The sequence below is a fragment of the Rissa tridactyla genome, chromosome 2, assembly GCF_028500815.1.
Source record: "Rissa tridactyla isolate bRisTri1 chromosome 2, bRisTri1.patW.cur.20221130, whole genome shotgun sequence".
Classification (NCBI taxonomy): domain Eukaryota; kingdom Metazoa; phylum Chordata; class Aves; order Charadriiformes; family Laridae; genus Rissa; species Rissa tridactyla.
Genome location: NC_071467.1, coordinates 2930512 through 3834026, shown reverse-complemented (window position 1 = coordinate 3834026; position 903515 = coordinate 2930512). Strand labels below are relative to the sequence as shown.

Genomic DNA, 903515 nt, shown 5'->3' with positions numbered 1-903515 from the left:
GAATGAATTTCACTGAGGAGTGAATTCATTATCAAGCATCAGCAGCAGAATATAGATGCTTTTATTATGTGAGAGACTTGATGTTCAAAACTCCAGTCTTGAATCATGATGTGGCCCTCCAAGTACTACCTGTCTCTACTTTTGCCTTCAGTTATAGGGAAGGAAAACTGGTACCTGAGGGCTTATATTTTGCAAAGATCTTCCCAGGATAGTACAGTACTCGGGATTCTGTTCCTTTTAGTAGTCATAATTTGTACAGCAAATAGAACGGCAAAATCCTAGGCTATGGCCAGAGATTTGAGGTGTTATAATGATGAAATAAAAAGAGCGAAGCCAGCTGTCAGACAATCTGTAAGCTAGGCTTGATAAGATACGAGTAGCAATGAGATTTAAAAGTGTACAGAACATAAAACCAGCCAGATCGGGTCAGACCAAATAATCTTCTAATGTGGATGCTTAGGGGATAGAAGATGTTTCTTCAAAAGCCTCTCCCAAACTCCAGCAATTTGCTTCTCACGGACTCCCTGAAACACAGGTCATATCTATGTGTTTATTAGTCCTTGGTGAATTATAATTATTAAAATAATTTGAGATATTATTATTGTTCAACATTATCATATTCTTATTAATAATTAATGTTCATTCTTCCTGACACAGCAAAAAAGGTTCTGTAAAACTATACAAATGGCTATGTATCATGAAAAATAACGTCCATATAATCATTTCCATCTTATTTCATTTCTCAGCAGGACTTGGATTAAGTCCATCGTTCTATAGAGAATGGTGTTCAGAAAAAGAGAGTGATATGCTCTGACAGATCTTTTTAGCGCTTTCGTGTAGCGCTCAGCACAATAACATCCAATTCAGATTTCGTGATACTATTGTGCTAATAAATCATGGCCCACATCCCTTTCACTCCATCAGGGATTCTTGCAAAAACCAATCACAAAAGTAGATCAGAAAGCCATCTTTATTTTTCCCCCCCCGTAATCATTTGACAAAAGAGAACATTTTGGATTGATTCAAAATTGTTCTTAGAAACTGTATTTTGTCTGAGGAGAACCTGATGCATTTTCACATAAAATGGATTCTCTCCCTAAGAAAAATGAAAAGCCAATCGTTGTTCATGCAAAAAGTGTTGACTATTTTCAACTGAGGCCATAAATGCCTCAGCTTGTCTGGGAAGGAAAAGGATTTTAACTTTTTCTCTTGTCATTGCACAGGGCCTAGAGAATCCTAGACCTTCGTGTCCTTCCCCAGAACATACTGCAAGATTGGAAAGGATGAAATATCCTCAAACACAAAATGTGTTACAGAGGTACAGAGTGAACAGTATGTGCAATGACCACAGCAAAGTAATTAATTTGATTTTAACAGAACTACCCACTATCAAATAGCTCTAAGAGCCCAAGTACAGTTTTACTGAACCCCACTAGCAACTGTGAACGTAGAAAATCCCACAGCTGATTTATCTCCGTCACACAATTCCAGATCATCCTGTCATATTTTCTTTCCTGGCTTAGGATTTTTGTGTTTCATATTCACTAGTTTATAGGAAAGAAGGACTGGGCTTTAGTCTGATGTTTTGCTCTGGTTCTGATCTCTGGATGTTTTCTGGTTTTAAAATGTTTCAGAGACACTGAGCTCCAGTATTTGATCCCAAAGGAACGTATTCCTGATGCAGTTTTGAAGAGGTGTAACACTTCACAGCCAGTCAGGCTGTGAGCAGGGCATTCGTGCTTTACTCTCTTGCAGAATATTGTTTCTTCTGCTTAATTTTTCCCCTTTCCCTCAGCTCATGGCAAAATGATTTGTTGTCATTTTCAACAGTGAGCAGACAAGCAAGAGTAAAAGAGGACTGGATGCAGAAAACTGAAGAAGAGCAGAAAGGGAAGGAATTAAATAGGACTTGGTGACAAGTAGTGACTGAGCATCAGACAGGAGTCAACCAAGAGCCTGTTTTGGCAGGGTGGTTGACCTAGATGATCTCTGAAGGTCCCTTCCAACCCCCACCATTGTGTGAAGAGGGAGTACTCATTTTTATAGAATCACAGAATCATAGAATGTGTTGGGTTGGAAGGGACCTTTAAAGGTTATCTCGTCCAACCACACTGCAGTAAACAGGGACATTTTTAACTAGATCAGATTGCTCAAAGCCTCATCAAGCCTGGCCTTGAATGTCTCCAGGGATGGGGCCTCCACCACTTCTCTGGGCAACCTGGGCCAGTGTCTCACCACCCCCATTGTAAAGAACTTCTTCCTAATGTCTAACCTAAACCTACCCTGCTCTAGTTTAAAACCATGGCTCCTTGTCCTATCGCTACATGCCCTTGCTAACAGCCCCTCCCCAGCTTTCTTGTAGACCCTGATTTTCTGAGATTGCATCTTGTCTGCTTAGACAAGGAGATGTCAATCCTCATTCATAGAAAGGGTTGAAGGTGCCCACCACACAAGATGCTTTTGAGCCTTAAAATCAGTATGGAAAAGAACAAGAAGATGGAAGGAGTGTGCATTTACTTCCAACATCCCACCAGCATAGCACAATTCATTTTCTTGGGAATGCCCTCCTTCCCATATGGTTCTTCTGGGACTGGGGTTGTTCAGCCTGGAGAAAAGGAGGCTCAGGGAAGACCTTATCGCTCTCTACACCTACCTGAAAGGAAGTTGTAGAGAGGTGGGGTTTGGTCTCTTCTCCCAAGTAACAGGTGATAGGACAAGAAGAAACAGCCTCAAGTTGTGCCAGGGAAGGTTAAGATTGGATATTAGGAAAAAATTCTTCACCAAAATGGTTATCAGGCATTGGAAAAGGCTGCCTAGGGAAGTGGTGGAATCACCATCTCTGGAGGTATTAAAAGATGTGTAGATGTAGTGCTGAGGGACGTGGTTTAGTGGTAACTAGGCAGTGCTAGGTTAATGGTTGGACTTGATGACCTTAAAGGTCTCTTCCAATCATAACAATTCTATGATTCTATGATTCTGCTTTACTCTGACATTGTTAGGCTGGGGAGGGAAGGAATTCTGTCTACCTAGACAGAGGTGCTTGATTTATGTCTTGAATTAGCTGCTTTTGGTACAGGCATTGCTCATCCTTTGCCCAGCTCACTGGTCAGAGCATTCCCCCAAGACCTGCTTAGCCAGACGAGACTGAAGGGTCATCAGCTTGTGGTCTGGGTGAGAGCTCACTGCCAAAGTGAAATCATGTGGTGGCTGGCTAAGAGCCTTTACAGAGTGTCCATGTCCCCTCTGTGGGGAGTGGCCGGGGCTGCCCCGTGCTGGACAAATCCTGTCCCAGATGTCTCCAACAGCCCCAGCGCGGGACACAGCTAAGCCCCTCAGCCAAGCTGGGGGCGCTGGGGAAAAAAGATGTTTCTGAAAGGGCAAAACCACTGCATGGTAGTATGAGGAGTGAGGAAGAACCCTGGGAACAGCAAGGCCAGAGGAGGAGGAGGAGCTGCTGGAACGCATCTCAGCCATGGCCAGCTGCCAGCTGCCCACCTGGTTGTTCACTCACTCCCCCTCCTCAACAGGTCAGGAGGGAAAGTAAGATGAGAAAGGGCTGAGACAAAGGCTGGGATGGGCTGTCCCCGGCACAGGGCAGCCCTGGCTTCTTCTCACAGAGGCCATCCTGGGCACACACAGCCAATGGAAGTCATCAAAACACAGAATCCACAGGTCTTGCAATGGAAGCAGCCACAGTGGTCTCTGAATGACATTTCACTGGGAGAACGCTGAGCCAGGAATGGCCAGAATCTGAATTTCACTTCCTATGCCTGAATTGTTTCTAGTGTCTACCCAGTATTAACTACATCAACTGCCAAAGCAATTTGAACTCAAAAGGAAAGCTTTGTTAAGCAGAATGTATTAACCACTCAGCTGCAGTCATCTATCCCCAGACTATTGAAAGCGAAACATATTCTAGCCTAGATATGCTTTATATTGATTTGTATTGCAGATTTAACTTTGTATTTCTAAAACTTGTTTCACCACATTGCTTCTGTGGGGATAAGCCGTGACTGACAGAGTTAAACCAGTGTAGCTTTTGTATGTGAGCAGACTTCAAGGTACCCATCCACCTTCCTACTGCTAAGCCAGCAAATGTGAACTGCCACACGCTGTCAAGTCAAAACCAGGAAATGTCAAGGAAAAGGATTTGAAGAAGCACTTGATTTCTGTACCACAACAAGTATGGAACTGGTAGCCAGTGAAAGAGGAATAACAACAGAGGCTGAACTCTGTCCTGTGGATCACCATTGTCTGTAACACATATCTTAAGAATTATGTTGGATTTCCATTGTCATAGATTTGTCCAGGTATTAAGAAGTGCATTCCCTGACCACCAGAGTTGTGTGGTGGCAGTAGCTTCCAAAAAAAATGCTTACCTGTATCGGTGTCATTGTGCAATTAAAAGACAAGGGTACATTTACCCCACTGGTTCAAAGCACAGTTGGTTTGCATAGCTGCATCCTGTTCTCAGAGCTTTTTGTCAGCCCATCACTCTCTTAAAATATTCCCTTAAGTGTTGACTTTGTCATACATATGGGCTTTTGAAGAAGGGAGAACTCACTCTTAGTTGGAGCTGCGATTTGGGCTGACCTCCTCTCCTCCCTCCACAAGCAATTCGTACACTCTCACTACCTGCACTTCATGAGAACACCCAGTTAATTATTCATGGAGAGATGAGGCCTTTAAACTCCATTGATTTCTTGTGTCTGGCTCTTGATTGCATCTGGTAAATTCATTTCTCTTTGATGGCGTTAAGTATTTTGAATAATTAATATGGTAATTTATCCCAGGCTGAGGAGTAAATGTTACCTTCTTCTGGGAGGAGTGTTGGAAGGGGAATACTCTTTAGGGCACTTTTCCAAATTCCTTTAATGTCAACATGGTACTTAACTTAAGTGCCTGTCTGACATCTATTTGCTTCCATGAGACTTTAGCGCAAGCACAACTAGGAGAAGAAGCACTACATGCACAAGCATTCATTCTTACAGTATGATTTTAATTGACTGAAAAACAAAATGTCTGTGACACCAAATCTGGGAGAAAAAAATAATCTCTGGTCAATCACAGACTTCTCAAATCAATGGAAATTTTTATTGTGAGTTCTTCAGAAGTAGAACTGAATCCCAGGATCCAAACTCTGCTGAGAACACTATTTTACAGTACACTTTTGGAAACTTAATCCATTTTGGATTTAATAGACCTAATAATGACTTCTGAACCTTCCTGTCCAACCCAGAGGAAAATAATCCCTTCCCTAATGGATATCAGTATTGGGACATATTTGTCTTTTCTCATTATTTCAATTATAATGCATTTAGTAATCAGAACCATTTGTTACTTATGGATTTACTTTCTTTCTGCCTTTTCTAGATTGGTATTTATATCCTTCAGGTACTCCTGGCATAATTCACAGACCCTGAAGTCATCAGTAAACTGAACTGTTACACAAACCAATCAAACACCTTAAACCAAAAAACCTCTTCCTTTGATTTGAAGACTCTTTTATGCCTTGTGAGATCATGCCAATGCTAAGCATTCAGACACTGGAATAAAAATTGTAAGGGCAAAAAGGAATCACTACATCACTTTTCACTAGAAAGATATGTTAAAGAATCAGGATTCCTCCTAAAAGCAGACTGAAATAACCAGTGTCGGTTATATACAAGACAAAGCTTAACTCTTCAAAATGTTTTCCATTGTTTCTTGACTTCCCTTTGTGGGTTTGGCTTCTGCTAGATTTTTCTCCTTGTCTAAGCTGATCTCACCTTCTCTTTGCTTATTTTTACTGGCACTTGAGTCTATTTCTGATCTGTTTTCTTCAGGACCGTGTATAGTATTTGAGGGCAGAAATAAGAACTGAAGAGACCATTTCTTCTTGCAAAACTATAGACATGCAGGTGACTTAACCTTCCCTACTTATTGGATATGTTCTTCCAGGTAGGGTTTGAGCCATATTATTTCTGAGGTTAGACAGCAATATTTCATGACCAACTATAAAACTTTGATGTCTGCCAGTGTCTACAGAGTACTTCCAGTCCCACGTCATGGCTTTAGTACTGCTAGGTCTGAAATATAAGCTTCAGCTAAATGGTCATCTTGGTGACCTGGAGTTAGCTACCTAGGGGTCAAAAACGGTGCAATTGTGGATTATGGGTAATAGTTCTATTTCGTGTTTCTTTTGTTCTTCCTGGTTTGTTAAAACCCTGTTATCTTCCAGTTTATGCAAACCTCCATTCTGCCACTACTCTTATCTCCAGGAGCAGAGGGGTTCAACCAGTGCTAAAAATACACAGCAGGTTTGAGCAGATATGAAGGCATCTGTGTCTCCATATATCTTTGAACTTTGTTTCTTTGCTATAGGATTCCCATTTCTTTCCTGGGATGGCTTCAGAGATGGATTCCACTGTATAAACAGCTGAGCTGTGAGGACATAGTCCCTTATTAGCTAAAATGTCCTGGGGCTCCTATTCGAAGATAAAAATTCTGAAAGACATTTATTTGGCTGTTTGCCCACAATTCAAAGCATTTAATATCTAGTGCTATCTTAAATAATTCATTAGTGCTCGACATGCCTAATACCTTTGTTGAGAATGCCAATAAATGAGGTTAAATGGGATTCCTGCTGATTCCTTGTACTTTTGTTGGTTTAAACTCTGATAAATATATGTTTTACCAGACAGGAAAATAGCATTAGGGAAATACTTTTTAGTCAATGAAATGAGAGAGGCGTTTTCCTTTCTCTGTAACTGTAAAGATAGTCTCCTTTTTAACCTTATGTGTTTCTTTGAATTACAGCTGATGAATTTGGATGAGGAACTGGTCCTTAAGGACCAAGCTGTGAGGATCAACTCAATGGCTTCAAAATTCAACTTAAAAGACAGCTTTCAGTGGGATATGACTCTGTGTGTGCTGCTAAGCAGTTAAATATAATAAATGTCTTAAATTATAAGAAAAAAATAGAAAAAATACATTTCAAACAAATATAAATAAATACCTGCCTGTCTTCAGTTTAAGAGCATCTGTCCCACTGGGTACTTAGGATACCTGTAAATGAATGTTCTAATATCGACCATGTATTTTGCAAATATTTCAGCCTGTAGTTTGTAGCTGTCCATAAGAAGCATAATAACTTTGCAGATAATGAGAGTGGGAAATGTCTCCTTCTCTTAACTTATGGCCCTCCTTACTGTCTTTAGAGCTTTCCTAATATGGAACATGATTCTCACACAGGAAATTTATTAGCCCAGCATCTTCTTTCTCATTTCCCACATGTTGCTTGTAATTAAATCTGACTCCAGAAGGAAATACAAGACATCCTTGGAAAGGTTCACTAGGAAGACTGAGAAGAACAGTGCATGGGATAATAAAGAATACTGGAAAGGACGTCTATAGGATTTCTGATCCAAACTCCTACTGAAATCAGGGCTAATTACACAGCCTGCCCACCTCCTCCTATACCTCCTTCACTTGGCAACTCAACTTTTAAGCTGGGGTACATCTCCCGTATGTGAAGCCACCACCACCTCCAACACCTGATCAAGGCACCAGGCACTTGCTCCATGCAGTGTGAGACTTGGGCCACTGCATCCTCCGTCCAGACCTCCAGCTGAAGCCAGGGAGGAGCTTCAGGAGGAGGCTGGAGCAGTTGTTCCATCTGTTGCCAGAGATCATGTCTGTGTAGACTCCTTCAATCTCACACTGTCTTAATAAGCAATTCAATGCACACCGCAACACTGACTGCCAAAATCCCCATTAACCAATCCTGAGAACTGTGCTTCTGCTTAGTAGTTGTATATGTGCATCCCAGTAGCACCTGGATAAGAGCCCTGATATTATCTAATGAGGAATTAGTTACAAAGGGTGGGCACTCCTTAATCAGAAAACAGCAAAACAGGAAACAGCTAGCATCACCTGTTTGCAAAATTCGAACCACTCTTTAAGTTGTAATTTACACAAAGCTGTGTGGTCAACACGCTGGAGGGAAGGGATGCCATCCACAGGGACCTAGAGAGGTTGGAGTGGTGGGCCCGTGCAAACTTCGTGAAGTTCAACCAGGCCAAGTGCAAGGTCCTGCACCTGGGTTATGGCTATCCCAAGCACAAATACAGGCTGGGCGGAGAATGCATTGAGAGCAACTGAGGAGAAGGACTTGGGAGTGTTGGTAGGTGAGAAGCTCAACATGCTCTGGCAACATGCTCTGGCAACATGCGCTGGCAACATGCACTCACAGTCTAGAAAGCCAGCTGCGTCCCGGTCTTTATCAAAAGCAGCATGGCCAGCAGGTCAAGGGAGGCGATTCTGTCCCTCCGCTCCACTCTTGTGAGACCCCACCTGGAGTACTGCCTCCAGCTCTGGAGTCCTCAGCACAAGAAGGACACGGACCTGTTGGAGTGAGTCTAGAGGAAGGCCACAAAGATGATCACAGGTCTATGACAGGCTGAGAGCGTTGGGCTTGTTCAGCCTGGAGAAGAGAAGGCTCCAGGGAGACCTTATAGCCCCTTCCGGTATTTAAAGAGGGCTTATAAGAAAGATGAGGGACTGGAGCGATAGAATGAGGGGTAATGTATTTAGACTGAAAGAGATTTAGACTAGATATTAGGAAGAAATTCTTTACGGTAAGGGTGGTGAGGCACTGGAACAGCTTGCCCAGGGAAGTTTTCAATGCCCCATCCCTGGAAGTGTTCAAGGCCAGGCTGGATGAAGCTTTGAGCAACCTGATCTAGTGGGAGGTGTCCCTGCCCATGGCAGGGGGGTTGGAACTAGATAATCTTTAAGGTCCGTTCCAAAATATTCTAAGTTTCTAATTTAACTTTATCTGCCAGAAGCAAACAATTGCTGTGTTGCCTTCTAAAGTTCTTCTTAGCTGGCCTTGCTCACCATACTCTGTCTTATAAGGTGCAGAACACAATCTAAAAAGCAGCTCCTGTGCCATAAGCTATTGAAAGACAGCCTTCAAGTTGAACTGTAAATGTCAAGGTAGGTATACCCTTGGTGTGTTTTACATTATGTATTTTGAGGTTGACTCTGTTCCTAACTATATGTACAACATCTAAATTAATCTCCTCCCAAATCAGTCCATATATAATTGCCCACATACAAGTACCTCACACTGTCTGAGATGGATGAAGGTATCAGAAACACCATAACAAGCCTGACATTCAATAAAACATAGACACCTGGACACCAAGAATGAGAATCCATGTAGAAAACCTAGAATTGGGTGTCTTGTTGTAGCACTGAATATCACTCCATTCAAAATTGCAGTATTGCACCTTATTGCTTTCCTTATTGGTAAGTCAAGTCCAGTAGAGAGACTATAAGCTACAGAAACTTGACTGTCAGGAGCTCTGTTATAGGTTGTTCTGGGAAAGAAAAGTTAATTTACATCGTGAAAACACTGCTTTTACAGACAAGCTGTCATAGTTCCACTACGTACTTCAATCATGCTTTAGTTCATAAATGAATTATAAATATTTAGGTATGTGTATTTGTGGCAATTTAAGGGATCTGTCTATAAATAATTAAAGGATTGTAATATATACAAGAAAGCTCTGTATCAGAGAAATATGGGTATCTCCATAACACATTTCTGAGTACTATATCCATTTTTTATATATATATGTATGGTATCTCTGTTTCCTGTTCATAGTCTGTGAGTTACAAGACAGAGTTGTTGAGTTTTGATAATTCCACAGTCAGACAAGAATATGCTATGCTGAGACAGCTGAAGCATAAAAAAAGCAGTTCAGGCAAGTTTCTTATGGGTATATTTAAAGTAGAACAATTGTTGAAAACATAACAAAAAAACTTGGATGTTAGCATGTTAGCGTCACTATGTGAAGAAAACATTTAATAAACATAAATACTTTTCTTCCTAATGTGATTATAGCCTAAACAGAGAAGTCAAAAAGTGAGACATTCTCTGGTTACACAACACCTCATAACATTCTTGAATTAACCATGCAGCATGTCATACCAGTTTTGTAGGAAAACGGGGGAGATTCCTACAGTCCTCTGAGGCCTAAATGAATTCTACATCCAATTATCAGTATAGGGAGAACAGACAAGCATTCACTTACTTCTGCATTTTAAAATTAAAAAAAAATATAAATTTATTCTTAATTTTGCCACAATCATGACATTTGCTTGGAACTTGTAATGTGAAAATCCAATGAGGTGATTCATTTTTTTGTCATAAAGAGGTTTTACCTATCCAAACAAAAGTCCCGTTTTGCTGGACCCTGATTGCAGTACTTCCAGCATAAGTTGCCAAGAGCAGGGGTTGGATAAAAGAAATAATTTCACTGTTATTTTACATATAATAAAACTAAGGATATGAGAAACTAAGTCATTTATACATAACATTGATAATCTAAGACGGGACTGAACTAGGAAGTCTTGAATTCCCATTCACCACTTCTGTGGTTAATAAATAAATAAATAATTCTCTTTCTGGAAGTAATTTTGTTGAAACTTGTTCAGCATTGAGACTAACACAATTATTTTATTTTTAAATGCTATTTGGAATATGATTGAAGTCTCAATAGTATTCATTTCAGTATTTTAAACATCACTTCCTAAGAATATATAAAAGATATAATTTCTTTGACCAGTATCTAAGCATGCAGCATTTTCAGGTCTTGTAAAAAATAATTTTACTCAAAAATATGTTTGCCAGTAGCATTTAAATTAGATGTAAAGCAGTATTTATGATCCCTTCTGAATAAAGTGAAATCTTCAGTTCTTTTGCTACTGTGCTGGAATAAACAGGCTAATTTATACCCCTTGAAAAAGCAATTTTTTAGCAAAATGCTGATCCTAACGCTGTATTTGCAGAAGCTCAACTGTTTATCTGCTTCGCCCACAGACACCATACGGGGCATATGTAGGACACATTGAGTGGCTGGAATTAGTAGAGCCGTTTGTGAACGGCATATAAATGTATCATTTGCACATAATTCTCTGTGATAACAGCCAAATTAGAGAAGGTGATAGCACCATCATTTTTTTCCCAATTGGTGCCCAACTGGTGTTTATGGAAATTATTACTTTATGCAGTTCTTGTACTTCTCAGAGCAGAAACAAAGTCAGAACCGAGCTGTCTTAAGACTTATTAGCAATAAATGGTTAAAAATCTAAACTTCGGTGTATATTAGTGTTGTGGGAAGTTTCTTTTTTTGAGAACGAGAGGGATATTTTGCTCATATCCACTCTAGTTTAAACGCCTGATTAAGCACTTTCTTATCTTATGGATGTCAGTGGATCTAAGCGCTTGCTGAACTGCTACCACATAAGCTCTTTCGTAACCTCAAATGCATTGGTGTGGCTTGGTGCATGCTAAAATGTGATCACATCTTTGCTTTCCAATACTGGAGTCTAAATGCGATGAGAGCCTGGCCCATGGAGACCAGACAGACTCAGTGCAGGGAAATGAGTAGGATAAAAGCTTGACATGCCAGCTCAAAGAACATCTGTTACTGCATTTAAGAGAATTGAGCAATTTTAAAGGCAGTGAAACCCATTGTCAGCTTCTTGCTTTGTCCATAATTGATCTGTAAAGGCTTTCCAAAGTGCCATCAGAGGAAACAGACAAATGGGTCCAGAATTTTTATGGTGCTCTGGGTCCTCTTGTTGAAATTCAGCTGAACCTTTTTTTAGAAATCGAAACAACAGCGCTCCAAGATTGGCATTTTTCATATAGGATGAAAATATGGCATTGCCTCTCCCATCCTCATCCCACATCTTAGGTCATGACCAAAGAGTTCAAAAGGAGTCTAAAGCTTCAGATATAACAGTCAACAGCTCCTCCGTTTCTCCAAGGACCAGATGTAAGAGAGGAACCAGTGTAGGCTGTGATTATTGTCTGCAGAATTTTATGCCGCTTTTACTTTCTGGCAGCAGCTCAGTTCCTTGTGGGAGTGAATGAGTGTCAATACTTGCAGAAATCAATTATAATTGCTTCTCTTCCTGAGTCTTGAAGAAACCAAGCTGCTGCTGAGAATAATACTGCGGAGACACAGAAGAACCAAAAGAGGTTTGTACTTCCAAAATTTTGAGAAGCAATGGTGAAGCGTTAATCACTGTCATTTGCTAGCAGAAACAATCAGCTGAGTCCAATCACTTCCTGATTGCTAGAGACATTTTCCTTTGACTAGAGTACTAAGGTTTCTTTTTTTTTTTTTCCAGCAGAAATGTCTGTTGCAGCTGCCACTGAGAACCAAAACTGACAGCAGAAGCAGGCAGATATTTGTGATATTTTGGTGTTCCTGTTTACAAACATAAGACCAGCAAGTCAGTAAAAATGTGTTTATCACAGAACACTGTCATATATACATGAATATTTCAAATATATATATGTATAGAGAGAGTCATATCTATGAATATTTCTCCTCTGCTTGGACCTATAGTACCATGAGAAGACTAGCTACCGCTCACAAAAGACCTGTCTTCATCTCACCCAAAGAATGCAACATTAGTTTCTAACTTTTCACCAGATGTCTGGAGCAGAGGTAGGGCTGCAAATGAGATAAATATCCTCTGAAATGAGACTTCCTCTTTCTGCTCTATTTCATTCAGTCGCGACTGTTAAAGCAATTCTGCACTGTGAGCAAGTAATGTCTTTATGGGATGTTTTATCATGAATCTTCACCAGGCAACTATTAATCTTAAATCATACTTTTATCAAATGTTTATGCATTTATTCCTCTCAAGCTTTGTGATACCAATATCATGCCTGTCACAAACAATGACAAAAGGCATCTTCTCCATTGCGGAAAGTGAAGATGCCTGAGAGGAAGTGACTTAGTTGGAATTCAAAGAGATAACACTTGATCTGGATGGAAGGGATGCCATCCAGACAGACTTGGACAGGCTTGAGAGGTGGGCCTGTGCAAACCTCATGAAGTTCAACCAGGCCAAGTGCAAGGTCCTGCACCCAGGTTACGGCAATCCTAAGCACAAATACATGTTGAGTGGAGAATGGATTAAGAGCAGCCCCGAAGAGAAGGACTTGGCGGTGTTGGTGGATGAGAAGCTCAACATGAGCTGACCATGTGTGCTTGCAGCCCAGAAAGCCAACCGCATCCTGGGACACATCAAAAGCAGCGTGCCCAGCAGGGCAATGGAGGTGATTCTGTCCCTCTAGTCTGCTCTGGTGAGACTCCACCTGGAGTACTGCGTCCAGCTATGGAGTCCTCAACACAAGAAGGACGTGGACCTGTTGGAACAGGTCCAGTAGAGGGCCACAAAGATGATCAGAGGGCTGGAGCCCCTCTGCTATGCAGACAGGCTGAGAGAGTTGGGGTTGTTCAGCCTGGAGAAGGCTCCGGGGAAACCTTATAGCAGTCTTCCAGTACCTAAAGGGGGCTTACAGGACAGATGGGGAAGGACGGTTTATGAGGGAGTGCAGTGATAGGACAAGGGGTAATGTTTTTAAACTGAAAGAGGGGAGATTTAGATTGGATATTAGGGAGAAATTCTTTATTGTGAGGGTGGTGAGACATTAGAACAGGTTTCCCAGAGAAGCTGTGGCTGCCCCATCCCTGGAGGTGTTCAAGGCCAGGCTGGATGGGGCTTTGAGCAGCCTGGTCTGGTGGGAGGTGTCCCTGCCCATGGCAGGGGTTGGAACTAGATGATCTTTAAGGTCCCTTCCAATCCAAATCCTTCTATGATTCTATGATTCTATGATAAAGGAATAAGAGTGAAAATGTCCAGCAAAAAGTCATTAGGTTGCCAAGCCTATGTAAATACGTCTGTGGCAAAGAAGAACACAGTAAATATGTTTCAAACATGGTCAAACAGTTGCATAATGCTGAACTATTTGTAAAATTACCACTCCGCAGCTGGGCAATGCCCAGCAGCTGCACATTATAACTCACCAAGTGTGTGCTTCAGCGCATGCCAACATGGTAAAATATGCTTGCTTTCCTGAACGCTCCAGTGGTCTGTTTTAGACTTTAAAGGACGAGAGCAATACCTATGAAATTATTACATCTCTGAGACACTTGCACCTCAGCTGGAGGAAGTCATCACCAGCACCTGAGAGTCGATAAATTGAGGGATTGATTGCTTCCAGCCCTTACCAGTATTTTCATCTCCATTATAAGGAATTAACTCCCTACAGAGACACTAAATACAAGAATATGGAGCTTAAGCTGGCTGTCAATGAGTCCCCTGCGTGACCTACAAAATTAAGTGTCCTCCCACCCCCCTTAATCTGAGATGCAAAGCTAATAGCTGGGGTAATAGATGGAATGAGTTTATTCCTCACGTGACATTTCTGTCATATTAGTCAAACAAGAGTGCAATTCATGAACGTTTATTTCCTTACCAGAATTGTAACCTAGTGTATATCCTGGACAGCATATTTATCAATAGATTATATTCATCTGTTATTCTATTGGGTAAAAATAAAACAACACCCCGTAATGCATAGACTCATCTATTGAATTAGAAAAGTGAAAGGGACCATAGCATAGAATCAGAGAATGAACATAACTGAATATCAATAAACAAATGGTGATGGATGGTAGTCTCTCTGGGAACTTGTAATCTCATACCAACAAATAAAGAAGGATTTGAAGCTGGATGGGGGATAATGAGACACAGTTACAAATGCTGTCAGTGTCGCTGGCATGAATAAAGGAGTTATGAACAGAGTATTAGAAATACCTTTACTTTTTTTTTTTTTTCCTCTTTCATCTATCTTTTGGAAAGAAGACTTGGAATTTCATAAGTATCTCCTTACATATCTCTCACAATAACTGTTTAATCATTAGTTAATTTCCAAAAAAACCAGCCCCATTGGGAGACATTCAGAATAACTTACATTTTGTCATTAAAAAGTTATAAAAGCCAGGTAGCTAAGAGAACTGAGAACTTAGAAGTGCCCCACAGAGGGAAAAATCCATGTGAGCACGTACTTTTGAAGACGTCAGAAAACTCATATAGGAATCTCTACAAGTGGTTATATTATTATTTTGAATATAAATATGTATTATTCTTATATAAATATAGATAAAGATAAGGACTGATTTAGAAACAATTGATGTTCATGTTTGCTAAAATCTTGTCCTAGAACCCAGTTTTTCTCCGAGACCAAAATAAGTAGGTCTTGACAGACAAACCCATGGGAAAGCAAGCTTCATGAGCTCCACTGTTTACAGGATAATCTGTGCACTCGATCTGTTCTTATTAAAAGACTGTAAAAGAGGCATCTCTTCCTGCCTCTTTCTTTCAAAGATCACCTCACCCTTCCTGGACCTCTCTCCTTTTCTGAGCTTTCTTGATTAATCAAAGACAACTTAACTTCCTAACACTTTCAATCTGCTCTTATTTTTCTCAGGGACGAGTCCTAATTCCTAGTCTCAAAGATTTTTTTCTGCACCTTCCCTTCCATTTCAATTCTAACTGAGGAAATTATTTCTGAAAAATGAATGAGAGCAAAAAGAAAAATAAATAAATAAATATTTCCACAGAAAGTTTTGCTTTAAATTCAGTATGCAACATATGGAAGAAGGATGGCATTCCCGATCACATCCATTATATTTGCATTATGACGACAACACATGAAGCTCTGACAGTTCTGGACTGAAGTTCAGACATTAATCAAATGCTGTCTTCATTGTTTCTCCGGAACTTTTTCATTAAAACAGTAGCAGTTGAGCTATGGTCCTATAGGTTATTCCTAAACTGACTCCTTTTCAAGTACAAATGCTGTCTAGCCCTGAAAATATCTGTATATTTCCAGGCATCTGTAGATTTCAAAGCACAGTAGGGAGGAGATAAAAGAAATTATATCTATGTTTTAAGAGAAAGACTGTGATAGAGGCTGATACCTAATGTGTCTGACAGTGACGGTGTGCTGCTTACCATAATTTCTCTAATGTATGTATCTCACATCCTTTTATAAATTCATCCTCTCAAAAGAATAGGTTTTACAGAAGAACCGGTGAACACTTTTACTAGAGGGGAACCAAGGCGCGGAAGAAAGAGCTTGCACAACAGAACAGGACAAGAAAGACATCTGGGATTGAATCTAACTCTTCTCAGGTATCAGTCAATTCCTTCGAAGAATGGGGAAACTTCTTCCCAAAGCACTGAAGAAACATTCTAAATCAAATAATATTATCATGTTAATTTACATTACTAAACAGTTCTCATTTTTTAAACCAATATTTATCAATTCCAAATTGCTACACCTAAACACATCTGCACTCGTTCAGGCCAGCACTCTACCTCTTAGACGAATCTGTCTTCAGGTTTGGAAACAGGTGGACAAGCAGGGCACAGCAAGGACAAGGCAAGCATATCACACAGTATTAGAATAGTTCAACTTGGAGGAGACCTGTGGAAGTCTCTGACCCAAAATCCTATGCAAAGGAGGCCCGACTTCCAAGCTCGATCAGTTTTTCCATCCAAGAATGGAGGTTGAAGAGCATCTCTGGGAAACCTCCTCCAGGGCTTTACACCAACTCCTCTATCCTTATACCTGATAGGAATATTTCTTGCTGTGCAATATGTGTGTTGCCTTTTGTCTTTTCCTTCTGACAAGAATTTGGTTCTGTCACTGGGTGGGGGGCTGAGCGAGTGGCTGTGCAGTGCTTAGCTGCTGATGGGGGTTAAACCACAACAGCATTAACCTTTTATTATGACACAAAGACTAAGCTTCCTCTTAGATCCCACAGACCATTATCAGTAAAAATACCGATCAGCATGTTTCCTCAGGGTTTTTTTGAAAATGGAAAATAAATTTCAGTAGACTTCTCAGATGCCTCCCTTAAAACTTTCTAATAAAATTTTTTAGGACCTGCCAGTGTTTACAGTAACTACTGAGCATCCATTCCAGCCCCTGCTGGAGTAGAATGGGGAGTCCTTTGTCATCCTTAACTGCTATCCACATTATTTACTTATTTTCCAAATATTCCCATGTTTCTTTTTTTTACAGTCAATTCTATAATTTTCATTCATAAAGGATCCATCCACACTGCTTAAATGTATTTTCGTTTCTAGTATATGTAAGAAGAATTGCTCCTACATAAACTGTAGTTCTTCTAATCAAATGTTTCCCCACGTATTTTGTTTCCCTTACCATCTTTCCATTTTCTAGCTTCTGAATTGTATTAATTGCTATAACTCTTTCTTCCTTCCATTTGTTTATAGATATGTATTTCTATGCCTTTCTGTAGATTTTAATTCTTGTATAGCTTTTTTCATTTTCCTGACTGATAATCAGTGTGGCCTTTCTTGAACCATAATTTCCTGAGCATCTAGTAAAATGCACTTATAGTTTTTAATTTTTAATTTTATCTGCATATTGCTTTTTATACTTCTAAAGCAGATTGAAGCAAAGTAGGCAGTGACTGCCTCCTTCTGTCCAAGAGATCATATCGTAGATCTAGAATAAATGCAGACACATTGACCTCCAATAACACATTTTTCCTTCTATATATTGAAATAGTTTTGTGACAACCAGCAGTCTCTCTTTGTCTTTGGTTGAGATATTTCTGAAATATTCCAGCTCACATCTATACATGGAGCTGTTCCCAGGACACAAAATAAAATTGGATGCGGCTTTACCTTCCAAGAGAGTAAATAGTGAACTCAATATCCTAGCGACTTCGTAGGCAGACTTCTCTTTATAGCTCCCAATATTAGCTATTGCAGGTGTTCGGTAGAACAAGTTACATTTTCAGTTCAGTTTTGTCAACAGCATTACTTGTGCCTGTGATGCAAGAGCTGATAAAGGCAGGAGACAGACAAAACTTCCTCTTTCTTTCCGGTCTGGACTTGTTTCTACCCCTCGATATATTATATGAAAAAGGAAAAAAAAAGTAAGGTTGTTTATTTTATTTATTGTTTCACAAGGAGATACACCACTACCACCACCACCACTTCCCAAGAGAGCTCACTTTGCTTTTAAGATAACAAAACTATGAAAGAAATTTTGTTAGACTTGCCATTTAATACAGCATTATAATCATTGCCCATCACAAGAAGTGGCGCTATTTCCACTTGGTGACACATGAATTAAAGGAATTGCAGAAAATGCTTCTCAGACCCTTTGGGAGCACCACAAAAGCATTATCTAGTCCATATGTCTATTACTGCAGTTTTATTAGGAGAAATAATGACAATATTTTTTGGCAATTATTTAAGGCCCAATCCTGTTGCTCCCAAATTTTGTTACAGGCACTTGTTTTACTCTTGAGAGCTCTTCAGCTTTTGTTGAAGGCCCCATGTGATGGGAATGGGACACAGGGCTCATGAGTCGGTGCAAAGTTACCTATTGAATGCACAGAGAGACTAAGCCATTAAAGCCCAAACATATTTGTGTGTTTTCTTGTTGAGTGAAATGCTCTTAACCACTAAGAAGAAAATTTAACACATCAAAATTGTAATAATGGAATAATTCTGTATGTGCATAACATTCCTCCAAATTCCCAGGAGTAAATCACAGCTTTCCAGAATTTGTATCAGCAGGATCATAATATTTTGAGTATTTCAGTCTCTGTCTCCCATGATGCTGCAAACACCAGCTGTTGTGCATGCCTTAGTTTCTAATTCACTGGGATATATTTTTTGGCCCGTGCTGTGGATGAAATCAAGCTTCCGACAACAGTCCGCCCTCTTAAAATCTAGCAGTGTTGCCCTATAGGGTCCTGAATGGACTAAAATGTTTAGGATGAACTCAAAAATGGATGGAGAGATACAGGCAGAGATCCCAAGCACAAACCTCTGCTTTGGACCCCTTTCTATCAGGAAAACTATGGGCTGGCTGCCTCCTGAATGTTTTTGAAGCAGCCAGTTTGCAGCATCCTACTCCCCTCCTTAGTGTCTCTTGGGGCAGCTGCTGAGACCAACCCCTGTATCTGAAATGCTTCAGCATTTAAAGAAATACCCAGTCAAATTTCCCATAAGTAGGCAGATATTATAAAGAATTGCAGGCAAATATGCTAGTTCTTCCCTCCCACAGGTCTAGACTTAGCACAACACCACTTCAGTTCAATCTCTGAGACATAAGAGACTCCTCGGAAATGATTTTGCAACTCTCCTCTCCTCCTTGCTTGGTCCATCAGGACATTTTCCACTTTGTCCTGGAAAACTTCTTCAGTCTTTCTGTATCCATTTTCTACAGCCCTGGGAGCTCCCTGCCTTATTTTTTCCCAGTTAACAGAGAACCACGAATGCCTAACAATGTTCCATATACGAGAAGCTGGTTTCCTTAAACCTTTCCACAACTTAGTGACTTCACCCCCCAGGCAGGGAAACTGAGCCAAGTGTATCTGCAAGGAAATATTTTTCCATCTTCTTTCTAACTATATATTTGCAGCTATGTTGCCTGTCAGTCCATGCTAATGATGTTTTACTCTGTTCTGTAATTTCAACTAAATTCAGCAGAAAGGTACAGCTCATGAAGGTAACAAATATAAAAATGTTAATGAAAATGGATTATTGAACTCAGTGAGGGACCCAAATTAAGGTCCTCAATATACTGTGAGATCAATGATCTCAATAGACACTGGAGAATCCATGTGACAGAGCTAGAAGCAATCAGACCTCATAGTTCCACCAAACACATAAACATATTTTAAATTTCATTACAGTGTGTCTCTTTAAGATGAAAGACTATTTTGTTTAGGCTACCATTTTACTTACTTGGGTCTTATTAAAGTGCTTTATTCCCTGATGTGTTAAAGTGGTTCTTCACTGTGCAGACAGACTTAACAACAATTTTTATTCTGATACTGATTGTATTGATTGGGAAGTTATTTGCACTGATAACTCTTTTTATCTTCTCAGTCACTGCCATGCTGCTGGGATGTTGTTCTCAGACAGAAATGAATTGCACCTAATATTCACGTTTGGGATGGTGAGTGCTTAAGGATGAAATTTCTCCCATGCTTTCCTCAACACTTCTGCACAGGATGTATCGTTAATCCCATGACAACCTTGGCTATCTTGACAAAATATTTACAAAATATTTATCTTTATATTTGCTTATCTTTATCTTATCTATACACAAGGATAAGTAGAGGGTCCTGCACCTAGGGAGGAATAACTCCATGCACCATTACAGGTTAGGAGTTGATGTGCTGCAAAGCAGCTCTGCAGAGAGGGACCTAGGAGTCCTGGTAGACGACAAGTTGTCTATGAGGCAGCCTTGCGGCTAAGAGGGTCAGAACCAGCAGCTCTTCAACATTTTTTGGTTTTTTTTAATTTTTATTTGGGGAGTAGTATTATCATACATATTAAATTTACAGTGTGACAGTACAATTCTGTGAAAAGAAAGAAGAGATTGCATTTAATTTTCCCAATAATAAAATCAGTGATTTAAAGGCTGCTGTATCTTCTTTTAAACATTGAATTCCTCATCTCAGTTGCTCCAGAGACCATGGAGAAATGCATTTGTGAAGGAAAACAGATATATTGGAGAAGTAATAGTATCCCATGAACAACCAATAAACAAAAAAGTAATTATTGATCAAAATATTTTTCTTCACAGCATTAATTTGAGAGGATCTGTGAGTTTGATTTTGACATATACATTATATAGGAAAAAAACGTTGTTCAGAAACACAACAAATGAGGTACTGAAGCAGAACACCCCCTCCTTTACCCCCCTAAACTGGCTTGTAGTTCATACCTAGAGGGCTAAAAAAAAATCCCCATTACAATATTGATTGCACTTTGTTATTCTGCTTTGGTGATTAAATACATCAGCCACACCATCAAAGCATTAAGTCCTGATTAATCATTCTCAGAACCCCAGGAGTAATATACAGAGCATTTATTTAAAGCGTAGGTAGAAAGATCAGTTCAGGATTTATTCTTAAGTCAACTGGAAGTTGTCCTTTGACTTTCCTTGGGCTTCTATTTCTTTTGCCTCAATTTCTCCCAATTCCTTACAGTTCTTATAACTGACGGCAAATAAACTCCCTTGGGGCCAGAATCTGCAACTGGGGAATTGTGAATTTATTTAAGATTGAGGTGCTGTGCTGGTGTGGCGGGTTAACATAGGCCAGCTGCCCACCCAGCTGCTCACCCACTTCCACTCCTCAGTGGGTCAGGGAAGAAAATAAGGTGAGAAAGCTCGGTGGGAAAAGACCGGGAGCTCAATTACCAATTATCATCACCAGTAAAACAGACTATACTTTTATTTATTGCCGGTTTGAATCATTTTGGGTAGTGAGAAATGAAGGCAAACACTAAAACAAGTCTTTTGACCGTCCCCCCATCCTTTTTATCCCATTCCCCCCTTCCCCCCTCACTCCCGACCCCTCTCCCCACCCCGAGGGGCGCAGGGCTGGGGATGGGGGTGTGGGTCCGTCCGTGCCAGCCCCTCGGGGCCGCTCCTGCCTCCTCAGCCCTCTCCCTGCTCCAGCGCGGGCCCTGCCCCGGGCTGCAGTCCTTCAGGGACAACCTGCTCCCGCCTGGGCTCTCCACGGCCGCAGCTCCTGCAGGAAATATCCCCCCGCTGCGGCCTGGGGCCCTCCCCGGCCTGCAGGGGGGGTCTCTGCTCCAGCGGGGTCTCTGCAGGGCTGCAGGGGATCCCTGCTCCGGGCCTGCAGCACCTCCTGCCCTCCTCCTCCTCCGCCCTGGGGCTCCCTCTGCTGCTGCTCCCTCCTTGCCTTCCTCCTCCTCCTCTGCCTCTACCTCTCCCATGTTTTGCCCTTCTTGCATTTTCCCACAAACTCAGGTACTCTGTTCAGATGGAGAAAACCTTATGGAAATCAGTGGGCTGTAGCAAACCCCTCCACGTCGGGATGTAATTTGAAGTTGGCATGACTGCTCTAGTCTCTATGGAGTTTTAAGTCTTTGGGAAGAGCTCATCTCAGCTAATCTCTCCCCAGATTTTCTCCCTTCCTGGGCATCAGTCACAGAGGTTTGCTGGAACAAACTCTGGGCTCCTTTTGGCACTTCAGGGCGTGCTCTAGTGACAGAGATTGTAGGGTTTTTTTTGGTGTGTGTATGGTTGGACTTGATCTCAAAGGTCCTTTCCAACCATGAAGATTCTATGATTCTATGATTCCACAGCAGCTTGCTTCTTCTTTCTTCCCCTGACTGTTAACCTGTCAGTCCCAGCTCCTGTATGTCTATTTACTCCCAAATCATGCAGATTTTTATCAAAGGAGTAACCTCCCACTCCCTAAGGAAACCTATTTTGATTGAGAGTTGGGCAACACTAAAAATCTACTAATGATATTATTTATCTTGCAGCTTTTGTTTGAAAAAATAGAAATGTGATTCTGTGATTCTATGATTAAATATTTTGGACTGGAAACAAAAAATCAGAAGAGACCATTCGGTTGTCATCTAAAATGACAATGTTGAAAAATGTCATTCAAATAGAAAAGTAGAGGATGCAAGAAAAATTCATACAGACATTTGCAAAATGGTCTGAGCTCGCTTTTTCTGTCCTTAACGCTCCAAACTGTTAAAAAAGATTATCATCAAAAATGATCATCATAATCAAAATGGTAAACCCAGACTCACAATAGGGTTTATAACCTCCAGCCCATTGTTTCATTAATGCAAATACAGCTTCAGTGTCTGATTGGGGTCCAATCAGCTACGATGAGAGGAAGCTTGAAGTTCTGGCTCCTCTGAAAGAAATCTTGTAAAGATCCTGTAACACAGACAAGAAAAAAGTCATACTGATTTACCTAGATATTGTACGGAAAATTAATGTCGCATTGGGAATATTTTGCGGGTCTCACTGTCTTTAAACCTCACATCTTAACGCCCGCTTGCAAAGGAATTAAAGAATAAAATAGAAATCAGAAATGCTGTTCCTTGTCAGTGTAGAATTAAACTACAATAAGGAAGAAGAAATGTTTGTCTCTATATATCTAGGACAGTTACAGAAGAACAAACAACCACAGTTTACATTCCTGCCTCTGAGCAAAGTCCTTGCCTGGGGGGATAGTCTTTGTTTTGGATGAAATGAGCACAACCCAAGCTGTAAAAGACAAAGTAAGCCAGGAGGAAATTTCAAGCAGATTCTCCAGATGAGTGAGATTGTAACAAATCCAGAGCCACTAAGGACCTCTTGGTTGTCGTTATTCCACACAGTCTGGCATCTTCACAGTGATGCATGCAATACTCTGTCTGCCAGAGTCCAGATTTTCTTCTCCCTTGCTGTTTTTCTATGTGTTGTTTTAAACAGAAATAAATAACCTGTGAGTAATTCTAGGCTTGCTATTTAAGAGGTGATAATTGTACGTGACTAAATTTGAATGTTTATGTTCAAGATTTCCAAGACATTCTTTGTACGACGCAAGGAAGTCTTCCATATCACAAAACAGCTGTCCCTCTCCAGTTTATTCAGAAGAAAGAACTGGTGTGCACACACAAAGACATATCTGTGTGGGCAGATGGATGTGTTGAACTGTTCTAATACCTGCACTCAGTTGGCTATACACTCTGCATCAAACAAGAATCTGTTCCAGTGAAAAGTGAATAAAAAATGACAACATTAGATGTAGAAATGAGATCCTGGATTTCGTGTCTTCCTCCTCATAGTACAAGCTAGTTTCTTGTGTTGTATGCTCTCTGGCATTAATACTCACCTTGAATTTGTATTGCTTCGATGCTGAGCCAGGTCTCATGTTGCATGGGCAGCCCAAATAACTCCTGTGGTTAGAAATGCTCCATGACACATTTTATTCTGAAAACCTTTGGTATCCTCACCATAGAAATCTCTGCATAGTTATCTTATTTACCTGGTAGAAGAAAATGATCTGTCATATTCTTGAAAATATGTACAAGTGCTATACGAGACCGAGTTATCCGATTCCTATAGTTCTGACACGTATTTTTAAAGGTGTAGCTTATATAGCTTCCAGTTTTATATGCTGCCTTCTTCTGTTATGATTTTAGGAGTCTAAATACACCTCTGTGGCATGGGGGAGCCTCAGTAGCCAGTCTGAAACAATGAACATCTCCAGGCAGGAAAGTGTGGAGAGATTTCTGCTGCAATTCCAAATTCCTGTTGCAGCGGTACCTGTATTATCTGCATATTAGGTGGGAGAAAAGGAAATAATTAATTTCCTTGTCTTTTAGCCCTTAAAGCAATCAAATCCAGAGTCTGAAACAGGTAGAGATTATCAGACCCTGAACAGGTTTCATTTCAAATAAATTAAGATTAAATAAATCATTTTAGCATCTGATAACAAAGTATTTGATAATTCTACGCTTAAATGGAATCATAATAGAAATATAAATAATGTCCCTGTGAATAGCAGATGGTTTTGCCATGATGGATGTCATTAAAATAAATGATAGGAACACTTCTGCAAACAAATAGACATTAATTAAATCTTTATTACAATGTGGGTCTGTAGAAAAAACATATTACATGTCTGATATGTTAAAAAGTGTTTTTCCTCTCAATTAGTACTGTATTAAATACTATTTTTTTTATTTTTTTTTTTTTAGAGTGTAGCTAACTTAGAAAAATAATCTCCTGAATGTAGATCATTTCTTCATTAACCTCTGGAGAAAATTATTCTCTCTCTGGGGATGAGTAATCGATATTCTTTCTGTTAGTCTGTAACTAGATTGTGTTTGCAAATACAATTGCATTAATAAGACTCCCACTTTCCCAGAGTCTTAGATAAGTTTAAATATAGCATTTTGGTGGTGCTCTTATGATGAATGTATCTATTGCTACAGGCACTCCAAGTCCAATTTTTCAGAGCTATCTACATATAGTTATTCAGGGAAAATGTGTTCACTATGTCCTGGGAGAGTTTAATGCATAATGACTGCCATTCTCTTTTCAAATTAGGTAAATATCTGTGCAAAGCAAGTTAGAACTGCAGCTAGCCATTTCTGTAAGCAAAGTTTTCTTTTGCTTACAAAATAATAATTGCATGTAACTTAGAGGTGTTTTACACTTATGTTGCATGTGCAACCACATGAGTCCTCATAATAATATATGGAATAAAACCCTACTGTCCTGGAGTATTTTGATCCATCAGGCTGAGCATGGATCACTGCATGGCTGCTTCTTTCACTTGTAGATCATGCACCTTGGAGGCTTTCGTCCCAAAAGATCATGTGCTATATCAAACGATTGACAACAGCAGGAAAATATCCTGGGAAATTTAAGTTAATCTATAAAAAGAGTTTCTTGTGGTAGCAATGGTCTACCAGGGAATGTTTGGTGTGAGAAGAGCTACCAGAAAGAACAAAATTCTAAAAGTGGGAAAAGAAAGGCTTCTAGTCATGGGGGTTTGTTGTGAGATCATAGCATTTGTATTAAGATGTTCGATTTTCTTTTTCCTTTGTAGGGTGGAAAGGAGCTCCAGTGTGACCAAAGCAGAGCAAGGGGAAACAGAATATATAAAATTGTGTGTGACCAATTTAGGGAGCAATTCCAATAGAGCCGATTTGCATCTTTTTCAATATGACATTTGTCAAAAGAAAGAAAAGGAAGTCAAGACAGACTGAGACTTTTGTTGGCTCATTTCTCCTACAGTAACTGCCTTTGTACCAGTTCACAGGCTAAGCTCATAAGCAAAGATGAGTAACTTCTGTGCATTTCATGACAAAGCACTGCATCCTAAATCTGGGAAGGCTCTTGATTTACCCAGATTCTTCTTTAGCGTTGACTGAAAGGGGCATATTTATAGGTTCAGTGTACAAAACGGCAACGTCATTCAAGAACTTGCTCTCGTTGAGATCTCAATGCACTGCACTGTTAAGCATCTTCAGCACAAAACTTTGATCTTCCCTTTCTCCCTCATATTTTTAGCAAAATACGTCTAACTGACTAGGTAGGGAGCCAGGAACACACCCCTTCATTCTCAGAATCCTAATGAAGTTTTAAAAATGGGGAATATGCACTTTCTTTGTAACTACTACAAAATGGGTGTGCAGCTGGCTATAACGATCTTGAGGAATTTAGTGGGAAAATCAAGTAGCAACTGTTGCTGCATTTTATATATTCAGTATTTTCACTAGGAATGGAGAAGATGGTAGAGGAAAAGCACTTCAGGCATTAGAAAGAAAGAGGTAATTAAAAGATTTAAAAGGATGGGATTAAAATTCAAAATTATATTGAGACATTAACACGTGGGGCTGAGACTGAAAGAGTGAGTCTCTTAAAGCGAAATGAACAGCCATTCTTCTATAGAAAATGCGATCCAACACAGAACTTTGGCATTGAAGAAAACTGGAAAAGCTGGGCAACAGGAGGGAAAGAGCTGGCATGTGATGGAGTATGAGGTATTAGTGTCCCTTATATTTGTGAGACAATATAGAAAATGTTGGTTGCATTAATGAAATGTCACATGAGGAACACAACAAAGAAATAACTGGCAGTGTGAAGCTGAATAGGAGATGTGGCCTCATTACCAGAAAGGGATTGTGAAGGTGCAGATTTTGCCAATTTGTCCAATGTATTTCCACCAGTGTCAGAAGGATGAAGGAGTCCATGGCATCTGGGACATCGAACTGTTTTTTTTCCTTCTTAAAATCCAGTCTTCAGCCTATGCAAAATCTCTTTCCGGTTGTTTTTTCCTTTTTTACCCATTTTTCCCCATGACTTGATGAACAGAAAGCTGAAAGTATCTGCCTCAGAAAATGTGCATATTCTACTATATGTTTCATTCTTCACCACTGTCATGGCTCCAAGGCTTCTGGATGATTTATTATGCTCTCTCTAATCTATAGCATCTGAGAGCTTTCATGCAGAATTTAGGCAATGTAAGTAGAGATCAGGTGTAGAATGTGAGTATACCCATTTTATTGATCACAGGATCAAGTAGCTACAACAATGCATGTGTCAACCCAGTAGCAGTAGAAGAAGAGCTGGTTTGTGGCCTCTAGCAAAGGGCTCAATCCACATAAATCTATGGATCTGGACAGCTTACACTCCAGGGTAGTGACTGCAGTGGCTGACATCATGGTTGCAAGGTCAGTCTATAATCATTGAAAAGCCATGGAGATCAGGGGATATCCCTCATGACTGGAAAAGGGGGGAAGTCATACGCATCTACAAGAAGGACCCAAAAGAGGACCCAGGAAACTACAGAACCATTAGATTTACTTCAGGCCCTGAGAAAGTAATGGTACGAGTCCCCCTAGAAACTATTACAAATGAAATTAAGACGGTGATTGTGAATAACCAACATGGATTTACCGAGGGCAAATCATGCCGTACTAACTTGATCACCTTCTACGACAAAAGAACATTATCTGTGACATGGGAAGGGAAGTGGAGTTGTTTACCTGGGTTTCAGCAAAGCATTTCCCACAACTTTCTCCTGAACAAAGTGACAAAATACAGACTGGATAGGTGGTCTGTGAGATGGGTAGAAAACTGGCTAACAGGCCGTACTCAGAGGGTGGTGATCAGTGTTTTTTACTGAGGCTGGCACTATTGGGATCTCCCGGGGATCAGTCCTGGGCACCGTGCTGTTTAACGACTGCATACTGATCTAGATGATGGGATCGAAAGCACCCTTATCAAGTCTGCTGATGATGCTAAACTGAGTGGTGAAGTGGTCATGTCAGAAGGGAGAGCCGTCTTATAGAGGGACTTGGACAGGCTGGAAGAGTGGGCTAGCAAAAACTGTATGAAGTTTAACAAAGACAAGTACAAAGTCCTCCTCCTGGGACAACATAACCAAAGAGCCCAGTACAGGCCAGGATCTCTGTATGGCTGGGGGGCAGCCTTGCTGAAACAGACCTGGGGGTCCTAGTGGACAACCAGCCGAACAGGAGTCAGCAGTGCACCTCTGCAGCAACAAAGGCAAATTGGATCCTGGGCTATATCCTCAGGGATGTTGCTAGCAGAGACAGAGAAGTGGTCATCTCACTCTACTCAGCTCTTGTCAGGCCACACCTGGAGTATTATATCTGGTTCTGGTGCCCACAATTCAAAAAATACGTGGACAGACTGGAAAGGTCCAAAGGAGGGCCACAAAGATGATTAAGGGGCTGAAGAACCTGCCCTATGAGGAGAGACTAAAGGAGTTGGGTATCTTCCTACTGGAGAAGTTTCAGAGACCTCATCACAATATTCCAATACTTAAAAAAAATGGTGGCTACAAAGAGAACAGAGGCTTTCTCTTCCCAAGAAGTCATAAGGAGAAGACAAGGGGCAATGGGTACAAGTTGCACCAAGAGAAGTTTCACCTTGATATCAGGGAGAAATTTTTTATATTTAGAACAATTAATCAATGAAACAACCTCCACAGGGATGTGTCAGTGTCACCATCACTGGAGGTTTTCAAGATGTGACTGGACAGGGTGCTAGATGATCTCATCTAGACCCCCTTTCCCATGAAATATTGAACCAGATGGTCTTTCAAGATGCCTTCCAACCTAAGCTGTTCTATGAGTATATGCATTAATATCAGTCCTACACTATTCTTTCACCCACTCCATATTGAGAGTGAGATCTGGGAGCAGGGTGGCCCATATGCTTTTGTGAGATTTTTTTTTTTTCCTCAATGTGCCTGTTTCTATATATTTCTGTTAGAGAAGACAGATTGTGTGTGTATGTGTCACATATAAATTAAATTTTCTGTGACCCTTTATACATCAAGCTATCTGTCTCACAACTAAGTTCCCATCCTGCTGTTGTCAGTTTTTCTCCCAAGATCCATAGCAACAGTATTGTCTTGTCAATCAAATATTTCACAAGTTTTGAGGCCTGAAAGGATTATTAAAACCTGTTCTCTGACTTTGTGAAGAATACAAGCCCTAGACATTTGTCCTGTTTCTCCTGTGATGAATGTAAAATGTATATTTGTGAAACACACCTTCCAGAAAAAAAATACCTGCATGTGGCCCGTAAAGCTTAGGAGTATGGAGCGTTCAGCAAGACCATGGGTAGTTTTAGTCTATGTTAATTGTTTTCATATATTTAAGAATTCGTGTCTTGTTTCTAATTTGAATTTATATGTTTTTTGCTTCTGGGCTCTGTTTCTTGCTATGTCTTTCTCCACTAAATTAAAGATCCCTTTACTACCTGGTATTTCTCCCTGTGGAGATATTTAGACTGTAATAGAGTCACCTCTTGATTGTCCTTTTTTAAGATAAACAGCTTGAGTTCTTTATGCCTGATTAAATAAGACTTTCAGCACACAAAAAAACCTAACAACTGAAAAGCAAAAAAAAAAATCTTACTCTGCTTTCCTCAAGCATCTGAAAAAAATTACATAGCTACTCAAAAGGGAGTACTTGTAAGAAAATATAATAATCTATACAACAGTAACTAGTTAGACTCCAAATACAGACGATTTCCCATTATGGTTGATTCTTTAGAAGATAGCTGAGAAGAGAGGTATGAAACAAAGATGAAAAAGTTGGATATAGATTTCTGGTAATTAAAAAGAGGTTGAACAGTCTCTGTTCAGAGGAAAGGATGTAGTTATTGCTTAAAGAGTTGGTATAGAAAGGCCCAAGTATTGCTTATAATCAAGTAGTCACCATAAACAGAACAAAGCACGCTGTGCAAAACTAGGGAGACTTCACCAATGAGGGCTTGAATGTAACATTAAAAGGAATATCATAACTAAACAGTCATTCTGGGATTAGAAGCAATTGTCAAAGAAGGTTATGGAATTGTCATCATAGGACTTATTCCAGCCCTATTGTGAGCTTTCAAGATAATACAGTGTGTTACAAAACTACAGGGAATGATCGGAAAACATGTAAGTTCCCTTTTGAAGCCAGAAATCCATGCTTAGCTATTTTAGACCACATCAGGCAAGTTTTCTTCATTTGGATATAAATAGAGTGAAGATGTTGTAACATCTAATGAGCGTCAGGAAGCCACAATAAAAGTCAGTGCTCCCAATAATCTGAGAGAATTTTTTTTTTTTAATTAAAACTGAGCAAATAAGCATCAAACTTGGACAATTATATTTGGGGGAAACTGCAGTCCCATGTTCTCATTGTAGACTGGGTATATTGAGTTGAATCAGAAAACATATCTGATAGTGTCACAGTGGTGACACATTGCCACTGGGCAATGCAACAACTGTTAGTAGTAAATCAGGGGAAATCAATCAACTAGTGGAGATCACCTGGGGAATTTCAGAGGGCTGGATGTCCTCTGCTATGAGGGCAGGCTGAGAGAGTTATGGCTGTTCAGACTGGAGAAGAGAAGGCTCCAGGGAGACCTTATAGCAGGTTCCCAGTACCTGAAGGGGGCCTACAGGAAAGATGGGGAGGGATTCTTTATCAGGGAGTGGAGCAATACAACGTGGGATAATGGTTTTAAATTGAAAGAGGGGAGATTTAGATTAGATATTAGGAAGAAATTCTTTATTCTGAGGGTGGTGAGGCACTGGAACAGCTTGCCCAGAGAAGCTGTGGCTGCCCCATCCCTGGAGGTGTTCAAGGCCAGGCTGGATGGGGCTTTGAGCAGCCTGGTCTGGTGGGAGGTGTCCCTGCCCATGGCAGGGGGGTTGGAATGAGATCATCTTTAAGGTCCCTTCCAACCTAAACTATTCTATGATTCACGGAATCACGGAATCATGGAATCTTCAGAGTTGGAAGGGACCTCTGGAGATCATCTAGTCCAACTCCCCTGCTAGAGCAGGATTGCCTAAGCCACATCCCTCAGGGCTACATCCAGGCGGGTCTTGAAAATCTCCAGAGAAGGGGACTCCACAACCTCCCTGGGCAGCCTGTTCCAGTGCTCTGTCACCCTCACTGTAAAGAAGTTTTTCCGTGTATTTGAACGGAACTTCCTATGTTCTAGCTTGTGCCCATTAATTCTATGAGTCTATGATTCAAGATCTGCAGTGCTATAAAACAAGGGGCTGGCCATGAATGATAGGGAAGGGGATATTGCTGATTGGAAATCCTGCTTCATTGTGAACAGAGAAAATGCCCCTCTTGCTCTGAGGGTAAGATTCCCAAGGCTGACACCTGATTTGCAATTCTTATCAACTAGATAACTAACTCAAAGACTTTGTTTCTCTCCAACTTGGACATGTAGTTGGCCAATCTGATCTGTGATCCTGCAGGAATCCAGTGCAGGGTTCCCCCACCAGGGGAAAAGAGGGACAGTCAAGACAGAAATATAATGGGGCATCTGTGCATATTAGGACTAGAAACGCATTGACAGCTGAGATTAAGTTGAGCAGGATGTGAAATTCCAGATTGCCAGAGACTCTGCATTTCTGTGTGCAGTGTTTAACAACATTTCTTTCTTTTTCTATCCTTTATAAATACAATAAAGGATGAAATGGTAATTGTCTTTCCTTTGAATCAGGGCTTTGTTCAGTCTCCTACCATCTATGTTTACAATACTGGTAACTTGGATGGATCACAACCAATAAAAAAAAATGGTAAAAATACAAAACCAGTGACAAGTCTCGTCACTTACAATCAGACAGGGCTTCCTGAATGTCTGATTAAGGTTTTACAAAGCTGAAGCCACCTGTGGTCATCGCTCAGCAAGGATATGCAGTGAGCAATAAGTACAGGTGAGATCCATCAGGAAGGTAATTATAGGATGTAGGAAATGAAGGTTGGATATTCTTGCAGCATGGGTAAAAATGTGTCTTCCAAAATCATGCTACTTTAATTCATTTCAGATTTTAATCTAGTCGAGATTGGCTTCAGAAAATGGGAAATTCACGTGCCCATCCAATCTGTGGACATTTCTGAAAGGAATTTAAAAATAAAATATAATGTGTATTTATAGTGGTGTCTATCCCTTTCAGCAGGGAATCACAACATAATGGTCTCCCACAGAGCAGGTGTGAGGACTGTGTTAGATAATGGATGTGATAGGTCGCCTATCACATTCTTGGGTAAGACAAGGCACTGCAGGCACTGTTTTCCTTTAAGTGGAGAAATATATATTTGAACAACTTAGAGTCAAATATTTATCTGGCTATGAATGTCTTAGTTACCAAGAAATGAGCAATTTCTGTTGTTGTTACAGCCAGAGGACCCTGCAACAAAAAGGCGAATATTTTCTTTCATATATATGAACGAAAACCAAAAACCAAAACCAAAACCAACCATGTTTCCATACTGTCCACCAACAAGAAGTCCTGAGTGTGATGATTTTTTTTTCCCTGACAAGAGGAAGACAGAGAGGACTCATCAAGGAGTAATCATTTCACTGCTGAATGCAATTCACAGCTTTGTATGTGAATTTAAAACCAGGGTAAGATGCTGCAAAGTGAATTGGAGAAGCTTTGGTGGGGGCTATGTTTGATCTTATAGATTTTGGCACAGCATTTTGGCACTCTGAAGGAGATAACCAGCTTGGATGGATGTTGTTTTAAAGACTACCTTAGCATTTCTGCTTTCTTTATCCTTGCGACTGAAAAACATTCACTAGTTCTTCACCTCCTGCTGCTTACTTTTCAAATCTTTCATCTAAATCAAATTTATAACAGAAGAGGAAAAGGAAAATATTATTATTAATATTTTTTGCTTTTGTTATTGCAAAATCATATTGTTTAGGAAGCATTTTCAGAAGAGCCTAATCAAAAGTCAACATCACTTCTAATCTCACCAGTGCTTTTATTTGAGGTGAAATAACTTGCCTGAAAACAGGAGGAATATAACAGTTTAAAATCCCAGAATATGGATGGTTTCTGGCTCTCCATACAGAAAGCGGGTTCCTCTCTGACTTGTACACCTCAGAAATTAAACCCAAAATAAGTGACCCTGTGTGTGGCCTGTCATCTCTTTATGCTTCACAGGACTCCTTCCATGTTCTACATTCCAGAAATTTGTCATATTTGGTGAAAACCTTGTTTTCCTACTTAGGAAACATCAAGAAAAAATATTGTGGGTGCACGTATGTTGGGGTTGTGAAGCAGGGGGAATTTGACAGAATCTAATCTCCCTGAAACAAATTAGAACATTTTTTTTGGTTGTTATTTTTTAGGCAATTAACGGGTCTCAGTTGTCTGCAGCAGTAGTTATAGCAATTAGTTCAGCTTAGCACAAGTCTCTAATTTCATACATCAATAAATGTTAGATCGGGGCACGATCACTATCAAGCATAGTCATTGTTTACAGCATATTCATCTTCATAAGCGCTTGACTATAAACAGAATATCTTTCCATTGAGGTTTGCTTAAAAATATCCATCAGTATGCCTTAGAAATGCTGGGAAATACTGAGGGGAGAAAAAGCAATAGATCTTCTACAAAATTGAAAAACAAAATGTCAGTGTAAGACATTCATCTTCCTCTACTACTTAAGTACCTACGTGAAATAGAAACTCTGCGGTGCTAGGTCTTGTACAAACAGAGTGAGAAATGTTTTTGTCCCAGAGAAGCTGCTATTTGGAGAGGCAAGGGTGCAAAGTGGGGTGAAACGTGGGAGATGTGTGAAGACTGGGGAGGGTCTAGGAGAAACAAGAATTTCACAGGAATTTAGTGGTGAAGACAGGAACGAAAATCAGGTGTTCACCTACAGACCATTAAAGGACAGGACAATTCGGTCTCCAACCTTACAGGAGAGCTGTGAGGGAGGAAGAAACCTGAGGGAGCTGACACTTTGACTTCTGACAGAGGACTTTGTGCTGCCTATGTCTTCTACTGTGCCAAGATACTGACTCTACCAGTCTTCCCTATGAAAGGGTAGCAAGGATAAATCCGCTTCAGCATGGGAGAAACTCATATTGAAAGTAATGAAACACCATGCAAACACATTAATTTCTGTAATGAGATTTGATCTTGGCTCCTCGATAGTCCTAGCACTAACTGAGCATACCCAAGGTAGAACGTTGTACTATGAGCATATATCGTTCAGTGGGAATACTGCCACAGACGACACTGGTAGGATTTATTCATTTTTACATTATCTGCATTAAAAATAAATGTAAAAGTGTGTAGGGAGGATTCAGACATTTGTTTTTATGGGACAGGAAGAAAATCCAGTGTTTACGGAGGTAGCTGTTAACAATAAATAAGGCTTAGAGTACATTTCTCACAAAATGGTTCTGACTCCCACGGCTTTGCTGTTTCGCGTTGAAGATAGCAGTTCATCTTTGTTTTGCAATTTTTCAATGCACCTAACAAATGCCCTAACAAATGCGTGAGATACATTTGAAGGCAATAAGACACCTATCTCCCCTTGAGTTCATTAGGTTTAGGCAACCAAACACATTGGATGGTTTGATAGGTTCCTACTCCAAAGAGCTGTATTAGGAAAGTTACTAATTACCAGAAGAGGCACTAGAAAAGAGGAAACAGACAACACTTATGAACACACGATTTCCTCTTTCTCCTCCCCAAATGAGGAAAAAACTGTTAAGCTGACATTTGTGATAATGCGTTATGGCAGGTGAATTAAGCAAAGAGTTAATTAAAATCTGAGAGTTAATTAATGAGATCCACTGCACATTAAAGATCATTACTCCATCCGAAAAGAGTAATTAGAGAGCAGAAACTGGTGTGTTTTATTCTCCTGGGTGTTTTGCTGACATGCCACATGAGTCATTCAGTGTTAAGCAAATAATCCGCTGATCTCTGTATTTACTGTGATTGTTACGTAATTGTGGCAAGTTAAGCTGTAGCAGGGAGATTCCTCTTTCTAACAGATTTCTTCCAAACCACCCATTCATCTGTCTCTTTATCTGGCTCCTTATGTCCCTTAATTAAGTCATTTGTGCTAATAATAATTTCCAAGCACCATTTTAACCAGTTGCTTACACCTAGCATACTAGTTGTTTCGGGTTTTTTTCCAAATCACCTCAGATAATAGAGCATGAGGCTCAAGAATTCTGCCTTCTTGCGCTGCTGGCACTATTGTGTTGGGTGACCATGGGCAAAGTTGGCTCACATCAATTCCCAACCAGTTGTCAATTGAGACTATAAACTTTTGTGACAAGACCTCTCTGATGGTTGGGTTGTCAGTCAGGATCCACAATAACCACTTATATAGGGATAACCCTGAACAAATATTTAGTACTCAGTGAATAATGCCTCTTGCCATCTTCTCAGGAGCAGGTCCGTGGAAATTTCCAGGCTTGAATTAGCATTGATTGCAACTGTTACTGATGACAAATGAACGGTGGATTGACATTTCTCTCTCCGGTTGCACTAGTTCATGCTGGATTTTGCCAGGGAAGCCTTTGAGAAAGCAGTTTGTGTTTGCCTTCACACACTGGCATGGCAAATGCACAAGTGGGGACCTGCAGCTCACTTTCAGATTCATTAGGTTTTCCCTGATTGTTATTTGTGCTGCCTTTATTCATAAACACACTGGAAGAACATTGTTTGCTTCACTTTAAGCTTGACATTTCATGTCTTGCCATCACCATCTGAGAGCACTGTTCCTCTTTCCATTTATAGGACCCCTTAATGAACCTGCATTTCACAAACACATTTTTCTATATCTCTCCTCTACCTCCTTACCCTATCCAGACTTGACACCTTCCCTCTTCTCAACCTTGCTCTCTGCTTCACCTCCAGCCTTTTCAAGCTGTTACCTTTCTAAATCTGTACTGCACTCCCAAATTTGCCAGATGTTTTCCATCCAGAAGTACTCCAGGTTGGGGGCTGTTCGCTGCAGGACTCTGAAGTTGCTCCTTTCACATTTAGCTTCAGTAACTAGTCTCAGGGCTTCTGCTATGAATGAGGTAGGTGCTTCCTGAAAGTCTTTTTTCTTAATCTAAAGGTCTTTTCAGAAATCAAATTAATAATCATCAGACAACAGACCTGTATGATATCTTGAACTGATGCTTGAAGTAAAGAAAAGATAATCCCCAGAGGTCCCTTCCAACTCCTGCTATTTTGTGATTCAGTGAAAAGTTGGAGGAAAAAAATTAAGAAGAGTGTTTTAGCCCTCTTTGCTTACGTAGCAAACTCCAGGACAGTCTCTGCTCTCTTTTAGTTTCAGAAAATGTTTTTTATTGTCTCTCAATAAAGGAGATAGTAGTTCAAAGCAATTGCTGTCTTCACTGTGGGCCAATGATTTCCCAATTTTTCAAAAACAGCTCATCAGCTATAAATATTGCACTGGCAATACAGTGCTCTGAAAAGCAAATGTAACCCTGTTGTCAGCTGGTGGGCTTCTTTTGTGGCTTTTCAAGGATTTTTAGACATAGTCCACAAGATGTTTCCCCATGTAGCCCTCATGCTACCCAGAAATCCACTGCCCATATTTTCAAAACTTTTCCTTTGTGCTGCACATACTGACAGCAGGGGTTTTTCCACATATAGTAAAGAATTGAATAATCAATGTGAATATGATTCACCTCTCGTTCAAAAAAATCATGATTTAGCTCATGGAAACATAATGGAACCAATTCTCAGATATGACAAACTTTGATTTTGTTTGTCTCACAATTTCTGCTCTGGCCCATTTCTTAGAATTGGGTTTCCATTTTTCCAAAGGGAGTTGTCATTCTGCCTACTATTTTTGTTCTGTTTCAGAAAGTTGAGAGCTTCATTTATTTCAGGGAAGAGAAGATCTAATAAAACATACCAGAAGGGTAGAAGCAGTAATATTTATTGACTATTAAACATGTTCAGGTCTTACTGTAGTTGATGGCTTCACTGAACTAGAGTCCTCCTTTCATCCCTCATTCTCTGCCTAACTCCGCCCTGGATACACCTGATGGTAATTCTGTATTAAAATCTCAGGCCATGCTGGGAATAGAAATATTTAATAGTGCACAAACTATATCCAGACAGCAGGACGACTGCTTTTCACAAATGCATTAAGCAGAGACACCATGGGAGAGAAAAATGGTTGATAGAATCATAGAAGCAGATAATGGTTTGGGTTGGAAGGGACCTTAAAGATGATCTAGTTCAACTCCCTTTCCCTGCTGACAGGTCAGTAGTTCTCAGGGTCTTCCTTTTTACCCTTTTTAAAAATGGATATGATGTTTCCTTTTTTCCAGTCACAGGGAACTTCGCCCTGCTGCCATGACTTTTCAATTATGATGCAGAGTGTCTTAGCAACTATATCTGCCCATTCCCTCAGGATCCTGGGATCCATCTCATTGGGTTCCATGGACTTGTGTATGTTCAAGTTCCTCAGATGGTCTCAAAACTATGATGATCTTCTCCAATGATGGGTAGGCCTCCATTCCTCCAGTCCCTATTTTGAGATTCAGGCACTCTGAAGACATGTGGGAAGGGCAATTGCCAGTGAAGACTGAAGCAATAAAGTTGTTGAGTATCTCAGCTTTCTTCATGTCAGTTGTCACTAGATTCCCCATCTTATCAGAGTGATACACTCTCTTTAATCTTCCTTTTCTGACTAATGTACCTATAGAAGTCATTCTTATTATTCTTCGGATATCTCACCAAATTTAGCTCCAGCTGTGCCTTTGTTTTCCTGATCCCATCCTTATACTCCCAGGCAGTATCCCTATACTATTCTCAAGATGTGTGTCCCTGCCTGTGCACTTTCATCACGATTTTCAGTATGATCAGGAGGTCCTTGCTCAGGCATGCTGGTCTTCTGCCTTCTGTGCCCAAATTCTTGCAAGTTGGAATTAAAAGTTCTTGTGCTCTAAGAAAAATGTCTATGAATAGCTGCCAGTTCTCTTCTTCTCCTTTACCCCTGCGGGCAGTTTTGCAGTTCAAACCCACATCTTGTCCCAAGATAGTTAAAAGGCAACCAGGACTGTTTTTTCAGTCCCAGAAGGGTAGATTTTCCAGCTCTCACAGTGAAGAGACAGATTCCTTAAACACAAAAGCTTTGTTGTTCAAGGGATTTAGCACTTCAGGTTGTTCAAAGGATTTATTATTTCATGAAGGCTGATTTCAGCCTGAACTATCAGCCAGATCCCAAAACTATGAAACAACAGGTATGTTTTTCTATCGGATCATTAAAAAGAAGAAAAGATAAATATTTAAGTCAGTTTTAACATCATTTAAGTCAGTTTTAACATTGGGGCAGGAGTTAGCAAGGCTCATTGACAGGGTTTTAAACTAGATATGAGGGGGGAAGGGGAGATAACTGGGCCTGTCAGGAATAAATCCAAGGGAGGTATGCCAGGGCTTGAAGGATGGTAGGCTAGCGAGGACTCTCACTCTGCCATTTGATTTGAGAGAAGGGACAGACATTTAGAAATCATGGAAGCACCTGAGAGGGATCTGGTGGGAAATGGGGCCCACACTCACAAAAAGGTGCTGGAGTCATTAGCTCATCTGAAGTGCATCTATACCAATGCACGGAGTATGAGCAACAAACAGGGGGAGATTGAAGCCATGATGCACCAGGGAAACTACGACATGGTGGCTATCACAGAAACGTGGTGGGATGCCTCACATGACTGGAGTGCCACAATCGATGGCTACAAGCTCTTCAGGAGGGATAGGCAGGAAAGGAGAGGCGGAGGAGTGGCCGTGTATGTTAGAGAATGCTATGAGAGCTCAGAAATCAAGTATAGTGATGATGGGGTGGAGAGTGTTTGGATTAGGTTAAGGGCTGATAAAGCTGATATCGCTGTGGGAGTCTGCTATAGACCTCCCAACCAAAGCAGTGAGGCGGATGAAGCTTTCTATAAGCAGCTGGGGGAAATCTCGCAGTCACTTGCTCTTGTTCTTGTGGGGGACTTTAACCTCCCGGATATCTGCTGGGAATACAACACAGCAGAGAGGGAACAATCCAGGAGGTTCCTGGAATGTGTGGAAAATAACTTCCTCGCACAGCTGATAAGTGAGGTGATGAGGGAAGGTGCCCTCCTGGACTTGCTTCTTGTGAACAGGGAAGAACTTGTGGGGGAAGTAAAGGTTGGTGGCCGTCTAGGGCACAGTGGTCACGAGATGATCAAATTTCTGATTCTTGGGGAAAGAAGGAGAGGAGTTAGTAAAACTGCCACCTTAGACTTCCAGAGGGCAAATTTTGACCTGTTCAGAAACCTGCTGGACAAAGTCCCTTGGGAGGCTGCGCTGAAGGATGTAGGAGCCCAGGAAGGCTGGACAAACTTCAAGAGAGAAGTCTTAAAGGCACAGGAGGAGGCTGTCCCCGTGTGCCGAAAAACAAGTAGGCGGGGAAGGAGAGCAGCCTGGCTAAACAGGGACCTTTGGCTGAACCTCAAGAACAAAAGGAGAGTCTATGACCTCTGGAAGAGGGGGCAGGTCTCTCATGAAGACTATAAAGATGTAGTGAAGCTATGCAGGGAGAAAATTAGGAGAGCCAAAGCGCAGCTAGAGCTCAACCTAGCTACAGCTGTTAAGGATAACAAAAAAATGTTTCTATAAATTGATTAACAACAAAAGGCGGATTAGGGAAAATCTCCCTCCCTTACTGGATGCAGAGGGAAACATAGTCACAAAGGATGAGGAAAAGGCTGAGGTGCTCAATGCCTACTTTGCCTCAGTCTTTAGCAGTGGAACTAACTGTTCCCTGAGCACCCAGCCTCGTCAGCTAGGAGACAGGGAGGGGAAGCTGAACGAGGTCATCACAATGAAAGAGGAAGTGATCAGTGACCTGCTACGCCGCTTGGATGCGCACAAGTCTATGGGACCGGATGGGTTACATCCAAGAGTGCTGAAAGAGTTGGCAGACGTGCTCTCCAAGCCACTTTCCATTATTTACCTGAAGTCATGGCTAACTGGGGAGGTCCCAATGGACTGGAGGGTAGCAAATGTAGCGTCCATCTACAAAAAAAGGCAGAAAGGAGGATCCGGGAAACTATAGGCCTGTCAGTCTGACCTCGGTAGCAGGGAAGGTCATGGAGCAGATCATCTTGAGTGCCAGTACAAGTCATATAATGTACAACCAGGGGATCAGGCCTAGTCAGCATGGGTTTATGAAAGGCATGTCCTGCCTAACGAACCTGATCTCCTTCTATGACAAGATGACCCGATTATTGGATAAGGGAAAGACTGTGGACATTGTCTACCTAGACTTTTGAAAAGCATTTGACACTGTCCCCCATAGAATTCTCATGGAAAAACTGGCGTCTCATGGCCTGGATGAGCATACGATCTGCTGGATCAGGCACTGGCTGGATGGGCGGTCCCAAAGAGTGGTGGTCAATGGAGTTAAATCCAGCTGGCGGCCGGTCACAAGTGGTATCCCTCAGGGCTCGGTGTTGGGACCATTTCTGTTTAACATCTTTATTGACGACCTTCATAAGGACATAGAGTGTATCATCAGTAAGTTTGCAGATGACATGAAGCTAAGCAGGAGTGTTGATCTACATGAGGATAGGGAGGCTCTACAGAGAGACTTGGATAGATTGGACTGATGGGCCAATGCTAAAGGTATGAGCTTCAACAAGGCCAAGTGCCAGGTCCTGCACTTGGGCCACAACAACCCCATGCATCGCTACAGGCTTGGGGAAGTGTGGCTGGAGAGCTGCCTGGCAGAAAAGGACCTGGGGGTTCTAATTGACAAGCAGCTGAACATGAGCCAGCAGTGTGCCCAGGTGGCCAAGGGGCCAATGGCATCCTGGCTTGTATTGGAAACAATGTGACCAGCAGAAGCTGGGAGGTGATTGTCCCCCTGTACTCAGCACTGGTGAGGCCACACCTTGAGTCTTGTGTCCAGTTCTGGGCACCTCAATATGAGAGAGATATCGAGGTGCTGGAGTGAGTGCAGAGGAGGGCAACGAAGCTGGTGAAGGGCCTGGAGAATAAATCTGATGAGGAGCGATTGAAGGAGCTGGGACTGTTTAGTTTGAAGAAGAGGAGGCTGAGGGGAGACCTCATCATTCTCTACAACTACTTGAAAGGCCATTGTAGAGAGGTTGGTGCTGGTCACTTCTCACAGGTAATTAGCGATAGAACAAGAGGGAATGGGTTCAAGCTGCAGCAGGGTAGGTTTATGCTGGACATTAGGAAAAAATTCTTCACAGAAAGAGTGGTTAGACACTGGAATAGGCTGCCCAGGGAGGTGGTGGAGTCGCCATCCCTGGATGTGTTTGAGTCGTTTAGATGTGGTGTTAGGGGATATGGTGTAAGGGAGAACGTTGTAGAGTGGAGTTGATGGTTGGACTCGATGATCCCAAGGGTCTTTTCCAACCCAAACGATTCTATGATTCTATGATTCTATGATTTTATCACTATTTCCATCAGTTATACTTCTGATAATATAGCAAGATACTATTAAAGAGGACGTAAAATCATGTTTCCATTGCATTGCACAAAGCTGCTGAAGGGTATTAGAAGCAGTCATGACACCTCTAGATTTGAAAGTTCCTTCATCCCAAGTCACCACAGGCTGAAATACTATTCTAGAGGAGTATGACCCAATTCTTGCTCTGTCCTTGTAATTGTTCCTGGGAAAGCACTGTTGGCCACTCTCAGACATAGGAAATGGATTAGGTAGATCTTTGGTCTGACCTAGTACAGTTGTTCTTATACTATATTCTTCTTTACTAGCTACCTGTGTGGGGCTCTGGCTGCAGTAGCCAAAGCCAGTAGCTGTAGAAGGTGGGACACTGGAAGGTGACAGAAGGATGCTCAGAAGCTGGAGTGGCAGGTCACCTCTGCATATGAATGTAAGGCAAGCACTGAGATTTCAGTACTTGTACTTTTACCCATCAGTTTTAATCCAGTTTAATTGGGCTGAGAAGGCTGACATATAGTCCTTGAACTACTCAATTCCCTGGTGATATTGCAGTGCTAAATCATGTTGCATGAGCTACATGACTCCCCGTGGTAGGACAGCATCATAGGGCCACCAGCAGGGATATCATGGCCTAGATCTTGCCTTCTTTTAGCTTTTCAGGCTTTAGTGATGTATTTTGTTGCTCTTGGCCACACAAAGATTTTTGGCATGTAGCTTGTAGAACCATTGTTGCAGAATGCATCATCGCTTCTTCCACATTTAAGAAGAAATAAACTAGAGACTATTATGATTTTGCTTGGATGCAGACAGAATGCATCCAAGTACTGCTGGACAACATCCTAAAACAGCTCTGTGCTGTCCTAGTTTCTAAGTCCTGCATATAGCCCTGTCTCAGTCTCTAAGCCACAGCCACACATTGTATCTCTGTTAGTCCTCTAGTAGCTCTTTGTGCTAGGGAAGGCTGAGAAAAGTGGCGGCTCTGCAGGCAATGAGAGTCCAAAAAGGCCTTACTACTGGAATATTTTATTACCACTGCAAATGGGAGACCTAAGTGAAGTCACCGAACCTCTGAAAAATTCCCTGTTGTCACCCAGCTGACAATATGGAAGGGGCAGTTAATTTGCTCTGAGGATGTGCCAGACAGGTAGGATATAAAGAAAACATCATAACCCTCCCTCCTCCCGAATATTTTCATATGTCTGACTCTAAGTATCTCTGTATCTCTGGTGCAATGGTTAAGTGGTAGCAATTGCACACTCAGCCAAATCTGTCTTTTCTATCTAAGGACCATTCAGCCATGCTAATTCTCGAAGAATCTCCCTGTCTTTGGGACTTCACTCGAAGCAAACTGTTCTATTCTTTCTGCGATCCCTGCCCAGATCTTCTCTCTCCTTTCATTTCATGAACATGCAGAAGGTACACGAAGATATAAGCAGAGGCATGATCAGTCTGAATGAAGCTTGATGGTAGCCAAAAGAAAATGCTTCAGTAGAAATCATGGAAGAGGGAAAGCACAGAATGGTGCTGTCCCCACAGCATCCTCCTCCCAGGATCCAGCCATGTGACTTAAGGACTGTCTGATCTATAGTGCATCTATGTTAAGTTAAAAAAAGAGATGTGTTAAAAATAGCAAATGCTTTCTGGGTGAAGGATCCAGTTTTCATTCAGCCCATGTGGGCCAAGTTCTGATTTGTCACAGAAATTATTGTTCATAATTAAAAATGGGCCTCTGCTTCCTGCACACACTTCTTTTTTTCTTTTATTTTTAACCTTTCCACCCCTTAGCAAGGCAATTTTTGATTGAGCCAAAGCACCTTGTAAATCATCAGGTGTTCACAACCCATTTTTCTTATAAATACTCCCGATGTTTCATTTGCAATGTAATCTATTTGCCTTCCAAATGTACCTGCATCTCTTTTACTTTCTTCTCTTTTCCTGTCTGAGGTCTCTTCTCTTTTTTTAACTCATAGATGGCTCGGAGCATGAATTACTTATAATCTTCTCATGTCTCACATCTTTACTTATCAAATGGAGGCACAGCTCTCCCCGAGTGCAATGGTTTGTAAACAGTGCCAATTAGACTTCTGTTCTGCTCCAAGCCTGGGACAGAGCAGAGAGAGAGATGTGCTGCATTACAAATGGGACTTACTAAATTATGCACGCCAAGACTCTATAAAAGCCTTATCAAACAAAGTCAGCAAGGGGAAAGAAAGAGAGCTAATTATCAGGCAGCACCAGAAAATCAAAAGGAGCAACCAAATGTATTTTTAAGTCAGATAATTAAGCCGTGGTCTAGTAACGGGGATTCCTGCCTGCATGTTTAAGACTTTTTTAACCTGACTTTAAAGGCAAAAAGCACTGTAAGTTATGTTTATTATTTTGTCCTCTGGTGAAGAAAAAAAAAAAAACACAGAAAAATTGCTTGAGTGCTTTATAAGAAAAAGACAAACAGACCACAAAGGGCAACCTGCCGTCTTGATTGTCTGACAATTTTTAATTTCTGGCGAACATGTTGGGAGAATTAGACAAACTGTTTTCTTCTGTGCAATTCTTTCATCTGAGACAACGTTACTGATGCAGGAGACTTTAAAAATAACCCAGTTTGCATATCGGTCAATGTATCAAGGTAAATCTGTTCCTAAATCACTTAAACATTTGAAAATATTCCAAACCAAACATCACTGTCTGTAAAAAGCTGTGTGTGAAGGTACGTGTTTTCACTCCACCCTTTCACTCTGGATCATAAATTCTGCTCATGGGGGTCAGAGAATTAAGGAGAAGAGAGAGGCCAGGAAAAAGGAAGAAAAGTCCAGAGAGAGAGACTGTAGGGAGTAATCCTTCTCTTTAATTTCCCAAAACTACCAATTTCTGTAGTCTGGAAGTGAAAGAGTACAACTGACCTATGTGTGCACCACACAGGCCATCTGAACATACCCAGTAAAGCTGTTGTGTTCATGATAATAGCACATATACAGCAATTGTGCCCTAAGACCTATGTGTCTCGGCAGCACTGGTCACTTTACTCATACAATTCTGCTCTCTTGTCTAGGAGAGTGCATTACTGTCATATAAGTCTAGGAAAGACTTATTCACTGAAAATCCTGTAGATTCGCAGCCTACAGTGTCATAACAAATTCTTAGATAGAAACATGTATCTCCACCCTTTTATTTCAAATAGTTTTTTGGGTTTTTTTTCCAGTCTTTTCTTTCCCCTCTCCCTGAGTTTCTGTACTTTCTGAGACCCCAAGCTCTACCTCTCCATATCTGACTTAACTCGGGATAAAAAATGTTAAGTGCGAGTACTGATGAAACTCCTGAAAGCTGTGCATCACAACACAAGCCCCTTGAAAACGCAGGTTTAAAAGCAGCACTCAGAGCCTGTGTGTGTACTGCTTTCAACGTTGGTTTTCAAAATTGTCAAAGAACACTTATCAAGCAGCTTTTCTACATTAAAAAAAAAATATATTGGCAGGAGGCATACAAATGACTGTATATTGGTTAGAGAATCTCTAGAGCTGTGTTGAGATAGCAGTTTAGCATCAAATTATGTTTATTTTTCCTTTCTAGAGGGTATACTCATGCGTAGCTGAGAATATTTAGAAATGTGTTCACATTGTCATAAGCAGAATAAAACAAGCCAGAACTCCATTATAGTTGTGACACCGAGAGTCATATTAATGAATTCCAAAAGTGTACAGAAGGTGGAAGATAACCTGTGATATGAATAAGAATATAAATACTATTTTGTTTTCACAGTAATCACACCAGAACTCTAGACATGCTGCAAATGAGAAGCAGTCATAAAGGTGATTTTAACATCTGCTTTTTATGAAATGGAGTTTTAATGATATACCTTGTAACCTCAAGAAAACAGCGTAAAATGAAGGTGGCTGGGGATGTTCTATGACTGGGGTGGGGTATTGCGTATGGTAGGAGAAGTCTTCATCCTTCATTACACATGAATAACTGGCTATAATAACAATAATTTTAGATTTTTATCGCTGATAACTAAATTTAATCCTCAGCCATGCTAGCTTCAGGACGTCACTTCATAAATGAAGCCAAAAGAAATACATTAAAACCCCTTGAATAACAAAAAATCTTCAATTCTAGCTGTGGTCTCATTAGAAAGTAAAATTCTCAGCAAGGACAGCTTTCTCCAGCTAAATATCTCTCGTACTGTGTTAAGGAGTTATGTGGAGAATTAAGTGTAGAATTCTAATTCTGTCCATTCTCTGTCACTGATTTATTGCCAGCTCTATGGCAAGGCACTTGAATGTACAAAAGGCAAGGGGGGAGATTACCCAGGTGTGGTTGCAGTCTGCAAAACCTCTCTGTCATTTCAAGCAGACCTTAGACATGAGTGTGCAGAAGCAGCTCCTAGCACAACAGACCTGCCCAGCCTCCAAAGCGGTGTCTTCTACATGTGGCATTAGAATTTTTTGTTGCTTTGAGATCAAAGAGTGAATCTTGTCAATAATGAAAAATGCCAAAATGGATAATCCATGTCTAGTGTTCAACCACTATCACAATAACTTTTTTAATGTTTAAATGAAGTTTTCTGTACTTCAGCTTGTGCCCGTTGTCCTAGGACAAGAGGAAATGTCCTCAGGTTGTGCCAGGGGAGGTTTAGATTGGATATTAGGAAATGTTTTTTCACCAAAAGGTTTGTCAGGCATTGGAACAGGCTGCCCAAGGAAGTGGTTGAGCCACCACCCCTGGAGGTATTTAAAAGGTGTGTAGATGTAGTGCTGAGGGACATAGTTTAGTGGTAACTTGGCAGTTTTAGGTTTACAGTTGGACTTGATGATCTTAAGGGTCTCTTCCAACCAAAATGATTCTATGATTCTATAATTCTTGTTCTGTCACTTCAAATAAAAATTGAAGAATGAATTCCCAAAATTACTCCCAGTTGCATGTAAAATATGAGCAATATTCTATATTGAAGATTGCAATGAATTTCTAGCAATCTGGACTACCGCTTTGATGAAGATCCTTTTATTGGACTTTGTCTTTCCTTCTACTTTCTGAGGTTTTTACTTTTTCTTTTTTTTTGTTTTTTTTTTTTTTTTTAATGTGCAAATAATAAAGGAAAAGGACAGGCTTGGCTCTGATCCCTGTCTTCCTTTCCTCAAAGTAAAAGCCCAAATATTTCCTGAGTTTAGAGGAACTAAATACTCTTAAATACAAAGGATCTTATTTCTGCCAAGACAATTTTGACTACAGATAAAAGTTCTTTAACTGAAAAGACAAGTGTTGTAGACATAGACAGGGAGAGCTCAATGTAAAGAGGAGGTTGTAGTAGGCAAAGGGACTTGCTGAAGTGCTGTATGAAACAGGTTACAGGAGTTGGTTCCAGAGAATTTTCATTTTTATCTGAATTCACTTTAATTGGCACTCCTGAATTTGGCTTTGCCTTCCAACCCACAAGCAAGGCTGTAGTTGTGTCTCTACCTCTGTGAGATTTGTACTCCATGTCCAAGATCAAAACCGCAAGCTTTGTATTCATATTTTGCATAATGAAACCCTTTTCATGGCAGAAGAGGTATTAATTCTGGTATTAATAATCTCTAACTTCATCCTCTGTTCTCCGCCTCCCTCCCCACTTCTATCCCCGCATTAAGCTGTTGAGGGCTCTACATGACACTCTTCTAAAGGTGTTGCTGATGAACTATACACCAATAACATACACATTTTCAAGGAGGAAAAGAGAAGGGGGTGGGAGAAGACAAAAAGAAACCCCCCAGTTTAGCTGCTAAACATGGGTTCAAATGCTGTGAAATTACTATTTTAATTATGTTTATTCATTATCTTTACTATAAGGATAGCTATGGGGAGGAAAGGAGGGAAGAACAAGGGAAATTTATAAGCATTTTTACTACCTAGGTTTTATTTCAAGAAAGGGAGGTAGAGGGCAGATGTTTAACTCATTGTAAGGGAAATATAACATTGCCCATTGACCAAATGACTTCTCTAAAACTCCCCAAAAGAAGATAGACAGTAGAAATGTTACTTTTCAGCACTGTTCTACTAAGCTTTCATGACACAGTGCTATATACAAGTGGTTTCATTCATTGATCATTAGGAAAAATACCCACAAAGAAGCGAAAGAAATAAAACAGTTTGCAAACCCTTACAACACAGCAAAGGTTACTTATTTGATTATTTTTCATATACGTACAGCCAGAAAAGGAGGAACTCCTGCTTAAAACTTAAATCTTGGCTGTTTTTAGCACTGCTTCAAGTGTCATATCTCTGGTTTTAACTGCTGCCCCAACAGTTAACTGGGTGGTTAACTGGAGGGTGAGATCTCACCTGTTGAGCTCAGGTTTTAAGTAGTCTGGAGACCCAAGTGTTAAGCACTTTTTGAAGTTCAAGAATGGGTTGAAGTAGTCGTAATCCGAGAGAAAATCCTTATGCTGGGAATGATCTCTATCACTGCTCCAGCTAAAGCACAAAGGTTTTGTAACAGAGTGCAGCCAGTTTCTGTTATCAGCTTTGATGGGAACTCAGCTCCTGCTCTTTGCGCACACTCAGCATCTTCCCAGAGGGATTCACAGTTCAAAAAATTCACCACTGAGACGGACTATTTTGCACTACGTGATAACACAATATCTACAACATGGAGCCACCAGCTAGATGAGGGCATCCGATCCTCCATTTCAAAGTGTAAATAACAATTCAGAGCTGCAAGAAACAAAAGAGCTACATGGGGGAAAACAATATTCAAAGTGCTAACATAAAAATAATGAATGTAGGGAAAATGAAATTAGAAGCTAAAGGAAAACCAGAGGGAAATATAGCAAGGAACTATAAAAGGGATGGGAGATCACAGTTAAAATAAAATAGACAGCAATTTAAATATAGTTTAAAGCTCCTAGAAAGTTGTGGGAGAAAAACATGATGTTGGCAGAAAAAAAAAAAAAAGTGATAACACAAAGTAGGAGCTGTGGGCATAAAATTAATGTATTAAAAGTAATTATATGCTTACACTCTACATAGAAAGAAGGCCCGTTTCACAAGTGATAACACATACTTAGAGAATTTTCCTCATGCTATCTGTGCTGAGGTCACGGACAGAAAACTGCATTCTGCATGTAATTGCAAGTGGGATAATGAAGTTGCAAGGCATGGTTTAAAACTCCTCCTTCGACCTCCTATGAAGTTGTCCTAGACCACATTGCCTATCCCACTGCATGGTGCCTAGCAGAATTTTCAGTGTTCAGTAATGATTGATTGGGCTTGGTAGAAATAACAGCCAAGAGCAAGTTTGAGTAACCTAGTGGATGCAGCACTCATCTGTGATGAGGGATTCCTAGCATCAAGTTTGAAACAACCAGTTTTACGTTTACGTATAAAGGGTCTTTGGGAGAATTATCATGCGCTTTAACTCCACCAGTATTGTCATTATTTCTTCATCTGGTCAAATTTTAAAAGTCAAAACAGCCTATGCTCCAGTTTTGACAGAGGCATTGCCGGTGCTATAACAGTTCTGCTGGTAGCACTAAGTAACACACGTGAACAGCAGAGAGGTGAAGAACTGAAAACACTCATCTGTGTTTTGCTTTTCCTCTTTTCTATCTTCCTTGCTCCAGATGTTCCTTTTTGTGGCCCATGATTGCAAGTAACTACATGGCTGTTTATCCAGGAGAGCTCAGATGTCTCCCACTGGATTTGCTCTTTGCGGACCTGAGAAACACTCCTTCCAGATGGATGGAAACTACTTTGGCAAGATGCTTTTTCTCAAGAGAGAAATCTGGAAACTTTTTCTGTCCACTTAGTACTTGTTAAGACTAAGTACTAAATACTAAGAACTACTTAGTCCTTATAAATGTAAGACTCCTGACTGAAGCACTGGTCCAATATCTCTGGAATGCAGGAATTCAAGGTCTGAATTCAAATTTCAAGAGAGCCAGAGACTCTCCTGTGTATTGTCAAGGTACTTTCATGCACCTCTGTGAGTTCAGGAGTAGGTAAAACATATGTGGTAACTGCCATAGCAGATGCCTTTACATTTGTTGCACTTTTGGAAAGCTCCATTTGAAGTGAGATGATAAAATGACATAAATTGATTTTGTAAGATATTTGACATGCAATAACAGGGCTGTTGCTGTAAACAGTATGGAAGAAATCTGTGAGGATGGCTATGTCGATTGAGCAGTTTTCCACCAAGAATGCTGCAGGATCAAAGAATGCTAGGGACTGGAGAATATATAATTTATGTCATGGATTAGTGATGGCCTTCCTTGTCATAAACAATAACCTAAATGAACTTCATCATCACAGTCTTCCAAGCTCATAATCTTATTAGACACCATTGACAGTCAACAACCAAAAAGAAAATGACTGAGAATTGGCTAGAGAAGTGGACCACGTGGAAAATCTAATCTGCTAAAAAGGGACAGGTGAGACTGGTAAGAAACAGTCCAAAACCTGTCAAACGTACTAAAGCCAAACTCAACATATTCAAATTAATTTTTACCCATGATCACTGCATGATAGCTTCTATGACCATGACTCACTGACTCAGGAGTCATGTTGCTTTAAATGCTGTCTATGTCTTCCTTGCGTTTGTCAATTTGACAACGATTTAGATTAGATTAAGCATGAGTTAATATACAAGAAGTCCAGGAAATCATTAGGTACGAAGTGTTTCTGGTGTACAGGATTAATTTAAAGAGCAGCAGTGTATGTGCCAATATAATTAACAAAGTAATGCCATAATGCCAGTTAGTACTTTCCTCGAGTGAGAATTTTATGCTGCTGCATTTCAGCGTGGAAAAACTAATTTACTGCGTGTCTGAAACAAGCAACAATAAAGCTCATGTTTGTTTACAAATAAATCTTCCAAGGAAATTAAATGCTTGGGAAATTGCAGGTAATGCTCTTCCATTGTTGAGTGCACATTGAGGACTGTGATTTAGAGATTGCCATGGCCTTGCAAAAATAGCACTCGAGTGGAGCAAGAGTTAATCAGCCACAACAATAATTGAGACATCATCTTTGCAGCAGGGCTTGAGGTAGTATGAGGTTGTTAGAAAATACTGAATGGTCATTGCTCCCTAGTGGTCATAGGCCATGGTCCATGACAGGGTTCAGGAAGTAATGCTGGCAATATAGAGCAAAACATGATTGCATAAACTTCTGGGATTATGTGTATTTCTCATGTAGGCAAGTACCTTGGCAAAAATCCTCCCTAAAATAAGAGGAGAGCAAATCCTTTCAAATATTGACCAGCAGAGAGAACCTACGTTCTCCAAAGCTTTAAGGACCTTCTCTTCTCAATATAAGAGCCAAACTCCCCCCCACGATACATGACAAAGTTCTCCAAACGCACTCCTGCTGAGCAGGGAGATGTCAAGAGACAGTCAGAAATGAGGACTCTGGAAAAAGTAGCTGACTTAGGAGTGAGGGTTGGCATTTGTGGGTCTTGATAATATTAAATCCTGTATGGAATCATAGAATTGTTATGGTTGGAAAAAACCCTTAAGATCATGAAGTCCAACCATTAACCTAACACTGCCAAGTTACCACTAAACCGTGTCCCTCGGCACCACATCTACCCATCTTTTAAATACCTCCAGGGATGGTGACTCAACCACTTCCTTGGACAGCCTGTTTCAATGCTTGATAACCCTTTCAGTGAAGAAGTTTTTCCTAAAATCCAATCTGAACCTCCCCCGGAGCATTTCTTCTTATCCTATTTCTTGTTACTTGGGAGAAGAGACCGATCCCCACCTCTCTACGACCTCCTTTCAGGTAGTTGTAGAGAGTGACAAGGTCTCCCCTCAGCCTCTTTTTCTCCAGGCTGAACAACCCCAGTCTCCTAAGCCACTCCTCATAAAACTTGTCCTCTAGACCCTTCACCAGCTTTCTTGTCCTTTTCTGAAAAGCACACACTCTCTATTCTTTTGAAAAACAGAGATCCGTTTTAAGGAGAGCAGGTTGTGATGCTATTTCTTGCCCTTTGCTAGGGACAGTTTCTTGATATTACATTCAGCAGTTACTGAAAAATAAAAAGGGAAGAATCCTTGTACAGGGCCTAGGATGTAGCATTCCCTTCTAGAAGAGATGTGACCATTTACAGAGCAAAGTCACACTTTTTTTTTTTTGTTGTTTTTTTCTCCCTGTCTTTCTCATACAAACAAATCTTTGTTACTTTCCTGCACAGTGAAGATTTTTTTTTTTCACGTGGGGATTAGCAAACTCTCTTGGATCACACTCTTATCTCTCCCTGAGTGCTCCAACTTTTAGACCACCTTATAAGAAACAGTTTTTCTCCCTGTATGGATTAAATGGATGAGAACCACAAACGTACTTTACTAAATGTCTCATCTTGTTGTTACCTGTTAAACCTGTTTCGAGAATGCACAACTGAAAAATTTAAGTGGAAAAAAACCCTTCTTCCTGGAATGCAATTTTGCCCGGGCATTTAAATTGGGGTACGTATATCTAAGAAAATCCTAGGAAGTCCTAGGAAATTCATTCTGCGATATTATTACAAGCAACATCCTAAAAAATGCAACCAAAAAAATCCCAAGTCCACACCCTTGTTACATTGTCTTATCTTGACAGAATCCTTCATCTAAAAAAAAAATAAACAGTGTAACCTTTTTGTCCTTTTGTCTTTCCTCTGTGATTGACTTCACAAACTTCCATCCTCAAGAGTTTGCAGGAGTTGTTGCCTTCTTTTACTTTTTGCATTTCATGCAGCCAGCTACTTCCCAGTTTAATATCCCATCTCATGGATTTTGTTGCCGAGATGCGTTACTTACTCTTTTATCCTGATGGTAATACCAATACTACAATACTCTGGTGGATGTATGGAATTCCTTTGGTAATTAGTGGGCCAAGCTCTTTTGCGTGCTCTCCATTCCTCTAAGTCTGTGCTATTAATCCACAGGATGGCTTGAGCTACCATAAGCTTAAAAAGACATGCAGTTGTTTTAGGATATTATAATATTTTTGGTCCTACAGTTTTCTCATTATTTTCAATTTATTATATTTTTTTAATTTTAATTTATTTTTTAATTAAAATCTGAAAGGAAACATCTGCTTCCAGTTGGTGCAGGCCCACTGAATTGTAATTAAAGTGAATAGTGAATTTTTACTAGAACTTGGGTTAGCTTGACCAAGAGATCATAGAATCATAGAATCATAGAATGTGTTGGGTTGGAAGAGACCTTTAAGGCCATCTAGTCCAACCCCCTTGCAGTCAGCAGGGACATCTTCAACTACATCAGATTGCTCAGAGCCTCATCAAGCCTGGCCTTGAATGTCTCCAGGGATGGGGCCTCCACCACCTCTCTGGGCAACCTGTGCCAGTGTCTCACCACCCCCACTGTAAAGAACTTCTTCCTAATGTCTCATCTAAACCTGCCCTGCTCTAGTTTAAAACCATGGCTCCTTGTCCTATCGCTACATGCCCTTGCAAACAGCCCCTCCCCAGCTTTCCTGTAGGCCCCCTTCAGGTACTGGAAGGGGCTCTAAGGTCTCCCCGGAGCCTTCTCTTCTCCAGGCTGAACAAGCCCAACTCTCTCAGCCTGTCTTCGTAGGAGAGGTGCTCCAGGCCTTTGGTTGTCTTTTTGGCCCTCCTCTGGCCCCGCTCCAACAGGTCCATGTCTTTCTCGTGCTGAGGGCTCCAGAGCTGGACACAGTACTCCAGGTGGGGTCTCACGAGAGCAGAGTAGAGGGGCAGAATCACCTCTCTGGATCTGCTGGCCATGCTTCTTTTGAGGCAGCTCAGGGTGAGGTTGGCCTTCTGTGCTGCAAGCGTGCATTGTTTGCTCATGTCCAGCTTTTCATCTACCAGTACCCCCTAGTCCTTGTCTGCAGGGCTGCTCTCTATCACGTCATCCCCCATCCCGTATTGATAACAAGGATTGTATATCGTTATATATATTGTATATCTCAGGACATCATCATAGCTTCTCATCACTCCAAAATGTTTAATGTCTTCATTCTCACAGGAGCCATCTGAAGTAGAACAGCATTTTTATCCCTATTTGGTACTTAAAATTACACTTTCATGCATAGAAAGGCAACACAGAAACCATAATGAGAATGAAACCTGCATAACGTAACATGGACACACATTAGGAGCCATTAGGTTGGTGATGCTCCAGAGTGAAATCAAACCTTTGTTTTAAAAGCATATACAAAGCATAGGAAAAGATAAGTGCCCCAAACGAGATTCTCAGAATTGACCTTCTGAGCCTGGAGCTGCCTGTAGGAAAGACTGAAAACAGGGAGAAGTGCACTTTAAATTCTGCTCTTCTCTGGACCACTTTGCTCCAAAATTTATAAGCCATAGCCCGTATCTCTCTCTTAAAAGGCAGTACTACCCTTTCATTAAATAAATAAATACATACATACACTTCTGCCTCTAAAAATCCTATGGTGACATATGATTTGTTCACCTGACGGATATGATTCACATGCTTGATATGATTTCATACTTTTATATATTTTTTTATATATTTCATACTTTCATATATTTTCTCATACTTCAAGCAGGTGCTCTTAGAAGCACAGGAGAAGGCCATCCCCATGTCCCGAAAGACGAGCCGACGGGGAAGAAGGCCAGCCTGGCTAAATAGAGAGCTTTGGCTGGACCTCAGGAAAAAAAGGAAGGCTTACATTCTCTGGAAAAGGGGCTTAGCAACTTATGAGGATTATCAAGATATAACAAAGCTATGCAGGGGGAAGATTAGAAGGGCCAAAGCTCAATCAGAACTCAGCTTGGCCACTGCAGTTAAAGATAAGAAGAAGAGATTTTTCCAGTATATCAACAGAAAAAGGAAAACTAGGGAAAATATAGGTCCACTGATGAATGAGACGGGTGACCTAGTGGTGGAAGACACAGAGAAGGCAGACCTACTGAATGCCTTCTTTTCTTCGGTCTTCACTGATAAAGCCATCCCTCACACATCCCATACCCTGGAGGCAAGGGGGAAGGTCTGGAGAGAGGACGATTTTCCCTCAGTTGAGGAGGACCGGGTCAGAGACCACTTGGCCAAGCCGGACATTCATAAATCCATGGGCCCTGACGGGATGCACCCGCGAGTGCTGAGAGAGCTGGCAGATGTTATCGCTAGACCACTCTCCATCGTCTTTGAAAAGTCATGGGGAACAGGAGAGGTGCCTGAGGACTGGAGGAAGGCTAACATCACTCCAATCTTCAAAAAAGGCAAGAAGGAGGACCCAGGGAACTACAGGCCGGTTAGTCTCACCTCTGTCCCTGGGAAGGTAATGGAGCGACTCATTCTGGATGTCGTCTCCAAACACATAGAGGAACAGGAAGTTATTGGAAGTGGTCAGCATGGATTTACCAAGGGCAAATCATGCCTGACCAATCTGATAGCTTTCTATGATGTTATAACGGGTTGGCTGGATGAGGGGAGAGCCGTAGATGTCATCTACCTTGACCTTAGCAAGGCTTTTGACACTGTCTCCCATAACATCCTCATTAGGAAGCTGAGGAAGTATGGGCTAGACGAGGTGACAGTGAGGTGGATCGAGAGCTGGCTGAGTGACAGAACTCAGAGGGTTGTGATCAGCGGCACAGAGTCCAGTTGGAGGCCTGTAACGAGTGGTGTCCCTCAGGGGTCAATACTTGGACCAATTTTGTTCAATATATTCATTAATGACCTAGATGAGGGGACAGAGTGTATCCTCAGCAAGTTTGCTGATGATACCAAGCTGGGAGGGGTGGCCGACACTCCAGAGGGCCGTGCTGCCATCCAGCGTGACCTGGACAGGCTGGAGAGCTGGGCAGAGAAGAACCTAATGAGGTTCAACAAAAGCAAGCGTAGGGTCCTGCACCTGGGAAGGAAGAATGCCAAACACCAGTATATGTTAGGGGCGGACATGCTGGGAAGCAGCTCTGAGGAGAAGGACCTGGGGGTCCTGGTAGACAGCAAATTACCCATGAGCCAGCAGTGTGCCCTTGTCGCCAAGAAGGCCAATGGCATCCTGGGCTGCATAGGGAAGACTGTGGCCAGTAGGTCGAGGGAGGTCATTTTCCCCCTCTACTCTGCACTGCTGAGGCCACAACTGGAGTACTGTGTCCAGTTTTGGGCTCCCCAGTTCAAGAGGGACAGGGAACTACTGGAGCGAGTCCAGCATAGGGCAACCAAGGTGATTATGGGACTGGAGCACCTCCCTTATGAGGAAAGGCTGAGAGAGCTGGGACTCTTTAGCCTGGAGAAGAGAAGGTTGAGGGGGGACCTGATTAATGTTTACAAGTACCTAAAGGGTGGGTTTAAGGAGGACGGAGCCAGGCTCTTTTCAATGGTTCCCAGCGACAGGACAAGGGGCAATGGGCACAAGCTAGAACATAGGAAGTTCCGTTCAAATACACAGAAAAACTTCTTTACAGTGAGGGTGACAGAGCACTGGAACAAGCTGCCCAGGGAGGTTGTGGAGTCCCCTTCTCTGGAGATTTTCAAGACCCGCCTGGATGCAGTCCTGAGGGATGTGCTTTAGGCAATCCTGCTCTAGCAGGGGAGTTGGACTAGATGATCTTTAGAGGTCCCTTCCAACTCTGAAGATTCCATGATTCCATGATTCCGTGATTTGAATACATAAACTCACATTGGAAAATACAATTCTGTTACTGGGCAAGTTCACACCTCTCACCTCCAAATTCCCTTTTGGCAATCTGAAGTAGGAGTGCTTCCAGCCTTTTTAGAAAAAAGAAAAAAAATAAATTACCTTCCCAAGAAAAAAAAGGAAAAGTTCATCAGGTCATATGGACAAAGAAGAAGAGGAATAAAACAGGAGAAGAACTGTTTGGATGAAGACTTTCACCTGAGCTAGGCTGGACCAGATGGGGAGAAATGGCTTAATCATCCATAAAAGAGATTTAAATTCCAAAAAGTCCTTAATTCATCAATTTGAAAAGATAAGCTTCTTTCCCACAAAGATGGAAAGCCATCTTTCTTCCAGTGAAAATTCCATTATTTCCTATACATGTTCAACTGGAAAGATGGAGAATTTCTCACTCTTATCCCTCAGAATACCTCCCACCTGATTTTTGGAGCAGATAATCCAAACCTTAAGACATTTGACTAACCTTGTTAAAGGAAATTAAAGGTTCTGGTTCTCTCACATCTTGCGTGAATGTCCTCTTCCCACACAAAAGGCCCAGCTTCTTCACACACACTAGAAGAAAAAAATATATGGTGGACATCACCATACTTGGGGAGAACTCAGTCTGATTGAGATTGTCCCTGAACTGAGCTCCTGACTTGATCAGTGGAGGGTTGTCCAGTCTTGAGTCTTAGACAACAGGCATGGGATAAGCAAATGGATCCTCTGCTGTACAGCTGGGCATTCAGAGAAGAAGGGAAGTATCTGGGAAGCTTAGTACTCTAATCCTCATTTCTGCAGAATGAATTTGTCAAGAGAAATTTCTGGGCTTAGGAACTTTGGTGGAATAAAAGCATCTAAAATAAGCTTAGGCACCCAAACCCCTCTTTGGCTCTTGTCCCAAGTCCCACTGCAACCAGGAGTGAAGACAGGTTGGCAAATTTTCTCCTGAATGACTTGCCAAAGGACACAGAAGTTTGTGGTGGAGGAAAATCCCATTTTCTGAAGCACATACATGTCACTAACCACTGAGCCAGCCTTCCTACAACCTTTAGAAGGAAATTGAATTAGCACATGGAATGGTTCCTTAAAATAACTGCTCTTCTGCAAGGAGACTCTGAATTCCCTCTTGCAGCAAGTCAGCATCCACTGAATGTCACCTCCCTCCTGCACTCCTGTAGTTTAAATCATTGTGTTATTCCTGGAAGAGGTGTCTTACCACGAAAGCACAGGTTCATTTCCTAGACTGTTGAAGACTTTTGTGGAGAAACTCTCTTAATTATTAATTACATCTGTTCTAAGCATTTAAGAGAAAGCTATAGATATTTGTAGTATGTAGAAGGTACATACTGATTATTTGGTGGTTTCTATTGTGGCTTTGTGAAGCTGCTTTAGCTGTATATTGCAGATGCAGAAATCACCACTGTAGAAGCTTCATGGTTACAATGCCAACATCGATGGAGTTTTCTCAAGGAAGCATAAAAAAATTCATTTCATGCTCTTTTTAAAACAGACAGTCCTATCTAATAAGCCCAGAGACAGCAGAGCTCTGCCTGTGATTAATGCACTTGCTGTTTTTCCCTGTCCTTTTTCCAAAAATCATTGGCAAATCTAGAGAGGAAAAGTCTCATAATGCTTCTATCTATTACCAAGGAGAAAGGAGAATCCCATTTATTATGGAAATATATCTCCTTTAATACACCTGGCATTTCTTGCCAATGTACGTCTGTCTTCATTTGGATGATTTTACAGATCGGAAGAGCAAAACCAAATGTTCCACAAAACTACAGTTTCTGATTGAATAATTTTCTTCATCTTTATGATAACATGGAGACAAATGTAGGGTGTAATTATGGTAGGGGAAGCTGCTCACAAGCTCCCAGAAAATTAAAATTGCAGGAGAATTAATTGTTTTGAACTTTCTTACTCTTGGACAGGAGTTCTGTCAAGCAGTTATTGACTACATCGACGACACTAAGGTACGAGCTCCCAGGAGAATTCCCGGGTGATTAGGCTAACTGGCCTAGAATGAAACATATCCATGATATTAGACCCTTTCATCTTCCAAAACAAGGAGGCCACATCTAAACCACCAGTAATATCTGCCTCATGATATATCTCAAATCATGTTTGGGAAAGTCCTACCTGTTCTAATCCAAAAATATTCCAGGAACTGTTCTAATAATACCACAATACAGACATAGAGATCCAGTGCTTGAGAACATGACATAGTGTTGTTTAATGTAACCCTGCAGACACAGCCATTTTTGCTCCAGACAAGTAGAGTGCCTATTTAACAACCTTTCCTCTTCATGCCCTGTTTGGAAACAAACTTTTTCCTGACACAGATGAGTAAAATACAATTGCAGAGCTCAGTCAAAGTTAGACTGAACTTTTTAGATTATTAAAGTATCTAAAGCAACACTTTTAGACTAGTAGATCTATATTTTGTTATCCATTTTTGCCACAAATATGATATATTTTTTGCCCAGTGTATATATATATCTCTTCAAGGTCATCCTGTACAGTGGTCATTTGCTTGCTTGATGGTTACAGGCATAGGATTTTTGAGGATGAGAACAGTATTTTAATCAGAATAATGTTCCCGCCCATCATGATTCTGGTCTTACACAGACATAATTGTCTTGGGTAGCTGAATTTCTCAAATGAGTAGCACCTGTTGTCAGATAAGTGAATGTTCTTGCAGTTATATAAATTATTAACAATTATTAATTACTCTTATTACAACCATTCTTTCTTGTTATAGCACCACAGATATACACAGAACACACAAAAATTAGATTTTAAGCCATTTCTAAGATGTTGATGATGTAAAGCAATATGCAGTCTTCTGAGATTCTAGTCAGGTTTATTCTTTATTTCCTCACTATATTGCTGCAAAACCTGGCACTGCTTCTCTCCTTAGGAAAGTTGCCATGAAGCAAGAAAATTAAGGAGTCCCTGGAAATTAAGAATAGACTTTAGCATGCGCATGGAATCAATAGCGCTCCAAAAATTCATCCAAGGAAATGATTTGATGCTCTGCGTTTATTACTGTTGCAGGAATTGTGCACTGAGTGTTGCTTAAGCCCACCTACAATGTTCAAATGATAAAATTCACAAGTCATGCTGAATTCTGGGCATGCTGAATGTGTATGAGGAGTAATGATGTGTGAATCAAGTGTTCACATAGGGCACACCTCAAGTGGACAAGCTCGTGGCGCTGTATCTGCTTGAAATGGATAAAATCTGCCTTTGAGGTCTGAGGTCTCACAGGAGGCTTCTGGGGGAACATAAGAGTTCCTGCAAAGGAGCTCATGAAACATCTCTGCTCCTAACTGCTGCTTTGCAGATAGTTTATCCCATGACATGAACCCCTTGGAGGCACCTTACTGCTTGCAAACTCCACTTCTTAATTTATCTTCAATACTTCCTAAATCGATAGTAATGAGCTTAAGAAGTTGTCAGTGAAAGATACAAGCAAACTGTGTTTCTGTATCACTGCCAAGATAAAATGGTGATGTGGATGTTAAGAGAAAAAAAAAATCTAGGTAGATAAATAGAGGGAATTAAATACGTAATTTAAGAGAAAACATTCTTGGAGAAAAAAAACAAACACTGAGACAGAGTGCTCATGATTTCTAGTTCATTAAAAAGTAATTGTTACGTTTTACTCTTCTTATAGCTGAAGATTTTAAAGCACTTTACAAGCATTAGCAAATTAACTTTCCCAGCATCCCAGGCAGAAAGTTAAGGCTTATTGTCTGCAGTATATACATGGAGAAAGAGACCCTAGACTCTTTCTTGACACTCTGATTTGTACAAAAAGCCCCATATAGATCCATGGAAATCATTATATATATAATCATAGAATCTTTTAGGTTGGAAAAGACCCTTAAGATAATCAAGTCCAACCATTAACCTAGCACTGCCAAGTTACCACTAAACCACGTCCCTCAGCGCCACATCTACAGGTCTTTTAAATACCTCCAGGGATGGAGACTCAACCACTTCCCTGGGCAGCCTGTTCCAATGCCTGATAACCCTGTCGGTGAAGAAGTTTTTCTTAATATCCAATCTGAACCTCCCCTGGAGCAACTTGAGGATGTTTCCTTTTCTCCTATCACTTGTTATTTGGGAGAAGAGGTTGACCCCCACCTCTCTACACCCTCCTCTCAGCTAGTTGTAGAGAAAGATAAGGTCTCCCCTGAACCTCCTTTTCTCCAGACCAAACAACCCCAGCTCCCTTAGTTGCTCCTCATAAGTTTTGTTCTCCAGACCCCTCACCAGCTTTGTTGCCCTTCTCTGGACACGCTCCAGCTCCTCAATGTCTTTCTTGTAGTGATGAGCCTAAAACTGGACACAGTATTCCAGGTGCAGCCTCGCCAGTGCCAAGTACAGGGGGACTATCACTGCCCTAGTTGAAATATAGTTATCTTTATTACTAATCAAGATGCTGTGAGGCTTTTTTTGCAATCTCCCACTAATGGGAAGATAGTTTTGGCAATACTTTTTAAAGTAAAGAGAACTGAAGCAGATAAGGCTTTTTAAACCTTTGTTTCCATTTGTCTGAAGATTCAGCTATCCATCACTCATATTTGAAGATCATTCTTCAAGATGTGAGAACTAGAAATGTCTTTTAGTTCTCATTGTACTTCCTTAGAAGTAGAATTTAGATGTGGGATAATTTTTTATTTATTTTCTAGAAAATTTTGACCTTGACTAACTTTATATGTCTGTGTAAAATAATCTAGAGCTATCAGCCACTGTTTCCGGAAATTGCAGAATAATTAAATATTTTTTTCCTTTAAAATTTTTAGGTTTTTCCAACAAGTTACTGAAAAGTTGCAAAAAACAAATTGACATACGGCAGTGAAAACTTGTGTTTTATTGAAATTCCAATTTTCTGTCAAGGTTCGGACATAAAATACTTAAGTAGCTTTCTTGAGGACATTGGCCACTCTTGGCACACATATGTGTTGTGCACGATATCACTGAACAGCAATGAGACCTTGTGTAGTAGGTAACACTGCAGAAGCCAGAGACGACTTCTTCACACTTGTAATACTGTACTCTTAAATGCAGAATCGAACTTTCACATGTTGAAGCAAAGATAATCTAAAAAAAAAATTAATTCCTACCTCTATCCTCCAGCTCAGAGCAGCAGGGGAGAATTTTGCTCATCTTCAGCATCCCTTTAGGTATTAAAAGTAAATAAGAAATAAATAAGATGCCTTCTGAGGCTAACCTGAACAAAGATTTTTTTTTACGATACTTATTATTAACCAAACAAGTCTGCTATTGGGGAAGATACTATCTCTGAATAATGAAAAGTCTCCTTTTGTATTCAATTTCTAGATGCCTTGTGATTAAATGGAAGTTGTTCATGAAATAATAATAAAAAAAACGCTGACACTGTAAATCAACCAGAACCAATCTTCTGCTTTCCCAGGCATTACTGTAGGAAAATTAATTTTCTGCACCCAGGAACAAGCCCTCTATCTCAAAGTAAATTGATAAACTGTGTTTCAGCTCCTGTGTAATTAGGAATAATGGTTCCCATTCTTTTGCGTGAGTGGCAGAAGTAGGACTGATGAGTTACCATTGTCTGTTGGCGAGATATGTGCCTTGTATTATCACCAACTTGTACTTCTTTGCCATATGAACTCTGATAAAGTAAAGGAGCGTCTTTTTGGCTGGCCTTTTTTGGGAGCACTTGACCTTCATCAGCCTCTGCAGTTCCCTTGGCTGTGACATGAGCAAGAGTGCTGTGCTGGCGACATCACAGAAGAGGCCTTCTGTCTTGGACGCCAAGATGTGGTTAGAAGGCATGACCCCAGAGGAACAGCAAGGTGTTGCTATCTCCTTTCCACTGTATGCTATGCACCCCTCATGCAAAGCTGTGTTGGACAGGCAAATTAAAGCATCTGCTGATCTGTAACCTTGTCCCTGCATTCATGGGGCAGAAGAAGGAATACGGCACTATGCTGCCAATGCATAAATCCTAGCTGACCCGAGATGGAAAAGTGAGTCCTGTGTTCAGTGTTGGTGTTCTCAGAAATTGATGCTGATTTCTGGCACTTATATGCATGAATATTGAGGCAGATGCTGAGGGATCAAGTTTCACTGTATCTCCTCTTCAGCATTATCCTCACCACAATGTTTGCAGCCCACACGAAGTGGGACACTGATCAAAGGAACTTGGCTGATTCTTCAGGTGAAGCTTCACGAGCCCCTGTGGCATGTGCTCACTTCATCCTTTTCATCTGAAAATTTAGATAAAGCAATCAAATTTTGCCCAACATAATTCTTTCTTTACAAACCCAGGCAGCTTTCCCTCTCTATACATCTGTTCTTCAGAAGGCTATTTGAACAATCAAAAACAGAGGACTTTCATTATTCTAGAAATGGAAGCTTAGCATCTGAGGAACATATGGTAACAAAATCTATGGGAAACCCATGAATTATAAATAAGATTGAGATTGTAAATCTTCACTAAACCACTCACTTAGCTAGTAAATTCCAGCATGAGCACAGGGAGTTTGGACTGGGTCTTTATGTTTTAGTTTCTTTGTAATATGGTAAAGTACATTTATGGGACTTCTTAAATCCACAAAGGCCTTGTATGTAGTAAAGGAATTGCTGTAAAATTTCAAGGCATATTTCTTACTACCTTTTGCCACTGTTTTTCAACCCATTTTGGTTTGCCATTTCCTGAATGTTTTCCACTAGAGTTTGTATCCCTTTAAGGATGTCTTGCATATAGATGTCACATGGCAAGATACAAAGTCATACTCTGCACTTTTTAAATGTTATCCCCAGTAGTCATCTTTAGACGTGAATTCTTAGAAGCCATCACCCAAAGACTGCAAAAAAATGTCTGCAAACCACTGCTGATTAACTGAGAATTATTTCCTTGAAAGCAACTGGATACTGATGTTTTTATTTTTGTTTTTATATGTGAATGAAAAAAAATCATATTATTATAAACCTACTAAAGAAAGATTATCATTAAAGACGGATGATTATTAACACAAAAAAATTTCTTAAAAAATAACATTTCAAACCTTTTAAGATCAAAGATCAGCTTGGATGGGGCTTTGAGCAACCTGGTCTAGTGGGAGTTGTCCCTGCCCATGGTGGTGGGGTTGGAACTGGATGATATTTAAAGTCCCTTCCAAGCCAAACCATTTTATGTTTCTATGAAACTGATTTGTATGAGGGCTGAGATAATACAAGATCACTGTAGTTTATGAGACTCACCAGGCTACAGACTATGCTGCAGAAGTGATTGTCCCACATCAGTGGGACACTGATGTCCCACATCATTGGTGTAATTTTGGGCTCTACAATATAAGGATAGGCACCAAAGATGGCGAAAAGACTAGACAGCGTGACTTACAAGGACTGGCTGACGGTACTAGGCTTGTTCACCTTAGAGAAGAGAAGACTGAGGGGTAAAGTCATTGCTTTCTACAGTTTTCTCATGCAGAGCAGCTGAGAGGGAGGTGCTGATCTTTTCAGTGACAGGACATGAGGCTTAAGGGTGCATCAGGGGAAGTTCAGATTGGATATTAGGAAAAAAGTCTTCAGTGAGAGCTTGGTCAAGCACTAGAACAAGTTCCACAGGAAAGTGGTCATGACCTTAAGCCCATCAGTGTTTGAAATGTTTGGATGACGCTCTTAGATGTATGGTTTAACTTTTAGGTTGCCCTGTGTGACGTCAGGAGTTGAACTTGATCATAGAATCATAGAATCATAGAATTGCCTAGGTTGGAAGGGACCTTTCAGATCATCTAGTCCAACCATCAACCTAACTCTGATAAAAACCATCACTAAACCATATCTCTGAGCACTATGTCTACTCGTCTTTTAAATACCTCCAAGGATGGTGACTCAACCACTTCCCTGGGCAGCCTGTTCCAATGCTTAATAACCCTTTCAGTGTAAAAATGTTTCCTAATATCCAATCTAAACCTCCTCTGGCGCAACTTGAGGCTGTTTCCTCTTGTCCTATCACCTGTTACTTGGGAGAAGAGATTGACGTCCAGCTCTCTACACCCTCCTTTCAGGTAGTTGTAGAGAGCGAGAAGGTCTCCCTTCAGCCTCTTTTTCTCTAGGCTAAACAACCCCAGTGCTTAGAGATATAGTTAGTGGTGGTTTTTGTCAGTCAGGTTGATGGTTGGACTAGATGATCTGAAAGGTCCCTTCCAACCTGGGCAACTCTATGACTCTATGATTCTATGATCCTCATGGGTCCCCTCCAATTCAGGGTATTCCATGAAAAATTGTATGAGATCTTCATCCTAAGTGGCTACATATGTTTCTGTTGTGAAACTGCAATTCTAGCATGTTCTTTGAAACCTTTGACATTTTGTTGCGCAAGTTATCAGCCGGATTGAGCTCTCCTGCAAATCAGGACATTAGTAGGCCTCCACAACAATTCCGTACCAAAACATTCTATTCACTCATGAAAATACTGTAAGATCGCAGCAGTAATTCTGCCCAATGCCGGCGTCAAACTAAGTAAAGCCAGCAGCAGATCAGAGCTGAGAGACAACTGAGAACAGCTTTTTAAATACGTCTGTGCTGTAATTTGTCTAACTTTCCATTTGAAGTCAAATCAGCCCTGTCTCTGACCTTAGCATCTCCATCTGGGGATTTAGATCATAGACAGATGACGTGGTTGCATAGAGCTAGGGCTCTACCAGCTTGAACAGGAAATGTGATGGGAATTAGACCTGGGTTTTACACACAACATACCTCAAAAAGCAGCAGCTGAGGCCAATAATCTAAAAAGACTTTCAGGCCTTTGGGAGCCAAACAGTTCCAAGAAAAGGTCACTAAGATTTGGCGGGGGGTGTGTGTGTGATTTTCACTTATAGTCCAAGCAGCAAAGATATTCAGTACTGGGATGAAACAAAATTCCTGAGTTTTACTGTTTCGAGTTGAAGAAGTTTTTCATGGAGATTTCTTAGGCTGTGATAAATAAAAGACTATTAGGTTTCTCCTGGTGTCTCGGAGCTAGATTGACTGATGTTGTACAGCATAATAGAATGCTGGCTAATCAATACTGCACTATTTTTCAATTTAACTATATTAATTGTGGACACTGTTTTCATTTGTGTCTGAAAGAGAAATAAACAGGTGTGAACATCGATTCCTGCTAAATAACAACATTATGAAAGAACATTATTTAGGCATGTCTCAGTTCCTTGCTATTGTTCTAGAAAGTCAGCATTATGTAGAGGCCTCTTCTGCTCGTTACCCATGAAAATGAAGACTTGCTAGCTGTGACAACCATCATGCTCTGATAACATGGCAGTATTTCCATGTATCCATGATGACTGAGTAGCAGGGTAGAAAATTAGGCCATATCTCAATAGCCATCAGTTCTTGGCTGTAGTCAGAGAAACAACTCACCCCTTCCGACCCATGGAAAATCATCACAGCAGCTTAAAAATGATGGTCTCCCTGTGTCCAGAAGGCAGCATGATATAGCGGTTAGAGCAGCACCTGCTGATAGACTCCTTCCAGCCGCTTCTTAGTGCTTGTTGAGAAGTGTGCAGCAAGCTATTATTTGCAAGCACCTCCCTCCTCCTCCCCCCTTCTCTCCCTATCCATTATATATAAATTAGAGACAAAAGAAGATGCCACAACTCATACTCACACCTCAAGTTATGGTCAGAGAAAACTCACGAATACAAGCTTTTGACCAGTGAGATTTGAGAGATTTGTGCACCTGAACCCCACATCAACCACTGATATAACACGAGCTTTTGCATCACTATAGCCTCTCTGACAGTTGCTCAGCAAGACAGCTCCAGCTTACTACCACCTCTCCATGCACCAGACAGGTGCCAGTCATTATCCCCTGTGCTGCACTGCCTCACTATCAGTCAAAAATACACAACAGATTCATTATATTATGGCTTTTAGGATGTGCAGTAATGAGATATCTTGAAAATGTCATCTAAGCTTCTTCATATTCCCATTTTGCCATCTTGGGGGTATAATGTGAGTCTCCAAAGCCATTTATGCAAGGAGGGTTCATAATGTCTGAGGAGATAAGCCTGATAAGAAATAATAGTGATAATAATGAATTACAAACTAAGAACCAATAGCAATAAAAATAAAGAATGCCTTATAAGGTATACATTTATCTAATGTGCATTGCCATTATTCTGTTGACTTCAGTGGAGATGCACCACTTTACACTGCTAGGAATTTGGCCCACAGATTTTATAAAAGGTGGTAGAAGTGCAAGGCAACATTATAATAAGATAATCGCAAAGGCAAAGATGCAAGAAATTTTTTACAAGGAGGGTGGTAAAACACTAGCCCGGGTTGCCCAGAGAGGTGCTAGATGCCCCATCCCTTTAAACATTCCAGGTTGAATGGGGCTCTGAGCAACCTGATCTCGTTGAAGATGTCCCTGCTCATTGCAGGGTGTTTGGACTAGATGACCTTTAAAACCCAACCCAAAACCATTCTATGATTTTATGTGTCTATGATTCACATATATTCTGCCAGCTTTCCCTTCTCTGACTTTAACACGAAGAGTCACACCATATGCACCTCTCCACCTTTGATAAAGTTATAATTTATGCAACACATTGCTGTAGGACCAAACATTGCTGTAGAAGCCCAGGATGTTTTGGGTGGGTTGGGGATGTTTAGTATAGTGCTATCCCTGCCAGGGACTCTAAATCCTATTATTTTAAGTCTTTTGTGACTGACAATATTCAGACTGACGGAAGAGCTAATTAGTCTGAGGTAGCTTGGGAGCCTTTATGCTGAATTCAGAAGGCTTTGGAATCAATCAGCTGGGCTTTGTGCTGCTGGGAAGAGGAGACGCTTGCCCTGGGCTGGTGTGATGGACTATTTCAGTGTTGTGTCTGAGTCATAGCATTCAATTTCCTCTCCTGTTGAATGACATACAGCTTCATTTGACAGTCATTTCTCATTGTTATTCTACATCAAATGCTTTGGCAGGGTCTTATGAGGAGACAGGTGTCCAAAATACATATTTTAAAACCAAGTTCCATGAAATCCTCAAATATTTATAGTTCTCTCCCACCTGAAAAATTAAGTTCTCATTTCCTGGGGCTTCTCAAGCTATATAGCCAAGACCACCACTCCCCCACTCCTTCTCAGATGGCAGTTTCAAGCCACATTAATTAATTAATTTCCTGGGTATCCCAGGAGAGAAACAGGTCATAGATTATTATTATCCCTAAATTAAAAATACGTAAACTGAGGCATAGCGACATCAAGTGAACTGCTTAGCAACGTCAAGATTAAATAACTAACTGCTATGCCTCTATCTCTTCAAAGGAAAGAAATAAAAATAATGATTGCATGAAAATCTGATCAAATAGCTGAACACTTCAGACCCTATGCAGGATGAGATGAGAGCCCATGTCACCTATATCATAGTTAACACGTGTGAGAAGAGAATATGATAAATAGTTTGGAAAAGCCTTTTGATAGTTTGCTCTTAGAGAATATGAGGAGTCAGTTTTTCAAGGCTCTGTACAAAATCAATCTCTCGAGGAACTGTGATCAAAACTGAAAAGGGGAGATCATACTAACCTGAGAAGAAAATGTGAAAAGCCCGGAGCAGATCCCAGGAATCTTTAATCTTCCCCCGAGTACAAAGGAGTGCCTGGAGCACACAACCTTTCATTTTGAAATTAAGATAATAGTAATCTATAGCAGTAATTAAATTGTTATTTCTGCACTGGTGTCATCTTCAAGAGCAGCACTATCTTGGGAGTGCCAGAGTCAAGGATAAGAGTAATTGTCTGAAAGTGATATTTCAGCCTTTATCACAATGACTGAATCTAAATGCTGTGACCTGTGATTTTATATTACAGAATGTTCAGAGAGCCTTTTCTCCTGATCATCTATGTCAAGACATAGGCCAGCTCATCTCTTATCCAGGTATGGGGGTTTCTAGACCACCTGAACAAAGGTTTAGGTGACATGGGGCTGGGGTGCCTGTTTCTAAACAAAACAGAATTGATCTACAGCCAAAACACAGACACAGGAGCTTGGAAGCACTACTAACCCAGTTCTGATGTTTAGTAGGGATCTGTGCGTTGCCTTTGAGCAGTTACATTTAAAGGCTGAGGTACTCTTAGATACTCAGCCAGTTTCTTGCTAGTCAGCTTTTTCTTCCCCCTTTCCTTTTTACTTTTTCTGAAAGATGTAGGCAAGTGAGAGGAATTCTTTTTAAAGGACAGCCATCAATGAGCAAAAGACCAACAGAGCATGAACGTGTAGAAAGCAAGATATCAAAATATGTTAAAATCAAAAAATAGAAAGGTGTCAGGCGTGTAACCTTTATTGTGAGTGTTAATCCAGCAAACCTGCCTTTTCCAACATTGTTATTGTCTGCTTGAGATGTGTAGCCTTAGGGTGAGTTGAGTTTCTGTATTTGCTAGTTTTGTCACAAAGTCCATTTTAATGGTTAACTGAGAAAAAGGGAAGAGGTTTTCCCAGCTTTTGGTCTCCAGACACATTCAGACAGTCCACTGTGAACTGCTTCCAGAGGTGTTGGTGCAGCTCCTTTTAATCTCATGCCATTGTCTCCATTGCTGAGGTGCCTGATTCCTCATTGTCAGGTTTGTTTTATCTTTATAAGTCATATGACATAATATAATTTACATTTTATAGAAAAGGAGCAATTGCCCAGAGCCAGCAATGTGCTCTTGTGGCCAAGAAGGCCAATGGCATCCTGGAGTGCCTGGAGTGTGGCCAGCAGGTCAAGGGAGGTCATCCTTCCCCTCTACTCTGCCTTAGTGAGGCCGCATCCGGAGTACTGTGTCCACTTCTGGGCTCCCCGGTTCAAAAAGGACAGGGAACTGCTGGAGAGGGTGCAGCAAAGGGCTACCAAGATGACTAGGGGACTGGAACACCTCTCTTATGATGAAAGGCTGAAGGATTTGGGTCTCTTCAGTCTGGAAAAAAGACGGCTGAGGGGGGACCTTATCAACGCTTATAAATACTTGGAGGGTGGGTGTCAGGAGGATGGGGCCAGGCTCTTTTCAGTGGTGCCCAGCAACAGGACAAGAGGTAACGGGCACAAACTTGAGCATAGGAAGTTCCACCTAAACATGAGGAGGAACTTCTTTCCTTTGAGGGTGGCAGAGCCCTGGCACAGGCTGCCCAGAGAGGTGGTGGAGTCTCCATCTCTGGAGACATTCCAAACCTGCCTGGACGCGTTCCTGTACAGCCTGCTCTGGGTTTAGATGCCTTAGTGATGGATCAGCTTAACACATTCCAAACAGAAGAAAAGGTGTTTGCCCTCCAGAGCATCCAGTCTTCAAAATTAAACAAGATATAAAGCATGGGTGTGTAGCACTGGGCTTATCCAGAATCTGGACTGCAGGAAAAAAGGAAGATGGGAAAACTCTACAGCTGTAGAACTCCATCAGATGTGCTAAGACATGTCCTTTTGCAGCTCTTCTGTTCAGCTGTCATCAGAGAAGTTTGCCTCTGGGTGGTTGTTAAAATTCAAAGGAACCGATAGATGGTGTTTTGCATGAAGGAGGCAGGTTTTAAGCCATCAAATGACTAACTCTCACTTAACTTTTCTGATAAGATCATAGCAAATGAGAATTTGTGGTAATTTTGGAAGGGAAGAGTGTGATATCTTTCTGGCTATTAAGCAGAAAATCTTCCAAACTGTGAAAATTAGAATAGAGAAAAAGTACAAACAGTCTGTTTTCAAAAGTTAGGCATCAGAGATAGGATGTGCCATTACCATCGTAACTCAGAAATGAGTATAACAATGAACAATAATTACACTGTAATTAAGCACTATATGAGGAGATAGGTAGGTACAGTCCTCCTAAAATATCTGTTTTCTGAATGAAACTGTTGCCTCCCTGCTATATCCGTCAACCTCTAGGTCAAATCCAACCGTGGGTTAAGAATATCGACTATGTCCTGGTCAATGCCTGAAGGCCAGGCCAGTAGATAAAAGTTAATGAGGACTCCTGAGAAGTTGGCTTTGGTCGTTATCAGTCCAAGAAGGACTGATATGGACACGCTTGCGTAGAGTAAATCTAAGTGCTACCTAATGATCATTCACCATCTTTGAGATGAACATTAGCTGTTTTAAAGCTAGACATCTGCTCCAGTACCAAGTACTAAGTCATTCTCTAGATTCCATCCTCTGCAATCAAAAAGAATAAGCATCTGCAAAGAACTTTACCGCATGATACTTATCTCGGACCACTGTTTTAGGATTGATGAATCACCTTTTCTCCTTTGACGTACAGGCTGTGGTGCTTAGTTTCAAACTTGACTCTTGGCTTTTGGATGACTAACATTAAGTTAATTAAATCAATTATAGCTATGGGTGGGTTGGGGTTCAAGTCTGGCCTTTGTTGCACATTTTAATCATTCCCCAATAAACCTGCTTATTCTTTCAGTCTGTCTGCTTTAGGACAGGGTTATTTTGCCTTGTCTATTTAGCTTCCAAGCTCTCCGAAGCAATGTCTGTTTCCTTTTTGGTCATTCAAAAAGAACTTTTCTTGATCTGTAGCAACTGTAGAATCAGCATGGTTCCACTTGGAAATCCTGGGTCTTATCATGGGCAATAGGTAGGTGCGTTAACCTTCAAAGATTAGTAAATGTCCTTAAAACACTGTAACCAGATGGAAGCCATTTTCCTCTCCAGCCTCCCATTTCTGAGCATTGCCTTAAAGACAGTCTTGGCATCTTTTCCTTTCATCATTTCCAGGACCATGGGAAAATCTGAAGGGGAGGAAAAATACAGCATTTGTAGGCTAAAATAAATTAACGCAGAAAGCGTTTACTTCAGGTTTCTTAATGTTCATTCCCCCGATGTAAAGATTTATGATTTAAATAAAATAATAATAATAAAAAAAGCTAAAACCCTGAAGTTGCACTTTTGTAGATTTGCATATTGGTTTTTTTTTTTTTGGAGGAGGAAGATTCACATCAGGCAACAAAGACCGAATAAATCATTAGGTACAGACAGAGGAATGTTTTAAAAGAAATGATTTGCAACTGATATACTGTAAAACATCACCCAAGGCAAATGTTGGATCAGCATTATATATAGAGCTGCCACTTATGAATTTTATGGGCTTCTTGGGAGGTTGCTTACGAATAGTAGTATGGTCTCTCCAGCACAGGGCTTCGAATCAGGAGATCTGAATTCTATTTTCAGCTAAGTCAATGCCCTTACAATGTCAGCTAAATAAATTACTTGATTTCTCTGTTTGCCCTTGCAAAAAGAAAGGTGAGCTATTTATTCACATGAATTTTGAATCTTATTTAGGAATATACTTTGAGATCTTCACGTGGAAGTTGCTACACAAATGCAAAATACAGTTTGTACTAAGGATTTTGAATTTGTAAACATTTTAGGATTGCGTATACTGTATGGCAAGATTCAGTCCAATTTTACCGGACACAAAATGAAAATTATTTGTGGTGGAACAGTCTATCAGAGTGTATAAAAACCCATGGATTAGTTTGTAGGCAGATTATACGGGTAACATATATTGCTTCGGTTAATCTTTTCTCTTCAACTCTAAGGAAACCTGCAGCAAGAAACTTACTCCAGGACAAAATTTTTCTTTCCTTTTCTACTTGTTTTTATTTTGAACAAGAGCTTTAGGGGGAAAAAAAATAATAATAAATAATCTGAGGGCATTTCAGGCCTCGACTGCCCATAATTTCTAATCCACCTAGACTGGAGTGATGGAGGAACCTGTAACATCCATATACTGAAGCTCTGAGGGAGTTCCCTCAGGAATTCTAAGTAAATTGGACATCGGTTTTATGATGTTGGTTTTATTTTGGTAACAGACACCTCTGAGAGGTCTGTAGCAGCACTAAAAGAGATTGGAATCTCTTTTCACCTTGAGAGCACACTATTATTTGAAAACTTGCACCATTTAAGTATGTGAGTTAGGTCAGATATTCCCCTTAGCTTGATAATTGAGTTTAGCTCAAAAATCTGCTTCCTTCTCTGGCCAGGAACCATTATTAGATGATTTTCTTAATGAGAGGATTTTTAAACAGGTAATTTTATTTTGTGAATGTGAGGCTGTTTTGCTCTTTAATTAACCTTTAACTTTATTGTCCACAGCTCCTAATCAAAGATTATAGAGTGAAAGAATGTCCTGGCCAACATTTAAGTGCTTTGTACATTTAAGTGTTTATACATTTTACATGTTATGTTTTCCAAACTCCGGTGAATCATGGGTGTAAGATAGAAACCTAAATGCATGTATCAGCAACATTTTCTCCCAGAAGAGTTTATTAGCTCTATCTCACTACCCTGTAAACAGAGACCTGCATTGAGAGATGGTTCACATTAGCAGTGCAGAGAGCAGGCAGAGCAAGCCTGGTTGGGTTGCAAAATACCACGGAGACTTACCTTTCAGTGCTGAAGGCTGCCATGTCTGTTTGTCTTGACAAGGGTAGATCACACACTTCAGGGACAATTGCTGACTGCCTCCATCAGTTATCTGAGGCTGTGTGGCTACAGTGCCAAAGAAATGGATAGAAATGGGTGGTCCAAATGCGCCATCTCACAATTTGAGGAAACCAAAGTCAGCCCTCACATTCATTGTAAGCAATCTGACAATCAGGTGGATGCTAAATCCCCCATTGCTGTCAAATGATTTAGAGATCAAAGATGAGCCCAGTGTTTCTAGGCTTTTCTTCATACAAAATGCCTTAGTGTTTCTTTAGACTAAAATGCCTATCTATTAAGATAGGAAAGGCTTCTGCAGGAAGGGAAGTTTGAGTATCTCCTTATTGTCAACTGTATATCTGAGTGCTGTCATCACGACGAACAAGTTGCCCTTTACTCCATATGTCCAAGTACTAAAGCATGGCCTTGCCCTTATGTTCTTATGTAGGTCAAATCTTTGCCTTGCCGTCATTGACAACATCTCTTTAAATCAAAGATGAATGGTCTCTTTGTGATCAGTGTTATTGCAATGAATTTCAGGAGAAATTATAATAATGGAGCACTTAAAAGTAAAGAGCTAGCACTTGAGCTAGCTAGCTATTAATTATAAATGCCAATCTCTATCAGGAATTCTTTTTTATGTAAAACCGATCTGTTCTGAGTACTATTTTAGTGTTAATTAGAGAAAAGTGAAGATGAAGTGTTATCCAATGATGAGCATTCATTACAAGGTCTGCTGACCCCTTGTGCTTATTCCTGGAGATGCACTGGTAGAGCCGCTGGTATTAGCAAATGCATTTAAGATATGTATGTTTTGGGTTTGTCACAAATAACTGCAAGAATGACACTTGCAGAAGCTTCTCGTTCCGATAGGATTGCCTATAAGTGTTCAGTGGCAGCACAGAAAAAATATATTTCTGAAATAACAAGATCCGTATTTTAAGACAATGTAGAAAAAAACAGGCATTTCTTGGAAAGCCTGAGGAAGGAAATAACTGAAGACACTGACAAAGGTTTTAATATGTTTTGATAGTCCGCCCATGAGCCAGGATGCAGGCAGATTCTTTGAACACATTCAAATGAACCCTCCTTGAACAATCTTTATTGCCAGAGAAGCTGAAAGTGGCGTTGAAGGTCATGGATGTCAACAGCCATTCTACTTCCCAGTCTCCAGTCTGTGGAGTCTCTGACTGCCCATTCTCCATATGCTTATCAAGATAACCCAACCACTGCTACAGAGACTACGGGCCAAGCTACAGCAGAAATTCACAATTCTTCCCAGAACACTCCTGGGAAGATGTTTTTTCTGTCCTGCAGGCCTGAAGGATGGGCGATGTGCTACAAAGCTTCTTACTGAGACCTTTACAACCTGGTGGAGGATTGCACCCTTTTGGTCCACTCCTGTACTCCTTCCAAAGTTAGGTGAGATTGAATCAGATGGAATAAGAAGGCTGAATTTTAAAACCAACTTCATCTTTTGAATAGAAATAAAACAGACAGTAACCTTTATTTTGCTGTAAATAAACATTAATAAAAATCATCAGAGTGAATCAGAGTCATCATTCATTTGGTGCAGGACCTTTTTTTGAACCATGGTTAGTTTCACATAGTTCACATGAAGGTGTAAAAAGCCAGCTAAAAGTGGCCTAATCATGCCTTTTTAAGTTCTTACAACTTGAAAATACAACCATTTCCAGACGTTTTCTTCTCTTCTTTACAAATGTAATCAGATACTCTTATTAACTACAGGAAACTGAACATTTACTTTAAAAATGTTGTCTACATCCAGAGTCTTGAAGATTGGGATATAACCTTTCCTAGTTCCTGAATTTTCCTAAGTATCCCTGTAATTTTCTCATGCATGAGAATAAGCCTCATTTCTTTGCTGACTGCTGCCCTTATGCCTCCTTTTCTGCCATTAGTGAACTAAATGTTTGGAGAATGTAATTGTAAAAATCATTCTTTAATGTGAAAGGCTCTAGAGACAAATGTCAGATTTTATTTCTGCTACAGACGATAATGGTACTTGATAGAACCATTTATAATTTCTTAAGAGGGAGAAATAATTCTCTTTAACTGATTTATTCATATAAAGCCATTTACACTCTCCCTGTATGCAGTGGATCAAACTGAGTTATGTTTCCTAATTGGCTATTGATAGGTGGGGGGCTATTCTAACGATGCCCACCAACATCCTCTTTTACAACCAGTCATCATCAGAATGGGCCTGAGACCTTGGATAAACCAGCTGGAGACCTGCTGATATCTACTCTCGTTCCCCAACCTCTTAAAATAAAGTCATTCTGTACAAAAGAGCTATAAAACATACAGGGGAGTTGAAGGCGGTCCTCCTTCGTATCCTACTGGGATATGTTCCGCTTTGGAGGACTGAGGGTTTTTAAAACCCACTGGGTGCTGACCTCTTGATTGCTGGTTCACCCTTACTAACGAAACCACCGTCTTGAGTGTCCTGACTGAGAAGAAATTTGTCAGGCAAAACAACCCAATGGATATATGTCTGAAAGGAGTGAAGAGGTACACTTTGACATCTTCGCTTTATAAATAGGGACAAAGCATGGCAGGGAGGTTTTAAAAATAGCTTTTCTCTAAGGGCAGGGAAGATGAATGCTGAAGAAGAAATTTTGACCCTGCTGAAGTCAATGGAAATTTTCTGACTGATTTCAGCTGGGCCAAGGCTTCATCCAAAGCACTGATCCATTTTGATGGGCTTACAATAGTTGCACAAAGATGGAGAGGGCCTTTGAAATTGTATTCAACACTCCAGGATAGCCGGGAAATCACTAGGTCTAGAAATCAGGGAAAATGTCACAACACTGTCAATTATTTCAGTGGTTGCGGAATTGTTAAGGGAAGCACCCAAACGATATATGCTAATTCCTGCTTTGGCTTGTCACCCTAAACAATAATAAACACTTTGTGTAGCCTTGTATATATGTTTAGATCCCTATCAATTTATGCTGCTCTTGGGTTTTGGGTGCAGTCAGAGTTTTTCTGCTGTGTTATACCAAGGAGTCAATTGATAAAGCTAGTAGAGATTTTTCTTCATCCCAAACTGGTTATAAAGCATGCCACCACCCACGATTTTTTTTAATATTGTGGATTTCTTGGAACAGTCGTAAGACAGCGTCATCGCCTCTTGAAAAGGATGACCAGACTAAATGTGAAAACTAACTATTTTGTTAAGGTAAGGCAGATACTCCTGCCGACAGTTAACAATTTAACTTGAATGGGCGTACACTGATTTATACTAGCTGATGATATTACTATTGTAATATATCCTTGTTTTTATAAATGCTAATATGCTTTTATTGCTTGCTTTAGTGTTTCACTTCATGAGTATAACTGCCACAAATGTAATACACAATTTTTCTCACCTGAGAAGCTATTCCCATACATCCCTGTACTTCATACATACTCATTTCTTCAAATGGCTTTTTTCCCTGTGTTTTGTGGGAAAATATTGCCCTTCTCTGACTTTCTGTATAGCCCACTGATTCTTTCTCCTTAAACTAAGTGATCCTCAGACAGGGTTTGCACCAGTACAATATTAAACTTTAATGGAAATTCAGCAACAAATTCCCAGCAGAATGTTTGAAAATTCATTCTTTGGCATTATAATTGCTTTCTACTGTTCATTCTCCTCCTAGTTCTTTTGTTTAAAGTTCTTCCCAGAGTCCATCACTGAACAGTCTCTCTGTGTGCTCCTCACTTGCACTTTGTTTTGCCAGGTATTATTCCTAGCTTTCCTCCAAAAGGTTATAAATTTGGAAAGGAAAAATACTTTTTCTGTTGGTCATCATCATTTTTTGATGCTTTGAAATAAGATGGAATTTTTTTGAAAAAGCGAGAATCAAGTGAGAGGAGGGGAAAAAGGAAATTGAATTGGCAGAGAGAATTCAATTAAAAATTAAAGTTTTATTAATATAGGAATATCCCTGTGCGCACAAATCTATATTCTTATCTTCTCTGCCAGACCCTCTTGATTTACTAACCCACTGTTCACACGACAACTCACATGTGCTCTGCCTACTTTCCTGAGGAAGAGATTGTGCATCTTATTAACGATGCTGTGTCAGACAAGGCTGGATACTTGCACATTTTACATGCCTGGCTTCCACTTGTAAGATTGCAATTGTTTTTAGCAACTGATTACATACCCTGTACCCATGACAGTGGAAGATTACAGGTGTAGTTTCCACATTATCACTGAATCTTTTGTAAGCAAATTTCAGCCTAGTTATTAACACACTTGTGAGCAAGTTTGAACCAGCTGTGGTTTGGCTGGAGAGGTTCTTCCACCTGAGATCCAGCTAGCACCAAAATACATGACGGTCATCACAAAATTACATTGTTATTTCTTCCTTTGCAGTATCCTAACTACAGTGATTTGAACCTGTAGAAACAATAAAAATGGTAGTTGAGGAAATGGTATAGCAGACACGTTCTCTCAGGAATACTTGAGATCAAGTTCATCCCTGGCAACATACTTCCTGTGTGACTTTGGCCAATTCACTTCATCTATTTTGTGCCTTGCTTATGTTTTATAGATAAGGTATTCACGTTTCCCTGGCACAGAGTACTGTTAGGATGTTTGGGTTTTTTTTAGCATGAATAAGAAGACAGATACTACAGCCATAAGCATGGAATATTTGCCAGTGAAATGATGAGAAATGATGTGAAATGATGATCGGGGACTGGAGCACCTCTCCTGTGAAGAGGGGGTGAGAGAGTTGGGGTTGTTCAGCCTGGAGAAGAGAAGACTCTGGGGAGACCTTAGAGCCCCTTCAGTACCTAAAGGGGGCCTACAGGAACGGTGGGGAGGGACTCTTTGTCAGGGAGTGGAGCAATAGGACAAGAGGTAATGGTTTTAAACTGGAAGAGGGGAGATTTAGATTAGATATTAGGAAGAAATTCTATACTCTGAGGATGGTGAGACGCCGTCTCAGGTTACCTAGAGAAGCTGTGACTGCCCCATCCCTGGAGGTGTTCAAGGCCGGGCTGGATGGGTCTTTGAGCAACCTGGTCTGGTGGGACATGTCCTTGCCCATGGCAGGAGGATCTTTCAGGTCCCTTCCAACCCAAACTGTTCTATGATTCTGTGATCTGTGATCTACATTGTCTCAGCACTCAAGAGTTTCAATGTTTCAGATTTTATTTTCACACTGGTGATCTGGGAACTACTAGGAATTCTGTAAGGGTTAAAGTATACAGGAAAAGATCCAGACCCACGCTGCCTTTCCAGTTTCCAGTTACCTAGAAAACATGACTAGACTGAATCTAGCCTTGTAGGGTTGCACTTGGGAACTGCTTGCCAATTATCTGTTGACTGTAAACATGGAGAGTAGAAGTAGGACAATGCAGAGTAGGATAATATGAGTTCAATCTAATTGTAAATATAAGGTGAATATTAGTAAAGGATGTATATGTAACACACTGTAGTCTCTAAATGTTCTTCTAAGCCATGATGGTGGAAGATCTATAATTTACCTTGAGAAGCAAAGAACTATAAATATGATTTTTTAATAACCCCACAAAAATTACCTATCAAGTGTTGCTTTTCAAGACTATTTGCTATTATATTACTATTTGTTTATAAAAAAGATGAAATGATAAATAATAGGCCTATAGACATTGAAAGACTTAAGCTACTTCTGATAATTTCCCCAGATAAATAAATCTATTATGCAAGGGATTAGAGAGTACAAAAAAGAGGATTACTTTGTACGCAATTTCTGGAGAAGGGGGAAATGTTAAAGAAATACTTAAGACTTTCATGTAGTATGCATCTGCTAAAGCCTGCACGGCCAACCATTTCTTAAATTAACTCAGCAGTAACTTTTATGAGTTCCTAGTAAGAACATAAAGATCAGCAAAGAAATAAGCACAATACTCTGAAATTCATGAATAGGCTATATCTTGTCGTTGTGAAATACAAGGTCAAGTCAAGTTTGGAAAAGGGCATTTTTTGAGTTCTGAAGGTAAACAGAATTGAAAAGAAATTATACCGTGCCTTTTGTTTGAAGAAAGAAAAAAAAACAAACTACCATAGATATCTTTGCAAATGAAATTTGAGAGCAAGCAATGGAAAAAACCCAGAAGTTATCATAGTTAGAAAACATAGTTTTCAAGTTTTTTGGGTCTCATGAATTTCATGACAGAGTACTTAGGCTGAAAGCTGAAGTAACTGCAGATTTCTTAGCAGATATCTTTGAGAACTTATGAAATGCAAATGAGTTCCTAGATAACTGGCAGAAGAAAATACAAAAATTTCTCTTTAAAAGTCAGAGAGAAGAGAAGAGAAATCCCAAGGAACTCTAGACTCAGTTTAACTTCACTTCCTGGAACAATACAGGAACAAATAATCCATCAAACTATCTGTAAGCACTTAGAAGATAACAAAAGGGTGAGTTGCAGCCAAAATACATTTGTCAAGACAAAGTTGTGCCAAGCCCTCTAAAATCATACTATGACAGTGTAAAAGCCTTGCAGATGTGGAAAAGCAATAGACGTCACCTGTATTAGATTTAGGAAGGCATTTGACACTATTTCTCATGGTAACCTTTTTTGGGAATATGATCTAAACAGAACTCTTGTGATGTAGGTACATAACTGGTTGCAATACCGTGTTCATAGTGTGATTATCAATAAATCACTGTCACAGGAATCCCCCACTGAACTGTGAGACCTAACAGTCTTCAGAGTTTAGTGAGTTAGAATATAGAGTATAAGATATGCTTATCTGATTTGTAGATGTCACTATGCTGGGTGGGGGCTACCGGGAGGACATTGTGGAAGACATGATTAGCATGAACTTGACAAAATTATCCTGAGAAACCGGAGTGACAGTCTCAAAAAATTTACATTGCAATTCCGTAAGGCCAAATGCATATTTTTATCCTCAAGTGTGAATAACCATTTTTTTTAGGTACAGATGAGAAATGGTAGACCAGACAGTCATTCTGTAGAAGAGGATCTAGACTATTATTGGTTCACAAGCTGAATATGAGTTTAGAGTCACACAGTTAAAAGAAAAGACAAACACTATGCAGAAACATGTCTAGAAGCATGTTATGCTTTGTTAGACATATGAAACTGTCCTTCAGTTTTGGCCACAACTGGCAGAAAGTATGTTTTTTGTAGGGGAGACTTTTTCTGATATTAAGTCATTTAGATGCTATGTATGGATGTCTTCATGTTCACTTAATTTCTATTTCTATTCTATTCAAAAGACAGCTAGACCACACAGTTAAGGAAGCTTGGAGAGCATGTCACATCAGCCTAAAGTAGGTCCTTACTCTCTGATCAGCTGAAGGATGGTCTAGACTCCTTCAGCCATCTGGTGAGATCTCTAATGACTGTAATGGAAGCCATGGGTATTGTTCGTCTGGAGTAATGCTTCTAGTCTTCAGTATGGAAAAAAGTTGCATCCATATCAGCCGTGGATAGGACAAGGCGACTCAAACAGCGGCAAGAGAGTTTTAGGTCAGACATTAGAGTTACAGTGTCACTTGTAAGGCATTTGGCACCCCTCAAACCATTTGAGATTTCCTGTGGTGTTTTGCCTGCCCTCCACCCCCTTCAGGTGGTGTGAGTTTTCTGTGGCTTCTGTGCCATATCGGTCACCCCATGTGGTTATCTTGGGCACCTCAGGGTATCTCAAACAGTGCTAAATGCCTCTACTGCAGTAACTGAGTTGGACATCCCCAGCCAGTGAAATTTTAGCAAGCCCTAAGGAAAAACTAAAGTCTTGTGACAAAAGTGAAGGTGCTCACAAGATTTCACAGAGATGATATATGGATTTCATAGCTAGATGTTCCTAAAGAAGTGGTTAGGCAGACACAAAAAGATGCAGCAGGGCTTATGCTGCCTTGTGGCAGAAAGAAGGGCTAGTTGACACTGGAGGATTCTTACAGCTTTGCTCTCTGTGCTGCTGTGTATAGTACTGAAGATGTATGTTGCTTCCTCTGTTGTTTTGGAAATGAGCTGCAGAACGCTTGATTGCTCACTTACCAGCTCCAATGTAGCGTAAGCTGACTGCTTGAGAAATCTGTGCGTTGCCATTCATACTTGTTCTTTTTTATTTTTCTCCTCAGTAGTGTCTCATTGTGCTAGTCTGTATTTGGGTTGTCTGAGTATGTGTGAACTCTTTTTTAAAAAAAAGGCAATGGATTGTTAAAAGAATGTACGTACACTTTGCCTGTCATCTGGGTAATTCCCTGCATATCTGCCTATTGCTTGCCAGCTCTGTGGCTCTTATTCTCTGTCTACATGCCTATATGTAGCTCTCTCATCTTCTTGGTTCGCCTAACTTAATCTATTTATCATTTCCTACAGAGATCATTCTTCATTCTTCCCATCTATCAAAATGGTTTATAAAATCTTCACCATTGTGGCATCCCCTTTCACTGAAAATAAATTCTCAATACCCAAGCTAAGACATGGATACCTGTTCTCTTTCCCTATTACAGATATCTTTTTCACCCCTCTACTGCTTTATACACTCATTTGACAGACTTTGAATATGAGGGATGGTATGAAAACCCAACCTATCTTCTATATTTGTCTATAGTCTTATCTTTCACAGTGGCTGACATGATCTAGAATTGACTCCAGTCACATGGAAACGTGATAGTTACTCCTATAAACAATGACAAAACTTTTGTTTATACAATAGCTGCAACTTACAGATGTCTAATGAGGCAGTTTCTTTAATATGATTGAAGATTTCTGGAGATTTCTGTGTTCAAAAAAATGTTATAACAACTTTTTGCTGGAGCTCTAATTATAAAGCAGGTTGAAAGCATGCCAAAAAAGAAATCTTTTAAAACTCTCTTTTTCATTTAAATTCATATCTGACATTTTTAAGACACTGCTACTGCATTTGAAAAGGAAACATAAACAAATTAAAAAATCCAAACAAACTAAAAATATGAGATAATTTGCAGAATATGTATCACTGCTTCAACTTGATCAGTGAAATGACTATTGAGTCATCAAACCTTTTTCTGACACCCATGTCGAAGAAATATATGTAGATACTAGAAAGCATTGGTTTTATTTTCTCTTATTTTCATAGAATCATAGAATGGTTTAGGTTGGAAGGGACCTTGAAGATCATCTAGTTCCAACTACCTGCCATTGGCAGGGACAGCTCCCACTAGACCAGGTTTCTCAAAGACCCATCCAGCCGGGTCTTGAACACCTCCAGGGATGGGGCAGTCACAGCTTCTCTGAGCAACCTGGGATGGTGTCTCACCACCCTCAGAGTATAGAATTTCTTCCTAATATCTAATCTAAATCTGCCGTCATTTAGTTTAAAACCATTACCTCTTGTCCTATTGCTCCACTCCCTGACAAAGAGTCTCTCCCCACCATTCTTGTAGGCCCCCTTTAGGTACTGGAAAGCTGCTATAAGGTCTCCCTGGAGCTTTCTCTTCTCCAGGCTGAACAACCCCAACTCACTCAGCCTGTCCTCATCGCAGAGGTCTTCCACCCCTCTGATAATCTTCATGGCCTCCTCTGGATCCACTCCAAGTCCGTGTCCTTATGTTGGGCGCTCCAGAGCTGGATACAACACTCCAGCTGGGGTCTCAGAGCAGGGTAGAGGGGCAGAATCACCTTCCTTGACCTGCTGGCCACGCTTCTTTTGATGCAGCCCAGAACACAGGTGGCTTTCTGGTCTGCAAGTGCATGTTGCCAGGTTATGTTGAGCTTCTATTCAACCAACGCCCCCAAGTCCTCCTCCTCAGGGCTGCTCTCAATCCATTCTCCACCCAGCCTGTATTTGTGTCTGGGATTGCCACAACCCAGGTGCAGGACCTTGCACTTGGCCTTGTTGAACTTCATGAGGGTTGCACAGGTCCATCTCTCAAGCCTGTCCAGGTCCCTCTGGATGGCATCCCTTCCCTAAATGTGTTGACCACTCCACACAGCTTGGTGTCATCAGCAAACTTGCTGAGGGTGCACTCAATCCCATGTCATTGACAAAGATGTTAAACAGCACCAGTCCCAGTACCAACCCCTGAGGAACACTAATCATCACTGGTTTCCACTTAGACGTCTATCCATTGACTACAGTACTTCGAGTGCGACCATCCAACCAATTTCTTATCCACTGAGCATTCCATCCATCAAATCTATGTCTCTCCAATTTAGAGACAAGAATGTCATGCGGGACAATGTCAAAATGCTTTGCACAAGTCCAGGTAGACGAAGTTGCCCTTCCCTTATCCACCAACACTGTAAACCTGTTGTAGAAAGCCACCAATTTGTCAGACACAATTTGCCTTTACTGAAGCCATGTTGGTTGTCACTGATTGCCTCCTCATTTTCCATGTGCCTTAGCATAGTTTCCAGGAGGATCTTCTCCATGATCTAACAGGCTTCCCAGGAAAGTGGTTGAAGCACCATCCCTGGAGGTATTTAAAAGACGAGTAGACATAGTGCTTAGAGATATGGTTTAGTGATAGTTTTTGTCAAAATTAGGTTGATGGTTGGACTAGATGATCTGAAAGGTCCCTTCCAACCTAGGCAATTTTATGATTCTATGATTCTATCTTGCTGGGCATAGAGGTTGTATTTTACTTTATTTTATTTTACTATTTTATTTTATTTTACTATTTTATTTTATTTTATTTTATTTTATTTTATTTTATCTTATTTATTTCATTGTACTGTTACACATATTTTTTAGCCTTGAATAATTTTGCAACTACATAGAGTTTCTGTCATTTAATTTTTAAAGTGAATTTTCGACATGCTGAAAAATTTTAAATTATTCATTTTCTGAATCAAATCTTTCACCAAAGTGAAATGACTTGGTTGGAAAACCCCCTTTTCATATACCAAAGTAAAGGAAACAATAACTTCCATTTACTGGATTTTTTTTTTTTTAAAGTTAATTTAAAACTAAAAATGGTATTTCCTCAAATTGTGAAATTTACTAGAAAATAAATTTTAGAAACTATTGTATACAGTTCAAAGCCATGTGATAGTAATTTTCTCATTATCACTGCATATAGGAAGCAAATACAGAAGTAATATCTTCCTATTTTTGCTGAAAGAACAAATCAAACATGACTTCACCTTGCAATATTTCCTGTGATCATAGAGTCATAGAATCATAGAATTGTTAGGGTTGGAAGGGACCTTAAAGGTCATCTAGTTCCAACCCCCCTGCCGCGGGCAGGGACACCTCCCACTAGATCAGGTTGCTCAAAGCCCTATCCAGCCTGGCCTTAAAAACTTCCAGGGATGGGGCTTCCACCACCTCTCTGGGCAACCTGTTCCAGTGTCTCACCACCCTCATGGTGAAGAACTTCTTCCTAACATCCAGTCTGAATCATCCCATCTCTAGTTTTAATCCATTCCCTCTAGTCCTACCATTACCTGACATCCTAAAAAGTCCTTCACCAGCTTTCTTGTAGGCCCCCTTAAGATACTGGTAGGCCACTAGAAGGTCTCCTTGGAGCCTTCTTTTTTCCAGACTGAACAACCCCAACTCGCTCAGCCTGTCCTCACAGGACAGGTGCTCCTCATCCTGTGGAGCTGCTCATCATCCTCGTGGCCCTTCTCTGGACACGTTCCAGCATGTCCATATCTCTCTTGTAGTAGGGGCTCCAGAACTGAACGCAGTGCTCCAGGTGGGGTCTCACGAGAGTGGAGTAGAGGGGGAGATTCACCTCCCTCGACCTGCTGGCCACGATTCTCCTGATGCAGCCCAGGATATGATTGGCTTTCTGGGCCGCTAGTGCACACTGACGGCTCATGTTGAGCCTCTCATCCACCAGCACCCCCAAGTCCTTTTCTTCAGGGCTGCTCTCAAGCCAGTGACTGCCCAGCCTATATTGGTGCTTGGGATTGCCCCGACCCAGATGGAGGAACTTGCACTTGGTCTTGTTGAACTTCATGTGGTTGGCATGGGCCCACCTCTCTAGCCTGTCAAGGTCCCTCTGGATGGCATCCCCTCCCTCCAGTGTGTCAGCCGCCCCACACAGCTTGGTGTTGTTGGCAAACTTGCTGAGGGCGCACTCTATGCCACTGTCCATGTCGCTGACGAAGGTGTTAAACAAGACTGGTCCCAGTACTGATCCTTGAGGGACTCCACTTGTCACTGGTCTCCACTTGGACATGGACCCATTGACAGACGCTCTTTGAGTGCGGCCATCAAGCCAGTTCTTTATCCACTGAATTGTCAGTCCATCAATCCCATATTTTATCAGCTTGGAGACCAGGATGTCATGCGGGACAGTGTCAAAGGTTTTGCTCAGGTCCAGATCACAGTATCTTCTCCTTTTTTGTATCTATACCACTGAGTACTGAAGAACTAAAACCATAATCCCTCTAGACTAAGACCTTATAAAGACCACAACCTACTATCATGGATAATCTTATTTTAACATTCAGTTCAATATGCAATGTGGAGAAAAAAAAAGTCAATTCTAATGCTTTCTTTGATGCTATTTTGGGTTTGTTTTTTTTTTTTTTTTCTGTGTTGTGTTTCCCCAATGAACTGTTACCCTGCCTCTTTTTCTTTTTTTGCCTAAGCTTTGTAGCAGTGATAGCCATCAGCTACATTATTCTTGTCTCACTAGGCTAATGTGACAGCTGGATGCTAGATCTGCAACTGCTGTACGTCTATCTGTGTTTCAATGCAGTGACCGTTGATGCTGGTTTACACCAGCAATGCTCAAGCTACAATCACGCAATATCTGCTCTTCCAGTTGTTGTTTTTATTGACTTTCCATCTTACACTGAGCTCCTAGACATAAGCAGCTGGACTGAGCTACAGTTCTTTTTTCGTCAGTATGATGTGGAATATGAACAGGGAAGCCATACACACAACTGCAGGAGAAGAGATGGGGACAGAAGGGTTTGTCTATTAGATCTTTCCTGAGAGATGCAGCAGATTACTTTGCTTTCAGGCCAAACTACCAACTATCTTCATCAGATGTCCTGAATACTAGCCCATATATTAAAATTCCTCCTGATATGACCACTCTGAGCTCAGCAGCTGCATCTACAAACACTAGACCTTCTCCTAAGGTTTTGATGATCAATTTGCTTGACATTTCTGCACCCAAGCAACGTTCATTCCATTCCCCTAAGGTGTGCCATATAAGCTCGTTCATATATTTAATCATATTTGTACATATACAAAAAAGTTCAGGGCAGATCTTTGAGCACAACTTGCCTTAGTGGGTGAGCAGTGACAAACAGGTATAGGAGCTAAATTTGGAAGACAAAGATCCTGGGAGTTACAGATGAACCATTGTTTTTTTTCTTCTGCTGTCATTTGTCTCCCAACTGTACCCCAGTTTAGAAGAAATTGCGTATATGAAACCTTGGCTGAATCTTCCAGTAACTGCACCAGAGAAGGTGAGGGTTGTTTGAGGCAGGTTTTGATAAACTTACTGGATTCCTGATTGCACAGGTCAAAACATCAGTGTTTTAGAAAGTTGTGGCTGCTTTTCTACCTTATGGGCTAAGACAGTGCTGTTGGTGCATTAGTCAATAGCATGTCAGATTTAAAAGTTCTTTTCTCAACAATTATTCATTTCTTAATCCTCTGAATATAAAAAATAAGTTTAAAAAAAAAAAATATGTGCTATGAGTTGGGAGGGGCATCTCTCTCTCTAGTTGAGGTGCTGTGCAAAGTCTAATTGCCCTGTTACACCATCATATTTCCTGAGTAATGTAGAACAGGCAATTTTAGTTCAAAAAGTCCCCTCTGCTCCCTTTGCTTCCCTCGCATTAAATGCATTAGTCATGAAAAATTCATGCATCTTGAAATCTGAGCAGTTTCTTTTTTTCTCAGGAAATAGAGAGGTGGTAGCAGAGTAAGTGTTGTTCCTCCTTCCCCCCGGGGTGCTCCGGTCTGCCAACCCCACACACTTTCTTCACTAAGGAGAGAAGTCATGACTACGGTGATAAGAAGAACTCTACTAGAAAACAAGCCAAGATCCACAGTATGCAAATAGTAATAACTACACAAAGCAGGAGGGGATCAAACTTGCCCCTTTAAAGATCCAATAGATTTGGTACTGATGTCCTCTGTCCCCTTAATGTGGCAATCCAGATAATTTGGAAGCAGATCAGGTCCCATTGAAACTGTAAGTCTGACAAGTGCCTGAATGAACTGGGAAAAAAAGACAGAGACCCACAAAATATTCATCAACTGTGAGACAAATTCTGCATTGCCTGTGCCTTCCTCAGCACTTGGCTCAAGAAACTCAACTGCTGGAATCATAGAATTAATTATTACTCAGGAATTTCAGTGTAATACTTCAGTCTTAATGTTTGAACAAAAAGACTAGTGTTTTGAACGCATATTTAAAACAGCAAAGCATAAATTTTTAAAGTAATATCCACAGTGGATGACAAATGTGTCTTGTTGTTTTAATAACTTCAGATCTCTAAATTAAGGATTGTGGTTTGAAGTAATAATAGTATTTCACATATAGAGGGGCCTTTCATCTACAAGGATATAAAATCCTCTTTCATGGCACAGGCATATACACACAGGTGTAATTGCAACCACAGAGTTTGATTCAGCGGTCATTCAAGTAAATTGAGGTTATTGGTGCTTCCTCAATACTGACAATTTAGAGTCCCCAGCCAGCAAGCTGTACTAGGAGCTGCAGGAATGAATGAAGGAACACAAGAAATAATCTGAAGCAAGCTACAGAAGGAAAGGGATAGAAGAAAACTGTCCCCCTCTAACATACAGATAGCAGAGGGATCGAGGTATTTGATGATAACCTGGAATCACAGAGGTAAATAAGGAATCTTTCCTGGCATTTCATGTCTACTTACTGATAGGACTTGGAAAAATTTAAATGAATTTTCAAGCCAGAAAATATGAGAGGTATGTCCCAAACAATTCTTTCTTGTTTTCATGCTGGAATGCCTGGCAGAGTAAATATTATCAAAGTCCTGCCTGATGCTTTCTTTCCTGTGCAGTCAACATCAGACTAAGCCATGTTTTGGGTATCAGTTTTTGCTGTCTTGTTCAGCAATTCTACACAGGGTGATCTGCAGCTTGGAGTAGTAAAAGAATTCACTTTCCCACACTGCCATTGTCCTTTACCATACATGGGCATTTTTCCATGTCCATAATTGCCCATTAGTTTACCATTCCAAAGAGAAGTTGATAAAAAAAAACTTTATCTTTCCATATCTTACTTTATAGTGTCTTTAAGAAAAATATGACATTAAATGTCAAGCAGACTCTATAGGATATTCTTCTTTAATAAAACTTATACTTAACTTTTAGTTATCTGTAAACTCACTTACTTTCCCCATTCTTCTGCAGTATCAAGCCAGCATTGATGAAGAGATATTAATTCTCATCTAAAAAAGTACTATGAACTGTAGAACGTTTATTGAATGCGCACGATCCAAGATCTCCAACATACTAAAGGTATATAAAGCTGTTATTTGTATTCCATTGATTTACCAATGCGTAATTTAGATGTTTTTAAAAGGAACATTTGTATGGTGGATTTTCACCAGGGACACTTCCACACATGGTATGACAAGCTAAGCAGTGATTAAGTCGTAAAGCAATTTTGCTGCATTTTCAGGGAGACATTATTGCTGAAGGTCTGGCTGTAATAGACCAGAGGTATAGAATTTGAATGTAGAGCACACAAATGCCTAAGCAGATCCTACACTCTGACGGAGAGTGAGAAAAGGAGGCACGGTTTCTGAAGAAATCATGTTAAAGACATGCCAAAGGCACAACAAAAATGAATAAAGAAATTTTGCCCTCTTAGCTACATATAGGCCACATTAGAGCTTGAGGTGAAGAAAGGCACAGAAGTCTACAAAGAGAAGTAGCATGCCCTGGATGGGCTAAATACAAAAGAAGTAAAAGCTGAAATGCTACAGCTGAATACACACATGCCACATGTTGAACTGCACTTTCTTTTCTGTAATAAAAGGTAGTTATTTTTCTTAAGCCTCTTCAGTGACCTATGCACCCCAAAATTTGAGCCAAACATGCACACAGCAGTAGTGTCAGGTTTGTATCCTCAAATGAAAGACTTACAACAATGAATTCACCTCACCTAACTCCAGATATCTACAATGGAGCGTCTGCATCAGAGCTTGTTCTCCAGGCTCTTATTGTAGTCAATGAAGAGCTGGCCAACAGAATTTATATTGAACCAAATGTAGGTGCCTGTTTAAGGAGATGGATCACATCCTGAAGTCATTGATTACATAAACAAGCTCTCCATTATCTATGACAGGAACCCAGGGTGATTTTCTGAGATGTGTTTGTAGATACTAACTCCTGAAAAACTGAATTTAGTGTATTTTACAGTCATACTGATTTCTCATTAAAGCTTTTTCTTCCACTCTAAGTAGTTACAAGACCCATCCTGGTTTCAGATACTAGCTCGCAGCTATTCCACGCCCAAGACAGTATGTTCACTTGGCCCATTTTTGTCCAGTGGTCTTCTGACAAATACATTGCACCTGCCTATTGGCTTTTCTTTGAACTAAAGAAGTAGATACATTATTTTTCTCTGACAGAAATTGATAAGTACATATGACTTTACTCACTCTAGGAAAATGAACATGAGGATTAAATGGGTATACGAATTGTGTTGCGCAATGAGGTATAAGTGAATACGATACCTTCATTACACAGCAGGGACATTAAGTCCTGTAAAAAAACAGTGCTGTAGTTGAAAAGAAGAAAAAAAAAGGAAGACAAAAAAATATTAATCATTGAAAAAACATTAAGTGGCATCTAAGCTAGAAACAATACTTGGCTCACATCCCAGAATGTCTACGAATGTCTTTGCATGAGTTTTCAAGTCTACGATAGGCTTTGGTTGTTACAATCCATGAAAAACTGGTAAAAATTGAAAACAATACCAAGTGAGTAAACTCCTGCATGAAGCAACAGATGAGGGAAGAAAAGTGATGGGTTGTTGTGGATAGTGAGAAAACAGTTGAAATTCTGACAAAAGCATGAAACAGAAAAGATTCAAGCCTCACCGGTGGGCATAGAATAGGTAAAAAATGTCTACATAACAGAACAACATAACACGAGGATGTAAGAAAAGCCAGAGTTGGTCAGAACAAGGATCCACCTTGGTCAATGTCCTGTCTTAAACAGCACCAGCTTCGTAAACAAAGAGGGTAAAGCAAGGTATTCACCAAATGAACTTTCTGTGTACCATTTCACAGAAGTGTTTGGAGCAGTTCAGCTGACCCAGGGCAAGATTCAGTTCAAGATTTAAATTAAGATTTTAGGATCATAGAATCATAGAATCATAGAATTGCTGAGGTTGGAAGGGACCTTTAAGATCATCAAGTTCAACCTTTAACCTACCCTGACAAAAGCCACTTCTAAACCATGTCCCTAAGTGCCCCATCTACCCTTTTTTCAAACACCTCCAGGGATGGTGAATCCACCACCTCCCTGGGCAGCCTATTCCAATGTTTAATAACCCTTTCAGTGAAAAAATGTTTCCTAATATCCAATCTAAACCTCCCCTGACATAACTTGAACCTGTTTCCTCTCGCCTATCACTTGTCACCAGGGAGAAGAGGTCAGCCCCCATCTCTCTACAACCTCCTTTCAGGTAGTTGTAGAGGGTGATAAGGTCTCCCCTCAGCCTCCTCTTCTCCAAGCTAAACATGCCCAGCTCCCTCAGTCGTTCTTCATAAGGTTTGTCCTCCAGACCCCTCACCAGCTTTGTAGCCCTTCTCTGGACACGCTCCAACACCTCAATGTCCCTCTTGTAGCGAGGGGCCCAAAGCTGAACGCAGTACTCGAGGTGGGGCCTCACCAGTGCCGAGTACAGGGGGATGATCACTTCCCTAGTCTGGCTCACCACACTGTTCCTGATACAGGCTAGGATGCTGTTGGCCTTCTTGGCCACCTGGCCACACTGCTGGCTCATATTCAGCCGGCTGTCAACCAACACCCCCAGGAAGTGGGGGTGTAGTATTTAGAAGTGTGTTTAGGGTGTGTGTATTTAGAAGTGTAAGTACCCATATGTGAGCAGGTTCTCCATGATAATCCAGAAAGATATACTTGCTATGATAAACAAAGACTAGAAAGAATTTAGCTGGAACAGCCAGTTGCTATTTGTTTCAGGACAAGCTGTTTCGCTTTCTAGGCTCCTGTGAGTACACGGACCAGCTCTCTTCTGAGTATCACAGGAGCTTTGACACAGCTCATGCACTTGTCAACACCTATAAGAAAAGGCCTAAATTTAGGTGTCTTCACCTGCAGCTCACACCCACCATTGGTAGTTAATGCTTGTGGAACTTGTCTAGCTGTATGGTCATTAATGAGGAATGAGGTTCTTCTGATAAGAAAGGTTAACTTTGGTGATGCTCGTGCCTCCCTGAATCACCACTGCCTCCTCGAGTTCAGGGGTCTAGGTTCATCCTTGGAACAACAGCTGTAATAAATAACCTTTTGTACACGTTTTTGGTTAGCAGGTAGTAAGTAGGAAGCAACTGTTTAATACTTTTTAATAAGGACCCAGTACTGGAAGGAACCTTCCATAGGGTTGGGCATCTGCTTAGGGGTGTTAGACCACAATTTGTTATCAAGTGTCACTCTTTTTGCATGCTTCTCCCAGAAAACTTCCAGACCCCCTGTCCAGGAGGGCAGGTTACTGGTTAAAACAAGACAGCTTTCAGTCTGTGGTGCACAAATCATGCCACCGCATCTGGGCCATGTGAATATTTGCTGTCTAGTCTACACTAATCATTGAGTTCCCTCACTACACAACGGAAAAGGAGAAGTGCCTACAGCGGGAGATTCATCTCTGCGTTAGAGATCTATTTTAGGATGGGATATAGGAAACAGGAGCTCACACATACTTTGGTTTTAACAACTCAGCCTGTCTGTTTATCCTAGGACTATCATTATGGTCTCTACTTTATTACATTAACTCAGCAAAAGCATACACATGTGTCAAGTGCTTCAGTGAATAGACTTAAGCACATGATTAACTTTAAGAGTGTGCTTAAGTACTTTGCTAAATCAGGGCTTCTATGTTTTCCCCTCTCAGTACATCTGGTCGATTTGCATATATTTTCCATATAAAGAAGTTCATATTCCGAGCAAAATGGAACTATTTCCATGCTTGCACATTCAGTGGTACTGCTGCTGAAGCTAACTTAAACAATTCCCTTTCAGTTCCTCTCCCTTGTCCCACAAGTTTTCAGCTGGTCGTTCCAAAAACTACAGGCATTGTGTTGGAACGGCTCATTGGGCAGCCACTTGGACAACTGGATCAAGGCAATATTTAAGCTGAAGAATAAGTATAGTTTTGGTGAGTTGTTTTATTTTGGATCGGTTTATGACATGCTATGCAACCTGGCTGCACAAATTGTTGTTAAAACAGACATAGGTACATGTGATCAGATTTGGGAGGTGCATCAGACAAAGAAATGAACATGAAACTCTTTGTTGCTTTACAATGTTTTTTTGCTATGACAGATTCAGAAGACCTTGCACTACATGGTTCTTCCAGAACAGGTTTTTTTTTGTATATAAAAAAATCATATTTAGGTGTTTCAAAGAAAATGGCAAAATCCAGTAGGTTCATTTTCAGCCAAGTCTCTAAACTAAAGATACTATTCTGCAAACAAAGCATCATGCAGAACATCTTGTTAATTATTTTAATTGTCTGACTTTGGGATGAAGCATGAGAAAAGTCCTGTTTAAAGCCAAATTAACTCTAATTCTAAAGAGGTATTTTTATTTTTCCTGGGTTAGGTGAACCAGTTTTCCCATAATGACAATTATGTTGTGTCATCAAAGACTGAAGAGCAAAAAATGCGCATTCGTAAAGGTTAATTTCTTTCTCAGGTCATATGTAACATAGCTGAGAAAAATAATCTTGCAGAAAAAAAAGGAACATTTGGTAGCAGTACAGCTCTTCCTCTACAGTAACCAAGGTCAGATGGATCAACAAAATTTTATTGGATTGGAACAGTTCATAGGAGCTTGGTAGGTCTAAAGACCTGGCAGTTTCTGCTGTCTCTGTGGGAGTAAAAGAACAATATAGAGCTCTGACTAGCCTCAGTTCTTTGAACTGTAGTGTTGCCCACCCATAGACCGCCTTTAAAAGAGAATTTAGCAGGCAAATATCCTCTGCTTTTTATAAAAATGTCTATCTTTGTGGAATATCTTTCCTGTCAAAAAGAGAATCAATATGATTTGATAAGATTAGACATGAAGCTGGTGAGAAAAATATTGTTCAGTTCTAGTAATTAGTTTATGGTTTAATAGGCTATTACTGCTAAATGTTTTACTTTCCTACCAATTAAAAACTAAGAACTTCTTCACCAGTGACACATGAACCTACTTCGCAACCTCGCATAGGTGAGACCTGGAACTCAAAATATCTGTATAGAGCTGTTATACTGGTAAGAATTTAATTCTGGAAAATATTTGTAAGAACCCTATTACAGCTAATCCCCTCAGGAATCTGGGCTATTGACTAGGAACTGTGTTTCTTCATTTACCATCTATTATCATATACTATGTATTTAGCTGACTTCCTGACTGACTTTCTGACACTTGAAAAGACATTTTGTCCAAAAAAGTCAAACCTGAGAATTTATTTTTTTTAACCTGATTTTCAGTTTCAACCATCTAAAGGGAGCATACTGTGTCTCAGAAGTTCTGAGTGACTCTATCTCCCCCACAGAAATGACATAACTTTTAGTAAATGGCAAGGATAACAGGGCTTTGCACATGATTAATGGATTATAGCAAGTAAAATTTAGGAATATTACCACCTACTTACAATTGCTCTCAGCTGAAAGGGATGCAGATATTTTTAGCTGTTATTTCTAATCAATGTTTTTATCGATTAGTTATGTGTATTATAATACAGTCCAAATAGTCTGGTCTACAATTTTAGTCATTTTGTACCAAACGCTGTAGAAAGACTAACACAAAATTCCTACACTTATAGCTCAGAGTCTACAGAGAAATGATGCCTGAAAGAGGAGGCAGATTGATTAAACAATATATTCTTTCTGTGTGGTTTCCTAGTAAGATGATAAGAAGATAATGGACCAAGTAGTTTAAGCCTTAATTACCGTCTACAAACCCATTTTAGACAGAGCCTACCAAAGAAAATCTTGAAAGGTTTTCCTGCTCGTTACTTTGCACAGCACTTATAGCTCATGATGCAGAAAAAGAGGAATTGATTTGAACAGAAATAGTCTGGCTTCTTTATTTGATAATGTGGTCCAGTGGGTTAGTTGTTGTCACAATATTAACATTAATGAACCATTACCTACAATGGGACAAGGTAACCTAGTTTTTTTCTGCTTTTTAGGTATAAACAATTGCGTTGGTTTATCAGTTACTGTAGTTTTGGTACTTATGGGCAACCATTGTCCACACTTGAAAACTCAGGGATAATAAATGACAAACAAAACTAGATAATATTCCTATTATTGTATCTTATGATATGATTAAGCTCATAGTACTGTTGACTAAATCACCTTGGATTTTTCATTTTTGTTTGCACAGCATGCAGCATTTATCCCCTTTGCTGATTTAATTACCTCTTGTATTTACACTGACATTAAAATGAGATGATAGAAGAATGAAGAGTAGTGTCAACTACTTTCAAAGACAATGGAGTTAATCTACGTGGATAATGGAAAAGGTGATTGAAAGATGTATTGTTCAGGAAAACAATTAGCACAGGCACCTTAGTCCCTAACTGGGTTATCTTTTGTAAATCCTTGAGTCATAGCAAACAAACCAAGCTAACACATCATTATTTAGCTCAGCTCAATTAGAGTCCAAAGTAATTGCTAAGAATATGCGTTACATGAAACAACATGCATTGCAAGCTGATAGTAACTTCCAACGCTGCGTCTCACCATGAGCAGTGAAGGAATAAGAAGGGCATTAATATACAGTGGAAATGGAGGCAAGACTCATAGTGCTGAGTCTGTGCGAATCAGTTGAGTGAAAATTGATAAGATTTGATTCCTCTTATAAAGCCGTATTCCTTTGAGTTTCTCTGAAAGTCATGCAAAACTCTACTATGTGCAGCAATGGTGCTTTTTCTGTGGTAGTGACACCTAATTGTAGATTTGCTCATATTTGAGATTCCTTCCTGAAACAGCATTCCTTTCAGTCCTGCTGCTCTTCACAAGCAATCTAGAAGGCCAGTATTCATGAACACCTCTCCACTGAGTCAGAGCAGATGAGGTTCTGCAGGATGACCCTGAGCCTCCAGGAGAAGTTACAATGATGGTACCCTTCTTAGTATGTCATCTGCACTAAGTAAGTAGCATCTTTGGATCTTTTCAAAGACGACCTCTGATTTGCTTTGGGTTGCCCAGAGTCAGATTTGTTCATTTGAATGATTGGATCCATTCTTTGTCTCAGGAAGGACCCCAAACATAAGGGACTTAAAATCAAAGGGAAGTGAGAAAAAAGTTTGCCTGCAGTCTTACAGAAGGAGAATTCTGCAGAAAAAGATGGAAAGGGCAGAATATACATCCCTCTGCAGCCATTTTCACTGTCATTATTATTGTTTGTTCTGTACTTCACCACAACTTTAGAAAGAAAAAGTCACCAAAATGAAACCTTGACCTAAAAAGTAGTTAAACTATTTAAAAAATCCAACTGTTTTGTTTTTTTTGTTTTTGTTTTTGTTTTTGATTTTAACAGGTTAACCTTGATGGAGCAGTAAATGACAGAAAACCTGCCAGTTTCCTCTTAGCCTTATTTATTAGATGTTTAGTCTTTGAGGACTTTATTTAATGAGTGCATGGCTGGTCATGAGATTTTTACCTAACTTTAACAGTATAAAACTCAGGTGGCTATTTTGTGTTAATTATTTTGTCTTCCTGTCTTGTTAATGGTGAGAGAGAAATGCACCTCTGGAGGACACCATCTCCAGACCCAAAACAAGAGTCTAAGTTAGGGAATGCATCACTTCCTAGAGAAGTCCAGTTCTCCCTATCAACTATAAGGGCAGTTTCGAGATATATATCTTCTTGTCAGCTCAATTAGACAACAGGAGTCCCAGCTGTCCTTAACATTGTTACTTTAGCAAGCACATCACCTTTATTTTTTAATTCTTATTAAATGTTTGTTCTGTGGGGCACCATGGTTGCCAGGATTAAGAAGTGAAAGAAAAGGGATAGGACTAGGAAACCGGACAAATGTTTTGAGATTACTTCACTCACTGCAGTTCTCTTTTTTCATTCAGATACAGAAAATTCAGTCCAGTGAGACCTCATGGACAGCAGATCCTCGGAAAACAGCTCCAGAAAGATGTGCGTTGAGATTATAGCCATTTTCAACACATGGTTCCTCAGCTGTGCTTTCACAAGACATCAGCCCATCAGAGTGGCCACCTCCATAATAATAATAATCTTCATTCCTACGAGATATAAGAGATGTTGGAGAGAAGTTCAATGAAAGTCCCTGCTGCAGAGCTAAATTGAAAAGATGCCTCTCCACCCAGTATCAAAGTAAATCTCAAATTAAAACACGCAACTCACCTCACTCTGGCAAATGGTGATGGAGATATAAAACAGCTTTTTACTCCCAGAAATATCCACTCCTTCACAAACACTGCTAGGAATCACTTGAGGAAAATACACTGATACTGTCTTATCTTTTGTAGCATGTGAGTCATAAGGTATGATGCTGCTTTTAACTTATGACATTTCTCATTTCCTAGCCTGGAACATTTATAAATATATTACAAGGATACAGCAACCCTTTCACACTAACACTCAATGAACACAACATGTTAAAATTTTCCAATGTCTTACATCTACCAGATTCATTCATATTTAGGGTATGAAGTCTAGTTTTCCCTTTTAAAGAACATGTTTTCACAGAGAATGCAGGCAATTGAGTTGTGCAAGTAAGCAGGAATGCAGAAATTACTTATGATAAAAATACAGAGCAAAAAAAAAACAACCAGAAGTGCATAAGTTTGCCTTTGGGAGTACATTACAAAAATTATCAATTTTTAATTCTTTCAGCCTTTTTGGAAATGCAGTTGTTATTTAACTTCTGGGAAAAGAATTTCATAAATTAGGAAATTTATATTTAGCAATGTAAAACGAATTATCCACCTCCACCCAGAAAGGCATTCAACATCCTATAGCTCACAGCGTGGCTCACTGCAGATAGGAGTCTATGATGGGACAGGTACTTTCAGAGTGGAAAAATGTCAAATAGTGCTATAATAAACTCTGAAAAACACGAGTGAAAAGAGAAGAGTTGTCAGCTGGAAGATCTCATGCTGTAAGTGCACCTTGACCAGATGCAAAGCAGGCAGATTAGAGAGGCAAGAGAGGTGCAAGGAGAAGACATAGTGACAAGATTTATCTTATCAGTACTACCTTTTCCTCCTGCCTTGTGGCTTTTCCTATTATTTTCATACCTGGTCCTGGTGGCCTAGCAGGAAAATCTTTGGGAATATATTATTACTCATATTAAAATGCATAGTACCTTGTCTAGTACTTGGCTAGGGCTGGTCACTTCTCCCAAGTAACAAGCGATAGGACAAGAGGGAATGGCTTCAAGTTGTGCCATGGGAGGTTTAGATTGGTTATTAGGAAACATTTCTACACTGAAAGGGTTGTCAAGCATTGGAACATGCTGCCCAGGGAAGAGGTTGAGTCACCATCCCTGTAGGTATTTGAAAGACCTGTAGATGTGGTGCTGAGGGACATGGTTTAGTGGAAACTTGGCAGTGCTTGGTTACTGGTTGGACTTGATGATCTTAAAGGTCTTTTCCAACCAAAATGATTCTATGATTCTAGTAGTCTCAGAAAAAATAATAGTATTAAGAACAATTCATTTCACCATGTTTATGTAGGTGAATATTCCCACCCTAAAGACTACTTGGCTTTTAATTTGCTGCAAAACATCAGGCTGTCCATCTTCCTCCTGCTTGTCTGTGAAAATATTGTTAGTCTGAATAAATCTTATTTCAGAAATATTAGACTGCTAAACATACCTAAGCCTGCTGGTGAAGTTACACACCACTGATATGGGTTGCTATTTAATTATAACTATTGCTTTCCTTTGTACAGATGACTCAGGAGAGATACACGCAACCTCAGGGTCTGGCATCAGCTTGTCGTGCAGCCACAAGAATCCTGTGTTGACGGGTTTGTCTTTCTCAGGGGTTGTATACTCCAGGTTCATAACAAGTGTGGATAAAAGTTTAAAAGAGTGACATTACTGAAGACAGGAGACACGAATTACCACTCTGGGCTCACAAAATTCAAAGCTTCTTTCATCTTTAGAGATCTGGTATGCACAGTGTCTGGTGGTAGATCTACACAGCAGGGGAAACCAATACAAAGAGCACCTCAAACTGTGGTACACAGAATCATAGAATCATAGAATGGTGTACGTTGGAAGGGACCTTTAAGATCATCTAATTCTAACCCCCCTGCCATGGCCAAGGACACGTCCCACTAGATCAGGTTGCTCAAAGCCCCATCCAGCCTGATCTTGAACACTTCCAGGGATGGGGCATCCACAACTTTCTAGATGACCTGGGTAGTGGGACTCCAAGAGCCCCAGAGGAGGAACAGTCATGTAATCATGTCTAATCATAAGTGTTCAAACTTGCAGTTTTTGACTAGTTTTGGAAACTAACACCTTTAGAAGGAACTATTCAGTGCAGTATGGACATACTATTTTACCCAAACATCTTTACACCCTATCCCATAATTACCTTGTAACTTTTTGGAGACCTGCCCATTATTTGTGGAAGCCTTCATGTCTTGAGACCTCGATTCAGTATTTCCTAAACAGAGGAAAAATTATACTCCATTACCTTACACTACAACTGTTTCCCAACTGTTACGTGAAAAAAAAAGAGTTGTAAAGTGCTCATCACCACATATTTAGAAACTCACAAATATGTCTGGTTAGCACAAGAAATATCTCCTAGCACAACTGTTGCTTCCACTCATGTTCTTCCACAGAACCTTGTCTAAAAGATGAGATGCCGAAGGAGGTATCAGGTAGGTAAATACTGATGCCAAGATTTGAGTCCCACAGAATATATTAGAGGTTGTAAATCTCCAGCTCAACTACATCCCACAAGGAAAGTAGATTCATAATTACCACTTGTACACTACTGTATCTGTGTTGTTGGTTAACCGAACACCTGATCCTCAGAAGCTAAATCTGAAAGGAGGTGCTTTGATGAACACACCTAACCTCCAGGATACCACAAAGCACAGAATTTCACACAGCCAAGAATAGCCAAAACCCAAGAACAGGAGAAATTATTCCCTGAAACTTAAGTAAACACAGATCAGTGCAAAACCTCAATGCCAAATTAGAAGTGGAAATACTGACAGAACTTCTGCTGCAGCGAGGTAAACATCTCTATAGACTAATACAAATTCAATCTTTATCCATTCTGCATTTTAGCCACAAAATGAAACCAGGACTTAGTTACATTAAAAGAGATTGCTATATATTTTATGCGATGCATTAAGAATATTTTACACTGGAGATTTTAAACAGCATATTAAAAAGTACTGAAATCACTCATATCAATTGGCTATGGTATAATTGAGCTCTATAAAGATTATTGAAATACTTTTGAAACTATAAGAAGTAGTATAAATAATAAGGGGAAATAAATCTTCTTTCCACTTCCCACTTTAGAAGAAACAAACTTTTTAGCATTTGCCTCTGCATTGTTGCCAGCCAAAAAACATCAGCGCAAGGAGACAAATTGTTGTCTTAATCTATCTGCAGAACATAAGAGATATTTTTGTAAAAGGAAAGTAACAACATTTTTCCCACATTTGCATCTTCAAAATTCCCCACTTCCTACTCATTCCTTATTAGAATTTTTTTTTTTTTTTGCATTTTCTGTTCAGAGGGATGTCCATGTATGAGTAGTACTACACTCAGTGACTACATAAGAAAGTTTTTTTGGTTTTTTGGGGGGTGTTTTTTATGTTTGTTTTTTGGTTGGTTGGCTTTGTTTGTTTGCTTGCCTTTTTTTTTTTTTTTGTGGTTGTGGCTTTGATGCTATCTGAAAAGAACATGATCCAGATTTAGACCTGAAGGGAACTTGATATGTCAACCTGTACACCAGCATTTTCCTTGTGATGTTGACAAGGCTGTGCTAGATGAGACCATAGGCTTGGGAGGAGACTCTTCACTCTCTGAGAGACAGACTCATCCTTTCAATTCAAAGATGGCAAGGGCACTCAGTGACCTGACATATTGTGGTGCCAATATATTTCCATAAATGACCCAGGTATCACCCCTGTAAAGCAATTATACCAGCCACACACACACAATAACAGAGATTCTTTACACCCACAAATAAAATGTCATAGTGGCCCTGAGAATTCAATACACCACCTAATACGCTCCTGCAATCCAATATATTTCATTTACAAGCCAATATATTACCCAATTTATAACCAATCTGTCATGCACGTGAATCAATACAAATCATGAAAACACACATACATAACACACTTCACATAATTGAATTTTCTGCTCCCTACCCTCCCATTACCCTGCCACAAACTGCTTGAAATAAATACCTCTTATTACTTTCAAGGTACAAACACCGTCAGGGACACCAGGCCAGTGCAACACAACTTTCAAGCACATATATAATCCAGGATCAACTTTCAGAAAGACTATGAAACCTGGAAAACCTATCTACAATTTGCAAGCTGTATCAGGGATTTCTCCATGTATCCTGGCATATCATTCATTTTCCATGGAGTAAAATGAACAAACATAGATCGTTTAGACTGAAACAGTCTCCAGTCCTTAAGATCTAAGAACAGTGGGACTTGATGATTGCATCTGAGGTCACCGTGAGCCACTCCTGACTGTGTCACATCCATGAGAATATGGTCAGTAGATCAATATAATTACTGCCATCGCGTTATTTGTGTAGATTTTGGTTGGGAAGGAAGTAGATGTTCCTAAAATGAACTGTCTCTGTCAGAGGTTAGGGGTACATCTGTTGAAGAAGTCTGGCAGTTTGGCCAGGTGGAAAGAGTTCAGAGGAACTCCCATGTATGAAGTTTGATGTTTCTGCAATTGTTAACTGAGGCTATCTGTCAGAGTGGGATTTTAGGCATGCATATGAATTTATTGGGAGTAGAAAGTATTCAGTTCTCATTAACAGTAATTTCCATTTGAATGAACTTGCTTGATTATGATTGGCCTTTGATTGGAATTGTAACACAAAAAAATAAAAAAGCAGTCACAATGTAACAACTCCTCTTTTTGTTTCAACAATTAGAAGCTTTAGCCCACTGAAGATAACCACAAAATTGTCAAAACCAGGGTTCACAAGGCATGAGGCTGAGTCAGCAGCCCAAAGGCGAGATGAGCTTCCATGAGTCTTTTCTGACAACTGTTGCTGCAACCGAGTTCAGTACCATCAATTCAACATGCTCCCTGGGTTAAGTACGCCAGTTCTTCACCCTCCAAAATCTGATACCTCTTCTGCTGCAAGTTAAAGATGGGGATAGATTTTACTGTACACTGTTTTCTTTCATACACACAGGACAGGCTTGGGATAACTGAAAGAAACTCCTGTCCTCTTTGAGGATCTATTGTCACTCAGCTAAGGAGGACATCTCATCTCAGAAGTGTAATGTATGCGCTAGTAATTGAGAATTAATCTGTTGTTATCTTATGCTGTATTTCTGTAAGAACCTAGCTACTATATACAAGACAGACATTTCCCGGCATCTTTTATATTCTTTTTTTTTCCTCAAGTTTTATTGATTTTTTTTCTCTTAATTACAGTTTTTTGCAGTCAGTTCTGTTGTATTTATTTATTGCATTAAAAAATGCAAAGTGTGCTTAAAAATCAGAGATATCAAAACTCCTTCTGACAGGTTCACATGTAACATCTTTCAAAAAACGATTACACTGCATTTATGTGTATGTGGTTAGAAGCTGGTGAACAACACTGGATTGACAAGTGCGGAAATTGAATTTCTCTATCTTAAAAGTAGGTACACAGCAAGCAGCAACAGTGTAAGCTTCTTTCACAATCCTCAGCCTACATGCTACCCATATGATGGTGGCTGGGGCTGTAACATGACATTTTTGAACTCAGCACACATTTTGTTCCCAATCCTCACACTTCTTCAAGGTCATCTTTGGGTACATCCCATCTCTTCCGTTTTGCAGCTTCTCCTACTCCATAGCAGGAGATAGCACAAAAAGATCAGACCTATTCACCCCTGTTTAATTTACTCCCTTTACTTTTTCCTTGCAAGTGCTCTGTTGGTGGGCTAGAGGAATAAAACCTTGCCTTATTCCAGTGAATGTCATTGCCCCAGACTGTCATTTTGACTATCATTTGTCATGCCTATTCTGGCTTCCGGTTCTCTGTATTCTCTACGGGTAAGAGGCAGCAGCTTCTTATCTGCTACTTTCAAAAGCTTCCAGAGGCTATTCCCAACATTTTTGCTCTCCTAGGATGCAATCTCAGCCTCTCTTAGCAGGAGGGATCCATGAAAAGCTGCTTCTTTATTTACCTTCAGATCTAATTTCTGTTTAATCTGCCATGATGACCATTCAGAAAGAAAACAAAATTTATGTTGTTGGTGTGCCCCAGATCGGTATCATCTCATAATTTGCTGGTGTCATCAGTACATTCCTTGTATTCTGTCTATGACAAGTGGTTGTCCTTGGTGTTATCACTTAAGCAAAAGTAGGGACCAACTCTATCATTGTCTAGCCTTATCCCTAACTGCGTTTCCCTAATGGTCCAGTAATACTAATAGCAATAACCCAGTAAAGTGAAGAGATGAGAACTCTATTTGCTGTAGAGGTCTCCCATCCAGCCTCCTGCATGTCACAGTAATGTGACCAAGAGTAGATCAGATAAGCTGTTAATTTGCCTCACCAAATCCTAAAATCCTCCATGGGTAAGATGCCTCTGTCTCTCTGGATGATCTGTTCCAGTACTGCACAATCCTCCTAGTGAAGGGCTTTGTCTTTTTTCCCAATTTACAATCTGAATATGATGAGCCTGAATTTGTGGCCATTGCCTCTTATTTTAGCTGTCTGACTCTGCTGAGAAAGATTTGGTGCCTTTGTCTTTATAACTCACTTAAGATGAAGAAGACTGCAACCAAATCCCATCTGAGCATCCTCCTCACCAGACTAAAATACCCCTTGATGTATCCATATTCAGTGTTCCTGATTACCTTATCTTTTGCATGTTTGGAAATGGCTTGCAGGAGGATTTCTCCATGATTCTTCCAGTTCCTGAATTGTTGGAGATGTCTTCAGTTCCCTGGGTCCTCCACCATCACTGTCATCAAGATGGGCATAATATTAATCTTTTTCCAAACATGAGCGGCCTTTCTCAATCACAACAAATGTTAATAGATAACTGTGAGTGACCTTGCAATCATATCAGCAAGCTTGTCCAGCTCTTCTGAGAACATCCCATTCAGTGCCATGGATGATGTACTAAAGGATTTAAATATTTTATAAACTAAATCTCAACTCATTTCCTACTTTCATTTCCTACTTTTTAAATATTTCTTTCTTTGTAAACCACATGCATGAGCTGTTAGTTTATTATTATTATTGTCTGTTTATTATTAATCACTCCACTTCTTCATATTATACATATGTTGAACACATATGCTTTGATGCTGTAAAGCTCTGCAGCAAGTTTAAAGCATAAACCCTCATATTTATGGTTTCTATGGATTCTATGGACAATATAAAATGAAATAACTTTTTACCACCAATCTAAAAAAAAGTTACTGTCATAATCTAAGTCACTGTTCTGTTGGATGAAAACACAAAAGTCTGGGACAAGTTCTTAGCTGTGCTGGAGACTTCCCGCATGATTTTAAGCAAGTCGATTAATCTCTGCATCTCAATTACTAAGCTATAAAATGAATGTAGTACCTCAGTAGGAGAGTGTTAAACTGAGTCCATTAATACTTGTAAGTTACTGACGTGTTATGGGGTTGACAAATATAGAAGACAATACAAAGTCCTTTACTGAGAATATTATTCAATATTACTTTTAGTTAAAGGTTGATAAGAGCAGGCCTACTTATGAATGTGTCAGAATATTAATTTAAGACTGATGCAATAATAATAAATTTAAAAGTCAACAAAAAAATTCTGGCCAACAATTTTATTTTCCTCAATTAAAAATTACAGTATTGTTATCCAAAATTTAGGCTCACTTTTCTATTTTCTATTTCTATATTTGTATGCTTGGTAAAGCATAGCAATTCTCCTATGAAGAAAGACTGAGAGAGTTGGGGTTGTTCAGCCTGGAGAAAGGGGGCTTATAAGAAAGATGGGGACAGACTTTTTAGCAGGGCCTGTTGTGATAGGGTAAAGGCTAATGGCTTTAAACTGAAAGAGGTGACATTTAGAATGTCCCATTTAGAAGTAAGGAAGAAATTTTTTACAATGAGGGTGGTGAGACACTGGCCAAGGTTGTCCAGAGAAGATGTGGATGCCCCATCCCTGGAAAAATTCCAGGTCAGGTTGGACGGGGCTTTGAGCAGCCTGACAACCTGGTCTAGTTGAAGATATTCTTGCTCATTGCAGGGGGCTTGGACTAGATGGCTTTTAAAGGTCTATGATTCTATGACAGCAACAGTAACGTAAATATACCATTATGCTCAGTAAAAGTTTAATCAACATTTTGCTTGTGAAATGAATCAAAAAAGTGTTAGTATTTTCAAGTTTTTGCTTTTGAAAAGAATTCCATTTTATCAGGATAATTAACTTACTCCCAATGAAGCAGATTCCATCCCTGTACTTTGTGATGAAAACTTCAGAAGGAAAGAAAGAGATATGGAGACAACTGAAAGAATGATATTCATTTTTGAAATTATTAGTTTTTCATGGAATTTATTAGGTCAAAAAAACCTATGGGTTTCTCTTGTAGTCTCTAAAAGGAACTTTCAAATTATTTATTTTCTGAGAATGATTATCAAATGAAAATTATGACATACTGCTCTGCAAATACATTCAAAACATTCCAGCTTCAGACAAGGGAGAAGAGCAGTTCCTTTCAGTGTTTCCTCCACACTAACAACTAATGAGGGTTGTCATGGTTAGAGTCTGCTGCTAGATTGTTTTTTTCACTAGGGCTTTCAAAAGTGCATGATTTCTGATTTTTTCGGACATGGATCACAGGATCACAGAATCACAGAATGGTAGGGGTTGGAAGGGACCTACAGAGATCATCTAGTCCAACCCCCCTGCCAGAGCAGGGTCACCTGCAGCAGGTTGCACAGGAACATGTCCAGCTGGGTTTTGAATGTCTTCAAAGAAGGAGACTCCACCACTTCTCTGGGCAGCCTGTGCCAGGGCTCTGCCAGCCTCAAAGTAAAGAAGTTCCTTCTCATGTCTAGATGGAACTTCCTGTGTTCAAGTTTGTGCCCGTTACCTCTTGTCCTGTTGCCGGGCACCACTGAAAAGAGCCTGGCCCCATCCTCCTGACACCCATCCTTTAAGAATTTATAAGCACATACCAAAAGGTGTTTGTGCCAAAAGATGCTTCCTGCTTCAGGGCCTGTTACCATAAACTTTTCTGGACAAAACTCATTTTCATGAACTAGAACATGAAAAGATGCTCTGAACAGTTTCTGAATCTGATTCTTGCATGGTCCTGGCCCTACATATTTTAAATAAATTAATCTTTAAGAAATTTCAATTTTCAGTGAGATGTGTGACCTCACGTAATTCAGAGAATGACCTGTCATTGAGATATCAATCAAAGGGCATCAAAGCTTTAAGTAAAGCATTGAGTAAAGCTCTTTAAGTAACCCACCAAGATATTTATTTTTGAGAACAACACCCAGTTGATAAGAAACACTGTGAGTGTCATTGCCATGGCAGGTATGTGATACTGAGATTCTGCTTTCGATTCAGACAGATAAAGGTACATACCTCTATGGAGGTGTCCACATGTAGCCTCTGGGTCTAAGCTATTACAGCCAACAGAGCTCTAGAGTAGAGCCAGCCTGGCCTTGAACGCTTCCAGGGATGGGCCAGCCATAACTTCTCTGGGCAACATGTGCCAGTGTCTCACCGCCCTCACAATAAAGAATTTCTTCCAAATATCTAATCTAAATCTACCCTCCTTCAGCTTGAAACCGTTACCCCTCATCCTATCACTGCACTCGTTGATAAAGAGTCCCTCTCCATCTTTCCTGTAGGCCCCCCTTTAGGTACTGGAAAGCTGCTAGAAAGTGTCCCCGGAGCCTTCTCTTCTCCAGGCTGAACAACCTCAACTCTCTCAGTCTTTCTTCATAGGAGAGGTTCTCCAGCGCTCTCATCATCTTCATGGCCTCCTCTGGACCCATTCCAACAGTTTCCTTCCAGTCCTTTTACCAAGCCTTAACTTTCACGTTAATAATACTTCTCTTTACTGCCATACTCACTGCATAAGGCAGATTTAAAAAGATTCCTGAGTCTGGACAGGCAAATTTTGTCCCTCTCAGTATTGCCGACTTTTGCTGTTATTATTGGAGGTAGAGCAACACCAAGAGACTTAGTGAAACTAAGTGGGCTTAATTCTGATAGTTGGATTTGTAAGCAGAAAAGGAAGCCAGTAAAGAAAAAGATCACTTAGGTCACCAGCCTTTAAATACGGAAGTCAGGAATATATGAAAATTTCTAGCCCTCCCTATTAAAATAGAAAATATAATTTAAAAATATAAAAAAAATATAAAATAAAAAATAAAATAAATATTTTGTGTGCATTTTAGATTAAAATCCCCCAAATAGAATCAAAGGGAGGGGAAGTATTTTAAAGCAAGCTCCCAATAATTTCAATAAACAGACAGAAGACCTCCAAAAAGACTTAGTCTTTTTAAAGCTTTTACTTTGCCGGTGAGAGTAAAGGGACTTACTGACGACTTCAGTTCGCTTAGGATTGAGCCCACGTTGAACTCCTTGTTAAATCAGAACCTGCTGGTGCAAGACTGTCTCTCTTCAGAAGTAAATGGCAATGCATACCTTTACCATAATAACCCAGCACTGTATGTTGCATACTCGTTCACGAAGTGGGAGGCATGAATTTTAGGACCTCCTTGGCTTCAGGTGTTTAAAACCAACTCTCTAACACCCTAAGAGGAGGGCTTGCCCTCCAGGCTAAAGAATATTATTGTCTAAAGCATTTCCCAGTGATATAGACAGGTTATGTGAGCTAGTTACGTGAGGTCAGAAACAGGCAAGTAAAAAAGTAAACTGTGAATGTGACTACTGACAAAAAAAGATAGAAAACATACCTAGAAATGTGCCAAAGAGTGTCCTGGTGCCAAAATCTTAGACCGTTTCTGTTTTTTATAGAGTAGCCAACCATGTTAAAATGGAAATTCTTGCGTTTTTTTTTCTTTTTACTGTGTCCACAAGGAGTCAAGGTGACTAACAGTAGCCATAGCCAGAATGAAAAGTCTAATCTCTGTTGCAATTTACAGCCTAAAAACTGACGAGAAAGGTGCTGCAGCCTTTCTAAAACTGATTGTGTATCTGGGAGAGAAAGTAGCCCCTCGTTTGTCCTTGTTCATTTCAATAAGCTCAGAATTAGTCACAAAATTTAGCCTCAAATTTCAATGTGTTCACTCATCAGGGTTATGGCAGCAGTGGTTTTAGGGTATATTGGAACATATCTGATCACATTACTTTGAAGTTCCCATTACAACCCTGTGAAAAAACTACATATTCATTTCGCTTAGCTTCTTAACCCCTTTGCTCACTGTAGCAAGCAGAGGAGAGCAGAGGGAGTTTTAATGCAGTAACATTGACTAAGTGAATCAGAATAAAGTGTTTCTTAGGATTCAGGAGGGGTTTTTTTTCATACGTTTTTGACCTTGGCAGACCTAGGAGGGCTTGCAGTGGGGCTTTCTTTGAATAAGAAACTTCTTAGGGAGGTCTAGAGGTAAGTGGCAGTTTTACAGATGAGGAAGTTAATCAAGTCAGGCATTTGACTAAGAGCAACATAGAATTGCACCACTAAGATTTTTCTGGTCAGGAGACACTAATGAGACATTAAGATTTTTAATTTTTTTTTTTTTTCCCCATGCAAAGAAAGATTTCCTGCAGTCTTTGCAAATATAGCATCACTGAATCTGGTCTCCTAGCCAAACACAGGTATTTGCAGTTTACGCTGCTTAAATTCTCTTGGAAATGTCAAATGGATATTATATTCTTCAGCCTTGGGCTATTGAGAAATATCGCAGTACACCAACCAAGAGCCAGGAGAATCCACACGCTAAGGTCACAGGTGAAAACTCTCATATCTGGGATGTGGATCTGGAGCTGGAATCTTTGAGCTGCCCATCTTTAATATAGTAGATGCACGATTAGCTGTTACCTGGGCAGTGGGCAGAATTCCCTCCACAGCCCACAGAAAATCTCTGAGTTGCAGAAAAAAACCAAGCCAGCCTCAAAGTGGAAAATAACTGCTTAGTTTAAAATAGCCATAGCTGGGATACCTACAGAAGGAAAATTTTGTGTCCTGATACTTGTACTAAATACTCTACTTTCGTAAAAGAGTTTTGTTTCATTTAAAGCATATAATTGGTTATTAAAATTACTTCATTCATATATGTCTTAAACATTTTTATATGTTTTATGATACCTTCTTTTGTGAACTTTTATTACTCAACAATGTGGAATGATACAGTGTTTAAATAAAGAGATTAGAAGAGCCACCACCATAATGTGGTCAATATTTTTCTCTTATGCCGTGTATTGGTATGTCTTCCCATATTTTTCCAAACTATTGTCTTTACTTTGCTGATATATGTCATGAAGATATGAGTGTCAGCCAACCCTGAACTTGCTATGGAGAATGGAGTATAGTGCATGATTTTGATGCCAAAAATAGTCAGTTTAAGAAGCAGAGAGTAGCATCAAATTGAAATGAAAACCCAAACGCAAAGCTTTTCAGAAAATCTTTCACCAGATTCATATAGCTCAGCTTGAAAAAAAAACAAACCAAAAACTGTGGATGAGGTCAGGAACCTGACATCCTGCATTCTCCATGTTTTATGTTTCCTGTACAAAACAAGGCAAGAAATTTCTGATGTCTGCTGACTGAAATTTCAGCCCAGCTCCTGGTGATGAAGGTTCTTCAAACTACCATGTGAACAAATCACCAGACAAACATCACTGTGTCCAGCAATGTGGGAATTAGATATGTTAACCTTTTTTTGTCAGAGACCCTTGGTAAAACACTTAGCTTCTCTCCCCTTCAGTCTTCCCATCTCCAAAAAAAGGCTAATTTTACTTCCAAGGTTTGTAGGAAATATAATGAATAACTGCAAATTGCTTTAAAAAATCTCATATCAAAACTCAGCAAATTATTCTTATTCTTAATATTACTAATAAACCTGAGGATATAAGCTCATCTTTCACCTTGTCTGGAACCATAAAAGGCAAAATAGGACAGAACATTTTCAGGAGTAGTATTTAGCTGGATGAGGTTGAGAGCAGCACAAAATATTTTATTCAGCAGTAATTTAAACAAAGTCAGAGTGCACTAAAAGAGGAAATAAGTGTGATAACAAGGTGACCATCTGTGAGACCCACTGTACTGTATTGAGACTGATATGTGGTGTGGGCAAGGTAATGGGGAATATGAATAAAAATCTGACCTACTGTGCCAAAGTTTCAATGTATTTTAGTTTTCAGCCCCATAAAGGTTTATCAGCCTGAACTGTGGGTCCTCTTAGAGAAAAAAGAAACATTGGTTCTACAATATTATTCCTGAAAACATCATGTAACTTAATTTTCTTTTCTCTGTCACTTTTCTCTTGGTCAATGATAAAAAACACTGGCTAACCAAAGTGAGTTTGGTGGCTGTTTTCTGATTTCTAGTAACTTAAATACCCTTATCACAGATTCCAAAACAAGAAATTAGAAATTATTTCTAATTTGAGCTTCCCGTGCTCTAAGCAGTGTCTGCCTGCAAATTCCAACAGTGATGCACTCCTGTTTTTAATGGTAAAAAAGAATCCCAAGATTTTTTGGGATTGTGCTTTTCTGGGTCTTCAGAACTCTGAACCCATAAGGCCAGTGCAATGCTTATGAGAGCAAAGAATTTGACTATGAAAATAAGACATAAAACCTAGTAGTCCCAATATTAAAATTATTAACAAACACCACTCCTATTTAATTAGAAAAGAAAAACAAAAAGTAATCTTTTGAACATGTTCTTTTCTTTTAGGGAGTTCAGGATGACTACGTTTTGGTTATTTTTTTTTTCTTTTGAGCTTTAGTGGAGCGAGAGGGGTATCTCTGGAGGATAATCCCAATTTTAGAGTGAACAGACCCATCCTGTTCCTGTGCCTTCCTCTTTCCAAAACCTAGAAAAGGAGGATAAGATGATTAGGTTCCCGTTTGAGGTTCCTCTATTATGTGTCTAAAGATAGATTGACCTTTATAAACAAACAAACTTAAATTTACCACACTAATACAACAGAAGACATCTGGTCTTTGAAGCACATGTCATTTCAGAAATAGCATCGTTTCTAGGTGTATGCAGACTTAAGAAACAGCTATTAATAACCATTTTTTTTTCCCCTGGACTACTTCAAATGTCATCAGTACTGAGAAATGTTTCTCTCCAGTCATGTCAAAATGTGGAACTGAGCCTGATCATATAATGATGAATTTCTGGTATAAACCATTTCCAGTCTCCTTCATCATGTGCCCTTCATGGGACTCAGCATTAATTAGGAGCATAAGGCTGGAGAAATTGCCAGTGTCATCAAATCCAGACCCAATTATTGCAGACAACTACCTTGTATGACCCTGTTGACAACTCTTCACATTCTGTCTCAAGGTAGTCAGATCTTTTTCTGCTGTGCCTCTGATTAGAGGCTGTCCTAGAACTACACTGTGGACCCCTCCACTGTGAATCAGATGGGGTAGTCAGCTGAAGATCAGAACAGCTGGAGTTGAATTAATATGGATTGTGTTACACTAAATGTCACACGAGCTGAGCACAGCAAGGTCCCTCCTGACATACAATTCTGACATGAATCTTTGCTTCCAGATTTACTATTCCCTTACATGTTTTTCTTTGCAGAAGCAGATCCCTGATCCTTTGAAGATCCTGGGGAGTATGTGACCAGATGTTTCTAACCTCCTTTCCAACAGGAATTTTCAAGCACTCCACAAACAGCGGTGAACGCCAGGTTCAGTGTGTCAGCCTCTGGGATGCGCTGAATAGTGCAACAGACAACTTTAAAGAAAACATGGTCCAGACTTTCATAAAGACAACAACTTTTGGTGACTGTTCCATATAGTGAGAGAGGGGAAGTTAAAAGAAAAACATCTTCTTTCTAGTCAATCTGTGTCCTCTACAGGAGTATCTGCTGCCCTCTCCTACCTGCCTCCGGGGCTGCAGGTAGTGACAGAGAAGAGTAGGGATACATGAAGCCAAGCAGCTAAGAGAATAAAAAAAACAAATACAGAAGGAAAAGAATGTGTTTGTACTTTCCACAGGCATGGCAAGGGGCTTCCTTTGTCTCCTTTCCTTTCATTGGTATTTAAATGGTTAAAGATGTATCACATGCCTTAATTAAGAGAGCTTCCTTGGTTCAGGTAACAGGAACTTGAGCTACAGCGATAGTCCATTGTTTAATACGCTTTCCTTGTCCTCTTGTATGAGGTGGTTTATCACAACAAGGCGTTATCAGGGGATGTGTGGGATGGATCTGAATACCAGGAGCTGTAGAAAATATAAAAAAACCAAAATGTCATATTAAAGTGACTGAATTTTGAATTTGGAATATTTTCACTCTTGCTTGGTTCAGTGCTCATGCAGTGGTTGAGAATATAATTGCCAAGACACAATTTTCTCAAGTTAAGGAAAAATTACACCGGAATAGAAGGTTTTAGTAATAGGTATGTTGAGGGATTTGTTTAAGTTCTATCTGTTTTATTGTAGGAGGAGAAAATTTAAATATTTTTAGGGCTACAGTGTCAAGCACACAGAGGAACATTTCTCAAGCATCATGATATCACATTTTATTATGTGAAAAATTCCCAGCTTGCTCTGGAGATGTAGCAGGGTCATGTAAGGAGGCGGCTGTGTCTCTGGGATTCAGTGCAGCCTTTGAGGGAGGTAAAATTTATCCAGAAAGGAATCATGAGAAATCAGAAAATGTCTTCCTCTCTAGACAAATTATGTTTGATTGCTTTTTTCTAGACAGGTTCTTTTCCACCTGTGGTCATGGCAAGTTGATTCTTCTGTGATACCTATTGCTTTTTCGTTCTTCATTTATTCCTTATGAGTTCTTCACTTGAGGAGTGCTGATCTTTGAGACCCTGAGTTGTGCATGAAACTCATTGCAGAATGATACAACAAAGCTCAGAGTCTCATTGAGTTCTGCTCTAACTCTGATCTCTTTTCTCTTCTGAAGGCTGTATGGTCAGGTGAACCTCAAACAAATTAACAAATTATTTCATAGGTGCCAAACTGAAAATCTGACGAATACAGAGCTCCTTACCAAATTTCAAACTAAGTGGGTACTGGTGGATCAAAACCACTATGATGAAAACTTTGTTTATCTGCTTCAGATTACAGTTTTTACTCTCAACCTCACCAGAAGCAGAATGGAATTAGCACATATTTCTCTCATGTATGTTGACGAGAAACTTTATCTGGAGGAAGGGGGGAAAAATGACATCATTATAAAAACTTTCGGCTTGGAGAAACTGTACTTGAAAAAACGAATAGTCAGATAATTTTGGAAAAGCTCTGCATATGACATTTTTGTAAATAGATTACAAAAGTACTACAGAGGATTTGACATTATTGACACTAAAAATATTAAGAGAATCTAATCCTGCAAGATGCTGAGTCTATGGGAACATACAGCATTTGGCAGCTCTCAGGAAGCTCTCAATAACTCTTAGATTCAGACTTAAAGTGCTGTGATCCTGAGTTGCCCATTAAAGATGCACTAAATGTTTCCACTAAGGGAAGTCCCAATTATGCGGTTTTATATAGAAAAAGGGAAAGTTAATGAATGGAAATGTAACAGCTCTGACGCTGCTGAAGCACTGAGCTGTCATCCTCATAACTTTCCCAGGGAGATAAATATGCTCTTTCCAGCTTCTCAGAAGTTATTATTGCATCTGATTTACAGGCAGTATAGAGGTAGAGAGGGGGGAAATCAGTGGCAACTTTCTGAGGTTTTTCATAATGAAAATTTTAAAAGCTTTTTTTAAATGAACAGTAGGGAAATACCATATTTTTATTAAAGAAGAAAGCATGGATTATAAACTGCTTTGTATCTAATAAAATAGTCACGTTTCTTAACATGCCAGTTTATCATGTTATAAAATTCCTGAATTCAAAAGCAGTCTTAATTTCAACTGAAACTTTTGAGGTTCACAGATGTCCTGTACAACACTCTAAAACCACACAGTGTTTAACCCTTCCATTTGGAAAAGGGACATAGATGCCCTGGAGGGGGATAAGAATACAGGCTGAATTTAGGTAAGTTGGTACTGGAGCATGTGCAATCCATACCCTGTTTTAGTTACCTGTATTACAGGAAAAGATTTACCTTCTCAAGGCGCCAGACTGTTTCAGTTGTCTACTGAAGAACTCGTTCACGTTAGAAACCCAACTTTTATACTTCTGGAGTGTATTAGATTAATGCTACTTATCCTGTCTGTTGTTTCCACCATCTGTCTCTCTGCTTGTTTCCTTCTATTTTTATATTGCTGGTAGCAGACCCATAAGAGCTCCTCCGTTTCCCTCTACAGCTTTTTGCTATTACGACGATAGCAGCTGGCACTCTCCACTGCTATTAGAGCCCTGTTGTGCTACGGGATGCAGTTGCGCTTTCTAAAAGGCAACTTCAGCCCTAAGGACTGTGCTGTGCAAATACAGCAAGGAAGGATGGACGCAAAAGTGACCATATGGGAGGGCTGGTGAATTTGACATAATCCTCAGCCCATCTGCATTAAGAATCAAACCCAAGTTTCTTGCTGTCGAATCCTGCATGCAACCCAAAAAACATCTCTGTGCGTTTCCTGGTTTTAGTGTCATTTTAAAAGAGTGTCAGTAGTGATGCAGATGAATGCAAAGACATAGTAAGAGACAAGACGCAGTTCATTAGGCCTTCAGGCAGTTAAAATCTGTAGCCATCAAAGCAGGTAGATCCTCAGTGTTGTGTTCAAATGTAGGTGTCTGCAGTGTAGGTTTGTTCCACCCCAAGTGTGCATGTCAACCTATACTCCCTGACCCGCATGGAGAGGGAGTCCACATAGACAGTGGGTGAAATTAATCTCATCTTTAAAGAAGATGCTCACGTTTGCTGGGATGAGTCACATCCTCATTTCCATTGACTCTACTGACTATAGAGTCTATTGTGTATTAACTCTAAAGAGAACCTAAAAGCTCAGGTCATGTGGATATGGCTGAATTGTGCACCTCCAAAATAGAGCAGAAGAAAACATTTTTGGTTCGTTTATGTGAGACCAAGCTATACTCTACAGAAGACCTTAGCATTTTCATCCGTACGAGCTTCAATGACTTCATTGTATGTGTTTAGCTGTTTTGTCTGATTTTATGGAGAAACTCGGTGATTTCACCTTCCTCATTTAGAAATTTCCCTCCCACCCCAAGTCCTCAGGTCACTTGACAGCTGACAGTTTTATGCCCTTTTACTTTCTCTATGGGAGTCGCAGGTGGGGAATGGGGAGAAGAAGGAGAGAAGATATGTAAGAAAAGGAGGTTGTTTTGTCCCATATTTTGCAGAGATCCCAAATCAGAAAATGAAAGTGTTCAGGTTTTTTTACCATCTATAACTCCTGGAATATTACAACTGCCTTCTGCAGAACAACCTGTTTCCAATACTTTGTTTCTGCAGATCCAGCAGCAGAGACGGAGCAAAAGGTTGGGAAAGGAAACTGCACAGCTACTCACTGACTTCATGTTTCCAGTTATCACACTTTGGGCATCCAGTTTTAGCACATAAAAGGAGAAACAATTGCCAATGTCTAAAGAAGTCAAGTGTTCAGCATCCTAGCGTTTGGTGAGTGGCAAAGCTAGCATGCTTGGCAGGGAAATGTTTATGCATTGGATTGTGGTCTTGAAATGCATAATGTACCTCTCACACCATCATTGTTTGAAGTCTCTGTCTTTGTCAAAGAGATCAGAAAGGAAATCTCGATGAAAGAGGATAAAGCAGAGTGGCTTTCAGTAGGAAAAAACCATGTTTGCTTGTTGCTGTACATGGTAAAGCCTTTTCAGATAAAACAGCACAGATAAAAGGGGAGGAAACCCGCCTAAATTATAACTAATCTACACCACCAGGTAATCTACTTTAGAATTCCCCTGGTTTTGTCCTCTATTCATACCCTCTGTCAAAAGGTACCTGGTGATGATGTCGATATGCAACGTACCTTGAATCCTAACAGGCAGAGTAGGTTAACTGAATGTAATTTCAGGCTTGTATTTTTCCTTCCAAGCTTAAAACTTCCTACCTGTTCTCAGTTGCCTTGCCTTGCCTCTACCTCTGGAAAGTATCAGCAATTACATAAAATCCAGCAACCATCTAAGCAATGGTAGATATATTAAAAGACTTGCTGTTTACACCAAGGCTTTTTACAACAAACTTTAATGCAAACAGAAAGTGGCTATTCAGTGGAGAAATTGATAGTTTTTATAACAGACGGGATAATGCATTGACCTTGGACATAGAGGTGAAATGAGCATATAGCAGTTTGCTTTTGTTGGGGAAAGGCTACATGAATACTATAAATGGACTAACAAAAGCAGGTAACCTTGTACCACATTCCTGTGTTCCTTTGGTTTTGTTTTTTTTTTCTTTTTTGTGTAAGACCATGAAGATGTTTTCACATCAAGTATCTTTTAAATGTGAAAAATCAAGGTATGCACTCAGGTATATTCAAACAATTTTTTTATGATGTCCACAAATCAAAAATATTACTGCTTAAAGTTATATGAAGTACCAAGCAAAAAGGCACAGTTTAAAAAAAGTTATGTAGTTAAAAGTTTTATACATAAAACCATGGTTAAAAATAGATTTCTAGATAAAATAGAGAAAAAAGTTGTTTTCCCTGGAAAAAAAATTCTGACATCTGTCCTTGGTCTTGTTTCTCCTTTGCTTGAGAGAGGTAGAGGTAAGAACAGCTGATGTCTTCCTTAAGGAACTCAAATACTGCTTATTAATTTAATAAACTACCATTTCTCTTGTTTTAGTGTGTGAAAATGAAATATTTCCTAAACCAGCTTTTAATATTCCATGTGACTCTTTAAAAAGATTAAATTACTTCAAAAGTAATTATTTACCTGGCTTACCTTTATCTCTACCAAATATTTAACACTTCACAATAATCATTTGTTTCCCGTTATTTGGCTACTTAATGACCTTGCCACCATCAATACATTCATTCTCTACAGTCTGCAGTGAGGTAAAGGAATGGCCTTAGTCTTAAAGAAAGGCGAATTAAAGCAAAGCAAATGTGTCTTTCATGACATTAAGGAATTTCTCACTCTCTGTTTAAACTGCAAATCTAACCTTCAGGTTGGAGCTGGATTTGACTGTTTAGCTGTACCTCTTCATCTACAGTTAATGTACTTTTAATGGGCACAAATCTAATGCGTATATTTAAGAAACCATAGAATAGATTATCACCACATTCAGCACATCTAAAATTCAGTAAATATCATAAGAAAACTGACTATTTCAGTTTTTATAATATGAGTATTTCTTTACATTTCATGGGGAGTTCTTCTTAGACATACTTCATCCAAACAGTGTGGCTTTAGCATATTACTGAATATACAATAAACATAGAACAATGTTTTATTTTTCTTTCAAGCGAAATAAATGAATAAATAAAATTGTTTGCTCTGTGAATAAAATGATCCATCCTCAGGGATACAGTGTGGTTTTCACATAATTACGGCATTAGCCTGAAGGCATAATGCTCAAATGTGGAAGATTTTGCCTCACATGAGTTGTTTTACAGCATAAACACAGTTTCAGAAAGGTCCAGCCAACCATGTGGTCTGAGACTTAATTACTGAAACAGCTAGGCGGTCCCAGCTACTCAATTAAGGAGTTATTTTCCCTGGCCCAAAGAGGGTTCCATCAAAAACCGAAGGACTCTGCACAAGCACTTCTTGAACAGAAGTGGATGCGTATACCTTCCAGGAAAGAGAAGGCACCATGGGAATACAGCGCAATAAGTAATAGCTCTTAGCGGGGTGGAACTAAGACATTAACTGTTAACTCCAATGGTGTGTTACACCGCGGAGACCCAGATGCTAAATCATATGGGAAGACATATGTTTTTTCTGATGAATTAGGTCTGCTCCCTAAAAGAAGTAAACTCTGTTTCCTAACATTATATTAAAGATGCTAATGCATCTTGCACAGCGAAGAGAAGTGATCTGCTTTGGGAAGAATCTCACTGAATACTTGTTCCCTGATGTTGCTATTCCGTTCTTTATTATTGTGATGATTTATTGTTTGTTACTAAAGCCCTTTCCATTAAAAACCTCCAGCCTCCACAGCGGGTGCTTTCTAACTGATTGATTTGGGGATTTCCTCAAATTAAAGTAAAAATAGAAAATACATCAAAGCCAAAATTAACATTTCCATACTTGACTGTCTAATGGTTGACATGTGGAGCTGCAATTCTTCATATGGGCCTCCAAGAGGGGAACTTTATTGAAATAGGTCCATATAGACAAGATATATTATTGAATAAAATATTTCCAGGCAGAATTTCCCAGCAAATGTGGAGCTGGCTATCAAGGGAAATGACTAGGATTAGAAAATTTCTCTTCACAGCCCATTTCGGGATTCACCCATTATTAGTTCTGACAAACCCTTTTTCTCCCCAGCTCCAGGGAAATTCAAAATTTGAGGCTGCTGCTTTGTTTGGTGCATTCAGGGAATTGTACCCTTCAGATCCATGTTAAGCGCTCATACATAATGTTGAGCCAAAAAATGAGAAAGCAAATGAACTCGTCCTTGAGAGAGTGGTGCCGATCCTATTTTATTCATTCATTGGCCGTAGTCATAGACAGCCACACAGTCTGTGACAGTGGATACCTAACAGGGCTGTACCACCTCACAAGTACTTCCAGGTACAGATCCTATTTAGGCTGTACAACTGTAAGTTCCTTAACCCATTGGAAATTTTATCAACTTTGCATTTGATCACATGGGAATGGAACTAGCAATCCAGTCTGATTCAAATAACCATCTGTTAAAATTTCCAGACTGTCTGTCTAAGGGTGTGTTTGCAGCGTGAGGCTGTTGCTTGGGGTCTTACCATCGCCACACTTCATGTCTGTGCCAGGGTGGTTTCTGAGTAGGCCGCAATCTCTACCTTGCTCTGATTTTCATGCAAAGAAAGCCCCAAAAAATGTAGACCATAGAAAGCCACAGCATACAGTAAAATATTTAGCAATCGGCAAAATCCTAGGGCCAGGATTGTGGCCCAGCCTAGCAAGAGCATTGGCTGCTACAACAGTTGGGTAGCAGTGGGAGGAGGAATTCAAGAAACGTGGAATAAAAGGTCAGCTTTGCCAAAGGTTTCCGTGTGAGCTTGGGGAATTCTCTGAATCTTGTGACCCAGAGCAAATAGAATGTACTCAGATCACATCTTTCCCTGTCCTTGCCTGGCAAATCTTTCAGGCTAGCAATTGTATTTTTGCTCTGGCCCAGTACTGGGGGCTGGAAGACATGGGGGTACGCAGTACCTGGCATGGCTCTGAAGTCAGTTCTGCTATTGCGTATCTCCCCTTCACAAGTTTGATGAACTTTTGTTGTGGGAAACTAGATACTTTTTTTAAAAGACTTATCTCACCTGCCTCAAGTGATGTACAAATGAGTCTGAGCAATTTATCAAAGTTTCCTGTCCATGTGATGGAGAGAGAGAGAACTACAGAAGTTTCTTCAGAAGAAGGGGGAAAGAAGGCAGGTTAATAGAATTGAATTGATAATGGTAAGGGTGTTTTGGGAAAGAAGGGGAGTATTTGTGGTGAAAAAGTCTTGTTCCCTCTTTTTCCCTGAGCTGTGCATGGAGTTCTTGACCCGTGCTCACATAAAACAGTTGGATGTACACACATGTTTATTTAGCCAGGGACTAGATCAAGTAGTTTCTTCTTAGAGGGAGAAGGGAAACATGTAGTGGATAAGTGGACCTTTTAATATTTAAACTTTTTATCCTAATAATCATCTTATGTTTTGAATAATTTGGGGATCCAGGGACACGACTAAGCATATAAAGAGTAAGAATTGGGAACTGTCGCTTTCCTTCACCCTTCGATTTCAGAAGACTGTTGAGGTGCAACCATATAGACATCCTCTCAAAAGCTTCCAGCAATCAAATCTGGAGGTGCGGAGAGAGATGAGGGAGTGGACAGTGTCATGGAGGTGTCTCAAACTGTTACACCAAAAATTAATTATTTTCACTTGCTGGGTGGGGAGACAGGAGTTCCAGTGCTTATGTGGTCTTGGGCACAGATATCTTCAGTGAACTCCCTCAACTAACACCACCAATTTTAAATTCAGGTTGAATTAAAGTGGGATTGTGTTAAAGTAAGAAAGCCTTCACACCTGTGTCTCTTGGACAATGCCATTGGCTTGCTGAAATCTCCCTCAGGCCCTCAGGAAGAAAACATCACTCAGGACCATTGCAGAAATTGTGAAGTTTCCCTCATATGACATTAAACTGCTGAAAGCATAAACTGCTGAAAGCATCACTGGAAATCCATGTACGTAGGTGTTTCCATTACACACAGTTTTCACTACCGTTTTCTGCTTCTCCATCTCTTGATTAAAATCTTTCTGACAAATCCGCCAGTCTCAGTTTTGTCAGAGGAATCAGTCCTGGAGCCATATTTAGTGCAACAGCAGGAGGACGGGGAAGGAAATGCCTTTTCTCACTTGCTGTAGGATATTGTGAAACCCAAGGAGATGTGGTTGTTTTTGATAGGTGTCAGAGGACTGTGGAGCCATAGAACAAAGCTTTGCAGAGATCCAGAGGGTCATTCAGTTAGTCCCTTGCAGGGTCTTTCTGACAGATGTTTATCAATGCTTGTTACTCTTGAAATCACCCAAGGATAGGGGCTGCCTTTCTACTCCTGAGGACAAACCATGTCTTCCAAAGCCTCGCTGTCCTTCCTATCATAAATGATGAACTCCTATGATTCTATGATAAAGTTTATCTAATGTAAAATGAGGTATAAAAGTTCCTTCCTGGAAAGTGTGTGCGCTCGTTCTTACCTATGGAGCAAACAGAACAGTTTATTCTCTTTCTCTCCATGGTATCTTTTACAAATTTGAAGACTGATTAATTATTTTTTACTAATTGCACAGCCCAGATTATTACTGAATTTTTTCTTCTAAAAAGACCTTTGATTTTTCCCCTTCTAAGCACATACAGAGCTAGTCTGTGATACTGTATAATCCCATTGTAGGCACATTCATCCTTCCAGACACAGCCTCTTCTGCTTTCTTACAACCATTTGTCACACCTTAATTTGCCATGACAGAAAACAGCAGGGGGTCTGTGAGTGCTTTTCAAATTACATGATAATATTTGTCTTGTCCCTTTTAAGATTTGCTTTAATATTTGAGCTTCAAACACACACCTGCCCACCAGTGCTTCTGTACTGAGCAGAAATTGTGGATTCTCTTGCACAGTCCTTCACATCACACACAGGTGAGAACCCCGACTTCCCCCAGCTGAGATGGGAGCTAAAAGACAGTGTCTGGGTCTGCCCGGTGAGAGACACAGGAAGGAAGTAAAGATTTAATCTAAAGATTTAATGTAAAGATTTTTCACTGTTGTATCACATAGGTTTAAAATATAGAGAAAACCTCAATCTTGGTGCAGTCTATGCCATCAAGAAGATATTTTCAACCCCTCTACTCTGAGGGTTGTCGAAGCCACTGTCTCCTTGTCGAAAGAAAGTGGAGAGGATGGGAGGAGATGGGTGCCTGGATACATTCTGCTTGTTAGTTTTGGTCCACAGGCCTGAGTGGCTTTTGTTGTTTATTTTTGTTTTGTTTTGGTTTGGGTTTTTTTTAATAATCTTTGATGGAGGCATCTTTCTACTTTGTCCCTTTGAAGCTCAAATTTTATCCTTGGGATACTTGAAAATATCAGTCTGACCAAGCTTGAATTCTAAATTTTTCTAAGAAAAACACATTTCTTTTTTCTTTTTAATGTTTTCCAAAAGAGAGTCTGTGCAGCAAAAGATAAATATTATCTCTTCATTTTCTCTCTTTAGAGATAATACTGGGACCTAGGGATACCAGTGCACTTAGTGATCCGCTTTTATACGCTAATGTGTATCAGACTATTCAGATCTTTTCCTATGAGAAAACTACATACTCACAATTTTCTTGGTAGAAATAAACATAATAAATTATATAATTGAAGATTTTCAAATCTGTTAAGGAGACGTGTTTTGTGTGGGGTTTTTATGTTTGTTTTTTGTTTGGTTGCTTGGTTGGTTTGGTGTGTGTTTTTTTGTTGGTTTTTTTTTGGACTGGACTGAATTGCTATTCAGAATTAAACTCAACTGGAGGTTAAGAAAAGGACACCTGGGTGTCCTTTTTGATGAATAAAGTTACAAAAGGTAATAAATAAAACATGCCATCACTAACCACTGGCGACAGCTGGGGCTTTTATCTGCACTGTAATGAAATACTTAACCAGTGAACATATGTGATACTTAAAAAAGTGACCTTTGCGAAGCAACAGGATTTTTGTCCTCCCTCTCTAGAAAAAATGAAAAAGTGCTGTACGTACTCTTTTAATGTTTTTGGTTTCATTAAACCTTCTTTGGTTGTTTCTTACAATCTATTGCAATAGTGATGAAATACAGAAGAGTGACAGCCTCAGAGATTGATGGCACTGTTTACCTATGCAGCTGGCAAAGCACCTCCATTGCACTGGACAAACCAACATGCTTTAGCAGTGTCCTGAAGGGCTCTTCTCTAGTGAAGAGAAACTAGCTCAATCCACATTGTTTGTAGTTTTCTGTCTCTCTGAAAAAAACACCAGCCCTAGAGCCAGCAGGGTATTTTGATGAATGACCACTCATATTTAGATTAAACCCACCAAATGCATTTTATTTAGTGAAGCCAACAGATGAGTAATGAATTTTGGATACTACTAACCCAAGACAGATGAGAATAGATGACTTAGACCTCTAAAATTATATAGAATATCAATCGTCCCTTGGTACCATCTACTGCCATCATCTACCAGTTGCCCTCACTACAAATTTGCTTTAGCAGAATAAGAACATTGCTGTATGATGAAGAATGGGGGCAATAAAGAGTGGTAGCAGAATACTAGAAAGCAGTAACAATTTACAGAAATACCTTCAAACTGCCAGCAGGTGCTAAGAGTTATGGCTTATCAATGGTTCAGACTGTGGTCCATATACTGTTGGTGGTGATCCAGGAAGCCAGTGAAGTTAGCCATTACTGGTGCAGAGATCTACACAGAATTAAAAAAAATAATCTTAATGTTTATTAAAGATGGGATGTGGTGGTTCAGGATGAGTTTTGAAGATTGACATTCATCCCTTTACCCAAAAGGCATATTTTAAAATTCCAATGAATGCTGTAACCAAAACCACTAGACCATTTAACTCCACACCCATTCAGGTTAACTTGGTGTATTTATCTGCTGTGCCTGGTGAAGTGAAATATTGGACTGCGTCATTGAGGAATCATGCTAGGATACCTTATTTTAGGTCTTTCTCTGTTGCTTTTACATCTGTTATCACATTCTACAACGCTGTTGGTGACAGTTTCCGCATTATGCTCTCCTTTTGTCCCAGGCATTTGTGCTCCATGAAAAGTTGTTTGAGGACACACAGCTTCATTTCCCTTCTTTCTTTTCTTATCAGCAGTGAAATAGTTCAAAATGGCAACAATGCATCAAGGCATGATGTAAATACATCAAGAGTCAGTCAACATCTCCTTGAAGTGAATGGGAAAGTTTACGTTCTTCTAAAGCAGTTTTCCATGACTCTGCAGACTCAGGTGTTCTCTCCTTGTTTTGGGGATCTTGGCCTAGATGATGAAGATGACCAGTCCAGAGTGACAAGCTACCTTATGATACCTTTTCTGGTTCAAACAATAATTCAGCACATTAGAAGTCTCCAGGTTTTAAAAACAATATGGGTTGTCTTCTTTTTTCTCCCTAAAAGGTGCCTTTTCTTCCTCATAAACCTCTAGTTCTCTTAAGGGAGGCATGATACTGACCTCAGGCAGCAATGATTACCTAAATATATATGCCTCTAACCAGCAATAGAAATATGACAAATGAGTACCAGTTGAAACCATAACCCCCAGTCTCCCCTGGGATATACCAAGTTTCTTAATGAGAGAAACAATCACCATTCCAGTCCTGAGAGAGTTGAAGATAAATGACTGTCTGCTGTTGATATTTTGATCTATAGGACAAATATGGTGTTTCTATTGAGAGTGTTTATATAAAGCCAGCTGAAACCCATAGGCTGTGTTCTTTGTAGGTAAATCCACTTGATTTCACTAGTAGAAAAAAGCAGAAATATGTTTTTAACTCACTACTTTTCCCAGGCTCAAAAAGGACCTTTTTATTTTTCTTCTTTCTTGCCTTTTTTTTTTCTATCTATTTTCTTTTAAAAAAGGAACACCTAATGAGTGGAACAATACTTGGAAAGTCGGGTTAAAAAACTCACAGCTTTCTCTTACAGTGTCCTTTTGACAGCCATATACAAAATATCTGAAGACCAAAGATGTTCTTTAAGGTCAATAAAATATTTTAGCAGAAGAAAAAAGACACTTGTAAAAAGGCAGATTCTAATGGATCTTAGAGATAGAATTACAGTAATATTTCCCAGTATTTCCAGTAATATTGCCATTTTTTCCTTTAGCTTTTAAAGTGTATTGTCATTCTCTGTGATGTAATATCATTATGTCATGTAAAGACCGTACATCATATTTACTTTAATTAACCCGGACAACTCATTTCTGTCTGATGACAAGTTTCTTGGTGGTTAGGATAGTTTAAAAAAAAAAAAAAGAGGATTATTCTCCTGAACCAGGCATCATGACATTACTAATACACTTCTGTTGTGGTTTAATCCAGTAGGCAACCAAGTACCAAGCAGCTGCTCGCTCAGTCCCCCCTGGTGGGATGTGGGAGAGAATCAGAAGGGTAAAAGTGAGAAAACTTGTGGGTTGAGATAAAGACAGTTTAATAGGTAAAGAAAAAGCTGTGCACACAAGCAAAGCAATATAAGGAATTAATTCACCGTCAGGCTGGTGTTCAGCCATCTCCAGGAAAGCAGGGCTCCACCACAACTAATGGTTACTTGGGAAGACAAACACCATCACTACGAATGTCCCTCCTTTTCTTCTTCTTTCCCCAGCTTTTTGTTGCTGAGTATGACATCATATGATATGTAATATCCCATTGGTCAGTTGGGGTCAGCTGTCCCAGCTGTGTCACCTCCCAACTTTTTTGTGTACCCCCAGCCTACTCGCTGGTGGGGTGGTGTGAAAACAGAAAAGGTCTTGACTCTGTGTAAGAGCTGCTCAGCAATAATCAAAATATCCCTGTGTTATCAGCACTGTTTTCAACCCAAAGCCAAAATATATTCCCATAAAATGGAAAAAATTAACCCAGTCAAAACCAGCACAACTTCAAAATCTAGCTAACTTTTAAGTTTAGTCACTCCAAAAAGGTATGCCAAATCACACCTGTTCGCAACATGCAGACTGGCACCATCTAAACGTATGCAGCCAAGGACAACCAGGAAAATTGCAAGGATGGCTTTGGCAAAGAGGCCAAAATTGGGCAAAATTTATGAAAGAAAAATCCATCCAACCCTACACAAAAACAGACCCTCTGGACCAGGAAGGCAATGGAGGCTGAGATAACTCTGGGGAGTTATCATATCTGCTGGCCCCCCTCTTATAATCCTCCATGGACATACACTGCTGGGTACTGTTGGACACTCGATATAAGGTGGAGATTGCTGTGCCCCAACTTCACTGTTCTTATATTCTTGTCTTCATGTTCATATGGGACTTCCTCTATGTCATAGAATCATAGAGTCATAGAATGGTTCAGGTTGGAAGGGACCTTAAAGATCATCTAGTTCCAACCCCCCTGCCATGGGCAGGGACACCTCCCACTAGACCAGGCTGCTCCAAGCCCCATCCAGCCTGGCCTTGAACACTTCCAGGCATGGGGCATCCACAACCTCTCTGGGCAACCATCCCAAAGACAAGCAGACTCTAAGAAAAGTTTCTCAGTACCAGAAATACCAAATTGTTTAAGCAAAAATTTAATTGAGAACTTAGTTCAACTGCAGCACCTTAGTTCATCCTACATACCTAATGTGATTGATGGAAAAAGAGAACATATCTTCTACAGAGGACAGGTCCTCCTCTTCTGTCTGCTCTTTGGAGCTGCTGACTTTGACTGAAAGGGTTTCCCGTGACAACTAAACCACTAAGCCAGGTACCCCACACAGATGTGGCAGGTACTCAGTTGGGAGCTGTAGAAATAAATTGAGGTGCAGTATTAGGCAATGTCAAGACTGTGGAAACAGTGCGTCTTGCCTCCTGAAAATCGATAGGTAGTTTCTGTCACAAAAAATGGGGAAAGCATCATGACGTTCCTTGTGTAAACATCACATTGCTTTGCAAACACAGTTGATAGGTCTTGCCATCAAAAAAATACCAAAAATATGTGGATACTGGGAACAACCAAAACACTGCAGTGCATTGCAGAGTCTGGATTACAACATAGGAGTTTTCTAACACCTCCTCACCACCCCGCATCGTTTTGGCCTTTCTGGTTATCATTCATACCCTTGATATAGCTTTTTGTCCTAGGAAATATGTCAAAGGGCTTCAGTGCTGAAAAGTGGCACTTATGAAGAGGAATGAAAAAGATTGTCTTCATCCACCTTATGGAAACATCAACCACTTCTCTGCCATCTTTGGGGAACAGAAGCATGACACCAGAGAACAGATTTAAAGGGTCAAAGCAAAGGAGAAGACAGATCATATTTTCACAGTGGCACATCACATTTTCCTTGACAACTGTATTTTTAGTGCCCTCCTATCTCATTCCACTTCTCACTCACATCTCTCCGTCCCTACATTTCACATCCTTGATCACTTGGGGTCAATTTATCCTGCAGAGTTCTGCCTCCAACATCTGAACTTTATAACATCTTTCTTTCCAGATTTTCATTCTATGAAGCTCAGATGTCAAGGTTTGTTAAGCAGCAAAATTGACAGGGACTTTAACAGTTGTGCTTAGTTTTGTGGTAGGTCTCATCTCAGGGATTTTATAAATGTCCGTTAAAACCAAAGGGAAAAAAAATACTAAGAGAAAGAGAAGTTTTCTTTACAAAACTTTATTTTATAAAACCACTGTAGCACAGCATTTGTTACATACAATGCAAAAACAGTGAGGTTAAGCCAGTAATGGAGTGTATAGGGCAAATTAGGTCTTTATTATACACACGCAATAGCTGTGTGGTCAAGGAAGAAACACTAAAGGACTTTCACCAACACTGCTGAGATTTTTGTGGCTTACTAACTAAATTACCTCTCTTTTTTCTGATCTCACAACCCACTCCAGGGTTTTACCTCACCTGCAATCATCCTTTCAGACCTGCTGACATGGCCCAGCCAGTTCCCCTGGTTTATATGTTTTTATGTTATGCTTATGGGCTGTGATAGAGACCAATAAGAGACCATTCTTTCACTCCCAACCTCCTGCCTCCATGTAACTTATAATTGGGTTGTGGTTGGGGAACATTAACTCTCCAAAGGTGTATGGAAATGTTTTCTCTGACTGGTGATCTGGGAGATTTTATTGTCATGATTACCATCTTGCTTTTCTATTCTTAGCTCCAGTTCTTGATTTTAGTGCCTGCCATATCTCAAGAGGTTTTGCAGAGACAGAAGTAATTTTCTGGAGAATGCGAAAGTTTCCATGTGATACAAAGTATGAAAAGGGAGCGTGGTCAAGTGAATAACAAATCAGGGTATGAATCAAAGACTGATAAAACCAAGAGGAACATTATTATTAACTGCAGGGGGATTGGGTCCTGGGAGGCAGACTATATCTTATAAAGTCACTGCTCAGTGTAGGGGGCAAAAATGTAAAAATATCACAGTTGTTTGTGGAGAACTGTGTTTAATAATACGTGGGAGGGACTGCTGAGAGCAGGAGAGCAGCATATTACTCAGTTCTTCTCTAACTTGTTTTGGCGCTCTAGATATACAGGGGTTTATTGGGAGACTGAATGCAATCCTTAATTCCTTTGGTATCAATATGGTCTGAGTCCAAACTAAACAATCCATAAATCAGCAGTAAGCCTTTACTCCTGGTCAAGTCAGGGATTAATGAAATTGAAGCAAGTGCCAGGATTGCGACACTTGGCTGCATGTAAGGAGAAAGCTCTGCTCCCAAAATGTGCATCTGTGTTTTTGATTGGACAGATCAGACCACTAATTATACTACGATGACCTTGGGGAAAATCCATGGGAGAGTGTGGACAGAATGGTGGAAGGGAAAAAAAGTGACTGTTGAATAATACCCTTTTCCAGAGAGATGACTTTTCAAACCTTTCCAAACCTCGTCCCCACTCCAACCCTCACTGGATCATCTTCCAAATCCTTATCCCCTCTTGCCATCCCCTCTCTGCAGTTTTACCTGTATTTCTTGGAGGCCTGGCACCATTTCCATGTCCTTTCCCTGGTATTCCACCAGCTGATACACATATGTACAGTGCCCTTAAGGGCTGGAAATGAGAATGAGGATCCCAGAAGGTGTGAGGCAGGTATTCTGCCTTTTGGGGACACCTCACAGTGATCTTTTTGCCACAACTGAGAGAATAATGCACCTTCTAATTCAATTACAAACTTTTGATCCCCCACATCAGCAAATCTGAGGAAAAAGAAAAAATTCCCACACTTTACTCATCAGTGAAGCAGACAAAATCAAACTATTTTATAGACAATGATTCACCAGTTGTGGAAAATAATAGTATACTATGGTGATATGAGGTTCAGAGTGGCTTTTTGGTGCTTCAGTGCTGTCCTTCAGTCTTTCGAAACTGCCCTTGCCCTTTAGAAGAAGGTAAAATACAAGCCTTGATGAATGGTGTAGTTAAGATAAAGGCAGAAATGTTTACCTCAAATAGAAAGCCGAAAAATGTGAAGTGAAATCCTTCCTCTCATCATGATGGTTCTTCAGCTTCTAATACAAGAGAAATCTTGAAGATTTTTAGCCCGGGAACACCATATAGATGTTGAAGAGTAGTTATTGACTAGCAGGAAAGTATGATAAGCCCCTGTCATGTTTTAAAGCACAGATTGGTTGGTGATATTTGCTGTCATTTCTTAGTAAGATCAAGGATCAGGAACTGACTTCTGTTCATGTGGGGACAGACTTGGCCCTGTTTACACCTGGGATCTAACTGGCTTGTAAGAACCAGACACATTAACAGAAGAACTAACAGCAGTTTCCACCCCAAACTCCTTTTTATCCGTCCCCAAACATGGAAAAATATAAAGCTGTTTGTCTTTACTAGGTGTTCATGACATGTCAATTCTTTTCAGCCACTGCTCGGTTTTCTCCACATAGATGTATCTGCCATCTAAAAGTTGTCTTAGTAAGTCTTTTCATACCATCCGGTACTAGAGTTTTGTGACCATACCCTATCGATATCACTTCTCTGACTTCATCTACTGCAAAGCTCTTTATAGACGGACAGTCTGGAGAGTTGGGTGGAGAGAAACCTTATGAAATTCAACAAGGGCAAGTGTAGGGTGCTGCACCTGGGGAGCAATAACCCCATGCACCAGGACAGGTTGGTGGCTGACCTGCTGGAGAAAAGCTCTGTGGAAGGAGACCTGGGAGTCCTGGGGGACAACAGGATGCCCATGAGCCAGCAATGTGCCCTTGTGGCCAAGAAGGCCAATGGCATCCTGGGGTGCATCAAGAAGAGTGTGGCCAGCAGGTCGAGGGAGGTCATCCTTCCCCTCTACTCTGTCCTGGGGAGGCCGCATCCGGAGTACTGTGTCTAGTTCTGGGCTCCACAGTTCAAGAGGAACAGGGAACTGCTGGAGAGGGTGCAGAAAAGGGCTACGAAGATGATGAGGGGACTGGAACACCTCTCTTATGAAGAAAGACTGAGGGATTTGGGTCTCTTCAGTCTGGAAAAAAGACGGCTGAGGGGGGACCTTATCAACACTTATAAATACTTGAAGGATGGGTGTCAGGAGGATGGGGCCAGGCTCTTTTCAGTGGTGCCAGGCAACACAACAAGAGGTAACGGGCACAAACTTGAGCATAGGAAGTTCCACCTAAACATGAGGAGGAACTTCTTTCCTTTGAGGGTGGCAGAGCACTGGAACAGGCTGCCCAAATATGTGGTGGAGTCTCTGTCTCTGGTGATATTCAAAACTCACCTGGGCACATTCCTGTGCAACCTGCTCTAGGTGACCTTTCTCTGGCAGGGGGTTGGAGTAGATGATCTCCAGAGGTCCCTTCCAACCGCTATGATTTGAATTAACGTAAAATTTAAGTAAAATAAAAATAACAAAGTTTTCTGTTTTTTTCATTAATATATAAAACTATTTATGAATCCTCTAATTGCCTTAAGGAGTGGAGAGTGACTGTTCTTCACTTTTTACATTGTTTTTGTATTTTCTTCTTTGAAGGCCATAAATATTGCAGGAACCTGGAAGCATCTAGAAAGGTTGCCTTTTGCCTTGCTTGGCTACGTCTGTGGAGTATTTTATTCGGTTTTATGTCAAATGAAGATGCAGGCTCAGAAGGTTAGTAACACTTAAAAGCATAGGAAAGATCAATATGGGATTTGGAAAAGTGGGAAGAAACAGCCCTGATGAAACTTTATAGCCCACTGGAGAGCGGTTTTGTATCAGAGCAGTGTGAAGGGAAACTCAGCCTAGACTCACCCCACCTAACAGAGGCTCTAAATTCTGAACACAGCAACCCTTGGGAAACATAAGCGTCTCTGAAGAGTAGTACAGCCCATCCCAAGATCTCTTTCCACTGACTGTAAAAGGAGCTGAAAGTGGCTGTGCTCCTTTTTTAGATACTTAAAGTAAGGTGAGGCAAATCTCGGCTCAGCAGTGAATCCAACTTACATGTAAAGAAAACGAGCTCTAAAACCACCTTGTAGGTTGAAGAACTGCTGAGTCTGTGATCTGAACGTGCAGGACTAGAGGATCCTGGCCCAGGCTTTCCAGTACTTAGCAATGCCGCTGAGCGTGTCAGAAGCCCCAGTGGAAACATAAAGCAAGCAAAGGAAAGGGAAAGGATGATGCAATTACAGACTTCTCTGGTGTTTTCCTACCTGCTGCAGTCAAAAGTGTCGGTCACCACTGCATGCTTCTGCGTTCTGCTAACTGCCTGTTTGCCATGCATTACAAAAGCTGTTCCAGTATGTCAACATACTCCTTTGGGTTCTTTTTTTTGTTGTTTCTTTATCTAGTGTGACAGCAAGCTGGCTACTAGGAAGTTAGTACCGCAGCTAGGCAGATGATTGCCGTAATCACTCCTGGGGTCCTTCTCTCAGCAAACACCTTTCATGATCTCACATCCATGCGTTATCTTCAGCCAGTGTCAGCCGGACTAGACAGCATGGAAGCGGCCTATGCAGCTACACAACCACATTCACACTCTGTAGAGTCTGTAAGCCGCACTCTCAAAAACACCTCCCATCTATTCCCTGAGACACACAGTGCCTGAACAGTTGCTCTGGGCTAACATGCGCTGAGCTTAGGTATACGCTGTCCCAAAGGTTTCCCTCAGGTCTCCTTCTTAAGCAAATTTTTCTTTGCACTCCCATGCCTGCATCTTTCTTTTCAAAGAAACTTCTCATGGCTTCTCCACACATTAATGTGCCCATTTTGTTTTGCTCAATACACTTCTTTTCTTCCTCTGGTAGTAGTGTCTCCTATAATGCTCAAGTTTATCCAGTGGATGTCTGCTACAGAGTCTTTCATGTCTACAAGCTCTGAGAAGAAAGGAGTGAAAAAGAGGCTCTGCCTTCTCCTGACATGAACTTTCTGGCTTTTTTCCCTGGGAAAAAAAAAAAAAAAAGATCCAGCACAGGAATGAATCACTATAGCCTACTGTACTGGTGTTATTCCTGGGTGGGGAGAGATTACGTAGGTTGTTCAGTAAAGCAACCAGGCAGAAGTTGCAATAAGAAAATGGAAAATTCAAGCAAAACATTCTGAAAAGTTATTTCAACTGCAGCACTGAGGAATTTCCTTGGGGAGTTGGTGAGGTTCCCTTGCTGGATGTGCTTGGAAAGAAAATTCTTTTTAATATGCATACAAGTTAGGTGAAAGGGACTCCACCCATTTAGTTGGCATTCCTGAGCTCCATCAAGCTATTTTGATCCTATAAAAACCTTTAGGAGAAAAAGTTGTTTTCCCCTCTAGGATTGCAAGGCCTTCAAATGCAGGTTTTAATGATCCTATTGACTTAGCCAAAAACCTGGAAATGCATGTTCTCAAGGTTTAGAGCCTGCCATTCAGAATAGCCAATTGACGAGTTTCAGCTGATTTCAAGTAACAGAGCAGCTTAAAAGGAAAGGATGACTCAGGGTGATGTGTTAATTCTATATTGTTGTCCAACTTGGTGACAGGTCTTTATTTCATTTATACGTGTGCTTATAGTTGCTTGCTACAGTAGCTAGGGACTTTGGCATCGTTCATAACTGTTTCACAAGGTTACAAAGCAGCAATGACTTATCTTCTTTCCTAAATGGCATCTGATACTCTTAAAACTGACATTTGAGTCACTGACGGCATCCAAGGATCACGAATCCCTGACTTTTATTGTGAAACTCATTGATTTCTGCTATTACTGTGTATAATCATCAACTGAATTACCACTCATCATCACATGTTTTATTTATCTGCTTTCCATGGCAAGGTGAGCTGGACTTGGTCCACTGTTCAAAGCAAATGATAAATTCTAGAATCTGTAATATAAAGAAGAAGCCAATTAAACTACCTTATTACATTTTACTAAGCTGCTCCAGACCAATTATAACCATATTTCTTTGTGGTCTAATTAGGTTCAACTCAGTTCCACAGTGTGGAAGCCCATAATGAGTGAACACATGAGAAACACAGTTCAGACTCCATGTGAGGGATCATTAATATGCTCTGGGCTGCTGCTTTGGAAGAGGCTGCACCTAATTATGTGGGTTAATGCACTTAAACTAAATGGATGAATTGCAGCCATTTCCAGTGTTTCAAGGCCCCTTAGACTGACAGAACTGTAGATTAATAAGTTGTTAGAGTGATCTGTTGACCTGCCCCATTGTTCTTCACTTTCACTCCATATGCTCTTAGAGGCATGAAATTCTAAAGTGGAGAAATGTGCCAATCACTGCCATTTCCATTTTGTTGCTCTCTCTGACACTTGCCTAAGACATTATCAGAATTGGTGAGCAGCAAAATACAACGCCTGATATGTCCAATAACTTCCGTTGACTTTGGATCAACATACACCAGGCACAGGAGATAACTGATGCCTTGTTAGCACAAAACATCTTAGATAACAGACCGAACTCCTTTCAGCTAGCTGCGGCTGTCTAAAAGTGAGGCATACAGTCTAAAGCTACTGTTTAGGATATCCATTTAGCCAACTGAAAGTATAAGTCATGCAGACTAGGCAAGTTATCCAAGTCTAAAATAAAAGGCCAAGTCAGTTGGGCCTATTCACACCATCAAAGAGACAATTTAGGGAGTGTATAACAGAGGCTGCAAAATCGTGATAGGATGGAAAGGGTGTATTGAAAAAGATTGTTAACCACCTTTTTTATGGAATAAAAAAAAGATATCAAATTACAGCAGTAGGAGACAGGTTTACCTTTCTGACAAAATAAAAAGGGTTGTGTTTTGTTTTTTTTGCTCATTTGGTAGTAGACCTTTGAAACTCCTTTGCAAGCCACACAATGATCAGGAAATCCCCTTAATGGAAAAAAATAAGAATAGAGACTGAGAGATTATTAGGAAGGAAGAATCACAGGCACTTTTTCTGTCCCCTAGGTGACTGTTTATGGCCAATGTTGGCGACAGAATATCAGGTGATAGGGACCGTTGAGATTAGTCAGCAGAACCGTTTTTATGTCCTGTCTTGGAGGGATTACGACATTGAATGCTTCTCAGGACTTCCTTCTGGTTAGATTAAACAGTCATCTTCCCACCACGGTAGATTTATTTACCCCAAAAAAGTTTTCACATATATCATAAAAGGGGCCCAAAAGTCAAAAAGATTGTTGAGCAGTAGTTAGTACGTACAACAGTATCAATTTTGACACCTATATCCTTTTATAGACCTAGCTTTGGGGAACAGTCCAAAGATCTCGGATCCGAGACATTTCACGGGCTTCTGAATGGCTTGTCTAAGTGACAGCAAGAAACATGCCAAATAGGTTTGTTTCTCATTTTCACACTTGTCCTTAAGGCACTAGAGACAAAAACTGCTTCCTATTCCACTCCTGAGTAAAAGGACCTGACAACTTAATAATTGAATTGGGTACTTAGCTCACTATGTTTCTGATGTGCCTCTCTCTAATTTATTTTGTCAAGACCTTTTTAACTTTTCTTCCACTGTTGCCAGCATGCTCTAGTTCCTCATAATATCCATAAAAAAAGGTTTTATTAGAATTTTCCCCTTTCATATCCTGTTCTCATATTAACCTTCTACCCCACGATGCATTGAAGAATCTGCCCAAATTAAACTGTGCATTGTAAAGCTTTGAGCTTTTTGTCTCTGCCTGTGATATTGTAAAGAAGAAAAAAATATGCCAGTAAAGGGAAAAACTATGGCCAAGTGCAAGGTTCTGCACTTGGCTTGGGACAACCACCTGTATCAATACAGGCTGGGTGGAGAATTAACTGAGGAGCCTTGAGGAGAAGGACTTGGTGATGTTGGTTGATGAGAAGCTCAACATGAGCAGGCAATGTGCGCTTGCAGCCCAGAAAGCCAACCACATCCTGGGCTGCATCAAAAGAAGCATGGCCAGCAGGGTGAGAGAGGGGATTCTGCCCCTCTGCTCCACTCTGGTGAGACCTCACCTGCGGTTCTGTGTCCAGCTCTGGGGACTCCAACATAAGAAAGACATGGACCTGTTGGAGCAAGTCCAGAGGAGGCCATGAAGATGATCAGAGGGCTGGAGCACCTCTGCGATGAGGACAGGCTGAGAGAGTCGGGGTTGTTCAGGTGGGAGAAGACTCCAGGCAGACCTCATTGCAACCTTTCAATATGCAAAGAGAGCTTGTAAGAAAGACAGAGAAAGACTTTTTACGAGGGCTTGTAGCGACAGAACAACAGGCAGTGTTTTTAAACTGAAAGAGGGTAAATTTAGTTTGGACATATGGAAGAAATTTTTTACGTTGAGGATGGTGAAAAACTGGCCCAGGTTGCCTAGAGAACTTGTGGATGTCCCATCATTGGCAGTGCTAAAGGCCAGGTTGGATGGGGCTTTGAGCAACCTGATCTAGTGGGAGGTGTCCCTGCCCAGGGCAGGGAAGTTGGACTAGATGATCCTTGAAGGTCCCTTCCAACCCAAACCATTCTCTGATTCTATGATTTAGTATGAGTACACTGTTTTATGGAAACCTTAGTGAATAGTGTCTTTTTGAAACAGCGTTTGCCATTATAACCAAGTCTATAATACAAAACAGGAGGGAGTATGTCTGTGTTTCCACGTGGAGGTTTCATGCTTGGTCTAAGCCAGGCAGCCTCTGTAGTTTCAGCAGAGAAATACTTCACCTGGATCATTGGTGCCAAATCCATCTGTTGTGTAAGCTGGCTCATTGAAAGCTCCATCAGTTTGTCTCTGCACTGCATCATACTAATGAGGTAATCACTGAGCTTCTAATGAATGGGATTAACAAATAGGCAAGGATTTTGTTCTGGATCCCTTGTTCAAATACAACTCGAGGCTCTCAAAATATTTGCTTGCAATCAGCTACGAGCTGGGTTCTTTTCAGCTCTCACTAACTAGATGAAAATCATTTTCATCACTATAGGATTTGCCAAATTTGCTGATAGAGGCAGCCTACAGTTTGTAATGACTATAAGTAGGGAGCTCTACTGCAGAAGTAAACTCTCCCTGTAGTAAGGTAAAGCAGTAGGTATCATAATTTGTAATTTCATGGCAGTACTAAGCTTGGTTGGGAAAAAAAGAATAGCTTCTATTAATTACCTTTTCTTAAAAGCAACTTTTGAATATTTAACGTTACATAAAATTCTAGTTATATAGGTTTTGTAGGTAAGATCTAGACAAAAAACACAAGAAAGTCAGACTTTTGTTTCCTCACCCAGCCTAACCGCATTGATTTAAGTTTTACAGTTTTGACCCTGAATGAGCTTAAGCACCTGCAGAATTTCTCTGAGCATTTTCTGTGCCCAGCCTTTACTGATGAAAGACTGTGTCAGCTTTTTGGAAAGGAAGCATGTAATTGAAATCAGTGCAGGTGAGAGTTTAGTTTAGTATTTGTTATTCTTTTCTAAACCTTCACAGTAACCACAAATCCATAACGTACAGACGTAGCTGATTTTTTTTTTTCTTTTCTGGAGAGAAACATTTTTGTCAAAAGTTGTAACTTTTCATGAAGAATAAAAAACATTATTTTGTGAAATTCCCTTCAATAATACCTATGATATTTTAATTAAAACCATTTTTGAAATGCTTTATTTACTGGAGGAAAACTGCATTTATGGTACACGACACATTTAAAGAAGAATTTAAGTGGCATTTTCAATCATGTTTTCAGCAGAAAATATTGTGGGTGAAAATGAAACAAAATCCCAAATGCTGGTTGCATTGAAACTTATGAATGAAATTTAATGCAAAATTGACATTTTTCATGAGATGCCTTCCTTGATTTTTTTTTTAACAGATTAAAGGTCTTTTCCTTTTAAAAAAAAAAGGTAACAATATGTTTTAATGTTTATTTCTCCTGCTTTTTCACTAGTGTTTATCATAAATCCATGTGGTGTTCTATGCATACAATGGGATCAAATAAGCATCTAATTGACGTGTTTGTAAATAGCATATATAATTGTGAAATTACTTCGCTCAGATCTGGCAGAGCAAACTGCAAAGTAGCAGTGCACAGTATGAGAATCTGAGCTAGATTATTTTTAAAATGTACAAAAACAACAACAAAAACAACAAAAAGAATCAAACAAAACATGTTGACTTTCATGGGCTTAAATGAGCAGAACTGGAGATAAAGGAGCACATTAAAAACACAAACAATAAAGATGAGTTAACAGCTACGTATCTTACAGCACTCTGTATACTAAATCTGGAGGCAAAGAAATAGCATTCCCCAGATATACAGGGGACATAATTAAAATCTGTAACATAAGGGAAAACATGTCTGCAATGAAGGGGGGGAAAAAAAATAAAATTATTCACAATTATACTAACACACAGTATAAAACTTAGCTTTTCTGTCATACAATTAGTGTTTGTTGGCTATAGCAGTTTTAACATGACGTGATCAGTAAAGCAGACGTTGACGCAGGGCCTGAATGTGAAATGCTTTGAGAATCCATTCCACTCCACAGGGTGATCACAGGCTCTGCAAAAGCAAGAATAACCGGTAATTATTCACAGGATTCCCGGACACTTGCTGGTGCCAAGTTGTTACTGACGGAAGGGTGGCTACTCAAAGTGGTCCCAAATTGCACAGTCAAAACCTGGAGGATGGTGCACATTGTTTTAAAAATACATTTTCTTGCAAAGCGGACTAAGTATAGAAGCCAGAGTGTGACACGGATGCACTTCGCAGGAGAGAATATATCTAAGAAATCAGTCTGTTTTCCACCTTTCCATGCAATGAAACCATTAGACACTTCCTCTTGATAGGAAGGACTCACTATACCATGCGTAGATCTCTAAAACATGAAACGTTTACACTATTTATGTAGACAGTTAATGGAAATAAAGAGGAAATTTTTTATGAAAGTGCACGTTTCTCTCCAATTACTGTAGAAGCAGCCTCTTAGGAAAGACATCAGTAGCAAGATAGCACCTCCAAGACAGACATCAGCACTATAGACTTCTGAGGTCAATCAAATTGTATTTTTCCACTTACCACGCCACGAAGCAGGCCTGTGTGTTTGTAGTAAGCATCACTATGAAAAATATAAACAAGCTTTTCTAATGTTTGTGTTTATTCTACCTCTACTTCCTTAGTGAATATTGTTTGTCTATATATGCTGTGCAAGAAAATCTGGTTAAACTTGGTATCAAGGGAAAAGAAAGGGATGGAAAAATAGTCTGTTGTTATTATTGCACCCAAAACTGAGAAAATTTTGATATATTTTTTTTTAATTACAGGTGAAAGCCTTAGAAGCACTCTTTGTTTTAATTATTCTTTACTGTAAACCAAAAAGGTATGAAAATAGACCAGAGATCAGACAACCCCCTCCCTCAAAGCAACCAAATACATACCCACACACATATTGTTATTTATGCCAACTATTAAAATTGTTCAGAGTAAGATATCATTTAGATAATCTTTTGAAATCGGATGTCCATTGTGTGCCGTAGGGCATATACAAAGCATAGAAGGCAGTTCCTGCCTTGCATTGACATAAACACCATAAAAAGCTATTAGAAATACTCTTCTTTAATGAGAGAGGGTATCCTTCTGAAGACGACATTAATCTCAGCGAATTTAAGGTGTAAGTATCGCCACCTGAGTATAATGGCTCCTAGGCTCCAGACTCCTACCAGAGTAATTACACATCTAATCAATACAGCCAACGGATTTTTGGGGTGGGTGTCATTGGAACAAAGACATCAACTTCAGAATGACTTAAATTTCACTGTCTGATATTGACTAATGTTAACTACAAAGGTATCTTCAGGATGACTTGATCAGATGCAGAAACGTAGACTGCGGACATCTAAATTTAGCTGCACACATTCAGTAGTAGAAGTCCTTTTAATATCACAACAGGATTTGCTAGAGTTACTCAGACAAGTGGAAAGGCACTGGAAAGGGGATGGACACTACTAACCATATAACCTTTCCATTTGCTTTGGAACTATTCTCACTTTCCTGTCCACTTAATATTTCACCATCTTTTTTCAAAGAGGAAAGGCTGTAAGTAGAAAACTACCTGAAGGAAGGAACATTTCTACAGGTGTCAATCACCAATATGTTCACTGCCAGTGTAAACTATAGAATCACAGAATGGATGGGGTGGGAGGAGACCTCTGGAGAACATCTAGTGCAACCACCAGCTCAGAACAGGGTTAACTGAAGCAGGGTGATCAGGGCTGTGTCCAGTTGGATTTTGAATAGCTCCAAGGCTGGAGTCTCCACAACTTCTCTGGGCAACCTGTTTCCCTGTTTGATGACTCTTACAGTAAAAAACAGTGTTTTCTTATGTTTTAAAAAAAAATTCATGTATTTCAGGTTGTGCCCATTTCCTCTTGTCCTGTCAGTGGAAACCACTGCGGAGAGCTTGGTTCCATATTCTTTATACCTCCCCATCAGGTATTTATACACCTTATAGATGGATAAAGATCCTTCTCAGCCTTCCCTACCCCAGTCTACAGTCCCATCTCTCCCAGCCTCTCCTCATAAGTCATAGAATCATAGAATGGTTTTGCTTGGAAGGGACCTTAAATACCACCTAGTTCCAACACCCTCCCATGGGCAGAGACACCTCCTACTAGACCAGGCTTCTCAAAGCCCCATCCAACCTGACCTTGAATGCCTCCAGGGATGGGGCAGCCACAGCTTCTCTGTGTAACCTGGGCCAGTGTCTCACCACCCTCACAGGAAAGAATTTCTTCCTGCTATCTAATATAAATCTATCCTCCTCCATTTTGATGCCATTACCCCTCATCTTATCACTACGTGCCCTTGCAAAAAGTCCCTCTTTGGCTTTCTTGTAGGCCCCCTTCAGATACTGGAAGGCTGCTATAAGGTCTCCCCGGAGCTTTCTCTTCTCCAGGCTGAACAACTCCAACTCTCTCAGCCTGTCCTCATAGCAGATGTGCTCCAGCCCTTGGATTATCTTCACGGCTCTCCTGTGGACCCACTCCAACAGGTCCATGTCCTTCTTATGTTAGGGGCTCCAGAGGTGGATGCAGTACTCCATGTGGGGTCTTAGAACAGAGTAGAGGGGCAGAATCACCTGCATTAACCTGCTGGCCATGTGTCTTTTGATGCAGTCCAGGATGCAGTTGGCTTTCTGGGCTGCAAGCACACATTGCCGGCCCTTGTTGAGCTCCTCATCAACCAACACCCCCGTCCCTTAATCATCTTCGTGGTCCTTTGCTGGACTCATTCCAGTATGTCTATGTCTCTCTTTTGTCCTGGTGAGCCCAGCACTGGGCACAGCACTCCAGATGTTTCTCACCAGTGCTGAGTAGAGGGGAAGGATCACCTCCCTTGACCCGCTGGAAATACCCTGCCTAAGCCATGTGTGTTAGCATCACAGAACTGCCAACTGGTTGTCTGGATTTCATAGCATTGTCCTCAGTGCGGTCTCATTCATGCCAAGCAATCAACGACAGTATGACACAAATGCGATCAAACAGTAAATGACAAATTCAAGTCAATCACTAACAGACACCTGCCTTAAATAAGCTGGCCATGCTGCTTTATGATTAGTGTGTGGGTGTGTGCATGTAAGCATGTGTATACACATATATGTGTGAGTGTGAGCCCACGCATGCCTGTGTACAGGGGGAAGGAATGCAGTCTAATCAGATCCTGTGGACCTTGGACAGGCTTTTTCTCCTAGGACTAGGATGAAGGGCACCATATGTTTGACATGAAAACAAATGCTACTACCAGCACAAGCCATTACTCTTGGCAGGCTCTGCAGCTACTGGGGATTATGAATCTTGATTTGCAGGCAGGAAAAATATTCAACGTTGCAAAAGCCATTTAAATTAGAAATAGATAATCTACAGACTTGGCTCTTGAGTGTAACAAGCGAGATTCTCCAGACTCAATCAAACTACAAGATATATTGGGCCAACACACCAACAGACTTAACACATGTTTCTAGTTTAGTTGAGGATAAAAATGAGTTATTTTTCATTACTGAAAAAGAGTTTGAGTTCTGTCATACTTTTAGGTTTTGATTAAAGAGGGGGTTTACTATTTGCTGTAGTAATAGTTATGCTGAGTCTAGTTCTAGTTATGGACTATACAGTCTTGCGTTAGCTACTATACAAATAAAGAACTAAATTGCAATCCCTAGAAAAAAATAAATGAAAAAATTGTCGTGGGGTAGATCTTTGGTGTGTTTTTCTTTTTATATCTGGGGAACTTTACCAGTAGAAACCTGGTCATTTCTGTTACCTTTATAGTCAATGAAAGGAAACAGGCATACTTATCTTGATTTTTTTTTCCCATGCATAAAGAAAGGAAGGGGCAAATGAAAAAAAAAAAAAATGTCTGCTGGTACCAGGCTGATAAGATTATTTTCCTGTGCAGGCTAACAGACCTATTTACTGGGAACAGCAAAAGCAGACTGTAAAGAGCTTCTCCAGGTTTGCGGTAGCTCTAAGTTGCAATAGGGAGCTGAGCTACGGATCCATCCTACAGCCCTCCTTGGCTTCAGAGAAGCATCTCTTACTTCTTTGGCGATTACAGTGTAGACTCTACTCATTTATTTAGTCTAGCCTCTTCTGCCTGTGAATTAAAGAGGTAGTCTCATGGGAAGATAAATTCTCCAGAATAACAAAACAATTTGATCCTACCTACTGTTGTTTTGAATCAAGTGAGACCTCTGTCTTTCGTCTAAATAAATGTGATGACACACGTCACACTGTGTAAGTAAGTTCTGATGATACAAGTTCTGACTTTTGCAAATTTATACAGATTTAAGGCTTTTTGATAGACATTAACCTTGATGAACTTTTCTGTTGGAGAAGGCTCATCCTTATAATTTGTAGTCTATTATTAACAGTAGTTATATATGCAGATTATATATGCAGAGATTTTTGGCTAATTGAATGATTCCTTGAAAGTGTGAAACAACGGTGTCCATTACAAGCTGACTGATATAACTTAAAGGAGGAGCATGAAATTACCAAGTGGAAGTCTGCATCACTGAAAGAGGAGAGTTGATCCAAAGGATGAAGGAAAGAATGAACAATGGATTTTGGTAGAGTACTGAAAATATGGACATGGAAACAGCTGTCTTGCAGCAGTTTTTTCCCTTCTTAAACATGTTACCACAGAATACTACCACCGTTGCTGATGGGCTCAGCCTTGGCCAGTGGTGGGTCCGTCTTGGACCCAGCTGGCATTAGCTCTGTCAGGAACAGGGGAAGCTTCTGTCATCTTCTCACAGAAGGCACTCCTGTAGCCCCCTTGCTATCAAAACCTTGCCACGCAAACCCAATACAATGTGGTAGATACTTTTCTTATATGTTCAGGATTCAATAGATCACCAGCTTTGAGCATCAAGATCAAATTTACCCCTACATCAGATAACCTTCCTCTACAGTTGGGGTGCAATTCATGACTTAATTCATTTGAATTGAACTCCTTCCACCTCTGATGGTGGGGAACGGTCTTGGAGGACCCATGTCTTCCATTTCTGATCACCTTGCTGATGGTTTCAACCTGAGCCTGATACAGTTACTCTGTGATATACATAAATTCTTAACGATGCATTTTCAGGATAGGAAAAAAAAAAAAACAAACACCAAACACGGAAAAGAAGACAAAAGTCACAATACTAAGAAAATCTGTGGTCTTTCCTGCCTCTTTGAAGCTGAAACTAATCAGATACCAGATTAGTCTGAGAATTGCATTACTGACATTGTGAACCTTCCAGACCTAAGCCTTTATCTGGGCCTTTGTTCAAAGGTACTGTATAATGATGTGATTTTGCCTTCAGCAAAGCCTGTTTTTATATCAGTTAAAGTTATTCCTTCTTAAATAGTCCATCCCACTAATTTTCAAGGGAAGTAAATGATACCCACTTTTCATTATAGATATTTCAGACATTTCTGTAGTGCACAACTGCCCACAGCAGAAAAGCTCCTGTTCTTACTCTGTCACACTGGCCATTTCTGCTTATACTAGAATTTTAACAGAAGCTTCTTAAAATAGGACAGACCTAATAATCCAAGAGTCTTCTGTCAGAAAAAATGAGATAGCAGCGTGATGATATGCCCATGCAATATTACTTCATATTCACTTAGTAATTTATTTCTCCTGTGCATTCTCCTAACTGCATCAATGGGGCCCAGAAACCACCTTTGATTCAACTTCACTGAAATAATTTCTTTATCAGTTTAGAAATATGCCCCAGTAGAAATCCTGATCCTTTGGAAGTTTAGAGGACTTCTGGCCCTGACATCAATGGCTTCTACTTTGGCAGATGCAGATCATTGGTAACATAGGAGTTTCATAAGCAAATATTAATGCAAGTACATGGGCATCTTTCAGGAACCATCACAAGTACATAGGCATATTTTATGGATAATCTGAGTTGATTCTAAAGCAAAACTAAATCAAGAAATGAGATGATACTGGGAACAAAACAAAACCAAACCCAAACAAAAACCCCAACAACAACAACAAATCCCAAGCCCACACTACAGGCACTGTTTGATGGTCCGAGAATGATGTTATCTCTGTAAGCAAGCTCCTTGGGATTCACTACACTAAAAGACATCCCAACTATTTTCCATCTTCATGCTAGAATATTGGCATGTGCCTAGTAGGATTTTACCCCCATGCATTTCTATGTCTGAGCTGTAAAGATTTGTCTTGGCAACGCGTTCCCTGTCAGTGTCACAGTACTTGGCAAAGTTTTTAAGAAACAAGCAATTGATAAGGTCATGTAGACCTATAAGAAAGGTCTATAGCAGTGTCAGAATCTGCACCTAGGAGCCAAAACTGCAGAGTATGACATAATTATGGCAAGAAATATAATAGGTTATATTGCATTTCAGAACTGAATATTGGTAGCTGAACTTTGGGGATCATGAGAAAATCCATTTCACAAATGTGGAATGTCCAGGGCTTGGGAGGTAATACAAAATGAATGAGATGGGAAGAGGGAAGGGGTAGCAGTAATTTCACCCAACTTCTTAAAAACAAAGGCTGTTATAGAAGTAGCAAGACTACCTGTAGAAGGATTTTTAAATTATCTGATGTTGAATATATGCAACATCAGATAATGACATCGTGAGCTCTACTCTGATTTGATGGCAAGTGAACAGCAAATCTCAGCAGCATTGTCTTATCACAATAAAACAAGGGGAAAATCTCCTATTTATGAATGAATTGACCTCATTTCTTCTCCCCTTATGGCCCACCGTGCATGGCAAGAGTTGTGTATGATTGAAAAGTCATTAAATAGTTCTTTAACATGAAAATGTTTAATCCAAGACACAGTTCTTTTTCAACCTCCAATAACTTACTATTATTAGTGTCATACAGTTGACATAAACTATGAATGCATTATTTCGAAGTTGGGTGAAGTGTAAAAATTGAGTTCTGACAAGTTTTTCCAGCAACTTCTTTCAGAAATCCCCAGAACAAACCTGAAGCACAAGCTTACAGGCTAATGTAATTTTGCCCAACATAAAAACAAGAGCTGCTGTAGAAGTAGCAAGGCTACCTGTATAAGGATTTTTAGATTATCTGATATTGAATATGTGCACCAAAAACTTCAGGACATTTTGCTAGCTTTCTCTCTGGCCAGTTGTTTTGGTCCATAGAGCCTCAACACCTCCACCCGTTTTTCTCTGTCACCTGCTCTTGACCATCAACTGTTAATGCTGATATCACTGCAGATTCTTCACCACCTTATGTATGGGTTATCCCCATGTGTGTTGCTCCAGCCTAGGGTTCACCAAGACGCCCACACAGTGTGATGGCTTTTCAGACCACTTGCAAAAGGTAGGGAAAATAAAGATATGTCCAAAGCTGGCATATAGAAATATGTAAACAAGCAATCCCATTCTGCCAACAAGGTAAGCTTAAAGGCAGAACTCCCTCATGCCTATGCTAAAGCAAGCCAGGAGAGAGAAGCAACCCAAACCACATAAAAATAAGGCCTTGCTTCTTCACAACTCACAGAAGATGCTTCCTCCAAAAAATGAGTACTCATTTTCTCTTCATATTATCTTGTAGAAGCATTGTCGTCCTACTTCTTAAAAAAACCCACGTTCCTTCATAACATTCCAATAACAAACTAAAGAAACTCTTCTGGAACCATCCTCTTCAGAAGAATGAAATGTGGAAGAGTAAGGCTCAAGGTGCAGAAGGGTTATGACTTCATTTTCTTGCCTTGAAAAAAGGTTAAAATTGCCAGCAATGCGTGATCTAAATCTAAGTAACATTAAACAGATGGCACTGAATGACCAAGAAAATAACATTGCTCTTTCTCCATCCATAAGTTCACTTTGCACTTAAGGCTGCATTAACTTTCCTCAGCTACAAGATGCAGCCTTTTTCTCGCATCCCTCTATTTTTAAAACGCAATTTGAAGAGCTTTGGGAGTGGAGACATTGTTAGGTTAGTAGTGAGAAATCCTGTTTCTCGTGAGGAGGATGAAAAGGAGGACAGATCACAGAGATGCTAGATTTGCTGGCGTTTCAGGACAGGATGTTTCTTCCTGTTGCCACTTGGAACAAAAAGGTGAATGATTTTGTTCACCCTTTTGCAAGTGGTATGGTCATCAGGCAAAGCCTGCTAGCAAAGAACAGCAGGGACAGTGCTCCCGCTGCACCTATTTAATCAGACTTCTACAGTAATAGAGGCAATTTGAAGATGTTATCTTAAAAGATAGAGGCACCATCACTTACACAGCCTATTTTCCTCCCTCTTACCTCACCTTCAGAGTGCTCCAAGGCAATCTGAACATTTTTTTTTTTTTTAAATAAGCCTTAACCCCTGTGTCTTCAGGTGCAAGTTAACATTTGAGACAGACAATACCCATGTCCATTCCCCAAACTTCACGGACAAGTGACTAGAGCCACACTTGCCTTGAAATAGGCCACAACTCTTTCAGCCTGTGCGCGTGTGTATGGTTGGACTCGATGATCTCAAAGGTCCTTTCCAACCATGAAGATTCTATGATTCTATGATCTTTCCCTAGAAAGAAAGACAGAGCTCCCAGACTCACATTTGGCAACTTCTGCTGTGTGGAGGGAGGAAGGAAAGAGAAAATCAACTTTATGAATATGCTGAATTATTCTGGGAAGCACTCGGGATAACACCGAAATGAGAGACAGAAAACACTGGCCAGATAAGATATCATGTGCCGAGACTAACAGAGATTCGATAGCAGACCTGACGACTCATCAGTTTGCATGAACACAGCAAATCTTATGTCCTTTCTGGAACGTGCAGAATTACTGGCATTTGACTTTCATCTTGGATTAACTATCAGGAAGAAAAATGCTGACTCAGATTACAATATGCCTGGTTGCAGGAAAAGACAATTTCAAGGAGATGGATGCTTAAGCACTAGAATACGTAGCCAAGGCTGCCTAGCGCGCAAATCACTCAGTACCCATGCAGCATATCATTATTATTTCACCATCCCTGAGAAACTGCCAAGAGACATGGGGAAATACCATGCTCTTACCTTGCAGCAGCATTTAACTACAGAGCAAGCAAATCAGGGCTGTAAAAGGAGACAGAAATCCTTAAGTTCTCATTCATGTGTTAATGGAAATGGAGCTGATAAACCCTAAAAAAGCCCACAGAAGACAGACAACATGGTTAGCATTAAACTCCAGCTATTTCAGCTAAGGGAGCAGGAACTGTATGCTGCATGTTTTCCTTAAAGGTAACTGGTGGAAGAATAAAACAGTTTGTGCGGAAACAGAGAAAATGAGAGTTGAAAACTCATCTGTGAGGAAAGAAAAACACAGTGGGACGCCACATAGTAGTGATGCTGTCTTACACACTAATGGATATTCCAGTGCATCAGCCCCGCATATTTAAATGCAATGAACTGCATTTAATCTACCTCACATTTATGTATTTATTTCTTTAGTTTTAAAAGACTCTTTAACTATGAAGGGAGCAGGAATTATTTTAGCCAATGAGGACAGAGATGGAATGGATAAAACTCCTAGTGCTAGAATTACAGCTGCAACTTATTGTGTTTTCATTAAAAATCTCACTGGAAATAAACTGTTGCACAGAGAACTAATTAAAAAACAGAACTAATAAATTCCAGAGATGCTAATATAATGCATTTTTTGCATCCATCTGAACACTAGCTGTTATTAACTCTGTGTGATGCTGTTTTTACATACACATGTTGATGTTATACAGATGGTGCCTGGGCTGAAGCACTGAATGGAAGTATGCTTCGTATGGTTGCTTCACTTACACTAGCAATAAGTACTAGATTAATGCAAAACCTAATCCCATCAGAAAGGAGATATTATAGAAAACACCAAAGACACTAGAGCAGTTGCTGCATCAGAGCAAAGGCTTGTGGCAGGAGAACGCAGAGATGCCAGGGAATTCACTCTGGTATTTATAGATAACCCTGATAAGCCTTTTGGACACCCCCTTGCCTGGTCCTCGGTTGGACTTAAATATAAAGAAACAAATAAATTACAGTAAGAATAACTGAGTTGACTTTCCCTTTGACCTTTCCTACCATCTTTCCAATGTAAGCTGGTGAAATATCCTGTCTGTTGCAGGTTTGTGCCTTCCTACTACCCCAGACAAGAAAATATGGAGCACTATGGATGAGATTCTTTTCATCAGCATACAAATGCTGCAGATCACCACAAGTCACCCCCTTTTCAATTTAGAGCATATGGAGAGATGCAAGCACTTCTGGAGGACGGTCCAGCTTGCTTTTAACTAATCTATTCAACTGCTCAGAAGAATTGTCATTTAATGTGTCAGTATCTATACATTAGACTGAAAGGGAGCATCAGGTCACTAATTCAGATTATTTGTCTAAACTTCAGTGAAATTAATACCACCTTGCTTGTTTTATATATTACTTCTGAAATAAGTATTTTTTTTTTATTATCTTATTCTGTCCACAACTTTTAATGGTTTGCCTTGTATAATTTTCAATAAGTAAATCTTCATTGACCAGACAGACCAGTGTTGCAACCACTAATATAAGGAAAAAAGCCTGTCTTCATAAAAATGTGCCCTGGAAGTTATAACATCTGCTTTCCCCCCCCCCCCCCCTTTTTTTTTTTTAATGTACACACAAATTGTTCCCATTTTCATATGGAGACTAGATTATCCTAATTTCCTTGCGCAGTATTATTGGATATATGCATAAGTATTAACTCTCATGCTAGATCCTACTGAGAGACACCCAACAAAAGCCTCATAAATTCTTTAGTTACTGCATAGATACAACTTCATCTTGTTTTCCCCGTAATGTTCTTCATACAGAGAAAAGCAACCTTCTCCCCTAATATGTATGTTCTCCTGCAATCTTAACCAAAAATGAAACGGTTTTAAGTTACATCAGGGGAGGTTTAGATTAGATATTAGGAAACATTTTTTCACTGAAAGGGTTATTAAACATTGGAATAGGCTGCCCAGGGAGGTGGTGGATTCACCATCCCTGGAGGTGTTTAAAAAAAGGGTAGATAGGGCACTTAGTGACATGGTTTAGAAGTGGCTCTTGTCAGGGTAGGCTAAAGGTTGGACTCGATGATCTTAAAGGTCCCTTCCAACCTCAACAATTCTATGATTCTATGATTCTATGAAAAACAAAATAAAATCCGCATATTGAACGGAAGAATGGAAAAATATTTCAAAGAAAGATCTCTGAGTTACTAAGCAAACAATGGTGTCAGAAGTCCCTGATCAGGAAATAATCAGGCTTGGACAATGCCTAGGGGAATATTTTAAGTACATCATTTGTTAATAGTCTTCCCTGGTGCCTGCTCGCTGGAGGCAGTAAATGGGTGAAACATTCCTTTTGTACCAGCAAGAGTGGGTGTCCTTACATCCTCAAAATCAGCTCTGTCAGATTTATCAGGGTGCTGCATCTATTCGACTGCTCTCTGTTTATTATCACTATCGTTATAATCACTAAAGGGATTATGTATGTTTCCAGAAGTGTCTTCATCTTCTTTTGAAAAGAAACAGAAGGTTGTTGGGGAGTGAAGATAATCATGAGTAGTCACTGAAGAGCCACTTATCCATTATATATTCTGCGTTGTGCCTCTGGTTCCATTTTTGTGAGCAGAAATGATTAAGATTTTACTTACTCTTTAGCATGTAGTGCTATAAGGGATTAACTGACAAAAGAATGGAGATGAAGTATTTAAGGGCTCTAGGAGACACAGAGGGAACTTTTAGGTATCAAAGAAGCCTTTTTACAGGTAAAGTCTGTTAAACAAAAGGCCAAGGAAGAAAAAAGGGATATCCGTTTAGGTATTTTTAACAGATCTTGGGTGCCACAATGGCTGAGGTCTTTGACACACTTAACATAAAAGTGAAAAAAAATAGTCTAGACAAAATACAAGAGAGCAAACTTCAGGGAATTACTATGAATCCATGGAATGGAAAGAGATTTTTGAGTTTTCTTTAACTCTATGTCTCTAAAGTTATTTGAAAAGCAGAATGACCGTAGAAGTTACTGCACAGTCTTCTCCATCCGGCACAACCGATATCCCCTAGACAATGACAATTAGAAATGAATTTTTGCACTGCCCACTGCCTTTTTCAGAGTGATGTTACTGGACGTCATATTTAGTGTGATCAGCAGAAGTCTGCACATCCTCACACACACAGGAGGAGATCTCCTCTCTTCAGATACCAAAATTCACCCTTGACAAGGATGACAGCAGCACTGAAAAAGCAAGAAAACAAGCAACGAAATACCAAATCTGTAATATCTATTGTCAGTTCTCTGCTCTGTTGTTGACTTGCAGTTGAGAGGATCAGAATAATCTCAAATTACACTCTGCCAAGTGGTCTTTTGCCTTCATTGCACTGGATTCCTTGTTTGGAATTGCTTGTTTGGAAGTGGTAGATTTCTACAGCATGATGCCCCAGTCTGTTGCTTTAAGTGACATCTCAAAGGACACAATTCCTGTAGCTCTTCCCCTCACTATAGTGCAGCTGTATCTTGAAGTAAACAACTCCTCCTTTCTCTGTAACAGATGGTGCTGTGTAGCCCAGGGTACACGGGCAGATTCGTAGCAGCAGAAATTAAGTAGGAAAGCGGGGCAGACCAGGGTGGGAGGGATCATGAACCCTCAGGAGAGCACTTTACCTATTATTCCCAACAGTGAAGATGAAGGAGATGTGAATCATTATGAGAAGGATGGGAACGCTCATTGATACATGTCAGGCTGTATTTTAGACCAGCTTCCTCTTCTTTTTTTTTCCTTTTTTTTTTTTTTTGAGGAATAGTAAATAGTTAAGGGGAAACTGTGATGCTACTTAAAAAGCACTTACCTAATTAAACCTCAAATGTAGAAATCGCTATTCACTAAGAGATGCACTCTGATGCTCACCACCTAAGGCTATACCTCAGCCATATGGCACTTTAATAGATAGTAGCAGAGGGAGACCTTTTTATATTTTAACAGATGGGTGCATGCTAGATACTGGGGTTGGAGCAGAGGGGAGAATGAAAGAAAACATAGAGAAAGAGAATCAAGAAAAAAAGACAAAGTTCAAAGGGTTAATTCTTATTGAACTCATCTGCTCAGAACAGCTGGACATCTTGTTTCTTCCCTAGAAAGAACTTGTTTTTTCCAGACCCTTGGACTCAGACTTACTAAGCACAAACCTTTTCACAGCAGAGTTACTATGTCAGGGGTTGTTCTTATAGCAGAAATCCCACTACTGATTTCAGAGTTTGCCAGACCAACTAATAATTGCATGAGTTTCGGAGTAGGATTCAAGTTCTTATAGTGTTTCTTCTGCTGTACCTTCCCTCTCCAGGGTCATGCTCGCAGTGTATATTACAATCTCAACAAGTTTAGGCTATATAAAAAAATGACTAGAAGACCTCAGAAGAGGAAGTTAGTGCCAGAGCAAATTGCAGAGGACACAAGGTAAATATAGACTCAAAATACAGTCAGAAAAGAAAGACTTATTTGAAAATAAGCCATTTATTGGAATATCTAACTTTCAGATAGGTCCTGATCTGGCAAGACTGCAGTTTTGATGACAGGTATTGCATTCCCAAAATAAGGCCGACAGCCAGAGGCACCACAGGGCTAAAGTAATATTGTTCCATTTACACTATGGTTGCTACATGGTTTAATGTTTTCCAAAGTTGTTTGGGTGGCTGCCATTTCCTCTTGTGGAAGAAGTGTGAAGGATCTAAGATGATCATGGCTTTGGTGCCTGAGCCAAAATGGTACATGATACCTGTCACTCCTTCCCGTCTTTGCCTTACATAAATAGCATTCCTTTCACCATACACATTTGTTTCCCACTTCTCAGGGGAAAGTTTAATTGTCTGAAAAAGCCTGTGGGTATATGGTGGCAATCTTTTCTCCTCTAGGGACTGCCTCTTTCTAGGACAATGTGAAAGCACAGCACGTAGAGCCACTGGGGTTTTTGCTGAACGGAGGTCATTTGGGACTAGCAGCAGTGTGGCCGTACCATCCAGTGTGGTATTCCAGATAATATGCTCTGCTAACATTACTGTACTGATTCTGGGATGTATCACCCAGGGTTATGTATCTACAGCAGCTCAGATAGATATCCTTGCTGCAAGGATACGTGTAAAGTATGCTATATGCACTCTTGATAAAATGCAGTGTGTATTATATTGTTCTATAGAAACTGTGAATACACAAAATGCATTAAATATTTACCGAATCAGTGATTTTCTTCTATTTTTTCCAACTTCTGTTGTCCATCTGTGTACCATAAAAAACAATGTCCTGTGTGAATGTATTCTCAGAACATTAATTCCTTTATTGAGAAATTCTCTTGTTATTTTAATCCTTCATCTGAATTTCTTAGGCAGAACAGTATAATTAATTCAGTTGTTTTTTTTTTTTTAATTATTATTCATTACTCTCTGCAATAGTTCAATATCTTAAAAAGGCAAAGCTGGATGTTTCCAACAAAGCACAACTTTCATATTGGATTCTACTGAATTTTAACTCCAAGAAATAATAAACGTAAATGTATTAAGATGTCTCTGTTTATTTCAGATTTTATTTCCAAAAATATCTGTAGACCTATGTCAGATTTGCAAGTTTGTGTGGGCAAATTAGGTCTATTCTCGGCTGTCACCTTGCAAGAGGGAGTTAAGTCTCTTCTCCCAAGTAACAGGTGATAGGACAAGAGAAAATGGCCTCAAGTTGTGCCAGGGGAGGTTTAGATTGGATATTAGGAAACATTTATTCATGAAAAGGGTTATCAAACATTGGAACAGGCTGGGCGGGGAAGTGGTTTAGTCACCATTCCTGGTGGTATTTAAAAGACAGATAGACATGGTGCTGAGGGACATGGATCAGTGGTAACTTGGTAGGGTTAGGTTACCAGTTGGACTTCATGATCTTAAAGGTCCCTTCCAACCTAAATGATTCTATGATTTTATGATTCTAAGTCCTTTAATGGGCCCAGTAGGTCAAGCTAGAGAAGTTATCAAATGATATCCATAGATCACTATGAATTCTTATATTAAAATTGCTTTTACCTAACACTTTGAAGTTTTTTGACTGGAGCTACCTGTTTTATTTGTTTTGTTTTGTTTTATTGTATTTGTGTTGGTGACTAATCTAGAGTTTCTCTCCCAAACATTCATGATTTTCTGGCAAACTTACAATGCCAGCTTCTGAAAGGCATAGCACTGATATATAATAGCACATCTGACTACTATTTTCTGCCTTCCTTCACCCCACCCTGGATCTATTACTTCGCCTGAGATCTGACTGTGCTAATAGCTGGAGAAATCATTGCATTCTCCAGATAGAAGGAAATACTGAAATATAACATGTTGTACACTGCTTCCAGAATTTCCTAAAAAATTGATGATATAAAGGCAGAGATTATGTTGTGAATTTTCCCAATGACATAAGATGCACTCTTCTTTCAGTCATTTCCATGAGTGGGATTTACGTTCCCTGTCCCCACATGGAAAGCAACAGCAGAGAGGTGTGTCCCTGAATGGCCTATTTGGCCAGTCCTGTTTTGATTAGGTTGCACTCAATAATTGAGGAGAAATTCTCATGGATCAACTGTACACAGGGGTAGGACATCCCTAAGTCCAACGTGGGGCTGATGGAGCCAATAACTCAGTTCCAGAAATGCATTTGCTTTTTTTTTTATTTTCCAGGATTCTTTTCATGGATCTTATCTAGCTTGTCCAACACCATACAGTCTGAAAGGAAGAAGCATTTCCAACCTGAGACACAGAAAGGAGCTGTGATTAAACCTCTCTTAGAATCAGGAAAGTGAGTATTATTAGTTCAAGGGGGCCTACAGGAAAAATGAGGACAGACTTTTTAGCAGGGCTTGTTGTGACAGGACAAGGAGTAACCGTTTTAAATTAAGAGAGGGGAGATTTAGACTAGATACAAGGAAGATGTTTTTTACAAGGAGGGTGGTCAAACACTGTCCCAGGTTGCCCACAGAGGTGATAGATGCCCCATCCCTGGAAACATTCCAGGTCAGGCTGGACGGGGCTCTGCGCAACCTGGTCTAGTTGAAGACGTCTCTGCCCGTGGCAGGGGGGTTGGACTAGATGGCCTTTAAAGGTACCTTCCAACCCAAACTATTCTGTGATTCTACGATGATTCTACAGTTGCGGGAAGTGTTGTACCATCTGTGTGAGGTTGACTGTAAGAGTGCTGTAAACACAGAAGGTTTGGTTCTCACACTAGAAACATTTTACGCTTAATGTAATTCAGTTTATGGCCCCAATGCACTGCAAGAGTGGTGTAAAATGGTATTAAAGTTAATGAGAATCAGGTCTAGGGATTCCAATATTTGGTTTCTACTGTGCTTGAAATTACTTCAGTTGTTTTATAGCAATGTTTAAAAGTCAGTACAGAGGCATCATAAATAAAAAATCCTGGGTCATATCCTCCCATCCATCCATCTATCCATCCATCCATCCATCCAAGAGAAATGCAATGCAGCAGTTGTTACAGAGTCTAAGCCTTGACTGAATTACAAGTAGGATTAATTTGGCCTTTTAAATTTAGATGTTGATAAAGTACTTTCTCTAAATGCATGTCTTTCAACCATTTCAAATCAACAACACTTTATTCAAAGGCAAAAGTTTTCATGTGCCTCATTTTACATTTCTTCTGTGACTAAAATATGAATCGAGGGTAACAATAATAAACTTAAATAATGTATCATGAATATGTTTCAAAATGCTGACACAAAGTATTTGTTCTTGGAGGAAGAAATGCTTGAGGAAAACAGAAACAGAGATTTCCTTTACCTTCAAATGTAATAACCTTTTTAATGACTTGTAAGCCGTCTGATTGTTTGTGATGAAAACTCTCTCTTTCTGCTTATGTAAGGATTTTATTTATTATTATGGTAGTATTTCTCTTTATGTCTCCAAAATTGGTTGGAGGCCAAAGGAAAGTATTAAAACAGAAATCCCAAATTTCTGATATTTCATAATTTCAACAGTTACATTATAACAAATATCCAGATCTCTTCAGGTGCTCTCAGAGCTGTATTTTGCAGAAGTATTATACTTCTATACAGCTGGAGAGAAATATAACAGAAATTCAATACTACAAATGCATTGAGACCATCCTACTGTATGCCTACAAGAAAGTCTGTATGCCTACAAGAGTAGCTGGAATGCACGCAGATATTCTTTGCGTGTATCATTGCATTTGCTTACTAAATATGAACATTTTTACATAGAAAACACCAAAACAAAACAAAACAGAAAATATTTCAAGTGTAGTTACTACCACTCATGTTTTGAAGGCAAAGTGCAGCTAATAAACCTTCAAATAATCAGGATGTTTGGAATATTGCTCGAAAAATGTGTTCAATGTGTGGTGTTACCCTCTCGAAAAACATATAAGATGGCAGAGTAACATTCGAATGACACACTAATCCTTACATATACCTTTATATTCTTACTTTTTATAAATTTCATAGATATTAAATGTTGGTGACCATATGGCATAAAAATCCTGTTGAAGCAAAATTCTGCAACATGGAATACTAATTTGGGATTACAATGTTAAAGTATATGTCACACACATTCTGACTGAATATATGACGGTGCTCTGCACAGTTTAGTGACAAAATTATATACTCCAGGATTGAGTCATCTTCAATATAGTGGAAAAAGAACACATAGCAAACCTAACGAGAAAGAAAAGGCCACACCGAAAATATAGGCAGACCTCCAAAGTACAGTCCAGAAAACCTACAAAGGCTATAATATAAGCCCTTACATAAAACTGGAATAGATCTTTTGGAAACCCAAGCAACTCTGATTCACTATTTGTACAGTTTAAAAAATGCAGCTAAATATAATTATCTAGCTTGGGTTATTTTTATTTTTTTTTTTCAATAGGCATTACAAAGGATGCTTTAAGGAAGCACATGAAGAAGAAAGGGGAAATAGACTTCCCTTTCTTTCCCCATCTGCGGATCAAGGCAGCAGAAATTCTTCCCTGATGCTAATGAGCACACCATGCCCAGAAACCCAAAGGTTGACAATTACAATTCCTATTTGGTAATTTTCTTCCCTCCAATATATACTAATCAGCTCTGGAAATGCATAACAAGTTTGTGTAACTTGATGGCTTCTCATTTTTCAAACTTCACAATCAGGAGGACAGAAATTCCTAATAGTGCCATACTTTTGCCTGATGCTTTTCTCTTTTTTTTAAAGCACTGACAGTGGAAGAACTAAGTTTCCTTTGTAAAACCTGTCTCTAAACTGAATAGAACGATTTCCAAAACCTGTAAAACCCCACTTCTTTGAAAAAAAAAAAGAAAAAAAAAAAGAAAAGGACAGTTTGCTGAAGCAAATTATCCCTTCAAGAATTCATAACTACATGGGCTACCCTCACCAACATCACCAGAACATCACACTTTGACATACTCATGAAACATTATACAACAAAAAAGCTAAATATTCCTTCACCAGCACATCCCTCTCCTTCTGCCATATGCCATTTCCCTCCTCATATTTGCATTTGAAAGCCTTCTACTGTATTGCCTTCATATCACATTTGAGTAAGAGACCTCAGAAGAGACAGCCTGAAAGAGAAACATCTGTCATGGGCTCTGGTGTAACATGCTAGAAGTGGCTTTGTGGAGTTGACAGTTCATTTGACAGGTATTTTTTTACTACTTTCACTCGCTTTCCTGCACTGCTTATGCTGCGTCATGAAGCCTTGATACCCCATGTATTTCTTAGCCCATGAATGCTAAGTATATATTAAGTTCTACCATTTATATGAGCCATGTCTGAACATAAATGAAAGCTCACTGGTCTTAATTGGTAAGAGGGAAGTCTGAATATTGCCTTATCTCTGAGAAATATAACTTCCCATCTACTACTCTTGTTTTAGGGATAGGCTGGGCTACAAAATGCATTGTCTAGGTCCAGAAGGACCCCATGGAAGCTGGAGTGACAAACTTGAAACTGGAGAGTCCAGGTCTCACTTAAACATTTTACAATAGGGAACACTTACAGTCATAGAAGGGTTTTAGTGATGTTCTGCCAAGAGTTACTGCCCCCAAAACTGATTTAGGGGAAGCAGTGCATGCCATTGCAGTCATTTCCAGTTAATAATTTAAGCTAAGCACGAGAAGATACTGAGCTGAGGACAGTAATGCAAAATCCATATGGGGGCAGAAATTTCCAGATGAAATGTGAGGATGAAGAGCTGATGTAATTACTTCATAAGCCTTTTGAAATAGATCCTCAAGACCACATTTCTCAGGACGTAAGGGACTGAAAACCTCTCTTATCTTACTAGAAAATATCAAAAATCCTGCTGGATAAGGATAGCGTGTTACTCCCAGGGTCTTCTTGAGAATGTTTATGGTTTTAAAATAAGTGCAAATTGTGGGGTGCTTTCCTCTTCACAAAACAATTGGAAGAAGAAGCGAATAGTGTATCTGTTATACTTTCTTTTTTACCAGTGTTTTGTTAGATATAAAGTCATTCAGAATGATTAAGTAATAACGTTGAACATTTTAATAATGTAATTAGACACCTGAGAAACTATAAGAAATGTAAAATCTGTATAATTTGAGTCCAAATTCACCAGTTCTGTTGCTGCTACTGCTTTGTGTAGCTTCATCACAGCAGACTGCATGATCTGTGTGACCTCTACTTTGGCACAGAGCGGCCAAGACTTGCTTTAAATTCCACTGCATTTGTGAATATAAATGAAAACTCATTGGATTTTAATACTAAATCCCACTGATTTGGTTTGTGTTTCATTCAGAGAAGGAAGATGTGTTTTTTTCAAAATAATAAGTAAGAAAAAGGAAAAAAACTACCAAAATATTAACTGCAGCTTGAAATGAAACTGTTTGGGATAAGTCATTCAAATTTGCTTTTGTCTACTGGGTCAGTGAACTTGAAAAAATGTGGAAAATGTTGTGTTAAAAAAATAGTATCTTTTTAATTCCTATTCTGGCAGCTGCAGGTACAGTGATCAGCCTTAGTGGAGTACAGGACAGGGATCTGTGGTTTGTTTTAGGTGTTTTGAAAGAAGCACAGAAGTTTGGCTTTTGATTTTAGCTCTGAAAAAAAAAGAACTTGGGTTTAATGTGTCTGCAGCATTGCTCAGTCCTTCTGGTGCCAAATACCAAGTAGCTGCAAAGTTCATTAAAAAACAATATCCTATCGTGATTGGTTACATCAGCTCCCAAGGTGAAACTAGTCAGCAATGGCACTACTTTTTTTTGACAGCAAAACCAAAAACAGACAGGAATTCAGTCAGATGAATATTTCGTCTCCTGGTTTACTCCTCCACTTTGAACACAAAATGTTGCTTAAGCAGGACTAGAAAGCAGACAGCCACCTACAGAACTTCCCCAGGCAGAAATCATATGTATTTTTTGAAGTTAAAGAGAAATAACACAGTGACATTTTTTTCCATTTTGTTCCCTTAATTGCCAGACAAAGTGCAATTTTCTGTACTGTTCTATCAACCAGATGCCCTTGTCATCCAACATCTTACTACAGTAATGGAACTTGACGTCCTTTTTGTTGTTTCTCACTGCATTTGTATGACTTCACTGTGCAAAATAAAAATGTACTAAGAATAGGAGCGGTTGTTTTAATGGCAAAGCTATGAAATTCCCTTCATCTAATTGCTTTCCTGTTTGTTTTTTTTTCAGCGCTAAGGCTCTTGAAGTTGTCTTGATATGCAATGAGCTTTCAGCCATGAAGCTATGTACGAGTGAACTCATCGATTTCAGAAATCCTGCTAAAGTAAAGTTTTGAAAGGTACTTCAGCAAAGTATGCATACTTCCCAGAGATATGAAGGCTGCAGAATTGCTTTTGAATACTTTATTTTACATGGTTGAAAAGCTGTCCAGAAATGACAAATGGCCACAAATTACTCCAGAGCATTACAAATCAGCTGAAGCTGTGGTCCTAACCACTTGAGGCATTGGAGCATTACAAAAGGTTAAGAGCAAAGGAAGTAACTGTGCCATTGGTTACTGTTGTTGAAACTAAATTGCACAGATAAGTATGAGTAGGAGAAATGCCTTTCATTTGTTTATAATTAAGAAAGAAAATCAGCCATTTAATGACTGCTTTGCAACTCTGCATCAGTGAAAACCTCAAAACAAGATTTATTTGTGAGGATAGACCAATACTGAGAGTAATTTTACTTAGTAAGATATGACATAACAGAAAGAAAATGAACGGAATAGAATAGAATAGAATAGAATAGAATAGAATAGAATAGAATAGAATAGAATAGAATAGAATAGAATAGAATAGAATAGAATAGATCAGATCGGTAGGAAGGGACCTATGATGATCTTCTAGCCCAAATGACAGATTTCATCTTTAAATCTTCAGATCACTCTTCCTCTTTACACCAAAGTAGGTGGACAAATGTCAAAACAAGGACAACAAATGTAATGTCTTTAATTTTCCCAAGTGATTTGGGAATATGGTAAGAATTTGCAACATCTGGCAAAAGGAAAATTAGGGGTGGCAGGTTGATCGTTTAGGGTGCAAAACAGAGTGAGGTCAAGAGACGTGGTGATGGAATGACTGCTAAGAGGAAAATACTCTCCCAAACAAGAGAAAAAGAGGGGGAGGTTTATTATGCAAATTCAAGGACACAGTAATGTAGTTAAAAGCATGTAAAATAATCACATTTTACTGAAGTTAACTTATGACTCAGAATTAATTTGGAATTGTGTAGAAATACAGAGTAAGGACAAATTTTATTGTATTGAAAAGCTGTATTTGAAATGAGTGACAAATTCCACACCATATACCTACATCTGGACTGTGAAAACAACTGTCCTGTAATGCCATCAGGTCAGGTCTGGCCAGAGGTATAGACAATAATGTTATCCACCTTAATGCAAAAACATTCAAAAGAAATTTAAAAGGACATCGCACCTTCAGTGTTACTAGTTTTAAAACCCAGCTTTGGGAATTACAGATTAGTATGAAATCATAATGCGGTCAGTGCAGGGAAGGAAGTATTTTCATTTTCTATTTAGAGTAGCCTGCATTTTATTCCGATTATCTGCATCATAGCTCAGTGATGCCCTTCCATGTTTCCAGTCTAACTCGAGCCAAGAAAGTTATAGGCTGAAGAGTAAGAATAAAAACTGACATGTAAATCGATAATGTTTTAGAAGAGGGAAGAGGTGAAAATCCTGCAGCCAGATGCATTTATAACAAAATTACATACTTCGTAATAGCACCTCAGTCAGACAGGAGCCTCTCTCCGCAGCATCATGTGGAATGACTGTACTGTGGCATCATGATGGCCTTATAGATCATTTTCCACTTTCACATCTTGTGAAGTTTGTATACTTTCTTATTTAAAAGGATTTTTTTTCCTACCATTTACCCTTATATGTTGCTCTGTCAAGATTTTATGCAGGCCTGAGCGAGTCAGATATTACACAACCTTTTCTACTCTGAAATACTGCTCAACCCAGAATAAAGAAAAACCCAGCATAAGGAAAAGCTACAAATTCAGTTATTTTCACAGTCAAAGGAGTTTGCAAAGAAGAGGCAAATTTCTTAAACCCAGAAATGATAGCCTCTGTTTCAACAGAGGGCAGAAGGTCTTCTCCACGCACCTGCTCCCACAATCAATTATTCCAGGGACAATGAGGTGTTATTAAAAACTTTGTTTGAGCCAAGGAGTGACATACTCAGGCTTTCATCCCAGAGGAATTTTGCTATGTTTTGGGTTTCAGGTGGCTAATGTAAGAGATAGTTTAAGAGCCCTCATAGGCATTTTGAAGACAGTGAATTAAGCCATGAGAAGTTCAAATGGCTCCTGAAGAGCTGCACAACAAGCAGATGATAGAATTAGGGTTCTATCACAGAAGTGGATAATATAAAGCTCAAAATTCTGTTACAACAGCTGTTGGAGACTGTGACCTCTGTATTTCAGTACCATTTGTTTTGCATGCATTTATTCTATAATTAGACAGTACAATGTTCCCACCTTTTAGGCTGAAGTTGCCTACATTTATTTTAAGCTTGAGCTTCTGCTCCCCAAGGATTTATCTTCATTGTCACTCAGTTTATCGTAGATGTTTGATCACTGGTTATCTCTGAACAGCAGGAGGAATGAACTGGCTTCATCAAAATCTTGGCATTTTTTCCTTTCTTTTTCTCTCTGTTTTGCTGACATTAGGATTTTATCTTCTTCTTCTCTCAAGTTTGTAATGTGCTAGTCTATCCGTTGTTCTAAATAACCTTAGCTTTAATAGCCTCATTGATGATGCCATAAGGGCGCACATAACCATTTGAATGAGCTTACCCAGAATTACTAGCTGCCAGAAATGCTTGAAACATCATGTGTATCTTTACCTCCCTTTCAACGAGGGTCATTCTTTGCTTGTTGATTACCATAGATCACCTTATTGAGATGCAAGGTCAGTAAATTGACGAAATTCCGCCCCCTCCCAATATTAAAATATTATTTAATTGCTTTGCTGAGAAACTCTAACCGTTTTTCAAATAGAGAACTGATGCTGTCAATGACATCAAGAATATGGCTTTTGACATTCATCTAAAAGCCACATTTGGCCAAGATGCAAGGGTATGATTGTCTATGCTCACTGTAAGTTTAAGGATGTACACTTCTAAATTATTCAGGAATTTAAAATTCTTTAGATATCTCAACTGCATGAAGCATGATCCATCCAGTTGCTCCTGTCTTCATCCCACAAGCTCACAGGAAACGTAGGCAGAGGGAATGCCTCTTCCATGCTTCCCTTGCCTCCCACTCACAGAGCAAGCAATCATCCAAAACTTTGGGTTTCTCGACAGCTTCTGGGCATGCACATCTGTTACTAAAAGCTGTTCCGAACACACAGACTATCACCTAGATCAGCTCTCTGAAAAAAACCCAAACAGGCCATAAGCATGCATAATTTGGCAACCCAATGCCAGCAACCAGTTTTGACAATAACACCTCTGCACTTCAGGTCCTTATTCATAAAATCCAAGCAAAATATCTTCCCTCATAAAAGTTGGGGAGATAAATTCAGATATGCTATGGTTAAGTGAGACATGGAAGCTCACAATGGCGTAGTTAACTTTACATTCAGAGCAGGATTTGACTGGTGTGCAGTAAATAAGACCAGAGACCACACGCTGGTGAAGATGCGAAGGACAAATAGTTGTTCACTGAACAGTCACCACCCTGTGCATTGTGTCCTGTGGATCAGATCACTGAAATTTTTATCGTCCCAAAATATATACAGAAAAAAACTGAAATAAGTTACATAAGCAATATGAATTTTGATGTTTGCCAAGCAGTAACTAGTTTGATTTTTTAACCTTATATTTTTTAACCTTATATTTTTTAACCTTTTTTTTTTTTAAAGTTCTATGTCTTCACATGTATAGATTACACCCACTTCACATAAAACACACCCCTGCATTGTTACTGAATCACATGAATATTTTTTTCTTAACAGACAAAATTTAAGTTACATATATGTGGAAAAGTGGTAACTTTCACATGTCAAGTATTGTTTCATTTTAAAATACTGCCAGACCACACTGAAAGTCAAACTGTGAATGCAAAATGCTTCATCCAGACATAACAGCTCTTTTTGCCTCTTGTATTAGGTGCTTTACACCATGCCACGCATTTTTGGGAACAGCCTATTCAAATCCAAATGCCAAAGCGCTCCTCTCTGGTTAGATTCCAATTTGGGAAAGAATTAGACCTGACTACACAGCTGGCGGTTCTTCCTCTATGAGGCTCATCTTGTTTTGCAGCCTACTGCAGCTCATTGCTTCTCCCAGTGTGTTATATCTAACACGATGGGATGTGCCTTTAGGGGGTTATTATGCTTCACGTTGGTGGAAACAGTTGCCATTGGAGGTTAGAGATTACAATATATTAGTTTTGTCAAGGCTGCTTTAAAAATAAACCGATCCGTCTATTTCCGTGGAGCAGCTGAGATACCTTTCGCATTAATGGTAACTTTTTTTTGACTTATGCAGAAGGTTTCCTGTGGTTTCAATATCACCATTCATATTTCATTTAATCTAATGGGGAGTTGGACTAGATGATCTCTAGAGGTCCCTTCAAACTCTGAAGTTTCTGTGTGATTTCTGTGATTCTGTAATTACTTAATGTAGGATTCATTGGCCTGGTGCTTCCCTGTCACCACTCTGACCTCTTCCTCCCTGGTGCTGCTGAGCAGGGACAAAAGGAGTGTTGCGAGGAGCAGCTGCTCGTAGTGTCAGTGATGGAGATCTAGATGGGATTTTTCCATCTATGTTTGTACTGGCAAGGCTGGTCTTAACAAACACCCTTTTTCATTGTACACTGCAGAGTATCTACAGAGAGGACAGGTCCCTAAGTGCAGAGAGAGAACCTGCGGCAGAGATGGAGTCATGCAGGAGATGGTTATGGAGTTTGACAAGTTTTGCAATTTCCATAGTACATGAGAAAGAGGAAGGAAGAACAAGGAAAAAAAAAAAAAAAAGTGGTGCAGCATCCACACAGAAAACAGAAGGACCTACACCACAGAAATTAGGGCAGAAGGTTGGTTGTGAGTATGACATGGCTTTCATGTTCTCTTGGGCTGAGTCTTTCTGGTCTAAGCTTTCCAATCAGCCATAATAACTCTCCTCAGACAAGACTTTGAACCCGCACTGAAATGACACAGATGATTCTCAGCCACACTTAAAAGAGGGCTCAGTTGCACTCATCACTGACTCAGGCTACTTGACTGTGCAAGGTTCAGGACTGTTACGAACAGGCAGCGTGAAGGAAGCCACTTTGTTTTGGGAAAAGAAAATGAATTCAGCTGCAGGGACACAAGCCATGCTATGCCACTTGCCTTGAAGATCCAAGGATATTTCCTGGCCAGGTATATTTCTTCCTATAACAATAGCCTAAGAACAAACCCCAGAAAATAATTTATAAGGTTTAAGGGATCTATAATGCGTATTTTCTATGCCATTTCGTTCTCTGTCTCAGAACACATTTTCTCTTCACTGTATAAGGCAATAACAGACCCCACAGAAGTACCACAGCTGCTGGTGATACCACAACTGTTGCACAGGGCCAGCACCGAGGGAATGCCTCCACAACACAGGCTCTAACCCCAAGACTTAAATTAAGGCCAGTCCCATGTGAGATGTACCAGCTGCATGTCTTGGCTGGCATCACGGAAAAAAAAAAACAACAAACCAAAACAAAAAAACCAAACAGTATTTTGTGACAGTCTGAAAAACTATCTTTGTGATGCCAAAGACCAGTAACTACACAATGCCACGTAATAAAGTCACTTCCCAGGTTACACTCAACCAGTACCTAAGAGATTGCACCATTCCAACAAATATTACAAAGGTACCTTTTCCTTTTTCTTTTTTTTTTTTTTCATAATATGCGTGCAAACCCTTTTTGAATAAAATAACAGAAGAGATTGACATGGCCGTATGGCGCGCTCATCCTTCAGGATATGGACCTACCAGCATAAGTGGGAAGCCAACAGGGACAGGACCACACGTGCCCTATTCTCAGACTACCTCATCCTTTATAGCTCGAGCAAAAAGAACAACCCACGCCAGGATGAACTGCGTGAGAATACAAGTGAAATACAAGTGAAAGTTAATCCATTATAATGGAGTTTAGGAGCACAGCAGCTAAGATACTGCCACAGAGAGGAGGGCCCACTGGCTAACAATAGCCTTCAAATGTGTCTTCGTACAAAGAGAAGGTTCTTTTAGCTGCCTCCTGCCAGGTAGGCAAGCGAGTGGAAATTTAGCAGCACTTCTTCTAAAGATGCACAGCAAAAGCCTCGCTGCAGATATTTAGATGAAAGCAATACCACCTTCTCAACTGTGGAAAGTCCAATTTGGTGGCAGTCACTTTGCAGCCTCTCTGGAGCAAGTCAATGGTCTCATCGCCATTCCTGGGAGACCTTGATGGTTAAAGCCACCAATGGCACTGGCCGTGCTGCTGATATTGTCTGGAGGGATGTCAAGTGCTAAACCCTCTCTGTGTCTCAAAGGTTTTAGTACCAGACTTTGAGAGGCAACATGGAGTCTTGTATGACCTCTGGTGAGACAATCACCTCATGAGTTTCTTGAGCTTTGTTAATACTTTCTTCCTCACAGAAGAAATACATGCACTTATATATGTATATATATATACACATATAGGCATTTTTATCTGCCTTATATAAATTAGCAGTTCAAATTCAGGGTGATCAATGGGGGGGATGTGAGTGAGGATGTGAAATGAGTCCTCTTGAAAGACACACCGTTCATACATTGAACTGTGATCTGGGGCAATATTTTCCTCCCTGTTTCTCGCTTTGTCCTCCTCTTCGCGTAGCATTTCTCCCAACCCTTTTCAAAAAAGGCACTGAGGTTTGGCCAAAAAGAAAAAAAATAAAATGAAAGAAGGAGGAGGATACATATCTATGTGTATTGGGTCTGGCTGAGATAGAGTTAATTTTCCCCATAGCAGCCATCATAGTGCTGTGTTTTGTACTGGTAGCTAGAAAGCTGTTGGTAACACCCCAGTGGTTTGGCTGCTGCTGAGCAGTGCTCACACAGCATCAAGGCTGTCTCTCCAACATTTCCTCACCTCACTTCCAAAGGCCAGTAGGTGACACAGCCAGGACAGCTGACGCAAACTGACCAAAGGGATATTCCATACCATATGATTTCTGCTCAGCAATAAAAGCCAAGAGAAAAGAGGAAGAGGGGGCGCATTCTTTATTACGACATTTGTATTCCGGAGCAACTCCTACGTGTCCTGAAGCCCCACTTCCTGGGAAGTGGCTGGACATTGCCTGCTGATGGGAAGTAGAAAATAAATCTTTTGTATTCCTTTGCTTTTGCATGCAGCCTTCACTTCTGTTTATTAAACTGCCTTTATCTTGACCTACAATTTTTTTTCCATCTTATTTTCTCCCCCACACCACCCTGCTGAGGGGGCAATTACAGAGCGGCTTGGTGGGCACCTGGTGTCCAGCCAAGGTCAATTCACCACACTGTGCTTTGATGTTTCAAAAGTAAATTGTTAAGTTAACCAACTTTATGTCCATTTAAAATTTCAAAGTTAAGAAATGAAAATTAAACTGAAGAATTTTGCTTGAAATTCTTTAGTTTTCAATTTCAATCCTTACATTTATTTTGTAGTCTTCTAATAGCTTTTTTTACAAAACCTTTGGTTTGGCTTGATCTTTTTTTTTTTTTTTTCTGTTTCTTTGTCTGTTTAGATCTATCTGACACTAAAAATGCTCAGGATTTGCATAAATGTTGGAATAACAATAGAGAAAAATAAAACTAAACAATGGGATCAATAGGATCCCATACCAGCAAAAAAACTTTTCTTGTGAGCTTGACTAAACTAAGGAATTAAATAATGAAAAAATGTTTTTCTTCTTAGCTTTTATCACCACAACGTTTCTGGAGGACAGATTCCTACAGATACTAAACCCCCCCGTAATTTCAACCATTTAAAACCAGATCACATACAAACACAATTACCCTTTATATGCCGAAGTTCAAAAACATGATACAATTCTACTGATAGTCATAGGAATTTTCGTGGAATCAGTCCTTCAAATTCACCTGTGAATGATCCCCAGTTTTAAATTCACTGTACCACAAAATTTTTTAGCTATAATCTCTATTACTTATTTCTGCAGCCACTGGCATTGCTGCAGATAGATGTATTTTTTCCCTGTGTATGAGTGTCATACTGCAGTTTGATGTGTCATCTCCAATATTATCGGGAATCATTTAAGTATTTGCTACAGAACTCCTCTTGACACCTCCCAAGTTACTCCAGATGTCCTACAAACTATCTTCACTATATAATTAAAAAAGCTCACACCTTTTCTCTACAGCATCCTGCTTTAGACATTAGCGTACTATTTTCATAACTCAGTCTTCCCTTCCGCAGTGAAATCACTGTGAGTTTTGCCATTTATTTCCACGGTCACAGGACCTGTCCTGGAGGCCTGACCTTGTGGGTGACATCTGACCTACCTGTGCACACTGCAAAAAGCTATGGTGCCCTAAAATTAAGGGACTTCTGGGAAGTCCCCACTAATATCTTTTCCGAAGTGTCCCTCCTCTAAGCCTTAGGTCCTTAAAGACAGCATCTGTCACGGCTGGCTCCTCTAAATGCACAGCAGAAACAGTTCCAGGTCAAGGTCTGGGGCTGGAGACCAAGATGATTCCTAAGTGCTTTAGAGCTTCACCATGCCTGGGACATTTCACAGCAGGTTATAAACTACATACTGTCCTTTCTAAGATAAAACCAAAATGTTAGACATTTTGTTTTTAATTTCCAGATAATGGTGCTTTTTGGTTTGGTTTTCTCTTCTTTACATATGAGATCATCTAGCATTGGTAAGAACAATGAAATAATATTTTAATTGCTTCATGGGTAGCCCTCAGCTCAGACAAGAATGACATCAGATAGAGGTGAGAGGCTCATCTGGCCCCCATAGATGGTCCAAACTCTAGATTGTTCCAAGAGGCTAGGAAATGCTGATCAGCTGATGGCAACTCTGATGGTGGCATAAGGTGTTTGGGGGAATTTTTTCACGGAATCACGGAATCACGGAATCTTCAGAGTTGGAAGGGACCTCTAGAGATCATCTAGTCCAACTCCCCTGCTAGAGCAGGGTTGCCTAAAGCACATCCCTCAGGGCTGCATCCAGGCGGGTCTTGAAAATCTCCAGAGAAGGGGACTCCACAACCTCCCTGGGCAGCCTGTTCCAGTGCTCTGTCACCCTCACTGTAAAGAAGTTTTTCCGTGTATTTGAACGGAACTTCCTATGTTCTAGCTTGTGCCCATTGCCCCTTGTCCTGTCGCTGGGAACCATTGAAAAGAGCCTGGCTCCGTCCTCCTTAAACCCCTTTTCTTCCCTTCTTCTGAAAATCAATGGGATATAGCACTTTATACCTGCTTTGGACCTTTAAAAGGCTCTTCTTTTTCTATTAAAACAACTGTCTTCCTGATAACTCACTCTGTGCAGATGTCTTACTCAAATAAGCCCTAAAGCTCAGCAGAAATCCACATGGGTAGACATGTTCATGTTTATGCATCTGCCAAAATAACTGGGACTCCAGGTGTTACCTTGAGACCACCAGCGTACGTCAAACAGCATCTAGGCAAATGCATCAATTAAAGACTGAGAAGGAAAAAGACTGTGTGATCCTTCCTGAACCCCAAAGCCTTTTGGGCTGCCATACCCTTCCACATTTCCAATCCCTCTTTTCCCACCTGAGATATTTCTGAATTTAAGATAGCTTTGCAGGTATCACAGCAGTAATAACCAATGATGGAGAGCTACAAAGTTATGTGAAGAGAGCACTTGCAAAAACTGTAATCCTGGAGAAATAAGAGTTCCCCTACACCACTTAGCAAACTCCAGGAATTGATGGGTTTTGGTGTATTTTTTTTCTTCCAATGCATAAAGAAGATGCACAGCGTGCTATCCTGTATTGAGCGTTCATTGGTTTGTACTCTTCCTCCAATTCCTAAAGAGTGTGCTTAACATGAGAAAGATATTGCATGAGTGGAGTGCTGGCATTTTTCCCAGCAAGGATCCGAGTACTGGCAGTTTTCCTGAACTAAGAGGGACATTTCTATTTCGTCCCTTTCTGCTTCACTTGAAGAAGGATAAAAAATGAGCAGCAATAAAAGGAATCAAGAAACCAAATAATCCTGCAGTTAATTCTACTTCGGAGTCCTGCCGTTTCACTCAAACACATGCTGCAGTGTTCAAGCCACTCTCATTTTCCCGGCTGTCTCTGTATAACACACGTATATGTTGTAGACCAGGTGGTGAGCATGGAGAGCAGCTGTGCCCAGGCCTGAATCTCAGTAAGCAGCTTCATTATCAAAAGGTTTTGCATGGGAATCGTTCCGTATCTGTGATCAACATTGCTTGCCTTTTTGTACATTTTATTTCATGTTGCTGTAACCTTCAGAGGCAGAGCAATTAGACTGGCATGTAGCTTTCTGTATCAACGCATACTGTGAATTTACAGGCCAGCTTAATGATGTTTGCTGATTTGTTCTTAAGTCATTTTCTAATAATTCCTATCATTATATTCGCCCTTTTGGCTGCCACTGAGCACTGAGCTGGAATTTTCAGGTGATGACTCTACAATCCCTTTCCTAAGCAGGAACAGCTAATTCGAATTCTGACAATGAGTACACATGGTTTCCATAGTCTTTTCCTATGCACCTGGATTTATTTTTGTCAACAGAGAATATTATTCTTATGTGCAGTCCTAGAGAACCTTTGAAGACTCTTTAGTTCTAAATAATCTTACTAGTTCTCTGCCAGCAATAACATTGGAACAGGCTGTCCAGGGAAGCGGTGGAATCACCATCCCTGGAGGTATTTAAAAGACGGGTAGACGTGGTGCTGAGGGACATGGATTAATGGCCGACTTGGCAGTGCTGGGTTTAAAGTTGGGCTTGATGATCTTAAAGGTTCCTTCCAACCTAGGAATTCTATGATTCTGTGATTTACCAGATCATTACCTCACCCCCTGCAAGAGCACCAAGCACAGCACAGCAAAGGCTCCTGCTCGTAACTTCCTCCATAGAGAAAATTAATCACCTTGTTTCTGATCTCTTCTGTTTCTGACCTTTTTCTCATTGTTATCAATCTTCTCTCTTACACTGTGACACCTTCTTTAACATGGGTGTGAATGTGCAGAGCACTATGGGAATCAAAATACCCTGTGCTGATCACTAGTTCTTGCCTGTGTATTTTGGGTCCTGATCCATAGAATCATGGAATCATAGAAAGGTTAGAGTTAGAAGGGACCTTAAAGATCATCTTGTTGCCATCCCCTGCCATGGGCAGGGACACCTTCCAGTAGACCAGGTTTCTCAAAGCCCCATCCAGCCTCGCCTTTAACACCTCCAGGGATGGGGCATCCACAGTTTCCATGGGCAGCCTGTGCCAGTGTCTCTGGATCTGACGTTTTGCTTAGTTTCTTAAAAGCCCCTTTTCTCTGCAGTTCACTTCTCCAGCACTGCTGAGGATCCCTTTGAGACATCATCCTGCTGGATTGTCATTTAAAGTTTGTAAGACTGAAATTCTGCCAGCCAGGCTGAGAAAGACTCACTAAAGGAGAAGAGACAGAGACAGAATAAGAGCAATGCAGAGGATATGACAAAACCCCAGATAATGAATAGCATATGGAATTGCAGACTTCTGTTGAAATAAAACTAAATAAATAGGCAAGGATGCATTTTCAATAAAGCTCCAAGGATATGATCTCCAGTTCTGTAGGCCATTCTGCTTACGCTTCCATCCAGTCACAGCTATCTAAAAAATACATTGTTTTGCTCATCCAAATCTTGCCTTAAAATATCTGACGGTTTTTATTACATCAAGCTGAGTTTATTTGTTTGCTAGGCAGGAGCATCTTCTGGAATCTAACAAACTGAGTTATGGGGACTGACTGGGTTGGTGAGATATTCCCATTGCCTCAGTGCTATAAATGATAAAATAACAAGAATTTCATTAGGGAAGCATGGTAATCAGTGTAGGACTTGTCCTTTAAAAGGGAAGTCACTGAGAATTAAGAACTGCACTGCTCCATTCCTAACAACTTATACTTTTACTTCCAAATCATTTCAATTTGAATTTTCATGAGTACAGGACTACTATTTACTGCTGAAGGCATAGTGCTGTAAATAAAGGGTGCAAAAATATATATTGTTATCCCTCTGTTTATTCAAAAACTGGGTGTCTGTTTTGTGCACCTAACTAAACAGACATTAACGTGTCTTGATGTTTCCTAGTGTATGAAATTTTGTCCAACTGAAAATAAAGGTAATTATAATTTTCAGAGGCAACCATCAACTTCAGAGGGATTGAGTTCAGGCTTTCTGAAGAGTCTTTTTCTTCTTGCTCTAGCATGAACAAGTCTATTTGTGTAAGGCATGTACAAGAATAACCACAAATTTGAATAGGACTTCTGAATTCTATTTGACAACAAACACATGATAATCACCTGCACCTACAGCTCTTTGCTTTTTAATATTTTACTGGACTGTTGTGGAAATGGAAAAGTACATGATCAATTTTCCAAATCTGTCGTGTTTGCAATTGTGTTCAGTTATTCTTTGAAAACATGAAAATCATATGATTTTTCCCTTGGGATCAACAATACTCAGACAAAGCTGGTATGAAAGTAGTTGTATATGAAATTATTTGGAAGTCTGAAGCTGAGTAAGTATGCTTCGAAATGACTATTTTTGGTACAGGTCTAAATCAAGAATGAGAAATCACCTTCCATGTGTCATTAGAATCACCATAGAACAGCCCAGGCTGGAAGGAACCTTGAAAGATCATCTGGTCCAGCCTTTTCTGGGAAAGGGAGCCTAGATGATATCATCTAGCAGGGTGCCCAATGGCAGTTTGAAAATCTCCAGTGATGGGGACTCTACCACATCCCTCGGGAAACTTGTTCCAGTAATTGATTGTTCTCACTGTAAAACAATTCTTTCTGATATCAAGATGAAACCTCGCCTGCTGCAACTTGTACCCATTGCCCTTTGTCTTCTCCATGTGTGTCCTTGTGAAGAGAGAGGCTCCATCCTCTTTGTAGCTGCCCTTTAAGTACTGGAATACTGTGATGAGATCCCCCCCTGAGCCTTCTCTTCTTCAGGAAGAGAAGACCTAACACCTTCAGTGTTTCCTTGTTATTTTCCTTATTATTATTTTTCCCACTTTTATTAGGGTACTACTAAAGACCATATTGGATATTTTGCTGCTCCTATTGGCACCTCCGCAAATCTACCATCACCGTTGTAGAGTTATAAATGCAGTCTGTCATGCTCTATTTTAGACAAAGTGCCAACCTCATCCTGAAAAGCTGCTGTTAATTCACTTCCACAATTTCACACACCATGTGTTCCTCACCTTACAGAGCTAGCTCACAATGAAATTCTCCTTCCAAACATCTCCAGCCCCACATACTAAGTGAGATGTGAAATTAAGAACATTTGGGGAGGGTTTGTTCAGCTTGTACTCTGTAACGCCATATTTTTGCATGGGATGTTAAATTTAGGCTAATTAAAGCTGAAAAATTGCTTCTCCTAAAAATTGAATGTTTGCAGGATACTTTTTCTACTGTTTCCTTTTTTTTTGAGTCAGAAAGTAGTAAGTTTTACTAAATGGAGAGGTGGAAATTTGCTGAAAGGGCCCCATCATGGGTATTATGGCTGTTTCTCGAATTCCTTAGTGAACCAACCTAGCTGAATGCCATTACATCATTGTACTCCTACCCCACCAAATTGGAATCAATATTACTTAGGACAACATTTCATTAGAATTTTATACTCCTAATTATAATATATACTGCAGCTATTGGACTGGCTGTTCTTTGCTTGTCGATTCTAGTGCCCTTGCCAAGGTAACCTGTAAACTGCATTATATAGAATTTATTACATCATTTCCTTTGTGAATATAAGGTGATTATCACCTTCATTACTAGTCATAGATGTATGCGCTATTGTATTTTAAGTGTATTACTGCCTTCCACGTGGCACATGATAATTTACAATTACAATCACTTCCCCCTAATCGCTATACTATGGTCTATTAGCAAATTGCATTTCCTAAAGCCTAGAAACATTTTTGGTTTTTTTGGAAATCACCCTTGAAATACAAGGGTTTTGGCTTCTTAATGGTTGATTGCTGTTTCACTTCTACAACAACCCCTAAATAGTTTTTCCTAGACTGCTATCACCCTTGAAACCAGTATGCTGAAGGCACTAACCCAGCAATGCCCACATTCTTACGCTGGAAAACACAAAAATACCAGGACTTAGGATGACACTGAAAAATACCAAAATTAAATCAAACTGCCCCTTACCTTACTCTTTCAAATGGAATTATTTGACTCTGTGCAGACAGCATCTCAGCTGCAAAGCATCCACAAAGCAACTTTAAAACCAGATCTAGATGTGAGAGAGGCTGGTACTTCATGCCCTCAAGTATTTTTCCGATGCTATCAATTAATCATCACTGTCATCCAAGTGACGCACTCAGTACAGAATGTCACTATGCTCATTGCTAAAACGCAAGCCCTTTTCCAGTGGAATAGAGAACACATTTAGAGGAATAAAGCAGAACATTTTACTATCTGTGTGGTAACATATTTGTTCTCCTTTAACTTCAGCTTCAGTCTTCTTCCCATATAAGAAGTTGTCTCAGATATTTTTTATACTTTTCTATGCACATGCACTGCCTCTCTACTGAATTTATCAGGCCAGATTTGAATTGTCTGTTGATTTTCTGTTACTCAGGGACTTGGATCATATCACAGAAGTTAAAAGAAAAAATTAAAAAGCTCTGAATTAAAAAAAAAAAGTAGAACATAATTATCTGTCCTCAAATTTGATCACTGTGAGAATGCACTGAGATCTCCTAATGACTAGCAGTTTGACAACTCAGTCTGCAACATCCATGTTTCCCAAGAACATTCAGTTGATATTGCTTCAGAAGGAAGACGACCATATTTTGAATCAAAAACAATACTCTTCCGACCATTCTGCTCAAGGCTTTCTGGCCAACAAAAGCAAGGAACAAAAAAATAAGCTCTAACCTGAGGTAGCATTGAGTAACTCCACAGCTGCATTCTTGAACCTAAGAAACCATCCTTTGCAACCTTCTACGAGACAGTGAATAGAGCTTCACTCTTGAGAAGGGTTTGGGAAGGGATGGAAGAGCTGAACAAACTCTGAGTTTTGTATTCAGACCTATGTTTCTCCATCAGAAAGGTTCTGTATGACTGAATTTGAACAAATGAGCCCTGAACAGATATGCTGGTTCACTTATCTCCCGGCTGCAGTCTCCACTTAGCTCAACAGCAGATTTTCTAATCTGTGTTTCACCAGCATTAACGTCGAGGAATGAAGGGATGCACAATCAAGATTGTAAGGCAGACTCTTCCTTTCTCTCCCTTTGACATTTATAGATTTAATCCCTTGCAATCTCTGTGTGTCTCTCTGTCCACTACAAGCTGGTTTAACCCTTTACTGTTCTTATTCAGCTTTTTTGAGACAGGACTGAAAAGCAGAAAAAAAAAGAAAAAGACAATTACAGAGTCTTGTCTGGGATCTCAGAAAACAGATCCCAATTCACGGACTGTCTAATGGTCTGTAACAAGCACATGAAGGGGAAGGGACGAGAACTTATATACAAAGAAGAACTTGCATTTGGGCCAATGTATTAATTTATCCACAGCTGTAGGAACTGAATCTGCAAATCCTGGTCAGCTGGAACCTCCCTTGGGAAGAAATCCATCTTTTTGCTGTATTTACAGAAAGTAGTTGTATCCACTCTCAGACTCCCTTTTGCAAAATGAAAAAAACACAAGCGCTTTTTGGATTTTGTCACATTTCTTTGCACACAGGAACATGGAAGTGCTGAAAGATGGGACACAGCCATTTGGGAAAACCATTGTAAGAGTGATCTACATTATCTCTAAGTCAGATCAAGTGCCCCTGTCCAGGAATGAAATGTATCACTGTTCATGGTCAAACTGAGCTAACTCAGGTTCCTCTAGAGCTCCAGCTGCATGGTAGAAGAACCTCATCACTCTCCTTTTGTAAGACAAGGTCTCCACTATTTTAGCCCCCTTAGTAATTTGTTTCAACCCCTGCTCCACCTTCTCAGCTTATTTGTCTTAACCATAAGTACATGCCTTATTCCAGAGGGAAATCCTGCCATCACCTGTGCAATGTCACTATTGTTTGTGTATCTTAACTGGAAATGGATTAGTTGATAAACCACTCATGAGCACACCACATGAGTGCCTCACAGCTACCAGCTGAGTCACTGGATAATGGAAGGAGTCATGTGATTTCTCTGAGTAGCTTTGCATTTTACTGGTAAAAATAAGCTTCATTTCTCTTAAATATCACTGTAAAGAAAATAAGATGGATTCTACTCTGCCTCCTATATAATGTACTATATATTTTGTCTGAGTACCTATGACAGGATGTACTATTAGTAATGGTGTATGATTCAGAAAGAATAGGTGGATTGTCATACACCAGGCATGATCTGGTCTGTATCGAATAACAAAATTTTCAACTGACAGGCAGAAATGTCAGTTCATTTTGTAGGAGTGATTTTCTTTTCCAGTGGAGATTTGCTATCTTTGGATTTCACTGCAACGTGACGTTAAACTCGTAGTACTGAAGAAGCAGCCGCTCTTGTGAGTAGGAATGGCAACTGAAAATGCTAAATGACCATTCATCTTGACGTTCTGATTGAATTTGAATTAAGAGGAATATTTTTATTTTCTCTATTCTAAATAATCTCCTTTAACACCTAAACAGTAAAATGGCATTGGGAGAGAGTAAAAACCTGTTGTCTCTCTGTTCCAGCAGCATCCTCTGACTTTTTGTGTAGAGGGAGAGATTGATAAGTGTTTTGTAAAGGCAGGGGAGATAAAAGGCACTATAAAAAGTATACGTTGCACAATCTTAACTCTTTTAGAATACGCAGATGACCACGATGCAAACAAATGGTTGTTTGAGATCCCCAAAAGTAAGAGAGAAGGTATTAACAAAGTGCAAATCCATTCTCTTACGTTCCAAGAAACAGCAGTAAGGTTTCACTGAATCAGAAGCAAGTCAGAAACTGGTGTCATTTTTCACAATAATACTAGAGATATTTAAAAAGCTCTTAATAAAAAAGTACTACTGAATTTTCCTGGCATAAAAGAAACATAAAGACAAAAAACATAAAGAAAACAAGAAACATAAAGAAAAAAAAAATCCTGGTGCAAATGTAATCAAAATTGATCTTTAATATTCTGAGACCAAAAATCTATAGCTTCTTCCACAGGAGGAGGTAGTCCTCTGCTGATCCTTCTCTTTGACAGAATGGCAAGGACCAAAAGAAAAGGCCAGATAATATATCTGGACAAATGCTAAATGTTTAGCGATGTAGGACCAAGGAATTGCCTTTTAACAGAAACAGTGCAGCCCTCTTTGCTCTGTTCCTATAAAACCAGATAAAATAGATGGTAAAAACAACCTTATATTTTAGAGCATAATGGAATGGATGTTCTTTTTTCACCTCGGATGCCTTTTCAAAACAGGGTTGTGTAAAGATAGATTCTAAGTAATGGAACATCTAGTACAGTACAAATATCTTATATGGAAATGCATTCTTAAGAAGAACAACACAGTATATAGTAGGATTATAAAAGTATTTAAATTTACAGTTATCTCTGTTTCTCAGGATAAAAAAAAGTGTGATATTTTGGAAATACAGAAAAGACACTGTCCTCATCCCTTACCAAACCAAATTTTTATCCCTTTAGAGTTTTATTTTCGACCCCTAAATTCCTATTTCTTTGATAACCCTGTTTAAGAGATTCATTTCTCGGAGTACTAAAAATTAATGACTGAATTTAAAAGCATCCCTGACTTCAACAGACATATAATTGAGGAGTGTATCCTCCCAATACTTGTGCCAGTGTGACTCCCTCACTCCCAAATTACTGATTACTCCTTCAAGCTCCACAAAATATCCCAAATCCAAAAGTTCATAAAAAGAAAGAAAATTTGAGATAATTAGAATTGTTGGAAGTTGTAGAGTTATCTGAAGGGGATGGCTGACTTCTAAGGAGTTACTGGAGAGGAAAAGGCGATTACAGCAAATCCGAGCTCTTTGAGCCAACACATGTTGCTGGGCAAGAGGAACGAGGTAGAATCATTTTTGTGCATTCATTAATTTATTTAGATTATGCAGGCTGAAGGGCACTGAAAATGCTGTCCTGGTTTCCTGTTGGCAGGCAGAACCATCCCAACACAATTAACTCCCAAATCCATTTAATAAAATCACAAATCACTTTTAAAAGCAGCAGTAGGTCTCCCAGATACCCATGGAGCCAAATACAAAGCACAAAAGCCAAACACAACTAAGGGAATTTGGTAAAGGAAGTTCATGTCGCTCACTACCTACTTGCTAATGAAATTTGTGAGAAGCTGCAAACTTGATCACACTGCTGTTTGAGGATGTTTGGCTTTTCTAGGCAACCATGTGTCCAGTTTGCTCTCTCTGATTATTGGTATTTGTAATCACAGAATCATGGAATGGTTGAGATTGAAAGAGACCTCTGGAGGTCAGGTTGGACAGGGCTTTGAGCAACCCGGTCTAGTGGAAGGTGTCCCTGCCCATGGTGGGAGGGTTGGACTAGATGACCCTTCCAACCTGAACCATTCTATGACTCTATGAGGTCATCTGGTCCAAACCCCCTGCTCAAGCGAGGCCACCTACAGCTGGCTTCCCAGGACCATGGCCAGATGGTGGTGTAATATCTCCAAGGATGGAGACTCCATCCCTGGGCAACCTGTGCTCAGTCATCTTCACAGTAAAAAAAATGTTTCCTGACATTCAGACAGAGCCTCTTGTGTTCCAGTTTGTGCCCATTGCCTCTGGTCCTGTCACTGGGCACCACTAAAAAGAGCCTGGCTCCGTCTTTGCTCCCTCCCTTCAGGTATTTATATTCATTAAGTTCCCCCCTCAGCCTTCTCTTCTCCAGGCTGAAAAGTTGCAGCTCTCTCAGCCTTTCCTCATAGGAGAGATGCTCCAGACCCTTCATCATCTTTGTGGCCATTTGCTGGAGTCTCTCCAGTATGGCCATATGTCTTTTATACTAAGGATCCCAGAACTGGACACAGCACTCCAGGTGTGGCCTCTCCAGTGCTGAGTAGAGGGGAAGGATCACTTCTCTGACCTGCTGGTAATGCTTTGTGCAATGCAGCTGAGGATATCATCTGCTGCCTTTGAACATGCTGCTGGGCTCATGTTCAACTTGGTGTCCACCAGGACGCCCAAGCCCTTTTCCACCAAGCTTCTTTCCAGACAGCTTTTTAGTTTCATAAGTAAAAGGACTGGGTTTTCCCGAAAGGGACAACATTTCCTGTAAGGATGTCCAAAGCTTGGTTAAAAAGTAGGAAAGATGCAATAATTGAGTTCCAGATTGGAAAATGACAGTAAGATAGCCAAAGCATACAACCGCGTGAGGATGTCAAGCTGCATCTGGTGATTCTTAAACCAAGGTGGAAGACAACTATGTGACAGTCAACAGTATGGTTGGTTTATGGACATGGATCATTACCAGCCCATAAAATGAACATGTGTTCGTGACTTCTGAATCTCCAGCAGTGTATGTACAGTTTTGATTTACCAGTTTAGGAAAATGCATTTGACTAATAATGCCACATTTTCTTGCACTCATAGTGAAAAATAGCATTTTATTTGAGATTATTCATGCAGGGACCCCATTAATATTATATAAACTTCGATAAGTTTTAAACTATCCCTTTGTGGCCACAAGCTTCAGGGGTTCATTAGTGTGCATGAGCTGTCCCCACAAACCACATTAAACTGATAAAAATTTGTTTTTAACTCAAGTAGTGTGGTCTATACTCAAAATTACATTGCTCCTGGTTTGAAGTACTGGCTGCATTAGCACACAGGAGACAGCAAGTCTAGCTGCTGGATAAGGTATTCAGTCATTTGATGAAGATTATTAAACTATTTAGCCATTACTGATAATATGATTTACCATGCTATTATGCTCATAATTATCAGTATTTATGTTGCTCCTAGAAGTTCGAATCATGGACAATGCGTCCACTAAGCTAGACTCTACCTGAAAACACAATCTTTTCCTCCAATATGTTCCCCAAGCCCCGCGGGGCCACAGATACTGCAGTGGAACACATTAGGCTTCCTCAACCCCTACAACTATTGCTAGCACAATTTTGGCCTGGGCAAGCTAGTACTGCCTAGAAGAACTCATAATTATGGCCAGATGATTGCAAGAAGCAACAGCAATGGACAATTCCCCTTGCGGACATAGAAACTCCATGCTAGTTGAGCCTTGATGTTGTTTGCTAGAATGGATGCCATAGAAGAGCTTCGCTTTTCCCAATCTAGGACACAAAAAGAGAAGAATATGTGCAAGGCAAAATGGAGATTATTTATATTATTGACTTCACTGCCACACGACAGATTCTGCTGATGGCAGATATGGGTCTATGATCTGTCTCAGGAGAAGCAACCCGGCTTAATAAAAATATCCATCCTAATAGTAGCATTAATGCTAAACAAAGAAAGAAATGCATATGTTTGCATTGAAAGCAATATACCTGTTATCCTTTATTTTACCTTTTCCTTCCACTACCATAAATCCAGATGCCTTTTGCAAGCTGAGACTGCTGAGCAGGACTCAGCTGAATTCACCTGAGCTGGTGCAGGGCACTCATTTCGCAAGCTAACTGATCATAGTGAACCCATTGCGGATGGCCCCTCAAGAGCTCCAGGGATACTTCAAAGGAAACACATTGAGATGGAGGAGGAGGATGGGAAGGAATTTGCATTTTAAATGTGACACTTCCATGAATGAATAATAAGGGATTTGTAAGGCTGGCCACCAAGAATTAGAAGAAAAAACCCCTCTTTGTTGGTGCTACAACTAATTCTTCAGGCCTGTTTTCCAGTGATATTAACACACAATTTCTTCCTGCAGAGGTTTTGTGCAACCAAAACGATTAAAGAGGTACATCAGTTAAATAACACACTACTGTAGGGTAGGTGGGGCCAAGAACTTAATCTTATGACAATTGAAAGCTGCCAGAGTGGGTGGCTGGACTTCCACGTGAGGTCTTCAGGCTTTCTTAGGAAAGGACTGTACTGGCTAATATTATGAAAATCGGGCTATCTCAATGAACTCGATGCAGTTTTCACAATATCACTTTAAAACTGAAGTGCTGGTGATTTTTGGTTTGCTTTCACAGAGTTTCAAAATTGTAGGGGTTGGAAGGGAACTCTGGAGATCAGTCGCTGCCAAAGCAGGTTCACCTAAAGCAGGCTGCACAGGAACGCATACAGGTGGGTTTTGAAGATCTCCAGAGAAAGAGACTCCACCACGTCTCTGGGCAGCCTGTTCCAGCGCTCTGCCACCCTCAAAGTAAAAAAGTTTTTCCTCACATTGAGATTGAATTTCCTGTGTTCTAGTTTGTGCCCGTTGCCCTTTGTCCTGTCACCGTGCACCACTGAGAAGAGTTTGACCCCATCCTCTTGACACCCGCCCTTTAGATATTGATAAGCATTGATGAGATCCCCTCAGTCTTTTCTTCTCCAGGCTAAACAGATCCAGGCCTCTCAGCCTTTCCTCGTCAGAGAGGTGCTCCAGTCCCTTGATCATCTTTGTAGCCCTCCACTGAACTCTCTCCAGCAGTTCCCTGTCCTTCTTGAACTGAAGAGCCCAGAACTCCAGATGCGGCCTCATCAGGGCAGAGTAGATGGGCAGGATGACCTCCCTTAACCTGCTAGCCACAGTCTTTTTAATACACCCCAGGAGACCAATGACCTTCTCGGACACAAAGGCACATTCCTGCCTCATGGTCAACTTGCTGTCCACCAGGACTCCAGGTCTCTTTCCACCGAGCTGCTCTCCAGCAGGTCAGCCCCCAACCTGTATTGGTGCATGGGGTCATTCCTCCCTGGGTGCAGCACCCTACACTTGCCCTTGTTGAATTTCATTATGTTCCTCTCTGCCCAACTCTCCAGCCTGTCCAGGTCTCACTGAATGGCGGCACAGCCTTACGGTGTGTCAGCCACTCCTCCCAGTTTTGTATCATCAGCGAACTTGCTGAGGGTGCACTCGGTCCCCTCATCCAGATCGTTGATGAATATAATGAACAAGACCAGACCCACTACTGACTCCTGGACAACACCGCTAGCTACAGGCCTCCAACTGGACTCCGTACCACTGATCACAACCTTTGAGCTCTGCCCTTCAGCCAGTTCTCAATCCATCTCACTGTTTGGTTTTTTTCCTCTAAAGTTTCAGTACTCTGTTGCAGCAGGTTAGGATACTCATCAGGAGTAACTCAGCAGCATCTCCTCTGTGCTTGCGCCCTACAGTCCTGTGAGAGAAATGAGAGAATAGAGAGGCAGTTGTGGAGTTGTGTGTCCTTCAATAGTACTGGCCTCATTATTATAAGCATTTTAATGCCCTATAGGAGACAGAACCCCTTGCCATATATAATTTCCAGCCCCTAAAATACTTGCTGGCCTTCCAGCAAGCAACTCTCCTATGACACTGCCCGTGCTGAGATACTGCATTGAGGAGCAGAGCACAGGAACCCCATCATAAATAAAAAACCCCACACTTCTTATTCAGTTGAGTCTTATCCCTGGGTCTCAGTCTGCTCTTCCCCTCAGTGGCCAAACTGCATCCTAAAACTATGTTCATTTTGAAGAAGACTCATTCTCTCCTGCTACCATGCTAAAAATAAAACATGGATTCATCATTAAATCACATCTAACGAAGTGCAACTGGGTGTAGGAAATTCAGCAAACACAGGATGGAACCGGTGGAGAGATTACAGAAGAGCTAAGCACCTGTGAATAAAACAGGAGGAGATGTGGCCCTGTGCTTAACTTTAGGGTGGCGTTTCACTGTGATACTGGGAAAACTGCTTAACTATGTGCTATAGTTTCTTCAGTCACTAAAGCACAGTTAATATCAGGTATTTTCAAAAGCATTTGGAGATCTCCAAAAATTGTGCTATAGAGGTAGACAGAATGCTACTCCTGTTTATTACTATTATAGGAAAAAAAAGGATAGAACTAGGGTTGTTTGCTTCTCTGCAGATTCCAGTATCACCTACGAAGGAAAATAGAAATCTACTTCTGGAATCACGCGAGGCATAAAGTAAATAGCATAACTAGCATCTCACATGAACATCAGAATTATTTTGAAAATTATATGATGAAAAAAGAACTATCATAAAACACAATACTCTGCTTCCAGTAGCTGAAAAAGTTATATATAGTGTAATTTGAGCTGCATTTTCAAGCTAAAGTTCAAAGAAAGAGGTCTGAAGCATAAAAAAGAATTTATTTTTAGACACCTTATTCTAATATTTGCCTTATTTTTACATTTCTAATATAACAGAAAAAATAAAAACATTTTTCTGCAGAAGTACCATTTGCTTCTTGGGAGGCTGGACTCCTGTTCACCATATTGAGCAGATTGTTTGTAGCTGTGAATCACCTTATAGTGAAAAAGGCAGCAGTCCTAGCTTCAAGTACAGACCCTCTGAATATGAAGCTGGATTCTGTAAAATATGTAAGCATTTAGTGAAGGTATCTTGAAGCTAATTTAGGTACTAGAATATTGTTCCTATGCTCTGGTGTTTCAGCACAGACAAAAAGAAATGAACACAAAGAACTGGAACAGTTGTAATAAAACATACCACAAATCTGAACTTCACACTGGCATGTTGCATGTTTTTAAGGGTTATTTTAAAGTATTAATTTTGGTTTACCTGCTATCCTGACTATAAAACTAGGGCTAAGGAAAATGACCAGTAGTTTGCAAATATCTCAATAAACTAGGTAACCCTTTTTGTTATTCAATATCTAAGTGTCCTGCAGCCTACACCCATGACCAATTTGTCCTGCTCTCTATTTTGTCCTCAGTTTTAGCAGTTGGGTCTTCCCAAAAGCCTAGGAGCAGCTGTGATAGCTTTATGCCCTTTTATGCACTGTCTAGTTAGGTCAGTTAGTGGCAGTAAACACAAAAAGTTGAGTTAAGCCCCATGGTCCAGGTGGATCTGTTTTTAGACCTTACAATGCTCTAATTTGCTTCTCTAAACACTTCATGTTTGTTATTCTCATCCATTTTCTTCAACATCCCTAAATAACTCCCAAAAATCGGGGTAGTGGGTGAATTTTTGCCTCTCCTCTCCTCTCCTGAAGGACAGTTATCCAGGCTTGTATACTGCCAGTAGAAAGGAGCAGGCAGCTCCCAAAGGTGTTTCATCCTCTAAGACAATATTAAAAGAGAGGCAGGACAACTCAGCCTCTGGTGACACGTACAATTTTTGACTGCCTAGAGCGGAGTTCAGAGAGCTCACTTACACTAAAAATCTAACTTTCAGATGGATGAGTTAAAGAAGATGAACCTGCCTTTCTTCATTTGACTTCAATCTGCCTCTTCTTTGGGAATCCTTACAGCTGGCTCACACAGGGATTTTTTTCATTAAATGAACTATAATTTATATTTTATATATTTATATATATTTTATATATATATATAAAATATATATATTTTATATATATATAATTTATATATATATATAAATTATATATATAATTTATATAATTTTTTTCATTAAATGAGCTATAAGAAAGAAAATGTGTTCATGTTAAATATCAGCACCTTCCTCACTCAGGGGTGAGTCACAATCAATATTTGACCCAGACACAGCAGTGAAAATATTAGCGGACATTGTTGGTGAGGGGATGTGTTTTCCCCTGAAATACCTTAGACAGTGAAAAGTGTAATGGAGTGGAAAATAAAGAAATGCTACTAAACCCAAAAGAAATTATCCACATGAAGCCAGGTGACCTACTGTAATCCAATACAATCAATTACACAGCAGCCCCAATAGACGGGATCGGTGTGCTTTAAATACATACAGATGAGTTCCTGGTATCTACCAAGAAATTAGCAGATCAAATTAGTCCCCAAAGCACTTCTACTGAAATCCTCAGATATATGCTACAGACATTTTTGATTCATTTATCCAAACACATACTTTGAATAGAGCGAGGTGCAAATAAAATATCTTTGAGCTTGGAAGGTGAGAGCTTGGGAGCAACCGACACAGTTGTGCTCCTCTAGTAGCCTCCAGCAAGTTACTTAACCTCTTTATATCTCAGTTTTGCTGCCTTTAAAACAAGAGCATTGATAGCTCTGCACAACAGAGGGGTGCTTGGAGTGGTGAGTTAAGACCTGCTGGATGAAAGGCATGCAGGGCTTTTATTAACATCTGTATTATAACATCTTCAGTTTGGCACACTGTCTTACAGTCCATTATGAAAAGAACGTGAGGCATATAACAGTGTTTAGCATTAAATGCTTCAATCTCTCTTCATTCTAATGAGAACAGTACCTGGGTTCATGTTGGGCTCTAGAACTGACAAGCTGGGTTCACTTAATACCACCCTCCATAATATCCTTTTATAAATCCATTTTTAATTATTTTTTTTTTACACTTGGCTACATGCAATTCTACTGTCTATAGCTTGAGAATCAAGCCCTTCATCTAAGCCTTTGTAAAACCTGATAGCATATTTCTCATTATGTCCATAGTAATTTCAATTATTTTCCTTTGTCTAAGACTTCTGTTACGCTTTGATGCCTGTGGACATTTTAAGTAACGGCCTTTTTTATTAGCTGACTCAACACATGACAGAAGATTATTCTGTCCAGTTCTCCTCCTAAGATCCTTTTATAAGCCAAAGTCCTTATATGCCCTCTCTTAATGCTACCATAATATCTGCGGGAGTGGAAGCACTTAGTGAATTTGCCCTCAAAACACATCTTTGGGTTAGAGAAGATTTCCATCTATTTTTAGCAGAAAAATTGATCCAAATAATGCACAACTGAAACAGACAATTAGTTCAAACACCATTATCCAAATGTGGGGAAGGGGAACTAACACAAAAACGGACTGGAAGTTTTCCCCTGGGAAAAGACAAATGTCGAAATCAAGAACTCAGCTGGCATTGTCACTTCTCCATCCAGTTCCTTATCAGCCATCAAATCAGTCCTTCAGTACAAAGACTGAAAATAAGAATAAGTTTTGTGCATTCCAGAACGTAAGACCTGAATCCTTTCCTGGGCTTTTCCTTCTATAGAAAGATTGAAGTACCTCAGCTGGGGCCATTCTACTCTGAGAAGTATTCTCATTTTTGTCGATGTCTGTGTCTCAGGCTGGAATAGCCAGTAGCAATGCTAGCCATCCTTGGTAATGTCAGAGTAGTCAGATATTTAACATCTGTGTTACCTGAAGGTTTCTCTGACTGACATTGTCAGGCAGAACCTGCCACTTTCCTTCCATCCCTTTGCTGAACACCACCACCACCACCACCAGCATGTCTTTGAGGAGCGTTGCCACAAATCCACATCTCCTTTCTGTGTCTCTGAGGATGACTCAAACATAGGATGTTTAGTCACAGTCTACCAGAGCTTTTAGCACAAAAGGCTTAGTGAACAAAGTTAAAAAGCTCTACATCTTTTGTAGTTAGTTGTATGACACATCTTAGCTCAAGCTCCAGTTTTCCCTAGCAGAGTGTAATAGCGTGGGTACTTCCAGAGCTAAAAACACAGCCAAAAATGTAGAATAATGTCTTAGGACCACAAGGGAACAACACAGGACCCAGAGAAGACTCAGAGTCAAGTGATGTGAGAGGCTACTCTGCACTACAGGACTGTAGGGTATGCTTAAGCAACATGGACTTGTAACTTGGCCTGGAGGCTAGAGATAATCTCTTGCTACTTTTAAAATAAGCAATATACCTGAAGCACCCGCAGGTCTTGCTTGAGATAGAGCCAGGGCTGTGGATGGAAAGCACATGGGTGCTTAGATTTAAGCATGCTTCAGTCTGCTTTTCGCTTGCATGGTAGAAAATTTTCCTTTCGGGTCACTATTACATTGTGTTTTCACTTATTTTTTCCCCAAGAAAAGGAACAGCAAAAAAAGTTTGTGTCTGAAGGAAAATCCTTGTGACCATTTTGAAAGAAGTAGGGTGTAATGTGACATTTCCAGGAGATCTTTCTTCCTCTGGAATTAGTTTCTCCAGGAAATGAATTTCTCAAGTCAAAACATACAGAAAGAATCATAAACTCTAACGAGTGTCTCTTCCTTCAGAAGAAAAAAGAAAAAAAACCAAAACACTTAAAAAAAAAAACCCCAAACCATCAAACAATCCCCTTCAAAATCAAAGCCTTCAATTCCACCTGAAAAATAGGCTCAAGAACAGGAACGTTTTTGCTTTCCCAGGTTCTGGGTATGATGAGTTAAAAAAAAATAAATGCTGAAACTAATATTAAGTTCAGAACAAGGCTTAGTAATCTTACTAAATGCTAATAGAGTTTTAATGCTGTTTTCATTAACTTTGTGCCCTTTCATATAAAGCTGGAGGGCTACTCAATGATAAGAAAATGCCACTGATATAGTCGTATGAATGGATGCTAAATGCAAATTCTGGAAGCACTGGGCAATGCTCACAGCAGGGCTTTGACAGGATAAAGATTTTATGGAGTGTCATATCAGGACTTGTTGAGTCGGCTGAATGTCAAGAGTAAAAGCAACAGCAGGGAAAAATGAAAGCAAGATGATCTCTGAAGTGATGCTGGTTTTTGTTGGAATCTGCAATTAAAAAAATTAACTTTCCTCTATAAGTAGCTAAAAACCCAACAGGAAACTCATCAAAAGGAGATTAAAAAAAAAAATTTAAAAAATCTGACAGAGAGCAAAACCCTGCCTTTCAACTGGAAAGACAGAGACAGGCTGACAAAATATTTCTGGCAGGCCTAAACTCTTACAACACATTTGAGCAGAAGATTTGGTTAACCGAGTTGCAGCATCAAGCCTAATACTTTGGCTGGGTTTGTTGTTTTTTTTTGTTTTGGAGGGCAGTGGGTTGTGAAGTATTTATCATAGAATCATAGAATTACCCAGGTTGGAAGGGACCTTTTAGATCATCTAGTCCAACCATCAACCTAACTCTGACAAAAAACATCACTAAACCATATCTCTAAGCTCTACATCTACCCATCTTTTAAATACCTCCAGGGATGGTGCCTCAACCACTTCCCTGGGCAGCCTGTTCCAATGCTTAATAACCCTTTCAGTGTAAAAATTTTTCCTAACATCCAGTCTAAACCTCTCCTGGCACAACTTGAGGCTGGTTTCTCTTGTCCTATTGCCGTTACTTGGGAGAAGAGACCGACCCCCACCTCTCTACACCCTCCTTTCAGATAGTTGTAGGGAGCAATAAGGTCTCCCCTCAGCCTCCTTTTCTCCAGGCTAAACAACCCCAGCTCCCTCAGCTGCTCCTCATAAGACTTGTTCTCCAGACCCCTCACCAGCTTCATTGCCCTTCTCTGGACCTGTTCCAACATCTCAATGTCTTTTTTGTGGTGAGGGGCCCAAAACTGGACATGGTACTGGAGGTGGGGCCTCACCAGTGCCGAGTACAGGGGCCGGTCACTTCCCTAGTGCTACTCACCACACTGTTCCTGATAAAGGCCAGAATGCTGTTCGCCTTCTTGGCCACCTGGGCACACTGCTGGCTCATATTCATGCGGCTGTTGACCAACAACCCCAGGTCCTTTTCTGTCAGTAGGCTGGAGGGAGGAAGAACTCTCATGAACAGGATAGCTTGACAAAAAACAAGTATGTCCCTACATGAAGGTGCAGATATAAGAGGGCAAGAACATGGGTTTTATTCCCAGTTTACTCATGGACTCACTCTGTGTTTCTGATTCCCCAAAGTCCCTGCAATGAAACATGCACCTGAAACTCAGGAGTAGCTTCACCAGCTCGTACAAGACAGGATGGTTCCACCTGCTAAGCATCAAGCATGTGCTCAAGGATCTGCTTGAGTTCTTCCTCTCCTAAATGTTGGGTTTTTTTTTTCCCCTGTCTGTGAATATGGGTGGGTCATTATACCCATTTCTGTATGTATTGCCCAACAATACCAGGCTGTTTTCAACAGAGGTACTGATGCGCATATGAACAGAAAAACACATACACCATATATACACACAAACACACGCACATAATGCTTAAGACTGTCAGTACTTTGTCCTGCAGCTCAGAGAAAATGGAAGAGAAAGCTTGCTACCGATTCCCCTCATGCTTTTTCTTTCCTCTTCATAACTGAAACGATCACTACTTTTATCCCTGACTGCAATCATTCTTGTCAGTTTGTTCCACCCACCCAAGTTCAGTTTGGGGTTTTTTTCTGTTGCTAAATACCCCAGGTTTTGGGCCCGTGTGTGTGTAAATACATGTGTATGTATGCTTTAGCAAAGGATGAACGTCTTGACTTTACCAAAATGAAATTCTCACAATAGAAAATTGTATTGAAATCACCACTTGAACACAGCATGAAAAATCAAGGATGTTAGCAGATTATAAAATTCCGTATACCCAGAAATAAAAAAAAAAAAAAAAATAAAAAGAGCATCCTAAGATGACTACCTTTCCTTGCCTACATTTGTCAACAACTGAATGTGCAAGTGAATGACAGAAATGACTGTGCCTTTGAGAACTCCTGAATATGTCACATTGGTTCCCTAATCCCACAAGAAGGGAGGAAAACAATTTAGTACTCCTCATAGTAATTCTTCTGGCTTTAGTCTTATATGCTTAGATGGGAATTCAAACCCACATCTTACCCTAAACCCAGAATAAGGATTTAAACCATGGATTTCTACTATAAATCAGGAGGGTACAAGACATGCAGAAGGGGCCACCATTTAATCTGTTTTGTAATTGTTTCAAATGTATAAATAAATGACTGCTGAGATAGACATTAAATAGGCTCAATTCCATTGCTTGATAGCAAAGACACAGGAACAAGAGGCAGTATGCTCTAACTCTGGTCTTTTCCTCAGTAAATACTTAAGTATTCACTGAAAGTGGAAAACACTTAAGAAAAAAGAAATAGACAGATTCCTCCCTCCCCACTATGTCTGAGCTGACGTGGGTGTTCCCTTTACCAAGTTGTGTATCAATCTCTGTCTGAGATAATTTGATTAGATTTAAGGTAAAGTAGCTCTTTAGTTTCTCTTCACATCAAAAATGACAATGCATTAGAGATGGAGAACATTCCCTTGTGATCTGTTGGAAAACTTGAGCCATGAAAAATCTGATTATCTGTGGCAATGCAGTACCTATAAGAGCCCGTATCTGCCATGGATAAGCCAGGTACCCGCTGTCTCAGTGAGATCCTGAGCAAAGGGCAGAAGAAAACTCAGTATTACAACAGCTTACAAACAGCAACAAAACAATATGTAGCTCAAATCCAGCCTGGAAAATTGTCTCTCCAGACTGGTGAGTTTAAATGTATCTTAAACTACTGTGATATGCTTTGATTATATTAAACAATACACATTAACAGTTCTAGAATTTATTTTAAATAATTTTACTAATATGATTATACTATCAATAAAAATAAAATAAAAACACAAACCCAAAACATAAAACTAACCACGTACTTTTTTACTCCCGTGGTACAATTTTTTACGTGTAAATCAAACCTATTTTGGGCTTCAAGGCACTCACTCAATCAAGTTACTGACATTTTTGGTCAGATGTATACAGTGGGAGAAATATCTGTCCTTAAAGCAGGGTGAATTTCCAGTGTGCTGGATCAAGAGATCAGAGATCACACTAACTGGCCCTTTCAAACCAGCAGAAGCATATAGAATCGTAGAATCATCTACATTGGAAGGGACCTTTCAGATCATCGAGCCCGACCATCAACCTAGCACTGACAAGTTACCACTAAACCATGTCCCTCAGCACCACATCTACATTTTAAATACCTCCAAGGATGGTGACTCAATGTAACTGAATGTGTGTCTGACTGAAGATTAGCATCTGCTATTGCCCAGCAAAACTATTTATTATTAAAAGCCATCTCTAAGTAGTTGACAATAAACACAATGGCGAATTATTTAAGACCAAAGAAGAAAATCAGAAACTATTGCTAACAATAGATGGCAGAGAAATATAAAAAAAGAGGCAAAAATGGCCATTAAAATATATTTTATACTTATAAAATTAGCCTTAATGAACTACAAAATAAATAAGCCTTAATGAACTATAGCAACCACTTACAATTGTTTCTGTACTAATAAGCTTGGAGAATATGTTTTCCATATAGTGGTCATTGACAAGATATTCTTTGGAATATATAATTTAATAAAGTTGCTACAAATTAAAGGGATTCTCCTGGAATAAGAAACTTCCTGAGTTTGTGTGTCTGTTACCCCACGGCAACATTTGAGTGTCAAAAGGGAAAATTTCCTAGGTCAATAAATACACAAATTTGTTCATACAAGCTGAAATTCATTTTTTATAGCTTGCCTCTTGCATTAAAATTCTCTTCTATAGTCTTTTTAATGCCGTGTTCTGGAGAAAAAGTAAATAAATATTGGTCATTGGGATTTGCCTTGTACGGAACATTTAATAGGAATCCTTAATTGCATAGTGTAAACATAATACAAATGACAGTTGTAAAATTAAGAACAATTCTGTTACAGAATAATCAACAAGAATGCCTCTTCATATAGCACACTTTTACAAGGCACAGTATTAGACATCAAATATATAATCCTTGCAGAAATTGAAATAGAGGAAATTCCACTTTTGTATAAGAAAGAAATTCTTTTTTCACTGTGAGGGTGGTCAAACACTGGAATGGGTTTCTCAGAGAGTTTGTGGCATCTCCATCCTCAGAGGTCCTCAAGATCTGATGAGATACTGCCCTGAGCATTTGCTCTAGGTGACTCTGCTTGCACCAGATGACCTCTGGAGGTCCCTGCCAACCTCAACTACTTTGTGATTCTGCAAGGCATTTGTCTGCATTTTTAGAAGTCTGGCTTTTATTTAGGTAAGGAGATGAACAACCAAGAAGCAAAGTGCAATGTGGACAGTTACTATCAGAGCCTAAAATTGGGTGGCCTTGCTTCTACCCCCATTTCAAAAATCTCTCCAATCCAAAGCTGTGCAGAGGGTGCTCAAGACATTGACATTGTGTGCCTCTTCTTCTGCAAGCACTCTAGAACTCTCAAACTTTAAGAAGCAAAAGCAGATGCCTTGAAAACATTCCACAGACGATACAGCTTTCTTTTAATCGAAAGACTAGGCAAACAATAAAAAGGGATCAAATTACTGCTGGTTAATGAGTTACTGCTTGTCAGCTGAGAGGCAGCAATGGATGGGGTGATATTCTTAGAGTGTTTTGATGACATGACATCAAAACTAATGCATTTTCCCCTGCACTCTCAGCAGGTTGTACATGGATGACTCTAGCAGTTCAGCTAACAAGAGGTAATTCAATCAAGCCCAGTAATGTGAAAATTGAAATGATCTACCTCCACTCCACCTTGTGCATCGTTTCAGAGACAAGAAACTTTGCTCGCCTTCGGAGATGATAAGATTCATTTGATTTGAGATGCACAGTGGTAAATACGGTGTCTCTTTGTACAAGCCCTCAACACAGTAATTCCTAATGACCTACTTGTGAGAGGAATTAAATGGTTTCTGCACTATATAGCAAAGTCATTCAACACTGTAATGTAAAAAGCCCATTTCAGTGTTAAAATACGGCTATTAATTGGGGAATTAATAATCTGTCAAAGCTCAAGCAACTTCCTTACCAAATTCAGAAGTAAAAAAGCTATCTCTCCAGCAGTTTTTAAGAAATAAAATTATTTCTTTAATGACTACTAAACTCAAAAGGCTTCTTTTCCAGACACTTTTTAAAAGCCTATTTTGAGAGCTGAAACACATTCTGTAAATGAAAGGTTGTTGTGCAGCAGATTCCAACTCCTATTAAAGACTAATGAAACTACAAGGGATATTTCAGAAAATTCACAGACTACGGTGGAATTATAATTCTCTTTTTAAAGATGGCTTGAGAATCTCACATCAGAGAGATAAAGGCAATTAGGAGTTTATTATTTATATATTGAACAGACTATATATTACCAAAATGTGAATATTTCTAAGATCTACAGAAAGAGCTGGATAGCTAATAAAGACATGGCAACCACCACGTTATAACTGAGTCAGGTCTGAAGTTTTGTGGGACTTTGAGACTTTTTTTTTTTTTTTTCATGTTAATGAAGGCCTAGGAGGAAAAGGAGGCCACAGAAACAGCCGTGAATAATCCCTCTACCTTTTGTCTGATTTCACTCTCGGGTTTAAAGAATATCTCCCAGATCATTACAATTGCTTGGAGAGAGTAACCTGGTTGCAAAGAAGAACACTACAAGCTACAGGACATCGTGGGATGAGGACATCTTACAACTAGTTTGACCACCACCAGGGCTTCAGTGGCAGATGTTGGGATAAACCACAGCACTTCAGTAAGTGTATTTTATTACTTATGATGATTTTCCTGTGATAGTGAAATGCTAACTAACCTGTTGAACATCAAGTTTTTTAAGGTGCAATTCCCCAAGACAGAATTTATTGGCACTGAAGAGACAGAGCAATTTTCCCACCTACATCACCGCACGTTACCCATCTGAGAGGTACTATGAACACATAGACATCAAACACACTGTCCTTTTTAAACATATCTTTCTTCGTTAAGTGATAGTCACTGATGTACTGCTCTTCTAAGAGTCCTTCCTTCTGGGACGCTGGTTTCTCTAGTAAACTGCCAAAATACTTCTCCTTTAACAAGCTGTTACCTAACAAAACCTCCTGTGCTGGTTTTTAGGTTTTATTCCAGAGAACACTGATCAAAAATTACTTTGCTTTGACACCACCACCAAGGATAATAGTCATATAAAACTTTTAAGCAGCTTGTATACCAATGAGAATCATAACCTGCCATTTAGTGAACGGCACTAATTAATTATGTGCTGCCCCATTCCCAAGAAAACCTATGAGACTCCTTTTGTCTTAGACAATTTTTTCACACTTATATCTCAAGAACACAGGTAGGTAGAGTTCCTAAGCGTATCAAACCCGATGTCCTCAGAGCTTCTATGCAATACTGCTGCTTGCCTATCCACAGAAGGGGAAAACCAGCAAACAGATTCTGGCTTTGCTCTTGATTTTGGAGATACAACATTGCCATAATTCCAGTGCCTGTGTTGTTTCAATAGAAAACCAAGTTTGTTACGATTGGATTTCTAAGTTACGTAGGGAGAAAAGACAAAGAACAGTAACAGCACATTAATATAAAGAGTAGGGAAAGTGAAGACCTGTTCATTATTTGCCAGCATCAGAGACCTCTTTTTCAAACTTCCTCTTTCACATGCAAAAGCTTTGAAATATCACAGAACCAGTTGAGACTGAGAAGGTGATGAAACATAAAGAATTTGTGGCTTTTGTTGGATCAATAGGTGCTAGCACAGAACACGCCACTCGGGGTCTCATGGTGCCTCACAGACCAAGCTCTGCGCTCAGTGACAGCAACCCCGTCCTTCTTCCCATCATCCCCAGGTCAAGAGGAATTGTTCACCAGAGAAGAATAAGGTGTTTTTTACCTTGTCAAAAAAACCCACACACCTTCCCAAACTGAATTCACTGAAGCAAAGCCAAGGGGCACCAGCATGAATGATGCACTCCCCTGGACTCTACTCTTCTCTGCTCTTGTCCCTCTCACAACGCCAAGATCCCACTGATTTTTGGGGCTCACCGAGACAGATAACTCAAGCACTGCCAACTGAAAATGTCAGCTAATAGCGGAGCAACATGAGAGCAGTTTATAAATCTGTGTCACTCTTACAAAGAGCCTAATCCTCCCTTTTCCTGGGGGCTACTGATTTATGCCTCAGAGAACCCTCCTGAGCCATTAATCTACTGCAATCACCAACTGCTCCCTCCACCAGACATCACTGCTCCTGAGGAAATGAGGCTGTCCACAGAGAAGAGGACACTTGCCACTGACTTATTCAAACATTTTAGACATACACTTATCACAGTCATTTCCAAGTTGGAACCTGAATTTTAGGCATCTAAAGCCATATTTAGGCAGTTAAAGGAATGACTGGACCTGACCACAATTCTACCTGATATTTCTTCTTTTCACATGATCTTTCCATAAGTACCTGTGAACGACACAGCACATGAGAGATCATCGGTCTGAAGCACTGTGGCCACTTTTGTGTTGTTTCTAGCAGTTCAGATTGAATGCGCTAAAGAATAGCCTCTTCTCTCATGTCCTTAGAGTTGTGTCAACACATCTAGAGTTTAAAGGCATTGCAAAGCATAAATAATTAATGTTTGCAGATTGCTTTGGGAAGCTCAGATCAAGGACTTCCCATCCATCTGAAGGGTCAGTGCTGTGTAGAGCTACTCCATTTTCCTACCCGTTGCAAAGAAACAGTGTGGAAACCTGTGACGGGATGAAGAAAGCTGCTGATGGCTCAAAAGTCCTACTGACTTTGGATTCAAATCAATGAATTGAAGTTACTACTCATTAACTGAGCTACAGGAACTGTCTACATATAGACCCTCAAGCTAAAGCAAATGCAACATAATACATCCTCCCTTAACTCTCTTTCACAGTCGAATGAATGACCTGGTATTATGTGATACTTTGGTAAAGACCAAATAGCATGCAGATGGACTACAATCAAGGTCAACTTGAAGTGCATTAAACCACAGCAACCTGAGCATGTGATGTCCCATCAAAACACCCATCTGTTTGAAGGTTTGGAAGATGTGTGTATAATTGGTGAAAACTCAGAGAACTTCTTAGAAATATATCTACCTTTTTACTGGCACTTCTGCCTTTCTTGCTCAGCTACTTTGAAGAATTTTTTGCACAGAGTAGACTCTTGTCTCTTAAAATTTCATTTTCTACTCATAATCATTTCTCTCTTCTACCTGTCTGTATGTCAGATTGTAACTGGCTATCAGGGAAATAACTGAGCTAGGAAAAGTGCAGACATGGCCACTGGAATCAGGAAAGTCTTCAGGAATGTAAATGCTAGCTTAATTTAAGAAATTGGGTGAAATCTTAAAATCAGAACCAGTATATATTAATCATTGAAAATTCAGGTCTCACTTTTGACTCGTTTAAACTTCAAGCGCAACAGTTACTGCAGAATTAGGACATACCTCAGTCTTCCTGCCAGAGCAAAAACTACACAAGGATGTGTAGCAACTAATTATAGAATAAAAGACAAGAATCAAATTGACAAGAATTGTCACCTGACTTTAAATGTAGGAACCTTTTCAAAAGAATAAGAAATAAGAGAAAAAAGAAAAAAACCCGATATTGCAGGGTTATTGGTTCCAGATTGTGCTGCAGAGCAAACACGGCAGCAATGCCACAGCCAGGGCAGAGGGGTGAATTATTTTAGAATTTGAATGACAGCTGTCAAAAATATTATGACCCTTTTGGGCTTGAGAGATTGAAACAAGCTTGAAAACTGAGCCACTCACATAGTTATTATGTTATTAAGATGTGTGGTAAAAACAGACTCTAAGTAAAGCCAGCCCCGTGATATCAATTCAAAAGGCAAGAGCAATACCATGAAACAAACCTGTCTGAGTTTTGCCCTCATTTACAACGTTCATTAGGTTGAATTATTGCTCTGTTCAACACTGAGTAGGAACTGTTGTGCTCTTACAACCTGACATTGCCATGCAAGAGACGCACCGGGCACACGTCAAAATTTCTATTGCATATGTCAGAAGAAGGTGCTCAGACTCGTCTCCTGCTGGGAAGGAACACCAGATCTGTAAATGCCAAGTACCACAAAGCCACTTGTCAATCTTTCACTCTCTGCCACCTACAGCCCCTTCTGACCCCAACAGATATGGGCTCTGATTGCATTTGTTGGTGGGTTATTGATGTGCCCTGCCTTGGAAAAACTTCCTCTTGGCTCCACGTGGTACGTTATGTCCTATCTGGATGTCCACTGCTATGAGGGAATGGTGCAGTGTTAATGACATCAGAATGGGCCGAGGCTGATCTAGCAAAACCCCATTTTGCAGAAAGCTATTCGGCAGTCCTGGTTTCAAACTCTGAGATTTAAAACTCTGAGATGAAGATGCTCTTTACTTTCCTAGGCCAGACTGCATGAAGGGGCATTCCTCTGCTCCTCCAAATACATGCAGTGACGACAAGTGCGGGTTTTATGATTCCTACTGCACTGCAAGGAACCAGAGGTATGGCACACAGGGCACGCTGTAGTGCATGAGGTACTAAAAAAAAAAAAAAAACCACAAAAAAACACACAATCCAAAAGACTTAAGGTCTGAAAGTAAGGAAAAAACAAAAACCAAAGACTGACTGTATAAAATTATCTGTCTGAACCTCATCCTCATCAGTCAGGTTACAGAAAACATTTAACTGCATAATAAGCCCATAAATGAATTAGGCAAGGAAACCTGTGATTGCAGAGGAGGGAAAAAAGAAATCCAAATTAAAACAACATTTTCTAGTTTTCTATAATAATTAATATAATTTAAATTCAAACCAAGACAGTTGCATATTCAGGAAACAGATACCTGGAGTCTGATTATTGCTTTTCCATATGGACTACAGCCCTGCTCCGGAGAGGCTGGCCAAGATGGATTTTTAGCTGTACATTAAAGATTACACGTTGATTGTAATTAGAGTGGAACTCCTTGCTCAGGATATTTCACATTTTAAAAGTTTACGATGGTTCAAAATGCAACTGGTCAAATTAACAAGAAAGGAATGCATCAACGGATGCTAAAGATTAAATAACTACTTCCAGGAAGCCTTTGAGCTTCTAGTCGCTCAAGGCTAGGAGAATATTCTTCTGAATGATCACTTGTACACTTCCCTGTTATTCTGCTCTTCCATGGCTGAGAATCACTGTCAACCAGTGCATCAGCTACTGAGAAGGGAAACGCTGTTTTACTGCTCCAGGCTCTCGCCTCTTTATTCGTGACAGATGCTAATGCTGGAAAGAACAGTAAGTCCACAGGGTATAAGGACCTATACAACAAAGTCCATGTACTCAGTCCAGTAACCTTTGTCTGACAGAAACACGTCTTGTAAATGATGAAGGCACCTTCTGCTGCAACGACTTTTTCCAAGAAAAGGGCACAGAGTAGTCAAATCATCTTTCATTTTCTTTGGCTAAACAGATCAAGATGATTAAGATCTTGTTGAAAAGCATATTTTCCAACTGCCAAATACACGTAGCATCTTTCTCAAAGTTTGTCACCTCTTTTTTCCTACAAAGAATGCTTAGGACTTTGTATTCCAATAGTCTTAATTGTCACATCGTGTAATTGTGCACTCATCCAAATGAGTCAAAAGAAGGAGGACACAGGAGGCCTATCTAGGCTAAGAAATCCTAACACTAAACAAAAACATTGTTAAAGGAGACACTTCTTTCAGACTGCTACTGCCATACTGTCCTTTTAAGATGTTTACTGATGTGGTACCATAACAGCAAAAAGAGCAGCTGCAGTGTTGCTACAATATGAGCAACATGACCCAAAAGTTCCTGGGCTATTTTCCTGAGGTGTCAGCAAACAAACGTACAGACATAAGTCCCCAGGAGGTTCTCTGCATCTTCCGTAGGTGCTCTTCGCTCTCTCTGCCAGACAAAACTGCCCCAAGGGAGCAGTGACATACTTATGGCAGGGGCCTCAATAGGCAGAAGTCGGGGCTCAGAGCTCTCCTCAACAGCTGGTCTCTCTGCACGCACTGAGCCAGCAGCCGGCGGTGACACTGCTGCTTGAGAAACTCAGGGGAAAAAGCGCTTTTTACTTTTCAAGATTCATAAAGTGATCTTTCCTATGGCAGGAATGGGCTTGCCTGCCAAAGTCATGTCTTCTGCTGGGGAAATAAAAAAGTGCTTTTTTTGAACTGTTTATTCAATATCATTACTGCAAAAGTAGAAACAGGAACAAAAGAGAAAAAAAAAAAGGAAGAAGACCTTATATGTTAGTGGTCATAATGATCATTAGTGATCATAGATACTAATGGCATCATTTATTTAATTCACTGAGTAGTAACCTTCAGATTTCTCATTGTGGCTGTGAAGCCTACCTTGAATAGCACGCAAATGGGACTTAAATCACTTGAAGGGGGTGGCTGCTGGTGTTTCTTTTGGCTCCTTACTGCTCCAGCACACAGCAAACTCTTTGATGACATGTTAAATGGAAGTCCTGGTCAGCCGTTACTAAAGCTGGGATTTTATTCAGGTATGTGTTCTGTGCTAATCAGAATATTTTGTAACTAGTTCCCAAGCTTGCTTTCTTCCCTTTATTTTCTCTGAAGAGTCATGTGGAGTTGTAATACCTCAAAATCCAGCTGTTCTCTATCCCTCTAAAGTACGTAAGACAGTTTTATTTGAAAAGTTTGTTGAAATAGTTGAAACTTTAAATCCACCGATATTCTAAAAACCATTTGCATTGCAATCCAGAATAGAAAAAAATATTCACTATGGACATGGAAATTCTGAAAATGTTGTATTTTGGAAATCTTCAAAATATAAATGTGAAATTTACTGCACATCATTTGGGGTCAATCTAGGTTAAGAACAGTTCATAATGATCAGAAAGCATACTTTTTCCAATATAACTCAATGCAGGTTTTGCCTACATTTGTACTGCTGGAGAATAACTCATGTTTTAGAAGCTTAATAATTAGTTTCACAACTGATGATGAAAAGTAGAGCATTATATCTTTCCTGGGGCTTTCATTAGTATCCCTAGGTTCACTTCCCTCCAGACATGGATCTCTTAACAGAAGGTTAACTCTACTTTTCCAATGGAGTTTTATTGTAAGAATATTTTGGTTCTCTGACTTTCTCCACTTAAGGGATTTAGATTAAAATGTGCCTATATTTAGTTAACTGTTGATAAGATTTGTGATTTCTAGTAGATAGGAATATTTAACTGTATATAAAATAAATTTCATTATATTATAGATTACCATGATGGATCACATTTTCAAACCAGACTAATTTAGACTAAAACCAGATTAATGCAACTACAATTATTGTAGTTGCTCTAGATTTAAATCAGCAGGGCAGATTACTGTCTGCACCCACAAGCACTGTCTCTTATGTGAAAGAGTAATAAAAATATATGTAGAATTATATATATATTATATATTTATAAGAACATCCATATTTGAGCAATCTAAAGGTCCATCTCACTGATATCATCCTCACTTCAGTGCTAGCCAAACACCTAAGTAAGCACACAAGTGTAGAAAAATGTTTACAGCTATTTCTTCTAGCAGTCAGTAATGTAGGGATCATGATCATACTCGTCTCAAACCAGTGAGATGGCACTTTATGGCCTTCAATATATATTTTTTTTTTATTTCATGGATTTGTTCAATTTCTTCTTGTTCAACCCAAATTTTGGCATTCACAATGCCATGCCAGAAGGAGTTCCAAGGCTTAAGTACACCTTGTGTGACTAATCATCTTTCTGCGATTGTTTTGAACCAACCCCTGCTAGTTTCAGTTGAGAACCTGATGTAGAAAGAAGGCACTTCAGGGGGTAATGACTTTATCTTCAGGTGGCAGGCTAGCACTGTGAAGTAACACTGAACTCTTGTAAAACAAAACAATAAACAAAATCTATCAGTCCTTTGTGTTTTCTTTCTGGTAGTTCCAGAGTTCAGGCTAAGAAATCTCTGTTTAAGTTGTTGTAAAGGGTCCCAGTGAGCCTCAATATAATGCAGTTTATACTAAGTACAGGAGCACTAGCACACATACTTTATGCAAGTCTCTGTGGGACGTGAGAGATCCCTAGACCAAAAGCTATCCCCCCCCTCCATTGGTTTCTGCCTCAGGCTTCCTACAGGCTGTCTGGGGAAGAGTCCCGCTGATGCTCTTGGTTTCTGGCTTTACCAGTCGGAAACCCTGCCATGGCAGCAAGCACACAGACCTGGAACGCCAAAGTCCTTGGGATGTTAGAAATCCTGTAAATCTAATGTCTCCTTGAATAATGGCCTAGCAACCTTCTAAAGAAGCAGACACTCAGAAATGCTTTGTATCAGACAGAGATTATCAGAAACAATTTACAAGTAATTCTCTTAGGGTAATGACACAAAAAAAAAAAAAAAAGAAAGAAAACTTTTTCTGTGTCTTATGCTTTACTTTTAAAGCACATTCCTTAAAAAGGAAACACAGTATAGCTTAAACTTCTCTAGTGGGACGAAGTTGCTTGGATGTCTCTCACCTACCTTCGTAAGGTTACAGCCCAATCTTCCTACTACAGACCAATACTCCTTTTAGGGGTGGATACAGAGAAAAGATTGTCAGAAACCCATTTTTATTTTTGTCCATGCTACATCTGCAGTTGTTTGTCTTCCTGCTCCTCAGAAAGGCTTGTCTCCAAGGTCTCTTTGGAACGTCTCAGCAGGTAGGTACATTTTGGAACATCCCAGACTATCTGTGGGATGTTGGATTGCCCCCAGCTGTGCTTCAGTCTGGGGACTTTAACACCATTTTTGCATCTCTAATTCATATGGATTTAGGATTCATTAATTAGCATTGCTATGAGATCCATATAAAATCAAACACAACACAAACAGCAGAGAAAAAAGTAGTAAGATATTTTGTTTGAATGCCACCTTAGCTTCTATTTAAGGATCCTCTAAGGATGCTATTTCTCAGTTATTTTCATAGGCCACACCTGAATGTGCAAGACAAGATAAATATTTCTTACTATTATCAGCTTCCTAAATTGTCTCCCAACCATCTCACAGAGTATGATAAAAGACTCAGTTAAAGGCCTTTACCTGTGGAAACCGCAGCCAAATCAGCGCTTGACAGAGACTGCGATGATGATGACAACGAACAGCAGAACAGCCAACGCAACAGAGAGAAGGCAGCACTTCATCTTCCTGGCTCGTAGCTAAAAGAGGAGAAAGACAAAGAAATAAATGTATGGATGTTAAAGGGGAAGATGGAGGGTAAATTCCTGAAGAAATGTTGCTATCGACTAACAAGTCGACACAACACGGAAAATTTGTCTCTCTGTTTCACATTGACTGATCCTTCTGGACAATCCATATTCTTCCTTTCCAGTGAAAATCCCCCTTAAATACAGTCACCTTCTCTACACTGCTTTCTTCCTACTTAAATCATTGTTTGTGTCACACTAAATTTCCAGGCTCTGCTTGGAGGACTGAACTTGGGTAAGGCTATTCAATTTGGTTTTGGTCTGGGGGTGTCAAATCTGCTTTCTGGCTGCCAGGAGAAGACTGTCTCCTGTAAGATAAAGAGGTCTCTCTCTACAGCCTGCTGTGCAATGAAATCTAGCCAAGCAATAAGGCAGGCTGTTTACAGGATAGGCAAATGTACCTCCAGCATTAAACACCCTGATTTCATTCAAATTAACATATGGTAAAAGAGATTCTACAGGGTTTTAATTTTGATGTCTGTTTCTACTTAAACCCATCAGCCTTCCCAGTGACCTTCATGGACATAATGTTACTTGTTCCCATTTAAAATCTTTTTCAGATAGTTCCATTCCTCTTCCTCCCTTTTGGATGGATTAGAGAAGGGTGTTTCCATGATCCCCGCAGTTTCAGTAATAATCTTACCCAACACATAAGAAAAGTAACTTTAATGAGACACGGAGTCAATATAGACATTTTCCTTGAGACCAGATCAACCAGTCCTCCAGCCACCAGACTTGATAGCACCCTTTTGACTTGATAAACCGATTGCTTTTGTCTAGCGTTCTTTACCTTTCTTACAACCGAAACAGCACTCTCACAGGAGACATTATGTTAATATTACTGCTGTTATCCACCTTTCCTTCCTTCCTTCTTTCCGCTAACGGGTGCCGTCAGCCCTCCCAGTCCACTAACTGGTTTACATCACTCCGCACCACATTGCATTTTCCATAGACTGATAGTTCCCCAGCTATTTTGTTCTACAGATGTTGTGGCCTCTTACGGTGCACGTGACAGGAGACTCATCTCTTCCATTGGTGCTCCCAAACGCAGTGCTTCATTCCTTGCAACCCCCCCAGGCACCATCCATTTTGCTGTGCAGAGCTGGAGAAGAGCTTCCAGCAGGGACCTGTGATGCGTGACCTGTCCTCTCCTCCAGAATCAATAACCAACCAAACCAGTCATTTTTTTCATGAAAGTGTAGGTTTCCAGATTATTATTTTTTAAGGAATTCAAATGCTGTGTTGTCCTACCTCCATAGCAGAGAGTCAGTGATTCATCTAGGCTCTTCATTTGCTTTTCAATTACTCACACAGAAATGTTTTCTTTGGGTTTAGAAAAAATAGTAGGTGATTTAAAGAAATAATTCCATGTGCATGTGTTAAGAAGGATCTTTTTGTCAGGTGTGCTAGGAAGGAGTGTATGTGTGGGATACTATTTTCCCCCTCCCCCAAAACTCTACTAGGGCACACCTGTCTGCTCACACTTTTCAATCAGTTTACTGTGACACTTGGGAGAGAATTCAAATGGACTAGGGCTATGTCTCTAATTAATTTTTTCACCCATGAAGTGATGTTTCTTCACAGTGGATCTGCACTTGCAGCCTTGATTTCTGGAGGGATAACAGATATATTCTAAAAGCTTAGTGCATGAGACAACAGGCCTGCTACAGCATCATCTTTTCTTTTCACCTTGATTAATTCCAAGTCACAACGGGAAGCCTTTGCTTCAAACTGAAGCTATCTCAATGCACTTAGAGGTCCTTGTCCACTTCTAAAACTTCAGAGCCTTTTTTTGGTCAGCAGAGGATGCTAATGGGTCATTTAACTTCAAGCAGCATTCTCAAATATTCCTAATAAAGAGTTTCAAAGGCCTTACAGTTACCACTGCAGATGGCTTTTCCATCAGTCCCTTTGCAGAAAGATTCCCTTATTTTACTCTTTCTAGCATTGCAAAGTTCTATTCATTCTTATTTTGCACTTTAAGTAGTCTCTTCCCCCTGCCCCCCTTTTTTCTTGTTTTTAACCAACATAAAGCAAACAAAAAACTCAACCATAAACAGACTAACAGACTAATGAGAGGGTAGGTGAGATGCAGCCAAGCCTGTATTCTGGTATTTGGTTCACATTTTATGCCCTTGCCCTGGCTGGTAAGTCAGGATAATGATTCCTGCTCTGTTTACAACATGTTTTTGTGGATTTAGTATTACTGTCCTTCACAGCCATATAATCTGTCGCAGGATTCTCCTGTTAATTCCTGGTTCTTTCTTTACCTTATATTTCAATAAGGAAAATGTTCAGTTCTACAAGTCCCTTTAGTCTCTAGTCATAAATTTGTACATGCTGGAGGAGCAGAGGAAACACAGCTTCTGAGCGCTGCCTGATCACACAAGCTTTTCTACAGACACTGAGGAAGAGTGGCCATATCCCTCAGCTTCTTTTTCATAGAATGGTTTGGGTTGGAAGGGAGCTCAAAGATCACCTAGTTCTACCTGCCCTGCCATGGGCAGGAACACCTTCCATCAGGCCAGGTTTCTCAAAGCCCCACTTAGATGGAAAAATACTGATTTATGAGCAAAAGGCAGCAGTTCCCCTCAAAGTACAGATGATTCTGACCCTCTACTTTGCTCTGGTGAGACCCCCCCCACCCCCGGTCTACAGCATACAGCTTTGGAGCCCTCACCACAAGAAGGACATGGACCTGTTGGAGTGGGTCCAGAGGAGGCCACAAAGATGATCAGAGGGCTGGAGCAACTCTCTTACGAGGACAGGCTGAGACAGTTGGGTTTGTTCAGCCTGGAGAAGAGAAGGCTCTGGGGAGACTTTATTGTGGCCTTCCAGTATCTGAAGGGGGCCTACAAGAAAGCTGGAGATGGACTTTTTACAAGGCCATGTAGTGATAGGACGAGAGGTAGTGGATTCAAACTAGAAAAGGGTAGATTTAAATTAGATATCAGAAAGAATTCTTTCATTATGAGGGTGGTGAAACGCTGTCACAGGCTTCCCAGAGAAGCTGTGGATGCCCCATCCCTGGAGGTGTTCAAAGCCAGGCTGGATGGGGCTTTGAGCAACCTGGTCTAGCGTGAGGTTTGCAGAGGGGTTGGAACTAGATGATCTGTAAGGTCCCTTCCAATTCTAACCATTCTATGACTCTGTGATCCTTTCACATATGATTTGACATCCCATGGAGTTCAGCAAACCTGCCCTGTGAAGAGGACAAGCCTATGTTTTGGTCAGCTCTTGCGACCTATTCCCTGCCCTTTCCCTCTTCCTTCCCATCAGAGGAGAAAGATGTCAGCACAGAGCAGGCTGGACAGACTGTTCTGTTCACCAGATAGGATTGCAAACCAAGGTACGAGCACCCTTACCTGAAAATTAAATAAATATACACTAATAAACAGCTTACGTAATAATATTACAATATAATAAACTCCGGTTATTATCCCTAGTTTAAGTTAACAGAATCTGATTATCAAACTGAGATTATAAATGGTGTCTTAATGCCACTGTTGTTGTTCTTGAGGGAAGCTGTGTGACAAAAAGAAACACATCCCTGTAACTTTAATAACCCCAAGGTACTAACGCACACTGCAAGCACATCAACATCAGGAATGTAAACACGTAACAGCTAGGAAATGTTAGAGTTTAGGTTTCCCATATATGCATATACAGGTAGTATTTTTTTTCTCTCCCTCTCAAGCAGGATCTCTGCCTCATTCAGTAAATGGGTAATTATTATGCCATCTACATCATATATGTTTATAAATTTTACTTATCTACTCAAGTTTTCTTGGGATGTCCATCCAAAGCCATGTTCACAGGAGACCACGCAAGCTTTTCACTTAACATCAAGATCCTAATTTTCCCATGGGAGTTTCATGACAGAAGAATCATATAATTAAATCCTTCCATCACAAACATCAAGGCAGTGATGGGTTTATGCCCATTTTTATCCAAGGAAGTGAAGGGACGTGCCATGGGTAGAAGTATAGCCGATCTCAAGAGAATTCCAATTCTCCAAAGTTTAAAAAAAACACAACAGTGATTCACGATGCCATCCATTGAATCAAGGTTAATCCACACTTACATGGGAATGGTAAACTATTTCCAAACCTGTAAGAGGATCGTTTCTCCCAAGGGCAACTTCCTCACTGCCCTGAGACAGATACTACTAGGTTTCTGCCTCAAAATTGGTAGTCTCAGAACAGCAGAGCCACAGCCATAGAAAGTTTAAGGAGAAAAAAAATAACAACACCACCACCAAAAACCCAAACCACCTGTAAAATGAATCATTTATTTTATGACATAATTCTTCAGGGAGCTTTGCATTTTTATAACATTTTCCACACATCTGACTAATCCGCACTTGATTTCACTCATCTTTTTCCAGCTCTTTCTCCCCTCAACTGCTGAAGATCATTCTTTCACACTGCATTAATGCTATTCCCTATTCTCTTTGACTTTCCTGGAGTCCAGCACAGGAAGCTCTGAGGGCATGGGCAATGTGACCTCTTCTCAGTTCCTGCAACCTGCACCCACAATTGCTTGCGGGAGCAATTGAAAGATAATTTTGCCCAGCATCTTCCACTTGCAATCGAACCATACTTAGCTGCTTACCAAAGAAAAGACATACCTAGGACCACTGGCACAGCAGAGGCATCAAAAGTTAAAGTATACTCTTTGTACACACTGAATCTTGAAGATGTTCCCACAACTTCAAAGAAGTATGAAAAGAAACTGAGGGAATAGTTTGGGTTTTTTTCCAGAGACTTGAGGGTTTTGCCAAATGCTTCTACACATGACAAAAGAGTACGGCTGCTTTCTCCATTATTTTTTTTCCTGCTAAATTGCAAAGGTCTGTCCACATATAGGAAGCATTAGAATTTAACAAAACCCCCTGAAAAACGTGTTCCTCCCTGGGAAACACGTTTCCCAAATTCTATTTTGGAAAACTCTGACTTGATTTAACTATCATATAAAAAGTGTACCTAAATAGAGAGATAGAAATCACTGCAACAATAAAATTTCAGGCAGAATTTGGGAAAAGTTTAAAGCTACCAGGAAGTATTATTTTCTGCTAGAAAATGTATGAGAAATAATTATAAGCAGTACTATCTGATTTCATTTTAATATTATTAGCTTATTCTGAACCCTGAATGGTATGCTGCAGCTCTGCTCTGGTTTTATAACTCTGTCCCAAACTGTTGTAAACCCATTTCCCATAACACCTAGAATTTGTTGATTAAATTGGAGCTAATCTATTTTTATTGTACACTTTTTCCCAAGATGAAAAGAATGAGGCATGGGACAAAAACCACCCTAATCCCGTAATAAGACGTAATGGCTTTTTACAGTTATTTTTGCTAGGCTCTCAGGGTTTTTTAGTAAAACAGTATAGGTAAAGATATATTTTAATCCTGACAGAGGCTTTTTAAACACATATGTGAAATAGGAGCAAAAAACAGGGAAGGAATGAGCAAGGCTATTTAGGGACATAGCTGAGAAGCACTTTATATTGACAAGTGAACTGGATGTGACTGAGCCTGGAAGAAGCCTTTCCTTTGTTGTTTCATAAAAATAAGCTGCGAGACATATTTTACAGCCTAGAAGATATTTCTTTCTTGGGGGTGAAATGTGAAATGTTGAAAGACATTTTAATTATGTCACAACAGATAGTTAAGTAATTAAAAACTATTAAAGCCCATTACGGCCCCAGGCCCAGAAAAGCAAGTTTCATCTTGGAAATTCCTAAGCAAACGCAGTTGCAAGAAGGAAAGAAATGTTTTCTTGCTAAGGACTCAAAAGCTATTTGGGACAAAGCATAAATAATAGAGGAGGTCAGAGGAAATTCTTTTTCCTGTATTTATACAGAACAGAAAAAAAAAAAAGTGTCGAACCAGTAAGCGTGTGATTCACATATGGAAAAACAGCATTGTGCTTCTCTATCTGCTGTGGTTTGGTTACACCATTCACTAAAAGGCAGGAAGGTCAAGATTTCACAACTGGCTCTACTGAAGAGGCAAAAAGCCCTAGAAACAGGCATTTTAGTTCAGGCAGGGAACAGCTGCTCTATTCTGGGAACTTCAGAGCGTATGACAATGCTTCAGGATAGAGACATATCCTACGACTCCATGTTTGAGGCATTTTCTAGGTCTCCTGCAGAACATAAGCATTGAGCAGGTTGCTATCATTAGTTAATCTCAACAATATCCCACTTTCTTATTCCATCTCTCCATCTTCTTAGCCCCTTGAACTAGGATAAGGATGATGATAGCCAGGTTAGAAGGGACTTTGAGCAACCTGGTCTAGTGGGAGGTGTCCCTGCCCATGGCAGTGGGGTTGGAACTAGATGATCTTTAAGGTTCCCTCCAACCTAAACCATTCTATGATTCTACAGGGGAGAAAGAGCATCTCCCAGGATGGTTAACCCAAGACCATGTGTCTCTCTCCTTCCCTCCTGCAATGTCAAATAATATAAGCATTTGACATACCCTAGGATTTTCGGGTAGGTAGTATGGACAAGACCCTGCCTCCTAGGGGAGAACATCCATTTTTCAGTCATTGTTTCTTAGACAAGTTATTATCGTAAGGAAACAAAAAGCTACCCTGTACTCAGTAACGAAAGACTTAGTAAGACTACCCATTTTTTCACCTACATAAATGCTTATGCATGTTTTAAACACAATTTTAAATCAATTTTAAAATAATGAACAAATAATGAAGCATTTTCCAACAGATCCAGGATTACAAGAACTTCTGAAAGTACAATTCCACTACTTGAGCAAAGAAACCTTTGAAGATTTATCTGCTATGGAGATCTATTTCCTCCAAACCCATCCAGCAAATAAAACCCAAAAATGATTGAATTTAGAAACCACACAATACCAGCCTCCAGATATCAGGTCAGGTCCTTTTAAGGGCCTCTGTTGGGCAATGAAAACCCACCTTGATTAATTTTCAAGTACTGTTTCCTTCATTGTAAGATTAACAAATCTGTTTGACATAAAATGGTACACTTTATATGCAAATCTCTGCAGAGTGAGTTTTGTGACATTAAAGATGTTCATACAATTTTGTTCACCCTGCCCCCAGAGGTCATTTGGAATTGCTCAAAAGCATTTGTCTATGCCCTTAATATGCATTTTGAAAGCTAATTTAAGGTCTGCTGGATTGAGAGCCCCAGTCCTTAATTACATTTGGATGTGTTTGTACAGAGATGATATTATGAATCTGAAACTACAGTCATTCCAATATACACCATCAGAAACTGCTGAAAGCTGTGGAGTTCTCATGGGGAAAAAAAGGAAATATTGGAGTAACACAGCAGAAAATCAGACCTTGTAGATGTGTGTTTACCTCCAAGCACTATGTAAACACACAGAGGGAAAAAATCCCCTTATACTTGCACCAGTGTTTTAATAATTTATTTATTTATTTTTTAATAATCCATTTACATCGATAACGTCCCTTAGCTAAAGTCGTACACAATCATCTCTGATAAGAGAGTAAACACACTGTGTTATTGCAATGGAAGTGAGGAACATGACCTTTAACGTGTGTACAAATTAAAATGCACTGACCAAATTTGGTGACCTTTATGGTAAAGCTTCCTTATAGAGTAACAATGAATTTGCTATTAAATATCACTGCTCTGCAGACGGGCTAGAAAAGGCCAGTAATATTATTAAGCACTTTTGGTGTTTTTAAATGAGAACGAAGCAGACAAGATGCATATGAGTAAAACCCACAAGATATGAGAGCAACAGGAAAAGGCCAGCCCACACCAGCGAAGAAACATCACTTTGCTTTGACACATTGTTTTTGTGCCTTTACTTCCACACCATTTGGCCCGATTTCAAGCTTTCCCTTATGATGCTGCACCTACGTATTTGCTACTTGCCACTCGTTCTGTGCAGTCTTCCCATTCCCCACAAGGCTCTTTGTGGTTCCCTTCTTACTCATTTTTCTTCTTTTTGTACACCCCAGGTGAAGCCAACTGCCATCTATAGGTATGGTTCCTTAGCATATCCTATTTTAAGGCCATTTTCTGCCGCATAGCTATTTAGCCAGTGATAACCATTCAGGATTACATTTTCCAGGCCTGCAATCTACCTCAAGCTATTTCATTTAAATGAAAATGTTGCAGCCAAATCAAAGATGAAAACTATTGAAAAACGTCCAAGTGTCCCACCCTGAAAAAGATAACACAAACCTTTTCTCTAGTGCCTCCACGCTTTGTAGAAAGATGGGGAATGTGAGGAGGAATAGGGAGAAAGGAGTTTGTCCCATCAATGAGGGTGCACTTCTTAGTGGTTCTAGGAAATTTGGCTCAGCTTGGGAAAGGTATGACTTCTCTAAAACTGTAGTTCATATACACTCATGACTAGTTCAAAATCTGAGTTAATTTTCACCATTTGCAATAGTCTTCTATCAGGATGAGAACAGGAGCACAATGTTTTCTGTGTTGGTTTGCCTAAAAGCAGACAGGGGCTGATGTTAAGCCTCTACACACAGATTTTATTGCTGCATTTTCTAACTTCTGAATGCTTGAATTAGCAATCTTAATATTCCCTTAATATGCTTATTTTTTTAATGGCTGAGACATCATTTGTAATAACACATGATAATAGCTTACATTTCTACCATGTCTTTCAAGGCAGCAGGCCTCCAGTGTGATTTACAAATTCACTATAAAGAGGATTAATTTTTTTTTCCCCAGCACTGGAATGAAGCCACCTACCTCTGTCAGCTGTTTAAATTCTACGTAGCAAATCTAGCCAGCAGTTTAGAGCAGGTGATGACTATTGCGTGTAGTTGAAATGCCAGAGCGCCTGCATTTTCCCAAAACAGAATTTGCCCAAGGTAGCAAAGCCAACACCCTTATACTTTCGCAGAATCCACCTTGAGATGCTTAACAGCCACACACAGGTAGATTCACAGAGACCTTACTTCCCCCAACATTTCTAACCCAAAAACACAGTTTCAAGGGAGCAGAGAGTGATTCAACCACGTTAAAGCAGGGCGGTGGTCAGAGAAAGCCTTCTTGCTGAGCCATCTTTATTAGTTAGATTATATTATCATACAAATAGGACTACTGGGCTGGATTGGAAATGGAAGTCTTCATGTCACTGTGCTGCTGATCTCGACCCTTTGAGCCCAGAAGCTCAGCCAGATTTCAACCTACCTCACTTATCTAGTCTGTACATCATCATTTTTTCTATGAGGGAGCTACAGGAGCCAGTGTGGAATGTCTTAATTGCAGAGCCAACTGAGGAAATATTTGGCTCATTCTCTGTCCTGAAAAATGCTTGGGCTCCCCAAGTTGGCTCCCAATGTCAATAACAACCAGATCAAACTTTGCACAAGCTTATGAGGACCAGAGCTAAAGAAAGTTTATGGTGTGGCTCACCTACACATTAAGTAGTGTTAATGGAACTACGCCAGTTTACCCTTATGGGATTCTGGTCTGAACAAGTTAATAATTTCTCCTTAGTACCACATGTATAGCTATATGCAACATTTTTATTTAAAAATTCTAAGATAAATAAAATGCTTGGTAAAGGGTGGAGCATCAGCCATGAAGGATCTTCAGACCATCCTCAAATAAATGTGAGTGTCATATGAAGAAAAAAAAGGCACTTCAGGGGGTAAAGGAAAAAAATTCACCTAACTGTTTTTCACACTGGAACTGAAAGAAAGGATTGTCTTCAAAGCACAGTGTTCTTGAACTAAGACCCGCCTTCAAATCTCAGCAGTAACTAAGACAAATTACCCTCAGGCTAAGTCTTCAGGCACCAAAGAACAAACTGAAGGTTTTAGCTGGTCTGACTCTGTCACCAGCAGACAGCTGTACATATAAACATCAGTCAGTATATTACAGTAAATGATCCACAAAAAAGCTCCTCCCAATCCTATGACTCATAAATAAAAACAAATTTTGGAAGGGGTTCCAGGAAATATTGTGCCATCAGCAACTCAGAACATTGGTGTTGGGAGCTGATAATTCTCAAGAGTAAAAATATCTCAGAACCATAACAGGCAGTACTCTGCGTTTGTATTTTCATTCGACCAATTGACATGATTGAAAAACAACCCCCAAAGCAGGAAGGACTTGTGCTACTTGTTTCAAAGTCTGTTTGTTTCTTTACTGTGTGCATTGATTTAATATAGGACATTACTTCTTAAAAACTTTTCTCACCACTATCTCTAGACCACCATTAACATCATTCCTATTCTAGTAGTATCTCTACTGCTAAAACACTACCATCATTAGTACGTCAATCAGTGGTTGACAGGCACAAATTGTCATGCATTACTTCATAGTGTTGCAGAACAGAGGTGACTTCTGCTGCACTAAACTTTAAATAGATCTTTAAACGTGGTAAATAGGGCTTGGTTTGGGGGTTTTTTGTTTGTTTTTTTTTTTTGTTTTGTTTACTGAAGTCCAAAGAGCGTAAAGAAAAAAAATGTTTCAATAGCAAGATTAAGAGCATGTTCCTTAAAAAAGAAACCCCAAGAGAAACACTAGGTTTTGCAACCAAGAATATTATTGAAGCTTAAGACTGATTTTTCCTCCCAGGCTTGCTCTTTTTCACCAGTTTACAAGCATTCACCACGTTGCTGCGGCTCCTTTGCAGGATGCAGACTACTTGGGAGCAAAGTGCTAAGTAACAGTGAGTAAATTACATTGAGACCAGGCATGAAAATCCTACTTGGGAAAAGCAACAAATTGTGTGCCAGGAACTCAAGGAACGCACACCTCCACACTTTGCCTAACACACCACAGATCTACAGGCAGACTGAAAGCTATTTTACAGCTTCTTAACCCTACAAATAGCTATATGCGGGTCTTCACCTGTTCAAAGTAGACCCCACAGAGACTTAAATAATTGCCAAATGAGCATCATTAAAGGACAAAAGGATATTTCCTTGCTACTACCTACTAATATCTGTCACAAGAAGTGGATAAAGTCACATTTAAAGTCACACACAACATCTAAAGTCACATCACGAGATGAAGAAATAGCAGTGCCTCCATATCTTTTTATTGGGTGGGACAGAATTAAATTTGAGGCAGCATGATTTTCTGTAGAAACCATGGAGAATTGGTTAGGCTATCAAAATTCCTCATCTGGGCTTTTGTTTAAACCCAAACAAGCTCTTCAAGGTTTGAATAGTATTTTTATCTCCGTTATTTTTTCATTTTCACACTGGCCTATGAGCTTTCAGTTTTCTGATGGATTAAATGCACAAATGCCAGGAGGTAGCCTGAGTTGATACCGCACTTCAGCCTCTATGAGAAAGAATAAAGTATTGGAAAATTTTGTGTGAGATGATAGTATTCTCCTGAGGTTTTCTGCTCAGTTTTGCAGATGGAGATCCAGGGCAAGTCAAACAAAGAGCAGAGTTCAGGACTTGTAAGAACAGCATTCAAATAGAAAGGCCAAAAAGATATCTGAAAATAGTGGGCAATGCAGAGAACTGTACAGGCAGATATAGCACCTGTGCCTACTTTTCTCATTAAAATGTTATGTGATCTTTCATAAGCCATTTAACTTCTTCCTTTCTTAGTTTCCCCTTTTATAAGATTAGGAATAAGATTAGAACCTCGTTAAATAAATAGAGCATAAGTGAGGACATCTGTAACGATGAATATCATTGTCTGTTGCTAAGATCAACACACAAACACTAGTTTTTTTATCATCTAGTTTGTATGCGGATGGATTTTTCTTTGTTTTTGTTTTAGGTAATTGAGTTCAGTTATTTCTGAGGTTAGTAGCTTTAACATCTTTCTAGATGATAGCAGTTCTCATTCATTATGTAGTCACACAATAGAATTATTTGTATGGGACTGGATCCCATATTGCAGAAGAATAAAATGTAGTCCCTTCCTTCAGCTCTCAAACGACCATTTGGAGCTCTCTGCAGCATTATCCTTAAATACATGTCCTAAACTGTATTTTACTCTGAACTAAGCTAAGGTGAACAATGGCTGATACGAAAGTTGAAAACGATCACAGGTCTGAACGTTTTACTCTTCATCAGTTTCTGGCAATCAGACAGTATTCAGACGCACACTGTATTATTCCCTGACATCAAAGCTGTGCGTTGCCTGCATCTATGTAAAAAATCCTTATGTATTTAAAAATTGTAATGGATTCTGAATAAAAGAGATCAGTTTGTTACAAACAATGTTATATCAGCACTGCTTCGTAACTGGCCTTGGAGCCTGACCCTGTTGGTGAAAATCATAATCCCAAGTCTAGGCACAGCCCAGTCAGCGCTGCCAACAGGAAGGACTTTTTATGTGAAGTGCGTAGTAGTAATTTGACTTTGACAGACAACATAATAGAGCTCTGTGAATGTCACAAAGCATAGTGCCAACAGTGTCTCCTACAGAGCATATCCATTACTAGCAGCAACGAGAGGACGATCTGCACAAGAAAGAATGAAATGAAATTATGAGTCTTTAAGGGCAAAGGTGGAAATAGCTTTCATGTTTGAGTTTTATCTTTTTGCAAGGATGGAAGGGGGCAGAAGGCAATGATGTGTATTAAATCCACCATGTCTTTGTACTCATGTATATGATTTCTGTCGTGGTGCCAATTTGTAGCCAGTTTGCAAGATTCATGTTAGAAAGCATGTCTACTCCATCCATTTATTCTGTATAAGGAAAAAAAATAATCTATAAACATTTCCTCCAATGAACAAGACAGCAGAGAGGTGTGATTCTCCCGCATGATAGAAACAGGGAAATTTAGCCACAAGGCAATATGTCACTCAACTAAAACTAACTTTTAGCCAAGAAAAAGAAATTTCAGTTACATACAGTCTAAACAAATCTTTGTAGAGATGCACAGCCAATAAATTAATAAACTGTCAACTAGGCTGACTTTAAAATGTTTTTATGCAGCTCAGTTTGTTGTGATATGGTTTTGTTAAAACTATGCTGGGTGGTTCTCCTAGGCTGCTGAGAAGATGAGGATATTAATCCCTTTTCAGGATAAGTTTGGGAGGATTTGCAGATAAGCCTTATCTATAAATCCTCTCAGACTCCTAAAAACTGAACTGAATGACTGGTTTGAAGGTCTGAGAAAGTTTTGAAAGTAGTTCTGAGTACTTCCACCTAAACCCAAACCTCCATGGGAGATTATACAGTGGTGCTTTTTGGAGAACAATTCAAAGGCAGACATCTCCAGAGAAGTCCCGCTTGTTGGAATTTTTTGAGGTTGGCATTCGAGAAACCAGATATTTTTGAAGACTCTGGAGAAGTGAAGGGAACCTCTGAACTTGCTCAGTGTCCCAGTTTTCTTTTACATGCAGCTGATCAAAGCTTTTAACTCTCCATTCCTTTTCTCCCGGCATCTATGACAAGAGCTTAAATAGTTGAGCTCCACATGGGGAAAAAAGCCATATAGATATCTGTATGGCTGTGTGCATTTTTTCCCCTTTCTGCTTGTCAAACCCTCTGTATTTAACATATTAATTTACTGAGTTTAACTTTTTAATGCTAGCTCCTTTAAGTCATTAGAGCTCCCTTTTTCATTATAATCCTCTTATTTGGTAATCAGTCTGAGTCTGCCTGTATTTTTAAGACTATTTTGAAGTTTCTGGTGGAGATGAAGGAAAGTTTTCTCTTGATCTACTTCACAAACTCCAGCTTATTACTAGTCAGTGGTTTGGTTTGACACAGGCCTACAGTTATTTTGTTGCACTTCTCCATTTCTTGTACTGCCCTTTATGAATGGAGGTGTTACTTTTCTTTTTTTAATGCTTTGTGGCTGTTGAAAGTTGAACAGCAGAGAGCTAGAGGAATTAAAATGGATATGGCAAAGATCATAATAGCTACTGTAATGTGCTTCAACTGGAAGAACCAACAACAGACCCTTTTCCTTACTGAGTCACTCCTAAAATTGGTCATAACATATTTCTTAATAATTTGACATGCAAGACTGTCTTTGCACGGGGCATCTGAGAACACGACCTAATCTCAAGACACCAGGCAGATACTACATCATGAGCAACAAACTTCCAGGCACCCCTGACTCAAGTTTCTATTTTTAAAGATAAATAAATCCAACCCTCGCCATTACCAGGCTTCCTGCTGTTCACTATATATACTTTAAAAGGCAGAGAAATCATTAACGCATAGCAACACCATATTTCTGTTTGAACGCATCAAAGAAGTCCTCATAATCTCTTTACATCTCAGCTATGGGGCACAGTAAAACTCATTGAAGCAACGGACAACAACAGACTCTTAGCAGAAGTTTAACAGCTGTACTATTCCCTCTGTGATCTTTCAAACCCTATTTAAAGATAGAATTTCATTTATCCACTTAAGCGAAAAACTGTAGACAGCAAGCTGCTTACCCTTCTTTCTCAAATCTAATGTTCTGTGGGGGAGGTGAAGAAAAAAAAAAAAAGAAGAAAAGAAGTCGGCATAAGGGCAGTCCCACATCAACTAATCTCTGCAGCAAATTAATTAAACAATTATGTTAGCCAAGCCTTCACTTCTGACATGGCACAGCTGACATTAATTGGGCCACAATCAAGATAGTAATTCAGGTTAATTGGATTTCCACTGTCAGCAGCTATCAGCTTGTTTCAATATGCTGCTGTCATTTAAGAATAATTAATCATGGATGACTTTATTGGATGGCACCAGTTGACAGCTGATGGTGTGGTGTCGCTTGAAAAAGTTGGTGATTGCTGTAGGCCTAATAAATAGAAAAGCTGGTTTCCTTTGTAGAGATTATTCTGCCACCACAGCGTGTTGAGACCCAAAATTTGCTACATGAAGTGTTGAGACAGTGATATTTGCTGACTCTTGCACACATGCAGAGTTAAAAAGAGTGGGCTGGAGAAAGAAACACCCATTCCCATTGAAATCACGCTGCAAAAGGTCAGAGGGATGTGCATGTTCCACCACAGCCTTCAGGCACACAGTTATTGTTTGGCTATTGCTACAGCAACAAAGGATTCAATAATACAACAGTTCACATGCTGTAAGAGCTGAAATGCCAAGCTCGATCTAGTGTTATTTGCTTTTCTCCATTCATAATAGGCCATTACTTTGGTTAACATCTGATAATATAATTTATTCAATCTGTTGCCAGCACGTCTGCAAAAATGTCAAGGAACTTATGAAGCCAAGTCTTTATTTATTAATAATTTGAAAAAAAGGTGATGGAACTGTTGTGGGGAAGTGGGGAAAAAAAGCTAAAAATTAAAGTATATGATGAAAATAATTTAGAGTGTTCCATAAGGAGTAGTAGGAATACATTAAGTTTCCAAAAAAAAAAAAGCAATTTAAACTTCAGGAAAGAAAAAACCTTAACACCAAGTTGTATTAGACTATGTAATTATTCCCCAAGGGGGAAAATATACATATATATTTAAAATTAAAGTACAATTTTAGATTATTCATGACAGAGTGCTAAAAAAATCATATCAGAAGTGGCAACACTACTTTGATAGCTGGACAGAGAAAAATTTCTATCAAGCACATGACTAATTAATTGTGTAACTACCAGAAACAAGTTCTAGATGGATGGAGCACACAGAATCAAATTTCTAAAGGAAAATCAGACACCATGGCTGAGGGATGTCGCCCCCTTTTTTTGGCAAAATACCGGACAGAAGACTGGCATGTGCACTGCTCAAACAACAGAGCGCAAATTCCCACTTTGAAGATATTTTCTTGCTGTCAGTCAGAGATGCCTGAGGAGGCAGAAGCATCTGAAAGATGAAAGATGAAAGAAAGTGGGAGAGAGGAAGCCATTTATTGTGACATCTCTTCAGTGTAGGTCTGTTACATCCCAGTCTGACTACGTTTGGTCTGGGAGGGGTTAGTACTGATTCCGAGCATGAGATTAAGACACAAATGAGGTCAGATGCCGCTCACTGCAGATTTATTGTTATTCCCCAGCATTAGTCACTGAGAAGAGCGATAGAGTAAAGGAGGAAGTAGAGAAAAGGCAGAAAAGAGAGAAGCGGTATTACGGAGCACAGCAAGAGTATAGTCACCACCAGAGGTCCTCTGGCGTCTTGACGGTCCTTGGAGTTCAACGGCATCCTGTTGATCCATAGTTCTTAAGTGACGGTGGCGAGGGTCCCAGTTGTGGTCTGGCATGGCACCAGTTTATAGTCCCTGTCGGCTCACAGTTTGATCAATCAGCATGCAGGTTGTCTTGGCTCAGCCAGTTATCATTTGACGTGGTTGCTGGGTGAGATTTTCCTGCCCCTGTGTCTTGGGCAGCACTTGATTTAGCACAGTCATCATGCCACAGTAAATTTGGGGTACCCTTGGTTTGCACGTACGCCATGCAGGCAGCAGCAGGCGAACTTCCAGACATCCTGTTGGTCTGCCAAAAGTCTGCACCAGCTTCCCTTCGGCCCATAGGCAGCAAACACGACAGGAAACCTTACAAACCTCCCAACGGCTTGCAGAAAATTAAGCAAGCTTTGAGACAATTATTTTTAGGTTCCAGTCTCTGACAAGGTCTGACAGTGCTGTAGATGCAGGTGAGCAACACATATGAAGTTCTTGCCCTGAGGGAGTTTCAGTGCAGTGAAATTCTCCAAGTAGAGACCAGTGAGGAGTTGTGTTCCTGAGGGGTTGGTACTGGGACCAGCACTGTTTAACATCTTTGTCGGCAACATGGACAGTGGGATTGAGTGCACCCTCAGCAAATTTGCCAACGACACCAAGCTGTGTGATGCAGTCGACACTCTGGAGGGAAGGGATGCCATCCAGAGGGACCTGGACAGGCTTGAGAGGTGGACCCGTGCAAACCTCGTGAAGTTCAACAAGGTCAAGTGCAAGGGCCTGCATGTGGGTTGGTGCAATCCCAAGGACAAATAGAGGCTGCTGAGAAGGATTTGGGGGTGTTGGTGGATGAAAAGCTCAACATGAGCTGCCAACACATGCTTGCAGCCAACCGCATCCTAGACTGCATCAAAAGCAGCATGGCTAGTAGGTCAAGGGTGGTGATTCTACCCCTCTGCTCCACTCTGGTGAGACCCCACCTGGAGTGCTGCGTCCAGATCTGGGATTCTCAAAATAAGAAGGACGTGGACCTGTTGTAGTGAGTCCAGAGGAGGGCCACAAAAACGATCAGAGGGCTGGACCACCTCTGCTATGAGGACAGGCTGAGTGAGTTGGGGTTGTTCAGCCTGGAGAAGAGAAGGCTCTGGGGAGACCTTAGAGTCCCTTCCAGTACCTAAAGGGGGCCTGCAGGAAAGATGGGGAGGGAATCTTGATCAGGGAGTGTAGCAATAGGATGAGGGGTAATAGTTTTAAACTGAAAGACCAGAAATTTAGAAAGGAAGAAATTCTTTACTCTGAGGGTAGTGAGACACTGGCCCAGGTTGCCCAGAGAAGCTGTGGCTGCCCCATCCCTGGAGGTGTTCAAGGCCGGGCTGGATGGGGCTTTGCGCAACCTGGTCTAGTGGGAGGTGTCCCTGCCCATGGCAGGAGGGGTGGAACTCGATGATCTTTAAGGTCCCTTTCAATTTTAACCATTCTATGATTCCATGATTCTGTGATTCTCCAGCTTTTTACCTTCAATTATAGCCAAGACTTGGTTGCCTCTTTTGCCTTATTTTCTTGGGAAATTCTGTTTTGAGAACGTGCTTTTCTGTTAAGATGCAAATAAAGCACAGCCTATTTGAAATTAGAAGAACCTTTGCTGAAATTCAACATAATCTGAGCGATAGGCAAAAACATCTGAATGCATGGTTTTATTGTGTTTAAGGTCTCTGATCCAGACTGAGTCCTACCATGCAGTAGGTTGGTACTATTTAAGAGAGAATTGATAGAGAATGTCAGTGAATTGTTTTGTTTTGTTTGCTGGTTTTTTTTAATCCACAATCCTGCTAAATCTTATCATATGCTTTATTAAATTGTGGGCGCAAATTAGTTCTATAACCAGGGAGTCCCCAAATAAATAGCCAAAATGCTGCTCTACAAATGTACATTACAAACAGTTTATGCTTATCAGATTATCTGTGATCATTGCTGACAGATAAAAATTGAATCTGAAACTACATTTTTGTAAAATCTTTTTTTTCCTTCTAAACATATCCTTTTAAAGTAGGAATGATGTGCCCTGTCATTAGCCCTGTAATTTGCAAGAAAGCGGGCATTCTGTTTGTCAGTCCCTTTCCTTGCTCCCAAGAGCTCCAAGCTTCTTTGCCAAATTCAATCACATCTGAGAGAGGAACAGAAGCCTCTAAAGTACTTATGTTCTCACGATACTTGGTGCTTTGTAGAGAAGACACCTGCTTCTTTGACTTGGCAGCAGTTAACAGGACAAACATCAAATAGTGCAGTCTCTGGAAACACCATGTTTTTTTTCAATTTATGTATAGTGGGGTTTGAGCAAAGGGGTAGAAGAGATGTGAGAAAAAATGAAATTTAGAGTGATGATGGCCACACTTGACAGAAAATTAGACATTATTAATTCTGCTGCTCACAGAAAAACTTGGTTTTCAGTCCAAGAATTTCAGAAAGTGTTTCTGTGATGCAGTGAAATGTAACTGCCTATTACCCATGAAAACTACTGCCTGGCCAAAAAGGCTCGGTAGGTTGCAATGGCAATATTTGAGGAAGAGCCTGTATCAGGCAGAGATATGACAGAATGATAATTCATTTTTCACTCTCCTATTCTCTTTATAATGCAAAAGTCCCTTTTGGATCTGGTCTCAGGCAACTTCTCTAACAAGGGAATATGTGACAAAGTAGAAAACAGAAGCCATGACTGTTAATGACGCAGACAAAACCTCTACAGAAGGCATTGGTTCCACAGATTGTGAATTACTTTCAGTAACACTGGTTCTGTCCTGTTGGTTTCTGTTTGAAACACCAAAGATACATACACAAATGGTGACAGACAATTTAAGTGCTGGAAACCTTATTTAAAAGATCTGGTCAGAAAACAAGGCAAAAGTTGTATCCCAGCACAAGTCAGATGTTCATACGGCAAAGCTGCTACCACTAGTTTAGCAGTAAGGACGCCAGAACTAAAACTGGCCATGAGTATTAAGCTATCCTCCCACCTCCAGACATAATTAAAAAAATTAAAGACAATGGAAGCAAAGATTGGTTTCACAGGCCACTATTTCTGCACTGCAGGAGAACAGAGAATTTGCTTTTCCGTGGTCCCGGTCCAGCATGCTTCAGAAGCTCTCAAGTTAGTAAATGCATTTGAAAAATAGGAAGAAAAAACTAAGGAAACTGGAGAGTGAAATCACACCTATTATGTGAACCACAGGAGTTTGTTCCAGCAATGTCAGAGCAAAGCTAATGGTGAGTGGACATAAAGCATGCTCAGTGGGATTATAAAGTTTTGGACTGGTGTTGCCATTGAACTGTTCACTGACATCAGATCTCTCATGCTTCAAGGAACTTCTAGGCCATGCCAATGTTACAAAGGGCCACCATCTTTAAGCCCTTGGACCTTTTGTTGGCACTGGTGCCAAGAGGTGGAAAAAAAGGAATACCCAGCGAAGTTGGAGCTGTAACTCCAACACAGTTCTGGGCGTTAATCCATACATGTTGTTCCTTGCCAAATTGTGTTTTATTTTTTCTCACTGTTTTCATGCAAAGATCTTTGAGCTGTTTTCATTTTTTGTTTAAATAAGGCTCAGAAGACGATCCAGATGGCAGGCAGGTGAATGTAGCATCGTTATTTTTTCATCTTGGAAAGATACACACTTGATATTTCTAAGAAGGAAGAAATACCCATATCTTTTGCTCCACCTGTTCAATGGAACAGGAATTATATTAACAGATTGGAGGAAAAAATTTCATTATTTGTTTGTTTCACACTCACCATGAGAGTGGAATATTTTTTTTTTATTTATTTAATTTTTATAATTGTCTGCACTTGTACCTTAATCCCTCAGAGCATATTACTGTTAATAATAGATCACAAAGTCCTCAGAGATTTGAGGTAGACCATAGAACAAAAAACCAAGGTGCTTCCCCTTGGATGTAGAAATACTACCTGATGTAGTTTATTCTTTTAAAAAAAAGTAAATGTACCTCTCGAATTTACAGGTACTTGTATACTGAAAAGATAGAATCAGGCTCATCCTTCTAACCTGGTGTTGGAATAGCAGTTTACAAGGGGGAGAGATGGGTAGGGATCTAGTACCTTGCATTTTCTGAGGTAAGCAGGGATGCCTGGAGCTTCACTCAAATTCCCAGCCTGCACTCTTAATGTGTAAAATCCCTGCAACTGGAACGTTTTTGGATACATCAGGCTATGATGTGCAAACCAATGGAACTGAGATAATAACTGTCTTTCTGTAATTATTTCTGTTGATTGCACTAGCTTGGCTTAGGTGTGTTCTGTTTATTGTCATCTTGTAACTGTTGTGAATCAATAAAGGAGTGTGTGGGTGTGGTGGTAAAAGAGAAGCAAGAAATTACGTCTTTTTTAAAGGAAGTTTTCCTTTTTCTTAGAGTTATTTTTTTTCTTTACTTTTCTTTGCAGTGGATGATTCAAGTCTTCAAACCTTTTTTCCAAGAGTATAGAAGTTTTGGGTAAGCAGGCTCCGAAAGTCCAAGTCTTCCAGAAGAAAAAACCCACAATATAGGCAACAGCATTTCCACTTATACATCATCTCATACTTCAGCTCAAGGTGGTGACGATAGAAGATTAAAAAATACCTCACTGCAAGAGAATTACACATCAGGGAGCCTGTGGCCTATTCGATGATTAATCTTCACCAAGACAGTCAATGAAGACGTTGATACTGTTCTTAACCAGATTTTTCCTATTCTGACCTGCTGGCAGGGAAATTACTTGACCTCTTGTTTGTGTTTAGCTTTTCCTCAGCAGCTCAGCTAAGATGATTTAAGACGTATACAGGATGGCTATAAGGCGGTATCGAATTTTGAAGTGCGTCTCAATGGGTGACACAGAGTGATGTCAGTAAAAGGCCTGAGACATGTCAGGGGTCAAAGATCGGAATAAGTAGATACTGTTGTGTGGGTTTTTTTCCTGCACATATAGAAATTTCTGCTATAGAGATTTACAGTACCGCAAATTGGCAGGTGGTAGGCCTTTTCTTTGGAAGGTGAGCAGCTAGCCTGTGAGGAGAGGAGGGCAATGGATTTAATCTCCATCTGGCAACTGGTGAGCTGGAACCACATTTTGTGTTTTTTGAGACTTTCCCAGAAAGTCAGTATTTGGCCTTGCAGACCTCCCTTCATTTCATTGCAGCTTTGTGTTTTTATTTGTAAAGTTTACCGGACAAATGCAGAGGAGAAATAATCTTTTCTAGTTGAATGATGTCTGACTGACCATGCTCGAAATGCAAGGAGAGGATGTGTAAAAGGCAGATGTGCTGCAAAATTTCACTCTGCCGTGATACATGACAAAGAATATATATATGAGATACTTTCAGCTTGCATCTATGCTTCTGCTGGAAGTCTGGAAAATAGCAAAAGAACCTGGAAAGTCTTACAGATGAAAACATGTACTTAACTAAATGATGACATTCTTTTTTGAAGACCAGAAACAAGCCACTTTCTTATTTAACAAGGCTCAAGAAGGTGAGAGGGGTGAGGAGGGGGGAACTCTTGGTCAGAGACACTGTTACTTCTTAAGCAATTATTAATAATTCAGAACTGCAGAATTATTTCTGAGCCATTATTACAAAATAGTTCATAATTTTGAATATACTGTGCTAATAAGTAAAGCCCATGAGCAGACATAGTGTTGGGGATTTGTTTTAGCTATCAAAAGAAAACAGAGAAAATGAAGTTACTCTTTAAGCATCTATCTGTTGATGAGAGAAGATTAAAAAATTAAAAACAGAGTCTACTTTTTTAAAGGAAATTTCGGTTTGTGAGGAATATGATTAAGGTTGCAAGGAGCCACTAATAATGCATAAAAATTGCAGCTGCTACTTTTTATGTCAGGCTAGTGTAGCCAAGATGAAATGACTTGGTTGCACCTGATTATGATGGATATAGACGAATTACTTACTGGATTGGAAATCTGTAGTTTCCAAGGGATGAGTGATCATGATTTGATTACATTCAATATGAAAAACAGAATCAGTTCTCAATCAGTAACATCTTATGTATATAATTGGTGTCTCAAAAGGGCACATCTCCCCAAACTGAGAAAGTTCTGAGAAAAATTCCCAGCAGAAAGCAAGTAAATAGAAAAATGAGAAAGAAAATTGAAAGAACTGAAAAGAACAGCCTATTAACCAACCAGCATGCCTTGATCTTGCAATTAAAAAAAATGGAGAGTTGTAGTTAAAACTTCATCCTGATTCCCATGATACAGCATAGGCAGCAATTAGAAATTGAAGGAGTTGTATTGTGAATGGGGGATGAATGCCCTCTGCGTTCCCCTAGTTTTATATCCAGCCGACTTTTTATGTCCCTGCATTGGTACCCACAGCTCTTACAATGATATCACCAATGCCTTATCCTTAGGCCTGAATCCCCACGAGGAACACTCAAAACCCACCTTAATCTGCAATATCCCCAAGCCTCAGTGATGATAGATGCTGTCAGACAGATTGATTAAATATGTCTCATTTACTTAAGAGATGAAGCTTAAAAAGTGAATGTAATATAAATAGACAGAATATAATGTCAGCTACACATTGCAAAGAGAAGCTAAAGGCACCAGTAGAAATAATTCATGGCCAGGCTAAAGAAACAAGATTTTGGGATTTTTTTATTTTTTTTTGAGAAATAAATAAAAGAAATCCTACCAATGTCATGGGCCAATTAGGATGGAGAGAGAACACTGGTATTAAGGACACAACAATACAAAATCATTCAATAAACACTTATTTTGCATATTTGGGTAATTAATGTTATGGTTATATCCCTTGATGGGTTAGATTAGGAAAATAGAAGGATTTTAAACAAATTCTGCAGTCTTTCATCAGCAAGCCTGGACAGCCTGTTCCCAAGGGCTCCTAAAGAGACAGCCAAGTAGACCCATCGCACTGGTGTGTCAAATGCTAATAAATCCTAGGATACAGAGTAAATTCCAAAATGATGAATGAATGTTGATGTTACACCTCTATTCAAATAAATGCAAGAGGGAAAGAGAGGTAATTTGTTTAGCTTGACCTCAAAATAATACAACACAGGACTGAACTGAGAATGAATTAAAGTATGAGGCTGGACCCAGTACCAGCCTATTAATTTATTTATTTTTAACATGAAGTATTTGAAAGAATTGTATTGCATTCTGAGAAGTTAGAGAAATGATTGCTGAAGATGACTGTGAAGATCCAATAGTCAAGTATAAGGTGGCTTTCATAGCCCATAACACTCTGATGGAAAATACAGCAAGGATAAATTTCCATAAAATCTATTTCAGATTAAGAAGTTTATGAGTTTCCAGTATAGACAGCACTAAGGAGTCAACTTCAGGAAAGGCAAGGGAAGTCCAAGTCCATTAATAATCCCTCATGATCCATTTCCTGGGACATTGTCTTATTCACAAAGCTTTCCAATTTCTCATGCTGTTGCTGAGAAACACATTGAATGGAAAAAAGTTCTAACCTGGTTCTCAGGAGCAGCCGCTAGATCTGAAATTTCTGATCTTTACACCAGTGATCGTAAGTGTGCCAATGAACATAAGGCAATAGACATGGCAAAAGAGATCCATCCAAACAAATGAATGCATTTCAATGTAGATAACTGTAAATCCTAACATCTGAGAATGGCAAATATATACACTGGAAGTGGGAAAGTGTATTTTAATAAGTAAAGAATGCAGAGGGCGCAAGAGTCAAAGTAGATAAACAGCTCAAGATGAGCTGTTGGTGCATTCAGATGTCCACAGGTCTGAGGTACATCTTGGACATGCGACTGGGGCAATGAGGAATGGGAGGAGATTTCATGACTGTGTATGACATTGATCAGATTGATATCAAAATGCTGAATAAATTTCCAGTACTCATGATTTAAAATAAATGCTAAGTAACCCAACATTGATCAGAAAAGAAACACCAAAATGATTTAAGGGTTGGAAAAATGTCTTTCAGTGAAAGACAGAAAATTATAATCTGTAAATATTTCCAGTAGCAGGGAAAAAAGCCACCTATTAAAAAGGCTCTTTAACCTGATGGAAACGACTTCAAAAGAGTGTGTGATTGGAAGCAGACATCAGTTACATTCTAATTAGAAACAAGGTACTTTGCTTGTGAGGTTGGTTAACCACTGGAACAAATGGTATAATTTCTGGGTCTGGTCCGCTAGTTAAGCCTGGACACTTTAGTGTAATAGATGCTTTTAAAAAACACAGTTATGAGACTCAATGGACAAGTAATTGAGCTGATATATAAGCAATCAGACAGATCATCTAATTACTTATGAAAATTGACACGTTATCAATGTCATATACAAAATTCTGTGAAACTTCAGAAGTGTAGATTTCATCACTTTTAACTCAAAGAAGGGAAAAAGAGAGCATTTCACAGAATCATAGAATCACAGAATGGTTTGGGTTGAAAGGACCTTAAAGATCATTGAGTTCCAACCCTCCTGCCATGGGCAGGGACACCTCCCACTAGACCAGGCTGCTCAAAGCCCCATCCAGCCTGGCCTTGAACACTTCCAGGGATGGGGCATTGACAATTTCCCTGGGCAACTTGTTCCAGTGCCTCGCCACCCTCACAGTAAAAAAATTCTTCCTGATATCCAATCTAAATCTACCCTCTTTCAGTTTGAAGCTATTACCCCGTGTCCTACCATAACACTCTCTGATAAAAAGTACCTCCCCATCCTTCCTGTAGGCCCCCTTTAGGGACTGGAAGACTGCTATAAGGTCTCCTCGGAGCCTTCTCTTCTCCAGGCTGAACAACCCCAACTCTCTCAGCCTGACCTCATAGCAGAGTTGCTCCAGCCCTCTGATCATCTTCATGGCCCTCCGCTGGACCCGTTCCAACAGGTCCATGTCCTTCTTGTGTTGAGGACTCCAGAGCTGGATGCAGTACTCCAGGTGGGGTCTCACCAGAGCAGACTAGAGGGGCAGAATCACGTCCCTCGACCTGCTGACTACACTTCTTTTGATGCAGCTCAGGATGCGGTCGGCTTTCTGGGCTGCAAGTGCACATTTGAGGCAGGGTTATGTGCCTGTGCAAAGTGGAAGGAATCTGTATTGCCTAGATGTTGCACTTTCCCTGAACATAAGCTGCATTATTTCCAAATGGACTTAACAAGACTGTGTAAATGAATTCTATGTAAATAAATTAATAAAATATGTCATTTGAGATAAAACTATTTACATTTATTTAGACTGCATTTCAGATAAAGTACTCTAAAAACATGCAATTTAGTTAGAGCCATGTGAAGTGTATTTATTTCTTAAGTGGTGCTGTCTACAATGCTACGTTTTCTAAGTGGATTATAAATGCTATCATTAAAAAAAAAAAAAAGGATGTATTGCATTGGGGAGAGATGACAAAACCATGTAGATGTGTAAACAACAGAACTCATTTACTGATAAATTAGAATTACAGAAGGTATTAGTTCTCCAGTAAAGGTAGCTAAAGCCACACTTCTTTCTTGGCAGGTGGAGTACTGATCTCATGAACAACTGTGCATACGCAGGGTGTTTCATTCACCCAAAGCCCCACTGAATTCTGTAAGGACCCAGATCTGTACTCACTTGTAACATATGGAGCACCTCTGCTATGAAGACAGGCTGAGAGCATTGGGGTTGTTCAGCCGGGAGAAGAGAAAGCTCCCGGGAGACCTTCTTGTGACCTTTCGGTACTTAAAAGGAGCTTATAAGAAAGATGGGGACAAATTTCTTAGCAGGGCCTGTTGTGATAGGACAAGGGGTAATAGCTTTAAACTAAAAGAGGGAAGATTTACACTAGATGTAAGCAAGAATTTTTTTACATCAAAGGTGGTGAAACAGTGACCCAGGTGGTAGATGCCCCATCCCTGGAAACATTCAAGGTCATGTTGGATGGATCTAATTGAACCTGATCTAGTTGAAGATGTCCCCCTTTGTTGCAGGGGAGGTTGGTCTACATGGTTTTTGAAGTTCCCTTCCAACCCAAACTATTCTATAATTCTATGATTCTATGATGTCTAGGAGGTAAGGCTTTGCGTTACCTTCAGTGGTGCCAGGTCTGTTCATGAGGCTTAAATGTACTTTATGGTATATGTTGTTATGAAGAACTCTGTTGCTATTTCTAAATTATGTCTATTAAATCCCAAAGCACTTCCAAGTTCCTGGGAAAGGGGAGTACTCCATTCTATCTCAGCAGCACAACAGAGCAGAACTGTTTGTGTATTCACTGTTCTGTATGTTTCCAACAAGATGCGGGTCCACATGGAAGCTATAGGTTGTTTCAGAAAATGCTTGGTCTGGTGGTTGAGGGACTAGGACCTCAAGTATGGTGCATGCTGTGTGCACAGGCAGTTCCTAGAAAGCAAAGGCCCCAGCTTCAGCCTGGGTTCATTTAACTTCAGCTATCTAGAAGTACCAAGTGTAATTTGGACATTTATATCCCTCCACAGTAAATAAAGACAATGGATTGCCAGTAGACACTGGAAGTGTTGGAGGATATGTCATCCCACAGTGTACTGGGTGTCAGTGCCCAAGTTCTCACTGCCTGCACGGGGCCTGTGTGTGGACCAGCCAGGGCTGCCCCATGCCGGACACAGCCAGTCCCAGCCGGTCCCAGCCGGCTCCAAGGGCCCCAGCGCAGGACACAGCTGAGCCCCTCAGCCAAGCTGGGGGTGCCGGGGGGAAAAGAGGTCTGTGAAAGGGCCAAAGGCGGCCCAGGCAGAGGAGGAGGAAGCCAAGAATGCACATCTAGCAGCTGACCAAGGTCAACTCACTGCAGTCCTCCACCATTCACCGTTAAAAAAGCATCTGAAGATGGTGGAAACTGAGTACACCGTACTTACAAATATTCAAAATTTCTCTGACAGTGAAGCGTAGATACAACATTTAGGGCAGTAAGATCTTCCATCCCCATAAAGATGACGGAAAGCAATGTTCATACAAGATGGAGAAGAGAATGAATATACAGCATCAGTAAGTAAAGATCTACAAAAATGAGAACTAGCTACAAAAAGGACAGACATGCTCTCTGAATTAGGAAGCTTTCTGATATGGTTTGCCACGGACTGACAATAAGCAAGCAGAATTCAGTTCATTTCAATGAGGGTACATAGCTGTGCAACACAAGCCACAAAACATCCCACAAAGACTCTGCTACCACTGTTACTACAGAAAATATCAGTAGATACTCTTCTGATTTTACCACACTGTGAGAGAGGAAAAAAAAGATGGATGGGGAAATCAGCAACAACAACTTGCAAACAACTTGATGAACAAACAAGCAATCTGAATTTCTCTTCCTGTGAAGGCATGTGAGGAGATGAACAGTCATTGCTTGCCCTCCAAAAAGCTGTCGTAATGTCAGCCCATGGGCATGTTTTTCAATTGCTGTTCCATTCCCTGCTCTGAGAAAGAATAGCATTATTTCTTTTCATTCATTTTAGTGTCACCAACAGCAACTCAAGTGGGACGCAAGGAGAAAAACAGGCCCCTTTTTCCCTTCCCCTTCCTCCCCTACGCCGTTGTTCAGTAATCACTTGGAGCCAAGAAGGTATCTATGTGCTCCAGAGCTGGCTGCAAACTCACAACAGCAATGTGCATTCCAGATTGCTCCCAACACCACCATTGGGAATCCTTATTGCCCTGGAAGGCAGCTGGAATCTGCCTGCATCTGTATCACCACCATATCTCATCTGCTCACGTAGACAGCTTCATATGATGGCAAGACTGCCTGTTGTGAAAGCACGGCTTTTTGCAAGCACTGTCTCCTATCTTAAATAACTGAGGAGGGGGCCCATGCAAACCTTATGAAGTTCAACAAGGCCAAGGATAGAGGTTCTGCCTCTGGGTCCAACCGATCCCCGATATCAATACAGACTGGCAGAGAATGAATTGAGAGCAGCCCTGGTGAGAAGGACTTGGGGTGTTCGTTGAGGAGAAGCTCAACATGGTCCTGCAATGTGCGGTCACAGCCCAGAAAGCCAAAAGCATCCTGGACTACATCAAAAGAAGTGTTGCCAGCGGGGCAAGGGAGGGGATTCTGCCCCTCTACTTCGCTCTGGTGAGACCTCACCTGCAGTGCTGCCTCCAGCTCTCGGACCCCAGGGCAGGAAAGACATGGAAAGAGGAGGCCACAAAGATGATCAGAGGGCTGGAGCACCTCTGCTGTGAACACAGAATGAGAGAGTTGGGGTTGTTCAGCCCAGAGGAGAGAAGGCTCTGGAGAGACCTTATTGCGGCTTTTCAATACTTAAAGGGGGCTTATAAGAAAGATGGAGAAAGACACAACAGGGGCAATGGCTTTAAACTGAAAGAGGGTAAATTTAGATTGGAAGTTAGGAAGAATTTTTTTTGGAATGAGGATGGTAAGACACTGGAACAGGTTGCCTAGGGAAGTTGGGGATGATCCATTATTGGAAGTGTTCAAGGTCAGGATGGACGGGACTTTGAATAACCTGTTCTAGTGAAGGATGTCCCTGCCCATGGCAAGGGAGTTGGACTAGATGATCTTCAGTGGTCCCTTCCAACCCAAACCATTCTATGATTCTATGATAGTCACAGAATCACTTTAATAATGCAATGACTGTTCCAGGTAGTTTTATGTTACGTCTGGTTCCTCTCTAGTGACATTTATTTTTCAGTACTAAGCAAGTGCCAAGAAGTCTGACCGCGGTGTCGCTGGTAATATTGTGACCGTAATTCAACAGCCAGTTTCAATCGGCTCTGGAGAGAAGGGCTGAACACTTCTGAAGAGAGGGAGCATGCAGTTGTGCTCCATCAGCCATTTCAAGTTCTTGCCTTCTCAAGAAAAAATCCAAGGCAATAATGCTGTTCACATGGAGGTAATAGACACATTTCATAACTGAGTTCATAACTGATATATTTAATTTTTCCATCTTGCAACACAGGAAAAACTGTTGAAAGAAAGAAAAAATACTAAAGTCTCTACTAATTTGGGCAGGGCAGAAATGCTGGCAAGTTCCACATTTTGTTTGAAAACAACTGAAGTGCATAATGGGGCAACTAAAACGGAGAAATCCTCTGGTGTCTGAAAAATCACAGTCTACCCACGTGCCTTTGTGCCTCCAGAATCATTAAACAGGAGAAGGAAGACATACTGACTGTCCGTTTTTAAGTGGCATGCTCCTTTCCAAAAAGGGTTACCTCCCTCTGCTTAAATTGATCCTGTGCCAGGGGGGTGTTACTACATCATTTTCCACTCTGTTATTCTGAAACAGCAAGAGTAATCAATCATTTACTTATCACAGGAGCAAAACAGACTTTTCTTGAAGGGAGTATAAAAAGTGCTACAATAAAGTAATTTTGCCAATTTGAGTGTTCCACTTGACAACTATTTGCATAATAAGGTTTTGCCAAGATAAGAAGATTGGTAATTTTCAGCAGCATTGAGGGGATTGAGGTTTTTAAGCTTTTTTTGCCCACTATCTACACACTCACAGACCTTCGGTCTTGATGTATGGTTCTTTTTAAAGTCCTCCATCTGTCTCCGTTGTGTAATGAATTCTGTCACTCTCAATTGTGCTCCTGAGTGGTGAGCAGTGGAGGGGAGTTTGCATTTTGATTATAAAAAGGTACCGTCAGCTCTTATTACAATGGAAAAACCCGTCTCCATGAGAAATTTTAAGGCACTTATAAGCTTAGTCTCCGTCTCAGAAACCGCCTCTAGATCACGCTGTCACCATTTGACAGGGTGGGCAGGAGAGCAGAGGGCTGGGCTGTACTGCCAGAAGAGAAGTTCAGAGAAATGGAAGTAAATCCAGTTTCCTCCATAAGAAGCTCATGGGAGGGATACAGCAGCACAAATGCCGTCATGTAAAAGTTTTTCCATGTGCAGCTTGTGCTGGAGCTCCGAAGGGCTGTCTGGAGGAAAAGGATGTCAGGAGGAGATCAAGGCTGTCATCTTAAGTCTCTTTCCTTCTCCTCACCCTCCTGAGCCAGTTTATCTCATCCTGAGACTTGTCAGCAATTTTCTATTTGGGACAGTGGGAGGGCAGAAGGAAGATAAGCAGAGCTTTTACAGGTTAAGTATTAACATACTTTTAGGAACTTTGATAGCAAAGTGCTCTAGAAGGCTTAGGATGTTAGAGAAAATGTAGAACACGTCTACCCCTTGCTGTGGAAAGCGCTGCAGAGATCCTGGGCTGGCAAGGAGAAACTTGCTCAATGTGGTGCTGTGTCAGCTCACTCTGGGAGTTACACTGTCACTTCTGCACAGTTAAAGGGTCCAGCAAAGAGAACCGCAATAAATGACCTTTGCCCAAACATCCTGGAAGCAGGTTTTCAGATTCAAAGTGTCCAGTGTCCAGCCAGTTTGATGGCAACTTTTAGCACAATTTTAGCTCCAGGTGTGGTGCAGCTGGACTTAGCTGGGTGAAGCAGACAGGTGATAGCCAATAGCAGTCCTGGCTGTAGTGAGCATTAACTAGTGTAGTTCAAGATCCTGAGGGGATAAAGAGGAAGAGGAGCCCAGTGCAGACCCCGGAATTTAAGAGTGCAGATTTTGACTTGCTAAGGGAACTGGTCAATGCAAGGCTGGATCCCATGCAAGGCTGGTCTGAAGAGCAATGGAGTTCAGAAAAGCTAGCAGAATTTCAAGGACAGCATCCTCCAAACACGAGAGTGGTGGGAATCGTGCATCCCAATACTCATCAAAACAACTAGACATATCAGGAGACAAGCTTGGCTATGCAGAAAACCCATGACAGGGCTCCAATGCAAAAAGGCAGTACTCAGGAGGTGGAAGCAGCAGGCTGTGAGCAGGAGGTTGAACTACAGACATCCATTCAAGTCTGAATTATCATATGATCTTATGTCATTCCCCTGGTAACCAATCATCACTCTGCATTTTACCTACCAAACCCAAATTAAGAGCTAAGTCTTGAAAATGAAGACACCCTTTTATTTACAGTTCAAGGTTTATGTGTCTCTGGTCTATAGTTCTGCATCTGGGGAGGAATAACCCCAAACACTGGTATGGGCTGGGGACCCACTGACTGCAAAGCAGCTTTACAGAGAAGGACTTGTGGGTCGTGGTGGACACCTAGTTGCACATGATCCAGCAACGTTCATCTGCAGTGAAGAAGAGCAACAACCTCCTGAGCTACCTTAAGCACATAAGCATTGGCAGCAAGTCAAGGGAAGTGGTCCTTTCCCTATACTCAGCCTTGGTGAGACACATCTGAAGTGCTGTGTCCAGTGCTGGGCTCCCCAGTACATGGGGGACATGGACTTACTGGAGCAGGTCCAGCATAAGATCATTATGGGAGTGGACTATCTCATACAAGGAGAGGCTGAGAGAGCTGGGATTGTTCTACCTGGAGAACGGAAGGCTCAGGGGTATCTTATCTATGTGTATAAATACCTGAATGGAGGAGCTATAGAAGATGGAGCCAGACTTTTCTCGGTGATTTCCAGTCACAGAAGAAGAGGTAATGGGCACAAATTGAAATACAGGAAATTCCATTTAAACGCAAGAAATAATGTTGTTGCTGTTGCTGTTGTGGTGGTTGTTTTTTTGAAGGTGGTCAAACAGGGGGACAGGTTGCCCAGAGAGGTTGTGGACTCTCCATCCTTGGAGATATTCAAACCCCATCTGAACATAACGCTGAGGAACCTGCTCTAGCTGACCCTACTTTCAGCAGAAGGTTGGACTATGCAGTGTCCAGAGATGCCACAACCACAATTACTTAGTGATTTGGTCAGTAAAACCTCATGATGTGCATCCCTACCCAGCTCCTAGACGTATATGGACTTCATAGTCTAGACCAAACAACATGTTTATCTCTGTCATCTCTCTGTCCTCTTAATACAGTGGCCCAAAGAGAACCCTTAACTGGTTGCAAAGGAGCAGTATGTAAAGCACTGCACAGTTAAAGAGTAGCTGTACCCAACCAGCAGGCAGCGCAAGGTCACAGAGCACAAGTGCCAAAACACCAACTGGAGGCTACAAATGCTGCTGTTCACCGTTCTCCAGTCTGGACTACCAGCTGCCACATTATGGTGGGAACTGGCATGCTTACAGTGTTAAAACTCCCTGTTAAAACTCTGTCTGTGCCTCCTAACCATTCCTCCACTCCCTCCCTTTTAAATCCCTTTGTAAAACCCACTTTATGGATGACAGCCTCTTATACGCTTAGCAATAAAGAGGTTTAAAAGAAAAAATCACAATAACTAACTAATAAACATTCTTCATTATTTTGAACATGATAATAATCCCTAGCACTTGCATTGCACTTTACATATTCAAGCACTTTATAATCATTAACTAATTAGTCCTTGCAAAGCTCATCTAAATATTATTATCCTGTTAATATGGAAAGCGAAGCTGTAAGAGAGAAGGTAGAGAATTTACCTAAAGGCATACATCAAGCCATTTGCAGAGACAAGATTGGAACTCAGCTCTTCAGCATCCTAATCCTTGGCTCATATCCCTCTCGCTGTCTCTGATAATATGGGCTAAATTATATGATAGTAGGATCATTTTCTTTAATATTCATCCCCGAATGCATGACATTGAATATTACATTTCATGTCTTTGTTGTTAGGATCACTTATTTTTTTCTCCCTCTGCTTCTGCACTGACAATACCTGCTGCCTTTATATCACCAGTGAACATTAGTAGTACCTAGGGTCTAGCTCCCATTTTTGCAACAGCACTGGGATAATCGGCTGGACCATGTTATCCACCAACTACACAGTGCAAAATCCAGACACGCGCCTTTGAGCAGGGGTAGAAAACTCTGTGTCTTAAGGGAACATTCTTATCAATGGTTGGCAGACATAAACACCATCGTTCTTCTTCTTCTTCTGGTGCCACAGCTTTACAAAGAGGAGTGGAGGCTGATTTACCCCAATACCGTATATACCTTCAAATTAGTGTGTGGATCAGCCACCCTCCATGACCTTTTTAGATAAACTGGGGGAAAGGTGGTGTTGCTTGAGGGTTTTTTTTGGTGTTTTTTTAGTGTTTACTTCCTTAGCCAGTTCATTGATATGAGAACGAACAACCATCACACAGAAGTATCACACAGTATGTACAAAGTAAGGATTTTTTTTCTATCACATGAATCTAGACTTTGAAAATCATTACCATAGAAGAGAGTGGATGCTAAATGTCTACAACCATGCAAAATGTGAGTAGAAAAATCATAGGAAAAAAAAGAGTATTAATAATATTAATAATAATACATCAAAGAGTATTAAGCACATGGATAACATCTTTTGTTAGGAAAGTCTCTGAGATAGGGATCACTGAGTGCTGGGAAAGCGGTGTTAGGGGTGTACCATTACATGCCTGTCCCTGTTGTTGTGCTCCAGCAGCATTAAAATTATATAAAAAGAGTCAAGTCTTCAAACCCTTACATAGTAAACCCCTATGCAGAAACCCTAAACAAATCAACAAAATTTGAGATAGTTCCTGATCTACTACTGCACTCTCTCTGTATATTCTCACCCTTGTTTTATTTCCTGCAGCTGTCATCCTAACTCCCTAAAGTCATTTTGATTAATTGAAAAGGAATGAGTGCCTTTGAAGGCACTTTTCCTAGTGAGGTAAATAATGTTTTTCACTTTATTTTAATGTGCTGTTGTATTTTGTTAAAAGCATTTAGTTCATTTTAATTATTCACCTTTTTAAATTGAAAAAAAAAGTAATAATTTAAATCATAATCTTCCACATCTGTAGGGAAAATTCTCCCAAAGAAATTTAGGATAGGAGGCCTAGTAACATGCCATCAGCATGTGAGTGTTTAATATCATGAAGCTGGTTTGTGCCTGAGACTTCTCTTCCTTTCACCCAGACCTACAGTAACACGCTTTTTAGCCTTTCCAGTACAGCCCCCTTTTGCCATTGATGAGGAAGGAAAGCTCAGACTATGATCCTGCAGTCCTCAAGACTAGATCTGAACTACCGGATCACAAGCCAACGATCAAGTTCGAATGTGCCATCACATTTCTGTCGAATTACTCAATGAGAGAGAGTTCATGCTATCTTCATGGGGTATGTGCGGCACAGCTTCTGGCTGGCATACAGTTCATTGTGGCAAAGTCACTCCAGCCAATTTTTGAAGAGATTTAAAGCAGGTGAATGTCTTTAGAGAACCAGTACACTGCATTGCATCAACACAGCTTTTAAAATTTTATATTTTTAGTTCAGACTACAAATTTCAGAACCCCAACCTGAACTTTTCTGTAAGTTACCGTATACCTTTCTTTGAAGTTCAAGTGTATATTCATTTTACTTCCAGTGACTCACTGCAAATAATGACAGCAGTGGCTAATTCCCCAGTTTAGTTACAGTATTTATATGGTGTGTATTTACATCCAAAGAATGTCCAACAGAGCTAGCCTGGTATTCTCCCTCAACTCTCTGTGAACTAGTGCCTTCAGATGGTTCAGGTACCCTGTGAACATCCATTAAGGAACAGCTATATTTGTGGTTAGATATCTTCTTTTCACAAAAATCAGGGAGTTTATTGTTCCTTGGGTCCTACTTAGTGCCTTCTCAGCTAAGATGTCAGTTGTCCCTGTTACTCTTCATTCTGGAACGAACTGGGAACACTAATGTGTCCATTTATAGTATCTTGTCTGAAAAGTGTTAATTGGAAGCTGAGGTGTGGTAGCTTTTTTCAGTTGCTCTAACCTGACTTCAAGACTATATTAAACTAGTATTCCCACCAGCAATGGAGAACCCTTGAACAACGCATTGGGTAGGACTCAAAATTCCTGTGACGGTTCCTAAAACTCAAGGTCATACCAGTCAGCTCCAAGCAGATTATGGAAAGTGAATCTGTGGTGAGGAACGGTAGACAAATTAGCAAAATAATATTATTTTGATTTTGGTGCACAAGCTTCCCATAATACTGGCCTTGTAATATTTAAGTATCTTAGCTAAAATCCATACTCCTTTCGAGAAACTTTTCATCCCAGTTCTCTACCATACACCTTTCATTGGCAGTTGTGCTCCATGGTGATGTTCATACCACTACGGAAGCTGTACAAAACCAACAGCTTTGGAGAGGTTTCTTCTTTTTCAGTGGGATGAGAGAGGGGAAAAGCTGAGGGAAGCATCGGCCCAAAGAAAGGTGCAGTAGCCACTGCTGAAGTTACTAGTATATGTAAGCCAGAGGGGCTTCTGATTGCAGATGGAATAAATTTCTTTGCTAAGTTTCTAAAGCATTCAGTCACTTAACCTTTTTGGTTATGTAGATCCTTCTTTCTTTGCCTCATCAAGCAGCTCTGAGGAGAAGGACCTGGGGGTCCTGGTAGACAGCAAATTACCCATGAGCCAGCAGTGTGCCCTTGTCGCCAAGAAGGCCAATGGCATCCTGGGCTGCATAGGGAAGGCTGTGGCCAGTAGGTCGAGGGAGGTCATTCTCCCCCTCTACTCTGCACTGCTGAGGCCACAACTGGAGTACTGTGTCCAGTTTTGGGCTCCCCAGTTCAAGAGGGACAGGGAACTACTGGAGCGAGTCCAGCGTAGGGCAACCAAGATGATTATGGGACTGGAGCACCTCCCTTATGAGGAAAGGCTGAGAGAGCTGGGACTCTTTAGCCTGGAGAAGAGAAGGTTGAGGGGGGACCTGATTAATGTTTACAAGTATCTAAAGGGTGGGTTTAAGGAGGACAGAGCCAGGCTCTTTTCAATGGTTCCCAGCGACAGGACAAGGGGCAATGGGCACAAGCTAGAACATAGGAAGTTCCGTTCAAATACACGGAAAAACTTCTTTACAGTGAGGGTGACAGAGCACTGGAACAGGCTGCCCAGGGAGGTTGTGGAGTCCCCTTCTCTGGAGATTTTCAAGACCCGCCTGGATGCAGTCCTGAGGGATGTGCTTTAGGCAATCCTGCTCTAGCAGGGGAGTTGGACTAGATGATCTCTAGAGGTCCCTTCCAACTCTGAAGATTCCGTGATTCCGTGATTCCATGATCAAATGTCTTAGAATCATAGAATCATAGAATAGTCTTAGTCTTAGGGTAGTGTGGTTGCCCTGTGTGGTATATCACACAGTCTGCAACAATAACCAGGCTCAAACATCACAAGATGGGATGAATCCCTAATTGGAAGAGTCTTTCTCTCCCCGCTAGGTTAGCTACAGCAAATTCTACCTCTTTTATAGATAATTCATAAGCTTTTTCTTAAACTGGAATGACTCTCCACATACTTCTAGCCTGCATGAAGACTGTGTGAGTGTGCCTTTGTATACAACATGGTGTGACCAAATCTGCCTTCCTTAAAGATGTTCACCCTTCAGGTGGCCACAATGACCACAAGACATTTCCCATACAGATCTCGGAGGGACAGATTTTATGCCCCATTTCTTTTGGTCTGTTTTCTAAGAGCAGGCTGCTAGGATTTAAAGACGAGTATTTTTCCAAGTGGCCTCGTTACAGATCAGCTCTTTAATTACTACGACTAAAGAAGTAATGCGTAGTGATATCCTGAATTTGTCCCTAATTAAAAATACTGTACTTAAAGCTTGCCTGATTCCCTTCTGCTGAAATCTTTAATCAGGAGATGAATAAGGCTCTGGAGCCTTGATTAATAATAGGACCAAGTGCTCTGCAGCTGAAAATGCCAGGGTATTAAATTTCTGTAAGTCACCTGGTGTCCCCATCTAATAGAGATCCTGGCAATGTTACTTATGCAATAGTACAGAATAATTGAGGCATAAAGTTACAGGTTCTGAATGAAACAAATGATACTAATTCTCCCAAAGACAAGTCTGACGTGGATGTGGGCACTAATGTAATAAACAAGATACCTTTGTAATTGCATCATTAAATAAAATAAATGGCCTTCTTCTAAGTACTGCCCATGAAATCTAATGCATAGGTAAGACGCATTGAAATCCCAACAAATCAAAGCACATGGGAGGTTGGAAAAACACATAGAGATAAACAACAACAAAAAACCCACCCAGATATGACAGTCTTGAAAGTAAGATGAATTTTAAAAGTAACAAATTATACAAAGAAGAAAAGGGTGTCAGATTCTTTTACTAAAAGTACTGGGTTTGTATCACACAAAGAAACAAACCAAACATAATCCAAAGCTCATTGTATTATTAGACATGTTTTCTTTAGGCTAGTTTGAGAACTGCTGGTGGCAGAACAGATTCACCATTCTTAGTAGCTGTGAGCATTTCAAACCACCTTATTAGGAAGAATCACAGAATCATAGAATGGTTTCTGTTGGAAAGGATTTTGAAGATTATCTTGTTCCAACTCCCCTGCCATGGGCAGGGACACCTCCCACTAAACCAAGTTGCTCAAAGCCCCGTCCAATGTAGCCTTGAACACCTCCAGGGATGGGGCATCCACAGCTTCTCTGGGCAACCTGGGACAGTGTCTCACCACCCTCATAATGAAAAAATTTCTTCCTAATATCTAATTTAAATCTCCCCTCCTTCAGTTTAAAACAATTACCCCTTGTTCTGTCACTACACTCCCTCCTAATTTTTTTTTTTTTTGGTAGAATTGCCTCTTTTTGAAAGGAACCGTGTCGCGTAATGATACTTGTTGGCTATTTTACTATACTTAAATCAGACATTGTTACTTCAAATGCATAAAGGAAAGAAAGTGATAAAAAATAACTCCATAACAGGTCCAGGTATCACTAAAACTATGTGAGGATCCCTGTCACAAGAGCAACCTAGAGTCCCGCAGAATTAAGAACTAGAGATACTTTCCTTGAAGAGTGTTTGTTACTATGATTTATTTAGGAGCACATGCTATACGGGACATCTGCATTGGTGCCCTGTCCCCTGCTATTGCCAGCAACCACATCTTAATACCTGCTTGCCAGCTGATCAAGCTCCACCTGAACCCTAGTCAGATGTCTCCCCTGGACAGTCCTAATCCCAAGTTTAGCATGAATTTATTCATGAGCATGTTATAACTGTTTGTTCTTACAATATGATGGATCTCAGGGATCCTCTCAGCCTTTATTTTCCTCTGCTACCATGCCATATAGAGACAAACATAGCTATTAGTGACTCTGATGAAGTGCCATGCACAGGGGCTCCCTTTTTGGCATTTTACTCTGGAAAGGAGAGAGGTGAATTTCCATGCTGGAATTTTGTCCATGCACTGCCAGTATTTCCATTATCGGAGCTAGCCCATAAGAAGCCAGATAGCACATTTCAGTGTTAAACTACAGATTGCGGCAGTAGTAAATGCCTGCCTTCAGGTAACATCTACCCTCTCCCCATTGTGTCAGTAGCTCTGTTAAGCTCTGCTCTTACCTGAACTCACTTTTGCTGTGCAGAATGACATACAATACTCTGAAGTCCCCACCGTATCCGCTATAAGGGCAGTAGTCCCTTCTTAGCAGCAGAAATATCTTGCCTACCGCACCCTATGGCCACATGCATCTTCTCATGACCCTGCATGTTAATAATTTATACTCACGCTGGTATGCACAAGCTTTTTTCTTTCTCACTTTCAGCCGCTGAGATATCATTTTACAGTGGAAATTATTAGTCCCCAAGTGCATAACCTGGTATTTTCTGTTAGGAAATGTATTTGTTGCTTCACTAATGTCTTCCTCAGTGATATCCTTTTCTTCCTTTGAACTCCCAATACTGTGCACCAAGGTAAAATAACATATTATGAAAATATTAAATAAGATTAGTCCCAGTTTGTACTGCCAATTCAAATCCAGCAGCTACTGATCATATCTCAGCATCTCCCCTTAAATCAGTGCCTTACCCACTTTTAAGTGTCTTCTGTAATCTCTTGCTTTTACAAATTAAGTATTCACTTTCCATGTGATAATATATCAAAGAGCTCACTGATTTTTACATGCATCCCATCAGCTTAATTCCCTTATCTAAAAACTCTTGAATGTTATCATAAAAATATTTTTGTAGCTGACTTAGAAATTGGATGTTGGTCTCTAAAAATAAATTACATAGAAAAAGACAGATAACATAGCACCACGTGAGTTTGACCTATAGTTTCCAGTGGGTAATTCCAATATGAAATGGTATGTGAATTAAAAGCGTCTGGTTTCCACCCCGCAAGTGACTGCATACCACTGGAAATGGGTGCAATCCTTGCACGTACAATCCAAATATGATCCCTGAGAAGAGAGATGAGTGGAAAATTATAGTCAAAACAGTTGCAGCCAAATAAAAAGATCCCTTGTGACTCCATCTGCAGAAAATAAAGTGTTATTGAAAAATAAAATGCTTTTTTGTTGTTGTTGGTGGTGTTGCAGTGTAATAATTCTCATGTTGTTTTGGCTTAGGTGGAATTTTAGTTGAAATGCATGTTTTAAAGACCATGGATTTGTAGAAGCCTCATAAAATGCATAATATAATGTGCACTTATAATAAATATTGTTAATCATGCTTATGGTAGTACTTACAGGCCAGGAAGAAGGGGTCTGGAATAGCAGGCACTGTACAAATTCTGTCAGTCCTTTACTAAGATGTAGTTGCTGAACTGCTTACTTCATAGTGCATGGGTGGAATTCGAAGAGTGGCAAAGGTCAACTTGGTGAATGGGACAGTTAAGTGGACCATCTTTTCCTTCCCCAGTACTGGTGGAAGTCATAACGCCATGTCGGAGAACAAGCCAAGCACTGGAGATCCCTTTGCCACACTCTTCTTCATGGTGCCAGGCAGGTCTCAGACCTGAGGTGGGACATGTGGACCTACCTCTCATAACATGCCCACCTGTTTTCTGCCATCTCTCCCTGCCAGGCTACTAAGGCTCCAGCGGTCACTTCCAAGATGTCCTGCCTACTCAGGCAAGAAATAAACAAAGAAGAGGAGTTGCATAAATGTTTCTCCCGGATCTTGCTTACCACTTTTAATAAGAAGTCAGTTTCATTTAAGCAAATTCATTGGTGTTTCTTCACTTATATTGTTATTGTGAGGCTTAAATCAATGTTGGATTAAAGGCTGAAAATATTCCATTCAATAGTTATTAGATTTATTCTTTCTCTTTTTTTATGCAGTCATCTTAAATACCTAAATCAGTGAGGAATCTGGCCAGTTTTTAAGACATTAAAGTGCATGGAAAGTGGAATAATTCTGCAAATGGATGTAATGGAAAATTAACATCAGAAGCTCTCTTGTAAAAAACAAACAAACAAAAAAACCCCACAACTAAAACTCAAAATAGACTAGGTCAATCTATGAGGAAAGGAATTTCTAGCAAAACAACCTCTGATCTTTATCTCAGAAAGGGACAAACGTCCTTGGGAAATATTATGCTGCAAAATCTTCTTCTCCTTAATTATAACAGCCTCGGCTAAATTCTTCACTTTAAGCCAGGAAAAAAGTGTTGATGACTTCGGGGAGAGCACTGCTCAAGCAGGAACTAAATCAGGCTATGAAGATATGAATCTACACCAGAATGGGCCATGGACAAGTGAGAAATGGACAGAACCAGAGGGAGGTTTTCCTCACTACCTCCAGTATTTAGGTTAAGATTGGTTGTGGTACCTTATGGATGCTCCTCTGTCTCTGATTTTCTTCTTTGACTCAAGCAAACCTTACTGACTGAACCCCATTGACCGCAAATGATGTTTGTTTTCCTAAATCACTGAAGTATTTCTTCAGAGAAAGGCGGTGCGATGCAGGGATACAAAGGTGAGTGAGCTCTCCTGCACCAGCGAGTCACAGAACCATAGAATGGTTTAGGTTGGAAGGGACCTTAAAGACCATCTAGTTCCAACCCCCTGCCATGGGCAGGGACACCTCCCACTAGACCAGGTTGCTCAAAGCCCCATCCAGCCTGGCCTTGAACACCTCCAGGCATGGGACATCCACAGCTTCTCTGGGTAACCTGGGCCAGTGTCTCACCACCCTCAGAGTGAAAAATTTCTTCCTGATATTGTTACCCAAATTTTCTGAAGTACCTCTGCATAGCAGCATGTTGTAGGATGCACATGTTTCCTTAGAAGGATTGCTAAAGTTACTTAAGGCTTCCCATATTATAAACTGTAGCTACCAAATCCCAGACAAACTCAGGAAAATGTATGCCCATAAAGACAAAGTTCTGGCATCACCTAGACAGAATTTTGCATTTTTCTTATTTTCAATTTATAATACTGCCTTCAGCTTTTGCTTCCCCAGACTATGCCAGGTCTCAAGACACCAAGGGAGGAGGCATTTCCTGACTAAGGCAAACCCTGACATTTAGGTGACACTGTGACAACTTGGGGAGTTAAACTCACAGAGTTTTCTTGGAAATCTTAGCCACAGATTTCAAGCGTGAGGCAATCAGTGGACCATCGTTCCTCAAAGGAGCTAGGCTGAAGTTTGATTGGTTAAAAATTCTCCCGGTGCAGGACTGCATTTTGTCTCACTTAGATCAGATCATAGTTTACCATAAGATTATTGAGGCTTGATTAGAATAAAACAAAAATCAATTTAAATTCCATTACTAAATTCCATCAATAATGTTATTCTGCTTGAAAAAAAAAAAAAGGGGGGGAGGAAACCATTCAAATTTTGTTTGATTTTAGCTTTATATGTTAACTAAGTCTAACCTGAATTCACTGTTTTTTTCTGAATAATGTGTCATCTTGTCACACCTCCCACAAAGCCCCAAAGAGACTAGAGTATAATTAAAGAACAAACATGATGAACCAGACAAAGTTGTATCTTCAGTTTGCACAGGGGGTATTCATACAAACAGAGGTAAAGAACTTTTCCCAAGATGCATTGGACATATGTGCCATCTTTCAGCTACTGAAAATTAATTTCTAGTGTCCAAATTATAGTCCAAATATCCAAGTGTGCCTCCAAACAAATATTACATGTTTGCCCAGAAGAATAGAAAGTTTCCCTTTTCCTCCAGGAAGAACAGAATTTAAACATCCCAAGATTTGACACTGTAGTTGGCAGAGATGAGATAAAACAAGATATTTGTAATGAGAAGTCTGTCTGTTCTAATATAGTCTTATATTAATCACTAAACAAATTAATAATCTTACCATAATTGAACTCTCCATAAAGAATATGCAAGTGTTGGAGAAACTAACCGATTTAATTCTAGTTTTAAAATCCCCAATGCGTTCATTCCCTCTGATTTATTTTTTTTTCTCTCTGTTCTGTAATATTGAATGCAGTCCTGTCAGGAATCTTTTATCTCTTCGCTTGTTTGCTTCCCTGACTTTTGGATGTGAATTTCACAAATCTCCTCACTTATGAACTCGCTGCCTTCCCTGAAGATACAGTGCAGATAATGTCAACAAAAGGCTCTCCATGTGATCAGTGAACTAGAAAGCAAGATTTCATACCTTAAAAATACTCTCGTTGGAGCATAAACTCCTGGATCACTACAGAAGGTTAAGTAAATTGAGAGAGACTGTCAGTTGTAGAGGGGCTTTTCTTTCAATACCTGTGAGTTTTACTGAAAACACAGGGTTGAGATTAGCAGACCACAACGACGCATTTAAGGTCAGATGTTTTCCTTTGAAATTAGCCTCTTTGAAAGAGTAGAAAGCAGTTGGAAGCCACACAAACGAGGAGCTGCTGTGCTCTGCATTTTGGCATAGAATCCTATGTCTGGGATAAAAAATGACAACAGCTAAAGCTACGCTGCATGATGCCCTTTCTTTCTTTTCTTCTAAGAGACCTGAGTGTACTTTACACTCAATGTGAGGTAGTGAACAGTGGAATTTAGGTCATGAACCTTCTCACCCTACCACAGATGCCTGTATTTGATTAGATGACCTTCATTTTAAGTGTCACTGGCTTTAATAAGAACTTAAACACTTATGGGTACCAAGTAGAGACACTGACATTGTAAACACCTAAAGTTAGGTGAGATGTGTCCTAGTCACAATGATTTTTCTCTAGACTTCTGTAGCATATGGTAGGTGGGAGCTGCCCTGACAATAGCCATTTTTGTGGCCCTTCTACACCATGAGCACCTTTATGTGGAAATCATCTGTGTTACCCCACCTTGTATTCATTCAACTCCTATCTAGCCTAATTCCTAAAATATGGTGTGGAAGAGCCCCAAGTAACCGTGCCTGTAGCATACTCCAGAGACCACAAAGGCAGCATCCTTCTATGCAAAACAGAGGAAGATTCTGCCGAATGCCTGATATCAAATGGTTATTGAGTACTGGAAAGAAGTTATGAATATATGACAAAGAGTGCTTGCTCTCCTCACAGATTAATCTGAAATGTGCAACTTTGCTTGCAGAATGTTGTATTTTCCATCCCCTCTTGCCAATTACTGAGTTAAGTGGTGCATGGAGCCTTTTAAAGACTAGAATTATTTTCTAAAGAGTAAGAGAATGTGAATCAAAACTGCTCATTACATATTCTCCTAACTTGGATGGTGTCCTCCACAGTAGGCTGCAGCTCCTGGTTATTACAATTTTTTCTGTTAGCAACAAGAATAAAAGGCTCTGAGCCAAAAACCTGAAATATCCAACAAGCAATTATAAAACCCCATTAGGAAATGGCTGCTGGTTGATTCTGCTTATAATAGCAACTCCTAATAACAACAATGTACTTCTAAAGTCAATTTGGGCACCTTGCACTGAATGACGATATTTAAAAACACATTTTGGAATTTTCCAGGATGCCTTTCATTCTTGGATGTGGCCACAGAATATCCTCCTGAATTAACATCCCTTTGTTCACTTTTATATCTATTATAGATGTACAGAGAGACTTAATTCTACCAAAATAGAAACTACCTATCTATCTATTCTAAATATATATCAAGAAAAAAAAGAAGAAAAAAAAAAAGTTTTCCTGTATTAGACAGATAGTCTTTTGGGAGAAATGTACTTTCACTTTACACTGAGCAGTGGAGTTGGTGATCTATTATTGATCATGACATGGAGAGCAGAAGTATAACACAGTAGTTACGCTAGAGGCTACTCAGTGACTTACTTGCTTAAAGCCGCACTATTAAAAAAGCCTGTTAATATACAGTCCTAAAAAGAATTAAATAATCTGATACAAATTCTGAGCTGGAGGAAACAGGCATACCTCCCACAGACTTCAAAGGCTGCTTTGCCTTCCTGCACTAGACGTACCTTTTTTATCTCTCTGATATGTATTTAATCCTGTCTCATCTCCTCTGTAGCTTCAGCCAAGATCCAACACAGCAAATCAGCGTATTGAATACATGTCAGTTATCTTCAGTATCCCTCAGATATGTTTGGGGTAGACCAGTAGACCTTCCTCCTTGAAGATGAGAAATTGAGAAGGCTACCAAAGTATTTCTCTGTCCATCAGCCTCTTCTTCTCCCTTGTTCTTACTAATAACCCGTCATGTATGAAGTTATTTTGTTGAGCTATTTCTAGTCTTTAAGGCAAAAGAATCTGTGACAGAAGATACACACATGTGTAGGTGGGTATAAATGTTTGAAAGGGTTTTGAGATTTCCCTATAGGGAGTAGAAGGAAGAAATGGCATTGCACAGATCAGCTTGCAGAAATGGGCCTGAAGAGCAGAAGAGGAGCTGCTAAAACAAACACGGATGCCGTCTTCTGTTTTGTTTGGGATTTTTCTGTTTGATTTTTTTGGTGGTTGGTTTGATTTCTTCCTCCCTCCCAACAACTCTAACCAGGAGTGCTCTAAGGAGACACAGGACTTGCAGTCTCCAGATGTACTCTTATCTAAAGCACCTGATGCATGTGCAACTAAAAGTACCTGGGTAGTCCACAGCTAAAAATAGCCCCTCTCCCCAGAAGTAGAACCTTAATATTTGTCTTGCCCTGTGACTTCCCTTGAAAAGGGTGTTCCTTGAAGACTTTACTTTCCTGTGGGTTGAAAGTAGCAGTTGAAAGTTCCTCCTTTGAAGGAACAAACAAGACTAAGTTGAGTAATGCCTGGGGTAAAAATATGAGAGCTCAGGTCATGATCTAAATTCATGCAAAGCTCCTAGTAAAATCCTGATGAGCTTTGTCTGTTCACATTCAGTTCTTAAAGCTGTGGACCTAAGCAAGACTCTTCATCCCCAAATTTATAGGCTGGTAAATTTTAATTTGATCCCACAGCTCATTAGCTTCAAGCTAATGAGCATAATTGAACGTTTTGGAAAACTTATTTACACTGCATTATTTGTAATTGCTGATAAATCCCTTGAAAAGGGACATCTGTTCCATATGCCCAGTGGGAATCAGAAAGTAACATACTTTATATGTAGGTAATAGATCTCAAGAAAGATCTGGCTGTTGAGGAATGGAGTGGAGGGCTGGTGAGATACAATGAAAGCTTAACCAAGAAAACTTAGAAAGCATCACTAATTGCTGCTTCAGGGGCTCAGTGCTGCACAAAGATCATTTGCTCCTGCACCCCTTAAGGACGTCACATGTGTTTTAGCTGGGCAGCTCCGAAATGAGGAAACACTGACTCTAGCCCCCGGCAATTGCCTTGTAACCAAAGCGGTGCCAGCGAAGTGCTGGTCTTGCAGAACATTTGAGTTGAGGTTGGGGTTTTGCCTGGGAAGGAGGGCAAGGAAGGAAGGTGCTGCTTGCATTTTCTGCATTTTCTTTTTCCTCTGACATAAACTGGTATATGCAGATCAGTCTGATTGTCCAGCTCTGGAGCCCCCAACACAAGGAGGACATGGACCTGTTGGAGCGGGTCCAGAGGAGGGCCACGAAGATATGAAGACAGGCTGAGAGAGTTGGGGTTGTTCAGCCTGGAGAAGAGAAGGCTCTGGGGAAAACTTATAGCCTTTTCCAGTACCTAAAGGGGCCCTATAGAAGAGATGGGGAGGGACTCTTTATCAAAGAGTGGAGCCATAGGACAAGGGCTAATGGTTTTAAACTGAAAGAGGGGAGATTTAGATTAGATATTAGGAATAAATTTTTTGGTCTGAGGGTGGTGAGACATTGGCCCAGGTTGCCCAGAGAAGCTGTGGATGCCCCATCCCTGGAAGTGTTCAAGGCCAGGCTGGATGGGGCTTTGAGCAACCTGGTCTAGTGGGAGGTGTCCCTGCCCGTGGCAGGGGGGTTGGAACTCGATGATCTTTAAGGTCCCTTCCAACCTAAACCGTTATATGATTCTTTGATCTTACCTACAGGTTTCCCAGATACTCCATATAGCAAAAGCATATAGCTTTTGAAAGGAACAGAGAAGATGGTATAAATCCATACAGGCATGACCAAATTAGCTGCTGTCCCCCACAGGCCCAGAGCTTTCCCCTTTCCAACATAAAAAGTCTTGTGGCACCATCTGACACCTGGGGACTAGGAATGTCCCACAGCCCATGATGCTGTAAGGACCAGTGAGTGCTTCACAGTTAATGTTCCACCTTCAGGCTGTGGAAACTATTCTTGCTTCCAATTCTAACATTTTAAAATTCCCACTGGTCCAGGAGCCCTTGAATTTGGCCACATGAGCCACCAACACCACTTCTCAATGTGATCCCTTGTCCGCCTTCATGGTAAATATTCCCTTTTTCGCACAGGAATGGAGAAGGTTTCCTCTGTTAAACTTTGACAAACAGCTTGTTGAAACACTCCCATTCAAGATTTAGTGCTTAGTGTAGCAATTGCAATTCTGGCTCCTGTTTTTTATTATGTTGTTTTGATTGGATTTTTAATTTTCTTTAATATGTACTTCCAGGCCCTTTAATCTCTAAACTGCCTATAAGGGCGTCCGCCACCCATAATGATATGAGTAGATGATCAGTACGTCAATGTCTTTCTGGAGTCATTTACCATCGGGAGGGAAACATCCTCCAGTATGAGAAAAACCAACAACCAGCTTTTAGTGTCTTGCTCTGTGGCAATCAATCCTTTTACATTCTGAAATATATATATATATATAAATATATATGAAGGTTGAATATTCTCCATCTGTTAAAACTCCAGAGCTACAGCAGAAGGCTCCTATACTTCATACTGAAACGTTAACAAACCATCTTTTTGTAAGTAAGCTGTAAAAAAATGCCCCAACAAAAAAAAAAAAAAAAAAAAAGAAAAAGAAAAAAACCACAACCCTGCACCTAAAAAAACCCACATCACCCAAAGGGGATGCTGTGACTAAGTGTGTGTTATACTCATGAAAGCCAAAGGCAAAGGACTATTAGTGTACACTTGAGATCACTTAGAGAAGCCCATGGGGAAATGCTCTACTATTATTGCCAAAGTAACACACTAAGGAACTATGTCTCCGAATACCCTGAAGGGATGAAAAAAAAAGTTTAATAAATGAGTTCTTTCCAGAGGTCAAATATTAACAATTTGCGTGTGTGTTTTCTGTTGAAATTTCATTTTCTCTATTCCAGCCTGGACAGGGAAAAATATCAGGAGGTGAAACTTTGATTAAAATAAATGAATCAACACAGAGCTTTGTGCCCAGGTAAAGCTAGCGCATGAGATGATTATAGAGTGTGACAGCTGCAATATTAATAAGGTGAAGAGGAGAAAAAAAGTGATAGAAACCTCACAGACTGATCTTATTTGGCTTGATCATTTCCACATTATCTCTAGCAAAGAAGCCAGGAGAACTGGACAAGAGATGATCTGTATTGTTCTGGATATTCCTCTTTTCCTTTTCTTTGGTATGATTCAGCAGGGAGAGAGGAGAAAAAAAAAATCAAAGAGCTAATCCTGGAGAGAGGAGAATGTGAGAACAGACGGTAAAAGTGAGGTCAGGGAGAAAGAGAAGACGACTGGAGGCTGGAGAGATTCAGGATGACAGGCAGAAAGCAGAGGAGGAGAGGGGGATGCTGCGTCTGAGAGGACTGACTTCACAGAATCGAGGAATCCTTCCTCTTCGTGGTGCAAGCTATGTCCACGCTAAGTTATGGCTGTGAGATTTGTGGCTGTAGAGGGCTGACTGGCAAGGTCTCCCTGTACACTTGGCGCTGCTTGGCAATTTGTAATAATGAGATTCATTAGTGCTATAGGCTCTGCTGGAAATACTTCCAACGGTTTAATCGGAGCCGCACAAATGACTGTTTACTTAGGTAGCACTTCATTAGCTGCTCCTGCCCTGCTGTGCAATGTGGTATAAATTACTAGCTGGTGTTGCCAGCATCACAGCCAAACTGGCGGTCTTGTTCATTGTCGTGGTTTAACCCCAGTCGTCAACTAAGCACCACGCAGCCACTCACTCACCTCCCTCCCCCCCACCACTGTGGAATGTGGAGGAGAATGGGAAAAAAGTAAAACTCGTGAGTTGAGATAAAGACAGTTTAATAGGACAGCAAAAGAAGAGGGAATTATAATAAATGCAACAACAACAATCATAATAATATATATATACAAGTGATGCACAATACAATTGCTCACCACCCACTGACTGATGCCCAGCCCATCCCCAAGCAGCAATCGCTGCCCCCCAGCCAGCTTCTCCCCAGTTTTTATACTGAGCACGATGTCATATGGTATGGAATATCCCTTTGGCCAGTTTGGGTCAGCCCTCCTGGCTGTGCTCCCTCCCAACTTCTTGTGCTCCTCCTCGCTGGCAGAGCACGGGAAGCTGAAAAGTCCTGGACTTAGTATAAGCACTACTTAGCAGCAGCTAAAACATCAGTGTGTTATCAACATCACTGTCATACTAAATCCAAAACACGTCGCTAGACCAGCTACTGGGGAGAAAATTAACTCCATCCCAGCTGAAACCAGGACATTAATTGTATCACACCGCTGGCAATCAATTTAAGGGGATGCTATTTTAAAGCTAAAAAAGATACCGCACCTGACACTAAACATCCTAAAAGTGTGCAACATTTCAATTTCAAGGCACAAATTTTCTGGCCTCTATAAAAGAGGGTGGTATATACCGGAGAGCAAACTAAACTTGCTATCCATGGCATGAAATTTCTCAAAAGCCTTATGAATCAGCAGAGCTCACACAACACAACTGCCCTTTGCTGTCCCCCTTTACCCCTACTGTTTTTTTCCATTTTTCTTCATGGAGATTCCTCTCAACAGCACCAAGATCTCAGCTGCTGAGAACAGGGAGAATCAGCACGTCAGGCAAGATGCTCTTTAGTTTGCAAGAGTCTGAGACCCAGAGCTTGAACTTGTGCTTCTAGGGGGACCTGCGACCCAGATCTGTTTGATGATGGCGAGCAGAAGCAGGTGACATCTCATCATTTCTCTACACTCCTTTAGTCTCAGCTGCTTCAAAAGATGCCAGTCTCAGCCTTTGCAGCCGTAATCGCACTGCAATCATGCTACAATACACAACGAGCTGTTTTATAGCAACGGGTTAAAACTGAATGTCAAACCATATAGGTTTTACTTCTCTGTTGAAATGCAACTGTCGCTGGGGGAGAGTGTGTGTGTGTGTGCGTGAAGCTAACATTGCATGGCATCAGTATGAGAAGCACGGCACAGCTCTTGTCATTTAAACTGCGAGGCAAAGGGTGGGAAGGAAGGGTCTCTTCATGAAGGTTTGGGCCAAGACAAGTAGAAACTCCAAATCTTGCAAATTGCTTTCTGTGGGATTCATAACGCCTCCTAACACACAGTCTTCTGAAACCACTGAAATATGAAGACACAATCACAGCCCTTATTATGAATTAAACCTATGAAATACAGGCGAAAATTTTCAGGTAACAGTGATGCAGACAGCACTCTTCCCTCCCTTGAATCCATAGGGAGATCCAGCCCTCAGTGTCACGGGTCTGGTGGACAAAGACAGGCACTGCAGTCCTCATGGGCTGCCTCATCAGCAGGGTCCATGGGTAAGGTCTATTTGCTTCAGCAATTCATGGATCCATTAACCTTTAGACAAGGGCAGGATCAGAGAGGGCTGTGAAACTCTGATGTGTGTATTGAGTGATTTTCCCCATAGCACCAGCTAATCACCCCAGCTTTAGACATAACTACTCAAGCATAGGACTCAAACATTTCCTGAGGCTCTTCCATCCCAATAGCAATTTTGCTTTACACTCGTTAGCTGGATGAGAGGAGACCACAGGACAGCCACAACCTGTCACATAAGTCTTTAGGCTGCTTTGCTCAGCTTTCAAGACCTGTCTTTCTGTACTATTTACACTGCACCTTTTATACTGCTTCTAAATGCAGCACAGTCTCTGACAACCTTCATTTTACAGGGGAGAGAAATGAGTCACGGAAATGTGCGTTGTGGGCAAGAAGGCCAATGGTGTCCTGGGGTACATTAAAAAGAGTGTGTCCAGCAGGTCGAGGGAGATCATCCTGCCCCTCTACTCTGACCTGGGGAGGCCGTATCTGGAGTACCATGTCCACTCTGGGCCCCCCAGTAAAAGAAGGACAGGGAACTACAGGAACTGGCACAGGCTGCCCAGAGACGTTGTGGAGTCTCCTTCTCCAGAGATATTCAAAGCCCATCTGGATGTGTTCCTGTGCAGCCTGCTCTAGGTGAACTTGCTTTGGCAGGGGGTTGGACTAGATGATCTCCGAAGGTTCCTTCCAACCCCTACCATTCTGTAATTCAGTGATTCTGTGAAACCTAAACCTTATTTCAGGGAACTGAGAAGATCTGGAGTGGTATATTCAAAGCCCCACAGCAGGGAAGTGGCCAAGCACCACACCAAGCCATAAAGGTATGCCACCAGCCTAGATTGTCCCCTTGCACAATAAATCAGCATGCTTCCAATGCAGGCTACTGACTTCAGCAATACTGAATCCCATGAGAGAAATCTGGGATGCAGATACAGATGACAAATGATGCAAACTAAATATCCACAACCAACCACTGGGATTTCTTGCAAGCTTTGGCCAGACCAGTACAATCCTGGACTTGGCTTGGAAAAGCACTGATTACCACTTTCAACCCAGAAAATCCCTGAAGTTGCCACACATCACCTAGCACCTCTCGAGGGATTCGCAGGGATCTTTATAGCTCATGTCTGCCTCAAAACTACAAAATATCAAAGGATTTAGCAATATAAAGAAGAACATCCCACCTCTTGAAAGCCTTCCTACGTTTAGTAAGCCATCTTCTCCCCCACTCTCTTTCTCATCTTACAAACATATTTTCCAACATTCCTTGTTCAGTCAAAGCACTGCTACATGCACAGTCTTTTATGCAAATTATTTTGTTTATTTTTATGATGTATGCAAATGAAGTCTTTATTCCGAACATTCTTTATGATGCTATAAATGTAAGAATAGATCTTGAATTAGCCCTTTTCATTGTCAGAGTGGCACTAAAACCAGCTGAGGGATTCAGAGGTTTAAATGTGTAAGCAGTTGGGTATAAAACAAGTTTTATATCTTGTAAAAATTAAGGGTCTGGCTGAGGTATTTGAGTATTAAAGGAAGATCTCTAAGAAGTTAGAAAAATTGCATGTTTTTCAGAGATGAATGAAGATTAAGACAAGAAATCAGTGGGTGAAGCAACCTGTGGTTTAACAAGCTCTTTCTTTCTAGTATTCCATTTCCTATATTAATCAGGAACTTCCAATGGAAGATAAAGATGGCAATTACCTATTTCAGCAGGAACTGGATAAACTGGATGATGTTGTATCATTTTTGTTCTGCCTTATACACTTCATTTGATGCATTTTCACATGCTTAACTTGTACCCGATAGCCCACACTACTCTAAAAATAGTGTTGCTTGACAAATAAATCATCAGATAACCTCTACTTTTATATAATGGGGACAAAAGGAGGTGCAAAGGTAGGGAGGAATCAGAAATAGGGAAGATACTGGAATAATAGGTGCAGATGAGGGAGGATCAGAGGCCAAGGGCTGCTGGAGAAAGGGGAGCTCTGGGGTAAACACGTGCTTGACTTTGTCTCTAATTGTGTGTAACTCAGGCTGCTGCCGAAATGTAGTTTTTCCCCTGCTTAATCTGACTGTCCGGTTCACGGAAAGATGGCAATTAAACCCCAGCCTTATCCTGTAGAGAAGGATATAAATTTCTGCAACTGGGATAGTGGAGTACAAAGAGAGAGGCACTCAGGAGAAAACTTCCAGGTCAAAGTATTAGATGAATAAGCCACATATTCTTTCCCGGTGGATATTATAGACTTAACAAGCACTTCTCTGGTGAATGAAGTAAAAAGGTGTAGGGGATGCTAGCAGTTGCACAGGGGCATTTTCTATGGTTAAAAAAAAAAAAAAACAAAACTCTACATTTATAGATATAGATAACTATTTTCTCTTACTCTACTGATTTACACTGGAATGTGGAAATGTAAAGGTCATTCCATTCAAAACTTCCCCTTCATTTGTGGAGCCATAAGACCACTGTTGCTGGATATTTTAATGATATCAGCACTCTTAATACCACTAGTACAAGAAAACAAGAAATTCACAGCTCTAACTGTCTTGAGGATGCACAATTCTACTGTATTTTTGCGTGACTCATGTTTTTCATAAACACCATATAAAAAATCAGCTTAACATATGTAGCAAGGACTACGAGGGGTGAAGAGAATCTTTTTATATAAACTTTGTTCTCAAACTGTTTGAAGTAGCCAGGAAAGCTTTGTGAAGACAGAATTGATTGGCTGTGCTTAGGCTTTAATTGCACACACCAGCCGGGATAAAACTGATGCTAGAACTGGAAAACTGCTAGCTGTGGGAACAGGTTTAACACACGGTGAGAGGGAAGGTATAGAGCAGGCTTGACAATGAAATTAGTTTAAGAGCTGTATGACAATGTCCATTTGAGATGGTGCCACAGTGTCTCTCTAGGTCACTTTCAAGGAGTAAATATAAACCACAGATACTCTGAGGAGACTTGATCTCCCTGCCAGATGTAGAGTTGGAAGAAATTTGCCTTTATATATTGATAAGGTCAACCTGGATACAGTGCTGTGGGTTCTAATTTCTAAAGAAAAAGGAAACAAAATAGCAAGGCTTTGCATACAGTAATTCTAGGCCTTTTTGTCCTAGTATGTTCAGATTTTCATCTCTGCTTCCACTGGACTACGGCATTACAATTTCCTGGAAACCTCAGTTTTCTTTGAAGCAGCCCAAGCCATGCTGCCTTCTGCCTTGCTCAACAGAACTCAACATGCTCCTGCTGATCTCCGCAAATAACATCCTTTACCCACTGACAGTCATTAGAAATTCATTAAGATTAATTTAGACTTGACTGTATAACCAGTTCCTGCCTCTTACTTCCGTAACCCAGAAGAAGAGATTAACGTAACTTTGCTCAGAGTGTAGTTGCTTCTGAGGCCAGCCCTAGAGAAGGTCCCCTTGGTAATGTCCTGTCCACGTTCACACTGCTGCCCCCAAGCTGCCTCCACTGTGTTCGTGTCACATCTACACTATGCATACCACAGCATCCTACCACACAGGACAGATATCCAATGGAACTGAAGAGTGAAGTGAAGAAGTAAAAGATCTTAAAGAAGGACTACAGGAAAGCTTGCCCAGAGAAGTTGTGGATGCCCCATCCTTGGAGGTGTTCAAGGCCAGGTTGGATGGGGCTTGGAGCAACCTGGTCTAGTGAGAGGTGTCCCTGCCCAGGGCAGGGGGGTTGGAACTAGATGATCTTTAAGGTCCCTTCCAGCCCTCCCCATTCTATGGGGAGAATCTCATGGGATAAGACCCTAGAGGGAAGAGGGGTTCAAGAAAGCTGGTTAATATTCAAGAAAAATCTCCTGTAAGCTCAAGAGAACTTCCATCCCAGTCAGTAAGAAGTTAGGTTAGGAAATGTTGTTTTGTTGATGGAGCATAGTGCAGCAAAGCATCTTATTCAATATCTTTCTGTGCCAGGAACTGACTTGAACTCAGATACAGATTAATTTTGTAGTGATGAAGAATCTTTCTTCCCTAGACCTTCAACCCCCCTACTACGAAAAACAAAACAAAACTATTCAGTCTGACTCCTGTACAGCTAGACAGCCATTCTACCAATGTTACCATGGAAAATAAGCATGAAGAGTTTGCCTGCTGGACTACATCTCTAAGTTTTTAGTACGGCTGCCTGCAGTAACCTCTTTGATACTCTCAAATTTTTCCCTTCAGAGTCCAAATGTGGACATTTCCATGAATATATCAACCACATCCACAATGGCAGTGGCAAAAGAAAAGAAAATCATATTGTTCAGAAACCATGGAACTGAGAATAATGATGAAAGTAGCACAGTGCCATTATATCATTTAACGAGATGCCCTCACCTCGAGTATTGTGTTCAAGTTTGCCTGTATTGCCTCAAAAATGAAATGAAATGAAATGAAGTGCAGTGGAATAAAATAAAGTAGGTGGAAGGGGAGGAGGAGGCAGGAATAGGCAAAGAAAATGATCAGAAGCCTAGGAGGACTTGCGAGCAAAGCAAGAGAGAAGAGAAGAACAAGCTATTTCATTTTGAGAAAAAGCACGACAGAATTGTGATTGGGATGGGAAAAGTCAGGCAAGTAACAGAGAGAGGGGAACGACAGGGGGAAGGGAAGCTGGGAGAGCTAAAACAGCGCAGCACAGCACTGTGAGAAGAGGACAAGCAACAGAAAAAGAGAAATGAGCATTTCTTGTCATAGACTACTGAGTAGTTTTCCTAAATTACAGCTTATGCTTTTGTTTTGTGAAGATTTGAAAACCTCTCATCTCTCTGCATCTTAAATAAGCAGGTGAGACGGATGGAAGATGTTTTACAAGTGTGAATTCTTCTCGCAAGAAAAGTCAAATGAAATTAATGAAATGAAATTCATAGTAAGGAAGAGAAGCATCTATAAAATGTACATGGCTACATTGTTCACATACATCAGTGGCTGAAATAAAGTTTTATTGCCAATAATAATATAGCATCATGAGATACACAATTAACCTGAAGACTTCTAGCCACAACATCTCCCAGTTTTCCTACTGGGCTTTTGTAAGTAACAGAAAAAAAAGCTGTCTTCCTAGGCCATCCAACTAAGTTTTATCTTTTGCTGGTGCAGCTTGTTACAGTATTTGAGGAGTTTAAAGAAAGACCTCACACAGTACAGATCACCACATCACAGAACACCCCCTAACGCCCTTAATGTCTTCAGCCAAGATCTACAACAAGCTGCTGGGTATAGAGGGCTAAGAAAAGCCAATGCATCACAGAAGAGTTTGGGGGGACGTAAGTGATTCTGAGGCTTCACAGAAGACCTTCTGATCAGCAGTGAATGCCTCACCCTTAATGCACACAGAATAATAAAGCCTTGGGGCTGGGAGGATATATTTGATGTGGAAAAGCATAACCAAGCCTTTGTGACAGACTGCTTTTTAATCCGTTGTTTTCATGTTCCCACTGCTCCTGTCACCTCTGCTAATGAACCTGCTCTGATTGTTTGGGCCATGCTGAGGACATGCTGATTCTTCAGCCAAAGGATTCAGGCTTGTTTCTGTTGTGTGACCTCTGGGGTTCACCTGCACAACTGTTGTCTGATGACTTACGAACCTGAACCTGTGCTAATGTCATAATCAAATATGCAATTTTTCAGCCCCGAAAGTAATTGATTATGCACAAGTTAGAGTATTTCAAATGTCTGAAGATGTGCTTTGACTTATTTGACTGTTGCTGTACATTATATTGTCAGATGTCATCAGTGTGGCTGGCTTTCTACTACAGTACTAACCCTCGTGGGTGGCAGTTTGGGTTTTTCATTTTGTGATCACCCCTTGGGAAGACATTACACTTGCATAGAATCATAGGATGTGTTGGGTTGGAAGGGACCTTTAAAGTTCATCTAGTACAATCCCCTGCAGCAAGCAGGGACATCTTCAACTAGATCAACTAGATCATCTTCCCTTCATCCCCCTTTCCCCAAGCTGGGCTCAGTGGCAAGAAAGCTGCATCTCAGAGGAGGACACTGGGGCTTTGCTAAACTTTTCTGCTGGAGAACTATATTATGGTTATATTTACACTGGTAAAAAATGACTGCTCTGGGATTTTGACTACATGGTACAGAGTAGCTGTATTTGCCCAGTCCTGGACTGGCTCCTCTGAAATGGATCAGCAGGGTCCATGGGTTATAGCGTGTGGCTCTGGACTTACCACGGTGCCTCAGTAGCTCTAAGATATAATTATCAAGGGTCTTTATGTTTGTTTTTGTTTTGTGGTTGTTGTTTTTGTTTTTTTTTTTCACATCAAAGCTACCTGAAACACGTTGAAAACTTTGCTGCTGCCCACCAGAGTGGGGTATTATGGCATGATTGTGTGAGGACGGATTATATTCTTTGACATTGAAGGCTGACAGTACAAGTCTAGTGAGTGTTGGAAGGCTCTGGATGGCACAAGGAGATAAACCTGGTGTGTTTCCATTTGGACAGAGGTGATTCATCCCACAAACATCCAGGTTCCATTTTGGAGTGGACTAGTTAGTTCACTGTAAAAAGAGTGGATTAGTTAGTTCACTTGAAAAAAGAGAAAAAGAAAAGGCAGATAATTAATATTTATGCAATGTGGATGATCAGGGGACCAAGATGTGGGAGTTATTTGACAACGTAGATATATCTTTTGTGGTTGACTGTTTATTTCTCCATCCTTTATCTCATACAGCTATTTAGAATGCAAGCTTTCTGAAGCAGGAACACATTCTCCCTATGGATTTGGGTAATGCCTAGTATGAGGGGTCTGTGATCTTAGCTAAAAGTTACTGTCATATCAATATCAACACTTCATCTTATATATGGAAGAATCTCACAGAACATTATAGTTTTAAGTGATTTACATAGACGGGGATTGTTCTGTCTACTCCTGAAATGCCGCAGTCTCTGGAGGAGAAGGTACTGGCCTATAAAGAGTGTACAGACACTGCATGAGGGAATTGGGATTGAGTAGTGATCTCTCTCTCTCTCGCTCGCTCTCAGAAACTTGTTCCTCAACTGCCTGCACTTAAAGGAATTTAAAATGCAGACCATAAAATAGATGCTAAGTAAGAAAACCAGCAGTCTGCAGAATAGGTTGCACACACTCTACAAAAAGCTATTGAGGGAGAAATATTGTCATAAATTGTGTTAAGTACAGCGTGTTGAGTCAGAAGCACAGTTTTGATGAAAATTACTATAGCAGTTTGAAGGCAAGACATTTTGTGTCTTGTACAATGCCAAGCAGTTCATACAAGGTTTGCTTGATGGACTTAGCAACAGCAATTACTGGTGTTTTACTCTCCCAAAACCATTCCCCAGGAGAATGTCCCAGTCTTGCTGGGACAAATTTGGCCCAGTTTGAATAAAGATTACACTAATTACAATGAATCTTTGGGTCACTTTTTGCCCTCGTTCCTCCCAACTTGCTCAGGTTTGGATCTAAAACCTCTTGCTCCTGACCCTGCCTCTCTGTGCTCACTTCATGGCAGCCTTCTTCACTCCTGCCTGTTTTTAGGTTACCAGCAACAGAGCATCTGGCAGGAGTTCCAGTATCCATCCCTCCCTGTGAACACAGAAGGGGACAGAAACGCTCACCAGTTGGTTGGGTTTGGACCTTTCAGGGCTGGACTGTTCTTCACAGCATCAAAGCAGGACTTCCATGGCTTTCAAGTGAGGCAAGGTTTTGCATATATAGGTAAAAATAAATGAATAAACCAGATGGCTTAAACTGGCCTGAAAATATACCAGCTCAGCCTCAAACTGGATTTGCTTCCCAGTGCTGTATTGATGATAAGGGAAAAATATTTAAAGCAATTTGCAGTTAAAAGGTAGGGAGCTTAGCAAGCTCAGAGCTTCTTGAATATGGAGAGAATTGATTTTTCCCAAAAATAGCTGATGGGGAATTTCTCTGCCATTTATACAGCACTCATGCCAGATGACTGCTTCTAGCTTGACGTAGGAAATCTGCTAAGGAAAGGACGAATAGAGGTGTGACAAAATACGGCTCTGTTGTGTTGTTTCAGCAGTGTCAGCATCTCACTGTAAGTGCAGCAACCATCCCTTTAGGGTTCATCCCCATGTTACGTTCTTCCCATTGTCCCTACTCCTGGGTTCACTCCCAGAACAGAAGCAACTAGTTCCTTCCTTCAGAGACTTCAAGGTGACCATTTGAACCGGTCTGCCCTGTACAAAGAGTAGGGATGTGGATCACACTGGGGGATCCTTCCCAAAGCAGATCAGAAAAAGGGACATAAAAAAGGTTTTTTTGGAGGCTCTGATACCAAAGAAAGGTCATGTTGACTCAGGAGTTCCTAACAGATTCCTGGATGTCACCTTCCTTCAATACTGAGAACATTATGGATTCAGCATGCTATTTTTGGAGGCCAAAAGCAAACAATGAACTTAAACAAAATGAAACTGGATTTTTCTTTTGATTCTGATTCAAGAATAAGTGACATCTAAATAAAATCTAATTTTGGACTACAGACCCCTTTTAGTCATCAATATTCTTTCCATCAAATCAGTGACTGATTTTTCTTCCTGAGGACAAAGCTGGGGCTGCTAGTAAGTTTTCTGGTCCTCTGGTGGGAAGAAGCCTTTATCCCGAGGTACTCCCCAAACATGTTTTGCATTAGACCATAACCCTCATTCAGGCCTTTTTTATTTTTTTTTCTGTAAACTGATGGATAAATACAGAGAATTTAGAAGCTGGTAAAAAAAAAAAAAAATCTGCAAGCAGGTTTCTGAGTCATAATGCGTAAGACGTGTTTTCCCCTTGAGCCGCAGACAATGAGCATATAATTGGCAGAACTTTTTCTTCCTCATGCACTCTAATGTTGCCAAAAGCAAGCTTACAGAGAAGCTGAGGGAACAGCTTCTACCTTGACTACCTTATCTACCTTGACTTTAGCAAGGCTTTTGACACTGTCTCCCATAACATCCTCATTAGGAAGCTGAGGAAGTATGGGCTAGATGAGGTGACAGTGAGGTGGATCGAGAGCTGGCTGTGTGACAGAACTCAGAGGGTTGTGATCAGTGGCATAGATTCTAGTTGGAGGCCTGTAACGAGTGGTGTCCCCCAGGGGTCAATACTCGGTCCAATTTTGTTCAGTATATTCATTAATGACTTGGATGATGGGACAGAGTGTATCCTCAGCAAGTTCACTGATGATACCAAACTGGGAGGGGTGGCTGACACTCCGGAGGGCCGTGCTGCCATCCAGCGTGACCTGGACAGGCTGGAGAGCTGGGCAGAGGAGGACCTCAGGAGGTTCAACAAAAGCAAGTGCAAGGTCCTCCACCTGGGGAGGAAGAATGCTAAGCACCAGTATAGGTTAGGAGTGGACCTGCTGGGAAGTAGTTCTGAGGAGAAGGATCTGGGGGTCCTAGTAGACAGTAAATTATCCATGAGCCAACAATGTGCCCTTGTTGCCAAAAAGGCCAATGGCATCCTGGGCTGCATAGGGAAGGCTGTGGCCAGTAGGTCGAGGAAGGTCATTCTCCCCCTCTACTCTGCACTGGTGAGGCCACAACTGGAATACTGCATCCAGTTTTGGGCTCCACAGTTCAAGAGGGACAGGGAACTGCTGGAGCAAGTCCAGCGTAGGGCAACTAAGATGATTAAGGGACTGGAGCATCTCCCTTATGAGGAAAGGCTGAGAGAGCTGGGACTTTTTAGCCTGGAGAAGAGAAGGCTGAGGGGAGACCTTATTATGGCATACAAGTATCTAAAGGGTGGGTCGAAGGAGGATGGTGCCAGACTCTTTTCATTGGTTCCCAGTGACAGGACGAGGGGCAACGGGCACAAGCTAGAACATAGGAAGTTCTGTTCAAATACACGGAAAAACTTCTTTACGGTGAGGGTGACAGAGCACTGGAACAGGCTGCCCAGGGAGGTTGTGGAGTCCCCTTCTCTGGAGATTTTCAAGACTCGCCTGGATGCAGTCCTGAGTAATGTGCTCTAGGCAATCCTGCTCTAGCAGGGGAGTTGGACTAGGTGAACTCTAGAGGTCCCTTCCAACTCTGAAGTTTCTGTGATTCTGTGATTAACAGTAAAAACTTCTCAGGTTTCAGGGAAAATGGTGACCTGTAGCTTAGCCCTCACTTATTGTTAGTATGTAAGTGTGATGTTAGTGTAATGTAAGTGTAATGTTAGCCAGGCTGGTCCAGACTATCACCTTCCTTGGGGCTGCTGCAAAGAATGAAATGTGAATACCATCTTGTCTTTGAACCACGGGTGCACAAATCTGAGACCCATGGGAAAATGGGCAACAGCCCTCCTCTGGAAAGGGTGACTTCACCTGCTAATGAGCAATCCTTAGCAAGAAGGCACATGAAATGAGAATGTCATGAAGGGCCGATATGCCCTAGCCCCAGCCTAGACAATTTAGGGATTAGTCATGTAGCTTTCCTAATGCATTCCCCAACACAGGAACCAATGCTGTGACAATGGAGGACAAGACAATGGAGGAGGATGACAATGAATAAACATTTGCATAATCCCATTCTTTTATTGCCTGTGGGAAGTCCTAAATTCTCCTGATATACCCCATAACCAAGGAGGAAATAGCCAGATCCTGCATGACGCCCTGCTCTAGGGTTTAACCTTGTGAAACCAACCCTGTAGCTTCCTTATTTCTCTGCAGATTAATGATATTTTCCACAGAGGAATTGGACCGGTTTGTACTGGTGTCAGGTGAGAATATTCTGATTAACTCTTTTAAAGTTGCTACTTCTTCTGAAGGCCTGAAAGGAACAGTATCACTGTCACAATGCAGAATTGTGAAGTCTTAAAGCTCATCTGTGACTTGGAAAATTTTGGCTGGTGTTTGTTCTACCAAAAATTCTGCACCTTGAATACTGTGTTCAGTTTTGGGCCCCTCACCACAAGAAAGACATTGAGGTGCTGGAGCATGTCCAGAGAAGGGCAACGAAGCTGGTGAGGGGTCTAGAGCACAGGTCTCATGAGGAGCGTCTGAGGGAGCTGGGATTGTTTAGCCTGGAGAAAAGGAGGCTGAGGGGAGACCTCATCACTCTTTACAGCTCCCTGAAAGAAGGTTGTAGTGAGGTGGGGTCGGTCTCTTCTCCCAAGTAACAGGAGATAGGATAAGAATAAACAGCCTCAAGTTGCGTCAGGGAAGGTGTAGGCTAGATATTAGGAAAAAAACCTTCATTGAAAGGCTTGTCAAGCGTTGGAACAGGCTGCCTAGGGAAGTGGTTGAGTCACCATCCCTGGACATGTCGATGTGGTGCTGAGAGACATGGTTTAGCGTTGGACTTCGTAGTGTTAGGTTAACGGCTGGGCTTGGTGATCTTAAAGGTCTTTTCCAACCAAAACAATTCTATGATTCTATGAAAAACAAGTTCAAATCCCATAAGAGACATTTTGAAGATGGCATGTTTCATTTTGTGCATATGTGTATGCTAATGGTGTTTGGTTTAGACTACCAGAATGAAGGCTGAGAAAGGCTGTGCCCAATCTCTATAAATAAAGCAGGGGAGTAAGCAGCAGGGAGGGAGACAAGCTAACTGAAAAAGTTGTCACAAGGACAAATGCTTGTAAACTGGTCATTAAGACGTACAGACTGGAAATGAAAAAAAGGCTGTCAAAATAAGAGTTGTGAAGGTCTGGAAGAGCCACAGTGGGAAGTGGTGTGGGAAGGAACAAACTGATGTGAAGATATAAACTGATGCGTTTGTGTTCCTAAATAATGAATAAATAACGTTGGCTGTATGGACTAAGTATCAACCAGCTCTCCTCTCCCTGCTAGCACACAAACTTTCGGGACACAAGCATGGTTTCATTTTTCAAACTGCTTATTTTCAACAGTTATTCTCCTCAGAGAATCAATAAATAAATGCTTCCATAAATAATAAATCTGAGGTGGAGAAAACAAAATAAAAATGAAAGCATCTAGAAAAATTAGAGAATGAACCGTCTTCAAACCCCAGAAGAACTAGGAACTCAATTGCAAAGAAAGTCCACCATGCACAAGGACTACATGCCCCTGAAGCCCTGACTGTGAATGATTCATTCTGTCTTTACAACTAGAAACTAAATAAATTTAACAAACTATATAGTGTACACAGATCAAAACCAGACATGTGATGGACACATTAGAAATATTTCGTTCAGCTGGGAAAACAATAAGAAATCAAGAGTTCTTTTCTGTTTGTTTTTTTTTTTTTTTTTTTTTTTAACTCAGAAGGAAGTGCTTAAAAAAAATCCAGGCAAGTTCCACAAAAAGGAGTGTTCTTAGAAGAAGACTGACCCACTTAGGTTTATTTTTAATAGAACTGGAAGACCTGGAGAATTTCAGGGACTAGAAAAGTAAAAGCAAATAACACAACCTCGTTTTACTCTGTAAATGGTGCAATGCGATGAATACTGGAGTACTGCTGTCTTTTAGGGGAAAAAGAAAAAAAAGGAAAAGAAAAACTAGGTAATGGGTGGGAAAGAAATATTATTTTAAAGCTGAAAGGAATGCTTTAAGAAGACAGACTCAAAGAGCTAAATTGATTTCTTACGAATAGCTTTCTGTTTCAGAAAAAAGCAGAACAGATTAAGGTATGTCCCTGGGAATGTGACAGAAAACTGTGCCACACTAGGGATTAGCGCCTCTGGATCTGTATTCAGGCCCTACTTTCTCATCTCTTTTCACTTACAACACTCAGTTTGATGAGTACTGTGATGTACTCCTTTGCTCGAAATAGCAATGACCTGATCCTGCCTGCAGCAGCATCTCCAGACTGGCTGTATCATGAACGGTTTCTGTGTCCTTTATAAAGACATTGATGTCAACAATTTACTACCATATTAACACGTCAGAGCAGAAAAAAAGCAAGAGTATTGAGTTGTCCAAAATATGGAGAATTGCTCATAGTTATGATGGCCCAAACTGGCTTTTCCTCTGGTAATGGGAGTGGAGACCCTTTTAACTGGTTCTTCCAGTGGATGCTATTACACTTTCTTCATATTTTCTTCCTTTGGTAGCAAGCACAGTCCCAGTTTCAAGGAAAACTTGCCAGTGTTTCCTTCAGCAGCAAGTGCAGCAGTGTAACCATTGATGTCTAGAAATAGTGGAGAATGTGGAGATGTCCAGAAATAGGGAAGAAAAGGACCATAAAATGCCATCTCAAAGCTGGGGGAGTACAAGTCAGGGATTCCAGATCACATTGAATCATAGAATCATAGAATGTGTTGGGTTGGAAGGGACCTCTGAAGGTCATCTAGTCCAACCCCCCTGCAGTGAGCAGGGGCATCTTCAACTAGATCAGGTTGCTCAGAGCCTCATCAAGCCTGGCCTTGAATGTCTCCAGGGATGGGGCCTCCTCCACCTCTCTGGGCAACCTGTTCCATTGCTGGCTCCCTGCTGATTCCTCCTGTGACTGAGACAACACCCGGGGCAAAACTTGTGTCTAAATACAAAGAGATCTTCCTTCAAACTCAGTACCAGAGGGGAAGGTGAACACGCTTCAGTTTTCACTTTTTACATCTTTGTTTTAGTGCTAAAATTGCTGCTGCTTTTGTAGAGGAAGTCCCTTTATTTCAGTGTTGTTACACATTGGACACAGGACAAGAGTGAAAATAGATAAAAAAATCTGAAAAAGCAAGCAGAGGCCATAAGTGAAACTCTGCCACATTTATTGTCATTTCATGGGATGCTAACCAAAGGAGAGACTTCACAAAGCTATTAATTTGCTCAATTATGGCTGATAGATGTGAGCTGTTTCGTTCTTAAGAATCCATCTCTTGTCTCAAAGCTTGTCAACGAGTCCCTGAGTGACACTACAACCTTCACTAGCGACAGATCTCAGGGCTTCATTACGGAAGGTTTTTATATTGTTCAGTGATTTGTGTGTGTCGGTAGGTGCAATACTCTCACAAATGCATAGACAAGAAAAAGAAAGATGACGAGACAGTTTGGTTTCTTAGCATTTTCTCCAGCAGAGTAAACAAACGTGTTATTTAATCTCCATAAAATGAGAGGTTTGGTAACAGTCTATTTTCAGTGACTCAGACCAACCAGCTCGAAAATGCTGGTTAGCTGTTGCGCTATGTGACAAATTGTCTACCTGCTACAATACTTTACTTTATGCAGAACCTTTCATACCAATTGCACCCATGAAATGGTCTAGAGTTAAATAATATGGCTGTAGCTAAATAATAACAGAGGGAAGGAGAAATTAACAGGCAGAAGCAAGGGAGAGATGAGCTGGTTTCAGCTGATGTTTGAAGTGAGTCAGAACAAATGGGGCACAAGGATAAAGTCAGAGTTGTCGGGAATAGTCACTGACAGCAGAAATACTCCAGGAAATGCCTGCTAATAATGAACGAGAGAGAGGAAAATTGTGGCAGCGGCTGGTCTCCCTTTATGGTGGGTTTTATAACACAGAAGGGTGATTTTAAACCGGATGGTGTAATGAATGAGGGAGTTAAGAGGAAATGTCGAAGGCTGAGGAAAGGTGGACTTTGTCTTTTAAATATGTAAAAAGCAGCAATAGCATCTGCGCTTATGCCTGATGAACTGGAAAAGCAAAAGATGGTGATAGCACTAATGAAGACTGGAGGAGAACTAATTAAATTCAATTTATTATTATTACTCTCAATTTTGCCGTGTTCCACATTGTTTCTTACATATCTATTTTATAACGATGCTCTTCCCGCCGTGCTGCTCCCTGCTTGGCTAAGCTGCATTGACATGGATTTTTGCCTGCATTTGGAGTTTTCAGGATGAGCCAGGTAAAGTCACTTTGTTTCGGGTAAATATTCAGATTGTAAATTGCTAATTTCCACAAACAGATTTTTGAGAGTTAGCCCACAGGGAACTGACCAGTTCCTAAATTATCATAGAAATCAGAAGCAACCAAGGTTTAAGACCTCTAGGTGGGGCACACAACTGAGGGTAAAGGTGAGTTTGTATTGCAAAGGAGGTGAAGGATATTTGACATATGATCCTGCAATGCTAGGGATTGCACTCTGCCTGCAGTCCCACAGAGATCCCAGCGGTTCTCCACCAATCCTTACAAACAGAAGTCAATGATGGGCTGGAGCATTACACAGCACACAGCAAGGGTCAGGAGCAGGAACTGCCTACCATTGGGGAACGTCTCCGAATCTAGACAGTAATAGTGAAGTTGGAAGGAAAATATGATGAACCATAAATCCAAATGGAAAGATAACACCTAGAATACACCTTGACCATTCACAGGCATACTTAGCTTTTTTTTCTCTTTATTCTTTATTTTTCTTTTTTTTCTTTTTTTTTCTTTCTTTTTCCTTTTTTTTTTTCTTTTTTCTTTTACCTTTTTTTTTTTTTTATATTAAGGAAAATTCTTATATGAAGGAGAGAGACTCCACTGGAATCAATAAAACTGCTCCAATTTATCCAACCTAAGGTTTGGCCTGACTTTCTGGTATGATCTTTCCGCTTCAGTACCCTTTATTACTCAATTCATTCTCTGTAGGCACCAACACAGAAACAGTTCTTAAAGAAGGAGTTGAATGTGATTAATGCAGTGAGTTGATGGATTAGTTCACGGGAGAGGTAGGATTAATTTCACCTCACTTTAAGGATCCGATATAGGCATCCCACCTGTGTTTCTTGTCTAGTCTCCCATTGAAGACCCTGGAGGTATAGTAAATATAATCAATGGATTTCAGAGCGTGAGTCATCTGACCAAATGTGGATGCCTATTTTAGGATGTGAAATCATGCCCTGAGCTCCATTGACTCTGCTGACTCACTCTCCATTGACTATGAACAGACTCTAGAGCAACTTGCCCAGATGCAGACACCCACGTTGCAAATACCCACAGTTAATCAGCTGAACCCCACCAAATGTACTCCAGGTGAAGAGCGTGACCTGTAAGTCATTAAGTGAAGGGGATACAAGAGTGGTGGGATCAAGGGACAAAGGTTGTACTTCTACAGGAAGCAGGATGTGGGATAGGGAAAGCTTTCTGTTGGCTTGAGGATGAAAAGGAGGGGACAGGAAAGATTTAGCTGTTAAATATTTTCACAACATGCTGATCATTATGAGTCTGGTTTTCGGAAATGCTGAGCAGCCACAATGCCCACTGAAGACAATGGGAGCTCACCACTTCTGAAAATCAGACACTTGCTTCTTAGCATTGAATGCAATGTTTATAGGAATAAAACAGACGGGAAACAGGTGTGCAGACAAGTGAATGAGCTTCCTCTTCAGATGGTTTGCATAGCCCTTTCTATCATTAATTTTACTACTTCCACACAAGTACAAGGGAAAACTACAGCTGGAGCATTACATGGAAATGGAGATTGCAGGTTAGGCAAACTCTGTCTGCTGTATTCCCCAGGGCTGATCTAAAGCCTGGTAAAGTCTAAAAGAAGACGCCCACTGGAGTGACAGCTGTAAGACAGGTTTTATCTGTCTGCAAAGCCATTGTAAGAAGCTTCCAGTGGTCCACCTCTGCTGGCGCACTGTCATTCACTGTCTCCTCAGGGTGAAGCTGCATACTTTGGTTGAGATGATGTAAAAACACATCCCTCAAGAGAGAGGTGTCTTGCTCCTTAGCCCCGGTCAGTCCCTCCTTACCCACCCAATGTGGTGCTCTTATGTGCCAGTTCTAATTATGGATTGACTCTTCCTGGAGTTACTTCCAGGAGAATTCACTAGTGCTGAAGAATTGCAACTCCTTTCTTGCTTTTTGAGTTATTTGTCTGCTAGGATAGTAAGCTGAACTGGCTTACTATGGTGCTTGGGAAATACCAGAGACGCTGCAAAGCGAGATGAAGTTTGAGATTTGGGGAAATGGGTAGTGTGTCCTATCCCTTGTAGAGATGGTAACATGGTCATGTTGCCTTGAGGCACTTCATCACAGACAGCTTCACCCTGCTGTGCCTACTCTTGTTCTGAAAGAATCTATGAAATTATCCAAGGGCAGTGGGGGAAACAATGTTGTTTTCTGTTTGTTTTTTTTTTTCTTTCTTTGTTTAAAACCATCTGAATTATTTCACTGGCATGGTTTGCAGTGTGATCAAAGAGCAATTCCAGCAGCACAATAACAGGAATGAGGCCACTTTGTCACTTCATTGCTTATCGCAATGAATTATGCAGCAAACACTACACAGGAGCCCCAGTGAAGCCCACTGTATTCAAAAAAAGAGTGGAAAAGCAGTGACTCCTGTGCTCAAGCTTTACCATCTGAAGGAAAACAATGGTTTTATAAATCAGAAATAAAATTCTGAGGAAGGACATATAATAAAGACAGATGCAGAGGGGGCTGAAGTATCCCAGGAATGTTTTGGTTGTCTTGGCAAGGGAGGTAACCTGTGACTAGATGTTGACGGAGTTAACCGTAACATAGGAGATTGGATTGGGGTTGCATCACAGGAAGAATGGGTTTAAAGTATTCTGTGATGGCAGAGATGTTTGAGTCAGTTGGGTCTTGAAGATTTTGCAGGAAACTATCTGAGGCAAACTGAGTCATTAGTGATTATCTTCAAGAGTGTGTGGAGGATTCAGAAGTACCAGAGGACTGAAGAGGGACAAGTATAGAACCCGCCTATGAAAAACAGAATTGATGTCTGGGAAGTTATAGACTGGTAAGCCTAACTTCAACCTGTGGGCAGATACTACAAGAAAATCTTAAGTAACCGTTTGCCAATACCCAGAAGATAATCCCCTTATTTAAGAGAAATAAATAAAATGTAAATGTAATATATGAAATAATTCCAAATAATGTCAGATGAGAAAGAAGGTAAAAGAAGAAGCTATAAAGATGCTAGAAAAAGTTTTTTTAACAGTAAGTTTAGGAAAGTCTAATTGTAGTAAGATAAGACTGATTGTTATATCACTTTGGAAGGGCAATTGTCCGACACTTCTTAGCATCAGCCTAGAAGGGGACCTTAGATGAGATATCTTGGTGGTGTTCCTTAGGCCTGGTTCTATTCAGAATACAAGCACTTGTTTTAGTAAAAAGTAAAACTAAATGCTTGTGAATGACAGCAGGATTGAGTAAATGTGCAAGGACTTTGGAGAACAAAGATGGAATGTAAAATGATATTAAAAAAATAATCAGACTTGTGAAATTAAATATATATGTTATATATATATAAATATAATATTGCATATTTATATATATAATATTATATATAAAAATATATAGAAAAATATTTAGAAATGTAATATACAGTCATGCAGTATACTATGCCAGGGATGAAGAAGTTAAATGCACAAATATAAAAATGCTTGTCTGGTCTGCAGGACAGTAGACAAAATTATGGTGCTGAACGGGGACCTCAAACTCTGTACGTACCAATGATGTAATGTTGTACAAGAAAAATAAATATTATTTTCGAATGTCTTGATGGGAGTAGTATCAGTATTATCGGATGGCAGTATTGTCAGTAAGGCAGAGCAGAATTTTCAAGTGAACTCAGTGCCAGCAAGGGAAAGTGCTATAGCCAATTTTGGACACTGTGCTTTATGAATTGTAGATATAAACTGGTAATAGTCCTGGTAGGGCAATAAGAATAACAAAATGGTTCGAACACTTGATATATCAGGAGAGGCTGGATAAATAATCTTCTTCCATCTTGAGTACTGCAACCACTTCTCTGCCTCTCAGACAATTCTCTGATTCCCAGAAGCAAAGCAATGCTGAGATCCCACCCTTGATGATTTGACCATCCTGACTTCTTCCTTAAAGACCTTCATCAGAAAAACTGGGGAAAAGTCCTTCTTGTTGTTTTCTAAGGAGGTCTGCATTTTGCATCCACTCTGCTTTGCTCTTTATAGGATGCGGGTCCCTCTGCCAGCTGCTAACCTCATCTCCTCTGGGCACTCTTCCATGCTTCTTATTAAGTTTGACTGGAGTGAATCGCGAATCGCACCTCTTAACTTCAGGAATCAAACTCAAACATCTCAGATCTATGTTTACCAAGACTCCCTCTGTCAAACAAAAGAGAATAATTACTCCAATAGATGATTTAAAACTGAAAAGGTCTGAGGCCTAATTTGGGTACCTCAACTAAATGTCTAAAGTCAAGTGCTGTAAGTTTACCCCAAAGTGTCCTTCCTTAAGTCATCCACAGTGGCCTTCCTCCTTCAGCAAAACCTTCAGAAAAGTTCATTGTTTTTCCAAGGAGGCTTGCAAGAAATCTAGAGCCTCATCACACAAATCATCATGTTCCCAAGTCCTTTATCAAAAATGATTAATATATAATACTTTCCTGCCCTAGCATCCATGTAACAGCCTTTTCATTTAAATAATAAGAGCTCCCCAAGATAGGGAGCTTTCAAAAACTGGCACCTCAGAAGTATTACAGAAACATATAATAAGCAATAAATTTCAGAAAATCCAGTTTCTCCCTTATCCTCAGCGTTCTTGTCCACATTATATATAAACTGTCTTCTATTTCCATTATTCTTCCCTATAAAATCTGATTTCTTTTTACAAACCCAGAATATAGGTGATTCGACATATATTTCTAACAATTTCAGAATAATCACTCAGAGTTACTGTAAACTCAAAGTATTACCCAACCCTTTAAGATAATTCCTTGCTCACTGATCATGAGCTTCTCACATTCAGAAATGACTCTCCAAAAGCATCCCACACTTACATTTAAAAAAATATATTTCCTTCCCAAAATTTTTGCTGAGTGCAAAAGAAAGACATTAACTATGTGTAAACACCTCTTCATCTGCAGTCTTTTCATCCTCAGCAAGAAATGTAGCCTTCTGGACACGGAGAAGTCACGTTTCCACCCCAAATCTGCAAACAATTTACTGTCCAGTCACTTGAGTAATTCAGTTACAGTCTCTCCTTATTTCCTGCTGTGTAAATCAGAAGGGATAGGAACTTAAAAATTTAGGCGGGGGTGTAAAGTTCTCCACAGTAAAGGAATTATTTCCACACTGGCACTATCCCCACGCAGTTTTGTGTTTAAACTATTATCGTCTGGATCTAAATTAGATGCCAGTCCAAAGGACACTGGAATTAATGATAACTCTTTCCTGAGCTTTAAATCAGTAAATTCAGCACTGGAATGTAAAAATCTGATTCTGAAATAAAATTCTGGCAATACGAGAAACAGAAAAGTTCTGAAAAGAAAACAGACACCTAAGCACGTAACCTAGATTTTCCTAAACTTTATTCTTGAATGTAGAAACATAAATTGCAACTAAATTACATTTTTATACCAAATTGTTATTTGGACCCCTTTGCTTTAAAAGGACTGTTTTTCCATGCCTGTCTTTTCTGTAGAGTTTGATCAGAAAAACTTCCCAGGTATTTTGAAAACAGAAAAAAAAAAAAAAAAAAAGTGATATAAAGCAGAGGGTAGGAACCAAAGAAAACTCATCACGTCAGCTATGGGGCACATAGCAAAAACCTGTGGCTGTCAATAGTAGGGACAATAAAGAAATATTTTCCGTGTATGAGAAAAGAAAAATTCATCCTAAATTACAATCTATTATTGCAGGTAAAATGAAAGAATATCAATAATAAACACGGTGAAAAAAATAAAGGTGAATGCATTCAATGAAATTTTTCTCCACTATTTGGGAAGAAGCCAGATGATGTAGTCAGATCATAAAAGGGGGGACCCAGGTAATTGCAGGGCTCACAATCTAGTGCTCATCTTTTAGTCAAAATAATGGAACAAGTGATATAGGACTCTAGTAATAAAGAATTAAAGAAAATGAATATAAATCAGTATCAATCATTACTGGCTTCTGGACAACAGATCTCATGAACTGAATGTTATGTCCCTTTTGATGAGGACACAGCACTAGTTCGTGTGATGAGGCTAATTATTAAAATTAGTGTCTGGACTGGAACAACATATCCCCGTGACACATATAATATGAATCAAAGGATGGCCAAGCACTCTGGTGTCTGGGTGTTCCAGTAACTAGGGAGATACCCCGTGAGAGTGTATTTATATGTTTTTCCTACAGACAAACTGCCCCACTGAGTATTTCTATTAGTGCCACGACAAATAGATCAAGTTGAAGTGGAATCCTTGTGGCATCCTTGTTAGAGAAGGATCTTGAGTCCTCCATAAGATGAAAGCTGTCAATGGGACCAAATGTAAATCCAGACACAGATGAACAAAGAATTCAGGCCATACTGATAGGATGAATCGTGATAGGGATTCTTGCCTGGGTGACTCTAAAAAGGCTTGGGGAGTAGCGCGGAGGATCGGGTCAACAGGAAGGAATGTGGGACTCCCAAGTAGGAATGAGAAAAGTTGGTTTTCAGCACTCATTACCAAAGTGCTGAGATCGATGGCTGGACTCCACATGCCAGGAAAGATTTTAACGAATAGGAAAAAAGCCCAGAAAAATTCAGTAACTGAACGACTGAGGTAAAAAAAAAAAACAACAAACAAACCAAACAAAAAAACCTCAAAGCCACACATAGTCTCTTTGGGGAAGAGATTGGGACTCTGGAAATTGTATCATCCATCCTTATCAAGGAGAAATTGAGGTCTCTCATGGTCCGAGGACATAGTTTCTTGGGGAATACGACTTTGTTAATGGGTCCTTTGATCTAGCCTGTAATGGGAAGATAATATCTCGTGGTTGGACCCGTAAGGTGGACAAACTCACTTTGTAAATCCAGTGTGGATTTTGAGCACTAAAGGGTATTACCATTGGAGAAGCAGGATGCAGGTTATGGTTGGCCCTCTCACCATTCAAAATTTAGAACTGTAATTCCTCCCTCTACCTCTTGTTTTCTCTCTGAGGTAAACTAGTTCAAGCAAAACCTGATTTGGGGGAAATTCACTGGCTAATGGTCAGTTTATGTGATCACAGCAGTTCTTTCTGCTTTCATCATTTATGATACTATGAATCTAGTCAATGATAAAAGCATCCCCAGTACTTCGATATGTTTTCTCCCCTTGCAATGTGCTTGCGTAGTATGACATCTCTTGGCTGGGTGTACAACACAGTATTTTTGCTATTAAAAAGTAAAATTAAGGGAGGGAGTAAAGCAGACCTTCGCAGGCCGTGTTTGACTCACACTGATGTGCGTTTTTCATCCCATAAATTTGTTATGGCTCCAGCTCCCAAGCTTGAGCGAACATTCATCTTTCTTCCTTTACATATATACCCAAACAAAGCTGAGCTGTGGGCTGGCAGTAAAGAAATGACTCTCACATTATTGGGTTTGCATTAGGTTTGTTTATAAAAGACAAGGCATATTAATCATAGATATCTACACTGGGAGAAGCATGCAGCAATGCAGGAAATGTATTCATTACAAAAAGCAGGATGTCAAGCAGACCAGGAGGTGCTATGGATTGATGCACTGGCTTCTCTCTCATAAAGCAAGCTAAACGAGATTTTGCTCTAGCCCAGCAAGACAGCACAAATTAACCCTATCCATTTCTGGGTCCCCAAGGAGCATTATAAAGCAGTTTTGTTTTTTTTTTCCTAGGCATTGCCAATTAGTTGAGGCTTTGCACTGGTGTGACAGGTGGTAGGTGATGTCTAAACAAGGGGTGGCTCCAACACATGGTACCTGTTACACTCCCAGAGGACATGCCTTCCCCACGTGCAGGAGGTAATCGACAACCAAAGGGACAGGTTGGAGAGTCCACTTGCTTCAAGCCTGATTGCTTCAAATTTAAGAGCTAATTCTGCCTTGACTTTTTAATTCCACGCAAAGAGTCAGTCATACTCCACAGGGAAATAACTGCAGAATGGCAGGAAGTCTGTCCTTAAGGCAGAATTTTTTCTTAAAACCAGAAGTAAGGAAACATTCTTCTATTTCACAGGCAAATGCTCAGGCAAAATTACTGGGGAAAAATATTTTGATACAGGTCCACAATTATGAATTCACTGCTATTAAAAGACAGCAAAGTTTGCACAACTACAAATTAGAGAAACGAAAGGGACTCTGCCCCAAGGAACTTTGTTTTTTAAAAACATCAGCCGCTGAGAGCAAGTTCAGTTTGTAAGAGCTTCAGAAGAGCTATGTAGGAAACCTGGATATATAGTCCCAAAGAAGAGAAATTTGATCAAGGGCAATTTATGATGACTTGTTGCTAAATTGCTTCTTCTCAAGTTTCTGCCTAGAAATGTGACCAAAAGCTTTTAGAGGCTATCACCTAGTTGCACAGACATCTTTTAGCGAATGCATAAACTATCAAGGATTGGTTAGAAGACATGGCATAGAGTCACAGTTGCGATGCTAAAATAGCACATCTTTTCAAAAGGCTGTGGTTGTGTGGCTTGGTGATATACCACAAACCCTGGTTATCTGTCTAGCATTGCATGACTGAGAAAAGCAGGATTGACAAAATCCTGAGGGAAAATTGAGCTCATTTTGGTTTTATGTGTTCAGGTACATTCAGTGACCCTGGAGTTGTTAAGAAACAGATGTTGACAGAGAAAATACTTAACACAAAGAATGGCTGTGTGACTGTCTTGCATAGAGGTGATCTTGAAAAGTCAGCTACAGGGTATTTTTGCAATCTTAAGGAGAGTGCCACAGGCTGACAAAGCGATGTCCAGAAGCAGGGGATTCAGAAAAGATCAAGACACCTAGGATATTTCAACTGGAGGAGACAAAATAGCACTTTCAGAATAGGAATGAACCACCCTACACAGAAGAAAGTAGCAGTGACCACTGTATTTGTCTCTCTGCCTAATAATAGTTAAACAGCCAAGAAGCTGATTGCCAGCTGACTGTGGCCTTCCAAAGTTGGCAGATGCCAAGAAGAAGTGGTTTGGGTGGAAAAATGACTTTCTCCAGACAAAACTCTTGCACAGTCTAAATGGGGATCCAGTGATTGGGAGCATGTGAATATCAATTTTTATTTATTTATTTCAGATCAGTCAGGATCTTGATCTTGTCATGCCTCCAGTTCTCTGGAGGATTTCTCTCTTCCTTTACAAAACCAGCTATACTCACAGAAGATGGAGGCTTCGACTGGTCATGTAGCCTTGAATGTCATAGACTATTCCCTTGGGTATGACATGGAATGAAAAAGGGGTTGAAAAAGCAAATTAACTTAAACTTCAAAGATAAAACATGTTGTCCTGTAGAAAACCACAAGATGCCCTCTGTTTTGCTTATATTAACCATTCTTGGGAGAGCAGTGTATGACAAATTTGACCTAGCAGCCCCAGCGTTTCTGATGTAACATGATTTCTTTCCACGGCATCTGTTCTGTAACATAAGCAAAGCATAAGAGACAGTCCCTAAGACAAGAAAGAAAATAGTAAGATCCTCCCCATTGACAGACACATCCCACAAAATCACAGAATGGTTGAGGTTGGAAGGGACCACTGGGGGTCATCTGGTCCAACCCCCCCAACCAAACAGGGCCACCTAGAGCCAGTTGCACAGGTCCATGTCCAGACATCACAGACGGAGACTGGAGGATGGAGACTCCACCACCTCCCTGGGCAACCTGTGCCAGTGCTCAATCATCCTCACAACAAAAAACTGTTTCCTGATGTTCAGAGGGAACCTCCTGTGTTTCAGTTTGTGCCCGTTGTCTCTTGTCCGGTCACTGGGAACCACTGAAAAGACCCTGGCTCTGTCCTCTTTGCACCCTCCCCTCAGGTATTTATATACATTAATAAGATTCCCGCTGAGCCTTCTCTTCTCCAGGCTGAAAAGCTCCAGCTCTCTCAGCCTTTCCTCATTTGTGGGATGTTCCAGACCATTAATCATCTTCATGGCTCTTTGTTGGACTCTCTCCAGTATATCCATGTCTCTTTTGTACTGAGGAGCCCAGAGCTGGAAACAGTACTCCAAGCGTGGTAGACCAGGTGTTGAGTAGAGGAAGGATCACCTCCCTTGACCTGCTGGTAATGCTTTGTCTAATGCAGCCAAGGACACTACTTGCCACCTTTGCCTAAGGGCACATTGCTGGCTCATGTTCAACTTGGCATCCACCAGGATCTCAGGTCTTTTTCTGCCAAGCTGCTTTCCAACTGGGTGGCCCACAATGTGTATTGGTGCATGGGGTTGTTCCTCCACAGGTGAAGGATTTGGCACTTCTCCTTGTTGAACTTCATGAGGTTGCTGTCAGTCCATCTCAACCATCTTTAGGTAGATTAGGAAATAAGATAGATAATGAGTTATTTCCTCCCTGTTCATTACCTGTTCAGGGCACACGTCAGTTTAACTTCTCATATACTTCCTCTCTACTCCGCTCTGGTGAGACCCCACCTGGAGTACTGCCTCCAGCTCTGGAGTCCTAACCACAAGAAGGACATGGACCTGTTGCAGCGGGTCCAGCATAGGCCCATGAAGATGCTCAGAGGGATGGAGCACCTCTTCTATGAGGACAGGCTGAGAGAGTTGGCGTTGTTCAGCCTGGAGAAGAGAAGGCTCCAGGGAGACTTTATAGCCCCTTCCTGCATCTAAAGGGGGCCTACTCTTGATCAGGGAGTATAATGATAGGATGAGGGGTAATGGTTTTAAACTGAAGGAGGGTAGATTTAGATTGGATATTAGGAAGAAATTTTTTACTGTGAGGGTGGTGAGGCACTGGAAAAGTTTGCCCAGAGAAATTTTGGATGCCCCATCCCTGGAAGTGTTCAAGGCCAGGCTGGATGAGGCTTTGAGCAGCCTGGTCTAGTGGGAGGTGTCCCTGCCCAGGGCAGGGGGGTTGGAACTCAATGATCTTTAAGGTCCCTTGCAACCCGAACCATTCTATGATTCTATGATACAGCAGCGATGCCATAGGTGCCTCCTTAGATGCCTTAACATGTGACTTCTATCTATATCAGCGACCTGTTCCTGCCCAAGCTGAGGTGGGAGTATGCTTCGCTTCAATCACCACCTGGTTTCAGCTTCCAGCAGTCTAGGATTTTCTTGATCCAGAGATGCAACTGAAAAGACATCACAGCACTCATGGCCTGACAGCCACCTCAGCAGGCCCAACCAAAGAGGAGGATGGTGGAACAACCAGAAGAATTAGTCACTCCCCTTCTCCTTGACACCCCATATAGTCAGCAGCAGCTGCGGCCCAATTCAGCTCCTCAACAGTTTACAGGTGTCTTCAGGAACAACTGTCATAAAAAGCTCCCAAAATATGCACTTTTTTTTTCTTGTTTTCTTTTTTATTTTTTTTTACTGCTCTTTAAGTTTTGTACAGCAACAGTTACCCAATGAAAGCAGGAATTAACGGAAACGAAAGGAAATGAGAGACACTGAAGGAAAAACAAACATAATCAGCTCCAGCTGCAGCTCAATTAAACAACCGTTCAGAGAAAACTACTCATTCACAATTTACTCATGGAAATCCACTTTCTTACATTTTCTTTAGGATTTCGGAGCCGCAGAAGCACATTGCACTTTAAGGCTCCTTACAAAGTAATTTAAGGCCCCTCAAATTCCAAAGGCAAATGTCAGCTGCTTCATTGGCCATTCTCAAAGAAACTGGTGAGAGGTGAGGCCAAGAGGTGATGTCCCACTTGTGTCTGAAGGGACGGGTTCATACCCTGCACTCACATGAGCAGAAAGAAAAAAATCTGAGTTCTTCTATTCACAGGTCTCCAAGTCTGCCTCAGTCCTCCTCTTTGTGGTTTTTTTTCAAGTGTGCATCACTATTTTCCTTTATCCACTTGTCCGTCTCTCATGTCCTCTTCATCTGAGAGGGTCCTCATGTTTTCAATTTGCACCAGAAATGTCATATAATCATAGAATCATAGAATTGCCTAGGTTGGAAGGGACCTTTCAGATCATCTGCCTAACTCTGACATCTAACCATCAACCTAACTCTGATAAAAACCATCACTAAACCATATGTCTAAGCACTATGTCTACCCATCTTTTAAATACCTCCAGGGATGGTGCCTCAACAACTTCCCTGGGCAGCCTGTTCCAATGCTTAATAACTCTTTCAGTGTAAAAATTTTTCTAATATCCAGTCTAAACCTCCCCTTGCGCAACTTGAGGCTGGTTCCCCTTATCCTATCTCCTGCTACTTGGGAGAAGAGACTGACTCCCACCTCTCTATACCCTCCTTTCAGGTAGTTGTAGAGAGCAACAAGGTCTCCCCTCAGCCTCCTTTTCTCCAGGCTAAACAATCCCAGTTCCTTCAGCAACGCCTCATAAGACTTATTCTCCAGACCCCTCACCAGCTTCATCTCACTATGCTCAGCTGATGTCACATGTCCCAGGAATATGATTGAAGGTTTAAATACTTTTCCTTCAGACTCTTACATTCAAGCATTCGCCCCTCCATTGCTCTTCCCAAGAGATATGGATCTGCTGTTCGTATATTTGCCTCATCTGAGGAGAAAACAGCTTTTATTCCAGCATTAGCACAAGTGAGCTGTGCAAGCAACAGTCATGAGAACTCTCAAACTGGAGAAGGGTTCGAGTACAATATTTGTCCTTCTCACTTTAAACCCAGCTGCAACTGTGACTAAATAGTGTCCTGCAAATGCTCCTCGTATTGCCCTCTGTGGGAGAGTAACTGATCCAGTGTCACTGAAGAAGACTGTTGGATTCTTTCCTTGCAGCTTTCAGGGTTATTTTGTAATGTACCACGGTTTGTAAAAGCGTAAATTCAGAACAACATGGATGCAAACAAAGTTCCTCCAAATACTTCTCAAACATAAGCAGGGTTTACCACATCTTTGGATTAAAAAAAAAAAAAAAAGAAAAAAATATTCTTTTAAAGAAGTTATAAAGGATAGATAAATAATACACACAGGGAAAGACAGAAATTGTCTAAAATCTCCCTGTGACTGAAATATCCATCAAGGCTCACAATACGATTTGTGTGTCTGGGGAAGGCGAATGTCACTAGACCACTGACAAGCTCATAAAACGCAGACTGGGAAGACCAAGACTGACTGGCATTTCCAAGGTGGTACCTGTCTGTCATGCCTTCATTTACAATGTCTGGACACTGGACACTACTGTACATTCTTTCAGCATACAATAGTGTGATATCCCCAGTCAAGCACAACTGCACTGACATTGCTTTCCTCCTGCTGCTCATAGATAGTAACTAATGAGATTCTATTCCTGTATTTTTATCAGAAAAAAGCAAAACCTCTAGTCCACTTACAATGGCAAGGGAATAAAGGATTTATAAAAGATGAAAACAAGACATCCACTACATAATCAGTGTAGTTATCACTATATGGAACCTCAGTTATAAAAACATATTTGTGCTATTTTCAATGTCTGAAAACCAATGAAGCCTGAACAATGCTCTTTCTCCAAACTCACTCCCTTATTGGAATTGCCTACCTGCTGAATCACATACTTCTTTCATGACTGACTACAATTACCTCAATTACAGAGCAGGGTGTGTGAGCAAATATTGTGAAATATTGTGTGCAATTTCCTTATTCATTAAGTTCAATTTCACTAGGGAATGGTGTTGAGGAGCACAGTCACACATTGACTTTACACATGGGCCAGTGAAAAGGACCTTCCTCAGGGTGACCTACCAAAATATACCAACATGCTCTAGACATTTTCCTTCACAAATACAGCTTCTGTCTCTTCTCCTCATCCTCATTCAAGTGCATAATCATCACCAGATTCAATATCTTCTTGAAGTATCTGTAACAATTCAATCTCTGGTGAGTTGCTCCGCAGTTCAAGCATGTAGCTGATGTCCTGCAACATAGAATCATAGAATCATAGAATTGCCTAGGTTGGAAGGGACCTTTCAGGTCATCTACTCCAACCATCAACCTAACTGACAAAAACCATCACTAAACTATACCTCTAAGCACTATGTCTACCCATCCTTTAATTACCTCCAGGGATGGCGATTCCACCACTTCCCTGTCCAGCCTGTTCCAACCCTTGATAACTCTTTCAGTGAAGAAATTTTTCCTACTACCCCGTCTAAACCTCCCCTGGCGCAACTCGAGGCCATTTCCTCTTATCCTATCGCCTGTTACTTGGGGGAAGAGACCAACCCCCACCTCTCTACACCCTCCTTTCAGATAGTTGTAGAGAGCGAGAAGGTCTCCCCTCAGCCTCCTTTTCTCCAGGCTGCACACCCCCAGCTCCCTCAGCCGCTCCTCATAAGACTTGTTCTCCAGACCCCTCACCAGCCTTGTTGCCCTTCTCTGGACACGCCCCAGCAGCTCAATGTCTTTTTTGCGGTGAGGGGCCCAAAACTGGACACGGTACTGGAGGTCGGGCCTCGCCAGTGCTGCATACAATATGCTGCCACTAAATGGTCCATGAGAATATACCTGTCCTCAGTCCAGATCCAAGCCTTGAACTGATGGCTCACCATGAATTTCTCACCAGCAGACTTGCAGCTCTTCTGGGAGAACTGTTTTGTGTTCCTCTTTGACACTTTGCAGCAGTGTAGCACTCAGGCTATGGAAGATGTTGTCCATCACCAATGAATATGTAATTCTTTATCAAAACCTCTCCCTGGTATAGGAGAAGTAATGACTAGACCCTGGATCACCTGCAAACACCTATGAGTGTCCCTGGCATGAGCCTCATGAATATTTTGGGGTTGAGAAACGTCTTTTGGAAAACAGGTATATTCATTACAGGAAAACAAAAAACAAAACAAGAAATATTTTAGGTTTACTCCAGAGCAAACTGGGGATAATAAATTAAATTTTGAAAGTTTCTGAGGGAAAAAGAAAAGAAAAGAAAACAAAACAAAACATATTGCCCAGCTCTAATTCAGAGCTCTCTCTCCTCTAAATAACTCTACATCACTTCATTTATTTTTTTATTTCTAAATGAAACCTCCTTTGCTCAGGGTCTGAGATCTAGTATTGTCTTCCTACAAATTCAGGCACACTTTCCGTTTTAAAAGCCCCCAAAGGCTAATCAGGACATCCTGGGCAGAAAGCTCCATGGGATTGTTTGAGGACATTTCTCTGACTCCAGTGTCTCTTTGACCTGTACCTATTCACGACTGCAGTCCTTGGGAAAGCGGTTGTGTTTCTGGCACGCTGACCAGCAGGAAACTGCTGTGCACACCTTTTGGAGGTCTGTAAATGACAGATAAATATTAATAATAATGCAACTTAACAGATGTTTTTTATCTTTAACTACCCTGCTTCCATGCAGTAAATTGCAAGACCATAAAAATGATTGGAGTGAAGAGAAATTTTAAAGAGGCATTATCGATTAATATTTTGACACGAAGAGCTGAGTAATTCTTGGCAAAATATCTTACTGAATATATTCATTTTAGATTGCATTCAGTGCTAGCAAAAGGTGACCAGCTGACAGCACTGGAGACAAAACTTCTGAGAGGCCTATCTTTGCCAGAAAAATGCTGTGTGCCTAATGTGGCTTAGCAACACAAAGCGAAAGGGAAGGCATGAAAGTTTACAGGTTTTAGACTATCTAGAAGGCCGTAATAAACCCAAGATTACTCTGTAATCTCTAGCCCAAACTCATAGCTGACCATTGTGATAAGGCTTTTTTCTGGTTGAGTGAAGAATTTGCTCCTTTTAATAACAGGCACAGAACCAGCAGAGTGGGCAGGAGCAGTACAATCTCCCGCAAACACACTTTTCCGTAACATACCTACAGTGTCACAGAGACGGATGATGTCCAAGGATAAAATGACAGCTTGATCTTTGTCATTGCCAAGGAAAACCATTAAGAGTGATGTTTTTTTATCAACATGGACCTGTGCTTTCAGACATATGGTTTTCTCCCCCAGTTTCTGAAAGATATTGGAACTGGTGAGAAACTAAGCTCTAGCTAGCTCAGCATGGCTCAGTAAGGCATACAAAGTGCCCCAATCTATAGTTTACATTAATGTGGGGTGTACTCCTTACCATCTCCAGATTAACCACAGGTATGCCTCAGTCTTTTTCAGCAAGCTGCACCATGTAACATAGCTTCAGTCCACGCCTTTCTAACTCTCCATGGACTATCATTTGCTTCCCAAACATCCCATCCCATGGAGGCATCACACTGTGCACCATACCTGAGAGCGGGATTAGATCCAAGAATATGCCTGAGGGACATCCTTAGATCTGAAAATCTCGTGCCAGTAATACCAGCTGTACATATTGCCCCACTCATTGCTAAAAGACATGCAAGACCCATCGAGCAACTTTGTGTTGTCTCTGGGTGAGAAGACATCTACAGATGCTAGTATCCTGGACCCTGCACAGAAGCTGAAGCAGCAGTTGATGCAAAAGCTGCTCTTCTCTTTACAGAGCAGGTATTGTAGTAGCCACAAGTGCTTGACAATTTCCAGGGACTCACCAATAAGCTGTTCCTTGTCTAAGGACCACACAGTTCAGGGCACAATGTTTCTGTCTTGCAATGGAAGACTGTGTACCTTTTCCTTCACCTTGTGGCATGGAACACAACACATTGCACATTATGGGACAAGTGGAAGGGAGCACCCACTCCCTTAGCCCTTTCCTTGCTAAACTCACTTGCCAATTTACAAGAAACAAAGTTTGGCATAATGATATGCTATTCCATACATGTTCAACCAAATTACCACTGCAAAATAGAGCAAACATAGTTTCTAAGCAGGGGCTAAATGTAGAAAAACAGTGGTGTTTGGATGAGCGCATGAAGAGTGTCGCATGCAAGTGGCAAAAGTCAGTGCATGGTGTAAATTCCATGAAGAGATGCCAAGCCACCCAGCTCTCACAAAAGCTGCAGAAGGTGCATAGCCTGAGCTAATAAACCTTTCCATATAAGCATGGTGTTCCCCTGCAAGTTCAGGTGCCAATTAAGTTCTTGTGTTTTCTGTATAATGCTGTATGGTACCATGGATGCATTTTCCTTATGACGTGCTGGTAAATTGGGAAGACCATTAGATCATGAATCTTATAAAGAAGCCCTTTAAATGCAGTTAGAGTTTCTGAAAATGCTCCAAAACCACCTTTGTAAATATTTTATCCAGAGGTATGAGATGAGAAAAGGCAGACACTACTGCCTGTCCCAACTCATCCAAGTAACAGTTCAGCTGAGCAAATGTTGCACTTGGAAAAGAAAAACACAATTTGGGAACATGAATGAATGAGAATGGAAATTACAGGGCTGCCTTGCAAAGTGGAAAACAATGGAGTGAAAAATAAGCAGAGAAAGAGAGAGAGAAAGCACAGAGCTAATGATAAGGTGAACTTTTCCAGATGTGAAAATCAATTTTATTCTAAAACTTCCCAGCCTTTTCATTTAGAAAGCAATAAAATTCTATTTGTCCCCTGTTCATTTTCTACATAAAATGCCACTAAGCTACTAGCTCTCGGCAACCACACAAAACGTAATAGGTTAGGACTGCAGCCTTAAAATATGTTAGGGTTTTTTAATGAAACCAATTTATATCAGTTTGTGCCAGTGAAAGGGCTGAAGCAACTTAATTTAGTTTCATTTTCCACACATTTGTGGCCAAAGCTAGGATTCACTTATTTCTAATTCAGCCCCGCTTCCACATGCCTGCCTAAGCCATTTCTAACTGATTTAGCTGGTGACCCCTATTAAATAGCCAGGTGTTTGGATCTATTAAATGGATAATCTCTTGGTACCTACACATCACTGCTACAGCCACCTCCTCATTTGTACAGTTTTTATTTGCATGTGTGCTCAATCAGAGAGCTGAGGACTTTTTGCAAGTGAGGGGAAAAAAATTATAGCGATAAAACTGTTGATCCTTGTAGCTAAAACCTGTCTGTCTCTCTGTCAATGCTGTGTGCAACATCATCATAATCTAAGATTTAAATATTAAAAAAGCAGATTTTCAGGGCCTGATTCTGAAATAACTAAATAACTTTTTCTTTTTCTTCTTTTTTTCTTTTTCCCTGTCTGGGCACTGTTTCTTCACTTCATCTTTCTCCTAATTTAGATCAGTGTGATGTCAGTCAAACAAGCTTTGCAGGAAGAGCATGTACGTTTTATCAGAGAGATGGAAATAGCTGAGGGAAGAGCAGAAAGCTTTCAGGCACATGAGCCATTCTTCAGGTCACTCCAAGGGTCTGTGCTCCTCAAAGAGTCTCCGGGTTTTTTTCCAGATATATGGGTAAGCCCTATAAAAGATATGACCTTCATTACAAAGCCTTTCTGTCTTTTATCTCAGAGCACCACAACAATACATCTACTGCAGAATCAGGTGTTCATAGTCAATCTATTTGTTTCATGCTCTCCACTGTAGTAATGGTGGCTCATTTTGAAGCTTACTTCAAAATTTAGTAACTCAGAGAGCACCTACACCATCAAAGCTGTTTTTCACAAGCCTTCTGTTGTGTGGGTTATTTCACATCTAACAAGGAATGAACTTCCCCTGTAGCCATTCCCTTGGTGAGGTATTAATAGTATTTCTCCTCTACCTGGGTATAGGTTTTTGCAAAACTTCGTAGGAATGTGAAACAAAAGATTTCCATTTTGGCCATTTTGATAGAAAACAGCCAAATGGTTGTAAATTTATACAGGGCAGACAGGACACACAGATGGGCAGACCTGCAAATGGCACAGGCATAAAAGCAACATGTTTGTAGATAAGGTGGAAAGGAGAAGAAGGGAGTTTTAAATGAAAAAGAACCACCCTGGTTTCTAAAAATTCAAATTCAAAAGGCAAACTGTTTGGAAAAGTTAGTGGGAGAGGGGTTTCCCATCTGTCCTCACCTGAAACTCTGAACTTGCCCACAGGGATTAAGGGATCTCTTTCCTATAGCTTCTGGGACCTGTGGGGGGAGTTTCATTTCATATTCAGTGGGAAACAGGCAAACAAACTCTTTTGGTCATTTCTCTAAGAAGCGATGAAAAACTGAAGTTCCTTTCACCTCTCCGAGGATGTTTACCTTGCCCATATTCCTTAGAGAATTGGCTTGGGACAACATGGTTGACTGTTACACAGGTATAACATCCTGCCTGTGGTGTCCCATAAATGAAAAGTTTTGGAAAAAGCTTGATTTTCCAAACACTTTGGGGCATTAGATGCGTGAATGAACAATGTTTTCCTTGCAGTTTATTCTTTTTTTTTTTCCTCATCATTCCAAAGTTGACATTCTCTAATCTGGGACTATGCATTTGACATTGAACTTGATGTTAGAATAGAGGATTCTTTCATACCTTATTTTTTTTCCACTGAGTCAAAAAGTGTGATGATTTTTCTCTTTTGCCTTCTACAAAATGGGAATGCTCAAGTGGACTACTTAAGGTTACTGCTACATAGACTGAACTGTGGTCATGTCAAAGCGTAAAGAGATTAATTCCATACCTGATGGACTGAAGTGCCTGTTTAGTGTGTTTGGAAAGATGATACATAGCGTATTTGTCTCTGGTTAGACTGATTTCCTATGCAAATTGCTGTTGCAATCAGAAAACTGTCCATGAATATAATCGGTTTACTTTCCACATTTCTTTCTTCATCTAGGCCAAATTTTATCGCTGTATATAGCAAAAGTTTGTGGTTTTTTTTCTAAGAGACAGTGTTAAAAACTTCACCAGGGATTTGATTATCTATATGTCCGTCCTTTCTCCTTCGTGCATCCTCATCAGTCACAGAGATTATAAAGAAGTATTAAAAGATAGTGTTTTTGTTGATGCACAAGGCAGAATGCTACGACATCCCCCTTGCTGTAGCGGAGCTCCATCACAGTCTGGTGAGTGAAAAGGAGTGAGAAGAAAACTAATGCATTTCAGTAAAATCAATCTGAGTCAACGTCACAGAGGACAAGACCGTCAAGAGGTGGAAGTTGATGTAGTGCCATAGGCTGAGTCTTTGCCAATTTTTGCAGCTGAAAACGCAGTCCAAAGGGAAGAAGCTACAGATACAGCATTAAATATTGCTTTATCTTATAGACTCTAGTGACACTTCATTAAGTCTGAAGGGACAGTGGCAAGGACGTCAAATCTGACATGCTCCTTCATTTGCTTAAATCTATTGCAAAAGTTGAAAACCTTAGACTAACTTTTCTTTGAAAATTAAAACTCAGTTTTAAAACTCTCCCAGTGTCTCTAGCTTTGCTGGTAAAATACAGATCTCAGCTCCAGGAACTCTGGTTTGGTTTCTCTTCCTGTTCATTTGATCTTGCTTGTTAGCCTTTCTCCTCACAGTACAACAACTCCCTTCAATTAAAGCTTCATTAGAACAACATTGCCATAATCACCATATGTTACTTATATATTTTTAAAGCATAACTGTTACCAACTGATCAAAATACAAGTGGGCATTTTATACGTCTATATTATGTAGTGTACATATACTATTTATGGTATATTTAGATTTTTCACTTCTCTCAGCATGGACCAGAAGGAATCGCTACAGTCATTTCTACATCCTGTTCATGGTTATTTCCATTTGTGGTTTCTCAGCTTTGCAGTATCAGTGTTGCAACTGCTGTAGCTTCAATATTCAGAAGGGCTCAGGTATACAGCAGTTGGGAGAGGGAAAGGATGACAAGGACAAAACCCCCCCAACTTTCTAAGCGAAAGAAAATAATTCCTTTGATCTCAATAATATCAAGAGGCAGAAGATTGCTGGCAAACAGCACTAGCTCCTGTTGATCTGGGTCTCTTTCAGAAAGTCAACTGTATAGGTTTATTATGTTGCATCATTAGTTTTCAAAAGCACCATGTGCGAGGGATAATGGAATCCAGAATTCATGACCCCGACCGCTCTGATACTTTTCAGGTCTTCAGTTCTCTCTCTTGTTTTTCTGTCTTTGATATTATGCAATTCAGAGGGCAAGACAGGCAGAGGAACTTGTAAGGGGGTAGGGTCTGCAGGACAGGCAGGGCTTTCAGCGGGAAGAAGGAGCTCCAGCAGTTGCAACAAGCCCACCACAGCTCTGCCGTCCACCCTTACTGGCAAGCACAAGCGGGATATCGTGGCATCAGGCCAACAGCTGTTTTGATGACCATACAAAATCATTCTCACAGCACTGAAGTCCAAATGAAGAGGAGTTGGTGGAAATGACTGGGATTTTCTTGGCACAGCTCTCCAAACAGCCTGTGGTTATGTGCAGATGGACCAGCTGATGGAATCATACATTTCATATGATGTAAAAGACAATAATGACATACAGTAGAGATATTTTCCATCCACTATGTTTATATCTGCATTTATTTTTTTATTTTCCTGGAGCCTGACTGAGTTTGAATCAAGAATATGACTCTGGTGAACTATACAACAGGGAACTCTTCCAGATTCAAAGCTCCACAAAGTGTAATGGTCCCATGGATCCTTGCTCAGACCCTTGTTTGATGACGTATCACTCCTAAAGCTGAAAGGCACTCAGGGATAGATTGGGTACTCAATTAGGACACAAAAGAATACTTATTCCATTTTCCTTTTCCCCCAAAAAATAATGGAAGTGTTACATTGCTATGAAAATGCTGACAGTATTCACCATTTAGAAACCATCTGTTAAAGTTCAAATGCACTGACAGTCTGGGTTCAGAAACAGTTAATACCAAAGAAATATGCTTTTTTTTTTTTTCCTTTACTGATGAAGGTCATATGATACAGTCCCAACTGCGTCCTGCTGGTCTTCCCAAGATTCAGTAAATGACACATATGAATTATTCTACTGCTAAGAAGAGTAGATAAGGATTGTTTTTTTATAACCTGATAACTTGCTCTTGCTCCTCCTGAAAACTCATATTACGTGCTGTATCTGGATTCCTTGCTGGTATGTGGAAAGATGTATTTTATTCAAAGCGGAAATTTCCAAAGATTTCTGGGGTAGCCAAAGAAACCATATATATGTAAGGACACAGACAAAGAAAAAGCAAAAGCAAAAAATAACAAGTATATAAAATCTAGGAAAACTAGGTTTTGATTTATTGGCTGTAATTGCATTTAGGCACACATTATTAGTACTTACTCTTTGTGTTCCAAAGAAAACACTAATAGATAAATTAACACTTTGTGTATCTTCCAAAAATGTATTAAACAGATGAACAAAGTACTTACTAAGGCAACAAAGCTAATCAAAATTGTTTTCCAGATTATCTTTACAAACCCTAATGGTGTCATTTTTCTTTTGCATGGTGCTTCATACTTGTATCACTGCAGAGCACCCTGCAAAGCTTCATTCATGTAGGAGCTGTCCATAGGATCACAGAATAATTCAGGCTGGAAGAAATCTGAGGACATGTCTAGTTTGTAGTACAACCTTCTGCTTAAAGTACTGTCATCTAAGAGGCCAGATGAGGTTTCTCAGGGCCTTATCCATTTGGGTCTTGAAACCCTCCAAGAATGGACACTGTACAGCCTCTCTGGGCAGCCTCTTCCAACATTTGACTGTCCTTAGGGGGAAAAGGTTTTCCTTAGCTGCAGTCTGAAGAGGTCTTGTTTCAGTCAATATCTGTTGTCTCCCATACTCCCATCATGCACCACTGTGAAGAACCTGGCTTGGTCTTCTTGATGATCTTCCCATAGATACAGAGAGTTGTTATTAGGTCCAAAAGCCATCCCTTCTCCAGGCTGACCAAGCCCCATTCCACACCAGGCACCAGACAAGTGCTCCAGCCGTGATCATCTCGATGGTCTCTCCTGAACTTCATCGATTTGGTCAATGTCTTGTACTGAGTGTCCCAAACCTGGATGTACTATCTGCATATAGTCTAACAAGTGTTGCGTAGAGGGAGATAATCACTTCCCTCAATCTCCTGGCTGTGCTCCTGCTCACACAATCCAAGACACCTTCTTTGCTGCTAGGACATTTGGGTCATTTATGCTCAGCTCACTTTCCATCACTACCCCAGGGCCTTTTCCCTAGAGCTGCTCCTTGGCCAGTGAGTCACAACAGGTTCTGTTCTGAAGGATTAATCCTGTTCCCAGATGCAGGACTTTGCATTTGTTCTTGTTGAATTTTGGCAGATTCTGTCCAGCCCATTCCTCCAGCTGATCCAAGTCCTTCTGGATGGCAGCCACGTTCCTGAGTGTACCAACTGGTCCTCCCCCTGCGTGGAGCCATTGGGAGCACACTCCATCACCTCTTCGATGTTATTTACAAAGTTGTTTAACAGGACAGGTCTCAGGACAGCCCCCTGTGGCACTCTGCTTGTTACAGGTCTCCAGGTATACTTTGACCTGTTAACCACTACCCTCTGAGTCCAACCATCCAGCCAGTTTCTACCCATCAAGTTGTCCACCTATCCAGACTATAGCATCCTAACTTGGATACAGAAAAATTGTACCCAAGAAAGCTTTGCTAGACTTGAGGGAAATGGCATCCACTGCTCTTCTCTCACCTCCAAATCCAGTTATATTATTTAACCAGCAATCAAGTTGGTTGGGCATGATTTACCTTTGGTGAATCCATGCTAACTGTTACCAATCACCTGCAAAGTACCCACCACTGAACTGGAATATAAATGTGTTTACCACCTGACTTCCTCTTTAAATGAAACACGGCAGTTTTACAACACATACAGCAGCAAATGCTTCTTTGTGGCAGCACTAATATATCTAGAATATGAGATCTGCAGATCTTTGCCTTTGCCTACACAACTACCCAAATCGTGTTGAATAAGGCACGTGTATTTTTTGCTCATCTCTCTCATCCCACAGCCTCTAAATGCAAAACAGTTTGTTGTCAGTTGTTAATATGGTTCTTGTTTAGAAACAGACTGTAGTTTAATATAAGGTGGGAGGTTTTTTTCTTTGTTTGCACGGGAGAAAGATCAGATGCCTGTCGCATTCAACTGTTTAATCCACAGTTATAGTCACTGTGATAGGAATAAAAGCCCTTCAAAACCAAGGCACAACCTGAGTTCACAGTTCGAAAGGGGTCATAGAAAGACAACAAAGGGAATAATCAATATAAATCTGACCCTGCACTTGAAGACTGGCTTTCATCAGAAGGCTATGAGAAGCCAGATGGAAAACAGTTAAAAGGACAGTTTCACAAAAATCAATGCAGAGCAACTGAGGAACAGCTCTGAAAACCGGATTAATCTCACTTCTCTTTCTCCCATTGAGAAACTTTCATACTGACTTGGTTTAACCCCAGCTGGCAACTAGGACCACACAGCTGTTCACTCATATTCCTCCCTGGCCCTGGAGGGTAGAGAGAAGAGGGAGAAAAAAAGAGGAAAAAAACCTCGTGGGTTTAGATGAAGACAGTTTAATAGAACAGTAACAGAAGAAAAAAATACTAATGATGATGATAATAATAATAATAGTAAGAGAATATACAACATAAAGTGATATAACGCAAGTCACTCTCACTACACAATGATCAGTTGCCCAGCCTGTCCTGAGCAGCAATAGCAGATTTGATAGGACGAGGGGCAGTGGTTTAAACTAGAGCAGGGCAGGTTTAGATAAGCCATTAGGAAGAAGTTCATTACAATGAGGGTGGTGAGACACTGGCACAGGTTTCCCAGAGAGATGGTGGAGGCCCCATCCCTGGAGACATTCAAGGCCAGCCTTGATGAGGCTCTGAACAATCTGATCTAGTTGAAGATGTCCCTGCTGACTGCAGGGGGGTTGGACTAGATGACATTTAAATGTCCCTTCTAACCCAACACATTCTATGATTCTATGATTCCTGTCCCCTGGCCAAACCCCATACATATACTGAGCATGACATTTATGCTATGGAATATTCCCTTTGGCCAGTTTGTCCTGTCTATACTCCTTCTCAGCTGCTACGGGAAGCTGAAAAAGTCCTTGACTTAATATAAGCATCACTTAGCAACAGCTAAAACAATATGTGTAATCAACATTATTCTTATACTAAATCCAAAACACAGCAGCTTTTAGGAAGAAAATTAACTCTATCCCAGCTTAAACCAGGATAGATACCAATTTAAACCAACTTCAAAAGGTATTTGGGTGCCAAGGGAAGAAAATTAAGCATTGAAAAATGTATTGTGAGTACAGGGAACACAATCCAAAACCTCAGGAAAGTAGTACACGAAAAAGTAACTATATGCCATTGAAAACTCTGACACCGTAGCATCAGGATAAGGTATCCATAGTGTTTTCTTAGCAAGGTATTGGTTAATAAGTGGTGGGGAACGTCATGCACCTGGGTAGTCAGCCCCTCAGGAAGGAACAAGAGGAATGAATTTTGAATTTTGGGGCTCAGTTTAGATGTCTAGGAGTCTAGTGACATTTGAAAGACTTTAGGGCATCCCATCTGGCCTCCAACTGTGAAGCCAGAAGGGCAAAATTCTGCCCTAGGTCCTGTATCTCATCTGACACGGATATAATTCTGGATATCTTGAAACCACGGAAATGTCTCAAATGGCACTAAAACTTTTGTTTAGGAACTGAATGGATCTTCAGTGATCTATGTCCTGAACTGCTCTAATACTGATGAGACATAGGGATTAGCATTAGATACCAGTACCTCTCTTAATATCCCCAGTTTTCCAAATAAACTAGGAAAATAAAAAAACACCCACACCCAGAACAAACAAACAAACAAAAAGCCTGACAAAAGTACAGGAAAGAAAGACAAAGGCTGAGCCTTCCAGTGGAAGCCCAGGATAATGATCCAGTGGTCACATCAGTACCAATAAAACTACACAGTGCTCCAGCACTGCTCTGCAATTGTTCCGAGAATTAAATTGTTAGAGTAGTCCCAGCAGAGTTTTAGATTGGGTGAAATAATGCTTTCCCAGACGTCTCCTGAGCAAAGTTAAATGTTAGTATAGGTCAGTGACTACTGCAAATGGACATACATGTTGCAGCCACTCTGTTTGCTCGCAGCCACCCTAAAAGAGCACACGGTCACCTACAGATTGCTTTAGACCTAGAGAACACACCTTTATTTACCAGTAAAGGTGTAACCAATAAGTCTGGTGTCTTATCCTGATGTGTTACAGATTCCTTATGCAACCTTTGACATACCATTAGCTGTCCGTAAACCAGAGCTGCAGATACTCCTTCCTTCTCCTTTAAGTGTCTAGTCTATTTAAACTGTGAGTTGTCTCAGGAGAAGATTTTCTTTTGTAATATGTCTACAATGATGGAGGTCTCGCTGTGTAGGAAAGGGAGAGAAAACAGGCATTTCTTGTGTTCTGTATGATGTGAACAGCATACAAACCTTGTTGTTTCTCCAGCTCCTCTAAGGGACATATTTCCTATGAATCATAGAATCACAGAATGGTTTGGGTTGGAACGGACCTTTAAAGACCATCTAGTCCAACCCCCTTGCAATGAGCAGGGCCATCTTCAACTAGATCAGGTTGTCCAGAGCCCCATCCAACCTGACCTGGAATGTTTCCAGGGATGGGGCATCTACCACCTCTCTGGGCAACCTGGACAGTGTTTCACCACCCTTACTGTAAAAAATTTCTTCCTTATATTTAGTCAAAATCTACCCTCTTTTAGGTTAAAACCATTACCCCTTGTCCTACTACAACACGCGCTGCTAAAAAGTTTGTCCCCATCTTTCTTATAAGCCCCCTTTAAGTACTGGAAGGACGCAATAAGGTCTCCCCAGAGCCTTTTCTTCTCCAGGCTGAACAACCCCAACTTTCTCAGCCTGTCCCCATAGCAGAGGTGGTCCAGCCCTCTGATCATCTTCATGGCCCTCCTCTGGACCCACTACAACAGGTCCATGTCCTTCTTATGTTGGAGACCCCAGAGCTGGACACAGTACTCCAGGTGGGGTCTCACCACAGTGGAGTAGAGGGGTAGAATCCCCTCCCTCACCCTGCTGGCCACGCTGCTTTTGATGCAGCCCAGGATGCAGTTGGCTGCAAGTGTGTGTTGCCAGCTCATATTGAGCTTCTCATCCACCAACACCCATAAGTCCTTCTCGGCAGCCACAATTTGTGCTTGGGATTGCCCCAACCCACATGCAGGACCTTGCACTTGGCCTTGTTAACCTTCATGAGGTTTGCATGGGCCCACCTCTCAAGCCTGTCCAGGTCCCTCTGGATGGCATCCCTTCCCTCCAGTGTGTAGACCACGCCACAAAGCTTGGTGTCATTGTCAAACTTGCTGAGAGTACGCTCAGTCAAACATATCACCAACAAAGATGTTAAACAGTGCCGGTCCCAGTATCGACCCCTGAGGAACACCACTCATCACTGCTCTCTACTTGGAGAATGTCACTGCACTGGCCATATTTCTTTTGATGCAGTTCAGGATATGATTGACCTTCTGGTCTGTGAGTGCATATGCTGGCTTATGTCCAGCTTTTCATCCTCCAGTACGCCCAAATCCTTCTTGGCAGGGCTGCTCTCAATCCCTTCATCCTCCAGCCTGTATGGATACCAGGCGTTTCTACAACCCACGTGCAGAATCCTGCACTTTCCCTTGTTGAACTTCATGAGGTTCACACAGGCCCACTTCTTGAGCCTGTCCAGGTCCCTCTGGATGGCATCCTGTCCCTGAGGTGTGTCAACTGCACAACTCAGCTTGGTGTTGTCTGCAAACTTGCTGAGAGTACACTGAATCCCACTGTCTATGCCACTGATGAAGATATTAAACAGTACTGGCCCCAGTAGAGACCCCTACGGAACACCACTTGTCACCAGTATCCATCTGGATATTGAGATATTGATGAATCAGAAAAACTTAATTCTGCATCAAATCATAGGAATTTTTCCATGGATTGTCACCCCAGCAAGCCTCAGAACTCCATTATCTATGAAAATTCATCTTGCAATCCCCCAAAATCTGAGAAACCAGCTAGACAAAACAATCTCATTTTCACTGTAGTGCTGCTCCGTTCTGCTCCAACAAAAATCGATATATCTTTGCTTCTTGTCCCTCAGATACTAAAAGTCTCTTGGAAATCCTATAAAGGCCTCGAGGACCTTGCTGTATCACTTACATACAATGTCCCTTCAGAGAGGGGTAAACTGAGGCATTTAAGTAACATGTAAGGACATGAAAGCTACGACAGAGCACGCATACTCTAGACTCACTGTCCTATCTATTAGCCCTTTTTTAAAATTTTTTTGGGAACACTCCCTTTGTCTCTGTGGAAAGAGTTGGTGTTTTCATGTGATCTCTAAATTGTCATGTACCAGCCCAATCTATACAACGAAATGCTTCTAGCAGCAGCCAGAGGTCTAATCTCGGCTTCAACTCAACTGGCCAAAACCCAGCCCTCAAGCTTTTGGCTATGGCAGGATGTATTTATTTTGCATTTTAAGGAATAAAGCTAATTAATTTTTAGACCTTGCTGAATATGAGAATCTTCCCCTTATTGCTGGCAGTATTGACATTTTTTTTTTTTTTTTAATGCTTTTCTCCACTGACAAAAAATAAAATAAAATTAAAAAAAAAATCACAGTTTCAGCTGAATAAGGCATTTCCTAATGGTGGTACAGGACCTGGAAGCATTACAGCTAATTGAGCTTGCTGTTCATAGAGTAGACACTCAAAGGTCAGGTTGTCTCTAACAGCTTGTATGCTGTCAAGCTATATTTGTTCTTGAATACATACATCAGCCCTTTCCACCCCAAGCAGTAATGACTGAAGTGTTCCAAGCTCCAAAACCCCTACTTAAGAGCCAATTCTTTCTTATTCTTTCTCTAGTAAAACAGATAAATAAAGGCAGGCAGCAAATACCAAGTACACCTCAACCGCCATGTAAGATCTGTGCTTGCAGAAAGAAAATTAGGCATGCTGGCTTGTGTTACTTTTCTAAAAAGAAAAGGTGTGGGGGGGTTTGCCATGAATTCCCACAGATTTGAGGATGAGAAGGGACAACTAGGTCATCTTAATCAATCTAGGCTGTCTGCCTTTACAACACATTTCCTATGCATCAGGTATAAATCACTTCCTTGGAGAAAGCTATTATTAAGGCAACCACCTTGGAATACATCAGAAAATGAAAAACCTACTACTCCTTTAGTAATTTCCACCTGTTCTTCATTACCCTTACTGTGAGAATTAATGAAGTAAATGTCTCCCCTCCACCCAGAAAGCGTCTGGCACCAGCTTCTAGGCATTCATTCTTGTTATGTTTTTTTCTCTGCTACACCTAAGAACCCTGAATGGTCAGTATTTTCCTGCAAGGATAGTACAAGTAAAGTGTAATAAATTTTCCACTAGCTCTTCATCTGAGTTGATTTTGATAATCTGTATACACATCTAGTTTCTTCATATATGGTATTGTTTCCCACTTGGATTTTTTCCATATCCATTTTAAAATGTAGCAGCAAGAGGTGTCTATTCTTGACCATCCCAATGCATAATTAAAAACTCCCGCATCCTAAAGAGGATGCTTGAAATCCCCTAGATTGCTACTGGGTGGAAGCCTTCTTCAGAACTGATCAACCTAGGCCCATTTATCGGTCCGTGGGAAGAGACATGCACTAGTAGGATAGGATTGTTGTGGCCCCTCTCAGCCAAGGATAAATGTTGAAAACAGATGAAAGAAACTGTGTCCTAAAAGTGCTTGTTTCTGTGCATTAACAAAAGCATTGACAAGAAGTGTGAAAGAAGGCATTTACAAAGGCGGCATCTAAAGTCAGTGAAATAAATCACACCCACTTGACAGTAGTCAAGCGATTATATCCAAAGATACAGGTCGTGAGTTATAGTAACATAATAACACATAAACAATGACAGGAAAACACCACAGTCATGACATTAATAACAAAGTTAGGCACTCTGGGGAAAAGTGCTTCTTCCCTTTTACTGTAGCACAAATGTGGAGAGACTCGTACTCTGAACGAGCTCAATAAACGAGATGCTTTAGCCGAGAGGTATTTAATCCTTATAGATTTAACATTCAGGATCAGGACATATCACTGGAAATCAACAGCATTTATTCCACTCATGTTTAAGCCATGGTTTCTTTGGGGCTCCCTTCTAAGGACTGAAGTCCATTCTAAACCCTTAAACCAGACTGATCTGGTACCTCAGTCTCTGCACTTGCAATTGCTAAATTGATTATCTTCTCTCTCAGGGCTGAAAAGGCATTATTTAGCTTTCTTCAAACTTTTACTCCCTCAAATTGCATGAGAAGCTGCCCCTTTCTGGAGCTATTTCTGCTTCAGCCTGACAGGAACAGTAACTAAAGTGCAAGTCTATTGATTAAATATCCTTATTTTTTCCCCCTGTAACAGCCTAAGGCATTTAATCAATATGGCAATGCCCCATATCGTAGACCAAAGGCACAATATCCAGTGATCATAAACTGCCTCGAAGAAGTGGTGTAAAGTGATTTTATGACCTGGCACCTGCTGAAATGCCCATTCATAGTAGAATAGATACATGCATTTCCTTCTGCAAGCCAGTTACATAAAAAGAATTAAACATCGCAGGGAGCAGCTGTGTAGTTTCAGCTTGACAGAAAAGACCCCGATGATATTATGATTTCACATACTTCAAAAGGACACAGATTTTGCAAAAGCACATCTATACAACATGCCGTATATTTCCTGAAGGTGATGCACAAACACATCCCAAGAGGAGAAGAACACGGCAGTCTATCTAACATACTTATATGGATCCTGCTCCTATAACACCTGAACTGCTCACAAGCATTTTTTGAATGCAGTTCTCCTCACAAGCTTTTTTTGAGGCTGGGTGGTATATTTGTCATTAGGAAGGTAGACCTGATTCGTGTTGAAGTAACTTTTCAGTAAAATAATGCCACTTTTGGTCATTATTCTTGGGGCTATGTAGATACCAGCGAATGCCTTACTGCAGATACACCTGTATTAAAACAAACAAACAAACAAACAAAATAAACAATAGCCCTAATTACTTCACTTGGGAAACCACAAGGTGCAGAAATATATATGTTCTGTGGCTATGATATATGTTTCATCGAAGAAATGTTATGAGTATAACCACCTATACCTTCACACATTTATTTGCCTACCTTCAAAGAAATATAAACACACACCATAAACTTTATTGACAGATCTTTCCCAAGGAAGATCTGCCTCATGTCACTAAGGTCAAAGAGCTTGTAGCACAGAAATTATTTGAATGAAATCCCCAAAACTTGCCATGGAATTATTTATCTGTTTTCCCTTATTTACCTCTTTGGTCTCTGTAGATGATATTATAAAGGGAGGCAAATAATGGAAATAGAATAGTTGCAACTAAGATACCTACAAGTGTAGGTAACTATGAACAAAAGAACACTTTCACTTTTTTTCACTCGGGATATGGTAAAAAAAAAAGACATTTGTAGTGCCAGGATTTAAGACTATGGTCCATGTCACAAGAATTTTAAGTAGTCAGAGGATGTAGTCTTTTGTCAATGTCTTAATTGCCTGGTGGGAGTTTGGCAACTGAGACTGCTAATTAGAAAAACTCTGTGGTCATCAGCAAAACTCAATATTCATCAGCTCAAAGCTCTTGAAAATTAAAGGTCCAATCAATTTCCATAGAAACCTTAGGACAAAAGCCAGAGTATTCATCTGATATAAGACCCATGAAAGACTGTGACCCAAAAGGTACTTTAGTCACCACTAATAAAATCTGCATTTTTCTGAAGTTTGTCAGTCATTTTACCAGCAAAGCCATGAAAAATAAATGCAGTAATTCTCAGTTTTGACCATAATCATGACCCTGTTCTGAAAGAGGAGAATTTTAAAAACTTTTGCACCTAGTCCTTTTTGGCTATAAGGAAAGGTGTATATTTAAAACACTCCTTCACTTCTCTCCTATTTCAGACCTTTGGGACAAAAATCTCCAGTATTAAGCCTGATTTGTTTGGTCATAGCATGGACTGTCTATCAAGGTTATATCTGTCCAGTAAAAGAGAAGAACAATTCTCTTCACTAAGATTTTTCCTTGGAAGAGCAAGAGGTAATTGACAGCTTGCAGGTCTCTTGCGAGATCCTTGGGTAGTCATCCTGGGAAATCCAAGGCAGCAGTCATCAGAGCTAGAATGTCCCAGTATTTCAGCACTATGCAGAGATGCCAGTTAGATTCAGGAGGCAGAACAGTTATGTCAGAGGCATAACAAGGAATGAAGTTTTAGAAAAGCCTAGTGACTTCGGCACAATGGGTTGCACTGGTCTTGCTACCCCGCCTCTAGTACAGCAATGAGAGTGGGCATCTGCACATTGACTTGTGTTGTGGAGTGCAATTTGAGGTGTGGCAAGCCAAAAGGTTCATTGTGTAAGATTCAACTCACTTGACTTAGAAGTCTAAAAACCAGGTGATTTACCAAATTAATTGTCCTCAAGGGAGCAAGTCATTGCATCCTGAAGTAGATCTTTAAAATGGGGGAGGATGACTCACCCTCTGAAGGCACTGATGTTTCTCAACTCATTATGAAGCAAACCTTGACAATCAGTTTACCATAGGTTTGGAGTGAGATACATGTAGCCTACCTAGACATCCTCAGCTCTCTTTAGTCAAGAAGAGGAAATAGGTTTTCCAAGACAGCCATTCACCTGATGAATTTTAGGGGTCTGCTGTAGGATGAGATGGATTTGTAGAGCGTTGTAACAGAGAGGTTAGGAGTGGTTTGAAAGATGTATGAATGGAAATTTCTGTGTGCAAACGTACCAGAGCAAACATTAGAGGAAGGATTACAGAAACGGCACACATTGATAACCAAGGACACAATGGAAAACAGTCAAAGTGATAAAGAACAGCGAATGTATCTTTATGCCAAAATAGACTGACTGAATGTTGTTTTGTAGTGGAACACGAGACATAGCAAGGACTTGAGGTAGTGATGTTTATCCTGTCCCACGCAAGTCATCCTGGCCAGACTACTTGACGGAAACATCTCGGTGATTATAGTATTATGGTTATACAGATTATGATATGTGGGTGTGCGAGTGTGAGCAAAGTCTATGAGACAGTGAGTATGAGTGAGAGTGCATCACTAAATATCATGTCCATATTTTGTTGCACTGATTTCCTACAAATTGTGCTGTGAACGTGCCCATTTATATCCCCTGATTAAAAAACAGTAATAGGCAACCATTTCAGATGGAGACACCTACCTGAGTATGCCTGCTTTTAGCCAGGTTAATCCCATTCTTCCTCTGCAAAAACATAGGCTTAGGTGAACCCTACCTTTGTATGCCAGTTTTCTGACCCTGTGATGGGAGAAATAGTGTTTTCTTTTCTCTTCAGAATGAAAGCCACCAATATGTTGATGTGCTCTGCTACTTTGTTATAAGTCCCACCACAGTGCCTGGAATAAAGAGTAAAACTCTCTCCTTACAGCTGTTCACGGCCTTAGAAAACATCACCCATTTTTGATAAAGAGGGGCTATTGATACCCAAGTACAGGGTGAATGAGAAAGAAAATTTACAAAGAGGTAGTGACTTTCCTCAGATTATTTCATACTTATGCAGTTATAAGGAGTGTTTAAGGAAATATATCTACGCCTATATATGTAATTGTCAGGCTGGTGTGATATAAAGTTGAAAAATGACGTACAATGCATTTATATTTTACTTGGAATTACCTCTTTTTCCTTTAAATGTTTTGCAATACCTCAAACACTCCTTTTCCACCCTATCTTTATAATTATTCTGAAAGAACATACTGGTTTAAATTTTTGTTCAAGGTCATTTTCCTATTTTGCATTAATGGTAGCGCATAATAGAAACATCCAACTACTGTATGTGAGACTGGGGGGGAACAAAGGTACACAGATTTAAAGACACTTGACAGAAAACCAGCACTCTTCTTTTAAAGGGGGGGAGGGGAAAATCAACAATTGAATTTACAGTTTTCAGAAGCACAGCAGGGATGGTACATAATGCCACAAAAGTACAAATTTATAAAAATCCGATCAACTGAATGACATTTGCAAGAATGCTGCCTTCAGGGGAGTTGTTAAGGTCCGTTGTAGCCTTTAATAAAGTACAGCTCCTTATAAATTAATCTGATACACCTGCAAACTAAAAGTGTAAGCACTTTTGGGGGGTGGTTGTTGCTAACCACAATCGGTGAGGTTCTGATTTCACTGCCCTGAAGATACAGTTGGAGTAAGTACTGGTTTCAGCACTTAGTCCAGCTTTACAGTGGAACAATAACTTAAGCCTCCTCTTTTTTTTTTTTTTTTTCAGTCACCCTTTCCTCCATAAATCCACTATCCACAGCAAAAAAAAAAAAAAAGAGAGCAAAATAAAGCAAATGTACAGATTACCCTTGTTAGTTGGATTTATTCCAGATTGAAACTGGGAAACCTGAGATCAAAATTTATCTTTTTCTTTTAGCTCTAAATATGACTATAGAAACTGTGAGCAGTTTGGCTTGGTCGCTACATCTGGACACACAACAGCAAACGCCTCTTGAAATAAAGAGAAGGGAATCTTTTTGAGGCTTGCCTTTTCTGGACCGTTCTTTGTTGGGAGGTGAGCTCAGCTGGAAACAGTCAGACTTTGGTATTTAGGCATGATTTTAAATGCAAATAAGGAATGCAAATGGAATTTGTGTGATGGAAGAAAGGAGATGCAGGATAAAAGAGAAAGAGCAATTGTTTTAATCCTATTAAGAGCCTGATTAATGCAATTAAAGAAACTTATATTTCAATTAGGCTATGTTTCAAGCTGCTTTACTCAAAGGCACTTCTCCCTGCAGTACCACTCTTTAGCATACTAGATATGACATTGAGTTTTGCACTGGTAGTACAATCTTTCTGTCCCACTTAATCCAGCAAGAATTAAGTTCTTTCATAATTTTAATAATTCGGGCCTAAAGGATTCAGAAATGCAGAATAGGGGTATAGGCAGGATATGTCACAAGGTCAGATTTCTTCATTTAGGGGGAAAAAACCCAAACCATCATTGTTGCTGTGTTTGGAGGCTGCAAAGCAAGCAAGGGAATAATTTTCAAGGAATGCCAAAACGGGCTTGTATTTGGTCTGCCAAAAAGCACTGTGAAATTTTTATATTTTCCTGTTTGTGAAGAGAAGGGTTGTGTGATCCTCTCCACAGAAAGAGGAAGAAAGACTTGCTGAGGCTCAAAAAACAGCCTTGAGAAGCCAGACTCATGGCGGTGAATCATGGCTGTGACAAGGATTGATGTTGGTGGGCTGAAGGGGCAGCAGGCACCTGGCTTAAAGAAGAGGAGGCAGCTGCCTGTTTTGCCCAGTGAAACACCTAGGAAGGTGTCTGTGGAAAACGTCGATTATTTTGTTGCATTATCTGCTAAGCTCATTGCCAAATTTTGGACTACGAAAAAAAAAATGAGGCAACCTTGCGAGGAGAGGGAATAATTCAACCTGGATTAATCCTTTGTTCTCTAAGACCCAGAAAATGCCTCACATCCACAGAAAGCACCTCTTCTGTTTCTAATTCAATATAGCACGCTGGATTTTGCATGGTAAAGAATGTCCTTAATTTCTCATGACTCTATGGAGGACTGGAAGCTCCTGAATTGCACTTTCCTGTGAAATTAAAAATGGGATTTCAAAGGTGAAGCATGTTGATTTTCACATTACCACCCTGAACTCTCCTTGAATACGGGGTAAACATCTGAAGAACTTCACTGAAGAAAGAACAGGAAATGGTGATTGTGAATGTGAGAAAAAAAGCTTAAGTGATGAAATGAAACCAAGGAACTTCTTCCTAAGTGCTTCAAAAAGACACATTTTGCCATGGATTCATCATGTTCATTCCTCAGTTTGAGGTAGATTTGAGAGTAAAGCACAAGGGGAAAGCAGCTTTTCACCCTGAAAAGCAGATTTCTGTTTGGCTGGGAAAAAGGAAAAAAAAAAAAGAAAAAAAAATAGAGAAAGAAAAGAGTGAGAAATAAATCTATGTACAAGTTCAGCCCAAGAGACCTCACAGACCTTGGAATGAAACATTTTAAATGAACCACTGATGCGCTTTGATGGAGAATGCTATGGAGGGGAAAAAAAATAAAAATAAAAAGAAAACAAACAAAAAGGAGCAAGCTTCAATGGAAGGTTGGATTGTTGTCAAGAGCAGCATCTGCTGCTGCGCAAGCAGAACAAGAATTACAAGGTCTACTTCATACTCAGTCCTTCTGGATACCGGATACTCACCAGCTGAGGTCATGAAGACATCTTCCCCACAGGGCATGCTCTGGTCATGGACGTGTACATGTGAATCTCACCGAATTTTTCATGCATTTGTCCATAAAAGAGAAATCCATAAAGGAATTGAATATATTTGTTCACTTTAGGCAACCTAAAAGCGTTGACAGCTAAGCAGAGGCAAAATTCTGCTCAAATAAAGGAAGGACTAGTAGTGTTAGTCATCCCCTCCTCTCCAGTCCTGAAGATGACAGCAATAGCTAAACCTTCTATGAAACAGCTCTTGACTTACTTACAACAATAATGGAAACAAAAGAAATACAACATAATTCATTATTCGTGTGCTGCAGTGATTTCAGATTTGGGGGAAATTATCTATCACACTGCTTTAATCTGCTCATGTCTGTGCATCAACACCCAATCCTGCTTCACATGGGGTATGTGGTGGAACAGAGTCTCATGCCAAGATGCTGTTCTTTCTGCATCTGCTGTCTTCATGTAAAACTGGCATGATGGACTTGCTTCTTTCTTCTGCTTTCATTTTGAGCATCAAAGGGTCACAGATTGAATTCATACAAGTATAGCACCATAGAATGGTTACAGTTGGAAGGGACCTTAAAATCATCTAGTTCTAAACCCCCAGCCATGGGCAGGGACACCTCCCACTAGACCAGGCTGCTCACAGCCCCATCAAGCCTGGCCTTAAACACCTCCAGGGATGGGGCATCCAAAACTTCCCTGGGCAGCCTGGGCCAGGGGGTCACCAGCTTCACAGTAAAGAATTTCTTCTTATTATCTAATCTAAATCTATCCTCTTTCAGACTTGCTTTGTATGTAGACAAATGAACTTGGAGAGGAGCACCCACACTAATAGAAATGTTTAGTAAACGAGATCTACTACAGATAGAAGGCTTAGGAAAATGCTGGAAGAAAATATGGCCTAGGGAGACAGGTTAATTGCCTATAAATACCAAAAAAATGTCTGTAAAAAAAGAGACTTCTTTTTTATAGTTAGTGAAGTCAAACCAAGTAGTATTAGACTACCATCATGGCAGGGAATATTTAATGCTTCACAAAAAAACACTCTCAAAAAGCCATTCAAGCAATTGATCAGGCTGCCAGGGAGGAATGAAGAATAATTTTCACAGGGAGTATATAAAATTCTCATCTTTTTCTCTCAAATCAAATCAAACTAGCTAAAATGAAAAAAGAATAATGCCAAATAATATACTTGGCTACTGCTCAACCATTCCCAGCTCGAGGTGACCTAGGGCTTTCCCAGATGTTGGTGGGATGGGTGATGGGCTTTGCAACACAGTCCTCCTCAATTGGCTGCAGAACAAACAGAGCATAGATGTGTATTTATGAGATGTGACTAATGCCTTTACCTTTCTCGAATCTGAATTCTCTAAAGTGGCCCAATGTTTCTTCTGAGCTTTAATCCTAAGTCACAGATATGTTAAGAAAACTATATATTGTCTGGATGCCTTTTGAATGCATCTAGACAACAAATCAAATTCAAAAATGACGGATTAAGCCTTATATTTTTATTTTTTTTTTTCTATTCACAAACACTCGCAGGAAGTTTGAAATTAAATGTTTTCAGAAACTGAGAAAAATGCAATTAAAGTAAATTTTGGGGTTGGTTGAAAGTGCTGTGTCTTGACTGCCAGTCACGTCTAGCATGGACAATCCATGGCAACCCAGAAGCAGTATGAATTTCCCACCACCTGCCACCTTTGGGGCGTAGATATCCATTAATCCATTTCCTCCCACAGACTCTGCTCTACCAGCAGTCGCTTCCAGTGGGGACACCTACACTGGGAACAGTGATGTATTATGCTGCCACAGCTAGATTCAGTGGAGCTTAATTGATCTGTAGCTTTTACTGGGTTGACATCTGACAGTGCTTTCAAGTACTACTACACTGGTACATTTTGTTAGCAAGATGTCAAGCTCAACTGCAGCAGGGGGCAACTTAACTACAAGCAAATTTACTTATTGTGTTAGCAGACTTAATGAACCTGCAGTGAGCACTGTGCTACAGAGGTGAGGGTGCTTTAGGTACCTGTGCTGAAGCACTTCTACATCGTGTTGTTGTCTGTTGTGTAGTCATAGTCAAAGTTACCCAGATTTTGCAGGCTGTACAGCTACTTAGGTCATTTCCTGATGCTGCTCTACCCCTGACATATCCCTCCCAGTCTTTCACCTTGCTCCTAATAGGTTCAACCATATAAGACGTTGGTGACGGCAAGGAATCCGTGGCTATCTTGCCTCTCAGTAGGATGAATCCAGGCTCAGTCAGAACTGATGCTTCAAGTATTTTGTTGCTCCTTCTCTCTTTCTTTGTTGACATAAGAAAGGAAGTGATGTGACTGCAGTATATCTTTGAAAATCCCTATCTACAATGTCCAGCTGGCAATCAGTCCATTATGTAGAGATAAGCAACCCAAAGGGAATGAAGACTGGCTACATTATTAAAACAGTAGGTGGGGAAACAGATGATCAGAGAGCATAGAGTCAAAAATACGTCTTCCTTTCCACCTTCTGGAGATGGGTGCTCTCCCATGGTAGATCTGAAATTATCCTTTTTTTGCCTTCTGGAAGTATTATGAGGAAACTCTGCTGAGTCCTTACCAGGTCTTTAAGCATCAGAATGTTATTTAGAAGGTGGACCAGAAAAAAAACAGTCATGAGGCAAAGTTTTGCCCTACTAGTTTATGCTTGTTTCTCATTGAAAAGCCACCTATGGATGGCTACGTGGTGGTCAACATTTGATCCATTTCTGCAAACAAAGCAGGTACACCAGGATTTTATGATCTTTTCAAGAACAGTCATTCAACAACCTCTTTCCATTGTTCAATCCTAATTAGCTTTGGATGGTAAAATCCAGGGGACCCCAGAACAAAGCAATAGAACAATACCGATGATGAAAGCAATGCTGCTGAAGAAGACTGGGGATACGTGTTGCAGAAGTAATCTAATTCCTGGTAGCCACTGGATGTATATGGTAATAGTTACTGATGAAGCAGGCTGTTGTGCAACACAGCATGCCATAGCCAGCAGACACTGCAGGCATTTCACTGCAGCTTTGTTCAGCAAGTCAAGAGCTTGGGGCATGAGAAAGAAGAAAGGATCTCTCGCCTGGTCCAGAAGCAGCATTGCCAGAGGGTGGGACACATTCTGCTCTCCTTATAGTAGATTATTTCTGGCCTAATTCCACGATGATCCTCCAGATTCATGACAACAACACCAAGAGCAGAATCTGACTTTGTGGCTCTTTCGCTACATGCTGGAAAGCACTCCACGTAATTAAAGAGAAATGTCAATTAAAAAAAAAAATGTAGGCTATGATCTGTTAGACTTTGCCTCTCACCTGCTTCTGCTGCTTTGTATTGCTCTGTGGTCTCATTTCCTACTGCACAGATCAATCCGCTGCCTGGTCCATGGCATGCTGCTCTCGTTTCCAAATCCTTGGACTTTCAGGTCTTACTTTATTGCGTGCTGCTGACCCTCTGCTATGTTTAAACACTGTCTAAGTGCTATACTCAGAATTTAATGTCCTCCCTGACAACGCAATTTGGCTTTTTGCAAGCAGTACCTATATTCAGCATTCTTTTTCTCTCTGAAAAGAATTTCCAGGTAGATAAAGAATTATATCATCCTTCCCCTCCTCTGTCCTCCAGCACATATATTTCTAAAAACTGTGAATTCTAGTTGCCATTTCTAGGGTTTGATAGCCAGTTAATGACCATCACTTTTATGATCATGGTGGAAAAGATTTGTTTCCATGTGTTATTTGGGATTAGTCTCTATCAGACCCTAAGGGTCCAAGTAGTGCCACAGTCACCTCTTCATGCTGACTCTATTATCTCTTTTAACACTGAAAAAAAGCCCTTGTCTTATCAAATCAAGAATTCCTTTAAGGCCACGAAAAAGTAGCATCAGTAGTAAAACAACTGTGCAATATCCTTGCTGACCACACTGCAACTATTTCAAAATCTATGGGTCAAGAAATGTTCCTTCTGTTTATGAATACATCACAAAAAGCAAACCAGAAAAAAAAATAATGCACCAAATCAAACAAGACCCCAAGGGGCACACAAAGTTTATTTATGACTGGACCATCAAGAATAAAATTTAGGTATCTTGTGACTCACAGCACAACTGCCAGTGCTGGTGAACTAGACTGATATATGTGCATCCCTGTGAACACTGGGCTCAGCTTTCTTAAAAATCATTCCAAGTGGTAATGAATATTATACATTCCTAGGAGAATTTTTATTTTATTAGAGACCCTTAAGTTGTCAGGGAGCTGCAAGATCAAGGTGCTCTCCTGGGGAGGGCAAGCCAGGAGAGAAGGCGACAGCAAGCTGAGCTGGGACAGCATCCTCACCAGCAAAGGCTCAGTCCCACAGCACCTGAGCAAGAGCAGAGCAGGTCTGGAGAAATAATCAGGGTCAGAAAAATGTGCAGGGACCTCCAGACAGGTCTGTAGAAATGAGGCAGGTTCAAGGCCATGCCAGAAACTCAAACCAGTGGGTTGGGTGAGGTTCAGCATGGTACATGGCCAGGCAGGGCAGACCTACAGCATAGCTCAGGCAGGGACCTCGAGCAAGGGACTGAGCCTCATTGCATCTCCCAAGCAAAGGGGTGCTGCTCCCATGGAGGCACCTCACAGCTCTTCCTCACAGCAGTGTGATTCAAAGATACAGAGCGGTGTGTATCAGAGCTGGCCTTGAACATGGTCAGCCAAACCCCTGGGGCCAAGGGGATATTGACAGATAATGTCGGTGCGCTCAGGACCCTGCACAAACTTTGGCACAAAGCAGCTACCTCTATACTCACAACTCAAAGTGGGATAAGGCATGGGCACAAAAGCTGGCTCTCCATCACCCATGCATGCTTTTTGATGCCACTTTGTCCTATTGTCCCAAAGAATGACCCAGGTCCAGCATAGCACATGCCAGCAACCATTCCTAATGGATGCTGTCACCTTTCTGCGTGGGAGATAATTTAACCTTGGCTAGGCCTTGGATCCACAGGACAGCTGTTGACCTTATTTTATTCAGCAGTATAGATACATTCCCTCCTGAATTCTACCACCACATTAATTTTGCCTCTTCCTACAAATCCTCCTTATTTCCAGCCTTTACGCTAATCAAACATAACCAGGGCTCAGAAATCCAACATCTTGTCCAAGTGAAATGCGGTGATTATCTGTTACTCTTGAAGGAGAGTGCAATGCCAACCCAGCTCCCACATACCTCACCTCCAGTGCCTGAGTGGCTCAACTGGTCATCCAAAGCACTACTGAGGACACACACTATAATTTTATTGACTCCTCTTTTGTGGAAATAATTTGGAGAACAAATAGTGATGGCAAATCAAGTCCAGGACACCTGAAAACCAGGTAGAAACTATTTGGATAAAGCAAAGTGATTTATGGGATTTATATCCACAACTGCTCTAACCAAAGCTGACAGAAAACACTGAGTATCATCGCCTCTGTCAAATTCAATCAGTGATTTTGGTCCCTAAAGCAGGTGCATAAGAGGAATACACTCTTTTTGAGGGGAGGCAGCAGGGAAGTAGGAGAGGATGAGAATGAAAATCAAAGAATGATTCATGGCTGCAACATTTTCTGATTAAGTAATGATGGTTTGTGATACAATATGAACATGTCCTGTTTACATTGCACCTTGCAGCGTGATCTGACAGGCAACAGTAAAAGCAATTATACAAACACCATCCCTGAAATATGTTTCACTAGATACTGTTACAGATATCCAGTGCTGGAGACTCTAAAATCTCCCCAGAAAGTGTTTCAAGCTCCTTATCATTAGACAGCTTTTCTTAATATCTACCCTGATTCTTTCTCACTGCAATTTAAGTCCATTACTTCTTGTTATTCCCATCTGTAATAAACAAAAAACCTATGATTATTCTTTTCCTCTTTGCAGCAGACTTTTATGTACCAAGAGACTCTTACCTTCACCTCTATCTTCTCTTTTTTAGCTTAACAAACTCTTTTTGTAATCTCCCCTTTGCAGTCAGGCTCGCCATCTCTCAAATCACTCCTGCTTTCCCATAAACTCTCAATAACGGACCCATGTCTCAAAATGAGTGTCGAATGCCAGACAGCATAGTGCAAAACAGATGATTAAACTCTCCTAGTCTAATGTGATGAAGACTCACACTAAAGCCACGTTAAAGAATGATTTTTAAGGAATCTAAAGCACATGGTGTCAGCCCAGGCGCCACCTATCACTGAAGTAAGAAGTCAGACTCATACAATAATGTGGCATAATAAACTGCCCTGCAATGGGATCACTCCAACTCAGTGTGGCTCATAATCCAGCTACCTAAACACAAGCATCTGGATATGAGATGCCCTGTGGTATCTGACACATCCACATGGACCTGGGTGATATGACACAGGCCATGTTTGAGATAATAACAGACCTCACAGTCAGTGGGAGCCTACAGCATCACTGGTCCCATCTTTGAGTAGACACATACATGAATCACAACACTTCTTAGATCTCTAGTGAGTATGTAGGGTACCTAGAAGACACACTCAGTGATGGATTCCTACTTTGGATACATCCAGAATTAGTTGAGATGACTGCAATCAGCTGAGCTATAATGAATTCTATCCTGATGTTCTTTGCTTGTGGCAAAGATACATAGTACTTGGATTTTGTTTTGCTTAAAATGCAAGGAAACATGTTTAAGATGCGCGATCCTGCATTGCTGAGTACATGCTTGGTGATGCTGCTTGGAGCTGACACACAGTTATCTGACAAGCAGCAATAGACCAGTTTGGACCTTCCACTTCACAGAAATATAACATGGGTAATTGACCCATGCTAATAGTCACCAAAAATTAAGTTCAATTGTTTCTTCATTATTTTCAGGTGTATTTAAATCTTGCATGGCCAGGGAGAAACTTTGCTAGTGGGAGGTGTCCCCGCCCATAGCAGGGGAGTTGGAACTAGATGATCTTTAAGGTCCCTTCTAACCCAAACCATCCTATGATTCTATGATTCTATGATCAGCAGGACCTCAATCCCTCAGATTAGATTGTCCAGATAACACAATAAAATAAAATAAAATAAAATAAAATAAAATAAAATAAAATAAAATAAAATAAAATAAAATGAAATTAAAATAAACTAGTGAAAAAAAAGCTTTAAAACAAAATAAAAGGGTATTCTGAAGCAGAAAGTTAATTTATTAAGAGGAAAAAAAAAACCACAAAATACTTGTTATGCATCATGTTATTGGACAGGATACCGTTGAGTTGATTTGGAACAAGAAACAAGCAAACTGAAATCATGATCACAGTTTTGTTTTATGTCTGTGGCTACATGGTTGCGTGTCCATCAATATCGCTATCAATGAAGAAGAGATGGAAGAAAAGAGAAACCTGAGTCATTGAACTTGAAATGAAAGCAACTAGAAGGAACTTCATGGTACTACACTTCTGTCTACTTGAAGGTTTCTTACTTCTTTCTCTGAAGCATTTGTGTTCAGACTAATCCTGCTGACCTTCAGATGTCTAATTCAGGAGCTCAGAAAAGGAAGCCAGCTGTCCTACACTCCCTCCAAAAGCAACAAAGAGAAACAGGCATCTCCAGACAATGGTTCATCCCACATAACATCAGGATGACAGAATGCCTTGGAAACATGTGACTTAAAGGCAGGAGGGTTCCATTTAGTCTGTGGTTTCTGAGTCTTAGGTGCATGCTTTCCCAGTAATAAGGAATACAGCAAGGTATATTCAGTTATATGAGTACATGGCGTTCATATTCCTTTTAGGTCAAAGAAACTGGAACTTGAAGGAAAATGTGATAATGATATTTTTTATTATATTGGTGATAGCTGAAATCAGTAGTTCCTACATCCTTATACTCTTAAATATTCAATAATATACCCTTTACCTTTTAAAGACACAACTGGGAAGATGATCAGGGAAAGCTTGGAGACTATGAGTAGAATTTAAGACTTCTCTGCTTAGAAAAAAATAAACTTACCTGCATGTTCATGAATTCTCCCCAGTACTATTAAATGAGCAAATATGACCTGTATAGTGGATAGAGCTCTATTCTGCTTCCACTAATAGCAATGAGAAGCGTGCCTTTGACATCAGTGAAAGCCTGAAGTTACAGATGATTTTCTTTTCTTTAAACTCTTTAAAAAAAAGAAGTGTTTCAGGAAAAGAGTAATATCCACAGGGACAGACTCTAAAGAGTAAAGGTAAATGCAGAGCTTATTTTATTTTTTTATATCTTTCAGATCTATGTAAGAAAAATATCATCTACAGTAAAAGGAACTGATGCAAGAATTGCTTCTCATAAATGGACAGCACTATTGGCTAATAAAAAAAGAATGATACATTGTTACTCACTAAGCAAAAAAAGCAAGTTATGGAGAATACACACAAGATGGACTCACTAAAAATGGAGCTACTGCAGTATTTATTGTGACATAAAAAAAAACCATAATAATTTTTTGACCCACTGTATAAATTGTTTTTTCTGAAGAGTCATCTTAAAAAATGTAATAATGAAGTTGTGGTTTTTGAAGAGGGCAGGGTTCCTTTAGATGTTTCCTAGTCTTCTAAAATCATTCCACAGAAGACCTTAATCCCAGTCTGCTCTGCAGTCTGCTCCGTATCTATCCAGGAAGGCATCTAGACAGCAGTAGTGCAGTCTTGCACTGAAACTGTCTCCTTGCATGACGGCCAGGAACTCAGCAGCTTCAACAACGTCTACTCAAGGGACTCCACATTATTTGTGACCTTTTCTGTTCCACTGAGTCATCCAGGATGACTCTGAGTCATCCAAGGAGAGCTCTGATGTTAGTACCAGAATGGTACGAGAGCGCTCAACTGGAGGTGGGCATCTAGCACTTGCTTCTCAAGCTTGGCAACGTCATGCTTGGGGTGCTTGGTATTTTGGCATGACCACCTCACAGAGATTGAGTTTGTAAGGAGGAAGAGAGGAGGAAGACAAAAGTAGTCTGTGGCACCCTTAGCTCCTAACACTTCTAGCTCAGCTGGCACAGACATCAGAGTTGTCTTCAAAGGCATTTGTGCGTAACAAGGCACTTTATTCTCCTTCCTTGTTGGGGGGGACCACAGTATCAGAACACAAATTCTCTGTGTTTTAGCAATATAACAAGAAGCCCCTGACAGCACAGCACTCAAGGACCAGTGCTTTCTTTCCCACTGTACTTGTGAACTTAAGAAAAGTTTTTGGTAGCGTTGTTTCTCCATGGGCTTTTTGTCGATACAGATGTCTCATCATGTTTTATACTATGCACTAAAGGCCTTGCTTTGCCTTTGGAGCACCTACTTCAAAAGAGTTTGATGATGGATTTTCACCAGAACCTAAAAATAATGTAATGAAATACATGTGGCTTCCTGATGTTGACAAAAGTTTACTTGGATACAGTACACAGGAACACAGAAAAAGATAAGCTGATGTTAATTACTGCTGGCCTCCATAGGCCATGAATAAGAAGACAAGCCGTGAGAACTGATACTACTACATTGTAACTGTAGCAGAAAAAGGTATAAAAAGGCATCAAAATCTTAATTCCAGACAACTGCACACTTTTACATTGAGGATCAACTTTAGAGCTTAAAACCAGCACCGGGTCAGATTTTCTACTTGCATTGAAGCAATTCAAAAAGAAATCAAAAGACTCATGTTGCTGGAAGTCTGAGCAGAACCAGGGAAGGTATAGTTTCCAGATTCAGCTTTTTGTATGCTCCTAAGGAAACCAAAACCTACTGGCAGATGATTTTCATTTGGATGAATGTCTGAAAGAAGTTTCTCTCCATTTACTAAGAGTGATAATAGGACATTTCCAGTGCAAACTCAATCTCCTACATTTTTAGATTAGTTTGATTCACTGAGATCACAGATGTAATTTTTCATTACATCAGTGTTAATTATAATGTAGGAACTAAGCCTGCAGAACTTGTTCACTAGTGATTTGTCTATCAAGAAATAAAAACAAGAGTAATGATAAAGAAAGTACTGGAGCGCCTTCTAAGACAGAACTGATATGGAATCATAGAATCATAGAATAGTTTGGGTGGGAAGAGACCTTTAAAGGCCATCTAGTCCAGCCCCCTGGCAATGAGCAGGGACATCTTCAACTAGATTAGGTTGCTCAAAGCCCCGTCCAACCTGGCCTGGAATGTTTCCAGGGATGGGGCATCTCCGACCTCTCTGGCAAACCCATTCCAGTGTTTCACCACCCTCATTGTAAAAAATTTCTTCCTGATATCTACTCTAAATCTTCACTCTCTAAGTTTAAAAACATTACCCCTTGTCCTATTGCAACAGGCCTTCCTAAAACTTTGTCCCCATCTTTCCTGTGGGCCCCCCTTTAGATACTGGAAGGTAACTATAAGGTCTCGCCAGAGCCTTCTCTTCTCCAGGCTGAACAACCCCAACTCTCTCAGCCTGTCCTCATAGCAGAGCTGCTCCAGCCTCTGATCATTTTTGTGGCCCTCCTCTGGACCTGCTCCAACAGGTTCATGTCCTTCTTGTGCTGAGGACTCCAGAGATGGACACATTACTCCAGGTGGAGTCTCACCAGAGTGGAGCAGAGGGGCAGAACCACCTCCCTCAACTTGCTCGTCATGCTTCTTTGGTGCGTCCCAGCATACAGTTAGCTTCTGGGTTGCAAGCGTACATTGTTGGCTCATGTCCAGCTTTTCAACCACCAACACACCCAAGTCCTTTTCGGCAGGGCTGGTCTCAATCCCTTCATCCCCAGCTTGCGCTCATACCAGGGATTGCCCCAACCCAGATGCAGGACCCTGCACTTGGCCTTGTTGAACCCCATGAAGTTCACACAGGCCCACTTCTCAAGCCTGTCTTGGTCCTTCTGGATGGCATCCCATCCCTCAAGACTGTCAACTGCACCACTCAGCTTGATGTCATCTGCAAACTTGCTGAGGGTACACTCAATCCCACTGTCTACATCTGGCTTACATGGCAGGACTGCCTGGATTTAGGGCTGCCTAAGAGTATTTGAGTGATATATTGGAAAGAGCTGCTTCCAAAAAAAAACCAAACCCTAAATGTATTTTGTCCATGAAATAATTTTATCCTCTAGCAAACAGGTGCGACTCTCACAAAAGCACTAGGACCTAATGAATACATAGGACCTATGTCTTATCTGGCCATGTACATGGATGTCTGGTTTTTCATAGTTTTCATAACCTGAATCATTGGACTCAACATACATTCCTCTCTTAGCCTGAATATAGTGCAAAAAAGGAAGAAACTGCACCAAAACAAATCATATATTAATTTCCTACAAAACTACAAGTGCAAGGCCCAGTTGAATGTTTTCCAACTTGTGCTGTTTTAACAGCCTACAAAGATTTGCATCTCTCTGTGTAGTTGCCAGTCTCTTTTGTTGACCAGGGGGTCCATAGGGAGTCTACAACCCAAAATTTGCTCCATTGCTAGATGAGAAAAATCCAGAGCAAGCTCTGTTTGTGTCAAATTATCTGTGTCCAAAATATCCGTTTTATGTTAGAGAAGATTATAAATACATCCAAGTCATGGATTTTTAGCTTGTTACGCCCCATCTTTTATGTAGAAAAAAAAAGTCAGTTACAAGATTTTCACTTTATCTCACTACTAAGTCATGTTTTTTGGATTAAAGAGGTAAAATCAGTGCTCCTGATGCTTTTTAACTACCAAGCAGAATGAAAAAAATTGGCTTGATTGATATTAGAATCCAATAAAAATATGATGAATAATATTTAGCACTAATCTTTCTTTTTTCTTTTCCCCCCTCCCCCCAAACTTCTGTATAACTATTGGCATATAACTACATATTGGGTGTCCATGTCCAGGTGTTGGCAGAAGTGGCCTCTGTGCGAAGACACTATGCGTTATCCTGGGCCAGACACAGCCAGTTCCATCCCTTTAAGCCTGTCAGTTCAGCCAATTTTCCATCCAAGTTTTTTTCCCACTTATCAAGTCCCTATCTCATCATTTGGTTATATGTATCCATACCTGATACATCCACACACATACTTTGATGTCTAAGATTTTATTATAGTCATGGTAGAATCACTCAACTCCCCCCATAGACTGTCAAGTGAATCAAATTGCTCCAAAGTACACATTTACTGGTAAGTCAGCTGAATCTTTTTCCAGTCTCTATTGACTGTACTAAGCTGGTGATTCATTTGCCCCTACACAAGCATCCCAGTATCGTCTGATGCTTCCAGTGTCATCTGAGGTGACCTTCAGCTGCCAGCCCATGAGGCTGTGGGTTTCCTGTAGTTCCTGTCTCATGTCTTTTCGGCACAATTACTTTTTCAAAGTAAAATGAAATCCCATTTTGTCTCACTCTCCACTAAACTCCACGCTTTTACTTCTTAATTTCAAAATATCTTCAAGAACTTTGCGTGCTACTGAAGTCAGATTTAGTGATACTATGATTCACTCTCTTTTTTCCTCTTGAACATAAGTTGTACTTAACAACTCCTGTTCTCCAATTCTGATAGTGCCAGGGCATGACCTGATAGCTGTGCTACAAATGCATCTAACCAGGCCTGTGATTACTTTCAGGAATATGGAAAAGACTTTGATTAAAGTGCTTCCAGGTTTTTTTCAAAATGGAAATAAAAGCAATTTCATTTTCTGTAACTTCTCTCTCCTTACATGCAATTTTCCCTTCATGATCAATATAGTTATTAAAACACAACAGGGGAATACGCATTTACTTTCTCAGCTACTTCTGACCATTTGAGATGCCCCAGGTTCTCTGTAACATTTAAACATAGCTGGCAAAGGTGACTTTGATTTTGGGGGGAACAACAGGCTTCCACAGTGGAAGCCAGAAACACAGCAGGATTCTCTACTCTGCACAAAAGAATACTAAATATTTTTTTTTAGGCAAAGAAATTAAATCCTAGCTGCCTAGTAGTTAAGTGCTTTTGTGAAGGTACTTATCTATCAGCATGAAAGCAAGATGTTCACCTCTAGGGCACTATTCATCATAGACTAAGGTACAATATCCAAGAGAAGCAGGATGAACTGTCTTCCAGAAGAATGTTGTGCTGGCTTTGGCTGGAATAGAGTTAATTTCCTTCATAGTAGCTAGTATGGGGCTATGTTTTGCATTTGTGCTGAAAACAGTGTTGATAATATAGAGATGTTTTGGTTAGTGCTGAGCAGTGCTTAGGCAGGTTCAAGACCTTTTCTACTCCTCACACCGCCCCTCCAGCGAGTAGGCTGGGGGTGCACAAGAAATTGGGAGGGGACACAGCTGGGACAGCTGACCCTAACTGACCAAAGAGATATTCCATACCATATGTTGTCATGCTTAGCATATAAATCTGGGGAAGAAGAATGAAGAGGGGAACTTTCAGAGTGATGGTGTCTGTCTTCCCAAGTAACCATTATGTGTGGTGGAGCCCTGCTTTCCTGGAGATGGCTGAACACCTGCCTGACAATGGGAAACAGTGAATTCATTCCTTGCTTTGTTTTGCTTGTGTGTGCGGCTTTTGGTTTACCTATTAAACTGGCTTTATCTCAGCATGTGAGTTTTCTCATTTTTACCCTTCCAATTCTCTTCTCCATCCCACCTGGGGGTAGTGAGTGAGCAGCTGAGTGGGGCTCAGTTGCCGTCTGGGGTCAAACCAGGAAAGCTTAGCAAAGAAGCTTAGCTTGTCTTGTACTAGCTGCCTAAATTTTAAGTACCAAGCTAGATGAGATGACAATATATTGACTATAGCTTCCTACACTGTCCCTATGAGCTGACAAACCGATTTTTATGAGAACCAAGTAAAACATCAAGGCACAGAAATCAGAATATAAATCCCCATACAGGAATTCAACTATTAATTTCACTCTGGCTTTGAAAACCAATGTGGCATCTTTACTAACACTAATTTTCAAAACTTGATGAAATACCTCAGGAATGGTGGCACTGTTTGGACGGTGTCCCTGTGCCAGAAAGTAGTAACTCGGAAAGGGAACAGAAAAACACTGCTGCCTGCATGTGAAGATATTCAGAGGAGGTTTCCAGTATGAACACTGACCAAGCTCGACCATTTTGCTGTTTGATGAGATCTGACAAGCTCACAGCCCAGTGTAATACCACTTCAGGCTATACAGCTGGGACTCCAATCAGCATCCTTATTTTCTGCTCCTGGTTTTCATCAGATCCAGGTTAGGTATACTTTTCCAGTGTTAATATTCCTAACTTCCTGGTATTCCTAGCCCATTAAGAGGCAAGTTTTATACCATTTCTCAAAGCTTTGACCTTTGGGCAATGCAATTGATTATGTGTGCTGCCACTGGGCACAAGGATGAGTCTAAGTAAGTGTGGTTTTCCACTCAGTAACCAAGGATTTCCATTCCCTCCTCTGTTAAATGAGGCCATTAAGAGAACTGTAACTCACTAGTTTATGCCACTGTCAGCAAGGGAAAATTGCTTTTTAATCTCTGACCCCCTCAAAATGAAATTGTACCCTGGAAAGAGATTTTGTTAAACAAATGAAATAGAAAAAACAAAAGACAGTATGCGATTTCTTTCTGCCATCTCCGAATTGTCACAAATCAGACTTGTTCAGCTTTGACATGTAAAATCCTTGCCTTTGAAATGCTGAATCCAGACCGCTGTGTATAATGTAACGGATATTCCTAAAGCTTGACTTGATGCAGTCCCGGTGCTGGATAACACAAAGGTGAATGATCACTACACACCACAGCTACCCACTCATTTTCTCACCAGCCAAAGCAGCTTCATCAGCCATGGCTCACCACTAAATTTGCCCCCAACACTTCTGTCATATCCTTCCCTTCTCCTCCACTCTTGCCCTTTCTATTTCCTCCTTGAGAGAGGAGCAATTTGCACTTAAATAAAAATGTGAGATCAAAATAGACAATTTTTTTTTTCTCTTCCAAAAATCCTACTGTCCGTGGTTTACAATAAAAGAAAGAAAGATTAAACTACCACCTGGCTGAGTCAACTCTCTCTTTTCGATGGTACAAATGAAGAGAAGTCCATCTGTAATTACAAATAGCCTGAAAGATTTTACGTTCACATGCAACAGCACCCAATTGCATGACATCAAAAAGCTCTAAACAAACCTTTTCCCAATAAATATTTGATCACAGAGATCCATTATTTACAGAAAAAAAAAAAAAGAAGATAGGTTTAAATAAATGTTATGGCTCGGACCTCAGTGAGGTTAAGTTGCTGCATTCACACAGCTCATTTATCACTTGGACTGCCGCTGCTGTGAACACCATTTCCTATGGTAAGCAGCTGTTTTTTAAATGGGTTGCATTAAAATACAGTAAAAAAACACACACAAACAAAAGTTGCTTCAAAATAAAACGCTCTTAAATCTGAAAACTCAGCCTGTCTTTTCACGGGGATCTGATGGAGCAAGGAAAAAGGGAAGCACGAGTTTTATCCCAACCACCTGCGGCTGCTGCCGTTTTGTCGAGGGAAGGTAATGGGTGAACAATTTAATTGTTCAAAGCATTGCCCCAGCCAGCCTTGCTCGCTGTCCACAGCACATTGCCAAGAGAAAAGAAGCCTTAAAGTAAGGGCAGGTATGCAGCAAGGAGTTGCTTCAAGGCTCCGTAGTGGTACAGAACATGTAGGGGCACATTTGATAGGCGATACAGGCGAACATCCCTACGTGGTAGGTTTTGAGCAATCTGGGGCAAGGAAATTAGTGGGATCGTTATAAGGGAAGGGACTGTTTGAAGCAGTAGTGTTGCTGACAGCCCTGCATCAACAGGGAAGGACTGAGAGATCGGAATTGAGAGCGAAAATGAAAAGATATGGCTTAATGGAAGAGGGAAGGGGTGGGAGGAAAACAAGTGCTATGGAGGAGAAATTGCTTTGAAGTTGAAGAAATCAGTTCTGAGGGGGAAGCCCAGGCAGAGGTTTCTGAACTGAGCCAGTGTGAGTGTGTTGCAGTGGCCTGAGAAACAGAAAGTAGAAAGGGACTGCAAATTGGTTGTTTTTTTAGAGATTGAGGCAATTTAGAGAGGACTTCTTTTACTAACTGAAGATTGCGGCACAGAATCATGAGGACTCTGGTTGATGGCAAACTTTCCTTCTGCTGCTGAAGAGGGGGATTAAGGCTCAGTCATGTAATTACACAGTCCCTTCAGTAATGGCTTTTGCTCGGAGTCCTCACAGAGCTCTGAGTTCCTCTTGCAGTTTTAATTCAGCTCCCATCACTTTCACAGGCAGAAACCGCCAGAAGAAAGAGTAGCTTCATAATCCCCCGAAAAAAAACTTCCAAGTGCTAATTACCCAGAGAAGAAGCAAAACTCAGCCACGCTCACGCTGGTGACAGACACAGCTAAGCAACAGCTACATGAGGTTGATTGTATACACTGCATCGTATAGTTAGCAGTAGGTTGTGAGTACATCTCGGTCCCAAATCTTACAAGCATCTAGTTTCTTCTTGTCTTAAGACATTAAGTGGTTTCGAAGCTGCATTTGCATCAAGATATTCCAGCCACGCCAGTCTACTGGGGCTTTGTAATCCCATCGTATTGTGGTGCCAACCAACTGTACATCGTAGTTGTAAAGCTATTCGCTTTAAGGCGATTTAACGACAGTGTAAGTCAAGCCCTTAGGGCATACCCATAGGGAAGAGGAGAAGACAATCTTCATTATCACAGTATTTATAAGTAGCAAGTGCTTCAAGAGGCTAGCAGTCCAGGAAATTTCAAAGACTCTGAAAAAGTGATTTTGGAAACTCAAATTTTCTTTCTTTTTTAAATTACCAGTAAGTTATTTGTGCAAAAGTTGAAGCCAGCCCTTTATTGGTGGTGCCCAGGCAATAAGACCTCTGCAAATGTCACAGATTTATGAGGCTTTTTTCCCTTAAAGCTCCAGTGTTCAAAGTGCCTCTCTGTGTATCCCTGAAAGCCAGACCCAGGAATTGCTTCTTTACAGGAAAAAACCTCATTGTTCTTAGACTATACAAGTGGGTCACTGAACTGTTGCTTGCCTTTGCAATGCCAGTGAATCCAAATTAGCTTGACTTCCAGAGAGGGTATAGGGAAGGAAAGCAACCCGCATTAATCAGAGCAACACAAGCAGCTCTTCCAAAACAAATTAGCTTCAGCAGTCAGCACACAGAGTCCTTCAGTCAGTGCCGCCAAACTGAACTTAGGCCAAACTTTGCATCAAAAAGAGTAACTGGTTTAATATGTATCTGTGGAGTCTGCATTTGTTTCTTTTTCTTCCCCTCAATCCATCTGCAGGAAGCTATGAACAAACTGAGCAAAGTAAAACTGCTCATCTCGTTGCAGTCAGCCCTTCTGTGTGATGTTAATCCCATCTAAGCTTGTCTCAAAGGCAGGTGCTGAGACCACTGGGCATCTTGGTCCCCCCTTTTTGCCAATAAAGGGACAGGTTTTATGCAAGGGATTCATTTTCCCTTGAAATGTTTTCATGTAATTGCTATCATCTGGACTTAATAGACAAGGCATCTCCAGAGAGGCAATCATCTGACCTACGTTAGACATACAACATCATAGAATAATGGGATGGTTAGAGTTGGAAGGGACCTTAAAGATCATCCAATTCCAACACCCCTGCCATGGGCAGGGACACCTCCCGCTAGACCAGGCTGCTCAAAGCCTCATCCAGCCTGGCCTTGAACACCTTGTGTAGTGAAAAGTAGGACAACAAAGTAAAATTGTCAAGTTTTGTGACAGAGGGGTTTCGTATGGCAATAGGTCTCTGTTCCTCTGCTCCTGGTATCAATATCCAACATTAATGTTTTCATCTGCATTTTGACCAGTGGCCGGTTACACCTACCTCATTTTGCAGCCTGCATGTACCTGTCCAGTTGAAAGGGGGAAGATGTGTCAGCCCATGGGGTAGGAGATGGCAGGGAACAGAGAGGAGAAAAGCAGAAACATTTGCACAGCTGTCTACTGCTCCCCTCCCTGGGCAGAGAGCAGGGGCTGGCTGTGGGCTGCACTAAGCCACCGAGCAGCATTGATCAGCCTGAAATTTGGCCACCACTACCTTACTTACCATATATTTCCCTCATATGTTCTCTATTACTGTTTTACATTTTATTGTTTTGTTTTCTGCGGTTTTTGGAGGGGTTTTTTTGTGGGTGGGTCATGAGTTTAGATGGGGGCCGTGAGAATTCACACAAAGTAATAAACCACTACTGCTAGCACACACATCTCAAGATGAAGGAGCACCTTTCAAAATTTAAAATGCAGACAAAGGGGCTCAGCAGGAAGATATTTACATTTGTTCAAACATTTCTATCATTGCAGAAAAACTAAATGCCTAATTTTGTACTAGTTAAAGAAAAGCTATTTACCGGCGCTTTTTTATGTTAATGTACAGGTTGGAACTGGTGCTCCAAGTTGTATTGTTGAAGTGAGTGCACAGCATTATATGCAAACATTATGCTAAATAAACAGCCACTTAATCTTTATTCCTGACAGAAATCCATTCATTACGGTCTACATTAAGTCTTAAACTGGAATGTTTCAGCGATGTTGACATTTCTGATTTCTCAATTTATGTATGTATACATTTGTTGATATACTCATAAGAATACTACACACACACACATACTCATACACATATATACATATAAACAGGGATAAGTAACAAATGTAAGCCAGCCTGCATTTACAAGACAATCACACTGTACTAGAGGTCATAGGTAACAGCCAAATACATTAATGAATTGGCGGTTTAACAAAAAAATGAAAATTACTCAGTAAAATTCAAAAAATAGTCTGCTTTTAATGTCTGAGCGGCACAGAAGAGCGCAGAGAGAATTTAAAGTGCATAAAGCCATGGCAGCTCTCTTGAAAGCAGCTCACCCACAAAGCCGCCTGGCTGATCAATTTGATCTGATTTGATTTGATTTGATCCCAGATCCATCCTAGATACTTCTAAAGCAGTCCCAAATCACACACACAACCTGGAAGTGTGACCTATATCCCACTGCATTCTCCATACCTATGCAACTGGTACCAACATAACTTCCTACAAAAGCCCTTGAGGGCTGTGTGCCCAGGACCCTTCCTGTCGCATGATGGGGACAATGTCCTTCTGGATGTCAGATGAGCAGATATCACGGCACATAACAGAGAAGGCATCATATGCCATTTGACAAACCCCAGGCAGCAGGCCAACGACTGAAGTCACAAAAACTTCACTCCATTTTCTGTCCATATCTCACGGAACATCATGAAAGAGGTGACAGAGGGCAAGCTGGGGTTGCACACATATGTCTAGTGATCCTCATCCAGTAGTGTACAGGAGACCTACCTGTCCTCTACAGGAGATCTGCATTGCACATTTCCTTTGTCAACTAAATTTTTCTAAGCAATATTTGTCTATACCGGCTTGTTTCAAGGGCAAGGGATACTCTGAAGTGTTTTCCCATAAAAAACAGTCAGTACACATTTATGCCCTTAGCAGTGGTTGACTCGCTAAAACTGTCTATATCTTCATCTTGATCAACATATTTGAGGAATAAAGGACCTCCTAACTGAGCAGGCTATTTCAACAGCTCCTGCTGGCTGAAGAAAGCAGATCCTTTCCACTGTGCTGCATTCATTTTCTGCCTGACTACTCTTTGACCTTCTTAGCCAAAATTGTCATTAACTCATTTGCAGCTTTGCGGTCAGCTCTACTGTCAAGTATTAAATTTATTCTTGTCTCCTTTTAGACTTCATGCAGTAAAAACGCAACAGGCTATTTTCAAGGCAAATGCAGGCTTTAATGCAGGGTGACATGCATTATCTTGAATATATATGACTTTAAAATCAAAATGTAGTAAAGACCACACAGTTTCTGCAATATCAAAGTTCCACAAAAGTTGTTCTTATTACGCACAATTGGTAAAGTATGTTTCACCAGAAAATGAGCTGCAGCTAATTTTTAGAGCACATTATTCATTTTCAGTGGAGTAAAATGCCTGTAGCTCTAAATCCTTTAGTCTGGAGGTTTGCCCCAGACCTTCAGAATTCATTATGTTCAGGGGCCAACAAGAGGGCACTATGCACTTCCATGGACTACAGCTACATTTTTGTCATAACAGGACTCCAGCTACATGAAACTCACTTTGGACTTCAACAAACCGACTTATCATTGAGGAATAAAGGAAACTAACAGCTTTTGTTCTGTCAATCCAATGCAAAGAACAAGTTTTCTTTTGTTCGTTTTCCCTCCCCGCTCTCCTTCATCCTTAGAAAGTACTAACTGTAACCATTGAACAGTTCTTTCTGGTCAAGCTACTTTGAAAAAGATTAATATTTGTGTGTGTGTGTTTTATTCTTGCTCCAATGAAGAAAAAAAAAAACAAAAAACCAATAAACAAACAAAAACTCTACCCTCAAATTGCCTTTAAAAAGTGCTGAACACCACTCTCATAACCATTATTCACCAACCACATCATGCCTTTTGACAACTCAGTTGTTTTTGAAAAGCACTGCTGCCTGATTATAGGGAAACACTCCAGCAAGAAGGACATATACACTTAAATGATGCTCTTTTTATGATGTCTTTCGAAGAACATCAGTAGCTAATTGTTGAGTTTCCTACTGGTAAATGTATCTTTAATATGCAGATCTCTTAATGACTACTCTGAGGCAAATTGTCAACACTACAGTAATTTAATCATATATATAAGAAAAAAGTTTAGGTCTTACTTAGAGCATGCTTTATCATCTTTCCAGGTAGCACAAATCCAACATAGGCCATGTGCCATGTGGTTCACAGCTGCCAAGTGCTCTCTTTATTTTAAATACTATTACTGAATGTATCCATAGGGGTTTTTAGTCCCACTTACTTGGTGCTGACTGGCTTTTGCCAACTGCTCATTGGCTGACTCTACATTAGAAGATGCAGTCTCAATGTTGGCTTCAATACTATCTGCAAATTAAGACAACAGAAGATAATTACAGGGTACAAACCTAAACCAAATACTTTATACCAACAGCAATTCAGGAATTCACTCGTGGGCATAAAGAGATGAGCAGCCTCTTGTTTGCAAACTGTAATACCGCAGGGAAATAGGAATGCCACCCATTTTGATGAACACTTAACCCATCAGTCAGTGACTGACATCTCTCCATGTTTTCCTAGACAGGAGGGAGGTTAGCAGATCATCCTTCTCCCACTGAAACCAATGGGAAGACTGATAGGGAATTCAAAGAAAATCAACTCAAGGCCAGTAAATTTACCAGATTAGAGTCAAATTACAGAAGGGACATGGCAGATTGTATTTGACATTATCTCAATATTAGAGCTCAGGGATAAGACTAATTTCAGTACATGTGGATTATTGACCATCCCCAGGTGTCTGCACTTGAGTAAGTCACCTTGGACACTATCACAGTCAACAGAGAGCAAGTCCGCACTGCAGAATTCATCCCACTCTACAGCAGGTGCCTGCCATTGGTCAGACAAATCACAACCTAAACTCCTGGATCACATTTTGAAGCTGCAAGACGGGGGTTCTGTACAGATGGCAACAGATTGAGACACATTGCTAGTACCTAAAATTAAGGGAGAAGAATCTCACCCTAGATTGCTAGGTCTGACATTGGGGCAAGCTGGAGGAACCACGGGGAGTCAAAATGAGACTAGAAAAGAAAGATTATCAGCTACAGGTTGCAGCTGGCAGCTCCCCATTTCCATCAAGGACAAGTATTAACATTGACCCCAGAGCTGTGCTTAGAAAGCCAGACACCCATGCCATAAAAGCTGCAAATAAGGGTTTGTGTTTCCATCAGAAATCTTAGAAGTCTTGACCAGCTTGTCCCCCAAGAGTCATGCAGGCAATAACTTCTGGCCACAATGGAAAAAAAAGTATGTCCATTTGGTCTGCTTCTCTGTGTTTTAGAGGAGATGTTACACCATGGAGTATATGAAAATGGTCAAGAGGAATTCAATCACAGGCAGACATTTGAGAATAAAGTTCCAGGGATTTATCTAATCCTTAATAAAATTAATGGAAATTCTTCAACTGATGGTATTAGGAGGTGGATTAAGACATGCCACAGAAGATTTAAGTAATTTCTTCTTTTATTTTTGAAGGAAAGACCATTAATCACACTGGCCACTTTTGTAATGGGTAAAGAAATGAAGGTTTGCAGACTAACTGCGGAAAGTGTATTCAGGATTTCCCATTTTTAAGCGAAACAGTGTTGCAAGTCTGTTAATGTAATTCTGCATTTCTGATAACTCAACTTGAAAAAAAAAACCCACCCAAACAAACAAACAAAAAAACCCACAAAACCAAAGCAAAACAAAAGAGCAAAGAGACCAGAAACCAACAGAACCATGGAAAAAACAAACTTCATCTTAACACTTGGAAACCTCTTAAAAGTCTTGTATTACACCTGGGAGAGATGTTTTTCCATTCCTTTTATTTTATATTATGCATGCTGTAATGCGCAAGAAAAAAACTACACAGCCAGCACTTTTATAGATTGATATACCATAATTTTATTGGCCATATCCAATGCTTCTCAAACCATTCTTATTAAGACTTTAACACCGTGGACCTTGGTTGGCATCACTGACCTCTGCCCAAATGCTTTTCTTGCATTCAGGACTCAGCAGGAAGAGATCAAAAGGCTTCTAAGGAACTCAACCTCTGTCTGTGAAGAAATCAAATTTTCTTCTGCAGAGCCTTAGAAGACCTGCATCCACACACATGCACACATCAGTGTGGCAGCCTTGAAGAGTTTACTTCCAGTATTGCATTGATCTGAAGGCATTTCTTGAAAAGTGTCAGATTTTTCTTTGCAATATCAGTAAAAAAAAAAAAAAAAAAAGGTGCTGAATTACCAAAAGTGATGAACAGGAACATGAATGGCACAACAGCACACTGCAGTGAGCGGCATTTTTACCATGTGGATCTACCCAGGGTTTACCTCACATAGGTGTGCCTGAGAAGCAAGATGTTTCTTGTGAGTGAAACATGGTAGACAGATTTCAGTCTGTCACCTGACAACAATGAGATCTGAGGTGAGTTTACAAGAAAAACCACATCTCCACAAGGGCTATCATGGTCAATTGGTATCACACTTCTTTTTAAAAAGAATAGAATTCCCAGCTCCAGGGCTGGTCCTGATGTCTTTCCAGACAGACATTGAGGTTGACCCACAAATCGGTAATTGGGCATTCTACATATTTTATAGGAGTAACAGTAGAGTGACATTTGATGTTTTCTGGTTAGAATTGAGAAATAGCTGAAAAGTGGTAGATCTATGGGCTAGACTGGCCCCATGGGACAGGGGAGTGCTTTCTTTCTCTGTTTGCATGTTAAGACAGTGCAGCATAATTAGCAACTACAAGTCCTAATCTAATTTCCAGCACTGTGTATATGAGCCTCTCTGCATATGGAAACAACAGGGCACAAGGCAGAGGAACCAAACAGGTTAATAGGTCATTAACACAGGATGCATCAGCCAGAATAACTCACCACTCACCCAAGTGACAAATTCTTAGCTGCCTACTTGTTGATAAGTGTTTACTTCTCTGGTTAAGCATGACTACGTGATGCATAGTTAACCAGATGTTTATACATTCTGTGGAAGTCCGTAAGAACTAGGCACTGGGACAACACCAGTTTGCATGAACTGAAATTCAGGCCCTGATCACTCAAAGCTCCAACGTGCCATAGCTCTCCTACAGCCAAGCTGTGACAGATGTTAGGATGGGGAGATAAGAAGAAAAAAGCTGGGTAAAAAATTGAGTCAAACCTAAGAATATATCCTTCTGGGACACCTGTTAATTTTAGAAGCACAAATCCTGACCAAGTTTTCGGGTTACAAAATACAAAATTATGTAGGAAAGCATCTACCATGTATTAAACTACTTTGTGATGGGATTTGGAAGGGATGAGGGGACTTGGGAAATTTGGAAGGGGTAAAATGAGTGTGCTGAATACCTTGACAATCACGTAATCAAAGTAACAGAACTTGCTCACGTGTCTGATGTTTCTCAAGATCTTAGTGCAGACACCCTTCACTACTCAATGCCTCTTTAAAGGCTGATAGTCCTTAGAAGATTAACCATTTAGGTGTAGAATCATAGAATCATAAAATCGTCTAGGATGGAAAGGACCTTTCAGATCATCAAGTCCAACCATTAACCTAACACTGACAAAGACACCACTAAACTATGTCCCTCAGCACCACATCTACATGTCTTAAAAATACCTCCAGGGATGGTGATTCCACCACTTCCCCGGGCAACCTGTTCCAGTGCTTGATAACCCTTTCAGTGTAAAAAATTTTCCTAATATCCAGTCTAAACCTCCTCTGGCACAACTTGAGGCCATTTCCTCTTGTGCTATCACCTGTTCCTTGGGAGAAGAAACCAACGCCCAGCTCTCTACAACTTTCTTTCAGGTAGTTGTAGAGATCGAGAAGGTCTCCCCTCAGCCTCCTTTTCTCCAAGCTAAACAATTCCAGCTCCCTCAGACGCTCCTCATAAGACTTTTGCTCTAGAGCCTTCATCAGCTTCGTTGCCCTTCTCTGGACTCACATCCAGCACCTCAATGTCTTTCTTGTGGTGAGGGGCCCAAAACTGAACACAGTATTCGAGGTGCAGGGACTATCAATGTCCCAGTCCTGCTTGCCACACTGTTCCTGATACAGGCCAGGATGGGCCTTCTTGGCCACCTGGGCACACTGCTGGCTCATATTCAGCTGGCAGTCAACCAACCCCCACAGGTCCTTTTCCACAGGGCAGCATTCCACCCACTCTGCCCCAAGGCTGTAGCGCTGCATGGGGTTGTTGTGACCCAAGCGCAGGACCTGGCACTTGACCTTGTTGAACCTCATACCATTGGCCTCAGCCCACTGATCCAGCCTTTCCATATACCTTTGTAGAGCCTTCCTACCCTCAAGCAGATGAACACTCCTGCCCATATTGGTGTCTGCAAACTTACTGAGGGTGCACTCGATCCCCTTGTCCACATCATTGATAAAGGTACTAAACAGAACCAACCTCAATACTGAGCCCTGGGGAATACCACTCGTGACTGGCCACCAACTGGATTTAACTCCATTCACCATCAGTCTTTAGTCCTGGCTATCAGCCAACTTTTTACCCAGCGAAGTGTAGGCCCCTTCAAGCCATAGAAGAGCTACAGAGGAGAAATTTATGAAAGATATCCCACTAAAACAAGAGTAATCTCTCTGTGCTTCTCTTGGGGCAGGGGGAAATTACAGCAGGAGCTTAATTTAGCTTCCTTAAATGGCCCTTGAGAGGAATCTAGTGCTTTCCGCTGCCTGCGGGGGGTCCTAAGGAGATTTGCCTACCTTAGATAAAATTAAACATTGTGAATGTCCCCTTAGCACTGCATGGAATGGGCTAATCATATGTTATGCAATGTGTTTTGCAAACAACTACATTTGGCTTGTATCAGGTGCCTCTGATCGTGCCCCTGTACTCAGCACTGGTGAGGCCTCACCTCGAGTACTGTGTTCAGTTCTGGGCCCCTCTGTACAAGAGGGACATTGAAGTGCTGGCGCGTGTCCAGAGGAGAGCTACCAGGCTGGTGAGGGGTCTGGAGACCAGGTCATATGAGGAGAGGCTGAGGGAGCTGGACATGTTTAGCTTGGAGAAGAGGAGGCTGAGGGGAGACCTCATTGCCCTCTACAACTCCCTGAAAGGAGGCTAGAGAGAGGTGGGGGTTGGCCTCTTCTCCCAGGTGAATAATGACAGGACCAGAGGAAATGGTCTGAAGTTGTGGCAGGGGAGGTTTAGATTAGATATTAGGAAGAATTACTTTACTGAAAGAGTGGTCAGGCACTGGAACAGCCTGCCCAGGGAGGTGGTTGAGTCACCATCCCTAGAGGTATTTAAGAAACGTCTAGATGTGGCACTTCAGGGCATGCTCTAGTGGCAGAGATTGTAGGTTGTTTGTGGTTTTTTGTTTGTTTGTTGTTTTTTTTTGTGTGTGTGTGTGTATGGTTGGACTCCATGAACTCAAAGGTCCTTTCTAACCATGAAGATTCTATGATTCTATGATTTTTCCCAACACAGGCTTTCACAAGTAGGATGGATGCATGCTGCATGACCGATATGAGTTGCTGTGACGTTACAGGAGGAGGATGGACCCTGGTGCCACTGTTTCAGCTCACTTGTTCTCCTAACGGGGGAATACCAGCATTAGAATAAGCAAACCTCCCATTTAAAAAAAAAATAATAATTTGAAGCAACTTGTAATCTTGAGGCACGGGGAAAAATCTAAAACAAACAAAAAGACACCGAAAAAGTTCTTAAACTCTATAAAAATGAGACACAAATATGTAACGCAATTTAACTAGATGTTTCTACTGATTAACACAGGAAAGCAAGGGAAGGAAAGAGAATTTGGGTCAAATCAGAAGGAAGTAAGTAATAAGTTAATGATGTTAATAAGTCAATGATGGTAATAAGTCAATGATGAATCTGTCATTCCTAGCTATTTCAGTGCATCTTTCTGGTGGTTCTCAGCCTCACTTTGCTCACTTTCAGGCTCCGTACCAAGGTACCTTGCTTGGGGATGGAAAGACAAGTATTTTCAGAGGAGCAGTAGGATACTCGATAGCCTGAAAAACACCTGCTGGAGGGGTCTGCCTTTTGCGTTCTCCATTGTCTTTGGTATGAATGGACAGTGACTCTGTTCCCAAATAAGTGAGACAAGCCACTCCTGGGGCTGGGATTTTCTGAAGAGCCTGAATCCCACAACAATTTTCTGTCCTCAGTCTGTAATGACAAATTTATGGTACAGTTTGAAAACAAACAAAAAACCTTAAGGCTGTGTTATCGCCATTTTATTAAACTGAGGGACAGGGCTGCACCAAAGCAGATGGTTGTTGCAAACAAATGCACCAAGGAATTAGGAAAAGATTTCTAATTTTCCGGCTAAAGCACATCCTTTCAATATGAGTAGTGAAGCTGGCAGAGCTAACCACCTTTTAGATGTCATTTGATATGATTTTATGACACACTTGTCACACAGAGACTAAAGTCATGATGACCCCAAGGGGTGTCTTTCAACCTTATCTATTTACCTTAGGAGATCAAGCCCCACTAATGACCAACAGGAGTCTTATATGTGGAATTACTGCAGTGACCGTGGCTGGAGTGGGGTTTTTGTCCTAACGTATCAAGGAACCAACTGTATGACCAGCGTCTTTATAGCAGCAACAATGGACTGTTTTCACAAGGCAACATTTTCAGTAAAACCACTTGAAAGACAGGGAAGTGCCTTGAGAATGAGAATTTTGAAATGCTCCCATTTGGCAGTAACCAAAATGGGCCCCTTTAGGTTTCACAGTACACTTTTATTTTTAGCACTTTAATAAGCTTAACCTTCTTTCATCACTCTTACTTCTGGCTAAAAATAATCAATACAACATATTGAGAAGCCAAAAAAAAAAAAAAAAGAGTATTTTGGTCATGTATAAAGGTTTATTTCCTAATTAAAAGCCAAATTTTGCAAATTTTGGGTGAAATTGCTTCCAGCATAAAACCAAATTTGGCTGTTCTAATTGCCATGTACTTGTAGAGTTTTAAGTGAGCCTCATTCCACAAACAAAAGACCCTCAGGGTCTCTATAGGCACAACTATGGATGTTAAGGGGATAGAAAACTATGGCACTTCTTCTGGAATGAAGATTAAAATGGCTTAGTGTTGGTCATTTGCAAACTTCAATGTAAACGTTGAGTTATAAATTCCACACACGAGAGGATTTATAAAATAATCTTTCTCATGCACTAAACTAAGGCTAAATGGGTCACATTGGCTTAGATTAGTGTAAAGAAATATAAATTTGCAGCTCCATGAGTCATCGGGAGCCATGGATATTGCTTCTAACAAAAGGCAGACAGCACCTAGCTTTCTATTTGCTTTTAGCAGAGCTCTAATTCTTTCACATGGTAACACACCATGACCCTCAGTGGTAAGGATTTAGGCACTGAACAACCACTCACCCTAATTGTCCAGGCAGGCCTGGAAAGGGAATTTAAACTACCCTAAAATGTCATAACCAGCCCTTCCTGCTGTTTTTATTCGGCCAACAGCCCAGAGCCCCAGTTTGTACAAATAAAAGTGTCTACAAGGTGATGCCAAACATCAGCATAATTTTACAACACTTCAGCTCCTGAGTGATTTACACCGTCCTTGAAATGCATCTTGGAAATATCAAGTATCTGCTACATATGTATGCGCTGAAAAGTGGTATCACCCTGCCAGAGGTTTACCACGCCTGCCAGGATACATCTTCCAGGGATTTAAAATTCAAACGCTGTCCTACGTACATCTATTGGAAAATAGGACATCCTACCAGAGAATAAGGTGCCTCACATCATCTGCTCTGTGGTAAATGGCAGAGTGCAGAAATATTAGCACTTCAGCAGATGTAAAGCAATTTCCCATTCTTTCTTATAGAGAAAAGTGGTCTCAAATTACTGATATTTACCACAGGAGAAGAGTTAGCATATGAAGAGTTCCCTGAGGGTCCATGGTATGGCCTCTGTCCTCATTGCCTGGTGTGCACTTTCAGCTATCTATTGGAGGGGTCCACAGTTCCCATACGATGCTCTCATACGACTCTGGATAATCCAAGGCTCTAGCTTTAATCCCACAAAATTTGCACATGGGAGAATATTATATCAGAACAATAGACCTGATTCTTTTTTTTTTTTCCCATTTCCTTCTTTTTATGATGAAAAAAGAAAAGGTATTTCAACAGGACATTTTGTGTGCAGAAATTTATGGGTATGTCAGATTTTATTTAATTTCCAAAATAATCTCTGAAAGTAATTTGAAGAACAAAACAGCACTCAACCTAGCTTTGATTGGGAAATTCCAGCTACTCGGCTGTAGCACTCTATTTCTTTTTCCTTATGATGTAAACTCAACACTTTTTTTTTAATTCTGTAAGACATCGAAGTTGAAGAAAATATTATTTCAAACTGCAATAAGATATGTTTCTTTAAAATGACAAAAAAAGAAAGAAGACATCAAAATAATTATATTTGGTTTTCCAAATCCAGAATTGACATAGTTTGGATAAATACCTTAATTTCAGTTGCATGCAGTATTTTTCAGAAGTCCACTTTTGTCTACAATGAACACAGCGCTCACCTCCCATCACACAGCTGATGGCATAAGCTATCGAGTCCTATAGCTCAGTCAAAGGATAAAAGAAGTGTCAATCTGAGTTTGTCACAGGAATAAATGAGGATGATGGGGGTGTTGATTCCTAGAAATAAATATACTTTATTTATGCTTGCTATCTTGGAAAGATCATATATTTTACCTAAGAAGTAGAGACAATGATATTTACAACCTGCTTGACCCTTTTTACTTTACATGGCTCGTTTGATTTACTTAACGTACTCAAGCCATGGCCTCCCAAATACAGCCTGTCTGTGGCAGAGTATAACACCTCCCAGGAGAAATAAAGCAACAGCCTGAGCAGCTTCTGCCCTTATGACAGTTACTGCTCAATTGCAGCATCAGTCGAAACTGAGGGCACAGCAGTTCCAACTTCCCCAAAAACAACTTTAGATAAATTGGTGTGAGAAGAATCCTACTGGTGGCAATAAACCTCATAAAAGGAAGAGCCTTGTTTCTTGTACAAAATTAGCTGGCTCATTAAGTGCAAGTATACCAGCCCAATCACAGTATGAGGGTCAAACACAGAACAGCAGACAAATCTTTAGGCGCTAGTAAATTTGCAAGTGTGGAGTGACCCATTATTCTTTTTCTTATAAACCACCATGTGCTGTCTTACCAGCACTGTCAGTACTATAGCTAAATGGAAAAGTCCACATACAACAAGGAAAGACACAAAAAGTCACACAGGGAGCAGAAACTGGAAAGAAGCACACAAGCTAATTCATTTTTTGTGCTGCCTATTACCTTGAGTAAAATGAGTTGGCCAGAGATCATGGTAGCCCACACCTGACTCCAACAATTCAGTTGGAGAAACGATCATCAACTGGTGCCTAACATGAAGCTGAGGACCTTATGCTCTTCAGAGCTGTCCAAAGAGAAGGACTTGTGAAAAGTGATAGTGGAGGCCACCACTGCTGCAGTCCAGAGAAACAGGGAGAGCAAGGCCAGTGGTCTACAAAACACTATGACCTTAAAATTGTTGCCTACAAGGCAATTAAGGGTAGTAATACTATGCAATTTCAGCATCTGGGGTGGTTTACAATAAAGCTTCATTAGACTCAGAGCAACAAACTGATGACAGGGTATATAGCTAGGATAAACAAAGAAATCGGAGGCTTCTTTGGAAGTGAATGGGAAGAGGAACGGATTATCACTGATTCAAAAATACCCCAGTGTACCCTTCCTGCATGGGCTGTGCTCTGTACTGACATGTAACTCCCTGTCTCAACAAGTGGCTGAAAAGCAAGAGAGCCAAGAGAAGATTTCCCAATTCATCAGGAACCAATAAGAACATAAATGTACCCATTCACATAATAGCCTCCTCTGAGATCACTTAGGAAACTTAACCAAATGAGAGACTTTGCAGACCACATTCAACTGAAGGTAGATATTAAATCTGTTACATTTAGGTATTCAGGGACCACTCTCAAGATGTGTTCATTTTCTGTAGATGTCCCAGCCGAGACACATAACTCAGGAGGGTTTAGTTAAGGATCTAGTTGAATGACTTCCCAGCTCGGTTTGCATTAGCGTATCTGACAACAGACTCTTGGCTGTGCCATTCAGGCAGTCAGAATGGAGGAGGACATGTGTGGAAGGGTGCTAATGGACCCTCTTGACTCCTGACAGTGTCTACGTGTTAAACTAGCCTTGAGGTCAGAAAGGAAACAGTGACAAAACAGGCAACAGAACTGAGCTAATTTCACAGCCAAAAAAACCCAACAAAAAAAACCCCAAACCTAAAAATATCTCCCCATATTCAGAAGCTTCTAAAATAAGAAATACATTTACTTTCATGCAAGTATAGTTTACTGTGAAGGAGGTTTATTATTATTATCATTAGGCAATAAGTGACAATGTGGTATGACATTGAACCCCAGCATTACTTGAGAGCAGAATATATTGACACCATCAGTTATGGTTCCCCACAGCCTCCTCCTAGAGAAACAGATGTGTTATGGTCCAGACAAGTGGTCTGTGCGGTGGGTGGGGAACTGGCCAGCAGGCTGCACCGAGAGACTGGTGGTCAATTGTTCCTTTTCAAACTAGCGACCTGTCACAAGTGGGGTCCTCCAGGGATCAATACTGGGCCCGATGGTGTTTAACATCTTCATAAGTGATCTGGAAGATGGGATCAAGTGTACCCTGACGTAGTTTGTTGATGACACCAAACTGAGTGGGGAAGTGGACACTTCAGAAGGGAGAGTCACTCTACAGGAAGACCTATATAGGCTGGAAGAGTGGGCTAACAAGAACCTTATGAAGCTCAACAAGGACAAGTGCAAGGTCTTGTAGCTGGGAAAACATAATCCAGGAGTGCAGCACAGGCTGGGGAGCAGCTCTGTGGAAAGAGACCTGGGGGTCCTGGTGGGCAACAAACTCAACTCAAGTGAACAGTGTGCTGCTGGGGCAAAGATAGCCACCAGGATACTGGCTTGCATCAACAAAGGCATCACCAGCAGAGATAAAGAAGTCATTAACTCACTCAGTTCTAGTCAGGCCACACCTGGAATCCTGTGTTCGGTTTTGGTCCTTGCTATACAAAAAACATGTGGACAGGTTGGAGAGAGTCCAGAGAAGGGGACCAAGTTGATCAAAGGACTGGGAAGCCTGCCATATGAAGAAAGGCTTAGAGAACTGGGTTTGTTCATCCTTGAGAAAAGAAGGCTTAGGGGAGACCTTATCACCATCTTCCAGTATTCAAAGGGTTGCTACAAAGAAGATGAAGACTCCCTTTTTACAAGGAGTCACATGGAAAAGACAAGGGTAATGGGTACAAGTTACTCCAGGGGAGATTCTGATTAGACACAAGAGGAAAATTTTTCACAATGAGAACAGTCTCAAATAAGAACAATGAGAATAATCTCCCCAGCGAAGTAGTAGATTCCCCAAAATTGGACGCTTTTAGGATTTAGCTGGACAGGGTGCTGGGCCATCTTGTCTAGACTGTCCTTTTGCCAAGAAAGATTGGACCAGATGATCCTTGTGGTCACTTCCAACCTGCTATTCTATGAGTCTTGATTCTATGATCAGGAATTTTTTCTGCAGCCTGAAGGAAAGCACCAGCGGCCATGTGTATATTTATCTTGGCAGGTACCATGTAGTGATGTTTGTAAAGTGAGGAAGCATCCACTTTAGATCATGTTATGAAGTTTCTTCATTTTCAAATTTCTATTATATTCAAATATAAACTGCCCAGACTTCAAGAGTGAAGTGAAAGGTTAGTAGCACTGAGATCTAAGCCTGGATAAGTAATGGAAGAAAAAGAAAGCCTGAGTAAGTCTTTTGCTTGATGCAAGTGGGATTTGCTGTACAAGCATAGATTTGTATGCATTTGGTCTGGGTAACAAGGTAGAGGACTTGTAAATTAGTTGCTGTGTCTTTGCTGGTGTAATCTTAAAATAGGTGGCCAGTATGTGATCCTGGAATTTTTTCCCATTTTAGAGAGCTGGGGAGGTTCCAGATACACTGGTAGAAGGTTGGTTCTAAGACTGTCCAACAGAGGAAGAAACATGACACTTTTAAAAGTGTAAAATGTTTTTGGAAAAATATGGGTCTTTCCTTGTGGCTTTGAGGAATGTGATATAAATGGTGAAAGTTGAATTAGAGAAGTTTAGATAAGGGATGTAGATCTTGCATGTTATTTTGGCATAACTAGCAAAGTTACATACACAGGCAGGATGGAAACACAGCCCTTCTAAAAGAAAAACAGAACAGCATTTTCTTTTGCCATGGGAAAAAAAAAAAAAAAAGCAGTAACTGTATTTTTCAGGTCATTTTTATTCTTTGTTACAAGACAAACAGAAGCTTACAGAGGTGGACAAATATGCACTTGCCTTCATCAGGTACTAATACAAATACTGGCAGCTGTGTTGTTGACACTTTCTTCAGAGGAACTGGTGATTTGAGGGTTCTCTTCTCCCTATCACCGGTTATAAAATTGATTTCATGGAACTATGTCTATTTATCCCAGTATGGCCAATGAAAGAACAAGCTTGCACATGTGAAATAGCAATATTCAGTATGAACCACTGGGAATGCTTCAAGCTGTTGAGCCACTTGTAGTTCAGTTGAGTGGCCATTTATAAGCACGGAAGGGAGTGACTGTTTATCTAGCAATCAATCACCCCAACATAAGTTACTTCTCACGGTACTAAGTCCTTAATCCTTGCCTTGGATGCTCTGGTTGAAGAACCCTTCTGCTACCATGAGAACCAAGTTTAGCAGTAGAGACGGCTGCCTTCTAGCCATCTTGAGATCTTGACATTTTTACATCAGATCCCCAGAGTTATCATCAGTGTACTCCAGAACCTCCTGGATTATATATGCCTTTCTCTGTTGTCCCTCTAACAGATATTGGGGTGGTTGAAGTCCCCCATGAGGACTCGAGCCAGCAAATATGAGGCTGTTCCTATCTGTCTGTGGAGGGCCTCATCCACTTTGCCTATCCTCTTTTTTATCCTAACCCATAAACTCTTCATCAGCTCCTCATCCATCCCTAGGCAGAGCCCCATGCACTCCAGCTGCACTCTTACGTAAAGGGCAACTCTGCTTCTTTGTCTTCCTATCCTGTCCTTCCTGAAGGGCCTGTATCCCTCCACTGCAACACTCTAGTCATGGGAGCCAACCCACTACTTCTCCATGTTCCTATCAAAAAGCTTAGCCCTGCAACTGCGACACAGATCTCTAACTGTTCACGTTTATTCCCCATACTGTGTGCATTAGTGTACAGGCACTTTAGAGATGCACCCCAGCATGTTGAGTTCCTGGAGAGGGTTTGGGGTATTTGTCCACTATGGCGCCTTGTAGGCACCTTCCTGCCTACATGCAAGTGCTAGAGGTGACCATGCCCAGGCTCCATTTTTGTGAACCCTTCCTGCCACACCACCACGTGCCTTTTATTCAGCAGTCCTGTCCATTGCTCCCTCACAGGACTGCTAGTCGCCCTGACCCTCCCTCATCATTCCTAGTTTAAATCCATCCTTATGAGGTCAACCATCCTATTGGCAAAAATAGTTTTGCCCTGCTTGTGAGGTGGATCCCATCTCTCCCAAGCAGATGCTGATCTGCAAACAGGGTCCAATTGTTACAGAACCCCAAATCATGCTTCCAACACCAATTCCACAGACAGTTATTTATTTGTCCTATTAGTGTCTTCCTCCTCACACCCTTTCCCCTCACCAGCACTCTATGTGATGAAACTACACAGGGATGCTTTAGCCAAGAAAAAGCTTGAAAAAAACTCTTTTTGTTGATTAAAAGGTATTCTAGTCCACTGGCTTGTTTTGGCTTTGAGGGCTTGGACTCACTGATACTGTAATGCTTAGCTAAATATTCATATCAAAGAGTCGCCATGACTAGGAACAGAGGCATGGGGCTTATTTGCAGAAGTCAAAAAATAAGAGATATGCTGCTCTGAGTCTACATTTCCCCTCATCTGTTTCCTCGTTGCATGGCAGAAATTGCTCTCTACCACAGAGAATGTTAATGGATGTGTTCATTAAGGAACTGGCCCACAGGTTAGCAAAACTGTTTGGGTTTTTGTAAGAACTATGGGTTGCTCTGCCTGATCCATGCATAGACCAGACCAGCTCTTCCCATTAATTCTTCACAGCTCAGGTGAACCAGAGATCATTTTGCTCTACAAACCTGTGAGAACTTTGCTGATCGGTGCACCTCACATTCCCTGGATATGTATTTTCACCATGTTTTCTAAATAAGCACATACAGAGCTTTCATTTCATGCATGGAGGAGGAACGCATTAAAAAAAAAAAAAAAAAACAAAACAAGTGCCAAGAGAATTGGCTACTATCATCATTTCTTTTGAATTTTCACTGTGGGGGTTTCAACTCCTGTTGCCTCCTGGTTCTTAATCTCACTTACTTCTGTGTAATGTGAATGTCAAAAGATAAACAGTGGGACCTTTGAGCAATTGGTTGGGAAGACACCTTGACTCGTTGCCAGGCTGAAAAGATACTCCTAAAGAAACTATTAAAAATCTGCTGCAGTGAAACAGAAAGAAGCAAGACCGTGTCAGATATAAAAGCAACAAAAACCTTATGCTGGCTTAAAGACAAAACATCCTACTTAGTCTAACTGTTTCTCACAGGCAAGTTAATACTGGGGTCACTCGTATGCATGGGCAACATCTTAAAATAATAAATATTGCCTTAGGAAAAGGAGTTGCAAGGATCTTGAAGCTAGCTGATGTATGTTGTCATGTCCCTCAAGGCATTAACATCTGATGTGCTTTTAGGAGATGAATCAGGCTCCATGTGTACAAAAATGAGCTTCCAAACAAGCATAAATAATAATAATAATCATAAAAAAATAATAATAAAAAAGAAGTAATAAACAGTTTGGTTTAGCTATCACCTTGATTTTTTTCTGCACCCGTGAACCTGAGTGGTGTTCCTCAGTGGGATGCAGCTATCTTATTTCAGTGTGAAAGGACATATCTTATTCTAATGGAAACTTGCAAAGGTATGAGCTTGGCAAAGAAATCCAGAGTGATTAATAAACAGCAGAGAAGAGCTCCTTCCTTTATGATCTACATATGGCTGTCTTAGGACTTGATCCAACTCCCAGGAGCTCCAGTGAGAACTCCAGCTGAACACTGCAGGCTAGAAATATCTCCATATATCTTGCTTCTCTGGCGTTTAGGTCCATCAACATGGCTTTAAGATGGTTGGCTCTCAAATTTGGAAACAGAGAGTGCTTCTGAAACACTGCCCAGTATTATTATACATACACAAAATGAGAGATACAGGGGAAAAAAGTCTGATTGTCCTTAGCTGTGTCAGAAGACAGCAATGACAAAGACAAGGGTCAGAGGAAATTTAAAAGGAGCAGATCTACTGTGTCTTATCCCTCTATTTACAAAAAGTGGTGGCTGTCAGTGATGGGCTGCTCTTAAAGATAATACTAGGGGTTACTCTTATCTCTTTTCCTAATTTTTCTCCTGGACACTGGTAGTTGGAGAGCAAGAGGAGGTCAACTAACGGGTAGAAACTTCAGACTACACATATGAGCATATCATGATGCTAAGCTACTGTAAATTTCATCAGACACACCCTGCAACATGGAAAGAAAATTCCATTTAGAAGAAACAAGCTGCTTAATTTTCTCCACCACCATCAATAATCATAACAATAATTGCTACTACTATTTTTTTCTAATTACAGTTTCAGGTAGAAAGGAAGAATTAGATCTCTTTCCAGTTAATGTGATATATTCTTCAGCTTCCTTTTTACAGTCAAAAGGGAATGGATTAATCTCACTGAGAATTCTGTTTTGTGCCAAATAGATCAGCTAGCTATCCTTAATATAAGAACCCTATTGCACAGGGCAGCTTGTTAGATCAAAACATCAATGGATGTACAAAATGCCCAGAAAGCAGGAAAAATAATCCCGGCATCAACAAACAGCTGCTCATAAGGGGGAACACACAACATCATATTTCAATGGGGCAGGAGGGTAATAAAGCCCATACGTTGACAGTGGTACCTACCTATTGCATCTCCTTGCTCGTACACCATGGAGGCCAGGTCTTTAATGATCTGGTTCACATCCAACATGTCACTCTGAAAAGACAGAGAGTCTAACATTAATGAGGAATGGGTAATATCCAAGCATAAAAGGCATCTTCAAGCTTTGAAATGAGAAGAAAAAACAACAAAAAACAAAACAAACAAAGAAACAACAAAGCAAAACAAAACCCCAAAAAACTAAACCACAACCAGAAAACCTCGCTTGTGTAGAATTAAAAGAACAAGTTATAATGCTGCCATAGTAAATTGAAAATCCCCTTAAACAAAGTCATATTTGTCTGGATCTAAGTCAGCCAGTTGAGTCAAGCTTTCTATAAGAAACAAGTGAAATGGTCAGATGATACAGTTGCTTTTCAGAATTGTGGATGACTAAGAGAGAAAAAACAACAACAATAAAACCAGCAGCAACCCCTTTTGTTTCAAAAAAGTTATTTTTAATGTAGACCGGTCATCCCAGAGTGCGTATTCTTGCATAGAAAAAGCACATTTTTCAGAGTAGCAACTAGCTGATAAAATACTATGCATAAACTGATAGAGGCATGATCAAAAACTCACTGAATTTGAAATCCTATTGGTAAGGCAATAAGGAAAGACCTGTCTGATGAATGGATTCATTTATATATTTTCAAGTGTAAAAAAAAAAATTAAAAAAATGTAGATTCTGCACTGAAATTTTCTTAGTTAAACCACAGCAAATTGCCAGTGAGCTTGTTTCCTTCATTTCCGAACACTTACCATATACAAGAGCAAATATGAGCATATGTTGACTTCATAGGACACTGTGTCCTATAAAAAGAATGAATCTAGCAATAATACACATGATAATACAGATACTGCTAAATACACTACCAGTGAGGCAACATTAGCAGAGAAGAAAAAAAAGACACTCAAACAGGATGCATTTTGCTAAGCTGTAGAAATCACAGAACCACAGAAACACTGAGGTTGGAAGGAACCTCTGGAAATCAGTTAGTCCAACAACCCTGCTCAGAGCAGTCAATGAAAGCAGATTGGTCAGGGCCATGTCCACTTGGTTTTGTATATCTCCACAGACGGAGGCTGTACAGATTGTCTGGCCAACAGTATGTTCATGTATCTTTGTCCTGGGGAACCCAACACCAGATATCTTCTGAAGCATTGAAAACATTTCACAGAATCACAGAATCACACGGAATGGTAGGGGATGGAGGGGACCTCTGGAGATCATCTAGTCCAACCCCCCTGCCAAAGCAGGGTCACCTAGAGCAGGTTGCACAGGAACGCGTCCAGGTGGGTTTGGAATGTCTCCAGAGATGGAGACTCCTCTACCTCTCTGGGCAGCCTGTTCCAGTGCTCTGGCACCCTCACAGCAAAGATGTTCCTCCTCATGTTGAGATGGAACTTGCTATGTACAAGTTTTTGCCTGTTACCTCTTGTCCTGTCACTGGGCACCACTGAGAAGAGTCTGGCCCCACCCTCCTGACACCCACCCTTTAGATATTGATCAGCATTGATTAGATTCCCTCTCAGTCTTCTCTTCTCCAGGCTAAACAGACCCAGGTCTCTCAGCCTTTCTTCATAAGAAAGCTGCTCCATTCCCTTGATCATCTTCTTAGCCCTTTGCTGTACCCTCTCCAGTAGTTGCCTGTCCTTGAACTGGGGAGCCCAGAACTGGACACAGTACTCCAGATGTGGCCTCATCAGGGCAGAGTGGAGGGGGAGGATGACCTCTCTCAACCTGTTAGCCACACTCTTTTCAATGCACCTCAGGAGACCATTGGCCTTCTTGGCCACAAGGGCACATTGCTGCCTCATGGTCAACTTGTTGTCCACCAGGACTCCCAGGTCTCTCTCTGCAGAGCTGCCTTCCAGCAGGTCAGCCCCTAACCTGTACGAGCGTATGGGGTTATTCCTCCCAAGGTGCTGGACCCAACACTTGCCCTTGTTGAACTTCATTAGGTTCCTCTCCACCAAACTCTCCAGGCTGTCCAGGTGTTGCTGAATGGTGACATATCAGATTCCTAAGAATCTGCTTCTCCTGAGGCTAATTGCACAGTAATTAATTCATCTACTTGGGTCCTGTTGCAACGCTAGTCCATCATAGCAATAGTTCTGTTTCCTTCCACCCCACTTTTAAAGACCTCAGCTTCGTTAACGGCAAATTTTGAAAATGGTGTAAAATGAATCCATGCCCTTCTACTGAAGTTTGTTCTGAGAATATAAATGGCATAACATTTAATCACATAATGCAATAGAATAGCATTAATTTGCAGTGAAACCTGTGAGTCCCATTGTGAATTCTAGAACATACCAAATTGTTGAATAACTGAAGAAGTGGGAGAAAGAAAAGGTTTAAAAGTTATGAGAAATCATAATAAAACAAAAACCCAAAAACCCCAACCAAAGACTGGGTAATGCATCACAAAATGCACTTCATTCATTCACTTGTCAAGTATAATGAAGCTTTAATTATTTATGGTATTATTCATAACTTGTAAATACTGCAGTATATTTTGTAAAAGCAATGAAGTTTAAGTAACTTGAGATTGCTCTTGAGCACTGTGGTAGTAAATCATTGCCAGGAAATGAGAAGAAATTAGTTGTGATTTTTTTGGGTGGGGGAGTTGTTTGGTTTGGGTTTTTTGTAAAATCTTTAAAAGGAGAAAGCTAAAGTTTAGCAAAATGTTAAGAACTGAGAATTAACTTTAATGTGTTGTTCTGCTCTCATTTAACTGCTTAGTATAAAATGATTAAGGAAATATTAAACAAATAATAATACTAAAAAAACCCAGAATGCTCATTTGTCTCTCTTTGATAAATTGCTGCTGACATCAGTCTTTGGTTTCCGTTATTTGCAACATAAACAAAATTCTTTCTACCCTTCAGTTGGTCTGTTTTGGTTTATTCTCCTTCTTTTACAGTACTTTAAGTGAATGCAGCTTAACACCCGTGAAGTTGTTTTTGCATGTACATTTGGTTAGATAGAGGTTGTTGCAATATATTGAATTACACATGCCCCTTCCAAGTATTTCCATTGGAATAAAACAAGTGGGCAAATTGGTCTAAGAAAGATCGGATGATATATTGACTCCTCCTAGGGTCCTCCTCAGCTAAGTTACCTGCCAAGGAGTTGGGCTCTCTGCCTGCTGATCCCTGGATATTATGATGAGAAGGGAAGAATGAGAAAGGAAATTTAGTGCTGTATATGAACAGAATATCTGTTTCAGATTTGCCATTTATATCCCGGTACTCAGGACGAAAGAGCCATCTGCTGCTGCAGAGTCGAGATCCTTTTCACAACATTGTAACAACACTTAAAATTACTGTTCAGCAAATACACATTATTTAAAACCAGTCTCACTTATTTGTTTGGAAGGAAAAAATGGGACTGCTGTATTTAAGGAAAAACAAACAGGGGTGAGTTGTAAAGCACAGAACACAAAGCAATCTGACCTGAAGCAAGGAATCTGTTGAATAATTTAACCTGGCAATGTGAAGTTTCAAAGTCCCCGATATATGTAAGCAAAACAAAAGAAAAAATAGAAGAAAGAAAAATAGCCAGAAATAAAGACCTTCCATAATGGAATATACCTAGAAGCTATGTTCCTGTTCCTTCTTGCCAGGTTATCTCTACCATGAAGTACCTCTGAAATCACCAGGCATCACAGTTTGTTAGCAAAATCCAATTGCCTTTGGTTTCCCATGTTTGCACACACTATGCAGAATCCACAGTGAAATACAGCTCCTCATAAATCCCTTTGACTCCACAGAAACCAGGAGTACAACAGCTAGCTACCGTTCCAAAAGTGCTGTCTCCCTGTCAGCTGGGGTTTCTTGGGTTTTAATCAACACCAGCCTTTCTTATCTGGCAACAATTCACTCCCTACATTCGTCAGCAAGTGGGAAAAATTTAAATTTTTACATGTAAATCCTCTTTTTTTTTTTTTTCTTCTTTTTTTCCTCAAAGAAATCTATAATATAGATTAATATACAGGATTTAATGTCCATGCTGGAACAAGAAGAGTTGAAACTAGTCATCAGTAAAATCAGAGATGGCAAAAAGTAATGGCAACAGCTAAAGATGACTAAAAAAGCAGAGAAGCGCCAATAAACAAGTCGTGCAGATGAGAAAACCACAGAAATGAAAGAATTTGGGATCCTAAAGATCTGGAGGATTCACTCTCACTAGCGAAAGTTAGTTTGTACAGAAAGTATTAGGTTAAAATGGCAGGACACTTTGAGTCATCTAACCTGACTCAGTAAGTGAATAACGTCACTATAAAGTACTGAGATTTTGGAAAAAAATCTGAACTTCCAACCTTGGCACATAAATGGTTGGAAATATGAGTTTGCAGATAAACTGGAAATTTACATTTCCCATTTTTTTACTTTAACAAGAACACAATTTCAACATTTTCTAAATTAATATGGGAGCCAGTTGGCTTGTAAAACCTAGACATTTTCACCAAGATAGGAACAACCTAATCATAAATCCCAGCAGCCCACTTCCTCATGGGATGAATGTTACTGCGGTATTTGCCCGGACAGCAAATAAGTAAATTTCCTCTCTCTTCCACTGTCATGCTTAGTGGGAGTGAAGATTTATCCACACTGAAAACTTCTACCATAGCCCTGACCTTAATGATATTCTAAGGCCACTTCTGTATTCCATCCACGAGAACGGTGTTAAATAAAGCAGAGAGGGGAAACATGCTCTCTTCAGAAGGACACCGAACAAGCATGTGCTGTCAATAATTTCTCTCTCACATTTAGCCCGACACCAGCATCCTTTGTCAACGTCAGCTCAGGTCCTCAAGGGAAGAGTCACACTTATTTCTAAGAACGTTTGCCTGAGGTTTTTGTAAAAAATGGGATCAGAAATATCAGTGGTCTGTCCTATTCAGCACATGTGCTTTTGTGTGTATTCACACACCATCCTTTTTTTTTTTTTTGAAAGATTACAAATTAACTTCTAAATTAATTGCTGCCTCGGTGTTCAGGAGATGCTGAATTCTACAAGTGAGGCCACATTTTGCCCCACCATCCACTCTGCAATAAGCAGCCAGGAGAGAGATGAGAAAACCCTTGAAGGTGATTCTGAAAGATGTAGTATAATGTCCACGCATGTATCTCTGTATATGGAAGCAATCCAAAACAAAATAAAGCAAAACAAAACCCTAGTGCTTGTTATCTTTGGGAAAAACAAAAACAAAAACAAAACTAAAAGGGAGAAAAGAACCCCTTTGTAGTGTCTGGCGTGTTTTACCAAAGAGATGCTGAGATGCTCCTCATGTATTGTCCCATCTGCAACACCCTTGGCACATCTCCTACCCTGTGGTCCAGCATGTGTGAACCACAGATCCAGAGCACACACAAAGACAATCAAAGCATGGTGTTTGTCTATCTCCATTCTCTTCTCCAAGAGAGGGGAAGGAAGGGAAAGGGAAAAAATGGTTTAAAAAGTGAGCAAGATTCTCTGATGCTAGATGGGCAAAAACTAAATCTTGCTGCAACAGCCTTTCAACAAATATTTTTCTCTTGTCTATGGCTGGGCAGAAAAAAATGACATTCTATAAATCAAACTGATTCAGCCTAAACAACAACAGACCAGCAGAAAATTGTTTTGAGGGCAGAAGCTATCCAGAACAGCAATTACAGACTGAGTTAGATCTCCTCTGGGACTGCACAACAGCCAGTGTGGGGAGTTTCTCTCTCCCTCTTGCTCACTTGTGTGTGCTTCCTCTCTATTTTGCTGTCTTAGTGGCCGGTGTCATCTCAGGAAGTGCAGCACCGTGCTACATAATTAAAATAGTTCTGCCAAGCCTCAGCATGCTAATCCAGCATCCACCTGGGGACAGTGGGCTCAAAAAACACAATACAAGCAAAGTTCCTGTCCACCAAAAGCCAAATGGAGAGGCAGGGGAAACTGAGATGCTCATCAAACAGAGGTGAGGCCATTGCAGAGGACACCTCAACAGGGAAGAACAGAGAGAGATCCTGGAACCAGGCAGCTAATAATATTATTCATTGTGCCCTAAGTGAGAAATAACCCAATGACATTTTCAACCTGCCATGCCATCTTAGGTGCAAATATTTAAGCAAATTTCTGTGCCATGAAGGGGGCAAGGCTGGTGGGTGGGAAGATCGAATTGTTCTGCATATTTGAAGAAGGGGCAGAAACAACTTCTACTGCAGGACTGGCAAGTGTGGAAAAGGTGGCAATGTATTTTTCACAGTTCACTTGTCATAGGATCGTAGAATGGTTAACCTTGGAAGGAACCTTGAAGACCACCTTATTCCAGCCCCCCTGCACCTCCCACTACACCAGTTTGCTCAAAGCCTCATCCAGCCTGGTCTTGAACACCTTCAGGGAAGGGGCATCCACAGCTTCTCTGAGCAGCCTGGGCCAGTGTCTCACCACCCTCACAGTAAAGAATTTCTTCCTAATATCTAATCTAAATCTACCCTCTTTCAGTTTAAAACTTACCCCTCATCCTATCGCTTCACTCCCTGATAAAGAGTCCCTCCCCATCTTTCCTGTAGGCCCCCTTTAGGTACTGAAAGGGGCTATGAGGTCTCCCCAGAATTGCCCTTGTCCGCTCTCATGGACTTCTCAGAGATCAGATACACATGTGGCTATTATTTATTTTAATAAATTACTTGGATGAATTGGAGATAAGACCTCCAACTCGCCTTCTCTACCACCCCCAGTGTGCCTTCCCCACCAGCAGCAATATGAGCATAAGCGGGTTTGACGGGCAGTTCCCTTGGAAAACTCCTCTCCTCTTAGCCATTGAACCACCTTTGAAGACATGCCAGTTTATTTAATGATAGGGGTCATTATCACTGATACAACCTAAAATGTGTGAGGGGCATGTCTGGGGGGCAACAGCACACTACTGTGAGATGTGTTAGTATCTTTTAGCCATCTTTTGCACTACGTCCTTTCTCTGAAGCTTCCTGACCTTACACCTGGATCAGAGATTGCCTGCAAACGTGCATTGCTGTCACTGTCTCCCACACACTCTATATCCCTTGATGTTTGCCTTTATAGAGATCGAAGACTGCTTAAGGCAGATATTGTCTTTCACGGGAATTTTATCAGTTCCAAGTCTGTGCTGAAGGTCAGAACTGGACTGTAGTCTTAGGGAAATATAATAATACAAATGATAGGAAGAGATTCTTTGCCCTTTTAAACCCCTTTAGATCTGGAAATCAGAGACGTGTTAATGGAGGAGAATGTCATCAATAGCTCTGTTTTTAAGTAGGTATCCTCGCTTTATATTTGGGAAAATGTGTCGTAAAATAAAGTATCGAAGATCATGTAAAAAGTTCTTGTTACTAACCATGCTTTTGAACTTCAAGTTAATTTACATCCAAAATTTCATTTAAATTCAGCAGTTTGTAAAGGTGGGTGACTTCACATATGCATGTACATGTGAGTATTCGTACAGGCACATATACACATGTATTCTTGAGTACCACAAATACACCCACCTGTATAAATAGTAACATATTAGAGTTATGTTATATATAGTAATATATAGATACACTAATAATTTTAAGATCTAACTTGCCCCTAGCATACACCAGGTGCTAAATGAGCATTTTAGGCTTAGCAGATTGCAGAGATACAAACACAGCCTATTTCTGTCGACAGCAGCACAAAACAGACCTTAAATCTCAGGCTTTTTTTTCCTGGCTAAACACTCTGGTGCAAGATAAGCATGAACACTGATATGTTCTGATAACGGGCAAGCAAACAAAAAAAAATAAAATAAAAATTGCTTTGCCTTGCTCAGTTTTGAGAACTAAAAGCTGCATTGCTTCCATTTTGCCCCCAAGTTAATGGCATGATGGTTTGATATCAGGCAGAGCAAGGGCAAGAATGGCTCTCCTCGGAAAACCGAGAGGCAACACTTATAAACAAAGGAATTATGCAACAAAGTCAAGGAGTAGAGCAAATGGAGAAATGTTTTAAAAATCACCTGTGATGGAGGAGAGCATGTGCATTTCCATATTCTTCAGTGCACAGCCCTTCCTTCCTCCCTACCGCTCTCCTCTTCCCCTGGACACACATAAAGCCCCTGATAGAGAGTGGCCCACAAAGAGGGAAAGTTGGAGATCCACATAGAAAGTAAATGAAGAGGGAAGTGATTTCATTCCTCTCCCAGGTGTGAGGGAGAACATCAGGTCTGCTCTCCAAAACGGGGCACGTCAGAATTTTATTTCCCCTTACTCGGTGTCTGATGTTACTGCAATTTGTTAATACAGCTGGTGCCAGTCTCTGGGAAATTGTAATGCATATTTGGAAGCAATAACACAAAAAATGCATTAGACTGGTCATGCCTAATACTTATTCTTTACACTTCTTAGGTTATATATTTATTTCGGCCATGTTACAGAAGAAAGTATCTGCACCCACATTACAAATCCAACCTTTTGTTCTCCCACAACCAAGTTTCTCTCTATTCTGCCACTAAAGAAAGATCAATATCCTTGTGTATCCAACATCCCCGTGGGTTGTAGATGAAAGCGACTCACATGCTAGAAATATTGCTTCTGTTTTCTGCTCTGCTAGAATGGCTTTTGTGGGATTTTTGGCCAACTCACCTGTCCCAGGTTCCTGGAGTTGAATTAAGGAGTCCATTCCAAGGTAAATCCACTTATGTTTATGGGGTTATCGGATGGGATAAAAATAAATGCATGAAAGACTCCAAAAGAATAAATATAAATAGAGATAATGAAATGCCTGACATTGTAGCCTTCATATTCTAGAAATAAAAATGCTCAATGAAGAAGAAAGCTTATCTCAATAAAGAATATCCATTTGAAATTAGATACAGGTTGCAGCTTAGGATTTGTGAAATTTGCTGGCGTGAGAGTAAAAATGAAATATAACAAAAAATTTAAAAGCAAAAGCCACACCAACCAGAGAAGAAATGTTCACCCATAATTATCCATAGCCTTGACTGAGAAAAGGCTTCTATGAGCAACAGGTTCTTTCTGTAAGAGGTGGACAATAAATACTCCAATCAGATGCAATTGCCATGGACTGTTTCATGGTGTGGATACCTGTCCACCAGGAACTATTAGTCTATATCACACATTTGTTTTGTATCAGCTTCCAAACCACTCCAATGAGCCATGGGGTCTCTTCAGCAACAAACTGCAAGAAGTGAGATATATGGGTTCTTACAGCAACCCATAAAAAAATTTTATATATATATATACACATATATATACACACACACACACACAATAGGAATGCTTGTTGGGGACACTTAGTCTTTTTCTTTTTTTTTTTTTTTTTTTAAAGGAAAATAAAGTGCATTTAATATTTACAGCTACACCTTTTGTAGCTCTTCAAAAGAAGGTCTCCTGAGTATTAAATCAGCAAAAAGATATGGAAATCCATAAGCAAACTCCAAACTCAGTATCTTACATGCTGACTTTTCCTTTAGCATCTCCTGCTTTCTGCCCCAGGCTGCAATGTATAAACTAACACGAGTAGTGAGGGAAGTAGCTGTAATCTATCACGCTGACTGATACCAGCCCCAGGAAAGGTAGTTTATTGCAGGTGGTATGTTATCTTCAAAAATAGAAACTGTGCAAAGATTATGACAAAAACTTCAACACTTTCTACACTTTGTTTGCAGCACTATTAATTCTTCACTCTGCATTTATTTCCATAAGGGTCATTTAACCAGAAAAATACAATGGAGAAATTCATTTTCTTTTTAGGAGTGTTCTGGGAAACCAAGCAATTAGAGCCATCTTAAGCTGTCATGTATTATCAATTGCCACTCAATTATTTTACTTAAATAAAATACTGATTGCAGAGACTGATCTGCAGCTACCAACTGATTAATTTAGCTGCACTATTTATTCTTGAGAAATTAAAAAAAGAAATATCTAACTCTACCTGAAAAGAGAAAGACAAAGGGCCAAGGGAGAGGAGAAAACTGGCAATATGTAGCATCTGTTCACGATTCTCTGCTATGTTGCCAATTTTCAGTTTAGAAATAGCTGAAACTACTGCAGTCTGTACAGAGTCAGGAGATAATCAGTCCTCATTAGAAGCAGAGTCCATGGTTTTGGTGCAGAGAGGAAGTTGTAATCTCTTAAAGAGGTCACTGAAAGTCAGAAGCTCTTGTCCCCAGTCTTCAGGAGACTGAAGGGGCAAAGTCAAAAGATGGATTATGGCTGTCCGGGTCTCTGAGGTCTGCAGGTAGCACCAGCTCCATGAGTCACCACCTATCCTAGGTCTATGCAAGGCTTACATGGTCCTCAATGGTACGAACTGGGCAAAGAAATGATATATTCTCCAGATATGTTAAAAAAAAAAAAAAAAGCCTCTGCCCTATATCCCCTTACATGTTTCAAAAACAAACGGCATGTTCTTTGTAGGCTATTCCAGATTTTGGCTCTGTGGATTGCAGACTATGCTGTTGACACTTATCTCGTATATTTTCAGTCAATAATGCAGCGTACCTAAAAGGCACAAGTGCTGAGTAAAGGTATCTGTGGGACAATTCATTACACCTACAGCTAAAAGGCTTATAAAAAAAAGGCTTGATGGCTCTTACCTGCTCTAAAAATCAGACTTGCTGGAGCTGACTCTCCAAAACAACCCTCATGTGGTTTTAGTCTCTATTCTCTGCATGAGAGAGCTTTTTTTTTAAAAGTATTCATTATAACCAAAATGATTAATCTCATTGTTCAAGGATTTTTTCTTCATGTTTAATTTATACATATCTGTCCTTAGTTACTACTTGGTAATTTGTTACTACCTTCAACCTTAATATTTTAAATTATTCTACGCTTTTTTCAATGCTATTACACGTCAAGTATTTCTATGTAGTCATCATGGCTCAACTAATCACTGCTGCACTTTCTGAGCCTGCAGTTGGTAAATTCCTGTAATCTCTCTTCATAAATTATACTTAATACTTCTTCCTCATTTCTTTCCTTCTGGATCACCTCCAAATTTCTAATAGAAAAAGCAGGCCAAAAAGCTCTCATTTCTTACACACCTTCCTATCAGATAAAAAGTGACAATGTCTAAGGCAGATACTAAAGACTGTATGACAGTTTGCTTTACTTTCCAACAGTCTGTCTGTGCTTTCCAGTTGAAAATTTCCAATTTCTGGTTAAAATTATAGCATTGTTTCACACTGAGTCTTGGTCTTCCTATATCTTAGAGGGAGAAGCAATTCTTTGGTGGTCTGAATGATCTAGAAAAGCTGTTCTAGGTCAACTGTTTTGAAATTTGCATGGCAAGACTTTGGGGTCTGTCACTATAAGATTAGAGAGATGCAAATCCTTAGGTCTCACAATCTCAGAGTCACCCAGAAGAAAGTTTCTCTAGACTTTCTCAATAAGCACAAGAGAGAGGCAGGCACCTTCAGAAAGTAGTTCACATCTTTGGTATTTCAATAGAAGTGGGATGAGTCTGAGACATTGTAGGTAGCATTGCAAATGGAGAAAGAGTCCTCTGAGTCTTTTTTCCCATAGTCAAAAATGTGGTTCAGAAAGTGCAGTTTGGTCACCCAGCCCTACAGACAACATAGCTGTATTTGCACACATGAGCATAACTGTACTGGGCTGGATGACATGAGTTGGATTATGATCCTGTGCCATTCTAAAATGACATGCAATTGATTCCACAGTTTCTGATTAAGGTGTGCTTTGGTAGTTATTATGCCCTGTGAGATCCCAGATGCCATTTACTTTCTGTATCTCAACCAATTCCTGAACATCTTTATTGATCTTCCTTAAATAAGCTTTTCAGAGGGAACTGAAGAGTCTGGAGAAATGGGCAGACAGGAATCTCATGAAGTTCAACAAAGACAAATAGCAAGCCCTGCACAATGGGAGGAATCACCCTATGGACAGATTGGGGACTGACTGGCTAGAAAGGAGTTTAGCAGAGAAGGACCTTGGGCCCTGGTGGCCAACCAGTTGCACATGAGCCAGCAGTGTGGTAAAGGCAGCTAACAATGTCCTGGGATGTACTAGAGTGTAGTCAACAGGTCCAGTGAGGTGATCCCTCCCCTCTCTTTGGCATTTGTGAGACCACATCTGGCGTGCTGTACAGTTTGGGCCTCCCCAGTACAACAAAGACAGTGACTTTACTGGATTGAGTCAGCCAGAACATCATCATCATCATACGCAGGGATCTGGAGCACATGACATATTTCAAGAGGATGAGAAAAGCTGAGAAAAGCTGGGTTTCTTCAGCCTGGAGAAAAGTAAGCTGACAGGGAGTATGACACCTAACAGGAGGGCACAGATGGATCCAGTCTCTTCTCTGTGTATGATGGAAGGATGAGCAGCTGTGGACACAAGTTGGAACACAAGTTGGAAAAAAAAATTCCCATGAGGGTGTCCAAACACAGGAATAGGGGCCCAATGCATTTGCTCTCCAAAAGAGCTTGAGTTATTATTTAATATTAACTTGGGTCTTTTTGCTTGAAGTTCTCATGACATTACTCCTTCTCAAAGTGGAGAGGAGACTATCCTCTCCAATCACATCATTATCCATCTATATTTTAATCAATTATCTCTTGTAACCTAGGTCACAACCAAGATCTCAAGAACTTCATCTTAATAACCTGTCCTGTTTGCAGAACTGTCACCTGCAGACTATCAACGGGTGCAGGTAAAAAGAAGTATCTCACCTACAAAGAAACTAAAGGCAAAGAGAGCCTTCAAAGATTAGACATCTGCTGGTGATCCATGCAGAGTGGCACTGCTAGCCTTGGAGAAAGAAAACATTTGATCTCAATTGTGTGCAAAGTCTGCATTATGAGTCTTAAGCTGGGCACAGCCAGGAGATGTATGAAGCTCCACAGACCAGACTGTAGTCCTTCACAGTAGGGCCACTGCCTAGAAAATGAATCACTCCTCAACATTCCCAGAAAAAAAAAAAAAATTAACTTTTTTTTTTTTTCTTTTTAAGTACTAATAGATCCCAAAGGTACCACCATAAATTCAGGGAAAATAAAAATGCTTTGTATTTTCTAAACAAGCAAAGGGAATGACGTTTGCAGACACTTGAGTGATACTTCTCATTTGTAATGTAAAAGTACCTTTTATACAGGCATTGCTTTAGACACTGGGAATCCTGATGTCCTATAGATAAAGTCTTGGGCGATGACAGAGGTAAGTCAGACAATAATAAGTTGTCCACATTCTAGAAGTTCCCAGAAGGTAGCAAGGAGGGCTTGTGTCTGGTACTCTGAAGTCCCACAGAGACCATTTCTGTTGAATTATTCAAGGTTTATATGTCATCATTTGGATCTAGGTTATGACTATGGGAACTATAAGGACAGTTTACTTTTCATTTTCTAATGCAAGATATTGTAATATTTCTGATACCCCAGTGCCTTGATGAAGAGAAGGCATGTTTGAAAGCAGGTGGCTTTAGCTCCTTTGAAGGTCTTATAGGGGTAAAACTCATTAGGCTGCTGAAGATCTGGGGAAAAATACAAGAAATTATAAGGATATTGGCAACGTGGGCATTTCTAGTAGCAATGTTATGGTCTTGCTAGACAAATCTCCTAGTGCATAATAAAATCTATGGCTGAAGTTCTTCCTTCTGTCCTGGGTTGGCCAGGAAAACCGCCTTTAGAGAAAAGAGCAAGCACACACTGTTTATTATTTATACTGGGAGGCAGAAAAATCAAACAGAGCAGCAAGTATATTTTTTTCTTCATTTTCTCTTTATGCTTTACTATGATACCTGGGATTTATCAGGTTTTATTTTTCAGTGAAGAAATTTTTCCTGATATCACAGAATCACAGAATCACAGAATGGTTCGGGTTGGAAGGGACCTTAAAGATCACCTAGTTCCAACCCCCCTGCCGTGGGCAGAAACACCTCCACTAGACCAGGCTACTCAAAGCCCCATCCAGCCTGGCCTTGAACACCTCCGAGGATGGGGCATTGACAACTTCCCTGAGCAACCTGTTCCAGTGCCTCACTACCTTCACAGTAAAGAATTTTTTCCTGATATCCAATCTAAATTCACCCTCTCTCAACTTGAGGCTGTTACCCCGTGTCCTGTCATAACACTCCCTCTCCATCCTTCCTATAGGCCCCCTTTTAGTTACTGGAAGGCTGCTATAAGGTCTCCTCGGAACCTTCTCTCCTCCAGGCTGAACAACCCCAACCCTCTCAGCCTGTCCTCATAGCAGAAGTGCTCCAGCCCTCTGATCATCTTCATGGCCCTCCTCTGGACCCACTCCAACAGGTCCATGTCCTTCTCGTGGTGAGGACTCCAGAGCTGGATGCAGTATTCCAGGTGGGGTCTCACCAGAGCAGACTAGAGGGTCAGAATCACCTCCCTTGATCTGCTGGCCACGCTTCTTTTAATGCAGCTCAGGATGTGGTTGACCCCCCAGAAGGGCTGCAAGCATGCATTGCCAGCTCATGTCCAATCTAAACCTCCCCTGGCACAACTTCAGACTCTTTTCTCTCATCCTCTCACTTGTTACTTTGGAGACCAACCCCTACCTCTCTACAAGTTCCTTTCAGGTAGTTGTAGAGAGCGAGAAGGTCTCCCCTCAGCCTCCTTTTCTCCAGGCTAAATAACCCCAGCTCCCTCAGCCGCTCCTCATAAGACTTGTGCTCTAGACCCTTCACCAGCTTCATTGCACTTCTTTGGACAAGCTCCAGCACCTCAATGTCTTTCTTGTAGTGAGGGGCCCAAAACTGGACACAGTACTCAAGGTGGGGTCTCACCAGTGCCTGAAAGGCAGGACCTGCCTTTCAAGAGAGACAATCACTGCCCTAGTCCTGCTGGCCACACTATTCCTGACACAGTCCAGGATGCAGTTGGCCTTCTTGGCCACCTGGGCACACTGCTGGCCATATTCAGCCGACTGTCAGCCAACACCCCCAGGTCTAATTTTGCCAGGCAGCTCTCCAGCCACTGTGCCCCAAGGCTGTAGCGCTGCATGGGGTTATGCAGGACCCAGCACTTGACCTTGTCAAACCTCCTACCATTGGCCTTGCCCCAGCAATCCAGCCTGTCCAGATCCCTCTGTAGACCCTTCCTACCCACAAGCAGATCAACACTCCCGCCCAACTTAGCGGGATTTGATGCAACTGAGGGTGCACTCGATCCCCTCATCCAGATCATTGATAACGATATTGAACAGAATTGGCCCTAGTACCAAGCCCTGGGGAACACCACTCATGACTGGCCACCAACTGGATTTAACTCCATTCACCACAACCCTTTTGGCTCAGCCACCCAGCCAGTTCTTTACCCAGTGCAGAGTATGCCCATCCAGTCCTTGAGCAGACAGTTTCTCCAGGAGAATACTGCAGGAAACAATGTCAAAGACCTTACTAAAGCCCAGGTAGAAACATCCAGGGCCTTTCCCTCATCCATTAAGCGTGTCACCTTGTCACAGGAGGAGATCAGGTTAGTCAAGCAGGACCTGCCTTTCAAGAACCCATGCTGACTGGGCCTTGATCACTTGGTTGTCCTGTACATGCTATGTGATAGCACTCAAGATGATCTGCTCCGTAACCTTCCCTGGCACTGAGTTCAGGCTGGCAGGCCTGTAGTTCCCTGGATCCTCCTTCCTGTCCTTCTTGTAGATCGGTGACACATTTCATAACTTCTAGACAACTGGGCCCTCCCTGGTTACACAGGACTGATGATAAATGATGGAAAGCGGCTTCGTAAGCATCTGTTGTTCATTTTAGTGCCCATCCCAAACCATGACACCATCCATTGCAGCACTGCACTTATGTGATTCATCCCACTAGGTTTCCATGATTGCAACCATATCATAGTTTTGCAGCTGCACAATGGTTTCCAGTTCCTCCAGTTTGTTGCCCGAGCTGTGTGCATTGGAGCTCTTTCTTATGCATGCAGATTACCAGTAAAATATTAGATGGTGTCTTACATCCCAAATCCAGAAATCTTATGTTCATCTTGGATCAGCACTGTGAATTACTGTCCAGTAATTAAAATGACAGTTACGAATAACAAGCAGCTCACTCTCTGACCAAAGCAGCTATCATTCAACAATGGCATTTTACTTTGCCAGTTTTGCTTATGTGTCATTGGCAGATGAGGGAGATGCTCTCACTGAAAAAAAGTCTAGGTCATTTAAGTCTCTAAAGGAAAGAGCTAATATTTATAGAGCAGAGTTGGTGGATTACATGTTAATGTCTGCTACATCTACATTTACAGCTCAGCAAATTGCACTGGACTCCCTTCAGAGTCAATGGAGGGCCAACAGTGGACTTGAGGAGTTTAGATTAAGGGTTACATATTTTCAAACTGTCTGGGACTCCAAAATACTAACGAGAAAATTTTAGAGAAATAGGTGAAACAACCTTAGACCTATTAACTGAAAATTCATGTGGAATAAGGTGACTATTCAGAAGACCAGAAAAGCGAGTGTACAGTCTGAACAGAGCAAATCCTGGGAATTAGAGGCCAGCCAGCTTAATGTCAGCCCCATGCAATCCTCAGTGGTACTGATGATGGGACAAATAATCAAATGTATGATTTGCAGTTGCACAAAACTCAGCAAGAGAATGAGCAACAACAAGTATGTAATTGTCAAAACCACCTAATATCTTTCTAGGGCAGGGCAACACACCTGAGGAAGGGGAGAAGCAGCAGATGGCAGATACACAGGTAGAGCAATCACAGCCTAGATGAAAGAATTGTAAAATTGGCTGGGATAACATATTTAAAAACTAATTCTCCATTAGTAATTCTCTTAGGTCCTAGACTGGGAGGATGCACTGAGAGGACTTCAACCTCATGGAGTTCGACCTCATGAAGTTCAACCTCATGAAGTTCAACAAGGCCAAATGCAAGGTCCCACACTTGGGTTGGAGCAATCCCCAGCATGAGTAAAGACTGGGGGATGGATTGAGAGCAGCCCCGAGGAGAAGGACGTGGGGATACTGGTGGATGAATAACTGGACATGAGCTAGGAATGTGTGCTTGCAGCCTGAAAAGCCAATCATGTCCTGGTCTACATAAAAAGCAGCGTGCCCAGCAGTTCGAGGAAGGTGATACTCTTCCTCTACTCTGCTCTCACAAGACCCCACCTGGAGTACTGTGTTCAGCTTTGGGGCCCCCAACATAAGAAGGACATGGACCTGTTAAAGCAGGTTCAGAGGAGGACCATGAAAATCATCATAGGACTGGAACACCTCTCCTGCAAAGAAAGGCTGAGAGAGTTGGGGTTATTCAGCCTGGAGAAAAGAAGGTTCCGGGGAGAACTTATAGCAGCCTTTCAATCTATAAAGGGAGCTTCTAGGAAAGATTGAGAGAGACTTTTTCCCAAGGCCTGTAGTGATGGGACAAGGGGCAACGGTTTTCAAATAAAAGAGGATAGATTTAGATTGGACATAAAGAAGAAATTTTTTACAATGAGGGTGGTGGTGAGACACTGGACCAGGTTCCCCAGAGAAGTCATGAATACCCCATCATTGGAAGTGTTTAAAGTCAGGTTAGACAGGGCTTGGAGCAACCTGATCTAGTGAAAGATGTTCCTGCCCATGGTGGTGGGGTTGGACTAGATGACCTTTGAAGGTCCCTTATGACCCAAACTATTCTATGATTCCATGAGTTCTTCATAGGTTTGTCCCGGATCCAAGACTAATCAATATTTTTCAGTAATGGTTTGAATGATGGAGTAGAAGCTCAGAAATATTTTGAGCCTGTCAGATGATAAAATTATATTTCAAAGTGATCTTGTTAAATTGGGGAAACACTACAAGAAAAATGAATGTCCTCAAATAATGAAAACACAAATAGACACAAAGAATAGGAAACAATTTTCCTGACAGAAGTCCTCAAAAAAAAAAAATGTGGTGAGGGCTGCTCGGAGGAAAGCTGGCATTTGTGACATGAAGTACTGTGTCTAATTTTGAGCAATAAATCTCAGGTGGACCACCTGCAGAAAGTTCATAGAAAAGCCATGAGAATGATCAAAGGTTTCAGAAACACACCCTGAACCACAGTAGTGTGTTTTCCCATGTAGAAAAAGGTGGTGGTAAGGACACACACATGAGAATGCTTTTTAAATAAGTGAAACTGTTGCAAATAGGAAAAGAATAAGCTGTGGTCCATATCCATCATCCATAGGACAGAAATTCATGGGCTTAAACTGCAACAGAAGATATTCATACAAGAAGTTAATGGTTTGTGTAGTTGATCCTGTCTGATAGCTGAGTTGGATTTGATGATGTTTAAAGATTGCTCTTAACTACGCTTGTCTAATATTCGATGCAATCAATACAAACCATCGAAGTCAGAGATAGACTATTTCAGACACCAACCACAAACCCCCTATCAACTCCAGCCACTAAACTGATTAAAGTACACACCTCTCCCTCAGCTTGTACACGTTAAGACAAATTCAGCAAATCTCTGCTCTGCTAAACATCCCTGTCCACGAAAATAAAAGGCAAAACTCAATAAGCTTTAACCAACTTATCAATAGCAACAAAGACATTTTCTGTCATTAAATAGCAACTGATAGCAATCAGACAGCAGCCTCTTTAGCAGGGAACAATAGCATCTGCAGGCAGGGAATCCTTACAACAGTGTGCCATCTATCAGCTGTGTGTAAAAACAAACCACAACCAACCCCTGTCCCAAAGGCTGTGTTTAGAAACCATCAAGCATGTCTGCAGTGACAGAGCAGATACTCCTGTGCTTACAAAACCACTAGTCACTCAGCAAAGAAGTAAGTTATCCTGCCTTCATTTCCACCTGCATTGGGTCCCCAGGGAAATGCTAATTTAGAAGAATTTGGATTAATCTCTCCAGTTTATTAGAAAGTTTTAAGCATTTATGTTCAATCATGCTCAGCTTGTGCTCCCTGAATACAGATCAGCTTTCAATGGACTGGTTTAGTTTTATTTTAATTTGCAAATGAGGAAGGTGAGGGTCTAGAATTGAATGGGGGATGGCTCAGATTGTTCCCAGCAGCACACAGGTGCCTCTGGCTCAAAGAGTGAAGCTCTGGGAGAGCTGGCTGGCTCTAGGGGTGTGGGATGAGAAGTGGAGGGACTGTGGGGGCTGTTTTCAGACTGAAGGTACCTTGGAAAGGCTACTTTTAAGATTGTAGATAATTTTTATTTTTTTTTCCTTTCAAGGTAGACTGGCAAATAGAATAATTTTCCAACACAGAGGACTTTAGGCACTATACCTATCATACCACATATTATGATATGTCACAGAGCATGATGTAGATACATATATATTTGACTTTTTATTAATACTAAGTAATATCAACATACTTATATCAGGCCTTGGGGCACAACACTGAAGAGCCACTGAAGCAGTTCAAACACTTCTGAAGGAGAGAGGAAACAGTCATTTGATTGTTTTTTGGCTGGTGACAGCCCATTAGTTCTCACTGCTTGATGATGATTTGGCATAAACCGATGGATTGAGCTCTCTGTCTGGTCCTTACCAACCACTGGTCATCTGTCAGCAGGACGGGTGGGGTATACTAACAGTCAAACACAACTGCAGTGTTTCCTTAGTTGCTAACAGGAGGAGGCAATTCATAACAAAAACAGAACAAAGCTTTAGTTTCCTTAAGAAAAACCAAAACCCATAAATTGCATTTGTTTGTTGTTGCCTGGATAGTTATAGATACTGACAGCAGACTCATTTATCTGATGAAATCTTTTACAGACACCCTTGTCCTGTAAGACCCAACCTATGCCTTCCTTAAGGCACTCTGTCTCATCACTGCTTTCCACCAGGAGGCTCGATAAGTCCTTGGCTCGTACTGAACATCAATGTGCTGTCCCACACACTAAAGATGTGCTTCTCCACGTTCCCACACCTGAGATGACCTCTAAAAACACCAGCGATGTTCTCTGCTTCACTGCTTTTGTCCTCCAGCCCTGACCCATTCCCCACCTGAATCTGTCTGAGCTTTGTTCACTTGCATCCATACCATGTCTCTCCCATGACACGGTGATGAGAAGGTGATGGAGACACTTCACCCATTGCAGCTTCCCAAGTGCCAGAGGCTGTGAAAGCTCTAAGAAAGCTTTGATTAGTAGGTGCGCATCCCCAAGGGCACATAGAGTCCTTCAGCTCCTCACCAGAGCTTAAAGGGTCCTTTAAATTTGGGCTTCCTCCATGAACAGCTACTGTCCAGCCAGCCTCAGCTCAGCAGAAAATTGAACATATACCCCTTTGCACATTTTGCCTCTGAAAGACCCCAAATCATGCCTGTAGAGTGGCCCCTGCCTTTGCAAAGTGTGCACCATCAGGAACAAGCTCCCCTTTCTCAGCATCATTACACTCTGCCACATTTCGATTTATTGGACTCTCAAAATGGTTTAGCACAGGAGACTGTTTCTGCCCTGATTCCTGCCCTTACATGTGCACTGAACCCTCACCTCTGTCTGAAGCCTTTTTGGGTTTAGTTTTGTATTTTTTCAGTGTCGTTTTTTTGTTTTGTTTTTGTTTGTTTGGGGTTTTTTTAACAGAAAATAGATTGCCATAAATTTTGCCCTCTCAAGTGTTTAGTGACAGAATGGAGTTGCCCTCAGTCACATCTGTTTATCCTGGTAAGCACATTTATAAAGTGATTTCCCATCCTCGTTATTCTGTCAATGACATTTCACACTGTAGCTACTTTATGTAGCATTTTATCACTTGTCCTGAGGGCTGCTGACAGCTGCCAATTTCAAGGCTTCATTCCAATCTTAATTTTCTTCTTTTCCTTTTATTTTTTTTTGCCCCCGCCTCCTTTATTTCCAAGGTCTGTGGGAAGAAAGGGGAGTTAGAGGAGTGCAACAAACAATGACCATTTCCTCTCCCTTTTAACACAGAGAAATTATAATCCCATAATGTGAAGTTGCATTACCGAGGAAAAGTTAAACTTCAGGAAAGTGTAACCACATTTCAGTTGGCTATTGGACTTTTCACTTTCTCCTGATAAATTCTCTATTAATGCTACTGGCTTTACATTTCCCTGCTCCCTTGCTGTGCAGAAATTGGATTGTTCATCTCCCAGGGAAGGCACTCTGCATTCTTGCTTGTTGTGATCCTCCCGCCATCCAGAATTACCTAAATCAAACCAGAATGGGCTACAATCTGGCTCAAGCCCTAGGAGAACAGGAATTTTACCCGAGGTATTATACATGCATATTAGCCTGTCTTGAGACAGTTCTCTTCTTGCCACAACACTTACATTTCCATCCAAGAAAAACACCACCAACACGAGGGAAGAAGAACTGAATACTTTGTTTTCACTAAAAGAATGGGAACACAAACCTGGTCCAATTGAAGCTGACGGCTACATTTCTATCAATTTCAGAAAGCTTCTTCCCACACTACTTCTCTCCCCCAAAACAGAAATGCCCATACACGAGCTTGTTTTCCAGTGGCCACAAAGAGATTATTCACTGTTAGAACAGTAATGTCTTTTGGTCTTCCAAGCAGCCAGCAAAAGCTAGAGCACGAAAGAAGCCACAGGGTTAAACCCTTCACATGGGCAAAATATTTTTTGTTGTTGTCTCAGACTGAGCTTTGCTCATGACTTGAGGGTAAGTCCTGGTTTGCTCAGAGAGACTTGTAAGTAGCAAGATGGCATCGCCACCAGGAGCCTTTGTAAGACTTAGAAGATTATAAAAACTCATTCCTTTGGAGAGGTGGGACCAGATCATGCATCCTGGGTTGATGTAAATGTGCTCCACGCCACGATGCTGAGCGGCTGAACTTTGAACGATGTAGTAGATATTATTCATACAGACTGCCTTGCAGATATCGTCCCACAATGGTTCTGCCAAAGCCAGATCTGAGGGCAGGACTGAGGGTGTCATTTTTGTATACGTTTCCCTCCTTGACACTCCACTTGGAAATGATAAACAGGTCTCTCCTATATTTGTCCCAGACTTTGTATGTACATACATTCTTCAGATGTGCATGTGGACAGACTGATCTTTTATTTGCAGAAGTGAACTCTGCAAATCCTTTAGGTTGCAAGTCTTTTAGATACCACAGCCACACTAGGAAAATATGTTTTTTCAGCTCTAGGAATCTTAGCCTGATACGAGATACTGTTGCTAGTTTGCAAGGTCATGTCAAAGTATGTGTTACATCATTCTCCAACAAAGAACAAGATATGAATTTCATCCTGAAGTGAGCCAGCCATTCTGTTACTCACATTTTCACTTAGCTCTCCTAAATTGTAAAAATAAATTTCTTCTTCTGATCTGCAATCAACATTATATTCAATTATTGTTTTTTTTTTTCAATAGAATTGATTTTTTTTCCCATTTTACTTGTGGAACATACTGTCACATTGGTGAAAGGGCAACTTGCCAGAATATTACTTAGACAATCCTGGCATGCCTAAATGGAAAGCTTTTCATTTGTTCAATTAAAAGTAAGCATCAAAATCAGGTCATTGTTTTTCTTTAATTTCGTTATCACAGACTGACAGCTTGTAAATGCCTTTACTCATGGGGTCATCAATATATGATTATCAAGACTATACTATGCCTCTTCTCTCCAACTACAAAAGACTCATCATGACCAAACTGATGGGGTAAATCAAACAATGCTGTTATTTGGCAGGGCGGCTGGACCAGATGATCTCCAAAGGTCCCTTCCAACTCCTACCATTCTGTGATTCTGAGATTAAAATACTATGCCACACTCTCAAGAGTAAGCAGAAAATGAATTGGTCTCTGAAAAACAAATACCTAAAGATGCAACATTAAATTACAAAAGCTTCAGGTGACAAAAGCTTCTTAACTTACACCCAAAGTGAGAAGGTGATCTAAGTAATGGGGATGACAGAAGCAGGCATGCAGCACTGCCATTCAAAGAAAAAGAAAAAAAAACAACACAAAAATAGTGTTTTCTCAAAACAGTCTGGTCAAGAAGAAAGCCATAGGTATCAGTGATTACAGATGTATGTCTGAACTTGTGAGATAAACAGCACTTCTAGTAAATAAAGAGAAACAGGATGATCACAAGTCAGCTCATGGTAGAACAGATGTCTAAAATCACATTGGATGAATGATGCCCTAAAAATCATTGAATCACAGAATGGTTCGGGTTGGAAAGAACCTTAAAGATTATCTGGTTCCAACCCCCCGGCCATGGGCAGGGACACCTCCTGTTAGACCAGGCTGCTCAAAGCCTCATCCAGCCTGGTCTTGAACACTTCCAGGGATGGGGCTTCCACCACCTCTCTGGGCAACATGTCTTCTCATTGATTATTTTGAGACCTTAAAATGAGGTGAGGACATCCACATCCTGGAAACCTACAGATAAGGAAGAGTTGCTCCAGATGACAAGACATCCTAATGACCTGTAGTATCCAACAGCTGACTTGCTAACAGGAACATCTACTCTGTATTTAAGAACGTCTGTTGCAGATTGCCAATTACAAATAACTGAGCTTTAAAAAAGACTTGGCTGTTAGAATGATGAATAGAGTAATAGAACCTTTACACATCATGGTAAAATGGCTAAAACAGAACAAAACAACAGAACAAAACAACAGAACACATGCAAGGCTGTGATAGCCTGGTCCTTGTAAGGAAAATCACAGCTCAGTTATCCTTTGCAATTCTTTAAATGAGTCAATAGCTCAGTGAAAATGAAAAAGAAACTATAAAACAGTTGTTTAATTCTTTTTTAGATTGTAAATGTCTGAGATGTTGTCACTCCTGAGGTGACTGCAGAAGGTAACTACCATGGATTGAGGTACAAAACAATGTGAAGTGCAAAAGCAGGTCAGGAGAAATAAGAAGGAAAAGGAAAAAAAAACAAACCCAAACCAAAAAGTAGGTCAGTTTTCATCATGACAAAAGGTTAACAGTCAGATGCCTCTAGGCATTTAGCTGGATGCCATGTTGTTAAATATCTTTATGAGTGCTCCAGGAAGGGGAATTATTGGTGAAGGGAGAAAAAAGAATACTAAAAAACAAGGACAAAAAATCTCAATCTGTTATCATGATGATCCTGTAAATTCTGCATTAACGTAAAAGCTCTATTCAGGTGCAGAAGGCTGTAACCCTTGGTCAGCACCCTTGGGGCAGAAATTAGATATAGAACTATCAACAAACCCAGGACCACTTCAACAGCCTCATCTGGAGGGTACGTAGGTGGAGAGGGCATAGGTATCCAAGCACACATGGCACTACATGGGTTACAGGTCGAGCCACTGACTACCCAGAGACCTTTGCCAAAACCTTCAGGCAAGCCTTGAGACTGGAGGATAGAAAAACCTGCCAAGAAAATAAAACATGGAGCTGAGTAAGTAACTGGCTGTCTAGTGAGAAGCAGGGTGTCTCCAGACCCTGGGGAGGACCTGGCTAATCATAACCAGGTCTTGAAATACCCTAAGAGCTCACCAGCTCCAACAAGACTGAATTTGCGCAGCTCAGCATGGATCTTGTGGGACAGGCCAGCTGGATGGTAAAGCCAGATTGCACCCAGCATGCAATGCCCAGTGTGTAGGACAGCGAGCGGAGAGTTGTCTAGAAAAGGTGGAATAATGAATAACATAGACCTGGTAAACAAAAGATGTAGATGTCAACCGCTGGGGACAATGTGTGGGGCAGAAAAAGATTGTACTTCTGCAGTCAGGCTTGCCAAGACTGGAAAGGGCTTTTACAAACATCAGAGAGACCTAAGCACTTTCAATAATATGACAGTGAGCGATGTTCAACACTGATGAATGTAAGTGTAAGAAGGGAAAATTAAAATGGCTCGTACAGCTCACATGACTCTACATTTGGCATGCAAGTTCAGCAGACAGACTCAAGCAGCCCGAGAAAAAACGCTGCTTAATGCATTGATGCCTTCCAAAATAGCAAACAAGATATTAGGAAACACAATGAACAGGGCAATAAATAACACAAGGTTGCCAGTCTGGCACCACTTACCAGCTCCAGCCTCACTTAGAAGGAAAGGACTAATTTATCTCTGTGCTAATGCAATACGGTCAGTGAGTGCCAGCGCCTTTGTTGTAGACGGGAACAATGTGGCAGAGGCAGATGGCACTTCAGTGGCACTCCTGCCCCTGGATCTCAGAGGACAGGGTCCTGCCTCACCTGGTTTGAAGGTCACCAACCATCAAAGAGCCAGCAGTACAAAGCCATCTGCTCAGCCACCCCCTCGGCTCAACCTGCCGCAACGTGGTGCTGTCCTGACGCCCACGGAGAAAACCCACCTGTGGAACAAAGTGCTGGCTTCTCACAGCTCTTCTATTGTGGCAGTCTTTTTGATGGCACACAACAATAGATGCTCTAACACCACAGGCATCATGAGAAAAACATTTGCAAGAGGTATTAATGTAACAGTGTTTAACCTAACCCTCACCACGCCTACACAGAGTGCTGCAAAATTAATTAATACCGCTGTTTCAGGGGGAATGGAGGGATGGAGAAGAGAAAAGAAAGCTCAGATAGAGCTAGATCTGAAACCAAGACTGTTCACCATGGTATAATAACCACATTCATCTCACGGGGATGCACCAGTGCTTTGGGGACACCATAACTGTAAAAATGCGTGATATGGCACTGTCCCTAATTAGGAGGTGACGATGCTACCATGATAATGGAGATACACATCTTGTCCCTCAGCCTGGCCCAGACCTCCTCTGTGTTGCACAGCTTCCAGCCCCCAAATACTTCTTGGTCTGCCCTCTGCCCGCAGCAACAGCTGTGGTCCCATGAGATCTTCCCAGGCCCAGCAGCACACAGCAGGATGGAGCCAGAAAGATGCTCCATCTGTTGGCTTTTCTCCCTCCAGCAAAGGGCCAGGTTAAAGTACCAGTGTCCCAGGCATGGGACTGGGACAACAGGGAAGGACCGCTGCACCCTGATACAGGGGGATAACATTGTACCTTGCGGGAGGGATAAGGAGAGAAACATGTTGAAAGATGCTCTAGCATGGCAGGATCTGTTTGAGTGTGCTTGTAAAATACCTTGTGCTTCTGCAAAAACACCCAGGGGAGAGGAAAGCTGTGGACGAAAGAAATGCTGTTTACGCTTGTCTTTGGAGGTGTTTGAAAGTCATTCCAAAAAAGACACCAGTATTTACAGCTCGTAGAAATCAGCATTGTAGTCAGTTGTCCTACACCAATTTCCAATAGCTGGGCAACTAGCCGATAACCAAAGTCACTCACTCACCAAATTCCTAAAGGGTGTTTGAGGGGAAATGACCTATATTTAAAACCCACTGATTTATTTCCTTGTGTCTCTCTCCTATGAGGTGACACCTGAGAAGAAGTAATAATCTTTCTACTGTGGTCCAAATAAAAGGAAGGAAGTTCCTCTAAATCTTAATAGGTGAGTTGTAAAAAGTTGTGACATTCAGCAGCACCCGAAAGACTCAAGACTAAAAGACACAGAGTCCTTAATCCTTAGACAGGAAGACGGGTGACTGGTAGAGAAATGCACGGCCAGTTCCCTGTTTGCATTTAAAGCTCTTTATTCCCTGGCTCAGCAATTCTGCAGTGGCATTTATTTTTAATGCTTTATTTTTGCAATTTGACTTTCTAATGGCAACACCTGAAGTCACCTTCCTTAACCCTTCACAGTGATATAAATTAGAAAGAACAACAGAGGAAACAACTGAAGGAACGTGGCTTATCCCTGTCAGACCTCAGTAGGAGACAACTCCCTCTTAAGCAATCAGCACCGATGTGCAAAGGTGCAGGATTTCCTTTTATTTCCTCCAGATATGCTCAGGGTGGGAGTACCTAATCCCCAATGTCCCTGCATCACAACCCTGAGATATATATTTATAAGCATGAGCTGAAATCACAGAGGCAGAGAAGTCATGGGGGTTGCTTTTAATTTTTTTTTCTTCCCTTTTTATTTTTCACCTGCAGTTAGCAAGGGACAAAGAAGAAGGAGAGAAATGCATCCTGCAACAACTGAAATGCTCCAGAGAGTTCATCTTTAGGGTTATTTTAAAGGATAAATATAGAGACAATTCTAACAGAGCAACTTTTGGGTCCTAGCTGCTGGTAGCACCTGCTAATCAAATCAAATCATAGGGACTGTCGAAATGAGACTAAATGTGGCATTCTCCTGAATCATTGCAGATCTAGACATCCTTCCCTTTGCCTCCTTGCTGGCCTCCCACCCTCCCTTCAATATCACTCCCCACTGTCCCCATCCCATGCAAAAAATACCAAGAATAGAGAGGCACTTCTGCTCTCATCTGAGTTTTGTCAAAAAAGGCCCAAATCCCCCCCCCATCCACAGGGATGGAGACTCTCCAGGAGCAGTTGTTGTGCATGTTTTGGGCCATGGGGAGAGCACATGGGTTACTTTGTGCAACCCCCTCCTGCTGCAATGAGCGGGTACAGCCAATTGCTTGTCACCAAATTAATTTCATGCCTGAAAAAACTGAAGCTTTCCGAGGGCATTTTGTTTCACCAGAAACCTGGTCAGCGTTGAGGATGGAGAAGCTGAAAAGATTCATAATTCCTCAAAACCTCGAATTTCAGGCCAGTCCCTAAAACCAGCCAGGCAAAGAGGCAGTAACTGCTTTCCTCAAAAACTTATCCCACACATTGAGTTTTTTCTTACACGAGAAAATAGCAGTCGTCTTCCTAAAGAGAGTGCAAGAGCTCCCAGAGCTGCATGAGATTTAAAGTTGTTCCTCCTTATCATTGCCAGATATCTGGGATCCCATCATTCCCAGGGTAGAAAAGTGGCATTTGAGAAGCTTGACAGGAGCAAAATGCCCCTGTATGTACATGGGCTTTGAACACAGACCCCTTTTGTGAATGCAGCCAGCAGCAAACCATCGTTCATAAAATCAGCATATGCTAACTGAGGTCTCCAGCACTCAGCTCTGAGCACTGTACCTGCGTTCCCCATGGACATCTGTCTGTCAGTCCCACCACACGCAGGAGATTACTCATCTTTTAAAAGCTTCACAGCACATGGTCTGACAAAGCCGACGCTCCCGTAAGATTTCCCCCAGGTGTCTTTTATGTGTACTAGCATAGGAGCAGCTCTTTTCCTCCCTGCCCTCCCTCCTATAGCCTCATCTTCCTATCTCAATATTTTTCAGAGGGCAAGAAGTTATCTTTCTCCTTGGCAGTGCAATCTGCTACGCACCTTCAGAGAGACGGGCTGCTATTTAGCTTCTCTTGATAAAGTCATGATATCATGGGCGAAACTTCAGAGCAAAGCAAGCTCCACCTGTAGGGCAGATCTGCCTTCGGTTACAAATGATGATTAGCATTTTCCTTGAGCTTCATCCAAGCCAGATAGATGACAGTGTGTTTTGTGAACAGGAGCACGTTCCATCTGCCTAGTAATTTAAATAAGGGGAGAAAAATTAAAAGCTAAATACTCCAGATCTTGTATTTGGATCTCTCATCACAGCGTGCTCTGAAGGGAATTCAGTGTGGAAGTACAGAACAAGAAGCGTTTTAATCCTGGCACTGATACTGACTTTTTCACGGGTCTTAGACAAGGCATTTACATTTCTATGGAGCTCCACTGGCAGGGAAACAATTCATAATGTCTCAGTTTCCCCAGATGTGAAATGGGGATAGGAGCGCGGTAGGAAATCCGCAGCAGCTTTGATTCCTCGTGCGCTGCCTGGGCAGGAACTGACAAGGAAAGATAGGGATTCGGGAAGTTTTGCTCCAAAAATCACCAGCACCAAAGGCAGAGTTAAAGGTAAACAGATGTTCGTTGGTGTAGCAGCACTGCCTGCTACGGGTACATGGAAAGGAGGAAGTCTTAGACATTCACGAGAGTCTTTATAGTGATGCAGAAAAGTCCTTTTAGTCCCTGACAGCTCAGTAGAAGATGTTGAGAATTACACTAAAAAAACCATCTGGATATGTTTTGATCTTCGACTCAAAGGCCTTCCACCTCCTCTCCTTCACCGGTGATCCTTCACCCTTAAATTAAAAAATAATTCAATTCTTTCTCTCAGCAAGAAACCATATTTTCAAAAAAAACCTGTTTTTTTTTGATGCCTGCATGAGCAAATGGATGTTTTTAAGCATTAGTTTCCAGTTCCCTCCCTAAATAAAGCAAGTAAACTTTCACTGCGTGCTTCAATCCACCCACATCTACGTTCCATTTGCTGCTGGAGAAGACAGGCCTGAACTCTGCTGAAACATGACCCTGGTTGTAAGTGCTTAAACTCTCTGTATCAAAATAGTCCCCTCCTTCGCTCATAATGAACTTACAATATGCATGGGAAATAAAGAAGGCAGAACACTGCATCAGCCCAGGTGCTTGTATGGTTACTACATTTCCAGGAAGGGAAGGAATACTTAAAAGCTCTTGTGTTTTGCTGTTTGAGGTTTAATATTTCAGGCTAAACCACTTGCTTCTACAAGTTTTATGAGACTAACAACACCCTACTGAGCACTAGAAATATTTTTGTGGGGTCTTGACTCATACAGGCTTCTCAGTCAACTTTTATGCTATCCATTCTTTGCTTCTTTTTCCTACTTGACTAATGAATTAATAAATACAGTAGGAAAGCAATGATTCCAACATACTCTGTTGGGACGTATTCCTCAAAAAGGAATACCGCTCAGGAAAAGCCTGGAGAAGAGAAGGTTCTGGGGAGACCTTATAGACCCTTCCAGTACCTGAAGGGGGCCTACAAGAACGCTGGGGAGGGGCTGTTTGCAAGGGCATGTAGTGATAAGATGAGGGACAATGGTTTTAAACTAGAGCAGGGCAGGTTTAGATTGGACATTAGGAAGAAATTCTTTACAATGAGGGTGGTGAGACACTGGAACAGGTTGCCCACAGAATTGGTGGAGGCCCCATCCCTGGAGACATTTCAGGCCACACTTGATGAGTCTCTGAGCAATCTGAGCTAGTTAAAGACGTCCCTTCTTACTGCAGGGAGGTTGGACTAGATGACCTTTAAACGTCCCTTCCAAACCAACACATTCTATGATTCTATGATTCTAAAAAAGTGTTCAAATAAGTGCTCAAAAATGATGCATCTATTTGGCCTAATCCAGCAAGTTCAATAGTGGTAGCCCCATATTAACACTCTGTTGAATCTTGATTAATGTATTTCTTGCCTTAATAAGGTTTTGTGCTGCTAATTGTGACTTATGGTGAGGTTGGTGTATGGCAGTGTGATTTTGCATCAGTACAGATAGAGCAAATTCATGCTGGTCTATGAAGGACTCACAAGAGATGCTTGCAGGACGGAAGGGGAGAAGGTTGCACAAGTGGCACCGAGTCCATTAAAACTAAGAGATGGCCAAAGGGGCAAAAATGTAAAGAATATACATAATTCTTTGGGAAAGAAGGACAATGTGGCAGAGTGTTTCAGTGTTCTTTGAAAGTACACAGGGATCTACAATGCACAAACATCAGCTCAGAAAGAAAAATAACTTCTGGTCTTGCATTCAGGACATTGACATCTAACCCTATTCACCCCTAATCCCTATTTCCCTCCTTTGACTATAAAGAGACGCTAAGCAACACTTTAAGCAGAAATGTCTGCACTTAAGATATCTGCATCTGGTCAGGTGAATTCCACTACAGGGCACCCACCATTTTCTCTCCACAGCCACACTTTCAGATATTTCTTTAATGATCTATAGACCAGCCAGCTCCATCTGCATGACCAGCAAAGGGCAGCTCCAACAGCTACTCATAAGGTCAACATTGTTATCCACACTCATAGCAAACACATCAGTGAGGACTCAGGACCAGCCAGAGCATATGGACACATTGTCCATGGGATGTCCACAGAGTAACCGCACTGATGGGACACAGACACACTGGGCATAGGGCCACCTCAGAGGACTACCCTTCCAGGGAGGTGCAGACACCGGCATGGATGCTGTCCCACACACCTGACTGCTACCCATCCACCTGACGGAGAAAAGGATGTTGACATCCTAATATCCTAATTATTCTCCCAAATAAATGAAAATGTGTTGTGAAAGAGGAAGAAAAGCATGAACCCCCACCTGTGGTGGCAATAAGTGGAAGAGGAGGGAGAATGAGAATGACTTGGGACTTCACACAGGCAGGGAAATAGAGATGTCTTGGCTTTAGATTGAAGCAAGATTAGCACATGAACTTTTGGTAGCCCTCAGTGGTGCAGTCAGAGGAGATGGAGAGATAATGGGATCACAGGATCACAGGATAATTAAGGTTTTAAGGGGACACAGGAGAGCCCTAGTTCAGATTCTCACTCACAGCAGGACCAACTATGAGGTCAGACCAGGTTGCTCAGAGGTCTAGATAAAAAAAAGAAAATTACGCTAAAATATTTACATTAAAATTTACATTTCTTTATAACGCCTAGGTGAGTCTTAATAGTCTTTCTGCCTCAAATGTGCTGCCTGGTGGCCTCAATACAAAGGGGAACAGGAGACTTCAATGCAGGGAAGGAAATGACAACCAGAGGAGATACACTGGATGGATAGATAGATAGATAGATGGTGAACAGGGTGGTGAGAAAATACAGTTCTATAACATCCTCTTTTATAAAGGACTAATTAAAAGTATTAAAGAATACCTGAAGATGATAAGCCTGAATAGTGTAGAGAGCATAAGCTAATACTGTCTTTGGCATCAGCCTCTAAAATTTGACATCTACTACTAACACTGTTAACATTGTGATTTTCAGTCTAATTTCTGTGAGGATATGTGAGAATATTACTGTCAAGGCTAATTTATAAAGAATCAGGCACCTTTTGGTGAATAGGAGGGCACATGAACCAGTCTTGCTGTGAAATGTGGATTTCAATCACCTTCTTAGTGATCTCTTCCCTTATTATCTCTATAGAGTCTTTTCTTTACACTTGGTTCACCCTCCTGTCTCCTGAGCTGTTCAGGGAGGGCTGACTCCACCTCCAACCAGTGAGGTCTCCATGGGATGCTCCCAGGCTTTGCCATATGAGCTTTTATGTATTCATGACATAAGCCTAACCTGGTTTTATTCTTTCTCTCTGGATTGGGGAAAATTTTGATTTCCCTACCAAAAAGAGACGAAAAAGAAAGCATGTCACTCAGACCAGGAAGGCAAGAAGTCAAACCTGCATTAATAGCTCTTCAGAACACTGTTAAGGGATCTTGGCTAGTTGATGGGCTATTGATCTACGTCATTATTAATTAGCACCAGAGAACCAGAGAGTGAACTGCTCTAACCTAAGTAATAGGTGAGAGTGGTAATTCACCTCTGGGCCAGAAAATTGCATCCACAAAAATAGCTGTATCGATGAGGCATATGATGTTTGTACTCTCTGTACTAACAGAAATACGAGCAAGATATTACCTTTATCGAGACAGTGATCATTTGGCAACAAAAAAATAGGCAAAAGCACAGTAAATGGAGGAGGAAAGTAACGCATCCTTTTAACAAAGAAAATACTAACACTTAAGCAAGAAAACTTGCAGAAGCTAAACAATATTTCATCACAAGCACTAGAGATCTCTCTCCAGCTCTGTACCTTACCAATGTACCTTGACAGTCAATATACAAGTCTTTAACTCAGCTCAGTTTCTGTAGAGATATATATATGCAGATGTATCTGCCTAAAATTCTGATTATTAGCAAATAAAGTGTGTCAGCACTATTTTCCCCTTCTGCAGAGGAAATACTTCACTTTTAGTAGGTGCTAAAGTCCATCCCTATTCAGCAAAGCTCTTAAGACGTACGTAAGTGATATGCTGAATCAAGGCTTTCATTACTAGCTCCTCCATGCAAATTCACTGAAAGGAAGAGTGCATGAAAAGGGTTTAGGGCAAGAGTCTCTGACACTAACAGTCTTTGGATAAGGCACTGGGAATCTAAGTAAGAAAAGGAAAATTATCTCTAGCACTCAGTGGAAACCTCTCCAATTTAGTTAAAAGCACTTTGCTACACACAGTATTGTCATAAGGTTACACCTGAGACATAAGAAATGTCTAGGGCTAAAAATAAATGTTATATATTCCTGAATCCTCTCTGCCTTGCAAAGCGAGATCCTAGGTTGAACACACATCCTCAATGAAATACCAATTCCAAAAATAGACAAGCTCTAATAATTTCTGTGAGGGGAGGAAGAAATACAGTTTTAGCCATCCAATACGAAAAAGTTTGGACTTTTGCAGGTGATCGTAGCAAAAATGATATGCCAGCAGAAAGGATATGAGGAGAGAATTTTCACAATGTATTACTTGGTGGTATTTCACTCTTGCCTCTGTGTCTGGATGTACTGGGTTTATGGGCCAGATGGATGTATAGCAATATACTTAGAACAGTAGCATTTAGTAAACAGTGGACATGGAAAGAGAAGGAAATACAGCAAGAGCTTTCTGTGGGTGCATGTGATTTTTGTATGTTTGCTGGTTTAGCTTGCAATTGCCATCTATACCATTCTTTAGGTTGCTACTGAGTTGTGTATACTCCATGGAATGCACCAGGGAAAGGATCCTGACTCCTCAGCCATTTGGTATGGACTGGTTGAAGCCATACTGTGGGAGACTAGCTGTTGACTAACTATGTTCACACTGCAGGGCACTTCATTTGGATATTAGGAAAACTTTCTTCACCAAAATGGTTGTCAAACATTGGAATAGTCTGCCCAGGGAAGTGGTTGAGTGACCATCCCTGGAGGTATATAAAAGATGTGTAGGTGTAGTGCTGAGGGACATGGTTTAGAGGTAACTTGGTAGTGTTGGGTTAACGGTTGGACTCGATGATCTTAAAGGTCTCTTCCAACCAAAATGATTCTATGATTCTGCGATATCCTCTGGGTCTCAAAGCCCTGTTAGGCCTGAAATGTAATCTTATTTTCTGTGTGTTTTCTCAGGTTATCATGAAAGACCTCGGTCACAGCTTGATGGAACAATTTTCTTCTAGCATGATGGCCAAGGTCCTCTAGCATGATGATGTTCTGGGCTCTAGGACATGATGAAAAAAGTATATGGCATTTCAAGCAGCATTGGGAATTGTTCCGGATGAAAAAGACAAACTTAAGGTAATATGTAATCGCAGTTTCTTGCTGGAGAAGACCAAGAAGCAGAGTGTTTTGCTCTGGAAAGAATTAAGTCTGTACCTGCCTTGGCAAGTATTGCAGAGCAGCAGGAGCAGATGTACACAGGAAAAAAAAGGATGTTGCTGGGGACCCAATATCCAAAATATCCATGAAGTTGTACCTCCAGCCTGTTCCTGTGGACTGAATGTCTTTTATCAGGCAGAGTCTAGGAGGTGGACACTTGCAATATATCATTTAATGGAGTTAGATCACACATTAATTTAATTTCTGAGCTCTGAGAATGCTCCGAGAAGTGAACTAAAACAAAATATGTGAGCACAACTGTGCAATTGTCACCAAAATGTGAGCCAGCAGTGTGCCCAGGTAGCCAAGAAACCCAACAGCATGGTGGCTTGTGTCAGGAATAGTGTGGCCAGCAGTACTAGGGAAGGGATTGTGCCCCTGTACTTGGCACTGGTGAGGCTCCACCTTGAATACTGTGTTCAGTCTTGGGCCCCTCACCACAAAAAAGATATTGAGATGCTGGAACAGGTCCAGAGAAGGGCAATGAAGCTGGTGAGGGGTCTGGAGAACAAGTCTCATGAGGAGCAGCTGAGGGAGCTGGGGTTGTTTAGCCTGGAGAAAAGGAGGCTGAGGGGAGACCTTCTCGCTCTCTACAACTACCTGAAAGGAGGGTGTAGTGAGGAGGGGGTCAGTCTCTTCCCCCAAGTAACAGGCGACAGGACAAAAGGAAGCGGCCTCAAGTTGCACCAGGGGACGTTTAGATTGGATATTAGGAGAAAATTCTTCACTGAAAAGGTTATCAAGCATTGGAACAGGCTGCCCAGGGAAGTGGTTGAGTCACCATCCCTGGAGGTATTTAAAAGATGCCTAGGGACATGGTTTAGTGTTGGACTTGGCAGTGTTAGGTTAATGGTTGGACTCAATGATCTTCAGGGTCTTTTACAACCTAAGGAATCTAGGATTTTATTCTATCATTCTAAAACTGCCTTTCTCATAGAAGTCAAAACATTTGAATAGACACAACTTAAAGCAGGCTTGCTCCACAAAGAAGCCTGGAAGTTAACTAGCACTTGTTCAATGAGGATGCTTGAGAGACCATCATCTGGATTGAAACAGGGAGTGTATCAAAACGACAATGAAAACACGGAAACAGCACATTCTGGGCAGAGCCTCTGAAACTCCAATTAATAAAACTTTTCAGTGCTGACTGACACGACACTGGCAGTTTGAAGGCAATGTGCTAAGGTTGTGGACATTGCCTATGAAGTGTATTGATGTGAAGGCAAGTAACTGCAGTTTTAAGCAATGCTTAAGTTGTGGAGGCCACAAGGGGACAGAGAGGGGAGACGTGGGCAAATCAATATGCAACGAAAACGGTCACTGCATGAGTCTGCTGGAATAGACTGCTTTTTGTTCTCAGTACTTGCTAAGGATTCTCCACATTTTCAAAGTTATTTTCAGCTATTATTTTCACATATCTCTTATTTTGCCCTCAGGCTTGCAGTTTCTCACAAAATTTACCCTTAATTCACCTTACTACTCCTCTTCCCTAAATGTCAGTCAAGACTAAAGGAAATTTTTGTGATCAAATCATCAAATCAATAGGGCTGCAGCTGTGCAAGGACATGGAAGGTACCTGTTCTCGGGCACTGAAACCACAGCTATACACTTCGTTACACCCATATCATTAAGTCCCCTTACCCTCTGAACAGGGTGGCTGCATCGAAACTGCTTATGGAGAACATATTAATTCTCAAACTGTATCAATATGTGGGCAAGCACTGGCTAATCTGGGTCAAAAGTGGGCCAGGGTACGCCCTAACAATTTACAAGTGGAATGAGCCAGTTCTAGCGTCCTTGGTACAGTTTAATTTAGTAGTGTAGAAATTGTCTAGAAATCTTTCTATCAGCACTTGTAACCTCTGAATCAGATACATGGAGCTTTTTACGCATTCCTTCTGTTCCGCTTTGGTACAGCACCGAGATCCTATGTACAGTCTGCTGCTGTAGGAGAAAGGAACTGACAAATGGGAAATAATTGAGAATAGAGCACTGAAGTGATTGAAAAGCAAGGGAGACTGACTTGTGAAGAGGAGGATAACTGTTAGCATTTGAGGAGTTTAAAAGCCAAAGGGGAAGAAGAATTATTTGCAGGGTCCAGTAGAGTTTCACTAGGTGCGAAGAGCTGAGAATGAGAAAGGGATCTTTAGCAAGAACAGAGGGAAGCATTTCATCAACACCGAAGCCTGCTGGACCGTGAAATAGTCTCCCGAAATAAATGGTGTCAGTCCTACAGCTCAGGTCATTTTAAATTAGACTGGCCAAAATACTTGTGCGGGTTCTTTAGGGAACAACTCAATACCAAGTCCCAGGGATGGCCATGTCAACCTCGCAGGCAGCTCTGCCGCTCATGATAATTAGGCTCCACCGCGCTGCCACGAAAAGAGTGCTGTTTGACACACACAGCACCAGATCTTTCACGTACGGTGCTTGTCATGGTATCGTGTTATTTATACATTACTCTGAGTCGAGAAGTCTCTGCGAAGAGGCAGGCAGAGGCCTCATAAGTCAAACCCCTGGACTATTGAAGCTGATGAAAGATATAAAACAGCTTGCATTAAACCTTCTAAACTGCTAGCATCAGTGAGGGATTTTACTGAAAATACCCCTCAGCAAGAAATGATACATCGTAATGAGTGAACAAGGAACAAGTTTGAACTAAAAAACACACTGTGAAAGACTCCATGGGGCTTTTTTTTTGTTTTATTTTTATTGTATTTCGTTTTCTGTCTGCTTACAAATGCTTGACTGACAGGCGTGGAGGTTGGCATCTATCACTTCTTTTCAAAACAGATAGGTAAGGTACATCAACATTTCTCAACACCGACCCAGAGGGAACAACCTTTCCTAAAAATAAAAGCATTTCCTTCATACCTGTTGCCACAGCGTATCCAACTCTCCTTCTCTTTTGCCAAGAGAAGCGTCAACTTAATTGAAGTTCTGTTGTTTTTTTTTTTTTTGCTTCCTTCAGGATATCCTCAACTGATGATGAGAAACTGAACAGAGGTATTCTTGCCATATATTCACTTGCCACAGGTTAGTAAAGCATCACCAAACAGCATCAGCTCTCATGCTCTGATGGCCATATATTACTGGAGAAAACTGTCCACCTTCTCACATCAGCCAAGTTAATAACTGAGTTCTGCATTAAATACAAAAAGAAATCAAAACCTGTGGAAATACCCCAGGGAGCAAGGGAGGATCCTTCTTGTTATTTACTGTGTCTTCTGACTGAAATGAGGAAGGAACTTGTTAAAAAACTTATTCTCCCAATTCCCTCTGAGGTGCAGGACGATGCTTTCGGACTCATTGTACAGGTAAGTGATTCAAGATCAGTATGATCAGTGCCCAGGGCACAGAAGGAGTCGATGGCAGAATTAACACTTGAACTAATTTCTTCAAATGCTTTCCTAGCACCCTTCCACTGGGGGACTCTCCATGGCTGCACAGGCATCTACAAGTGATGGTCTCCAGTTTGCAACGTCCATCCAGTCAGTAGTGGTTAATCATTAAGCTGTTTTTCAGCTAGACTTACCTTGTATTCATTTGGTCTGAATGACTGGCTTCCTGACTGCGAAGTAATTTGGCACCTGCAATTATCTGTTTAAACTGACAGGCATCTGATGGTTTTCAGGGCTGAGAGTTGATGTCGTTCGTCCTGGTAATGTCAGGTTTGGAAGCCTACAAAATGGACAGCTGCCCACCTCCACGGACTGAGCTCTTACTGCTGCTGCCCTTCCTTTGGAGGTGGGGAGAAAAAGGGGTGTAGGGAGGTCAGGATAGATGAAGCGAACCTTGCTATTTCAGGGACAACCGTTCCCAATTCCAGGAGCAAGCCCTGTTCTCCACATCTACCCTTTCCCTGGTATACTTCTGCTATACTTCTGTCTCAGCTATTTTCCACTCTTCATGGTAGAAGAATGCTCACTGATGTGTTAGCAGCCTGGGAAGCACAGGAGTGGGATGGGAGACTGTGATAAGAAAGGATTGAGGGTTGCGGAGGAGGTGGGATGACCTGGTGGTGACTCCCAAGGAAATGGTGGTGGGGTCTGGGAGGGTTTCATCTCGTCTTCCTTTCTCATGACCTCTGGAGAAGCTGTCTGCATTGGGAGCATCACTGGAGACTTTCTGAATCAATATGGCATTTAGCATCTTTTTTATAGGTCTTTCCAGTCACCAGCTGAAATTCTGAAGTTCCCCATTCAAGGGTTACCCATTTGTTCCCAAAGTTTTATCTCCTTCTGTTTTTCACTTGACCACAGGTGCCAATGAAAGGCATGGGATGCTAAATTATATATATTTGCTATGACAGAGCTTGTGCCAGCACTGAGCACTGACAATGCACATTACAGTCCAGCTCATGTATTTCTGATGGCACATTTTACAGTGCTATATATAAAGTTGTTATGGCATCTATTATTCACTGCCAATACAGTTCAAGTTAAAATAGGTTTTATATAACAGTTCAAAGCAATATTTTAAGAAATAACACTTGTGTTAAGGCTGCTGTGTCCTACCAGATTTTGACATTTCCAAGCAATAAAGATCTTTATCCAAAATGTAAGGTTTTGGCGAGACATCTCCCTTGCAGACTTCTCTATTTTTAATCTGCAAGCAATAGCAAAAGAAGCCCATTTAAATAAAATGAACAGCCAGCTGAACTTTTGACACAGCTGTTATCTTTCTAGGTGGAAACTGTGAATGCTGAAAAGTGCCTCAAGGGATGTTCATGACAGAGAACAACGTCCCATTAACCTGAACCTCTGAAGAGATTCTGGAGATGTGGAAAACACACAAGTGGGAAAGAGTCATTGGAACATTAAGAAGATGTCTATTATGGGCACAATTTTATATCTGTTTTTCAGGACACAAGAGGGGAAGAGAATTTATTTCCTCATTTCTTTAGCAATGAAAAAGGTTTTATATCTGTTCTTTCAAAAAGGCCAAATTCAAGGTGTCTTAAAAAAAGGCCATTACTGGTACCAGCACCATAAGCATTTCTAAACTTGTGTGCTAATCAGTGTGGCCCAGAAGATATGATGTTCTAGCAATGCTCTGTGACCTCTTCTGTACTGCTTAAGGTCTATATGTTACTGGTACTAGTTATGAAAAAAGTAAAAATCCCAGAAACACCAATCTACTTGCATAAGAGGTGTTTTGCACAGCTTTGTTCTTCATTCTGGTCCCCAAAGAGCAAAAGAGAACAAATGCAATACATCAATTTGGCAATAAATTTAGTTTATTAGCTGTGTTTGACAGTTAGGAATAATGTTTCCTTTTAACCTTCTTACTGGTTTTGAAAACATATTGGAAAAAAGCTGTAAGGCTGGCTAGGAGCTCAGTGAGTCCCTTCTCTTTACACTCACAACTTCTAATGAAATCAGGGAAGTTTTAATGTGCAAGATGAGTCCTTTCACAAGAAATAAGTTCACGTGGGCCAACAAACAGAAAAACAAAACTTGGTGAAAATGATTTAAAAGCACCATCTGCTTATTCAAACACAGCTGAGGAGAGGTACGACACAGTCCAAAACTCCATTTCATTTTCATTATATTTCTTTCAAAAGAGATGCTAAATAAAATACTATTCATCCTAAATGTTTTCCTCCTGAGGAGAAGTGTTTAAGCTATATTGAAAATTATGCTTGTGGAATGCAGTCTTCCTTATAGGATCAACGTGGATCTGAGATAGCAAAGCAAAATTGACATAGCTATAATGGTGGTCAGCAGCTCAAGGGAGGTGATTCTGTCCCTGTACTCCGCTCTGGTGAGATCCCACCTGCGGTGCTGCATCCAGCTCTGGGTCCCTCGGTACAGGAAAGACATGGACCTGTTGGAGTGAGTCCATAAGCGGACCACAAAAATGATCAGAGGGCTGGAGCATCTCTGCTATGAAGAAAGGCTGAAAGAGTTGGAATTGTACAGCCTGGAAAGGAGAAGGCTCCAGGAAGACTTTATAGCAGCCTTACTTAAAGGGGGCTTATAAGAAAGATGGGGAGGGACTCATTATCAGGGAGTGTAGAGATAGGCTGAGGGATAAGGGTTTTAAACTGAAAGAGGTTGATTTAGACTAGATATCAGGAAGAAATTTTTTACACTGAGGGTGGTGAGACCAGGTTGGGCCCAGGTTGCCCAGAGAGGTGGTAGATGCTCCATCCCTGCAAAAATTCCAGGTCAGGTTGTATGGGGCTCTGAGCAACCTGATCTAGTGGAAGATGTCCCTGCCCATGGCAGGGGCATTGAACAGATGACCTTGAGAGGTCCCTTCCAACCCAAACTATTCTATGATTCTATGATGGAGATGGGAAAAAAAAAAAACCAAACAGGTAAAAAGAAAGTGCACACATTCTTAGGAAGCAGAAGGCTGAACAGCATTAACTGCATAAGCTGAACAAGTTATTCAGAGGTGAAGTCCTATTAGGCTGAGAGGTATACAGGACCTACCAAATCAATAGATATGCAACCTGCACAACACATGAGTGTTGCATTTATTTGGAAGCTACCTAGGGCTAGGACTGGATTCCCTTAACTCACCCTGAGAACCCCATGTGGCCCATTGTGGCCCCATACAGAGATGTCCATTTGTGGCACAGAAAAGCAATTTAACCAGCAAAATAAGGATCTCTCTAAGCAGACGCAATATACCTCTTGATTTTTCAAAGGCAGTGCACTTGAGGCTGGCTTGAGGTTTGTTATTCTCCACTGCCTAATGAGCAAACACTCCAAGTTTAGTTTTTTTCTGGTGAAGACGGGGGGCAATGTAAAGACGGAAAGAAAAAGGCAGTGACTATATTTCAAACAAAAGGTTCACAACAATATTCTTTATGTCCAGAACACCATTTCAGAAATACCTTTGCATCCACCTTTCTTACACGTCAAAGTGCAGGAACATCCCAAAACATGCAACACATTTTCATACAATAAAGTTCACTCGAGTTTGACCTGGTAGATGCAAAGAGATTTCTCAATTATGAAAGGATAATTCATGCCCAAGGATAGTGTGAGAATATTATTTAACAATTTCATCCCTCGTAATGCACACAAGCCCACAAAGCTCAATCATCTCTATTCAGCAAACCATAACAGAAATTAGACATACACTAACCTTGACCCACTCCTATAAAACTATCAAAATTTCTTACTTACAGTGTTGAATCATCTGTAACTCTCACTGTTTGCAAACAGAGGTCAACGCTTCAAAGCACCAGCCTACAGCAGGAACATTTGTCCCCTTTTTGCACTGTTAACTCAATCACAATTCCTGCCATACCGCGACCAAAATCTATTCTGATAAAATTAGCTCAACCCAATTAAGGGACAAAGTATAGTCCTTAATTAAATGTTCTGATTATTCTGAAGCCCTCTTTTTTTTTTTTTTTTGGTTCATCTTGAGTTTATGCCTGTAAAAGCATACAAATTAGAAAGATTTAAAATGTTCTGGGTTTCCTCATTTATTGCTTAAATTTGAGTAACAAGAGTTTCCCAAAAGCACAAAAAGAGAAGTATAAAAAGAAAAAAATGTGGGATGTTTAACTTATTCAGACTTCTTTTTGTTCCTTTTTCATATTTTATTTATAGCACTTCTAAAAAATGGAGAATAAAAATAGTATGTCATGTCTTCATTTAAGTACACTAAGAACATCCAAATACTTTGATAAAGCAAAAATATTGAATTATTTGAAAATGTTAACAAGTTATTTCCTTTTGTCTACCTATTATTCTCTCTAATGGTAAAGTTGAATATTTTGTGCCTGTGACAAATTCCAGTTTCAAGTTCGCATGCAAAAAGAAAGTTGTTTTGCTGCAGAATCAAGCCCAATTAAACTACCTCACTATAAACTCGATTATGGAAGACCCACGGAAAAAAGAACAACCAAAAACATTAGCCCTCGAACATTAATTAATTCTTGTCATTTTCATTACAGGTGATATGGATTCCTAATCCTTCCTCCTGCCTCCATTTTTAGAAACATCTGATACACATAAGTCTATCTCACGTTTAGCGATGCTGTACAGTCGGCCATGTAAATCAGCATTTCCTTCATCATGTTGAACAATGCACAACACAAGGGATCTGTACTTCTAGCTTGCAAGTCCGTGACAGGAGAAGGTTACTGACCTCTATCTGCTGAATGGCCTCTTCCCGCTGACGGATGGCCTCCAGATCCTCTTCTGTGATTTCCGAGAGCAAGGCTTGATCCTGGCTCTGGTTCTGCCACATGCCATCTCCTCCGTTAAAGATCTTCTCATCATCAGGTAGGTCAGAGAAGGGGGTCCTAGGGCTCTGCTGAGATGGGAGAATGGAAAGAAAGCAAAGGAATTGTAAATATTGTCCAGTTTTACATAGCCTTCTTACGGGAAAACGGTAATATAATAGATTGCATAAACAGTGATGAAAAGGTGAAGAGGAGTACATCACATGAGAGGAAATACATCAAGTCTTGAAGGAAGTGTTAGGACCTGAAGCCAGATCTCCTGAGCTACATTTGATCCCCAGCAACCAGCTTCAATTTTCCAACAGCTCTGGAGGAACAAAACATTTATGTGCATCTGAAAAGTGATACCTTTACTTTGTTGCTTTTCTTGCACATTCTTTGGGAATTAGATACTTTCTTAGGCAGACATAAAGCCTATGCATTTGCCTTGAAGACTTCATGATTCAACTTGCAACATTCAACGCAGCAAAGGTTGCTATCTTGTCTATTTATGAGATAATACAGCTGAAAAGGGGAAAATCATTATGTGATTACATAGTCACCAGTTTGAGCCTCTTACAGTTTCACGGTGTTCAGTCAATAGAGTTGACTTCATTTTGCTGAGACATCAGATACCATTTCTAGGTAGACAGATGTTCACACCGCCTTTGGGAGCTGTGCGTCTCTTCAGATCCAGATTGAAAGAATCTGGTCATGATCCAGCTGCATCTACACTGCAGGTAAGGGCAGAGGTTTAACAAGGTCTTCTCTTCCCAGCCTTTAGCTTCTGTGCCTATAGAGACGTTAGGTTCAGTCTAGGCTGGACTCAGGGAATGAACTAGCACAAGGTTGGTATGGAGAATCGGGACACTGAGCTCAAGTCCTAAACTTATAGACACTGATGAAGACTCCAATCCTACAACTGCATGGGTCTTTCACTTCAAACAATGCACATGGTCCTTTAAACTGGCCTTGATCTGAGATTTGACTCCTAATCAAAAGTTACAATAAAAAAGCAATCCAACTGCTTCCAGCCCTCTGAAGTTGAAAGAAGAATTGGCAGTCACTACAGCAAGTTCTTGACCTGAAGGTACCCAAAGTCCCTGACAGCAACAGGAGAAAACAAGCACAAAAATTCAGGAGGATGTTCAGTTCTCTGAATCCGGGCTTATCTGAAGCACAAACACCAGGGATTTTCAACAGGTTGTGCCTGAGAAATAAAGACCTTGCTGTAGCTAAGTTTTCAAAGATGTTAAGTGCTCTGAATTCCCACAGACTGAATAGGAAGCAAGACCATCAGGCAGCTTGCGGGAAGGGCACAGTAGGACTGGAGAGCGGGAAGAACTGGGAGGACTGGAGTGGAACTTGCAGACCTAACAATGCCAAATCACCTCAGCAAGACCAAGAAGCTTAACCGAGCATGCAGGAGGGAGGCAGTGGAATGAGAAAAAAAAAAAAGTCACTTATAATGTGTTTTATTTCTTGCTTGTTTGCTTAGAGATGTGCCTTGGAGGAACTGTGAAGGAGACATAGAGAAAATTGGTAATATTTAACTCTTACAGTCATGTTTAGACACTCTAGCTGGCTAGATTTTGAAGAATATCAGGCATCTGGAAACTCTTATTTAACTCATTAACTCTTCTTTAATTCTTTAAGTTTACAATTTTTGCATTTAGAAACTAAAGAATTTTTGCAGTTGCCTAAATCTACACATTGCCTTACGGAATTAATTTATTATTATCGCCATCATCTAGCAGCAAAGAAAATTATGCAATGTGATGAAGGAAGTGGGGCGATGGAAAAAGTAGAGGAATACAGAACAATAGGCAGAAAACAGCCAAATACCTTTCAAAAATATGAATAGAAGATTAAAAACTCTGACATTAATGTCTGTCTTTGTTTCACCTTCTGCTTCCCTGGGATCTGTTATCTACAGAGAAAGGGTGTGTTACAGGAAGGAAATAATCATTTAAAATTAGGTTAAAAATTCATTTACAGTTTAAAAGACACATTTTAATAGGATTAGGATGCTCTGGGGGTGTTTTACTCACTAATTATTACGTGCCTTGGACACTAACTTATCTGGTAGAGTGTTTCACTGCCAAAAGCATGTATTAATGGACTCAAGGAAAAAAAAAAACAAAAAAAACCCAACAAACCCTTGGGGTATTCTAATGTTTCATTTATAGTGACAGAGGTGTCCTCTCATCTTCACCTGTGGGCTAACTAGGACATGCAGAGGCGTATACTGCACAGCGACAAGTAGGCTGGAAGAACCCAAGTGTCTGCCCTCTAAAGACGCAGGAAACCAGTGATTTAACGAAATTCTTGTACTATGGTCACAGCAAGGAGTCTGTGCTATGAACCTAAATGGACGCTTAAAGACATGCTTTCCTATGTGGACATGCATTTCAGCGGAAGAGAACAGATTGACACGTTATCAAAAGTTCCCTGTTCTGTTCTCATGTGGGAGCACAGGATTAACGGGAGAGCCAGCAATACGGCAATCAACTCTTCAAATTATATTAGTCCATGTAATAGCACAGTGGTATCACAAATATGCTTGATCTTGGCCTGTGTCAACTTTATTAGTCGTCCCCACTTGTCGGTCCTGGTATCTGTAAATAACACGCCTCACCCTCACGCAAATAATCCAGACAGTGCAATTCAAGTGATGCTGCTCAGTCGTCTCTTACAAAAGCCGGCTATTCATGTGTTTAAATAGATAATGGTCTAGACACAGATGTTTTCCTCTAAACAAAGTAGTGGCTTAAGTTAATTTCAGAGCTGCTGAAGGCAATTATGTGAGTTTGTGTCCTTAACATCTTTTGAGAAAATCCAACCATGGCTGCTGAATGAGAGAGTAAATCAGGAAACAACAGGACGCAGGGGGGGCTGAGATTTCCTTTCAGACATAAAAACAGCTCCATCGTAAATTTAAATATAGTCACCATGACCTGCTGTCGGGGTATATATAATGGCTGGCTGCGCTAACAAACGAAAAGTGATTTTGTGTTTGTCGATGGTACAATGCCCCTCATTTCTGTGATAAAGTGAACAAATACTGCGTTTGAAAGTGTGAAGAAATCTAATGACTTTTAATACTTCTGATTGAGAACTGCATACAGCTTGGGTGATCAGTGAGTTTTGTTCCCTTTTGTGTTGTGCTCATTGCCTTGTCTGACAAAAATATTTTACTTGTAGCAAGAAAAGATACGATGGAGGGCACTCACTGAGGCTCCAGAGATAAAGTTCCTTTTGACAATACACTGCAAGGGGTCATAACTCCCTGTACAGGCATTTCCACATTAAATTTGATTTAGTGCCAAATTTTATACCCTGTGAATCTCTGTGTAATTTTCTGTTGGATTTCTTTTCATAAATTGTTAATTGAATGTGTTTGAAGTTGTTCTTTTGTTGAAATTTGCCTGTGGCAGCTTTTTGTCAAGATGTATCTGTAAACCAAACTCTGTCTGAGAAAAAATGATAGGAGAGAAAAAGTTGAGTATATCTGATATCCTCAGTAGTTCTTTTAAAACTAAATTCTTAGGACTGAGGGCCACACTATGCTGTTATTCATCATATCTGAAAAATTATGCCCAGGCACAGCATTTTTCCTGTTGGATAAAATCTTCTCAGTAGGATAAAATCATTGCTGCTTACAACTACATTTTTTTATCAGATTTATTCTACCAATGGGGAGACGCTGATAGAGAAAAAAAAATAAAAAAAGATTTTATCTGGATGGTGACAACTTCTGCCAGTGTCTGTACTTTACCAGCAGCAAAATCTTTGCATCAGAAGCTGCATGTCTGAGACACCCAAAAAGATGTCCCCCTCCTAGCCCCGTGCCTGTCTGACTCCTCATTTGGATATTAGAAGAGAGAGAAGAGGAATGTTAACACACGCAATTTCTTCTTCTTGTACACAGCAATACCACAAGTTTTACAACCCATGTCACATAAAATCACCAAGCAAGGGACTGAAATGACCTCTCTTCTAGTTCCCATATGGTCTTTATTCCACCCAAAAGCAGAAATTTAACAGGAACCCCACCTAATATAACATCAGCCAGCCTTCACAGTTCATCTTCAGAGAGTTAGGGAATCTCTCATAGCAGTAAGATGTGTTGCTGCTACCATCTCAGTCCTGTAGCTCCCTTTTAAATCTCTAACTTTAACGATGCCATTTCTGATTGCTCATTACAAGATTGTTCCCTGATCAGAAATTAAGGACACAAATTGTTGACTGGAGATGGGTGAGAAATGGCTCTTACTGCCAGTGGTACATTTAGTGATTTCAAAGGAAAATTTCTTTTCCACACCCCATAAAAACCCAAAGATAAAGAGAAAAGATATACAACAGAGAGAAAGAGGGAGACACACACATACATTCCCTCCAGCTCAGGTTAGCTACAAGTCAGATGATTAAGGTGCCCAATGCCAGGTGCAATAAGATTGGCCTCACAGTCCTCCAAAAAGAACTTTAAAAGTTGATTTAAATAATTAAGATTTACTGGAGCTGGATTTACAGACTGTGTCCACCAAATGAATGACACACTACAGGGACAGGAGGATGAAGGGCTGAGGAAGACATTCAGACACTTCTACCTTCAATTTCTTTGTGGAGGCAGTTGAAAAGGAGACTTAATTGAGCTCAGTGACTGAAATTAGACAACGTGAACCCATTTCTATGCCTTCTCTAACCACTCCAACTTCAGCCAGGAGTGGTGTCCTGAAGAGGAGGGTTTCATTTCTGACTGTGAAAACATGGGAAGAGGATGCTAATGGAGTATCTTAGGATGATGTGACAGAGCTGTTGGTACCATCAAAGTGGGGAAGGTGGGTCTCCTAACTGCACTGAAAACCTAATTCTGGAGAATAAGAAGGAACACAAGTTCCTTCTTTTCTGGCTACTTCCCCACTGATATGCACATTTCAAGAAGTTCGAGCTGTACTCATCACCACTGGGCTGTAAGACACCTGAGGCTGCCTTTGACATGCGCCCCACAATTCACAAATTCATTATTACCTCCAAGTTTATATAAGCACAGGTAAAAGAAATCTTGCTCATGTAAGCTAAATTTGTACTACGTGCTGCAGGTTGTTCCAAGGAAACCTGCTGCAATCATGAAAATAGTGTATTTCAGAGGTCTCACATGACTTGGGTAGTAAACCAAGGAAGGTTGCTCTGTCTTCTCCAATCTCCAGAAGCCTTCTGCACCTCTAGCAGGGATATGGCCAGCTCAAGCAGTGATCAACACATCTCCCACACCTCCTGCAAACTATCACATCTCCTCGGGTATCATTTTGGCTCTGGCTTTCACACAAAATGCAAATGCAGAGATGTTTATCTCTTGCTTTATAGTATGTATAGGCATATAAACAGCCAGGCTACACTTTATGAGGATATCCTATTCTCACTAGCATCCAGGCTCAGAGATTCACGTTTTATTGCATGTAGAATAATGAGGCCGGAGTGCCTGCATTAAAGATCAATAAAATACTTTACATGGAGGGCCACTGTGCAGAATACTGCTGTAGTTACGCTGCCTGCCTGTGTCTGACACATTTTTAATAGTACATTGGCACTGCAAGAAGTCCGGGACGAAAATGGCACAGAGCAGACGGTTTGGCCTGCTGAACCTAGAGCGTACAGCTAGGTTAAGACAGATAAATCGGATTAGATGATCTTTCTCAAACCATCCTTCCACAACAACTAACTTTGCAGACTCAATGAGATTTAGAGCTGTATCACGCTGAGCAAAAGCCCAAAGCAATTACAGGTAGAAAGGCCTCAGGCAGGCACAGAACAAGCAGCCTGGGACTTCTAAATCTTTTAAAGGAGTGAAATAGTGATATTACAACTTTGCATTATCTTTCGCACAGAAGATCGAAGCAGTGATTGGTAATCTGAGCTCTGTTATTTTACCAGAGGAGCTTCCCACAACAACGGGGGAAGAAATGCAATCACAAATTAACCATTGCTTTATCTTCCTTTTCGCTCAAACATGGGCACATTTAAAACTACTGTAACAAGGACAACTTTTATGTGGGATATTTTCAGTCCTCCCTGCATGCATCACTAACATGGACAAATACAGAAATGCGTTCAGCATTTTCTTCAAGTTATGTAAATTCGATTACTCTGCACCAATGTAGCATGAGAAAAAAACAGCATGGGGAAATTAGCATAAAGGGAAGGGTTGAAGTGCATTTTTATTTAAATTAACTAGAACCTCTCATGTGTTCCTGTCTTTACTCTTCATCAAGTTGTTTACTTTTGAATAATGTGAACCTGAAACTGAGTAAGAAAATCACCATTTCTACCAGCTTCCTGCTACGGAATCTGCAAGAAATTACTAGTTATAGGGAAAATGTAATAGCAGAAACTATTTTGCCAGGTCGTTTTTCAGCATTTATAAATTTAATCATTCAAGTCTCTGCAGTCATGAAGAATAAGAAAATCCATTTAGTTTCCTGGAACTAGAAGAGACTTAGTAACAGAGTACCTAGTTCATACTTCCTACTGTTTTCTTCTTCTTTATTTTTTCTTCAAGACTTTATTACTTCGCCAAATTCATTCCGAGAAATCCTGACCTCATCACCTAGGGCTGCTCCAGTTCAGACTCGATCTTACTGTACTCAGGGTGAGAGAATTAAATGACATGTCTGTGGTAGATGAAGAAAAAGAAAGTAAGCCAGGAGCCTGAGGTTTAGCTCTCTGATAACCAACGTGCTTTTAAGAAGCACAGCATATTTTCACCCCAAGGTGAAGACCAAATTTAAGAGGAATGTCCTTCCTGCCAGGCTTAGATGGTGTGGCTGACACTGATATTTTGCCCATGGAGAACATCAGCTTTTAGGGCAAACTTCAGTTGATTGGGAGGGCTATGTTTTGTCATGTATTTTCACCCAGCATAATTCTTACAGATGCCCCATAAGGGAAAGAAGGGGCAACGTTTCCTGTTCCTATTTCCAGACCTTCTCTTTTCTTTCTCTTGATTCGGCAACTTTAGCTACCATGCAAATAGATGGTCCCCTGGCAATATGAGTGCAGCGAAACAGCCCCAGCAATGAGAGGTATAAATAATTTCCCCTCTGTGTAATCTAACATCCTTTTCTTTTCAAACCCATTTCATTGAATGACTTAAGTCTGATCACGCATGTCTAAACCCATCCTTCTCAAAGGCAACTGCCTGTGCTATCACTAGCTTCAGGTGGCATCTCTACACATGCAGAGCAAGTGGATAAACGCTCCTTTAAGACTGTCACAAAGGAGAGCGTTTGATGGTATTTTTACATCGTGGCATCACTTTCCTAAAGTTGCTTCCTGCCCTTTCCTAGCTGTCTGAATTACATTCTCATAAATCTTTGTCTCCGTGCAACCCTGCTGCTGGCACCATGTTTTGGCTGGCACTGCTGGCTGAGACCTGTACTGTACAGCATCTCTGGATCCTGATGCTAGGCAGAAACCTCCCCTGCTCGCAGTTCCCTCGCTGAATGTCTGAAGCACCCAGCATCTGTGTGAATGGACCAGTCTTGAAAGAGCTCACAGACACATCGAGACTGTCTAGAAAGGCCCCGTGTTGTCTCTGCCGCACAGCTGGTGAGCAGGTTCCTGCTGTAAAGGCAAACAAGAAGGAGAATGTGCCATTGGCTTACTCTTTAACACCTGTCTACTGAAAAAGAAAAAAAAAAAAAAGTAGTGAGAAGTCTTTTTCGTGGGTTCACATGGAGGCAAGAGATGAATTCAGTTTGATTCCCTGCAGCAGAGACAACCCTGAGCATGGGCATAGTGCCACTATGTAGCATGGAGCAGTGGAAAAGTAGGGAGACACTGGAAATAAAAAGTATGTATTTTTTTCTTTCAAGACATTAACTGGTTTTGTACTACATGGAAAGTATGAAAATGTGCAGATTTACTGAATCCTAGTAGCTGCTATTCAGAATGGAGAATTTGGATTTACATGGTAGTGGCAAACCCAAAGTATGTTTTTATGCCACACGCTTTGGAGGAGAGTCACTCCTATTAATTCTCGTCTCCTTCTCAAGTTTTTTGGAATGCTCAGCCACTTTTTTTCAGAAATATGGTTGACTTCCACAAAACCTCTTTGGCACCAGTCTTTTAATCTCTTTTCATTACTGGCCTTTGGCAGGGCTTCAGTGAACTGCTCAGTGTCCAAACATATGTTCCCAGCCTGGTACTGAAGCACACTCTCTTTTAGTGACAGCTCTACAAAACATCTACCCATTTCACAGCCCCTGCACTGTCTGTGTTCACACCACTTCAGCTCATGCCAAAAAGCCTGACCCCAAATTTGGACAAAAATCAGAGGCAGCTTTTCACCAACCACCTGGAGGAGCATCGCTGAGCCTTGTGAGGGTAGGTGGGCAGTTGATGAGGACGGGGATGGAGAGACAAGACAAAGGTCCTGCCCCTTTGTGAGAGTGTGCCGTGGTTTGGGCTGGGCTGGCCACTAAAATGAAGGACAGTTGCTCTCTTTTACTTCTTTCCCCATCAGAGAAGGGAGAACATCTTCCTTCAGGGAGAGAAGGATGAGAAAGAAAAGAGATTTATGAGTTAAAAAAGAAACTAAACTACTTCAATGAAAATATTAATAAAATAATAAAAACAAAATAATGAAATATATACAATACATGCAAAACTGTATCAAGCTCCCAGGATGACGACCACATCACTGGGAGGCCCTGGGAAAGTTCCAGACTGGACTCAGCGACAGACGGGAACTGGATTCTGGATCTGGATTCAGGAATACACAGATTGGGATCAAAGGCAGAAGAACAGACAGAGTCCTCCTTGGACACCAGCCATTGGAGGAAGAGGGCTGACCCTTTGATCCCTCAGCTTTTATACTGAGCGTGATGCAGATGGGATGGAATACCCTGTTGGTCAGTTTTGTGTCACCTGTCCTGTCCATTCCGCCCTGCAGGTGGGACCCCTTTAATGCTTTTCCGCTTCTGACCCTCCAATGGGGCAAATAACAAAGTGAGCTGACCTTGGTTATAGCCGTAAGCATAAGCAAGAACAACCCTCTGCATTCCTTGGTATAAATTATAAACAATCAGGTCTCATCACTCTGGAAGTGGACACTTTCTTAAAAATATGTCATTAATTTCAGAGAGTTAAATTAGTTAGAAGAAGCTCAGCTCCAAAGTAAAATTCATAGAATCATAGAATCATTTAGGTTGGAAAAGACCCTTGGGATCATCGAGTCCAACCATCAACTCCACTCTACAAAGTTCTCCGTTACACCATATCCCTTAACACCACGTCTAAACGAGTCTTAAACACATTCAGGGATGGTGACTCCACCACCTCCCTGGGCAGCCTATTCCAGTGTCTGACCACTCTTTCTGTGAAGATTTTTTTCCTAATGTCCAGCATAAACCTACCCTGTTGCAGCTTGAAGCCATTCCCTCTTGTTCTGTCACTAGTTATTTGTGAGAAGAGACCAGCACCAACCTCTCTACAAAGTAGTTGTAGAGAGTGATGAGGTCTCCCCTCAGCCTCCTCTTCCTCAAACTAAACAGTCCCAGCTCCTTCAATCGCTCCTCATAAGATTTATTCTCCAGGCCCTTCACCAGCTTCGTTGTCCTCCTCTGCACTTGCTCCAGCACCTCGAAATCTCTCTCGTATTGAGGTGCCCAGAACTGGACACAAGACTCAAGGTGTGGCCTCACCAGTGCTGAGTACAGGGGGACGATCACCTCCCTCCTTCTGCTGGTCACACCGTTTCCAATACAAGCCAGGATGCCATTGGCCCTCTTGGCCACCTGGGCACACTGATGGCTCATCTTCAGCCGCTTGTCAATTAGAACCCCCAGGTCCTTTTCCTCCAGGCAGCTCTCCAGCCACACTTCCCCAAGCCTGTAGCGATGCATGGGGTTGTTGTGGCCCAAGTGCAGGACCTGGCACTTGGCCTTGTTGAAGCTCATACCGTTAATTACTGAACAGAAAATTGGTTCTGTTGTACCTCAGACCAGGACAGAGGGGGTTCCACCTTTGTGGGAGAAGATGAGAAAAAGGAGGATGAGCGCGGAGTGGCAGGATGGGACAATTCCTGTTCACCCCACCACAGCTTCTAGCACCACCCATGGAAAAGCCCCAGCTCGAATTAACACCAACATTGTACTGAGAAAAGAGCAAGATGCTGCAGCACTGAAATGACGAGCTCTGTACTGGGACAACAGCACTGCCTCTGCAGGCAAACATAACCTATTTTCACTTACAGACTTTTCTCAGCAGCCTTCTAGGACAAGAAGAAAGTGCCTCACGTTGTACCAAGGGAAATTTACGACAGATATTAGGAAAAAAAATATTAACAGAAAGGGTTATCAAACATTGGAACAGGCTGTCCAGGGAAGTGGTTGAGTCACCGTCCCTGGAGGTATTTAAAAGATGTGTAGACGTGGTGCTGAGGGACATGGTTTAGTGGTGGACTTGGCAGTGCTAGGTTGATGGCTGGACTTAACGATCTTAAAGGTCCCTTCCAAACTAGACAATTCAATGATTCTATGATTGATTCTATGATTCTGTTGTCCCTCGGATTTCACCAAAAGCAATCAAGACATAAATGATCAGTCTTCTGTCGCAACAGATGCTTAGTCCTTTGGTTCAGTTCACAGCAAAGTTTTCTCAGCACTAACTCAGAATAAAACAGGAGGGTTATCACAGGCTGGTAAGATGAAAAGTCAAAGTGATTTACACAAAATGATCAAACAAAAGTCAGCGCCCGGCAGAGTCCATCTGAACAATTAATCTGTGACTCCCAAGTGGCATCTCCACTTGAGAAAGGAACCTCTCAATAGAGGGAAAATCAAGTCAGTGGAATCTAGGGCAGGATTTGTCCCATCTGAAATAATCAATCCAAGCAAGCGTGAAGTCAGCAGCACACACCACATGGCATGGCATGAGTAGGGAAATCAAACAGATCAACACCAGAATGTGGGAAGTTCAACAAGTGTTTTTGGAAGACCCTTCATATGTGCACAGCAGTGATGGGAGAAGGGGGAAAAAAAGTTCATGCTTCCTCAATGCCGTGTAAACCTCTTTTTTTTTTTTTTTTTTTTTTAATTTACCTGTGAATTTGCTACAATAAAGCCTATTGATCCAAGTCTGATTGCAGGCAGCTGCTTGTTAGGTATTACACTAATACTATCCACAAACCCTTAATTGTTTTTCTTCGGGACATTTTTGGTTTTAATTAAAATACAAGCAAAGATAATAAAAATGTTAAAAAGATACAAAAAGACAGACACCTGCAGAGAAACAAGAGACACAAACTGAATTGAAATGAAAATTCTGAAAATCTAATTTGTGACTATCTTTCAGTGCTGCTATACAACAGGCTATCAGGGATCAGTGATGTGATCTGTGGTCAACCTCTGGTGAACCCATTCACAGCAACCAGACAGCATGGAAAGGGCTTGCCCTAGCTTCTCTTTTCAACAGGTTGAGTGAAAACTTTCTGTCTTTAGGAACATCTAATTATACTGAGGTCTTTTGACCAAAACTAGCCAGAGCTGAACTTGTCATAAGCATCTCAAATAAAACAAGATTTAGGAAAGGAAAGACACCACAAAGAGGATGGAGGAAGTAATCTTTAAGAAAGACTAGATAATTACTTTGAGCTGCTCTCTGACAGAGGTAGTGTTGACGATTTTCCTGCCTTTTTTCTAGGGTCCCTTTTTAGATTATCTAACAAAGGATAAATCCTGGCAAGTGATCCTGGTGTGTCCTTTTTTGTGAAAGCCCCTTGTTCCACATCAGTTATACATGCAGGTGACCGTAAAAAAGGGTGGATGGATATTTCTCCACTGGTTTCGCTAGAGATGGACTTGGAAGCAATCACAAACCCCAGCCTGTTAGCAGAGCTGTGAAGACAATCCCAACACAGCTTGAGTGTGTTGTGTTTTCAGCCAGCTCAGCTGTATCTGGAAGAGCACATCTGTCTATGCTTACTATAGAGGTTCTGCTGTTCCTCTTGGGTCAAGAAAATAACTTGGTCGGGTAAGCACAGTCTTTATGGGCTTTTCCTTAAACTTAGAAAAAGAATAGGGCTTCAGCAAAACCAAGCAGTTTTGTTTTTTTGTTTTTTTGTTTTTTTTTTTTTTCCAATGTTACTTGCTGTTTCTGTGTGCTATAATCAAGAATTGCTTAGGGGGCAAATTCCCTGGTCTCTTTTAAGTGACATATCTGCTCAAGCTAACAAGGTGTGTGCTGAAAGCATAGAGCCTAACAAATAGAAATTCCTTTTATTGTCTCCCTATGCTTCCTACCACACTTTTTTTTGTTGTTTTGCTTTTCCTCCAAACGTGATATGTTCCAGCTCATGGGACACAATCATCCAATGGCAATGCTGGGAGGAAAGGAAGATACTTGGAAATTAGCATTTGTTTCTAGTAGCTGTATTCTTAAGTGTATAATTATGTCACACAAGAACCTATTTAGACAGGGACTTTGGCAATCCAAAGGTCTGAGGCATTTGTTCCTAAAGAAATACATTCAGTGAAATAAAGATCACATTTTCAACTAAATTGGTGAAATGGTTGCCATCTAAGAGTGCCTACTCTAAAGTCCAGAAACTTCAATGGGGACTTTTCCCCATTGCTCCTACCTGTCCTAGACACATCCATGCAGAAAGGAATGAGTCTGGTTCTTTCTCCTGACCAGTGATAGTCCCTGTTTAACATAGTCTAATCTCCCAATCTGTAAATAACCTTAAAAAAAAAAAAATAATAAAGTTCAACTGAAGAGAGTAAAATGCTTGCTCTGGTTTTTCTGTTCTGTACAATCAAGGAGCAACATGGATCTGAAGACACTGGTTTACTGGAAATATTTAACAACCAATCAACTCAAGAGAAAAGAAGAGTGACAACTTGAATTTCAAGTCAAATGAAGTCAGGATATTTACCGGTTTAAAGAAAAACACAAGAACAGCAGCAAGAAAATTACAGTTTTCCTCGAGAATAGCAATCTAGTTATTACAGATCTAGATAAGGTCTCATGAAAGAGAAACTAAAGATATCAGGTAAATTTAGTCACAGGTGCATACTTGTGGCCAAAATGCCTGCAAAGTGGAATAATGAAAATGGGAAGTGTAAACATTGCTGAAGGAAACAAAATCTTGTTTCTGAATTAGTTTGTCCAGGGAGAATTAAATAGGAAGAATTCGACAGTTTGCTAATTTGTCCTGTGTGAGTTCTTCATAGGGGAAAATGAAGTAAATTTAACCTTCCAAAGACTGACAAGAAATAGGAAGTGCCAGCAAAGGAAAGCAATGCAGACCAGCTTTATTATCCTCATGTGCTCCGTGCTGTCTCTGTGATATACACTTACAGAGATGCTAACCTTTCTTTAGCTCAAGCGTTCAGTCCTGTACCGCACGATTAGCATAAAGGTTTGATGAAGGTTTTCATGAGGATTGAAATGCTACCTAAAATGTTTGCAAAATAAAACATTCAGGGAAAGCATTAAGACAAAAAATGCTGAAAGGTTTTCAGCTCAACATGTCCGGAAAGTGACATGTAACAAAATTGTCCAAAATCTGTGCATTTTTCTGGTGAACATCAGGAAAATGTCTTAACTGTGTCAGAAGCAGGAGAGGACACAGATAAATATTCAGATAATTTCTACCACATGTTTTTATCAGACTGTAATTATTATTTATTTTACTTATGTTTTAACTGTGCTATTGACTTTCCAAACTGATGGGGCATTAACCATCCACACAACTGATCTTTATTCGCTTTAGCACTTAACCTACATGTTTCTTTCCTAACATCAGGCCATTCTGACTTCTATCATTTAATTCAGTGAATAATTCACCTGATCGTCATTTATGTTTTCACCTTGAAAGTATTCATAGACTGTAATCATGTCTCTATTGATACTTTCTTCTAGACTACTTAATTTAGCTCCCTCATTTTCTCATCTGATGTTTATAGACTATACCTTGTTATTTTACTTGCCCTGTTTGTATTCTTTTTTATTCTCTCTGTATGTACATACCAATACCCTTCCCAAGCCATTAACTCCAAGACTTCATTGCTTGTGCCGTAAAATTACATTTCTGTTGGAAACTTTCACCCAAACACAGGAGAAATTTTGTCACATGTTAAAGTCTACTCTGAAAACTGCTGTATGGGGCTTTGGTGGGTTGGTTAATTTGTTGCTTCTTGGTAATTTTCCTAACTATTTGACCTAGTCTCAAAGGGCTCAAATCTGGATACTTTCCCATTGCTACAGTAATAAAGGAGAAATTAACAGATTCTGGAAGGCTAGGACATACTCGCTTAATTAAAACCATTTTTCGCTCACCAAAATAGACCTCTAGCTCCAAAACCACACTGGAATAGGATCCACTCAGTAGAAAGACAACAGCTTTCTGCTGTTTCTTTGAAGACGACATTACACCTCAAGCTTCATAATGAATTATGAAATAACTACGTATTACTCAAAATGCTTTCTTTAGCTTACCTTTTTGCAAATCTGGACCTACGGTCTCAGCAATAAGCTGCTCCAGGTCCTACAGCCCACACAGTGATGCACAGTATTTTCTAATATATCATAGATATATGCTGCCAAAAGTCTCATCCAGCCTGGCCTTGAACACTTCCAGGGATGGGGCATCCACAACCTCCCTGGGCAACCTGTTCTAGTGCCTCACCACCCTCACAGTAAAGAATTTCTTCCTAATATCCAATCTAAATATACTCTCCTTCATTTTGAAACCGTTACCCCTAGTCCTATCATTACACTCCCTGATAAAGAGTCCCTCCCTATCCTTCTTGTAAGCCCCCTTTAGAATCATAGAATAGAATCTTCATGGTTGGAAAGGACCTTTGAGATCATCAAGTCCAACCACACAACCTACAATCTCTGCCACTAGAGCATGCAAGGCAGGTACTGGAAGGCTGCTATAAGGTCTCCCTGGAGCCTTCTCTTCTCCAGGCTGAACAACCCCAACCCTCTCAGCCTGTAATGTGTTGTTCCTCAGTTCTCTTTTCGTGTGTGGTGATGAGCTTTTTATCACATAACCTAAGACTTCACGCTTCACAAGAAGTTCCTAACTAACACACAGGGGTGGGCGCATAGGTGCAGGCACTCACCCAGTGGCACTGTCCCCTTTCTCTGTCCAAGGAGCCCAAGGAGCCCAGTGTCTCCCCCACAATGGATGGGGGAGAAATGCCCCACAGCGATCCATGGGAAGGGTGTTTTCAGGGAATATATTTTCTTATGCTGCTTCTCTGCTCAAAACAGTGAAGAGGGCTTCAACAGAGGGCAATACAACCCCAAAAAGTTATACCCTTCCTTCTTTTTTTTTAGCCTTTTCTCCATGGACTTTCTAAGGAGCTGCATAAACTGCTAATAGAGACAAAGAGCTATTTGCTGTTGAGTTCCCTAAAGTTAGATGGCAGTTTGTCCCATTGTTGTCCTAGTTGTCCCATTCAAGTGTCATGTGATATCAAGTGTCCCATTCAGTGTCATGTAAAAAGAGGGATAAATTAGGCAGATGCTATGCAGGACTGGAGGTATAGGCATGTAGCTGGGATACCCTCTTAACACTAATTTGAGATGTTTGCTCAGTAGATATCTGTGTTCGAATTCATCAGCCAAATTGAACTGCCAGAAATCCACCTCACCAAGCTTCACATAGCCATGCTGGAAGTACTGACCTCCAAGCTCCTTATTAAGGCTCCTATTATATTCAGTGGAGACATGGTCAATAAAGTCAATGGAGATAAGAGCTCTATTCTCCAGATTAAAAAGATTGACAGCTACTTAACATGAGATCGTGTTGTAGACTATAAAGTGAGCCTTGACTGTCAGGCTCAGAAGCAGAGACCTACACTTCACATGCCTGGATGTGGCCAAGGGAGACTATGGAAAAAAATAACAAACAAAACAAAGCAAGATAAAAAACAGCACCAAAAACCCCATAGACAATATATAATATTTATTTCATTTTTCTCTAGAGAACAATTCTTCCTACTTAGTTCAGATGGGTACACTAAGAAGTGCCTATTTCTCTCCACTGATTGTAAAAGAGTCTTCTTGTTTTCAGAGGTAGTAATCTACGCTGTGGAAATGTTAAAAGAGATTCTTTCGACGAGGATGGTTTGAGATCCTACTAGATTTATCGGGTACTGGATGAGGACAGTGAGGCAAGACAGATCTGGGATGGTGCTCTAGAACCTGCCTGGATTCCCACTTCATGGAGAAATCCTGTCTTCCCCCACATGGCACATTTAAGAGTAGAAAACATGTTTGGAATTATCTGGTCAGTGTAACCAAGAAGTGACAAAACAGTTTACTGATATAGGGTTTATTTATTCATGTTTCACACAGGACCTTCTATCTCACCACACAGAAGGCTGAACCATATGAAATGTTGATTTTCTTTTGACAAGTTTCCTCCAGCTGCTGACATCTGGAGGCAACCAGCATCTCCCTCACAGACCAGGTCCTTAATAGACTTAATAATACCATGAGGATACAAAGTGGTCTATATATTCACACTGTGTGAGATCACACTGCATCAAAACTTTGATAGATGCCTCTGCTATTTGCTCATCCTTAAGGAGCAATGACCCGAACATTAGCATGTCTAGTAAATTGTTCTAATGTGTGGTGAAAGGGGACTAATGGATACAGTAATTGATTGTTTGATGGATAGCTGGGGAGCCCTTTGATTATGAGTTTTTGCTACGGTCCAAGACATTTTCATTCTCCAGTTAACCCAGAGCTGATTGCTCGCATGAATTATCTCCTTCTCTGCCTGCAAATATCATTCTCTTAATAAATATTTCATTAGAAACAAACCAGTGGTGGGGATAGAGGAGAAAACAGATGCTCAATGTTGTGTCTTTTGAAGATGTTATAGAGTCTACAGAACAGACACATAGATTATCCATGAAATGTGTCAGACAAGAGTTCTCCAGGATTTAGCGTTCATAACAATGCAAGAGGCAGGAATAAGTCTGAAGGTCAATTTAAATCCACCAAGGGAGGCTCAACATGGCCCAAGAAGGATGTTCTGCAGTGAGGAAGCTGCTGTGTTAAAATTGGCTTCCTCACAAATTCCACCTTTCTCTCTCCCAAGCTCCAGGCTGAGCTTTCATGTTACAACAAGGAGGGGCCCTGACCAAGAAAAAGAATAACACCAAGAAAACAGAGATATAATTCCTGGGATTTAGTTGCTGAGAGTTGAATTTTGATCCTAGTGAAGCTTATAGCAAAATTCGCATGGATATCGATGAGGACTATTTTGATCCTTTATCTTCCCATGATGACTGCTCAAAAGTCATTTACCACCTCTATTTTGCTTTATGCATATTTAAATATTTGTTCAGAAAGCCTGTGCTGAAGCTGTTTTTTTCATTTCAGCTCGTGACTTTTTAGCATGACATAACAATTGTACCTTTGAGTAACGAAGGTTGCTACTCTTCTCTCCAAATAGGCTACCCTGTTCTCCTAAAGAACACTGTAGAAACCAGACAGAAGTAGAATAAATGAAAAGAAGATTCTGTTTTGCCATTCATACTCCTAATCCCAGATCAAGCCTGTTTCATATTGCTTCAAATTTTCAAATATGAAGAGAGTGATATTTGCAGAGAACACTTTGGACCTCCACAGGCTCCATTGAGGAGAGGAACTTCATAAACTAAGCTTGAGTCAGTAGTTTGCTAAAAGATAGAAAGGAGTCACTGCACAAGCTTATCCCAATTCATTTCAGCCCCACACACTTAATATGCTGAAAAATGCTGCAGTTTTTAAATCCTCTTTTATTGAAAAATTGTTGATGAGCAAAATACATAGTCTTCCCTATTACTCTCCACCCTGTGTATGTCCCCTGGGCATTGAGACATTCTTATCTTGTTTTCCTAGCTGTTCCTTGAGTATATTTATATTGTTAGTCTCACAATAGGTATCATTACGTCAATAAGCACAATTTAAACATTAATATGGTTATGGGCAGAAATGCGACTGATCACTTCACATGCTATAAAAGGGGTACACATGTCAAGGAAATGGCTTCAATGCTCTTTGCTCTCACTTCTTTGCCAAAACTTCTACAGAGGGGAATGGCATGAACAAAAGATGGGGAAAAAGGAGAGAGAGTGACAGAGGAAGAGGGACAGCTAACCAAAAAAGAGAGCAGGGACTAGCAAGAGTGAATGAAGAACACAGAAGATGCTTGTAAAGGGGGAGAGTGGGACAAAAAGGAAAGAAAACATCTGCCCAAAGGCAGATCCAGGGATGCTTCCAAAATGCACAGATTGCCCCCTCAGGTAAGGCAGGATCTGAGATAGGACCATCTGCAGATCTTCCTCACAGGGAATGAAAACCTCAGTAGTGATAACATATTTCAGAAGCAAGGATGGGAGAAGGAAGGCAGGAAATCTTTCCAAAACCAATGTAGCCATTAGGGAAGCCTACATATTACTGCTGTTACTCCTTCATTACCATATGCAAACCAGCTGTTGGAGACTAAAGTCCACAGTGGTTGAGGAGCAAATCCCATTTATAGACAGAAATTTCTCTTAGGGAAGTGTTTACCACTAATTTCTGAAGACAAACCAACATCCTGCCCACCTTCTGGAAAGGAAACCTTCTTGCCCCAGGGGACTTTCAGTAATAGAGATTTAAAAAAAAAAATGGTAAAAGAAAAACACTGAACTGAGATTAGACTGAGTGAGGAAATTGTTGGCACAGTTAATGTTGGACATATATTTTCCACACCAAATTGTGGAACCTGACTGAGTCCTGCATATTTTATCATAATCGTTAGGCTGCACACTGATTTTCTCCAAGGGAAGCGCTCTACGAACCACTGACACTGCCTGCTGAGGGAGGTGACACTTTCCATCAGTAAAGGAGCATCGATCTGGCTCAGCGTTTTAAAGTCCCTGATGGGTTTACATCACCTTTGTGCTGGAGTCTTTCTATTTGCTTCCTTCGCCCATCCTTTTACCCCTGCTGCTGCTTAGCTCAAACACAGCTGTGCTAATATGCCAAAGCCACATTTCTAATCCATTTTAGCATTTTCATCTATTTTCAGGTCTCATTTGGTAAATGGAAATGGCTGAGACTGGTCTGATCATAACTAAGAGACAAGCCCTTGAGGGGGGATGTTGACATGTGCTTTAATTTTGTAGAAAACCACTTGTGGCAGAGTTTTACAAAAGCCTCTGAGCATTGGGTACCACCCAAAGTCCCAGGAATTTTTCCAAGAGGAGTCATGTTACTTCTGTTATCCTGGATAAGTGTCATTATTGATAACTCCATCCTGCTAACTAAAATACGTCCATTGGATTGTGGTGACGATGGTGGTATTCTCCTCCAGTCTCACCCTGTCATGCAGTGGCCCAGGAACTCCTCAGAAAATGCTTCCTTTCTCAGAAAGAAATTTGAGCCCTTCCACCTCAACTTATTCTAAATGTGCCTGGTAGGTCTCATGAGTAATGTACCTACACAAAGAGATCTCAGAAAATCTACAGATTGTGCAGGAACATAAATTTTGACTGAACAAGTGATGAATAAAATGCAGAGCAACATCCTCAGATTTTGGGCAAAGAATATATAATCATTCAGTGGTGTTTGCGAAACATGTCAGGCTCTGTCAGGAAGAAGGGTTATAAATAAATGTGAGGTAGATACTTTAATAATGCTATTTCATATACATGCAATAATGAACTTTAATTATTTCTTTGGGTTTCTTTATTCTTTTACCATAGCAGATGAGTCAAGCCCAGATGTGTAATGAAACTGATACTGACATCACAGCATTTTCTTTAGAGGTGGCTGAAAGAGCTCTACAGATCAGCTGCCAAATCATTTCTTCTCCTGGGGGTTTTCCTTCATGCATCTCACCCAGATTCTAATTCCCCCACATACGGTGTGAGCGAATCACAGTGCAAGGAATTTTCCTGATGGAAAAAATTTTGCAAACAAGTGGTCTTCTCACATCGCTTGTCCTGCACTGGAGCCAAAGACATTTTGTCATACTCAGTGGAGCAACCTGCAAGAGGACCAGTTGCCATGCTGCATAAGGAAGTTCAGTTCTTCGTGAAAGTCATGTACTGATTGTAGACATTGAGAGGAAGGCATTTTGCAAAAGGAGTGGTGTGCTGCGTTGCTCTGTTTGTTTCCCTGAGTTTCTACTGAAGATCCAAGGAGGGAGTGAGGTATTTCATATCTATCCAACATCATTACGTTTAACATCTCTGAGCTTTCGTTTTGATATCCTCTGTTAATTCCCAACGTCACAGCAGGAGACAAATAAATCTCCTTGGTCCCTGGCACAAATATTTAGTGATAATGTTACTGATAAGCTCTAAATTAGCTTTCATAGTTTCCAAATGCAAAGGACCCTAAAAATCATCTAGTTCCAACCCCCTGCCATGGGCAGGGAGACCTCCCACTAGACCAGGTTGCTCAAAGCCCCATCCAGCCTGGCCTTGAACAACTCCAGGGATGGAGCTTCTCTGGGCAACCTGGGCCAGTGTGTCACCACCCACACAGTGAAGAATTTCTTCCTAATGTCTAATCTAAATTTCCCCTCTGTCTGTTTAAAACTGTTACGCCTTGTCTTATCACTACACTCCCTGACAAAGAGTCCTACATCTCCTTATAGGCCCCCTATAGGTACTGGAAGGGGCTCTAAGGTCTCCTCGAGACTTCTCTTCTCCAGACTGAACAACCTCAACTCTCTCAGCCTGTCTTCATAACAGAGGTGTTCCAGCCCCCTCTGGTCATCTCTGTGACTGCCTCTGGACTTGCTCCAACAGGTCCATGTCCTTCTTATGCTGGGTGCTCCAGAGAGAATATGTAGCAGGTGGTAACTTATTATAATTTCCCACCACCTAGTAAGCAGGAACTCTGCTTTCAACAGAAGCATAAAACATCCTATTCCACTCCAATTTGAGATTTTATCCTCATCTCAATGATATTAATTGACAACAAGCATCGACGGTTCATCAAACTTTCTCCACCACCTTTCTCATCTCAGTGCTGTAAAACAAGGCTCCTGTATCCAACAGAGTCCGATGCCAGCAGATGGCACTCCGAAGTGTGCAGCATCCACAGCTTCCTTCATGCTATCCCCAGCAACTGCTGGAAAAGGCTTTTTTTGGTGCCTGGCTCTTCAGTAGTGCTTTAAATCATGCTTGAATACAGGGGTCAACAAAGTAGCTCACACAATAGGGCCATCAAACGTCCCAGTCCTTAGCCTCCAGAAGAGGTCAGTATGTCCTGCTGCACACAAAAGCCACATTCCCGCTCCCTTTCCTTAAATCACCTAACCAATTAACAACTGCTGGGCACAGAAAGGGAGAAAACACCTTCCTCACTCACCAGAAATCAGTTGCGTTTGCAAGCAGATGCTTCGATTACTTATTTTTGCTTGCTGGGTTTTTTTTTTTTAAAGCAATCATCTGTGTTTCTCAGCATGCCACGACTAAGGTCTTAATGCAAATGTAATCCCATACAGAAAAAATAGGGAAAGTAAGGGGAAAGGGAAGTGGAAATAGATCTTAAAGCAAGGAACTCCGCAGATCAAGAGATTCTGTTGTATCAAGTGTAATATTGAGTTAAGGTTCTAGGAACCATCTCAATCATTTTATTTCACTCAGGAGCTTACAGGCTAAGCGAAGGTAGAAAATAAAAAATTGAAGCTTTTCATTTTATCCAAGTGGGGTATGCAAACCACAACTTGCAACAGATCCAGATTCCACAAATTGGAAGCAGGATCTTCAGCTTTGCCCTATAGAAATCTTGGTACATGGAAATAAGCCTTTTTTTGACCTATTTCCAGCCAGTTTCTCCGTGCAGAAGTATAACCTGTATAGGCTTTCCCATGCTTTGATCTCCATGCCAAGGAGAACCTTGGGAACCTTCTTGTCTGTGGTGTGAGATTTGCTTTGGGAAGTTGCACAAACAGGGGAAGAATGTTGGCTTTCCTTCACTCAGTCCCCCTTGGCAGTGCTGCCCTGACCGCAGTGCAACTGGCTGTTTTCACAAGGTCCTGATTCATCACATGAAAATAAATAAATAAATAAATAAATAGCATAGGAACTTGTTTTTCTTTTATCATGGGAAATACTGCATTTGTGTAAAATATATGAATGATCCATGTATCCATGTGGGAAAATGACCCATGAGGGAAAAACGTTCCTTGCTCTACCATTCCCAGCTCCTTTGCAGCATCTGGAGAAGGTAAGTACTCAAGTTGAGCACAGAGAGTCAAGGGATGAGATTGAGGCATTATCTGATGCAGGGAGACAGGTAAAAGTCCTTTTGCACCAAACCCATTTGACTCCAGGCTCACTGGAGTGGCCAACTGCCTAAAGCTCATCCCAGTGTACTGCATGGTAACCCAGCTTTAATTAAAGCAGGATTAATGAAGGGAACACTGCAAAGCGCTACTGTGCTTTACTGCAGGGGAAACAGTAAGATGCGCTCTTGTCATCTTGCTGCTGAAATTACAAATTGCCCATTTGAATGCCAGCAAGAGGAGAACACCCATGATAGCTTGGGAACATCACTCCCCTCAGGATTTCTCCACAGTTTACAGGCATGAAAAGGCACACGGGCAATGCTAAGCAGGTACCAGCCATGCAATGTTGATTTGCTCCTGACAGTAGCAGTGATGAGCAACACTCATGGCTCAGTCTTTTCATTCATAGAAATCATAGAATATCTCAAGTTGGAGGGTCCCATAAGGATCATCGCATCCAACTCCCATTTCACTCCATCTATGGGAACATGTCCTGGGAATTTTAGGCTTATGTTGTGATCCATCACCTTATTTCAGATTTGAGTCAATCAGACATAGCTGAAGAAGTCTCTTAAACTTAAGGGAATTATTTGCTACACAGGTGCCTTCTCAAATTGAGAAGTTTGAGAGAGTTATAAGGGAGAACTACCGTCCATATTTAGGCGAACACACATTTATTTTATTTATCACCCAGACTATTGCTATCAGCTAAAAAATAACTATTTGAAACATCATCTGCAGCACATGCCTTATCTTACAGATCCCAGTGTACTACATATAAATTACCTTTCTGATATATGTCCAGCTTTATGGTTTAACTCCAAAGGTGTATGAGCATCCTGGGTTATCATTAAAAGTGAAGATGAAACTCCATAAGAAACCAAAACGTGAGTGGAAGTTTAATTTGGCAAAATAACAGAAATTTGGATTACAGTTTTCAGCTGGGCACTAGAACCAAGTAAGAGAACAAACAATAAAAAATGATAAGCCCGGTCTTATGCTTCCTTGTGTTTGCAGCAAATCAGGAATATTTAGGATCAATTGAAAGAGTCTGAGACAGCAAGTCTGCCTTACTATGCCATGTCAATCTGGGGGATGGTATGTGCAATAGCTGGAGCATTCCATGGCATTTCACGGATGATATACAGTATCGGGGGGGCAACTGCACTGACATCTTCATAGGAGTGAAAGGGGTTAAATATCTTTGAAATATATGGTGACTATAACATTGGTTATTGAGACCCTGAAAACAAATCAGATGGAGCCCTAGAAAGCTCAATAATTATTACTTTTGTCTTCACCCTGGTGAAGCAAGGGTTAACCTATTTCCACATACATTTTTTTCATGGGAAAATACCATTGCCGTTCACATTTAATCATGTGATAAATACAGCCATCAGAGTGGGTTTAGAAGAATACAATTTCCTTCCTTTCAATAATCCATCTCCACAGGGGGGCTTAAATGTATTAAATAACACTGCATTGACTTTGGAGCAAGGTGACACACTCGGTAAGGTTTCACATTTGTTTCTTCAGTTACTGCGTGATCTTTGCCAGGGCAAGAGTCAATTTAGACTCTTGCAATGCAATTTCTGCCAGGTGGGACTGAGAATGGGAGGTGGATGAGGTCGTACGATCATCCCCATCCCGCCAGCAGGAACCACTTCTACTCGCAGTGGGCAAAACCACCCACTTACTACATCATCGGGGTCCTGCACAGGAAAAAATAAAAGGAATATAAAGGGGACAAAAGCCACTGATGTAGACTGAACAAAATTCAAGCTTGCAGACTGATGCAGAGGTTTGTTTTTTTATAATTATACTACTGCCATTGTGGCCACACACATGTCCTACAGACCCAGCCAAAGTTTCATCAGCTCTGGGATCTTCATCTGCATTTGCTCTCCTCTTACGTTGCTGTCAGCACAGATCTGACAGGGCTGCCAAAGGTGACCCTCACTGCCCAGCAAAGCTGTGTGCAAGGACGAAGCTCTCCCACCAAGGTGAGTATCCATCCAACCAGCCATACCTGTCACTTTTCTACTTCTACTCTTCTACTTCTACTCTTCTACTTCTACTTCTTTTTAGATTTAGATTTACATAGATGTAGACGTAAATGTAGATGTAGAGGTGTATACTTATAGCTACGGATACATAGATCGCCGTCAGCAGTGTTGACCGGCACCATGCAGCAATGCGCTGCCCACACTCACTGTGCAAAAACTATTTGAAACATCATCTGCAGTACATGCCTGATCTTACAGATCCTGGTGCACTTTATAAAGAACGATATATAAAGTACCTCTCCGATTCATGTGAGAAAACAGGATCCAGCACTCCTTGAGGCCATGGCCAGATCTAATGCAACAGGTGAGGAAGACTTTCACCATCTTTACAGGCTCAGCGATCGCCTCCATGAATGACTCTGATTTGGCATAAAGACACGAATATTTGCAATATCCTTTAAATTTAGCAGCTAGGAGGAGAAAGGAGCACTGCAACTACACAGGAAGCTATCACAAGCAATGGGGGGAAATATTTGCAGAGCTGTCACTGGCTATGGAAGAATAATAACATGGGTACCAGTTGAGTTGTTATCTATGCGAGCCTCTGGGCATAATATGGATTTGCTCTCCGCCAAAGCCCTCTCTCCTATTAACAAGGCACATTCATGCCAGTGTTTCCTCCCATGACCTCAGACCGCCTCCATGCAACCCCAACATCACCATTTCCCACGCCCAGCTCTCCCAGCGGGAGGGTTTTTGCCAGTGTGGGGTGAGGGAAACTGGCCCCAGGATTTGGGAACATAAAAGCAAGTGCTCACAGAGCTGGGCGGTGAGGCTGGCTCATTCCCGACAAAACAGCCCTTCGGTTTGCAAGACGGCTCCAGCGATGACTCAGAGCTGGGGTAGAGGAGAGCGGCATCCGCACGGTGTGTGAAGCCAGTGAGCTGCTGTGGAGGAGGCTTCGTACAAAAGAAACCCTTCCCCCGCCTTCATCCTCTGCCCACATAAAAACCGCTGTCCTTTCTCACTCGAACAAAAGGCAAAAAGGAAAAAAAAAAAGAAAAAAAACACAAAGAAAGAAACAAACAAACAGATGAAAAAAAAAACCAACCAACCAGAAAACTTAGGTTATGAATACAAAATCCTTTGCTCGGGTGATATAGGCAAGCTGTAGTTTTGAGCTACATCAGCAGACATGGGCAAACAAAGCAGGCTTAGCACATGATGGATGTTTGATAGGGGATTGCTAAGGAAAATCCATGCTGCTGAAGTTGTTTGGGCAATTTAGGAAACGTCCTGTTCCCCCCAAACCTGGTTATACAAATAGGTCTTTATATAGATTTGGTCTTTTCTTGTTTTTCTCCTTTTGTAGAATCAGGGGCTATATGTTACTGGAAGCTCACATCTTTAGTATCTGCAAATTACCTTCTTTACAGATATAGTAGGATTTGGAGGGTTTCCTTACATGTTCTTCTACGCAATACTGATGTCCTGAGCACTCCCGTTGCCCTACAAAACCTGTGCACAGCCACAAGCAGCACGAGGAATACTGGCATTTTAAATATAGAATAAATATGGAATAAGGGGCTGCAGTGCAGGGTTTATTGCTCTTAAGGGTGCAGGATTCTTCATTTCAACTCTTATAGTTGCAAAGTACCGCATCCCTGAAATATCAGAGATGGATCTTAATGGTTAGTTAGTGAAGTACGGCATCTATAAAACCCACTGGCATTTTATTTTGCAATCATAGGCACGTTGAGTAGAAAAGCAGACCCATTGGAAGCAGTGGAAGGGCAGTACTTTGGGCCATTCAGAACAGCTTGCATCTCCCTTGGGAATATAGGGAGCAAACAAAGAAAATCAGGTATGAATCTGTTTCCATCCACTCATTAAATCCCTGTATCAGAATCGATTTCCCTGCCCCAAAACAGGCAGGGGAAAAAAAGAAAAAAAAATCTTAAGAAAATTACTTTAATGACTGCCTTAAATAAAACCCACAAAACAAAAAAACCCTGACACTTAAATAAATGCTCCATATTGACAGTTCTAGGAACAGAGGAGTGGGTTGATTAGAATATGGCTTTTAATGGATGCATGGCCATTTAAAACAAAGTTGCTGTTACTGAAATAACACTTCTTACAGAAGTAGCTGCATACCAAATGACCTTGAAAAGACACAGCAATTACTACCACACATGCAAGATATATTATCGCCAAAGCTAAGGCTTGATTTCCTGAGATATACCAGCCAGACTGGAACATTAGGAACTGGGATGAGTTCGAAGATAAGATGTTAGAGTCAATAAGATAAATACGTAAATAAAAAGCTCCATTTGTCGGGGCAAAAGCCGTTATTTTGATTGTGATAAATTAAGTTTTGCATTTAAGAAAAATACACACCACAACCTCTCCCAAATGTTGAAGCCAGTTTCAAATTGAGCTTTGGAATTCCAGCACAAAGAACACCTATTGCGTTAAAAACCCATCGTTAATTATTGTTCAAAACAGCCTGCTGGCAATTGCTTCGTCTGTGAGATCCTCAGGGTGGCACAATCTAATAGCTGTGCTTATACAGCATCTACCATGATAACGACCCTGTAAAAAATAGAAGCCTAAATAACTAGAGTCATTAGACACACACACATATATGCAGTTTATGCAGATATTATTGCCATGAAATTATTCTCCCATAAACACAAGGATTGGATCTTGCTGCCCCAAAATGAGAATTTCACTCTAATCACATAAAAAGAACAACTTCATAAACACAGGAAGAAAGAGCGAAATGATGCTTCCTGTGAGAAGGAAGTCCATTTGAAGCACGAGTAAATTGATGCGGTCAGGAGAAAGAAGCTTGTATATGCAAATAGATGTTTATTACCCATTTTTGTGCTCCTAAGGAGCATAATTTACCGACCTTTGAGAGAAGGGTCAAGTAGGCTTACAGAATAAGAAACAAAGGCATCTCTTTTGCCAATTGCCATGTTCCAGAGCTGTAATTATCCTTCCCCCTCCCCATGAGCAGCAGGAAATGAAAAAGGGTGCCATTACACTATATCAATTACTGTAATTTTAATTTCTAAAAAATGCCAGGGAAGTTTCCTCTAAAAAAAAAAAAAAAACTGTTCAGATTTTTGGTGTGGTTTCAGTTTAAAACTCATTCCTCAGCTAAAACAGAGCTGTGCTTCCCCTTCTCCCAACCCTTTTGGGGAATGACCCACAAAGTCTACATGATGAGGAAGCCCACTTTCCACTTCATTAGTTGAGAGCATTGACAGCTAAGCATGGTCAATGAGGATCCAGGAAAGATGGAGGTGGCCTGAAGACATGTCACAGTTGTGATAAGGATGCAGAATCTGGGATGTCCCTGCTAGGCACTGCCAGGGATGGATCCTTTGAAGTCCTCAACTTTTCAGCCTAGTCTACTATTGGGTTTAATATGACTCACACTTATTCAATCACAGGCACAATAATATATTGTTTTTTCTATGGGAAGTAGATGCACAATAATTAAAAAGAATTAAAAAGAAGGATTCTTTTCATCTCCTGTGCTCAGAGGGATTATGGGCTATTTTGTGGGTTTTCTGCAGGCTATCATTTTTTATTTCAATATTATGGATAATCTATTCTGTGATATTAGAACACATTTTATTATACCCAGCTGTTGCACCGTGGGATGGACTTAGCCCAAGAGGACAGGTCTACTCAGTTGTCCAGCCTCTCCTACCACTGACCACACTGTCCCAGGCTCTCCATCACTGCTATGGGGAACACGTGAAATATTCCCTCTCCTACAGCAGACTCTCTGCCTGGAAGGAGGAACAGTTGCTTTGCACCAAGGTGTGTCTGTGCAGGGTGAGAAGGTGAGATTTAAGGGATGTCTGCCCTATACGTAAGCAGGAACCAGAAGTGACCATATCACCAAATACATTCCCGTCTTCACTGTGTGCTGCAACAGCATTTCTCATAAGTGAAAAGCTGCTTTCCAGGATTCCCCTGAGCACTCCCTTAATGAGACTTCCGAGGTCTGATTTTGGCCACTGGATGAATATTTAAAATTGCTTTCACAGATCCAGAGGAAAGGGTTTATTTTAAATAGTTGCCTCAACTCACTTTCAACAGTGACCATTTAGCGTAATAAAAATTTGTGTCTTTCAATATATGCGGTAACACACCGATAGAACTACATCGATTTGTCTACACACAAATACCTTCCTACAAACACATATTTGATTAAGAATTTATATAACTTCAGGCTTCAAGGAATTTTGGATCAATGCCTTTGGTTTGCTTTTATAAATAAACTCAATTAAACAGTACTTACAGCAAACCACGATAGGCAGGAGAATAATTTTCCCAAAGCTTCACTTTCCAATTTTTACCTGTTACGTGGGTCCAGGGAATCAATTACTCCCTAAAGGGAACTTATTAGGGTTTGTGTTACCAAATATCTTACCTTTCCTACCCATCAATGGAAGAGAAGAACTACAGGGACACACCTATAGAAAAACTAGCATTCTTCAAACCTCTTAAAATTTTCTGTAATAAATTAAAGCATAAATAAACTAAAACAAAGCCCTGTAGGCAAGCAGCAGCTGAATCAAGACTGGATCTGCACCAAGTCGAGACGTTCACCACGCAGTCTCACAAGACCCATAAATCAGGTCCCCTGAACATATGTAGTATTTTGCATTACTGTATAGAGTGTTAAATTTAATACCTTAATATATGCACATAGTGGTCAGGTTATGGTTGTTTGCATGTCCTGACGAATCTGCAGCTGGAAAAATAAGTAAAACACAATTGCACCACTGCAGGTTTTATACATTTAATTTCTCCCTTTTTATAGTTGAAGGAGGAAGAAAAAAAGACACATGTGACGCTGCAAATATATAGGAAAGCTGAAACAGATGTGAATTAACTTTCTTCCTTTTCAGGCAGTTTGGAAACCTCATGTGTCACCAGCCCAAGCAAGTCTCACTGCATGAAAAGTATGTGCTCTTGGGTGTGATCAAGCCTATTTCTGAGTCAGAAGCATCTCACCAAGGACATTCTAGAACCCCCATCTTTCTCATAATGCACCAAAGCCAACCTCCAGTATTCACTTGCAAGTGACAGCTACAAGGAGAAACAATCTGCAGCACATCCAGTTTAACACAATTTCTACTGATGCTGTCTGACTCACACCAAATTATTACTGCTACAGCCTCCTAATGGTTGGATTCTTACCCGTTTAAAGGCAAAGGGGTTTGTCTCTGTCCCGTTCTTCATCCAGTTTCCCTTTACCTCCAACACTTCCCTTCAAGATTTGAGTACTTTTATCTGATATCTTGGTTTTTTCCCCCTATTAAAACTCAGCTCCTTTCCAAAAAGGTTGTTTTTGGAGTCAACAACCATTTTCATTATACCAAAACCATTGATTGCATACAGGCTTCCTCCAGGTGCAGGGATGCACAACAACTGTGCAACAATTATCCCTCTTCATCCTACTAACGCTGGTTAATGGACAGCGGTGTCCCACATCATATGGAACAGCCATGGCCATGCAACCATGTAGTAGTCCACCCAAGACCAGAGCTGTTCCCACCTCTGCAACCTACTCCACCAACAGTAATCTAACAAAGTTGGCTAAATGCACAAGAAATGGTGTAATATAGGCGGCATGAAAACAAATCACAGCTAATTTGCAGAAAAGAAACACCCTTATCTCTGAGCTCAATCATCAATACGCTCTTGATCATGTTACATGAGTGCACAAGTACACATACATTTAATTATACTTTATATACACACACACATGCATGTACATATAGAACTAAATATAAGCACAAAACTATAATCTATATACTCTGATTACATACAGTATTTATTCTTTTACAGGGTTCCTAATATGGGTAAAAAGAGGGGAAAAAAGGCTCTATTTGCATAGGCATATAAAATTTAACCACAGTTAGAAGGCAGAATACATGATTCCTCTTAAAAATGAGGACAGAGATTTGATAAAAAGCCCTCTTACTTCCTTCTACGGAATTGCACTTGGAGTGTGATTTCACTGAGCCTAAAAGCCCAGCTGCCAGAGAAGGGGGTATAGGATCATTCTTTGATATATCTCAGAGTCGCCAAAACTCCCATCAAGAAAGGAAAAACAGCCCTGTGAGAATGGGAAAGCAGAGAATAATTGAACAGGCCTTTCATACGTCTTTTTTCTTGGGTCCTGTATCTTCCCTTTCCTAAGATGTCACACATGTCTGTTTGAAAACCACCTCGCTGGCTTCAACATAGGTAGTGATGGAGTGCCACGCTCTTCAGCATCATTGATGGAGGTAGAAAACAGCCCTTTTTTACCAATGTACTTACTATTAAACACAGAGACATGTGAACTTACCTGTTTGGTATTTCTCTGCCCATTAGGAAGCAAAGCTTTGGATTTCTCTGCTATTTTCTGCAAAAAAAAGGGGAAAAAATGTAAAATGGCCAAGAAAACAGAATCCAAATATTTAAGGAAGGAATCATATGAAGCTATTTATCTGCTTTTTAAAGAAAAGGACATAGAAAAAAGAAAAAAGTCTTATTATTTAGAAAAAAAAGGAGTAGAACTGCATTGAAAAGTTTGGTCTTTCAGGAATTAAAAGTCTTCAAAGCTTCCAGAATGACAAGGTTATCAAAACTGAAACATGCATTTAAGAAATGACAGCTAGGACGTGGATAAGTAGCAATTTACCACTCAGATTGGTTTCCTGACGCAACCGGGCATTCACAAACGGCAGTGGCTAATTTTGGCACTTGTGAATTGATGACAGGTTTTTAAAAAACTAAAAATCTACATGTACAGTTCAGATGGATTGTATTCATGAACATTGCAAAAAAAAAAAAAAAAAGGCATAAAAAAGGTGTGTGCACATGGGGGTGGAGGTCTTTACCTGAATCTTTCCAATTTCTCATTTAATGGGATGAAGTCATTTTATTTAAGAACCCCACACTTAGCTTTTTGAATAGGGCAGAGAAGGAATTAAAAATGCGAGATAGCGCTAGAGACAATGCAATGCTATTACATAATATACATGCTGTTGAAGTGCAATTTTATGTACTCTTATTTATTTATTTATTTATTTATAAACCATAGTCGGCAAGTGCTGTGAAATCAATCCATACAGGGCTTTTCAAATAGAGATACATTCTTAAGTGCATGTTGACAGCCAAATTTCATTACACTTGTATAATTAGCAATATATTCTTCCCATATGTTGCAGATATGGGTCAAACTCACTAAAGTAGTATAAGAAAGCAACCAGAGTTCATCCAGGTTGCATTTGCATAGGATTCAATTAATCCAGATATATATTCAAACATGTTACTTCAGGGGAGAGAAGCAGTTTCAGCATGGTAAATTTAAATCATTACTACAGTGTTTAAAAGCAAAGCAAATCTGCTCATCAGTAGAGCCTCCCCAGGGTAAAGTGGGAAAGCAGGAAGCAAATTAAAGAGCTGGAGTTCAGGTTTTGTTTGTTTTATTAAACAGTTTGATCTTGGTGACAGCTCCAAACCACAAGATGTTTTCGGAAAGCCATCTAGCGCAGCAGAGCCATAAGGTGGGTTAACATTTAAATTAGCAATGTTGCTCGCATATTTTCTGTAAGTAGAGAAGGTGAAAGGGGCATTGTGCAATCACTTCTCCTTCTCCCTTGAAAGTGGAGACACACCAAAATAATGTCATGGCTAAGCCAGGGGTAGCACTGAAGGTCCACCAGATACACAACTTGCAAAACCACATTTTTTCCTTTTCCTTTTTTGCTGAATTGTTCTGCAGTCGCATGCTTGTGCATATTCCAATGTAATGATACCCTGATTGACTGATAAAGATAAGAGGGAGGAAACTACATGTGAGCAGCTCTATGGAGAAGCTCCACACTCCTGGGAGCCATACTCGCTCCCACGTAACACGTTCCCAAACTCACAGTGGAAGCAAGAGAGACCCTCACCTTCTGCACAGCTCCATATCTCTGGATGGCATCTGACAGCTGGTTCTTCAGCCTGTCCAGCTGAAGTCGCTCTTGCTGTTTTAGAAAAACAGAAGCCTAGTTAGCAGGTCTGTAGAGATAAATCAAGTAGTAGACTCTGTCTGTGACCACGGGAAACAGTCCTAGTGGGAGACACCAAGTAAACAAAGTAGGCACAAATAGTATTCTAAAAATTCAATGCTTGGATGCTACCAGGTTTTATTTTAGGAAGGGTGCACAAGATGCTTTGATCTTTCAGGCCAAAGCAATTAAAAAAATGTCACCTTGGATATTCAAGATAGCAATCAATTCATGACTATTGTGTAGTCCTCTATGTGAGCCAGACACCTTAGTGGCAAGGATATATAGCGGGACATTTTGCTGTCCTGCTTACTGCATGAGGGGGGTCTTACTCCAATACTAGTTCTTAAAGACTGTCAAATGCAAGAAAATATTATTGTCATCAAAAGAACAGAGTGGTTGTAGCATGGCATCCTGCTTCTACTTACAAAAATCCAGCCTCAGATTACCTGCTGGACATGACAACCCAAGAGATCCTTGTATAAAAAAGTCCTTTATTTCGATGATAACCCATGATGGAGTTCATCACCTTACTTGATGGCAATGGGTGATTGACCAGACACGAAAGGTAGATTTAGATTAGATATTAGGAAGAATTTTTTCACTCTGAGGGTGCTGAGGTACTGGAACAGGCTGCCCAGAGAAGCTGTGGCTGCCCCATCCCTGGAGGTGTTCAAGGCCAGGCTGGATGGGGCTTGGAGCAGCCTGGTCTGGTGGGAGGTGTCCCCGCCCATGGCAGGGGGGGTGGAACTAGATAATCTTTAAGGTCCTTTCCAACCTAAACCATCCTATGATTCTATGATACTATGATCAGCCACAATAACATTCCTTTTGCCTGGCCTAGGGCCTTACTGTCAGAAATCAACTTATCTGCATGTTTTCCAAAACACATACCCAAATGTCACCACCTTTCTGTTTGGAGCTTGCCCCAGCAAGATACCGATCTATGTGTTAAAGAAAAGCGTCCTCAGAAGGAAGACCCCTGTCTAGCCTAGATATAACTATCCAACATGCTGCAAAATCACTGCTCTCAGATGCAGTGACCAAACCCCAATAGCAAACTGTGTCAGGTTAATCCCTAGGAAATGGAAATTCTGGAACTATTCTACCCCCTGGATCTCAAACTTCAGGTGTGCAGGCGTTCATGTGTCCAGGCTTTACAGAGGGGAATGATCTGCGAAGAAGTGAGGCATCACCTTAAAACCCAAGGAAATAAACAAAACCCAATCTACACTAAAGCTACTAAGCAGAAATGTTCACTTTACAGCAATTTCAGCTGTTTCAGACAACTGCTTAAGAATACAAAAGTAAATTTTATAAAGGATGGGATAAACATCTTTAATTTTTAATGGTTATATTTTCATACAAAGATTTAAAAGCATTTTTCAAACAGGGCAAGTATCATTATTCCCATTCTGCAGATAAAGCTCTATAAACCTTATGTTTGTTACACACGCGAAACAAGATAGGATTGCCACCCTGGAGAGCTGATCTCATGGTCCAGCACTCATCCTACAAAAACCTGGAATTCCAGATAGGCCTCTCTATTTAAATCCTTTGAGGTTATTTTGGAAGGAAGCCCTAAAATAGCCATGTGCTATTTTACATCAGTCTCCTGCCTTGTATCACACTGATCCACTTACATCAGTATCTTTGCTCCCGAATTACTATCAATTTGCTCAGTGGGGCATCCTGACTCCAATAGCTCCAGCAGCACCTGGAGATTCAAGGGAAGTCAGAGAAACTCGCCCAGTGCACCTTGTCGGTGCTGCATTACTGCTGGAAAATGAGGAAGAAAGAAAAAAAATATATTTTCTTTTGTCCGCATGTGCATGCAGAGCAATATACAGAATAATGGATCGGAAAGGACTGACTATAAAGCTCTAAATTAATGGAAGGCTTTTCATGCTGTGAGAAATTTTATGGGAGGAAGGTTTGCAATGCTACCCAGATCCCCAAGAGGGACTTACCGACCAGCAGCCAATACCCACCAGAACTATTTATTCTATATACAGGAGGAGGGCTACAGGCTTTATATCAAAATTTGTGGGTTTAATTATTTAAACTGCACACTGTTAGAAAAGAAGAGTTAAAAAAATAAAATCTGTTAAATTAATTGACCAGGGAGCAGAGAAAGTTATTAAGTGATGCCAATAGAGAGCAGCAAGTTTATTCTTTATATTACCATAATTGTTTGTGTGTCTATTTCCTTCAGCCCTTAAATATTCTCCTTTTAACTTAGCAATTTTTCTCCCCATGACAGTAAAAACTATTCTGTTGAGAGGCCCCAGTGGACACTACATGGGCTCCAAGGGCAAATAATGACGTTCTTCTGTGGCACTATAATTGGGTTTAACATGACCTTGCCTGATTTCCCTTTGGACCCAATTTATGTCACAAAAGGGAGATGGGAGATCAGCACAAAACATCCCAGATCCCCATATCTCCAAGAAAATATCTTCTGTTTCATCAAGCATTGAAGCAATTAAACTCAGAGTACGGATGAAAAAGAGAAAAAAAAAAGGAGTCCTCGTAGTCCACCACTGATCAAAGCAACATGTTAACAAAGATCAAAGTACTAAGGTCGCTGTCTACACATGGAGAAGAGTCATTCCAGGCTGCCCTCCCCATCCTCTGGAGAAGATCATCACCCATTCATTTTTTTTTAGGTGGGCTCAATTGCACATGGTCCTTGACTGGTCACAAAGGTCATCTGAGGTGAATCAGCTTTTAAATCCTTATCTCAGATGCCCATTCACTAGTGACATAAATCCAGGCTGTAAAAAACACTTGGACAGACATGAGCTGTGTATTTAGAGCAGTGTTCATTTTAGGTGGAAGGATGGTGTGAACAGAGTTGAAGTAATACAGGACTTTGCAGAATGAGTGAGGGTAAAACACCAATTCAGGTAAGTTCCTGACCCAGAAACTATATGGATGCTGGAAGCAAAAACGTAACAGAAAACTGCTAGGCAGAGTCAAGTAGAAAAGAATTGTTCTTATTCTCATTTCAGTTGATGAATCACCTGTTATGTGGGTGAAACTTCTCCTCCACTCTTGCACCAGCTGGAGTTTGCCCCTCACAGTATGTTTCTGTTCTTACCCAAGATAAACACCACAAGTCAAAGTCAGCAGGAACATAAGGTCTTTGTGGAAAGGTCAGAAACCTTCTGTTTGTCCAGTCCTTGCATTGGGGACCAGGGGATGGGGATCATCCCCCTGTGACAATGATGTTTGTATGAGTTGAACTTACCAATGACAGAAGACCAGACTGTTCGTACAACAGATCTGGTCGTTGTGGTGTAAATCATAATTCAAAGTCCCACTCTGATCTAGCCACAGCCTGTAATTATTTATCCCCACTGCTGCCTTCGCATTAGCACACAGCCCTGAATGAATGTCATATGCAGACATGTTCCACTGCTTTGCCCTTTCCAGACATTTCAACGCTCTTCCAAACTCACCTGCCCCCAGTGCACACCCACTGCACAAATGAGTCTTTAACCAATGCCAAACTCACGTGGAGCCAGGTGGTTATTGTAGCACTTTCACCTAAACTGAGTGAGACCCCAAAACAGGTGTGAGCTATAGTCAAGTTGCCAAGTTCTTGATTTCCAGTTCTATGTGATCCAGTTTTGGGAGAAGAACTGGTTTCTGCATCTGTTTTCCCATTGGTAATTTATAAATACAAGCTACGCTTATTGTGTAACAGGAAAGGAATTTATAAAAAGACATGGAGCTCAACAGCTTTAAAGCACCCACTATCACTTCTTCCTCCCTCTGTAAGCCCCAGCATTCTCCCCTAACAACATCTTGAATGACACGTACCCTGGATGAGCCTCTGACAACCTCAGACAGCTGCTTGATGGCTTTGGTGCTAGTTGTGATGGTTTTATTAGTCTCCTGCTGAGTTGCGTGCCTGCAGAAGAGAAGAGACGATGGGAATTGCAATTGAAATTAATTGCATAATGAGACACTTACAGAACTTCTTCAAGCTGCAGAGCAATTGAGAAAACACAACACACAGGGCATGGAGACACAGTAGTACTACGTAAGTCCAGGGCCTTGACCAGCAATGGCAGCGAGGAGGCTGTAGGAAATACTAGCAAGGAGCTGCCCAAAATGTTCCTCCTGTCATAAGCACAAAGACAACGCTGTGGACCTGCAAAGACACTGGGGGGAGATAAGGTGAGAATAGCGGGTGGGCAGGTAACTGGGCCATCACAGATGGTTGGTATTGCAACTAAAATAGTCAAAAGAAGGTTTGTAGAGCAAAAAGAGATGAGACCAGGGAGTTACCTGACGGCTTGTCCAGGAAAATTATCATATTCAGAAGGGAAATTTGAAAAGAAAGAAATTGAGCGGGGCGAATTTACTTACCATGATCATCTACCTGCTAATGACATAGTATCTCCGGGAAAGCACTGTGAATGTGAAGGTGCAGTGCTGCTTTATGAGCACTGAAACAGGCATGCAGGGAGCCAAACCAGTCTCCTCTCCAGGCATGATTTTCACTCTTCCTTATAACCCAAACTCTAGTACCATTATTTCTTGTAAGCACTGGTTGCTGGCCTCGCTCTTTGGGACCACACTAAGTAGGGAGAAGAGACATAAACACCGCCCAAAGGTATTTCTTAGCTCAATCCAGTAGTTCTCAAGCTTTATAAGGTCAACAGGGGATTTTCAGCCTCTAAGATTCCCCAGGGAGCACTTCACATCATTTTAGTCAGAAAGGGTGTTCTTCCGTAACGCTTCAGTCAAGAACTCTAGAAAGACTCAAAAAAGACCTGAAAAAAAATGATCTTTTTTCTACCTTAGAGGACACATTTGAGCCATAGATGTATTGAAAAGGCTCATTTTTCAGTGCTCTTTTTATCAGGGTGGGCGGAATGTGGACTGAATGGAAGTCCTTTGATTAAAAAATGTTCAGATGACAATTAATGGCTTGTCTGTCCTGAAGACCTATGGCCCGTCCTGGCGCTTCAGCTCCTTCCTGCTCTCTGTCAGCATCAATGAAGGCAAACTTTTTCAAGATTTATGTCAACTCTTTCTTTATGCTCCTCCTTTAATGAACAAGGCCACCCCCCAAACTATCTTTACCAAATGCAACCTTAACTATAAATAAATTGAGACAAGCACTCCACTGACTGTCATTCCCATCTGGTCAGGGTAAATGGACATAGGCACCAGGAATTTGCAATATTCACCCCCATAACAAAGTTTTGCAGTCCTTATCCACTTAAGCAAGATCTGTGTGCAGACAGTTCGGGTGGGAAAGCTGTCTAGGATAAAAGTAGATTTAAATTTATGCATTGCACCTACCAGCTGTACCAGTGAAAGCTCAGCGTACCATGAAGATAACATCTCTTAGCTGAAGAACAGTAATTCAGGTGTAGGTTAAGGGTTGAACAAGCACACACAAGGTATGGACTCCTTTGGCACCATACAGGAAAGAGAAATAATCTCACATGAAGACAAGACTGGATCTGATAACCAGTTATTCTGACTTAGATTAAAATACCATTTCTATATCCATTCATCAAAGTGCACTTCATTTATTTATGATCCCAGGACCCACTGCACCAGCTGACTAATTACATCACTTGTAATTTAAGATGGAAGAGGTCATATCTACCACAGACAGGTATTCCACACTCATCGCAAGAGAGGGAGCTGGGAATTGAATTCTGTCACATCACCTACCTTGAGGAGTACACAGTTAGCCCAATCCCCAATCTTTTAATCAAGCAAATCTTGCCCCCAAGGACATGAATTTCATAAGCAGCAGTTTCAAGACTGAGACTTCCACAACTAATTCCTCTTAATGCAATGCGAGACGCTGGAGTTGACGTCCAGCCGTTTTGCAGACCTCATTAAATTATCTGCCCACAGAACGAGTCAGGGATTTACATACCAGCAATTCCCCATCCCCAAAGTAAAATGGCTTGTGAGGCTCATGCATCTGATCCTTCCCAATCTCTAAGTCTCCTTCATTTGCATACTAATGTAAATTTTATGTTAGATACCTTATGTAATAAATCCACGCCGCGCACAAACTTTGCACTGAACTGCAGCAAAATAAATGGGAGCGGGAGTACAAAAAATAAAAGTTCTGCCTTAATTTGAAATACACTTTAACCAACATGCTGGTGCTTGATTTTGGTACTTCCCACTATGTTGTCAGCACAATTAAATTCTTATTCTTCAGCCTCAAAGATACGCTCAGGAATCAGACAGTGATTATATTTAATTTACATTAAATGCTATTAAGATCTTCATTAAAAAAGAGTCCTTGAAACTCCACTCCCTGCAGCATTTTATATTAATATGTAATGGTAACAAGATATGTCACTATTATTATTATTATTATTATTATTATTATTATTATTAGCTTCCTTTATATTCCTTTCCCCATGGAAGTGTGGAAGTTAATTAAAGGGGTGTCTCTGATGAATAAAATTTGCTTCTGAAAAAAGCCCTCCACGAAACAGTCAAATACTCAGTCTATGGTGATACCGAGTACCTAAAATACAAATGTTGTAAAAGACTTAGCTGTCTACAGCGCTACTCTGGAAATAAGCACTCTAAGAGTAAAAACAAAAAGGCCATCTCTTAGGGAGAATAACATCCCTCGCTGCGCATTTCTGTATGCACGAAGATTGCGAAGACAATGCACTAAATAATACAAGAGATGCCACGCTGCTGCCTAAGAGTTTCCTACGGCTGCTGTTTTCTCTACCAGGGAAGTACGGTCCACCAACTCCACAATCCCCAGCGCGCAGCTGCTTACAGTTTGTTCTTTGAACGATCATATCTCTAATTTATTTATCCAGTTTTAAAATGAGCATAGCAAAGACACAGATGCGATGACGGCTGCTTCCCTTCTCCACAGGGACAGAATGAAGGAGCTTAACTACTGTTTGCGCCGTTTCTTTGAGACTCTTGATGAATGACCGAGTCAACAAAAAGTAATCAGACCCCAAATGCAACAGCAAAGACTGACAGGGGAAAGACTTCTCTCTGCCTCACCGTGCCTGCTGCCACTCAATAATCCCAAAGAGCTTTGTTTTCTGGTTCCAGCAGGAAAAAGGCATTTCCATTTATAATACAGGATATGGCTTCTTTTACTTTAATCTGATCCCGAGTATATAAGCGCAATAATAAGTTTTTTCAGGTACAGATCAAGGATACCTTTACTGTACTGACTTAAATTTCATAAGATTTTGTATCTCCTTTGGCACGGTGCAACTGCATAGCAATGGCATAGCTTTATGCATTTAAGAGCTGGGTGGTCAAGTAGGTTTGGCTACAATTAAGCCAGGTAGTACAGAACAACTTAAACCGTATACTTGGCTTCTGCATAGCAGCTGTAATGCTTACCCCTCAATGCAGCTTTCTGGTACAAAAAGAAGGAAAAATTACGGTACGCGGAGCAGAGCACTGAGCTCCACAATCTGCCGCTTAAGCAGAAATAGGTTGAGTGTCTGCATTTACATATATTCCATTGTTGTTGGAGACATAAATATGTAAGGATGCATTAAGCACGCATAAGGGAATTGTTCACACCATAAGACTTTAGCCAGTCTCTTCCCTGTTTTAGAGCTGGATTTTGTGAAGGACTGATGGCTGTGGGAGCTGATGATAGGCCTCATCAAACTATAAATACATGTGTATAGAACTTTATGAATTGGCCATAGGCAGAGCCATGGAGTAGCAAGGGGGAATTAGTCCCCGTGGCTCCTATTCCCCTTTCTCCACCTAATCAAGGTGCATAACTTCAGAGCAAAGCCGACGGAGGTCCTTCATGGCCTGTGGAGAGGGACATCTCCAAAGACACTGCAGAGAAGTTCACATTTCAGTGGTAACCCACCACTTTTGGATGTCTCCTACACAGCCAGGATGATCCTACAAGCAGAGCTAAGGATATTTCCAGAAACAGGTGATCCAGGCTGATGCATTCAAAAGTTGTGTTAGTGAACACTTATCTATAGGATGAAAACTTGTGCTGCATTAGACCACTACACCTTACTGCCCATAGACAGCCCTGTGCCTCGTCCTCAAGGGCTGCTGGCTCTGCTTCCACACACAGGGAAGGAAGAACGCAGTGGGCATCTCTCATCTATAAGTATTTCTCACAGATGTAAACAAAGCAGCAAGATGCGATAGGAGGAAAGGTCGTTTCACCAAGCCCTAAACTACCTTCACTGCATCGTTAGAGTCACCAAGGGAAGAAAGACTAAATCCACTTGCTCTGGCTCCAAACTAACACTCACAGCTCTTTTTTTTCCTTCCCCTTTCTCCTTCAGGAACTGATTGTGGATGTTGAGAAATCATTTACAACAGAGCGAAATAAGAGCTCTAATTCTGGTCTGTCAGCAAACCCCCTTGCATAGGTGTAAATCATCCAGCAGAGTAAAAGTCAGGAGAAAAACGGACTGCTACTTCCATGAATTGTAGTCAGATAGCAGCCCTCACAAATTTCATCACAAAAATGCAACTGGGGCAATATACAACAATGCAAACCCTAGCAAATTTTTCCACATTTTTTATTATTTTTTTTGGTTATTACTAAAATAAGGAAAGTATTTGCTCCCCTACAGAATTTGACCAGTCTTTGAAAGCAGCTAGTTACTCATTGACCTGCTACCAGAAATTCAGGTTTATGTTTTTTCAACTAAATTATCTGCAGGATAGTATATAAAGCCTCTTCTTAACCCTGCATCACCTACAGATTAGCTTAGCATTGCCTCAGACTCCATCTGTCAGTCATTACTGACAGCTCAGAGAGCACTCAAGCCAGGACCCCATGGGAAGCAGCTTAACAATGTCATGGCCATTAGTCACCTCTCATGTTATTTTTCCTTCTCCCACCCATACTATTCCCAAGTAAGTTTTAATTTTACAAGTTTCGCTTTATTTCCTAATAAAAGAGACCCTTGGATCCTTTGTAAATGCCTTGCTAGCACTGAGCTGTATTACACCCCCCTCTCCCTCATTACCCAGTAAGCCTCTTAGCTTATCAGAGACAGAAATTAATTTAATTCGCCATAATTTCATTTTGATGAACCCTGGTGACTACTGATCATGATAGTAATTTTTTTTCCCTCCAGGTGCTGATAAACTGCTTGCTTCTTTTTAACTGTTCTTGCAACTTAGGTTGTGCAGAAGTAACTCATCCTCCTGAACCACATTCCTGCAAAAAGCAGGCAGGTCCCTCCCTTTCCAGCCCGAGGACCTCAGCTGCCCTCCATGAGCTCGTAACATTCACCAGTGTTTCCAGCGCTGCCCCGATAATCCTTTTAGTGCCCTAAGATAAATGGCATCAAACTGTGACTATTCTGATTGCTTTGCCTGTGCTTTTTAATTCTGTTGTGCCTTTCACATTTCTGCATTAATGAGTGGACCACAGCTTAACATCTGTCACGGAAAGGTTAATGGGACGTATCCCTGCAGCAATTCTCAGCAGCATAGCCAAAGGTGCCTGTAACAACACCAGAATGCAACTAGGCGACACACAATCATAGAATCATAGAATCATAGAAGGGTTTGGGTTGGAAGGGAACTTGAAAATCATCTAGTTCCAATCCCCCTGCCATGGGCAGGGACACCTCCCACCAGACCAGGTTGCTCAAAGCCTCATCCAGCCTGGCCTTGAACACCTCCAATCACATCCTGGGCTGCATCAGAAGAACTGTGGCCAGCAGATCAAGGGAGTTGATTCTCCCCCTCTATTCCGCTCTGGTGAGACCCCACCTGGAGTACTGCCTCCAGCTCTGGAGTCCTTACCACAAGAAGGATGTGTACCTGTTGGAGTGGGTCCAGAGGAGGGCCACGAGGATGATCAGAGGGCTGGAGTACCTCTGCTATGAGGACAGGCTGAGAGAGTTGGGGTTGTTCAGCCTGGAGAAGAGCAGGCTCCATGGAGAGCTTATAGTCCGTTCCAGTACCTAAAGGGGCCTAGAGGAAAGATGGGGAGGGACTCTTCATCAGGGAATGTAGCGATAGGAGAAAGGTAATGGTTTTAAACTAGAGCAGGGTAGGTTTAGATGAGACATTAGGAAGAAGTTCTTTACACTGAGGGTGGTGAGACACTGGCACAGGTTGCCCAGAGAGGTGGTGGAGGCCCCATCGCTGAAGACATTCAAGGCCAGGCTGGATGAGGGTCTGAGCAACTTGATCTAGTTAAAGTTGTCCCTTCTTACTGCAGGGGGGTTGGGCTAGATGATCTTTAAATGTCCCTTCGAACCCAACACATTCTATGATTCTATAATTTTGGACTCTTGTAGCAGGGAGAGACAGGGAGAACTACACACTTTCTGAATCCTGCATGAAGTCTAGAAACACGGAAAACATTTTATATGCCATTAAAGAGTTTTAGAAACTGCCCCCCTTCCCTGAAATTTGCAGAGGCATGGATGTTGTCTTATGTTTTTAACCTCTAAATCTTTTTGGAAACACTATGTATGTGGATTCCAATATTTGCAAACTTCCTCTTATAACTTGCCTGTTGCAGAACACAGTCTGGAAGCTACAGACACAAAATGCAATAACAAATATATTGAAGCCCAAGGACTTCATGCAGATAAAATAGAGGACTGAGATATCTGCTTAAATGCATTTTCTCACAATTTATTCTCCTGTAGAAATTAGCCCCTGCATTTCAGAGAAGAATCAGAAACAAAAGAAGCCCATGTCTCCCAGTTTAGGAACTTCCCAGCCGTAACACCCTCTATGGCAAGTGCTTACTGAGTGTGGGGCTGAGCCAGGGACACGCACAGGCTCTGCGTGTCACGGCAGGAGATGGCAGTCCCATCTATTGTATTGTAACACTAATCCCAGTGGCTACATCGCCGTGTCTAGCTAGTAGTCCTTTTAGGGTCACAGGTGGTGTTAAGAGCACCGCTTCACACTATGTCAAGTTTTCCATCATTGCTGGATGTTTTTTTAAATAATGCGACGTGCTGCCATGTTATCAACAATATGGCAATCCACCCACCTCACTGTATGCACCAGCCCTAACCGATGAAGCCATTTGGATAGACTGGGTGAGTGAGCGTGGGTGCATGAGTGTGCAAGAACGTGTCCTACACGCACACGTGTATGTAGGAAAGACAGGGACAAATGGACAGGAGATAAATTGAACTGCAGATTAATTTAGCCTATTACCCTTCCCACACTTGCTCTCTTGGTTTTAGCATTTAACCTGGGTTAATACTTGGTATGGCACTGTGAAAAGTAAAGATGAAGGGCACTTCAGTGATGTGAATGAGTGATCGATTGCTTCAGCTCTCCTTGAGAAATGATGCTGAAACCATCATTAATAAAAGAGCCAGCGCTTTTTACCTTGGGGTATGAAAAGTTTTGGTGAGATGTTGAGCTTTTGAGGCTTTAGTCTGATTTTAAAAGTTGCTTTTGCTGTTTCATGTATTTTCTTGCCCCCAAATTTTTTGGTGGCAAGAACATCCAGAGCAAACATATGCAAAAAGGGAATAAATCACACAAATTTCTGAGATGTAAGCATTTTCACCCCAGATTAAAAAAGAAAAAAGCCAACTTTGCTTAAAACCAGGCAATTTTAATTGAAAAATGAATCCATTTCACTCAAACGACTGCAAGGTGTTTCGTTATTTTGCGAAGTGAGCCAGAAATCAAAGGCAAACAAAGAGCTTAAGACACCTTTCAGCTTGCTGTTATTATTTGTGCATTTCTAGTTAGGGGTATTAAAGCACAAGCACTCCTATGTGTATACTTAAATTAAGCGATGTGCCTAAATCCAGTTCCTCAATCAGGATTTAAGTGAGAAAGAAAAGGCATTAGAAGTGATTGTACCACTGAAATTGTCACTGTGCAGCAAACAGGCTATCTTATAAACCTATGAAAAATGTCCGTCCTTTGTCTAGCAAGAAATATAACAAGAAAGGCAGTGACCAAGCAATTCTTCTGTCATCTAAAGTGCAAAAACAGGTGGTTTATCATCTCCATCAAGCTCAGCTTTAAGAATCAACAGACAAACATCCAGGAAGGATTGCAGTGGTGCACAAACATGAAGGCTTCATGTTCAACCATGGCTGGAATCAAGTGCTGAGGGTTTCAGAAGGAAGGTGGTCAGCAAAGGAAACGCATGTGATGAAGTTACATATATCCCCCTTCTCCGTCCCAGATGACAAATGGAGGAAATGTAACCATAAATGTGAGCCAGCAGTGTGTCCAGGTGGCCAAGAAGGCCTACAGCATCCTGTCTTGTATCAGAAATAGTGTGGCCAGGAGGACTAGGGCAGTAATTGTCCCCTTGTACTCAGCACTGGTGAGGCTGCACCTCCAATACTGTGTTCAGTTTTGGGGCCCTCACCACAAAAAAAGACACTGAGGTGCTGAAGTGGGTCCAGAGAAGGGCAACAAAGCTGGTGAGGGGTCTGGAGAACAAGTCTCATGAGGAGCAGCTGAGGGAGCTGGGCTTGTTTAGTCTGGAGAAGAAGAGGCTGAGGGGAGACCTTATCGCTCTCTACAACCACCTGAAAGGAGGGTGTAGAGTGGTCTCTTCTCCCAAGTCACAAGTGGTAGGACAAGAGGAAATGGCCTCAAGTTGTGCCAGGCGACATTTAATTGGCTATTGTATCGCCATCCCTGGAGGTATTTAAAAGACGTGTAGATGTGGTGCTGAGGGTCGTGGTTTAGTGGTGGTTTTGACAGTGTTAGGGTTGGACTCGATGATCTTAAAGGTCTTTTCTAACCTAAATGATTCTGTTCTATGATTCATACAGCTCAGAGACCAGCGTGGAGGAAAGATTAATGCACGCTGATTTCCTTAGCAAGTAATGTGAAGGTACTACTTCACAAGAACAGTGCCAAAAGCCAGTGGGACATCAGGTTTGTTAGAAATCCACCTCTTAGGCACTGATGAAAGCTTTCATAAACCTTGATACTGAAGTTAATAAATGTTGCACTGTATATATCAATTAGTTAAGCTGTCTGGACAATTAATGCAAATGCTCTGGTATTTACAACAGCTGTTGAAAACAGATGCAAAATCCACTAACAGGGAAGTATCACGCAAAGGAGCGTTTAGCAAACTCTTGATGTATTTAATTTTCTTCAGTACCATCACTGGCAGAGGCAGTGGCAGAGCTTTTGGCTTCCAAGACAGATGTGTACAGATCCCACAACCTGCGTTTCTCTTGACATCTCTTTATTTTCCATCTGGAAACTCCATTTAGACGGGACATGATGGTTTTGGATTTAGCCATCTGAAATTTAAATAAGCCAGAAATTTAATTTTTCCAGACAGGTTTAATTCAAACATGGCTGGCCTCTAGAGTCCATGTGCAGTGAGACCATATCCTTCTAAATAGATAAGCTTCTTCTGGAGCTCTCATGTATCACACAGTACACAGACACCTTTCTGTCTACAAAAAACATTATCTTAACATGGTTCTTTTGTGTGCTTAAGCATACTCATGTTCCCAAAACAGACATTGTAACACTTGCCCCACTCTCCCACATCTCACCTGCGTGCTCTCAGCTCTCACTCCTACGTGTCCTACAGAAAAGGAAGTACATTTTCTGTCCCTACCATTTCCATACCCACTTCACCAAAACCAAACACCATCCCCGTGTTCTCTAATCCTAAAACAAAAAACAACTTCACACCAAGAGTTTATTACTATACTTCTACTCTATGTCTATATCCATTTCCATAAAATCCTGAGCCTCACTGCAAACACATGTATTCCCAGACCATGACCCCAGCCACATCCCCTGAGCTAGGACATGATCTTGTTCTCCATTACATCTCCATGCACTTACATGTATGCATCTCCCTGGCCGCTCACACCTTTCCCCTGCATGACTCCAGCACATGAGACCAAGATATCAGCTCTTCTCACTCTGGTCCTCTGATGACATCTCCCCTGACATGGGATGCCCAAACCACGACACATCCTGAGACAGAACCGTAGTGCTCAGACTCCCTGTACAATGATACTGGGGGACCAGAACGGGGAGCTGCAAACCACTGCTACTACAAAACGTTACCTTCACAGCTCCTTTGCGAGGCAATTACTGCTCCTGAGGATGACATCTGGCTGCTTCAGATATCATGGGTTGGGAACCTCTGCTCTAACTAATGGCATTTCTGCAGATACCGGGTATGTTTTACCTTTGTGCCCAGCTTGATTAACTCCCTGGAAAGAGCAAACCTGTAAGTGCTGCACAACTTGGTCTTGTTTTCTCTCTCTCCTCCTCCTCTTCCTCTCCTAGAAGAGATTTTGGAGTACAGCGGTACACAGATAGGAAAGCCAGCTGGAGGAAAGAGCCATTTAAAAGTACAAAGTGAAGCATAAAAGTTGAAGTTGGTAACAGTGATGGCGCTTTCTGAACATACTCCCTTGAGGCACTTGTGCCAAGATCTACTTTTTTTTTTGTCAGATTTTTTTGAGCAAGACAGAGGAGAAAAGAAAGAAGTGGAAATAATATATCTCAGAAAACATCTTTAAAATATATTTGCTCGAGAGCAGGATTCTTTGTTGTGGCTTTATTTGTTTTCATATTGCACTTTGTTCTCAAAAGGCACGGAGATGACTAAAAGGAATTGTGCAGGGAAGAGAAATGGATCTCAGCAGCCTACTTACCACCTATTGCTCTATCCCATATAGTTCATATGCCTCTTTAAATCTGACATCTCTGCAACTTTCTGAACATAAGGGCAAGCTGTGAAGTGCAAGGGAAATTAATATATTTATCCCGCACAGAGTGTAATACACTCAAAATATAGAGTTCTTGATCTCTGAATACCTTTCTTCCTATCTCCTTCATTGTCCTTTCCATTCAACTTATGTTTCACTCTGGCTTACATCGTCTTTCTAACAACACCTTAATTTAGCAGGCAGAAAGATGCCGCTGTCTTTTTTTTCGGAATTAGTAAGTTTTTAAAAAGAGACAAAATCTTAAAAGAAATGCTACTGGTGAGGCTTCCCTGTTCATCAGCCCCACATTTAATCAATTTAAAGATTCTTCAGACTCTCAGGTGACAATAATGCATAATTCCTAATGTACCACAAGTCGCTTTTCCCTACCCCGCTCCAGCTGACATCAGATCATAAAGCAGCCCAGCAGTTAGATTACAAAAACACAAGGCGCTTTATTGGCCCATAAAACACCCGCAAGAGTGGCCATGTGAATGAAGACCCCATTTTGTGGGGCAATAAATTTTGCACTAGCACCCAAAAGACATTGCTATTACAGGAATTGTGCAAATCACCATCCATGGTCCATGACAAAACATCTCAGGCTGTGGCCAGAAGGACAAGTACAACTAAAATGCACGGCCGGTGGTCCAAAAAATTAAACCTCAAGGAGATACTTCCTTAATAAGAATGGGGCACAAATATAGAATAGAAGGATAAACAAACGGAATAAAAGATCTGAGGAAGTTCATAATAAATCAACAGGCTCTGAGGTGCGTTTCAGGTAAGGCAAGACTATCTTTTTCTGCTGGCAGAAGGCAATGGACCAAGCACATAATGAACTCCAACATAACAACTCTCTGTTTACAGGGAGGGACAGTGGAAATATCCAATTGTTCCAATCCATTCCAATGTGGAAACTGTAAGTTCCCTTATCAGAAACCTCTGCTGCTGATAGCAAATTTGTTCTCTAGGGGGAAAATGGATTCAGCTTAAGAACCGCTGTTAAGAGCCCAGTGAAGGTACTTGAAAGAAGAAAATTACCTGATGAAAGATCAATAATATTTCTCCTCTCCCTGAATTGAGGCTTCTGTGCAGAATAATATATTGCAGGGACTGTTTCTCTCTCACCTTTCTTCAACACAAGCTATTGTAAATGTAACTAAGCTAGGAAATCATATATTTACGATCGTGTTGTGAAAATCACATTGCATTTGTGCAGGTAGGAACACAAAAAGAAAAGGAAACAGAGAAAGTCACACTGAGTGCACCGTAAAAGCAGACAAATCAGCCAAAACATGTTTCCTTGCAGTCTTGGTACTTAAAAACAGACTTTCATTCAAGTTGGTAAGTATGCTATGTTTATGGAATAGCTGCCCAGAGGTTGTGCACATGGATCCAGCTGACAATGTAATTACAGAATCATAGAATCATAGAATGGTTTGGGTTGGAAGGGACCTTAAAGACCATCTAGTTCCAACCCCCCTGCCATGGGCAGGGACACCTCCCACCAGACCAGGCTGCTCAAAGCCCTGTCCAGCCTGGCCTTGAACCCCTCCAGGGATGGGGCAGCCGCAGACTCCTTGGGCAAAGTTAAAGGAACACAGCAGCAATACCCATTAAAGGCCCAATGCAGCAGATGAGTGGTGTTACTGAAGCATGTGACTAACCTTTCCTTTTAAAATAAAAGGATCTCACATCAAAACAGGGTCAGACTGAAATGCAAGAAGCTAAAGGGAGAGATCCTAAATATAATTTTTTCCCTTTCCCAAATGGACAGAAACATTTGTTCAGCTGAAAACTGAGTTGTGGAGTACAATGAAAAACTGGAGAACTTCAGGGACATGAGATCTTGGGTAAATGATGACAGCTTGGCTTATAAGGTGCAGAAACAGATTTTTTTCCCTCCTACTTGTTTGCCAGATAACTCAAATCTGTCAGGTGGTGTGCGCTGTGGTAGCACTGGGAGGCACATGCCAACTCCAAACTCCTGGACTGCTTTTGAGGGATCTGAATTAATAATCCCATAGTTATATAAATAAAACCATTAAAATTAAAAGATGAGGATTATCCACTAGACTAGGAAGGAAACTCTCTCATGCTGAAAAGAAACATGTCTCCTGTCCTTGTGCCTTTAAGGCACTGGCTATAAGACGGTATTGCCACATTCATTAAGTCCCTTAGCTTTTTGGGGACTAGCACCTCTGATATACCGGATTCTATGTAATTTTGATATTATCCCAAATGGGACTCATTACCATCCAGTGTTGATTCTTTCACTGACATCAAATCAGCCAGATCTATTAGGTCTACTTTCAGGACTCTGTCCAGTTGTCCAATACACAAATGCTAGACGAGATCCAGATCCATAACTGCTAAAGTATGTGACCTCCAAGCCAGTCATCTAACCACCTGTCATCCAGGACTACGTCAGCCTGTAGGTACCAAAATACAGATTGTGGATCTCTATTTACCTAAAGGCCTGTAGGAACTTACTGTCTGTTCCTTCCACAGGTTTAGAAATACCTGCTCAATGGAGACAGGCAGATCTCCTGCTCTTAAAGCTCTTGCTATCCAGGTGATGGGTTCCTGCCCAGAGAACCCCTAAAACCAGTTCTGCTGCTGCCATATCTTCTGGCTGTGGCATTTGCCTGGATCTCATCCCCCTATCCCAATGTTATTGAGAAGATGTAAAGATAAGCCTACTGAAGGCATGAAGTTGTAAGTTTTAAGACATTAATGAACCCCACCTTTTTCCTTAGCTGAGGTGTATGTCACACAAGGCCCCCAGAAACCTGCTCAGAGTTGGCCTTGCTCCTGAGCAGGAACTTGGACCAGATGACATCCAGAAGACCATTCCAATGAACACTATCTTGGGGCATGATTAGCTCTGCTCTGTTCGGTGGATTGATGCTTTTCCCAGAAGTTATCACCCTTTTCCCAAACACTTCAGTCCAACAGGAACTTCTAGCCTCTGAGGGCTATCTCTGGTCACTCAACACAGTTTATCAAGATGTTTAGGAAGTCCTGAAGCAATCATGAAATTTAAAAATAAAAATAAAATAACTGCTTCCTGATTATCTACTTTCCCGTATTAATGACAAAAAAGAAAAGTAAATTAAGCCATTGCTAAGTGGAACAGCTAAGGAACTGATGATATTTTTAGCTGCACTTGCCAAACAGAAATATTCTGCCCATACACTTCATCCCATTAGCCCAACATTAGCTGGATATTTTGTGGTTGTAGGCTCCTCTAAGCAACTGCATCCAAGCATGGGCTTGTGCTTTGTTAGATCAGATGCACTGCCAGACCCAAGGCTTTATGCCCACCTTATATTCCTGCTGTAAATATAGCCCATGGTGGCCCTGAACACAGCTGTCCATTCACAACCCAGCATGTTACTGTGACTTTGCTGTCACAGGCAATCTCAATCTCAGTTCATCAAGATTTTGGCTAATTATACACCCTTGGTGAGATATAATTTTCTGCTGTAGAGGTGCCTCATAATCTGTGCTCCTACTTATCACCCAGATGGGTCCTTATCACCTGCTTCCCTTCCATCTGCAGACATGGTGCAGCATGATGCTGTATCTCCTCTTCCTCTTCTCTCCACCAATGAGGACACTTTTTCTTTGGTGGCTGTTGAAAAGAGCACTTTGCCAACAGCTCGCAGGAGCCTCATACAACCGGTGTCTTCTCACTCACAGTATGATGGTTGGATGTGCTTCTCTGACACGTTTCCTCTGTCGCAATGGCAGGATCTCATTTTTAGTCCTAAAACCCATTCCCTACTAAAGAGACTTAAAGAAAGGGACCCTTTTGTGCAATGATACAAAGTCAGCTTGTCTGGTTGTGTAGCAGGGAATCTGACGGGGAAGGAGATTTCAATCTCAACTTCTCAGCCACTCCTTAAGTCATTCTTTTTTCTTAATGGAGAAAAAATATATTGCAGAAATATTCCTTTTCCTTTCTGTTTCCCCTCCCTGGATAGCTGCCTTTTTAACACTCCCAGTGTTGGCACTGTAGCTCTCCAAATGCAAAGTGATTGAAAAACAGCAAGTGAAATTACTTGAAAGGAAAAAGATCAATTAATCTACCTACTCTCTCTCTCACAAACCAAAATAAAATCAATCTTTAAAACAGACAATCCAATAATTTATCAACTCCCCTTTTAATATCAAAAAGCAGCATGTCTTCAACTCCCCTTGGCTCACGATTCCAGCTCCATTACCTGGCACGGCAAAGCCAGATTTGCCCAAATTTTCATCTGTTCAGCTACACCTACTATTCCTCACCATTAGGCTTCAGGCCAAGCTGTAAGATCTGCTACCTCTATGTTGTTGGGAATTAGTCATCAAGAAACAGTCACACAGTGCTAAGGGAAGTCCATAATTTTATTATTAAATCAGACTGAAATATCACACTATGTTTCCTGTGTCCCGTTGAGAGTCCTGATAGCCTTTTAAGTCAAAACAACTCTTTTACAACTCCTGTACTGTTCCCCAAGCAGCCTGGTACTGTCCAGGATAGCAAATTAGAGCTTATAAAAAGTTTACTAGAGTTTAGGCAACACTCTCTGTTAATAAGAGACCAACAACTCAATAACAGCTGTCGTGGACTCTTGAGAAAATCTCCTTGCAGATGGGATGGTTAGGGGAAAATTCAAGGTATTTCAGTTCGTTCTTAAAAACCCAGAGCATCTTAGTGTCCCTCTGAAACCACACAGATGTTAAGTAATAATAATAAAAAAGTACTAAAACTGTGGGTTCAGGAGAAAGCACTGACCATAACAAAACCTCTTTCATAGATGATGTTTTTTTCCATGCTCCCTATTCAGGAGATCAATTTCTCGTGTTAAATAAAATAACTATTCCTTACCTGCAGGTCAAGATGAAATTTAACACTGTGATTGTACTAGCTGATAAAAGTATTCCTTCAGATGCCAATTGGAAGAACAAAAAAATTTTTTAAAAGCATGAGGAAATAACCTTAAAAAGCAGATGTTTTTGTACCCTGCATTTCCTGTTGGTCTCCTCTTTATACAAAGATCAAAAAATTCAGGTCACCAAAACCTGCTGCCTTCCAGCCACACATCCAACTGTTTTGCATCAAATCCCCTTTCTACACTCTTTTTTTTGTTTTCTATTTCATAACTGACTCCAAGGACAAACTTTCCTCCACACTAATATCACTGGCCAGGTGCACTCTGCTCCCACAGAGAGAGCAATTTGTTTCCCCTTTTAAAATATGATTTTTAAAAATGCATTAATGAGCCTGGTTGCCTCTGTATTATCATTTTGGATTCTTCTCTGCCTCAGTTCCCCATTCTGTTATACACACAACTAATTTCGGCTTCTTTTCTCTTGTGTACCTTGTCTATTGGGACTGGAGGTTCTTGGGAGCATCCAGTACAGCAAAATGATACTCTCATTTGGGCTCTCACTGCAATACAAATACTAGCAAACAATATCGAAATCTCATTTCAGGACCAAGATGTAATTGGGTCTGAACTTACCTCCGGTCTTACACTGACGTAATTCCATTAGCTTTAATGGAATTACTCTCGATTTGCACTGGTGTCTTGAATTGAGCTTTTGCTTTTCAGGATTTATATATTTTGTTTGCCTACCATTAAAACAAGAAGCCAGCCAAAGTCATTTCCAAGTCATTTTTTTCCCCAATAAATTCAAGCATTATTTTAGTTTATCTGTGTGACCTCCACTTGCTCTTGCACATCAGCCATCTAATTATTCATGGTTCCTGCAGGATGCTGCATTCCATTATCTTCTATTTATAATCCAAGATGTCTGAGAACAAAAGGGGACAGGGTTCTCCAGTATATGCCTTTCTGGCCTTGTTACAATTTTTCTTACTCGTTTCCAGGTGCTCTCTTCATATAGCCTCTCCTTTAACCTCCTGAAATTTGTGCTCTCTCTTTTAATTATAGCTTCCCATGACCCACCTTGTGGCTATTAAAAGAAAGATTCAAAGAGGTACCGCGGAAAATTTGTGGCTTAGCAGAAACATAAAAAGCCATTTTACATCATCCAGTTTAGTTTAGTCTGGGTGGGAAACTGTAACCGGTAATCTGGTGGGTCATCAGAAAGCAAAAAAGATGAGCTTCCAGTTCAGTCCACTAGTGCAAGCCATTATCTAAGCCACACTGTGATCAATAACAGATTATTTACTTCCTGGCATACAGTGGTGGATTAATTTTGTAAAATAAAAAGAAAGGGGAAGGATAAAATAAAAAGAAAGGGGAAGGATAAAATAAAGGGCTGGACATGCCTGGATACAGTCACCAAATAGGAATCCTATCAAATACAGGCAACTATATGTCATGGAAATGTCTATTTCTCTTGGTTGACTAAAGAGTGTTTATGTGTGACCAGCTCAGTGAAAACACCTCTGCTGAAACGTGTGAATCCCTCCTGGTGGGAGGGGAGACCTGCTCACCGCCAGCATCTGCCCATCTTTGCAAGGTTGGAGTGTTCCCTTCTGTTCTGTGAACATCTCCTTGGGAAAAGCAGTTCAAAAGCCTTTCAGATACCTGCTCGACAACTCCTTAATTTCACAAGTGGAATCAAGTGTAGCATACCAAAGCCTTGATGGGTAGTTTCCCTACTTAAGCACACTATTTTTTAATTGCATTTTTTTCTTTTAATTTTTCTGGTGTTGACTTCTTATCATCTCTTCTTAATGCCCTTAGATTTAAGAGGTCTTTAGATGCCACTACTTTTCCCCCTTGAAGGTGCTTGTAGTCTGTAATGAAGTCACTTCTCAGTCTCATTTCTGATAAACTAAACAGACTGTGCTACAAGGCTCACTGAGAAACACCTTTTTTCTCTTTTTTTTCTTTTTCCCCTAGATCTCAATTATTTCTTGTGTTTTCTTTGGATCCTTTTTTTTAGTTTTGCCACAATCCTTTAGAATTACGAACAGTGAAAATATTCCACTGTGTCCCAGTGCACAATTCCTTAGTTATACAGAGAGACCAAAAAAAAAAAAAATCATCCTCCTGCTCCAAACTCACTATTTAAATGTTCATACACTTGTGAATGCCATCTCCGGGAATTCCAGCCGAGTTCCTTGACCCAATTTAGGTCACTGCTTTGCAACACATATCCCTGTTTTATAAGCAAGGTTCATATTGCTTTCTCTGAGCAATATCTTTGCGTTTGGCTACATAGAAATATGCTGCTAGAAAGGGCTCAGCCTAACACCGCGTACAGCTCCTCCAGCCTCTTCAGTAGCTTCACTGATCTTCGTGTCAGCTCTGAATTTTAGTCAAAATATTTGTACAGGCACTTAGTGCTGACCAGTGAAATCACTTATTAGGATCAGGCCTGATAGCAAACACAGAGAAAACCCATTAGAAATGCTCAGTTTTGATTCCTGCCAACTTTGCAGAGAGCTCTCACAGTCCTTCTTCTGCCTTTCAAACTCAGTAGACCGTGGAGGAAAACTCTTGGGTGTATGTGTACTGGGGGAGAAGAGGCAGAGAGATTTGGGAAATACAGATGATGTTTTTAGGTGACAAGGGAGCATTTAGTTCTTCGTCAGAGTGATACCTGGGCATTTATCATTCTCCCTGCAGTCCCCTCTTCCATGGAAAGGGAAGTAGGCTGTATAAGCCAGAGGAGACACAGTATATGCCAGCCAGATCCCAACCTGGACAACTAGGCAATGTATGGTGGCAATGCCTCCCATGTGGTCTGTATAAAACCAGATGGACCCTTCATAAGGCCCTCACCCAGTCTCACGGTGCTCTCCATTAATGAGGTTAATCTGGGCTTCCCAGTGGGACTTAAGGAGGGAAAGATGTGATGTTCGGAGAGGAAGAGAAATGCAGAGGAAGCCCCTTTGCTGGCAGGCTTCAGCACACACAGGCAGTCACATACCTACCAGTACTGCAAGAAATAGTCAGTGCAAACCTTTCCTAGCTGCGCTCTGAAAAAGGAAACTCCCAATTCACTTGGTCTAAAACAAACAAACAAACAAAAAATTACAACAACAAAAAACCCAACAACTTTGCTAAATTTCAGCCCTGAACAATATTACTTAAAAGTTACTTATACTTACGAACAAGTACTATGATATTCAGTTAATATATAATTCTCCCTGAATGCAAGAGGATTCAGAGAAGGGCAAGGAAGCTGGTGAGGGGTCTGGAGAACAAGTCCTGTGAGGAGCAGCTGAGGGAGATGGGGGTTGTCTAGCCTGCAGAAAAGGAGGCTGAGGGGATGCTTTATTGCTCTCCACAACTACCTGAAAGAAGGTTGTAGCAAGGTGGGGGTCGGTCTCTTCTCCCAAGCAGTAAGTGATAGGATGAGAGCAAATGGCCTCCAGTTGTACCAAGGGAGGTTTAGACTGGATATTAGGAAGAATCTCTTCACCAAAAGAGCATTGGAACAGGCTGCCAAAGGAAGTGGTTGAGTGACCAACCCTGGAGGTACTGAAAAGACACGTAGATGTGGTGCTGACGGACAAGGTTTAGTGGTAACTTGGCAGTGCTGGTTAATGGTTGGACTTCATGATCTTAAAGGTCTCTTCCAACCCAAATGATTCTACGATTCTAGGAATACACCAGGACACCACGCTTGTTGTACAAGCCATATGAGAACGCTAGAGCTTGTACCACAAGGGCCAAATGCCCTGACAGCCCCTAAATGACTCTTCCCAGGTGTGTGAGTGGCTGAACATCCTCCACGAGTCTTCAGCTTCACAGAAATAATCTTCTGCTTCCAACAGTGGCAGGGATCTGACACCTTGGGAGCACGTCTTTACCTGCAGCAGGCACTTTGCCCCCTCCACACACAAGTGTCATTCCTGGTACTAATGAGACAAGTGGAAGTGTCTGTTATTGGCAACAACAGGACATGAGAAAACAACACAACTCATTGTGTACAACACACTGTTAAAAAGTGCTATTGCTATGGACCGCCAGCCCAGCTCACAGATACAGCTTAATTAGAGGAATTTAAGAGTCTTAATTAATGTCACTCAAAATCTTAGGTATTAAAATCCATTTGCAGAACAACAAGGGGTGAAAATTCTTTATTTATTTTGTCTTTCTTGCTAAATGTTTCTGAGCTCAGATTCCTATTAGTTAAGAGCATCGATCCTTGCCAATTTTGCTATGCTTCTTCACCAACCTCAGCCTAAATTGGAGTGACCTAACAAAAAAACCCACCCTTCAATGTATGTGATTCCCTGGATTTTGGAGGGACAGGGAGAGGTTTTCCTCCTTCTGCCTACCGAAAAGAAATTGTTTTAAGAGCTGGTATGCTGCTGATGCAATCCTGTTTCTTTAGAAAGGATGTGCACAAAGACCTGTTCCTCAAGTGTAATAAAATGAGAAGAAAAAAAACAACCACCCAAACACTAAATCAGCCATCAGTTTCTTTTCAAGCTGCCTCTCTGGCAAGCTCTGTGGCCAAAAGCTTCCTGTTCGTCTAAGTGCTTCCACGGCCACCCCTCCAGTCGCTTTTCTTTTCCATTCTGCAGGGTGAGAGCTTTTATCATCTGCATAATGGAGCTTAACCGTTCCTTCTGGTTAGCCTGAAGAAAAGGCAGCCTGTGTACCCGTCAGCTTTGGGAAAGGGACGTTATCGCTAGTGGGAGCCAGCCAGCAGATTTCTAAATACTTTGGAAAATAAAGAGTATTACCCCCAAAACCTTTGTTTTCTCTTTGTTGCTGCAATTACTGACTGCAGAAACAAAGGTGCTGCTAATGCTGGGGTAAAGTGTGATTCCACTGCTTATTGACTTCACATTTCTGCGTTGTCTTTTTTCTTTTTTTTTTTTTTTTATGTTCTCCCTTATGCAAGACCTTGAGTATTTATTTTGACAGCTTACATTATTCAGCAAGCAATTAAACTTTCAAATGTATTGTGTTCTCATAGCTTAAAATAGCTTTGGCAACATCAGTAGGGTTTCTCAATCCCCCACGGAATGAAGATAAAGAACATCTCTGTTGGATTTCTTTTGCAGGTTGCTTTTTTTCAAGCCAATACAGTATTTTAGAGAGTCTTCATGTTTCGACGTCTTACACAAATCAAGCAAATACTACCCGTGGAATTTCCAAAAAAGGTAAACAGAATATGAAATAGGATAATGGAAGGGAACAAGAAGAGCCTGATGAACAGATGAGACTGACTCCACAAGTTCATCTTGTTTCTGGCCCTACCTGTCCCCTGCACACTCCTGTGGAAGGTCACTGGTGGTGGGAGAGAGAAAAGTATCTCCGGGATTCAGTTAAAAGACAGAATTAAACTACTTGTGTTCATGCTAAAAAGACATGTGATGATACCACCACAGCTGGTTGGAATTAAATGCAGAAAAGAGTCCTGAATCTCTTCTGAATTGTCCCCAATCAACTCCAAAAAACTTTGTTTGCAGAAGTCTTTTCAAGAGCACAAGGAAATATGAGCTACCAAACCCAAAAGCCTGCAGTTCCTCCACATTTCCAAATACAACTCCAATGCTGTTTTCCTTCTTTTACCGCCTCCCTCAACTTTCAAGCTTTGCTAGCTGCAAAACGAGCTCTTGTGTCATCTACTCTTCCTTTCATGCTGGCAATCACCACCCACATAAGTGCCACCTCTGCTCACGGCTGGGGCTGGGTGTGCAGATGCACATTAGTGCTAATGTTACTGACCTGCTAATCCGCAGCGAGAGCCTTTAGCCAGCAATTTGCTGTTCAATTCAAGGACAATGTTAAGGTTACTAATTTGCTTCTCCCATCAGATGGTGCCTAAGGAGAGCTAGGACAGCTTTTAGACATTCCTGCTAGCTTTTAAATGAGATGGAAGGCATCAGGACAAGTCCTATACCAGAAGCTCTGGGTTTGTTTTTGGAACAAACCTTTTGGAAGGGGAAGGGGAAGGGGAAGGGGAAGGGGAGGAGAGGAGCAGTGGAAAGTGCTGCATGAGATACACGTAATGACGTCCTATGGTTATTATTATTTCTTCTGCTGTATAATATCCCAATGACGTTAGACTGAGGGACTCATACCTGGGAGTGTGCTGTAACTGGTTATTATACTTGTCGCCACTGCCTGTAAACACACCTTAGCTGTCTCTGCTCAATAGAGCAAGGATTAAGTGTTATTTTTTCCCTCTGCCATTTAACATGAGACAATCTCCTTTCCTCCCTCAGGTAATCTATGCTCCCCAGTAATTTTTTTCCCACTCCTCCTCTTGGCTTCGACAACCCAGTCACAGAGAAGAGACACATGAAATACTTCAGTTGACAGCCTTAAAAACTAAATCTTGCCTTAGATTTTCCATCCTATACATTACATTTCATATGAAGGATGTATTTGTAGAGCACTTTGCAAGCAGAGGTTTCCAAAAAGGATCTTCTGCATCCCCAGCGGCACTGCAATACACTCCCACCCAGGAAATTCGACAGCTCCAACCACTTGCAGAAAAAGGACATCTTTTCTCCTAGAATACCCTGGACGATATACATCCTTTCCCAAGGTAACAAGTAGTAATTTGCTGTAGTTGTGATGGTCTGAGAGCATGTGTAAGACAACATTTTTTGCCAGAGGTAATATCTTTTATCAAAATGAGTGGTAGAGCTGGAAGAAGCTTTAGGCCTGCAAGACAGGTCTTGTACATCTGAAGAAAGCTCCTCTATTTTTCCAACTCTAACACTTGGTCTAATAAAATATGCTAACTCTTCCTACAAGCCCAATATAAGCAACACAAGCTCTTTAACACCCAATCTGAGCTAGACCAGTTCCTGCTGAACAGCACAGTACCTGCCTTTACAAGGCAAAGTCTAAGCTTGGTCTGCTACCAATGTCCTCCTCCTCCTTATTTTATACCCCAACATGCTCAGCACATGGTACTCCCTTTCTGACACGCTTTGCAAATCCAGCATTAAGGCTTGCTAATGCACACAACAACTATTACTCTTTTCCTTTCCGTTAGTGCAAGAAAATGAACATAAAAAGAAAAGCCATCTCTAATTTGAGGCTCTGCAGAGGAAGCTTATTTGCAAAACTGTCAGGTCCCCCTCGCTGCCTTCTCCCTTCTTCAATTTGCACAAGAGGTGGCAAGACAAGAAGTATGGACATCAACACAACTCAGCCGTTCATGAGGGGGAGAGAAGGGGCACGGAGTGCTGAGGACCTCAAATTTGGTCTCTGAAAGGCAGCTGAGGTCGTAAAACCTTGGCTTTTCAGATTATTCACAAAATTTATGACTTCCTGTCCGCCCATGACATCTCACAACCTTCGAGGAAGTTGAAGATGGTGAGGGATGGTGAGTGAGGGAGCATGGAACTGTCTAGTCGCTCAGGCAGGCATAGTTGGTTGCTTTATCTCTCTTAATTTTTCTTTGCTGTGTTAACCACTCAGAACACATTAAATCCTCAGAGGCTGGATCTTCATCACCCCCTCTCAAGTCAAACAAGCTTTACTCCATGAAGAGCTGCAGTCAGCCTACAGGGTTTGTTTCAGGTGCAACTCAACATTCATATGGCTGGAGCTGGCTTTTATCAATCTGTGATTTCAGTAAGAGAAATTTCTTCATAGAAACAGCCACAGTGACTAATTGGGTTGCAGATGTCCCTCTTCCCTCCTCTTCAGAGATCAGCACCACCCTATTTGTCTTTTGTGAATACACACCAAGGCTCTCAGTCCAGCATCACATCAGCTCACACTTTGCTTTCAAGTAGCCCCTGGAGAGGAAGAGTCTTCTCCTCCCATCCCTCAAAAATTGGATTATGGAGGTCAGTCATCACAAACTCACTTGCATCCCAAAGTGATTGATTGCCACACGGACTGTCCTCAGGCAAGTAATGAGCTGCAACCATTAGTCTAATGTTCATGAAAGAGAAAGTCTAATTAACAAATTATATTTTTATATGAAATTTAAGATTCAGTGTGTGCAGATGATTATGCAGAGTTTGAATACCACCCTGCCAGGCAGAGAAAGACAAAATGTTTTAACTCCCATTAGTTTAATAACTTCCTAATAGTTTAGTTCATTGCCAGGGCAATCAAAAGTGCCAGGGGAGGACACTGAAAGATCCTTTGGAGTAAATCAAGGAACACAGGAGGAATTGGAAGAAGCATCAAAAAATGAAGGGAACTCCAGAAGACTCCCAGAAGGAAAAAAACCAAACTTAAACCCTCTCCAAACAAGCATTAGCAGATACCACACCATGCGTTGAATCAGCCACCCCAATGCTCCGTCTCCCCAGCAACCTGCACCCTCAGAGAGCATTTACCAGTTGTAGGACTCAATACTCCACAAACCAGGGTGTGAGTATTCTTGGGAAACACTGTCTATCATGATCCCATGCACAATGGTGGAAAGGCCACTTTTAGCAGAAAAAAGGTGTGACATTTTTTTGCCAGCAGCCTAAGGGGATGGCAAAGTCAGCCTCCAGGCTACGAGCTGGTGGTGACAGCAGAGAGACCAAGGACAGACTCTTCCTTTTCTTCTGGGGCAGGGGAAAGATGTTTGGGAGAAACAAAAGAGTCAGACACTGAATTAAAATAGGGATGAATGAGAAGCTGTGTGTGTGTGAGAGAGAGAAACAGTCTATTGCTGAAACCCCAAACATCCCTAAACATCTCCATCATCTTAAGTCCACTTACCATTTCTGAAAGCAAAGGCAAAACCCAGTGGAGAAAGGTGGGACAAAACACACAAAAGCAGAAAGGCGAATCCACAACAGAAGGGTGTGAATAACCCAGATTAATTCTGCATTACTGTGAGTTGTACATGACAACCTTTCCAAGTATGCTTTAATTATCCCGCCTCTTAAACACTTTGCACCCAAGGCTCACCACATGCATCACTAAAACTTTCCAAAATTTCTCTGAATGTTGTCCCCATCTATGCATAAGAAAAAATGGCCAAACCATTTTAAAACCTCTCCTATCCACATAATCCAGGTAAATCTGGAGGAAAATGTGTCGTCAAAACAATGCAGCCTATGTACCTCATCACAGTGCTTCAACAACCTTCACAATCATCATTAACACCTTGTGAGAATTTTAACAAGGGTTAAACAGCACAGTGATAAGGTATATAAACTTAATATAAACTTATACAAGAGGAATGGATAGATCAGATAGATGATAGATAGATAGAAAGGATAGATAGATGCAAAGACTAAAGCTAAAAGTTCCAAAGAATCTCAAATCACCCACAAAATTCTGTCTGCAACTTCACTTGCATGCCTCAGACACGACTGATCAATATAACTCTAAGGCCAAGAAAATATTTTATTAAGGTCATCAAATTCCATGTGACAGAGCTTCTCTGCAACACAGTTGTCCATGTGCATGGGCAACAGAGATGAGACCTCATAAAAAAATATCAGTATTTGATACTTTCTCTTAGAATCATGGGATAATTTATGTTGGATGGGACCACTGGTGGTCATTTGGTCAAGCCCTCAGCTTGACGTAAGGCCAGTTTCAAAGACACACAAGGCTCTTGAGGGCTTTGCAATCATCTTGTGCATTATGCACAAGAGCAGATGGGGCTGGCTGCTGAACTCCAAGCAGCTATCGGATATCCTGGTGCAACTCATTTGTGAAGACCTGGCTCTCATGCAGAAAAATCATCATGCAGCATCCATCTCCTGCCCTCTCTTCTCCTTCTCCACTTCCTTCCCCCCTCTGCCTTCACACCACCTTCTAGTCACACAGTTTAAGTGACCTAAATATAAACAAAACACAGATAAGTCAAGTTTGAGCTAGGCTTTGCAACCACAAGCATACACCAAGGTTTATAACTCTTCTTTCCTTCATCACTAGACCAGACTGAGGCCATATCTACTTCCAGCTGATACAGAGAAAAGAGGAGAACAGGCAAGATGAGGGGAATCCTAGTATGGAAAAGGTAAAGAGCTGAAATTTACTATTTCTGTTTGATATATTTATTTGCAGTCAAAATCATTTGAAATGTAACAGGAATGAAAAAATGGTGATCATTGCCTTCATCACAAAAAAACCCCAAACATTTTCATCCTTAATTAAACAACTCCAGCCCTTTAGTGCACACCCTTCTTTTTTTTTTTAGTGATACATACATGTGCCAATATTATTTACACCAACTTGAGGAAGAATTTTTGACAATAAAGGAAGCTACAGAAGACTTTTTGGTTGCTTGTGCCACATATTGAATAGCAAGTGCCATTTATTTCTTGCCCTCAGATTTGATGAATAACCCTGGAAAAAAGGGCTGCACTCCAGATGTGTCAACAGGATTTCACTTTCAAAGAACTATAATGACTGGTTCTCGCAAGACATTTCTAATTAGGGACACATTGGTCATTCAGAGTCCTTCATTCCCTATTTGAAAAACAGTTCCCAAATCTGAAAGGACTGGGCATAACACCATGTCATTTATTATACTGACCTTAACTCTTAATGTATCTCAAAATTAGCCTCAATCCTGTTTTCTGGGATACTCTTGGTTATTATAATTTGTCTACCAGCTATGAAAAAACAGGTCACATTTTTACTAGTCACACCAAAATTTATTGTTTCTGCTTGCCGGTTTGACTAGAAAGGTAGTGAGTAAATATGATTTTGCCATTATTTAGTGAAAAGCAACAGGCTTTGGCCTGACCTGACAGTGCAGGGTCTCAAGGGCTTGTCTGAGCTTCTCTTGACCTGAGATCATCTAGGCTTATTTTACCTGCAATAACAATTGTCTGGACAATTGCAACCATACAAATTTGTGCTAGTTTAGCATCAGTTTATAGTAATAACAAGTAGCTATTCTGTCTATGACTCTAGAGTAAAAGGAGGTATGGAAGAACGCAAACGAGATGGTACCAGATGTCCTAGTCTGTAAACAGAACTCATCATGGTCCATCAACGGTCATGACAGCAGTGCTATCTTGTGAACCAGGTAAAACCAACTTTAGAGAGACAACAGAGAAGAGAAAACCTAGGGAACCAACAAGAGAAAAGGACTGGTAATAACAATTATAACTGTATTATTAATGAACCTTTCTGTAGCAATTAAGTAACTTGGACAATCAGACTGTTAAAACAATAACAGGACTAACAATAAAACCATGGGTCCATATAGATGGTATGCTATTTTTTGCCCCCACAAGGTTTGAGGGAGTAACAAAATACATGATGTTGTGGCACTGTGAGGTGTGCGTGGGGGGGTGTCACTGGAAGATGCTGGGGACACATTTCCATGCAAACTGATGGGCTTGATGTATTCTGTTACATCCTTCAGTCCCCAGACTGCTGCTATAAGTGCTGACCTGAGAGACGCAGCTCTGTTTTGAAAGTGAAATACTAATTTTGACAGTGACTAAAATACCTCCCAGCAATCTTTCTCATTCTTATTACTATTACAACTGCTTCTAGGACTGCTGCTGTCCCAATGAGGTAAACATTGTAGGAGTTTATACATACCTTATTTTGATATTCAAAGGACTGCTGACTAAAACCGTAATAAATACCAGGAGTTTGGACATCACCGCAATAAAGGCAGGATAGAGATAAATTTAGGTATGTGCCAACACCAAGTGCTCAGGCCGTGATGAATTATTTTAGGCTTGGAACTTCAATATTTCACCTAGAAACACTGGCTTTAGCCAAGGACTCAAGTCGAAGACCAAATATAAGCCCAGATACTTTACCAGGCTGAAGGGTAGACCCAATCCATATTTACAGAACATTTACTGCCATGTTATTATATAATTTATCTCAATTTAAATGTTCTTTGGTTTAGTTGTTTGTTTTTTGTTTTTGTTTGTTTGTTTGTTTGTTTTTTCTTTTTAATATACATTTACACAACAAAATATTTGTCAATAACAGAGTTTTTTAACTGAGGAATAGTAGAGACCCAAGATGGGGCAGGGACATCCTGGAGTGACTGCAGCCATACACAGGTTTTTTTTGCTGTGCACATTTTCAAACTAGTCAGGTTATTTATCAAAGCAAACAAATGAATAATGTCCCCAAATAAGCAAGAAAATAAATGCCAGCAGGCCTTTTGTAGTGTGTTTAAATCAGGCATCCCCTAATTACTACATTAAGGAGTGCTGCACACCCACCATGCACATTGCTGCTGGAGTGTATAGCAACATGCACCGAACTCCCTCCTGCAGCACCTCTGCCCATGCAAAGTCTGGCGGAAGAGAGCAAAAAAGAGGTTCTTCTTAGTTAACTTATATTAATACTATGCTTTCTGGTCAGAAGGCAAAGAGCTCAAATCTAGACATTGGGAATGAGCAGAGGGAGGGACAATGGGTTGCAAATAGAATGGAATATAATGGAATACAATACAGTATTTCAGATGGAAGGTACCTCCAATGATCATCTAGTCTAACTGCCTGACCAATTCAGGGCTGACCAACAGTTAAAGCACGTTGTTAAGGGTATTGTCCAAATGCCTCTTAAACACCAACAGGCTTGGGGCATTGGCCACCTCTCTAGGAAGCTTGTTCCAGTGTCTGACCACCCTCTCTGTAAAAAAATGCTTCCTAATGTTGAGGCTGAATCTCCTCTGATGCAGCTTTGAACCATTCCCACACATCCTATGACTGGATCTCAGGGAGAAGAGCTCAGCACCTCCCTCTCCACATCCCTCCTCAGAAAGCTGTAGAGAGCCATGAGGTTGTCCCTCAGCCTCCTTCTCTCTAAACTAGATAAACCCAAAGTCCTTAGCTGCTCCTCACAGGACATTCCTTCCAGCTCTTTCACCTGGTTTGTTGCCCTCCTCTGGATGCATTCAAGGAATACAAATCCTTCTTAAATGGTGGGCCCCAGAACTGCACACAGTGCTCAAGGTGAGGCTGCACCAATGTTGAATACAGTGGGATAATCCCCTCTTTTGACTGGGTAGTTATACTGTGTTTGATGCCCCCCAGGACACAGTTTGCCCTCTCGGCTGCCAGGGCACACTGCTGGCTTCTATGGAACCTGCTGTCAACATGCCCTCCTTTACCTACGCATTCCTGTTTTCCCCTTATAAAAGTGCTTGGACAGTGAATAGCTAAAATAACATGGACTATTGTACCTACATCCTGTACCTATATCTTTAAAAAGGGAGGTTTCAACACCATCTAAAAGCTTAAAGCCTGAATCACGTGTTGGTGTCATGTGCTTCAGTAGGGGCATGGGGGTGATCAAGGCTCCTCTGTTCCCCTGAAAACTCAGGAGCAGGGAGGAAGGTGGTGACACACCGAATTAGTCATTTTGCGCTGCAGCATTTTTAAGACATTGTTACAAATTGCTTAAAACAAAATAATTTGTGGATATACACAAAGACGCACTAAAGCATCAGGTTAAAGAGATTTCTGAGAGGAATTGCTTTACTATCTTCAAGTACCACAGAGAAAAAACAGGGCTTTTGTTTTTTCCTTAACACCTCTGCCCTGAATAATATGGGGATTGGGATGGCCTTGAGGCCAGTCTGCAGGCTTCAAGGGTAAACAGAAAGAATTGTGTATTTTTGCTTGTTAGAATCATAGAAATGCCTAGGTTGGAAGGGACCTTTCAGATCACCGAGTCCAACCATCAACCTAACTCTGACAAAAACCATCACTAAACCATATCTCTAAGCACTATGTCTACCCGTTTTCTAAATACCTCCAGGGATGGTGCCTCAACCACTTCCCTGGGCAGCCTGTTCCAATGCTTAATAACCCTTTCAGTGTAAAAAATTTTCCTAATATCCAGTCTAAACCTCCCCTGGCGCAACTTGAGGACGGTTCCTCTTGTCCTATCTCCTGTTACTCGGGAGAAGAGACCAACCCCCACCTCTCCACACTCTCCTTTCAGGTAGTTGTAGTTGTTTGTTCTTATTCTCACCAATCTAGGTTGCAAAAGTCAGAGTTAAATGTTCTACGATACACACAGCTCAGACTCTGCAGCCGTGGGTTAACAGTACAAAACTAAAGAAGGAAAAAATGATTAAAAAAGGATTAAGAATAATCTGCTCGTTGTTGTTTCTTATATTGAGTAATCACAGCTGTGACAAGTAAATTGGATTAAAAATTACTCCAGTCCTAAAAAAAACCCCAGCAAACAAACCCATAAAAAGCCCTAACCCACAACTGAAGAAAAATACAACTCATTACAAATAGCGTAAATCTTTCCCAAGCCCTCTGACATTTATATACTGGGCAGCATCCCTTTAAATACAGAATCACCTTACTAATCTATACAAACAGCCAAATACAAACCCCAGGTGAGCAGACATCTACCTATATGCATATGCTTCAATCGGAACTTAAAGCTTTAGTTTTAAGTTTACCATTTATAAAACTAGTCATCAGCGGCGACAGGGAACTAACGTACCTACGAAATCGGCATTTAATTAAGAAAGCTGTAAGACGTGACTATATTAAGTCTTCAGGTCAGAAAACCATCAAAAAGGGTACACAAGAAAATAAAGCAAATTCAAAACTATAATAAATAATGATGCACAAGATGCAAATAATGAGGCAGGTAGGTCAGAGCGCAGATGTGCTACTGCTTCCACCATGGTGGAAGATATAGGTCTATAAAAGCTATGGAGTCATATTTGCATAAGGCAAGAAAGTTCACGAAGAAAGGGAGCAATTTTTGTTAAGCCAATTGATGAGGGAGGGAAGAAAGGCATGAAAAAAGCAAACATGAATGCTTACGGGTACATATGAAAGGATGGAGTCAGCTTTCCTTATTTTATTCAACTTTATTATGTACGGCACTTTTTTTGAAGTCAGTCCTGTTCTTCGTTTCACCCAGGAATTATTCAGAGTTTGTGTTTTCTAGGCATCTTTGCAATTTTACAATCATCTTACAGTGTGCCAAGGGTAGTTTAAAATGTAATATGAGGTTCTTTACTTATGTTATTTATTTTTCCTGGTTTCTCTGAACGTTGTTTTGTTCTTGCTTAGGTAAACTTTCATTTCAGCTAGAAACTCTATTCCTCCATGAAAACAGGCAGCGATGGGTAAAACAGTGAGCCGTTCACATGCTCATCATAAATCTCTCCTCTCTCACAATAAACAGTCCATCATGTTCCAGCTCCCCCTCATGCTGATGATTTTCCCACTCTACAAATGCCAGATTTAATGCCTCCTTCAGCTCCTACTCCCTTCTTTCTGCTTCCATTCGAACCATCATTTATGAATAAAATGCTGCCTGTATCATCATTTATTAAGCTACCACGTTTTCTTGATAGGCCCAACAGCTCATACTAATGTTAATAAGACACTGTACAGAGAAACCTCAGAGAGGAACGTCACATGAGAAGCTGTGGAGTCTCTCATAGGAGACTCAAGTCTCCTTTCTGGGGCGATATTCACATATAAAGCACCACAAAGCTGGCAAGCTCGCCTGCTTACACTCCTTCTCTTCGCATTTTCTTTTTGCAGTGGGTGGGGAGGGCAAGTTGCTATACCCTAATGTTATACCCTAATGTATACTCTGGCTCCCGTTGAGCTCCATCTGACTGCATAAGTACTCATACTCAGGTGTTAATCAACATGCAAAAGCAGCAGATTTGGCCACGACCCAGACAGAACCACTTTTGGTGAACAATTCAGAGCATGCTGCATAATACAGCAGAGGAACCAGCTCTTTGGGCCACGTCTTTATTCTCATTGCTTGTTTCTTTAACCCTAATCAGCACTGAATAATTTCTTAATGCTTCAGAAAAAAAGTTAGGGCTGAGACAACAAAGACTTATGTCTTGAACTTGACCATTCCCCCCAAAATCTAAGGAAAAAGTCAATTTGAACACAGCCCAAGACAAAATTCCCCGCAAGCAGCAAACCTCTAAACAATAGAAGTACACTCACTACTCCACGCAATTACGCAGCAATAAATTACTTTGCTCAGGGGTACTTGTCATTCACCTCGAGTCCTGCAAAATACCGAGGGAAGAGACTAGAGAGGCAGACCACCAAGGCGCACTTTTCAGTAACGCTACCCATCTGCGCAGGAATAATATCCTTTTGCTGAGCAGGCACAGCAGCTCATGCATAAACCAGATCTTCCCAGCACTCTCTATCTTGCAGCCCCCGCTGAATGCAGTGAGCAAAGCAGGTGCATATATACGGGTTTACGTATATTATTTGGATGGGTAGATTGGCAAAATTGCTTGGACGAGTCTAGAGAAAATGCACTTTCTCTGAAAAGAAAATCTGGACAACTGCAATAAGAGATGCTCTGGCTTTCTGAGAGCTGCACAATCACTCTGATCTAGCAGCTGGATTAAGGAGTATCTTCGCAAGGAAATATATGTGTTTCGCTTTTAGCAGGATATAAGCATCACTGACAAGCACGAGCATCTCTTCTCTCTATCCATCATCTTGCCAGTTGACAAGCGTGAGAAAACTGCTGTACATACTCATTTCATGTCTAAACAACAAATTAAAAAATAGGGTCAGCAAATAAAAGAAGAGTCATAAATAAAAGAAGATCCCAATACTAAAATATTCAATATTTAATGAATTTTACACATTTGAAAGGGAAGAGGAGGTGCATAACCCTGTGACTGTATATCCTGGCTATCTGCATACATAAAGTGATCTCTGCTCTTATTCTTATATATATTACCTGTATGGTGCAGGATAAAGCAGGAGGAAACCTTCTCTGTGGCAGCAGAAACTACCATAGCAAGATCAGTCACTGCACTCCATTGGCTGCAAACTGTGTTCCTTAAACCACAACTCCTTAATGGGATTTTAGATTAAGGGAAGTCACAAATCCTAATTTTTTTTATATTTCATTTCCTCCCATGCTTCAATTCATATGTCTGTCTGGCACGTCACACATGACACATGACCCTGACACACAAGACATTTGAAAACACAACACAACATGATTATTATATATAGCTAGTAAAGTGTTTTACCAATTTATCTAAGGGTGTCTATATAGTGTACATAGACACATATATGTATTTTCATACACAATTTATCTACAGTGATATACTTGGAAAAAAAATACTTAAATACTAAAATGATACTTGTTGGTTATCCTGCTTGAGCATAAAGAAATCGAGCCCCAGTGGCTTCATAAAAATTAGGATAAAATAGAGATGACATTTCCTTGGCTGTGACTAATAAGCACTAAACAAGCATATATGATGCATACTTGGAGCACTTCTCTCTAAGGTGACGGACACAGATATATGGGTGTGACTGGGATTACTGGGTGGCAACATTATACCCTGTTTCCCAAATTCTCCTGGCTCAGTGTACAAGTGAGCTTAGATTGGAAAAGAGATGTGATACAAAAGCCCATAGCTGTCTATACAGAAGAAACCACAGTGGGAAGAGCTGTGTTATAGGAAATAGGTGAGTTTGGCCATGGGTTTTGCTTTGAGTCAGTTGCCAAAGCCAAGATCGGATCCTGGAATCAAGCTGTCTCGCATGCCATCTCCCCAACAAATAAGCTTGGATACATGAAAACACATGGAAAATATTTTTTTTGCTACATTGCCCTACATCCCTTGGCTTCTCTCTTCTCCCACAGCAATGTGCCATGTGACATTTCCTACAAGGCAGGATATGGAAAAGCCACAGTCCTGAAGTCCATCACCTCCACCCAACAGCATCTATTCATTGTCTTGACGGAGGCAGAATGGGCAGAAACATCCTGACTCTTCTCAGAGGCTGTGCGCCTGATGCAGGAATTGTGTTGGATGACACATGCCCAGTCTGAGGCCCAAAAGCATTTCCAGTGCCACAACCCAACTGCTCATCCCGAGAGCATGAGCAGCAGAGACCAGCTTCCCATCAGTCCTGCTGTCAGTCCATTTGTCAAACATTTTGCTGTTTAAACAAAGCCAGGCAGCTCAGGACGCACACACACAGCCGACAGCTTTTAGAAGAGCATCTTCCAAGTTTTCTTCTTTTTTGTTTTACTTCTTTATTTCCTTATGAACCCATTTTCCCTCCCTCATCTTCCTCCTCCTACGTAGAAAACCACTGTGGCAAGTAGAATGCCAGAGGCAGCAGTGCTCTTGCTGTAAAAACAGATGCTTTTTTAATTGTCCATCTCTCAGGCATAATTGAATGAAGACACACATAAAATAGACTGCAGCACATGTGTCAGGGGAGGGAGCTTTCTTCGGCTGATGTGTGAGGAAAAAAAATCTCTGTCTACCAGCCTGATGAAATGCAATAATTTAGCTGGATCCACTCAAATTCACTTTTCAGTGCCATAATTAGCATGGTCTGGTCCCATAATGTAGTAACCTTTATCCTGTGACCCAGCTTTCTGGTTTTATGGCTTGTTAGCAACGTGGTCACTCAGGCATAGCCAAGAAAAAGAAGAGACATATACGGAACTACGTGACAGCTGTGTTCCATGCTAAGGGAGCACCTGGGTAAAATGCGCAGGCATCTACTCACCTACTTAAAACTAACATTTCTGGTCCTATTCCAATCATATCTGCACAGGAGAAAAAGGTTATTCCTTTTTCTGGTCATTTCCTCATTGCCGGAAACCTTTTCTCTTGTCACCCCAGTCAGCTCTAGATTTAACCAGGATTCAAAGACCCTGCGCTCCCAGCTCTGTGTGAAAACATATTCAATAAAGAAGATTAACAACAAGAATGCTGGTAAAAAAGGATAAGAAAAAAAAGAAAAAAGAAAAAAAAAAAGTGGCTTCTTTTTAATTAAACTTGGTTTGCTATTTGACTGAACCTTTCATACAAGATTGCTTCCCAACTTTGCGATTAATTCACTGTAAAACCTTATAAATTCACAAGGCTTATTTTGTCCATCTGCAAAATGGAGAAATAAAACTAGGACCTAGATTTTCAGCATTTCTACTGACGTTTTTAAAATGCCTGTTGCTATAGTACTGTGAAATCTTTTTACAAATGAGTCTGAAATATTATCAGCAATCCAAGAGGTAATTACAAAAGAAAAAAAAAATAATGAAATCACTGTTTTTTCCTATGTCCTTTACAACCTTTAAACCTAGATTTGTAATTGAAGTGCAAACTGACCTTTATAAACTGTTCAGCACCTCTAAAATACATTATTCTACAGGGCTCGGGGGAATTTGCCATGCTCAGCAATTCAATAATCTTACTGTCTTTCATTTATGTTCTTCAGACAATGTGACAGCTGGATTTTCCCTGTACTCCAGACGCAAATCAGGCAGGAAAGGCTGAGGAGCTTTATCAACACTATAATCTAAATCTCCTGTCAACTTGCTGCTGTAACCTGCTTTTTGGCAAATAACTCGGCTGTTTTGCCTATCTTCTCAAACACTTCAGCAGCTAATACTAACCCATATTAAATCCCATTTGCAATCGGCTAGCTCAGATGGTTAAATGGTCCATGTACAGAAATGATACATCACCACCAGTTGGACCATCTGAGATGGTTTTAACTCCAACCTTGCCATATAATTATAGAGTCATAGAATCATTTAGGTTGGAAAAGACCTTTAAGGTCATCAAGTCCAACCATTAACCTAACACTGCCAAGTTGCCACTAAACTGTGTCCCTCAGCACCACATCTACCTGTCTTCCAAATACCCCCAGGAATGGTCACTCCACCACTTCCCTGGGCAGCCTGTTCCAATGCTTGATAACCCTTTCAGTGAAGATTTTCTTAATATCCATCTTAAATCTCACCTGGTGCAACTTAAGGCCATTTCCTCTTGTCCTATTGCTTGTTACTCGGGAGAAGAGACCGATCCCCACCTCGCTACAACCTCTTTTCAGGGAGTTGTAGAGAGCAAGAAGGTCTCCCCTCATCCTCCTTTTCTCCAGGCTGAACAACCCCAGCTCTCTCAGCTGCTCCTCACAAGATTTGTTCTTCAGACCCCTCACCAGCTTCACTGCCCTTCTCTGGACGCTCTACAGTGTCTTTCTTGTAGTGAGGGCCCCAAAACTGAATACAGTATTGGAGGTGCAGAATCTGCATCTGCACTTACATCTGCAATGCAAGGCTGTCTCTCAGCTTTCATCTCCTTCCTTCCACCAGGGACGGATGACGGATTCACCTGAATGAGTGATGCTAATTTACCTCTTCCCCATCCTGCAGGCAGCACTGTGTTGATTAAACTTAACGGCAACCTGCATTGCCCCTTTCCTTTTATATCTTTGCTTAATCATCTCAATGAGCTTCTTCTGAAGTCCTGCATAAAGCCTTTTTGAAGGCATCTAGAAGTAGCTTTTTGGCTTAAGGGTAGTTTGTCTCAAGCTTATTAGACAGCACAGATCAGCTTCATACTATTTTTGGCCATATCCAGGATTTTTCAGTTTGCACTTCTTGGGAGCCAGCACCAGAAAGAAAAGCTACTGATCCTTCTTCTCCTGCTATGTTTGCATTTCTCCTCCACCTCAGGTTTTGCCTCCAAGAAACAAGACTGGACTCCAGCCACAATCACCTCCTCTCAAGGCAACAGATTGTTCCATTTTTCACCCAAAAGGGAGGATATTATAATTTCAACACCATCTAAAAGGGTGTCAGACAAGACTTTTGGCACACAGGGTTACTGTTTCCTGCAGCTTAAGAGAAAGGAAAGGAGAAATACAGTTGAAACAAAACACTCATTCAATGCTATGCCTTTTGAATGCTTTAACAAGTTTGCTTGCTTTGTCTGCACCTTTCATAACGTGGTTGTTGCCATGGGACTAAGTGCACAGCTCTCATGGTACTCAAACACTCAAACTTTATTGAACTGTTTACTGTTGCAAAGTGCAGGGGTCACGTGTATGGTCTTAACCTTCTAGAATTATTTACTGTATTAATATTAATAAAATAACTTTTAAAGGAGGATGAAAATTCCTCCTCGACTAGTTTAACCCCTAAGGATGTGTATTGGGAAACCGAGATATTTTTTTTCCTCATTATCTTAAATCTGGAAAGAAAATTCCCATTCTGTGACATTGCAATCTAGGAAAGAGGCATGACATTACTTGGTCATTATTCTGCAAGACTGAATGTATGAAGAGCACAGGATGTGAACCAGCAAGCTCTCTGTGTACAAATTGCATCTGTGTTTTGTGAACCCTGGGAGAGAGAATATAAGGAGACAGTAATATAAAATGTCCTGGTGAACACGTATAATCCCCCTGAGGTTTGACTTTCTTCAAAATAAAACACACGTGTTTGTTGAATGCTTGACCTTCAGCTTGGTTATTCAAGAAGACCCATGGCTGATCACAAGCATTTTCTGGAATAAATTTGCTAAGCCACACACTAAATTCCAAAAGCTGAGACATTACTAACAACCAGTAAATCCTTTATTAAAATTACCATTCCCTTAAAGCAGCCATGGCTTCTCTTTTCTTTCTTTGTAGTTTTCATCTGGCATTATTCACTTCTCTTCATCCAAGACATTCTTCCAAAGAGCATCCTCATGTGGCTTATTTAGTTACACTTCAAACAAGGTAGAGAAAGGGGTTTAAACCCAATCCCCTGTGAGATTTCAAAGAAGGACAACAAAGCTGGCGAGGGGTCTGGAGCACAAGTCTCATGAGGAGCAGCTGAGGGAGCTGGGGTTGTTCTGCCTGGAGACAAGGAGGTTGAGGGGAGACCTTCTCGCTCTCTACAGCTACCTGAAAGGAGGTTGTAGAGAGGTGGGGGTCGGCCTCATCTCCCAAGTAACAATTGATAGGATGAGAGGAAATGGCCTCACGTTGTACCAAGGGAGGTTTAGGAAGGATATTAGGAAAATTTTCTTCAAATAAAGGGTTATCAAGCATTGGAACAGGCTGCCCAGGGAAGCGGTTGAGTGACCATCCCTGGAGGGATGACATGTAGATGTGGTGCTGAGGGACATGGCTTAATGGTAACTTTGCAGTGTTGGGTTAACAGTTGGACTTGATGATCTTAACGGTTTCTTCCAACCAAAACGATTTATGATTTCCTTCTGATCTTCCATTACTGCTCCGTGGAAATGTCATTTGCCAAAAAACATCTCCTCACTCAGTTAAAACATCTGATGTCCACACAAATTGCCTAAAGATCTGATTAACCCTTGGCTTTGCCTCCTGCATTGGGAAGATGAGTTTATTATAGTTAGATTTAGTATGGCCCTCATTGAACACCGTGCAAAAGGACTCATCCATTAGAGCACTGTAGTGAAAAAATGCGGCAACATTAGCAAGCCAGAGTGACTTCTCTAGCAAGCAACGGCCCAGTAGATCCTCATACTCTTCTCTGAGATTGGACTCTACGTGTTTTTCTTTCATTTTTTCCCCCTCAAACCCCGCAAACCTTCCAGAGGATGCTAATTGCTTCCACAGATAGCCTGCAGAAACGCAACTGAATAGATCAGCCAAAACCACAGATCACAACAAATGCTGTTCTCATTGACAGGACCGCTGCTCCTGGCTTTATGGCCAGCATAAGACTCAGGGAATAAAAGAGACCTTACAGAAAGCCAACAGAAGTATTCCAATAAACATTAGCATGTTTGGATTAGCATGTCAGACCCCTGAAGGACTCCACGGCAGAATGGATGCTCAGCCTTGACAACAGCGCGCTCCATGCCCGCATACATGAATTATTAAACAAACTTCATCCCACAGGTCCCTCCAGTCAATCAATATGAACTGCATCACTGAATGCGTAACTACGGGCACAAAAACTTACCATAAACATGCAGACGTCCCGCTTCCTCCCTCCAGGAATTGTTTTTTTGGTCTCAGAAAGTTTACAAAACTTGTGCGTATCAATCCAGAGGCAAGTCACTCCAATCAGGATCTCAAGTCATAAGATAATCTTCCTGCCCATGGATATTTCAACCCAAATAAAAAATTATTTGCCCTCTGCGGGTTATGCTAACAGAATGTGAACTTGTCTTTCACTATCTCTAACTCTGCAGGAGGAAAGAGGCTAAATAATTGAAGTTGGTTTAGGTTTTGGAGGGAGGGAGGATGAATTTTACTTCTGTTGACCCAAAATGCCAATCTTTAACCTATTCAAATACCACATTTCATTTCCAATACATGAGAATGGCAACATATCAGTGTGAGTTCAGCATTTCCTAGGTAAACATCCTAGAATATCTTTATTAAAAGACCAAGCATGACAGTATTTTTACAGATGGCAATATCCAGCTACCCTTCTGCTAGTGTGAAATTTTCTTGCTACAAATGGAGTGCTTGCTGGAGGATGCAGTTGCCTTCCAAAATGGGAGCGTATGCTTTTCACCTGAGGCACCAAAATTAAAAGGGGTGCACGGAGTGGGGAGAAGGCTTATTTTTACAATGTCTAGTCACCGGCAGATGGCAACAGTCATATCTCTGTTTACCCAGATCTGTGCTCTGAATGGCATAAAGACCATAGGATGTTTCTACAAACCCTGCTTCCTTGGAGCAAGCACGGAAGGATCTGTGTTCACACTGTGGTAACCAACTTCTACTCTTCCTCACCTCCCCTGAAGATGTTACAGCCATGATATTTAACAAGCTGGACATAAAGCTGATGGGTAAGTCTGGAAACGAGAGATGGGAACAAGGATATGCATGAAGGCTGGGGCTCCCATGCAACCCAGTTTTCACCTGCAGAGACACCAGCAGTGAGTGGGCTCCCATGGTCTTGTTTCCTTGACTCACCGTGACACCAAGGAGAGATCAGAAATCACAAGTTCAGACATACGAGCATGATAAAATGACATAAGAAGCAGTATCAGTAAGAGGCCTTCAAGAGGAGATAGTTGATTATCCTCCAGTTGCCGTCTTTCCTTGTCCCCATGCTTGCATCTCCTGGAGTATCCTTCAATTGTCACAAATAAGTAATCATTGATCCATCACTTCATGGCCTAAACTCACAACCCATTTCCGAAGGCTGATATCTTGATGTGGAAAGACGCTATTGCTTTGGCCAAGGTTTCTGGCCATCTTAGACCTTTGGCAAGGGCAATCTGGGAGGAAAACACTGAAAAGAAAAACTTCTCTGACAGATTGATTTGTAGTGACCATTAGAAACTGTTCAGGCATGTGAAGGGATACTCCAAGGACCTCGCTAAGCAGGAGAGGCGGTCAAAAGCAGATGAATTTATCATTATTGGAGAGTTCTGCAGTTCATCACCAGCTTTTGTAATTTATCAGAGAGATGTCACATATCTGGAGCTCTAGGATTCTTAAGGGTGATATCTGTCACATAAACACAGTTATTAATGTGGCAAGTGTATTATACAGTTAAATGCAAATGTTGCAATCTGGCAACCCATTTTTACTGCCAAACCTGGAAGGTTTTTCATGTCAGAAATAGATGCCAGGAGCGATAAATGGAGGATAGATAAAGTTAATCCGACTGCTTTGAGTTGAACAGGGAAGGTATTACTTTGAAGGGTTTAACATATTAATGGAATCAAAACGACATTTCAAAATATTTATGGAAATCTCTTTTTTTTTTAAGCTTATACAAGCAGTATAACAAAACCATATAAAATAATATTAAATCCTACCCTTAATTAAACATGCTGACACTTACAAGCTTCTGTCTGGTTTACTTTTAAAAATCTTCTTTCAGTAAATTACAACTTTAAAATATCTTTCTGCTCTAAATGAATCTGCATTCTAGAGGAATTTAAACCTTTTTAACAGAAGCTTTTTAAAAAAAATATTTTTTTTTTTTTAAACTATACCTCCAACTTATCAAACGTAAGATAGGAAAACAAAAGGAAACAATATGCATAAATGACAAAACGAACTGAGAAAAAAGCCTTTATTGTTTTATGTCAATTCAGAAAAGCTGAGGGGTGCGGATTCATCCACCTCTCCAGCAGGTTGGTGGGGCTCCTAGCCATAAGGACAACCATCAGCATCCCTGGAGCACACCCAGGGGAAGCTGGGCATGTCTAAAGGTCATTTCATGTACAAATGACCCCACGACTCACAAAAAATCCAAGGGGTTACTTATGCTTCATACCGCGATACCAATTAGGTGGGAAGAAACTGAGCTGCCTTAATCATTCAGCCTGAAGGTAAACTACCAGTGACAATTCTACCATTTGATTCAGGGGGACACTTAGTGTCACTTGAGATGTCCTAGGGTGCTACCAGGCCTACAGCTGTTGTTTCAGAAATTACTTAACAGCAAGTCCTGCGCCAAAAATGCCAGCCCCACATGTTTGCCTCAGACACTGGGGCATCTCAATAGCTGCAAGAGTCATCTGTCTTATCAGGATGAGCTGAAGCTTGACAGACACCACAGACTCATGTAGACACCTACCTTTAGGTGTCTTATCCATAGCAAATCATAGAATCACAGAACCATAGGGTTAGAAGGGACCTCTGGAGATCATCTAGTCCAACCCCCTGCCAGAGCAGGGTCACCTAGAGCAGGTTGCACAGGAACGCATCCAGGCGGGTTTTGAATGTCTCCAGAGATGGAGACTCCACCACCTCTCTGGGCAGCTGCTTCCAGTGCTCTGACACCCTCAAAGGAAAGAAGTTCCTTGTCGTGTTTAGGTGGAACTTCCTATGCTCAAGTTTGTGCCCATTACCTCTTGTCCTGTTGCCAGGCACCACTGAAAAGAGCCTGGCCCCATCCTCCTGACACCCACCCTGTAAGCATTTATAAGTATTGATAAGGTCCCCCCTCAGCCGTCTTTTTTGCAGACTGAAGAGATCCAAATCCCTCAGTCTTTCTTCATAAGAGAGGTGTTCGAGCCCCCTAATCATCTTGGTAGCCCTTTGCTGCACCGTCTCCAGCAGTTCCCTGTCCCTCTTGAACCAGGGAGCCCAGAACTGGACACAGTACTCCAGTACGAAGATGATATGAACAATCTGTGTCAAGTATTGCTGGGTCCAATCCTTTGTAGACTTAGTGACTATGTCCTGAAGACCAACACATTTCAAAAGTGCTTCTACAAATCCAGCAAATCGCCTCAAAATGACCCTGAGTGGACTGAAGTGCTCATTGCCATTCTTCAGTTGACTTTCAGTGTTCAGAGAGGCTTCAAGCTTGGACAGGGATGCTACTCTTCCCAAGAGCACCCCAAATAGGGCACCCTGCATATGTCACGTTCGCATGCTTCACCATAGGTATGATTTGATTTCAGGGTTGTGTGATGGCAAAATAAACTGAGGAAGTAATTTTACACACCCCCAAGAAATTCTCTGGTGATGTGGCACATTGCATGGAGAAGGGTGAGGAAGATGAACTTGGTTTGCCATATTCTTGGCACAATTTGCATGTCCGAGGAAAATGGGTGCCCTGTGAGGTTACTGTTTGGCCAACAGCCATGTAGGAGCGGAAATCCAAAAGCTGCACTTTTGGCCTCTTCCAGGACTGTTGCCTTTGTCTCACCCCGAAGAAGCTCAGATCTCAAACCGAGCTTTCCATTTGGAAAATACTTTGAAACTCCTTTGCAGTCCTGCAATGTCATCAGTTCTGCTGCATAGTCCCAATAAAATCATTAAAGTATTAAACATCAAAAAGCAAGCACTTCATCACTGTTATGCAGACAGTGATCGCTTCATATATATATATATATCTCTATCTATCTCACATATATATTCACTAATACTGCTCAGATGTGACACTCAGGATGTGGCCACAGGAATTCTCTGCAGTGAACTATCTTAAATAGGATTCAAAGACAGGAGGATCTGTATCCTTCTGGGTTCTCTGGTAGTGATCTTGTAGAATACGGATGTCTGATTTTTCCAAGGAAATGGAAAGGTGTTATGCCAGAGAGCACTGACTATTGCCATATGACTTCTATCAGAAAAGGAGATATATTTTCATACACTGTACAGATGTAGAGCTGAGCCCCCTCTCAGCTGCAGAAGAAGAAACCCCTACGTATTTCTATAACGTGCACATTTTTGTAAAAAATAATGTCAATGGGAGAAGGGAGGTGGAAGCCCAAATTCGGGCTTTTCCTCAAATCAGGAGAAATCAAAACATTTTGCAGTATGGGCACACTCAAATATCTCATGAGTGCTAAAAGCCCCCAAAATATCCTTCTTATAACTCCTCCCTAAACAGGCAAAATCTCCTCCTGGTGACTGGTAAAGGATCAAAAAATGCCACAGAATGAAGATTTATGGGGTACATCCCAGTCACACTGTAAAAAGGGCAGTAAGCCGTGACTGTAACTCAATGCAATATTGTTCTTGACCTTGCACCTGCAATGAGCTAAGGCCAACTGTCCAGGGAGGAAATATACTGCACACTGAGGTGAGCAATGCAGGAACCCTGGTTTGGAGATCATCGATTGCTGCTATGGTCAACCAGTCTCCAAAGACAGGGCATCAAGGACCCTTCGTGCCTCTAAGCGCTCAGTCTCATGACTTCGAGGTAGCCATCAAATGCTACTTGAAAACTGCACAACTACCTTTCTTTTCCTGACGTCACAATAAGACTGGGTCAGGTTGTGAACAAAAATGCAAGACTATTTTTTTTTTCCCCTAAAACCAAGAAAATGCTAGCTTTACCTTTTTTCTTATTGAATATTGTTCTCAGGGAAAAAAAAAAATAATTGGTGGTACACAAGGAACTTTTATTCTTACAGTAACATGAAAAGGGAATGCCTCTGGAGCTAAGACTGTGTTCAGGTGGGCAAAGGCATCCTTCACCCGTAATGTGTTGGGTCAGTAATGAACAAACACATGGGCAAGACTGATACAGGAGAGCACATCATACTTCTCAGAGAGAATTGCCCAGGATACAGGATTGCTTTAATTTCCAGCCTTTTTTTGAGGGTGTTGGGAGACAAACTAGACAATACACACTCACAAGAATAGAGACTGGTTTTCACTGTCACTTAGAGAGAGTGATTTATCTGGGCATTTAAGTTCTTTTGCCTAAATTAAAGCTAATTACCTTCAGTGACTAAAGTTGGAGAAATCCCTCATCCCAAATGTTCTGGCTAAGGAGGCAGTTAAATTCCTTAGGAGTTTGGATTATTAAACCAAAGGTCAGAAAAAAAAAAAAAATCGGTTGATTTTTCTTGCAACATATCAGTTAACAAGCTGTTTGTAGCCAAGCATCACTGGAGAAAGCTGTCAATGCTGTCTGCTGGCCCTAGCTCCTCACCCCAGCTCCATCCACCTTTTTTCCTTTTGCTCCCGTTCCCTTCCCAATTAATCCAGGGTCAGTTGCATTCAGCTGACTCCATCTAGAGCTTCTTATGGGCATTTATATTTCACTTGTCAGGGCTTCCAGCTCCAAGCACATAACACAGTATCTGTGCTGGCTCTGGGAAGAGCTTTGACCAAGATTATATACTGTTGGGTCTCATACATACCCTACTCACACATCCACAGCCAAGCCTGTCTCACTGACTAGAGCTGGCACTCCATTCGGGATGAACTCTCCCAAATTCATTTGCCACCAATACAGTCCTTATTCTGAACGACTCAGCTATCAAAGGGAGAGAAACCATTTCAAAAAACGGAACAGCCGAATGTGACAGTAAGAAGCCTGCCCTCATCTGATGCCCTTGTAAGTCCTGTGTATAAAGAGGCAGAAAGTCTGCATGAATTTAAAAGAGAGTCAGGAAACTTGGTTTGGTTTTTTTCTGTTTTAGCAGGACCCTGAAGCTAGGAAAGCAAATACTTTTGCAGAATACATAGTCTTGTAGCTAAATGTCCTATGTGGCAGGGCCACTATTCACCATGAACCCCTATTCTCAAATATTCTTCTTCCCCTCACCTGCTGAACAGTCTCATTTTAGGCAGAGTGATAGCCACCTTGTTAGTATGAAAGTAGGAAGTGCGGCAATTTTACTATTTACATACCCCACAAATAGTATCATTCTTATAATAGCCCAGGCTATAAACCTACCAAATATTCACTCATTGCTCCCCAATCGCCTTCCAAGTTAGAGGATGTTCAAGGAGAAACATGCATAAGCCTTTGAAGGAAAGGGGTCAAGTGGCAAAGGAGAAAGATGAAGCCACGATTTGCAGCCGGGGAAGCAGCAAACACTGCCCCAGAGGTCTCACCTGAAGAGCTGACCCTCTGCTTCTTCCTGAATGCAGAGATATATGCAGTACTGCTAGCTCTCGTGATTCATGGCATCAGCTTTTTGCTGGTGCAGCTCTCATGAGAGATAGGCAGAGATGCTTGTAGAGCACTCAAGGCTGTCTACATGCATCTGGCGATGAAATTGGGAGCAATGCAAAGGACACACCGGTGTTAGGACAGGATGAAAGAATGAGAGGGTTGAGGGGAAGACAGCCGTTGGTCTTCCTCTGCTCGGCATCCTGCAATTGTTCAGTCTGGAGATGTAAGAAGGGAAATGGGAGAAATCAGGAGAGACCTTCTGCTAGAACACAGGGAGAGGGGATGAACCAGGAGGGTGGAAGGAGACAGCTGAAGGAATTCTGGGGCTGATGACAGGGGCAGGGAAGCACGGTTAAAATAAAAATAAGCTGCATTTAGCTATCTGGACAATTAATGATAATTCTGAGATCAAAAATAATTATTGCAATTAGTGCATTATGCATCTATTTATGTAACTGCTCAGGGAAGAAGAAAATTATCTAGCCATGTTTTTGAAGTGCTCTGAAGGGTAAAGGAATTGATTCTTAAATTAAAAAAAAAAAAAAAAGAATAGTTTAGGAGTGCACGCACAATAGCTGCTTTGCATGATAGAAAGGCTTTCCTGGGTTAAGGATCTCCAGCAGTAACTGGGGTGGTTTATGCTACAAATAATTTTGTACATGTAAACATCTTTCCTGATTACATTGATCTCCACAGGCTGACTTTTTACTCTTACATCCTCTCCAATCTCCTAAATTTGGTTCCAAATCTTCTCACTATTATTACTATTACTATTTTTAATCCTCAAGTTTGCAAAACAGAGTATATGTGAATTAGGGCAGATCTGATGCACTGATGAAAGCAAGGGATTGGAGAGAGGAGGAGAGAGACTGCAAACCAGTCTGAGACTTCATATCACATTGAGAAGGTCAGTCAAGTCCATCAGGCAAATTACAGTGTATGAAGCCAATATAAAGAAATAGAAACCAAATTCTCCCCTTTGTTCGCAGGCGAATCTCAGCAGGAACTGCAGTCATATACACAAAATCACAGCCACATCCTAAGTACTTCATTTTTGCATGCAAGCTGCATTAAGGGAAGTAGCTTTAATAAATTGTGCTACATTTGGAAAAGCCATTTTAATTCTCTAATTAGCATGCATACAATGAAAACTAACTGTGCGTGTTTGTGTATACACATATCTAGGAGAGAGAGTTTAATGAACTGTAGCTGTTGCAAGTGCAACTGGAGTTTCATTTTCTCGGTGTTGTGCCATGTGATGCAGATTTCAATACCACAACACACTTTTCCACCTATAAAATATCTTTTTGTTCCTTCTCTTTTTTTCTCTTGGATTCATGGTCTTTGACTAAGGGGGACGGATGGAGGAAAGGATGGGGGGAAGGAAAAAGCTACAGAAGCACCCTACTCCAGCTTCACATTACAAATATAAAAAAAAAAAAAACAACAACAAAAAAAACCACAAAAAAACCCCAACCCACAAAAAAATAACAACAAATACACAACCATAGAAACCCTCTTTCACTGTGGCCCATCATTTTCTGTTATCTACCTACCATTCTTTGCCACCTGAAATCAGCACCAGCAAAGCTTTATACGATCAATACACGTCCTACCATCATTAATCACCAACAGAAAGGAACAAAACGAAGTGAGCCTAACAAAAAAGTGTCCCGCTATAAAAAAAAGGACAGAAGAAAGGGTGAGGCTAGATCAGGGGAAAAAAAAATGAAAAGGCTGGGACAAAGAGAGATCTGCAGCAATTCAGAACAAACTCACAGTCCATCCTGCAGCTCTTGAGTATCATTCGAGGTCCCCAGAGATCGAAGGCTTCTTTCCAGAGAGGTCACTGTCAACAGCAGAATAAGAAACGATAAAGCAGCAGTACACTTTTCCAGAGAAAGAAAAATATTGGATTTCATTCATTTGCTTGTCTTTAAATTTTATTTTATTTTTTAAACAATACAATGAAGTAGCATTTGGACAAGTAACTCATGAGACAAAGGGGACAACACCTAGCAATAGCCATCACCCCAAAAAGGATAAATTGATCCCTTTGGATGCATAAATGCTGAACCCATGTATCATGTGCCATGACGTGATGGGTTATGACTCTTAATAACAGCAAGAAAACCTCCATCCCATGGGCTTTGCACAGATCTCTGACGTACCAAACTTTCTAAGTCTTCATGTTACAGCAACCATATGAAATTCCCAGGGCTGGAGGCAGTTGTGCTTTCTGCAAGGAGATTGATGCAGCACTCTTGGGAGTGGGAAACCACTGCTTATCCTCCTCAGGAGGTCCATGCCTTGTGGCCCCACAGAACTGTGCATGGAGCATCTTCAGCTGGAAACGTGCCCTCAATGGAGAGGCAAGAAATTGCATAATGACTATTAATTGCTTTGACTCAGCAATTAAGAGGCAGAACACTGTTGTCCATTCTGATAGCTTCCATCTCATTGGTCAAGATTTTAATACTCAAAATCTTTTCTATGTTTTGGCTCAGATGAAAAGGGGTGCTTCGCTATGATCTGAGCTAGAGAGCTTCTTGGGCTTTTCCATTAGGAGAGGAGAATACTCTACCCTAAGAGCAGCTGGAAGTGGGAAATATGGCTTGTTTTGCAATACACAGTGACTTCAGATTTAAGAAACGCATATGCGTGTCTGTATGTGTATGTAAAAAAGTGGTAGAAATCTAGGAGTACTATCACATTTTTGCATCCTTGAACGTTCACTGTCTCAAATTCACTCTCAAATTAACAGCAGGTCACTGCTTTTGGACTCACCATATCAAGTATGCAAAGTACTTCAAGATCTTCCACAATGGAAGATGCCAAATGAGTGACATTCTTAATATTTACATGTGGGATTTTCTCAGGATGTTTCCAGTAAAAACTCGTAACTCATTATCAGTCACACTTCAGTATTTAAGGAAGGAAAAAAGAATAGATTAAAAATGTCTCAATTATTTCCATAGAAATTTCAGAAATCCTCTGTTTCTGTGACTCTGCAGATTTGGACTTGGCCTGTAACTTTGAATAAGTCACTAATATTTTTCCACTGACAGACAAAATCCCCTTTTCTCTTTTGGGCTTCTCTTGGTTGACACCAAAAGTCACCAAAAGTATAAAAAGCAACTAATGTGCTTGGACAGCATGAGTATTCAAAACAGGCTTGAATACCACCATATATTTTCACACCGCTTGTTAGATCTCAATAACAGATTTTAGTGTAGATTTTGGCAATTCAGTGAGTAAAGCCTCAAGGAATTGTCCATAACTGAGCTAATAATTATTATTCTTTGCTGGACGCACAATGTTTTAAAGAATATATTGAGAGTTTTCACTTATAACCATTTGCTTCTCTGGGAGAACAGCATTGATCCTGCAGAGAATCCCACTGATATTATAATTCCCTCTCTTCCCCCCTCCACAATCCTAACAAATGGCTCTCCTGTGCAATCGATACACTGTCTGTTTCAAAGACAAAATTTTGCATCATCTAAAAATACTTCTGGACCCATCAACCCTTCAGGACAAAGCGGAGCGTGGTCCTTGGAGAACAGACAGCAAGTCCAGGTAGAGAAAGCCCTCGTGTGAGCATTGAATTAATCTACGAATGTGTTAATGTCATGTGTGCAACTCCAGAAGGGAAAACAGCAGCTACAGCATCCAGGCATCTTTCTAACCTGGGCTGCAAAATCAGAGCAATTCAAAGTGAAAGCTACTCTGCCGGCATCTTTCTACAAATGAAGAGGAGCTTGATGGAAGACAGATCTGATACGCAGGCGGTTCCCTGCAAAAACAGCTCAGATCTTTGCTATTGCCTGCTCTGGAGAAGAACAGAGTAGGAAGCAGTTTTCCTACTGCACAAAACTGTTCAAGACTTCACACACACGCCATTTCATACCGAGGCGAATCCAAGAGCTTTCACATTTGTTAAATATTTTGGAAAACACACATAGATGCAAAAGAATCTGAGACAGGAATGCAAAGCGCTTGTCAGTCAGGTGAGAAAATGACTCAGTTTTGAGTCCTTATCTTAAAATTTTAACTAATCATTTAACTCGAGCATAATATTTACACACTTACATAAAGGTCAGTTATCCCAAAAGGACAAGATACGCACTCTGGAACAGCCAAAGGTTGGCATTTGATACGGTTGTTACTTGGGAAATAGCAAAACTGAGACTCAAACTTAGGCCTCCTGGATCTCAGGGGGACTGAGATGTTTTGGGATGGATCTAGCTTGATTTGGCCTAGAATCACTCTATCAAACTCTGTGCAGCTCCTGTGCTGGATATTGAAAATCCCTCTCAATTTACCAGTTCTGACCACGTGAGCATAAACTCTACCAAAGGAGCAACATGTCAAGCTGTGCTGAAGAGAGACTGTGAAGCCAGTGTTAAAACAGATATCTTACTTTAAAAGCCTTGTACACTTAATTTTTAAGAGGCATACTGTAGTCCTCCAGGATGAGGCATATTCAGAAGAGATCACTGCTGTTGTAGCTGCACTAATTTACATAAACTGAGAGTTTGGCACCAGTTGTCTATGCCATTGCAATACTTAGAATCAACGGGGGATAAGAAACCATCCTGAGATGGCAATGGAGACCTTATCACACCTGGGGGATGCTGAAAATCCTTCGCTCAGCCTCTCAGATCAAGGTAATCGGACTGTGCATGGCACCAACCTGTCACAGGGAGTCATTAATGAGCAAGTAACAGGAATTAGAGAGGGAAGAGACCCATTAGAGCATTCAGGTTCTCCATCTGGCCAGAACAGGTCTGATTCCTCCAGTATATCCTCCACTGATCAGCCCTCTAGACGTGATGCACCAAACCAACCCCTTTTATAAGTGTTATTTATTTCACTTATTTATAAGGCATTTACTCAGAGGCGGCTAAAAGCCGTACTTTGAAAGAAATGCAAAACCTTCATAAAAATAAGTAGAAAAAAAAAAACATCAATAAGACAAATTCAGCCACTACTTGAGCTTATTTTTGTGGTGGGTTTGTTTTGTTGTTTTTTTTTTTCCCCTGAAAGGAAAAAAACAACTGAACAAAACCCCCATAAAACTCATGCGAGTCAAATCACTATCAGATAAACTTCCCTATGCTCAACAGGGACAGCGCCCAAAGAATTAGGGAGAAAGAAAGCAGATGTAAAGAACACGAAAAAGCTCCTTCTAGCCCTGGAAACTTCTGTAAGAGATGGGATTAAAAAAACCCAAAAAACAAAAACCAAAACAGTCTTTAAGCTCATGACCTGGCAGGAGAGTGATCCAGTAGCACATAAACAGAACCAACTGTTCTGGCTAAGACTTTTAGTTAACACACGAGGAAGATGTCAATTTTCAGAGCAGAAAAAGGGAACAGGAAGCATTTATACGTGAGTTCAGGCAAGATCAGCTCAGAGCTGCAAAGATCCCCCTTAGTCAGAAGGCAAGCCCTGAACTGACCAAGAAGAATTTAAATCACTCCAAAGGCCCGGATTTCTGCAAAAAGAGTAAGGGGAGAAAAGAGGGACAAAGGATGCAACATTTATTACTTTTTTAGTGTTACTCAATAGAAATCAACAATGCTTTAAAATCCCAGTACCAAGTTGACTTCTTGTTTCATTAAAAATAGTCATTCCCCAAAGACAGAAAAAAATATAGGCAAAACTGCCGACAAGCTATCATTTTGGGAATTCAATCAGCAGAGGCATAGCTTGAGGAGCTGATGACACCTTTAGCACCCCGAGGGAGAGAAGAGCATTTCAAGTGCATGGTTTGGCCTCCAAATGCGTTGGGAAACCTGGAAAGCCCCAAAGAGGCCAGCGTAAGGCAGGAAAAGAAGGAAAAGAGGAGCTGTGATTTGATTTATGCAATCCTGAAGGACATTCAACACGCCATGCTTAGCGCAACAGGAATACAAACCATCATCTGGTGAGCATCTGCAATACCGCTTGCATGGTGGTACAAAAACAACAGCACTGGCTTTTGCTATGTGCTCTGAGATGGAGCTTGCTGGGTTTCCTGAGGAGACCATATGGTACAGCTGTACAGGGCAGAAGGGATCATGGACATCCTTTCCCATTTTATAACCCTACAAAGTTCTTTACCTACTGTGGATGAGCTCTGCAAAACCTTAGCAGTACACTCAGCATCCCTCACCTGAAAAGCTGTACCCACTTTTGGGGAAAAAGCTATGAAGAAGCCACACACAAACTGAATGAAAATTACTCTAGCAGACAAAAAAGTAATATGGGTGGTGAACAGAGCAACAACAGTAGAGTATCTCATGGGCATTTCTTCAACCTAAAAGCACTTTAAAAAGCATTATAAATTCATAGATTCATAGATTTTAAAGGCCAGAGAGAGCAATTCTGATTATCTAATCTGATTTCCTACCATAAAATTTTGCCCCATCACTCCTATATCAAGACCGTAGACTGTAGCTGGACTAAAGTATATCTTGTAAAAAGACATTTGAATCTTGATTTACAGCTTGGAAGCCATGCCAAATCCATCACGTCCCCTCAATAAGCAGTTCTAATGGCTAGTTATCCTCGTACAGAAAGATTGAATTTGTCTAGCTTTCACTCCTATCTCCTGATCTCGTTATGTGTGAGAATGTTAGATTAATGAGCCCTATGCCATCTATTTGATGTCTTTCTTCCCAGAGAGGTACTTACACACCATGATCAAGTCGTCTTAGATGTCTCAAACAGAAGTTCGGATAGCATGTATTTTAAAGTCTGATTTGCAGATTTCAAACAGTTGTCATAGCTCTTCTCTGTACACTCTCCAATTTTGCAAAATAGTTTTAAGTACAGACACTGTCATTACCTGCTTCACAGACCACTCAATACAGGCAACTCTTAACAGAAAGCACATCATCACGTGCTCCGTAACACCTCAAGAGGAGAAACAAAGACCATCGGAAATTGCTCAAAACCTAACTGAATAGACTAATGCAATTCTAACAAAGAATAAAAATAGACATTGGATTGTGGCATTTCAAAAAAGATGCACCACTCATCATAAGGGTTTCTCAGGATAGACTCCACTACAGCAGGAGTTGTGATTACAGCACAGAGACATATGAAGTCAGCCCTAGCCTGGCGAGTTTGGGTATTAATAGCACACCCAAACTTGTGAGCAGGTTGCAAAATGTGAGCAGGTTGCAAAACTTCACACAGAGCCCTTGGTTTGGTAGCAGAAGTGCTACTACCATTCATCATTACCACTGTCAAGGTAAAACAGTGCTGGAGCAGCTGAAATTCATGCTAATACAGGTATTGCTGTGTGTTATAATATGATTATACATCCACCTGTAAGCAAAGTACCGGTGATCACAACTGGGAAGTTCAAGTAGTCACAAGCCCAGGTGAAGTTTTCTCAAGGAAAAGCTCAGGAAAAAGGGCATGGGGGTCCTGGTGGGCACCAGCTTGAACATGAGCCAGTAACATGCCCTTGCCACAAAGAAAGTGAAAGGTATCCTGGGCTCCATTATGCAAAGCATTGCCAGTAGGTCAAGGGAGGTAATCCTCTCCATCTATTCAACACTGGTGAGGCCACACCTGGAGTGTTGTGTCCAGTTCTGGGCTCCTCAGTACAAGAGAGACAGGGACATACTGGACAGAGTCCAGCAAAGGGCCACAAAGATGATTAAGGTTCTGGAGCATCTCTCCTATGAGGAAAGGCTGAGAGAGCTGGGACTATTCAGCCTGGAGAAGACAAGACTCAGTGGGGTTCTTATTAACGTATATAAATACCTGAAGAGAGGGAGCAAAGAAGATGGAGCCAGGCTCTTTTTAGTGGTGCCCAGTGACAGGATCAGAGGCAATGGGCACAAACTGGAACACAAGAACCTCCCTCTGAACATCAGGAAACTGAGGGTGACTGAGCACTGGCACAGGTTGCCCAGGGAGGTTGTGGAGTTTCCATCCTTGGAGACATTCAAACACCATCTGGACATGGTCCTGGTCAATCAACTCTAAGTGGCCCTCCATGCGCAAAGGGGTTGGACAAGATGACGTCCAAATCCATCCATTCTCTGATTCTATTAATTTCTCCACCTTATGCAGTGCATGGTTGTCCTTCACCCCAAACACCATCAATCCCACCACTGCTCTCCAGTATCCCAGTGGACAAATATCACTGTCAACCCAAAGGTGACTTTCAATGGCTGAATTTCTCACTTCTTCATCTTCCGTGTGAAGAAAGCTCTTGAGCTTGTAGTATCCAAGCAGTTTACCAAAAAAAAAACTATGAATAACAAGTGTTTTAAACAACTGTTTGTATAATGCATGTATTAGTCACTCCTATGAAAAATAACAAAAAATAAATAAACATGAAGTGTGCATTTCCCATTTTGCTTTTAACCCATTCAGAATCATTTTTTTTGTGCAGGAATTGAGATTTTGACAAACTACTGAAGAATCATAGACTCATACAGGTTAGAGGGCATCTCTGGAGGTCTTTAGTCCAACCTTCTGCTCAGAGAAGGTCCACTTAAGAGCAAGTTGTTCAGAGTCTTATCCAGCCCTTAAGATCTTGAAGGATGGAGATCTCACAGACTCTCTGGTCTCTTGTTGCACTGGTTGACAACCCTGGTGGTCAGAACATTTTCCTCATATTGAGTTGGAAGGTTCTGTGTTTCAGATGCCCTTTGCCTCTTGTCTTTTCACCATGCACATCTGAGAGGTTATGGCTCCACCTACTCTACAGTCACCCTTCAAGTATTTACAAAAAGGAATATGATTTCTGTTAATTCATGTTCAACTTGCGGTTGACCAGTACCCCCAGGTCTTTTCTTCAAAATAGCTTTATAGCCAGCCAGCACCAATCCTGTCCTGTTGCATAAGGTTATTCCACCCAAAGGCACAAAGAAAAGTGTGAATAATTATTTTCCTTCCAATTTTACAGGAAGCTGGGCACTGGAATAACTTCATGGAGCCTACCCAGAGCCTACTTTGTTTTCAGGTCTTCACCTTCTGGGATAGCAGAGAGCAGCAATGAGGCTCACAGTGCTTGGGGCAAGGTACATCCGTGTTGCAGCAAGTCCTGATGAAGGTGATGATTGTCGAAAGTAAACTCAAACCTACCAATTCCTTGTAGTCAGAGAAAAAATGGTGCTTGAATTTTCCTGGCAGATGGAGTATACACAATTCCTCTAAAGAAGACATGACTACAGGCCCAGTCAGCCTGACTTCGGTACCAGGAAAGATCATGGAGAGGATCATCTTGAGTGAGCTCTCACGGCAAGTGCAGGGCAGCCAAGGGATCAGGGCCAGCCAACATGGGTTTAGGAAAGGGAGGTCCTGCTTAACCAACCTGATCTCTTTCTATGACCATGTGACCCGCCTTCTGGATGTGGGGAAGGCTGTGGACGTTGTCTATCTCGACTTTGGGAAGGCCTTTGACACCATCCCCCATAGCATTCTCCTCGAGAAGCTGGCGAATCATGGCATAGACAAGTGTACTCTTCGCTGGGTTAAAAACTGGCTGGATGGCCGTGCCCAGAGAGTTGTGATTAATGGGGTGAAATCCTCTTGGCGGCCGGACACCAGTGGTGTCCCTCAGGGCTCAGTTTTGGGGCTGGTTTTCTTTAATATCTTTATCGATGATGTGGATGAGGGGATTGAGTGCACCCTCAGTAAGTATGCAGACGACACCAAACTAGGTGGGAGTGTTGATCTGCTTGAGGGTAGGAAGGCTCTACAGAGGGAGGGACCTGGACAGGCTGAATGGATGGGCCAAGGCCAACTGCATGAGGTTTAATAAGGCCAAGGGACGGGTCCTGCATTTTGGTCACAACAACCCCAAGCAGTGCTACAGGCTTGGGGAAGAGTGGCTGGAAAGCTGCCCGGCAGAAAAGGACCTGGGGGTGTTGGTGGATGGCCAGCTTAACGTGAGCCAGCAGTGTGCCCAGGTGGCCAAGAGGGACAACAGCATTCTGGTTTGTATCAGGAATAGTGTGGCCAGCAGGAGCAGGGAAGTGATCGTGCCTCCGTACTCGGCACTGGTGAGGCCTCACCTCGAGTGCTGTGTTCAGTTCTGGGCCCCTCTGTACAAGAGGGACATTGAAGTGCTGGAGCGTGTCCAGAGGAGAGCTACCAGGCTGGTGAGGGGTCTGGAGACCAGGGCATATGAGGAGAGGCTGAGGGAGCTGGGCATGTTTAGCTTGGAGAAGAGGAGGCTGAGGGGAGACCTCATTGCCCTCTACAACTCCCTGAAAGGAGGTTGGAGAGAGGTGGGGGTTGGCCTCTTCTCCCAAGTGAATAATGACAGGACCAGAGGAAATGGTCTGAAGCTGCAGCAGGGGAGGTTTAGATTAGATATTAGGAGGAATTTCTTTACTGAAAGAGTGGTCAGGCGCTGGAACAGCCTGCCCAGGGAGGTGGTTGAGTCACCATCCCTGGAGGTATTTAAGAAACGTCTAGATGTGGCACTTCAGGGCATGCTCTAGTGGCAGAGACTGTAGGTTGTTTGTTTGTGGTGGTTTGTGGTCTTTGTGTGTGTGTTTTTTTTTTTCTTTTTTTTTTTTTTTTGGTGTGTGTATGGTTGGACTTGATGATCTCAAGGGTCCTTTCCAATCATGAAGATTCTATGATTCTATGACTATGTTTTAGAAGTTTTACTTCACATCCTTCTTCTAGCAAGGATTACTTGCTACAAGGACTGGGGCTTTATCCCTGGGACATGTGGGGGAATAATTACAGGAATAAGGAAGCACTAAGATCCTTTCACTGAACCTAGACCATCCCTCTCTGTCATCCAGTTCACAAAGACACAGACCAGACCAGACGAGACAGAGAAGCTGTCCAGGTGATTCAGAAGCAATTTTAAGGTCTACTGTAAAATCAACACCCTGCAATTTTTTATTCTTGTCTGACACTAGTGTGTTTTAGAACTGAGATACCATGACATTAACCACCATTCAGCAATGTTACTTTACATCTATCTGCAAAATACATCTCTGCAGCCCAACCTAACAAAACTCATGAGCCAGAGCGTGCCTCCAAAGAAGGGAAGCACTCGGCATCTCTAGGGTGTGGGGAGACAGGAGCAGGAATAGCATCCTCACTCAGTCTACAGAGTGAAGAATAACAGAAGAGTTATGGTGTTGGTGTTTTCATAAGGGAGATTGATGTTTTGCAAGGTCATATGAACGCAGTAGTGCTGCAACACATCAGAAAATGAGTCTGGCTTGTTCCACCTTTCTGTGCTCTAACTCTCTATTGTAACAGATGACACAATTAAAAATAGAAAAGGATGTGGTCTCAGCAAGGATTGGAATATATCTGTGCCTGTTTAATGGAACATATGGTGGAATATTTTTACATCTTATAAAGAACTGTGTATTGGACATGTGATGGTGCTCATGAGATGCAGCAGCAGAAAAACTCCATTAATATCTGCTCCCTGACAACAGGAGCTGCCATGCACTGCGTACACGCACACAAGTCATCAGCAGGACAGCACACAATTGACTAGGAAACCTTTCATTATACGCACCATTGGAGTTAATTCGGAAGACATTGGCTGAAGTCTCCTGAAAAAGTTCCTGTAGTTCGCTGGGATCAATCTGGGTGGCTGTGAAGACAAAAAGGAAGAAGATATGTTAATACTGGAGACCACCAATTGCTTTGAAAGGGGGTCCCAGCTGATCCTTTGAAGGGGGATGCAGGTTCCTCCTCCCTGTAGAAATTTATCCCAAGTAGGTGGGTCTGATGTAGCCTTACACAGTGTTTGATGATGCAATGTGTACTGTTTTTTGCCTATACCTACTCCAGCATCATCAGGACAGTAAAGACGCTGCTGCATTGATGATGAGGCAGCATTTGTAGGAATTATTAGCAATTGGAATATAAATGAATTCTGCTCATTTATCAAGTGGGAGTATCAGAGCCGCAAATGAATGAGAAACCGCAAGCACAACACCACTGTTAACCATCACTTTCCAGAGCAGGAGGGCATGCGAGCAGATAGATACTGCCTTCAGAAAAGGGGAGGAAGCAGCGAGCAAAGTGCAACTGCTCCATGGGCTCAAAACCTTTGGGGCAGGAGGGAGATGGGAGCCCAGATGGATCCTCCACACGTTCATCTTCCAGCCCCTAAGAGACTCTCCTCTTCTTCCTATTTCTTCCTGATAGTCCAAATGCAAAGGTCAATGAGTCAACTCCAGGAATAGCTATTGCTGCTGCCAAGATGACTTCACTCAGCTTCATTCCCAAGGACCCACTTTGGTCAAATCTGCCCTAAAAGGAGAATCCTGAAGTGAGGGTTTGATTGTTTGGAGTTTGGGGGTTTGATGGTAGTTGGATTTTTTATTTTTTTTTTGGTTAGCTTCATTTCCCAACTCTAAACCCTGTGAAACTATCACGAACTCCTCCACAGCTTCATCATCCCCTGAGAATATAGGCAGAGAAGGTTGGACTTGGATATATTACGGAGAACGGATAGATCACTTAAATAAGCTTTAAACAGGCATTTGGGTTTTGATTGGTAATAGTCACCAGAGAAACACTCATTTATACCTATATCTTTGGCAACAGTTTTATGGCAGCTGATTTACAGCAGATTTTCCCATGGTTTAGCCTTATTCCACCTCCCACCTGGTTCAGTTTTTGCAGGTTTCCCAGAAGCTGCTCTACCTGAAACTTCCAAGTCCAAAAGCTCACCCACCCGGCACACTACAGCACATTCAAACAGCCACTGCTATTAGCAAGCTGCTCCTCTGAGCTGAAGCATTATAGAAACTCAAACAGGAGCTACGATTAATATTTTCAAGCCAACAGACTGCAACTATGACATATTCCGCATCCCCTAACCAGATTTTCCTAAGCTGTTAAAACGCCACACTCCCAACCTGCATTTGGAAAAGCAGAAAGTCATCAACAGAGCACGGGGAAAACCAGGAATATTGAATCAAAGGAGAAGCCCGCTTGATGCACTGCTCAGGTTGGTCCTGAGGATGCATCCCCCGGTGCTTGAGGACAAGCTCCACATCCAAACAGTGCAATCAGGGGATTTTCCACCGCTTCTCACACATCTCACCTGCAGCAGCACTTGCATGAGACAATTCAGTCCTGTGCCTGCCGTAAATAAAGTCCTCGATCAGTCTATCAGGTTGACACAAATCCAGGGCATTAAATGGTCTTTAATCCAAATGCACAGGGGCTCACTCCTAGAGATTTTCCCACTCTTCTCATCCTGCAGTTCCTCCTAAATCAGCTGTCCCAGACACTCCTTTGCTTTATATATGAGGCTATATAACACAAGAACTTAGCTTGGGTTTACCTGTCCCCCAGGAATTTCAGTTTTTAGTAACAAGATCCAGCTTTCATTTAATCTTTGACAAAACAACAGCATAGGTTAAGAGCTTTTAGATATTTACTGACTGCACTGACCTCAGTTGCGGGAGATTTTTTCGTGCTAACTTGATCTGGGTTAATAATATGGGACAATAGGTAGTCAGGACATGGCTTCAGCTTGGCTAAATTTCTAATTACCTATGCTGAGAGGACTGTACCACACATTTTGTGAAAAACTGAATTTGCCTCAACAGATTTTTAGCCTGGCCCAGCGATACTGAGTTCTTACACACTTACGTACTTTGCTGAATGAAGCCTCAGATGGACCATGATGCAATCAAACCGGGGCTGGAAATTCCTTTAAGTCCTCAATTATAAGCACCCAGCAAGGAACAGTATTTCATTAATCCCCCCAAATAATATGTACTGCAGACTTCAATGTGTTCCCACCTGGAGACGCTCCTGCAGATTGACAGCATCCAGTAGGTACCTCTGAGGAGTCATTTAAAATGCCAAAACAACACCAAAAGCAAAGACGAAATATGCCAAATGTTGTAAAAGGTGGGAGAAGCACCAATTTCATTGCAGGGACTGTGCACACTGCATTTCTGAGTCCCTGCAACACCATGAGAAACACTGTGCGTCCTGAGTTGGTCCATAGAGTTAAAAACTACACAGAAATTCAGGTGCTAATGTGGGTGGGTGAGATTTTCCCAGCCTCCCCTGGGTGGCCATGGGGAGACTAATTTGCTCACCCTGTACCGTTTTTCCGTAATAGAAAAGAGAAAAAACACAGCAGGAAAACATGTGAGGCTCATACTCAGAAGACATGGAAATACCTAACTTTTTAAGCCTCACCACATTTACTTTAGCCAAATGCAAGATGACTGTGAGATGATGAACTCCCCCTTGAAGGCCTGAAATTTCAATCCATAAATATCTACCAGAGAGCACCATATCAGCCCCAAACCTCAAACAAGTGCAAATTAAATGGGGAAAAAAAAAAAAAAAAAAAAAAAAAGCGAAGGCAGATGCAACATTTGACCAGAATTTCCAAAAAAATTACTTTGAAAATGCAATGCTTGGAGAAGTCTTATCTGAGAAAATTACACTGACTCTGACTTGCAGTTTCCTGCCCCTGGACTTTAATTTAATGTTACAGCATGCTGCCAGTTCTGGTTTTGGTTTGGTTTTGGTTTTAGAAAAGAAAAGAAAATAGTAACAAGGGGGTTGTTTTAACTGCTCCAGTTTCAAGCTTCCACACATCAAGCAGAGATGTAACTATTCATGGAGGATTCAGCAGTTCAAGTGGACAAGCAAACAATTTGAAAACAGCAGCAGAAAGCAAAGCAAAAATGCATCTGTACTGCCAAGCTACGTGAAGACATACTGACTGTGAAAGAAAGTGAATGTGCAGTACATCTGTGTCTAATAAAAAATTAAACTTCTTTGACTACATAAAGCGAGTGCTAAAAATTCCCCAAGAAGGAGTACGAGGTTGCTGATATCCAGTAAATACCTTGCACGCCCCAACGCTAATAGAGTCCAAGGCCACAACTGGCAAAAGATGACTTTGACTTACACTGTGGGTTCTGAAAGCAGTGAAGGGTTTGTGGTGGATATGTTACAGAATCCTGCATGCAAATCGTTTCTCCTCCGCTTCCTTAACTTGATATTTCCAAAAACATATTTACAGTTTCCAGTTATTTTCCCATTTGCTTTCCAGCAGAATTCCCTTGGCAGGAGACAGGGCAACCCGACTTCCTCTGCTATCAGCTCAACCTTCACCTAGCAAATGGTGATGACCTGTTATATTTATCTCAATTGCTAAAACATTAGCATCTAACACTGGCAATTCTGATATTTTCCTACTGTTTCTTAATTCTTCTGTCTGAAAAGCTATAGGTGGGTGGACCAAATGGAAAGAGCGAGCTTTTAAGTACATGCTCTACCAAAGCAAACTGTTTCTATATGTGTTCTGGACAACTGCAATGTGAGACCTCGGCTGCCAACGTGATATTAAGGATTTGCAGCTTGAGATGGAGCCACTGTCTCGTAACCCACCTTGTTGCACTCCTGGAAATGCACGGAAAGAGCCAAAAGAAATTGGCTTTTCTTTTTGTTGTTCTTGTGCTTAGTTTTGCACCAAAAATCCCTTCCCTTCACAAGAAAAATAGTTGTATCCCATCACGTGATAACTGCATGTGCGCACTGTGAGATATTCCTTGTGCAATGATGCTGACAGTGCACTGAGGAGGGACAGAGAGGGAGGAGGAGGAGGGGACATCACTGAAGCCAAACAGTCCCCTCCATCAGACTTTGCTGCCTTCTCCCTGCCGTTAACCATTCCCATCTAGTCATCCCAGCAAACTGCCTCATAATAAACCTTGAAGGGAATATGTCCACTAGTAAATAAAACAGAGCGAGGGCACAAACCATATTTTATTGTTAGCTAGCTGCCCAGCTCTGTATTGCCAAGACAAACTCAGGAGTTGTTTCGGGGATGGTTTATCCCAGAAATCGCTTCCTCTAGGCAAAAATCAGTGAGACCACGCCAGGTTTAAATCCAGACATGCAACACCATCACACACCTATCTGCTATGTGGAGGTGGTATCCTGGGCTCTCTGCTACCCCTAGCTCTTTGGGCCAACACCAAGACAAAAAAAAAAAAAAAAAGGAAACTGAATTATAGAATCATAGAATCATTTGGGTTGGAAAAGACCTTTAAGATCATCGAGTCCAACCATTAATCTAACATTGCCAAGTAACCAATAAGCCATGTCCCTCAGCACCACATCTACCCATCTTCCAAATACGTCCAGAGATGGTCACTCCACCACTCCCCTGAGCAGCCTGTTCCAACACTTAACAATCCTTTCAGTGAAGAAATTTTTCCTAATATCCATCCTAAACCTCCCCTGGCACAACTCGAGGACATTTGCTCTCATCCTATCTTGTTACTTGGGAGCAGAGACCAACACTTACCCTGTTACAATCTCCTTTCAGGTAGCTGTAGAGAGAGGCTGAGCACCTTAAAAATCCATACAAGCCTCACATGTGATTTTTGCAACCATTATTCCAGTAGAGACTCAGAGTGCTTTCCTTCCCATGTTTCAGTGCAGTTATAATCCCTAATTTATCATGCCTCTGACTACAGGAGACAGTTGGGATGAGGACTGGGCAGTGGAGGGATGAGGTGTCAGTGCCTGGAGCAAAATATAACCTTGGGGCTCATGGTCTGCTTCCCCTCATCCTGCTCAGGAGGGAGAAAATGCTGCCGATGCACATGGGCATTGCTGGGGCTCTCAGGTGCCATGACAATCAGTCATTAGCTCAAACCATCACCCACAGCAGTTGTGGCAGGAGAAGGAGAAATCTGAGTGAGATGGCAAGTGGAAATGTCTTTCGGTTCCTCTTCAAGACAAGCCAATCGCAACACCTAAGCAGGCTTATAGGGTCTTGTCTCTAGTGATCTGGATATAATTAATGTCCAAAGGGAAAAGCTGGAGGTCCAGGACAACATGCATGGTAAAGGTATCGACAGGAACATCCTTTCACCTAATGTTAATGAAAATTGCCTGTGTTCCCCACGTTAATCTTCTTTACCTATTAATTATTTCACACTAATTTGAAGCTCCTAATGGCTTTTTCTGCAGCCAGGTGAAGTCAATTGCCTCCCTGAACTCAATTTTGTAGCAAACCCAAAATAACTCAAAAGTTGCAGAAAAGAAGAGGCAATAATTACAGTAACTGCAATAAAAAGGGAAAAGAGGAAAAACAGGACGAGCATTCAATCTTTCTACTTATAATACTTAACATAGCTGTAGTAAAGCAGCTCAGAACCTCAGAATTGCAATGCATTTATCCCCCATACACCACCAAGAGCTATGTCTGTGCTGTTAAGAGAGACATAGATTTCTTGCACCTGTGTCTTTGCTCATTTGAAAATCTTAACTAAAGTTATAAAATCATCTTCTGCTGAAAAAAAACCCAACAATTCTCATCAGAAAGTTACTTGGTATCCAAACTCCTCCTTTGCACTCTGAAAGTCTTGAAAGAAGTAAATTGGAGGTAGGGAGCAACCTGCTCACTATGATCCACCCTAAATCCTCAGTTTATCAATAAGGATTAAGCACAATGGGCACTACTTGTATTCAAGTCCTGTGACTTAATCCCTTCGCAACCCACCTGGACAGACAAGTCTCACCCATCAAGCACCTTCTTCTTTTTCCGGGAACAGGGGACCCATTAGAAGGTTCTACTTCCCCCCCTTGAAGACCTTTCACAGTGTTCACCTAAATTATCCAAGAGAGTAACTCTTTATTGAAGACTATGATCCACAATGAGAGCCATCCACCGCTGGCACTGGGAAATAGAGCTCAAGGGAGAGAAACGGATTGATTTCTGGCTGCTGGCCCAAGAGTAAGAGATCTACTCTGGAGAAAAATGCTGAATTCAGGTCTCTGTTTTAGGGTTTTGACAACAATTGATACAAAAATGAAGAGGTGGAAGAAGATGAAGGGGGTAAAGGAGGAAAAAGAAAGAATAAAGACGAAGCAGCAGCTTGTCATGGGAAAAATAAAATGCTACAGAAAATAGACAAACAAGAACTTGGTGGATGCGCAGACACCTACACACACACCAGGTAAGTCCTCTAGCCACCAGAACTCAACAGCTTTCCAGGGTGCTTCTCCCTGTGGACTCACTGGTTTCTGAGACTACACTTTATACCAGCCCTCAGTCTCTTCCACAGTGAGAACACTGTTTTCGTCTTCAGCTGCATTTCCATTTCATATAAACCATGGGAACCCCATTTATCTTTATGACTTCTGCTCTTCTGTTGAAATTAGTCAAAAAAGATTCAACAAATTCCAGCATAGAAAGGACTGGCTAAGAGCACGTTTGGACAAGGCTCCTTTCCTCAAGGAAAAGAGCTTAAAATAGAAAGGGAAATAGGAAGGGAATGAAAGAAGCAGCATTGTGTCTAATGTTGCAAAGTTGCCCCTGGCATGCAAGTTTAGGAGGTTTTTATTTCCTCCTGTTGAAGTTTGAATGAAATAAGTGATATAGGGAAATGTAAGCAAAAATCACACTCATCAGGCAATATGCTTTTCATCAGCATTGGAAAACGTGACGCTGTTTCATGTGGCAATGCTCAGAAGCTCTTTGTTGTGGATTTATGCAGTGACTTGTACAAAAGACCTGGGTCTCCTCAGCATGGCCACGCAATGAGGAGCCACTGAGGGGATTACACTTTTAACAAATGGGATGAAGCCAGTGTTTGCATCAATCTTCTTCCAACCCCCATTCTCACACAGTGGGGTCAATGTATTAAAAAATTCAATTACCTATGGGTTAACTCAGGGTCTCTGTTTGCATGAACACTTATAAACTCCTGCTCGGTTTTTTGAAAACGCCTTCCTGGTTTAGCCAAGTTCTCCTGAACATACAAAATAAAATTTTCCTAGTTTTAGAAAAGAGCTTTACCTGAAGGCATCCCACCATGTGAAAGGGAGATGCATTTAGGTAGTGAAGTACCTGCCTCCTCCTCATCTCCACAGGGAAAAACCAAGACACCAGGAGGTCTGTCACCTTGCAGCCTTGTCATAAAGAAGTACCTTACTCCCGCCTTATTTACCCACCAGATGCACTAGCAGAAAAAACATAGAAAAAATGAGAGAAAAAAAACATATCTACTTTAACAGAACAGATTTTTTTCCTTTGAAAGACCTACCATAGCTATGGCAAGTTGACCATGGGAGACAGAGATTTTATAATTTCTAATCCAAGTTAAGTGCAAGGCCCAAATTCAATGAGTGGACAAGACCAAGCAGGTAAAGCAGGCAGGGAGAATCATTTCAGGTTGGTAAGGATCCCACCTAGGCATGCATTTTTTTTTTAGGCTTTCTGAAGCAGACTTTCAATTCATTAACCTTTTTAAAGCCCTGAGATTTGGGCTTTAGTTAACATGTCCCCAGAGAAGTAACTGCAGCACACGGTGTCCCCAGCAGAAGTGTTCCTGGTAGAGCTAGTAAGTTTTAACTGGAGCTCAGCACAGCTCTTTTCTGGAAGATCCTAGGAAAAAAAAATAAGCTATAAATATATATACAATACATCTCTCTGAAAGGAATAATAAATACAGAGCCTGTCCCAAGGAAAGCCAAAGAAGCCAAGGAAAAAGGCCATTCAGACAAAAGCTTCCCATGTAGAATCATAGATTTATAGGGTAGTTTAGGTTGGAAGGGACTTGATCACCTAGTTCCACCCCCCTGCCATGGGCAGGGACACCTCCCACCAGACCACGTTGCTCAAAGCCCCATCCAGCCTGGCCTTGAACACCTCCAGGGGTGCCCAGCCTCCCTGCCTTCCCTCGAGGGAAACCTCCCCCTGCAACTCCAAACACAGCACCAAGTCCTCAGCCACAAAAAATGCAAATCTGTGTATACACAGGAATCAGTTCATAGAGAAAAAAAGAAACATTAGTTATCTTTTTACAGTGCAATCAAGATTCAATCAGATTTACTTTGCATTATTTCTAGTTAAGATGTTTTTATTCTCTTTTGTTTTCTTCTTTATCATATATGCTAATAAGAAACTTCTGAAGAAGAAAGCGACAAGACATTCTAGGTGCACAGCTAGTGCTGATGTCTTCTCAGCCCTGCAGCTCACCCTGCGTGTCCAGGAGAGCATGACTGCAGTCAGTACCAGCATATCAGCTCATGTATAGGGAGCCTGGCCAAGGAGATTTGCAGCTGTGTTGACAATAGATTGTTCAGCTTTGCCAAACCACTTTGGATCCATGTCCCAGAGGGTACATCTCCACCATTCTCAAAGCACCAGTGAACAAAATCAGCCTCCCAAACCCACCCACACAGTATTAAGGCAAGCAAGAGATATATCCAAGTAGTCCACCAAAAGAAGTTATCTCTGGAGCCAACCCTGAGATGCAAACATTCATTCCATCCCAGAAAGCCACCCACATCCTGGACTGCATCAAAAGAAGTATGGCTAGCAGGTTGAGGGAGGTGATTCTACCCCTCTACTCTGCTCTCATGAGATCTCACCTGAAGCACTGCATGCAGCTCTGGAGTCCTCAACACAAGAAGGACATGGACCTGTTGGAACAGATCCAGCGGAGGGCCACAAAGATGATCAGAGGGCTAGAGTACCTCTCCTTTGAAGACAAACTGATAGAGTTGGGGTTGTTCAGTCTGGAGAAGAGAAGGCTCTGGGGAGACCTTATAGCAGCCTTCCAGTACCTAAAGGGGGCCTACAGGAAAGATGGGGAGGGACTCTTTGTCAGGGAGTGCAGCAATAGGATGAGGGGTAATGGTTTTAAAGTGAAAGAGATTTAGATTTAGATTAGATATTAGGAATATTTTTTTTTTTTTTACTGTGAGGGTGGTGAGGCACTGGAACAGATTTCCCAGAGAAGTTGTGGATGCCCCATCCCTGGAGGTGTTCAAGGCCAGTCTGGATGAGGCTTTCTAGTGGGAGGTGTCCCTGCCCATGGCAGTGGGGTTGCAACTAGATGATCTTTACGTCCCTTCTAATCCGAACCATTCTGTGATTCTATGATGCTGACCCCACCAGGTACTGACTCTTGGCCAAGTAAGGAGGTGTCCTCCTTGGTGACCACCACACCATTCCATGTGGCCAGATCTGGGCAACCGCAGCCCTGCCCAAATTTGCTCCAGCTCTGAAGGTAGACTTCACGACTGAACAGCAAAGCTATGATGGAAAGCCTGGAGAGACTGCACATGCAATCTTGACAAGAAGCAGAGAAATCCCAGACAGTACCAGAAACAGCATTAGAGAAAGTTGCCCAGAAGATGGGACAGCACACAGTAAAAGGGGTGAGATGAAGCAGAAATGCTGGGCAGAAGCTGCTTCCAGCTCATGATGGGGACGGAAATACCCAACAAAACCCAGCAAAAAAGTCCCAACCAACTGACAAACTTTATTAGATCACTACTCTAACAGTTTCTTTTAATTTATTATTAACAAGTTCCCTGCTTTTGCAAGGGAAATACTAGAAATATATCAGATTTTTTCCAGCAGGAAGTTACAGTTTCTGGTTTTCAATCTTCTCAAGCTTATTAAAGACGCTAGTGAACGGTGGTTTGAAAGAAACCTGATATTCTCTACATCTGCATTAAACCATATTGCTAGTAAATCTGTTCTCATCCTATGCTCCTTTTTAGGCAGCAGTGAAAAAAATAAAAATAGAGAACAACCAACTAAGCAAAAAAAAAAACAAACCCTCACACTGCCTTCTGATTTCTACAACAAGAAAAACAGCAGCTTGTGTTGAATTAGTAGAAGGAAACGTCAAAGACTACAAGACTATTACTAGAATAAAAAGCCCATCACTTCATGGCCGCATCACGATGGCTAAGAGGGATTTGAAGGTCAGGTGAGCTTGGCAGCCCATGGGAAACAAGTTGGTAGGAGTCTCAGCCCTGTTTCACCCCCTGAAATCTCTATAAAATTAACAAAGTAATTCAGAGGGTGATGGAGACATCCCATTTGCAGAGGTGCTCTTGTCCAGACAGGAGAATTAGGGAGAATGTTGATTTTCCATGAGGGTTAACTGCAAAACAGACTTAAAATTTTAAGCAAAATTTTATGAAGAATAAGTGCAGAGTGGAACCGTGCAAAGGATTAAGAAGCTGCTAATTCTGGCAAACTGTGGAATTTTGGCTTTGGTTGGACAGTTTTACAATTAAGAGTTTTTCTCCATTTTTACGCAAAGGGGAGGCAAACTTTAAAAGGTTTTGCATAATTTTGACGTATTACTAAGGCACAGTTAAGTAGCTTTTAAATAAAACAAAGCACTTTTTGATTCATTTTTCTTTGCTGGTAGTGGATTAGGAGAGAGTTAAAAAGACAATTCATTTTTGATTGAAATAAATCAATGTACTGGAAAATAGCAATTCATTTGTGAAATTTCCCTATCAAATCCCATTGCTTCCTGCTTTCCAAGATGGAAAGTCTAATCACGTTCCCTTCTTCATGCTCCAAAGCAGTAGCAGAAGCAAGCGTTAAGGCAGTGCCTGTCTGTATTTTTAACATAGACAACACAAAAGATGAAGAATCCAAATATTTTTGAAATGTTATTATTTAAAGGTTTATTGGCGATACAAATTACAAAATACTGTTTTTATTTTTAAACTAGCTCTTAATCAGTCTCTCTTCTGGTCTTATTAATGCACTCAGCACTAATTGCCTTAGAAAATATCTTTTAAAAGAAACAGGCTATTAATGAGAAAATGGAGATGATTTTTTTTTTTCTGATTAAGTTCATGGGATGCAAGGAAGTGGTATCAGAAAAATCAGCAATTCAAATGGAAGACAGAAACCTTTAAAAATATTACCTTACTGCAGTTTTTCAGTTGAAAACACCCAAGTAAATAAATTTTGGGGTTTTTTACACTTCTTGTAAATTATGGATTCTGTAAACAAAATCCTGAAATGTAAATTCAGTTACCAAAAAGACCACCAAAGCATATTAGATAAAAGATTGGTAATAAAAATGTGTGATCCCAGAAAATAATATGTAAAATTCATGAGATTATCATTACTACCACTGTACCAGAGAGGCTCCAGGGCTGGGATGAGTCACTAATCTAACAGGAACAACGACAAAGATGATACTCAGTGCTTCAATAGTGGGGACATTATTTTACCCCTGTACTCGGCACTGGTGAGGCCTCACCTAAACTACTGTGTCCAGTTTTGGGTCCCTCACTACAAAAAAGACATTGAGGTGCTAGAACACGTCCAGAAAAGGGCAACGAAGCTGGTGAGGGGTCTGGAGAACAAGTCTCATGAGGAGCGGCTGAGGGAGCTGGGGGTGTTCAGCCTGGAGAAAAGGAGGCTGAGGGGAGACCTTCTCACTCTCTACAACTACCTGAAAGGAGGGTGTAGAGAGATGGGAGTTGGTCTCTTCTCCCAAGTTGGAGGTGATAGGACAGGAGGAAACGGCCACAAGTTGCACCAGGGGAGGTTTAGATTGGATATTAGGAATAATTTTTACACTGAAAGGGTTATTAAGCATTGGAACAGGCTGCCCAGGGAAGTGGCTGAGTTGCCATCCCTGGAGGTATTTAAAAGACAGGTATACGTAGCTATTAATGATATGGTTTAGTGATGTTTTTTCTCAGTGATAGGTTGATGGTTGGACTCCATGATCTAAAAGGTCCCTTCCAACCTAGAGAATTCTATGATTCCATGACACTTAGATGGAGATGAACAGTGGTGTGGGAGAAAGGAGTGCTCTCCTCGGTGCTCTGGCCACTGACACCCAATGATGTCAATAAGTCTCTCCCCAGCCTCTTGGCATTTGCAAGTCCATACAGGAGAAGAGTTCTAGGAGAACAAGAGAGCACGTGCATTAGAGCTCTGGAGGAAAACGATGTGATGCTGGATGCCCAAGCTTGCTTCAGGGTCAACTACGCTTGTTCTAGCACAAGTTTGAAGAAGCTTGGGAACAGAAAACACCTTTTTTCCCCTAACTCCTTACCCTTCATCACATCGCTTGTTGGTCAGGACTAAAATTTCAGACCATCTCAAGGGTATAGAAGACAAATTGCACCTGCAGTAAGTAAATACAACATTCTTGGAGAACCCCTGCAGTGTCATGGAGATCTGCACAAAGAGTTTTTACAAACCGGAAGCCCCAGAGAAATTAAATGAGATCTGGGATGACAGGATAGCAGAAATTACCAAAACAGAGACAAAGTGGATGCAATGGGAAACAGCGACCCAGCAATGCAACAGCTGGTATCTGTCTGCAGGACAAAAAAAGAGTGTTTTGCGGATGAACAGTAGTGCAAGTGCTGAAGAAGATTTCCAAGTTCAGAACAGAAGTAACCAACCCTCCTCTTCTGGAGAACTTCAATTCTCCAGCAAAAAAGGAGCAAGGTAACATACTGTACATCCCAAAGAGAAAGGACAAAGTGCAGTACACCCTTTGCCATTTATTGGTAGTCTTTAGCTATATGTTTAAATAAGAAAACTGCACTGACAATTTATGCGCTTTCCCAACATTTGCTGAATGGAGGAAGGAAAATTACTTTTGTTTGCCTAAGATTAACGATAATAGAAACCATCTGGCCCAAGGAACTAGCTCTTTTGGAAGAAATTTTAAAACCCATACAGGGTTTTATAATCTATAGGTACAAAACCCCACACACCATGCAGGGAAGAAGATGAAATACCATCTGCTACCATCTGTTTCTGTGGGACACTGTGTGCAGATCTGGTTTTCCATATTTTATGGGATTTTCAAGTGGTCAGCAGAGGTTGTAGCAATGGCCATAGAACGTCCTGTTTCTTGTTACACAGCTCCTGCTACAGTTATTCACTAGAAATGACAGACTAGTACAAATGACATAGGCTCAGCTCTCTCCCCCTGGGATTCATATGGACCAGATTTTGAGTTCTCTGACCTTCTGCAAGTTACTGGCAAACCCTCGTGTTGTTCATCGCTAGTTAGATGGTCAACGTGGGCAAACATTACAGAATTAGTATTTTATTTTGCACACAGTCATCAACAGTTCTTTCTCATCTACTGAGACAGAAGTAACATTATCTTCCCACTATTCGTTGATTAGAAAAAGAAAACAAACAACTTTGCTTTTTCAAAAACAATTTCAGGCATAATCTCAGGGACCTGTTAATGTACAAGGCAACCTCCAACCCACGCAGAACAACACAGCCTATGACAGTGCTAAAAAATACAACATAAATAAAAGAGAAGTTCATTAGAAGTTTATGTAAAGCTATAGAAGATGTGTAGTTACTCCAAGTGTAAGGTGATTTGTACAATGAACTTTACACCTATGCTTGCACACAAAAAAAAATGCATGGGTGTTAATGTTTATTAGAGATTATTATATCGCTCTTTGCACCTTCGTAAAAGCAAGAATATCCCTTCCTTATGGGTAAAACAGTGGCATGTGTGATGCAGTGGGGTTCAGTCCTAACGTGCAGAAGGACTGATCCATCCTCGAGCTCATACGTGCATTTGGTTGAGAGACAAAACCTGGCCTTTTGCTGTTTAATTCAGCAGAACTTTGCTCTCTTTCTCATTCTCAGCATGACTCATTAAATATCTGCAGACCAGATTTTGCTCTTCATCTTAATCGAAAAGACTCTATTATGTACTTGAACGCAGACTTTCTCCACTTCTTCCAAAATAAAACCGAGACATGGGTTGAAGTGTTTGCCTAAAAAAAAAAAAAATAAATAAAAAAATCCACGGCACTGCCATACTGATGAGCATGAGAAAGTGGAAGTGACAGGAAACTGATGAAGAAAAGACTGAATTAAATTTTTTAGACAACTGGTTTATTAGCTAAAGCATTCTACTTTAGGTCAACCGATACAAATGCCAAACTCAGTAAGTTGGTTTCAGCTGAAAATTTTCTTCTTCCTCCCCTTACTGCAGCCCATTGCAAGCTTTCAGAGGGAAATGTTTTGACATTGTGAACCAAAATACTGTGTATTCTCAAAATTTGCCCACATTTAAACCCCACAAAGACGAAGAAAACTGGAAAAAAGACGTTTTTTTCCCAAATGTTTCAGTCAGTGTAACTCTTCTTTCTTTTTTTTTTTATATTTTTGTATAAATTCTAAACATATTTATCAGCCATAAGGTGGAATAACGTTAAAAGTAAATAAAAATCAATTATTTATATTACCCTGCTGAGTACCACTACCACTGCTCATGCAGAGAGAAATGCACATACAAGACATAGCGAAGTGGTGAAAAACAAAATACATCTGCAACGTTTTGGTTTCAAGGGCAAAACTGCTGGAGATGCACAACCTCCAGAGGAGCGAATCCTTTAGTCCTTTGGAAATCTCAAGGAATCCCAAAGCAGACATTCATTTTAGGGCTGTAGTAGTCATTCTGTTAATAAACCCAAGAAATACCATTTTGAACTCTTCCATGTCCCTCTTCTTCTTGCAGCCTCTCTTCAAATATCCTTGCAAAGTGCTGCGATCATTTTCTGATACTCTTTCCATGATATGTTGCTGCAGCTGAGGTCAAAGAAACCTTTCCCCATGCACACTCCCTATAAAACACTATAAAAAGGTTAACATCCTGATTTTCTGCGCGTATAAAACCATTGCCTTTTGTGTACGCTGTTAGTAATGGGAAACCTGAACACATTAGCACTGTGTTGCCAGCGATGGCTCTCTGGATTTTCATCGACATCAGGACAACAATAATAAAATATAATGTTCTAGCAGAAGAAACAGGACTGCTGCCAAATCCCTGCTCTCCCACCTTCCCTTGTGCTGCTGTTGCACCAACCAGCATTAAATGGTTGGGCACAAGCAGCTAGAGAGTGTGTCTAGTGTGGCTGGGGCAGGGGCTTTATCTGTCCATGAGCCAACAGCAGCCACTCAATGAGGACCGATCTTGGGTGCCTGTCTGGGAACGCTGAACTGGCTTCTCTTTCCTTTCATCTCCTTTTGCCTCCTCCTCCTTTCCTTCACTCCCTTGGCCTCTTAACGAACACTTTTTCCACCCCCAGCTTGTAAAGTCAGCAGTAGACACTGACACGCAGATCTAACAAAGCAGCCTGGGGACACTGAGAGATGTGCCACATGCCTCCGTGGACAAAGTCCGCTCCTCACCGCTCCTTTGGAAGAGTAGGTTGAAACTGAAAGGCCCCCAAAACTCCCTCCATCTCTGTTGCCAGGATAGTACATCCCAGTGCCCATGTTCAGCTGTAGCGAGCTTCAGCCCATCCTTGAACATGCTATTTTGACATGGTCTTGAGCAACCTGGCCCTGCTGGAGCAGGAAGATTGGATCAGATGACCTCCAGAGGTTCCTTCTAACCTCAACCATTCTATGGCTCCTCAACAAGTCATTCATCTTCTTCCTCGAAAGAAACAGTGACAAAGACCCATGGATCAGGATTGCTATATTCTTTTATCATCATATCCTGACTCCCTTCCTCCCACCTCACTGGATGATGCAGAGGGGACAGGTATTTTGCAGAAGCAGCTCTTCAGGAATTGGTCTGTGTTGCTGCTCAAACAGGTAAAATGGTGCTGCTCAGGGGGCAACCAGCAATCTTTAAGCAGTGAAAAGTTGCCTCACACAGACTTTTCATCATCTTGCAGCTCCTAGATGTTACCCTTGCACCAGCCCCACAACACAGATCATATAGACTAGGTGGGGCACATGTATCCACCACTGCTGGTCAGCATTGGAAGAATGAAGTCCAGGAGAGCATGGAGAAAATCACACTGAGCATACAAAAGTCCCAGTAGCCAATTCACCCTGAAAACAGAAAATAACTCCTGTTGGATACAAAGGAAAGAACTCCTGAAGGTCACAAAGGCTTGTCTAGAAGGTAGGGATCAGCCCCTAAGCACCCATTCAGTTCCAATGAGTTCATGGTCTGGTTGGAAAGTTTATCATCTGGTAACTTCCCCCAAAACAGAGTTTGGCAGTCTTATTCACTCACACTCCTGTCCCACTCTCTGCACTGTGCTAATTCCACACTTGAGATGGTTTAACATCCCCTAGAGAACTGAGGAGGAGGTCAGTCAGCACTTCTCTTCCAGTTCATTGTAACGAGCAGCCCAAGCAGTCAACACCAGTTAGTTTTAGTGAATTGATTTTATCTGAAATTCCTGCTGCCGTCTTCATGCATGCACACACATCGTTGCAGCTTCTATAATTAGAGCACACTGAGAGAGAAGCAATTTGTATGGAGAAAGACATCTCTAAAACACATCTTTCTCAGAAAGGTGTTGTGTGCATGTCTCGGGGGAAAAGCTTGCATAGTCAGGAGGAAAGCCTCTGTAATGATGCCACTAGGCATTAACGTGAAACCTAATTGGTTTTGTCTTACAGTGTCAAGTCATAAAAAGAAAAGAAAAAACACTTGCGCGCACACAGGTGCAAACATGCGCATACAACTTGCCCACCTGCGCTTCAGCAAAGACAAGATACGTACAAAATAACCAAAATATTAGCCAATACACTAAACATAGTCTCTTTAGACACTGTGGATCTGTTTACGGTGCAAAGGCATGAGTCCTCTGGGAACAGGCCTGGGGTAAATTTATATAGGTTAAGATTTGATAACAGCATAGCAAGTAGTGCTCTGGTCCATGCTAGTAATGATGTTGCTGCAGAGCAAGTGCATTTTGATCTACTAAATCCCAAGCGTCTTCCATTCCCAAACATTTAAACAAGGCAGGATGTGCTTCCTGCGAATTTGCATCCACCAAAATGCTCCTATTCACACCCAACCCAAAGCTGCTTGATTGCTGGATTTGGTTCAACTAAAACGCATGTGCAGGGCCCTTGACTGGGATCTCACTTGAGTCGCGAGGGCTTCTTTTGTATCCCCTTTCCACCCTGCAGACCCATTCCAGGCACCCGTGGTAACATGAAGCAGAGCAGCTCCAGTTTCTGGGCCACCACACCTGGGATTTGGAGTTATTTTGCAAGCAGAAGGAGCACGAGACCTCCACAGACTATGGGCCACGCTCTGCGCAAGCTGTAGGCAAGAGCAGGCTGATGGTCCCAGTCCTGGTCCTAGTCCTTGTTCTGGCCCTGCATGGACAACCTGCAACATCTGAAGCTCCCTCTCTGCTCCAGTGAATCCCATCTGCTATTTCTATGGAGTTTGGAGGGGGAAAATACCTCTGATGCTGCCCACATGAGTATGTGTGTGGGGTAACAGCTTTAGGTCCTAGTTTTAGCTTTACTGCGTACAGCTTTGGAGTCCTCAGCACAAGAAGGACATAGGCCTATTGGAGCGAGTCCAGAGGAGGACCAGGACGATGATCAGAGGGCTGGAGCACCTCTGCTATGACAGGCTGAGAGAGTTGGGGTTGTTCAGCCTGGAGAAGAGAAGGCTTCGTGAAGACCTTATTGTGTCCTTCCAGTACCTGAAGGGGGCCTACAAGAAAGCTGGAGAGGGACTTTTTACAAAGGCCTGTACTGATAGGACAAGGGGTAATGGCTTCAAACTGGAAAAGAGTCGATTTAGATTAGATATCAGGAATTCTTAAGTCTGAGGGTGGTGAGACACTGGAAGAGGCTGCCCAGAGAAGCTGTGGCCGCCCAATCCCTGGAGGTGTTCAAGGCCAGGCTGGATGGGGCTTTGAGCAACCTGTTGTAGTGGGAGGTGTCCCTGCCCATGGCAGGAGGGTTGGAATGAGATGATCCCTTCCAACCTAAACTATTCTATGATTCTATGATTCTCCTGATTGAAAATGTGATGGAGTATCTCCCACCCATCCTGCAGGTAAATCCCAACGACCTCCTGATGCAAGGAGCTGAATATACATCAAATAATACTGCAGTAAATTCTTAGCATACAGGTGATCCAAAAAGACTGACAAAATAATCTCATGATCCCCTCTAGCTTTAAAATCCATGATTGCGAGAGCTAAAAGACATGCCAGAAAAAAATATAATGCCACTTACCACTAATGCCAAGACTAGACATTTTTTCACCCAAGATCATGGCTAAATAACAGAATTTCAAAACTTCCAGTAAACTTTTGTGCCTAAAAACTGGCTGAGTATGTGGGAAACAACACTTTAAAAAGAAGTACCTTCCAGCAGGAATGCGTCATTAAAAGTATGCTCTTTTATATGAGCTGGGATTATGTCTGGGGACTTCTGTGTCATTGTCTTAGAACATATTCCAAAAATAATTAAAAGTGGAGCTTCACAGACAAAGAATGTTAAAATTCTTGTGCCTCCATTGAAAAGTTGGAGGCTTACATTTCTCAAATTGTTTTTGGTTGGTTTTAAAAGCAAAATCTATCCATGCACTGGCATCTGAATATCTTGCCCTCTTACATTTTTTTAAGCTAGTTAATTTAATCAGAGCTCTATTACAGTCACTCTGTCCTCACACAGGAATTGGCTGCTTAATGCCCAAGCCCAATGGCCATAAGCAAGATTCATCTGTCTGCTACAAAGTAGTATTTTGCACACAATAATTAAAGCACGGATATTTAGTGTTGCACTATAAGCCACAGCATGGGGAAAGGCACAATCTTATTTCTTTTTGAATGCTGAGTTTCTGTCATGCCATTACTAATGATTCTTTGCACAACGATGATGAAATTCTCCCAAAGTTTTGTGTACTCCCTCACTACACACCACCATAAGGACTGACCAAAAATCCCTCTTTCCACAGCAACGACGTTCACAGACCCAGTGTACACTAGTAGCCCACAGCATCACACTAGCAGGGGACCAGATTACCCTGCTTCTCTTCAAATCAAGCCCTTAGGATGTGGCATCCGTATTGAAGATGCTCCAGAAGACCCCAAGGGATTCTCCTGTGCTGGCTCTGATTATGAGCCACAGCATCGATTTTTACAGCTATGACAAAACCCCTTTTTTCTTGCAGTGATGCTAAAGCCCAAGGCCATGGACAGGGGTGGTGGGATGTGGAGAGCAGACTATTGCCGAAACAGCAAGCGCCTCTATTCTAAACTCACAACAGTGGCTATGGCAAACATCACTCACAGTCGAAATGATCATATGCTGGTGAGGTACTGCCTGGAAAACAGCTTATTAAAAAAAAAAGCAATACCAATGAAGAAATACATGTGCAGCATACATGAAGGAGCCACAGTCCTACCTTCCTTGGGTGCATTTTGGTATTGCGAGAAAGCAGCTCTTGGCAGCTGGTGAGCTCCAAGATACAGAATGAGACAGAAGAGCTCTCTAACCCCTGGCTGGTGTCTGTACCTAGGTCAGATGTTACCTATGTCAAGGCTGGGCAACCTGACGTACAGTGATGAGGTACAGCCCAGGCTCCAGCACACAAACATCTGTATCAAATGCTGGTCTTTTTAGAGAAAACCCATAATGATAAAAAAAAAAAACAACACTTGCAAAAGTTTTCTGTCTCTTGCTTAGCTACCACCCCATTGCACCTCCTCTTCACTCATATAATGTAGGGCAATTTTTTTGAAGAAACCAGCACACCTCAGATAGGGGATGGAAGACACAACTGAGCTGCAGAGAGCAGCACCACACACCAGCAAAGCAAATGCCCCCGAACTGGGATGTCCACACCATGGAGATGGGTCTGGAAGTTCTCCAAGTGAATGTGCCTTCAGCTTGGCATGGACAGCCTTCTCCCTACTGCTGGGGGTCAAGAGCTGCTCCTATCCCAGCCAGAGCTGGCAGCACCGCACTGAGCGGCATTCAATTAGGAACGCAGTCTGCAAGCTGAAAGAGAGCTGAAACACAGAAGGAGGAAGAAGCCAGCTCAAATAAATGGATAATTGCCATTTAATTCCCGCGTATTAGATTTGGCAATACTTGCATTACGGTTAAGTCAATAAAGCAACTTTGACTCGAGCTTGATTTGACTACGGGACAGACCAATCAATCTGTCTGAGTCGCAGGCTCCCAGCCCTGACAGGGAGACCTCGGCGTGGGGGCAGAAGAAAGGCCACTGCCCATCTGCCACGTGTTGAGGGAAATAGTCCTTTATATGCCAAAATGAGTATTAAGTAAAGATCTCATTCATGCTTTTCCTAGATTAGGCAGCCTCGTTCATGGACATACGCAGCCCCTTATTCCTACAACTCAATTATGTTCTACGGAAACAACCAGCCACCTCGCTGGAAAGATGATGCTGTGCCAAGCACGTCTGCCCATCATGTCCATAAGAACACCACTGAGGAGGCAAGCCCATGTAGGAGATTTGCTTTCAGGCAATCAGCTCAAGATAGTGAGCTAATTAAACCTGCAGCGCAGAGCTGTAAACTTCCCTGTGCCGACTGTCTCACAGCTTGTCACTCCAACTCGGCCGCACATCAGCAGGCAGAGCTGTGTTGGAATGGATGTCTGTGCAACCTGCCACTGACAGCGGGCAACAGCAAAGAGCAATGAAAGAACAATCATTGCAGATGTTTGTAGTCCAAATCAATACTAATAAACATGTTTCCTGGTACCAAACATCGACAGCTATAAAACAATTTATCTGGTTTACAGGTGCAACTTCCTTTCCTTGAGACATGTGAAGCCCTCGCTTTTTTATCATAGAATCATAGAATTGTTTAGGTTGGAAGGGACGTTAAAGATCATCCAGTTCCAACCCCCCTGCCATGGGCAGGGACACCTCCCACAAGACCAGGTTGCTCAAAGCCCCATCCAAACTGACCTTGAACATTTCCAAGTATGGGTCATCCACAGCTTCTCTGGGCAGCCTCTTCCAGTGTCTCATCATCCTCATAGTGAAATATTTCTTCCTAATATCTAACCTAAATCTCTTTCAGTTTAAAACTGTTACCCTTTGACTTATCACTACACTCCCCGATCAAGAGTCTCTCCCCATCCTTCCTGTAGGCCCCCTTTACGTACTGGAAAGCTGCTACAAGGTCTCCCCAGAGCCTTCTCCAGGTCCTCACAGCAGAGGTGCTCCAGCCCTCGGATTATCTCTGTGGCCTCTTCTGGACTTGCTCCAACAGGTCCATGTTCTTCTTATGTTGGGGGCTTCATAGCAGGACAAAGTACTCCAGGTGGGGTCTCACCAGAGCAGAGGGGCAGAATCACCTCTGTCGACCTGTGAGCGATGCTTCCTTGGATGCAGCCCGTGATACATTTTTTGGCAAGATACACTCTCCTTTGGGATGGGCAAATTCTCCCTCTACTGCAACACAGGGCAGCTCATAAAAGTAGGTGGAAACCAGGTGAAACCAGAGGAGTTTGAGTTCAGCAGGATACATACCAAGACAGCAATGCAACCAAGATAGAGGTGTGCATTATTTTGTATTACACTGCATTGTATACAATAGAATTATGCATCATATACAGTTGTTCTAGTGCAGACTTGCAAACATCTGCCCTATCCAATCGCAGCAAGAAACTATGAAAAGCAGAACAGAAAACCATGAAAAATTATTTTCGATGAGAATACAACCAGGCATTGTACAGTCTCTCAGGCCCTATATTCTGACAAACCTGTATGGTTGGACTCGATGATCTCAAAGGTCCTTTCCAACCATGAAGATTCTATGATTCTATGATTTTGATGAAGGTAGAACATAATTTCCATAATGTCTTACACGTTTCACGCACTTCTAGGTATTATACCATCTTCTTGATATCCCAGGAAAACAGATTATTAGCACAAGTAGGAAGGAAAACAGAATCATGGAGCCCTGTATGGTTACAGATAATTTGATTCAAGGTAAGAATCACTGCGTAAAACTTCCCAAGCACTTGCTCAGTTCTCCAGCCCCTGGATTAATACTTTCCAATCCTTGCAATAATTTAATTAAAGTGATCAGCAGATGAGAAGTAATACTGCACCACTGAATCTAATTAAACTTCAAGTTTATCCCCTGGAAATCATGAAAAATATATATTTCTTCAAGAAAAGACATTTATTTTATTCTGACAGAGGAAGGGATAAAAGAAAAAAAATACAATCAGTTTTGTTGATAACATCTCTCTCTCCTCTCTCTCCCCCTGCCTTCCAAATGACAATGCTTGCCCGGCTAAATAATAAAATAATAAGCATTCTGCAAAGCTAATCTTCCTGTTCTGAGCTGTCTGAGCCACTTTGTCCCCTCACACCCATGCCATTGTACAGCAAAACAATAGTGCCTTTGTATAAATGACAACAAAAACCAAAAGGAGGGGAGGTCTCTACCATGTTGGAACCTGCCATGAAAAGAAATATAAATTTAGACCTTCTTACCTCTACTTGACAATTGTACATCTTATAAAAAGACTCCTCCACCCCTGTTCCCATGCAAGTATCAACTTTCTAAGCTTGATTGGAGCTTTGTGCAAAATGAAAGCAGAGATGCTGGGAGGACTAGTCTACACTGAGCAGGCAACAACAAAATGATGTGTGGACAGTATTCCTACTTTCTGCTGCCCAAATCTCTGCTGCTGTACCTAAAACCATGGCACAAATCTAGGTGTTGTCCAGCACCTCCTCACCCTAAAGGCATGCACACTAGCATGGCAACAAGCTGTGCTTGTAGACAAGACCATCATCTCTCCGCTTGGCTTTCTTGAAAAATCATGCTAAGAAGTTTCCTTACAGTCAGCACAGCACGGAACACTATTAACTAGCACAAAAATGCAAAGTACTAAACATTTAACTAAATATGTACGATTTCTGAACTAGGCTTGCTTAATTAACATTTTACTGCCGTGACCTCCAGGACGATATTGTCTTGCTAATTAAGTATTTGCTCTCCCTCTCCTTAGTGAGAACAGGATGGTTTTACTCTTCCTTTTCTCGTGGTCAAAGAGCAAGTGGATTGGGAGTAAAAGAGAAACAGCTGTATAAAAAGGTTAATTTGTCTGACTCAGACCTTCCCTAGCAGCACCTGTTTCTCCCGATGCTACATCCCCTTGTAGACAGTGGTGTGCCCGAGCTACTGCACCAAGTGGGCATGGGTTGTGCATCCGCGCCAGTAAAGACCTCAACACAACTGTTGCCTCTGAGGATGGGTGGCCAGAAACTGACTCAATGGACCTACAAAATAATAACAGGTACATTGGAGAAGTTCAAAAGTCTACAGCAGTGGTGAAGAGCAGACGCCTCGAAAATGTAAGAAGGTAGAAATCACACATGATGCTGCACAAGTACCTTCCCAGCTACCGACCACTTGTATCCCAGGGACTTCTTAAGCAAAAAGTGCTTTTGGTGGCTTACACCACCATGACTTGTTAAGCCTCCCCTCAAAATCACATACACTTTCCCCTTTCAGCACTTGTTGAAAAACACAACAAGGGGTTCAATGACATAATTGGAGTTGATTGAGGCTCCCCCCCCCTATTTATTCTGAATGTGATACCTTCTAGCTTTACATGATATGTGGAGACCAAACATGGCCACAAGGTAGGCTCAATATCAGAATAAAGATGAAGTTGCTACCCCAAAACTGTGCAGAGAACCACTTTGTTAGTGAAATATCATTGCCACAAACTCCGTAGCTCAAGAGCCTTCTTAGCAACGCTTCAGGAGAGAAAAAAGTGAATGAAGGAAATAATGAAAGAAAAAGGTTTTCAACGTGAAAAGCTCTTTGCAGTTTTTTGTGAGATTTCTACTACTTCTACCATACTCCTGCCACTCTGCACACACTTGTCGGGTGAGCCACACAATGACCTGAAGGAAGATGATTCAACTTCTTTGTGAGCCAACAGGTCAACAGTGCAAATCCCAACCGAGCAACCTACTCAATGAAGCATAAAATGGAAAGAAAGAGGCTCTACGGGTCAGCTATCCCCTTCCCAAGGAGGGAGGCAGCACAGAAATGCCCCACCACATACCTACTCTAATTGCCAACTCTCATTTTAATGCTATTCAAGCTTGTTCTTCATTTCTTCAAAGACTATTTCAGTGTAACTCATCCCAGCAGTGATTTATTTTCACTGCAGAATGAAGAATGACACTGATCTCTCCATAGAAGTCTGATTTTGCTTGAGGGCCTCTCTTACTAATCGGCCTTATCATTTTTATTGTGATGATACCCAAAAAAACCCATAGATTGTGCCTCATGCTAAATGCTACAGTTGACTTTAACTCTTTACAAACCATTGCTTGCAGGTCTGCCATAGCCCTCTTGGTAGATCAGATGCATCCACTCTGAAAGATTTCACAGGCACCTCCTTCTTTCCCAGTCAAGACCTGAAAACAGACATCTCCTTATCTACAAACTGGTAAATCCTCTTCTGGATATCTTACAAAGAAAGAAGGAAAATGTATTAGTCTATAGGCCTACAAGCCAAAATCTCCCATATTTTATTCCTGTCTGATAGCACCACAGGAAAATTGATTCACTTCTCTGCGAGTTGGTTACTGCATCCATAAAACAGCGATGATAAATACTGGACTATTGCTCTGAGGTGGCATGAAGGTTAAATTCATTAATGCTTGTAGAGTGGCTGAGACGTTTGGATGAAAGGCGCTAACCATGGGAAAATTATTATTATTTATTCTCACGGGGACAGACCACAGCTTCATTAACCCTACTTGAAGACATACGCTCTACAGAAAGTGTAGGCAAACCTAACTCCTGCCATGCCCAGATCCTGTACTTGCTTGGCACAGAGTCTGAAACACTTACTAAAACAGAAACCAGGCAGAAAATACATGCTGCCCTCAGTGAGGATCAGCCTGCTGTCCCAACAGAAGAAGCATGGTCTAGCGCAGAATCACAAACAGGCGGAGCTGATCACTCCCACATCCGGTCCTGCTCAACCACTGATTTATTGCATAGCATTGGGAAATTTGCCTTCGTACTCCTTTTCAGTTTGCTTTATTGAGGTTCCATGGACAAAAGAAGACCTCCACAGAGTGCAAGGGGGAGCAGCTAAAAAACTGTCAACAAAAACGTAATTCTCAGCCTGGCTACTAGTCACCAGCAACACATCTCTCCATAGGGCATACAGTCAGGTTTTTGTGTGTTCTATCAAGATGCCATAAGAACAATGTCAAAAGAGCAGAATCACAGATACAATTGTTGAGGTTAAAAGGGACTTCTGTAGGTCATCTCTTCCAACCCTCATGCTCAAGCAGGGCCACCTAGACCCAATTGCCCTGGACCATATTCAGACGGCTTTAGAATAGCTCCAGGGATGGAGACTCCACAACCTCTTTGGGCAACCAGTGCCAGTGCTCAGTCACTCTCACAGTAAAAAAGGCTTTCCAGATTGGATGGAGCCCTGGCCTTTTCAAGATGGTAGGCGTTTCCCTCCTCATGCAGTGTTTCCACCATTACCTGCTCCTTGAGCCCACTGCATAGCCCATCTTCACCTCCTCTGCTGCACAGAGGGTTGGAATGTACCTCGCCTTGGTCAAAATATCAGCCTGCGTAGCAGGGCTCCAAACTCTGAAGTACTGTGCCCAGTTTTGGGCTCCCCGGTTCTAGAAGGACAGGGAACTGCTACAGAGAGTCCAGCGGAGGGCTACCAAGATGATTAGGGGGCTCGAACACCTCTCTTACGAAGAAAGGCTGAGGGACTTGGCTCTTTTCAGTCTGGAAAAGAGAAGACTGAGGGGGGATCTTATTAATGCTTATAAATACTTAAAGGGTGGGTGTCAGGAGGATGGGGCCAGGCTCTTTTCAGTGGTGCCCGGCAACAGGACAAGAGGTAAAGAGCACAAACTTGAACATAGGAAGTTCCATCTCAACATGAGGAGGAACTTCTTTCCTTTGAGGGTGGCAGAGCACTGGAACAGGCTGCCTAGAGAGGTGGTGGAGTCTCTGTCTCTGGAGACATTCAAAACCCACCTGGACGCGTTCCTGTGCAACCTGCCTTGGGTGAATCTGCTCTGGCAAGGGTTGGACTAGATGATCTCCAGAGGTCCCTTCCAAAAGCTATGATTCTGTGATTTTGTGAAACTGTGCTGCTATCTCTTTATTAAAACCAACACATGAAAATTAGAGGTAGCAAATGAGAAGTTCTTTAAGGAAGGATGAGCCCACTCAGGTCTCTGATGAGAACTTAACTTCCAGATTCAATGAACCGGAGCTGCTTTTCATTATGACATAGTGAAGGATAAACACCATTGCATTAATCAGCTCCTGGCAGTCAGCCTTTGAAGGACATTGAGTGGGTGGCAGAGAAAACCTGAAAGCAAAGGGAAAAATCAGACTCTGCAGCATGGCAATATTTGGAGCTGGTCTTCTGGCATGCAGTGCCATTCCTGATGTTGTCTGGAGGCCTCTTTCTGGTAAATCATATCATCGTGACACGCTGCCAGTCCCCAGGCTCCCCAAACGCAGATCAGCAATGCCCATCTTTACTTCTCTCTGTTGATCATCTCCCAGATCTTTACATGTATTTTATTACATGTATTTTATTACAAGTAAGTCACATAAAATAAAACAGGACCATTGATGCAGTTTGCAGAGGTTAACATGGGATATATCCCCTCCTCCACTAAAAGAGACAACAGAGCTTTGCAATAGCCGACACTACTTCTTAAACTTTTTCAGGGACTGTTGTTTTTTTTCTGCAGGACAGAACTGAGCATCCATAGAATCACAGAATCATAGAATGGTTAGAGTTGGAAGGGACCTTAAAGATCATCTAGTTCCAACTCCCCTGCCATGGGCAGGGACACCTCCCAATAGACTAGGTTGCTTAAAGTCCCATCCAGACACCCCATGCAGTTTGTCAGAAGTGCTGAAAAAAAAAATCGGAGCACGGTTTCCTGGTAGAACAACCAAGCTCTGTGGAGATGAGCCTGATTCTGGTTCATGCAGACCATGGCTGGTAAATCATTACCACTGTCCCCAGGTAGACAGAGATCTTCCCAGTTAAGATCTGGTAGTGCAGGAGAAATACTGATCCCAATCAAGTCGAATAACTGGCAAAGTAGAGGCAGAGAAAAGCAGAGTTTCAGGAGTGCAATTCCCCTCCCACGCTCATGATGAGCAGCGATAATTATATGTCCATTTGTTCATACAGTAGAGCACAAACCTCTCCAATACCATCTTTGCCTGGAAGCCATCTCCCAGTGGGGCCTGCAGCTTGATGGGGGAAAACCAATGAGTGAATCATGATTGATGCATTTGTTGTTGGTATCCACTCCAGTACCTTTACGGATTGTGCTTAATGCAATGGAAAGTGCTGTGGAACGTTAAATTTCCATCTCAAGGCCGGACAGCCCTGCAGGAGAGAAGCTGCTGCCTGCTGAGAGGGATGTGCCGGAGCCAGCTTATCCTTGCTGAATTCCTCAGACACGTGGGCTATCTTCTGCCTAACTAGGTCCCTCAGAAAGGCCTGCACCTGACACATGAATGTGAGCTTTGCTACCAATACACTGGATCCAAAGAAATACTGAAATCAATACTTCAATACTTAAATATCTGAAAAAAATACACAAGTTGAGGATTCTGCTGCCACCAGAGAAGCAACCCAGTAACATAAAGGAAAGGTTTATTTTTCTCTATCAATATGAAAGCATTTAAAATCTATTCATTAAATGCGTTCAATCACCAAGGCAGACAGCATCACCGCATCAGCTTTATCAGTGTGTGTATGTGATTAGCCACAAACCCCACCCAAGGATGAACAAGTTCAGCACATTTGCTGAAGCTCTACACTTTGACCGATAGCCTGACCAGTAGCAATAGTTTTCCATCTCCCACTTCTCTTTTGGGGCACATTCATCTCCAAGAAACAATGCTTGCAACACTCATTTCATTACTATTTTACCAAAGAGAAACACCTAATGGAGTTTTAACTATTTAAAAGGAATGCCTTCTGCTTTGTCTTTAGCAGCCATAAGCTCCACCTAAAGTGCACAAAAAAGTCTTCAGCCCCAGCTTCCAGCCTGTGCTACCACCATCCAAGGGGAGTGCAGCCTTCCCCTGTCAGATCCTGTCCAAAGCCGTCCCAGAAATTACTCCCTTAAAAAAATATATCCTTCCACAGATAAAACAGACCACAAGATGAGCAAGCGCCAGAGATTGCCAGCATAGCTACCAGGTAGTGCAACACTTTGCAACAGTAATTGCAGGAATGATGAGAAAAAATAAGGGGAAGTTCTAATCTTATAACATCTGAGTCTGAAAACCAAAATAGATTCGCCAAACTCACTTTCCAATATACCTCACAATTGTGAGGAAGGCAGCAATTATCCCTACATTACTGAGGGAGCTGTAGCAAAGAGAATTAAAGGCTCTGACTCATGCACACTAAAGCAAACAGTGCCAGAAGCATACATCATTCTACCCCAGCAAGTGTGTCACCCCACTGATGTGACTTACCCCCTGGGCAGACCGGTGGTGCCAGTGACAGCCCAAAACATTCAAAGAAACTCTCTCTGCTGCTGTTTTAAGATAACCCTTGGCTGCAAACCACATACTGGACTGCTCACTTTGTAGAGAGCAACCTCCAGAGTTCAGCTGGACATCTGCACCCAACCATGTATAACAACACAGTAAAATTTGTCAGGGGTGATTCTTGAGCTCAAAATCATAGAATCATAGAATCAAAGAATGGTTTGGGTTGGAAGGGACCTTAAAGATCATCTAGTTCCAACCCTCATGTCCCTGGGCAGGGACACCTCCCACTAGACCAGGTTGCCCAAAGCCCCATCCAGACTAGTCTTGAACACCTCCAGGGATGGGGAAGCCACAGCTTCTCTGGGCAACCTGTTCCAGTGTCTCACCACCCTCACAGTAACAAATTTATTCTTAATATCTGATCTACGTCTCCCGTCTTTCAGTTTAAAACCCTTACCCTTCATCCTATCATTACACTCCCTGATAAAAAGTCCCTCCCCAGCTTTCCTGTAGGCCCCCTTTAGGTACTGGAAGGCTGGTATAAGGTCTCCCCAGAGCCTTTTCTTCTCCAGGCTGAACAAACCCAACTCTCTCAGCCTGTCCTCATAGCAGAGGTGCTCCAGGCCTCTGATCATCTTTATGGCCCTCCGCTGGACCCGTTCCAACATGTCCATGTCCTTCTTGTGTTGGGGGTCCCAGAACTGGACACAGTACTCCAGGTGGAGTCTCACCAGAAAGGAGTAGAAGGGCAGAATCCCCTCCCTCACCCTGCTGGCCACGTTGCTTTTGATGCAGCCCAGGATGTGGTTGGCTTTCTGGGCTGTGAGCGCACATTGACGACTCATGTTGAGCTTCTTATCCACCAACATCCCCAAGTCCTTCTCCTTAGGGCTGCTCTCAATCCATTCTCCACCCAGACTGTATTTGTGATTGGGATTGCCCTGATGCATGTGCAAGATCTTGCACTTGGCCTGGTTGAACTTCATGATGTGTATGAAGTCATGCAATTAAATATGGCACGCAGTAATCGCAGTGATGAGCACACCAGGTCCAGGCTCCTCCAAGGTGTTGCAGGTCTGTCCAAAATGTGCTTCAAGACTATTAAAGCGCTCACCTTGAATTCTCCAACTGGCAGAACAAAAGCAAACTTGCAATTCTCCATGGTTGCAAAAGCAAAGATGTTTGAAACACCCAAGTCCCCAGATTTGTCTTGAAATACCTAAAGGTTCTCAACTACCACAAAAACTGGCCTGACAGAACAAGGAGAGGAAGAAGGATGAGGGCAAGGAGATAAAAATGTTTCAGAGTTTCTTTTGTGCCTTCCTGATGGAACCCAGGTGATTACCTACGAATTAACTATTGATCTACAACATATGTATAAATACATATTTTAAAATTTGTTTTACAGGATTTCACATCACTTCAGACTTCAGAAAAAAACATCTTTTTGGTAGGTTTTCTCATCTCCTAAGACTTGAAAAAAAAGTCTTTTTTTTCCTGTTTCCCCACCACCACCTCTTTTTCCCTTTCCGCTGCAGAGTTCTTCCATTGCTTTTATCTCGCTGAAGCTGCTTGTACAAATGGGCTGACTTCCGCAATGCTGGTCATAAGCACAGGCTGGGAGGATGACTCAGCTCGCGCACCAGCCAAATGATCAGTCAGAAATCCTGCCAGGGTTCACAGGACTAGAAACAGGAGCTTTAATACAGTGTTCCAGGTAATTGCACCCTAAACAAATTGACAAAAAAAAAATCGTATGACACATGAAGAAAAAACCCAAATATATATACATATTATACAATTATCTACAGACAGAAACGCTCTGTAATGTCAATTTTGGCAACCGATTCTCAACACCTTACATATATTACAGGAGACAGCGACCAAAGACAGCTGTGTGTTCATGGCTGAAGAACTGTAAGGTCTGTTGTGATAGGACAAGGGGTAACAGTTTTCAACTAAAAGAAGGGACATTCAGACCAGATATAAGGAACAGATTTTTTGCGCTGAGGGTGGTGAAACACTGGCCCATGTTGCTCAGAGAAGTGGTAGATGCCCCAGCCGTGGAAACATTCAAGGTGAGGTTGGATGGGGCTCTGAGCAACCTGGTCTAGTTGAAGGTGTCCCTGCCCATGGCAGGGGTGTTGGACTAGACGACCTTCACAGGTCCCTTCCAACCCAAACCATTCTATGATGCTATGACTCTACAGAGAAAGCAAAACCATTATTCAAGGAGTACCAAAACCACTCTTAATGCCTATGTAAAAATCTTCCACTTTTCTAGATAGCTTTCAAAAAATTCAGGCAGTCTTTGTCCTTAATTAGTAAAAGAAGCTATTGTCTGTTCTTAATAATACACTTATCTTCCCTAGTCTAGCAAGGTATTTCTTAAACATTGACAAAGTTCCTCACTTCATATTAATATTTTTATACTTAAGCTGTGCCCCAAAATAGTAACCAATTATTTCTTCAAACACCCTTATGATACCGGTGTATAAAGTGCTTGTTTATCCAATAATGCCACAAGGATGTTACTAAATTCAGCCTTGTGTTCAGAAGAGATTTCCAAATATTTTGCATCTCAAAAGTAGTTTACATCAAAGTAAAGTTCTGAAGGCTGATATCATCGCCTGGCTTTTGCAGAGGGATGTGACCCAGACACCATCCATATCTTGCATGAGGCTATGTCCTGCTGTAAAGACACATATGAAATTTAATAATCACTCTTACAAAATTAGATTCAGTGGGCGTATTTGCAGAATAGCCTGTAGAGTTTTAAACTGAGTTCTTCGTGAGAAACGAGCAGAATCGCTGTCAGTATTTAGAACTGTAACTTCAACACACAACCAAGTTACGTCATTGAGCTGATGCAACCAGTGGCATGTGTGCTCTTAGCCAACAGCAAACCAAGATAAATTGGACTTGCTTACACCCATGTGAAAGCTTTAGGCTAGTGTGTTTTATCTCGCTTTTGCATCAGGTTCAGCGGACAAACCACAGCCCCGTTAATAAATGGCAACTTGTTAAACTGATGTGGCTTCCCTGCGCTTCAAAGCCTTCGGAGTGCAAGGGGAAAAAAAAGGGGAAAAAAAACCCCACACTCTTTGATCTCAGCAAAGAGCATATCCATTCGTTTTATTCACCCAGGCTTTTCTTCTAGATCAGAAGTCCATTTTCTTGAGGCAGAGATCACATGCATATGAGGATTCACATTGCTGAGAAGAGTTAACCAACCAGTGAACACTTTACCCCTCCAACCAAAGTCCTGAATCCTACTTTTATTCACCATGTTTGAAACTCATCGGCAATAAAAAGGCATCTATGAGACATACTGTGAGCAACACAAAGCTCTTTTATTCACCTTTCAAAATATATTAAAAAAGTGATATCTATTGTTTCAATTTTGCTACAATACTCAAGGTGCGTCACACAGCACACAGACATTGTGCATGTGTTGCTTTCTGGTCTGATTTTTTTTTAATAGCAAGGTACAAGTTTTCTTCTGAAACATTTGGCATATTCCTGGTTGACTGAGGTAGGGGTTTCCCCAAGTATTTCTTAAACTAACTTGACATTTCATATAATTAAATCAGCGACTAGAGAGTAAGCATTTGAGCTATCATATTATCTGAGCTTCACATATATGAAAATAATTGTACTATCTCCCGAATCAGGGAAAGACACAACCAGACTGGTTAAAACCTAGCATTAGGAGTATAAATGGTTATAATTTCATTAATCACCATTTTTGCACTGGTGCTGGGAATAAATTGCTCCCTGACGTTCCATCACACTGAGCGCTGCACAAAACACGCATGATTACACGCTTCCTCCCCAGAAGAGCTTAGACTGGATGTTTCTTTGTTCAAGCAAGTACATGAACTTGCCATGCGTATAATTAAATCTGCTCTTTTGGGGGGGCCCGATCCCGCAGACATATGTCTATTAACAGTTCCTCCAAGAATAACAAGCTTACTCGCGTATGAAGCAAGACTGGAGCCCCAACACAAAGAGATGGCATTAAAGGCAGGCATTCAATAATATGGCATTTATTCCTTTTAGGTATCCAGGCCTATTTTTCTCTATCTAGTCTATGAAATACATTTTCTCAAAATGGAAATTATACTCACACCATACTGGTGTCCTTAAGAGGCAGACGTAGACAACCTTCTCCTGGAAAGTACAGTTTTGAAGAAATGGACGACCTTCTCGATTCTGAGCACATTTAAGTCCTACCAGTCCTTCCATGCAAAGAACAAAGGCTAATAGCTAATATACCCAAATATGAGCATTACACCTATTTCTTTGCATGCCTCTCAACTATGCACAATTGCAAGTAACGCCAATTTTTCTTCCCCCAATGCTGTAAACAAATTAAGCCCCAAAAACTTAGCTGTTCTTTTGACCTGTAGTATTTTTTTGCAGGTCCCTGGGATTAGTGTTTAGCCATTTATTGCATTGCTAAAGCACAAGGAAGAAGACTGGCTAACTTCAGCGACCCCTCCAGAGGCTCCAAGGGGCATGGAATTAATTTTGTTGGCAGACTGTGAGGATGCACTTGTACTGAGCTGGTGCCACTTTTCTTACCTTCCCCCTTTCTTTCCTTACAAGACGTGATAAATGGCTCCAATCCATCATCTTTTCACTATTTTCAGACCCGGCTGTGTGTCTCCCTGCTCTAAATGGACCGATTATCATAACTATGCTGGCAGGCAGACGGGACCCGAAGGTGGTATCTTCTCCAATGAAGAGACACAAACCTGCCAGATGCAGATCGAAGGCTTGTAGCCACATTAGGAGAGTACATCCAAGCTAAACAACTCTGCCTGTATTAGCTTAGGAGCAGCACTAAACTAAAGGCAACCATCCTAAACAGGCAGCTGAGCTGGTGGTTCACAGGGTCTCGTGCCTCGTTAAGGAGAACATACCAAATTAGCCTCTCCAATGGCTAAAGACAGGTGAAAATGAGAGCTGAGAGCTTTACACTCTGCAGTTTCTTAGAGCAACCCTCCAGCAAAGCGCACCAAGTGACTTGATATTGCTTCTTGTAAAGCCATTTACATCTCTGCTTTCTTCTCTCCGGGGGAGAGATGCATTTGCGACATAGTGCCTTGCTTTAGTGTAGTGCTTAACACTCATGGTTTTCTTAAGAGTTAAAAAATGTTGCTGGGTATATTTATAACCAACATAAAGAGTGTTTATAAAATAAAAATATCCCTTTTCCCTCTCCTCTTGCTCTGGAGCAGCACTGCAGGTGATGGAAGGGGAAATTCATCCCAAAGCTCCTTTGCAGCTGTCCTTGAAAAGAAGGAAGACTTATCTTCCGCACATGGGTATGAGCTATACTGGTGGGGGGCGGGGGCGGGGGGGGGGAAGTAATTCCTTCCAAAGGAATTCAGCTAAATCCACTTTGCGGTCCAGGAAATACCTGATGGAACCAATCACACATATGATGTTCCCAGACATTGCTTTAACAAACCTCAATATCACAGCAGCACACCTTAAGCATCAGTGAGATCCCCTCCGTGTTTGCTTTTCCAAAAGACAGCGCTACCCATCCTACTCTGTTTTCACTGCCTGTCCCTCTGTGGTGGCAAAACACAACTTGTAAGTGTAAGTCTTTGCTGAGAATATAAAGCACTGAATATATGCACCAGAAGCTCAGCAGAAAAAGAGATGACAGAGGCAGCTATAATCTCTATCTTCCAGTGAATGAATACTGATCACCCCCCGTTAGCTTTGGTCACTGGTGTTCACATAAATATTAACAGTTTTCATTTTCTTATTTTCCACTTTATGGCAGTTGGCCCTTTGAGGAAACTACTTTTCCCCTTTCCAAACTACACCCAAATTTCCCAGCTGGAGCTGTAAAGCAAAAGCAAGAAGGTTCCCAGGAAGTAAATAGCTCTGGTTGGGGTTTTTATTTGTTTGTTTTCTTGCTTTAACCCTATAAAATATGGGCACACAAGGTTTCATGCCTGAGAAATTATGTTTTTTGCCATTGCTCTCACTTTATATGAGACAAAAAACGATATGATGCACTGCGATAGTACCTCTCACAATTTTAGAAGTCCAACAGCAAGAGGTCTTGAGCTCTTTGTCTCTTCATCAAAAAATTGGAAGATTTCTCTGTTTCCCATTAAGACCCCCAGGCACAGCCACCTCTGGGTCATGCCACACAACTGTCACAGTTATTCATCTTGCCATGGGATGTTCACTCTCACTTTTTGCAGCGCGCAGTGCTAATTCAGGCTAATGTCGTTAGACACAAAAGGTGAGTCCTGAGACCTTTCTGCAGCCACGCTTTGGCAGGCCAACATTATGGAGGAGAAGTAACCTGGTGAGGATCAGAGCAAGAAACAGTAAATATGAAGGAACAAAACTTAAAGGATGGTTTGGGTTATATTTCCAGAGCATTTCTCAATGTTGAGGTCTGAATTAATCTCCCTGGAAAAGTAATTGAAGGCTAATGATGAGGAACATGTAGAAGTGTGATGGACAACTTCAGTGGGGATGGACTGCAGGGCTAATTCTGTCCATGAAGATGCCAGATTGAAGAACATCCCATCACCTGTTGACACATTCATGTCATCAGCCCTCATTTCAGGTCTCACTGAAGTCTAGAAGAATATGGGAAGGCAAAAAGCTTGGTTTTCCTGCCAACATCTGGTGTCCTTTTGGCAACTGCACGCAAGGCTCAGTACCTTGCCAGGACCCCACAGGCTGCGTCATGTTTTATGAACTACTCATTCTTTAATTACCTTTAAAGTGTGGAACGCCTCAATTCCACCACCGTCAGATTTAATGACTAATAAAAATGGCATATGTTCGCTTGAATATTAAAACCAACAACCGCAACCCCCGCGTGACTCCAGGGCAGCTTTGGGAGCCACCTAACCTCTTGGCAGGTCTGTGGCTCTCAAAGACCCTGGGGTAGAGCTGGAGATAAACACACTGGCTGCTTCCACCAAAAAAACCAAGCAGATTAGCTGTAAAAACTTGGTAACACTGCCAGGAACTAGCTCATGTACTTATCTTGTTCAGAGAGGTGTGGTGTGCTCCCCAGACTGAGGGGCAACTTGTTGTCCCACTCTATGGCTGGGATAAAGGCCAAAGGATGCTTGGAGAAAGACCAGGGGAATAAATAGGGAAACAAAACAGAACAAATCAAAAAGTGGGAATTGAGTTTTAGAACTACTGAATTATTTATTTATAAAGAGAAACCAAGGAAAAGACAAATGATGCAATGTTTGCAAGGAACGCTTGTCAAGCAGTCTGAGAAAGATGCTTCCTACACCTGAATAGATAGATACAAGTGGACAAAGACCTTCTCAACACACACGCAATCAAGTGTTCAATAAATTGAGATTCAAAGAAGGTAAATTGGCAATTGCTACAGACTGGCAGGAAGCTCAGGACCCACATGTGAATGCTCCACCATCCACATTTAATAAAAAACCCAAAACAAAAAAAAAAAAAAAAAAAACAAAAAACTAAACAAAACAAACCAAAAAAAACCCAAAACAACGAAAATCACAATAAATGCATTTCCAGCCCTGGAGCCCAGCTCTTCTCTATTGCATGAGTAAAGTGGCGGATGGTCAATCATGCTCTCCGTGAAACACTTCTGGAGAAACAGAAGGTGCAGAAGTCCTTGTTACTCTAAATTCAGCTCAGACATTAAAAAGAGATTAGAAATGGATAATGAAATTAAGAAGGGGAAAGCTAATAGGAACCACTGCGTGGAGGGAGCCCTGCTGGTGCTCAGCAATGCGGCCAGCTGAGCACTGACAAAGAACAAATTGAGTGTTAGGAGGAGGGAAATAAAGCAAGCACCATAGCTCTGCTTGGCAGGACAAGTGTAATAGATTCCGTCTCAGAGATGTATCAGCATCTGTGGCTTTTAAATCATGGAGGAAGGCAGAGGGGAGCAAAGCTTTTAGCACTCAAGGCAAAATCTGCAACGAGACCTTTATGATGATGAAATGCACTCAGGAGCGAGGGAATTAAAAAGAGGCAAAATGTCCGGCAGGAGACTGGACACCCCAGTTCTTCCCCCATCCTCTACCAGCCTTGAGATCCCAAAGAAGGTGGCGGTACATTTTTTTCTCCCTCCCTGTTGCCCAGTCTGACAGCTTGGAAATATGTAAATATTGCTTTGAGATTTTCATAATCACAGCAAGATCCTCAATATGCTTCAAAATTGCAAATGAAGGAGCGATGAGTAACTTGAGTTACCAACACCATTCATGAAAGAAGCGCTGCTTCAGTTTTTGCCCAGAAATGGTGAGCAAGGTAGTGTCAGAACTGAGGCAAGACCTTGGGATATCCAACTCTTCAGTCTTGTCCTGAACTAGGACAAATCAAGTTTCTACATTTCCCAAATCACGTTGCTACATTTCCCACTCTCTCCTATCTCTCCTTATGGAGGAAAAGATAGACACCTTCTTATTGAAAAATGGCGAGACTTCTTCCAGGTCCTAAATATTTTCAGACAAGCTGCAGACTTAAACTTAACACTTTGGAGATACCTAAAAACATCTGATTAGGGAATCACCTATTCAAATCTGTTTATCTTCAGTGACACTTCACTGTGTGCCTAAACTGAATTTAATGTCCACGTCAGACGGCAGCTTAACCATCTCATCCTCCCCTTTATCTACACAAACAGCAAATCAATCAGAGCCATTTCGCATCTTTTTTTTTTTGCACCAGCATTTCCCAAAGAAAATCAAAGCTTGCACTCTGACTTGCACGTAACAAGGCTGGTTATGCCAGAGAACAGCAATACTCTGGTAAAAAAGAAGTGTGCAGCTATATTACCCACCTTTACAGTGGTGGGGGGAATAAATCTTTTACCCTTTAAAATACCCTTGCAACAGTTAGAGATTGGGGTTTGGTCTCGTATATCTACACTATACACACTGGTGAAGTGCAGCCACCCCTAGCACAAAGCGAGGGAGCTGCTTAAGCACAGAGCTAAAAGCCCATGTGGAGCTCTCTGTCAAAGGCTGATCAGGACCTTGAGAGCGAAATAATTAATACAGACCAAACAGCACATATTTCTGCTTCTACAAGGCCAGAAAAGGTGAATCAGCATCATTTTCCAGCCTCACGCAAGGTAGCTCGCGAGTAGGGAAAGGTGTTAAGAGCCTACAATATTAATTAAGTTAATAGTTTGGGATTTAAGACAGGACATCAAACATGCCTGCTATATTACAATCTACTTGTGTGTGCCTGCTCCAAAATCCCGGAGCAAAATTATGTCACTGCAGATGCAAGGACATGGATTTTGCTTTGGAGATTTCAATCAAGCAAAATTTACCATTCAGATGGGTCCTTTCTGGACACGAGAAGAAGTTGACCTTGAAGAATTACTATGAAAGCTTCAGAAGATGGTCAGCATTTGATCCTGAATAAAATGTAATCATAGAATCATAGAATTGTTTAGGTTGGAAGGGACGTTAAAGATAATCCTGTTCCAACCCCCCTGCTGTGGGCAGGGACACCTCCCACAAGACCAGGTTGCTCAAAGCCCCATCCAGCCTGGCCTTGAACACCTCCAAGGATGGGGAATCCACAACTTCCCTGGGTGGGATCACCAGGAATATCATGAGATCATGTCTAAAGGAGCACTCTGCTCTGTCCCACAGTGGTCTAGTTTTTCTGCCAGCAAAACAAGTGATTTATTCTTGCTCTATCCTCAGAGGTGGGAAACTCACTGCGTGCAAAGTCTTCTCCTCTGATCTTCCAAGTAGTTGCCCTAACACTGGGCAATGGTCCGGGAAAGTTACATTTACCCAAACGGGGCTGCAAATTTACCATGGCCTGTCCTTACTTACTGCAAAGAAATTAAAATATGAAGACAAGCCAACCTGTTCTCCACGTCTTCTGCCTTGAGGCTGACAGTCCCATTTCCCGACAAGTTTTCTGGCTGCTCTGCACTATGGGGTTGCCATATCCATTCTCTCCATCTTTCTTCCTCCATCCTCATTTCTTTCCTTTCGCACACGCAGCAATAACATGAAATCCTTTAGAAACCTCCTCATGAGTGCACCAGTGAGTTTCATAAACTACCGTAAGAAAAATCTCTGATGAAGGAGCAGAGGAGGTCCTCTGCAGCCTGCTTCATTATTCATTGATAAGCTCCCAACCAGATACTGTAACCACTTCTGCAAAAGATTATTTTTTTTCCTTGTCCCTAACCTCCTTAAATTTATACAATGCTGTTCTGCAGACATCCACGGATTCCTTATCCTCTTTATCCTCCTTGCCCCTTCCCAAAGCACCTTCCAGTGGAGAATTTAGAAAACTTTTACCCAAACAAAACTTTTCCCAAGGTGAACACTGGTATTATACAAGATCTTAGCCAAGAGACCAGATCAGAAATTCACGTGTTTCAATACCTGCCTCCAGGACCTATGGAGAAGCTATAGAAATGGAGAAATAACCTACATGGGAATGGTCCTTCAAAGCCTTCAGGTTTTAGGAGGTGGGGTTTTTTTATATATCTTGAAGCAGAAGGGTCTAATCTCTTTATCCTTTAATATTTACCATTACAGTTGTAAATATTCTTTGGGGCCACAGAAATAGCTCGTGCCTCTTTGTGCTCAGATGAACCTTTGGCCATGGTGATGTCTTCCCATAGCCAGTTTCACACGTTGATGCGTAGCTTTAGTCTTCCGTGAACAACTCGGGACCAACCAACCAACCAAAACAACTCCCTAACATAACTCCCAAAACATAACATTTAAGCAATCAACATGGTTTTATATAAGACTATGTGAATATAGAGCCTTGTGTTTTCAGGAGCCTCACGTGTGCAAATCAGAGTGAAAAACAAGGTGCCTACAAACACGCTCAAGCACTTCCATCTATTTCTCCAGTCTCCTTGCTCCAGCTCAGATGTCTGTCTTTTTCAATGCCTGAAGCAGCAAGTTTTACAAGTTATCTGTGAGCAGAGAAATCACAAGTTTGATATCTATTTTAGCAGGGAACAGCAGCTGTGGAGGAAAAAGAGGCACAACCAGCTAGTGAATAATCCCTGTCTTCTCCCACTGGGCACAGCAAAAGGTGAAGCAGCGCAAGAAGCTCTTCCCCTTCAGCAGGTAAACACCATCTCTCATTGTGGGATTGTGAAATAAATGGAAAATAAGGTAAGATGATATGTTTGCTCCCAGACCCGCCTTTGCAAGGAGCTTTGCGGCAAGGCAGAAAGCAGGGTGTCCCAGGAGAGCTTTCTTGTGGTCTCCATCCCCATACCACCACCTTCCCAATCACAGCCACCCTCGAGAGACCCAAGGTGGTTTGTTGGCCATGCATGGCGTGGTTTCACAGTGAAAAGTCACCAAAACCCCCACTACCAAAACCCCCTCCTGCCAGCTGTGTCGACCCTCTCCTCAAGCTGATGAAAATTGCAATTTCACAGAAAATGAGCTAAATATTGCAAATTCATGGTGGCTGCAGGTATCGGTAGGCATTTTACAAAACCCAAAACCCAAACCCAAAGCATTTAGCCTGACACAACATCCAAATGCAGAATTAGTTTCAGGCTTCCTCTGAAGCACTGAAGTTTGAAGACTAGTTGTCATGTATATTAAAAAAAGGAAACTAAGAAGAAAAAAAAAAAAAGAAAAGCTGCAGAACAGCTGCTGCATTAGAGCACACCAACCTTCATTTCTTTATTTTTAAATGATTGCATCTCCAAACCCGGTGACGCTCCTCCCAGAAGATACAGCCAATATCCTGATCTATTTTTTGATCTTCTAAATCCAGGCACAGGCAGAGAAAGCCGAGCTCGAGCTGACGGGGAAGCTTTTGCATGCCGCAGCCTGGTAACCAGCACTGCAACAAGGAAACTCCGGTTGGGTCCCAAGCTGGCATTAATCGCCACGTTATTTCTTAGTGCTTGGCTCCTAAATAGTGAAGGTCTGTAGGTGACTTTTGCTGCAACGCCTTTCATCTGTGGCTACACATTTCTGCGAAGCTGCGGATGAGATAAAACTGATCTCGGCCACTGGGGGTCATTAAAAGGCCTGGTAGAGCCTCCTCCCCGGGACTGAGATATTTCTCAGGCTAGAATCTGACATCTTTGCTCCTTTAAGTACTTGTCAGGACCTCTGTGTTATAACCTGTTAGGACCAGTTGCCACTAAATCACCTTCATTTTCCAGTTCTGTGTAGAGGTTTCTCCTCTCTTTCTGCTTAACTTAGGAGATCTGATCCAGTCACCACTTAAAGGCAGATCAGTACCCCAAAACCACCCCAGGCAAATAAATATGCCTTTAAAAAGAGTGGCAGAAGAAATATAACAGCATAGAAAGTCTCCTAACACTTCTCCTTCCCTTCTCCACAGTCTGGGCAGGGAGGGAAACCTCTCTGGGAAGTGGTGATAACCATCTCCTCCTCCTCTTCCATGTTGAGGAAGCAAGACACACACTTGATGTTTGAATTATTGAAGGTAATCCAGTGAACCATGGTCATAGACTTGAAAACACAAGTCAAGGAACTTTCTGGTAAACATGTTTAGGGTTTCTATTGCTTCATGAGAAATAATCATGACAATCTTGGCCAAGAGGACTCTGGAGGACAGCAGTACCCATATCCTTCAGCAGGTAGGCAAAGGAGAAAAGAAAATATATTTACTGTGTCAAAAATGCAGCTTGCTCACAAGAATACCAGTAACACACATCTCCTTTTGGCAAGGGCTTCAAGAGATGACAACAACATATTCCTGCATACAGCATAATGTGGGACAATCCATCTAAGCCTACAAGTAATGGTCTCCATCCCAGATGAGAAGATGGAATGGACGTCCTAAAACCAATGATCGTGAGTGCCCGGTTCAGCGCAGGGAAGGGTTTGCGTTGGTGGTTGAGGACTGCATCGCCCACCCTTCCCTGTGGAGATGTGGCTCAGAGCTGGAGGCTGCTCCAGGCGATCTCAGATTAATGGTTGGGTTTGAGCACAAAGCCGTTCTGCAGTCTGCACTGATGGGGACGTGGACATAAATATGCTGGTGTCAAATGAGGAAAAGTATTTATATGGCACTGTAAAACAATGTCACTACCGTCGCTTTGGGAAACCTGGCCAAGAAAAGCAGCATGGGCAAGTGAGGAGAAAGGGACTGAGAGAAGGGGGAAAAAAACAACTGAGAAAAAAAAAAAAAGAAAACAGATTTTTTTAAGGGAAAAAAAAAAGTTCCCTGAGTCCCTGCTGTGCCTAAGCCAATAGATATGCAGAGGGTGGGATTTTTAGAAATAGTTAGGAAAGAAAGAGATGGCAAATCAAGCATAATACTCAGCATTTCTCCCTGAAAGCAGACCTCCTTTTGTTTTCAGCCAAGAAGAGGAATTCACAACGTGCTACGGCAGCAAAAGCCCCCCCGCCGCCGGCAGGGAATCCCTTCTGCCTGACTCACAGCCACCCTGATGCAAATGCCAAGGAGGAGAGATGCCACAAGGAGCGCTTGTAAGGCTTTCTATTGCAGAGAGGCACTGACACCGTCTAGTGTGATGCTGAAATGCTGGCCCGCTCCTTGTCCCCTCTTGGCTCAGCTTTGAAGAGGTCTTAGGCATGCCTGGAAGAAGTAAAACATAGCAATAAAAAAGAGTTGGACCAAAGAGCATAGGTTCATCAACCAGAAACAGAAGGGTTAGAGAGCCGTACCAAAACAGGCAGCCCTCCTCCCACCAACTAGACATCATCAAAGTAAAATAAATAAAATAAAAATAAAAAGGAAAATAAAAATTAAAAGAAAAAGAAAAATAAAGAGAAAGAAAAAAGAAAAAGAAAAAGAAAAAGAAAAAGAAAAAGAAAAAGAAAAAGAAAAAGAAAAAGAAAAAGAAAAAGAAAAAGAAAAAGAAAAAGAAAAAGAAAAAGAAAAAGAAAAAAAGAAAATAAAAGCTGGATTCTCACCATTTCGCATCTGGGTGTGTGGAGGGAAAAAGAAGCATTGAAATGAGACACATTAACTACTCATTTAACATTCCTCATCTAGTTGTGGGGGGATGCCAGGCATCCCCCAAATCCAAAGCAGTCCAACTCTCCGATCTTTGGGAAATATAGTCTCCCAAAAGGACATTTTTGTTTGCAACAGTGTCTGTTTTCTTATTCATCTTGTACATAAGCATGCATAAGTACTCAGCAGTGGTGAGGCCACACCTTGAGTCTTGTGTCCAGTTCTGGGCACCTCAATATGAGAGAGATCTCGAGATGCTGGAGCGAGTGCAGAGGAGGGCAACGAAGCTGGTGAAGGGCCTGGAGAATAAATCCGATGAGGAGCGATTGAAGGAGCTGGGACTGTTTAGTTTGAGGAAGAGGAGGCTGAGGGGAGACCTCATCGCTCTCTACAATTACTTGACATTGTAGAGAGGTTGGTGCTGGTCTCTTCTCACAGGTAATTAGCGATAGAACAAGAGGGAATGGCTTCGAGCTGCAGCGGGGCAGGTTTAGGCTGGACATTAGGAAAAAATCTTCACAGAAAGAGCGGTTAGACACTGGAATAGGCTGCCCAGGGAGGTGGTGGAGTCACCATCCCTGAATGTGTTTAAGACTCGTTTAGATGTGGTGTTAGGGGATATGGTGTAACGGAGAACTTTGTAGAGTGGGGTTGATGGTTGGACTCGATGATCCCAAGGGTCTTTTCCAACCTAAATGATTCTACGATTCTATGATTTTTTTTCTCCCCATCAGGATGTCAACGAGGCCTGATGTCTTCTTCTCCAACACTGATGAGCAATTAAGTGTGAAAAATCTCATGAAGAAGAAAAAAACAATCCAAACCTCTGTGAAAATATTGAAATTCTGTTAACAAAACCAAAATTAAAAAAATACGAATAGAGAACACTTCACAATAAGACTATAAAAGGAGAGGTATGAAGTTATAATATGACTCAATACTCCAAATTACATTTTAAAAACATACTTACACATGCATATACATATACTACACAGGCATACACCCTAGGTAGGTGTATAAAGACATTCTATATAGTTTTAGCTCGTTTATTGTTATTAGATTCTGGCTTGGTATTATCTCTGTATTGTTCAAAAGCACAGCCATCTGGCTACTGTCTGGCTGGTAAAGTACTTCAGGAAAAGCAGCAGACAACTCCCCTTTCCCAACCTGCTTAACTCTTGCAGGACCCGGAATAGATTTAAAATACTGACTACTGCATGATTGCAATAAAGATGCTTTTGCTGCATTTTGTCATAAACAATGGGAGATCTGACCTTAAAAGCGTTTTTGAAAATGGGATACAGGCTATAAAAAAAGCCCACTGTGAATATTTCAACCCTGGTGCTGTAACTCCCAAGAATTATTGCCTGCCTACCACCTCAGTGGGCTGCAGGCTTATTTTCCATTAAAAATAATGGGTGTAGCAGGAATTGATGCATCTTTAATGGATTTAGGATGTGTTCATAAAGGAATTAAAAAAATGTATCATCATCCCACTGTGGTCCTCAGCAGCCACCAAAAGATAAGAAACACAGACATCCCATTAATATGTTTCTACTTAGTTCATCTACAGATGTTGCATGAAACCAACCTGGATAAGAGGACATCCCAAAGTCAACCTCCTGCTCACCCAATGCGTGTTAAAGACGGGGACCTTCTCAGCGAGGCCCACCTGCTTATAAAGGAGTTGTGGGCATTATTTCCATGACAGTCAACCAAGTTTCTGCTGGATTAAAGCCAGCACATTGGTTTGGTCAGTCCCAAGGTGTGTTTTAAGTTCAAAGCGGATGGTGACTGTCACCTGGGAATGTGTGCTGCCAAGCAGAGGAGATGTGACACAGACATCTGGTGAGATGGCACCATGCCCAGCTGCTAGACGTGTGGGTCTTTGCCAGGAACAAAAGGATCAAATTTTTTCAGATAGACTAAGCCCAATTAAAACTAAAAATAGAATGTTATCCCAAAGAAACAGCTCTGCAATTTAGAAGAATTGGGCACATTCCCCACTGTTACTAGACTGGAGCCATTCTGTCCATCCCCCATGACTCTGTGGACTGGGACGTGGATGACAATGGCAAATAGTATTGAAACAACAAGAAGTGGCAGTCTCTGCCCCTGACCTTCTCTAAAAAAATAAGTTATCTGGGGCAAGAAAGCATGCACATTGCACAAAGGCATGGAAAGCAGAGAATAAAATGCATGTACTGCTTGGGATATCACAAATAAAGGTTGTGAGAGATACACCTTGCTCGTCATAGCTTGAAGAGTCATTGCCAACAGCATGATCTATTGTTCTTCAAGAGTGTCTTCAAACCTTCAAGACTGGTTTCTCCAGCCCTGACACCATATATGCAGAAGCAGTATCCCAAAGGGCAAAACCCGCCATACTTCACTCTCTGGCTGCTTCATTTCCATCTCAGCCAAGGTAAGAAGCTACAGGCAAGGCAAAGTGTCCGTGATGACAACCTGTACCAAGCTCCCAGAGCTACAGGACAGAATAAATTACACCTTCTTCAGGTGTTTCTCCAGACTAAGAAACCACCCAGGGAGAAGAGTTTTAAAATTTTAAAGTTTAAAAGCAAGTTTACACCTTGTTGGGTTTCCTCCGTGCAGATGTTCAATAATCCCAGTAGCAAAGCTCACACGTGGTTCTGCTGAAAGATGAGCCCAGGATAGAAACAGCTGGACTCAAAGGACAGCTAGCACTAGATGAGAGCAAATCGCATGAATTGCAAGCCAAGAAAATGCGGTGGCTATAGAGGTCCCTGATTTAAGGGAATAATCAAGATTTAACAGCAAGGGACTCTGGCTATGGAAAACCCCGCAGCTCAGGAATGGGGAAGAGAAAGCCTTTTCCATGGAAATCATGCCAGATTCAAACTTTAGGATCTAATCCTCAAGGGACACCGAGCAGGCAATGGGTTTGGTTTGTGAGTAGGACTCCTTCCACAGAGTGGAAATCCCTCATCCATCGAACGAAGATAAAACTAGTTTAATGCAGTAGATGAAACACCGCTGTGATGGCACAGGGCAGAGCCGTCCTCCAGCCACCACAGAGGCAAGAGACCGTGAGCTTTCCGCTCGCCTTTCCCACCACCATGCTGTGGTTCAGCAGTGCAAGAGGTGAGCAGGAGGAGAGCCGTCAAGTGCAATCAACTTTGCGTTATTTTCCTGGCTAAGCTCATTCCATTTGACCCCTGGTGTACAAATCTGCAGGGCTTTGATTTATTCCTCCGTCTTCACCCTGTCTTTTCCAGCTTGGGATCAGGAAGCAATGGGAAATTGGTTTTAGAAACACCTATAGGATCATTTGCACAGCCCAAAACGTATGCAAGCCGCTTCTTCCACCCCACTACAACCATCTGTAGGACTGCCATTACCAGCCGCTAAAGTTGCTCATGAATCCCAACCATTAACATCCAAGTCTAACAGAGAAATTCAGGGAAAATCACAGAATTGTAGGGGTCGGAAGGGACATTCGGAGATCATCGAGTCCAACCCCCCTGCCAAAGCAGGGTCACCTAGAGCAGGTTGGACAGGAACACATCCAGGTGAGTTTGGAAGATCTCCAGACAAGGAGACTCCACAACTCTCTGGGCAGCCTGTTCCAGTGCTCTGGTATCCTCCAAGTAAAGAAGTTTTTCCTCATGTTGAGAAGGAATTTCCTGTGTTCCAGTTTGTGTCCACTGTCCCTTGTCCTGTTGCTGGGCACCACTGAGAAGAGGTTGACCCCATCCTCTTGACACCCACCCTTTAGATGTTGATCAGTGTTGATGAGATCCCCTCTCAGCCTTCTCTTCTCCAGGCTAAACAGACTCAGGTCTCTCAGCCTTCCCTCATAGGAGAGATGCTCCATTCCCTTGATCATCTTTGTAGTTTGCAACACGTATGTCCTGACATCAAATTTAAAATCCCTCCTTGCTCCTAAATGCTTTCCATCCACACTAATTCACCCTAATCCCCAATCTACCTGCTTACATCTGTCGAGTCATTCCTCACCGTTGGTCTTTAATCCCTGCCCACTTCTATCTGTCAGTGTCTGTCTCCAAGCAAACGTCAACCTGGAAGAAGACCGAGTTAGCAATGATATTTCTGGATTGACACCATGGATTTCTTTATTCTTTTTTTTTTTTTGCTTTATTGTTTTTTTTTGCTTTATTCTTTTTTTTTTTGACTCAACTCAAATTCTGTTTGTGTCACACGTATTTGGGTCAGCTGTTTACCCCTCCATAATGTACAGAAGTGAGTTTGTATATATTCTGCAAATAAATACATCTTTACATTTAGGCTGCAGAACACAAATCCACAACTACAGTATTTCAATATCTCTATAAATCTCCATTCCCTTTTTGCTGTCAGAAACAAATATTATAAAACTCCCCTTGCATCTTCAAAGAGAAAAAGGAAAAAGCGACACATACACAAATGACGCTAAATTGCATTTTTCTAATTGATTAAGAAAGACATATCCCACATCCTTATGAATTTAACTAATTAGACACTACTAGGCAGCAAGAGGGCAAGTAAATAAGAAAACAGGGAATTTAAGAGATTTGCATGAGGCTACACTACAGAGCAGCGGCAGAAGCGACCAAGACTTGGAAGTTCATCAGTTTTAAGTCCAGAACCTTAAAGTTTCAAAGGATTTTCCTCCCGTGTCAAAAAAAGTGTTCCTCATTTGGTACCGAAAACGAGTGGTCTGCAACTTCCAAACTCAGTATTTTGGGCATACTTTCAGGAAAAAAATAGCAATGTACTTGTCAAACAGGAATTAATCCCAGCATGAGAAATTTCACAATAAATTGGCTGTTAGGTACCACCTAGCTTTAAAACAAATTTGTGTTTATCCATTATAAAATGCACACCTTAGCTCTGTCTTACAGACAGGTAAAGAAGCATGTAACTTTTTTTTTTCAGGGGCGCAGCTGACTCAGCCAGATGTTCCCAGTTGATGCTCTGGGCTTCTCCAGGGCTATGCGAGAAAACAAGGAGAAGAATCCCCCTCCTTGGATGCTCAGAGATTTTCAGGCAGGAGCAGGAGTGATGGAGCAGGGCCAGGATGCATATGTGCTCTCCAAAAAGTCAATGACTTGCCGGGCTACGGGCTGCACTCATGCACAGAGGTTTTGCTAGTTTATACATATTTCTTTTTTTTTTTTCCCGTTACACTGGACGTAAATACACCCCAACCTGGCAAACACACCAAGCTCCATCTCACCCAGTGTGCCCTGCAGCACCCGCTTTCTATATTATGAGAGCACAGTCAGCAGAGGTTATATTTTCCCTTCCTAAACTTTCTCCCAGGTTTCAGATCCTTTGGATTTGTTCACTCTTACAGCCAAAGCCCCAAGCAGAAATTCTGCAACAAGAAAAATAATCCCCGAAGCAATATGGTTAATATAAAATCTGCTTTGCAGCCAAAGATCACAGAATGGTAGGGGTTGGAAGGGATGTTCAGAGATCATCTAGTCCAACCCCCCTGCCAAAGCAGGGTCACCTAGAGCAGGTTGGACAGGAACACATCCAGGTGAGTTTGGAAGATCTCCAGACAAGGAGAATCCACAAATCTCTGGGCAGCCTGTTCCAGTGCTCTGGTATCCTCCAAGTAAAGAAGTTTTTCCTCATGTTGAGAAGGAATTTCCTGTGTTCCAGTTTGTGTCCACTGTCCCTTGTCCTGTTGCTGGGCACCACTGAGAAGAGGTTGACCCCATCCTCTTGACACCCACCCTTTAGATGTTGATCAGTGTTGATGAGATCCCCTCTCAGCCTTCTCTTCTCCAGGCTAAACAGACTCAGGTCTCTCAGCCTTCCCTCATAGGAGAGATGCTCCATTCCCTTGATCATCTTCGTAGCCCTCTGATGGACTCTCTCCAGTAGTTCCCTGTCTTTCTTGAACTGGGGAGCCCAGTTGATCAGGGTGTTGCAGCACAGTCTCACCCATGCTAACAACTTGAGCTGTGCCAACTTCTGATTCATACCTGAGGAATGCTTGGGACAAAGCAAAACCACAGCAGATATTATTCTAGTTCTCCTTCTGATGCCCAGTAATGTCCACTCTCAAATTTACTGGGGTTACTACAGCAATAGCAGAGGAGACTGAGCATGGACTTGATCACTCACTGCACATTAACATCTTTGCATCCTACCTTGGATTGTCCAAGCTGAATTTAATTTCAACCTCACTTGGTTTCTTGATGTGCACATACAAAAAACAAAACTAACCAGTATTAAAGAAATCTCAGGAGCATTGCTGTCTTGTACATTTCTGAATAGCTTAAACAAGAACTGATACAAACTTTCCGTGAAGCGATAGCCAAGTTTAAATTTTTTTAATAAAACTTACTTAACTTTCATTTGTTCTGCCATCTGAGACAAGGAAAAGCCTTTTGGTTACGGGCTCCACCAGAGACCAGCCAGAAGCAAAGAGCATTGAGATGTATTAATTTCAAGAGCTGAAACTAAAGCATGGGACAGTGTCTTCTCCTTCGGGGAAATACATCCACCTGGGAAGTCATTCCAGGAGGGCAACCTCAGGTCTGGGGTTCCCAGGCACCCATTGGGAAACTAAAGGAACCACCAGTACGTCCGTCCTGCTCTGCCTTCCCTGTCAAGGTACCTCTACTCATACAACGAGCACATCGCAGGGACAGGATCTTCTTAAACTACTTCTAATTTGACCGTAATCAAGTGGAAAATGGAACAAGCTATTCTGCGACGATGAGATGTTTAAATGCATTTCCATCTGAACGCTGCCTAAGGAGAGACCGTCGTCTTTGCTTTCTGTTTTTCTGTTCAAGACTGGGACCACTGAGATGATTTTTACATGTTTACAGTAAAATAGCTTTGGATGACCAAGACTAGCAAATAAAATTGATAGAGAAAAAAGAGTTTATCTTTACCCAAGAGGTGTTTGGTTTAGGTGTTTTTTGTTTCTTTTTTAAAGTGCTATGAAGTTGTCAACTCACCCTCACGTACTTCATTAAAACAATTATTTATTCCAATGGCGTGTTCTGGTTTTGCTAGTTATATAAATAAATGCATAACCACTTAACTTTCCTGAAATACTGAGATTATAGCAAAACATTTGTTATAATGTGAAAATTGCCAGAAGGGATAGGGCAGAGGTTCTCAAAACAAACAGCTTCAAAGTTAATTCGTGTATGAAAGTTAATTCTCCTGGCAATTCCATTTGCTATAAAACATGTTGTTCATTATTCTTTAATATGTTTTCTTATGTTTAGGTTTATTAATTCATTAAATCACTGCTAAGATCTCTAAGAACTAGATGTAAAACAGAGAATGTCCTCTAAATTTAGTGAAACTGGACTAAGGAAATAAATTTATAATGTTTGGAAGTCTTGCAAAATAGCAAAGAAACTATACTAAATAATACCTCTGTATGTGCTACAAAAAGCCTTTTGGGGTTGTCTAGTAGGAGAGATCATCTTATTATGATTTTTTATATTATTTGCATCTAGGCTTTGACTTTATTTCAGGCCAATTAACAATTTAGTTAATTGTTAATTTAGTTTTAAATCCTCTACTTCTGTGTCCCCACAAATTCAAGAAAATATGACAGGATCCAAGACTTAGAAGGGAGAGTCAATCATTAACATTCTCAGAAACTTTTTACACAATGTTTGACAAGTCTTTTTTTTTTTTTTTTACTGCTGTATAAAATTGAGGCAAGACCACTTTCTTTACAATAATATTTGTGAACTGATCCACGTGTGGCACATAAAAGATACTACAGACAGTCGCACTATGAGTCCTTCCTTCCATTCTGCACTTGATGGGACTCCACCCCAAACACACACTTTGGTTATTTTACTGAATGTGATGAAGACACAGTCCAATCCTTGAGTTTTAAAGGCTTTAACTTTTGAAAAAGAGCCCCCTAATATTGCATAGTAGCTTTGAATTTCCCTAAAAGATTCAAAGATTTTGTTCTTGCTGACTTTTACTGCTTTTAACTCTTTCTAACTAAGGACATTTAAGGACATGGTTGGGTCCCTCATTGCTCCAGTGAGGAACAGTTGCCACAACCACACCTAGACCAGCTCCCAGACCCTTTGGACAATGCTGCAATGACCAACGGTTTCCCTTTAACAAAGCATTGCAAGTGTTGGAAGTAATTTAAGAAGTTAATGCAAAACCAAAGCTGGATGCAGGTCCCAATATAGCAAAAGGATTAACCACTTGCTTAATGTTAATTAACCTCAGGAGGACTCCTTGTGTACTTAAGAGTTTGTTATGTGCTTCAGCACTTTGCAGCATCAAGATGTGAAGCTGGCAGTGGATTCCTTTCCATGGCTTGCCATCAGACCCGGAGCTGCAATGAGATCACGTGGTGGTCAGGCCACAACACTGGTTTGTACACAAACTTTTGAGTGAGTTTTGTCTGCAGAACATCTACCCCAGCTTTAGCCACTGGACCTGGGTCTCCATCAGACTCCTGCCATCCTCATCCCACCAAAGGGGTCATAACCAGTGTGAATATCTCCCTATGATGCAGTACATGAGCTCCGCGACTTTGTCAACCTGGAGGCAGCAATGAACCCTGTGATGTGTTTTTTTTTAAGGACAAATAACTTTCCAAAACTTCTAGGAAAAGAGCAAAATAGGATTGCAGAGGACAGAAGGATGGTCTAACTGCTAAGACAGCACAGAGATAGCACTGACAGCACTTTACACGTGAGTTTCCACCCAAGAGTTGGTTGGTGCACCACAGAAACAGGTAGGTGGTAGAGAGGGGAGGGCAAAGAAAATTATGGACCTGATTCCTGGAAAAATGTTAGAACAAATCATTTAACAATTGCTAAGTATTAAAATGATAATTAGCTGATACATACCCAGCAAACACTGCCAAGAACAACTTGCACGGACCAATCTAATTTTGTTCTGTCACAAGGTAACCAACCTGGCAGACAAGGAGAAAGACACATGTGGGATATATCATGAGTACAACTCTGGCCAGTGTCCTGCACGATACCTTCACAAGTCACTGATGGAAAAACAGCCTAGATGAAGTCACAGGAAAATTAAGCACTGACCCAACGGTCTCTTGAGCACACCTAGAAACATTGCACCTCCGGAATATGAAATTACCCTCACCATTTCAAATCTGGCATTTAATGTCCAGGGCACAGTAAGGTTAATAAAAGCAGCGTTAAAAATTTCCTGGCTTGTGGCATTTTAATTCAAGCTATTTGAATTCCCTGACCTCTATGGCTCCCTGTGTAAGGCAGGTTTTGTTCATTTTCCCCACAAAAATATGGCTTTGGGAAGACAGGTTGAACATGGTAGGGAGTGAACTTTGCACACATCAAAATTGTAAGAATTCAGGGTTTACTGCTGTACAGTGCTTAGTCTTTGTTTATTTTAGACATGTCATATTACTTAAAAAAAATCTTTTGAAGTCACTTCAATCTTTTTCACACCTCAGGTTAAAAAATAAAAACAAAAATAAAAAAACCCAACAACCTTCTACTACCTACTTTTCAACTTCTCCATGTTACACCAACTCACAGCTGAAGCACAGAGAAACGCCTACAAGGAAACAGGGGAAGACTTGGTTTTACACAGATTTTTGGGAGCAGAATGGTTGGATGCTGCTGGAGGAGGTCATAGCTCACAACTGCAAAGCAGGGACATGGCTAACACCTCCACTTGCCACTCCTCACTGTTCTTCAGTGGCTGTGGGACAACACTGTCAACCCCCAGAACTTCTATACTCCAAGTAATCCTGGTGGTCTTCCTTGTGATACACCTTAGGGTGCTCCCCGGTTAAGGCTAAAGAATAGTTGAGTTTTTCTAAGAGTGACCTCTTACTTCTCCCAACAACTTCCGATACAGGAAAAAAAAAAAAAAAGTATACTTCCTTTTTTTTTCTCAAGAAATCCCAGATATCCATCAACACCATCAAAAGCAGAGTTTGAACCAGAGTCGTCTAACACCCAGGAGTCCCAGGCAAACCAAATTCCCCCAAAAAACTGCCCCTGGGATTCCTCCCCAAAGTGCTGCAAATGGAGCCTTTGGATCTCTCTAATTAGGCTGGTCAGCAAGGACCCCATGATGGGCTGTAAGTCCATCCATCATCACATTAGCTCAGGGCCAAGGGAAGCACCTTAAAGTAATTAATCTTTCCCAGTTTAGGGAGTGCATTCAGATTGAGCGGGGAGGAAAAGCAGCCAAGATGAACAGAACGGTATTAGGACAGAGGACACCCTCTTGGTAGTATCCCCCTTTATTAAAAAAAAAAAGACAAAACCAACAAAACTTGAGCCCCCTTTTCTTTGCTCTCTTTTGTGAAATTAAAGATTTCAAAAACTAAGTCCCCAGCACTTCTTTTTTTTCCCATCCCACTGTATGACACGTGCATGGAAGATAACTTCCTGACACAACTGGTAGGTGAGCCTACCGGGGAGGTGCCTTGCTAGACCTGCTGCTCACAAACAGAGAAGGACTAGTGGGAGATGTGGTGGTCGGAGGTCATTTTGGGATTAGCGATCATGAAATGGTCAAGTTTTCAATTCGTAGCGATGTAAGGAGGGGGGTTAGCAAAACCTCCACCTTGGACTTCCGGAGGGCGGACTTTGGCTCGTTCAGGACACTGGTTGAGAGAGTCCCTTGGGAGACAGTCCTGAAGGGCAAAGGGGTCCAGGAAGGCTGGATGATCTTCAAGAAGGAAATCTTAAAGGCCCAGGAGCAGGATGTCCCCACGTGTCGCAAGTCCAAAGGGTGGGGAAAATGGCCAGTCTGGATGAATAAAGAACTTCTGATGAGATTTAGGAATAAAAGGAGGGTTTACCACCTTCGGAAGAAGGGACAAGCAACTCAGGAGGAGTACAGAGATCTCATTAGGTTATACAGAGAGAAAATTAGGAAGGCAAAGCCCAGCTGGAGCTCAACTTGGCCACTAACATTAAGGACAACAAAAAAAGCTTTTATAAATATATCAACAAAAAGAGAGCCAGGGAGAACCTCCATCCCTTACTGGATGCAGGGGGGGAAAGTTGCAACCAAGGACGAGGAGAAGGCTGAGATAATTAATGCCTTCTTTGCCTCAATCTTCAATAGTCAGACCAGCTATCCCCAGGGTGCTCAGCCTCCTGAGCTGGAAGATAAGGATGGAGAGCAGAACAGCCCACCCATAATCCAGGAAGAAGTAGTCGATGATCTGTTTCTGCACCTAGATGCACATAAGTCTATGGGGCCGGACAGGATTCACCCGAGAGTACTCAGGGAGCTGGTGGGAGAGCTCACCAAGCCTCTCTCCATCATTTATCAACAATCCTGGTCAACAGGGCAGGTGCCAGATGACTGGAGGGTGGCTAATTCATCTACAAGAAGGGTCGGAATGAGGATCCGAGGAACTACAGGCCTGTCAGCCTGCCCTCGGTAGCGGGAAAGATCATGGGGAGGATCATCTTGAGTGAACTCTCACGGCAAGTGCAGGGCAGCCAAGGGATCAGGGCCAGCCAACATGGGTTTAGGAAGGGGAGGTCCTGCTTAACCAACCTGATCTCTTTCTATGACCACGTGACCCGCCTTCTGGATGTGGGGAAGGCTGTGGATGTTGTCTATCTGGACTTTGGGAAGGCCTTTGACACCGTCCCCCATAGCATTCTCCTGGAGAAGCTGGCGAATCATGGCATAGACAAGTGTACTCTTCGCTGGGTTAAAAACTGGCTGGATGGCCGTGCCCAGAGAGTTGTGATTAATGGGGTGAAACCCTCTTGGCAGCCAGTCACCAGTGGTGTCCCTCAGGGCTCAGTTTTGGGGCTGGTTTTCTTTAATATCTTTATCGATGATGTGGGTGAGGGGATTGAGTGCACCCTCAGTAAGTTTGCAGACGACACCAAACTAGGAGGGAGTGTTGATCCAATTGAGGGTAGGAAGGCTCTCCAGAGGGACCTGGACAGGCTGGATTGATGGGCCAAGGCCAACTGCATAAGGTTTAATAAGGCCAAGTGCCGGGTCCTGCATTTTGGTCACAACAACCCCAAGCAGCACTACAGGCTTGGGGCTGAGTGTCTGGAAAGCTGCCCGGCAGAAAAGGACCTGGGGGTGCTGGTGGACGGCCAGCTTAACACGAGCCAACAGTGTGCCCAGGTGGCCAAGAAGGCCAACAGCATTCTGGCTTGTATCAGGAATAGCGTGGCCAGCAGGAGCAGGGAAGTGATCGTGCCTCTGTACTCGGCACTGGTGAGGCCTCACCTCCAGTACTGTGTTCAGTTCTGGGCCCCTCTGTACAAGAGGGACATTGAAGTGCTGGAGCGTGTCCAGAGGAGAGCTACCAGGCTGGTGAGGGGTCTGGAGACCAGGGCATATGAGGAGAGGCTGGGGGAGCTGGGCATGTTTAGCTTGGAGAAGAGGAGGCTGAGGGGAGACCTCATTGCCCTCTACAACTCCCTGAAAGGAGGTTGGAGAGAGGTGGGGGTTGGCCTCTTCTCCCAGGTGAATAACGACAGGACCAGAGGAAATGGTCTGAAGTTGTGGCAGGGGAGGTTTAGATTAGATATTAGGAAGAATGACTTTACTGAAAGAGTGGTCAGGCACTGGAACAGCCTGCCCAGGGAGGTGGTTGAGTCACCATCCCTAGAGGTATTTAAGAAACATCTAGATGTGGCACTTCAGGGCATGCTCTAGTGGCAGAGATTGTAGGTTGTTTGGGTGGACTCGATGATCTCAAAGGTCCTTTCCAACCATGAAGATTCTATGATTCTATGATTCTATTCTATGATCACTTGCTGTGACAAGCTTCCAGCTCCTTGGGTGAGCTGGGGCTGTCGAAATCTGCTTGTTCTTTGTATTTGACTTCCATGCCAACTTGTTACAGAAAGGCTATTAAGCAGTGCCATCCCCATCACCTTTATTGTTGCATAATCTCAGGGGGTTCTTTTGGATGCCTGAATATTACCACTGGACCACATGCTACTGTCGGACATTAGCTATCTGCAGGGATGCTGGTACCTGTTTTTATTCATTTATTCAATATAAAAACAAAAAGGGTTTTGGAGCACATGCAGAACATGCCTGCCTTCCCCTGCAAGCAGACATATGTACGCTGGCAGGAAGTCCATGCTCTTTTGTTACAGGCATACCATGATCTAATACTGTGGGTATTTTTCTTCCATACATACATGTGGGTATTTTTCATCCATCTTTCAGAAGCAGGAGGCAGACAATTAGTGTTGCATTACCCTCTCCTGACAATTAATAACAATATCTGGGGATACTACAGCAAAAGACATTGGCATGTGTTATTCTCCCATGGCGAAGGGCCACGAGGAGCTATGCAGGTTCAGATGTCGCATCTCTGATTGAGACACAAAAAAAAGAAGAAAAGTTTCCCCAAGTTGTCCTTGGCCAATGCAATCTTGCGATCCTTTCCACAGGGGCACCTAGCCAAGGAACCAACTCGGTATTTAGCATATCCACAACCAATTTTGGCTTGCGGGAAAAAACAACCCTGGAGGACCTTGGAGATGTCAATGCCATGTGAGATGATGTGTGCATGCATGGAGGGGAAGCCAACACTCAACTCCAAGACATAAGCCAACATGTTAACAGGCTCCGGCCGGGCAGCTGACCGACCATGGCTGTCTTGAGAAAGCTGATGTTTCTACATCAGCTGCTTTTTGCAATCCACTGAGAGTGGCTTCAGCGTCACATCAGAAACCACCAAATGATGGGCAAGCTGGATACAATGAGGTATCTCCTCAAATATTTAGAGATTGCAAGTGTCTTAAATTATTCTGTGTATTTGCATTAAAAATAGTAATAGTGGTCCTTTCATACAGCACAATAAGTATTCATGTTTTTCTAACCTAAACTACAATGCACTGAGTTTCATCATTTTTCTAACCCACATTTCAATTCTCTTTCTCTATGGTTCTTTCGTTGTGCCCAAGTATCCCATTCTTCCTTGCTTTTATGCCTTTAATTTTGCCTTGTAGAATAGCCTAAAAATCACTACTACAACTGAACAGACAACTCGCACTCACTTCAGTACCTTTTCCCTGTTCAAAGAAAAAAAAAATCATAATTACATCCAAACTCATAAGAAAACAGAAAACCAAGAGAAACCTCTATGCTTCTTTTATATTTCCTTCCAGGGGGAACAGCTATTTGCAAAACAAAGTAATGTTTCCCAAAGAACAGCCCTCAGACCTTGAAAACTCAAGTTAGGCTGCCTTAATGAACAGCCCTGCCAAAATCAAAGGCAATTGAAGAGAGGGGTGATGTTCTTCGCCAGTGCAAAGTGATAATGCAGCCCTTTGCCATGTTGCAAGATCCCTCAAGACTTCTGCAGAGGTCAGAACCCCCCAGAACCGTATCTACACGGTAGTCATTGCAGCCTCACCCTGTAGTGCAAGCCAGATCCAGGACCAAAATTAAATGCAAGATTATGCTCCATCTAGCAAGGCTTGCTGAAAGCCAGAGTAGATTAACCCACATCAGGCCCTACACTAACCACCCATCTGGACTGAGATCTGGTGCACATCTGGGCAGTGGGAGATGTGGTCTTATCTGCCCGCGCCCATGTGGGCTGGCCTCTCGAACAGCAGCTTACCAGTGGTCAGGATGAGACCTACTTTATACCTCCAGCATGAGCCAGCCCTGTGTCAATAGGTCCAACCGTTGCGTTACCCACCATTCTTCTGGCAAAGGATGCCTCCTACAACTTGCTGGTGTCAAGAAGGGGACACCATGGAGTCAACACCTTCAACACACAAAAGCAGGAGGTTATAATCATTAGCCATGCTCCGCATTATGACAGATACATTATGAACTAGCTTGTATGAAGCGCAGCTTTGACTTGCAAATTTGGGACCATTTCAGACACAGAGGTTGACATCAGGATGGTTTTCTCTTTCTATGTTAGGGTTTCTAGAGTCCTTTGGGGAAAGGGGGAAAACACGTAAGGAAAGCACATCTGGTCTTTGTTTAAAAACATGCCACAAAAATAGAATCCACAGCCATTTGCAAGACTCTGTTTATGGTTTGAGCGTTTCCTGAGCAAGTTTTTGACCCTGTTGTCACACCCAAGCACATTTCCCAGATTCAAGCAGCCTCCACAGAAGGCAGTTACGTTACCCTCTGTGGAAGCACAGCCTGCAGCCTTTTGTCCATCTTCCCATCTACTCCCATCATCAGTGCACCTACAGACCACCACAGGACACCTATTCAGACAAACTTCTTGTAAAGATGCTGGAGAGATGAGGAAAGACATAAGCAGGTCTAGAGAATATTCTGCATTTCTTCTCCTGGTCACCCAAAATACCTCCAAACTCCTCATCAGCGCTTCTCTTCCACGTCGCAGCCTCAAGACCTGAGCACAGTAAGATGTGGTGCCTCATCATACAAACCGAATTCCACAAAAATTTGGGTTTCACCTTTAAAAATCCCTATCAGAAATTACCTCTGGAGAGAGTGTGATACTTATATATCAGCCACACCGAACATGAGCAAGTAAAACTTCAGTCCCCAGGGACTCAGGTAGAATAAATGACAGCAAGGGATCAATACCTTACCGAGAGGTTGATAGCCTTGTCTCGAAGGGCCTCCAAATGGATTCCTACTCCCAAAGCCACTACCATCAATGGATCCATAAGACATTTTCTAGATAGCAATGGATGCGGGATTAGACTTCAAACCTAAGAAAACCGAGAAAAAGACCGATACAACACTGTTAAAAGTTAGTTAAACCCCAGCATTCTAAAAAAAAAAAAAAAAAAGGAAAAGAAAAAGGCAAATGAAAAAATACAGGACTATCTCCAAACTTCAGGGTGCCCACCTGTGAAAAATAAAAGCACTAAAATCCAGGTCTCCTGGACTACAGCTGATTTTGGGGGCAAACAAGTCATTTGTCCTCCCTGTGCCTTATTTTCTCCGGTGATAAAGGGCAACCATTTATCTGTTTCAGCCACGGCAAGACTTTTAATTCCTTGCTGTTCACAAAGTGCTTTGAGATCCTGAGCTGGTAGGCAAAGAGTAGGCACTCGATCAAAAAAAGGTAATGCTGTCTTCTGGAACATTACCACTCCGCAGCTGGCTAGCAGTCTATCCATCATACTGCAGTCTTGATGAGCTCTCAAAAGAGACAGTTTACTGCTATATTATAAGCTCCTGGGCCTCTAGTATAAATATTGGAGCCAGGGTTATTTTTCCTTGCTGGTTTTCAAAAAAAAAAAAAAAAAGCTGCAAGGCCTAAGGTAGTAGAAGCAGAATGAAATCAATGCAGCACTGTCAGAGAAAGACTACTTCTTCCCCCTTCCACCTCCCCATCCAAAGGCGCTGTCTCACAATGGGGCCCAGATACCCTCCAGAACATTGGCAGGGTCCCAGGACTTTGATATTAAACATAGTTCAATTCTAAGTCATGGAGATGATGACGGCACAGGAAGAGAAGAAATAAAGGTGATACATCAGTTGGGACATGATACAGGACCAAACCCTGCTTCTGGTTCCTTACACCAAGACTATGAAAAAATGCCCCAAAGAGAGAAAATCTGGAGACGGAGGATAGAGACTTATTCCCCGAAAAAGATAGAAGACAATGTTGCCTGCTGGTTAGCCCTTCATCAAGCAGTGAGGCAGCAGTATAGCAGCATGGGAGAGTCCAGTGGAGTGGACACGTTGATGTGATTTCATAGAATCACAGAATCATAGAATGTGTTGGGTTGGAAGGGACCTTGAAAGGTCATCTAGTCCAACCCCACTGCAGTAAGAAGGGGCAACTTTAACTAGCTCAGGTTGCTCAGACCCTCATCAAGCCTGGCTTTGAATATCTCCACGGATGGAGCCTCCACTATCTCTCTGGGCAACCTGTGCCAGTGTCTCACCACCCTCATTGTAAAGAACTTCTTCCTAATGTCTAATTTAAACCTACCCTGTTCTAGTTTAAAACCACTGCCCTCGTCCTATTGCTACATAGCCTTTCAAACAGCCCCTCCCCAGTGTTCTTGTAGGCCCCCTTCAGGTACTGGAAGGCCACTATAAGGTCTCCCCGGAGCCTTCTCTTCTCCAGGCTGAACAACCCCAACTCTCTCAGCCTGTCCTCATAGCAGAGGTGCTCCAGCCCTCTGGTCATCTTTCTAGCATTCCTCTGGACGCACTCACAACAGGTCCATGTCCTTCTGTGCCGAGGGTTCCAGAGCTGGAGGCAGTACTCCAGGTGGGGTCTCACAAGAGCAGCGTAGAGGGAGATGACTGGGAATACCACCAGCCCTCCATATAGGGAGTTGCTCTGTCTTATAAATGTCACTAGTTAAATGACAGACAACCGAAAAAACTGGGATAACAAACCAACCTGTCCAACGAGCATGTGCAATCCCTTCAGTGCAATGGCAGGATCATAGAATGGTTTGGCTTGTAAGGGACCTCTAAAGGTCATCTAGTCCAACATCCCTGCAATGAGCAGAGACATCTTCAACTAGATAAGGTTACTCAGAGCCCCGTCCAACCTGACCTGGAATGTTTCCAGGAATGGGGCATCAACCACCTCTCTGGGCAACCTGGGCCAGTGTTTCACCATCCTCACTGTAAAAAATTTCTTCCTTATATCTAAGTCTGAATCTCCCCTCTTTTAGTTTAAAATCATTACCCCTTGTCCTATCACAACAGGTCCTGATAAAATGTTTGTCCCAATCTGTCTCATAAGACTCCTTTAAGTACTGAAAGGCCACAATAAGATATCCCCAGAACCTTCTCTTCTCCAGGCTGAACAACCCCAAGTCCCTCAGCCTGTCCTCAGAGCAGAGGTGCTCCAGCCCTCTGATCATTTTTCTGGCCTCCCCTGGACCCATTCCAACAGGTCTACCTCTTTCTTATACTAAGAAAGATATTGATGTGTAAGGCTGGATTACATGAGATGCAACGCTCCATCCAGGGATTGCATATTCAAGCTGCACATGGCCTGGACTGCCCACTTTCCCTCTGATGTGCAAAAAGCTAGGAATGGCCTCCAGTTTGTAAGAGCTTCTTGATACATGGCCACATGCCACATGATGTCCTAATGTATACATTGATAGATGCCTCAGCAGAAAGCTGAAGTCGCTTTTGAGGTTCACTGACATTCTGGTCTACTTAGAATCATAGAATCACAGAATGGTTAGGGTTGGAAGGGACCTTAAAGATCACCTAGTTCCAACCCCCCTGCCATGGGCACGGACACCTCCCACTAGACCAGGTTGCTCAAAGCCCCATCCAGCCTGGCCTTAAAAACTTCCAGGGATGGGGCTTCCACCACCTCTCTGGGCAACCTGTTCCAGTGTCTCACCACCCTCATGGTGAAGAACTTCTTCCTAACATCCAGTCTGAATCGTCCCATCTCTAGTTTTAATCCATTCCCTCTAGTCCTACCATTACGTGACATCCTAAAAAGTCCTTCACCAGCTTTCTTGTAGGCCCCCTTAAGATACTGGTAGGCCACTATAAGGTCTCCTCGGAGCCTTCTTTTCTCCAGACTGAACAACCCCAACTTTCTCAGTCTGTCCTACTTGCAACTATTCCTTTGGTTTGTCTTCTGTGGAGAACAAAGCACCAGAAATTCCCAGTTCTGGACTGTACTGGGAACAGTCTAATGGTCTCAAGTACCTCTTGTACTTCATTCTCCTTTTTTTCTTTCAAAGTTTCAAAACCAAGGAAAAGATTACTGCTGAGATTCGCCACACAGAAACTCTAAAGGAAATCACTCACCTTCCTCCCTTAATTGGGCCAGACACGTAAAAGAGGATGAAAGTGCAACTGCCTTGAGAGGGGATGTGAGATAAAGGGATGTGAGATAAAGCCGTTAAAAATTGAGAAAATCCAGAGTACAGCTTCCCCACCCAGCCTCAGTGTACCACATACACACATAATTGGCGTCTGAGGCTGCAGGTGCCCCTAGGCCATAAATCCTTCATTTTTGGAAAACAGGCTTCAGTCCAAACCTATGGCAGCCAACCTGCAATAACCCAAGCAGCCAGAGAGAGGATGAGTGCCTGGATTTGTGTGTGCATCAAGGACACAGAAAATGAAGTGAACAAGTTGGAAAGTTAAAAGAAGCCATCTGCAAACCAAGGATTTCCAAGACACTCAACAACACAACAACTGATCATGTCAAGCATGAAAAAGTATGAGCACCACAAATATATACAATCTATGATGTCTCGATGGAAGTGCTTCTTCACAATCACTAAACACCACAAGGAACAGATGAAGATTCACCTGGGGAGTCTGAAATGGACTTGGGAACAAATCTTGCCTCTCCCAGGTCTCAGGTTAGCCCATAACTACCACAGTAACACAACCTCCACTGCAAAATGCAACCCAAGATCTAGGAAGACCCTTACCTGGGAAAATAAGAGGACATAAAGGACAGTTGCAGGAAAATCTCTGGGTAGGGATAACGAGTTATCTTATTTTCTTTATCTCCCAGTGTGGATACAGATTAAGATTGCAGGAAGCAGGGAAGTAGGGGAATGAAAAAGCTTGAAAACTGCCTCTGTAGAGAGGTCAATCCTCACCCATCCTTTCTTTTTAGAGATAAGCAAGTGGAAGCATTTTCTGCCACAACTTCCCAAGGCCACAGAAAACAAATATGGAGTGAAAGTCTACACCGTGTTGTAAAATTACTTGATTACAACTGGGCAAGTGTTTCTTTGGCAAATAGTGAATGCATCTATTTTTTCCCCAACAGAGTGGTGTGAAACAGGAAAGGGAGGGAAGGCTTTTAAAGCCCTCCAAATGTTTCATGTTGATTTATCAATTTCAAAGCATGCTTCCATTTTAAAATTTTTTCTCCCTGTAAGGGAGAAAAAAAAATAAAAGAACAAACTGAAAATGAAATATTTTGGTTGTTTAACTAACCATTTTAGAAACAACCACCTCCCACCCCATCCTACGAAGCCATTGAAATATCCCTTATTCACACACCTCCAGGACCACGCCCCTACCCCACAGTAATATATTTACAGGAAAATTTAAGAGTAGGCCTAAATACCTCTAATTTGATTGGCAAAGCACTTCCCTCCCCATCCCCATGGTACCTCCCAAGTCTTTTGTCTACTGGTCCTCAGGGACACTTGTCCTATTTACTGTGAAGGCAGTTTGTACAAATTGCAACGAGCATTGCCTAACATACTAGATACAGGAAGGGAAAAAAAAAGGAAGGAAGAAAAAAGAAAAAAGACAAATATTTCAGCACAGCTTTATCCTCATCACCTAAAATACAAAGAACAACCATACCCAAGCCAAACTAAAAGGACCGTTCATGCCAGAGGCATGAATTTGTATTTTAATGACATGCAACTACTTCTTGTTTTGCATATCCTGTAGGATTAATCATGCAGTGAATGTAATAGTAGAATCTCAAGGAAGGGGCTAGTCCGTGTATCTTGGACCGGGAAAGATACTGGCAGGCAAAACCAAGCAGGCAAAATTATTCAAAGAGTTCCCCTATAGACATCAGTCTCCATTTAGAGGGACATTCAGATGGCCAGCACAATTATTAAGAAGAACGAAAGGTAAGATTTCAGCGTGGAAGGAATAGGTTAGAGAGAACTTTAGGCAAGTTAGACATTTTGAAAGTTGAGTTTGACTGAGAAAGACATCAAACTCCTGGAAAGAAATGGAAAAGGAGGACAGATGTGGACATACTAGAGATAATCCAGAGAAGGGCCATGAAGGCGATTAAGGGGGGAGCGTCAGATATATGAGGAGAGGATGAGGTAGCTGTGACTGCTCAGCCTAGAGAAGAGAAGGCTTGGGGGGGGGGGTTATTAATGTGTATAAATATCTGACAGGAGGACGTAAACACAATAGAGCCAGATGCTTCTCAGTGGTGCCCAGTGGAGGACAAGTGGCAACGGGGATGAATTGAAATACAGGAAATTCCACATTGAAAGGAAAAATTTGGGTGGTGCTTCTTTTTTTTTTTTTATGGTGAGGGTGGTCAAACACCGGCACGGGTTTTGCAGGGAGGTTGTGGAGTCCCCATCCTTGGAGATATTCAAGATCTGACTGAACATGGGCCTGAACCACCAACTCTGGGTGACTCTTCTCTGAGGAGGGGGGTTGGACAAGATGACTTCCAGGGGTTCCTTCCCACCTCAGTGGTTCTGGGATTCTGTGATTTTCTTCCTGTGACGGCTGAAGCAGCTTGATAGCAATTAATGGCCCCTTCAGCAGACTGGAGGACTCTTACTGTACTTATTTACTAGACGGGTAGAGAAAGGAAGAATAAGAAAATTACAAAGCCATCAGCTTCATTTCCACCTCCTGCAAAAACACTGGAATAAATTCACTGAAAGTATCTGATGGTAAAAGGCAGAGTAACAGCCAGTATGCATCTGGCAACAAGTCATATCAAACCAATGTTAACTTCTTTATGCAACAAGTTAGCAGAGGCTGGAGTTAGCAGAAAACCAGCAGATATTACAGCTTTACGCTATTAGAGGTTTCCTTGCATGGCAGAAGAAATGGATTGGAGAAGCAGGTGATTTTTTTTTTTTTTAATTAGAAAAATGTTCCCAGTGGAACTGTTGTCATAAGGAAAGAAGAAACTGCGTGGTGTCAAGGCACAAGGACAAGAGGAAATAGCCTCAGGGGAGGTTTAGGATGGATATTAAGAAAAATTTCTTCCCCAAAAGGGTTGTCAAACATTGGAACAGGCTGCCCAGGGAAGTGGTTGAATCACCATCCCTGGAGGTATTTAAAAGACAGCTAGACGTGTCGCTGAGGAACATGGTTTAGTGGTGGTTTTGGCAGCATTAGGTTGGACTCAATGATCCAAAAGGTCCCTTCCAACCTAGACGATTCTATGATTCTACAAGCTCTGCTCTGTCCATTTGTATTTTGAGCCATGAGCTGGGTGATGGAACAGGGATGAGCCTCATTAAATGCACAGATGACACCAATCAGGGAGGTTAGGTGAGAGCTTCAGCATTCAGAACAATCCTAACAAACCAGAAGTGAGGTTTGACAAAGAAAATAAGATGCTGCATAATTCAGGACAACTGCAGGCACCTGAATTTAGAAGCAGCAAACAAGTGCACAGAGGAAGGGGAACAACTGGCCAGTGCACTGCGGAAAAGGATGGAGGGATGCCATAGGCTGCAAGCTGAACATGAATGCACAATGACATTTCCTACAAAAGTGGCAGACATCATCGTGGGATGTATAAATAGGATTACAATCTTCCAGACAGGTGAAGTAAACCTTTTGCTTGACCTCACACTGCGGAGTCCTCAGCTGTAGGCAATAAGCTCCAGCAAAGATTTTGCCAGAGACTGAAGAGAGTCTAGAGGGAACTTGGAGAATGACAACAGGTCAAGAAAACATGACCTGCTAGGAAAGACTGATTAAATGGGGTTGCTTTGCCTATAGAAGGGAAGACTGATGGGAAAACTTGAGGCTTCAAATCCATGAAAAGCTGCTGCAAAAAGAGAGGGAGGAAAACATTCTCTTCATTTTTATTGGCCAAGACAAGGGAATAGCTCTAAACCAAAGCAGGAAAGATGAAGTGAGAGATTGGGAGAGCCTATGGGGAAGGATAGAGCACCTCTGGGAATAGGAAACATGGGTACGGTCTTCCTACATCTGGGCATGATAAGACTGGCCAACGCTGGTCAGGGGCAAATACTGGGTCCAGTACTGTTTAACACCTTCATTGATGACCTGGATGATGTGTATCCTTAGCAAGTTTGCTGATGACACCAAGCTCAGAGGAGTGGCTGATACACCAGACGGTCATGCTGCCACCCAGAGGGACCTAGACAAGCTGGAGAAATGCACCAACATCACAGAATGGTTGAGGAGACCATCTAGGCCAACCTCCCCTGCTCAAAGCAGGATCAGCTAGAGCAGGCTGCCCAGGATTTTGTGCAGCTGGCTTTTAAATATCTCTGAGGATGGAGACTACACAACCTCTCTGGGAAACCTCTGGCATTTGACATCCACGGACTGGAGTCCCTCCTTGGTATCTAACCAGCCACATCATCAAAGCGCAGGTGGTGGCTGTTTACGGGATGGAAGGAAGGGGTCAAACGGGCAATGTGACCTATTGCAAAAGAGGTTGCAGACATAAGACTTCCAGACTCACAAATAATTGAGAGTCTTGCATTTGCATGCATCCCAGGCTGAGTATTCACTCTTTTCAGGACAGGTCCATCACATCATAGGGAGGACCTCCAGAATCCTCATTAAAATGAGTTTCTCATTAGGAACTTGGCTGCAGATTTAGTGGGACCTTCTGGCAGGCTAACAGACAGCTGAAGCCAAGACCAGGCATCCAGGTGAATTCCTTGTCCTGAATTTCACAGTGAGGTGTCAGTGCTGCTAGGCTCCTCACCAGGATTTTTCCTGCCTGGTGAATGGCAGCTGTTTACTGTTCAGCTCCAGAAAAATAGAATCAGAGAGTGTTTGGATAATAATTACCCGCCACTAATGAATGCAGGGGGTGGCGAGAGCAACAGCACTCCTGTACTCTGTTCCCAGCCCTACCACCACCTTGCTGAGGGAGAAGTGCCTTCACTGGAGGTTTCAGAAGTGATTAGCGATGACGACACCTCCATTTCTTTATGACCAACTAGAGATGCATTTTTCCAAGGTTTTTAACCCAGAAAAAAATCCTTGTACCAACCAGCCTGACCTTCTTCATAAAGAGAAGCAGATCATTTCACACAAATCATCTTTACGCGTCAACCCCTTCAGCCTCTGGTCAGACCAGGTCACCTCTTTCCATAAGAGCCTCTCCAAGGCTCCAGTTAATGAAGGATCAGCCCCAACCACTGTTAGGAGAGCTGCATCTTCTCACCTCCTGAACTTTGCTGTTTGATCTCTATTGCCTCTTAACCTTCCTTCAGATGAACTAAACAGATTGACCCCCTTTCATTTCTAACTAGGAGACTTGTTTACCAGCACACAAATCACAAGAAGAAGCGAGAATACTCAATATTTATTTGTTTTCCATACATCTACCTTGATTTCCTTGCCTGTAAAATGGATAGACAGATACAGAGCCCTCCTTTCTGCAGGATTAACTTGATTAATATGGAAGTTTTTTGAAGCCGTGAGATGAAAGGGCATATTTGCAAAGTGTGCTGCTTTTCCAAATCCCCTCTAACAGTTTTTTCCCCAGACTTGACTCTGTCACTTGTGTCACAGACGTGCTGGTTTTTAAGTTCTCTTCTCAGGGATTTTCTCAATTATTAAAAACAAAACTCAATAAATCTTTATGCTGTTCACCTGCAAAAATGCCCCTTTCCTCTTTCTCAGAGACTCTGAATTTATGAACAAGCTCTGCTGTGGAAGCACATTTTTATTTTATTGTTTTTAATCAATGGTTTTAACATTGAGTTGGTGTAATTGCACAAATCCCCGAGTGCTCTCTGAGATCTGTAACGCGACTGTCAGAGGTCAATCAGAATAGCTGTAGGGGATGGCTTTCTTCTTTTTCAGACTATGCCTTTGAGGTAATTTATGCTCCTCTGGATCTTCTGTGATGTTTGTAATATTAACGTTGTGTTCTCAGGTGGCTTTGAGCAGGCAAGGTGAGGAAGCAATGCTCAGGAGCTGAAAAAGTGAGTGGCAGGAGACCGGTCCAGGAGCGATGCTCTGCATGCAGCGGGGCCAGGGATGCAGCAATACACACGCTTCCTCCCACTTTGCTTTCCAATTAAGTTTTAATGATGATTGAAGGTCCTTGGAGGGTGAAGTCATCTCTGTCCCCATGGCCTGAGGACCACGCTGCCTAGCCTAGGTTGACATGGCACAAAATATGGCGACAACAACAACGACAACAAAAAATCCCCTAGGACATTATATCTATAATCAGAATTTGTACAAACTGAATTGGCTTCCAGAAACTTCTAGAGACACATATGTAATACTTGACAGGCACAACGTCACTCATGACTGTAAACAACCTGATTCAACATACTGTAGCACGTTCTTGTCTACCCTCCTCCAGCTTAAGTGTACTACAGAGAGAAGCCAACGCCTACAGCCTTAAGGCACCGTGGAGTAGGTGCAAAGTAAAACCAGCACAGATTATCTCAGAAACAAGCTGCTTCTGCTATTCTGGAGATTTGCTAAGAAAGAATGAGGAAAATTCTCTTTTTGCATTCTTCCTTTTCGATGCCTTATTTCAGCAAACATCTGATCACTTTCTAACAGATTTAGTTCTTCTTCCCTGCGGTATAGCTGCCATCGTAGATATCTCTGAGACCAGAGCAGTTTGTCTTCAGAACAGATACTATCAGGATAGGTTGCGAAGTCAGAGATAGCGAGACAAGATATCCATGACATTTTATGGAGATATATACTGAGCCACAAATAGAGAGTTGGTTTGCTGTGCTTCTAGTTGGAATGACACTAAGAGCCCTGGCTGGCCTCAATGCACTTGATCACAACCTTCACTTAAACTTGTTTTTCCACCAGCTCAGCAACACCATGCAACCCAACACAAAGAGTTTTTGCCTAACCCCTTCTTTCATCAGTCAGTCATTCCCAAGATTTGCAGCTAACATCACCCATCAGGTACACCAGACCCTTTCTTGTTCACCACAAGGCACCTCCATCCCCACCAAGTTCATGAAGGCTCCATCTAAGACCTCCTATTGACACAAGAGGACTTAAGGTCTGATGGACTGTCACAGGAGAAGGAAATCATAAGAAACAGAGATGGAAAGGAATTAATGCCTGCAAATCATCTGCACACATTTCACGTTATATAAATGTCTGCATATCAGAAACGAAGAACAGAGGTAAGACAAGCAATCTGGAAGCCTGTTGTGCTCCTTTCATGTCAGTCCCAGTTGCCACTTCAATACACAGACTTTTCTTCCACATCGACCTGACTGCATGTCTTCTCACAAAAGAACTGAAGACAGCCTTCAAATCCTGCGAAGTGGCACCAGAGACAGGTTGGCCTTAGGCAAATGCCAAGAATAAGGACTAGATATATTTTGTTTAGCTTGGGAATCTCAGATTCTCTAGACTCCCTGTTTAAGCTGTATAAACTTCTTGAGAGCAAAAGCAGCTATTTAGGGCTGCTAGAAAAAGTCTTCTATCAAAAGGATCACAGGTGCCCTGGAAAGATGGATGCCTTCCATCTTCAAAGCACAAGGCAGCACACACTGAAAGCGTTTGGTTCCCAAAAGTAGCAGCCAGGTGTGATAAATGACAAAGTGATTGCACTAGCAAGGTCAGCCCTCAGGACCAAAATATCTTTTCACTTGCAGAAGCTATCAGGGTTCCTTGATACTGAGGTATTTAGATCAAGAGAAAAGAAGGAAAACTGCCTTTGGGAGACCAAAGACGTTTTGGAGTCTACTGCCACTGAGTTGTATGTAATATTTTCTACTGTTCAACTCCAGGCTACATGGATGGCAGTGCCTAGATGACTTAGTGCCGGGCCACTGTTAGCTCAGTTTGATCAAAATGTGATGTCACCCTTCCTATTTTTAAACGGAGGCTAAAATAATGGTTAAGCAACACTTCTTCCAGCTCCTGCAGGAGAACGTGATCTAGACAGCTTCCAACCCTGAATTTCCCTAGTAAAAATGCTCGGAAACAGTGCCTGTTCTAATACACCAAGTGGTTTATTTCTTTTTTTTTCCTGCATCGGCTTCTTCTATTTGCTATTTTGTGCCATGTTGTCTACTTTTTGTAAACCTTGCATGTAGAACCATCTTAATCTATCCATATGCTAGACAAACACAGAAGTATTACATATTTCAGTGAACAACAAAATTAAATTTCCAGTCAGTTCAGAACCCAGGTTTCATCTGCCTTTTCACTGGTAATGAAAGATGAATATTAATGTCTACTTGCTGTAAAAAAAACCCAAACAAACAAAAAAAAAAACCAAACAGGGAGGAGGAACACAGAGAAGAGGGAACTGTTGTCTAGTTTGCTACTGTGAAGTTGAGTAGACTTATTAATTATAAAAGATGTACATGCACGAATGGACAAAGGGCAACTGCAACACACTAGGTCAGCTCAACAAAATTAGAAATAGCATTTATAAATCTATATCGGATTTCAACAGAATAAGGAAAAATACATCTGATGACGGAAATCAGTTTTGAGTCCACAGGAACATTTTCATTGACAGACGTGCAATAGGGGAAGGAGATGCAGGGTAAAATGAGACGTGTGAATTAATCTAGTAATACATTCCTTAAAACCCATGATCCTGCTCCCCCATAACCCAATATCGCTCGTTTCCTATGTACCAATTCCTAAAGTAGAAACACTGCTATTCAACGCACATGATCAGAATATACATCAGCCTAAATTCTCATCTGCACCAATGTTCACTGGTCGTATTATAAATAAATCCTGCAGAAGGCTAAATGAGAAACAGCATGGTCTAGTGCAAAGACATAGTACACAGTGGGAAATTCCAGAATCTGCTTCTACCTTTGGGAGTGATTTGTCAAGAAACAGAAAACAACTTGGTATCTTCGTTTCAGGTATCCTATCAAGACCATGGGAGCCAACAGAAGTTTGTTAAGCACGGTGTAAATCAAGTCAACAGATGGCTGTAGAGAGGAGAGAATTAAAAAAACTATCACATTGGCCACATGATGGACAGCAGCCTCCAAAGCCTAATGTCTCAGGGAGAAGACTGGGGGGACTGTTCTGCTTGGGTTTTTTGGTATTGGGGTTTTTTTAAGTGGGAACTAGAAGAAAACCAATGAGATGCCATGTAGCAGTTTCCAAGTTTCTTTCCAGTGAGAGGTCAACACTCAGGAAGGCAAAATGGAACATGTTCAAAAAACAGTGAACATGGGCAGCCCAGGTCAACCACTAGCTGAAGATGATGAGTCTTGGAAGGGTGGCTTGGGGCATCCCCAGAATGTCCTGGAAGCAAAGACCACCTTTGAAAAGATAGAAAGAGGAAGCCACAAACCCACACAACAAAGGTGAGAAATACAGGTTTCTGCAAATATTTCAGGGATATAAAGAGAAGAAAATAGTTCAGCACAGTCCCAAGCAGTGACTAGCTGGAATGTGGGCATGGAGCCAACTGCTACATAACCATCACCTAACTACGGAATCATTAGTCCTTTTCTTTCCTGAAGAATAACCTCAAAGAAAGGTCAAACCCCCACAGTAGCCACATTTACTTATGCATTCATGCAAAACAACTTAGGAATACTGCATCCAAACAAGTGCTCATTGCCTTCCCCTCTTTACACAAACCATCTAGCTCATGAAGAGGCAAGGAGGGACAGCTTGTACACATCACCAGCCTCTGCTGACAGGAGTCCTTTTGACATTTCTATTCCTTGTTCTCCCTATTGTGCTTCTATGGTTACCCCAACTACGTATCTTCACACAAGACTACAAAAGGCTTCCAAACAATGGCCATGCTGTGAGATAAAGTAAAACCAAGTAGCAAAGATACAATGAGAAAATGCAGAAAGATACTCAGGATTGCACTGGGTCCTGTGGCCACCCATCGTGAATCACAGCCTGGAGTCAGCAACGGCTGTGTGCCAATTTTCCTTCCAAATTAAAGTCACTTTGCTGAAAAACCTCCATTGAACATGCATTGGGACACTAAACACATTGGCAAAGGAAAAAAAAAAAAAAAAGCGTGTTAAATTTTCCAATTCATTCACCTTTGCCAAGACCCATCGCTGATGGAGAACACAGTTCATCCCTTAATTATTTCAAGTGGTCCTTAACATCACAACAATCTGCCGTTAACAGTAGGACTTTCTGTCTGTACTTTTAAAACCAACAACAAACAAACCTCCCTAAGTCAGGAGGTAGGGTGAGCACCTTAACAAACTTTATTTCAACTTTGCCCCTCCCCAAATAAAAGTCATCCAAAAATAAGAAGTTTTTAAAGCAAGGGATGCTCCTCAGTAGGCACAAAGATACAGGCAGGCAAGGAATCACTGGAATTGCATGTAACAAGGCAACAGGATGAAAAGTAACATGGACTGGAGAGGAACAAGCAATAGAGATGTTTTTGACCACAGACATTCAGCAGAGGGATGCAGCAGAAAAACACAGAAACAGATTTGCCTAAATCCTAAGAAAAGACGCTAACAACCACCCCTCATCAGCTGGGGAAGGGGAGGCTCTCCATGATGGAGTAGAGCCTCCTGTCTACAGTAAAGCACAGTAGGAAAGCGACAGAACAGCAGAAGAAAAAGAGATTTCACTGCATTTGAAGGCTTACAGGCGAGGATGACAAGAAAATGCACGCAAAGTTGGATGTGTAAATACATGCTGTCAAAAGAGCTTGTCTTCTCCAGGCCAGCTCCGCTCAGAAAGTGTTTGCCAAGGAGAGGGAAGAGACAGTTAACAGCACAAGGCAGCCTGCAGAGAGCTAAACTCATCACCTTCCCAACTTTCTTTCACCCTACTGACATATGTATTTTGGGGTACAACAACCGCCATGCTGAGAAAACTGTATCGGTCAGGTTTGTTCTGACACAGCCTCGAATCATCTATGAACCAGAGACCGTAAAAAGCCCTGTTTCAGCTCATTTCCCACTATCAGTATCATTCTCCACACAGTTTTGGACTCCTCCTTCCTGCTGATAAGCTCATGTAGCACATGATGGCACCAAAGGGAACCAAGTGCAAATATCAAGGAAAAAAAGCAGCTTTGCTTCAGCGCGTGACTCATGCAAGAAGAACGCCAAGCCCTGAACAAGCCAAAGCAAAACAGCTGACTATCAAACCCTCCACGTTAAGTGCAAAGTTGCCCTTAAAAATACAGACTGAAATTTTTTCCACCAAAATAAAGCACTTCATATTTTTTAATGAAATAAGCCACGTGTAAGAGCCTGCTGAGGACAGAACACACAATGTGGGATACAACATAGGTGCCAAGTAGCACCTGAGATGCCCTGTGAGGCATGTGTGGGGCTGGTAGACCTGACTGGTGATGCACGGCCTTCTGGGCTGGCAGAAGAGTGGAAACCAGCTCCAAATTATCTTTGGAGTTTTCAGCACAAGAAGGACATGGACCTGTTGGAGCAGGTCCAGAAGAGGACTACAAAGATGATCTGAGGGGTGGAACACCTCTGCTGTGAGGACAGGCCAAGAGAGGTGGGGCTGTTCAGCCTGGAGAAGAGAAGGCTCCGGGGAGACCTTACAGTGGCCTTCCAGTATCTGAATGGGTCCTACAGGAAAGCTGGAGAGGGACTTTTTACAAGGGTATATAGTGATAGGACAAGGGGTAACGGCTTCAAACTAAAAGAGGGTAGATTTAGATTAGATATCAGGAAGAAATGTTTCACTGTGAGGGTGGTGAGACACTGGAACAGGTTGTCCAGAGAAGCTGTGGATGCCCCTTCCCTGGAGGTGTTCAAGGCCAGGCTGGATGGGGCTTTGAGCAACCTGGTCTAGTGGGAGGTGTCCCTGCCCAGGGACATGGGGGTTGGAACTAGATGATCTTTAAAGTCCCTTCCAACCTAAACCATTTTAAAATTCTATGAAATTAAGGCACTTAAATCTCACTGTGTTCAAAAGGTGCCTGAGCGCCCATGGCTGCTGGTGGAGATTTGAGTCAGCACAGTCAGTGAAGCCTGGAGAGCAAGTCAAAATATGCAGGAGGTGCCTACTTTTCAGTAAGGAGAGGGAATGGAGGAAGATGGCAGCTTCTAGGAAAGATAAACATACAACAGATTTTTAAAAAAATAATATTACCTTTCAGTTGCTTTTTTGCACCTCCCTTCTCTGTGCTTTATCTAATTTTACCACTTTCCTCTTAAAACAGTAAAAGAACTAAACCGGTGAGGTCTCTTCAGGCTGGGAAAAGAATGATGAGGTGGGGGAAAAGTCCATAAAATAACACCCCATGAAGTTCTGAGTCACCCAGAGAAGGCAAAGTACCCCTTTTTCTTCCAGTGCAAGAACTTGGGAGTAATGAAGCAAATCCAGGAGGAGACAGGAATGAAAGAAAGGAGATACTCCTCCATGCAAAGTCAAGGTAAGCAAGAATTCCACATCACAGGCTGCCGTGTATGCTAAAATCTTATGCAGGTTTAAAAATGCAACAAGACTACAAGAAGAAGATGAGAAGAAGTAGTTGAAGAAAAAAAAAAAAAAATCCATTATGTGATATTAAATGTACCACCAAGGGAACATGGGAAAACACTGGGAGAAGCCTTGCTCTGTTTGCCCTGTTCTCGTGCTCTTCACAAAGCAACCACAACTCATCACATAACTTGACTGGATTTGCATAGATGCATCTCTATCCTGACCCAGTTTGTCTCTTCAGATGACAATACCAGAAGGAAATCCCTCAGGTAAGCACAAAACCAGACAGTTTGAGAGCTGCCATTGAAATTTGCCTCTTTTGGTCAACTGCTCTGTCTTGCCTCTTTCCATGACCATGGTGAGTATGCCCTCCACTCAACCCCAGTATCTTGGCCTTATAAATTAGGTTAGACCAAACCCTAAGAGCTATGTTTCAAGATAAGAATCAAGAAACACCAGATCTCTATCACCCAAGAGTAAAGATAAATAGTTAGTAGAAAGGACAGAGCAAGTACATCGCTAGGGACCCATCAGCCACCAAGGGCTGGTGGCTGAGCATCATTCTGTGTTCAGGCAGGCTTGAATCTCAGTCCATCTGTGCATTTATGAAGGTAAAAACTCTTTGGAGATTAAAGTTGGGAACAGGCATGAGGAATTAACAGAAGTCGAGTTCACATCTGATGAAAAGTGTGCAAAAGATGCATCTGCGTTGTGCTTCATTCTTACTGCTCTTAACAGAAATACTGAAATTACGGTGTATAATTGCACACCTGTAAGGATGCATGTGAATCAAGGTGGTTATAAGGTATAAAAATACTGAGGTCCCAAATAAGGTGAGGCGAGAGACAGACCCTGTTCTGCTCTATCTGCTCTCAGCCTGTGACGGTAGTGCCCACAGCACTTTCATCACGCAAGCATTCCCTTTACAACGTCGTTACACAGAACTGCAATATTGAGTAGAAATACATACTCCCACACATGACTGTATTTATTCTCTATCCAAGCTCGTCTAATCTCACTGGCCCCACTTTTTATTGTTTTGTTGTTGTTGTTGTTTTTTTTTTTTCCAGTGGCTTGATTCTACATAAAGGATAGGATCCACATTTGAGGAGAATTGTTTCCTCTTGCTCTTTGTATGCATGCAGTCAGTTTTTAACTTATATTTTTTGTCTCACAAACTCTTTCAGCCTGAAGAAAGCATCGTTCTGAAAATGATATAAATAAAACATAAAATGAAGGAGACTTTGTAATGGAGTTGGGACACGGACCAAAAGAACTTGTATTTCAAATGTTCTATTGCACCCTTTGCTTGTGTTACATTCAAAGCTTTGGGAAGTCATTCAAACCTATACAGACACAAAAAAAAATCCACAGAAATTACAGCTGCAAGGTGCCAGTGCCAGAGAAAAGTGTTTTGATTGGAAAATGAAACTGAAAACTCAAGGATGAGGTGGAAAGCACAGAATAGCTTGTGCAGGAAGAGAAATGACCAAAAAAGAAACAGTGAACAGAGGAGATTTGACACCACCCCCATAAAAATAAAGTGACAAAGGGAATGAAAGAAGCCCTGTGCAAAGAAGAATGGGGCAAATGTTGGAGGAGTTTCCATCCTATCCACAGGGTTTTGGTTTTGTTTCCCCTCTTATCTCACTGGAAGATCTAGGAGATCCCTCATGGGTTTGGCCACTTTCCTCCCTCTGTGAAACAACCAGAGGAAAGTCCAAACTCCTGAAAGCAAAGGAAAGCAGAGAAAAATTGAGACTGTATGGGCCTTATGTGGCTTCAGGCCAGACTAAAATCCTTGGCTGAAGCATTCACAGCTGTAGGGCATAGCCACCCAACATGGGTCTTCACACGGAATACAAGGTCCATGTCTCCTCCCACCTCCTCTGAAGAGCTGCATCACTTTGGAGAGCTCTTCAGAGCGCCCAGGAGGAAGGACCACGGTGGCTGGTGAGTCCCAAAGCACATAAAGCTCTTCTGAAGACCCATCGCAGAAAGTCCAAGGACACGTCTTAGTTTCCAGAAGCACTCGCAAACTTATGGCTCCTCTTGTCCAGCATTTATATTCCCCTTGGTAAATAACTTGATTAAATCACATTTAACTTGAAAAAAAAGGTAAAACTTAAGAGACAGTCAGCTACACAAAGATGAAAACTCTCTTTACATTTAAAGAAGAGAGAAAAGCTTATCTGCTGTACCTTTCAAATCAAACCTCAATCTCACTATGCTATACAGAAGGAAATGAAAACAGTGCAACTGGAGCATAACTGAAAGAGTTTAAGGTCAAATAAAAAAACAAACAATTCAGGCAATTAAGTTCATGGAAGCACAGGGAGGGTGCACAGAGTTGTGTCTAATGGCTTCGTTCCACAAAGAGACCAGAAATATTTATTCGAATTAAACAGTGCCTCCCTCTTTGTGCCGCCTTAATCCAAGGATTAAATTTGTTATCCACGAAAGGTATGAGAATCTGGCCCCAATGATTACATGCTCATAAAAATCAGAAGATATTGTTGCTATTTCAACTAAGTATCATAAGCAACCGCATCAATTAAATTTTGCCAGGCACTGTACATATTGCAGATGCTTCAAAATAAATTGTTTCATTGCAAAACAGAGTATGCGCAAGGTCCAGCAGGGACAGGTAGTCCCACTTTAAATTGCTCTAAGGAAATACATGCCTCTACCAGGACACTATTTTGCAGGGAATCGTTTTGAAATCCATTTTCAAATACTCAGTTCTAAAAGTCGAGATAGAAGCTCTCTGCAGATAAAATTAAGGGAAACTATAAAAGAATGAAAGGCTAAAAAAAGAAATCTGGTCCAGATGGATTCCCGGCTGAATTCTATAAAATATTTACAGATCTTCTGTCACCAAAACTTACGTTTCTTTTTCATGAGGTGGAAACCAAAGGCTCTCCACCTGTCTTTTCTTTTTTTTTAACCCTCACAGAAGACGTAATAAGATTATTTTTCTTTAAAAAAAAAAAAAAAAAAACAACTTAAAACCCACAACAGACTTTAATCTCAGCTGTAATTACTGCAAGTGACTCCAATTAATAAATGTGGATTCTAAAATTCTGTGAAAAAAGATATTGCCCCTTTGCTTAATTTATCCCAAAGTTGTTCCCTAGATTGCAAATTCAAGAGTTTGTTCATTAAAATAGACTTAGCTCGGATAAGCACAGGCTGATACCGCCATCACTCACGTGATAAATTAACAGCCTAGCCCCATGACAGTGCTGTCTCTAGATACCAAAAGATACTTCATCATGTGTCATAAGGGTAAAGTATCCACTTTTTCATTTAAGATCAGCCAAAAAGTTCTCAATTTTCTGCTCCTAAAAATGCAGGTTCCATTTGCAAACATGCAGACTGCTGGACCACAGCCTCGCAAGAAGGAGGGAGCAGTTTATAGAATCATAGAATCATAGAATGGTTTGGGTTGGAAGGGACGTTAAAAATCATCTAGTTCCAACCCCCCTGCCATGGGCAGGGACACCTCCCAGCAGACCAGACTACTCAAAGCCTCATCCAGCCTGGCCTTGGACACCTCCAGGGGTGGGGCATCCGTAACTTCCCTGGGCAACCTGTTCCAGTGCCTCATCATCCTCACAGCAAAGAATTTCTTCCTAATATCTAATCTAAATCTCCCCTCTTTCAGTTTCAAACCATTGCCCCTCGTCCTATCATTACACTCCCTGATAAAGAGCCCCTCCCCATCTTTCCTGTAGCCCCCTTCAGGTACTGGAAGGCTGCTATAAGGTCTCCCCAGAGCCTTCTGTTCACCAGGCTGAACAACCCCACCTCTCTCAGCCCTCTGATCATATATATATATGCTGATGAACATGGAGAAGCCCTTTAAACTGCAAATAATCCCATCAGTTTTGGTAGGACTTTTAGAGAAGGATGTGACTGAGCATCAGCAACTATATCAGTAACTCAACTCTTTTGTTTCAGGGCATGCATCCAGTCAGTGCTTGGTACCCGTGGATTTGATGTAAAAGGTAACAAGGTGAAGGCAGCGAGATGAAACCAGGGGATGAAGGTCCAGGTCACAGCTCTCAGATTTCTTTCTCACGGCTATGCATATTTGTTCTTCTCCCTGTCCCCAGAAAGGGAGCCAAAGATCTTAAAACATTAATTCCTTCCATAACAATGCATGTGTTAAAACAGAATTTTGATCTCTGTTGGGTGTTCTCAGCTCCATGCAGCACACAGAACTATCTCCTCTCATATATTTGCAGATTAAAAGGGGAAAACAAGCAAAGAAACAAAAATAAAACCCCACACTGTGGTCTGCATCCAAACCCATTTCACATATTACTGAATGAGATCAGAATTTACAACATATTAGATGTTAGGGGTGTATCCCAATTTTTTTTAAGTTGACCTTGGATTCATTGTTCAATGCAGCATTATGCTTTTTACAGCAAAAGAAGAGACTACATAATGAATTGGTCTCCACTGGATGTTGACTTGATAAGCACTACAATTAATTCAAATTAGCATGCTGCCCTTCCTTTCCCTTCACACTTTCAGAAATGTCTCTCTAAACCAATCTATGATTACCAGTCATACAGAAAAGCTTCAGAAAAATACTCCTCCACAAGCATATGGCAGAGCAAATTTGTCCAGCCTTGCAGGCTTTTCATGGCATTTAGCTTAAAGAAGGTATTACACAGCGATATAGATGCCTCTATGTGTTGGCTATGCTCAGAAAGGCACAGAGCTATTCCTTATCCCATTGCGGTGTGCAACATCTCCTTAGGAGAGCATCCTGCTCCCCATAGATGCTTCAGACAGATGAGGACTGTAATCATCTATCCAGGATCTCAGCTGTAACATCCACCCTTAAAGTCAAGGTTGTGCTTTCTAAGAGCTGTACTAGACCTCCGTCACCTGCCACAGCAACCAAATTGAAGTGCACTTCTTCAAAACCATCACTCACTTAAAAAAAAAAAAATAATTAAAAAAAAAAAAAGTTTAGCTAAGCCCTTTCTGAATGATGTAGCCCCTATATACAATGGCCAATATTAAAATCATGGCAATAATCCACATTTCCACCACAGTCACACTATTCATGATGTCCCCCTGCCTAAGAGTAGGAAGAGTACTGTGTTCGGTTTTCGTCCTCTCACTGCAAGAATGACATTGGGGTGCTGGAGTGTGTCCAGAGAAAGGCAAAAAAGCTGGTGAGGGCTCTGGAGAACAAGTCTTATGAGGAGCAGCTGAGGGAGCTGGGGGTGTTGAGCCTGGAGAAAAGGAGGCTGAGGGGAGACCTTCTCGCTCTCTACAACTACCTGAAAGGAGGGTGTAGCGAGGTGGGGCTCGGTCTCTTCTCCCAAGTAACAAGCGATAGGACAAGAGGAAATGGCCTCAAGTTGTGCCAGGGGAGGTTTAGATTGGATATTAGGAAAAAACTTCTTCACTGAAAGGATTGTCAAGCATTGGAACAGGCTGCCCAGGGAAAAGGTTGAGGACAAGAGGAAATGGCCTCAAGTTGTGCCAGGGCAGGTTTAGGATGGACATTATGAAAAATTTCTTCCCCAAAAGGGTTATCAAACATTGGAACAGGCTGCCCACAGAATTGGTTGAATCACAATCCCTGGAGGTATTTAAAAGATGGATAGACGTGGCACTGAGGGACATGGTTTACTGGTGGACTTGGCAGTGCTGGGTTAATGGTTGAACTTGATGATCTTACAGGTCTTTTCCAAACAAAACGATTCTATGGTTCTATGATAAGAGCAGAGTGAATGGCATGTTAGCTGTCAAAAGAGAACAGCAGCCGCTGGTATGAGTTAACCTTAACCGTCAAGGTATCCCTCCTATATCAAGATATTGTCTCAGAGCACACCGAACCAATTCAGCCTCCCTGATCTAACAGCGTGACGCTGGTGCTCAGGCACGGCAAGATGGAATAGCTCTTAAAATAACAACCTCAAATGATGTAATTTCATTAAGGCAGGCTGACCCTTGCTGCTTCTGCTTATGTTTCTCCGTGGTATCATTTTTCACTGATTCAGTTCACTCTCTTGCAAACCTCGTTTTTCTTTCCCTCTTCCTAGTTTTGTATTTATTTATAAATATAGAAGAACAAAGAGAACACAGATAAACCCTCAAGGCATTTTTCTCCATACTGGTCCAAACGAGAACACAAGAAGAACAAGAAATTCGAAGTGTTACACTCAGCAGTTGGCAAGAGTGTACCAGCCTTCCTTCAATGGTTATTTAATTCAAAAAAACCCACATATAAGAGCTGACAGTGCCTGATGTATACATAGAAAAGTCTTCAAGCTCTGAGAATTCTAGGTTCAAAAGTTGTTAAAATTCACAAAACCAGCAAAAACTCCGAAAAAAAATCTAGCTTTTCTGTTTGCAGGGTTAAAAATTCTTCCCTATACAGACATCCTGCACTGTCCTGTGGTCCAGGCAGACAACAGACTCCCAGAGAGCATGCTGGTTTTGCTTCCCCCCTGCATCTACTCACTATTTTAAGAAGCCTCACACGCTATCTCAACACGTTGTAGCATCCAGATGCTGCTCTGAAGGGGCATTAGTTAAAAGAAAATGCTCACATACGCCTAGTCTCTCTGTCACTGAGGCCAACACAGATAAATTAAACTTGAAGGACTCTCAGGACCTGGAAAGTCAAGACTGACTTTACATTGTGAAACCTGAATGGTCCGAAAGATGCATTTTCTGAAAGGAGAAGAGCCGTTTAGCTTTCAGGCATTTCATTCTCTAGCTCTTCTCCAGCAGTTCTCCACATGCAAGTTTCTCCTTCATTGAAAAACATTTGGGTTTTGCATATATGTGAATCTATGTACAAATACATATTTGCATGTATGTGAATCTATGTACAAATTACAAATTTATATTAATTTCAATTCAAAGCTAATTAATTTTTGAAATAACCTGAAAATGCTACACTTTTCAGCATCTCTTTAAAATATTTGGATTTCTCACATGAATCTCAATACATTATTCTAACCGCAGTATGGATTTGTTCTTCTCTAAAACAAGCCTATAATGAATGGAACAGAGGCACAAGAACCTCAAATAAAGCTAAGCCCCAAACGCCATGATCCAGAGTCCTCTGGAGAGGGTAAACATCAGCCTGTGATTTTCTGCCTGAAATCTCCACTCTCGTAGTCCAGCCCAACCTCTCACCCTATTTTACCCACAGGGGAAACCAGAAACCACAGCCACCGTCCTTTGAAGAAATCTGTCAAACTTTTTCACCTAATTAAGTAAAATTCTAAAGCATTTGAATATTTTTTCGATGCATGACATGACTAAGTCAACCTAGACCTTTTCAGCCAGCATTGGTAGACAGAGATCCAAGCTTCATTACCACTCAGTATAACCATCGGAAAAGAAAAGAGTTTCATGAAAAGGGTTGATTCGGTAGATCAGTGTCAACCTTTCAGACAGAACTGAGTTGTTTCACCCATCAGCTCTTCAAAAGAGCAATCAGATGGTCACAATTTCTGCTCACAGTCTTCAAAGAGTGAAGGTCATCTCTCCCATTAGGGAAGCTTTGATGGCCTCATATGGATGGATACCATCAAAACATGGAAAGCCCTTTGCATACTCAGGACATGACTTTTCCAGGCTATAACCTCTTCAAGAGGGACCAACAAAGCAAGAGCATTCAAACCCACATGTGACAGTATTTCCGCACCACTGACAAAATAAGTAGCAAGAATAAGACAACACAACAAAGAACACCAACACTTGCCTATGAAGTGTAAGGAAAAATGTTATCTTAAGGGTCTTCAATCTGACTGGCATATGCTTGAAGTCTCCTGCTGCCAGGACTAAAACATCCCCAGAATTATTTAATATTACAGCTGACAAGTTTCCTACCTCAGAAAGCATTGTGTGCTGCTCAAGGGAATTTTTGTGTTAGACCTCATCTTGATACAGAGGAATTGATCAAAGAAGTGAAAATTAGTGGCTGCTTGGGTAATTGTGACTCTTTCACTTAAAAAAAAAAAAAAAGTATTAAAAAAAATATCTAAAACAGTAAAATAAACCCTTGCTGGTTTTAAAGGCCTTTTATACAAAGGCATGTAAATAGAAAAAGAGAAGGCTAACTGGATGTGAACAAGGCGATAAAAATATCAAGAACACATAGGAATTTCACAGGTGTCCCTTCCTGGATGTCCACAATTCTCATTTAGGGAAGATGGCAATGCTTCTTACATGGGGTGAAGAACCATCCAAAACACTCCAAAACATAATGTTCGTATATGAACTTGGGGAAAAAAGAAGGAAAACCAACCAACCAACCAAAAAACCACGAAAAAACACATACACTACAAACAAACAAAAAAAAACAACAAAAAAACCCCCAAGAAATCTACAGCTAAAAATTCCCATATAAGTTAAAAAAAAAAAAAAAGCTAATTTTCACTATGGAGCTGGTGCAGGATACGACAAGACAGGCTGAACTCAGAAGTAATTCAGAAAAATCAGAAACGTTTGTAACTTTTATCTACCTTTGGTAAATATCTGGAAAACATTCAAATAGAAAATTTCACTGAAAGCCATTGGAAATTATTGTCCACCCCATCAGTTGCTCAGGGAAGTTCAAAAATAGCAGCTTATATGTGATTAAATCCAGCAAGCCTCGGTAACATAAGCAGCGACACTGTGAAAGAGCAGGGCAAACAGCGATTTGGCTCATTAGTGCTGATTTGTGACACCATTTGGAAAAAATCAAGGAAATTCCAGACGAAAAGCCAACGTTGAATCAAAGTTAAAGGGTAAAACGGATAATACAGTCTTCATTAATGGCCTGCCAGCCTAACAAGAAATCCAGGAAAAGAAAAGAAAGAGGAAAAAAAAAAAAAGAAGAAAAAAGAAAAAGAAGAAGAAATATTTTAATTTCCTCATGCAATGCACAATTTAACTCTTGCTTTCTCTCCAGCAAGGGATAGCTCAATGAATTGGTTCTACAACTACTGGTAACCTATTCCTCAGTCATGAGAAATAGTTATTAAATATTCAAATCCGTATGGACTTATGGAAACTATGGCTTATTGAACTCAGCGACATGTTTTCATCCACAAGATCACAAGTCACACTGATATGGGTGACAACTCTGAAGCCTGTTAGGCAGAGCACCATCTTCAGTGACCAAAGAAAACTAGCGCACGCCAGAATAAACCAACTCATCAACCACAAGTAATCAGGCCATAATTACAGGCATGGAATTACCAGAGATTGGACATTTTTCCAGAACAGTCCAATGGGGATGGACTCTTGTCTGGCTCTGGGTCGTTTCTTATCAATAACTTTGTAGAAACAGTTTAAGGTCACACAAGGATCAGTGGAATTGGTTAAAAATGTTGTGCCAACAGGTCACTGACATGGGGATGTCACTTCCATGCTCCTCAGTGCTGCACCCAGGCACGGCCACATGGCCAACTCTACCCCCAAATTCTGTGAAGCATTGACCAACCATCAAAAGAGAATCCAGAGAAATATTCAAATATCGGAAATGAAGAGTTTTTCCATGACTGTGATACGATCAGCTTAACCAAAGGTACAATTTGTTGCAACTTTATCTAAATGTTTATGTATCCATCATCACTGTATGGAAATAATCTTTAACGGACTCTTTGATTAGCCGAATAAGCCAACTCACCATAGGTTGAATAGAAACCAGGTGAAAATTTCCATCAGCAGGGATCATTACCATTGGAAAAATCTACTGTGGAGATTTTTTTTTTTTAAAAAAAAAAGCAATAAAAGACAATCTAAGTTTAGATTTCCTTCCCCCAGTTAAAAGATATGCTTTAGTTCAGAGGGAAAATAACTGAAGGAAAAAAGACTTAAGGTATTTGCTATATAAAAGGTCAGACAAGATAATGAGAGTGATTCCTTCTGGCTTTATAATCTGTTCCTCAGCTGCCACTGAAATCACTGGAGCTACACTCAGTGGCAAAGCTTAGCACATAAATGGATGCAAGGACCATAACTGCCTTGGATTATTTTGGAAAAGAGAGAGACAGAACCTGGGGTGGCTTCAAGCAGTGACACCCAGACTTTCCATGGCTTCGAAGTGTGTACCATCATCTTCATTAGCATCCGAAGTGCTATTTCAACAACATTTTCTCTAGGGTGATGGTTCTGCCACTGACATTCCTGATCAGAACTGAGATAACTTAATTATTCTTTGGAAGCCCAACATTATTTTCAGTGAAACAAATGGATTTGGGGCACAAATGAGTTTTCTTTGGGATCAAGTTTCTCCAGCCTTTCCTTAATTCTCTGTGCAGCACGGTAGGCTGATTGCAATTGTGACAAGTAGCTTTCCCCATCTCTGTCCTGCCCACTCATTTCACTTCTCTGCCTTTGCTTCACCTCATCCTGCCTTTCCTTTCTTATAGATGCTAAATTAACTGCTTAATTCAGGTGTCTCATTTGAGGCACCTTGCGGGGACAAAGCACACCAGCCCTGAGCTTGCATTGACAGACCTTCTTTTGGTGCACAGAAACTACACAGAAATGCACCTGAAGTATTTTAGCAAGTAATAAAAATAGAAAAATATTAACAAAAAATATCCCTGAAGCAACCACCTGTCTTGGGAAGCAACCACCATCCTCATCTTCTGATAAATGACTTCCCGTCAACTCCAGCAACTTGAAACTTGCCCAATTCTCATTTTCAACTAACTTATTAATGTCTATGAAAATGAACGCAAAAGCCTTTGAGAGGATGCCGCTTCTTCCCCTACTCTTCTCTTCCCCCCTTCTCTTCAATAGCATTATCTTCAAATTCCATTTTGTGATGCTCTTTAAATCCAGTGTCAGAGTTCAGTCATCAACGTCAGGAAGGGCAGAAGCCTTGGGTCCTGAGCATATCCCAGCATGGAAAGGCTGCCAAATAAATATCTTTTCCAAACAAGTTATTCTGGAGGCAATTGCCAGAACTTTTCTCTTGCAAAATCATTGCTTCCCCTGGGCACAGGTGGGATAGAGCCGCTCCATAACAAACGTATTTCCATTCCTCCCACCAATGAAAAGTAGGAACCACAGGATGGACACTAAAAGAACTGAAAAGCTCTGTAAAATCACAGAATCACAGAATGACAGGGGTTGAAAGGGACCTCTGGAGATCACCTAGTCCAACCCCCTGCCAGAGCAGGGTCACCCAGAGCAGGCTACAGAGGAACGCATCCAGGCGGGTTCTCCAGGGACAGAGACTCCACCACCTCTCTGGGCAGCCTGTGCCAGTGCTCTGCCACAATCACAGGAAAGAAGTTCCTCCTCATGTTGAGATGGAACTTCCTATGCTCAAGTTTGTGCCCGTTACCTCTTGTCCTGTCACTGGGCACCACTGAAAAGACCCTGGCCCCATCCTCCTGACACCCACCCTTTAAGTATTTATAAGCGTTGATAAGATCCCCCCTCAGTCGTCTTTTTTCCAGACTGAAAAGACCCAAGTCCCTCAGCCTTTCTTCATGAGAGGTGTTCCAGTCCCCTAATCATCTTCGTAGCCCTCCAGTTGACAAGAAGGGATAAGAGGTTAATTTAGGTTACTGTGACCAATTTGTGAACTTGCTCCCTCAGCATGCAAAAACTGAAGCTCCTAAAAGAAAGAAGCATCACTGTCCTCCGGATCCTCCCCCCAAAAAAACCCCAAATCACACAGCATGCACGCTGTCTCCTAGCACAGTCTTCCTGCTTCACCTCCATCCAGAACGTTGTTCATTGGTTCTCACAGCAGCAAAGACAATTTAAGGAGAAAACTGAACATCGAATAGAATCATAGAATCACAGAATGTGTTGGGTTGGAAGGGTCACTTAAAGGTCATCTAGTCCAACCCCACTGCAGTAAGCGGGGACATATTTAACTAGATCAGATTTTTCACAGCCTCATCAAGCCTGGCCTTGAATGTCTCCAGGGATGGGGCCTCCACCACCTCTCTGGGCAACCTGGGCCAGTGTCTCACCACCCTCATTGTAAAGAAATTCTTTATGTTCAGCAGAAAATGATGAGCTTACATCACACGAATCCAGGAAAAAAAAAGAAAAAAAAAGTCTCCTTTGCCACTGAGCTTGTCAAGGTTTCCAAGCCATGCTCTCTGGATCAGCAATCTCTCCTCTGGAGGCTTGCCTTGAACCGGTGGTTGGAGTCACCAGCAGTGCCCACCAACGCAGCAGCTTTTCTGTCTGAAGTCCATAAAAAAGAAATCATCCTCTTCCCCAGGAGCTATTTGCATTCTACCCTTGCTTCTGTCGTTGTGGAAATGTTTAAATTATACAAGTAAATCACATCCTTACTCTGCTCCATTAAATATTAAAAGGGGTTTTTTTTTTGTTTGGTTGGGTTTTTTGATGTTTGATCCTTTCCTTTTTTTTTTTTTTTTTTTTTTATTTAGAAACAGAAGGCAAAGAAACAACCGTGTTCAACTTTGCATTAGTGCTGCTCTACCTAAATTATTGTGTTACAAACATACATCTTTCTCATCTTCACGCACAATTTGTTTGATAATGGGAGTTTACAATAGTCTTGGTATCTCACCTCTTCTGGTGTTTCTTCCAGGAAAGCTCAACTACAAACAAAAAGCTCTTATCCAAGGATATGTAAGACCCTTAACATTATCTAGTGTAGTAAATATAGCACTAGGAGGGGAAAAAAAGAAAATTTAAAAAAAAAAGAAAAGGAAAAAAATGATGCATTAGAATGAGGGATTTACACATACAGAAAATTTGAAAAGACAGATCCTATTTTAGGTCATGGATTGAAACGACTGCTGGTTTTCTGCATTACAGCAGCTCTGGGACCTAGAACGGAGCCTGAGACGTTGTTACACAGGGTTTGAATTTACGGTGGAGTTAAAAAGGGAAAAGAAAGTACAAGTTTGTCACTCTTTCTACGTCTATGTGCAAAGGTGCACAAAGGATCCCAACATCTGTCAAACCCATCTTTGAGTTCACTCCTTTTTACAGAATCATAGAATACAATCATAGAACCATTTAGGTTGGAGAAGACCTTTATGATCATTGAGTCCAACTGTTAAGCTAACTGCCAAGTCCACCACTACACCATGTCCCTCAGCACCACGTCTACCTATCTCTTAAAATACCTCACCACGGTGATTCAACCACTTCCCTGGGCAGCCTGTTCCAATGCTTGAGAACACTTTAGGTGAAGAAATTTTTCCTAATATCCATCCTAAACCTCCCTTGAGGCCGTTTCCTCTTGTCCTATTGCTTGTTACTTAGAAGAAGAGACCAACCTCCACCTCTCTTCAACCTCCTTTCAGGTTGTTGTAGAGAATGATAAGGTCTCCCCTCAGCCTCTTCTTCTCCAGACTAAACGAGCCCAGCTCCCTCAGCCGCTCCATATAAGACTTGTTCTCCAGACCCCTCACCATCTCCGTTGCCCTTCTCTGGACCCACTCCAGCACCTCAATGTCTTTCTTGTAGTGAGGGGCCCAAAACTGAACACAGTACTTGAGGTGCAGCCTCACTAGTGCCAAGTACAGGGGGACGATCACTGCCCTAAAGTCATACAGTCTGGCTTCACACCCAACATGTGCTTTCACTGGCCTCCTCACCAAGCTTCTCATATGCTAGCAGGCAGGTCCTGCCATACCTGAACAAAAACAATGATCGGAAGACAGTATTTCCAAAAAAAAGAGATGGGGCACGAAGCTTAAAGGTTCTTCACATGGTATAGAGTGAATAGGATAGGAAGGCTATTAATTATTTAATTAATTAATTTTCCTGAAGTCAAGTCTGTTTTGCCCATGATGGTAATTAGTAAGTGATCTCCCTGTCTTTATCTTGACCCATGAGTTTTCTCATCCTATTTTCTCCCCCCATGCAGCTTGGGATGGGAGGTGAGCGGCTGGGTAGGTGCTTGTCTGTTTGCAGAGGCTAATCCACCACAGGCAGCAACAGGTATAAAACACCACAGCTGGAAGGTGAGATTAGAATGTTCAAGTTCAACAATGTCCAAATGCTTAACCCTGTTCCCGTGACTCTTCTCCTGACCTAGCTCTTGCCTCACACATTCATTAACTCTCTTGTTGTGAACTGCTCCTCAAACTTCCCAGTTCTGTCCTCTCTTCCTCCCCTCTTTCTTCCATTCACAAAGACACAACTCATGCATGCACCTTCCAGACCCACTTAGGTGTCTACAGCTATCTTTTTTTCAGTCGTGACAAGCATCTCAAATGTTACCCAAGATCAGAGGAAGTTTCTTCTCTTGAGTGCTCCTCAAGGGCCTGCTTCCAGTTCTGGCAGGACCCTGGTCACCTGCTGCAGCACCCATTTGGGTTTGTGGCATGGGGAAGGAGGGCTGCTCCCACAGTCTCATCTTCCAGCTACTGCAGCCCCTGTTTCTCCAGCTTTAACGTATGCATTTTACACTGCTTTAAGCAATTCAGAATGTTCATGCAAAAATCATTTTTCCCTTCTCCTGAGATTTTACCCTGCGATTTTTCCCCTTGCTCCCTATTCCCTTGTAAGACAGTATTTCCCACTTGCAAAGCCCTTTGCAACCTATCCCTTACTATTTTGCGACATCAAGATATTCAACAAATGAGCACCCCTTAAAACATTCCTCCACCATCTGAAATGAACACTTTCACATGTAAGCTTCTTTTTTTCTTCTGTCTTTATAAAGCACCTGGGATGCCCAAATTGCCTTTTCTAAAAAAAATGGCAAAATGGAGCTACAAAGAATTGCGCACACACACACACACACAAACAAAATGAATAAATACTGAAAGACCATAATAGCAGAAAACAGCAGAGACACAATAAAAAGAAAAATGAAAAATAAAAATAAATCCACAAATCTGCATTCACTCCAGCTTTGATTTCAGTTATTAATGTGCAAATGATGGCTACTCAGGACCTGTTCTACTGCAAATTGCTCAAGTTCAGATTCATTCACCTTAAAAGCAAGTTAATAAGAAAAAATGTCTTATTCATTTATGCTATGTTTACCGGTAAGTGATGACATGGGCCATAATAAAAATGCACATAAAATCATCACTTTTGATTCTTAAAACATGGATATTTAACGGGTTATTTAAGTGCCATTCTAGCTGCATGCAGCACAACTTCCCTTGGTCCAATGAAATTAATCCAGGCAGTTTCTCTCCAAGATTTTATAAACTTAAATTTAAAATAGACGGTTTAGTTTGCTCTCTTCTACAACATTAAAAGCTTGTCCAATTCCCATTTATTGACCTTTAACTCATTTGTGTGAACACAAGGTATCTCCCAAAGAAAAAAGTCTGGCCTCATGCAAGAGGATCAAAAAATCACCGAGTCCACTGATTCCTTCTGCAGTTTGTCCCTGCGGTTGTGATGCTCATTGCTGGACGTGCACATACACCTTCTCTCTCGGTGAATTTACTGTCTTCCTGTTCCAACATGCCAACGTCGCCTTCTTTCCCTGAATGCACATTTCTAGACAATTTTATGCTAGATTATGCATCTAGCATGAGGAGGCGCAAAATTACCTTGTGTGGGCTGTAACATATTTCCCTTATTAAACGTGGTAGTTTACGGGCTGCAGAAACCAGTGAGAATTATTCTTGACTACAAGAAGATATGGGGGTTTGTTTGGTTGGTTTTTTTATGTTTTTTTTCTTTTTTTTTTTTTTCTTGCAGATTACAAAAACTCACGTAACCTGCTTTGATCTCTCTGTCCTCAGCAATTTCCAGATGGGAAAGAGCACTAGGGGAAGGCTGAAAAACCCAACCCATAACAATCAAGGTCTTGCGATTTTCAGCTCAAACTCCACTGAAAGTTCTGACTTCTCTGACACAGGGGTACCTTCCACACTTATTATCAGCTCACTCTTTGCTAAGTTAGTGCCAGTGGTTTTAACATCCCTATCGGGTGATCCATCCATTAACACCAGTCCTACCAAATTCCTTCTCAAAAGCAGAATTCCCCACTTCCTCTTCCTCACTGCATTTAGCTCCCACGCACCACTGAAATGTGGAAAACAGATCTTTAAATTTTAAGCAGTAATTCATTTTTATCATCAGTGAAGATGACTGGAGGTAAGGGATTGGGGAAGAAGGGAACCAAAAATAATATAAAAATGCAGAGAGCTGCTCATGGAGCAGCGAGGATGAAGCTCCAGATGTTCACATACTGTTGCTGGCCAGAGAGATACCCCATACAAGATTGTGTTTTCCAGTCTGAAAGAGGACAGCAAAGCTAGTGAAGCATCACCGTGGGCTGCATCGTTAGCTCCCTGCTGTGCCAATATGCCGAAGAGCAAGACAGTGCAGACCTGGGGCCAAAAGTGCAATGCATGGCTCCATCCCACCTCCCTTAGACCAACACCCTCTACATGCACATCCCTCTTCATCTACATTTGGCTTCCCGTGGAGGAAAAGAAGAAGGGAAGAGAAAGGGAAAAAGAAAATAGAATCAGGATAAAATTTCCCTGAGGGCATTTATCCACTTTCCGCCTTTGCCCTGCAGACATTGTCCACATCTCCACCATGCCCAGCCTCGTCCATGCAACAGCACTGCCCACCTGAGAGCGGATAACCACATTAGGGAGCAGAAGAAGGAAAACGGGATTTAATGTAAACACGTTTCATGACGATGCCGCCAACCAACACCCTGTGTGCAATGGCATTTCATGCAAAACTCAATTCATTTGCAGAAGTTCAAATAATTAAGCATTACCGTCCTTTAATGCTCAACAAACCCCAAGAGACCATGGTGGAAGGTAAGTGCGCAGCTAAAGTGAGCATTTTAAATCTGTAGCAAGGCACTGACTCAAATCACAATGCTCCAGACAAGCAGTAGCTAACTCGTCAGAGTCTCAGGTTGCTGTTATATTTAATGCGTGCTGAGCAGCGGCACTCCCGCATTGCTGCTCACTAAAGTTGCTCAGAGATGCCAGTAATTTCCCAAGCAGCAAACTGAACCCAAACTACATCCTCGAGGAAGCAGAGACAAGGATGGGTGAAAATGAAATGGGAGAAAGAAACAAAACAAAAAAAAGGAAAAAAACCAACAATATAACCTTCCAGCCTCCACAGGTTGTCACTGTACTGTCCTTCTTTCCTCTCTGCCCCTGTGAAAATCACAATTTTTAGCCATACTCAACAAATTCCTCATTTATACGTATTATTGCATAGTTGCTCAGAAAAAAAAGGTATATTTTTCTGGGAAGATGGAGTAATGGGTGTACAGAGTCATTGGAAAAACCCAAATCTCCCTATTTCACATCCATAAGAACCTCTCCAGAACTTCAGAATGGAAGAACACCTCTCATACTACCTTTTATTAGCGAATAGCTCCATTTTACAGCCTCTCTGGAGGATTTACGCCTTGGATTCCCACACAGTCATCCAGAAGCTCCAAAATACCATATCTGTTATTAAAAATAACATCCAAACGCATTTTTCTTAGTTCGTTCATGGCAAGAGGTGCTTCTTTCTGGGTGAACTTTCAGCCTGCTTCAGCGCACTGAGCTGGCTCGATTCTCCCACAAACCACCACATTCCTTTTACATAATTCATATCCCGAAATTGCCATTTCTCTGCATTAGCAAACAAGAACGAGATGTCCAGGGTTTCATTTTTATGTCTTTCAGAGAGGTGAAAATGCTGTTGATGGATTTCCTCCACAAGCAAAAAGTTTGCTGGACCAACAGTCTGCTGTAATTAAGGTTAGAAACCTCAATTAAAAAGAAAATCCAGCTTTTGGTATGCTGTTTCTTCCCAAAAGAATTGCTGTTTCTGTATGTGATGGGTGAATTACAGAACACTGCCAGATAAAAAGTGTCGTGTAAATATAAAATGACAGGGATTATTAAAGATTATTCAGAGTTAAAAATCAACACACTGCAGCAGGCGTTTCTTAAAGGTGCTGGACCAACAGGGAAAGAAATGAAGATGGAAAAGAAGTAATTAGAGAGGCAGCTCCTGTCCTTGGCCTGGCTGCCATCCCAATCTTCAGGGCATTTTTCATGGCCTGAAGCTTTCACTAGTTCTATACTGACAGATGGGGAGTGGGGGGGGGGGGAGGGGGGGGAAAGAAGAAAGAAAAAAAAGAAGAAAAAAACTTTATCTAGGACCTTTTCCACATTAATTAAAAACCTGCTGATGAGACAGAAGCAACAAAGCGAATGGCGCTGTTGCCTATGGAGCATTCTCAAGTGATGGCAGGTGCTGGCAAATGCCGATATTTCTTGCTTCTGGGAAACTTCTTGGGATTTGTTCACGTTCAGAGGAGCCGCGCTTCTCTGCCCTTATTTTGCTCTGCATATAAGAAAAAAAACCAAAACAAACAAAATATACAAAGAAGAACGAATGTCAACAAACAAGCCACCAAATATAAGGCAAGGTTGTATTTCTCAACCAGTCAGGCTGCACTGAGCAATCATCTGTGATTGCTTTTGGCACTAATTACCCTCCCATCGCAACGTGCATCACCTCACACAGAGATGCCCAGAAGAGCACGCTGCAGAGAAGGACCAAGAGTCACCAACGTGCAAGTAGATTTAAATTGACAGGGAAGGGAATAAAAATGAGTAAGTAAATAAATGTGTGCAAATATAATATATATATAAAATATATATAGAAGAACAATAAGCCGAGAGAAGTTGTGTATGCCCCATCCCTGGAGGCCAGGCTGGATGGGGCTTTGAGCAACCTGGTCTAGTGGGAGGTTGGAACTAGATGATTTTTAAGGTCCCTTCCAACCCAAACCATTCTATGATTCTACGATGAAATATATATCCTATATATAAAATTCAATAAATAAAATGTGTGCAAATACACAAACATATTTGGGGAACTTCATACCAAGCAGACCCTCTGCTCCCCACTCACCCTTATCCTTGCTCACCTGGGATGCTCAAGCAGAGCAAGGGAACATCCCAGCTCTTTTCCTATCCCATTCATTGGCTGCATTTACAAACTCCTATTTCACAGCTAACGACATGTTAACCGCAAGGAGATTTTCCATTGTTTCCCCAAAAAAGGGTAGGAATGATGCAAAGAGCAATGGGATTCCCCTCCTGTCTCCATCACTTTAGGGATTTTTTTTTTTTTAATTCTTTGCAGCACAATTTGCATATATTAAACATTGAGGAAGGGTGGAAGGAGCAGGGAAGGAAACAGAAGGGGGAGGGAGGCGTCATGCAATTAACACCTAAGAGCTGCAAGGGATAAGCCAGAAAGATCAGGTACTCAGCAGCACACGCCTGCCTTGAATAAATCCTGCTAGTCCTGCGTGCTTCACCAGCACAGCGCCAGCCTCCAGCACCTCAGGGAACTCATCAGGGGCAGGAGCTGCCTGTCCCATGCATCATGGCTTACACCAAGTGGACAATGGAGAGAAGCTACTTTAGTCCCCCTGGCCAAGCACAATGCAGATAAAACACAGCAGAGCTTTCAGTAGAAAGAAAAGCTGGTGAGGGCTCTGGAGAACAAGCCTTATGAGGAGCGGCTGAGGGAGCTGGGGGTGTTTAGCCTTGAGAAAAGAAGGCTGAGGGGAGACCTTCTCGCTCTCTACAACTATCTGAAAGGAGGGTGTAGAGAGGTGGGGGTCAGTCTCTTCTCCCAAGTAACAGGTGACAGGACAAGAGGAAACAGCCTCAAGTTGTGCCAGGGGAGGTTTAGATTGTCTCTGAGGAAAAACTTCTTCACCAAAAGGGTTGTCAAGCATTGGAACAGGTTGCCCAGGGAAGTGGTTGAATCACCATCCCTGGAGGTATTTAAAAGATGGGTAAACATCGTGCTGAGGGACATGGTTTAGTGGTAACTTGGCAGTGCTGGTTAACAGTTGTACTCAATGATCTTAAAGGCCTCTTCCAACCACAACGATTCTATGATTCTAATTGGTGAGCACAGCAAGGTGTGCTTTTTTTCTGCAAAGGTGAGTTATGCAGGACATACATAGGGTTGTTCGGCTGCTGGTGCTACATCTGCCTCCACTGCTGGCCACCTGCGGACACCGCTGCAGGTGGGTTCCTGCAACAAAAGCCAGTCTGTGTAAAACGCCATTTACCAAATGCATCCACTTCCTCTGAGTCACAGACATTAACTTTTTTCTTTTTTCTACAAAAAACAGCACTTGCTCCTGTTGGCGGAGCAAAAGTGAGTGCCACAATGGAGACAGGAGCCTGCTTTGCCGTGAACTTCGTCAGAATTGCCAAGATCTCAGGGTGGATGTGGAGCACTGACATTTTAGAAAGGGAGGAGAAATGGAAATTGAATTCATATTTTTCTTGCACGAACAAGGCACTGTGGGAGAATGAAGAGGGATAAAATCCTCAACCGCCTGCCACTGTGTCACTTCTAGAGAGTCACTTTTCTGACTACCCCTGCACTTCAGATGGCAGTTTTAAAGGTTATGGCTGAAGGGGCTCTCCAGCAAAGCCTTCAATGAATTTTGAGCAAAATAAAAATACACCCACAAACAAACCAATGACAAGAGCAAGGCAAGGACAAAACTTCTGAGCAATCACTGCAAATACCCCTGGGGCTGTTGCCTTGCCCAGGAAGCCCTTCTGCCACCCCGCCTTCTGCCACACTCTCCCAAACTCATTTACTGGCAGGATCATTCATAACAGCATCCAGGTTCAGTAAACAGTGAGGCACATCATACCACAAGGTCAAGAGCAATCTAGAACTGTAATTCATATCTGTCCAGCCAGGCAACACAAGTGTACAGCATCACTTGAATTTTCAGGCAAAATGTTTCCATTTTCAGATATCTGCTACTGGCAGCAAACCGCTCGCGAATAATCTATCATGATACGAGCTCGGAGAAATTTTTAGAGGAAGCAATTGAGGATAACCAAGTTCATATAGGGTTTAAAGAAAAATCCTGCTAATTCACACTTGGGAAAAGAGCAAACAAGCCATAAATTATGAATTAATCAACTCCACCCAGCCAACCACCCTTACTACCTCTCTCTATTTTGACTTGAGCAATAAAATCTTATGGGTTTACACAGTTCTCCAGCAATCACCATCATCTTGCTGGTGTCTAAATTATAGTTTTAAGTAGGTCCTGCAAGGTGGGCTCAGGCAGCTCTGTGCTAACTGCCTTGCAGACATCAAGATGATGTGTCACCTCCCAACATGTTCAGAAGTTGGCACAGAAAGATGAGACACATGGTGCCTCTGGGGAAACAATATTGCACATGGGAACCACCAGACACAGGCATTGCAAAGACAGCTCAACAAGAGTACAAGGCACATTTTTCCAGATGGATCTTCTTACCTTGAAACTTCATCTCAAAACACTTTTCCCTGGGTGTGATTTACCCCAAGAACCGTTCCACAGCTCCACCAGGTGAGACCATCAGTGGTACCATCACAACCTGATGGTTATAAAATTGTCCACAGGTAGAGGAAATCAAGCGGTGAGCTCCCCCAGAGAAAAGCTGAGTCCAGAAGCACCACCTGGCTAAAAAGCCATGGCACACATGGGAGGCATGGTCAGTCTCAGTGACGTTTGGGCCAGCATTGTTATGGAAAAGGTGTGCCTGGGAGATGAAGTAAATGACTTCCCAAAGTCCAATGCTGGACCCTATCCAGCTGGCTAAGGACAATGACCTGGCTGCAAAGCTTCTCATCTGGTGCTCTTTCAGCCGAAGAGCAGTTTGCACAATCCAGATCAGCTGTAGCATATGGCAGTGGGGAAGACTGGTGAGGAAAAAACCCAAACCTCCAAAAAGCAGGAGATATTCCATAATAAACAGGGACCCATAGAGGGATGAAAAAGATCTAACAAACCTTTGATGCAGTAGGATTTGAGAAGCTTTCATGTGGGTATTTGGCTTTTAAAAGGCCATCCTGCAGCCAGAGGAAGCACATTGCATCCCTTAAACCCAGGAGCAATCTAGCATTTTGTCAAACTGGGATAATGAAGAAACTTTCCACCAACACGGGCCTGGTGGGACACAGAGGCAACGCTCCAGCACAGCAACCTGGGAGCCCTCCTGGTAGGAGGGTAGTTGCGGAGCACCGTATACACAACCCACCATACTCACACTGCAAACATCTCCCCAAACAGTGGTTGGGGATGCAGAGACGCGAAGCATCAGTGGTGAAACCACAAAATAACTAAACCTTTTGTCATGCCCTTTTTTTTCAATTCTCATGAAAAAGCCCATTTATAACCACGTTTATTTACATGCATCACAAGGAATTCTACAGTCCCTGGCATCAATATGCATCAGAAAGGTTTTGACTTGCAATAGGTGCTCTGGAGTTATGACAACCTCCCCACCAAGACATCAGTTCCACCACTTAAATATACAAACTGAAAACTGTATTTCCTCCTTTTTTTTTTCTTCTTTTCTTAAGTTGAATCCCACTTGGATTTCACCTCTCAGGTAACAATGATGCTGATGCAATAGAAACTTCCGAAATCAGAACAGAAAATTCTTTATCCTGTAAAGAATGGATAAACCCTGCTTTGACAAAAATAAGTGTTTTTGTTGTTTGGCTGGGGCTCTGCACACCACCACACCATGTGTGTCCTGGTGGGGGTGGGACAACCATAAAGACATCCCACATGGAAACAGTATTAGCACGTTCCCTTCATATAGATTTTTGTTCTTCTAACAAGGAACTATTCCACAGAATAACCCCTCTCGCTCATCACACAACACAAAATATATACATACATTAGCCTATGACTAAGACAGTGGAAGGTGAATAACACCAGGTAGTTTAAATCTTGGCTTTCTTGCTCTGTTCTATTGTTTGCAATCTTTGATGGAGTCAAACACCGTATTTTGGGTATCTGCTTTGGGATAAAATGAATTGTTTTCCAGACCAGAGAGGGACTAAAAGCCAGATGCACTTTAATCCTGCATGCTGTGGGTAACAGCTGGCAATTTCCCAGCAAACTGTTTTACTTGTTTCCAAGATTTTTTTTCTACTTATCTACTTTTAGATATAAAATAAGCAGAAAAAAGACTAGGTCAAAGGGATGGTGGGGTAGGAGGTGAAAGGTTCGAGAGCTGCATCTCCAAGATGAACCAGTGGCAAGGAAACCGATCCATTACTGGTTTGGTAATGGAAGTTTGACTTCCTCAGCAGAAATCATCTCTTTTTCAAGAAGCAAATAAATTCTCCCCCATAACCATGTGAACGCACGCGGACCCACAACTGCATTTTCAGTACAAACGAAGCTTAAGCGTTCAACGTGAACTCACATCTGCAGCTTCCCACAGCAGCAATACTTCCCAGCAAACACAAGAGGATACGAGGAAGAGTGCTCAAAAAGCCCAAAACCAAACTAAAACAATAAAAAAAAACCATACCAACTATTCAAGCGAACACAGAAACTGGCCTCCACCTTGGTGTGCCCAGCAAAGCATTGTTTACCTTTCACTGCTCCAACACTTCAACATCCAAGCCTCAATCTCCAGCTTGTTTGGGACCAACCATCTGAATCCGTATTATCACGGGTTTCCATGCAATCACTGGATCTTCTCTCTGCGTTCTCTATATAAGTATTCCTCCCCCAATCACCTCATCCAGGAATAACCCATTCCCAATATAAAGTTTGCAATTACAGACAGGCTACTCCTAATTGATCAATGACAGCATCATCCTATTCCTTTTCCAAATCCCCTAGCAAGGCGCAAGCATGTACCACACCTGTCCAGGTTTGCTTCTTAAGGCAACAACTAGCAAGACAAACCAACAATGGCCTCTCTATAGGCATGCAAGTAAGATTTTACAAGCCACACAGATGTTCAAAGTGCTGTGCAATTAGGAGGAGGGATGTGAATACTCATATCTAACGTCCAAGTGGCCACATGTGACGAGTGGCGTTCCTCAGGGTTCGGTACTGGGATCGGTGCTGTTTAACATCCTTTATGGTGACATGGACTGTGGGACTAAGTGCACCCTCGGAGAGTTTGCTGACAACACCAAGCTGTGTGGAATGGTCAACACACTGGAGGGGCGGGATGCCATCCAGAGGGGCCTGGACAGGCTGGAGAGGTGGGTCTGTGCAAACCTCATGAAGTTCAACCAGGCCAAGTGCAAGGTCCTGCACATGCAGCAGGGCAATCCCAAGCACAAATACAGGCTGGATTGAAAGCAGCCCTGAGGAGAAGGATTTGGGGGTGTTGGTGGATGAGAAGCTCAACACGAGCCGGCAACGTGCACTTGCAGCCCAGAAAGCCACCCACATCCTGGGCTGCATCAAAAGCCACGTGGCCAGCAGGGCGAGGGAGGGGATTCTACCCTTTCACTCTGCTCTAGTGAGACCCCACCTGGAGCACTGTGTGCAGCTCTGGTGCCCCCAGCATAAGAAGGACATGGACCTGTTGGAGCAGGTCCAGAGGACGGACACAAAGCCGCTCACAGGGCTGGAGCACCTCTGCTACGAGGACAGGTTGAGAGAGTTGGGGTTTTTTCAGCCTGGAGAAGAGAAGGCTCCAGAGATACCTTATAGCCCCTTTCAATACCTAAAGGGGGCCTACAGGAAAGATGGAGAGGTACTTTTGATCAGGAAGTGGAGTGATAGGATGAGGGGTAATGGCTTCAAACTGGAAGAGGGGAGATTTAGATTAGATATTAGAAAGAAATTCTTTACTGTGAGGGTGGTGAGACACTGGCCCAGGTTGCCCAGGGAAGCTGTGGCTGCCCCATCCCTGGAAGTGTTCAAGGCCAGGCTGGATGAGGCTTTGAGCAGCCTGGTCTGGTGGGAGGTGTCCCTGCCCGTGGCTGGGGGGTTGGAACCAGATGATCTTTAAGGTCCTTTCTAACTCTAACGATTCTATGATTCTATATGGGAAAATACCAGGGTCAAGGAAAAGCTGGGGTTTATGTTTCATGGGTAGAGGGAGAAAAACCCGTGAATGACTTGCAGGATGAGAACATTTTGAGGAGCTGAGAGCAGTATCTGCTTGCAGAAAACCTTCACTACCTGCCCTTGAGCTTATCTGCATGCTGTCACATGAAGGCAGCTGTGCTGCCAAAAAGCTTTGTGTTTAACAGGAGGAACAAGCCTTTTGCAATACGAATTAAAAAAACAAAGATATTATAACAAAAGCATTATATACTCAGCCACCAAAAACACTTCCGTCTTGACAGACATCTCTGGGCTGAGCATTCATGCTCTGAAAAACCCCACATATCTGAGGAAACTCAAATGGGAATCTCTCAACCTCCCTCTTTCCCCAAGCATAAAGAAGACGCTATTTAAATTGAGTGACAATCTACAGCGCACAAAGGACAGAAGAACTGAAGTTTGGGCAGCGATGACGTAATATGCTGAAAAATAATAATCAAAGGCTGAATTTGGCTATTTCCAACAGGCAGCTCAGCATCCATCCACCTCCTTCAGCGGCTCCGTCCTTAGCTGTGCTCTCTCAGAAGAACATCCTGTCGAAAACTTGCATTGAGTTTTTACAGCCTATATATAGCAGTGACATTTTTATTCCACTAATTGATTTAAAAAAAAATAAAAAAGGCCAAAAAAAAATTAAAATCAACTTTTGAATTACCTAAGAGCAATAGCTGTTCGGCATGGAATTACGCTATTTATAAGGAGTGCAGAGTCTTTAGAACAGCCATGGACAGAACTCTCTGCAGGCACCTTCTCTCGCCTGCGAGGATGATAATTATTTTCAAAGAAATAAATCTGACTTGTAGTTTGCAACCTAGCTTGCAGCCCTTTGAAACAGCATGATCTGTATTCTTTCCAGTGCAGCACTGCTGACCTTCCCACATATGATATTATGTTCATTAAACACCCTTATTAGACTTGTTGCCGAGATCTACCACTTTGGACAACTATTCATGTCCAAGACAGTAACTCCACACAAATGAGGGACAGAACCAGGGGTAGTAAATATCTCAAAAGAGCCTAATGCTTCTACTTTTTATTTTCATGCATTATCGGTCCAAACAGTTTCGATGTAAGTAGCAAACTTATTAATTTACACTACTGTTATGTCCCACTCCAAAAGCAACTACAACTCTGTGGCAGAGAAAAGCAAATTTCTCAGGATTTAGTTATGTACCATTCAATTTATGAACGGAGTTGTAGTTGTTTACAACTTCGTAATTCCCTGAAGCTTTTTGATCTTAGGGGAAAAGGGGAGAAGACCCATTTGAATACGCACATCCAAACAAAGCACATTTTAATGCTTAACAGGGACATTTTGATGCACCGGTAGATGTCACGCCTTTGCAATCGGCAGTAAGTGCATGTTCCGGGAATCAACACATCATCACTGCTTCTAGAAGCAGCAGAAATGGACCAAAAATGGAATAGACGTTGATATCTTTTGGCCAGAAAATAAAGCAGATTGCTGCTCAGGAACGCGTTTGGAGCCCAACTTTCCAACCTAGCTGCAAGCAGTGGTATACAGTTATTTACAGGCAACAGGGGCCTATACCAAAATTTACTGAGAGCAGTAGATGCTTTCCACTTCATTTCAAATTACTTCAGCTCAGTGTTTTTCAGCCTGAACCCTATAGACTACTTTCTCTTTTTCTGAGGACACTATGACACCAAGTCTTTCTGCCCTGCAATCTAAAAGATGAATTTTTAAAGGCATCTAGAAGTCCAAAGGGCTTCCATGTAGCCCCTGTAGAACACATATAAAGTCCAACCAGAGAATCATAAAATCATTTATGTTGGAAGAGAGCCCTGAGATCACTGAGTCCAACCATTAACCTAGCAGTGCCAAGTCCAACACTAAACCATGTCCCTCAACACCACGTCTACACATCTTTTAAATACATCCAGGGACGGTGACTCAACCACTTCCCTGGGCAGCCTGTTCCAGTGCTTGACAAACCCTTTATTGAAAAAATTCTCCCTAATATCCAATGTAAACCTGCCCTGGCACAACTTTTTTCTGTTGTCTGTTTTCTCTTGTCCTATCACTTGTCACTTGGGAGAAGAGACTGACCCCCACCTCGCTACAACCTCCTTTCAGGTAGCTGTAGAGAGCGATAAGGTCTCCCCTCAGCCTCCTTTTCTCCAGGATGAACAAGTCCAGTTCCCTCAGCTGTTCCTCTCAAGACTTGAGCTCTAGACCCTTCACTAGCTTTGGTGTCCTTCTGTGAAATCTCACAGGGGACTGGGTTTAAACTTCTTTCTCTACTTTGTTTGAAGTGGAACTAGAAAAGCCAGATGAGGGTGACAGTAATACACCAGTGCCAAGTACAGGGGGATAATCACCTCCCTAGTCCTGGGAGACCAGTCTTATTCAATCTTGTAAATCCTCTCTGGTTGCTAAATTCAGAGTCAGGCATTTCAGAGACAGCATGAAATGGGTCTGCTGTTTGCATGATCCACATCCTAAATTCATCTGGGCATTTTCATCTAACAAATCTCTTACCATACAGACATGGGACCCTTAGAAACACTCTTCCCCTTCCTTTGGAGGGTAACTGGCTGGTTAGTAGCATACAGCAGGTGGAAAAAGGGTGGATGAAGAGTAGAGCTGCAGGAATAGATGCTCTTGTGGATGGCTCTTGTAGACACCCAACATGTTCTACAAAAGTAAAACGGAATACGATGACCCCCATCAACTCTACCATGTCTAAACTGCTATAAATTTCATAGAAGTCTTTCTTACCGTATCTGCTGGTTGAAGGACCATTAAAAATTACTCCTCAAAATGCCACGTGCTTTGCCTAACCAGGGGCTAAATGTTGTTTTCCAGTTCTTCTTCCAAGAGATCGGTGCAGAGTGCACCACAGACCCCACCTTTCAATAAACTGAAGCCTCTTTATACACGTCCATTATCATTCTAAAACACCCAACAGTCTGTAAGGGGTCGAGTATCTGCACAGATTCAAGAGAAATTCAAGAATACTGATCCTTCTAGATGATGTAGATGATATCTACCATAAACAGTTTGTTTTCCAATATTTTACCAGTGATCTCCAGGGAAAGACAACTTCTGCTGAACACCTTTGCAATACGCAAGGGAAAGAGGAGGGCTGATAGGCAGGGAATGTGTGGAGAGGTGGGAGGTCATCTGAATTTAATGGCAAAACACTCAAAAAGGATAAGGGCACTTTAAGATGTGAACTCAATGGAAGCAGACAGCTTCTGGGTAAACCATGCAAAATGATTTTTTGGAGCATTTTGGTAAAGGCACTGAATTCGACAAGAGCATGAGTTATAATGGGGATGGATACAGGGCCTCCTGCAAGGCTGCTCCTTTGCCTCCAACTGATGGATCGGCTTCCCCTGGGAAACTCTAAGAACTTAAAAAATAACTATAAAATGTGAAGAAAACCAAACACAAGGAAAGGTCAAGTTTAATTGCTGCATTTGAGATAATTTTTCACATTCTACTTCCCACGCTGCGCAGTGCCGAGCATTCCTGGAGACACAGATGAAGGGATTTTGTAGAGAACAACAACAACAACAACAACAACAACAACAACAAAAACCCCAACGTGGAAGTTAGGTGCCAGCTGATATGACAGCAGGCCTCTCCTCAAACATCTCAGAAGTGGTTTGCAATTGCACAGGGGGAAGGAGGGGGAGGTTCCTAACTACAAAATGAAGCTGAGAAATCAGCAACTTGTCCGCAGCCAGAGCCACTTGCAAACAACAAAAAAAATTGGTTACAGAGAAACCTAAAGACTCAGCTTCTATATTATAAACGAGAACAACACTGACCTACTTTCCGGCGCACTTGCAAAGCTGCTGGAGATGCTACAATGAAAGGCACTACAGAAACCTAAAGCAATACTGCTTCAGATATATAGGAATAAGGTTATCACTGAAATGCAGAAATGCACTTTCTGCAGTGAAGGTAACAGATAAGAGATCAAATAATACAGAGAGCTAGACAGCTCTTTTCGGAAGATACGGTTTTAAAAAGCATTCGGAACATACTCTTGCAAATGGTGCCCCAGATCTTTAATAATCACAAAAAGCAAAATTAACCTTTTTACGTGGTAAGGATTGTCTCTGGAAGAACCCCATGCGATAACCTGCATGCAGCTCAATTTATTAGCTTAAAATATGGTGATGAGTTAATCCATCCAGGATTCACATCTATATGGGAATAAAGGATTAATCAGGTCTTGTGTGATTCAAAGGAAGCCCTCTGCAGTAAAGTGGAGCAATGTATAAAGAAGTGAAAATTCTCTGGCGTAGAGAAAGTGAGGTCTCAGACACTGTACAATATATTTAGTTTTGCTGGGGAAAAGCAAAGCTGGGCTGTTGAGTTCTTCAGAAATGACACAGCTTCTTCCTTGTATTCCTACAACCACACAAATGAAGCTCAAGCCTCCACCAAGATGTACATTAATTTTTATATTTTTTTTTTAAAAATGCCGAATTTGCCCTTACCATTTATAGAGACAAGCTTTCAAATCTGCTGCTGCAGCATTTATTCCCCACATTCCTATCATCTATGAAAAGACATTCTTTCCTTGAAATGGAAAAAGTAAATCTTTGCAGGAAGAGGGCTTTGGTAAGCAGAACCTGAGTGTGCCCACACAGATGGCACAAAAACAGAGTTAAAGGTAGTGTGTCCATCAGGAAAGTCTTGAAAGTGTGAAAAATAACCATCAACTATGGCTTCCAACAACTATATTGCACCAATTAGTGTTTGGTCCATCCATTTTGGCCTGAGCCAGTACTCATAAGACCACCCTTAAATTGTTGTAGAAGTCCTATTCAAACACACACAAATGAGAAAATAAGTACCCAGAAATATCCTCAGGGGCTCAGCTTACCTCAAAGTGAACTGTCCTTCAGCATAAAGAAAACTATATTTAGAAATAGTTGAGTGATTAGCAGACTTGTAGCAACAGGTTATCAGAGCACTCATTGATGCTCATCCAGGCTGTGCTATCAGGAAAGAGAATAAATGTTGGCCAACTCGCCTGCCCACCAACTCATTTGTCTGGCAGGGGTGAGGATGTGCTACCCATGCCAGACTTTAGGCCAACTCTGTCTCAGAAATGACTGGAGAAACGGGTTAAAACCACACCGAAGCACTAGGGAATAATATGGTAAATCATACAATCATAGAATGGTTTGGGTTGGAAGGGACCTCTCAAGGTCATCTGTCCAACCCCCCTGCCATGGGCAGGGATATCTTCAACTAGATCAGGTGTCTCAGAGCCCCCGTCCAACCTAACTTGGAATGTTTCCAGGGATGGGGCATCCACCGTTTCTCTGGCCAACCTGGGCCAGTGTCTCACCACCCTCAGAGTAAAAAAATTCCTCCTTCTATCTTGTCTGAATCATCCCTCTTTTAGGTTAAAACGATTATTGCAACAGGTCCTTCTCAAAACTCTGTCCCCATCTTTCTTATAAGCCCCCTTTAAGAACTGAAAAGCTGCAATAAGGTCTCCCTGGAGAAAGTACAATTAAATCCTTTAAACAAGCAAGGAAATATCAGTAATTAACTATTTAGAACCCATCAATAAATGGGAATGCATCCCCTTTATGCATGCACATAGAGGCTTAAGCTGTTTTATAGGAAAGACATCTCAAAGCTGTTTTCAATCCAACAGACACGTTGGCAACAGCCAATTCTCCTCCCAGCAGGACCTATCCATCCTGCGACCACCCGCATCTGGAGAAGATGACCCCCCGCACAAGCTAATTCATCCCAGCCAGGTTGTCCAGACATCAGTGCCCTCAGGGGGGTACTTTTGCCATCCTCTGGACTGTTTGTTTTGCAATAACTCAGGCTGTGGCTCTTCCATTGCCTCTCCTCAGAGACTATTTCACACCTTCCTAGATCTCACTCTGAAGGCATTTTTCCTCCCAGTCTAATCTTTGGAAAAATTTGACAGCTACAAAAATGTAATAAACCAACCAGTCGGATTATATATATATTACAGTTTGAAAAAGATGAAAGGCTATATTGTTAAGAGATATAATTCCAGCGGCTTCCACAATGTAGCCTGTGCATACACAGAGGAAGAAAGGGAACTGAAGCAGCTTATATTTTGTCTTATGAGTCCCCTAAAATAACCCAACTTCTGATCCTCAGCTCGCATCTGGAGAATGACACTGAAAAAGCTAATAAAGACCTGCCAAATATCTCATCAGGACAAAATACCTGTGTGTTCATTCCAGCTCTTGCCAATGCATCAAGTGAAGCGATATGAAGAAAGGAAAGGAGGACTGTCTGCTTAAAAAAAAAAAATTAAAAAAAAAAAAATCACATATTCAAGAGCAGAAGGAAGTATACACAAATTTATCATGTTTTGGGTCATTTTGAATAGAAACCACTGCAATCAGATTGCAATGAACAGCAACTGTATGGCTACAGTACCACCACAAATACTCTAAATTTCATTTCTATTGGTAGATATAAAAAAAAAAAATACTATTATATCTCAAGGAAAGAAAAAATAAATTTGGCTATGAGGCTTGGTTGCAGGAAGATGAATTGTAGCTTTTATAACAACAGCAATAATTTATTCTACCATGGCATCGGATGGAAAATGACTAAAGATGAGCAAAGGTCTCCACATGTTTGGATTTACATCAGGTCACTCAATTCATTTGGTTACAGCAGCGATAACTAATCATTGCTGGAGAAGGGAGAAACCTTAAGAAAATCTTGTGGTTTCCAACTTCAGAAGTGAGTTGTAACACTTTTAGGACAGCAGTTAATCTCCACAAGAGCCGAGATGTCTTGAATAGCTGATAACTCATAAGATTTTGGCTTGCCATTTTACAGAAACTGGTATTGTCCTTCATGTTAAGACAAAGCAAAACAAAACACCACGAGAAGCTTTTCAGACCTACAAATTCAAATGCAACAAGCACTTGCCAAAAAAGATCAATGGGACACATCTGAAGACAGTGCTAAATATAATTTGATTACAAAAGTCTTGGAGCAAGAGGATGACCACTACTGCACATCATCAGTTCCCAGATCACTCTATAGAAGACAACTCTTTTGTCTTGATAACCCATTTTCTGACTGCTGTCTCATCACCCCAACAGCCACATTTCTACCCAGCCTGCAATCCTACTTAGAGACTGAAATTCCCAGTCTGCAAAAAGCTGATCAAGAAATAAATCTCTTCAATAGCTTAAGGGGAGAGCTGAAAGAAGGATAATTTCACAGTTACCATCAGAGGAGTTCTGGAGAACAGCAGTTTCCTACTGAACACTGGATAAATCTCTGCAGATTCTCTCCATGGGGTAGGAACACACTGGCATTCCCACCTAAAATAAGATAGAGTCACAGAATAATTTAGGTTGGAAGCAACTTCTGGAAGTCTCTATGTCTATTCTCCTCCTCAAAGCAGCTTTAGTTACAGTTGCTCAGGTCTTATCCAGTTGACTTTTGAGTATCTCCAAGATGGAGATCTCACGACCTCTCCAGGTCCCTGTTCCAGTCTTCAAAAATAGTCATGGTGAGCTGCAGACAAAAATAATGTCTCCCCTCTGCCATCTCCCCTCCAGAGAAACCTTGTTCTTACCAACCTTTCTCATATTTCCTGGGCTCCAACTCCCAGACAACTTGGTGGCCTCCTCTGTAGGTGCTTCAGCATACCAATGTCTTTGGTTTACTGGGAAGCCCAAAACTGGACACTATGTCCAAACACAGTCTCACAAGTGTCAAACAGAGGGGAAGGAACATTTCCTTGGACCTGCTGGCTACATTTTTATTAACATGGGATGTGGTTGACCTTCTCTGGCACAACAACAACTCTACTGATCCACATTCAGATTCCTATCTAGGTCCTTCAATGACTTTGGGCTTAAAATTCACTGTTTTGGATTTTTATGAGAAGAATGACCTTCCAGGAAACCAAGCAGGGGTTAAATCACCGGCCTCTGTGTCTTCTTGCTGGTGGGGCTCACTTTGGCTCCGAGTCCTCTTCATCACCCTTTGCCATCAGTCAATTTTCCAATATACTCTCAACAAAAATCACATTTCCCAGTCTTTAGAGATCAATAACTCAAACCATGTAGTTAACATTTACTGCTTATTATGTGGGGGAATATGAGAAGGTTATGCAAAGTCTTGACTACAAAATATATTCAAAGAGACTAGAATATCAGTGATACCCACACTTCTTTTTTCTATTTTTTTTTTTTCCCTGAATCAGAAACTCTACAAATACAAAGGCTCTCAAAAAGTCTATAAAAATTTAAAATGATAGTATGGAAGAACTTGTATTGAATTAAAGCATGCAGGAAAAAATGAACTACAGCAGTGGAACAATAGTTTTAAGAATTCATGTTTCAGTTCACTTCACTTATGACCATGCATCTGCTTTCACAGTCCATCACAAAGACGACAGAGAATCTGCAAAGGCAAAAGAAGAGCGGCGGGATGGGAAAGAAAAGTTAACAGAATTGGAGCACAAACTAAAGGATATTTGGAAGCAGCTTTCACAAATTTATAGCTTGAAAAAAGAGCATAGAAGTCACCTCCCATTCTGCAATATAATATCCTTGTTCGTCATTCTTGACTGTCACCTCAACTCCTTCCCCTGGTGTCCCTGTCTAAAAAAATGCAGTACGACATGACCACAAAAGGTTAGAAAAAGGCCATATGAATTCATGTCTGCACTTCAAATGGAAGGAGGATCTCCTCCTTCGCAAGTATTGTTACTTGATGATGTATTTGAAAACACATTAAAGAATAAAATGCAACCAAACAAAAAATAATGATCATTGAGCAAAAGCTGCCGCAAGCAGAATGGCAAAGCTAACCGGGAGATTGATTTTGTGTCATCTTTTACATAGAGAAGAATATTACAAAGAGGAAGTTTGACGGACAAAATAAATTTGCTTTGGTTTGACTCTTCCATACCAAATCAAATACTTGTGATCTATGGAGTGAATGCCAGATAGTGAGAGAAGGAAAAGAAAAAAAACCAACACAGCGCTATCCCCCAAAAGGAAACGCGGTCCTAATAAAGATCTGAATAACAAAGGCTCCTTATAAAAATAAAAAAATAAAACATGTCTTTATAGTAGATAGAGAGATAGCAAAGCAATGAAAAAAATTCCATCTTACGTCAACCAGGAAATTTCATCCTCACGGACTCAGAGGGGACCACAGATGGGAAGAAAAGTGAAAGCCCTTTGGGAGCCAGTTCCCTTGTCTATGAACTGGGAACATCAGTACTTGACAGTCCTACGGGACTTCCGAGAGTGAAAAAAAAACCCAAAATGCTGATTTTGGCTGCATCATAGAATCACAGAATCATAGAATTATTTAGGTTAGAAAAGAGCCTTGAGATTATCAAGTCCAACCATTAACCTAACACTGACAAAACCACCACTAAACCATGTCCCTCAACACCACGTCTACACATCGTTTAAATACCTCCAGGGATGGTGACTCAACCACTTCCCTGGGCAGCCTGTTCCAATGCTTAATAACTCTTTTGGTGAAGAAATTTTTCCTCAGAGACAATCTAAACCTCCCCTGGCGTGACTTGAGGCCATTTCCCCTTGTCCTATCACCTGTTACTTGGGAGAAGAGATCAACCCCCACCCCTCTACACCCTCCTTTCAGGTAGTTGTAGAAAGCGACAAGGTCTCCCCTCAGCCTCCTTTTCTCCAGGCTAAACAACCCCAGCTCCCTCTCCTCATAAGACTTGTTCTCTAGACCCTTCACCCTTCTCTGGACTCTCTCCATCACCTCAATGTCTTTCTTGTAGTGAGGGGCCCAAAACTGAGCACAGTATTCCAGGTGCAACACACCAGAAGATGTTCTAGAAGCCCAGGTGGAGAACCTCTCCCTCCTGAAAATGATGTTTTTCAGTACACTTAAATACTAGCTGCAAAAGATAAGGAACTAGAAGATGCTCCTAGAGCTTCAAAATGTGATCTTCCGTCATCCTCTCTCCAAAACTACCAAGTGCTAAAAAAAAGCCACACCAAGAGGGTGCGAAGATGCGGGGTGGGCTACATAATCAATAAGCACTTCCCAGTACTACCTAGGTTGGCAGAGAAAGGATAAGCCCATGGGCCAGAGAAAAGCTCTGTGTCATGGAAGGAAAGGGGTGCCTGATGTAAAGGTTACAGACATTTTGCCCACAAACTCGAAACCTATGGGTTACACAGGCATGTACTTCAGGCTTCACCTGAAGGCCTTTATGATGTCAGATGATTTTGGTTTTCCCTTCTGTCTTCATGGAATCCGCATTAGGTCTTGTGTTTTGGGGCTGAAAGCTTCAGTGCAGAATTTATTTCACAGCTATTACAAGGTACATTACACTAATTACAATGCACATTATAGCCTGCTATGTAGTGCAGTGTGATAAATCATATAGCACTATGGTCTATTGTAAACACCGCCATACATCTATGGACACTATTGCATGTTTGACCACTCTCATAAATATGAGCATTTCTGTAGTACAAGTATGATTGGCCCCAGAGACTAATTTATTACTGTTTTCTTTCAGCACATTAACAGTGCAGTAAATTGTGCAGCTTCTGGGGGGAAAAAAAAAGCAACAGTGGGATTTCCTTCAGTAATATAGCATCAATAGTATTTTCCCTTCAGTAACATACCATTTGTTCTTCATTTTCCAAAAATATATTCGCTGTGTCATGTCTCCTGTGCAGGCAGGGAGAGGTTTCTAGCTTTCAAGCTTGTCACACCTGAGAAACTGGGGTGAAAGGAGGACAGCAGGTTCATCATTTTAAAAACTTTGGTGGTATTATGAGTTTTCCTTCCAACTATCCCGACACAGGTTTGTTCATACACAAAAGCTCCATTTCAGAGGTAAAACTTATCGATCAAATGCTTCTGAAGTTCGCACATTGTTCATTGAATACAAAGGAGGAAAAAAAAAAAATCCTGACAAAATATTTCTGCAGAAGAGCAGCAGAGGTCAGATGCTCAATGGCGCATGTACACATCAAATGTGCCACCATGAACCTGACACGCTTTCCCTGGGTGGGAGAGCAATATTCAGACACGCTCAGGCTCCATCCAGAGCAAGTGGGACAGTTTCATAGGCTGTGTCTTTCTCTGTGATAGAAGGAACCGAGTCAGAGCATCACTCAACTGAAGAGACACGTGTGGGTCTTAGGACTGGAAGAATTTAATTCCACAATTAGATAGCCAAATGTAGCGAACTATTCCAAGTTCGCTGCTGACTTGGGAGCACGCAGTATCCATTGACCCATTTGTCCTTCAGCCCATCCATAATGCAATAATTAAAAAATACAAAACACCATGTGGGACAGAAAATGTTCCACTCCAGGTGTTAGCCCTCAAAGAAGAGGGCATGGACCTGTTGGAACAGGTCCAGCAGAGGGCCACGAAGATAATCAAAGGGCTGGAGCACCTATGCTATGAGGACAGGCTGAGAGAGTTGGGACTGTTCAGCCTGGAGAAGAGAAGGCTCCGGGGAGACCTTATAGCAGCCTTCCAGTACCTGAAGGGGGCCTACAGGAAGGATGGGGAGGGACTCTTCATCAGTGTAATGACAGGACAAGGAGTAACTGTTTCAAACTGAAGGAGGGTAGATTTAGATTGGATATTAGGAAGAAATTCTTTACTGTGAGGGTGGTGAGGCACTGGAACAGGTTGCCCAGAGAAGTTGTGGCTGCCCCATCCCTGGAGGTGTTCAAGGCCGGGCATGATGGGGCTTTGAGCAACCTGGTCTGGTGGGAGGTGTCCCTGGACAGGGCAGGAGGGTTGGAACCAGATGATCTTTAAGGTCCCTTCCAACCCGAACCATTCTGTGATTCTATGATTGTATTATTTTAAGTCAGGCCTCTGTTTCCCTTCCTATGTCAGATGTCACCAAGATGGACAATCACTTAAATAACCAAAAATATTTCATTCAGCCCCACCAGATGCACTAATAGAAAAACTACTCTAGAGAACTCCAAGACATTGGTTGGGGTTTTGTCCCTTCTCGACGCTCTACATTCACCACTGGTACAGGAATCTCTGCCATCCATGTCTCCTTATTGAGACTTTTCTCCTTGCCCTACAGACCACATAGCGATTCCCAAACTGCTTTTAACAGGGAAAAGATGCCAGCACAGGTCTAGGTAGATGTTGCTGAGTCTGCATGGGCAATCCTGCAGGCAGGACAGCTCGCCATAGAGCATGGAGCCAGCAAAATGTCACCATTTACAAATGTGTCCTAGATACAAAGGACAAAATTCAGACAGTGACAGCAACTTTGCCTCCAGCTCTGCCTTACCCAGAGTGAGTTGGACTTGAAAGAAGAATAAAGGACAGTCCAAGGTCTCAGGAAAGCCACCAAAAAAGAAACAGCATTAAGGTCATATAAATGGAAGGTAAGGGAGAAGGAGAGGAGAAGGTGTTTTGAAAGGAGACCAGAAAATCTTGAAGCACCGCAGAGCCCCAATTCAGCAGGGAACACCCTTAGAGGCAGACGTGAAAGCACACACAGTAGGTCAAGAAGACTGAGACAGGTGCTTAAAACTTCAAGGAATTGTGATTATAGCTTAGATCCTATACAGTTACGGCCTGGAAATAAAGGACAATTGTCGTGGTTTAACCCCAGTCAGCAACGAAGACCATGCAGCCGCTTGCTCACTCCCCCCCAAGTAGGGTAGGGAGAAGAGGAAGAAAAGGAGTGGGAGGAAAACCCCAAAAATTCATGGGTTGAGATAAAGACAGTTTAATAGAATAGCAATGGAAGACAATAATAATAATAATAAAATAATAATAATAATAATGGTAAAGGAATATACAAAATAAAATGATATTACACAAGTTGCTCTCACCACCTGATGATCAGTTGCCCAGCCCATCCTGAGCAGCGATCACGGATTCCTCCCCGGCCAAGCCCCATTTATATACTGAGCATGACGTCTATGGTATGGAATATTCCCTTTGGCCAGCTTGTCCTGTCTACGGTCCCTCTCAGCTTCTACAGGAAGCTGAAAAAGTCCTTGACTTAATATAAGCATCACTTAGCAGCAACTAAAACAATATGTGTTATCAACATTATTCTCATACTAAATCCAAAACACAACAGCTACTAGAAAGAAAATTTACTCTATCCCAGCTGACACCAGGACAACAATAAAGGACATCTCCATGTTCCAAACTGTTGAGGGATATCTCAGAGAGGGCTATAGCTTTTGGCAAGTCCAAACGAGGGGATGCTGATTAGCTTAAACTGGAAATGTAGTAGGAAATCAGGCTGTTCTTCCCACACACCACATATGGCCACTAAAAAACCCTCGATCCCAATGGGAGCTCAGTTCCATGAACCAAGAAAGAGAAGTATCCTCTGAAGTTGTCTCCTCCATCTACAGAAGCTGCACAAGACAACACGAACCAGCTTCTATAGCCTGGTGGGGTGGGACTTCATAGCATATCACAAGCAAACATGAACAGCATCATGTACAGATTTGTTCTTCAAACCTAAGCAGATTCATAAGACAGCTTCTATATGTGTTTTTACTGGAAGATCATTCTTTGCATTGTGACCATAGTCAGCATTAACATTTCGACTACCTTGAATTTGACAGTCAAGAAAGATGAATGTCAGCAGTCCAAGCAAGCACACCAGTCAACATAGAAAAGACAGATAGTTCAATAAGAATAAAAGGCAAAAATTTTTAGCTATATTATCACTCTATTTCCACTCTTTAGGTTCTCCATAGCATTTCAGAGCTCGTCCATGCCTTTATTTGCTATTAAATGTGAATATTTCAAGAGATGACCTATCAACAGCTGTTCTCTACAGCTAAGAGTACAGCTGCATGGCACAGCTATAGCAGCAAGCCCTTAGCTTGCCAAAGACCCAAAGTCCTTCAGAAAGGTCTCAAATAAGTCTCCAGTAGGAGAAAACACCAAAGCTGTGGGCTGCCACCTCACACAGCACTCTGCATCTCATCCTACTAACAGCCAGAGCAATGCCCAACCATGAACAATCATCCAATATCCCAAAACAGCCCTGCTATGGGGGCTCCCACATGTAATGGGTCAGCAAACCACCATACTCCAACTCAACAGGAAGAGCAAAATGCAGATTAAACCTATGTGAGATGATGGACATTAAAGATGGGCACCCCCACAAGCACGCACGGATGATGAGGTTGGACCACACAGGCAACAGCCACAGCAGTACTACAGATGCACCAGAGCATGCTCGCATGTAATCACACCAGTCCCAAAACAACAGCATTTCTCCAGCTTTTGGGCACTGAAACTTAAGATTACAGTTTCCAACTTCTTCCCAGACACCCTAGAGGCCCATGAATTACTTTGGGGAAAGAGCCAAGAAAAACAAGGCTATTGCCCAGACATCTCTACTGAGCACACAAGGAAGAGAGGACAATGGTTAGAGGCCTGCAAACCAGAAATTTCTTCAGAAAGAGAAAAATCCGCAGCTTTAGACCTCCCACAGGAGTTGGGTTCTTTCCTCCTCTACATAAATTTGTGTTGTGTCCAACCACGAGGCAGCAGTAGCCAAGTTGTGTTATGCAGGTGGAAAGTTAGAGAGACAACAACTGTCTCTTTCTTAAAGAAAGCATAAGGGATGGACACTCCTTCCTGGCTCATGCAGGCAATGAGCAGATGCCTGGGTGTCCAACTGTGGGTGGTGGCTTCAGCTGCATGTCCATTTTGGAGCATCTCCCTCAGCACCTCCAACCACTTCACTCAGCCCGTTCTTCCTCAGCTGGAGAAGATAAAATACGTCCAACATGGAGCGACACCAGGTTCAACACGTCGCGGAGGCTGAGCAAAATTAAAACTCACAGAGCATGCACTGCCACTAGCCAAAACCAAAGGAGTTCATAAAATAGCACTTTGCCCTAGACCTCCAGGCAGAACAGCTGCCCAAATCCACCACTGCCAAGAGCTGTGTCCCTCATACTGAGTGCAGGGCTGGCAAGGAGTTAGAGTACTTAAAAAGGGATTAAAGTTCTGTGTAGTTTTTAGTATGCCTCATCAGACTATGCATGGTGAATGGCAAATGTCAGGGCTGGATTTCTAGGTCGGGAAAGGAGCTTCTTTGCAGGCTGAGAACCAGCAAGGTTCCCTGCAGCTAACAAGCAATGGACCCATGTCCATCACAAACATGGAAGAGGTCAAGCAGGCCAGGACATCTTTTCAACAACAGATTTTTTTCAATGCTGCAACAGTGATGCTTTCAGGTTGGCTGTAGTGAGGATGTATTTGGATTGAGAGCAGCCCTAAAGAGAAGGACTTGGGGGTGTTGGTGGATAAGCAGCTCAACATGAGCCGTCAATGTGTGCTCGCAGCCCAGAAAGCCAACCACATCCTGGGCTGCATCAAAAGCAGCATGGCCAGCAAGGGTCAGGGAGGTGATTCTGCCCTTCCACTCCATTCTGGTGAGACTCAACCTGGAGTACTGCGTCCAGCTCTGGGACCCCCAACACAAGAAGGACATGGACATGTTGGAATGGGTCCAGAGGAGGGCCATAAAGATGATCAGAGGCCTGGAGCACCTCTCCTATGAGGCCAGGATGAGAGAGTTGGGGTTCTTCAGCCTGGAGAAGAAAAGGCTGAAAGAATGTAGATTTAGATTAGATATTAGGAAGAAATTCTTTATTGTGAGGGTGGTGAGGGACTGGAACAGGTTGCTCAGAGAAGTTGTGGATGCCCCATCCCTGGAGGTGTTCAAGACCAGGTTGGATGGGGCTTTGAGCAACCCCGTCTAGTGGAAGGTGTCCCTGCCCATGGCAGGGGGATGAAACTAGATGATCTTTAAGGTCCTTTCCAACTCTAACCATTCTGTGATTCTACGATTCAAGCACCAGTGGATGAACACACACCTGGTGAATCAACACGCTGTTAACAGCCAAGTTATATCCCATGAACTGGGATAATCCAACAAAAAGAGCACTAAGATGCTAAACATTTCCTAAGGTTTCCAGTATGGGTTTAGGAAAGGGAGGTCCTGCTTAACCAACCTGATCTCTTTCTATGACCACGTGACCCGCCTTCTGGATGTGGGGAAGGCTGTAGACGTTGTCTATCTGGACTTTGGAAAGGCCTTTGACACTGTCCCCCACAGCATTCTCCTGGAGAAGCTGGCGAAACCTGGCATAGACAAGTGTACTCTTCGCTGGGTTAAAAACTGGCTGGATGGCCGTGCCCAGAGAGTTGTGATTAATGGGGTGAAATCCTCTTGGCAGCCAGTCACCAGTGGTGTCCCTCAGGGCTCAGTTTTGGGGCTGGTTTTGTTTAACATCTTGATTGATGATCTGGATGAGGGGATTGAGTGCACCCTCAGTAAGTTTGCAGACGACACCAAACTAGGTGGGAGTGTTGATCTGCTTGAGGGTAGGAAGGCTCTACAGAGGAATCTGGACACGCTGGATTGATGGGCCAAGGCCAACTGCATGAGGTTTAATAAGGCCAAGGGACGGGTCCTGCACTTTGGTTACAACAACCCGAAGCAACGCTACAGGCTTGGGGAAGAGTGGATGGAAAGCTGCCCGGCAGAAAAGGACCTGGGGGTGCTGGTGGACGGCCAGCTTAACACGAGCCAGCAGTGTGCCCAGGTGGCCAAGAAGGCCAACAGCATTCTGGCTTGTATCAGTAATAGTGTGGCCAGCAGGAGTAGGGAAGTGATCATGCCTCTGTACTCGGCACTGGTGAGGCCTCACCTCCAGTACTGTGTTCAGTTCTGGGCCCCTCTGTACAAGAGGGACATTGAAGTGCTGGAGCGTGTCCAGAGGAGAGCTACCAGGCTGGTGAGGGCTCTGGAGACCAGGGCATATGAGGAGAGGCTGAGGGAGCTGGGCATGCTTAGCTTGGAGAAGAGGAGGCTGAGGGGAGACCTCATTGCCCTCTACAACTCCCTGAAAGGAGGTTGGAGAGAGGTGGGGGCTGGCCTCTTCTCCCAGGTGAATAATGACAGGACCAGAGGAAATGGTCTGAAGCTGCGACAAGGGAGATTTAGATTAGATATTAGGAAGAATGACTTTACTGAAAGAGTGGTCAGGCACTGGAAGAGCCTGCCCAGGGAGGTGGTTGAGTCACCATCCCTAGAGGTATTTAAGAAACGTCTAGATGTGGCACTTCAGGGCATGCTCTAGTGGCAGAGATTGTCAGTTGTTCGGTTGGACTCGATGATTATCTTAAGGATCCTTTCCAACCATGAAGATTCTATGATTTTATGATCCTAATATTTGGACATGTAGATACAACCACAAAGGTATAACCTGAAATAGCTCTGCCTTGATCATAACGCCAATTACAAGATATCCAAGATACTGGCTCAGGACATGCAGGAAGAAAATGAGGCTTCACCAACAATTTTAAAAATTCACTAACACTAGAAGATCCACAATAGTGCCAAACCCTTGCCAACTGAAAAATACGAGAGAGGCTACTCTCCTCTAAACCTCCTGAGACTCTTTTCCTAACTCTCTCACATGCTTACTGGTGTTTTCCCATAGGGGATAAACCCTCTCAGATTTCCATATGAGCAGTGGGATTAAAAAGCTCATACAATTGCATGCAACTTAGAAACAAAGCAGCCCTATAGCTTACACCTCTGCTCAGGAATGAGATTAAGTGCCACCAGTAAAGCTATCAAGTTATCTAAAGTTCTGCTGTACATTTATATATTTAATATATTAAAATCAAGGTGTAATTACTTTAAGTTAACAGATCTAGAGTTTTTAGACAAACACAGGCTTGTATTTTATACCAAAGCTCAGTGTTTCCTCAGAATATCTGCAGCAAGAAACAGGACAACAAAGCCACAGAAGAACTTAATCATAAAAGACAGAAAAGTCAAGGTTAGTTTTATCCAGGTCATGACTTTTCAGAAGTTGGGATTTTCTTAGGTTTATGCTCATTAGAGGGAGATGCTATTGCAGAAAACATGGGAAAATTTTAGGTGGGTTCATAGCACCGGTCTCTGCCAGCACCTTTCTCCTTGGCTAACATTAGATACTTATAAACCCTATCACAGCATTGCCAAACGTGATTTAACTGGGTATGACAGAGTCAGAAAGCTCTTTGCCGTCAAGATTAGTTATGACATAACAGAGAGTCTATTAGCTTTCAGTCCTGTAAATATTAACATTCAAAAGCAATTTCAGAACACACTCTTCTTTTTTTGAGGGAGAAAATTGTTTATCCTTTCAATACCATGAGTCAGCTCCTCTGATTACTACCCAACTTTTTTCCTCCCCTTGTTCTCTTGTAATTAGATTACAAGATAAAATTATTAGAGTATACTGCAAATAAACCATCAGCCTATAGATTCTCCTCCCCTCACTCCCATTCCTCTTTCGCTGTATTACCTGCTAATTTAGACAGTAAACTCCCATGGTTTGCTTTTAATTATGGCTATCCTATAGAAGCAGCAATTACATAGCTTATTGTAAATACAGTTCTTAGAAGAGAATTTGAGCTCTTTATCAGATATGTCATGCATGAGAGTGGTTGGGAGAGAAAAGAGAAATTATGTCAACGAGACCACTTAGCTCAGCCAAGGCCACCAGCCTCTACAGAGCAGGTCTGGGCAAACTGCAGATGAGCCAAAGAACAGCGTTTCCACCATCTTCTTCTAAAAATTCCCCACTGCCTTGACTCCCACATCCAGCACAGCCCATTATGGGAGCATGGCTCAACAGCATGTGCTGGGCGTTCAGCAGAAGCATTTGATTGCTGTGCAAGAATGGGTTTTCATATCTTGTAGAGCTTTCCAATGTTGAGCTTCTTTGTTCAACCTGCTTTCAAGTAGACACTGGGAAGTCTCCCTGTCGTAAGAAGAAAGCACGTGTCCAAAGAAGAAGTAAGGGAAAGGTAGAGGAGTCCTGGTAGAAGAGAACAGCATTTCAGAATAATTTCCTCAAATTTTATTAACTAGAAGAGCAGCTCTGGCCAAAAGACCAAATTACCAGAAAGCGTTTGCAGGTTGGGAGCCAACAAACCAACTAACGGCTGCACCGACAGGGCAAGCAATGCTGTCCATGACAGCCTTGTTTTATATAGCACCTTGCACACCAGCTGTGACAGCATCCTCCAAGTTTATTTCTTCCTTCAGGTATTATTTAGGGAAGTAAAGAGAGAAGACCAAAAAAAAAAAAGGCTTTGTAACGATAGCTGAAAACAAGAAATCAAGCCATTGGCATACGGAAAATACCCATTGACCGTAACAGCCAGTAGGGATGTCAATGCTTATAATGAAGCATCTGTTACCTTCAGCCAACTTTTCTCAACAGAGGAGGTTCAAGGAGCACAGGTCCAAGGACTCCCATGGAGCTGAATTCCAGAGTCCTCTCCAGATTGAAGCCAGCAGTCAGTGGGGACAACCCCCCTGAGCCCAGTCCTGCAGGCTGCTTTATTCAGGACAACCCCATGTCTAATGAAGTCCAACTCCACCAACAAGATCTAGCTGACAAAGAAACCATTCACTCCACTGAGGCTCCATTGAATAATGTGTCATTTGGAAAAACACCAGCAAGCAAAGACCAAGAGGGCTATGAAAAAATGTGATGCCAAAGTTGCACCAAATACCTACTGAAAGCAGCACCTCCAGATCCCATTCTAGAGGGGACTGAGCATTTCCAAGCTCCTCATGCAGGTTCTTATAATACAGCTTATACCACTCGCATTATACATATGTGCAACACACAGCAAATGCTTTTGCAGCTATAACCTTGTTTTTCCTATGATGGGCAAAGTAGGCATTTTTCAGACCCAAGAAAGCATTAACACATCTGTATCCCCTCAGTCATCTGTATCCCTCATTCAACATATTCATCAATGACCTGGATGAGGGGACAAAGTGTACGCTCAGCAAGTTCACTGATGACACAAAACTGGGAGGAGTGGCTGACACACCAGAAGGCTGTGCTGCCATTCAGAGACACCTGGACAGGCTGGAGAGTTGGGCCCAGGGGAACCTAATGAAGTTCAACAAGGGCAAGTGTAGGGTCCTGCACCTGAGGATGAATAACCTCCCGCAACAGTAGGGTTAGGGGATTGTTAGGTTAGGGGATGATCTGCTGGAAAACAGTTATGCAGAGAGGGATCTGGGAGTCCTCATGGACAAGTTGCCCATGAGGCTGCAATGTGCCCTTGTGGTCAAGAAGGCCAATGGTCTCCTGAGGTGCATTAAAAAGAGCATGGCTAGCACGTTGAGGGAGGTCATCCTCCCCCTCTACTCTACCCTGGTGAGGCCACATCTGGAGTACTGTGTCCAGTTCTGGGCCCCCTAGTTCAAGAGAGACAGGGAACTGCTGGCGAGTCGTGGGGAGGGCTACAAAGATGATCAAACGAATGGAGCACCTCTCTGATGAGGAAAGGCTGAGACCTGGATCTGTTCAGCTTGAAGACAACTGAGAGAGGATCTCAATGCTGATCAATATCTAAAGGTGTCAAGAGGATGGGGTCAAACTCTTTTCAGTGGTGCCTGGTGACAGTACAAGGGGTAACACGAACAAACTGGAACACAGGAAATTCCACCTCGACATGATAAAAAACTTCTTTCCTTTGAGGGTGGCAGAGCACTGGCACAGGCTGCCCAGAGAGGTGGAGTCTCCAACTCTGGAGACATTCAAAACCCGCCCAGACACGTTCCTGTCCAATCTGCTCTGGGTGACACTGCTTTGGCAGGGGGGTTGGACTAGATGATCTCCAAAGGTCCCTTCCAATTCCCTGCCATTCTGTGATTCTGTGTGAATTCTGTGAACTCCACAAGCTGCATTTTTTTTTTTTTTTGGGGGGGGGTGGTGGTATGTGGGTTTTTTTGTTGTTTTGTTTTTTTGGGGGGGTTTGTTATCATTGTTCTGTATTGCAATAGAGAGAAAGAGAGAAAGAGAGAAAGAGAGAAAGAGAGAAAGAGAGAAAGAGAGAAAGAGAGAAAGAGAGAAAGAGAGAAAGAGAGAAAGAGAGAAAGAGAGAAAGATTTAACACATGGTTTTCCTGGTCCAATTTAAGGGGCAGGGAAAGAATGGAAATAACACCCTTTCCCTAACTGGCACTGTGAGGGTATGGAGTTATTTAAAAATAGACTGATACGCCAAATTTACTAATCCCTAGAGAAATCAACATCCCCAGCCACAGGTGGTTGTTTGCCAAGGGAGGTCTTCCACTTTCTTTAGTTAACTGAGCTTTGGTCGATACGTGATGTTATTTTTTCATCATAAAAATGGCTACAGGGTGACAATTGGCTTTTTATAAGCGCAAGGGAAAAAACAGACTGTTTAATGCCACTGGCAAAAGCTTAATGGTAAAGCACAGATATTTTAAATTACTTTTTAATCACTTCTAGATATTTTCCCCCCAAAATTGTAACCACTTATGGAACAACTGCACCTTTTTGAGAAGCAGCAACGCTGGCAGGCACAGACAGTATTTTGCATTTGGCAAAGATGCTTGATCTCAATGAGGGCTTCAGAATAATATTCACACGCAATGGTACTGAAGTTGAGCCTTTTTAACTCTGTGTGCAGGTTTTCTGTATTTCTTTACGTATTTATTCTTTTTTTATTCCTTTCCCAATAAAAATGAAGGATTTCTTTACTCTCCTTCCCAACCGCTTTCTCAAAACAGATAGAGTAAATTTCTTTCTAACTCAAAATATACTTCTAACTTCTACTTGTAACGCAAACGTTTCCAAGATGAGATCCTTCCCAGCTGGCCAGCTTGAGCCACAGGAGATCATCTCAGGCAATTATATTGCTGAGCAATCATATATATGTATAATAATCATATATAATAATACAACTGCAGCACCACCTTGAAACCGCAAACACTGATTCAAACCGTCTTCAAATGCTGAAATGCCCTCCCTCAATGACAGGCACGTGTCACTGTCTCTCCTCTTTGTTACCTTTGTGCTGCTTGATTTTACGATCGCACCTTCCTCGCTATAGACTTTACATGGCTGGAAGACAAAGATGGGAAGAGGAGTGGAGTTCAGAAGTCGCCAAGAAGTTCAAAGTTTCGTCAGAATTTCAATTTTATAGAAAACTTTTCATTTCAGAAAAGACTGATGTTGTTTCCCTTGGCATTAGTATAACATCAGATTTGGATAGTACCACAGAACTACTTTGTCTTACTGTTTGATGCTGCGTTGGTATTTTTTGGGTTCTGGAGACCATCCCTGTGCAATGACCACCAGATTCCCTTCCCTCTGCTCTGTTGCTGCCAACAAAATCCTCTTCCAAACCTACAGTTAGTGCATCATCCTTGAGATCCACATCCCTCAAAGCACCCACTCTCACACCACCCCACAACATGGCACCTCCATCCTTGTGAGAGGAGAGAAAAAAGAGGAAAGATCACCACCACGGCTCCATAAAATAACCTTGAATTTGCAGGCAAGCAGGCTGGAGAGCTGCCACCCCACTCAGCTAAAAGATAAATATATTCGGCCTTTTGGATCTCTAAATGCAGAAGTAACTCACATCAGCTTCTTCCTCGCCGCTTAGAAAAAAAAAGGGGACATCTGGATTTGCCTCTTTTGCAGAAACCTCGCACGACGCTCAACACACCAGCTGTAGAAACGCTGGCTGCCGTCCCAAACCAGCACAGAAACCTCACAGAAACCTCACAGATACTTCACAGTGTGTGAAGGAGGTGTTTTTAAAACACACAAAAAAATACAAAGCTGGCAACACGGAGCAAAAAGAAAAGTTGTAAGGCCCAGGGACGCAGATAATTCAAAATACGACGATGTGTCCTGAAAAATGGAGGCTGCAGCCAAAAAGCCTGACCCAACACAGGACAGATTCATTGGCAGGTCGCTGCAGAAATTAAGGTGGTCGCACAGATGTCTTTGCTTTTAAGTCAAGGAGGCACCTGCTCCTGATTGTGGAGCCTGACGTTCTGTAAATTCCAGGTGAAAAGAGACAAATTAATCCCTCCACTTCATTAAAAAATGGATACATATATAAATGAAGCTAAATTGTCAACCCTGCCATAGCGTCCCAACCTGAAGCTTGTAGCCATTTGATAGAGGGAGGACAGTCCCATCTTGCCCCCAAGCTACAGAAGAGGATATTGGTAGGCTGGAAAATAGGTGACGGTGCAGCCACTAGCAGATTCATGATGCTGCAGCAGGGTGAGAAGAGGATTTTCCAACCACATTGGATTTTCATAGTTCACGCGTTTTCAGGTGCTGGTGTTTGGTCAAAACACTTGCACATTATGGGAAAGCTCTCATCAATGCCTGAATATGCGGTGGAGATTAAGCTCATGTTTTAAGTTGACAAACATCCAGGAGCTGTCCTTAGCAATACCTACTGCAATAACTATAATTTCACTTCGCTGTATTCCCCTGCATCTCAAAAAAAAAAAAAAAAGGATAAATCCTTCTTTAACACCCAGCTTTCCCCATCTGAGGAGCACTCCCAAAACACAAGAAACCCTCTTCCCATGTGGTGCATGGCAGACACCTCCCATGGCCAGCCAGCAACGTTCGCGTCCAAGCATGGAAAGCTTTCCCTCTAGTTGTATGCTCTGCTCTGCCAAACCCAAACCACATTGCTGAAGTGGGAGAACACCTTCCTACTTCTCTGGGGAAGACCGGGGAATTTGTGCGGATTCCAGGTTATTCAGAGGTGGCGTTTCTCAAGAAAGACAACTGAGGAAGCTCGAAGCGGCAACTCTTCTGATGCTAAGGAGATTAGGACGAAGGCCCAGCGAACCAGCAATCCCAATGCACCACATCAACATGCTTTTGCCTTTGGTTGTCACTTCGAGGAGAGTTTGCTACAAAAACAATGTAACAGTTATCTTGTTTGCTTCCAGGAATGCAAGAGTTGAGATGAAGGGAAAAAGCAGCAAGACGGGAGCCACAGGCTTTGTGGAGGCGAAGCCAGTCCTGCTCACTGAGCAGGGACCACCGCATGGGTGAAATCTGGCCAGAAACCACCCCAGTGCTGAAACGTTGGCCAAGAAACTGGTTTGAGAAAACACAAAATATGCTAACAGCCTGGCAACACTGCCCGTTGCTCTAAGGTGGGTGGCGTGCTGAATGCTAAACACCAGGACATCCAGACGAAGACAGGCGTGTGTAGGTACCAGATTAATCCACCACCCAGGGAGAAGCTTTTTTGGGTCACCACACCATTCACATCACATGCTGACAGCTGGGACAGCCACACAAGGGTGTTTTCACAATGGCTCTTTTTCCCTTCCAAACACACTCAACAACATCCCGCAGAGGAACACCACGGATGGGAACCACATATGGGATGAGGAGATGGAGCAGGAGGCTGAGAGAGGAGCAACAGCAACCAAAGTCCACCAGCAAGCCCACATCACTAGGGCCACAACGATGACCAGAGGGCTGGAGCACCTCTCCTATGAAGACAGACTGAGAGAGTCGGGTTTGTTCAGCCTGGAGAACAGAAGGTTCCAGGGAAACCTTATAGCAGCCTTTCAGTACCTAAAGGGGGCCTATAGGAGAGATGGTAGGGACTCTTTATCAGGGAGTGTAGTGATAGGATGAGGGGTAACAGTCTTAAACTGAAAGAAGGGAGATTTAGATTAATTTCTTTACTGTGAGGGTGGTGAGACACTGGAACAGGTTGCCCAGAGAAGCTGTGGCTGCCCCATCCCTGGAAGTGTTCAAGGCCAGGCTGGATGGGGTTTTGAGCAACCTGGTCTAGTGGGAGATGTCCCCGCCCATGGCAGGGGGGTTGGAACGAGATGATCTTTAAGGTCCCTTCCATCCCAAACCATTCTATGATTCTATCACTAGCTTTGAGCCCTTTTATGTGTCCTTGGACAAACAACATCCCCAATTCCTTAGCACCCCAAAAGACAAAAACCAGTAACAACATGGAAAACAGCATTTGTGAGGTTCCACAGCAACACTTGCAAAGATCAGAAGGACAGGGATAAGGAGAAAATGCAACAAGATCTAGAAAGGACCTAGGCACAATAAGGGCATCAACACATAGATGTTACATCTCCATTTGCTTTAGCAAATAAAGGAACCTTTTATATATAGTTGTGTGCATGCATATACATTTTCATGCACTGATACAAGCGCAGTTTTTCCAATCACCATGCCTCTACCCGAAAGCACAAATGTCTAGTCAGAGACAAGAAGAAAGAAAACCACTTGGGTCACACAAGAAAATTTTGAGCACTGAGGCTGATGCTCACTACTCCCACCCGGACACGAATCCAGGCACAGGCTTAGCCCCAGTCAACCTCTTATTTGCGTCACCTGAATGGCGGAAACATGGGTCAGGTCAGTTGAACAACATCCCCAGGGAGGACCTGCTGGTCTACTTAGCATGAAGTGGCCTTTCTGGACTTCAGCAGCCTCTGGCAAACACTTGGCCACGTGGATGAAGTGGACTGGGGCCAGGGAGCGCGCTGTGCTCGCACCCTGTACACCCCTTCCAGCAAAAGTGCCTTCACCAGCGCTTGCACAGTGCGGATCCCAGGCGGGGAAAATTAAGGAGCTAAAAACAACTCTGCTGCCTGGACTTGAAGGGTATCACGGGGTGAAAACCAGCAAACCTGAACAGGAAGAGATATGGCATCGCTGCTGCAAGAGATGTCCTTCTGTGTAGCTTTGCTCCCAAAGGGCCAACATGTGGCTACCAAACAGCAAGGCTTTCAACAGCATCCCATGCCCAACCTGCAGCTGGGGTGACCCTCCCCAAACAGTTCCCACCCACTTTCCTCATCCTCATCATGCAGCATGTACACAGACAAAGTACCAGACCCACAGTACACACAGAGTGGGGCGACGGCCATCAGCAAGTGTCTAAGAGCACAAAGACACCACAGAAACAATTACGAATCTGGACAGATCAACAAATTAACAGCGGCAAACACGCTGTCAACACAGCCAGGGACCATCATGGCAGCTGATGGGAGATAAATATCTTGACCCCAGCTTGGCTGACACCATCGACACATCTCTCAAAGTGCGAAGGGACTGTCACATTCATCACGTTTGGCATTCTTCATAATTCACACCACCGAAAACCACCCGGTACCAGGCTTGTGACTCCAGGTCCAGCAAAAGCAAGACAGGTCAGAGATACAGAGATGCCACAACAGTTATTTTCCCCCTCATCACTAAAACAATCTGCCCCACCACCTGGTCGACTCCAGGTTTCTAACCCATCGGTCTAGGCAGCTCCCAGAGGCCATATTCCCACACAGCCGGTCCTTTCTGCCACACAGAAGAAAGTGCACGTCAAAGCAAGAGATGGAGAGGGAAAGCTATAACGCTGAGAAAAGACGCCTTCAGCAAAATTTAAGGCATGACTAGTTCGTACTGAAAGCTAAATCCTCTAGTTTTCAGTTTTAAATCCTCTAGTTTTTCAGGACGACAATTTATGTTATCTCTCTCCAGCCAAACGTGGTGCTGGGGGACTATTCAGGACAGCAGTAACACCATTAATGCTCTTTACTTGGCACTGCTGCAAGGAGATCCAGGGGCAATGAGCATTGATATTTAGGGAAACATCACCCATATCGAAAGGGGCATCCGTCCCACTGATCCAGCAGCAGTGCTGCCGCAGGTAACACAAAATTTACACAAAGCTCTCCTTTCTCCCCATACATGAGTCTTGCGGGTGATGAATCAGAGTTGCTGTCTACAGGGACATCATGGAGAAGTCATCTAAATCCACAGCAGCTCCTTACACCTCCAAGTAACGGTAAACCAGCTGGGAGGGAAAACAAAAGAATAGTCCTAGGAAAAGCCAATGGAGCTTGGCTTCGGCTGTCCGGCCCAAAAAATGAACCGCCGCTTGTGAATCTGCTGCTGGAGCAGACAGCAAGTGCCCTGGGAGTGGACCAGTGAGCATCCAAGGGATGCATGTACATCCCACCAGTGTGTCATGGGACCAGCACTTCCCTGCTTGCCTTTCAGGAGACCAACAGAAGACCAACGAGGGTCTACTCACCCTGTCAAGAGTTTCCAAGATGAGGAACATGAAGTTAAAACCAAAGACCTAAAGGACAATATGGTTCTCAGCGATTTCAGGGAATTTGGGGACATATTTTAGTAGGGCCTATTGCAATAGGACAAGAGGTGATGACTTTAAACTAAACGAGAGGGAAGAATAGGGAAGAAATTTTTTACAGTGAGGGTGGTGAAACACTAGCCCAGGTTGCCTAGAGAGGTGGTGGATGCCCCATTCCTGGAAACTTTCAAGGCCACATTGGATGGGGCTCTCTGCCCTGATCTAGTTGAAGATGCCCCTGCTCATTGCCGGGGGGGGTTGACTGGATGGCCTTTAAAGGTCCCCTCCAACTCAGACCATTCTATGATTCTAATTCGGCATGGCCTCTTTAAGTACGCATGTTTCAAAACACTGCCATTCTCTGCATTTCATTTTTTTCTGTACATAGCTAGCTCTAGAGATCAAAGATAAGAAACCGCCAAAAGCCCAGCAAAATGCAACACGGGGAGAACACGAAAATATGGCCAAAGCTCTGAGACAGTTCTTGAATGAGGTTCCTCTCCATATGAGTGAAGCTAAGGCATGACGCACCGGGACTCCCTCCCTAGCCCTCCCCACCATATCAGCACGCAGCAAAACAACACGTCACAAAATCCTGCTCGCTACCTTTCTGTAGGGCTTTTGTGTACAGCCTGGTTTGGCACAAAAATCAAGGATGTGGGAGTGAAAAAAAAAAAAAACGACAACTAGCCACACCACTAGCTATGCCTGAGTAGGTAAACAGGTGGCTTTTTAATTGAGTTAAATAAGTGGTAAATAAGTGGTATTGCTAATCACATTAGCGCAGGCACTTAACAATACTACTGGTGGGGCTGTAGCTTGAGGACAGCTTTGAAGGAAGGCCTCTTTTTGGAGAAGAAGGAGCTCAAAACTTTCATCAACCAGCTCTCCCTTTTCACAACTCTACAAATGAAAGCCAGGAAAAAAAAAAAAAACTACAAAAACCAAAAAAAAAAAACAAACCAAAAACATTTCTCAAGGGCAAAGTTTTATTTGCATCTGCCTGAGCCCCATCCTTCCAAGTGCAGGTGACCCTCTCCTTCAGAGATCCTCTTACCAACTGCTTCTTAAGTCCTGTTCCCCAGGTCACACAAGACTTTCTTCCAACCTGGAAGGAAAAGTGAGACAACTGGTTAGTACTGAGAAGAAAACTATTTTGCCATGATGGCTAAGGACACGGACATCAGCGCCATAAGCTCTGGCGTCCAGCAGCAACCTGCAGGTAAAAAAGCAAGTCCTCAAAACATCATTGCTGAGTATGGGAACAGCATCTCCTTTTATAAAGAAGGGGGATACAAAGCTCTAAAGCTGCTAAAGAGTTTTAAGACTTCCAAATTAGCAGAGGTGAAAAAGTAGAGGATTATAATTGGTTGCGAGATACCTGCAAAAAATAACAAATTAAAACCTGCAGTGGAAAAGGGGAATCATCTATTTAACTGTCCTTCCTGTCTTCTTTAGGACCCTGAGCCTGCCGTGGGAGGAAGCTCTGGCCACAATCCAGTTCAGCATTTCAGCTTATGTCAAATTTGAGAGAACGTGGAGAGTCCCACTCAATCAAAAACTTCACGTTTCTCACCAGCAATGTTGTTCATCTTTTGCGCTTGCGTACACCCATACCCACATTCCTACCTCGCCAGAACTTCCATTTTTAGCTTTTATTCCAAGGACTATCCTTCCAGAAATGCAACCCCTCCTGGTTGTAAAAGCACCTAATTCTCCTGGGAGGGAAAAATACTGGTGCAACCCCTAAAGGCTGGTCCTGCATCCACCGAGCAGCTGTCGAGACGCAACCCAGAGCTGCACCCAGAAGCCATATGGTTTTACCCGCAGACACTCGGATGATGCAAGATAAGCATTAGCCAGATAAATTGGAGATTCCTTAACATATCCATCTACCTTGCAGCAGCTATTAAGTATGCAGTATTTCCTGATTTACTCCATTACAAAGAAACTGCAGTGTCCATTCATCAGTCTGTTATCACTAAAGGCCTTTTAATTAATGCACCTACTTGCTTCGTTTGATTAATGCCAACAAGGAAACCCTTCTTCACTCACTGGGTTAAGCTCCTGTGCTGCTTTGGTCACTATACACAGAATAAAAGAGTATTTTTAAGGTATTAATAAACACTCCCTATATAAATGCTATATACTTCCTATATGCATGCACTATATACAAAACTCACTAAAAAAAAAAAAAAAAAAAAATTAAAAAAATGGATGCAATTTCCCCAGACAGAAAAATTCAGGGATAAAATTGCAGCAATTACTTGTATCTGCCCAGAGAAGCAATCCCAGCCTTTGGTGACCTCTGTGCAAATATACCAAGCCAATTACACACTGTGACAGCAGACTTTCCCCTCCTGTATCAGCAGCTTCTTGTTGCTGGCTGCGAGAAACATCAAAAGGTAACACAAAAAAAATATATGTGTTACCAAGCGCCTCAGGCTAGGGACAACCAGCCCAGAGGTTTAATCAAGATTTGGATCAAATTGTGCAAGGGGTTTTGTAAACATTGATCTTATTGAGTTGTTACCGCTAGAGGATGTAATTCCCAACTACCTGCCCATTTAACCTATGAAAATCACCATCAGGCTACTCATCTCAGCTCAATTCTTCTGATCCCCATCTTTTCTTGTTGACCACAGACTTCATTAGCAGATGAGTGGAAATCTGGGTACCTCACGTCATCCTTCAGCATCCTACACGTGGGACATCCCCAGCAGCACTCTTGTGTCCTCTTGGTAAGGTAAAACTAGCCCATGGGGCAAAGGGAAACTTTTTAAAAGCCTCCAACCATAGCTAGCAGCTGATAGAAGAAATGTTATCAGCTTCGTAGAGATTAACGAGCAGGACAAGGTGACGCGCAGCCTGCCAGTTTGCTTTGTATTGCCTAGGACATCCTCGGTCCAGCTTCCCAGTACCCCAGTATCCCACCTGGAGTACTGCGTCCAGCTCTGGAGCCCTCAGCACAAGAAGGACATGGACATGTTGGAGCGGATCCAGTGGAGGGCCACAAAGATGCTCTGAGGGCTGGAGCACTTCTCCTATGAAGACAGGCTGAGAGAGTTGGGCTTGTTCAGCCTGGAGAAGAGAAGGCTCCGGGGAGACCTTAGAGCCCCTTCCAGTACCTGAAGGGGGCCTACAGGAAAGCTGGGGAGGGGCTGTTTGCAAGGGCATGTAGCGATAGGACGAGGGGCAATGGTTATGAACTAGAGCAGGGTAGGTTTAGATTGGACATTAGGAAGTTCTTTACAATGAGGGTGGTGAGACACTGGCACAGATTGTCCAGAGAGATGGTGGAGGCCCCATCCCTGGAGACATTCAAGGCCAGGCTTGGTGAGGCTCTGAACAATGTGATCTAGCTAAAGGTGTCCCTGCTGACTGCAGGGGGGTCGGACTAGATGACCTTTCAAGGTCCCTTCCAACCCAACACATTCTATGATTCTCTGATTCTTGTTGAGCAACTCCAGCACTGCTCTGGTTATAAGGACACTTCTGCTGTGTATCTCAAAGGACTTTTCCTTCACCTCCTTTCTTCAGGACGAAAAACAAGCAGCAGGGGCTGAGACCTGGGAAATTTTGACTTCAGCTGTCAGCCTCTTCTGCTCCAGGAAAATAAATTTAGGAAGAGTGTGATGAAGAGCATGTAAGAGACACCTGGGCTTCTAAATCTTAACATCAGTGAGAGATGCACTTAGGTCTGGATTTCAATCATTACATGCCCACCACCTCTGCTTACTGAAGGGCATTTCTAAGAGCAGCTAATCCAGGTGATTCTCCATCAGGTGAAAGAAATACCGGGGCACACACTTAAGAGAGCCTAAAGCCTCACATGGGCTCTCCCAGGCAACAAGATCCAAAAATCAGCTCATCCTACCAGTGCCCACGAGGGCACAGTAACTCCAGATCCTATCTTCTACCCAAAAAGGTAAGCTATCCCCTCCTCCCAAGATGTTTACAGGAGGAAACCACCTCAACCACCCAGCTCACCAGCCACCCAGGTGCTCTGAGTCTTCCTCAATCTGCTCTGCCTACGCTCGCGCGTGGAAAACAAACCCCAGGGCAGCCGTGTTTTCCCCAGCAGAGGAAAAACAGCCGACTCGGAGAGGGGAGATCCATCTGGAAAGCAAATGTTGTGAAAAGCATCCCGTCGTTCAGGCAGGATGAGCGTGCCCAAGGGAAACGTCAGCCACTCGTGGTGATGGCCAAGGATTGGGAGCAGGAAACCTGCTGTGGGAGATGATAGATGGAAACATGTGAAGATTCAATGAGAAAGGGAGCGAGGTTGGAAGAACCGCACACCGAAGCTTCAGATGGCAGGAGGAAGAGCAGCTCTAATGAGGCCAACAAAATCACGACAGGTTTCAAGCCCTATATACGCTGGTACACGTTACAATGACAATGTCAATTCATCCTTCAGCTTCCAGGGGATGCACTCCATCACCTGCTTGGAATTGGGATGGAGACATCCTTTTCTAAAACCCAGAACAAATGCACTGACTTAAGTATTATACTTTGGGCTTTTTATATTTTTTTTTCCTTTTTTCCTTCTTTGTCTGAAGCATTCAGCCATGAAACACAATGATTTCTGTCTGCACTGATAGAGGAAACACTACTGACTGTTTAGGTGAGATTAATTTCAGGATTGTGGCCAGACTGAGGAAATTGGTGGAAGAAATCCTTCATAGTTGGATAATGAGGTTGCAGTTTTATGAGTAATTCTCCTGAGTTATGTGCCAGCACCCTGGGTGTGGGTGACACGTTCATTCCTTCCCTCCCTTTTTGAATGGAAAATGCCATCCAAGCACACAAACACAATATTTATTAAAAAAAAAAAAAAATCACAAAAATCATGAGGTAAAGGCACAGATTGCATCTAACTTGTACAATGTCCAATACAGCTGCTATCTAGAGGAGTTTGTCTGGTGGGTTCTCCAGGAATGTCCCCAAGCTGAAACACAACCAAGATGCACACCATATCCCCAAAATCTAAAGAGACCCTGGGGTAGAAACCAGGACAGTACCAAGACAAATCTAACAGTCAAAGACACTGGCCTGTACACCTCTATTGCTAACACTTTTGATGTGGAGAGACCAACCCAGGCTTCTTCACTTCAATGTTCACATCCTCGCTGCTGGGCCACCTCACGTCTTCGTGCATAGTCCTACACGCACTGCAGGGACCAGCTGTCTGAAGTGATGCCACGCTCCTCCCAGCTTGAAATGGCATAAGTGGATTGCAGACAGCTCCCCCTTTTGACAAGTAAAGGCTTCTACAAAGACGTTACCTGAAGTTTTAATGCTGTCAAAGCTCAGTTGCATGGAAACCAGAAAGGAGGAAGAAGGGCCCTTTTCTGAAGATCTCTCCACTCCATCTGGAGCCATCACCTTCCATTACTCAACCGCCTTTCTGGGAATTCTCCACGCCTTCCCCTATGCCATGCCCAAGCACTAGACATGAAAATAGCTTACGACAGTTCCTGCTGGCATGACATCGACTCTGTTTCTCCTGGAGGATGAATGAGCAGATGGGACCAGTGGAAGATGGCTGAGCTAGAGAGCTGGACAACTGGAGTCTTTCCAATCCAGTAACTACAGTCCAAAAGACTGAGGATGCAAAGATTCTTCAGGGTCAGAACCTCTTTCCTAGGGGTAGGAACAGGGTCAAGGAAGATATGCAGGTGCTTACTGACAGGCAGTGCAGGCTAACTTATGTCTGCATGGTTGGTTTTACTGTTCCCCAAATTCCTGCTTTGCTTGCTTGTTTCGCCAGTCAATTCACTGTATTATTCCAGAAAAATAATCACAATACCGAAGAGCTTTTGAAATTAATATGATGGGCTCACAAGCATCTTCCATTATACAGAACTAAAATTAAAATGTACACCCGGCCTCGCCTCACTCCCTGAAATTCATCATGTGGAAACTTCCCTGTGTCACTTCAAGAGACTCCCGACAGCTGAAAGAGCTAACGGGAAGCCGCAATTGCAGCTGCAAGAGCATTGCTCTGCTGCTACCAGACTTCAAAGCAGGGTTCCAGCACCACCACCACGCCTGTTCCAGCAGACCAGCTGCTCTTTGAGGCACAAGGCTGCCTTTAGAGCACCGTGTCCTCCATGCACATGGACAATCATCATCCTCCAATACAGATGGACATTGGAAGACCAGGAGAAGACAGGTTTCCTGATATTTTGGAGAAGCAAAAGGCAACCATGAGTGTTTTCTCAGACACCATTGCTGAAGATCTCATGCATGTTCTGGCTTTGCCACCACACTGACACAAGAAAAGTAAAACTAGAAGCCAGAAGAAAATAGAAACGACCTTCGTAAAAAAAAAAAAAACAAGGAGCAGGTGGCAGCCAATACAGAGTTCGGGGCTACAACACTGTGATGTGCCACAAGGTTGGGCATCCCTAAGTAGAAAGAGCTTCTGGGAACCACCTGTGAATGCACCTTCACCAACCAGGCACATCAACTGCTTACACTACAGAGAGGTTGTGAGCAAAGATGTAACTACCGGACCAAAGCAAAACTCTGATATCCATGCTATATCAGGCCTTAGGACTCTGCAGCTCCAGCTGAGATGAGCAGCTCTGTAAGGGGGAGCATCAAGACACACGCTGACCCACAGCCCTCAAGACAGTCAGTGCCCTATTGTGAAAACTCTGTTCATCAACCAGTCACTGATACAGCAAGCCAAGTAATTTCCAAGGTCCTGCTGCAAAGCCCAACTGATTTTTTTTCCACTTTACCTCCCTCGTCCCAGTTGGCTGACAATCCCTTCATGGCTCCTCATGCTATCAGGACCACAGTTAGAAAACTTATACCATCTCAGACAACTTTCTGGCTCAGCAAACACAGCTGCCTGCACTTGATGCGTATTTTGGGGTTGAAATTGAGATGCAAACTGCTGCTAAAATAACCGCCACGGAGGAGGGGTTGCTTTTTCTCCTGAAATACGGAAACACTTTCCATTTCTTCCCTCCCTATCCCTCGACTGATTTTACCAGCCTATAGAAGGAAATAGGAATTGCATGACTCAGGGGGAGAATCATCTTCTACCCATCACAGAAATGCACATGTGCACCCAAGTAGCTGGGTGAGACAGTGTCTTCTGCCCCTGGCCACCAGTATCACACTAAATCCACCAGCACAGCTCTATGGGGAGGGATTCTTTATCAGGGAGTGTAATGATAGGACATGAGGTAACGGCCTCAAACTGAAAGAGGGTAGATTTAGATTGGATACCAGGAAGAAATTCTTTACTGTAAGGGTGGTGAGACACTGGAACAGGTTGCCCAGGGAAGTTGTCAATGCCCCATCCCTGGAGGTGTTCAAGGCCAGGCTGGATGGGGCTTTGAGCAGCCTGGTCTGGTGGGAGGTGTCCCTGCCCAGGGCAGGAGGGTTGGAACCAGATGATCTTTAAGGTCCCTTCCAACCTGAACCATTCTGTGATTCTGTGAAAGATGCCCATGAGAACACGCAGAGAAGACAAGAAGAAGCAACAGTACCAACAACTGGAAGCTAAAATTGAAGGACTGTCCCAGCTGTGATGAACTGAAGGAGGTTTCCTCCTCTCCACTGCAGCATCCGAAGAGCCACCAAACCAAACAGGAGGGTCCTCATCACATGCTCCAAGCACATCACAGGAGGAGAATTTTGCAATTTGCTGCATGGAAGAGGCTGCATGGGATCAGGTCAGAATGATCAACGTGGACAAGGGATAAAAACTATGCCTAGGAACGAAGTGATGGCAACATCTCTTAGTGATGCCTGCAATATCTCATATACCATGCTGGTTTGCCTGCTTCATGAGCTTTAAAATTCTGTAATACATCTCCAGAAAAAGTTATAATTTACCAGCATGTATTTTTCATTGCCTCCATTTTCACTGCATTTTTATTGTGGTACCCAAATACCCAAGCATTGACAAAGCAGACTGGGGATCGGTAAGGCACATGCACAGAGGCACCAAGAGATGTTTCCTCTGCTGCAGAAAGACAGATCTGAAAACAGCTTCTTGCTCTGTAACAGAAGTCCTACCACAGCAGCAACGCCAGGGGTCCGAATGTGACCCCCTGCAAAACTGCAAAATTCACTTTGATGGTGTACAGATATTGCAGCCCCCATGACACATCTCCAGCGTCACAGTTTTCTCAGTTATGATTCCTCCTTACCCTAATACAGCTGACAGCAACACGTGTAGGATCCGGAGATTCAGTGCAGAGGAAGGCAACTCTCAAAGACATGGAGACATCAGTGCACTTCAGCAAGGCCTTTAGAGTCAGTTATCTGATGCTTTAGACTCCACTGATGGCATTTATGAATTTAAAAATGCATATAAGGCTTCAACATCCTCTCCCAGTCACTCTCTTTAGGATGCAAATGTAATTTAACACAATTGGGCAGGACAGAAAGCCCAGACCTTTTTACAGGATTAACTGCATTCCAGTTGTTGGGCAAGATAAAGAGACGCCAGCTCAAGAGGCCGGCTGGACAAAAGCACGTTACCACCTCCGTGTAGTTTTCAGATCGGCATGGGACTTTGCAAGGAGGAATGGCACTTTTCCAAAAGGCATCAAGCCCTGCAACAGCTCTACGCAGGGGGAAAAAACCCACCCACCAAGTAATCCTAGATTTTTTAGCAACAAAATTTGTTAGCAGGGAGAAATTCTTTACTCTGAAGGTGGTGAGACCCTGGCCCAAGTTGCCCAGAGAACCTGTGGATGCCCCATCCCTGGAGGGGTTCAAGGCCAGGCTGGATGGGGCTTTGAGCAACCTGGTCTAGTGGGAGGTGTCCCTGCCCGTGGCAGGGGGTTTGAACCAGATGATCTTTAAGGTCCCTTCCATCCCAAACCATTCTATGATAAGAAAAGGTTTAATTTAGAAAAAAAAAAAATAATAATCTCATCTTTAAGACTGGAAAACCCCAAAACTCCAAGAAAGACACAGCAAGGCACATTGCCTTGCAAGACACATCCAGGGCACATCTCTCCATTTGCAGATGTGTTATCTGAAATCCTCAACATTAGGGCAGGAGAGAGGAGGGAGCTCTCCGCATGAGGCTTCAGGACATCAAAGGCATTTATTTCCATTGCTTAAGTTTCAGATTTGAACTGAGAAACTGACAAAGTCTCTGTAGGTACCTTGAAACACTTCCCGTCACGACTGCTCTTTGCAAAGGAGAAACAGTTTAAAACCAGCATTTAAACAAGTACATATTTCTGTATAATCTGCCATTTTCCACAGAAAAATCAGTCATCCCTAATTCTGTGTATTTTTTCGTATTAAAACACACCTCAAAAAAATTACTATCACAGACTACAATTTAAAAAATAAAATACATTAAAAAAAGGAACAGATTTATTAATCAAATCCTCTGGATCTTCCCTGTAACTCCCCCGTGACTTCAGAGGACCTTTAGGTGGTAACAATGATCTAGACAACATGTTTCCAGGAGAAATTCAAGAAAGTTCAAGAAAAATCAAGAAATTCAAGAGTTCTTAACTCGTGCTACTCTATTTTTAAGACGACATGGATCAGGAGGATCTCAGAAGTAATCAGTTTGTCAGCTCGAGCCCTGCAAGAGACGGAGAACAACCTAAGCAGAGGTAGAAGGTGCCAAATGCTGTGGTTGCACACCTAACATGCTGAAGATGCTCGGGTCTGCCCTGCATCCCCATGCCTTCATCTCCCATCCTAAATCTGGCACAAAGCACTTGGTAAAGTGCTTTGAGATCTCTGGGTCTGCCACACAAGTCCAGGTGCTACTACCTTGAGTCCAGGTAATCCAAAACAAATCACTGCAGAGAGCTAATGGCGCGGTCTGTCTGAAAATAGACAGAAATCCCCACCAAAAACATCTAAGTCGTCATGATAGAAAAATAAATCCCGGCAGATTGTTGCTAGCATTATATGAATCATCATGTTGTTATAGCAACTTCATATCTGCATTGAATCTGAAAGCCAAGCACAGCTGAAATAATATAACAGCATTAAGTAAAAATGATATATAACAAGATAAAAATGGATCGGCTCGATCTCAGAGGGGCACCCACACTTCTTTCTCACCCTCTTCCCTCCCTTCGAAAACATTACTTTCCTGTATTTAAACAAAGAGAAGAGACTTGGAGTTTATGGAGAAGCAGCAGAGCACTAAAGAGCTTTTCAAACCAAGGAGAACCTTCAAAACAAAGAACAACCTTTAAACAAAATCAAATCAAGTGCAATTCCCAGTTATTACCACCAGCCCCGTCGGACTGACCCTATTGTTCCTACGTATGGAAAAATTAATGTGTTGCATGAATTATATAAATATATATGTACCCTGTCATCCTGCACTGTTCAGGAGTCCCGAGCAGAAAGATCCCAACCAGAACAGAAGATGCAGAAGCAAGAAAGGGGATGCAGAAGGTCTATATACTACAGGTATATGTCGTTATTTTATAGCTAAAGTGAAAACTATCACCAAAGTTCTTTCCATCAGAGCAGCAAAGGAAGAAAGTTAAATAAACATATTTCTTTCAGGGACTTGGCAGAAAAGCAGAGCTCCTCTGAAAGGCAAGAGGCTCCCATCAACCTCCAAGACACCGCAGGTGCCTCAAAAGACACGACTTTGCCCTGATTAGTGCCAAGGAAGCCCAGAAAGCACTGCAGGGCACTGAACGGCCCCTCCTCCCCATGGGATGCTGCCAGCATCAAGGAGGTTTGAAGCGGGAAGAAGGGAAATAGCTGGGAGATTTGCAAGTTTTGCTCTTGATGTTTCAAGCAAATTAGAGCCAACCAAAACCAAACCCCCAGCTCCAGCGCCAACAAAGTTCTATAAATCTTACCAACAGCACTAAAGTAACTCAATTAATTGAAAGTTAATAAAAAGAAGCAGCCTAACTTATTCTTTCAGAGTTCAAGACAGCAAAAGCACCATTCTGCCCCAGACAGAACTGCTGTTTTGTTTTTTTTTTCTTCTTTTCCTTAAATGCATTTATTCATTAAAGTTTCCTCATAGGCTGTGTAACGAGTCACTTCTTGCTTCTCTATGAAGTGCCAAGGGATGAAGAGGAAGGGAATTTAAAGAGAGGATGGAGACACTCACAAAGCCTGTTAGAAAAGCTTGAAAAGCTTTTGACGGAGTGACAGATAAAGCCAGGAAGCTCCTCACATGGACTCCAAAACCTTTTCTTTATCACCATAGCTCTCCCGAGGTCTGAGTCCGGCTGTCTCCTTGCTTACAGCCAGCACAAAAAGCCGCCCCCTCTCTTCCTCCCAAAAATAACTCGCCAAGCTTTCCTCCTCCCCAGAGGAGCTTGGGAAGAGAAATCCAGAGCTCCAGTAGCAAGCAGGAGGGATGCTGCTCCTCCCATGGACTTGGTGGCTCACATCTCGCAGCCAGAGAAGCCCCAGCAGCCACCAGCTCAGAGTGAGACACACGTGTCCACATGGGCGGGTGAAGACTGCAAGCAGGTATTTTGCAATTGGTTTTCTGGTGGGGAGGGAGAATCCCTCAGATCAGTAATGCCAAGCTCAACAAAAAGCCCAGGAGACAAACTCTCCTATCACCAGCCTTCTCATCTGCTATGTCCTGGTTTGGTTCCACAACTGTCCTCGAGAGCCGCTCCCAGCTCTCCAGGACCTTCATCCAGCCCTTAAGGTGCCCCTTCATCAACAGAAGCTTTGAGGAAGCAAGCCAAGAACCAGCGCGAAGGTGTGACACAAGTCTGCAGAGAGACTGGACAATGGGAACGGCCTGCATGTCAGCGTGGTCTTGATTTGAGTGCTGATGGATCAGGGCCAGAATAACCTCCAGCACGAAAGCAAAGGGAGATGCTTCTCTAGCAAAACTCGGAAGCATACTCCAGACCCACCTGGGGCCAAGGTCATTAGCCCCATGAAGCTCAGACTGATGAAATTATAACTTCTGAACACAAGAACCACTCAGGTTTGCCAACTCAAGTCTCCTTAGGGATGGTGAGAGCAGAAGAGCTACTGCACAACCCCACCAATGACTGATTTAGATAGACTTTGACCTACGGAGCCAGACCCCTTGACCAATGACCTCCACAGCACCTGCTATCCAAGGATGGCAGGCAAAAACCTAAGATACCACACAGAGCATGTCACACCATCCATCTTCAGGTCTTCAAAAGCTACCTGCTGACCTCCAGACAGACGCTGTGCTGATGGCAAATGCGTTCCTCTTAAGCTCTTGCCACCCATTTGCTCGGTTCTCGGTTGAGAAGGACCCTAACCCTTTGGAGCTACCCAGCACTACTGCAATAAACACAAATCCCAAAAAAGCACACCCTGAGCCCAATTCCAGTACTGCCATGGCTTTCCAGCAAGGACTTCATCTTGTCTGTGTGTAGTAGTGGGGGACTTGAAATTGCTGCGGCGATGGTCATGATTGCATGTCATACCTCATGGCAGAGATCTGCTACCTTACCTGGAATGTTGTTTCACACTTTTCTAACATTTATTCTAGCTGAAAAAGAAAATTAAAAAAAAAAAAAAAAATCAAAACTCAAAGTGAAAAAACTCACCACAAAATACAAAAATAAAACCAAACACACAAACTAAAGACAGAATCTAGGGGAACTTTTTTGCTGCCACCTAGGCTGCTTTCAAAGGGTTCACATGCCAATCTAATAATAAAGCTGTCATATGGGGTGATGTGATTTTAGCTTTCAAGCTGAAGGTTGCTATGGGAGGCTGTTCCCAGCAGCAGCGCTGCACAGTGTTTGTAGAAGGCCTTCCCAACACCAGACACTGCTCTGATTTTTGAGTAGGAAGAAATTCACTACTTTATTTAAAAAAAAAAAAAAAACAAAAGTCCCAGAAAAAGCATCAGTCCTGGAAAGAGATGGGTAGGAAAACAAAAGTATAATAAATGGTGCTGTAATTCAGAAGGTTGGAGAAGTGTGGATGCACTTTTCTCCCAAAGCTAAAGCACCAGGTAAAACTCAATCTTGCAAATCAGTGCACATCAGCTGAGCCGGGGTCGCCGTATTCTCCAACGCCGGGTTTGCTCGGATGTGGGGGAAGTTAAAAAGATGACCGGATGGTCTCGCGCGCCGGAGGAGCAGAAATGGGCACCATTACTGCAATGCCTCTGCAGCAGTGCATTCAATTGCAGGGTACCTTGACTGTACATTTAAATCCTGACCCTCCGATAAAACTGAGGCATCACTTCACAACAGGATGAGGATGTTTACCTAGCACGGGACAAGCTTTTTAGAATTTAAAAAGAAAAATAAACATATATATATATAGGGAGCTGTGCAAAGAATAAAAAAAAAGATATACATACACAGAGAGCTTGGCAAAGCTGGTCAATACAAACGACTCTTAAAAATAACAAACAAGTGAACACAGAAGATATTTTCTATACCAAATTACAAGATTTAGAGCCCGTTACAACCTGCAGAATTTACAGAGGAAACATAATAAGGAGGAGGTTTACCGAGGACTTAACACAAGGACATAGCTATGAAGCAGCAGGAGGGGGAAACGCAGTAGCTATTTACCTTTACACGGTGTGCTGAAGATTACTGAATACTGATTTATAAACGGCTTTTAATTCATGTTGCCAAAGCTTCCAGCTCTTAGGTACTTTAATTCTTTGCGAGTTAAGGAAAGCAGAGTTGGTGGATGAGATATATATGGACAGGGATGAATACTTACAGAGCAAACACACTGCAGTTCCCCGGACACGTGCCTACACGAGGTTAACATCAAGACAGATGCACAACTGTCTTATTTAAAGGACAAACTGAGAATGCAATAATATTAACAATGACAAAAATAAAGGGTGGTAAATGACACATTTTGAGCCCCTGCTCAGATGTGAGGAGTCAGACGAAAGCTGGCGTACCCCGTACTCCAGTTCAGAACTGGCCTGTCTTTTCCTTTGCAAACTGACAACAGGAGGGAGATGCTATTTTTACAAAAATACAGCCAGTTACAGCAGAACCAATAAACGAGAAAGTCAAATCCTTTGTGGCTTTCTGTTTGTAAGGTTTTCAGGGTATGTTTGCCTCTGGCTCCAAAGCCTCTCACCTAAGTGAGCTGCAATAATTTACTCCTGCGCAGAACTTTCTCCTCGGGGGTCCGGCGCTCAGGTGGTCAGTTCAGAGGAAAGGCTGGAACTGAGGGGCTTAAACGGGACTTGCAATAGGTCAGAAACGGCAAAAATCAATTTAATGTAGTGCAGCTCTATTTTTGGGCAATTCTCCTTTGTTGCTGCTTTAACTTGTCAATGCAAAAGACCCAATGCTATATATTGTTTCCATATTTTTATATATATATATAAAATATATATTCATAGACACATATATTTTTATATATACACACCATAAAAGTGATATATATATACGTTTTCATATTCTACACTGGTGTAGCTTTGAAAAACTAAACCTTTTCACTTGCAACGTCCCATAGACACAGACCTAAATCTTAGCTACAAGGTCTCATCAGATCAGGGAGATGATTTTCAGAGGGCTGTCAGATCCCCAATGGCATCCGCACCAATGCCAGCCAGGAAAAAAAAGTCAGGACCTTATGTCTATCACGGAAAGACTCTTTTCCACCCCTCTAACTATGATGATAAATCTTGTTTTCAAATGGTCATTACGGATGTGCTGTCTATGTGGCTGAAGGAAATCTGGCCAATGACGCAGGAGCCTTCAGTTCAGTGGATCAGTGGAGCATCTGCTTTACAGGGAAAACAGGATAACCAAGATGGGATGAAAACAGAACCCGGTCTGGAGTCAAAAGAAATGGAAGAGTGTACAACCATGCAAAGGAGATGCGCACCTGTAGGAATAGGAGGCAGCACCCTCTACTGAGCACAGATATCCCTGGTGAGATGGTCCTTCTTCTACACCGAGAGACAGCAGGCAAGATCTCCTCCAGGCAGGTCCACAATCATGAACTGGCTGGACCGGGCTTTGAGCAACCTGGTCTTGTGGAAGGTCTCCCTGCCCATGGGAGGGGGTTGGAACTAGATGATCTTTAAGGTCCCTTCCAATCCAAACCATTCTATGATTCTATGAACTTCTGTGATATCTAAGCTTTCAGACCCGATTTAAACTATGATGGAAGTTATACATAGCTCCAATCTTATGACAGAAGAAGGAAAACTGATCTGAGTCCAGTGTTCAGGTACACAACTTAGATGCTGGAGAAGAGAGATTTCCAAAGCATGGATTCAGCATGGGTCCTGCACATCACAGAGGAGCATTTCACAATGTCTGGGTTTGATACAAAATCCTGCCATAGACAGGAGAATTCTTTGACAATGGAAATTTTGCCAGAACATACAAATAACCCAAACAGAACTCTCTATTAATAAATCAGTATTTATTTAATTGCTCTAACTCCATTTTTTTTTCCTGAAAATACTTCACCAGCAACAATCCTGAGCCCACTGTACCATGCAAAAAAACAGACATTGAGATGCACCAGCTACAGCGGCAGTACCAGGAACATGACATCCAAGAAATATTATTATATTAATTGAACTATTTTGCTACAAGCAAACCAAATTATTGCAGAAGATCTCACTATTAGGCCAAGGCTTCAAAGCCCAGCCAGCCCACCACCATCTACCTATCCTTCGCATCTCGCTCCGCTCCAAACGCTCCTCCTTCCCCAGCACTCTGTTAATAAGCTCAGGGATGTCCTTGCCAGCGGTCTCAACGCCTTGTCAGCAGAAATTCAAATCAATCCAGCCCTGGAAGCAGCTGCGGCAAATAACTCAATCACGTTCATCATTTTAACTTATCCTATTTATGAATCAGGTCAAGCTTGAAATCTCCATTTACATTATCAGCCTCCCTGATATTAAGATAATCATGCAGAGGACTGATCAAAGGTTCCTCATAACTTTGGAGCGTAAGAATTACCATATAGAAACACTTTATCTATCCAGTGTCCCTTTTTGACTACGAAGAGTACTTTCTTCCCAGAAATTAGGATGAGGAACACCACGCTGAACAAGAAAGGGCTGTCAATGCTAAATCGGAGCTCCTCCATTCAGCAACAGGGCAGCAGGTACTGTACGTACATCTCCAAATAACCACAAAGATCATCAGGTTTTAGAACAGAACGTCTCCTGAAAACCTCTGAGAAAAGAGATGCTCAAGCTGCTTTGAATTACCTTTATTTCACCTAGGCTGGATGGAAGGGCATTCTGATTCTTCCAGAATTGAAAATCATCAAAAAGGGTCCTCTTAACGGCATTCATTTCTCTCAGCCCTCCTTTGATGGGGAAAATGAACTCTGTAACCTCCCAAAATGCAGAAACACTCTGCTCGTGCTCTTACAGCCCCTTTTCTATCGTCCCTCCACCAGCCCAGTAAGAGCCACAGCACCTGCACAGCACCACCGGGTCACAGCCACGTCTGGTACTGATCCGACAATAACAACCACCACAAAAAAAAAGAAAACAAGAAAAAGCAATTCCTATCTTCTCAAAGAACTTCCACTCTGCTCTTCACCTCCAACTTGCTATTTTTCTTCCTACAACACGTAAAATGTAACATCATTCTGCTATTTTTGGAAATAGATGTTTTATCCAGAGTGTGGGCAGAGTGAAACAGTATTTTAGGATTATTTAAAAAGGGGGAAATAATGAAGGACATAAGTTAATAAAATAGTCTTATTTGGGAGAAAAAAATTAATATAGAAACATTTTAATTGAAGTGCTTCACTTCTGATACCAGCTATTCAGCTATTAAGAACGCAGATATAATTGTTTATTTATCTCATATGCAGCACGAAAACTTTGCAAAAAAAAAAAATCACATGGGATGTAATCCAACAACAATCTTCCCCATTAACTCGAGAACGATGTTCTATTGAATATTTCAAGCGTGATTACACCGTAACAAAATGGCATCATGCCACGAAGTTATTCTCTCTCTCAATACCTCCCCTCCTCGCAAAGACGCCAGGAGGTTGGATAAGCAAAGTGCTCCCAGATCAAAGGGCGAAAGGCACCGAAGAAACACGGAGGATCCTTCAAACGACCACGTTTGTCCCAACGTGGAAAAATGACCTTAACGGTTGGTGTAGCCACCTCTAGCTGGGATCTGGCTTGGGAATTACTGCGTCAACAAGATGTCTTCTGCAAAGGAATTAAACACATAGGGTTTAAAATAATGGTAACCCACTCCAAGTCATAACTTAGAGTGTAATTAATGCTGCTGGCTCGATTTTAGAGCTGCCAATGGCAGAAAACTTTCCACTGAGACAAATGACCAGAAGTAGCAGAGATGAAATCAGACAGGGACAACACATCAAGAACCTCACAGCAGCTCATGGACCCCAAATGACAATTCACTGCCTCCTTAAAGATAGAATGGTTTGTCTTGGAAGGGACCTTAAAGACCACCTTGTTCCAACTCCCCTGCCATGGGCAGGGACACCTCCCACTAGACCAGGTTGCTCAAAGCCCCATCCAGCCTGGTCTTGAACACCTCCAGAGATGGGGCATCCACAGCTTCTCTGGGCAACCTGCTCCAGTGCCTGACCACTCTCATGGCAAAAAATTTCTTCCTGATATCTGTATCTAATCTAAATCTACACAGAAGTTTATTTTTCTTCTTATGTAAAGCATTTACAAAATGTACTTTGGTACACCAGGGTCAATAAATGCAAAGTGATGACAGAGAGGAAGCATTACAACATGCATGCTTCTAACACAAACTGAAGCCAACAAAAAGGAACTGGATGCCACCACTGGCACCTCAAAAAGTAAGTTTTCCCAAGGCTACTACTTTCAGGTACACAATAGGATGCATAGGAAACATGATAGAATAATATAGAGATTATCAGAATGTAAAATATAATAATTATAGATTGTTATAATGTAGAATTATAAAGGTAAAATTTTTCCTGGAGCGTCATTTGGATCTTGTTCTTTTCAGTAGAGAAGGAACTCACAAAAGTAAAGGGGAGATATGAGAAGCAAAAATTCTGAGATATGAAAAATTCTGAGAAATAAGCAGCAAAAATGCTCCTTAGCACAAACAAACACAGCACAAACAAACTCAGTAAGGAACAGTTGAGAGGAGACATCTGGAACCTCCGTGCTTCCTACCACATACCAGAAAAAAACAGGGAATCTCCCACAAAAAATGAAAAGTCAGGAAATTCTCAAGCGATAAGTGGTATTTTTTTTTGAGAAACTGAACTGTATCACAGGTTGTGGAAGACAAGAACTCAAGCCTCCAAAGGCACAGGGAAGTGCGTAACAAGACCAGCCAAAGTTGTCATAACTAAGTTGTAACAGAAATGCTTAAGCCAGCCTTAATGATTAACCATCAGAAGAAACCCAGGGAGAAATTATCACCACATTTGCATATCAAGGCATTACTTTCTCTTCTTTTGAGCATGCTATTACTGGTCACCATCCAAAAGAGAGATTCTTGAGCTAAATGAACCCTGTGTCTCACTAGGCAATTCCTAGACTACTTATAATTAAAGGCACCATTAAGCCTTCAGAGAACCAGATGCAAATCCATGTCAAAAGTTACGCCGCTGAATGTGGTCCAATTACACTGCATTCAAGAGATACACCACATCCCAAATAGATATCATTTTATAGGAAGCTTTTGTCATATCTTACAATCTTAAGATCATTTGAGATGCTCCTCTCTGTGTTATCTCTTGTTTAGAAAACAGAAGACCATCCCCAGCTAGCTGCCAGCAAGCTTAGGACAGGATAAGTGACAAGTAGAAGAAAAAGCCCATCTAATCACTGATTCTGTGGGGAAGTCAATTAAAAAAAACGTAATTAAAAAAACATTTACACGGAGAAACAATCTCTTCCTTCCCATTTCACTTTTTTTTGGGAGTAGGGTGATATTTTGGGCTCCCTTTTTGCATGCATATTCAGAGTCTGTACAGCCAAGTGACTGTACGTTCTTGTGTATTGGTAAATGCCACAAACCCAGTTCATCCAGTTTTGAAAAAAAGTCTTTTACAAACAATGTAAAATGGTAATTAAGCACCATGAAAAGGGCTCCTGCACAGCCTGGTCTGGGTAACAGAACATGCTGAAATATCTTTCGGATTAAGATGTTGATCAAGCTTTTCCCTCTGCATTTAAATGGGAAAAGAAAGTCCAAACTATAAATCGACTGAGAAACAGCCATCATATAAGATACTAAAAATATTATCATCTAAACACAGGAAGGTCAAAAAATAAATTCTTAACTGCTTTCTCAACATAACGCAGAAAGCAAGTCTATTCTTAAGCATACACCAAGGCCAGTGAATTTGGGAAAAAGACAGATGGGAGAATATGTAGGAGAATATGTTCCCTGAATACTTCCACAAATAGGCTACCAAAAGTCAAGAGAGATGCTGTGTCACAAGAGATGCATTTCTTGACATTCCCCACCAGGAGATCTTCTGGAAGAGACAAAGAAGTCTTTACTACTCGTTAACACGGCACTGCCTCCAGGCACTCCTCCTATAATTTTCCATATTTGCAAACAAAATGGCCAGCCTCCATGGTTATGGAGTGACAGATGCCACTTTCTCAGCCTTTCCCAGCAACGTGGTGATGATCACCACAAAGAATTACAGCCATACAAGAACCAGCAACGGTCTGTGCTGACTTTCCCATTTACTAGTCCCATTCTCCTGCACTTCCAGCTGCTCCCGTAACTTGAAGATGTTGGCCAGCTTCAATTAAATTGGAGAAAAAAGAAGGAAAAAAAAAAAAAAAAAAACCAACAAACCCAATCTTTAAGCTGCTTATCAGCCCAAAAACTGAGTGAAATAGTAAGGGCTGTGGCAAGGTAAGAAAAATAAGTGAACATCAGTGAGGAGAAGCAGACCAAAACACAACACTTGCAACCCAGCATGTGGATTATCTATCAGTAAACACCTGGGCAAACAGCCAGAGCTATGATTTCTCCTGCGGTGGGGGTAGCAACTAGAGATGGCCAGTGGCAGAAGATGTGTCAGGAGGTTTAAGTCACATCTGTAGGAAACCAGACCCCTTCTACTTGCTCTTCAGCAGATGGAGTGTGGAGAGCAGATAGAGATCCTCCTTATGAGGTTTGTATTTTAGACATTTCTTTTGTGACCTCCTGATTGGTGTCCCCACCAACAGCAAGACCAATCTTGGTGGTGTAGCCAACAGCAGTGTAGCCAGCCACTGAAGCTCCAGCCCTAAAGTCACTTCATCCACTTGGATTTCCTCACATATACGTAAGTCTGACAAGCACCAGAGTATCAGCATGTTGCTGCCCAAAACCTTTCCATGAGGAGGAGATGTCCCACAACCAGAGACCTGAAGACTATGTTCTTGCTCCCCAAATATACAGTGCCCAAGCAGTAAATTACACTGTGTTTCCAACATAAAACTCTCTCTGACAAATGCATCCACCCACATTACTCTCCCATTTAACTATAGTCCCAGTTTCTTGATCAAGTACAGCAAGGGACCAACAGAAAGGTGTACTTCAGTTAAACCAATGACCTGATTTTTGTCACTTTACTCCAAAAACTAGATCTACATCATTCACTGCATTAATTTGTTTTTCTATTTTAAAGATTTTTGCCATCTAACACAGTCTTGTTTGCAGTCAAGTCAGAGCAAAATTGATGAATGCCAACACAGCTGGATCTCAACAGCTCTCCCATTAAACTGCAGTGTAAAAATTAAGGGAGTACCAGAGATTACTAAGAAAAATACAGCAATGCACCTGTAGGTTTCCAATCAAAAGTCAGCTCACAGAGATGGAAACAATTCCAGGTGCAGAGGAAGCATGCAAAGGCAAGAACACATGACAGAGTTTGCATTAGTCCAGCTTCTAACCAAGTCAAAGGTGCCTTTATTGCAATGACCCTAATTGGCATTTCCAGTTGTGAGATGGGAAAACCAGCTGACATGAGCATCTTTGCCTACAATCCCAGAAAACGTAGGTTGAAGACGACACAGAGGTCCATTCAATGCACACTTGAAAAAAGAAAAAACAAACCCAAACACAACATAAAATCCATTCTCTCTTTTCCACACGTGGAGCTAGCTAAAGCAGTCCACATTCTCCAGTTTCCACCACTAGCTTTTATTTATCACCATCTTCAATTCTGAAAGCAAACTCCAAGTGATAATGCACAATTCTCCCGCAAAACTAAACTGAGATGGATGGAGGGTGAGAGGTATAATTTAGGACAGTTTATATTGCTCACAGTACTAAGAACACTGCATTCAGGCTGCCAGAAAGGTCACTGGTAAATTGAAGCCAGCCGAAGGTAACAGAAAAGTTTACAAACAACATATCAACAGAAAAAAAAGGATCTAATTTGGACATTCAGAGAAAAGAGCAACCAGAGAGCAAGTCTGGGTATGTAAGAGCCTTTCTCACCCCAGTGACATGAGCATACTCATCTTCAGAGGCCCAGAACATCCTACAATGAAGCACAGGAAGTTTGCATTAGTGCCATCAATAGTAGCACCCAGTGTGACAGGAACCTCCTCCTTGGCAAAGCCATGCATACCAACACAGAAGAAGAGTTTAGAGTTATCTCCCAGCTCCCAGATGGCTCATTCCTTTTAGTGCAGAAGTCTCGGCAGCCAGGATCTCCCTCCAGCAAACTGCCAAGGATCGAGGCCCTGAGCTGGCTACACTGAAGCTTTCAGCCTTTTCGCAAATGCTACAGGACATAAGAAAATGTAAGAGTTCGCTTCTTCCCTTCTGAACACTATCATCTGATGACAACACAATTTCTCCTTTCCTTTCTGACTTTGGACCATTCACATAGACACACTTGCCACAGAACAACTCAGGATCTCTAACACAAAGATAGGCCAGACTTGATGAGGCTCTGAGCAACGTGATCTAGTTCAAGATGTCCCTGCTTACTGCAGGGGGGTTGGACTAGATGACCTTTAAAGGCCTCTTCCAACCCAACACATTCTATGATTCTACGATACTCACCCTGACCTCACAGAGGTGCTACTTTGCATAATCAGGTTCCTTGTCATTGCTATTTCTTCGGTTCCACTTCCAGGGGAAGAAAGGGCATACACCAAGGATCTTAAACGTCAGGCAACTCAGCTATTTTGGATCAGGAAGACTAAAGGAAATGCCCTAAATATCCAACTTCCAGAATAGTATCTTGAAGAAAGTCACACTTCCCTTCAACTGAAGAGTCTCCAAGGCTGCTTTGTTTGCTCAACACATGCCTTGGGAGCGATAAAACCACATGTTTCTACACTGCATAGAACAGAGTACTGTAGAGCAACATATTCTGAAAGCCAACAGTGGTTGAGCATCCCTGCTCATGTCCCCTGCAAAATGCTTCCTGCCACAGAATCACAGAATCTTCATGGTTGGAAATGACCCTTAGGATCATCATTGAGTCCAACGAAACAACCTACAATCTCTGCCACTAGAGCATGCCCTGAAGTGCCACATCTAGATGTTTCTTAAATACCTCTAGGGATGGTAACTCAACCACCTCCCTGGGCAGGCTGTTCCAGTGCCTGACCACTCTTTCAGTAAAGTCATTCTTCCTAATATCTAATCTAAACCTCCCCTGCCACAACTTCAGAACATTTCCTCTGGTCCTGTCATTATTCACCTGGGAGAAGAGGCCAACACCCACCTCTCTCCAACCTCCTTTCAGGGAGTTGTAGAGGGCAATGAGGTCTCCCCTCAGCCTCCTCTTCTCCAAGCTAAACATGCCCAGCTCCCTCAGCCTCTCCTCATATGACCTGGTCTCCAGACCCCTCACCAGCCTGGTAGCTCTCCTCTGGACACGCTCCAGCACTTCAATGTCCCTCTTGTACAGAGGGGCCCAGAACTGAACACAGTACTCGAGGTGAGGCCTCACCAGTGCCGAGTACAGAGGCACAAGCACTTCCCTGCTCCTGCTGGCCGCACTATTCCTGATACAAGCCAGAATGCTGTTGGCCTTCTTGGCCACCTGGGCACACTGTTGGCTCATGTTAAGCTGGCCGTCCACCAGCACCCCCAGGTCCTTTTCTGCTAGGCAACTTTCCAGCCACTCTTCCCCAAGACTGTAGCGCTGCTTGGGGTTGTTGTGACCAAAATGCAGGACCCAGCACTTGGCCTTATTAAACCTCATACAGTTGGCCTTGGCCCATCCATTCAGCCTGTCCAGGTCCCTCTGGAGAGCCTTCCTTCCCCCAAGCAGATCAACACTCCCACCTAGTTTGGTGTCGTCTGCAAACTTACTGAGGGTGCACTCAATCCCCTCACCCACATCATCGATAAAGATATTAAAGAAAACTGGCCCCAAAACTGAGCCCTGAGGGACACCACTGGTGGCCAGTCATCAAGAGGATTTCACCCCATTAATCACAACTCTCTGGGCACGGCCATCCAGCCAGTTTTTAACCCAGCGAAGAGTACACTTGTCTATGCCATGATTCGCCAGCTTCTCCAGGAGAATGCTGTGGGGGACAGTGTCAAAGGCCTTCCCAAAGTCCAGACAGACAACATCCACAGCCTTCCCCACATCCAGAAGGCGGGTCACATGGTCATAGAAAGAGATCAGGTTGGTTAAGCAGGACCTCCCCTTCCTAAACCCATGCTGGCTGGCCCTGATCCCTTGGCTGCCCTGTACATGCCATGAGAGCTCACTCAAGATGATCCTCTCCATGATCTCTCCTGGTACCGATGTGAGGCTGACAGGCCTGTAGTTCCCCGGATCCTCTTTCCGACCCTTCTTGTAGATGGGCGTCACATTAGCCACCCTCCAGTCATCTGGCACCTGCCCTGTTGACCAGGATTGTTGATAAATGATGGAGAGAGGCTTGGTGAGCTCTCCCACCAGCTCCCTGAGTACTCTTGGGTGAATCCCATACGGCCCCATAGACTTATGTGCATCTAGGTGCAGAAACAGATCATCGACTACTTCTTCCTGGATTATGGGTGGGCTGTTCTGCTCTCCATCCTTATCTTCCAGCTCAGGAGGCTGAGCACCCTGGGGATAGCTGGTCTGACTATTGAAGACGGAGGCAAAGAAGGCATTAAGTATCTCAGCCTCCTCCTCGTCCTTGGTTGCAACTTTCCCCCCCTGCATCCAGTAAGGGATGGAGGTTCTCCCTGGCTCTCTTTTTGTTGATATATTTATAAAAGCTTTTTTTGTTGTCCTTAATGTTAGTGGCCAAGTTGAGCTCCAGATGGGCTTTTGCCTTCCTAATTTTCTCTCTGTATAACCTAACGAGATCTCTGTACTCCTCCTGAGTTTCTTGTCCCTTCTTCCGAAGGTGGTAAACCCTCCTTTTATTCCTAAGTCCCATGCGAAGTTCCTTATTCATCCAGACTGGCCATTTTCCCTGCCTTTTAGACTTGTGACACGTGGGGACATCCTGCTCCTGGGCCTTTAAGATTTCCTTCTTGAAGAGCATCCAGCCTTCCTGGACCCCTTTGCCCTTCAGGACTGTCTCCCAAGGGACTCTCTCAACCAGTGTCCTGAACGAGCCAAAGTCCGCCCTCCGGAAGTCCAAGGTGGAGGTTTTGCTAACCCCCCTCCTTACATTTCTATTGAAAACTTGACCATTTCATGATCGCTAATCCCAAGATGACCTCCGACCACCACATCTCCCACTAGTCCTTCTCTGTTTGTGAGCAGTTGGTCTAGCAAGGCACCTCCCCGGTAGGCTCACCTACCAGTTGTGTCAGGAAGTTATCTTCCATGCACTCGAGGAACCTCCTAGCCTGCCTGCTCTCTGCTGTGTTGTATTTCCAGCAGACACCCGGCAGGTTGAAGTCCCCAACCAGAACAAGGGCTGGTGATTGCGAGATGTCAGCCAGCCGCTTATAGAATACTTCATCTGTCTCCTCCTCCTGGCCAGGTGGCCTGTAGCATACTCCCAGCACAAAATCTCCCTTATTTGTCTTCCCCTTCATCCTTACCCATAAGCACTCGACTTTATCATCACTGGAATCTAGCTCTATACAATCAAAACACCCCCTAATGTACAGAGCCACACCTCCACCTCTCCTTCCTTGCCTATCTCTTCTGAAGAGCTTATAAGCATTCATCACAGCATTCCAGTCATGACAGTCATCCCACCACGCTTCTGTGATGGCAACTACATCATAGCTGTCCTGATGCACAATGGCTTCCAGCTCATCCTGTTTGTTGCCCATGCTATGTGCATTCGTGTAGATGCACTTGAGCTGGGCTACCGATTTCACCCCCATGCTTGGCCCTTTATCCCTAGGCTCATTACTAGTGGGCCTGGTTTTATCCCCTTCCCCCTTCGTTTCTAGTTTAAAGCCCTGTCCATGAGCCTTGCTAACTCTTGGCCTAATACCCATTTCCCCTTTTGGGATAGGGTTTTCCCATTCTTAGCGAGCAGGCCCGGTGTCCTGTAGATCAAACTATAACCACTGAACCCAAAGCCCTGCTGGTAGCACCAGTTTTGGAGCCAGGTATTGATCTGTCCGATTTTCTTGTTTACCCATTTGTCAGTCCCCAAAGCTGGAAGGGCAGAGGAGAACAGAATTTGTGCTCCCGAACCCTTGACAAGCCGTCCCAAGGCCCTGAAATCTTTCTTCATTGCCCTCAGACTTCTACTCTCCAGCTCCTCACTGCCTGTAAGATCAAAAGAGGGTCATAATCTGAGGGCCGTATCAGGCCAGGAAGCTTCCTGGCTATATCCTTAACACGGGCCCCAGGGAGGCAGCAGAGCTCCCTGTGGGAGGGGTCCGGCCTGCATATGGGACCCTCAGTTCCCCTCAGAATGGAACCCCCTATGACTATTGCCCTCCTCCTGCTCTTCACAGAAGCAGTCTTAATGCGTGGAGCTGGCTGCTTTGGCAACTCCCTGGATGGGGCTTTATCAGTATCCTTAGTTCCCTCCTCATCTACCTCCAGAGGCCCATATCTGTTCTGTACGGGCACCTGGGGGGGGGATGGTGGGTCTGGAGGGGGCTCTCCTGCCACGATAACCCCTGCTCCCCTACTCTGTATCCCCATGACAGTTGTGTCACAATCTCTCCACATCCTCCACACATCCATGGATGCTTCCCCTTTGCAGCTTCAAGCCCCATCCAAGTCTCAATTTGTTCTCCAAAGCATCCTCACGAGTACCAGAGAGGCAATAAGCAGCACACATGGGTAATCTAGACCTGGACACATACTAACTGGTTGACTGGACAATACCAAAAAAATAGATAATCGCTGAATATTCCTGTGTTTCCCTTGAGGACATTAAGTCCTTATGTGCTTCATGAATACGTTCATTGATGGTTGGGCAGAAGAGAAAAGCCCAAATCAGCGAACTGTACTCTCTTCTCTGATGTCATTACCTCAGCCAACCTACTAAAGTGGAATAGTCAGAAAGACAGTGACAGGAGAAAGCCTTAAAGGAAGTGAGCAACTTCAGACTATCAAAAAAAAAAAATTCCACTTCTGAAAACAACTTAATAGTGCTCATCTGTTCTCACTTTCATACCCGTGCCCCAAACACTGTATTCGTATTTAATTTTCTGGTTCACCAAGTAGACAAATAACCCATTCCTCAGGCTTCCAGCTTTATTTACGCACTTGGTTAGGACTGAGCTGAATACTCAAACCTGTCATTGAAGGTTTCAGGTGCTCCTAGCTCTGGTTTGCACTCACCGGGTAGCAAAGCATCAGTAATGTAGGATTTGCACTCCACATCACAGACAATGGCATTGCCCAGCAAAAACCACCTTCCACCCTACCATACCAACCAAGGTCCCAGCATGTCCCGACAGCTGGCACTCAGCCTCTTCAGCTGGGGATGCAAGCAACACTAATTCATAGAACATAGAATTGTCTAGGTTGGGAGGGACCTTTAAGGATCATCAAGTCCAACCATTAACCTAACACTGACAAAGACACCACTAAACCATGTCCCTCAACACCACATCTACCTGTCTTTTAAGTACCTCCAGGGATGGTGACTCAACCACTTCCCTGGGCAGCCTGTTCCAATGCTTGACAAACCTTTTGGTGAAGAAATTTTTCCTAATATCCATCCTAAACCTCCCCTGGTGTAACTTGAGGCCATTTCCTCTTGTCCTATCACTTGAGAAGAGATTGACTTCCACCTCGCTACGACCTCCTTTCCAGTTGTAGAAAGCGTTATGGTCTCCTCAATTCAACTCAAATGAGAGCAGCAAGCTGCCTTTTAGAGCTAAGACTACATCTCATCTACCCAAAGTCTAAGTCACTTTTTTATTTTTGGTAGGGTTTCATTTTGAATGAATCCGGCTTTTGAACTGGCTCACCACGCAGACACCAGCACACCAACATCAAAATGTTTGATAGGGCTGAAGTCCATGGATCCACTTAAAAGAGAGTGGAGCCCTGACTTTTATTGGCTTAAAATGATGCAAAAAGGCCTCTTTGGGCTGCAGCTCCAGGATGCATTAGCTCTGACAAGGGAGATAACTCAAGATCTCCCCACACTGCTCCTTTCCCGCCCCACACCACGGCTGGCTCTCCACTCTCTTGCTAATACAGCAGCCAGCAGCTCATGCTGTAAATCAGATCAATGAAACATTCAGTTAAAAATAACAGCCAAAAACTCCTCCATTGCAGGAGAGCCTTTAGTATTACAAATGATGAAAGCACGTTTCTAAAAAAAGCAAGCTGAGTTGAGGGCGATTTCTGAGAAGGTGGCAAAAACCAGCACCAAGCCCAACCAGCAGAACAAGGGCTGGGCTGCTCCAAGCATTGCTGGGTCACCAGAATAACCCCGATAATGCGAAAGTGGGTCTCAATACCCACAGCTAGTGGTTATCTAGATCAAAGATGCTGCCTGGTTCCCATCCTGGACCTGGGTGGTCATGCTGTAGAAGCAAGATATTCGGAGGACACCACCATCCTCTGCTCGAGAGCTAGTCCTTGGGCACCTCCTTGCCCAGCGGGCTGTGTTATTCCTGCCTCGTGGCTGGGAGCCAGGGGGAAGATGTTGGGATGCGGCTTCTGGAGTCAAGAAACAGCATTCTTGAGGTGGGCACAAGCATTTGGCCTGCGGTGCTTACTGAAATTGTGAGAGAAAAGAGAAGAGACATCCGTGAGGGTTTATACAACTATTTTTATGATTGATGCTGGGAAATAGGAGGGATTTGGGGGTTGGTGGGTTATTTCCCCTTTTCAACTGATCTAAGCACCTTTCATCTAAGCACACATTAAGCAGATAACCAGCTGTCTTCATCCTGCAATCCAGCTGGATGTCCCCACGCTTGCACCAGACCCACAGCAGCCAGGTCCATCACCAGGAGGATGCACCGCAGCATCTCGCTTCCCTTTTCCAGCACTAGGATGCAATCCCGCTACAGTAATTGTGGTTTTTAATGCCTTTTACAAACAGCTAATTCACTCCGCATTAATGCCTCAGAGCTGCTACTCCTTCATTTTACCCCTGGAGACACCAAGCTAAAATATTCATGGGGTTAAACACAAAAATCTAGAGCTTTAGGCAGTTGTTCAGGACAGAGGAGTGGCTGTTACACTGTTCTCTGATATAGTACAGCAGTATAACACCATCCTTGCAATAAAAGTACAGAATGAGCTTCTAAAGATGCCTTTCTAAACTAGATGTTTCTAAGTGAATTTAGGTTTCATGACAAGCTCTTTTTGCTCTACTTTTCACTTTTTCTCTCCTTTTTTTTTTTTTTTTTTTTTGGGGGGGGGGGGTGAGGTGGGGTGCCCAGACAGGGGCGGTTCTTTCTCGAGCTCAACATTAAATAAGAGGGACCCAAGCATGGGTGAACTCTTAAGGCATAGCGCATGGCATATTTCAAACAAATGCAGCCGAAAAATCTCCAAAATATCAAAAGCTGTTTCAGTAAAGGGTTTCGCTCACTTTAGACATTCAGGCAACTTCCTAAAAAGTTGAATCTCTTCCAAGTATTTTAACTCAATTGCATGGACCAAGTCACCAGCACGGGAAGGTGCCAACAACCCTGCAGCCGCATCTCCACAGTATTCCCAAGCTCCAGAGGACTTCCCAAAGCCATCTGCATGGGACATCACACTTCCTCAGAAGCTACTGCCCTGAAACACCCTTGATGTGAGCTGGGCTTTGCTTCCAGCTCCCAACCGGCATCATCTCCTTGCTTCCTTTTGCTCTCCAATAAATTTGAAGTTATTCAAGCCAGGAACCAACCTTCTTGTCTCGCACTTAACACAGCTTCCAGCTCACAATACCTATATCCTATAACAATGCTCAACCTCAATGATTACCAGGTGGACCTTCAACAGTAGGACACCTATTTGCGCGGCTCTACTCTGTCTACATGCAGGGAAGAGGTTTCTGATGGGGCATTCGAGCCCAGCCCCTTCTCCATCATTCCCATGGCATCCTGCCATACACATCCATCAAGCTCCAGCTTCAGCCCACCATGACGGAATACAGATCATTATTTTAGGGAAAGCTTTAAGGCACAGTCTCTCAACTGACTCTTCCACACCATGTCCAGAAGTCCCCAGAAATCTTTAGAGCAAACCATGGAGGTGTGTGTTAACACATGCACATTGTCCACATCTCAGCGACAACAGATCACAAACACTGAACAGGACCCAATATGCACTATTTTATTTGACCTTTGAATACGATGGAGCCAAGGTGATTCCAGACCATAAATATTCCTGAGTCAGCCAGCACGTGCAGATTAAAGAAGCTCAGACCTCAAACCTTGAAGGTAAGTCTACAACAGCATCGAATTCCCCCAGTTGTTTCACCTTAAACAGGCAGGAGGGAGGTGTTGACACTGAAGTGATGCTTTGCAGTTCAGGCAATCTGTGTTCAACTGTGAAGCTTGCATAAACTCCATGATGCAGTATTGTGTATCTAGGAGAACTAAAGACAAGGCACAGTCATCTCACCTGCCTCCGACGCATCCTAGTGCTGCAAAATGCATAGGGAAGACTGGATTTGACGGGGTGTTATTCTGCTTCGGTACAGCACAGCAAGAAATAGACTTCCATCATTTTAATTTTTAACCTTCAAGTAGATTAAATTAAAAAAAAATAAAAAAAACCACCAATGTAAAAAGATACAACAATTATAATCCAGGTGGCGAGAAACTGGCACTGTGTTTATCATTGGAACAGTTTGGGAGTTATCCTGAACCACTTCATACCATTGATCAAGGCATTTCTTTGTATCAGCCTGCTGCAGAAGGCAGATAAAGCATCGCTGCATCGTGTGCATAAACTGTGTTTAGATACATAAATCTTAGCAAAGTGGCTTCTTATTTTGAGGCAAAACCAGAAGGAATTATATGTTGCATTAAATATTTTCTTCTCTGTCCTCTTCTCAACTGTCTGAAAGATCAATTAAAGTGTTTTTGCATATAACAGAGAGAGAAGCGCTCTGCATAAATAAATAAATAAATAATGAAGCCACTCTTTGCTTTTAATGTGATCTCTAAAGAAAACAAGCATAATGACTTAAAGATTCCCCCAGTGAAAAAGAAGAAAATGCAGAAGGTTTAGTCATCCACTTGTGAGGTAACAAAGCAGATTTCTCAAGTCTTAGGTCTCTTGCAAAATTTTAAGTGCTGACACACAAATATTAGTAACTTGCTGCAGCAAGCTGAATAGTTTCCCCTGCCCTCGCACAGGAATATGTGCAAGTCTCTCCCTTGCACTCACGTACACACATTCGCTGTTTCCATCCCTTTTCTATTCGCAAAGAGATCAAAATGAAAGGATAAGCAATCCTGCTGTTGGTTTTAACACCTTCCTCCCCTTATGAAGGTCCTGCTGTCCTACATATCAGCAATCTCTCAGCCCAACTACACTGCAACATCTGGGAGCACCAGCGCAAGCTCTCGGCACGCTAACCAGTAATGTGACTCATGGCCAAGAACCTCCGCACTGAGAGTGCATCACTCAGTTCAACTGGTCTCCCAGTTACCGACCATAACGGGAACTGGGGGAATGCGGACAGACATCATCCCACCGAACAAACTCAAGACCTACTTTCTTCTCCCTCAGACTGCCCCATACCATGTCTTCGCAAGGCAAGGGAGGAACTGTTCCCATCAAAACCCCATCTTCTTAGTTTCTAAGAAAGAAATGTTTTATAATGGAGGTAGTGAAACACTGGCCCAGATTGTCCAGAGAGGTGTTAGATGTCCCATCCCTGGAAACAATCAAAGTCAGGTTGGATGGGGCTCTGAGCAACCTGATCTAGTTGCAGATGTCCCTGCTCATTGCAGAGGGAATTGGACTAGATGACCTTGAAGGTCCCGTCCAACCCAAACCATTCTATGAATCTATGATTCCATGATTCTTAGTTCTCAAGAGAACAGCAAACCATTAAACAATCATGTCAAAATGAACCCAGAGGACCTTTCCAAAGCTGTGTTGTTGAATAATAACTTGGTGGAATAATATCTCCTCCCTCCCACAGCATCAGTGAAACGCTCAAGCGCTCTTCTACTTTGCCCAGCCAATGCCAAGATGTTGGGCTGGCTTCCAGCAATGCAGCCTGGAAAGGAAACCTCAGCTCCAGGCAAAAAGTTGTGATAGGGGACAACTTTGTGGGTGTGAGTCACCCTACACCCAAATGCAAAAGAACTGATAGCAGAGAGAGAAAGAAACCACTGCCCTACTCCACTGAAACAGGAGGAAAATAACTTTCAATATTGAAAAAAAACAACAACAAAAAAAATCCACCAAACCCTCTCAAAAATAAAAACAAAAGCTAAGAGGCAAATAATTCCTTTAGGCAATATGCAGTGCCCATACTCTACCTGATTTGTTTGTTGAAGGTCCATGGCTTAATCAGAATCACGGTTAAAAAAAAAAAGCTAGGGTCAGAAGTACAAGATTTATCTTGAGTAAACGAAATAGGTTTCTCGATAAAGCATTTTCATTTAAAATGGCAAAAAACATGTTGCAGTTTCTCAGCTGACCAGTAAGGGGAGTCGGTGTCTAGAGCTTTGAGTCAACCACGCATATGCAGTTTTGGGTGGAGAAAACTCAAATAACCAATTCTGACATAGTGACATTGAGAAAACATCAAGGACTGCCAGAAGATGGTAGAGAAAGGCGGACAGAGCGCATCATGCACAGAAAACCCACTATATCCTGGAGAATGGAGAGGGACCAAGAGATACTACAGTATAAGAGAGAGTCATGTTTTTGCTTGGAAATGGGTCTTTCTCTCCCTGCAAGATTTACTGGAGAGCATGTGATGGAGAGCACTTGGAAGGAGAAAGGCAAAGGACAAATGAAATCAAGTCAAGATGAAGCTTGGGATAAGAAAATAAGGGTTAAATCTCAATGTACTACTGAGTGCGATGTTCTGATGGTAGCATGTTTCCCAAAAAAGACTTGGGCCAGTTCCTCTGGGGACCTTGAGGAGACATCTCCCAGGGTACCAGATGCCTGGGAGAAGACTTCAGAAGTCAAGGGCTAATCAGATGCCTTATCACTGAGCCCCAGCACTAGAAACAAGTAGGGAAAAAATATAAATAAAGATTTATTAAAAACAAAACAAAATGAAAACAAAACCCAAACCTACTAAAAATCTGAGTGGGATTTAATAATATTATACAGTATCTAAAGAAAAGTGCCAGCAGTAGGAACTCATTAAGCATTGTATGGGAAACAGCAGCAAATCACTACTGCATCCATAGCTGTGCCGGGCTCCTCAACAGAACCAGGGCTGCCACCATCTACAGGGCCATGGGGAGGAGCACTCAAACGCTTACGTTCCTCGACCCTCTTAATCTCATTAACCTCCTATTTACTCGGTTGTTGGTGATTACTCAGGATGTTAACAGGCATACTATTTAGTGAACGTTACAAATCTGTTTAGCTCTGTGTACGAAACAGAACTGGAACATGCCAATTCTCATGCTATGGAAAACAGAGGTAGGGAAACAGAAACCTTTTTAAGGACTTGTGTCAAAGATTGTGATTTTTTTGAATAAGAATTAAGTGCAAGATAACCAATTGAATCAGAAAAATATATAAAACCACTCATTTTTTTCTAATTTTAGAATACTTTCTAAAGTATTCTATGAAAGAGGAACAGACGCACAAACCAAAAATACCCAAGAAAAGACTTATTTCCTACTATTAAGCTGGAGTACGTGAAACAACTGTTCTAGCCACGATACAAATTATCGTAATGGTATTCCAGGTGGGAAAAACAGATGTACTTTAAGAAAACTATTTCTGCTGATAAAAAACTCTAAAGGTTTTACAAATACAGTCTGTTACGCATTGAAAAATGAAACCTTCACTGCCCATCTGTTCCTAGCAGAGGGTGCCCATTAACACTCACTTTGACCAGAAAGCCCAACTCAAAGTCAACGCATCACAAGTATGGACCAGCCCAGAACTTAATGAATCAGCCAAATCAGGCAAGATCAGCTGTCAGGGGAAGAATTTGGATGTAGATTGCCCAATATTAACTGGTTAAAACAAGGAAACCACTGCAAGAGCAGAAGATGCCATCCAGAGGTGAACATCTGCAAGCATTGAGCCACAACCCAGTCCAGAGGCTGGGTCCACAAAACGTAGCATCACCTCCAACAAGTTGAAGGGATATAGAGAAAAACAACTAAAACAAAAGAAAGAACCTGAAACAGGAAGGATTATCGAGGAAAGAAAACTGCAATAAATATCTCGCCCACAATTTTATTTCCCTGTGTTGTGGAGCCACTTGTTCAACACTGGGCAGCAATAGCCCAACAGACCCAAGGCCCGTCTCAGCAGTATCATCTCTGTTCAGGGAAAAGGAAAAAAATGAAAATCAGAAGTGAAAAGTTCATACAGGCTTTTATCTGCTCTGTTTGGTCTACACAATATCTCTTGACAATGTAACGCACACGTGAAAAATAATAAAAAAAAAAAAAAACACCCAAAAACCCGACTCCTTCCTTTTAATTTCCGGGTGCAAAAATTAGGGGATGCCCCGTGAGATACAGCAAGTATTTTTCGTTTTCTGCAATTTGTGATTTCACACAACTGTCATTTCCCCCTGCTTAGTGATCTCATATTTTACAGTCAGTCTTAGACAATTAAGCAGCATCTGTCAGCAATTTTCCTACAAAAAGAAAGCCCGTGCAACTAAAGGGATTGCTGAGCTAGATGCGCGCAACTGGGACAACCCAGTGGACCCAGCACTGGAAGAGGTCTCAGCACAGAAGAGCAAAACCTTCACCAGGATGGTGTAACACAAAGCTGCACAGAACACTCTATAACAGCAGCCAATCTGTTACAAAGCAAAGTTGGCAGAAGACTGAAAAATCATTATGGTATCTTTATAATTGATTTTTAACTAAAAATACATAGAAGGAGGAAAAAATAAATTATTACTTTGGGGAAGATTATTCATACGAGAGTGTGTGTGCACACTGAATCACAGAATCATAGAATTGTCTAGGTTGGAAGGGACCTTTAAGATCATCAAGTGCAACCACCAACCTGACAAAACCCACCACTAAACCATGTCCATCAGCACCACGTCTACCCGTCTTTTAAATGCCCCCAGGGATGGCGATTCCAACACTTCCCTGGGCAGCCCTGTTCCAATGTTTGATAACCCTTTCAGGGAAGAAATTTTTCCTAATATCCATCCTAAACCTCACCTGGTGCGACTTGAGGCCATTTCCTCTTGTCCTGTCACTTGTTCCTTGGAAGAAGAGACCGACCCCCACCTCTCTACACCCTCCTTCCAGGTAGTTGTAGAGAGCGAGAAGGTCTCCCCTCAGCCTCCTTTTCTCCAGGCTGAAGAACCCCAGCTCCCTCAGCCGGTCCTCATAAGACTTGTGCTGCAGACCCCTCACCTGCTTCGTTCACCTTCTCTGGACTCGCTCCAGCACCTCAGTGTCTTTCCTGTAGCAAGGGGCCCAAAACTGGACACAGTGTTCGAGATGCAGCCTCACCAGTGCTAAGTGGTTGTGTATAGAGCAATAGGCAGAGATAACATATAGGTATAGACAGATACGCGACTGCTTATTTTCGAACAGCATCCGTGAAGATCTGATAGCTCAGATAACTCTGGAGATCTACTTAATGATGTAATAAACCCATTTCATAGAATCACAAAATAGCTTGGGTTGGAAGGGACCTTTAAAGGTCACCTAGTCCAACCCCCCAGCATCTTCTGCTAGACCAGGTTGCTCAGAGCCCCGTCCAACCTGACCTGGAATGCTTCCAGGGATGGGGCATCTACCACCTCACTCTGGGCAACCTGGGACAGTGTTTCACCACCCTCATCGTAAAGAATTTCTTCCTTCTATCTAGTCTAAATGTCCCCTCTTATAGTTTAAAGCCATTACCCTTTGTCTTATCGCAATAAACCCTGCCAAAAGGTTTGTCCCCAACTGTCTTATAAGGCCCCTTCAGGGACTGGAAGGGGCTCTAAGGTCTCCCCGGAGCCTTCTCTTCTCCAGGCCGAACAAACCCGACTCTCTCAGCCTGTCCCCATAGCAGAGTGGATCATCTTTGTGACCTCCTCTGGACTCACTCCAACAGGTCCATGTCTTTCCTGTGCTGAGGGCTCCAAAGCTGGACACAGTATCACTTTCCATGTGCTACGAAGTTTCCATAATTCATAAAAAGTGCAAAAGTGAGCTGAGTTATAGAGAACAATGCTGACAGCTGCAGTTAACTATTTTCATCTGATTACTCCTTCCATTTGTAAAAAAAAAAAAAAAAACAACAACAACAACAACAACAAAATCCCCACCCTAATATTCATGTGATGTAGTGCAACTTCAGGTGGGGAAAAAAGTCAGAAATCTTGTCTCAAGCAATCTCACATGTAACAATACTGCTCCAAATGAAAACAGCGCTATTTGTCCAGCACAGAGTCCAGCACTGAAATTGTGGGATGCTCATGGATCCTAAGGTAAGAGTTTCTATTACCTTCACATAGCCTTGGGTCAAATGGTTTTAAACTGCTTCCGCAAAGGAAAAACAGTGAATATTTTAATTTTTCAGAAAAAGCTAAGCCACAACACATCCCATCCTGCCAAGTGGGGATTCAGATCCTCAACCGTAGAAACGTGGTAGCCCAGTTTTACAGAAGTCTCAATACTATGCCCATCTCTCAGAGCACCCAACCGTGCACAAAGCCCTAGAAGGATGAAAAACAATATTGAAATTATCAACACGCACTACGTCGCTCATGCGACTTCTTGCTGACCCATCTTCTCCTTATCTCATCCTCCCACCCTTCCCATCCCACGTATCTATCTGTTTTCTTCTCTATCTTGTCAGGTGGTTCCTCCACACCAGGGTGTCTCCTCCTGCACCCTGTACAGGAATGCAAGAGGGACATGATTTTTGGCTAGCATCCGTAGGAACAACTCCATTATAGGGAGGAATTAATGACAACTCTGCCTACCTGCAAGTTTTTTTGAGTTTTTTTTTAAGCTATCGTGTATATAACTCACATGATGTCAGTACAGGAATATCACGCTAAAGATCTGGAAAGTAAGGGGCGGGTTTTCCTCGTTTCTATGGTTATGAGCAATTTTAATGACCAACCTAAATAAAAAAGCTGCAAGAGAGAGAAAGTAGGAAGGAGTGAGGTAGGCGTTTAATTTTGATTGACAAGACATAGCATAACTAGTTAAGATCTGTCAAATGCCTGCTGAGGATCACAAATCCTCAGCACATTGTATGGCAGACAGAATTAGTCTAAATGCACAGCTTTAGAAAAATGTTTCTTACCCGGTGAGATCAGAGTTCACCATTTCAGCTTCCCCACACAAAGCAGCTGATATCACAACTACCAAAGGAGCCAAGGCAGGGACAGAAAAAAATATATAGCTTTTATTATTTCTGAGATTTTCAAATGTTAACATGCTACAATGTCTTAACTTTTGTCCTGGTCCAACATATATTTATATATCTACATACACACAACACATACATATATACATACACAGACACACACATACAGACACACACACACACACGTATACATATATAAAGGGCAGCATTCCCAAGATTGCTAACTACAACAACAAACTATTTGAAAGGTATTATCAACAGCAGCACTTTGGAATCACGTCTGCATCACACTGAGTGGTGTATAAACACAGAGTAAGGAGATGATTCCTGCGTTAAAGACCTTAAAATAGGAGATTGAATGCAGAAAGAGAACACAGATTGGATGGGAAACATGAGGGAATGCAGAGACAATCTGGAGAGAAAGAAACACCGACATGACAGTCGTCGCTAAGGTTCCCTGAAGGTATCCCATCAAAAAAACAAGATCTGGGGAAAATTAAGAACATCCCTACAAATGTTCATAGGTGATGTCATCAAGAGGGACTAAGTACAGAGCAACAGTGACTTGGAGCATGACAAAGTCACTATTTTTTCACTATAACGGTGGCGAGGCACTGGAACAGGCTGCCCAGGGAAGTTTTTGAGGCCTCATCTCTGGAAGAGTTCAAGGCCAGGCCAGATGGGGCTTTGAGCAACCTGGTCTAATGGAAGGTGTCCCTGCCCATGGCAGGGGAGTTGGAACTGGATGATCTGTAAGGTCCCTTCCAACCTAAACCATTTCATGATTCTATGAAAGCCAGGAACCGAGATTCATGACCTTGTAGGGAAGAGTCAACAACTGAACGAGGCATAGGGCAGCAGAAGAAGGACTCTGCAAGACGTAACCGGCACCTTGTGTTTAACACCACAGAGATGCAGGATTCCGCAAAGGACAGACACAAAGAAGATTCAAGACAAGCCTGAACCAAGCTAGGAAGATGTTTTTCTTTTACTCACTTGGCACTGTTGAGATGCAAGCAGGACATGGTGATCTTCACAGGACTCCACGCTCATGAGAGCACCGCACCGAGTTTCTGTGTACTTTCTTCGCATGTTTTAAAAAGCTCTGCTATTTTATCAAATGCTGTTTGACTTTTAAGGAGGCAAGAGAGGACGGGGTTGCAAAAGAAGGAAGCTCCTTAGATGCCTGCCAACAGGATCTGCACTTAAACCATGCAGTTTTGGCAGAGAACACTCTCAAAAATTGATATTTAAAAGTCTTATGGTGTTGGAACGTATAATTAAAGTAAAAGGACATGAACTAAGAGCTGATCAACAGAAACTTATATCAAAGTCAGGAGAACGAGTTCCCACAAAGCCTCAGCCACCTGGTTCTTCCATGCCACATTGAAAGAAAGCAAAATTCGCCACCAGCTACTTCTATTTTCACCGCAGATCATCCTTCTCCAGCCTCTAAACGGTACGGATTTGTACCAATCTCAGAGAACTAATAATAATAAAAAAAAACCTCACACCACAAACAACAACACAAAAATAAAACTACAAGAATTTGCCTCATTTAATACCATTTCCAAACCTAGAGCAACGTATTTATTGTTATACAAACTTTTCTTTCTCCCAGTAATGCCCGGCCTTCACAATATAAGAATAACGAAAACAGCCACAAATTAGCAAGAACCACTGTACTTGCTCCTCAAGAATTGGAATAAATGCAAGGACTCAAATCCACTTCTCAGTCACTTCACTGGGGCAAGTCCACAGAACTCTGTCTCTTAACTCTCAATTTGCAAGTAATTCTACCAAATTTGCATATTCAGCTGTTATACCCTAAACAAGCACAGCAGCACTCACACATCAAGTTATCTCTTACTATCAGTAGTACCTAAAAATCCATTATACAAAACTTGGCAGTATTGGGCACAGATTCCTCAATTTCAACTGAAAATTTCAACTGAACTCTGAAGTCGTCAACCAAGACTTCTAAAAAGCTAATGTTAGTGTGATGTACAACAAAGAAAACCAAGCTCCAGGGCATGTTCTCCCAGTGTTCTGTCGGGCATGTTGGCTTCACTCAAGTCCAAGCATGGCCCGTGATGATTTGATGGGGTGTACAAGCCCAACGCACACCTCAGCACAGGGTATTTAAGTCCCTGAGAAACCACACACAAGGGATAAAAGCATTGCAGATGCAGTCTTCCAGCCTTCCCATCCAATGGCTGAGGATGCTGTAGTGGTCCACAGGCAAAAAGCATTTGGTCAACTCTGTCCAGGAAACATCTACCAAATTAAGCCCATCACCAGCACATAGGAAACGTTTAATAACTTTGTCTATAATCTAATTATGGAGGATGTGTGTGAGAGGAGGGAAGAACCTGAGCTCTTGATAGTGTTCAAGTCATCAAGCACATCTTAAATACATCATTTAATAATAAGACAAAGAGACACCACAAGCCAAATAAGTTCAAAAGAAGGATCAAGGATAAAACAGGAATATTAGGCAAGAGTGGGTAAGAATAGAAGATATGCCAGCGCAGAAGGCATTGTCAAGAGGTTAGAATTGCCATCTACTTTCAGTGCTCAAATATTAAACAGAACAACCTTTGGCCAGCGGTCCCACGGCATGTAATAGCTCCTCTTGATCTCCCGCGACGCTCCCTGTCTTTACTGAAGTAGGATAACTGCTTTACCTACCACAAAACCCACACAGCTGCCCAGCTGTAGCTGATAAATACAACTGAGCTTGGGGGCAGAAAGAAGGAGAAACGGTACCTCTGCCTTGTACTGATGGACACAGGACCAGCCTGAACAGCTGCAAAGCAAGAACCGTGAAACCCCTGCTTTGGTTCTCCTCGTTTATTGCCATTTCCTTCCCAGCAGCGCCACTATCAGCAGAGTAACCAAAAAACTAAAACAAACAAAAAAGTGATCATATTTTATCCAATTCCTTCTTGAAAAGTTTCAAACAGCCAAGGTGCCTATCATCAACTTGAAGGTAAAAGTTAAAGCAGCACAGATCAGCTGCCACAAGCTCATTTATTACCAGATAATGCCTCCAAATCTCCCAAACCAGCTCTGCAGCCATCAGAGCCATCTCTTCCCTGGACAATGCCCAGGAATCACTTGCAAATTAAACGCAATCGAATTTATTGCTTCTGCAAACCTGGAAATTCAAGTTACAGAGGTGATGTTACACTTTGTTTTGCCAGTGCTAATCTGATACCTTTTTAAAGGTGCATACATTTCACCCTGTTGGCTTCCAACACTGAATTACCAGCTCTGCTAAGCTTCAGAATAAATAAGACGAGCGTGCCCTCCAGGCAAAATCCCTTGCTGTAATCTTTATTCAAAACACACTGCTCCAGAGCCTTGCCTGCATTGCCAAAAAAATCGCCTTGAGGTTTGCTCTTAAGACGGCAATTTGCATATCAACATTTTGCTGCGGAGCTTACCCAATGTCCCTGCTATTATTTTCATACTCAACTGTGGGTGGCCCCCTGAGCGGCGCACAGAAGTGCACGCTAAAAATATTCTTGCCTTCCCCGCCGGCTCCACACATGACCACACCTAACGCCGGCTCCGATGTAAAACCGGGAGCGCCAGCATCCATCCGCCTCTCGAGGAGGATGCATGGGCTCCAAAGTGCTCGAAAAAACAGGCTGAAAAGCAGAAAAGTACCTCTGCATGGATGAAGAAAGGACGCACACAGCAGCTGGAGGAGGAAGACTGCAGAAAGAGCCAAAGAAAGCAGGAGAGGTTTATCCGAGCGCGAGATATACTTGGGAAAACACATTAAGAGGTAATAAAACAGGCAAGGGAGGCATCGCCCGGGACATGAATTTAAGATGATGCTGAGCAGAGGATGGGAAAGAAACCTCATGCACAGAACAGAAGTGATCCCGGGCGAACATGAGCGCAGCCTGATTCATGCCCCAGAAGGGAGATCCTAGTCCCACTGGCAGCACCATGTTGATGAAAGCGCAAGAAAAAACATAGATTGCAGGTTTTGCTGTGCCCTCCTCCTCCTCACCCAGCAAATCCCGGTCTCGGAGGTTGTAATTATTTTTGGCAAGGCGTAAACAGGTCCTGGAAATGAACGCAGAAAACGAGAGTTATTTATGAGAGGCAACACAGGGAGCCAGCATCAGAGCCCGGCTACTGAATCAGCAGGTGCAAGGTCACCCTCGTCTGCTTAGAAGAACAACTTTGCGAAGTGATGTGCAGATGGTCAGGCAAAATAACCAGCCTCAATCTGCCCAGGAAGGCAAGTAATGGAAATGGAGCATGATGAACCACCAGAAAACATTTCCTCACCCAACTACAAGAGCTTTATCACAAGGCTGGTAGGCTTTGAGTTGACGTCCATCAAGATGACCTCCACTCAGATGACGTCCACTCAGCCCTTAACTGACCATGACAACTACCTGCCTCTTTGGGCTACAGGAGAGGAGCAAGAAGGACATCAGGTCCATAAGTCTTCCTCCAGCAAAGCTGCTGTGGAAGGAGGCAGCCAAGGAGCTCCATCTGCATGTAAAAGAGTGGTGAAGACCACTCATTGCCCTACCCTCAAGGCCACTGCCTGCTTCCAAGGACATACATTATTGCCCCAAACCAGGAAGAACCACACATTTTGAAAATCAATTTGCTTACAAAAAGCAAAGCTTTATATTTTTGATCTCCTTTCCTCCAGCAAAGAAAAGCAGCAAAAGCTGAACCCTCCCTGCAAGAGGATATAGCATCTGAGGCAGGCTATAGGGGGCTGAAGAAGCAGCATCTCAAGCCCATGAAGAAACCACTGAGAAAAATGCAAAAGCTCCTTCCGGTTTTGCCAGAGGCCAAAGGAAAAGGGATGTTCAAAGCCAGGAGGTGCAGGGAGGCAGGAGGTGAGTGTCCTGAGGACAGGAGGACCTCCAGGCTGCTGTCTGCCCGCTCTTTGTATTCTGCGTTCAAATGCCTCACAAACCCACAAGACCCACAGCCTTCTTTCCAAGTATGGGATTATAACAAACTCTAATCAATTTAAAAAAGGATGTCAAACACAACGCATTAGGAAAGGAACTGGACAAAGAGAGAAGAGCAAGCCTGTAGACCTCAGAGCCCATGACACATCTCTATATACAAAGCGGAACAAAGATATGCCCAAATAACGTGCAAAGAGAGAAAAAAAAAAAAAAGGCACATCTTGGTTTCCACGCACAAAGAGGAGGATCTTTAAACTGCTGGTATTTCCACGAGGGGAGAAAAAAAATAAAACAAATAGAATTGAAATCTCTTCCATTGCCCCATGTTTGGGGAAAAGGAGAAGAAACCCTTCTGCTTGAAGCTCTCAAGATGATAACCAGGAAAATATCTGTAGTGAGACCATCAATCTGTTTTTTCAAATTCAAAGACAAGGCAGTCGCAGCATCCCATTTTATTCTAATACTGCAACTGGTTACTGGTTACACCATTTGCTAAGATGCAGCTCCAAGGGAGCAGTCTGGCTCTGCAAACCATTACATTTTTAGAAAAACAACCCATACCTATGAAACTTGGATGATCAACACTTAAAGAGAGCTTTGGAAAGCACGCGGTCGTTCTCTAAACCAGAAGCATCAAAAAGCTTAGGGCAGCATTTCTGGGGCTGCGACACCCACGTTTTGCCACCTATTTCTATCTTCAGCCACTTGCAGTTAATGGAAGCAGAAGGTCCTTGACACTGAGAAATTGAGCCACCAACATGCAGTGGCCTCAATACAACTTTAAGCACCACCATTTTAATATTATTTTTTTTTGCTATATTTATCATTAGTAAAACTGTCCTAGTAAAATGACTTGATTTTTTACCGTCACTACAAATCTGGATACCTTTACAATCTGTACGAAACGGTATGGAAGAGGATGGTGAGCATCAGGTTAGGGGCTGACCTCCTGGAGAGCAGCTCTGTGGAAAGAGACCTGGGAGTCCTGGTGGACAACAGAACGACCATGAGCCAGCAATGTGCCCTCGTGGCCAAGAAGGCCAATGGTCTCCTGGGATGCATCAAGAAGAGTGTGGCCAGCAGGTTGAGGGAGGTCATCCTCCCCCTCTACTCTGCCTTGGTGAGGCCGCATCTGGAGTGCGGTGTCCAGTTCTGGGCTCCCTGGTTCAAGAAGGACAGGGAACTGCTGGAGAGGGTAGAGCAAAGGGCTACCAAGATGATTAGGGGACTGGAACACCTCTCTTATGATGAAAGGCTGAGGGATTTGGCAGTTTTCAGTCTGAGTATCCATTCCTGGTCACTACCTGCACGAGAATATTTGTTGGGACTGAAATTAGGGTCTCTCCAGCAGCGGCAGGCACTTAGGTCAGAGAGCGGCTGGGGATACACCAGGCAGAAGACAGATGACATCAAAACATTTGGGAAAGACAAATCACATCTCAAGCTACTTAGCACTGTTTAAAGTTGTATAATTTAGGTATTTTACAACTTAGGAGGTTCTTGTAAGAGTCTAGAAAGCTAATAGTGTGACAAGGGATCATAAATCAATTGTTTTGTTGGGGAAAAGAAGAAAGTCAAAGGCTGTATAAGGTTTATCTCTTGCTTCGCTTTGCAAGAAGGAAAAGCTCAAGATCTGCAGCTCCCAACAGAAGGATGGAGCTACATGGAAGATGGTAAAAAACAACATAGATCAATCTATGCCTTAAATCACAGCACCTACTCTCATACAGCCACATGATTTTTAATTATTTTTTTCATTAGCTGGGAATAGAAAATGCAGTTCATTGGAAGTAACTTCCAAGTCGTTGCAGCAATTACCATTAAAAAAAAAAAAGTTCGATTTCTCATTAATAAAGATTCCACCGCGAACAGAAGGGACAAAGAGGGACTTTCAATCACCGGCGGGACGTTGAACGGTCCCTGTGCGCAACCAGCATTGTAAGCAAATAATTTGCATCATACCCCTTCAAAAAATCAAGCCCACATGTTGGAAAAGGGATGCTTCAACAGAAGCAACGGCAAAATTACACAAACTCAAGTGATCGCTGTCTGCGGCTCCTATTTCCAGTCAGATGAAATGACAAAAAATAGCAAACAAAGAAAATATGTCATGTACGGCGTTATATTAAACAAGGTGGTACCCTGCAAGTCAGCACAGTTCCTGCAGCATCATCCACCTTCACCATCGCCAAACAGATGCGTGGCAGCGGTTTTTTTCTCCCCTCTCCAAAATTAGAAGAGCTCGGAGCGTAACAAGCATCTCCAGGCTGTGACACGGGATGCTGCAAAGCATTTGCTAATATTTCCTCTCCAACATAATTGCAATTATCTACAGTTAGTCGCAACCACTGCTCCCTCTGATAAAAAGCCCTTCTTTTAGCCGCTAGTATGTTTTCCAAACTAGTCGCATTAAAAATTTCAATTTTTAAGGACTGAAAATAAGCAAGGACAAAATTCAAGGGGGAAATTTTGACCAGAAGCTGCATTTTTTACATGAAAAACTCTGTCTTTGCAGAGCACAGCCTGGATTTTCCCTGCAGTTAGTTTTACCTTAACCCGAAGTCACCACTGCAGAGCTCAAAAATCTGGTGAGACATCGTCCCAGTCTTCCCCAAACCTCCCAGGAGGACTTTTTTTCCCCCCCTAAGACAACCCAAAATTGGAGCAAAACAGCTGCACAGTGAACGCTACTGCATGCAGACTGTGGTCACAGTCATAAGACACCACATGCTGGTAAATAAATAAGGGAATTTCAGGGCAAAAAATAAATAATTAAGAGCGTTCTTGGCTGTGCATGTCTCCGCCACAGAGCTCCTGAGCTATCTGCTCGTATGAGATTTTTCTACAAAGCAGCCAGTAATAGCAAGTTTGGGAGTTCCCTCGTACCATATTCGAGTGTCTGGCATCTCACACAGAAAAGAAATGGGTTAATCCAAAAATTTGGGTCACAACACCTCCAAATCTGCCTGGTTTTCACATGCAGAAAAAAAATGAAGGAGGCACCTCCCTTCTCCACACAGAAGCATCACAAGAAGATTTATTATAAACTAAAAAAAAAAGCAACGAGCTTCAGCAACGAGTATGATCAAAGCCCCTCATGGAAGGAAAAATATGTTTTATTTTACAGAAATAAGGACTGTGGCAACCTACAGGGTTGGAATAAAACCCTATAGCATGGGTGTCTCCTGCATTCCTTTACTCCATGCACCAGATGATGGAGGAGTCCTACAGGAAATAAAAAAATACATGGCCAAGTTATTCAAGACAACAGTCATAATAAATGTATGTAGCAGGGGAAGGAAGACAAATAAAGTCCCCGATAACCTCAAAAAAAAAATCATGTTTTTGCAACGCGTGGTTTTTGCAGCAGGGGCGACAGCAGAAGAAGAACAAAACATGTGCCACACAATGAAGAGTATAAACCATTTTGCAGATATTTTCTGCTTTTATTTGGGGAGGAGATTACAGAGACAGCAAAGAAAACGCAGCTTAACCCAACATGAGCACTTACTATAAAAAAAAAAAAAAGTAAATTTACTAAAAGAATGGAAGTATAGGTATTGCAGCTGAGTTTGACTTCATTCAAGGAGAAGATGGAAAATGTTTTGCAGATTTCGCTTGCAGCATCCCAGCAGATGAGTAACCAACGCACCTAAACTGCCCTTGGGAGAGTTTTTCCCCACAGCTCTGCATCCCAGAAAAAAAAAAAAAAAAAAACCACAAGTCTCATACACCATTTCTTCTTTTTTTGTACCCATCTTCAGAATATACTTAAAAAAGAAACTGATCACCGCTGCAATCTTTGCTTTCTAATGGCGCTGCAAGCAAAATGGACATGAAAAAAAAAAAAATTCCACCCTGCCCCCTTTTTTTTTTTTTTTGAGTTAAATGCTATTTTTTCCATCATCAGAAACACTGAAAAGCAGAGACATGCCCAAGCACTGCAACAAAGAGATGGCACCTGCCTACTGAATTTCCTGACTAGTGACACTACGAAGAAAAAGAAGTTTTAAATAGAAACCTCCCCGCAAGTGTTAAATCAGATTAATTTAACTCTTTTGCATTATTTTAATCTTACATACCATCATTTGCAAGGCAAGCAGAAAAAAAAAAAGAGAGAGTAGGATTCTTATCTTTACCATATTCCTTTGGAAACACAGTGTGTTATTAAAAACCACAAATAACCTTTCTGACAGCAAAAGGACACACACTTCCAGCTCCTTCGCAATAGGGCGATAGCACAGATTTTACACATAGCTTTCTGGGCGCTCTAAACCAAGTGATGGGTACCAGCTTCCCTCCATCCTTGCAACGCTTAACGCCACTGCTGGCAACGCCAACACAAGTTTGTGGCCAGATTTTATTTGCGCGTGTCAAAAAGTATGCTCAAAATAAATAAAAAAATGCAATTTGAAGGGCTGGTGATGCTGCTGAAGGACAAGTTCTGCAAGAACTTGGAAGTCCAGCCAAGACCAGGCTGGATGGGGCTTTGAGCAACCTGGTCTAGTGGGAGGTGTCCCTGCCCAGGGCAGCAGGGTTGGAACTAGATGATCTTTAAGGTCCCTTCCAACTCTAACCATTCTATGATTCTATTATTTCCCCAAAAAAATGCCTGCTTGCAGGCACTTGATGCTTAATTTTCGGAGTTAAGCTCATGCTTAAATATCTGTGCGAAATTTAGACCAAATGGATCATGCCATCCGCAAATGCATCCGCTCTTACGGTCAGGGAGACATCAACAACAACGATCTGGGTGGAAGGACCCAGTCCATCCATTCATCCATCCATCAATCCGTCAGCTCTCCTGGGGATCAGACCTGGATGCTCAAGTCTTTTTCAGTGGAAGCAGCCTTTGCCCTGATGATGATGACTCCAACCCTACATCAAACATGGGGAGATGCTCCTCCTGCCCACACAAAACCCTCCGGTGTCACGGATTTCCATGATCCCCTGCAGTTCCAGCAACCCCCAGACAGTCCACAAAAAGCCAAGCGAGAGCCACTACCAACCCCACCGCCCAAACTAGCTGAAGTGTAGGAAAGAGGATAACAAAGACAGGAAAAGTAAATTGGATTTTTTCTTAAAAGTTCTTTCCATTTTCATCTAGCAGAATGTGTTTATGGCACAGTCAGTGAATTGAAAGTATTATTTTTATCTTGATATTATTTACCCTTTCACACTTGCTATTTAAATATCCCTGAATTCCCAGAAGAACCAGTAATTCAAAATACCATTTGATATATATTTATAAGCAAGGGGAAGCACAGACTCATTCATTTTCAGCTTGCCTACTTCTTTTTCCTTTTTTTTTTTTTTTAAATTAGATTTTAAGTGCTGTAATATCGATGTGCAAATTTATCAAGACAGAGAAGTTTGATTTCTCCTGCATGCTCAGCAGAGGATCTCCAGCCCCAGAACAGCCGTCTTGCTGGCAAGGAGACCCGGTCACACCAGAGAGTTGCGTGGTGAGGAGCAAAATATGAGAGGTTTAAAATGAAAAAAAAATTAAAAAAAAAAAACAAGCAAGTTGTGAGAAAAGGAATAAGGTTTCTTGCACAAGAGAGGATGAGAGTAAAAGGCTTTAATATCAAAATCTTTTTTCTACCAGTCTTGGTAGCCAACCTCGGCTAAATAATTTGCAGTGGTTGCACAACAGGCACCAGCCAAACTGCAGCGGCACAGCGTTCCAGCCAAACTGCAGCGGCACAGCGTTATACTGCAGAAATTCCTTTGAACCAAGCAACTGCCAATGCCCATCTAGGAGGGAGGCAGAATTCTATGACTCTACATCAATAGAATCTACATTCTACAGCAAGTTTGCCAATGACACCAAGCTGCATGGCACGGTCAACGTGCTGGAGGGAAGGGATGCCATCCAGAGGGACATGGACAGGCTTGAGAGGTGGATCCGTCCAAACCTCATAGAGTTCAACCAGGTCAAGTGCAAGGTCCTGCACCTGGGTCACGGCAATCCCAAGCACAAATACAGGCTGGGCAGAGAATGGATTGAGAGCAGCCCTGAGGAGAAGGACTTGGGGGTGTGGGTGGATGAGAAGCTCACCATGAGCCAGCAACATGCACGTGCAGCCGGGAGAGCCAACCTCATCCTGGGCTGCATCAAGAGAAGTGTGGCCAGCAGGGCGAGGGAGGTGATTCTGCCCTTCTGCTCCGCTCTGGTAAGACCGCACCTGCAATACTGCGCCCAGCTTTGGACCCCACAGCACAAAAAAGACATGACCTGTTGGAGGGGTTTAGAGGAGGCCATGAAGACAACCATAGGGCTGGAGAACCTCTCCTACGAAAACAGGCTGAGAGAGTTGGAGTTGTTCAGTCTGAAGAAGAGAAGGCTCTGGGGAGACCTTACAGTCCTTTCCAGTACTTAAAGGGGCTACAGGAGAGATGGGGAAGGACTCTTGATCAAGGAGTGGAGCAATAAATTGAGGGATAATGGTTTTAAACTGAAAGAGGGGAGATTTAGACTAGATACTATGAAAAAAAAATTCACTATGAGGGTGGTGAGACACTGGAACAGGTTGCCCAGGGAAGCTGTGGATGCCCCATCCCTGGAGGTGTTCAAGGCCAGGCTGGTCGGGGCTTTGAGAAACCTGGTCTAATGGGAGGTGTGTCTGCCCAGGGACATAGGGTTTGGAATTAGATGGTCTTTAAGGCCCCTTCCAACCCAAACCATTCTATGATCCAAAAGCTCAGTCTTGTTTTAGACACTATGGCAGGAGGTAACAAGAGACGGAGATCTGACTGAGGAGCCAGGATTGCAGTAGGACATGTAGTTGCGCTGTTCAGCCTCTCTGATGTCCATCAAAGCCACATCAGTGGTGGCTGTGCAAATTTTTAATTGCATTAATATACACAAGCAAACCAGCAAGGCAGGAGGCTTTGGAGAAAGCAATAGGGGTTATTTGTTGCTGGGCTGATGGCTGGAGATAGGAAATCAGCGCGTCATTAGCACCCTGGAAAAAGGCCAGAGACCAACCTGGAGATGAGATTAGATGAGATGGAAAAGGGCATTGCAAATGGAGAAGACAGTGGAGCAGGAAGGGACTGAGCGGCCAGACAGCAGCTGGCCTGAGTCATCGTTGATTTAAAGACCTGAACCATCTGCATCGACTCCTGGACCAGAGCAATAAAGAGATCAACAAGGAAGGATGAGGCATCGCGTATTCACAGACCCATTGCAAAGGGAAACACCAACCTGGAAAAAAGGGTAAATGCTGGATAAAATGTAAATCTTATTACTACGGGATGAAGAAAAAAAGGGAAAAAAAACCCTTGTAGTTTAGTCCTGCCTTCCCAGTCCACGCACCACGCAGCTAGTAAAAATTTAGGATTTAGCAGAAGGAAGCACAAAGAGCAAAACTGCAGGCCACCACCCCACGCACGTGTTTCCAAACAGACGACTGCTTGTTTACGGGGCGCTCCCAGACACGAGGACGCATCCCGAGCTGCAAATGTCACGGCATATTTCCAATGCCAACAAGCAGAGGTTTCGTAGCGCGTATGCGGTGTGAGGGTGGAAGAAGGAACACACGCTTTTAGGTTTCCAAACCCTCTGGTTTTTGATATGCGCACAAAGACACCAAGCAATTCAGTGAAAAAACACGATTTCCCCAGAAAAGTCCACTCCAGCACCAGATGCTGCAGGTTAATTGTACCGTGAACGACAGGGAGCTTTTATTAAAAGCTTTGAACCACAAACACCTTGAAGCAACAAAAAAAACCCTTTCTGCAGTCAGTGAAGGATATTGTAAAAAGTGGCACTTTACACATTTAAAAGTAGTTTTCTTTCCTCTCCTTGCACTTGCAAGTCCATCTCACTGACTCATTTCTGGCTAAAGCTTCCTGAATTAGCCTGGAAGGAAAAAAAATAATAAATAAATAGCATTATACCCTCCGTGAGGTTAAAACTGACACAAAACCTGTTATTTAACTACAACACGGCTCACGGAGCAGTTCCCAACGTTGCCTTCGCACCGGAGGTTGACACATCAATGTTGCATTGCACTAAGCAACCATGGGACAGTGTCATGGTGACTGCTGGCGACAGAGCAGGGACCTCCTCTCTTTGCCTTGTCACGAGCCACATGGGACACAAGTGTGGTCTTTGGGAGAGCACGGCACCTCAGCACGCGTGTCCCTCCTTGCTCACACCCCTGTGCCAGGCCAGCCCTGTCCCCGTGTCAGACAAACCAGGTGCCAGGCCAGCCCTATCCCCATGTCACACACACACACCCTGTGCGAGGCCAGCCCTGTCCCCATGTCACACACACACACACCCTGTGCCAGGCCAGCCCTGTCCCTGTGCCCCACACACACCCCCTGTGCCAGGCCAGCCCTGTCCCTGTGCCACACACACACCCTGTGCCAGGCCAGCCCTGTCCCCGTGTCAGACAAACCAGGTGCCAAGCCAGCTGTGTCCCCATGTCACACACACACACACCCTGTGCCAGGCCAGCCCTGTCCCTGTGCCACACACACACACGCTGTGCCAGGCCAGCCCTGTCCCCATGTCACACACACACACACCCTGTGCCAGGCCAGCCCTGTCCCCAAGTCACACACACACACCCCCTGTGCCAGGCCAGCCATATCCCTGTGTCACACGCACCCCCCCACCCTGTGCCAGGCCAGCTCTGTCCCCGTGACACACACACACACACCCCCTGTGCCAGGCCAGCCCTGTCCCCGTGTCACACACACCCCCTGTGCCAGGCCAGCCCTGTCCCCGTGTCACACACACCCCCTGTGCTAGGCCAGCCCTGTCCCCGTGTCACACACACCCTGTCCCTGTCCCCACCCCCTGTCACACACACGGGGGAGGGGGGGTAAAGGGGGAGGGGGCGGGGAAGGCCCAGCACACACCACCGCCCCTGCGCGCGCCCCTCACCTGTCGCCGCGCGCCCCTCGCCGCGAGGCTGCGCCCTGCCGCCGGCACCCAAACATCACGTGACCGGCGGCGGACCCGCCCTTGACCACGTGTTCGCCTCCCCCCGCCCCGCCCCGCCCACCCCGGAGTCCCCTGCCCGCAGGTGCCGCCGCCCGCCCGCCCCAAGCGGACTACAGCTCCCGGCGGGCACCGCGCGGCGCCGCCCCGCCCACTCTCTCTGGCGACCAATCACCAGAGGGAGCGAGCCGTGCGCGTCGGGGGTCCCGCCCACCGTCCCTCAGTACCTTCCCCGCCTCCCTCAGAACTACGGGAGCTCTTCGCTGTATCTCCCGTCTCTGTTGTCCGTTCCCCACCCTCCTCCTCCCTTCTCATCCCTGCGCGGGGATTCGATAGACCTCCCCCCCCAAGGCTCAGCGGGTCCCGCCTTCACAGAATCACAAAATCGCAGAATGGTTTGGGTTGGAAGGGACCTTGAAGATAATCCAGTTCCAATCCCCTTGCCATCGGCAGGGACACCTCCCACTACACCAGCTTGCTCAAAGCCTCATCCAGCCTGGCCTTGAACACCTCCAGGGAAAGGGCTTCCACAATTTCTCTGGCAACCTGTTCCAGTGCATCACCACCCTCATAGTAAAGAATTTCTTCCTAATATCTAATCTAAATCTCCTCTCTTTCAGTTTAAAACCATTCCCCCTCGTCCTATCGCTATGCTCCCTGATCAAGAGTCCCTCTGCAGCTTTCCTGGAGCCCCTTCAGGGACTGGAAGGGGTTCTAAGGCCTCCCCGGAGACGCCTTTTCTCCAGGCTGAACGCCCCCAACTCTCTCAGCCTGTTCTCACAGCAGAGGGGTTCCAGCCCTCTAATAATCTTCATGGCCGTCCTGCAGCCACGCTCCCCAAGCCAGGTTTCCCCTCCCTGAGGGCCGCCCGCCACCCCCTCAGCCCCCCAGTCCCTTCATGGGCTCCCTGCTGTTCTTCCAGTCCTGGGGATCCCCCCCATCCCATTTCCTCAGGCCTGTAAGATGGAGAGGTACTTCCCTCTCCCCTCAGTCCTGCCAGACCCCACGGGCCCTGCTGCTCCCCTCCTGTATATCGTAGAAAATGGTGGGCTGAACATCTCAACTACCTTCCCTCAGGCATCCAACCACAGGGGTCTACTTTGTGAGGAGCCCCAGGCTGGGACCATGACTGATGTGGTTAGCCTTTGGTGGGAGTGGGACTGTGAGTGATGTGGTTAGCCTTTGATTTCCTCAGCTGAGGAGCCAGTTCTCCTTTAATCGTTAACAGATACTCTTCGTTACTCCTGGGAGCAGCATAAGCTCTTTGTGGGCAGGTTTGCGCCCTCCTTTATAATCACGCAGTGCCTACCACTAAAGAACAGAAATAAGTAAATAAAAATCACCAACCTGCTCCTACTAAAGCTACTTGTGCTGTTCAAAACACCACAAATTGCTGACCGGGACTGGAGGTTCATCGACAAAGTGCTTCGATAGAGCAGCCTGGCGCACGGGGCCGTTCAGTCCAACTCACGCTGTACCTGGGAGGGGTTTTTGCTTTTTATTTGCAAAGTGACAGCAGCTTTTCTTGGTGGTTGGCTTTGCAAAAGGAGTTATAAAGCAAGGATTATTCTTGATAGGGCCTTTAAACAACAATTCATTTTAACAAGGGGTTGGCAAGCCAGCTGCCTTCTCAGACATGTAGTTCTGCACCAGTAGCCCTGCCAAAAAAAGTTTTAAAAGGGCTGAGGGGCCACCTGAGCCTCCATAAACTTCAGGTTTTTACAGCACCAAACAGCTATCAGAGCAGTTTCCTCCATCTTTTGCTGCATTGGTAAATAATTTATTTCTGTGGACTCTAAAGAAAACCCCTTAGGAGAAGGGCCATAAAAAGGCATTGATATCAAAATACAGCTGTCCTGCTTGTCGTCTGCAAAATCCTCTGACTACAGTTACACGTGCAACACACTGTGTGTTGCTGGGTGGTTTTTTGGGGCACTTAAGGGGAAAGAAAGGGCAGGTTAATCCTGCAAGAAGGATAGATTACAGTTCAAAAGCACTGTGCAAAATTTTCAGTAATTCTCAGTACAAATCATATTTACTTTTGGTGTGAGCCTCATGAAAGTAAGTAAGAAAAGAAATATATAAACGTATCAATATAAGACACAGACAAAGGGACAGCAATCATAAAAATTACAGTGAGATAAAACTCATATGATTGCTTTGCTTTGCAGGCTGCATCTTGCTGGTTTTGCATTTTGTAGTTGAAGAAATACTGCTTAATCAATAAGCGTGTTATTCATACAATAATAGTACCGTGCATTCTCTTGGGACTTTTTTTCTCCTCAGGGATTTGGGCTTTTGCAAACCTCCGTATCGTGTGCATCAGGACTGGTCCTTGTTATCTGTTACAGCGTTCAAAAAGAGGCAAGGGTAGGTTTTTGGCATGGTGTGGAAATCAGGCCTTCTTCAGGCAAGGTGTATTGCATCATCTGAGATGATGTTTTCTCTGAATTGAGGAAAAAACCCCAATAATTAACATCTTTGTTCCATCCCTTAGCAATAGCATCTATAAATCTGAAAAATATACAGTCAGATGTATGGGGACCAAAAAGCCCTAAGGACCAAAGCTTGATTTCACAGAATCCCAGGATGGTAGGGGTTAGAAGGGACCTCTGGAGATCATCCAGTCCAACCAAGCCAAAGCAGGGTCACCTAGAACAGGTTGGACAGGAACGCATCCAGGTGGGTTTTGAATATCTCCAGAGAAGGAGACTCCACCACTCTGGGCAGCCTGTGCCAGGGCTCTGCCTCCCTCAAAGGAAAGAAGTTTTTCGTCATGTTGAGATGGAATTTCCTGTGTTCCAGCTTGTGTCCGTCGCCCCTTGTCCTGTCACTGGGCACCGCTGAAAGGAGTCTGGCCCCATCCCCCTGACACCCACCCTTTAGATATTGATAAGTGTTGATGAGATCCCCTCTCAGTCTTCTCTTCTCCAGGCTAAACAGACCCAGGTCTCTCAACCTTTCCACATGAGAGAGGTGTTCCATTCCATTGATCATCTCTGTAGCCCTCTGCTGGACTCTCTCCCGTAGTTCCCCATCCTTGAACTGGGGGGCCCAGAACTGGACACAGTACTCCAGATGCGGCCTCACCAGGGCAGAGTAGAGGGGGAGGATTTAAACCATTCAATCTTTATGTATGTCGTCCTTTAGTGAGAGGAGGTTGACCATTTGCCAGCTGCTGCTTGGCATTTCCCAAGGTGGAAGCAGTGATTTCATTCAGGGTGAGCCAAACTCACGGAGGTCAGACCAGCCTACCTGGAGGAGTTTGGCGAAGGTGACTCAGGGGTGAAGTTGTTGGCATGTTTCTACTTTGGAAAACTGCCCCGGTTCCTCTACAACGATGAAGTGGGAGGCATCAGAGGAACTCTACCTGAATTTAAATAAACTCAGCAATGATGCATTCACCTCTTTCCTGCAGAGATGATTATCCAGTTAGGTTGACTATGTCTTTAGGGGATTTCTTCCAGTGTTTGGAAGGAGTTTCCTTTTGGCCCACTGGTTTTGTTTTGCGAATCATCTTAAATCATAACCTTTTAATAGCAGTGCTATTAAAGTATAGAAAGGTATCCTGTTGTTCTCTTGGTTACTTTTTCCTAAGCTGTGTTGATTTGGTTTTGCTATAATGATACCTCCTGGCTTTTCATCAGCCTCTATTGCCACATTCTTTATGTCGCCCACATGATAAAGCATGAAAATTATATCAAAGATTTTATAGAAAATGATAAACTGTGATTGTCAAATATCTTAGACAATATTAAAAACACAATCTCTCTCCTACTGAATTGGAATTTAAGAAAAAAAAAGAAAAACACAACAAACATAACAGTTGGACTCAATGATCTTAAAGATCTTTTCCAGCCTAAATGATTCTATGATTCTATAAATTTCTGTTACATCCTATTACATGCTTAGATATAGAATCTTAGAATCATAGGGTTGGAAGGGACCTCTGGAGACCATCTAGTCCAACCCCCCTGCCAAAGCAGGGTCACCCAGAGCAGGTTGCACAGGAACACGTCCAGGCGGGTTTTGAATGTCTCCAGAGACGGAGACTCCACCACCTCTCTGGGCAGCCTGTGCCAGGGCTCTGCCACCCTCAAAGGAAAGGAGTTCCTCCTCATGTTTAGATGGATCTTCCTATGTTCAAGTTTGTGCCCGTTATCTCTTGTCTTGTCACTGGGCCACCACTGAAGAAAGAGTGGCCCCATCCTCCTGACACCCACCCTTTAAGTATTTATAAGCATTGATAAGATCCCCCCTCAGCCATCTTTTTTCCAGACTAAAAAGACCCAAATCCCTCAGTCTTTCTTCATAAGAGAGGTGTTCGAGTCCCCTAATCATCTTGGTAGCTCTCTGTTGCACCCTATATATATAACCCCGTGGGGTTTCATTTTTATTAAATACTGCAGGACTTTTCCACAAAGCAGGAGAAAACAAATAACTTGCATGAAGAATAAAGGATCATCATGTGGATTTCTCAGGTTACAATTTGTTTTGCGATCTTAACATCACTTCTTATAAAATCGAAATTATTATTAATTTCTCTCCTGTTTTGGATTGACTGGAAGTGTTGACAGGTTCAGGAAAAGAGAGGTAATTAAATAGCATATCACAAGAAAGCGTCAATGACTGCTTAATTTATCTCATTAACACACAGTTGCTATGTCACTCCCAAAAGCCATGTGCACGTGGCAGCAAAGCTTTTCTAATATAGCAGTAAGGGAAGAATAAAGAGCAATTTATCATTGCAATAGCACGAAGAAGAAAGCCTGAATACTTGTTCTGGAGTATGTATGAATAAATTTATCCGGATTTTAAAATAGTCTAGGAACTATTTATTTAGATTAGTTTTTTCCCCTTCTCCTGTGCTTAAGGTGTCTCCACTTTTGCAAAAAAAAAAAAACCAACACATTTCTTTTCAGAATTCTCTTTCTGCATTTGCTCCAATTTCTTTTCAGATCTCAATAAGAAATTATTCCCCCCTCTGATTACTACAACCTTTTTCTATCTTTTTCCTGTTATTTTCAGTACGTGGGCTGGGGGTATAGCTTTTCTGAAGACTTCCAGAGAAAATATAGCTGGTTTTTTAGCAGTACTTAACTTTTCAATCCCAAATTAATTGGACAATTGCACAGTTGGAAGAGTGCTTTTCTTCTTTGATAAAAATGCCTTATATACCAAACCAGTCAACTGCGAGGAGTGCAGGAACAAATGGAAGTTGGTCTCAATGCTTCTCAAAAACAAGGCTGATTCTTATTTCTTATTTCCAGAGATCCATGACGGTGACCTAAGATTCCCTGAAAACAGTACAGCTCGGAGAGCTTATCGCAGCATATCTGTATGTTGTTACCTGTGAGCAATTTAATAAAAAAGATATTATAGCAACAATAAAAGGAGGCTGGAGAATGCCAGTTAATCCCTGAACAACCTTATTTCAGTCTATTTAAAGTCCAAGAGAAACGCGAATTCCGGGACCTAGCAGATTCTGACATAAAAAAGATGTTTTCATCATTTCCCAAGCTGGTGACTATCTGGCAGGTCTGGTACGTCACAAGGAGAAATCACGAGCTCTAAAGAGCTGATTTTCAATAATTCGCACTGCATTCCTGCATCAGTTCCACCCGGGTATATGTGCAATAGCTGCAGATTTTAGTGGCATTATGCCTGGATTTATCTTAGCGTCTCTTGATTTGACCCATCCTTTTTTAGAAACGTATTGTTGTGTCTGAATTGGGAAAATAAAAGCACCGAGCCAATATAAAAAAAAAAAAAATGCATCCAAGGCAGTGATAAGTCAATCACCTCATCAATAAAGCGTGTCCGATACTCTCAGTAATCCTAGTGATCAGCTTTGTTTATGAAAGCTGGAGGTATTAAATTGAGCTCCTCAGCGCTCCGAGCAGGGATGACAAGTGGCAATTGAAACTAATGTTGACAGAGCTAAAGGAGCACACGCTGAGTGCAACAGACGTAACACAACGGAGAGGGAACAAGGCTAAACCAAGCTGGCGGGGAGGAAAACCTGGAGGTAACTAATGGACATTGGAACAAATCCCTCGTCCCACTTAACTCAGCGACAAAACACCACTGATAATTTGCTCGGTTCAGTAATGCAGTTGCTGCTGCACCTGGATAATAGGGAGGAAAAATTGGCCGATGCAGAGGAGCTGTGGGATGGGAGTTACAAGTACGAAGGATGCAAGGAGAGCATCACAGAGAGCGAACTGAGGGAGATTTCAGCTCTCAGAGTCTGAGTACCTTCTACCCTATGGCATCTTGGAACAGGCTGCCCAGGGAAGTAGTTGAGGCACCACCCCTGGAGGTATTTGAAAGACAGGTAGACATAGTGCTTACTTTAGTGCATAGTTTAGTGATGTTTTTTTTGTCAGAGTTAGGTTGATTGTTGGACTCAATGATCTGAAAGGTCCCTTCCAACCTAGGCAATTCTGTGATTCTATGATTCTGTCTAAAGGTATCGAAGTATCCAGAGCATAGCTGAAAACTTCCTTTTTACGATGCCCTTGTGAAACAAGTAAGCACGTCATGCAAAGCAAGGAACCCTGAAATACAAGTAGGTACGTAGGTACCTAGAAAAGAAGAAAATGGTCTGTGTTTAAAATGGGTATTTCTGGTGTCATTCTACAAACGTAAATGCTTTTTTCATTGCCTGCTTTTAAGGCTAAATTCCCACTACCAGAATCAAGTCTCTGTTGGGTTACTGTTATTAGAGTTGCAGTTACTACCGCTGATTAGTCAAGAATTGTCCTTTTCACCTGTGGTCTCATCCAGCTAATAGGTTTTATCACGAATTACACATTTTAGAAGGAAAAAGATTATTGTCCTCTACACATTTGTACTACATCTCTCACAACAGATTCCTACGCTGTTCAGTCTGCAAGTGCCACTGCACAATCATTTTTAAATAATAATGCTGTGCTGAGAAATATAAAATCTTCCATTTCAGAAAGAATATTTTAAAAATTGCCAAAGACGAACACCAAGTTCTGGGGTGACAAAAGCAAATGTACTTTTTCCAGCTGGACTTCTGTCAAGGTTTCTGTCCACGCTGTAAGACAGCGAGAGAAAGTCCACAAAATAACAGGAAGAAAGATCCAAAATCTAGGTAACGTAATTACAAAAGTTGAAAGAGATGAGCTTGTTGAATCTAGAAAATCGGTTATTTGGGGAAATGGGAATAACTGCTCAGATATGTGAAGGCTTGCTACAAAAAGAAACAGAAAAAAAAACTATTCTCCATGCCCACCAAGGGTAGGTCAAGAAACCATTGGCTTAGACTGGCTTGGATTACTAGGAGAAGATTTAATTTAGATATGAAAAAGTACTATCCGGAATTAAGCATAGTAAAGCACTTGTACAGACTACCAGGGAAGTCCTGGGCTTTCTACTGCTGGAAGTTGTCAAAACCAGATTGAATCACACATCACCTGTGGAAGCATTTTACACAATGATTCGGATGATTTGGGGGATGAACTAAATGATGTCCTGAAACCTCTTCCAGCCCTATATATTCTGTGATTTGGCCAATGTTGGGGAAGGGGCCCATAATTATTAAGCCTATAAGAAAGTCAAAAGCATTGTGTTGTAACTTAAGAATTAAAAACCTCAGTGTTGTTTCAGACCCAAGCGCATTTAGCCCATCTCCTTCTACGAGCATCCATAAGTGGATGCCAAAAAAGTGAGTACAGGGAAGACGTTTATGACTACTCTACCAGGACCCAACTATTCTCATCTCAGGGACCTCCTGATCCCATTGTGGTCCTTGCTGATTCCTTCCTCCAGTTATCCATGCAGATGTAAGGCCATAAAATCGTACATTCATATTTTTCATGGCTGCTACTTGCTGCATGAAGGACCAACTTTTTCATTTTATTTTTAATCCCATTGGCTTCATTTGAAGACATTAGTCCTGGGGGTAGAAGAAACTGAATTGTTACTCCTACCCTCTGCTTTCTGTCTTTGAAAAGTTATTTATATTGGTCAAGACCAGATAAGAGGATAATCTGATCCCATGGCTGCTTATTTCCTTTAAACACCTTTTGTTAACACTTCTTCGGAATATTTTATTTACTGGGTTATTGATACCCACAAGCCTGTTAACCCATTAAAAAAAAAAAAAAATCAAGCTATCTGTAAGGTGCAGTTAACCAGAAATGAAATCTTTTTACCTTCCTTCATCAAAGATTCAGCAATTTGTCTGGCTCAGATGTCAGGTTTATACGCTTGTAGTTCCCTGGATCTCTCCTGGATCCTCTCCAGTCTTCATATACCAGGTTAGTTTCAAGGGAAACATTGCACATTGGTGTTAATAATTCAGATATTTAATTTTTGTCTTTTCTGTAAAACTCTTGGATAAATATATTTCACCCTGCTATCTTGTCTGTGTTTATTCTCTCTTCATAATCTGTACCTTTAGTTCAATTTCAGATGGGCTCTTTGCTGAATCCTCCCCTCAAAGAGGGACTGGGATGTTTATCACCCTTGTTTCTTCTGTAGTAAGCACCAGTGCAAAGAATTCACTTGGGTGCTCTGCAGTGACCTTTTTCTCTGCGAGTGATTCTTGTACATTGCTATCAATTGGCCTTACAGCCAGGCTTTTCACTCCTGATGTGTTCAAAGAAAAATTTAATATTAGTGTTGTTTCCCTTCATTGGTTGCTCTTCAGTCTCCTTTGGCCTGCTTCCTTACATTTTTACTTTTAATCTGCCAGAGTTCCCAATTCTGTTTGCTTTTTTTGGATACAGCTTTAGCTTTTTGAAGAATGCCTTCTTATTTCTAACAGCAGCCTTTACCCTTGTGTTCAACCATGCTGGCTTACTTTTTTCTCCAGGTTTTTCTGAGAGCAAAACAGCAGTGCACCAGTGGCATGTTTCCTACTCAACACCCTTCAGTACTGTCAACACCTGTAAGGTTTTAATTCCTCTAACTTCCCCTTTTAACTTTTTTTTTTTTTTTTTAAAGAGCTTATTTTTACACGGTCCCCCTGCTGAATTTGGACAAAGCTTTGGTGGACTGCTCAGCCCCTGTTGCTCCCACAGGGATATTGACGCAAGGTAGGTCATGGAACCTGCTGCAGGATGTTTACTTCATGATGAGATTTTGAATGGGATTTTTATATCAACCCAGGGGTTACATACCTTTTTCTGGGATCAGTAACCAGCTGCTGCTTCAGACTCAGATGTGACCTTTGCTCATTTTCCATGGAAGTAACTAAAGTCACCCAATACACTTGTATTTCCTGCCTTTCCTACCTCTTTTTTTTTTTTTTTTCTCTTATCATCAGTTAGTGCTGCTGAGCTGGTGAGCAGTAAGGTCTATTGACCCAAGACTGTATTGTTTCTTTTTGGCCTAGAGTTACAATTCATAGAGCTTCTTGGTGACATGTTTTGCTCTCTCTTTCCAGCATATGGCTCATCTGATCTAGTGTCCCTTTGATTATTTTCCTTCCACCGAGTTTTCGATACATGTATATCCATCTCTTCACTCATTCTCAAAAAGGCCAGTTCCACCGTCTTTGTTTATGAGGTTTCCAGCATTTGCATAGTAACACAGGTACTGCCACTGTAGTTCCTGCCTTGACAACCTTTTCAAATGTCAATCTATTTGTTTTCCATTTTCTGTTTGATTGTTTACTTCCTGTGACCTATTATTCATTGAGGGGTCCCTATGTTTGTGTCTTCGTCTTTATAAATGTCATCCCAAACCATATGCTCTTATGCACTGGTTGGCTTTCCTCACAACTCACCTTAAAAGCTCACTCTCTCTCCTTGATCTTAAGTGACAATGCCTCAGATGAGCCCTGTCTCTCCTGTACTGTCTTTCGATGATCTACATGTGTCAGATGAGCCTGAAACCATCTAATATTCAAACTGTGCCTCTCCACCACTCTCCCTGGACCTGCAAGAGATAAAGGGCATTTCAGAGAATATTACTGTAGAGGTTCTTCTCTTCAATTTCTTTTCCAGAAGCCTAAATTTTGCCTCCACAGCCTAAATTTTGCCTCCCTTGTCTATGTCATTAACATCCATTTGGGCCATGACCACAGACTCCCCATCACTTACTTCCAATCTTCCAACTACCTTTAAATGTTGTAACAATGAATAGTATTGTCTTATATTGTTTAATACCTTTAATAGGTGATAACTTCTTTCCGAATTGATCCTTCAGGCATCTTAATTTTGCTGTCCTCTTGAAAATGGTCTTATATACCTTATTGATGAGGGTTTCTGTATGATTTTTCTGGAGGAAGTGGACAGGGAGTAAAAACCAAGTTTTAGAAAAAAATATTATATGATAATGAAACAAGAACGTTTCAATGTGATTTAAACTTTCTGATGACCTGGAAAGGAGACAAAGCAAGGGAGATTTAAGGATATTCAACTGCAAAGCCCAAGAGCATATGCTTTAATTAAATTTAGCATCTTGAATCAGCTCCTCCCCTCCCATCTGAATGGCTGGCAGACACTCTGTGATCATGGAAATATGCTTTCCTTTGCCCTTATTTATGTTACTAAATCTCTCCTAAAATTTCTCAGTGTCATGACCACATATAGCATTAGTGGGAGCAAGAAATAAGATATGATATCACATAGACCCACACAAAGCACTTTGGTTAGCAAGGTGCTCGTATTACAGGTTGCCAATACTGATTTGATCTCTTGTCGCTTCCAGCACTGGAGATGAGATCCTCATTAAGACATTTTAGCAATTAGGTTCTGTTTTATGAGGAAGATCAGGATGGTTACTCTACAAAACTATCTGCAAAAGATTTCTTAGAGGTTTTTTTGGGCACCTTTGTCCATAAATGCCAATGCTTTTGGTATTAAATATTAGATATCTACAGTTTTCTCCTGTGGGTGTCCAGAGGTGCTGCTGTCTCAGCAGAGCTGAGCAGTTCCTTCCCAGAGCTTTGTGAGATTCACAGAATCACAGAATCGTAGGGATTGGAAGGGACCTCTGGAGATCATCTAGTCCAACGTCCCCGCCAGAGGGGGGTTACCTAGAACAGGTTGCACAGGAACGCGTCAAGGTGGGTTTTGAATGTCTCCAGAGTTGGAGACTCCACCACCTCTCTGGGCAGCCTCTTCCAGTGCTCTGCCACCCTCAAAGGAATGAAGTTCCTCCTCATGTTTAGGTGGAACTTCCTATGTTCAAGTTTGTGCCTGTTACCTCTTGTCCTGTTGCTGGGTACCACTGAAAAGAGCCTGGTCCCATCCTCCTGACACCCACCCTTTAAGTATTTATAAGCATTGATAAGATCCCCCCTCAGTCTTCTTTTTTCCAGACTGAAAAGACCCAAATCCCTCAGTCTTTCTTCATAAGAGAGGTGTTCCAGTCCCGTAATCTTCTTTGTAGCCCTTTGCTGTACCGTCTCCAGCAGTTCCCTGTCCTTCTCGAACCGGAGAGCCCAGAACTGGACACAGTACTCCAGGTGTGGCCTCACCAGGGCAGAGTAGCCTTCTACTCTCGATCCGCTTGCCACACTCTTCTTACCCTTTTTGTAATATAACATGGATTAGCTTGCTTGCTTAGGAGGTGGGTGGCTTGGGCTCAAGTCTCTCAGGCTGGGAGGTTTCCAATCTGCCATTCTCATGTCCTAGAAAAATGTGCTAATCATGCAGCTGGGTTAAAGCTGCTTTCTGTCCTGCTAGGCAAAGCTGTGCCTTTGTGCAGAATAAAGGGCCTTCAAGCTTCATAAAGCCAATGAAGGAACAGCCAAAAAGAAACATGACATTGTAGCTCATTAAAGAGGGGATCCTAGGCAACCTCTTGGAAGAGATGGTGGAAAGGGTGTAAGGATGTACTGCAGAGGACCTTTAAAGTTAAAACAAAACACTCATGTTTGATGTGATAAAGAAGAGGGAGGCAATGTGTGGAATTTGCTTGTATTTCCCCAGTCCTCATTCGGAAAACCTTTTTTTCCTAGAGGGTGTGTCCCAACAAATAATAGAGGTTACCTCCCTCGCTGGATGCCCTTTGTAATGTTGCTGCACCTCATCCTTGCTCTTGAATAGATTGCCTAGGGATTGTAAAATCACTTTGTCTTTCCTCTTAAAAATGAGTTTGTACTAATTACTGTAGTGAGCTACAGCTGCGTGTTTTATAGGAGAGGTTTTATCACTGATTCTTTTCAGACTGAACACCCTTTTAAATAAATGAAATAAATGCTAAATGCAAATAGACCCTGCCTCCCATTATGACAGCTTTGTACTTTTTCTTATGTGAGTGGGAGAGATGAGTACAGATGTATTCAGTGTGTCTAACTGGAGAGGACACACGGTAACACTGAGACTTGGCCTCAGCAACCTTAGGACATTAGACCTGGATTTGTGCCACAGTGACTGGGCATCTTTCATACGTCATACCCGTCTTTACTAAATTGACTCCCTTAAAATGTACAAGTTCTTCAGCCATTTCAAAACTATCGAGGAAGAGGCTGGATGCTGCAATAAGTAAATCACAAGGTTTACTTTCCTCTGCTTCAGAACTGAACACGTGCTCCAGTTTGTGTCCAGGAGGATACTACATTTTGGAAAATCCCTCCATCCTGAATTAGTTAAAAATCCTTATTGCTTGCAGTGAAGAAGGACAGACGAGGATGGTTAAGAAGGGGCATGTTAGTCTTAGGCTTAGGCCAAGTAACAAGCTGAAGGGTTCTATTCTGCCTGCTTAAATTTCGTCAAGAATGCAAATCAATGATGTAGCTCGTTAAGATAGCGTGTCCCAAAGTTTTACATGAGGATTGGTGTTGAATAGCCCCTCCATCATTGAGCAGAAGTGGCTGTACTTCAGCGGTGGGTCAGCTGCATTTCAGGCCTGGTCCAAATATAACGTGAAGTCAATGGAAGGACTTGTGCCGAGTCAATAAGCTTTAGATCAATTTCCTATGTCAGTTCACAAAGTGCTTTTGAATAATTTATGCTGAAGTTTTTATATAAATCGAAATCAGTGTTTTCATTTACTTGCATATCATGTGAATATTTTTTTTTTTAAGTTGTTTTACTTAGTTATTTATCTGTTTGGAGATTGGAGCTGAAGTCTATTGATCAGCCTGATTAAAGAATGTGAAATTAGAGTGAGGTTGGCTCCCTCGTTTTAACGAGTTACTGTATCCAATTTATTTTTTTCAGAAAAATTTGATAAAATGAGATACAAATCTACACACCTGCAGGCCATTGAGATAATACAGTACTTGGGCTAGGTATGGCAAGAGAAATGGTTGTAAGGATATGTGCATTCATCAGGATGATATATAGAAAAAGGGGGTATGATTAACTGCAAAATGTTTTTCATAGTCCACTAGCTTAAGATGTTAATGAACCGCTGCTTGAATGAGCCAGATCTCTTGACCTTAAAATGATATCATTTCCAAACCAACAGAAGCAAACATAGGCCAACGGATCCATTTATTTAAAGTATTTTAAATGCCCCTGATTAAGTGTGCAGATCTGCGCTGTAATCTGATTTCAGTGTGGGCTGCCACCAGAAGATGTTCTCCTGATCTTTCCACTTTGCCTTCTGCTGCCTTCCCATGCATTTGAGCGAGCAGTCATGTAAGTGGCGGCAGCAGAAAGAACTGGGGTCACCTCTTTAGCAGTGAGCTAAAGCGAGTTAGCACTGTATCCTAACATTGGTGATTTGCCCTGAATGTCACTGTAGCCCCATGTGATTATGGACACTTCTATATTTAGAAGATCATAGAATCATAGAATGGTTTAGGTTGTAAGGGATCTTAAAGATCATCTAGTTCCCACCCCTCCGCCATGGGCAGGGACATCTCCCCTTAGACCAGGTTGCTCAAAGCCCCATCCAGCCCGTCAAGCCTGCACCATCTTATATGGTGTGGGGGTCATTTATTTCGAAAGCTGTAAAAAAGTGATATCTTCATAATTATGAACAGTGCTTCCTTTCTTTTTGTCTTCAAGCTGATACCTGCTACTGAAATAATCAATTTATTTTCAGCATTTTTATTAGACTTTAGTGAAATATAGGAGGTAGCATAACAAGAGAGGATGGAAGATACGTGTCTTATTTTAGGCCAACAATTATAAATGCCAGTAAATCTTTATCTCCTGGCAGGTGAAAAAAAACAACCATAAGTGACCAAGCTGTGTTTTGCAAAGATGAAGTTCCTTAGGCTCCTCAGAAGGGGGACTGCTCCAGCTGAACTCACCCTAACAGAAAAGTGGAAGTAAGCAGAGAACTTACAAAGAGCAAAAAGATCAGAAGAGGAAACTGCATTTTAGAGCTTAAAAAATGCAGAAGTAGCACCGGCATTGCTAAAAGTAAATTCAAATTAATCCTGGGAAAGACAATTAAAATAGGGAGGAAGGGTTTCTTCAGTACTTAAACAAGAAAACAGAAAGAAAACAGGGAATAAGAAATATAGGACAGAGATTAAAGATAATGGAAATATGAGCCTACAGTTAAAGGTCTGCTTCACCTCGGTTTTCTGTGAGAACTCTGCTGTAGAACCTGCTAAGGAAAGACAAGATGATTAATGGGAAGAGGACTGTGGACATGGAAATTTCTATTACCAAAGTGGAAACAAAACTCTCTAAACTAGTTACATTTAGCTAGGGAGAAGGGAGGAGATATGGAGCCAGGTAATCAGCATGCTTGATATTTGAAAGAACTGGCTCAGGAAATCAGTGCTCCATCTCAAAGCTCTTCAATAAATGTATGAAGTTGGGGGTGGTTCCATCTGTATGTCAAATAATAAATATAGCGTCCGTATTTGAGTGCAGAAAAGCAACCACCCAACCCTACAAATGTGCAAGCTTTAGAATAAATCTTCAAGAAAACAAAAATGAATGAACAATTAAAGAAAAGAAACAACCACAAGGAGGTGAAAATAAATCAAGATGGGAGGCAATACAGATTTATCAAAGGCTGTTTGTGTCTGATAACTTTCCTTAAAAAGGATAACCAGTTCTTATGGATGGGAAAAATGCTTTAGACATAATCCACTTAGACTTCAATGAAGCAATATCAATATTGTGCCACATGGGATATTATTAACTGGAGAAAATGTGGATCATTTCCAAAATACTAATATGGTCAGTAACTACTAAAGAGAAATGACCTGAGGTTCTGTAGAGAAGAGAGCTTGTAGTTTGCGGGGCAGTTTCTGGTGAAGTTTCACAACGCTCTCTCTTCAGACAAATCTTATTTAGCATTTCTGTTGGTGACCCTGGCTTAAAAAATAGAGATTTACCAATGAAGTTGTGTAGACAGCACAAAGCTCAGAGGCATAGGCGATTCAGAAGAGGATTGGTGTATTAGTGAGGTGAATTGGGTGGATAACTGAAAAATATAATAGTAAGAAGAGTAAGGTAGCGCATGTGGGGATTAATAACAAGAGAATCGGCTATAAGGCTGGAGCTCGTCAGTGGAAAATGAAGGAGTGAAAAAGGCACGTTGTGTTTGTTGATCACAGAATCATAAAGCTGTTAAAAAGCAAGCATCCTAGGGATGCCCCAGCTGAGATGTTCTCAGGAGAAGTCCTTGATGAGACTGAAGTGAGGCCTCTTACAGACCATTGGACAAAATCCTTGGCTCCCACAAACAAGAAATAGGACTTCAAGCTGGTGCCGTGACGTTCATCCAGGACCATCAGTGGCATGGAGAGGTTACCAGAGAGGAAAAGCCTAGAAGTGTTTGTGTTTTATATAGCACAGGAAAATGAAAGCTAAGAGGGAATATGATTATTCTTTAAATAAAAGCCAACACATGGAACAGAGAAGGACTCTTTAAGCAGAGGGAGAACACTTATGCACAAATAAATTGGTATACATTGGACATGGATTAATTTAGTCTGGAAAGTCTTAAGAATTAAGGTGGAAGGGTCTGGAACAGTGTCATAATCCAAATAATGAGAACAAAAGACCTTCCTTTCAGTTAGATACCTTAAGAAACTGAAAGATATCACTGGATATAACACCAGCCATAGTACAGAATGGGTTTTGATCACCCAGAAAGATTCTGGATACACTGAGCTCAGCTGTCTCACCTACAGGGCTGAGCTGGGATGTTTGCATGATGCTGCGTTTACTGGTCTCTGTCTCTGATAATTTGGCACCTCTGCTTTGTTCTCTGTTGCATGGTACAAACCTATCTTTGCTGAGTCACGAGTGAGACTTTGAGGTCTACTGTTGGTTCTACTGATCTTTAGGTGGAGGAGATGTCTGTGAGGTTAAATGAGCCATGCTCTGAAGGCAACTCTTTTTCTACATGGAGACTCCCAGGGCAATTCCAATTTTAGTTGAAACTCTGCCATCAGGTCAAAGATAAACAATGATGAATCTAAGGAAAGCCATTAATTCCCAGGCTAGGTCTACATAAGTGAGGAGAAAAATCTTTTGTTTGTATTTTGTATTTCTACCTGCTGGATGAGACGAAGCATTACAGGCAACCACAGTCGCAATCAAAGGAGATTTGTCAATCAAGAGGGGAGGACATCATGTCCTTGTTGAGCTGTCCTTTCCTTTTCCAGTTTCTCTGACTAAACATTTCAGCAGAACAAGAAGCTTTTCAGTACAAGGGTAACCTGCTGTACTTGCACAAAACGTTTTACATGCTCACTCACACGATGTATCCAAAGGAAATGTTCAGAACCAGTCAGGAGACCTTACTCAGCAGTGACATTGCACTCTTGTTCTTGCAATGGGTAATTTCTCAACCCTTTTCTCAGTTTACTGAGTGACTGAAATACAACATAAGTTTAAATATCTCACCTAGAACCATATATAACCTTTGTATTGCCCTCCTGAAATTACCAAAAAACCCTACATTAATTATGGGAAAATAAGCCTCTTAAAGGCACTGAGAGTTTACTCACCGGTCAAATAATGAACAATAATAGGCAAGTTTAAAAGGGAAACATATTTATTTTCTCCGCACAATCTAAATTTATGAGGAAAGGCTGAGGGACCTGGGTCCATTTAGCCATGAGTAGAGAAGACTGAGCAGGGACCTCATCAATGTTGATCAATATCTAAAGGTCAGGTGTCAAGAGGATGGGGCCAGACTCTTCTCCGTGGTGCCCAGCGACAGGACAAGAGGCAACGGACAGAAGCTGGAACACAGGAAATTCCATCTCAACATGAGGAAAAACCTCTTTCCTTTGAGGGAGGCAGAGCACTGGCACAGGCTGCCCGGAGAGGGTGTGGAGTCTCCTTCTCTGGAGACATTCCAAACCTGCTGGATGCGTTCCTGTGCAACCTGCTGTAGGTGACCCTGCTTTGGCAGGGGGTTGGACTGGATGATCTCCAAAGGTCCCTTCCAACCCCGACCATTCTGGGATTCTGTGATTAGATGTCCTTACACTGCAGTGTCTTATCCACATCAAAGATATGTTCCACAGGTTAGCTAAGGTGTTTGTCCTTGCTCTTGACAGTTCATCCCACACAAGGAGTACTCCTCATTTAACACCAACTGTGAAAAAGGAAGGAGAAAGGCTTTCCTCTGTGAGACAGATCAAAATATCCTTTCTGGAACCATTTTGACAAATTCTCTGTGATGTTTCCAGAGGCATCTTGAGGGAAATTCTCTCTCTTGTCGTTGCTGCAAGCTGGGTGCGACTAGGTCATTGTGACCCAACAGTCACAGTCAATGGGAGAGTCAAGTGGGGGAGTGACAATACAGTCATCCTGGGAACATTTCAGAGGGGTTCACAGAGCACTCAAAAAAGCTGGATACACTTTTAAAGTTGATTGCAAAAAGGAAAATACTAAAAGCAAAACTCATAAGTGGAACTTAATATTTACATATGATTAATGTTATTCACAAACCCACATTCAAGTGACAGTCGGTGATATTAAATTCTACCAGTACTCGGTCCATGTCATACGAAAAGAAATGATCCACTGAACAGTCAGACTGAAAAAATTGCAGAACATCAGTCCTTGTTCGGAGAAAAACGTGTGGGGAGGAGAAAACAGTCATAACTCCCTTGTATTCCCATAGTGACGAGAGAGGACAGTCCTTGTGGTATCCATGGTGTGTGTAAGCAAGGAATATTCTTGATTTGCAAAAGGCTGAGAGCTGCTATCAATCAGAGAGGTTTAGTAGTTTAAAGGGAAAGGCAGCAACTTAAAAAGAATTCAAAAACTGTACACACATCTATATTTATTCACATTTTGGTGAGTCAAGCAGAAGGATGCTCTTTGGTGGGAGGACTTGAAGAGCACAACTGTGTCCTCCCCTGAATCAGCTCCAAGGTGGCACCTGGTTACAAGCCAAGAATTCCATGCAGAAGAGAAGAAATAAGAGCCAAGGGGGAGGGGGATGCCAAAGACCAACAGAGGACTGAGATTTAATGAAGGAGACAAAGAGATGTTACAAAGAAGGAAGAGATTTTGCCATCCGTTGAATCGGATGTAGTTCAAACATGATGCCGCAGTGCAATTGAGACTAATACAAAACGTGCCTTTGACCTTGTGAAGTCTGAGCTGATCTTTGAAAGGCAGTGACGGATTCTTTAATTTAAATCATTAAAATAAAGCCAAATCAAAACAGCATCTGAGCATACATTCAGAGAAAGCTCTCTTATTGTGCCAAGAGTAGCCTGCATGCCAGAGCCCTAAATAAACAGTCTAAATATACAGGTTCATAAATCTTGTGTGTGAAATTAAAACAAGGGAAAGGACATTGATTTATTATATGTTTGTTGGAAAGCTTAAGACTTAGTCTTTAGTTATAATAACGGTGTCCTCCATGCTCCGTAAGGGGGCAGAAGTGCTTGACTTCAATTGCGCTTTTCTTGTTTTGGGTAATTATAAGGTCAGTAGGAAGTGTTCCCAGAACAGCAATCTTTTTGACTCCACTCTTAGGTTGTTTCTAGATTCCCATTAAAATTTCACCACTCTGTCTAAGTTCTCCAAAAAGAAATTGACCTCCTGAACTTGAAATATAGCTCTTGTTCAGGGAAGGGATTTTGTGGGAAATGCCATAAAAATCAGGAGAAGCATTTGAGAGTTCTGCAGTCAGATTGTGACCAATGTACATCACATAAGCTTTAACTCCATTAGGAGTTAATGAAGCAACAGTAATTTTACACCACATGCAGATATGCTCTGGTTTATTAGAAAGACATCTTTTTGATTACTCCTAAAAGTGTGCGGTGGTTTTTTGTTGTTGTTGTTGTTGTTGTTGTTATTTTTGGTTTTTTTTTTTACCTCCATAACCTCTAGACTGGGTAGCTCCACTGCCTCTTGTGTGTACTGTGTGGAGACAAGGGGATGTATGGGCAGGAAGGCTTTTCCTTTTAGTACTACTCAAAGTCCTAGCATGCTGGATTGAAGATACCAGTGAGAGTAAGAAAAAAAGGAAATTAGGAAAGCAAGGGATGTAATGACATAAGGGGAGGAACAGAGATGCAGGTAGTGTGTGTTGTTGGTGGATCAAGCTTCCCTGCTGGTAAGTTCTGATGAGCTCTGTGCTGTAACACATAAGTAAATCTTGTCTAACACATGGTAACTTTTCAACATAGTGGCTGCATGTGCTGTGGAGGGGTGGCTTCATCTGTAGTCCTTCATTTGGAGACCCTGGGGCTACTAAGATTCTCTTTGAGATGTACAGAGTCCCAAGAAGTCAAGAAGGGCAGAAGTTGGCAAAGTTTGGCTCCATCTTTGCTCCCTACAATCAAGGACAAAAGAAAGATGTGGCAGGTGGATGCACAGAAAAAAAAAGTTTAAGAATGGGACAGGTGTAAAATAAAGATCCCCTGTCTTCTGGCAGTCTGTGACTTAGGGTCATTCTGAGCCACGTCTTTATGATGAGTAGCCCTCAGTAGACCTTTTTTCCTTCCCTAAATGCATCTGATTGATTGGTTGCATTTGAATCTACTTTCATTGATGCAACAGTTTGAGGTGATGATTTTCACAGTTCAGTCATGTAGTGGATGAAAAAAATATTCCCCTTAACTAGCTGGCTGTTAAAGAAGGGCAGCAGAGGAGGAACTTCTATGTGTGCATATGGGAGCACTGTTTATGGGAGCTGTGCAAGGTGTATCCCTATTCTCTTCCATGGCTGCCCATCCTCTGGGTCCTTTGACCTCCAACCGATTGGGTAAAGTTCCACCCGCTCCTGTAGGTTATGTGTTTCTCAAAGTAATGGAAGCTCATACCAGCATGTGAAGTCATTTCACAGATAGCTTAGCTAGAAGAGTGCCGGGCTCCTCTGCCAGCTCTCAGGGTGCATCTCCTCCCCAAAAGTGCAAGGACATGTTACAGAAAGAGACGTTTATACAATCAGTCTATATGAGCCAAATGGCTGATTCCAGAGCTTCCCAGAAGCCTTTGTTTCCTCAGGCAGTGCTGGAACTCCCATGTCACAATGGCCTCAGCAATGACACCACACAAGCTCCTGGCCGTGTTCTTCACTCCTTGGGTGACAGAGGAGGTAGGAGATGGCAAGACAACTGGCTCTTCCATTGCACCCTATGAACTGGAGGAGCACTTTCACACCTTTCCTATTTCATGTAGCTCAGGTGGCTCAGAATCACTGGCTTTGGGTCCTCTCCATGGCCGTTCTGCTAGAGGAGACACACAGTGCTCTCCAGGGGAAACCCTGAACTCACCTCCCCTGCCCTTCTTGCTGCGCAGGAATGGCCTTACCCCATGCCAAACTGTGTATGGAAAGAAGCTCCTGCCTCTCACAAGCCCCTGGGGGCTGCTCCAAGTCCTCTGCCTCTCCCTAGACCTTCCTGAAGGTGATCATCTGCCTTGAAAGCATCTGCTCCCTTCAGCTGTCCCAGCATGGTAGGACCCCAAGATGACACGGTCTGACCTCAACTTCCCACTGATCCTTTGCCATCCTCCAGCAAGGCTGCAAAGAATAACCGATGAAGGAGGTCCTAACCAGGAAGCAGGAGAAGGAGAGGGCTGTGAGAGCTCCTCTATGCATAAGGCCATGGGTGATGGGTCTTCCTGTAAAGAAGGTGGCAGCTCCTGCTGTCCTTTTCTGGGCATCCATTACCGAGATGCAGAAGACCTGTTAAATGATACAGCTGTATTTCTTCTGTGGAGAGTGCAAGATCTGCTGGTTTAGACATGTGTCTTGGCTTAATTTCTTAACTGTGTCTTAGTGGGTGATTAAATGAAATTTCCCGTTGCATCCATGCTTTCCTTCCTGCCATCCTGCAGTAACTCACTCAACGGGGGTGCCAGGGAGCAGTGAGGGTCAGATGTTCACTAAGGCATGGGGAGCTGGCAGCTGAGCTCTGTAACATGGCTGGCTAGGCAGGGGCTTCACCAGCCCCAGCCCTGAGCAAAGTGAGCAGGACAGATCGTGTCCAAGTTCAATGAAGAGTCCAGCTCACCATGCAAGGTTATGGGGATGAGGTAGGTCCCAGGAGCTGGGAAGTCAGTCCCCGGGAAAAGGTTGGGATCAGGTCTCATGACCCCTGGTAGACTTTTTTTTTTTTTATATTCATGTAATCTTTTCTCTCCACCTTGTCCTGGGGTCTCTGCAAGCCTTGCTTTTGGTTTTGCTTTGTTACCATTGTGACCTACTCCCCTTCTATGACGTCCCTCCGCCAGAAAGTGTGCCTCATTTCTCACAGTCCCTGCTTTGTGTACCAGTCCTTAAGCACAATCATGATGATTAGATTTTATAGTTATATAGCCCAAAAGGATATCCTACTGTCTAACCTTTTGAAAAGTAGGGGAAAAAACTGGTTTATTCACACTTCTGCCTTAATCATATCCTCTAAAGGGTTACATCAGCTCCCTACATCTTCATGAATCACAGCCTTGCTATCCTCTGCAGTGAACTAGGAGTTGTTGTTCGGAATGTAGGCTTATCTTCCAGCTCTGTCACTTTTCATGATCTTTATCTCCCTAAAACTTTCATGATCCAGATGTTCCTTATTGGCTTAGATAGCTGTGCTGGTAACCATCCCCACTTAGTACTTCCTAATGCCTTTGACACAGGTCTGTGTACAGTAATCAGATAAAGTAAACAGTATCTGCAAAGCATACTCAAATTTAATTAAAAGAATAATAATATTTCAGACTTTGGCACACTATATCACCATTGTCGTTTGCAGCCTGTATAGACAGCTTCACAGAACAGACATTCTTACTCTACGTACCTGGCTTTACCTGGCTTATGATAGGCAATTCTGAGGGACTTAATAATAAGAAATATTCTGTCAGGTTGAAGAAAATCAGAGGAAAAATTATCTGGGGAAGGAATTTCCTTAGTGTCCCTCAGTGTCAGCATCTAAGCACCTGCAAAAAGTTTTAGCAGAGCATCTTCATTGCTTTAAATAGCGTCATACTAGATTGATACCTTAAAACACCTGGGATACCTGATTTATTTTATTTTTTTTAGATAGCTGAAGAAAAGCTTCGTGCCATTCATGGTCAGATTTTTCTGTCAAGTTATTAATTCCTTTTTTTTTTTTTTTTTCCTGAGGGTAGGGACCACATTTGGGGAGGAACTCTTTATGAGGGAGTGGAGTGATAGGATGAGGGGCAACAGTTTCAAACTGAAAGAAGGGGGATTTAGGTTAGATATTAGGAAGAAATTCTTTACTGTAAGGGTGGTGAGGCACTGGAACAGGTTACCCAGAGAAGCTGTGAATGCCCCATCCCTGGAAGTGTTCAAGACCAGGTTGGACGAGGTTTTGAGCAGCCTGGTCTAGTGGGAGGTGTCCCTGTCCATGGCAGGGGGGTTGGAACTAGATGATCTTTAAGGTCGCTTCCAACCCGAACCATTCTATGATTCTATGATTTGAAAAATCTCTCAAACTAGAATCCTCTTACATAAGGCATTATAACTCACAAAAGACAGTGAGAACAAGGGGTGGGCTTGAGCCAGCAACATGCAAAAGGTCTTCGGGGCTTTGACCATCTGCTGGATGGTCATATCCTCCTCTGTTATACCTCAAAGGCAGCACTGAACAGGATGATTGTAAAAGATACCTGTCTTGAAAAAACTTGTCTTCTGTTTTGTCTGCGACATTTTCTTCTGTTCCCCTAAGTATTTCTTCTCAACTTGGATTGCTAAGAAAAACCTTTATTTCCCTGCGATACAGCTTGCCTGAACCAACTGTGAGACAACGCTTCTGTTAGTGCAAGTGGCAACAAATACAGATAAGGGTTTTGGCAATGGCAGGACGTTGCATTTGGCTTTTGCCCTTTAAAGCACTTCAAATGGGCAAGGCAACTACTTTTTCTCCCGTGGGTTGTAGGCTGTCGCATCAGTCTAGAAGCAGAAATGGATCTAGGCTGGAGTGCCAAGTAACTCTGCCTTCCACCCAAAGTTTGCTGCTGCCAAGTAGGGAACCAGGTGACTGCTCCATTTCTCCTCTGGGCAGCCTCAAACCCCAGGTCATCAACTTCTAAATCCAGCAGCTCCCTTAGCAAAGGTGACCTTTCTCTGGGCCAAAAAGTCTCCACACAGAGGCCTTAAAGGACATAAGCATGAGGAGAGTCAGCACTGCCATGCCACTCACTGAGCACAGAGGGCACTGGGAGAGCAAGACCATCATGGTGGGCATGGGATACTGCCTGTCCCTGGGGTGCGGAAGTTTGTCCACCTCCCAGCTTTGCTCAGGTTCCTCATTGGAGAGGCACAAAGAATTTCCCCAATTTCCCCTATTGACCTAAAGGGATGGGACAAGTTGATTTCTAGTGAGTTTGGCATTCATTTCCCATGTCTCAGTCTGATGTCCTTACCATGAAGCCCACCTTTGATCATTTTTCAGGCTTTTCAGCAATCTGAGCAAACAGATAACGGAGCAGTTAGGCCAGTGAGATGAAATTATCTTCTCTTTCCTTAGAGGTGTTTTCTAGGAGTTAAGTTCCAGAACTGTCTGGAGGTCAGTACCCATTTTTTCCTACTTTCACTGGGTAACTGAGAGCCACAGACTTCAGAAATCTGATGAATTTCAGCAGTGGCAGCTCCCAGAGAAAAGGCGCAGCAGAAATATAAAGTCCACACATACTGAAAAAACCCTGGAGAATAAGAGTGAAAATGAGAAGAGGATGTGAAAACAGCATGTGAAGAAAAAGTGAAGCAGTTGGGTTTGTTTAGCCTAGAAAAGGGAAACCTAAAGGAAGCCAGGCACATATTCTTCCAACAAAGCAGAGGGAGAGTGTGGCAATCAATAGTTCTGTGCCCTTGGTGACTAGAACAACAAGAAATGTGTTCAACTTCCAGCAAAGAAGAGAAATTAAATGCCATAAAAGAAAATGAAGAGTCAATGTTGACTAGAGAAGCTGTGAAAAATCCTTGGATGTTTATTAGAAGACCTGAGGCCAACATGCTCTGGAGTGCTGTAGGTATCCTTGATTTTTCCTTGGCTCAGAGGAAGAGACTAGGGCAGAAGCTCACAAACTGGAGGACGAAGAATACACCTGAGAAGGTGAGAAGCCCCAGAAAATTACTTTCAGCCTTGTTGTTTCCCTCAGCCCTTGTTCTTTGCTGATTCCATCCTCAAAAGCTATCTCTTTGAAGCTGCAGGAGAAAAACAAACACCCCCCCCCCTCCACACACACTCTTTTCTTTGAACTGATGCGGACAGCAAGGTGAGAACGAAATAATTTTCAAGGGAATTTGGGAGGAAGAGTGAAGCAGAGGGGTTACTCATATATTCTAGAAAAGAAAGATAGCTCAATATTAAAAAAGTCCAAAAGCTTTGGGAGCTGATGACCTTTAGGCCCATTGCATCACTTGGAAATCCACTTCTAAATAAATATTCATTGCTGACGCATGCTCTAATAAAAATGGCATATTGCAGTCATTTGCTGGTTGGTGCATAGAGTCTTGTCAGCTCATTCATAGCACATTTACTGCCAAATCATTCCTTTAATCATAGAACGAGAAATGTTACACACGCCGAACAAATCTCCCTCATTAACTTGAGCGGGTTACTACTGCAGTCTGTTATACTTCAGCTTCTATTTTCGGAGAAGGTCTTGTAACCTATTGTGTGTGTGAGTCACAGCTGTCACTACCAGGCCCTGCCAGGATGAAAACTACAGGCTAGGACTCGAGTTGTGCTCAATGCCTTCTTCTGAAGAAGTCTTCTCTATCTCTGCCCTGGGACAGAAATACCTGCTCTTCATTTTTACTGCGTATGGCAAACCATTGAATATCACTTTTTATCCCTAGCAGCCTCATTGAAATAATTAAAGTCCCACTGAACCTCGGTCTAGTGTCAAGATTTGACCCTTTATAATTGTCGTACACCGGAGAAAGTAAAATAGAGGTATGGGTGCAAGGGCCCCTTGCGCCCATCATCCTCACCCTGCCTTCTGAAACCTCAGATTTTTGCTGTTAGGTTTTGTAGGGCGAGAAATAATTCAAGTTGCCATTAATATATGAAAGAAAGTTAGATAAGGCCTAAAGGCTTCTATCTGTATGGGCTACGGGCTATGATTTAGCAACACACATAAACACATGCTTTTCTGAATTAAGACCCCTTGCAGACTTTTATCATAGAATCATAGAATCACAGAATGGTTCAAGTTAGAAGCGACCTTAAAGATCATCTAGTTCCAACCCCCCTGCCACGGTCAGGGACACCTCCCACTAGACCAGTCTGCTCAAAGCCCCATCCAGCCTGGCCTTGAACACCTCCAGGGATGGGGCCTCCACAACTTCTCTGGGCAACCTGTTCCAGCGCCTCACCACCCTCACAGTAAAGAATTTCTTCCTAATATCTAATCTAAATCTCCCCTCTTTCAGTTTGAAACCGTTGCCCCTCGTCCTATCATTACACTCCCTGATCCAGAGTCCCTCCCCAACTTTCCTGTAGGCCTCCTTCAGGTACTGGAAGGTGCTATAAGGTCTCCCTGGAGCCTTCTCTTCTCCAGACTGAACAACTTCAACTCTCAGCCTGTCCTCACAGCAGAGATGTTCCAGCCCTCTGATTTTCTCATAGAATCACAGAACCGTTTTGGTCGGAAGAGACCTTTAAGATCATCAAGTCCAACTGTTAACCTAACACTGCCAAGTTACCACCAAACCGTGTCCCACAGCATCACATCTGTATGTCTTTTAAATAGCTCCAGGCATGGCGACTCAACCGCTTTCCTTTGCAACCAGCAAAGCGAGAGCAGAAGTTCCCATCAGTCTGCAGAGATACAAGCTGCAGATGCAGTATGTTTTTTTTTTTCCTGGGAGACACTGTCTGAGCTCAAAAATTAAATGTACTTGGAAAATTTTCTGGGCAATGAGGGCAACTGGCGCATCACCAGCTACCTCTGTGCTGGGAACCTGTTTAGATGCAGGGTGGCTGTACGCGACGTGCCAAGTGGGCGTGATCTCTGGAACAAACTTAGCCTGAGCTGTGCCTGGGAGGTGTTTGGAGAGCATCATTGGCATGTACCAAAGGCACGCCAAGGACCTCTCCAACCTTTTGCTAATATAGATGGCTGACGTTCTGGTGCCTGAGGACATTCCCAATGTAGTGGTACGCAGGCATCTAAAAATGCTATCCCAGTGCATGTTCCTTTACAATTCCAGCAAAGAGTAAAGGATTTCATTCCAGCACATGCCATTTCCTGGCAATTAAATCACCATCCTCCTCGTTTCGGAGGGCTTTTTTTAGCAGTCTCTTTGTCATCTGAGGGCACCAAAGAAAAGGCCAGTCACTTATATCATATATAAACTGCTCAGGCAAACTCACATAAAAAAAAAATAAAATATGAAAGTTACATTGGTCAAGCTTAATAAAAAGCAAAGGTCTCTTTAGTATATGGTTACCCCATTGTGCTACTTGCCTTGGCTCGTGTTAATAAGTGTTATCACACCATTCAGTCACTTCTGACCCTCCTGTCCAGGTTGTCATTTTCCACATGAGCTAACTAGTTGGCTGGAAATCCAAAGGATAATGAACTTATGTTCTAAATTCCCTTTTCCCATACTTTTTTTAGAAAAAGGTTAATTTCTTAGAAAATTCTAATTTCTTTAGAAAATTTTTGTTCTAGAGAACGCAGGTAGGTGGTGATATATATCTTGATGACATATTCAATGGCAAGATGATGTCAGTTAGACAAAAAACAACTTTGTGGGACACATATTTTCATTTTATCCCTAACAGTGTCACTATGCTTGTACAGTATTTGGTGATCTTAAATTTTATAATCAGATTGATTCTGTCCAGTACAAGTCTAGCTTATTCGGCCCTTGGTAATCTTTTTATTTTTCCTCATAATTACTTGTTACATGGATATCAACTTTATCTGGGGTGTGATTACATGTTTATACCAGACTCGATGTCTTATATGTTAAACCTTACATTGCCTGGCTTATACTCCCTCACAGTCACTTCACTTAGCTGTGGAGGTCTTGACCCAGAAAAGATGTGTCCAAATCCAGGTGGATACCAGAACATCATCAGTCTGCTAGATTTTTGTGAGGAATTTCCATCCTAATTTGAGATCCAGAAAGACATGGAATGGGACATTCAATCCCGAGCCACAAGAACTCAGACCTTCCTCTTTCGCACTATAAGTAAGAGATCAGCGGCCAACATATCCTGTTTTACATACTTCTTTTTTAATGCTCATTGCTACCTGAATAGAATTGTAGAATCATAGAATTGTCAGAGTTGGAAGGGACCTTAAAGATCATCTGGTTCCAACCCCTCTGCCATGGGCAGGGACATCTCCCACTAGATCAGGTTGCTCAGAGCCCCATCCAGCCTGGCCTTAAAAACTTCCAGGGAAGGGGCTTCCACCACCTCTCTGGGCAACCTGTTCCACTGTCTCACCACCCTCATGGTGAAGAACTTCTTCCTAAAGTCCAATCTGAATCGACCCATCTCTAGTTTTGATCCATTCCCTTTAGTCCTACCATTACCCGACATTCTAAAGAGTCCCTCACCAGCTTTGTTGTAGGCCCCCCTAAGATACTGGTAGACCACTATAAGGTCTCCTCAGAGCCTTCTTTTCTCCAGACTGAACAACCCCACCTCTTTCAGTCTGTCCTCACAGAAGAGGTGCTCCAGCCCTCTGATCATCCTCGTGGCCCTTCTCTGGACACGCTCCAGCACATCCATATTGCTGGAGGGAAGGGATGCCATCCAGAGGGACCTGGACAGGCTGGAGAGGTGGGCCCATGCCAACCTCATGAAGTTCAAGGAGGCCAAGTGCAGGGTCCTCCATCTGAGTCGGGGCAATCCCAAGCACCGATATAGGCTGGGCAGTGACTGGCTTGAGAGCAGCCCTGAAGAAAAGGACTTGGGGGTACCAATGGATGAGAGGCTCAACAAGAGCCGTCAGTGTGCGCTTGCAGACCAGAAAGCCAATTGTATCCTGGTCTGCATCAAGAGAAGCGTGGCCAGAAGGTCGAGGGAGGTGATTCTCCCCCTCTACTCCACTGAGACCCTACCTGGAGTACTGCGTTCAGTTCTGGAGCCCTAATACATTATCTATGGTTTTGAACACCTGCAGCTATATTTTTAAGGAGAACTGTAGATGTTCTGTGCCTCCAACAGATAAGTTAAAATATAAATGCATGCATCCATATGGGGTTTTTTTGATACACAGTTAGTTAAGTGACCCTATATACATGAGAGACAGATGAAAGGCTCTATTATACATGTTCAGAACAAGAATAGTGTATGATAACAGTGTGTTTGCTTCTATTTTAGTTTATTAAAGGGGATCATAGTTGGTATATGAGCTGGTTTGTTGACAGAGGGAGGAAAAAAACCATGAAATCAAGCCAAACCATTCCACCTACAGTATTCATTAACTCCAATATGAAGAAGCCATTCAGGTTTTATCCTTTTTTTAAAAAATATATTTAAACACTGATTAGAAAAACAAGGACCAAACCACTGTTTCTTAGCTCATTTGAGCCAGTTATAGCATTAATGTATTAAAAGCCTAGATGTTCACAGTCACCATCCTACTTGTGGATCTCATCCAGAACACTTCAAAGATTCCTATTGAGTATAGTGTCATGATAAAAACCTACCTTTTGTGAGATTTGAAAACAAATTATTACATACAAGTCTCAGCTTCTATTGAATAAACTAAGAACAAAGACTATAATTTTCATTTTGGGGGAAAGAGGCTTGAAAGTGGGACCTGAAGTCATCTAAATTCCTCTAAAAGCTAAAAAGAAGTTGAAGAAGAATGTTTAAACCTGGTTTTAAACAGGTTTTAAACCTGTTGGATGAAAGTCACAAATGCTTCAGGTCATTCTAGTCTTCCTCCCCACCTTCCTCTAAAGGTAAATCATAGGAGGAACTTGGCAATGTCTGTAGGTGGTCTGTAAGGACCTACGACATGTGACAATGTAGATCCGGATGGACCCACTCTACCGCCAGTGGTGCCAGGGGCTCCCAAACATAACGGGCTGCTGAGATAGACACAACGAGGACTGCATATGTGAATTAGCTTCTTACTGAGAGGTGGGCCTGTGTGAACCTCATGAAATACAACAAGGCCAAGTGCAAGGTCCTACACGTGGGTTGAGACAATCCCGAGCGGAAATACAGGCTGGTCAGAAAATGGATTAAGAGCAGCCCTGAGGAGAAGGACTTGAGGGTGTTGGTGGGTGAGCTGTCAGTGTGTGCTTCCAGACCAGAAAGCCAGCTGCAACCTGGGCTGTATCAAAAGAAGCGAGGCCAGCAGATCCACGGAAGTGATTCTGCCCCTCTACTCTGCTCTGTTGAGACATCACCTGTGGTACTGCATCCAGCTGCAGTGTCCCCAACATAAAAAAAAACATGGACATGTTGGTGTGAGTCTGGAGGAGGCCATGAAGATGATCAGAGAGCTGGAACATCTATGCTGTGAGGGCAGGCTGAGAGAGTTGGGGTTGTTCAGCCTGGAGAAGAGAAGGCTCCGGGGAGACCTTATAGCAGCCTTCCAGTACCTAAAGGGGGCCTACAGGAAGGATGGGGAGGGACTCTTTATGAGGGAGTGTAATGATAGGATGAGGGGCAACGGTTTCAAACTGAAAGAGGGGAGATTTAGATTAGATATTAGAAAGAAATTCTTTACTGTGAGGGTGGTGAAGTACTGGAACAGGTTGCCCAGAGAAGTTGTGGCTGCCCCATCCCTGGAAGTGTTCAAGGCCAGGCTGGATGGGGCTTTGAGCAGCCTGGTTTATTGGAAGATGTCCGTGCCCAGGGCAGGGGGGTTGGAACGAGATGATATTTAAGGTCCCTTCCAACTCTAACCATTCCATGATTCTGTGATTCTATGCTTCCTTGACTTTACTTTCCTGCTACTGCAAGGAATATGTAGGGAGCTATTGCTGAATAGGAATGTTTAAGGAGGTCTTCCAGAGGACAGCATCTTCAGTGCCCTCCCCAGGGAGCAGTGAACTGGGATATTAACAAATAGAGATTGTGCCCGGTGTGGTGGGTCTCTGATGAAGAACAGGGAGGTACAAAGCATCACACAGGCTGGTGACTTTCTGCAAGTCCTCCAAGACAGGTTATATTTCAAAATAAAAGACATGATTTTAGGCTTAGGGATTCTTTAGTTAGGGAATGATGAAGAAAGATGTTAATTTGACTAACCATCCCCTTTTTTAAAGAGTTATCCGTTATTTCTTGAAGACCTCCCTAAAGATGGCAAGCTCTCCCTTTCTTTAAATAATAGCTTGCTTTATTAAGTTAATTTATTCTAGGTAAGTAAAAAATCAGCTTAATCATCAACCAAACTTTTGCAGAACAAAACTAAGCAGAGTGGCTGTTTATGGCACTTTTCTGTGTAAAATCTGCCTTGAGAAGCCTTTTAACAAAAGTAAGCCCAATCCTCTACAAATAATTTTAAGAAAAGCCCATTCATGTTGTCCTCAGCAGTACTGAATTACACTCATGAAATAAAAATAATGGACTTTGCCTGTCCAAATGTGATATTACCCCATAAATTTGCTTTTGCACTTCTTACTCACGTAAAGAAATTGCATGCAAGGAAGCAGATCTGTGAAAGGCCCATTAACAGCTCGGTAGGCAGCAGATGCTCACCAGAGATGCAGACCAGAATGTCTCATCGCAAAGAGGTTATTTGTCAGTTAAAGCCTCAAGAGGTGGTGACAAGTGAGGTCTTTCTGATGGGTCCTCAACAGTTGTGGGTAGGAGCCTTATCACAAGTCTCTGGAAAGATTCTTCCAAGCCCAATAGGTGCTGGGTCTTCACCCTAGTGTATAGTGTGAATGCAACACAGATTGTGTCTGAATACAGTGTGGATCAGCAGGAACATGTCTGAACTACAAATAAAAGTGGTCTTGATTCAAATCTAGGAGAAGGTCTGGATAGGAGCTCCAAGATGGACAATTTGAGAAAAACAAGACTGAGAAGTCTCCTTACTCAGACGGCACAGTGGAGCAGAACTTAGACTGCACATTACAGTAAGAGAAGATTGCAGAGCTGTGACCTGCCTTTACATGCTGACCATAACCTTCTACAGGATGTGAAGGTCAGTATGAGGATAGAGGGGTGTCTTGGCGGTTAAGATCGTGCACAGCTTGAGGGCCAAGCTCCACCATGTTTGGCTCAGGACTCAAGAGTGTCAGAGTTGTCAGGGTAGCAGCAAGACTAGGGCTGCTCCACAAGGAAAGGCAAATTGGAGGCTGGGGTAACAGCATGACAGGCAGAGATCTCTTCAATAGGGGGGTCAGGCCCACAGGACCCAAGACAAACAGAGCTACCAGTGACCAGGTTTAGCTGAGAGCCCAGAACACCCGGTAGGACCATAATTATGAGGCAAGTCCAGGGACATTCAGGACCAGCGAGGTGCCCAGCTGAACACAGATCTACTCACAATAGATCTCAGAGAAGTCAGAATTTCAATGCAGCTCTTGGGGCACCAGCAAGATGTGTGGGTGGAGGCCCTGGGCAAAGCTGGTCAGGGGCATTGAGATCTATTGGTGTATGCAGAGCCTCAACAGCAGTTGGTCCAAGGCTGGCAGTGTGATCCTTGTCAACAGCTATGTTTAATTATTACTGATGTATGGATTTCGATGAATTACACAGACCATGACTCAACATGCTTTAGATGGCAATGCTCCTCCAACAAAATGAGATTTAGCATCTATAAAGAAGAGACTTTACACTCACTGGAGGTACAAATTTGCTTGGATCATCAGCAGTAGCGGTTATTACTATGACTACTGTAGCTGATGCAGAAGACTTTTTGTAATTGTTCTTACTTAACCATCAGATGTAAAACAATTTTTGCCCAGGGTGTAGGCACTTGAAATGTTTTCCCTGATGAAGAAGTGAAGAAAATTACACATTCTGGCTTTGACAGAAGCAACTTATATGCCACAGTAGTATCTACAATCATTCACACGGGTCATTAGATTGAAAGAACAAATTAAATAGAGTTGTTCTGCAAAATTCACCCATTGTTAAATAATATATCTTGCTAGAATAAAAGCTTTACATATTTCTGGTAATATGCTAGCTCCATTTTCAATCAAAAGAATCATTAAAGGCTTGGTTGAAAAGGGTGTATTTTTCTCTGTGGCCACTGGTGCTTTAAACCATGGAAATGTTAAAATGTTTCTGGCAGATGTTCATTCCTATACAGTTGAAAGAGAAGTGATCTATTGTCTGCTTAATTATTTTCAATAGAAGAGTAAAAATTCATTAGCAATGCTTGGAAATCCAAGAAGTGTATTGAAGTCAATTGACTTCACAACGTGTTGTGATTCGCAGATGACAAAGCTAATACCGACTTTCATGGTACGAGTAATGTTGTTGGTCTGTGGTCATCTGAAAATATGACGTAAGCAAAGTTTGTAGTGAGAGATAACATCTTTTTCTTAGACAATCTGATATAACTGAGGAAAAAAAAAAGAAACAAAAAGCCCATGAGCTTTTAGGCACACAAGGTCTTCCTCAAATACATAGTAGAATCAGCAGCCTTCCAAGCTAAACAGAAGTGGGGAATCATTATTCAAAGTTAAATTCACTTATGTTAACAAATTGAAGAATATGAAAGAACATCTAGCAAGAGTTGGTGGAGCCAGAGTGATGTGGGAAGCAAGAGAGGTGTAAAGGGGTTAGCATCTCCTGGACAGAGAGAGAGGTTATTAGTTATTCATTCAAAATACTGAAGGCTGAGATCTGGAAAATTCCTAACGAGTGAATCTTTTAAAGCTATGGACAACAAATAGTATGATATGACTACTGAATATTCAACATCATTATCTACTACATATATAAAGTTTATCTCAGATTAGTCTTTTGAGAGAGTTTTGGTTTTCAAGGCTCTTCCCTGCATTTCAGACTTGGATTGCAAGAGAATGTTCCTTGGAAAACACTCGTGGAAGGCATCTAGTGCAGCTTCCTGTCTGAGGCAGGACTGTTGCCAACACTAGGTCAAGACAACAATGGCTTCTCCTAGTCAGCTCTTGAGACTTCTATGGGATTGTACTATTCTGTGAACTATTCTGAAGTTGTACTACTTTGCTAGTGAGGGGGTTGGGTTTGGGTTTGTTTTTTTCAGATGTCCAACATGAACCCTCCAAGCTGCAGTTTGTGGACGTTGTCTTCCATTGTATCATCTAGCACTACCAAGAAGAGTCTGGCCTCATTGTCCCTATGACTGTTGTTATGGACAGGTACTCGGTCACCCTTTAGCCACCTCTTCATCAGGCTGAAAAAAAAATGCTCTCAATACCTTTTCATCTGTGCTGTAGGCCCCCATGACTATCATAGGAGCTGTCTGCTGGACCCGCTTGAGTTTCTCCACATGCTTTTGAATGGAGAACCCAAAACTTGGTGCAGTATTCCGGGTGCAGCCTTACCAATGCCAGATAGAGAGGGATAAGAACTCCCCTTCATCCTGCCGGTCAGATTCCTTTCGATTTAATGCAGGACATGGTTTGATCACTTGCAATCAGAGTGGGCTGTTAGCTGATGTTCCACCTGATGTCCATCTTAAGTACCCAGTCCTTTTCAGCGGGGCTGTACCCCGCCAGTCAGGTCCCTGTCCGTACTGAGGTGTGGGATGATTTTGTCCTAGATGCAGAACTTTATACTCTTCCTTGCTGATCCTCATGATGTTTGTCCAGTCTGCAAGTTTATTGCATTCCCTTTGGGTCAAGACTCTGCCATGTCTCAGCACATTAATCCCTCCTCTTAGTTTAGTGTTGTCCTTAAATTTGGTGAGGGTGCACCGTGTCATCATCCAGGTTACTGCTGAAGATGGAGGACAATGTCAGCCCCAACTGTTCTTGTTATGAGCAGACAGACAGACACGCAGCCATTGATTGCTGTCCTTTGAGCAAGATGGTCCAGCCAACTTTCAACTTACTTGACGGCCTGTTCAGCCACTGCTTCATCTTTCAAATGAGAATGCAGTGGAAAGTGATGTCTAAAGTCATATGAAGTATCAGACATATGATATCTACCAATCTTCTCTCATGCATCCAGCCATCCATTTTCTCATAGAAGGCAATTAGGGCCCTCAGTCACTGTTTGCTGTTGGACTCCATGATTTTTCCAGAGATGGGGGTGGCAAGGAGAGACTTCTGCTTTCTAATGTTCTCCTCATTACTGTTTTGGTTTTTTTTTTTTGGTTGGGTTTTAGTTGGTTTTTTTTGTTTGGTTGGTTTTTTTTTAAGATGTGCTTATTTTTTTTAAGATCAGCCTTTCTCCAGTCATCAGGGATGATAAGCAGAGGCCTCACAATTACATCAACCAGGCCTTGAATGTTGTACAATAATTTTAATGACCTTTCTTAACCCTCCAAAAGGAGTTTAATATTTACAGGGTATATTTTGTCATGTGGTTCTTGAAACCAGGAAAATAGTTAGACACATCCACAAAAGGTGGTTCTCTTTATGCCCTGCATTGTGATACATTTTAATGTGTTTTCCTGCCATAAACATTTTCTTTGGTATGTTAGGGGACAATTGCTTAAATTAAATTTCTAAGTTCTTTGGAGAAGACAAAACTGAGGAGGACAGAGTCGCTTGCAATTGCTAAGTGTTAATGTGTCTTTTGAAATGTGCTAGAAATCTAGCTGGTTTTTATGATTTAACATTAAAAGTTAGAATAACCTAATCTTGCACTGAAGCTTAGGCGTAACATAGTAACTAAAAGGGAAATTATAATAAATTATGAAAAACTGGTCATAAATTTATCTCTTACTTAGAAAGGATGTGATAAATAACAGGAAAAAGAAGTTTTATTCTGCAACATAAACTACTTCTGAAATACTTGACATTTCTTTTCATGGAATGCGGTGTTCTTAATCTAATTTATCTATTTTTCTTTTAAAAAGCCCACACTTTTTTAGGATGTCAGAAGCATTATGAAATAAGTGGGATCAGCAAGAAGATAAGATGTGGCAAAAGATTAAGTAGAGTGTGTTTACATGCCTCAAGAATCATGCATTCAGAAATGATCAGAATTTTTTTTCTTCAAATCCCATTTTTTAAAATCTTGTGGAATTTGTTATACCCATTTTTATTTTCAAGGCAGCTATGAAAACAATCTTTTCTCTGTGTAAACAAAAAGTCCCAGAAGCTGATAAATACTGATTCTATTAAGGTTAAATCCTTTATATCTGTAAAAAAAAAAGAGTTTCAATAGATTTTAAAAGGAATGTTTTATGAACTGTCTTAGGCAGAGACCTTTTGTTACTTAGAAAAGTGAAGGTTGTGGTATTCAGTGGTATATTTGAGGGCAATATAAGGTTCACTTTAGAGAAAAAGACTTGATATATTAACAGAAATGGTATTTCCCTAAAATACCTCTTGTAATAAAGTATTGTCCTTTCTTCTGCATGCTTTCCCTGAAGCATTGATTAGTACGTGTAATTACAGAAAAGCTTTGCTGAAATCATTAATTAAAACAAGCTCTGTAGAAGCTGTGACCAGTAGATGGGCTGTCTACACACAAATGTGCTAATGAGGAAGGGAGGATGGTGCGTGATGAGCAGTCCTGTGAAATCTTGCAGGTGGCTGCTGTTGTGTCTGTGTCTTGCTATGCATTTTAGCACCTTGTCTGCTAAATCATGAGCTATTGGGGCCGTTCCGTACAGAGAGTAAACTTGGAGGAGCCTCTGCTGCTGAACCAAGCAGCTTCTCTATTCATTGAAGGTCATTATTTACCAAAGTCTGTGGACATCGGATTTGCCAACCCCATGGCAAGGGATTCACAGGACGAACACATGAGAAGAAGCAATTTCATAGAACTGTAGAATGGTTTGAGTTGGAAGGGTCCTTAAAGATCATCTAGTTTCAGCCCCCCTGCCATGGGCAGGGACACCTCCCACCAGACCAGGCTGCTCAAAGCCCCATCCAGCCTGGCCTTGAACACCTCCAGGGATGGGGCATCCACAGCTTCTCTAGGCAACCTGGGCCAGGGTCTCACCACCCTCACAGGAAAAAAATTCTTCCTAATTCCTATATCTCCCCTCTTTCAGTTTAAAACCTTCACCCCTTGTCCTATCATTACACTCCCTGATAAAGAGTGCCTCCCCAGCTTTCCTGTAGCCCCTTTAGGTACTGGAAGGGGCTGTAGGGTCTCCCTGGGGCCTTCTCTTCTCCAGGCTGAACAACCCCAACTCTCTCAGCCTGTCCTCATAGCAGAGGTACTCCAGCCCTCTGATCATCTTCGTGGCCTCCTCTGGACCCGTTCCAACAGGTCCACGTCCTTCCTGTGTTGGGGTCCCAAGAGCTGGAGGCAGTATTGCAGGTGGGGTCTCACCAGAGTGGAGCAGAGGTGCAGAATCACCTCTCTAAGGTGATAAGAAACCATTTCTAACCAAGAAAGCTGCCCAAATGAGAAATTAAAATATTTTTGTTATAGATCAGCTTCTTGAGTCTGCTGAGTTCTAGGGAGCATTATGAAATGTACAACCATGCTTCCAATTTCTTTTGTCTATAGCTGATGTCTTGTCTTGAGCAAACTCCCTGATATCTCTTCTGCCTGTAACTTTGACTTATACTGGGTTGTCTGAATGATTTTCAGCCATTTAAGAAATTTTTTTGGAACATCTGCTTTTTTAGGTGACTGATGTGAAGCATCCTAAATTAATGCAGTCGTAAGAAAGTGGGACCTCAGAAGGGCTTTAGCTACTTTGCAATACACTTCCAATTCTGTTCATTAGCTCAATCTTTTCCAGTCTTGGCTAATCTTAGTAGATACAAATATACGCCTTTTGCAGCATTTGTTTGCTCAATTGTTTTTCTGGATGCTGAGGCGTCTGTAACAGCTTGTGGAAAGTAACAGCCCCTGAACATCTTTTTTTTTTTCTTTTTTTTTTCACTGCTTAATATTTTCCAGACATTTTTATAGAAACCATCTGTATAAGGGATCCTATAAGCAAGCATTGGCATGCCTAGAAAACAGAAGGGTGATCCTGGTCTTCAGGAGTTTCTCACTCAGATGCAGGAGAAGAAGTTGTAGAGAGCTAGGTCAAACAATCCAGGAGAACAAGGTCATGGTGACTTGGCAATGATTAAAGTAGTTAAATGTTGCTAAAGTTAAGCAATCTTAATAAAAGATGTATTTTCCAAGCCATTGGCAGTAAATATCGTTGTCTCCCTCTTTTCCTTCTCCAAGACTTGTTATTGTCCCCTGAAGTCAATGTCATCTTCTGCTTCCTTCTTCCACCCACCTTCCCCTTCCCAAATGCTGACACGTTATTTCTGTCAGTGTTTTCTGGTTTGTTTTGTTTGTTTTCATAACAATGAAATAAAAGCCTCTGAAATCCCATTTTTTTCTACAGTTGTCGTAACTGCCTTCATTAATGATGCTTCTCTTTGTTAGAAGAAGCTGATTTATTTTATTCTATTTGCCAGAAATGTATCTGGAAGAAAAATAAACTGTGAGAAATAGGCCTTATTATGCCATGCACGCCTGACTTTCAAACTGATTTTACTGGAAGCTACATTATGGGGACAAAGCTGATGCACCGGCATTTTTCTGAACCTCAAAGACAGAGGGAATCTTGACAATCCTCCAGGAGAAACTCTTGAGCTAGCTGTGTGTCCATTGAAATTCAAGTAAATGCCTTCCCTTTCTTTTCTGGCTTCAAGCTTTGGAGTTCACAGAAATGTTAGGCAAGTCTTTTGCTTTGAAATGATCTTAACCTCATGAAGGTGGAAGTCACCTTGGGTACTTAGATTCAGGCATTCAGCTTTGTTGTATAGCTACAGGACATTTGCGTTCCGGCAGAGAGCTGAGCAAGACTAAATATATGAATGATGGTCTCATCAGCCGTCCATTTCTACTCATCAGGAACTGCAAATCCCACTGGAAAATATCTCTCTTAGCTTTAACTTAAAATAAAATAAAAGAAAAAACAGTGGCTGATTAATGATGCAAGGCAGCTTAGAAAAATCCCAGGGAAAGCTGACCCAAAATAAGACATAAGCACTCAAAGCTTTCCATCCAAGGGTGAGTCTCACCTGGGTTCAACAGGATTATCTCTGGAATCAGAGCACAGTTCAAACATCCCAACTCACCTCTGCTCAATGGACAATGCTGGTGATTTTGCTGCTGGGTCTTGTGTCACCAATAAATTTCCATTTCTGTGCATATTAACCTCATGAAATTGCTGTTTTGGAGCCACCAAATACAAGGGTGTTGCTAAGTCTTTCCAAAACCACATTCTAGGGTCTTTGATTCCCCACTCCTCTGCCTCCAGTCCCCTCTTTGCACACACATCCACCCCTTCGTAGCCATCTACTGGGATAAGCCTTTTCTTCTAGAAAACAGTTTCTGCACTTCTATGGGCAAAGGGAGGGAGGATGGATATGGATCCCTCCTTTGGAGGGAGATATGATTTGGATTTTGTTTTCAGCATCACGTTGCTTTTAATTCTCACAGGGTTTTCTGCGTGAGAAAACCGCATGGAAGTCTTGGCCAGAGTCCTGGAGAAGACATTGCCCACTTAGGAACCGATCTAGAGCCACATTTAATTTTGAATATTAACTTAGGAATGTTTGGTTATGGTATTGCAAATGGGGTTTCAATGTCAAGTTTAAATCCAATGTTCAAAATCCCCCTAAAGGAGAAAGGGGGTTGGATTTGAAGTTGTGATTTGAACCTTTTTAAGGATAACTTTCTATAATTCAATTCTGGGTTCTACATTATTTCCCACCAGCTTCCTAGTATTGAAATCAACATTAATTAACACTGCTTTTACCATGTCCTTAGCATTATCCTGAATTTCAACCATGACTTTTATCACTGTCTTTATTAACTCTGACATATTTCAGTTATCATTCTAAACCATTATATACTAAAATTACTCAGTAAGAAGCTGTACCAGAGCCAGGCACAACTGATTCACCTCAAATACAAATAACTTGAAATTTTTTCATGGATAAATAATCTCCAATAACACTGCTATATGGGAGGATGATTCTTGACTAGTCTTAGTTGCCACGGTGTCTCAGTGATGAAGCAATGACTAGATTCGGGTAATATTTAAAACGAGTTGCAGCTTATAGATTCAATATTGCTCTATTTTCTTTCTAACTGACCACTATGTAGTCATCATATGGGCTCTTTGTTTCTTGCTGGACCATGCCTACAACTAGCACAAGAGCTAAAGAAGGTCTGCATTTGTACTGTTGAGTTAAATGTCCCCATGACCAGACACTGAGGACCTTCCCCTACCAGTGAGCTGCTGAGCAGAAGACTGACAGTTCCACTATCTTTTAATTTACTTATTTTTTCACTTGAAATTAACTTGGAACATTGACCAAGATTCATAAAGTGTCATCAAAAGTGCAATAGATAATGTGTAGGAGGGGATAAAGAATACGTAAAAAATCAATCACTGAGTAAAAAACTAAAAATAAATAAATTAAAAGAAAAATTGGCTAGCCCCACTTACAGTGTCTGCAGTGTCCTGCACACCAACACCTCTGTCTAAGTTTGAATCTCCAGAGATATTAATATTGTGCTAATAATAACCAGCTCTGTATCTGTACCGCTCTATGTATTCTACAGATGCGTAAGATATTCATTGCTAATTTGTCTACAGGAAGGTCTGAAATCCTCTCTGAAGATTTAAATGTCTTACAAGTTTTATTTTTACATCGAAGTTGCCGAAGGTGAGCCCAGTTTCACCACCCACGCCTGCACTGAAAAAAAAAAAGCTTCTAATTTGCTAGGAGAAGGTCCTCAAATCCCCACCCACAGTAGGATGGTATTTTAAATTTTCCCAGAAGAGTTGATTATGGCGAGACCCTTAAATTACCACCTACATCCATACACCCACACACATGTGCACTTGGGTTTCTCTAACATGGAGCCTTGGAAAATTGACTTTTTGAGAGATCTGGATGTAGGTTTCTACGTGTTTGTTGACAGAGCAGAGGTGAGAAAAAGAAGTCTGTTTGCAAGCTCTGCACTGCAGCTATAGTTACAGGGGAGTTTTCACCCTTAGAAATCTATGTCTCTTAACAGGCTGGAGCTCGTCTTCAAACCTGCACACCTGTAACTGTTTCTTTCTTTGGATTCAGCCTCGAAGTTAAGCTAGTTTTCTGTGCTGCTTCTGCATTACATCACGATGATGTATCAGGCTGTGTAGATATTATGCTTATCCTTTTTAAAAAAAAAGGCAGACAAAGGAAAAAAAATAAAGAATCACATGGTCCTTACTCCCCATATCAGCTGGAACAGGGTAGCTGCAAATAGGCACACCACAGATTTCAAGGTAGCAGATCCAGCATGACGTGAGAAGTGTTGGCACTCAGAATAATGTTGAGCCTGTTGATAGACCATTTCATCGGGGGGAATGTGAGCAAGTGAAGGTCCCTGCGAAACTGGCGCCGTCCCTCTTTGCCAGGCAGGGGAGCAGAGGCACAGGAGGAATAAATGCCCTGACTGATTAATGTTCCCTAGCTCTTGCCATGACAGATTTAGGAAGAGAGCTAAATCTCCCGATAAGCAGTTTCCTGTCTCAAGTACTCAACGGTACTTCTGCATAATTTATCCCCTCCTGTCTCTCTGGGACACTCCTGCCACCCTCTCTCTACTGAGCTCTGATCTGCTTCCAGAGTATAATCCTGCAATGTCTGTCCGCTCTTTCCCAGCCAGGGAGGTCTATAGGTTAGAATCATAGAATCACAGAATCGTTTTGATTGCAAGGGGCCTTTGAGATCATCAAGTCCAATCCTCAACCTGATGATACCAAGTCCAGCACTAAACCATGTCCCTCAGCACCACATCTACACATCTTTTAAACACCTCCAGGGATGGTGACTCAACCACTTCCCTGGGCAGCCTGTTCCAATGCTTGACAACCCTTTAGTTGGAGAAATTTTCCCTAATATACAATCAAAACTTCCCCTGGCGCAACTTGAGGCCTTCTCCTCTTGTCCTATCACTTGTTACTTGGGAGACCGACTTCCCCTCCAATACACCCTCCTTTCATACAGTTGTAGAGAGCAATAAGGTCTCCCCTGAGCCTCCCTTTATCCAGGCTAAGCAAACCCACTTCCCTCAGCTGCTCCTCATAAGACTTGTGCTCTAGACCCTGGTTTTGTTTTGGCCCAGGGCACCTGTTAGGCTTCTCGCTGGAGCCATAGGACTTTCTGTTCCTAAGCAATACAGCTATTTCCCTAGACCTCCTCCCTGTGTCTCTGCATAGTAGCAGGGATCCTGGCTAGAAAGGCACACTTTCTAAAAGCAAATGAGGTCATTCATGTCCCATCTGAGATTCTCAATCTGTAAAAAGCCAGAGCATGGAAAGATGCTGAGCATCCTCTTAGCTGCAGTGCATTGTGTGTTGGCATTTCAAAACTCATGCCTGGACATCATGCTCATAAGTGGGCATAGCATGCTCAAAAACTGTGGATGCAGTTGAACGAGAGAGATCTTGGCTCTATCAGGACTCATTTTTCTTTTCTATATGAACACATATGTGAGGGCCCTTTTTTTCCCCATCTGTTTCCAGTTAGAAGCCAAAAGCTGATTGCAAAAGTATAGAAAGGGCCATAAAAAAGCAAAGACATTATGGCCCCATGTGCTAGGTCGGAGATTTGTCCTTACAGTGGGATTCTCAACAGCTAATCAAAGGGTATTGGAAATGTCAGACACTCTCCTGTGTGTTTTCCCAATGTTGGGTATGCAAAAGTGCCCAGAAGTACAGAGAACAGCCCTGGATGGAGTTCAGCTCCTCTTCTCCACTCCAAGGAGGTCCAGAATAGCAATCAGAGATGGATGGAGAGAGGAACTCCTGCCATTGCTGGCAGAAGCTATGTTGGGAAAGTAATAATGCAGGCTGAACTGGCTTTAAGACAATAAGATGCAGCAGCATGAGGCTGTAAAACTAGAACTTGGTTGAGACGTACCATTCAGCAGTCACCTCACCTGAATGCATCCAGAACAGACTTGGGGTTTATGGTTCCATGGGTAGGTTGAGGTCCTGTGTGTCCATCTCAGTGTAGCCCTTGCCTGCTCCTTGGTAATGCTTAACAGCGTGGCCTGGACATGTTGGTGAGAGGTGGACTGTGTCTCAACACTAGTGACAAGGTGCCTGTGAGAACAAACATCCCCATGAGTGGGACTAATTGGGCTTCTTCCTATGAGGTTCATTAATGAACTTTCAGGGATGTGCAGCCCTTGTGCTCCAGGACTTACGCTTGTGAGCTTGGAAGAAACTCTCAGTGAAGTTTCCAAGGCTGGTCCCCTTTGAATGCTAAGCAAAGAAGTATCCATCTGGTTTCAAATTCCTTGTGGGACAGGGAAAATTTCGAGGAAAAAGAGCAGTTACGGAATTGCCTAGGACTTAGTGATTCTAGTCATCAGACTGAGGCTGAGCAGCTGCTGGGTAAATGTGAACTCTCCTTTGCTCCCCTTTCCTCCTAACTTTTCAGAGGTGACATAATATTACCTAACAGACAGTTTCTCACCTCTGCAGGCTATGACTGACACTGTAGTGAACTGAGGGAATACATCTTGGGTTTTTTTCCTCTTTTGATTTGAAGCAGGAACAGCAGATCTCCAGCATACTCATGATTCACGGAGTCATGGAAATCTTTGCTGTGCTTTTTCCTTCCACATTCCCCAGTCGTATGCAATGGCCTTTGGTCTAGAAGACGTAGTAGATTGTGGGATTTCTCTCATCTCTTTCATAACACAGAAGGTGGCAATAGAAGCTCCACATCTCAGTGAAATTAGCCCAATTGATCAGATTTTAACCAGGCTTGAAGTGGCATAAGCTGTGGAAAGATTCATCTTCTCTCATCTCTGGGTTTTAGCTTTAAGTAATGGCAGAAAAAAGGGCGCACACAAATACCCAAGCATATGTCTACCATTTCAACTGAGTGAAAGTCTGAGCCCAAATAGTAAACTAGGAAGCTGTAGCTGGGCATGAGATCTTTTTGGGTGAGGACCCAGGATGTTTGGTGACTCAGAACATCACGTATGAATGCTCTGAGCCTGAGCTAACACCAAATAACAGCCAGGGAAGTGAAAAGCTGAAAACTGCATCCACAATGATCCACGCTAAATTAGCACTGACCCCTCAGGAAAGAGACCTTGGAGTCATTGCAGATAGTGCTTTCATATGCCATGCAAGTGCTCAATACAAGCAAAAAATGTGAGCCAAATCCTAGAACTTAATAGGAAATAGAGAGAAAACAGAGTTTCACTTTAAAACTGAGTCTATAAATCCCTAGTGAACCTAAATCTGAGACACTTCCATTTATGTGTGTACTTCCATTCATGCCATATAAAAAAGGATGTGGTGTAGTAGACTTCGAAAAGGTAAAAAGAAGGATGATCAGAGACGTGGAATAGTTTTAATATGAGGAACGGCTAAGTAGGATTTCTCATTGCAGCAGAGAGCCATTCTGTGTACCAGTAGACACCTACAAGGTGATGACGAGGATGGCAAGGGTGAGTAAGCAATGGTTATTCATTATTTCTCATACCATGAGAACCCAGGGGCGCTAATGAAATGATCAGCAGGTTTAAAACAAACATAAAGAAGTTCCTTTACACAAATCATGGAACTTGTCAGGGGAGTTAAAAATATAACTTTTTTTCAGAAAGAGTTTAGAAAAATCATTAGAGAAGAGGCTCAGGGCTAGAAACTAAATACCTAATCCAGAATAATCTAGCAAAACCATTGAGTGCTGGAGCGTAGGAGAGCAAAACAGATGAGATTCACTTTATATTCTCTTTTTTAAACTTTCCCCTAAAGCCCCTATTATCAGTCAATCTGAGACTGGGTAAGGTAGATTCAGGTCCTGACCATGTTGGAAAACTTATAGCAAGGAATTAAATGTTCCTACACTCACCCTATAGCCTGGGTTCCTTCCAACATGCCCTTAGACAGAGTACCTTAAAGAAGTTTAACATCAGTGATTTCCTAATTAATTTCACTAATGCAGATCCAGGGCTGGGAATTACCAATCAGACATCAGTTCTCAGAAAAAAAAACCCCAAACAGATCTGGAGGTGTAATGAATCACAACCTGCCTCCAAATCAACACATCAAGCTATTGTGAAAAAGAGGAAGGCTATACTACGCTGTGTAACCTGCCAGCAATGCTCTGCTCACCCCTGGGAAAACCTCGGTTGGAGGAGAGTATATAAAGTGGGGCACTCCATTTCCAGAAAGACTTATCCTGCTTCAGGAATATCTATCAGGAACCACAAGAGTAGCCAAGAGGGGAAAACTACCAGTGGGAAATAATGAAATGGTTATCTCCTTCAGAGGGAAGAGGACTGAGCAGAATATTGTAGCACCATTCAAATCCATGAAGGAATGTTTTCTCGGAGATGAAATCTCTTTCTTGCGTTCCCAGTGTATAAGAAAAGACAGAATGGGTTTAAACTTCTATGAGGGAGACGGTTGCTAGATATTCATAGAATCATAGAATCACAGAATGGTTTGAGTTGGAAGAGGTCTTAAAGATCACCTAGTTCCAACCGCTCCGCCATGGGCAGGGACACCTCCCACTAGACCAGTCTGCTCAAAGCCCCATCCAGCCTGGCCTTGAACACTTCCAGGGATGGGGCAGCCACAGCTTCCCTGGGCAACCTGTTCCAGTGTCTCACCACCCTCACAGTGAAAAATTTCTTCCTGATATCTAATTTAAATCTACTCTTTTCCAGATTGAAGCCATTACCCCTTGTCCTATCACTACATGCCCTTGTAAAAGGTCTCTCTCCATCTTTCTTGTAGGCCCCCTTAAGACACTGGAAGGGGCTATAAGGTCTCACTGGAGCCTTCTCTTCTCAGAGATGAACAACCCCAACTCTCTCAGCCTGTCCTTACAGCAGAGAGACACCAGCCCTCTGATCATCTTTGTGGCCTCCTCTGTACCTGCTCCAACAGCTCCACGTACTTCTTATTTTGGGGGCCCAAGAGCTGGACACAGTACTGCAGGTGGGGTCTCACCAGAGCGGAGCAGAGGGGCAGAATCACCTCCCTCCCTGGTGGCCACGCTGCTTTTGATGCAGCCCAGGACATGGTTGGCTTTCTGGGCTGGCAGCGCACATTGACGGCTCATGTTGAGCTTCTCATCCACCAACACCCCCAAGTCCTTCTCCTCAGAGCTGCTCTCAATCCATTCTCTGCCTAGCATCTATTTGTGTTATTGGGAGAGATATTGTGAGAGATTTTCCAATGATCAGGACTGAAAAACACTGGAATGAATTGCCTGCAACATCTCCATCATGAGAGGCCTTGAAAAAACAGTTTTAACAAAGATCCATCAACAGTAACCCGGAAATACTCTGTCTTGCTTTGTGACAGGAAAATAAATGTTGCAACCGCTTGAGATCTCTCCTAGACCTATGAATTTGTAATGCAGTCTTAAACCTCTCCTGTAGGCTTGATAACTTGGGTGAAAACACTTTGGGTGTCTTGAATTAATTACACAGCCTTTTACTAGATTGTGAATTGTGACTGGCAATGTCATTTCAGCGAGGTCTGTGAAACACACAGCAATTTTATCTGTCTATAGGTATACAGAGATCTTAATTTCTCTTCCTTGCAGCAGGGTTCAAGAAGTATTCAGGCTTTGCTGGGATTTTCAGGATAGAATTGGGGGAGCGACGTGAATCATTTAATCCTTATTTCTTTAATCACAGCTGGCAGGAGCATGGTGTATGGTTTCCTGATCCTGGCTTCTGGTTTTTCAGTGTGAGTTAGCTGAGCTGATCTTGGACGGGCAAAGGTTTTGTTGTCACCCACGAGCAGCCGTTGTGGGTGCTTAGAGAGGAGAAGGCTCTGCCACAGAGGTGATGGCAGAGGTTGCTCAGGGCAGCACAGCATGGGAAGCAGCACGAATGGATGCATGGGTCAATTCAGCCACTGAAGAGCAGGACCAGCAAAGCCAAAAGGCAAAAGCTGCTTTTACTTAGCTCTGCACCCTTGCAAATGTCGTTGGATTCCCCTTTGCTGTGCGTGACATGGGGCCAAAACAAATTGTGGCGCAGGGCTCAGGTGAGCTGCTCTCTGTCATGCAGTTATGACCACTGCAAATCCAATGCAGATGCTACCACTGAGCAATACCTCGGCCAGCTTTTGGCTCACACTGTTGTCTATTCAGCTTGCCGCTGCTGGGTGAAGAAGGCATGAGCAAGACCTTCACATCTCTGTCTGACTATGGAGATGAACATCTGCCAGATATCTGCTCTGGCTATACGAGAAGTAAATGTCAGCCCTGTTCATGACTGAGGTCAGCAAGAAATGACTGGGAGACTGCTGGCATCAGCTTGGAAATCGTGTACTTTATGTAACTAATATTGCAGGGCCAGTTCCTTATACACTAAACCGAAGTGAAAAAAATTGGAAATTAGATGTCATCTTGTTTATTTATCAGATTATCTCTCAGTCCAGCAGAGCAGTCAGCAAATATTTACTACAGCTTGTAAGGAGCAGTCAGTGAAAGTTTCTACAGTCTCTGGAAATTCATTCTTTCTCAGGCAGAAACCTTTGGTTGGAGAAAGTTCTTTTCCCTGCTGCTTACATTTTTTTTTTTTGGCGGGGGGGGGTTGGTTGGGATGTTCTCTGAGAATTGTTCACCAGATGAGCAGATTGTTTGCTCTCCTCACTTCCTTTGGATTGTCCTTTTAGCCAGGGCTGCTGCAGTTCCCTTTCCATGATGTGTCTCTGCTGACTCTTCTGCCTTGCATTGGCTTTCTGGCATGACTACAAGGCAACGGGGGATATACGGGGAAAGAGTTGCCTGAGCAGACCTGCCTGGAATGAAGTTCAGGATTCACTTGGGCTTCCTCTTTCTGAGCATCACCAAAACACGTTTATGAGCTGCTTGGCTTTGTCATAGAATCATAGAATCGTTATGGTTGGAAGAGATCGTTAAGATCATCAAGTCCAACCATTAACCTAGCACTGCCAAGGTACTACTGAACCATGTCCCTCAAGTTGACCTCCATTTGAGAGGTGGCATAAATGTCTACAGCAGTTCCTCTCTGTTACTACCCATCCGTTGCCTCCAGACTGAGCGAAAACACACCAAAAATGGAACAAGGACTACCTGTGCTTGCAATGCTTGATGCCGTGACATCTGATCTGTCCCAAGACTTCTTGATGCTGCAGCACCAGATGCAGCAACTTGTATTTGGATGCACATTTCCATCTCACAGGAATGGGGAAGGAGATCGTTTAGGCACAACCATTGTTGGCTCTGGGTCCCTAACAGCCTGGGATGGGTTCACATCCAAACCGTACCCCATACTGTATTTTAATTAATCTGAACAAACAAACCAATCATGAAGCCATCCATCAGTGCTAACTTTACATTGTGGCTGAGCTGGGCCCTGCACCACTATGAGGAGTGAAGTTGGATATTCGCACAGCTTCTTCTTTCTGAATATGTGCAGCCAAAGACTCACATAAACTTTTTTATAGTAAAAAGTTGGTGAAAAAAAATACAAAAAAACTAACCACAAAGAAAATGGCTTCAGGACTGTTCCCCTCTTGCCCATATTTATTCAAGCTGTCTTCCTCTCTCTGCAAATTTGGCAAACAGAGTCTGGCATCCCTGCTCAGGGGACACCTGTTAAATAAATAGGCTCAGTCTCTAACTGCTGCATTCATGGCAGAGTTTCCTGGTTCCCTCAGGCAGATAATTTTTGTTGATTATCATACAGTAGAGAGGGATTGTTTGTGTTTCTGCATCCCATCCAGGCACTGCCGCTCGTAACAGGCACGTCCACATGAGTCAAGCCTGCTGCCTGTGTGGAACAAAGAATGATTTTTTTATTCCAACGTTTAATATGGATCATGAGGCAGGGAGAAGCAGCCAGGTGGGGTTCTTGCGGAGGTGAACTGAGCCCCAGTTGATTTGCTTGGTTTTCCTGTAACACCTCTTCGAAGAAACTTACTCACAGAATCACAGAATCACAGAATCTTCATGGTTGGAAATGACCCTTAAGATCATCATTGAGTCCAACCAAACAACCGACAATCTCTGCCACTAGAGCATGCCCTGAAGTGCCACATCTAGATGTTTCTTAAACACCTCTAGGGATGGTGACTCAACCACCTCCCTGGGCAGGCTGTTCCAGTGCCTGACCACTCTTTCAGTAAAGTCATTCTTCCTAATATCTAATCTAAACCTCCCCTGCTGCAGCTTCAGACCATTTCCTCTGGTCCTGTCATTATTCACCTGGCAGAAGAGGCCAACCCCCACCTCTCTCCAACCTCCTTTCAGGGAGTTGTAGAGGGCAATGAGGTCTCCCCTCAGCCTCCTCTTCTCCAAGCTAAACATGCCCAGCTCCCCCAGCCTCTCCTCATATGCCCTGGTCTCCAGACCCCTCACCAGCCTGGTAGCTCTCCTCTGGACACCCTCCAGCGCTTTTAAGAGTGAAGCTATGTAGGGAAAAAATCAGGAGGGCCAAAGCCCAGCTAGAACTAAACCTGGCTTCTGTTGTCAAGGACAACAAAAAAAGTTTCTACAAATATATTAGCAATAAGAAGAGGACTAAGGATTATCTCTGTCCTCTAGTAGATGGGGCCGGCAACAAAGTGACCAAGGATGAGGAAAAGGCTGAGGTACTTAATGCAGTCTTTGCCTCAGTCTTCAGCAGTAGGACCAGTTGTTCCCTGAGTACCCAGCCCCCTGAGCTAGAAGACAGGGATGGGGAGCAGAATGAAGCCCCTGTAATCCAAAGGGAAACGGTGAGGGACCTGCTTCAGCACCTGGAGGTGCACAAATCTATGGGGCCGGATGGGATCCACCCAAGGGTATTGAAAGAGCTGGCGGAAGTGCTCGCCAGGCCACTTTGCATCATTTACGAGCAGTCCTGGGGAGATCCCAGCTGACTGGAGGTTAGCAAATGTGACACCCATCCACAAGAAGGGCCGTAAGGAGGATCCGGGGAACTACAGGCCAGTCAGTCTGACCTCGGTGCCTGGGAAGGTCATGGAACAGATCCTCCTCAGTGCCATTACACGGCACATGCAGGAGAACAGGATGATCAGGCCCAGTCAGCATGGGTTTGTGAAGGGCAGGTCATGCCTATCAAACCTAATATCTTTCTATGATAAGGTGACCCACTTAGTGGATGAGGGAAAAGCTGTGGATGTTATCTACTTGGAGTTTTGCAAAGCACTTGACACTGTTTCCCACAGCATTCTCCTGGAGAAACTGGCTGCTCATGGCCTGGACAGGTGTACTTTTTGCTGGGTAAAAAACTGTCTGGATGGCCGTGCCCAGAGAGTGGTGGTAAATGGAGTTCAATCCAGTTGGTGTCCGGTCACATGTGGTGTCCCCCAGGGCTCGGTGCTGGGACCGGTTCTCTTTAATATCTTTATCAATGATCTGGATGAAGGGATCGAATGCACCCTCAGTAAGTTCGCAGATGACACTAAACTGGGCAGGCGTGTTGATCTGCTTGAGGGTAGGTTGGCTCTGCAGAGGGATCTGGACAGGCTGAACCGATGGGCTGAGACCAACGGTATGAGGTTCAACAAGGCCAAGCGCCGGGTCCTGCACTTGGGTCACAACAACCCCAGGCAACGCTACAGGGTTGGGGCAGAGTGGCTCGAAAGCAGCCCGGCAGAAAAGGACCTGGGAGTGTTGGTTGACAGACGGCTGAATATGAGCCAGCAGTGTGGCCAGGTGGCCAAGAAGGCCAACAGCATCCTAGCCTGTATCAGGAATAGTGTGGTGAGCCGGACTAGGGAAGTGATTATCCCCCTGTACTCGGCACTGGTGAGGCCCCACCTCGAGTACTGCATTCAGTTTTGGGCCCCTCGCTACAAGAGGGACATTGAGGTGTTGGAGGGTGTCCAGAGAAGGGCTACAAAGCTGGTGAGGGGTCTGGAGGACAAACCTTATGAAGAACAACTGAGGGAGCTGGGGTTGTTTAGCTTGGAGAAGAGGAGGCTGAGGGGAGACCTCATCACCCTCTACAACTACTTGAAAGGAGGTTGTAGAGAGATGGGGGCTGACCTCTTCTCCCTGGTGACAAGTGATAGGACGAGAGGAAATGGGTTCAAGTTATGTCAGGGGAGGTTTAGATTGGATATTAGGAAATATTTTTTCACTGAAAGGGTTATTAAACTTTGGAATAGGCTGCCCAGGGAGGCTGTGGATTCACCATCCCTGGAGGTGTTTAAAAAAAGGGTAGATGGGGCACTTAGGGACATGGTTTAGAAGTGGCTTTTGTCAGGGTAGATTAAAGGTTGGACTTGATGATCTTAAAGGTCCCTTCCAACCTCAGCAATTCTATGATTCTATGATTCTATGATTCTATAACCAAGGCTTAACTAAAAGCAGAAGTTGCTGTTGCCTGAGGCAGAGATGCAAACGAGCTTGCTAAGAGGCAACGAATGGGCTGGGAGGCCCCTCAGAGAAGGACTAAGCAACAGAGAGCATCAGGGAGCTGGGTTTTAGTGTTGGGGACTCCAGGAAACAGAGGAATTTAACTGTCCCAGGACATGCTTACACCCAGAAGCAGACCTGCATAGCCTCACACAGAATGCAAACCAACAAGGAGAAGGCATGGAGCCACGTCAGCATGGTGCTTTCACAGAGTCACAGAATCACAGAACGACAGGGGTTGGAAGGGGCCTCTGGAGATCATCTAGTCCAACCCACTTGCCAGAGCAGGGGCACCCAGAGCAGGTTGCACAGGAACGCATCCAGGCGGGTTTGGAATGTCTCCAGAGTTGGAGACTCCACCACCTCTCTGGGCAGTCTGTTCCAGTGCTCTGCCACCCTCAGAGGAATGAAGTTCCTCCTCATGTTTAGGTGGAACTTCCTATGTTCAAGTTTGTGCCTGTTACCTCTTGTCCTGTTGCTGGGTACCACTGAAAAGAGCCTGGTCCCATCCTCCTGACACCCACCCTTTAAGTATTTATAAGCATTGATAAGATCCCCCCTCAGTCTTCTCTTTTCCAGACTGAAAAGACCCAAATCCCTCAGTCTTTCTTCATAAGAGAGGTGTTCCAGTCCCGTAATCTTCTTTGTAGCCCTTTGCTGTACCGTCTCCAGCAGTTCCCTGTCCTTCTTGAACTGGGGAGCCCAGAACTGGACACAGTACTCCAGGTGCGGCCTCACCAGGGCAGGGCAGAGGGGGAGGATGACCTCCCTCGATCTGCCCTTGAGTCCATTTCCCCTAAGCCAGACCTCAACGCTCACTCACAGTGCTGGGCTAGGCCCTTTGCAGAGGTGCACTTATCCCTCATCACCTTCAAATACAGGCAGAGAGAGCTGCTGTGTTCCCTCGACTGTGTAGTTTGTCTGTCTGGAAAGCCAGCTCCAACCATCTACAGATTTCTCTATGTAGAGGCATTAGAGATTTGAAGCAAACATAACAGTTCATTAGTGCATTGGTGGTGCTTTGTAATTGAAAAGGCTTAAGAGCATAAGAACATATATATGGTTCCTTTCACTAGGCTTCTGCCTTAAGGGCTTCTCTTCACTGCCGTTTCTTGGCTGGACTTGGACTGAAGCCTAAAACCATTGGCTCCAGAATAAAGAAGACTTCCATTTGCAATGCCCATCGCCACACCTGGGATTTCAGGCTTTAGTGCCCACCAGTTCTCCTTCAGGTCTGAAGTGGATGCAGCAAATTTCAAAACTAAATCACCACTGGAGGGTGTGATGGTTTTTGCCTAAGTTTAGGAAGTAGATGGCACTGTTCAGTTTGGCTTCTTTCTTCTCTGTATCTTTTAGTCCCCATTTAAAATTCATTATTTTCCATACTCGAGTGATAGTACTTCTAGGGTAACCGAGTAGTACTAGGGTACCCTTATCCATGTTGTAGGCAAGATATAAGTTGTAAGTGGATGCAATATCTTTTACTAAACCAAGAAATGTATTGAAAACAGTACAAAAGTATGTGCATGTATCCACCTTTATTTCAGCCTAGGCTGTTCTGCCCTCCCAAGGAGGCCGCAATTTAGAAAGGGTCAGTTCACTGTAAATACTGTTGAATTAAGGGTGGGATCCCTGCCAAGGATGAGAGGAGCAGCCCATCTATTTCTGTGTGTTTTGGACTCCTGTATGAAGTTGTTGTCTTGAGGGATCCTCCGTACTAGCTAGAAAGATTCACAGTTTATTTCTGAGCACGGAATAAACTACGTCTATCTATAGATTTGGCTCAAAACTGGAACTCCCTGGGAATTCCACGGAAAAATCCCCTCCGTTTTCTTTTTAGAGATACTGCTCTGAAATGGGATGAAACTCCAGTCTTCTGTGGAATGGGAACTCTCACACTCAGTTTAGATAGAGGTGTGAAGGGATTCCCTTTAAATCTTTTTGAAGCATATCTGAAGCTCAGTGAGGAGCCTGAAACCCAGTCTGCCAGCTTTGGAAAAGATGGGAACCTAAACAGTCCTGAAAATCCTGAATGAAAGCCACATATGGTGTTGCAGCAGAATATAGAACATTTTGGGCAATTTTTTTTTTTTTTTCCGATAGGAAAATAATTGAAATTCCAGAAACTCAATTTTGTCTGAGAAAATAATCGCAGTGAAAATCTCCCTGTTAGAGAACTTTTATTATTATTATTATTTCTGAACCAGTGCACATTAAAGGGAAATGATGTTGTTATCCCGTATATGAAAGGCTGTGAAATCCTGCTCTTTCTCATAACGTGATAGAGTCTGGCTTTCCAAAAAAAACTATAAAAAATTCACAGCCCTGACATCCATGACTGCACCAAACACACAGAGAAAGGGGAAGAATACTCACTTTTTATGTCTGTGCACATGTTGAATGGGAGACACTCACCTGACTCCTACCATGCCTCTACCAAACCATCCTCAAAATGGAGATGCACATCTACACTTAGGTCTAACCTGCAAGTGTGGCAAGGTAAGAAAAAATATTTGACAGTGAGCTGCCAAAAGAGAAGAGCTTCTTATCTCATCCAAAAGAGGAGTGCAGGGTGCTTTGCTTGAAACACATGGACATGGATTATCCAGTTCCCCTTTTCCTTAAAGTTCCTTGATCCCTCCAGCTTTTCGGGTCCTGCCTTGCTCTTCTCAGTCTACTCTGAACCCATTCCAGTGCATCAGCCCTCTTTACAGTGGGGGACAGCAGGATCAGGCACAGTATTTCAGAGCTGGCTGCAGTAATAACTCTATCCCCACTCATGGTTTCCCTGTTAGACATCCAAGACTGTATTTCATAGAATCATAGAATTGCCTAGGTTGGAAGGGACGTTTCAGATCGTCTAGTCCAACCATCAACCTAACTCTGACAATATCACTAAACTATATCTCTAAGCACTACATCTACCCATCTTTGCTGCTATTCAACAGGACTCTGCGTGCCTGGCTGAATGTGTTTTGCAGGTAGCAATCGCTTTCCCTGTCTGTAATTTCCATTCTTTGTTAAAACCCGACCTTGCATTCAGACGAATTGAAACACATTGTACCAGGATAAACCCAGCTCACCTGGTTATTCACCAGCTTTACAGTCTCAGCTGCTCGGAGCCGAAGCAATCTCGTATTTTCCTTGCGTTCATAACTGCTCAAGAAAGATAACTGCTCAGCACGAGCTGTAAGATAGTCTTAAAATGCCGTTACACCCTGGGTGTCTTGTTTGTTTTGCTTGAGGTCTGTCAGTGGATCAGTTAAGGTGTAGCTGAGTAGCAGCTAAATTCCCTGTCGTGCAAATATTTGCTGTGCAGCCTCAACAGAAACTCAGGTACTAGAAATTCTTTGCCCCTTCCTCAAAGAGCTGTCCGATTCTCCGTCACTGGGATTTTGCCTCTTGAATCATTCATTTTAATGGGATTTTTTTTTTTTTTTTACCTTTCACATAGATTTTAATATGCCTATCAACAACTTTAATGTACTTTTGATTCAACACCTAAAAAAATAATATATCCTAACCTGCTTATTTTATTGGTGTCATTTATCTTAATTCTAACAGAGACAATATCGCTTGCAGGCATTTTGAAATATAATATACTAATCTTATTTACTGTACACCTGGCAAATCTGAACTGTAACAACACTTTTTTTTTTATCTTATTAGAAGAATGACACATCTGGATAACTGTAACTTATTAAGTCATCTCTGCATTTTAATAGCTGCTACTCATGTTGTATGGTATATGCGGAATAATTTAAATAGCAGTAATTACCTAGCAAACATCTTTGTGTTGGAATAGTTTGCGGCATAGTTTGGCTGCCTCTCCTGAATGAAGAATGATGAATTTGGGTGGGGGAAAGTAGCTACCTAGGAAGAGAAACTTCAGATGATTTCTAGCCATGTCTGTTATTCAGTAGCGTTGTGTCTTGCTTTGCTTCATCTTCTGTGAAACAAGTTTCACCCACTAAAAACTGACATAATTTCTTTGCCAGAGTGATGCTGAGATCTGAAATCAGACTGTGTGGTTTATGAACACCAGTGACAGAAGGCAAAGAAAGAGGCGAGACATGAAACATAACTGAGGAATATTGACTAAGCTCTGGTTCACATCCAGATTTGGGGTCTAGTCCTAACACATCACCAGACTTCACAAATGAGGATGTTTTTGGAAACCACTAATTTAAAAGCATATTTATTTAAAGCATTTGGCAATCTCATTGACTTTTTCTGGACCTATTCAGGTGACAAAAGTTACTCAAGAGTTCGCTGACTCAGGCTTTGGTGTTGCTGCCAGGTTTTTTTGAGCTCTGTTGAGCAGGAATGGCCTTCTCCAAAGCCCGCAGATGTTTTGGGAGTCTGCTCATCAGACCTTTCTTCCGCATCACTGCAGGGGTGGATGAAGCACTCCAAGTATGTGCTGTACGTCTTCTTGATGCTTTTTGAAGCTGGATCGTGAAAGACGCTCCATGCATGTGAGCTATTGTTAGCACTTGTGTCTTTCCACTGCAGTGTATGTATCACTCTGTGTTGCCCAGTGGCTGCTTGCTTCCACGTTGGTGACTCAAGAAGCTGTAAAATAACTAGATAACTAGCCTGAGATTCTCTCCCTTCTACACTTTCAGACTACAGCCTAATTTTAGCTGCTGCTGCCATGCCAAAAGATGTATATTTTAGATGCATTGGCTGCTCTGTATCATTTAAATGTTCCCCACAAGTAGTGGGGATCTGGGGAAACACTTCTGAATAGATGGGAGACATCTCAGGTGTCGTGGGAGCAGGTAGTCTGTTCTGAGCATGGAAAAGCCAATGCTGAGGGGAGGAGAAGGCATGATGGAAAAATAAATTGGTTTTGAGACTGCACGGAGTGAGACATTGAGGAGTGGGATATTACATCTAAACCATTCTTGTTACTGGTCTGACCATAATGAGCATGACTGGAAAGCAAAGCGAAAAGAAAAAGTCTTTCCTCCACCTGTTCTAGTTTCTCCCATCAGTAAAATGCGTGAACAGGGAGGCTGCTGGGCATGGGAGACAGGCTAAAGTCTACCTGGTTTTTGATGCTCTTCAAGCTCTTCCTTTCTTCCAGGTACCCTTCTCCTTGTGATATACATTGTCTACAGATTATTGCAGTCTTTCCTTGACCTGTGCCCCTTCAGCCATCATTTGTAAAAGAGCTGACAATTTTGATTGCCCAGATTTGAACAGTCTTTCCAAAGATGAGGTGGTGAGGAGGATGGTACAGCAATTCAAAACCCCCTAATGCTTCTCTTGAAAACATGCATCGGATTTATTGCAAGGTAGATGAATTTCCTGGAGTCAAGAAATGGGCGCCCAACTCATTCCTGGAGGGCTGTGGATACCTTCGTAAAGAGGCATCCAAAATATGATGCAGATCTTATTATAAATTCTGTCCCCTTCCTCAGCCCTTTAAAGGGCCTTTTAAGTCCAGCCTGTGCCTAAACTCTAAAGCAGCAGCCCTGGACTGTATGGCACTCAGTCCTGGTCATCTTACTGCCCACACTGAAGGAGGGAGTTGGAGTGACCTGTCCTTCTTCCACACCTAGGTTGGCCTCCAAAAGCAGACAAAGGTTGGGAAGGTGGTTTGGTCCCATGGAGTCACACCAGAGATCCATGCTCTCAGCTCAGTGTTTAGATCTTATTGAGAAAACTCCGCAATTGCTCATTTCTGGTCTTTTTAAGTTTTTCTGTTAACCAACACTGTCAGACACCTTATGGGGGTGAAGTCTGACACCTGAAATCCCTTGTGTAATGATCTGGCCTCGGGCAGCAGAGGTGGACAAGACAAGCTCCCTTCAGCCACTCTTTCCTATGATCATCCCAAGTAGTATCTCTTGTCAGGAGTGTTTCCATGGTTTCAGTGTCTTGAACAGACTGTGTGTGGTTCCATCCCATGCATTACTCATGACAGACATTGATGTTGGGGTGATTCAGGTGGGCTTTGGGAACTGGGAGTGATTATCTGAAATGAATTTTTTTGACTGATCCAATATACATTTTAAAATGGAGCGTCACTGGAAGCAGATAAAGCATGAAGAAAACAAAAGTGTCATTCTCAAGAGTTGGACAAAAATGATGGGAAAACTACTTGGGGGGCTTGCTTTTACAGTGATTCCCGAGGGACTCTGCAATATGACTGCTCACCTCACAGCTATAAGAAGGCTGCAGGTTGAGGTGAAATAGTTGCAACCTGAAGGTTTTCCATACCCAGGTGGAAAACTCTGGCTGAAAAAAATGTCCAAGCTACAGCCACGTATCCAGGAAGCACTCCTCACCCTTTGCGTTTTGCTTCAGGTTGTAGTATCTACCTATTTTGGGCAGTGTCTTTGTAGCCTGTGTAGGTGTGAGGCAGAGCATAAAAAGCATGCTGGTCTTTAGGCATGTATTAAAAAACTGAATCAAAAGACAGAAACTCTCAACATACCTCCCTGCCTTGGAAATTTAGCATGCCCCTCCTCTGATGACAGAAAAATGAGTAGAAGGACTGTGTAGATGGAAATGGAGGACATCAATTATTTTTTAAGGTCTGCTGGAAATTAAAAAATGATTTTTCCCAATAAGATGCTCAAAAATGTCCCCTGAATATGCATTACTTCCCCTAAATAGGTAATTTTATAAGTCACCTTCTGTCCTGCTTGATATTTCCTATTTTGCAGGGGGTTTTTTTTGTGGTTGTTGTTGTTTAGGGTTTTTTTTCTGAGGTGGGCTTGTTACTGGTTCCCCCACCACCACCCCAACAGTAAGAACGTTGTCAGTGAAAGGATTTTACAGGACCTTATCTGTGGGTCCCAGACCACAAACTTCTCCCTTCTTCAGACATCAGCCAAAAAAGAGATCTTTGAAGAAGATTTGTCTAAAAGACAAAATTTTAGTATTTGCAGTGACTTTTTCCCAGAAAAAAAAAAAAAAAAACCAAACACCAGCCAAACAAAAATGCTTAGCTCAAATCCCTCCCCACCTGCCTAAGAGTTTTTCAGCAAAGGACCATCATTTTCTGATCAGTTCAATTTTCAGCTGTCATAAAAGCATCAAATGGTTTCTAGTTGGCATGGAAAATTACCCAATTTCACTAGACCCGGATACTCTAACTTAAAAAGGTCCCTAAAATGTCTTTATCAGGGACAGCAAGGGATCATTAGCAACTTTAGTTCAGGGAGGTTCCAGGGGCAATAAGGGAGCAAGTTCTGGTGTGCTCTGGGTTCCCATCTTGGTTAGGTCAAGCATCCTATGGATGTAAACCAAGGGGGAGTAATAGGTGTTCAAAGACTAAGCCTTTGTATTGTTCTGGGCTTAAAAATAAGCTTCCCAAAGCAAAAATATTCAGAATTCACATTCCTTGTCTGAGTTAATCCCTTCTTGTGACGACACGTTAGTTGACACCTCTAAGGCTCACTGCAAGCTCAGATGAAAATATCTGCATAAGAGATGTCTAATTTGCATTTTGAGGCTTCTCCCTCACACCTGTTGGTATTAAAAATGGATGTGGCTTCTTGTTGTTGGGAATGGAAGATGGCAGGTTGAGAGACAGCTGCAGGTTGCATACCAAGAACAGAGAACAAACTCTATTTGGTTCTCAGCAATCTCGTATTTCTTTCATGTGGCCTGAAAACACTTTCTTTCTCCTTCTGGCTAGCAGTGGTAAATAGTCTTCTCTGATTGAGGCTGGAGCTTTATGTACTGATTTTGGTACCATACACAAAGCAATGGTGTTGTCTTGTGTTTCCTTCCAGGCTGCACACTTCTGAACCCATAACTGCCTTCAAGAAGCATAACCAAGAGGAAAAGAGAGCCTGTTTTCTGCTGCCTTTCCTGATCTGCATGCAACCACATGATCCTTAATGACCATCTGTTGATTATTTTTCTCTTGAAGATTGATGGATGTGATTCACGGCCCTTTCAAAACAGAGCTGCCTGCTCCCTGACAAAAATGTGAAAGCCTTTGTGAGCATGACAAAAGGAGGTGACTTCCAAAGTAAAGAAGGAAAGAGTGGCAGATAGATACATATCTTCCGTATTTTTTTCATAGAGAGACTCTGGGCAGTCTTGCCAAGATGCCTTGACTCTTACTGGGGTCTTTTAGGAGATTTTCCTGTATTCTCTTGAGCTATTCATCTGACAAATACTTGCATTCAGATTTTGAAGCTGAGGTTGGCAGTGTATTGCAGGACTTCTCCAAGAAGCTAGGAGAAGTGAAGGAAAAGCCAGATTTCCCATCACAATGCCAGAAGCTTCCTATGCCTGGGATCTCAGTAAGGTGTTGGAAAAATCCCCTCTTGCTGTAATCTAGTCTGAGCCCATCATTTGACTGATGCTGAATGCTCTGAGCTGGGACTCTAGAGAAGCAGCTTCTCCTCTGAGCCCTCTCAGGGACTTCCCCTGGGACTTTATGCAAGAGATTTCAACTACCCTTTGCCACCATTCCCCCTATTTCTAGAATAGAAGTAATACCTTCATAAATCATTGAGAAGTAACAAAGAAGTTACAAATTGCAAAAGAAAATTGAAAACTGAAAAGGTAAAACTGAAAGGTAAAGTTGAAAGATTGGCTTTTCTGAAAAAGAGAGAAAAAAACCCACAAGTTAATTGCTGATGAAAGTAACTTTTTTGCAGCTCAGGCACATGATATCTCCATTTGCTCCCAGAATGGGTGGAGGATAAGCAACAGCCGGATAATCTGGAAATTAAAGAAAGAAAAATCAACAAGTTGAAATGATGTATTGTAGTCATTAGTAACAGCATTGTAATAACCCAGCTTTCAGCACATTTCCAAATGCCCATCTCTGTGTGCACTTTTTTATAACAAGAATAATTTTCCTACCTCTCCTACCAAATCCCTTTAAATGGTGCTGGGGCAATGTTCTTCTACGTCCCCTGGGGTGAATCTTGCATTATTACTAAAGGGGGAACAATATGAAGATAATATCATCTTTTATAGAAGCAGATCTCACAGGCACGTTCTCCCCATAGAGGATGCTTTGGCCATTTCTTTTTCCATGTGCATGCCTCATGCTCTGTTCACCAAAGCTTTTTGCCGTCCTGCTGTGTGGAGAACTATTCTGTAATCCCTCCACAAAAGAGGAGCTGGGCCCTGTTAACACCTCTACCTAGTAAAGCAATCAACATATAGACCGGAAGAGTGGACTGATGTGTATCTCTAGTAATTTGCCTTCACATTGGGCAAGCATAGTAAATACTACAAGGGCATGTAGTGAGGGGTAATGGTTTCAAGCTGGAAAAATTTAGATTTGGATTGGATATCAGGAAGAAATTTTTCACTCTGAGGGTGGTGAGGCACTGGAACAGGTTGCCCAGGGAAACTGTTGAAGCCCCATCCCTGGCGTTGTTCAAGGCCAGGCTGGATGGAGCTTTGAGCAACCTGGTCTAGTGGGAGGTGTCCCTGCCCATGGCAGAGCGGTTGAAACCAGGTGATCTTTAAGGTCCCTTCCAACTCTAACTATCTTATGATTCTATACAACACCCTTTGGCTACCTCTTCCCGTTTACGCATTCACACTCTGAAGTTTTGACATCAATTAAGAACATCTAAGAAGAAGCATTTGTCAGGTTGAGAGAACCAAAGGTTCTTCGGTTCAGCTCATGCTTCCTTGTCAGCATCTGCTGGCTGTCATCTGGGGAGAAACTCCCATTCATTAAAATTGGTGACAGCACCCAGATGGGAGTGAGTTGTCTGCCCCATGTCGCATCGCCTGTGTGGCTTCTCAGTGCATCACTGGAATAGCTGTGCCCACACCGATGTGCAAACTGACCCCCCAGTTGCGGCACTTAGCCAACCACACAGATCTCTGTGGATGAGCTCCTGGGGAACTGGGTGTTGCTGTCCTAGCTGTTAACCACAAGGGAAAGCTTGCCTGTACCTTGATTTTGGCATCCATGTTTATCTCACCTACCAGCTTTGCAGCCTGGTCTACCATCACGTCAGGCCTTTATCTGAACCTCTGGGGACAAGATGCACAGTTCCTCCTTCAAGGATTCCTGGGGTCCAACCTGAAAAAGCCCTGATATAACTTTATTTAAGGGACTAGATTTGTAGGAAACTCTTAATTTGGCTTCATGAGAGGATTTTATAGTTGCCTGGGGCAATGAGTTGGAAGCATTTAGATTTTCTCTGTGACACTTTCTGACATAGAGAATAAACACAGCTACTAAGATATTTTAGTAGAAACACAGGAGGTGATCTGGTACATCAGACACTTCCCATTTAAATGAACTGCAAAATGACAATACTGCATTATCGCTGTCAGCTGGCCAGGCTGTAAACTGCTCAATTAGACTGCATGGTTCAAACATCCATCTTTAAATAAGGCTGCACTATCAAAAAAAAAGGAGGAGTGGTGTGTTTCGACCAGAAAGGATCAGACTCCAGCGCTCCCCCTAAGGTAGCAATGAACGGGCACTGAATTTTACCCAGAAAATCTCATATATAGAGAAATAATGACACCTTGTTGGTGAGGTCTCTCCCCACCTTGCTGTCGCCCTTGGGTTTCTGCTCACCTTCCCTTGTGGATCATCCCCACACTTGTGGCTTCCTGACACCATCTGTGAAGAGTTTTGGCCTTATCTTACTGTACTGGATGGCTGGGCAATAAAACATCAGGTAAAATTCAGTGGCATTAAATACGAGCATTGCACACAAGGAAAACAACAGTTCTAACTCTGCATGCACAGTGATGGGCTCTGAGCTGATTATTGCTACTGAGGAATGACATTTGGGGCTTATAATGGACAGTTGAATGAAATTACGAGCTCATTGCTCTATAGTAATCAAAAAAGGAAATTGAATGTTAAGGATTATTAAGGAGGGAATAGAAAGCCAAACAGAAATCATTGTAATAACACTGAACAAATGCATTTTGGACCTGCATCTTGAATAGAGTGCGTGGTTCTTGTCGTCCCCTCTCAAAAGGCTCTCATGGTCCTGGAAGAGGCTCAGAGAAGACGACAGGAGGATGGTAAGGAACAGCTGCAGTGGAACGGAAAAGGATTAAGTAGATGTGCACACTTCAGTCATGGAAAGAGATATTTTGGGGAGGGAGTTTGTCAGGATGAAACCATGATGGATGTGAAGGCAGTGACGGGGAATGGGGTAGGGTCTTCACAGGCTGCACATGGTTGAGCTGTGGCATTCCTTGCCACAGAAAGGTGCTGTTTCTATGGAAAAAGTCATGAGAAAAGGTCCATTGAGGGTCATTAAGATTTTGGCTGGTGTCAGTGTCTCCCCACCTTGTTTTTGTACTCCTCTGTAACCACTCTCAGTCAGGACATAGGCTAAAATTGTTTTTTGTTCAGATCCAGTATTTTCATTTCAATGTACTTTTATTTAAGTTTTTCATGCTGAATTCTTGCAGATTTATACACTTATGTCTGACTTTTCTCTGCTATGTAGGACAAGAGAGGAAAGTCTCACTGAAACCACAAAAAATATTTATTTGGTAAACAGCAGGAAACAGAAATACCATAGAAAAGTCCTAACACAAAGATAGAACTGCACAGATAGCTTCTAAAAATGCAATTATTGCTATGAGAGGACATCACCCAATCTTTGGACAATAAATAGGGGAGAGAAGAGTTGATGAGAATGTCAAAATAAGCTTCTTCCATGAAAAGCTCTAAGGAATCATTGATGCCCATAATGTGAACCGTTGCCAGGCCCCTGCAGCACAGTCAGCTGCGGGAAGAATAACCTATTTAAATAAAAAAAAAAATCCCCTCGCTTTTCTCACTTTGCGCTCTGTTAATAATAACAATAATCATTCAGGTTGGCTTGGATAGACTTAGAACCAGTGAAGCAAAGATTTAATAGAGTTCAAACAAGTCTAGATTTTAAAAAATGTACTCTTTTTCTGCAGTGTACTCAAGGCTGTTACCGCTGGTTCACCCTTTTAATAACATCTTGCATAGTTGGGAAGGTGGGGTAGAAGAATTTCCTGGACTACTATGTCAGCTTCTCACCTCACTCATCACATCTTAAAAATCAGGCATGTTGTGACCCAAAGGATCTTCTTTTCACTTGCCCCCCGCCCCCGCTTTTATACTTTCTCTTCTATTCCCACTTGAATACATCTTTCTGGAATATGAGTTGGCAGAGCTCTACTCAAAGTCTGGGTGTTGTCTCGAGTCCTCCTGCAATGGAAACAGCACTTCTTTGTCTTGACTGAAATAAGGTCAGTGAATCACAGTTTGTCTGAGGAGGCTGTTATGGACACAGATGTGTCCCAGTTTAGTGGACCTCTCTTCTTGCGACACTTTTAGCATGCATGTACATGGATAACCTGAAAGAAAGACATATGGGAGTGCTTTTTCATTAGATTATCCTCTCTTTAATTAGATGGTTCTTTTCAGCTTGATATGCAGTTGCAGATCTGGAGTTTGCAAACAATAAGCATCAAGTGTCAGACAGCAAATTAATCTTCTGCTGAAATATACTGCTGAGTCGAAAATGCTTATTTTTCCTCTCTTTTACACCGTTTTATGTCTCTTGCAATTTGCAGATGGCAGTACTGGTAGCTTTTGTTGCTCATGGCTCTAAAACCAAAGAGTTAAAATCATAATCTCCTTTAATTTCATAAGCGAATCAATCAGAAGATAAAGTAAAATTAAAAAAAAAAAGAAAGAGGAAAACAAGATACGCTTCTGGCGACAGAGTTGTGCTGTGGTGGATTTCAGTTAGATGGGAAAGTCTGCTGGCTTGCTTTGAGCAATGACATTACAAACCTTTCTCTTGGGGGAAATAATATTTTTTTGCACTTTTATGGAGCTTTTCATCCATCAGTTTATGAAGGAATAAGTACAAGCTATTGTTGATGAGGATGGCTGGGACTAATTTGTAGACTAGACATTTAACAGACAAATTAGAGAGCAAGTTCTATGCTGAGAAGAATTTACAATGTCGACAGGCAACAAAGATGAGGGATGGGTGGTGACAGAAGCAGCGGTAGGAAACAAAAAGTGATGGTGTAGATCCTCTATCCACACAATAATGATCATAATTAACGTTGTTCATTTATTGACATGCCCACAAGGAATAAGGAACTTTCCAGTAGGGTCTTAAAAATGAAGGGGCTATAATTCTGACATTTAGAGGGGGACTTCTGCCGTGAGACATAGAGGGGACATGAAAACCATTTTACCATTGCAACCCCTAGCAACTTCAGCCCAAGGTGAAGGTGATTTGGAACTGTAGGCTGTGCAGACAGATCCACTGTTGTCCCAGAAGACCAACTCCTAATGCTTTACCCAAGAGATGTGGCTCTGTTTACCTGTGTTATATCAGGGTTATTGAACTCAGTCTATACTCACCAAGTCCATACAAGATGGATGTGAATGCAGATCGTACAAACCAAACTCTCCCAGACAGTACACTGTCTAAGCTGCCATGAATGACAACAAGGTTAAAGCGCACAACCTCAACTCATGGGGACCCTACAAAGCTATAAAATATCCTTACAGCAGGAGAGGAAGGTGGATTTTTTTTTCCTCGTTAATATCTACCATGATAACCATGGGAAAGCTTGTCTTTGTCAAGGTTGAGAGAAGTGAAATGGATGCATAAAAGCAGATATATTCCCTATGGGTGTGAAAAGAAGATGGACTAAGTGAGTCGGGTTTGCTTAGGGCAGGATTTGCATGACTAAGCATGGGTGTCTGTGCTGGAAGTGCCAATATCAGAGACAGTCACTGCTGGCTCCCTTTATGGTCAAGGAAGAGTGAGTCAGTAGAGCCAGGGGTTCTTAGGACATTAGTCATCTCATCTCCCTCTTTATTTGATCAGAAAAAAAATGCCCCATATGTCAACTGAGATGAATCCCACCTCAGGACAAGTCTGCACTGGTACCTCTGCAGAGGAGTGTACCAAAGCGGCCTGTTCAGGTAGAGAAACTGCGATAGATGCAGTGACGCTTGCTGGGAAAACTTAATTGATCTTGGGTGGTTAAACCCACACTGAGCTCCCTGCTACCACAGACACACTCCTGGCTATACTCAAACACGTTAATTGAAAGATATTTTGGAAATGTCTTCCTAAGCTGCAGTAGAAACCACGTCAGCATGGGTAGCTTGTGTCTAGAAAATCCTCTAACAGTTGTTTTAATGAAAATTTTCATGTTGGAATGCAAAGACTATCACTTGTAATGCAGGGAAGATCTGTAAGTTAAGAATCCATCTTCATTGTTTCTGGTTTCTTGATTGTGTGTATAAATAATTAACTGAAAAGGTCCCCCTGCATGGCATATAGGCAAAGGTAAGGGCTGGTTGGGTGACCATAGCACAGCCATATGTTTCTCCCTTCCTATTGCACTCATTCTGGATGTGTCAATGCTGTCCTATATCTTTTAGCTCCTGTAGCCAGCAGTGCTGGAGGGCTCTTAGGCCATTTACAGAAGGATGGTATGACATTGGGGAATGTATTAGGAAATCTGGGAGGCTCCCACTAATGAAGCTTTATTGTTTGTGCCTGTCCCTTGGATTTTCTTTTCATGTTCAAAAGGATTTAGGCTCTGAACCATGTTTATCTTATGTCTTGCAATTAGTTGGCACAACCAGTACCTGGAATGACTAATTCCAGTGCCTTTACACTCAGAATTACGTCCTCAACCTGTATCACCCACTGCAGAAACAATAAAGTAAGGGCAATTTCAAGGATGTGTGACAACCAAAGATGTTCAGAAAACCTCTGAGCCAACAGTCGGTTGTAATACTCAGCAGAAGATACCTAAAAGAGTAGAAACCCAGGTCACTATGTCTGATGGTTTCCACCACCTCCTCAGAATCATAGAATCATAGAATCATAGAATTGTTAGGGTTGGAGGGGACCTTGAAGATCATCTAGTTCCAACCCCCCTGCCATGGGCACGGACACCTCCCACTAGATCAGGTTGCTCAAAGCCCCATCCAGCCTGGCCTTAAAAACTTCCAGGGAAGGGGCTTCCACCACCTCTCTGGGCAACCTGTTCCAGTGTCTCACCACCCTCATGGTGAAGAACTTCTTCTTAAGTTCCATCTCTAGTTTTAATCCATTCCCTCTAGTCCTACCATTACCTGACATCCTACAAAGTCCCTCACCAGCTTTCTTGTAGGCCCCCTTAAGGTACTGGTAGGCCACTGTAAGGTCTCCTCGGAGCCTTCTTTTCTCCAGACTGAACAACCCCACCTCTTTCAGTCTGTCCTCACAGAAGAGGTGCTCCAGCCCTTTGATCATCCTCATGGCTCTTCTCTGGACATATTCCAGCATGTCCATATCTTTCTTGTAGTTGGGGCTCCAGAATTGGACGCAGTAAAGCTTCCCAGATTTAATTCTCTAGTATTCTCACAAATGTGAATTTGTGATTTCAATTATGTTGAGGTGTGTGATTGAACTACCCTAAATATAGATGTTCATGTTCCATTATCTACCAGATGTCTACTGAATGTTGGGGTATTTTTGCTGCACGAGCTATGTGGCCTCCAGGTCTGAAACTTACTTAGTCCAAATTGGTCCTGTTACCCCTGCACAGCACGGTAGCATAAATTTCAAACTTGATGCAGATTAACTTTCCCAGGGTCACTGAGATAATTTTAAGCCAGGAGTGGAATACAGAATATCCCACAAACTCAATGGACAATTATCCACTGGCCCAATATTTTCCTATGTTTTAACCTTTAAATACAGTGAGCTTCCAATTTGCAAATGAAATTATCAAACAAAACCAAATACATTCAAACTTTGTCAGTAAAATAAAACTGCTGACTCACAATTTTTTCAGTAGAAACTCAGTTTAATCATTTTGTTTTGCAGGAATGGGGTATAATTAGAGAACCAGTGAGCATGTAACTCTGAATTTATTATGCAAGCAGCTATGAAAATTACTGTCTTCAGCACAAAATGATTGAATGTCATTAAGAAGAGTGAATCCAAGGGTGAGACCCCAGTGGGATGCCCTCACATGGGAAAGTGTAATTGGATAAAGTAGCATGGGGCCATGAAAACCCAATTTGCCTCTTTCTGCTGCTTACATGAACGTCCTCCCCATTTCTTCATCAGCTGTGGAACTGGGAAGTCAATGAGACAGATAAATCATTGGGACGATCTCTACTGTATGTAGGCAAGCTGTTCTGGTGCAAAACACAAAAAAAATGCATTTAAAGCCTGGATGTTGATGCTGACATTCCCTTCTCCAGCTACCAATTCATTTTAGCTGTTTTGGTGTTGTTGAATGAGTTGAATACTGGTGAAGATAACGGACCCAGTACACTTAGGAATTACTGATTCCTTTACTGAGTCACATTTCAACATCTCCTGCGCCTCTATATAAGTATGTATCTGCAGAGATAGCAGAGGTCCCTGAGTAGGGCTGGTCCTGAGAGCCCAGGGGAGCAGTCAGCCTGGGAGCTCAGCTGCAGTAACTGCTTTTGAGTGCGCTCTTAGCCCAATACCATTGGGATTTACTTTGATTTAACACAAGCCACAGTGGACACGGAAAGCATACAGACTGATAGTTACCACAGCCCAGCTGATGGGTGGGAACATACTGAAAGGACCACAGATCTGAGCCTTATATTTCTTAGAAAAAGAAAAAAAAAGTTATTTTAATTATGTGGGTTGAAGGAGTTATCTCAGCTGGTGCTGTCCATGGATGAGTATCGGCTTGTTTCTAGCCTAGCAAGTCTGTAATGAATAGACATGTGAAGGAATAAATCTGGCCAGTTATTAGAATAAATAAATAACAACTTTCTTGAAAGAAGCTCCCCCAGGTTTGAACGAATCCCCTGTTTTGAGGAAGTCATTGACTCTGTTATTACTAGTAGAAAAAGTTTTTTCCCAACAGCCATGCCGCTGCATAGCAGTTGTCTGAGATTTTGTGTTAGTGATTTGCATCTTTATAATTACATGTATATGACCTTGTGAATGAATTTCTTGGGGCCTATATGTGTTCTTATGCAAATATCAGTATGCATGCGTTCTTACATATAAGTGTGCATTCATGCTTCTGAGACAAGGTGTACAAGTGCTTCTTAGTCTGCAGACTTTAATTTACTGCTGAAAATAATAAGGTGATTTTCACTAGCACATAAATTCACTGCCTGCTTGCTGCCTCTCCTGCACAGTGAGGACACAGACACTTGTTAGTTTGAGCTACTGCTCCAAAGTGTCAAGTTTCTCTCTGTCCGAGCACTAGGCAAACAAAGCACCTCCTGAAAGCACTGCTGTCTGAACCCAGACAGAATGTTTGGGCTGATTGGGGACATTGATTATGTAGGGCTGGGAGGACCTTGTAGCTTCATTTTATATCTCATCTCTTCTCTTCTCTTCTCTTCTCTTCTCTTCTCTTCTCTTCTCTTCTCTTCTCTTCTCTTCTCTTCTCTTCTCTTCTCTTCTCTTCCCTTCCCTTCCCTTCCCTTCCCTTCCCTTCCCTTCCCTTCCCTTCCCTTCCCTTCCCTTCCCTTCCCTTCCCTTCCTCCTCTCCTCTCCTCTCCTCTCCTCTCCTCTCCTCTCCTCTCCTCTCCTCTCCTCTCCTCTCCTCTCCTCTCCTCTCCTCTCCTCTCCTCTCCTCTCCTCCTGTCCCCTCTTTCTTCTCCTGAAAGTCTTTGCCTGCCAAGAAAATATCAGGTGGAGAAAGCTTTCTTGAAGGAGGCTGAGGGAACAGCAAAGACAGGTTCTCCCCGGAGAACAAGTTTTGATGCTATTTCACACCCCTCTTTATGCCAAATCTTAAAAGTGCAAAGTCAGTGCTTCTCCAGTCTCATGATAATCTGGGATCAGATCAGTCTGCTAAAGACTTTTTTTTGTATTTCAGATATGAGAAAGTTGCCCGAGACCCTGTCTGGAAAGAACATAGTTATTACCTTTGTGGAGAGAGCAGCTAGAGTATAATTGATGTTCAGCAATATGATAAAAATGGTATGGTATTAAGCTCTTTGAAGAAGGGTTTGTCCTTTAGCAGCGTGTTGATATAGAGTCTGGATGCTACCACAGTCTGAATGCAATGAATTAATATAATAGCAATGTGATGCAATACACTTTTTTTTTTCTTCCATGCAGAGTGCACTGGAAGAATTTTTCTAGATTCCAGTTTGCTCCTGGAATGACTAATTATGGAGTAGAAACTCACACCTGTGGTAACACGCTTTATAAAGGAACCAAATGAGCCTGGGCCAGGCTGCCCAGAAAGGGGTGATTTCCATAGAAGGAAAATTGCTTGTGGCGGTGCAATAGAGAAAATAAGCCATGAGGAGTGTAAAATTTTCCCCATGAGAGGAAAATCATATCTCAATAATCAATGAGAATTCATTGCAAAGCGCTGTGAGATGAAGTCCTGGTGGATTTATTTGGATCTGCAAAAAAAGCTTTGAGATAGTGTGGTACACGCGGCTATTAAGAAAATGCGTGGCCATGGACGAAGTGCTGCAGTGCGGTCATGGGCTCAAAGATACTTAAGGGACCAAAGTCAGATGAGTGTGCCTAGTTGTGAGCACTGTGTTAACGAGGGGTAGGTGCCAAAAGCATGGATGTGTGTGGTCTGAAATAAACTAGGTAGCAGCAATATCACAAAATACGCACCTAATGCACAGTTGTTCAATTAGTCACGATGAGGAAACTATGAGGAACAATACAGGTTTGAATGCTTTATGAATAAAGGCCTATTCAGTAAAAAGAGGGTTTTCTTTCTTTATTTTTTTTTAAACAAACAGGCAAATGAGCTTTCACACTTAAAACTACTGAATAGTTCTTCATTCTGATTTATGAAAGATGATCGTAGCTGGCAAACATCAACAGATAAAAGTTTGGAAGATCTCATATGGGATTGTCTGGAGCAATAATTGTCATTAAACTTGCAGTTAATTTGAAAATTTAGCAGCAACAAATGACATTTTAATGACTATTTTCTCTCACAGACACTTTCACAGGATGGAGGTAATTTGGAAAACAAATTTTATAGGATATTTTTAGTGGGAACTCTTTATATGAAAAAAAGGTTAAATCATTTTTAGCAGGTAATCATGATATCAGGATATTCAACTATTGGTATTCAAGGAAAAACTTAGGCTGGAAGAGATATATCTCCTAGGGAACCCACTAAAAATACCTTTAGGATTATTAATGTTACAGATAAAGAAAATTAAAAGAGCAGAGACAGAATGAGAGCAGGTGGTGAAGAAGAGGCCCAGTCCCTGGTGTTTTATGTAAAAGATTTAGGAAATGAACGATTTGCTTTGGTAGATCAGACTATGGGGGTCTCTCAGGCCCTCAACTCTTCCCTCCCATTGGGATTGCCATCCTGAATCTCTGCATTTCTTGGGCTCCCACACCCAGCCAGAGCACTAATTGTGCAAAGTAGACAATATGATTGTAATGACATCTTTCACTTGTTTTTTAAGCTCCACAGAAACTCCCACCCCCATCTTCTGTCTCACTTAATTTTCCATCCCCCAGAGAAAGGAGGTGTGGCAAATACAGGGTCATACCTTCTTCATCCTAAAAATGTTTGCAGTGTGTCAGAGGAATGACATTTTTTTCCTGGAAAGCTTCTACTTAATTAGTTGGCCTCTTTACTTGCAATTTTGAGTCTGTTGCCCTGGGGGAGAATACGTGCTGGTTAACTATTCAGTCAAATATGTTTGAGAATATAGAACTGCAACATATATGTACTTTTTTTTAGATAGCCTTCTTAGGCTTAATCTTGCCTCTCCTTTTTTTTTTTGGTGCAGAACCAAACACAAAGAGCAGAGTTTCTGAGATCAGAGATCTGAGATCCCCGGATCTCCCTCATCTCCTTGGTTCTTAAAACACTTCTTTAGGGGCTTCCCATGGTGATGTCCTCTGAGCCACAGATGGAGAACCACCTTTGGAGGGCTCAAAAATGTTTGGATTAAACCCTTTTTGACATAAACCGTTCCCTCTTAAAGCAGGGCTAAACACTTCATGGAGGGTATGTGAAGGCTGATGTTTTTACACTGATATAACACTGTCAAAAGGCCAAGCATCACATGGCCAAGAAACCTTGAAGCCAGCTTTCTGGCACTTCACTCTTTCCCCGCTCTCCCCTAGCCAGCTTTCACCAACGCTCCACATTTTTTGAAGTGTGATTCTCAGAATCTCAGAACTGCAGCTGAGTGAGAGACCCTGCTGGGGCTGAAAAAAGTGGATTGGTGGCCTTGGGCAAAGATGAGTATGTGTCTTGTAGGCTATGTTCCTGCACATATATCTGAGCAGGCTCCTGCAGGTTCCTACTAGATGTGTGCATTCATTTTGACAGTGTGACACCCATCATCACTCTGCATCACCCAGTTTTTCACATTCATCTTCACCATGTTTCCTTATCTTGCTCAGGAAAACATCATACAAAACACTGACCAGAGCCTTTATAATGCCAGCACATAACTTTTACTGCTTCTTTCGTGCTCACAAAACCCATTACCCTTTCTTGGGAAAACAACTGTAATTGTCTGATATAATTGGTTCTGATAAACTGAAGATTTGGTGTTAGCGCAGGAAACAAGATAATAACACAAGTCTGGAAACTAAGCAGGGATGGGAAGAAATAGCAAGGGATTTCAAGTAACAAGCACGTGCAGAAATAGTGGGAACTCTTGGACAGTTGGAAGGTAACTACACCTGCTGTCTTAAATAGAGTTATAGAGACGACCACCAGATTCCACGGGGCAACCGTAGTTGCAGGTACCTTGATCTAGCTGGCATCACCTGCTTTTCTTGTGCTTGTTAGAAAGCCTCAGCTGGGGAAAGTTTGAACAGAAATCAAACAGAATGAAAGGAGACCCTAAAATGGTTTCTCCGACCAATCAACCTTACCAGACCTTCTTCCTCCCTTCTCAGCTGTTGCTGGGGTCAACCACAGTTTTGTCATAGGGCTACATTTTCATGTGAGATGCGCCACAATGATTTCCCTTCTAGCTGTGCCCCATGTTAATTTAGAGACAAAAGTCCTGAGTCAGATAGTGCTTCACCTTGCCAACCGCTCCATCACTCTCCAAACAGCAACTACCAGACACCCCTCAGCAATCAATTCCACTGCTTCCCCCCCTTCCACCAACCGATCCTCTTGCCAAGAGCAAGAAGAGCTTCCCTGTTCCCAGCATCCTGCCACTCTAATTTAACGGGTTTCTCACAAAGTCTAGACTTTTCCTGAATTGCATGTTAAAAGCTCCTGCTCCACTTCAGCTCCATTAATCCTGCAACTCTAGGTCCAACAAGGCTGATGCTCCTCCATTGGCTCTGGGTGAATTACAGTTTAAATGACATCCGCGCAACTCCTTGGCAGTGACTCTATGCCCTTCATTCCTGTATTTTTCTGGATGGAAGGAAAGAAATGAAAAATTCCTTTGAGGCTGCTGTCTGTCCGATTGCAGCAGAAATTAACTGAGCTGGGAGAGTTCAGTGCAAATTGGACAGCTTGTACTATAGCTAGTTGATAGCATCACCCTGCAAGTGAGTAAAAACCCTTTCTCACAGACTCTCAGGGTGCCTGTGTCGATTGTGTCATAGATGTAAAAGATGAAAGAAGGCTAATGGGGCAATTACAAAGTCTTTTGGTGCCTCATTTACACTGTACAGAAATTTCCTTGGCGTTAAGTTCAGTCTTGCTTCCAAAGTCCTAAGTAGAGCTATTTGCAATATTTTCTTTTAAAGATTCTTTTAGATAAAAATCACTTTTTTCCTCAAGCAAATAAAATAACCCCATTGTTTATAATTTTCGAATTGTCCTGGTTTTAGTGATGTCTGGGGAAGCCTTTAAAAAAATCCATCAGCATTCAATTTGCAATTTTTCTTTCCTCTCCCAGTTTCTGCTTTTCTGCATTCTTTTTCCCCCACTGCCAAAAAAATAAAATTAATTAAAAAAAATTTAAAAGAGAAGCAAGAGAGGAACAGGAGACATCATTAAAAGTTTTATTCATATTTACTACTCTCTAAAACCAAGAACTGAATTATGCCTTTTTGCCGCATTGGGAACTCATGGTTGTTGGTTCACCCAGGGATGAAAGTATCTCTCTCCAGGGCTGGGCTTGCCCTTCTTGAGTTGCCAATTCACTGAATCCGGCCACACATTTTTAGTAATGCTGTTGGTGGGGTGCACATGCTGAGTAGATCAGGTATAGAAATCACCCCTCTGTACCCCAGCTCTGGAACCCTCAGCACAAGAAGGACATGGACCTGTTGGAGCAGGTCCAGAGGAGGGCCACAAGGATGATCAGAGGGCTGGAGCACGTGTCCTATGAAGACAGGCTGAGAGAGTTGGGGTTGTCCAGCCTGGAGAAGAGAAGGCTCTGGGGAGACTTTACAGAGGCCTTCCAGTACCTGAATGGGGCCTACAGGAGAGATGGGGAAGGACTTTTGCAAGGGCATGTAGCGATAGGACGAGGGGCAATGGTTTTAAACTAGAGCAGGGTAGGTTTAGATGAGACATTAGGAAGAAGTTCTTTACAATGAGGGTGGTGAGACACTGGCCCAGGTTGCCCAGAGAGGTGGTGGAGGCCCCATCCCTGGAGACATTCAAGGCCAGGCTTGATGAGGCTCTGAGCAACCTGATCTAGTTAAAGATGTCCCTGCTGACTGCAGGGGGGTTGGACTAGATGACCTTTAAAGGTCCCTTCCAATCCAACACATTCTGTGATTCTATGATCCCACTAGAAACACCTCTTTTCCCCACTGAAGACTAGTCGTTATTAATTTAGCTCTTTCATTTATTTACCATGTGCTTTACCAATATCTCCAACTGCTGATTTCGTCATCACTGCTATATCAAATTCTTTGGGAAAGTTTGCTGCTCTTTAGTAAAGGCAGAAGAACGCACCAAGAAGCTTTGCAACACTAGACCAGTTTAATTCCAGTTCAGCAGACTTATGGCATCCACACTCCCATGCGTTCTGCTTTTTTATGACATTTGAAGATTTCTCAAAAGCTGACCCCAAACATTTGACCCAAAGATATTTGACAAATCTTACAGAATTTCAGGGTGTAAGTCACTAAATATTCAATGCATTTCTATGAGTACATGTGGATTACAATGCATTTGGTTTCCGAATGACTGCAAAAAGCTTTGGCACCCAAACGTGATATTAATTTTTCCACATAATTGTAATTCCAAAGGGATTAACAGAAATAATCACTGTACACTTTTTCTTAGGTGTTATAAGCAGACCATCTCTATCTAGCACTAGGCCCCATTTCATTGCTATTTTTTTCTTTCTGTCCCAAAGTCCATAGCCTTTTAATTGATGTCTTCTGATTTTCCTGTATGGCTTCTCAACACTTCAGATAGCATTATTCTTCACATTTGTTATCACTTTCCCTTTTCATCACAAGTTATTACACTGCTTTTGAGTATCTAATCAGTATTTTCAGGTCGCTCACAATGTGAGGTATATTGTGTATTACCAAACATCTAGCACAATAGCACTGACTTTTACAATCCTGTGTCACTGGGGAAAAAAGAATTAGATTGTAACCTAACTTGTCTTCAATTTAGGATGAATTATGACTCTCCCAATTCTGCAGTCTTCCCTGGACTGCTGTCTCTGCCTCCTCCAAATGGAGGTTCTGGTGGTGCTCTGCAGGGACACTCAAGCTGGGCCCTTTGCCATGGGTCTTTTTTCACTTGAGCTCAAAATCTCACTAGTAATGCTTGTGCAAAGCACCAGGGACTGGTTTTTCTCACATGTCTTCCCCAGTAGCAGGCTTTCTTATAGGACTTCATCCCCTGAGAAGTTCAACTTATGTTGTTGTTTCCTCTCTTGTGCACGATGTCCTTACTGATTTCTCTAACAGTCTCCAATCTGCAATGGCCATTAGGATTCTCCGACCACTTTCTCCCAAATTGCTAATAAGGCTGTTAAGCAGATTGATCTGACACTGATCTGCACTGCGATCCAAGTGACATCTCTTCGTGACTCACACATACCTTATATCCCAAAGTAGGACACGCTGCTATTAAAGCACTGCATTTTGATTCTGGAAAATATGGGCTTTGTCCATCTCACTCTTATCTGTCTTCTGGATATGTTTGCACAGGGGACTTATTTTCTTTGAGCTATTTCTCCCTCTGTGCAGAAGGGTTAACAACACTGCCCTTCCACACGGAGGAGGTTTTAGGACATATTTATTAATGTTCATGTGGCCACATGAGTATATCTATATTGAGAAGTGGAGTATATGGTTGGCTGACATGCTGGCCAGTCTGGACATGAGTCTCGGTGTGGAAAAATAGAGGTTTCAGTATCCTGTGATTTCTCAGGAAACAGCAACTGAGAACTTTTGCTCACCTCAGCCACTTGTGTGTGGCATCTCATTCAGTCACGGGAGCTAATGGGACCGGAGCTGGGGCTCTCCATCAGTCTTCTGCTGTAGCTGTTGCCTCAGTCAGGAGAGGGTAAAAGTTGCAAACGCTGCATACACTGAATTACTTTTGATTCCCAAGAGCTTGATTTTTCATGTTCTGGTTAAAAAAAAAAAAAAAAAAAAAAAAAAAGGCAAAGCAAAACAAACCCCTGTTCTTTAGTATTTAATCAAAGACATTATTAATGCTTTTTACCAAAACTAAAATTTATTGAGAGAATTCTGCAGGTATACAGTAGCCTGGATAAAGGTTGTGCTTTGTTTTCTATGCATCCACCAATTTTAAACTCAGCAGTTCTCTCAGAGACAATATAAATTAATATCACAAGCGGTACTTTGTGAGAAACTGTTTCAAATGCCACATCATTAACTGGCGTATTAAATCTGCAAATTTCCTTTCCCCCCATAATTTTATAATTCTATCAAAGAAAGCAATTTCTCATGCTATAATTACTTTTACCCCTTTGCATCCATCCCCTGCTGCTTGCCACTCATAATGTGGTGCGTTTTATGTTGTCTTTATTTCCCCCACCCCGTACGTCTGTGCATGAGGCTCTCATCAGAAAGGCTGGACTGGTTCTGGCCAGAGAATAATCATAATATGGACTATTGACAAATGAAGCTGTCCCTTTCTTCCTTCCCAGTCCCACATCCCAAGGCGAGCTCTGAGCTGGATCCCAGCAGCTCCCGGACTCCCCTTGCTCTTTGGCTGTTTGGTCAGGGAGTGTGTGTCATAGAAACATAGAATCATACAATGATTTAAGTTGGAAGGGAACATGAAGATCATCTAGTTCCAGCCCCCCTGCAATGGGTTGGGACACCTTCCACTAAACCAGGTTGCTCAAAGCCCCGTCCAACCTGACCTTGACACTTCCAGGCATGGGGCATCCGCAACATCTCTGGGCAATCTGTTCCAGTTCCATGGTAAGGAGGAAGACATCTGAAGGATGAAGAGTTCTGACCATTAGAAAATGCACTAAAATCTTTCCAATCCTAATTTGGAGATTGAAGTAGTCCTGCAGGGTGATCTGAAGTGGGTATTCCCACTTAGTGGAAGATCCCATGTCCCTGCTGTGAACAGCTGGGACCTTTAGGTTCAAATTCTCTAAAGACAGTGGATAGTAGTCTCCCAGATTTATCCTAATTATAGTAAAGCCTTCCAGGGTAGGTGATTCATGTCATTGGGAAAAGCAAATAGAGATAGTTTAGTGCATGTGTGATCAGCATATGGGAAATCTATGCCGATTATTGGAAATGTGGGATCAGCTGTTGTGGGAAATGGATAAGCTGTTGTGAGTCTGGTTCTCCTTTTGATTTGCATTGATAGAGGGTAATTGTGGAAATGGAAACTGGGATACTTGTCTCTGCTTTTGTGCAAAGCTGGCGTTGTCTCTCCTCCAGTCATACTCCATTGGCACAATGTCAGATTTCTAGCTTCTACGTGTGGAGGCTTTGGTGAAGGAATGTCACGTAAAAAGGCTGGAAGACCAGCTCCAGTGGAACGGTGTGTCCACCAGCCCAACTACCCTGTCTGTGACAGCTGGTGCTCATGAACACTTAGGGTAAGAGCATAAAATGGGAGGTATAAAGAGGTAATTTCTTATATTTCCTGGGTTGGAATACATCTGATTAAATAAACATCTTTGTCAAAACAAAAAATTGAGTCAGTAAATGGAGAGCTAGTCAACGCAGACAGTGGAGTTCAGGACATGATTCATCTGATCCTGAAGCAGATATATAAAAAAGGTCAGGTGACTCACTCCTTAAAAATGCCTATCTCTCCATTAATTACAAAGACAACTTGCTTTGACATGTTCATCCTTGATTCTGTAGAAATCTACGGCTGCATGGCCTGAGCCAAACTCAAGCTGGTTGGTTACTTTTTGAAGCTGGAGAAGTGCAGAGCGGTTGTTCCCCTCTTAGATATGCAACTGGTAGATGACGCCTGGGATAGCACAGCTTCATGTATTTGATCATCCCACAGACACTTTCTTACCTATTTTCTTTCCAAGGGAGCTGAAAACATTTGGGAAAAAACATCTCTGATGTTCTCTGGTCACTAGCCAGAATATTTCACCTGTCTGGAATGAGTTCTGGACCTTGGATAATCTTTGAATCTGGTTCTTTTAAATTCTGTAGTTTAGATCCTTGTGCGCAAACTGCCATGTGTGTGTACAGCAGATACAGGAGGTTGGATGTTCTCTCTCTTGTTTTTTTTTTTTTTTTTTGGTGTGTTTTTTTTTGGTTTTTGGTTTGTTTGTGGTTTTTTGTGGTTTTTTTGTTTTTTTTTTTTGCGGGGGAGTGTTGTTTGGGTATCTGGGGTTTGGGTTTGGGTTTTGGGGTTTCTTTTCTAGGTGGATGAAACTTTGAAACCATGGCATTTTAGGGATGCAGAGGTCTGGGAAACTGAAAATCTCAATGATATGATAAGATTATCACTATTCTGGAGTGAAATCTTAGAAGAACATTTTGTATACTTGACTTCAAGCTCATCTTTGAGCTTTCGATTCTCAGCTTTGAAATCTCCAAACCTGTAGATTCCACAAAATGTGAACCCATTCCAATGTTTGTCAGCCCTTATGGTGACTTTTCTAAAATAATATGTAATAAAATGTCTTTGTTATGAACCTTGGAGAAGAATCTGGCCCTATCTATACTATAAACTTCTGTTCCCTTCACCTCTTGTTTTTCAAGTTGAACAAAACCATCTATCCCACCATCTCTGCCTGTCATGTACTCCATCCCCTTGACCATCTTGGTATCTCCATTGGACAAGTGTGTACATGTCTTGCACTGGGAATTCCCACGTTTGATATGGAAATCCAAGTGTGATTTACTGAATTAGAGGAGAAGAATCCACCTGGCCGGCACATGGATTTCATACAGCTGACCACTACTCTTTGAGCCTAATGGTCCTGTCAATTTTCTACCTGCCTCTTACTCCGCTTATCTAGTCCATATCTCTCCAATATATCTGCAAGAGTGTTATGGGAGACTGTTGAAACCCTTGTTAAAGTCAAGGTAACCGACACCTACTTCTCTCTGTTTCCTTGGAGCTAGTCGTATCTTCATAGAAGGCAATCATGTTGATCATGCACTACTTGCCCTAAATAAATTCACTCTAGTTGTTCTTAGACACTTTTGTCTTTCTTGTTTCCATAGTTTTCAGCAGGATTTGCTCTGTAGCCTTTCCAAAGACTGAGGGTAAGACAACTGGCCTGTAGCTACCTGGATCCTCAAAGCCAAAGAGAGCACCAGATTAGAGAGGTTTTATCACCTAGCATATGGGATCGGAGGTGGAGACACAGTTGTCCCAGCTGGTAACTTCTTCTCTCTTATTCCTAGCAAAGTTTCTCCCATTCGTGCTGACAACGCTAAAACCACTCCCCTGCAGAAAGGAAAAAACAAGTCAAAACATAAATTGCTCCATTGTATGAAATAAATAAATAAAGGTAGTAAAATGAAGGAGATAAGATTCCCACCATGAAAAATATATTGCCTGTAAGTGAGGAACGAGCTGCTCCATGAGTAAGCTGAACCACTCTGGCTATATTTCACTCTTCCCCGTGAACACTGCAGAGAACAGAGCTGGGGCAGGACGTCAGGATCAGCATGTAAATGATGAAAAGTTTGGAAGCCATGTGAGACCCAAGGAGCAGAACTGCATAAAGAAAACAAAAGCAATAAGAAAACCTTGTGCTGGATTTGTTTTGGTGGGTGACAGTTGTAGGATCCCCTGGTAGGGTGAGTTACTGCGTCCCCCTGTGGCAATTGAAATGGGAGGGGGGATATCGTAAAGGCAATATCTTCCCCTCGCGACATGCATGCGGCTGGATTTCAACTGCTGACAGGGAGCCAAAATGTTCTTTGGGCTAGTATCTCTTCTGGCAGAAACAGACATTCACTGACCTCACTGCGCTTTATGGCAAAGGTGATTTTGGCACCTCCTGTTCTGGTTTTCATCCAAATATGAGGGAGTTCTTTGGATCACAGGTGGGTAAGCAGAGCTACAGGTGTGGAAGCAAAGGCTATAACCATACCTATAAGTGATTCTTATAAGTTTTCAGGTTATTTTGGCCATAAAAGATTCCTTCTGAGGCTCATAGAAGATTGTGAGCAACGGTTAGGGCTGGAAGCACGCTAAAATTCTGTGGAGAGATTCAGAATGCTAAGCTAACGCTCTGGAGACAGGCCCAAGTTGCTTTTGAGCCAGCATGACTTGTTTCTCTGTCTTCTGAGTCTCCTCTCTGTGAGACTTACCACACAGCCTCACCATGACAGCACATGGATGAAGATCATCAGGACGACTCATACTCATGAAGCCACAGATTTATCAAGTTAGAGATGTCCAGTGGAAAGTACAGAAGAAAGAATTCAAGGTGTAAGGCACTTAACTAATAGAGGAGGTGGTTTGGGCACCAGGACACGTAGACCATTCTCCAAACAACCCTGGACATATGTACATAATATGTAGCATTATGTACGTATATAGCCCCTGTGGAATTTAGGGAGAATACTGCATCCCACATTTCACTGGAAAACCAAGCCTTTATGGTCCATGGGAACTCAGGAGCTCTGTTAACTGCTCACAAAATAACTCTTCTCCTGACATAACTTTCTCTGAGAAAAGACCATGAGGTTCTGAATTGTGAATACCATCCCTAGTACCTCCATTTATTTCCCTTCTAAGCATCTAACCCCTGCTTGATGTTGGCTGTGTGATAGAATCTTATCCTGGTGAGCATATCCCTAAAGGTAATTCTTCCCCTGGAGTCTATAAAACTCTGTGCTTGCTCACCTCTCCCCACTCATTTCAGAAGCTGAGAACTTCAGGTTATCTTTCCAGAGACTTTCAAAATGAACAGCACAAAAGTGTCATTTAATTAACAACTTGCCACCATCAGCAAGAGTTAGTTTTAGCACAGCCCAATTCATTTTGGAATTGGATATTTCTGTTACAAATAAGGCAGCAGTGAGCGTGATATACAGCCCTTGTAAATTTTACTGGTAATAATTTTTAGTATTCTTTGAAAATCAATTCCAAGTTCTATTAGTTTATTCCCCCCTCCCCCACCATTCAGATTTAGATCATGGTACTTGTAATAGTTTTAATCCATTACCTGAATAATTCCAATTATCATTCCACACTTCTTTTATGACCTTTAATTTTACTGCTTTTTTTTTTTTTTTACCCCCACAGTTAAAAGATATTTTAACTTGTCATGGCAAGTTAAGTAAGAAAGCGGATGCTAAGGAAGATTTCAAGCCTATCCAAGTGTGGGCAAACCCAACTTTTCCAGCTGCCTCTGTTCAGCTACCTCCATCGATCTTTCTCACCCGTCCTTCTGTCTGGTCTTGACAACGCCTCTCTCATGCAGATGCATGGGGAGTTTGCAGGTGGAGGCGATCGTTGGGGGAAGGATATCGGACAAGCAGTGCTCCACCTGCTCTGCTTTCTCACAACAGGAGACCAGCCATGCGTGAAGAATGATAATTACCTGTTGTAAATCAAGAAAAGTCAGTTTGATGTACTGAATTTTTATTACCCCTCTCTCTGCCTTTTTTCCCCATCTTCTTCTGGCAGGATTAATATTCATACATATGTATATGGAGACAGGCAGAAGGAGAAAAAGATTTTTAGTAAGACTGCAGGAAATTGGTTATGGTTGTTATTTATAACATGGAGCTTCCTGGACCCTAGATGAGATCAGGATTGTACTGCTCTACATACTGAAGTAACCCAGAGCATTCCTAGCCTGAACAAGCAGGACAAAGGATATAGCACTGTTTTAGCAATTGGAAACTGAGGCAGAGAGGTTTTAATATCTTAAGCTAATATTAGAGAGGGAATTGGTGCCACAGCCAATAAGTGGATTCACATCTTTTTACTCCTGATCGGGGCCTTCAATGACAAGAACATTATTGAAGACTGCTCCCAAAGCTACTTAAAATATAACCAATGACATACACATTAGGGACTGTTTGAACAAAGAGATGCTGATAAAATTTGAAAAATCCAGCTTATGTTTGCGGGGAAATTTCTACCTTGTCCTTTGTCCAAGTTGATCCATTTTTCCACACTCTGACACACTTCCATTATATTAGTAATTTTCAAAAGGTGAGTCACTCAATAGAAAGATGATACCTGCACCTGACCACATTTATTTATTTATTTATTTACTTAGCTATGTATTTATGATAAAAGATTGGAAAGCTTAATTTTTTTCTTTTTTTTCCAAAAGGAAAAGTGCTTCATTTGTTTCCACTCCTCTCCAACCTCCCTGAACATTTGTTTTCAAGGTGTGGTGCTCCTCTCTGCAATTCCACCCAAGGCTTTTTGTAGTCCAGCGCCTGCCCCAAGTGCTGAAATTACTTTTTCAGAAGTCTACAGCAGCCTTTCCCAAGCCAAAGCTAAGACTCAGCACTGCACCTTACTGTTCACTCATCATGGACTCTTCTTGTCCTCTTTTAATTTCCATGACTGTTGCTTCTATCCCTCTCACGGCTCCTGTGAAGGATTCTCCTTATCCTCCATCTGGTTGGGGATTTCCACCAGCTTTTGTCCCTGATGCTGGCATTTGCCATTTCGACTGCCATCCCTGTGTATCTGCTTGAAGAATTTCTCTTTCATCAGGTGGTCTCATAAGGTGGAATTAATCTTGCCTGATTTTATACAGATACAAGAGACACTTTTGCATCTGAGCTATTAATGAAAATACTTTTTTTGCAGCCTTATCAAGTTTGCTGATAACACCAAGCTGTGTGGCACGGTTGACACACTGGAGGGAAGAGATGCCATCCAGAGGGACCTGGACAGGCTTGAGAAGTGGGACTATGCGAACCTCATGAAGTTCAACCAGGCCAAATGCAAGGTCCTGCCCCTGGGTCATGGCAATCCCAGGCACAAATATGGGTTGGGCGGAGAATGGCTTGAGAGCAGCCCCGAGAAGGACTTGGGGGTGCTGGTGGATGAGAAGCTCAACATGAGCAGGCAACGTGCACCTGCAGCCCAGAAAGCCAACTGCATCCTGGGCTGCATCAAAAGAAGAGTGTCCAGCAGGTCAAGGGAGGTGATTCTGACCCCACCTAGAGTACTACATCCAGCTCTGGAGTCCTTAACCCAAGAAGGACATGGACCTGTTGGAACAGGTCCAGCGGAGGGCCACAAAGATGATCAGAGGGCTGGCGCACCTATGCTATGAGGCCAGGCTGAGAGAGTTGTAGAAGTAAGAAAAAAGTAAAATAAAGTAAAAAAAAAAAGTAAAATAAATGCTTCTGTAACCTTTAAATCAACACCAGGTCAGGTTTTGAAGAGAGGAAATTTAATATCAAAATAGGAGGCTGCAATGCAGCTGGAAGTGGGCTGGAACACCTCTGCTATGAGGGCAGGCTGAGAGAGTTGGAGTTGTTCAGCCTGGAGAAGAGAATTCTCTGGGGACACCTTACTGCAGCCTTTCAGTGTTTAAAGGGAGCCTACAGGAAAGATGGGGACAAACTTTTTACCACGGTCTTTTGCAACAGGACAAGGGATAATGGTTTTAAACTAAAAGAGGGGACATTTAGACTAGAGAGAAGGAAGAAATTTTTTTATGCTGAGGGTGATGAGACACTTGCCCACGTTGCCCAGAGAGGTGGTGGATGACCCATCCCTGGAAATATTCAAGGTCAGGTTGGACGGGGCTCTGTGTAACCTGATCTAGTTGAACATGTCACTGCCCATGGCAGGGGGTTTGGACTAGATGGCCTTTAATGATCCCTTCCAACCCAAACTGTTCTATGGTTCTATGCAGACCTATGGTTAAGCCAGAAGAAAACACTACCACCACTCAGTTGCTTGACCACATAACCATGATGAATTTTAAGCCTCGTGTGGTTTCTTGTGTGGCTTTTGGTTGATAAACAGAGCAGCATGGAGGATCTCTACCTTCTATTGGCATGAGGTATGGGCAGAAAACCATCTAGGCTCCCATGTTTTGTTGCACAAAGTATGATTCCCTCACCATGAAGTATGTGACCCAGAAAGATATCCAAATATCCAAACGAATATTTATCAGCACAAATCAGTTAAAGGGAGGGAAAGCCAGGCTCTAGGAGATGCAGACCTGCAGCTGCACTCTTGGTTCATGTTGCCTCCCTGTCTCACAGGTCTCTCCATGGCTTGTTCCATTTCCCTGTATAGAAAAGTCAATCTGTTTCCCCTTTCCTCCCTCCTTCAGCTCTGCTGGCCATGTGAAATTGCTTTTAGAGCTTGCTGTAGGGTGAAAGTGCTTTTTCAGCTTTGTAAAAGAGGCATGAGAGAGAAAGCACAGAGAGTTTAAAGGAACAAAGAACAAGAACAAACAAACCCATTTTCATATTTGCTGGTAAATGTCTTCCAGCCTCCAGCCTTGTTATTTTTCCTCTAGAATTAGAAAAACCTGTTAGCAGAAAGTGTGCTTGCTCTTCGAAAGTTAACAGCATATTATTTAGATCGATATGGCAATTCTCTTCTCCCTTAATAATACCACTTTGCATTTATATAGTACTTATATATATATATATGTATTTCTGCAGTAGATAGATAGCTAAACTGGGTTTTGCAGGAAGCTCTGAAAGAAAGTGAATGTCGTGTTCAACAGAACTGATGTTCAATGATAAGTAGATCTTTGATCTCAGAGGTCTGCAAACAACCCATCTGTCAAGAGAAATGGAAGGAGCACTTAGGTGCTCCTTCATCTATAACACAGCTAGAGGTAATAGAATCTACTTCCCAAGTCACTGATCCACAGGGTAAAAAAAAAAAAAAAAAAAAAAAACAAGAACAAAAAAAAAGAAAAAATCCCCAAACCAAAACGCTTGTAAACCAACAAGTATAGAAGGCCTGAAAAGGGTTGCTGTAAGACTACTTGCAAATCTGATATCACATATTTGGAAGGGTGAGAAAAATGGAAAGGGAAAACCCAGGGAGGAAGGAAGAGTGGCAGAATGAATATGTCCCAGGACAGGAATAAGCAGACAGTGCTGGGAACAACAAAACTCCCTGAGGACCCAACTTTGGCTATCAGGAGGGAAGGACCTACCCCTTCGTTGCTTCTCCCATATTTGGGAAATAGGATGCTCTTTGAAATAGTCAGGACTTTACCAAAGAAGACACTGACTGACTGTTTGTTGATTTGTCACCCTCACAGAAACTGATTCACGATGCTCATATACTGGTGAGTTGAGTTCCTTCATTCTAGTTTGAACTTTGGAAAAACTGATATGTGCCAAGTCGTGCAGTTTGTGAGCGATACAGAACTAGAAGCCAGGCGTCCTGAGGCTTTTGTTTTCCTGATACATCATTAAAAAGGGAAAGTTTGGTACAGTGGAAAATGTGACTTTAGGATCTAGCAGCTACAATGGGACTTTGTGAAAGGTGAAAATATCTGCTTGTCAGGTGGACGAAATACAAATCTGTATGGAAGGCCTATATACTCCTTTAATTCAGCTCATGCCTTACTCAGACGTCTCTAAGTTTCCTCCAATGACAGCCCAGGCCTCTTCATGGTAATTATTTTTCCCTTTGAAAAACTAATCCCAAGGAGATTTGATTTGGTTGTGACCAAAATATAACTATGCTGGATTATTCAAGAAGTGAATGTAAACCATATATTTTAAGCATGCATAGAAATTGCACAACCACACACATACAGTCAAATAGCAGTGGTAGGTGGGCAGATTTGAGTTTTAAGTGGGCAAAAAAGTGCAGAGACTCTTCCCTTCTCTGTGGGCTCCAGCTGAGCTAGGCTGCCTGATCTAGGCTCCACCATGCCCTCTTCCCCCTCATTATAGGGACCTGCACCCCACGGTGACTAGGACCTACTTCACAGCAGTAAAACTGGTGTACTTGAGAGCTCTTTGTGCAGCAAGGGTATGTTTTTAAGGGAATATGTCAAGCTATGTTTATATGCCTCCATTCTTGCAAGAACACCCTGGTGTTTTCTTCCTTGTAGTAAACCAAGGGAATCATTTTCAGTATATTCAAGAGAAAAGCCAGTTTGCTTTGTATTCAGGAGCAGTTCACATGTCTGGAGCCAGATTCTTCAATGTGCTGAGCATCTTTAGTCTCCGGCAAGCTGCGAATACTGTCCGTGGCCAGCTTTGTCTTCTCCTGCTGGAGAGCGGAACAGCCCACCCATAATCCAGGAGGAAGTAGTCGATGATCTGCTTCTGCACCTAGATGCACATAAGTCTATGGGGCCAGATGGGATTCACCCAAGAGTACTCAGGGAGCTGGCGGGAGAGCTCACCAAGCCTCTCCATCATTTATCAACAATCCTGGTCAACAGGACAGGTGCCAGATGACTGGAGGGTGGCTAATGTGACGCCCATCTACAAGAAGGGTCAGAAGGAGGATCCGGGGAACTACAGGCCTGTCAGCCTCACATCGGTACCAGGAAAGATCATGGGGAGGATCATCTTGAGTGAGCTCTCACGGCAAGGGCAGGGCAGCCAAGGGATCAGGGCCAGCCAGCAGGGGTTTAGGAAGGGGAGGTCCTGCTTAACCAACCTGATCTCTTTCTATGACCACGTGACCCGCCTTCTGGATGTGGGGAAGGCTGTGGACGTTGTCTATCTGGACTTTGGGAAGGCCTTTGACACCGTCCCCCACAGCATTCTCCTCGAGAAGCTGGCGAATCATGGCATAGACAAGTGTACTCTTCGCTGGGTTAAAAACTGGCTGGATGGCCGTGCCCAGAGAGTTGTGATTAATGGGGTGAAATCCTCTTGGCGGCCAGTCACCAGTGATGTCCCTCAGGGCTCAGTTTTGGGGCCAGTTTTCTTTAATATCTTTATCAATGATCTGGATGAGGGGATTGAGTGCACCCTCAGTAAGTATGCAGATGACACCAAACTAGGAGGGAGTGTTGATCTGCTTGAGGGTAGGAAGGCTCTCCAGAGGGACCTGGACAGGCTGGATCGATGGGCCAAGGCCAACTGCATGAGGTTTAATAAGGCCAAGTGACGGGTCCTGCACTTTGGTCACAACAACCCCAAGCAATGCTACAGGCTTGGGGAAGAGTGGCTGGAAAGCTGCCCGGCAGAAAAGGACCTGGGGGTGCTGGTGGACGGCCAGCTTAACATGAGCCAGCAGTGTGCCCAGGTGGCCAAGAAGGCCAACAGCATTCTGGCTTGTATCAGGAATAGCGTGGCCAGCAGGAGCAGGGAAGTGATGGTGCCTCTGTACTCGGCACTGGTGAGGCCTCACCTCGAGTGCTGTGTTCAGTTCTGGGCCCCTCTGTACAAGAGGGACATTGAAGTGCTGGAGCGTGTCCAGAGGAGAGCTACCAGGCTGGTGAGGGGTCTGGAGACCAGGGCATATGAGGAGAGGCTGAGGGAGCTGGGCATGTTTAGCTTGGAGAAGAGGAGGCTGAGGGGAGACCTCATTGCCCTCTACAACTCCCTGAAAGGAGGTTGGAGAGAGGTGGGGGCTGGCCTCTTCTCCCAGGTGAATAATGACAGGACCAGAGGAAATGGTCTGAAGCTGTGGCAGGGGAGGTTTAGATTAGATATTAGGAAGAATGACTTTACTGAAAGAGTGGTCAGGCACTGGAACAGCCTGCCCAGGGAGGTGGTTGAGTCACCATCCCTAGAGGTATTTAAGAAACGTCTAGATGTGGCACTCCAGGGCATGCTCTAGTGGCAGAGATTGTCGGTTGTTTGGTTGGACTCAATGATGATCTTAAGGGTCCTTTCCAACCATGAAGATTCTGTGATTCTGCTGGGGAAAGGCAAACAATCCCAAATGCCACATAGAAAAGTCAATGAGTTCTTTGGAAAAGCTGCATCCTTCCTAGGAGTATTTTCTTGTACAGGTTTTTTGCTGTGATGGCGTTCTGTGATCCATGCTTCCAACTGCAAAAAAACACCTTGATTGCTGCTCTTTTCATTGGCTTATGGTTCCATCCTGAGCATTGTCCAAGGGAGGAGCTTTCAGGTCTGATCTAATCCTGTTTCACACACAGGAGCTTCATCACACCTGGCAGGTGCTGGGAACTCAGCCAAGCCAGGAGGTACCAGGGTTGGACCCAGGCTCTCCCAGAAGTGTAATTCTGCAGCTGAAAGGGCTGTGTGAGGCCCTGAACCTCACGACGTTCATGTGTTACTGTTACCAGTCCATCCTGTCCGTTTGAGACTCTTTCCCCTTGATTACCTCCTTAAATCAATACTAGTGGATTTTCTGAGTTTTTTTTTTTGTTTCTTCTTTAACTCCTTTACCACCATGCCTCCCCAACACTTTCCATCTCTGGTGACGGAACTCCTTGCCAGCTCCCCTCCCTTACATCAAAACACTGTTTCATCCCAGGACTGTAATTTACACAATTTCTCCTGCTCGCTTTCCTTAATTGTCTCATTTGTAATATTCCATCCTCTTTCCTTTTCAGTTCATTCAGAATACCCAGGCTGGTTAAAATAAATATGTATTTTTAATTTTAAGCAGCCTAATTTAATTTCATAAATGCGGGATGAGTATTAATCAGGACCGCTCCTGAATCCAAGGCACATCAAGTCTCAGCCAGTGAAGTAGCATGTGTTGCTCGGTTTCACACCCCTCCTGTCACTTTTTTTTTTCACATGCAAAGCTCTGAAATTCTCTGCCTGAGCTTCAGGTATTCAGAGGACTTCTCAAACTCTCTATGGGTGGTTAGTAACCAAGGAGAAGTAGAGACAGAGTGGAAGATGGGGGGCCCTGACAGGTGTTTTTCTCAAGGTCAAGAAACAGCTTCGTTTTAGGGGAGGGGTTGTAGTAGTCTCTATTAGTTGAAGACTTGCTTCCCAAGTGTCTCCCATGGCCAATTTGCCTGATACTGCTGTCCCCATCAGTCCTCATGCCTTGCCTCCATCACTGGTTTTATCCCTCCCCAGGCAACTGTTTTTCTCGCCGTACCACTACCCGTGAATCACCACCAAATACCTTCTGGCTGTGAGTGTTTCAAGAGATTCTTTGAGTTTACAACAGGCTCGAAGGTTTTACGAGATTGGCATCAAGACTTTTCTTATTGGATTCTCCCTATCTTTCATCTCCCAGCTGAGACTTCAGAGCATCTGATGGATATCCCAAGGGGGGACCACACGCTGCTGCCTATTTCACCCCAGGGGGAAGAATAAGTCTGCAGGGGAGCAATGATTTATGGCCCTCTAAAAGCATTTCCAGGAAAGTGCAGAACTTCAGGAAGTTTACTGGGAGGTATTGCTGGTGAAGACAAGTGTTTCTGAGTCATGTCTTAAAGGCCCCTCTTTGCTAGTCTGTGGCTCTCACTGATGCACCAGCGATAACTCTGTTGTGCCTGAGGACTGCTCATCAACCTGGTGCTCCGTGGCCATTTCTGCATTCAAATAAATTAATACGTTTTCTTCTGTGCACTAATTGCACATCAGGCAAGACATTCATCCCTTCTCTAGACTCCTGCCACTCCCACTTCTCCCATGCTTAAACTCTTCTCGCTGTTCTCTTGGTGGTGACTGACACACCCCTTTTGTGAAGGCCCTCCAGACCTTCAAATCACATCAGCTCTAGGCCACAAACCATCCAAATGTTGCTGGAGGGTCCTTGACAGGGTGGCATTCCTACTCTGTCCTGAAAACTCCCTTTATATATAATGGTGATGGCAACCACAGTGAGGGCCAGAAAGACTCATTTGGTACGTGAAACACGTACTGCCCTTTGCGGAAGTCTGAGTGGAAAAGTCAGAATGAGATTGTGAGGCAATCTAAGGGGACTGCAGCTCCCTCCCTAAAACTTCCATTTCTTTGTTCAACAACCCTGAAGATTAATTTAGCCCTTCCCTCATTTCTGCTGATGGGAGAAGGAGGGAAGATGCTAAAGCTGGGGCACAGGCTCAGGTCTCAGGTACCCAAAAGGTGATTATTTGGTGGCTGTTCCTTTCTCACCAGGACAGGAACAGCTTTTCCCTCTCCCCACTCCCACGCTTCCTTTGCCTTTCTAGTAGTAAATCCCAGAGCTGAGTTTCCAGATATGGCATGCTAAAAATACACACCTTAAAAATGGCTTGTGAGCAGCCCTGAGGAGAAGGACTTGGGGGTGCTGGTGGACGAGAAGCTCAACATGATCCGGCAATGTGCACTTGCAGCCCAGAAAGCCAACTGCATCCTGGGCTGCATCAAAAGAAGCATGACCGGCAGTCGAGGGAGGTGACTCTGCCCCTCTACTCTGCTCTGGTGAGACCCCACCTGGAGTACTGCGTCCAGCTCTGGAGTCCTCAACACAAGAAGGACATGGACCTGTTGGAACAGGTCCAGCAGAGGGCCACAAAGATGATCAGAGGGCTGGAGCACCTCTCCTGTGAGGACAGGCTGATAGAGTTGGGGTTGTTCAGCCTGGAGAAGAGAAGGCTTCAGGGAGAACTTATAGCAGGCTTCCAGTACCTAAAGGGGCTACAGGAAGGGTGGGGAGGGACTATTTATCAGGGAGTGTAATGATAGGTCATGGGCTAACGGCCTCAAACTGAAAGAGGGGAGATTTAGATTGGATATCAGGAAGAAATTCTTTACTGTGAGGGTGGTGAGGCACTGGAACAGGTTGCCCAGGGAAGTTGTCAATGCCCCATCCCTGGAAGTGTTCAAGGCCAGGCTGGATGAGGCTTTGAGCTGCCTGGTCTGGTGGGAGGTGTCCCTGCCCATGGCAGGGGGATTGGAACTAGGTGATCTTTAAGGTCCTTTCTAACCTGAACCATTCTGTGATTCTGTAATTATGTGATTCTCTTTCCAGCCGGTTTCTTGAGGTCTCCCAAAGCTGTCACTTAGTGGTGGCAGTGCACCCTGCCATGTCTGAGAATACAAGGTTTGAAACGGGGTGGAAGGCGTTAGGTTCATGGCAGGAGCTGGAACAATGCTTGTGTAACTCGCCTGCATCCAGCACCTAACCCCTTTAGCAACTTCGGGTGGGCTTTGCAGCACTCAGGTGGGGGTCTGGTTGAAAAGACCTTTCCTGGACGGTTGGTGTGCCTGTCACTCAGGAATTAGCACAGGCTGCTGAACCATAAAATCTTGTCTGTTTTTACCTAGCCTTGCACTCAACCTGTAAAATTTCATGTCAGTGCATGATCCAGTGAGAAAGGAAGAAATTAATTCCAGAAGCTAAAAGGTCTCTATTTGCCAGAAAGTGCTAGAAGGCTCCAGTACATCCCTGCCCCTGACACATGCAGGAGAGGTCCCTCTTTTCTTTCCACCTCCTGCTCCCCTTGACTCCCTCCCAAGTTGTTTTTTGGTGGCATTGTGGACTGTGCACCGTTGCCAGGAGTAAGACAGGAGTAACCACTGTTAAACAAGGTAGACAGAACAAAGGTAGACAAAACAGAACTCAAGGAACCACTTCAGTTCACAATAGCAGTGATTATCATTTTTAGCACTGCATAAACTATGCTGCACATTTTTGGAACATCAGTTCTTATCATGTTGTCTCTGTGTATTTTATTTATTCATGTTGCTTTCTAATTTTATTTGATGTTATTTTACTCTGCTGAACACACCTGTAACAATTGTATAAGGCAGGCACGAAGGAACTCTTTGTCTCCCTCCTGTGAAAATGACTCCCAAAGTGTGTAGTGGATTCAGGAGGAGTGTCACTTCCAGACAGATGGCCCCACTCCCTGCTGCAATGAATCAAGCTGAAAAGGTTATTTTAAAAGCAATTTTTTGCCCTTGGGCTGTTTCATACGTCTTAGGACTGCAGATGGAAGGACATTCACTCTTCTACTGGCTCCATCACACCCATTTGGAGGGTTAGGTGCTTCTTGGTAGACTACCTGCTCTTCTGTGTCATGTTTGAATGCTCTGGGAGAGGGACTACGCTTACCTGTCTGCCAGGATTCAGAAGCATGTGGGGTTTGATAAGTTGCCTTCAGATGGACACGGGATGGATGGGGGTTTGTAGTGTTCATTGTAGGTGTTCTTGAGGGTTGCAGCTTTGCAATCCCAGAACGTCATCTTCCAAAGTGATTACTCCCAGTGCTTCTACTCTATGCTGGGAGAGAGCCCCAGCAGAAATAAGGCTTGGGGATTTATTTGCCTGTGCCATTGTGCACAGGAGTTCATCCACTGGTCTCACCCATGCAGCAGGGAACACCTGCATTTGCGATCACTCCTGTTTGCTTTGCTCCCTCACTGTCCCAGGAGTCTCTTGTTCATGGGCAATACTGAGCCTGAGTTTGTTCATGGTGAGTCACTTCAAATCTTCACAGAAAAGGCAAAAAAATCTATCACGTTTTTTATTCGCCTCCATGCAGCATCCCCACCAGATGAGGTTGTAAGCCAGGCTGCAATTAGGAGACGGATACTTATCTTTTCCCCTCCATTTGGAAAAAAAAAATATGCACAGAATTATAGTTGCTGAAAGACAACTTGTAACCACCCATACATATTAAGGTATGCCTTGGCAAGATTGCAACCAGCACGTGTGTGGAGTGAAAAATCTGAGAGAGACTTACAGTGAGGCCAAGATTAGTGATTCCTTCTCAGGTTGAGGGATATTCTTCCATAGACTGATTTTGTACCACTGTTGGTGGGCTGGCAGACCCCAGGGGAGGTGATGGTTTGATGGACAGCTAGACCTCCTCATCTGCTGCCTCACAATGTGCTAATAGCCACCATGTCCTGGTTCCATCCTAAAGGCAGCAAGAATGAGATGGGAACAACCTTGTTAGGCCAATGCTGAGGGATAATGGCAAAGCACTGGTGGGACAGTTTCTGGGTCACCTATCTCAGTGAAAGCTAGATATGAAGGGACTTTTTGGGGGGATCCCTAGCAAGACAAGAAGAAGAATTAGAGGCATGGGCTACCCAAAGGGTGAGAAGGAGCAGAAATGGGTAAGAGGTCAGACCATGTCCCAGGCTTCACATTAGCACTTCTAGCCCCATTCCTTCTCTCTTTATCCTCCAGTACATACACAAGATGTTCTTTGCTTAGAGACACAGCACTTTCACTTGAAATGGCCTTGACCACCAGTTATTGCCTGTTTGTGGGGATGAGGCAGAGTGCAACAAAGCGTGACAGTGCTCTGGCCAGCTTTCTCTGCAGATTCACCACAGCCCAAAAGCTACAGCTGGCATGACCACTATCATATCCAACCAGAGAGAGCGTGACCATGGGGGCAACAACCTTACCCAGCCCTAATGCACACATGATAAACTCCTGGCCATACCGAAATACCTTCAAGATCAACTAAAAGAGCAGAAGGACCATTGTCATTGAGAGTCTTTCATGGCATTGGCTTGGTAGTAGCCAGGTTTGAAGGCTATTCCATTGCTCCTAACTGTGTCAGTACCTCATTATGAACACAGTTGCCAGTGGGTCTCCTGCAAATATCTAGATGTTTCTAAAGGGTTTTGTGTTAGCTGGATCCCCAGATTTGTGGGCGATGGCACTGGGACACACACAAGGATCACATCTAGATATGGACCTATAATATCACACAAAAACTTTTTCATCAGTTCAGTCTGTGGCTGAGTTGCAGTGGTGAGTGTGAAGGCTGGAGACAAGGGATAGAGGATCTATGCTGGCATGGGCGACATGAAAGAGCACGCAGATAAAAAAAAAAAAAAAAACAAACAAAAAAAAACACAAAAAAAGACCTTTTTTTCCCCCTCTGAGTATTTTCTGTAGGGCAGTATGACCTTAGTGCTCTATTTTACAGACTGTAATAATGGACACATTTTATTGAGTGTATGGGCAACCAGCCATCAGTCTGGTCTGGAGGTCTGAAATCAAAGGGCAGAGCGGGCAAGTATCCCTTATTTTGTTTACTTCCAGAGACACATTTTAGCGCTACAGGGGCACTATTTATTTCCTCATGCTCAGGGGGAGCTGAACTAGAACTTGGCTTTTTTAATGGCTTTTCTCTAAATAAACTTTGCAAAGCCCTAGCCCAGAAAAGGCTGTTATGTGCATGTATTTTGACTAGACTCTTACTAATTCCATACGGCTCTAAGAAGAGAAACCTATTTTAAAACATTCGTTAAGAGAGCTGTGACTAATCTGAGCTGACCTAATTAACCCAAAATGTCCTGTGTGGAAATTGTTGTGGATGCTGAATAAAAGACCCGGGCTGAATGCACATAAATTTTCTGTCTGCACTTTTATTCCCAAGGAAGCAGTCAGTTCTTCAAGTGTTATTTCTGGATTGGTATTCAGAGCTTACACCTTGCCAGTGGCTTCTTCCTGCAAGGAAGCTAAATGCTTTCACCTCACCCTGGGAAAAAAAAAAAAAAAAAAAAAAAAAAGTTGTGCACTTGACAGCAACAAATTCCTTTTACACTTGGTAATATATAATAAGCAGGTTTCACCTACGTGTGATGTCTTCACAGAAAAGAGTTGCCCTCAGCTCCACTATAACTGGGGGAGATACAGTCAATATAGTCAGTGGAGCGTTGTAGGGCTGGGTACAATACCTCTTGTCGTTATGAATAGATGTTTCGAAATAAAGTGGGTCAGTTGGGCCCTGGAGTATCTTTTTTTTTTTTTTCCCCCACTGACAGTATGGGGAACCTCTAAGCAATGAGCTCTGCTGTAGATGGTTATATGATAGGATTCACAAGATGGGTAAGACGAATCCTGCCCTACATGTGAGGACTCAGGAACTCCTGGGCTCTCAAGCTGATGCTCAGACCAGGGAGGGGCACAAGGCTACTGAGTAGGGAGGAATCTCATCCATGAGGAAGCAGGTTTTCACCTTGCCAAAGAGGTGATAGCAGAAGATTGGGGAGGTGAGGAGCAGGACACTGTTTAACATACCACACAATACATTTTATGTACAGGGAAGGGGAACTGGTGGAATCAATAGAGATCTGTTAAAATAGCCTGAGAAAGTGACTTTCTCAATGTTTTATGTGATGGAAATGCAGATAAATGCCCTGGGGAAGATGTGAGAGACCTTCGCCCACTGGTTTAGCAGCAGGACCCAAGAAGGTGAGACTGTACAGTTATTATTCCAGGTGAATCTGCAAGACCAAGGCACACCTCGGATGGGTGGATCACACGCACATCTAGTCTGAAGCTGAAAGACATTCAGAGTCTGTATGACAGCTGAGAAAATGGTGTTTGCCACAGATGTGAAGGAAGAAGACAATAGAAAATATCGTGTCGGTTTGCTGGTGTTTGGAGTTTTCAGCTGACGCATACCAGAGAGGGAGAAAAATTAAAAATTAGCTTAATCTGAGCAGACAATGAGACATTTATGGGTCTATGTCAAAGAGAAAGGATGAGATATCCATTTGGAATGTAGCTGACAAAGAGGAGTATTTTTGTGATGCCCTTGCATAAAGATGGTGGTTGAATGTGTGCCTTTAGATGAGGTTTTTTTGGAGAAAAGTGGTAAAAAGGGGTCTAGGGACCACACACACACAAAAAAAAAATCAGAAAAAAAATTAGAATCTAGAAACTGGGAAGAAACAAAATCTTAAAAACAGAGAAGATCTTAACGAAATAGTGCAGAAAGGAGACAGATGAGATAAAGAACAACAAATAGGCAGTCCCAGATCTATTCATTCCCTAAAGATACGGCACACACCTGGTGCAGAGTGTGAACATGAGCTTGGAACAGCATTTGTTTTTTAGGGAGAAATTATTGACCAGGATAAATTGACACAACTACTATTTGGGCTTTCCAGCAGAAAATGGGGTCTGAAATTACTTTCTCTGGGAAATAACATCCATGTTATTGTAATCAGTGACTAGAGGCATTTGTGGTGCTGAATTGTCCCTCCATAGTGTAGGACAACATGATGAATGATGCTTGTTTGAGCAGGAAACAGTGGAGGAGATACACTCTAATGGTATCAATGCATCACTGGTGTAGCCCTGTAGTTACAGTTCCTGAATATTTTTGGACAGATACTCTTAAATTATAAAATTTTCTTTCTCCTCTAGGGTGATGCCTTTCCAGGGGCGTCACCCAAAGACAAGAGGACTTCATTCCATAGCTAAACCATCCTAATTTTAAAGATGAGACTTGATCCCAGTCTGCAGTTACTGCTTCACATACATGTGAGCTGAGCACGCGTGAGTCAGGCTTCCTTAAGAAAATTCTCTCCTTCAGGGACAAAATTGCAAAGGATTCCTGAAAAGAAATCCCACTTTTTTTTGCTATGGAGTGACAGGGATGAGAAGGAGAATGTGGGTAAACTCTGATAACTTGAATTTAGGTGAGTTTTTTCTTCCCCCCCACCAAAGATGACTTTGACAATGTCAAAGAAGGCAAGAGGATGAAACCCTGGGTAAAACAGTATCACACACCACTCAGTACGGTTCTGACAGGTGTCATGGATGAGACTGGATGAGTGAAGAGATACAGCTGCGTGCAACTGCAGGATGAGAAGTAAATCAGCACTTCTCTAAAAGACGCCAGACAGCCCGTCCCTCCCCTGTTCTGGTGTGGAAAGAGTGTCTGGCCGGGCTGGAGGGATGCCAGGGAGATCAGTGCAGTCATGGGCCAAACAGAGCAGGTGACAAAGACAGGGTTACTTTTTTTTTATATCTTTATCCTTTTTGTTTGACTATGGCCTATGTAATCTCTGCTTGGAGAAAAAAGATAATAATACTTAATTTCATTCATAATTTTAATCCATAGTAATGGTGGTAAATAATAATAATAATAATAATGATGAATAATAAATAATAATAATAATAATAAATAATAATAATAGGCTGCTTCAGTGATTTTGAGAATATTTAAGCTCCTAAGCCATACTTTCCACTTAGAACCAAATAAACCATTTTTTCTTATATTTTTTGTTTGGTTTTTTTTTTTCCTTTTTCTCTTGCTATTCCTAGACAGGACACTGTTGGAAGTGCAGTCCAGCATACCATTTTTAGAAGGTGGTTCTGATTGTCTCACAGTTGTCCAGTGCTCACTTCTCTTTCTGGGTTCAAACTGGTATCTTTGCCATGAGACCACAATGCAATCAGTGCTATTTGTGTGCATCAGTGGGCTTGTATATTGAAAATATATTGGTCTTTCTTTAAAAGGATTAGTAACTGCAGAGAAATGCGATTGCATATAGCCTGTGTTTCAGCTCTGTGTTCAGTGTTGGCCGGGGACTTCAGCCTGTCAAAAAGCCTAAACACATGCAGGCATGGGTAGCTGAATAATGTAACTGCAACTCCTAAAAACACTGTCAGGAAGCCTACAAATTCCTCTTTCCGGGATCTTTCTTTGCAAAAAACATCTCATCATCCAGTTTTTATCAGGAGACATGAGGTGAGGCTGCTGAAAAAAACAAGTGTCTTCTGAGAAAAAATAAGTATCCAGTGTTTATCAAAGGTAGGATAAACTGGCAAGGTGTGTATGCAACAAGATTATCTTCTCCCCTCCACCCATCACCATTTATCTATTCTATTCTATGCTATGCTATGCTATGCTATTCTATTCTATTCTATTCTATTCTATTCTATTCTATTCTATTCTATTCTATTCTACTGTCTTCTCCATGGTTGGTGTGGGTGAAGGCTGGTTGCTCACTAAAGGGAGTTATCCACTGGCGAGGACCCAAAGAACTAAAACTTCCACTGCAAGCTCTTTGGGGCAGGAACTGTTTATTCAGTGTATCCCATACAGTATGTCACATAGTGAGGCCCTGACCTGGTTGAGACTGTCATGAGTAATAAATAAATCAGTATTAATCATCGTGAGCAGCAGCCACCTTGGGATGAGAAAATGATTCATTACTCCAATCTGCTGAATTATTCACTCTTCTGGTGCAAAAAATGGCATGAAATATGAGCTCTGAGGATGTGGAGGTTTTTAGCATGATAGGGATTTTATTCTGGTGTTAGAGGTAAACTACAGCTGGCGTAAAAAGAATTCTGTTTGAAAATTGTGATAAAAAACATGGCAGTATTTTTATTGAATAACGTATTTTCTTAAAAATAGCCCTTATTTCATCTACACTTTTTTTTTTTTTAACATTCCAACATGGAAATAGCTTGCTTAAGTCTTCCCCATACAGAATTATATTCAGCACCATGAAACAAAAAAATAATTTAAAAAGATGAAAAAGTCAAAATTTAAATTTTTATTAAGATTTTTTTTCAAAAAGGGAAATAAGTATTTACTGAAAATAAGAGTTTCCTTGTAAAATCAGGAATTTTCCAATTGTCTGTAGTATGAGCTTCTAGGAGTAAGGTGTTTTTTTTAAAGGTATCGAGAAATTATGTGACCTGGAAAATTTGGAAGTTAAATAAGGAGATTATCAGGGAGTACATGGATGAAAGCTAGTATGTTCTGCACTATTCTCCAAAGGAAAATTCTGCAAAAGATTCTCATTTGCCCAGAAAATTAAGTTGCACTCAATGTTATGATCTGGCTACCTTCACCTAAGAGGCCGGTGAGAATATGAAGGACAGAAATACATTTTGAGGTCTTTCTTTTTGAAAATAATTTTCAACTTAAATTTCGCCTTCAGTTTGCCACTATGGATCTTCCAAAGCATCCCGGCTCATGGTAGCACCTTCACTTTTTGAATGATTCTTTGCCCTGATACTGTTATTCCTATTGATGATGACATATGATGATTTGTACCTTCATGTGTCCTGTAAGCAACAAAGAGAGAGAGAGAGTTTCATGCAGGGTGATATGTAATTTAATGAAAATAAAAAAGAGGATCTCATTCAGAGAGATCAAAACAAACAGTATGAATACCTTTTTTCTGCCAACCTGAGATGACAGCTACCAGTGCTATCAGTGCTGCTTATCTCATACAGATAAGTTGTGCTCTGGTAGAAGACGGATTTATTTTGAATGAATTATTGCATTTCTATCATCTGATTCTTCTATAATAATAATAATATTTCTGGCCATTTTTGATATCTATTTCTAACTAATATCGTCTTTCTTGAGGGCACTTTCGACTAAACAATATTGGGTTTACTGCCTGTGTAGGAAATAAAATCACAGTACGCAAAGAGCAATGTAAATTAAATAAACCGACCAATAAAGTGGTTTAAAACCTTTACCTTATTGGAAGTATTTAGGGATGTGAATGAATTAGGATATTGGTTTTCCTGTCCACCCCAGTCTTTCCGAAGACTGCCAGCAGGGGATACACCTTCAAGAATGTAAATGAATGCCAACCTAATGAGAACCCATTAATATTATTAAATTACCCAGAAAACACTATTCATCACTGTAAACTCATTTAGCAGAGAAGAAACTCAACCAAATTACTGTAGGGTCCTTGGCAGCTACCCAATAACCATGATGAATAAGGCTAGTTCCTGACAGCTTATTGACACTGATGCTGCTCTCAGAAGCTCCCCAGCACCCCATCTTCAAATTGGACTTCAGGAGGATTGTTGTGTCTTGAGGAAAAGTTGCATGGAGAGAGGAGATCTACTTCCAAGATGACGGAAAGAAATGGGCATCCCTTTGCCCTTTCTATTCTGCCAAGTCGTCCCTCCTCACCTTTGCCCAGCAGGTCTAGCCCAACCCACCACCCTCTTCCTCCAGATTGCTGGAGGCTATAGCGTACTGAGTGAGGAGCACAGCCGTCCGGCTTCATCCATCCGCTGCAGCGCAGATGATAAATTAGCACAGATGCAGCAGACTGATTAGCATAACTCATAAAAACCAGTGAACTCACAAAGCAGGGCAGGGAGAGGAACCCACAAGGGAGAAAGAGAAACCTTAAATTAAAATCAGGCTATGTAAGCATGAAGACAAAGTTCACCTTCCAGCCTGGGTGAACACCCCAGCATCAATCAACCTGCTATTCCAGCAGAAAGTATGGCATGAGAGAGAATGAATGTTTGTTGGTTGTTTGTTTGGGGTTTTTTTTTGTTTGTTTTTTTTAATATTCTTGTGTTCTGTACAGTTGGTTTTGCAGGGATTGAGTTCCCCAGTGCTCCCCTCATCGAACTGCCAAGGCCTGGGACTGGTGGTCCTCCACCATTGGTGGGAGCACAGTCCTTTCCAACAACACTGTGCATCTCCATCCAAGTAAGGACCAGAAGTGTTTGTTGTTGAGATACTGACTGAAATGGTGGGAGATCTTCTTGGCAACATATTGCTGCTGTTTTGGGGAGCCCTAACAGTTCAGCATAACTTTCTGGGCTATTGGATGGACAGATCCCTCTTTTCCATTCAAGGCCAGGTTGGACAAGTCTCTGAGCAACCTAATCTAGTTGAAGATGTCCCTGCTCATTGCAGAGTGGTTGGACTAGATGACTTCTAAAGGTCCCTTCCAACTTAAACTATTCTATGATTCTATAATTCCAGTTTTCTAATTACTTTGAAGTTTCTTTTGGCCTCTGTGCTTTTCATGAAAATTTTTCTAATTGAAGACATCCTCTTTCCGGATCTGGTATGCAAGCTTTTGCTTTAACTTATATCTCTCTAAGCTAAGTCATTTCTGAACTCTTGTTTTGCTATAGAGATACAACTATATGAAGAGGCTGACAGGAACTTACGGCCTATGTGGTGACTGTCCGTCCATATTCCTAAATTGGAAGATACTTCACTGAATTCAAGAGTGAAGGGCTAAAATTTGGTCTAAAATAAAATGCAGGGCATAAAGCTAGAAGAAATTTGCCAAAACTTACTGTGATGATGTCAAACTGACAGTAGACGAGAGGGTGGAAATCTTTTGGGGACTTCATCCTGAAGTCTACAAACAGGAGTGAAGATACCCTCTGAGCAAGGCAAGGGGTGATAGGAGCCCAGATCTGTATTTAGCGCAGCGGCCACTCTCTTCCTCATCTAACTTGCTATCAATGGCTTTAAGATGGCCAGCAGTTACTAGAGCAATTGCAATAGTCAGTGTTATGCTCGCTCACAATAATTTCTCTTCCCAATGAATCTTTGTGGCAACACAGAGATATACCAGTGCAAAATACAGGTGCTCATTATCAGCACTAGTGTTTATTAGGCACAGTTTGATATCTGGGCATAATTTGATTTAGTTTGGCAAGGTTTAAAAACCAGCTAGCTGAAAATGCCTGTCCAAGCTCTCCTCATTTCCGGCTTGCTAACTAATCTTTACAGACCTGTGATTTTACACTGAAACACATCTGGTGACATACAGAAATAGTGTATATAATTCATAACAAACCATTTGGTCCGTTTATCTACTTAAAAGTGTCCCGCAAAGAGATCACAGTTTTCTGAAGAGCAACATATTTGCCATACGCTGCCTGCCAATAACTCTTGGTTTGTAGACAGATCATGAGCAGTTGGCTGTGAACATTGAATGTTTTGGCCTATGCCCATTTTGGAATGACTGTGCTGCTTTCATCTGTTCCTGGAAAAGAACCCGTTCAAGGGCTGGGTAGTATTTAGGTGGGAGACTGCTTAGGAATCCTGGATGCTCTACTAACAAGCCAAAGAAATTGAGGTAAACAGCAGAAACCAGATCAGAAAGCTAGCACTTAAGCTGTGTTGATGAATGGAAATAGAATAAATCAGAATCCAGTTGCTCTTAATTAATGCTCCGACCTCCAGAATCATTCTGTTCCCAGCCTGCCAGCCTTAGCATTATATATTGTTACAAGGCAGTGTTCTGGGTGGAGAATTAGCTAGTTAAGGGAAGAAAAAGTCTTAAAATGCTAATTTTGGCATTATTTAATAATGTCATAATAATAATAATGCTATAATTTTTGGCTTTATATAATTTTCTCTGAGATCATGTTAACATAAACCAACTCATGCACAGATATTATATGACAGTCCTTAATATTTGTGCTGCTATCAAAAATACCTATATATGACCCTCTTCACTTAGTCATCTGGACGTATCCACTACCTTTGGGTGACCATCTGGGACATCTTCAAGGTGATGTTTCTAAGAAATGTTGAGCACTCAGACTGAAAAATAAATCAAGCATTGCATTCGATATCTGCAATAAACAGTAAGACGAGGAGATCTAACTCACACTTCAATGAATATCAATTTTTTAAAAGGTTTGCAAGCAGAATGACAGGTGTGGAAACATACACCATTTCAGATCAAAGGTGTCCAGGTCACGACAAACTCCTTGAGACAAAATGGGAATAAAAATTACTGGGACATAGAAAAAGTAGTTTTGTTTTCCCCTCCGCTCATCTATTAATAACCAATTTTTGTCTGGAAGACTGTTGTACATGTTTGGAGGTGTCTTATGCAAATGTATCTTGATTCTGATGTACCTAGCGTGTTCTCATTATCTCTGTAATGACTGAATATAGCTAATTAGGTAAAGATTCATAGATTCATGCAAGCCTTAGAAGAAAGGATAAGAGAACAGAGGTCATTAGGTCACATTTTTTGAGCTATTTCTTAAATTTTGCTGATTCCTCCTGTAGCAAGACCAATAGCATATGTTTATTGAAAGCATCCTGCCTGAAAAAGCAAACACGTTTGCTCTGAAAACATCAGGAGGTGAGATTCAGCTTCTTCCCTGAATAGTTTGTTTCAGTGATTAATCACCATTAATAATGTGTGCCTTTCCTCTAATTTGGATTTCTCTGCCTTCGGCTTTCTGCTTTTGGTATTTGTTTTGCCTTTCTCTGCTACATCAAACAAACTTGAGCACCCACAATTTTCCTGATGCAGGTACATCTATGCCATTACCTAGGCACCGCACTTTTTTGATAAACAGCATGACCTCTTTATGTCTTATTTAATAAGAAATCTTTCTCTACATCTTAACTTATAGTGCAGTATTTTCCAGAACCTCCAGTGACCTTTTGAAAAGGATGGACAACAAAATGACGCAAATTCAGCAGTATGAGCTTGACCAACTCTATCTGTAAATACAGAATTGCTTTTCTCTCCCACTCACTTCTCCCTTGGTCATCCAGCCAAAGGCCGCTCTTGCCACCACAGTGTGTTGGGAGGTCGTGGCTAAATGCCATTCAGCTCCCCAAACCCTGCTCGCATCCCCTGTGAGCTAGAAAACCACTTTTTGCTCTGTAAACACAGACCATGCTCCTTGTTCTTGGCATTTGGTTGGATGCAGCTGCATATTACTGGAATGGCCACAGCTGACTGAAAGGTCCAGGCTGCCCTATAGGACTGCTTCAGCCTCATCACCCGTCACTATTTCCCAACTTACTGTTGTCTTCAAATTTGATCCTAATTAATTTTATATTTATTTTCAGACTGCCGGTGAAAATAAATATTTTTCTGCTGTCAGTCAGTGGTCTTATAATCCATTTAACACAGTAATGATACTGTTTGAGTCTTGTTTTTAATGTCATCCATGACTTGAGTCTTCATCCATAGAGATATAAAAAACCTGATGGGACATGGTCCAGGGCAGTCTGCTCTAGCTGACCCTGCTTGAGAGGGCAGTTAGACTAAATGATCTCAAGGGGTCCTTTCCAACTTCAGTAACTCTGATCCTGTGATCACTAAGCCAAATTTCTTAAAGTTGTCTCTATTGCCTCCCAAATAACTTTTAGCAAACACCCTGAAAGAATGAAATCAGACTGAATTTTTTTGCATTGCTTCTTTTCCACAAAACTGTGTTGACTGACACTAGTTATATGCCTGTCTTCTTCTTTACCAATTAACAGCAATATTTCAATGTTGTATTGGGATTGATGTCAGGTTAAGCAGTCTATGATTTTAAGTTTGCACTTTTAGGGTGTGAGAGTAGCCATAACCCTTACTGAGCCTTCTGAAATGTCTCTGGGGCTCCAAGGTGTATGAAAATGTTACCAAGGCTGAAAATCCCAACAAGTGTTGAGATCTCCTGTTACAGAACAGAAATGTTTATTCAATGCTTATCCTTCTTCTCTAATGCCTTTAGTTGGAGACGGTTAAATTGTTGGCATTTTGCATTCCCGACTTTGTTCTTATTCTGGTATATTTAAAGATCTTCCTTCCATAACCTTTAATTTCTGCCAGCTTGGGATTTCCCCACCTTATTTATTTTTTCTGAAAACTTTAATTGTCTTTTTCTGTTTGCCCTCTGTGATCTGGGATTTATAAATAAATACAGGCCAAGTAAAGTCATTTTAAAAAAGAGTAGATAAAAAGGCCAAGTGGCAAGGTCCTGCACTGGGTCAGAGCAATCCCTGCTATCAATACAGGCTAGGTTATGAACAATGTGTGCTCACAGCCCAGAAAGCCAATTGTAACTCAGGCTGCATCCAAAGAAGCGTGGCCAGCAGGTGGAGAGAGGTGATTCTGCCCCTTTTCTCCACCCTCATGAGACCCCACCTGCAGTCTATGTTCAGCTCTGGGGCCTCAGGAGAGACATGGACCTGTTGGAGCGAGTCCAGAGGAGGCCAGAAAAAGGGTCAGAGGGCTAAAACACCTCTGCTATGAGGACAAGCTGAGAGAGTTGGGGTTGTTCTGCCTGGAGAAGAGAAGGCTTCAGGGGGACCTTATAATGGCCTTCCAGTATTTAAAGGGAGCTTCTAAGAAAGACAGTGAGAGACTTCTTACCAAGGCCTATAGTGACAGGACAAAGGGGTAATGGTTTTAAACTGCAAGAGAGTAGATTTAGCTTGGACATAAGACATTTTTTATGATGAAGCTGGTGAGGCACTGGACCAGGCTGCCTAGGGAAGTTGTGGATGTCCCATCACTGGAAGTGTTCAAGGTCAGATTGAGCAACCTGGTCTAGTGGAAGCTGTCCCTACTCATGTCATGGGGTTGGACTAGATGATCTTTAAAGGTCCCTTCCAACCCAAACCATACTGTGATTCTATGAAAAATACATAAATGCATACTTTTTCATCTGCATGAAAAAAAAAGCATGTATACACGGAAGAAGTAAGGAAGCAATTAGATATAATACATGCACACAGACACAAAGATAACTTGCCTATATATAGATATTTCTACTTGATGTTTTCACTTTGTCAGAAAATTTTAATGGCTTTTTAGTCAAAGTTATCCTCTGCCTTGATTGCGGATGCTTGGCTTTTGGCCATCTAATAAATTATTCCTAAAAGACTCTCAATTTTCATTCACAATTTCCTGTCTACACTTATGTCAATTTCTCTCAAAATTTTTCTCAGCTTTGAGAAATTAGCCCTTTTAGCATACAAAGCACATATTTCATGTTTGAGATTGTCCTTTCTATGCCCATAATAAATGTAATCACCACAGGGAAAGTTATACCAAGAAGGAATAAGAAAATTATAAGTCTACAGCATGGATTTTTTTCAACTTTGGATGGAATTTTCAAATGTTTCTAAATTACTTCGAAGAAATTATCATAGATCTGTAGCGGGGAGAGATGCAGCACAGATAAAATACCTAAAATTTTATGGCATGGCTGCTTTGGTGTTTTACTCTATTATGTGTAACAGATTGCTAAAAAATAAGTTTGGATTTCAGCAGGTTTTAAGAAAAGCACAACTGGAATGTTTTTGTCATGTTTAGATTCTCAAAATTAGGAAACCTGCTTTTTTTAGGAAATGCTACAGCATGCAAGAAATCTTCGGGAGAGGAAAGGTGAAAATACAGTGAAATTAAGCTCTGAACACTGAGTAACATTTTTACAGTGCCCCAGTCCCATTGCCTCTCCTTGTGACCTGGCATTCAAAAAATCTTGCAAAAAAAAGTCAAGCTCGTTGCCAATGTTTTCAGATATCAGCTTGGATTTTCAGTGTAAGAGTTACTCGCAGAGCTTGTTCTGCTTTTCTGTTTGCTGACAAAGAGCTCTGGACAAAGTCTCTTGTTTGAACTGACAAAATACTCAGCAGCGTATGCAAATGAACCATTATCATACTATTAATATTTTACTCAAGGTCATTTACGTGGAAATTACTCATGCAGAGTATCTGCAAATTACAGTGAAGATCTGTGTCTGAAGGCTTCTGCATCTCCTCTCATTCCCCAAAATTTGATAGCCACATAGCACACACCAGTGACCACTGGAAAAACAAGGAGCCCATTGTTTCTGACTGTTAAAAAGTTGATGTCCTTTTGTTTCCTGTAGCTCTATATGATATCTTGGCAATATCAGGAAATCTGAGCTATAAACTGAAGTTGAATAAAGTAGTGCTCTTCCTGACACCTGGGATAGTGCTATGATGGGGTAATGCCCTTCTCATAAATCCAGAAAACTCATGCCTCAGATGGAGAGAAGCCACCACAGAAACCAAATCATCATCTAGGCTGGATTTGTACTTTTAGCCAACTAAGAGCTGTACCATTTGTTAAGACAGTTGAGTAGGCAACCTCAATGCCTATTAGAGGTTGAATGATATCTCCGTAGGGTGATTCATCTCACCATAAGCCGGGAGGGGATGAGATGTCGGGAGAGAGGAAGATGAATCACCTCTATAGGTGCTGATCTTGTTCTGTTGAACGAGGAAGGAGCCAAGACCAGCTAGCTTAGTGGGTGCCCACTTTGTAGGTAGGTGTGATGAAGCCAAGCCTAATCACAGGTTGTCTGCAGGTAGCTGGCACGTCTGTTATTAAATTGGTCACAGCACACCCAACTGCTCAGTATAATCCGTTGTGGACAGCATGAAAGATTCAGTTTGTTATTCTTAGAGATGACCACCAGTTACTCCCCTAAAATGGAAAAAAAAAAAACAAAACAATTTTAACACTCACAAAAAATCCCAGGTCTCTCTTGTGCTGATGATACATCTCCTTCTTTAGTGTTTTTGTTTTTGCTGTGGGGTTTTTTTAATAGTTGTGCTGCGCGTCCTGACAAAGTACCATGTTATTTCCATCCCAAAAATTAACTTCTGCTTCTTTGTGATTCTTGGGAACTCATTTTTTTTCCACCCAGAGTGAATCTTATTCTATTTATATGACAGCAAAAGGGAGGCAGAGTCCATTGCCCAGCATTATCTAAACACATCACAGCTGTGTAACACAGGCTTTACTGTTATGAGCCATCTCCTCTGCCCCTTCCTCTTTCTAAAAATCAATATGGACATTTTCCTCTTCACTGACGACCTCCTTTCATTCCTGTTGGAAAGCCTTTTTTCTCCCTCTTCCTTTAGTTCCCAATGCTTTTCATAGGAAATCCCTATCCTCCACTGTCCAGACTTCAGTCCATGCTCCAGTCACCTCCTGTTTGGTTTTCTGCAATGGCTTGCATTACCAACTACTTTATTTTCTTAGACCTTCTCCACTCTTTGTGGCTGACAGGCTTTTTAATTCACCCAATCAGTCTCTTCAAAATCTAATCTCTGGTTTCCTCCTTACAGAATTACAGACTTGCAGAATGTTTGAGCTAGAAAAGTACCTCTGGAGGCCATCTGCTCCAACACCCCTGCTCAAGCAGGGCCACCTAGATCTGGTTGTCCACGACCATGTCCAGATGGCTAAGAATGGAGACCCCACAACTACTCAGGGCAGTCTGTGCCAGTGCTCAGTCACCCTCACAGTAAAAAAGTATTTCCTGATGTTCAGAGGGAACCTCCTGTGTTTCGGTTTGTGTCCGTTGTCTCTGGTCCTGTCACTGGACACCACTGAAAAAAAAGCCTGGCTCCATCCTCTTTGCACCTTCCTTTCAGGTATTATAGGCATTAACAAGATCCTTCCTCAGCCTTCTCTTTTCCAGGCTGAAAAGCTCCAGCTCTCTCAGACTTTCTTCATTTGTGAAGTGCCCTTAATCATCTTAGTGTCCCTTTGTTGGACTCTCTCCAGTATGTTCATGTCTCTCTTGTACTGAGGAGCCCAGATCTGGACACAGCACTCCAGGTGTGGCCTCGCCAGTGCTGAGGAGAGGGGACGGATCATCTTCTTTGACCTGCTGGTAACGTTTTTTTCTAGTGGAGCTGAGGATACCACTTGCCACCTTTGCTACAAGGGCATGTTGTTGGTTCATGTTCAACTTGGTGTCCACCAAGTGGGACTTCCCCTTCTTTCTCAGTGGTCTCCTCACCAGATAGATGAGCAGCATTTACTTTTGTTGTTGTGTTTAACATTTAGATTTCACTGCAATTAACTTAGTTGCTATGACCCTTTATTTCTTCTTTGAGTTCTTCCCATCCTGGTAGTAGATCAGTCTGAGCAGTAGGTGGACTAGTCAGTTTTTAAAGCCACTGATTCTGTTTTCCTCTCTGGAAATCTGCTTAAGGGAAATCTGATACATGCTTCTCTTAAGAACTTTGTGATCAAAAAAATGTATTATAGTGCTTTTGGAGGGGAAAAAAATAAAATCAAAGTCATTCCATGTAGAGAAGGAAAGAAGAATGAACCATTTCAAGGGAAAAAAGGCATCTTGACTTCATGGGATTACTTAATATTCAGGCCAGAAATCTCAGAAATCAAGGGACAATTTGAAACAGGCATGACTTCTGGATTAGTTATAGGTTTTAGACAGACAGTGGGTCACCTTCATTCCTTTTCAGTTCCTATGGCTGGGGAAGAGTTTAACCCACAAAGGCTAGCATGAGACAAGAACTTTCTCAATTGCCTAAGTAACCAGTATAATTTGGTAACTGGTCTGTGGAGCTCATGAGTTGAGTTCAATGGTATGGTCTCCTGGCTGATTATAGCTAATTAATCCGCCCTTAGAGGAAAAAGAAGAAAAAAAGAAAAGAAAAAATTTATTTCTTTTGAAACCAAAACTTGTTTATGCTTGTTTATGGTGTCCCTTGAAGAATCTAAATCTTTTAAATTGCTAAAAAGAAAGTTGGTTGTTTACATGGGCTGCGGGTAGCATTCGTCTGCCTCTGAACACAGTGACAAGGCACTGCTTGGTGTGAACCTTCTCATCCTGGTGTAGATGCCTACAGCGGGTCACCTAATACCTTAAAAATACTTTCTCTACATTGGTGTAGAGTGGTCTGATCTCTTGCAGGCCAGGCACAGCTTGTGAGCTGCGGGCTCACAGCTCCATGCTAAGTACTAAAGTGTCTGAATGTCCAGAAAGGTTTTATTATAGTATCGCTAACGCAACATTTACCAGTTTGTGATTTTCTGCCTTCTTCATACAACAACATTTTTTGTTGCTTGTGGGGGGACTTCGCAAGGAATACTATCTCCCTTGCACTTAGCATTCTGGAAAGGCTGGAATAATTAGATGTTTTCAATATCTGTTTTTGTTTCCTCACAGGTAAGGACCTCTGTTTAAGGTAAAGCTTCCTATGGTCTTATGCTCCAAGCTCTCCTGCTTGAGCCTTCTGCTGGTGACATCTCTGATCTGAATGCATTAAGATCACTTCTCCCCAGATGCTTACCGGCTTCTGTATTATTTAGTGCGCCTGGATGGTTTTCTAGGACTACATCCAAGGTAGTCTCTGACCTTGATGGTCCTTTAGTTAGCTGCGGTGTACACAGAGCCCTCCAGAAAGATGTGGTCGGTTCCACAAGCCTTCCTGCAGAATGTGTCAGGTGCACTAAATTTCCCCATGCTCACTCTTTTTGACAGGATACACATACGAGGATGCAACAGTGACACATTTTTCACAGATGCCTGTGTAAGGCCAAGATTAGGTTCTCACATTCATAAAATCATCACAGCCTACCCTCAGGAAGGCAAGGAACTCATTTATTTTGCCATTCCTTATCGTTATTTCATCTGGTCTCTCCTCTTTGTCCCTGAGACAGTAATGTGCATTTCAGTTATGGCTTCCATCCTGGGCATCTCAAAGTACCATGCCAACATGAGCGACTTCAGCCTCCTACCACTTCAGCAAGGGTTATTTTCAAGTTTCTCTTGTCTGTATTGCTGGGCTTGCTTGGAGAGCAATACTCTCGTCTGCATTGAGGAATAAGCCATATATTTTTAAGGAGAAAGATATATGGACTTAAAAAAGAAAATAGACATAGTGGAGGGAGAAGATACCCTAGCTAAGACTAAAAGTACCAATACAGTTACTGACAGCAGTGCAGCAGCACAAACTCTGCCAGATCTCATTATACCCATGTCTAAAGCCTTACAAATTTGGCATGGGGCAATTTGCTCTGCATTTTTGCTGGGTGGGTCATTGAACAAGAACTAAGAACAGTCCTTGGGAAGGAGAACTGGAGGCTTCCCTGGCAGGTGGGTACTTTCCAGTAGTCTCAGAACTTTGGAGGGATTTTTACGTGAAACCTGCAAAAAGACTGTTCCTCTGGTGGTGTATTTTGTGGTGAGAGTGGATGTTGCATGGATGCATAGTCTGTGCTAGATGCTGATTGTCATTGAGGAGTTGTAATACATGGCATTACAAGATCCAGCTGTGTTTCTGGATGCTGAAGGAACATTCCACAAAAAAGCCCACGAGAAAATGAGTAATATTATGAATACTGTAGAGTATCCATTGTCTCATATACCAAGCTGCACATTGCTTCATGGGACTAAAGAGCAGTATTTCAGAGTTTATTTTCTGAAATTGCCAGCCAATGTCTGCACTGGAAGTGTAAGGGGTCAAGTGGAAAAAAAAAAAAAAGAATAGAAAGGAGGCAATCTTGAGATTACTCTGCACTTGGGCCAGAATTAGGTATATTTCCTTACTTTCAAGCTGAATAAAGGTTAATAATGTGTTAATGATTTTGTATGTGTAATGAGTGGATATGGCATTGAGAGGCTCTATCAGGAGTCATCTGCATAAATGGGTTCACTCCTGAAGTATGACACCTCTAATTTCCTCTTGATGATTTTCACCTGTGGCCCTTCATCATCTTGACTGTAACTGGCATGACACAATACAAACTATACCTGCTGTTTCTTTCCCTTTAGATCAAGTATAGGTTTTGTGATGGCAGCAAGAGCAATGAGGGCTGAAATGCGATCACTGCGGTGGCTGAAGGGCGTTTGCTGCTGGAGACCCGACAAAATTTTTTTCCCCTGCCAGAAGAGGAGGTTCCCTTCATGCAAAGCACATCTCTGCTTGTGTCACTCTCCCGCCTGTAAGTTACTGTGTAATTACATCATCGTGGGAAGTATTCATTAAAAAGCTGGAACCATTAGTGGAGGCACGGCGGCCTCCTTTGTTTTGTGCAAAATTAGATACCAGCGCAAAACCCAGTTCTAGCTGCATTCATGTTCGTAAATCAAAGTCAAGTATTTCATTAGAGTGTCTGCAGTGTATGTATATAACTCAGCAGCAGAGTGTCTGCTAAGCCTAATGTGTTGCATTTAATTAACATTTAATTAGAGGGTTTTTGTGGGAGGTGCATACGTATTTGCCAGGCGGCTCATAAGCATGAATCCACATACCGCTCGCTGGACATTAGCGTGCAGTTTTTGTGAATGAAGGCTGCAAGTTGAAATCACCCTTTCAAGGAAGGCAGATCTAGTCCCAGGATACCTTGAGATTCATATTTGACCTCAAATTTCACAAAGTTTAATTTTGTATTGGATCTCTCCTCTGGTTTTCTTTTACTGATCTTACATATGTTGTCTTTTAATGATTATACTCTTACTCAATTGAGTGGGGAGTAGTTAAGTCATGCTGGAATGAATTGTATGTCTTGCAAAAAAAATAATAATGCTTTGTTTCAGAAACAAAACCCTTCCCGTCAGACCTGTGAGTCTGGAAGCTTTTAAGGTGCTGTGGCAGACATCTAACAGTTCAGGTAGTACAGTCATTTCCATGTGCAAGGAGGGGTCCATAATAATTTTTCACAGTAAAGTCATTACTAATTGGTATTTGGTGGCCCGTATTAGATCAGATGTCAGAGGAATGAGCTCTGATTTTAAATTGATGTTTGAATGCACAGTTCTGTGTTCAAAATAGGAGTCATGTATCAGCCGACTGGACACCCAAGGTCTCCTTTAGAGTCACTGGAGTGAACTAAGGCTTCCTCAGAAAGATAGAGCACACCCAGGCCAGACACCTTCTCCAAATAAACTTCCATAGGTGAAAACCATCTGACCTAGAATGGTTATAAAATCTTGCCAGATGCCTTCCCTGGGTAGGGCATGCAATATATCTGCAATATAAGTGTCTCCATCTGAGCAAGTCACCTCGGGTTCTCTTTATTGAGTCAAGTTCAGGGCATGATTTTTCTGATGAAAGGTATGCATCTACCGTAGGATGGATGAATGTGTGACATTACCTCTATTCACTCTGTTGACTGGATCTTCTCCATAAGAGGCCAGAAAGCCAGTGCAGATGTAGACCCTTGAAGGTAGACACCTGAAAACAGATAAGATGAATCCCACCTGTGGTTTCTCACCAACAACTGTAGAGGGAGACTGAGGAGATCTATTTACTGAGGCCAACGGTGGGTGATGAAACACAGGCACAGGTTGCCCAGAGAAGTTGTGGATGCCCCATCCCTGGAGGTGTTCAAGGCCAGGTTGGACGGGACTTTGAGTAACCTGGGCTAGTGAGAGGTGTCCCTGGCCATGGCAGGGGGGGTTGGACTAGGTGATCTTTAAGGTCCCTTCCAACTCTAACTGTTCTTTGATCTGTGATCTAGGTAAATACCTAAAGTTGGGGGGAAAAGAATACCCTTCTCTCAGCTAGCATGAAATGGCTAAAACAATCTCCAGTGTAGTGACTATTACATGGGCATCCTTCTCTCTGTAGACTGTCAGTTTAGGTGCTGTGTTTCAACCCTAACTCCCTGCCACCCTCACAGACTGACTGGACTATCTTGGGACATAGATGTGACTAGTGTTGCAAGTAGAACATAAACAGAGTTCAGAGTTGTGGACTCATGGGATCATTGCTGCAGTCATGGCTGGAGGTTCCTGGAAAATTACAACCAACCTATTTCATTTCTCCCACAGCTTCATTTCTGAGCAAGGTTTGTCCTCATCCTTGTTCTGTATGGCTTTTACCCCATACTGTTAATAAGCCACTGCTGTGCCCACCCTGTGGCTGATAGAAGTGACCCATTTGGAGTAGCTGTCCTTTTCAGAGTGTTGCTGTGGTAAGGAGAATCTAACCAACATGACAGATTTCTTCATCCTGGACTAAACACATTTTCTGGCTAAAAATAAAAGGAAAGAAGAAAAAGGGAGGGTTGGTTGGTTGTTTTCTTTTCTCCACCTGACCAGCTGCCCAATGCTTTGTATTACGAAAAGCTGTTGAAGAGGGCTCAGCTCATTACTTCTCATTCTGTGGACGCTTGTGTAAGAAATGATCTCTCTGATCCTCTGCAGGTTGGCTGGCTTTTCCTCGTGTATCCCATTCCCTAATCGGTTTTGCTTCATCACAAATTCAGTGGCAGCCACCCAGAATGGCAGGATAGCGTTGGGCCTTCAAGGGAAAGAAAAGCAGGAGAGAAAACAAATCCTGTTTTTCAAGCGGAGACTTGGAATTTGTTTGTTTGCCATGCTAGCGTAAGTCCAAAAAAACCCCAGTGTGGTGGAGATGGTGTTGTATAAAAGAGAGGAAGAGGAGAAAAAATATGGTGAAGTCAGGTCTGATGTACAGAGTAGTTTCCTACCTGGGTTAGTGAGTCTCATGGATGATTGAAGGCCAGATCTCGTCTGGCACAATTTGTGGATCTCCCCTGGGGTTAATGGAAGTCACTACTAAATTTTCCCCCACATAGACTAAAAGACCACTGAGTCGAAGGGTTTTTAAATGATGCAGTTCAGTGAGGTGAGGCATTAGATGCATCTGGCAGGAGTCTGTAGAAAGTTGCAAGTTTTTATAACCTCTCCATCCCTTTTGTCAAGGCTTCTCCCTCCTCTCAGGGAATAAATTGCATCAGCTCTGGCTGCCTGAGCCTTCTCTGCATTTAATTTGTGCAACTCAATCTCATGATGGCAAGTCAGGTCAGCTCCCTCAAGACCCATGGGGTGAAGATGAGTTACACCAGCAGCAGGCTGGGCTCTCCCTTGTTTGGTACTGGTGGGCTTTTCATGGGAATCAGAAAGGGGAGGAGGAGGCAAAAATCAAGAAAACAGCAGGAGTTTGATTAAGTTTGGAGATCTTTAAGTTGCCACTGATCAAATCCAAGTGCTTTCCTCATGTGTTAAAAAAGATTGCTTCCATCAATCTTTTGGCTTCAAGGCCAAAAGGAAGGCTTCAAGTTGAGCCTCCCTGTCGTAGGTGTCTTCATCCTTTCAGATGTGGGATATACTTATTTTTCAAAGTTAGCTTATTTTATATGTCTTCCTACTCCTTTCAGTTTCCTCCTTTGCCAAAACCTGTAGGAGAAAGTCCAAATACAGGTAGTCACTGAGTTAGCTTTCAAAGACATCACGGCAGCGTTGTCTTGATTTTTTTTTGGACGGAGCGTTGCAACTTTTTGTTCTCTCCAATTTGTGGCTCCCTGTTTATTTTCCAGATCAGTAGAGAGTTATCTTTCTCTTTATTGTTTTATATTAATACTTGACCTACAGATAAGAAAGGAAACATGGCAAGAATACGAGGGAGGGGAATGTGAAGCCGTAGGTGGCATTTGAGGAATATTCACCTTCCACAGCAGATGCTTTCTCTGGGTTTCGAAGTCATCCCTTCCACAAGTGAAATATAAAATCTTTCAAGGGAGGTCATTTTAGCATTGTGTGGGGTAGAGAAGAGGGAAAGAGAGACTGTCACTGTTTGCTGCATGATCACTTTTCAGGCCAGGAGGTCTTTGACACATATTAATATTGTTCTAGCAGCTGGACTTGGCTTCCCATAAGAGTTTACATTCACAACACTGTACATTTCACTGTTCATTATGTTTCCATAGATTTCCTGAAGGCCTCTTGCTATGAGCTTGTGGATCACACGGGATCAAGATCACAGAATGGGAATTAATACAAAAAATTAATACAAATAATACATAAAACAAAATAGGATATTTTACACAGGTGTGGCCAGAGATAGAGACACACAGTGGACACCAGCAGTGATGGGACTGCAAATGTACCCCTGCACTGATGCCCATGTTATGATTTGACTCCTGCATCCCCTATCTCTAAATCTAATCTCACCCAGTCTTGCAGTCACCTCAGTCCCCAGGAGCAGTCAATCCCTGTAGTCGCTGCAATGGGAGAAAACTTTAGCTGCAACGATTTTCTGAGGAAAAAAAGTGGTTTTTTCAATGCTGAAATTTTCATGTCACTATTTCTCACACCTAGTTTTGCAGCAAATGCATGGTTTGTCTGTCAGGGGAAACTGAAGTGATGGTCCTTCCTTGCCAGCTTCCATGACCTTTGTCATTTATACTTCTGCCTTCAGGCAGGTAGCTGGACAGCAGGATCCAACACAAGAGTGGGAGCAGAAGGCAGGTTAGCAGGTATTCGGCCATGTGGGCAGGCAGCTGATGAAGTAATTTACCATCATCCAAAATAGGATAACTTTGTAAACTCTTAACAAAAACCTAAAAAAACAAAAAAGAAGGGAAGGGAGGGGAGGGGAGGGGAGGGGAGGGAAAGGAAGGGAGGGGAAGGGAGGGGAAGGGAGGGGAGGGGAGGGAAGGGAGGGGAGGGGAAGGGGAGGGGAGGGGAGGGGAGGGGAGGGGAGGGGAGGGAGGAAGGGAAGGGGAGGGGAGGGGAGGGGAGGGGAGGAGAGGGGGAGGGGAGGGGAAGGGGAGGGGGAGGGGAGGGAAAAATATAAAGAGGGAAAACCACTTTGACATAGGGCAGGATTACTTGTTCATTTGCAAGATGCAGCACCTTTCCGGGGAAAGGATTTCCTATGTTCAGTGGTTTCACCTGCATTGTTTGACAACCACTTCTGCCCTGTGCAAGTTTCCTTGTGTCCTCTCCATTCTACATGGGTTGTTCACACCCCTACTTGCACTTCAACCTGGCACTCAAGCCGCTTGGTTGATTTTTGGCATCAGTCCCATCCCCACAACTCTTTAGTACTGCTTTGAGGCAGACAGAAATGTTTTTTCAGGCTGTTAGCTAGCTCAGAAAAGCATATATTTCAATGTATGTGAATATTTCACCTTGGGCTTTCAGTTATATTTTCGTTTTAAGTGTCATCATCCATTCAAAGAAACTGATAAACTGATTTTGGTCCAGTTCTTCTGCACAACATGAAACAGACACAGTACAGAACGATTCAGACTCACGATTCAGACAAGGAAAGGAGCTGTGCACAGGGCTTATTTTTCCCAATTTGGCATGTGATTTGCCTGCAAAAGGCCCAACTTTAATTTCTTTGCATCATCCTGAGAAATAGCAAGGTGAACTCTACCCCAGGCTTGTGCTTTGCTTCATTCCCTAATAAATCTTAACAGCCATTTATTGCTCCATATTTTACCAAGCTAAAGAGATCATGCCTTAATTATTTCCTCGCGTGCCTTTGAGGGTTGCAGGAATAAGGCAAACAGAGTTCCAGTAAAAATAATCAGTGAAATAAAAATTAAAACATCAATTTTCTCTTCTGTGATCTTGTAATTGAAATACTCTGTCCTTTTCAAGCTTCACGGCATTCACATATCTTGGTTTCCCTGTGTGATCGGTGAAAGGAACAAGGCTCCTCCAAAGATGTGTCACCCCACTTCAGAGAAGTGGTGTCTGGAGGAGACTGTCTCTGCTGACTGTTGTAGAAGTCTGCCTTACAGTAGATACCTAATTTTTAGAATTAGTTTCAAGAAATCCATTGTTAAAACCAAGTTTCACATTTTTTGCATGTAAATCATCACTGAGAAGATGCTTTTAATCTCCTACCCTTTATGTCTCTTTCAGGGCAACCATGGAGGGCACAGCCCCAAAACTCTTCTAGGAGCATGTTGAATTATTACTGTGAATTTATCACAGTGTTCAGCTATTCCAGATTTACTGCCATATGTTGGCCTTTAGTGTAAATCCCCTCGTACCCCACATGGTTAGCAGCCTCAGGTGTGCAGAATGGCTCCATGAATCTGTGAATGGGATAAATGCTATCCATTACAGGCAAGATTGTTTCATGTCTCTTTGCAGTTGATTTCACTACAGAAATGCTTCTGGTAAAATGGGGCTTTTTATTTATTTATTCCAGTGATTTCCATATCTTCATAATTGCCCTGGCCAGTGCACCTTTCATTAGTTATTGGTTATTAAAAAGTTGTACAATGTAAATTCATTGCCTGCTGTCCTCAGGGATCTAACCAGGAAGATGACTTGTGATGTGTGCTTGAACTCCTACAGCTTGGCCAAGTGGATGTAGACCAGGAGAGCAGAGGAAGCTCCTGACTCTTCAAGTCCTGCTGCCACATGGCCTCCTAGAAGAAGCACCTTGTGCAAAGAATGACCTTCAAGGGGTGGTGGCAGTTGCCAGAGGGCAAAAGCCATGCTAGAGACCATTGCAGTAACCATAACGGTAAGGATGAATAATTTGTAGTATCCTTCATCATTCCCTGCATTGGTTAACATATCAGTCTATAGTCGACTGTCTCATCCTTGTGTGAGTGCTGTGGAGTTGCAATGTGTGCTGTGGAGTTGTTTCAAAATCCACCAGCCACTGTTTCACTTTGAAAGTCACTGTACTATGAAGGTAAAAGCATCTTACCTTCAGCAGCATCAGGCCAACGTATTTGGCTGCACCAAAAGCAGCGTGGTCAGCAGGTTGAGGGTGGTGATTGTCCCCCTGTACTCTGCCCTGGTGAGGTCTCACCTGCAGTACTGTGTCTGCTCTGGAGCTCCCAACATAAGAAGGATATGGACCTGTTGAAGCAAGTCCAGAGGAGGCCATGAAGATGATCAGAGGGCTGGAGCACCTCTCCTATGAAGACAGATTGAGAGAGTTGGGGTTGTTCAGTCTGGAGAAGTGGAGGCTCTGGGGAGGCCTTATAGCCCCTTCCACTACCTAAAGGGGGCCTTTTGAGTAACCTGGTCTAGTGGAAGGTGTATCTACCCATGTAAGGGGGGGTTGGAACTAGATGATCTTTAAGGTCCTTCCAACGCTAACCCTTCTATGATTCTATGATTTTATGATCTTCCTGATTTAAAAAGCTGCACTGAAACTCCCAAAGCCCCTTACGCCAGAAGTAATCATGCTTTTTAAATGCAGATAAGTAACAACTCCGAAATTCCAGTATTCCAGTGTTCTGGCACACTTGTGGCCTAGGGGGAAGAGAGAAGAGGGAAACCAGAATGGTAATTTGGATGCATCCAAAACTTCATTTTGCTCCATACTTGGCTGGAGAGATTCTTTTAACTGGGCAGTAACTTATCTGGATAAGGCTTTAAATTGTGCCCTGACCAAACTTTGAGGAGGAAGAAAAAAACATGTCTGAGGAAAAAACAAGTGGTGGTGGTATGTGTTACCTTTCTCTCTGGGTTTGCTTGGATCACATTCATTTAATTTTATCTTCAAAGCTGAAAGAGCCATAAGGTTTCTGCTATGGGTTGGAAGAATTTGTCTCACTCATTGACTAGCATTTTCTAGGAGCTCATTCAAGCCATGCGTGATGAACTCTGCAGAGACAAATCCAAAGATCTGGGGGGACTTCTCTAGGACCTGCCTGGGGGTGCACGAGCTTCATGTTATTTTTACTGCAAAGTCCCTGGGAGACACTATGGTGCTCAGAATGCTCTTGAGTTCAGCAAAGCAGGTGGTGGTTTTTATTGGATTAATGGTGTTTCTGCAGGTGCTGTGATTGCACACTGCTGAGAAATTACATCCTACCTGCTTCAGTTTTCTCAGCCATTTCATTTCTATGCAGAATTTCTCTTTGCTCTCTGGTGTTGTTTTTTTTTGGTGTTGCTTTGTGTTGCTAAACAGCTGGTCTGTTCCACCTCTAAGTGGGCCACCCTCCACACTAGGAAAAAATGCCTGAATCAGAAGAGGGTATTGTATTCACCCAGTATGAAGCACCGCTGTCCTCATCTGAGTTTGCAGGGGTCTCTTACAGAGGTGTCTCTGAAAATTTGTGAACGAATATTGCTCCTTTTTCTCATCTGTTCCTCTAACAGCAAGGTTTCACACCCATTCCTGTCACATTTTCTGCCATTCAGTGGGCACTGTGGTTCTGCCTGCGTGAGTCCTTTTGCAGAGCGATGCAGAGGAGGGGAGTAAAGCTGCTGTGTTTTCTGTCAGATGGAGTTTAGTAAATAAGTGTAAATAAGGCTTAGAGAGCCATCCACAAGTTTAAAAGGATCCAGCCAGAAATAGCAAGCGGTCAGGGCAGGCTCTGCTCAACAGCATCACCCTGGCCATCAAGTTTTGTTTGTACATTTTTTTTCTGTGACTGAAGTGAAAGCTAATGGAAGAAAATGTGTGTAAAGGTCCAGGAAGTGACCTGGAAGTGAAAAATCAAGAAAAGGAGGCTCCGCGAAGTTGTTGTATCTCAGTCATGGGCTGGGCAGCTTTCTTTACTCCTACATTTCCTTTTATCTGTGTATAAGGTGCTATTATTTTTGTTTGTAGAAGAGCATGGAGGGTCATCTGACACTCAGATCCATTATGCTTTGTGGTTTTCATAAATGAATGACAGTGGACTTGTAAAGAGGGCTTCCAGAAATGGCTTGGTAAAAAAATCCTCCAAAACCTCTCTATGGAGCCTTTTGGAAGGATGTAGGAGAGAACTGTGGGCATGCGCTGAACCAGTGGGGTTTTGGTTCATGATCCCAGCTGATCCAAACCCTGGATCAGTAACTGCAGTTGAAGGGGGTGCTGAGCCCAGCTCTGAGGGGTGGAAAGGGACTATCTGGGTCTTGGAGTGCAATTCCTGCCTTGTGTTGTGGAGGACATCTAATTCAACTTAAGCCATTGAAAATTATCTCTCTATATATATATTTATTTCATAGAATCACAGAATGGTTTGGGTTGGAAGGGACCTTAAAGATCAGCTAGTTCCAACCCCCCTGCCATGGGCAGGGACACCTCCCACTGGACCAGGCTGCTCAAAGCTTCATCCAGCCTGGCCTTGAACACCTCCAGGGATGGGGCATTGACAATTTCTCTGGGCAACCTGTTGCAGTGCCTCACCACCCTCACAGTAAAGAATTTCTTCCTAATATCTAATCTAAATCTACCCTTTTTCAGTTTAAAACTGTTACCCCTTGTTCTATCGCTCCATGCTCTGATAAAAAATCCCTCTCTATCTTTCCTGTAGGCCCCCTTTAGATACTGGAAGGCTGCTATAAGGTCTCCCCAGACCTTTCTCTTCTCAGACTGAACAATCCCAACTGTCTCAACCTGGCCTCATAGGAGAGGTGCTCCAGCATTCTGATCCTCTTCATGGCCTCCTCTGGACCCATTCCAACAGGTCCATATCCTTCTTGTGCTGTAGACTCCAAAGTTGGATACAGCATTCCAGGTGGGGTCTCAGGAGAGCAAAGTAGAGGGGCAGAATCACCTCCCTTGACCTGCTGGCCACGCTTCTTTTGATGCAGCCTACAATACAGTTGGCTTTCTGGCCTTTGAGCACACATTGCTGGCACTGAGGAACAATGCGGGAGACATTTCAGTAGACATTACATCTCAATAGGCAGGAATTTCTTTCCGGAGACCAGATAGTTGTAAAATCAAGTTTGTATTGACTTACAGCGTGTCTGATACAGCTGGTACTCTAGAGGTTAACAGATGCTCTCATTAAAATTCAGTCCTCTAAAATGAAATATCCTGAAATCTGCCGCACTTCACACCACATGAAAGTGGGTGTAACAGCAATGGAATAAGTTAGAGTTCATCTCTGCTTAAAGTGTTGGGCAATTTGCAATGCAACATGCAATATTTTGGTCCGAAGACATCAACTGGCCTTTCCCAATGAAAGCTGGGCACAGATTTTAATTTACACTAGAAAAAGACCTTGTCCCAGGAGTTCAACTAAATTATGAGCAATGTCAAAGAAATACAGTACTCATAAGAGTGACAGAAACTGTCAGTCAGTAGGGTAAAAAGAAGCTTTGAGCATCTCTTTGCAACACAATATCTTAGTTCCTGCCAGACCCATGTATGGCTATTTATAATTCCAACTTTCCACAGTTAATCATGTCAAAAATGACATTTGGACCCCTGGGAACTGTATCTGACGTAACAATTTTCGCCAAGTTGTTAATCCCAGAAGAGAATCCCCAAGTAAACTGATTATGATGCTGGCAGCATGAAATAAGCTCAGACCTTCCATTAATCGCTGCACAAACCACAGCAAACTGAGCTGAATTTAGATCTATAGGAACATTCCTATTGCTTAAGGGAATAATATACAGACAGCTTCAGACATCATGTGAGTGGGTAGTTGATGAACACAGAAGCTACACCCTGCTTGGTGGTAATGCGTGAACCAGAAGCTCCTGTTAATTTTTTTCGTTTGCTTGTATGGAATTGGTTCGTGCAGAAGCAGTGGGTCTAGAAAATTGGAATATGTGAAAAGAAATGACACTTAAGGAATATTTTGCTAATGATCGTCTTGCCTTTCCCATCAAAGGCTGCCCAGACAGCTGGGTCTCCCATCTCACTGCTGATGGGCACCCATCGGTTATAGGGGTGAGCGTCTCCACTGCCTTTTTGTTCAAGAAATAAAAATGATTGGAGATGCCAACTGAAACAACAACCCGACTGCAGAAACCCCAGTAATGCAAAGGCCCATGTGGAGAAGTTGAAATGACTGTTAGACACCTGGAGAGTTCAATTTGTTCAAATCTTGGCCTTCTCCTGTTCTCCTTTGCGGGGAACAAGAAAGTATTTTGTGAGAAAAAATAATATGAGCAGTTTCATTTTGCAACTCGCAAGAAAAAAAGAAAAAAAAAAGGTAAAGGTGTTTGAGTTTTACAGTGTCCTTGTTCTCAAGGCAAAACCTTTCTACTGGGAGACAGTGAGGACAGGAGGAACCCCTCCAGTTAATACACACACACAATGTCCAGCTTCCTGCAGATCCTCTTTCTGAAAAAAATACTGCAAGTCCAACCCCTGACTCAGTTTGTGCTAGTGCTGACCAAATGGGTACATTTTTTGGGATCATAGGAGCCTTTCTGCCCTATCAAATAACCAAGCTCCCTGGTTTAATCCTAAATCCTGATATCCCCAAATCTTGCTGCACTCCTGTACTTTCTCCTTGGGAGACAACCCACCAGTTGCCTCCCAAAAGTCACTGGAACAGGTTTCCCAGGGAAGTTGCGGTGGCCCAATCCCTCAAAGCGTTCAAGGCCAGGTTGGATGGGGCTTTGAGCAGCCTGTCTAGTGGGAGGTGTCCCTGCCCATGGCAGGGGGTTGGAACTAGATGATCTTTAAGGTCCCTTGCAACCTAAACCATTCTATGATTCTAAAACATGACTTGCAGTAGCAGTACTCCGAGGACTGTTCCCAAGTGACAGGATGAGTGAGGCTACAGGTGAATTTGGAAGGAGAAATGTGATGAGTGAAGCAGCACAAAAGCATCTGGGTGGAGCGATCAGCAATGTATGGGAATTGCTTTCTATCAGTTCATCCTGCAGGAAACCGACCGCCTTCCTTGAGTATCTGTCCCCGCTGGTCCTCATTACATGCTGCTCAATTGCCTTGGAAACAAAATAGCAGCTTCCTAATGGTCCATCTCCCCTCCTCCTCTTTTCTGCTGCATGTGTCTGAAATTACATTCAGATGTTAAATCACAGGATGATTTATTACCATTTTCTAATGCTCAGCCTCCCCCTGGTTAAATAGTTGATTTATCAGTAGCTTCATCCCTCAGGCACTGAATGGATGATACAAGGGTCTTTGTTAGAAGGTGGTGGGCAGAAGAAAAGTCCCTGACTCATAAGATTTAAAACCCAATATGCTCACCATTTAAGTGAATTCTCACTTTCTTCCAAAGGTCTAACAGACTGTCCCCATCAGTAGCCATTTGCTTGGTGCTGGGTTAGGACTTCAGTGTGGTCATTGTGACCCAGGGAATTGGTTTAGTCATCCTGGAGGTATTTAAAAGATGTGTAGATGTGGCACCTGGGGACATGGTTTAGGGGTGGCCTTGGCAGTTTTAAGGCAAAGAAGGAGGTAGGAGACAGCAAAAGGGTACGTATGTACTCGCTGCAATGGAAACACTTCTGAGCAGTCTCCACCTCCCAAATCCAAGTAAATGAGAAATTATCACTGTGGTAAATTTAAAAGCATGCTCAGTGTGCCTGTGAAAAATAGTTGAGTATGATTCAGAGCACATGAGACTTTTCCACCATGCTGAGGTGAATACAAATATGCAGCTCTGCTAGGTGAGGTAGGATGTAAATCAGTATTAATACTTCTGGTCTTTCACAGTTCAGGGCACCAGCCTGCACAAGTTTGGGACTGACGTGAACAGGCCCCACAAATTGAAGCACAGTTGCATGCCTTTTGTGAGGACTCCTCTTGGTCTACTGCGGGCAGGTGTCTCTGGTTTGTCCTGGGGAAATATTGCCAGTGGATCAGGCGAAGCGAAGAGCAGCTGGCGGGAAAAGCTTGGCTTTGAGAAATGGAAGTGGAAAGGTGTCAAACACATTTGGGAGTTCACTCCCCGGGCTGGAAAATGAGATTGAAAGGGAAGACACAAATAATCTTTGTGTTAAGCTGTCCTCGCTGCTGCTGGAAGCCCCTGCTGCTTCCATTAGACAGTCTTTGCTGAGCCTCCGAGCTGTGGAAAGGTGTTTCTGCAGTGGGCACGGCTGCTTCTGTGCAATATCCCTCCCATCTTGAGGGTCTGGCGCTCTTTTTTGTCATTTTTGCTGTCTTTCTCTATTTTCTCTTTGTCTAATATAAAGAGATGCGCCTTTCCAAATGAATCTAAGGAGAGAACATGAAGGGTTTTGTGGTGGGATTTGCCACACACTGTGCTGCCTCCTTCATAGCCAGCTTTGCATTATAAGTTAAACCATTGTGTGGAGGGCTGGGCTTTGTGGGGGACGTGGAAAAGGCACCTCTAGATATATTGTTAGACGTAGTGAAAATACATCAGAGCCTTCTTCCTTCCCTTCTCGCCCAACTTATTTCACATGCCCGTTCTCTGAAATGGATAAATCCTGTTCCCCAGGGTGTGGGAACCATGGTGCAGGAGATGAGATAAGTCAGGACCAGCCCTGCCTGCTACTACTTGCCGATGTTGGATGGAAAGAACCATGTAACTCCAGCGTGAGTTCATATGAAATGTCTGCAGTGGTTGTCCATCCATCTACGTCTATCCGAGCTTTTGGGAAACTGGGCATTTCAAGGGAGATTTGAAGGAAAAAAAAAAAAAAAGAGAGAAAAGAGGATTCTTTAGTGCATATGAAAAAGGAATGAGACCAGGAGACCCCTTGCAACTGTCTGTTGGCTGGAAGTGGTTTTCCTTGACATCTTTCTGCATCGATTCTTCTTAGCGTTCAACTTTATTGGCTTTTCAATATCTGCATTAGGTTTAGTGTTTCATGAAACGATGTTCCATATCCAGAAAAGGAAAGCAAAAGCAAATCAAAGCACACATCAGCATTGACTAAGGTAATGAATGAAATAAGACAGTTTTCTTTCATCTCACAGAATATTTTGAAAACACGCTTATATAAATACCACGAAAATTTCCAAATCTATAGCAGAAGGAAAACTGATATCATTATGTGTTTAGTAATCCTCTCAAAATATAATAACAACAGGCTTAATGACGTCAGGACTATCTGCTGTAGTGAAAAGACATTAAAAAGCAATCATAAACAAAGCAGATCTCTACCTAATGTTCTGTTCATTGGGATATAGGAAGGCAGATTACTGTACTTCAAGGGTTTTGTCTGAGCCAGCAGCGTAAGGAAGGATAAAATGGAGGTAGGTTTTCTACAAATATTTTGGTTAAAACATTGGTGATGCATGAATCCTGACTCTCACCAAATGCATTTGTCAACTAAATACTTGCTTAATAGTTACAGGCAAAGAGAATATCGCATACAATTGTCGGTGCACGGTTGTGCTCAGATTTTTTCTTCATCTGAATTTGCAGAGTATAGCTAATTAGCAAAATTTGCATTGTTCTGCTTCTTCTTCTAGTGAGGAAATCAATGTTTTCAGCCTGAGGATAAGGAATAGCAAATGCCACATATGCTTATGCAGTATCTGTGTGCTCTTTAGCTCTTCTAACAAGAAGTAGGATGTATCTAGAATCAGATTGAAGAGGATTCAAAAGCAGTGAGTGTAAACATTCAACATCAAATATGCAGGCATAATAATGATATAATTTAAGAAAAAAAAAACCACACACAGCAAAATGGAGTATTTATTCACAAAAGGAGAAATATTTGTAAATCAATCTTTAATGACACACCAATCTCTGTATCAGGAAAAAAAAACACTTTTATATTTGGGTGATTAAATATGTATATTTATAGCTGAGTGATATATATATCATATGTATAGCTGAGCTGCTAGATCTATCGAGTCTCAGCTTCATAGGAAATTCAGTAGTCCTGATGTTTTTGGGTTTTTTTTTCCAATCTGAAATTTAATGCTATGTTTTGATTTTTGCCTTTCAAATACATTTAAAAAAGCATCACGTTTTTGATCAATGAGAATATATCACTAAAACTATTTTAACATTTATTTTTGTTTGACTTCTAGTATTTCATGTTTACTAGATAAAACTGTAGAATATGGAATTAAAATAAGAAAGTGAATATAAAATTAAACATGAACATAAATGTGGAATAAAAGACAACATAATAAATAAGCTTATAGCATAAAATAAATCAGAATAAACAATGTATCCTAAAATATATTTCAAATGGAATAACTCAAACAACTAAATGCTAAAATGTATTATGCAAAAGCTTTTTTTAAGCAAAATCAAATTGAAATCAGTGCATTCTTCAAGAGGGTTGAATTTTTGATGACTTTGCAAATCGTGATGGAAAAATGTTTTGCCAAAACCCCGTAAAACAAGGCAAGTCTATTTTGAAAAGCATATGTTAAGAAGCGGTTTCAGATGACGTACTTGGGCCAAATGGATAACAAGACTATTTCCAGTTAATTTCAGATGGGAAAGCAGATGGGGCTGTTTCTTGCTGTTAGACTTTTGTGGTCACAGCGTCTCAAGGGCTGAACTTGAACATCTGAGTTCTTATAATTATTATTATTATCACAACTAAAATTAATGTGACCAGATCTGCAATCCTAACTTGTAGCCTACTGTCCTTTGCACCATGCAAAGGACAAGAAGATTTTATATCACTGCCTGAAAAGTCTTTAGCCCATTAGAACTTTAGGTGCCATGTATGTGGTGTGTCTCACCTCGGTTTAGAGATAGGGCTCACTTGCCCTCTTTAGGAAGTGCAAGTTTTGCACTCTTTAGGAGTTCCCAGGGTGTCCAAGGCATCTACACAGGCCTGACAGAGATGAGATAGGAACTAAAGAAGACCTGCACTCTTGTGGACTGTCATCAGGTGCCATCAGTGTTTGAAGCGGCATTGCATGCCTGTGTTAAAGCAAGTAAATCCCATCTTATGCATTCAGTGTAGGTCTCTATATGAGTGATGTATCAAGAGTCCATACACAGACAATGAGGAATGCATGGAAGTTGGTATGTGATCTAAGCTATTGCAGGCATCTGTCTTAGAAACAGACAAGTTGTCCCCAAACTTCACTTCCTGTACAGGGAGCATGGAGTGAGTTCTCACATCAAATCATTAGATAGTTTGGGTTGAAAGGGACCTTTAAAGATCATCTAGTCGAACCCCCCTGCCATGAGCAGGGACACCTCCCACTAGAACAGTTTGCTTAAAGCCCCATCTGACCTGACCTTAAATACTTCCAATGATAGGGCATCCACAACTTTTCTGGGCAACCTGGTACAGTGTCTCACCAGCTTCATCATAAAAAATGTCTTCCTTACGTCCAATCTAAATCTACCCTTTTTCAGTTTAAAACCCTTGCCCTTTGTCCTGTCACTAGAGGCCTTGGTAAGAAGTCTCTCACTGTCTTTCTTAGAAGGTGCCTTCAAGTATTGAAAGGGCACAATGAAATCCCCCCAGAGCCTTCTCTTCTCCAGGCTGAACAACCCCAACTCTCAGCCTTTCTTCATAGAAGAGGTGTTCCAGCCCTCTGACCATTTTCGTGGTCATCCTCTGGACTCGCTCTAACAGCTCGATGTCTTTCTTGTGCTGGGGACCCCAGAGCTGCACGCAGTGCTCCAGGTGGGGTGTCATGAGGGTGGAGTAGAGGGGCAGAATCACCTCTCTCAACCTGCTGTCCATACTTATATGTATGCAGCCCAGGAGATGATTGGCTTGGAAGTGCACATGGCCAGCAAGTGCACAGTGGCTGCAAGTGCACATTGACAGCTCATGTCTCATCTTCTATCCGTCAGTGTCCCCAAGTCCTTCTTCGCAAGGCTGCTCTTAATCAGTTCATAACCTATTCTGTACTGATACTGATGATTGTCCTGTCCCAGGTACAGGACCTTCCATTTGTTCTTGTTGCACTTCCTGAGGTTGATCATGGAACTACCTATGCTATACACATGTATTCAGGGAGAAAACTTTCACCCTGATGTTTGCTAGAGTGCTGATAATATGGTCATCTGGATCTGGGACCTCAGAGAGCTTAGTCATGTTCCAAAGCACATGACGTCTTTGAGTGGCCTCTTTTATATGACACCATGCAAAATACTAACTTTGTGCAACTAGAACTCATAGCCACCTGGAAGAGGTTGTAGATGCGCCATCCCTGGAAACATTTGAGATTTCAAGGTATCAAGTGCTGCATTTGGTTACATCCCTGCTTACCCTTGAGATCTGCAGAGGTGCATCCTTCAGTTGGGAGCAGACTGGAGAGGGCTGACGATGGCACTGCTTTTCATTGCCCGCAGTTGCAGGTATCACATCGTACAATCCCACGGGAAGTTGCTCTGATTCAAAACCATTTAACTGCACTTAAACATGGACTGACAGGTAGCTAAAGCTTTGGATACATTTCAGCTATGGTTCTTTACCTGGATTCTAATTTTCAGCGTGATCACACTGTAACTGTCTGTCTGTCTGAGCTGACTGCCATTCCTGCTTCTTCCTCCTAATACTGTTTCCATCCACCTGCCAGTTTCAATGAGGCTGAAAGAATGACTTGGAATCACAAGCATTTGTTCTTAGAAATGTACAGAAAACTACATTTGTGGGCCTATGGAAGACAGGGTTTCAGCATGAAAACCAGAATTACCTGTTCCTCTTGGCCTGGTGGCACACCATTCAATTTGTGTGCACCCTTGAAGGCACTGCTGCCTCTTCTGCTTCTTGCTAAATCGGTAATGAGTGGACATGAGAGGAGCTGGAGACAGGATGGATGGGAGTCCAGGGTTTATCAGGAAGAACTGGAGGAGTTTGGGGAGTTTCAGGGTTGTGGAGGACTGGAGGTGTTGAGGTCTGAAAAATGGATGCAGTGCCAGGCTTGGGACTTGGAGAGGTCCTTACTGTATCTCAGTAGGTGGAGATCATTCTGTACATGGGAAGAAAGCTGAGACTGTTGTGGTAGGATTGTTTACAAAACATTGTGTACACAATTCTGTAGAAAATCTGTCTTCATTTAATTTTGCTGCTGATGAATAATATTTGGGTGGCTTATAATCAAGAATATTCATTTTTCCCTTTCCAGAATTGAACACCGTGGTGACTGTTACATCCTGGTCCACAGCGTTGTCCATTTTGATTTTCCTTTTGTGTTCATTTGTCTGGCTAATGTGAGTATTTTCCCAATCAATGCTGGTAGATCCCTCTTTAATTAATACTAATGAGTTGGAGAAAGAATAGCATGGACCACTAGTAATATTTTCCCGTGACTGTGTTTGAGGGGAAGATGGCAGGCTTGCAAACAAGAAATCATCATGGAGGAAACACTGCAACGAAGATCCTCAGTTGGACCCCTGTTTCCATTCAGAAAAGAGAAGATACGGTCCATCATGTGAAGTCGAAGAAGATATATTAAGAAACCAGGGATGGTGGGAAAAACAGGAATTGTAAGGCTGATTGAATCCGTACAGCTGAGATGGTGCTTAACTTTACTCCAAACTGGCTCCGGACACACTGGCATCAGCAAAATCTCTGCTGGGGATTTGGTGCTGTAAGTGATATATTCCTGCCCCTGTGACATCCCGACACAGACATCCTTGGACAGCAAGATGCAAGTGGCTTCAATAGGCTGCCCACATGCAAAACTCTTTACTTACAGCAATAAATACTGCCCAGAGTGCACTCTCTGAGAGGAAAACTTCATGTCAATAGGTCCCAGTCTCCCTATAGCACAGGGATGATAAAATAACACAAAGAGGGGATCTGGCAATGTATCACGGACAAAATAGATCTGTTCAGATGAAACCACCCTGACAAATAACATCTTTCTTAAAATTTAAATTAACTGGTTTTCCTCCCCTAATAATACCACTCTCTGAGCCAAATTCTTAGCTCTGCTTTCCCTTTGTTTCTTTTCTTTATTTAATCTGATTTAATTTAGTCAACCATTTCTTTTTTGGAGCTGTCTTTATGAATCTGTTTAAATGTGCTGAGTGCTACTTTGGAAATATTCGCCATCCTTTTTGTCTCTTTTTCCTCCTGGATTGCACTCTTCCTAAGGAGGTGCAAAATCTAGAGTTTAGAAGATTCTTTTTGATGTCTCTTCTAAGCAGACAATCCAGTCTACTTGAACAAAGACTGATCAAAAATTAATTGAGGGCTTCAGGATTCACCTTGATAGAAGGTGAGGCTACGAAAAAAGCTTGGAGGAAGGGGTCATGTCTCATGGTCAGGAGTTGAGCTACCTTTCCTGGTGGTCAGATTTTCTCTCTAGATCACCATGGCTACAACGTCATTGCAAATAATGAAGATAGTGATAGCTCTTTCTCAGCTCCACAAGCAAAATAAAAGGTTGTTACTCTGAATGATGATGATGATAAAGACTAGAAAGGAGTGATTAAGGGCTCCAGAAGAAGAAGAAGGGCTGAAAGGACAACCAGGGACAGAGGGCTGAAGGGAGACCACTGAATGGTCACACTTGTCTCTGCTGTTCGGAGGAGTAGGAGATGTGAGTATAGCAAATACTGACGCATGAAGGAGCTAAAAGGGAGGACCTTTGGCGAAACTGTTGGGCGCTTGCTCAGCAGTGGTCACTGTGGCTTTTCATGATTCTGGCACAGGGGAAAAAAAGTGCGTGCATTGATGACCCCACAGTGTTTGATCGCTCCTTTTGCCCATCCCACTCTCCTACTCCAGGCAAGATAGAAGGTCACAGTTGTGCATTGTGGTGCGTTTGACCTCTGCTGGATGCCAGGTACCCACCAAGCTGCTCTATCACTCCTCCTCAGCTGGACAGGGGAGAGAAAATATAATGAAAGGCTCATGGGTTGAGGTAAGGACAAGGAGATCACTCAGCAATTACTGTCACAGGCAAAACAGATTCGACTTGGGGAAATTAGTTTAATTTATTACCAATCAAATCAGAGTAGGACAATGAGAAATAAAAACTAAAACTTAAAATGCCTTCCCCCCACCCCTCCATTCTTCCTGGGCTCAACTTCACTCTCGATTTCTCTGCCTCCTCCCCCCAAGTGGTGCAAGGGGACAGGGAATGGGAGTTGTGCTGAGTTGATCACACATTGTCTCTGATGCTCCTTTCTCCTCAGGGGGAGGACTCCTCATACTCTTCCCCTGCTCCAGTGTGGGGTCCCTCCCATGGGTGACAGTTCTACACAAACTTCTTGAACCTGAATCCTTCCCGTGGGCTGCAGTTCTTCATGAACTGTTCCAGCATGGGTCCTTTCCACAGGGTTCAGTCCTTCAGGAGCAGGCTGTTCCAATGTAAGTCCCCTGCAATGTGACAGGTCCTACCAGCAAACCTTCTCCAGTGTGGGCTCCTCTCTCCGTGGGTACACAGGTTCTGACAGGAGCCTGCTCCAGTGTGGGCTTCCCATGGGGTCACAGCCTCCTCTGGGCACATCCACCTGTTCCAGCATGGGGTCTTCCACAGGCTGCAGGTAAATATCTACTCCACCATGGACCTCCATGGGCTGCAGGGGGAACAACCTGTTTCACCATGGTCTTCACCACAGGCTGCAAGGGAATTTCTGCTCTAGCACCTGAAGCACCTTCTCCCCCTCCTTTTTCACTGACCTTGGTGTCTGCAGAGTTGTTTCTCTCGCATATTCTCACTCCTCTCTCTCTTCTGATTGATGCTGGTGTTGCACAGTCTTTTTTTTTTCCCCCTTCTTTAACATGTTATCACAGAAGTGCTGCCATCGTCACTGATGGGCTCAGCTTTGGCCAGTGGTGGGTCTGTCTTGGAACCAGCTGTCATTGGCTCTATCGGACATAGGGGAAGCTTCTAGTAGAATCTCACAGAAGTCACCCCTGTAGCTCTCCCACTACCAAACCCTTGCCACCCAAACCCAATACATGCATGCAGAGAGGGAGGCTTAATCTCAGCAGCAACAGGGAAGGGGAGACCATTTAACAGGGGTCCTCTAAGTACCACGTCCTGCCAGGTGGCATCGCAGCAGCTGCAGCACCCAGCATTGTCTCCTGCTCTGCACCGTCAGTCAAGGGCTCAGGGTGGCTGCAGTGCAGAGGCAGGACAGCAGTGGAAGTGAGTTATATGCCAGCCAGGCTGCTGAGTAACACAAGGTGAGAGTCAGCAGTATGACTCTCTTTTTCAATATATGACTTGACAGGTCTGAGAACCTGGAGTGCTCCCCAGCCACAGACTAAACGGGACCTGCCAGCTGGTCAAAAGTGAAAAATTAGGTAGGTTTGCCTGGATATCAGTGAAACAAACGGGGCTTATCAGAAACTCAAAGGTCAGAGCTTGTCACTTACCAAAAAGAGTATCAGATGGGAGTAACTTGTGAGTATCATAACAGAATCTCTGTGATGGGATACAAAATAAATAATTTGCAGTATTGTCTACAGTGGTTTCACTTGCCTATGCTTGGGACAATCACCCTCATCACCCTTTCAAAGTTTGGGGGGGGACATTAAACAGAATGCCCTAAAGGGTTGGTATAAGTGGTGACGTTTTTATAACCATTTATTAACATTTTCAGCTCTTCTTAACAAAACACTTCTAGAACATAACTGATTCAAATGAGCTACAGACTTCCTTTTCTCAGTATTATTTATTACGATTTAGTCATCCCAGGGTTTTCAGACCTGTCATTAAGTTTCTGCCAAGTATGCTGAGTGACACAGCAAAATCTCAACAGAAATCCCCTCTGTGTGCATTATTCTTTACCTTACTAAAGAAGCAATCAAGCTATGGAGCTGGACATAGTCCACCTACAGTGACCCCATTACCCTTCCCCATTATGTCTTGTAAGAAAGGAGTAGAGGAGCCTTAGGAAAAAGAAGGAAAATGTGTAAGGGGCAAAAAGTCTGCATGCCACACAGTTCTTTCTGCTCTCTCATTTCCTCACTCTGTACCTGCTTCCCCTGCAACCTCAAAACAGACGATGTCCCTGCTCCATTTTCAAAGCTTTCTGCTCCATGGTCTCAGGTTCTCGAAGAAAAGGCAGCAATTCTTGGTCATCCCCAGGCCTTTGTAGTTAAGACAAGGACACAGAGAATATCATATAAAGAGGGAGGAAGATCGCAAGTACCAGCTGGGGAACTTTGGAGAAGAACAAATTAGAGGGGGAATATGTCCTAGAAGGACAGACTGGGCATGGATTTTAAGGTGAAGCAGACAGAAAGAGGACAGAAGAATTACTTAGATGGAATAGAGGTCTAAGGGGACCAAATGGGCTAAGGAAAATGGATGTCAAAGAGGAGAAACTCTGTGGGACAAATAGAGTTAAGGGAGAGGGACTGCTCTTCAACCTATGTACCCTCAGGAGACTTCACCTTCTATCCTCATATACGCAGATTTTTCCCTTGCCACTCATGTGTCTGGTTCTGGCAGTTTATTCCTCGATGTAAGGGTTGTGCCAGCTTTAAATATTCTTGTGCTCTACTGTTTTGTCTGAGATTCAGCTACCAGGATACCATCCATTGAAAAAAGGCATGGGGAACAAGAATACCAAAATACATTTGGAACCACAAATGAGACACTTAGGAAGGTGGAGTTCACATCACCTCTGGGCACCCCAGTGCAGTCTGTCCACCTATCTGTCTGTCAAACCTTGTAGACATCTCTGGAGGATTCTTGCTTCAGTGTCCTGAGTACAGCTCTGGGACCAGCAAACTCAGAGGTTGCACCAGCGAACATACTAGATGTTTGGTGCTCACCTAGGACAAGACTCACAAGGAGTGACTTGGGGCTGTGTTTTCTAGGGTGGTGCAGATACCGTTAATATTGGTAAGCATCTCTCCATCTCTTTTGCTAAAGCATCTAGCAGGACTGGTCAAGTGGAAGGTTTGGGGTCTGTTACTTAAATTCTCTTACAAATTAAATTAGATTCAGATTTTAGCAGATAGCAAAATTTATCTTTAAACATATGCACCAACATTTCAATCTTGATGTTATTAATTACAGCATAGATGTGTTCAGGTGGTCACCAGTGACCAGTCAAAAAAGTATTTGCCAAAAATCACATGCAATATGGAGACGTTTTAACTAATGAGGCCCAGTTCTGATTAAATGTGTAGAGAGGAAAGCTTTGCTATACGTTAATAATGAAAGCATTCTTTTTCATATGAGAAAAGTAAGAATTTACAACACTCGCTTACTATTTTTGGAGGGTTTAAAAAAAGTCACAACACTTGAAATTGTCCCAAGTCCTGTTTCAGGAATGTGAATGAAGTATTTCATTTTCCTAAAGCAGGAACATGCAGTACTTAGCATTTCCAGTCGGAGTTTATTTTAGTCTAATTTATTTTCAACAGCTTTCCCCTCATCTTGAGTGCTCTGAGAAGAGATAAAGATAATACATTCCCACTAGAGACAAGGGATAAAACACATCAGCAAAAAATAAGACGTGTACATTGAATCAATCCTCTTAGCGAGCTGAGATTTCAGCCAGAGGAATGGGAGCAGGAGGGTTGGACACTCCAGGTGTACGAGGTGTTTTCCCCTTGGCAGAGGGTTGCGATTGGTATGTGGTGAAAAGTAAATTTATATTTTGGTGTCACTGTGCAGCATGGCTTTGAGATACAAATGTTGAAGCTCCTCTCAAATAAGGTTCCAATAGCTCCAGCTAAATCTTTGGTATTTAGGGCAGCCTCTTTTTCAGTTGTGTTTGATTAAAAGAAAAACAATTTTTTTAAAAAAAAAAAGGGAGAAAAAAGATGTTTTCTCTGATTTTTGTTTTGTTTTGTTTCTTTTAATGAATTAGAAATGGATAAGAATTTTTCACAAAATACCAACCAGTAAGGAACAGGTTAATCCCATGTTCCAATTGACTTTGGCTAAAAGTCTTGTTGTCGAATGTTGGTTGTGGACATAGTTGAGACTTTCTGATAACTGGTAGCCTCCCTGTTTTTCGAAGACTCTTTTTCGATAGGAGAGGTGGAGCTGATATTTGGATTCCATCTTAGTGCTTCTGTTTTATCTGCTGTCTTTGTCTGGCCATGTGTGGGGTTTTTTTCTTAGCAGCTGCGTTTCTGGATATCCTTAAAAAAATAGACAGCATCCTTCTTGTGATATTTTCTGTTCCTCCTGGAGGACTGCTAACACTCCACTGTTGATTATGATAAATGTTCCTGGTATAACTAATCTAACTGTTATGTCTCCACATTGTCAGCCTCTATCAGCTTGAAATCTAACAGTTTGCCCTACTTGTTGTAAAGATTTGATACTCCTATGTCTTGCTTTTATAACTATTGTAAGATTGTCTGGAGAGCCTGGCAGATGTTGGCAGTAAGGTTTTCTTCCTCTAATCTTCTGAGGTTGCTCTTCTGAGGTTTTGCATCTGACAAACCTTTACATGCAATACTTTGCCCACTCACTGGTTGCTTATGTTGGTTGCTATTATTTGTCAATTATCTCTTTATTTTTGGAAATGTTTCTCCATTTGCACTAACTTCTCCTTTTCCATTCAACTGTTCTCAGCAAAGATGATTGTAACGGTTATGACACAAAACCTCTCTCCATAAATTACGCTTTTAAAGACTCACTCTCTGAAAATCCTCATCAAGGACCAAAGGCTGCTTATTCACAGAGCTTATTGGAGATGTTTGAATAGATGCAGCATCTTCTTGTTCTTTAAAGGCTCTGCAAGTGAAACAAAGAACGTGCAGTCCAGGGTTAATGGTGGGGTGACAACTTCTGTGTTGCATCGGTATGAATAATAGTCGCATACAAGGATTTTTAAAGACAGCTGGCATGCATTGAGGTTAAGGACTGTCGAGCAGCTTTTAGAATAAGTTATTTGAGCACATTTCTGTTTCTCCTGGGTGCTTTGTATTGTATTACATGAAGAAGTCAACAGTAAAGCTCCATCCAATGAGCTGGCCTTGACTCAGTTCATTTGAGGTTGATGGTACACGTGCTAAACACAAACAGAGGTAGCTGGATGTCCTTGTATGGACAAGCCAGGACTGCATACTTAACATTGCTGCCTAAACAAGATCAGTTACCTGCATCCCTCTCTTGAGTAAGGTCTACCTTCCATGGACTGCAGAGGGACATAAGGACGCCTGGGCTACGGACCTGGAACTGAAATTAAAGTGCACATTTTGCTGTTTCCATATGCACAGTATCTAAATGCAGGATTGTCACCCTGAACAAAACACTATGTGTACTCTGTATGAGATGTTATAGGGTGTCTGAGGCACCTCCATGGGGCTGGTGTATGGAGTCAGGCTCTTTTCAGTGGTGCCCAGGGACAGGACAAGATGTAATGGGCAGAAAGTCGAGCACAGGAAGTTCCATCAGAACATGAGGAGGAACTTCTTTCCTTTGAGGGTGGCAGAGTCCTGGCACAGGCTGCCCAGAGAGGTGGTGGAGTCTCCATCTCTGGAGACATTCAAAACCCACCTGGACACATTCCTGTGCAACCTGCTGTAGGTGACCCTGCTCTGGCAGGGGGGTTGGACTAGATGATCTCCAGAGGTCCTTTCCAACCCCTACCATTCTATGATTCTGTGTGATTCTGTGTATATGGCACAGGGGATGCACTTCTGGAGAGGCATCCAGAAGCCCGTGTAATATCTTACATTGTCTACAATGACAGAGGACACCTAGGTTTAGGTTTCTCAGTTCTGCCTGCTTTTGAGTGAAGCACACTAAGTCTGAGCCCTTACAAAGCCTCAGATGTACAACCTGTCACATTCCTCATGTATACCAGATAGATAACTACAGTCTTTAAGTCAGCAACCTGTACTTTTTATAAGTAATGGAAAATGCTTAACCTGACAAGTGGAATGCGATGAAGGCAGCAATTATCATATTGTTCTGGAGGACACACTCGTACATAACATATTTCACCAGCAAGCTGGAAAAGTCCCTCCAGATCAGGGGATAAGCAAGTCTGTGCCCATATTCCCGTATAGAAACCTTGACATAGGAGCTTATGTAAAAGAACCTTCAATGATGAGACATTTTCTTCTTCAACAGGAGATGAGGATGCTGTAAGTACTAACCCTTACCGTTTCACCGGGGTTTTCTTTGCAAAGTGACTCATGACAGAGAGTGGAAACTCTTAAATCACCACTGTCTAAAAGGCATGGTACAGAAGTGCATTCTGGGACTGAGAAAATTCTAGCAAACCTTTATATCTGCCAGAAATTGGTGATATTCTAGGCAGGAATTTATGACTATCGCTAGTAATACGTTCAAGAGTTTTACCTGGATGGGTCTGTTTTTTTCTCTAGATTACCTACAGCCAAAAAATTTCATTGGAAGAAATGTTCAGCAAGAAGAAAATCCAAGGTGGACAGGAATGTTCAACCAAAACCAATTTTGCTTCTGCAATCATGCATTTCTGTTTCTGGTTTGCAGGTCAAATTGTTGTGTGTTGGGCTGTGAGACAGGATTGAAGTTCAGTACCCAATTGTAGAAGAGATAAGGATTAGAAACAACACACATAACAGAGACTTTTCTCTACACTTCTGGTTTCACTGGGAACAAAATATCTCTGCAAACCATATCAGACTAAAAGGATAACCTCTTCTAGCACCATTTTGTAGGAACGTCTCATCCTGCCATTTGGAACTTGGATCTCAGGGTTTCTGGACATCTCGGAATGCGGGGGTGCTGGACATGTCAAAAGCCTGGTTCAGGTCATATACCACGAATCCAGCCCTGTACTTCAGTCCCACTGGTTTTACATCCACTATTTCTGTTTAAAGGAAGAGGGTGAGGCAAACCCCCACTGAGTAGACCCTAATTATAGAAGATCTCCTGAATTTAGGCAACATCTTGCCCCAAAAAATCTCTGCTAGCTGGGGCTGTGATTTGTTTTGTGCTCAGTTTAACTCCAGGAGAGATCCCAGTGCTCTCTTCAGGTTACTTGGTGGACTACAGCCTCACTGCACAGCAAAGCACGGGTGAGTAGCTGGTCTGAGTCATGCCAAGGATTCTTGTCTGGTTTGTCTATCACAAGGACCACCCCACTGCTGTGTTAACAAGGCCTCTCTTTTTCTGCCATGCTGGATCTCCATCCAAGCAGTGCATAGAAAATGCATCATTCCTTCCCCACTCTCCACCTCTCTCTCTCCACCACCTTGGTAACCAATCAGCCACCAATCAGCAACCTTGTTTGGGGGAAAAAAAGAATAAAAAAGTCCAACAAGGGGCTTAAACGCTCCAAACCCCACTACTTCGGGCAAAATGTTTGTGTGTCCTTTATTATTCCCTCCTCTTTTAACTCTGTCCCTGGTCCTCCCCCCTCGCTTTTCTGCTCTGGCAGCTTGGTCCCTTTTGTACACAACATCCTTTTCCTTTCACAAAACCACAAAGACCCAGTGGGGAGGCGGACACAGGAAATGCTGCAAGCAAGAAAAATCCATCCCCTCCCTGTGACACTTGAGCTGCTGGGGAGGGGAGGTATTGGCATTTCTTATGTGTGTATCGGTATGTTTTGTGTTTTTTCCTTTTTTTTTTTTTAAAAAAAAAAAAGTCCTTTTTTTCCACATTTCCCTTCCTGTTGATTTGAAAGCAACTGACAACAAAACCTGCAAGCAGAGCATTTTCTCCCCTGCCTTCCTAATCTTTCCTTTCTTTTGCTTTCATAAGCCTCAGTCCTCGCAATGCTTGAAGAGAAGGGGAAAGACTTCATCCTGTTGTGTCTTCTACATGCACATAATGCCCACCTAACTCCATACAGCAAGGCACTTAAGCAGTTCTGCTGTGACTGAAATCCTCCATCCTTACTACACAGGACCTGCATGTGCAAACTTCTGCTGAGATTTCATGTACTACTAACTTCAAGCGTGACCACAGTCACTATGTGAACACAAGGGGAGCTAACAGGGTTTTTTGGAGGAGCTAAAATTACACATTTTGCTACATCCCATGTCCAGACAGGACTATTGAATTCCTTGACTTACATTACAATGTCAAGCATAGGCTTAGCGAAAGCGAATTAAATAACATCAGGTAAAAGCACATCTCATGGGACTGGAGTTCGCAGCTGGTCTTATTCTTGTCCATGTGGTTTTGCTGCAGTGGGGTTGTTCCATTCTGATTTCAGTGCAGAAAGATATTTTCATGCATGAGAACATGCCATAAAATAGTTCAGATCTTGCCTCCAAAAGCCTTTGAGCCTTCACAGAGGTACTCATTAGTACAAAAGTTGTGCTCTAGAGTAATTTGTCTGTGAGCTATGTACTGACATCTAGCAATGGAGAGGACAGTAGCAACTGGAGAGGAGAGCTTGTGCTGGAAACACATACCAGTGGGCAGTGTGGAGGTGAAACCCTTCAACCCTTGGGATTACTTCCAGATAAATTTGTCTTTCAGGAGGGTTCTGCTATAAACTCATTGTTGCTCCCTTGGGGGGGAAATTTAGAGACTGTGTCTGGGACGAAGACCAGTGAGAGAGGGGACACCTCTGCTATGGGAGACCACATCAAAAAAAACACTTCAGGCAACATTTCCTTATGGACCTTGCTCAGGCCCAGCTGTCTGAAGGATGAGCCTTGGTCCAAAATCTTGGCTAGCCATGGCACAGCAGGGGATCTGACCAGCAGCCTGGCCTTCTACAAAGATTAGAGCACAAACCTACAAGCTGTCAGCATTTCTTAAGGCTGGTAAGAAATCAAAGAGCCAAAATCTTTCTGTCCATCATAGAATTGTGTTTAACATTAAAAAAAAACATAAAAATAAAGTCTGACACCCAATCTCCCAGTACCAGCAGCTGCCAGTGTCACAGCAGTTCAGGCTTGATATCTAGGTTTGATATCTTCTGGTGGCTTCATTTTCTCCTTCCCCAAGCCTGCATTGTCCTGTACCTCTCCCCTCACTCCCTTTCCAGACACTTGTGATAACCATTGCCTAGGTAACAGCATCTTGCCTGGTGTGTTTTACTGACTGCAATGCATGTGGGGGCGTGTGCTGTGCCTGCATTCCCAGTGGGATAAAAAGCAGAGATTCGAATACTGTGTGTGGGTGAGAAACTTCTTACGTTGCTTCTGACACCAGTGGAGGAAAGAAGGTCAGCCTCTTGCGTCCCTCTGTAGTGCTTGGTAGCTGCTGTCATGGTGGCTAATATAGGATTTATTGACTTCTTGGGGTCCTGGTGAGAGGGCTAAGAAGGGAAGAACTTGATAAACTTCCTGCCAGCATGCTTGCCCAGGACATCCTTCTCAAATGTGAGTTAGCTATGCATGGTTAAAGCTTTGATTATTCAACAGCCAGCTGGTGGGGAAGCTGATTGACACTTCATTCATACCTTGGGCTTCCTCTGGAGCAAGCTCTAAATCTGGCAGGGAAAAAAAGACAAACAAAGCACCACAAGATCCATCTATCAACAAATATCAAGAGAACGAGGTCCAACAATCCAACAAACTAATCTAAGAAACATTTTTCTGCTGCATGAAGGGTTAATCCCCGCCCAGGGAATGTCAAAAAGTTTGTGTGTCCCATGAAACTTCCTCAAAGCATTAAATTAGGGAAGTTTGGATTTATTTTTGCTGATGTGTGGACTGAAAACCAGATAAAAGATGGCAAGCAGAAGGTCAGGCATAGCATAGAGGATGGAATAGAAACAGGACCCACGGAGGCTTTAATTATCTTAGTTATAAAGTGAGCTCGTCACATATTCATGAATTCTTTTTTAAAGATGCCTGAAGCACTAAGTGTTGAACCAACCAGCAAAGGAAGAAAGGTAGATGAGAAGGCTCAGAATTCAGAACTGGTGGCAGAAAAGACTAAAATGACGTTGTACGTGCGGAGATAAAGAGGAATAAATTCAAATGTAATGTAAAAGATAATTTAAGAAGCAGGTCATGCTGTAAGAGATCAATAAGCAAGGATGGACAGCGAAGTAGATGGCAATTTGGTCCCACAAGTCAGGATGTGTGTCAGGGAGAAAGGGAAGGGAAAGGCCCTCTCGGTTCACTGCCACCTCTCCATGGACCTGCTGCTTGCAGGTTTCTCAGAAAGTCATCAGTTGGTGGGTTCATAGTCGCAGAGCACTCATTGCGTTGTTGAAAAAGGGACCCAGGTCAATGGCTGGCACTGGTGAGTGAATGCAGAGAGAGGAATGCAGAAGGGATGACCGTGATCCCGTGCTGAATAACAGGTGGCTGCAGAGCCAGGAGGTTGTTCTGCTGGAGCAAAGGTGTGAGCTGTATGAACAAAGTGCACAGGGAAGCACTCAACCAGGCAATGGAGGTAAATCCATTAGTCTCAGAAACATACCATTTTTCATCTATATCACAGTTTCTTGCTACCAGCTTGGTAACACATCAGGAAAATTCCTGACCTGTGACTTCTTGAAGAAAGTACAACTCTGCTTAGCAAATTTGGCTGTTCAAATGAGAACTTAATCCAAGTGAACTATTCTGCTGCCAGCCAGGGTCTTCCTTCCACTAAAAATAACTCCTCAGTGCAGAGAAAGGATTTAAAATATTGACACGGGGATATTGGACTCTGGTAACAACTCATATATAGTAAAAACCATGGAGTTAGCTCAGGACAGTATGGACAGCTTCCATCTCCCTTGACTGGCAAAGATGAAAAGAAGACCTGGAGAGGAAAGTGTTCAAGCCACCACCCAAAACTCAGAGACCCTAACACTTGTGGAAAATATCAGCCAGACAAAAGTAAACCCAAGTGAAAACCAGTTGACCTCTGGCCACTAAACCACACTCCCCAGTGTGAAGCCATCTCCCTTCTTTTCCCTTTGCCATGTGGTTGCCTCATATTCCCTCGTTCCCTCTTTTTGAAGGGATGCTTTTTATTTTGACTTTTTTTCTGATGCTTTTAAGTCTGTTTCTCTTCTCTCTGCAGAGCTTCTTAGCCAAATCCAGTGTGTCAGAGGTGGAGGGGACAGTACCAACCACCAGAAAACACTGTTGAAATTATTTTCCAGTACAAGCTGAAATTAAATAACTCAGCATAGTGTGCCTACCAGTCCTGTGGATTTATTTCCAGCTCAATATTGATTTAAATTGAAAGGGGAAACCCTTGGAAATGAATATAAAGCTCCCAACACTTCTCCAAACTTTAACTCGTTTGTGGTGTTCCCCTCCTTCCTTCCTTCCTTCCTTTTTTATTTTCTTTCTTTCTTTTTTTTTTTTTTTTTCTTTTCCTTCCTTCTCCTTTTGCCAGGAGTGAAACAACTGCAAGCTTTCACTGATCCTTCTTGTGCCATTCAAGTCAGATTCAGAAGCAAGGCAGCAAACAAGGCCTCAGGGTATAACTCAAACACTGAAGTCCTCTATGTAGGGAGAAAGAAAACGGCTTCAACATGTGCTCACAGTATTGGAAGGGGAAATAAAATTCCTCAGAATTAGTGGTTTCTTTCACTTCCCTCTCATTGCATTTTTGTTTGCATTGGATAAGTGTCCTGTGGTTTGCAGCTTGTATATTATTAGATTTCTTCTTTTGGGATTTAATGTCCTGAATAATAATGTCTTTGGGATTTGGATACTTTCTGGATTGTACGAAGACTGGAAATGAAAGGAAGTTTATTACACTATACAACAATTACCAATTATCATTCATAACTCTTATTAATCTGGAAGCATTTAGGAACTGCAAGCACATGAAAACCTCATTGTGTGACCCCAGGCTGCAGTCCAAGGGCTTGTTGCAGAGGCTTTAACCGGGCAGGTGATGGAACACCAAAAGATAATTCTGGTTATCATAATTTCCTGCTAATTACCTCTTCCCTATCACCCCTCTGCACCATGGATGTTCTTTTCTCTGGTCTCAGACCTAGAGGCATTTTAGCTCATCCTTCCTTACTGATTTCTCGATAATCCTTTATCAAAGCACTCCCTTTCCACTCAGTGCTGCATTCACACACCTTCAGAGCAGAAACCGAATCCTTTGAGGATGCCATTAATGATGAGGGGAACTGTCTGGTCTCCAAGCAGTGGAAAAAGGTGTAATGCATAACTTGCTCTCTCATGAAATAAAGTGGGGAAAAAATAAAGAAGCAATCACCCTTTTCCCCCTTTATTTTTAGATGGTTGGTCAATGCAAAGGGCAGATACTCAGGTGTCTGTTTTCATATGGGGGACTTGCAAAAGCAGGAGGAAGCAGCAAAGATGGATGGAAGAATATGTGGAAATGGGCTGGAAAAGGATTGGCCACACATAAGAAGAAAAATAATAGGGGGGAAAGGAAGGAGGGAAAGGATGGCAGGAAGAGGGAGCAGCACCCGAGTTAGGAAGAGGCACTCAGTGTTCTGCCACCTGGTTCCCTGTGGTCCTAAAACACTGATGAAATTTCCAAAGAGAAAAGGTAGTTGATAATACAACAAATGCTGTTTTTCTCCATCGTATGCTGGAATCACTCATGAATTACAGGAAGGGACTTTGAACCTCCTCTAGAAACAGCTTCGGAGTTTGTCTCCTACCTCCGTGTTCAGGATGAGGGACGACGACTCACCAGCCACTGACCAGGGATGTTCATGGTCATTGCCTGGGGAAGGCAAAGTGCTCCAGTCCCAAGGCTGGGTCCAGCACCCAGAAAAACAGTGCTATGGGCTCCTGCCCAGGTCCATTCCCACAAAAAGTGGTCCTTTGGTAATGTGAGGGAGCAGGTCAGATGGGAAGAGTATCTTTCTCACTTTTGGCTTCCTTAAGCTGTACCATCTGTGACAAAAGTGGATGGAGATCTGAGAGGAGCTGGGAAGTAAGCTGAGATTTTGTTCTGCTTATGAATGAAGGAGGAGAGTGAGTGGCACCCGAATGGCACAACATGTGCCTCTGTGGGGTAGAACTGGGAGGGCAGGGTGTGTGGGGAGCAGACGCCCTCCCTCTGCGTGTCTGTGGGGTGTGCATCTTCCTCTGTCCCCTGCCTCTCCCTCTCCCACTCCTCCCGAGGTGCCTTTCAGAGCTGCTGCTGTGGCAGGTGAGTCAGTGTGACAGCTCAGACACGGGGCAGCCCCCTCAGCTGCTGAAATGCCAGCCAATCTCCTGATAGACTCAGAGCCCACTATTATAAACGAATGCAATGCATTATTCCCCCCCCCCCCTCCCCGGCTCCTTCAGCTGGCACGGTGAGTCAGTAATCAAGGTTCCTTTGTCATTTTGTGAGGTGGTGGGGGAGCTGGTGGTGGTGCTGGTGGGCACAGACTACATGGGGCAGATTAGCTGCGTCCTTGTATAGGTCTTGCATTTCTTTCCCACCTTGGCTGAAAAAGCCCCACAAGGGCAGGAGTGGGGACAGAGGGGGAAAGAAAAGAGGGGGGCAAACAGTCCCACAGAATTTTAACACTCTCCTTTCTGATTCACAGCGCTCTTAAATAGAGACCGAGATCTTTCCCCCTTAAAGAGAATTATTCAAAAAAAGCCTGGGGGGTTAAGAGGGGAATAAAAAAAATCACAGTACTGAAGTCCTGGCAGCACTTGGAGAAGCTGGAGGGCAACAAGCATAACATCAGCCCCTTTGTTTGGCGTCTCTTTGCTGAGGTGGGCTGCATGCTGTGGAAAACATGACAGCAGCAAGAAAAGAGGTGAGGGAAGGAGGGGAGTGAAGGGGAGGACAAGGCAGGGTGAAGGGCGGGTTGAAGTTGTTATCACTGGCAAGGGAAAGGGAAAAAAAGCCCTGGGCAGAGGGGAGACAGGCAGGTACTGCCAAGCGGAAGGGGACAGCCCAAAGCATGTTGGGGGGTGATGTGGAGCAGAAAAATCAGCCAGCTCCTGCTGGATGATCCCTTAGACGTATTTGAATGAGCTTTTCCCTGGAATGGCACAACTGTGGTGGTGGGTCAGAGCAAAGGACGGTGCAAACCTGAGCAGCCGAAGCAGGTGTCATAGGGAGGACAATAGCAGAGTAAATGCACTGGAACATGTCCCTGGGGTACCCCAACCCCAGCAGGGATCACAGACTTTCTGAACAAGAGCTGATGTGATGGTACCAGGCAACACCATTTGGCTTTTTCTCCTGTGAATTTATCCAAACACTTCTTAAACCCACGCAAACAGCAGCAGCATCATTCAACAAAGTGCCTCCACAGCTTAGCACAACTTGTGTGGAAAAGTATCTCCTTCTGTTTGTGGTGGTCTGCTTGTATTAGAAGGAAGTGTAAAAGATCATCCCCTTATTCAGCATCTCTTGGCCCCTCATGATTTTATAGCCTGCTCGTGTTCCTTCTCAGTCATCATTTTTCCAAACCACTGAGTCTTTTGGCACAACATAGTGGTCTCCCTCACAATGCAGGACACTTCATGATAGCTGAAGCATCAGTGGTGTTTATCATGGCCTTGGGGTTTGTGTGGTGCCCAAGGGGTGGGCAAGCTGGCAGAGACATTCCTTGGGTGCCAAATCAAGCACCAGGACAATCATCCCACAGAAATCAGCATGGGAAACTGCAGAGAGTTGTGTAGACAGGATGCAGTCAGAGAAGGTATGGTATGAAACATCACTGGTCCTGAGATCACATTAATGCTCCTTCTTCTGTACCAGCTCTGCCTTGAAGCACTTCTTCCCACCACTTTCCCTCTCTGTGTGTACATGGCTTTGTGTAAAAATCCAGGTTTTTAGTGAAAAGTAGAGCAATCATCGACCAGAGCTTTCAGGAAATGGTCCATTTGTGATTTCTCATTTAGATTAAGTTGCTGCCTGCCATGCAACTACCATAAGCACATTGTTCTTCCCATGGATGTGAGCAGAGATGGGCTCACCCTTCCCTCTGCCTCATTTGTTTGAAAATTATTGTCTTTTCTGTGTTGGTTTTCTGTTGGATCAGTGAGTGGAGCAGTCATTGTGTGTGACCACACTTGCCAGGGTTGACATGCGGAAAGCTGTGTGAACACACCACCAAGGGCCTTGGGGCAAGTGGGACTGTCCCTTTTGGTGGCAACACAAAACCAGTCTTTAATTTTCTCAAGCTGGCAGCAAACTGCACCTTTCATTGGTGAGTGGTGCTGAAATACTGGAGGAAGATATTGCAAGACCATACCTCTTTGAACAGTGAAATCCCCTGGATTTGCCTCTTGATTGGCCCAGGGTATAACCAAAGCTTTCCTTTCATTTCATAATACCTTTCTGATAATAACTCTCAGATATGAACTTCTTAGTATCTAGTAAAAGCTGATATGCAACAGCCATTTCTTTGGATGAGATCACTGACTTTCCTCCGATTATCTGTGTTTGTTGAGAGTTGTCTGAAATTAGTCAAAGAGTTCAGAAGCTATTTGGAACATGAATAGGCAGAAACAATCACAGTCTCACCGGTGTGAGCCTGGTTTTCCTGGAAAAATGAATCTAAAAATGTTGATAGAGAGGAGGGAACATGAATAGAGAAGACAGTGGTGGACCTGCTGCACAGGACAACAAGGACTCCTTGGGACAGTGACCACAGGGATTGTTCATGAGGAAGAATAGGACAAAAAAGTGGTATTGGTTGCCCTGGCTAGTATGGAATAAAACAAGGATTTAAAGACTGCAGGAGGTATAGTGAAAAGGGATGAGGAGCAGCAAACACTTGGCCCTCCATGGGGAAGATGGTTGATGATGCTAAGAGGCATTGGCATATTTTTTAGGTTTTGACTCTATTCTAGGGGAAAATTTACACCTTAAGTTTTTCTAACACTGAACAAGGTATTTTTATTACAGTATATTTTTAGTTAATTGTGTATTGATTTGCTTTTTATTCCAAAGTAGAGATTAAGAGACAACTGATAGTTTGATTAAATTACTAACTTCTGTAATTGCTAAATTGTCCAAAGCAAGAGGAAGATCCTAATGGAACATTCTCTGTGTATATATCTGGAGGACAGTTGGGATTCTTTTCGTCATCTATAAAATTATTCTAACATATAGCTCAGCTAACCCCACCTGTTGATGACAGCAGTCTAGTGCTTACTTATGCCAAATCATATCATGCTCCAGTGGGTACCAGTGACATCATGACAATAGCGGAATCAGTTGTTGAGAGGCTTCTGAGCACAGCTCAGGGGGGGACCCACATTGATTTCTTTTCAGTTTGTTCCTTCAATTATTTGTTTCTTTATTGACCTATTATGTATTTTTTTTCCTCTACTCTTTCATCTCAGATGCACCCACCTGAATTACTTTCTCTGTTATTTTGCTGTAAGTTTCTGAATGCTACTAAAATGCAGCAATAAACATGCTATGGAGGTCAATATTTTTGTTGGATGTAGGATTGGGTGAATGCACACCTGCACCCAAGCTTCCCTAAGGCTGACAGGCAGGTTTACAGGCCAACTCTTTCAACACACAAAAACAACTATTAAAATTCCAGGGTGTTTGTTGTTGTTTTTCTAATTTATATTATTGAGCAAAATGTGACTACATTATGCTTTGTGCCACTTTAAAATACTTAGTCAGAGATAATTCCTTCCCGAGGAACCTGCAATCTGAGGAGACAAGATGAACACACACAGACGCAAGGACGGGAAGCTTATTATCCTTTTAGTGATGAGGATTTGAGGTTTTCAGTAGAAAAGGTCAGCATCTTTCAGGGGTGACTCAGCCCAGCTTAGATCTGAGTCACTTCTCATGCCCATTTCTCTCTATGGAACACAGAAGAAGCCAAAGACGATGTGGTTTCTCCCATAGACATCTCCAGATGTATCTTTAAAGATTGTATCCTTAATATTTGTGTGCAGATCAGTTACATAAGGTGAAAACTGGTCTGAAATTTCCTCCAGGCTTCTCCATGCATGTTTGGGCACTTAAACACCTTCAAAGCTCTCTCTTGAACCACTAACCAACCCACTCCCAAGAGAAGCAGGGAGAGCGCTCCAAAGACGGTGACAAGAGACTGCATGTTGGAAGTAAATATGCAATTCTGATTTTGTGCCTAATTTTTACCCACTGAACAGTTAAAAATATCCAACATTCTTCTTTTTACCTTTTTTTTCCTTCCTTTGGATGGAATCATCATTTGTGTGCATTCATCCACATAACACTCTTAACAGAGCTGTTGAGCTTTTTATAGAGATCAATAAAACTTAAAAGGTGGAACAACTGTGAGTTTCTCAAGTCCCTTACAAAAGCTTTACCCAGGGCTGGGGTTGCTGACCCCTTTGGGGTGATTGTTAGGAGAATAAAAGCCTAGGCGAGGACAAAGGCAAGGGAGTATGGGACAGAGAAAGAGAACTGTGGAACTTCTAGTGCAAGAAAATGCCACAAATGTTGAAGTCGCTGGAAAGGTCAGAGCGACAAGCTGCATAAACACAGGGGTAAGTCAGGCTGGTAATGAGTAAGGGCATAAATTGACACATCTTTGTACAGGGAAGGGAATGAAAGGGTTGGGAAAGTACCTGCGAAAGCAGCTGATGGGTGGATCCAGAGTTGTATAATAAAGAGTGTGGCGGGGTGGTATTTAAGGCTTCATTTCCTGATGTACATGGATGCACTTTCTCTAGGCATTGGTTTAGTGAGGGGAGGAAAGGACGTCCTTGGGATCCATGATGCATTTAGCAAAACTAGGTGCCAACATCGTTTACATCCATGTGTCCCTGCCACCTCTCCAGTCTGACAAGGGCTGTGTCGGCCCCTTTGCTCACCAGCTCGCTGCTGAAAAATTGCCAGCTGCATCTCAGGAGCCTTCGTCCTCTCATTCTTTTCACTTGCTGGCAGATGCATGGTCTCATGCAGTCAGATAACTCACACACCTACTTTTGTGGAATAGGTCTGAAATTTCATGTATGCCTGTGGCCCAAAAGTGCTGCCTGGATATTAGCGAGCCATCATTACCTAAATGACATTTGATATCTGTCATGGTTTAACTCCAGCTGTCAGCTAGGACCACGCAGCCGCTCCCTCACTTCCCCCATTTTGGATGCAGGAGAGAATTGGAAGAGTAAGTTAGGAAAAAAACTCGTGAGTTGAGATAAAGACAGTTTAATAAGTAAAGCAAAAGCTGCATACGCAAGCAAAGGAATTCATTCACTACTTCCCATTGGCAAGCAGGTGTTAAGTCATCTCCAGGAAAACAGGGCTCCATCACACGTAAGGGTTACTTGTGAAGACAAATGCTGTAACTTCAAAAGTCCCCCCACTTCTTTCTTCTTCCCCCAGCTTTATATACTGAGCATGACATCATACGGTATGGAATATCCCTTTGGTCAGTTGGGGTCAGCTGTTCCAGCTGTGTCTCCTCCCAACTTCTTTGAGCCCCCCAGCCTACCCACTGGTGGAGTGGTATGAAGAGTAGAAAAGGTATTGACTGCTTAGCAACAACCAGAACCACCAGTGTGATATCAACACCATTTCTCATCCCAAATCCAAAACACAGCACTGTACTGGCTGCTAATAAAAAAGTTAACTCCATCCCAGCTGAAACCATGACAATATCATAATAGTAAAATCAGATTTGGTTTGGCCCTCATAAACCTGACCAGTAATTGCATTGACCCCAGTACAAATGTCAGACAACCTTTCATCCATCCATCTTCACCATATTGCCGTACAGAAGAACTTGGTAGTACACACCCAGAGTTACTGGTGCTGAGGAGAAACAAAGGTCATATCTCCAGACGCCCAGACCATGAGTCCTTACACATCATTAAAGTGATGGTAGTGAACATAATATACTTATCAGAGGGGCAGACAGCAAGAATGTGGCAACCAGACCAGGCAATTTGATGTTGTGCAGAAAAGCAAGTCTGATTAGATGAGTTCAATTCATCTAATTCAGTTCCAGTTCTTAGCAGCACAGACACCCTTCCTTGCCAACTTGAAAACTCATATGTGCATGGGAGGGGAAGGAGAGTGAACTTCAGGACCTCCAGCCTAGGTAAGATTACATTTCAGACCGAAATTCAGACTATCTTATTTTGCCTAAAATACTTTTTTCTTCCATAATGCTGAACAGAGCTCTTTAGAATGGAGTTCAGCCTGCTTGGGGCATTGTTCTGAGCATAAAATTCAGACCATGCTTCTCTGAAAAATGCAGACCTGGGTCAGAATTGGAAATGTCAGATCTGGAGTTGAATTCTTTTAAAATCTCAGAGTGCCCAAATTTGGAATTCTTGTTTTGATCTCTTTTAGAGAAAACGGCTGAGGCTGAAGCTTCTGCTTCCTTCTGAATTGATGTATATTTGGAAATTTTTTACTTTTTATGGTTTTGCAAAAAAAGAAGTGCCCTACCAAGAGGCTTAATCATAATTTTGACACAATTTGCAACTTATTGTTTAAACATTTTAAAGATTCAGTTTTCTTTTTTATTATTTTTGTCCATATTAGAATCATAGAATAGTTTGGGTTGGAAGGGACCTTAAAGATCATCTAGTTCTAACCCCCCTGCCATGGGCAGGGACACCTCCCACTAGACCAGGTTGCTCAAAGCCCCATCCAGCCTGGCCTTGAGACACTTCCAGGCGTGGGGCATCAACGACTTCTCTGGGCAACCTGTTCCAAAATATTAGTAAAATTATTAGTGAAAGTAATAGTTCCAAATCTGCTTTGAAATAGGTTAGTTTGATAACCATGATGGATTTTGAAAGGATGTAAGGCAAACAATATGTTCTTGTGATCCCCTAAGCAGTGTCTTTGCATGGAACACTCTGAGAATACCCTTCATGCATTTATTACTCTTTCACTCTTCTTCTTTCCCAACAGTGAGATGACTAAGGTAGATCATTGAAAATACATCCTCCAAAAAATTGATAACCTGAACCTGTTCTTATTTTGATTCTAGAAGTCTTTTTTTTGTTCGTTTGTTTTTAATTTGACCTAGTTAACACATCTTCTCAGATACTGAATGTCATAGTTACCTGGACATTCATATGGTGCCTATAGATAAATATAATTACATATTCATACACCAGATGTAGCCTATCCATAGAGATTTGCACCACCATTTGGTCTAATGAAATAACAGCTGGATTGAACAAGGGTGCACTATGAAATAGAAGACAGACATCAGTTATGAAGTGTTCTCATCAGCTAAATTCCTGCTGACGTTACATCTCACATTCACATTTTGCTTAGAACCTGGAAACTGCTCCTTCTTGGAAAAAATGCCTGCACTTCTTTTGGTGCTTAAAAAAACTGCCTTCTGCTATTTTCTGTTCACCCAAAGTGGGCTTCTGTCATTCACTTATCCAGATGCAGCCAGTCCCCAAAGGTGTATTCTAGGAGAACAGCATTTCAGTCTGACTAGTAGCCATCCAAAGCTACAACTCAAGAGAAAAAAAACAAATGAATCTTTAATTTTACCCTCTGGCTTCTCTCTTCTGACACTGATTCTTTGGGATTATACTTTAAAATACTTTTGTTGGCTCTGGTTATCATCTTCACAGCCTCAGGACTATCTTGAAGTTCTCCAGATTCTGGTCTGTGTTCACAATTCAAGATGAAATACCCTCGGTAGCATTTCTTGGGCAGTTACTTACCCAGGCAAGGTTTAGATGGCTGGTCACTTGCAATGCATGCTACAGGAAGCAAAACAAAGTGCTCAGTAGCTTTCCTCAGGTATTACTCACAATGCATATTCATGCAGTTTCACTCAAGGCAAACTGTGGTTGAAAAGCTTTCCCCAAATCTTTAAAGGCTTCTCCTGAATATTTTGATGGAAAAAAGGCCAAAAGCAAGCAAGCTGCCTGTTGCACAAGCAAGAGGGATACCTGTTTCCCTATGACCGAAGTAAACTTTTAAATATAAGTGACCTTGAGTTGTTCTGGTGCGTTGTGCAGATGATCAATGGGGAAAAGGTTGAGCTGTCTCTGTCTCTTTAAGTTTTATAGTCCCATCATTATGGGACCTGAGTAACTGTCACATAAATCAATAGCAAAAGTCTAGTTGTTGTGGCCCAGACATATTTTACGTGACTGTAGGTGCTTATCTGAAACACTTCTCAGATGATCCCAGGATCTCCTGCAGGCAGTGGAGCAACAGGACCAGCCCTGGCTCCCTAAGAACTAATTTTCCTTGGGTGTGTTGGGACCTCTCTGGTGCTAAAGCAGAAGACTAGATTCCTAATTTCAGTGCCTAATTTGGTTGGGATGGATATCTTGATCCACTAACTCAGGAGCCTAGGGAAACTATGTGTCTTTCTTAAGTTCTTCCACAGGAGAGAGATTTAGGAGTCTCTGGAAACCTTTTGTTCAGGACTTGCACTCTCTTTTGTGTTTCCTTTTTCATTCTGAACATTTGTTTTATTTGTTGGTTTGGGGTTTGTTTTTTTCTTTTTTTTTTTTTTTTTCCCCGCAGGCTTCTGTAATGTGCTGGGGAAGAAAAGCTTTGAAAGTCAACTTTATTTTCACTACAAAGATTCCAAAATTTCTTGGTTTAATTGACCTCTACCACAATTTCTTCTAAACCACGATGCACCCTTTCCATTGAACTTGGAAGTTAATGCTGTTTTATATGGCCCTAAGGACCAGCTGGGAAGGATTTCATGACCTAAAGTACTATTGACAGTCTGGATCATATGTCTTGGAACTGCTGCTTTAATGAAAAAGTACCTTGATTATCTTTTTTTAAGAAAGGAGGTGGTTTAGTGGCCCTCTATGCTGTCATACATTGGATTGATTTGCTCTGGTCTGGGAGATTGTCTGTTTTCCTTCCTGATTATGAACATCTCACTGCAGCTCTTTCATTTCAACTTCTTTTGAGATAAAATGCTGGATATCCAACTGGATGGGTTTGGCTCACCAGTGACGAGGATAGTAAAGGTATTCTACCGTTTTTTTACAGGTGACATGCTTGATCCTGATCTGTGTCTGGTGGCTAGTGCATGGGGGAAGGAGTACACGCACTTTGGGAGTCCTTTGGAGTCTCTGCACGACTGTCTTCTTCAGCTACACGTAGAGTGAAACCGTGTTGCTAATCCTAGGAGGAAAAAAGTGAATACCATGCAAATACCAAGGTCTGGCTTTACTAGTCAAAAAAGACCTTTCTAGACTTTAATGCTGTGTTACCTGACTCTCTTCAGTGAGAAATTTAACAAGTCCTGAAGGTTTGACACCTGTTTCATGATGGGATAAAGGTTTTTAGGTAGGAATGTTATCTTTTCTAGCTTCTCCCAGCATCACTTTTCATGGGTTTTGCTAGAGGTTTGTGGTTTGTGCTGTACATGAAGAGCTTAACTCCCTTTAGTGTCTTTTTAACTTTTAGATTATGTTTGCATTTTGGTTCTACCGTTCACTTAGTCTTCAGTGAATGTCTTTACACCCTTAAAACTAAAGAAATTAAATTTCCATTGCAGTTTTGAAAGGAAAAGTAATGGTTTGTCAATAGTGAAAATTGAGTACAGTGTGTGGCAAATTTAGCAGTGGTTCCTCTCACATAAACACCTCTGCAAGCCTTTAAGAAGTGTTTCAAATTAATCTTGACACCGTCTGGGGTTTTGCAGCTCTCGTGAAGGTGTTGGGTTAAGAAAGCAGGAAAAGAACCAGCACAGAAAGCTCTTTTCTGCTTGCCCTTCCCAGCAGAAAAACCTTATAATTGTACAGGAATGAAACGAGTCATCAACCGTCAACCTGTCGATATGGAAATGAGTAAGAAAATTTAGAAAGTGACTGTTCAGGGAAAACAGGGAAAATAAAGGCACTCCATTTTCCCAATGTTGTAAGTGTTGGCCATTTCTGAAAATGTACTTTGGTGAAGTATTAATTCATTCCTGCATAACAGCTCCTATATTCTAATCTGGACACCTTATTATTAACTCAGAGGTAAGTGCAGACAGATAGATCTCCCTTGAATGCCTGTGAATAGATAGCTCCTGATGCGTTGATCTTTCTGTCTCACAAGCGCTAGCCATCTGAAATAGTTCATTCAACTTCCTCATCCCAACCCTCCTGCAAAAAGCTCTCCAACACTTTCAGTAGAAGCCAGTGTTCTGTCAAAACAAAGAACTAGCTTTTTTTTTTTTTTGGCTAGATTTGCAGTTGGACTGCAATCAAGTGGGGCTCCCTTGTGTAAGGAAAGAGTACCTCCTCCTGTGAATTCGTAGTGGTCTGCATGTTTTTCTGCCTGCCTGTATGATGGTCTGAAACTATAATGAGCTCTGGAGAGGTAATTCCCTGCCTATAAAGCAAATTCTAGCCATATTTAAGCTGAAGGAAATGCTTGCCACGTTTCTTTTCCTCCTAAGAGTTCGATGTAACCTCTCTTGACCCAGCCAGCAAGACAATATTTGGGACTTTTCCTAGGCTGTTTCTAGTGGGATGGCTGTATTTTTAGGTGTGATCCTTTTTCAAGGAAGAGAAACAAGTGGTAAGAAGAATGGATTTTTGAGCTAGCTTCCATGTAGACCTTGAATAAACAGAAGCTTTGTCTTCCTTTCTCTTGGCTCCTTCACAAGGCAATGGTAACAGGTACTCCCTGGCTTCCTCTGCCTTTTATGATTACTATTATTGGTTTTCTGCTCCTGCCAGGCACTGAACAGTGATTCCACCCATTCTCTACCATTGTGTTGTTCCTCAGTTTCCAGGGAAACCTCTGGGCATCCACAGTTAAAGTTGACCTTCAACTTTACTAGGATGAGCCAAACATCAGAAAGCACCTTCTACAGTTTCACATAGAAACCATCACCAAATAGGAAAATAGCAAATAGCTTCATCCTTCATTCTGAATGAAAAGTATCTAGCAGATGCCCACCATGTCCCATGATTTCAGAAGGTGCTCACAGATCAAAAGATAAAGCTAATGGCAGTTGATTACAACCTCAAGTAAAAAATCTGATTTTTTTTTTTTTTTGAGGTGGAGGAACTGTACATTTTCCAAGCTTTTTCTCTCCTGGTTTGTGGTAATCACTGAAAAACTGACACCACTCCTAAACATGTACTACTGTTCTGCTGGTGCTGGTGGACAGGAGGGATGCCAACCCATGGAGGACTTTCAAGCTGTTATTTTAAGCCCAAGCAGCAGAAGCAAACAATATTTAATGCAGAGATGGTTGATACAGAAAAACATCTCAGTAAAGATGTATGCTGTGTAGGACGCAGGACTTTACTGAGCTCAAGAACATAAGGGGAAAAAATATCCTCTTTCCTTTAGCCCAGAGATTCCCAAGCTGTGGGTGTTACGGTACACCTACCTCTGAAAACCTTTCCCAAGCAGCTGTCTATAGAAATTAGTGCCTGCAGAAAACTGCAAGGAGGAATATCTTGAGCATGGTCGCACCAGATTGTCTCATGACTTCTTTGTGCTACATTGTTGGTTTATATCCATCTGCTGTTTCTTGTCTCATCTTTCATCTAGTGAAAAGGACTTGGCAGCATGGCCTAGAGATTAGACCTTCATCTTGAGGCTGAGGAAGAGATGAAAGCTAGGTGTAATGAAAGGCACAAGCAGAAGTCAAAGATGTTGTCAGTCTGAAATGTTATCAGAAGAAGAACCGAATTAATTCATCCTCTCCCACATTGCTGTTATAGGTTAACTAGCACTTTGGCTTTTTCTCCATCAACTATTGGAGCATGCTGATGTTTTTCTCTGATGGTTTCTCTAACTTCTTAGCTAAAATCTGGAAAAAAAAATATATCCTACCTTTAAAGATTGCATTTCTTGATAGAGTGTTTCCGGCGCCATCTGATCAATACTCTGTGCTCTAGCCTCTCCTCTGAAATGCGTTAATGAGTGAGTAACAGAATGGGAAATTCGTGTAACAGAGTTTTTCTAATGTGTGCAGTCACTTGCCTTCGTGTACCTAATGCAGCAAAGCACTTAAGCACATTATTGCCTTTAGGAGCAGGAGCATGTGTGCATCTCAGCATAGGTGAAGATTGATTGATGATATTAATAATGTCAAATTATATTCCTCTTCTCTTTAATACTCTTGGGTTATTTTACAGATAATAAGTATGAGACAGACAGGTGCAATGAGTCTTAGGATGTTTTAATTTTGTCTAATTCTTTGCTTCTATTGTATTCTATTGTTTCCAAGAGGTGATACTTGGGAAATTTAGGCTTCTGACACTGAATTAACCTTGGCAGCAATTCCACAGAGACTACCAGAAATTGTTTTACACGTTGAGAAGATACGTTGCTGAAAGAAGGTGACCTACACAATCATGTCTCCTGAGAAATTAAAAAAAATAATCTGGTTATCATTTTGAGGCAATCAGCCCTCTGTGATTTTGACCTATATTTTTTTGGTTCCTTGTTCAGCCTTTGATCAACAACAACTCCAGATTATTTCTAACTGAGGGCTGACAGTAGAGGACATGGCATTCGATCACAGAGTGCATAACCCTCAGCCAGGGTAGTGTCTGTGTGTTTATAGTATATGATTCAGCTCCTGGTCTTGGTTCTTCTCTGGAGGACCCTGACATCTGAATTCCTGTTTGGCAGTCTCAGAAGAAAACACAAGAACTGAAAAGGTCATAGAGACTTGACTTCTCCTGCTCCTCTAAAAGGTGAGGCATAGTGATGGGACTGTATAAGGAAAAAAGCTGACCTTTCTTTTGCCTTCCCTACCAGAAATGTGGAAAACCAGAAAATTTGCGACTTTTGAAACTGTCCTGGGAAGATACTTCCCCAGTAATGTTCCAGTTGTGTAGGCTTCATGGGTGCACATTGAGCAGGATGTCTCTGACATGCCGTGGGTCTATGGGAAAACACTTGCTACCAGCAATGGCAAGGAACTGAAACTGAAGCTTGACCCCTTCAATAGACTCTACTTCTCGTATCAGGTAGATGAGAGCGGCTTTGAAATTCTTTGAATTTGCAAGGTGAAAGACACAGAGAGTAGGGGTCAGGTTTTCATGAGTATTTAAAAAGATGTCTTGTTGAGTTTATGAATGAAGAAAACCAGCTTATGATCTTTAAATGTAGTGAAAGGAAATGCGAGTTAAATAGCAACCTAATTTTCTGTGTTCCTACCTGTATCACAAAGCCCTGTTTTTCAAAGACATTCAGGCACAGGAATAGCATCATGCAAAGGGAAGTAAGGCAGTGGGACATACAAGTTAGAGCACAGACTATTTAGGCCTGGGGGGACCAAAGGGTAAAATTAAGATCCCTTTGCTTTGACAGGACTTAGGATATGCAGAGCACGACCAAGCTTCCTCTGGCCTTAAGATGTGAGAAGGTGGGGCATACAGAGAGAAGCCAAAGAGGTGTTTAACACTTCAATAACTAATTCCCCAAGTTGGCTCTATGTTCATAGCAGAAATGTTGATTTTGGTGCAGAAGTCAGAAGTCATTCAAGACAAGAAATTCATCAGAGAAAGATGCAAGCAATGCCCTTCTTTCTTTCCGCTAACTGAAAAAGAAAGCTGATGAAAAAAATCACAGAATAGTTTAAATATTTAAATATAAATTTCCCCCTCCTCTTCCCCTCCAAAATTTCCAGAGTATGGACCCATGGAGATAATACATTTGCTGCCCGTCCAGCTAATTAATACCTGCCAGTTTACCTTTCCCACTCTCACTATTTTTGGGCTACTATTTTATTGAAAAAAAAAAAAAAAAGAAGAAGAAAAGGAAGAGAGAGGAGGAGAAAGGTAAAAGGAAAAAAATAAAAAGTTTAATTTCATCTCCTCTGATGAAAAGAATGTACACCTGTCGTTAATTCAAATATTGAACCTGTTCAAACTTTCCTCACATTTTTTTCCCCTCTCTTAAATCTTTATATATATTTTTAAGTCATGATCTGCATGATGATCATTCTATTCATTTTCTCTATAGCAATTGTTTGTATTGGTTCTTTTTCTTTTCCTCTCAGGTGCTCTTGCTCACTGAAGGAAGTCTGTCAGTGACCAGCTTGATGAAGTGGCTTTATAGGTAGTATTAAACCCAGGAGTGAGGCTGTGGATCAATGTTTGCAATAAAGAGCAGAGGCGAGCAAGTCCTTGATACACAGTGACAAAGGAATTTTCTAAAAAATTAGTGAAAAAGGGACTTTCTCAAGTTATATTGATGTTTTTGCTTGTTTTTGATTTTTTTTTAAAGCCAGGAAATGTTCAGTCTTGCTAGGCTGAGGTTGAGCCAGATGCTCTTCCTTGTAGGGACCCTGACAGATTACAAGTAGGGTTGGAAGCGCCACTGCAAGGCAGTGGAGCTCGTCAACATATTGCTGGCAGGGGTACTTGAGTGTCTCTCCATCTTTCCAGCTGATCATCTGTAAAAGAACAGTAATAATCCAGGGTTTAGTTTACAGTCTCAATTTGTAGGCATGAACCAAGAATTCATCAGTGGCTGAGTTATATTTTTCTACTAAAGAAGAAGTAGGCAAGGCTGGAAAAGAACAATTAATATTGATGTATCTGGATGTGCAGGCAGAAATAAAAACCAACGTCTAGCCAAGCCATATGTGACCTTGGAGTAAATCAGGGAAACAAGAAAACAAGAAACTCACATGAGAGCCCCATGCCTTGCTGGTGTGCCAACCCATGTCAAGCTGGTGAGCTTTGTGGCAGGTCTGACAGGTCCACAGATGCAAGATAATCTGGGCCATAAAAATGCTGTGCACAGAAGGGAATCTCTGATACCAGCCTTCTTCCCTCTTCCAGTTGGATGGGTATTCCACTCATGTTCATCTCCCTGTTGTGATGGTGGACACATAAGAATGACATCTAACATTTTAAGGAATTGTAACATGTAGGACTTTGTAGGTCAAGTCAGATCTCTCAGTTCCCTCCACAAGCCAGTTTGTAATCACAACAGGTCTGGGGTACGCTTCAATTTAATTTGTATGTTTATAACTTGACTTCCAAAAGGCCAAGAGGTTTGAGTCAGATCGCCATTACAGAGCTTTCCCAAAATCTTTTCCACAGTTGCATTCAGCAGTAGTGGCTAGAGTTCTCACTGCCAGGAGCATTATTGCCTTTATAACAGGAATGCTTTGCAGCTACAGCAGGAGGACAAGTGCTTTAGCATACCTAGATACCAGATTGGTAACATCTCTGTGGCTAGCGACAATTGACCTCATCTCATACAGTCAGGATTCATCTGATTTATCTTTAGGGATGGGATTTGTCCCACTATTTGAGGGTTTCCACAAGGGAAGTGACTACTGAAGAATTCATCCCAGGCTCTCTTTTTTCTCAGAGGAGAGTGAGTCAGCAGCATTGATGAAGTTCAGGAGAAGATTTGTTCTGTCCTAAAGAAGGTGCCTCTCTCAGGTTCGATGAATCATATCCCTACCCTCACTGAATGCATTGACTAATTCTCCATTACTACAATGGGCATCTGATGGAAATACTAAATATGGACAGCTAAAATTTGAAGGTGAATCCCAGACAAGTTGTCTACAAGTCAGCTAATGGAAACACTTGCAAACTGTTTCTCTATATGTGCATCTCAGAGTGTGATTAATCCCATCCCGTGATAAATGTCTAAATTAGGTGATCAGTTATCTAATAAAAGCGTCCACCTGTCTTAGCATTGGCTAGGAGGCTCATTCTTAGACAATGAGGGTTAGCTGAGTTGACTTGGACCCTGAAACTGGTATCATCATACATCTTTGTTCGGAAAAAATTCTCTTACCAGTGATGGTGCAAAAGCCTCAATGTCCAGTTCTAGGAACATTTTTCCACAGATTCTCTAATAGGAAAAGGATCCAGCTAGGTCTTTCCAGTACTAAAAGTCAACGAGGTGATGGTAGGGTACACACTCTGGACTTCATCAACATTCATAATCACAGGGACTTTGCAAAGATGAAGCACAACATCCAGGGACCCCGGCCCCATGGTGCTAGGCACTGTACAAATACCATGCCATCAGGATGGAGTTTGTCCTTTCCTGTACTTTCCATAGTCTGTCTTGGAGAAAACAGTCTTGTTTGCATTCATTCATACATTTTCCTCTCTGGGACAAAAAAGAAAAACCAAACCAAACCAAACCAAAACCCTTCATGCTTGTTATTAAAGGTTTTTTGCAATGCTGCTATCCCCACAGCAGGAGTTTAGACCCAAACTCATTGACTTCCTACAGGCCAGAAAACGCCTTGTGGTTATTACCACTTTGCACCAGATTCCTGCCTCTGACCTTGATGGGAAAACTCCTTAACCCACTTACTAAATCCCCAAGTCATCCTGAAGCCAGAGAGTAACAGTTAATAAAGTGCTTGCCAAGTTTCACATCGTTTTTAGCTGACCTGTATTTTGACTTGTTACATGATTCTTAGTGTAAGAAAAACCCATGGGTAAGACTCCTGATGCTGAGTGCTGTGAGATGGCACTTGAGAATAAGACTGAACTGTAGTCCTGCCCCTGATTTACACCTGTATAAGTTCAAAGGAAGGGGTGGGGGGGACAGGAGGAAAGAGGGAAAGACAAAGAAAAAGACAAAGAAAAGAGTGAAGGAAGGGAGGAAGGGAGGGAGGAAGGAAGGAAGGGAGGGAGGGAGGGAGGGAGGGAGGAAGGAAGGAAGGAAGGAAGGAAGGAAGGAAGGAAGGAAGGAAGGAAGGAAGGAAGGAAGGAAGGAAGGAAGGAAGGAGGGAAGGAAGGAAGGAGGGAAGGAAGGAGGGAAGGAAGGAAGGAAGGAAGGAAGGAAGGAAGGAAGGAAGGAAGGAAGGAAGGAAGGAAGGAAGGAAGGAAGGAAGGAAGGAAGGGAGGAAAGGGAATTTAGGATAAAAGGATATTAAGGGAGGGAGGAAAGGAGGGAGGGAAGGAGAGAGGGAAGGAGGGAGGATTCAGCCTTTTCAGCAATAAACTCACTGCTTTTCTGAGTTCCTTAGAGCAGGATCAGTTGAGGAGTGGGTGGGATGAGTTATGCACTTGTCTTGGTATGTGTAGCACAGGGGACACCGAACTCATTCACCTTAGGGAACAAGTGACACATGGAATCACAGAATCACAGAATGGTTGAGGTTGGAAGGGACCTCTGGAGGTCATCTGTTCCAACCCTCCTACTCAAGCAGGGCCACCTAGAGACGGTTACCCAGGACCATGTCCAGGTGGCATTTGAATGTCTTCAAGCATGGGGACTTCGCAAACTCCCTAGGCAGCCTGTGCCAGCGCTCAGTCACCCTCACAATAGAAGTATTTCCTGATGTTCAGAGGGAATCTCCTGTGTTTCAGTTTGGGCCCATTGCCTCTCACCTTGGCACTGGGCACCACTGAAAAGATCCTGGCTCTGTCTTCTTTGCACCCTCCCTTCAGGTATTTATATGCATTAATAAAAAAACCCTGAACCTTTTCTCCAGGCTGAACAACCACAGCTCTCTCAGCCTTTCCTCATGGGAAGTCCCTTCATCACCTTCATGGCTCCATGGAGGCTCTCCAGTCTCTCTTGTACTGGGAAGCCCAGAACTGGACACAGCACTCCAGCTGTGGCTCACTGGTGCTGAATAGAGGGCGCACCTCCAAACTCCCACCACCCAATGGCCTAGAACTTAGGCTCTTCCTAGAAATGAAGTAACACAAACACTGGCACCAAGCTTTCATATAGTGCATTTTACTTTTGCCTCTTAAAGCACCCTTTCAGAGGAAGCCAGCATCCACCTCCCAGTTTGCCAAAGGGAAAACCAGCAAGGAAGTGATGTCCCCCAAATCAGTCGCAGAACAGGCTCTTGAACACAGGATTTTTCAGGTTCTACTACACCAACTTATCTCCCCTGAGCTGGGAGGGCCCCAGGTGACACGGCTTGTGAATCCTAATCAGACTGTAGCATGTGCTTGATGGTTTGCTACCCAAGCCTACAGTCATTCCTCTGAGCTCTTTTCACACAGGAGAGAATTGATAATTTCAGTGAATACAAGCAGAGAGGTTAGCACTGAAATACAAGCTTGCTCGCTGAAGACCCTTGGGTGAAAGCTGCTACGGAAAGGCATGTTATCATTGCTGTTACACCATGGATCACCAACTCTATCTGTCCATAAGGAATGGTCTCCGGTTCGGGCTGTTTTTCCTCAGGCTGGAAGGGAAGCATCTAAATAACCTCTGTTGAAAAGTGTTACAGTTGGTAAACAGGTAAATACAGGGCAGCTGACTTTGAAGATGCCACCTGGAGAGTAAAAAGAGGCATTTTAAGTGTTTCATTTAGTTAGAATCATCTGCATAAGTGCAAGAATAAGACCAGTCCTTAAATACTGATTCAAAGTACAGTTTTTTTCATTTCTTTTAATATTTTGCCCAAACTGAAATTTGCTGTTGGTGTCATAGCTATACTCTACTCCTTACTCTTGGTGTAGCAGTAAGAGCACTGCTAGTTTTGCACTTGCGGTGATACAACTGCTAATGCTGCTACCTGGCATTTCCATGCTTCCAGGCTCAGCTGAACTGACAACATTGGAAAGGCTGCGCAAAAGAGAAAGAAGAAAGTTGACAGCTCCTTAAAAGCCTTGTATGAATAGGGCAGTGCTTGACTTAATGCTGATGCAAAATCAGTCACTTGGACTTGATTTGCAAGACTTGAAAGAAGCTGCTTGTTGCCTGGAATTTTGCTGCGAAAGGTGGTTTGATTTGGTACCTCTGGGTTTAACATCCTGAGCAAAGCTGGGCAGATGCCATCAGTAAAAAAAAACAGAAAGGCTGCAGGGCTTAGCTTCATCTGAGAGAGAAATTAGAGCTGAAGAACAGAAATGTGTCTAAGGGGGATCTGGCTGCAGTATTTGCAACTGCAAATGCACATACAGAGATAAACAGGGAGAAAAAAATCACTTTCTATGGCTGAATAGGAGAAGACCAACAGTGAGCTATGACCTAGTAGATATCAGTGTCCTTGGTTTGTATAGTCCCTTATAAAAAAAAATAAAATAAAGAAGTAGAATTTTGTTATTACTCTAAAGGCTCTTGTTTGTCTGTCCTTGTTCTTTAAATGGCCCCACTTAAATATCCAGGGATCTGTGATCTTCCTTCTGAGCACCACTTTCTGTTCTGTGGATGAGTACAGGCTTCTTCTCCCACCATTTAACCACCTGAGCATGAAGACTCATTTCACAACAAGGTAAATGTCTACGACATCGAACAAATCAAGCTCTGACAGTTTCAGCCTTCCTCTGTCCACTAGAAGTCCAGCTGTGATGAGACATTTAGGGAAAAAACACAGGTAAGGTGAATCCTCTGCAAAATGACCCATCACACCACCATAATCTGAATTTGAGAATCCAGTTCTCTGCAGCGTAGCTGGTGTGTATTCTGACTGCTGAAGCTCCCCAAAGATCATGTCTTATCTGATAAGGGAGGTGATTTCACCTCCCTGCCCTGTGCAGAAGAGGAGCCAGTTGTGGCTACTACATGGCACAAATGATGGCATGAGAAGTTCTCGCTATAGAAGTGGGTACTCTTTGTTGAATATGTTGTTCTTCCTCTGATATAAGCCATAGCTTCTTGCACACAAGCCTTCAGGGATGGTTCCCTGAAGATTGCAACTTTCTCTGTGTTTTATCAGTCTTCTGCCCCCCAGCCTGGAGAGATGTCTGAACATGTTGTAGACATCCAAGGGAGAGAGCTTCTAGCAATGATGCTGAAGAGATACCTAGGGTTGGATGGGGACCAAGATGGAAGTGGGGAACAGGAAAGGCTTTTGCAGTGATTTGGGAAACCCTTTTGATTGCTATTTTCCCAAGCAACTCTGCAATTCTGCTAACTACTGGGAAACTTTGTGATTAGTCCAGGCATGGATGAGAGACCAGAATGAGTTGAGGACTGGTGATACCAGAGCAACAACAAAAAGAGATAAAAGCATTTTAGTAGGAAACCCTCAGTGCTGGTACACATTCAACTAGGAGGTAAGACACCAGTAGACAGCCAGGATAACTACATACCCTTGCATAAAGCGATGTTATAATGTTGACCCAGATCAGTTCCTCTGGCCACATAATGTGAGTGTAAACGGATACCCAGGGTGCAGCAGAAGAAGCATTAAACTGAGAGTGGCTACATGCTAGAGGAAATTTCATAAATAATCAGCACCAAGTAATGCAGAGCTGTCTGCTGGCCCTGCAGGAGGCCAGAGAGATGGCCATGGGTTTGCTCAGGAGGAGGATGGTGGTCTCTCTTGGGAGGTGGGCAGCTCTGGATGGAAGGAACTCGAATCTATCTGAATCACCCCTGTGTCAGCAAGAAGCAATAGACACCCTCCACAGGACTCATCTCCCTTCAGGGTGTCTGCCAGAGGGCTGACAAGATCACCCCCTCATTTCTCAGAGTAGCAACTGCTGATTCAAAAATCCAATATTTGTAGTCCCCCATCCTCTGCCTGTCAGTGTATAAACAAGCCAGCCCTTAGCGATGCTAAGCAACAGTAAATCATCTGTGTGGGAGAAGGTGGGGAGGGAACACCGAACCTTGTGGGGCAGAAGCGCATGTGGGCAATGAGGGGAAATTAAAAATGCTCCCTGTCTTGCTACCGCCTTCACCAACTTGCAGGGACCTCTCTCCCCTCAGGGTTGAAGCCTCCCCACTTGGGAAATACTGAGGTCAATAATTCACTTGTGTATCTTGCCATGCTAAATCAGCGCTTCTAAAACCACACAGCAAATGGCTCTTGCTACATCGATGTCAGGAGCTGGAAGCAGAAGGCACGAAAAAAGCTGGGACCTTCAGGCAACTGTCTTCTTCATAGTTCGGGAGCGATTAAACTGCACATTTAATTGCTTTGATATATATTTGTTTTACATGAATGCAAGATCCAGGCAATCTAATTGGCTTATTCGCTCCAAAGTTGCTAACAATGGACCCTAAACTGTACATAAATGACCGTTAAATTATTAGCTATCAGAAAGATCTGCAATTGGATTTGGAATGTGAAATAAAATGAGGGCTCAGAGAGGCAATTATTATTTTTTATTTTTGTATTTTTTTAAGCAGCCTTATTATCTCTACAAGAGGCTTGCTCAGGAGACAAGCGTTCCCATTAGAAAATCAATAACAGAGCTGCTGTGATAGCAGCAGTAACCTGTCTAGTTTCAATTAGTGCTTGGGAGAGGTTGATCCTCTTCCCTGAGCCTGTCACTAGCTAATACCAGTGGAATTTTGTGCTTATTTATTGTCTGGAGAAGTTTGAATTCTTGGCAGTACAATTTTGGAGCCTGATGATTATTTTTTTTCTTTCTTTTTTTTTTTTTTTTTAATTTTTTACTGACCACAACAGTGGCAGTGGGCCACAAACACACAGTTGATGGCTGTAGGTAGAGATGGTAAAATCTTTGAGGTCTTTTATTTGCCCTTGGGCAATGATAGTGATAGCATGATCTGCGAGCAGCTCCATCATTTTTTTTTGTCCCTGTTTTCTTGGACTACTGAGGATGCCTGAGACCGTGAAAGACATTCAAGTGTTTTATGGGAAATAAGTCAGTAAGGAGATGAGGGTTGTAGTCTGCTGCTCTCACAATTTGAGCAGGATCTCTGTTGCGTATTCACAGAAGACCAAGTGATCTTTTGGGTTTGTGCTCAGACTTTAATATTAAATATTCACACAGCACCTAACACTCTGAAGACTTGATATGAGATAGAAATCTGGTTTCTACAGTCAAAAGACAGGATCCTGAAATACTGTCTTCAGTCTTGGCCACATTTTAGTTAGCAAGCTCCATCTAACTTCCTTTCCTGGGCTCAACTGAAGCTGGAAAGGACTAGCAGGCAGATCAGAGTGGGAATCCACACTTGTGGACTATTTGATAAACAACACAGCAAGCAGCAGAGGAGCAAGGGAGTTAACACCCTTCATTGGGATACAAGGTCAGCCAGGTGTATCACAGGTGTATCACATTTTGTGGGACGTTAATGTAAGTTGTTTTTTCTTTTCTTACCCCTTGACAAGCTCTGCCTGTTTCCCAAGGCTGACTGCCCTTCAGGGTACCAGATTATCTCATGTTCTTGGTCTCCCGTCACAGGTTGTCACCCTGGCTACCCCTTATCCCAAGCTCCACTGGTGCAACCCTCAACTGGTCCACATTACAGCTTTTATCTCTCCACAGTTTTAAACTCAAGCTTCTCTTTTGTTTCCCTCCCCAGAGACCTAGCAAGTGAAGGGGTCTGTCTATGCTGCATGGGAAAATGAGCTTTGCCTTCAAGTCAAGACTGCTTCTTACAGGTCAACCTTTCAGGTGTGAGCAGGTGCCCCTGGCCCTGCTGTACTATGGGCAACGTCCCCAGTTGTGCCTGTGACCATCTCTGCTGTGACCATCTCTGCTGTGACCAGCTCTGCCAAATTCATGGGCGGTCAGCGCAGCCCTCATCTGCTCAACACTGCTCATCTGCCCTTTGCTCAGTAGGAAAAGAGAGGATTTTGCACTTGTACCATGAACATATCTTTGTTTTGATCAGCAAAGTGAATAAAGCCAGGTAGGAAAAAATCCACTGCAGGAGATGCTGCCTGTTCAGGTGTCTCTTTTTGACACTATTTAAGGAAAAATGAACCCAAAGCAGAAATGTGCAGAAACAAGAAACAGTATGTAAAGGGGAGGCAGGATCCATCTCACCTGCCTGACATGACATTGGCTACCGGAAGGGGCTCGATCTAAGCTCTTTCAAGGGCGACAAAGAGAGATCAGCTCTTCCTGATGTTGATTCAACCCATATCAGCTGGGTAGGTGGAACAGTCACCCTCTGGGAGAGGACAGCTTCTTGTTATTGACCAGTTAGGGTCCCCTGGTGAGTAGTTTTCATGAGATATCTAGATTTTCAGCTACTTAAAGTTCAGTAAAGAATTCCATGGTTGGTAGCTTGTTCAAAACTTTGGCTCTGTACTTCTCTAAGCAGAAGAAAAATCAAAGCTTTCTCTCACTGTCATGTATTACCACTTGGTGGTTGGCATGAAAGTTTCCTATCCTCCAGTGCCCCTCACTGAACAGATGTTTGTGAGAAAGGCGTATCAATATCCTTTCACAGAAACTTTAAAAGTAGAGTTCTGACAAGATTAATTTCCTGCTTCAGACAATGACTCCTCTATTAGAGATTCTTGAATACTTAATTATTGATCTGCATTATTAATGAACGCTGCGGGATTCGTGGATTCACATTGGAATAATGCATACCCCTAAAGTTACAATGTGTCTGACAATTACTGAAACATACTATATTCATTGAAGTATAGAAGTTAGTACTGAATCTATGGCTGGGTGCATTTTGCTACCCACTAGAAGTTACTTTTCTCTGATTTTAGGCAATTTCAGAGCGTTTTCTTTATTACATGTCATCTTGCTCTGCCAGTGACTTAAAACTTAGAATTGTGACTAGGATAAGGGGGCTGTTAATCTGAAGTACAGGTCTGTGTTTCCAGCTCCCCAGACATTGAGTAACTTATTTTGAGACTTGGCATAAACCAGTCAAAAATTTCCAGCTGAAAGAAAAGGTAGATTCCAAACTGACAGAAACTCCATGTGAATTTTTGACAAGGAAGTTGATTATTTTTTCATCTGCAGAAAAAACAAACAAACAAACCAAATCAAAACATTTCACTTCGATTTTCTAAAAAGAAAGAAGACGCTTCCTCTTTATTTTTATTTTCTTCTAATTTGAACTGATGTTCCATTTAGATTTTTTTCTACTGTGCTGAGGGAAACACATTTTAAAGCTTGAAAAAAACTTGAAGAAATTCATTGTGGGTGGAAGACAACATTCATTTAAACTGAGGTATGCTGGGCTTGTTAGTCTGTTTGTTTGTTTTCCATTTTCAGTTAGATGAATTTTTTTTTTTAATTTTTTTCTTTAGTTACATTTCAGATCTGCCTCCAACTTATTTATTTATTTGCTTACCTTTGCAGAATTGGCAGTAAAATGAAAAACCAGTTATTCCCAGATCTCAGTTTAGCAGACAGCATGCCACTATCTGTGCCTAGGGGGGTCCAGAAATTGCTCTAGATCTCCTGATAACATTTTAATATAATTGAGAATAAGTAATATACATAATAGAAATAACAATTGAGCAATAATAATAATAGGACAGATTTAAGCAGTTGGGGATTAGCAGTCCTCACACTGAGTGGGAATGAAAGAAGCCACAATACAATGCCTTTATCAGTCAGCCTCTTCTAAAATCTCCACCTTGGGTGAATAGCTTACTGGTTCCACCTTAACATGTCTCTGAGCCTCTCAGACCTAGCAGTGGTTCACCATGGCGCATCCAGCAGTGCCTTTGGCTGAAGGCTGGTCTCTGATGTCGTTATTGTCCCCAACTCTGGAGCACAGACCATGAGATGCTGCTCTTCCAGGGAAGCCAGAGGGAAACTGCTTTGCCAGCCAAGCAAGGAGCAGCTGCTGCAGAGCTTGTCTCAGCTGTGGGATCACAGTCCCCTGTACCTGACTTGATGCCCTGCAGATGATTTCCAATCTATCTATCTCAGCTACTACTGGGTGGCAACAACCAGGTCATGGCTAATATACATTAAGCAGAGATGGCCCTAATGTTGGAAAAGTTTCATCCACTGTCAGGCAAACACTCATGAGTCTGTAAGTCTTGCGGAGGTAGAGTGAACCGTTTCTTGGGCTTCTACAGCATCACAACCATGGACTGATAACTTTCTTGACTGAGCTGAACCTCTGAAGTTCAACCAGAGGAACCTGTTCCCCTCTGCTCACCTATGCAAAGCATACAGTAAAGATAGATGAGCAGGAGGTCTGGACTTTCCTTTCTGCTAGAACTGGGGACAGAGTACAATGTAAGGCAGACATCCATCAAATGCATGCAGACATGTCCTCTGGATGATACCTTTCTATTCTGATTTTTGGGAAGAGGACTATTCAGAACTGGCTTGTTGAAATCTGTGCTGCAAATATGTCAAATCCGGTTAGTGCTGGAGCTGAGCTTTCATTAGAAGCAGGGTAGTTTGGTAGGCTGAATGCGTTTCTTCTGGAACGGTGCCTGCGGGGCTACGGCAGCACCTTCTACAACTTCATTTGTCTGTGCTACCGTGCCTGACAAACAACAGCATCTTTACTTAACTAAAACACAGGCTCCATCACAGCATCTATGCATGCTTCCCCTCAGTGAGAATAACAAGGGAGTTTAAGAGAAGTAACAATCCCTTTTTCCTCCTTCCCTGTGGGCAGAACTGGCTTAGTCTGATTTGGATTTTTTTTTTTTTTCTTTCTATTTTTGTTTCTTTTCTTTGATCAAGCAGCTAGAGATGGTTTAGGACCAGAAGACAGACTGTTACCAAATTTTAGTCCCTTTTAGATTAGCTAATTATGCAACTGCAAGCTTGTTTGTAAACTTTTTGGTACAAGGTCATGCTTTTACAGAGACTCTTGCAGCCATCCCTGTCCTGAGTACTGGCAGTCTCAGCCTAGGAGAGAAAACCAATGTGGATTGGAACCATATCTTATCACTAACTAATTTTGTGTTTTCCCTGTGGTTTTCTGTGCTGGAGATGTTTCCGCTGGGTGCCCAATACTCTGCATGTGTTTCACAGTTATATTTAGCTTTAAAGTATCTGACTCAACAGGTAAGGAAGATTCATCTTTGCAGATATGCACTATTCTGATGAAAAGAGACACTGAAAATTGGTATAAAATCTATTGTTCCAAATTCTTAGGGAAATTGCTAAAAAAAACCCCAAAACAAACCAAAACAAACCAGTTTTGTGGCATAGTGTTGTGCTTGTTTAAAATTTCTTACGAGCTCGGGCTGATTTGGGTTTTCATCTCGTTTGGTGATCAGCCCTTCCTTTTTTAAAAGACAGCCTTTCACAAGTACATACTAGAGCTAGCGGTTTCTCCTTCTGCATAAGAAGGTCTGTGTGAGATCTCAGCTATCAGTAGCCAGAAGGCTTTACACTTTCTGTACTGGAAGTGACATCCAGACAACCTTTTTAATAAGCACTGGTGAATTTGCTCTTCATGGATTTACCTAAATCTGTGTCAAGAGAGAGACATCCACGCTTGAAAATAGGGAAGGTGCACAAATCTAAGACTAAACCCATCATCACCTCCCAGCTCTGCAGGGCCGATGTGCCAATATGAGCCTATTTGCCCAAAGGTAAGGTCACGCTCTTGTGCATATGTGGGACCATTGCTACTGCAAGGCCATTGAAGTTGTTTGCAGATTGTAGGATTATTTTTTTTCTATCTGTGCAACGCAATCAGATTTATGCTACGGTATATCTGCTCTGAAGACACAGGCTTCTGCTCTTCTGTCTTCATCAACATCTTCATCAGTGACCAACAGGTCATGGACAACATTGTACAGGCTGTGAGCCCTCCTCGGGGAAGGCAGTAAATCCAGGAGACAAGTTATGTGTTATTAAAATCATGAGATATTGTGTGAATTTCTGTCATGCCTATGCCCTCCTTGAGCAGAAGTTCAAGGAAGGCAGAGCAGAAAGACGGTCTCTGCCCTAAACCATTTACAGCGTGCAGAGTTTGACACCATTTAATGGCTTCCACACTTCATTGTGCATGTAAAAATGTTACAATTGTACCATTGTACCAAATATTTTAGCTACACTAGGAAAGGCACAGTGACTTCCAAGAGTTTTCCATGCGGTTTGAAGTAAATCAGCTCACTAAGCAAAAAGAAACCAGATTCAGGGAAGGAACATACAGCTGTATTGAGTAGGATGTTCTCAGTCTCCTCCAATTATTTCAAATCATTCTTACACTCCTGTGAAGTTGCTGATTTTGTGAGTTTTAACATCCCTGGAGATCCTTATTCCCATTTCACCATTCATTTTACAAGCTCCTGAGCTTTCTCTGGTAGGGTTGCATTGGAGTCATTGAAAAATCCTGGAGGAGCTGAAGGAAAACTGGGGTGGTTCTTGGGACAAAACATCCAGACACGAGTGTGTCCATGTGTCTACACACTGGTAGTGCAGAAAACTAAGCCTGTACCTGCTAAAGGTATGCGAAAGATTTGTGTGTCCCTTGATATGGGGCATATTTCTCACCTCCTGCTCCAAATAAACAATTAAAGTGAAGCCTACTCTGCTTTTTCTTGGCTCCAGCACCAATGGATACCTCAACATGGGCTTCAGCCTACTCTGTTGATCCCAGATTTCCATGAGTTGATCTGGTCCCCATCTTCAGACACTCTCCGTAGTCCTGTGAGACTTTTCTGTGGTGAGGAATGGGAAGAAAATTAGCAAGATCTGATTTAAAATGTGGGGCTTGGTGTAAAAGCACTCTTACTGGTAAGAAAATAAACAAACAAGCAAGCAAACACAATTCATTATGTATTAATGAGCCTCTGAATAGCACAGCCTCCTTTGAAGGAAGTGTAGAAAGGAAATGTCACTTATGAAGAGGGAAAGGACAAATGCAATCAGCACGTGGGCTTTGAGGTTGTGTTGCCAAGTCTGATCAAGGTGAGGCAGGATTGGGGATACAGCTGGTGCTGGAAATGGTCCCAGGGTCATCTGCTCCATCCCTATGCTTCTGGACCATGATTGTTCTCTCTGTCTTAATCTCCTTAGGCCCATGTTTTCCAAAGCAGATAAGCAGCTTTTCCCTGCATAAATGGCACATCAGTGGTTCTTATGTGCATCTCGAATTGCCTTCCAAATTTCATAGCAGCCTCCAAAGGCTGCATCTAAACCCCAAACCACTCTAACCCAATAGAGAGATGGTTACTAGAGTCTGTGGTCTCCCTTGAGTGGAGCGGGACATGCTGGGAAGAGGGTGAAGGTCCTCGAGTGCAAATGGTCTTGCTTTCCATTGTAGTACATAAAAAAAATAATGAGTTATGTTTCACTCAAACTGCAGCAGTTGCATTCAGTTCTAGAAGTACAGTGGGTACAAAACTTGAGGGTCATTCAAAATAAGAAGAAAGAGAAAAAAGAAAATAGAAAAGAAAAACCCACACAAGAGTTGCATTGCTTGTGTATTTTGAGCTTAATATTACTTGACTGTGTCCCTTAAGCTTATTTAAACGTTTGATTTTGTTCCCTTGTTCTGTCCCCAAGTACATACGGATTTCAGAGAGGTTTACGTTTAACAGGACAGCAGAAAGTTCCTCATAATCGCAACAGGCTTTATGCACAAGTCACGATTCTATGTTCCACGCTCAGAGGGAGAAAAACATGTTATTTCTGTCTGAAGTGAGTTATTTTCAGATTAAAGGAAACAGCTGTGAGAAGGGAGAAAAGTCTTCCCTAGAAGAGCACCCACAACAGAACGGTCGCTGAACTCCCTTCAAAGGGAATAATCTTAAAACTTTAGGATGGTAACACAGAGAAAGCAGAGAAGGGATCATGCAGCATCGTGGTGTGTTTCTTGGGAAGAGGAGGGCAAAAAATTCAATCATTGGAATAATTTTCACAACTGTTTATGGCCAAAGTCTGGGTTCAGTTGCCTCCTCTGCCACAGATTTCCCATATGACCTGGGGCAAAACATTTATTTGCCGTGTGCTGCCTTTCTCCCTTGCTAATGTGGGATGTAGGATCTGCCTTGCTCTGAGAGGCGTTGCAGGACTGAAGAATTTGGCAGTGGTGACACTGCTGCTAAAACAAGGTGTTGCTAAATGCGAACAGCCGATCTCTGAGATGAAAGCCACAGAAAAAATCAATGAGGGGAGTGGGAAAATTCTAAAACAGCACAACACCGTCAAAAAGTAAAACAGATGACAGCTCATTGCATTTAGAAATAGCATTTTGCCTGTAGAAGTTTTGAACTTTGCTGGAAACCTCCGCAGAGTATTTATGAACACGTATAGCATCTAGGAGTGAATTCTACGCTGGTACTCAATGGCTCAACAGCCAGGCTTGTCCCAAGTGAACTCAGTGATTTATGGCAGGAGACAGTGATAAGCTGTTTGATAAATGGCTTCTCCATTATCATAAACCGACGTGTTCCAGCATACATTATAATTACATCTGAAAGAAAAAAAACCCAAACACAAAGATTATGGGGCTGAGTTCAGGTGAATGCTTTATTTAGTCTTAAGGTCTTTTCTTTTTCTTCCCTCATTCAGGATTAATCCCACCTTCTGTTGAAGGACTTCCAAGGTAAGATTATACATTAGAGCTGTACACTATGGGATGAACTGTGTATTTCAGCATATAAAAAATACACTTAGGTCAAATGAGCCATACAGTTATGGGATCAATCTTTGATCATTGATTTCAGCACATATAAAATACCCTTGGGTCAAATACAGCTTTGGGAAACACACAGATTTTCATTTGTGTTAGCAACAAAGGAACAGATCCTACAAGGTGCTGAGCACTCTCCAACTCTGTTGGTTTCTGTGTGAGCCTGGAAGCACTTGGCCTTGCAAGAATTAGACTTTGGAGGTGATTTGAATTGCTTGAATCTGCAAAATGAGGCTGGAAACACACCATTGTGTGAACTTTTGGAGATATTTTTTTTTTGCTTATGTTTTCTGACATCAGTGAAAAGCTGACTTGCTCCTTGTACATAAACCAATTGAGATGTAGTCCCTGGGTGCTGGGAACATGGGGGCAAGAAGGTGACCTACAGATTTGGCCAGTTGTTAGCTGGGATTGTTTGGAAATGACTGTTAGAGATGCCACCTCGTAGTGGGCTCATTGCTATGGGGAGATGACCTTTTTTTCTCCATTTCAAAGGTTTTTTTGTTTATCTTCAGGTATAAGGCTCATTGTTTCTGCTGCAAGGCTGGAGAAGATGCAGATTTGCCCCAACTCTGTCAGAGACATTAGCAGATCTGATGCAGAAATGGTACCCATGCAGTCAGGAAGTTTAGGAGTTTCTTCACTAAGCTTCAATTAATAAAATCCCTTCACTGTGTAGCTTCAATACACCAAATACCCAGTAGGAAGAGAAAGAAACTTGCAACAAGTTGCATATTTCTTCAGTATGGTTCTTTGCTATCTTTTCGGGTTAGAAGTGTCATTTCACTGAAATTAGACTTTTGTTGAAATCGGAATTAGTTTGTGGAAAAAGAGTGTTTTACTACAAGAAGGAGAAAAGGAGTGTTGGTATCTTTGTGAAAAACAAACAAACAAACAAACAAACAAAACCCAACCATTATTACCTTAAAATTCTTTTGAATTTTGAAAGCTAAACTTGTGATATTAGAGCAATAACAAAGCAGAAATATACGTTGAAATAAAATAAAGTGTTTTGACTGGCTTGAATGAAAGCCACTTGCTGGTTTATGAAAGTGATCCTGGGATTTTATTTCAGGTTTTTGTGACAGCCAATTGAGATATCTTAAACTTTTTTTCAGTACGGAAAATTATTTCCTTGTTCAACTCTCTAGATATCATCTCTGTGAAAGGGGATAGACAATCCTATACAACACAGAGGTATTTTACATTTCAAGCTCCGTTTGCCAGTATTCAGGCAAGGAGGCTTTTCTGGCTGTGCATTTCCACTTTCTCCACTGATTTAGGAGTTCTCATTCTGAGCGCGTTGTAACTACAAGAAAATGTAATTCTCTCACTTTCTGCTAAAATAAGGAGATTTACTTGGGGAAACAACTCCGTAAATACTACGTACTGCCATCTATAGCTCTGCTTGGGAAACACCACTACTCAAGGCGACCACTGCAAATGAATCTGCTTATACACCATCAAACCTTGTGTGCTAAGCAAGGTTTTAAAAAAGTAGCTAGTAGTTTCCAACAGCTATTGTGGGAAAAGGCGCTGTAATTATTATTACCATTGCTATTTTTAGAAGGTGTGCAGTGCTTTCCCTCTTGTGAATACAGTTTCCAAACAAGGATAAGGAATAGCTGAGAACTTGTTAGAGAGATTCCCTTTATGTGACCATTTGGGATGCTCTGGTTTTGACTTCACTGGCAATAGCGTCATTCTGTGCCCCACCGTAATGCAGGCAGTTACAACGCAGCTCCCTCTAGAACAAACATCTTCAACGTTTTAACAGCTTCCTACTCATTAAAATAATCTCTTTTTTTTTTTTTCCTTCCCCCTAAAATTGCACTTAGTTTTTATCCTCAAACTACTGCTTCTTAGCCTCTGGTTCCTGGATCTCCACAAGCTTTTGGCCTTGCCATAGGAGCCTGCAAAAGATGACTGTGATGTCTTTCCAAGCTCTCCATAGACTCCCAGTGATTGCAAAGATGAAAAGTTTGGAAAGCAAGCCCCAAGACCGGGACAGCGGTGTGAAGGGGGTGCCAATTCAAGAATCCTGGGATAGATCAGGAAAAGGAAGTGCCCTGGGGCATTCAGGGTGTCTCATTCATCCCTGTGGCTGGAGGGGAGATTTTGCAGAATTAGGGTCAAGCTGGGGGTAAAACAATTTCTAACATAATGACTTGGCCCTTTCCTCCCCCCCCATTCTTACAAAGGGAAGGTCTCTATGAAGCTCATCCCTTGGCAAACTGGGTTGATGTGTCCCTTCATCTCTTACCCTCCACAGCCAAATCCCCAGAGCCAAAGGGGGATGCACTCAGAGCCCAGCATCTCTGTTGAGAGGTGGGGGATCATGGCTGGGGACCAGGGCAGGAGTCATTGCCTTCAGAGTTGAAAGGAAGGGCTGGGGGGGTCCTTCTCCCTCCGTACTCAGGACAAATGTGAAATGTAAAGCTCCTGTGATTCCCACGAGAGTGTGCATGTCAGGGGAATAGAGGAGGTGTGGGGAAGGTGGGAAATAGGGCTGGAGCCACAATGAATTGGTGTGGTTGGTGTGGAGTCGTAAGGCAGCAGCAGGACTTCACCATCATCTTCTCCTCATTCCTTCCCTTCCTAGGCAGGGAGCGGGGAAGAGAAAAGATCAGGATCGGTGCAAAGCTCTCAGAAGAAAAGAGAGGAGCTGTAAACATCTATACCTGGGGCTCCATCGCTCCTTCCTGCTGCCAGATTCAGCATCACAGATGTTTTCAGAGGGGGGTTCTATCCTCTCCCCTGATGATTCAGGAGCTTTGGGACCCTGGTGGTGGCTTGGCTTCCTCACCAACAATGCAATCGCTTGTCTAAGCTCTAGCCACCATCACTGGCCATGACCATGTACGTGCTGGTACTTGTTCCCCTCACTAGGACCCCTCTTTTGGGTTCCATTAAATTGTCCTCTGAATCTGATGTGAAAATCAGGGTAGCGGGGAGGAGGACTGGAGTTAGGATTTCCCCATGCTGCCACTTGGGAAGCTGGGACTGATGCCTTGCCTTACTTTACAACTATATTAAATGGGTTTAATGCTAAAATCCTGGTTTAGCAGAAATCTCTTGGCATGTTATCCAAGAATGGAGGTCTTTGAGCAAAGGCACTCCTTCAACACGGACAATTTCACCTAATAAATACAGCCCATGTGGGGAGGAAAAGGAGTTTTCTCTCTTGCACTTAGGAGAGGCTGCAATTGCTGGGTTTGACATGTGATGATGTGAGCATTAGCACCCACTGAGCAGCCCCTGCCATCCACATACATTAAAACAAAACAAAAAAAAAAACCAAACCAAAACAACAACAAAAGGTAGAAACCACAAGTCAGCAATCATGTGAGAGAAAGGCGTGGGAAAATCCCTTTCAAACCCTGTGTCCAGCTGAGTTATTCCACGTCACGTTTCGCCAGAGGGATGTGGCTGCCTGGAGATTGGAAATTTTCAAGCAGATCTTTAACCAGACACAATGCAAGGTGTTACAGATGTAAACACGGTGGTATCTGTTGCTGGAGGGGAAGTAAACTGATTACTTACAAGCTGTCTTGCTTTGCAGTTATCCTCTTCAAAAAGATCCCCTGGGAAACCCAGACATTCTCTGTTTTTTTTCCTCATCCTCATTTACACCTCTGATGGCTGGGGCCACCACTGGCAGGAGGGGCCCCTTCCAACAAACAGGGCTCAGTTTCTCTACGTTGCAATTATGCTTCCAGCAGATTTTAGGGGCAGAAATATTAACCCAATGGGACAGAGTTACTCGATCTAAATCAGCTCTGAATCATCAACACAAACAGCCTATTTCCAACAGTATTATGTGCTTCAAAAGAAGGTGCAAAAATTGGGCAAATAGGAGATGTTTTGGTGTCTATTTCATGTCTCCCTCAAGTACTTTGTAGTCTGAGACCAGCTTAGGTCCCTGAAGTGTGCAGCTTATTCCTTCTCCCAAAATCTCATTGCAGGTTCCCATGGATGTTGCATTTAACCATAGGTGTTTCCCATCCCTTTTCGGTCTTGAACACTTTTGCCACCAACAATGAGAGACATTTTCTGTGCAACAAGCAAGGGGGTCTAAATTCAAAGCATGTGCAAGGGCAGAGGGATTTCTTATCTGTACTGAGTTCGCTGTCTTCCTTTGTCAGAGAGAAGCAGAGTTGCAGCTGGATCCAACTCGTGCCTTGCCATCTGCAAAGCCCAGACAGAAAACAGACCAAGGGTAAAGTCAACAAGAATCTAGAGAAGAGGAGAACGATAGTTGTCTCTTGGTTGTGTTTTTGCAATCATCAAAGCCAGTGTTTGTCATAAAATCCACCTAGCAGCTCCCCAAGAACTGTTATGGGGGGGTTGGCCTTATTAGCACCACCATGGTGGTCTGGGGATGGTGTGTCCCAGAAGCTGCTGTGCCATGTAACCTCTGGTTTTGCTGGTCTGGTCTGCTTCTCTTTCTTCTGACAATGATCCTGGAAGGTTCTGATGGCACCCGTGTCCACTCTGCGTAACCTCGGGAGCCTTTGCACCACATCCTGGTGGGACAGGGGTTGCCAATTTAGTTTGAACTTAGGCCTTTTCATTATTTCTGCATAGTTTCAAGCAAAACAGAGCTAGAATCCCTGTTTTGGGGCTTTCTGTGTTATAAATATGTTGTACTGCCCCAGAGCTGAGCAGCGTGGTCCCAGCAAGGTCCACATATGGGAAGCAGAGGGTACCACCACCAACGCAAATGTGTCTTTACATCTCAGTGTGTCCCAGTGCTGTGGGCTCAATGACTCCCTTCAGAGGCACCTTTGGGAACTATGGAGGCTGGTGAGGGGAAAAACCTTGTTAATTCAACTTCTCCATCCCTTTCCATTGCATGACTGCTCGTCCAGTCCTGCCCTCCAGCATGATAGTTCCCCTTTGCTTGAGGACCCACGGGCTGCTCTTCTTCACCATGTGAGTGGGCCAGGATGGAAAATGACGTGAAGACTGATCAAACCAGTTGACTTAGAAGTAGACTGGTATAAAATAAGCCATTGTCCCATTGAATTACATGGTTCAGTTATGTTGGCAGGCTGGAGGGGAGGGTGCTGGAGCACCTTTTCTATGAAGACAGGCTGAGAGAGAAGACAGCCTGGAGAAGACTCCAGGGAGACCTTAGAGCCCCTTCCAGTACCAAATGGGGGCCTAAAAGAAAGCTGGAGAGGGACTTTTTACAAAGGCATGTAGTGATAGGATGAGAGGTAATGGCTTTAAACGGAAAAAGGGGAGATTTAGGTTAGATATTAGGAAGAAATTCTTTACTGTGACGGTGGTGAGACTCTGGAACAGGTTGCACAGAGAAGCTGTGGCTGCCCCTTCCCTGGAGGTGTTCAAGGCCAGGCTGGATGGGGCTTTGACCAGCCTGGTCTAGTGGGAGGTGTCCCTGCCCATGGCAGGTGGGTTGAAACTAGATGATCTTTAAGGTCCCTTTCAACCCTAACCATTCTACAACTCTATAAGTCTTCCCAAACTCACACTTTAAGAGACATGATTTACTGAAGGCATCTCTTGCTCTGCAAATGGACTTCTTCGCCCTTGAAGGTATCCTGCAGCAGTGAGTTTCACAGATCCCTGTACATTATGGTAAAGCTATTTCCTCTTAATCACTTCACAGGTGTGTAAAACCAAAAGGACCACGTGAGTTATTGCATTTCCGTACCTCAGCCAATTGCACACCCTAAATCCTGTTCACTATTGCAACTCAGCCCTAGTTCTCCCTGGAGGGCACACAGTGTGAAACGAGGAGAACAGACCCTTCCTCTCTATGTTTTTAAAGGTGTGTCTCATGTTTACACTCTTGTTAAATAAAGCTCTGGGGATTCATGGACCTCTCTACCTAGAACTGCACAGAAATGGGATGCAGTGAATTTTTTCATTGCATCGCGCCCAGTTCTCCATTCCCACAAAAGTGAGATTTCTATTGTGCCCCATTAGAGCAGTGGGGGTAGGAAATGGGTCTAATTTTATCCGTGGCACTTTCTCATACTTTTTCCTTGTGCTGAGCTTCTTTGCCCTACAGCACAGGAGAGATGCTAGCTGCACCTTGCTCTGCTTGACCTCCTCAACCACAGGACAGAGAAGGCAAGTGCTCCCCACTTCTCCCACCACCCCAAAGGCACGACAGAGATGCCCCATGGGGCTCACAGGGGCAGGACCCACTGCTTTGTATGGGTTCCTTTTGCCAAGCACCCTGTGGTTCCCACCGAAGCTCTCTTGCTTGTACCTGTGAGGGCTGGAGAGAGAGAAGCTGGAAAAAGAGAAGCAGAGAAGAAATTCCCAGGGGACTCGGAGGGGCAGAGAAACCTTCTTGGAGGAAAACAAACCATCCAAACAAACTCCCGAAAGGCTGGAGAGAGAAAGGGAGAGATTTCCATTCGGAGCATGCACCGTGCTAATCCAGCATAGCCGCCTGTCGGCTAAAAACAAGCATTTCAGGCCCCAGCTGCCCCTTTGCTCCAGTCCCTGCTTAACTGGAGATGTCACAGATGCCTTTGGCCAGCAATGCTGCAGTGCTGGCTGGGCACGAGGAGAGGCTGGTTTGCCGAGCTCCGCCACAGCCAGGGCTTGCTCTTCAGCTCCCCTAAATCAACAATTTTCTCCCTTTTCCCCTTCTCCCAGAATTTTTTTTCTGGGGAAAATAGGTTTGGAGGCATGGAAATGGGGGTAAAAGGGCTCGATGAGGTGAAAGGAAGGGAGTAAAGGGGAAGGAGGCCAAGGGAAAGGGATGGAAGTGCCCTGGAGAGTCCCTGGAGGGAGGAATGGGGTGTTCCTCACCCTCCTTGAGGCAGAAGGACAGAGAGTGAAGGCAGCTGGGATTTTTACCTCTGTCCTTTGGGGCAGGTCTGTCTGTGCCCCTCCACTGACGGGGCGGCAGCAACCCCAAGCAGGGAGGGAGGTGGTTTTGTCAGGGAAAGGGGCTGGTTTCCTCCTCGTGGAGTAGAAAGGGTTAAAGACAAGAGGCAGGTCCTGAAGTCTGGCAGGATGCTGAAGTCCCCCTGCTCTCCCCCCACCTTGTCCAGGCTTATCCCTCTCCCCCCATCCCCTTCCCACATCCCCCTTCTCTGCTCCGCAAACTCCTCATTGCCAACGGACCTTCCCCGGGCTGTAAATCCGGAGGCAGCACCTTTACCCCAGAGCTGCTGGGATGCAGCATGGTACCTTTTACCCCAGCCCATGTCCTCCCCCTCCTCCATCTGCTCAAAACTCTCCCTTCCCCCCATCCTCCTGCCACCCTGGGGCGTTGCGTTGGTGTGAGACCCCCCCCCCCTCCTCCCCTCATATATGTGTGGGTTGATGGAGCAAGGAGTTAGGGAGGATGCTAGGAAAGAGGTTAAAAAAATGAATAAGAAAGGGTTAATGGCTGTTGCTGTCTCCTGCCTTGACAAACCGTGTGCCCTGGTGCAAAGCCACCGCCAAGCCGGGGGGTGCGCGGGGAGCTCCAGCCCCCCGCCTCCGCCAGCCGGGCTCGGGGACAGGAGGAGACGCTGCCCCGGGGGTCCCCGCCGTCCTGTCCCGTCTCCCGTTTCCATCCCCAGGCTGTCAGCTCCGGAGGGGCGGTGAGGGAGCACCAGCAGCCCCTTTCCCCCCCCGCCGCCGGTACCCAGGGAGCGGCGAGCCGTGTCCCTGCGCATCCCTTTGCGGGCGACCGGCACCTCTCCCGCGCCGAACCCCCGCAGGTTGTTTGTTTTGTTTTGTTGTGTTTTTTTTTTTTGGGGGGGGGGGGGGAAGCAGAGCCCCAGCCATCCCCACCACCACCATCCCGGCTCCCTCTTCACCTCCTGGCCCCCGGCTTAGGGCTAAGCTGTCCCGGGGAGGCTGAGCTGCCCGGCCGCCAACGCACTCCGGCTCTCGCTGGCTCCTCTTCTCCATCCATCCATCCATCCATCCATCCATCCATCCATCCATCCATCCATCCTCTCTTCCTATAGGCTAGCGGAGCATGCCCGATGCGATACCGTGGCAGTTAGGGTCCTTGCCTATAGCTGCCTGTTTTACAAAGCTCCGATCTGTGCGTGTGCGTGTGTATGTGTGTGTGCATTTTATCCCTCCCTCCTATCCCTTCCTCCCTCCCTCTCTCTCTCTCTCTCTCTCTCACTCTAATGTGTGATCTGGAAAGCTTATAAAAGCCTGATGTAATCCTTAATGCAGCCCCTGGCTACAAAGACTGGATCTAGTTTCACAGAGAGAGATTCAGAAGCAGAATTTGAAAAAAAAGAGAAAAAAAAAAAAAAAGAAAAAAAAAGTGGGGGGAGAAGAGAGAGAAAGAAAGAAAAGCAGATGAGTGGATTTTGAACAAACATATCTTTCTGAAGAAGACCATTCTCGCTCTTCGCTGCTGGGAAAGCTACTCTGAACCCCGCTGTACATTTTTTTTTAAAGGAGAAGACTTGATTGTCTGCTTGGATCTAATGATTTACTGGCTTTTAACTGCGTTTTTCCCCTCTCCTAAGGATTCCTCAAAAAACGGCTTAATTATTTCCAGCTTTTCTCTTCCACCTGCCTGTCTGCAGAGACACCAAAGGTTCTCCCTTCCTCTCCCTCCCCACCCCCCTTTCTTTTAGGATTTTTTTTTTCCTTTTCCCATTTAATATATACATATATATATATATATATAAAGTGTGTATGTATATATATATGTAGAGGCACGAGTGGAGGGAGCAGAGGGAGAGAGAGAGAGCTCTGCCATCCTTTTGGACTTCACGCGCTGCCCAATGTTGGGCTGGTTACCCCTGGATATGTTGCTGGTTTCCATTTGGAATTTGACAAAGGGAAGAAGGAGGATATAAAACCTTGGGAGCTCTGCAAGGTAAGGGGCTCCCGGCCACCCTTCCTTCTTCCTCAGAGGGGAGGGAGAGGGGGGACACGACTTCTCCAGGCTGTGCTTTGCCTGGAGTGCAGGGCGGGGGGGGGGTGTCTCTCTCCATCCCCAGGGGAGGCAGGGATGGGGGCAGCGGTGGGCACCTGCTCCTCTGCTTTTTGTCCCTGGAAAACAGCACCCGGAGGATGTTTTCTCCCCCTCCGCTCTGCAATTTGGACTGATAGAGCATAATCGCTCCCTGCCATGGGAAGTTTTAACTTTCGTGCATGCGGGTCCTGTGGGCAAACGTCAAGTGGCAGTGAAAAATATTGATGTCTGCAGGATGTGGAGGGGGGAAATGCATTCGTGTCCTGGGGAAAGGAGCTGGGGACTGGGTTGTTTGTTTTGTTTTTTTCCTGGGGGAGAAGGCAGCCAGGCGAGGGAAGAGGGGAGCGGGGGATTGCGGTGGGAGAGCTGCAGAGCCAGCCGGGGTTGAACTGCAAAGTGCTGCGAAGCCGCGGTGCCTTCGTGGGCAGCCTTTGGGGTCCGGGACTCCTCAACCTGCAATATTGGCAAACAAAGTCTCGCAAGGATAGGCAGCTGCCTGCCCCAGGCATGAATCTGCCCCTGTCCCAGCTCCTTCTCCTTTCCCTCGGAGAGTTTTGGGGGGGTGCGTGGGGGGTCCTTGATTGCTTTGCTGCTCGTGTGGCACCTTCCTAGGGCTGGAGGCAATGGCTGGGGAGGTGATGAGCTCCTAATTTCCCCCTCCTCAATGCTGTTTATTGGCACTTTGCTTCACATTGTAGGAGAAAATGAGCTTTTAGCCTATGTAGAGATCAGAGTATGGCACAGACACACACACATACACGGCTCCTGGTGCTGGGCTCCTGGGGGATGCTGGCACCCAGGCATGGCTTAGCCTTTCTTTTGGGAGGGGGGGGTGGAGAGAGAAGGAGTCTCCATCAGGGATGCGTAATTACAAAGCATCTTGTTCTGAATCACCCTGTGTGGGAATGAATCGCAAAATTTGTCTCTCCCTCTTCCCCCACCGCCCCCTTTCCCTTTCACGGCCTGACATTCACTGATGGAGGGTGGCTGTTGATGCATCTTCAGACTTTCGCAGAGAGGTATTTCAGCCATGGCTCTGCCAAGGCTGGAAGGAAAAGCGGGGTGGAGGGGAGCAGGTAGGGGTTTCGAAAGGACTTTTCAGCCTGGTTGTGCTCTGGTCCTAGTTTAAGGAAGGCATCAGTCCCCGGAAATCGAAGGCACGGGTTGCAGATCAACTCTGCAAGGTACCTTCGGCTTGTGACTCACGCTGGTGTCCCTGATCCTGCCCTGGCCATGGAAACAACCCCCTTGAATCAGTTGCACGGAGAGGAGGTGGTGGGGAGGGGAGCATCAAGGCAAGGTCAAAGAGATGGAGGGCAAAAAGACCCCCTCCCTCCATCCCTGACCACTCCATCCCTTTGGAGCTGGGGCTTTCCGGGGCTCAATCCAGCTCCAGCGCTGGGTCTGGCGAGCTCCAGGGCCAGCTGACAGCTGATGGCTGAGGGAGGAGGAGGGGAAAGAAGTGGGGGGGGGGGGTAGGGGGGGTGGAGGAAGAGCGAAGCTACTTTGGCAGATGCCAAAACCTGCCTGCACGGCAGAGCGACAATCGCAGCGCCTCGAAAGCCGGTGCTCCCTGGGAGGGTGCCAGAGGGTGGTCAGGGTGCTGGGTGCACCTCCCCGGCCCTTTACCTGTTGATTAGCTATAGGTTCACTCTCTCCTGGCCACGAAAAGCCGAAGTAAAGCCAGGAGGGACGAGCCCCCGGGCACTCCGTGGAGTTGACTGGCGACCTCCGCCGCGTAGCAGGGAGGACTGTGTATTAATGATGATGACTCTGCTTTGGCTGGTGCTGAAATATCTGTATTATCTATTATCAGCTGGGAGATGAGGCTGGAGGCTTCGCAGAGCTGGGATCTCATCCAAAGCCCGGGCTGCTAAAGGAAACAAACAACTCCCCGTGCATATTAAGTGGGTCCCTAATTAATTAATGACTCATTAACCTGGGTCCCGCAGTTGTTACCGTGCCCTGAGACCTTGCTGGGGAAGAGGAGGGAGGTCGCAGGGGAGAGTGAGGGAGGTTTTTACCTTCAGAGGGTGCTGAGGAATTGCACCAGCTCTCAGCCAAGCCAAACTGCCAGGGGACACCCTGCCTGATGGGTCTCGGCTGCAGCAGAGGGACATGGGGAGCGCAGATGTGCTGGGTGGGGGGGAACCAGGGGACCCCCATGCTCTGCTCAGCTTGTTATAGCAGGGTCAGGGTGCAGCATCACTTCTGCTGCGGAGGGCGATGGGGAAGGCCAGGCAGAAACTGGATGGGGACAAGGCAGAGACAGGGAAGGAGCAGAGCTCCAGGCCCTTTCCATGGCATTTGTGATGGTGTTGCAAAGCCCTGGGTGCAGGGATAGGGACTTGGGGCCCCCCATAATTGACCAGCAAAGATGGGCAAACTCAGGGAAGGATTAACTCTAAACTGGGGTGATTTTTCTGTTAATGAACGGTCTGTATGCTTATTCCCCTTACAGTGGGGAAACTGAGGCAGGAGAGGTGTACCAGACCCCATACCCGGACTAGGAAGTGTCTGTATGTGTGGGAAGACTCCTGAACCCTAGTCACATTCCCAGGGTGTAGCCAAAGGCAGCCTCTGGGGTGGGGGGAGCAATCCTGCCATCCCATTTTTCTGCCCACCCCCCGCCCCCCCCGAGAGATCTTCATTGCCCTCCGCCCCAGAGGCACGCAGAGGTGGTTTGGGACACACAGCCCTTCTCTCCCTTGCAGCATCCCCTTCCTAACCCCTACCCCAAGCGAGCACCCCAAACTTAGCGACATCCCCCCACGCTTCCCCCCGCCTTCCCATCTCCCATAGCACCGGGACCATCCCCGCTGCAGTCCCGGCCGGGAGTGGCTGGGAAAGGGTGGGGAGGAGCACCTCAGACTAGTGTTTGGGTAGTTCCCCCCCAAAAAAATACCCTTAAACCGTCTTGGTAGAGGCGGGGGGTGGAGGGTGATGGCAACCGGGGGCGGCCGGGGCTTGCGGCGAGCGGCGGGGAGGTGGCGCTCGCAGCCCGGCTATCGCTGCCCGCCGCCCCCGGAGCGCTCGGCTCCTCGGTACACCCCGGCAGAGCGGTGCCCCCCCGCCCTTCCCCTTCTCCTTCCTCTACCCCCCACACCCCAAAAAATACCCCCACACACATCTGGGGCTCGCAATAAGGGCTGCATCACACAGACACACACACACACCCCCCCTGCACCCGAAACACGCCGCCCTATGGGGTTTATTCCCCGCGAGCATCACCTTCCCATGGGCTTTTTGCCCTCCCCCCATGTTTTTTACCATACTCCCCCGCATGTTTTATCCCCCCCCCCCCATTTCTCCCCGATTTCAGTATCCTTGTGAAAACAGAGGGTATTTGGACAGCCCTGGAATGTGAGCAGCAAGTGCAGCTCTGCTCGCCCCCATGCCCGGTGTGTTTGGGGAAACAGCCCCCAGCCCCAAGGTCTTGCTCGGGGGCTGCGTCAGACCCCTTGCTCCCTACAAGTGGGGAATGGGATGCCAAAGCGCTCCGCTTCTGGGTATCGTACCCAGACCAGAGTATCGTCCGGCAGGGATGGTGCCCCATCATTGCTCCTGGGGAGGAAAATGATGGTGGGGCATCCCGTGGTGCCTGTGTGGCTGCAGATGGCTTTTGTTTTCCCCATTTTTTGGGAGGGAGAGTGGGAAGCAGTGTAATGATAGATCCAAATTCGCCTTCTCCCAGAGCTCCAGTGTAGCACGCAGGAAATCCCCTGTCATCGATACCTGTTGCAGGGTATCAGCTTGGCTCATTAATTAGCTCCAGGAAACCTGAGCTGGTAAACAAATGAGTCAAAGCTTTTCCCTGGGCCTGATCCTGAGCTTGCAGCAGGCTGATTGCCACCTTTCTAGGAGAGGTGCAAAGAGAGAGGAGTATTTTCTTCAAGATGGATGACAGGCTGTCTCTGTAACTAGCTTGCCTCCTCCCCTTGGAGAAAATTCACATCCTCGAGCGAGCCTTCAAAGGGAAGGGAGCTGGCACCTGGCCTGGAGGTTTGCAGAAGACTCTCTTTCTCGGTGTTGCAGCACATATCGGAAAGGCTCGATGTGGCTGCAGACAAAGCACAGGGGTCCTCGGCTCATCCCGGCATTCGCCGTGCATGGGATGCTCCTGTGTTCTTCTTGTGGCTCCTTCCTCAAATTCCCTGGGCTCTCCACTTGCCCAGGGTCTGCAGAGGGTGCTGAGATGAAAGAAGGCAGGAGGGGGAAGCTTGTGCTTGGGTGAAACTGGACTAAGACATTGGTAACTCGCTGATGGAGGTTGGTGCCCATCCGTATATTTGGGTAAGGACTGGGGGCTCTGAAGCATGGGAAGAAAGGGGCTGGGGCACAGTTGTCTCAGCCAAGGTGGGGATAGGGGTCTCCTTCTTTGCATGTCAGTGGCTTGGAACCACATTTCTGCCAGGGAAACCAGTATTTCAGTGTCCCCTCTACACGTGAGAGGCAGGAGTCCCTGTTGACTTGAGATGCACTCTTCTCTTTTCGATTCACGTGTGGCCCCCTCAGGTCCCAAATCTACTGGGAACCAGTCCTCTAAGTCACAAATCACCTTGACAGGGAGCTGTGGCAACCTTTGTTTGGCCACCACAGATGTCACCCCAGTCTTTAGCATCCTCCAGCGTCCCAGTATAGGAGGTCCCATCTGCCTTGTAACCCTTCTTAATGCTCCTGCTGCCTGAAAGGAAATTCTTCCACAGCACCACACCAAGTCAATACTGGTGGCATTTTATTACAACATAAGAAACCACCAACTGGAAACCAAACTTCTCTCTTGGAGAGCAATCTGGCTGGTCAGCTGATATGGAGTGTGTACATCCCTTTCTCTTACACGTACGTCGTGTGATAGTTGTTTTTTTTATATGGTTTGCAGTGTGCTGAGGCTACAAAACATGACAGCACTTGTTAAAAAAAAAAAAAAAGAAGGAAAATGAGCAGTATATGAGGTACTTTCAGAATGTCCATTTGTCGCCACATCTGGGGCTTAGAAATTTCTTGTGGTGCCTCTTGGAGCGAGGGTTTTGTGTTCGTCTGATTATGCTGAGATAATCTGTCATGTTGCTCCAGGAAACTCTCAGGGAAGGGGAAAAAAAAAGAAAAAAACAAACCAAAAAGAAAGATAATATTTTAAATCAGAGGGCTGCTAGATTGGTGACTCTGTCTCACAAAGACACACATCACTGCCCCCTTTATGAAAATTTAAATTGGTTACCTCTGTCAGAGAAAATGAGAGAAGATTCGCTGATTTTAATTTGTTGGAGTGAATCACCCCCTGCCAGTGTTATCAAAATTAAACTAGGGATGGTTTCCTACTTCCGTTCTACTCCCTCTGCATTTTTTTCCAATATATCTCTTCATAAAGCATTGATCAAGGAGTGACCAGCTGATGAAAAATGAGCTGTTGAGCTGTTGAGCTCTGCCATGTTTGGTGTCATGCCTTATCCCTGGGACAAGAGGGATCGGGGAAAGCAAATCATACCTGGAAGGAGAATCAACAGAGACCTTGTGAGGAAATCTAGACTTTCCACTAGTTTGGAATATTTGGGGGTAAAAAATTGAAACAGATGGCTATAATCTTATGTGGTATGCTCTAAGTGCATGTATGAATAAAGGATGAAAAATCCTCCTTCCAGTGAGCATCATAGTTTTTGGGGAGGTGGTTTACTCCAGGAAGAGCTGCAGTTTTCTGACTTGATTTGGCCTGAGAGAAGGACGGAGGGATCCTGCATATATTTAGGACACCATTTTGTGCACGCCGTATGCATGCACCGGTATATATTATTGCTAATCTCTTTTTCTGAACATCTAGGTCTGGTTAGAGGCAGGCCTTGTGGTACCTCATCCTACGATTTCAGCACTCCCACCTGCATACTCACCTTGTCTCATGCCTGTTATTAGGCCAACTTTGATGGATGGAGATGTTTCCTCAGTTTTTGAGCTCAGAGGGACTATAACAAAGTCCCTGCTGTTTGCAAAATGGCTCTTTTCTTTCTTCCCTCTGCCAGATATTAGGACTATCCCATTCCTGGCATACCTACCTATTCCATATTCATTGGCAGTTAGCATAGATCTCTCTCTAAATGTTTTCAGGGTAGGGGTCATCATGATTTCCATGCTAGAATAGCTCTGGAGCTGCAACACTTTGCCCCACCTGTGCTGCTGTCTTCTTGTGGACCTCTCAGCTGATCATTTCAGCCTGTAGTTCCACAAGCCACTGAAAGTTTGGTCTACCCAACACAAAGCCCCATGGCTTGATTTTAAAAGGTTCTGTAGCGTCATCCCCGCTAAGGGTCAAGGCCGTTGTAGGGCTGATCTCACACACTGACAAACCATGTGTCTTAGGCCAGGGGTTCAGGTCACAATTCATTTAGACACACGTCTTTCTGCAGTTTGGTGTTTTCATCTGTAAAATGGGGATATCTGGCTTCCTCCTTCCCAATGGGGCTCTCTGCCAGCTGTTCAAATGGACTCGGTCAAACAACAATTCCTTTGGAATTCTGAGATGAAGGGCACCAGCCAAGCGCCAGGCATGAATTATTCTTCTTGAGTTTTGACTGTGAATGTGTCTCAACCCTTCAACATTCCTCCTGAATCATGTTTTCTTGTCCTTTCTCAATCTTTATTTTCTTGATGCCTTTCTACAACTGAGGGTCTGGAAGTGTGCAAGTCTCCTGCACCTACCTTGTGTTCCCTCTGGATTAAACACATGTTCTTTCAGGAGACGTTGTATAACACTTCATCCTGCAAAATGGTCCTTTGTATAGTCCAGCCCACTTTGATATGCAAGTAAATTAACCCCAGGGTAGGAGTCTGGTTTATTCTATATGTTGTTTAGCAGCAATCTAACAATGGCTATCTTCTGGAAACAAATATCTGCTGGTTCCTGCAAATGAAAGTCGATACACCTTCATAAGGAAATTTGTCCCGGTGGGGTCTTTTGTATTGAAAGCCCTGTTGGTAGATTTATTCATTGTGCAGGTTCGTTCCCTTAACAAGTCAGTTATTCATTGGCCATTGCTTGAGGGTATGTGGAATTTATGGTCATAGTCCTGTAATCAGATATTTTGTTATAGAGGTCTTTGCCACTGTGGAAGGTTTGAATAAATCAGTATGCAGCAAAAATTGATCCTCTCACAATCTATTTCTGCACTCAGCTCCTGCTTTAAGAGAATTTTCCCCCTTCTTGAACCATGATACTAAATCCTTTGCATGTTTGTGCTCTGGTCAGCTCTACTAAAGTTATGCATTAGTGCACATGCGCAGACATACACACAGATTTATGCATGTTTTCTGGGCATGATTTTTGTTCTGACCATGATTGAGACACATTCTCTATGACCTGACGTCAGTATCTGGAAGTTGGAAAGTACTGCCTGAAAAGGCCTTAATCAAATGTGAGTAAAGAAAGGGAAACCTGATTTTGAGTAGCTGCACGGATGCCTTAAGTACTAAAGAGCTTGGCCTGCTAATCTCCACTTCTCAGATGTTATTCTACAATCTGATCAGACCTATTGAGCTGCAAGAAGGGTTAATTGCTGACAAAAAGCTCCACACCTTTGTGCATACAAAGAAAGGGGTGAGGGTGAGCAACTTGTATTTGGAGCTCAGTGGAAGCTCGCCGTATGCAGGTAATGGTAAGGAACTTTGATTCTTGCATGTGTCCCAAGAATATCTCTTTATGGAATTAAAATTACAGAAGAGCCTATGATTTTTATGACAGAAATCAGGGATGGGAGGGGAGAAAAATCTCTGTAAACCAACAGCCTGTACAGCTGCTCTCTTTTAGGTCTTTGGTGATGCTAAATGTGTAAATGGCAGTGAACCTCTTCCCTGTGAGCAGGACTGGACTGTCTTGGCACTTATGCTTGGGATGGAGCTTGGCAGGGAGATGGTTAGTCAATGGTCTGACATACTGCCCACCTTGCAAGTATTCCCCGAGGCACAGCATCTTTCTAGGGACTCTCTGATGGCTCTAGGGGTGGGTTTCAATTTAGGGAGAGTGCATGACAAAAGGCATTTAGTGCCTGGTCTGCTCTCATGAGTGCAGCCAGCCTGAAAAAGTGTAAGACTTTGTGATGACCTGGACCTGTGAGTCCTGGTGGACAACAGGATGCCCATGAGCCAGCAATGTGCCCTTGTGTCCAAGGCAGCCAATGGCATCCTGGGGTTCATGAAGAATAGTGTGTCAAGCAGGTTGAGGGATGTCATCCTCCCCCTCTACTCTGCCCTGGTGAGCCCGCACCTCGAGTGCTGTGTCCAGTTCTGGGCTCCCTGGTTCAAGAGGGACAGGGAACTGCTGGAGACGGTGCAGCAGAGAGCTACCAAGACGATTAGGGGACTGGAACATCACTCTTATGAAGAAAGGCTGAGGGATTTGGGTCTCTTCAGTCTGGAAAAAAGACAACTGAGGGGGGATCTTATCAATGCTTATAAATACTTAAAGAGTCAGGAGGATGGGGCCAGGCTCTTTTCAGTGGTGCCCGGGGACAGGACAAGAGGTAACGGGCACAAACTTGAACATAGGAAGATCCATCTAAACATAAGGAGGAACTTCTTTCCTTTGAGGGTGGCCAAGCACTGGAAGAGGCTGCCCAGAGAGGTGGTGGAGTCTCCGTCTCTGGAGACATTCAAATCACACCTGGACGCGTTCTGTGCAACCTGGTCTGGGTGACCCTGGTCTGGCTTGGATGATCTCCAGCGGTTTTTTCCAACCCCTACCATTCTGTGATTCTGTGATAAGGGCCATGTGGATTACGTCTATAGAGCATGTGGGTAGACAAACACATGGGTGCTTATGGGAGAGGAGGCCAGTACATCTCTGAGCTGACCACTTCTCAGAAGAGGAAGCAGATGTGACAGAGAACTGCCCTTCCAATCACTCATCTTAGCACTTCCAGGCCAGCCGTGAGGGCATGTGAAGGAATAAGTAAATGGTGAATGCATATTTACTGCATATTCTGAATGCTTAAAAGAATAACATGAACAATGTTAAATATTGTCTGTCCTGTATGATTTTTAGACACATTAATAGGAATAGCAATGCTGTTGGGACTTTTAGATCTCCAGATGGAGACAATTCTGCTACCAGCAGGAGAGATGGTGACTGTCAGAAGCGCAGCAAGGCTGGGAGGGCAAGGGAGAAGCCAGGAGAGGTCCCAGCAAAATGCCAGTTAGCTGGGGAATCCATTTAAGTAGGATGCATGGAAATATCAGGAAGGCATCCTTTGCCATGAGAGTTAGCAAGCTTGTAGATGTACTCAAGGCATCCCTCAGGGACTAGACAACTGTGAGTATTGCCTACAGGCATGGAAATGCCACTGGAAGGGGAGGTTTTGGTAACAAGCCCCCACATGGGGTAATCTCCATCCAGAGCCTGATCCTCTACCAAGACCAAGGAAGATGGCATGGTGGGTTGGAGGAGGTGATTTCCAGAGGTCCCTCCCAGCCTCAGGCATCTGTGATTCTGTGAAGGTGGGACATAAATGTTCCAGACTTTGATGCCTCCGCTGGACACAGCTGACATCAGGAGCTGTTCTTTGGCTTGTATATGGTGAGCAGAAGGCCTGCAGGGAATTTAAAGGTGTCCTGGGAAAAGTACTGAAGGCTGTCTTGCAGGACAAACTCCAGGGTGGGACTGTGTGACAGCACCCTTTGGGCTGGGTATCTCAGAAGGGAGGAAATCTGATAGGCACTGAGGTCTGTGGGCCGAAATCTAAGGGTGCTGAGGTGTTTTCAGTGGAAGCAAAACCTTTTGCTACTGTGTGAGACAGCCTTACTACCTCTCAAAAAGCAAAGCTGGCCCTTGCCCTATGTCTGATGTCCTGTTGGCTTTATCCCACTTTTTTAGACAAGGACCCTCTTGGTAAGTCCATACCTCTTCATCTCTCTGGAGTCTTACCCTGATTTTTTGGCTGGGCTGTTGCTGGCCAGTGGCAATGCTACAGCATCTTTGATCAGAAATGTGCACACATCTTGCCCTAATATGTGATACTTAGCTTGTTTTACTTTTGTCACTGAAGCCTTGTTGTGAATAGGAATGTTGTTGGAAAAAGCAAGCATTCAGGCTTGTTCTGCAGCAGAGGGGAGTTTTCTGGGATGTGGAAAGGGAGGATCCTCCACCACAAGTTTTGACTACTCCTTCTTCCTAGTTCTGTGGGGCTGATGGTTGGTGGGTCCCTCCCTTGCTTGGTCTGGCTTTTGACTTCCAATTAGTAGCAAAGATCTTCACAGAAGGACCTCTAAGACCATCCTAGAGTGACTGTGAGGATACCAACAGCATCAGGTACGATGTGGGTTGTAGCGCTGGAGACGAGGAAGATGGCTGGTAAAGCTGCCTGTGATTCCTACCAGCTCCCAGCATGTGCAAGGACTATTTCTTGGGTTGGAGATCATCTTAAAAGGTTCAGGGAATTGCAACATCTTTCTCTTCCCTATCTTGAATAGGTTTCAAATGTGTTTACAGAGGAACTCACCACAATGGTTTCCATTTTATGTGGTGAGGGGAATGTGGGACAAAGCACTGATTTTTCTCACCTCCCTTCCCTTGCCCAAAAGGCCATTTAGATCAAAACAGGACAAAACTCTTCCCAGTCCTGGAGCTGGGTCACCAAGCTCTGCTTGTGTGCAGGTGACAGTGCCGGGGATTGACGAGAAAGCTGGTGCTAAATGTAACTACCATGCACAACTAAATACATCGGGTGCTCCACACCAGACATGGCTGCCTTTCACATGGACTGAAAAGTCTTCCTGCAACTTTCTGTCCTCATAAAAGTAGTTTAGGAACCACAAGGTGCACCACATACCATAGAGACGTGCTTATTAAAACTCCAGCCTCCCAAATGCTGTGTTTGTTTCCCACTTAATGCTGGCCCTCGGAGACTTCCTTTTAGTGCTAAGCCCTTTTGAAGTTGCTGTTGATTACAGAGCAGACAGCATAATCTCCCTGGGGAAGCTATTTGTAGCTGGGGAGGAGGAGGGGGCAAAAAGAAATCAATCACCCTAGTGCAAATGCCAGAAATAGGGTGGAGAATTCATGGTGCTGCTTAGCCATACTTTTCACTTCGGTGGCCCATCCTGCCACTCAGATGTCCTTTTCTGAAAGTGTCGGTCTGATTGCTGCAACTCCTTAGACAGCCAGAGAAGGAGTAATTGGAAAGGGGTTTAGCTGTGCAAATTGGCTTCTAGTCTGGAAGGTGACTTCGGTGGTGTAATTGTTCTGTCCAACTGCCAAGCCCTCATCAGATACTGGCAGCTGGGGCTCTGCCTATACCCTTATTTTCTCTGTTCCTGTGGCAACTAGCCTGGTTGTTTCCTGGGTCATCAACAGGGAGAATCATTGAAAGTCCTTGTGCTTTATTCCTTCCTGAATTATTGACCAATACCGTCTCCCATCTCTGAGCTTTTCTTGGTGAGCTCTTTTAGGCTTGCATCACTTGATCACCATGGGTTCTACAGCACTGGATATGAGATGGCCAACGTAGAGCTCCTGAGCACAGAGGCAGCTGGTTCATTTATGGCTTGAATCAGGTGGAAAGTGAAACATTGGCAGAGGTAAGGTCAACGTCAGGTGGTCTTGGGATCTTGCTTCATCTCCATCTCAGCCCTATCTCTCTGTGAAGCTCCTGGAGAGCTGTTGCTATCTCTGGACTATGAGTTATTTTGCACCCTTTCCCAAATACACTCAGCCTTGGGAAAATTTGGATTGGGGGTTCATGAAGTTAGGGAGGTTGATCCTCTTTACTACAATATGGTCAGACTCTTAGTTGGTGCCTCTGGTATTAATGTGGCAGAAACAGTGAGGGTCAGAGGGCTCTAGGCTGACAAAAAGTTGGTATACAAGCACCTGAATTTTCTCTGTGGAAATTCAACTGCAGTTTCAAAGCTTGAAATTGTTTGTTTTGGTATCTTTTGGGGTTTTTTTTGTTTTCTTTTTTCCTTTCTTTCTTTGGAGACAAGGACTCTTGCTGGTGAGTCTTGTCTTCCAGATGTTTTTGACTTGATCCATTGCAGGTCCTGGATGGCTGCAATATTTGGATTTTGCCAAACAATAGCCATAAATAGCTTTGAAATGGTAACAGCACAAAGCCTGGCATTTTTGCATTGGTGTGATAGGCAGGTGGAACTGGGAGGTGGAGGACATCAGCCCAGCCCAGCCCAGTGCACCAACTCCTGATTAATGGTTGTTTCCCTTTATTTCATAAAATCTGTAGCAGAGACTCCAAAAGTGGTTCAGGCTCAGTAAAACATTAACTATTCTTCCCTTGAAGAAGAAAAGCTCTTACATTGATAAATATCCAAGGTGAAAGAATAGTGAGGAAGCCTGGGTAAATATGATGCTGTTGTTAGCACCATGGCAGCTAGTAGAAGCTCTGACTGAGCCTGAGCATTGTTGTGCTCTGTAAAATCAACTTTTTTAAGATCTCTTTCCTTCTTATTCCAGGAGTGGATGTGGGTTTCACCTGGGCATGATCAGAGTTTCTTTTCCTTCTAGTTAATCTTTGCTAATACTTTGCTGTGCCAGCATCTCTAGTGCGTGCAGGGATCTGAATCCCTGCAGACCTGCAGTCAATGAAATATCACATCAAATGTTAATCAACAGTATATGCTAGGGCTTGTTCTTTGACTAAGTAAGTGGCACGATGCAACTTGTTGCCGCAGGACTAAGTTCTCTCTGTCTCCCCACCTGAGGCTTAGTCTATTTATTAGTAATAGTCCCTGTTGTTAGTAATAGTCCCTGGCCCATGCTGTCCTCTGGATAGTGTCTGGCATTGTCTTGATAATAACTGCACAGTGTGGATGGCCATCAGACAGTTCTTGAGCCCAGGCTCTGTCCCTGTGCAGTTCAACAGTACAGTTGCAGACAAAAATGCCACTATCAATGCAAATAATAATAAATAATTGGTGTCCAGGTGAAAAAGAAAGAAAAAAATGAGAAGGGAGCCATTGATATCAGGATCCAGGCTTACAGGGAGGTGGATTTTCATTCGGTGGCTTGACCCACAACTAGTCAAGGTCAATGTGTTACACAGTGGAGTGTGGCATCTCAGATGAGTCTTCAACATAACATTGGCCCATCTGGGCTGCACCGCTGAATCCACTGTTGCTGTGCCTCACAGGGTAACACCAGTCCAGCACACATATAGAGGAGTCAAACAGACCTGGCAGCAATTTTTGTCCAAGCTTTGGTGACTTTCAATAGCCGGGAAGGATCTTGGCTCCTCCTTTGCACCACTTCTCAGTAGTGATGAGGAAACACACCACTGACTTCCCTGAGCATCTGTTTCATCCGTGGCATGGGGGAAGTGATTTTCTTCACTGCTGTACTGATTGGAAGTCGAACTGCCTTCAATCCTGTGTTGATTATGTTCCTTGGAGCACTGAGTCTCCTGCAGGCTCCGAGAGCCTGTATGCATGAATGCCAACCCGTAACCCAGCACAGTCTTCAAAACCATATTTTCTTGTGAGACAAAGCCTGATAATTTCTAGCTATTCAGAAGCATTCAGGAACATCCTAAATTGTGTCCTCTGGGCTGGATTCCAATGTCAAGTCTTTTGTATTTCAGACTCTCCTGTATGATTATTGGAGCAGGGGGATGGAGTCAGTACTTGAGCAATCAAGGACCATCCACTCCCCTTTTCTCCACTACGATGGCATTTTCCTGAACCTCAAGGTACTTTCTAATCCTCTCACCCTCCTGAGCCATAGTTAGGGCCCAGTAAACTAAACAGGGATAGGACACAGATCCAAAAAGTGCAGTGCATTTTTGCAGACAATTTGATTTTTAGAACACAGCCTGGTGTGTTTTCTGTCCTGCTCAGGGAGCACTCTCCCATCCCAAGCCTGACCACAGTTCAGAGGACAGCCTGGCCTGGGACTGTTCCCAGCAGGGACACGGTCACCCTCTTCTGGCAGGGAGAAGGGTGAAATTTTCAGCCATACAGTGACCCTGTGTTAATTGTAAACCAAGTAGCAGCACATGGTCTGAGCCATGTGGAGATGCCTATCTGGGAGCTCCTCTCTGCTATAACATCACACTGCAACAATCAGCCACTTTTACAGCTCCATAGATCACTGGATAAAAAACACATTTAATTCTATGGTAAGGTCACTTTTTAGTTAAAAGGGACAGAATGGATTTAATTTATAAGCCTCTCCAACTTTATGGCTTGCATTTAGAGTTATATCTATTATGTAGTGCCAAACACATATTATAAAAATTGATTCCCGCTTTCTCCTCCCTAGATTTGCTGTGTCAGGTAGATTCTGATTACCCTCCTGTTTGCTTCAAGCCAACAGATAGACTGAGGTAGATCTAAACATCAGGGATGACATCCATGGCTGCAAAGTGCAAGTTTGTAGGGAAAGAAATTGGCCCGGATCTATTCCTGGGTGGATGGGTATGGACACGATTTCTACCAACCTACCACAATACAGGACAGGAGGACAGGGCTGTGGTCTGCAGGGCAAAGTGCAAGTCAAAGTGATTGCAAGGTGCAAGTGATCAATGGGTGACTGTTGTCACTATCTTTGTGTGGGTCCTTTCATGGTAATGTGACGTAGACACAGCTTCTAAATTCAACAGCAAATTTCAGGCAAGGGAAATAAAGTCCAGAGGACGTCATGGAGAAGAATCCTTTTTTTTTTTTCTTCCAGGAAAGCTTTTAAAGAGACCCAAAGGTCTTAAAAACAGTGAGAATGAGGGTTGGAGAGAGATTATTGAAGGGAAGAGCGGTAATGGGGTGATAACAAGAGGAAGCAGACCAAATTTATCACCCAATCATCATTCCCAACATCTCAACAGCTGGTGCTGTAGCCACATAGAATCATAGAATGTGTTGGGTTGGAAAGGAACTTTAAAGGTCATCCAGTCCAACTCCCCTGCACTGAGCAGGGACATCTTTAACTAGATCGGGTTGTTCAGAACCTCATCAAGACTGACCTTGAAAGTCTCCAGGGATGGGGCCTCCACCACCTCTCTGGGCAACCTGTGCCAGTGTCTCACCACTTGCATTGTAAAGTACTTCTTCCTAATGTCCAATCTAAACCTACTCTGCTGTAGTTTAAAACCATTGCCCGTCGTCCTGTCGCTACGTGCCCTTGCAAACAGCCCCTCCCCAGCTTTCTTGTAGGCCCACATTTTGGCTTTATTTGATTTAAGTCGTCTCTTTGGAGAGCAATGAACATCAGAGAGGGGGATGCAGGAAAAGTCAGTACTTGCAAGGCCAGAAGGAATCATTATAATGTTCTGTCTGAGCTCCTGTGGACAGGAATGGCAGGTTCATCCCAGGATGATTGCACAGATGCTGTGACTTGTGGTAGGAATCAAATGAACCTGGTAGAGAGATGACGTGCCTTGATTTAGATCCAAATGGTGATGAATGGAGAATGTTATACAAGTGAGGGAGATTTGAGACATGGCTCTGAAAGGAATAGGGAGCCTGTCTCCTTCTTGGAGCATCTCTATATCATAGTCCATCAGCCAGGAGGGCAGTGAAGGGGGGAACTGCCTCCCTCTCTTGCTGCTGTGTTTCTCAAGCAACAGTTTTCTATCTCTGTGACGAAGTTGTGCTCATAAAATTCATAGCAAACACTCTGGACAAGCTGTTAGCTGCCCTTTAAAGTTAAGGAGGGGAGAAGTGAACTGCATTTGCCTATATACAGTCCTGGCCATGCTCGACTGAGTGACTGCAATAAAACTAGAGCTATAAATAAAACACATGTGCCTGTGTCCACTATGGTAATCTCCTGAGAAGATGTCATTTGCTTCAGGACTTCAGTGAAATATCCATATTTTCAACTGCCATTTATATTAATTAGGGGTGTTTTATTGTTCTTTTTTTTATCCTTTTGTTTGGTTTTTTTTGTTGTTTTTTTTCTTTAGTGCAATGAGAACAAGGTAGTACAGGACACCCAGTCTAAAATAGCAACATGAACAAGGTGTTAAGAGACACTTGGACCAAAATAGCAGGCAGGGGTGAGGAACAAGCATGGCACCAGGCAGGGGTGAGGGGGGACTTCACGTTCCTTGAACAGGGTCAGACTGTGGCAGCAGCTGCTGTTCCTCCCATGGGCTGAAGGTATTCTTCTCCAAAAGCTGTGTCCAGGCTGGGTTTAACTGTGAATTGCAAATCTTATTTGAGTGTTGCATGGGCCTCAATGGGAAGATCTTGTGCTGTACATCTTTGCTCATCTAGTTATGAAACCTGGCCAAAATAAAAAAAAAAATAAAAAAAAAAAAATGTGAAACTGGATCCTGTTAAATCTTGAGTTTCTTAGATTTTTTTTTTTTTTTTTGATCTGGAATTTAAACTGTGGTCAGCCTCTCCAGCTTGTTTCAGCAATGAACAGCTGGGATTTCTTTTTTTAATTGCTACTTGTATGTATTTTTTAATGTTATCTGTCTTTTACAATTGCATTAACTCGAGGAATTCTGATTTCACAGAACACCAGGTATCACAAAAGCTGCCCACAGAGGTGTCAGGATGTGAGGCCAGAGGTATGTCTGAAAGGACCAGGAGATTACCAAACAGTAATAAGGACAGAATACAGTCTCCATGGGGAGTGAAATATTTGCCTCTGCATCTTTTCTTTCGGTCTCCAAGGAGCTCTGTCTCTCTAACAGCAGCATCTTAGAAGCTGAAAGGAGCAGTTCACAGGGAATGAAGGTCTCTGGCACTGTAGCCACATTTATCAGCATCCTGGCTGGAAAGGGCATGTCCTTTCAGTTTATTGTGCATGTGGAGATTCAGTCTTATTTTTAGAAGCTTAAGCTTGAATTTGCCTAAAATTAAACATGTTAAATGTGCCAACAGGAACTTTGGACTTGAAGGTGAGATTTAAACACGGCCGAGAGTCACACCTATGTGGAGAAAGATCAAAGAATCCTGCCCCTGTGCCACAAATGTGCATGTGGTACCTGTGCTGGGGAGGGTAATGACTGCAGGAGGCATGTGAAGGTGTGATTGAGGGGAAAAGGCATCATGGGATAATATAGATGGGAGAGGATTAAGGGTTACTGTATTCAGAGTGACTGTTTCTCTGGATTCATATTAGTTCATGTGCAGAAATTACTGCCATGGTAAAAGGGGTCTGGAGATGGTTCAGCAAGTTTCTTTCATTGATCCTGGCCATCTTGACCTCAACATCAAGGGGAAAGTAAGGTAGGAGGAACGCACGATGAAGAGATTTCTGTCCCCAGCACCATGGTGTTTAACAGCCCTTACAGGTTTCTCAGGAGTCTGAGGCTCATAGAAGGAGGAGGAGGACTCCAAGATAGTTCAGTAAGAATAGAGTACGGCTGCTGGGCTTGGACCCACTGGTTTGAATGTGACCTGGCTTGTTAACATCATGCTATACCTTATCAGGAAGAGGTTGTTCTCTGGAATTTGCCCTGGACCCCTAAAATGTCTGTATCCTTGAGAATAAGGAATTAGAGATGTAGGACCTTGATGTAAAAATGAGTACTCAAGCGTAAGGGGTCTATCCTGCCTGCAGAAGGTAGCTGTCAGGTCTGTAGGCTGTCATATGAGTCCTTGAGCTACTGAGGACTTTAGTGTAAGGTTAGACCAGAAAACTTTTGCCTTGTTCTCGATGACTCACCAAACACCTGAGAGAAAACAGCAAGGAGGCATCTCACAGGATACAGAAATACATTGATACAAAGGCCCCCTGTTGCGCTGAGCTACAAAGATGGAAGCGACAGAGGTGTGAAGATGTTTCTGGCTCTTTACATTAAACGTAGGAGGACAGAACTAGGAGCTCACTTCCCAAAGCCAACTGCCTTCCTAGTGAACTCCAGCTCAATGGTAGCAGGGAGATTGCCTTGTTCATCATATATGATTATATGGCATATATGATATAACCCTCAACCTGAGTATATTTTTTTGCCAAATCAAGCCTGTTTATTCTCACGGCATCACCGCCCTTTAGTTTGAAGAGTCTTTTCTCCCCTGGTGCTTCCTTCTTGGCATTTAAGTAGAGTATTTTAATCTCCCATTCATCTTTCTTTTGCAAGGACAAATATGTCAGTACCTTCTGATAAGTCTTACATTTTCCTAGTCATCTTAGTCTTCTTTCTCTGCAACTCTGTCTCACTTTGAATTCATCTTTCTTGAACCTGAGCACAAAAAATGGATACAATATTTGGATATGGACAAAGATAGTGTCTTCCCTACATTTGCAAACCTGGAAATATGTCCCTCATATTGACATGTTGCATTTTTCACAGCCGTGTCTTTTGTTTGTACCCAACCTGTACCTTCATCTTCTGCTTTTTTTCCGCACCATAGGAGTCACTTTACTCTTACAGCTTTTAGCCATGACAGTATTACTCTTATGTTACACCTGGGGAAATTGAGGCAGCGGAAAAAATTGACTTGACCTTCGTGAAGGAGGTTGTAAGCCTTGCCAAAAACATTGCTAAGGAAACAGGCTCTTCAGGCTTCAGCACCTGGCTGCTGTGGGCATCAAGGCTTTGTCCTGCCGTGACTTCCCTCCGACGTTGATGAAGTCTAGGTTCAAATGCCTCCCTGTGGGCAGAGAGTGCCTCTACCAGGCAGGCATTATTATAAGGAGACTGTTTTTTTTTCCTGCTCCTCAGCCTATATCCCCCCCTCCCTTCTTTGCCGGGCAGCAGATGAATGGGAAGAGAGAGGCTCTGAGTGGACTCTGTTCTCCAAAGCCAGTCGCTGCTGAATTTCAAATAACTCCCCAAACAAAACCCAAACAAGCAGGCCCTTGTGTTTCTCTATCTCCTCTCTCTTTGGCCTTAGTCACCAGGCTTGGCAGCACCTCTGCTCTTCTGTGGCTCGTCACATGCTAGGCGGGGAGGATGGGCTGCATTTTCCTTCTTTTTTCCCTCAGGGGTCCGAAACAACAGAGCCCTTTGCCTTGTTTGCTTTGCTGGAGCAGAACTGAGGATGGGCTAGAGGAAGGGGGAGGATGCTGTGACCCCCTGCCCCCGCCTTTGGCAGGGTTTTTGGTCAGCAGCAAGGTGAAGGTTGGTATCTTCAGAAGAGAGGCTGCCACCACCCATCCTTGTCCCCTGAATCCCTTGTGCTGGTGGTGTCTGGTGTCCTCTCAGAGAGCGATGGGAAGGTACTGGCTGCTCAGAGATGGAGGGAGAGGAGAAGGTGACATCTGATGCCCAGGAACGGTGGCTTCCTTGCTTCCTGCGGGGGTTCACTAGCTGGCTGGGGTGTCCTGGCTGCAGAAAGCTGCCAGTGCAAGTGGGTCATCTTTTGTCCCAAATGCAGATAGCGGTGAAAGGGAGCAGTGGGACAAACCTAGCTGGGAGCTGCTGTTTGCATAGGGTGCTCATCTTGAGACATCTGGGGCAGATGCCATTCTCCTAGCACTGGTGTGCATGGTGGGTTGGGCATAACAGGACAGGGGAGGAGGAAAAGAGAACACGCAGCTCCTCTGATCATCTCTGCACCACTGCTCCCTGAAGCAGCCTGGGATATGGCAGTCATGGAGGGAAGGCCAGGCCAATTCTTGTGATCTGAGCAGAAGGATTTTAGGGGTCTTGAGACCCTTAAACTCCCTTCACTTGTGAACCAAGACAGGACTTGGACTCCTTCAAGCTGCTGGGATAAGGGTCTCTCTGGACAGCATGGTGGGGTCAAAGTTATTGCAGGCTGGGGCAGCTCCTTTTGACTTACCAGTTTTCAGGAAGCCAACCCTGACAGACTGGAGCAGTGTAGACTGTTTTCTGGGAGAAAAAAAAAAAAAAAAAGAAAAAAAAAGAAAAAAAAAGAAAAGGATGGAAAAAAAGGGGGGTAAAATGGGGATTTAGCACCAGTTCTTTATCTTGTGTCTTAAACCAGAAAAACCCTCTGTGCAGAACTCACTCAAGATGCACTGTGAGTATTTGGCAGCATATTGCGGTGTTGTTCACTCCGCTGTGCTCAGGCACAGGTCTCGATTCAGCCCAGCTTTAACTGGATGAGAGGGACTGCTCATCCTGGCAGCCCGCTTGGCGTGTGCTGACTTTAAATGGCAGGACATGACCCCTTGCTTGTGATAAGGGATATTAACTCCTGACCTAAATAGGGCAAAAGAGACCTGAAGTTTATGGAAAGCCTGTTCCACCGGTCTGAATAAAAGCCAGCCAGCTTCTGCCTGCGATCTATTGACCAGAAAGAGAAAATCATCAATAGCCTTCCTGATTGTCCACGCGGAAGAGCTTAAGTGGTAGCTGGTGCCTTTACAAACTCCAGGGATGGGTCAGGAAAAGGGAAGCTGACTCTGTCTTGTGGATAAATATGAGTTCTCCTTTTGCAAGGCTCATCAGTACCGCTTTTTTTTTTTTTTATGGGAAAAACAGCATCCAAGATAGTGTTCTTGTTGCTAGTCACCACTGCTGAATGGCTCATGGGGCTGTCAGAAAATACACAAGTAAGGTATGGGGGGGGGAGGGATTTAGGGGGGGTTTATTAGGGGGGGTTGTGCTAATCCGGGGTCTCTGGGCTAAGCACAGGAATCCTTGGGTGAGATTCAATGGCTTTGTTCTGCCTGAGGATGAACTACGTGAACGTAAATGTCCCTTCTGGAATTAGGTATATATATATACACGTATGTGTGTATATATATAATATATATATTAAAAAAAAAAATAATGCAAGAAGTTCTGTGAAGATTGACCTAGACTTAGTACCATTCCAATGTTTCCCTCAAGCTGAAGAATTTATTCTAAAAAAGCTCCTTGAGAACGATGCTTGGGACCAGTTGTTTTTTGCATCTGTTGCTATATGTATCCAAAACTGATTTTCTGGGCAGAGCTGGTGTCTCTGACTGTGTGATGCTCCACTGCTTTTGAAAGGATTTGGCTTTTTCCAGTTATACTCAACAGTCTGATTTTGAGAGGGAGCTCCTATTAATATATCTTCTTATATATTCCTACATATGATCTTTATAGCTAACTATATATATGAAATAGGGAACACCTCCAACTGGGAGTGGTATGTAAGGAGTCTTTTACTGCTAGGCAACTGCTTCAAATCCAAGGCTGCAAATTGTTACTCAGTCTGTGACAGCTCTCTTAACCCCTGAGCTCTTCTGCTGAAACTGGGAAAAAAAAGGCATTTTTGAAATGAAGGTGAATCCAACTTGTTCCACGGGCAAAGTTCAAATCTTTTCAAAGTGGATGATCTCCAAAGTGTTTGGGGAAAAATAACAGACTAGGGTAGTCAGAATTACAAAATAATAATAATAATTACAATAATGATGATAATAATAATAATAATAATTAGTTAGGTTAGTCTCTTTTCTTTTTCTTTCTTTCTTTCTTTCTTTCTTTCTTTCTTTCTTTCTTTCTTTCTTTCTTTCTTTCTTTTTCTTTCTTTCTTTCTCTCTTTCTTTCTTTCTCTCTTTCTTTCTCTCTCTCTTTCTCTCTTTCTTTCTTTCTTTCTTTCTTTCTTTCTTTCTTTCTTTCTTTCTCTCTTTCTCTCTTTCTTTCTCTTTCTTTCTTTCTTTCTTTCTTTCTTTCTTTCTTTCTTTCTTTCTTTCTTTCTTTCTTTCTTTCTTTCTTTCTTTCTTTCCTTCCTTCCTTCCTTCCTTCCTTCCTTCCTTCCTTCCTTCCTTCCTTCCTTCCTTCCTTCCTTCCTTCCTTCCTTCCTTCCTTCCTTCCTTCCTTCCTTCCTTCCTTCCTTCCTTTTCTTTGCTTTTCTTTGCTTTCCTTCTTCTCTTAAGTTCATTGGAAAAGATTTTGAATTTCTGTGAACAAATTTGTTTGTTCATATCAGCTTATCTCAGAACCAATTTTTAGCCAGTGATTTTTGTCAAAGTCCCTTTGACTGTTATGTATTCATGATCCTTTCAGTTGAATTCTATATTAATTTATATTTGATAAAATCTAGATCATGAATTTTACTCATAGAGTGGTTTAAGTGAGTCCATATGTAACATGTACAGGCAGTATTCCAAGCTTTTTTTTTTTTTTTTAAATGAGATAAGTTGGTTATATACTAATGCTTCCAGATACAGATGTCAGGATTTCTTAAGTCTTATTTCAGCCTTGGGTGCAGGTGTGTGTGCGTGTCTTTCTCCACCTGTGTGTTGCACACATATACATACACTTAATTCTGTTCCTTTTGTGAGTAACTGATCAGAACAGAAAGATGACAAGTGCTGAAGAGCTGATAAAAAATAAGGTATTTCTTTCACAATGTCCCAGGCCCAATGGTCCTGGAGAAGCTCTCTATGGAGAACTAAATCTTTAACCGCTGTGATTAAGGGTCTTGCTCCTTCCTCATGACCTCCTGAGCTGCTCAGAAGTTGAGATCCCTCAGCCTCTATCCAAGTCCTTGTCACCAGAGGGAGGCAAACGGATGCCTTGTTAAATGAAATAGTTGACGTACAGCTCTTTTGATGATAAACATTTTCCAAATGTTTCGCTTATCATCAAAGTATTAATGAGTAATCAACACTTATACATATATATACATATAAGAGTAAGACAATATATTACTCTTACAACTGCAAATTTGTTGCCTGCTCCTCCTCCTACCCCCAACCCAGGCTCACCATATTTATCAAATCTGGAGATTCTCCATCTGTAGAAAGAAACTGATAAGAAAAAATATCAGATGGTGATCAGCGGCGAATGCCTGGGATAATAAGGAATTTGGAAGATTTACAGAACATGTTGTTGAAGGCTGCATGAGAATCAATTTCTGGAAATGGGGTATGAAAAAAAAAAAAGCCCACAACTTCTTGGATTAAAATAAATAAAATGTAAAAGTGTAGCAAGGCACAAGCTGGAGAGATGCTGGAATGGCAACAGTGTTTGCCATGCAAATCACTGCACTTTCGATTTTTCCCGTACCTGGAAAAGGAGATTCTCTTTCACTACAATGACTTTTCCATTACCTAAAGCTCAAAGATTAAAAACTAGATGCTTTTATCCTAAATAGCTTTATTGCTGTCTTAAACAGCCTCACCGCTAAAGCTGAATGTGCAAAGATTAAAAGCACTGCTTAAAGGTTACTTACGTTACTAATTACTATTTGTCATTAATGGCCAATCAGAGTGTGAAGAATGGCTTTGTGTCTTTTCCTCCCATGACCAGTACTAGTGAGTCCCGCTGACTTCTTACTCTGATGAAGGATTTTCCTTCTATCCATCTTAAATAACTACCCTTCTTATTTCCTGAACTATCAGCCAGAGAGGTTGAAGTTCTGTGCATTCTTTTTCTTCTCAGTGTGCATTGATGATACTTAGCATTTGTTTCCTGGGTTAGGAAAACAAGGCAAGCATAAAATTCTTGTTAGATTTTGATCTTGTTCAGTTGGATGGTAAGGCACCATCTCTTCTCTGCTCACCTAAACAGAGCTTTCCACACCCCACATTAGCAAAATCACAAGATTTCCATATAAAGCATCTGTGGTCAGGAAAAAATCCAAATGAAGAAGATTAGTTACCTCATCTTTCATCAGATGATAATGTGCTCTTGCTCCAAGGCTTCCAACTCCCACACTTGTGAAAGGTGTTTTATAGCTAGCATCAAAGCTGAGCCAGGGAATTCAAGAACCAAATTTTGATCCGTAAACTCCTTCCAAGGCAAGACTGTTTATGAACACAGCAGTCTGGAAGGATAACTCAAGGTTGCCACTGGCCAACTCTAATTTTATCTGTTTGTCTCTATGAACAGTGTTGACCCCTGGCTGAAAGCCTGATGAGAAGAGGTGACTTGGGAATTTATAACAACTTATTATTGTCCATTTGCACATCCCTCCACAGTTCTTTCACCTAATCATTTTCCTATTGGTGGCCAAAATGAGCTAAAAGCCACAGCTGGATTCCCAGTACCCTTGAGTTGCTGTTAATATTGATAGCTTCAGTAGTTTCAAGTGCCCAGGTAATCCTGGAGGACAAGTACAGGCCACACTGTGTCCACCTGTTATGTGAAGGTGGACCAATACAGCTTCTCTGTGGAGTTACAGACTGATTGCCTCTTATCCAGGCTTGCCTGAATGCAGCTGACTGTACACTCAACAGACACCCAAGTTAAGCACTGGTAAGCACTTAGTCACACGTCCCAGAATCACAGAATGGTAGGGGTTGGAAGGCACCTCTGGAGATCATCTAGTCCAACCTCCCTGCCAGAGCAGGGTCACCCAGACCTGGTTGCACAGGAACACGTCCAGGTGGGTTTTGAATGTCTCCAGAGTTGGAGACTCCACCTCTCTGGGCAGCCTGTTCCAATGCTCTGCCACCCTCAAAGGAAAGAAGTTCCTCCTCATGTTTAGGTGGAACTCCCTATGTTCAAGTTTGTGCCTGTTACCTCTTGTCCTGTCGCTGGGCACCACTGAAAAGAGCCTGTCCCCACCCTCCTGACACCCACCCTTTAAGTATTTATAAGTGTTGATAAGATCCCCCCTCAGTCCTCTGAAGGTCACTCCCCAAAAGTCTCATAACCATGTGGATGCCTTGGAAACCCTGCAGCCTAAATATCAAAGCCACCAAGAACTTCCTCAATACAGAAACCATCAAGTTTGTGTCACTGAGTTTGTGTATCAGTAGGGACTCCTTGATCCACCTCTTTTCTTTATGATGTACCATGTCTCCTCATTCTCTCTGCTGAGAGGGGATCCCTTTTAAGCTGATGTGTGCCGTGATATCTGAAAGCAGCTCCCAATCTCTTATGTCTGGTGCCACAGAAATTTTCATGCTTTAAAGCCTCCAAGGATGCTGGAGATCCTTCAAAACATTAAAAGCAATTTCTTCAGTATCGACCACTTGACATAAATAGGTGTCCTGGATGAAGAATGGAAAAAGGCACCTGACTGGATGGACAACAAGAGGTGACACAAAGAGATTTAATACTTCCCTTTTTGCTTACAAATCCCTCAAGGTTTCAGTCCCTCATGTAAATTCTGAACAAGGAACAAGGAAGAGAGCTTTTTTAGGTCCCAGTGGTGACAAAGGGAATAGACATTCTTGAAGGTCACCAGAATGCTGACATTCGATAAGCAGCAGTAATGGAAAATTACAGATCTTGACCTCCTCTGGCACAGCAGAGGATGTACCAGCACATAACCATCCCGGGGGAGAGGAGCTGTGACTGCACCTGCCTCCAAAGGGCAAGGAGAGGACAAACGTCATGGAGGGCTGGAATTCCTAATGCTGCCAGGCCAGACCGTGTCCTGTTGTCCTCACCTGAAGTATCACTGGGAGTCTCTGCACTGAAGTCTGAATAGTTTTTCCCTTCTGAGATAAATCCCTTTTTATGATGACTGCCTATCGTGGACCTCCCAGCCCAACACGTGCACGCCAAATGCAGTTTATCTCTTTTATACTTATTTTTTTAATCCTCTCCACTTGCTTTGAATTGAGCTGAGTGTTTAACCTGGCTCTACTTCATGCTCAAAGAAGTGGAAAATCAAAACTAACTGTCTCTCCTGTCCTAATGCAGGTGGTAGGGCTGTTCCAATATTTTAAGCAATTGGTGTGAAGAGAAAGAATTCCTTACTGCATTTAGGAGAGTGTCTCCTTCCTGAATAACCATTCAAAAACACCTCTCATTGCATAGCATCTCTACCCACTTTTATCACTGATGATGTTTATTTTTACCTCTAAGATCACACCACACATCCCCATGTTGGATTACTTTTAGATTTATGCAATTACTGTATGCAGCCATCGATTTAATGAACCTCTGACCCACTCCTTTGCACTCTGACTGTGGACTCTTCTCTGATCTGGGCTTTTCCCTGAGATTACACTCATCAGTGGCCTTTCATGACTGTGAAGACAAAAAGATCTGTGATAACAAGCCCAGGAAGACAGAAGAAAGCTGCTCTATTCCTCCTAAGCCCATGATCATTGCTGAGCTGAAGAAACAATCAGTGGATTGCCTTCAGCTTGAGGAGGCTGAAACAGAGCATCAGTGGGATTAGAAGGGTTTAGGGGTATTAGAATAATTGGTGGTACTAATTTCCTATGCTGGAGACTTCCAGCTGAGTGAAGATACTGCAAGTTGCTGCTCTCCTCAGAGAGAGATGCACTTTAGAAAAAAGAAGAGGTAGCTGGATGATGCTCAGGAGAAGTAGAGTCACAATATAAAAGGATCCCAGTGTAGCAAAAGCATTAGGTAAAAAAAATACGCTAGAAAATACCATGAATAAGTTTGGTGAAAGTGTCAACCCAGGCTGGAGGACGAGGGGAGAGAGGAGCAAAGGATTGAAGTCTTCATTTGGAACATGAATTGGCGAAGGAAAGAGGAGGTACCATTGCATTTTCTTGATACCTGGGGAAAGATAAATAAACCCCTGTTCTGCGTGTGAGGAGGCTGTGTAACCTCCTTAGACTATCTGATATCTTGCGTGCACCTTGATCTCAGCAGTAGCCTGAGAACAGGATACGCAAGTACCTGTATATCTCTACACTGGGGCCACCAGACATCAGAGCTCAAACAAAGCTGGGACTGTGAAAAGAAAACATGCTGTGACTGGGAAGCAAGAGTAAGGATGAAACAGTTGAGGGAAAGGGTTTCTGATGTCCAAGGACAAGGTGGATCTGTAACTTTCATTAGGAGGTTGAAGGACTTGTGTTACTGACAGTGGAAAATAAAGGAGGATGCAATGGGCTTTTTAAGGATGGCCCATTACTTGAAGTGTTTAGATAGGACAAAATAAATCTTTGCCTTGACTGGAAGCACATATTAAATGAGATCTACAAGCCCTTTCCCACTTCAGTGTTCCTGACTCCTGAACTAATGCTTCCCTCTCTTTTTACGTGCAAAGATGACCCTGCACAAAAGTAAGTGCAGTACCGATTGCTCATCTTTCCACTGGGTTCACATCTACTCAGTCTCTGAGTGAGTGACTCCATCTTTATGTTCAAAAGCTGGCATTGTAGTTAAAAATAAATGAACTGGAGTTTTGAAGATTGGTTATGGCCAAAAATTGTCAAAGTGGTATCAGAAGCTTTCTTAGTTGCCTGCTTGGTCAGTCTTGCCCTCGTATAGAAGAACACTATACATCAGGTTAGGTTTCTTTAGCAGTCTTAAATGTGGTCTTTAGGGCTATCAAGGGATTTTCAGTTAAAAAATTCACTCCTGTGGCCCGGCCTTAAGATTTTTAAACATCCCGTCATTCCTTTTGCTCTCTTAATAGGGTGCATTGCAGTTTTGTAGCTTTTGGGGTTTTCATCAGAGAAAGCCTGGGGTGTTATGTGGGTTTTCTGTGGTGGATGGGGCAAATTCTTAGTGGACTCTCCATGGCTGCATAATGCCAGCTATAGGGTAGACCAGGCATTTTAAGTTTCCAGCCCTTCAAGCGTGTTTTTCCTTTTAGTACTAAGGAAGTTTCCTTGATAACCTTTGTCACATGGTCCCCAGGAATGCCCCTACAAGCTCCTCACGTTTACTGCCTGAAGAATTCAGTGAGTAGCTGGTTAAATCCTGCAGAGGCAGGGAAGATTGTCTTCAAGGAGAGCCTCGAATGCTGCAGCTTTGTGAGCAAGACTTCTCTGGTTCCATCTTCAGGGAAGTGAGAAGCGATAGCATATGATTAACTTATGAAGTGCTCACCGAGGCAACGTCATTAATTCGAACAGGCCCTGTGAAAATGGGAACTGCCAGAGCATGAATTTTTAACGTCTGGGCTGCATTAAGATCTAAACGTGACGGAGACTAAACTTAGAGCCTGAACTCAGAGAGCGGTGTTGGCATTTGCAGCAGAAGCCAGAGATGGGTTTAGGGGGAAAGTAGCCGAGTATTTTTTAAGAGTCCTTTGTGTCAGGAGAAGCTTCACCACTTTTGGGCAACTGGCAGCACAAATTAGACTAGTTTCTAGGGGATAAGCAAACCTCTGTCTTTGCCTGGGGTCTTCACCAAGCTAATTCTGTTTCTGCCTTTAAATGCTTTCTTTCCGCCCATCACTACATTCACCTTCATTCCTGATGGTCTTCCTCACCCACTCTCATGCGATCCTTCCTTCTCCCAGGCCAATTCTTCCCATCCTATACAGAATTCTGGTCCCTCCTCTTCATGCTTTGCTTTGCACACACACTCCCTCCCTGCCATGCCCTGTAGGAAAACTCCTCTTCTCTGAAACCAAGAGTTGACACTGGAGGGAAGCAGTACTGTACAACTCCTGTGATGTGGGACATGGCCAGCTAGAGGCTGCCAAGGCAACAGCTGGATTTCCTTCATTCCCCTCCTTTGCTTCCCTGGAGATTATACTAAAACGACAAAAACAAAGGAACCCTCTTCCCCTCAAAATCACCTGGCTTTTTTTAACACATTTCCCAATGCAAATCACTGGCACAAGAATCTTGTGATTGTTGCTTGTACACGGTAAGCAAAAAAAGGGTTTGTTTGCTTCCCCTAGGTGGTCAAGACCTTACTTTGCACTTCGTGTTCTGTGATCTTTGAGCTGAGTGACAGAGCTGTGGTCAAAAAATGTATTTGGAGATGAGTATGCGTTTTGGGGCCTGTTGCAGTTGTTCCATGGAAAGAGAGGCACTTGGGAAGATCTGGGGTTTGGGACGTGCAGGTGTGTAGGGATGTCTCCAGGAGAGGTCCCAGTGATGATGCTTCTCCTGTGACAACCCAGAGGACAGGCAAGCCCAGGAGCTTGGAAATGATCTCTTTGTCACAAGGTCATTACATCAGTTGTTAGCATCCTACACGTGCGCACAGACAGGTGCAAGTCTACTTGGCATCGGGCAGCACAGGGGAGATGTTGAATGATGTGCATCTACCCAAGCAGGGTCTGGCTCTTCATCTCTCCTGGCTTATTTTGAATAAGATATGGTTGATGTGCTCTTTTTCTCTCTCCCTCCATAAATCCCTCTGTGGCTGTTTGCATTGGGAAACACCAAAATTGCGTGGAATGTTGAGAGGAGAAGGAATTCCCTTGAATAAACAGGAAATTCACTCCAATTGCAAATTGGCATTTAATGTTGCATCAGAGAAGAGTGACTGTCTGGGGACGTTTGTGCAGTACAATCTTTCAGTCTGAGCTGCCATATCCCTTCCCTGTGCCTATCAGCAGTGACAGTAAACTTGAATTTTTAAATTCCTTTATATGTCTCCAACCCCGCTCCATGCTACTTTTATCATATGTCCCCAGGCTCTTTCTTTCAGACTGGAGGCTTTGAAATGTCATAGGAGGTCAGGTGTTGGAAGATTTCAAGCGTTATTTCTGAATGAAGCAGCATCTAAGAGATATCGTAGCAGCTGTAGCAGCAGAATCGCTCTGTCCTGGTCAATGAACCTACAGCAATGAACATCAGCTGGGAGTATAATCCACAAACAGTCAGACTTGTCCTGCAGTCAAATAATTTCCTCCTAGTACTGAGATGCCCTCGTTCTCCTTGGGTCCCAACCTGAACAAATTTTCAGGTGAATGCTGCTGAGATATTTTCAATTTCCTTAGTCCTTTCCCTGGGAGAGAGGGGTTTTGCAGTCATTGATGTCCAGTCAGAGAAGCCAGCAGTGATAGACACGGGGGGATACAGTTAATACAGGGCAGGGAATCTGAATTTCAGCTTTATCTTGAGGATGTCAGATCACTGAGCTCTAATATCCTCACTTAGTTTCACGCTGTTTGTTTTTCTCCCCCCTCCCCTCCTCCTCAACAATTAACTTTGCAATTAGACTTAATTATATTCAGTAGCTATTGAATGTGTCCTCTGCCCCAGTTGCTGCTGATGGAGAAATGCAGCAGTTGGGGTGAAAGATGCACAGTCAGCTCAGCAGACTGTTCAGCAGTGATTCACACGTCCTCTGCATGGGTGAGAACAGGGATGTCTCCTAAATATGTGGTCTTGTGATTTATTCCTCCTCTCACTCTCCTAGAATTTCACCTTTCTGTCTCATTTTAGGAGTCAAGCAACTGCTCTTAAATGTCAGGAAAACCTAGAACGATGCCTTAAGGGATGTGTTTTTTCCACCACAGGTAGTGAGTCTCAGGACAGCATTATGCAACCAGAAAGCTGTTTTTTTTAAATGAATCCTAAAACCAAGATACTCATTTCACTCAGTCTTTGTTAATAAAACATGACGTCCGTCCTCTCCCAGTCTCTAGGGCACACAGAGATCGTCTATGAAGCTGACAGACCTCAAAGCAAAGTTTGTGAAAGGTCTTTTGGTACCAAGTACCTTTTGGTGTTACTTGACTCTAAAGTGTCTGGAAATCCAATACCCAGTAATGGTCTCGGGGTATCAGTGTTAGCATCACTGCCCTTCCTCTGTTCTCAGTAAATGGCAACGTGTAAAGAGTATGTGCATCTGTGTGCATGCATATGTGTGTGCGTGTTGGCTTTTGTATAACATATAGTTTTATCATAGAATCGTAGGAGGTTTAGGGTTGGAAGGAACCTTAAATACCATCCAGTTCCAAACCCCCTGCCATGGGCAGGGACACCTCCCACTAGACCAGGTTGCTCAAAGCCCCATCCAACCGGGCCTTGAACACCTCCAGGGTTAGGGTTAGGGTTAGGGTTAGGGTTGGGCAGCCACAACTTCTCTGGGCAACCTGGGCCAGTGTCTCACCGCCCCCACAGTAAAGAATTTCTTCCTGATATCTAATCTAAATCTCCCCTCTTCCAGTTTAAAACCATGACCCCTCGTCATATCACTACACTCCCTGCTTTATGCCATGTTTCAGTACCTGAGATATCAGGTACTTCAGCAGTCTCTTAACAACTTTTATATTAATACAGTATATGAATGTTAGATTACTTTCATTCCCTTTTGGGAGATACGTGACAATTTTCCTTCAGGGAGGATGAGGTAATAAATAACATTTCCAACTGATTATGCAAAGCGGAGATAGGTCTTGGAAAACAAGCAGTTCGGTTCAGCACAACATTGTGTGGAAGCTACTGTGAAGGGCAGTGTTTTGTGAAATCTGGGTACAGAAAACCTTTGAAATTGAGGTTCAAGATCTTGCATAAAAATGGCCTTTCCTGATGGGAAAGGAAAGTTTTTTTCTTGCTCGAGGGCTATCCAGAGAAATAAATTTGTGTGGTTCTTGGTCTTAGATTCCCCCAAATGATTATGGTGATTATATAGGAAGAAGGAAGTTTTGCTATGAACATCAATCTGCTTCAGACCAGGTGTGCAAGCTGCTTTGGTTTGATCAGAAGCGTAACCCACTGATTTTGCAGAAGAGTGAAGTTATTTCCCTGATTTTCTGGATCGGAGCCTTTGCTCCTGGAGGACTGATACTTTTATAGCCAAAAGGCAATTAGTACTCCTTGCAGTAAGGCAGAGACTACATCTGCTGATAAATAGTTTCCTAAAGACAAGGATTGAAGGTAGGGCAACAGTAAACTGAAGCAGCAGCCCTTTAAGTGCCTGGCTGTACTTGTGCTGTGAATAGAGGACTTCATCATATTGGGCTGCCAAATTAAATTAATTTTTAATGCATAATACCTCCCCCATCACTTTTGCTAGCTGGAACTTAACTAAACAATGCATCTCTTGAGATAAACAGGCAAAGATCCCAGCCGTTGAGTCAGTTTACTAGGAGCAGAGATATCGGTCAGATGCAGAATGTTAGCGAAGCGCTTCCTCAGGTATTTCACTCAGGGAACTTTGGGGGAAAGCTGAAACCCTCCATCTGCTTGGTGAGAAATCATGCTCAGAAAGCTGAGGAGCTTGGTCCTTCCCAAAGAAGCAGTCTCTTCTTGCTTCCAATTAGGCAGTCCATATACTACATTGTCAGAAAGACATGTAATTGATGGAGAACATAGAAATTCACTCCCTGTTGCTCTGTCCCCATCTCCCACTGTGAGGGAAAACTTGATTCTTTCTGAAAACTTCCTTTTTTCTACCCTTTTCCCAGAGATTATTTATTTATTTATTCCTGTACCTAGTAATTAAAACATTGTGTCTGGCCAAATAAAAGAAGAAATGCCTAAAACCTATACACCCCACATTACTAGAGGAAAAGAAAGGCTGGAATTGCCATAAGTAACACAGTAGTTCATGAATAATTCAAACCAGAATATACTTGTTATTGTAAGGAGTTATCACAGCTAATTATAGTCTGTTGCTATCATTCTCTCCAAAGCTCTGGCATTGATCACTGCAGGACATGCCAAATATTTCACTAAAACAAAATATTGTGCTCGATACTCCCCTGTTGATAAGCAGATCTTTGCCTAAGAGGGATCCCTGTTCTTCAGTGGCTGTTTTTCCTTCGATCATGGTTGGAAAGAAATGGAAAAGACCTTTCACTTAACTGACTCATTCATCTCTATTAGTCCAATTGGTCTCTGCGGACTATTCTGCCCTGCCCAACCTTGGTCTAACTGCCTTGGCACAGAAAGGGCTCAGGCTTCCACCATTCCAAGAAAACAGGGAATAATCTTCTAAGAATTTTTCTTTTTTTATATAAATTCTGATTTTTTTTTTAATAATCTGTTTTTTTTTTAAAAAAAAATCTGTCTGTCTCCTCTTTAGAAAAGACTTTCATACTGGGATGGGAGGAGGATTTATGCGCATTGTAGAGTACTATCTGTCAAGACATGTGGCTTCCCTGTTGGGTTTCCTTTCAGATTTCCCCATGAGCTGCAAGATTGCTGGGTGCATGTAAGACTTTTTGAGTTGTAGACTATTGGCAAGCGGCAGATGTTGACTAGACATGAGCTTGGAAACATTTAAGGAATGAGCTCCAGAAAATCAGAATATGCCAAAGAACTGTCTGTAAAAGAAGTTTTAATGAGAATATTAATCATGAAATGCAGCAAATAAAGTAAAATAATGTAGTAGAAATATTTCATGAGAGAACTGCAAAGGCAGTATTATTTCTATAAAATTGACAGACAGGGAGGAACATTACTGATATCTTCAGAATTTTTAAGAGTTTGAGGAAGGCTAACAGATGGCCAGCCTGGTAGGGGTAAATCTTTTCCAAGCTTCAGATATTAAGTTGCAAGGAAGTGAGGGTGTTATTTTACCTGCAAGTGGGAACCTCAGCATGAACACGAGTCCAGTGCCAACAAAACACTGCTTCAGGGAAGAAATTGCCTATTGTCCAGTCTCTGACATAAGATTTACAGTATGTTGTACCATTGCAAATAGTTGTTGTCCTTGGTCAGACTAAATTTAACTTTCAGCCTATTTTGAAATATGAATCAATCTGATGTTGCTGTATGGTAAAAGTGACAGTTTTTTTTTCCTTCGACACTCATCTATGGCTGTGATTTCTTTTCTCCTGACATCTCTTTTTGGCCTAACTTTGGCTAAAGGCCTGAATCTATAAGGCATAAAATTTATATTCCTAAAATCTACTGAGAAGTCTGCAAAAAAATCTATTATTATTATTATCATTACTACCTCCCATATAACATAATTCTGTGTATGCTTTTCCTACAAGACCTTTAGATAAAATGAAGGCTTTTTACATGACTGTACAGTGCATCCTATGGTCTTGCTCCATCGCTTAGACTCTCAGAGAACCCTAAGAGGTCTTCTAAGGGGCAGAAAGTTTGTGGGTCTGCTCCAAACTCCTCTGAGTGAATGAAAAAGCCTTGGTGTATCTGCATTTCACTGAAGGGGTGGCACTGGACCAGCATTGATATGATGTGCTCCGCATCTCAACCCCGTCCATCCTCCTGAGCACTTGTTTGAGTGGTGACAGGAGACCCCCAGGTGATTTGCTGATGTTTCTGCCGCACAAGGGCACGAAGGTGCGGGCATTACCTAAAAGGTATATTTGACTGAGCTTATGAGCTTCCAAGATGGCAGGTAGGCAGGGGTAGTGTTGAGGGCAATTAGGGACCATGATTATTTGAGAGAACCAAAATGGTCTTCTTGGTTTTCCTGACTGAACTCATCATATCCTTACTTGCATTAGTTAGGATGGGGGGATATATGAGATAAATGCAGCACATTAGATTCTTTCCAGATTTGAAGTCAAATTATTTCAGACTAAGAACTCCGTTTATTTCACAGATGTATACCCAGTTTGGTTGCTGGAAATAAAAAGGAAATATCTTCCAAAATGTTTTCCAGGTTATTACAGAGAAGGTAATCTAAACAGTGACTGGCTTTTTGGGGTAGAGAGAAATCACTGTATTGCAAGAAGAAGAAAACTGTGCATGCATTTTACATGAAGAGGTTATTTGAGAACACGACAGCTATAATGAGAGAGAGAGATCATCTTACTTGTGGCTGTACAGAGTGGAGGTCAGACAGCTCTGAATTAGCAGAGTCATTAATATTCTACTACAACTTAAGGCTGGAAGGGACCTTTTGGGTCATCAAGCCAACCATGTCATATAATCCCATTTGAGAGGAGCTGGTGACATTGGGGGCTAAGCAGTGGAGAAAATGCTTGTGGAGACATAAAGTACAAGTCACTGACTGAACGGTTAACAGAGAGTAGGGGCGAGGGTTTCGTTAAGGGACTTGAGGGAATTATGTAGCTGACTGAGATGTCTTGGAAATTTCCAGTATTTCTAAAGTAACTTTAGCCTGGAGAAAGGGAGGCTCAGGGGAGACCTTATTGCTCTCTACAAGGAGGGTGGTATCTTTTCTCAAGTAAGAGGAGATAGGACAAGAGGAAATGCCTTCAAGTTGTTCCAGGGGAAGTTTACATTGGATATTAGGAAAAATTTCTTCACCAAAAGGGTGTCAGGTATTGGAACAGGCTGCCTAGGGAAGCGGTGGAGTTGCCATCCCTGGAGGTATTTAAAAGACATTTAGATGTTGTGCTGAGGGACATGGTTTAGTGGAAACTTGGTAGTGCTAAGTAAATGGTTGCACTAGATGATCTTAAAGGTTTCTTCCAGCCACAAGAATTCTATGATTCTATTCTATTTTATCTTCCGTATTCTTTGCTGTGTTTAGGGAGGAAAGGCTTGACTTTCCACTAAGCATCTTGTGTTATCAAACGTGACAAGATGGGGGGAAATGTTGTATTCCTACATGGATCAGTGCAAGCTGCTAGGTACAGAGGAAAGAAGGACTGATCCTGCCTGCTCTTCAGTGCCCTCAGTTCTTCCCGGAGCTGAGGGTGCTGAGCACTGTGGAGATCACCCCCTTTGGGGGTGTCTCTGAGGTGTGAAGGACACATAACCTTGACTGTTTCTGAAGCACGGATGCAGGAGACAGGGATATGGAGCAGGGAACTGAGGTGCCAGGTTTTTTTCCTGGGAATCCCACTTGATTTACATCTTGGCTTTGCCTGAGTAGAATTTTAATTCCTCTATCCCTTTGTTTTCATCCATGTAACGTGCTAAGATAATTACATTTTTATGTCTCACAGGGATGTTGTGAAGTTTCTTTACCATTTATCAAGTGTTTGAAGAAGATCTTATGAAGGTAGAGTGTAAGTACCAGAAATTGCTAACAGTTTTGATGAAGATTCTTCCTCGAGCAAAGTAGAAAAATTCAAGCTGGAACTATGGCAAACAATTTTAATAGCAAAATTAATTAAGTGCTACGGCAGCTTCCCAAGGGAAGTGGTAGATTTTCCATTGCTCAAAATCTGTAAGTCAAAGTTGCCTGTCAGGTTCTGGCTTAGCTACAAGTTATTTGGTTCAATGCAGAAATCAGTGGATGATGCAGATAATAAATATGATGGTCTTGTTCTCACCCCCCCGGCCCCTCCCATGTCTGAATGTTTTTATCTGGGAAGGAGGGAATCCCCAGTGGATTTTTCTGTCACTGACATATTCCTCAGGTCCCCTCCCCTGTCCATGGGCCTTGTTTCTTCAAATAAGTTTCCATTCACCTTGTGACACCAGCTCCGAAGTATTATCATCTTATTTGGGGGCATAACGGTTATTCTGGGAGCCACTAAGCCATCACTTCTGTCACTTTTTTAGATGACCGATAGCTTTCATTGTAATTATTTTTTTATTTTTCTACTTCTGGTTTAGAAGGGACTGTGTGTTGAAAAAGTTCTGTCGCATGATAAAGACCGGCCAAATGACCTCATGCTCTAGCACGGTCAGTGCTAGAAATGCAAGCAGAACCCAAGTATCTGAAGTACTGTGGAGGTGTTTTATCACTGAATTTAGCTTCACTCTTTGTTCCTTTATTCCACATGCTGCTATGCCAACAGTGCACAATTCTGTTTTTTATCTATACATAGACCCCAGACACCAGATAAAAGAGTATTTTGGGAAATGAAGCTCTCTTCTTTCTCTCTGATCTCTGCCTGGATGCATTGTCCTTCACATGTTTATGAAGCTGGAAAGGGCAGAGCCAAAATTGTTTTGCTTTCACCTTCCACATAATCTCAACCTCCCTATGATATCTGTGTTGGATTTTAGATAGACTTCTATCTCAGGGTTGTCACTTTGTGACCAGTGGGTAAGATCTTGTTTTGGGAAGAAAGGTTCTGGCAACAGATGGTACCCAACCATCAACTGTGCCTGAACATGGCCAGTTGCTTTGGGCATGTCTAGCTGTGGAGGACAGCGACGAACCTTGGTTCTATAAATCACATTACCCACATCTACTACCTACACAAGAGGTTGCCAAAATCCACATGAGACACTCTCTTCTTCTCTGTTAAAGAGCTTAGACTTCCTTGTTGTGCCCCAAAACCAAATAATGTGTTTTGTTTTTTTTTTTTCCTAAAACACACCAAATGGTCCTCAAAGATCAAACATGATTTGCTGTTTATGTCAAATTTGCAAAGACAAGTTACTCCTACAAAACTCCGTACTCAAGACAGGCATTTAAATAACAAACTGGTGGTTAGTGTCTTTTAATGTGACAAATGAAGCTAAGTTTAGGAGAGGAAAGAAGGCATTGTGTCAACGACAGGTTATTCTTACTACTATTTTAAAGGGGATTATAACATGAACTGTAATGAAACAGAGTGGAGAGGTGACCTTTGTGCTAGGAGGTGGGGAAAGAAAAGCATTTCATCAAAAAGATCACATCTAGAAAATTCATTTGATAGTGATGATACAGTAACTGCTACTGTAAATGCAATTTTCTCCATTTTTAAAGAACCATTTGGTTTCCAGACACACTATTCAACATTGCACTAGCTGGCAGCTTTGGTGTTTAAAAATGGATTTTGTCGACACAAGGTAATACCCAGAGGCAAATGTGCTGTTAGGAAAGAGCTGTACAGGTTTATATTAAAGTCACAAAAGGGCTTTGTGACTGTCAGGAGGCAGACTAAGGGCAGTCTTAGATCTCACCAACACACTTAGCTGGAGTTTGCAGAAGTAATCTTCTGTCTTATGGCTACATGGACTTTCAAAAATACAGGAGCTTGAAGGATGGTCTCTCATGTTCAGGAAAGTCTTGGTGATGCTTAGCATTCAAGCAATTAGGCTAGTTTTAGCCTGGGATAATTTTTGGCTGAAGAGATTTCCTAACACATACTAAATTAAAGGTGCTTTAAAGAGGTTTTGTGCTCTGTTGCCTTCTCCTAGGACTTCCAACAACAGATAATTCCTCGTTTTAAGAAAAAAACCACATTTTTTGTCATGTACTGCCAGATCTATACACGGTCCTAGATGTTCAGATGCCTCTCGATCACCTGAATGGGAGATAGTTACTTCTATGCATCTAACCCTCATGGTTTGGAAAACTCAAACCATATTTCTCCCTTTCATGTACTGGTTGATTTCCCAAACACATCTAAGTGAAGGGAGATCCTTGCTTCTGGGCAGTGCAGAGAAGAGAGGACCCCCTAGGCTTCACTACACAAAATGATTTTAAAGCCAGAAGGGAACATGATGATCTGCCATCTGTGTGGAGCAGACCAGAGAGCTTAACTCAGCAGTTTCTGAAACAGTCCCCTAACTCAGTCTGAGCAGGAGAATTAGATCCAATCTCAGTTTAATATTTCCTAGCGACAGAGAAGCTGCTGCCCCTTCTATGATTAGTCACCACAGTTTAGAAGACACACACAGAAAGACAATGGATTTCCACTTTAAATTCCTATTTGTGACAGGTTTTATCAATATAACACTGATGGAAAGGGTGGGTGAAGATCTTAGCTGGTAGATGTGCCAACCAGGTTGGTAGAGGGGCTGGGTATAACCTGGTTCCTCATATGATCTGGAAAAATCACACATATACCTTACTGCTCTAGCTGCAGAGATGCTGGAAATACCCATGTTCTCTCTTTTCCTTGTCTATAGGCTTTTCTATTAAAGACAATAGCCACCTTCATCCTTTCTCTTCTTGGGCTCCAACCATTCCAACCATCTCCAGTTCCTCCTTGCACCATTGATCCACTATTCCTTGTCTTGGGCAGCAAAAAAGTGAGTTCCATTCATTTTTGGTGCCATTTTTTACCTACACAAATGAATGTCAGGGCAGAGAAAGGGGTGGTACCACCTGCCTCACCTGTGTGATAGCCAGGACATACATGTTGGTGGCCTGTGAGGCTGTGGAGAAAAGACACCAGAGAACCTTCTGGATGTATTGCGTAGTCATCTGCAATCCCTGAAAAACAGATCCAATGTTTTAGATTATGTTTACCGGACCTCTGTGCCAGGCTTTGCCACCAGTTTTCCTGCTTTAAAGCAGCCTGTCCACTCACTTATTTCTAGATTTATATATTTTGACAAACTCCTCAAGGTTTTTGTGACCATTCATTGTGGCTTGGACTGGCTACCAGCAGCCTGTTTTCTTCCAGCTGCTTCCTCTGGGATTTTTGACCCTAAAAAGGGAAAACTATAATGTACTAGGTGTGCCTCCTCCTGTCCATTTTGCTTTGAGACCAGTCCCCAATGTAATACACAATAGGACATATCATCTCCACATGGCATTGTTGTCATAAAGGGCAAAGGACATCTGATCTCCAGCCATTACAGCAGGGAGAAGTTTGTGCAGAATGCAGACTTGATGCTGGGAGACAGGAACCTTGTTAATTAAAATGTCAATGACTCAAATCCCCTTAAGGTGAGAGAGCTGCATTTTTTATTATCATTGTTGATAATGATACAGTCAGCTGGTACCTTGTAGAGGCATAATGCACTTCATTTATCTTGACAAGGCTTGCACACTTTGCATGCTTCCTCTGTGCCTCAGTATGATTCTTTAAAAGAATCATGAAATATGGCTAGAGATGGAGAGAAAAGGGAAAAAAAAAGAGGCGGGATTTTTTTTTCCATCCTGTTAGACTATAGCCATTCTTTGCCATTCTCCAAATCTTGAATGTGATATTGGAAATTAACATCAAGCTCATAGGAGGGGAGGAACAGCCCAGAGGGAAATGTAGGTGGAGCCAAGCAGGAATAGAGGTGAAGCTGGGAAGATTGTAAGTTAACCATGCCAGGATGGGTTCAAAAAGGGTGACTTATGCTTTTAGTTATGACTTGAATGATCTGCTGAAAAACCTCAGTCCTTAATCAGCTCTTGCATCATTGGAAGTATCTACTCCTCTGCCCTATTTCACCCTGTTAACTGCGATGGATGCTGTAAACCTGCCCTTCTCCTTATAGAGAATGGCTGTAGAAGGAAGGACTTTAAAAAGTACCATGGAAGGGCTTAAAAGCTGTGGCTAAAACTGTACCCCATTTCATTGGGTACTTTATAAATACATAGGGCCATCTCCATGACTTATTTAGAGCACCAAGCTCTCACTGAAATCATAGCACTAATGAAACATTTTGTGTCTGCTTTACCAAAGACAAGCAATCAACTATGTGCCCCCAGTTCTTGTAGGGCAGAAAACTCCCAGAGCTTCCTCATTCCAGCTTGGCAGCATAACCAGGAGGTGACACTTCTTTCACAGCTACTTTTGGACCTGCAAGATCCCACTATAGAAGTAAGCCTGTGCTTCAAATGCTACAGTGAATGCAAACTCAGTGTCGAGGTAATGGACCTTTTCAGGCCTTGAGATATAAAGTATTTCTCTCAGGACAGCATCTATGAGTCAAGCTCCAGAGGTTCTGATTCCACCTGGGACTAGTGGCCACAAAGGCCAGCCAAGTCATTAACAGTCTATGACTAATTGCCTGTTGTAAGATGGGCATAAAGCAACTTCCCTTTGAGATGGAGCTCAGCTTGAGACCTGTTGCTGGTTTCTCATCATTTAGCCAGGATTTATCTGCCGTCTTGGTGTTGTTGTTTATGACAACTCTGGTCACAGGATGGGCCAGGAGAAGCTCTGCTTAAAACCCTCATCTCGCCGTGACTCTGCCCCTGCTAAGCAAGGTATAGCATGAAATCCAGAATTGAAACCTGCCCTGGCAGCTTTTGCACATTCTTGCCATTGCAGCTCTGCACGTGCAAGAATCCCATTAGCATCGTCTCACTGTTGCTAGGAGATGACATTGTCTTCGGCTGCGCCAAAGCGTGACTCAGCAGGTTGTAGTAGCGTGTTTTGTTGTTGTGAGAGAGAAGGCATCGACTCCGAGCTGTAGAGATGAGTCTGAGGAGCAGAGCGAATACCATATGAGGAAGAAAAGGTCGAGCAGGAGGTTGTTTGAGGAACAAAATGGAATTTTTATGAGTTAAAACTCACCATTTCAGAAGTACTTAAGAACATTTCTGCATTAGCACAACACAGAGCCGTAAGGATACCCTGTTAAGTCCTATACAGATCAACTCACACTTTGGGAGCATCTCAGACACGTTAGCATGGTTTATCCAAGCAAATATAGACTGTCTATGAGGCTTAACTCCTTCTGGGCTTAGCCAGTTCCCTCCTATGCCCTGTGTGCATGAAGATTTTGGACGTACCTTCCACTGAAATTTAGTGGGGTTATTATTAACTTTGGTAATTAGGGGGGAAAGTATGTATCTGATATTTAATGTATTCTCTAGTAAAGAGCTCTGCAAGGCTGTGACTTTGTACCCAAAAGGAGAAGAGGTAATCATGTCAAAACCCTACAAATCTAAGATGTTGTATGAATATTTACTCATATTTTGTAAAAACCAGCAGATATCTGATTATTCTGGTGTTTAGGCTCTGTTATTAACCTTTTGCATGCTAGATGTGCACAATGCACGGGATAAACACAGTTTCTGTGGGGTGACCCAGGCTTCAGGAAACTACTGCAGTACCAACAAATAGTAATAAACACAGCAATTATTTCACTGGCAGGAAGAACAGATTCTGGAAGGGAAGAGAATAAACATGTCCTGATTTTTACCCTCGCACAAGAGTGTTTCTGACAGCAGAGCTATTGTACACTGCCCAACAAGGAGCAGAAGCAGCAATTTGTGACTGGTCTGACCGATATCACTAACTAGCATGGCAGCCCAATAGCTCTTCTTCCTATTTGTAATGAAAGTGGCATTGAAAAGTAAAAAAAATTTGTTCACCAAGGAACAAATAATTGAATAAGTGAAAATAACTAATAAATGTGCAGAAATCCTAATCTCTCAGCAGGGAAAAATACAAAACATATTGGATCATTACCTGAAGTTAACTACTCACTAACTTCTGCCTTGGGACTCACATTTCAGTATGGACAGGCAACGTACTGGAAAATGAACACTTGGGCAGTCTTTCGTGTCCTAGAATGAGTAGATAAAACGAGCTGTTGCTAGAAATCTTGTCCTTTCAGTCTCCTCCCGTTCTTATGCATGCTTTGGTCTTATACGTAGAGCATCAACTGGAGACTCTTCTCTAAAGGTTTGTCCAAAAAGTGTCTTGAGAGCTTCTTCCCGACAGGAGAGGGAGGCGTGCTGTAGTCAATATAATGCTACCAGGATATCACTCTGTGTCAGAGTAACAGAGCCTATTTTCCTGCCCGTGAATCGCAGCTTGTTCTAGGAGAGATGCATATTCCCTGCAGCAGCAGAGGAAACTCTGTAGAAAGCCATTTCCATTTATGGAGTGCTGCCTCATCTCCCTGATGGAGAGTTTCTCTCCTGGTCTTTTAAATGTCTGTCTTCTCTGTTCTTCTCATGGTGGGTTAGTTTCTGATGGATAGCACTGACACGTACATGGATGTGATCTTCCTGCTGAGTTGATGGGTGACAGCTTTTAGGGTTTGGGTTACTTTGCTTAGGAGGCTGTCAGATTAGTATTAACTGTCAGAAAAATGATAGAGATCTTTCTGTAATGATTCTGACAGCATTTCTCTGGGTTCACCATCTAGAAGACTCCAGGACATGCAAAGCAATCAAATCCCTACACAATCATAGAATCATAGAACCATAGGGCTGGAAGGGACCTCTGGAGATCATCTAGTCCAATCCCCCTGCCAGAGCAGGGTCACCTAGATCAGGTTGCACAGGAACGTGTCCAGGTGGGTTTTGAATGTCTCCAGAGTTGGAGACTCCACCACCTCTCTGGGCAGCCTGTGCCAGGGCTCTGCCACTGTCAAAGTAAAAAAGTTCCTCCTCATGTTTAGGTGGAACTTCCTATGCTCAAGTTTGTGCCCGTTACCTCCTGTCCTGTCCCCGGGCACCACTGGAAAGAGCCTGGCCCCATCCTCCTGACACCCACCCTTTAAGTATTTATAAGTGTTGATAAGATCCCCCCTCAGGCTTCTCTTTTCCAGGCTGAAGAGACACAAGTCCCTCAGCCTTTCTTCATAAGAGAGATGTTCCAGTCCCCTAATCTTCTTTGTAGCCCTTTGTTGTACCCTCTCCAGCAGTTCCCTGTCCTTCTTGAACTGGGGAGCCCAGAACTGGACACAGTACTCCAGGTGCGGCCAATATGTATAAACACACTCAGCTCTGCCCTCTATAGCAGAAGAAGTTAATCAGACCTTTGGACTCTCCGAACTGAACAGAGAAGTGAAGAAGAGCTAGGTCCAAGATCAACCATCTTGAAAGAGGAACAAGAGGCCAGAGCATCACAATAGCTCTGACTTCTACAAATCACTGCTTTACACCTGATACTTTCATTTTCTGCCCAAGGCCTCCTTAAGGGGTGAAATGTCTTATGTGTCTGTTGCAGGGCTTTGTTTAGGAAGAATCCTCCTCCCTCCCCAGCCTCCTGAATGACTCAGTAATTACTTTAACTGATTCTACGCTCCCCCTCAACCTCCTACCGCCCCCCTCGCCACCATTCAACTTTAACACAAGACCACACTGTTTCTCGGTTTCCAATGCACCCGAAGCTATTCAGGCCACTTGTTCCTCTCTGAATGGAGCTGACAGAGCTGCTTTTGTACTGAGGCAATTTTGGATTTAATTGGAGGCCTACTGGGGGCAGGGCTGGGGGGGGTGGGGGAGGGAATGGGGTCACTGGGTCAGTGTTTTGGAAAGATCACCTCAAAGGAGAGTCCAAGGAGAAAATGAAAGTGTATTAGATGTTAAGGAAGAGGTTTTGCCTGTGTTTGTGTATGTAAGGGCAGTGGCCCCCGTCCTCCAGAAATGATCATGATACCTATTTGGCATCAGAAAGCAAACCAGGTCAGGCCCGGGGTAGATGGCTTTAATAGCCATTTTGAATCTATAATGACAGATCCCAGGGTCCTTTTTGCAAGGCTCACAGAATAATTCAAGCTGCGGTGAAGGAGGTCTGATGTCGGAAAGGTCACTTGCTGCAATCCGTCCCCTTAGGTCAGGCATTCATCATGCATATTAAAGGAGCTTCGCTAAATTCCCTTCTCCAGTTCTGCATCCCTCCCTGGAGATAAATTTGGCTTCAAGCCTGTCTATACAACTTATGGGGCATGGTTCATGCCAGCACAGTGAATGTATCACAAGAAGGGAAGACCTTTTTTCTGGTGAGGCACGTGGTAAGTCATACCATGCTTTGAACCAGCACAATCTTGCTATGCAAGGGGAACCCAGGTCATAATCCACGTGAAAAATGGATGTCAGTGAGCCAGCATAAAAGCAATGGGACTCTCTTACTTCACTGCAAAAGAAAACCTATTTTTTTTCTCTCAAAACCCAGATGGACATGGTTTGAAATATAATAGGTAAGACTGCTTTGAGTGGTTTAAAAAATTTTCTTTTCCCTCACCTGTCCATCCTCCCCTGTCCATGTCACCTTGAGGTCACCTTCCCTCAACTGAAGGGTTACCAGTCCTGGTCCCTACTTCTCCTTTGCTTGAAAGCCATCAGTGGCATCTCTCAATTTGCTGGCTTATCTGACTTGATTTTTAAAATGACTGGAAGCACCAAGAGAGATGGAACCATCTCCTCTTAAACTGCTCCAGTTTGACAACAAGTGTGGAGCTGACAGTGCCCTTGTACAGCTCCAAGACAGATACCTGCTGGGAGCATGTGCTTGGGGGGTGATACATAATTTAGAAGTAAAACAGCAATCGTGCTGTTTTCCTGAGGATGCACTTTAAAACCTGACATCTCTTGCCAGCTGCTCTGGGTAGGAGCAGACTGACACTACTGAAGCAGGATGACCAGGAGGAGTTCCTGGTTTCATGGGGGTGCAGGGAGGTGGCCTCAGTTGAGTGAACAGAGACAGGTTGAAAAGCTGTTTAGTCAAGCTTGCTACACCCCTGAGAATTACATTTTCCACCCAGCAACACAACTTTTCTCTGCTTCTTTCACTTACGAGCCTCTGGTTGCATGTACCTCTGGGATGCTTCTGCTGCCATTTCACATCGTCTGGCCCCAGATCCTGGTTTCCTCTAGGGAAACAGGGAACGGTGTTTAAGGATGTCAGAGACCTGTTGAGTTACATTTCCATCAGCAGTCCACCAGATCTGGCTCTGGCAGCGTTAGTCAGATTGAAGTAACGCAGAGTGCAAGTAGCCTTTGTTCTATTCCCTTTACCTATTTGAAAGCAGACAAGGCTGACATTTATAAGGCATTAGCAATCCTGGGTTTAGGATTAGATCTGCTCTCAGATTCACATAAGCTATCGTATTCCTCTCCTTAACAGCTACTTGGTCTCAGACTGCCTGTTTCTGGGATGGCAGCAGGTAGGGATCAGTGGCTTTCCCTTCTAAGAAGTGATGGTGGCTTGGAAGAGGCCGAGAACACCTTCTGTCCCCTCTCAGCTTGAAGGAAAACACATGGGTCTGCCTCTTCTTAGTACACTTCTGTTACCAAGGAGTTTAGGTTTATTTTCCAAGCCCAGGATGCTGCAGTGTTTTAAGAACCACTCTGTGATGCTAGTTGCAAGAAAATAGTAGTGGCTTCCATCAGGCAACTTTATCTTGGTGTCCTTACTGGAGCACTATTCTGGGCTGTGATTGCACACAGAGTTGCCAATAGGAAGGATGTGCTATACCAGGGATGTATGGCCAGAAACTCCTCTTAATCCATCACAGCAAGACTACCTCGTGCTACTTCAGGCTGATGGTACTGATGGTTAAGAACTGGGTACCGACCACATCGCAAATAATGAGTGAAGAATTGAACATGTATGGTCAAAGCTAGATGCAGCAGAGGAGAGCACAGAAGTCTACTTATGTCCATTCCCAGACCCAATTGGCAAACCAGTTCTGGCTCTCTTAAGGCAGACCTCAGCATACATCAGTGCAGCACCTCAGAGGAGGGTCAGCAGCATAAGTCAGGCCAGGCAGCATCCCACAGTGCAGCAGACTCTTGCTGACTTCAGCTTTGGCATAAGGAGAAAGATACGTCGCTTCCCATCAACCTATGGATCACACAGCATTGGACTCAGTTCCTGGGGTAGGAAGGCATGGATACACAACAGCAAGCAGTCTGACCATGCTCAAGTTATTGCCAGCTGGGCCTTTCATGCTTCACAGAAATCAGTGATTAACCAATGCTACCCATACTTGAAAAGTTCTTATTTCCAGTGACTTTAGATGGGGAGCAAGGGAAGAAAGACAGGTTGGCACTTTTTTCTTTAAAACTTCCTCCGGGACTGTCTCTATAAATAAATAAGAGTTTTCTAGGTATCTGCAGGGGAATGAAGAGAAGCAGTGCCAAAGCCCTTATTATATATTGAACCTCCTAAAATGGTTATGTTTAAAGAGAAACCATTCTGCCATTAATAAATCCAACAAACACCTAGATTTTCAAGGCTAGGATGTATCACCAGTGTATATATCTCCACCAAGACTGTAGACTGTCACAGAAAGTATAATTAATGTGCCTTTAGCACTGTGAAGGTGTTTGCTGCTGTATGTATACCTTCTAAATATGAGTCCTGGTACACCAAAGCATGACCCCAGTGTCTCAACTAATATTCTCTCACTCAGATGCCAAAATCTAATGTCTAGGCATAAGTGTGAACAATCACCACGGCTACAATTGCTATTTCCCAGCACTGCTCCACCAGTATTTAATCTGCTGCTTTATAGAGCACAGTAGGGGATCCCCAGAAAGGAAAGCAGCTGTAGCCAAGTTCTGCTCCAAAAAGTATTTTCGATTGAGATGCCTATTAAACTAGGCAACAAGCATTAAATGATGTAATAGTAAACCTGGAGGGCTGATATGCCCTTCTACCCAGGGCAGGAAAATTTTCTTTTTTTATGCCTAGGATAGTTGCTGTAAAAGAAGGCCCTACAGAAGTCTATGAAATATGTTCCAGCATTATTATTTTTTTCTCTTTTGAAGTGGCAGCTGTTGGCTTTTTTTTTTTTCCCTAAGCCAAGATAATGTATTTAATTTCTTTGATTGTTGCAGTAATTGGTTAGGTATCCACAGACAGCAGTCAATTGAGTATTTTCAGTGCAAAAAGAGCCTGGAGCTGTGTGCCTGTGTTCCCAGCCATTTCCATTCAGACAGTCTCACTCTTTGAGCTTGCAAAGAGAAAACATCATCCAAAGAAGGGTTGGAGTTTTCTCCTAGGAAAATGGTTGGCTTAGACAGCAGGAAACTAAAAGTCACATTCAGGATCCCTGTGTGACTCAAAAACTTGCTCCATATCTCTGTGCCTGAAGTTCCAGTCAGGAACGTGGAGGGAATAGCACTGCGTCCTTTCATGGAGATGTGGTAAACACTTATTTTTGACTTTCAGGAGCTCATTCAGAGGTGAGATTGACATTTAAGATGTATCTACTCTTCATCTGAGGAACAGCAGCCAATGAATCTTATAGACCAGAGAAAGGCAGGTCCTGCTTGATCATCTTGACTCCACCTCATAGTGCTTACCCTTGTTATGAGAATGCAATGGAACATTATGTTTTGAGAATGCAATGGAGAAATGAGTGCAATGGAGATTAGACAAGGTTAGTGTGACCACAGCCAGAAATGTGAAAATAAGAGCTAGTTCTCCTCTGAGCAATTCTGCATCATTTTCTAAGATACGTCATCAATATATCCCTGCATATTGGGTTTTTCTTTCTGCACCTCCTACGTTCCAACAAGTGAAACCTGAGATGAGATGTTTGGTATTTCCCACAATGACAAGATTTAAAACCCTATTGGGTATATGATGTCCTGATCTTGTCTGGTTTTTTTTGGTCTTCTGCTGTGTTTGAAGACAAATTGAAGAGGCTGAATACGTGAGCTGAGATGATATCGGTGTTCAAGGGTGATATCAGAAAGCTGCTCCCACCTTTACATGTTGGCAGAGTGTACACTGTGATAACCTGTTCACCCATCTTGGTAAAAGGCATAATATTATGCTTAAATCTTTGGAAAGGTTGTGTTTCTGACCCCATTTTCTTCTAGGATCCAAATCACCGAACACTCTAATGCTAAGTCCGGACTAACACATTCACATGATTAGCTTTTGGAAACAGCAGCAATAGACAAGAAATATTTCCCTATTTGACTCATTACTCCTGCTGCAATCCAGATCATATCAGGCTTGGAAAGCTATTTTTGACTCTGTATAATGGACACTTTGCACAGGAGCTGGATTCAGTACTTCTGTAAAATAAGAAGAAAAAATAGACAGCAATAAATTGCCAGAAAACTGAAGTAATGAAGTATCTCACTGGACTGTCTGGTCTGCAACTTGTTTTTCCTTCCTCACAGTGGAAATATGCAGTCTTGTCTCCTCTCCTTCATCTCTACAGTCCCCTCACTTTCCTTTTAGACATGTTGATTCCTCCGCTTTCAGAAAGAAATTGCTGTTCCCTGAATTTGTTTGTATTTGTTTGCCTTTCGTGACTACATCACCTGACAATTTCCTTTCATCATCTGCCAATTTCTTTTATAAACTTGCTCTTTATTTGCTGCTCAGACTTTCCATCAGCTTTTGCCTAAACACTGCTTGGCTCCCAGTCCATCCGAGACCCACTGGCTTTAATAACAACACAGCATGATGTGAATATTATTTGTAACGGTGGTTCGGATCCTGTGTTATGAATCAACATAATGCAAAAAGGCATGTTCATTCCCCACCCTGATGAAGGTACTAAAATTGCAATCGTTCTGGAGAAACACTGTGCTCACGATCGCACCTCCCAGTACACAGCAGGTCTGGTCCATAAAGTAGTGGACCTCGTTGCTGTGGAGGATGTCAGTCTAAGGGATTTTTTCCACCTACAACGCACCTGTCCATGGGTGGCTGTTCCTTCTACTTTGGCTGTATTTGAAGACCCTCACTGTAATCTCTCTAAATCAGCTCCTCTACTTTCTTACTAGTTTGGTCCTTGGAGTTTTTAGTCATTGCAGAACAAACTGATAAACATCACTGTCTAACATGCCAGCCAGTCACCTTCTGCATTGGTCAAATACCCAGTGAATACACACCTATTGTTTTCCAGTAAAATCCCAGTTTTATTTCTTTCTGGAGTTCATGTACATCTCAAATGTCCAGATATCACATGATTTTGCCAGGGGAGTCATTACTGTGACCCATGGAGAGGCATCTGCCTTTCATCTGATGAATTGTGTCCTACTCTTCATTGACTATATTGTCTAGGCTACTACTGATTATTTGGGGAGCTTACAGACTTGTTTTTATGAAAGTATCTACTTTAAAAACAGATAATGTTAGGGAATGGGGTGCCTATTCCATTAGTTACAGATCCTGATATTGGGACATCAGGGCTGAGAAAGCTCTGTAGCTCTCATACATGCTCAGCTTTTGATGTAATCAGACTTTTTAAATCAGCAGTTTTCCAAGATATTAGAGTATATACCATTGTGCAGTATCATTGGCTGTGAAATGAAGAGCAGAGATAAGCTTACTGGCTGTTAGACAAACTTTAGGCTAAGTTTTAGTATGTACACCATGCTTGGAAGGACCTGAGCAAGTCAATATCTGCTGGTGAAGCTTGGTCCATCCTTGTTCAATGTACCTAGACAACCAAGAAAGGCCTAAAACTTCTCTTCCAAATATGTCTGGAGACTGGGCTCAGGAATCTTCTCAGAGTAGGTTGGTGGGATCACTGTGGATGGAGAAATTGAAAACATGGCAGTGTGCCCAGGTGGCCAAGAAAGACAAGAGCATCCTGGCTTGTATCAGAAATAGTGTGACCAGCAGGACTAGGGAAGTGATCGGCTCCCTGTACTCGGCACTGGTGAGGCCACGCCTTGAATACTGTGTTCAGTTTTGGGCCCCTCATTACAAGAAAGACATTGAGTGCTGGAGCATGTCCAGAGAAGGGCAAGGAAGCTGGTGAGGGGTCTGGAGCACAAGTCTCATGAGGAGCAGCTGAGGGAGCTGGGGTTGTTTAGCCTGGAGAAAAGGAAGCTGAGGGAAGACCTTATTGCTCTCTACAACTCCCTGAAAGGAGGGTGTAGAGAGGTGGGAGTCAGTCTCCCAAATAACAAGTGGTAGGACAAGAAGGAACGGCTTCAAGTTGCGCCAGGGAATGTTTAGATTGGATATTAGGAGAAATTTCTTCACTGAAAGGGTTGTCAAGTATTGGAACAAGCTGCCCAGACAAGTGATTGAGTCACCATCCCTGGAGGTATTTAAAAGATGTATAGATGTGGCGCTGAGGGACACGGTTTAGTGGTAACTTGGCAGTGTTGGGCTTATGGTTGAACTTGATGATCTTAAAGGTCTTTTCCAACTTAAACAATTCCATGATTCTATGATTCTATGCACACTTAATGTGTTCACTCACCATGTGTCAACACGGGATGCTAACACTAATCCATGCCTCTGGTGTAAGAACACCAGAATGTTTTGGTGGTTTGGGACTCACATGGCTCATGCGATACCATAAAAGCAACGTATTTATGAGAACGTGCTCTAGCATTTTTTAATTAACTTCTCCCAGGGCCAGGCATGCTTTGGTTTAGTGCCATGAATGCCAATTAGGTGCCTGGCACGTTTTCCAACTCTTTCCTCCAATAGCTTGTATTCTCCCTTCCAAGGCCATACAGATTGCTGCAGATCACAGCTCCTATGTGGGATGAAATCTTAATGGTAGTAACCTTTGGCCTGGGAGATGAGGCAGGATAACTGCATTTCAAGTCCCTCATTGCTTTCCTGGAATTTCTTTGAGCATGTTTTCTTCCCAGGCTCTCCTTTTAGGGCATAGCTTTCAGCTGCCAGTCATGTAAGAGAGTATCAGGTCCAAACTTGTGGACCAAAGTTGAACATGCAACTTCTTATATTTTCCTTGGCTCAGGATCCATGTCACCTTTCTGACCTTTGTCTTTGTTGTGCTTGGATAAACTGAGTGTTTATGACTGGTTAGTTAGTTGAAGTCAAGATGGAGTTTTGATTATGGCATCTTTTATTTGCAAGAGATGCATCAGTGCTGCTGCAGATTTAATATTAATGTCTAGCATTTGTTTGCTATTTTAAAAGGACCCGCTGATATTATAAGCATAGCTAAGTGTCCATCTTGACATATGGTGTGTGAGGCTAAGAAAGAGCCCAAGAGTTTATCTAATGCGGTCTCATCACTACAGAAAGCTAAGCCACACTACAAATAAACCATAATACAGGGATGTAGTCTGATGGTTCATCCATAAAACTGGTCATCAAGGCCCCATGATTTTCCTTCTGCCTCTGCTACTGACTAAGCAATACAGCCAAAGTCAAGTCACCTTGTTTTCTATGTATTGCTTAAAGTAAGATAATATTGATATTACTGTCTCTTGGATGTATTGTGCAGGTGTGTTGTGGCAGAGGAAACCTCATTGTTTGTAATGACTCCCAGTTACACTAGGCAAATGCAACCAGGAAATATGGTGCCAATTTTTAAACAAATAATAATAGCTGTTCACAGGGACATCTTCACAAGAAATCAATAAACAGTGTCTCCTATGCAGGCTTTCATATTGCCATGATACTTCTTTATTACACAACTAGTTTCATCTTTAGACAAAAATCCCCAAACTTCAACAGAGAATTCCCCATTTTATGGGTAAGGAAGCTGAGGCAAAGTTAAAAAAATGGGATTTGAAATTAGGCTCCATGCAAAAAACTGTCAGAGCTACGAGGAGAACCCAGGTGTCATGGGGCTTAGTGCCCTAACATGCTTCGCACCTCTTGATTTAACTTGTATTAGTTCTAAAAGACACACTATAACAGCTGAAAGTTCAGGAACAGTGTAATGTCTAAGGCCATCACCATCCAGGAGGTAAGAAAGAGAAGCCTTAAAATCCAGGACTCTGCGAATGGCTGATTCTTGTGAGTCACTTAAGAGTAATGTGTCCTGCAGGAATAGCTCAGATAGATAGGGGCACACCAGCAAACCGTAGAGCATCTTATGGATGATAAAATAAAATAATTCAAGGCTCATTATGAAAGGAACCTGTATGGAAATAATCTCAGTTAAAAGCAGAATAAAAGAACAAAGGAATCAGCAAGTACCCAGAAGGGTCATGTAGGGCACCCTCCCTTGATATGATTAAATAGACGAATAAGTGAATAAGTAATAATCTAATCATAGAGGGGGCCAGGCAAACTCTGCATTAAACTACTAGAGTAGGCAAGTTTTTCATTTGTGACCAAATGACCTCGTATTTTTTCCATCTGCTTCTATTAAGCAGAATCATTTCTTCCATCAGTGCAGTGGTGAAAAATTTCTCCAACTGTTCCAAAAAGGAGAAAATGGTTCCTTCTGGAGAGGGAGAGCAAGAAATTAATGCCCTGACATCTTCTTTTCTAAAATCAGTGAGAATTTTACTATTAATTTCAGAGGTCTCTTGGGGGAGGACTGAGCCCTGGACAGAACAGGACTTATCTTCTATCACTGAAAGCAACAGTCACTTTGCAAGTGAGTCACAGGGAACGGTATCCGAAACTGAGATTGGGGAGTATCTCCCATCTCTGCAGAACAGGTAGAGCCTTGACCATATGTACAAGAGGATGACCCATGTCTCAGTGAACAGGATCAAATGTTGGTTCGTCTGAAGCCTGAGTCAACAATGTACCCACCTCAACTCTTCTCTATATCCATGCTTTCATCTGTAAAGTTGCACTACTCCCTGCCTGTGTTGTTATGAGTCTGATCGTAACATTGGGGACCTTCTGGCAAAGTGACTTATGTGATAGAGCAAGAGGGCACCATAACATTGTTATTGAGAGGGCAGATAACAGAGAAAGTTGGGACTTTGCAGACCCACTGAGCAGTTGCATCTGTGTGAAGCTGGTGTGATTCTGCTAGTAACAGCTGGTCCCTCCTGCAGAGCTTTTCATGTGAGACTTTAAAGCGTTGCTTGAGACACTCTAAGGCCCACCCGGCATTTTTTAATAGACAGAGTAGCCAAGGTGCAGAACTGAGTCACTTACCCGAGAGCATCCAGGAAGTCACGCATTTGGGAATCAAGAACAAGCCCTGATCTTCTGCCTTTCAATAAGGTTTCCAGGCTGTTAACTTGTTTTGAAGAGAAATATCCACCCCGTTCACATTTCTTTGGCCACCCTATTTCTCCTGGTAGAGAGGAGACTAGACTTTGTCCCACTGGGTCTACACGTATCCAAAACAGAAAAGCTGATGGTCATCCATCTCATATTTGGTGTCACAGCATTTGGTGGCACTTCTGCAGGCCTACTTCAACAGCTGTTTGTTATTAAGGTACCTGTGGAAGTAGAGAACTCTGCTGTGATTTCTTGAACCTCTTGAAGCTCAGAAGACTAATGGCAATCCTAATACTGCTCCCTTCTACTCAGCACATTCAAAACGTGTCATTCTTGAACAACAGCAAAATGTTCATCCCAGGGTACAAATTTTGTTCTATCAAAATATCTGCTGCAAAGACTGTGAATTGGTGAATTTGGTACCGTGCCGCTTGGCAGGAGGAAAACACATACAGAGGCAGAGCAGCCATTCATTTATTTACAGAATAATTGAAGGGTTTTAACTAGTTAATTAATAAAGATTAGATTGAGTGGTGGAGAGGGGAACTTGACATTAAAAAAAAGTTTGGCAGCAGTAATAGCTGCTGTATTATAAATGTTTGTAAATCGGTGGAGGAAGAAGAGGAAATGAAGTCAAATTGATCGACAGGGAACAAAGGAGTAAGACAAGTAGGGACAGTCTTAAAAGGACAGTTCAGTGTTTAAAAAAGGAAACAAGACAATACCCTCTAACCAGCTCCAGCTGGTGAATAAGATCACTGCCTCACCTGACAGGTTGCAGGTGGAATGTGAATTGGGCTTGCCATCCCCAGGGCTAATTCTGGGCAAACAGATGCTCAGCTGAGTTGAGAGATTAAGTCAGCATGAACCAATCGACAGTATGTGGAGGAGAGACTTTTCAGGCTATTCATAATAACTTGACTTTTCTCTCCTAGAGTCCTCTCCACCACAGGATCACAAAGCATTATATAAACCACAGTTGGCTAGGTTTTTTGATGAAGGCTTTCCTTTCTTATTTTAAAGAGCGGGTAAGGGTTATTAGCTTTGTTCCACTGATGAGGAAACCAAGGCACAGAGAAGTCGATATACCTCTACCCACAAATCCCATTGAAAGCATCCCCTGACTGCTGAGACTCATGCAACGAATTCTGGGAGACCTGCCAAGACAGCCAAGCGCCAGGATCAGTGACTCACATTGTCGTGGGGGGATGAGAGATGATTTACACCAGTGCAGTTCAAGCAGTCAGAGCTAGGTTGGGTTGATGCCATCAATGCAGACTGCACCAATGCACTGTATCCACTGCTGCCCCCAAAGGTGGAGGCTGGTGGCAGAACCGAGCAGGAAATCAAAACCACACCTAGAAACCATGATCATCATCTGCTCATAACGCCGAGGTGATGCAGCTCTTTGGTGAGCTAAATCACTTTTAGGAGATTGCTATCATTCTCTTTTGACTGTTTGAAGGCTTATGTCCTTGTACCACTCTTCCTGACTCTGTGCCTCCAGTACGGTTACTATTAAAACCAATAGTAATAAGTCTTGTGTATGTCCTGACTGTTGGAGTTAAAGCCCTTTATACTTTTACAAGGACCTCACATATAAGCTTTAGCAGAATGCAGATGTGTCATCCTAGGACAGGAGGTCCTAGGAGGTCCTATAGCTGTTTTCCTACAGAAGAAGAATTTATTTTACCCCACTCCTACTGCACGCACACGCACACACATACAGATTTTAACAGTCTTTTAAGCCTGTGTGATGACCCCTAAACCATCACTTACTCATACCACCTCTTTCTCCCACCCAATTCCCTTTGTCCATATTCTCATCTCCATTTCTTTTGTACTGGGAAGGGATTAGTATCCGCCATGGTGTTTATTTCTGGAAAGAAGAAGCAGTAGGAAAAAGATTCTTTAAGTAAGTAAGTGACATATAATGGAGTGAATAGGTAAAGGGGATAGAGGTGCTCTGCTCTTTGGTTCCAACACTTCCCAATCCTCCCAAGTGATATTTTTACACCCTTTTTTGACCTGAGTCCATCATCACAGACTGCAGAAGTATGATGTCCACTGGTGTCCTCTAAAGAAGTTGGCTGGTGATGAAACCGGGTGGATACCGAAAAGGATATCTGGCAGAGTCTTCTCTAGTGCCTCTGAATCAGCAATTCTAGATTCTGAATAGGAGAGATGGGACAAAAGTATGTGCTTTCCCTAAATAACATCTCCTTTTGGCACAGTTGGAAACAGAGCATTAGGCTTTTCTGGTATGATGTTTTTCTCTTATGAGCTGGTGGGTTCAAAGTTTAGATTAGAACACTACCAATGTTGAAAACTAAATAGATAGATAGATAGATAGATAGATAGATAGATAGATAGATAGGATTATTTTTTCAGTCTACACAAAAGTACAATAAAGGGAAACATGATACTGGTTTGCCGTGTAGGGGTACGGGATGAATTGTGACAAGGGAAGGACATAAGGTAGGTCTCTGAACCTACAGGACTAAAAAATCATTGGCTAAGATTGTGAGATGTCTAAATTAGGCATGGCAGAGCTTTTCCTAGAGGGATGGGTAATGATACACTGGGCTGCTAGGGCTGGGAGGCTTCTAAAAGCAGATTGGAAGGTCATTGCTGAGGGATGTATCTACAAGGTGACACACGTCTAGAGATAGGAAGATGGAGTAGGTCTCTCCCTACACTGTCTATGATTCAGTGTTGTTCTTCCAACACTGGGTTGTTTAAAGACCTGGGAAGTTTGTTGTGAACTCTCTAGTTCCTAAAATAACATCCCTATGTTATACATGCTTCTTTCAGACAAGCTTTTTTGGTGTCACAGCAAAGAAGCTCACTTTGGGCATTCAGTCAGTATAACACCTCAGGAAATGGGTTTCCACTTACATGTGCTTTTCCCCAGCATTGTACATTTTTTTGCAAGAGTTTTAAACAAAGAAAAAGAAGAGTACCCTTGAACAAGCTGTTGAAAAGCTGAGTCTAAGGCAAATCACATTATGTGTTGGGTTCATTTATTTTCTAGGTAAGATGTTTCTTAGAGGGTTTGTTTTCTGGCATATGCATTTTTTTCAGTATAAACTCCAGGTGTTGATTGGTTATTGATTTCCAGGGAGCAAACAATTTCCTGAAATAGCCCCTTGCTTGTCCTGGACCCTACAGAGGGAAGAAAAGACTAATAATACTGATTCTTTGGTGGGGGCTGTTTATACGGATTATAATTGGTCTTCATCACCAGTTTATCGACTGATTTGTTAGATCATTAATCGCCCTTGGCTTTGATCTGGGCCATTAACTAACAAACTTGTCATTAGCTGTTGGAAAATGACCAGCTCTTTTTTAGGATTATTGCACTGAGCAATCACTGCTTTTAGATCCCAGAGGGTGTGAGGCAGGACTCTCCAGAGCACCATTTGCTTGGTTCATTGGTGTTGGATGAACGTCAAGCCAGGCTGTTTCTTTTGCAGGGATCAAGAGCTATCTAGGATACTTGGGCATGGGTTTTTGTTCCTTCCTTGAATTGCCAAAGAGAGGTATTGTCTTACTGTAAGAAAGGAAAGTTTCTCTCTCTGGTACCTTGTTAAAAAACAATGAGTTGGTTTGAAATGTTGCTTGCTTAATATGTTAGAAATTTCCTGGTTTATGCCAGCATAAGATCTTTGCTTGTAGGCTTATTTTCATGCCTGCAAAAGGTGTGGGACTGAAAGCCGTGGAGAATAAAATACACAGTACAAGAAAAAAGAAGCTGGACTCCATCCATTCTTCCTCAGTAGTGTCTCTCAGACCATATCTCAGATGGCAGAGAAGTCTTTCTGTTTCGTAGAAGAATATCGTCAATAGGGTTGTTAGTACTTGTTTGCCTTGGAGTTTCTGAGGTGTGAGCACCAGCTTCATCAGACATTGGGGAAGGATCAAAAGTCCATCAGGGAGCCAGGAAAAGGAGACTTCCTTTTCTTGTTACTGATCCAAACAGAAACTTCCTTTTTTTCCTCATTGGTCCAAACAGGAATCAAGCCAGTCCTCTAAAAATGAAACTCCCCATGTTTCATTCCAAGTTCCCCTGAGCCAACTTCCCACCATGGCACTTCTCCAGGACACAGAGAAGTTGGGCTTTACTATCCTGGCTTTCCCAGGAAAGCAGATCTTGCTTTAAATAGGTTCTCCCAGAAGAAAAACCTGCATCTTTCCAGCACCTCCAAAGCAACTCCCTTCATTTTTGGTAAAGCCGGGTTCCTGGAAAGAAGCTAGCCAACAAGCAAAAATAAACAGAATTCATGCAAGCTCCAGTATTAAACAAAAGTGCCAGCACTGTTTCCTTTTACAAACACTATTGATGGCAAATTCTGTTCCAGCTCAATATCTGGGAATTCAATTCCACTGTCACATTGGACCCGTTGCCTGCCCCCCACCTCCCGCCCCCCCTTCTTTCCTCTGCAGGAATTCAATCATGTCAACATCCTACTGCTGGCAAGGGAGCCATGGAAAGGAAGAATACATCATTTTTAGAGTTTGTGTCTCCCAGAAAAATTGTGACCCTCCAAGTCATGTTATTATGAAATCCGTAATAATAATAGTAACAACAACTAGAAAGGAGGGAGGACTTATGTCTGCATGCTGCAGATGCTGCAATGCAATTCCTTTCTGCAGAGCATCATTTGTGCTAATGCATCCCAAAAAAGCTTCATATCCGATTACAGGCTGTGCAGAGAAATGCAAGGAAACTCCCTCGAAGATAACTGCTTGGGGCTGCAATCTTTCAGAGTTCATCAGCTAGGCAATGAGTCGAGGCTGATCGGTAGTTCAGCTGGGAGTCCACTGAGGAAGGAAGAAAAGTGGGGCTGACGTTTGGGCAGGTGATGTTCTTTTTCTTGAACTTAATATTCAGTCAGTTGTTCATAGCTATCCTGCCTTTCCCTCATTTCCTAGCCTATGTTGCTTGAATATTTGCAGATGTACCAGTAAAATGCATGGTTCTGACAGCTGAGTTCACTAAAGATATGCTGGACATTTCAAAAGGGTGGTTGGACTAGATGACCTTTAAAGGTCCCTTCCAACCCAACACATTCTATGATTCTATGATTGAGGGTGAGTGATCGTTAAACATGATAATGGATGTTGTAGCCAGTTGCAGTATCCTTGATGTCTTAGAGGAAGTTTATAACTGATTTCTTGCCCCAGTCCTGAGAAGAAAGTTGGATCCCTTTAAATAAGGAACAACTTATCCCACAGATCCCCACTGGAATGCTTTTAATATCACCAGGGATTCAGGGATGTCTCAATAATAGAAGACTCAGCTTATCAGATGGCCCAACTCAGGACACTTGTAAGGGTCTGGCCATCAGGAAGAGATGAGGTCTTATCTTTGGGAATCAGCCCTGCCACGATTTCTGAAACCGACTACCCACACTCCTAAAAAAATCTCACTCCCTATAGAGGGACTCCTTAAGGCCTTCAGGAATGCTCATGGCGTTGAGTTCTTAGTGCTAACCATGTGATGAGGGGGAAAGAATTCCCACTGATATTCCTCAATGGACCTATTCTTCATCCATTCTTCCAGTCCTTCTTCAAATGAATTCAACCAAATAACATTTCCCTCCCAGAGGTGAAAGTTGCCTCGTGATTTTTTTTCTCTCGTTTCTGTCTGCAGTCCTGCCAAATCTCCTTCCCCCCACCAGCCAGTCTTTGATTTCCTCTTCCGAAGGTTGCTTTCAGCATATACTATGACCTGACAGCATAAATGAGTCACAAGGATCCACAAAGATCATCAATTACAGATCTTCCTTTACATAAATGTAGTTTTAGGGGTGTTGACATGTAGGATTCCCCCTTCTTTAACTACCATGTTCCTAAAATGTGTTTTTTTCTCTCTGGAGATGGTTCAGTAAGTATCAATTTTAACCTAGAGTTTTAAATGTGCCATTCCTCATTTGTCAGAGAATCCTCTGACAATAGCATACAGTATATCTGTTTAACTGCATTTATCTGTATACACACATAGGTTTGCGCAGCCACGAATCCCTGGAGTATTAAAGGATCCAGACTTTTCTTAGCTGATAATTTATTGAAGCGGCATCTTAGCATAATGCCATGCCTTGTACAGTTATTGGTTCTGGCAGGGTTTTCTTTGTAATAGCTTGATCTGCTTTCTATTGAGCAAGAATGGAATTGACTGTAGGACAGCAGTGTATATTCTAAGAGCACCGTCTCACACTCCGAGTATCCCAGAGCACTCAATACAGTAATGAGTTAGACTCGGAGCACAGTGACTGTGGAAGGAAGCAGAATTGCCAGCTCAGCTAGGCTTATGCTTTACACATTTGAGAGTTTGGTTGTATTTTATTATTATTTTTTCACATGCCAAGTGCTAGGCTTCTCTCTGTGCCTTTTTGTGATGAGATGCCATGGGAGGGTATCCCTTTTTGACAAGGATTCCCAGCAGAGATGGGCAGGAGGATCCTGCCTGTGCTGTTTTCCCTGCAGGGTGCATGTTAGCTTTCCTCCCTGCCCACTTTCCCTGGTGCTGCAATGCAGTGTCAGCGTTGGTTGCAAGCCCAAGCTTTAGCACAGAGTCCGACTCTGCCACAGTCTCCTGGCTCTGGGGAGAAGCATGAAACCACTTGGCCCCTCTCTCATAGCTGCTGCAGCCTGCCTGCATGCTCCGGGAGAGAAGACAGAGCTGGATCTGCAAGGCAGGTTAAGGGCTTTTTTGCTTCGTTTGTCCGTAGTCCTTCTGCTGGGCAAGGTGAGAAAGAGCAAAAGTCGAAGCAGCAGAAGCCAAGCTCCCTGTCAGTGCCTCCTGTGGGGTTTGTTGGCAAAAAAAAAAAAAAAAAAACAACCACAAAACAACCCCCAAAACAAAAAGGCTCCAATTCTTTTGCTGGACTTATTCCTTGTAGTTGAGAGGAATCCTGTTCTCCTGGAGGACCTGGGTGAATCTGGTGTCTGTGGGGTATGACCTCACTACCCTGCACTTCTGCTTTGAGCCTTGGCCTGAAATTAGCTCATTTTTCAAAAAGAAATCCAAGCAAGACACTAGGCTTGAATACCTCTGCAGTGGCAGGCATTGGGCCATGACTCTGAGCTTATTGTCTATGCCACTGTGCTTGCTTCAGGTTTCCCTGGAACATCGTGAATATTCACAAACCATTTCCAGCTCTGATGACACAACTCAGTGGCTCCAGACTGAAAGAGATTGTCCTGGATGATTCTATGATTCTATGAGCAGTCCACAATCTGCACAGAGGTATGGTTTACTACACAATTTGGCCAGAACCTACCCTGTATTTACCAGACTTGGGATCTCACCAGAGATCCTTCCTGAACTTGGGGACCAGGCTTGAGTCTTTGCTGAATGCTGATCCCAGCTCCCCAGCTCAGCCCTTCTCTTGACATCACCCCTCACCTTGCAACACCACTGTTCACCAGCACAGATGGGAAATTTGAAGGATAAGTGACTTTGAGCACCAAAAACTCCTTAACACCCATGCTGGGTGAGACCAATGGTCTACAGAGCTAGTGCCAACAGCAGATGCCTACGAGAAGAATAAAGCAAAAGAGTGTAAGCATAAAGTAATCCCACCTTTGATGCACACTTCCCTTCCAGCAGTCACTGAATTATGGATTATTATTTTTTTCTGAGCTGGAAACTGAGCAAACATGTTCTGTAACCATGGATGGGTTGTGCCCCTGTGAATCTGTGTAATCCTTCCTGAATCCCATCAGAACAATTGGCCTCTAGGGCATGCTGTGGCAATGGCTCCCATTGTTTAACTGTTATGTGCTGCTCAATCAATCGAAGTTATGTCTCCAACCCACCTTCCAACCTCCTCTCCTGTTGTTACTTTGGGGGTTGTAATAAATGCCCATGAAAACTTCATGGTCAACCTGATTTCAGCCGGGACTGGGTCGTGACCTCATGCAAGTAATGAACAAGAGGGAGAGTAGTTAATGAGAAATTGTACAAAGTGTTTTCATGGGTAATCACTGGCCTATAGAGGAGATGGGCTTGTAACAAAAATTCCATTATTTCATGTAAACATTAAGACAAAAATGGAAAAATCAACGGTAAAGGAGTTCTCTTGAACTGCTTGTTGCCATGGCTACCGTATCATCCAGAGTACCTGGGGGGCACACAGGGTTTCATTCCCTTCACAACTTTTTCATTGAGTTTGATTTTTTTTTTTTTTTAATGAATAGGAAATAAGAGGGGAAATGGAGGAATAGGGGATACTAATTATTCTTCCCAATACTTTAAACACAAAAATGCTTTGAGACTGGTAATGAGATAGTTGTCTGTTGTCACCTGTGAGGTCTCCCAGCCCTTTTCTGTTTCAAGACAAATAGTGTAACTCCCTTTGGAGCTTCTGTGGAGCAACATCTTCCATTATCACTGACTTCAGAGGGACCTGGGGGGGCTCACAGCACTGCATCTTGAGTAAGGTGGGATTAGCATGAATGATCTTCTTTCTCATGCTCTCTGGGTAGGCATCTGTCCTGAATCACGTGGGATTTTGGGGAGGGAATGGAAAATTCAGTAGAACACTATTCCTCTTCCACTCTAAATACCGTAGTAGTTTCGAATAGAGAGGAAAGAGGCCTCCTTAAAAGCTGACAGAAGATGGTAAACTGAGAGTAAGGACCCATCTTCTGGCATCATGTCTTCCCGTTCAGTGTTTTTTCAGGTTTTGTAAGTGCTGGTGATTTGCAGATACCAGACATATTAAGAGTTCAGGAGGGCTACTCAGCAATATTGCTCTTTTCAGTTAATTTTCCAACAATAACCCAGGTTTAGGTTGAAATAATTGATCAGTGATGAATCCTCTTCTCTTGGGAGGCTGTGCAATATTATACAGTAATAAAATATTTTAAAATTATGAGAACTACGTCTCACTAATCTGATTGTTATTGGCCAAGCCAAATAATAGAAATACATGTAAGTACAGTAGAATTATATTGCAATTAAAATGTAATTACACTGTGGGTTTTTTTGCTCAATCAATAATTATATCTGTTGATATAATAAGAACATTAACTGCATGAGTGAATGGTTTGTGTTAGCTCTCTGGTGTCCCTGTGCTACCTGAATTGAATATACACCATTGCAGTGACATTTACAGTATTTATCCTCAACCACAGTGTCAACCATTCAGCCACTTATTTCTCAAGACATGACGGGGGGTGTGCACGTGTGTGTGCACATATGTAAAATACTAATACATGTAATACAGCCTATAATTACCAGTTATATTATTGCATTATCATAAAATTATATTGCAATACTAATACATATTGTAATGGATCATAATTATATTACATTTGTATTTGTGGTATGAAAGTGTGTCAGAGAACATACTTATCATAATTACACTGCAATTGCTCTTTAAAAAGAGTGGAATTACAGTCACCATATTATGAAATATGACAGTGTAATCTTTATAAATTATTTGTATTAAAATACAGCTTAGAGGGCCTTTTAATTGGTATCTGCTTATGAAGATAGTGATGTTCCACTGGTACTAGGGAACAGACCGAGGGTGAGCTCTGGTAAAGGACTCTGGCTCATTAACAAGATTTTTGGCACGTGGTCCTGGCGGTGGGTCTGGATTTCTATTTTGGAGTCCAGTTTATGTGTTCCCATCAATTGTCCTCACTTAGCAGTGCTGCTGATGAATTTGTCTGTGGAAATTTATGCCTCTTCCCAAAGGCATGGTAGTAGTGGTTCACAAATGTGCCCATGAAAGCTTGTCTGTTGGTGCAGGACTAACTGAGACACTAAGATTTTCGTATCACAATGGTTTGTCCAAAATCCTGGACAAAATTCTGTGGACAGCTCAAGGATCCTCAAGTGGTCAGCACAGATATGTACCTCTGTCTTCTAGTCATCTAAGGATAGTTCAGGGTAACCCTTTCTGAGTATCTTCCAGGTGGTCCTGCCTACGTCTTAAACATCAAAACCTAATGGTTAGAGCATTATATGAGCAGACTGAAAATCTCCATTTTCTCAAGTCTTGGGCAACTGAGCAGAAAGGTAGGGATGCAAGCACATGTCTACTTCACCACCCCTGTTGCTACTATGGTGATCCCTGGTGGGATGAAGGTCATGACGCGCTGCAGGTTTACCTCCCAGAGTGCATGCCAAAGTACTCCATCTTATATCAGATGTATCCATTAGTCCTTCATCTCAGGCACGGGAGACTGAACTGAAGATCTTGCTGTCCCAAACAAGGTTTGCTCTCCAAGATGTGGTCAATGCCCAATGGAGTCAAGACTCTGATCTGTGCAACTCTTAAGCTGCCTCACCAAACCAGTGCCAAAAAGGCTGAGGTTGAAGCAGTTTTCCCTGATCCCTTTAGCAGATGGGTTTGCAGATACATGAGCTTTTCTCAGGTCAAAATGTAGGGGTCTCCTAATGAATAGCCATTGCCATTAGTGTTTTTTTACTGAAATAAAATCTCAAGCTTCTTGAGAAATATATGTAGTCTTACAGCTTGATCTGCCAAAGGCAGAAACAAACAACCTGAACCAACATTTATTTTCTGCAGTATTTATGATTCACCAAAACAATTGCTCTTGGCAATTTTGCAAAGCAGGAACTTTATTTCAGTAAAAATTAGTTGGACAAATATACTGTGATGTAGGCTTGGGCAAGAATGTGTCTGAGTGTGTGGGCTTCTTACAGGATATTCAAGGAGCTCCAAGCAGAGGAGGATGAATCAGGATGAATGAGCGAGAGAAAAATCAAGAAAATGCATAAAAGAGGTCTTTACAGCTGCACGAAAACAATATGTAGGCATTGAACTCAGGAATAAAGAGATGGATTCCTGGCCCCACTGACGTCAGTGAGGCTTCCTGCATTCAGTGAATAACTTTGGATCTATAATCAAAGAAGTTGGATGGTACTTATTTCCTAAGAAAATAGCTACAAACTATGTAAGTTACCACACTGCTTGAGTGCAGTGTCTAGCTCCACTGATTACCACAGGCCACATTAGTTTCCAATCGATCGGAAGTCCTAAATCATAATCTTAAGAGGTGCTGATGCTGTTTTACAAGAGTTTGTGTGTCCTTTTCCTTACTGGTAACTCAAAAAGGAGCATAAGATTTACTTTACAGAGGGGTTGTGAGTAGAGCTGAACAGTCGTTCCAATTTCCACCAGACAGAGACTGGCTTTGTAGTATTGGTGAGAATGAAAGCAACACTACTAGCACTGAAAAGAAAAAAAAAAAAACAAATAGAAAAATAGGGATCCTGCAATGATATAGTGACCCTCACATTTGTTTTTGGTCAATGGTAGACATTGCTGGTGATGAACTTTTTTTACAAGGTTGACAGGGTCTGTGGTTGAACCCCCAAGTTCAGTCACCTTTCTCTTAAGCTGGATGTGTTGGGAAAACTTGTAGGCCTGGATTCAATCAAAGTTTGCAAGACCAGAGACATTTCCAATAAAGTGCACAGAATTCGCATAACTGTATTTTCTTGGTGAGACTTTGTTCAGCTGTAAAATTTGCTGCTGGCTTGTACCTTTATTACCTGAGTTACAAAATATGCTTCAAGATCCCCAGAATGGCAAGGACCGTAGAAGAGCAATGTAGCACTATTAGCTGTTTGCCACAATCTGTATCCAGGATTGTTATGCTTTCCCTGTGGCAGGTGAAACAGCAAGGAAACAAACAAGAATTTCACCCCGTGCTGTTAGGAGTGAGTGGGCGGACAGGACCATTTGCACCAGGGTCCCTCTGACTAGCGTGGACCTGAAACAGCACCGTTTCTGCTCAAAATAGCATGCCACAGGCAGAGACATTTTGTTTTTGCTAAAAGCAAACAGAGTTGCTAAGAAACGAATATTGCAGAGATGGAAATCCACAAAAGGCTTGACAGTTGCCGAACAGTGCATGCTGGATCGAGTGGCTTGGCAAACATGACTGTACAGATAGCAAAGAGGAGCCGGCCGATTCCCTAGCTAAATATGGTCCTTCCAGCAGGAAACCCTTAAGTTGCTCCTTACATCTTGCCTCCATCATGCATATTGCTGATGGGGACTGACAAGCCAGGGGTGTAAGAGAGGCAGGGCACACAAAGACCAGAGGACTTGCAAAGCTGGGAAGACTTAGTGGGTAGCAGGCTTTGAAGGACGTACACTCCAGCATTCCTGTGTCTCAAAGCTGGGAGCAGCAAAGGAGCGGTTAGTCCTTCTCGTCTTTGCTCCTGAAGGTCCAGTCATGGATCTCCAAGGACAAGTCATGAAGTTGTGTGGGTGTCTCCATCAGTGATGGCTATTCCTGAGACTGTGGTCACAGTGCCCCATCATGATGAGGGTCAGAGACCTCGTTGGTACCAACTTTGCCAGGGTGTGGGAACACCTCTCTATATTTAAGTCCTTGTGGAGCCTCTGGAGAAGTGGTCATCTGTGGCACACTGGAATAAGGCTTTTGCTTCCTCTATGTCCCCCATGAGGCAGTCAATTTTTAGCTACCTCAATTTCATATGCTAGGAGAAGAGATCTTACATAACTTTCTTACCATATGATAAATAACAGATGCATTGTACCCTAAAGGTAGCTGTTTTTCATCAGGTTTGTAACTGTGCATGGGGTTTCACCTTGAACGATGCTTATAGAGCAGTATGGATGGAAAAGATTGGTGAAATATGAGACTTTCAAGGGAGTGCTGTCCCCTACTGGGGCACGGTGCATGTCTGAAAGCTTGAGAATCCAGAGATGATGACTACCTGTAACAGCTCAAGAGCCACCCCTGCTCTCCAGTGCATTGCTGTTATTGTTAGGTATGCTCTTCAGGAAGGTGGGCTTGGGGGAAGAAAAATGAAATATTAAAATAGAAGATAGAAGCAAAGCAAACTAACACTGAGCCAATCCGATTAATAAAGGATGCCAGGAGTTGGTGTTAATTTGTGTCTGATTTAAAGTGCCTGGTGGGTGGAGAGAGATCAGCCCACAAGAAGCAGCTGGGCTCCTTTTCCATCCCCCAACCCTGCTGTTGGTGCGGCGTGGTGGGGGAAAGAGGAGCACACAATCAGGCGATTCATCCCCACGCTGTCGCACTTTGCAAAGGCAAAGAAGAGGAAGGGAAGAAGGGAGAGGGAGAGAGAAAAAGCAGCAATCCAGCTCTCAAGAAAAGCATCGGGCAGCAAACATTATGCTTCTGCTCACCTAACCAGGATCAATCCATCCTATCCATGTTTACCGGCCCTTTGGGAGATGCCAATGGGCAGCCCTGACAAAAAGAAGGAGGTGGATTCATAATTTTCCTCCTCTGGTTGTTTGGGTCAGGCATGCTGAGTGATGAGGGCAGTGCTCTAATCAGCTGTGGTGGGGCTGGCAGGGTTCACAGTTTTCTCTCAAGGCCAAAGTTCCTGATTTATGTGCAGAGCTGGGTAAGACAAACTCCCCCACTGATGTTGCTCCAACACAAAGGTCCACCTGGAACAACAAAGGTAATACCTGGATTTGCTCCCCATAAGGAGATCTCTACCACCACCCAATTCTTCCAGTGAAACCAAAGAGGACAAACCCTTTGCTGTTCCTGTCCATTCACTCCCTCTGAGAGTATGTCTACCCTGAAAAATAAAACAGGAATTAAATGCAGGCATGAATGTGGTCCCATGATAATCCAGACTGTTTAATTACTTACATGCTCCCTGGTGCAGTTTTGGCCCAAGATGGTGCCAGGACACAGTCTGGTAGATGTCTGAGCCAAGGGACTCTCTCCCACAGGTCTGTGGGATGAGGCCAGCCCGTTTCCAGGGGAGGAGAGCTGAGGTGTGTGGCTGCAAGCTGTGCCATGCTTGGCCCCAGAGCCAAAGAACAGCCCCTGCTCTGTTTCATTCAGTAGTATAGACATAGCCTGTGGAGACAGACAGTAAAAGGGCAAATTAGCATTTAGTTGGCATGAGAATTTCTGTTCTTTAGGAACAAAAGGAGGGCCATCTGTTCATTGTGTCTCGCACGAGGTGGGGGCTTTCACTTGCAACCAACCTGTGCTGGATTTCAGCCTATAGCTCAACGGCGAGAAGCCGCAGACCCTCCAGGTATTGTCTTGGGAGACTGAGGACATCCACTGTGCCCCATTGTTCTGGGTCAACCTACCCTCTGGTCAAAAAAGGCAAAGATCCTCATCTCCTGGCACCTTCCTAAAAGGACTGCTCATCTCTCCTGAATTTCCTGGTTTACCAAGGCTGTTCTGGGGCTGCACATGTAGCTTTGTCATCTCAGGGCTGCTGAGGGACACCTGGGTCTGTACATGCTGCTACTTTACACTGAGGTTTCTCTAAACAGTGCTGGGCTAGAAGCAGGAGGAACAGCCTCAGAATCTTTGGAGAAAATGGGAGGCAGAAGAATTGCCTACACATGGCCTTGTAGCTGAGGCCCCCTCCTAGGTCTTGGGTCTTGGGTAGAAACCTAAATCTTAAGCCCTGGCTTTTGTCTGCAGACCTCCAGCTCCCCACCAGCTCTTCACTCTTGTCCTGTCTGCTTGTCCTCTGAGCCAGAAGTGAAAACCCATACAAATGAAGGAGCATGTGAAAATCATAGTCTTTGCTGTCATCCCTGTGATGAAGCATCATCCAGGCTCTTCTCAGAATAAATATAAACCATTCTCCTTCGATACTTCATCTTCATCAAGGCTGCACACAGACAGCTAACTAACCCCATCCCCAAACCAGCACATTCTCAATGCTGCACAAATCACTCCGTAACGTCCTCCATCATCTCCTGTGATTAGATAAAGCCCAAGAAAGTGAGGCTTCCTTTGCTTCCCAATAACTCCCATGCTTGCACCCTCACCAGTAAACCATCTTCCCTCCCGTGTCACATTGCTCAAGGATTCCTGGAGAGAAGACTGAAAAGGGGAGGGAGACGTGTACGTCTGTCTTGTTTATGCAAATCCTGAACTGCTTGTCATGAGGCTGATAGATGAGATGCAAGGAATAATCCGACTCGTTAACGCCTGTGGTATGATTTCATCCCTCTGCCAGCCTGTCTATATTCGAGCATCTTAGGATTTGTTAAAGGGGAGCCTAGAAGGCAGTGTCTACCTTGAGGAATCTGCATGGAAAATGGAGGAGCTCCAGGGAGCAGAGCAGGCAGACCTCCTTTGCTGTGCAGCTGTGCAGCATGGCACTGCATGGTGTGGCAATGACACTCCAGAAAGATTTAGGTCAAGGCATATGACCATCCCAATGACTGCTCTTCCAGTCAGTGTAATGACACCATGCAGGTCATCGCAGACTGAGTATGGACATGGATCAGGCCAACCTGTTTTTGTAGGGGAGTTTAGCAACATGGATGGGACTTGTGACACTCCATTTAGTGTCAGGCTCTGGCCATGGTTTGTTTAGCAGTGTGGACATATGTCTTGTGGCTTAGGGATAGTTACCAATATCCCTGCACCTCTCTATAATAAATGCAAGAATTACATGGAATAAGAAAAGTTGTAGAATCATAGAATCAGAGAATTACAGAATCATAGGGCAATTTGGTTTGGAAGAGACCTTTAAAGGTGATCTGCTCCAACCCCCTCCTGTTATGGGCAGGGATATCTCTCACTAGATCAGGTTGCTCAAAGCCCCATCCAACCTAACCTTGAATATTTTCAGGTATGGAGCACCCCAACTTCTCTGGGCAATCTGGGCCGGTATCTCACCACCCTCAACATAAAAAATGTCTTCCTCATACCCAATCTAAACCTACTGTCCTTCATTTTAAAACCATTACCTCCTGTCCTGTCACTACAGGCCTTGGTAAAAAGCCTCTGTCTATCTTTCTTATAAACTTCCTTTATATATGGAAAGAATGCAATAAGGTCTCCTTGGAGCCCTCTCTTCTCCAGGCTGAACAACCCCAGCTCCCTCAGTCTTTCTTCATAGGAGAGATGTTCCACCCTTCTTCCCATTTTCCTGGCCCTCCTCTGGACCTGCTCTAAAGGGGACTTGTACTGGGAACCCCAAAGCCGGATGCAGTATGCCAAGCGGGGTCTCACAAGAGTGGAGTAGAGGGGCAGAATCACCTCCCTCGACCTGCTGGTCAAACTTCTTTTGATGCAGCCCAAGATTGCTTAGCTTTCTGGGCTGCAAGTGCAAAGTTGCTGGCTCATGTCCAGTTTTTATCCACCAGTATCCCCAAGTCCTTCTCCACAGGATTGCTCTCAATCCATTCACCTGCCAGTCTGTATTGATACTGGGGATTGCCCTGACCCAGGGCCATCCAAACGCATCTGGATGCACAGTAAAAGACTGAAGGAAAGGTAAAGAAGAGTAGACACTTCTGAGACTGACAGATGCATACAGACCATCGCGTTTAATAGCATATGATGGACTTGTCCTCCACAAATTCTTTAATCTATTTTGAGACTCTTTTATACCTTTAGTCTCCACAGCATCCTGTGGCAATGAGGTCCCCAATTGAATTACGAGCTGTGTGAAAAAGCACTTCCTTTTGTTTGTGTTCAGCCTTTGGGGTCAGCAAGGATGGCTTTCTGCGTCATGAGGCTTAATTCACTGCTGCTCCCCATGTCCCTTGAGTACCTCAGAGAGAAGGTGCTGTAGAAATGCACATATTTATCATTCTTTTTTTTTGTAAGTTCAGGTTGCAGATTTCTACTTCTTCAAGGTCATGGCTGGATCCACATCTTGGGCTTTAAAGGGGATCGGGTATGATCCTGATTCTCTCTACCTTTGGCGCCCGTGATGAACTTGGTAGAAAGGGCCCACACTCTGTTCAAGCTCAGATATTTCTACCTTCTCCATGCCACTGGGAAGTTCCTGTTTGCCCACATTGGTGTGGTATCAGAAGACTTCAAAGCCCCTCATTTCAGTCTGTGTAGGAGCAGCTGGAATAATTCCCATAGCTAGCGCAGTCCTGTAGTTCAAGTTGTCTTGTGCTGCTCACTCTATGCAGAGTGAAAGTAAGGCAAGGGATGGTGAGAGTTCTGTTTTTACTAAAAGGACCTGTATTTCAGGTGTCTCTTGTAGCCACAACCTGAATCTCCATCTCCCTCTTGTTGGGAGGTATAGGAAAACTGCAAACCTGAGGTCCTTCTCTTTACAATGTAAAGACATCCTCACTGGGCATTGGAAACTGAATGCCTAAAATTATGAGCTGAATTCCTGCTGTCAGAAGGGGAAACATTCCCAATCCAGTTTTAACTGTGCTGAGACTGCAGCATTCCAAAAGTGAGCACGGTGCACCTTCAGGGTTGCTTTAAAATTGGACCCCGATATAGTCTTTCCTTCTTTTCCCAGCTGCTGTGTAGGAAATCTCTCTCTACCACTGGGGTAGTGTTGATGTTGTTTGTCAGACGGGGAAACTGAGACACAGTCATTGAGAGAGAGCACAAAGCCATGGAAGGAGTCAGAAGAAGAGCACACATTGAAATCTCTGTACATCCAGGGATGATTAAAGGCTTCTGTTTGTGGTCATCGCCTGTTGCTGATCATACCCAACCATGTAAGGAGCTGGAGGACAGGAAAGCAGAAATCTGCTTTCCTGGTGCTGGGAGAAGCACTGGACTTGAGCTACTGCAGGTCTTAATCTGGAGCTGGTTGCAAAAACAGCTACTTGGATGTTTATCCCCTTCCTCTCCTTTCCTTTGGCCAGCCCAGCTCCAGGCTGCCATGGGGCAAGCAAAAGGCCAAATCCAGTTGGTACTCCAGTCCCAGGGGGTCTGGACAGACCGGGCAGGAGCAGAGCTCCAGGTGCCTTGGCCATGGCACCAGCTTTTTCTTTATCCTCTGTAGCCATGTCTGCACCAGTAACTCCTGAGATCCAGAATATGGCCTGAAACACTGTCCCATCACTGCCTACACATCTCAGGACACTTCCTGGTGAGGTTTTGGCCAGAGCTGACAAGCATCACCCTAGACTGTGCCTGGGTAGAGCTCAGAAGAGAGCTTTAGGTACTGTGGCAAGGCTGTTCTGCTTTGGCGGATAGGCAATTTATCTACGTGGACATGAGCTATGTCAACGCTTTTGGCCTCAGGGGCCAGAAAATGAGCCCTGGTGCATATGATTTATGCGGGCTGCATAAGTGAGCAGCGTCAGGACGTGTACTGAGCTCTGACTTGAGCATGTGTAACCCCGTGAATCGCAAAGCCCAGTTTTTGGGTTTGCCAACCGTTGCTCTGCCCATGCGCCTGTGCAAGTCTGAGCCTCAGCATGCGCACACAACTCCCCCCTAAGCATCCCCTCTCCCCGGGGGCTCCCACTTAGCTCTCCAGCTAATGCCAGTGCTTTTAACCTCCAGCTGACTTTCCAATCAATCACATGCCGGTCCCCAGCACGAATAAGCGGCGATGGAAGAGGTTTCTGCCACTCATTAGGGTGACCTTGCCCTCAGAGGCCCTCTTGTGTAACCCTCACACCCAGGAGCAGGGTGGGAGCGTAGGGGAAAAGACCCCAAAGTGTTGGTTGTGGAGCACTAATGCGCAAAAATAAGGCAACAGGGGAAGGGGAAATTTTCTAGGATTCGCTGATGTAGAATCCAGGGTATTTCTGGCAATGGTTGTTGCTTCTCAGGAGGTATCAGTAATGGGGAAGGATGGGACCTAGTGCGGTCAGAAGCTATAGGTGGTGCTAGCATAGAGGAGAGGCTGATCTTACCGGGATCAGAAGAGTTGTGTATTCTCTTGGTGGTGAGAAAATGCCTGGGAACAGTGTGGAGCAATGACCAGCCTAAACTCACAGCAGGCTTTACTTTACCACTGTTAAATGGGGTTTAAGACTTCTTTGTTAGTGGGAAACTGAGGCAGAGAAAGATGTAATGTTATGACGACCTCCACCAGCTGCCTTCTGCCAAGAACCCCCTAGGCTTCTTGACTTTACTATGCAATGAGATCTAAACCATCCCCATGTTATGTAGTCTTTGAGAACTCCCGGTCCTGGTAGTTCTCTCAACAGTCCAGGCCAATAATACTGTACCCGTATAGAGGAAAGTTGAGGACATACACAGCTGCAGCTCAGACTGAGGTGATGTTTAAAAGACACCATGTACACACACGACATCTGTCTGAGGCTGTGTTGGACCCAACAGAAGGTGCTGCAGAGCTCTGGGCCCACTTCCCTTGGGCAGCCACATGTGGGACCAGATGGAGCACAGCTGGCCGTCCTTGTCTGTCAGGCTTTTCTCTACAGAAGTTTTACCGTGCCCTAGATTTTGAGGTCCAGTTTTTCTGATCAGCTCTTTCCTGATACCATTCACTGAAAAAACCACACGGAGACAGGAACTGAGCCTGACCTACCTACACCCCTGCCTGAGAGTTTTAGCTATGGGCCCATCTTCAATTAACGTGATCTGGAGCGGATACCTTCATCTTTAAAGACGAAGGTTGTTAAACTCATCTCGGGATGAAATCCTAGTGGGTTGGAAATGAATCACCAACTTCAGCACTTTGCTGGAGCTTTTCAGATCACAGAGTTCTAGAGAAAAGCAGAGGATGCTTCTTACATCCATCTTTTCAGGTGGGAAAACTGAAGCATGGTTTGTCAGAGATGCTTAATTGAAAGTGCTCGCAAATCTTGGAGTCAGGATTAAAATCTGGCCTCTGGCTCCCCCTGATAGTGTCTCCCCATCTGGCCAGTGCTGAAGGTGATCGGAAATGGGATGGTTCAATCAAAGCTCAGGGGCTTTGGATTTCCCTCATTGTGGTTGGCAGCCTCCTGGGGCTTCCCAGTATGGTCTGTTTCTATATATCACCTCTCAGCTTTCCCTTTCTCCAAATCCCTCCTTCCAGCCTTTGAAAATTGAAATGGGACCAGGATTCTGACCCCTCGACCCAATCCTCATCACAGAGTCAAACATTTCCCACCCTACTCATGCTCTTCCTGCAGGCTGTTACTTGTCTGCTGGAGTTTACCCCTAACGCTTTCTAGGTTGGAGCTGAGAGAAATTTAGGATGAAGAATGCTAGTGTGTATAAACATAATTTATTAACACAGCAGGCAGATGAGAATCAGACCTTTTCTGCACTCAGGAGACTGAGATGGATAGAGGCAGTGGGTAGCACATCACTCTCCACAGTGGTGTAGCAAATATGCCGGGTCGTGAGGGGTCCATGCAGAAATTTGTTTTTGGCAAGTGAGACAGCAGGAGGGGAACAGGGCTGGACTTTTGTCTATCTGACCCTTGTCTGCTTTCCTTTGCTTCCCAAAGGGGCTTTGTTTGAGGTCAGGTTTCAGCATTTGATCCACAGGTAGATCTGGCAGGGCAAGACCCTGACCGGGAGCTCCATCTGGAGCTGGTTTAGCAACCATTCCAGGATATAATCCGCATCCAAAATGCCTCTCCAGAGAGAGGATGTGCACTGAAGTCAGGGTAAGACCTAAAGGATTTCCCAGTCCTGTAATACCCACCAAGTCATCCTTTTGCTCTTTCAATCCTAGTTTTCACTAGATTCTGCTATGCCAGAAAATAAGCACAAATCTTTATAGATAAACTGCTGCTGGGATGGGCCAGAGTCAAGTAAATACTTGTAGAAAACAGAAGAGAAGGAAAACAGATCATTAGAAATAATATTAAGGAAAAGCCTGATTCTGACCACTGATTTTATGGAAGAAATGCTTCTTCAGGATCTGTCCAAGCTCCATCCCTCTGTAGGTGCCATCCAGGGCTAATTCCTCTCCTTGCAGCCCAGCAGAGCCACTGCAGCCAAACGACTGCCAGGTCCGAGCGCTTCTTGACTCCTCTGTGTTGGTTCACATCATGTTTCTCCAGGCATTTTCACCATGCTTTGCTCACTCGTCTCGGTAGCAAAAAGAAAATTTACAAGCAGTTGCAGCTTTTTTTTTTTTTTTTTTTTTTCTCCTCTGCTAGCAGTTCTTTGTGAATAAGGACAGGCATACTCATTTCCCATGTTTTCTCAGAGTGGCAAAGGACCGAGCTTTTCAGGGCCAGGCAATTTTCTGCCTCTGGCAAAAAGGATATTTTGTTTAATATCTAGGGACTTCTTACAGGGAAATGGGAAGCCCCAGGAAAGGAGGATTAGCTTGATGAGAGTGGTTTTCACCCTGCTGGGATATCAGCTGTGTGCCAAGGTCAGGAGAAGGAAAAACAGAGGGAGGTAAATCTTGGACAATAGCACATCTGAGATGGTGGGCAGAGAGAGGGGAGCTGGGGCATGGCTGAGTTCGTGGGGACAGATCAGGGTGAGGGTGTTGGGAGAGGACCTACAGACAGCAGCGGGGAAGGATGACCTTTCTGCAGTCATTGTTTTGATTTTTTTCTTCCGTGGAATGTTTGCGTATGTGTGTGTGTGTGTGTGTGTTGGTGTGTACATGTCTAAGAGTGCCCTCCATTGGCCAGATCCAGGCTGCTGCATCAAGAGTCCTGTGTCACCAGCACAACCGAGGAAGGTGGTGGATACACGACCAGGGAGGTTGTTCCTTCCCGCGTGGGATGACTCTATGCAACGCATGGACCCTGCAAAGCAGGGCACATTGCAGCATTGCCTGCATTTCATGGGCTCCTCCTGCTCATGCAGAGCTGAAATCCCTCTGCTGGGGTGTAATGGTCTAAAGAACTCACAACAATTTATTGTCCATTAGACAACTACTCTCTCACCCAATGACCCCTCCCCACTCAGGAAGGGGAATTGGGAAAAAAAAAAAGAAACCCAAGGGTTGAAGTATAAACAAATTTAATAGAATAAGACTAGATAATTAACATTAATAACACTAAAGAACCAATATTGATCCCAATACCAATATAAAATATACAAGGATTATACTCAGTCAATTCAATCAGTAGGAAGCCGTGCACTCCCAACAGTGGGCAGCAAGTGTTGGACACTGGGAGTGCTATGGCTTCGGGAGGAAGGGAAGGGCTCAGGGGTCCAGCACCAGGGCAAGAAGTTCTCAGGACAGCCAACTATCATGGAAGAGAAAAATGCAGCAAACTTTCTAATTTATATTGAATGCGATGTTCATGGTATGAAATAATCCTGGTGGCAGCTTGGGTCAAGTACCTGGGTCTCGCTTGTCCTCATCCCCTCACCTAGGGAGCTCAAAAATACTGAGACCTTGAAACCCGCATACCATAGCTGGCTATAAAGTAAATATTTTCACAAATTCAAACACTAGAGTCTTCTAGAAAGGCAGTTTTCTGAAGTATTAGAAGAGACCTTGTTGAAAATTAAAATTACTGAAAGAGAAATTAAACCTGTGTCACTCAAACCAGGACTTTGGGCATGGCCACAAAGTCAGACACAGTAATATAGAGACATCCATCTGGAAGGTCTTGGTAGGACGGGGTGAATTGTCATGTGGGGCTGTTCTGCTAGGGGATGAAGGTAGTTGTAGAGAAGCCCTGATCTCTCCCTGCTCACACACATCCTGTGCTGCCTGCATCGCCAGGATGGAAGTGGGGCTTGCTTGGGGCATACAAACATGTGCAGAAAGCAAACAGGGACGTGAAGGTGGTGGAAAACTCCAGCCTCAGACCTGGATCTTCTTGGTTTACCATTACTGCAGGAAGATAGAGTTCACCACCAAACAGCTCATCATGGCTTGTAGGTTCCAAAATTCACTGGTACCAGTGCAAACTGGATGCCTAAACCCCTTGGGCAGCCCAGGTGCCAGGTGTAACATGTGATTCAGTCCCTGTCTGGTTTTGTTGAAGCTGTGAAGGTCTGTCTGAACCATGTCTGCTCCAGTGAGTGCCAGGGTGGGATGGAAAATACTCAGCAAGGAGGTAGAAAAAATTACCAGGGCTCTGTGCAGTGGTGTGAGGGTGCAGGAGCCATGCTGGTGGTTCATATCTCTTCATAACCCTCTGCTTTATCATCTCTAACACCTGCTCAAGGTAACCAAGGCAGAAGGGCCATTGGGACCAAGCTTCTCAGTCTCTTTTTGTGAGTTGCTTGGGATGAACAACTGCCTTCTGCCAGGGGCACACAGACAAAGAAGGCAATATTTTTGCCCTTTGGTTTGTCCTTGAGAAATGCAGGCAACGGACAGCCCAATGTACTCCACAGTCACCTGCTGTCCCCAGGCTTTACTCCAGAAAATGTTTCTCTGCCAGACTTATCTCCCAGGCACAGGACTGGAACAAAAGTGCAGGATGGGTGGCATGTACTCCAAGTTGGAGCCAAGGGATGGGACCAGGCGTGATGTCTTCCATTACACAAAATTGCAGAAATAGCCAGGCTATCTAGACGCTAGCTGTAGCAACACCCATGGAAATATGGGCAAATTTGCCTGTGTGTCATAGGAACGTGGTCTCCAACGCTGGAATAGTCTGTCTTTTCACGCATTTAATACCACTTCCCCAAATTCAGGCTGCAGCCTCTGGTATATGTCCCCCTTGGGATTTTTCTGGATTAAAGTGGAAAAGATGGATCTCTCTGCTGAAATGCAGCAGCCAGTCAGCTGGCCATTGCATCTTCCCTCCCCTCTAGGTCCGACACATGTTGAGCCAAAGATATAGGTGTGGAGGGGATTTTGTCTATTCACTACTTCTGCTCTAAGTAAAGATTCCCACTTCAGTAGGGATTAGTTGAAGGAGAAAAAAAATATGTTTATGTTCCTTATGGTGAAACCTTCCAGATGGGACTGCATTCAGGGGAAATCAATTCTGAGACCTAACAACCGTAACACAGCGTCCCATTAACGGGTCTGTTTAGTTAAAGTTTGTTGGCTTTTACGGTACTTTTCCCAGAGAGGGGTTGCGAGGGGGGGAAGTATTTTGTGCTTGCAGCATCCTCATTCAGTAGTGGGGTTGTGTCCAGCATGAGAAAAATAAGGTTTGCAGAGAGCAGGAGGCTTGGGCTGAATCCCACACACTGAAGTCACCATTAGGGACCGGATCTCGGCGCAAGCCCTGTCTCCTAATCATCTCGTTGCTATGGAGGCACCGCTGGCTCCTGCTTCCAACCAGGAGAGGCAGGTTTCTTCACAGGCTGGACCAGAGGTTAAAATGATCCCTACCTGGCTCCTCTGTGGGAAGGTCAGGTAGATTTTGGCTTTGCGAAGGTTGTGCCCACTTGCAAACAGCATGAGCTGCTCAGACACTGTTCTACAACAAGGGAGAGGCGAACCAGCGATCCCTTTCAGCGTCTCAGCTAAGCAAGCACCTTCCACTTACCACAGCTGATATTTAAAGTACTCACTGTCATTTGCAGGCAACCCCTCCTGCTAATCAGGCTGACCTCTCTGGAAATATATAGGATGTTTGGTTCATGGCTGTGGTTTTCCTTGCAAGCTAGCATTGCTTTGCATCCTCTAAGCAGGCTGCGTTCCTGAAATCTGGCCCCTGAGGCCAGGCAGGAGCCTGGCATGGGGAGATTTGCACTGCAGAGCTTTGCAGGCTGCAAAGCACCGTCAGGAGTGGGGACCTGACTTTTAAAAAATTTAAGTGCAAATGCATTTGGACTCCATGCTGATTAGTGTCAGGTCTAACAGACACTCAGGAATCTGCTGGCAGAGGCTGCAGTGATTTGAAGCTCTGGCTGAAACACAGTTTGCAAATAGTGGATCTCACTTTCGAGTTACCTAACCCTTTCCTCCCCAGAAAAAAAAAAAAAAAGTCTTTTGCAGAAAAGGGGAGATGCAGAGACAAAATTTTAATATAGAGCAAGGAGAGAAACCAAGGGGTGAACGTGGAGATGCATTTGGCTTCTTATCTCTT

General features: G+C 42.3%; 1 protein-coding gene across 6 annotated transcripts; it reads right to left on the bottom strand.

Moving 5' to 3' along the window:
* Positions 1 to 134888: 134888 nt before the first annotated feature.
* On the bottom strand, positions 134889 to 646464 carry TSNARE1 (t-SNARE domain containing 1). 6 transcript variants are annotated; one of them, XM_054191280.1, is made up of 16 exons: positions 646385 to 646460; positions 645264 to 645349; positions 644474 to 644692; positions 612840 to 612908; positions 596844 to 596894; positions 528462 to 528584; positions 470381 to 470458; positions 460651 to 460720; positions 414081 to 414171; positions 410154 to 410228; positions 408560 to 408616; positions 377790 to 377954; positions 335600 to 335672; positions 319747 to 319829; positions 198147 to 198262; positions 134889 to 135763 (listed from the first exon to the last, which is right to left on the bottom strand). In XM_054191280.1, exons 6-15 carry the CDS (start codon positions 528544 to 528546, stop codon positions 198167 to 198169), a joined length of 873 nt encoding a protein of 290 aa, XP_054047255.1. In that variant the 5' UTR covers positions 528547 to 528584; positions 596844 to 596894; positions 612840 to 612908; positions 644474 to 644692; positions 645264 to 645349; positions 646385 to 646460; the 3' UTR covers positions 134889 to 135763; positions 198147 to 198166. The 6 variants fall into 6 exon arrangements, with proteins under 6 accessions (XP_054047255.1, XP_054047251.1, XP_054047249.1 ...); XM_054191276.1 differs by lacking the exons at positions 612840 to 612908; positions 644474 to 644692; positions 645264 to 645349 and adding an exon at positions 562020 to 562203 and having other exon boundaries at positions 377790 to 377957; positions 646385 to 646464; XM_054191274.1 differs by lacking the exons at positions 612840 to 612908; positions 644474 to 644692 and having other exon boundaries at positions 377790 to 377957.
* Between the last annotated feature and the right edge of the window lie 257051 nt (positions 646465 to 903515).

Bases quoted from the DNA above. Each gene is read 5' to 3' on its own strand.
- TSNARE1 (XM_054191276.1), bottom strand. From the start codon at position 528,546: ATGTCTTATGGATCCATTGATGGTAGTGGCTTTGGGAGTAGGAATCCA. The intron at 377,958-408,559 runs GTAAGTTCACAT...CTCCCATCTCAG, and splicing joins GGCAGAGAAATACCAAACAG to CAGAGCCCTAGGACCCCCTT. The intron at 335,673-377,789 runs GTCAGTAACCTT...CTGTCTTTTCAG, and splicing joins AGGCCATTCAGCAGATAGAG to AGTGACATGTTGGATGTGAA.